The sequence below is a fragment of the Natator depressus genome, chromosome 1, assembly GCF_965152275.1.
Source record: "Natator depressus isolate rNatDep1 chromosome 1, rNatDep2.hap1, whole genome shotgun sequence".
Classification (NCBI taxonomy): domain Eukaryota; kingdom Metazoa; phylum Chordata; order Testudines; family Cheloniidae; genus Natator; species Natator depressus.
This window is the reverse complement of record NC_134234.1, coordinates 193985460-194920859: the sequence shown is the minus strand read 5'-3', so window position 1 is coordinate 194920859 and position 935400 is coordinate 193985460. Positions and strand designations below refer to the sequence as shown.

Here is a 935400-nt window from a genome sequence, read left to right as displayed (position 1 = left end):
TTTGCAGGCTTCTTATCCTACAGAATTATATTAGACAATCTATGAAAAACGTCTTCAGTATTTTTTTATCTCACAATGTAATTATCCACAATTGGAGGAGGAGACTGTTTTCAATTTATTTTAGTAACTTGCATTTTTTTAATATGAAGTAGCTACACAGCAGTTTTTTGCTAAACAACAAATCCAATTACAGTGTGGAGTGGAGTGTAAATAGGAAGGGTATATGAGAAGATGCAAAATGTTACCTATTTATCTTCCCCCTCTATCTTCCTTGTATTTCTTTTAATTATTCTCTAGACGCTTTCAGAGTCCTGAATTATTGCAAAAGATGTTTGTGTGTAGCCCTCAGTGTTTCTGAATGTAAAATGGAAGCTGCTACCTCCATTTTTGACGAATTCTTTCTCTATTTCATTTAATTCTCTTTGGATAATGGTCTAAGGTCTCCAGCCCAATCCTGAATGTCTACACTGCAGTGTAAACAGCCTCTTACCCCAAGCCCCGTGAGCCAGAGTCAACTGACGCAGGCCAGCTGTGGGATTTTAGTTGTAGTGTAGACATTGTGAGCACATGTTTACCATTTCTTAATTAATAAACCAATGGGACTAATGTGTAAACTGAAGTATGTGTATAAGTATTTGCAGGATTGGGGCCTTTATTGCTAATTCTTATTTCTAATGCCTTATCTGTGGAGATAATACCTTCTTTATTGCATTGTCCTCTTTAGATTTAATAAGTTATTTGCTGCTCTTTCAGTTTAGCTTCTGTTATGAGCATATATCATTCCAGTCCTGTAACCTGCTCAACAGTATTGATTTTTACCATGATTTTAAAATGTATTTCCCAAAGTACTGAGACAGACATGTAACTTACCTGTTTTAGTATAGAGATTCTATTAAATTGCATAGAGAATTTGCCCTTTAAAAATATACCTTCTATGTACTACTAACTTGTGCTGTTGGGGAAAACAGTACCCAGAAAACAGCTTTCAAGCCTTGTGAGTTCAACTTTTAAAAGACTATTTTCAGTTTTTCTGGTATTGTAATATTACAAAACTATACCTTTCAAAACGTACTGAATTTTGGATTTGTAGATTTGACTATTTATTTTTAGTGTTTTTTCTAGGAATTTTCCTAACAGGCATGTTTCCCATGCCACCGAGCCTCCCACTTCTCTCTGCTGAGGCTGTCTCTCCAATATTTCTACTTCAGGCTCTTGAAGTCTGAGCTGTGGCACTATCTCTTTTTATACTGGGTTGTCAACTGTGCTGAACTATATGGTGCTTTTGTGGGCTGAATAAATGTCATTGGGATGAAAATCAAACATCTTTCCCATTTACACCATGTCTAGGTTAACAGGAGTTAAAGGCATATTGTACTTTAACACACTGCACCATACACGCCCCGTGTTCAAATGCATCTTTAGTAGGTTTGTAGTTTTTAGCGAAACTGATAAGCATGAGAGTTAAGTAAAGCATTATTCATGCAAAATTACTGTAGTGCATCTAAATACCTAAACAAGGGGGTTGCATATTTCTTAGTTGGTGTAGCCAAGCTTATTGCACAAAGCAGTGCTCCGTGTATCCCTAATAGTTGGTTCATTAAAGAAATGGTAGGTAATAGACACCACCCTTTTAACTGTTTGCTATAATTGGAACCTTGACTGAAATTATCCAGACGGAAGAAATGCTTCTGAAAAATATTAAGAATAGGAAATATGGAAATGAGGGTGCAGGGGCAAAGTTATGCAAAGTAGAGCAGTAGCTGGCAGTCTGTAGAACCAAATCATTAGAAAACAATAGTTAGGGGAAGTCCTCCTCTGTAAAGGAAGAATGGGATACGGTGATGTTGATGGATAACCTGTTCACTAGAACCTGGCTGTGTAAGACCTGATCTCCAGTGAATAAGCCTTAAGCATTCTGTGGTGGGTACCTGGAGCTGCAAAGGTAAAGTCACAATACACAGACTGTCACAGCAGAGAGCTAAGAGGCCCAAATTCACAGCTACCATGTTTGAGGTGACTTTGGCCTGAGTTGTTCTCGCAGATCCTCATCTGCCCAATTGGTCTGTTTTAAACACGAAGAGCAAGAAACTCAAGGAGTTTAATAGTTTGGGTGCACATTTGTTTTAATTGCATTAAAATAGAAAGCCAAACTGTATTCTATAAGAAAATAGCCTTTTAAGCTTTCCATTCTCTTAAGTATCAGAGATCATCATGACAGGTTTCAGAGTAACAGCCGTGTTAGTCTGTATTCGCAAAAAGAAAAGGAGGACTTGTGGCACCTTAGAGACTAACCAAATTATTTGAGCATGAGCTTTCGTGAGCTACAGCTCACTTCAGCGGATGCATACTGTGGAAATTGCAGAAGACATTATTATATACACAGACACCATGAAACAATACCTCCTCCCACCCCACTCTCCTGCTGGTAATAGCTTATCTAAAGTGATCATCAAGATGGGCCATTTCCAGCACAAATCCAGGTTTTCTCACCCTCCGCCCCCCTACAGACAAACTCACTCTTTTGCTGGTAATAGCCCATCCAAAGTGACCACTCTCTTCACAATGTGTATGATAATCAAGGTGGGCCATTTCCTGCAGGAATCCAGGTTCTCTCACCCCCCTCCAAAAACCACACACAGAAACTCTCCTTACAACGTGCATGAAAATCAAGGTGGGCCATTTCCAGCACAAATACAGGTTTTCTCACCCCCCCACCCCCATACACACACAAACTCGCTCTCCTGCTGGTAATAGCCTATCCAAAGTGACCACTCTCCTTACAACGTGCATGAAAATCAAGGTGGGCCATTTCCAGCACAAATCCAGGTTCTCTCACCCCCCCCCCAAAAAAACCCACACACACACACAAACTCACTCTCCTGCTGGCAATAGCTCATCCAAACTGACCACTCTCCCCACAATGTGCATGACAATCAAGGTGGGCCACTTCCAGCATAAATCCAAGTTTAACCAGAAGGCCGGGGGGGGGGGGGGGTAGGAAAAAACAAGGGGAAATAAGCTACCTTGCATAATGACTTAGCCACTCCCAGTCTCTATTTAAGCCTAAATTAATAGTATCCAATTTGCAAATGAATTCCAATTCAGCAGTTTCTCGCTGGACTCTGGATTTGAAGTTTTTTTGTTGTAAGATAGCGACCTTCATGTCTCTGATTGCGTGACCAGAGAGATTGAAGTGTTCTGCGACTGGCTTATGAATGTTATAATTCTTGACATCTGATTTGTGTCCATTTATTCTTTTACGTAGAGACTGTCCAGTTTGACCAATGTACATGGCATAGGGGCATTGCTGGCACATGATGGCATATATCACATTGGTGGATGTGCAGGTGAACGAGCCTCTGATAGTGTGGCTGATGTTATTAGGCCCTGTGATGGTGTCCCCTGAATAGATATGTGGGCACAGTTGGCAACGGGCTTTGTTGCAAGGATAGGTTCCTGGGTTAGTGGTATGTGGTTGTTGGTGAGTATTCGCTTCAGGTTGGGGGGCTGTCTGTAGGCAAGGACTGGCCTGTCTCCCAAGATTTGTGAGAGAGTTGGGTCATCCTTCAGGATAGGTTGTAGATCCTTAATAATGCGTTGGAGGGGTTTTAGTTGGGGGCTGAAGGTGACGGCTAGTGGCGTTCTGTTATTTTCTTTGTTAGGCCTGTCCTGTAGTAGGTGACTTCTGGGAACTCTTCTGTTCTGGGAATTCCACCATGATTTCAACAATTTCCATCCCACCATCAACCTCAGCCTGGTCCAGTCCACACAAGAGATCCACTTCCTGGACACTACAGTGCTAATAAACAATGGTCACATAGACACCACCCTATACCGGAAACCTACTGACCGCTATTCCTACCTACATGCCTCCAGCTTTCACCCTGACCACACCACACGATCCATCGTCTACAGCCAAGCTCTGCGATACAACCGCATTTGCTCCAACCCCTCAGACAGAGACAAACACCTACAAGATCTCTATCAAGCATTCTTACAACTTACAATACCCACCTGCGGAAGTGAAGAAACAGATTGATAGAGCCAGAAGAGTTCCCAGTCTCTACGTAAAAGAATAAATGGACACAAATCAGATGTCAAGAATTATAACATTCATAAGCCAGTCGCAGAACACTTCAATCTCTCTGGTCACGCAATCAGAGACATGAAGGTCGCTATCTTACAACAAAAAAACTTCAAATCCAGAGTCCAGCGAGAAACTGCTGAATTGGAATTCATTTGCAAATTGGATACTATTACTTTAGTGCTGGAAATGGCCCATCTTGATGATCACTTTAGATAAGCTATTACCAGCAGGAGAGTGGGGTGGGAGGAGGTATTGTTTCATGGTGTCTGTGTATATAATAATGTATTCTGCAATTTCCACAGTATGCATCCGATGAAGTGAGCTGTAGCTCACGAAAGCTCATGCTCAAATAAATTGGTTAGTCTCTAAGGTGCCACAAGTCCTCCTTTTCTTTTAGAGATCATCATGTGGATTCCCTTGGTGGGGGCAGTGCTGTTTCCTCAGTTTTCCCATGCGTGGCTCTCTCACAGCAGTGGTATAAGGGTATGAACTAATCACTTAATCTCTCTCTGCCTTAAAGTCCCAAATGGCCTGGGACCGTTTGCTACAATCTGGCTGGAACGTTTCAAATTGCTTGTTAGTCCACAGTGCCTCTTCTATGGCCGCTTCCCATGTGGTCGATTTCATATTTCAAGGTGGGAGTGAGCAGTAGGTCCAAGTGAAGTGAGGTTGTTTCCAGGAGGCCAGTGTGTTGGGGGAGAGCATATTGCTGTTGTCCTTGCCCTCAGGGAAGGATGTGCCTGCGCTCACAGGTGCCCTGCCCTAATTCCCCAGCACCATGAGGGGCACAGAACAGGGCAGCCTCGCACCCCTTTTCTTTACCCGCAACTCCTGCCCTCCGGAGCAGAGGACGTGGCTGCGCGCAACAGAACTACAACTCCCAGCAGGCCCCAGGTGCGATCGTTTCCATTGCGCATGCGCCCCCTCGTGGGTCTGTCAGCTGAGGCTGGGTTGGCCTGGGGCTGAGATGCTGGCGGCGCGAGGAGCCATGGCCAGTGAGTGACTCTCCTTCGTGGGGCAGGGGGGCCGACTGCGCCGCGCCTGAGTGCGCGTGCGCGGGGAGAGGGGTCTCCAAGAGCAGCTCCCACCCCGGAGGCGTAGGGGCGGGGGCGCTTCCTGCGTGTGCCTGTAATATTGGGTTCCCTTCCCCCCGCACGGCCCAGGGGGCTTGGCTGCCTCTGGGAGGGGGAATACATGTAAATCTGCCTGCTGCCCCCCAATCTCCTTCCCCCATGGGGCTCCTGGCTTCCTGCTCCCCCACACCACCTCCCCCTCTGCTCCCCCCATGAGGCTCCTGGCTTTCTGCGCCCCAACAGCACCCTCCTTCTGCCCCCCAACCTCTTCCCCCCCCCATGGGGCTCCTGGCTTTCTGTGCCCCAACAGTACCTCCCCCCCTGCCCCCCAACCTCTTCCTCCCCATGGGGATCCTGGCTTTCTGTGCCCCAACAGCACCTTCCTTCTGCCCCCCAACCTCTTCCCCCCCCATGGGGCTCCTGGCTTTCTGTGCCCCAACAGCACCCTCCCTCTGCCCCCCAACCTCTTTCCCCCCCATGGGGCTCTTGGCTTTCTGTGCCCCAACAGCACCTCCCCCCCTGCCCCCCAACCTCTTCCTCCCCATGGGGATCCTGGCTTTCTGCGCCCCAACAGCACCCTCCCTCTGCCCCCCAACCTCTTTCCCCCCCCATGGGGCTCCTGGCTTTCTGTGCCCCAACAGCACCTCCCCCCCTGCCCCCCAACCTCTCCCCCCCATGGGGATCCTGGCTTTCTGCACCCCAACAGCATCTGGCTCTCTGCCTGCTTCCCCCACCAACCTCCTTTCCTTCCCCCCCCCATGGGGCTCCTGGCTTCCTGCTCCAGCACCTGCCCGATCTGTCTCCCAGCCTGCCGTCTTTGGTACTTTTTTCCTCTCCTCTCTTCTCTCCTGGTAGACCACAGTCAGCTACGTGGTGGGAGGGGGAAAGTGGGTCTGAGAGTCTATAATCTACTTGAGTCTCATTGTGTTCTCGTCCTCACACACCAAGTTCTTATTTTTTACTTTCAGTTGTCTGGGATGTTGGATGCTGCCAAAGGCAGGATCCTGAACTAGATCATCTGATAATCTGATCGGGTGTGTTAGATATTGATAATTTTAAGCCTTCAAACCATTTCACAGACTGTTAAACTAAGGTTTGTGAAATATTAAAGGCGCACAGGATTAAGCAGGCTTGTGCATTCTGCACTTAGCAACAGAGTGGTAGAAGGTTATTGGGCTATATATTGGTAGTTCTGAACATGACGTGTTTTCAAAGACTTGGTCTCCAATTTGTTTAGCTTCTGATATTTCATAAAGCTGAAGGATGCTTTGTAGTGATGCAAAGATGAAGCAGGGTTGGCTTGTGCCATCAGCTGAGCAGTCTGCATGCCTGGAGACCTGAATCCATCCCTTATGATTTCTTTTGGTGTATTTTCTGTAGATGCCAGGACATACTAGAAGCAGACCTAGAAAATTAATATAATTGTCTGTACTTCTATTAGTCTTCCATCTAAAGATCTTAATATGCTTAAGAACATTAATTTATGAACTCTCATAACTCATAGTGAGGTGGGTAAGCTTTATTATCCCCATTTCACAAACTGAGAAACTGAGGGCACAGAAAGGTTAACTCAAGTGACTTGCCCAATGTTTCACAGTTTGGCATTTAAACACCATGCCAGGCTATTCAATTTCTGCACTGTGCACGCTCTTGCTCTCTCTGTTATTCTGTCTGAATAATTGAGATTATGTTGAGGTATAAAGTCTGTTTTTATTTCAGTGAGCAAATTTTCTAAAATTGTTTTCTGAATTTTCAGAGGAAGGGAGAGGAGTTTAGAACACCACAAATTCTTGCCATTGTTAAACAGACTCTGAGGTCGGATGCGTTCCTGTGTGTTTAAAATTCCAGTGAAGTTTTATTTACTCAGTAAAACAAATATTAAAACAGCCTCCAGTGTGAACTGTGACATAGTGAGGATTTTATCATTTGCTTGACCTTTAGCACTAATGAGCTTGGCTAGTAATGCGTGACTGAAGGTGGAAGAAGGTCTTTGACTGAAGATATGTTACATTTTACAAGCAGCACAGCTGCAGGTACACCATGGTAGCATAGACACTTGCTGCAGTGACAGGGTTTTTCTCTTGCTGTAGTAAATCCACCCCCTAAGAATTCTTCTGTTGACCTAAGTGTGGGTATGTCTATACTACAAGCATTTCAGTAGCAGCACTGCCTGAGCTCTGCCTCTGTAGCGTAGATACTTACTATAGCGACAAAAGAGGTTTTTCCATCACTGTAACAAATCCACCTCTCCAAGAGACACCACCTAGGTCAATGGAAAAATTCTTTGGTCAGCCTAGCTGCATCTACAGTGGGGGTTAGTTCGACCTAAGTAAGGCCATGTCTATGCTTACAGGCTTACAGCAGTACCAATATAGCTGTGCTGATGTAAGCGCGCATGTGTAGCCATGTTATGCCGATGAGAGCTCTTCCATCAACATAACGCCAGTTCAACGAGAGTGCCTCCCGCCGACATAGCACTGTGCACACGAGCGCTTATGCTGGCAAAACTTATGTCACTCACGGGCGTGTTTTTCACCCTCCTGAGCGACAAAAGTTTTGCCAACATAAGCGCTCGTGTAGACATGGCCTATGTGGCACAGGGGCCTGAGTGTTGTAGCTAGATCAACCTAAGTTTTAGGTGTAGACCAGGCCAGTATCTATACCACGGCTTAGGTCAGCTTAACTATGTCTTTCAGGGGTGTCAGTTTTTCACATCTCTGAGCAATGTAGCTAGGGTGACCTAAGTTTTACGTGTAGACCAGGCCTGACTCTTCTTGGCCCAGTTCTCTCTTCTCTGGGACCAGTTTTTGCTCTCTCTCACCTTTTTGAAGTGAGGTTTATCATTGCTCTTTCCTGACCCTGTACTTATCTTCCACTGTGGGGATGGAGGGGGTGGGAGGCAGTTCTTTGAGGTATTTTTCTTCTCCCGGTTCTGGTCTATTTCCTTTCAATGTCTATGGGCATTTTTATTGTCAGTAGGCTGGAAAAACGTTTTTCTGAAGCCTGAGTTGTTCTGAGACTCAAGCTAATGGTGGAAGGAATTCTAAAGAAAGCTAATGAACTCTGCATAACACTTGATTAAGGACTGGCTTTGTGGAGTTTCTGCTGGACTAGAAAAAAGCACAGTAAATAAAAGTCTGCTAACCCACATCATTCAGAGGACCCTGTTAAGGTGTCATCTAGTAGAAGTTCAAACAAGCACAGTTTTGCTTGCCCACTACACAAACTAACATTGCTGTGTGACTCCTGGGTCAATCTTCTGTCTTGACAGGAGTGTAACTGAATTGTAAATGTGTTATCTTTACTGTTAGATATGTTTTTACATTAATTTTGCCAAGGATGAGAGGGGGAAAGAAAGCCATTAATTTTGTATAAGACTTTGTGCTTAGCCCAAAATATGGGTTCACTATCTCTGCCCTATGGTATACAATGCCAGTTCAGTTGACATGTTCCGAAAAGGTAATTCTTAAGCAGAGGAGGTAGGTTGGGAGGGAAGAAGCAGACTCAGAAGAGACCAATGGTTGTGAAATGGATAGAAAAGACAAGAAAAACACCATTAGGACTGGCATCTGACCACTGCTAAACTGAAAGAGACAAGACAGGTGAGGTAATATCTTTTATTGGACCAACTTCTATTGGTGAGAGAGACAAGCTTTCAGGCTCCACTGAGCTTTTCTTCAGGTCTGGGAAAGGTACTCAGAGTGTCAGAGCTAAATACAAGGTGGAACAGATTGTTAAGCATAAGAAGTTAACACATGTTGCAAGAAACAATTGCCCACTTCATTTTGAATGATTTCTTGCAATATGTGTAACTTTCCTGTACCTGAAGAAGAGCTCTGTGGCACTTGAAAGCTTGTCTCTTTCACCAGCAGAAGTTGGTCCAATAAAAGATATTTCCTCACCCACCTTGTCTCTCTCATCCTGGGACTGACATGGCTATAGCAACACTGCAAACACTATTAAACTATCATTTTTGGACTCATGCACTTAAAAGCTCCCCGTTCCTTATACAGGATTTTGCCTGAGAACTTGGACAGAGCGTGGTCCGGTGTTTAGTGGGTTTCCTTCCTACAGGTCTGTCCAGTTTGAATTAACATTTGAGTTTATGGTTGTTAAACTGACAGAAGTCTTGGTGCTATGCAGGTCCTACCTATTGGAAGAGCTGGTTGCCACTCACATGCATGACTTCTCTTGGTACAGTGGTATCTCCAGAGGCAGCTGCAGGATCCTCCCCACACTTATTTGGAAGTGGTCTGTGTAGTAATTAAGTACATCAGGATAGGTGCAAATTTTATTATTTGTTCAACTCCTTTTTAAAAGCTCTAATTTAGAAGTGTTTTAGCAAAGCTGCATTGGCTAATTATTTGTCTTCTCTGTCTTTAGACTTCCGTCTGGCACTAATCCAACTTCATGTATCTACTGTCAAATCAGATAATCTGAACAAAGCTTGTGGCTTGATAAGAAAAGCAACAGCACAAGGAGCAAAAGTTGTGGCTCTGCCTGTGAGTATTGACCAAATCTCCTCAAACTACTATGCCACACACCCCCACAGACACCTGTTTTTCTTGGGCCAACTCTGCACTAAAAAGTTAGGTCAACTCAGCTACGTTTCTATGGGGTGTGAAAAATCCACCCCCTTGAGCAATGTAGTTAAAGTGACCTAATCCCCTAAAGTGACCTAATCCCCAGAAACCAAATGGATTCAGATCTTTCTTATGGCTCTTTAGTTGCAGAATTTCCTGGCCCTAACATTCATACAAAAAATGCCTTTTAAAACATGAGAGCTGTGTTTGCTCCCAGGAAGAATATACAGTTAAAAATAGGTTTTGAGACTTGCATTCATCTAGGGAAATGTGTTCTGATCCAGATATTTCACCTTCCTATGCTTGAACTCTTTTTTTGTGGTTGGTCTCCATGGGTGGGGTCATGATTTCCTTAAAACCTACTAATGGCTCCTGATCTTTCTAATTTGTATCCTCTTACCCGTCCTTTTGCCTTCTTTTGTTCCTCACCTAAGGCCATGTCTATATATACAGCGCTGCAGCGGCTGTTGCCGATGGGAGAGAGCTTTCCCGTCAGCATAAAAAAACCCATCTCTTTGAGTGGCAGAAGCTATGTCAGTAAGAGAAGCTCTCCCATTGTGCAAACAAGCGTTTATGTCAGTGTAACTTACGTCGCTCGGGGGGTAGTTTATTCACACCCCTGATCGACGTAAGTTATGCCGACATAGGCTGAGTGTGGATATAGCCTAAGGGACAGCACTTGCAGCAGTGACTTTTCTAATGCATCTATGAGCTTTTTTCTCTTACAAGGCCTATGTGTTAATCCTCTGCTGGGCAATGAACGCATGACTCAACAGTACGAAGTTCTTGGCAGAGTGGACTCTAAATCTAACTTTTTGATTGGAAACGTTTAGCTCTCCTATTATTGGGAGAGTAAGTGTTACAGGCAAACTTCCCTGCTCAGTTGTGCCAATGCAGCTCTCACATAACAAATGCGACCTTTGATTTTGCTGTACTTGGCCTCCTACACTGAGTTTACCAAATGTTGGCTAGTTTTGCATGTGTGCAAATGCTAAGACCACCAGATTAATTTCTTTAAAGTGAAGGTGTCAGAGAGCATAGCTCACTGTGGGCTTGTCTTCCCGTAAAGTGCTATAGCAGTGTAGCTGCCCTGGTGCATCTGCACTGCCATAGCACTACGTGAAGATGCTACTACGTCGACGGGAGAGCATCTCCTGTTGACAGAGTTAATCCACCTCCCCAAAAGGCAGTAGCTATGTCGATGGGAGAAGCTCTGCTGTTGACATACCACTGTCTATATGGGGGGGGGGGTTAGGTCAGTATAATTGTGTCGCTCAAGGGCGTGGATTTTTCACACTCCTGAGCAATGTAGTTCTACCGATATAGATTTGTTGTGTAGAGCTGGCCTTGAATTGCTCATCAGTTGTGTCTGAAAATTCCAAAGCACTGTACAAATGTAATTGAATTAAGCCTCATGGTACCACTGGGACGTAGGCAAAACATATTATTCCCTCACCATTTTTTTTTTTCTTCATTTTACACAGATGGGGAAACTGGTACACAGAGAGCTGAAGGGACTGTCTCAGGTTCACATAGTAATTCTGTGCAGAGCTGGGCCCGGCACTGATGGCTGACTCCCAGTCTCGTGCTTACACATCAAGACCACTTTCATCAGTCCAACACCCCTTCTAGTGGACTTTAGAGCTGCATTGGGCTGTTTGCCACGTGGCATAAAACGTTTGACTTTGTGGGGAGAGGGCCACTGGTCTCATTACACATTGACTGCTTGTTAACTTTTTTCTCTTTCAGTCCTGAACAGAGAAATGTCGAGGCCAAAATCAAGTAATAATATTTATAAATAAATATTAAAAATTTAAATACAGCTGCAGCTGTTGCAGTTTTGTTACAGCATTGATTTATTGTATAACCCTATAACTTATCCCATTCTCACCGGTATGTAGCTCCTGTGTTACTCAGCTCCTCATTCTGGTGCTTTGATTCTTGTTGCCCTAGCAGCACTAGTTGGGTTGATAATATTAATATAATAGTAAAGATCTGCTATCCAAGGAGGAATCAGCAATGAGGGAAAAAAGGGTTGGGTTGTACAACAATTAGTCCAGTGTTGGCTCGTGGGTTTTAAGGCTGGAAGTGACCACTGTGATAATCTAGTCCAGCGTTTTCCAAATTGGGTATCGGGAGTGGGGCATGGACAGACATTTGAATTGCTCTCCACAGTCTCAGCTTTTTTTTTAAAAAGTTACTCTCTAGAGTCACAGATTGTTAAGGCCAGAAGAGACCACGATGTTCATCTAGTCTGACCACCTACATAGACATAGAACTTCACACAGTGATTCCTGCGTGAAGCTACATAATGTGTGAATTTTCTAGATTGGTGACTTCAGCATTCATATATATGTGACAAAATTTTAGAAGGACATTCCAGTCTTGACCTGAAGACCTCAAGTGCTGGAGAATCTAGCACAATCCTTGGGCAGCTTTCCCAGTGATTAATTTACCCTAAGTGTTAAGAATTTGTACCTTGTTTCCAATTTGAATTTTTCTAGTTTCAACTTCCAGTCATTGGAGGTCAAAGGAGAGCAGAAACTTGGTCCAACTAACCAAAGGGTACATACCTCTCTCTCTGGCTGACAGTAAATCTTAGCGATGGACTAAGGACACAGCTTGCTGGGCAAATAGTATTTAACAGATTGCTTTGGAAGACCTAGAGGAAGGAAAAACACCTTAGAAAATAACTTGTGTTTGTAAAAGCACTCTTTAGAACGTGGGCTATGCACAGCCACAAATTCCACAGTGCTGATGGGGTCTTCAACCATAACTTTTCAAACTAGCCACTGGGGGGACCAGATAGCTCAGAGTAACAGTAACAGGAGATGGATATTTCAACTCAAGGTTGCTGATTCAAATTGTTACCAGATTGGGAAATATGCAGAAATTGTTGCCATCTGTTTGGCCTTTGTTAAATGAGCTAGTGGTATCTCTTCAGTTTCCAGTGCAAAATTGTTCAGAGATGGTGCCAATTGTTAATCTTCCTCTGGCCTGTATATTAGCTTATGAGTAACCTCATAGGCCTTCAGATATTATGTTGATGAGGGCCATTTAAGTACCTAGACAGAGAGGTTTCAAAGGCCACACCTTCCAGTAGTGCTTTCAGATTTTAATTTTGTTTCTTTGTTTTCCACTTCTAGGAATGTTTTAACTCTCCCTATAGTACTAAATATTTTCCTGAATATGCAGAGAAAATCCCTGGCGAATCCACGCAGAAGCTCTCAGAAGTTGCAAAAGAGTGTGGCATCTATCTCATTGGAGGTAGCTTTTTTTGTTAGTGTTTGTCTTCTGAGTTTAAATTCAGGTCTTAGTTTGGGAGCAGCACAAGCATTGCTTGCTTATTTGTGTAGCTGGTTTGTCACTATATGTAATTGTTGGAAATCTGTCTTCTCTTCCTAATAAAGGATCCATTCCAGAGGAGGATGCTGGGAAGTTGTATAACACCTGTACTGTTTTTGGACCTGATGGTGCTATGTTGGCTAAGCACAGAAAGGTAAGAGAAGATAGAATCGTTTTGTTATCAGTGGGTTTTTCTTGATTTGGCTGTGGCTGATATTTGGCTGTGTTGTGCAGAAGTGATAGCTGCTTTGTTTTTAAGTCTACATCTAGGTTTCTAAAAGGAACCCAACATCCACAGACTTCACAAATGAATATGAAGAACAAAAGAGGTAGTAGTTATGAAAATACATTGTGCTATCATTTCATTATTATATATGTAGTTTTCATCTGAGGATCTAAAAGAACTTTAAAAGGGGGGGGTTAATATATTTGTTTTACAGATGAGGTAGGTGAGGGGCAGAAAGGTTAATTAGCTTGCCCAGTGTGCCATGGCAAGTCAGTGTTAGAACTAGAGTTCATACTGAAGTCAATGGCAAACTTTCCATTGATTTCAATGGGGGTCAGGATTTTACTCTGTCTCCTGCCTCTCATTCCATTGCTCTGTCTATCTACAAACCCATGCTGTCACTATTTTTGCTATTACTATAACTGTTTGTTGTAAATAGATTTGGGGATTAATTTAGCCTTTTTTGTGTTCATAGAAGTTTGGATTTTTATGTTCTTATTCACTATTTGGTGAACAATTACAAAGAGTTTGTCAACAAATTTAATCTGCTGGGTTGTTCGCAAGCTGTTCACTTCCGCTCTCTGCTGTCTGTGGTGAGCAATAGGTCACTCAAGTCATACTTGTGTATTGTCTGCTCCCTGATTGGATGTTAGAAACTTTCTATACAGGACAATAGCAAATAATAGATCCCCTTGTTTGCACACAGATACCCTGGCTCCCATGAGAATACAAGTGTTTGTCTGAAGAACACCCATTGACCAAAAACTTGTGTGAAGAATATCGCTTTCTTATGAATAGTGAATAACAAGAGGCGCACAAACATTGTCACATTGAACAGTAATTCAGAACTTGATTGAATTAGGCACTGTTCAGCTAGGTCTAGGATTCAGCCACTCACCTATTCTGTAGCCCAATACAACATAACTGCTGCACTTGGGCTACCCCGTTAGATGATGTCACTTTAAAGTTATTTTCTTTTCGTCATTATTTTTTTTGTAGGTGTTGGGAATGTTTGTATAGTTGGGTTTGTACTGGGAGTTGAAGCTTGTACTGGGCCGTTATTTTTTTATTATTTAATACCTGTGTAGCATAGCACCAAGAGGCCCCCCTTTTGCTAGGTAGAGGCAGTATTGGTCTAAGATTTTGGGGGCTAAAGCCCCAGTCCTGCAATCACTTGTGCATGTGACTAGTCAGAATGAGTTTGATGGAACTTCTTAACTGTGGAAAGTTACTTGCCTGGGTAAGTTTTGCAGGATCGGGGTTAAGACCATGTTATCATAATTATCCTTCTCTTTGAACCAAGGTCTCAGATTTTACTTACAACTTCAATGTCAGGGTAATTTAAGTGTCTTTTAATATGTACATATCCCTTTGGAAGGTAGCTCATCTAATCTAGTCTAGTATAAATGAGTGAGGACAGAAACTAATAAGTATAGTTAAATAGAGGAACAGGTTGCCTATGGAGGTTATGGAATCCCCGTCTTTGAAGATTTTTAAGAATAAGTTAGACAAACACTTGTCGGGGATGGCCTAGGTCAGCAGTTCTCAAACTGGGCTGGGACCCCAAAGTGGGTCATGACCCCCTTTGAATGGGGTCGCCAGGACTGGCTTAGACTTGCTGAGGCCCGGTGCTGAAGCCTGAGCCCCACTGCCCAGGGCCGAAGCCAAAGCCTGAGGACCTCAGCCCTGGGTGGCGGGGCTAAGGTTGCAGGCCCCCTGCCTGGAGCTGAAGCCCTTGAGCTTCAGCTTTGGCCCCCCTGCCTGGAGCAGTGAGGCTCAGGCTTTGCTCCCCCCTCAGAGCAATGGGGCTCAGGTGGACTCAGGCTTCAGTCCCCCCTCCAGGGTTCGTGTAGTAATTTTGTTGTCAGAAAGGGGTCACGGTGCAATGAAGTTTGAGAACCCCTGGCCTAGGTATACTTAATCTGGCCTCAGCATGGAGGGATGGACTAGATGTCCCTTCTAGCCCTACATTTCTATGATGAACAGAGTAGATAAAATCCTAATGCTATTTCTGAATGACTCTTTTCATGAAGAAATTAGAGAGCCCCAACAGGAGTTCTTTATTATTTGTTATGTCTTTAGCTAGTTTTACATAGTTTCTATTACTGCATCACACCAAAGACTTCATTTTATCTAGTAAGCAGTATTAAAAACTGGCATATGGATTAACTGTGCACATTGTTTAAAAGGCATAGATGTTTTTTCAAATAGTTTAGGAAATGTATACACAAATCCAGGACAGGCTTTTGCACTAAAAAATCTTGCCACAGTCCCAAAATACTAATTCAATCTAAAAGAATATTTGATTGTGATTCTGATAAGGCACTGGTCTAGGATAATAAAATAGGCTAGAGCCCTGGTTCTCAACAAGGGGTGTGTGTATCCTTGGGGTTATGCAAAGGTCTTCCGGGGGTACATCAACTCATCTAGATATTTGCCTAGTTTTACAACAGGCTACATAAAAAGAATTAGCAAAGTCAGTACAAACTACAGTTTTATACAATGACTTGTTTGTACCGCTCTATATACCATACACTGAAATGTAAGTACAATATTTACATTCCAATTGGTTTATTTTATAATTATATGGTAAAATGAGAAAGTAAGCAATTTTTTTGTAATAGTGTGCTGTGACACTTGTATTTTTATGTCTGATTTTGTAAGCAAGTAGATTTTAAGGGAGGTGAAGCTTGGGGGTACACAAGACAAATCAGACTCCTGAAAGGGGTACAGTCTGGAAAGGTTGAGAGCCACTGGGCTAGAGGATCCATAAGTTTAACATAGGCTCATACACAGTAGGGAGAAATCCTTGTTAATATCATTGTGCTGAATAATTTGTAAGGAGTGTCTTGGGTTATTTTTGAAACAGATTCATTTATTTGACATTAACGTTCCTGGGAAAATCCGGTTCCAGGAGTCAGAAACTCTGAGCCCTGGGGACAGTTTCTCTGTGTTTGATACTCGTGAGTATAAGAGAATCAGTTATCTTTCTAATGGGCCCTAATAAAATGACTGCAACCACCATCTTGACATTGTTTTACCGGAGTAGTAGTATTTATGTCACAGTGTGCTACGCATTTGACAAACAGAGGAAGATAGAGAGTGCATTTTTCAAAAGCATCAAAGTCCTGTTATCAAGTTAAGGAGCCTGTCTCATTGGGAGTCAATGGGACTTAGGCTCCTAAATCTCCCAGACACTTATTGAAAAGTTTACCCATAGTCAAACCTATGATTTAAAAAGACAAAGACAGAGGGTGGTGGAAAGAGCTGCAACATCCAAACAAAATGATCTGGGCAGCGATAGACGTGTATCATGTTGGTTCCATTCATTAAAGATGATGGTTGTAATATTGTGTAACTAGAAGTCTTATACTTTAGTTGAACAAAAGGGTGAATTCTATTTTTGTAGGGCCTCGTTTGGAGTGTTACACATGCCATGATCTGTATTTATAAATACAGTGGTATCTCACAGGAGTGATGTTGGTTTGTGGAGCCCTGGCTTTGCTCTTGTGGTTTGGAGTTCTGGTTCCATAATTCCCAGTTGCCTGTTCACAGATGGTGCCTAGACTGCTGTAAGATTTCCTCTCAAATTGGAATGGAAAGAATGAGAAAAGCAATTATTGAAGCAGCTTTTCTGTGAGTGCTCAGTATTTCCATAGCACATACTGGCAGTTTTTACAAAATTAGTTTGAACAATGGAATCATTTTATTTAGGTCATTTATATGGGCCTCATTACACCCAAAAGTTGTCTTTGAAAAAAATAAACAAAGTGTTGGACTAGAGCTGACAAATTATATCCTGTGAGGATGGCATGGTAGTGGAGATTTCAAATTTTCAGTTAACATAGCAGAAAGTCCCATGTGATTTGTTTTATATCCACTCCCAAGATGACTTGCTGCCTTAGGTGATGCTTGCACTTGCTATAATCCCCACCAAAATTACCCTGTCCCATTAACTGAGCTCTCTCCAAATGATCAAATATCCCTTGGGCTGTGGTCATCTTCTTGCAGCACAATGGGTTGTGTATGGGAGAAATCTCTTAGCAACAACTTTGTTGTTGTTTCAGTGCATGTAGTTTGTGGTTTTTCTTTCCCATCTGTGTGCGTCATTGAGAAGTTGATCAATAATTTTTGAGAAGATACCGATAAAACCAGACAGAGACATAACATGACAAGCTTTTAGTGGATATAGCTGCTTGATAAGGCCGATGTGACAGGGACTTCTTTCTACTCCATAAAATAACTAACAATATCCACATTTTAAAAAAGAAAATTCTCAGACTGGTGCACTTTCTTGGGTAACACTTGCAGAAATTCACTGCAGGTACAGTGGTTGCAGATAAGAAAACACATGTCTAAAATCAGTGCACGTTTTTTGTGGTGGAAAGTATTGTACAGGAGCTGTCGTGATTGATGGATGGAGACCTGAGATTCCCTTCCTGCATTCAGCATGACAGTGACTTCTGCTTTGTGTCTCTTCTGTTTTGGGAACAGCATACTGTAAAGTGGGACTGGGGATCTGCTATGACATCCGATTTGCTGAGCTTGCTCAGATCTACGCACAGAAAGGTGAGGAAGTGTTGCTGAGTAAACTTGCCCAGATTTTGTACAGCAGGGGCTTGCCATTAATTGAGAGGTGACCCATCCATACAGAACTGTTTCAGAAAAAGTGTTTCTTGCTGTTCAATACACAGCTGCATACATAGGGTCAGACCCCATGATTATCCACAAACTGCATAGATAGCATCAGGAATAGCGCTCATGAGCTTCTGGTCCAAAAATACAGCTATCTGCTTGGCTAGTCAAAGGAGCAGTGTCTCTCATTGAGACAGTAGGGAGGCACTGCTCCTACATGAATACATCAGAATATCAAAGACTGATGCATGCACCTATTCCTGTGAGCCAGTGCACAAAAGTATTCCCTGTGGTTTACTTGGTATAAGTGCGTATACATACCCCTTTGTGGAGGTTCTGCATATTCTAACCTGTTATGGATACTGATGTCTTTAAGTAAATACATTCAAAGGAACTTCCTCTCCTTTCCTCTTCTCTCCCAGCCCAGCCACACTGTTTTTCCCCCCCGGCTATGTGCCAGGGTTGATTACCAGGCACTCAGCTACTGGGGAGGATGGAAAGTTCCTGGCTTAGGGGAAGCAGGGCAAATCAGGACTCTTAGGAGGAATTGGTCCTGCTTTACCTCCCCGCATGCTGCAAACTACCCTCCAAAAGCCAGATTTGGGGGAGGGGAGTGAAAAGACTGCATGACTCATGACATAAAAGGGGTGATGCACATCTTCATATAATGGTCTCTCTTCCCTTTCTTGCATGCTTTGATGAGCAGTGAAATAGTTAATAATGTTGCCATTTTAAAATGTCAATACTGGGTTTCAGAATCATCGACCCATTGAGATAAATCAGGCAGTTCATGTCTCTGGGCTGTCGCTTTAGGCTGTCTGCAGAGTCCAAGCATCTGATATTTGCTGCACAATATGAAGGTTTTCTTCACAACCATAAGGAGAAGAGACTTTCTCCTCTTTAAGGGAGAACTTAGATTCTGGAGCACAAGATGGCAGCTGCAACAGAAAGATACCAGTTCACTGAGTCACAGTGAACTGGACCAATTCCTCCCTGGCCTGGCTTTTGAAAGGGATGTGGAGGAAACAGGTCACATGAAGAGGTGAGGATAAAGAGGAATAGTCCTGGATCTTGAGGTTGCCAGGGTGGGGAGGCACTGAGGTTAGCTGAGAGGATCCTGTACAGGAAATCTGAAGAGGACAATATTCTATCCTTGGAGGAAGGCACATCTGTTATAATATCTGAGGAGTGCTCCCAGAGGATGATAGGCAGCAAGTCTGCTGCCAGGCTGCTATGAAGAGCCAATACCCCCTACACTTCCCAACTGTGTCATGGCTTTTAGCTGACTTGTCCTGTCCTTAATTAGACTCGTGCAACTTACAAACTTTAGACAATGTAGAAGTTAAAGGCCAGTGACCTACAAAGCATTTTAAAAATGAGAAAATATATCACTCCACGGTGACTGCAGCTGATGGAAGAACGTTGGGCTTTGTGCTACATACAGGAGAGAACTGGGTTTGTTAACAAGTCATGACAGCTGGGATCAGCCCTAGTAGTCCACATTTCTCTAGTGCCTTCCCTCTGAGGGTCTCAAAATACTTTCAAAATATTGATTTGATTTAGCCTCACAGCACACCTGAGAGGATGTATTGCCTACAGATGGGTTAACCAGGGCATGCAGACATTAACTTACTTGCCCAAGGCCACACAGGAAGCCTTTAGCTAAGCGAGGACTAAAGCCCAGATTGCCTGTCGCTCAGACCATCCATCCCTGCCTGTTACTTGGCAATAAATATAGCACTGAGCAGCATTGGTTTTGAGTGTCTAAACACCAGCTGCCCTCTTTTATTGGAAGGAGGGCCAAGTTTTAACAGCTAAGTACAATTCAGATTCGTGGTGATCGAAGTGGTCAGGTAGCCTGTGCTGGCTGACTCCTAAAGCCACTACACTCTGACACAACTTACCTGATTGACTGTGCATATTTCAGTGGGGGTGCAGGGAAACTGCAGCTCTGAACTGCGATAACCATGCTTCCCCCATGACCACTTCTTTTGTTATCTTATAATGCTGAGGCATTCTTTTTTAACCAAGGTTGCCAGCTGCTAGTGTATCCGGGGGCTTTTAATATGACAACTGGACCAGCCCACTGGGAACTGCTGCAAAGAGGACGGTAAGAACTAAATAAAAGCCTTTCCCTCCTCTTCCTGAAAGGGATTGTTGAACTGACTCAGAATTTTGTTTTTAAACTGTATTATTTAATAAACAACTGGGCTTTGGTGTCACATGATTCTTTCTATCCTAACTCCCTTATGTCTGATAGGCCATACACAGCACCAAATCATTCCCACCATCAGTGGGAAAACTCTAATACTTCAGTCGTGGTATAAACACCTTTGGGCCAATCTCTCAGATACCAAGCTCTGAGAAAGCACTTTTCATCTGTACACCTCCGAGTGCTTTACACAGAGAGGTAACCCAGATGGGGAAGCTTGAGGCACTGAGAGGGAGAAAGGGGTTAATTCTAAGAGTTGCTTGCTGTGATTTTTCCCAAGATCATGCTGAGTCAGTGAAAGTCAGGAACAGAACCCATATCTCCTGAATCCTAGCACCGCTTAGTCACTTAGTTGGCATGTTGGCACCTGTGTTATTGTCTAGATCCTGAAATGTAGGCAGTGGTTGGGATTCAGACTGAGTGTGATTCAACCAGCCATCCCTATTGAGCAAAGGACTTAAATTGGCATTAATGGGAGCTTAAATGCTTTGTGCCATTCAATCTGGTCCACTTGGCATATAGAGATTTCTCCCATCCTGAGTCTCTGGATTTTTGCCTTGCTGACCTTCACGTTATTTATGGTTTTGGCTATTTGTATTTCCTAAAATGCAGCAAGATGGAAAATCCACATCACCTCTTTGGCATAATTTTTCCTTCCCTTCTGTTTATTGTTTTTTTCAAATGCAGCGAATCTGTGGTGTACAAAGATGTGGACAGTAATTTTTTCTTGTCCTTCTTTGAATGCAGAGCGGTTGATAACCAAGTCTACGTGGCTACTGCATCTCCTGCTAGGGATGAGAAAGCATCTTACGTTGCCTGGGGACACAGCACTGTAGTAAACCCATGGTAAATGGAGAAGAATAATTGAATTTTTCTGGTAACCAGACTTTAAGGGATACTGTCAAACTTCTGTCTGAAAATGTTTCTACCTACTCTTAAAAATATCATCTAAGATTCCTTTAACTGAAAATGACACACAGTTCTCTACTCTATTTTTACCATTAACTTTATGCATCTGACAGCACCTTATGTATAGCCACTTTGCTCTTTGTGGGGGTTTTTCAGATAGCAAAAAGGAACGGAGAAACTTAGATAAAATGTGGTTGTAAAAAGACAGAAATTGTCTGAAGAATTCAGAGGTAGGTGAAGCACCTGGGATTACTTCACCATTAAAAAAACATAGACTGGATTTCAAGTTGTTCTTGTGTCCATCTAAGGAAATCTGTCATTAGCTTAGTTCCTTAAGCTAATACCCAGTGGAATTGTGAAATAGCCATTAAAAGCAGGATAGTAAGAATATTTAACTTCCTGTGAGCTTATGCAGCCCTTTTCTAACAAAGGGAAAATATAACTTGGCTGTCAGTTAAAGTGCAACAAAAAGACTACAAAAATAAAATTACTGCTCAGCAGAAATATTTTAAAGCTAAAAGGAAGCAAACCTTTTACCGCAATGTGATCATGGCTGCTTAGACCAAACAAACTGGGTTTGGGTGAATGATCAATATCCAAATAACAAATAGGTTTAAAGTTTTCCTCTGAATATAACTGGAGCTGCAGTTGGCCCTTTGAAAGCTTTTTACCTGGATTAAAAACTAATCTCAGTGTATCGAACTCTGCATCATCCACTCTCTAACTAGCTTGATATTTTTAATTTTATTTAAAGAGAAGAGATAAAGATCCAGGTAAAAAACAATTGAGTATATACCATAGTCTTGGGAAGGATAAAACAATATATTCAAGTTGATTATCTCATCACATTCCACAAGAAATCTACTCATTTACGTGACACTTACGATAATTATCTGCATAAGACAGAGTATTAAAAACCAAGCCACCATTCAGAAAAGTCGGACTGTGTGCAGAGTATTATGTGGTTAATTCCAAAGCTGAATCACCTTGCGAGCTGTCTACTAGAAACTCCTTAACTAGAGCTTTACAAGGCTTTGGCATCATAATCAAAGAATAAAATGAACTTGATCTTTGAGACAGAATTAGCAGGGTGTAGACCAGATAGCTCAGAGTGTATTCCATAAGCAGCAGTTATTTTCATCGATGAGCCTGAGTAGCTTTGGGTAAAATCAGGAAAAATATGTAACCAAGAATCTTTCTAGGCAATAATTACCATTTTTCTTCCAAATAATTAACTCCATTCATGTTACTCATCAGCTAGAAAACTGCATTCTAAGTTCTCGTGTAAAGCTGAAACCTGTTTATCTGATTGTTGGTGCCTCAGCCCTTTCACTCAGCACATAGTAATGCCTTTGCAGCTAACAGCAGAGATGGTGAAAAAGAAGTGTCTAGGATCAGTAATGTTTGTTTGTTAATCCGGACTTTAAAATAGACCCCTCTATGCCTGCTTGGTTCCTTGCAATAACACACTAGTAGAATCTGAGATGGGAAGGACTTACTAGCTAGTCAACCCCCAGCATGAGCAGTACAGCTGGAGTATCAGGGGATAGCCGTGTTAGTCTGTATCCACAAAAATAACGAGGAGTCCGGTGGCACCTTAAAGACTAACAAATTTATTTGAGCATAAGCTTTCGTGGGTAAAAACCTCACTTCTTCAGATGCCAGTACTGCTGGAGAATATCTGATGCTAAACTGATCCTACAGATAAACTTTGCCTGTGTAGCAAAGACATTTTTTTCTCCATATAAAGTACTTTTAGATGTATAGATTCAATGCTGGTTTATCTACAGAGGATCCCTTCTTAACAAGAGCTATGTACAGCCTTATTCTACTAGAGAACTTGAACCTTTGAAATGTGAACTCTTTTTTACTTCAAATTGAAGTGGTGCAATGCATTCATGCTACCCATCCTGTTTTGGTGCTCGCACACATCCATCCACTTTACTCTGTTGCAATGGTATGTTCTTCAAAGTACCTATCCTGCAGCTCCTTAAAGTGGTGGATTGTGGGAGATTGCCTAAGGTCTTGTGCCATGTCCAGGAGGCTTCTGGGAGTGAGAGATCAAAAACCTGCTGTCTGCTCTGACACTGTAGTGGTGCAGAATGACATAGTGAGGAATGCAGGAGTGCTGAGACCTACTCAGGGCAAGTGTTAATCATCAAAGTGCTGATACAGTTATGGAGGGGAATCTAATGAGGGGCAGTCTTCATAAAGCACTGCAACTCCCGAATGACTTGCAATGTGTCCATTACGCTTGCTGATTTTTAAAAAAAAAATCTTCTGATCCAATTTCTCAGTCTTATTACTTAGATTCATTTTACGTGTTTCTCAGTTAAAACCAAGTGCCCGTGGTATGCTCGAATCTGAAAGTGCTGTACAGTATGGGAAACATTCTACTTTTCAGGCTCCCTCAGTCCCAAGAGAACTTGTGGGTGTGACCATGACCTTGTGCTTAGATTAACTCTTAGATTGTATACTAGCGGGGGCAGGGACCATCTTTTTGTTCTGTGTTTGTACAACACCCAGCACAATGGGGCCCGGGGCCCCGATGGGCTCCTAGGTGTTCCTGCAGTACAAATACTAAATAAATATTATTTCATTTTGCAGGGGGGAAGTCATAGCCAAAGCTGGCACTGAGGAAACTGTTATCTACACAGATATAGGTAAGCCACTGGTTTTTTTTTTTCTTTCTTCCCCACCAAAAAAAAGAGGAAAAGAGAAACTGGAGTCAAGTGAGGCTAAACCACAGGTCCCCAAACTGTGGGGTGCGCCCCCCTAGGGGGCACTGAGGGGGCCCAGGCCAGCCGCCATGTGGGGCAGGGAGTGCCACCCAGCTCAGCTCCTGGCCCCAGCTGCTGACCCTGCACCCAGGATCACAGCTGCCAGCCCCAGCCTCAGCCCCCTTACCCCTGTCTGCGTCCCCCCCTCCAAGAGCTGTGGCCCCATAGAATGCGGGGCGGGGAAGGTGAACATGGGGGGACAGGAAGTAAGAAGTTTGGGGACAACTGGGCTGAGCAGACCAAAACCCTCTGTAAGCTGGGCATCCTTGGGCTCATCTGACCCTATGCACTTAGATGTGGTATGTTCAAGTTTTATTTTCCTGTTTCTAAAGACATTCTGGTGAAAAGTGAGAGCCTCATGGCCGGCCCTCAGCTTCAGAAACTGAAGGCTTCTAGTCATTCACAGAAACTGGTATAACACGGGTAGCAGCAATGCCAGACCCTGCTAATCTGCCTCAACACCGACCTGGAAGGCTCTCCTCTAGGGGCAGAGGGAGTTCAGTCTCCATGAGCCATTCAGTCCTTAGCCTCTCTGCCAAGACCACTATATATGGTGCCTAGCCTTATCTGTGCCTGCCGGGGAACAGCTCCGCAACTCGACAGGCAATACAAGCACTCCCCACTAGGCCTAAGTAGGCCCAGCTATCTCTCTACGAGTTTGGGATAGGCACCCTCAGGCCCTCCCACTGGCACCCTAGAGTGTCCAGCCCTATCCCACTGGACACTCGCAGTATTCAGCTTCGCTACTTCCAAAGAAGCAGTGCACCCCAACTTATCAGTTACACCTCCGATCACTGCTCTGCTTAACACACAGCACTTATGTATAGTGAAAACAAGTAAAAGTTTATTTAACAAAGTATAGTGTGCGAGCACAGCAATTCAAGTGGCAGCAAGTTAGAAGTATTGGAAACAAATGGCTACGTAGAAAATCATAACACAGATTCTAGAACCTAGACTTACTTAACTGGAGACTTTCCTGTCTTCGGGAGAGCAAAGCTCACGCAAAGTCCTTCCAGCATTTTACAGCCTGGGTTGGTTGTGATCTTCCATTCGTGATACAAATCACGCTGCCTGTTTGCTGCCTCGGTGAAGGATCCAGCATGTCTGTTTGCACCCCAGACGTATCAGAACAAGCCTTACTGGTAAACCGGATCTCCCCCTTTCCCCCCGACTTATTTTGTAAATTTCCTCCCTTGAAGATTTCACAATCTCTTGATCAGCATTTGGCTCAGTATGCAAACAGGCATCCAGTGTGAGACATATGGTGCTCAATACATACGTGACCAGCGAGAGGGACAAGCATATTACCCCCTGCTTTAAAGAAACCTGTCCTAGACATGTCACCACCTGGTTACCTGCCTTCCAAACATAATTTTTAATATAGACACAACTCCGTAAGTATTATCTGTCCATGCCTTTTGCAGTGATTATGATGGCTACTGGCTCTGAGTGGAAACCCCACAGGCCATTCTTTAGTGAATTATTATGCATATATCTGACCCCAGGGATCCCTGTGAAACTCTCTGCACCATGCCCTCTGCCAGTTGGCACCGAGAGATTTTTGGGTCACAGCGTCAGTTGTGATGATGGTTTTTGTGATCTAGCCATTGACCATCCACAGAAATGCACAGGCCCAGATTGTTCAAACCCATTCAGACAAGTTCCTGTTCACCTGACTTGTACAAGTCAGATAATGTACATATCTCCTGCCTTGCATAAGCATCAAGCTCTGTGTTCATGCACCCAAGTCAGGTGTACACAAACGCGTGCAGGTTTGAAAATCTCACTAATCCTTTTTCAGTTCCTCCAGCTCTGGACAGTCCCTTTCTCATGGATGTTTGTGTACAATGTGGTGCACGTGCTTTTTTCCAAGCATCAGCTGGAGTTTGTCTGAACAATTTAACTTTTCACTTTTTACAGACCTGAAGAAGCTTGCAGAAATCCGCCAGCAAATCCCCCTTCATACTCAAAAGCGCTCAGATCTTTACAGCGTAGAGGCAAAGAGAGAGTGAGGCTTCATGCATACAGCTCCATGCTCTTCAAAACTCAGCTCGAGAGCAGCTCCTTTGACATTTGCTTGTATCTTCAGACAGAACAGGACCGTAAAATAATCATTTTGACAAACTACAACTGACCTTGCATCCAATACCATACTGTTAAGCAAAAAAGCACATGCTGGTCTAATTCTGAAATGAACCCTAAGTGAAGCTGAATAGAGGTGGCTTGTGAGCTGGCTTTTCTCTCCTTTCATACTTTAGCTATTTCCTGGTACTTTACAAAGCCATGAGTTACTGCTGGGGCAGAGACTGGTGGCAGACTAGGCTCCCAACTCAGCGATAGCTTTGCATGCAGCTTTTGAACACTGAACCTTGTCTAGCTGAGGGGAATGCTGGCCAGGACCCTGCACTTTCTGAAAAGTGCCATGACGCTTTTAGTTTCTACCCAAACGATTACTGAAGGTTTAGTATCTCAACTGTATTGGATAGGAGTGAGTCCTGCCATGAGGCTTGAACCCACTGCTTTGTGGTCCAGAGGTATGGCTAACACCGCCCCACTGACATATACCGAAGTTATATTTTCTGTATGCAATGATGTAAAATCAAAGGTGTTTCTTCTGTGCCTGTCACTGTCGTATCTAGGCATCAGATTAATAACTGACTTTTCTTTCTGTCCTGTGCATCCCAGCCCGTGCATAGAGGATCCCTTCCTACTACCATTTGCTGCTCCTTGAAGTTCTCTAGGACTTGCTTCTGTCTTCCTGCCTCAGGTTCTCTCTGGAGCCTATTGCTGTCAGCCCTTAGCTGGCTGCAGAGCGGGAGGGAGCTGGGCAAAGGCTGCCATTTTATGCAGGATCCTTGCAACTGTGTTCAGCATCAGTATCTACCAAGTTAATTTTTGCACTGTTCTTTATATTAAACACACTATTATTCTAGTCTGGTGCTTGTGTTTAATGCAACAAGAGGAGCTGGCATGGATTCTTCTGCAACCTGGTGGTGGTGGTACAGCATCCTTTTGACAGGCTATAATAAACTCCAGTTAAACAAGATTGTGCCTTTAGATGGCTCCTGGAATATTTTACCACCTTGCAATGTACAAATAAAGCACTGATCAGTAGCCCTAATAGAGGGTGTGATCCTGCACCCCTCTGGGTGTGGAATTCCCTCTCATGGGGGGAGGGATTGCATGATTGGGCTTGTTTTAAATTGCAGATAATTAAAGCAAAATTAATATGTAAACAGGGTAACAATACTGGTAAACAGGGTAGCAATACTGGTAAATAGGGTTAGTGGAAAATCTGTAATAACTCCCCTCAAGAATGTGGGACACCCAGGATGAGAGAGGAGCTCATCACGCCGCCTCCCCCCCACTCCCCTATCATATTTGCTTTGGTCTCCCTGCCTTCTGGAGTTCTCTGGACAATCTAGACCCATTCCCTTGTCACTTTAATAGCTACTTCTCAAGAGTTTGTAAGCAAGTGCCCAAACTCTTATGTAAACGTTTTTTAAAATGTAGTAGATCAGTGGTTTGTCACCATTAGCTCATCTAATAACAAGCTACTCTTCCTCTTCACTGCTGTAAGCAATTGACTCACTCTTAGCATTTACACAAGTCATTCAATTTAATTTCTAATTGAGTCTGAGTTAGTTTTGTAACTAAAGCCAGACTCCAGTAATGTAAACATACTAAAAATGAGGGGCCAAATTCTGCCCTGCGATACCAAGGAACAGCTAGAATATCTGCAATGGAATAATTCCAGATGTAGAGTAGTGCAACAAAGGTTTTAGGCTATTATGTCTTGTATAACTTCCACTTAGCAGGTAAGTAATTTTCCACCAAAACATGCTAATGATGGTGCAATTCCTGGCTTTGGCAGCTGGTGGTGCAAGTTTAGTGATGTGGAATTCCTTTTCCTTGTGTGTCAGGACTCAGTGTGCACAGACTTTGACATACAGTACTACCTAAAGTGGCTTTTTTCTAATTGTTAATTATGGCTCCTGCTATTTTGAACTGAATAATTTGCAAGCAGAAGAGGTGGTTAGAAAGGTACCTTCTGCTGAGGAGCTTTTGGAAACAGGCGTATTGCTGGAATTTGATTTCTAAAGGGGAAAAAACAATTACTATTCTTGAGCAACATGTGCCTATGCCAGAGAGACACTGAGCAACTGAAAACAACTGAACAGGTGTTTGCTGTACTAGCCAGCTGGGAAGAGATGTGGCCTGTCAGCTGCAGAGGATCCTTCATTTCTTCACTGTTCCTCTCACTGAAATGAGTGACAAATTTCAGTAACATGCTTCATCATGACAAACTGGCAGTTTCAGTGGCTAAAATATCTTTGCAACAAAACAATGTCTTTTCTGCTACCAACTCTGAGCCTAAGAGAAATTATTTGCCAATTTCCAGGGTTTACAGTAGCCACTCTCTCTATCTCAAAAAAAGCACCATAACAGTGGCTGCACGTCACAAGGCCTTTCTAATAGCAATCACAGCAGCTTGCTTCTCAAATACAAAAATAGTTTCAGCACCTTGTTTTCATTAAGTATACACACTACATAAGAATTCCCCAAAACAGACTCTAAAATGAAATGAAGATTTATTAGTTGAAAAATATAAGATTTAGCAAACAATGTACCATTCTGAGTCTAGTTTAATATACATTTCTGCAAGGAGCGACACCCTGAGCCTTTCCTGTCTTAGAGTGGTGTCTGCCACCCTCAGCATGATGATAACCCAGGTCAGCATATAGGACTTATAAACACACCAGCTATTTGTTTCATTTTTAAACTACAGTGTCTGAAATAAGAAGGATAAGGTTTGGGGGGGTTTTTTTGCTTCTCAAGCAGCAGAATGTAAACTCAAGTTTATTTTTCACCTTTAGAGGATTAAAAGAAGCAGGATTCTACATCGCCTAATTCTTAGTTTTGCAAGTGTAAAGTGCAATCTACATCTGGTGGTAGGATAAAGAGAAAATTCACAGAGAGGCAGGGACAATTTTCCTAGAGAGCCAAACTGGAATAACAGTTCTCAGTTTGATAGAGGTCACAAAATGATCATAGCTGAGGCTCAAATATAGCAGTTTTGAGCAGGTGGCAACCTTCTTCCAGCAGCTCTTGCTGTGGTTCATTGCAGCCACTTCAAAAGGATATCAGTGTGATGTGTGGGGGGGTTGGATATTTCTGGCTTTTCACACAATCCAAAAAAAAAAAAGCCTTCCCATACCAGTCTTACGCTATTTAAGAGTTAAAGCAGTCACTAATACTTTATTAAGGCGCTGTATCATATACATATGCTTCAGAATTCTACAAATATAGAAAACCACCAGCACTGCACCAGGATCAGCATATTCCCCCAAGTTCAGCTGCCAGGAAAAAGTAGTTTTAGGAATGACAGAAAACAGGGCAATATCTTGCATTTAGACAGAAGGCAGGAAAGCTGGTATGAGCACTGTTGGGAGGTCTGGGCAGAGCTATCCCTAGCGATTCAGCTGCTCTCGCTCACCAGTCCAATTGAATATGTAGGCCAGTTGTTGAATAGTAACAATTTAGTTTTGGAAGCCTACCTTAGTTCTTCACCTTTGAAACCTGGGTTCAAATCCTGCTGATTTAAGTCACAAATGAAGCATGATCTCTTCCTAACCTCCATTTATGCACTTTGTGAACTATTTATTTGGCATGCTTCTCTCAGACTCTTTGCACAAGAACTAGAATAGCAGGGGTTTTACAAGATTAGGATTAAGTTACATGGCAGAAACATGTGGGGAAGCTGCTTCTCACAGTACCAGGTGCACCAAGCCTGCATTAAGGTCTACAGTATCTGGCTCACTTTCCCTAATTATGTTTTTAAATCAACTATGGAAAACACAGGAATTTTTAAAAGCTGGTTTACATTCCTGGCTTTAAGGCAATCCTTAAGGGTCACCCTTACAGCATGCTATCATTGGGATTCTGAGCAGAAACTGCAGAGTGGGGGGTGTGACTGTAAGTGGAACGCAGACTGCTCAATTTCCTCACTAGCGATTGGATGGCCTTTCCTCATGTTAAGTTCTTAACATTGTGCCTGAGCATGTCACAGGTTGGGTTCTTTATTCATCCCACTCATTTTTGGAGAAGAAATGGGGAGAAGACAAAAGGAAGTTTTGAATATTCATTAGTTAGAATCAGTTCCTCCTAGATTCACAGAAACAGTTGTTTACACAAAACACACTTCTCGATTGGTATAACTTCCACTTAGCAGGTAAGTAATTTTCCACCAAAACCTGGCCTTATTATGTGAGAGAGAGAGAGATTTGAATGTAATATTTATTTGGTGACTTTACAGGTGATAAGTCATTTACAAAAACAAATTACAGACAAATGCAGCTTTCAGTGCAGCTTCAGCTACCTGAAGAAGAGGCAATAGTCCGTGAGGTGGAATGCTGGTAGTAGGCACCACATGCTTTTTTCTCTTTAATCTTTTGGAGGAAGAGGAGGAGGAGGAGGAATACCTGTCTCTAGCAGATAAGGCCATGCAAATAGAAACCCTGCTGGAGAACAGGATACGGTCAAGCTCAGGAGTCGTTTCTGAGAACTGGGCATGTTTTTGTTTTCAATTAACAGAAACACGGATTGAAAGTTTCATAAGCAGCCCAGTGCTCTTCTTTAATGCAGCGACCTTTGAGACTGATTGCGTCTTCAACCACCTTTCATTCCACACCGGCACCACTGGTTCAGGAGCAAATGACTGCCTGAATCATGTGTAAATGGGAGGATTAAGCCACTATGTCTCCAGGCCCTCCTCCGTCCCATCATTCAGAGCAATTGCTGGGAGGGAAGAGGAAAGACAGGGAGGCTGAGGTAAAAAAATACAGCTTGCCCATTAGATGCCAGAGCTAGCGGTTAGTGCCTGATAGTTTTGCACCTGGTTAGCTCATTCCTTTAAATGACATAACAGATTAGAAAGTCAGCACAGATTTGCATATATTTTGGGGGTGGAAATAAGACCCAAAATTAAGGGTATGAAATTTGATGAGATGCAAGATATTAAGAGCGCCCTACATCCCATGAAGGTAGTGGGAGGCAATCATGGACTGACTTTGGTTCCAAAGAGTAATGAACAGCATCTACAGTCCCCTTTACAATTCCTAACCAGAGGAAGACTTCGTTTATACTAGTGTTCTAAGAAAAAGTCAATCAGAACGAACGTGCGGTTCACTGAACAACTGTGTTATTTGTATAGAATATTTGTAGTTTTAGCAAATATGGTTTTCTAAGTAACAAAAAAAATTAAATCCAAATCCATTATTGGGCAGTTCAGACTAAGCTTTGTTCATTTTCTCATCCAATCCTGTAATAGGTACTTACAAACACTTGGCGAGAACAACGATGTATGCATTTCTTCAGTTTAAATTTAAACAGCATATTATCTGTTACATCTAGGCCAAAAGTCTGAACAGTCCCAAGTCTGAACTCAGACACGACCATACCTTGGCAGTTCCAGTCTCACCAGTACGTTCGGTTTCTTGAAATATTCGCAGCAGCACTGGGAAACTTTTGAACAATTTCCACTGGCATTAGAGTGAGGACAACTGTAGAAGGAAAGGGCGTTTTCCTTTTCAGCATAATCTATGCTTTACGTGGAAAGCTTTTTTAAATAGCTCTCAAATATAGTACACAAGTGCTTTTTTTGGGGAGAAGGAAAGGACTACCAAAGTAACCTCTTAATAGCTGCCACAGGACCATTTCTAAGTAGTTATGCAGAGGGTGGAAGAGGTTGTAAGGGAAGATTGTGCATGCTTGGATGTATTTACAGGGTTTGTCTTCACATCTATTGGCTTTTTAAAAATCCCTACAATTAAATAGTTTTGTAAATTAAGTTTTGTTTTTGCAAAACTAAAGTCAACCCATAGAAATTAATCGCATATAAAAGAAACCTATTTTACAGCACTATTATTAACTATAAAATCAACAGGAAAACATGCTGTAAAATTCTATTTTGATAAAACAAAAAATCGCCCACAACATCACCACCCAAAAATTAAAGTTTTTATTTGCATGGCCAAAATATCCTTTATTCCCTTGCAACTTTATTTCCCTTAACAGCTGGTAAGGTTTCCACTGCATAGGGAACAAGTCGCAGCACAGCATACTTCCTTGAACAGCCACTCCCACAACACCTAAACATTTAACAGATGTAACAAATGACAACACCACAAACGGGAAAAAACTAAGTTCCACCATTCAACATCGTTTGCAACAGTGTCTTCAAGGCTAGGTTGAAGTGGGCAACTTTACGTTTAAAAGGTCATTCTCTCCCTTCCCCCCCATTGTTTCTTTACAATGTTGGTGGTTTCAGTCCATACTTCTTTGCAACTTCTGTCTGGGCATAGGCAGCATCACAGAGTGAGTAGAGGTGGGCCATCTCCATTTCAGATTTGGCCAGGTTAATAGCTTTGTTGAACATTTCAATGGCTTTATCCAGATTGCCTCTGAAATAAATCAGATCATCATCAAATTAAGACACTAAATAACATCTTACATTTCTATAGAACCTTTATTCCCAGAGAGTTTACCAATCCACAGGTATTGCACCAGTGAAACGCAGCAGCAAGTTTGGTAACCAAAGACAACACAGGGGAGGGAAACTCTTGTCTTATGGGTCATGTTTTGAAGTTTTCAGACAAGAACTTTCCATGATTGATGCAGGACAGCACAGATTTAACTAGCTTTGTTATTACTCAACTACATCATCTGGAGGAACATCTTTCAGTGGACTCTATGACATGCCAAAAGGGGGAAGTTTAGGGGGATGCCATGGAGAAGTTTTCAATCCATGTTCTTGAGGAAATGGGCTCTGTCGCCCCATAAAAGCAAATGTTTTGATCTTGTACTGAAGTAGCTTAGTAGTGGCCTTCTAATCAAGATGGTGGCTCAAGTAACGCAGATTAATTATTCTGAACAAAACTGCTTGCAAATTATTCCCGGCAAAAAAAAATACAACTGTCTGCTTTTCTGATGCCCACGTATGTCATGGACTTTGTCAGAATCTACACTGCCCAAAACACTTACTCCAACATGCTATTCTTTTGTCTTTACCAAGTCAGTTTGTGAACTTGGAAGAATTGCAACGGGGATACAAACTCAAATAACTGGAGGAAGGGGTAACAGGTAAAATACTGTAAAAGGTCCTAGCCAGTTGCCAGCTAACTGTCCTTGTCCATACTAAGAGCAAAATTGTTTCACATTTTCCCAGCATAATGAATTTTCACAGTTGTAATACTAGTTGTTATGTAGCACTTTCTATCAGTAGATCTCAAAGTACTACAAAGGAGGTCAGTATCATTATCCCCCTTTACAGATGGGGAAACTGAGGCACAGCCCGCCAGTGTGACTTGCCATGGTCACCCAGCAGGCCAATAGATCAGCTGGGACTAGAACACAGATCTCCTGACTCTCAATACAGTGCCCTTACCACTAAGACACACTGATTCTTAGACACGGCTTAGAAGGGAAGACAGAAAGAAAGAGGGCAGAGGATGAGACTGATAGGCTTGTGTTGGATCATATTAAAGAAGTTCTGTATTAAAATCACAAATGAGTTTGATTCCCCATAGTTTAAATTCCAGGGTATTACTAATTAAGAGGTCTCTTGGTTTTTGGTACTGTTTCTCTCCCTCTATGTGTGAAACTTGCAAGCTGCTAATTGTGTTAGTACATTCTAAGACAGAGTCTGTTCTCAAAGCAATTCTTTGTAACAACAACTACTCACACAGAGAGAGACTCAAAGCAATACTCTGTAACAACAGAAACAGCACCCAGAGACTCCCCGCCCTTTTGTTGTATTAACAATTGTGATTAAAATAGAGATAGAGGATGTATGTGGATGGATGCTCGGTGTGGATAATAACGAATGATCAGGGAGGTGCCAGCCTAAGAATCCAGTGTCCATCGGCTGAAGAAGGCGTCAAGTGGAAATAACCAGAGGACCCCCGGAGGGCAGACTGGAATCCACCCAACAGCCTCAAGAATGGGAGAACCAAAGAACAAGATAACATCTGGCAGCACGGAGCCGTCAGGAATGTGCCATCTGCTGATTGATTCAGTAACAGCATGATGAAGCAATTCCCACAGACTGGCCTAGGAAGAAATTCCTATAAAAAGAGACTCTAAAAAGTGAGAACTTTGGGGTCTGATTCTGCAAACCAACTTCCAGGAGCATCAGATGAGCATCTGACAAGGCCCTGCTCCCTCCTCATGTCCAGGCCACCTGGCCAGTGGCTTGGCATGAGCAACTCTAAGGCTGGTAACTATGATAACAACCTTGCAGAACCTGTGTGTGTGTGTGTGTGTGTGTGAGTGTGTGAATAAATATGAGATTGAATGGAATGTTATAGCTGTAACTAACTGTTCACTATGATTCTTTCTGTATTCACAATAAATGTGGTATTTTGCCTTTTTCCCTTTAATAAGATCCTGCTGGTTTTGTCCAGGCCACCTGGCCAGTGGCTTGGCATGAGCAACTCTAAGGCTGGTAACTATGATAACAACCTTGCAGAACCTGTGTGTGTGTGTGTGTGTGTGAGTGTGTGTGTGTGAATGAATGTGTGAATAAATATGAGATTGAATGGAATGTTATAGCTGTAACTAACTGTTCACTATGATTCTTTCTGTATTCACAATAAATGTGGTATTTTGCCTTTTTCCCTTTAATAAGATCCTGCTGGTTTTGAATTTATTGGTATAACACTTGGTCAGAGGGGAGACAAGAACTCTTTACTGAAACTCAGCCAAAGGGGTCCCATGAGTATCTGGCTTAGCTGCCAAGTTTATGACTAGATATTCTGCAAGTAGTTTCAATTTGATTGCTCAGTTTTTAGTTAGACTATTTTGGAATTTCAGGCAAAATAGTCCCAGAGAGGTGAAACAACCCTCAACCTCTAAGAAGAGTTAGTCAGGGCCAGGGAGCCTAGTCTGCTCGAGCTTCTTGGGGAAAAGGGCATGGATTAAGGAGTCCTCTCCCATCAAGAGATATTACTTGCAGAACTGTGGTTTAACAGAAACACAAGGAATGCCTATTAGTCATGGATGTGAAATGAGTCTGAAGAGCAAGAAGGGACATGTAGATGGGAATTGAGTTCACTAAGCAGAGCAGTCTTTTTTGCTTTTCATAGGCGTAGGTATGGATATTTTGAAGGTCATGCCAAGGGGTGTGGAGAGGTTATTTTTAAGAAACAACTTTCATCACCACATTACTACACCCTAATTGACAAAATCCTATCACCTGAACCTCAGCTGATCTATCTGCCCACCAAAAACTGTATAAAAGATGGCCCTTGTATTTAACTTGCTCCTCCCACACTCGGCATGTAAATGTTAAAGGCTGAATCATGACTGGAAAGCAATTCCTTGAATGCAGTGTGTGAAACCTGCACTACATCAATTACAGAAAAAGGGTTACTCCAGACACTATTCTTATCTCAATAGCACAAACTTCTGGGGGAGTTTATGGGGTCACTAGATGGTGAAATGCCAGGGAGATGGAGGATTTTTCCCAAACTTTACACCAGGTAACTCTTGGGTCCTGTCCCACAGCTTCCTATTGTTCAGAGCTCCTCTCCTATACAAAGAAGTTTTCAAGAGTGATGGAGAAACCTCCTGGATTACTATAATTCCAAAGGTAACTCGACAGCTTTAGTCTCTGCAAATGAAAGTGTTATATTTTAAAAAGTTACCTTTGCACTTCAATCGTTCCCATAGTTTCATATGCAAAATCACATTTGTTATCAATTTCGATGGCCTTGCTTATGAGCTCCAAGCCTTTGTCTAGATCCTGCTTCCATTGAAGTTGAAGTAAACTGCAAAAAGACATTCCAATTACAGACCAGACTTATTTCTATATATCCCATACATAGTCCTGTCTATCTTAGGGGAAGTGAATATCCCATGTAAAAAAAACGTAGTTGAGTTCCTTATGTAGGGTGGACAATAATTTTCACTTCATATATGAAATGACACTTTCAAAAGTCATTTAAATAACAGACTGTCAGCAGTTTAAGGACAACAAAGAGAAATTATCTCCTCTTCATGTGTATAGAACTCTTTCCATTAGGAGGATCAACCACAAATTGTTTTTGTCAACATGAATGTCTGGAGCATTAAGCTCCAATTTAGAGTGATTATCTACTGCATAAAGAAATTTTAAGATTTGTAAACTAACATTCTTACATTGATATCAAGCGGATATGCCTTTTGGAATTCATGCTAATGAAAACACTGACATTTCAGTTCAATTTACATTTTAGTTGGAAAAAAAAGCCAATTATAATACTATTTTTCTAACTTTGAAATTACTCAAGTACTTTCAGGGGAGGAGCTAGCTATAAATGCAGACAGTCCCTTAACTGTAACAGACAATAGTGACTCAATAATACATACCCTTTATGAACATACGTAGTAGCATTGTCTGGCTCAAGGTCAATACATTTATCATACATTTCATCAGCCTTACCAAATTGCTGCTGATCTGTTAATGCCTGCATGAGAAGAGAGACTTTTAAAAAAAAGAATAAACCAACACACTGAGCAAATCTAGCACTACTTAAACCTGGGTGGGTGCCATTCCCTCCCCGCTTGGAGGTCTCATTACAGGTAGGGGCAGGCCCTGCACAAGTTAACCACCATTCTTAATGTCCAAAAATCACTGTTTTTGGTCTTCTGGTTCATCAGCCCTTTCAGAAACATGCTGTAGAGCTTTAACCACACAGATCAGTGATCACCACGTGCCTAACTGCAGGTCCACAGGGACCTGTTCTGATGGTACTGCATGTGAGGAACAATAAACCAGTGAGCACAAGTCTCAGGCTGTGAGCTGTACCCCGTCCTTAAGAATTCTTGTCTTCAGTGACTTCTGCTGCTGAAAACGCACAAACGTCATAGGAACTCTATACGGCTCCCCACCTGCATTACCTATCTGAAGTCAGAGCACCAGTGAATGCATTCAGATAACATAAAGCCAACTGACTATTCATTCCAGTCATACTTTCTTACAATGGAAACCACATAAACAAGTGTACTTAATACAGCGATGCCAAATTCTAGTTGCTTAGGGTACTTTTTTTTATCTGAGTAAAACAGAATTAGTTTATAACAGAGATAAGATCAAACACACCTGAGCATAGAGCGCATAACCCTCAGCACACCTTGGAAATATTTTAATGACATCCTCAAAGCCTTTCATGGCTGCCTGAACTTGTAAAGGATTATTTCCAGTATACGCTTGGCGATACTATTAAAGAACAGAGTAAAAACATAAGAAAACAAAATAAGTAGCCAGGACAGGAAATCAGCCTCCTGAGAGAGTTTTAAATGAAATCTAATACCATTACAAACAAATTACACAAAGTGGGATGTGTGCCTACATTCTGCTAAGTCAGCGTCTGTAGGAGTTGGCCACACTTCCAACCATCCAGGGGCATGGACCTTGGGGAAGATGGGGAAGTCTGGGAGCCACCAGCGGCCTCCCTCCTTCCAGAAGGTTTGGATCCCTTCCTACTCCCATTATGCCAGCTCTCCCCTGCGAAGTTTCTCATATGGGTGGAGTATCCGCTCGCTTGAAATAGATACTTTCCCCTTCTAGAAGACTGTCTTGTTTTTTCCAGTTGCATTAATAAAAAACAGCTGCATCTGATGTGATTAATGAAAAAAAATTTCTATTGCTTTATTACAGGATGTTAATAAACGGCTACTTTTAAAAATATTGATATCATAAGATATGAGGTACTTGCCCAAATACAAAAAAATTGGCCAAATGAACAATACTCCCACGCTGAATAAAAAGTTTTCTGTATTAGTTCTTGAATTTGATATCAAAGGATTGCAAGATGTATTGATACATGATTTTTCAATTCATTTAAAATGAAAATGGGAAACCAAATAAAAAAAATAAACCCGGACAAGTTCAGCGAAAACAGCAAAAACACTGACACAAAAATTACAGGACAACACTTACCAATGCAAAACATTTCTGTGCTTGTGCCAAGGCAGAATCCGGTCGTAATCGAATACATTCATCAAAGTCTTCCACAGCCTCTTCAACTTGGTCAAGTAGGATTTTCAGCTAAGGAGAGAGAATAAATCCTAACTCTGCATTTAATCTGTGTTTTATATGCTTAAACAAGATTTCTATAGTTGTTCTAGTTAGTGATATGAAGAGGTTGTTTGTTCAGCCTTACAACTGTAGCTAAACCCTACATGATCTTCAGGAAAGTCCCTGGCACTGAATGTACCAAACAGCTGTCAAAGAACTGAACTTTGGCTTCATTCACAACTGTTCAAATGTAAGCATACAGCCTATAGGTCTGCACATCCTTTTTCTTATTTCTGATGCTGGTTGTCTGCATTAATCCTCTGGCACAGATTTTGTGGGTTTTCATGTTGCACATGCTCTCTGCTTGGTTTTCCAAAACCACTTGACTTCACTTCATTTGATGCTAATGGATTATCTGGAGGTTAACAATATAATCTTAGTTCTCTAAAGTTGTGTTTTAAAACAAACACATAATTAACCAAGTTCAAATTCTTCCTTTTCATTCGCCAGACATTTATTTTGTTTCCCAAGTCAAGTTGCACAGAAATTTCATTCCTCTCATAAGTAATAAAAGAACTGGGTTTCTTGTTTAGCATGATCAAGGTAGGCAATGCTAAATTATTTCAACAGTTCAGATCCACATTCTGTATTAAACAAACAAAATGTGATCTAACTTGTGAACAGAACCATTTAGTCTTAGTGAGTTTTGCCTATGTATTTAACTATTACCATATGCATATTCACTTACTCCCTTTTATTTCTAGTGGATTTAATGTTATGGTTGCAAGCTTATTATTGTTAGAATTCAGTTTTTGCCATGCACTATATCAAGTGTGTATAACAATGTATTAATTTTTGTTCTGTATTTTTCCTTTAGTTCAAGTTAATCAAATATCTAAACTCAAAGAATTAGGTAGAACTCTGTGCAGTACAGCTCTTACCTGTCCTCTGTGGTGGTAAACATCTGCATTCTGAGGATCAATATCAGCAGCCATGTTGAAATCTTGAGTGGACAGCATAGGCTGTTGCTGCTGCATATACATACTACCTCGTTTGATCAGGGCATTAGCACGGAGCTATAAAAAAGTTCAAACATTTTTATTTTTAATTATTAGATGTTGCTACTTTTCTTGTTGGTCTGAAGATTTTTAGTTGCAATAATGTTAACAACTTTTCATTTTGTTAGTTCCTCCCATGACAAAAAAGAAATGTGTTTTTCATTCATTCTAAGCAGTAGTAAATTGTGCTACATAAAGTTTAAAAAAGCATTAATACAATTACATGCAAGGGTCATTTCATACCAAATCAACCCATGCTTCCTCCTTGACTTACATTTATTTCTTTTTGATAGATGTCTTGTGAGTGCAAGAGACATATCTACCAAAAAACAGCAGCCATTTTCATAGGAGTTCAGTGTGCACAAACCAATTGAGCTACTGTCTTACTTACGAATTAAGTTGTTCACACCTAACAAGTACCTTACCTTACTGACTTCAAATCCTATCTGTTCTCTAATTTTCATCATTCAGCACAGGCAAACCCTTCTTGTTTCTTCTTTATTTTCTTAAGGGAGGTTCTCTCCCTTAGTCATTCTGCATAGGATATTAGGGATTTACCAATCTGAGCTTCCTACTCTAAGGTCACTTTTTTTCTTCTCATATGTAAACGGGTCGACAATTAGGAGGTGACTTAACAATCATGTCAATTATTTTTCTGTATTTATATTTTAAATGTCTCCTACAATTTCCAAAGAAACTAAGATAACCACAAATACAGATAAGATGGGGCAGTGAACATGATCCCATGATCTGCTTTTAGTTAGAGAGAGCCCAACGTGACCATTTCATAAGTTACTTCACCTGTGGTATTAACACATGGTACACATGTAAAGAAAAAGACCTTTCCAAACTACTGTAAAGCTAATTGATACTTAACTTTCTTGGGTAACGTCTACACTCCACACCACTGGCAGTGGCAAGTAGCGTACCTGGAGCTACATGCTGCATCCACACGGTGGTGTGTAGCTACACATCAGTGAAAGTTCTGGCAGAGGGGAGGCAATGGGGAAAGGCTTCAGCAGCTCTCCACTCCCAGAGCCTTTCACTGCGGTAGGGAAGGGCTCCAGCAGCGGGGAGCATGCAGAGCCTGTCTCCACTGCCAGAGTCTTTACTTGCACTGAGGAAGGGATTCAGCAGCAGGACAATACACTGCTAAAAATAGCAGTGTAGATGGGGAGGCCTGGCTTGAGCGAGTAGAGAGCTGTGTAAGAGCATGTACTCTGGTATATCCCGGCACCCTTCAGCCGGGTCTTTACTCTACTTGCCTAAGCCAGGCCCCACCTTGAACGCTGCTGTTTATACCTGTGCTTGAAAGGCTACCTGAATATGTACTCTATAAACTGCCGAAAAAAGCATGCAGTGTAGACATACCCTTAAGCATGCCAATCACATTGTAATGAAAATATCCACCCATTGATAATAAGCACACTATGAATAATTAGGCAAAGTGAAAAAAGTAGGGCTGTCAAGCAAATAAAAAAATTAATCGTGATTAATTGTACTGTTAAACAATAATAAAGTACCTTTTATTTAAATATTTTTGGATGTTTTCCACATTTTAAAATGTATTGATTTTTATTTCAACACATAATACGAAGTGCACAGTGCTCACTTTATATTTATTGTTTATTATAAATATTTGCACTGTAAAACAAATGAAATTGTATTTTTCAATTCACCTTATACAAGTATTGTAGTGCAAACTCTATCATGAAAGTTGAACTTAAACATATAATTATTCACAAAAAATAACTGTATTCAAAAATAAAACAATGTCAAACTTTAGAGCCTACCAGTCCATTCAGTCCTACTTCTTGTTCAGCCAATCGCTCAGACAAACACATTTGTTTACATTTGCAGGAGATAATGCCGCCCACTTCTTGTTTACAATGTCACCTGAAAGTGAGACTAGGCATTCATGTGGCACTGTTGTAGCCAGCGTTGCAAGATATTTACTTGCCAGATGCGCTAAAGATTCATATGTCCCTTCGTGCTTCAACCACCATTCCAGAGGACATGCTTCTGTGGTGATGGGTTCTGCTCGATAACTATCCAAAGCAGTGCAGACCGACGCATGTTCATTTTCATCTTCTCAGTCAGATGCCACCAGCAGAAGGCTGATTTTCTTTTTTGGTGGTTCAGGTTCTGTAGTTTCCACATCAGAGTGTTGTTCTTTTAAGACTTTTGGAAGCATGCTCCACAACTCGTCCCTCTCAGATTTTGGGCAGTACTTCAGATTCTTAAAACCTTGGGTCGAGTGCTGTAGCTATTTTTAGAAGTCTCACATTGGTACCTTCTTTGCATTTTGTCAAATCTGCAGTGAAAGTGTTCTTAAGACGAACAACATGTGCTAGGTCATCATCTGAGATTGCTATAACATGAAATATTTGGCAGAACGCGGCTAAAACAAAGAGCAGGAGACATACAACTCTCCCCCAAGGAGTTCAGTCTCAAATTTATATTAACACATTATTTTTTAATGAGCATCATCAGCATGGAAGCATGTCCTTTGGAATGGTGGCCGAAGTATGAAGGGGCATACGAATGTGTAGCGTATCTAGCATGCGAGTACCTTGCAATACCAGAGACAAAAGAGCCCTGCGAACGCCTGTTCTCACTTTCAGGGGACACTGTAAATAAGAAGAGGGCAGCATTATCTCCCGTAAATGTAAACAAACTTGTTTGTCTTAGCGATTGGCTGAACAAGAAGTAGGACTGAGTGGACTTGTAGGCTCTAAAGTTTTACATTGTTTTGTTTTTGAATGCAGTTATGTAACAAAAAAAATCTACATTTATAAGTTGCACTTTCACAATAACGAGATTGCACTACAGTATTTCTATGCGGTGAATTGCAAAATACCATTTCTTTTGTTTATCATTTTTACAGTGCAAATATTTGTAATCAAAATAATATAGAGTGAGCACTACACACTTCGTACTGTGTTGTAATTGATATCAATATATTTGAAAATGTAGAAAAACATCCAAAACATTTAATAAAGTTCAATTTATATTATATTGTTTAACAGTGTGATTAAAACTGCAATCAATCACGATTAATTTTTTTAATTGTGATTAATTTTTTGGAGTTAATCACATGAGTTAACTGCGATTAATCGACAGCCCTAGAAAAAAGCTAAACATCTTCCATTAAATATCCAGGGAATTTGAGAATACTGAACTGGTTTGCAAGCATTCACACTTTTTCAGCAGAACCCATGCAAAGTAAAATCTGTCTGTTTTAAGATTTCTTACCTTGACATTAGCATCTTCCATACTGATGACCTGATCTAGATCAGGTTTGGCAGCATTTGCATTGCCAATAAGCAGATAGAAAGTGGCTCGCAGCAGCAAAGCTTCTGCCATATATTTGCCTTTAACATCAATTTCTTTTGTGCTCTCGCTGATGATTTTATCATAGTTTTCTTCTTCCATATACTGCTTTGCCTTTAAATATCCAGAGCTGCAAATTAGGTGTAGAACAGTTAAAATACGTAAAAAAAAAATTTCAATGTGAACTTTTCACTAGGAATTCAGATTTCTTGATCACAATACATAGCAAGCTTGCTACACTATAATTTCCAACAATTAGAGATATTGGCACCATGAGTAAAGTTACAAACATGCATAAAATGTTTCCTGGATCAGGGCCATTGTAAACAAATTAGTTTGGAGGAGAATACACAAGTTACATCTGTAGGGGAAGAGAATCCACTCCAGCCCTCAAAATCCACTTCTTTAGAAATGATAAGTTTGGCAGGGGATGACCTTTGGTCAAGGAACAACTATCCTTACACTAGGACTCTGTTTGGCCCTGGTGCTATTCTGAAGTCTTCTGCTTATGTCATCAGGGCAATCATAACCTCTGCCTGAAACCTGGGAGAGTAGGCAGGGGATATAGTCCAGGGAATAAAATATTAACAGTAGTGCTTTTTAACAAATATTTTTAAAACCTCAGCTAAATTAACACATCAATTTTTATATTTTGAAGAGGATTTGGTGAAAAAATCATACTTTAAACAGTGGTGTCTGCTCAACTGTGAGCCTTTGAATCAAAACATTTTCACAGAAGTAAAAAATCCATTAATTAGTTTGCCCCAGCTTGCTCTAAGAAGCTCATAATGCTGCTTGCAAGTTTCCTTATTGAGGGTGAAGACATGATCCAACAATAACTTTAACGCAAAACAGTAAAGTACACAAGCACCCCTCATTACATTCAATATGAAAAATATGAGTACTCAATATTTGTTTTTCTTGGAAAACAAGCATTTCATTTAGGTACATTGTAGATATTACCATTCTGAACAATATCAGATGGTGTTTATTAACTTGTTAAAAACTTTAGGTTTTTTGGCCTCCACTATTTTAGTTCCAAGCTGCTGCTATAAAAGCTGCTAGTTTATACAGCACACTCTTCCCCATCTCCTCCCTCCAGCATTATTACAGACAGCACCAAAGGAAGGAAGGGAAACGCTCCTCCAATCCAGCACTGTTGCAGCTATCCACTTCCTCCCATCCACCAAACCTTACTGCAGCACTGTTGCTGTTCAGTGTCCCTTCTCACTGAGCCAGCTACCCACACCATTACTGCTGTTCCCTACAGAAATAAAATGCTAAGAGAGCTAGTATTTAGGGTGGAGTCAAAGCTAACCAAACTAATATGTCAGATCTAATTAAAATTTTATTTTTCTTTTAAAAAGTTCCTATTTTGTAGGTACATTTACTATTATAAAATTTCCTACCCTAACACTACATTATATAATATACATATAAAATAAAACAGTGCAGAGTATCTGAGGCTGCGACAAGTTTTACCAACAATCCACATACTTACTTTTCTTTAATGTCTGATGCCTCCCCCTCCTTGTCCTTATCTTCATCAGATTTCTCACCCTTATGCAGAGGTTGGGAGATGATGTCATCTGTGAAAGAGCTGAAGTAAGATTTGATGAACTGTGGAGAGGGCATCAAAGGTTCACGGTTCTGAAATGGGACAGAAAACGTAATATTCATGTGTTAAATACTTGAGATCAGGTGGTAAATGAAGATGTGGATGGCTTTTACTAGTGAAAAAAATCCATTTTTGACTATTCCACTCCTTTTGGATATATTTCTGCACAGACTATTTCTTGTAAGCCTGTTAATAGGCAGAAGGGTTGGGATCAGTACGCACGTACTATAACACTCTGCCTTAAAAAGGCAGATGCATTTCCCCATCAAAAGGGAAAATGAAAGCAAAGAAGGAAGAAACCGGATATTTTCTCATAGGGTAGGAAATGGGGAATCCCTTTAATCCTGCTTGCTCTTAACACATTTGGGTAGACATACATCTCCTCCTTGTCCCTCCCACAAGAGAAGTTTGTTGATCCCTATGATGGAGGCTCTCTCTTGCTAGGGAATATACTCACTCTGCCTAGCGCTCTGCTCAGATATAGCTCATTTCACCTTTGATCTGACAATTACCAGGGGTGAGCTCCTTTGTATGGCAATACATAGTATCTTGTTCAAAGTGAGGGTAATACATAAGGGTTACAATTCACTCCTTCCTGATATAACAATTCAAATGCACTCGCCTTAATTTAACAAGTCCTAATTAACTTCCAAGAAATGTTTTGTCCATTTCAAACAGCTCTGAATGAAGACTGATAACTCTGTTCAAGATTATTCGCTTACACATTATTTATTATCTTGGCTTCCCAGTCACAGAAACTCTTGGAAAATCGGAACCTTTAACCAAAATAAATCGTAGACAGGTGTCTTTCATCCAGTGTTCAACACTGAAACACACCACAAAATATGCAATCTGACTTAGATGTGCCTTCACTCCTCTACCTAGGCCCTCTACCCCATCTCCCAGACTCCCTGGCTCCAGGCATGGTTCCACAATCACAGTTTGTATCTAAACATCTCACAACCATTACTAGAATAATGAATACGGTGAGACTCACAACTCCCCTCTGAGATATTACCACCCCCAATTTACAGATGGGGAAGAGAAGCCAAGAATAAGCGACTGACCAGCCCAAGGTCATGCAGGTAATCTGTGATAGAGCTGAGAACCAATCCCAGATCTCCTGACCCAGAGTCCAGAACCTTAATAAGAAAGCCACACTTCCTACTGCATGCCTTTTCCTCATGCAACTCCTTCTCAGTTTTAAATAAGCTCTCAGTTCTTTATACTTTAAAAACAAAACATCTTCCTTGACCCATTTCTTTCTGCTTATTTTGCCCTGGCAGTAGGGAAAGATTTCAGTTTCTAACTTTCTAAGTTGATTAATAAATAAATAAATAAATAAATCAATCAAGAACGTGTACGAAACACCTTGCCAATGCCCTTTTACATTTTAAATCCATTATTACATCGGGAACAGAACAATTGATCACAACTACTCTTCATCTTTCCAATTCCTGTTGACTGCCTTGCCTAACTTGACAAGCACCATAATTAAACTGATGGCCTGCCATCTAACGGCACATTTAGTTGATAGAACAGCAGCAGAGAAATAGCTTTTGGTGACACTTACTGACAGCCCCTAAAGTAGTTGCCGTCATACCTTAATTCTATTAAAGCCCTGATTCAGGCTACACACCAGCTTAGTCAGGGGTGTTGCCTGTGCATAATAATAAATTAGGCCGAATCGTACGGGTTACTCTCTGAGATGAAACCACCAAACTGTCTTGCTCAAATCTAGAATACATCTTTTTACACATTATGGAAGTTAAAAGGCATCCTTTCCGCCTTTCTTACAGGTTGTTTTTTTGTTTTGTTTTTTAATAAAAGCCTATAACAGAGCTCAGTGGAGAACAGCAACAGTAAAACAGCAGCTCAGGATGACAGAGTGCTTATCTCAATTTTAGTATTTTAGCTGGTTAAAATAGTAGCTAATTAATAATCATTGACATAGAATCTGAGCCACCATCAGTGCTTCTGTAATCCAAGCAATGTATCAGATAGAAGCAGAACCTTTAAGTTTGTATTACAGTCATACCTTATATTTCTCTTTGGCCTTTTCTTTTCCAAGGAGTTTAAGAACTTTATCAGCTAATAACATGCTTTGCTGGTTTTGGAAACCTTCTAAAATACAGACCGCAGTGACATCTGGGAAAAACAATACAAAGACAGGATTGTTAGTAATGACCAGTGCAGTGGTCTTTAAAGTGCTACACAAACAGCTATCGTAATGAGCCACTACCGAGGAAACAAAATCACCCATTTGCAGGCTGAAAGTCTTCACATGAAGTTTGCTACATTCTCCAGAATATCAAGTTGTTTATAAAAAGAAATAAGGCTATGTCTCCTTGTTGCAAAGAGCTTTAATGAAGATGGATGTAAGTAATTTTGTTGTATCTACAGCCAAACAGTCTCAAACCAATAAGAAAAGGAGTACTTGTGGCACCTTAGAGACTAACAATTTATTTGAGCATGAGCTTTTGTGAGCTACAGCTCACTTCATCGGATGCATACTGTGCATACATGCATCCGATGAAGTGAGCTGTAGCTCACGAAAGCTCATGCTCAAATAAATTGGTTAGTCTCTAAGGTGCCACAAGTACTCCTTTTCTTTTTGCGAATACAGACTAACACGGCTGTTACTCTGAAACCTCTCAAACCAAGGTATCTAGAGGTCTGAACTTCCATTGTTCGTATGAACAATTTGAAGCTCATCTGCGATAGTAATCCGCTATGTTCACGGAAACAAGCGCTAACGTGGAATTCCTGTTTGGTGACTAGGTCTCTTGTCGCTCTCTAAGATCTCTAATTTTCTACCTTTCCAAGTTCCTATCCTTTCCAGCCCTGTATCCTGCACCTTACCATCTGATCAGTGTTCTTTTTAAGCTCCAACTCAAACTGCACAGCCTTCATCTATGCCTGGGGAAGAGGGCAAGCTTAACAGGAAATCCCACCACTGTGCTACCTCCTTGCCAGTGTTAAGTCCACATTGTATCCACTTCCACCCATGCATGATGCTTCCTCAACACTAACAGCAGCGTGATAGGAGAATCATTGTTCTAATGCTGCCCTGCAGACAGGTTAATATACCTGTATGGACCCATACAGTCACAAGGACTAATTGGACATAAAATAATCTTTTCCCACAGTTCCTCAAGAGATGGGAGACAGACTGAGGGGACAATTTTTTTAAAAAATACTCAATATATGCATGCAATATTGACACAGGTTTTCCCATATTACTATACTTCTACTCAAGTGTCTCGCTCATTCAAATAGATATATTGGGGGAGAAGGAGGGGAGGGAGACACTGAAATATTGGAAAGATGCGTACCACAAACCAGCACAAGCCTGGAATAACATTCCCATCAACTCAGCACGCAAGGTTATTAATTTGCAATGAACAGGATTTCTATTTCAAATGTAGGGGTCAATTTGACTTCTGTAGGAAAAACCAAGTTTTCCATTCTTGCCTTTCTCAAGGCTTGTCTATACTACTGTGTAAGTCGACTTAAATTATGCTACTTCAGTTAAATCTCTACACTGCGCTGCGCTCACCCGTCGATTTCCCTTACTCTTCTCAAAGTGGTACATTACCAGAGTTGATTGGAGAGCGCTCTGCAATCGATTTAGCAGGGAAGACCTGCTAAATCAACACCTGCTGCATTGACTGCCACAGCGCCAATCTACTGGTAAGTGTAGACCGGGACTCACTGTAGTTTCTATAATCCTGCATGGTTACAAGGAAAGTGTCCTCCACTAACCCATTATTTTTATAAAAAGAAAAGGAGTACTTGTGGCACCTTAGAGACTAACCAATTTATTTGAGCATAAGCTTTCGTGAGCTACAGCTCACTTCATCGGATGCTGTAGCTCACGAAAGCTTATGCTCAAATAAATTGGTTAGTCTCTAAGGTGCCACAAGTACTCCTTTTCTTTTTGCGAATACAGACTAACACGGCTGTTACTCTGAAACCTGCCGTTATTTTTATAGTTATTCCTGTGTAATAGAAAGGCATCTCGCTCAGTGAAGAAAGCGACAAACAACTAAAGGTCCTTTTTTCCTCAGCTTAAGAAGCCTCTAACGAAACCAACTGATGATTTCCTTACTACACCCACCAAGTAATTTATAGCATTGTTTTTTCATCCCCTCTTTGGGGATGAGCATCAGTATGATTGAGACCAATTTCATTTTTCATGAACACACATCAGTAGGAATGAAGTGCAGACGTAACCTAAGCAATGGTATTAAAGGGACAGCTTGAAATATTGTCAATTAGTGAAAAAATACTTTCAGGAAATACATTTCAACAGACTTGCCAACTTATATTGTGTTTTGATTAAATGGCATGGAGGAAGACAATTAACACTGTATTCTCACTTATAAGATGATAGCAGACTTGCCCCTCATTTGAAACTGAAAGCAATTTGAAACTCTGCTTAGAGTGAGGTGGGAGTTCTGGAAAATGCTCATAATACCATCCAGTTTGGAAGGGCGACTCCACTTGCCAAATAAACGTATACAAAGGGCACTTGCTGAAATTACTTATACAACTTTATACAACGCAAGCATATTTTCAGCAGTATACCAAAGAGGTGGGTGCAACTATAGCCCTTTCAGAGGGATGCAGGGTTAAGCAAAGACACAAAATCAGCAGAAGTATGTAATAGAATGTCTGCTAGATTAAGGGTGAATGTGTATAGTCAACCTTCTCCTTCTCCAAAGTCTTAAACATTCCCCCAGTAGGAAGGGTTGGGGTTCTCAATAGGGTTTTGAGGCAGAGACCTTGAATGAAAAACAAACTTTTCCTATCTTCCTTTTCTTGTAATCTTAGTTGTTATAGGTAATGGTAGACAAAGAGTTTTGTAAGAGTTTTGTTTTTTAAATTGGTGTCCCTTTGAACACCAGACCACAGGATTTAAGGGAATTTAATCACTATTTTTGGATGTTTTCCCCACCATTATAATGCACTTCTCTCACACCCCCAAAAAAGAATGTAGGTTTCTAGACTAATTCTGTTCCTCCAGAACGGACAGAAAGGAACTTTTTTTGTTAGGGCATGAAACTAGAAGGACTAACATCTTAATTAACAGTGTATATTCCCTTATTTAACTGAATCTTGCTTTAAAGCATAGGGTGTTTACTGAAATATGAGCATAAGAAACAGCTACAGTAAGAACAACTAATTTCTCAGATCTAAACCAATTAATTGCTCATAGATTGAAAGATGCACCTAAGGTTAGAGAAATTTAACTGAAGAAAAAAATTGACATGCAGTAGCTTTGAATTAATAGTTTTAAAGGCGTTACTGTGTATTCCACCACATTTACAGAAATAGAACCAAGAGCTCTATCATGTGCTCCAAAGTTTCACACTCTTAAATATTAACTTAACAACTTCATTTCAAGTACATACACAGAAAAGTACCCACCTTCTAAACACTCCTTCTTATTATCTAGTTTCTCATACGCCTTTGCACGTCTGAAGAGAGCTTTCACATATTTAGGATTAAGCTCAACTGCCTTTGTGCAATCTTGTGCCACTTCTTTCCATTTTTGCTGCAGGTATAAGAACAGCCTAGTTAAAAAGGTACTGCTCATTCAAAGGGCATTATAATAGCAGCTAATTTCTCTCAATTTCAGAGCCCCAGCCAAGTAATTATAGCTGTAAGTCTTATGATGCTGGTGCCTCCTCCTGGTTTCCAGCTACTTCTGCATGTTTTTCTATTAGTCACCTAGGACCAGAAGCTGTGGGAGCCACTCACAGAAGAGGACAAAGGGTATGGGAAAGGAATTTCCAGGGAAGAAGGGAACCAAGCAGTTAGGCAGCATATGTGGGAGAAGACAATGAAATGGCAGGAAAGCATGTGCAAAGGAGCAGAAGACTAGAACACAGGGACACAACAGATGGGAAGGAAAGATGAAATCAGGAGCAAAAGCATACCATGAGATTAACTTCTTGAAGGAGTTACTTCACAGGGATGTTATGCAATAGCACACAGGAGTAGAGGTGGTCCTCAAGAATCTCTATTAAGGTGTGGTCTACATTACAAAAAATAAGAACCCCCAAATGAGGTCTCATTCTTTACCACCTGTAAAATCAATATTAAACCAACACTGGTGCTTTAAAATAATCAGAAAAGAGGAAACTCATCCATAACCTGTCACTGGGGTAGAACTGTTTATAAAAATGTTTCTCATATAAAACTGTTTTATAATTACAGAGTCAAACAAGTGGTGTTAAGAAAAAAAAACCCAACCATATTTATTCCTTCTCTAACTTTCACACCAAATTCACTCAGTTTTCAAGGTGAGACTTTTGTAACTGCCAGAGCCCAAGTCTCTACCTGGTACTTTAAAATACAAAGCTGACATCCACATACAGAAGGCCAGTTCTTAAGCAGCAGGACTAGTGTTTGTCTTCCTCTCCCAAGGCCTATAAGACAGACTAGAGGAAGTCAACAGAAATAACTTTTAATTATATCTTGAATATTTGGGGTTGGGAAGGAATTTCCCTGCAGGTCAGATTGGCTAAGACCCTGGATTTGTTGTTTTTTGGTAGGTTGTGTGTGCGTTTTCCTGTGCAGCATGCAGCACGGGTCACTTGCTGGTTTAAACTAAAGTAAATGGTGGATTCTCTTTAACTTGAAGTCTTTAAATCATGATTTCAGAACTTCAGTATCTCAGTCAGAGGTTATGGATCTATTACAGGAGGAGGTGGGTGACCTGTCCAAGTTCTGTGGCCTGCAATATACAGGAGGTCAGATTAGATGATCACAGTGGTCCCTTCTGGCCTTAACGTCTATGAGTCGGGGGCTAGTGAATATTGAGGGTACAGGTGATAGGATTCTGCTTTCTACACGCAAGAAGGAAGCACTATTCTGGCACGTGCTGGAGTTGGGGAGGCCAACGGAAGAAGACATAGCACTTTTCGGAGTACAAACGCACTTTAAAGTTCAAGCTTCATACCAGTTGTTCATATGCAGCAGCTCTGTTCTGGTAGAAAGTAGAAAGGTCCATGTTTTTCTCAGGGGGGCATAAACTGATGGCCTCTGTGTAGCACTGAATGGCTTGCTCATATTTTCCTGCTTTAAAATACTTGTTGCCTTTGTTCTTTGCTGCTTGGGCTCTATCAAGAGGGCTCTGAAAAAGAAAAAACAAAGTGACTGGTCAGCCACACTTAGCCCTCAGAGTACAAATAAGAAGAGCTACAGAGTGAGTAATAAATAAATGTGGGGGGCTGAGTCCCAATTGTGTCTCTGAACATCCTCCTTTGTGGTTTTCAGGCAGGGCATAACGCAGCCATCTTTTGCAAGAACATAAGATGGCAGAACCACTTCTAAATGGACTTCGAGACACACCATCAACAAACAACATGTTTGTTCTTTATAAAGCTAGGCAGGGTTTTTTGGGGGGGGCGGGGGGTTTGGAGGGGGGAAGGTGTTTAGGCCACATGACTGATGAGCTACAAAAAAAACAAGGAGACTGGTTTGTAAAACCTATTTCTGTAGTTTAAATGATAGCATCAATGTCAAAAAAACAGAACAGCCTCAAAACAGCTGAAGAAGGAAATCTGTTCCTTACTAAAGTGCATACATTTCATTCACCTGTGCTGAATCAATGGTACGTCAAACGCATGTTGACAAAGAATGTGCTGTGAAAAGTCCTATTAATCAGGAGAAGAAAAACCTGTTTAGGAAAGCAAAGTTTAATCGCTTTCTGCACACTGGACAAGCTATTAACCTCGAGAGCTTCAAGTGACCTGTTCATTCAACCTCAAGCTGAAAATGAGAACTGGCCTAACACCCTCTGTTGTTTATGGCAGAAGAAAGAGAGATGGCCTTCCCAAGATGGCCTGCTTCCTTACTATATTCCCCCTCTGGCTCTGCTCTGCCTGTTGCATCACACACACTTTGGAAGAACGCCACATGGCCAATTAGGTGTGTCATCTCTCCAAAATACAGAATAAGGTGCCCCTGCCATTCCATGTTCACAAGGAGCCTCAGGTGGAGGCCAGTCTTTGTTTTCAGTCTCATATCACGTATGCCAGATAGAAACCAGCCCAGAATTTGTTACAGTTAAAAGGACAGCATCAACAACCCATACTGCTGACTTTCCCCTCCTAGTAACTAGTTACAATTAACACTTAGATCTGGTCTACACTTAAATTTAGGCTGACACAGTTACAGCATTCAGGAGTGTGAAAAATTGACAACCCTGAGCACCTAGCTAGGCCAACCTAACCCCTGGAGTAGACATAGCTAGGTTGATAGAAGAATGCTTCTGTCAGCCTTACTACTGTTGCATGTGGAGGTGGAGTTCCTACAACAGCAGAAAAACCCCTTCCGTTGCTATAGTCTGTGTCAACCCTATAGGGTTACAGCAGCATAGCTATGCCGCTGTAGCAGCCAAAGTGTAGACATGGCCTTAGACAACTTTAATAGGCTAAAATGAAAAACTTTTCATTTTAATGCATGGGCAACAGCCTAAGCTAGTCAGTTCCCCTTGTTGTTTGTGTGCATCTTTCACCACAATATGAAAATATCTTCAGTAATGGAAAAAATATTTGTAAAACTGCAAAAAATGGGCATTGAGGCCTCGGAGCAACTGTAGCACCTGATGCTACTCTAAACTTTTTTTAAATTGACTATATCTCAAACTGATAGGGCACAATGATTAATAAGTGAAATCAAAACCATAGGTTAAGACACAAAGACTATCACAACTTATTTATTTAAAACCTATCCTTTTGGCTAGATATATGAGGTTTGAGATCCTTTGACAAGTCACCTTAATTTACCTTCATACTGCAAGGAAGGGAACTTTGAGTTTCCTGATTTTGTTTTTAAAAGGAGGATTTACGTCCAAGCATAATCCTCTTTTGATGTACCTTTGTGACTATTTAATTATAGGCACATGCATACACGGAAGCATATGTTTCTGCTAGAGTAAAAAAAATAGTTTTATCTAATCATATCAAAACGATTACATTTGGTTAGTTTGAAAGTTAAACTGAACCTCAGCCTAATCTGTTACTCATATAAGTGTGAACTTCCTTTCAGATGCAACTCCCAATAACTGTTTTTAGGTTTTACCATTGTTCAAACTGACAGGCATAGAAAAATATTACTGTAAGTACACAGAAAACGTAAGTAACAAAAACAGAACAATGTCATTCACGTAGTCTCTGTAGAGATCATCATTTATCTCTTAAACCCATTAACAGCATGCAGGACACTTCTGTATTGATTTCTGATTAAGTCTCTCCAATTGCCATGATATATTTGATAGTGTATAAAGAAAAAGAGTGCAGTTCCACAGAAGATCCCCCCCCCAGTGAGTTATTCCCAGTAAAACAGGCAACATTGCACAATCACTTTGACAGCCTTCCCACTCTGCACAGCTTATATTTTATTAAAATTACATTCAAAAGATAATACCAATCTATTTTTACACTTGAAAATAAAGAGTAGACCACTGTCTTCAAACTCTTTGGTGATAGTAGACATATAATACATTGGACTAAACAGTCATTTGCCTGCACTCTGTAAAATGCCAGTGTTAAATGTCTTGATCCCAAATAATGACTTGTCTGATGTTTTACTTTGGCAGGGATTCCTAAATAAGTGTTTGAAAAAGCAGGACCCCAGTTTCTTCATAGTTATAGAAGTAACATTTGAGGTAATACAGAATTGTGACAGCACCTGTTACAAAGTTTTTTTTCCCATGGGGTTTATAACTCCCATAAAAATGGACTGGGCCAAACTCTGCCATGAGGATAATTTCTCCTGGATAGAGAGATGGATTTACAATACAAATAGTAGAAGGGTCCAAAATACCCCTTTGTACTACTATTGCAAATTGTGATAGGAATTGTTTTGTAAATTTTAACCATCAAATCTATTGTACACTTTTGGAAAGTGCTTTTGGGAAACTAAAGAGAAAAGAGAAATTTAAAACATTAAAAATTGCACTTTATTCTGCATGCAGTCCTCCCTGACACACACCCCCCCAAAACTCAAAAGGTTATAGAGATTTAGTCTATAAAAATGGGTAAACAGAACTAACAGGACAAAAGCCTACTTTAAAAGCACCTTTACATTTGTCTACTGAGTTTACTACTTTATAACAAAGTAAACAGAAGTTAGACTGTTACAAGTTAACATTTGAAACATTTGCCAAGAAGTATATTCTTTTGAGTGCATATTTTAATGAGTTATATGCACATACTACCAGAAGGATAGTTTACACATTAATAGTATCTCATCCCAAAATCCTTCATATGCTATGTGAGACTGGGAACTAAAGGGGGATGGGGAGGCTGAAACTGGTTGAACAAGGAGACTAGTATGAGGAGCTGTGGGGAGGAAAGAGACTTGGATTGGCTGTACAAAGAGACTGAGATGGGAAGCCTGAGGAGTGGAGAATGGGACTGGGTAGGCAAGAAGAATAGGACCAGGAATTCAGAAGTAAAATCAATAGTGCCAGAAGAAACAATTTTGCTTCTCAGAAATGTGAACTGGCCCACATGGGTGTTAACTCTGAAACTTAAAGAAGTCAATTAAAATGATTGGCAAAATAGTTAATGCTGACATTTAAGTACATCCAGCAAATATATGGTAATAAAACAGACATGACAACAAACAAGCACATATGCAATTAAAGCTGGGATAAAATCTGTCAGGAATGTATTCCATATAGGAAGTAAAAACAGGGTTGATTTAAACAAAAAATTGCTCTGAGAACCCATTTTAAAATTTTAACAACTCAAATTGTATGACAAATGTACTTAAAAATTAATTCTTTACTCATAAACTAAGTGCAGTAAGTTGGAGGATACATTGTTATTTACATATGGCAAAGATTTTTATTCTATGCTTTATGTGAAAATCTTAACACAACCTTAACCATGGAGCAGCTAGGCAGCCTTTACAACAAGACTAAATGAAGTTCATAATCCATGTACTACCAATATATGTTATAGAAAGATCCAGTGTTTGAACCATGCCATAAACTTTTCTGCAGTAATTTGTAGGAGAAGGGAGGGAAACACAGGTAAAATCCCAAAATTCAAAACTTAAAGTACATTCACAGCTTCTCTAAACATCTTTAAAGGGTGTTCTTTCATTTTGGTAAATAACCACTTTCCTTGCATGAAGAACTAGATATTTCAAAGATCTCATTTTTGCAGAGTGTAATTTAGCGGTTTGTTGTTGTTTAAACAGTTTATCTCGTTCTTTTTATTTTTAGTTTTCATTTGATTTAGTTGTCCATGGATAGATTTAGCAGAGCACATGTAAACTGCCAGAGAACCACCAGTGATCTGTGCTATTACACTCCCACTAATGAATAACTTTGTGGAACACAATAATTTACTTCTCTACATTTAAACACAAACTGGTTTTGGCTGCTGTCCCACCAGAAAGATTAGTTTTACAGTTGCTTCTTACTACTAAGCCTTCCTCTCTCCTTCCCAAACCCAACTAGCATTATGATCAGCTTTTCTAGACGTCTCTACAAACCTAAAGCAAAAAATAGTTACACTGTCTGAATATGAAAAGGCAGTACTTAGGTAAAATACTTACTGGGTACTAATAGTAATACAAAGGAAAGATTCTTGAGCCTATCACTGGCATCACAGCGTAGCACCACCTTCACAACAAAAATTCATGAGGGTTGTTCGAATTATAGGATTATTTTCAACACACTGACAGAGTGCAGACTAGGGATGTAAAAGGTTAACCGGTTAGCATTAGGCTTACAGTTAACCAGACCTTAACTGTTAACCCCGGTGGCCAGCCTGTCGGATCAGCCCCAGCTTCATCAGCCAGCCAGCCAGAGGGACCCCAGCCCCGGCTGAGCAAGCAGGAACCCAGCCATGGTGGGCCAGATGGACTGGAGTTACTTTTGGCTCAACAGAAGGACTGAATCTAGAATGAAGCTGTTCTGATGCAACAAAATAATTTAACTATTTCAACATGTTATGGTCCAAATATGCACCAAATTAAAGCAATCTTGAACTTTGTGACCAATTACGTTATGATTAATCCGCACCTCGATTTACCACAGATTCTAAAAGAGGAACAATGACAACTGCAATAGTACACAGAGCTCCTTATGTCTGAGCCTTAACTAGCTTCAGAGTGGAAGCAGTGTTAGTCTGTATCAGCAAAAACAACAAGGAGTCCTTGTGGCACCTTAGAGACTAACAAATTTATTTGGGTATAAACTTTCGTGGGCTAGAACCCACTTCATTGGATGCATGGAGTGAAAATACAGGAGCAGGTATAAATACATGAACGGATTGGGGGTTGCTTTACCAAGCGTGAGGTCAGCCTAACAAGTTAAATCAATTAACAGCAGGATACCAAGGGAGGAAAAATAATTTCTGAAGTGGTAAGAGAGTGGCCCATTACAGACAGTTGACAAGAAGGTGTGAGTAACAGTAGGGAGAAATTAGTATTGGGGAAATTAAGTTTAGGTTTTCTAATGACCCAACCACTCCCAGTCTCTATTCAGGCCTAATCTGATGGTATCTTCAAAGTAACCTATCTGAGGAGAAATGGGAACTGCTAAGCAGCAGGGCAAACTAAGCCTGGTCTATGCTAGGAAATTAAGTTGGTATAACTATGTCGCTCAGGGGTGCAAGAAATCCTCCATTAACCTAGCTACCGCCTCTCAGAGAGGTGGATTACCTATGCCGACGGGAGAACCCATCCTGTCTGCATAGGTAGCATCTTCACTGAAACACTATTATGATGCAGCTGCAGTTTTAAGTGTAGACAAGCCCTAAAAAGGCTTGTCCTGTAGTCAAAGGAATATTAAGCTTAAATAAGGGTATGTCAACACTTAAACCGATGCAGCTGCACTGTTGTAGCACTTTAGTGTAGACTCTACCTATTCTGACGAGAGGGATTCTCCTGTTGATGTAGGTACTCCACCTCCCTGAGAGGTGGTAGCTAGGTTGACTGAAGAATTCTTCCATGGACCTAGCACTGTCTATGCCAGAGGTCACCATAGCTATATCTCTCAGGGGTGTGGATTTTTCACACCCCTGAGAGCTGTACCTAGGCCAATTTAAGTTCCCAGTGTAGATCAACCCTAAAACAGGGCAGACACCAGACCTTTGTAGAGGGGTTTACAAGAAAATGAAATGGCACTTCAGAAAATAACTGGGTTTTCAAGTGAACAAAAAAGGAATATAAAAGAATGCAACATGCAAGAAGGTATGAGATCTAGATCAGTGGTTCTCAAGACACGTGGTACATGAACTCATCTAGATATTTGCCTAGTTTTACATCAGGCTACTGAAAAAGCACTAGCGAAGACAGTACAAACCAAAATTTCATACACACAATGACTTTATACTGCTCTATACACTGAAATGAGAGCACAATTTTTTATTCCAATTGATTTATTTTATAATTATATGATAAAAATGAGAAAATAAGTAATTTCTCAGTAAAAGTGTGCTGACACTTTTCTATTTTTATGACTGATTTTGTAAGCAAGTAGTTTTTAAGTAAGGTGAAATTTAGGGTATGCAAGACAAACCAGACTCTTGAAAGGGGTACAGTAGTCTGGAATGGTTGAGAACCACTGATCTAGATTACACCAAGTTACACAACAATCTTCTGCCACCCATAAGCATACATTGCCCATTTCGACTGTATAAATATACTACAGATTCTAATTTGTACATTTGGGATTAAACCTGGACTGATTTCAAAGACAAATCCATGATACAAGAACAAAGCAATACAGTAATTCCAATAATCATTAATTTTTCAGTGAAATTAAAGGCTTGTACATTTAAAGCTTTTTAAAAGATTATGCTACCTCACATGGGTGATAGTCAACCTGTACAATTCAATGCTGCAAGAAGCTAGTGAGTACAATACTGTGGCGGCTGCAGGTAAAAGTGAAATTGTTAATTTTATGACAAAAACATGTATAGCTGTCAAGCTAAGTGTAGCAAAATCTTATGCTTCATAAGCTATTTTTCCACCAGGATCTCAGAAGAAATTCCAGAAAAGCAGCAGTACGGCCAGTCTACTGCTGGCACCACACTGTGTGTTGATAGACTATGCTCATACCTGGGCAGGGCAAATATGATTAACTTTACTCTACCTCTTCTGCAAATTTACCAAATGGTTTCAGTTTCAGGATCTTTTCCCATTACTTTGCAAGGACACCCTTCAAGGAACTATGGATCATGTAGTCGATCAAAACATACGTTTAAAAAACGTGTACAGCTCCAGCAGTAAAATTTCTGTAGCAGAGATATCTGAAAAAGTTTGACATTCTAAAGAGAATCTAATGCTTGCAAATTAGGAGATGCTCGGTATTTTCATAGACTCATCATAGGGTTAGAAGGGACCGCAAGGGTCATCTAGTCTAACCCCATAATCCGCACATTTTCCATACATAAAAGATTTAACTCCTACTTCAAGTAAAAGAGTCAACACAACAATAGCTGCAGAGCCATTTTAGGCCCTCCATATTTAGATGACAAGTGGATTTGAAAACAGTTTTAGACATCAACACTTGGATTCATATTATCTGTGTTCATCATCAAGTGGGTTTGCCATTTAAAGTTTTGACATCTAAGACTTTAAATGACTAAATATATTTGTCAATTATATAATCAGATCAGTAAACAAAAGAATCTATGACAAACACTGCACCAAATGCATTTGTCAATTAGATTGACATTTGTGCTAAAGTGGTCAGCAGTGAAATAGTTGTCATTTAACTAAAATCTAAGAATGGGTTTGACAACCCACTGAGATAATGGGGCAATTCACAACTCAAAAGTATTTTTCCACTGTCTGCATACTTAGGAGAGCAATAGTGTCTTGGTTTGAACTTCTATATTTTAAATTTTTTTTTTATAACAAAGAGATAGAAATAGTTTTTTTTTCTAAATGAAGGCTTAAGATCTACACTAGGGGAACTTTTATACTGATATAACTGCATCTACACTGGTGCTTTTACCAGCATAACTATGTTAGAGAAAACCCCACACCATCAATCAACATAGCTATCATGGCAAAGCTTTCTAATGCAGACCTGCCTTCAGCTGCTGGAGAGTCCTTTTGATGATGAAAATACTGTACAATAATCACAATGTAAATAAAAACAGTTATGGCTAATGTAAATAAATCAAAATTTAACACTAAGAAACTTACAAACTAGTCCACATCTTACATTTTGCTATAATTTAGAAATCAATTTTCAAATGTGAAAATTCAGGAATTTGCTAGAGAAAAAAAAAAGTGCAATTTAAAAAAGATCACAACCAACGAACTCACTGATTTACTTGAAAATTCTGAACGTGTATTCTGCACACAGTCAATGTAAGTTTGGAGATCCTACCTACTCATGCATATAGATTTAATCTCTGCTTTGAATGCAAATCTCAATAACTGACTATGGATCAGATATGCTGGCTTCATATTTAAAGAAAATAAGATTTTGCTCCTGATCCTGCGCTCATTTCTACTCTGTTCTACCCAGCACTTCAGAATAAGATGAGTCCCCAAACCAGAGTCAACAGCTACAATTTCCCTTTGCATCTTAGTCTCAGAAGCAATTTGGATATACATATTTATGGAGCAATAATATATTTCCAGATCCAATTACTTGTAGATAATGCATACTGCATGATGGGATTCTCCAAATCACACTCATATTCCTTCTCAAAACTGAGTTATCAGCACTGGGAAGCAGCCAAATTAGTGTTTCATAACAAGCCACTCAAAAGACCAAATAAGTAAAGGAAACATGAATAACTAAACAAGCAAAGGAGTCCTGAAAACTAAAAGCTGACCATTTAAGTTAATAAACTAAACATGAAAGCTAGCTGTACACTGATACTAGGTAACAGTGCCAAGTTAAGGCAGGATGATGCAGACTAGTTATGCCCGTCTCAGAACCACTCAAACCCCCCTCGCCCCAGCCAAGAACATAAAGACCGCCACACCAGACTGGACACAGTGTCCACCCCCAAAATAAGGGGCCAAGTCTCTTCTCACACCAGTGTAAACCCACTGCTTTCAGCGTGTTACTCCGCACTGACACCAGCGGGAAAAAGGCTAAGTCCACACTACAAATTACTTCAGTATAAATTACATCACTTGGGGTTGTGAATAATCCACACCCCTGAGCAATGTGAGTTGTAACAACCTAAGCACCAGTGTGGACAGTGCTGGGTCAGTGAAAGAGCTTCTCCCACCGACGAAGCTACCGCCTCTCGAAGAGGCAGGAGTTACTGTGGCTACAGCTGTGACACTGTAGCACTTGTGGTGGAGATGCTCTAAGAGATGATGGGAGATGGTTTAATAACTCCTGCCTCTGCGATAGCTAAAATGCTGACAACACCAGCACTTAGGTTTTGTAACTTAGGCCTTGTCTACACTATGAGGGAAGATCGATCTAAGTTATGCAACTTCAGCTATGTGAATAATGTAGCTGAAGTCATCGTACTTAGATCTACTTACGGCGGGGTCCACACTACGCGATGTCGACTGGAGACTCTCTCCCGTCGACTCCCCCTCCACTTCAAGTGGAAAACAGGAGTCGCCGGGAGAGCGACTGGCAGTCGGTTTAGTGGGTCTATCGACCGCAGATGCATCGGTGAGTGCAGACAAGGCCTTACATCACTCAGGCGTACGGATTATTCACATCCCTGAACCATGTAAATTATACCAAAGTAACCTCTGGTGAAGACAAGGTCTAAACCGATGGGAGAGCTCCCTACCCTGCGCTCAGTGTCTTTACCAGACGCTACTGCAGAGCGAAGTCGCTCCCTCACCCCAGCCCGGGGGGGGCAGGCGTCAGGCTGGTGCCGACAGACAGGCGGACTCGCCCATTCGCCCCCTCAGGCCACGCGCTTTGCTCTGCCAAAAAAACACGAGCGTAAAAACCGGTTCCAGGAGCGAGGCCAACTCCCAGGGCGGCTCCTCACCCCGCCCGGGCTGCTCGGCGGAGAGCGGGCCTGGGCGCCGCGGAACCCGCGGGGGGACCGGGACTGCGACCCCGGCCCGGCCCCGCGCCCCTCCCCCTGCGGCCGGGGCCCCGCGCCCCGCCCCCCTCACCATCTCCTCGTGCCCGGGCCCGTCGGGCTGGCTGCCCCCGGGGGCGGCGGGGCCCGGGCTGGCTCTTCCCTCCGGCGTCTTCCTCTCGCTCGGGCCCTTCCCGCGCGCCGGGCGCCGCCGCCGCCCCCACAGGTAGAGCGCGCCGGCCCCGAGCAGCAGCGGCGCCCCCAGCGCCAGCGCCACCTGCCAGCGCGACAGCCCCGAGCCGCCGCCGCCTCCCCCCGCTGCTGCAGCGGCCTCCACGGGCTTCGAGGCGGCCATGATCCCCGCTCCGCTCGCAGCGCCAGCCGGGGGGGGATGGAGGGAGCAGAGCGAAGGGTCACCGGAAACCCGCGGCATGCCGGGAAAGGGTCAGGGGGAAGCACTTCCATGCGCCGCGCGGCCGGGCTCGCCCGCAGACAAGGGGCGGCGGCGCCACCTGCCGGCGGAGAGGGGTAAGCGCAGTCCCCGCCCCCTCCCCTGGGCTCAGACACGGAAGCGGCGGCGCCACCTGCCGGCGGAGAGGGGTAAGTGCAGTGGTTCCCTCTTAGGAGCTCAGCGGGGAGAGCAGGGAGCCCGCGGCTCCTGCTAGCATGAGTGCATCCTACAGGGGAAGGCGGATCCTCCCATCCCAGTTAATGCACCAAGGCAGGGTGAGAACACAAGCTGCTGGGCGTGGATGCTAACACAGTGTGGCTAGCTCCAACCGCCCAAAAATTAGAGTCTGGCCCCCCAAACTCAGGAGGTTTTCTTAAAAACAATGAGTGCTGGGTCCTGTTTATTTGCCTTCTGTCTTTTGAGCCTTTAGGGTTCACCTTTCTCTGCGCTGCCCTGAGCACTAGAAACTGACTGGATTGTTGTTGTTTTTCAATGAAAGCAGAGGTTCTTCTGAAATCACATGACTCCAGGACCTGGGACTTTCAGGCAAATCCCAAATATCACAAGATGTGTGATAAAATCACAAGAATTGCCAACCTTGTGCAGTGAGACTTCAGTTGTATTGGGATAGATCCTGAAAGGTGCTGAGCGATTCCCACTCCTATTGAAGTCAAAGGGGCCATTTTTCACATCCTTAATTTTAACTCATATGGGGTCAATGGGGCTGTTTAATGATAAAAGTTAAGCATATGAGGTAACCCCAAATATCAAAACAAATCATGATTCAGTTATCAAAATTCATAGGATTGTCTTAAACAACAATAAATTGTGGTGGTGGGGGGATATTATTTGCCTTCTAACTTTTGAGCCTTTATGATACACTCTGATCCCATTTTCAAACTATTCTCTACAACCGTAGAGGATGGAAACTCACTTTTTCCTTAAATAAAAGCTGTGTTGCTCCTGTATTTATATAACGTTATATAACTCAGAGGTTCAGCCCTAATTTACGTCACTGGTGTGAGGTCCATCAGGGACCAGACACCATTGAAGGATCAGAGGTCTGAGAGTCTACTCTGCCATGCCCTCTCCCCAACCCCAATTACAACCAGCCCTGCCGCACCTCTCCTTCTTCTTACGGCTGGACCATGGCTGGCATAGGAGACAGTTCTGGCATCTCCACCAGCTTTACACTAGCAGAGAGTTCCCTAGCTCATGAGGGAATTCTCCACTGGCCTTACCAGGCATTTTATGGCAACTTTGCACTGCTTACCTAGCACAGAGACGTTTTAGCAAACTGGAGAAGCTGGCCCTCCAATTTGTGCTCGGAGAAATCACTTACAAAAATTGTTCCGAGCTTTTCAGCAGCCCCTTCCCCAACTAGTTCCTATCTCCAAACAACAAAAAGAGAAAGAAAATTAATCACTGCAGCTATTTTTTTTTGCATGGCACCTTCTGTGACATACTGTACCCCCTGTACCCACCTATTCAACACTGTTATATGATTATGATATGTTTTGTACAGAGTATGCCTTGTGAGGTATCATTTGGAAAGTTATAATCTGTTGCGCATTACTATCCTGTTGAAATGCATGTATCCTCATCGTATATGAAGTTATGAGATTTTGCTATATGTTGGTTACTGAAATAGGTTGAGAATCTGGGAAATGCCCACAGATTAGCTCCTCAGAGATAACAGAAAAGTGACCAACATGCAGCCAGGTGTTAAGCGACCATCACCAGCTATTCTCGAGCAGCAGAGTTGCAAACAAAGACAGTTGCTTGAGCATGTACACTATCGGGGCAGCCTAATCCCATGACACAGCATAGATTTTTCTAGCACCTGGAGAAAAGTATAAATGAGGGACAGTGATATCGCTTTCTCCTCCCCCATCTGTATACCTGGAAGCAAGATTGTTTGGAAGATAAAGAGATGTCTCCTTGAACTGGGGGAAAGGGATGGACCTAACTAGAAAGCTGTCTAGTTAATATGAACTGTGAACTGAAAACTGCCTGCAACATCCAGTAAGATGAGAAAAACTGTTTGATTGAAATCTTGCTTAGCCTGATAAAGTTTAGGATTTAGAATGCATGTTTATTTTTTATTTCTTATGTAATCAAGTCTGACCTTTATGCCTACTACTTCTAATCACTTAAACTCTATCTTTCTTTAGTTAATAAACTTATTTTGATGTTTAGTCTAAACTAGTGAGTTTGTTTTAAGTGCTTGGGGGATCTGCCGAGATTACAGAGGCTGGGGCATGCCCAGTACCCTTTGAAGAAGTGGCAAACTAATAAATGGGCTTACATTGATCTGGGGTGTAAGGCTGGGGTTGTGGGAATTTGCTGGTGTCTCCCTATATACAGTTCATGAGTGGCTTGGGAGAGCCTTTATGCAACTTAGCTGGGTATGCCTGTGCACACCGATAACTGAGTGAACAGAGCCTGGAGGGGTTTGCAGTTCACTGGCATAGCAGTGTAAGAGACAGTCTGGGCAGGAGAGTTAAAGCGGACACAGGGGTTCTACAGTCTGGATTGCACTCCAGGGTATGTCACACCTTCCCCTGAGAAAGGTGCTATTGGGGCTGCCATTGACTTGAAAGGAGCACTCACCTGAAAAGAAAAGTTTGTTGCTGATGCTGTTGATTCTGCATGTTCGATGAAAGAACTCAATGGAGGGAGAAAAGGGGGTTTGATTGTTACTGCTTCTTTCTTGTCTAAAGCATTCAATGGAGGAAGAAAAACCTTTGTGGTCGAGGAGGAGGAGAAAAAGGAGGAAGAAGCTTCCTTGTCTGGAGCTCTTAATGGAGGGAGGGGAGCAGATGCCATAGATGATGATGATGCTGGTGATTGCTTGCTTGACACTCTCAGAGGTGGGAGAGGACCATTGGTCATGGATGATGATGGTACGTCCCTGCTTGGAGGTCTGACTGGAGGGAGTGGAAAGTTTGCCGTTGCTGCTTCCGCTTGCTTACCTGGAGCACTCACCTAAGGGTAAATAGAAAAGTTTGCTCTGTTATTATTTTTTGCTCAGCTGTACTAAGCATTTTGCACCCTGCAGGTAACTTGTTGGCTTTCTTTATAGTTGGGAGAGAAATGAGCTATTTAAAGAACTTTGATCATTATTCCAAACAAAAGTGCCAACGATTACAAAGATCAAAGTATCAAGTATCAGAGGGGTAGCTGTGTTAGTCTGGATCTGTAAAAGCGGCAACAAGTCCTGTAGCACCTTATAGACTAACAGTCGTATTGGAGCATAAGCTTTTCTGGGTGAATACCCACTTCTCCAGATGCATGTAGTGGAAATTTCCAGAGGCAGGTATAAATATGCAAGCAAGAATCAGGCTAGGGATAACGAGGTTAGCTCAGTCAGGGAGGATGAGGCCCTCTTCTAGCAGTTGAGGTGTGAACCCGAGGGAGGAGAAACTGCTTTTGCAGTTGGCTAGCCATTCACAGTCTTTGTTTAATCCTGAGCTGATGGTGTCAAATTTGCAAATGAACTGAAGCTCAGCAGTTTCTCTTTGAAGTCTGGTCCTGAAGTTTTTTTGCTGCAGGATGGCTACCTTTAAATCTGCTATTGTGTGTCCAAAAAAATCAAAGTATGTTAAGGTTGCAAAGTGAAACACCTGAAAGTCAGGTGACACCAAAATGAAGGTTGCACATGCAACCGTTATTCTGCCCCTTTGTGCTGATGTGTTATGACACTTATTGACATGATCACCATGACAGGGTATTTATTACCCCTCTCTGTTTTTTCCCTGACCAGGTTGCAGTAACCACTGTTTCTTTTCTTCTCCATTCTTTTCTTTCCTACCAAAACATTGGTCAACATACTCCTGCTCTGTCTTTCCCTTAGTGATTCTGTAGACAAGAAAACTGACTGGACTCTCACTGAAAAGGAGTCAGTTCCCCTTTAGAAGCTGGCACTAAACACCTTGAACCAAATATGCACTGGCATATAGCCATAAAACAATATTAGTTGCCAACTCATGGTGCGCTTGAGCAGCACAGAATTCGCTCCTTACCTCCCCGCTCCCCAGTACATGCAGAGAGATCCCTGTGGTAGGCAGAGAAGGATTTAGATTGATTTCTCCCTCCTCATAATGAGAAAAGCAGATGCCTGAGACCGAGATGCCAAGGGTTGGCTGTGCTTAAGAGAGAGATTTACAGACCCAAAGAGTGAGATTCAAGACCAAAGAGTGAGACTTTCCAGGTGGTGTGTTAGGTCATTGCTTAAGACAGGGGCTCTCATCTTTGGTCCTTGGCGACATCCAATAGTCCGGGTTTGTAATTCAACCAGCACTTAATAGTTTGTTTTAAAATGTACACAGCTTAATATTGCATATGAAACACTTAAATGTCCTAGTTCATATTAGTCTAGAGCACGTGGGAATTCTGTATGCAATGCAAACCAGTGGATTTTAATAAAAACAATTATTCGCCGGTTGGAGCAAAAACCTGGAGGGTTGGAGATCTGTGAGGACCAGAACTAATAACCCCTGGTTTAGGCACAAAGTCAGTGGACAGAACAAGAGATATATTCAAAAATAAACTGTTTTTATATAAACTTAACAAAAAAGAAAACATTATTTTGCATATCACCTTGTCTTAGTGTCTTTACAGTACAAATATTATTTGGTTTATATATTATTGCTCATATTATATTTACAGGAAACTAAAATAATCAGATTCCAAAATAAATTAATTAAAATAAAACACAACCAAACAACACATTCAATTAATATAAAAATAAATAAAATAATTAAATTGAATTTAATTAATTTGAAGCTAAAAACCATAGAAAAAGGACTCAGATTCCACATTTCTTTTAATATCTAATTTGGTGTCGCATTTTATTCATGTGCTTTGTTATATTGTATGTGGCCCTCCTTTGTTATTTTTATAACTTCTTTTGGTAGCTCAAACTCGAAACGTGGCTCAGGATTTGCCAGCTTTACTTGGATAATAGAGGACAGTGTCCAGTCTAGTCCAAGATTTGGTCTAAATGGTGTCTTATTCTTTTGAACAAGACTGAACCCATTCCCCGCTCCCGCATTTGAGTGGGGTAAAATTAAAATGTCTAGCAACCCTGGACAGTAATGGGAAATTGAGAAGACCACTAGTGCTTTTGACATTTCTAAGATATGCCCATACAGTGTCCATCCTGCATTGCACAGTAGCGTTATCTGGGTCAGTCTGTCGTGTTGTGTCATCCCAGACACCAGCGGTCTCCAACCTTTTTACACACAAGATCACTTTTTTAATTTAAGATGAACCCAGGATCTACCGTGCCCCTTCCCTGAGGCCCCACCCACTACATTCCCCCCTCCCTCCATCGCTCGCTTTCCCCCACCCTCACTCACTTTCACCAGGCAAGGGCAGGGAATTGGGGTGGGGGAGGGGGTACAGGCTCTTGGCCGGGGCCGAGAGGTTCAGAGTGTGGAAAGGGGCCCTGAGCTGAGCCTGGGGCAGGGGTGTGGGCTCTGGGAGGGAGTTTGGGTGCAGGAAGGGGCTCCAGGCTGGGGCAGGGGATTGGGGTGCAGGAGGGGGGGAGGGGTGTGGGCTCTGGGAGGGAGTTTGGGTGCAGGAGGGGCTCCGGGCTGGGGTGCAGGAGGGGGTGTGAGGTGTTGGCTCCAGCCGGGAGGCGTTTACCACAGGGAGCTCCTGGTCAGCAGTGCAGTGGGGATATGGCAGGCTCCCTGCCTGCCCTGGCCCCGCACCACTCCCGGAAGTGTCTGGCATGTCTCTGCGGGCCCTGGGAGGGCAGAGGCAGCCACACACGCTGCCACTGCCCCCGCTCCCCAGCACCGACTCTGTAGCTCCCATTGGCTGGGAACTGCGGCCAATGGGAGCCGAGGGGACGGTGCTTGTGGGCGCAGGCAGCGCGCAGAGACCTTCCCCCAGGGCTGCTAACACGGAGACCTCCCCCTGGGGACCACAACCGCCGCCCCCGCATTGGCCACAGTTCCCAGCGAATGGGAGTTTCAGAGTCGGCGCTGGGGGGGGGCGGGGGCGGGTGGGGGCAGCAGCAGGGCGTGCAGCTGTCTCCCCCCTTTCCCCTGGGGCCGCAGAGACATGCCAACCGCTTCCAGGAGTGGCATGGGGCCAGGGCAGGCAGGGAGCCTGCCATAGCCCCACTGCACCACCGGACTTTTAGCACCAGAAATCGCGATCAACTGGCAGAGGCTCCAGGATCAACCAGTCGATCGCGATCTACCAGTTGCTGACCACTGCCATACACGCTGAGGGATATTTGATTTCTGCAGCAACTGGTAATCAACAAACTCCTGTTACAACTTCTCTATCTCAGGTGGAGAGAGACTGAACATGAGCTGCTTTCTGCCAACAAAGTGTTCAACATATTTAGAAGTGCAGTTTTCCTTCATATCAAAATTCAGAAATGCTGCCATCTTTAACATTTCATCATTCAAAGATAGCTTCTCCCGTGCATACTTGGCACGGGCGTAGAATGCTCTGGCTGCACAAAATAATTTCTGCTTTGCAATTCGGGGCGCCATTTCAGATTTTGGCATGGGGGCACAACTTTAACCGTGATTCGTGGGCCTACTTAGACACTTGAAAACTATTTTTTTGGCAGATAACTTAGCAATTAGCTGACAGGAGCACTGTATCTAATTTGTATATACAAGAAAGAAAATTAAATAAATATTAGACCCACTCAGCTCTAATACTAACGTGTTCTGACATCTTGTGGTAAGTCACTTAAGGGACACTGGTTAGTTTTAAAATTTTAATGTATATTCTTACTTTGTTACTAATTCTGCAGAGAGAGAGACCCCGTCAGGACTCCTGGGTTCTATCCCAGCTCTGGGAGGGGAGTGGGATCTAGTCGGGCACAGCACGGGGGAAGATATATCCCAGTTCTATATAAGAACATCAGAATGGCCATACTGGGTAAAACCAGTGGTGCATCTAGCCCAGTATCCTTTCTTCCAACAGTGGCCAATACCAGGTGCTTCACAGGGAATGGACAGAACAGGGCAATCATCAAGTGATTCATCCCCTGTCACCCACTCCCAGCTTCTGGCAAACAGAGGCTAGGGACATGCAGAACATGGTGCTGGATCCTTGCTCACCCTAGCTAACAGTCATTGATGGACCTATCCTCCATGCACATATCTAGTTCTTATTAGAACCCTGTTATAGTTTTGGCTTTGACAACATCCCCTGGCAAAGAGTCTCACAGGTTGACTGTGAAGAAAAGCTTTCTTTTGTTTGTTTTAAATCTGCTGCCTATTAATTTCATTGGGTGACCCCTAGCTCTTGTGTTATGTGAAGGAGTACATAACACTTCCTTATTTACTTTCTCCACACCAGTCAAGATTTTATAGACCTCAACCATATCCCCCCTTAGTCGTCTCTTTTCCAAAGTCCCAGTCTTTTTAATCTCTCCTCATACGGAAGCTGTTCCATACCCTTAATCATTTCTGTTTCCCTTCTCTGTACCTTTTCCAATTCCAATATATCTTTTTTGAGCAGGGGCGACCAGATCTGCACATAGTATTCAAGATGTGGGCATACCATGGATTTATATAGAGGCAATATGATATTTTCTTATTATCTAACCCTTTCCTAATGATTCCCAACAGTCTGTTAGCTTTTTTGACTGCCGCAAAAAACAGATGTTTTCAGAGAACTATCCACAATTATTCCAAGATCTCTTTCTTGATGTGTAACAGCTAATTTAGACCCCCATCATTTTATATGTATATTTGGGATTATGTTTTGCCATGTGCATTATTTTGTATTTATCAGCATTGAATTTCATCTGCCATTTTTTGGCCAGTCACGCAGTTTTGTGAGATACCTTGTAGCTCTTCACAGTCTGCTTTGGACTTAACTATCCTGAGTAATTTTGTATCATCTGCATATTTTGCAACCTCACTGTTTACCAGGTCATTTATGAATATGTTGGACAGTGTTGATCCCAGTACAGATCCCTGGGGGACACCACTATTTACCTCTCTCCATTCTCATTATTTATTCCTACCCTTTGTTTCCTATCTTTTAACTGGAGTGCCTGGCAATGCTTTCAGGATCATCTAAGGATCCTTAACTTAATTTAATGACAAGCCTTTTGTTATCTTAATCACCTGGCCTCTGCTTATAACAAACTCCCAAAGGCAGAAGCTGGGAGCAGCACAGAACTCATCACATATCACACTCAAGCTGTGTTGCAGTTAAGAGCGCTGTCTGGGGCTGAGTGTGCGCTGTGAGCGGATCTCAGGTACAAAAATCGGGGTGGGGGGGGAGAGCTAGAGCCTCCCCTGCCCCCCAATGGTGCCCCTGTTTGCAAGAGGACTACTATCTTCCAACTTCTGTTTTGTGAGCAAACCTACAAACAGACGTGTCTCAAAGCTGATTGTCAGAATTAGCAAAGTCTGCATCTGTAAACGAGACAGCATTTTTGATCACTTGTGCCTGAATAAACTTTCCGAGAAGTTTTCTCACAAAAGTAGAAAGCAACCCATCTACCATGTATATATAAGGATCTTCCCTCTGCAGAAACTTGTTAGTGGTGCTAAACACTGGGAGGATGGTAGGACCCTGGTAAAAGAACAAATAAACCTCTGTCATAGATCCCTGAAAGCAGGGGCGGCAGGTTTGTATGATTTTTGGTGGTGCCCAGAATGGGTCCAAGTCCCGCTCCCCCACACACACCTGCCTACGGCTCTGGGAGGGAGTTTGGGTGCGGGAGAGGGTTTGGGGTGCAGGCTCTGGGTGGAAGTTTGGGTGCGGGAGGGGTGCTGGCTCTGGGAGGGAGTTTGGGTGCTGGGTACGGGCTCTGGGCTGGGACAGGGGGTTGGGGTGTCAGAGGGGATGTGGGAGGGGGTTTGGGGTGCTGGGTGTGGGAGGGGGTTTGGGTTTTCAACATCACAGACATGACAGAACTCCTCCAGGAATGACTGTCATTTTGTTCTTTTGTCAAAGTAATGGTAGCAATCAATACATAGATCTTTAACATCAAATTCTGACACTTTAGAAAACTGTGTAGCACCAGCACAGCGGTATTGTGGATGAGGTGGCATGGACATCCCATGAAATACACACATGCATTCTTATTTCGAAGCAGTGTCTTAACTGAATTATTCGTACCCATGTTTACACTGGCATTGTCTAAGAAAATCCAACACCGTTATCCCATGGTATCTCATGTGATGTCATTCTCCCATCAGTTTTGGAAAAGATTTATTTTCCAGTGGCTGTATGAATACCAGTAGTGAGGCATAAGTCAAGTAACTGTGTTGTCACAAGATGTTTCTGGATATCAAAAATCCTCACTGTCAGTGGATTCATTTTTTCTAAGTTTTTGTCATATTAGAGCCATCAACAGAAAGAGAAAAGGCTTCAGTCTTTGTCTCACAAGAAACTCTTGGAAATAGGCAGTAATGGCACCATTCAACATACATGTTGACTTGGTTCTTACAGATGCATAATACTGAGCAATCTGGCTGTCAGAAAAGATATCTTTAAACGGGGGGCTCAGGTTGTCTGCGGTTGCAAAAGGAATAGTGTGCTGTGCAAGCAGAGTTGTAACTTTCATTTTTCATTTTTGCATGTGTCACCTAGGGAAAAAACATTTATATTTTGTACATAAAAAGGTGTAATCTATAACAAATTGAATATTTTATCAAAGTTAATATCAAAATGGGAAATTAATAGACAAAATACATCCAAACAGTATAACCAAATTTTCACAAGCATATATGTTAATGATATGATACACATAGTGAGTGGATTTTTTATGTGATATAAGGATTGCAAATTTGTGTCTGGGTAACTTTGTCTGTGTAACATACGGTATTTTAATAATCCTGTTGCCATGGATAAAGGCATCAGCTCAATGAATTAATAAATATTTAACCATCATCAGGACACATGGAAAACCAAAAATCTTGGACCCAATAAAAATTAATTCATAAAAACAATCAAAATTTTCTGAAAGAACATTGCAAACAGAGTTTCTGACAAAGTACTAGGAATAAATTACTGTACTACAAAAAAACCCCAAGTCAGCAAGCAAATTATTTCTGGGGAACTCAAGTGCCCCGAAGAGAATTATTAGTATTATTACTATTATTAACAACAACAATAATAATTAATAATAACAACAAATCATAATTATTAAACATATTTGACTTACTTTATCAGTGAGGCAATTCGCCACAGGTACAAAAAGAATTTGTAGTTGTGAACACACTGCCGTGCTATTTATGTATTTTGTTTTCCAGATGACGAGTTACATCTTTTTCTCCTTGATGGCCACAGGACAGCTCTGGGGTGACACAGCGCACATTTAAAAAGAGAAGTCTTGCCTGCTACTGGGACAGTGAAGGGCCATGAATTTGTCCAGTGTGGTTTAAATTTTGAACTGTATTTGCAGAACCTGAAAACTTTTGTTCAAGTGCTGCTTGTTTTTTGGGTGAACTCATATTTTTTTGACCGTCAAGTATTCACACACACGAGCCTGCCACCGCCCTGGATAGCCTCCTCTCCTGTATAGAACAAGGGCCAGTAGTTTCCATGGCTATCACAGTACACAAGCTTGGAAAGCAGCTTTCCAAGCACGAAACCCTGTGCCTGAGGCCCCGGCTGCATTGTTGTCTCTTTCAGTGCCTGAATAAAAATATTTTAAATCTTTATATATTTACTCAGAATGAGTGAGATAAGCTTAGGGAAGTATGTGAGATTGAGATAGCATGTTAATGAATGAGCCTTGACATGTCTCCTGAGAGATCCAAGTATGCAAATAAATATGCTGATGGTATATAGTTCTTAGTGTGAGTCGTTCAAACTCAAAAGTCCAATTCAGGAGGTTTGAGGTAGTTTGATATTTTTTTCCCAGTAACCCATAGGCCCCATCAATACTAGGCCAAAAGGCACCGCAGCCAACTCTTGGTTGCCATCACTCACACTTGTGATGCCTTTGGAAGGCTTTGCATCCACACAATGAACCAGTGTAGTCTATAACCCACATGTAGATGGAAAGGCACAGATGTTGCAAATATATTCATTCCTCTGGTCCTTCAAATTCTATCTCAAAATACAGCACCTTGCCTTTCTATCTAAGGCCCCTCATCACCAAAGTATCTGAGCACCTCTTTAATTTATTTATCCTCACAACACTCCCGTGAGGTAGGGAAGTGCAATTATCCCCCTTGTACAGACAGGGAAATGAGACACAGACAGGAGTAACTTGCCCAAGGTCACCCAAGATGTCTGTGGTGGAACAGTGAATCAAATCCAGGTCTCCCAAGTCCTAGACTAATGCCCTAAGCAGTGGACCATGTAGCCACTCTGACTCAGAGTCCCACAGCAGTCTCTGCCCCTAGTTCCCCACTGGACAATTCCACAGGGAGTCTCTAGGGCCTGATTCTCCATTGTTCTGCATCTTGTGCAGCCCTTTACACCAGTGCAAAGGGAATGTAAAATGCTACCAAATCAGAATGGCAGCTTGTGTTTTAAACCCACCTTTTGCTCAGTTTGAACTGCTGTAAATGACTACACAAGGTCCAGGGCAACACAGAATCAGGCCCACAGGGCCCAGCAATTGTTCTGCCCCATCTGGGGAGGCAGCTTTGGCCTTCAAACAGTTCTGTCACCGCAGAGATCCTTTTACTGGCACTTGCAATTCCTTTGTCAGACTTCATTCCTATACACGCCTCTAGCACAAGGGCATCCCATGGCAGATTTGCCTACAGTTAACATGTGCGCCAGCGACTGGTACTCAGTACAGTATTTGAAGACAGCATGCTACACTCCCAGGTAGAGCGAGACTGTGGTTTTGGGCCGATCTCTCTGTAGAAGCTGAAACTCACCCCAGAGCAGAAGGACCACACATGGTCCTTGCACCATTTGAGCCCTTGAGTAGTAGCCATTTAGAATGGATGGATGCAGTGCCACTGTTTGTGCTCTGTAGGCTCAGTCCCCGCTTGCCAGGAGCGCAGTGAACATGGGGACTGTGCTTGGCCCAGGGCTCAAGTGGGCAGGTTAATGCTCTTTGCACCCTTGCCCTTCATTTATTTGTGCACTGGAGCAGTACTAAGCCCATTCTAGCCCTGATTGTGGGAGATGAAGTGACCTTGGTGAAAGGTGAGTGATCTGGCCTTAGACTCTAAGATTCTGTGAACCAATGTCACTTCATGTTGTCTGACATTGCTCCCCCACAATAGATCATAAAAAAGATGTCTCGGAAGAGCCCTGCTTCCTGCTAGGCAGGGAATATTTTTTAATACCAGCTGGAAGAACAGAGCCACAAGTTATTTCATAAAGTCAGTTAAGCCTCAATAAACAGCTGTGCCAGTTTCTGACCACTGTCAATATATCCATTCTCCTTCTCCAAATTACAAGCCTGTTTCAAATCAGAGCGTGCACCTTCCAGGCATGTTTTTGTGGGCAACTCTCCATTGTTATTGACAGTTGATGCACTCAGCAGCAATGAATTTGAATTAGGACACACATTTTCCTTGCCACTCTCCAGGCTCTGTGACATTGGGCATCTCTGTAATGGAAAGATTAAAAGAAACCTCGTTTAAAATAGATTACTAAGGATTGGCTTATATATAAGCAGTGCCTAGGGCTGCATTGGGTTGGATTGTTTTTTTTGCTAATTTGGCAGGGAGTGTTTGAAACTACAGCCCCTTTGCCTCTTTTTGACAGATCATTGTGGGACTATCTGCTTGGCAGTCTGCTCTAACGTACATCTGTCCTGTCTGGTTGGGCGCTCCCCCCAGTTTGGAGTGTCTGTACATGGAATATGAAGAGGATGATGACATTTCCTTTGCAAAATGGATGAGCAGTTTCTGGGGTCACAGCTTGATTGATGAGAATGAGAAAGAGGGTAGAGGCTACAGGAAACGACAGACGCGAGCCTTTAGTGAAAGGAGAGCCTCCCTTCCAGTAAGAAGTGTGTGTGTGTGTGTGTGTGTGTGTGTGTGTTGTGGGGAGGGCAGGGATAAGTGCCTCATCAAGGGTCTGATCTTGCGATACTGTGGTGATGAGTGTGCTACACATTACTGAGTAAATGCAATTCCTATTGGCTACATTGGGAGGTGTGGGTGCTCAGCATCTCTCAGCATCAGGCTCCTGGTGCCTTTATAATGAAAGAAAGAAAGTTAGCTCCGTGCCAGAAAAACAATTAAAGTATCTCAACTGGATGAGCAAAATGTTTTCACTCCTTAAAAGTTTAAGCCATAGGGGAAGTTAGGAGGTGTATATGGGCTGTGCTCACAGCATAAGGGAATGGATGTGCTTTAATTATTAATTGAATGAGGATGAGTTCTGTGAAAGAGGATGAAGGGAAAGTGAGGGGGTTTAGGGTTATTTCCTGATGGGTTTGGTCCTGGAAGATAGGATTAGGTTATCTCAGGTTTCAGAGGGGTAGCCGTTTTAGTCTGTATCAGCAAAAACAACGAGGAATCCTTGTGGCACCTTAGAGGCTAACAAATTTATTTGGGCATAAGCTTTTGTGGGCTAAAACCCACTTCATCAGATGCATGGAGTGAAAAATACAGTAGGCAGGTATATATATTACAGCACATGAAAAGAGGGGAGATGCCTTACCAAGTGCGGGGTCAGTGCTAACGAGGCCAATTCAATCAGGGTGGATGTCGCCCATTCCCAACAGTTGACAAGAAGGTGTGAGTATCAACAGAGGGAAAATTACTTTTTGTAGTGACCCAGCCACCCCAGTCTTTATTCAGGCCTAATTTGATGGTGTCAAGTTTGCAAATTAATTCCAGTTCTGCAGTTTCTTGTTGAAGTCTCTAAGGTGCCACAAGGATTCCTCGTTGTTTTTAGATTATCTCAGATTCTGCTCAAGCTTCGGTGGGTGAGCTATTGTATAGATCCTTTGTTGTTTAAGATTTATTTTTAATGTAACTTTTTACACAGAAATTAAATGACTAATTGTTGGAAAACGCATGACAGGAATGCAGCCAAGGATTAAGCCCATGTGGAAGGAGTATTCCAGAAAGATTTCTGTCCAGGACCCCCTACTTCACTGCTTTTGCTTAGCCATCTCATGTTCTTCTTCTTGTAGGGAACAAACCTGCTCCCTTTTTTGGGCAAAACTCCCACTGACTTCAATGGAAGACTTTCCTGAGTAAGGAGTGCAAAATTGCACTTACAAAAAAAAAAGACAGTAATCTCCTAAAACACTGCAGTATGGCTAGTGTGGGCTAACACACCTTTTTATAAGGGTGAGCCAGCACAGAAATCTGTAGTATAATTATGTAAAATATGTTATCAATTTAAGACCCTGATCCTGCAAAGCCTTAAGCACCTGAGTAACTTTGCACACATGAGCAGTCCCACTGACTTCAAAGAGACTACTCTAATATGTAAAGTGATGTAGGTGCCTATATCTTTGCAGGATCAGGGTCTAATTCTGTAACTATTCTGAATCAGACAAGTCTGACCCTGCTATCCTTGGCACCACCTGTCTGCGTGTATAACTTCTCCTTGAGGTCAGACTAGATGATCATAATGGTACCTTCTGGTCTTAAAATATATGAATCATTTAAATGAAAGATGCTAAAATATAACAAAGCTTACTATTGTATTGTGGAGATCCAGCTATTTTTGCAAGCAATTTTCTGCATTTACCCCTTATGGAGACTATATTACCTTGCTGAATTTCATCCACCCAAGCTGAATCCTTGGTTCCTTTTCTCTGACGTATATTATGCTGTGGGGGTTTTCATTGTTAGAATAGGTTTTCTTTTTTAAAAACACTCTACTTTGGTACTTTAGTCAAGTTCAGGAGACAGGTTAAAGCTGCAACACAGATTCACCAGTTTTGAACTGTCCAGTCAAGTTCATTCTTGGGCCAGATCCTGGGATGGAGCTATGCTGAGAGAATTCTCCACCTTAGGGTGTGACCCGGAATGTATTTATATAACCATAGGTTTAACACAACCTTTCCTAGTACATTAAAAATTTGTCAATTTTGCTCCCTGTGGGTTTTGTCTCTCTCAGAACAGTATACATAGGAGTCACACATCATACTTAAAGTTAAACATGTGCTTAAGTACTTTGCTGAATAGAGCTGGTTTCCTGAATCAGAGGTGCCTGGAGTATTTTCTAGATCCCTGTGCTTTTGCAGTAAAGAGAGAGAGGACTGGGATTTTTCCCAGAGGCCACAATAACCAATCAATGAGAACTGTGCTGTTAACTTCAATGGGACTTGGAGTTGCCACTTCTAGTAGTGTCCTTGGATAAATTAATCTCAATTCAGTGGAGTTAGGATACATTTCACCTGTTTTGTTTCTCAGTCTCAGAACAATATATATTATTTGAGAATAGAAATTTCTGACCTAGAAACCTGACCAATTTGCAGTGAACAGGGTTGAAAAATGAAGCCTGTGATCTGTTTCTAAAAATGATCCAAACAGTGGCACTTGTAGTTTCTTAGAATCCTCTCCTTTAGCCATTTCATGCATTCACTGTGTGCCATAATCTCCTATGGCAGTCCTGCCATTGCATGCACATGGTCATTTATGCAATGGGCAATACAAGATATCTATGTCTATCCATGTATGGACCAAGATTTGTAAAACAACTCCCACTGCTAACTGCTATAAGAAAATAAATAATAATTTTCACTTTTCATGTCAGGATCCTAGTATACTTCATAGACATTAATGAGATGAACCTCACAACATGTCTCTATGTATTATTATCATTCCCATTTTGCAGAGAGGAAGCTGAGTCATGGGATAAGAGGGAAGGGCCTCCCATGGATTGGTAACTGGTTAAAAGATAGGAAACAAAGGGTAGGAATAAATGGTCAGTTTTCAGAAAGGAGAGAGGTAAATAGTGGTGTCCCCCAGGGGTCTATACTGGGACCAGTCCTATTTAACATATTAATGAATGATCTGGAAAAAGGGGTAAACAGTGAGATGGCAAAGTTTGCAGATGATACAAAACTACTCAAGATAGTTAAGTCCCAGGCAGACTGCGAAGAGCCTCTAAAGGATCTCTCAGAACCGGGTGAATGGGCAACAAAATGGCAGATGAAATTCAGTGTTGATAAATGCAAAGTAATGCACATTGGAAAACATAATCCCAACTATATATATAAAATGATGGGGTCTAAATTAGCTGCTACCTCTCAGGAAAGAGATCTTGGAGTCATTGTGGATAGTTTTATGAAAACATCTGTTCAATTTGCAGCGGCTGTCAAAAAAGCTAACAGAATGTTAGGCATTATTAAGAAAGGGATAGATAATAAGATAGAAAATACCACGGTACGCCCACATCTTGAATACTGCGTGCAGATGTGATCACCACATCTCAGAAAAGATATATTGGAATTGGAAAAGCTTCAGAAAAGGGCAACAGAAATTACTAGGGGTATGGAGCGGTTTCTGTATGAGGAGAGATTAATAAGACTGGGACTTTTCAGCTTGGAAAAGAGACAAATAAGGGGGGGATATGATAGAATTCTATAAAATCATGACTGGTGTGGAGAAAGTAAATAAGGAAGTGTTATTTACTCCTCAGAGCACAAGAACTAGGGGTCACCAAATGAAATTAATAGGCAGCAGATTTGAAATAAACAAAAGGAAGTATTTTTTCACACAACGCACAGTCAACCTGTGGAACTCCTTGTGAAGACCAAGACTATAATAGAGTTCAAAAAAGATTTAGATAAGTTCATGGAGGATAGCTCTATCAATGGTTATTAGCCAGGATAGTCAGGAATTGTGTCCCTAGCCTCTGTTTGCCAGAAGCTGGGAATGGGTGACAGGGGATGGATCACTTGATAAGTACCTTTGCTGTTCATTCCCTCTGGGGCACCTGGCATTGGCCACTGTTGGAAGACAGAATACTGGGCTAGATGGACCTTGGGTCTGACCCAGTATGGCCATTCTTATGAGGCACATAGAGCTTAAGTGTTCAGTGTCACTCAGTGGGTCATTAGCAGATTTGGGAACAGAACTCAGGAATCCTGGCTCCCACGCCCTGCTCTAACTATTAGGCCTTACCACCTGACTAAAATCTATGCTGCCACTCCTTCCCAAAAAATCTTAGTTGGATACCATGGCATACGCTTGCCTGTACACATGAGTCAGTGCTACACATGAGAACTGCCATCAGAAATTCTAGAGATCTGTTTCAAATCCTTTGATTAACTCAGTGACCACTGCAAACTTTAAATACAGTGGGTTATGATGCCTTGCTGAAGGTCCTGAAATCAGCAGCTGTGATCTTTTTTTACACATTTTACTATCATTTATCATCCATCATTAAATATAATCCAGCTCAGGCCAAATTCCTTTTGCTGAAGCATTTTATGCATGTGTCACATATGCAAAGACAATTAGTCCCCTCAGTGTCAGACACAAATGAGACATGTGCCCTGTTCTGGGCATTTGCAAATTTATCTCCTCAGGTTCTCTGAGTGGAAAACTGAGTTATGTGGAAGGCAGAAAAGGAAAGAGGGTTTATTTCTATATAAACATGTTCACTTTCCAGAAGACATTGCTACTCACAGAGATGAATTTGATAAGCAAGCAACATAAGTGCAAGGCTAGAAATCATAGAAATGTAGGGCTAGAAAGGACTTCAAGAGGTCATCTACTCCACCCCCTGCACCAAGGCAAGACCAAGTAAATCTAGACCATCCCTGACCATACCCTATTCTTAAAATCCTCCAATGGTGAACACTCTACAATCTCCCTTAGAAGCTTATTCCAGTACTTAACTATTATTATAACGACATTTTTTTCTAATATCTAACAAAAACTGCCTTGCTGCAGATTAAGCCACTTATTTTTTGTCCTATCTTCAGTGGACACAGAAAACAATTGATCATGGTCTTCTTTATAACAGCCCTTAACATATTTGAAGATGTTATCAGATGGGTCTTCTTTTCTCAAGACTAACCATGCCCAGTTTTTTTAACATTTCCTTACAGGTCAGGTTTGCTGGGTTGCTGCTGTTGAAATTACTGACACTTTATCTATGGCAGTGGTTCTCAGCCTGCAGGCTGTGGGCCGCTTGCACCCCAATCAACACACAGTTGCGGCCCATGTGACATCATCAGGGCCGCACAGGTAGTATATATATATAGTGTGTGGACGCGGCCCACATAGCACATGGAGAGCTGCATATGCGGCCCACAATGGAAAATAGGCTGAGAACCACTGATCTATGGAGAAGCAAAACCAAGTCAGGCTGAAGGTTTGCCTATCACCACCCTATTAAAGAAGACAAACCTGATTCTAGGCTCAAACCATTTTCAGGCACAGAATGCTTGGTTATGAGGTTCTTCAAGGGAAAGAAAGGAATGGACAGATAGTTCTAGATTCTGAATGTCTGATGTGCTGGGGCCTACATGCTCCAAATCTACTGTGATTCTTGAGTAGGCCTCAACAAACAATCAACAGTAACATTGGTACAGTGAAGAGCAACTCTGTCTATGGGAGCTGAGGGAGCTTAGTGCCTCAGAGCATGAATAGTTTTCTTCAACAAAAATCTGTGGCTTATAAAAGGAAAAACATTTTATATTCTGGGCTATCCCGTCCGCATAAATCCTGCTTGTGATGACTGGTGCTCACTGGAGGCATCACCTAGTGGATAGGCGGTCAGACCTTTAGTTGCCACATCTCTACTCTTTCCCCCAGACCACCTCCATGCCTGGTGTCAGTCTGTCTTCTCTTTGTTTGGGGTGGAGTTGACCCTGGAGTCACAACAATATGATTATATAGATTGGTATTTAATATGGCCCTGACTCAGTGATCTGCATCTAGGCCTACTCAGTGATCTTTAATGCGGCCTATTCAATGATCTGCTCTGAGGCAGATACACATTTCTGAGGAAGACCTGTTCCTTAGCTGGAGCAATTGTCACGTCTAATATGTGCTTTTCAGTCTGTCTCTTGCTTTAGACCTTATTCTATAATTCCACATTGTGAATGCAAATTTTAAAAATGTGTTAATCAAAATATAGAATATTTTCAAATACTATACAGAAAGAATGATAGAATATAATCCTGGATCTCAAAAGTCCTCCTGTTTTTGCCCAAATCTCCCAAGAATAGTAATTGATGCACACATTGACCCAGGAAATAGACTCAAAAGCTATAGTTTTGTTCAGCTTAACATAGTATGTTTACTTTTCCCCCAAACTTAATTGATTGCTTTGATGTACTTTTAAACCATAATACAATATGACTTAACAATAAATACAGCCATATCGACCTGTTTGAAACAGCTATGCTTCAAAGTAAAAATAGTTTGACCAGAATCATTACAGCTTTTCTCAAAAGTGATTGTACTGGTGCTTACTGAAGGAAGTTATGTTTGGAAATGAGAACTGAGAGGATACAGTACAAGATGAATAGCCCTGAGAGCAAGGTGGTTCCATCTGTAGTAAAAATGTGGGGAAAGGGTAAAGATTTGCAGAATTCTACTGCAAAAGTGGGATGTACAAGTTAACAATTAGCAGGCCAGTAAGTCACAAGAAAAATCTATATAACAAGATTCCAAGAATGTCACTCTATGTGTCGCTCTGAAACCTGTTATGTCTATCAAGTCAGTGTGAAATGACTGAAGCAGCTACAAGCATGGATGAGAGCTCTTTTTGTTCACAATATCACCAGGTTCAATCATCACCAGGTTTCATGGTCTGTTAGCATCAAATTTTCAAGTTCTCAGCCATTTTTATTTAACAAATTACGCCCTTTTGATGTACAGCTACAGTGAGGCATGAATCTATGACATGCCAAGAGTCTTAGACCATTGTGATATCAGAGGTAACTCAACCAATCACCACCCTTCCTCTACAGTTTCATTGGATGTATGAGGGAGACTGCACAGATGGTGGATTACATGGTCCAAAAGCCACACCTGTGTGTCCAACTGCCACGCGCACAATCCAACACAAATATCCCTACACAACCTTAAGCCAGACACAAATCAATGCAATCACCCACACAACACAACCAGCGTACACAATAAACCCAAACACATATAGCGCCTCACTGCAGCACCTACCCCTCATTTGCCACCTGCACAAATTTACACATCTTTCTCTGCACAACAACACAATCAGCACACACAATAACCCCAAACATCACTCTGAAGCCTAAAATGTGTTTTGGGTTAGTGTGAAGCTATGGAAAGAACTACGCATGGTTGAGAATATCACCATGTTCAATTGTCACTGGGATTCACAGTCTGTTACTGTCCAATTTTTAAGTTCTCAACCCTTTTGAGTTTGACACACTGACTTTACTAATTACACATGGGCTTCAGCTTGGGATTTTAATTACTGCCAGTGTGTGTAAATCGAAACAACCAATTAAAAAGTCAAAATCCATGTATACGGGACTGTCATATCTTGATGAAAAATGCATAGCTCTGTCTTGCTTCAAATATGGCAGTATCTGGGCCTGCACAAATGTAAATGTCAGCGAGATTATTTAATTATTTATTTATTTTAGGTCCCTTGGAGTCTGAGTGAAGTCCACCCACTCCCTGCATTGTTAAATATCCACTGAAACTGGTTCATGCCACGCTGGTACACTGATTTCTGCAGGCAACCAGTTATTGCTCCCAAGAACAGCCATAATGTGCGAGGTGCTTTCTGTAGTAAGGTCCGTTATTTGTCTAGGATACAGGCTGTTGTAGTTTGGCTTTTCACTGACTCTTCCTGTGTTCAGATAGACCACACCAACATTTGTGGGTTTTATGGATATTTTCTGGGTCTCATGTTTGGGACCATTTTTGTATTGTATGTCAGTATGGATGCTCCCAGTAGGTTTAGCTTTGCGCTACTGCTGCTAATAAGAGAGACCTGAAGATCTTTGCAAATAACAGTACCATTATTAGTGCATCAGACCCAGAATGCACAATTCATAAATTCAGTGGGTGTAAGAAATCAGAGAGGTGAGCCTCATAGGTTCTGTCATGACTCCAAGAGCTAGAGTCATGTTTCGGAGAGGAGAAGGAGGTAAATCACTGGAGTAGGATTAGCCAGAGGCAGCAGATATCAGATTAGGGCCTAATTTTAAGAGGCACAGAACACCGGATGTAGTCAATGGGAGCTGCAGGTGCTCAGCGTATAAGAAAATCAGGCTCCCAATGCCTGTGTGTATATGGGGAATAGGGGAGAGTGAGCTCCACAGTGGCCGTTGCTAGACCATTGCTCTGCAACTGCTTACGAGCACACAGAGGAGTGGGAAAATCAGGTTATGGCCAAGGCCTCAGCCATGCCTGCTCTGGAGCAGAAAGTGCTTCCAGCCCGATTGTGTACCCTCCTGGCTGGGTGCTGCGTGGGATCACTGTGTGGAAAAGGAAGACTGTGCATTAAGGCTGTGGATAATGCACAAGCCCCATTCAGAAAATAGACCTCATATTTAATGCTCTTTCTCATCTTTTCTTAGAATATATTTCTAGACTGTGAGACAGATCCTCAGCTAGTATAAATAAGTGCAGCTTCCTTGAAGTCAATGGAGCTACTCTGATTTACAGCAGCCAAGGATCTGGCTCCAACTTCAGAAAGACACTGTTGACTATTTCGAAGGCTACATAATACTTAGTACTTAGACGTCACTTCAATCTCCTTTACAAACATTGAATTAATCCTCACAACATCCTTGTGAGGCAGGTCAGTAAATGTTATCTTCTTTGGACAGCTGAGGAAACTGAGCTACAGAGAGCCCAAATTTTTCAAACTTGGGTGTCTAAACGTAAGGCACCTAAACTAAGGCTACATCCATGCTGTGAGCTAGCAGTTTGACTCCCAGTTCACATAGACATACTCGCACAAGCTCTCATCAAGCCGGCAAACTAAAAATACTAGTGTAGCCTCAGTAACACAGGTTCAGGCAGGTTTGTGCACGAGGCGGCCAGCCCATGCTACCCTCGCTGCCCATGCTACCATGGCTATGTTATTGGTTTTAGTGTGCTAACGCAATGGGAGCTAGCACGAGTATGTCTACACAAGCTGGGAATCACTCCCTGAGCTCACAGATAGATGTAGCCACAGTGCCCTGATTTTTAGAGGTGCTGAGCAGCCCCAATTGCAGCTGGAGTCAATGGAAGCAGAGAGTGCTCAGCACCTCTATTAATTAGGATATTTATTTGAATGCCTAAGTTTAGGAATTCACAATTGAAAAAATGGAATAAAGGGCAAATTCTGCTCCAGTCTCTGTGGAGGGTCCCTTGGCAGGGTGGTTCACGGCACAGGGCAGTCAGGCTACAAGAGGCTGTACGGTGTCCTTCATTCATTCTGTAGCAGAGTTTGATGTACATAAAGGCCGCTCTGCTTTTATATGTAGTACTGAACAGTGACCTCTTCTATTGCAGGCCAAGCTTTCGTCCATCCATATGACAAGACTTCATGCATCTACCAAAACCCCATCTTCAAGCCACTTGAGGGGCTGCAAGGAATTTCAAGAGGGCCAAGATGTTAAATGCCATTGTCACATGAAGGCATGCAAAATATCCTCACCAGATGGCTCAGGTTCAACAAGTAGATCAGACTCGATCCAGGAATTTTCAGAATCCTTTGAGAAGCAACTGCATTTCAAAATCAAGCGCTCAGTTTCTTTGGTAGGTAACCACCGTTACAGGGTGCTTAGTCCACATAAGAAACAATGAGCCAAATTCATCCCGTTGACTTCAATGGGGATATACCAAGGATGCATTTGGATTAGTCTCTGAAATGAGGCAGTTTGTACTGTAGCACAAACAGGCTTAGTTTGATAATATATTATTAGCTTGAACACCTTTAATGTAGTGCAGTTCTCTATACCAGTTGCTGGTGGTATTCCAAAATAAGGCAACTAGCTGGCCTGGACTGACCATGGCAGTAAGATGTTTTAAATGGATTCTCCAGCTGTGGCGATGAAGTGTTACAATATTAAAATGTTCCTGCTTTTTACAGCTGGCCAGGTAGCTGCCCACCTTAGGTGTGAAACTCTTTCCTCTTTCACATTGCTATTGACCTGTTTAACCAGATGGAGTGTTGCTCATAACACTCTCAACCTGAAGCATAGGCATTTTACTATATTTTCTGCTTTTCTTGTCTTGATGACACACCTAGTTTCTGACTTTGCTGTCTTATAGTTCCGTTTCCCAGGATTTAACACATATTCTCCTGCTTTAACTATCATAAACATGGAGAGAGAATAATACATTTTAGCATTTTTTATTTTCAAGGCCTTTCATAAGAGGAACACAGTCAACTGGGAGAATAACATGAGGGGGAAAGGAGAGCTGGTTGTATTTTAAAGAATCCTTATTGAGGTTACAGGAACAAACCATCCCGATGTGTAGAAAGAATGGTAAATATGGCAGGCACAGGGCAGTCAAGCTTAACAGTGAAATCCTTGCTGATCTTAAACACAAAAAAGAAGCTTTCAAGAAGTGGAGGATTGGACAAATGACCAGGGAGGAGTATAAAAATATTGCACAGGCATGCAGGAGTGAAATCAGGAAGGCCACATCACACTTGGAGTTGCAGCTAGCAAGAGCTGTTAAGAGTAACAAGAAGGGTTTCTTCAGGTATGTTAGCAACAAGAAGAAAATCAAGGAAAGTGGGGGCCCCTTACTGAATGAGGGAGGCAACCTAGTGACAGAGGATGTGGAAGAAGCTAATGTACTCAATGCTTTTTTTGCCTCTGTCTTCACGAACAAGGTCAGCTCCCAGACTACTGCACTGGGCAGCACAGCATGGGGAGGAGGTGACCAGCCCTCTGTGGAGAAAGAAGTGGTTCGGGACTATTTAGAAAAGCTGGACGAGCACAAGTCCATGGGGCCGGATGCACTGCATCCGAGAGTGCTAAAGGAGTTGGCGGATGTGACTGCAGAGCCATTGGCCATTATCTTTGAAAACTCATGGTGATCGGGGGAGGTCCCGGACGACTGGAAAAAGGCTAATGTAGTGCCCATCTTTAAAAAAGGGAAGAAGGAGAATCCGGGGAACTACAGGCCAGTCAGCCTCACCTCAGGCCCTGGAAAAATCATGGAGCAGGTCCTCAAGGAATCAATTCTGAAGCACTTAGAGGAGAGGAAAGTGATCAGGAACAGTCAGCATGGATTCACCAAGGGCAAGTCATGCCTGACTAATCTAATTGCCTTCTATCATGAGATAACTGGTGCTGTGGATGAGGGGAAAGCAGTGGACATGTTATTCCTTGACTTTAGCAAAGCTTTTGATATGGTCTCCCACAGTATTCTTGCCAGCAAGTTAAAGAAGTATGGGCTAGATGAATGGACTGTAAGGTGGATAGAAAGCTGGCTAGATTGTTGGGCTCAATGGGTAGTGATCAATGGCTCCATGTCTAGTTGGCAGCCGGTATCAAGCAGAGTGCCCCAAGGGTCGGTCCTGGGGCCGGTTTTGTTCAATATCTTCATTAATGATCTGAAGGATGGCGTGGACTGCACCCTGAGCAAGTTTGCAGATGACACTAAACTGGGAGGAGTGGTAGATACGCTGGAGGGTAGGGATAGGATACAGAGGGACCTAGACAAATTAGAGGATTGGGCCAAAAGAAATCTGATGAGGTTCAACAAGGACAGGTGCAGAGTCCTGCACTTTGGATGGAAGAATCCCATGCACTGCTACAGACTAGGGACCGAATGGCTAGGCAGCAGTTCTGCGGAAAAGGACCTAGGGGTGACAGTGGACAAGAAGCTGGACATGAGTCAACAGTGTGCCCTTGTTGCCAAGAAGGCTAACAGCATTTTGGGCTGTTTCAGTAGGGGCATTGCCAGCAGATCGAGGGACGTGATCGTTCCCCTCTATTCGACATTGGTGAGGCCTCATTTGGAGTACTGTGTCCGGTTTTGGGCCCCACACTACAAGAAGGATGTGGAAAAATTGGAAAGTGTCCAACGGAGGGTAACAAAAATGATTAGGGGGCTGGAACACATGACTTATGAGGAGAGGCTGAGGGAACTTGGATTATTTAGTCTGCAGAAGAGAAGAATGAGGGGGGATTTGATAGCTGCTTTCAACTACCTGAAAGGGGGTTCCAAAGAGGATGGATCTAGACTGTTCTGAGTGGTAGCAGATGACAGGACAAGGAGTAATGGTCTCAAGTTGCAGTGGGGGAGGTTTAGGTTGGATATTAGGAAAAACTTTTTCACTAGAAGGGTGGTGAAGCACTGGAATGTGTTACCTAGGGAGGTGGTTGAATCTCCTTCCTTTGAGGTTTTTAAGGTCAGGCTTGACAAAGCCCTGGCTGGGATGATTTAGTTGGGGATTGGTCCTGCTTTGAGCAGGGGGTTGGACTACATGACCTCCTGAGGTCCCTTCCAACCCTGATATTCTATGATTTTATGAACTTGAATCACACTGCCTGGAAAGGTTTTACTTATTGTTGCAAGTGAAACTTAAGATTACTAGAACTGAATAAACAGAGGGGAAAATATTTCTCTCTTATTTTCCAATTTGTTTACTTTGCATTTAACAATACTTTGTGTATAGTCATTTTCAGCTGTCTGTGTGAGTCTTTCATACAGCAGTATGGGAGAGAAAATCTTCTTTACAAGGAGATGTGATTGTAAAACCACAAAAAATTGGTAGATGGACTCTGGAGCAGATCCAAAACCTGAAATGACTTTTAACTCTTTGTTATTTTTTGTTTTGCTAGATTTCAGGTTGATTCTGTTTTAGCAAGGCATTTAAGCGGGTGTCTTAAGCATGAGACTTCAATAGGACTACTCCCATTCATTACATTCAGTGGGCCCACTCACATGCTTCAGGATTAGGCACCTGCTTATATAAGTTGCTGAATTCAGCCCCAAAGAGACGAGATTGCTACCCTATTTCTTTCATAGACAAAAGCGATTTTAAAAGCACTGATTAAATTTCCAAGTTGTGAATTCTTAGGGTCAGATCCTCTTCTGGCATTAATTTGCAAAGCTCCATTAAAGTAAATTTGGCCACACTGGTTTACACCAGCTGATCTGTAGTTTTAAAAAAGTTGTAAAATATCCTTTATTTTGATGACTTAATATAAAGTGGAGTATGGTACATGGAGGAGAAAGGGCTGGCAGTGGGGAACAATATTGGCCAGATTCTGACTGGCTTTGAGTGGTGGGACAGAGAGGAGATATGTCATAAATGTCCTTCGCTTTGCTTGTGCTCCCAGGCAGGAACCAGACACAAAATCACAGTCCTTTGACTCCCTGAACACAAGGACTGCTCCAGGCTCATGAAGATGACAGTTATCATGAGGATGATAATTACAGTGTATAAGACTATTCTTATAACTTTATGTGCACCTCTGTAACCTTTTTTTCCCCTGTAACCTCTTTTTTCCCTCAGAATTTATTTAATTTAGGACCTTGCACTGTCCCTTTCGCTTTTCTCCACATAACTATTCTGATTTCTTTATTGTTTATAAGAGTTGCCTGTGGCTAGATAGTCTGTAAGTGCATGATACAGTTTGGATAAATGTACTGCATATAATACACAAAGCTCTCACTTCTGACTGTACTTTAGAAGGAAACCAGAATGTGTGTAGATAACAGTAGTGTTTCCATGGGGTGTAACTGGGGTATACTTTGGTTCATCTTTCAGGCAGCCCGATCCTTCAAGGTGCTATGTACGTTCAAAGCCCCTTGAAGCCAGCGCGAGTTGAAGGTGTTCAGCACCTTGCAGTATTGGACGTTAGGTATCCAAAATATGAGAAAAAAGAAAAGGAGTACTTGTGGCACCTTAGAGACTAACACATTTATTTGAGCATAAGCTTTCGTGAGCTACAGCTCCCTTCATCGGATGCATGCAGTGGAAAATACAGTGGGGAGATTTTATATACACAGAGAACATGAAACAATGGGTGTTACCATACACACTGTAAGGAAAGTGATCAGGTAAGGTGAGCTATTACCAGCAAGAGAGAAAAAAAACCTTTTGTAGTGATAATCAAGGTGGGCCATTTCCAGCAGTTGACAAGAACATGTGAAGAACAGTAGGGGGTGGAAATAAACATGGGGAAATAGTTTTACTTTGTGTAATGACCCATCCACTCCCAGTCTTTATTCAAGCCTAATATAATGGTGTCCAGTTTGCAAATTAATTCCAATTCAGCAGTGTCTCGTTTGAGTCTGTTTTTGAAGTTCTTTTGTTGAAGAATTGTGATTTTTAGGTCTGTAATCGAGTGACCAGAGAGATTGAAGTGTTCTCCGACTGGTTTTTGAATGTTATAATTCTTGACGTCTGATTTGTGTCCATTTATTCTTTTACGTAGAGATTGTCCGGTTTGGCCAATGTACATGGCAGAGGGGCATTGCTGGCACATGATGGCATATATCACATTGGTAGATGTGCAGGTGAACGAGCCTCTGATAGTGTGGCTGATGTGATTAGGACCTATGATAGCGTCCCATGAATAGATATGTGGACACAGTTGGCAATGGGGTTTGTTGCAAGGATAGGTTCCTGCTTCAGGTTGGGGGGATGTCTGTAAGCAAGGACAGGCCAGTCCTTGCTTACAGACAGCCCCCCAACTTGAAGCAAATACTCTCCAGCCACCACACAGCAAAAACACTAACCAAGGAACCTATCCTTGCAACAAAGCCCGTTGCCAACTGTGTCCACATATCTATTCAGGGGACACCATCATAGGGCCTAATCACATCAGCCACACTATCAGAGGCTCGTTCACCTGCACAGCTACCAATGTGATATATGCCATCATGTGCCAGCAATGGCCCTCTACCATGTACATTGGCCAAACTGGACAGTCTCTACGTAGAAGAATAAATGGACACAAATCAGACGTCAAGAATTATAACATTCAAAAACCAGTTGGAGAACACTTCAATCTCTCTGGTCACTCGATTACTGACCTAAAAGTCACAATTCTTCAACAAAAGAACTTCAAAAACAGACTCAAACGAGACACTGCTGAATTGGAATTAATTTGCAAACTGGACACTATTATATTAGGCTTGAATAAAAACTGGGAGTGGATGGGTCATTACACAAAGTAAAACTATTTCCCCATGCTTATTTCCCCCCCCCCCGCCCCGCCCCCATTATTCTCACCTTCTTGTCAACTGCTGGAAATGGCCCACCTTGATTATCACTACAAAAGGTTTTTTTTCTCTCCTGCTGGTAATAGCTCACCTTACCTGATCATTCTCCTTACAGTGTGTATGGTAACACCCATTGTTTCATGTTCTCTGTGTATATAAAATCTCCTCACTGTATTTTCCACTGCATGCATCCGATGAAGAGAGCTGTAGGTCACGAAAACTTATGCTCAAATAAATTTGTTAGTCTCTAAGGTGCCACAAGTACTCCTTTTCTTTTTGCGGATACAGACTAACATGGCTGCTACTCTGAAACCTGTCAAAATATAGAGAGAATTTGAGAGTGCACTTGAACTTGGATTTCAAGTTTAGCCGTGAGAATTCCTATTTCTTTGAACACTATAAAAGTCCTTCAGGTGGCATTCAATCCATCCTTTACAGTGCAACACAGGAAAGATACATGGGAAAGAGGTAATCCTATTCAACCTCATTCTTAATGTATCGCTTCCCTCTTGAAAGTTGCATTGATAACAGCTTATCAACACCGTCAACACCTGTGTTTGGGGAGGTCTTCAGAACCAACAGAGAACATCATCAAGGAATGTGGAGGCTTCATTACAACCTGGATCAAGTGAGAGAGTAGCAAGACAGAGGCTGGTGTGAAATCCCAGGGCTCCTCCTCCCTCATGGCCCTTCAGATGGGTGATCCCAGCCTGTAAGTGTGCAGCATACCAAAGTTATAGGGGCACACATGTTGCACCCTGCTGGGTTTTAGGGTGACTACTCTGGGGCCATGAGTTTGAGACAGTCATTTTAATGCTGATTTGTCACAGGTAGGTGACCAGAATTTTTATAATATCTTTTTGATTAAATAAATTATGAGTTTTTGTCACTCTTTCGGGGATTTGTTTCTAATTTTCTCCATTCTATTTTCCTTTCAGCAACCTGAGGGCATGCAGGAGAGGAGAGCAAGGCTGTACATGTCCAAGAGCAGATCTCACAAGAAAGAGGGAGGGAAGAGGGAGCCAAAGAAAGAGCAGAAGGCAGAAGAAAGGCCAGAGATTCCTGCTGGAAAACAAAGCAAATAGCTTCCATCCTAAGCAGGAATTAAAAAGAGAGATTTCTGCATAAAAGGTTACAGTGTTTTGGAGCCATTTACTGAAAGAGTAAAGTGAGTTTTGTCATTTTGTGTTGATTAGAAGGAAGAGGCCAGTTAGCTGAAGTAAAGTAAACCCTAATTTTTAAAATAAAATGATTACAGTGATACCTTTGAAGCTGTGTTTCTATTGTCCTCTTTTTACTTTCTCCATTAGAAGCATGACACTTTAAGGAGAGTGGGTGCCTAGCTGGATCAAGGTTTAAGTGAGCCCTGCATCATTTTAATCTGGATTTCAGTCAGATTTAGATTTAGCACAGCAGTGGACATGCTCATTTAAAGGAGAATGCACACAGGTTGCAGAGCCTTGCAAAATCACGTGTAACCCACTTCTTTTCAATTTTTGTTAAAAATTGGAAACTGAGCCCAGCCTTATCAAGAGGTTTGAGAAAGAAAAACGTCACACAAACTGCCAAGCATTGCATAGCTCTGACAGTTGGTTTGGTTTGTCTTGTAAATGAAACATTTATTTCTTTAACCACCCCCAAAACATTTATTGAAGAATATATCACTGGCTCTGTTTAAATCCAGGCTCGCTGCCGCCCCTCCCCTCCCTGTTATACTTCATTGCTTCATCCCACCACATTTCCTTACCCTTTACTATCCCTCCGTGTTACCCTCCACCTCATCTCTTCCCACCATGCCCCCAATGTCAACTTCCGCACCCGTGAACTAATGTGCCCTCCCACTTCTACCTCCCATGCCTCACCCCTTATCTACCTCAATCTCTCTTGTGCTGGTCCCCCCTGCCCCATTTACTGTCTCACTTACCCAGTCCACACTTCCTGTGAACCCTCGTTGTCTCATTTCTGACTTTACCTCTCTTATACCCCTGTAATCCAAAGAATTCCCCAATAAAACCAGACAGATGGCCTTCCCAACTATCCCTCACCAATCTGTGTTCTTCAGGGAGGTTGCCAAGAGAGAACACTGCTCCCACAATCCAACAAAGCAGGAATGTTCAGCAGAAGGGTAGCAGCACTTTACCCTTACCACTTGTTCCCCTTCCATGATTAGTGTCTTTGCCAAATGAAAGGAGCTGGGCTTCTGGTCTGCCTTTTGTAAGCAGGGCCTAGAGAAGCCCCATCTCCCAAGGTGTGAAGTTCCCTGTACTCCGGGGAAAGTCCCACCAAATATGGACAAGATTTCCTTCTGGGCACAGGAAAAATATGCCCAGGTGATGGGACTTCCCTCAGCAGAGGAAAAAAAAAGAACTAGATAAGTTCATGGAGGATAGGTCCATCAATGGCTATTAGCCAGGATGGTCAGGGATGGTGTCCCTATTCTCTGTTTGCCAGAAGCTGGGAATGGGCAACGGGTTGGATCACTTGATGATTACCTGTTCTGTTCATTCTCTCTGGGGCACCTGGCATTGACCACTGTCACAAGACAGGATACAAGGCTAGATGGACCTTTGGTCTGACCCAGTATGGCCATTCTTATGTTCTTATGTAACGCTCCCCATTATGGGAAGGGCTTCCCTAGGTCTTGCCTACAGAAAACAGGGACTGGGTAACACTATTAAGGAAGATGAAAGGCTAATGACACTACAGGGAAGAGTAAAAAAAATGTTGGTTGTCCTAAATGTGATTTTTCCATGATTAGCAAAAATCTTGTCACTTTAAAGCAAAGTAGAGCCTTAATTTTGAATTTCCAAACTTTTAAAAGTTTAGGTTGTCTGTAAAGCTTTTCAAAAACTTAGCTCCATCTTAATTCCTTTTTTGTTTGGGAGTATAAAAAAGGTTATTGACCTGTAGTTAGTGTCTGTTAAATGTTTTTCCTTTGTATCAAATGTTATAAAATTAATAAACACAAATGAAAGAACTAAAGATGTGCTCATTTATAGTTGTCATTAGTGGATTCCTTTCAGGTTCAAACTGGAATTTCACACAGTCCTTCTGTCATACAAAACTGCCACGCTGATGCAATTTTCTTTAACTAAAATTTAAAAATTATATTACACAAGAATTTAGGATAGACGCTGTCACAGCTACTGGGTGAGCTATGATTTGGACCCCTTTGCAGTCCCTGTTGAGTGTACCCCTCAGGTGGCAGGCTTCACCTCTCTCAGGGGTAGAAACCTGCAGTTCAGCCACTCTTAGACTGGCTCTCTGGGTTGCAGTCCCCCCTGTTTCCCAACCATGTTAATGTGACAGGGCCAGCTCTGTTTGGCACCTGCAAGAAACTTCCCTCCAGGAGCATGAGACCAGTGGCTGATTAAAATTATTCAAAACAGCTTCTTCTTCCAAACCAATGTCTTGTCATTTGTCTTTGACCAAATAAACAATCAGAAAAAAAGGTTAAAGGCCTATAGGCCGGGTCTTACCCAAAGCTTAATTATGAATTGCAAATTGAAGTAGATGTGGGAAGCTGATCTGGAAAAAAACAAGTCATGTGTTCCCTCAAAATACTCATAAACAACTGATATCGATGAACTGAGCTAATTTTAAAGCAAAGGCCTCTACCACTGGAGCTAATGAAGAACTAGCTAGCTGCAGGAGTAGGTGTTTTAGCTTCTCTGTGGGGCAGTGACTGAAGGGTGACATCACACATGTGTCTATGCACATTTTAAAGCCAGTACACTACACCTCCCCTGGCTCACTGGGGATAGGTTATGTCTATTAAAATAATTTCCTCTGCTGTGTTTCCTGACACCTGAGACTGACTTGTATACTCTCCTCTGGGAAGTGAATCCAGGGGTACACAGATAAATTCTTCTGTAATAGGCATCTCAATAGCAGGATCCATCCGTAACAAGACGATTATCAAGAGGACTATCAAAGATGATTTTCCATCCGTAACAAGAAGACTATCAAACCAGTTTACAGTGTCACTACCCACGCTTTTAGGTTTGTGAATGTTCAGCGTCCCAGCAGAGTAAAAATACCCTGATGCTTCTGATGTATTGTTTAATCAAAGCATGGTTTTGAGGATGGATCAAAGTTCAGCTACATATATCTATAATTAAATGTAACAGCTGACAAGGACAGCATGAAACCATTGATGCATTTATTTATACACTAGCAACACATTCTAAGAAAAAGGGGGAAATCGGTAACAGAAAATCAAAACCAAACAACTCAGAGCCACTATATACATAAAAATAGAATATGAAATAAACACAACAAAAGAAAAAGCTAATATTAAATATGCAAACATACAAATGAATACATTTTGCATTTGTTCTCAGATGTATGAAATAATACTGATGGACGCCCATGCCAGGCTCTGGGTGCTCTCAATGCACACACATTGCATACAGTCTCTAGATATATTCATATAGACTGCCTAAAATTATCCACTAAGAAAACCAGTCATAATCACAGGATATGCAATTATCCCATCATCCACCAAAGCCCTGGAAAACAGAGAGGTCTTGTAGCATGTCCAGAAGAATAATACATCCAGGGTTGGGTGGACTAAGCTGAGAAGTGAATTCCAAGAGCCAGGGAACCTTCACAGAGAATCAGTTCCCTTTCTTTAATATTGTGGCCTTGTGTATACTACGGAGGGAGATTGATCTAAGTTACACAACTTCAGCTAATAACGTACGTGAATAACGTACGTGAATAACGTAGCTGAAGTCGATGTACTTAGATCGACTTACCACGGGGTCCACACTAAGCTAGGTGGAGGGAGTTGCTCTCCTGTTGTCTCCCCTTGCGCTTCTTGTTCAGGTGGAGTACAGGAGTCAACGGGAGAGCGATCTGTGGTCGATTTAGCAGGTCTTCACTAGATCCACTAAATCGACCACCAATGTATCGATCGCCGTGTGTCAATCCCCTGGTAAGTGTAGACAAGCCCTGAGGCAGCTCCAGCTTACCCTCTATTTAAATGAATGAGGGAATAAACTCACTCATCGCAGCACACATCACCAAGGATCTGATTTTCATTTACGGTAAGGCTGCTTTACACTGCTTTGGTTATTTACACCCACTTTAAGGCCTTTTAACACTGCCCAGTGCTTAATATGTAACAAAAGAGGTGCCAGCGCTCAAGCAATTAGGCGCTGGGGCTAAGGCAATTTTTTTACTTTCATAACTGACGCCACAAGCCCAGAGGTGCCGGGGCTGTGAACTGCCCAAGAGGTGCTGAGGCTCAGCCCTGGCAAGCCCTGGCACAAATTAAACACTGACACTGCCGGAGTGGTATAACGTGACTTTAGGCAAACAAGAACCAGACCAAAAGTGTGACCTAGCAGAACACAGTCCATCTGGCTCTTTTCCTTCTTACAGACCTTCCTTTGCTAGTCTATAGGAGGATGTACCCACTCTGTGGAACTGATGGGCCAGACTCCACTCTTCCTGCAAGGAAGATCTCTCTGAATCCAGGTCACCAATCATAAGCCCAGTATGACCCCTCCTGAGCGGTAGGCAAATACAGCTTCCCTCAGCAGTGTCTTGTCTCCACTGCCGTGCAGCAAATAGCCAGGAAGAAGTTGTAAAGGGTGGATCATAGCTTTATCCACAACCAGCTAATATGTTTTCAAACATGACTGTCCTTGTCCATGCTAATGGCACGATTGTGCTTAACATCATGATGTTTAAATTTGGTTAGTTAACATATTTTCTAACAAGAAAAGGAGTACTTGTGGCACCTTAGAGACTAACCAATTTATTTGCGCATAAGCTTTCGTGAGCTACAGCTCACTTCATCGGATGCATCGGTGCCACAAGTACTCCTTTTCTTTTTGCGAATACAGACTAACACGGCTGTTACTCTGAAACCCATATTTTCTAACATGATGCATTTTCCCAGTGTAGACAAGAACTTGGAGAAAAGACACAGCTGAGGGATGTATGACAGTTGTACTCAGCAGCAAGGCTATGGAGACCCTCCAGTCCTTCCCACATAGCATGGGGGATCCTAAGCTAACTGAGTTTATTCTACTCATGGGGCTGAAGGTATGAATCAAAGAGAAGCTCTGCTTCTGCTCTGCAGCCCACAGGGAAGGATTCCTGGATGTCTTTCACTCATACGCTTCACCAATGCCTCGCCAAGTTATTCAGGCTGGGTCCTAAGCACAGAATTTGGTCCTTAGGAGATAAATCTTCTCACAGATCTATACAGCAAATCTCAGCTGATATTCTGGGCTCCCTGGATGCACAGAATGCCAGTAAAAGGGCTGCCATGATGGCCTTAAACCTGGTAGATCTGCTCCCTGGAGGCTCTCTCATATGGAGATCCTGGGATAGCAGAGAGCAGCCCTTAATGGTTTCTACAACGGGCAGGAGGGAACCAGCCCAATTAAGGGCAGCCGCAGGATTGGGGTGGTGTGCAAAGGGCATCTTTGTGTCCCTCTCCCCAGCTGTGACAAGTGCTACTCATCCATAGTTGGGGACCTGGCCATTTAAATTAATAGACTTCTTTATGCATGGGATAAATTCAATCCCAGGTCAATAGAACTCAGATCTCAGCTGTAAGGTAAGTAAACATCATATGTAAAGCCACTCTTTGGTCTGCTAACTTATCCAATACAGTCCAGTTACTCAACCACAAGTAGTTCTGGGTTGGAGTCATCCTATGACTGACAGTAATTTATGTTCCTTTGAAGGATGAAGATTCGGATCCATGTGTTATTTGTCATGATGATCTCGAGACTGGCAGTATAGTGGAACTTCACTGCATGCACAGCTTTCACAAAGAGGTACTGCAAGAAACTCAAGGGGCCCTATTCCCTGTCAGTGATAGTTACTTGGAAGAGGAAGGATTCCATATATGACCTTCCACAACAGCAACTAGACTTTGACTGAGCCCCTTTTACTGGTGATTGAGATGGCGGGTGGGGGTGTAGAAGCTGCTGCACTACTTGATGCTCGTCCTACACTGGATGAATTCCTCAGTGCCCAGCTAAGCTGCCTCCATGACAGCTTTGTACTAGAGGAGTGGGACAAAAATTGCCCTAATGCAGGGCCAGATCAGAACATCTGTATCCAGTGTGTATTTGTTCCTGATATCAATTGGTTGAAAAATAATTATAGCAAAAGAATGAAATCTGGAGGTCTCAGCGGAATTGGTACTGGGATAGGGATAAGAGGGTTTAACTTCTAGGCTCTAGTTCAAATCTGTCCCAGGACAGAAGGGGCCAAGCATTGCTATAAATGTTAGATGCTTGGTGTGAAAGAGTTTGGTGGGTTTGGTACAATCTTCAGTGGACAGCTGATCACATGGCAACAACCAGTAGCATAAACGGCACCCTTACTGGCACTCTCAGCAAAGTGACCAAGGATCAAATTAGCCATAGAAAATGTATCATGTCCCTAGAAATGATCTCCCAAGGTGATGTTTTAGGCATAATGGCTGGGAAGCTTGATACTGCTGCTTATATTATACCTCTTCTGTGGATAAACATAGGACCTTAGTCTCAAGAACTGTCAATCTAGCACTAAATTAACTAACTAACTAACTAACTAAATAAAGAGCGAGAGAGAGCTTGAGATCTTATACTCCTGAAAAATTAAAATTGGGTCTGATCCTGATCTTATTGAAATCATTTAAATGAAAGCAGAATTGAGTCCAATAACTGCATTCATGGAGGAACTCATGGAGGATGGGTGAGATCATGGAGGACCAGAGAAGGGGACCTGGGGAATTATAGACCAGTCAGTATAACTTCAATACCTGGAAAGATACTGGAAAAAAATATTAAACAAACCATTTGTAAACACCTAGAGGATAACAGGGTTGCAAGGGATAGCTAACATGGATTTGTCAAGAACAAATCATGCCAAACAAACCTAATTTCTTTCTTTGATAGGGTTACTGGCCTAGTGGATAGGGGGGAAGCAGTAGCCAAAATATATCTTGATTTTCATAATGCTTTTGACACAATCCCACCTGACAGTCTCATAAGCAAACTGTGGAAATGTGGTCTAGATTAAATTACTATAAGGTGGGTGAACAACTGGTTGTAAGACCCTACACAAAGGATAGTTATTGATGGTTCACTGTCAAGCAGGGAGGGTGTATCTAGTAGGGTCCCACAGGGGTGAGTCCTTGGTCCAATACTATTCAATATTTTCGTGAATGACTTGGATAATGGAGTGGATAATATGCTTATAAAATGTGCGAGATGACATCAGGTTGGGAGGAGTTGCATACACTTTGGAGGACAGGATTAGAATTCAAAATGATCTTGAGAAATTGGAGAATTGGTCTGAAATCAAGTAGACAAAATTCAACAAAATTAAGTGTAAAGTACTACACTTAGGAAGGAAAAATCAAATGCACAACTACAAAATGGGGAATAACTGGATAGGTGATAGTACTGTTGGGGGTTATAGCAGATATCAAATTGAACATGGGTCAACAATGTGATGCAGTTGCAAAAAAGGCTAATATCATTCTGGGGTGTACTGACAGGCGTCATATGTAAGATATGGAAAATAATTGTCTCATTCTACTAGGCACTGGTGAGGCCTGAGCTGGAGTATTGTGTCCAAGTCTCTCTGTCACATTTTAGGAAAGATGTGCATAAACTGAAGAGAATCCAGAGGAAAGCAAGAAAAATGTTAAAAGATTTCAAAAACCTCACTTCTGCGGGAAGGTTAAAAAAACTGGGCATGTTTAGTTTTGAGAAAAGAAAACAGAGGGGGGATCCTGATAGCAGTCTTCAAATATGTTAAGGGCTGTTGTAAAGAGGACAGTGATAAATTGTTCTCCATGTCCACTAAAGGTAGGACTTAATCTGCCGCAAAAGAGATAGATATTAGATATTAGGAAAAACTTTCTAACTATAAGGATAGTTAAGCCCTGGAATAGGCTTCCGAAATAGATTGTGGAATCCCCATCACTGGAGGTTTTTAAGAACAGGTTGGACAAACACCTGTCAGGGATGGTCTAGGTTTAGTTGGTCCTGCATCATTGCAGGGGGCTGGACTTGATAAACTCTTGAGGTCCCTTCCAGCTTTATTTTCTATGAGTCACTGAATACATGGGTTTTTATGCTGCATTTTAAAAAAAGGTTAGATCAAAGCTTTGGTCATGTATGGGAATTTACCAATCATCCCTCTCAAAAATCCTGGTAGTTGAGTGTCAGTGCAACAAGTTTGGATTGCTAACTTTCTCTTTCCCATATTCTTTTCCTCCAACAGTGTATCGAAAAGTGGCTGCTAAAGAAACCAACCTGCCCAACTTGTCGCATCCATGTGCTCATGTCAAAGTCTATTTTAGACCTTCATCAACCAGGATGAAAAGGGAGCTCAGAAGGACTCCATAGAGGACTCATTCAAAGCTCCATTTCACTTAGAGAAGAAAAAACAAAAAAGAATTGTCATGCCTTAGATCACAGGGTACAAGGTAGTTATAACAAGTATAGCTTTTTTTAATGTTATAAACCAACTTTAAAGATCAAAAATGACTTAAATGAAAACCAGCTAACACACTCTGCCTGTGCATGCCACTGCAGCATGCGAACGTTTGTGGGAAAAGAGTGAAAAAAATATTTGTTTTTACTATTGTACAGACAACTGTAAATAAAAATCACACATTTGCTACAAAAAGAAATAATTTAATGGTGAATTTCACTCATTTTTGTTAAATGGCTGGATGATATGATTATTGTACAATGGGGGAACTCTTAATTCTCTCAATATGGATTAAAGTGACACACTGGCATGAAGTTAAACATTTATTACAGTGCCACTGAGAGACTCTGGATTGACAGATATTACAATGAAAGCAGGAGCAGTGATGCTGTAATCTTCCATTTTTCTCTAAACTTTCCCCACATTATTCTTTTCAATCTCAGTATATTAATCCTATTCATTTTTTGGGTTCTAGGTTCCCATGGCTATTATGAAAATCAGTTGACTAGTTGGTCGATCAGATCATAGTGCTCTGGGCCAGTTGAAGGACTGATTTAAAAAAAACTTGCTTATGCAGAAGACACTTCAAGAAGATATATCAACAGAATATAATTCCACTAGCAGTGTTTAAATTATGACAGATGTAGTGATACAAAATGAGAAAGGGCAGGAAATTATTGTAACTATAATCATATGCAATTCAAATCTAAGGCTGACTCTCATCTCATGTATCCCATAAAGTCAAATTATGCCCTTGAATGTGCATGCAGGAGTCTCACTGGTGTGGATGTGAGCAGCCCGTGTTGTGGGGCAGAATTTGGCCTGTTGCTTAGGGATTGCAGCATATATTGAGTTGGTCAGTATGGGATATTGCTGGTATGTCTAGAACTGCCCTCCATCTATATTCTCTAGTCACTAAACCATTATGGAAAGCAATTCCCAAGCTATACATCAAATCCCATAGGCCAAATTCTTCCATATCATCACTGATAGATTTGAAATATTGCATTCCCCAAGAATCAGCCCTATTTTCCATGTTGTTTAATGTACTCTCTATATGAGGCCTTCTGGGAAGATTGTTCCTTGACACAGGGCAGAACATCATGAGGAGACTGATAGTATACATCTTGTCCCAGGGTCATTGCACATTTGGTCTCTACTCTGAAAGAATCTTTCAAAGGGTGCAGAAATGGTGTCTGATCCGAGAGGTATCTTACTGAGAATAGGGAATATTTATTTTTTAAGATAGCAGGTTTTCTTCAACAAATACAGAAGAACCTCAATTTTATGAACACCAATCATTTGAACAGTCAGTTATATGAACAATTTTTCCAGACAGAAAAAAACGCCACAAAACAAAAGTTATGTTGATGAAGAATAAGTCAACATTCCTTCACACTCCCATGCCCTCAGTGCATTAGACATCACTTTGCCATGGTTTGAAGGACAAGAAGAAAGCAAGGCATGCACCACACTGCAACTTATGCACCATACTTTTTGTAATCTTGAGATGTTCAATTTTATAAACGTTTTGATTTTATGAACTCTTCAGTCCCCAATTTGTTGATAAAATAGGGGTTCTATTGTACATCTTCAGAAGCAGTTGTTTCTTAAAGCCATCTGCCTTAGCAACACCTTTAAGAAAAAAGAACATTTTCCTACCTGACGATCTAAGTTGAGTATCTGTTGCTTAGTAGATCTATCCATGATTTGTGTGAGAGGGTCACAGTTCTTCTTCTCTTATCAGTCAGGTAGATGGACATTTGGAACTCTGATTTCACTCCACCATCATTCACAGAAAAACTTCATTGCTCATGTTTTCTGGTCACAATATCCTCTCTTAAGAACTAAACACAAAAGGCTATTTTTTGTTGTTGTTCTCTAAAAATATAATAGTTGAAAATCAGAAAAGCTCTTCATATTTTCAAAACAACTCCATTCATGAGAATATGAGAGTGAACTTCCCCTCCCTTGCTTAGTCTGTCACCGTTAATATATTTCAAAATTAAGTTACACTGCACATTAGAACCTTGATTCTGCAAACTCTTGCACACATGCTTAACTTTACTACCTTGAGTAGTTCCAGTGAGTAATTGTTTGCAGGATTGGGGTTTATGCTAATATTTTTTTCTGTGAGATAAAGTACCAAATCTCTTAAGCAATAAATAGAAGCAAATGGGCATGTAATACAGTTAACTTTCTTAAAAGACATAATTTTAAAAAGAAATTAGCAAAGTGGAAATCAAAATAAAACAAAAATGGTGGAATAAATTTGGTAGTGCATCTTTACTTATTTCAGATAGTTTATAGAAGGAGTGTTACTTGGGAGTTGGAGCGGGGACTTTTTTGGAGCGGGGACCTGAGCATCAGGAGTCATGGCTTTTATTCCTAGCTCTGCCACTCACCAGCTGAATGACTTTGGTCTGGCCATTTCACCTCTCTGGGCCTATTTAGACAATCTGTAAAATGAGCACTAGTCATACCTATTATTCCAGGGCATTGCAAGGCTTAAAATTCCATCACCAAACTTTATTAACCAGAAGACATGCTGAAAAACCTAGGCTGTTATAGCACCAGTGATAAAGGTCATAGGGTGTTGCATCAGCTGCATTGTTTTATCACTGGTGATGTCATAAGGCAATGAAGTTCATTCTTCTCTGTAGTATGGCGATATAAATTTTTCTCCCAGTAAAGAAATATCTTTCTTTTATATTGTTAGATGTAGAAAACCCAATTTTGTCCTTAGATGCAGAAATGCAACTTCAGAAGCAGTAGTTCCCAAAAAGTTGGTCTATCCCCTTTCCTTTAAGAAAGAGATTATCTCCATCTTTTACCCAAGTTGTGTCACTGAGCAGGTGCATCCATCTATAGTAGCGGGTCACAGTGTGAGTGAACTGTAGACAAAGTGAATAACTACACTGCTTATTTCCTTTTTACAGTGAGCATTGGTGGGATATGCAACCTAGCCACATTCACTTATAGTTAATGAATATTTTTTGCTTTGGTTTTTTCGGGGGGAGGGAGCAGGGATTTCTCAATTTTCTTAATAAGTATCTACATTGACAACTATTCATATGGAACAGGTGTCAACAATGAAATAGATAGATAGATAAGATACCCCACACATCTCTCAGGCCCCTTCTCTGCTTTGCCTGCTGGGACCCCACACACTTGCACTACTAGTCCAATTGCCTCCATATTTCCCTGCATAGTCCTGCTTCCCCTATTCCCCTAATTTTCTCACTTCAAAACATGGTCTCATCATAGTTCCTACCATTCCTCCTATTTCCCTATCGTGCTGTAATCTTAAACTGCTGCTTATACCCCTGTATTTGACAGGTTTCAGAGTAGCAGCCGTGTTAGTCTGTATTCGCAAAAAGAAAAGGAGTACATTGGATGAAGTGAGCTGTAGCTCACAAAAGCTTATGCTCAGATAAATTGGTTAGTCTCTAAGGTGCCACAAGTACTCCTTTTCTTTTTCCCTGTATTTGAGTTACCTAATACAGTATTTTTCTATGTATCCCTGTGTACATGTATCCCTGTGTACATGAATCAGTGTTGATACATACTAACACAGAGACAGAGGGAAATGCTGAAACAACTAAATTTGCAAAGGGGGGTACATAGTAGAGAGAAGGAACTGTGCGGAGAGTGGACAGTAATATGCTGGCAGTGTGCCTAACATACCGACCCTGTGAGCAGTGACTTTAATTCTGGAAAAGAAAGAGTTAAGTGAGTTAGCACTGACTCACTGTTGCAGAATAAACTGAGACTTGGATAGACTGGCCTGCTTTCAGGAGATAATCTGTTGCAAACACCAGCCCTGTTTTGGCTGGGAGGAAGTTGAAGTGGGACTGAGCCTGGGGAGCAGGCTTGGCTGGAGAGCTCATGTGAGGAACCCAGGATCCTAGGGTGGCTTGTCTCTGGGAAATGATTCAAGTGAACAGGTCAGAATCAAGGAGAGGTAAATATGTGAGAGGTTGTGGTGTCCAGTGTGGACAGAGGAGAACCTGTGAGGAATCACTTCGGGAAGGGCTTGAAGACCCTGGAGTCTTGTTTGAAGTGTGATGGGAAGCAGGGCCCTGCTTTCAGGGACCATATTATGGAGTAAGATGGGAGAGTATAGGAGCCTCTGAGAGGAAGAGGCTTGCATGGAATCATAGAATCATAGACCTGGAAGGGACCTCGACAGGTCATCTAGTCCAGTCCCCTGTACTTGTGGCAGGACTAATTATCTAGACCATCCCTGACAGGTGTTTTTCTAACCTGTTCTTAAAAGTCTCCAATGATGGGGATTCTGCAACCTCCCTAGGCAATTTATTCCAATGCTTAATCAGTGCTTAACCACCCTGACAGTTAGGAAATTTTTCCTAATGTCCAACCTAAGCCTCCCTGGCTGCAATTTAAGCCCATTGCTTCTTGTCCTATCCTCAGAGGTTAAGAAAAACAATTTTTCTTCCTCCTCCTTGTAACAACCTTTTACATACTTGAAAACTGTTATCATGTCCCCTCTCAGTTTTTTTTCTTTTCCAGACTAAACAAACCCAATTTTTTCAATATTCCCTCATAAATCAGGTTTTCTAGACCTTTAATAATTTTTGTTGCTCTTCTCTGGACTCTTTCCAATTTGCCCACATCTTTCCTGAAATGTGGCGCCCAGAACTGGACAATACTCCAGCTGAGGTCTAATAAGTGTAGAGTACACTGGAAGAATTACTTCTCGTGTTTTGCTTACAACATTCCTGCTAATACATCCCAGAATGGTGTTTGCTCTTTTTCCAACAGCGTTACACTGTTGACTCATATTTAGCTTGTGGTTCACTATGACCCCCAGATCCCTTTCTGCAGTACTACTTCCTAGGCAATCATTTCCCATTTTGTACGTGTGCAACTGATTGTTCCTTCCTAAGTGGGGTACTTTGCATTTTTCCTTATTGAATTTCATCCTATTTACTTCAGACCATTTCTCCATTTTGCCCAGATCATTTTGAATTTTAATCCTATCCTCCAAAGCACTTGAGACCCCTCCCAGCTTGATATAGCTCGCAAACTTTATAAGTGTACTCTGTATGCCATTATCTAAATCATTGATGAAGATATTGAATAGAACCAGATCCAGAACTAATCCCTGCGGGACCCCACTAGTTATGCCCTTCCAGCATGTCTGTGAACCACTGATAACAACTCTCTGGGAATGGTTTTCCAACCAGTTTTGCACCCATCTTATAGTAGCTCCATCTAGGTTGCATTTCCCTAGTTTGTGTATGACACAGTCATGCGAGACAGTATCAAAAGCATTCCTAAAGTCAAGATATACCATGTCTACCACTTCCCCCCTATCCACAAGGCTTGTTACCCTGTCAAAGAAAAATATCAGGTTGGTTTGACATGATTTGTTTTTGATAAATCCATGCTGACTGTTACTTATCACCTTATTATCTTCTAGATGTTTGCAAATTGATTGCTTAATTATTTGCTCCATTATCTTTCTGGGTACAGAAGTTAAGCTGACTGGTCTGTAATTCCCTGGGTTGTCCTTATTTCCCTTTTTATAAATGGGCACTATATTTGCTCTTTTCTAGTCTTCTGGAATCTCTCCCATCTTCCATGACTTTCCAGAAATAATTGCTAATGACACAGATATCTCCTCGAGTATTCTAGGATACATTGCATCAGGGCCTGCTGACTTGAAGACATCTGATTTGTCCAAGTAATTCTTAACTTGTTCTTTCCCTATTTTAGCCTCTTCTGATCCTACCTCATTTTTACTGGCATTCACTGTGTTAGATGTCCAATCACTACTAACCTTCTTGGTGAAAACCGAAACAGAGAAGTCATTAAGCACCTCTGCCATTTCCACATTTTCTGTTATTATTCTCTCCCCCTCCCTCCCACCAACCCATTGAGTAACAGGCCTACCCTGTCCTTGGTCTTCCTCTTGCTTCTAATGTATTTGTAGAATGTTTTTTTTTTTTGGTTACCCTTTATGTCTCTAGCTAGTTTGATCTTGTTTTGTGCCTTGGCCTTTCTAATTTTGTCTCTACATACTTGTGTTATTTGTTTATATTCATCCTTTGTAATTTGACCTAGTTTCCACTTTTTCTAGGATTCTTTTTTGATTTTTAGATCATTGAAGATCTCCTGGTTAAGACAGGGTGGTCTCTTGCCATACTTCCTATCTTTCCTATGCAGTGGGATAGTTTCCTCTTGTGCCCTTAATAATGTCTCTTTGAAAAACTGCCAACTGTCTTTTATTGTTTTTCCCCTTAGACTTGCCTCCCATGGGATCTTACCTACCAGTTCCCTGAGTTTGCCAAGGTCTGCCTTCTTGAAATCCACTGTCTTTATTTTGCTATTCTCCCTCCTACCATTCCTTAGAATCATGAACTCTTTCACTTCATGATCACTTTCACTCAAGCTGCCTTCCAATTTCAAATTCTCAACCAGTTCCTTTCTATTTGTCAAAATCAAGTCTAGAACAGCCTCTCCCCTAGTAGCCGTCTCTACCTCCTGAAATAAAAAATTGTCTCCAATACATTCCAAGAACTTGTTGGATAATCTGTGCCCTGCTGTGTTATTTTCCCAACAGATGTCTGGGTAGTTGAAGTCCCCCATCACCACCAAGTCCTGTGCTTTGGATCATTTTGTTAGCTGTTTTTAAAAAAGCCGCATCCACCTCTTCTTCCTGGTTAGGTGGTCTGTAGTAGACTCCTACCATGACATCACCCTTGTTTTTTACCCCTTTTATCCTTACCCAGAGACTTTCAACAAATCTGTCTCCTATTTCTATCCAACCTCAGTCCTAGTATATACATTTTTAATATATAGGGCAACACCTCCTCCCTTTTTCCATCTGCCCTTCCTGAGGAAGCTGTACCTGTCTATACCAATATTCCAGTCATGTGTATTATCCCACCATGTCTCTGTGATGCCAACGATGTCATGGTTGTGTTTATTTACTAGCATTTTGGGTTCTTCCTGCTTATTCCCCAGACTTCTTGCATTAGTATACAGACATCTAAGATACTGATTTGATTCTACTGCCCCCCCTCACAGTTCTGTCTTGTCTCTCCTTTATCCCTGCTAGAACAGCCCATGCTCCCCGCAAATTTCAAACCTTCTCCCAGGTCTCCACGTTCTTGACTTACATGTGGGCTTTGGTCATCTGCCCCCTGTGAACCTAGTTTAAAGCCCTCCTCACTAGGTTAGCCAGTCTGTATCCAAATATGCTCTTCCCCTTCCTCGATAGGTGGACCCCATCTCTGCTTAGCAGTCCTTCTTCCTGGAACAGCATCCCATGGTCAAGGAAGCCAAAACCCTTCTGGTGATACTATCTTTGCAGCCAGGCATTCATCTCCAGGATGCATCTGTCTCTGCCAGGGCCCCTACCCTTGACCGGAAAGATCGAAGAGACGACCACCTGCGTGCCCAACTCCTTCACCCATACTCCCAGAGCTCTGTAGTCACTTCTAATTTGCTGAGGGTCATACTTCGCAGTATCATTATTGCTGACATGGAGGAGTAGCATGGGGTAGTAGTCAGAGGGCCGGATGATCCTCGACTATCCCTCCATAATGTCTCGGATATGGGCCCCTGGCAGGCAGCATACCTCCCAGGATGCCATGTCAGGGTGACAGATGGGTGCCTCTGTCCCTCTCAGAAGAGAGTCACCAACCACCACTACCCTACGTTTCCTCCTGGGAATGGTGGCTACGATCCTTCCAGACTTGGGGGTACATGGCTTCTCCTCCTCCTCTGGGGGTAATTCCTCATCCCTCATTGCCAGGGCAGCATATCGGTTTCCATCACCCATGGTGGATGAGTTGGGAGTTGGAGTGGAACGCTGCCTGCTGCCAGAAGTAACCAGCTGCCAGTGTCCTCCCTATGACATAGCCACATCCTCCTCCCCTGGTGGTGTGATAGCAATCCTCTGTAGCTGGATAGCTTCCTCAGCCTTTGATGTCTCCATGTAAATTCTCTGGATGCTCCTCAGCCTAGCCACCTCTTCCTGTAGCTCTCCCACCTGCTTCCTGAGAGATTCCACCAGGAGGCACCTTTCGCATTGGATGGTCCCCCCAGCTTGGCTTTCTGTGAGTGGGAAATGCAGGCTGCAGTCTCTGCAAATCTACACCAGGATCTGGGTAGAGGCATCCATGGTTAGGTTCTTTGTCTGGATACAGGCGCAGGTGGAGGAGACAGGAGCAGCGTTGGCACTGGCAATGCGGCCCTTCCTATCCATAGTGACTATATGACAACTACAACTCCCTCTCAAACTCTCCTGTTGGCTAGCTCCCCTTGGTCGCTTTGCCTCTGGCTTTTAAGGCATTCTCTCCTAGCTCAGCCCTACCCCCTCGTTAATCACACAGGGAGAGGGTGATCACAAGGCTGACTGAGGCTGATCAAAGATGATCAAGGATGATCCAGGGAACAAAGGCTCAAACAGTCCCCAGACACACAATCCCAACTGACCCAGTAACTGAAATAACCTGAAAGAGAAAGAAAAACACAAACAGCCAAACAAACTCACTCACCCCAAAGTTAGTACTCACACCTTGTTCGTTCAGCAGGGGGATGCCCTGTGCCTCAGTTTTGAGGATGTCATAAAGGGACGGCTAACCACCTTTAAATCCCTCCTGGCCAGAGGAAAAACCCTTTCACCTGTAAAGGGTTAAGAAGCGAAAGATAACCTCGCTGGCACCTGACCAAAATGACCAATGAGGAGACAAGATTCTTTCAAAGCTGGAGGGCGGGGAAACAAAGGGTTCTCTCTGTCTGTGTGTGGCTTTTGCTGGGACCAGAGCAGGAATGCAGGTCAGAACTCCTGTAAAGGGTTAATAAGCTATCTAGTTAGATATGCGTTAGATTCTGTTTTGTTTAAATGGCTGAGAAAATAAGTTGTGCTGAATGGAATGTATATTCCTGTTTTTGTGCCTTTTTGTAACTTAAGGTTTTGCCTAGAGGGATTCTTAATGTTTTGAATCTGACTACCCTGTAAGGTATTTACCATCCTGATTTTACAGAGGTGATTCTTTTACTTTTTCTTCAATTAAAATTCTTCTTTTAAGAACCTGATTGCTTTTTCCTTGTTCTTAAGATCCAAGGGTTTGGGTCTGTGTTCACCAATGCAAATTGGTGAGGATTTTTATCAAGCCTTCCCCAGGAAAGGGGGTGTAGGGCTTGGGGGGATTTTGCATGGAAAGATGTTTCCAAGTGGGCTCTTTCCCTGTTATATTTGTTAGACGCTTGGTGGTGGCAGCAATAAAGTCCAGGGACAAAGGGTAAAATAGTTTGTACCTTGGGGAAGTTTTAACCTAAGCTGGTCAAAATAAGCTTAGGGGGTTTTTCATGCTGGTCCCCACATCTGTATCCTAGAGTTCAGAGTGGGGAAGGAACCTTGACAGAGGGATAGGCCTTTTTAAGGGATTCTTCAACACCACCACCTCTGTTCCCCTATGCACTTACCCCTTCAGCAGTAGGGGAATCTCTCTAATGCACCTATGCAGAAACCTGGCTCCTTTGGCATTGTTGCCTAGTGCTTGGGGGCTGGGGGGCAGGGAAGACAAGTGCAGCACCAGCCTCTGCTCTGAGGCATTAGCACTAAACGGCTGTCAATGGCATTGCTGCACTGGTATGTTGGGGAGCTGAGGTGGCAGCTAGAGCTGGGTTACTTTTTTTATGTTACCACTTTTTGGTGAAAAAAAAGGCAGGTTCGGTGACAAGCATTCTGTGAATTCATCTTGGCTTTGCCAAACTGTCATCATCAAACAAACACAACATTCACTAACATTTTGATACTTCAGAAATGTTTTGATTTTGCAGCTCAAAATAACTTTTAATCTAAAAGCTTTGCAATTTTTCATTTTGTCAAAACCAAAAAAATGACCCCAAACATTTTTTTTTCCTTTTTGATTCACCAAAATGTTTGAAAAATTGTTTTCAGGTGGACCTCACCACATTTTATTTAAATCGCCAGTGAACGGAACCATCCATTATTTGCCCAGCTCTAGTGGCAGTACCATGAGAAGCCTTTGCTGTGCCTACGTACAGACATAGCACTCTGTCCATCCATGGCTACCTGCACAGTTACAATACTACTCTGGCCCTCCCCCAAAAGTATTTTTACTCTGCTACGCACACACAGATGGAACCTCCCTGATGTTCTCCAAATCACTACTCAACCTCGTATAACCTTCAGGTCCTGCTTTCTCTGTCTGGGTCCCTGCTCACACACATCTCATATCGTCTCAATATCCCTTCTGGCCAGCCTGCTTTCCTGACTCACCAAAAGTACGTGCTGAGGACAGCTAGTGAGTCAGAGGTAAAGCTGGCTGGAGAAAACACTGATGAAAACGAAACTGCATCATAAAAATACGGTTAAAATAACATTAAGGTTGCAAACTGAGGAAATGCCTAAACTGAAATTGCCTTGCCAACCATAACATGGTTGTATGTATGTATGTATGTACTGTATTATAATACCTTTGTATGTATGTACTGTATTATAATACCATCTTTAATTACATGATCACATTTTTGTAAAATGTGCACCCAGAATGAGGACTTTCTCTGCATTTTCTCTTCCCAGCTGCTACTCTGATGGTGGGCACGAGAACTGGGAGCATATCAATTTAGGTTGTGTTACTGTAGCAAAAAATCCAGTGAAGTAAAGGCTGTGTGACTGGGCTGTGATGCTGGTAAACTGTCATGGGAGGCTAGGTTGTGTGGAGATCACTAAACTTTTTAATTTTGATCTAAATCAAATCTCAAGCATGAGAGAGAGAGAGAGAGAGAGAACACACCATTTTCACAATGTTGTACAATTTTTCTACTTCTAATAATTTGTATGCTTCTGACCCATGTGTAATACAAGCTACAGCCAACAGAAATGAAGTTCAATTTGCGTTCATTAATTTTCAGTGTTTATATTGGCATTTCACTGAGAAAAATCTGCTTCCTTTTTATGTTCTTGTACACTGTCCAGATAAGACTCCTTTAAGCTGAAGTCTCATCAGTACCAAACTGGACACTTTCATAGTGGGAAGTGAAGCTCCATATGGCTGAGTAGCTTGCTCTTCCATTTTATAATCCACACTTTTTATTTTAAGGGCATTTGAGAAAGGGAAATCTGATAGTTGGAATCACATGGAATTAATAGGATTTACCATACTGGAGAAGGTACATAGTCTGATTGCATAGCCATCCAATGAGGGAACAGAAACAGTATAATATGCTATCATAATCAGACCTAACCCATGCAGTTCACATTCTGAATACTTGCACAGAACTCTTCATACCATGAAGTTAAAAATCAGAAAAAAGCCAAACCAAAACAAAAGTCAGACAAGTTTGAATAACCAGTTCACTGGAAGGATTCACTATCATGTTGTCGACATTCTGCAAGCAGAAAAAAGGTGAAATTCATCCACTAAATTACTCCCTACAAATTAGTCACATGGCCTTAATAACCAGTCACATTATTTTACACTTTTTATTGTATTGTAGAGGATAATCTTGAACAAGTTAGGTTGTCTAGTCCAACTCCTACAAGTATTTTCTACCTATATAGTAGATTTTACATGCTTAAACTGTCTTGAAAGAATTTGTCCTTCTTTGTAGTTATTTAACAGAATACGTCTTATGTTACCCTGGATTCTTCTTTTAAGTGAGAAAAATTTTAAACAATTGTTGTTGCTTCATTTAACCAAATATGATCATGATGAGTATATAACCCATTCAGAGGTTGGCAGAAATGAGCTTACCTATCCCTCTAGCTAGAGAAAGAAATACGGTTGCCTTCTGTGAGTACAGGATTTTGGGGTGGAGGGAGGTGTAGCAAGGTTGGAGCAACTGTGTGGAATTAATTCCCTGCCATCACACTGTATAAGAGGAAGGTGTGCACCCTGTGTTCTGGGGTTAGTTGTAACTGAGAGGAGAGCTAAGAAGCATTGGGCCTCCCGCACCTGGCTGAAATTAGTTGTGCTTTTGACCTTTCTTTGGACTTAGCTAAAACAATCATATTCCTACTTTGGCTAAGGGAAGCCCTGTTGTCTCCTAGTCCTTAGACCTTAAAGCAGGGGTAGTCAATAGGCAGACCATGGGCCAAATCCAGACCGCCAGATGCTTTTGAATGGACTCCCAAACCTTTTAATTTATATATTATTATCATTATTTATTTTTTTAAATTTTTCCTGGTGTCTGGACCTTGACTATACCTTGACCAAGAAATCTGGACCTTGACAAAAAATAATTGACTACCTCTGCACTAAAGACGCTACAGGATATTCTTGTTTACTTTTTGGTTTTTACAGTAACACATACCACAAGAGCATTCAGACTCCCCTAGGGGTGCAGAATCCTTTGCTGCCCGGCTGGTTAGAGTATTCTCACAGGGGGAAACACTTTGCTTAAAAGGAAAAGAAAAGAGGTGAGTGTAAAGATGAAGATGGTGAATCCCAGAAGGGCAGAGATCACTGCTGCCAACACAAACACATCAGACAACTGGTAAACAGATGAGGTAAGTGCACTCAGATTGAAGCAGCTTAGCCTGCCTGAAAACTCCCCAGCAGCAGAAGGATATCCATTAGGCAGAGACAGTATCATTACATGAGAAGCACTCTGCTGTCAGTTTTAAAACAAACTGCTAAAGAAGTACCTTGTGACCAGAAAACAGGTCTGGATGCCATACAGGTTGGATCCAGCTGTCGTGTACTCTCAACAGATTTGCCAACTTATATTGTGGTTTGATTAGATGACCTGGGGGAAGACAATTAACACTGTATTCTCACTTATAGGTTGATACCTTTTATTAAATTCTGACTGCACATGGCAGACTTGCCCCTCATTTGAAACTGTGGACAACTTGAAACTCTGCTTAGAGTGAGGTGGGAGTTCTGGTAAATGCTCATATCACTATGCAGTTTGGAAGGGCAACTCCATTTGCCAAATAAAATTGTATAAAAGGCACCTGCAGCAACTACTTATACAATATTATATGCAAGCAAGCATATTCATAGTAGTATACTAGAGAGGTCGGTATGGATTTAGCCCTCAAAAGGATACAGGGACAATCATAGGCACAAAATCAAACAGAAGCGTGTAATAGAATGTCTGCTAGATCCAGGATGAATCTGTATAGCGTTAACCTTCTCCCCAAATATCTTAAACCCACCCACAAATAGGAAGGGTTGGGGTTCTTAATAAGGTTTAGAGGCAGAGAACTTGAATGAGGGCAGTTTTAGGGGTGCAAGGATTTATTCTGGAAAGCCCCATAAAACAGATAATTTAGTAGGCAGAAGAGGTGAGATTAGCATCATAGGCTATTCCGGGAGCCTTGGAGGAGAGGGATGGCCACTCCAGCTTGTGTGTTGCTGGCTCTAAGCAGGGACTTTTTAAAATACCTGTTTACCAGAATTTCCTGGGCAACACTTGCAAAGAGAAACTCCCTCTGTTTAAGACTTTTGAACTGTGTTGATAGTCTCTGCCAGCTGATATTGTGCAAATAGTGTAAGGTATCCTTTATAGTATAATGTATTATTATGCTGTTAACAGCCTTTTCAGTTTATAATAATTTCTGGGTTCTATTCCTGGCTCTGCCATATATTTTCTGTGTGACCATGGATAAGTCATCTAATCTTTCTGTGCCTCAGTTTCCTCCTCTGTAAAATGGGCACAATAACACTTGCCTACTTTTGTAAAGATCTTTATGATCTAGAAAAGGCACTTCTATTATAAACAAAGTCACTTTTCTAGCTAATTAAGCAGAGTGAATGGGGGGATAGGAACAAAAGAACGGCGATACTGGGTCAGATCAATGGTCCATCTAGCCCAGTATCCTGTCTGGTGACAATGGCCAATGCCACGTGCTTCAGAGGGAATGAACAGAACAGGTAATCATCAAGTGATCCATCCTGTTGTCCACTCGCTGTTTAGGCATATCCACAGCATGGGGTTGCATCCCTGACCATCTTGGCTAATAGCCATTGATGGATTGAGCCTCCATGAACTTATCTAATTATTTTTTGAGCCCCATTATAGTTTTGGCCTTCACAACGTACCCTGGCAATGAGTTCCACAGGTTGACAGGAGAGGTGACAGTTGCAAGAAAGTGTCATTTTTGTGCTATATTCCATTTTACTTTGGAAAAAAGCCAGCTGTGAAAAGAAAGCATCTCTTAGGGAATGTCTACACTACAAAATTATGTCAACCTAAGTTACATTGACATACAGCCACCGCAGTAATTAAATCACTTTTGTATGTCCACACTGTGCTTCTAGTGTTGTTGGAGCGCATCCTCACCAGGAGCACTTGCACAAATCTAAGGGCTTGTCTACACCACCCGCCAGATCTGCGGGCAGCGATCGATCCAGCGAGGGTTGATTTATCGCGTCTAATATAGACATCTATAGGCTGAGCGCTCTCCCATCGACTCCGGTACTCCACCAGAACAAGAAGCGCAAGCGGAGTCGACGGGAGAGCGTCAGCTGTCGACTTACCACAGTGAAGACACCGTGGTAAGTAGATCTACGTATGTTGACTTCAGCTATACTATTCACGCAGCTGAAGTTGAGTCTCTTAGATAGACCCCGCGCGGTAGTGTAGACAAGCCCCAACTGTCAGTCGGACAGGCATTGTGGGATGGTTTCTAAAAGGCAGCAACAGTTGATGTAATCAACACAGTGTCTACACTGATACTGCATCAACATAACTATGTCAAACTAAGCGCTACGCCTCTCATGGAGGTGGAGTTATTAGGTCAGCATAGCAAGCAAGTTATGTCGGTGGGAGCGACATTTTAGTGTAGACGCTTACAGAGTTAGGCTGACGTAAGTTGCCTTGCGTTGACCTACCTCGGTAGTGTAGACCAGGACTAGTAACTGAGCTGACCCCAAAACAGAGCTGCCTGAGGCACTTAAACTGTGCTAGGCGCTGCCAACCTGTGACTATTCAAACGACGGCAAAGGTGCAACCAGCAGTGAGAATTGCTAAATCTTGCAGTGGTTTGAAAGGGAGGCACCAAAAGGCTGGTAGGTCTTGGAGGTTGGGCTAGGCTAGGCCCCCTTATTGGGCCCCCTGTGGCCATACCTATGAGTAAAATACAAATGAAAGAGATACAGGACTAGTGTCCGATTGAAACGCCCTGCAAAATCCATCATCCCCTTAACAACTGCAAAGGAGTGAGCCTGCCAGTTTCCATGTCTGAGCCCGGGGGGCAGAGACCGTGCCGTGAGCCCGCAGTCTGGGATTGGCTCTCTGCACACATTCAAGATCCCAGAGAGGCGCCCCTGCCCAGACGCTCCCCCCTCCCCGCCGCTCAGTGCCACATCACTCCAGCCTCCGCCGTCCCGCCCTCCCCCTGCAGAGGGCGGCTGGCCGGACCGCTGCACGCCGGCCCGGGAGCCCAGAGACTGACGGCGCCGGGAGCCCATGGGAAGGCGCCGAGAAGGCAGCGCTCCCAATGAAAGGCAATCGGGGGGCGGTGCAGACAGGCGGCGCTGGACTTTAGCGGCCAGCGGTGCAGCCAGCTGAGGGACAGCTGGGCAGCTGCGGTGGGGCGGGGGGGCCCGCATCCTCTGCAGACGACAATTTGAGGCGTTCTCTACGTGCTGCGAAGAGGACGCGGGGGAAGGGGGTGTTCATGTTTCACTCCCACTCGGAGATGGGAGGCGGCGGGGACTCGGCGCACAGCTGGACGGTAAAGGTGGCTGGAGAGCAAGGCAACAGCCGCAGATTGGTCTCACTTCAAGTTTAAACGGGCAAGACAGCGGGAGGAAGAAATTGCAAAGAAACAGACCAAGATAGGTAAGGGGTTGCTTAATATATGTTAAAACTTTGTACCGGCTGTGGGGAGGGAAGAAATCAGTCCGTGCCTCAAAGCAGATGCCGCCGGCCCCTGCACGAGAGCCTCCGACTTAAAAGCATTTGAGCGGCTGTAACGGTGTTCCCTGCATGCATCCCCCAAATTATTTGCTTTTAAATCCTGGTGTGCTGTCTGCTGGGTGGGCAGCATTTCTTTCGAGGAGGAGGGTTGCATCCAGCAACGTGTGCTCTCAAACACTGCCTTCCTTACTCTAGACTAGTGTCTTGCATTCTCTCCCTTGTACAAACACTTTCAAACAAGCCACCCCTGATTAATCAGACTAGTGTGGACTAGTGGTTAGAGCAAAGGACTAGGAGTTTTGTTTCCTAGATTCTTGGGTACTATTCCTGGCTCTGGGTAGTTGCTCTGAGGACTAATCGACATCCTTAACTTTTGTTGAGATCCTCTGCTGAAAAATGAGAAGTGCATAGCAGGAGAACTGAGGGATAGCAGAGCACCCTCATTTATGACCTGTGCAATGTGTCTGTTATAGGCAAGCGGTACTGACACTCAGTCTAGAGTACATTCAGATACTACATATCTCTTACTTTTTTATGGGATTCTATAATAATGCGCTTCATTTTAAATGCATAAATATTCTGAACTATTCCATTTAAAGCGTGGGTCACTTCTTACTTCAGTTACTATAAATCATTTACATCAGCAATTCTGAATCATGAAATGGAGGCTGCTGAAAATATTATGGATATCAATGAAACAAATCCTACTTAGTTTTAAGTGGCTGGCACTGTTTACCTTTCTCCCTCATTCTTGGGTCTTTCAGGTTGAGAGAAATCTGTGTTTCGTCTTCAGTTTCTAGCTGAAAGAATTGAATTGGAATTTAATAACCATCACTTATTAAATGTTAGAAACTCCCAAACTACCAGGCTTCCTATTTTACTTTATTTTGTTTAAAATCTCTGAGTGCTCCATGTTATTCCAGTTTTCAGAAATCACTCATTCTCCTCCTCTGATAGTTCTATAACTGTATACGTTCATGTTTCAGAGTAGCAGCCCTGTTAGTCTGTATCCGCAAAAAGAAAAGGAGGACTTGTGGCACCTTAGAGACTAACAAATTTATAATTTGTTAGTCTCTAAGGTGCCACAAGTCCTCCTTTTCTTTTTGTATATGTTCACTGAATTGCATATTTCAAATATTTTTTTACCTTTTTAGTAGGCAGTTTTTAGAATTTTCAGCAGTTGGCAACTGAAATGCACAAGAAGTTAAAGTTTTAAAGCATTTTATACCTCTGCATTTTTAAATCAGAGTTTGAGTGATCATTTTGTATTTGCACACCTGCTACTTGTGTTTTGTCCGATGTTATAACTTTATTCTGATAGTATTATGATCTTATGTAACTGTTTTTGTTCATCTGTTGAATAATGGCACATACTGTAGTTTGAAAGTCACCATAAGTAGGTCACGATTGTAAATAGAAATGTGTTGGTGTTGCTTTTGAGGACAGATTGATCATTCACACTAAAATCACCTTTTCTAATTCAAATTAGAGCTGGATGAAATTTTGTCAGTGAATAGTTTATTTGCTGAGAAACATGGTTTTGGTTGACCTGAAACTAGTCAATGTGTTGAGTTCACTGAATAGTTTTGACCGGACTGAAAAATCAAAATGTTTCAGTAACGTCAAAATGAAACATTTGATTCTGAGCCAACTCAGTTTTTGTTTTACTTCGTAATTTGCTGAAAATATTAAAAAGAAGTTGTTTTCAGTTTGACCCAAATGAAACTTTTTTCAATTCTTTGGAATTGCCAGCGACCTGAATAATCCATTTTTCGCCCTGCTCTAATTCAAATGTCTTACAACATTCAGCATTACTTAGGTAGGCTTTCACCATATTTATCCTCTGTGGGTGGAGTAGGTTAATATTAGAGATATTTTTGGTCTGTGGAGAATATGGGTGGAAACAAGGAGAATTACTGTAGGGGTAGAATAGTAAAATGGAGTGAATGATTGAAGCTATCTTTGGATAAACTTTATTTTTGACTTACTGTTGGCTGTTTTCTGTCTTCTCTTGAATATTGTACCTTTCTGTGACTATCCCTTTTTTCATTTACAGCAGCAAGTGGCCAGAGCAGTAGCATCAAAAGATTTAAAGGCCTTCTCCAGTTCATTAGTCTTAAGACACTGTTGAACCAGGATTTGTCAATGGCAAAACTCCTATTGATGCCAGTGGGAACAGGATAGGATGGCCTGTCTTCTGTTCCTTAGTCACCACAGAGCCATACCGTATTTAGTTATAGCAGAGAGCAATAGAGATTATTATCCTCCTCCCTTCTTAGATGCTCACTAGACTGGACAAAACTCCTGTGGCCTTGGTAATTTGCTTGGCAGACTTTCCACACATAAGTAAGCAGACTCCATTAAAAGCTCTTAGTTTGTACTGTGCAAAGAAATGAGTGCTACACCCATTCTTTACTACAGGGCAGGGTACAGTACAGGCCATGCTTAAGAGTCCAGCTCCACCTTTCTTCCCAATGGAAAAGAAAAAAAAGCTGTAGGTATGATCATAATAATATGTTCACTTGTTAATCGGAGTGCCAGGCTGATTCTTGGTCACTCTTTTTTCCAGGTCAGGAAGTGGGTTAACACTTCATTCAAATTGCTGAGCCTGTGTAATTCTTTTCACCTCACTTCTTCAGCACTAACTTTTTAACTAGGCTAAGCCTGGACTAGGACATCTTATAACTTTGTATTTCCCTATATTGTTGTGCCTGTTGCTTTCTCTACAGGGGCTCAGAGTCAAGACACGTCTAAAATTGGGGCCTGTTGAAGTCAGTGATGATGCTTGGCTGTATCTTGGAGGAACATTTGGCCTATTACTTGTAGCCATTGATTTGGTTAATCTATTAAGACCTTATCCTGTGGCTACTCTGTGGGTAGCATTCTCACCGTCTTCAATAGGGTTTCTGCCTGAAGAAGGGCTGCAGCATTGAGCCCTCTTATGCTCTAGCCATCATTTTGGAGGATTTTTCATTTCCTACTAATGTTACTATCATTACCAAATGCCCATGTAGTCACTACAAGGTCCAAGGTGCTCTGTTAAACAGGGAATATCCCTGCTTCTGGGGTTCATATGCCTGGGGTGCAATGGGCTTACTTACAGGTCAGGTTTTCAAACTTAACAATACTGTTTGTGTGGTGTGCCCAGGCCTTCTTCCTCCATCTCTCTTCCCTGCCCCATATGGCTTTTTGCATCTCCTCGCAGTAGTGCCTGCCAGGGGCAGTATGCTTATTCAGCTGCATGAGGGTCAGCACGCTGAGCGCACTGTCTCTCACAGGCCTTATCTTGAGGAGAAGACTTCCAACAGCAGAAAAACATGAGTCTCATGGAAGAGGGAGGGGAACAGGCTATGCCACTGGGCCTAGCCTCAGCTCACATGAGTGCTCCTGCTCGTCTCAGCCCAAGTGTTTTGCTGGATGGAGCTGGCCTGATGGCAATTAGCCACGTGGCAGTCTCCTGCTCTCCCATTACACTGTGTTTGTTCAGTACCTAGCATAATGGGGTCCTGGTCCATGGCAGGAACTCATAGGAGCTACCATAATACAAATAAATAATAACAGGGCAGTATCACCAGCCTCAAGCATTCAAAACTCATGGGTCAGGCCCCTCAAAATTATGAGACTCAAACATACATTTTTGGCCTTTTTATTTGTCTTCTGTTTTCTGAGCTGTTAGTGTTCATGTTTTTCAGCTTTTCTCCACAGCCATGAAAGTTAGAAACGTTTTCTAAATGAAAGCTAAGATTCTCACATGAGTTTGGAAGCTGGGGCTTTGAGAAAAACACTCAATATTGTGAGACTTGTTCTGTAATCACAAGAGTTAGCAACACTGCAGTGCAGTCTTCCATGAGGAATCTAGAACGCATTTGGGGTGGCTTAGGTGTCTCCCCTCTCTCCTGTTCCTAACCTCATTTGCTTTTAGCAGCAGAAGGTGACAGTAATCAACTGGCATGAGCATCACCTGCTGCTCACTCTGCTTTCAGGCTGGTTCACGGCCAGCTGCTGTAGCCTGTGGTGCAGCAGTGCCGTCTTTGAGAATGTTGACAAGAACAGTCAAACAGGCTATGGCCCTGTCTATCGCTGAGGTTAGTCCTGATTCAGCAGTAGCAGCCAGCAACCAGTATAGCTGCTGCCCAGGGAAACCTGAAATGTAGATGAGGAAAGCTGCCAATTGTACAGGATGAGTTAATTTTGCTTGAAACAGGAGTAAGAAGAAATGGTGTAAATCATAGCTTTCTTTGTCTACTGCAGATGCTGGACACAGATTGCTAAATCCCAAGTATTGACAAAGTAATGACATCGCATGCTCTATGTGTTATTGACTGTAGTGTGGTTCAGGAAGGAATTTCTTTTTTCCACTTCTGCTCATAAGTTTCCCATGTTGACTTTTCATCTTTCCCTGCAGCATCACGTGTTGGCCAATCCTGGAGCAAGCATACTGGAGCTGATGGTAAAAAGTTTGTAAAATACTAAGTGTGCAAGTATAAATTGGAATGAATCATCTGGTGAACCTGGAGATAACAAGAGTCATTATATTGTTTATTATAGCCCATAAATGTACTAAGTGCTTCAAAGATGGCTCCTACTTCATAACACAATCTAAATTGTAGATAGACAACAACCTCTAGGATGACAGACCGAAGCGAGGGATGTGGTGAGGAAGCCAAGGTTTATTGTAATGAGGTTACACGGGTACTCAGTTTATACAAGCCCACATCAGGGATTTGGAGCAATCAAATTTCTGAATTGCTCCATTCCAGCTCCGCTCCGGCACCAATAGTGACTGCTCCAGCTCCGCTCCGACTCCGCTCCGCGCTCCGACTCAAATTAGTTTTTAACTAAATAAAAAAGTGCATACTGTAATTTTGAAAAAACATTATTTTTATTCAGAGTTTTAAAACAATTTAAATGTCATCAACAGTGATGCAAACTAGAATCATTCATAATTTATTCTCTAAAAAATTATTGAAGCAATCAAGTCGTCTTTCATAGTCTGCCACAAATCATTTAAAATTAATTTTAAAGCCAAAAGCAGTCGCTCTACACTAGCTTGAGTTGTTGGCATGCTCGAAGCAATTCTACAGGCAGCCTGAATGCGGTGTGGGTAGCTGTGCATGACCTCAAAAACAGACTTAACTTTTAGCCTACCAATAGACTCCATCGCCTCACAATCTTGAATAATGCTTCATTACAATTATGAATCGCAGAAACTCGCCGGCGTCTTTCTTATTTATCCAATTCCTTGTCGAAGGCATCATCTTCTGAAGAATTGGTGCTTGAATGATCTCCATTTCCCTGTGATGGTTGAAGACGTCTCAGGGATGGACGCTCGAACAAGTTCAGAGTGGAGACAGAAATTTGAGAACAGCCTGCTATTTCTGAAGGATGTGAACTTTCTGAAACCGCAAATTCGATTGTTGATGACTCCTTTTGTTGTGTTTCATTTTCTTCAACCGAGTTCAAATGTAGCAATGGATTTTGTTTTTTGAGTCACTGAGCAATATCAAGGAGCCCTTCCTTTGCCTTTGGTATTTCCCTTGAGGTAAGAAGAATCCGATACTGTGGGTCAACATAAACTCCATCAAGGAAATGAATATTGTCAAAAAGCTTCTCTTTGCGTTTCTGCATGGAGGATAGAATTTCTTCTGCAATTTGTCCACCATTTTCTTGCAAGAATTTGGACAGTTTTCGCCATTCCTTCATTAAAACTCCTGGGGTTACATTGGCAGCTTGAAGATTCACGGTTGTTTGGTTTGGCTTTGCCAAGAGGTCTCGCAGGTTCTTCACTTCGTCCCATTCAGCTTTTGTTAACTTGCGTTCTCTTGTTCCAGCAGCAGCCACTTGTTCACAGTAAGATTGAAAAACGAGAAGCCGATCAGTCATTGCAAATGTTGAACCCCAGCGAGTCACAGTATCCAATGATTGAGTTAGCCCATGTAGATCAAGCAGAACTCTTCGAATACTTGGGGTTCGTAGTTTGACAACGACTTGTCGAATTTTTGCCAGAAATTTCTTCGCATGTTCTTTGTTCAGTCCATCCCAGATTGCCAACTGAAGAGTGTGAATACCACACTTCATCAGTTGGACTTCTGAGTCGTCCTCATGAAGCCATGTTGGAAGTATGAGGCTACGGTCATGAACCCATTGCGCAGCAGCATCCATGTTGAGTTCAATTTCATCCATTCCTTTAGTTCCTTCATCAGGCAAAATAGCTTCAGTTCTGTCCACATCCCTGTGCTCAGAGGTAGAAATGGTTTAATTGTCCTAGCTGAAATTTTTGATGGCACACGTCATGTTTGCTGCATTGTCAACGCAGATGTTCAGCACTTGCATTTCATTGATCCCAAATTTTCCTAAAATAGCTTTTACTTGACTTTTCACGTATGAAGAATTGTGACCCTTCAGTGTCGATTATGTCCAAGGTTTTTACCACAGCTTTGTCTTTTCCTTCTTCGTAGTACTGAGCATTGATTACAAGGAAATTTCTGTTTCCACGCGTTGCCGCATCCATTTTCAGGTAGCACAATTTTTGCTCCAAAGCTTCCTTGAGCTCTTCGTGACCAGACTCAGCTGTGCTGACAACTAAATGACGAACCGCATCGTGCCCCGTCGAAACGCCAAGCTGCCGACCCATTTCACCTGCAATTTTTGGAATCCTTTGTTCTTTACCCGGAAGGTAGTGAGCGGTGTTGAACTCAAGCAAACCATTTCCATCAGCCCCGCACGGAAAGTATTGGCATCCATGGTGACTGTAACCTTTGAGGACTTCAGGTCAAGTTTTGTTTGCTCAATTTTGGGTTTCTTTTCAGATGAAGCTCCACAACAAATCTTTTCTCCAGGAGTTTTCAAAGAGCCAGATGAACGTCATTTAGCTGTGTCAGCTTTCTGTTTTGCCTAATCTTCCGGGTCCTTTTTTGTAACCAGAGCTGCATAGTTTTCAGGATGGTTACGTTTTACCTGCTGCCAAAGGTTGAAACTTTTCATGGCACTTGCTTCACTTATCTTGAAGCTACATGGTTTGAGCTTGTCATTCACTTCCTTTTCCACCTTGCACATTGCCAATTTCCTCTTTGCTTTTCCCAAAAGCCAAAATTTGGGCTTTTCAAATTCAAAAGTAAAGACATTGTTGAGATCCTTTTCCGTAAATCAGCTATCAATCATGGGGGGCAGATTTGATTTTTTTGTTGAAGCCATAGCCAAATCTTCTCGTGCTGTTACCGCATCCAAATGTTTCTTGTTATCATCTTCAAAAAGCAATGAACAAAAGCATTACATTTTTTTATAAGGTACCTGCTTGTGATATCTTAACCACTTAAGGTACTTCGAATTTATTTTGGATTTTCTGGACAAAAATGATCGCATTTTCTTTTTACACAAAATTATTATTAAAGTATATTTTAATATTTTAACATTTCTTGCCGTTTTAATGAAGTAAGAAGTATTTTAATATACATAATTAATATAAATTTTTATTTATAAATTGCAAGTTAGTTTTTCTTATGAAATTTTGTGGTAAAAATATTCGAAATATTTTCCAAGTTTTTAATTAATATCTCAAAAATGCTTTAATATACATATATCAATGAAATTTGGTATGTGCCATAGCGTTTGCTATTCTACAACATTAATTGTTGGGAAGTAACGAGGCTACACGTTACAAAGTTGAAAATAAGCTTTAACGGGAAAGCAGATTCAAATTGCAAGCACAGTCCTTTTAGTAAAGAGAGGAAATTTTTGGAAATATGTTTTTGCTTCATCAGCCTGAATAGATTATACAAGACAGAACCTGTTATTTGCTCTATCTTGTATAATGTTTCCAGCCTGATGAAGGAAAAACATATTTCCAAAAATTTCCTCTCTTTACTAAAAGGACTGTGCTTGCAATTTGAATCCGCTTTCCTGTTAGTTTATTTCCAACGTTCTATCATACAACATCATTCAAATAAAATTATTTAAACTACAGGCGCGATGAACTGGGGGGACTGGGCCAAGTTTATTTAACATTTTTTAAATCTTCGACTGTTTAACAGATACGACCCTGTAATATGATTTAATGCTAAAACATGCATTAAAATGGTACTCTTAATTTATTTTGTATAATTAATAGTTTCTGAGAAAACTGTTTAAAAATTTTAATCTGCTTAGATGCTTAGAATGATACAAACAATTTTACTTATTATTTATTTTTCAACTTTGGAACCATAAATTTTAAGCGTAATAATAAATAATCAAAAATTATTAACTGATTATGGAACATAATAGTACCACTCGTAGCCAGTGGCAGTCGACGACAAGCCTTTCTTGAAATATGAAATAAAAATGACCAACCACCAGTTCGGGATGCCTATGGTTTTAATAATTTTGGATAATGTAATATGGTAGCACATACTAACGCTAAGACACAGGCATAATTTCATTACTTTATTGAAGCGTTTTTGAGATATTAATCAGAAATTAACTTTTCATCACCTTAGGAAGAATTTTAGGACACGTGTTCATAGAAACGTTTTTTCTTAAAATGACCTAAGGATTCACCCCCAAAGATGTGTTGGACATTTTCCAATCACTCTGGATATATCACAAAAATCACTCCTAATTTATGTAAAAATGTTTACTGTATATTTATATGCCTGCTGCACACAACTTTTTCAGTAAATTTAAAATTACAAACAATGCTACCAGAAGACCATTGAACAGATGACATATAAAATAAGTCCGCCAGAGTGATATGGGAGCATGTACAAATGAACAATTGTACCGGTAACGGGAGCCTGTGTGAGAAATGAGCTTAAGTGGTTAATATCTCTTGTGATACCTTAATATATCAATAAACAAAAACATTTTTTTTTGCAATATACCTGTTTTGATATCTTAAATGTTGCATCTTGCGTCACACTTTTCTGTAATCGCAGTACTCAGCGCGTCTCGTTGATCAACCCTTCCGAAAGAAGTATCTAACTATCTAACTAATCTACACGAGTACGTTCTCGCCTAACCTTGACACAAGGGTGGGAGCAGTCTGCAGCGTTGCCGGGTGTCTCATAATTATTTGATTCTTTAATAAAACATATCTCCAGAAAACTTTGTAATTTTGTATCTGTACATCAAATCTTGATTTCAGCTGAAGTGAGAATAACTGTGATATATTACGTAAAGTGCTAAAGTAGATGTTGATATCAGTTGTTATACAGTCTGAAACTTTTTGGCATCTTCAGGACTTTCTTGCTAAATATCATTCATTTTGGATTGAAAATGGGGAAAAAAAACCAGGAGCAGTGGAGCAGTCAAGATTTTCTGTGCTCCAGCTCTGCTCCAGCTCCGGGCACAAACCTGCAGCTCCACTGCTCTGTGCTCCAGCTCCGGGCTCCGCTCCAAAGCCCCGCTCCACATAGTGTGTGTTTGTATTGCTTATCACAGAATTAAGTTTTCAGAGATTTAAATGGGTAGAGTAGCAGCTTTGCAGGCCAATGTCAGGCGAGTGTTCTATGAAAAGAGGTCATCATGGGGGTGGGTTGGGAAGAGCAGATGCTTGTGGGAGAAGTGGCTGGAGGGGACACCAAGGCTGGCACCACTGGAGTATCTACATGCACACTTCATTCAACTTGAACAATGAATATACAGATCAGTTTTACATTCTGGTTCTCATGTACTGTATGATGCTGTAATGTTTAGGTTTCACAGGCTGCAGGGGAATCGTTAAATCCAAACACAGGTTTTTAAACCTTTCTACTTATCTTAAATTTGAAAAATCTTAATTTTGCAACCTGACATAATATCTTTTTGTTTTAAGATGTTATATTTGCCCTGATAAAACTGATTTAAGAGCTACTGATACCTCCTAGGAAAAATAACAACTAGTTAGAGGCACCTTTGCCTGTCATATCATGAATGTGTCTGATCAGAGATAGTTGCATGAAAATTGGGTCTTCATTCTGAAGAGTGTATGTGTTCCGGCTGCTTATTCTAAGGTGCGTGTACCCTGCAAAATTAAGTATTCCGCACTTGAAATCTTAATGCTCTCGCTGGTGTCAGACTCTACAGTAATTAGTTGTGATACTGCAAATAGAGAATTATGATTTCTGGTTAGAAATAAGATGGAACCACCTCTCAGTAGATGGAGGTACTTCCTCCTCCAAAAACAGTGCTTCCTAGAGTCTCCCCTTAGACCCTAAAAAATAGCCTGGACTGAAAGTTCAAAACATATCAAGATTAGTCAGTTTCCTAACCGTTCGTGTTGTATATGCTCATATTTTTTTTAAATGGTTGCAATTCCGTTGTTTTTGTCTTTCCTTTCAGAAAGAACCTGAAAGTGGACATATAAAATATAATGCCTTTACTTCAGAGCACTTTACAGACTAACTGTTAAAGTGCCACAAAAGTGCCAAGTGCAGTGTTAACTATACAGGAGGTCTTTGGTGTATTACAGCTACTTGTCACATTTTATTTTTTAAATGAGCTCTCTTGACAGCTGCATTGTGTTATGAGATCCATTCCTCTGAAACACTCATAATATTGTAAATTGGCTGCAAGGGAATTCTGTGGTTCATAAAACTGATTCTAATACTGTCCAAATTATATGTTCTGCCATATTACTTCTCCCAAGATGGGCTTTGACTTCAAAGTCATCAGCTGAGATAACAAAGCCTTCTCTTCTCTTGGCATCTTGCTAGCATGTGCACCAGCAATGCTTGGTGTGTGAGCATGCATGGAATTCTAAGGAGTCATAGGATTATAGTGGCCAATATGGCTTAGTATATTGTTTGTCCTTTTTGTGGACTGTGTGATTTCTGGTTGAGCAAGAGGTATTTATAATGCCACAGAGACTGTTCAGTGAAGTGACTTTAGTTGGATTAGAGACAACTAGGAAGACTTATTTCTTCAGGGAGGGAATAGGGAACTGAAATTGCTAGCACAAGACCAAAACCAGTGTGCCTAAGGCAGGTATTGTGAAGAACTCCAAGTTAGCATTTTGTGGCACTTGGAAATAAGTTATTCTATGAAGGTCCAAGTGATCATCAAATTGTAGAACTAGTCAGATTGTAGAGCCATGCTCCTTCTAAATAAAATAAAATATATATAAAAAACCAATAATATCCAGTGAAATCACAAAGTTGAACTTGCTCTTTACATTTTTGTTTCCTGTGATAATTTAGTGCTTAATGAAAGGTTCCAAATTGGCAAATTGATTGACATCCTATATCTGCAGAGCAGCAGCTGCTTTGACAATGAGAGCTAATGGAAGAGAAGAAGCTTGTAGTGGAATAAGTCTGTGTTGTCCCTGGATTTCTTCCTGAGATGATGTGGCTATATGGGAACAGGAGCAGATGCAGCAGGGTTGGGTGAAGGTGGACTGAAGAGTTGAGGAGACTTGGAGTGAGGGGCCATCACTGGAGGATGAGGAGTTGATGGATTGGAGGCACTAAAAGGGTTAGGAGATAGATACAGCTGTGTGATCTGAGCAGGGAATGAATTATTTTCTTCTGCACAAAGGTGGTGCTGCTGGATTGCAGATCTTTCTTGTACCTAAATTGTAATTGCGGGAGAGAATTTTTTTAATGCAAAGTACATGTTTTGAAAAAAGAGAAAAGGAAGACAACAAACTTCCCCACCCCTTCAACTGGAAACTTACATGCTGGGACATGGGTATGGACTCACAGAAGTAACTGACTCATGAAGAGGAGCAGTCTGAGCCCAGGACTGGGAGATGAGTGCTTGAGTTCTAATTCTGACACTTATGCTCTCATGGTCGCCTTGGGTAAGTCAGTTAGGCCAAATATTTCAGGAATGTCTAGTGCTTTTCCCTGTCCAACTTGAGGCACCTTGGGCCTCAATTTCATAAGCATATAGCATCTCTCATTTCAACTGAATTTAAAAGGGAGCTACAGATACTCAGCACCTCTGAAAATGTGGCTCAAGGTCTAATAGGCACCCAAAACCAGTGATCCTGTCTAAAAATATGGGCTTCCACCTCTGTGCCACAGTTATCCTTGACCTAGGATCAGTATTACCGGTATTGCCACACTTGTTATCACCTCCAAAAGTAGCCCTATGGGAGCACATTTTCAGAGCTGTGTGTAGGTGATCAGCAGCATGATGCTCATTGACTTTGAAAGCTTCATCTCTGCTTAATGTATCAGAAACATGGGATAAAACACACTTTTACTGCTAAGGCATCTTCATCTCTAGTTCATCCGACAGTACTTCATGAACTAGCTGAAGCAATCTTGGAACCATTAGCAATTATATTTGAGAACTCCAGGAAGACAGGTGAGGTCCCAGAAGACCAGAAGAATAATAGGGTTATAAGGAATAGCCAGCATGGATTTGTCAAGAAAAAATCATGCCAAACCAACCTAATTTCCTTCTTTGGCAGGTTTATTGGCCTAGTGGATGGGGGAAAGCAGTAGCCATCATATATCTTGATTTTCCTAAGGCTTTTGACACAGTCCTACATGACATTCTCCATAAGTAGGGCTCTGTGTCTGTCACGGAGGTCGTGAAAGTCACCTATTCCGTGACTTTCTGCAACCTCCATGACTTCTGCAGTGGCCTGTATGCCTGACCCCAGGGCCGCCCAATCAATTGGCTGCTGCTGGAGTGGACCCGCAGCCTGCTGCACTGACTGCTGCTCTGGTGGCCTCGGGGCGAGCTGCACCAGCTGCTGCTGGAGCGAATCTGCAGCCAGCCGCCAGGATGTCCCCACAGCCAGCCGCACCGGCTGCTGCTGGAGCAGCCCCGGAGTCAGCCGCATCGACTGCTGCTCAGGCGGCCCCGGACAGCTGGCTCTGGGGGCCATCCCAGCAGCAGCTTCCCTGGGGCGCCTTTTCCCCCCCTGCAGCAGCACCCCCCCCCCACCGCCCCAAGATTTAGTCAGGAGTATTTATAATATATGTCATGGATAGGTCACAGGCCCTGAATTTTTGGTTATTGCCTGTGACCTGTCTATGACTTACTAAAAATACCCATGACTAAATTAAATTGTAGCCTTACCCATAAGCAAACTCAGGAAATGTGGTCTGGATGAAATTATTATAAGGTGGGTGCACAACTGGTTGAAAGACCAATCTCAAAGAGTAGTTATTGATGGTTCATTGTCTAACTGGGGGGAAGTATCTGGTGGGGTTCCACAGGGGTGAGTCCTGGGTCCAATACTGTTCAATATTTTCATGAATGACTTGGATAATAGAGTGGAGAGTGTGCTTATAAAATTTGTGGGGTGACATCAAGTTGGGAGGAGTTGCACACTGTGATGGGGAGTACAAACCCCACACTGAGCAACAAGGGCTTAAGGGCTCATTTTGGGCTCAGCCAGCCCCACCCCGCCACACCTGTAGCAAATGCTCCATCTGCTGGAGGAATGAAAAGGCAGCGAATTAGCTCAGTTGGTGAGCAGTGCTGAAGGTGAGCAGACCTGATGCTCACAGCTCCCGCAGAGCAGAGCAGAGTGAAACCTAAAGGCTCTGATGCAGCTGCCCAAAGGGGCCCTCTGTGAGGAAAGGGAGGACCCTCGGTAGAGACAAGCAGAGAGGGAAGTATTCTGTGGCCTTGGACAGTGGTGACTCCCTCTTGCTTCCCTGGGATTTGGATTTTCCCATCAGGCGAAGGCCTGGACTGAGGTGACCCCAACAGGGGAGATGAGAGGAAGAGGCCCAGGGAGGACATCCTTAAGTAATCTTGGTTGCCAGGTTACTGGTAGCTAAAAGGGCCCTGGGTCAGAGCCCGGTAGATGGCGAGGGCCCAGTCCAGCTCCCCTCCCCACAACCCCCTTGGCAGTCTGCGGTTGTGGCTGTGACCACTAGGCCACGCTTCCCAACCAGACCCTGAGTAGAGACCATTACAACTGGTGGAGAACACGGATATTTGATCCCACCCCTGAGAGAAGGGGAGATCGACTGACCTAGGCGTCCAAACAGCCTGATTTAGAACAATGTGGGCTGGTTGGCCAGCAACGATGGAGTTGGAACGGTTGCTGAAATGGATGCCCAAGAACCAGTAGCAGCAGCAGCAGGTGGCCCAGCAACAGCAGCAGCAACAACTCCTGCAGCAAATGACCGCCCAGTAGCAGCAACTGGTTCGGGACTTAGGGGCCGAACAACAGCAAAGGTTAGTTCAACAAGTTGTGGCGTTGATGCAGTCCCAGGAGCGTCCCCATTAGGGGACCTGGGCCCAAGCCTAGGAGCCTGGCCGGTACCCGTGGAGCTCACAAAGATGGGCCCTGAGAAAGACCCCGAGGCTTTTCTGACAACATTTGAGTGGGTGGCTATAGCTGCGCAATGGCCATCTGACCAGTGGGCCATGCTGCTGGCACCCTACCTAATGGGAACGGCGCAGGCCGCATACTTGGGACTGGATGCAGAGAGCACCCAAGACTACCCCCAGGTCAGAGCAGCCAACTTGGACTACCTCGACATTACTGAGGAGACCTTCGCCAGAGGTTCTGGGGGGAAAGGTACCGTCCAGGTGCCCAGCCCCGGGTTGTCGCCCAGAAACTGAGATCTGTGTTGGAGATGGCTAGAGCCTGAAGGGCGGACCGGAGTAGTGATGGCTGAACTCATCCTGGTGGAGCAGTTTGCCCAAATCCTCCTGAAAGGGGGTAGGGACTGAGTACTCAGACATCGACCAGAGTCACTTACCGATACTGTGAGATTGAGGGAAAACTATCTGGCAGCTGAGATGGCTCTAACTCCCACTTCCGAGCCGTTGCTTGACTCCAGAAGGGCTCCTCGACAAAAGGGGGAAGCCAGCCAGGGGAGACAGAAACTAGACAGGGTGCTTCCCAAAGCCCCCACTTATCAGGGGCCCAGCCAGCCTTTGAGCCCAGGGCTAGGAGCCTGGGAGAAGCCCCAGGCCCTCCAGCCCCAGCCTGAACATAAAGTCTGGGGTCCTCAAGCGACTGCCCTGCCCAGAGGCCAGGAAGGGCGAGGGGGCCAAGCACCTTGGGGAAGACAGTCCCTGAGGCCTGGTCTGGACCAGCAGTCTCAGGGCTAACCATGGGGGCCTGTTTCTCCTGTGGGTGTCTGGGCCACCATTATCAGGAATGACCCGATATGGAGTGCAGCTATGGGCAAGTATGGACGGCAGAGAGCCGTGCCCGGAAGTGCACACCAGCAAAATTAACAGTTCCTGTACAAATAAATGGAACTGAGGTAATAGGTCTAGTAGACGTGGGGTGTGGGCAAACCCTGGTCCCCAACTCTGAAGCCCCCAGAGATACCATCTTCCTGCAGAGCATTCACGGGGCTATTAAACCCTATCCCAGTGCCTGGGTAGAGGTCACCATAGGGGATAGCACAAGACCGCTCGTAGTAGGGCTAGCCCCAACCCTAGCCTACCCTGTTATGTTGGGTCGGGATTGGGAGCACTTTTCTGACCTATTGAGGGGATGTAGGCCTGTTCCCTGGAGCCCGAAGGAAGCACCCGGGGGAAGCAGGGCAGACAGGGAACCCTGGCCTGTGACCCTGGCGAGAGTAGGGGAGGAGCAGGACCCCGGGGAGGGGGGTTCCTGCCAAGAGGGAGTGCTGCCGGAAGATGCGCCCAATCAGGGGACGTTACAAATCCCGCTCCTGGAAGGGGAGTTACTGACCCAAGAGATGGATTTTGTGAAGGACCAGAGGGAGGATGAGACCTTGACCCATGCATATGAACAACTCCGAGTGATTAATGGCGAGGTCATAGATCCCCACTGGGCTGCACAGTACCCCCACTTTGAGCTCAAAAAGAAACAATTATATCAGCTGGAAAAGGACCATTGGATGGGCGAAATCCATTCACAATTCCTTGTCCCTCGGCTACATCGGTGAGAAGTCATGTGATTGGCCCATGCCGTCCCCTCCGCAGGCCACCTTGGACAGGAGAAAACTCTGGCTCAGATCTTAGACTGCTTCTTCTGGCTTGGGTACATCAAGAAGTTAAAAACTTCTGTGACTCCTGCCCGGAATGCCAGCTAGTCAGGCCAAAACGGGGGATGAAAGCCCGCCTCGTCCCTCTCCCGGTCATCGATGTCCCCTTCGAACGAATTGTGATAGACCTTGTCGGTCCCTGGAAAAACATGCCACCGGATACAAACACCGATTGGTGATAGATGATTTTGCAACTTGCTATCCAGAGGCAATCCCACTTTGTAACACCAATTCAAAGACTATTGCCACGGAACTTTTGAAAATCTTTGCTCGAGTAAGAGTTCCCCAGGAGATTCTCACTGACCAAGGCACCAATTTCACAGCCCACTTGATGAAACAGGTCTGTGAGCTTTTGAGAATAAGAGCTTCCGTACGTCCGTTTATCACCCACAAACGGATGGCCTGGTTGAACGCTTCAACCGAACCTTGAAGCAGATGGTGAAAAGGTTTATGTCAGAAGACCTCCCACATTGGGATCAGCTGATCCCCCCCCCCCTCCTGTTTGCCATTCAGGAAGTCCCACAATCCTCTACAGGCTTCTCCCCATTGGAGCTCCTGTATGGGAGACGGCCACGGGGAATCTACAACCTGGTCCGGGAGATGTGGGAAGGACAATCTCCGAGAACTCAGAATGTCCTACAGTACATGTTGAGACTCAGGGGGAGACTTGAGACTGTGGGAGCTGTGGCTAAAGAAAACCTCCTCACCTCCCAACAAACCCAGGAATGCTCCTATAACAAGGGAGTGCAGGTACACACTTTCAGGCCAGGCGATCGGGTCCTCCTTCTACTCCTGAGCACTGAGTCTAAACTACTGGCCCAGTGGCAGGGACCCTATGAAATTGTGCACCAAGTCGGACCAGTCAATTATGAGGTTAGACAACCTGACAAATGGAAGCCCATCCAGGTCTATCACATCAACCTGCTCAAGGCGTGGAAAGAACGAGAAAGTCTGTTCATCACCGTGTGCTCCCCAGAGCCAGAACCGGGGCCCCAAGAACGTTACGCCCTGTCCCCAGGGGCTATACAGGTGGGGGAACAACTTTGCCCTGAACAAAGAGCCCAGGTGCAGAGCCTAGTGAAGGCCTTCCCAATGGTGTTGTCCTCCCTACCAGGAAGGACCCACCTCACGCACCATCACATCCAGACTGAACCTGGACAGATCGTCTGGGAGAACCCCTGGCCACTTCACCAGAAAGTGCATGAAGCAGTAAAACAGGAAGTCCAGACCATGTTGGAGCTTGGGGTCATTGAGGAATCCCACAGCGAGTGGTGAAGCCCTGTCTTATTAGTCCCAAAGCCAGATGGCACTGTCCAGTTTTGCATTGACTTCAGGAAGATTAATGCGATCTCCAAATTTGATGCCTACCCCATGCCCCGGGTGGATGAATTACTAGACCGGCTGGGCGAAACTCAGTACATCACCACCTTAGACTTAACAAAGGGGTACTGGCAAATCCCACCCACACCAGAATCGCACGAAAAAAATGCTTTTGTCATTCCATTTGGTCTGTACCAGTTTTGAACGATGCCCTTTGGACTCCATGGGGCACCCACGACATTCCAATGCCAGGTGTTGCAGCCCCATAACTCATACGCGGCAGCCTATTTAGATGATGTAGTCACCTACAGCCGAACCTGGGAAAAATATCTGGCCCAAGTGACGGCTTTGCTCCGCTCCCTGCGACAGGCTGGACTAACAACAAATCCTGCAAAATGTAAAATTGGGAAAGAGGAAACCATCTATCTGGGATACATTTTTGGGAAAGGCCAGATCCGGCCCCTTATAGATAAACTCCAGGCGCTCAAGGACATCCCCACGACCTACCACCAGGAAACAGGTCAGGAGTTTTTTTGGGACTTGCTGGTTACTACCGCTGGTTTGTACCAAGATTCTCGCAGACCTCGTCACGAACGACAGCCCCAAGAAAGCACACTGGTCCGAGGTTGTGAAAAGGCCTTTCAAGAATTGAAAGAACGCCTCTGTACAGAACCAGTCCTATTCAGTCCAGACTTCTCCTAAGAATTCATTTTGCACACAGTTTCTTCCGATGTGGGACTCGGCGCTGTTTTATCTCAGGAAATAAAGGGGGAGGAAAACCCAGTGCTCTATTTGAGCCGCAAGCTGTTCCCACGAGAACGAGCCTACTGTGTCATAGAGAAGGAGGGCCTGACAGTGAAATGGGCCGTAGACTCTCTCTGATACTATCTCCAGGGAAACCCATTCAAACTCATCACTGACCATGCTGCATTAAGATGGTTAAACACCATGAAGGACACAAACCCCGACTGATGTGCTGGTACCTATCTCTCCAACCCTACGCATTCCAAATTCAGCATTGAATTGGGAAAGCCCACCAGAACACTGACTTCTTTTCCAGGGAAGAGGGGGCATAATTGGATGGCCCCAACTTCCCAGGCTCCATCTTGAGCGGGAGGGTGTGTGGTGGGGTGTACAAACCCCACACTGAGCAACAAGGTCTCAAGGGGTCCATTTTGGGCTCAGCCAGCCCCGCACTGCCTCACCTGCAGCAAATGCTCCATCTGCTGGAGGAATTAAAAGGCAGCGAATTAGCTCAGTTGGCGGGCAGTGCTGAAGGTGAGCGAAGGCCTTGGACTGAGGTGACCCCAGGGGGGGAGACAAGAGAAAGAGGCCCAGGGAGGACAACCTTAAGTAGTCTTAGTTGCCAGGTTTCTGGTAGCTTGGCAGACTGCCTCTTGGCAGTCCAGGGTTGTGGCCATTACCACTAGGCCACGCTTCCCAACCAGACCCTGAGTGGAGACCATTACACACACACTTTGGTGGACAGGATTAGAATTCAAAATGATCTTGACAAATTGGAGAATTGGTCTGAATTCACCAAGATGAAATTCAGTAAAGACAAGTGCAAAGTATTTCACTTAGAAAGGCAAAATCAAGTGCCCAGCTACAAAATGGGGAATAACTGAGTAGGTGGTAGTACTGCATTTGATACGAGATGTCATAAGCATCCCACAGTTATTTCCTGATATTAGTAGAGGGGAGGAAAAATTGTTATATCACATCACTGTGGTAACTTGACAAATGCAGACTTTCTAATGGGGACTTCGGTACTGGATGTGCTTCTCTCATAAAGCTGCCTGGATGGATAGAAAAGGAGGGAGGCCTTAGAATTTCACTACTCTACATCATTTTTAAAAGTGTTTTCGGTTGACTGTCCTCTTTAATGTAACATCCTCCGGGGTTTGATAAACACAGGAAATTACAAGGCATATGATGTAGCAAAGGAATCTGCAGGGAAGGAGAGCTACACGCATATATTGTATCCTCCAACTTGACAGTAGTTTGTATTCTGATCCAGTATAGGATATGTTGTCTCATTTTCTCATTATTAAAAAAAGGTATTAATATAGTACTTCTAAAAACTACTAACAAAGCTTTGTGAATAACCAGGCAGTGTGTTAGCTTCCCTGTGCAGTGTGCCTCTGTGCTGTCTGGGGGAGCATGGATCAGTGTTCACGTCACACTCCCCATCAATACCTGACCCGAGCCGGGGAAGCTAATGATCCAACCAGCGGACCAAATTTGGTGATGAATCCTGGTCACGTGCCACTTGAGGCAAATTGCCCATACACTAAAAAGAAGTGCTGTCTGGCAAACCTAGCCCTGGGACTTGTAACCAGTCCTGTGTACCATATTAGTGCGGTGTGAACAGAGTCAGTGATCCCCAAACTTTTAGCCTTGTGCCCCACCTTACCCCTGGCTGCCCCCTCCCCCAGAGCTGGGGCCGGGACTGGGGCCATGGCTCCGGGGGGGGTGGGGGGGGCAAGGGGGCCGAGACTGGGGCCACAGCTTGGGGCAGGGCTGGTAGCCAGGGCCCTGGGCGCAGGGCCGGCAGCCTGGACCCCAGGTACATGGCCGGGAGCGGAGCCTTGGGTGCGGGGCCAGGAGCAGAGCCAGCAGCTGGGGCTGGTGACACGAGTGGAGCTGGGTGGGGCTCCTTCCCTGCCTCCTGCTGGGGCTGGCCCAGGCCCCAGCCACTTCTTCCCGAATGTTCCTCTGTGCCCCCCAAGGGGGGTGCACCTCACAGTTTGGGGACCTCTGCACTAGAGAATAGTCTGAGTGATGTTTTAACTCTGACTGGAGTTTAATTTAGGTCTTCAAAGGCACAAATGAATGCATGAAACCATAATGTTCCACTTACTGCATGGCTTGTTTCATATCCAGAGGATTTTGAATAACAACTGACTTTTTCAAATCTGCTTAAGAGTATTAAAGCATAATTTACCTGACTGCTCCCTAAGTCTACAAGCCCACATCCTTCCTTCCATTTTGTGCTGTGACACCCAGCTGGGAGGGGTATGACATAACAAGGAGCATGTATGCTGTAGCTGATGAGTATGGATTTTTGTGGGACCTGGAAGATACAGATTTATAGGGGACACATCAATTTAAAGCATAATTCTGTTTGATTTTTTTTTTTTTACGTGACACCTGGCTGTATAACTCAAAGATCAGAGATCATCTATCTTTATGTGTGCTTAGTTTGTTTACTTTGTGCATTTGACAGCACTTATGTGTACTCATTTTCTGTTTCCCCTATTTGGAAAAGTGTGGTTTCCCCCCTTCTTACTTTGAAAGAGAAATATGAATTGTAAATGGGCTATCTGGACATGTTTTAGGGCAGGAAATAACTTTTGCAATGTCAGTCTTCTTATTACCTTGCTTAATAGCTTATTCTTATAGTCTCAGGTGTTATTGACTATGTACTAAATATGGCAGTAACATGCTGATCTGCTTTTGAACCAGACATATTGTAATTGTAACCTTTCTTTAATTGAGGGTTCCTTATGGATTTAATTGCATCTCTAATCCGGTATCTTGCTTTGATGTATGGTGTAGGGTAAGGCTTTGCACCTGCAGTGAATGATGAATAAGACTGAATAAAACATTTCTAATGAATGGCATTCAGTGAGATCAAAACACAGAGAGGGATCTCCTGTCCCCAGAATTTCAGATCGTGTTGGTGCTGCAAAGAGTGTAAAACCAAACTAGCAAGGTACTGCTGAATAGTGGAAAAGATGCATGCATGAGTGAGGAGCTCTTGAATCAGAATCTCTTAAAATTACATAAAAAGAAAAGGAGGACTTGTGGCACCTTAGAGACTAACAATGCATCCGATGAAGTGAGCTGTAGCTCACGAAAGCTTACGCTCAAATAAATTTTAGTCTCTAAGGTGTCACAAGTACTCCTTTTCTTTTTGTGGATACAGACTAACACGGCTGCTACTCTGAAACTTAAAATTACATCTCACTCCCAAACTTGAATGGTTAGGCATTGGTGCTTGTGGTGATCTCTGCTGGGCAGATCAAGAAATGGACTTGCTTTGGCAGACAATGCCACATCTCCCTGTTCTGATAGTTTGGTAATAACTATCTCACAGATCTTTCCTCTATGTTAGACACATTTTTTTACTTCCTTTGTACACACTCCAATGTGATTTCTGTGTGGGTCAGGACTCCTTGTATTTGTTCTAGCCCAGGGGTTCTCTGATGCTCCCACAGGGCAGAACAAATGCTAGTAGGCTGCCTCAAGGATCTCTTCCCTTCCCGTTTGTGACTATGTGGGTCTCCTCCTCTCCACATGCAACTGGGCAACATCCTTGTGACCTCTTCAGCCACTGGTTCCATGAAAAGGTAATATTGGGAAGGTATCTGATGTATTTTTAGCGTGTAATGGAGTTTAGCAGTTGGAAACAAGAAGTAGAGCTGACACTACATGACCAGCCAACATTACATGGGCAGTCAATGTGTACTTTGTGGATCACAGACCACAGCTGGAAAATGGCTGTATAAGGTGGTATTTAAGAAGGAGAAAGGAAAGATTCTAGAGCCTTCGTTTTCTATTTATATCGGATTGACTGCATACGATGGGAATTCTATGATCATTATTGCGAAAGTGAAAAATCTAATCCATATTTGCTCCAAAATCTGCTGACCTGAATGGCATAGCTGTTTTAGTATTCACTAGTGGGTGGCAGGGGGGCAGAAATGGGCTCTAAGCATTTATACTATCTTTCACTGATCTCTTTGCCAGTATAATCTCGACACCTGGAATGTTGTGTGTAACTTTTTTTGTCTTAGAGCGACCTGTCCTTCTCATTTTGCAAAATTATGTAAACTTGTAAGACTCGGGCTAGGATTTTTAAAGCAGCCTAAGGGAATTAGGCACCCAAATACCACTGAAATTCAGTGGTATTTGGACAACTAACTCCTTTAGGATCCTTTGAAAATTGAAGCCTACATATATCAAATTATAACTGATAGTCTTCCTAGAAATACCTTACTCAGCGATCTGTGTTTCTCTTCAAGTTTTTGCATTATAGAGAGACATGGGCAATTTCAAAGGTCATGCTCTGCCTGGAAGTTTTTTCCTCCTCTTTGGCTTGTGGTGGTCAGTGAAGTACCCGCTAAAGTATGTCTGTCGAAAGAACAAGAACGCTTGTTACCTTGGTTCCAGGGCAGGATTTCAGCGCTTGGAATTTATTGAGGGGATCGTCAAAGCAGTATTTGCCCTGATTGGTAAGTCAGACTCTGATTTTAAAGAGAGAATAAAAAGACGAGGGCTATGCTAGTTAATATTTTTATCTTTTAAAATTATCTATTTACTGTCAGTTTTATTATAGAGCTGGTCGTTGTTTTAAAAAAAGAAACTAAAGCTTATGAATTAATATCATAATAACAGTGAGGGTGATTAACCATTAGAACAAACTACCAAGGGAAGTGGTGGATTCTCCACCTCTTGATGTCTTCAGATCAAGACTGGAGGCCTTTCTAGAAAATATGCTTTAGCCAAACACAAATTATTGGGCTCATACAGGGGTAACTGGGTGAAACTCCATGGCCTCTGGAAGACATATATACAGAGGTCTGACTAGAGGATCTAATGGTCCCTTCTGGCCTTATAGTCTATGAATAACTGGAATCACATTCAGTCATTCCATACTTAAGGTTGTAACATGTTTCCTGTCTAAAGCTGAATTTTGAAGCCCCTTTAAGATCCGCACACTCTCACACATATCAGTTTGCCAATTCAGGGGTTGGGATAGAGGTTGTGGTGCAAATGTGTGGTCATTGACCTGGGGCTCTCATGTGCAAACTGGCAACTGCAGGCAGGGTGGGCAGTGCTTGCTCTTTTTGAATGTACTTCATTATGATTTCTGCCCATTGCTGTGAGTGCCTACCAGCTTTCAGATGTCACTGGCTTCCACTGAATTATTAATATAACATGTGAATATAGAATGCTGTCTACCAATGCATCCGATGAAGTGAGCTGTAGCTCACGAAAGCTTATGCTCAAATAAATTTGTTAGTCTCTAAGGTGCCACAAGTCCTCCTTTTCTTTTTGTGTCTACCTGGTGAAACTCAGAAGTGAAAATATCTACCCTTTTTTAAAAGAACCAAACCTTCTGAGAGCAGAATCACTACCTGAGATTGCCACTTCGCATTCTGTTATGAGATGGCTTAGAAACAAAGCACAATAAAAGCCAGACCGATGGCTTAGTGGACTAAGCAGCTGATTTGAAACCTTTGCCTCGTTCAAATCACAGCACAGTCTAATATAGCAGTTTTCCCTTAGGAAGCAGGTAACTTGAGTATTTGGGAGCTCACTGTGTGTGGTCTCAAGACTTAGATATTGAAATGGGGCCACAATGTTACTTTTAGCTATTTGCTTTGTAGGGATAGTAAAGATTCCATGGTATTTCTAATAAGACATGGGCTTTGTCCTCTTCTGCTCTGTCACAGTCTCCTTCCTGCTTGTCCCCACACTCCACATCTCCAGTTGGCTACTGCCTTCCACCCCAGAGATGGCTGCACTTCAGTGAAGCTGTATGTACAGTACATAATTTGAGATACTCTGAGAGCAAATATGTACAATTATATATTATCCCCTTACAGAAAAATTCTCTTCAGATCCACCGTGAGATCTGTAGAGCTGATATTATGTTGGAATGCAAAATACTAAATCAGTGCTTTCTTTTTTGCTGCAGCAATGTATTGTTTTACTGTATTGTAACTTACCTCTCAGTCCAAAGAGTGGAGAGGAAAGACTGAGGGAGAAGGAATGAAAGCGCCAGTGTTGGAATACGTGGATGTGTATGGCACTGAAACAAATTTGGAAAAAATGTGCATTTGCCCCTTAATATAACAACTTGTCTCCTGTAGGGGGATAGTGGGATCCATTGTGCTGCATATAATCTTCAGTTTAAAATATGTATTTACATGTATAGAGTGTCTCAGCACAAAGTGCTTCACAAACTACCATGTACACTCAAAATATCACTCAAATGCAGCCTTCACTGGGATGGAGGGTTGTAGCTACATAACTGTGTTCGGGCGGGAGGGGCTGTCCAAAAAAAGCAGCGTAAATCCCTACGTTTAGCAAAAAGTCCCCTTGGAGCTTTAATGCCCATGCACAGCAGAGAGGGACCCTTGCCTTTAAGGCATCATAGGAAAGATCCCCAGGAAGTCAACTAATTGGCATACCAATGTATGTACTGCGGAGGGGTGAAAGGCTAAAGTGTCCCTGCTGGGACTTGAACTTGTGGTTCTAATCTAAGGAATTAAGAGATGTTAAACCCATTCTTAAGCCACTGTGTATCCAGAGAAAAAGATTGTTAAAGATTTAGTCAGATGATCACAGACAATAGCAAATGTTTGATTAGAAAGCAACATAAAGTGGTGATCTGCACTGTTAATGGCTGCATGATACCAGGACAATAGCAGGACTGGCCTGCTGCTGCTGCTGAGTAAAGTACTGTCTTTACTGAATGGCTAAAGACTTAAAATCCGTCTGTGCCCTAATTAAGCTCCAGGATAGCCACCAATGCTTCCCCTGTTATTTCATATGCAGGTATGCTAGCTGAGCAGTTTGTTCCTGATGGGCCTCATCTGAAGTTGTATAATTATGAGGAAAAACACTGGGATCACTTGATGAACTGGCAGCATGCCACCATGTATCTCTTCTACAGCATCTCAGGGCTGGTTGACATTGTGGCTCATGGCACCAATGCATTGCCAGTGGCCTTGGATAGGATGATGCTTTCATTAGCAGTTTTCATTGAAGGTGAGTTTACTTGTGTGTTCAGAACCTGGAGGAAAATAAGGAGCCAATCAACCAAATATATTATTATGTATTATTATTAAAGAAGCAATTATTTGGACTGAAACTGAAGCCTAAGGGAGTTAAGTTCCCAAATTTTAATAGGAGTTGGGCACTTAACTCCCTTAAGCTCCTTTGAAAAATCTCAGCCTTGATCTGTCTAGATTTTAACTAAGTGTACAGAAAACGAAATGAGTGTATTATAGCATCACCTTTGTTACACTTTAGAGACAGTTTAGTAACATTTTATGTTAATCCCATTTTTAATTAAGGATTATAGGGCAAATCCCCTCCCTGTTTCCCAGTCAGAGTAGTGGGCTGGGCTTTGGGGAGAGTCACAGAGGAAATGTGGTGAGGAATCAACACCCTTTTCCTGCTGTCCTCCAAACTGGCTGCACCCAGCCTCAGTGTTATATGGTGTTCTGACTATATAACTGTAACCTGATTATAAAAGCATGTATGTATGTACAATTACATGTCTCCCCCTCTCCCTCCTTTTGTGTCTGCTTCCGTTTTATAATACAAAGGGGCCTAATCCCGATTGGGGCCTCTGGGTGCTACCATAATATAAATATTAACTTTGTGCATTCCTAAGCTTAACTCACTTTGGAATAAACATTTTAAAGGGAGCTTGATACAGAAGGAACAGTTCACAGTTTCTAGTGGGAGATTAGGGGAATTGTTGGGCATCATTAAAACAAATGCCTGGTGTTGTACTATTCTCTCTTAAAAGATTGATCAGTTCCTATGTTGTCACAGGTTTTCTCTTTTATTACCACATACATGGGCGAGCCATGCTGGATTTTCATGTTCATCAGTTACTTTTAGTGGCTATCTTTGGAGCAGCCTTTTGCATATTTCTGGAAGTCTTCTTCCGTGGCAGCATTGTCCTTGAGATGCTCCGGACGAGTCTCTGCATTCTGCAAGGTAGCTGGCTCTGGCAGGTGAGTCAATGTTTCCAGCTATTAGGATTCCCTCCTTTGACTGTAATACTTGCTTTAGCCCTTTGCTGCTTCTTCATTGGCATGCTGGTATTTCAGATGTGACCTACTATGCATTTACACAGTGCCTTTTATGCACAGATCTCAAACCACTCATAAATAACGACTAATCCTGAATTTCCCTGCAAGGATATAGAAATGCTTAGTACACATTTTACAGATGGGGAAGCCATTTTACCAGTACATCTCTTTTCCCAAGGCCAGACATTGACTCAATGAGTGAACTAAGAATAGAACCCAGGAGTTCAGCTTCAGTCCTTTGCTGTAATGACTAGACAGTCCCAACCCTAGAAAATACTGTATGAACTATGTAAACCAACAGTTACGTAGTGGTGCTACATGAATGCAATGTTTTTTACAGACAAAGTTAGTCCACAATTCAGAAAATCTGCAGGAAAATTAATAAGTAAATGCTCATCAAAGCACAGTCAAGGTACAAGATGGAGGAAAGGCCATGTGAACAATTAATTGGCATTGCTGTAAAGAGGAAGGAAAGGGAGAAGTATCTTGAATGTGTTGGATTGGTCCCATCTCTCTGTTTCCTAAAAAACATCTCAAGTGATCACTCTAAATCCTGATTCATCACTCCAAGCACAGCTTGCCAGTTTCAAAACTTTGGCAGTGGAACAGGTAAAACAAGTGCCCCAAACTTTAATACTTCAGCAATATGGGCACTAGCATCAGTCACTAGCATTACCTCTTAAAAGTCTAATAGACATTCCTGTCACCATTCTGTCATTCCATATACTTAGTTGGTGTTTAGTAGCCATACACCAGTTAATTTGCTACTCTCAGGACAGTGTACTCGTGTGAGAAATGGTAAATACTCATTGCATAAATCACTGCTGTCTAACAACAGAAGTAGAATATCAGCAGTCTTATGCTGGAGAACTGTGGTTGCTACAGTAACTTTTCTTTCCACTATGTCTAGACTGGCTTCCTTTTTTTTTTTTTAAACATGTTGGCCGGACATGGTGCATGAAAATGTGCGGGGCTTCCTTAGAAGAACTAGACATTTAGCACCAAATCAAATATTTAAACACTTGCACTAGCAAAAAAAACCTCTTCAGTTGCAAACTTTTCCATAATTGAGCTCAAGAAAAACGTCCAGTGTCTCAGAACTTACTACTGTGTTTTGTTGCTCCGTGAGTTTTCTCTCTTGACTAAAAAGTTTCACGACGGAATAGTTGGATGTAGTCACTTAGCTTTCCTTGCCTATCTTGTCCTAGACAAGGCAACACAAGGAATTAAATAGAAAAACAGAAGAGTTCTCAGATACAAGGGTGGCTTTTTTCACACTTTTCTGACATTTGCATGACAGACATGAATTCTTTGTGTGGATCGAATGCCACATACTGGCTGCTGAGTGGGAAATTTGTACAAGATGAGCGAGCTTTCCTTTTGTATCGCCAATGCCTTGATTCATCAGATTCTCTGCAGATGAAGCAAAATACAGTCAATCCACCTCAAATGTTCTCAGCCAGACTGTTGAGAGCTGATGCTAGAGGGGACTAGATAGTACTGGTTCCTTAGGCTGTTTAAGTGAAACCCTGCTCAACAGTAGCAGTAGCTAGCATCTGATGGCTGTTGCTCCTAATAGACTGGCGTCCATGCCTCAAAAAAAGGTCACCATCATAAGGGGCACTAGCTTGGATAAGTGTGTTAAATTTTTGTAATATTTTGGAAAGAAATCTCACTTGCTGTCTATAGAACACATACAGTTCTTATTAGTCTTTACTGATTTAATAAAAAGTGACGCTGAAACTATGAAAATATGTAAGTTAAAGTCCCCTCTCTTGAAATGAATAAATTAAAATCCAACCATTATTGTTTGCAATGTAACCTGATTATTGTCCCCATCCCGCAACAGAAGCTTATTAATAACCAGGCTTTTGAAGAAGGGGGAGTGCAATAAGGGCTAGTATTTGTGCAGTTTTAGAAATAATCTAATTTAAGTATGATGCTGTAAAATTGTTTTGTTATAATGTTCTTAGATGTAATCTTCAATACACTTAAAAACAATCCTCAGACGTTTGCCATACGACCTATGCCCGACATATAATGCATGGTATGGCTCAGAACAAATGTCAAATGAATGTTATTAAATAAATTTAATTTAATTACAGATTGGTTTTGTACTTTATCCTCCAAATGGGAGACTGGAATGGAACCAAATGGATCACAATAATACGATGTTCTTGACAATGTGCTATTGCTGGCATTATGCCTTTGCTTTTCTTATACTTGCAGTGAATTACACTATTGTCAGCTGGTAAGTTAACTACAGAACTAAAATTTTGGAGAACCATGTGTCAGTTGCAGCATGAGTGTAAGACTTTAGGCTCATGGGATAAAATCCTTCCCCGTCCCCCCGTCCCCGCCCCGATAAAATAAAGATAGGCTTTGCTCATTCACGGCCATTACGTAACTGATCATTCCAGTGAAAGGGAAAATAAGTACTTTGTGAACAGAATGGTATTTCACCACTGTTAACTGGCATCTCATGTAAATTGAGCTACTTTTGACATTGTTTAGAATTGCATTACAAAAATGAGAGCTGGAAAATGCCTTCTAAATCAGTGGTTCTTAACCTTTCAAGACTACTGTACCCCTTTCAGGAGTCTGATTTGTCCTTGGTACCCCAAGTTTCACCTCCACTTAAAAACTATTTGCTTACAAAATCATAAAAAGACAAAATGTGTCACAGCACACTATTTCTGAAAAATTGCTTACTTTCTCATTCTGGCTGTATGAAATTTTAGTTTGTATTGACTTTGCTGGTGCTTTTTATGTAGCCTGTTGTAAAACTAGGCAAATATCTAGATGAGTTGATGTACCCCGAAAGACCTCTGCGTACCCCCAGGGATACGCGTACCCCTAGTTGAGAACCACAGTTCCAGATCTCTGAGAGTCAAGATAGGGGCAGTCCCTACAGTGTGGTGACAGATAGTGCTTGTCTGTGCCAGTTGTAAATGGCTCAAGACAGATGGCTAGTACCACTTCATTTGGAGACTATTGCACAGACCAAACAGACTTGTTAATATTTTCTCCTGACTAAATTTTCTTTTGGCCAGTTTTATCCCATTATTCCTAACTATAGCCATGTGCCTGGTCTCACAGTGTTTAATCTGACAAAACCCCCACTTAAGTCCTGATTTTCTGTGGAATGGTATATTGAAGGAATCAGGCTTGATCACTGTGACAGCAATGTCTAGCCCATCTACCTGTTGTATCATCTTCCTTGATGTTTGTACCCTTTTCCATTCTTGCAGGCAATTATATCCCTGCTTGGTCATCCTTTGGCCATATTTAGTTCTTCCAGTTTTTCCTCATAAATCAGTCATTTTGGCTCCTTGATGGTAAAAATGATTAACTTTGTGTCCCCTGTAACAATAACCAGATCAGCATTTGACTCATTGTTTAGGTTAGAATGTAAAATTATGTGGCAAACCTCTTCTTTTCTTTCCCCCCACTGTCTCCAGGGTAGTTCGTTCAAAGATTAAACAGGCCCAGTCCGTGGAGATGGGATTACTGAAAACAACTGAACGAGATCAGGAATCAGAAGACGAAATCTAGTTTTGTATAAATTCTGTTTTACCACTTTGTCTTCTTCACCATTAAGATAATTTTTACCTCATTTCTAGACTAGTTTACCATCTTGTTTGTTCTTCATATAACTCGCTATGCAAGTATCATCCATAAAGTACTGTATACTTACTTCTACATAATTAGATTCTTATTTGCAGAGTGTAGGCCTGATATTAATTTGTGGTGTTTCCGTTAGTACATTGTTCATCACATGCTTTAGTGGAAAAATATTTTCCTATTAGCTGAACTTAGATTGGATGGGGTGACATTGTCAAGTAAAAATCAATTCAGCCCATTAATAGCTGAGCAACATGTTCTCCTCCTGCTGTTGGAGAAACTGGTAAATTTCCAAATATAAATATGTCAAAAAAGCTAAATTTGCTGAATTGCCAGCCATGTACATAAAATAACTGTACAGAACTTTAAAACAATGGAATAAGCACATTATTGATGGAGACCTACATCTGCATTGTCAAGTATATTGAAGGATATCTTTGCTTGTAGTTTCAAATGAAATTGCAAAAAACTGCAAATTGCAAACCCATGTAGCATTTATCTACACAGTCTATCCTTTGTTCGTTACAATATGTGCTCTACCAGATTTCTGCAAGGAGATCAAATAAGTGTAGAAATGACCACGGGGATTGCTCATCATGAGGGGAAGTTACTCATTGCAGTGACTTGACACTCCTATCACCCCTGCGCTTTGACAAGCAGTACATTGACCCTACTTTACAGCCAGGGGCATTGGAACAATTTTTATAGTGGGGGTGCTGAAAGCCTTTGAACAAAACTGTAAACCCTGTATATGATGGAAACCTTACATTAAGTTGGGGGTGGGGGGTGCTGCAGCACTGCCAGCATCCTTAGTTCCACATCCCTGTTCACAGCAAGTATAGCAGCCTTTTATAGAAAGGCTACTGTGTGTCAAACAGAGCAACATCAGGCGTCCAAGTTAACTCTGTACCCTAAATTCAGCTCCTTTTCCATACTGCAATCTAGTGGGATTTCAGTAAGGCACTGGGGCAGTCACATGACTGGATGCAGTGCACAAATCCACATGCTGTGCTCAGCAATGGCAGCATATGTGCTTGGATGCAGTCTGCAGCTGAGGGACCTGATCTGATCTCTGTGCACTCTCTTGGAGGATGTTGATCATTGTAGAACAGAATGCGGTATGGACACATGCACACAGTGATCATTTTAAAATCAACTCCGCAGGCTTCTTTGTGCATTTCTGAATGTATAGTAATTTGTATTGTACAAATGATTCTGTGAGGTGCCAGGTTTCTTCCACTCCTGCTGCAGTAAGGATACATTCCAATATGAATTGTAGGATTAGGAAATGACTAATACATGGCAAAGAACATTAGTGAGCCTTATTGCATGGAAGCATACTGCCCCCAGGGGGTTCAATACTTGAAGTACATCTGTAACACAACTCATTCTTCAAAAAGCCTATAGTAGTAATTGGTCATGACTGGACATCTGCCATTCAGCAACAATTACTCCTGGGAGAATTCGGCACCAAAAAATTAAAAATTCTGTTCACAATATTTTAAAATTCTGCATATTTTATTTGTCAAAATAATGCAATATAATCACTCTGGTTCCAATTGTTTTGGTAATTTATTTAAACTGCAATATAATGGATAGAGAATGGGAGTGGGGAACAGATCCCCTTGCCTAATAGTAATGTAGCTAGGTTTGACCCTTTATTTCAAGTCAACAAATATATGCAGCCATATGCTCAGTGTTACAACTTAGGCAAATGAAGACCAAGTAAGGGCAGGGGAATCAAACTCACAATTTATGCTGGCTACTGACCATCTCTGAAAGGTCAGTAGCCAACAGTTCATGGAGCACATTGTGATAGGAAATTTTTTCAGTCCAAAAATTTAGACCAGTTCTAATTACTAAAGCACCATCAGCATTTATAAGGCCATACTGTCTTTTATCCTGGGCACTCTGGCAATGTAAAGAAGCCTTAACACTTTTACTCCTGTTTTATACTCCTGGGGAAATTCACAAAGACAGTGGGAACACTAAGCAGGCAGGCTGCTACATTCCCCTCTGCCTGAGGGGACAGAGCCTGCCCCACGCCTACCTCCTCAGAAACACCCCGAAGCCTGCCCCTCCATGCTGAGCATGCTGCAATAGCGAGTGAGAGGGACAGAGTCTCCCTCTCACGCGCATCCCCCTCCCGGCAGTGATTTACGTCTCTACCGGCTGCCCAAACTGACCTGCCTGCACTGCTGGGAACGGGCACATGACCGCTCTTGTGGCTTCCCTACCAGAAGTCATTTTTCTGTGGAGAAGCAAAGAAATCTGCAGGGGACATGAATTCTGTGCACACACAGTGACGCAAAATTCCCCCAGGAGTAAACAGTTGCTGTTATTGTAGGTTCCACTGCCAGAGAAGTGAGTACAATAGGAATTCTGAAGGCAGTGATACACAGCAGCCATCAACTGTAGGGCAGTTACTCTGCAAAAGGAGCCTCTTGCTTTCAGAATACATCCTTTTAAAATATTAATATTTATATATTATACACATTGCATTTAAAAACAGGATGTTGCACAGTAATGTAATGTAATGTAAAAATTCCAGTTGCACAGTAATGTAATGTAAAAATTCCAGCCCACTGGGTCTGAAACTAGAGACATACTTTTTTTTCTCGTAGTGCTCTCATGTTTTCATCAGACACTCCAAGGCAAGATCCCAGTTCTGCAGTCCTTATGTAAGCAGTCACACTCACTGATGAAGGTGAGTAAGGGCGGCAGGATCTGGACCTAAATTTGTGTGCTTCATCTGAATTTATCCTTGTCCCTTTGATATAAAGCAGAAAAAAGTATAGCTTAAATAAAGCTAATTACAGTAAGCCTATATAAAACTATTATTTAAAGTAGTTTATAGCTGTAAGGAAACCCAAGAATAAGGAGAAAAGCTCAAGACCCTTTACCTATAGCTACTTTATCTTTAAATGCACACAAATACACTATAGGCTAAATTTTTCAGGGAATCTTTCCTTCAGTTGCCAGTTCTTTAAAGGTTGGAGCTGGTCACTTTAGAATTTCCGGCTTTTCAGAGCTTTTCTAATATAAGCTACATTTTAAAATCTTTAACTCTGGCCTAAATTTAAAAATGGTGCACATGTTAAATTTGACTGTTAAGCACTTTGCTCAGGTACAGCACAGGCAGCAGCAATGCAAGCTTTCTCATTGCCCTGCCAATAACAATACTTAGTACTGTAAAACTGTTAATGTGCCTCAAGCCCTGATATGAAGGGACCATGTAAGCAGGAGAAGAGGGCAGTAACTCACTGAGCACTGGAAACGTTAAAGGATGCAGTTTGCTTGGAGTATTTTTTTCAATATAAAAGGTTTTAGATGGTCACTTTGAATTACTTCTGGTCCCCACCAAGTATCTTGCTACTTGTCACTAGATCTGAGAATAATTATTGATTGTTAATAAATATGAACCTGAAACAAAACCTTGGAACAGAACACTCCCAAACTTTCCATTTAAATTCTTATACTACCCATCACTGTGAGATGGGAAAGTTTAGATCCAGATCCAAACTTCACAGTTGGTATCCATTGCTAAATAATCATTTGTTCTTCTGTAGTGCCTTTCACTGGAGGCTTTTGCAACTCTTTGCAAACCTTAATGAAGTCTGCTTCACAATACTCCTGTGAGTTAGGTATCATTGCTCCCATTTTATATATGGGCATTTCCATATCAGCAGGGCTTAGTCATACTGCAGTCCATGACATTACCTTCATAGTGCAGTTGAAACTCAGAAGGAAGTGATACCTACCCCACTCTGCAAATCTAGGATTTTTGTGGTACTCGAAGGGCCATATTCTCCCATTAATTACACTAGTGGAGCCTCATGAAAATAAAATTTTCTGCAGGCATAAATGAAGGCAGCTCCATTGAGTTCAAAAGAATTTTGTCTGTTTACACCAGCAGAAGATTTGGCTCAGTGTGGTTGTCATTGAACCAGAGACAATGACCATAATACAAAAAATTGCCCATAGGGCAGCCTGGGGTTGAACTCAAGGTGCTAACTAGAGTTAAAAGCAGCATTGCTGTGTCTTAATTGCTATTCTAACCTGAGTTATCCAATGTGGATTAGCTAACCAAATGAAGAATACACTTTTTTGGAGGGGCAGTGTAGACATACGCTAAAAGTGGATGCCTCTTTGCTCCTCCTTTCCCTGTCTCAGCCCTAGAATTCTGACACTGAACTCTTGGAATTACCGGAGTTCAGGTAATTAAACCCTGGCATAATTCCATCAGTGGTGATAATGCCATAGGTTGTTGTGAGGCAAAAATCAGATATGATTCACAATCTGCTGAGAAGGGACATGTACAGCTCCCTGTGCTAGATTTAGTGAGTGATCCATACAGGTGTCTGAGAATTGGATGACCAAGTTTGCTGGGTACATTTTGTCTGTTTTAGGCAGATAGAAATCTCCAGAAATGACACTTCCAGAATTCCAATTTAGAAGTTAGAAGTCAACACTTTTTGTGACTAATCCTATCATTTATTTTATGCACAAAATACCTCCTTTTACTAAAGATGGCATTACAAAGAGGCAAAATAAAAACAGATTTTAAAGTGTTCAGGATGTTCAATAATTTTCCCTCCAAGTTTTTCCTCCCCTATCTCATGCTGTCTTTACCAAATCTGTCTTGTAGACAAGCTTCTAACTCTACTGTAAAGATGGAACTGAATTTATACCCTACCTCTCAACAAATACAAGCATTGGCATATGTTGGAATCTGAACCTTAATATCAAGGCTGACACGAACTCTGTAATGGACCAAATCAAAACCGCAGAGCTGAATACACCCACACCCCAAACCTTAAAATGTTCAAAATCCAGATCTGAATCTTTCAGCTCAGGCCCATCTCTACTCTAAAGCTAGTAACTTACTGGCTGCTCATGGTTCATTGTGAGTAGTTTTTAACACATAAGGCTTGATCCTACTAAGTGGTGAGACCTCAACATCCACTGACTTAAGGTGAGAATGATAAATATTATTTCAGTGATGCTTTTGTCTCTTTACCTCACAAATACTGCAGTATAACACCTACTTTCAAATGATAAGAAAAATAAGAAACTAACTTCAATACATGCACAATTATTTGATGATTTAAATGTCTCAAATTTGGAGACACATGGAAAAAACAGATGCTAAAGCCTCAAATTTTAAGACTTCTTGAATTTCTGTACAAATGTCTGGTATTAAAATGATCAAATACAAGTAAAAGCAAAGAGAAAACTGTAATATATTTACAGTATCTATAATATAAAAAGGTGCAGTCACTTTCTCAAACTGTCTAGTATTGTTGTAATAGCAAAAGGAAAGAAACCAAGCAGTATATTTTTAGGAAGAATTTTTTTTTAAAGCAGACAGATTCATCGGGTGTCTTCAAAGGCTGTTCCTGATTGGTTATGGTTATGTTAACACTACTCTCTGTTAACACTAAAGAAATATGACCTTTGGCATTCCTTTATCAATAGTTTCTGTCTGAATGCAGGGAAGGGATGGAAGTATGCCGGGTTTACACACATACCATTTGAAAAATATAGTGCTTTAATGAAACCTTAAGTTATTGTTAAATATTGGTGCCTTTAAAAAAAAACACAATAGTTCATAACAAACAAGACGTGCCTGTAATTTTATTTAAATAAAACTGATTTATGCATTGCTGAAGTCTGTCATCTCTTCAGTGGAAAGGCTTGACTGCATAGAGGAGTGTGTGTTTTTACAAGTCTGGTGCCCTCTGAGGACAGAGTTGATTGACTGGCAACTTCCTCAATGCCAGTTCTGCCTTGATGTCCAGTTTACTTTCCTTGCTGTTCACAGGGATGAAAGAAGGCATTTTGGAGGCAGTGCCACTGGGTCTGTACAAAGCACAAATCCACAAGAGCCAAATACCATGTTAGAGGGGAATGGCAGGCTATGTGTTCTCCTTTCCTGCTCATACCATGCAGCCAGCCAGCAAGGCCACCCAAGCTGAAGACCTTTCGTCACGTGTTGGAACTGAGGATTCCTTTGCTACTGTGCTTCCAAGTACACACTTTGGCATTTCTCCTGTTATCAACGTCAAATACTAAAAATCATAGAATCATAGAACTGGAAGGGACCTCGAGAGGTCATATAGTACCGTGCCCTGCACTCATGGCAGGACTAAGTATTATCTAGTATTATTCCTGACGGGTGATTGTCTAACCTGCTCTTAAAAATCTCCAACGATGGAGATTCCACAACCTTTCCCTAGGTTATTCCAGTGCTTAGCCACCCTGACAGGAAGTTTTTCCTAATGTCCAACCTAAACCTCCCTTGCTGCAATTTAAGCCCATAGCTTCTTGTCCTATCCTCAGAGGTTAAGAAAAACAATTTTTATCCCTCCTCATTGTAACAACCTTTTATGTGCTTGAAAACTGTTATCCTGTCCCCTCTCAGTCTTCTCTTTTCCAGACTAAACAAACCCAATTTTTACGATCTTCCCTCAATAGATCATGTTTTCTAGACCTTTAATCATTTATGTTGCTCTTCTCTGGACTCTCTCCAATTTGTCCCCTTCCTTCCTGAAATGTGGCACCCAGAACTGGACACAATACTCCAGTTGAGGCCTAGTCAGCGCAGAATAGAGCAGAAGAATTACTTCTCATGTTTTGCTTACAACATTCCTGCTAATACATCCCAGAATGGTGTTTGCTTTTTTTTCCAACAGCGTTACACTGTTGACTCATATTTAGCTTGTGGTTCACTATGACCCCCAGATCCCTTTCTGCAATACTACTTCCTAGGCAATCATTTCCCATTTTGTATGTGTGCAACTGATTGTTCCTTCCTAAGTGGAGTACTTTGCATTTTTCCTTATTGAATTTCATCCTATTTACTTCAGACCATTTCTCCAGTTTGTTCAGATCATTTTGAATTATAATCCTATCGTCCAAAGCACTTGCAACCCCTTCCAGCTTGGTATCGTCCGCAGACTTTATAAGTGTACTCAGTATGCCATTATCTAAACCATTGATGAAGAACAGAACCGGACCCAGAAATGATCCCTGCGAGGTTATCCTTCCAGCATGACTGTGAACCACTGATAACTACTCTCTGGGAATGGTTTTCCAACCAGTTTTGCACCCACCTTATAGTAGCTCCATCTAGGTTGCATTTCCCTAGTTTGTGTACGACAGTCATGCGAGACAGTATCAAAAGCATTCCTAAAGTCAAGATATACCACGTCTACCACTTCCCCCCTATTCACAAGGCTTGTTACCCTGTCAAAGAAAAATATCAGGTTGGTTTGACATGATTTGTTTTTGATAAATCCATGCTGACTGTTACTTATCACCTTATTATCTTCTAGATGTTTGCCAATTGATTGCTTAATTATTTGCTCCATTATCTTTCTGGGTACAGAAGTTAAGCTGACTGGTCTGTAATTCCCTGGGTTGTCCTTATTTCCCTTTTTATAGATGGGCACTATATTTGCCCTTTTTTTTAATCACGATTAATTTTTTGAGTTGATCACGTGAGTTAACTGCAATTAATTGACAGCCCTAGTTAAAAGGGATAAAGTCAGCACTCAGACCTCTATCTGCCCACATCATACATTGTGAATTCATGAGTCTGAAATAATTGCATATGAGATTTCTAAAAAATACCAGCAGGAATTCCTGAAGCTCTAGAAACAGCCTTCAATGAATGAGGAAAGTCTGGTACCATACCTGTTGTCTAGTAAAAAAGTGAATGTAGTGCCCATCTTCAAGAAAGGGATGACTGGGAAATTGACAGCCAATTGACCTTAGTGTCTTCAACATACCTGCATGCCAGGTTCCATGGAAGAGTATCAAGGTGGACCTCTTCTGTGCAGCTTTTGGCTCTAGTTGTAAAATTTTATCACTTACAAATCAACTCCTTTGAGATAAGCAGTGGGGAGTATTAGAGGTTAGGGATAAGTACAGTGTGTAAGGATAGCATTCTGCACCCTCTAAAAGTTAGATTCTGCTGAAGGGAAATGGAAACTTTTCTAGATGTTAGCAGGCCAAGTAATTATAGTGACTGTGAGAAAATATTTCTCTAAAGCTGTGCATTGTGTTTGTTCACAATACAGCAGAGGTGGGACAGCAGTGTCTTGAGGCCCCAGAATCTTATCTAATACATCTTTCACCTCAGCATGCAAAGTTTGGGGCTCCTTTAGAGCCCAGAGACTTGGTGTTGGACCATTTAACCTTTACATAGTTCTTACTGGATGCTCTAATCTGGTAGAGCTGTCCACTCTAGGGGTTTCGCCCACACCGTGTGGGTTCTCAGACCCTCTAACAGGAAGGAGGGTAGTACTTGGGGGAGAAGAGGGAGGGGTGCCACAAGAGGCCAAAAAAAATAAAAATAAAAAATAGAGCCAGGTGGCAAGGTCTGAAATTTAAATACTGTTACTGAAGCTGCTTCATCCAGATTATGATGGACCAACCACTTTTTGAGACCATTTATAGCCCTGGGGAAGGGGGAACCCATCAGTTCCTGGGAAAATCCCCTCGGATGAGCTGCCTTTCCCCACTCCCTGGCCTCCTGAGTTAAGACAATGGGAGCTGCTCCACATACTGAGGGGCTTCTTCCTCCCCCAGTGCATAGAGCAGGCAGAGTTCCCTCTGCAGATGCTCCTAACCTGGCTCTGCAGGTCCTTCGCTCCAACTCGTCCAGGTAGGTCAGGGACCTGGGGGAGAGAGAGAGAGTGTGTGTATGTGTGTGCATGTGAGAGACAGCGAGCTGAAACTCCTTCCTGCCATCCACGTGCTTGGGGGAGAGGTCAGAGACTTCCTGCTGCACCCCACCCAACCCCACTCAACCTCACGCCGGGAACTGAGAGCAGCCAAGGAAGAAACAGGAGCCCAGTGCTGACGGAGCTGCATCAGCATCTGGGGAGAGGTGTGTGTTTGGGGTGTGGGGTGTCTGCGAGGGAGTCTATGATGACAGCGTTTGTGGGGGGTGGGAGAAGGGCAAGATGAAATCAGTGTGTATGTGGATGGGAAACAGAGCAATTAATTGGGGGCAAAATTATTTGATGTGTATGGAATGAATGATTTCAATTTGAGGGTGGAAAAATTAATTGGTGGTGTTTGGGGAGACATTGATTGATTGGGTGGGGAAGGACGAGGGCTTGTCTACACCATGCAGCTTTTAGCGCAAGGCTGTGTGCTCTTTGATGGTACTTTGTCAGTTCTTTTGTCGACAAAATACTTCCAGGAGAGCGCTCTTGCCAACAAAGCCGCATTCACACTGCCACTTGCATCGGCAAAACTTTTGTCTTTCGCAGGGGAGCTTTTTTAAGTACCCATGAAAGACAAAAATTTTGTTGACAACTTCGCAGTGTAGACATACCCAGAGAACGGAGAAGAGGAGAGAAAGGAAATCTCTTTTCTTCCCTCATCCCCTCCCACCTAATATCTACTTGCCACTCTTCCCCAGTCCACTTCTTGCCTCCATTTCCAGACTCTAACCATTTTTTCTACCCAGGCCATTTTCCTTCCTTTCTTCTCCCCATTTTGTTATATGACAGAGGAGATGTAAAAGGGACAGGGGGAGGAGAGAGCACTCCCTACCTTCATCCGAGGGAGAGGAACCTGGACTCCTCACAGCACCTACTATACTTACCCAAATCTTAAGTTGCGATACTTGTTGATGGTGTGATGCAACCTACCCGGATCAAGTGAGAATACCATGATGGGTCCTATTGGACTGGTTAAGGACTGAGCCCAGGGAGGGCTGCAGAGAAGGACGCACCAACCGAGGGTACCACAACAGGCCCTGTTGGACTGTTAGAAGACTGAGCCCAGGAAGGGCTGCAGGACACTGAGGACATTTTGGATTTATAACCCGGAAGGGGTTTGTTTGTTTTGCACACAGACTGCATGTGTGACTTGGCTGGAGGGCTAAATGACCAAAAACACACTTGATGAGGGCAGCGGCCAACAGGGGGCACCATGAGCAGAAGAAATTGAGAAAACTGCAGGCACGCACTCACTTGACTAGGGGGCGCTCGTGAGAGGTGAATTCACCCCATTACAGTATCAGACTTGGAACCACATTTATTTTTGTATGAATTTTAAGTTATTTTACAGATACAATTAAAAATACAATTTGAAAATAAGCAACCTTTATCTGCATGGTGTGTAAATTATGTATTCAGTTAACTTTTTTTTTTTAAATTGTCACGGCTAAGGTGAGTACAAGCTAAATTTATATTCTAGAAGGATACTATTATTTGATTGTACCACTTTAAATAATGAATGACAAAGCACAATATGGTAATAAAAGTAATAATGATAATGGCTGGCCAGAGCTGGTTAGGCATTTTAGAACTCACTACTCAAATAATTAAATTTAAACATAAGAGAAATAAAATTATGAAATGCACAGAGCAGTCAAAAAATTAAAATAATAGTACTGTAATCCTTTACGAACTTTGAAAGAATAAAATTACAGAGAATATATGTGCACTGTCCATTTCGACAGGAAGTACCAAGAAGTAACAACAACAATAAGAATATAAGTGTGTGTGAGAGAGAGAGTATGTGTGTGTTTGTTGAAGGCAATGTGTGTGGGAGACTGCATGTGTGTGGGAGAGTGTGTGTGCGCCTGAGTGTGTCAGCATGCTGTCTCTTTAAGCAAACAGGAGCCTGAAAGCTTGTTCAGTACAGCAGTAACTGCAGCTCTCACTCCTGAGCCAGAGGCAGCAGCCCAGACAGACTCCTTGTCCCCCCACCCTAACTCAGCAGGGACCAGGTACACCCCGACATCAGCCCCCGCCCAGCTGTGCTCAGCAGATCCAGAGGCTGACTCCCGGTCCACAAGCAGTGTGGCCAGCAGGCTCCATGGTGGGGGGAGAAAAGAAGCAGCGAGGCTTCAGAGAGCTGGGGAGCAAGGTGGGGGAGGAGAAGGAGGAGGAGCAGTATCTTCCCTCCTGCTGCAAACTTCACCTGAATGTGGTTTGAAACTGGATGTGCACCCCCCCCACCCTCCCTAAATGGCACCCCTCTTTCCTTGTCCTTTTCTGTTTATCCAGCCTCCCCTTCCTTTCCTCTGCCTGTAACACATGGAGCCCATAAGACTTAATGCCAGGAAAACAGCAGAAAAGTGAGCTGTCACATCAGATGGAGAATGCTAGAAAGGTTTGCTTATATGACCTGGTTTTGTCTGCAGGGGTGTTGTATCCATGTAGGTCCCAGGATATTAGAGAGACAAGGTGGCTGAGGTAACATCTTTTATTGGACCGACTTCTGTTGGTGAGAGAGACAAACTTTCGAGCTTTTCAAAGAGCTCTGTAAGCTCAAAAGCTTGTCTCTCTCACTAACAGAAGTTGTTCCAATAAATGATATTGCCTCACCCACCTTGTCTCTGGTTTTGCGTGTCAAAACTTCCTTAAAATGGAACTGAGAGGGTTAAATTTTTACCCTTGAAGGTGAGAAAATAGTTAATAGTTTATCCATCACAAGGAAGTGAATTGATAGTATTATTTTATAGCAGGGCATGCTTAGTGCATACACAAGATGCCTTCGTTCCGCTGGGACAGGAGAGCGTTGATTGTGATTATTTTTGGGATAGTGACTGCAGTGCTTTGGATATTATGCATCTGGCAGCTTGTCCTCAGGTTTAAACCAGGTAATAAAAATATCTTTCTGCTTTATCCAGTTTACGAAAGGATATCATTAATACTGACTGAGTTCTTAGTGCCATCAGCTTCTTGAGCAGGAATGTCTCTTCTCATCATTGTTACTATCCTGTGTTGGTCCCAGGATATTAGAGACACAAGGTGAGATAATACTTTTTATTGCTAGGATGACCATATGTCCTGTTTTGGCCAGGACAGTCCCTTTTTTAAGCCCTGCCCTGGTCGCCCCAACTTTTTTGGCAAAAGTTGGCATTTGTCCTGTTTGCTCTTTCCAACTGATTAAATGCCAACTTTTGTCAAAAAAGTGGGGTGCGGTACAGAGGAATGTGTGGGCGGTGATCAGCGATGCCAGCCCCTTGTAGAAGGGGAGGCAGGGCTCATGAGGTGAGGGGGCAGGCAGGGTTCCAGCAACCCCAGCCTTGCGGGGGTGGGGCCCTTGGGTGAGTGGCTTGGGCGAGCTCGGGCGGAGAGGTGGGAGAGCTCAGACCAGCCCTGGGCTGTGTCCCATTTTCCCGTTGGGAAATATGGTCACCCTATTTATTCAAGCAGTTTTCAACCAGGGGTGCGAGACCTCTTAGGGGTCCACAAGCAGGTTTCAGGGGCTCTGCCTAGCAGGGTAGGCATAAGACTCACATAAGAAAGCCAAAGCACCACCACCCCAAGCCCTGCCACCCAGGCCTGAAGCTGAAGCCTGAGCAGCTTAGCTTCACAGGGCCCCCTGTGGCATGGAGCCCTGGGCAACTACCCTGCTTGCTACACCCTAATGCCGGCCCTGGCTTTTATATGCAGAAAAACAGTTGTGGCACAGATGGGTCATGGAGTTTTTATAGCATGTTAGGAGGGTGTCAGAAAGAAAAAGACTGAGAATCTCTGTTTTATTGGACCAACTTCTGTTGGTGAGAGAGACAAGCTTACACAGACCTCTTCTTTAGGTCTGGGAAATTTACTCAAAGTGTCATAGCTAAACACACGGTGGAACAGACTGTTTAGTGTTAGTAGTTAACACATATTTAAGGGACCATTCAAAGGGAAGAGGCCTGTTAACACCTCTCCAGTCATGGGTGCAGTGGTGAGGGGAGGGGAAAAAAGCTGGGGGGTGTTAAGTGGGTTATAGATTGTTCTATAAAGCCATAAATCCAGTGTCTCTATTCAGTCCATGATTTTATGAATTATGAATTTAAGCTCCAAGGCTCATCTTTTGAAGGTGTGGTGCAGATTTCCTCTGAGGCTGAGGATGGCAGAGTCAGATACAGAGTGATCACTTTGTGAAGTGTTCATCCCCTGGTGATACTGTGGTTTTGTCTTTTATCATTTTTTCTGTGTTAGTTCATCTGAGAGCAGAGTAATTGTCTGGTTTCACCCACATAGTTGTTACTGGGGCATTTAGTGCACTGGACGAAGAACACCACGTGTTGTGATAGGCATGCGTAGGACCTCTGGATCTTGAGAGGTGTGCTGTTGGGGGTGTTGATCATTGTAGCAGTGGAGATGTGCCTATAACTTTTGCATCTGTTGTTCTAGCAGAGCCTGGTGCTGCTCTGAGTTGGTGTGTCTTGGTGCGGGGAACTTGCTTCTCTGATGAGTAGAGCCCTGTGTGGATACAAAATGTATATCCACGGGTGCGGATATCCACGGATATAAAGCAGATATCCGTGGAGCTGCAGGGCTGTACCAGGAATCACAGCAGTGAAAGCAGCCATAGAACATAAGAATAGGCGCCAACTTTCCCCGGTGCCGGTGCGTGCTCGTGCCCCCCGTCCCTGGCCCTGCCCTGACTCCACCCTTTCCCCGCCCATGCCCTGCCCCCATTCCAACCCCTTCCCCAAAGTCCCTGCCCCAACTCCGCCCCCTCCCTGCTCCTATTGGACCCCTTCCCCAAATCCCTGCCCTGGCCCCACCTCTTCCCTGAGCGCGCCGCATTCCCCCTCCTGCCCCGTGAAACAGCTGTTTTGCGACGCAAGTGCTGGGAACTAGGGGGAAAAAGCGGGCACACAGCGTGCTCGTGGAGGAGGTGGAGGCGAAGCGGAGGTGAGCTGAAGCGGGGGGGACAGGGCGGGGAGCTGCCGGTGATGCAGAGCACCCACTAATTTTTCTACGTGGGTGCTCCAGACCCGGAGCACCCACGGAGTTGGCACCTATGGCAGCATCATGTTGGGCCACCCCTTGCAGGTGCCAGCGCCTAGCCCAGGCAGCTCCTCCAGTGTGGCTGTACTGCTCCCATCCCTGCCCACTGGGGTGTGCACCAGGCTCACCGGCAGCTGTCCCTGGTCGTGCTAGTGTGTGCAAGTGGCTCCCACTCTCCTGGATGGGAGTCCCTTCCACACAGCAGTCTGTGTCTCCTGTATCCGCACAGGGCTCTAGTGATGAGCTTGGCAAGGTTGGGGGGTTGCTTGAAGACCAGGAAAGTTCAGGAAAGATTTCTTTCAGGATATGGTCCCCATCAAGTAATTGTTTAGTGATATCCCCTATGGGTTCTAGTGGTAGGTGACAACCAGAGGTGTCTGGTCAAAGGGGGTGTTACTTCCATATTGAAGCAGTTTTTCTTGGGGTATTTGGATGGCCCATTCCATGATGCGATCTGCTCCTCCCACTTTTGAAAGCCAACGGGCTTGGCCCATCCACTTTTCGCCACTGGCCGGGCTCACTGCCCCTCTTCTTGCCCCTGAGGCCCTACCCCGGCCAGGCCGGAAACTGGAGCCTACATGGGTAAGAGTGGACTGGGGAGCTTGGGCAGCTGGGGGGAGCCGTGGACCCTCCACCTCCCAGGGTGAGGTGCCCAAGAGCAGTCCCCGGCCCATGTCTCCACCCTCTGGGCCCTGTGCCCTGGGCAAATGGAGGGTCCGTGGCTCCCCACAGCTGCTTGGATGGCTCTTACCCTGGCCCGGCTGTGCTCTTCGGCCCCCACCTCCAGGCCAGGCTGGAAGCCAGAGCCGGGTTTGGTCAAGACCTATGCAGGCAGGTGTGAGGAGCCACAGACCCTCCACCTGCCCTGGGTGGCGGGCTGGGAAGCAGGGACATAGGCTGGGGGCTGCTCTTGGGCCCCTCTCCTCCCCCCACCCAGGGCATGTGGAGAGGCCCAGGCTCCCCAGCCCAGCTCCAGCTTCCGACTTGGCCCGGGGGAAGAGGAGGGGAAGGGGCGGGGCCACTGTGTGTGCGGGACCTTGTGCCCTGCCACTTTTAGGAAGAATTCGTCACCCCTGCATCTACTTCTCTGGTGGGGTGTCCTTGTCAGGTGAAGGTGGTTCTAAGTGTGTTAAGGTGTATATCCCGGACTTTCTCCTCAGAGCGAATACTGTGGATCTGAGTGCCTGGCTGTAGCATTTTAAGTGTAGGCATACCTTCTCTCATCAACAGAAGTGGTCCACTAAAAGATATTACCTCATCCACCTTGTGTTGTTGTCATAACATTTAAAGAGGTACTTTAAACTTTCTTTTAACTTTATTCGTATGCAATGTTCATATACAGAGTATTTTATTTGCAGTGCTTTTACGCTATATTTAATTCCTATAAAATAGTCTTGCAGAATTATTAGGAAAGTTTCCAAGCCCTGAATGATATTTAACTTGACTGTACTTTCTTTCCTCTAAAAACAAACAAAAACAAACCCCCACCGTCAACAACCCAAAAAACAACACACATGCGTTGGGCTAGTGGGCAAATAAAGTTTCATAAGGCTGCAGTAACATATAGTATAGATAATACATACCACATTTAAATAAAATATATGTCTTGTAATAGCTATTTGTTACACTATTGTTTTTCTATAAACTCTTTCATGACATTTTCAGATCTTGTTGAATATATAAGAATGACTATATGTATGTAAACACACACACAGGGGCATATGTGGCCAAGAAAATCAGGCCCATATGTGTATATGTACTTATGCTCTTTGGCACAAGCATGTTGTCTTAATTTCTTTCTGTGGAGTGCCTTGCACACTGACATTATGCAAAAAATAATGTGTGAACATCTATTCAAAAGTTGATACAAATAGAAAGAATCAGACATTGCTTGGTGCTTTAATAGAAAAGGACACAAATGTGATCTGCAGATACCAGCCTTCTAGGAAACCTATGAAAATGTCCAAAAAGGAAATTTTCATGAGAATTACCCACTGGAGTGTCAATGGGGAGGGGAAATGCCTAAGAACAAGAGTTGGCATGTAATTATATACCAGTTGATTAACCTTTGTCAAGTATTATCAGCCTCCGTGAATTTAACTATTCTGTATTTCTTGGATGTCACATCAGAAGCTGAAAGTACAACATAATAATTTACCTATATATGGCCTTCATTCATCAGGGTAAGGAACCGCTTTGTGTGTTTGTGGCTTTGTCTTATTTGGACTGGAGTTCAGCTATCTGTGGCCAGCAACTGGTGTAGCTGCACTAGTGCAAACCCCAAGTGTAGATAAGAAAAGCTGCAATTTGCATTGGTGCACCTAACTCCTGCTTGAAATTGGAGTAACTAATGCAAATCATGGCTTCTTTTTCTTCTCCCTACACTTAGGGTTTGCACCAGTACAGCAACACTAGCTGCTGGAAACAAAGGGCTGAAATGGAGTGGGGCTAATCTCAAGCATAGACAAGGCCTTAATTCCTATATGCTATGGGATTTGGGCATGCTACATAGAGTTTAGATCAGTGGTTCTCAACCAGGGATTTGGAGCAGGTTTCAGGGGGCCCGCCAAGCAGGGCTGGCATTAGACTTGCTGGGGCCCAGGACAGAGGGCCAAACCCCCACCGCCTGCGGCTGACGCTCAGGGCTCCAAGCCCTGCCACCCTGGGTTGAAGCCGAAGCCTGAGCAACTTTAGCTTCACAGGGCCCCAGGCAACTGCCCTGCTTGCTACCCGCTAAGGCTGGCCCTGGCTTTTATATGCAGAAGAACAGTTGTTGTGGCCCAGACAGGCTGTGGAAATTTTATAGCAAGTTGTGGGGGCTTCAGAAAGAAAAAGGTTAAGAACCCCTGGTTTAGCTGGTCACTTTTAAAACCTTTTCTGGGAGTTTCAGTATTGCCAACACTCATGGAAGTTGATGTTTTTCTGAGAACTGCAGCTCATGAAATCGTGATTATATGAGAATCTCAGCTTTCATTAAAAAGAAAAATTAAGATTCTAGGCATCATCAGTTAGGAGAAAAGGTTGAAAAGGTGAACCCTAAAGGCTCACAAGTCAAACAAAAAGAACCCCAAATTTTTTTTTAATTTCATGATTTTTAAGCCAATGTCATGATTTTGGAGGCCTGTTTTATGATTTTTGAACACTTGGGCTTGGCAATACTGGAGTATTTTATGTCTGTAGAGGTTACAGGTTCCTTTCCCTCAAATAAGAGAGTTTAAAAAGAGGAATCCATGCAAAATAGTGAATGTGGAGACTGAAAATTCTAGTCATATGAACACAGCAGCGAGGCAGGGGAGAGACTAGACAGCAACAAATACAGCTATAGTCCCCATCTTGGATTTGGCAGAATTTGTGGGATTAAGATTTTGATGCAGAATTAAATATGTTTGAAAATTCTAAAGTAAGGCAGACACGCTGTGGTAGCTTCTGCTTTTGGCTGCCTGGGTGACACTGCATGGGAGCTATGTTTGTGCAGAAGCTGATCTTTTGTCATCATGGCCTTGTGATTTTCTTGTTTTGTTTTAAAATGGTATGATTTCAGGCTGGAATGTCAGCCTTATCTTTTTTCATTCCTTTATACAATTTTTGACTAACACAGCCTCAGCTAGGCCTGCACTATGCACCCTAGATCTGTGTGCAGATCTACTCCCTGTTCCTGCCCCTTCTGTGAATCTATGGAACCTCCTCCTACCACTGCACCTCAGAGAGACCTGGATAAACCAGGAATGGCTGAGTGGGGCTGGGATGAACAGGGATCCTTCACCAGCACTGAGGGGAATCTATTCATAACTTCAATACAGCCTGAGGCTGCACTGGCTTCTGAAAAGAGCCTGTCTGGGTTCTTTGTCTACTAGAGCCTTGCTGCTTGGGAGCCAGGGAGAGCAAAAGGAGAAAATGAATGGAAAGGCAGAGGTCCATGGCCTCCAGCAGGTGCCCTAAAATGTACCAATTCTGAAGGCTAACCCCACTGCTCATTGCATGGCATGTTGTGGGGAATCAAGCTCCTCAGTGCCAATGAAATTATTCAGTTTCTGGACAAGTTTTCCTTCCCTTCTGCAGGTTTTTCCATGGGAGAGGCAATCTGGATTTAATGGTTAACATGATGGCCAGTAGACGCACTACACAGATGCATTGAGTTGTACTAAAAAAAAAATAAGACAGCGTTCCATATTCTTCATGGACATCTGGGTGTGACACATCCGAGGGCTTGCCTACACAAACATTTTGTTCACGGCAAGCTGGGTGTAAATCTATCCCACACTAACCTGCCTCAGAGAAACCATCCACATGGACACTGCTGATGCGCATTAACAGTTTGTTATGTGTTAATGCATGTCAACATGCACACTTACTCTGAGGCAGGTTAGTGCAGGGTAGATTCACACCCAGCTTGCAGGGAACTAACTGTTTGTGTACGCAAGCCCTGAGTAAAACCAAAATAGTAATATTAAATAACAACACATTAGTGTAACACAGATAAGATCACAACAACAAAAATCAAGCAACATCTGTCACTATTCCAAAAATAGAATTAACTCAAGCCATTTTGCACATCCCTTATATTTTATATTGTACTTTCAATGACAAATGGTATTATTTGGTAATGGTAATATATTAAGCTACTGATTTACTGTAACAAGAAAATCAGAAATAGAAAATAGTGTGTGTGTACATGCTGGCCAAGTTTGCATTGTTGATGGAATTCTTAATTTTTGAATTTTCAGACTTTGCAATTTTTAGCTTGTGCGATATTAACATTGTGTTAACAAGTTTTGCACTTTAGCTTCTTTAGTATTTTTAAATAAAAGAGAGAGACTTGTCCATGCTCAGTTATGTTAGTTGTAATTAGGCTTTGACCATGAGGGCCCATTTAAGCGAATGGGTTATAGGCGGGGGTAAACCCCGAATTTTGTTGCAGTTATTGTGTAGCCTAAGATAGTTTTCTATTAGTTGACAGTGTGAGAGCTTTGTCTTTATAAAGAAAAAAAGGACAGACATTTATTTTTAAAGAAACCTTAAAGTTTTCAGAACTTCACAGAACGCAGCAAATACTGTGGAGCGTCCTGAAATTTCTGTGATCTGTGATTTTTCTTCCGTTCCTGATGTTGTCTCTCTCTTTTTTTTTTTTTGGTAGGATTTTAATGAATAATTTGCATTCTCCTTCCTGCACACTGTTTCATCAAGATTGTGAGAGTAACAGTAGGCTCTTTTGCCTGTCAGGCCAGGCACTCGGAGAATATGCATTCATGTTATAAATGGGACATGGTTTTATTAGGTTTTGCTAGAAATGCTAGCATGATCAGAAGTAATGCACTTGGCAATTCATTGAACATGTTCTGAAGTGATGCATTCAATAGCCTACTGAGTATAATATACTGACTTAGTATGTGTATGTGTCCATGTATATCACCAGTGGCTAGCGTCTTATGTCTACACAGTAATAAAAAAAATGTTCCACCAAGCCTCAGAGCCCAGGTCAATTGACTCAGGCTTGTGCAGCTCAGGCTGGGAGGCTAAAAATAGCAGCATAACTGATCGGCTTTGGGCTGGAGCCTGGTTCTGAGAGTCACCCCCACTCATGGGGTTCAGAGCCCGGGCTCTAGCCCAAGCCTGAATGTCTACACAGCAATTTTTAGCCCTGCAGTCAGATGACCCAGGCCAGCCGTGGCCATGGTGCCGTTCTTTTACTGACATGCAGATGTATCAAGGGTATGTCTACATTTGAACTGCGAAGCGTGATTCACAACATGTGTCAATGTACCTGTGCTAGCTTGGCTTGACCTAGCACCTAAAAATGCAGTGTGTCCACAGCAGTGCAGGCGGCAGCTCGAGTTAGCTGTCCATGCAGGAACCCAGGAGGTTGGGCAGAATTGTACTTGGGGTGGCTAGCCTGAAGAGCCACCTGGGCGGCTGCGGGCACACTGCTATTTTGAGGCACTACCTTCAGCAGAGCTAGTGCAAGTACATCTTCACAAGTTGGGAAGCACACCTCCCAGCTGAAATGTTGACGTATCCTAAGACATGCCACAGCTTGCTACTTACTATTTAATTTTATAACTGTACTATTTAGTTCTGCAAAGTATATTAGAATTAATTCATGGAGGTTAAGTTCATTAATGGCTATTAGCCAGGACGGGTAAGGAATGGTGTCCCTAGCCTCTGTCTGTCAGAGGGTGGAGATGGATGGCAGGAGAGAGAGAGAGAGAGAGAGCTCGCTTATGTTACTCAGACCTGAAGGAGTTAGTCCTCTAGCTTAATGGTAGGTGTTGGTGGTGCTACAGGTCCTCAGTTTGATTCCAATTGATGCTCAAGGTAGTTTACACATGTGGCCACTGTTTGTTTGTTACATGAGCATGCATCAAAGTGATTTTTCAATTGCTTTATCATGCTTATTAAGGAGCAAAGCCTATTCCTCAGTGAGGGCTCTGTTCATGCCAGGTGTTGGGCTCTCCATTTTTCTTGTGTTGCTGTTCAAAATGTATGTCTAGAATTGTTTTCATTGAAAAAACTGGATTTTTCTTTTCCCAGTCTCCCATGACTCAAAAATAACTGCAGGGATTGTACTCAAATGCCTGAATAAAAAAATCTCTCTTCAGCCAGAGACTAGGTGTGGGAATTTACAGCTCCAAAACTGAATGTGAAAATAAAGCATATTCATGGAAAGTTTTACAGCCTCCATTATAGTAGGTACTACCAGGTGTCTGTGATAAAAAAATCAACAGCTGATTCCCTATCTGTGCCCTATACTTCCCTTTCTGTACTCTGATGGACCTGATTACATTGTCCTGACCTGGAAGGTACAAGTTAAAAAACAGGTGCAGCCATGCTAATTCTTGTTATATGACTTTGGTGGTAGAGTGCCCTGAGCTGCTCCTTCGGATTGCTCTTCCAGTTGCAGGTTAAAAGAAAACAGCGGGTTTAGTTCTGCTGTCAGTTAAAGCACTGTAAATCTAGAATGACGCCACTGAAGTTAAGGGAGTTAACTTGAGATCTGGGACCCAATCTAAAGTCTTTCAATTGATTTGAATGGGAGAGGGATCAGGTCTTTAGAGTGGTGCAATGGAGAGCAAATTTTGGCTCAGTGGGTTTAACCATTAGAAGAAACTGGAACTGATCAAATATTCTACACAAACTGGCTTATAAAAATCTTTCAGCCAAATTCTGCTTTCAATTACACCTGTGTAAATCAGGAGTATCTCCATTGCCTTAATTGGAATTACTACAGATTTAAAGCAGAGTTTGACCCTGTATTGTTTAAATGCCATAATAATACCTAATTCTTATATAATATTTTTAATCTATAGATCTTAAAGTGCTTTACAAAGAAGGTCAGTATTGTTATACCCATTTTTCAGATGGGGAAACTGAGGCCCGGGGAGGTAAATGAATTGTCCAGCATCACTCAGCAGGCCAGTGGCAGGGCCAGGAACAGAACTCCTGAGTCCCTGCAGCCAAGAGCTAGATATTATTACTTATCAATACACTGGGACATTTGCTATTCCTTCCTGCAATAGTTTTGCAAGTGGAATTCCTGTGACTTTGCGGGAGTACTTATTTCCACTAAACTCCATTTTGCTTTATTAAATGGAATTAATTTTTATTTTGAGCTTACAATGTATAATGACATTGTAACCAATATGTGGAAGAGTTTTTTCATATTCTTAGATGTACATGTTTTTCCAGAGTGCAGTTTATGTAAGTCTTGGGTCCTCATTGCAGATCCCAGAGGTTTCGTATACAGTTTCACATTAGGTTTTTGTACGTGTAATAGTGCTAATACTGGAAGGATACAGCAGTGACGATACAACATGTAAAGGATTAACATATGGCCACTTTCTTCAGATAAAATAACCTGTTCTGGTTAAGATATCTGGTTTAAATGCAGGGAATAAGGACAAGTGCTGGAACTGGAGTCACCCAAAACAGGCACACTCACAATGCAAAATTAGCATGACTATGTAGTTCTATTTGGGCTGCAGCCTCGATGATGCTGGGTTTGCGGGCATACGTGCGTTTTATAAATTACACACTGCACCCACAGCTCAACCTAGAACTCTTCTTAGTGATTCTGGTCTGTGTGATTGTCCCTGTCAGGGTTCCCTCCCCACTCTGAACTCTGGGGTACAGATGAAAGACCCCCTAAGTTTATATTCCACCAGCTTAGGTTAAAAACTTCCCCAAGGCACAAATTCCTCTCTTTGTCCTTGGATGGTATTGCTGCCACTACCAAGTGATTTAAACAAACATTCAGGGAGGGGCCACTTGGAGTCCTTTTGCTCCCAAAATATCCCCCCAAGTCCCTTCACCTCCTGGGGGGGCTTGAGAATAATACACCAACCAATAGGTTAACAAAGTGAGCACAGACCAAATCCCTGGTTTTTAGAACACTGAAAATCAATCAGGTTCTTAAAAGAAGAATTTTATTTAAAAAAAAAGTAAAAGAATCACACCTGCAAAATCAGGGTGGATGATAACTTTACAGGGTAAATAAAAAGATTTAAAACCCAGAGGTTTTCCCTCTGATTCTGCTTCCCAGTTACAAAACAGGAATAAAATTACCTCTTAGCATAGGGAAAATTCACAAGCTAAAACAAAAGATAATCTAATGCATTTCCTTGCTATTACTTACAATTTCTGTAATTTTAGATGTATCATTTCAGGATCTTTTTAGGAGATTTTTTTCCTGCCGTGGTCACTCTCTCTGTTCGAGAGAGCACACACAAAGAGAGCACAAACAAAACCTCCCCCCAGATTTGAAGATATCTTCTTTCCCCATGGTCCTTCTGGTCAGGTGCCAACTAGGTTAATTGAACTGATTAACCCCTTACTGGTAGTGATTCTGTATCTGTGGCCAAGAGGGATTTTATATTACTGCATACATAAAGGTTGTTACCCTTCCCTTTATATTTATGACAGTTCCCTTGTCTGTAGTATTTCTAGGGCCCTTTACCACCATAGAATCAATGGCTCTCATCTTGCATGGAGCTCCATGTGGAATCTCATTGAAATCATCCAGGTTCTACATGGGTGCAGGAGTTCACTGATGCGGAGTGCCTTGAAGGATTGGGGCCTAAGCAGGTATGCATACACTGCAGCTGGGAGGGGTGATTCCCAGCCCAGGTAGGCAGACTTGCACTAGCTCAGCTCAAGCTAGCATGCTAAAAATAAGTGTGGAGGTTGCAGCATAGGTGGTGGCTCGAGCTACACACCTGAGTCCAAGCTCACCCGACTTCCTGGGTCTGAGCATGGGTGGCTAGCTTAAGCCTCCGCCAGTGTTATCGCAACAGCCACGCTGCTATTTTTTAGCATGCCAGCTCAAATTTGCTACACAAATCTGTCTAGCTGCACTGGGAATCACACCTCCCAGCTGCAGTGTAGATGTATCCTAAACGCCTAAGCCATAGAATCTTAGCTCCTCCTGTTGTGGAGGCTCTACAGAACAACCCTTTGCCTAAGTTTTTAAGGGAGCCCAAAAGCAGAGATGGGACGCTCCTGCACCATCCTCTGATGGCAATATTTTGGTGGGTTGGGGATGGAGATGGGACGTCTGTGTCGTATCTACTGGAATGTGACTCATAGAATATAATGAAAGCATTGTGATGGGTCTTTCATTTGTCAGCTTTTTTCTTTTTTACACAGAAACCTCATCCCCTCTACCCTGTGAAAACAAGGGACACTATGAAAATGGACTCTGCCTTTGCACAGAAGAATGGACAGGACCACGTTGTGAGATAAGTGAGTATGAGCAATGTTATTTTTATGAATCAGTCAGAGAAGCTGGGGGTGCTCAGCCTGTCATGGGATTGGATTATTGGGCAATAATGTTATTCATGTACTAGCTGGGACTGTTTTATTTCAGCCATTTCTGCTGTGTTTTTAAAAGACAAGTATCAGAGGGAAGCATTTAATTTCATCCGACTATGGCCTGTTTCCCAGACAACTTAGGCTGACTCAGTTCTTTGAATTCTTCTGTTTGAACCACTGAACATCACAATGTTCCATGTAAAATTCTGAATCAGACTGGAGGTGCTGATACTGCTTCATGCAGGAGAGAGCCAATTCCATGGCAAAAGTAATTGGCCAAGATGGGAGCCTATTCCTGGCTTGTGTGCTGAAGGAGGCCAGCCTCTACCCTTGCATCTCTCTCCCCCCGTCACCTGCACCCAGGGAATGGACTGATGGCTCACTCTCAGCTTTCCAGCATGCAAGGAATGTTTAGGTTAAAGTTTTGGGAGCTTTTGGCCTAAAGCTCAGGTCTAAATATCATCAGATTCACCAGCCCCTATTTTGTTGCTACTCATACATTTCAGAGTAACAGCCGTGTTAGTCTATATTCGCAAAAAGAAAAGGAGTACTTGTGGCACCTTAGAGACTAACCAATTTATTTGAGCATGAGCTTTCGTGAGCTACAGCTCACTTCATCGGATGCATACTGTGGAAATTGCAGAAGACAGTATTATATACACAGACACCATGAAACAATACCTCCTCCCACCCCACTCTCCTGCTGGTAATAGCTTATCTAAAGTGATCATCAAGATGGGCCATTTCCAGCACAAATCCAGGTTTTCTCACCCTCCGCCCCCCCACAGACAAACTCACTCTCTTGCTGGTAATAGCCCATCCAAAGTGACCACTCTCTTCACAATGTGTATGATAATCAAGGTGGGCCATTTCCTGCAGAAATCCAGGTTCTCTCACCCCCTCACCCCCCTCCAAAAGCCACACACACAAACTCACTCTCCTGCTGGTAATAACCTATCCAAAGTGACCACTCTCTCCTTACAACGTGCATGAAAATCAAGGTGGGCCATTTCCAGCACAAATACAGGTTTTCTCACCCCCCCACCCCCATACACACACAAACTCACTCTCCTGCTGGTAATAGATCATCCAAACTGACCACTCTCCCCACAATGTGCATGACAATCAAGGTGGGCCACTTCCAGCATAAATCCAAGTTTAACCAGAAGGCCGGGGGGCGGGGGGTAGGAAAAAACAAGGGGAAATAGGCTACCTTGCATAATGACTTAGCCACTCCCAGTCTCTATTTAAGCCTAAATTAATAGTATCCAATTTGCAAATGAATTCCAATTCAGCAGTTTCTCGCTGGACTCTGGATTTGAAGTTTTTTTGTTGTAAGATAGCGACCTTCATGTCTCTGATTGCGTGACCAGAGAGATTGAAGTGTTCTCCGACTGGCTTATGAATGTTATAATTCTTGACATCTGATTTGTGTCCATTTATTCTTTTACGTAGAGACTGTCCAGTTTGACCAATGTACATGGCAGAGGGGCATTGCTGGCACATGATGGCATATATCACACTGGTGGATGTGCAGGTGAACGAGCCTCTGATAGTGTGGCTGATGTTATTAGGCCCTGTGATGGTGTCCCCTGAATAGATATGTGGGCACAGTTGGCAACGGGCTTTGTTGCAAGGATAGGTTCCTGGGTTAGTGGTTCTGTTGTGTGGTATGTGGTTGTTGGTGAGTATTCGCTTCAGGTTGGGGGGCTGTCTGTAGGCAAGGACTGGCCTTTCTCCCAAGATTTGTGAGAGTGTTGGGTCATCCTTCAGGATAGGTTGTAGATCCTTAATAATGCGTTGGAGGGGTTTTAGTTGGGGGCTGAAGGTGACGGCTAGTGGCGTTCTGTTATTTTCTTTGTTAGGCCTGTCCTGTAGTAGGTGACTTCTGGGAACTCTTCTGGCTCTATCAATTTCTGTTTCTTCACTTCCGCAGGTGGGTATTGTAGTTGTAAGAATGCTTGATAGAGATCTTGTAGGTGTTTGTCTCTGCTGTAGTTGCTTTTGGTAACTCTCAGTGGGATCACAGGGTAATGGCTTGTAGAAAGTGGTGTTGGAGAGTGGTGTTCTACAAGCCATTACCCTCTGATCCCACTGAGAGTTACCAAAAGCAACTACAGCATTTGCTCAAGAAACTTCCTGAAAAAGCACAAGATCAAATCCGCACAGACACACACCCCTGGAACCCCGACCTGGGATATTCTATCTACTACCCAAGATCCATAAACCTGGAAATCCTGGGCGCCCCATCATCTCAGGCATTGGCACCCTGACAGCAGGATTGTCTGGCTATGTAGACTCCCTCCTCAGGCCCTACACTACCAGCACTCCCAGCTACCTTCGAGACACCACTGACTTCCTGAGGAAACTACAATCCATCGGTGATCTTCCTGATAACACCATCCTGGCCACTATGGATGTAGAAGCCCTCTACACCAACATTCCACACAAAGATGGACTACAAGCCGTCAAGAACACTATCCCCGATAATGTCACGGCTAACCTGGTGGCTGAACTTTGTGACTTTGTCCTTACCCATAACTATTTTACATTTGGGGACAATGTATACCTTCAGATCAGCGGCACTGCTATGGGTACCCGCATGGCCCCACCGTATGCCAACATTTTTATGGCTGATTTAGAACAACGCTTCCTCAGCTCTCATCCCCTAACGCCCCTACTCTACTTGCGCTATATTGATGACATCTTCATCATCTGGACCCATGGAAAAGAAGCCCTTGAGGAATTCCACCATGATTTTAACAATTTCCATCCCACCATCAACCTCAGCCTGGTCCAGTCCACACAAGAGATCCACTTCCTGGACACTACAGTGATAATAAACAATGGTCACATAGACACCACCCTATACCGGAAACCTACTGACCACTATTCCTACCTACATGCCTCCAGCTTTCACCCTGACCACACCACACGATCCATCGTCTACAGCCAAGCTCTGCGATACAACCGCATTTGCTCCAACCCCTCAGACAGAGACAAACACCTACAAGATCTCTATCAAGCATTCTTACAACTACAATACCCACCTGCGGAAGTGAAGAAACAGAAATTGATAGAGCCAGAAGAGTTCCCAGAAGTCACCTACTACAGGACAGGCCTAACAAAGAAAATAACAGAACGCCACTAGCCGTCACCTTCAGCCCCCAACTAAAACCCCTCCAACGCATTATTAAGGATCTACAACCTATCCTGAAGGATGACCCAACTCTCTCACAAATCTTGGGAGACAGGCCAGTCCTTGCCTACAGACAGCCCCCCAACCTGAAGCGAATACTCACCAACAACCACATACCACACAACAGAACCACTAACCCAGGAACCTATCCTTGCAACAAAGCCCGTTGCCAACTGTGCCCACATATCTATTCAGGGGACACCATCACAGGGCCTAATAACATCAGCCACACTATCAGAGGCTCGTTCACCTGCACATCCACCAATGTGATATATGCCATCATGTGCCAGCAATGCCCCTCTGCCCTGTACATTGGTCAAACTGGACAGTCTCTACGTAAAAGAATAAATGGACACAAATCAGATGTCAAGAATTATAACATTCATAAGCCAGTCGGAGAACACTTCAATCTCTCTGGTCACGCAATCAGAGACATGAAGGTCGCTGTCTTACAACAAAAAAACTTCAAATCCAGAGTCCAGCGAGAAACTGCTGAATTGGAATTCATTTGCAAATTGGATACTATTAATTTAGGCTTAAATAGAGACTGGGAGTGGCTAAGTCATTATGCAAGGTAGCCTATTTCCCCTTGTTCTTTCCTACCCCCCCCCCCCCGGCCTTCTGGTTAAACTTGGATTTATGCTGGAAGTGGCCCACCTTGATTGTCATGCACATTGTGGGGAGAGTGGTCAGTTTGGATGAGCTATTACCAGCAGGAGAGTGAGTTTGTGTGTGTATGGGGGTGGGGGGGTGAGAAAACCTATATTTGTGCTGGAAATGGCCCACCTTGATTTTCATGCACGTTGTAAGGAGAGAGTGGTCACTTTGGATAGGCTATTACCAGCAGGAGAGTGAGTTTGTGTGTGTGGCTTTTGGAGGGGGGTGAGGGGGTGAGAGAACCTGGATTTCTGCAGGAAATGGCCCACCTTGATTATCATACACATTGTGAAGAGAGTGGTCACTTTGGATGGGCTATTACCAGCAAGAGAGTGAGTTTGTCTGTGGGGGGGCGGAGGGTGAGAAAACCTGGATTTGTGCTGGAAATGGCCCATCTTGATGATCACTTTAGATAAGCTATTACCAGCAGGAGAGTGGGGTGGGAGGAGGTATTGTTTCATGGTGTCTGTGTATATAATACTGTCTTCTGCAATTTCCACAGTATGCATCCGATGAAGTGAGCTGTAGCTCACGAAAGCTCATGCTCAAATAAATTGGTTAGTCTCTAAGGTGCCACAAGTACTCCTTTTCTTTTTACTCATACATTTGTAGAAGGAGAGAGTAAATAAGGGATCTTGTTCCCTTCCCCTTCTCCATGTGGAGTCAGAGCATCTCTGAAACATACACTGCCACAGAGTCTAGTAAACAAGAGTCTGAAGAATGCTCACAGCTCTGGACATCCTGCAGTATGATCTGTCTTAGGTATTTGGAATGGGGTATACACTGCGCCCCTCTGGATTCGGCCCTTTGGCCCCTCTCCTCCATGAATCAGGGACACTTCAGTCTGGTGCAACACCTGTGTTCTTTATTCGTGATCAGTTTCCCACCACCAGTTTCCCACTATATACAGGCTTTGCTACTGCTTGGCCTACCGCAGGCCTGGCCAGAGGCGGAGGCTGACCTCCCACTCTTAGTCCCCCTCCCTTCCAGCCTTATAGCTCCTGCTAATGAGGCTGGCAGGTGTGGTCAGTAACCAGGTGTGGTTCACCCAGCCCCAATCCATTCTCCCTGATTGGGGCTCGAGTGGCAGGAGCTGATTAAGGGCTTCTCCAGCACCACCCTGCAACAGTATTATACAGTCTCTCTTCCCTTGTCATCTGTGCACCTCCCAAACATCAATGAAACAAAACATCTGTATTATTTCCATATTACAGATGGGAAATTGAGGCACATAGAGATTAAGTGTCTTGCCCAAGGTCATGCAGGAAGTCTGTGGCACAACTGGGAGTTGAACTCAGGTCTTCTGAGTCCCAGTCTAATCCCTTACCCATAAACATACAAATAAAAATAAAATAAAACGGTGGACCAGATTGTAATTCAATTCTTGCTTCAGTCATTTGCTGGTGGCCTCTCACTTATATCAAGCCACTTCTGAAGCTACCCATGAACTTGGTTATTTGAATGTTACTAATCATCTCTTTTGCTATACAAAAGAAGACCACAAAACAAAACTGGATTTGCAAACATTATGCTTGTTAAAAGGACACAATCAGCTCTCATTTGGACCAAAATTTAAGTTTTGTAAAAACAAGTCTTTACAAAACCTAAAATGAGATAATTTCCCACTAATCTGTAATGCACATGGACAAAGGCACAGAATTAAGGTTGCATGGCCAATAAATAAATCTGGTATTTGCTGACTTTCAAGTTCTTGTCTTTGCAACCCAAATAACGTTCTTCTCACATCGGGATTTTTTTTACATGTAATCTCCTAGGTTGCATTTTTTTTAAAGAGTAAAAAAAGTAAAAACAAATCACATCATATGTGTGACCTGTAGGTGTCTAGAGTAGCCCACCCTGAAAATGCCAAGGCCAGGGCACGCTGCCAAAAGGAGACAGATTCTCCCAAAATGCGTGGTTAACACTAAAGTTAGGCTCACCATCCAGTCACAAACTGTGCTCCTGATCCCCACACACACTGGTTATTAGGAAGCAAGGGGGGAGAAAAAAAAGAAAAAGAAATCACACAGCCCCCTTTATTGCACTCCAGTTCTCTGGCTCCCAATCAGCACACAGGTCCAGTACAGTGAGGACTTATTAAACAACTCTGTTCACTATACAAAATGTTCTTCTGAACCCCCAAAAGTCAGCCACATTACCCCAGGTCAATATTAGTTTGGATCTTACCCAAAATACCGTGCTGCCAGCCAATCCTTTAGAATCTAAAACTAAACTGGGTTTATTAGAAATGAAAAGAAAAAACATGAAGAGAGTTGTTAAATGGTAAAAGCAGTCAGATATATACATAAGACTCCAGATTCTATATATCGGGTTCTTAGCAGTATTGGTGAGTTTGCTGACTTGTAGAGTCCCTTTGGAACACATCCAAAGCTTGGATGGGTCATTCAGTCCTTAGTTCAGGGCTTCAGTTTGTAGAGACATTACTCCAGAGGGGAGAAGCAGGACTGAAGACAAAATGGAGAAGATGCAGCTGCCTTTTATATCTTTTGCCATGTGGCTTGTACTTCCTTTGTCCATACACAAACTCACAGCTCAGGGGCACTTGCAGTCCCCTGTCCACAGACATGACCCTACATGTCCTGCTGACTTATACATGTAACCCTTGCCTTCTCTAAATGGGTTCATTGTATAGATGATTGCGTTTGATAGGCCATCATACTGCATAGTGCTGATGCCAATCTGTCTGAGGATGTCACCCAGAAACACAGCACAAGTTTAAAATACAGATATATCACACATATTTGTAATTCACAATACAAAGACGATACAAACATATAAACAAGATTATCATACTTGGCAAATCACAATGTTTTCACTGATACCTTACACAGCATATCTGGTAAGATTCATTGCAATTTTATAACATTGGTATCAATAATATCATAAAGTCTCTCGCATTATTTCCTACAGCATCACAATGTGCAGCTAAAACAATCTCCCTGTCCTCAGCAGCACCCTCATCTGAAACTTCAGTTCTGCAACACTGACTGCTACCACTTAATAAAGCTATGGGGCTAGCTATGTTAGCAGGTAGCAGGAGAAGGCCATTACCATAAAGGGAGAGAGTACTGATAGGTCTGGTGGGTGTCTGGGGGAGAGCCCAGCTTTTTTCATGAGAGCGGAGGGAAATGGTGATTTGTAACAGTTGAGCAAAAGCTGAACAGAATTCCGTGGGACAAAGAGTAGGCATTTTGCTACCCTGAGGGGATTCCCCTGCTGAATATCAAAAATCTGCTGCAAGCGATGGAGGTGTAAAGGTTTCTCAAAGAAAAGGTTTCAGAGTAACAGCCGTGTTAGTCTGTATTCGCAAAAAGAAAAGGAGTACTTGTGGCACCTTAGAGACTAACCAATTTATTTGAGCATGAGCTCACGAAAGCTCATGCTCAAATAAATTGGTTAGTCTCTAAGGTGCCACAAGTACTCCTTTTCTTTCAAAGAAAAGGTTGCAGGAAACTTTTAGAATGACAGGGTTAGGCAACCTAAATATATTGGTCGATACCAGCTCCCTCTGCAATTCTATTCAAATAGCAAATAAACATGGTCCTTAAGTATTTGATGTAGATACTTCCACATTTTGCCACGGCACTAGAATGTGGCTAGTGAAACTAGCTAGTCTATTTTCATTGTCCAAACCCCACAAAATACAGGCAGCACAGATAGTGAAAAGTAAGGGTCTAATCCCTTACATTGTCTTCTGTGGAGCTACAGCAGCTGAGGATCTGGCCCATAATTTGTAACTTCACAATGTCCCTTTAATTGTTGTATGCAATGAGACCAGAAGAAGAGCTGTGTGTGGCTCTAAAGCTTGTCTCTCTCACCAACAGAAGTTGGTCCAATACAAGTGTGACCGTTGTCGCTTGGAGAGGCCAGACTGAGGTTGCTCAATCCTGGCAAAGTGCAAAGAATGGGGCATCCGATCCCGAAAACTGGTGGTTATTCTAGTAATTAGATCCACCAAGCCAGCAACAAAAGAGCTTCTGCAATACTTTACTGGTTACCCAGAAGCCAAATACACAGCTCCCTTAAAGCAACCCAGCCCTGGGCTCCCACCCAGACAGCCAAGTCAACTATGATGAGGATTATTGAAAATCTTTTTCATCATACATAAAGTTCTACCAATCCCAAGGGATCAGACACATTACCCAACTGGTCAGTGAATATTTCAGATCTGACCCAAATACATGCTTACAGCCAAAACTAAGATTTATAAAAAAAGAAGAAAGAGTATTGTGGTTAAACGATCATTATACATACAGATATGAATAGAGTTCTTATGTCAGTTTCATAGTAGAGATGGTGAGCTGCTGAGTTGCAAAAAGTTATTTTCAGAATCATTTGTGAGTAATATTATTTCCTGCAATATCTTACATCTTCGATCTTAAGGTTAACTGAACCATCCATAAGCATAATATAATATAATTAAAACACAAAAGGGAGTTAGCATCCACAAGCTAATCTGGTTACATGGTTAACATCTAACAAGAGATAGGTAAACACATACAGTTAGTATTTACCTCTTATTCTCTACAATACAGGTTTGCATTTCAAAGTTCTAGTTTATCTAACATGGCTTTGTTAGCTATTTGTAAGGAATGGTCCTAATTACTATTTTATATATTTTTCTAATATGTCTTTAAAGGTTGAATTTGAGTCATTTAGCCTGCTAGTTGCTCAACCCTTTCTGGCTGAGTGTCACAAAAAGACATTGCCGCACCCACTTTGTCTCTGTAATTGTCCCTTTAAGGCAGTGGTTTTCAACCTTTTGTCATAAAAATTTCCCCTACAAATTTTGAATGGAGGTGCAGACTCCTTTGAAAATCTTAAACAGTTTGCAGACCCCCAGGAGTCCATGGAGCACAGGTTGAAAACCACTGCTTTAAGTCACAAGTCTAAAGTTATAATCACCTCCTTTCTAGCTTTATATTTTGTGTTCTTGAAAATTGCTCTACGTAATGATAGTATTTAATCTGAATGTATTTTGTTCCCTACACAGCTAATTTCTGTGCAGATAGTACTTACAAAGTCAACGAAGAAATATTTACTTTTACAAGAATTGTAGTAGACAGATATGGCTATTCTGCAGAAAAATGTGAAAACTTCACTGCAAACGGTAGGTGTTTCTTTCCTCTCCCCTCCTTCCTTCCCCCTCCCCCCCCAAAGGTGAATTTACGGCTGGTGAAAGATGTCAGCTTATCAGACCAGGAAATGGAAGTCCTCTCTTTAAACCCTCAACAGATACAGCCCTCCCCACACTGCATTGCCACTATGTTTTGATGCTGATCCCTATGAAGGTGAAGAGGTAATTTAGTCTCCATATGTCAATGTAAATAAATATAATTTACTCTTTATGTCTTTGGTCTCCAAGATGGCCAGCAAAAATTCTAGTCCTGAATGGTGAGTTTTGTGAGTGGGATACCTGGCCACTTGGAACTGGACTGAGATCACTAACTCATATCACATAAGCCACTGAACAGTTATCAGGTGGTAATTAAGTCAGCTACTACTGTGCAGAGAATTAATTTAATTGCACCATATGACATTGAAAAAGGTTTCAGGAAAAGTTATTAAAATATCCATTTATTCTGATTGGATTGTGGGTATTTTGTAAGTAGAAAACAGGAGTAGGAAAGAGGTTTTTAATGGGGCCAGCTGAATATTATATAACACAGTAAGTTTATACTACTTACAATATCTGATGATCTGTAGGACATCTTTTTGTTCAGTAATATTTATATTGTTACAGCCTCCGCTATATTTCTTCTGGTAACCTGTGACAAATTTTCAAACCTATTGTGGGGGAAAAAATTACCTGCTTAAGGGGTATGATTCTACAATCCTTACTTATGTGACTAATCTTTCCCTTATTTACATGAATAAACCCAATGACATCAATAGCACTACTTGTTTGAATAAGGGTTACTTATATAAGTGAGAGTTACTGGAAACAATTTTAAAAATCCTCAGGGTTAATGGGTACCTGCAAAGAATGCTGACATCATATGACTGTGAAAGGACTTTTTTTTTTTTTTTTTAAATTAAAGCTGGTACTCCAAAAGCAAGCCGGAAGTGCTCCAAAAGAGAAGGAAAACCTGAACCAGATGATGTGAAGTTTGTGAATTGCAGTATGACCCTGAATACCCTAATCAGTCAGGTAATCCTATTGTTTAATATGCCATTTAATATGCCATTGCTACAACTACAGTGAAGGGGGGCTATAATGACCTTCATGGTCTGAGTTGGGGATATGGATTCCAAATGCGGAGTTGGTTGAAACAAGAAACAGTGGGCTAAAATCACCGGTACATTCTGGCTGCTTTGCTCTTCCCTAGCCCAGTGAGTATTTGCCCACTTTTTAAGAACTAAACTTTTCATTACTGTAAAATGGTATGTCACAGATTTATAAAGATAGGTTCATTAGAAAATAGAATAAATAACAGATTTGTCTTCATCAATAAAACTGATATAAAATATAACGAAGCTTTCAACCTGTTTCAAGCAATCAGATATGATTCCATATTACAGTACAGCTGCATATACAGAAACTAAATAAAGGTGGGATTTTCAAAAGCACTCACTTTTGGCCTGCGACTTCCCATTTGATTTGAGTGGGAGCAGAGTTCAATGCTGAACACTTTTGAAAACTCCACCCTAAAATAAATTGGGAGAAAAGAGAGGAGACTTAAGTTTACACATTGTCCCCTAGGTTCTCTCTGAAGTGGATAGTCCAAAGTATAGGGTTTTTTTGCTAATTATTTTAAAACCCATGAGCCTGCAAACTTTTATGCCTTCTTAGAGTATAGCTGTGCAGATTTATGAAGTTGCAAGGTTCTAGAACCCATTCCAATATGGAAAGAAAGTCAGTTTTCCTGTCTCCTACTAGGTTTTTGTTCTTGTTGTTTTTAACTTTCTGATTTCCTCGGATGAAATTTGGCACTTCCAAACCAAAATGTACACCACTTCCTTCCCCTAACCTTCACCCTTTCTACCATGTGACTTGCTTTTTAGGAGTATTAGTGATTACTCGACAAATTGTAAAATAATTAGTCTGATAATTGTTCTGATTCAAATCAGCAGAAGCATTGACTCAGATATGACAATTTGATGCTCATAGTAATTTATAGTTAGGTATACACAGAGGTGGTAATTTCAAATGTGCGTAAGGGTTTTAAGCACCCAAATTTCACTGAAAGACAATGGGCATTGGGTGGCTAACTCCATTAAGCACCTTTGAAAATCCCATTCAGGGTGACTACTTTTTAAAAAAATCCATGAATATTTGTTCATTTAAAATTTAATGTTTTACTTTGGCTCTTCATGCCCTTATGTTTATTTTCTGGGAATATTTGCAAATTTACTGATAGGAACGTTCATGGAAACTATTGTAAATATACCAGTATATTAGAGAATATTCCTGTAAAATAACTATTGAACTTGCAAACATGAGTATTCAAACAGGAAATCTGATTGTGAGAATTATTCCAATCCAACCAGGGTACAGAAACATGTATGATCTATGTGTCCAATAAGAACTAAGCATCATAGATGAAATTTTAAATTTTGAATCTTTGCAACAAACTTGTCGCAGACAAGCTAGAGACTAAAAACTTTTCCAAAAGATTTGATTAACAGTTTTGATTAGTGAATAATTATGATTTGTTTCTGGACAATATGAGGCAACATTTGTTGACCAAATGATTTGCAGCAATTTTTGCATCCAGCTCTCATCAGACAATTTGGATTGTAATTAACAACCACACCTGGAATAGTACATTCAGTTTTGGTCTCTACACTGTTCTAAAGATACTGTACTGACATATGGGAAGGATTGTGGAGAAGTCAATAAAAATGGTCAAGGGGATGGATTAAGACTTTAGAAAGGATTAAGATATGAAAGACACATAAGCAATGGAATTCAGCATAGTTGCACCTTTGCACATCTCTGCAGAATCAGGACCAAAATGTTTGTGGTTCAGCTAAGTGATGACTAAGCATAACAGCATACATGTCTTTGAAGGGCTGGCATAAACATCAAGGATGGAATAGTCTCTCAAAGGAAGTGGTGGAAACTCTGTCACTTGAGATTTTAAACTACACTGGACCAAAACTAGAAAGTGTATTGTAGGAAACAATTATGCATTGGCTACCAGGTTCCTTCTATGATTCTATGAAAACCCCTGATAATTTTATTGCTAGTAAATGCAGTTGAAAACTATACTTCTGTATTCACCATTAATATGCACATGAAGAGCTTTTCAAGGAACTATGTAAGTAGGCTATCCTGCTGTGCTTAAATATATTAAAAATTACAGTTACATTTAAGTGGGAAATAGTAGTTTTCACCCTATGAACAAGTGGAATTTTGTGTCCAGGGAGTAAGACTAGTGTTGTCTTTGTTAATCAGCTTGCAGCTATGAAACTTGCTGAGATCGTTACTGGACTAGCAATAATGACTCTTACATCTTTGCTGTGTGGAAATCTCTATGCCCTTGAAACTACTACAGATATATGCAAACCGGGAAAGGAGATACACAGAGAAACCACATCTGAATATTGTGTTCAGTTCCTGGGCAGCTCAGTAGCAGGTGGTAGAGAACAAACTGGAGGGGATTTAAAGAACAGAAACAGACATATCAAGGGGTTGGAGGAACCAATTTATGTTGAAAAATTAAAATCTAATACTAATGTACAGCACAGCCAAATCTGATGTAGAATGGATATTATAAATGCTTACATGTATTTGAAGGGTGTAAACACCAAGGAAGAAAATGACTTGTTCAAGCTGGTCACATCAGGAGTAATGGGATGAATATAGGCAGAATATCAGGATAGTTACCAAATGGTAAGGTCAGATTGTACAATATTTTTCCAAAGGAAGTAGTGAAAGTCACTTGAGCCTCTGAAAGCTACTGGATATAGCACTGGGGAACATAACGTAAGGAGCAAACACCCACTGGCCTAGGGATGGACTACATTCCCTATTAGGACTCTTTCACATCTTACTCCTTGTTTCAGTTTAGGTTATGGTTTCTTCTGTAAAAGTTCTTGTTTAAAAACATACATTTTTAGGTTTTTTGACTGAAATGTGTTTGGTTTTCAGCTTTTCAATTTTTTGATGGAAAAGTTAAAAAAATGTCTGTGGAAAGCTGATACTTTCTGTGAAAAATTTCTGTTTTCTCAACCCAATTTTCCATCAAACCTAAATTTTGACGGTAAATTTTTGATCAGCCCTTATATAAGTTACATTAAAAAAATGATGTTAAAAGAACATTAAGCTTGCAAAATCAAGCACACATAAATTAGGAAATGCCAGGATTAATCACAGTTGCATGTGAAAACCTAATTCAGTCCCATTGTTGTATGTGCATTATGATACAGTCTTTAGTTATATGATCACATACTATTTTTCCACATGACCCCTGCATCATTCATTGCACAGGATGGACCTGCTCTGGGGATGAATCAGGGTTATACAGTGAAGGAGACTGTTGTCGATGGGTACATCTACACTTCAAAAACAAACAAACAAACATGGCAGCACGTGTCACAGCCTTGATCAATTGACTTGGGATTAGTCTAGGGGCTAAAAATAGCAGTGTAGACATTTGGGCTAGGGTTGCAACCCCGGCTTTCAGACTCTCCTGTCTGAGCCCAAATGTCTACAGTGCTATGTTTAGCCCTGTAGTGCGAGCTCTGCAAGCATGAGTTAGTTCACCCAAGTTCTGAGATTCGCTGCCATGGGATTTTTTTTGCTGTGTAGATGTACCCTATAGGATCTCTGCCTCAATTATGGTAGAAGTTGGAAGGTGTGTAGTGTGACAAAGTTCCTCCTCTACCTTGGTGGGTCTTGCGCTTATTGGTGGATTTGCTCTCCTTGGAGCTTCACGGCAGCCCTCAGTCTGGCTGTTTTTTGAACCCACAGTCCAGGTCAACTCCTCCTGTGTCTGACTTGGAGTCGGGAGGTTTGGGGGGAACCCGGGCCCGCCCTCTACTCCGGGTTCCAGCCCCAGGCCCTGTGGAATGCAGCTGTCTAGAGTGCCTCCTGGAACAGCTGTGCAACAGCTACATCTCCCTGGGCTACTTCCCGATGGCCTCCTCCCAACACCTTCTTTATCCTCACCATAGGACCTTCCTCCTGGTGTCTGATAATGCTTGTACTTCTCAGTCCTCCAACAGTCCGCGTTCTCACTCTCAGCTCCTAGTGCCTCTTGCTCCCAGCTCCTTACATGCGCACCACAAACTGAAGTGAGCTCCTTTTTAAACCCAGGTGCCCTGATTAGCCTGCCTTAATTGATTCTAGCTGCTTCTTGATTGGCTGCAGGTGTTCTAATCAGCCTGTCTGTCTTAATTGTCTCCAGAAGGTTCCTGATTGTTCTGGAACCTTTCCTGTTACCTTACCCAGGGAAAAGGGACCTACTTAACCGGGGGCTAATATATCTGCCTTCTATTAGTCTCCTGGAGCCATCTGGCCTGACCCTGTCACAGTAGTGAATGAGGCTGTGGATTGCAGGAACAGAAATGATGTTCTCATAGGTAAATGCTGTCTTAAAGAATTGGATTCTATCCTAGCCTCTGCCACAGAGTTCCTATGTGATGCTGGGCAAGTCACCGAAACCAGACTTTTCACAGGAGATCCCGAGTTGTGCGTTCCTCTTTTTCTGTTGCCCAGCTTGAGACCGTGGGGTCTGATTTGCATAAGTGCTGAGCACTCAGAGCTGCAAATTAAAGTCAATGGGATCTGTGCTTTGAACATATAAAGAAACAGCCCTTCTTTTAGAGGTGTTGTACTCTTTTAGCTTTATAGTGTTTTCCCCTTTTTTCTTTTCCTACTCACTACTTCCCTATCTCAACTCCAGTTTAAAACAAAATAAAACAAAACAAAAAAGCTACAATCCATGTAACTAGCAAAGATGTGCCAATTCTTCATCATATTTATTTGCTCCCAGGTACTGTCACCAACTCTATCCTTGTTCTGTTTGCATCTTTAGATCGTGAGCCTATCAGGGCAGGGTTTGTCTCTCTTTTTCTGAACAGTGTCAGACTGGGGCCTCGGGGAGCTACCATAATATAAATTTTTACTACTAGTAATAATAGTAATAACAAAGGCTCTGTACTTGTGTTTTCAGTTTAAATTGTTGCCCACAATATTTTTTTTAATTTTTGAAGTTATACTGCCACATAGTGAATTTTAAAGAAAACTCAGCATTTTTCAGTTACAAATGATGATGGAAAATTTGGGAAAGCTATATCTGCAATGATCAGGAATTACCACTTTTTAAAGGCCCATAACCCAGACTGTTTCTCCTGTACTCTCAATGCTAAGTACTCTGAAAAAATCAGGTCATAGGAGTCTCAAGTTGGGAACCCCAAATTGGTGGATATTTCTGACTGTAATCTTTGTGTTTCAGTACCCCATCTGTAACATGGGGATAATTTGAAAATAAACTAAGGATTTGGAAGCACACAGATAAAATAGTGATAGGTGCCATGAGAAATTAATACTATATCCAGGGCAGGGTTTAAATAGTGTGCAGTAAATAAGGCATACGGGCACATGAATCCAATTATCCAGGTCAGCATTCAGCTGTCATAACCATGAGATCATCCTCTTTTCCGTCAGTCTCCTGCCTCCTTCACTACACCCTTTCCAACTTCTGCAACAAATGAAGCAGGGGTCCTGCAGACAACAACCTCCTTTACTACATAAGCCTGACTCACCCCGCAGAGAAGGTCCAGCCCCTGAATGAGGCAGGGGTCCTGTGCCAAAAATAGTATGTGATCATGTAATTAAAGACTGTATCACAATGGTATCTATCACAAACAGTACACGGGAGCGGGGGGGGGGGAATTAAGGTTGCATGGGCAATGTTAATTCTGACATTTCCTATTTGAGTGCTTAATTTTGCAACCTTAATAATGTTCATGTTTGTGTGTAACATGCACATAATGCACTCAGAGCTTCACTCAAGCGTTATCATTTAAAGATTTATCAGTCATACTAGAACTACTTAGAGAAGGACTAAGCTACTCTAGTATGGTGTTTCCTTTGTTCTTCTGGTGGCTTCCTAAAGTCGTTTCAAATCAAATTCTGTTTATGTAGCACACATTGTGAGTGGAAGGGGCTACAGAAGTCCATGGATTCAGAAGCTCAGGGTAGGTCTACAACGATAAAAGACCCGCAAGTTCTCAGAACCTGGGCTCCAGCCCAGCCCAAGCCCAGACACCTACTGTGTAATTTTACAGCTCCACAGCCCAAGGCCCCCTCCCCTCCCCCGCAAGCCCAAGTCAGCTGACCCAGGCCAGCCTTGGGTCTTTTATTGCAATGTAAACATATCTTTAGTCATCTAGACAAGATCTTATTGTGTTTCTATGAGTGGGAGAAGTGACTGTGTATAGTGGGCCAAATTCTCTGCTTGCTGATGTAAGCTGGCACAGAGCTATTGAGTTAATAGGAGCTGTGTCAGTTTATAGAGCAAATAATTTGGCTGTGAACCTGCTATTCTTTTATTTCATTAGAGAATGGGTATAAAAATGGCCACTGTTTTCCCTCATATTTTCTTTGTGTGATGTACCATTTTTCTAACAGTTACACAGTCACGGTGACTTAGAGACCATTGCCAGTAATACCCAGATCCTTACTTCTGTGCCGGAGAAACTGACCACCGAGAACATCTCTCGTGCTGCTAATATTGCAGAGCAGATTCTGAAAAATGATTCTAAGGTGAGAATCACCAAGACTAAAAAAGTATTTTGTTTTATGGCTTAATAGGATATAGTAGGATGTTTGGGACACTTTTCCTAGCCCCACGGAAAATCAGTCTTTTTGGTTTCACTTAATAAAAAACAACAACAAAACCCAAGTATCTAATCTAGTTGCAATACATTGAGCTATTAAACAGTGGATCTGAGTTCAGATCTCAAGCATCTTAGTGGAATGTCCCTATCTCAGTTTCTGGGATAACATGGTGGATTCATCTCTATTAATCACTTTAAAAAGGTGTGAGTAACAGTAATGCCCCTCTGCCATGTACATTGGCCAAACCGGACAGTCTCTACGCAAAAGAATGAATGGACACAAATCAGACGTCAAGAATTATAACATTCAAAAACCAGTCAGAGAACACTTCAACCTCCCTGGACACTCAGTTACAGACCTAAAAGTCGCAATTCTTCAACAAAAAAACTTCAAAAACAGACTCCAACGAGAAACTGCAGACCTGGAATTAATTTGCAAACTGGACACCATTAAATTAGGCTTGAATAACGACTGGGAGTGGATGGGTCACTACACAAACTAAAAACTATTTCCCCATGCTAATTTTTCCCCTACTGTTACTCACACCTTCTTGTCAACTGTTTGAAATGGGCCATCCTGATTATCACTACAAAAGTTTTTTTTTCTCCTGCTGATAATAGCCCACCTTAATTGATTAGTCTCGTTAGAGTTGGTATGACAACCCCCATTTTTTCATGTTCTCTGTATTTTTATCTTCCTACTGTATTTTCCACTGCATGCATCTGATGAAGTGGGTATTGGACCATGAAAGCTTATGCCCAAATAAATTTGTTAGTCTCTAAGGTGCCACAAGTCCTCCTCGTTCTTTTTGCTGATACAGACCAACACGGCTACCACTCTGAAACCTGTCATCACTAAATATTATGTTAGTTCCACATTAGGAGTTTGTTTGTCTTGTTTGTTTGTTTGTTTTGGGGGAATTTATTTAGGAGGGGATCAGCTAAATGGAAAGAAAAAGGAAGGGATGGAAGGCGAGGCAGACAGGGCTGGGGAGAAGAGGGTTACTTATTCTGTTTCCTTTTCATTAAGGCAAGTGTTAACAAAATATTCTATCACAATACAGCATATTAAAAGAAGTGAGTTCGTATACCATTCCTACTGAATATTTCCCTCTTTTCTGTTTGTCAGAATGCTATAGAGGCTGCAGTGGCTACTGTTAGCCAACTTTTGGATGCCAGAGTGAGTGAATTCAGCTCTGCAAATGAGACCTTTACCAATATTACAGCAGGGTAATTACAATTTCTGTTTCTATTAAATTTGGTAAAACTAAACATGCCCATCCATTTAAGATTAAAAATGGAACATAGTGGGACAAATTAATCTCCAGGGTAACTCCACCAACTCAGAAGAGTCACCCCAGGGATGAATGAAGTTGGCCCAGTTTTCCTAATCTGGAGACAGTGAGGTCTAGAGTTGGGGATGACAAGTCAGGTTACCTGCATTCAGTTCCCAGCTTTGCCAGTGATTTGCTGTGTCACCTTGGGCCAGTCAATTAACCAGTGCCTCGCTTTCCCTGTCTGTACAATGGGAATAGGTGTTCTTACCCTACCTCCTGGGGTGATGTGGACCTTAATGAATATTAATAAACACCTAGAGGTTCTTGTATGAAAGGAATCATAGAAGTGGGAAGCATTATTATTACTAGTAGGATATCCAGAGAATGGAAAAGGAGAGTTACTAGCATGCTAGTAATTTGTCTCCTTGAAGGAGCAGGTTCCTGAACACATCAACACACTTGGAAAAAAAATATCCAAGTTATCTAACCAACTATTAAATTGTAGCAATATTCTAGATTTTCCTCCTTGATGCATAAAAGGCCAAATCCTAATTCCACTGAAGTCAAAGGCAAATCTCCCATTGACTTCAACAGTAATGGGATTTGGCCCATTAGAATAAGAGATTTTTGGCCAAATTCTACCCTGTCCTATACTCTATGGAACAAATTTGAAGTCACTGAGGAAGGGCAGACAGGCTCTATATTCTGATATACTTTACAGTGGTAAAGACATTTACACCATTCCTTACTTCAATGCAGCCTCACAAAGACGCTGGAAAATTTCTCTTTGAATGGCTTTGCTGTTCAGCCCAACATTGCAGTTCAGAACATTTCATTGAATCCAGATTCAACTACAGCTTTTTTCTCTGCACAGACAGGTAAGCTTATTTGCTTTGTGGGAATTATAAGGACAATGAGCACATTTTTACAAATTCTAACAATTCGTACAAATTCTTTGGTGACTTTTGCCTACACAGTATCAGGAAGTTTACAGTCTGAAAATATTAATGTAGCTGAAAATGACTCTAACAATGCCAACAATATAGAAGTTCAAATACTGATCAACGTTACAAAGAACAGTAAGTACACTCTTCTCTTCCCCAAAACCTAGTGCTGGGCAAATTCTGCACAAAAGTGTTCTCACACTCCTTTGACTAAAATCTATGAAAAGATGTCTTTTTATGTACATATATTAGGGCACATATCACAGAACAAGAAGTGTACATGACAAAGCTAACTGTGTGACCTTATTTGTGAATCACTGCTGACTTACCTGTAACATGGCCTGAGTTGTTTTTATGTTATAACCGTAATGAATGTGTGGTTACAGAGCTACAGTCTCCAAAGTGAACCACTAAATTACACATCTCCATTAGAGGTTGGACTAAAAATTTCTGCTCCAAAACTACAGACTACTACTATGTAAGCTTAAAAAGAAAATTCTTTCTTAAAAAGAAAGGCCATTTTGATTGGTAGATATAGATAAGTAATTATTTTCTGCTACAGATAAGTAATTAATTTCTGACATGAGGGAGTCTCTAACTTCAGTTTGTCACTAGTCTGATTCTTTATTAAATTATAAGAAAACTTGTTAAATTTAGTGTATATATAGCAAGCAAAGAGGTCATTTTGTTTTTGGTGTACTGCATCTTTAAATATTGAGTAGTCTGTTTGTCTGCTGCAGGGACAGTGGCCACTTTATTTTCATTAAACTGGGAGTGACCCCTATATTTAGGTTGCCTAACGTTTTCCTTCATAAAATTCCTTAAGACCTTTTTAAAAAACAAGTTCTAACACCTCAATTGTTTGCAGCAGGCTTCTGAAATATGGCAATGGGAAATGCCTGGGGCTAGAGAGAAATGTCTTTTTTTATTCCTGTGAACATCTGTTCAGGTTTTGCTGAGGTACACATATTTGACAACTGACGCTGCCCTTATGTTCCTCAGGGAAATGATGACAACTTGCCACAATAATGGTGACATGAACATTCCAGAGTGCTAGGCCTCTGCTGCTACCAAAGCATCAGCATCAGCATTACCTCACACACACACGCAGTACAGCACTGGGAACACCTGGGCGGTGCTGGAGCAGCTGTAAGAATGGTATGGGAGAGAGAGAGCTAGGGCAGCCCATTCCCTCCCCTGAGGATTACAGAGGTAATAGCAGTAGAAGGCTGTTTTAGTCTGGTAGCTCCAGTGGTGTAGAAGTCTGTGCTGTGGTACAGGACAGTCTAGTTTCAAATGATGCACGATAGGGGGATTGTCACAGTTGCACATAAAAGCGTGGCGTTTTATTTCAAAGTCAAGCACTCAAAAGTTAGGAAATGCCAGATAGACAATTTCCTGTGTAACCTTAATTCTTAATTCTGTGTATATTTATTATGGTACGGACTTTAGTTTCATGATTACAATTTGATTAGTTCATGATGAATTTCATAATTACAAACCATTTTTTTCCACAGGACGCCTGCCTCATTCAGTGAACAGGAGGGATGCACAAAAGGACAATATTAAAGTTGTCTTATCAAACGTAGATCTGGCATTTCCTAATTTTCAAGTGCTTGACTTTGTAACCTAAATAATAACATTCTTTTAACCATTTTTAATATAATTTCAGTTGCAGAATGTTACCAATTGAGCTATTGTGTTCTTCTTCACATGCAGACTTTATATTTGTTCTCTCTTTTCTTGTTGTTTTCCTTTATCTGAATAAAATCATCTAGGCTAAAAAAAAAGTACGTCTTCTGCTCTTTGTGTGGTGGAAGACTTAACAATGAACCCTGGAGAACTGGTTAAAACAGTGTCAAAGTCAGATTCAAGACTCACAGAATTTGTCAGACCACTCTGTTTATTAGCAAAGCGCTTTGCCAATGCACCCAGATATGTGAGCCTCCTGCAAAAGCTCAAGTTAACTTATTTAAACAGGTTTCAGAGTAACAGCCGTGTTAGTCTGTATTCGCAAAAAGAAAAGGAGTACTTGTGGCACCTTAGAGACTAACCAATTTATTTGAGCATAAGCTTTCGTGAGCTAGTAGCTCACAAAAGCTTATGCTCAAATAAATTGGTTAGTCTCTAAGGTGCCACAAGTACTCCTTTTCGTTTTATTTAAACAGATAAGCCAAAGCCAATTTAACATAAGAGACAAAAGGAAGCAGAAACTGACAAATATACATACATATCTTATTTGCATACTAACGTTTACCAATCTCCTAGCTCAGTAGGAGCTCTAAGTTAATTAGTTTGAGGACCCATTGTCTCACACTCCTTGATGTTTCTCTTCCTGACAACTATATTTCAACAAACCCTTCAAGCAGCATTTCTCTAATGAATTATAATTTCAATATAATTCATTCTACTTTCACAACAGCTACTGTCTTTCCTCATCATCATTACAAGTATACAGTTTTTAAAAAATAATTCCACTCTTAGAAGTTCTTTTCACAGATGTCCATCTGTCTCTTAACTTCTGTAATGTCACATCTGCTTATCTGCTTATTCGTTGATTTGATACTAGTAAAAGGTGCTATACAAATAATTAAATACACTGGAAGACTCTAAACCAGTGTGATCTAATTGCTCTGTAGCTCTTATTATTTTCACAGTCTGGTTCACCCTAAGAGAGACAATTCTGCAGCTCTGCTCTACCTTCCCCATCCTAAAGGAGATGCAGTCTGGAGACTGATATATTAGCATTTTTCTCTGTTTGCAATATTTTTCTCTATTTTTGTTAATATTATGACTTTAATTTGTTGTTTAAGTTAATACATTGTAAAAGGCCTTTTTAAAGTAGTTTTTTGTATGTAATTTCCTAGGTTTTCTTAAATTGAAAAGGTAAATACAAATTCTACTATGTGCAACTGTAAAAAACTCCACCCTGAGCCTTCTGCACTGCAGCATAGACTACAACAGGAGTTCTTGAGATACAGGTTTAACTATATTAGTTGGCAGAAAGAGAAGGCTGTTATCCCAGAGGGGCACGATGGACCCCTGGGTGAATGTGCTGTATTGGGAGCAGAGGGATGGAGCTCAGCCTTGCTTAGCTCTTGGGTGAGAACCTCCTCCATGAGGTATCTCCAGAAAATGGGAATAAACTGCTGGGGCCAGATGCTGTGCAGAGAAGGTGTATATTGGGGGCAGAGCCATCTATCCCAGTTCCTTTCCCATGAAGTGCATGAGCCACTGAGGCCATGTGCTGGGTCTGAGGGGAAGAGGCCAGGACCTCTTCTCCCCCATCCCTATAGCCGCTCTGGCAGTTTTCACGTATTCCCAGCACCGTGTCTGATTCTATTGCTGTGGCTTCGTAATCGTTGTGAACCTGGCAATTGGGAATGTTCATGCATCTAGTTATTATTTCTTGCAGACTGCCAAAATTGCTCCAGGGCATGCAACTCTGAGAAAGGAAACGGTGATTTTTTTTAACAGTTAATGTCTCAGCAAAAGCTGACTAGAATCTCATGGGACAAAGAAAAGGTACTTCCTTAGCTCAAAGGGTTTCCCTTACAAATATTAAGGCTTGCTGTGTATAACGGAGGCATAAGAGCTTCTCAAAGGATCTTTTACGATGGAAGTGTTAGGCAAGCTAAATATAGGAGTTGCTATCATCTACTTCTATAATAATCTGTTCCATGAGGTATCTGTGACCCTACATCTCTTTTCTCTTTGCCCAATGTAGGTTCATCTGGAAATAGACGTATTGGCTTTGTCTTGTATCAAAATGACAAATTTTTCCAATCAAAAAATTACAAGACTCATTTTAATCATACTAAAGTTATCTCTGGCAATGTTGCTAATGCAACAGTCAACGATGTTAAAATAGTCTTCAAGCCAAAGGTGAGTCCTCTTACAAATAGAACTGAGAGAGAACGTATTCTAGAGAATGTTACCTCGAAAATGTTGCTGTTGCAGCCTCAATTATTTACCATTTCAGTTGCCATAGCACCTACTGCCCACAACCAGACTGGGCAGGCACTAGGGAAACATATAGTAAATGACCATCTCTATCCCCTCAGTGTTGTCGCTGCAGTCATAGAAGGTATGAAGTTTACAGTTTTTAAAAGGCTCTAGGGCTTTGTTTACCTTTATTCTTTTTTAGTCTTCAAAAGAACAACATAATTCTATCATTGTTCCGTTATTGGCGTGGGAGGGATGCCACCCAGACAGAAGAGGACTTGTCTACACTTAAAAGTTCAGCTGCTTTAACTACGCTGGTATAGTTAAAAAGGCAAAGCTGTGTAATGTACACTGGTATAACAGTGCTTATACTGGCACAGCTTTTTCCAGTTAGGTAAAGTGAAATAAACTATACTTGTAGTAAGTGCCTTACACTGGTGATGTTGGTAGTCCATCGGTAACAATGATGATGATATCACGAATCTCGTCTGTGGCTACGCATATGACTCTGAAGTCCGAACGCTGATGCAGAGAATCAGCCGCACTGAGGGTATGGGAAGTCCGTATCCATGATGTTTGATGGTGCAGCTCTGTGGTGCCTTTCACATGCAGCCTGGAGACAACTGTGTCAATACTGCTCAAAATTGTTGCAGACTGATCTTGTCAGAGACCGCCAGTGAGTCCTGTTCTGAGTCATTTGCTCAAGTTCTTTGGGGTTAATGCCAGCCCTCTGGAGACTGCTCTTCAGGCTGTCTTTGAAGGACTTGAACAGATGACCCTTCTTTCTTTTGCTCTGCCTCAGCTCCTCACTCAAGATCTGTTTTTGGGGAGTGGGTCTTCCATTCCGATGAAATGTCCAGTCCACCTAAGTTGTACTCTCAACAACTTTTCCTCATTGCTGGTTATGTTTGCTCTCTCAAGGACCTTATTGTTGGTCACTCTGTCGTGCCAGCAAATGCTCATTATTGAGTGGAGGGAGCGCATGTGAAATTGCTCAAGGTGTTTAATATGCTGTCTATAAAGAGTCCATGTCTCAGAACTGTACAGGAGAGATGTTAGGACCACTACACTATAGATCTTCAGTTTGGTGGAGAGGTGGATGTTGTGTTGATTGAAGACTTTTGTTCGAAGTCGGCCAAGGGCCTGGCTAGCTTTACCATTCTGAAGGCAATTTCCTTGTCAAGGGAACCATCACTGAAGATGGTACTGCCCAGATACTTGAACTGATCCACATTTTTCAACTTTGTGCCTTGGATGGAGATGGCTGGCACCGGGGCATTGAAATGAAGTGCAGGTCGGAACAAAACCTCTGTCTTACCGAGACTAATGGTGAGGCCAAAGAGCTGGGATGCTTCAGAAAATCTGTCAGCGATTACCTGAAGGCCATTATGTCTGTGGGCCATCAGGGCACAGTCATCTGCAAAGAGTGCTTCAATGAGAAGTCGCTCCGATATCTTGGTTTTAATGTTTAATCTTCAAAGACCAAAGAGGGAGCCATTGAGTTGGTAGCGGATGTATATTCCCTGAGCCAAGTCCCTTGTGGCATGGCTGAGGATGCAAGTAAAGTACAAGGTGAACGCAGCCTTGCTTTACTCCATTCGAGATTTTGAATGCGTCAGAAGAGTCACCATTAGAGAGCACTTGTCCTGTCATGTGATCATGGAACTGGCCCTTCTTGGGCAGCCCAGTTTATGTAGAATAGCCTGTAGACCCTCTCTGTTGACCATATCAAAGGCTTTGGTCAAGTAAATGAAGACTGAATAAAGGTCCGTGATCTGCTCTGAACATTTTTCCTGGACCTGCCTTACAACAAAAATAAGTCCATAGAGCTATGACCTCGTCTAAAACCACACTGCACTTCTGACAAATTCTCCTCAGATATATTTGCAAAGAGTCTCTTCAGTAGAATGCAAGTATTTTCCTTGCTGTACAGAAGAGAGTAATGCCTTTGTAGTTTCCACAGTCAGCTTTGCTGCCTTTGTTTTTGAACAGTGATACAATGATGGCATCCTTGAAGTCTTGTGGCATTTCTTCTTCCTCCTAGATACTGCTCAAGATGTTGTGGAGCACCTCGATAACCTTTGGGCCTGCTGCTTTGTACAGTTCCGTTGGGATTCCATCCTTTTCAGATGCCTTGCCAGAGTTCAGTTGTTTGATAGCTTTTGTGACTTATTCAACTGATAGAGAGAGGTCTAGGTCCTCTTAGATATGTTTCTCAGGTAGTTGATCAAGGGCACGTTGATCAGCTGTGTATACTAGCATAACTGCATCGGCACTCAGCTTTTACTGGCATGTCTATGATAGGAAAAAAATCACATCCCTAAGTGACATAGTTCTGCTGGTAAAACTTTTTAAGTACAGACCAGAGCCTAAATCAGAAATTTGAGAGGGACAAAAATAGTCATTTCTCTACAGGAAATATAATATAATAAATTCTGGGAACACGAAAAGGATAACATACCAAATACAGCCCAACATACCTATTCATTTTTGGGTGTTACCTGAATTCTACTTGCTTTTTTTTTTACCATATCCCTTAAACTCTACCTTCTTCAGAGATAACTCCAGGTGCCTCTTGAAATAGCTGCAAGTTTTGTCTCAATTGTCTTCTCCCCAAACTTGTTCTATATGTTTATTACCTTTTGCATGCAGTGATCTGTGTGAATTTCCTATTTGATCGTGATTTCTGAATTTTTAGATTGCGTTGTCACACCATCTGGAGTGGCTCAGGACCATAAGTGCCTACGTCAGGGCAGACTGTCAAAAGCAGGGCAGACACCCGAAATTGGTGGTGTGTTCTGTAATTAGACTTCATCAACCCAGTACCAAATGTGAACTCCAAAAGTACTACAATAGTCTTCTTGTGGAGTCACAAAAAGTCCCTACAGACACTCCAGTCTATCTTGCCACCCAGGCAAGCTGGACTGTATGATAAATGGTCACTTACACTGAAAATCACAAAACACCAGGTTACACTCAGTCCCCAGAGACAAGTCTCTCACCCAGGTCGATTTGCATCCTAGATCTCATACCAAAGACAAGACTGGTAGCCAATTCTATAGTAAACTAAGTAAAGTCCTATTAGCTAGGAAAAACAAATGACAGTTATTGAGAAGTTAAAGCAGGTAAAATATATGTACCGGTGAGTCACAGTCTACAATTCCAAATACTAGCAGAGATGTAGAAATCTGCCAGTTTCCCAAAAGTCTCTCAGGGCTACCCAGAGTAACTCTGGGGATCTCCGTCTTCTTGTTCAGTTATTCTGCCCTGTTAGAATCCAAATAGTCCAGAGATGAAGAATTCTTCCTTCTGTCCATACTTATATCTTCCTCTCACAGAAAACAAGCTGACAGGGTCCCTACCCACATGGGCTCTTTCTTTGACTGGCAGAAAGAGAGGAATGCATTTAGAGTCTTTGATCTCTGGTCATCATACACAATGACCACTTGCCTACAAATGCACAGGAATTAGTGCTTTCCAGTTAAAGTTCTTTATTTGCATTATACAAGACTTCTTCAATGTAAATGTTTGGTATTACATTATAATAGAATACAAAACAGTGAAAAAATGCATGCAGCATGCCATTAGTTTTGATGAAGTTTAAACACCAAATGCATTCTTATAGATTTAACAATCACTTTGATTTACACTAAAACACAAGTGAATTGACCTGGCATCCAGCTATTCATTTTAAGTGTTCAGTAAGACCTGGGATGTTGGCATGAGCTGGCACCTCATCTGCCAATGTCACATGCATTTTTTTCTGGAAGGTATCATTTGGCCTCTTCCTACAAGCCTTTCTTATCATGTGGCTAAGATTTGGAGGATCAAACCCATTAATGTGATGGATCAAGATTCACTATGATAGATCATAAACTGGGTAGACTGGAAAATAAGTATCACTCATATTGATTCATGTGAGCATTTCAAAGTCCTTTGTATATATCTGAAGTCCATCTATCATACACAAATAACGCAAAGGGCTGTTTTAATTGCAAATTTCCACAGATGTTATGAAAATGCAAAATTGCAAGCTTTATTTATTAAAAGTATTAAACAGCCATATTTGGTAGATAGGAGTAGGATTGCCAGTGGAATGCATAAGTTTCTACCTCTTGGTTGTAGTGCAAACCCAATTCACTTTGGCAGCATTTGAGTGTTACTGTTATCTGATGATTGCTGTTTGGCATATGTGAAATTCTGTCCAATTCTGTCCAATTCTCACTGGACATGTGTTTCTATCATAATTACCAAAACAATTTCAGCAAATTGGCAGCTTGTTGGCAGTCTCAACAATGATGTAAATGGAGACTGAACTATCCTCTTACCCCTCAAATGGAAAGTTGAGGTGTATTGTCAGTTCATGAGGCCTAATTGTCTTCAACATAAGATCTCCCATAAAGTTGACTGGAAACTCTGCAAGTGCCTCAGTATATGTGTCACCTCTCCCTTCAGAAAGAACAGTCTTTACCAAACACAGTTTCATTGGTGTATCTTTGCAAAGTGTTTGTTGCCAGTTTTTCTTCTTGTATTCCCGATCCACAGTACAATGCGTCGGAAATTCTGCTGCATGATTATGCATGTGTCTTTTGGGATTACGGTGCAAATGACTGGAACACAACAGGCTGCACAAAAGAAGGAAACAAACAGGAATTGAGCTGCAGGTGTAATCACACTACTAATTTTGCTGTATTAATGGTAAGACGTTTTGTAACAGCAAATCATTTGTCTTTTCTTCTCTGTTGTTGGTGGCTTTATAATAGCAGAACGTAAGTATAAGGCCTGTTCCAAACATACAGGACGATGCAGTCCCTGCCCCCAAAGAACTAATTATCTAAGAGGAGCAACAGAAGAGCAGGGGAGGGAGAAAGAAAACCATACAATCAAGATTTTTAAAAGATCAGCTATCCCCAACTTCCCCTTTATGCAGACATTGCTAGTTGACCAATTTCTTATAGGTATCATGGGAGAAGTGACGCTTGAGGGAGCACAGGGATTGACGTATCAGACTAGTGTTTCACCTAGTCCAGTATCTTGTGCCTGACAGTGGCCAATACCAGATGAAAGGGAGGTGCAAGAAAATTTTTAGTTGACAATTGCAGAATAACCTGCCAGAAGGGAAATTTCTTCCTAACCACTTTTAGTTAGAGGCTGGATTATGTCCTGAGGCACGAAGGTTTATATCCCTTCTAAAAAAAATAAAATAAAAAAAATCCGACCTTATATAACTGAATTTTCTCATTATCCATATAAACGTCTAACCCTTTGGAGAAGTCTACTAAGCTCTTAGCCTTGGTTATATCTAGTATCAAGGAGTTCAATAGATTGATTTTTTGGGGGTAAAAATTTCTATTTTATTCATTTTAAATTTGTTGCCTCTTAGTTTCATTGAATGTCCCTTTGTTTTAATAACCAGAGAGTAATTAGGAATTAATGGCTTCTCTGTGTCATTCATCATTGTGTATATCTCTGTCATATCATCTCTAAACAAAACAGTTCCAGGGTGAAATCCTGGCCTCGTGGAAGTCAATAATGGGAGTTTTGCAATCAACTTTCAATAGGTCCAGGATTTTACCCCTAATCTTTTTAATCTTTCTTCATAGGCAAGTCTTTCCATGTTTCTAATGATTTTCATCACCCATCTCTCAATTGCCTTTATGTACTATATCCTTTCCGAGATAAGGTGACCAGAAATTAAAACAGTTTTGCACCTAAGGGTGTAACTTTGAATTATGTAATGGCATTATAATATTTTCAGTGTTATCTGTACCCAGGCCCGCCCAGTGTTATCTGTACCCGGGGGGGGGGGGGGAAGGGGGCAATTGCCCAGGGTTCCGGGCGATTTAAAAGGACCGGGGGCCCCCGGCTGCCACCGGCTCTGCAGCGGGGCTAATGCAGGCTTCCTGTCCGCCCTTGCTCCATGCCGCGGCTGCTCCCGGAAGCGGCCAGCACGTCCCTGAGGCCCCTGGGGAGGCGGTCTCCGTGTGCTGCTCCCACCCCGAGCACCAACTCCGCAGCTCCCATTGCTGCAGGGGCAGTGTCTGTAGGCAGCGGCATGTGGAGACCACCTTGGCCCCCCACCTAGGAGCTGCTGCCAGAGGGATGAGCTGGTATCTTTTGGGAGCCACCCGAGGTAAGTGCCGACCCCCTGACCCTCTCCTGCACCCCAACCCTCTGCCCCAGCCTTGAGCACACACCATGCACCCCTCCTGCACCCAAACTCCCTCCCAGAGCCCATCCCCGCACCTTCTCCCTCACCCAAACTCCCTCCCAGAGCCTGTATCCCTCACCCCCTCCCTCACCCAAACTCCCTCGCAGAGCCTGTATCCCTCACCCCCTCCCACACCCAAACTCCCTCCCAGAGCCTGGACCCCACACCCTCTCCTGCACCCCAGCCTCCTGCCCCAGCCTGGTGAAAGTGAGTGCGGGTGGGGGACAGCAAGCGACGAAGGGAGGGGGGATGGAGTTAGCAGGGGGCAGGGCCTCATAGAAGGGGCAGGACAGGGGCATGGTCTCAGGGAAGGGGTGGGACAAGGGTGGGGCAAAGGTGTTTGGGTTTGCGCAATTAGACTGTTGGCAGCCCTACCGGGTGGACATGTGAAAGCCCTGGCTGTGCCAGAAGAGCGCGCCCAGCAGTGCAGCTGGTAGCTTGCTGGGCACCAGTCAGCGCGGGCACAGCACCACCCAAATGTCAGGCGGACCGCATCCACGCGGGCACAGCTTGTGTGTGAGTGGGGCCCATTGACTGTTCTGTCCTGGGGCCCGGAATTTCTGTCGGCGGGCCTGTCTGCACCAGACATAATATATGCTAACATTTTGTTTGCTGCTTTTACTGTAACTATAGAGAGGACAGGTTCTGATTTGCTGTCCATAATATTGCCCACATTTTTTTCCCTAGAGGTCACAATTAATTTAGAATCCAGAATTGTATATGAGTAGGTCAAATTATTTCTTCCCAGGTATATTACATTTCTTAACAATGAATTTCATCTGCCATTGCATTATACATTCACTTAGCTTTGTTAGGTCCCTCTGAAGTTCCTGAAAAACATCTCTGGCTTTGACTAATTTTGTGTGACCTGCAAATTTTGGCAGTGGCTACTAGTAGCCATAACATTAAAAAAACACGATTATTCCCATGTCAATCATCCACATAAATTTTAGAGAGAAAACTATCTCCCCCACAACATGCAACCCAACTAGCTGAATATCTTATTTATAATCAATAACAATTATTTTCTAGAGCTTCAAGATCAATTACAAATATGCAAAACCTCTAGAGATTGTCTCAAACATTGGTAGTGGATTCTCCATTGCTGGTCTGGTTATTACCATTCTGTTTCAAATTCTCACCAGGTAAGAGAAAAGACATAAACTAGACATTATCTGCAAAAATATTTTTATGCTAATTTAACATTATGCTGCTCTGAATATGGCCTGAAAAAAGTGAGTGAAGTCACTTTATAATATAGATAGATACTCTTAATATATTACTATTGCACAGTATCAACAATATGTTAAAATATGTTGTCAGCCTAAGGAGCAGTATTGTCTAGCAGTTAGAGCAAAGGACTGGAAGTCAGGAGACTTGGGTTGTCCTCTGTGCCACTCTCTTGCTGTGTGACCTTGAGCAAATCATGTAACCTTTCTCTGCTGTGGTTTCCTTGTTTTAAAATATGAGGATAACAATGCAGTAAAATTAATTACTAAAAGTCATTAGGACAACTTATATTTGAAAATACTTTAGATTCAAAGAGAAGTGGCACCACAGAGTTCTGAAGAGTATCTCACAGCCCAATTTGTGAGGTACTGAGCCCTTCCTATGAGATACTGAGTACTACCTACCCACTCTGACTCACAAAATTTTGCCCTAAGGTCCCAATCCTTCAAAGGGATCCACAGAAGCAGGCTTTGGTGACTGTGCAGATCCCATTGAAGGATCATATCCCTGTGTCAGTATGAGTCCATTTGGATTCTGTATAGTTTTGGCTAATTTTACTTAATTACTTTTGATTGTCTTAAAAATAACAAATGACATTTCATTGTATAGACAATAGTATGATACATACAGAGACTGATGGAGGATAGAAATTTATTTTAGAAAAGATGGTTCTACGGCAGAGGTGGGCAAACTACGGCCTGCGGGACCCTGCTGACCGGCCTCTGAGCTCCTGGCCCGGGAGGCTAGCCTCTGGCCCCTTCCCCGCTGTCTCCCTTCCCCCACAGCCTCACCTCACCACCGCAGGCGCAATGCTCGGGGTGGTGAGCTCCTGGGGCAGCGCAGCTGCAGAGCCTGGCCTGACCCAGTGCTCTGTGCTGTGCAGTGGCGTGGCTGGCTCCAGCCGGGCTCCAGCCACCAGTGCTCCAGGCAGCGCAGTAAGGGGGCAGGGAGCGGGGGAGTTGGATAGAGGACAGGGGAGTTCTGGGGGGGGGGGCATGGACAGGGGTTGGGGCGATCAGAGGGCGGGGAACAGGGGGGTTGAATGGGGGTAGGGGATCCTGGGGGAAGTCAGGAAGGAGTGGGGGTTGGATGGGGCAGCGGGGGGCAGTCAGGGGCTGGGGTTCCAGGAGCAGTCAGGGGACAGAGGGCAGGAGTCCCGGGGGGGCAGTCAGGAAGGAGAGGAAGGGTTGGATGGGGTGGCAGGGGGCAGTCAGGGGACAGGGAGAAGGGGTGGTTGGATGTGGCAGGGGTCCCGGGGGGGCAGTCAGGAAGGAGAGGGGGGGTTGGATGGGGTTCTGGGGGCGGTCAGGGAGAAGGGGTGGTTGGATGGGGCAGGGGTCCTGGGGGGGGCAATGAGGAATGAGGGGAGGGGTTGGATGGGATGGCAGGGGGCAGTCAGGGGTGGGGGTTCCGAGGGCGGTCAGGGGACAGGGAGTGGGGGGTGGTGGATGGTGCAGGGGTTCTGGGGGGGCCGTCAGGGAATAGGGGGGTTGGATGGGGCAGGAGTCCTGGGGGGGGGTGCGTCAGGAGGCAAGAAGTGGGGCGGGGGCCGGGCCACGCCTGGCTGTTTGGTAAGGCACAGCCTCCCCTAACCGGCCCTCCATACAATTTCCGAAACCCAACGCGGCCCTCAGGCCAAAAAGTTTGCCCGCCCCTGTTCTACGGGATTAAAAAGACTGAGAGAGAATGCTAGAAGCTGCTGGTTTTAAGGTATCACTGCATTCAGGAGATAATATTTTCAAACCTTTAGTCTTAACACTCCAGTCCATATGGGCCAAATTCTGAAGTCCTTATTCAATGCAAAACTCTCATTGACTTCCCTAGAACTTTTGCCTGATTAAAGACTAAGTAAAGACCTCAGGTTTTGACCGAGTGTGTTTTGATACATGGTGGAATGATGTATTTTAACCTAAATGTGCAGTGGCTTCTATAAAGCTCCTGAGACATCAATGTATTAGTTAATATCATGTGATCTTTTCTCAGGCAATAGCCAAACTCCAACTCACATAATTGCAGCTATCCTGGTTAATGACAAAGTCTGTTTCTAGGAGTTGTTCTGATCTTGCTTACACTAGGGTAGTTCAGGTGTAATTCCACCAAAGTCAATAGAGTTATACCAATGCCAGGAAGGAGAGAGTTTTTCATGTGCATTTATAAAATATGTTGATGTGCCCAGCTTGTTGGGCCCCTAAGAGTGTTTAGAAATATTTCTGTTACACTGTTTTCTCCCTCTTACACGGAGACTAACCAGCTTGAAAAGCAGCAGAAAAGTATGGAAATGTGTCCCAAATATTGTACTAAGGGCCCAGTCCTGCAAGGTGTTGAGTGCCCTCAGTTCTCACTGAAGTCAAGGTGAAATTGATAGATAGGTGTGAAAATAAAAGTAATGTAGAACTCTTTGCCAAATGTTTATTGCTGGTTTCTGGCTTTGTAAATCTCAGTTAATACAAAGTTTGTATTAAAAAAAGGTTGCACACCCCCAGGTGACTTCTAGCATGTTAAGAGATTCAGGAAAGGGGGAAATGTATCATAATTTCTTTTCTTGCTTTGCTACTTTTTTCTCAAATATGTATGGTGCTTACCAACCAATAGGAAAACACGAAAATTCTCAGTTACCTGGGTGTTGGTGAGTCTCTGCACATCAATGCTGATTTTCAACATCATCTTCATCTTTGGAATTGGCAACCCAAATGCCAAGAATAGCGGAGATGTTTCCCCCGAAAACACCGCACCGGCCTCGGACCGTGCAGATGTTCCTGAAAATGCCTTGTGTACTGCTGTAGCCGTCTTGCTGCACTATTTCTTGTTGGCAACATTTACGTGGACAGCGCTCAATTCTGCACATTTGTACTTACTGCTGCTTAAAACCCTGATGCCCATTCCTGAACACTTCACTTTAATCATGTCAATAATTGGATGGGGTAAGAATTAGAGTCTCATATGCAGAGGGCTTTTCAAAATGTAAGTAGTGCATTCAGTGTAAGCTTTAAACATATTAATCCAATAGACAGAAAATGAAATACAGTCAGTTTCTTTGGGTTAGCTATGTGGTTTAACAGATAGCCTCCAGCTACTTCTTATGTCCTTTTACTGATTCACCTGGAGTTTACCAGCTCAGTCTGCTGTCACTGCATTAATATGGAAATCAGTAGAATTATAGGATATACATGGCATGTTCATTGTCACAGCAACTCCCGTCTGCTGCATGCAGCAAGAATTTTGGCAATAGTTAAGGGCTTCAAGAATATTTTATCACCTGAAACAAAATTGTTTCTGATAAGTGATTGCATACTTGGAGTCAAATTCTGCCCTAGGAAGAGCATGTGAGATTCCCATTGATTTCAATAGGAGCCATTCAGCCATCCAAAACCAAAAATTGGCTTGTATTATTTATTATGTACTACTTTGTAATAAACATTTAGCACATCTTTAGAGCATAGCAATAAGCAGCAATGCTGCAAGGTTAAGGGGAACTACTGGGAGAACTGAGGGAGGCAGGGGGTACCCACTGAATAAGACAGGAGTCTCTGGGATTCAGCTTCATTCGGTACAGTATTCTAATAAAGTGTGCATGAATATCTTAGTTGTCTTTGCCTCACTGACTATACAGCTGATGTGGGATACAGCTTTCTCGTGGAATCTACTAAATAGTTCTAGATTGTGAAAAGGGGCTAGGATTGCACAGTTGCTGTAAGAGAGCCAACTGCAGCTGTGCTGCCAGGATGTGGGGAGCCTCTAGAAGGCATGCTCAGGAACTGATGCTCCACGGGTAAACTCAGTAAGGTTTGGCCCTGAGCTTCCCATAGATAACTGCCCTACTCAATCCCAAATCCTGCCTTTTCCTCAAGGACACTATCACCCCTTAACTGAGTGCAGGACAGATAGAAAATGGGCCTTAACAAGCCTTGAGGGTTTTAGCAGGCAAGTTTCCCCCTTATTTGGGTATTTCTGCAGAAGGGGGTGATCTAGACCTAGGTAATTAAACAATACACTATGATCTCTCTCTCTCTTTGTCAATTAGGAGTGCCTGCTGTAGTGGTTGCTATAACACTTGGAGCTACCTATAGAAAGGGCAAGCCATTAAACTACCGACAGGAAGAGTTGTAAGTAGATGAATGATTACACCACTTGTTTTATTGTATCTTTAATGCCCAGCAGTATTAATGATACCCTGGATTTACCATGGTAGTAATTGTAACTAATTAACGAATACAGTCCTGAACCTCTTAGTCCTTACACAAGAAAAACTTCTGTTAAACTCAGCTGGAGTTTTGCCTAAGTAAGGACTTCAGGCTTTGGTCCTTTGTTAACAAATGCTGATTAAGGCACTGTCCAAAATTTGCCTTGAATGCTCATGCACAATTCCTCATTGACTTCAGTGGCAACTGTGCATGCTCTCAGCCCCTTTGAAATTCAGGCCACTTATTTAGGTGCCTGAATAGGGATTTAAGTGCTTAAATTTAGGCATGTAAGTTTTAAAATTTTGGCCTACATCACTAAAGTCCACAATTAACCTATATTATTTGGTACCTGCTTTCTATATGACTGCAGCCACACCATAACAGCCACACCATAACTGTCTTTCTTATAAAATACGCTGGGCTGGGCACGGTCTGTGGTTGGTTCTAGTGGACTGTAAGTATGTAATCAGAGGTAGAGTCTTTCAAGTAAGATGTAAAAACAAAACCCCTTCCACCTGGATCATTAAATATCCCATGGTGCTTTTCTCAAGATTTAGGGAGTATTAATGTTCTTATCTGAGATTACTGTTTGTTAAACAAAAACATGACAGTTATACTGAAACCTCATCCTCCCTTCCTTGGCCCCATTTATCTGTTTCAGCTGCTGCCCCTTTCATCTTGCCATGAACATAGATTGTAAACTTTCTGGGGCACGGGCTGTCTTTATACTACATGTATATACAATCCCAAGTACAATGGGGCTCTCTGATCCTTGATTGAGAGTCCCGAGGCTGTAGTCTAATATAGACAATAATAATAATATAATAATAAATTCCCATGTCCTGGTCAGATTCCAGTTTGGATAATTACATTCTATCTCCCCCAAATTCTCCTGTGAAGTTTCAGCTGATAACATATTCTTCACTTCTCCTGGGGAGAAAAAAATTTAAAATAGCTTTATTAGTGCTGAATGCCTACAGCACTCCATTCTAGATATGGCTGCATTTCACTATAAAGTCCTCTGGGATCCTTCAGGATGAAAGGTGGTGTATTATGTTATGGTTATGCATTTATAATATGTCTGCCAAATCTGTTGAAATGGTCTCTCTTTATGTTTAAGTTGCTGGCTTGCAGTCCTGGATGACGAAGGGAAAGTGAGCACAAAAAAGCCCATGATATGGGCATTCCTTTTGGTTGTGGCAGTCATCCTTCTGTTTAACATTATCATCTTTGTCAAGATCACAGTCCTTGTTATGTGGAAGGAGAACACAAATCTGACAAGGTGAGGGGGTGGCAGAGAACTCAGACCATTTAGAATATTAATATATGTTCTCTTACATGACATCAACTCAAACGTTTGACAGAAGGCTCTTTCATTTAAAAAAAATATTTTCAAAGAAACTAGAATATCACAGAGTGCAATAGCCTTCATTATCTCATTGACTTAACATAGTGGGCCAAATTCTGCTCTGTGTTACACTGGTACAAGCTGAGAGAAGAATTTGGCCCTGTCTCTCTTTCGGCAGCAGTAGACTTTGTCCTCGGAAAATCTGATTCTTGGTCTCAAAATTATAGGGGGGGAATTAAAACAACGATGTAAACACTTGTTGAAGGCAACGCTTCTTCAGGTTACATAAAAGTAACAGTTCCCTTTCAAACTGATATAAATGCATACTTTCATAATTACCTGGTTTCTTTCATAATTTTTCTTGCCCTTTTAAAAAATGTTCACTGATGACTTTGAGCATGATTTTCCTCCTTTACAGCCCCTTTCCTTCTTTGTTCATGAGGTTGAAATGTTCAAACTTGGGTTGCAAAAGTTAGGCACTTTAACATGTTTTGGGCCCAATTCTCCCCAAAGTGCACTGGGCCTGATCCAAAGGGAGCCATTTCATTGACTTCAGTGGGCTTTGGATCATCCTTTAAACTAGTTTTATATGAGTGTTACTCCACTGATCTCAATGGATTAATTCCTGATTTACAGCAGTATAAGTGGAGAAAGAATCAAAGCCACTGTCACAGCCCATTGAGAATTATGGGTACTTATCACCCCAGGAGTCTAAAATCAGGCCACTTATTTAGAAATCTAAAAATGGACTTAGATGTCTGATTTTACATAGCCAGATTTCAATATGTTGACTGTAATATATAATGCTGAATTTGGATGTCACTGTTATTCGCATGGTAAATGGTGTTATATTGGAAACTCAGATTCACAGTTACTAAAGGAGAATATGCATTTATATCAGTTTGAAAGGGAACTGTTACTTTTATTTAACCTGAAGAAGCGTTGCCTTCAACAAGTCTTTACATCATTGTTTTAATTCCCCCCTATAATTTTTAGAGATGGATCCGAACCCAAAACATCTTGATAACGAAATATACTCAGACTTGGGAGAAGTTGGGATTCGGAGCTGAATCCAAACATCATTGGGGGCCTATGTCTATAATAGGTAGAACATTGTGGAAATTTGAATCAAAATAAGAATTCTTCTAATTTAGTCACATTTCTAATAGTTTTAAACAATAATAGTTTATTTTTTATTTTATTTTATTATTCCTTCCTGCTTTCTGCTGCATTGGCAGCTTTTTCTCTCTCTGTATCTAGTAAGGCAAAGTACCTCCAGCAGTAATTGTTCTGATGCTATTCTTATTAGTCCTTCAGAGCAGCGTAGGGAGATATCCCTTTTGATCTGCTCAGTTGAGTTCTCTCTGTTCTGGACACAGCTTAGATTACCACTGAATAATCCTTAAATGCAGGACGCTAAATAAAATGGTTGAATAAACCAAGACAATGAGTTGTTTTATCTGTACATTTTTTAACACTTGGGAATGTTACTTTTTTCCCCCCCTCTAGCAATAAAAAGAAATCATTCACAACGAAGATACTTGGCACTTTATCTGTAGCTGTAGTGCTTGGAATCACCTGGGTCCTGGGCTATATGATGCTAATAAATCAAGAGGCCACAAATGTTGTCTTCAGCATTTTGTTCTGTATTTTCAATGCCACCCAGGTACAGTATGTAGCTGTTTCAATACTGATGAATGAGACATTGAAAAAATGCATCCCCTTTCCCTTCATAATCCTGTGTCTTAGTAAATTGTTGGAAAACCATGTTGCTTCATACAAAAATTCAGAATCTTTGTTTAAAAATGGCTGTGAGTTGACATATATTATTCATAAAACTCTTCTGGTATTACTAGCTAACGTGCTATATTATTCCATAGGATGTGTAAGGTCATCACTGAAAAGACTTGTCCATACGTAGTGGCTTCTCTTTGTACCAGATCATACAAAAAGGGATTGTGAGAGTGAATATTAGGAAAAACTTCATTAGCTGTGGAAATGTCAGCCAAGGGAAGTTGTGAAATTTCCATTGCTTTAGGATCTTTAAAACTAGACTGGACAAAGCCCTAGAGAAAAGCACATGCATCTCTATTGCTCATGAGGAATGTGGTCATGCTGGACTTTTGGCTTTAAACTTCATAGCATAGCATACTACACCATTGTATAATCTCCAAAATACTGTTTAGCAGACATAGGTGAAACCTGTATTTTGCATGAGTAATAAGTGTGCTTACTAAGGGCTTGATCCAAAGTAGAGCAGAATATTTATATTCCCATTAATTTCAGTGGGAATTGAGAGTGCTCAACATTCAACAGTATTGGATCCCCAAAGTCTTTATTTAAAAAGTACTTCAGATACTGTATATGCATGGGAATAATTTTTTGAAACCTAAAAATCAACTGGGCTTGGAAACAACTGGCATAATGGCACTTCTATTTTTTTCCTCCAAAATCTCTGACTTAGTTAAAAAAAAAAGGGGTGGGGGTGGGGGTTTGTCTTCATAGGAAGTTATACCAGTATAAGTAAGGCTAAGATTTAGTCATGGGTATTTTTAGTAAAACTCATGGACAGGTCACGGGCAATAAACAAAAATTCATGGCCCCTGGCCTGTCCATGACTTTTACTATAAATGTCCCTGATTAAATCTTAGCTGCTCCTGGGTACGGATGCTCTGGGAGGCCATGGGGGCCAGTGGCTGGCCCCTTCTCCGCCAGTGGGGGCTGACTGCCCCTGCCCATCCGCTGCTCTGAAGCCCCAGGGGACTGCTGCTGCTCAGGGGCCGCCCCGGGACTGCTGCTGCTTCGGCGGCTCTTGGGGCCAGCCACACCAGCTGCTTCCGGTATGGAAGTCACGTAGGTCCCAGAAAATCACAGAATCCGTGACTTCTGTGACCTCCGTGACAGACTCTTACCCTTAAGTATAAGGTACGTATGGTGTGTGAATTCAAAGCATTATATTTATATTGGTATAATTCCTCATGTGGACACACTTATTCCAGTAAATTTCCCAGAGTAGAAAAGCCCTTATTAACTATTTCATTCTTCATGGAAAAAAGGAGAGGAAGTTGTCAGAGATCTGCACAATTTACTATGAATGAAGTCTCATTTTTGGCGCCCCAAGTGAGATGGCATTTGGGAGAAGCCACCACATTTTTTTCCTCAGTCAAGAAAGAAGGAGCCTATGACAGCCCATATGTATGTAAGCCCCAGTGAGAGGGAGCCAAGCTCAAGGGACCCAGTGGAGCCAAATGGCACACATGATCACAATTTGAACATCTGTACAATCTACTGTGAGCTGTTTCTCATTCTGATGACTCCCATGGGCTAAGCTTACTTTGTGGCCGGAGCTTGGAAGTTCCACCATTTCCCCCCATCCTAATCTGACTCTTGAAAAGCACACAACAGTCTGCAGAAACTGTTAATTAAAATTTCCGTCAGATGTTTAGTTTCTAAGCATGAAAATAATTATTTGTGTTTCAGAATAATTAAAAATAAAACATCACACCCCTTTCCACTGGAGTTGAGTTCGTTTTTAAACCATGCAGTCAGCTATCTAGCCCATCTGTTTCAATAGTTCTGCTGTCTGTGAGAGCAGTTTCCCTGAAAGCAACTATTGACTGTATGGCAGATAGACATATTATTATTATTATTTATTATTATTTGTATTACAGTAGTGGCTAGGGAAGCCAATCATGGATCAGGGGCCCATTGTGATAGACACTGTACAAACACATAACAATGAGAGTATCCTTCCTTGCACTGAAGAACTTACAATCTAAGGCCAGGTCTACACTAGAAATTTTTGCTGGTATAGCAATGTTAGCTAGGAATGTGGGGTTTTCATAACATTCCTATACCAGCAAAAACCCTCTATTATGCCAGCATAAAAGTGCTTTTGCCAGTACAGCTTATTTTGCTCAGGGAAGTAGTATAAGCTATATTAGCAAAAGCCCTTTTTTGCTGATATAAGCTGTGTCTATACCAGGAGGGTTTTCCAATACTGCTATACCAGCAAAGTTTTTAAACGTAGACTGGGCCTAAGTAAAAATGATTGAAAGTAAAGTGAATGAGTTGACATAATCCAGAGGGATGCATCCCAAAGATGTGATATGTTTTTGCAGTGGCTTAAAATTTTAAAGTCCCGTCTACCTCCAGTTTTAACTAATGACTGATGCAGACTGTCCTATTTGGTGCCATCCCACGTTGTAGTATTGCAAGGAGACTCTCTTTTACCTATAGTATAGGGTCTTATATAACACATGCTTAAGTAGGCCTTATATTCCATCCAGTAGAGGGCAATACTGCCATTCTTATACATACTAGCAAATGCATTCTTGTAATACCACCCTGTATTTCAAGACATTAATGTTATGGTTAATAATTATAGTGGTTAGGGGATTAATCTAGGACTTGGGAGATCTAGGTTCAATTCCCTCCTCCGTCACAGACTTCTTATGTGACTATGGGCAAATCACTTAGTCTCTCTTCCCCACCTAAAATAGGGGTAATAGCACTTCCCTACCTTACAGGGATGTTGAGAGGATAAATACACTGAAGATTGTGAAGTGCTTTAAGATCTACTGATGAAAAGTGCTATATAAGAAATAGGTATTATCATCATTGCAATTATCTTCAAGTCACTACGAAAAGACGCTGGTCAATTTTACTCTGAGCTTTCATTTCATTTCATTACTATGATTAACTCTGAGCTTTCATTTAACCCACAGGGACTTCAGATCTGTATTCTATACACTTTCAAATCACCAATCTTCAAGAAAAAGGTTACTGAGATGCTTTCCTTTGTCTCACTGTCGGATATACCAGTTTACCTGCATTCAAAGACTTATTATCTTTCAAAATTCCGTCTAAAAAAACCCAACACATTTGAGACCTTCAAACCATCTGAGACCTTTTCAGAGGAAACCTCCTTTTCCAGCAATGATCAGACACCTACGAAGAATTAAAATGTAAAATCGCAGCTTTCTGAGTTTGTTCTAGATAGAGATCATTGGTGACCACCACTCCTACAACAAGTGCTGGGCACAGATCAGAAGACAGTAGGACAGCTACCAAAATGTAAGGCAGGATAACAGCTGTGCAGAGCCTATATGTGGCACTTTAATTGTACACAACTAAAAGTTCTTACAAGGGAAGTTGAAGATCGTTACAATATTGCACAAAATAGAAGGGCGTCGGTCTGACTTAGTCATGTCTGTCTGTTCTCCCAGTTATATCTATTCCTGGCCTATCTAATATGCTCTGTCCAGAGGTAGTCTCTTTTCCCTTTTATAAGTAATTCCCGTTTAACTAAAAAACATAAGCAAAAAAATAAACAGCAGAATTCTCATTAGCTCTGTTTCCATATTCTAAATGCCAATCCCTTCCCTAATGTAATGGCTATTTGACTGTCTTTTAGGAAAAGATCTTAGAGTTGCCTATTGAGCTTTCCAGCCAAAAGCTTTTTAGGATAAACTGCTGCTATAAATGCTATAAAATATGTCTGACTCCATGTGGTAGAATGAACCAATAAAACAGTGTGGTGAAGCTATTGGTATTTGTTGTGAGTATGTAATATGGTCAGTTTATAATGGAAGAAGCTTAAAATCCAATGAGAAGAAGCAGATGATGTCAAAGGGTCCTGGGGAGAAGTGTCTGGATATTGAAGGCAAGAGTGGGGACAGCATGAACAGCAGATTATCCTTTAGGAAAGAAGCACTGTCTAGTCTAGTGACCTGAGCAGAGGATTGGGGGCCAGAAGCTCCAGTGTTCTCATCCTAGCTCTGACACTGACTCACTCTGTAGGCTTGAGAAAAAGTCAGCTGTGCTATAGTAAGTTCCTTATCTGTAAAATGGGGTTGATAACAATATTGACCCTCCAATCCTATACAGTGTGTTGGGAGAAGTCTGTGAGAATTAGATAGTTCCTGGATAAAAAGAAAATATATTTTCCTGATTCAACAGGCCCTGATATAGAACATTGGTATGATTAGCCATTTCTGGTGTTAACAAAAGAATGCTTGTGGTAAAGGTTAAATAGAAGTCTGTCCTTAAACAATTTGTACATTTCTCCCCCCTTCCCTCTTTTGGTTTTTAATTGAACTAAAGTGAAACGAACGTGATGGCATGCTTTGCAAACTCCCAAGCTGCCTCATATTGGGTAGTGGTCTTGACCCAATATGATGATCTGAACCTTGGTGGGTAACCTTTGGGGATACACAGAACCATGCCTTGACGGAAGTCTTTCAAAAGACCATACACCTATACACATACTGTGACAGATAATTCTGAAATAGAGCTCAGCCAATAACAAAGAGAGGGTCCTTTTGGCCTGAAAACCTCTCTAGCCTCCAGCAAACCACAGTATTGGTGGGAGGGAGAAGGTAGACATCTCCTTTAGATTGGGGACTCTCTAAACAAAAGCAGTTATGTCAGGTATGAAGCTGGAACCCACTATCACTACTAGGAGGAAGGTGGTGAGGAGCACTTAAACTGCAAGGTAGTTGTCCACATTGTACTATCATGCATACACTCTATCACACTCCCTATGGACAAGACACTTTAATTTTCTGTGTATAAGTTTCTGCGACTGTAAAAGGAGGTCCTTAATACCTAGTGTTGTAAATCCCTTTGATATCATTGGAAGAAGGGTGCTCTGTCAGCAAATTATTATTATTATTGAGGAAAACATTTGTTTTTACTGAAAGCCAGGTAAAGCACACTCATACAGTGGTGATTGGTCTTTATGATGAGTGTAATAACACCGCTCAAGCTTTATTCAAATTTATTTAATTTTTTGGACAAAAGTGTAGTTATTCTATAGAATGACATCAGATCATTTTTGCATTGTACATTTGAGAGTAGATTATTTAAATCTAGAAATAATTTTCCTCTCTTTATAGACCCCAAAATGAACAACAAAACCCCCCAAAAGAATTGGCATGATTCCTTCTGTTCAAGGAATTGGCTTTGGTATTGATGCATGCTGGACACATTGTGGCTAGAGACCTGCAGTGTTGAATGAAGTATTGCGACAATTTGTATTGAATGGTTTGGATCCTCCTCACGGTAGCACAATAACCATTTTCAACTCCCTTTGAAAGATGGTAGGGAGTCAATGTTTTTGAACCCAAAGTTTATTCTTTTATAAAATCTTTTCTTAGCAGCATGTGTTTAAGAGCAATAGTTCAACGCTTATCTACACGTGGAACACAGTGATCTTACTAATGGTGCTGAACTTTGATATTCTCTACAATGTAGATGTTAAAGAGGTAAAGTTTCTTGCTGGTAACTAACAGGAAGTGCTGCGTCCATAAAAGCCACAAATTTGGGCGGAAGGGCTGAATTATCTGACCAAAGGTATGATAAATGAGGGAGGGAGAGAGTCTGACTAGAAGAGAGCGAGTGTGTATGTGTGTCTGGTGGCAGTGACCAACAAAAGAGGTGTGACCTATGTTTGGTATTGGAAATCTATATTTTCCAACATTTTTTCAGGGGAAGCCACCTGGACTACTAATCCTCTCTTATTAAGTAACATTTAGAATTGAAAACCTATAGCAAATTTAGCTTATTTTTTAAACACTTTTTCTACCTCCTCCCCATTTCAATCTGAGTGACTTGCAGTCCCAGTGCCTCCCCACTACTATGCTACTAGGGTTTTACTGTTAGACCCTGCTGAGAGCTGGTCAGGTCTACACCTAAAACTTTGGTCAAGCTAGTGACATAGCCCAAGGCTGTGAAAAATTTCACATCCTGAGTGCTGTTATTTAAGTCAATCTATCCTCCACTGTAGATGCAGCTACGGTGACAGAAGAATTCTTCTTGCTACTGCCTCTAGAACTTCTGTTGCTGTTGTTCAACAAGGACAAGTGCAGAGTCCTGCACTTAGGACGGAAGAATCCCATGCATGGCTAAAGGCTGGGGACCAACTGGCTAAGCAGCAGTTCTGCAGAAAAGAACCTGGGGATTACAGTAGACGAGAAGCTGGATATGAGTCAGCAGCATGCCCTTGTTGCCAAGAAGGCCAATGGCATATTGGGCTGTATTAGTAGGAGCATTGCCAGCAGATTGAGGGAAGTGATTATTCCCCTCTATTCGGCACTGGTGAGGCCACACCTGGAGTATTGCATCCAATTTTGGTCCCCCCACTACAGAAGGGATGTGGAAAAATTGTAGATAGTCCAGCGGAGGGCAACAAAAATGATTAGGAGGCTGGTGCACATGACTTATGAGGAGAGGCTGAGGAAACTGGGGTTATTTAGTCTGCAGAAGAGAAGGGTGAGGGGGGATTTGATAGCAGCCTTCAACTACCTGAAGAGGGATTCCAAAGAGGATGGACCTAGCCTGTTCTCAGTGGTGGCAGATGACAGAACGAGGAGTAATGGTCTCAAGTTGCAGTGGGGGAGGCCTAGGTTGATATTAGGAAAAATGATTTCACTAGGAGGGTGGTGAAGCACTGGAATGCGTTACCTAGGGAGGTGGTGGAATCTCCATCCTTAGAGGTTTTTAAGGCCTGGCTTGACAAAGCCCTGGCTGGGATGATTTAATTGGGATTGGTCCTGCTTTGAGCAGGGGGTGGGACTAGATGACCTCCTGAGGTCTCTTCCAACCCCGATAGTCTATGAGTCTATGTAGCAATTGTCTGAGTCTGCTCCATGGCACTAGAGCAGGCACTAACATGGCAGGCGCACTGGAACTGGGAAGGTGGGAGAGGGTGGTTTAGTCTGGTAGATGGTGGACACCAGAATGGAGAGCACGTGCCACCCGCTGCTGGCATGACCATGCCGTACCATGTAACCTGCCAGTATGTGGCTCTAGTGCCATGGAGCAGACTCAGATACACACCGTGCATGCAAGGTCACACTTGCATGGTGGGTCCCGTGCCATTCTGGGCAGTACTGGGACGTCTGGTATTCGGGGAATGCACGAGTGGCCACCCTAGCTCCTTCCCAGCCTGGGGCTGGCTGCCTCCTCTGCTCCCCCCCCCCGCCAGGTCTCAATACCTCACCCTCTGCCCCCCAAGCTGTCTCTTTGTGACAGCTTTGTACAGCGCCCAGCACAGAGGCCGCGCCTCTCCACATCACTGTGGCACAAACAATGCTACGGGGCACTCCCCTTGCTACACAATCACCGCCGCTATGGCAGCTGGTGCGGCGCATGCGTGGAACCCGGCGTTGCTCGCTCTGCATAAGGGCAGCCGCAGCTTCGACTGGCGCCGGCGGGTTCTCTTACTAGGCATGCGCACTGGTGCCCTTGCCGTCGCCGCGCCGGCGCATGCGTAAAGCTCAGGCCGGCTCTGCTGTGAATGGGACCCTGAGATCACTGACCGCGCACGCGCGGCCTCCTTCGTCTGGTCCGGCCTGCTCGGGCGTTTTGCTCCATCACTGCGCGCGCGCCGTCCGGCCGCCATCAGCCTCCGTCGGGGTGAGTGCGCCTGCGCGACGGCCCGGCAGTGGCACCGGCCGAGATCCAGCTCTTCTCCCTGCCACGTACGTGCGGCGGCGGCGGCATCGGGCCGGAGCCGCGGCTACCACGCGCGCGCCACCGCACACGGAGGAGAAGCCGGAGTAAGCGGGCGGGGAGCGGGGCCTCGTCGCATCCATCGCCGGGGCTGAATGGGGGGCGGGGACGCGCCAGGGGACCTGACGCGGGCCCCGCCCCCCTTTCCTGGCCCGGCCCGGCCCGGCCCGGCCTCCCCCGTGGGGTCTGGGACGCGGGGAGGCCCCTGTAAAATATCCCCCCCCAGCTCTCCGGGGACGAACTCGGCCCCTCCCCCGCCAGGGCAGGGGGGTGTTACCGCCCTGTCCCCCCCCCTACGGCCCCCCCACCCGCCCCGGGCCAGGGGAGCCTCGCAGCACAGCCCGCAGTAGCGCTCCGGGGCGAATGGCCTTGGCTGCTGCTCCTGGGATCAGGCCCGCTGGCTGGGGGAGGGGAAAGAGGAGCCAGCTGCTGGCCCGCCCGCCCCCCAAATCTCTGTGAAGTTCACGTGCATCTGGTCAGTTTGACTTTTCCAGAGGCCCAGGAGCCGCTGTGGGCCTGGCCCCGTTCTTAGGGCTTGTCTACACGGGAGTCGCGTGCTGTGTTCCTGTCTGGCCTGATTCGCTACCTCACGCTCCTTCAGAATCAGGCCCTCTTAGGCCAGGTCTACACTTAAAGATTAGAGCGACCCAGGTGCCTCACTCAGGGTTGCAACACATTTTGCACCCTGCATGGCGTGGTTAGGGTCACCCCCAACCGCTGGTGTAGATGCTGTGTCTCTCATAAAGGTGGAGTCACTATATCCCCAGAAAAATCCGTTCTGTTGATGTAAGGAGCGTCTATGCTATGGTGTGTTAGGGCTTGGCTACACTTACATTTTATAGCGCTCTAACTTGTGGCTCAGGGATGTGAAAAATCAACTCCGTGAGCGGAGCAAGTCAGAGCGCTTTAGAGCGCTAGTGTGGACAGCCTCCCAAGTGCTGGGAGCTAATCCCCTTGTGGAGATGGATTACCAGGAGCGCTGGGAGAGACACACTGCCACATTCGCAATTCAAACCGCTGTTGCGGGAGCGCTCCTGTGACAGCGCTTTGAAGTTTCCAGTGTAGCCATGCTCTTAGTGCCACTGTACTGTAGACATACTCTTACTCCATAATATGAATGTCCATATATGTAGTTAATAGGGAATAGCTAATCTGCTTTTACCTCTCACCCCTCCTTATTCTGGTTTAAATTTCACAAACAATGTAGACAATCCCATATTCATTTTGCTCTTCTGTTGCCTCACTTATCTTTTTAGTTCAGTGAGAAAAGTCTCTCTGACAAGGAGTGTTTTGTCTTTTAACGCTTTGTTTAGTAGGGCTTAATGTTTCCCTGCTCCTAGCTCTGCTTCTGCTATATGAACCTGCAGGCAAATCGGAGGATTATGATATCGGTTTGCTATAGAAATGATTGTGAGGTCACAATTTTAGTATGGATTTAATTACCAGATGCAAATGGGAGATGGGCTATGAAGGAGGGAGAATTCTTAGTCATTAACAAATATGGTAAGAAATTATGGAGAAATATCAAGAAATTTTTGGTGAAAAATTACCTTTATTCAAGTGTGATGATTTTATCATCTTATTTAGAATATTTGAATTTTTAAGACAAAGTAGAGAGAGTTTATCACTATCTGAAGCATATCAGCATTCCTTAAGGAAATCTGACATTTAGCTATGTCATAGACACACAGAAAGAAAATACAGTGTGAATGCTGTACATATCAACAGTAAAACAGCTTGCATCATTTTCTATAACAATTAAACAGATCCAATCATCAGGATCTTTCTTTTAAATCCTATATAATTACCTCATGCAGGGTGGAGAACAGTTGGACAACCAACTGCAGTTAGAAGCTTCTTCTTGTTCTCTTTTTGTAAAAAGAAAAGGAGTACTTGTGGCACCTTAGATACTAACAGATTTATTTGAGCATAAGCTTTCATGAGCTACAGCTCACATCCGATGAAGCTGTAGCTCATGAAAGCTTATGCTCAAATAAATTCGTTAGTCTCTAAGGTGCCACAAGTACTCCTTTTCTTTTTGCGAATACAGACTAAGACGGCTACTACTCTGAAACTTCTCTTTTTGTGTGAGACATGAAGTGGATTTCCATGAGTAATCTTAGCAAATAAGCTAAAGTGCTTATGTAAACATGTTACTGTAGTTGATTTTCCCTAACAGTGTATGCAGTGGTACACTCCATGTATCTGGAGGCCACTTTTAGCTCTGGGATTCAAGGCTATAGAGTTGATTCTTATGGTTGCTAGTAAGGTTAAAGTGTGATTCTCATGCCAGTGTACACTACATACATACACATGCACATATATAATTTAAAAAAAAGTTAATTTGAGATCAAATTTGTAATTTTATAGTCCTTGTCTCCACTTCCTGGTTGGGAACAAGAGCCGTTGGTGCTGCTCTGACATAATGAAGGAACGTTTTCAGAGCAGCATGAGGGTTAGACAGCTGGAGACCCTACTAAAAGCTGAGTGCAATGTGTGGAGTGACACTACCCTGCCCCCACCCCCTTTCCCTATATACAAAGAAGCCGGCATTGACTGACTAGAGGGGGCTGGGATCTGCAGTCCCTCTGTCTTCTTGTGAGTCTAGATGGAGACAGCCAGAGAGGTGAGAGTTAGGGCTGCTGACAGTTGTCATCAGCTTCAGTTAGGGGAGTGAACAAAATGTCCTTGAACTGGTTCATGTTTCATTACCCTTTCCTTGTCTCTGTAGTAGGAGTCATTTACCTTTCACCTTTCTCTAGCAGTAGCACCATGGAGCTTTCACTAGCTTCATTCTACGCCTGTAACAGTTGCTTGTCTGTAGAAAGGGAGTTGTAAATCTGTCACTTAGGGAAAGAGCCATGAGCAGGGCTAGCTGCAGTAACCTACCAAAAGGGAATGAAGGTCTTCTGGTAGTGGGGCAGGAAGGCATTCCTCTCTTGCCCACCTTTCCCTTTGTCCCTTAGCTCTCTTTTCTAAAGAGCCATCTTCCTTTCAGTGGCTGTGGCTCTCTGGCCATGATTGCCACTATACTTCCTTTTGTCCAGTTTAGCTCTTTTTCCTGTGGAAAAGTGACATTAGCACTTCTCTGCTCCAAAGAATCCCTGTCCTCATGCTGTCCTGAGGACTTTCACTTAATGTTAGAGCAGCTCCAGCCTTTAATCAGGAAGTTGAGGCCTGGGCTATAATATTGCAAATTCAATCTAAAATTTAAACTTAATTTTTTAAAATCTATTTTTGGATGTTGAGAAGATGTTTAAATGACGTATGTGTATTTTGGGTGATGACTCCTTTTATCATGTCTGTTTTGAAAGTGTTAGACTGAAAAGTCTAGACTGTTAGCAATTGTCAAGCAAAATTATGAAAGCTGATATATTATGGGTGAAATACAATCTTCACTGTTACTCAGACTTTAACAATTTGATATTTAAAGTAAATTCTTTCTGTTTCTTCCCTGTAACATGCCAGGTTGGATGATATGAAAAGCACGTAGCTGCAGTGAAGGCTCACAATAAGTTAACCCTTCTTGGTTTTCTGATGCAGATTCCTATCTATAATCTATCACTGATCAGCATCGCTTCTGGTAGTGCATGGCGGGACCTCTGAACACCAGCTGGAAGTGAAGCAGGGAACCTGAAAAACAGTCTAGCAAATCTGTAAGACAAGGTAATTACTGTTAGATATTGGTGGCAAGGAAGTAAAGGAAGAACTAGAGGTGATATGAATGATATGTCTTAAAAACAGTTTTCATAATACTTCTTTCCAATAACTCATCACATCGCACAAGTCCTGGAGTGTAAATTCCCCTGTCCAAAAAGCATGAACAATGCCATAGCCGTGGTACAAGCTTCAGTATGTTGCTCAGTGAATGTATCTGAAAGGCACTCTTAGTGCAGTGAAGAGGGCTGTATGATACAGTAGCACACTCTCTGTGCCTGTCTAATTCCCATCCCCTTTTCTGAACTACCAGAAAAAGTGACCTTTGTAAGATAGCTGCTTGTTTGCTTTTTTTTTTTTGAAAGCCGCCATATAGTAAGCACATCAGTCAGAACAATATTATTGCCTTTTGTATAGGAAAACCTGTTAGATTCAGATGAAATCACAAAAGAACAGAAGTCCTGAGTTAAGGCCTTAGTACTCCCACTTGTGTTGTAGCATCACAGTATAGTTCGTTTTTTTTTTTATCAGATGTCAAAAACACTGGGCTAAATATGTGGAGAAGCATCAAGATTAACGTACTTAAGGCCTTATTAGAAAAACTTCTCATTATGTAAAGTGAAAGAGACGTTCTTTATGTTGAAAACTTTTAAAATTGATCAACTTCAGCAAGTTTCTAATAAACACGCTTTAAACAGTATGTTCTTAAGAAAAAGAAAAGTGTTTATCTAGTCTCCTGCATGTGCCTATAAGGATTTTTTCAAAGGAAATTGGGAAGAATCAAGAATACCCAAGCCATGGCCCCTCCCTTTCTTCAGTACACCTTTCTGTCTGCCTACCTCTTTGGCAGCAGGGGTTTTGAATTGTAAGACTTCCTAACTTCTGAGCTCTCTCAGGTCTCCTTTGAAGGTATCAGGATAATGAAGAAATCCCTCTTATTTCCTCCCACTCCAGAGCCTGGTGTTCCCTGGCATTATGCAAGGATCTGGAGAGAGAAGAACGGTGTTCCCCAGGCTCTTTTCCCAGGCTTCCTTTGCACGCCTATCCTGAGAAACATTTTTCTGCACAGTGGTATAATGAAATATTTTTGGCAAACAAAACCTTTCCGATTCTATACTACTTTTGCGTTAACATTTCTTGCTGAGGATTTCTGATTGATGTTTTTCTGAAATTTAGTGTTTCAGGCAAAGTGGTAATTTTCAAGCTGTATATTTTTATTAAATAAAAAAAAAAATTAACTCAAACGTTAAAGTCCAAACTTTCATTGAAGTTACAACTTCTGATTTAGACACTGCTCTCCTAATATAGGAATAGTTATAAGCTTCATAACTACATAAGAGAGCTTTTTACCTTCATTTAACTTCTCAACAAATTTGGGAATTTAAAAAAGGCTGAAAACAAAACTGAAATTTAAAAATAACTTAAATAGGTTATTTTTTGCTTATTTTAAAAAAACCCATTGTGAAAAATGGGTTTGATGTAGTTTTCTCTCTTTATTGGTTGCATCCTAAAACATGACACATGCATTAGTAATCAGATGTACTGGTTTTGCAGGAAAGCTTAAGTGTGATCTAGCTTATAGTGAAACCAGTTTTTAGATGGCTCATTTCCTCTTTTTCGCTTACATCCAGAGTGACACACATCCCAATTTGATCCTCCTTCCAAACTCTCCTTCTGCCAAATCTCTTCCACTCTCCAAAACAATAACAAGCTTTGTTGCTTTGCATTTTATCTACATTACTTGTGGCTGTGAGATACCATATTTGTGGGTCCCATAGAAATAGCTAGAGAGATGATCATACATGCCTTTTTTATTTATCAAGGCAAAGTGCTTTTGCAGTGTTCCTAGTCTCCATGAAATACACGTGTCTCTCAAATACAAACCCTGAATTATTTTACATGTAAATATATCTACTTGAAGGCACACATCATAACATGGTAAAAGCTACATTTTGAACAAAAATAATTTTTTCTCCGTAGCTTTGTGGGCAGTAAAAAGCCTATATTTCTTGTCAGAACTTTAAAATTTTGCTTAAAACACAGAGCAAAGATTGTCTTCAAATATCTCATTTTGTAAATCTCCATTTTGCACTTGAACAGTTGTGAAATGGCTAATAAATTAACAATTGAGAGAACATAGTTTTGCATAGATGTACCCAAGAAAGCTGCTCTAGAGCATATTTTCACAATAATGTTTCTGAAATCCAGAAAGTTACAGAACTGTGTATTGTATAGGACTGTGGAAGTTGTGAAACAAATCATCTTTTAAAAGATGTTGTGTAAATGTTTTTTGTTAACAGGTCTATAGGAGATCTGGAGTCCACCATGAATGGACAGCTGGATTTAAGTGGGAAGCTGATTATTAAAGCTCAGCTGGGGGAGGATATTAGGAGAATTCCTATTCATAATGAGGACATCACCTATGATGAGCTAGTGCTGATGATGCAGAGAGTTTTCAGAGGAAAACTTCTGAGCAATGATGAAGTCACAATAAAGTATAAAGATGAAGGTATGGTTTTCTTGTTAATGGTATTGATTAGATACAATTTATGTGAGACTGCAAACTGTCATAAAACTCACCTTTTGAAAATTACATCTGGATATTCCCGTTCTTGGGATATATAAACTATTTATATTATGAGATTATGCCAGTCTATAAAAACTGTTTCTGTTGAGACTGTACTACACATCTCCTCATGTATTTGACAGATTAGAGGGAGGTTACAAAAAGATTCATGGCTCCAACCTCCTGTAGTCTCTCCTTTGTCACAGTAAGGTGTTGACATTAGCATAGTATCTGTGGTCTGATACTTTTCCCTGTTATCACAGCTGCGGATAATTAGAGAGGTAATCAAGCTTAACTCAGTCTGGTCTTTTGTGTAGGGATCATTTTTGATTTCTCTGTGGCAGCTGCCTTTTGTTGGAAGAAAACGTTATGGCCTTTCAAAAACAGTTTCAGCAGTTTTGAAAATGGCATCTTCTACCTTGGTCACCATGCAAACACCTTTATATATTAGAATTCTGGAGAATTAGCTAAACATGAATTCTCCACAGGAAGAGGGGCCACGTCCTATAAAACATAAGGGAATCCTCTTGACAGTTCCAGAGGAAAAACTTAAGAGGAATTCATTTCTTCCTAAGTACTTCCTCATCAGCAGTGATTGAACCATTGAACATGGTGTTTGGACACCATGGGAAAAGAGGTTACACAATTACAATATATCTTAATGTATCCACAGAAAAATCTCATAGATTGATGCTCAACAATTATAGCCTCAAAAATGAATCTGACACTTCAATATCGAAGAAATCCTGTGTATTTGGGGGGAGCAGAGGTAACCAACTGGATAGCACTGTTCTTGAGTGCAGGATTGATTGTAAACTTACTTTTAATATTGTGTTTTGAGATGAACCCTTACTCGCAGGTACCTTTTTGCCAGTGAATTAGTTGTGGAGATGTTTATGTTGCTAAATTACTCCTCTGAAGATGATTTCAGTTTCCAATAATGTGATAACAGCACCGTGCAATAAAAGAGTTGTTCTTAATTTAGGCTAGAACCATTTGTAAAGGGGTCTAAGTGAAGATGGGGATATTATATTCAGGGGAAATACTTTAACATGTAAATTCCATTTTGAAAAGTCTTGCTTCTGTTTTTTTTTTTTTTTTCTCCCACGGTATACACTGTCTAAATTTTATAATCCCTTTTTGAGATGTTGAACCAATAGGGGCAGTAATTGTGCCACCTTGATTTAGTGGGGTGGGGGTCAGAGATCCTTCAGGATTTATACCTACTGTCATGGCCACAAACTACAAAAAAAAAAAAAGGGGGGGGGGGGAGGGGACCCAAGTAAAAGTGGATAACAGCACATTCTGTTTTGCTCATGGGAAAAGGCTTTTCTTCTCTCAACAACTAATAAACTCTTCTCCCACGCTCCCCAATTAATGAATCATAATAGCCCTTCCCACTTCCTGATTAATAAATACTGGGCTGTTGCTCTTAAAGACACCATTTCCTGTTTTAAAATTGATAGGAATTTTTAATAATTTTTCACTTTATTTTTTGTGAATTTAGTGTTTTGTTTTATCCATTTTATCCCTGTGGGTGTTTTTTGTGAATTTAGTGTTTTGTTTTATCCATTTTATCCCTGTGGGTGTGGGTAGGGTTGGGGTCCTGCCACTATGGGGGAGGCGGGATGAGGGATTGCTGAGCAAGCCCCCTGCACTCATTCGGCAGAGGTGACTCCTGTCCTGAGGGGCTGGGCCAGGCTCCCTGCTCTGGGCATAGTCTTCCACATGGGGTTGCAGCACCACTCCGGTTTGGGCCGGTTGCCCCTCTGCCATGACAGAGGGACAACTGGGCCAAATTTGAGTGAGTAATGCTGTGACCCTGTGTGCTAGGTCATGAAGCCTGGAGCGGGGAGCTAGGCCCAACTTGCTGCAGCCAGCTGTGGGGGTGAGTTTTTCATTTTATTATTTTGTGTTTGCAAAATAACATGGTGTCATAAATATAAAGGGAAGGCTAACCAGCTTTAAATCCCTTCTGGCCAGAGGAAAAACCCTTTCACCTGTAAAGGGTTAAGAAGCTAAAGATAACCTCGCTGGCACCTGACCAAAATGACCAATGAGGAGACAAGATACTTTCAAAGCTGGAGGGTGTGGGGGGGAACAAAGGGTTCTCTCTGTCTGTGTGTGTGTCTTTTGCCGGGACCAGAGCAGGAATGCAGGTCAGAACTCCTGTAAAGGGTTAATAAGCAATCTAGTTGGATATGCATTAGATTCTGTTTTGTTTAAATGGCTGATAAAATAAATTGTGCTGAATGGAATGTAGATTCCTGTTTTTGTGTCTTTTTGTAACTTAAGGTTTAGCCTAGAGGGATTCTCTATGTTTTGAATCTGATTACCCTGTAAGGTATTTACCATCCTGATTTTACAGAGGTGATTCTTTTACTTTTTCTTCAATTAAAATTCTTCTTTTAAGAACCTGATTGCTTTTTCCTTGTTCTTAAGATCCAAGGGTTTGGGTCTGTGTTCACCAATGCGAATTGGTGAGGATTTTTATCAAGCCTTCCCCAGGAAAGGGGGTGTAGGGCTTGGGGGGATTTTGCGGGTAAAGATGTTTCCAAGTGGGCTCTTTCCCAGTTATATTTTGTTAGACGCTTGGTGGTGGCAGCAATAAAGTCCAGGGACAAAAGGTAAAATAGTTTGTACCTTGGGGAAGTTTCAACCTAGGCTGGTCAAAATAAGCTTAGGGGGTTTTTCATGCAGGTCCCCACATCTGTACCCTAGAGTTCAGAGTGGGGAAGGAACCTGGACACATGGGTTGCTAGCTACTGATAACCCAGAACCATATGATGTTGCATTCATATGGATCAGTGTGCTAACAAACAAAGCCCAGGAGGGGATACCAGTGGGGGTCAAGTTACAGATGACTGAGTCAAACCAGAGAACAGAGTGAGTTACTACTCAAGTATCTGCCCTAATGGAGGGAAAGTAAAATTGCGCTGTAATGGGGGGACTTCAGGTTGGGATACTGTAATACAGTGGTCTCCTTCAGTGTGCCCCACATGGCCTGAAATGGTGCCCTGCCTCAGTTTCCCTCTCAACCTTTTTCATTCAGGGCCCTCTGGGGTTGGTGTGAGTATTCAGGTAGGTTTCTTAGCCAGGTAATAACTCTATTAGTTGTTTTCCAGGAACCAGGAGTCTACAGCCCTTCTCCCCGGGTGGTGTACATTTCAGATCCCTGCTGTTAGTATAGTAGCATATTACCCTCCTCTGGGAGCTGGGTACAACTAAAGTAGCCTCTTCCCTCTTGCCTCAGGAATCCACATGCTATCTCAGAGCATGTTTAGGATAAAAACGCTTTCCCTCCTTGGATCAGGAATCCATTGCACTCTTGGATTGGGTTAGCTAATTAAACAGTTTCTCCTTTCTTTGACTGGGTTAGAGTTCATTCCTTGGATCAGGAGTTTATCTCTCTTTTCTTGGGGCCAGACTAAAGGACAGTCTCTCTCATCTGGGATCAGGAGTCCTCAGCCCTCCTTCCCTGTTCATCTCAGTTGGCTGAGAGAGACAGAAGCCCTGCTGCACCCTACACTATAGGGCTGCTTGTCCCAGGCCCTTAAAGAGAGCCTGGATTTTCCCTACATGCTAATCCCCTTGGGATCGCTTCCTTTCTCTTGCTCTGTGTTTGGCCACTTCTAGGCTTTTTTTTTTTTTTTTTTGTTCCAGCCTTCCTGAAACAGGGTTCTCTGGCCCTCTCTGTGCTTAAATGACCAGTATAGCCTGTTACAGAGGCATATGGTGGAGATCTCATGAAGTCAGCAGTAAAACATGAATTTCTAAAACTTATAGATGGTTGTCTAACACAAAAAGTATTGTACCCAACATCTCCAAAATAGAGTTGCCGCCTCATGATAGATAAGTGGAAGTTGGTGGGTACATAGGGACCACTGATCATGACCTGATCACATTCAGTATGGGCAGATGACAGTCCCAATCAGTAACAGATAAACTTGGTACCTCAAAAAGGCTAATTTCCCAAAGATGAGGAAAATTATGAGAGAAATTGACTGGGAGGAAAAATTTAGATAGAAAAATGTGAATGAAAACTGGGTGTTTTTAAGCAAGAGTTTATTAGATGGCCAAAATTCCACAACTTCACAAGAAAGAGTACAACTTTGGCAAAAAGCCCATCTAGATTCAGTGGTGAAGTTAAGGCAGAAATTGGAAATAGCAATCCATATAAATTAGAATTTATGAAGTGGAGAAGATTAATAAGGGAAGCTAAAGACATTAAGGGACAAGCCATGCTTGGCAGAACTAAGGACAATAGGGAGGTGTTTAAGTATACTAGGAACAAAAGAAATTCTGGCTATTGTATAGGTCCGTTACTAGATAGAGGGTAAAATTATTTGCAGAAAAGGAAGAAGTATTGATAAATATTTTTGTTCTGAATTTGGAAAGAAACAGGATGATATACTCATATTAATAAGGATGATATACTTTCCAGTCCAATAGTAACTTAGGAGGATGTTAGATAATATCTACTAGTGATTAAACATTTTTAAATCACTAGGCCTGGATAACATGTACCCATGAGAGTACTAAAAGAGTTTGCTGAGATCATCTCTGGCCTGCTGATAATTTTTAATAAATCTTGTAATACTGTAGAAATTGAAGAAGACTGGAAGAGTGCTAATCTTATACCAGTATTAAGAGAGGGCAAGCAGGATGACCCAGGTAACTATAGGGTGGCTAGCCTGAGCTCAGCGTTGGGCAAAATAATGGAAAAACTGATCTGGGATTCAGCTGATAAAGAATCAAAGGATACGATTAATGGTAGTCCGCATGGTTTTATGGAATATAAGTCTGGTCAAAGAAACCTGATTTTATTCTTTGAAATTACCTTTATCAGTGAAACACACAACTGTCACACAACAGTATGATTAAAAATTTACTATATATAATATTAAAGCACATGTCAAATAGATTAAGAACTGGCTGACAGAGATAAAAAAGTAATTGTCGATGGGGAAATATCATTGAGTTGGGTTGCTTCTAGTGGGGACCAGGATCAGGTTGGGATTGGTGGTAGGCACAACTTGGCATTTTTTTCATAATGATGTGGGAATAAATGTGAAATCATTGCTGATAAAACTTGAATGTTAAACAAAGACTAGAGTGATAAATAATGATGAGAGGGCAGTCATACAGAGCAATCTGGATTGCAGGGTAAACTATCCCATTCAAACAATGCTTTTTATTGCAGCCAAATACAAATACATCTAGGAACAAGGAATGTAGGCCATACCTACAGAATGGGATATTGTATCCTGGAAAGCAGTGACTGAAAAAGATTTAGGGTTCATAGAGGACAAGCAACTGAATGTGAGCTCCCAGTGTTTGGCAAAAAGGGCTAATGCGATCCTATGATAAATAAACAGGAGAGGTAATGACTAGGAATAGGGAGGTGATTTTACTTCTCTATAGCATTGGTGAGACAGATGTTGGAATCCTACCTACCGTTCTGCTTTCCATATTTTAAAAAGGATTTTGGAAAAGTGGAGATGATACAGAAATGGACCGTTCAGGGATCTTCCTGGGCACATCAGAAGAGAGGGCCATAGAGGGTGGTGCCCTTGGACACCGTGCAAATAATCAGACAATGGGAGTAGAGGAAAATGACCAGTTCTAGGGAGACTTACTGTATATTTTCTAGGACTGCAAATTCATGGCCAGCTGTGAATCTTCTCATGACATCAGAAGGTAGCCCCTAGTTCCCTCCGGACATACCCAGTGACACGCTGTGTTTTTGGGTCCGATAGAGCGTCCCTTACATCCTTCCAGAAATATGCCTGGTATCTTTGGGGCAGTGGTAGAATATTAAGATCTTTGGTAACAAGCACTGCTGCCTGGTGGTGGCGGAGCCAAACAATTCCTCCAACAGCATCAGCAATGCGGGGGGGTGGGGTGGGGGGGGGGGCTGCGCCTGAACTGGGAAATAAGAACAATAGCCTTTGGAGACAAAATATAGGGTAACTTTAAAAAGTTAACCATTTGGGGAAAATATCAAAACAAAGCGATCTGATATTCAATCGCTTTTTTTTTTTTTTTTAGAAAGTGGTAACAGATCTGAAAGCTAAAAAGGCCATAATCTTACATTTTGTTACATATGGCAAAATAAAATTTCCAATAAATTCTCAGAATGTATTGGGGATAACTTCTTGTTTCACAAAGTGGAAGAAGTAACTAAGTAGACAGCCATTGCTATAGGCTTGAATCTGACTAAAAGGGAGAATTGCGAATCTTAAGGTGGAAGGCAATCTGGCTAGAAGTAATTGTGGAACAATAGATTTTATAGACTTTAAAAAAGCAGACTTCAAAAAAAAGGTGAAGTGTGTCCTTATTCTGCTGCGTGCACTCCTTCCTTTCCTTTGGAAGCATGAAATCTATCATTCCATAATCACTTCTAGCCAGATTGTCTTCCACCTTCAGATTCGCAACCAATTCCTCCCTGTTAGTCAGAATCCATTCTATAATGGCTGTCCAACTGCTTGAAAGACTTATTTAGAGTAATTATCAATGGCTTGCTGTCAAACTGGGTGTGCGTATCTAGTGGGGTCCTACAGGGGTCAGTCGTGGGTCGGGTACTTTTTCATGTTTGACGTAGATAACGGAATGGAGAGTGTGCTCTTAAAGTTTGTTGATGACACCAAGCTGGGATGGGTTGCTAGTACTTTGGAGGACAGGATTAGAATTCAAAATGACCTTGACAAATTGAAGAATTGGTCTGAAATCAACAAGATGAAATTCAGTAAAGACAAGTGCAAAGTAGTATGCTTAGGAAAGAAAAAATAAAACGCAGAACTATGAAATGGGGAATATCTGTCTAGGTTGTACTGTTGAAAAGGATCTGGGGGTAAAAGTTGATCGCAAAATGAATGAGTCATCAGCGTGATGAAATTGCATAAAATGGCTAATATTCTGGGGTGTATTAACAGGAATGTTGTACGTAAGACACGGCACATAATTGTCCCACTCTACTGTCATTGGTTGAGGCCCCAGCTGGAGTACTGTGTCCAATTCTGGGCACCACACTTTAGGAAGGATGTGGATAAACTGGTGAGAATCCAGAGGAGAGCAACAAAAATGCTAAAAGGTATAGAAAACCTGACCTATGAGGAAAGATGGACCTAGGGATGTTTAGTCTTAAGAGAAGACTGAGGGGGGACCTGATAAATTTTCAAGTATGTTAAGGGCTGTTCTACAGATAAGTGATCAATTGTTCTCCATATATGCTGTAAGTAGAACACGACTTAATGGGCTTACTCTGCAGCAAAGGAGATTTAGATTAGGTATTCGGAAAATCTTTCTAACTATAATGGTAGTTAGGTTCTCCAGTAGGATTCCAAGGGAGGTTGTGGAACCCCATCATTGGAGGGTTTTAAGAACAGGTTGGAAAAACATTTATCAGGGATGGCTTTCTTGGTCCTGCCTCAGCATAGGGGGCTGGGTTTGATCACCTGTCGAGGTCCCTTCCTTCCAGCCCTATGTTTTTATGATTCTATGACACTAGTTAATACTTCAGCATGATTTTTTGTAAGAAGATGGCGCAGCTAGAATATTTAAATCTTCAAACTTCCAGTTTTCAAGCTTATCAGCCTGCAATCAATCTTTACTCAGAATATATATCTAAACATTAATTAAATTTTTAAGATGGTTATTAGTTTCACCCTTAATTTTTCGCCATTCCCAGTGTTCTGAAAGCTATCTGAATTTTTAGAGTGGCCTCCAAATGAGTTCTTTGGGGAGGAAGCATGATTAGGACAGGGGATTTAGGAGTCAGGACTGCATTCTGTTCCCCGCTTTCTCTTACAGTGTAACCCTGAATACGTCACTTAGTCTCTCAGTACCTCAGTTTCCTCATCTGTAAACAGAGATCGTCTGAGGCTTAAAGTACTTGTAAAGCACTTCCAGATCTTTGGATGAAAAGCAGTTTATAATTACAAGTTATTCCCTTCCTTCCAGAAAACCGGGAGTGCACACTTATCTTGGAAGTTTTACTGTTTTTGTTGAATAATCTGAGGTTTTATTTAAAATGTTACTGCTCTTTTTATTTGGTTTCATATATCATACATATATCATTGCTTGCTGTGAGCATTGGATTAGTTATCTGACAGGGAGAAGTATCTCTCATGCCCCATCTGTGAGTGGAAGAAGCTACTGACGTGATTGTCTTGGGACAGATTATAATCATTAAGGGCTTAATCTGAGGTTTTGTGTCCTTACATCCTTTGGATATTAGAAGAGTTGAAAGCACTCAGCATTTCATAACGTTGTCCTAAAAGTTTGTGATCTGCTTAGGATTATCCTTGTAGTTGTGAAGGCAAATGAAGAGGTACAAACTCCCAACATCTGTCTTTGACAGGAGACATGTTCAGATCCTCCATGTTGAAATAAATAATTGGGAGCTAAGGCTTTACACCAAACTTCTGGGTTTAGAGATGTCAGAAATGTTATTCTAAGTCAGGGGTTCTCAAACTTCATTGCACTGTGACCCCCCTTTTGACCACAAAAATTACTACATGACCCCAAGGGCTAGGAGCGCTAAAGCCTGAGCCTCGCCGCCTTGGGTGGAGCCCAAGCCCCAGCAAATCTAATGCCGGCCTTGGTGATCCCATAAAAACAGGTTTGCGATCCACTTTAGGGTCCTGACCCACATTTTGAGAACCGCTGTTCTAAGTGCCTTGACCCTTTCTAATCTTCCCAGTACTTTTGTAGAGATGCCTGGAATGTTAACCATGCATTTCCTCAGGTACTGGATTCTTAGCTTTTTGAAAGTCACTGTAGTGCCTTCTGTTAATGATGCTACTCTGTGTTGATCAGCTTCACACTCTGATGCTCAGAGAATGCAGTTTCTTGGATTATTTACACCTATCTGATTCTGGCTTCTTGACTCATTTTTTCACTTATGACATTTTGTTTTTGCAATAAACAGAATTGGGTTTGGTTTACACAGTCCCTGGTTATTGAGATTAAGGATTTTCTGCTCCAGAAAACAATCATGATAGACCTGTGTCAACTAATGAAGTTCTGGAGCACTGTTCTGAGCCATTTGAAATGGACATGTAGTAATTCTAACTGGTGGGAATGAATCACTAGAGCCTCTATTGGAACGTCTTCACTAGCAAAGTTAAAGCGGTGCCGCAGCAGTGATTTAACGTGGCTGTGTAGTCGCGGCAGCAGCGCTGGGAGAGAGCTCCCCCAGCACTATTAAAAAAAAAAAAAAACAAAAAAAACAAAACCCACCTCCACGAGGGGAGCAGCTCCCAGCACGGGGGCACTGTCTACGCTGCCACTTTACAGCACTGAAACTTGCAGCGCTCAAGGGAATGTTTTTTCACACCCCTGAGCAAGCAAGTTGCAGCACTGTAAAGTGGCAGTGTAGACATGGCCTAACTCATCCACTCTCTGTGCAAACATTTAGAGGGGTAGGTTGATTGTGTGTGGAATTTAAAGTCCTTCCAAAAGTATGGTGTCTGAGTTCCGTCTAAATGAGTTATTCTGCCAATTTCTCTTCCTTTTTCTTCTTGCATATCTTGTTGAAAACTTCCTTATATGATTCGTCTAAAACTCCTTTGTTTATGGAATAAACAAAGCACACTTGAATATCCTTGTTTGTGGAATAATCCACTCTAGAAGTTGTCACTATCAAGCATATTAAAGTTAGAGTGGTTAAAAAAAAAAAACCACCGAACTTACCTTAGTGACTTCTTAAATGCTCTCTCTGATTAATATCTCTCTCATAATTTGGTGGAAGGAATATCTTTCCTAATCTGATTTAAATAGCAAATTATAAATTACCTTTGGTCATGTCATTAAGACTTAAGAAAGGATGGGGTTATTTAAAAAAAAAAAAAAAAAAGTGTTCTTAACTCTGTGCATTTTACATTAGCCCATAATTGTATTTGTCATGTACCATTGTATATGTAAATTGTAATGTAACATGTACAATTTTTTTTTCTAGTTGCTTTAAAATGAAGTTTAACAAGTTATGATTACAGTTTCTAGAAAGCAAACATCTTACTTTAAATGGGCATTTGAATTATAGATGGGCATTGGGACTTTTTGTGTTACTGTTCAATATTAACTATTTTAAAAAAATTCTTTACAGATGGAGATCTTATAACAATTTTTGATAGCTCAGATCTTTCCTTCGCAATTCAGTGCAGTAGGATACTTAAACTGACATTGTTTGGTAAGTACAGATGTTTTGGGGATCTTCTTTATTTCTTTTAATTCAGGCAATAGGCTCTCTTCTTTGTATGCTGGTGACATTTCCTTCCATGAAGGCTGTTTATAATTAAAAGGATGCCATACATTTAAAAATTACCTTGCTGCCTGAAATAGCTTTCCCTGTTGTTACAAGAGACATCTAAGCTTACAGAAACTGCAGATTAGAAGGAGAAATATTTTTGCAGCTTTATTTAATTCATTTGGGAGAGCATTGTGTTTAGGGAATTTCATTGTTTTCCCCATCAGCTATTCACTTTCCTTGGTTTGTGTGGGTCTTCCAGACAGCAATGTAGGAGAGAAGCATTAGAAACAATAAAATGTGGTTATAAAACTACAAAAAGGGGGCTTCAGACAGGTATAAATCAGAAGATTCTTAACTCATTTTCTTGTTTAAAAAATTGAATAGATTTCAAGTTGACTGTGTCCTTTTAAGGAGCTGTTTTTCAGCCAATGGCCACTGTTCAAGCAACTAGTAGGCTTGATATATAGTGCTCATACAGCAGTTAGCATCCTCTGTCAAGAGACAATGAGTCCTTGAGCACTACTGTGGCACTGGCTTTGTGCATTCTGTCCTTTTGTTAATTTTATTGTGGAGCAGAAAGAGGGGAAATGTTTTCCATTTTGATTTGTGATAATTGTATTGTACCATGCACACACACTCGGGAAGTACAGTGGGAAATGAATTGAGCACAGAGGGCAGCCACTCTGGTGCTGGCAGTGCATATAGACCTTGTGTCTGCTTCCACTGTTAATAGGCCTTCTCTAGCGATGGTTCAGGCTTAAATTAAGAGGGAAAAACTGTGGGACTGCAAGCATATGTAAAGAGTTTGAATCCAGAGGGTATATCGACACAGGGATAAAAGACCTGCGGGACAGCCATGGCTGGCCTGGATTGGCTGACTCGAGCTCATGGAGTTTGGGCTCGGGCTGGAGCCTGAGCTCTGGGACCCTTCACCCTCACAGAGTTTTAGGGCTTGGGCTTCAGCCCGAGTCTGAACGTGTATGCAGCAGTTGTTCAGCCCCAGAACTTGAGCCCAAGTCAGCTGACCATGGCTTTTTTATCCCTGTGTAGTCATACCCTAAGTGGACAGAAAAACATGAGAGTTGTGGTGGAAAATTTTTTTGTTCAAAAAGTACATTTTAAAGATTGTTTAAGCAAACCATTTCTTACATGTAGGTTCTTATCACAGCCTTTTTTGCACAGACATTAGAATATGTTAGTTTGTATTTTGTAAACTGTTCCTGACTCTTTTAAGGGACACTGACAACTTAAATATGACTGAACATTTTTTTACCTGCTGTTTACAATTAACACTTAAATTGCTGCAACTGAAAGATCAGAAAAAATTTGGTAACTGAAAAAGAATGAATTCTTGGTTGACCTAAGCATATTGCAGGCTGGTGCATGCAAACTTCTCCATGCAGCTCTGGTAATATGCAACAAGGTGCCAAATTGGGTTGTGGTAAATGTGCATTTTGGACCCGTGTGAGATCATAGTCTGTTTTCACTCATGACCTACAATGACTGTACAAAGAAAAGGGAGTACTTGTGGCACCTCGGAGACTAACAAGTTTGTTAGTCTCTGAGGTGCCACAAGTACTCCTTTTCTTTTTGCGAATACAGACTAACATGGCTGCTACTCTGAAAAATGACTGTACAAATACCTACAGTGCCTACAATACACTTGATTTTTAAACTCCCTCCACAAAAGAGAGACAGAGATGTTCTTCTTTATGCTTGACATCTAGGAATACTACTGTGTAAGAAAGTTGTTTAACCTGTGCCTGCACAAATGTTACTATGTTCCCTCAGATTTCATTTCTTTAATTACTATTTTATAGTTAATGGGCAGCCAAGACCTCTAGAATCCAATCAGGTGAAATATCTCCGTCGAGAGCTGATAGAACTTCGCAACAAAGTGAATTGCTTGTTGGATTGTTTGGAACCACCTGCTGAACCAGGGCTTTCCACCAGCCTGCCTGAAAATGGTAGGTCGGGCATTTCTACTGTTAAAGAATTGTCTGAGTTAAACTGTGTGCTCTTACATCCAGCAAAAAAGGGAGTCTTGCCTACTAATTCTCTCAGTCTGCAGACTGCTCCTCAGTTGCTGATTTAGAAACTTAAATTGCTAGTGCCCTTCAGATAACTTACTTACTGTGCTTGTCTTAAAGTCTTTCAACTAGTAGGGGTATTGTACCAAGTTAAGAAACGTTGACTGACTTTCTTAACTGGTTACTTTGAAGATAATCAAGTATTATCTTTCAGAGTACTCTTAAATATTATTTAGATCATTTAAACTCTCCTGTGAGTTAAGTAAGTAGTAATATGCTTATTTTGCAGATGGGAGGAGAGAGAGGAGTGGATGCTGGAAAGATAATGACTTACCTAATCATTGCTTGGAACCAAGTTTGGAACTCGAGAGTCCTTTGCTTAATACTTTAGATAACAGTGCCTTTCTGATGCCTAAAAGATATGATGTTTCTTAAATATGAAACAAAACAAATATTGATGTTTAAGCAGCAGTTGTCAGGGTGCATGGCATTTTATGGGGATTAATAATCAACTGGGAGAAGTTGATTTGAAGCATCAGCTGCTAATCCCTAGAAAAGGATCTGAGCCTAAGTAGTTGCTCCATTTTTCCTTAATCGCAGCAATGTGTCTGACATATGGATTTTCTGGGGGTAGTGCAATTTCATTTTGATAAATACAAAGAATTGTACCTTACCAGTCAGCTTAACTGAACCCTCCTTTGAGGAATATAATAATACCCAATCAGAGACACAATAACAACACTTAATATATGGAACTCTCCTGACTGTTTTTCCTCTGTTGGGCAGCTTCATTGGGGATTCTCTAGTTGTTGTCCTATGCTGGGACAATTTAGAAAAGCAGGCACTTGCTGCAGGTGGGGGTAGAAGTCTTGGGATCTCAGGTTTTTTTATTATTTGTATTACCGTACAGCCTAGGAGCCCCAATCAGGAACTAGGAACCCATTATGCTCGGTACTGTACAAATAGAACAAAAATGATCCAAAGAGCTTACAGTCTAAATAAGTTAGTGTACTATCACATTCTGCTACAGAAGTGAGTTAAGACTGAACCAATTTCTATTGACCTCCATAGCGGGTATGTAGATAAGCTTCATTCTCCAGTTATTCTGACGTCAACTTACAAGTTGTATGTGCAGTTTTTAAAATTTACTGTGCAAATTATATACATTTAACTTCACTGGTTCCTTGTCATAGAATGGTACTTCAAATTGATACACCAATTAAAAATTCTTGAAAAGGCTTATGTAACAGAAACAAATCTATTGCTGTGTTAATAGATGCTGTTGATGGTAGTGAAGAAAAACCTGCTGCTGCTGACTCTTCTGTCAAGCCATCTACTCAAGTTATAGCAGCAAGTATGTCTGCTTTTGATCCATTAAAAAATCAAGATGAAATCAGCAAAAATGTCATGTCAGCATTTGGGCTGACAGATGATCAGGTGTCGGGTAAGGATATATATTTTATTGAAAATAAAGCGCAAGAGATTTTCATTGTTGGCAGTTAAAACTTCAGTGTTATGAAATAAAGACTTCATAGTATGAATGTGTTAGGTTACTATTTCCATTCAGTACTTTGTTTTTACAGAGTTCCATGATATGGTAGTTTTAAACTGCCTGGGTTGAATTGGCTTACAAATTCTGATGGAATATATGTAACAAATTTATATTGCATCATTTCTAGTTATGTGGAGAGCAAAAATAGCTTACAGTAATTTAAACTAAAACAATCAGCTTACTTTTATTAGAAAGTTTTGGGGCCTATACAAGTAAGTGGGCACAACTGTATTTAAATCCAAGGATTTGCACCTGCTTATGCAAGTTGAACTAAAGGCCTAAGGGTTTCGGTCTATTGATGTTACTTAAGTGAGGGGTTTAAACAAAAAAAATAAACCTCTTCCCTTTTTTTTCCCGGATAAACTTTCCTCTTCCGCTTTCATTTATAGTGAGCTTTGAGTCAATTTCACTTTCAGAGTTTCACGCGTTTGCACAAAAAGGCAATGTAGAGTGGCAAATACTGGTCAGAATTTTAAAAAAAAAACAACCAAACCTCCCCATTACTATTTTAAATAAACATTACTAATGATTATCCTTAATTTACAGCAGCACTAAATTTTGTTTAAAAGATATAACAAAAGAAGCAATCATTTGCCAATTTATTTGCTAAAGGTCATTGTTAATCATAGCATTGTTACTAAATTAAGTCTTATGGCAATGGTACCTTCAGAGCTAGTACAGTATCAGTGCAAAAGTAGGACAGTACAGGTACTAAATACTGACTATACTTGATCGTCACCTGCTTCAAACATGTCAGATGTTCTTGAAATGAATACATATAATGTCAGTTTTCATATAGGGGATTTAAGATAAGGTAACTTCAAGCAACCACACAACAGCATTGAAATCTGAAATTAGGCTGTCAGTCTACAGGTTTGTTTTCTGTATCTAGATTTTACAGCTCTGATGATACTTTATGTGGGATTATCCAAAGTGCTGAAATTGGGAGTAAAAGAGCCTGAGAGCCAAGTGGCAACCTTGGCGCCAGATCCTGTAAGGGCCACCACCTGCACTGAGTTTCACTGATTTAACTGCAAGTTGTGGGAGCTTAGTTTAGGCTTTTTAATTTGGAAATTCCGTGTTTTGTTGCCTCAGACATTTAATGTGGGTGCTCTAAATTCAAAACAGCTTAATATCTCCCATTTTTATATTTATTAAAGTGGCAATAAAACCTTTATCCATGCTCACTCAATCCTTTCTAAACTGTAATTTGATATGAAGTAAAATTGGAATCATATTCTTCTTATGCCCCCCAAAATTTGCCAAACTAAGACCCTCATTTCCTGTAAGCTCCGTAAGCTTCCATTTTAGAACTGTTATTCATCACTTCATTAATCCTAACAAAAGGATATGTTAAGTCCTTCAGCAAAAGGATTTTTTAAAGACTCCTTCTGAACAAAGAAGTAAGAGTGGAAATATTGACCATATTCATGTGCAGACTGCAGAGAACTCTGTTATTTGTTAGAAACACAAGTGGACAGATACTGTTAAAACCAGACCTTCACATTAAGACCATTAACAGGATTCTATAAATGCTGGCATCCAGTAATTAATCTTTGATTTTAAAATAATAAAAAAAAGGTTAGCGGTGTTTCCATATAGTTGTAGATGCCTTATAGTAATTCATAAACGTCACTGATGCATACTGATTACTAGAAAACATGATCAACTGTTGCTATTTGCTGCCTGATCTTGCTGTAAAGCGTGTGTCCATGGCACGTGTTTCTGCTGTTTTTGGCCAATGGGAGTGTCTTGTACAAGCCTATTTTTTTCCTGTCAGGAGCAAGTACCAATCGTGTTCAATGTTAGCATATATGCTGTTTTTTTTTCTCGTGGTGAGGATCAACTTTAGAAGTTTTTAATTCAAGAATTGCATGAAAACATTGGAAAGAGATTTTAATTAGAAATAAAATTTGAGAATTACATTATGGTAAAGGTGGTGAGCCATTGTATAGCTGCAGTCTTAAAAATGATAGCTTGGACGTATCTCATGAACTGGCTTTGTATGAACAACTGAAATGATTGACTTCTTTCCACTAATATAACTAGCTTAGAACTCTTCAAAGTTGCTTTTCTGTCCTCGGATAAAGGTGATACTATAGCATTACAAAGCCTTAATCTTAACATTACAGTGCAGCTTGCAAACTTCTAGTTGCTTGGCGCACAACTCTTTTTGATTGATTAAACATCTTTGCAAGAAAAGAAGCCACTCATAATTAGGTTTGGAAGGATTAGATTTTTATCGGTAAATGTCAGTAAACATAGATTTCACTGTATACACACAAACCGATTTAAAAAAAAAATTAGGCAAAGTAAGAAAAATGCTGTTTGAGCACTTAGAGTCAAAATCCAGTGATTTAGACTTTTTGAATTAGGCTTGTTACAAATGGACTAGGGAATGAATAGTTTAAAAAAATGATCTGTTGATTTAAGGATATTTATTTTGTATATTTTGACATGGGACAATGACAATTTGTGATTTTAATGGTTTATAAATCTTTAACTTTTTGAAGGTCAGTTATTAAATTGTCTGACCCTCCTGTAATTTCATGCAACTGTGAAAATATAAATAACTATAAAAATCTAAAAAAAAAATTTAAAAATAAACATTGATATCAGTTGAAATTTATTAAAAAAAAATCTGCCAAGCTTTTTGATAATGTACTATGTTAGAACAATCTACTACATTTTTGATATAGTAGGCAAAAAATATACTAAAAATGAGCATGCAGTCTTAGCTGTAAGTCTGTTGAACTTTGGCTCTCAAAACTGTTGCTAAATTTCTGTATAATGTAAATCACTTTAAAGTTACAAGTTACTTTTTCTCTTGAGCAGCCTTGTGAGCTGGGTAGATATTCCATGTGATAGGTTCTTACTGTTACTATAAAAATATTCATTATAAAATACTTTGCTAGCCATATTGGAATAAATGTTGAGACATTATATTTGAATGGTCTTATCATGCTTTTTGTCTAGATGGCGGGGAAGCTATCTTCTTAATAAAAATTAGAAAAATTTCCCTGCTCTTGCTGGAGGCAGTGGAAAAAATGAAAGCTTCTGATGTATATAGGACTGGTAGAGCAAAAGACGTTCCCATTACCAAAGCTGTGCTGATACCACTAGATAAACAAGGAAGCCAGCAGAAAGGGACACCTTTGTTTCAAATTTTTAAAACTGTGGAATGTGAAAGTAAAACTGAAAAATACTTACCACAGTTGTGTCAGTGGAAGCGTATTGAATGAGTGCCTTTAAGACACAGCAAATATTTATGGTTTAGGTCCCAGTCCTGCAAACGCTTAGGCATGTGCTTAACGTTAAGCTCCTTAAGGAGTCTCTTTGAAGTTAGTGGCACTACTCATGTTTTGGGTTGGTAGGATTGGGGCATTAGTTTGCAGGCCTCAGATCAACATGTACATAATTAAACGTTACGCTTTTTCAGTTGAGTATTCCAGAGCGTTTTACAGACTTAAAATATCCAGAAACCACCGAGTCTTTGTGACTTCAGACTGTTCATTAGCATCCAAGTGACCATTTTCCCCACTATATTTTTCAAAATTCCCATGGCAGGTAATTATTTTCAAACAGAAACCCGCTATATCCTGGCTGGGAGTAGAAACCCAAAAGAGTCTTTAGAATACTGAAAACAAATAAACCCCTCCAATCAAATACATATTTACCCTAGGAAATCATGGAAAATCACTCCAGCAGTTATTTTCCAGGTAGACTGGGTTTTGAATTTAGACGGCATATACTGTGCTGTGAAGTAGAGTTTTTAAACTTTTTCAAATGTAAAGCTGTGAAAAACTGGAAAGTATTTGATGCAGAAAAGACATTATGTTAAGTTTAAGGTTATCAAATCTTTTTGCTTTTTTTATTTCCCATGCTTACTATATTCTCTTGCTCCCCCAGGACCACCCAGTGCCCCTGTAGAAGAACGTTCAGGAACACCTGATAGCATTGCTTCCTCCTCTTCTGCAGCCCATCCACCTGGGGTTCAGCCACAGCAGCCAGCATATGCAGGAACTCAGCCACCAACTGGTCAGATAGACGGTGAGCAGTATCTTCTCATCATGAAAATTGCAGTCAGACTTCAGTAATTGAGGATTGTCATGTTTTACATTAAGAGGTTACATTAGAACTTCAAATTGCACATCTAATACTATATATGACTAGGAATCTTATAAGGAATATCAGATTCTAAAGGCCACGATTCTCCCCATCAGAATAAATTTTATAAAAGATTCAATATTAAAACAGTAGATGGTGCTGTAGCTTTGTCTTAAAAGCCAGATGGTACTGAAAAATAATAGAAATTACTGTAGTACTTTAGTAGTAAAATTAGTGCAGATGTAAATGTCATTGTAAAAATTGACAGGAATGTTAGCCATTCCAGATGTCACATTAGAACTGTTTGAAAGTCTAACATGTACATATTACTTTACGTGCTGTAATGTGTCACTTACTTTAACAGTAAATACGGGGGAATCTGTTAGAAATGCTGGTCTGCATACTATCAAGTAAGCAATTATACACTACGTGCAAATTATGTCATTTAGTGCATGTTCCTTAGATTACAGACCAATTTACTCTCCTGTTCAAAAATCCAGGCCAGCTCTGCTGTTAATGCTCTAATATACACTGTATAATACTATATGGCTCTGTCACAGATAGAGTATTGTAATGGCCTTCATAATACCTACCAATAATTCTCCCAATCTGGTTCAGAATCATGTAGCCATTGTGACAGTTTGTAGTTGTTGTTTTTCTTGCTGACTTTCTTCGAATGCCTTACTTAGATCTTACTTTAAAAATTCCATTTAAGATCCACGCTTTGGCATTCAAAGCCCTTCCTCGTACCATGTGCCCTTCTTTTTGTGATTTGACTTCTTAATATTCACGTGCTTGAAATCTCCATTATATTCAAGTTCTTTTGGTTCTACATTGTCACTTGCAAAAACACTGACACGCCAAACATGCATGTCATCCCTTTGGATAAAATTCTATTTCAGGAAGGACCCGCTGTGCTACCTCTACTGAATTTTAAGATGCAGCTGAAAGATCTTTCTCTAGTACACCTCTACCCCAATATAATGTGGTCCTCGGGAACCAAAAAGTCTTACCGTCTTATAGGTGAGACCGCGTTATATCGGGGTAGGGAGAGGGAACTGCTCCCCGCCCCAGCTCACCTCCTCTCCACCCCCACTCCTCCCCTGAGCGCGTTGCTACCACTCTGCTTCTCTCCCCACCCCCCTTTCAGGCTTGCTGTGCCAATCAGCTGTTTGGTGCAAGGAGGCGGGGGGAGAAGCAGAGTGGCGGCGGCGCGCTTGTGGGAGGAGGCGGAGGCAAGCTGGGATGGGGGCACGCAGAGGAACCTCTTGCGGTAACACGAATTTGGATATAACGAGGTAAAGCAGCCCTGCTCCCCGGAGCGCTGCTTTACCACATTATATCCGAATTTGGGTTATATTGGACTGCATTATATCGGGGTAGAGGTGTATTCTTAATTTGATTTTTTTTTTTTAACTTGTGAGGCAGAATTGCATCCCTGTTTTGCTTTCTATACTGAATATTGCAATCTACAGATCAGTGTTCAGCAGGTGCGTGTATCGAATACTAAAGAAGTTGATGAAGGTAACCCAATATCATGTGGCTAGCAAGGAAGATTTTAGGACTCAAATATGTAAAGTACCTGTAGAACCATTGAGAGACATCAGTAAACTTGAAATTGGCTGATAAGAGGCAAGTGCTCATAATATAATTACAAAGTGTCAGATTGTAAACAATGTAACAAAATATATTAATATATGCTGTTATTAATATTAAGCAAATATTAACACTTTGTTGAGCTGCTGACTTGGATTCAGTTTTTTATATATATTCTTTAGAACTTAAGTGGAAGTAAAATAATTCTGTAAGTTGCATTTCATATTTTAGTGTGTTCCCTATTTAACACTTTTGGCTCCTGGGACTTGTGCTGTAGATACTTTTGGACACTAGCAATTTTAGGTCTTTGTTGGCAGCCAGAAAATGTAACTGAAAAGTAAGCATTGTAACTTTGAGCTGCTAACAACTTATTTTGTCAGCAGTTCTGTGGGAAAGGAAGTCAAATGGACAAAAACAAGGTGTGGGTTTTTACATGTTGACTGTTAAAAATAGAATTAAGTAACAAGGTAAAGGTTTTAAACTGCTAATACAGGTCTGGAACTGTTGAGTCATTTGTCAGTGTCAAGTGAGTGAAAAATCACTCACTGACATGTTGGAGAGAGGCAGAAGACACAATGAAAACTGCACCACGAATCCTGGGTTTTCCCACTAAAGGTAATTGGTCCATAGTGAGAATACCTTTTAAAACAATGTAGCATGGTTTAGAAGCATGTGGAACACCCGTTCTTGGTATCATTTACCAAAATTAAATTGAAACAAATACAAGGGTTTGTGTTCGTTAAACTACTCATATAAATAGGTCTGTAAAAAAGATGTAAAAAATATATATTTCATTACATATATGAGAGTTAAAATAAAAAACTGGAGTTTTCTGTAAGTCCTTTCTTGCCTCTCCCAAATTCTCCTATTTCATTGAATGGAGGTGATTTTATTTTCCTCACATAATTTTATTTTCAAAATAGGATTTTAGTTAGTTTGGTCGCTGGAAAGAGGTTAGAGATCACAGGTATTGCACTTTTGGTCATCACAAATATTAGTGTGTACTGTTGCTCATTCCTTGATGCACAAATAAGGAGCCTTGTCCACTTGCAAATAATGATCACTCGCTTTATTGCTAATATTTATTTTATTTCCAGTATAAATGTTAGATTGATGGGAGTGAAAGCTTTGAATATTTTCTACTTTCAAAAACTGAGTTACTTTTATTGGGGGTGGTGGTGTGTTGTTCAGTTTCTTTCCAACTAAGCATAGTAAGAATTTTTTCCTTTTGTTTATGTTCTTCTTTTCTACAACAGGGCACTAAATGCTTCAGTTGTAGACTAATTTGAAACATTGTTTCAATTTAAAACACCATCTCTGTTGTTGCTGCTGTTATATCTCTAAATCGCGCTCTCACATTTAATTACATCAGTTTCATCAATCTACATTTGTCACGTCCTCTGTACCTGAAATATTGAAGTAGTTTAGTCATTCTTGTCCATCAAATGGACTCTAACATAGGATTCTTTTGGGTGCTGAGACATGAATGATTTATGAGTTACTGATTTCTAGTCATTCCTTACTTTCTTACTGGAAATTTTCATTAAGAATTTTGTTGATTTCAACTAAGATTCATTTAAACCCACTGTTTATGCGGATGTGGCAGCATTTCAGTGGTGGGTAAAGTGAATCCTGCACTAATAGACCGTAAGTCTGTAAAGCACTTCAGGATCTTCCTGGCTGATAGGTGCTATACAATAAAGATATTATTCGTGTGCCAGCTTTAGTCTAAAGTAACATGAAACAGCTGTCTCTGAACTTCAGAAAATCTGTAACAAATGCAGGAACTGTTAAACGGTAGAATGCTTAACTTGTTAGTGTTTTCATTTGTGCTGTGCAACACTTGGCTTTGTATTATTCAGTGCACTTTGCTTTCAGGCTGGTCATAGTAGGACGTTCCTATAGCTTCAGTAATTATATGCCCACACTAGGATCTTTACCTTACCAGTTTCATTTGCGGTTTGTAGAAACAAGACACCAGTAGCAAATGTCATAGAGAGATACTTCTTATGCAGCAGTTTTTCTGGAGGTCAAATACTCCTTGCTGATTCCTCTCAAGTCCCCCCATCCCTGTTAATCCAGTACATTTTCTGTTGACAGAACAGGTGATAAGCCTCCTCATACTTCTCACCAAGGTGTCTCAACCTTGGAGGGATCACTTTAGAGGCGAGAACTTATTTTCCATGTCCATTCAATTCTTGGCTTCCCCAGTGGTTGCATTTCTGGTATGGTCACTAGTAACTGTACAGACACAACCAGCTTCCTTCAAGTGCCCGACCAAACAGCAGTCTGACAGGAAAGGCTTTCAATAATTACATCTAGGGCTTGATCTGAAATGGTGATAGAGGTGAGTCTCTCTCTCCAGTGCCTTCATCAAATACCCTAGTTAGTTTCTTATCTTTTTACATGTCTCCTATTGTTCCCAACTAAATTTTTTTGAAGTTTCTTGGACTGAGACAAGAAAAAATGCTTTTAAGTTCCTCAGTTGTAACTTGTAATGATTGATGACAGGTTTAACCTATTTTTCCCCATTCCCCATCAACATGACTGGTGTAGGAGCCTTTTTGGAGAATGGCATGGGGGAGAGGCCACATCAGTGTCATGAGTGAGAGGGCTCCCAATCAGAAAGTATTTTAAGGGTCTCTAAGGGGAATGTTGCTCAAGAAGAAGACAGAAGCTTTCTTCCTAGTGGCAACTACCACAACATGACAGAACCACTTCCTCAAGCTTCCCTCCCTAGATGAGCTTTTTACTTTGGCTTATGGCTCAGTGCTCATGTTTCTAAAGGTCTCAGTCTTTCTACTAGCCACTTTTTAAAAGATGGCCAGTACATTCTTCTCTGTCATTTCTCTTATGATTCTTTTCTCCTGCTATGTGTATTATCTTACTTGATGTAATCCTGAGTGGAGCTGGGAGCAACTCTCTGCATAAAGAATTTGAAAAGAGGTATCTTTCTTTTATTCACTTCCTTTCATTTAGCTATTGCACACCTGCCCTTCTGCACCAAAAACAAACTTTTGGTCTTAATTCGAACCACCTGATTTTTACTGATAACTGAGGGATGTGTGTGACTTCATTTCTGAATGTGGAACACTTGTCTTAGACAAAGTGCCCTAGAAACAAATGGTCACTAGCAGACTAATTCCTAGGCTATCACTAAACAAAGGAGGTAGAAACTAACACTTTATTTTCTTCCGGTCAGTGAAAGTGAGTGTCCCCACTTTCTTTCTCTGTCCATTCCCTCGCTGAGATTTTTATCTTGGTGTGAGATACCACAAAATAAGGAATGTAAATTGTTGTTTAAAACCTTTCCGTCACCTCTGTATGACATTATATTCAAGACCACATGTTAGCTTTGCCCCTTTTTTTCCATCCCCAGTCCAGAGACTAGCTTTTATTTTCTTTTTGGCAACTTGAGACTTCCCTTTTGTTAAATGTACACAAGACAGCAGGTACCGTAGTTGTAAAATGTGAGATTTTACTGTTGGATTTTTTCTGTGGCCTTTGCCTCCAGAGTTGGAATGTAAATAGCATTGATCCTTTCACCTTTTTTTTTTTTTTTTTTTTTAAAGTGGGGTTATATGAAAATTGTATGCCATTGCTGTTGGTGAGGGAGGAGGAGGCTTACAGCCAGCTCTTGTGACTCTCTTGAGCAAGTCTTCATGTGGAATAGCTCGGAAGGCACAGAAATTAATAATTTTGCTGCTTTTTCAGTTTCCCTCAGATTTTTGCAGCAGAAATAGTAAATGGTACACTAATATGTGGTGGACATAGTGCTGTCAGCATGTCTGCCAAAGCTAAGCCAAACATGAGGTTTGGCAGCCACGCCTTGGTTTCTTCTTTGCATAGTATTTGTACAGTGGAGGAGAATTGAAAAGTAGACCCCTCAAGCTCAACAGGGCACAGACCAAGGAAAGTCTGATTCAGTGTTCAATAGCAGATTTTTTTTAAAAAAAAAGGAAAGCAAACACTAATGTGCAATGTTAGCCTAAGAAAACTGAAATACCGCATTGAACTTAGCAAATAAAAATATTAAAATGGAACTCCTCATCGTATGCGTATAGCTTTCTTTAAAAGCGTATACCTCTGGGCCTCTTGGAAAACCTGGCTTATAGCAAGCCGAATATGCTAAAAAATGTCCGGAATATGAGATTAGAGTGAATAATGTACCATTCTCCTTAGAATACTGCCCGTAGAAACATTTTAGAACTGTGGTATAAACAGGCAGACATTGGAGATTTAAAGAGGAAAACACCCTCGTTTTTTTTAAGCCCCGTTTATTAAGATCCTTTTATAAACAATAAAAACCTCACTAGCCCTGAGCTAAACCATTGTTAATTAGGGCACATGATACTTGTTGCATCACAGCCCCTCCAAAACCCACAATCTGTTAAGAAAAAGCTTGTGTTTACTGGGCTTTGCAGGTTAAATAAAACGTACTACTACTTAGACCAGTATTGTGGGACTTGTACAGACAAGTGCCTTCTGGTAGAACACCTTGTAACTAACCCTTAAGCGGAAGCATTCTACGATCTGTTGTCATAATTCTGTGTTTTTAAAAATGTGCTATAGGATGGGCTCTTTGAGACCCAAATTGCTTCTTAACCATTGGCCACCAGACCATTGTGTATGATATCAGGTTTTGGCCTCAGGTACTGTGTTCCTTTACTAAAAAACGTGTTTTTAATTCATAGGCCAGATGTATCAACAGTACCAACAGGCCGGTTATCCTGCTCAGCAGCCACAGGTTCAGCCTCAGCAACAATATGGTGTGCAGTATCCAGGTAAGCAGCTGCTGCTCTCAAATTTCTGTGTAGGTACACAATATGATCACTAAATTTTTCTTAGTGCCAAAGTATTAATTTCACTTTGTACTTGAGTGGCAGTGCAAGGCGCTGAGCATCCGTCACTTCCATTGACTTCAGTGGGATTAGAGGGCATTCAGCAGCTCCTTAAAATATATTGCCCTTAATTTGTCAGTATTTCTGTTCTCCTAGCACTAACTGTAGATATGTAAAGGTTATCCTGATGTTTGATTTTCCTAACATTCAATGCTACTCGATTCTGAACTAGAGAGGATTTTTCAGGGTTACCCAACAGAATGCCTTGTTACAAAGGCAGACAAATGGAAAGAAAATCGTAAGGAGTTAAGAAGCTGTCTCAAGACAGTGTTTTTAGTTCTGTTGAAAAAAAGATGAAGTACTCCACTCTGATGCCATTGAACCCAGTAAATTGTACAAGAAAATGCAGCAACCTCTCAATACCTTGCAAATCAAATACAGCATGCAAAGTGAGGCTTTCCCATTACTTTACATTTGGTGTGAACCCTGGATTATAGCAGTTCTTCTGTATTTATCTAAACTGTCACTCAAAAGAAACTAGTTTCTGGGACTGATTTAAAAAAAACTGTAGAAGTCAATAGTACTTGAACTTAACGATCACTGTTTTGTTTTCTGTCAGCAGAACACTTTAATGCTGTGACCTTGTGCTACATGATTGAGGGGGTGAAACTGAATAAAAAGCTAGGCTTCTACATGGCCCCCAAATGAAAAAAATATCAGGGTTACTTTCAGTTCAAAGACATGGAAAAAGGGAACTTTGAATTTCCTTTTAAATGACACAATATCTAATAATTGATCCTAGTAATAATTCAGTTTATTCAACTATTTAGTTACTGTGACAGTAATCAATAAAGGTATTTATTCATCCTTTTAGATACTGCAGAGTAACACTGCTCTGATCCTGTAACCCTATGAAAAGTTTAATAAAGGCCAATAGACAAATATCAGTATAAACATCTCTGCCAGTTGTTTTAAACTTACATCGCAGGAAACTGTCACAGTGTAAATTCAGTGTACGTGTCCTTAGTGTTTAATCACATACCAAGTTTTTATCTCACGCAAAAAACGCAAACCTTCGCAGAACGCTTACACAGGAATAGGAATTTTGTTTATGTATAGATGAAGCTGTTGCTGTTTTAGAAACTTGTGTAACAAAGTGCACTAATTTGAAGAGTTTAATTTACTTTCAATAATAGACTGTTTATCCTTTGCATAACTGGTAAGCGAGCCTTGAAAACTTCAGACATGGAGGTTTGTTCTCAGTGTGTCATCTTTTTCCACCTCTCAGCACTCTGCTAAGCTGTGGTTGACTGCTCTGTGCAGACCCCTCCTCCCCACTGCAAAATTCATGATTTGAAGACAGTGTCAGACCTCCTGAAACCTAATTTCAGCAGAGGTAGGAGGGTCTGTCTGATGCTTTCCAGTCTTGAGATTTGAATGGTTCTTCTAGTTTCCAAGCTAGTTTTACTTATCCTTAATAATAACACAATAGCAGACTCATCTGGTATTCTACTGGAAGAGTTTCTATGAAGGTTTGGCATATTGTGGGAGTTCTACTTTCTCAAACTCCACAACTTTCTAAAAGTGTCAGTGAAACAAAACAAAAAATTGGAAACCTCAAATTGCAATGAGCTATTTTTCTAAAGAGATTTATTTTCATGCTTGGATTAATCTGTCAAGGTAGGGCTCCTCATAAATAAACTTTTCACAGATGGCAGTCAAGGTAGATCTATACCCTTTCCCTCTGTAGCTTTGATCCTCATCAAAGGGATTGGACTTGCTTGGACCTCCATCTACCTCCTTTCAAGCACCACTTCCCCTAAGAGTGGGTTATAGTTCCCACTTGCCTCTTCTGGCAGCTGGGCTTGGCATAATGCTGACTTTTGGTCATGCCAATGAAAATGGAACCTTTAAAAGGTTTGTTTCATGAGTAAATTTTGAGTCTAGTATCAAGGTGAGTTCAAAATTTACTCCAATGCATTCTTCAGTCCTTATTTTCTATCTTCAGGGATGTGCGTTTTTAATAATTCTTATGTATCTGGTGTTTAATGCTGACAGGATTCCAGTCAATGGAGAGAGTTCATTGCAAGTAGCTGCAGGTGTGTTTCATGATAGAGATAAAAGTAGCTATCACTTTATAGCAGGATTTTTGTTGTTTATACCTCCCATCTGAGAAATTCCCAGGGAAGCTGCTTTTACATAAATAAATCACATTTGGGACATTGTAAACTGATGCCAGCAGCAGTTGCACCTTAAGAAGTGCTTTCACATTTGTTTAGCTTATGAATGCTAAAAGCTGTGAACCAAACAAAACACTAGGCAATGATTTAGGTGTGAATTCAGTGCAAGTATTCTGCACTGACGTATGATCTACTCACTGAATGAAACAAAGTTAAAGCACCTGTCCCAAATGAACCGTTGCCTTTCAGTGTACATTTGAGCCCTTTAAATTCCTTCATAATGTGAAAACCAAGAGTCTGTATGCTATTCTCCCCTTGTTTCTCAAATAGAAACCTTGGGAATAATTATCACTATAAAACCTATAATCAGGGTTGTGTCTTTCAGCCTAAATGTAAAAGCTTTATTTTGCCCTGAATTAAAAACTCTTTCCCGTTACTAGAGAGTGTTCCATTTTAGCACACCACAGACAGACAAGAAAAACTGCAGTTCATTACCATCCAGCTGCGTGCATATCTTAACCCTCCAGGTTCTTTATTGTGCTTATTAGCGATCACTCTGATTATTTCCTTATAAACAGAGATATCTCTTTCTCAAAGTAAATATGCTGCTTTATTTTCAACTAAATATATTGCTGTGTTTGTTTTGTCTTTCTAGCAGGCTACAGCCAGCAGCCTGCTCCTCAACAAGGACAGCAGTTCCAAGGATACAGTCAGCAGCCATCACAGGCTCCGGCTCCTGGCTTTCCTGCCCAGCCTCAGCAGCAGTACCAGGCAAGCTCCTACCCACCACAGAACTATACTACACAAGCCTCCCAGCCTGCTAATTATAATGTGGCCCCTGCTTCCCAAGCTGCAATGGCTCCAAGCCAGCCAGGCGCGTATCAACCAAGGCCAGGTTTCACACCACCCCCTGGAAGTACTATAACTCCCCCTCCAGGTGGGCCTAACCCGTACGCACGTAACCGTCCTCCCTTTGCTCAGGGCTATACTCAGCCAGGACCTGGCTACCGCTAAGGAAGCTCAGCTGCTGAATGACACAAGTAAATACAAGCAGCTATTTACTATTACTACATCCCAACAGATTCCAATATTTAAAATTGGTATTAATGTTCCAAAATGATAAGAAGTCAGAGCATTCGTTCAGTGTTGTTGGAACAAAAGACCAAATGAATCTTATTTCCTGCTTTAAACTATATCCGCTTCCTACTTAGATTTTGGGTTTTTGGAAACACTTCCTAAATGTTTGTAAGGTGATTGACATTCTAGCTTGCCTTGTCTGAAGGAAATTAAAATGCTAGTTGGAAATTTAGCCCACTTATCTGGCTTGTTTTTACTAATAACATGATGTACTAAATTAGACCCACTCTGGAATTAAAACTAGGTATTATGTATAAATTTGTAACATTCACATTGAAAGCTAATAAAAATATTGAATCCAGTACTTGTTTTTTAATTATTAAGCACATTTCTTTTTACATGCGTACCTGACAGACTACAAACTATTCTTGCCAGGCCTTAAGGGAAAGGATAATCTTTTTTTTTAAAAAACGTAGTTACCTGCGACACAGACCGGGTAAGTGTTACAAATGCAGACCGCTTTTGCACATGTTATATTCAGGACGAACTCTTGTCACAGATTACCAGATCATGTTAGTTTTCACTGCGTTAATACAGCTCACATTGAGGGACATAACTGTCATTCAGGGGAAGCTTTGACTTGATAGAAACGTTTCAGTGTTAATGTTTCCAGGCAAAACAAGGAATATAATTTTTTTTTTTTAACCACAAACCTTTTGCCAGCCAGAGCAACTTGGAGAGAGTAATTCTACAAACTTCTGAGTCCAGAAAAAAACAAGTCATGCCTGTAACAAAACCCAATATTCTTCGGTTGACAGGCACAGGCAAGTATGTAGCGCATCAGTTACAAGGAAAAAGAGTTTAAAGGGCTGTGCAGACCTAATGGAAATATTTCAAGAAACCCTGATACTTCACTTCACTTCTCGCTGTAGTGATGGTTCGTTCAGAAAAGGATTGACAGAGTAGGTGAGAGACGCTTGTAATGTATCCTCTTCTGTTGATTGATAGAAGGCTGCCAGTTTGGTGCTACCTTTCACCCACCATTTTGTCTCAATATACAACACTTGAGTAGAAAACCAATCTATATAAAACAACTTTAAATGATTAAAAAACATTTTATTAGAGTACAGTGTACCTGCAATGTACTTTTTAAGGCATTTTCTACAAATGACGTGTTCCTGTTCATACCTTTATTCATTGTATTAGAAACACCCTGCTTAAAAAAACCCATCTCTTTATTTAGTTCATAAATGTTCAAGCAATACAACATCTAGCATTTTGGGAGGGGAAAGTAGTTTTTTAATGGAACTACTGTAAAAGTAATTCTGAAAAAAATAATTTCACTCTACTTTTCCCCTTGTCCCACAATAACAATTCTGTGAAACAGCTTTTTTTATTTAATAAAGCAAACCTGATTGTGCTGTAAAGAAAGACTGGTATTGTGAGCATATCCTCCTACACCTTATTAAATTCTGTGGTGCTATACATTTGGCCTGCAAAGTAGTTCATCAACACTTCAGAAAACCCACTGCAGTAGAGGCAGATTTGACTTCTGTTCCCCATGCATGATGCCCACCTGAAAGCCAGATTAAGTAAAAGTACTATTCAGCAACTGTGTTTAGGGACACAGACTATAATTTTAACCACATGAACAGGCATGGTTTCTCAGTGACAGAATCTACACTTCTGTCATGGAGTTGAAGCTATGCTTGCATTTTTTAAACATTAAAATTGCTTTCTTGGTGCTAACGCATTTAAAATACAACAAGCTTTCTTCCAATTTTGGCAAGAGCACAAATTGTCTATTTAGCTGTAAGGGGAAAAGCTCTTTAATCTGAGTATAAAGTACAGAAGTCAGTTTGAGAGCTTTCCCCATATATTTAAATTAGAAATTGCCAGAGACTTTACCGAATTATCTCGACAGGTAGCATAGGACACTATATACTTCAGTAACAGTGAATATCTAAAATTAAATGTATACTGCAGTTTCATGATCAACTTTGCCATAACTCCCTCAAAATATTTGTTACAACACTGTGATAAATAATATACGAACTGTATCTTTTAAAATACCATATAAACTGTACCTTGATACCCAGAATATAGGGAGCCAGCTTCCCCAGACCTTATCCTATGATGTGTGCTTATCTTGCTTTGTGGTAAAATGGAGTAACTATAGTAAGCAGTCTATGCTATGAAACACACTTAATGCAGTATTGTCATTAGACTTTTATAAACTTTATACATGGGTAAACATGTTTAAATGACAGGAAGACCATAAACATTTCCATCTCTGAACTTGTTCAGGGTAGGGGCAGGGTAGCGATAGACCTTCTTTCATTTTTAAGTTCATGTAGCAGCTACCATTTACCAGGTATTGAAGTTCCACACTCGTACCAATGAACGTAGGTAATATGGGTCTCTCCACCTATTTTTCCAAACTTGACAGGTTCCTGGCGAACTGCTCTGAAAAAGCCTGATAAACAGTGAGGAAAGGCTTAGTACAGGGTGGGGAGAAAAAGACAGTACCTTTCAAAGGTGCTCTATCTGACTTCAGAAGCTCAGCCCTTACCAACTGCCTGAATACTGCAAGCTGAATTTAGACACATACCATAGCAAATAAGAGACAATAGTTTGTCCAGCAGCACATAATAATAATCCATTCTGGACAAGTTGTGGGGGAGCAGAGGTTGGGGTGGCAAGGCTTGTCTTCTCTGGGGCCTCCCTATCGAGAATACACAGGGAGAGTAGGCAGGAAGTGGAGAATTCTGTCTCCATGTTGCCACTGAAAGTGCTTGTGGGGGGTATGGGTGAGCAGGGGAGAATCTCTCATCCCTCCCTTTTGGATATATGAAGCCCTCAAGGCATACAGCAGCCATGTGCAGGGGATGCTGTGCTGCCCTGCCCTATAATCGAGGCATGTCTGAACTGTATTCCAGATGCTGTGGGGTTTGCCAGTATTGGGGATCAGGAAGGAATTTTCCCTGGGGCAAGAATGACAAGGGACACAGTTGGTGGATTTTTTTCCCCACTTTTCTTGCAGTATCCTGGAAGCCTGGTGTGAGGTTAATGAGGAGTAAGGACAGAGTTTAAAAGTTGAGAGAGTGGAATTTCATTGCAGCTTGCATCTAATGCCTGTGAAGGTGCCAGCTCCCAGAGGTAAACACACCCAGGAGATTATTGCGGAACCCTATGAGCCTGGAAGAAGATGGGGGAGGCTTTCATATGTCCCCTCAATTCCTCTTGCAAGGGGAGGGCGAGAGGATTCTGAGTGGGCTGAACCCTAGTGGGTAGACTGAAAAGGGCCAGCACAGAATAGTGGTTATTTGGCACCACACTGGAGCCAGAGAAATGCCTCCTGTTGGGGAGAGTGGGCCAAAGTTAAAAGTTGCAGCCTTCTGCTTTAAAAGTGAGCATCTGCTGAAACTGGTTTTACTTTTGGAGAAGAACGGCCAGTAATGTTAACACTGGGAAAAATCCAAGTTAGCTTTTAACATAGCAACTTCAAGTGAAATGCATACTGAACTTGTCTTGTGGAAACTTCTCTAAATATGATCTTTCTGAAGATTTAACAGCTGAGGTATAAACTGTTAAGCTCAGTACCTGAAGGCAAACATTAATTCTGTTTGTAAGCTTACCAGATACTGTACTTGTGTATAAATGCTTTTAAAAACTAAATCTGGCATTTCTGAGCTTACTGGCTTGACAATGCCAGCTTGAATACAAACAAACTCATTTATTTGCTCTCAGGAAGGCAATTGCAAGAGGTTCAGATTTATTCTTTTTGGACATAGCAGTTCAATTCTGGGGATTTTATTAGTATTTAGGGCTTAATATGTGCTTTTAATGTGGAAAGCACCTAAAACATAAGGCCTGGTCTACACTCTGATTTTGCGCTGGTATAAATATCTCAGTTAGGTTTTTTTTAAAACATAAATCAATAGACATGCAACCCGTAGTGCGGATGCCTTATGCTGATATAGCTTATTCCACTTCCCTATAGAGGAAGGGTAATTAATAAGGTATACCGGGAGGACTACATCCACCCTACGATCCGTTGTAGTGCTTTAATTACACTGGCATACCTAAATCTTTTCTGTAGAAACAAGGCCAGGTCTACACTTAGGAGAGCTTTACTGGCGTCGTATCCTGGTATAGCTACACTGGCAAAGATTTCCAAGTGCATCAAAAGTGCAGTCTGGCCAGTTGAACTGCATCTGCACATGAGGCTTTTGCTGGTACAGACAGCTATGTCAGTGACAAATCACACCTCATCGTAGCTATGCTGGCAAAAGTCTGAGGTATAGAGTCTCAACTCCTTGTGAGGTTGGTATTGGTAACTAAGGCTTAATTATCCCCATTTTACAGATGACAAATCTGGGGAAGAGAGATTAAGTCACTTGTCCAAGGCTATGCCTCAAGTTCAAAGTTGTGATTAGAAAACGGTTCAAGACATCTAGTCCATGCACAGCTGCCTCTCAGGAGTCTAGGCATCTGATTTGAATTGCAGTGTATGTACTGAATTAGTGCAGTAGGAATTCCCCCCCCACAATTAATTTTTCCTTTCCAGTTTGTCTTTCATTATTATCACTAAGCAAAGCTATATAATGCACAACTCTGCTGATTTATAGCACTTTAAAACCAACCATGCCGGTGTGACCATAAAGTTACAAACTGGCAGGAAGGTTAAGACAATGGTTTTCTTTAAAGGTTTTTAATGTGTAACACTGATGAAAAAAATGTTAGTAAGAGCTCTCTCATATTTTAAACTTCCCATCTACCACCATACTAGTTACAATTTCCCTCTATCACAGTACTGTTCATCATCAAACCACACCATGCTGCCCAAGATGGAAATACACAACATTAGCTCTGTTATGCAAAATTATGGATGAAATTGAGGCAGAGCACAGAATTCAGTGTCAGAGCCACAATTAGAACTCGGGAGCTCCTGATGCTGTCCCACACTCAGATCATGCTTCTGTCCCCCCAAGTGAAGAGCACGTCAAAGGGCTTTCCTTTCCAGGATAAAAGGTTGCATCACTCTTACACGGTCTAACTCCCAGGTGGCTGACAACTGTAGGCTGGCTAATCCTTAATGGTTTTGGGGGCATGGGGTGGAATAGCATCATGCCCAGGCACGAAGGATAGTTTTGATCTGGGAAGATAGCTAAATTTGGGACTCTAACTCAGACTGGGTATTAGCCTTAAAGCCATCAGCAGGAGAAAAATCAGACCATGGGGTTGGGGGAGATTTGGAGAGTTTTGTTACAAGTACACTCTTTAGAACTTACCATCTTTGGTTGGTAACTGGTCTGGGAAAACTTGCTGCCCTGTCCGTCCATCTAAAAATGAGTCCACAAATTGACAATGATCTTCTCCATGTCCCCTCTCGTCTCCTATGTTGTAAAATTGTCCTGAAAATGGAAAGAAAATATGAGGAGAACCCTTTGAAGAACAACAACATCAAAGCTTTTGTTAGTTCCTTTGTAGTTGAGCAGGTGTTGAGTTCCAGTATTCATTTTGTCTCAATGTTAAGTCTGATGCTGCCCCCAATTAAGATCTAACTCTATTTTTACAGCATTGTGTAAATGCCCAAACACAATGCCAATTAATGAAAAAGGCAACACTTTTGTTTGACAAAAGCACAAATTTCCATGTTCTTTCCTCCTGACATTAGTATATTTTATATAACATCAGTGCTGATCTGATCCTGCTTCTGTTTGTCAGAAGCTGGGAATGGGCAACAGGGGATGGATCACTTGAGGATTACCTTTTCTATTCATTCCCTCTGGGGCACCTGGCATTGACCACTGTCAGAAGACAGGACAGTGGGCTAGATGAACCTTTGGTCTGACCCAGTATGGCCATTCTTAAGTTCTATTGAAAAAGCAATCCAATATTACTCCAGAGAAATTTTTATAGGCCACATCTAACACATAGCAGGCCAGATTCTTCAAGCCTGCTCTCCATTTTTGTGCTTACAATGTGTATATAATTCACATTCTAGAGATGACTAAATAGCTAATATGTACCCACTCATGCATTAGGTGAGAAGCATGAGAAAAAACACCAAGCTAACTCTTACTGGACCTACAGAAAAAATATTTTCAGATAAATGAATCATTGCTTCATTAATGCTGTCCTACATATTATTCTTAAAATGAGCAAAGATTGATAACATAAAACATCCAATCAATGCATCCGATGAAGTGGGCTGTAGCCCACGAAAGCTTATGCTCAAATAAATTGGTTAGTCTCTAAGGTGCCACAAGTCCTCCTTTTTGCGAATACAGACTAACATGGCTGCTACTCTGAAACCAATAAAACATCCAAAGAGCTTAAGGGCTAAATCCTGGTTCCCTTAAACTCAATGATTAGGTTCAAGTTTACAGGTAAAATCCTCCCAAACAAGGACCAACAATTTATCAATGTCTTCCCAAATGAAAGATAAACAATCTTGCTGCATCAGAATAGATCTAAATGTTGACTCTGTGCAGGGGGAGGATACAAACAAAAGCTCCCTTTGGAGGAAATGCCTTGCCAAAATGTTCATCTCTGGTTGACTAGTCTTTGTGCATGAAATTTTGCTATTCCTTTTGAAATATACCAAAGAAGTCCACCGCAGTAGCATTTCACTTCAGAAAGGGGAACTACACAACAACGAGGAAGCCAGTTAAACGGAAATTAAAAGATACAGTCACAAAAGTGAAATGCCTGCAAGCTCCACAGAAACTTTTTAAAATCATCATAATAGAGGTTCAAATTAAATGTATACCCCAAATCAAAAAACATGGTAAGAACAAAGTGCCACCCTGGCTAAACAACAGAGTAAAAGGTTAGAAGCAAAAATAAATCCTTTAAAAAGTGGAAGTTAAATCCTATTGAGGAAAATAGAAAGGAGCATAAACTCTGGCAAGTGAAGTAAAATTAGGTAGATCAAAAAAGAATTTGAAGAGCAACTAGCCAAAGATTTAAAAACTAATAGCAATTTTTTTTTTTTAAGTACCTCAGAAGCAGGAAGCCTGCTCCACAATCAGTGGGACCACTGGCCACTCGAGGTACTAAAGAAGCTCTCAAGGAAGATTAGAGCATTGCAGAGAAGCTAAATCAATTCTCTGCACTCACAGCAGAGGATGTGAGAGAGATTACCTTACCTGACCCGACCCATTTTTTTTACGTGACAAATCTGAGGAACTGTTTCAGATTGAGATGTCAACAGAGGAGGTTTTGGAACAAACTGATAAATTAAACAGCAATAAGTCACCAGGACCAGATGGCATTCACCCAAGAGTTCTGAAGGAACTTGTATATGAAATTGTAGAACTCCTAACTGTGGTTTGTAACCCATCATTTAAATCAGCTTCTGTTCAGATGACTGGAGGATGGCTAATGTGACACCAATTTTAAAAAAAGGCTCCACAGGTGATCTTGGCTATTACAGGCTGGTAAACCTGACTGAAGTACCTGGCACATTGGTTGAAACTATAGTAAAGAACAGAATGATCAGAGACACAGATTAACAAGATTTATTGGGGAAGAGTCAACACAGCTTTTGTAAAAGAAAATCATTCCTCGCCAATCTATTATAATTCTTTGAGGGGGTCAACAAACATGTGGACAAGGGTGATCCAGTGGAGATACTGTACTTGGACTTTTGAAAAGTTCTCCCACCAAAGGCTCTTAAGCAAAGTAAGCAGTCATGGGATAAGAGGGAAGGTTCTCTCATTGATCGGTAACTGCTTAAAAGACAGAAAACAAAGGGAGGAGTAAATGGTCAGTTCTCAGAAAGGAGAGAGGTAAATAGTGGGGTCCCCCAGGGGGCCAGTGCTTTTCAATATGTTTATAAGTGATCTGGAAAAAGCAATAAACAGCGAGGTGGCAAAATTTGCAGATGACACAAAATTACTCAAGATACACCGTACCCTTGCTACAGTGCGCGTCTATATAGTGTGAATTCGCGTATAACATGCTCGCGGCCATGATCCCAAATTTAATTACTTTAATTGGAATTCATTTTAACACGGTCCCCGCGTTAACATGGTGCCGCACATGGATCCCAAATCCCGCGTTCTAGCGAGGGTCCGGTGTAGTTAAGTCCAGAGCAGACTCCAAAGAGTTACAAAGGGAACTCACAAAAGTGGGTGATTGGGCAACAAAAATGGCAGATGAAATTCAATGTTGATAAATGCAAAGTACAGCACATTGCAAAACATAATCCTATCTATCCAGACAAAATGATGGGGTCTACCTTAGCTGTTACCATTCAAGAAAGAGATCTTGGAGTCATTGTGGATAGTTCTCTGAAAATATCAGCTCAGTGTACAACAGCAGTCAAAAAAGCGAATAATGTTATCTGAGGAGAGGTTAAAAAGACGGTGACTTTTCAGCCTGGAAAAGACACGAGTAAGAGGGGATATGATAGAGTCTATAAAATCATGACAGGTGTGGAGAAAGTGAATAAGGAGTTGTTACTCCTTCATATAAAACAAGAACCAGGGGGTCACCCACTGAAATTAATAGGCAACAGATTTAAAACAATCAAAAGGAAGTACTTCTTCACATAACATACAGTCAACCTGTGGAACTCTTTGCCAGGGGATGTTGTGAAGGCCAAAACTATAGTGGGGTTCAAAAAAGAATTATGTAAGTCCATGGCGGATAGGTCCATCAATGGCTAGTAGCCAAGATGGTCAGGGATGCATCCCCATGGTCTGGGTGTCCCTAAACCTCTGTTTGCCAGAAGCTAGCAGTGGATGACGGGTTGGATCACTCAATGATTGCCTGTTTTGTTCATTCTCTGAAGCATCTGGCACAGGCCACTGTCAGAAGACAGGATAGTGGGCTAGATGGATCACTGGTCTGACCCAGTATGGCCATTCTTATGAAAGGCACTTATTATGGTTTTCGTTTTCAGCTGTGTTTGTGTTTCTTCCATGGGAGAGTTGGTCTCCGGTGCTCATTAGGAGGGAGTTTCTCTTGGATAAATTTATAAACTGAAATGAAGAATATTCAGGCAGCTCAAAATTGCAGCTGCTGAAGGCCACATTTAAATTTTTAATTATTTTAGCTGACATTATTTGCTGGAATGCTTACATTGCAGTGCTAAGGAGGACTGTTAAATTAGATCAGAAGAGGCTGCTGTTTTATAGGAACAGCATTGGCATGTTTAGAATAGAGCAGTTTTCCTCTTTTATTCAGTGTTTGTATTACTAATACGCAGTCGCTTTCAGCTACTGCAACATAAATACACACTCCAAAAAACTCCTTTTCAACTCATCATCTTAAATGATTAAAAATGAAACAAGTAATACAGGCAGGCCTCTAGCTTATAAAGAAATCTGTCCATGTGGCTTTCAGGAGGCCTCTGCATAGATAGATCTTTTTTGCAGGATCTACTTTAACATTTCACCATGTATATTACTCACCTGTCAGAATTTTCCTCAGCAGGGAGTTTCCCTTTCAGGCTCTCACACACTATCATGATGCTACAATATTTGAATCTGAACAAAAACAGTTTTCATTGGAAATTTTGTTTTTTAAATATCTTGGAGAAAGTGTATATTGATGTTTGGTTTTGTAAAACCTACCAGTATCTCTCTAACATATTTCAGAAGGGGAGAAAAGCAGAGGGAAACTAATAAATGAGCAAAATGGAAACAAAGGAAGTGACTAACTATGATAGTTTGAGGTATTATGACCTTTTGAAATGATCTGCATAACTCACTCATGGCTCAGACGGACAAATAATGGGATCATCCCAAATTTCTGCCAAGACTCCCTTAACAGCCCCTCATATCATCAGATATTATTTACATATATATTCTGTGTGGGTATTATACATAGCATATATATGTATGTTTTTATTTACACCCACAATACCAATGGGAAATAACTGAAGCTTATTTCTTCAACTACATTAGCATGGGCAATATGATACTATTTATCATAGTATGATGCATGAGATCAGTTCTAATTCAACAAAGCACTGAAAAGCATGTGATTAAGTGCTCTGCTTAATCAGGAACATATGTGATGGATCCTACCAGAGAAATCTTAGATTGACAAAACTCTAAATATAACCAACTATTTACTAGCAGCTACTCTGTAGTTATCTCTAGCATGTTTTTGTACTAGACCTTTTTTCAGTGTTCCTCGTCATGGATGGTCTTGCACAGTGTAGGTCTGGCTGTGCTCTGCTTCTTGAGGATTTTGTAACAACACTCAATACCCAATAAAAAGCCCACAACTCACTACCACATCTTTTATATTACACACATGGGTGCACACAGAGCCATGGAGGCAAAAATATCGAAAAAGGAAAGAGATGACGTCTCCCAGTAATGACTAGCTAATAGGGTGGATTTCCAACACGTAGATCTCACAATTGTTTATTGTACAGAAAATGGGCCCAAAATGTTAACATTTCTGCAATTGAGCGTCTCATCTCCACAGATAAAGGTTTTTACGTCTTGCTTATCCTTCCCAGGCTTTAGTGGGTTTGAAAGAGGGTAAATGGGAAGGATTTTTGAGGAGAGAAATGTTGCGTTTTCCTCCCTTCAAAATCTTAGGACCTGATCTAGATATCACTGAAGTTAACAGAACAGGATTGAGCCCCCAGGCTTGCTCATAGTTTGCTATCAGGACTTTCTTTACCAACAAAAAATTGAAGATCACTAATTCCTTAATATAACTAAGCCTAAATAGGTTCTTTTAGAATACACACTTCAAGATGGAAATCAGACCTCTGTGTGGCTCTGTTAGGTACAGTAACACAAGATGGTTCCTCAGTTTGCTGGACATTACAGGTTCAATTTGGCTCTAATACAGGTGGGCATAGTTCCATTGAATTCAATGGAGTTGTACTGACCTACATCAGGGCTGAGTTTTGCCTTAGAACTGGAAATTTTTCCACTACAGTACAGAAGCCTTCGCCATGTGAAAGAATGGTGAAAAATGTAACACAATGTTATATGTATTGGATAAACATTCCAGTACATTCAAATATTGTGGCAACTGATCTGGTGTCGGTTAAACAATACAAGTGAGAGAGCCATACTTTGTAAGTGTAATGAATACAGTCTGGCTGCCTTGGTGATTGTCCTGCCAATAAATCACCATTCTTCCAGCAAGAACAGCAACAAAATCAAACAGATAAAAGAAAATTGGCCATTGTTACATTAGATATTTGTTCTGAGATTGAAGCAGCGTTAATTCATCTGATTTAGGACTGTGTTACATTTTAGATTAGCACAGCTATTTCTTCCACAGACTAGTGTTACAGTGTGCTATGTCTGACTGGCAGTTTTGTCATCTCATAGACTTTAAGGTCAGAAAGGACCATTGTGATCATCTAGTCTGACGACCTGCACATTGCAGGCCACAGAACCCCACCCACCCACTCCTGTATTAGATCCCTAACCTCTGGCTGAATTACGGAAGTCCTCAAATCAGGATTTAAAGACTTCAAGTTACAGAGAATCCACCATTTACACTAGTTTAAACCTGCAAGTGGCCTGTGCTGCATGCTGCAGAGGAAGCTGAAAAACCCCAGGGTCTCTGCCAATCTGATCTGGGGGGAAATTCCTTCCTGACTCCAAATAGAGCGGTCAGTTGGTCTCTCTGATTATAGCTAGTACCATAGCAAAGAATGAATGATCTTTGTTTTAAAATGGTCTATCTTGTTTACATAATTGTCAAGACACTATTTACATAAAAGATATTAACTTAAAATTACCCACAGGGGTTTCCTCCTGTGTGTTTTGGGGCTGAGGGGAAGAGCCAGGCAGCATAGCTGCTTATTATTTTGGAATGGTCTGTCCAGCATCCCTATATGTTCTCTGCTCTCCTTCCTGCTCCCTACTCTCAACTATGGGCCTTATTCCGTGAGGTGCTAGCTCTGGGGTACTGATTTCAGGAAGGGTGGAAGGGAATTAGCTGCTCATGGGAGGTCTGCAGCACCTGACAGGATCAGGCCCTAAAATTTGCATCTTTCAGCGACCGTTTCTGGGTTTTGATACGACTGCACATAACAGGCACATCAGCCTACTTCTCACCTTTGGGGGGATATTCCCCCCATAGGTTACACAGGGTCTGTGCTACTCTTCGTATTTTGGGCTCTACAGTGGCACCCCTTGTCATTGAAACACCACAGTGGTGGTGACTGAGACCTTGTCTACACTGAAGTTTTTTGCCTTGGGGTAACTATACTGAAGCAAGGAGGAACCCAGGGATGACCAGGACAGGCTAATGGATTTCTAAACACAACTTGCCCTGCCTACATTAGGTACCAACGTCCACGTTTAGAAATCACCTCACCCACCACGTTTTAAAACACAACCTATTTTCCTAGTCTATACATGCCCCGTGTCACCTACACCTACTTTTAGCAGAGTTACAGAGCAAGGTGGTAGAACCAGTGACATTTGCACTAGTTCTCCTACTAGTTGTAGCACCCAAGGAGCTGCACCTACAAAAGTTTCCTGATGAGAGGTCTCCCAAAAACTGCCCAACAATTTATCAATAAATAAATGGAAAACTGAAACAAAAGCTCTGTATAACTCTCGAGATGAGTGCACATGTGTATCAAGGCACAACAAACATTTGGAAATAAACCAAACCACTGGCAGACAAAGAAACAAAACAGAGGCCAGCACTTACTAGAGGGTTTCAATAACCTGAGTGTAATGAGCGAGGGGTAAGAAACTATGTCAAAAAGGCTAGTGTTAATAATACAAGTGTGTATGTTGGGGTTGAGGGGGAACAGGGCTTTAAAAAAAAAACCCCAAAACAAACGGGCATGATTTAAAACAAAAAAGTGAAAGTAGGTGAGGAAAAGATTACAGTGAGATACAAAGCCACGTGTAGAAAATACATTAAAACAATCCCCATAAAACGTCGTCATTCAGAAAAGAGCCACAAGATGTTTACAGGCCAAACTGGGTCCCAGCAGGAGAGTACTGTAATCCCTGCTCCGTTGCATCTGCTCCTGTCTTCTCTGTTTCTTATGGCATCCCATCTAATATTAGGCCCCAACTATGCATGAAGAACTGTGCAGGCACAGGGTTTTAATGCAAGACTGACACCACAGAATGTAAGCTCTTCAGGACAGGAGAGGGCCGTTATATTTGTAAATGTTCTGTCACGTGTCCAGCACTGTTTTGGGTACCATAAAACAGGTACTATTAATAGTAACTTGTGAATCTTGGAACATCCGTATCCACATTTGCAAGGTAAGTAGCATATGCATGCCTGATCATCCTTTAAAACCATTCAGTCCAGGCCCATGGGTACGACGAACCTAGATGACTGTATGTGTATCGTGTAATTTGGGTCACAGCTATAAAAATACATTAACACTGCCTTGGGTTTCCCTTACCTGTAAGTGAATCACTGAGGTAAATCTTATATCTCAGGGAGTTACACAGTTGAACGCCTACAAACTTCTTGTACCAGGTCCTCTTGACGTACTGTTTCCCTTTGCACTCTGAATAGGAGTCGGAATTGAATGGGACTTCAGTCCAGATGGCATCTTTTCCCACTGCAGGAGAAGAAGAAAGAGTGGAATTAATGATACTGCCATACAAAACTAGGCGTGACAAACACATTCAAATGAGTAGAGAAGACCAGAAACCCAAATGCAAAAGGATGCTACTTGGAACATATTAACAGCACCAGTCACCTGCATTTTGAAGGATATTTTATGGAATTTGTAAGCAGCAAAATATAGGAGTAGTGTGTCCCAGTCCCTGGCAGGCTGCACAGCTGTGCCTTCTGAGAGTTGCACTGAGCCACTCCCACACGTGTCAGGCCCCTCTCCACATTTCACCCACTCTCAGACCAGGATCTGGATTACAGCCTCCTACATATCGACCATGAGTAATTCAGCAAGTCCAGCTGGGATTGGTCCCTGCCAAGGTTTCTCTTTTGGGGACCTCTATCAGCAAACTTTTGCAGTGATACACAAAGAGCTTCTTCAAACAAAGTGTCATTTATTTTGCCCAGAAGGTGTACAGTGCTTAGAGAAGTGGATTTTAAAACAACCAAAACCTACAAGCATATCTCCTTACCTAAGCTTAACCTCTCCATCCACTGCTTAGTGTGGTCTGGGTTATTCACCATCTCTGAGTTGGGAGGAACAGCCTACACTGATTGCAGTCCTCTCCCTGTCCCTGAATGTCTCACTGTCAGCCTTTTTGCTGACAATTCTTGGCCAGGCTCTCAGCTCACCCAACTTTTTAGCATATTTAAGGGGTTAGGTCTCCTTTGACCTGAGGCTTAGTCTTGGGAAGAGAACAGCATCCTATCTTGGATGGAGCCAGCGAGGTAACTTCTCCCCACAACTGATGGCCCAGCAATTATTCTCTTAATTCTTTTGAAGCAGTGGATCCAAGAGGCTGTCTTATCTTTACCATTCCTGGGTTCTTTAACAACATTTTTATGATTTAACTCTACGCACTCAGGCAGGCAGCAATACAAAAAATGACCAAGGAAACGGAGTCATAAGAAATATTACAAACACGTTTCCAAGTTTTTCACAGAGGGACCTGACTTTGGGGTTGGTTCTGGCACTGGTGTAAGTCTGGAATAACTCCACTGAGGCAAACAGTTGCTCCAGATTTAGGCTGCTGTAACTCAGATCAAAATCTGGCCCTTTTATGTACAGCGTGCATTGCTATGTCAGGGAGACAAATATTTGTATGTGTATTGAGATACAGCTACAACTTATAAAAGTGGGTAACATATAGTAGTAGTGGGGGAATTGTGATTCCACAGCTTTTCTAACAGAGAGGGTACAAATTAGGGCACCGTTAATTTGCAGCAAGCTACATGATAAACAAGATGAGATATTCTTCCTTTCCACAGTGTCGGCTATTTGCAACTTTTTAAAGGCAACTTCAGTACTAAGTGCAAAACACAGGCCCTTAGGCTGAAAGGGGTCTCTTCTGCTCTTTTAGAGCCTGCCCCAACTCCCACTGAAGTCAACAGGAGCGTTACCACTGACTTCAGAAGGAACTGGGTTAAAGCCTTTCAAAGCTGACTATTTTTCATGGCATACATTTCAGCACAATGACAGACAAATAGCGGACTTTGACTTGCATTCTGTTAAGTCACTTACTAAGTGAGAAATAGCGTATTCTTTTTACAGAACTTTCTATTGATTTAACAACAGGGCTGAGAAAACACAAGCTGTCCACGGCTCATTTGTGTACGTTGGTTCCAAGCCATTTTAGCTGCCGCGGGAATACCACATCACATTGATTGTGCTGTGCTCAGGTAAACATTTAGACTGGCAGGAATTCCTTACAAGTTACATAGATGGAAGAAGTGAAATCATGTGTGAATGCTGTTCTGTTCCATGGCATGTGTAGCTGGGACAGCACAACCACTCCTGTCATAAAGTAGTACGTTATCTTACTTCAGAAAAACGTTTTGATTAGAGCATGCTATGCATAAAGGGCTTACTTGAAATTGGCTCACTCACTCTTGGGTCCGCTGGGGAGAAAAGCAAACATGCAATCAGACACTGTAAAATAACCTCTCCTGATATTTCTACAGAAGCACACTAGAAAGTGATTTTCTATGGTTGACATAAACTATAATCTGTAAAACAGCAACAATTTTGGGAAGTTGAGGTCGCTACATTTTTGTGTAAGTTAAAGAAATAAACTGCTCATGTAACTATTTGGAATTACCGCATCACTGAGTTTTTAAAAACATTATTAATGGGTCACTACCAGTAAAATTTGGTTTTGTTAAAAAAAAAAAAAAAGATTACAAAGCTTATCATCAATCAACATATTTCCATGGCATTTTTAAAATTTCAATGTAGACAATTGATTATTATTTTAAAGAATTCCTCTGTAGTGCCTGCTGCCCAAATGTTGCAGCTTTACATTAGTCCATGAGAATGAGAAATGGAGAACGTGTGGAAAGTGATTAGGGAAAAGTGAAACCGACCAGTTTATTTCCATTGTCCACACAGAGTGAAGGGAAAAAAATAACCATCCGAAATCATGAAATGGCATTAAAATATAAATGGTTCTTTCAAGTTTAATAATCTAAGATACATTAGTAACACAAGAGGGTATCAATTTTTCTTAAAATATGTGGGACATATTCTGAATTCCTTACTCATTTTCCATTTACCTGTCACTCTGTCAAAATGCCCATTAATTTCAGTGAGAAAGCACTGAAGGATTTGACTTAAAAATGTTAAACCTGATAGTGTCCCTTTAAAGAGGCATGGTACACAGTAAGTGCCTACTAGTTCAGAGTACTATCAACAATAGGCAGCTGACTCTAAATATAAGAATAGCTCCTGCTTCTATCGCAGTCAATGGCTATTTTGTAACTGGCTTCTAGAGAAGCTGGATCTTGGATAGATAGTGCAATGCCGTACTGAGTGATTCTTTCTGTTCCCCATAGCCAAGTCAGGTGGGACTTTGCTTAGGGTGACCAGACAGCAAGTGTAAAAAATAGGGACGGGGGTAGGGGGGTAATAGGAGCCTATATAAGAAAAAGCCCGCAAAATCAGGACTGTCCCTATAAAATCCGGACATCTGGTCACCCTAACTTTGCTTATTGCACCATTTTACACACATGACAAAGCTCCAAATAGCACTCTAGCTTCCAGATGCATTAGATACATATTTTTGAGGGCCCTATACCAATCTGCTAAATGAGTAATCCTTAATTTTAAAGAATATATTTCCTATGCTCACATTGACCCTATTCCACTAAGCGTCAATCCAGTGGGTAAAACACTGGATTAGGACCCAGGGCACCTAGATTCTATTCTCAGATCCGCCAGTGACCTGCTGGATGATTTGGGGCAAGTCATTTAATCTCTCTGTGCTTCTGTTTCCTATTCCTGCAGCAAGTGTGTCTTGTTTATGTAGACTGTAACCCACTTAGGGCAGTGACTCTCTCTCTCTAGATATCTATTTACACACACATACAGTGCCTACCACAAAGGGACTCTGATCTCGGTTAAGCCCCAAGGCACTATCGTGATATAAACAGTAATACAATTAAAACAATCCTATATTGCAGACAGTGGGAAAAGCATGGGCAACAAAGCAAAATTGCAAAAGTGTGCTGTGTGTGTAAATCCGTTATATATCACTGGGTGCAAAGGCCTGTCTGTTTGCAGAGCTATCTGATAGAGGGATACAAACATAAACATGGATCTACTATAACAAATCTTTGGATTTAAGATGCCACACTACCCATTAAAAAAAAAATCCCTGGATTCAGTGTAAGCCTTTGTACACCTTCCATAGTTAAACCACAACTCTCTCCTGCGTCAATAAAGGAGTATGGGAATTTGTCATTTACATACTGGGAGGCAGAGACACAGAGTGAAGTAAAGTGAAATGCCCAGGGCCACCCAGCAGGTCAGTGGCAGAGCAGGAAGGGACTCCAGGTTTCCCGAGTCTGAGTCCAGTGCCCTGTACACTAGGCTACACTGCATCCATAATCAAAAACACCTAAGGGTCAAGTTTACATCGCCTTTTTGGCTGAACACATTGTCATGGTTTTCACTGATAAACTGATACATCTGTTGAAGCTCTTACCTGATTCAGTATTAAATGGGACCTTATTGCTGCTTGGACCTTCACCGAGAGGGTTTTTGGGTTTCACCTGGAATTCATAACTGGAGAATAAAATTAGAAACAAAACACATACTGTATTCTTGATTGTCATGGTCAAGCAAACCACCCATGCATACACTCTCTCTGATGCTACTGGCTTCCAGGACGAGCATAAAGTATCAAGCTTCTTACTCTGAAAACAGTTAGACACACTGTTCCTAATAATGTAAGACCCCTCTGTCTATGCACAGAGAGCTTGCATGCAGGTCCTTACTGTTTGTTTTAATGCTCCAGTGATACCTTATCCTGTTGTTAATGCTGGCAGGGGAGCAAGTAATGTATGTCTTTCAGGAGGTGGGGCTGGCGAAAGATCCAACTGTCTGAATATACCTCAGTGCGATATATAGTCCTTTAACAACAATGCACCTCACTTGGGGATGTCTCTCTCTTAACCTTCCCCACAGCAATATTTTATGGCGTAGGCCTAAACACCAATATTTCCTGAACACTCCTCCCGAGTGGGGTTGCTACCTCTGGGATGCAAAAGCCAGGACATATGGGATGATCCTGAGCCCACAGAACTGGACAGCTGGCAGCATGTACTGAGCTCTGTTACCGATTTCCTAGGACAGCTACCTCAAAAAAGGGACAATCCTGGGGAAACCTGGACAGGTGGCAGCTCTAGTTGGGACCAAGGCAGAATGCAGGAAAAGTAAAACAAAGTAGAAAAGCAAGAATGATTCCAGTCACACTGCGCCGTTGAGGTCCCTCCTCTGGCTTTGATGCCTATGTGGCTTTGCAGAAAGCAAAGACCTGCTCCCATCCCCACAACTCAAATCCAGGAGGCTGAACAATTGCTGCCAATTCCCTACTGTTACCGCCTGGGGAGAGCCCTGCTTCTCATTCCTCTTCTCCTTAACGGTGCTCAGGGCCCCTGCCATTTGTGGCTTTCCTATTCTGCTGCTGTGCTGTGAGGAGAGGTGGCCAGAGCATTCCCATTTCCTTACAGCAGTAAGGCCCGGGGCTGCTACCTGGTACCAAGTCACTCCTGTACACCCCCTACATGGCTGAGCCAAACGTGGCCACTCCACTCAAAGCTGTTTCCCAAATCCCCTCCTCTCCTACACTGATGTCTTTTCGTGTGTGATGCACCCACGCTAATGGATGCAGTCTGAGGTACTGAACTAGCAATATGGGTAAGAATATCAATGTCAGTGCACAATGTGTTTTTTCCCCACCACCCACACAGCCAAGCACTGACCTAAAAACCACTCAGAAATTAACAACTATAACATACACCTCCGTGGTGATCTGCCTGCCTCGGAGCAACGGAAAATTGCACGTCTTGCTGATGTTACTGTACAAAGGCTCCTGCTCATGTTCTTTTCCCTTCTTTCTGTTCCAGTTTCCGGTTATGTATCAGTTCCTTCCCTTGAACTGACGACTGTCAGCTTGTGCCTGTCATGCAAACCTGAAAGCTAACCCATTCACTGAGGCCTCTGAGACACATATAGCTCCTGTTGTTTTTTGGTTTGTTTTTTAAATTATTGTAAGGAACGTGGTTGAGAAAAAGAGAAGATACAGAGGTAATTTCACCAAAGTCTCTAACATTCAAAATCCTTTGTGGTTCACTTTCCAGCAGCAGCTTTCCAGGAGCTCTAGGCAGTGTGGGGAGTGTATGGAAAAACAATAGTTTATTCTTTTCCTCATTATCATTATTTGTATTACAGTAAAGCCTAGAGGACTTATTCTGCGGTCACAGCAAGGAAGAGCCCCTGCTTTGGAGTGTGTGAGAAACCCTGACATAAATAAGTAGTAGGCAACTGCGTACATTTTAAATTAGCAATTAACGCAAAACAATGGACAGGCATTTAGGTTATTTTCTATCTTGAATGTTATATTGGACAATTAAATATTCCCGCTGATTCACAAAGAATCACTTATTAATGGAAGTGGGTACTTGGTGAATTTATCACAGTGCTATGAACTGGAGCTGCAAGAGACTGCTTCCCAAGTAGCAAATTTCCAAGAGATCAAATGATCTGAAGAGACAAAATTTAAAAAACATGCCACTATTCTCATGCTTTGGTTGCCAACACTTCATTTAAAAGTTCCCCACAAAGAGGCTGAATAGTTTAATCCAAACTGTGGAATTTCCAACTGTTTCTTCGTCTCTGAAGACCTGAGCAGCATGCTGATTACCCTCGGTAGGTTCTTTATGGCCAAATACCAAAGGACAGTCTCCCACAGCTACTTGGTAGGATAATTTTTATTTCAAAGTTTAACGCATAAAACTAACGATTGCCTCAATTATTGTAAATCTTCACACAAAACAGAAATACTCGCAAGTGTTCTCATAATGGGCAAATATTTTGTAAATGAGGCATCTGCATTTGTAAGCATAACCATGGGTTCATTTTTTTTATTTTAAAAGCCTATCTAATCTAATTTAAATATTTATTGCATGCTCAGCAGTGTGGGTATCCAAGCTGCTTTAAGGTCACTTTATATAAGCCATATGATGTTTAAATGCAGAAAATCTACCTGGGGGGAGGGAATTTTTTCATCTTATAAAAAAAAGTAAAGGTTCCTTCGCTATCACAGAATCTCTAGTGTGAAAACTCTGAAGTAGAAGCGAGGAGAGCGTAAGTCCAAGTAGAGCATCTGATGGCGAGTGTTTCTCTATGGCATAGTGTTGTGTGAGGCTGATGGAGAACTCGTCCACTTTGTGGTGGAATGCTGCGATTGCTGCAAGGTGCGCTCTAATGGAGCTCATTGAGAGACCCAATTTCTTGAATTCCAGGATGTAATCCAAGACCATTGGTGAAGGAGAGGTAGTTGCCATTATTTGCCTATTCTGCCACCAGGGACGGAATCTCTTCCATTTGTAGAAGTAGCTATGTATATTGTGTAGTAGGCCTTTTGCTATTTAAAAGAATGTCCCTTACCCCTTCTGAACAGGTCATTTCACTGTCACGGAACCATGGAGTAGCAATGCCTTCAGGTGGAGTCTTGCTAGGTTCAGGTGATAGACATGGCCTGTATCCTGAGACAGGAGATGAGGCACAAGTGGAAAAACCTGTGGTGGGCACACAACCATCTTCAGGAGGTAAGGAAACCACCTTTGTCTGGGCCACGTGGGGGCTACCTCTGGAGTTGCTGGTCCTTATCTTGTGCATGACCATGGCTAGGAGAGGGGTTGGACAAAAAAAGTGTACAGTAGATATGTATCCCATTTGAGGAGAAAAGCATTGCTGAGAGATTGGGATCCCAGTCCTGCTCTGGAGCAGTGCTGAGAGATTGGGATTCTGGTCCTGCTCTGGAGCAGAAGTATGGGCATTTGGCATTCTGGTTTGTTGCAAAGAGGTCTATAGTTGGGAAGCCCCAGTGTCTGAATAGGTTCTGCAGTACCCTGCTGTTCATTTCCCACTCGTGGTCCCAGGAAAATTTTCTGCTCAGTGCATCTGCTGTGGTGCTTTGGCAGGTAGGAGGCTGAGATGTTGCAGCAGATTTTCCACAGTCACATAGTTTCCGTGCATAGGGAGTGTGACTGTGCCCTTCCTTGGGGGTTTATGTAAAGCATACAAGCAGCACTGTCCATCAGCACTTTTATAGCCTTGTCCCTGATCACGGGTAGGAAGCGTAAGCATGCATTTCAGACTGCCTGCAGTTCCAGTAAGTTTATGTGTAATGTTTCATAGATTCGTAGATACTAAGGTCAGAAGGGACCATTATGATCATCTAGTCTGACCTCCTGCACAACACAGGCCACAGAATCTCACCCTCCCACTCCTGCAAAAAACCTCTCACCTATGTCTGAGCTATTGAAGTCCTCAAATCGTGGTTTAAAGACTTCAAGGAGCAGAGAATCCTCCAGCATGTTGATTCCAGTGGGACTAGCAGCCTTGGATTATGTGGTTGTTGCCCCCCAAACTAGCAATGAGGCATCTGTTTTATCACCAAGTGGAGGGAGGGGGGTCCTGTGCAAAGAGAACTCCCGTGCAAACACTGTGTCTCGGAATCCACCAAAGTAGAGAATTTTTTACTTTGCTTGACATCATAAGATGCTTGTTTATACTGCGTCTGTGCAGAATATATATTGTCCTGAGCCAGCCTGGCAGGCATCACACGTGCAGTCTGCTGTGCTTGATGACAAGTGCTGTTGCTGACATATGGCCTAACATTTGGAGGCACGTCCTGGCCGATGGTTGTGGGCTGGCTTGCATTGTAGTGATTAGGTTGACTAGAATGGTAAACTTGTGCTGGGGCAGAGAGGCTGTGGCTTCCAGAGTGTCGAGGTAGGCCCCGATGGACTCTGCACGAGTGGGAACATTGATTTTTGTTTATCTGTAGACCCAGCTTTATGAAAAGAGCTACTGTCTTCTGAGTAGCTTCTAGCGCCCCTTCTCATGTCGAAGCTTTGAGCAGGGGGAACAGTATGACCCCTTGTCTGCATAGTGAGCCACCACCACTGCAAGGACTACCCGTGGAGCCGCAGACAAGCCAAAAGGAAGTACTTTGTATTGGTAATGATCTGTGCTGAGAACAGATCTGAGAAACCTCCTGTGTGAAGGATGTATCGATACGTGGAAATATGCACTCTGGAGGTTAAGGGTGAGAACCAGTCCCTCACTCTAATGCTGGATTTATTGTTGCAAGTGCGACCATCCTGAATCGCTGGATCTTCACAAATTTGTTGAGGCTTCTTAAGTCAAGAATGGGGTCTCCATCCTCTGTTTTTTTTCTGGGTTAGAAAATAATGGGAGTAGAAATGCTTTCTCCTGTGTTGTGTTGGTACTGGTTTTACTGTGTCCACACGTATGAGGTGGTTTACCTCTTGTCGTGGTAGGTGTTTGTGAGAAGGGTCCCTGAAGAGGGACAGGGAGGGATGGAGTTAAATTGGATGAAATAACCAGTCTCGATAATCTCTAGTACCCATTTGTCTGTCGTGATGTTTCACCACGCTGGGTGGAATGGAGTCAGATGGTCTCCGAATGGATGGATGGTGTCGGATGGTTCCAGCAATAGAAGATGTCCTTGACCAAACTCTCAAAACTGTTGTTTAGTGGGAGGTTGTTGGGATGTCGAGGGCTGAGAAGGGAGTGGTCTCTGTCTACTGCAGGGGTGGACAAACTTTTTGGCCCGAGGGCCACATCGGGGTTGCAAAACGGTATGGAGGGCTGGGTAGGGAAGGCTGTGCCTCCCCAAACAGCCTGGCCCCCGTCCCCTATCCGCCCCCTCCCACTTCCCATCAGTGCCTTGTAATTAGCGATCTTGAGCTGTAGGATCGGGATTCTGGTAGGATCGCTGAAGAGGAAAATGTATGCCCCAAAAAATCCAATCTCTTCTAGTGCCTGTCATATGGCATGGAACTGAAATGGTCTTGTCTGCCCTGCTTATTCATGGCCTTTACCACCGGAGAGTTTGGTGTAGGGTGTGAAAATAGAAATTCCATCCCCTTGGAAGGGACATAGTATTTTTTTTATCCGCTCTTTTGCAGGTGGGTGGAATTGTTGCTGGGATGTACCAGATGGTTTTGGCCGGGTCCACAAGAGCCTCATTTATTGGGAGGGCAATCCTGGAGGAGGCTGAAGTCTGGAGGATGTCCAGCAACTTGTCTTGGGACCCCGCAACTTCTTCCAGCAGTATATATTCAGGGAATCCGCGATCCTCTTAAATAGTTCCTGGAACTGTTTAAAGTTATCCCCCATCATGCGTGGTGGGGGCATGATAGCTTCATCTGTGGAGAAGGATGAAAAATTGGCAGCTGGTGTGACTTCCTGATCCAAAGTCTCCTCCAGTTCCTCCACTGCCTCTTCTGGAGGTTCAGAGGGTCCAGGTACAGAGGGTGATGGGGAATACTTCGATCTCTCCCTGTGTGGACTGGGAAACTTAGGGTAGCGTTGGCGCTCTGCAGCCATGGGTCCCAGTAAGGCCACAGTGATGGAAATGACATAGTTGGCGGCATCCATGGGTGTCTGTACCATCCTTGAGTTTCAGGTCCGGGGTGGTATTCATGGTGCTCTGGTGATCCTGGTCTAGTAGCTGTGCGGATAGGCGAGGAGTGATGGGAGGAGTAGATTTCCCCTTCATCGTCATCATCCTTGTCGCTGGATAAAGGAGGAGCTGATCTGGGTGGTGTGGTAAGTTGGCAGGGTACCGATTGTGCCGGAGTAAGGTCGGTCTCAAGGATTGGAGATTCTGGTGCTGAGAAGACCAGAAGATCTTTATGGTGGAGAAACTGCTCCGTTATTGAGAGCATCGGTACGAAGGAGGATGCTGTTGGTGGTACCAATACCTTTATTGCAAGTGTCAGTGCTGAGAGTTGTGCACTAGGTCTGTGGAGGCCAGAGACTGCAGCGCTGCTGAGCTGCTCGGTGCCATATGTTTGAGCGGCTGCATCGGTACCAAGGCAGGGATCGTAGGTTTCCCTTTTTTGACTTTTTCTGAGCCAGCCTGCTTAGGTTCATTTGCTCGCACGGTACCGGATGGTCCCAGTACCTCAGTGGTGGATGGCCTTGGTGCAGTTGGTACCGATGTGGTCTGACAGGTCAGAGAATATCTATTTTTGGCAGGTTCCCAACATAGTGAGGTCGGAGCCTATTTCTTTGTCGCCTTTTTGGGGGAGTGATTCTTCCTCTGAGAGGGTGGTGGGGAACCTCTTTCGGATGCTGCTGTTGGAGACCGTGCCCAGGAGGGGCCTGTGATCCAGGATCAGAGACTGGGTGCAGAGACTTCTTCATCATGAGGAGTTTTAGCTGTAGGTCTCTCATCTTCCTGGCACGGGCTTTCAAAATGTGGCAGTGGGACCACTTCCGTGGAATGTGCATTTCGCCAAGGCAGTGGACACACTGAATGCCAATCCGAGCCCGGGATTGATGACTGGCAAGTGACACAAAGTTTAAAACCCGGGGAACTGGGCATGCCCCTTAGATTAGGGCTTCTCCCATGAGGGAGGGTAACTATACTACACTAAGGGGTATACTAATAAAAAAAAATTCTTAGGAGTTTGTTTCAGTTAAGAGAAGAAAAATAAATGGGGATGAGTTAACTGAACTAACTAATTGGGTTATAAACTTTGTGTTCTGTCTCAAGCCGAGAGCGGCAGACAAGGAACTGAGGGGGGTTGGTCACACAGCACTATGTAACGCCAGACGCGGCACAAGATGGGGACAGCGTATGTGTGACCCAACCAGGTACTACTACTAAAAATCTCCGATTACATTTGGCACAGATTCACACAAAGAGGAGCACCCAACGGGACAGTCCTCGAAGAAGAACTCTTGGTGTAGACTGACACTTTTGGTGAAATAGAAGGAATTATTCAGAGTGGAGCAATTCCCGCCTTCCCTATGGCACATGATGTCTATTCCTATTTTATTAATTCATTGTGTGTATTGAAGGAAAGTTGAGTTTGTGGTAACAACAGTTCTAAGCTCTTAAATAAATTTTTTCTTCTGTAGATCACAAAGCACTTCTATGGAAGATGATAAGGATCATTATCCCCATTTTACAGAGGGAGAAATAGAAGCTCAGAGTGGTGAAGTGACTTGCCCAAAGTCATATACAGCAGGTCAGTTGCACAGCTAAGAAAAGAACTCAAATTTCCTGAGTCCCAAATCCCCTGAAGGGCACGCTCTGTACTGACATCCTGGGATTCACTAGTGAATAAAAAACACATCATGATTCATGCTACGATTTTGGCATGGAAATTTTTAGTAAATTTCATGGCGGGGTGCAGGGAAAAATAAGTCAGGGAAAGGTCACCAAATAATGTAGTTTTTTCTACATCAACATACCCAAGAATATAGTGAGGGTGCTGAAAGGCAAGGTCTGGAGGGTAGTTGGAGAATGAGCTCACCTTGCATTTACCCTGCAGTGGCAGCTTCTGTCCCACAGGGCTGGGCCCAGCTCCCCGTAGCTGGAGGAGCCGGCAGGACAACCCTGGGTGGCACTGTGACCCCATGTGCCAGGTTGCAACGCTGCTCAGCTTGTGGGGCTAATCAAACAGCCATTTCCAACAGTTCACACACTATTCAAATTCACGATTTCTGTGACCTCAGTAACAAAATCATAGCCCTAATCATGACCAACAGCATCGGTAGAGATCCCTGATCATCAGGAGGAGACCACCTATCAGAGCCACCAGTGTGGTCTCTATGCCATACTGACAAAGGTCAAGGAGACTTGAGGCAGCCAGATACCACAAGAGTTCTCCAACAGCAGCTTTCTCAACAAACAAACAAAGTGAAGAATGGTTTAGTAATGTGCATCATCAACCCAAGTTTATAACTTAAAAGCTGCAAATGTCTTTCCCTTGATTTACAGTGCAGCAGCATGGTAATAACTGAAACCTATCCGTATGTTTCATGAAAGTTTGGATATAAAACCGTGTATTTTATTTATATCTATTTTATTATATGATGGGTCAAGTCCATGAAAATTCCCCATTAGAGCCGAATCACATATTTTTCACTAGTTATACAATACATCCTGGTTTGCTATTTAAGCCAACCGTGCTGATCTATACTTTAAGAAGCTATTGCCACATGAGGTATTTTATTAATGGAATAATCAACCACACTGATCCCAAGTACACCAAAAAGCATTCTATATGGCCACTTTTAGTGTATGAAATGTAGGTGAAATGTAGGTGATAAACATTTTATTTTATTCATATTGGATTTGTTGCACACTATTTTTGTTACATTTTGCAGACTTCGAGCAGACAAGATAAAAGCATTTAGATTTCAAATGGCAATAGAGCACTAGACACTTTTTTGACTAACAACGAAAGGCAGAAGCAGAAGTTTAACAAGAAGTTTCATGAACATAAATTAATTATTTGGATTACAGTACCTCCTAGAGCCCCCATACGTCTTAGACATTGTAGAAACAGATATAAACTCACAGCTACAAGGCTTAGAAGGATGGAATGCTCTGGTTCCCTCACAGGAGAAAGTGTAGCTTAGTTAATATAGTGTTGCATTATTTGGAGTTTGTGTTCTGGTTTTCTGAAGGCCAATCGTTTGTTACTGTAACTGGAGTTATGAATGGGCACATGAATTGCGCAAGCTATACCCCGTAAAAAGTTAGTCACCTTGAATGGACATAGAGTGGACTCTGGCTGGGCTGGGAGCTGAGGAGCTCAATAAATGCAACTAAGGAGATCTATCTAGGATGCCTGATTCAGAAATTCCAAGCTCTGCACAGAGCTGACTCTGTAGAGTGGGACTAGGTTGGACAGGACAGCAACTGAGTAAGTGGAGAGGTCTTTTTGACCAGCTGCAGGATGGAGCAGAACCCGATGGTGTAGGCTTTGTTGAACTAAAGCAGACAGGAGAGCTGCCCCCACACCCAGTTGACTACCAACGAGTCTATCTGGATTCATGATAGGGTTTAGATGGGTACGGGTTGTTTTGTGAATAAGAGTTATGGGTGTCACCCAGCCAGGTAATTAATACCTAGGACTTTGGGGTTGGCCATACACCTGAAATACTGTTTGGGTATTGTCAGTTTTGATTTTTTTAGGTGAATATATGGTTATTGTGACGCAACAGTTACTACTGCGAACGACACCTGGCAGAACGGTTACACACATAGTAAGGGACCATACCTGCCCTGAAGCACTCAGTTTGAATAATAGGACCCATCATATCTACAAGTTCCATAACTAGAACAGAAACTGAAGACTGTAAACATTTTAGAGGAAATCCAAATGTCTCCATTTCCCAGGTCTTGTGACAGGCATTTCAAAAAAGTATCTAGGCTAGAAGCATCTCTGCCTTCTCCCTCGGCTGCTTCCAGTCAGGAGGCAACGCCAGTGGCAGAAGCACAAGAACCAGCCGCCACCTTTGGGACACAGGATAGTAACTACCTGATTGACAGCATACTGCACGCAAGTGGGAGAAGGAAAATGTTTGGCCAAGAATAAACAGTGGGAGAGAGGCATCAAGCCATACTGTACTCTAAAGCGCTCATATGGCGTTTTAATAAATGTCCACATAGCCACATGTCAAGTTTTTAAGGTTGCAGGCAAAAGATCTCAAAAGCGACTACTCTATGTATATAAATAAAATGGATGTAAAAATGCTCAAGTGCTCTCTGCTACTTTATTGATTTCTACACAAGCCACAGGACAAAAAAAAAAAAAGCCAAAGGGATTAAGAGACTACATAGGCTAGTGTTTAGCAAGATAAACAGGAAACCTATATAATGATTATCCCATACCTACATCTTAGCCAGTTTTGATGTTCATAAGAAGCTGTAGTCTATATTCCATCTCATATACACTGCCCCAAACTCCTCAACTAACCAGTATAAACAGCAGCTTAAAGCAACCTTTGACTCCAGCCTCTGTTGGAATGTCATTCCATAGGCTCTGGAACGAATAGGCCTCAGAAATCCATCCAAACCACAGAGGACAATAAAAGTACTTGTGCAGATTAAATTTCTATTTATTTAATTACTGTATGGGCTATTTTTTCCATAGGAAATTGCTATGCCACATGAAACTTTGGCAAGCAAAGGAAATTCCATCGTTTTCCAAATCATGCAAAAGGAGAAAAATGTAAGATCACAGAACTGAAAAGGTGAAATTAAACAGAGCTTTTCAGTGTAGTATTATCACTTGGACTGCCATCCTACCAGTGGCGGATTAGCTACTGGGCCAACAGGGTCCCAGCCCCAGCCCCACTCCCCCATGACAGCAGCACTGGGCAGGTGGGGGAAGTCCCCGCGCCCTGACCCTGCTCCCCAGCAGAAGCACCAGGAGGGACTGCAGGCAGGAGGGGTGGGGAGGGGTCCCCACTTGCTCTGGGCCAGAGCCCCACAAAAACTGTAATCTGTCTCTGCATCCTACAGTTTTCAAGCAGAAAAGGAGTCTATGAAGTCCTCTTATCATCTAGTGCTATGTGCCTTCTGTCTTTCACTTACAAGTATGCACACTTAATATGCAAATTCTACTGTCAGCAGAACTAAAATAATATACAATACAAGGCCACTGCCTGCCTCCCATCTAGACCCACTGAGGCACAAGGCCCTTACATGCCACTCTTCCTCAGACATATGGGCTGAGACAGAAAGAAAGACCATTTCCTGGGAGCCAGAAGGCACTGCCACAGAGATTTTGCTATCTCTCTGTTCACACAGACAGGGGGAGAGAAATTGTTCCACAGCCTTCAGAGCTGTGGGATCCTAACATCAAGAGTGATGTAGAGGGGAGGACTTTCTATTCGACATAGAGTCTTCCACTGCCCTCATCACTGTAGTACCTGAGCACCTTCCAACAATGTATTCTCCCAGGGGGAGAACTGTGTACACAGCATAAGGTTTTGTACTGGTAGGGTTTTTATTTTTGGTTTTGTTTTTTTTAAAATTGAAATGTCATGCTGCTCTGTATTAAGTTAGAGAATGCAGGTTGAAGAAGTGTGCCTTGCACTCTGAGCAGAAGATGGTGTGTCTATTGTTTCTGAGAAGCGGAGTGGCTGACGGTCACAGGACCACTTGTCCAGGGCTGCCACGTGGAGTGAGTAGAGAGGATGTTGAATGGTAATGGAGGACAGGAGAGGGGAAGAAGGTTGGATAGTGAGGAGGTTGGTTGGATAATTAAGGACATGCTGGAAGGGTTGGTAAGGAGCACTTTGCCCTAAAGAAAACCCTGTGGGTTGGGGGAGTTCTGTGCATACTGGGGAATGCATTTTGTAATAAGACTCATGCAAGTCAACTAACCCGTGTCTGCCTATTTCCCCATCTATTATTGTTGCTCTTGCTGGCGGAGTCATGTTGCCATGAGAGTGAGAGATCTGTGAGGCAGGGAATGTATTTTACTATATATCTGCCTACCACATTTGGGGCACTAGAGTAATGGTAGCATAAGCAGGCAACTATGAACAAAAGGCTATAATATCACGGAAAGCTTCTAGCGATGTAATAAATGATGGAGCTGAAGAATCATTTGCTAGGACCCTGAGGTAAAATTATAGCTTTAACTCAACATTTACCTTTTTTGTTTTATAATTGTATGCCTATATTGCATGCACATTCCAGCCTAATTTAACTGCTACGCAAATTTACCCTGAACTGTTTGGCACATCTCTGATTCTAACAGGACAGCAGTGCAATCGTAACATTTTACTTTAACTTTTGCAAAGTATATAACTTTGTATGGATAACTTTAACTTCTGCAAAGTTAGATACTTTCTTACTGTTGCAAAGTTTCCTGGCAACTTATTGTGTGCTCTGTGAATTTATATTACTTGCATTTATGGCTTTGCAAATTAAGGTAACAATGTGGGTATTCAAATCTCATTCTTCAGAGATTAAATATAATCACCTGAGGTAAATGAGAGTAATTTTCCTTCCCAATGACAACATGGCTTAATTGGATAAGCATATTAATGGTGTTGGTGGGTTTATCTTCCTTTTAGGTGCTGCCTACTTGGGAAGGGCAAGAGACTAGATGGACCAAAGAGCTAATCTGGCATTAAAAAAAATCCCATATTTCATTGCAGCTGCACTATAGTATATGGGGCAGCAGAGCATATGGTGTACACAAAGCTTCTTCGGTAGCGAACGAAAAGAAGATCTCACAAGAGGTTAAGATAACTACAACATTTTCCAAGTACATTAGACATAAGAGGCCAGAAGGGCCTCTATGCGCCAGCAGGGGATGATTTATAGACAGAAGAGGTTGACATTTCTGAAAATAAATGACATCCTTTGCTTCAGTGTTCACAAAGACAGACTAGGGAAAGGGGGATGGGGGAAAAACAGACTGTACATCTGCCCAGAGGAGGAAGGAAATCAGGATGTCATCACAATAGATGACTGAAAAATTAGACTGAAGACTGACATAATCCTAGGGCAGATACGAACCACGTAGAATTTTAAAGGAAATAGTAGAAAAGATAAGACAACCATTAGCAGATAAGTACTAAACTTCTTTGTAAGCAATGGACTGGAGACTAACTAATATAACACCTGTAATTAACATGTGGGCTAGGAAAGATCCAGGAAAAGAACAAAGCTGCAAGACTGACTTTAACTATGGGAAAGATGTTGTTGACAAACAACACTACCACTGTAAAGCAAACACAATGAGGGAAAAGACAACTCATACTAAGGAAATTTCAATTTTCGAGCTTCCAAAGTTTATTAAAACAATTACAGTGAGGAAAAACACTAAAAATTGAGAAAAAACCTTGACTGCATTCTTTTAAAGGAAGCCCTAGGAAGAACAGATTCACAAAGAAGAGATCATGCCAGATAGGACTTTTAAGAAGCCATGGGCATATTTTAGTCAATTCAATGACTGTTTGTGACACAGCATCCTACAAAAGACTAAAAGCTTGGTTTTCAGAAGAGCTGAGCAACCAGGATTCTAATGGGAACAACTCTGACAAATCAGGCTCCAAATTACAAGTTGAACTGTGTGAACCAATTCTCACTAGTAGGAAAGACTGGCTGGAAATCACATTCTAACTGCTTTAATCAAAACCACCATTTTTGTGGTTTTGCTTCAAATACTTGGGTTGTTTCCCAAAAGGAAGAAATGTTGATTTTTCAGGTAACAGCAAGAACTGTTTTTGCTATTTAAAAAGGCAACATTTCCATCTGGTGGCAAATGAGTACATTAATGCTATTGCTCATAGTGGTATTTTTCTCTGCTCAAAAGTGTTGGAAACTGTGACACTAGCACGTGTGTAAAATTAATTTCTCAGAGAAGCCACCACAAAAAATTATAGCTTTCATTTGTGAAAAAGGGCAAAGTGAAGATTTATAAGATATAACTATCCACCAGACTAATCAGCATAGTAGTTATGGGGACTCAAATCCTGAGGAATTTTGCCTGAGTAAGAAAGGAATAGAAATTGAGTAAGACATCAGGATCTGGCCCAGAGTGAGCTCAAGCGGGTGAAAGAATGAGTTCAGATATTAAAATATAGAGGACACTTGTGAGTGAAAGCACATTGGGATGGAAAAGGTTAGAGAAGAACTTCTGTGTGTGTGCAGAGGAGGGCTTGATGGAATATGATCTGGATCTGAAACATCCATGTCTGAAAATTCTACAGTTGATTTTGTAGATGCGTGTCTCAGAAAAAGGTGGATTAAGATGAGTATGAAAAGAGAGTTCCTATGAAATGAGAGAGGGGACAGAGAGTCATTATAAAAGATGAGTGCAATAAAAAGTGCAGAATAATTAATAATCATCTTTATGTAACTATTACACAGACTACTCTACTGTAGGAGCACATGGGCAGAACAGAAACTGATGCAACGAGAGAAAGTCTTCTGAGAAGCCCCAATGGGGTAATCATCTCCAAAATGGGTAGATTTACCTAACTCACAGTGGAGACTTAGTTGTTTCTTAGGTGCTTTGAAATCCGTAGATGAAAACAGCTATGGAAAGGCAAAGCATTTATGAGAATAAGCAGAATATTAGATCCGTAGTCAACACGTATTGTTCTAAATGAGGGGGTCACGCACCTAGCTAATTACTCCTTAGTGCCAATAACTTGTAGTAGTTTTGAGAAAGCACAACCCACCCAACACTGCCCATTATGATTTGTACTTTCAGGTTATTTGCACTTTTACCAGTCTTCTAGTTATTTTTCCCTTATGCTGAAATTCTGCAAACATTATTTTTGACAGTTCTCCAGGTGCAGAGGCCAAGGCACTAATCATCTTGGGAAAAGTTTTTTAAATGACCAGTGACAAGTGCCAATTGTCAGGCATGTGTGACGATTAGAAAATGGAACAGACACAACACGTCTGTGTCTTGGGAAAACACGTAGCATTTCCAACAAAATGGAATAATATAAGAACATCAGCACATTTCATGCAGGCTGCTGAGCAGCTGACAGTGCCATGCATTCATTTAAAGGGTGTGCCTTTTACGCAGTAAAACAGGTTTCAAACAGAACATTATGCTCTCATTTCATTGAGTCTGGATGCTTTGGAGTAGTCTGAATTCACACCAAACAAAAAAGCTGAGGTACAGATTACAAGGCAAGCAAAAGATGCTGTAGTTTGGACTGAAGTCCTTGCACCAATCATTGGGTGAATTAAGTAACTATAAACTCCTCGGTTATGAACTAAGTTATAGTTGTTTCTGAAGTTTATTTGGCTGGGCATGTCTAGAGGAGAAAATAGCCAGCATTATTCCTATGAGTCAAAGCAAACAGATGCTTTATACCATGATCTTCAAGGCTTCAGTCTCTCAACAAAAGGCTCTGTTTACTTTACAAGAAGAACGTGCTAGCAACCACTAGGTTTAAACATGGTAGTCTGCAAGGTACCCCAACCAATGAGGACAGATTTTTGTTTCTTTTAAGAACCATCCAAATCAAATCATGCTGTACATTAAGATCCCACTCTACACAAAGCTAAACTGCCCACCTGAAGGAAGTCCATATTATGGCTTTATGGTAAAGTTAAAATACAATTCTTCAAAAAAAAAAAACCCTTCCTAGTGTGAAATGGTCAGGGAAACCATGTTGCAACTGTGTTCAAATATAGTTGTCATAGAGTGGATGGACTATACATGTTTTATTTTAGCTCCTTCCAACAGAAAAAGGATGGACGGGATTCCTTTAACAGTTCATTATCACTATTCCTTAACTGACCAGATTTTTGGTTCAGTGACGCAAAGCAATTCCTCAGCTTCTGTCCCTCTCTACCTGGACAAACCCTGCTGCAATGTACAGAGTTCTTAGACCTTGGTGACTTGAGGAATGAGAGATTAGGAGTTGACCAGCCCTGCATCTTGACCACCAAGATGGTCCCAAAATATGATTTTATAGGTGACCTAGAGGGGAAATTTCAGTGCAGTGCATGGAGATTGTTACAGCACACATTTCTAAGGCTCTCCTCACAACAGTACCATGCAACAATACTGCTCCACTAGTATTAATGAAGTCCCAAGGCTACATCCTTTTTCACTGCGAGGAAAACATACTCTTTGGTGATCCATGAATTTTAGCAGACGAGCTTAAAAACCTAAAACACGTTCGCAGAGAATTTTAGTGCTCACAAACCGGGTGAATTTGGCATCTCGGGTCAAACTGTTCAATTTCATCCATGGAATGGAAAAGGCAGAGACAGTGGCAGCACAAGCTTCCACACAGTGCTAGAAAGACTAAAAAAGCACAAGGCAGTCTGTTCATGCAAACAAACTCATTGTCTTCTCACATTCCCATCTCTGTGCATCATTGCCTGCCATTCCCTGTGCATGAAATATCCTTCACGTCTCAGTTCACCAGCCCACTCCTCTCCTTCCTTGCAGATCCCTCTTAAACGCTCACTTCTTCCACAATGCCCACAAGAAGTGAACAGCTCTCCTCAGAAAGAATTATTAGAAGTTACTCTTCCTGTTGGACTTCCTAGTGAATTTATTATTATGTATTTATGTTCATTACAGTAACACTTAAGAGACGCCAACCCAGAATGGGGCCCTATTGTGCTAGGTATGCTAATAGGAGACAGTTTCTGCCCTAAAGAGTGTACACAACCTAAACAGAAAAGATAGAGGAGAGTGGGAGCGGAAACAAAGGCACAGAGAAATGAAAAGTCACATAACAGATCAATGGCAGAGCTAGTAATAGAACCCAGGGTCACCATGCTCCCAGTCCAGTGTCTTTTTCTTTTTCTTCAAGACTGTAGGTATTCTGGAGCAAGGGCTTCCTTCATGTTGTATTTTGTACAGCCCCAGGCACTTGACAAATACCAATAATGTTATGCTGTATACTTTGCTAGAGGAAAATATGAATATTAATGGTATGTTTTTCCTGTTCAGTCACAGCAGACGTACTGAAGATCACCATTTGAAGGAACAAGGAAACTGCTTTATTACTAAGGTACTATTTAATAGCCAGTGACATGCAGGACTAAATGGCTGCTGTTGGGTCTGGAATTCTGATCTAATCCTACTACTGACATAAATTATCATGATTAAAATGGTTGTAAAGGATCTCAGATGGAAGGAGTTTGGTTACGTGAGCTGCAATAATGATAGAAAAATCTTCACTTAATTTGTTACAGGTGGGAGTCTGAGTTGCCTTATGTATGCTGACAAATATAATACTTTTGTATTAGCATTTACCATGGGAAAAACCTGACTCTCAGCTTCTGGCAGAGATTTATCAGAATTTACTGCTTGTATTGTGGCTGCAATGAAAACACATTCTCTCTTTTACCCTTGACATCGCTTCTAAGGCCCGGTCTACACTACCACTGTAAATCAATCTAAGTTATGTTAGTTAAGTTACGTAAGCAAAGTAACTTACGTCAACATACCGTAGATCGACTTACAGCGGTGTCCACACTATGCTATGTCGACGGGAGATGCTCTCCCGGCAAAATAGCTTCTGCCTCTCGGTGAGGTGGATTACAGATGTTGATGGGAGAGTGCTCTCCCATCAATTTAGTGTGTCTTCACTAGACCCGCTAAATCGATGCATCAATTGCAGCTGTGCCGATTTAGCCACGTAGTGTAGACATGGCCTAAGTCTATTCACTTTGAAGACAGATACCCTGAGGCACACTGAGCATGATGCGATTATTCCTCAATATTGAAAATATTCATGCTCCATTCAACTTCAAAATATTTGGATGTTAATTCTTGAATTCTTCCCCCAGACATGAATATTGGATCATTAGCTATGTTTTAATATTGGTATAATAAATTCACATCTGTACACATTTATGTAATTATACACGTATCAAAATAATCTGCGACTCAAACTACAATTATTCATTTAAAAAGGAAGTCACATATGCAGTTTTTGGTGAGATGCTCCCACTGGAAATTTTAGTCTCACCCTCTAGATCAGGGGTGGGTAAACCAAGGCCCATGGGCCAGGTCCAGCCCATCAGCCGTTTTAATCCGGCCCTCAAGCTCCTGGTGGGGAGCGGGGTCTGGGCCTTGCCCCGCTCTGGCCAGGGAGCAGGATTGGGGGCCGCTCCATGCTGCTCCTGGAAGCAGCGACATGGCCCCACTCCAGCTCCTATGTGTAGGGGCAGCCAGGTGGCTCCACTCTGCACGCTGCCCCCACCCCAAGCACAGCCCCTGCAGCTTCCATTGGCCAGGAACCGCGGCCAATGGGAGCTGCAGGGGCAGTGCCTGTGGACGGGGCAGTGTGCAGAGCTGCCTGGCCACACCTCCATGTAGGAGCTGAAGAAGGAACATGCTGCTGCTTCTGGGAGCTGCTTGAGGTAAGTGCCACCCGGAGCCTGCACCCCGAGCCTCCCCCCCACCCCAACCCCCTGCCCCAGCCCTGATCCCCCTCCTGCCCTCTGAACCTCTTGGTCCCAGTCTGCAGCACCCTCTTACACCCCAAACTCCTCATCCCCAGCCCCACCCCAGAGCCCGCATCCCCTGCTGGAGTCCTCACCCCCCCCCACAGACCCGCCCCAGCCCAGAGCCCCCTCTTGCATCCTGAACTCCTCATTTCTGTCCCCACCCCATAGTCCACACCCCCAACCAGAGCCCTCACCCCCTCCCACACCTCAACCCCAATTTTGTGAGCATTCATGGCCCACCATACAATGTCTATTCTCAGATGTGGCCCTTGGGCCAAAAAGTTTGCCCACCCCTGCTCTAGATTCTTGAAACCTGAATTCTATAGGATGGTTAAAAACATGGAAATGTTAGCACATTATTAAAGTCCAATACTCATGTTTCTACAAAATATAATTCATTTTTTCCTATTAAATTCTACAGGATTTTTTTTTCCCGTAAGAGGCAGTAGATCTTTAAAAACTAAACTGTGGATCTTTTTGCCAGGACACCGAATATGTCACCTTTGCACTATACCGAGCTCGTGGAGTCTGGACAATCTGCAACATCCTTGGCATGAGATTACTTTCTGTGTTAATTACATTTTTAAAAAAGTCTGCTTCCCATCAGAATTAGAACAAACTCATTTTGTTCTTATATTTGTATCTTCTTCTTAAACTAGGATATGACTGACAGTCTAAATTAGCTGGATGAATTTGAAAAGTTTTCTTACTGCATTACCTTGTGTTAGGTTTTAGATTTTCCACTGTAGAGTGGGTTTGATTTGTAGTTAGAATGGACGTCCCCTTTCCATTAGGTGCTCCATTTTCAGTTGATACAACCTCATACTCTGAAAAGTTAAAAGAAACAGAAATTTTCCCTTTAATAAAAGCTCTAATTCCTCTATATTTTTCATTCCTCTCTTTTTTCTTGTCTGATTTCCTCCTTTGTGTGGATTTTCCATATTATCTTCTTATAGATCATAATGGTATCCCATATGAACTATTCTTTGTTTATAACCTGAGCTGATTAAAAAAGACAGTTACTCACCTTCTTGTAACTGTTGTTCTTCAAGAGGTGTTGTTCACGTCCATTCCAATTAGGTGTGTGTGCAGTGTGTACGGTCATCATAACCTTTTCCCCTTAGCAGCTCCCGTTGGGTCGGCCAGGGAACCCCCTGGAGTGGCACTCTCTTGGTGCTCAATATATGACCCTGCCGACCCAACCCCCCTTTGGTTCCTTCTTGCCGGCTACTCTGACAGAAGGGAAGGAGGGTGGTATTGGAATGGACATGAACAACACATCTCGAAGAACAACAGTTACAAAAGGTAAGTAACCAGCTTTTCTTCTTTGAGTGATTGTTCACGTCGATTCTAATTAGGTGACTCCCAAGCTCTCCCACGGGGGGTGGGTTCGGAGTTAAGTATTCACTGACTGGAGCACCACTATACTGAGAGCTGCATCGTCTATAACACGCTGTGTGATGGCATAGTGGGTGGCAAAGGTATGCACCAAGGACCAGGTCACCACTCTGCAGATCTCTTAGATGGGCATCTGGGCCAGGAAAGCGATGGAAGAGGCCTGGGCTCTTGTCGAGTGGCCCGTTATAGCCGGGGCTGGGACCTTGGCAAGGTCATAGCAGGTCCGGATACAGTCCGTAATCCAGAAAGAGATGCGCTGTGCGGAGACCGGAAGTCAAACACCTGGTTTGACTTCCTGAGAGGCTTTGTGCGCTCAGTGTAGAACACTAGCGCCCTCTGCACATCTAATGAGTGAAACCTCTGCTCCTGTGTGTTGACATGTGGCTTGGGGTATAAAACAGGTAGAAAAACGTCCTGGCTGAGGTGGAATTGGGATACCACCTTGGGAAGGAAAGCTGGGTGTGGTCTGAGCTGTACCTTATCCCTGTGGAAGATTGTGTGTGTGTGTTGGGGGGGGGGGAGGGGTTGGAGATTAGTGCTTTTAGCTCCGACACCCTCCTGGCCGATGTGATGGCAACCAGAAAGGCTACCTTCCACAAGAGATACAGAAGGGAACATGTAGTGAGCAGCTCAAATGGGGCTCCCATCAGCCTAGCTAGGACCTGATTGAGGTCCCAAGTCAGTTCTGGTGGGCAAAAGTGCGGGTATAGCCATTCCATGCCCTTAAAGAAACTGCCCACCATGGGACTGGCAAAGACTGAACACCCTAACTCTCCGGGGTGGAACGCTGAGATGGCCGCGAAGTGCACCCTGACAAATGATCCAGCCAGGCCTAGCTGCTTCAGGTGCAGTAGATAGTCCAGGATGAATGGTATAGATGTGGAGAAATTCAACTGCGGTTACACCAGCATGAGAACCATTTCCATTTGGCCAGGTAGGTGGCCCTGGTGGAAGGTTTCCTGCTACCAAGAAGTACCTCCCTCACCGATTCCATGCACTGGAGCACCCTTGCGTTTAAACATGAAGTTTCCAGGCCATGAGATGGAGGCACTGGAGGTCTGGATGAAGCAGGCGGCCGTGGTCCTGTGTAATCAGATGTGGAAGGAGCAGCAGCGCGGGGGGGGGTGGCCCTCTCTGACAGCTTCAGAAGTGTTGTGTACCAATGTTGGCGTGGCCACACTGGAGCAAGCAGAATTACCTATGCCATGTCCCTGTGGATATTCAGGAGAACCTTGTGGACGAGTGGTATCAGAGGGAAGGCATACAGTAGATGGTTCCCACAGTGCATTATGAACGCATCCGAGACTGATCCCGGGCTGTGTTTTTGGAAGGAGCAAAATACTGGACACTTCCTGTTGCTCCTGGTGGCGAATAGGTCTACCTGGGGAAACCCCCACCTTTGGAAGATGGAGTGGATGACGTCCATCCGGATAGAACACTCGTGACTGCAGAACAACCTGCTGAGGTGGTCCGCAAGCTTGTTGCGTGCTCCCAGGAGACAGGACGCCACCAGGTGAATGGAGTGGGCTATACAAAACTCCCAGAGCCTCCTGACAAAGAGGGGAGGAGTGGGCTCCGCCCTGCTTGTTTATGTAAAACATGGCAGTGGTGTTGTCGGTCAGCCTGCCACGCACTGACCTTGCAATATGGTATGGAAGGTCTGGCAGGCTAGTCTCACCGCTCTGAGTTCCTTCATATTGATGTAGAGCAGGATCTTGGTTGCAACCACATGCCCTGAGTCTGTCGGTCTCCTAGGTGTACCCCTCAACCAAGAACATGTCCGTTACTAAGGTCATGGATGGTTGAGGGGTGGTGAATGGGACTCCTTCGCAGACCATGTGAGGGTCCAACCACCATCCTACCGTGTCTAGGATTCGTGACGGTAGTGTTACTACTGAGTCTAGACTGTCTCGACCCGGGTGATAAACTGAAGCGAGCCACACCTGGCATGCCTCATGACATAGCTGCATGCCGCCATGTCTCCCAAGAGGCTGAGGCATGTCCTTGCGGTGGTGGGAGAGTATTGTCTGAGCATCTGAATGACGTGTGACAGTGTTTGGAATCTGGGCTCTGGCAGGATGGCTTTTGCCTGAACCGAGTCTAGCACCGCCTCAATGAATTCTATTTGTTGGGTGGGTGACAGCGTCCAGTGCCGGGGAACAGTTCCTGTGTTCCGGTGCCAGGCAATAGAGGGTGATCACGACCGGTGCTGAAGACCCCGAGCATTGCATTCCCTGTGTCTTACTATCTTGTACTGGGACCGGTGCTGGGGATGAAGTAGATAGCGAACGGTGCCTGTCTGCTGAGGAAGAGGGCCTCATCTTTGCCGGTATGCCTCTAGATGGCACTCATCTAGGCGGTGCCGGGGACTTGTCTCTAACAGCAAGGGGCTGAGGTGCAGTACTTTCTATGAGCTCCCTTGCCGCCTCAAAAGTATCTGGGGTGGAGAGGGGTTCCTCTTTCCCAAACACCAGACTGCAGACTATTTTATACCATTACATGTGTTCCTCTTGAAAGAAAAGACTGAATTTGCCTCTAGTTATACAGATCTGTAAAATGGGTATGACTAAGGGTCCACAGTAGACTTGTGAGTACATCAAGGCTAAGGGAGTCCTTCACTTAGCAATAATGACAATATACAAGATCATCCATTAGACTAATGAAATACATTGTGTTTTTTATGGGAAGATGAACATGAATGCTAAGTTATCCTCACTATTTTTTAAATCTAAAAACCTGACTTGGGTTTCAGATTTCCAAAGGAAAGATGTAACTATTTTAGGGCCTGATGATCCTACAAGTATCTACTCTGGGGTGTGATGCTTATTACTGCGAGTAGAAGCCCATCGACTTTATTGGTTAGTCGTAAGGCTTTGCTGGATCAGGTCCTTAGCATTACAAACTCCATGTCTGTATTACTGCTGTAAAATGCTATGCACACCTACAATACTGTGCTATACATAAGTGTTAAATAATAATGTTAAATAACTTGCTTTTCCCTTTTATTGTCAAACAGCTGAATCACCAATATTAGATCCTACCTGACTGTAGAGAATCCACTTACCTACAGTGCACCGAGGAGGCAGAAATAAATAATGGGAAGACACATATTGTATAGGACTGATTCTACATTGTCTTGCATCTTGTGTAGTCACTGACATCAGTACACAATGAGTGTGCAGAACTCCACAGTTCTGATTTGATAGCATTTTACACCTACCTTCTGCAATTGTCAACAGTTACACAAGATGCTAGGCAGTGAAGAGTCAGGCTCCCTTTGTCTAAATGATACTTTCATCTGTGGACACAAAACAACAACAAACATTTAACTAAAGTAAAAATGAGCATACAGTGTTATATATTGAAGTAGTAGATGATAACAAATTAAACTGACCGGTAACGGTGTCATTTTCCGGTTTTGTCCAGTTCAGTACGACAAAGCTTGGACAACCCTCGACTGTCACCACAGTGAGGTTGGAAGGAGGATTTTGTGGAGGGCTAGTAACATCTTCCTTGTTGCTGCCTTCCTCTTCTGGGAAGTACTGGAGAGTGCTTGTAATAGAACATGGCTCGCTTACATTTTTTGGCACGTACTTGACGTGAGGACCTAGGAGAAAAGCATCACCAGTTAGTGCTAGGTAGGACAGCAGAATGCAGATACACTTAAAACAAGGAAAAACTTATTTAAGTGCATGAAGTGGGAAATCCTGCTTGACAAATCATGTCCAAAGTCTAACACAAATGCCATTCTGTGATGGTCACATCTACACTTTGCACATTGTATTCGTGCGTATGTTTTAACTATTATTTTCCCATTTTTTGTAATTTATCTTCTCTAATGCCTACATGTGAGAGACAGAATAATAAATATCCCAACACCAACATGTTGGTGTGATTTTTGTACACCTTGAGCCTATGCTCATTTCACCCATCTCTCATTCGCACGAGTGACGATGGCAGTGGGCACTCAAAACTGCAGGGACGGTGTTACATAGGAGTCAACAGGGTGAAGGACACAGCTAAATATTCTGAGCAAGTGAATTAGTTTCTATCACAAACTGGGACAAGGAATGACTTTGATTTTTACAGTGTCTAGAAGAATGAAGCCCTGCTCCAACATGGATTTGTCAAGAATAAATCTTGCCACACCCAACTAACTTCCTTCTCTGACAGGGTTGCTGCTCTGGTGGATGGTGGGGGAAGAGGGGAAGCTGTAGACATGATACATCTTGATTTTAGTCAGGCTTTTGACGCAATCCCACATGACATTCTCATAAGAAAACTAGGGATATGTGGTCTAGATGAAAAACCTGGTTGAAAAACCATATTCGAAGAGTAGCTAATAATGGTTTGTTATTAAACTGGGAGGTTGTGTCTAGTCTACAGGAGTCTATCCTGGGTTCGGTACTATTCAATATTTTCATCAATGACTTGGATAATGGAGTGGAGACTATGCTTATAAAATCTGCGGATGACACCAAGCTGGGAGGGGTTACAGGCACTTTGGAGGAATTCAAAGCAATTTTGACAAATTGGAGAATTGCCCTGAACTCACCAAGAGGAAAGTCAATAAAGACAAGTCCCAAGTACTACACTTAGGAAGGAAAAATCAAATCAACAACTACAAAATGGGCACTAACTAGCTAGGCAATAGTACTGCCAAAAAGGATCTGTGGGTTATAGTGGATCACAAACTGAATATGAGCCAACAATGTGATGCAGCTCTGAAAAAGGCTAATACCATTTTGGGGTGTATTAACGGAAGTGTCATATGTAAGACATGGGAGATAACTGTCTTGTTCTATTTGGATCTGGTGATGCCTCAGCTGGAGTACTGTGTCCCGTTCTGGGCACCACATTTTAAGTATGGACAAATTGAAGCCCAGAAGAGAAATGATAAAAGGTTAAGAAAACCTGACCTCTGAGGAAAGTTAAAACTGGGCATGTTTAGTGTTGAGAAAAGAAGACTGAGTGGGGAGCTGATAAGAGACTTCAAATATGGCAAAGGATGTTACAAAGAAGACAGTGTCCAATTGTTCTTCATGTCCCACTGAAGACGGAAGTAGCAGCAATTGGCTTAATCTGTAGCAAGGGAGACTGAAGTTAGACGTTAGGAAAAACTTTCTTACTATGGAGGTTAGTTAAGCAGTGATATAAGTTACCGAGGGAAGTTGTAGACCCTCCAATTTTGGAGGTTTTTAAGAACAGGTGGGACAAACGCTTGTCAAGGATGGTAGGTTTACTGGGTCCTGCCTCAGTGTACTGGGTTGGATTTGATGACCTCTCAAAGTCCCTTCCAGCCCTATATTTTTATGGTACTATGATCTTGTTTGCAGCTTCCAGCTTCTACTATAATACATAACAATCATTGTCTCGTTTCCACAAAAAGGGTAACAAGTTTAATGCACGGCCTTGCATTCATTAACTGCCTGATCCTGCCATTTCTGAAGTGGAAATTTCCATTGATTTCAATGGTGCAAGATGGAGCCCTCAAACCATCCTTAAAAGGCAAGAGTTTTGCATTCTGTAGTGACATTATAAAAGAAGATTAATGAAGGTGATAAAGAGTATATTAGCCTTAAAATGGAAACCTTTATTAGGTCAGAGAGATAGAGTACTAATATGGCCTTAATTGTACATGCAACAGTTTCTATGCATAGACAGGAAAGAGGCAGGATTAGTCTGGGAGAGTAAATTCTTCCTCTGAGGAGATGGGAACTATTACTGTAACTCTGCACTCCGATGCTTCAGGTTTCTTTTCAACGTTCGATAGTGCCTCTCTATTTGAAAGAAAATGCACAACTGATTTAAAAGACAGTTATTACAGTGACTGGTATATTTTCTTCCCAGCATAGTTTTTATGATCAGGCACACTGGCAGTGGTGGGGATTATCTGTAAGAATGGGTTTGCCCTGTAATACTTGGTAGGGTGTGTAATCCATAGTGTAAAGCTTGCCTTGAGGCACAGTGGTAATAAATGGTAAAAGCCTGTATGTGTGGGCTTGCAAGGCATCTTAGGACATTCCATTATGATTTCAATAGAATATGAACAATAACGAGCAATTAGCACAATTGCTGGCAAGTGGTTTCTGGCAGATTTGTTTCCTGTCCTCCAGTTTAGGAACTGGATGGTGAGGTAGGAAGTACAGGGAAATTGAGACAAAATACAGTCACGAATGCTTAGGTAGTCTACATTGAAGTCCTTTCATCTGCCACCAAAATGTAACTGAAAAAAAAAGCACTTAGTTTGGAAGCAGGAACTAAACTGGGTATTGTGATGGGTTGTGTACCACACACTGGTATGATAGGCGTTAACTGGAGTTAGTGAGCTCAATTAAGGTACTTTACTGCATCTGGAGGGTAGGTCAGTCCCAGTTACTAGAACCCTGTGTGGATACAAATTTATACCCGTGGATGCGGATATCAATCGGTATCCGCGGAACCGGAGGGCTCTTCAGGAAACCGCAGTGGTGAAAGTAGCAGAACGTGGGGCCGCCACTTCCAGGACCCAGCGCCCCGCGCCAACAGCTCCTCCAGCACAGCTGTAACACCCCCAGCCCTGGGGGTGGGCACCAGGCTCACTGGCAGCTGTCCCTGGTCATGCTCTTGTGGACAAGCGGTGCACACGCCCCCAGACAGGAAACGCAGACAGCTATTTGGAAGGGATGGGGGCAGGGCTGGGGCGGGGCTGTGGATGGGACAGCCGCGCCGGCGGAGCTGCCAGCGTGGGGTGCTGGCTCCTGGGAGTGGCGGCCCCATGTTCTGCTCCTTTCGCAGTTCCTGGGAGAGCCCTGAGGTTTCACGGATACCGATTTATATCCGCGGACAAAAATTTGTATCCACGCAGGGCTCTACCAAGTACTGACGGGGGAGGAGTCGGGGGTTAGTATAAAGACAGGAAGCTGTGGTAGAAAAGGGTTGCAGGAAAACAGTCAGGTACTCTGCAGTTATTCTCTGGCGGCTTGTCTACACTTAAGCGGTACAGCTTTGCCGCTGTAGTGTTCTGAGGTTAGACATGACCTATGCTGATGGGAGGGGTTCTCCTACCAGCATTGGTCATCCACCTACAAATCCTATTGTAGACCTGGCCTGGGATCGGAGAGTGGAAAGAACCAGAAGAGGGCAGAATGGTGTTTAAGTTTCTACTTTTACTTTGGGATTTTGGTTAGGGGGATTCTGGCCCTGAAAGAAGGAGGAGCCCAGAGAGTTGCGGGGATGAAGGCCTGAGAAAGGAATAAGTCCAAGGAAACAACAGCAAAGAGTTGGATGGAGAATTCCTTGCTGCTGGTTACAGGGTCACTGAGCTAGAATATGGTGTAGTGGGACAGCCCAGGTTCCTTTACCAGCCACTGCTAAGCAAACATTAAGCAACAGAAGGGGAGAGGGACGATGGAAAGTCCTGAGAAAAGGGAGTGACAACCATGGGACCCAGAGTTGGGTCTGAATACCCGATATATTGCTCAACTGTTCTGTTACGGTAGAAGGGGTGGACTTAAATCATCACCCGGCTGAAGAGCCAAATCATGGGAAGAGATGGACCACCAGAGACAAGAGTGGCTATTGACAAGGAATGCCAGACTGGGAGAGAACTGCTACACCATTGCTGGTCAGGAGGAGGCACGCTACTGATGAGTCCAACACTTCTACAGATATATATAGATAGGTAAATATATAATAACGAAGGATTGCAGCCATTACAGTCATACCTGTGTACCGTGGTTTGCCCAGAGAATCAGTCTCTGACGTAGGACTCGAGCTGAAGACAGTTGCATTAACTGGGGAAGACACAGTCACAATAAAATTCTCAGAAAAGCATCAAGTTGCAATATAAAAATGACAACACCTCATATTTCATCTGCCATTCTAAATGACCTCTCCATGGTGCGTGCTTGCTGTCATTTTTGCTTTCTCCTAGTAGTCACCTGAATTTGGCTGTGATGGAAAATAAAAGCCTATCTTCTCGGCCAAAACCAGGATAATCATTACCCAAATGACTGAGCTCTTATTTTAGCTGCCTATTTTCATTTGTTTTTAAAGGTCTCCCCAACAAAGACAGTCACTTGTTTGTATCTAGTGGCTTATCATTACTGTAAAGAAGCATACCAAGTTAGGAGCAGAAATTACAACTTTCCAATAGGTTTCAGAGTAGCAGCCGTGTTAGTCAACTTTCCAATAGTGAACTCAGACTGTGATCTTCTAGCCATACCAAGTAACAATCCTGAAAACTCAATATCTGTTTTTGGGAACAGACCTTGATGGACAGCAGACAATGTAAATTCACAGCATGCATTCTTATAAATCTAGCATCAAGCCTGCTTTTGCCAGCAGACTGGGTCATAGAGAGTTCACCAACATTGTTAAGAGCCTGGAACTTTTGTGTTACTACGGAGTGAGTGAAATAAGTAAACTGAACATCCTTTATGATAGTGCAGCCATGCCCGCATACACTGGGGTTGTATTTGGCCCAAGGATAGATTCAAAGCCAAACCCCAAAACACTCCTGAACTTTGGGGTCATTCAGAATCTGAATCCAGATCCAAATTTTGAAGCTTGCCCCTCATTTTACAATGTGCCAATCACAACTTTCTCAAACTCAGATGAGTTTAAAAAACAGATCTAGTTGCTTGGACCCATCTCATATTACTTCTTATAGGCAAGGGGGCTGGGTTATCAGAGTAACTAGGTGGATATATATAACACCACCACCACCGTGTAGATCACAGCTTGACATGAATGTGTGGGCACTACATACAGTGAAACTCTCAGAAAAGGAGGCTACATCTTGTGGTGCCTCAACACAATTCAGGTGGCCTATTAGTAAGTATCAAAAGTGTGTGAGGCACGTACAGACTTCTAGGAAGAGAAACGGTCTTATTCTGATCTCACAGAGATGCAAATCAGGAGCAAGTCAGTTGAATTCAATGGAGTTACATCCGTGCAGAACTGGTGTAAGTGAAATCAGAATCAGAACCAGTCCAGGGGACCTTATATTACATAGATAAGAAACACAAGTGTTTGGGGGAAGGGATGCAACAGAAAATAAGTGATTGATACAATCAGGGGGCTGAATTGCATGGAACTTTAATACAGGAGCTCCCTTAACTTCAGATAAAAACAAACAAAGATAAAACAAAACTGCTCCTAACATGCTTACCATAGTCCTCTGGAGAAGCAGAAACTGTTGGCTTCTTTCTTGGCATTTCCATCTTCAGAGATATGGTTGGTCCAGTAGGTTTAGCTACAGTAGTCGTGGAAGAAGGTGGAACTCGCGACTTCAAGGCTATTCCTATGTAGAAGAAGCGAGCTTGTTTTCTTTTGAACACAACTCAGATTTTTGACGACTGTTTAGTCAGAAAAAGAGTGGGATCATGTATTCAGGAGGGAAGCACCTATTTCCATTTTCAAGCATAGCTCCCCCCTCAGCACAGGTACACCATTTTCCAGTTGGACTCAAGAAAGACTGCACAAGTCCTGATTGCGGCTAAAACAACACAGTCTACACCATCAATATTAAAAAAAAATGCTAGGTCACTCAAATTTTGATTTCTGAGGGATTATAGGCAGATAAAAATGGAATACAGTTAGTTGAATATACTACAGGGTACAATCCTACACCAATTGGTAAAGGACAAAATTACCCAATAAAACTTTGTTTCTCTCATCTACAATTCTCTGCTACTAGGTTAGTGGTGATGGTTTATGCCTATGACAAGGTACATGATGCGAGAGCTAAATTCAGTAACTGAGACTTGGACTCTTCCACTGTAATACTGTTTTTAAGTTCCTTTCACTGGTGGGCACATTACCAAGTCCAGAGTATGAAAAAGGATTATGGATGTAAACAGAGACAGCCAGCAAGGGTTGTCCTAATTACAGCTGAAGTTACACAGCTGAACAATGGAACCCTAAAAAGTTTGTTACAGTATTTCCATAGGGCAGCTCTAAATCCATTCAAGAAAAACAGCATGATTTTCATTAGTTCTGTCCAACACTTTGTACAACCGATAGCACAATGGTCCCAGAAATTGGGTAGGATGGTTTTATTCTGGGCTGGACAGACCCTTTTTTATAGTAAGCAATATCCATCTTGAGAAGGCGTTGATGAGTAGTGCTATTATTCTCCAATGAAAATAAATGACTAAATTATTTGCCATTTTAAATCATATGATATTGTTTTTATTCTCTCCTGGTATCAACTAAATGATGAAGACAAGTATTTGAAGAGGTGGATGGTTTGCGGCAAAATATTTCCACAGTAGAACATCAGAGTTATGAACACCAGAATTATGAACTGACCAGTCAACCACACACCTCATTTGGAATCGGAAATACTCAATCATGCAGCAGCAGAGACCCGCCCACCCCCAAAAGCCAATACAGTACTGTGCTAAATGTAAACTACTAAAAAAAAAAAAAAAAAGGGACAGCAGCATTTTTCTTCTGCACAGTAAAGTTTCAAATCTGGATTAAGTCAATGTTCAGTTGTAAACTTTTGAAAGAACCACCATAACGTTTTGTTCAGAGTTCCGAACAACCTCCATTTCCAAGGTGTTTGTAACTCTGAGGTTCTATTGTAGTTTGTTTTCAAAAAGTAAGTGGAAGTCCAAAACTACATTTGAAAAAGGTCAGATATTTTCTAACAAATATTGCATGGTGAATCTCAAAGAGTTCAAATACTATATAATTCAGGCCTGCTCCCTGCTCGTCACGACACTAGAGATAGTCAATATTTTTCACACAAAACATTTTTTTGTTGATAAATGCAGATTTGCCAACATAGAAACATTTTGCAAATTCATATCAATTTTGCCAAATTTACAATAAAAATAAACAAATCCCCGAAAAAGAAACATTTCACTTTTTTTGGTTCAAAATTATTTCATTTAAAAACTTCCTATAATGTTATAAACACACTGTGACATTCTATACCTTGGGGGAGCAGCCTGGAGCCCCCATATTTCTCATTTTTATATAATCGTGATCTTACATATAAAGCATGCCTTGTAAGGTATAAGGGGAAAGGTTATGACCTACTGAAAGTCATTTCTCTATCCATATATGTATATTATTAATGTATATGAAGTTATGAGAATTGTGTTGTATGGCTGTCACTAAAACATGCTGTAAGTTGGGGAATCAGCCGGATATTAGCTCCCCAGAGGCAAGAGCAAGGAAAGTAACCAACACCTGGGTGGGGTATCAATCAACCCATCAACAACTATTGTCCAGCAAGAGAGCTACAATGCAATGACCCACCTGCATGAGGCCACACGGGGGAATTGTTCAACTTTGCCTGGAGACTAGGCAGTTCACCCAGACATGCTTGGCCTTGTGCTCCCCAATCACATGGGACTGAGGTTATAAAACAGACACAGTGGCCACATGGTTTGCCTTTTCTCCTGCCCCTACCTATGCTGCAAGCAAAAAAGACACTGAGAAGAAGACTGAAGACTCCAATTGAGGGGACTGGCCCAGATTTTAAGGGTGAAATCTGTATACTATGGACTGCAATATCCAGTGGGGTGAGGAAAAACTGCTTAGTCTAGTTGTTGCCCAGTCTAATAGGGTTGAGAGTTTACACTGCGCGCTTATATTTTATTTCTTTTGGTAACTAACTCTGACTTTTTGCCTATCACTTAATATCACTTAAACAAATTTATTGACTCTAAAAGGTAGATTTTAACTGCTTATCTTTACCAGTGAGTTTGTATGAAGTGTGTGGCAAATCTGCTCAGGTTTCGCAAAGGCTGGTGTATATCCACTTTCCACTGATGAAGTGGTGAGCCAATTAGTAAATTTGCACTGCCCATCTTGAGCAGTGTAAGACGGTATATTCCCGAGGTACAGTGCTGGGAGCTGGGGGGATTTGGCTCTGATGCCTTTCTCTGTGGGATTCATGAGTGGCTCTGGGAGCATTCATGCAATCTAGCTGGGTGTGGGGTCTCCACATGTGGTTGTGCTGAGTGATAACAGCACCTGGAGGGGTTTGCTGCTGGTCCCTAGCAAGGCTTTGTGAGAGACAGCCCAGGCTGGAGAGAGTTAAGGGGGCAAAGCAGTCCCACAGTCCCAGGCTGCCCCCCAGGGATCCCATCACACGCACATTAAAAAATGCTCTAAATAGAAACCTAACTCTTCATTCAACTCAAAACAAAATGTACTTTGACTTTTCGATTTGCCAAAAATGAAATAAAAAATTTTCAATTTGATCTGAAACACAATTCATTTTTTATTTTTCTGAATTGCAAAATATCTGTTATTTGCCCAGCTCTGTATGATACACAAGAACATCGCTTCCAAACGGACAGTGGCTTTGGTCAGACGTAAGGACAGAAATGGAAATTCCCTTAAGGCTTTCATTCTTGCCATCAAATTTCAGGATGTTTATAGAAATCTCTTACTTCCTTTTTGGATATTTTGAATGGCTGAGCAATAACTTCTCCCGTAATACTCAGCTTGTATATAAAATGTTACTAATAAGAATTTCCAATGGTGGTACAAGAAAGAACTATGGGACAAAATTATGAAAGGGAAAATCAATGCACATTATATCAGGAGGCAAAAGTTTCCGGATCGTGCGATTAATTAAGGCTGTGGAATAGTCTCTCAAGAGAATTGGTGGAAGCTTCATGATTTGGAACATTTAAAACTAAACTGGACAAAACATTAGGAAATGTATGATAGAAGAAAATCCTGGCCCTGAGAGATGGACTGGATGAGCTAATCAGTTTATTCTATCTTTAACGTCCAGGATTCTATGATAGTTACTAGCTAACATGTAAATTGGCCTTTAAGTTGTGGGAAAAGAGGATGAAAATATGAAACGCTGGTAAATGTATCAGAGATTTAATGAATTAGAGATTTAACAAAGAAAAGTGCAAATGTGGAGTAACTCTTGGACATCAAAGAAGTCTCTCCAGATTTACACTAGTGCATTGGTGCCCAAACTTTTCCTGTCATGCCCCCCCCCCCCTTTCCAGCAATGGAATCTATCTGCACTCTCCTCCATTACTGCACAATCAAGGCTTCCTCAACAGAGGAGCTTGGGCTGAAGGCAGAGCTGGGGATGGGGGAGGAGCTGGGGCTGGAGGCGGAGCTGGTTTGGGGGCAGAGAGGGAATGAGGGCAGAGCTGGGCTGGGAGTGGAGCATGGGGTGGACTGGAGCTGCGTATGGGGACGGAGCTAGGTTTGGGGCAGAGTGGGGCTGGGTGGCACTCCCTCCCTGCGCCCCTTGTGGGGGCTGACCAGGGCCCCACCATGCTGTCCATAAACGTTCCTTTGTGCCGCCCCAGGAAGGCGCACCCGACAGTTTGGGGACCACTGCACTAGTGTAACAATGAGCAGAACCTGGACCCAATTCATCCCTGTTCTGAGTCCATTAAATCAACGGAATCACACCAAGGATGAAACTGCTCCAACATGTTCCAATTACAACATACATTTAAAATATATATTAATCAACTAACAGCATTAACTCACACCTGGAACTACTACCGTGTCAAGGGGGAAAATAGGCCCACAGCATTTCATGTGCATTTGTTCTTCTGTGTGGTAAGAGGAGAAACAGGTAATGCAATAGTTTGACGCAATACCAACATTTCAATACTGGAGACCTGGGGCAAACTGGTTAATGTCTCAACAAAGTGAGTTCCTCTACTGAATATAGTGCCCATTGCACACTAGCTTGCACAATTGGCAATCTCTACCTCAGAACTAACATCAGAAGCCAAAATTGAGGTGAATTAGAAGATCTGACTGAGATACATTTGCATCACATTTGCCTGCCTCTGGTCAGACCTAGCAGCAGCCTTTCACACTCATGAATAGTTACACCCACCTAAAAAGTAATATGCATGTATCAATACATCAGACCCTGGAAATAACAATGAAGGCAATATAGCTTGAGCCATTCTTAATTTATTTCTTTTATTTGTAAACCAGTGACCTCTTACAATCATAACCCAGGTTTTCATTTAACACAATTTTGCAGTAAGTCACAAAATCATAGAACTAAATCTAATGTTGTCTGTAGTAATGGATTTTATTTCAATAAATATCACACTTTTAAAAAATGCAAATATTTGTGGTATATGCTACAGTTTAACATAAGTATTTCTGCAGTTTGGTCTAAACAGAATTAGAGAATTTGCAATACAGTTATTGGATGCAGGCTCAAGATTGTCCAATAATGTATAGTATTAGTATTCTTTTAGAACAATAAATCATGAAGTATAGCTTTGTTTGGAAGTATTTATATGCAGTTGAGTAACTATCTTCATATTTTGTCTGACTTTTATATTTTATTGTGGGTATGGGAAAATACTATATAAACATAGGAATACTGGAATCACAGAAGTATTAATCATACTAGGACAGATAATCAGTCTTATGGGTCTGATTTCCTGCCTCCAGTAGTAGTAGTAAATAACTGAGCTGCAATTTTCAAAGCAGAGCAGAGGATTTAGCCACACACTTGCCATTAATTTTCAATAGAAGATGTGTGGTTAAATCCACTGAACTGCTTTGCAAATCTCAACCCTGATTATTTATGGGTTGAATTCCCCTGAAAATTCTGTAATGCTGCATATGTTGGACACCATTTTTCCCTTCCTGATTCTTACAGATTCTTACAGATAGTCAGTTACAGATATATCCTGAGGCGTGATATTTGATGACTTCTATCTGAGGCATGCATGTGATAACTGTAAATGCTATGATTGGTCATAAAATTATCTACTGTAACTCTTTTAAAAGGAAATATTGACTTAACTTGCATCACTCCATTATGCTTTCAGCTGCCCTAGTAGGACTGATTATACTGAAATCTGGTTAGAGAAGGACCTGGACTTATGTTAGAGAAGGACCTGGACTTATGTGTGAAGGCAAAAGAGCATTAGACATGTTCATCTTAGGAGGGTAGCTTAGGTGCAAGTCACATTCAGCCTGTGCTTCATCAGATCCATCCTTTGTGTGCACAAAACAGATATCCAAGGAAATTCAAGTGGGAACCTTGCAGAACTTGCGTTAGCTAACAAAAAAGGACCTGATCCTGTGAAGTTCTGACTGCGCTCAATTCCCATGGATATCAACAGGGGTTAAGGCTATTCAGCACATCACAGCAACCAAAAGCATTAAAACTGAAAATGAAAAGGCTGAAATACCTGCACTCCCCGGTTTACCAGTCACTGTGCTTGGAGGCAATGGTTTTCTTCGCACCTGTGTGGGCTTAGCAGGAGCTAAGGGAGGACGCCGACGGTCAGGTACTGTAGCTACTGTATAAATGTTACAAGACACTACTGTTAGCTGTTTAACCACAAACCATGTAATCGGAAAGAGAAACAGGGCTTACAGCTTTATTTTCACTTCTCAAACAAAATTTTATGGCATGTGCTTCAGCACTCAGAAAAGCAGAAACACAGAAAGGGAGATCCTGAAAGAAGTTATATATTGACCTTAAATTCTCTGCAGGAAAAGTGCATGCCTGCAGGATTAAACCAAGCCTTAATCAAAGCAAGGCGGCCAAGACAGTCCATTTGAACCTCTCTTTTCTTTGACAGGTTACACATATGCTTCAGAGATTCATTTACTGTACACAGTTACTTTTGTCAAGAAGAACATTCCTGCAGGCACACCTGGATATTTTTTCTTCCAAAGGATAACCACCACCTGAGAACATTTGGAATTCTGCAAATTAAGTGTCCTATTCCCAAATCTCATCAATGTTGTATTTTTTTACTACCTTGCATCTCTGCTCATTACAAAGCTGGCATCACCCAAAATACTAAAGGATTATTTTATTTTTAACAAATTTTAAGGAAGATTTACATAGTTTAGCTATGGAACAGGTACAGCATGGGCAGTGCAAACTTCCCTAAACTGAATGGCCAATATGGCTCAATTTTGATCTGGACAGACCACCTACAGGGGTTAACAGGTTGGACAGTCTGCCTGTCTCATTCAGCCCTTGGCTCTTCCCCTACGGCTACTGACAAGAGTGTCAATTGCGGGGGTAGTTTGTACAGTAGAACCTCTGACTTATGAATACCTTGGGAAGGGAGGTTGTTTAACTCTGAAATGTTCATAACTCTGAACAAAACATTATGGTTGTTCTTTCAAAAGTTTACAACTGAACATTGACTTAATACAGATTTGAAACTTTACTATGCAGAAGAAAAATGCTGCTTTCCCTTTATTTATTTTTAGTAGTTTACTTTCAACACGGTACTGTACTATATTTGCGGAGGTATATTTTTGTCTCTGCTGCTGCCTGATTGCATACTTCTAACCAAATAAGGTATGTGCAGAATTTATGTCCCCCGCAGATTTCTTTGCTTTCCTGCAGAAAAATGACTTTCTGACAGGGAAGCAAAGGGAAGCCACAAGAGCGGTCATACAGCAGTATGTTTCAGGTGCCCAGGGCAGCCAGCAGAGAGGTAAATCACTGTGGGGCAGGGGGCGGGACTGGGGAAGTCCCGGCTGGTGGCTCCAACCCTATGCCAGGCTCAGCTGCTAGTCCTGATGAGGTTGGGGGGGACGGGATTGCCTCTTCCCCTGCACGGCATCTAAGGCCGTGTCAGACCTACCCCCAGATTTCTCCCCCAGCTGTAGGAAGTTCTGCAAACTCTCTCCTCCATCCTGCACTTCCTGCCCCCCTTGCTCCTCAGCTGCAGGGGGAGAGATCACTGTACAAGGAGCTGCTCCCCCATCTACCCAACCCCTGTGCATCCAGACCTCCTCATATCCAGGCCCTCCCGCCGAGCCTCACATCTCTGACTGCACCCAGAACGCCCCCCCCCCAACAAGCCCCACTCCCCCTGCACCTGGACCACCCCAACAAGCCACCTGCACCCAGATCCCCATCCTATCGAGCCCCAACCAGCTGCACATGGTCCCCACCCCACTGAGCCCCACTCCCCCAGCATCTGGAATCCCACACCCAGACCCCCCTGCCGAGCTCTGTTCCCCCCCCCCCCCCCCAACCCCCCTTGCTGAGCCCCAGCCACCCCGGACCTCCCTGCAGAATCCCATTACCATTGTACCCAGAACCCCCAACAAACTCCTGTGCATCCAGATCCCACACTGAACTGCCCACACCCAGATTGCCCCCCAACACTAAGCCCCTCCACACTTGGATCCTGCATTGCTGAGCCTGCCTGTTCACACCTGGTGCACCTGGCATGGAGAGGCAGGGCCCTGGGGTGTTTCTGGGTCAGACCCAGTCCTTGCGCTGTGTCAGGGTTGGGTGCAGCCTCACCGAGTCCATATCCTGAGTGGGAGCTGCACAGTGATCTCCCACCTCTGTGCAGCCAGTGGCCTGTGCTCCCCCATGCCATGCTGGAATCTCCACATTTATGTGACAAATAACATTTGCAGAATTTTAAAATTGTGCCAGAATTTTTAATTTTTTTGGTGCAGAATGCCCTCAGGGGTAAAATGTATAGCCCCATGCATAGTCTTAAAAAATATGCAATCGTAAGGGGGAGGAAATTGCTATGTGTGTAAACTACTGTTTAAATTTGCAGTGACATATCAATTTTTTTAAAATAATAAAATAACCAATAGCTGATTCAGTTTCTTCAACTACAGCTGGTGACAATTTCATACAAAATACTGGCTGGTTTTACTTATCAGAATGGCAAAACTGCTTCAACAGAGAGCCTAACCACTTATGCTGATCAACCAGATGTTACCACCTCTGAACTGATAATACTAATACACATCATTCCTACAGGAAAAGCTATCTCAATACCCAGTGAGAAGAATGCATTTTTCAGACATTTATAGTACACTATATGAGTTTTGAAGAGGTGTCTTAGAAAAAGATAATGTAAGTATGAATCACAACTGAGCAATACCTTCGAAAACAGGAGAAATCAAATCTAAGTAGAGAGACTTTTCTTCTATTATCCATGTTTAAACTAAGGTTGTCGATTAATTGCAGTTAACTCACGTGTTTAACTCAAAAAAATGAATCACGGTTAAAAAAATTAATCACAATTAATCAGTTTTAAGTGCACTGTTAAACAATAGAATACCAATTGAAATTGATTAAATATTTTGGATGATTTTCTACATTTTCATATATGTTGTATTCTGCGTTGTAATCGAAATCAAAGTGTATATTTTTTATTACAAATATTTGCACTGTAAAAAAACAAAAATAGTATTTTTCAATTCACCTCATACAAGTACTGTAGTGCAATCTCTGTCATGAAAGTGCAACTTACAAATGTAGATTTTTTTTTGGTTACACAACAGCACGCAAAAACAAAACAATGTAAAACTTCAGAGCCTACAACTTCACTCAGTCCTACTTCTTGTTCAGCCAATCGCAAAGACAAACAAGTCTGTTTACATTTACGGGAGATACTGCTGCCTGTTTCTTATTTACAGTGTCACCAGAAAATGAGAACAGGCATTCGCATGGCACTTTTGTAGCTGGCACTGCAAGGTATTTACGTGCCAAATATGCTAAACAATCATATGGCCCTTCATGCTTTGGCCACCATTCCAGAGGACATGCTTCCATGCTGATGATGCTCGTTAAAAAAATAATGCATTAATTAAATTAGTGACTGAACTCCTTGGGGGAGAATTGTATGTCCCCTGCTCTGTTTTACCCGCATTCTTACATATATTTCATGTTACAGCAGTCTCGGATGATGATCCAGCACAGGTTCATTTTAAGAACACTTTTACTGTAGATTTCACAAAACGCAAAGAAGGTACCAATGTGAGATTTCTAACCGACCCAAGATGTAAGAATCTGAAGTACGGTCCAAAATCTGAGAGGGACAAGGTGTGGAGCATGCTTCCAGAAGTCTTAAAAGAGCAACACTCCGATGCAGAAACTACAGAACCTGAACCACCAGAAAAGAAAATCACCCTTCTGATGGTGGTATCTGACTCAGATAATGAAAATGAACATGTGTCGGTCCGCTCTGCTTTGGATGGTTATCGAGCAGAACCCGTCATCAGCATGGAGGCATGTCCCCTGGAATGGTGGTTGAAGCATGAAGGGACATATGACTCTTTAGCATATCTGCAGGGGTGAAAGTAAAACGTGTGTCTCTTACCGGTACGGGCCCAGGCAGAAGGGACGGGGCTGGGGGGGGGGTCAGGGTCCCCCAGCCAGCCCGCTTGCGCCACCCAGGGCTCCAACCCGGGCCCTTTAAAATCACGGGCCCCGGGGTAGCTGCTCCTTTTGCCCCCCCCATCCCCGTTGGTGGCCCGGGGGGGGGGGGAGCAAAAGGGGTAGGGATGTTAAAGCGGCAGCACTTTAACGTCGCTGCCCCTTTTGCGCCTCCCCCCGTTGGCAGCCCTGGCGGTAGGGACCTGGCAAGGCCGCCGACAGGGGGTCGCAAAAGGAGCAGCGATGTTCAAGCGCTGCCACGGCAGCACTTTAAAGTCAGTGGTAGGGGCCGGTACAGGCGGCCATTTTCCCCCGGTATGCCGTACCGGCCCACACCGCCTTACTTATTTATGTGCCTGCATATCTGGCACATACGTATCTTGCGATGCCGGCTATAACAGTGCCATGCGAACATCTGTTCTCACTTTCAGGTGACATTGTAAACAAGAAGTGGGCAGCATTATCTGCAGCAAATGTAAACAAACTTGTTTGTTTTAGCAATTGGCTGAATAAGTAGGACTGAGTGGACTTGCAGGCTCTAAAATTTTACATTGCTTTATTTTTGAATGCATTTTTTTTGTACAAAATTTTACCTTTGTAAGTCCAACTTTTATGGTAAAGAGATTGCACTACAGTACTTGTATGAGGTGAACTGAAAAATACTACTACTTTTGTTTTTTTACAGTGCAAATACTTGTAATCAAAAATAAATATAAAGTGAGAACTGTAACTTTGTATTCTGTGTTGTAATTGTAATCAGTATATTTGAAAATATAGAAAACATCCAAAAATATTTAAATAAATGGTGTTGTATTATTGTTTAACAGTGCGATTAATCACGATTATTTTTTTTAAATTGTTTGATGGCCCTAGTTTAAACATGTCTGTTTTTTAAAAGAGAGAGTCCATAAGGTTAGAGGAGATATGCTGATTTATGTTAAAAAGAAGACTGCTTGTGTCTAACAGGAGAAACTATTCAAGGGTAAGATAACACTCATAATGCTGCCAGTGTCAATGACACTGTTGGCTGTTGATGTAATACTGGTTGCATGCAGTATTTCATACCCTAAGAAGCATACACAGATTTATAAATGTAGTAAGAGGGATAGGACATGGATTCCACATTAATTTGGGGTAACATTTAGAAATGCCTAAGCTAGACAGACAGCTCCTCCACTTTTTCTTTATTCTTCTTTCATTTTGGACTTGAGCACCAACTCACAAATCATAATGGAAATGTCCCCCAAACCATGTGAAAAAGCAAGCTTGTAGACAATCTGGTGCCCAATTGATTTTAAATTAGGTTATATTTGGAGGCCTTAGCATTTTAAGAATAGCTATTTGAATTTTTTATTTTCGTTTTTAAATCCCAGATGGGAGGAAATGAATACACCCTTTCAAAAAAAAAAAACAATTTTGTGTATAAAGAGGTCATCATCTCCCAACAGCTACTACACAGTGGTATCTGAGATTAATGGAGTTTTTCCCTATGCTTAGAATGGGTAATACCTGAGGCAATTGTGTGACGAAAGTTGGCAAATGTTGACTTTTCAGTGGTATCTACTGTACCTTCTAAACACTGTAAAAACCTTTGCTAGTGCCCAGCAGCTACGTACAGGCACAACCTATTATTACTCAATAGAATTTGTGCATACACTTGAGCCTACTGCAGTGTACTCTGGACAAACAACACAAACTACAAAGACACGCATTCACCCCGTGACGTTCTTGCACAGTTTGTGGAATTTCCATAACACCACCAAATCTACATCATTTTATTTACCATTTGTAATCAGTTACAAAGCATATTGTTTTAGGGAATATCTCATACATTTTTAATGGACTCAGTTCCATGCAAACTATTAGGGGCTCATTTCTTCTCAATGACATGAATTTTCAAGGTACTCTGTCCCCTCAACTCCCACTGACTTCAATGAAAACTGAGGATGTTCAACTGCTCAAAAAATTTCTGCACAGTGTAACAAGCTCAAAATAACCTGCATATTCCAACTTATTTTGCCTATACCTTATTTAAAAGGCACTAGTGGCAGGGCTTCTAGATTTTTGGAAATGCACCATTTTGTTTCAGAAACCTAAATGATTAAATAAAGTGTATTAAAAGTGAAGCCATGTTTATGCTAACGTATTCCGAGTTCTGATTTATCTTTGAATTTTTATGTCGGTAGGCTTCATGAATAGTACTGAACTAAAAAATTAAATGACAGTCCACTCTTATTTAAGAAAATGAGAAAACAGCGTATATCCAATAGTCTATTTTGACTGCAGTTCAAAGTACTGACGTACTTCAAAGCTCTAAAGGCTTACCATTAAATATATAATGTACCAAAATGAATAACAGCAGATGTAGATATTCTTCAAAAATCATATGTATAATATGTCCTTTCAAACTCTTCAAATCCCAGAAGGGATCTACTTAAATACATACTACTTACCTAAGTTCAGAAAAAGTGGACTAGTCAGTTAAAACCGATAGCCATCCTTGGCTTTACCTTACTGCTTGGATGAAGCTACTACTACTAACAGTTTATCATATTGACTTAATCCTTGCTAAGTACAATTTTTAGACTGAATAAACTTTAAGGGACTGAAATGCCAAATCTCAACCGTAAGCCCTGTTTCTCTTTTTTTACCCAAGTAAATTAAGTGCCAGTGTTCTATCTAGGGATTACGAACACAGCACAGTTTATAATTAATTTAGGAGGCTTTTCTTTGCATGCATTCTTTGAAGTTTTAACATCAGACAGGATTCAAAAGGAAAAGCCTTTCAAAAACATCAGTAAGAGCATAAAAGTCAATTCATGCACAGCTTCAGAGAGATGCTAATTTTTTTCAGATTAAATGCTAGTGAACAGAAACGCCAAAGTAGCAGTTAGTGGGGGTTCTTATAATGAAGGCAGAATGATACCATGTATATATTCCTTTTCCTTAAAAGCATGCAATTCCTAATAAGCTTATTGGAATACAGTTAGCTAGATAAAAAGTAATTTGCTGGGTGGGCCACAAAAAACTCCATTAAAGCATGAACAGAGTGATTGTTTTATTATTTTGACAATATGAATGCTTTAAAAAAAAACTTAGAATGTTCAGGGGAATTTAATTCTTGTGAAAATTGCCAAATTGAGAGCCCTGGACACAGATACAGCACATACAGAGGAAGTGCAAGCTTCCTTGTACTGCCTTGCTAATTGTCCTCAATCTTAGCCTGTAGAGTGTATCCTTATGGGTTAGATGGTAATTTAGTTTCATTTAGACCCATTCCATCCTTGGGTCTCTCCTGAGACATCCAACAAGAGTGCCAATCAGTATCAACTGTGATGGTGTTTTTGTAATGTTTCAGAGTAACAGCCGTGTTAGTCTGTATTTGCAAAAAGAAAAGGAGTACTTGTGGCACCTTAGAGACTAACCAATTTATTTGAGCATAAACTTTCGTGAGCTACAGCTCGCTTCATCGGATGCAAGTGAGCTGTAGCTCACGAAAGCTTATGCTCAAATAAATTGGTTAGTCTCTAAGGTGCCACAAGTACTCCTTTTCTTTTTGTTTTGGTAATGTGGCTTCTTGACCACTAGGAATTGGTCACCACATAGGTTGTCAAACAGCCATCAGATGGTAACAACATTTGGTCCCCAGCAACCTGGGCTGGATATGAACTGATGATCTAGAAGTGTAAATTTCTTTATTCTGCCACCAATCTCCCGAGCCATGGGGACATATTTTTCTGATGAGAAATGAGAGATCCTATTTTATCTACTTCAGTAGACATAATGTGTTTTGTTTTGTTTTTTGTCATCTAAAAGGGCAATTTTATCACTAACATCATTTATGAGGAACTGTGACAGGGTCTTCATAATTAATCTTACCGGAATCTGTCTTTTTCTTTGTCATATTGGATTCCAGTGATATGTTTGAGCCCATAAGAAATTTGGTAAAATCCTGAACTGTTTCTTTGTCACCTGTGAAATACAAGAAAATAAAGTAAATGTATACATGACAAAATACATACATAAAACTCATTTTCAAACTCTAGCTAAAACAAACATGAGCCTCATAACATACACCTATCGTTCATTGTTATCATATTTATTGAACCTCAAAGTGGGCTAGTTGCCTTCTAGTGCAAGTAAGAAGATATTGGCTCTGGCCCCGAAGAGATGGAAATCTAATTTTAGACACAGCACAGTAATGGGGGCAAAGGGGTAGTGAGAGCAAGGGCTGGGTAACAGCAGTGAGATTCCATGGTTACTCAAGAAAAGCTAGGGCTCAACATGATAGAGAAAAAGCTTGTTTCCTTTTTCAATACATAAATTAAATGTACTGACTCTTGTAGAGGGCCAGCTCTTTTTTCCTCCTAGAAAAGACTGTCTGTTCATCCCCAGTATGGAACCATTGGAGATACACTGAACCAAACAGACTATATTTGGACTACTGAAGGCAAAATGTGGGTAAAATTCAGTTTGTATATAAAGGACTGTCCTACTTACAAGTAATGTAAACAGATTTTAAAAAACCCAAAGTTGAGTGGCACTATAAAGATCTACATAACTATTCTCGGTACATAACTATTTTTGGTATAACCATTTTACATACTGACAATTAAGACACATGTAGACTAATCTTAAAATGCATTCCCCTAACAAAATGAAGGTACATTTACATATCCCATTGGCTGCACAATGGCTAATGTTGGTAAAATGAGGAGATTCACTGCAATTTTGTCACATTTGTGGAAAAACCATCTGTAGAATTCTCCTTACTGTGCTCAGTATGTTACATTAAAAACAATCACAACAAAGTTTTATCACAATTTACTTTCCAAATGACTCAGAACATTGTTTACTTAAACTTAATTTGGATAACATTTCAAAGAAATCAACTAAATTAATATAGCACACTATCTGAAAATGAAAACCAGAGATGAATAACTATCAATTTAAATTCCAATCAATTCAATTTCCCCATGCTGGCCAGCGATGAGATTAGCTGAGTGAATGGCAGGTTTGAGCCACTGGCAAAAGTGGCTAAACTGAGGGCTGCTGTGAATCTCTGAGACGAGCAAATCTGCCAATAAGAGCAGGACCCACCAAGGCAGAGGAGGAAATTTGTCACAATATAAATAAAAAGACAGAGAATGTAACACATTTTATTGGACAAATAAAATTCTATGCTTTCAGGCTAAAAAGATCCTTCTTCAGAACACTTGTTCTCAAGAACTAATATGATTATAAAAATCTTCTGCTAATGTATATGGTGTTTGGTAACAACGCATGCAACAACAACAAATCTAGTCTCTGCAAAAACCACGGCAATTTTCTCCACTGTCTAATCTTTACTTAGCCACTACTTTAGGGTGAAATTCATCCCTATGCAGAGGGGCGACACAAGGTCTATGTACCACTTTAGCACTTTTTTGAAGGAGCAGAGGGAACTGGCGTGGAGGAAGCAGTGGCACTGGAACAGGGGTGGGGGCGGGAGCAGAGGTCATGAGGAACTGTAAGAGGAGCCTCTTTCTTCTGAGGAGAGAGAAGAGCAGCTGCCAGGAGAGTTAGGAGAAGAACAATATACTCATCTTCAGTTCTTCAGTGTATTTCATTAAGAATGACCCCACCTGACTTCAGTCCTCCACACTGAGTCGCACTGCCACTCAGCCACATACAGATCCACAAACTGGAAATGGCTCAAACCAAAAAACGCTGAATCCAATTAACTCTGAACTTCAGGAAGTTCAAAATCCACATCTGGGTTTTGTGTTCTCAGGCCTGTTTCCCCTGCAAGTATAGAGCGTGGTGACATCTGAGAGTGAATGAGTCAAACAGAATTCTTCCGGGTACTTCCACTGCTGCATGCCTCCATCTTTACCTCCCAAAAAGGATTTAGTGACTAAAAAAATACAATTAGACCCTCAGTGTTGGTTAGTCATACCTAATTTTCAATAAAAACTTCCAAGGCACAACTGGATGTGATCTATTCAGCCAATATCCATACTTTCCACTGCTTGGCTTTCCTGTTTAGTTCTTGAAAAATCCTGTCTCCATCCTCAAGTTCTCACCTGCTTTCTCATCTTTTGCCAGTGGGTTCCTGCATAGTTTGGGTAGTTTGAACTAAAAAAGCAACTTCACAATCTCAGAATTTCAATATTTGAAATTAATAAAACTAAAATTTACTGACAATATCCCCAAAGAAAACTCTGTGTCTATGTTCGTTGCCCAAACAGGAGGTAGATTTGTTACTCACTTGACATTCTGCTGGTTCTCATAGTGCTCAATACTTTCTGATTATATTATATATCTAAAGTTATACTCACACACAGCATAATTTTACTCTTAGACAATTACCAAATGATGCATTTCTTTTTCCAAATTAACTGATATATATATAAAAATACTGATACATGTACATTTAAATACTGGGGAACATGTGTGTGTGTGTGTGTGTGTGTATATATGTGTGTGTGTACACACGCACGTTCCCCAGTATTTAAATTTCTTGCTGACCTACTGAACCTCCTGTAAATTATCGTTATTTAGGGAATCAGACATCCAGTAATCCTCACACTTAGGAAGGTATGATTTCTCTCAAATTCTAATTTAGTTATAAAAGGAGATGGGTTTGGACAATGCATATTCTTTAGATTTCAAAGCACTCTACAAAGGTGGCTCAGAATGATTACTCCCATTTTACAGATAGGGAAACTGGAGCTCCCAAGTGTCAAGTGACTCACCCAAGGTCACACAATTAATCAGTTTCAGAGCTGGGATTAGAACCCAGGTCTCCTAATTCTTAGTCTGGTATCCTGTCACAGAACTGCATTGCCTCTCAAAGCCACCCCATATAACTGATGTGACTGCAGTCTACTTTCAGATTATTGATAGCACTGAAATAACTCTTTACATGATCAAAGCAATGGATATATGTTAACTAACTCTCACACAGTAGCGGACTCAGAATGGCACTACAGCTCAGGCACGAGATCCATTGGTGGGTCTGTGTGCAGGGCTGTCCCTAGAGGGTGCGGGGCCCGGGACAAATCAGCCCTCACAGGCTTGGAGGCCCCCCTCTGCATCGGTGGCTGGGCAGAGTCCTGGTTGCGTGGGACGGCAGCTGGGAGCCTGCACGCCTAGTTCCCTCGCCTATGTCTCCCAGAACCAACTGCGCCAGGCAATCGCACCAGCCCACGGGGCCCCGATTTGCCCTACCCAAGGGATGGCTCTGTCTGCGTGTGAGTAAAGATCACACAGTTCAATATCTGTCTCAAACAGAAAAATATGCTGCACGCCATGAGACGCAGGGGAAGTATGTTCTAATTTACTATGCTATCCCAGAGCTAAATATTCAATACAATGAATGTGTAGGCACATTGACAAAACCATTGAACTGCCCACTATGCCAAACACAGCTAAATTAGGCCATCTTGAAGAAAACAAAGCTAATCTTATATGACAACTTAAATGGTATTTAATTAGGCAGCATGGAAAAACAAATCCAGGGTTTCCAGGAGAAAGGCTGACAGAGCCACAATGCTGGCCTGGTTGCTGTTTTCCCTGTTGCCTGATTAAATGGAGTTCAAAGTTGCAAGTCAGTGTGGTTTTGTTCATTACTTCAAGGATTTAGTGGTATCTGGACTACCCACAGCATGCTGTTTGTCATGGTATCTGTCAGTCTAGTGTAATGGTTTATCAGGAGAATTTCTTCTCAGCACATTCACCCAAACTTTTGAATAGGGATGTGTGTGGCGGACAGTATTTGCTTGTGTATTTATATTTTTCTCTGACTTTAATCATGCCTCCTGGAAACACTCATGCAGCCTGGAATAACACAATATCTAGCATCCCCTCCCCCAATAGCAGAAATACCACAAGATGACCAAATCTCACTTTATTGCCATAACATAAATGGCTTTTGCCAGAGGATGGGGTGAGGTGAGTTTATGAAACAACTAACAAAACTACCTAAACACTTGAGACCTGTAGAGCCTGAGCACACAGCTCTAGCTTTAAAGGTGGGGGAAAAAGGGCAGCACATACAGTGGGTGGCTACTGTGAGAGAAGTAGCCCGTTCCGTTCCGCACAAGCAGAATGCTACTTTGTAGGAGAGTTGTTGAAAACAACAAATATACCATGCTAGTACATTGTGCAGTGCTTTAAATTGTCAGGATCAAATAAATCTAAATGAGGCATTAAGAAAACCACTTTTTCCATTATGGCACAAGCTTTGTAGGTTAAGACAAATAAGCAGGGAATCAAATTTAAAGAAAATTATAGAAAGTGTTGCCTCACATTAGGAAGAGAATTAAAAAAAAGTTATTCAAAAGGATGCCATCTGTGTCCCATTCCCACAGTCAGTTTAACACCTGGCACCAGAGCCAAGAATGCAACCAGACAAAAGTCCGAAAAAAGCCAGCCAGGAAGCCAGCACAGTCTCATATGCTGCTGCTGGAAAAACACATTCCACAGGTTAGCATCTAGATCCTCCAGCTGCCAACGACACACTGCATGGGGCAGCATATCTTGGCACTGATGCCACAAGTCAATGACGAAGAAGAACTGGAGCACACTCCAAGAACACTATCAGCAAGAAAGGAGAAAGAAGAAGAGTCCACCTAGAATTCGAATGACAGACTAGCCAAGGTTCTTCAGTAACTGCACTCTTGTTCAGGGGAGAAAAATTATGCAATGTCTAAAGGCTTTATAAAGTACTATTTAAGAACTGTATAAGCACTGCATTTAAACATGCAACATTTAGGTCCCGACTGGCACTACCAGAATAACTATCGTGGCCTAAATGTTGCACATTTAAATGCAGTGAGTTATAGAATACTTAAATAGTACTTTGAAAAGAGAGTTAATATAGAAAACTATATTAAATACATAAAACTACTATATTTATATTACTGATTTAATTAGCTTTTGTCCATATTTGTCTGAAGGACACAAAAGGTGACCTCAACAAAGGGCTAGATATTAGAGGGGAAATGGAAAATTACAGTAGGGTCAAAGAATCAATAAGAGGGAATTTAATGGGGGCATCTGCTCAACATCTTAGATGTTTATACACAAATGCAAGCAGTATAGGGAGTAAATATGAAGAACTGGAAATCTTGGTACACAAGGTAAACTGTGACTTAATTGGCATCACTGAGACTTGGTGGGGTAAATCTCATGACTGAAATATTGGTAGAGGGGTATAGTTTGTTCAGGAAGGACAGGCAGCAGGGAGGTGCTTACATTATACATCAAGAATATATTGTTGTTCTGAGGTCCACAAAAAACTGAGAAGCAGGCTTGTTGAAAGTCTCCGTGTAAAGATAAAAGGGGGGAAGAAAACACAGGATGATATCATGGTAGAGGTCTACTACAGACAACCAAATCAGGAGGAGAAGGTGGATGACGCATTTCTAGAACAACAGAAATGTCCAGAACATCAGACCTGGTAGTAATGGGGGACTTTAACTACCCAGATATCTGTTGGAAAAGTAATATGGCAAAACATAATTGCTGTTAAGTTCTTAGATTGTACTGGGGACAACTTCTTGTTTCAGAAGGTGGAGGAAGTAACCAGGGGGTAGCATTTTAGATTTAATTTAACAAGGAGGGATTGGTACAAATCTGAAGTTAGAAAGCAATTTGGCTGAAAGTAATTAGGAAATGATAGGTTTCATGTTTTTAAGGAAAGGAAAGAGTAAGAACAGCATAATAAGAATAATGGACTTTAAAAAAGCAGACTTTAACAAACTCAGAGAACTGGTAGATAAGGTCCGATAGGAAGAAAATCTAAGGGAAAAAGGCATTCAGGAGAGCCGCAGTTTCTAAAAGAGACAATATTAAGGGCCAAATTGCAAATTATCCCAATGCGAAGGAAAAACAGGAATAATAGTTAGGGGCCAAAATGGCTCCATCAGCGGCAATTTAATGACCTAAAATAAAAAAGGAATCCTACAAAATGTGGAAACACAGACAAATTGCTACTGATGAATATAAAAGAACAGCACAAGAATGTTGGGACAAAATCAAAAAGGCTAAGGCACGAAATGAGTCACACCTAACAAGGAACATAAAGCGCAATAAGAAGAGGTTCTATACATATGTCAGCAGCAAGAAAAGGATGAAGAAAAGAGCAGGTCCATCACTTAGTTGGGAAGGAGCACTAATAACTGATGACAGCAAGCAGGCTCTAAGGTGTTTAATGCTTAATTTGCTTCAATGTTCACTAAAGAGGTTAATTATGACCAGATGCGTAACATAATTTATAACAACAAGCAAGGAAGGAATACCAACCAGATTAGGAAAAGAACAGGTTGAAGAATATTTAGATGAGTTTCATCAGGCAGGGCCTGATGAAATTCAACCCAGGGTACTTAAGGAACTAGCTGAACCAATCTAGGAACTGTTAGGAATTATCTTTGAGAACTCCTGGAGGTCAGGTGAGGTCCCAGAAGACTACAGAAGGGCAAACATAGTACCTGTCTTTATAAAAGGGAGCAAAGAGGACCCAGGGAATTATAGACCAGTCAGCCGAACTTCAATACCTGGAAGTTCTGCACTGCATCTGAGGGTGCTAAAGGAGTTGGCAGATGTGATTGCAGAGCCATTGGCCATCATCTTTGAAAACTCATGGCGATCGGGGGAGGTCCCGGATGACTGGAAAAAGGCTAATGTAGAGCCCATCTTTATAAAAGGGAAGGAGGATCCGGGGAACTACAAGCCAGTCAGCCTCACCTCAGTCCCTGGAAAAATCATGGAGCAGGTCCTCAAGGAATCAATTCTGTAGCACTTAGAGGAAAAGAAAGTGATCAGGAACAGTCAGCATGGATTCACCAAGGGCAAGTCATGCCTGACTAACCCAATTGCCTTCTATGACAAGATAACTGGCTCTATGGATGAGGAGAAAGTGTTATTCCTTGACTTTAGCAAAGCTTTTGATACAGTCTCCTACAGTATTCCTGCCAGCAAGTTAAAAAGGTATGGGCTGGATGAATGGACTATAAGGTGGATAGAAAGCTGGCTAGATCGTCGGGCTCAAAGGGTAGTGATCAATGGCTCCATGTCTAGTTGGCAGCCGGTATCAAGTGGAGTGCCCCAAGGGTCGGTCCTGGGGCCAGTTTTGTTCAATATCTTCATTAATGATCTGGAGGATGGCATGGATTGCACCCTCAGCAAGTTTGCAGATGACACTAAACTGGGAGGAGTGGTAGATAGAAAGAAATCTGATAAGGTTCAACAAGGACAAGTGCAGAGTCCTGCACGTAGGATGGAAGAATCCCATGCACTGCTACAGATTAGGGACTGAATGGCTAGGCAGCAGTTCTGCAGAAAAGGACCGAGGGGTTACAGCGGACGAGAAGCTGGACATGAGTCAACAGTGTGCCATTGTTGCCAAGAAGGCTAACAGCATTTTGGGCTGTATAAGTAGGAGCGTTGCCAGCAGATCGATGGAAGTGATCATTCCCCTCTATTCGGCATTGGTGAGGCCTCATCTGGAGTACTGTGTCCAGTTTTGGGCCCCACACTACAAGGAGGATGTGGATAAATTGGAAAGAGTCCAGCGGACGGCAACAAAAATGATTAGGGGGCTGGAGCACATGACTTATGAGGAGAGGCTGAGGGAACTTGGATTATTTAGTCTGCAGAAGAGAAGAATGAGGGGGGATTTGATAGCTGCTTTCAACTACCTGAAAGGGGGTTCCAATGCAAATGGTTCTAGACTGTTCTGAGTGGTAGCAGATGACAGAACAAGGAGTAATGGTCTCAAGTTGCAGTGGGGGAGGTTTAGGTTGGATATTAGGAAAAACTTTTTCACTAGGAGGGTGGTGAAGCACTGGAATGGGTTACCTAGGGAGGTGGTTGAATCTCCTTCCTTAGAGATTTTTAAGGTCAGGCTTGGCAAAGACCTGACTGGGATAATTTAGTTGGGGACTGGTTCTGCTTTGAGCAGGGGGTTGGACTAGATGACCTCCTGAGGTCCCTTCCAACCCTGATATTCTATGATTCTATGATACTGGAACAAATGATTAAATAATCGATTTGTTAAAACCCTTAGGTTAATAGGGTGATAAGTATCAGATTTGTCAAGACCTATCATGCCAAATCAACCTAATTTCCTTTTGGCCTAGTGGATGGGGGGAAGCAGTAGACATGATATATATTGATTTTCGTAAGGCTTTTGACACAGTTCCACATGACATTTTCATACAGAAACTAGGGAAATGTGGTCTAAATGAAATTACTATAAGGTAGGTGCACAACTGATTGAAAAACTGTATTCAAATAGTAGTTATCAGTGGTTCACTGTCAAACTTGGAGGATGTATCTAGTAAGGTCCTGTGTCCGATACTATTAAACATTTTAATTAATAATTTGGATAATGACTTGATGAGTTTGTTTAAAATATGTCCAGATGACACCAAGCTGGGAGGGGGTCACAAGCACTTTGGAGGACCGGATTAAAATACAAAACTATTGTGACAAATTGGAGAAACGGTCTGAAATCAGCAAGATGAAATTCAATGAAGACAAATGAAAAGTACTATACTTAGGAAGGAAAAATCAGTTGCACAACTACAAAAGGGGGAATAACTGGCTAGGCAATAATACTGCTGAAAAGGATCTGGGAGATTATAGTGGATCACAAATAGAATACGAGCCAACAATGTGATGCAGTTGCGAAAAAGACTAATTTTGGTGTTCATATCTAAGATGTGGGAGATAACCATCCTGTTCTACCTGGCAATGGTGAGGCCTTGGCTGCAGTATTGTGTCCAGCTTTGGGCATCACACTAAGAAAGATATGAAGAAATTGGGCATGTTTAGCTTTGACAAAAGAAGACTGACTGACTACCTGACAACAGTCTTCAAATATGTTAAGGACTCTTACAAAGAGGATGGTGATCAATTGTTCTCCATGTCCACTGGAAGGAGGACAAGTAGTAATGGGCTTAAACTGCAGCAAGGGAAGTTTAGATTAGATATTAGGAAAAACTTTCTAATAATAAGGATAGTTAAGTACTGGAATAGGTTTCAAAGGGAGATTGTGGAATCCTCATCACTGGAGGTTTTTAACAACAGGTTGGACAAATACCTGTGAGGGATGACCTAAGTATACTTGGAAGTGCCTCAGTGTGGGAGGGGCTTGACTAGATGACCTCTCAAGGTCCCTTTTAACTCTACATTTCTATGACTCTCTCAGCTGGTATTTGGAATTTCAACAGCTCCAGTAAGAATGGTGACAGATTTCAGAGCGGTAGCTGTGTTAGTCTGTATCAGCAAAAACAATGAAGTGTCCTTGTGGCACCGTAGAGACTAACAAACTTATTTGGGCATAAGCTTTCGTGGGGTAAAACCCACTTCATCAGATGCATGGAGGGGAAAATACAGTAGAGAGGTACAAATACACAGCATATGAAAAGACGGGAGTTGCCTTACCAAGTGGGGGGGGGGGGGTCAGTGCTAACGAGCCAATTCAATTAAGGTGGAAGTGGGCTATTCTCAACAGTTGACAAGAAGGGAGGAATAATCACTTCTGTAGTGCTAATGAGTTCAATGTAATCTAGGTGGCCCATTTCAAACAGTTCACAAGAAGGTGTGAGTAACAGCAAGGTGGAAAGTTAGCTTTTGTACTGTTGCCATATGCATATTGTGAAGCTTAAAGAGCAGCCCAAGACTACAGTCCAGACCAGTCTCGGATGTTAATGCTGATCTTAAGAAGGTTCTACCAGTTTTCATAATTAGAAATAAAAATCACCAAACGAATTATAAAAATTATAGACAGATCACGGGAACTATAGTTTTGAAGGTCTCTGGTCCTGATTTCCCTTTCGAAGAATCAGACCCAGTTTCTTTCTCTCTCTCTGTTGATACTTCCACCCACATTCTTCACATGACTGAGGTAGGAATGAATCCTTTATGAACCACACTGATTGGAAACAGGGTGGCCAGAGGCTCCTAAGCATTCTTTTTGAAACACCTGGGTCCCTGGATTCTCTGACACACAACCATTTATACAATTAAATAAATTCTAGCAAGCAAGCCACTTAACATTTTCCTAGGGCTTGGCAACTCAAAGTCCCTCAACATTTTTTAGGTTTGGAAACGTAGAACGAAACATCTTGGTTAACATTCACCATCACAGTCAGATCCCTAACCAAATAGCGCACAGACGTGTTCATTCTAAAAGATGAAGAGTTTATTCTGCAGCACAGCCACTTATTCAGTCTCTTTCTAGTGAGCACAATAAGTCCATTACAGCCATTCTATTGAATGATGCTTCAGCAAATGGACAACTCCCTGCACAACCCCATTAGCTACTTCAAGCTGTTTAGATGGGGTCTCTCTCTCTCTCTTTAGTGGCAACGAAGTGTGTTGTTTCACTACAATACGAGAATTTGTCAGCACTTCTCTGGTATAAACCCTAATTTCCGATCTTCAATTTGAATGCTGTTCTAACACTTTTTTACCCTCCAAAATTTCATCCTGCTGCAAACTGATGGATTGACAGTACTGGAGACTGAAGGCCTCTATCAGTTCTTAGAATTGGGACAGCACAGGCAATCATGGTGCAAGTGTCCTCCCAGTGTATGGCCAATGTGTCTCAGCCTTGACCCGAAAGGATCATCCTTAAAGGCGACAAGATAGTTCTGTCTCCTTGTCCCAGTTATCACTTCCCACTGGGTCTGGCAAACAATGGTTTCTGTAATGCAGACAACCTGTTTGCTGGGAAATGGACCAATATGTTCAGCTCATTTCACATCAAAGCCAATGAACAAACATTAGATCATGAAAACTTTGGATTACTAACTACTCAAGCAGAAGTGAAATCACAGATTCAGAAGTAAGACTTAATTTCTGTTATCCCTATGTATAGTTTATTTTACAAACAGTTTCATGCTGTATCATCTCCTGTGATTGAATTATAGCATACTTAGTTTAAACAACTCCATTTGAAATTTATCTGCAAAAATATCTTTGATCTTCTTGGGTTACCATGCAAGCATATAAGACCTTTTTCATTACTTTATGCATTTTACCATTGCTTACCATTATCATCATCATCACTGACATTTCTTCCAGTTACAAAAGGACATTCCAAGTACCAATTAAGATTGAAACAACTACAGTAATATTATTAAATGGCTGAGGGCAGTGGTGGTTCATGAAACTGTTTTCTCATCATACCCTTAGAGTGGTAGGGAACTTGATCCCAGCTTGGAACCCCACGACCGTACTTATACTGTGGTTCTTGTTAACATCCAATTAGCTCAATTTGAAGCTATAAATGGACCACATATAAAACAGTAGGGAATAAATATATGCTTTTTATAGTGATGCTCAGACATGTTAGGCATAAACTAAGCACCATAACATGATCAGAAAACAGTAAATGAATTACAGTATTCCAGTTAGAGAATTCACTCCCATAATTAAGTAAAACTTGCTCAAACATGAATTCAGAGAAAGCTAGATGGATTGAACAGGTATACTCCTGGCTTTTTACTGATACACTCAAAAAGATTGCAGAGAAAGCATATCTGTAAGCATTACCTGTTGGTGTCCCACCCCATTTCATCACTCCAGCAGTTTTTGTTCTACCAGGTCCTGGTGTTGTCTTGTTTAGCGCTGCAGAGACAATAATACTAAATTGCTCAAATCTTTTTTAAATTAAAAAAAGAAAACACTGATAGCCAGGCCACTGCAAACTGAATTCCCTATTGGTTAGAGAGGAAATGACATAATAATGGTATTATGGCTCATGCATTTGATTAAAAAAAACAAACAACCATGCTATTTTAGTCCACAAATTGTGTCTTCAAAAACCACTTTATCTGAAAGTAGGCAAACCTTTTTTAAAAATGGAAATTACCAACAGGGTATGGTTTTATATTCTTTTATTCCACATACACAGAATGGCCGCAGAATCCACCAGTTGCAAAATTTGATGGCACAATACAAGCTCTCATTGAACAAATAATAAAAATTGATGTGAACAAAGTCCCAACTGCTCTCACAAAACTGTGTAGCATGTTGAAAATTGAAATTCTAGGGTAATTTAAAAAAAAATTAAAACTGGTATTTGTATTAAATTTAACATCAACAAGGACCACAGAAGAAATAATGTACTGTTTCTATTACTCATTTACATATTTAATTAAATAAAAATCTTGGTCTTTGAATTTACTTGAAGATGCTGCAGAAATTTCAGTGGACCATACTGTGCCACTAATTCTTAAGCAAAACTCTGCATTTATTTCAAGAGGGAATTCTGCTTCAAAATCAGTGTTGTGAAATGGCTCAATGTGTCACAGAAGTTAGCACAATGCACTGCAGAAATTGGGAGTCTGACATGAAATGTAAACTGAATTTATCAGAGAATATAGGAGCCCTGGTTACTACTGTTGGTTAAGCAGTATTATAAGGTACTTTCTAGATTATGCTATGCATTATCTGTGTCAACAGCTTCTAGATAAGTTGGAAATAATGAAACATCTTTTTCAAATGGAAAAAAATTAGAAACCAGCTCTTTGAAAGTTTATCTGATTCAAAAAAATTCTCGATAAAATCAGCAATGGAAAGACTACATCAACAGACCTACTCAACAGAAAAGAAAATACTAACTACTTCACAGCAACACTTAAAAGATACAGCTAAAAGTAAGTGAAGCTGATTAAATAAGGACATTTTAAAAGAATACGTCATTACCAGGTCTGGTCTGTGGCTTATCAAATATCTTGGGTCTTGCAGAAGTGAGACGCACTTTATGTGGTGCTGAAAGAGACAAACTGAAGTTTAAGTGCCAAGGTTGTGAGGAATAGCAATGATCAAGGGAGACAGGCCCTGTCAGTGCATTGAAGCAAAATGAGCATGTGCCAATTCTGTAATTTTCAACATATTAATTTAGCTGCACATCGAAAGCCTGTGCTAGTCTGTTTAGGAGTCAGAAGTTAACTGCAGCCAGTCTGTAGAGTCTAGCTGGCTACATTCATGCTTAGTTTTAACAGGAGAAGACATGAATTATTTTACACTCAGTTACACAATTGCGTATGGATACAGAGTCAGTTCTGCAGGGTGTTTGTGGCCTTAAGAAATTTAATTAGAGTCTGTAAAAAAACCAAAGAGTCAAGTATTCCAGATAAAGGTGTGAAAGTTTTCAGCATCACTCAAGAGACGACGTCTGCAAACAAAATGAAGAAATCCAAAGCAATGAGAGCATGGGCTGGTGAAATGCAGTGACAGCATCAAGTTTAAAAATGTGAAGTGCTGGCCATTACCCAGGGTTGCCTCTGTTTTGCCAAATGGTTTTGATATTTTAGGTTTAATGGTTTCTGTATGAATCACATAGGAAGCTGTAAATGTAAAACAGAAGTCAGTAACAGCTGAGTTAGTCACTATCATCTTACACCCAAAATACAGTCTAATAGGCTCTACAATTCTTTGCACCATAAGCAAAGTTTGTCATTTGGCTGCTAAACCTAGTAGCCATCCTACGCTAGCAACACTGTATAATAGTTTTTTAAGAGTCTAAATAAAGAATAATATCTTTTTCATATGAAACTATAGAGGAAACATTTAAGCAGACAGAATGTCATTGCTCAACTTGGAAAAAGTGTTATAGGCCTAGATCAAATATCTCATCTGAAAGATGGCTGAATATATTAATACTTTGCACTTCTGTAACACTATCCATCCGAGAATCAAAACACAAAGTAGTAACATAAATGCATTAAACTTCATATGATCACTGTGAGGCAGATTGTAGATTTTGATTGTACAGAAATAAAGTATATTTAAAGCAAATGCTCCATGGGGGGAAATATCAACTTTCATGTTATGAATATTCCCCCCTAAGATTTGGGGAAAATAGACACTTTTTCTTAAATATTTTTTTTAAGAACAGCAACATTCCCTGCAAGTTTCATTTACTTGACTAAAAACATGGAATGAGATAAAATTCTGAAAATTGGTTTCTGAAAGTCCCTGTGTTCATTGTCTGAAATATGCACTCAGCTATCTTTTTGTGCCTTCTCCTCAATCAATAAGGTGGCGCTTATGCACCCGTAACTCCCACTGAGGTTCACAGAAGCTGTGTGTATGCAGGGCTACATAGTCAGGAAAAAGGGGGAAGTCATCATTAATCAGGCTAATTTTAATTATTTAAACTCTATCCCACAGAATTCCAATGAAAAGTATCACATGGTAAGTAATGTCTTTCTCAGTCTTGTACAATAACTTCTTCAAGATGTGTTGTCCCTCTTTGCACTCCTCTGTGGGGCATGCATGCGCTCCACGTGTCTGAGACCAGAAGATTTTCTGCCTGTGCCATTCTCCTCCTCATGCTCTGAACTGAGAACGTAAGAGGCGGTGCAGACTGACTGCATCTCCAGTTCCTTCTCCATCATGAATCATGTGCAAAGGAACCAAAGCAGAGGGAAAGGAGGGCAGGTAGTGGAATACCTATAAGGACAACATATCTCGAAGCATTCCAGTTCCTAATTACCAGTAATTTCTCGTTCTTATTAGAGTGATAGTCCCTATGTGTATTCCACTGTGGGTGACTGACAAGCAGTATTCATTGAGGAGGGTATGGAGGACCTCTGTGGTACCAATGACTGGAAGACTGCTGTGCTGGAAGATGCATTAGCTGTTGAAACTTGTATCAGGACGTGTCTCATGAAGGTATGGACAGAACACCATGTTGCTGCTTTACATATTTCAGTGAGACGACCATCACAAAATGAGGGTATCCAAGCAGCCTTGGCCCCAGTTGAGTGGGTTCTCACATCTGGGGGGAGGATGACTGTTAACTTGCAACACAGCACAAGGCAGCCTCATATCCGCTTTGAAAGTCTTTGTGAAAAGATCACTTCCCCTCTCAACCATTCTGCAAAGGACAAAGAGTCTAGACAATATCTTCTTTGTAGGTAGAATGCCAGAGCCTGGTGGATATCTAGAGAATAAAGTATCATGTCCTCACTGGTGACATGTGCTTTTGGGAAGAAAACAGGTAGTGAATTGTTTGATTCAGATGGAAATCCAAGATTATTTTAGGAATAAATTTAGGGTGAAGTCTTAAAGAAACGTTGCCCTTTTGGAAGATTATGTACAGCAGATCAGTCATAAGGACCCCCAGCTCACCTCATCTTCTAGCTGAGTTGATGACAACCAGAAAGGCAACCTTTATAGATAGGTGGGTCAAAGAGCATGAGGCCAGGGGATTAAATGGAAGCCTTCTTAATGCTGAGAGGACTGAGGTTTCATCACAGGAGGGAAGGTTCTGAACTGACCAGAAGGTTCTGAAGCTAGGGTGACCATCCTGAACTTCAATCTGCAGATAAAGACACTGAGCTGTTTGAGATCTGAGTCTCCATCCTCCTTTTTGGAGGGGGGATTAGAAAATATTTTGACTAAATACCCCCTCAACACTGGGCAAAGGGTACCAGCTTTATGGTTCCTGATGAAGATGGCATTCCACTTCTTGAATGAACAACCTCTTGTGAGAGTGGTTCCTGAAGAAGGGTGGAGAAGGGGTTTTGATGGGGGAGAGGAGATTAACTCTATAGCGTAGCCAGTCTGAATGATGTGAAGAATGCATGTGTCAGTCATTATCATCTGCCAAGCGTGGGAGAAACAAGCTACATGGCCACCAAATTGTGTACAAGAAATCTGGGAGGACAGACGTGGCATCTGGCATGATTTGGTCCCCATCAAAAGTGTTTCTTAGCAGCAGGTTGGGGTTGGATGGGGGGGAGGGAATGTTTGCTTGCTCTGCTGCACCCTCTGTCGTTCCCATGGTGGTTCATAGCCCCTCTGAACATAAAAGTGGTGAGGTGCCAGTCACTGCTTATACCACTGTGGCTGTGGAATTTCCTCCACGGTACTGGAGTATAGATCCCCACAGAGCAGAGGGTTGCCTTTGAGTCCTTCAATGAGTGTAATGAACTACCGGCCTTCTCACAGAACAGACCGTTGTCTTCAAAGGGAAAATCCTCCACTGTAGGTTGGACTTCCCTGAGGATTGAAGCCATGACACTCTACACCAGACAATAGCCAACACCATCAATTGGAAGGCGTGTATGCTGCATCAACTGACGTTTGGAGGAATGATCTGGTAATCAATTTACCTTCCTCAATGAGTACTTGGAGCTGCACTCTATCCTACAGCAGCTGGTTAGTAAATTCTGTTAACTTAGAGTAATTCACAAAATTGTATTTAGACATTAATGCCTGGCAATTTGCTATGCAGAAATGCAGGCTGGTTGAAGTAAAATCTTTTCTCCCAAATAGGTTCAGAGAAAAGCTTCTTTATCAGAAGGGGGTGGATCTTGGTTGATGTTGCCTGTATCTTTCAGTGACTGCTTGGACTATGAAGGAGTTTGGAGCAAGGTGTGTAAGTAAAAATTCTGCTCCCTAGATTGATACAAAGTACTTCTTTTCTGTCCTCTTTGGAGCGGGGGAATATATGGCTGGGGTATGCCAGACTACCTTGGCAGGTTCTAAGATGGAGTCATTAATGGGGATTGCCACCAACTTGGTAGGCCCCATGCTCTGCAGAAAGTTGAGGGGTTTATGAGGGGGGATCTGGGGCATCAGCGACCCTCCTTCATAGGTCTTGGAATTCCAGAGCACAAGAAGGAGAAGGGTGCAGGTGCAGACCAATGGAAACTGCTAGCAAACATTTTTCGGTTTCAGGCAGATGTGCACCCCACAGTAGAATACACGTAGGGACCATCACTTGAAGAAGAAGAGCCCTCGAGTTCCAAGTACAGAACTAAATGAGATTAGCACATTTTGTGAATTTACCAAGCCAAATCTTGCTCATGGATGTGCATGCACAATTTTTTTTTCCAATGGGAGCAGCACATGTCCATTCGAGGGCAGAATTTGGCTCAGACTCTGAGCCCCCTCCTCCCCCTCCAAAAACACAAAGTATGGTATTTGGGCTTCTGAGAAAAACTAAAACGTACCTGGAATACAGTGTTCTAGGTAAAAATGTATACACCATTTGACCTTAAAGTGCAAAGTGCACTCATCCACTTCAGAGATTGTTAACGGTCTCAAAACACTGAATTAAGAAAAACAAATCAGTTACCAGTTTTCAAGTGTGGATTTTCAGTTGTTAGAGCAGTTTGGGGCTTGGCCGAAATCTGGTATGTTTCATTTGGAACTGAAAGTGAAAACGTCAGAATTTATTAAATGTACATCATGTCTTCTTAAAATCAGATGCTACAAATTAAATGCAAGAAGGAGGAGGATTAAAACTCTGTTTGTGTAATCCAGAAGTGAAAAGGTTCAGTGCTGGAAACCTGGCTCAAAATCAGGCTTTAATTGAAAATATAATCTTTGAGACTAGGAGGATACAAAGCATTAATAAGACAGGCAACAGAAGATTAGGGGGTCAGGGCAGCGCATTGCAGATGACAGTCCAGCCTTGTGCATCAGATGTGTGTTCCTAGAAAGAACAGCAAACAAACTGACTGGAAAATCAGAAGCAGTATTATGCATGAGCCCTGGAGCATAACCAACAAGTAAACAAAAGGGAGAGAAACAAGGAAAGTTTAGCTATTGATAAAAGAATAATTTCAGTCATCTTCCAAAAGCAGAGGGGAAAGGTAATGACAAAAACTGGCAAAAAAATTCTCATTGCCCAAAGTCACTTTAGACCCATCAACAACATGAACTGTTACAAGGTTAACTGATCTCAGATGCACTGTTTTTGGAGTAGCAGGAAATAATATATCAGCGACATTTGGGATAGAAGAAAAGGTCAACTTAGTAGTATGCGGGGTCGGGATAAAAGACCAGGTTTTTCTTTTACAAGATAAAATAGCACTCTAATTAAACAATTGCCAGCTACAGAAAGTTCATTTTTCAAATACTTAATTAAAGTATTCACATGTATAGCAATAATGCTTTTCCTATTTGTTGTATATTTTAAATTTCCTTACCATCCTCTTCTCAGATGCATACTTCTTCGCAGTTGTGTTAGCACTAATGTCCACTGATGTGACCACTGATAGATCTAGTCAACTGATTCCTCCCGTAAGAGTGACTCGGTTACTTATAAGGATGTCTCTCAAAATCATCCTTTAAAAACTTAACCTTCTCTTTTATTAACTATCTGTTTCAATTTTTATTTGTGAGGTACAACAAAAAATGTACAATTCTCTAAAGAACAGAGTTATTGATAATATTCTCTCACAGTGCTAGAGGACTGAGAAAAAGGAAACGATTAAAAATATCATCATCAACTATATTGTCTGCCTCAAGAGCAAATATAATTGACAATTCAAAGACGAGGGTTGGGGCCACCACTTTGGAAAAATTAAGAACTCCTTTTCCTCCTGTCATTACTCACCCTAAAAGTTTTCCTTATTTAATAATCCAACTAAAACTGAATATTTGGAAGATTCCAAAAGTATTTGTATAACTTTCCCTCATTCTTGTGCACAAATAGTGGCCCGGGGCTAAAGAACCAGGAGTCTCCTCCCTTATAACAGTGCATCTGTATTATCTAATGCACCTATCACAATAGTATCTGAGTCACCAATAGTTTTTCCATCTCTCCTATTATTACTGATTAGAAGAGTCTCTTTTCTTAGGGAAAATGCAGATCTACAAACTGAACCTTTTGCCTAGAACAAAGTGATCTACAAAGTACTGTCCCTGGCCAGATTCTTCCCTCAGTTAGATGGTGTAAATCTGAAGACATCTTACTGAAGTCCATGGCATTATTCTAAGTTTGCACCTGTTCAACAGAGCAGAAAGTCTCTACTCTCTGCAAGTTCCAGAGAGGAACAGTTGTGTAAAGTCTTACGAGCTTCAGAATACAATGCAAGGCTCATCTTTTTTTGGCTAAGCCTGAGCTTGGTTAGTGTCACCGGACTCTTTTAGAGTCTGATTCTGAGACCTGAATTCAGAGGATAGTTGAAAAGGTGAGGAAAGCCTTATCAATTCATGGTTCCCTTGCATACAATAATTTCCATAAGAAGAGTGATGGCCGCTATAGAAATGCATACATATCAAAGACGCATCAAGGGGTTCTATGGGTTAAAAACAATCCACGGATATTACTTAAATTCAACATGAAACGACCGTGAACAAATGGCTGACTTGTCACCTGCTTTCCACAAGGAGAGATTCAAATCACGCTAGCCCGTTCAGTGTCCTCTTCTTTTACAATTCACTATTGTGTGCTCAATTAAATAAAATGACCTTAACATCTTTCAGTATGCCATGTTCGTCAATTCATCAAGGCACTAACCAATGTCAACATGTGTAGCTAAGCTAGTTCCACAATAACATTTTTAAAGATTGTAAGCCTCTATATCGAATTACAGAAATAATGCAATTACCAGGTTTAGTCTGTGGTACTTCTGGCCTGACAGATGTTTTGGGTTTGGATGGAATGAGTCGTGTTTCTTTTGGAGCTGAAAGAAAGGAGAGGGATTATTATTGTATTCTTCAGGAATCATAGTCCAATGCCATGTTTAGCCCACAGAAAATGCAATAACAATTTCATGATTTTCTGGAAGCTGAAATAAAATGACTGCTCAAAAGGAAGAAAATTAACAGTGCTGCGCTGTGGGATGACTTGATATAGTGATCAAAGTGGCCAAAATTCTGATACTCTGAGAAAGCGGGACCACTCAGTTTTGACAGATAAGAAATAATAAGTTAATGGGTGCTTCTGAGCAGGTTTGATAGTGGCAGAGAGATAATTTCTAAGACAGAGCTATGAGTCTTCCACGGTAAAGGATGTGCATACATGTAGAAGGAGAATGAAAGAGAATGAAATGTTGCAGTACCAAATAACTTTCTAGAAGAGTTTTCTTTGGTGAAAAGGGAAAAATACCAATATAACAATTTCAGTAAGGAAACTTCTTTACCCATTGTTGCCTTTGTCTGTTTAGAGGTGACAGAAGGTTTTGTTATGAGTGGCTGTGGGGATGTTCGATGTACTGCTGTTGGGGAAAAATGCAAAGAATGTTAAAATAAAAAAAGAATTGATGAACTTCAGTTCTGCACACAAGATAAAACAAAAACTGCAATGGAAATAGGTAGCATTTGGGTTATTCAAAGCAATTGCCTTACCCCCGCCCCAAAAGGGTCAATTTACAAATCACAGAATAACACAATATCAATTATACTGACTGTTGACAGAAACAAATTGACTAAGATCTTCCTTGTAGCTTCTTGCTTTATAGTTGTAATACAATATACAAGCAGTGGTGAGATAGATATAAAAGTATCCATTTTAAAATTGCTTTTTGTTCTAATATAATACTACTACTTAGTTCTTATATAGCACTTCTAATTGGTACATCTCAAAGCACTTTACAAAGGAGGTCATTATAACGATCCCCATAGGGGAAGTGTAAGACACAGATAAGAGAAATGACTAGAAAGTAATTAGAAAGGATTTCATGTATGCAGCCACCCAAACGTTTTTTTAAAAAACAAAACAAAACAGTGAATCTTCCAGTACTGAAACAATTACGGTTCATCACGTGCCATTCCTTGAAAATCCTTTGGAAACGAGAAATAGTGGCATGGGGTTCAGCCTCTCCTTTTTGGGATTATAAATCTGTCAGCTTTAAAGTATTTTTGGTTTTCATATGCAGAGGTGTACATTTTGCCATCACTTACCCCAGCGCAACACAGCTGAATAGAGCTACACAGGAATAACTAAGGAGAAATTGGCTGAATGCTTCTGAAAAGCACAACAACTGAGGTCTGGCTAAATGAATGATTAAACCTCAATATACAGAATTACAAAAATGACTCAATTACCAGGTTTGGTCTGTGGTATTCCTGGCTTGATGGATGTTTTTGGTTTAGTAGGCGTGAACTGTTTTTCACTTGAAGCTGAAATAAAAAAAAAAAACACCCCTGGACTATAACTGCAAATTTCTATAAGGAAACACACTGTGATTGCGGCCTTCAAGGAAATGTGTGTCCAATAACCTGTGAGGCAAATTATGCAAGCGCAATGCTGAAAATCACTTAGTATGAATGCCCAAAAAAGAAAAAAAATTATGCCGCATTTTGTTTCAATAATAATTGCTATGTATGAAGTGGGTGGCATTCCCAGTGTTATGAGAACGTCCACCTCTGGATGAAACAGGAGAAAGTTGTTGACAAAAAGAGAAACAGAACATGATACAATGAAGGGGCTGCTCAAGCTAACCTGACAAAAGATAATTTATTCGGACACTACTGGCCACATTCTCCTGTATGTGAATGCCTGAGGACAGAATTGGACACTATGTTATTTTTCTGTTAGTCCACCCCTCCACCTAACTGGATCTATGGATCAGTCCCCCTGATTCCAGCTACAAAGCTACTCAACTCTAAGTTGTTCTACATATCTTTCAGCCAAGAACTCTTGCCATGCAGCATATCCTCAACTGAAAAAAATATTATTAGGAATATGCTTAGTATTTATGGCAAATTTTTTTTTTTTAGTGATAGTGGTGGGGTCTGTGATCCATATTGGTGTGAAAAAGTAATGGACAGGGACTATCATATCCTCACAATAGGCAAATTCACCGCAATGTGGATATTTGGGTGTTAAAGGCAATTCAAATAAAAACATTATAAACCCATAAGCTGAAGAAACGTTTCACCCCATGTGTGGGATCTCAAGTAACCTAACGAATATACAATAATATTTGGTGAAGATGTAGATAGCTCACAAGTGACTGCTAATGCATACATCAAGTACTGATTCTTTTGCTCTTTTAGAGCAAAAACAGGACGTTGTTTTAGTAAAATATATTCATATAATAGAAAATTTTAATTTCTGGAGCTACCGAGAAACAGTATAAACCAGCAATTACAATATAGATATTAGTATCTACTTAGATGGAGAAAAGTTGCACCAATTTAATTTTCAAAACATTGGCCAAGACCTATCTACGAAGCTGAGGTCACATGTCTTAGACTGCTGATTAAGATAGTTGGAGCCATGCACTCTGTAGTTAATAAACTCTACTCTAAGAAGCATCCATCTTCTCACTACGACTGATAAAATTTACAATGAAAAAAATCTATTTCTGCCCACAAGCCCAAATAAAGGGTATCTACCTTAGACTCATTCAGAAACTCTCCAACTGGGGCATGAATAATTAAAGTTCAGAATAAAAACCTGTGTGGCTTATGTTCCACCCAAGCTTTTCTGAAGAGGGCTGACTGGGAGCTAGTTGAGGTGATTGGAGAGATGGGTTAGAGAGCTGCTGCTTGGAGTTGGGAAGAGATTGTGGTCCATTTTTATTTTTGTATGGTCTATGGTGGCAGTTGGAGTCCTACAGTTTTCTTTCAGTTGTCTTATATAAATTGTGTAAAGAGCTCAAAACCAAACATCGGTGCAGGAAACGCCTTTCAATAAATACCTTTTAAATAATATCTTAAATTAGCTGAATTTATGAGACACAATGAAGAGTGTTACATATTTGGATATCAGTTTCTGTATATCTGCTACTACATTTCCAGCAACACTTGCTTGTTCTATGAGTCAAATCTCTTCTTACTGGAAAAGATATGAAATCTCAACAACTTAGGAAATCTCCTTGATCTTAAGAACTATCAAGGAAAGGAAACTGAGTGAAATATTGTAGGTGATGTCCTTATTAACGGAGTTGGGTAAAACTGGTAAAAAAAAAAAGTGCCAGGAACACTTGTGTGACTTTTTTGCAAATTTGTTCCACATTTTGCAATCACTACATTTCAATTTTCAAAAAATCTAGGCAGGTTTAAAATTATGCATAGAAAGCCTGAAAAAAAGCAACAAGCCACTTTCCTGAAACATCTCACAAGAAAAGACATTTTAACATAAAAATTCATGCTTGTATGCTTTCTAAAAGATGCCACTGTCGGATAACCACTTAGCTTTCAGCCCACTGCTTACTCAACTTAACCATGTGATTTTCATGAGGCAATATCACCTCCATCCTTTATTTAAAAAATGTGATATTTTTAGAAAGTAGTTCTACGGTCACTGCAAATTTTCAGATAATGAAAAATATTTTCTATAAAATAATATTGAAAAATTTGGAAATTTAATTAAATTGTTCCAATTCACTCAGAAACAGGAAAACATCATTAAAAAACTCACAAGTAAAAATTGCTTTATTTCACCAAATTCTACTCATTGAAAAAATCTGTTGAGATATTGGAAGTGTTTTTCCCACAGTTTCATGAGCAAAATGATCAATCATTTCCCTATTCCTTTCCTAAGATCTTCCTGAGTAGCTGGAAATGGCATTTAAGAGATTATGTATTTCAAAATCAGGATTTAGCCATATAGACAGTCCTAGCTGTAAAAGATCCATCCTTTTTTCCCCATTGTTGAGTTAAGGAGAGAGACAAGGAACACACTGACTGGCAGGATGATCTCATGGAAAGATAATGCTCCTGGATTTCCATACTGTATTACAGAACAGATACAAATAACTTGTGAGGCAACATTGCATGTTTTGAAGATTTAAATGTTTTCTCCTAGAAAATTCATACTGTGTGAAGAAAAAGATTCCCCAAGGTATGTAGGCACCTTGAATTTGTTTCTAATTATGCTAGGTGATGAGATTGGGGGTGGGACTGGGGGTGCTAAGAGGCTGACTGCCTCAAAGAAGGCCTTAGAGAGCTGAAATTTTTATTAAAATAGAGAAGTGAAGGCAAGACAGGAAAGATGATCTTATCAAACTAGAAAGGGAGAAAAACAAAACAACAAACAAACAAGGAGCATGAAGGGCAATCCAGTTCTAGGGAGCTGAGTGAAAAGGCAAATGGTAACTCGGAGTTACTAATTGTCTGCTTTCCAGAGTTGGGCTTGAAGTAATGGGAAGCCCAAGACACAATCAGATTCTAAGGGCTTGTCTACACTGTGCAGTAAAGCGCATTAGAAAGTTGTGACTTGTACAGTGCTCTAATGTGCTCTGCTCTAACTGCACCACCTCGACCATGTTGGCTGGAACTAGAAGGTATGTAGTTTGCATTAACATAGTCCTGTTTCAAAGGACTGAAAATAAATAGAAACGGCTTGTCCACACAAAGAGTTAATGCATGGCAAGCTGGGATAAGAACATAAGAATGGCCATACTGGGTCAGACCAATGGCCCATCTAGCCCAGTACCCCTGTCTTCTGACAGTGGTCAATGCCAGGTGCTTCAGAGGGAATGAACAGAACAGGTAATCACCAAGGGATCCATCCCCTATCGCCCATTCCCAGCTTCTGGCAAACAAAGCCTAACGACAACATCCCTGCCCATCGTGACTAATAGCCATTGATGGATCTATCTTACATGAACTTCTCTAGTTCTTTTTTGAGCCCTATTATATAGTCTTGGCCTTCACAACATCCTCTGGCAAAGAGTTCCTCACATTGACTGTGCGTGGTGTGAAAAATACTTCCCTTTGTTTCTTTTAAACCTGGTGCCTATTAATTTCATTTGGTGGCCCCTAGTTCGTGTGTTATGAAAAGGAGGAAATAACAATTCCTTATTTTCTTTCTCCACACCAGTCATGATTTTATAGACCTCTATCATATCCCCCCTTCATCGTCTCTTTTCCAAGCTGAAAAGTCCCAGTCTTATTAATCTCTCCTCATATGGAAGTCGTTCCAGACCCCTAATCATTTTTGTTACCCGTTTCTGAACCTTTTCCAATTCCAATATATCTTTTTTGAGATGGGGCGACCACATCTGCATGCAGTATTCAAAATGTGCATGTACCATAGATTTATATAGAGGCAATATGATATTTTCGGTCTTATTATCTAACCCTTTCTTTATGATTCCCAGCATTCTGTTAGGTTTTTTGACTGCCGCTGCACATTGAATGGATGTTTTCAGATAACTATCCACAATGACTCCAAGATCTCTTTCTTGAGTGGTAACAGCCATTTTAGACCCCATCATACAGCATGCTACATTTATGAAATGAGATGTTACAGCTCTTAAACCAGTCTGGTCAGTTCTGGCTTGAAGCATGCTTAGCGTGTTGTGGACAAAGTGTAAAACGAATGTGTACTGAAAGAAAAAAATAACTCTCTTATTTCTCATAGCTCACAGTAAAAATGAACTGGAATCCGCAGAAGCTAGCATAGCACCTACGCCCGAATTACCATTGAACACTCTGGATAAATATTATGTTTATGCTACTTTCTTTGCAGAGTGAGGGCTACCATAGACTGCTTTAGAGAAATCTCTCTCCCCTGACTGTGCTTTGTGTGAAGAAATACTTCCTTTTGTTTGTTTCAAACCTGCTGCCTATTAATTTAATTTGGTGACCCCTAGTTCTTGTGTTAGAAGAAGGAGTGAATAACATGTCCTTATTTACTTTCCCACACCAGTCATGATTTTATAGACCTCTATCATATCCTGTCCCTGCCATCATCTCTTTTCCAAGCTGAAAGTCTTATTAATCTCGCCTCATATGGAAGCTGTTCCATACCCCTAATCATTTTTGTTACCCTTTTCCAATTCCAATATATCTTTTTTGAGATGGGGTGACCACATCTGCACACAGTATTCAAGTTGTGGGCACCACAGATTTATATAGAGGCATTATGATATCTTCTGTCTTATTCTCTATCCCTTTCCAAATGAGACCCAACATTCTCAACATTTTTGACTCCTGCTGCACACTGAGTGGATGTTTTCAGAGAACTATCCACAATGACTCCAGAATCTCTTTCTTGAGAGGTCATAGCTAATTTAGACTCCATCATTGTAAATGTACAGTTGGGATTATGTTTTCCAATACGCATTACTTTGTATTTATGAATACTGAATTTCATCTGCCATTTTGTTGCCCAGTCACCCAGTTTTGTGAGGTCCCTTTGTAACTCTTTGCAGTCTGCTTTGGACTTAACTATCTTGAGGAGCTGATGTACAGAGTGCTAGCCTGCCAGACACTAAGTTACCAAGTAGACCCTAGTACCACGCACTAGAAGTTCTGTAGTGTGTGCACCACAGAACTTTTACAGCATGGTAGCAGAGTCAACATGGCCAGTTCGTGAGTGGCAAGCTAGTGCATTGTAGATTTACATCCCAACTTGTTGCACACTAAGTCTCTGTGTGGACAAGCCCAAAGATTGAGAAGTATCTGTATTCTGGGAAGAAGTCTGAGAGGCAAGTCACCTATCTGAAAAGCTCATAAAGATCCTAAAAAGTACACCACACCCAGCTAGATCGTATTGTACAGTTATCAAAGAGCAATTCTAGTATGTGGTCTTTCCCAAAGTAAGGTAGCAGAATATATGACTGCTATTTTTCCAAAATCAAATAAAACTGAAGCATTTTCTCCATCTGTTATGAATTCAAAAATTCAGATTGGACTGACGGGTCCTGCTGCTGTAAAAAAAGATTTGTTCATGTGAGGAACAGCAAACAACATTGTGTGCTCAGCGCCAAAGGACAAGCATGCATTTAGAAGCAGAGGAAAGTCTGATGATTATATTTAATGGCATAAAATGAGCTTCTCCTGGGAATTTCTTCTCTGATGGGGATGAAAACAAACAAATCAAAGTGACTACCTATTGAATAAGTATTATTACCCATTGTTGTTTTTGCTCGTTCAAGAGAATGAGGAGTTGTAGCAGTGACTGGCTCTTGGAGGGATGGAATGACTCCTGCTGGAAAAAATGTAGATAAATCCTGAGAGAGATGAGGGGACTCAATGAAGCTACACAATTTATATTAGATGAAGATCGGGCCCAGGAGGTTTTAAAATAGCAAGCATTTGCAATCAGAGACTTACAAGATATAAGTAGCTACTATTAGGCTTTATTTAAAAGGAGTTTTGAGGGGTTTTTTTTGTTTTGTTTTGTTTTTCTAAAGAGAAAAACATTTAAACATGAACAAGAGTACTTGTGGCACCTTAGAGACTAACAAATTTATTAGAGCATAAGCTTTCATGGGCTACAGCCCACTTCATCGGATGCACAGAATGGAACATATAGTAAGAAGATTATCTTCTTACTATATGTTCCATATATATACAGAGAAGGTGGAAGCTGCCATACAAACTGTAAGTGGCTAATTAACTAAACATGGTGGCACATACTCTACATTCGTGACAGGTTTCAGAGTAACAGCCGTGTTAGTCTGTATCCGCAAAAAAGAAAAGGAGTACTTGTGGCACCTTAGAGACTAACAATTTTATTTGAGCTACAGCTCACTTCATCAGATGCATTCAGCTTATGCTCAAATAAATTTGTTAGTTAGTCTCTAAGGTGCCACAAGTACCCCTTTTCTTTCTACATTCATGCTGTTCCTTGTTTATATGAAAATTCTCTGTAGTAGGCTCTCTTTACTTTATACACACACAGATGTATCTATAAAAATAGACAGGTATAGGTAGCAAAATTCAGATCGAGATCCAGATTTCCCTGAAGACTGAAAAGCAATTCGATCCAGTGTTTTGGTTCAGGGCTCTGTTAGTACAAAGTAATCATACTGTGCACAAAGATGAAATAGGAGAACTTTTAACACTGCCTGAACATGTGTATTAATTTTCCGATGGTATCATTAATAATATACTTAGCTTTGCAATGGTTGTTACAACAGTTTCTGACTAGGTATGGTTAAAACCAGAGGAGGACAAAATTTTTCACAAGGAAGGTTTTCCCACCAAAAATTATGGATTTTGTCAAAACTGAAATTTTTCACAGTAAAATGTCGATTCTGATTAAAAATTTTGGTTTTCTGCAGGGAATTTCCAAACAAAAAATTTTAATTTTGACTTAAAATGTTTTGGTTTGGTTTTGTGGTTTAAAAAAACAAAACAAAATGGAACGTTTTAAGTCAGTTTGTCAATTTGAAATGAAAAATTTCATTTAATTTAATTTGACATAATATTTTGTTTTTATATTTTTATACCAAAAAAAAAAAATTGCCATTTTAAGTCAAACAAAATACATTTTTCTTTCTTTCTGAAATGTTCATTAAAAATTCATTTCAAATTGTTCAGACTTCTCATGGGAAAACTGAAATATTTCAATAGACAAATTTTGAAAAAGAAAAAAGATTTTTCATTTGAAATTTGTCACAGGAAAAAATTTGCTTTTTCAATTAGCTCTGGTTAAAACCCATGCGGACCATACAGAGAGGTCTAATGAGAGGTAAGGATCAATGATGATAGTGGAAAGTTTGTGATATACGACAAAGGATCAGAGTAAGATATGTGTGCCAGCACAGTCTTAGTGTTTCTCATATTGATTACATTTCTATACTCTGAGAAATTGGGCCAACCTTAGAACCTTATCAATATGATTTCTCATGCTTTATCTATCTTAGACGTTTATAAAATAACTCCTATCTGTAGTACTTCTAATAAATCTTTTTTTCTTTTAAATTTTACTCTTCAGCCTTTTGTACATTGACTAGAATATTCTGGGTCTTACTGTAATATAAATAATAAATTAGATACACAAAACAATGTAAGGAGAATGTTATGTAAGTGGTAAAGTTACGAAATGCCAGATTCATGTGAACTTAATTGCTGCACGTTTGTTTGTCCTTCCTGTGCTCTAAATCAGACAGGGGTCGTATGGAACAAATAGTGACGATATAATTAAAGAGAGTATCATAACAAATGCACATAAGGGGACTTTGCGAGTTAAATAACATTCTTTGAATGTATTTTTGTATGTAATTGCCTAGTTATTTTTTTCAAGAGGAAAAAGGTAAAAACAAATTCTATTATGTGCAACTGACAGCCTACCATCATGCCATCAGCAGCAGGATTTGAACCCTGAATCTTCAGCCCAGATTTCTATCATTTGAACTACAGCACTAACTACATTAGCTGGCATCCAGAGAAGGCTGTTATTCCAGAGAGGGTGGAATGGGTCACAGGCACTATATGCTGGTTCCAGGGTGGCTGAAGGGAGCCTGGCCTGGCCCAGCTCTCCTTGTCTCCTGCCCTCCCCACCTCCTGTCCAGGAGTTGGGGCAGCTCTTGCCTTATGTGGTGCCCCAAAGTGGGGGGATATAAAGGACATTGAGTTCCTGTGTTGGGCCTAAGGTGTGTGGGGAGCCCGGCTCAGCTCTCTCTCTACACTGACACACATCCCGCTGCTACAGCTGTTCTGGCAGGCTCCAGATGTTCCCAAAGCAGTGTGCTCTGCTGCTGGTGCTTTGGGGGTGGTGTGAACCGGACACTTTGAATTGTTTGTCTGTTCAGTTATTGTTTCGGCATGCTGCCAGAATTTTCCTGAGGAATGCAACTGACCAGAGAGAAATGATGATTTTTAACCTCAGCTGAACCTGAAAGGACCTTGATGAGACAAGGGAACCACCACTTCCCGAGTCTGAGGCCTTTTTCTCTGCCAAATTCCCAAGGCATCCTGCAAACAATGGAAGTGTGAAAGTTTCTTAAATATAAATTACAAGCATCTTTTATAATGGAAGCTGTTAGGCAACTTAAATAAAGGGGTTGCTACCAGCTCCCCCTGTAGGATATCAAGGCCCCTTTATTACACTGAAAACAACTGATTGTTTTCATCAGACTCACTACTCAACTGCAGTAAAATGGAGACTTCTTTAGCTATAATGATAAAATGTTAGTTGCATTTCTGCTGTTACCATTTTTCCCCCAACAGTCCATTGTAGAAGAGTTGCTAAAAATGTGAACTTAAGCACAATGAAATGCAAAATAATTTACCAGGTTTAATGTGAGGCACATCTGGACTGGATGATGTTTTACGTTTGGAAGGAACCCGCTGAGTTTCTTTTGGAACTGAAAGAAAGAACCTCTTATAAATGTTTACGGTCTCCAGGAATAAAAGTCTAACCGCAGGTGTAAAGCCACAGACACTGCAAGCCTTCTGCCTGCAACAAGGAAACAAATTTTTTATGGGGACAGTGAAGAAGGCTGAAAGTCATATGTGCACAGGCCCTTAAAAGAGAAATGATGGCCTGGCATGTGAAAGCATTTGAAAAATGATCAAGCAAGCAAGGGACAGACGTCCTTGTCCTGTTTGGAGCCAAGCTGACAAGGATTAAGACAAGAATTTATTAACACAGACAGACATGGCTGCAGGATGACTGAGATCTTTCCATTTGTGTTTCAGAGCAGATAGCTGCTGTACCCAGGCACTTCTCGTCATGATATGCATGCTTAACTCCTGTAGATATCAGTGAAATGAGAAAGTACAAGAGAATGGAAGTGAGATTTTCCTGTGAAGAAAACAGAGTGGATAGAAATCCCCAGTTCCAAACAACAGAGGTATCTAAGAACACAAAACAGAATAAAGTTTAATGAATCATTGAAGGATAGAATAATTCTCTTTAGACTGATCCATGCCTTTTCAATGTTAATACACAATAAGTTCTCTTTTAGTGATCAGTAGATATTTAATTAACACATCTTAACTGTAAAAGTGGGCCAAATGATGGATTGAGCACAGGTAGGAGCTGCAGGGAGTCAATAGTTGATCAGTACCTCTCAGGACTGGGATAAATCTTTATAGTAGGCATTTTAAGAGTCAAATTCTGCCCTCAAATGCATGCTTGAACACAGGTCTGAGCCTTCCATATAGACATTCAGCATCAATGAGAGTTGTGCTCACATATGAAGGCATAATTTGCTCCTTAAAGCTTTTCCTGTCTTTCCCTAGATAACTTTTGAGAGGCGTTAAAGAGAAAAAGTGACTCCAAATTTCCCTCAGGACACTCTTGTATAAAAAAAGCTTTTAGTATAAAATTAACACTGCTGATTTTTGTTCAGTAACAGTTGAAAAATATCAGTCAATTGTGAACAGTGAAACAAAAATAGCTGTGATGAAAAACACACACTGCAAATTTATTTAGGTCACTAAGTTAGTGTGAAGTGTTTTTATTTGGATTTTGCTTCTGGCAATGGCAGTGAGACTGGTAAATTTTCCACATAAAACTACCACCACCTAAAATACCAATCACATGGCAGAAGTACAGCCTTATGAAAGATTTGCAGTCGCTTGGACTTTGAGCAGCAGTGCTAGGTAGCTTCTGTGAAAGCCAAAATAATTGGCTGAGAGTCAGCTGATGGCAGTATCTTGAATGGTGGCATTCTATAAGCTCTGAATCCAGTTATAGTAAGCATTAATTGTTAGCTGTGTGCTTGGTATTGTACTAGTTCTTGAAGGAGCCATAAAGGAAAATGCAAAGATAAACAATAATTCACAAAGAAGCCTTAAATCTGGTGCATCAGCCCTCTAGGCGTTCACCTTGTGTAAGGGGAATTTCTGGGTACCATTGAGATACCATAGCAGCTATATGTCACCCATTCCTTGGGACCAGGAGCAGCTAGGCATAAGTAAGAGAAGCCTGAACACTGTGGCTACAGGCTAAAACCATCTTTGCCACTCCCTCACTCTCCACAAATCCTCAGCTGGAATACAGAGTCTCTACTTCTGGAACAGCTGGAGTACTGCTTTTCATTTACCACTGCACTTATTTAGTTTTCTGCAATAGCTTGGATAAGTACTTTTATGAATAATATTGCTTTTTAAAAGTGCATTGATTTAACGTGAGACTTTCTAAAACTCTAAGTTATCTAATTATACAAAATAATGGAATTATTCACCAAGAAAAAATATGAGTTAGACAAGGTGAGTGAGGTCTTATCTTTTATTGGACCAACATCTACTGGTGAGAGATAGAAGCTTTGGAGCTTACACAAAGCTCGTCTTCAGGTCTGGGAAAGGTATTCAGAGTGTCACAGCTAAATACAAGGTGGAACAGAGAGTGTAGCATACGCAGTTACATATTCTAAGCGACTGTTCAAGGTGAAATGGCCTGTTACCACCTCTCCAGTCATAGGACAAAAAAGGGGGTTAGTGCGTTACAGATTGTTGTAGTGTCTTTATTTAGAATATGATTTTTAGTGTCTATCCAATTATGAATTTAAGCTCCAAAGCTCATCTTTTGAAGGTGTTGTGCAAGTTTCTTTTGAAAATGAGGTCTAATAGGTCAAATATGGAGTGATTGTTTTGTGAAAAGTTTTTGTGCATGAGCATAATGGTGTTTTTGTCTTTCATCATTTTTCTGCAAAAGTTCATTCGAGAGCAGTGTGATTGTCTGGTTTCACCCACATAGTTGTTACCGTGGCATTTAGTGCACTGGACGAGGTACACCAAATGCTGTGATAGGCATGTGTAGGACCCATGGATCTTGAAGTACTGTTGTTGGAAGCACAGATCAGCCTGATACCTGATACCAGATACCTGAGATACATCGATAATATTTTCATCCTGTGGACAGACGACCTAAACTCCCTCACGGATTTCCATCACAACTTCAACAACCACCAGCCATCCATCAAATTCTCTCTCAAACACTCCTGCATCAGCATCATATTCCTGGACACCATGATCAGTTTCAACAATGGAATGCTACAGTCAGCTATATGCAAAAAAAACATGGATCACCACTCCTACCTTCACACATCCAGATACACCAAGAAATCTTATTATCTAGAGCCAGGTACTCACCTATCACAGAATATGATCCAAGGAGAAAGTTCAGGATACACACCTAAACACACTTAAAACCACCTTTGCCAAACAAGAGCACTCCACCAGAGACGTAGATTGCATAATAGAACAGGCCACCCAAATACCTGGAGAAAACCTGCTTCAATATGCCCCCTCACACCCCCTGACCGCAAACTCCTGGCTGTCACCTGTCACCCTACACTGGAACCCATACAGGGTATCATTAAATAATTACAATCCATACTCGACAGGGACCACATCCTGAAAGAAATCTTTCCTGAACCCCCTCTTCTGGTGCTCAAACGACTCCCAACCTCTCCAGGCTCATCATCAGAAGCAAGCTCCCTACGGGCTAGGACACACCAATTAAAAGCATCATAAGACCCTGCCATAAAAGCAGATGCAAAACCTGCAGACATATCTCTACTGCTACAATGATCAGTACTTTCCACAGCACACCTTTCAAGATCCAGAGGTCCTACACATGCCTATCACAACATGTGGTGTACCCCATCCAGTGCACTAAATGCCCCAATAACAACTATGTGTATGAAACCAGAAAATCACTCCACTCTCAAATGAACTCTCACGGGAAAATGATAAAAGACAAAAACATCATATCACCCATGGGTGAACACTTTTCATAAAGCAATCACTGTATATCTGACCTCTCAGTGAAGTGGTGTTAAGGGGCCACTTCCCTTTGAATGGTCCCTTGGAATATGTGTTAACTTTTTATGCTAAACAATTCCATCTTGTATTTAACTGTGACACTCTGAGTATACTTCTCAGACCTGAAGAAGAGCTCTGGTGTGAGCGCCAAAGCTTGTCTCTTTCACCAACAGAAGTTGGTCCAATAAAAGTTGGTCTCACCCACCTTGTCTCTCTAATATCCTGGGACCAACAGGGCTACACCACCACTGAGGAAAAAAAAATCTCATTTTCCTCTGAGTTCAGTTCTGTTTCAAGAAGTTTGTCAGTTTTATTCATGTCTGAAGTGAATCAGTGGAAGTCTAACTTTAGGGGTGACCATCTGGGCTCCAACTTTCCAGGTAGGAAATGTAACTTTTATTTTGATTTCCATGAATAGGTAGTTACTCAAAAAAGTGGAGTTTCTTACCTCTTTGAAAAGATAAGTCTCATAATTTAATTGATAGGTTCCCTAAAGTACATTAACAAGTGTATGTAAACATTTTCATAACATTACTGATAAAAATGAAAATGGTCATTAAATCTCTGTAGTTTTCATCTGTAGGTGTAAAATGTGAGATCGCAGATGCTCACAAGCTGATGGCTGAGAAGTAGAGACTTGCTATGCTACGATGCTAACATGTTAGTTTACAAAAATTCAGTCCCTTGAAGTACAATTGCAAAAAATAAAACCATGACATTTAAGAATACAAAACAATGATATAATTACCAGATTTTGTTTGTGGTATATCAGGACTGGGTGATGTTTTTGGTTTAGATGGGACACGTCGATTCTCTTTCGCGGCTGAAAGGATTCACAGAGTTATACATTAAAACAGGTGTGCTGCCAGGGAGCTTTAATTTAGATTTTTCCAATGGAAAATTAAATTTCTTTCAGAAAATAATTCCAACAGAAAATTCCTGAGCAGTGCTAATAATGGCCGACAGCCTGTCATTACAACACAGCATAGATTAGAGAAGAGGTCAGAGGTTGAAGTGACCCCTGCCTGCTCTGCAGATTGTGGCAGTGGAAGAATGGGTTACACCTTTGTTCCTCCCACTCTCAGTTGTGCCAACAGAACTCTTGTGTAGCTGAAGATTCAGAGTTTGTCTAGCTGGGATAATGCACACTACAGAAGGGAGGGGATTTCTAAAGTACTCTAATGCGTTATGCATTAAGTGGTCTATGTAGACCCTGCTGGTATCACTCAAGGTTCCCTAGTGTGCTTTAATATATATTAAAGCATAACACCTATTGATGTGCACCAGCAGGGTCTACATGGACCAGTTAATGTGCAACACATTAGTGTGCTTTAGAAATCACACCACCCGTGGTGCGTGCGCATTGCCATACCCTGTACACAGGATCTCAGTCTCTACCTTTTCCTGTTGGTGCTGCCCTCGTATGTTGTATTTTCTGAGAATCTTGCCCTCTTCACCCAGTGTTGCATAAAAATATCGCCAGACAAGCAACAGAAACAGCAAAGATGGGGATCTTCACCATTCACCTTCAGATGGAAGGTGATGTACAAGAGCAAAGTGGAGGGTTTTTTTGGTACCTTTGTCTTTTGACACTAGATAAACAAATCCCTTGAAACTATAGATGCCAGACAGTAGATAAACAATCTCTCTCCCAACCTATGGAAATTAAGACTAAAGTCTTCTGTTGCATAAGGGCACAAACCCCCCCCCCCACTGAGTAAAATACTGTAAAACAATGACTGTATATTTCATTAACATGTGTACATATTAGGTAGGGTATGACAGCTGTGGAGCAGAGCATTGTTATAGTAATAGACTTCTGCCATTGCCACAAATGTGTGTGTGTGTGTATGCACGCGCGTGCACGCACGCACGCACCAACAATTCTTGGTAGAAAAGTTGCAAAATCATAAGTGTCACTGCACTGAAATATAGAATTAAGATGCACTTACCAGCTTTAGTTGGTGGCACATCTGGGATGGGTGATGTTTTAGGTTTGGAAGGCAGACGCCGCGTCTCTTTTGGAGCTGAAAGAAAACAACTCGTTTATATATTGTTAAAGCTTTCCCAAGTACCACAGTCTGACACCAGCCACAACACAAGACTGTATACATAGTCCTGGAGTACCTCAGTATGAGATACAAAACACTGATATATTTACCAGGTTTGGTTTGTGGCACATCTGGGCTTGGTGATGTTTTAGGTTTGGAAGGAACATGCCGTGCCTCTTTTGGAGCTGAAATAAAGAACTCGAGCATTAAAATAATTATCCAGGAACCTGAGCCTGACACCACGTACACCTGAACATGAATGAAAGTCAGGTGTGCAAAGGAATTTCAAAGAAAACATTGTGTTGTTGGACAGTATCTGTATCGAGATCAGCTAAGCATGGGGTAGGATTACTCGCTGAGTTTGAGCCCAGGAAAAAAACAAGGGACATTAGAGAAATTGCAAACACAAACAAACACGGCTTCAGAAAGATGGAGTATTTCTGGATGCTCTAGAGAACAAACAACTTAAATGAAACTACATTCCTGTAAAGGAAAATATGCAAAGGTGGATATGAAAATGAAAAAGGTACCTAGAAAAAAAGACTGTTTAATCATGAAAAGTGATGACAGATGACCCCACTGAGCAAGAACGTACCATGCCTACATCTCTAATGAGAAGGAAAAAGAAATATGACCATCCCCATAGTTACCATGATTACCTAATGGTGTCTTCGGTTGTTCAGTTCTAAATGTAGCTGCTTCAGGGGCTGTATCAAAAACAAATAAAACATAAAAATAACAATGAAAATCAAAATAGAAGAGAATAATTCTATTTAAAGTCAACTTTATTTATGTCTAAATAACAACTATGCTTTCATCGGTCTGCCAGTAATTAGTCAATATTCAAGAACCATTATGCTCTAACAAATCTAAACAGAGAACCTACCCCTTAAATATGGGCTAATGTTTCCATCTTTTTTTATGGTCTTTAAAAAGAAAGATGACTGAAATTTATCTCAGTCATATACCCAGAAATTGGAGCCTGTGGTACGAAGCTCTTCCCTGACAAGTGCCTTTCATATGGAACTTGTATATAAAATTGGTGTTGGAGAGCCTCTTGCTTGTGGGTACCATCTTATTAAAAGATGTGATTATTTGTGCACGGTGCAATACAAACATCAAAGGCCACTCTTAAGTTATACACTGTTCCATTATTATTTAAATGTAAAACAGATTTTTTACTGTTTTACGGCACAGACATGCAAACAATAGTATTCCACTCCACAGCCATGCAACGGCATAAAAAAAGTGGCTTCCCCTCCTCACCATAACCGCTCGGGTATGCATGGTATTCAAAAAGGTTAAATATGAAACATTTTCTTGAGATCTTTGCACACAAACCCAAGAAAATCAGGACACAATGCTGAAACTGACGGAGGTCAGTTAAGAAATAAACTTTCAGTATATTATTGATATTTGTAGAAATTATGATAAATTAATAACTGAAAATGCATACACAGGATAATACAGACATCTCAGTTTTGTGATGGTAGTTAGTACACCATTTTGCAGTATCAGACGGACATAAGAATAATGGAAAAATGACCACAAGGGGAAAATATACAACTAAAACTTGTGTATCTAATTTATCAGGAGTTTTGTTTTAACTTGGAGATAGCAGCCAGCCTTTTGCAAACAGCTGCAATGATTTTAAAAATCACTTAGTAGCAAGAGTTAGATTTTTCATACCAGGAGACCATATCTACTTGGTGACTATTGTTTCTGAGAGTGGTAACGTAGCACAAAGAATCCATCCAAACATTTAGGTGGGCACTTTGATTAAAGTGATCATCAGTAAGTCATCCACGTTTACCAACAGTTAGCACAGAATGGCGTCAACAGAAAATTACTAGTGTAACAAAACAGAGTGGTATTTCGGATACCACAGTATAGTAATTATTGACTTTTTTTTTTTTACACTATCCCCATTGAAATCAAGTTAATTGATTGTCTGTATAAATCCTGAATACAGTGTCTTGGAATACTGAATGATAACGTATTGATATGGTGAATCCAGTTAAACAAATATTAGTTATATGTTTGGTAATTTACTAATTCTTAAAGAAAAGAGTAATAAGAAGACATACAATAATGGTAAATATAAGAAAAGCTGTGCAGCATCTTTTCTGAAAGTGCAAAGCAAAGTTTGAAGAAATATACAAATACAGTATATCTCTCATAGAACACTAAAGCATTTTTAATATTTGATTTTATTTAATACTGAGTCAAATTTTCCTCTTAATTACACTACTATAAATCAGGAATAACACTAATTCTCATCCATGTGTCTAAACATGAGGTATTATTATGCTACTGCATGATGATAAAAAGCTAGTCAATTTCTGCTATTGCCGTAAATGGCTAACAAACAAAACACCCAGCACATTGCAGCAGAGTTGTACCTTGTCACTATGATGCTGAGTGTATTTCATATTACTTAGATAATTAAACAGCTGCTTAGTGATAAACTTCAATAGGACACAGAAAATCATTTACCAGGTTTTGTCTGTGGCACATGAGGTTTGGGCAATGTTTTAGGCTTCAAAGGAACACGTCGTGTCTCTTTTGGTGCTGAAAGAGAGAACCTGGGTTACAGATTATTAAATTTTCCAGGAATCAGAGTCTAATGCCAGGTGTAACACACAGACATGGCACGTTTCAAGCCTGCAATGGAGAAACAAAATCCTTTTACGGGTAACAGAGAAGACAAAGTCAGGTGTACAAAGGAGTTTAAAGAAAAATACGGCATTATGAGTGTATCTAGATTTGTTTAAGCAGGGAAATGGAATTCCTGATCATTTTGAAGCCCAGCTTAAAAAAAAGTTGGAAAATAAGTTGCAAGCACAGACAGTCATAACTATGATAAAGATGTTTCAGAACTGACAGCCTAATTTGCCTTAAAAAGGAGATAATACACCTGTGTAGTAAACAAAATTCCTAAAAAGCCTTTTGTGCCAAATGACAGACGTATCTAGGAAAAAAAGAGGAATTTTAAGGAAAGAAACTGGTGACATGAGATGACAACTACAATGTGGTTTTCTGCGAAGACAAGAAAAACAAACATGACTGGTCACTAAACAAATTTCTTTACCTATTGTTGACCTTGGTGGTTCAATTCTAAGTGTAATATGTTCCAGGACTGCATCAGAAACAAAACAGAAAAAGCATGAGAATCTAAACATGGAACACCCTTTCAAATGATCAAAGCTATTCCTAGGTAAGCAATAAGTAAAAGATTATGCTAATCTGATCTGTGCTAATTCCGTGGATTATCAATTTACCCTTGGATATCTTATTCTAACTTTTAGAAATTGTGGTCAATTACTTTGAAGACACCATTACCATAAATAAACTGCAAGAACTGGATGAAACAAACTCTCAATTTTGAGATAGTAAAAATCAAAGAACCATAGAAGTTAGAGATAAAAGAGATCTAAGAGGTCATCCATTTCATCTTGTAGTTAACACAATACTCTATAGTGCATTATCCAGTCTAATTTTAAAAGTCCCAAGCAATTGTGCTTCCACCACTTTCCTTAGTAGACTATTCTACTATTTAATACATCTCATTCTCAGCAAGCTTTTCTGATATTTACACTAAATTCCCCCCCCCCTTTTTTAATCTGCAGCTGGAAGAATACAGCAATAAGATAAAATAAAATAAAAAACTTTAGCAATGCTTATACCTCTTTTGTATTTGCTTTCTGCAAACATTCAAGCTATTGTATCTCACTGCATGGAATTTCACACAAACAAGTGTTCAGTTTGCAAATTCAGGGGAAGTGGTATAATCCAGGATGGGGTAGTACACTGTGTGACTCAACAAGATGACACGGTTTCCATGCCCCTACACCCCCAAAGTTTAGAGTAGAACAATTAAACAATCAAATCAGACCCAAAAGGAAATTATTTGCAACTACCAAACATCCATGTATGTATACACAAATATATTACGTGACTGAAATGAGATAAAATTAGATTTAAACTCTCCACATAACTAATGTGCCTTACACTAGACTAATTTTATTTTATTTATTTATTTGGGAATGAAGTCTTTGGCAAAGTTGTGTGATTCAGAAAGGCAAAGATTGTAAAATTTCCTAATTCTGCTAATCTACTACCTCTATCCCCAAGAGGTTCAATATTCCACCAGTGGCTAGTCATGTGCTTGAAGTTAAGCATGTATTTATAAAGCTTTACTGAATCGGGGACTACAAGAATTACAGTCATCCAATCAGAAACACCAGGAGATTTGTGACCAATCACCATTAATCAAACCATCTCAAATTCCAAACACTGAGTATCAAGTATTCCTAGCAAACTGATCATAATCAATCCACAGAATAAAAAAAAATACTGTAAAAAGGGAACTAATTTTGAACAAATAAATTAAAAAACAAACAAACAACTTACTATAGAACATTTGCTATGAATTATTCAGTTGACTCTAGTTATATCCTATTAATCCTACTTATATCACAGGAGCAATAAATAATTCCTCTCAACCTTTAGCAAATTTTACCAACCTTCAAATATTTACAACCTTCAAGTATCAGATGACAGAGACTATAACAAACTCCTGACAGCAAAGTAAAGGAAGCACATTAAATCAATGGGGTTTTGTTAGAACCAGTTGCATGAACAGGTAATTACCAGGTTTAGAATGTGGTAGTTCTGGCTCTGGGGACGCGTTAGGTTTGGAAGGAATGAACTGTGTTTCAGTTGGAGCTGAAAAAAACAAAGAAAAAAACCCTACATTTCTAAACGTCTTAAGGAGTCACAGCCTGACTCTGGCACTATGTTTAAGCCATAAGAAGTGATACCTGCAATGTTGTCAACAACAAAAATTCAATTAAGTTGGTTTTTATTGTATTCAGCAATGACTGTGACTCTGAAAGGGGTAAGAAATACTCTTGTGTAGTAGTGCAATTTGAGGGCTTCTGACAATGGGGAAAACCCCTGCAAACACTTAATTATAGGAGTTGACTTGAATGGCTATATTTGTGAGCCTAAGGACTACTCCCATAAGTGCGAGTGTGTTGAATCGAGCCACGAGGTGACAGGAACAGTAAGTTAGCAGCTAAATTCTGCCCTCAGATAAGCTTGTGGTCTACCCAGTGACTGCAATAAGAGATGGACGCATGTTTTGAAGGCAGAATTTGGCTCTTAATCTTAAAAGAAAGTTGTACCAATTTTCCTCACATGGTCTTCTAAAAGTTCATGTAGTGAAAAGAATTCCTTGTCATAGATATAACCATAATCTATATTTGAAATGCTTTTGATTAAAAAAATTGGCATTTCTGAGTCTTCTGTTGGTGGTGGTAATCTTGCTGAGAACAAAACAACAACACTATCGGAACTAAAACCTTAGAGATCGTTATTTTTTCGTATCAACAAATGGCCAGACACTAAATCCAACAATTATTCACCATTCTTTCCAATTTGCTTGCTATATACTCTAGGCTGTGGTGACTTCGCTGTTCAAACTCCCCAGAAGCTTAAAGGTTAACTGAAAAATGGACCTGCACAAATACAGGGACATTTTGGTTTGGAGATCACCTCTGAAAAAGTAATTTTTTTTTAACTAAGAAAATATGAACATATAAAATTCAAGTGTGTTTGAAAAGTCTAACATGAGAATAAAATTAATTAATCCCTATTCTTGGTGCAAAATATTTCCAAGATGGATCTAAGTTTCCTTCTCCTCTCTCAGAACAAGATTGACATAAAAATGTAGTCCTTCTGACATAGATCCTATACAGTAAAACTGGCATCTTTATCTACAATTTCTGTACAAGGTGCATGGTAAGAAGAAAAGTACAGTCTCCTGAGCCACTACAGCTGATATTTTGCCTTTAACTAGGGTAATAGTGAGCCTCAATGTACCAAATTGAAAAAATAAAGGTATTTACCAGGTTTAGATTGAGGCATTTTAGGTTCAGTAGATGATTTGGGCTTCAAAGGTGTGAAATGTATTTCACTGGATTCTGAAACAAAAATTTGGTTTATAACTATCAGCATTTAAACATAAGGATGTAAAAGTGTGTGTATCCCGAAAACACCATATGCCTGCAGTGAAGAAACAGCACTACAATGCAGAACTGGAAAAGTGACTATAATTAATATCAATGACCCACTAAATAGAAAATTGCGACTGCAGTTTAACAACAGAAAAAAAGTAGCAGATAAGCTCTTTGCTCACAGAAACTATCAAAGAGTTGGGATAAAATGATCTTCTGGAGCAAAATTATAGTTTCTAAATTGGAAGGCAAAAGCAAGGTAGCTATCATAAAACGTAAAGAAAAAACTGTTACCCAATGTTGCCTTGGGCCACTCAAGGTCATTAGAAGAAATTTTACATTTAGCTTCTGGAGTAGCTGGACTTTTTGCTGTTAGAATAAAAATGAATTTAAGTGAAGACTATTAGACCCTGAGTCAGCAAAGCACTTAAGCAGGTATGTAAGTGCTTTGCTGAATAATGCTGGACTTAAATTCGTGCCTAAGCACTTTGCTGAGAGTGGTTTAGAGAGTAGAGGTTTCTCTTCAAAATAGATCACTGTGCTTCCTTGAACATAATCTACACAATTAAAGACAGGCAATGTTTTAAAAGAAGAATACTTCCAATGAGATTTCACATTGCAAAGATGTAGTACAACAGATACCACTCTCTTAGTCTGGGTGTGAGAATTTGTGTTTATTTTAAAGACACACACGCACACACACACACACAAATTCATACTAAGAATTCCATTAAGTGCATATTCCCCGGTGCTATACATTCAATAAAATCTCAGTTACATCTCCAGCTAATTACATTCAGGCTTTCCACATCACTAGAATCATTATTTGGTTTTTTTAAACAGAAGCTTAGTTTCTGTAGCAAATTTTGCAACATCCAGAAAACTAGTTGGAACCCTAAATTTGAAAATGGAGTAATGCTCTGTATATGGAGTGTAGAATTCTCATTACAGAAATTGTGTTTCAATGCTTGCTGTCTTTTAAATATGATTTTAAATGTGTATATTCTTAATAAAAGTAGGCTTTCTGAAATCTTTATAAGAGCAATTATTTCTTGTTCAGAATAATCTGGTTTTTAACATAACATATATGTTACAAAATATATATATATAATAATATATAAGTTTTAAAGATAGGCAACCACTAAATGACTCAAAACAAACTCATTTATATAGTTTGCATTTCACTTGTGCCCTAAAACCAGGTTAACTTCTTTGCAGCAATGCCACTGAGTTTGGCTAAAATGATACTCCAAGTTCAAGTAGTGAATTACAGAAGAATAGTTACTGTACCAGGTTTACTATGTGGCATTTCTGGCATGGCACTGGCAGATGCTTTAGGTTTGGAAGAAATGTGTTGTGGTTCATATGAAACTGAAAGAAAAAAAAGCCCAGTTCATAATTGAATTACTGCATCCATCATTATTCAGACCACAGAAAGCATAGACTTGAAGCCTATCCTGGAGCAAAAATAACTTAAAAGACTCGAAAAATCAGGCTGTAGTTAACATGCATGTTTAAAAAAAAATAAATAAGGTGCGAGGAAAGTATTGCAGTTAAATATTTAGAGTAGCTAGACAAAAAGAGCAGGAATGCCTAGCCCTCTGCCAAAACAAGGAGTTCTCTATTATAAACTTATCTTGCCACCAACCAGTCAGCACTCTCTTCATCAAAGTCCTGTACTCTTGTGGCAAGCTGGACCTAAATTTTGTGGCAAAGTTCCCGGATTCTGCGGCACTCTGGTGTTGCAGACAGGAAATTTTTGTAGGAACTTCTTTTAAATTACAGGATTGAGGGGTTTAATGATTCAATATGAAAAAGACTAATACAGTCAGTACAAAAGTTGCCGAGTGATTTATTTTGAAATTAAATTCAAATTTTAGGCAGTCCACACTTTTTCAGTTTTGATACACCAAAGACATTGCTACTGACAATGCCAGGTAAGAACCTGGAAATTTTGGCAACTAGGTAGCTGGCAATTAGGGCTTCTGGCAGCAGTGGAGGCATGGGAGGCAGTTTGTGATTGTGGGATGAGCACATTAGTCAGATGTATTTACTAAATGAACATCAGTGAAAGAGTTACAGTAGCCATTTAAGTTATCATATTCAAGTTCCAGTAATTGCCTAAGCGTGGCAAACTGGATAATCTGCACCTCTCAGAGTTGTTGTTTTAAGGTGTCTGCAGACTCAGTACCTGTCTATATGGGGAATATCTGCATCAGTACAAATACCCTGAAGTAACTATGCTGTGTCAATGTAAAATGCACCTTGCACCGGTGTAACACTTCTACACTGGCAGTTTGCACCATTGCAGCTACACCTTAAATATTTCCAATATAAGCAGGGCCTCAGGAAGACAACACAGCACTGGTTTTATGTTCTCATAATTTTTCCAAGATTTTCTTCAAAACCATAAAGGCTAGAAACAAATTTCATGAATGTAATGAAAGGTTAGTTTCTACAGCATCTACTGCCTGGGGTAGATTCTTCAGCTAACACCATGGCTGAGAAACCACAGGATACACAGGGAACACATCTTAGTTAATGTTTGTAAAATGCCTTAAAAATGTAAAGCACTAAGTATTGTCTATCCCAAACAGATAGTCTATCCCAAATGTAGTCACTGTTACATTGCTGCAATTGTTGTCACAAGTGGCACTTGGGACATTTTAATGTGTAGAGACTTGAAATGATGGCAGCATATTACTTGGGAAATAAAACCCCAATATCACCTCTGTTTAATTCCTGCAAGATGTTTAATTTGTTAAACTGAAATTAAAATAGAATAGAATAGAATAGAAATAGGCCTGAACTGAAACTCTGAATCCAAATCCAGATCCCAAGCCAGATATCATAGCTGAACTCTCTCTCTATAAAGATCTGAATGTCCCCAGAGTCTTGGGAGGTTTTGAATCCAAACCCAGAATTGGATTGGAATTTCACAACTAGACCTCAAGAGAACAATTTAAAATACAAGCCCGGACAACCTGCAAACTTTCTGGTCTTTGAAATCTGGATCTGAATTGGTTCAGATACATTTGTATCTTGTTGTAAGTTTTATTTCAGACCTGCACACAAATGAAACAAATGATCTATAATGCACTAGGACTGGGGTCTCAAACATGCGGCCCGCAGAGCTATTTGCTGCGGCCCGCCAAGCTCCCCGCGTCCCCCCGAGTTATTTCCTGCGGCCGCCAAGCTCCCCTCCCCTGCCGCCGCCCCCCCTGCCCCCCCAGCATGCCACGTCCCTGCTCCTCTGCCTACCTCCAGGTGCTTCCCGCCGCCAAACAGCTGTTTGGCAGCACTTAGCGCTTTCCAGGAGGGAGGGGGGAGGAGCAGGGAGCCACGTGCTCAGGTGAGGAGGCGGGGCAGGGGCGGGGATTTGGGGAAGGTGTTGGAATAGGGGCAGGGAGGGGGTGGAGTTGGGGTGGGGACTTTGGGGAAGGGGTTGGAATAGGGGCTGGGAAGGGGTGGGAAGAGGCAGGGCATCATGGAAGGGGTGGAGTGGGGGCAGTAGCAGCGGGGGAAGGGGGCAGTGTCAGTGATGCTGCCCTTGGGCCAATGTACTAGTCCTCGTGTGGCCTTTGTGGTAATTTGAGTTTGAGATCCCTGCATTAGGATATGACTGTGCTTCCACTCGGAAAATACACTCCTGTCCAGAGGGCCTGCACCAAGTCTAAATATAATTCAAGTAGCACTTAAACTCTAGTACAAGGATTTTAATGGAAGCTGAGAGGTATGTAAGGCCTTGTGTGGGTCTTTTGCACAACAGTGAATTTCATCTTTAATGCTTAACTGTCATGAATGGAGGTCTCCAGCCAACTAAAGGAAAATCGACTCCCTCTTGGGTAAAAGTATCAGAATTGCTCAGCTTGGTTTCATGACTTTTGCACTTAATTTGTTCATTACTCATGATGAGATGTCACTGTTGCCTGATCTGAGCTATTGAGGACTATTTTTATTAATCATTTAAGACTCAATATTACTGCCAGTGTAGTCAATGGGATTTCTGCCACTGATTTCGATGGGAATAAGATTTCACCCTTAACAAGTACAAGAAAAAGCTCTTGGACCCATCCTGGGCAGATATGAACACAGGATGGGATTTCCTCATGATCATTTCCCAAGTCACAGCTTAAGTACAAATTCCTACATAGAAAAGCAAAAGGAAAGATGAACAGCAGAGGAGGAGACGGCAGCACCAAATCAACTCACATCTAAAAGCAGAGTGAAATTCAGCGATTAGTTATGAATAAGGAAGCATGAAATGCCCCTTTAGAAGATGAAAAATTCCTCCTTGATGAAAAGGAAAAGCGAAGAGCTGACAATTCACTAAGGAAGAATATTATCATCATTACCCATTGTAGATTTCGGACGTTCAAGAGTCTTAGTAGTAGCAGTAATAGAAGAAATCTTAATAGTGACTGGCACTGGAACAGGTTCCCTGGTTGCTGCTGGAGTAAAGGACATTATCTTGAGAGAGACGAAGGCAGATCTACACCTTTTAAACTGCTGCCCGGTGTCTGGTATGGGTACTTGGACATCAAGATTTTGGGACGGATACTCTACAGGATGACTCAAACCCTATCTTAACAGTGATGCTTTTGGGGAGCTTTTTGTCCACTACTGATTCCCACGTATTGTTCAAATGTGAGTGACCCCCACTATCCCCCCGCCCAATGTATCTTGTGCCTCAGTAGATTTGCAGTCTGGAATGCTCAAGTGCATTGTGGGCTAAAACACAGCTGATCTCTTTAAAATAGGCCAAAATATTTGGGAACCAATGCTTTAATGTAACAGGGTTCTATCATTCTTCAAATGGAGCAGGATGGCAAGCTCTGCAGGACACTGATGGGGCAAGCAAAACCAAACTTTTCTTTTTCAGGCCCTTTTTAGTACATATTTTACAACTAACACATTTGTTTTGCTTCCCTTCAATTAATTTAGTTCTGAATATTTGAAGCCAGCCAAAAGGAATATGTCTGTGGCAAACTAAATTAAAACACTGTAGGATGAAATCCTCCTTCCACCTCACCAAGTCTGAGTAGCCAGACTTGACATGAGGACCTGGGTGGAGAGTAATCCTTCAGCTGAGGAGTCTGAGCCTAAGTTACATCATTCTGCATCAGCCACCCTTCCTTTATGTACACCGGCTGTGGCAGAGCTCCTTCTCTACCTTGGAGGGTTCTGAGCTTCCCCTTAGCAGCGGGCTGGGCAATTCCTCTCTCCCTGGGAATTTTCCCCACCTTGTTTGAGCAGGGGAGCCTCTTAGTCTCCGGTAGCTCCTTTGGAAATAGTGGTGGCAGGCCAGATACTCAGTTCAATCACTCCACTCTGGCGGGGTCTCTTCCCCCGCAAACCTCTGGGGGCCCAAAAGGGCTGTATGCCCTGTTGGACAGGGTTTCCCCTGTTCTTCACCTCTGTACCTGTGAGGTCTCCCTCCTGGCATTTGCCAGTGTCTGCATCGTCCGGCCCTCCAGTAGCATACCTGCTCCCCATAGCTCCTATTGCGCGCGCCTATCTGACTGGAGGGGAGGCTTTCAACAGGTTCTGGCAGGCCCTTGATTGGCTCCAGGTGACCTAATTAACCTGGAGTAAGCCCTGTTCAATTACCAGGGGAAAAGGGACCTGCTTATCCTGGGGCTAATATACCTGCCTTCTACCACTCTCCTATACCTGTCTGGCCTGGGCCTCACACTGCACAGTACAGGAGTCACTGGCCCAATCCCCGCTTCTCATCCATCTTACCACTGTTCCACCCCACACACTCACTAGCATGGGGATACACAGTAAGCCAATGTGGAGCCTGGCTCTGCAGCGTGGAAAGAGCTCCGCAAATCCTGGCCCACTTGCCCACAGCACGTGATCACATATAACATCTATGTAAGGGGAATGAGTCTTGTTACTTTTTGTGAGTCTTTCTCAGACCATCTTCTCAGTCTTACTGAAACTTTAAACCCTGTCCCATTGTTGAAAAAACTAACTATTTAGGGAATTTAAATATGAAAATGACAAGTTATACTGTAGCAGACACAAAATGCAAAATTTGGATCCAAACCTTGTGATTCATTTCTATAAGAGAAAGGAGAATTTTCTACCAAAATAATAATGATGTCAAGATAAAGCTAACTCATGTAAACACCTCAAAATAGAAAATATTACTTAATATATTGCAAAACAATAATCAGGTTAAACCTAGTAAACGAGAAAAATGGCATACTAATCCTGAGCCCACTGAAGGCAATGGCAGGGCTCCTGTTGCCTTCAGTAGTTCAGGATCATGTCCACAGTGAACGAACTGTCAAGATGAAATCCTGGTACCACTGACTTTAATGGGGCCTGGGTTTTACCCTCACTGTAGATTTAATCAGTCTCAGTAACTGGGTATGGTTTCCTACTTCCACTTCCCACTTTGCTGTTAGAGTAGATTATCATTTACCCTCATTAGTTACAAATCCAAGACTAAACTGATTGAAACTGGTAGCTAGGAAAAATAATTGGAAGAAATCTAAGTCAGTTTCAGGCCACCTGAAGATGTCTTATTTCAGATCTTGCATTAGTCGTTATCATCCCAGTTAAACAGTGTGCGTGTGTGCACACGCTTCAGTTTTATCACAGCTAGAATTTGTCCAATTCTTGCCAATGCCAAATTTGCCATGAATCTTTACATACAATTTCAGACACATCATAGTTTAATAATGTTCAGTTATAAATCAAGGGGCTTGTTACTATGCATCTTGCTCAAGTACTGCTTCATACATATGTTTTTTCCCCCCTTATGATTGATCCACTTTTCTTAGATGAAATTGAGAGCTCTTTGGGACATGGGCTGAAAAGTACCCAGCCATCTATGATGCTAGAAAACAAATAAATGGATAAATAAAAAATGATCATTTTCTTTTTAAATAGGTGAAAGGAAAGGAATGAAAACTACAGAGTAGACCTATCTATTGATCTATGTGTTATACTTTTAAGACACGTCACTCGTCCAAACACCCTACAACAGTCAAGAACCACTGAGCATGCCTACCCAAGGGACAGTTTCAAAACTGTTGAAAAAGGAAGGGACTTAAAGATAGAGTTGGAGGATTTATTTATGAATAATGCTCTTTAAAAATGTAGCCCCTCTTTTGATTCACAAGTTGTTCTTTAACCCATCTTCATTTTCTTCAAATGTATTCACTATTTCTAAGTATTCACTGAATACTTTTATTTATCCAAACTATCACACTTTGAGTCATTTTCTGACTCTCTATTTTGATTCTACGCAGCATTTGGTTTATCACCTACGTCCCATGGCACAGCTTCTCCTTCCTGAATAGATGAAAAACCTTTTAAAACAGGAAGGAATAATGCACTCCAACTATGAATTTTTGGACAAGTGATCTTTCCTATTGAAATTGATGAAGCTTTCAAGACTCGCAAGCATACTCATGAAGATGAGGCAGTAATCTACAAACTTATGAATAATAATAGTTAAAGTTTGCCATACTTGATGCTTTTCTACCTGAAACTATTCATAAGTCTTTATCTTAAACACTGTTTACCAACTTGTAGTTTAATGGGTCAGTGTTCAGAGTTTTTTCTCCTATCTCATATATTAATTCGCTACTTTATTTGGTCAGAGTCTGATCCATGTAATAACACTGTAATTACTCTAACAAAGCAAAATAGAGCAAAATAAAGGCTGGGAGAATAAAGGATTTAGTTTGCAAGACTGCTTATGATGCTAACAGATTTCTACAGTTTCCACAGACACATGTCCAAAAAAAAAAAAGTCAGGAGTCCGCATGTTTGAAACAATATGGAACAAAATGATAATAGCAAAGCATACTGTAATTACCCGGTTTTGTCTTGGGTTCTTCTGGATGGAGAGAGACTTTAGGTTTGGAAGGAATTAGTTTTGTTTTACTGGGTGCTGAAAGGAAGAAAGAGGGAAGACTGTAATCCCAAAGTTTTGAGGAAAGGAGAGAGTACTTACCAGTAACTGTTGCTCTTCAGGAGTCACATTTGTACATTCACAATCGTGCGATGTGGCACCCCTGGCACTGAGCTGGAGAACTGCCTTGGAAAACCATGTCCACTGTGGTGTATATTCATGTGACAGCTCAAGTGAGGGTGATGGCATCACCCTACTCTATATAAGGAAGTGCATCCACCCAGCCAGACGCCTCAATTCCTTTTCCCAAACCGGAGACCTAATGTTATACTGAACTCTGAGGTAGAAGGGAAGGTGGTTGGGTAGTGTGAATACACAGAGGTAATTCTCAAAGAACAAAAATTACTGCAGAGTAACCTCTCTTTTCTCCTTTGAGGGCCTCTGCATATTCCCACTTGTGGCAGATTAGCAAACTTGATGATGATGGGCAAGTTCTTAGATAAATGTTGTCTGTAATCTGCTCTCCCAAACTGGCATCAGAGTACAATGCTAAATCCAACGAGTACTGTCTGGTGGAAGTGTGCACCGAACTTCAAGTTGCTGCTTTTGTAAATCTCTACCAGGGGAACCTATCTAAGGCACATCATGGATGCCATGGTGGCTATTGTAAGTCTTTAAACAAGGGGTACTCGGTTGCAATAATGATCTATACAGCTCCTAATCCCAGGGTGAAACACTCTGTTTGGCAACAGGTTCTCCCTGACATCTCTCCCCTAGGCTAAAAACAACCTAGTAGAACTTCTAAACAGCTCAGTCTTTTCCAGAATTCCAGGTAGAACCAGAATGTCCTTTTTATATTTTGAATATGGAGATGTGATCCCTATGGCGTCTGGGGAAGAACACAGGGAGGAAAATATATTGAGATAGATGGTAATCTGAGGCCATCTTTGGCATGAAGCTGTGATGGGACCTCATGGTGACTTTGTCCTTGTGACCAAAGGTAGTGCTGAGGCTGGAGAGACAAAGTGTATCTTGGGTCCCGTGTAACAGGATCTCAGCAGAGGTTGGTATTGGTACTCTCGATGGGCCCAATTTAGTATCAGCTGTGGGATCCCTGCTATGACCAGTGGGAAAGAGGTGCTATACCTGAAGCCCTTTCAGGGCCCTTTGTGGTCCCGGTGAGACTCCCAGAATAAAGGCATAGGTTTATTTTAAGGTTTAGGTTAAGGTATCCTATACTACTCTACACTAATTACAAGAAAATAATAAGGTAGACTAAGGAAAGATCTAGCCTGAAGGCACGAAGGTGAGTTCCCTTTGCTCTCTGCTGTTGGGGGGAAAGGAACTGAGGTGGTTGAGGGACTGCATTCCCTTCTACAGGGTAGGGTGATGATGTAACCCTTGACTGTGATCTCTAGTACAGCCTCCCAATCAACACAGCTCTTCAAGGCACTTCCACAGCTCAATGCCAGGGCTGCCAAATCCCACAAGTGGTAATGCAGAAAGGTCTTGGGAGAACACAGGATTTATACCAGAAAGACAAAAGAGAGTTTGTGCATGCTTAAGTCTACATGGGGCAATAGTGGCACAATGTGGGTGCTCAAAATTGAAAGGCACTGTATAAAATGACTATTCAGATGGCAAAACAAACTTGTTATGCAGTTGGATGCAAGGGAGAATGTGTCTCCTAAACACAGCTCTCTTCAACTTCCTGCTCTTTTGTGAAACTGGAGAACGTTCTAGCATTAGCAAGAAGGAAAGCTATTAACACAGGTGAGCACAACGGCTGATTATGGTGGGATTAGCAGAAAGCATATTCTTCATGTAGGCTACATCTTTATTGCCCCAACCACCATAAAAGACTGTTTCCACAAAGAAGAATGAAGATGCACATCTTCAGTGGCTTGTAGAGCTGGTTGGAAAATAGAAAGTCATTGTTGCAGAAATTTTTGGTTTCCATTGAAATTTGGTTTTTTATTACATTTTCAAATTGGCTCCAGGGCAGCAGACAAACACCTTACCAGAAATAGGACAGAGCTTCAGGATTAGCAATGATAGCTTGAAATGGCTGTCAGCCACTTATGCGGTAACCTGACCTGGCTCTTTGGGAAGTCAGTGCCATAATACACGGATCTCAGAGTAGCAGCCGTGTTAGTCTGTATCCGCAAAAAGAAAAGGAGTACTTGTGGCACCTTAGAGCATTGCTCAAATAAATCTGTTAGTCTCTAAGGTGCCACAAGTACTCCTTTTCTTTTTTCATAGTACACGGAGTCTACATTAATTTGAGGCATCTTGATTAGAAGCATTTGAACTTCAAGGAAAGAAGACAACCATTGCTATTGCACAAGCCCTAATTTTTGGTCAATTTCTAGTGACACTGGGATATTAATGGGAGCTTGATCCATGGGCATCATGCCTCCTGGCTAAAGGCCAGATTGTGACCCTCTTACATTGAATAGTACCTTATCCCTGAAGTAGAGTCACATCTGAATACGGGTATCCCTATGGAATAAATGCAGAATTCACAGTACTTTATATAGAGAAGGGAAGACGCGGCAAATCATTCAAAGTTCAGTGATGAATACATAGTTATTCTCAGGATCCCATCTGGACTGATCAGTGAGACTAGTAATAGAGAGATGATAGACTAGATACACTTGCACAAACATGCAATCATACCGATTTCTCTGTAGTTAAATTGAAAAACAAAGCGACCATACACTGTGGAAACATCATTACCTAGTGTTGTCCTTGGCAGTTCAAGGGGCTTAGAAAATTTAGGTGTATTGCTTTCCAAATGAATTGCTTTTTCTGCTGATGAAAAAGAAAGAATTTAGAGATACATATATGGAAGGTAGCGGCATCTCTAGAAGAGATAGACAAAATTGTCTTAATAATACAAGAGTTAATTTTGAACAGAGCAAAAAACCTTTCTAAGGAGTTGTCATTATAACGAAAATGTTTTAAAAGTTGGCTCATAATAACTGATGCAATTCCAAGACTTAAATACCACTACGTTAACAAGCTTCAGTGGTAACTATTTGCCTTGAAGTGGATAATTTTTTTAACTAGCAAGATTTTAACAGAATACTTTGCAGGGAGTCTGGAAAGAATTATAATAATGTTGCTTGGTCTCTTACAATACTGTTTAAATAATATCTTATTACACTATAAAATTATGTATCTTTTTAGCTTTATGACTTCATTATAAACCATGCATTTTTTAAATGTTTTCATGGCTTTATCTTTGTTTATGCAACTTCAGACAAGTCTGGATGTGTGTGATATTTTCTTTCCTTTGATCTACATCACAGGTTAAATTCAACCACGGTGTAAAAACATGGTGCAATTCGACTGCCTTCATTTTGTATCCACCTGCTTATCTCCAGGCCTGAGTTTCACCCCTCAGAGTTCTACAATTTTAGATAAGCCTCAACAGATGCTAACTATCACTGCATCTGTACTCATCCTATAGCAACAGATGAAATGGTAGAGATTGGTAACCTATCCTCAAAAGCAAAGCAAGAGACTTTTGATTAAGAGACTTTTAAATTTATGGGCCAACCAGGGTCCTGTTGAGCAAGCATGGGCCAATTCATGATTTCAGGCGGAAACAATGTAAAAACTTGATTCCAACCCCAAGCCCTGTGCAACTTGGTGATTCGAGCTAAGTTTTGCTTCAAGTTTTTTTTTATTTTTCCAAATTAACATTCCAAGTCTAACTCAAGGGATGCAAACCCACACTTTGCATAATCCTCCTGAGAACTCAATCTGCTCAATTTCACTTAGGATGCCTTTAAAACAAAATACATTAAATTACAAAAGTAATAAATTATTATAATACTTGGCATGGAATGTAATTACCAGGTTTAGTTCTTGGCATTTTGGGTTTGGCAGATGGTTTAGGTGTAGAAGGAACAAACTTTGTTTCCCAGGGAGCTGAAAGAAACAGACTAGATTATACAATTTTTCTTCTAATTCTTTTCCTTCTAAAAGGATCACTGTGGTGAAGCAGTGATACTTCAAAATGGCTTCTGGAAATAAAATCAGTTTTAAAAAAGGCCTCACAAAACTGTCATGAAAACTTACTTGTCCAGGTACAAAAATGATTACTTTGCCCTTTACTATAATGACTGATACATAATTAAAAATTCTAATTGTGTTTTACTTGCCCATCAAAAAAAATATTCTGGGCAAGCTAGGAAGTTGAATTTTGCAAGAGAAGTCTAAAATATATAATATATATTATATTGTATATATTCCTGAGTTGCCGATCAATTTTATGCCACTGAGAGACTTAACTAGATGAGGTTGGAAAAGGTAACATGAATTCTTAGAACTCTCAGCTATTCAAGAAGAGAAAGATTCTGGCAGAGGTAGAAAGCCATGAAATGAATAACATGCAAAAGTGGAATTATCTCACAACTGCAGCCCCTGGATTCTATTTATAAAAAAGCAGCACTGTTTGGAGGAATGGGGGAAATATTAGTATGTCTAAGCAGTTCTGCAAACCCTCAAGCTGTCGTCCCATAATTGCAGCGGTTGAAACTGTAGTTAGCCAGTCTGAATGCTAGCCTAAGGCCTTATTCTGGGAGGCGAAGTCTGTGAAAGTTGAAGGTGACCAATCAGCACCTCAGAAGACAGGGCCATTAATTTTGCCTATTTTATAAAACAGGATAATGAGATTGCTTCCAAGATAGATTCAGGAGGAAGAGCTTCACTGCCATAAACAGAGTGGCAATGCACTCCTATGAATAAGTATATGTGAATTCACTGAGAAGAGGTTTTCAAGCCTAAAGGACTATATGACAAGATACCTAGAAGCAGGATAAAGACTAATGTTTCTAACGCCACAAATAGATCTCCTTAGAGAATATTAGATTTTTTAATGTAAAGAAAAAACCCAAAACTTTCCTTTGAGAAAGTCTCCTTACCCAGCTTTGCACTTAGTCTTTCAATAGTTATTTTTGACATACGAGTGGATGGTTGTCTTTTTGTGTATGATCTCAACAATTCTCAAATAATGAGAGGCAAATTCTGTTTACAGAGATGCACATATGCCTCCTATTTATTCAAGGGCAGATATTTTATCCTTACAATAACATTGATAAAAATCACTATTCTGTGGACAAATTCAACTTAGAAAAGAAACTAAACTCATGAATGTGAGTTTGGGTCTGTTCTTACAGTATTTCTCTCCTAACAATTCTCCTCTAAAAGAAATAGATCCAGAAACAGAATGAAGTTGGCATGATTAGCAGTGATGGTATGAAATGGTCTTCAGTGATGGAATTCTAATGATGGCTTGAACAGAAATACAGATTGACACACAGCTACTGAAACATTTGTTACCTAGTGTTGCCTTTGGCCTTTCAATAGTCTTTGAAGCTTTAGGTGTACTATGCTCCAAAAGTGGTGGCTTTTGTGCTATAAAATAAAAAGAATCCAAGCATAATTGAATAGTACAATAAAGAACATCAGTAATAAGTTTAAGATGTGGGAGGTTTAAAAGAGCTCATCTAGTATTTCCTACATTCCTTTTTTAATATAACATTAAGTATACAAAATAATAGAACATAGATTGGATTGTTGAACATCTGGTAACCTATGATCACCAGTACTTGGATCGTGAAGGGGGCTCTCTCCTCTTTTGATCTTGAATAGAACTGTGACAGAGATCCAACTGTTTCTGACCAAAGGAGCAGAAAAGGAAAAAAAGCACCACAAGACACTGGTTATGTCATCATGATCAAACGGCAAGATCCAGCACACAACTATGGACCCTGTAAGGGGCTTCCCCTTCTGTCAATCACAGCTATTTTCACTGAAAGGAAGCTCCCCCGTCATGACATCCTGGAAGCAAATGAGTAGAATGTACGAGGCACCAACATTGTGCTGGGACTAACGATGTGTTGTATGTACCTCATAATTGTACACAGCAAGGCAGAAGTTAATAATATAGTTAAAAACACGTGCAAAAAGTATTCCCTGATTTTTTAAGTAAGTTACGAAATTGTGAAAATTCTTTGCATTTTATCACCATACTCATGCTCAATTGTCTGATGATCTTGAGTCTTGCTCGGTATGGATCAGATGCCTTTATTCTGTTTGCTTCCTTTGTAGCAACACCATAGGATATTTTTTTAAAGTATCTTCCTGATATATTGAATTGAATAAATGGACTACTTAATTACCAGGTTTCACATGCTGCACTTCTGGAAGAGGAGATGGTTTCAGTTTAGAAGGAATAAGTGGTGCTTCATTTGGAGCTGAAAGAAAGAGCTTGGTTTATAACTAACTACTTCAGGAATCGTTCAAGAAACTGCACATGCCACAAGTTTGCAATGAAGAAGAAACAATTCAGTATGGAATGTGAAAGTCAGCTGAGGACATCAGCATTCAAAAGGGGGTCAGGGATGGAGTACTAAATTGTTGTGCATTAATCAGAAATAAAGTCAATGTTCCAAAGATGGATACAATTAAAATCATAGACATGAGGGAGATAGATGATAAAAGGATGATGGAGCTCTCCATGCAAGTTTCATTAGCTGATAGTTTTACTGCTTTAAGAACAGTTTCACTAGCATCAACTACATTCCTACAGAGAAGTGAATCAAAAGGTGTTAGAGTCTTTGGTGACACAGGAAAAACAAGAATCTACAAGTAGGATAAAGGTTAATGATTCAATGCATGAAATGATTTTATGGAAGAAATGCATTCCTGTGGGGATGGGATGTTCTCTGATTAAACAGACACAGTGTGACCATTCGCTGTGACAAACAACAACATTACCCAACGTTTCTCTTGGCCATTCAAGAGGACTAGAAGTTTGAGGTGAGAAAGATTCCAGAGTGGGTTCACTTGTTGCTGCTGGGAGAAATGTTGACAGTTACAAGAGAGCAAAGAGCTTATGGAAGAAAGAAGTTGCTTCATGGGTAAAACAATTTTGTTCTACAAGAAAAACTGAAGTATTCCACTGATTCTTGAACATTATTTTCAGTTTACCCGTTTAGTATGTGTTAGAGATGAGCTCAGCTTTTTGAATTGCCTTGTTATGGTAACCACAAATCATGGTACCTGTGAATGTGCAGAGATTTTGGATGTTTGTTTAATTCCTTCCTGCCTTCACAAAAATAAATGTGGACTAAATTCTCACAATCAGATTTTAGGTCCACACAGGGCTTACCTCGTTATTTTGAGTTATGTTGCCGCACTTATTAAGATGACATGGAGTAACACAAAGGAAGAGAATAAAAAGGACGTGTTGTGCTGCCAATTACTCAAATACTGACAACAGATGATATTTGGTCCAGAAAGCTGACAACTGATCCAACTATTGCCACAGTTCTGGAGAATCAGGTGTTCAATAAGTTAAATAACTTAATGCGCCTAGGATATTCTTTTCCTTCATATAAAAACTGTAATAGTTCTACAGTACTTGTCTACAACTTTACCATCTACAACATGATGTTAATAGAATGTTTTGGATAATTATTACAGAATACTATAGTACTTTTTAATATTTGTTTCATAGTGTTATCCATGCAGCATATCTTTCCAGTTACTGACAGGAAAACTGACTGGTATGAGTTGCCACACACAACATAGCTGTGAGACAACACAAGTTAATGCCAGTTTCTCAACAGCAATACGGTTTGGATGCTTGCTAAAAATTCAGCTGTAAGGGCCTTATCCAAAGTCCACTGAAATCAATTATAAGACTTCCATTTATTTCAATGGGGTTTATATCTGACCGTGAGCCACTGAATGGTAAAGACTGTGTAATAATTATTGTACCTGGTTTGAGATCTGTTATATCAGGCTCATCGGATGTTGCTGGGTTTGAAAAAACAGGATGAGTATCATCGAAAGCTAAAAAAAAGAAATGGGTAATAATGTTTATTATTTTTTTAAATTTAGATTTTTATCTTCTGAGGTACTCAGTTAAAAGTCAGTGGTCCAGCCAATCTAATGAGTGAGCATCTCTTACTCTAGCAATGGAGCAGTGCTGATAAGGAATGAGATCTAACGGCCAGCAATTAAAATTACAGTTCAAATGGAAACACACACAATGCAGTGAAGGCTAATGTTTACTCAGGTGGTTCATTTCACAGGTTTTTAAGCACCCTGAAAAGTACAAAGACAAAAAAGCTTCTGACTCAATCTGCTAGGATTCTATAAGCATCGAGTATTCAAGGAACAATGGCAATAACATGTCTTTAGAGTTGGGCAAATATTGCTAAAAATATTCCTGCAAATATTTGATTCAATTCGCACCCTGTTAGTGCTTTGCTTTCTATGGACAGTCTGTGATGGAGTTTTACCAACACAAATGTTCACGGAAAGGAAGCAATATCATGTTAATTATGGAACAAATTATATAACTAAAACACAGCAAAATGTTTGTGACCAATCCATAAAGTTAAAAAATAATGGCCAACAAATTTTTGAACAATTTTCAATTAAGTGTGACCTGCTCATGGATACTCTACCAGCAGAAAAAGAAATGATTAATTCATCAGCTAGATAATTCACTACAAATTATTTACTCAGCTCTATGCATGATTCACCAGGCTTCATCAGTTACGTGAGAGTTAATAAACAAACAAACAAGAACACCCCAGTAACTGCTCTTGACATTGACAAACAAAAATGCCCCAACAGGTGACAACCTTAGCAGTGAAACACAGACTAGATGTTGGTTCCTTTAAAAAAAAAAAAAAAAAAGCAGTGAGTATAGCTGTGAGATTTATTGATGACAATCAGCATGAATTACTGGTATGGCAGATGACTAAAACAAGGAAAGACTCCCAGAATTAGCTCTGATGACAAAACCAAAGAGATTAATTAAAGAGAGAAACTGAATGTGTCATTATTACCCATTGTTGTTCCTAGCAAATGAGATATTCTGGAAATTAGAGGCACAGATGTTTCCAGGTCAGCACTATTTGTAGCTGTAGGAAAAAAAAAGGAAACAAATCTGAGATGTGGCCGCATACAGTGTAGTGAGGGGTGTATGTGTGTGGGGGGAAAATAAGAGAGAGATTACATTACATTCCTTTGCAAGAGCCTAACAATGCTGTTGATGTTACATAAACAGATTAAAGGGCCTTTTGGCACCCAGGTAAGAAACTCATTTAATAAAGTTTTGCAAAAATGTCATTATCTTAGTATATGCTAAAAAGAAAAGGAGGACTTGTGGCACCTTAGAGACTAACCAATTTATTTGAGCATAAGCTTTCGTGAGCTACAGCTCACTTCATCGGATGCATTCAGTGGAAAAACATATATAGCATATGCTGTAATTCTTTATAAATAGGTTCAGCAAAGTAGTGTGCAACTGCGTGCACACATTTGCCTTCAACTATATCTAAAGCAACAGACTGGTTCCTTATGCTACACCTTTGCATAAAGGGTTAGAATAAGGTTTAGAATGTCTACAGTAAACACTGCATTTTCCAGTTATAGATGCCCCAATATAGCTCTTCATGAAATTACTTAACACTGTTAGTTTTCAATGTGCAGGTGTTTTTTTCTTTCACGCTGGACATGTGTCCCTGGTATGAATTAATTAAGTTTAAAATCAATCACTACAAGCAGTACATTTTATATTATAATCTAACAAAAACGTACACATATAAGATCCCAAGGGATGCTGCAGAGCCCAGAGGCAACACAGCAAGGAAGTTCATAATAAACCACAGCTTAATAGTTCATGGTAAGGCTATGACCAGTGTTTCTCCCTCAAACCTTTATTCTGTTCTATTCTATTCAGGCTTTTATACCATGCTCATCACTGTAGTATCGGAGTACTTTCCTATAGCGCATTAAGCACCGTGACCACACATCTGTCATTTGTTGTTTATTTTCCAAAGGGAGAAATGTGTGAAGTGGAGGGTCTAGCTTTGCATGTGCAAGTTCTGTCTAAGAAAACTAATCACTAAATAAAGACAAAGTCGTCCCAGGGTAAACAATAATATACCCCCAACAACAAAAGTTAATTTAGTGCTGCTGAAAGGCCTTTACTATATTTACAGGCCTTCACCATATTTTTAGACAGACAGATAGTTAGGGAAACAGTTACAATAGAAGGTGCTCAGGACAATCTACAAATCCCTCAAATGGTGTAGGGAAAAGATATATATAATACTTCAACAGGAATCCCCTTGTATTGCATCCTCTTTTCAAATGACATTGTCTCAGTCAGTATTTACAAACTGTATTGTGATCACTTAGTCTTGTTTGTAGGGTGTGAACCTCAGTCAAGGCACGGATATCTTTATGGCAAAAGATGTCTTTTCTACTGTACATTGTGTTGAGATCATCCCTTGCTTTTTGGTATCTCCACACAGTATTTCTAGCTATCCTCCTTTCAGTGGAGGAGTGGCCTCAGATTGCTATTTCACTATCAGCTCTGATACAAAGCTAACCTCCAAAGCCTCTGAAAGGTCTGGATAAACCCTCAGACAGTCAATCTTTCTCTGAACTTTTGATTGTTTATTCTACCTTTGCAGTACTGCAGTGGCCTAAGACTTTCCCCCTCTATATGTAAGTCTCACTTCCCAACAGCTGACAACATATTAATCCACATCTTTTCACCAATAATTTTGTATACCTGATATCTTTTCTTGGGTAAAAGGTCACAATCCCAACTGATCCTAACTCCACCCTGCTTTCCTTTCCTTCTAGCTCTGTAGGTCCTTTCCTGACCCATCCCTTTGGTAAATACCACACTACACAGGCACAATGCCTTGCCAGGGTTTCTGTCTGAAACCTGCATTGTCTCCAGTACAGAAATAGCCAGGATGCATTTGCTGGACTTGGGGGAACAACATGGAATGTGAAATCACACTGAAATCAGACAAAGCTGAGTAAACCAGTTGAAACCTTCAAAACGGAGACAGTAATAAATAATCTTTTTGGTACAAAATATTAAGCTTCAGAAATAATGCAACTATCATTTACCAGATTCTAGCTCAAATATTTCTGGAATTTCAGATGTTTGGGGAGTGGAAGAAACATGTAGAAAGTCATATGAAGCTGGAAAACAAAACAAAAAACTGCGTTTTATTAACTGAAAACACCGAGAACCATCATGGAACAACAGCATCTTCACTTAAAAATTTAAGTCTGTTTCCAGCCTATACAGAAGTATTAGGAACTGAAGATCAGCAGCAGCTGAAACCTACATTGCTATACAAGAACGATCTAATAAAGAACCATATTTATTTTCCCAGACATGCATGAACATACACTATGTAAATGACAGTGATTGCTGAAATTATAGTAAAAATACCACGAAAGATGTAAGAAAATATTATTGACAACCAGAAAGATGAAATATAGATGAAAGATGACAAGGTAGATGAAAGGAGATTAAACTTTGTAGACAAGCTGAGTAACAGGCTGAGAATGACTTGCTGTCTAGTGAGCCACGCACAGGACTGGAAGTCCTGATTCTGAAACAGACTCACTCTAAAAAATGTATCCCTAGAAAATTGCTGAAGAGAACAATCATTCACTGGCACCATGGGAGGATGATTTACAATAGGTCCAATCCTTCAGTAATGTATTTGATCATATGATTCTCTGTGGGCTTGGGAAATAACAAGCCACTCTGCCTTAGTTTTCTCATCTCTAAAATGGAAATAACTTCCTGACAGAGGTTCAGTGAGGATTAACTAGCTAATGCTTGTAGCTTTATTGGCACAGTATTGTAGTACTACGAAATATGTTATTAAAAGCTGTTAGAGTGGAGCCGCTAATGGGCATGTATGCAAGAGATGAAGGAAATTAATACTTCCAAATGATATAATATTCTCCAGTGTTCATGTTTGTACGAGAAAGGGATATTGTTCAGCACAAGCGGATAACACAAAGTTAATATGTTCTTTGACACAGTTTTAAATGTGATCTACAAAGAAAAATAATCAACATGGTCTGTTCCCTTTGTTTCTTTACGATGTAAAAAGCCTGAAACGCTCCCTCCCCCAACATAATGAGCAAACAATCGTTCTACTTGTTTTTTACCTTACAAATATCAGGAATATCAAGTCTTGCCTTCCCTGTTTTTGCCTGAGGAGTCCTCAGGGGACCAAAACTGCATGTGAGCTTTCTCATTACTCTCCTGAATGGCAAGGGGTGTTAAATCTTTAACAAAATGTGTTTTCTTCCTCAGTGTTTGCCAGGAGTTTAAGTTAAATAGGTTTTTAACAAAAACAAACGAAAACATTTTAAACTGAGAAAATAGTATTTCCTCTAAATTGTTCAGGGTTCATTTCCAGGGTGCTAGTGGTATCATAACTAGAATAATTCTCCTGCCATCCATACAACAGTTTTCCAGGGAGGAAAAAAGTTTAAAAGACCTTAATTTCTAATGCTAAAATAAGCGGGGGGGTAAGGGGGGGAATGAGAAACCTTTCAGGCCTTCTTCATATATTTTACAAATACCAGAAAAACCTAAACTTCTTTTGCAGCTAGCCTTTAATGAACAGACATAGAATCAAGGATGTAACTCTCTCGTGTAAAGGCAGATATCACCATGGTAATGGAATGGGACCTATAACTGAAAGCTCAAAACTATAACAAGACACACTACTTTCAGAAAAATCTTCCGCTCAGAACCCAGTTGGCTGGCTGTTTTCTCTATCTAGGCAAGTTTCTAGTGCACTGTAATCCATGTAACCTTTAAATATAGTGCCAGTACTATCGCCAGGGGAAGCTAATGACTAGAATACTCAAGAGAACCCAGAGCTCAGACCTTACCAAAGGAAAAGAAAGATGAAAGTAAACTTGTCTGCTAGAGTATCAGCAGAGAGAAAGCTAGGGACTATCTGGGTAAGTCTACATTGCAAAGTAAAACTGCAACACTGTCTCTGAGACCAGGTCAATAAAAATAGCACTGCAGACATTCCTGCTCAGGCTGGAGCCTGGGCTGAGACCCTCTCCTTTGCCAGGTGCCAGACAGCGCAGATGTACCCTCTGATGCTGCAAAACAGATGATAAAAGTCATTGTGGTCCCAGACTTGGGCTGAAACTTAAGCTTTACAAGTGGCCATTGTAACAAGTATTGTAAAGTTTATCATTGGTTGGTTAGCTCAATTAGTTAGAGCAAGGTATTAATAATGCCAGCAACCAGGCAGCAATCCTCACAATGTCTGCAGCTTTAAAAAAGAGACTGATCTTGTGGTTAAGGCACAAAGAAAACACAGAAGGGGCTAAGAAGATCTGGGTTCAACTCCTCCCTTTACCGTAGACTTTCTGGGTGACCACAGGAAAAAAAATCACTTAATCGCTCAGTGCCTCAGTTTCCCATCTATAAAATGGGGAATAATATTTCCATTCTCCCACCTCTGGTCTGTCTTGGATGTTTAGATTGTAAACTCTTTGGGGATCAAACTGTGTTTTATTTTTTTTATATATATATATATATACACACACCCCCACACACACACCAGCTACCATAATGTGGACCCAATGTCAGCAGGGTCCTCTATGTATTACAATAATACAAAAAACATCCACAAGTCTGAGGAGGGTCAGGGAGATGCCAATAGATCAGACTTCATCACTTCTATGCCATGAAAATGCACAAAAATCCCCCCCCCAAACTAAAGAACAAAAATCTCACAATGTATCACTACTGTTTTTAACGGTTTTGCCAGCAGTACGTTTTTCTGGGTTTGTGAAACAGCAACACGTTTTTCTTTTTTACATTAGGTAAAATGTAGTTTCTGTATGTGGACAACTATCATTTTTCACAGTTGAATCCTCAGCAGGCAAGTAATTAGTAGTTTAGCACAATTTCAACACAAATCTTTTAACTACCTATACTTTTTACATGAAGAAAGAACTATGTGTAGCTCAGATGCTTGTCTCTTTCATCAACAGAAGTTGGTCCAATAAAATATATTACCTCACCCACCTTGCCTCTCTAATGTCCCAGGACCAACACGGCTACAAGAATAGTACAGACTACATTTTTTACACTCATCTTCAAATCCTGCAAGATCGACACTCATTCCTACAATCCTGCAAGATCGACACTCATTCCTACAATCCTGCAAGATCGACACTCATTCCTACAATCCTGCAAGATCGACACTCATTCCTACTTTTCATCTATGCAGAGAATTTTTGTAACTGGGTGGGCTGGACTAGTTGAAACAAACACTTAATGCAAACCACATGCAGGCTATATGTGTAAAACTTGACATCTTTAAACTATTTAATTTAATAGTCAACAAATGTTTCTTATCCACAAAAGCCTCTCTATATCACAAAGACAAAAACATGATTGGGGAAGGAAACGCTCTTGAAAGTTATAAATAAGTTTCCATTCCATTCACACAAGGTCAACTGCAAATTAACAGTGTTGGTTATCAAAGTTCATAAGAAGCAAGTATGCTAACGAGTGGCTAACTACACCATAGTTAAATTTCTGTGTAAAAGTGCTTTTTCAAAGTGCTGTAATATATTTAGGGCCTGATTAACCATCGCTTTACTACAGTTTTACACTGATGTAACTCCATGGAGTTAAAATGGCATAAAACTGGAGTAACACAGTAGTGAAGAAAAGAAAAGGAGTACTTGTGGCACCTTAGAGACTAGCCAATTTATCTGAGCATAAGTTTTCGTGAGCTACAGCTCACTTCATCGGATGCATCCGACGAAGTGAGCTGTAGCTCACGAAAGCTGATGCTCAAATAAATTGGTTAGTCTCTAAGGTGCCACAAGTACTCCTTTTCTTTTTGCGAATACAGACTAACACGGCTGCTACTCTGAATAGTAGTGAAGGAGACCCATAAAATGGAAGAGCTCAAGAATAGATAGGTAGGCTTAAAGATTCAATATGATAGTAATGCCTGATCATTTATTTACTAGCTCAGTGATCAGTTTTTTGCCACTAACACCAAATTACATGAGGTTATTAAAAATAGTAGCTAAACATCCCTTCTTCAGGGGAAAAATGGCAAAGCAGGTGCTTTAGTGCAGCACTCATCACCTTCGGATCTGGTTTGAAAACGCAAGTCAACACCAGTAGCCTACAAAAAAGGAATCAGAACTCACTAGGCTAGATGTTCCAAAGCAGTCTTGTAAATGCAAACAATTGCAAAGGCTGACTACAACCTTCTAGTATCAAATAGTATGATGCCAAGTTTTAAATTAGGCATTGATATCATATTAGTATTTTGTCATTTGTTCAACTCCCTCAAAATATGCAAGCATTTTTATATTTGGCCATCCATGTTTTATTTAAAATGAAAAATGCCAGATAGGATCACAGTTCCATCTTCTCCCCTACCCCTGCTCTCTTACATGGTGCAAAATGTATGACCCAGTGTAAAAAGAGCATGTGTGTGAGTCTCTGCCATGCAGAATAATTTAATAGTGGAAGTTAGAAGTTTGTGCCGTTCTGTCAACATACAAAGAAGTTCATTACTGAGCCTCTAAGCCTTTAAGGTTAGAGACGTGTATATATTACACTTATAAATGATTGTTCTCAATGAGGGGCGTTGACTCCAATTTCCAACTGAATAATAAATTAAATATATAAAATGTTAATCCCTTGTTTTAAAAGTCATGCATTGCCTGCTCCAAATTTTGAACAGGGCTCAATCCTGCAAGCTGCTCAGATACTATGGTATAGCATAGCATAAAACCTTAGACACAGAGAAGTGATGAGTGCCCATAACATTCACTGCGTCGGTGGGGGGGGGGGGGAAGAAGAGGAAGAGATAGAGCTCAGCATCTTGCAGTAACAAGCTCTGAGGCCCTTTATGCCCCACTCTTTAGCAACCATCCACACTCCTAGAGACACTCTAAGAGTGGAATTCTGTAAAACAAACAAACAAACACCTAGATAAAAGTAATTAAAGACACTGTCATACATTTGGCGCATTAAGGTAAAGAGAAGTGGTGGGTGGCACAAGATTGCTTAATAAAAGATTATGAGCCTTTAGAGAACAATGGGCTGTAATTACCAGATATGGTTCGTGCCTTTTCTGAAGTTTTGGGTCTTGAAGGAAAAAACTGCATTTCTCACAGGGCTGAGAGAAAAACTAGATTGTCGTTTCCGAGATCATAACAGAATGCTTTGTTGAGCACAGAAAACATATGCCATCAACTTAGTGACAAAGCAGTTGGTCAGCTGCTAAGTCTCCTTTTAAATTAAAAGTCAGTACATTCCACAGTGCAGTCTAATGACAGCAACTTGAAATTGCCTCAAAAGTTGGATGGAATTCTCAGCTTTAAAAGGAAACAGAATACTCTGTTCACACAAAGACAACAGACGTGCACAGTCAGAACCATAAGCATGGGTACAGCTGCATGCTACATGTGTTCAGTGTGTTCTGGAACAGATGACTGATTAAGAAGGTTCATAATGTGCTTGAAAAAGGGAAATAAAAGAAGTGTAAAGAATAAGCTTTGACAGTATGAATGGGAACTGAACTGAATTCTGTGATATGGAAATCTAAAAGGTATGATATTATACACCGAGAAAACATCATCCTCATTTACCAACTTCTGCTTTACTAGCTTCAGGTGTAACAGGTTTCGGAGTTGTTTGAATAATTACTGTAAGAAAAAAAAATAAATCCATTTGAGATGGTCAGATCCTATTGTACACCTCACAAATCATTTCTTTACGTAGTTGCCATTTCGTGTTGCTATGTGGTTTAACAAAATTGCATTTAAGTGTTCTGTACAGTAATGAATGGGACAGAATTGCAGATTATACTTTTTTTCAAATGCAAACAGCCTTGGAACCAAGGAAGCCAGAATTAGTGACATTATAGCCAACCTTACAGGTTATGTGGCATCAACTGTGATAGATCTATTTTCCAATAAAGGCTTTAGATCTGATTCTCCACTACTTTGCACTCTGTGCAGTCATTTATCCCTGTGCAAAGTATATGTAACATACCAATATGCAAATTTGTTAGCTTTTTCACCCCCCTTTGCACTAATTTTTCACAGGGGAAGAGGGCTACACAAGGTAATTTAGTAGAGAATCAGGCCCTTACTCTATTCTACATTTTATTGATTTACATACCACTTTTACTTTCAAATCATTTTCACAGCAGAAACAAGGCATGAGTTATCTGTGAGAAATAGCAGCTTGCTACTGGAGTGAGGTAACTGGTCACTCTGAGCAAAGTTTTCAAACCTGGGTGCTTAAAATTAACTTGCAAATCTATATTGAGACTCCTAAAAAAAAAAAATGGCCTGATTTTCATAGGTGCTGAGTGAATGTAGCTACCATGGATTTCAGTGGTGTTTGTCAACACTTAGCATTTCTTCAAATCAGGACACTTAAATGTAGGTGTTGAAACATGGATTTAGATGTTAACTTTATCCACAGGCTTACCACAGGTATCCACTGTAAGCCGGGTAAAATTTTAAGGCACTAGGATTGTATACAGTAATACTTTGTTATATCCATTTGTATATAATAGGTCAACTGCTACTGTACTTAAAATATGGATGATCTTACAAATCTAATAAACGTATATGAGAAATTTAATCATAATGATCCAGGATTCTAAAGGTGTCAAGCAAAATGTTGTAAATAAATATGCTACTTCATACAGCACATGCATGTCAACAGTATTCTTGTTCCCAAAGTAAGTTATACAGAGTAAATTAAGCTAACCACTTGACTAAAAATACAGAGATGTCTTCTAAATTTACCTGCCAAAAGAATTAATTTGACAAGAAATATAGTTACCAGATTTGGTTGGTAGCTTTTCTGGGATGCCAGATGGTTTGGATCTTGAAGAAACAAGCTGTGTTTCATCAAAAACTGAAAAGAGAATCTGAGTTTAAAATGTTGAGGGACTTCAGAGGTGATGGGACAGCATGGCACTCAGCTACAGCCAAGTTGCACATTTCAAGATGATGCTGACACAAGGGAAAGCAAGATGGTGGATGGGCAGAAAGTGAGCTGTGAGATGATTGTGTAACATGAAGAGTGAGGTATGTCCTTTTAGCAGCAAGCCATTAAATCAGTTCAGAAAATGCTTTTCAGATGATGATTATGAGGAAACGGTTGATACAGCAGGATCAAACGAAAAGTTTTGCATGTGAGGTTTTGAAGCCGAAGTATTTGAGCAAACCTTAAGACTATCTTTAGCAGATAGAAGATATGCCAAGATGATGGAAAAAATAACTGAATCATATACGATTTACCCATCACTGTCCCTGGGGTTTCCATAGAAGGAAAAGATGTAGATTTCAGGGCTGGTTTCTTGGCAGCTAAGAGCAAACATGAAAACAATCCTGAGATATTGGGGTAGGCATTCTTTGCACAAGTGGTACCAACTCATAACTTTAAAACAGAAAAAACAAGTCCGTATTTGGTGTTTGTTTTTTTTTAATCATTTGAGTTTTTGAGAAGATCTGAACTCCCTTGATCTATTGCGGTTTATGAAAAAAATCCAAATATTGTGGTTTGGGCTCATTTTTAATGAGGATGACATAAATATATGTTAAAATCAGAACTAATAAACTAAACTGTTTTCTGTTTCATACAGTAGCCGTCTGCTTCCACACCTATTTTCAATCAGATTCTGAATGACTCATTTTATCAACGGATATGATCCCATGTTACCACCCTGATCAGCAGAAAGGGGAATAGTGATCTTGGACATTATGCAAACAAATACCACATTATTCACAGCTATTGGCAGCAGGACTTTAACTGTATTTACACCCAGTAAGAACTATATGATATTTCCCAAAAGTATCACACTAAACTGCAGGTGTATAAAAAAGCTGTCTTTTTTAAAAAGTTAAAATTCAAAGTAAATTGGCCATCCACAAAGTTTCTAAATTAAAAAGATGCCTCTCTGTGGTATAATCCGATACAAAAATAAATAAGAAAAACATTCTGGGGGAAAGCAGGGAAAAATTTATGTAAAACACAACTAAAGATATATTCACAGAAACTAAATTTTACTCTATTTGCTGATCTTATGAGAGATCTGACACTTTCTTGATGCAGTTAATATAAAACCCACTTACTAAAATGTAACTTTTAAAAAAATGTAACATTTTAAAAAGCAATTCAGAAGATAGTCACTTGAAACAATAAGTCAGATACTGTGCAGAAAAGCGAGGTGGTATCATAGGCCTTGTAAGTGTACTGGCCTCTCTGAGAGTATGGGACTTTTCCCATTTATTTCAATGGAGGCAGAATGAAGCCAAAATAATACACTTTAAAAAAAGATTCACAAGAATCATGCTCAAGGTTTGGAAAATCCAGGCTAAAGGACCATGGTATTCAAATTCTATAGGCTGGAACACAGTGTCGAGAGCGATAACAAAAGCATCCAAGCCCCAATCCTGCAAAGTTGTTCAGGTGAAAAGCCCTTACCAACCACAGGGAATGGCACTGACTTCATCTGGTATGTCTACACTCAGGCGTGCTGGAACAATTTATATCGTGGGGGTGCTGAGAACCATTGAACGAAGCTGTAAGCCCTGCATATGATGGAAACCAATTCAAGCCAGGGAGTGCGGTAGCACCTCCAATTCCAGCACCTATGTCTACTCTGAAATGAAAAATCCCGTGGCACCAAGTCTCAGAGCCTGGATCAAATGACTTGGGCTCCCAGGGCTCAGGCTGTGGAGATGAGAATTGCAATGTAGACATTTGGGCTTGAGCTGAAGCCCAGCCTCTGAGACCTTCCCCCGTCTCAGGGTCTCAGAGCCCAGGGTTCCAGTTCAAGCTTGAATGTCTACACTGAAATTTTATTGCCCTGCAACTTGAGCCCAAGTCAGCTGACCTGGGCCAGCCTTAGCCATGCCACGGGTCTTTTATTGCTTTGTAGATGTGCTCAGTGAGATTCTGACTGTGTGGATCTCCCTCCCAACATCAGGGCCCAAACCAGAACAATTAAATCACACTTCATGCTATGTGGTCTCAATGGAAAACCTCAAAAGTACAATTTAGAGCTAACCCGAAACAAATTATGTGAATGAAATGCTAGCTTTGCCAGGTGTATCACTATTCTATTTTTTTACCTTTAATTTTGGAACGCACGTGTGGGATTAGATTATTAGTAGTATTATCCCTAATAATTTTGAAGTCAGTAGCTATATTTCAACAAACCATGTTCTTAAAAATTACTGAACATCCTCTCTCTTTAATACTCACTTTAATGGCTTTTCAAGACGTACAATTAGTTCACGGGAAGATGGGGTGTAAATCTACCTCGTGCTAGCCTGCCGTGCACTAACTGTTCATGTGGACCCTGAAATTGCTCACTAAGATTTCCCTATGCACTTTGATCTAACCCACTTTGAAATGGGAGTAGATCTAAGTGCACTAGGGAACTTTTAGGGCATGACAGCATGGTCCACACATGGTGCGCAGCATGCCAGTGTGAAGTAGATTTACACCCCAGCGTGCTGTGCACTAACTGCTCATTGGGATGAGCCCTAACTGTATCTTACTGGATCTCTTTCACAACAATAGAAATAGATGGCTATGTTCATTCCATAGGGGAGAGAGCTGCTGGCCTCAAAGCAAATCCAGAAATGCTGTGAGAAATTATAATAAATCAGAAACAAATTCTAAAATCTTTACCAAATTTCTACTCAGTCCTAACTCACGCTGAAGTCTATGGGAGTTTGCTTAAGCATTTCAATATTAGGGACTTCTTTTGCATGAAGTACATGAACCGAAAAGTACATGCTCTAAATAAACTGCCACTATCACATGATAGGCTGCAGTAGCATTTAGTGCAAGAATTAACTGAATCAGTACTATCTCAGGGGAAAGAACACCACTTACCTCACCTGAGTGTTAACTAAGCCTGATCATATTTAAGCAATGAAATTCAAGTTCACAGCATTACAATGGGGTCTTCTGAGTTCATCTTATCTATAAACTTGCGAGTCAGAATTTAGTTGTGAAATCAGTTAAGAAAAAATGTGCTCTGACACAAATTCAAAATAAAAGATTAAAATAATGTAAGTCAAAAAATCAATCAATCAATAAATATGCTCTAGCTCTTGTTAGTAATCATTAGACTTTTTCACTAAACTATTAGTGAGGTTCAATAGCTTACTACTCTAACACCTTAGCATGGGCAAGGATAGTTTCCACTGGACTCTATGGGAACCACACAAATGCATCCTGGGACAAAATTATGCCCTACGGCAATTGTGGAAGGGTTGTCAGGTTCTCAAGCACAACAGAAGTGCTATGGTCTAAGGTTAAAAAAAATCAGCTGCCGATTCTGGGTACCCAGCTGGAGACTTATTAAAGAGGACTGATTATCAAAGGGCAAGCCCTCAACACTTTATGAAAATCAGGCCCTTTTAAAGTGTGCCAACAGTTGAAGCAACACAAATAACTATTCACATTTGAAAATGTAGGCCATAGGTACACATCTCTAACAAGAAGAAGCTAATAACTTCACTAGACAAATCAACTATTTAACAAAGTCATTACACAGTCCACAACTTTGCTGTTGGATGGAATGACAGTTCAGCTGAGAGATACAAGCCATCTCTGAAACTGAAGGGGCATTTACAAGGAAAATGCTAAACCCATGGAACAGATCTTTCGCAAATAGAAGTTTTTATAGCTCTACTAACTTAATTGGAGCTGTGACAATTTACACGAGCTGAGGATAGTCTCCATATCTTCACAAGTCTTCTAACAAGATTTGTAAGTAAATCATTTTGAGCATCATGTCACTAAAATCAAAACAAGACTTATGTGGAGTCATAATTTTGCAGTAGAAAAAGCTCATGGCTGTAGCATTATAAATCATACAACCACATTATTGTATCTGAGTCATTAAAACCACAAAACCCACCTGGTCATAATACCAACAAATATAACTCAAATAATATTTGTCTCGAAACTCTCAACTTTAGAAATAAGGCAATTACCAGGTTTTGTCTGTAGTATTTTTGGAGTATCAGATATTTTGGATCCAGAAGGAATCAGCTGCATTTCATTAGAAGCTATGATAAAAGAAATAATGAGGTCTTTATTTGCTATGGGTCATTAGGAAAACATGGCACAGAAATTATTCCAGCACACACAAAGTGCATGCCTGAAGCCAGCAATATAAGAATAGGCTGACCACTGAAATACAATTTCATAAATAATGGAAAGAAACATTGTGGAAAGACAGAAAGGAGACTGGAACATGAATATCCTCGGCTCTGTCCTGAACCATCATATGAAGAATCACCTGTCTAAGGAAGACAGAAATAAATATCCAACAATGAAAGTTTATCTGCTTTGTAGTTAAGCAGAGACAACCATGATTTAGTTCTCTTAAAAGCATCCTCTAAAGCAGTGCCGCCAAACAAAGTTAACCTTGCCAAAGAAACTGCAAAGGAAAAAACTGGATTAAAATAAGCTGCAAACAAAACAAAACAAAAAATCACCATTACACAATCTTCCCCTGGGCTTCTGAAATGCAGGAGGTGTTTTAGTGTTAGGAAATTCTGGAAGCCTGTCTGGAACTGCGAGGGGGGTGAGGGAAAAAGAGAAAGTACAAAATTGATGGGAGTCAGTAGAAATCTGAAAAAAAAATGTGTTTGTTAACACTTGCGGTTCTCTTTGTATAGTATAACAAAAAGACCCTTGTCCCTACATTCCAGTGCTAGTGAATTCAATACAATCTTTTCTTTTATTACTCACCCATATACTTACTAAGTACAGAGTTGCATACATCATTCCATGACTATTCATGCCTGCACCCCTCTCTGGAAAATGAGGCCAAATTTTCAAGTAACTAGGGGCCAAATTTTCAAAAACTATCTCTGGACTTTCGTTGACAATTTTGCATAGATTTGTGTGTATAATACAGGTAGTGAATTTAACATTTTGACATTTCTTAATGCAGAATTGTGACTGCAAGAAGACTGTGGGTGCTGCTCCTAACAACAAAACAAAAATGAGTAACTTTTAATGGAGAAAACACAATTTGCAATACAAAGTTTGTGACCAGGATTTTGTATAGGACACTTTTTTCTCCAGGAAGAAAATAAAGATTTCATGCCACGTTAAGCCTTAGTGAGTCATAAGAGTCATACAAATGACATTTATATTTTAATTGACATTTGATGCCATCAGACAATCTTTCTTGAGTTTTTGATGTTTTGAGCATTTATACATTTAAATAATCAGTTTTGTAATATAACACAAACTGTGTAACCTGTCACAACAGGAGGCTAAAGATAATTTCTAACTTCACCTATGTAGATTTGCATTGCTTTTACCTTGAAAATATACAAGTGTTTTTGTGATTTTTTTCCACACATTAAAAATGGCGCACATGCCATTCTGCAGAGATGTTAGTAGCATAGCATCTCCTATTCTAGAGATACGCCTGTTACTGAAGGAATCCAGTCAGGTGAATTTATTATTTTAATGGCACCTACTGTGCATAATAATGTTACACTACCTGTGGTTTATAGTGAAAAATTGTTTCCATGTTATAAGTAATGTATTACCAAGGAGGATTTCCTTGAAGAAGGATCTTGAGAGAAAACCAAGGAGCTGGACGTTTCTCTTGTATCTCTAGAGCATTACTACTAGTGCTACACCTGGTTACAGACAACCCAGAATTTAGTAAAGGGCAGGACAGAATATTACTTTGATAATGAGAATACTTGGTATACCTATCAAGAAAACTTTGCCAGAGACTATCATCTCACAACGACAGCCTTCTGTACTACATTTTATCTGAGATATATAAATTAGTAGCTGTAAATGTAAAATAACCCAGTAAAATTTAATTAAGATTTTCTTTGGAACAGCTCGCTTCTAAAGTGTTGTAGTAAAAGGTAGGAGAATTCTGGAGCGGAGAAAAGAAGCAAATACTATATATAGAAGCTAAGTAGTCGTCAAATTAGTTACCCAGTATGTTCTGAGTTTGTGCCAGGTCAGGTTTAGGAGTTGATTTTGTTTCTTCAAGTCCACTCTCAGTTTCACTGTGAGCTGGAAAAAAGAATCTAGACTTAATTTTGAATCAAGAACATAAGAACAGCCATATTGGGCCAGACCAATGATCCACCTAGCCTAATTTCCTGTCTTCTGACTGTGGCCAATGCCAGACGCTTCAGAGGGAATGAACAAAACAGGCAATCATCAAGTGATCCATCCCCTTTAGTCCACTCCCAGCTCCTGGCAAACACATGCTAGGGACGCTCAGAGGAGGGTGTTGCATCCCTGCCTATCCTGGCTAATAACCATTGATGGACCTATCCTCCATGAACTTATCTAATTCTTTTTTGAACCCTGTTATAGTCTTGGCCTTCACAACATCTTCTGGCAAAGAGTTCTACAGTTTGACAGTGTGTTGTGTGAAGAAGTACTTGTTTTGTTTGTTTTAAACCAGCTGCCTATTGATTTCATTGGGTGACCCCTATTTCTTGTGTGATGTGAAGGAGTAAATAAAGTTTCCTGATTCATTTTCTTCATACCAGTCAAGATTTTATAGACCTCTATCATATTCCGTCCCTCCCTCCCCCCCAGCATCTCTTTTGCAAGCTGAAAAGTCCCAGTCTTATTAATCTCTCCTCATATGGAAGCTGGTTCCATATCCCTAATCGTTTTAGTTGCCCTTCTCTGTACCTTTTCCAGTTCCAATATATCTTTTTTGCATTGGGGTGTCCAGATCTGCATACAGTAGTCAAGATGTAGGTGTACCATGGATTTATATAGCGGCATTATGATATTTTCTGTCTTGTTACCTATCCCTTTCCTAATGGTTCCTGACATTATTTAGCTTTTTTGGCTGCTGCTGCACATTGAGTGGATGTCTTCAGAGAACTATCCACAAGGACTCCAAGATCTCTTTCTTGAGTGGTAACAACTAATTTAGACCCCATCATTTTGTATGTATAGCTGGGATTATGTTTGCCAGTGTGTATAACTTTGCATCTATCAATATTGAACTTTATCTGCCTCTTTGTTGCCCAGGCACCCAGTTTTGTGAGGTCCTTTTGTAGCTCTTCGCAGTCTGCTTTGGACTTAACTATCTTGAGTAATTTTGTATCGTCTGAAAATTTTGCCACCTCACTGTTTACCCCTTTTCCAGATCATTTATGACTATGTTGAACAGTACTGGTCCCAGTACATACCTCTGGGAGACATCACTATTTACTTCTCTCTACTCTGAAAACAGACCATTTATTCCTACCCCTTGTTTCTATCTTTTAACGAGACACGGATCCATAAGAAGACCTTCCCACTTATCCCATGACTGCTTACTTCTTGTAAGACTGTAAGCTTACACGTTTCAGAGTAGCAGCCGTGTCAGTCTGTATCCGCAAAAAGAACAGGAGTACTTGTGGCACCTTAGAGACTAACAAATTTATTTGAGCATAAGCTTTCATGGGCTACAGCCCAATTCATCGGATGCATAGAATGGAACATAAAGTAAGAAGATTATATATATATATATATATATATATATATACACACACACACACACAGAGAACATGGAGTAAGAGGCTAATTAATTAAGATGAGCTATTATCAGCAGGAGAAAAAAAACTTCTGTAGTGATAACCGAGATAGCCCATTTAGACAGTTGACAAGAAGGTGTGAGGATACTTAACATGGGGAAATAGATGGAATATGGGTAATGACCCAACCACTCCCAGTCTCTATTCAAACCCAAGTTAATGGTATCTAGTTTGCATACTAATTCAAGCTCAGCAGTTTCTCGCTGGAGTCTGTTTTTGAAGCTTTTCTGTTGCCAAATTGCCATCTTTAAATCTGTTACTGAATGGCTAGAGAGGCTAAAGTGTTCTCCTACCGGTTTTTGAATGTTATGATTCCTGATGTTAGATTTGTGCCCATTTATTCTTTTGCATAGAGACTGTCCGGTTTGGCCAATGTACATGGCAGAGGGGCACTGCTGGCACATGATGGCATATATCACATTGGTAGATGTGCAGGTGAACAAGCCCCTGATGGCGTGGCTAACGTGATTAGGTCCTATGATGGTGTCACTTGAGTAAATATGTGGACAGAGTTGGCATTGGGCTTTGTTGCAAGGATAGGTTCCTGGGTTAGTGTTTTTGTTGTGAGGTGTGTGGTTGCTGGAGAGTATTTGCTTCAGGTTGGGGGGCTGTCTGTAAGCGAGGACTGGTCCCAAGATCTGCGAGAGTGAGGGATCATTTTTCAGGATAGGTTGTAGATCTTTGATGATGCACTGGAGAGGTTTTAGTTGGGGGCTGAAGGTGACGGCTATTGGCGTTCTGTTATTTTCTTCGTTGGGCCTCTCCTGTAGTAGGTGACTTCTGGGTACTCTTCTGGCTCTGTCAATCTGTTTTTTCACTTCAGCAGGTGGGTACTGTAGTTTTAAGACTGCTTGATAGAGATAGTCTCTGTCTGAGGGATTGGAGCAAATGCGGTTGTATCTTAGAGCTTGACTGTAGACAATGGATAATGTCCTGGATGGAAGCTGGAGGCATGTAGGTAAGTATAGCGGTCAGTAGGTTTCCGGTATAGGGTGGTGTTTATGTGACCATCACATATGAGCATAGTAGTGTCCATGAAATGGACCGCTTGTGTGGACTGGTCTAGGCTGAGGTCAATGGTGGAATGGAAATTGTTGAAATCATTGTGGAATTCCTCAAGGGCTTCTTTTCCATGGGTCCAGATGATGAAGATGTCATCAATGTAGCGCAAGTAGAGTCGGGGAGTTAGGGGATGAGAGCTAAGGAAGCATTGTTCTAAGTCAACTATAAAAATGTTGGCATACTGTGGGGCCATGCGGGTACCCATAGCAGTGCCACTGGCTTGAAGGTATATATTGTCCCCAAATGTGAAATAGTTGCTGAACACAATGCCATCAACAGCCTCAGGAACAACTCTGACACCATAATCAAGAAGGCTGACAAAGGAGGTGCTGTCGTCATCATGAATAAGTTGGAATATGAACAAGAGGCTGCTAGGCAGCTCTCTAACTCCACATTCTACAGGCCATTATCCTCTGATCCCACTGAGGATTACCAAAAGAAATGACACCATCTGCTCAAGAAACTCCCTGAAAAAGCACAGGAACAGATCTGTGCAGACACATGCCTAGAACCCTGACCAGGGGTATTCTATTTGCTACTCAAGGTCCATAAACCTGGAAATCCTGGATGCCCCATCATCTCAAGCATTGGCACCCTACCAGCAGGATTGTCTGGCTCTGTGGACTCTCTCCTCAGGCCCTACGCTACCAGCACTCCCAGCTATCTTCGAGACACCACTGACTTCCTGAGGAAACTACAATCCATCGGTGATCTTCCAGAAAACACCATCCTGGCCACTATGGATGTAGAAGCCCTCTACACCAACATTCCACACAAAGATGGACTACAAGCCATGAGGAACAATATCCCCGATAATGTCACGGCAAACCTGGTGGCTGACCTTTGCGACTTTGTCCTCACCCACAACTATTTCACATTTGGGGACAATATATACCTTCAAGTCAGCGACAATCCTTGTAAGCTTTTGTTTAGCCAAAGTCCACAGACTGGTTTTTGGGTTTTTTGGGGTTTTTTTTGTTTTTTTGAGGCAGCCAACAACCTATGCTATAGGATTAGAACAACTTCTGCAATAGCACAGCTCCACCATCATTAAAACTTGTAACTTTGATTTGAGAAGTGAAATCCAACATGGATACGATTTTGGATTTCTTTTGTGGCAGTTTTATACAGACAATAGGAAAATAAACCCCCACAAAGAGTAAAATTGAGATCTGGAGCTCATGAAGTGTCTTTGCAAAAGTTTGCCAAATTCAGTACTTAACCTGCTACAAACAAAATGTATAATACCACAGTGATATATATAAAACACTTTTCCCCACCCATACGGGACTGTTTTATTAGTCTAACACTGAAACTTTATGATGGAAAGATTCACCGAGGTTATCCTCAACTCTTCCCTCTGTCCAGTAATATTATTACATTATACTTGTCAGCTGCTGTTCATTACTATTATGTCTACTGATATAAAGTAAAGCACCTGTAGTGTATGGCGTATTTGTTCATCATAATTAACCTCAATTGCTACCCAAATTTTATTGGGCTAGTGCACAACCATGTGCACCCAGTACTCCTGTGGACCTAAATAACTTTTTTGGGTGTGCAAGGACTACAGGGCCAACTTATTAAAGACCAAATTCTGGCAGTTGTTTTGTCTAGCAATAGATGCCATCCAGAAAACTGATGCACAGCAACGGCAGAAGTTTTCTATTTCATTCTGAATCACTCCATGTAACACGAGCTGCAAAGGGACATTCCAAGATAGAATCGAGATGTGAGTCAACAGTGTTGCCAAATCATATTTGGTGTTTTTCTTAAAGCTCCAGTTCATAGATTTTAAGACCAGAAAGGACCATTAGATCATTAGACTCGTAGACTTTCAAGCTAGAAGGGACCATCACAATCATCTAGTCTGACCTGCACATTGCAGGCCACAGAACCTCACCCATCCACTCCTGTAATAGGTCCACAACCCTAACCTCTGGCTGAGTTACTGAAGTCCTCAAATCTTGATTTAAAGATTTGATTTAAAGTTACAGAAAATCAAGCACTGACTATAGTTCAAACCAGCAAGTGAGCCAGGCCCCCTGCTGCAGAGGAAGGCAAATCCCTCCTGCACAGGGTCTCTGCAAAACTGACCTGGGGAAAATTCCTTCCCAACCTCAAATACGGTGGCCAGTTAGACCCTGAGCATGTGGGCAAGACCCAGCAGCCAGACACCAGGAAAAGAATTCTATGTAGAAACTCAGTGACCTCCAAATCTCCTCCATCACTGGCCACTGGAGGAATTTACTAACAGCAGTCATGGATAGGATATATGCCATTGTACTGTAGGCAACCTCATCACATCAGCCCCTCCATAAATTTATCAGACTCAGTCTTGAAACAAGTTAGGCTATTTGCCCCACTTCTCCCCTTGGAAGGCTGTTCCTGAACTTCACTCCTCTGATGGTTAGAAACCTTCATTTAATTTCAAGACTAAACTTCTTAATGGCCAGTTTCTATCTATTGATTCTTGGGCCAATATTGGCGCTTAACTTAAATAACTCCTCCCTTTCCCTGGTATTTATCCCTCTGATATATTTATAGAGAACAATCGTATCTCCCCTCAGCCTTCATTTTGTTAAGCTAAACAAGCCAAGCTCCTTAAGTCTTGTCTTGTAATGCAGGTTCTCCATTCCTCTGATCATCCTACTATCCTTTCTCTGCACTTGTTCCAGTTTGAATTCCTCTTTCTTAAACATGGGAGACCAGAACTGCACATAGTATTCCAGATGAAGTCTCACCAGTACCTTGTGCAATGGTAACAACTCTTCCTTATCTCTACTGGAAATACCTTGGCACAAAATCAGAAAGGCTAAAGCACATAATTAGTTACATCTAACATAAAAGGGACATAAAAGGCAATAAGAAGAAGTTTCCTTAAATACATTAGGAGCAAAAGAAAGAACAAGGAAAGTGTAGATCCTCTGCTTAGTGGGGAAGGAGAGCTAATAATTGATGATGTCAAGAAAGCAGAGGTGTTGAATGCTTATTTTCACTTAAAAGGGTGACCAGATGCTCAATACAATTAATATTAACAATAAGGGAGAAGGAATGCAAACCAAAATAGGAAAAGAACAGGTTAACGAATATTTATATAACTCAGAAGTATTCAAGTCTGCAGGGCCTAATGTAATTCATCCTACGGTACTTAAGGAGCTAGCTGAAGCTATGTTGGAATCATTGGAAGTTATCTTTGAGAACTCATGGAGGATGGGTGAGGTCCTAGGGGACTGGAGTAGAGCAAACATAGTACCTATCTTTAAAAAGGGGAACAAAGTGGACATGGGGAATTACAGACCAGTCAGCCAATCTTCGATACCTGAAAAGATACTGGAATGAATTATTAAACAATCTATTTGTTAGCTCCTAAATGATAATAAAGAATAGCCACCATGGATTTGTCAAGAACAAATCATGCCAAACCAACCTAATTTCCTTCTGTGACAGGGTTACTGGACTAGCGGATAGTGGGGGAAGCAGTCAGTGTGATAGATCTTGATCTAATGAGGCTTTTGGCACAGTCCCACATGATGTTCTCATAAACAAAGTAGGGAAATGCACTCTAGATGCAATTTTTATACGGTGGGAGCACAACTGTTGAAAGACCATAAAAAAGTAGTTATCAATAGTTTTCTGTTAAACTAGGAAGGCGTACCTAGTGGGGTCACCCAGGGGCCTGTCCTGGGTCTGGTACTATTCAATATTTTCATTAATGACTTGGATAATGGAGTAGATAGTATGCTTATGAAATGTGCGGATGACAACAAGCTGGGAGGGGTCACAAGCACAGGATTAGAATTCAAAATGACCTTGACAAATTGGAGAATTGGTCTGAAATCAACAAGATGAAATTCAATAAAGACAAGTGCAAAATATTTCATTTAAGAAGGAAAAATCAAGATGGGGAATAACTGGCTAGTGGTAGGTTACAGTGGATGACAAACTGAGTATGAATTAACAATGTAATGCAGTTACAAAAAAGGCCAGTATCATTCTGGGATGTATTAACAGGAGTGTTGTAAGACATGGGAGGAAATAGTCCTGCTCTGCTCGACACTGGTGAGGCCTCAGCTGGAGTATTGTGTCCAATTCCAGGTGCCACAATTCAGGAAAGATGTGGGCAAACTGGAGAGAGTTTAGAGGACAGCAACAACGATTAAAGGTTCAGAAAACCTGACCTCTGAGGAAAGGTTAAAAAACCTGGGCATGTTCAGTCATCAAATATGTTAAGGGCTGTTATAAAGAGGACGGATCAATTGTTCTCCATCTCTACTGGAGGTAGGGCAAGAAGTAACGGGCTTAATCTGCAGGAAGGAAGATTTATGTTAAATAGTAGGAAAAACTTTCTAACTAGAAAGGTAGTTAAACTCTTTGGAATAGGTTTCCAAAGGAGGTTGTGGAATCCCTGTTTTAAGAACAGGCTGGACAAACAGTTGTCAAAGGGGTTCTAGGTTTACTCAGTGCAGGGAGCTAGACTTGATAACCTCTCAAGGTCCCTTTCAGCCCCACATTTCTATGATTCTGTGAAATAATCAATGTGTGCCTTATTTCTAATTTGAATTTGACTGGCTTCAGCTTCTAGACATTGGTTTTTGTTAATACTTTCTTTGCTAGATTAAAGAGTGCTTTAATTTCCAGTATTTTCTCGCCATAAATGTACTTATATACAGTAATCAAGTCATCTCTCAAACTTCTTTTTTGATAAATTAAAGAGTTCCTAGTGTTCTGTGCCACTGTCCATTTAAAAGAAAACATGAAGGTTCCATACAGAGCAGCTGCTCAGATGCCACAAGGGCCTCCAAAGCAGCAGCAGCTGGAGGACTTCACTGAACAGCCTGGTACCCACAGTAGAGCACTGAGGGCTAGTTTCAAAATGCCCTAATAAGCTGCCACAGGTAGAGCTAAGGCATGTTGCAGTGGTCCACCTACTATTTTTAAAATCTGAAGTAGTCACTGTACAGAGCTGTTTCCAGCCAGAACACAGACTCACAATAACGCTCCATTTTACAATGTAATGTGCTTCTGTTTTGTGGCCAGTGCTAAAGAACTAGAATTTGTCTCTCTATCACTGTCAGCAGTGAGACAGCTGGAGAGATTATCTTTATTTACAGCACTTACAAAAGTTAAAACAACTATTTAGCCAATCAGAAACCATCATACTGATCACTAATATATATCACACATTCTAAAAATAAAAAAAAGTGTTTATTTCTGGCAATTCAGGCTTTTGATTAGTGAAATACTGGATTTTTTCTCTCTCTCTTTTTGAGGGCCTGTAGATGCCGATCACCACCAGCACAAGGTGCTGGCAAGTGGCAGTCTCAGCTTCAGAAAATGGGGGTTTAATCTTACTCCTACAGATTTCAATCGGAGCAGGGCTGTGCCCTCAGTCAAATGGCAACCATGTCGGTGCTGAAAAGAGCATTAATTCTCTTCAGGGACAGCATTATACTACACCACATGTGTAGATTTTCAGGAAATATCTTTATATAATTTTATTTTCACTTGAAATAAATAAATGTAGGCAGCAATATTATAAGAGACTAATTAGAACAACGGGTAAAAGAGATTGCCATAACAGCAGCAATTTGCATTTCATAATTTGGAGATATTACTTTATCTTTTTATTGAATCATGAATTATTCAAGGCAACTTGAACATTTAAGTTAGGGTTTGTTTGTTTTCTAAAGGCACTGAAAAGTATTATAAGTAAATGGCTAGATTTTCAAGTTATATTTATTAGGCCTATTACACATAATATTATGCAGCCTATTGCAAAAGCTCTTTTTTAATACCACATCCGTGAAAGGGAGAGAGAGAGATAAGGCAGTCTATGGTAGCCCTCACTCTACAAAGAAAGTAGCATAAACACAGTATTTACCCAGAGTGTTCAATGGTAATTCGGGCGTAGGTGCTATGCTAGCTTCTGCGGATTCCAGTTCATTTTTACTGTGAGCTATGAGAAATAAGAGAGTTATTTTTTTCTTTCAGTACACATTCACTTTACATTTTGTCCACAACACGCTAAGCATGCTTCAAGCCAGAACTGACCTGACTGGTTTAACAGCTGTAACATCTCATTTCATAAAGGTAGCATGCTATATGATGGGGTCTAAAATGGCTGTTACCACTCAAGAAAGAGATCTTGGAGTCATTGTGGATAGTTCTCTGAAAACACCCACTCAATGTGCAGCAGAATGCTGGGAATCATTAAGAAAGGGATAGATAATAAGACAGAAAATATCATATTGCCTCTATATAAATCCATGGTATGCCCACATCTTGAATACTGCGTGGAAATGTGGTCGCCCCATCTCAAAAAAGATATATTGGAATTGGAAAAGGTTCAGAAACGGGCAACAAAAATGATTAGGGGTCTGGAACGACTTCCGTATGAGGAGAGATTAATAAGACTGGGACTTTTCAGCTTGGAAAAGAGACGACAAAGGGGGGATATGATAGAGGTCTATAAAATCATGACTGGTGTGGAGAAAGTAAATAAGATAGTGTTATTTACTCCTTCTCATAACACAAGAACTAGGAGACACCAAATGAAACTGATAGGCACCAGGTTTAAAAGAAACAAAAAGGAAGTATTTTTCACACAACACACAGTCAACCTGTGGAACTCTTTGACATAGGATGTTGTGAAGGGCAAGTCTATGACAGGGTTAAAAAAACAACTAGATAAGTTCATGGAGGATAGGTCCATCAATGGCTATTAGCCAGGATGGACAAGGATGGTGTCCCTAGCCTCTGTTTGCCAGAAGCTGGGGGCTAAATCACTTGATGATTACCTATTCTGTTCATTCCCTCTGCGGCACCTGGCATTGGCCACTGTCGGAAGACAGGACACTGGGCTAGATGGACCTTTTGTCTGACACAGTACGGCCGTTCTTATGTTCTTGTATTTTACCCCTGAGGCCAAACAGTTATACGACCATTATAAAAACTAAATGTTTGGATGTTTTCTGCTGTGGAATGGAAACCAATGCCCCAAAACCAGATATTGCAACACATGCTGCTTCTTTAGGACCCAACTCAACTTCCACTGAAGTCAGCAGAAGTGTTGCAACTGACACAAGTGGAAGATGGGTTGGGTCCCTACAGAGAAACAGATGAAGCAAGTTAGCTTTCTGAAAGCTTGTGACAAAAAGTCATTGACAAGCGGGATAGAAAGACAATTTAAAAAAAAGAACCACTGTACTTTTCTGTAGTACTTCAAAAGGTTAGCTTGTTGTATGGTTCAAAAGTAATATAAAAAAAGGATAAAACACACTCAGAATTCATCGAGGTGGTTTTTTTTTTTTAAAAAGGTATCAGCTGTTTTGCCTTTTCATACGATATCTGAAGCTGGCTGCCAAGTTAGCTGAACAATGTATAGAATAAGCTAAGGCATTTCAGGTTTGTCCACAAATAGAATAAAAGAAAACAGGCTATTTGATATTTTTTTATTGCACACAGCAGAGACTCAGGCCATTTTTGTAATAAAAGGAGTTCAGGGAGCAGCAAGCTTAAGGGTTAAAATTAACATGCAGATGCTTTTACCTGGAGATGCCTCTGATTTTTCTGGGGCAGCAGACATGGTAGGTTTAATGCTTTCCTGAACTGATTCAATGGTAGCTACAAAGCAAAAGGTTAACACAATTGAGTGAGATAAGGCCGTTTAATGTCATGGCATGCAATTACAGTGGTGGTTCTAAAGAAACTCATTACATACTTTACCCAATTTTGCACCAAGATTTTAATGACAGGTTTCAGAGTAACAGCCGTGTTAGTCTGTATTCGTAAAAAGAAAAAAGAAAAGGAGTACTTGTGGCACCTTAGAGACTAACCAGTTTATTTGAGCATGAGCTTTCGTGAGCTACAGCTCACTTCATCGGATGCATAGCATATTGTGGAAACTGCAGAAGACATTATATACACACAGAGACCATGAAACAAAACCTCCTCCCACCCCACTGTCCTGCTCGTAACAGCTTATCTAAAGTGATCATCAAGGGAGGGCCATTTCCAGCACAAATCCAGGTTTTCTCACCCTTCCCCCCGCCCCCCCACAGACACACATACAAACTCACTCTCCTGCTGGTAATAGCCCATCCCTCTTTGAAACCTCTCTTTATAATGCGCATGATAATCAAGGTGGGTCATTTCCAGCACTAATCCAGGTTTTCTCACCACCGCCACCCCCCCCCCCCCCACACACACCCCCCTCCAAAAACCACACACACAAACTCACTCTCCTGCTGGAGGGGTGTGTGTGTGTGTGGGGGGGGGTGGCGGTGGTGAGAAAACCTGGATTAGTGCTGGAAATGACCCACCTTGATTATCATGCGCATTATAAAGAGAGGTTTCAAAGAGGGATGGGCTATTACCAGCAGGAGAGTGAGTTTGTATGTGTGTCTGTGGGGGGGGTGGGGGGAAGGGTGAGAAAACCTGGATTTGTGCTGGAAATGGCCCTCCCTTGATGATCACTTTAGATAAGCTGTTACGAGCAGGACAGTGGGGTGGGAGGAGGTTTTGTTTCATGGTCTCTGTGTGTATATAATGTCTTCTGCAGTTTCCACAATATGCTATGCATCCGATGAAGTGAGCTGTAGCTCACGAAAGCTCATGCTCAAATAAACTGGTTAGTCTCTAAGGTGCCACAAGTACTCCTTTTCTTTTTTCTTTTTTCAAGATTTTAATGTATTTTCTATTACAAGTACAAGCAAGTGCAGAGGACTACTGCAGACTGAAATAACCTACCTATTTATCTTTGAAATAATAACAAATATAGTTTCTTTTGAATAAACGTACATAATGAATTCCTAGATGCAGAGTTTGTTTGTGGTTTTTTTGTATAACCCCTTTGCTAGAATTCCTCTCTGTGGCAGAAGGCATTCAGCAATAAGGGAGTGTGTTAAGTGGTCAGAGCAGGGGAGATTTATGTCCAGAAGCTTTTGTGATAACTCTCTGTGAAACACGGGGAAGTTGCTAAAATGTTCTATGCCTCAGTTTTACAATCTGTAAAATAGTGATAAAAATATTTACCCACCTCAAGATGTTGCAAGTTTTAGTTAGCACTTTACAAACTTCACAAACAAATACTTTGTTTGAAAAATGCCATCTAAGAGCAACATGTTATTATTATTCTTACTATGCTGAAGGTGTTCTGTTGGGTAATTAGACCAAGAACATTTACTAGGAAAGAGCCTTAAGGAGATTTATTCATATCAAACAGCATATCCACTTTGATACATAACTTGTGATGTCATTCGAAGACAATTCTCCCAAGTCCTAGAACAAATGCAAAGATTCTGCTAACTGTTGGCCTGATCCACCTCCCATGGAAGTCCATGAAAAGATTCTCACTGACTTCAAGTGGAGTTCAATTGGGACTTATGAAAGAGAAAAATGTGCTAATTGTTCGAAAAATGCAATTGAAAGGGTGAGGAGACAAGACAGCATTAAGAAATATGGGTTGCAGTGTTAAGAGAAAAAAAATTCCAAAGTGGAAAATACTGAGAAATGAGGCATGGAAGAGATCCGATCATAGAACAATCTCTCTATGGCATCTCAGGCCAAAGGGGACGAGAGATGCAAATGAGAAAATGGTGGGATGCCTGGCTGCCAAAAACACCGAAAAACCCTAACCCTTTTGGTAAAATAGCATTTTCAGTTTTGATGACTAAAATCTGAACCAAAAATACAAACAAAAATCAAGGAGCTAACAAAACGGGCACTCAACTACACAACTCAGTTATCTTGCTTATTGTTATACCCCATCCCTCACACTTCATTTGTTTGTTGTCTATTTAGATTACAAGATGTTTGGTGCAAGGATCTTATCTTCATTGTACGTGTTTCCATAGCTTGTTGGCAATACACAATTAAAAGTCCACAAAAGAAAAAAAATAAATATAACCACCTCTGAGATGGCCAGCAGTAGTTAATACATTGCACACTCTACAATGTTGGGAAAAGGCAGTATTTTATATTTGGTACACATAGACAAACATACGTAGTCTATATATAAAGCATCAATGTGAGAGTATAGCACTGAAGGTGAGAAGATGGATTTCTTGAACTGTGTTCTTATGACTTTTTTTTTTTTGACACTCACCATTTTCATGGTCAAGGAACTATACAAAGGATTACTTAACATTTTAACTTTGATCTACCCCATACTGCAAGTTAGATTCCTACGTGTATACTGTGCTTCAGAGAGCACTATAACTTTGTCCTATAACACAACAGCTTTTAATCATTGATGAAAGTTGGCATTTACGGTCAATTTCAGCTTCACAAGAGAATACACAAAAGAAGTTAGACAAATATTTAGGTATTTTTAAAAATGTTGAACACAAGGGAATCAGAACTGAAATTCTTGCTTGAATGCACAATAATTCAAGTAAATATTAACTGTGCTAGACAGAAATGCCACACAAGGAACAGTGGCATATCATTTCAAAGTTGTTTTTTTTAAACTATAATGCTGGCAACATAGAGAAGTGTACATTGTTGAACAGAAACAATGACACAAACAGAAGGTCGAACTACTTGACCCTTTGTGATGCTAGTGTTCTGAACTCGAAAGATATCTGAAAGGAATGATCACTGCATAAAGAAAAAATATGGAAGCAGCTCTCAAGGTGAGCTATGAAAACATGAAAATACATAAAATATTTTAGTAAATAAATGTAGAGAATCTAATGATAATAATAGAAAAGTTTAACAATGTCTTTATTTGGAGCAAATGAACATACAGTCAAACATACAGTCAGCATTTGCCAACAGTTAACATATAATTGTATTTGAAATACCACATTATCCCTCTATTCTTAAATTAGGAAATAACAAATACCACAGAACTATCAGTTAACAGATGATGATTTTTTTTTTGAGTGGCACTACTGTACAGTACATAAGTATACACAACTGCTGAATGTAAAAAGGAAAAAATGAACAGAGGAAATGAAGGACTGGCATATATATGAGCTGCATGCCTATCTGCTTATGCAAGACAACATGCATGAAAGCCATGCATAGGATTTGATTTAAAAGACAAAGGAATTTAAGTGAATGCAGCTGAGGTTGTTTGAGAGAGCAAGCGAGCGAGCTATTCTTTGAGTCACTAGGGAAGGTTGAATAAGGAATAGTGCAATATATTTACCATGATATAATAGTTAGCAAAGATACATATCATCTGAAACCTCAGGAGCTGCACATAAGATGCATGACTTTGCATACTCTGACTCAAAAACTGAGTATCTACAAAATTGTGATATTTTTGAAACCCCTCCCCCACCACTGAATTATAAAACTGGAGGTATGACATTGTTGTAACAAGGGCTCTTCATGTGATAGGAAGTTGTTGTAGATCTCATGATTTTTAAAGGACACAAGTGGAAGTGGTCTATCATTCAGCCTGTTAGACAGTGAGAGGTGCATCCGATAAGCACATAAAAAAGACGTCGATAAGGATTTTATCCTATGATGCTCAAAATTGTCAGCACAAAATATACACCATGGAAAGCTTAACTGTTTAAAAATTACCTGTTGAACTGATTATTTCAAAGTTAAATGACTGCTGAAGTATTCCAGTATTAAGAATGACAACAACACTAAATGAGGTTAAAAAAATATCTGCTGTCACTTGGTTAAAAATAGAAATGGGCAAGTATTTTGTGACAAATAATTTGAGAATCTGTCAGTTCTTTTCTGTTCATGGGTCATTTTTCATACAGATCAATTATTCCTGAATGTATTTATTATTCAAAATTATTTAACAAATAATTTCTATGAATAATTCTGAGACTAGCTTGTTCACAAAAGTGTAGTCAGTTTTCAGTTCTCTATGTCTGAGATGTCTTGAGAGGACACACAAGGCCACTTCCCTCCCCACAACCCGTTCCCTGATTGGATGCATATAAATCTTAGGACCAAGTCTCCAGATCCAATAAATACATATAGATTTGAGAAAGTAAATTTTCTCTAAATATTTGCAATATGCATTTATAGTTATTTCTGCAATAACTCTAGCTATTGAACTCATTTACTAAAATATCTGTGAAAAGTGAGTACAAAAAGGGATGAAACAGTAAAAACTAATTATTTTAAAAAGAACAGTCACTGAATATTTTTTGTGCATCCAACTCTAGTTAAAATCAAGTGTTCCGTATCCGTACCCTGAATGGCTCTGGTTAATGCCTATGTGCAGAAGTGTCCTACTTTTTCTTCCAGCATTTTAGGATGAATATAAAGAACAACTGAAAAGCAGACTTCTCTGTCTCAGTCAGTACACACTGGAATTTGGCAATAGACTTACCTGGAGGTTGTAGAATAAGAAATCTGCAAACACTTTTAGAGACTAAAAGGTAATAGTTTCATCCAGAAGACAGTTGGCAATCCTTACACATTTTTTCTGCATTACTACACATTTTTTCTGCATTACTACAACCTAAATTTCTTTTGTTCCCCACATACTCTCCAGGAGTACAAAAGTCTGGTGAACCACTCAATTTTGAATCTCCATACTGGACTGACTTGAGTTGTAGCTAGTCCAAGGAATTTATTGTCCATAATATTCAACATACTGTTATAGAAATTATTTGTTAAAAGTCCCACAAAATAAATTTAATTTTTAACTTCAATAAATGAGTCTGCTCTACTCTCAAGTCATTTTTTGGGTCAGAAATTTTAAGTGGAGAATAGAAACTTATGTCTTCATGAGAATAAAGTTAGAGGTCTTTAAAAAATAATGAAAATTGACCTAGTCTGATCAGTTGTAAAATGGTGCCTCTTTGATGTACTCTTGTATACAACAAGCACAATGAGATTTAAGGGCCGAATTCTGTGCCTCTTACTCATGCAAGTACTTCCATTCATTTGAAGTCAATCAGCAAGACCAGCAGGATTTGGCCATATATTCTGCTTGGTCAAAAATGACATATATTATGAACAAAGTCGAATAGTGACAACAAGACTATACACTAACTACATTAAACCTAAGCAAAATCGTCTTCAAACAATTACTTTTCTAAACTTAAAAAAGGAGTACTTGTGGCACCTTAGAGACTAACCAATTTATTTGAGCATAAGCTTTCGTGAGCTACAGCTCACTTGCATCCGATGAAGTGAGCTGTAGCTCACGAAAGCTTATGCTCAAATAAATTGGTTAGTCTCTAAGGTGCCACAAGTACTCCTTTTCTTTTTGCGAATACAGACTAACACGGCTGTTACTCTGAAACTTTTCTAAACTTCTCATTCATTTCAATGCTTCTGTCTTGCCTCTTTTGTAGGCCAGGTCCACACTAATGAAGTCAATGGGAGTTTTGCAACTGACTTTAATGGGAGAAGAATCAGGCCCTGCTTCAGTTATAAAAATAGAGCAGAAAACGTCAAAGAGGTACAATTTTATTGTAATGCTGTGGGATTCTTAGAGTCAAATCCATATACAATAAAATGAAATTATATTCCCCATTATTTAACACTAGAGACAATCCTGCCAAAGCTCTATCCTGTGGGAGTGTACATACAAATGCTAAATTTCAGAGTAGCAGCCGTGTTAGTCTGTATTTGCAAAAAGAAAAGGAGTACTTGTGGCACCTTAGAGACTAACCAATTTATTTGAGCATGAGCTTTCGTGAGCTACAGCTCACTTTATCGGATGCATTCAGTGGAAAATACAGCGAGGAGATTTATATACTTACAGAACATGAAAAAACGGGTGTTATCATACACACTGTAAGGAGAGTGATCACTTAAGATGAGCTATTACCAGCAGGAGAGTGGCGGGGGGGGGGGGGGGGAAGAAAACCTTTTGCAGTGATAATCAAGGTGGGCCATTTCCAGCAGTTAACAAGAATGTCTGAGGAACAGTGGGGGGCGGGGGGGAATAAACATGGGGAAATAGTTTTACTTTGTGTAATGACCCATTCACTCCCAGTCTCTATTCAAGCCAAAGTTAATTGTACCCAGTTTGCAAATTAATTCCAATTCAGCAGTCTCTCGTTGGAGTCTGTTTTTGACGGTTTTTTGTTGTAATATTGCGACTTTTAGGTCTGTAATCGAGTGACCAGAGAGATTGAAGTGTTCTCCGATACGAGGTGAGAGCATTAATGTAGTGCACAGTACCCTCTTTGGAAATATCAGCTCTGACATGCTCTCAACTAGTGTCACCCTTGAGCAGCACAAAGCCTAAAACTGTTAATGAGTTCATATATACTGTCCCAGACATGTAAGAAGAAAGACATGATTTAATTAAGCTGCAATTTTATTAACTTCTCATCTGGGAACTATCTGGCAATAACCCAAACAGTGCAGGTCAGGATTCCTTCCTTAATCATTTCCAACTGGTAGAGGATAGCCAGTAACCTTTCTCTACCTCATAGCTGGTCCCCAGCCCTTTACTGGGACCCCAGAACCCTCCCTTCATATGAGAGTTAGGGAGCTGGGGAACCCGGGGAAAGCAGATTCTCTCCTCACTGTACCAGACATTAGGAGCCCCAATCCACTCCCAGTTTTTAGGGGAAGTCTTCCCCTAAATCCACTTCCAATTCTGGTTTATCGGTGAACTGGACCCCCTCTGGAACAAGTATATGTACTGGATACCTGCCACCTGTTAAACTGCAACACTGAACTGTATCTCCTCACCAATCCACCAGGTCCCCACTGTGGGGAAGACAAAAAAACTCCCAATCCACCAAAACTGGCAGTGAGGAAAAGGTGTAACACATCATTTATAAAAACCTAAAACAGATCTATAATTACCTGGGAAGGACCGTGGGGAGATTTCTTGCACTTCTGGTGTTTTGGATTCCTCAGGCCATGTTTGGGTTTCATTTGTAACTAAAAAGGCAGAAGTTAGACTGTAAATACCAGAGATACATCTGCGCTGCCTCTGTTTACATTTATTTCTATTCCTGCTGTAATTTGCCCAAACAATCCAAGATGAACAAACACGTGAAATCAAATACCTTAGGGAACTGCTGAACTTGCCTTCACCACACACCCAATAACACGTGACTAGTTCTCTGAAACCTGCATTGTTTTTAAAATGTCTTCTCTTCGTATTTGGTGTTCAAAACCTTGCAAGATTGGACACCTACTTACCCACTTGACTGAACAAATGCTCCAAACAAAATAAAAAAGGAGGCTTAGCTTGAATGTACATTCTCACACCAAAATACATTTCTTCTGATGATGCTCACCAACTTCATTAACTTAATATAGGAGATGTCTACTTACCCAATTTTTTCTTTGGTGTTTCAGATATGCCCAGTGTCTCAGGTTTAGGGAGTTTCTGTTGTGGTGTTTCATTGAGACCTGGAATGATAAGGTGCACTACACATAAAGATAAGTGAGCCATTCATTCAAAACATGGTGAGCTGTAATCTGCCCTCAGAGATGTCCATGCAATACCCTCTGAGCCACTGAGAACTAAGCATTAGTAGTATTACACTGGGGATAAATTTGTCTCCAGATATTTTAAGCAGAGTGGTTCCCAATCTTTTCAGACAAGAGTACCCATTTATTATAGTAAGTTGGTACCATCTAGTGCCTGCTACCTGTGTGCTCTAACCTGATATGCAATTACCCAAGCTCTACATCAGGCCAGACAACTGACGGGAATGAAGGAAGCTGTGATGCACTGGGGCTTAGTACAGGTCTCAGTAATACAGTGGAGTGGGGAAACTTAGTATACCATTCACAAAAGCCTGAAGTATCAGTACAGGTATATGTGCCAGTGGTTGGAAACCTGTGACCTAATGCACACCTGGAGGTAGCCGAACATATGTTCACTTAACACCTCAAAATTCTCTCTGCAAAATCACTTCTCTCCCATCTCCTGCAATATGAAAGAACTGTTTTTGATAAAATAGTGGCAATAAGTCCTTTAAAATATTCTGACCACGACATAGTCGATTTTATACTTCAGGTGCATCCTTCCCCTTACCACAATTATCGTAAGATATAATAAAAAAAAATATGAATGAGCCTCAAGAAAGTAAGAACTAGAAAGGACAGGAAATGTAAAAAGGATTTACACAGATCTTTATCTATTGGCCAGAGAAGTAAGGAATGTCTTAGTCACCTAGTATTGCTCCTGCCAGGGAAGGCCTGTCCGTGGTTTTAGGCAGCATCCGACGTGTGACATTTTGAATTACTGTGGAAACAGCAACAGTGCATTATCAGAGAAATTTACAAAAATTTTAAGCCAGGAAACGAAAAACACACACTTTAAACATTCTGAAAGCCTCTTTATTCAGTTTTAGTAGCTCTGAGATATCAGCTTCATATTTTCTTACATTATCTCAAATCTATCTGAGGCTTTGCAAGTTGTCTCTTTTCTAAACCACCCTGAACTGCAAATCTTTCCCATACACTCAGTGTCAATTGTCATGCCATCAACATTAGATTGATTTTCTTTGGGAAAATTATGCTCTATACTAGGGGTTCTCAACCTTTTTCTTTCTGAGCCATGCCCCGCCAACATGCTATAAAAAAATCCATGGCCAGCATTAGGGGTAGCAAGCAGGGCAATTGCTCGGGGCTCCATGCCACAGGGGGCCCTGTGAAGCTAAGTTGCTCAGGCTTCAGCTTCAGCCCCGCACGGTGGGGCTTTGGCTTTCTGCCTTGGGTTCCAATGAGTCTAACACTGGCCTTGCTCGACAGACCTCCTGAAAACTGTTCGCGCCCCTCCCCCCAGGGGCTCCAGACCCCAGGTTGAGAACCACTGCTGTATACTCAAGATATCACAGGACCTGTTTCAAGAACTGCAGAACTCAGGGCTAATGAGATTTAGGGGAGCTTAAAAAATCCCTAGAAAATGTCTGCTATTTAATGAGACACTACGATATTAAACGATATGTCTGGCCAGGAGACCACTACTATTTGTGTGCTCCCACTCACCTCCCATCACCCCTACCATTCATGTGACCCTGAAGATACACTGGAACATGTCTAGTAAATGTTAGGAGTGGCAGTATTTTTAACAGGTAGAGCTGGGTGAATAATTCATAATTAATAATTTGAGACATTTCACTGTTTTTACTAGTTTTTTCTGTGAATAGTACTTAATCTGTATCTCATTTGCTAGCAGTTTCTTGCAAGTATTCAATTTTCTAAGTTCTAGTTGCTTTAATTAGACAATGCAGGTCTCATTGTATGTTTCTTTCACATGGCTGGATAAGGATAATTCTAAGAATCAGGTTTTTGGTTCAAATACTCAATTACAAATTCAAAATTTGCTTGCTGCAATATTTGCTTAACATTTATTGTTACCACAAATATTCTTTGCAGTATCCCCAATGCACTAGAATATTAATGGAAAAGGGGTTTGAACACAGCCAAAGTGAATTTAAACAAAACATTCAAATTAATATTTAGGGTTTTGTAGCATTTGATTAGCAATGGTAATAGATATTTTTAACTCAGCATGAAAACAAGCATTTATAGGACCAAAATAAAAAATGCCACACAGGAATAATGTTCTTTGTAGTCCTATATCCTGTCTGACAGTAGACAGTATCACATGCTTCAGAGGAAGGTATAAATTCACGCAATAGATATTCATACCATAGCATGCGTATGTGGGAAACTTTGTTCTCTTCCTTGGATTCATTGATTGGTTTATGCCCTGAAGAACTAGGTCTGATATCCCTATTTTATCTTGACTGTTGTAATGGAATATTATGCTTTTACTATACAAACATCTAATCCTTTTTAATCCCTCTTCTTATGCTTCATGTTGGGTGCGTCATAAATACTAATTAATGTGGAACTTTCAATATGAATTATTTACTTTAAAGGTTAAAAGTGGCATAACAGCATACAAGCATCTTCTAAGAAAAGCATATGAAATATCTGCAGTTAAAATAGCCTAGATAAACTGTGTAAGTAAAGACTGATCTTGTGCTTCAGGACATAAACCTCTGTCTGCACTGGCCAGCAGTTGAGGAGCATGCATGCTGCACACACCTCCTTATGAGCGTGTCAGCAGGTGTGGTTCATCTGTATGCTTGGGAGAACTTTAAAAAGGTACACCATGCACCATCATTATTATTTATTATTTGGATTACCATAGTGCCTAGGAGCCTAAGTTATGCTCCAGGACCCCAGTGTACTAGGGGCTGTACAAACACAAAACAAACAGACCCAAAGAGCTTACAATCTAAGAGTATGTCTACACTGATGGTGGCATGTGGAGTACAGACATTGAATGCACAGCTAGTACGGGTATAAACAGCACAGTAGATGGTGAGGCATGGCTTAGACAAGTGCCCTAAATGCCTGAATCACCAGGGTACGTACCCTACATAGGCTCTCTACAGGCCCAAGCAGTGCCTCCCACTACAGTGTCCTGCTGCCAGAGCCTTTCCACTCTGCTGGAGCCTTTCCCTGCTGCAGCAAAAGGCTCCAGCAAAGAGGAAAAACTCTGGCAATGGGGAGGCAGGGGGAAAAGGCTCTGGCAGTGTATAGCTGCCAGAGCCATTACATGCTCCCTCCCTGCTGCTGAAGCCTTTCACTGAGGCTTGTAGCTACACACATTAGCGACAAGTGGGAATGAAGCCTGCCTTTTACTGTGGGTGTGTGGCTACATGCGTAGTGCCTGTACTCTAAACGCCACCGTATGTTTAGACATAGACTATGTAACAATGCATCCTGGAGAATGCTTGCTTACAAACCACATAAGAATGTGTTACTGAGCTTCCACTAGGGCAGTACAATTCCACAGCATCCCAAACTCGAGCCAGTGTCTAACTGACAAGTTTGAACCCGGAGCAAGGACTTCACGTAATAAGTAAAATAAAGGGCTAAATCCTGACCACATGACATGCATATGTATTCTAGTAATCTGAATGCAGGAATGGGAGCCAAAAACTACTATGCTCTAAACTTGGTTCTGGTACTGACTTGTATCTGTGGCCTTGGGCTTAAATTTCTCTCTCTGCTTAAATTTCACCCATCTGTAAAATGAGGACAATACTACTAATTTATCTCTTAAAATGACTGATGAGGATTTATCAGTTAATGGGCCCAATCCAGCATTCCTATCACACTCAGAATTTCCACTGAGCTTAAATATGATAGGAACATAGGATGAGGCTCTATGTTTATGAAGTGTTCTGAAAATGAAAAGGGCCAAATGTCCTATGGCTAGTATGTCAAAATAAACCTGAGATTTTTACTTAGTTCATGTGTTGCCCTCTTTATATATTGGTGTGTTTAACATTTCTCTGACTTGGGGAGCTCCTGGCTTAAATGCAAAGACAATCATTTTCAGAACATATTAAATAAGCTCCTGTATTTCTGTTTCTATGGAAATTTGCATTTTCAAATTTCAAAGAGCTGGTCCCTTAAAGATGTTTTTCACATGCTTCAAATCCCAATGTATGGTGAGCATGCTGGTTTAAGTCTCTTCACACATGGTACTAATTAAATAAATCACACCCGCTCCACAGTCTACTCTATTTTATGGACATGTGGAATTTGTATTTCTCTGAAATAAAAAAGTGACATTTTTTAAACATCTGGAAAACAAGTGCAAGAAGCCATCTCTGAAAACAACTTCTTCTCCAGGAATACATAGTGGAAATATAAAATATTTGGAAGAAGTCGTTTGGAACATATTTATTTTTCTAAATCCTTCTCAACTTAAAAATCATACAGGTAAAGTTAAATATTTGTACTTATAAAAATTTAACAAGAAATTTTACAAGAAATATTATTTCACATTTGTCATAGCCACACCCTATAGGGGGTTTACTAATCTATAAAAGCCCAGATACCAAAAGCTTCCCAGAGGAGCGGAGACACACTGACATAGTGATGAAGACTCATCACGTTGGAACATTTCAAAATCCCTGCAGGTGACACCACTGAAAAGACAGCACAAAACTTTCTATGTAAATGCTCCATGTTAGGATTTCTCACAAGTCAGCTCCAGACCCACAAACTTCCCAGGACATCAAGTTATATGAGATTTTTAATCACAGAAAGCCTTATATAACCTAGGACCACTGCATAACAAAAATGGGGTTTCCAATTTTAAACACCACTATTTCAAGGTTGCAGAAATAAAATCAACTATGCAATGATTATGTTTTGTAAAAATACAACTAAGGAGGGGGAAAAAATCTCTCCCCCGTTTTTTCTCGAAATGCAGCTTTGCAACCTTAACATTTTCTTGGTAAATACATTTCCAGAGGCCAATATTTCCTCTCTTCCACTCGGACTGTAGCTGGCTGTTGCTTATCAGTTTCTGCTGAGACTCTTCACTGAAGTCCTGATGGAAGATAGCACTACCCATACCCAGATATGCTTTCATTTGCTACTTTCATTTCTTTCCTAAAAGCCTTCCCTCCACCTTTATTTTGGTCTATAGCACACTGAAAACATATGCATTTTTAAAAAAAGTTTCTAAACATCCTCTGCCCTGCAGCTGGATGTTAAAAATATTTGTTGAGTTTTCCCCAACTCCTTCTTAAATTTTAGGGAATGTCTTTACTCATCTAAAACTACTAAAGAAGAACTCTGCCTGTTTCCCTACACACACTGCTCAGAAAAAGCTAACATCTGGGCTAATAACTTATGTGTTTAGTGAATTGTTTGTTGAAGAAATATTCTGAAAATTGTCATAATTGTGCTTGCGCTTGTATGTGAATACTAAGCTAGGGCTGGATAAAGTCAAGCTTCTTCATAACAGTAAAAACATACTATCAACATTGGCTCAACCTTGGTAATTTCTTCTATGGCTCTATATCTGTAACATTGCCCTTCTAAGCCTCCAGCAGTGTACAGGGTAGAGAATATGGATGAGTGTGTATGACACACTGATTGTGGATTTTACTACAGCACTATGCAAGAAAACAGAATACAAGAGGCATGCAAATTTTTCTGTGATCCACACTGACAACACATTAGGGGCCTCAAGGCTGCATCTAACTTGTAGAGTGTCGCCTACAATGCGCAGAGACTACAGGCTCTAGCATGCAATGCTCATATTTAACTAACTAAAGGCTATTTAGATGAAAATGGGGCATTGATTGCTGGAACCTGCTGTCTCCAAGGGCTAGAACTCTAGATTCTGTATGAGGGAGGCTGCAGATCACATTTTAGAACATCATGGTCTGCAGTTGGATTCATGTTATCTGCCTGAGTACACTATATACACAGTAGCAAAGAGTAGTCACATTGGCTACTGTATTGTAAATATCTCACTGTGTAGTACAAATTTAACTCAAGTCACATATTGCTTCTTTTCATACCTGGCAGCTAGGGGATGCAAGGCAGAGAGAATGACAAATCTGGATACCTTTATAAATATGGCTCACATGGTAACCTTATAGACAGACACTAGCAGAAACTAGAATTGGTAGCCGTTCAGCAAATGATTCAATGAAGTAGTTGTGTATGATGCAACAAAATAACACAGTTCAAAAATGAAGAGGGAACCCAGTTTAACTACAATTTTGATTGTGAAGTTCCATTGATTTTGGTTAGAAGGAAAGTTTCACTAGACTCTGCATATATTAATTACAGTAAATGTATTGTTTTTTCATTCATTTTCTACTTTTTTGTGAGATATCTGTGTTCAAGGGGGAAAAAAAACATGAAAAAACCACAAGTTACCTTGTTTGATTCTTGTAATAGGGACCAGTTTTGTAGCATCTCGTAGTATGAGCTATAAAGAGAAAAAATAAATAAGCATTAGGATCTGTGCTATAATAGAAATTGAATTTTTCTTTGTAATGAAAATATAAGGCTTCAATCCAGTGCCTCATTTGTCCCAAGTTAACAATGGATATGGCTCCAGCCCCAATCACTGAAGGTTACACTTCATTTTTGTTGGCGAGAACTATTATAAAGCATTTTGATCCCTTTCATTTGGCTACAGCCAGTTGTTTTGCTCCATTAGTACAGAAAATCTTACTGCTAAGGAATCCTCTAACCTTTGTTCTCTTTGAGAACAATCTCTCCAGCTTGTACTGTGGACCACTAAAGAACCGGAGAAACCTTGACAATGAAACTGTGCAAAGTAATAACAATGAAACCTCCAAAACAACAATAATCACCCAGTTGTGTATTTTGTTACTAACTTTCAACTCAGATCAAGGTTATTGAAAATGTCACAAACCATTCTCATAAACCAGGACTATTTTATGTTTTTTAAATCCAGATCAGATGCTCACTTCTCATCTAAAGTAAAGTATGGATGTAAAAGGCATTTGATGTGGGTTAGCATCTGTGGGATTTATCAGTGGCATCACCTTAATTTCAACAACTGATTTCTCAGGGTGATAACAGGCCAGTAACAGGGGGCTCCAAATTGAAAGGAATTTATATGCTTTTTATATTTGTATTGCAAATATTTTTGCCTTACACTGGTCTTTGATCCAGAAAGGTTTCCATCCACATACTAATCCTTTACAGACTTTTGAGCAGCGTGGAAATAAGCATCTTTAGCACGTGAATTGGCTCTGCATTTCTCAGAATGGAGAAAATAGCAGATCTCTATGACATAAGTAAGCCCTGACCGTCCTTTGGCTCATGCAGGTACGGGAGCCAACATTTCAATAGTACAATGACTGGAAAGGGACCAGGCAGAAGTACTGCCAGATATATACGTATACTAACTGTAGCTATAAAATATAATCCTCTTTCAGCGAAGTCTGAGTTTAAAGGAGGAACAGAACTCAATATACAAATACTTCTTTTGGCTAAGCATATAGCATATAAAGTCCTGCTTCTAGATGAGTGGGGATCAGTCAATGCTACTGGTTTATTCTGTATTTCATAATGTCACTCATTTAATCTATTTCATACAAAAGCATATTTAGGTAAAAAATAATAAAATACTATTCATTTTTTTTAATTGTTTCATCTGAGTCAAATTTTTATGAGACCATTTGAGATCTCCTTGTGGATCACATTTTTCTTCTCCGGATTTTCGATCAACCTTTGCTGTCAAGTTCAGGCCATCAAAACATTATTTAAAAATAAACTGTACTGCACTGTACAGAAAACAAATCTAATTAAACAGATTGCAGTTTTATCTGCTGATTTTAATTACAGAAATATATCGTACGTTCTTTCCCTTTAAAAACACAAAACAGTTTTTTTAAAAACCACAACTGAGCAGCTTCCTGACTGAACAATATAACGAAAAAATACTGCTAGTAGGGGTAGTAGTAAATATGTGTATTTTGTATAGTTTAGTATATACAGTATGGTATAGCATCTTACCTACTGCAAATGTTTTCAAGTATTTTTCTTTGGCGCAAATCATGTTTGGGAATAGTTCAGTTTGTGCAGTAGATACAGGGCCAGACTCACCTAGCATTTATGCATTTTTTTCTTGTTTAAGCTGATGGAAACCTCAGTTTGTGGATAAATCCATGTGGGGACAAGGCTGCAGCGGAGCAGTGTGGCTGCAACTTCGCCTATATTCCAGGGAAGAAAGAATCCCCCAAAATGGGTAGAGCTGGTTGGAAATGGGCTGTGGCCACAGCTACTGATGCCCTGGATCTTAAGATGCAGGAGGTAGCCCAGAATAAGCTGCAGAGAAGCCCACTTGGGACGAACATCTTTGCTGCAATCCAGCAGGTGACCCATTTCCACTTAACCAGGTAGGTCACTCTGGTGGAGGGCTTCCTACTTCCCAACAGGATGCGCTGAACCTCAGCCGAGCACTGCTTCTCCTGCACGTTTAGCCACACAGCAGCCAGGCCATCATATGTAACGCTGCCAGGTTGGGATGCAGAAGACTGCCGTGGCACTCGGACAACAGGTCCGACCTGAGCGGTAGCTGGAACAGGGTTGCCACCGAGAGATCCAGCAGAGTGCTGAACCAGTGTTGGCACAGCCACGCTAGCGCTATGAGGATGACTCTTGCCCTGTTCTATTTGACTTTGTGACAACCCGGGGTAGCAACGGCACTGGAGGGAAGGCACAGATCAAAGCTTCCGACCACGGGAGCAGAAAGGCGTTTGACAGGGATCCTCTGTCCATGCCCCTGATTGAGCAGAAGACGTGGCATTTCCTGTTCTGCCGAGATGCGAACAGGTCCACCCGGGGAGTTTCCCACTTGTGGAAGATGGAACTGACCACCTCCGGATGAAGGGACCACTTGTGGAGAGATGAGAACGTCCTGCTGAGGTGATCCACCAAAGTCTTCTTGGTCCCTGGAAGGTGAGCAGCTACGAGATGGATGTTGTGCTGCAGACCGAAGTCCCAAAGCCAGAGGGCTTCCTGGCAGAGGGCAGACGACCTGGCTCTGCCCTGCCTGTTGATATAGAAGACCATAGCTGTGGTGTCTGTCAGGACCTGAACCATCCTGTCTTGAATATGAGGTAGAAATGCTTGGCAGGCTAGTCGAACCGCCCTGAGTTCCCTGACATTGATATGCAGCGAGTGACCATGACTGGACCAAAGAGTTTGAGTGCAGAGAGTGCCCAGGTGGGCTTGCCTGCCCAGGTCTGAGGCGTTGGAGACAAGGGTCACTGATGAAGTCAGAGCCACAAAGGGAACTCCTTCCAACACCGACTTGGGATCCTGACCACTTGGTCCATGTTGTGCCAGTTGGGGACATAGACCAAAGCCAGCCACGCCTGAAGGGGTCTGAGGCACAGTCGTGTGCGCCGGACCACGTAAATACATGCCGCCATGTGGCCCAACAGTCACAGGCACGTGTGGGCGGTGGTCAGCGGGTGGGCCCGCAGGCCCGCGATGACTTTCGCCATGGCCTGGAATCAAGACTCAGGGAGGAAGGCCCTGGCCTGAGGGGAGTTGAGGATTGCTCCAATTAATGCTATGCGTCGTATTGGGATTAAGGTTGACTTTTTCTCGTTTATTATCAACCCTAGGTCTCGACAGGTGGAACATACCAGGTCGAGATGCCTCCACACCTGATCCGGGGACTGGCCCTTATCAACCTGTCATCGAGGTACGTGTATATTTGGACTCCCCGACGCTGCAGTTAAGCGGGCACTGGCACTGTACACTTTGTGAACATTCTGGGGCCGACAAGAGACCAAAGGGCATCGCCATGAACTAGAAATGGCACCGGCCCAACATGAAGCAAAGGAAGTGCTGGTGCCCTGGGAAGATGGAAATATGGAAGTATGTGTTCTTTAAATTGAGGGCAGCGTACCAGTCTCCTGGATCCAGGGAGGGAATGATGGAGGCTAGGGAGACCATGCGAAACGTCAACTGAAGTCAGAGGTGGGATATTTCCCAGGGAATGCCTTACTGTTAAATGATGAACGAGCAATCAGTTGAGCCCTCAAGGGTTAACCCATTGTTGTTAATGTAGCCTCACACTCTACAAGGCAGCACGAATGGAGGGAGGGGAGACAGCATGGCAGACAGAGAGAGAGAGAGAGAGAGAGAGAGATGCGCATTGCCCCTTTAAGTACGCTGACCCCACTCTAAGTACACTGCCTTTTTAAGTAGATCAGCAAGTTGAGACAGAAGCTGAGGCCAGGAAGCTCCCTACATCCTAAGCCCTGTCGTGTCCCCCTCCTGCTCTATGGAAATGGGGTAAGCGGGGTGCAGGAGCAGGAAGACACCCTGACGTTAGACCCCCTCTTCCCCCCTTCCAGCCCCGCACAGCAAGCAGGAGGCTCCAGGGAGCAGCTCCAAGGCAGAGGGCAGGAGCAGCATATGGCAGTGGGGGGAGGAACAGCTGAACTGCCGGCAATTGATAGCCTGCTGGGCGGCTGCCGCACAGGGAACTTAGGGGAACGGGGAGCTGATACGGGGGCTGCCAGTCCACCCTGGTTCCATACCCCCACCAGCTAGCTCCAACGGGCTGCTCTTTCTGCAAGCAGTGGACAAAGCAGGCGGCTGCCAAACGACATTAAAAGGGAGTATTGTGCAACTTTAAAAGAGCATGTTCTCTAATTGATCAGCAATGAAACAACATTAATCGGGATGACTTTAAGTGAGGAGTTACTGTACTAAAAAGTGGCCTGGGACCACCATTCTCATTTTAGACTGGCCACCAAACAGCTATCACACGGTAACAACTTTGATTCAATACCAACCTGGGGTGGATTCAAGGAGAAGTCTACATCATGGTCTTTACTGAGGAACTCAAAAGATTTGTTTTGCTTAATGCTCAGTATTTTCCCATCACTAGTGAGCAAGGTTTACCACCAGCACCATTGCTATCAACGTCTGGTCTTTCAGATGCTCACTTGCTAAAGTATCTCTAAAGCTGCTAGTTGCATAACTTTGGGCTCCATCTGACAATGCCTGCCATAATGAACTCTCTCCCTCTTTCTCTCTGAACCTAGGATAGCAAACCTTTATTTTGAGTTGACAAATATTGATGTACCTTTTCCCTCAGGCATTTTTAAAGGCATTTTTTCACCACAGTATTTAAGTGCCAAAGTGATACCTACTATTTGTATAGAGTTTTACATTATCAAACCACTTTATAAACATTAACTAAATGATGCTCACTCCTGTGAGTAAGGCAAATATTATTCTCATTTTCCAGACTGAGAAAATAAAACAGAGAGCTTAGGCACTCAGATACTACAGTGATGGAAGCATTTAAAATAATGTTGATAGATAAGAAATAAATAGAAGTGACTAGCTCAAGGTGATACAAAAAGTTCATGATGCAGCCACTGTCAAAAGAGAGGTCTCTTGATTTGTAGTCATATACCTAATGCACCTCTCATCTATTTTTGTCCCAGGTATAAAAGAGTTTATATAGCAGTAAAGCTTTTAGCAGCTGCTGTTTACTTATTTCCGATGCTCCTATCTCCCAAAGCCACATAAAGTTAACATATATTTTAAAATGGGAGACATTAGGACATCGTTGCTTTCCTTACGGCAGCACTGGATTCAATCCGACTGGACAAGCCTTAAGAAAACAGTCATGTTTTTCTTTGGAGATAAATAAGTGATTGACGCTAAAAGCCTTTCCCTGTTGGACAGAGAATCTAGAGGGAACTCCACCTTGCAGCCTGACATTATATAACTGCTGGATTTTAATCAGCTAGAAGAGGAAGTTATTCTTCTACAGTGTTTCTCCTCTCTCCTCTAGCCCCCACCACATTCCCTGCCCCTTATTTATGAAGGGGACTGTCCCTAGGATAGTTATTTACTTTCTTCCTTATAACTGCTCCTCATCACCCAGCCCCAAAATTTAGCCAAACTTGCTGGGTCAACCTGCCAAAAGAAACAAAAGCTGTTTTGTTGCAATGTTGTTGAAAAGGTAGAAGAATAACTATACATAATGACAAGGTGGCTATACATGAAATGCAGCAATAAAGCCTTTCAAAGGCACTCATTACAGAGAAAAATCAGAACCACTCCAAAAATGAGACTGTTGCCTCTGAACAAAATACAAACAACTTTTGGCCTAACTCATTATCAATCTGGCTTTGTAGAAATTGTGTGGTTGCATCATTAAAACATACCCCACCTAACGATTTGTGTGACTGGTTCTCTGCTGTGGAAACTGAAGTAACAATGTAAATGTGGGAGTGATGTAATTGATAGCTGATCATCATCCTTGTTTTGTTTTGTACCACTGGACTGGGAATGATGGTGTGTGCACATCAGTATTGAATATTTTCATTACAAATCAGTAGCGTGTCTCACAGCAGAGTGACCAATATCTAAGCCCCAGGAAGCTGACAAAAAGAAGACTCACTGGCTCCATTTCTCCCCTATGCTCAGGAAGCACAAAACATCTGGAAAGCCAGCTTAATCAGCTCTCTCAGTATTTCCCTTGCATAAGGTGAATCCCTAGGTGGCCCAGAGCCAACATGATGTGCCCAAGATCTAAGAGTAGAGGGCTTGGTCAGAGTTTACTTTCACTCTGTTTATCCCCAGAAGCTGGAATGACTCAACTGGGCCATGGGCTGCCAGGTATTACTTTAGACTAGTCTTGAGGCTAGGGGACTCACCATGCTCAGCTTGGGTAATGTTGAGGTGGTCCGCCCTGCAACACACCACCCTGAGCTGCACCAGGGGCAGCTCTGACACATTCAAAGATCTGGCCTATTAGCTTTAAATTAGTGTCCTAAAACTTATACTCCAGTGATTCCAGGCATCCTCATAATGCAAGCTGTTATAGTTAGAATGCCTGCTTTCCTAAATGCATGGCCTAACTCTTCCTCCAAGGAGGAAAGGGAATGATTATGTAAGGAGATAACTCCTGAAGGATTTACTGGTCACACGGTAAATGGACAACATGTACTTGCAAACTACCCATTAGCTACCACCGTATGGTTTTATATCAACACAAGGTATCTGAAGTTACATACAAAGAAACAATTTAGGACCTATAACCTCTTCCCTCTTCTGATAAAAACATAGATTACAGAGACAGAAGAGACATGTGAGCTTAAGCCCTATGGATTATTCTCTACCGTATTCAATCAGGTGTTCTATACAGTGTTTTGTTAAACGAGTGAAGTAATGGGATCTTCTGCCATTTGGGGGCGGGGGGGCTATTATTGTGTTGTCTAATATGTTTTCATTGATAGGATACTTTTTTGGTCCATAGAATAACGATTGCTAAGTGTGATATTCCTTGCAGAGTTATAAAGAAAAACTCCATTAACAGTATTTGTAAAATAGGGGTACCACAGAATGTCATAGAAGACAGGGTATTGTTCAACAGTCTTGAGATGCAATGCTTACTTGACACTGTTTTAAAGATACTAAAGCAGATTTAACTACAAATTTCCCTCTTTCTGTTTTGTGCCTCCTTTGCATTTGTGTCTCAGACATGTCTTTTTTTTAAAAAAAAATCTGTTTATATGCATATCTATGAACATGTGACATCCACATTTGCGGGCTGCTTTCACGAAGGCCAAATAAAAGATATATGGAAAAATACTAAATATTGATTTTGATTCACATGAAAATTCTGCAAACACACAAGCGGAACAATTTTAACTCCCCTATCTAGCCATCTGTAAAGATATTAGGGATTTCCTAATTATATAAATAAGAAAGCTATGAGTCCTTCCCTGCCACTCTGATCCTGTAACCAATACACACAAGCAACTTCCCACGTGAGAAGTCATATTGAATTATATGGGACAACTTACGTGAATATATGCTTGGAAGATCAGGCTATAAAACTCTAAGCCCCTTACAATATTTATAGAACACACAGAGGGACAGATAGGCTCAGTATCATATCAAAGGATACTCAAAAGAAGGCCCTGCACAACCCATCACAAAACAAATCCTTCCCTACATGCCTCAATTACACCTCCACCACCACATGAAAAGTGCAAGAAAATGTAGGTAGGCCTTGCAGGTCAGCAAACTCAAGCACTGTTGGACCAAGAGGGAAGCAAATTCCAAAGTCGAGAACTCACATACTGAAACTATCAGTTCTGTCCCTTTTAAATCAGGGGGCTGTAAACCTCTGCAGTCAATGCACACATAAAAACATGTATTTAAATACAGTATTTGAATTTTAGATATCAAATTTTGATTAAGAGGCTTTAATGATTTTCCAATATTACAATCCTGCTGCCACATTCTCCTCATCCCATATACAGCACCTAAGGGAGAAGAAAAATCTGACATTACAAAACACAAGGCTACATTGAGAATACTATATTCTTTTTGCATACCTGTGTTTGGATATTAGGTTTGACCTTGTAGGTATTCTGGAGCTGACCATTTTCTTTGTTTTTATCTGATTTAACAGGAAAGAAATAAACACACAGAACTATTATTCACATTCTTCAAGACAAAGCAAAATAATAATCTAAGTTTTTTCCAGAATATTTTTCAATGGCTATGAAGGTAGCGAGAATTGTGCCTTCTGTCAACCTGCATAGCTTATTTCACTCTTTCCGCAACTGTTTTAAAATTCATCTTGAACTCCTCTTCTTCCCATATTATTAATGAGGAAAACAAGGTATTCTTGTAATTATACCTGACTGGGTGTATGTACAGGAAGAGTGGAAGGAGGGAAAAGGTCTGGGTGAGCTGTTGGAATTTGATATCATTAAGTATTTTAAATATTATTTATTGGTTGCTGGCTGACACTGTTCTGCTACCATATATACAGAGAAGAAACAATCCCTTTTCCTTAGGATCTCAGGGCCAGATTTTTAATGGTATTTAGGCACCTACTGGGATTTTCAAAAGCATCTAGATGATTAAATCCCATTGAAATCAGTGAGTGTTAGGCACGTAGATACTTTTAATAATCTAAGTAGGCACGTATATTCCTTTAAAAATTTGGCCGTTAGGATCCAGGTCCCCATTCCTCCAAACAGTAACTACTGCCCAAACCTTCAGTCCCACGTATAGTCCCTTTGATGCTAATGAGCCTACACTGAGAATAAAGTTACATGGGATAATGTGTGTGATCAGTATTGGACCCCAAAGAAACAAACAACAGAAAACAACTTCAAACATGCAAAGCAATATAAATTAGGCCTGATCCTCAGAGAGATGCTGAGTTGAACAGTGTAACACTGTTGCAAAAAACCCATCATTCTGGGATGTATTAGCAGGAGTGTTGTTGTAAGCAAGACACGAGAATTCATTCTTCTGCTCTATTCTGAGCTGATTAGGTCTCAGCTGGCATATTGTGTCCAATTCTGGGTGCTACATTTCAGAAAAGATGTGGACAAATTGGAGAAAGTCCAAAAGAGAACAACAAAAATGATTAAAGGTCTAGAAAACATGACCTATGAGGGAAGATTGAAAAAACTAGGTTTGTTTAGTCTGGCAAAGAGAAGACAGAGGGGACATGATAACAGATTTAAAGTACATAAAGGGTTTTACAAGGAGAAGGGAGAAGAATTGTTCTCCTTAACCTCTGAGGATAAGACAAGAATCAATGGGCTTAAATTGCAGCAAGGGTGGTTTTGGTTGGACATTAGGAAAAGCTTCCTGTCAGGGTGGTCAAGCAGTGGAATAAATTGCCTAGGGAGGCTGTGGAATCTCAGTCATTGGAGATTTTTAAGAGCAGGTTAGACAAACACGAGTGTCAGGGATGGTCTAGATCAGTGGTTTTCAAACTTTTTGTATTGGTGACCCCTTTCACACAGTAAGACTCTGAGTGTGACCCCCCTTATAAATTAAAAATGGGGTGGGGGTAATTTAATGGGAGTTCAGGGTTGTCAGCCCCATGGAGCTCACAACTCATGACCCCATATACCCACCATGTGACCCACTGAGGGGGTTCACAACCCCCAGTTTGAGAACCCCTGGTCTAGATAATACTTAGTCCTGCTATGAGTGCAGGGGACTGGACTAGATGACCTGCTAAGGTCCATTCTAGTCCTATGTTTCTTTAACTCAAGGTCAATCTAAGTGCTCAACACCTCTCAGGGTAAGGCCCATTTTTGCCTCGGGCTTTGATTCTGCATTACTGAAGTCAATGGAAGTTTTGACATTAACGGCAATGGACACAGGACGTGGCAGTAATAATTTGAATTCACATCTGTTTATGTATTCTCCAGTAAGGACAGAAAGAATTTATAGCAAAAGATCCAGTGTGCTACTTAGTTTGAGGTTTACTGCGATGTTTTTTCTGTGCATACGCAGGCCAGTAGAGGCCACAGGGCAGTTGGTGTGAAGAAGAGGTTACTCATCTTGTGCAGTCACGAGAGTTCTTCAAGGTGAGGGCTCCTATGGGTGTTCTACTTCAGCTGCACAGGCGCACCGTGCGCCTTCCATCAGAAATGTGCCAATAGCATTGCCCCGCCGGCCCGCACACGCACGCTATGCAATCTCTTGCTCCATATTGTGGCTATATAGAGCTGTATGAGCAAGCTTCCCTCAGGGCCTTCTCTACCACAAAGTCCTGCAAAGGAAACTCAGAAGCATAGGCGCTGACTTTTGGTTTTGCTGTGGGTGCCCCACACTGGTTCCACCCCCTCCCCTGAGGCCCTGCCCCCACTCCACCCCCAGAGCCCACCCAGCTCCACCCCCTCCCCAATACTCCCTCCCCTGAGCGCCTCCCACCTGCTGCTCATTCCTTTCTGTCCCCTCCTGCCTTAAGGGCAGTAAGGGGGGAGGTGGCAGAGAGGAGCGAGTGGTGGGGCAGCCCTGCTCAACAGTGAATGTGGGGGGCAGCCCTTCTCAACAGCTGATGGAGGTGCAGGGCCAGCTGCTAAACAGCTGATTGGCAGCCAGCCCCAGGGCTGCTAGAGCAGCAGCCCCGGCCAACCCCATGGGTGCTAAGCACCCCCTATTTTTTCTCTATGTGTCTTTGAACCTCTGAGCACCCATGGAGTTAGCACCTATGCTCAGAAGCAGAGGGGAAGGAGAGCTCTTCAAATTTGAGAGACTGGGACATCCTTGAGTAACGTCATAGAAGTAGACTGAAATCTTGCAGAATGGTCTAACAGTGTATAGCGAGGCTGAATGTTGACAGACTCATAACACTAGATAATACACTCAGAAATCCACCCCAAGAATCTTTCGGGAGATCCTTTGGATCTGTCTGTAAATTGAAACAAACAGTTGGGGAGACTTGCTGAATCGTTTGGTTGTGTCCAAATAGAAGATTAATGCCCTTCTGACACTGAAGGCATCGAAGACCGCTTCCTGCCTAGTCTGATGTGGTTTCAGGGGGAAAAAATGGAAGATGACTGGTCTGATTAATATGAAATTCAGAAGACACTTAAGGCTGAAATTTAGGATGTGGTCATAACAAGACTTTTTCCTTGAAAAACATTGTAAAGGAGGTGATCTGCCATTAAAACCCCCAGTTCTCCTATCCTTTGGGGCAAAGTGATGGCTATCAAGAAAGCTATTTTCATGGATAGGTGTAGCAACAAACATGTAGCTGAAGGCAATTAAGGATGAAGTTCAAGAACCATATATGGGTAGGTTCCCTAATCTGTGGGGAAAGATTCATTTGTCCTTTGAGGAACCTTGACATTTTGGGTGAGCAAAAATTGAAAAAACCTTCCATAGATGAGTAAAAGGCTGCTATTGCAGCCAAAGGAATCTTGAAGGAATTCATAACAAGACCTGATCTTTTAAATTCAATCAGGTATTCCAGGACAGTGGAAAAGGAGAGAGAACAGGAGAAACTTGTTGACAGGTACACCAATGGTGAAATCTCTTCCCCTTCTGAAGGTAAGTACGTTGTGTACATGCTTTCCTGCTATAGAACAATACCTGTTGAACAGGAAATCTCTATTCCTGAGAACCATCTAAGAACCACCTGGAATCACAGAATTTCTAGTTTGAGATGACCGGCATTGGGGCAACAGACAGCACCTGATAAAAAGAATCAGTGGTGGACGGGAAGTGAGTTGAATCTGGTAAGGATACTAAATCTGTTTCAACCAAGCGTGTGCAAATAAAATGACCTTGTCCTTGTCCTGCTTGATCTTGTTCAGTACCTTCAAGAACAATGGTGTTGGGCCCTTGACCCATGAAATAAGGAAGGCCTCTCCTAGTAATTGAGGCTAGAATTCCCCTCTTAAACAATATTTTTCACCTTTTTGTTGATAGCAGTGGCAAAGAGATCCATTTCTGGAACCCCCCCAGGTTAGAAATATGCTGTTGAACACTTGTGAGGCCAACTCCCATTCGTAATTCTGGGAGAAGTGCCCACTGACGTCATCGTCTGTGGCTTTCTGTTTACCCAGGAGGTAAGAAGATGAGATGACTATTTGGTTGGTTCTGCTCCAATTCCAGAGTTTGAATGTTTCAGCACAAGCAAGGGAGAGTGCGCTCTGCCCTGACAATTAACGTAGAACACGCAGGCTGTATTGTCACGGTCATGACCGTGACAGATTTGGCTCTGATCAGTGGAAGGAAATGAGTGCAAGCATTCCTGACTGCTCTCAATTCTAGAAGGTTGATGTGAAGAAGATGCTCTTGGGAAGACATCTGCTCTAGATGGTGTGTGACCCTAGATGTGCTCCCCATCCAAAGAGGGATGCATCTGATGTTACAACAATGGTAGGAGGAGATTGAATGAAAGGGACTCCCTCACAGACTTTGGAGGGGTCCTTCCACCAATAATCCAGAACCTGACAGAGAACAGACAACTGTTTGTCTAGACTGTGTGTTCAGTATATAAACTGTCCTGAGCCATCCCTAGAAGCACACAAGATGTAACCTTGCACATTGGGTTACAAAGGTACAAGATGATGTACGTCCTAATAGTTGGAGACAATTTCTCGCCGAGATTTGAGGCCTTACCTGAACTATTGAAACCTGGTTTTTTAGGTTCGCAAATCTGTCCATAGGCAAGTAAGCCCTGGCTATCACACCATTGAGAAAAGCTCCTATGAAATCTATCCATTGTCCTGAGGTCAAAGTGGACTTTTCAAGATGGAGACAACGGTCTAAACTGTCAAACAGAGATCCTGTTATTGACAGTAAAACATCTTGGTAAGGTTGGTCCTGAGTAACCAAACATTGAGGTAAGGGAAGACAATAATTCCCAGTCAGTGTAAGTGGGCAGCTATGACCACTATAACCTTTAAGAATACCCTTGGGCAGAGGAGAAGCTGAATGGGAGCACATGGTACTGTGATCATGGCTGACTGTAAAAAGAAGAAACCTGCTGTCAAAAGGTGAACTGAGACATGAAAATACATGCCCTAAAGGTTAAGAGTTGGATACTGAAAATTTGTTTGCAAGGAAGGAATTATACATGCAACTGTTACCATCCTGAATTTCTGTGGTTTCACGTAGTTGTTTAGACACCTGAGATCTAATATTGGTTTCCATCCCCAATTCTTATTGAGGACCGCAAAGTATTTTGAATAGAAATCCTTTCCCCTGTGCTGGACTGGAACTTATTATATGGCCCCTCAGCATAGAAGAGAGGTGACTTCCTGTCTCAGCAACTGATTACAAGATGGATCCTCGAAAAAGGGGATAGGAAGGATGGAAGGGATGATATAGACGTTATGACCTCCAAAACCAAATTTGTCAGATGTTATTTTCTCCCATGCATGTTGGAAATGGGAAAGACAGTATCAAAAGTGGGGGGAGGAGAGCGGGATAGTGTAGCTGTAGATTCCTGTAGAGTAGATGATCAAACCATCAAAACTAGCGTTTGGAAGAAATGGATGGCTGGGATGAGGTAACTACTGCAGTCGATAGCCTCTTCTTCTAGTATCTACGACTCCTAGGAGGTTGGTTCAGAGGGTCCAAGGAAATTAGAGAAATGAAGATCTTTGAGGTGTCTGAGACCTACTAAATTTTCTTTTATTTGCACATATATAAATCCCAAGGGATCTAAGTGTGGCCCTCAAAGTGCTTAAAGCCTGGGGATACTGGCATACCCAAGAAGAGTCAAGATCCAGAATAACCTCTTAGGCAGGAAAATAAAAATGGGTGGGGGGGAACTAAAAACATTCCCCTAAATTAAATACTACAACTAAACTAAGCTAAGAAAAACTAAGAAAAAACCCCTACATTTAACTATGTGTAAGTGAACCAGGCACACTTGACGCTCTCTCACAGCCTGAAAGCAGCTGAGAAGGAACTGAGGGCGTTTTGCCCACACCGCTTTATGCATCCTATGGGGCACAAGAATGTGTAAAGTGCATGTGAGGGACAAACAGGTACTGCTACTGAAAATCTCTGATCAAAGGCTCATGGGCACCTGAAGTGGAGCACCCATAGGGACACTACTCAAAGTACACTTATGCTAATTACTAAACTGATTTGAAACTCGCACTTGAAATTTCTACACAAACTGACCAATCCACTGACTAGAGGTTCCCCACACACACCAGCATACCAGGGCCTGACCCTGCAAGATGCTGTGGGCCTCCTAATTAGTGCTGAGCACTCAACTCTCGCTGATATCAAGCTCTTCAAGTTTGCAGGCAGCGTGGTCTAGCATATAGGGCACTTGACCAGGAGTCAGAAGACCTGGTTTCTAGTCTCAGCTCCACCACTGACCTCCTGGATGGCCCTGAAAAAGCCACTTCCTATTTCTATGACTCTGTTTCCCCTACCACTTTTTCTCAGGTTTGTCTATTTAGAATGGAAGGCATTTGTGACAGGGACATTCTGTGTTTGTATAGAATCTTGAACAATGGGGACCCAATCTCAACTGGAGCCTTAAGGGGTTATTGTAATACATATACAAATAATGTACATTCTAGTACAAGGGGTCACTGAGATATCTATTCACAAAAGACCTGATAAAGAACCAAAATGTTTGTTCAGTGCCTCATAAAATGTGTTATCTCCAGGAATTAAAAAAAAATGTACATGCAATTTTGTTTCTCTTTACTGAGGTTGTATTCCCAGGTGACACATGCCCCATTTTCATTAATAACTCCATGACCAGTCTCATGGTCCAAATGTTTCTCCAGAGATTGTACTTCTGTTGGACACTATATGCATAGTATTTGTTTTTTGTCCCTCCACCCCCAAGCAACATGGCATTTCAAATTCCAGATATTTTCTGTAGGAAACTAGATCCACAATAACTCCTTCTGTTTTTGATAGTTTTTGCTTTGTTTAAGTGTACAGGAAATCTCTCTGTATATGAATGGAACGAGTGGTATTTTTATGTAGTTTACTTTCTTCCTTTTGTTCCTGTTTTCTTCCTTGGACTGCATTTTACTAGGTCTTTTCTAATATACTATGCTATTAATAATCTCCAACGCAATGTATTTTTATTAGAACTTTCTTCTTCCAAAAACATCATCTCACATGTATGAAATGTTCACTCAACTTACATTTGGACCATTAACTATTTAAACTGCTTGATGGTAATCTGAGTCATGATTTCAAATGTATTGACAAAAATAACCTACACTCATCATTTTTAATAAACTATACTTGAAAAAAAAAATTAGTCAGTTGCCATTCCTTTCCCACCATCCTGATGAACTATGAATTGAAAACTGGATTTGGTTGGTTAACTTTTCTCTGTCCCCACAGGGTTATCTAGTCCCCAGAGTTTTGTTTTGATAGTTGTTAACTCAGCACATCACTGAAAAGGCTCCTAAATGACTCGGGTTTCTTGCTATTATGGGGGTCTAGACTGCAGAGAGCAACGGCAATGACAACTCCCTAACGTTCAGCTGCTACAGTGGAGTCCACGGAAAAGACGTTAGGATTTCTTTCCCTAAAACTCAAATCAAATACAACTTTTGATAAGAAAACATCCCTCACCTCGGCACAAAATCAGTTTCTGAAACCAAGTGCAAACACCCGTCTCTCCCTGCATACAGGAAATGGTCAATGGATATAAAAGGAAGCTGCCCAAACATCATTGGTGGGCAAATATCAACACTCCAGACATTATAATGTGCAGTATTTAGAGATACTGGGGACAGATACTGATCATGCTGAACTTCTACTGGCTTGAAGGTGCTCAAGCATCTCTCAGTATTTGTCCCATAGTTCCTTTCTTTCATTAATAAAGATCCTGAAGTGTTTGGGGATCCTTAGAAATTCAGTAAAAGCAGGCATCTGTGAATTCCCCTGACGTAGGGAGCTCCCCTGGGTGATGCAGAGACAGAAGAAAGGCCCTCCAGTGCTTCCCCTGACAGCCCATGCTGTAGAGATGGGACTACTATAGGCTGCTGCAGTGACCTATAAGGATTGTGATAGCCTGCTGTAAATTAGAAGAGTTTCTGGGGCTGCTTTAAGTTATGCTGAGAGTCAGTACGGTCCCCATCCAGAATCTTGGGGACTTTTAGGTGGTGGAAAGCCACCCCACAGTTCCCCCCTCCTTGTCCTGAGCCATGCCAAGCTTCAACTTGGCCACAGTTTGAAATTGGAGCCCAATGTTTTTCTGAATCTCAGACAAAAATTGGACTGAAAATCTTACATGAATAAACTCTCTTATAAGTCTTTCTATTCTTCCTGTTTCCAGTTGAAATAGAAATACTGAATACATATTTCCACGAGTGTTCACGACATTTTCTCTTTACACAAACAGTACTTCAATCAGATATTCACTTATATAAATGTTTGTGGAAAGTGAATTAAAAGGGGCTGTGAATGCCTGCAAATCAAATCTGTGATTTATTTAAACAAATGTTTGCAAAAAAAATTGTGTGTGTGTGCAGAGTTGGACTTGCTTTCTTTTCCAGTATAAAATTAAAGCTATTGTGCAACAGATGTTCCTATAATCAGCTGTGCAATTACTCATCAACTGGGATTTATTCAAATAAAGAGAAAATCTATTTGAAAATTTACAAGACAATCAACTTCCCTCAGATTTGCTTTTTGTTGGGAACTTGCATAATCCAGTGAAATAAGATTTGGGATAAGTGTCCTAGGTTGGTGGCTCAAATCCTGCCCAGGTCAACAGAGTCTCGTTACTATTTGTTCACTATAAAACAGGCATAACACCAACTCCCTACTTTACAGTGGTATTGCAAAGATAAATTAGTTAATGTTTGTGAGGCTTAAACATTAAAGTGTTGAGAGCCATTGAAAAGCCATGAAGAAATGACTGGGGATTATTATCTCTGTGTTCAGGGTTTGAATGGTGTGCAGTAAGTCATATTGCAACCCATCAAATGAAGGAGAGCAAAAGAAATATTGAATTGCTGCCCCCATTTACTAAGTGCTATCCATCCTGTGCACTGAATTTGGCAGGGATCCTACAGAGAAAGCAGTAGGCCAGATTCCACAGAATGCTCCACACTCCTTTTACACTGGTTCAGAGTCATAAGAGATTCAAAAGGGGCAGATTTAACCCTGGGGGAATACTCCCAGATCAGTGTGGTACAGAACTGTTTCAGTGGTAGAGCTGTTTGGGAATTTTTTGACTTAGTGTTTTTTCATCAGAAAATTTGCTGTCTCTATGAAAATCTGACTAAAGACACATTTGAGAGCTACAGAGAAAGCACATGAGTGCATATACATAAGTGCACTTTGCAAAGTCTTTTGATTTGGCCAAATCAGAGTAAGTTTTCACCAGAGCACTGAAAGGATGTTTCAGTGAAAGGAGAACTATTTGTGAGCCAGAATTCAACTTTATTATTACTACTACTATGTATACTGTGAGAGTGCCTAACAGACCAGGACCCCATGGTACTAGGTACTGTACAAACACAGAACAAAAACACAGTCCCTGCCCAACTTACTACCAATTTGAAATAAATAGTGAAATTCCCATTAATAGCACACGGAGCAAGGCTGGCTCCAGCCAACAGCGCAGCCGTACGTGGGCAATACTTCAAATTGCCCCAGTCCCATCACTGTTCCAATTATGCTGACTGGCAACATGTTCTTCTGTTGTTTGTAACTTGAATGGAAAATGTTTCAATTAGGCAGATAACAGCTTTTTAAGCAGTATTTCAAGTTTTACAGATTCCTATAAAATATGCTATAGACAGAGCTGAAATTTATTCACATGACCGACTACCCAACATGCCAAAGAACTGGTCTATAATAGATTACTTTAAAAGAATAAAAGAAAGTTTGCTGACAAATTAGATTCATAGATACTAAGGTCAGAAGGGACCATTATGATCATCTAGTCCGACCTCCTGCACAACGCAGGCCACAGAATCTCACCCACCCACTCCTGCGAAAAACCTCACCTATGTCTGAGCTATTGAAGTCCTCAAATCATGGTTTAAAGCCTTCAAGGAGCACAGAATCCTCCAGCAAGTGACCCGTGCCCCATGCTACAGAGGAAGGCGAAAAACCTCCAGGGCCTCTTCCAATCTGCCCTGGAGGAAAATTCCTTCCTTACCCCAAATATGGCGATCAGCTAAATCCTGAGCATATGGGCAAGATTCACCAGCCAGATACTACAGAAAATCTTTCCTTGGTAACTCAGATCCCACCCCATCTAACATCTCATCACAGGCCATTAAGACTATTTACCATGAATATTTAAAGATCAATTAATTACCAAAATCATGTTATCCCATCATACCATCTCCTCCATAAACTTATCGAGTTTAATCTTAATGCCAGATAGATCTTTTGCCCCCACTGCTTCCCTTGGAAGGCTATTCCAAAACTTCACTCCTCTGATGGTTAGAAACCTTTGTCTAATTTCAAGTCTAAACTTCCCAATGACCAGTTTATATCCATTTGTTCTTGTGTCCACATTGGTACTAAGCTTAAATAATTCCTCTGCTCTAAGTTCAAGGAAATAGTGCTAAGTACTTACTAGATAGGATGGTTTTGTGATTGAAAATCTTGCTCCAAATCCCATCTTCTGTGTTGTCTTTCACACCAAATTCATAAGGCGTGTTGGGCTTCAGATTCTCCACCACTGTCTCCGTAATTGGACAAAGCTGAAAACCCCATTTCTTGTTTTTATCCTTCTCCCTGTAGCGAACTGTATAAAATCTGTTCAACAGAAATGAAAGAACTATTCTTCACAAAAAGGAAACCAATTCAAATGAATATTTTCTTAAAAGAACGTTTTCCACTCTTTCATATATCTATATAATTTGGGATGAGAGAAGGTTTTCCTTGTGGGTTTCTAGAGAAAGTGGTATGAAATTTCTTGAACATCCTGAAAGATTTTCTATACAAAAGGCCAGTTCTCTTGTTTTTCCAGCCCCTTTGAGTCACCAGAGCAGCACAAAGATGCTGGGAAAGCCACTGTATCTCCCAAGCTGGGGTAAAGCCAGCTTAGCCAGTTTCTATGTAAGCACGTTCCCCACCCTGCAACTCTCAGCAGAGGGGATGCATTGGGAGTAGGAGTGAGTGTAGCGAGAGTGTTAATGTGTGTAACTAGTCTCCTCTTTCAGACAAGCCCCTTTGTTGGCCATAGCCAGCAGGCTTACTTTATACAGCCCCTGTGGTGCTCTCTAACATATGCCAGAACCAGGGCCAGTGCGCTACTGGCCCCAGGAATCAGGGAGGCACAAGCAAGTCCTAGCAATCTCTCTCCCTGACAAGAAAATCCTGAATACAGCAGAGAATCTGGCCCTACATATTTTTAAGAAAGTATAGTAAATAAATAGCATTTTAGGCTTATATATGTTTCATCCAAGGATCTCAGAGAGCTTTAATGTAAAGTTCAATATTATTGCACACACTTTACAAATGGGGAAACTGAGGCATTACCTTCTGCAGTCTAAAATGTAGTATGTAGGGAGGAAGATAGGAGGAACTTTGAAATTAAAAACATATTCCAGTAGGATTTGCCAGAGTCCTTTCCTACCCAATCCACCATCCTGAAAAATGATGACTGTGATGTTAATGAGTATGAATCACTGTAATATAAACTTTGGAACCAAACTCACATGGCTTGCCATAGCTTCTCATATTTAATATACATACTACTTTACTGCCAAGATTTGTGGGGGAATGCAAAGATATTTGGCAGCATTTTAACTGAAGTACTGCTGAAACTTGTTAGACATACCATAAAATAAATAAGTTTAATTTCCTCAACAGTCTAACATTTTCATCAACAGAAAAGGCATACATTCTGTCCAGTGGTATTTTTCCTCATTTGAAAAATGACATCAGAAGGAACTTAAGGACATATTAAAAATATTTTCCTACATGACAACGAATCACTCAGAAATCACTAAAAGTAAAAAAAAAAAAAAAGAGATCTGATTTTTGATTTGATTAAGGAGGTTTGATCCATATTATGTACGAAGAAAGGTGGGAGGGAGATCACAGGAAGAAAGGAACCTTAGGAAAACAATACAAATTTCTCTTTAATCTACTGCAAAGGTCTAGTGGTCTCTCTCTCTCTCCTGACATCCATCTCCACCCTCTGACAAACAGAGGCTAGGGACACCATTCCTTACCCTTCCTGGCTAATAGCCATTAATGGACATAACCTCCATGAATTTATCCAGTTCTCTTTTAAACCCTGTTATAGTCCTAGCCTTCACAACCGCCTCAGGCAAGGAGTTCCACAGGTTGACTGTACACTATGTGAAGAAGAACTTCCTTTTATTTGTTTTAAAACCTGCTACCCATTAATTTCATTTGGTGGCCCCTAGTTCTTATATTATGGGAACAAGTAAATAACTTTTCCTTATTCACTTTCTCTACACCACTCATGATTTTATATACCTCTATCATATCCCCCCTTAGTCTCCTCTTTTCCAAGCTGAAAAGTCCAAGCCTCTTTAATCTCTCCTCATATGGGACCCGTTCCAAACTCCTAATCATTTTAGTTGCCCTTTTCTGAACCTTTTCTAATGCCAGTATATCTTTTTTGAGATGAGGGGACCACATCTGTATGCAGTATTCAAGATGTGGGCATACCATGCATTTATATAAGGGCAATAAGATATTCTCCCTCTTATTCTCTATCCCTTTTTAAATGATTCCTAATGTCCAGTTTGCTTTTTTGATTGCCGCTGCACACTGCGTGGACATCTTCAGAGAACTATCCACGATGACTCCAAGATCTTTCTCCTGATTAGTTGTAACTAAATTAGCCCTCCTCATATTATATGTATAGATGGGGTTATTTTTTCCAATGTGCATTACTTTACATTTATCCATATTACATTTCCTTTGCCATTTTGTTGCCCAGTCACTTAGTTTTGTGAGATCTTTTTGAAGTTCTTCACAGTCTGCTTTGGTCTTAACTATCTTGAGCAGTTTAGTATCGTTTGCAAACTTTGCCACCTCACTGTTTACCCCTTTCACCAGATCATTTATGAATCAGTTGAATAGGATTGGTCCTAGGACTGACCCTTGGGGAACACCAGTAGTTACCCCTCTCCATTCTGAAGTTTAAAGTCATTGTATCCTGGTTAACTTTATTTCATGGGCCTAAAATAACATAGCCAAGGCATGAACCCTCCCATGCCAATTTTACAGCAGAGTGGCTGTAGCGAGGGTTATTGTGAAAGGTGGCTGCTGAATCTAGGGAACATTTTACTTCATTACTAAAATACACCCAAAGGCAAGCTGCAGTTCACAGCAGTTTCCTTCACAACTTTAAGGAGCTGGGTTGACTTTTTCTGTGTGTTTAGCCTGCACACTGTTAATATTTTTTCCAACAGATTTAAATGGGATTGGGAATTTAGGTCTACTGATAGCATGTCATATTGCCATCCTTTGCGAACTGCTGACTAGTTTCCTGTCTACAGGATGGCAAATTGTGGGCAGGATTCATGATAGGGGTGAGAGTTAGATACACTTCACTGACAAGTTTAGCAACTAAAATGTATTCTTATTTGTTGTACAAACAAGTTCATGACTGCCTGTGGTTATTAGATACCATGAAATTTTTCATTAGACAAGAGGGGAAATCCCAGATCCTCATCAAATTCAAATTCTTAAATTCGCCTAAATTCCTCCTGCACTCTCATCTGGATACAGTATTATTCACGTCCACCCTGAAGAGGAGTGGACGTGCCTAACCTGATTGGTGCTAGGTCACAATGCCTGCAGTGCGGACCTGGGCCCACCCTCACGGGACGAGACATGCAGCTGTGGGGTGAGTGCTGGATGGGCTTGGTCTCCAAACCACTTTCAAGATTTCACAGACTTTATTTAAATCCATGCTTTCTGTTCCCATCTGTGACCATCATATCAAAATCGTAGCCTTCTCTACAACAAGTCATCATGGGCTGTTGAGACATTTAATTTATGTTTGTGCAGCACTTTGAAATCCCTGAATGAAAAATAGTAAGAACAAAGTATAATTGTTTATGTATTTTCAAATTTTAGAAAGACCTAGTGATATTTATTTTCTATTCCCTGCAACTTATTTGCTGTCTTTTACTCCCACAACAGTTTATAGAACCAATGCTATTTTCATCTTTAGAACATTTAAAACACTATTAGCTATCTACGGTACTCATACAATCCCCATCACCACAGTATCTGAACACCTCACAATCTTTAACATATTTATCCTCACAACACCCCTTTGAAGTAGGGAAGTGCTACTATCCTCATTTTACAGATGGGCCACAGAGAAACTAAGTGACTTGCCCAAGGTCACATGGGAAGTCAGCAGAAGAACAGGGAATTGAACCCAGTTTTATGGTAGCACCCCAACCACTGGACCATTCTTTCTCCTTTTAACAATACAGACAGAACACACAGCAAGTTAACTCACGAGAGGGGAGAAGATTACTAATTGGTACACTGACCTGACTGCCCCACACGCATTTTGGCCCAATGTATTTAAAAGTAAAGGGAGGGGTGTCGCTGCCATAGAGGGTTGGAATAACTGTCCCTAACCAGTCCCTAGTGTTTGACTTAAGAAATTGGTTGACAAAGAAGACCACCACTGCCATCTGCTGTTCTTGTGGCCTGGGGGCTTTCTTTTCACATATGCTGTTAATTAAATCAGCCATCAGAATTGGAGAGAGCGTAGCAGACAGACTAATAGGATGGCTTCAAAGGAACTACTGGGCACAATCCTTGCAGCAGCAGAAACTTTCTTAGAATGGGGGAAAGAATTTCCCACTTTTCTCCATCTCTGTTGGTCCTCTGCCCTTCACCCAGGGACCCTTGCTGCTTAAATTAGCCCTTAATCCCTACAGGACAGAGATGGCAGCCCCAGTGTCAAAGAAGATTTAATTGTCATTTTCATTTCTTTCCTTCATCTTTTTACCCCTCCCTCAATAATTTTTTTGTTTTAGCTAAAATCAGGCAATCAGCAACCACAATTAAAAGGCCTGTATGCAATAAAATTAGACTTATATGAATTTCCTTGTACCACTGATATACACACATGCATAAAGAAAACCTGCAGGCTCTGCACTGGAATTTCCAACAGAAGTTGACAACCCAGATTGTGTCTTTTTTGAAAGATATTGGGAGACCACACTGCAGATCCGCATGTTTAATTTGTAATGAAAGAAGTGCTGGGGCTCAAGCGATTAGGTGCCAGGGCTCAAACAATTTTTTTTACATTCATAACTGATACAGCAAGCACAGAGATGCCAGAGCTATAAACTGCCAAGCCTAGAGGTGCCGGGGCTCAGCCCTGGTAAGCCCTGGCACAAATTAAGCACTGGGTCCAGAAGGATTGATAGGATGAGGGGGTAAAATGGGGGTGTTTCCACAGGAAAGTGTGTGTGGAGTGCACACACGCATACACATACACCTGTGCAGCCACATAGATGAAGCATTGCTCCCTATACACAGCCCCAACACCCCACAAGTTATTCCTACCCCTTAAGCAGGAACAATGGGCCAAAGAGTAGGTAATACATTATATATATAGAGAAAATATATTACTGAATCTTTTGCAGCATCCCCTCCCCCGCCGCCGCCCACACACATATACTTTCCCTCACCCTCAATAGTAGGAATTTTGGGTTTGTATTTTAAATACATCCCTATTGAAATTCCCTCCTCCCTTCAAAATAAAAGACTTGGAGAGGAACTGGGGTGGAGGGAAGGCAGATCAGTAAATCATTTTATAAAAAGAAAAAAGTAGAAAGTTATCAGTATTTAACAGCTAAGTATGTGCACACCCCTGTATTTCTCAGGGTAAAGCCTGACATCAGCCCTTGGTGATACTGCTGTCCCCAATACAACGCAAACAGCAATGGATAATTCAAACAAAACATTACTGTAGCTGTCACAAATTCCTGGCTCTTCCCTGTGTGAACCTGTAATATTTGAAGATAATACTTCAACCACTGTTGCAAAGTCTGGTTTTATTTGTAATCAGCAAGAAGACATACCTCCCTCCCCTTTATCAGGGCTTTCAAAAAGAGACATACTAGGTGGGAGTTTATTTAAGAGCAGGTTTGTTACTGTTTAAAAATCTGTCTATATCTGCCTGCCCACAATTACTAGATTCACAACTCTGGGATAAGTTTTTCTTTTTTGGAGGGTGTACTTTAATCAGAAAATACTGTATCTTGTGTCCATAAAATCTATTTCTGTTTCAGTCAACATTGCTTAAAACATCTCAGGATTCACTCAGTGTTGTATTCCAACTGAATACATTACGATACTTCTGATGCCCCATAATAATGAATCTCTCATAGACAGTATTTTCCCAGGTCTCAGGTTGCACCTAAATAGGGTACTTCAACAGATCTCTTGGAGGGCAGGGGGCAAGGAAGAGGCATTTCACCCTCCACCTACACAGATATTCCATTCCATCAGAAAACAACTAAACCAGGCACCTAAAAAGCCCAGCCACTGCAACAGTACAACATACAGAAGCTGTAAACAGAAGAGAAGTATTGTTACAGTCAGTCGACAGCTTGATGATGCACACAGCTCCCCAGGAAAATGAGCAGGGTAAAGAAACATACAGCCTAAGAACAAGCAGCAGCATGTTAGTCAGGTTAATGGTCTCCAAGGCCAAGAAGGACCATTGTGATCATCTAGTCCGACCTCCAGTATAACATAAGCCACAGAACCTCCCCAAAATAATTTCTTTTGAACTAGAACGTATCTCTGGAAAAAACATCCAATCTTGATTTAATAACTGGGGTTATTCAAAGTGGCCCTCCTATACATAGGTTTTTAAAAATCCAGGAAGTGATCATTCTTGAAATTCCCATCAGCAAGGTGATATTCTGACCTGGGAAAAAGGCACACAGCTCCCATTGAAGGCAATATAGTATAAGAGAAAAAGAAAGCAAAGAGGGCAAAAAACACCTCTTCATTCAAAGAAAATCTCTTGGGCCTGATTGTCCTCTGCCTTGCAAACTGTGGAGTCATTTACACCTGTGAAAAGAGAGTGTAAAACATTTCCATTGTGATTAAAAGGCTTTTTACACTTCTTTAGTACTCAGTGAACACAGAATGTGAATAACTCCACAAGATGCAAAGCACCGGAAACTGAGGCCTCTATTATGCAATACTTAGCTTAGTCCCAGCCTTTATATACCTAATACATAAAATGACTGAGTAGCGAGCATTTCAAAAGACAGGTTTCAGAGTAACAGCTGTGTTAGTCTGTATTCGCAAAAAGAAAAGGAGTACTTGTGGCACCTTAGAGACTAACCAATTTATTTGAGCATGAGCTTTCGTGAGGTACAGCTCACTTCATCGGATGCATACTGTGGAAACTGCAGAAGACATTATATACACAGAGACCATGAAACAATACCTCCTCCCACCCCACTCTCCTGCTGGTAATAGCTTATCTAAAGTGATCATCAAGTTGGGCCATTTCCAGCACAAATCCAGGTTTTCTCACCCTCCGCCCCCCCCCCACACAAACTCACTCTCCTGCTGGCAATAGCCCATCCAAAGTGACCACTCTCTTCACAATGTGTATGATAATCAAGGTGGGCCATTTCCTGCACAAATCCAGGTTCTCTCACCCCCTAGCCCCCCTCCAAAAACCACACACACAAACTCACTCTCCTGCTGGTAATAGCTTATCCAAAGTGACCACTCTCCCTACAATGTGCATGATAATCAAGGTGGGCCATTTCCAGCACAAATACAGGTTTTCTCACCCCACCCCCCCCATACACACACAAACTCACTCTCCTGCTGGCAATAGCTCATCCAAAGTGACCACTCTCCCCACAATGTGCATGACAATCAAGGTGGGCCATTTCCAGCACAAATACAGGTTTTCTCACCCCGCCACCCCCATACACACACAAACTCACTCTCCTGCTGGTAATAGCTCATCCAAAGTGACCACTCTCCCTACAATGTGCATGATAATCAAGGTGGGCCATTTCCAGCACAAATCCAGGTTTTCTCACCCCCCCACCCCCATACACACACAAACTCACTCTCCTGCTGGTAATAGCTCATCCAAAGTGACCACTCTCTTTACAATGTGCATGATAATCAAGGTGGGCCATTTCCAGCACAAATCCAGGTTTTCTCACCCCCCCCCCCACAAACTCACTCTCCTGCTGGCAATAGCTCATCCAAACTGACCACTCTCCGCACAATGTGCATGACAATCAAGGTGGGCCATTTCCAGCATAAATACAAGTTTAACCAGAACGTCTGGGGGCGGGGGGTAGGAAAAAACAAGGGGAAATAGGCTACCTTGCATAATGACTTAGCCACTCCCAGTCTCTATTTAAGCCTAAATTAATAGTATCCAATTTGCAAATGAATTCCAATTCAGCAGTTTCTTGCTGGAGTCTGGATTTGAAGTTTTTTTTGTTGTAAGACAGCGACCTTCATGTCTGTGATTGCGTGACCAGAGAGATTGAAGTGTTCTCCGACTGGTTTATGAATGTTATAATTCTTGACATCTGATTTGTGTCCATTTATTCTTTTACGTAGAGACTGTCCAGTTTGACCAATGTACATGGCAGAGGGGCATTGCTGGCACATGATGGCATATATCACATTGGGGGGCGGTGATATGGGGGGGGGATGAGAAAACCTGTATTTGTGCTGGAAATGGCCCACCTTGATTTTCATGCACGTTGTAAGGAGAGTGGTCAGTTTCCACAGTATGCATCCGATGAAGTGAGCTGTAGCTCACGAAAGCTCATGCTCAAATAAATTGGTTAGTTTCTAAGGTGCCACAAGTACTCCTTTTCATTTCAAAAGAGTGCATGCAATACATCCAAGTGGTCTGAAATATGTTCCTTTTATCCAGAGACTTACTTTTGCTTCTACCAATACAAGCTCTGCGACTGTTTTGGGGAGCTGGAGTAGGCCCTACATTCTGAAACATGCATACAAACCATTTTGATTCAGCCAGAAAGGCATTGTCTTTCCAATGCGCCAATAGTCAATGACTTCACTGCCATGAGCCCAATTAGAGGGACAAGGTGGATCAGGCAATTCATTGCACCAACTTCTGTTGGTGAAAGAAACAAGCTTGTGAACTTACACAGACCTCTTCTTCGGGTCTGGGCCACAAAATAGTGTAATATTAAACAAAAGGAGGTCATTTCAGTGCGATTAAATTTCTGTTCAAAGAAACGTAGTCACATTTTGAAAATATACCACTGAATTATAACACATTTGTGTCTGATTTCTCTTAAACCAGCTGTTGCTACTTGCAATACCTACAATTTATATAACAAAGATTAGAGAAATTATTTTACTCTACTTTTATCTGACAAGCGTTTACATATAGTCTCCCCTGCATACATATGTTTCCCCTGTATAGTTGTTCTGTTACAGTAGTCAGTTTTCTCTGACAGAGTTAGAGCCACATGGTCTATACATAAGAGACAAAAACTATCAAAGCAGTTCCCAGTGTAACTCCTTATTTTCACATGGCCATTCTAAAACATTCACCTTTTTGGCTAAAATTTTTAGCAAAATGACTTCAATTGTTTATAGTATGAGAGAACTGCAAAAAGCACATTTTCCCCTGCTTAAAAAATGCTCAACATATTTTCTCCCAAAGCAACAACATAAAAGTCGCTGAACATTGAAACTTCAAACTCAGTGTGTTAATAGTCTCCACTGAGGAACTCTGCTGAGTATGAAAATACAACAGTGGACTGAGTATCTTCAGTAGAAAATTAAGTTGTTAGCTGTGCACTTAAAAACACTGTTAGATATTTACAGCTGGACACTTTCAGCTAGCTATTTGGATTTAAAGAGTTTTATAAGCCCTGCTGGTAATGCTGGCAGAACCATTATGCTCCATGAGGCAACAAAATGCTCTGGATCTTTTTTCATTCCTCTCCTCCCCCCTCCCCCACCTCCTCCTCCTTTAAATATCTACAGGAGGAAATTAAATGAGAGGAAAAAAATCTCTTGCAGATGCAATATTAAGACAGTTAATAGCACAAACAAAAATTTAAGAAACGCAAATTTGTCACAGCGTGTTTTACTCAGCCTTGGTGCATATAATACTTTCTATTTCTATTTTTCTGATCAAAGATCAAACTGTGTCTGTTGGGGACAGGTCTGTGTTGGGCACGGTGTGATCTTTGATCAGAAAAATAGAAATAGAAAGTATTATATGATCACACACTGGGGGATGTTCAGGAAGGGTTGCACCACAGTAGAGACTCTTTCACAGACCTCCAGGGAGAACAAATATATTGCTCACACAATATGCTCCCCCTCCTTGAACAGCCAGCTCCACCACAGCCCATCCACACCCTTAAATCTTGACGATGGCTTGTGTCCCCAGGGGCACTAGACAGGAGCTGGCCTTGCACTGTCCAGTGTACAAAGACTAGTTGTGCTTAGCACTTCGCCTGGGGAGCATAAAAGGAAGGCAGAGGGAGGCACCTTTGACCTCCCCTTCTACTCCACGAAGTGACCTCTTGTATACCATAAAAAACAGGGGATGTGACGTGTGGCTGAGTTAACACTACTCGTGGAACCCTAACATTAGCACTTCCCGACTTTGGGTAATGTTTAACTGTGTGACCATAAAACTGCGTTAGCATTTTTTTCATTTAAGACATTAAATTAATACTATTGTCTATGTACATCCCTACAGTTTCAAGGCAGTGACCAAAATTTTTCAATCACTTCAGGTAGATCACAGCCTTAGAGATTGACCCTGCAAAGAGCTGAGTGCCACCTAAATGCATCTTCTATCGCTTCTCTGGGCATTGAGGACACTGGTAGCCTTGCAAGAGGCATTCAGCTCCCTGATGGAGCAAGTCCTTAATCTGGTAAATTGTGAAAAAGGTTGGAGGAATATGCAGTAATATGAAAACAGTACTAAGAACTGGCACAGATAATGTTCCTGTCAATATGGATACAGAGTGTACAAATATGTATTCATTTGGCTTGTGATTAACATCATGTATCTGCAGAACATGAATGCAAATTTCACTGGAATAAATAAAACAATGCCAATAAAGTCAACGATGTCCCTGGGAATAAAGCACCTATTCATTCAATACTCCAGCATGCCAGCTACTCACAGGGCCAAATTCATCCAATGTCTAATTCCACTGAAGTTGACAGAGTTACACAATGGATGAACTTGGCCAATGAACTCATGCTTTACCATATGTTTTCCATCTCCAAAGTCAGTGTCCAGTAGCCGGTTCCAAAGCAACTAGCCTATATTATGCAACATTTGTATAACAGCTTAATGTCCATTCGGACATCTGTCAGATGGTAAAATTTGAGACTGAGAACACTGACTCTGTTTCAGATCATTCACAGGTAGAAATTAAAACCCCTTATGTGGACACTAATGCACATCTCTTTCTAAGAAATCACATTTACCACACACGTAACCAACCAGCACAGAGGTTAACCACTCCACAGAAACCTTAACACTTCACTGATGATTAGATTTGTGTGTTTCAAAATCTGATATTAGCTAGAATGTGCCACAGTGAAACATCTCAAAAACATATTTTGTAAAGTAAGTCACCCTACACCTGAAATAAAAGCTGATGCCGGTGCGTCACTTGAACAATATTTACTTTGATACTTCTTAAAATGGTATCAATGAGTTATTTATTGGATAACTTTGTGAACAGAGTTGGCAGAAAAAAGTGAACCCCTTTCTGCAAAAAAACTGGTATTTCTGGGGGAAAAATCACCTCAAACCGGTCAAAATGTCAGAAACACAAAGTTTTTCATGGAAGGGGTTCAAAAGAAAAATTCTATTTCAGATGAACTACAATGAACTTTTTCAGCTCGCTGGGAAGAGACTTACAGCTTGGCTGCTGGAGAGGCCAAGAGTGTGGGCACTCAACCTCCCTGTCTCCCCACTTCCCTCCCACCTGCAAGCTCTGGGTCCTGACAGGCAGAGAATCTGGGTATTCAGCCTCACCATCAACATCTCTCCAGCTCCAGGAGTCATATAGGTAGAGAGCTATGACCCTGGGGCTTTTTGCCTCACCATCTCCCAGAGCTGGAGGGAGGAAGGGAAGCAGCTCTCCGGGAAAGCTTCTATCAATTTCACTGGGAGAAAGTGAAATTGAGAAAACCCTTCCAGGTGGATATAGCCATGGAGCCATTGTTTGGATTTTTCTTGACAGAATATTGAATTTTTTTCAGTAAAATTTAGGTTTTCTCGTGGGAAATTTCAGTTTAGCAAAAAGGGCATTTTTAGTTGGAAAATCATTCCAATGAAGAGTTTTCCAAAAGCTCTACTTCTAAATGCTTTTTTCTAAAAGAGATTATTGGCTTTACTAGCGCTGCACCTGGGAAATGTCTGTGAATCACCCTTATATCTATCGCAATTGTTCTATATGAATCTGACATCTTAACACTTTGTTTTAACATTTTATAGCTGTGAGATCGTAAACCTTGTAAGTTATCTCACAGGACAGCAATTTTAGTTTATTTACTGGAGACTACTACACTATATACAGTTGAATTTGATCTCTGCTTGAAACTATAGAAACATATACTGTATATTAAATCTTCTTCTTCGGCTATCCCTCAATGCAAGGATGATATCTGCCAAAGGGGGTTCATTGGTGGGTTTTTAAGTGACTGAGGAGCCCAATTCGTGCCCTGCAGATTTTCCCACAGAAGTAACAGGTGTAATCTTGGAGGAGACATAGTTGTTGGCTGGACTGTTGTGCCCTTTCTTTCCTCCTTTGTCGCTTCTCTGTCTCATGAGCACGTCTGTTCTCCTCAAAGTGAGCTGTGGCTTGGTGTATGGGGTGACGCCACTGTGTTCTGTTCCGTGCCGAGTGCTCCCAGTTTGTTGGGTTGATGCCTCCGAGTATGTCTTTGAAGCAATTCCGCTGCCCTCCATGACTTAACTGAGAGAAGAGTACTTGTTTCGGGAGGCGAGTGTCAGGCATATGTACACAGTGGCCAATCCAGCGGAGTTCGTGTTTCATGACCTGCGCTGCTATACTGCTGATGTTGGCTGAAGAGAGAACGCTGTTAGTGCATCAGCCTCCCAGCTGATCCTGAGAATCCTTCTGAGGCAGCGCTGTTGGAACCACTCCAGCCACTTGAAATGTCATCTGTAGGTTATCCAGGTCTCACACCCATAAGAGAAAGGTGGAGATGACAACTGCCTTGTAAACCACTATCTTGGTGCTTGTTTGCAGATCCCTATCATTGAAGACTCATTTGAGTAGTCTTCCAAAGGATGTACTGACACAACGGATCCTGTATTCAATTTCTGTGTCAATTCTGGCTGTTTGGGATCTGCCAAGGTATGGAAAATGGTCCACATTTTCCAGGGGTTCTCCGTTGATGGTGATTTGTGGAGTACAAAGAGTAGTTTGAGGGCTGGTAGAGTACCTTGGTTTTCCCAATGTTGAGAGAGAGACCCAGGCTGTGATAGGCGTCGGCAAAAAGATTTAGGATACTTTGCAGGTGGGCCTCTGTGTGTGTGTGTGCGTGTGTTGTGTGTGTGTGTAAGAATGACACAGTCATCTGCATTCTCGTAATCTTAGATTTTTTTTTTTTGGAGATGTTAGAGATTGAGGTGTATCATTCATACGATACTCAACCCCAATTCCATCAGGGAGGGATTCATGGATGAGAATCAGGATCACGGCAAGGTAAATGGGGAAGAGTGGAGTTCCTCGGCAAGGGAGAGAAAGTGGTTTAGTAGGATCCAGGGAAAGATCCTACTAGGAGGGAAATACTTCTATAGTTCTCGCACAAAGGTTTGTCCCCTTTCTTGAATATTGTGACAATGTTGGCAGTCTTAAAGTTGGGTGGAATTTCTTCATAGGTCCAGATTTTGTCGAGGAGTTGGTAAAATTTGTGCTTGATAATTGTTCCACCAGCTTTAAAAACCTCAGCTGAGATGCTGTCTGGACCTGGTGCCTTGTGATTTTTTTGTCTGGGTGATGGCACAATGGACTTCCTCAGAAGATGGGGGATCAGCAAGGTGTTCAGTTGCTTAGCATTGTGGAATAGACTGGATGGTGTCTTCAGAGACCATGGATTTGCAGTTTACTAGGTTCTCAAAGTGCTCCTTCCAGCGTTGTTTAATGGCTACGTTCTCCTTGAGGAGGGTGGATCCATCCTGGGAATGTAAGGGGGTTGGGCCTTTGGAGTTTGGCCAATATACAGCTTTTGTTGCTTGAAAGAAGCTTCTCATGTCATCCTGCTCTACGAAACCCGGAATCTCAGAGGCCTTCTCTTGCCTCCACTTATTTTTGATGTCACGTAGACTCCTTTGGACTTCGGCTTTGAGCAGGTGACAAGCCTCATGTTTTCATTGGTTGGAGGAATCGTTTTGCCAGTTACAGAATGCAGTTCTTTTCTGTTGAATTAATGCTAGGATTTCCTAATTGTTTTCGTCAAACCAGTAATGGTGCTGATGAGTGGAATACCCTATAGTTTCAGCACATGCCCTGTGAATGGCATTTTTAAGTCGATCCCAGTGCTCTCAAATGTCAATGATGTTATTGACAAGTTTGGGATGTTAGAGAGTTTCTCAGACAGGCTTTGCTGGAATGTCTCGCAGCTGGCTTGGTCTTGAAGTGCTTTGACATACTGCTTTTGATTAATCTTTGGGTGTTTGCAGTGTGGTGGAGTGAGCAGCAGGTACATGACTGATCTTACTAATGGACAGACTGTTCAACAGTGATCTGTACCTCTCATGACTCATGTTATATGGACATCGACATAATCTTGGGCTATGACTATAACATAGTCAAGGAGAAAAGGAGTACTTGTGGCACCTTAGAGACTAACCAATTTATTTGAGCATAAGCTTTCGAGAGCTACAGCTCACTTCATCGGATGCATAAAGTGGAAAATACAGTGAGGAGATTTATATACACACAGACCATGAAAAAATGGGTGTTTATCATACACATTGTAAGGACAGTGATCACTTAAGAGGAGCTATTACCAGCAAGAGAGTGGGGTGGGGGGAGAGAAAATCTTTTAAAGTGATAATCAAGGTGGGCCATTTCCAGGAGTTAACAAGAATGTCTGAGGAACGGGGGGGCGGGAATAAACCAGGGGAAATAGTTTTACTTTGTATAATGACTCAACCACTCCCAGTCTCTATTCAAGCCTAAGTTAATTGTATCCAATTTGCAAATTAATTCCAATTCAGCAGTCTCTCATTGGAGTCTGTTTTTGAAGTTTTTTTGGTTGAAGAATAGTCACTTTTAGGTCAGAAATTGAGTGACCAGAGAGATTGAAGTGTTCTCCGACTGGTTTATGAATGTTATAATTCTTGACATCTGATTTGTGTCCATTCATTCTTTTACGTAGAGACTGTCCAGTTTGACCAATGTACACGGCAGATAGTCAAGGAGGTGCCAGTGTTTGGACAGAGGATGTTTCCAAATGGTCTTAAATTTGTTACTCTACCTAAAGATGGTATTTGTGATAAGCAGGTTATGCTCCACACATTTGCTGAGAAGGAGAATACCACTGGCATTTACATTTCCCACCCCTTCTTTGCCTATTGTGCCACTCCAGAGTTGGGAATCCCGGTTGACTCTGGCATTGAAATCTCCCAAGGAGGATGAGTTTGTCTGCCTTAGGTGTGGCTATGAGGACTGCATTCAAAGCTCTGTAAAACTGCTCCTTGTTGTCTTCCTCATCATCAAGTGTTGAGGCATATGCACTGATGACTGTGGCATATTGGTTGTTGTTGAGCTTGAGCCGAAGAGTCATGAGATGCTTATTGATCCCCACGGGAAGCTCCAAAAGCTGACTAGCGATCTTATTTTTGATGGCAAAGCCAATCCCATGAATGTGTCTCTCTTTAGGTGGCTTTCCTTTCCAAAAGAGGGCATAGCCACCTCCATACCAGCCCAGGGCACCCACGCTTTCCCCATTCCCTCCCCATGATCCATCCCACACTACCTGTGGGGAGTGGGTGGGCTCTGTCCTCCTCCCGCTGCGCTGGAGACTTCTGAACGCAGGGCTCTCCAGAACTGCAGTGGCAAAAGACCCCATACCAGCAGCTCCTCTGGCATGGCTGTACTGCCTCCAACCCCACTCCCCAACCACCCCTGTCCTCCAGCAGGGCTGCTGTACAGACCCCAGACAGGAGACACAGGCACATCGCTGCATGGAAGGACTCGGGCCGGCAACCCCACATTCTGCTCCTCCTGTGTCTTTCCAGTATGGAGTACTGGCTATAAATATCTTACTGGTATGGTGTACTGTACCTCCCTACTTGCACCACTGTATATTAGAAAAGTACAACATTCACCCACTGCCAGGCATGCCAGCTGCCATTACCACACCAAAACAACAACAACAGAACCTTTCAGAGGAAAAAAGCAACCAAAAAGGTGCATGAACAAGTGCATACAAGTCAGCCATGTGCAAGACAGAAATTCCCTACCATGGTATGTTCCCTGTTTTCCTTTCCCAGTTTGCTGCACAATTGGCAAGGGGGGAGGGTAGTGGAGACATCCACAGAGGAGGGAGGAAATACAGAGGATTGCATGGAGTTAAGTTGCCCTGGTTAGCCACTCATGCAACCTGACTACATGGGCCACAGAGCCATGGAGCTTTCTAAGCTGTTTCTGGACTGAATCCCAGGGTCCCGCACAGGGCACACAGACCGTGGTATAGGCAATTCCGCAGGGGCTGGTACTCTTGTGACCATTAGTGATATCAGCTGCTCAAACAATTCTCTCTGTTGAGCTCTGTCCTCCTCCTTTAGCTGCCATTCCTGTTCCAGGAAATGCAAAGCAAGTGCCTGCTCCCATGCTGAAACCCTGTCCTCAAGCTGTGCAGCCAGCTTCTGCCTTTCCTCCTGCCTCTAGCCTAGGTGACCAGATGTCCCGATTTTATAGGAACAGTCCCGATTTTGGGGGCTTTTTCTTATACAGGTACCTATTACCCCCAAACCCTGTCCCGATTTTTTACACTTGTTGTCCAGTCACCCTACTCTAGCCACAAGTCTGTCTTTGGTGCTGGACCTGCTTGTTGACTTTGTCCAGAACTTCAACCATAAGTTCACAGAAACACCTCCTCTTGTATTACTATAGAAATTCTCCAGTCTCCACTTTTTAGTTTATTCAGAGTAAAAATCAGAGAAATAGTCACTCAACCTTGATATGGACCCTGAGAACGCTCAGTTGAAAACCCAGGATTTCTAAAATGGTGCCCTGGCAAAGAGCCAAGTATATATCTGTGTGCGGATCAGCAGAATCACAGCTCTGAGGTAAAGGACAACAGTGAGCATGTGCAAGAGTGGAGGCTAGTGAGCATGTGCAATAAGGGGTGACAGAGAGGTCAGTTAACTGCACAGCTAGCTGGTCACTGCCCACTCATACCAGTCAGAACTGGTTTAGAAGGTCAGAGCTGTTAATCAGAACTCTGAAGTAATGGTTGCTTCGGGGCATTTGTGAGTGAGGTAATTGCTTCTAAGAATAGAATTAGGTATATTAGGAAAGAGCCACAATGTAGCATAAAAGGCCACTGCCGGCAGACAGTTTCAGAGTTGAAGTTTGAGTCGGGGGGGGGGGGGGGATTCAATCAGGAGCAGACGGAAGAGCGGGAAACCAGTGAGGAAAGCTAAAGGAAAGAAGTCAGAAAAGTTGTTGCCGAGAGAGAGAGAGAAGAAAACCAGAGCAGAACAAAGCTGGCTGACCAGGAGCTGAACAGCAACAGAGATTAAAGAAAAATACCAAAGAATTTATAAAGCAGCAACAGTGATTTTAAACGGATACCAATTAATTTATAAAGTAAGTTTGCCAATTTTTAGTGTAGTATAGTTTAGCATACATATTTAATATGTGTATGCTTTAAGTGTGCATCTGTTTTAATTGTAACTTATGTAAAACTTAAACGCAAATTTAAGATCTGCTGTCAATTATTTGTTACAAACTGGCCACTTGTAACCAATCGCTTTGCTTAGAATCATATGCCATTGTAGTTTGAATGCTCTTTAGCTAGCAATAAAGGATTTGTGTCCGGAATTGTGCGTTTTGTTTAGGGTTTTAAAATACGCTGTATTAGGGATTAATAGTTACAGTAATAAAAAGATTTTGTTTTGGAAAAGAATACTGCCAGTGTCAATTACTTTATTCGTTTATTGGAAGGTTATATCCGTGTTCTTTAATGTTTCCTTAACAACTCCGGAAACGTATACCTCCGCAAGAATAGACTTGGGGGGAGAATAGGCAGGCTATTATAGCAACATTACAAAATCCTTTTTTCAGGGTAACACTCAGAATGGTCCATGAAAGTATGTTGGGCCAGGCTTGTACTGCAGCGTGGGTGGGCTGTGGAGGTACTGGGTTTGGACTAGGACAAGACACAGAGGGTTATTGTCTCACATACCTCAGTGTATAAGCACAGGAAAAATCCTCATGGAATTTCAAGGACATAAAATGTTACTTTTCCAAATTAAACTTCACTAAGTTGTGAGACGGATACTTCAGACCACAGAAGCTCTCTGGACACAGCCTGGATAATCACAATAAAAAAAATGCAGAGTCCACATTTCGGAGGACATAACTGTTCTTGTAGTGCCCAACTGGCAAAGGGAGATGTTATCCAAACTGCCAGTGGGAAATCTGCAGTGTATGCAACCAAAATAATCAAATATACAACGACTGAACAGCACATCTATGAGTGGCATGGGCTGGGCAGCTCTCAAGATGGCTATGGAAAATATGCCCTTCACCGAAATTTGAGTACCTATCTGGAGTTCCTGCTTCTGGAAAAGTTTGCATCTATCAGCACCCAGGATTGGGTCAGAATTCATCGGAGAATCATCAGGATGCTGCATTAGCTTCCATACGGCTTAGCCAGTTATGACTGCATGCCAACACATAGAGTTCCATAGGCATCCCCCTTACATCCCCTCCCCTAACCCTGGCACATTTCTGGATATTTTCAAACCCAGTCAAATCTGGCACAAATTATTTTGTCACCTATGGACTGCATAGGCTACCTTTACCTGAAATGGACCACATTTCCACCTCTCCCCACACTCATCCAGTTCAGTTTTCAGGCGGCTCATTACACCGCTGAGTAGTTACGGATCAGCATACTTACAGGTATGGCAGTGTAACGTTATTATTTTTAAGAAGCAGGAATACCCAACAGGTATTTCCAGGAAAAAATCACTTTCAAGGAATTTTTACTGCTTGCACTTCCCGGTTGCCATTTTAAATTCCCTGTGGTGGAAGGTGGGGAGGGAGTAGGGAGCCACACCGCTGGGACACAATCCACCATTAGCAGATCCATGTTGCTAGCTGGGGCTTCTAATAACTTTTGCATTGGTTCATACAGTGGAAATTCCTCCCATTCCTATATTAACAAACATCATAATGGGAGCCACAAACTTACCAGGCTCTAAGGCAGCTTCTGTCCTGTCTGTGTCTGCTGCAGGCACTGCAGCAGGCTGTTCCTTGGGGGTGGGGGGCATCAAAGAGCTCCTCTGAATATGGGTGCAGAATGTGCTTTTGCTGCTCCTGTGGCAGAGCCTCCTGTGCGACTGGTTTCAGCAATAGTCACTTCGCTGGCTCTGTCTGCACCTGTCGCTGGCTCCCATCAGTCCCCAACCTGTATTCTGGGGCCAGCAGGGCACCATTCCAGCTGACAGGGTCATCATGCACTACCGCTGGCTCTGGGCTGGGAGCAGAGCCCAGCACCTAGTCCAATTCCTCATAAAACGGACATGATGTCAGCAAGTTGCCTGAGGTGCAGTTCTGTCCCTTATTTTCCTGTATTCAGTCTTGAGACACTTAATCTACTCCCTGCACTGGTCACCAGTCCAGTATATTTGCAATGCTGCCAGCTTCTATGCCATTTCCTGATATGGGCGGCTATTCCTGGTACTCTTACCAAAATCCACTATTTTGCTGACCTCACTCCAGAAATTTACCAAAATCTGGTTGTGCTCCCGTGACCATGAAGCAGAGCGCTTTGTAAAAGGCTGCTTCTGGTCAGTGTCAATTGAAAACACAAACGGCTCTCTGATAGCATGTTTGCACCTTGCAATCAGAAGGTAATGGAAGGATTAAATGCTGACTCACCAAATTGCTGCACTACACCAATGGGAGTTGCTTCTGTTTCCCCTGCAGTCGATTGGAGATTCTTGGGATAGAGAAGACAAAGAAAGTTGGCCCATATGATGGAGAGATACTTTTACAGGACTCCCAGGATCTAAGTTTGGGGGAGTGAGGGGGGAAGCTGCATCTGCAAAGCAACCGGGTTTGAACCCTGGGTCCTGGCTTGACTTAGGCCTGGTCTACAGAATGCAATTATATCGAAATTAGCCGCGTTATATCGAATTAAAACTAAATCCGTCTACACAACCAAACCTATTTGGTCGACTTTAAGGTCTCTTAAAACCCGTTTCTGTACTCCACCTCAGCAAGGGGACAAGAGATCCACTTCCTGGACACTACAGTGCTAATAAACAAATGATCACATAAACACCACCCTATACCGGAAACCTACTGACCGCTATTCCTACCTACATGCCTCCAGCTTTCACCCTGACCACACCACACGATCCATCGTCTACAGCCAAGCTCTGCGATACAACCGCGTTTGCTCCAACCCCTCAGACAGAGACAAACACCTACAAGATCTCTATCAAGCATTCTTACAACTTACAATACCCACCTGCGGAAGTGAAGAAACAGATTGATAGAGCCAGAAGAGTTCCCAGAAGTCACCTACTACAGGACAGGCCTAACAAAGAAAATAACAGAACGCCACTAGCCGTCACCTTCAGCCCCCAACTAAAACCCCTCCAACGCATTATTAAGGATCTACAACCTATCCTGAAGGATGACCCAACTCTCTCACAAATCTTGGGAGATAGGCCAGTCCTTGCCTACAGACAGCCCCCCAACCTGAAGCAAATACTCACCAACAACCACATACCACACAACAGAACCACTAACCCAGGAACCTATCCTTGCAACAAAGCCCGTTGCCAACTGTGCCCACATATCTATTCAGGGGACACCATCACAGGGCCTAATAACATCAGCCACACTATCAGAGGCTCGTTCACCTGCACATCCACCAATGTGATATATGCCATCATGTGCCAGCAATGCCCCTCTGCCATGTACATTGGTCAAACTGGACAGTCTCTACGTAAAAGAAAAAATGGACACAAATCAGATGTCAAGAATTATAACATTCATAAACCAGTCGGAGAACACTTCAATCTCTCTGGTCACGTAATTACAGACATGAAGGTCGCTATCTTACAACAAAAAAACTTCAAATCCAGACTCCAGCGAGAAACTGCTGAATTGGAATTCATTTGCAAATTGGATACTATTAATTTAGGCTTAAATAGAGACTGGGAGTGGCTAAGTCATTATGCAAGGTAGCCTATTTCCCCTTGTTTTTTCCTACACCCCCCCCCCCAGACGTTCTGGTTAAACTTGGATTTATGCTGGAAATGGCCCACCTTGATTATCATACACATTGTAAGGAGAGTGGTCAGTTTGGATGAGCTATTACCAGCAAGAGAGTGAGTTTGTGTGTGTGCGCGGGGGGCAGAGGGTGAGAAAACCTGGATTTGTGCTGGAAATGGCCCAACTTGATTATCATACACATTGTACGGAGAGTGATCACTTTAGATAAGCTATTACCAGCAGGAGAGTGGGGTGGGAGGAGGTATTGTTTCATGGTCTCTGTGTATATAATGTCTTCTGCAGTTTCCACAGTATGCATCCGATGAAGTGAGCTGTAGCTCACGAAACCTTATGCTCAAATAAATTGGTTAGTCTCTAAGATGCCACAAGTACTCCTTTTCTTTTTGCGAATACAGACTAACACGGCTGTTACTCTGAAAGCTAAAATCGACATCGCTGTTCCGGATTTGAGGTACTGTGGACGCAATTCGACAGTATTGGCCTCTGGGAGCTATCCCAGAATGCTCCATTGTGCCCGCTCTGTACAACACTTTCAATTCAGATGCACTAGCCAGGTAGTCAGGAAAAGCCCTGAGAACTTTTGAATTTCATTTCCTGTTTGGCCAGCGTGGCGACCTGATTAGCACAGGTGACCATGCAGAGTCCACCAGCACAGGAGACCATGCAGTTCCAGAAGCGCAAATGAGCTCCAGCATGGACCGAGCGGGAGGTACTGGATCTCATCGCTGTTTGGGGAGAATAATCTGTTCAGGCAGAACTCCGTTCCAAAAAAAAGGAAAGCAAACTTCTTTGAGAAAATCTCCCGGGGCATGACAGACAGAGGCTACTCCAGGGACACGCAGCAATGCCGTGTGAAAATGAAGGAGCTCAGGCAACCTACCAAAAGACTAGAGAGGCAAATGGGCGCTCCGGGTCACAGCCCCATACACGCTGCTTCTACGATGAGCTGCATGCAATTCGGGGGGCGGGGGGGGTGACGCCACCACTACCCCACCACTGTCCATGGACACCTGCCAGGGGGGACTCTCACGGAGCGGGGAGGATGAATTTTTTGGGGGAGGAAGAGCGGGAGGAGGAGGACAGTGCACAGGCAGCAAGCGGTGAATCTGTTCTCCCCGGCAGCCAGGAACTGTTCATCACCCTGGAGCCAATACCCTCCACCCACTCCCAAGGCGGGCTCCGGGACCTTGATGCCAGAGAAGGCACTTCTGGTGAGTGTACTTATGTAAATACGATACAGGGTTTAAAAGAAAGTGTGTTTCCTGATTCATTTGCCCTGAAGACTTGGGATGCATTCAGGTCCAGTACAGCTACAGGAAAAGTCTGTTCGCGTTTGGCTTAAAGGGTCAGAGCCGTGCGGTGCGGGTGGGGGGAACCCGTCCACGCTGGCCTGTTGGCATTTGGCCTAAAGGGCGTGGGGTGGGGTACGTGTGTGTGTGTGTAGCGATCATCCCTGAGAGACCACAGGCCCTCCTTTTAAATGGCCAGCCCACCAGGCATTGCTTGGTATGGGAAAGGAGGGCGCCGCAGTTTGAAAGCATTGTAATGAATGCGGAAGAAGCAGAACCCCGTGTGCCCCTAGGGCTTACCATGGCTGCCTGCAAGCTGAATGCTGTTGCCCAGTCGCGTGTGATGCAGTCACACCAATCTGGCAGGCACTCAGTATAAAAGGCAAAATGTGACCTTGTACAGAAATAACATGTGCTGTGTACTTTGAATTGCTTGTTTCCCTGAGAAACAATCTCCCCTTTGTTCTCTAACATGTATCTTTTAAACTTATACCCTCCCCTTTTCTCCTCCTGCAGGTGCAAATGTTTCAACGCGCCCCCTATCAACTCTGTCCCAGAGGCTGGCCCAGATTAGAAGGCGGAAAAAACGCACTTGGGACAACATGTTTGCAGAGCTTATGCAGTCCTCCTGCACTGATAGGGCCCAGCTGAATCCGTGGAGGGAAACAATGGCAGAGTCCCGGAAAGCGTTCAATGACCGCGATGAGAGCAGGCAGGATGCCATGCTCAAGCTGATGGGGGAGCAAACTGACATGCTCTGCTGTCTGGTGGATCTTATGAGTGAAAGGCAGCAAGAGAACAGACAGCCGCTGCAGCCCCTGTATAACTGCCCTCCCTCCTCCCCAAGTTCCATAGCCTCCTCACCCAGACACCCAAGAACACAGGGTGGGGGGAGGCTCCAGGGACCCACCCACTTCACCCCAGAGGACTGCCTAAGCAGCAGAGGGCTGGCATATCCTAAATTTTGATTTGTAGTGTGGCCTTGTCCTTCTCTCCTTCCCCCCTGCCCCACCCCACCCGGGCTACCTTGTGATTTATGTCCCTGTGTTTTTAATCAACTAATAAAGAATGCATGGTTTTGAAATAATAGTAATTTTATTTCCTCTGCAAGCTGTGATCGAAGGGGAGGAGGGCGGTTGGCTTACAGGCAATTAGAGTCAAGAAAGGGGGTGGGTAACATCAAGGAGAAACAAACACAGCTGTCACACCGTAGCCTGGCCAGTCATGAAATTGGTTTTCAAAGCTTCTCTGATGCACAGTGTGCCCTGCTGTGCTCTTCTAATCGCCCCGTTGTCTGGCTGTGCAAAATTGGCCGGCAGGCGAGTTGCCTCAACCTCCCACTGCTGAATAATGCACGAGGTATTTACAATGGTCACAGCTGCAGCGGTAAGCTGAACGGGCTCCATGCTTGCTGTGTTATGGCACCTGCAAGGGTAATCCAGGAAAAAAAGGGGCGAAACGAAGGAGAGCAGAGTTGCAGTGGAAGCGGCGGTGTACAGTTGACAATGGCATACTGCATGAGTTGCAGGACAGCAGAGTTTTGCAGACCTACTGCACCGTCTGCTGCAGGAAAGCAGGAGAGCAGAGTGCCAGCGGAAGCGGTGGTGTACGGTTGACAATAGCAGAAAAAAGGCGCGAAACGATTGTCTGCCGTAGCTTGCACGGAGGGAGGGGCGACTGATGACATACACCCAGAAACACCCATGAAACTGTTTTTGCCCCATCATGCACTGGGAGCTTAACCCAGAATTTCAATGGGCGGCAGAGACTGTGGGAACTGTGGGATAGCTTCCCGCAGTGCACCGCTCTGAGAGTTGATGCTAGCCTCGGTACTGTGGACGCACTCCGCCAACTTCACGCACTTAGTGGGGACACACACGATCCACTGTATAAAATCTCTTCCGAAAAATCGACTTATATAAATTTGATATAATTTCATACTGTAGACGTACCCTAAGGCTCAGACCCTCCAACCCTACAGGGTCCTAGGACTCCAGGTCCGAGACAGAGTCTGAGCTTGGGTCTCCACTGCAGTGTAGACACATCCGTGGTGACTTGAGAAATGGATGTGTTACAAGTGAGCTTATTGCACCATAGAATGGAAGCAGCGAGACATCTTACACTGAATAAAAATACAGGTAGTCCTTGACTTTACAACGTTCAACTTACGACGAATAGTACTAATGATGTTATTGAATTGACACCCTGATTCAACTTACGACATTGGTTTCAACTTTACGATGCTTAGTCCCGCAATGGAGTGGATTGTGGTTCCGAGTTGTGACATTTCAACTTACAACACAATTTTCAGGAACCAATTGTGTTGTAAGTCCGAGGGCTGCCTGTAGATGTAAATATGGTTTGACTCCAGTAAATGGTGAGGGGATAGAAATAATTGACTACCTCTAAGACCTAGGAAAGGACTGCTAGGAAGCATGAATTTTAATGTCTGGGTCTAGGAGGCTCCAAGAAAAATACTCTCAGTCACTGGGGGGGAAGTAAGTGTGGACTGAAGGGTGCAAGGAACCATGTGTCATGCTTTTCCTAGTTGCAGGGCCGACCCACAATATTTTGGCACCCGAGGCGGGGAGCTCAAATGACATCCCCATGCTCCTCGCTTGGGCCAAAACTTTGAAAGGTCTCAATTCTGCCTTCTTCCTGTTCTACTTCTCTCATGGTACTGCTCTGCTATCTACCCCAAAAAAGGATAACTAACAACTTAAAATGCCTCGTTCAAAAATTTTAAGTAACACTTAACTTTCAAACGCCTGAACAGCAAATGTAACTTTTCTTGTCTGCATAGTAAACACTGGCATTTTAATCTGTTTGAATAATCAAAGTGGTGCTTTCCATGCCTTCTTGGTTGCAAAGATTTGAACTGCTTCCTGAAGGTCCACAGTCTGGGCCAGCTCATGCTCTACTGAGATGGTTGCAAAGCCGACCAGCTTCTCCTGTGTCATTGTGGCGCATAAATGTGTTTTTATTAACTTCAGCTTGGAGAAGCTGCATTCTCCTCTGGCAACTGTTACAGGAAGTGTTAGAAGTATGCACATAACAACAAAAGCATTTGGAAAAAGGGTGGTCGTCTTATTTGTGCACTTATATTCCAGAACAGCCTTTGGAGTTGATCCTGCTGAAACGTACATTCTTGAAAGGGCTTTCAGTTCATCACCTAAATCACTCGCATCAATATCGCACATGTCATCATGTGTCAACACTGTCTCTAGTGCCCTGCATTGCTGGTGTAGGCCTTCTTCAGGTATAGTGAGGAGTTTTGGAATATCCTACAACATCCCAAATATACTGCTGTGTTCCTTGAGCTGCATGAAACTTTCTTCAACTGACTGTATTGCACAATCTAGCATCTGGTTAAAGAATTCAACTTTGAATTGTTGTTTGGGGTCTCTTATGGGATTATCCCGTGCCTCATAATCAAAATGTCTTCTTCTTCAGTGACTCTTGTATTCTTGAATGGGTGGGAAAATAGGTGTTTGATAGGCTTTATCACCTCCACTCGACTTTCCCATTGTATGGCACTCAGTGGTTTCAGTGTCAGAGAGGATGTTCCCAGATGTTGCTTCAAAATTTGCCATCGATGAGTTGATGCAGAGAAAAATACATAGATGCTTTGAATTACATTAAAAAATTCAGTAGCCTCACTAGAAGCTGATGCTGCATCACTGACCACCAAGTTCAATGAATGAGAACTGCATGGGACAAAAAAAGCTCAAGGGTTTAACTCTTGGATCCGTGTCTGCACTCCTCTGTTCTTTCCTCTCATGTTGGCACCATTATCGTAGCCCTGACCTCTCTCATCAGCTATTGCAATTCCTGTATCTTTCAGCTTTTTAAGAAGCACATTTGTCATACCAGCTCCTGTAGTATCATCAAATGTCAATAAATTCTAGAAAATGCTCTCTGACAGTCACCATTGCAGGGACATTTTCACTAGGTTCTATTGTTGTTACAAAATGTACCGTTAAAGTCATTTGTTCCATATGGCTGATGTCAGGTGTGCAGTCCAGAATAACAGAGTAATATCTTGTTGACTTCAGATCTGCCACAATCTTCTGTTTGACTTTTTTTTGCCAGTAACTGTATGATCTCATTTTGAATTGTTTTTCCAAGGTAGTGGTGTGTGTACATTTCTTGGGTGGTGACTCTTCTTAGATGCTCCTGGAGTACAGCATCAAACTCAGCCATCAGCTCCACAATTGTAAGGAAGTTTCCATTGTTTGGCACATACAGCTGATCTGAAGTGCCACACAGTGCTAGGTTTTGGGTAGCAAGCAATGAGTCTTTCAGAACATTTTGTCAGAAAAGAGACTCTGATGCAATCTTCTCTTGATTCTGATCATCTATGGTGGCCTTTAACCTTAGTCTCATCTCAAGCTCTTTCCACCTATGGAATGTTCTCTGGTGATTTGCTGCCTTCTCATGGCATGCCAGATTTCTAGCCAGATTCTTCCAGTCCTTTTTTCCTGTAGAACCCAATGTGGCTGGAACTTTAGACTGGAAGAGTTTGCAACAAAAACAGTTCGCAGCATTCTGGGTTTTTGAGTACATAAGCTATGGCCTCTCCACTTTGTCACCATTGGGGATTTCATGCCAGTAATGTGTTGGATGGAAACTTCTATTTTCATTATCTTTGGAGAAGATGAAGTTTTTCACTTGCTGTGGCCCATGCAGTACAAGGAAGTCCCTCAGGCTACTGCTCAAGTGGGTTCACAGTCCTGGACCATCAAGACTTAAGGAACTAAACTCAGCAGCAGCTGTATCTTGCGCCTCCACCACACTCTTCTCCAATCTACACTTTTCTTCAGGAATGTGCATGGTTACATCCATTTGAGATGGAGATATGGATGCTGCAGTAGCTGCCAGGTCACCTGCACTCTGACTAACTGGAAGATCAGGCATCTCCTCACCACTCACATCCTCATTGGGGCCAGAAGGCTCACCGTGAACATGTGTGTCTTTGTATCTCAGGAGAGGTCCTTCCTGCGTAGATAGAAAAGCTTCCTTTGCTTTCTTTCTTTTTCTGAATGTTGCCGCAGAGGGGCGTTTTCTTCTTTCACTCATGACTGCTGTTCTGTGCCAGCTATAGTGGCTCTCAACACTCAATTGAAGGGGACAAATAAGCAGGCTCGTAGCAGGGCCTGAGTGAGGGAAGATATCAGTGTCTTAAGGGCCTAACTGGATCCTACTACTTCAGTTGACTGCCTGTTCCCCTCAGGTGGGTGCAGGGAAGCAGCAGGAAACAGGAAGCTCCCTGAGAAGCAGGTGTTAATCAGTCCAGGCTCATGGGGGTGCTAGAGAGGTACATAAGAGGCTCCTCCTCCTCCTCTCTCTCCCTGCAGCTCCTGCTGCTTTCTGTCATTCCCTCTCACCTTTTCTCCTGCCTGCCTGTTATGTCTCTTGTGCCCTCCTTCCTCCAGCACAGCACTCCACCATCTCTGTGCATCTAGAGCAGAGAGAATACACATGCACCAGCAGCAGACACAATTTTCTACACTCTGGGTCCTAGCAGCGGCCCCCCCCCCCACAGTCTGGCACCTGAGGCATGCCTCAGTTCACCTCATGATAAGGCCAGCCCTGCCTAGTTGCTTGTAACTACAGCATCTTTCTCTCCTTCCAGTTGCAGAGTTTGTGCTATGGCTATGGTTGCTGCCCAGGAATGTCGCAAGGGTGTAATCCCTGGTGAAAAAGGTGTCACAAAATTAAAACATGGAAGAAAGACTTAGAATCTTTTGTTAAATCAGCCGGTATTAGAGGTCACTAACAATGTGAAAGGATTTGCTCCTCCAGGGATTAAAAAGGCAACATTAAACCCACAATGAGGTGCCATCCTTTTTTTTAAACTGTGGGCTGAGTTGCATGAAGTTGAGCTGAGTTGCATCATGAAGCACGATTCCATTAAAAATAAATACAAACAATCTGTTTATATTTAATAGGATTATTTCTTATATTCCATTATAATTGCATATTTTATACCATAGGTATGCATGACACTTTAAAAATATGTAGAAAGATAAGATTCCCTTCCCCCTCAAATTTCCTATTCCATGGTCCTGATCCAAAGCCTACTGGAATTAACTGGAAGATCCCATTGGCTCTAATGGTCTTGGTTCATGTCCTAAAGGCTGGTCCAGTGGGTTAACATCAATAAGAGTTTTTGTATTTGCTTCACTGGGAGACTGACTGGGTTCTAAGTTAGAAAGATACAACAAAGGATCACCTGCAAGAGTAGGAGCAGATGGTGTCACAGTTATGAGTATTGGGGAGCTAAGCAAAAGAAGAGGGTTATAAGGAGGGATTTCAAGGAGGTTATCAATAGGGAAACTGTTCCAAACACAAGAAGTGGCAATGAAGGTACATGAGGTATAAAAGATGGCAGAATTTGTCCCTCTGTCACAAGTAGGAGGATACAAAGGGAGCACCAAGGAGAGAGATCTGGAAGAAACATACATCTTCACACCTACAAGAAAATATGAATTTTATTCATTTGCTGAGCACAGCATACAACTTTATGGCCTGCTCAGTTGACAAACTTACTGACTCTCTGAACTCTCTAGAAATTCCAACTTGTGAATATGCCAGGCCTTTCTGACGTGCTGACCCTCTCACATAAGTAGTTGGAACGGAACACAGAATTTCATAAAGCAAAAGACTTTTTTTTTTTGTTAAATAGGTATAATGCTAATCATTCATAGCTTCTATATGTACTGCAATATAAATAAAAATAAAATTCAGAAGATCAAATACAGGAAACAAAAATCCAGTATATTACAAAAGGATTGATTTGTTCTTTCTTCCATCAGCACTTCAGTGAAGGCTAATTTTACTCACTTGACCAGTTTTACAGTAGCATATTTCCATTGACTTCAGTAGAGTTACTCCTGATTTATACCAGTGTAACTGAGATAAGACTCAGGCACGGTGGCTCTACAACATAAACGACCCACAGTGAAATCACAAGATCAGCACTTTGGCATGTAAACACTTGCTTAAATCAGAACTTTAGGCAAGAAAGTGCTTGCTAATTGCTGATTTACACATACAGAAGAGAACCTTTGCTTCAATGATGTCACACTATTTGGCAGAATTTGGTCAGCCACTTATCTTCATGCCCTTTTCTTTTAAATGTTAACAAAATACTACATTATTTTCACTTAGCCTGTTTTTTGGTGTATTACCTGTCACTAGCACAGCTGCTCATTGCAGTCCAGTCATGCTGTGGATTGACTAGGATGCCCCAGGACAGGAAGACAGAGGTTGGGGTCAAAGTGCCAATCACCATCTGGAGAGGCTTTTGAGTCTTGGTCTTACCTGCATAAGACACATACAGACAATTCTATTTACACTTAGGTTTTCTCTATTCAGGGAGGAGATATTTGTGGCTGGATAAGAGAATGTAAGAATTATGATTTAATTTCTCCTCTAAATTCAAAGGCAAGGTATAATGCAAGTGAATTCAATCGTGACTTGAAGGGATCACCTCCCCACCACCCGCACGTGCCTCTCTTTAGTTATGAAAAAGAATATTCAATTTCCAAGTGAATATAGTTCTCCATATATCCCTAGCAAGGATCATCAATAATAATGAGTTATGCACAGGTCTGAAATAAAACAAAACCTTACAAACTTATTTCACTTAAGATTGATGACAAGCCTTGAGTGGTGCCTCTGTCTGGCGAGGACTGTCCCTCAATAATCAGGTAACTTAACTGCTCATCTCTTACACAATACTTGCAATTTAGCTTTACTCTGAACACAGTGGTGCAAACATCCCTCCAGATCAGAGGTTCCCAACCTGTGGGACGTGCATGCCCCTCTCGTGGGCACAATGTGGTTATCAGGGGTGTGTGGGGCTGCAGCTGGCCAGGTGTCCAGGCCTGGACAAGACAGCAGCAGGAAAAATGTACAGGGAATCCCCAGTGGTCTGGGAGAGGTGAGGGAGTGCAGCCCAGCTCCAACCCAGCAGCAGCATGCTGCTCTTCCCCTCCTCTCCTCCCTGACTGCTGGGGACTACCTGCGTGCTATTCCCGCTGCTATCTGCTCTAGCCCAGACACCTGGCCAGTCGCTGTCCTATGTATCTTAAAAAACTCTGGAGCCTGCGGGAGTCAGAGGTTCTGGCCAGGCAGGTGGGCGGGAGGGGGGAGGGAAGAAGGCAAGGGACTCTATTCTGTACCCCCATGGACTCCTCAGGGAATTGAGCCAGCCATGATTCTGCTGCTGCCCTGAACAGGAGCTGCCTGCTCTGCTCCCCTCAGTGAATCACTTTCTGCCCTGGACAGGAGGTGGCGGGGGCTGTTATGCGACTCCCATGGAGAAGAAGGATACAGCAAAAGAAAGATGAAGAACTTTTAAATAAAATTTTAAAAGCTAATACCTAAGGCTAGTGCAGTGATCTGAGGGTAGTGCTCTGCATTACCTGGCAAAAATCTTGGTTCAGTTTTCTGTTCATGCCTCTTGATCCTTAAATTGGAAGTACTATTCAGCCATTGGTAGGAGTTCCTCACCTCTTTATCAATGATACCTCCAAGGGTTAAGAAGTGTTTTTGCGCTCTAGCGGGATTTCCCAGCAAGTCCACAAGGAAGTGAGATTTGCTTTTCCAAGCAGTTTGCAGGTAGTAGGAAAATCTTGTAGTATGTGTGTTTTACACTACACCGATTAGGCGCATATTCACAGAAAACAAGTGGGATATTTTTTTCCATTTAGATGAAGTGTGCTGTGATATAATGTACTGGGGAATGTACAACATTTAAAAAAGAAAAGCAAAACTCCAAACATTTGTCTGATGTGCAGGCTAGCTTCCCCAGTCTCCCTGTTTTCTTAAAGGGTTTTTTTTGGGGGGGGGTTGTTTTCATAGTTCATTTATTTGTCAAACTTTTTGGCATATATCCTCTTTACAGTGAAATCACTTTCTAAATTTGCTTTCTGGGGAACCAAGGGTCACATGAACATGGAAATACAAGAAGAGAAAAGCCCATTTTTCGTCGGCAACTATTGTGTTTTATATAATTTTTAAATATTGATTTATTATATACTAAAGAACAGCCTTGCTATATCTTGAAACAGACATTTTCATTAATAGAAAAGCAATTTTAGGTCATTCTTAGAGGTTTCTAAATCTTTGAAACTCAACCTTTGAACCTTCTGAAGTAATTATAATTTCTCTTTGAGCTCTGTAAAGTTGGGCTCCAGCTTTACAAGTGTGCAGACTAGCCTCAGCCAATCCTGCAAGCATTGGAGATGAACTCTGGTATGTAGTGTCACAGAAGTACAAGAGATCATGTGACCATCATAAAGACTCATTTCTTCCCTGAGGCCCACATAAGCACAAACTCACATCAGTCCAATGCCTTCTTCAACTTAACACTTGAAGAGAGGAGAGAAAGGGGTGCGGTGGGGGGAATGTCTAAATTAACTCCACTTTTCCTCATTGTCTCCCAGTACATTTTGTCCTTTCTACATCTGTCTTTCAAGAGCAGGGAATGTCTTTAACTACTGTTTGTCAAATAAACAAAGCTTTTACAACAAGACAACAAGCAGTAATGCTTGAAATTCAAGGATGTTATTTTATCTAAATTAGGTCTTGCAACCGTAGTTAAAAAACATTTCATTCTGACATTGCAGAGTGTGGCAATGTTAATTTAAGTTATGCAGTGATGATGTTAAGAATGAGAGAATGCAAGTTTCAGAACTAAGTTTCCCCAGAGATCAAGACTGCTTGCATCTGGAGTTGTGGCCGAGCCCATTATTGCAAAGTTTGGATCAGAATCCAAAGTTATGCATACTGAGCAGTGTTTGATCAGGGAGCTTGGTTCAGGTCCATCTCTAGTGGGAATGACCCAATTAAAATTCCCCCTGACTGAAGCAGCTATTAAAATTAATACTCCTAAACTGTGGCTTTAGGCAGTTAATATTTTTAAATACTGTACCTGAATAGCTGTTAAATAGCAATCTGTTATCAAATATTTTCTATGTACATATAATGGAGAAAAATATTGCTTCATGACTACAAGGGCCCTGGCAAATATATTCGGCCCCAAAAAAATACAGATCATTAAACAAGTTCCATCTGAAAATCTCAAGTACTTTAAAAACATTAATCAATTATTCTTCACCACACCCACGTGAAGCAGAGAGTTATCTCCATTTTAAGATTAGGACCTAAAGTACTGAATGTTGAAATGACTTGCTAAAGGTCATACAGGAAGTCTGTAGCAGAGTCCAGAAACAGAACTCAGATTTTCTTATTACCAGACTTGCAGCTTTAGCCAGAAGACCATCCTTTCCCTTAAGCACCTTGTATTAGTGAAGTTGGTGTCTCTAATAATATATATTGTGACAAAGTTCCTCCTCTGCCTTGGTGGGTCCTGTGCTTATTGGCGGATTTTCTCGCCTCAGAGGTATACAGCAGCCCTCAGTTTGGCGTCGCTCAAATCTGCCGTTCACTCAGTTAGCCTCATCACTGGCCAGCATGGGGAAAGGAAGAACAATCCCCGCAGTCTCTGCTGATCCAGCTAGTGTATCGGGGAACAGGCCAGAGTCCTTCCCCTCTGGTGGAACCCACAGTCCAGTTCAACTCCTCCGGTATCAAGTAGGAAGTTGGGGGGATTGAGGGATGGGGGGGAACCCGAGCCAGCCCTCTACTCTGGGTTCCAGCCCCGGGCCCTGTGGATTGCAGCTGTCTACAGTGGCTCCTGTAACAGCTGCGTGACAACTACAACTCCCTGGGCTACTTCCCCATGGCCTCCTCCCAACACCTTTATTCTCACCACAGGACCTTCCTCCTGATGTCTGATAATGCTTGTACTTCTCAGTCTTCCAGTAGTACGCCTTCTCACTCTCAGCTTCTTGCTCCTCTTGCTCCCAGCTCCTCGCACGCACCACAAACTGAAGTGAGCTCCTTTTTAAACCCAGGTGCCCTGATTAGCCTGCCATAATTGATTCTAGCAGCTTCTTGATTGGCTGCAGGTGTTCTAATCAGCCTGTCTGCCTTAATTGTTTCCAGAAAGTTCCTGATTGTTCTGGAACCTTCCCTGTTACCTTACCCAGGGAAAAAGAACCTACTTAACCTGGAGCTAATATATCTGCCTTCTATCACTCTCCTGGAGCCATCTGGCCCGACCCTGTCACATATTCCCTCCCCACCCCCCACCACAGGGTTGGGCAACTTGGGACGTCAGGCAGTGTACCCGTGACAAGCCATCTGCATTGCCATGGTGGCTTCCAGCCCGGTGTTGTGTGGTGAATTGGAAAGGTGGTAGGGACAGGAACCATCTGGTCACCCTTGCGTTCTTCTCTTTATTTTGCTGCATCCACTGGAGGGGTGCATGGTCGGTCACAATGGTAAACCGTCGTCCCAGAAGGTAATAACGTAGTGTTTCCATAGCTCATTTCACAGCTAGGCACTCTCTTTCAACCATGGCATACTTCTGCTCTCTCGGGAGGAGTTTCCTGCTGAGGCAAAGAATTAGGTGTTCTTCATCTCCGACCATCTGCGATAGGACAGCTCCCAATCCTATTTCAGATGCATCAGTCTGTAAAATGAATTCTTTGTTGAAGTCTAGGGCTATAAGCACGGGGTTATTGCAGAGGGCTGTCCATAGATCCACGAATGCTTTCTCTGCGGCATCTGTCCACTTCATGTCCGGACCCCGGGCTTTTATCAGGTCTGTCAGGGGTCTCGCTCTGGTAGCAAAATGGGGAATAAATCGTCGGTAGTGCCCCACCACACCCAGGAATGCCCGGACTTGCTTTTTCCGATTCGGCCGGGGCCAATTTTGGATAGCCTCTAGTTTCTTTAGTTGGGGCTTGACCATGCCCCTTCCTACAATGTAGCGAAGGTATTTAGCCTCGGCCTAGCCCTTTAGCACACTTGGTTGGGTTGGCTGTGAGGCCAGCCTGTCTTAGCGTGTCCAGAACCGCTTCCACCTTTTCCAAGTGGGTTTCCCAGTTGGGGGTGTGAATAATCACATCATCTAGGTATGCTGCTGCATAACTGGTATGGGGCCATAGGAGCTTGTCCATAAGATGCTGGAAGGTAGCAGGTGCCCCATGCAGTCCAAAAGGAAGAACAGTATATTGAAACAGACCTTCTGGTGAAGAGAATGCCGTCTTTTCTTACGCATCTTTGGCAAGGGGAATCTGCCAGTATCCCTTTGTTACATCAAGGGTGGTCAAAAATCGGGCATTGCCCAGGTGGTCAACTAACTCATCAATACGGGGTATGGAGTATGCATCGAATTTAGATATCTCATTCAGCCGGCAAAAGTCATTACAAAACCTAGTGGTGCCATCGGGTTTGGGCACCAACACAATCGGGCTTGACCACTGACTGTGGGACTCTTCGACGACTCCCAACTCCAACATCCTTTTTACCTCTGCCTTGATCTCCTCCCTTTTTGCTGCTGGGACCCGATAGGGCCTTAAAGTTACCTTTGCCCCAGGGTCTGTGATAATGTGGTGATATGCTTTGGTGGTCCAACCTGGTTTAGTTGAAAACACGTCCTGGTATCGGTTGATCATCTCAGTTACCTCCTCCTTCTGGTTTGGTGTCAGATCAGTAGATATCCTAATCTGCTCCTGCATATTATTTCCCTGGATCGGGGTCTCTTGGGCCACCACACACGCCTCTCATTGGTGCCAAGGCTTTAAGAGGTTAATGTGATAAATTTGTTCTTGTTTCCGGCGTCCTGACTGCCACACCTTGTAGGTTACTTCCCCCACGGGTTCAACCACCTCATAGGGCCCCTGCCATTGGGCCAAAAGCTTGCTTTCTGCCGTGGGTACCAATACCAATACCCGATCCCCTGGCTGGAACTGTCAAACTTTTGCCTGTCGATTGTAATTGGTTCACTGGGCCTCCTGCGCCTTTTCCAAATGTTCCCATACAATAGGGGTGACCTGGGCTATCTGTTCTTGCATCTGCAACACAGGGTCAATTATATTTCTCCCCTCATTGGGTTCCTCTTCCCAGATTTCTTTTGTGATACCTAGTATGCCACGGGGGAGGAGTCCGTACAATAACTCAAAGGGGGAAAACCCAGTTGAGGCCTGAGGTACCTCCCGGATTGCAAACATAAGGTAGTGTAGTCGGGTGTCCCAATCCTTCCCATCCCGACTTACCACTTTCCTTATCATTGCCATGAGGGTTCGGTTAAACCTTTCTACCAGCCCATCGGTCTGCAGATGATAGACTGAAGTTCTCAGGGTATGGATATGGAGCAGTGTACAGATGTCCTTCATTAGCTTCAACATAAATGGGGTACCTTGGTCTGTTAATATCTCCTTTGGTAGCCCCACTTGGGCAAAGATCCCCACCAACTCTTTAGCTATCCTTTTAGAGGCCACATTCCACAGGGGGATGGCTTCTAGGTAACGAGTAGCAGGTCCCGGGCTGTCTTCCCCAGGGGTCCCACTAGATCCATGGCTATTCGCTCGAAGGGGACCTCTATGATGGGAAGGGGTCCTAAAGGTGCCCTCAAGTGGCGACGGGGACTGTGCAGCTGGCACTCCGGGCAGGACACACAGTACCTCCTCACTTCTTCATGTACTCCGGGCCAGAACCCGGACCCGTGCCAGGGTCTTCTCTACCCCCAAATGCCCCCCAAAAAGATGACTATGGGCAAGACTTAATACAGCATTCTGGTGTTTTTGAGGTACTAGGATCTGCTGTACCTTCTGCCCCTGTACTGATGCAACCCGGTATAAGAGATTCTTCTTCATTATGAAGTAGGGTCCTGGTCCCTGGGTTTTCCCTTCCACGGAGACCCCATCTATTTCGGTCACCTCCTTCCTAATGTTGTCGTACCTTGGGTCTTCAGCCTGGTCCTGTCCAAAATTTCCTCTCCCGGGGCTAATCTGCCCGAGATCTAGGGGGCCAGTCTCTGTTGCCTCTACTGGTTCAGAGGCGTTAGGGTGTGGGTCAGAGTCGGGTGCTTCTCCCTCCTAGGTGGCCTCCTTTTCAGCTGCTTGGGTCCGCCTACCTACGAGAGCGGCCCTCTGGCTTTGGGTCAGTATTCGGGTTCCCAAGGCCTTAGCTGCCCTCCTTTCCCTTTTCGACTTTCTACCCTGTCTGGAAGTGGAGAACAAATCTGGGCATATTTCAGAGAAGATTGGGGGTTGACAGTCTACTGTGGATGCCTCACTGACTTCAGGGTTTCCCCCTTTCTTCAATTCCCCTACCGGGAGTAAGTCTCCAAACCCTGGGAAGTCCCTCCCTATGAACACCGGGTATGGGAGTTTAGGGACTACACCTGCTGCTACCTCAGTAATGTTCCCCTGAAACTCGATTTTTTCTGGGATGGTGGTGTAATAACCAACTGTCCCATGGACGCATGTTATCCCCGTACACGTAGCCCACAGCAGCTGACTACGCTTCACGAGCTTCCCTGAGACAAGCATGATAGCACTCCCCGAATCAACCAGTGCTGTGGTCTCGACCACATTTAGCTTCATTGGTCTGGTGTACGTATGTGGGGTTAGTGAGACCCCCACAAGGTGGATTAGGGAGCATGGGTCTGCCCAGTTCCCCAGGTTACACTGCATAGGCTCCTCAGCATTGGGACACTGTGCACCTATGTGTCCCCACTCCCCAAAGGCGTAACATCTGTATGGAGCCCTAGGCATTCCCTGGTCTCTTGGTTTGGGCAGTCTAACATCACGATCCTCTTTCCCCTCAGTGCTCCTACTCTTTGTAGCTTCTGGTGGGCCTTCAGCCCCTCTCTTTTTCCACCTGGGCTCTCCTGGTGGCCCAGTCACCCGAGCTCTAGGGCTTGGTGCTGCTAGTTTAACCCAGGGTGCTTCTTCCTTAACTGGTCGGGTCAGCTCCCTCGCCGTCCTTCACCTCTCTACCAGTGCGACAACCTTGTCGTAGGTGGAGGGTTCGTTCTGGCTTACCCAGGTGCGAAGGTCTGATGGTAGTCCTCTCATGTACCGGTCGATGACCAGAACCTCTAGTATCTCCTCCGGACTCTGGGACTCAGTTCGCAACCACTTTCATGTGAGATGGAAGAGGTCAAACAATTGGGACCGCGGGGTTTTGTTTTCCTGGTACCTCCACTCGTGATACCGCTGGGCCCGCACTGCGGTCGTACCCCAGATCTGGCCAGGATCTCTGCCTTCAGCTGGGGGTAGTCTGCCGCAGCTTCTTCAGGCAGATCATAGTAGGCCTTCTGGGCCGCCCACACAGGAATGGGGTGAGGATGCCAGACCACTGATCTCGAGGCCGGGCCTCCCGTAGGGCTGTCTTCTCAAAGGCCAGGAGGTACGCCTCTACATCATCCTCCCCTGTCATTTTCTGCAGGCAGCTGCTGGCCCGCATGACCCACGTGCCATCATGGCCGCAATTCAGCTCTGTAAGGGCCTTTACCTGGTTTACCAGTTCCCGCAAAATAGCATGGTCTCGGGCAGCCTGGTCCATCAGCAGGCGATTAGTCTCTTGTTGCAGCCGCACTGCCTCCTGTTAGGCGGCTGCCTGGACACGGGTAGCCTCCTGCTGGGCAGCCATGGCTTGTATCAGTGCCTGCACTACCTCCTCCATTGTGGTGAAAAAAAACAATAAACCCTCTCCTTTTTTTTTTTTTTTTTTTAAAAACACCACCACCACCCTCCTTCTTCCATCGCTCTCTGCACACCAAATCCCACTTCTCACACCAGTTGTGACAAAGTTCCTCCTCTGCCTTGGTGGTGTGACCCTGTCACAATATGTAAAGACCCTTTACTTTATCAATGGAGTGCATTAAAATTTCTTCGGGAGAAAGATTCCTAACTGGCATTTTGGGGAGATTATAAAAACATTAATCTCCTATCCAACCCAAACCCAAGAATTCCAAAGATTATACATCAGTATATTTCAAGACAGAATCCACTGTTTATAATTGTGTATCAACATTCCACTAGCTATGGCAACTTGTCATATGCATTTTTGATCCCCATATTCTAGAAAAAAGAAATATGTTAAATCTCAGTTTTCATAATGAGAACTTCTTATAAAGAAGGACCTCCGAAAACTGCATCTAAGTTTCTTAATCAGAAAATTCCTGAGTGAATACTGGGTAGATGTACATGCCTACATTTTTATTTTAATCATGCAAATGTGGAATTTGGTCATCCAATTCAGAAAATTTGGTTCTTTCAGACAAACTAAATAAAAACAATATTCTGTCTTCATTTGACTGTATATAAAAAATGTGGTAATATTACAGTACCTGAGCAGGTTTTCTTGTGATTTGGAATGGGTGCAGGTCGCACTGTAATCAAGTATCTTGGCTCGGCATCTGGAAATAACAATTTGGTAATTAGTTTAATTCACAATTTGTTTTTTAAAATGATCAATTAATTATTCCTGGTGAATAGTGGAATATTCAAACAGCATTTAACAATGTCTGTAATTTTTTTCCAGTCTATGGCACAGATTTACCTTATGATTTATTCACCGGCAATTCAGAAACATTCTAGGCACTAGTAGAGAGATTTAAGAAAACAAAAAAGACATATCCCTACGTGAAAAAAATTACCATCTAAACAGACATTCCAAAAGAGAGCCGAAGCAGGGTACTAGGTGATGGGACACAACGTTTTTAGCTACTCTACTAGGGCTACATGTTATTTGCTTACAGACGGAACAAGTGAGCAAAGTTAGTAGCAAGAGGAAGAGATGATGACAGAAAGGGAAGCAGCGGGATGGGGCACAGGGAGTGGAGCAGAGAATGGAATCCAAAGGATTCTGACCATAGGCACTGACTCCGTGGGTGCTCCAGGGCTCAAGCACCCACGGGGAAAAAAATAGGGGGTGCTCAGCAGCCACTAGCCACATCTGTATGGCGGGGCCGCCCGTCAGCTGTTTGGCAGCTGGAGAGAGGTGCTCAAGGGCAGGAAGAGGGGGAGCGAGGGCGGGGTCTCAGGGAAGAAGAGCGGGGGTGGAGCACCCACTGGGAAAATTAAAAGTCAGTGCCTGTGATACTGAGGCTTGGTCTACACTGCAGAGTTAGGTCAACATAAGACAACTTATGTCAGCCTAACTATGTCAGTGTCTACACGACAGCCTTGCTCCCGCCGATGTAAGTGCCCTAGTACACCATCATCATAACTCTGGGCAAGTCTACAGTACAGTGATACGTTGGCGTAGTTGCATCAATGCAGCTGTGCCGCTGTAGCATGTCTGGTGAAGACGCACTATGCCCACAGGAGAACACTCTCCCATCAGCATAATTACTCCACCATGGCAAGAAATGTAAGTGATGTCGGCTGGAGACAAGCTATGCTGGTGGAAGAGCATCCCCCACCGACGTAGTGTTGGTTTGCACAGTGCGAAAATTGCGACGCTCGGGGAGTGGAGAGGGCTTTTTCACATCTCTAATTGACATAAGTTAGATCAACTTAAGCGGTAGTGTAGATGTGCCCTCCACCTCCACAAGAGGTGTAGAGCTTATGATGGTGTAGTGGGGGCAACGAAGTGTATAAGCGACAGACTGATATTTAACCATTTAATACTTGCATGATCTAGTGGCCACTGCAAAGCAGTGGGAGTCAGATGTGCTCACTTCTATTCTTCACTCCACCACTGACTGAATTTGAACTTTGAGCAAGTCATTTGGCATGTGCCTCAGTTTCCCCCTCTGTAAAATTAAATGTGTTACTTACCCCTCTCAAAGAGATACTATGAGGTTTAATTAAATTGTTAAATGCTTTGATAATTCTGAATAAAGGCACTAGATAAATGCAAGTAGTGTTATTATGAGCTCCTTTGGGCCAGGACTATGTCTTATGCATAGCACGACAGGCACTACTCTTTATTAGGATCTCTGGCTACTGTTAGAATACAAATAATATTTTTAATGTGACAGCTGAGCTATTGTTAGCAATTTTCTTGCCAGACAAATATGCATTTTCCATAGTTTCAAATGTTTACATTTATTTAAATTTATTGTCAACACTCAGTATCCTGGTTTTCTATTTTCATTTATTAAACTACAAAGTTCTCATAAAAATTTTATCCTTAAGTGAAAGATGTGGTGTTAAGGTTGAGGCTACATTTTATTTTTTTTAATATACAGTGCAACTTGTTACAATAGCTAAAGATGGAACATTTAAATAACAAAAACAAATCTCATAGCCATTAGCCCTCACGAAATAAAATCAAAGGGTTTCAAACAGATGAGAATTTTGTTTTTAAACTGAGCCCTGCTAAAGTAGCATTAAGTTTTCATAAAGCTAGAGTTGCAAATCAGAACTACAGCTGTTTTCAAGTGTCAGAGTCATTTGCTGGCTAGCTGGACTGATTGATTGAGAGCCAGCTTGTAAATTCTTTGGAAATACTGCTCTTCATAGGAAACAATGAAATGAAGCAAATAAAGCAAAATCAAACCTTGCTGTTATTTTTATACCCAGGCTAACAAATTCTCAGTATGTTTGATAGAACCTTCAAGAGCACAAATGCACGTTGTGAGAGGCTGCAGTTCAAGTGATGTTCCAGCAGTGAAAGCCAGATAACTTCACCCCACAGCTTAGAATAATAAACTGTTTGATTAAAACAATGTTCAGAGGGGAGGAGTGTTTATAGTTTTGGGAAACTTATCTTCAGAAAAAGGAAGGAAATCCTTCTTCCTGAGACATCAGAGATCAGATAAACCAATCTTTCTACTCCTTTAAAACATACAATCCCCCTTTCTGCTCTCAGATATGGCTGCACAACTCTAACAGAAATCACGGGAGTTGGGTAGGCATATTTGAGGGCAGAATTTGGCCCACAGTAAATTGATCTGGACTGTTTTTCCTATAATTTTAAATATGGGTGTCAACATAAAATTAATTGGGCTACTATAAGATACAATGGGCCAAATTTGTCCTTAGTGAGGGATCCTGCAGCCCAATTGCCCTAGGACCCCAAAATCATTATGCAATACAAAGCAGTACTGCAATTAAAAGAAACCCACAGAGAAGAACTCTCATTGGTGTTCTACATAAATACATAAAGAAAGGGCCAGGGAAAAGCTGTTTTTTTTTTTTTAAAAAGTGTGTGGGGAGGTGCCGGAAGAATCTTAGAATACCACACCTGATGCCTTCTCTGTATTGGAAAAGTTGCTTGGATTTTCAGTTGATTTAATTAAATCAACACAATTAAATAGGTAGAAACCCATAACACAGATGTACTTAAACTAATTTAATGCTTGCTTTTAAATGGGTTCAGACTGTATCTGAATAAAAAGAAACTGAATGTAGTGAAGTTAATCTGGTTTAACACTATCTGCATTAGGAATTTGAACTGATTTAACAAGATCGATTTTAAACCAATTTTAGTTAACTGATGCAAATTTTCAGTGTACACAAAACCTCAATCAGGAACAAGAAATGTAGTGCAAATTAAACAGGAACTGACCCAAAACTTCATTCATCCCACAGTTTGAAACAAAACATTTTTGATGTTTGAAAATTATTATTACCGAGAAAAAGTTATGGCACTGCCTTTATCTAACAATCTCAAAACTCTTTAAACCATTAGTTCATTAAACTTACAACAGCCCTGTGAGGTCAGTATTATTAATACGAAATTTTACAGATGGGTAAACTGAGAGAGGAGAGATTAAGACCTTACATTTTCAAAAGACTTCATTTTTGGTGCCCAATTCAAGATATTAAGTGCCTGGATTTTTGCACCTACAGCTCCCACTGAAATCAACTGGAATTGGGAGGTTCTTAACACCTATTAAGAACAGTCCATCAGTTTCTCAAGTTGGGACAGCCAAAACAGGGGTGTCCAAAATTAGTGGGCCTGTCTTGCCCAGCCCTTGAGCTCCCCACCAGGGAGGCTAGCCCCTGGCCCCTCCCCCACTGTCCTCCCTCCCCCACAGTTATGCCGCAGCGCTCTGGGCGGCGGGGCTGCACGCTCCTGCTGGGCAGCGTGTCTGGCTCTGGCTGGGCGGCGCAGCTCCAGGCATGCTGCTCTGAGCTGCTTGGTCAGGGGGCCAGGGCCGGCAGGCAGTCAGGGGGCGGTTGGATAGGTATGGGAGTCCTTGGGGCGGCTGGATGGGGCGGAGGTTCTGGGGGGGCAGTCAAGGGACAGGGAACAGGGGGAGATGGATAGGCGTGGGAGTCCCGGGGGGCCTGTCAGGGGGCGGGGGTGTGAATAGGGGTTGGGGCAGTCAGGGAGCAGGGGGGTTGGATAGGGGGTGGGGGGCTGTTAGGGGGCAGGGGGTCCTAGGATGAGGCGGTCAAGGGATAATGAGCAGGGAGGGTTGGATGGGTGGGGGGCTTTGAGGGGGGCAGTCAGGGGGCGGGAAGTGGGAGAGGGCGGACAGGTGGCAGGAGCCAGGCTGTTTGGGGAGGCACAGCCTTCCCTACCTGGCCCACCATACAGTTTTGCAACCCCAATGTGGCCCTCGGGCCAAAAAGTTTGCCCACCCCTGTACTAAGAGTTCCTTTTCCCAGACCTGATGAAGAGCTCTGTGTAGCTCAAAAGTTCATCTCTCACCAACAGAGGTTGGCCCAATACAAGAAACAACCTCACTGACTTTGCCTAAGATCACACAGTTAGTGGCTGAGCAAGACAAAGAACAGTAGTGGGCTAATTTTAAACAACCAAAACCTTGAAAATACTGACTTGGTTTTCCTGTTCTCCCAACTCAATCCTCTACTGGATATTCAAGTAAGTGAGAGATCACATTGCCCTCTATTCTTGTACAAAGTGCCATGGAATCTTTAATACCCACAAACGTGGTTTTAAGTCTTGCCTTACTTTGCACTGGCTCATGAAGAGCAAATGTTGCTCCTTGGAATGCACCACGTAAGCATTTTTATTAATAAAAGGCCTATTGGCTGCCTGAAATCTGTTATCCAGGGATGTTTAGATCTGCCAGTTTCCCCCTGCTACTTCCTGAAGCAACCTGCATTAATCCTGGGGTGGGGGGGTCCTCTCGTCCAAATACTGAGCAGAAAAAACACTCAATTTGTGAGATATGATTAGAGAAGAGTCTGGAATAGTATGTGCAGCAACACATAATGAAGGGTTTATCCAAAAAGCATAAACTTCTTCCACCCACCCTTCCCCTACACACCAAAGATCACAAAATCTAATGTTTATATACAGTTGTTAGTTTTATAATTTCTTCTTGTTCTATATTTGAAATCTGTTCTCAGAAAAAATGTTGGGCGTTGGGCGTTGTTCACTCACCCTTCATGGAGGTTGGCAAGTACACTCCATGTGAAGAACAGAGCATATCCACATTTTCCAATGAACTCATCATTTCCCTGATAACACTATTTAAAAAGGAAGCACTTTTGAAAAATAAAGGGATTTTTTTTTTGTTATAATGGATAGGGCTAGGAACCAGTTGTCTGACATTAGAGCCAAAATTACTAAACTAAATTTAAGTCAACATTGTATTGTATTATGTTCATCCTCATCGAGGTCAATGATTATGAAACTGGAACAATTTAAATCAGACACTAAAGTTCATGTTGCAGACCAGACAACATTAAAATCCAGGTCTAAACTGAGCTAACAGAACATATTACAATATAGAAATATGCTTGGGAGAGGTTATGGAGCACACCCAAACATTTTACTGCATATGTAGGGGTACAAGGATCATCGTTTATTTTAATTTGTATGTATTTGTACAGTGCCAATCAACATAGTACATAAGCACTGTTGTTGGCAATCCCTTGGAGTTCGAGGATGACTGTCGTCCAATAAAATGATGGCCAGTTATCGCTGGTGGATCTGCAGGTGGCTAATGAGACCAATCTGGGATCCACAGATCTTGTCATAGTTGGCACAGACAGTTCCCAGTGGAAGGGGCAGATCTGGATTGTTAAATTGGGCTGCAGCATGTTCTTTCCTCCCTTCCCATTTCCTGTTGTCTCCATTGGATCTCAAAATACTAGCATCCTTGCCACAAAGTCCTTTTCCATTTTGATCAATCGAGGGATTGGGTTTTCCATGAAGATGTGCAATAGTGACACATTCATGTTGGCTTTGAGGGTGTCTTTGAAGCACTTTTTTTTACCCACCCCAGACTGTCGACCATGGCTCAGTTGTGAGAGCATTATCTGCTTTGGGAGTTGATTTTCTGGCATTCGAAGAACATGACGAGCCCAACAAAGTTGGTGGCGGATGATCATAGCTTCAATGCTGCAAATTCTGGCTTGGGACAGAACACTGACATTGGTGCGTCAGTCATCCCACTTTTTCGGTAGATCTTTCGGAAGCACCGTTGATGGCGTCATTCAAGAACCTTGAGGTATCTACTGTACGTGACCCAGGTTTCAGCACCGTACAAGAGAGCAGGAACAACAATAGCCTGGTACACAAGAAGCTTGGTTTGATTCCTGATGCCACAATCTTCGAAGACACGTTTTCTCAAGCATCTAAAAACTGCACTGGTATATTGAAGGCAGTGTTGAATTTTCTCATCATTGTCAATTTTCTGTGACAGATAGCTGCCAAGGTAAAGGAGGTCCTCAATGTTCTCCAGCGTCTCTTTATTGAGCTGAATTACAAGAGCAGGATCCTGGTGATTCGGAGTCTGTTGGTGGAGTAGTTTAGTTTTCTGGATGTTAAGCATGAGGCTGAGTTAGCCTCTGAAAAAGTGTTGACTGTTTTTTGAAGATCTTCTGAGTGGGTGCACTGGGCACAGTTATCCACATATTAGAGTTCAGCAACTGAGTTAGGGTATGTCTACACTGGAAACTTCAAAGCGCTGCCGCGGGAACACTCCCGTGGCAGTGCTTTGAAGTGCGAGTGTGGTTGCGTGCAAGCGATGGGAGAGAGCTTCCAGTGCTCGGAGCCTGTCTAAACGAGCGCTTTAAAGTGCTCAGACTTGCTGCACTCGGGGGTGATTTTTCACATCCCTGAGCCAGCAAGTCAGAGCACTATAAAATATAAGTGTAGACATACCCTTAGTGAGAGACTGTGTCTTGGATCGAAAGTGATTGATGTTGAAAAGCTTGCCATCCATTCTGTATTGGATGTCAAGCCTGGAGCTTGTCAGCAATGAAACGGAGGATGACAGCAAGGAAGATGGAGAAAAGGCTTGGAGTGATGACACAGCCTTGCTTTACTCCTATCCTGACTAGGAAGGAGTCCGTTTCAGATCCATTGCTGATGACTATCATAGCCATGTTGCTGTGGAGGACTGGAAGTTGGCAACAAATTTTGGTGGGCATCCAAATTTAAGGAGAATTCTCCAAAGAGCCTCACAATTGATGGAGTTGAATGCTTTCATGAGGTGAATGAAGACTATGTACAGAGGTCGATGTTGCTTGTGGCACTTTTCCTGAAGTTGGTGGGCAGTGAAGATCATGCTGATGGTACCTTGAGATGGTCTGAATCCATGCTGTGAATCTGTGAGGATTTCCTTGGCCAAGGGAAGCAGCAGGTGAGGAGGATTCTGGCAAGAATCTTTCCAGAAATGGACCACAGGACAATTCCTTGATACTTTCCACAATCCGCTTTGTGTCCTTCTTTGAAGACAGTGACGATGCTGGCATCCCTAAAATCAGCTGGGATTTCTCCTTAACTCCAAATGTTGACAATTCAGATGTAAGCTGATGAGCCAGTTCTTTCCCCCCCTTCTTTGAAGATTTCAACAGGGATTCCATCAGGTCCAAATACATTATTGTTCTTCAGCTGTTTGATGAAAACCATGAAAACAAGCACCACACAGAAATTGATTAACTTAGCCTTAAAATACTCCTGTACGGTAGAGAAGTATTCTCCCATTTTGCAGATGGGGAAGCAGAAGTGTAGAAAGGCAGAGTGACTTGCTCAGTTTCGCACAGCGAGTCCACCACAGAGCCAGGATTAGAAATTAGTGTTCTTGACTCCCAGTCCTGTGCTGTACTTTAACGTTTCTCCCATTTGAGTGAGAAGGTTATTGAGTCTTCATGCTGACTGAATCATTGGCTCCTGTGCTGCTGAAAAGCACTGTCACTGACCTGTTTATGCTCCCCTTGATGGACACTCACCAGACTGATTTGTTTAGATCTAAACACTAGGACCTGCATGCTGCTAATCCCACTGAGCCTGAGCAGCATCTGGGCATTGTCTCTGGCCCTGGCCTCTCAGGGTATGTCTACGCAGCAACTGGAGACATGTGGCTGGCCTGTGTCAGCTGACTTGGGCTCGCAGGGCTCAGACTGCAGGGCTGTTTCATTGCTATGTAGACTTCCGGGCTCGGGCTGGAATCTAGATTCTGGAACCCTCCCACCGCGCAGGAAGTCTACATAACAATGAAACAACCCTGCAGCCCAAGCGCTGTGAGCCTGAGTTTGCTGGCACAGGCCAGTCACAGGTGTTCTGTTGCTGTGTAGACATACGCTCAAGCTCTGTCTTGGGGTACAGATGCCCAGGCTAGTACCCCTTCCTGGAAGTGGGACTCTGCAGTCCAGCTGTCATAGGCCCCACGATCAGTGCTGAATCCTCCAAATCTCCCCAGTAGTTTAGTCACCCCGGTTACATATTAACCCTTCAGGGACATGCAACAGTTACAGCAATGAACTCGGAAGCTTTGCAAAGTAACTTATTAAACACGTGAACACTTTATTCCTAGAAGAAAGCCTAGAGACTTACAAATCCAACCAAAACCTGCACACAAAACACTCCCTCCTGTGTCCTCACCATTCTGAAAGCCCTTGGGGTTGTTGGTCAGTCCCTTCAGGATGCCAGGACCTTCCTCTCCTCTTGTTCAGCCTTCATATTCTCTCTCTGTGCCCCTGAAACAAGTTCTCTAGCTCATTCAGGTTCAGGAGCCAAATGATTTCCCTAGCTCAGAGAGCATGTGTCTTCACAGCAGCTTCTAACAACCTCCTCCTTTGTTCTCCTTTTCCACTGAGGAATTTCCATTACTCCAACATCCCTTCCCCCGCCCCAAACCCAAGGCAACCTGGGATAACCACTTTCCTTCAGCTTAGCCAATCTCTTTAGCAAATCCATTGGGTATCAGGGCAAAGGCATTCCATGTTAACAATTACTTCTTCCTGTAGCTACTTCCAGACAGGGTGCGATACGTGACATGGTCCCTGTCAGCAAATGACTGATTCAATACACACTTAGGGTTAGTTATACATAGAGGTCCTAGAATCAGAATTAATAAATTTTATATAGATTTCCCAAACCATCACACATGCATATTGATGGCAATTGTTATGATGATTTTTTGTGATGTGGAAACCAATTGTTGGACTGACAAAACCAATACACTTTAAGGGGCCAGTGAATAATTGTCCAAGGGCTATACTGAACATTAACATACGGCAACACCCCCCTACCAACATAGTAATACATCCCTTTATGAAGCCTGCAGTTAAATAATCCATTCTTACATATATACAGTAGAAGAATTGCTCAAAAATAAGCTGAAGAGCAAGGACCCAAAAGGCTGCTCTCTTCTTCAAGGCCTACTTAACCCCAAATTCTCACAGGAAGGTATAAAGGACACTTATACATTTGCAAGAAAATGATTCATAACACATGTACAGTCTGTTCAATTACCTTGAGGATCTTCAGCATAGTTGACCCAAATTTTAAAAGGAACTGTGTTGGACCATATTAAAGAAGTTCTATATTAAAATCACAAATGAGTTTGATTCCCCATAGTTTAAATTCCAGGGTATTACTAACTGAGAGATCTCTTGGTTTTTGGTACTGTTTCTCTCCCTCTATGTGTGAAACTTGCAAGCTGCTAATTGCGTTAGTACATTCTAAGACAGAGTCTGTTCTCAAAGCAATTCATACAGAGAGAGACTCAAAGCAATACTCTGTAACAACAGAAACAGCACCCAGAGACTCCCCGCCCTTTTGTTGTATTAACAATTGTGATTAAAATAGAGAGAGGATGTATGTGGATGGATGCTTGGTGTGGATAATAACTGAATGATCAGGGAGGTGCCAGCATAAGAATCCAGTGTCCATCGGCTGAAGAAGGGGTCAAGTGGAAATAACCAGAGGACCCCCGGAGGGCAGACTGGAATCCACCCAACAGCCTCAAGAACGGGAGAACCAAAGAACAAGGTAACATCTAGCAGCACGGAGCCGTCAGGAATGTGCCATCTGCTGACTGATTCAGCAACAGCATGATGAAGCAATTCCCATACACTGGGATAGGAAGAAATTCCTATAAAAATGGACTCTAGAAAGTGAGAACTTTGGGGTCTGATTCTGCAAACCAACTTCCAGGAGCATCAGACAAGGCCCTGCTCCCTCCTCATGGCCAGTGGCTTGGCATGAGCAACTCTAAGGCTGGTAACTGTGATAACAACCGTGCAGACCCTGTGTGTGTGTGTGTGTGTGTGTGTGTGTGTGTGTGTGTGTGTGTGTGTGTGTGTGTGTGTGTGTGTGTGTGTGTGTGTGTGTGTGTGAATAAATATGAGATTGAATGGAATGTTATAGCTATAACTAACTGCTTACTATGATTCTTTTTGTATTCACAATAAATGTGGTATTTTGCCTTTTCCTCTTTAATAAGATGCTGCTGGTTTTTAATTTATTGGTATAACAACTGAACACCTGTAACTCCCAAGTCAACTTCAACGGAGCTATGCCATTTTATGGCAGCTGAGAATTGGGCCACTGGACTTGAGACACAACTCTTGACAGTACAACATTCCTTCCATATTAAGTTTAGGATCCAGCTTCAGCTGGATTAGGTGGTTGGGGGGGGGGGGGGGGGTTGTTTGTTTTTTGTTTTTAAACCATCCCGGAAGCTACATCCAAGAATGGTAGATTTCTAGGAAGAGGATTGAATGAGAGAGAGTTTAATCTTCCAGTCATCCACCAGAATATCGTACTTCAACACCTAAGAGCTGAATATGACATTTTAAAGCAGAGCTGGCTTGAAATCAACAATTGTTAGACCCAAACAAGCCTTTATTTTGGCAACTGAGCATAAAATGCTGTGTATCCCTCTGCTCTTGTTTAACAGATAACTGATCAGAAAAACTGCTTCCTTTCTAGAATGCTAGAAAATGCAACCTTAACTTGCATTAACTAGTCCTGTTTCAGATGCAGAAATCCTGTTTTCAAAAGTCGATGGCTTTTGTCTGATTCTATTTAAACTTCTCAAGTTTTAAGTATGTTGGCCTATGTGAAATTGAAGATTCAACAAATCATTGAAAATATGTTAAATTCCGGTAAAATTGTCTAAAGAGTTTTAAAATGTCATTCATTTTAGGGTGTACCCTGAGTTATACTTTGTGGATACTAATATTTTTTTACTGACTTTAGTAAGTTTTGCCATCTGCCCAAATGAAGACTAATTTGGGAACAGCCACTCTACAAGCTGATACACGAAAAATTGCTTGGTGAAACAGATAGAACAAAACCTACAATCTTTAGAAAGATATTATTTTAAATAAAGGTTTGTCCATGTGTTACTGGACAGCTCCTTGTCTCATGAATTCATGACAAGTTTCTATTGATTGAACAGGACAGAGAAAGTTGCTCAACTATTCTTCATTCTGGGACAATATAATCTTTTTTATATAACTTTAAAGTGTTTTATGGCCTTGAGAAAAAAAACACCAAAAATTTCTGGAACCTAGGTCCCTTGAAACATTAACATTTTGCACATGGGTCTTATATTTGTTAAATGATCCAGTTCTTTCCATCCGTTAAAAACCAAACACACACGAGTTAGGACATGACCTGAGTGCAGGATACTTTTATTTTCAAATTAATAGGTGAAAATTAGGAAGCCACCATATGTACTAAAACATTAAAATAGGAGTTAAGGTAGCATTAACCAAACACAGTCCAGGTGAAGTGGAGGTTTGAAACAGCAAAGAAAGAGGAGACCCAGGTCTTTGGCTCTCTGACAAACGTCAAGTTTTGTTCACTGCCAAGTTAAGTTTTCTATCTTCCTACTGTTTTGTTTCATGGAACAACTTTGGAAAAAATACTAAGTTTCAGCTTGTGTTTTGTCCCACATCCATGTTAACTATAATCTTTCTATTTAGGATGCCATATGAACTCTCACTTAACTTTAACAAAGTTCAGACTTCGCAGATGATAACTCAGATTGGGATGAAGATACAGTTTTCAAAGGGTTTCAAATTGTGCCTGCAGTCCTCACGCATCACTACGTAAGTCACTGTCAGCTACGGCCCAGATTCAGCACCACTGACACCAAAGGACTTTTGTCACTGACTCAACAGGAGCAGGACTGAGTTCTGTTTTAGAAAATTCAGTATATATGTCTACTGTACTTGTTCTATTGTCCTGTAACTTACAATTAGGCAGTGTCTGTCTTGCCAGTGAAGGTATGTTTACATTACTATGAAAACCCATGGCACAGCCATAGCTGGCCTGGGTCAGTTGTCTCAGGCTTGCAGGGCTCATCCTGCAGGACTAAAAATTGCAGTGTAGATGTTTGGGCTCGGGCTGGAGGGAGGTGAGATCTCAGAGCCTTGGCTCCAGCCTGAGCCCAAACATCTACAGTGCAATTTTATAGTCCCACATGCCCAAGTCACATCACTTAGGCTCTTGGTCTTGGTGCCATGGGTTTTTTTTACGGCAGTATAGATATACCCTGAGATACAAAACCAAGGACCTGTTCACTCATGATTGTTGAGCATCCTGTGGCACTTTTCATAGAAGTAGAGGTGGATTAATTCCAACTTGGGTACTTGCATTCTGCCTCCCTACATTTCTCCAACACTCCTAATCATCTGCTACATAGGGCTGGTGTGGAATGGCTATTGTATTTCACCCACAATCTTTCAGTGGTATTTGAGCGATCCCCATACAGGCAGTTAATAAAGCACTGGAGGATAATTCTGTACGAAAAGCTTCATATAAATATATGGCACGATTCTTAAAAGTAAGTTAAAGTATAGCCTAAATGTTTAAAACACATTTCGTTCTTGAGATTCAGTGGCAGTTGTTCTCCTTGCTAAAACACAAACGATTCTCTTATTGCCAAATGGGCACCAAAATGGTTTTACCTTTCAGTGGTACCTTTCATGGGCTGGTAGTACTGAACTATATTGTCCTCTGCTCTGTCCACAGTGGAAAATGGAACCAGTGGACAATGCAAATAGCACTTGTAAAGCTATAACACTTCAGGGAAAAACAAAATCCTAATGTAGCAGTGCAGTTGCCAACCACAGTATGTTTAGGAGAGAGAATGCCAGTGCATCAGTTGACATTACAACCCATTTTGCCACCCTCACTTTTCACTGATGTTCATACACTAGATAACGTTTATGCTGAAGCAACCACATGCCATGTCCATTTGGTATGACAACCCCGAGACCTATTAAGCAGAACATGATATAGTGCTCATAAGGGATTGATGTGACTATGGAGTAATTCCCCTGGAGTCAATTTACATCAGTGTAACAGAGTCTGGAATCCAGCCACGGTCTTTAAAAATCAAATGTAACATTAACAAATACATCATCTGGAAAACAAAAATATATATATGAACAACATACAGCAGTCCTACAAGACCTTCTAGTAATTTTATAGAGAACATTAGGAATGTGATCGAAGAGTTCCAAATTTTGTAATTTTTCCCCAACATCCACTTCAGTCCCTCTGTCTCCCAGCAAAACCAACATTAAACTCATTAAGATTCAGTAGTGTTAATTTCAACCACACACTAACTACTACTACTCAGAGATTCTCTCTTTATCACGTGCACTTGCCAGACATAACTAAAACTTGTAACATACAGCCTCTGAAAATATTTGGAAAATCCCCTAAATACTCCAGTATTAAAAGAACTAAATCAAAAACAAATAAAAAACAATGAGTGAAAAGGTTTCTTTATAGGAACTGGGTGTATAGTGAGAGACGATATGAACATTTTTATAACAGTGAAAGAGGAGTTCATACACATTCATCTGGTTTTGCACGATGTCCGGTCAAGCTGCCAATGTTGTTTTTCATTATTTTCAATCACTTTCTCAAAGAATGCTTAAAATGAATTCAGAATTAGAATATTTTAACCATCTCTCTAGCAACAATGCCAAAGATAAACAGCTATGTCATATCATAAATAGCATGTTTTGTGGCCCTTAATAGAGTTTGAACTGCAAGGTAATTAAGTGTGCAGAGTTCATGTGAAAGTTCTAGTGTAGAATATTATCTGTTCTGAATGTTGGTCCCTGCTACCTGATTTTACTGACTTTTTAAAAGATATAACTCTTAAATTTCCAGTGCTTACAGAATTGATAATTAACTGCTTATAGATAACGCTTTTAAGTTACTATTACATTAGCCAACGTCTTCAAACTTCATTGCATTTTTTCTTTCTTGTAAGAAAGGAGGAGAATAAAATCACCTATCCAAATCTCTAGGCACTTTTGAGAATTCTTAAAACAAAGTAAAAGCTTCCCTTCCCCCCAAACCAGAACTTAAACCTTCAGCTAACAGTTTGGACCAACAACAATCCACAATACCTTAGGGCACTTTAGCCTATCTCTCTGCCCCCAGAAGCTTGGAAAACTGCTACATGGACTTTGGAGCATGCCCAAGAAGACAACAGACTTGTGCTAGTTTGGACCAACAATTCCAGTCAATATCCCCTCACAGCAAGCTGAAACAAGAACTTTCTGTTAGCACATAAGAATCAGAAAGTACAACTAATTAATTATCTACTGTCAGGCTCTAATTTTCAAAGCGATGTCTGCCTAACTGCAAGCATGATTTTATATAACATCTCACTTGGATACAGAAATCCTTTCCTGAGGCGCACAGGCAAACTGGGTTTGAGAGTACTGTGACAGGGTCGAGCCAGATGGCTACAGGAGAGTGATAGAAGGCTGATATATTAGCCCCAGGGTAAGCAGGTCCCTGTACAGGTAAGGTAACAGGGGCAGTTCCAGAACAATCAGGAACTTGCTGGAACCAATTAAGACAGACTAATTAGGACACCTGAAGCCAATTAAGAAGCTGCTAGAATCAATTAAGACAGGCAGGCTAATCAGGGCACCTGGTTTAAAAAGGACCTCACTTCAGTCAGTGAGGGGCGCACAAGGAGCTGAGAGGGCGTGCTGCTGGAGGATTGAGGAGCACAAACGCTATCTGGCATCAGGAGGAAGGTCCTGGGGTGAGGATACAGAAAGTGTTGGGAGGAGGCCATGGGGAAGTACCCCAGGGACTTGTATCTGTCACACAGCTGTTACATGAGACCAGTCCACACAAGAGATCCACTTCCTGGACACTATGGTGCTAATAAGCGATGGTCACATAAACACCACCCTATACCGGAAACTCCTGACCGCTATTCCTACCTACATGCCTCCAGCTTTCACCCAGACCACATCACACGATCCATCATCTACAGCCAAGCTCTACGATACAACCGCATTTGCTCCAACCCCTCAGACAGAGACAAACATCTACAAGATCTCTATCAAGCATTCTTACAACTACAATACCCACCTGCTGAAGTGAAGAAACAGACTGACAGAGCCAGAAGAGTACCCAGAAGTCACCTACTACAGGACAGGCCCAACAAAGAAAATAACAGAACGCCACTAGCCATGACCTTCAGCCCCCAACTAAAACCTCTCCAACGCATCATCAAGGATCTACAACCTATCCTGAAGGACGACCCATCACTCTCACAGATCTTGGGAGACAGGCCAGTCCTTGCTTACAGACAGCCCCCCAACCTGAAGCAAATACTCACCAGCAACCACACACCACTAACCCAGGAACCTATCCTTGCAACAAAGCCCGTTGCCAACTGTGTCCACATATCTATTCAGGGGACACCATCATAGGGCCTAATCACATCAGCCACACTATCAGAGGCTCGTTCACCTGCACATCTACCAATGTGATATATGCCATCATGTGCCAGCAATGCCCCTCTGCCATGTACATTGGTCAAACTGGACAGTCTCTACATAAAAGAATAAATGGACACAAATCAGATGTCAAGAATTATAACATTCTTAAACCAGTCGGAGAACACTTCAATCTCTCTGGTCACTCGATCTCTGACCTAAAAGTCACAATATTACAACAAAAAGACTTCAAAAACAGACTCCAACGAGAGACTGCTGAATTGGAATTAATTTGCAAACTGGATACAATTAACTCAGGCTTGAATAGAGACTGGGAGTGGATGAGTCATTACACAAAGTAAAACTGTTTCCCCATGTTTATTCTCCCTTCCCACCCCCGTTCCTCAGACATTCTTGTTAACTGCTGGAAATGGCCCACCTTGATTATCAGTACAAAAGGTTTTCTTCCCTCCCCCGCCCCCTCGCTCTCCTGCTGGTAATAGCTCATCTTAAGTGATCACTCTCCTTACAGTGTGTATGATAACACCCATTTTTTCATGTTCTGTGTGTATATAAATCTCCTCACTGTATTTTCCACTGAACACATCCGATGAAGTGAGCTCTACCTCACGAAAGCTTATGCTCAGATAAATTGGTTAGTCTCTAAGGTGCCACAAGTACTCCTTTTCTTTTTGCAAATACAGACTAACACGGCTGCTACTCTGAAAACTGTAGACAGCTGTGATCCACAGGGCCCTGGGCTGGAACCCAGAGTAGAGGGCGGGCCCAGGTTCCCCCCATTCCCCCAACTCCCTACTTGATACAGGAGGAGGTGACCTGGACTGTGGGGAACGTCCCTGGCCTGTCCCGCAAGCCACCAGGTGGGCCAGCAGAGACTGCAGGGATTGTTCTCCTTCCTTTTTCCCATGCTGGCCAGTGATGAGATTAGCTGAGTGAACGGCAGGTTTGAGCCACTAGCAAAAGTGGCCAAACTGAGGGCAGCCGTGAATCTCTGAGGTGAGCAAATCCACCAATAAGCACAAGACCCACCAAGGCAGAGGAGGAACTTTGTCACAGTACATATATCTAAATGTCAGTGGCATGTATGCAACAGTGAAGGAACTCAGATGCTTCTGTAAGGAGACCGTTTAATGGAAAAAATTCACATGACAGGAGGAATCGGTATCGGCACGCTATAGAAATCTGCCACAAGATTGCAAATCCCTATAATGTAACTTCTGCTATTTCATCTTCATCCTCAAGAGAACACAGCAAAAGACAGCTACTGAGAGGCACCAAGTAGCACATATATGGCAATCAAACCTGAAAATCATGTTTATGTATTCCTGTGTGTGTGTTATTCCCATTTACCGACTGCCTCAATAATTTACCCTGAATTCTATTTTGCTGTAAAAGTGATTAGTGTATTTTTCTAAAGAAAGAAAGACCATGTTCACACAAGTGTAAATAAAACAATGGACTGTAGACAATATAGTCCACAGTATCATGTTCCTTAATTCCCATAAACTGTTTTCAACTAGAAGAGACCACACTTGACGAACTAATTAATGAACAATCAGAAATTAAGTTCAAGCATCTGGGCACATATCCATAAATCCAGCAGCCACTCCATAAAACATTTAACCTACCAGTTGTTTGGATGGTAAATTAGCAGAGCAACAAAAATGATTAAAGGTCTAGAAAACATGACCTCCGAGTGAAGATCGAAAAAAAATTGGTTTTGTTTAGTCTGGAGAAGAGAAGGGGACATGATAACAGTTTTCAAGTACATAAAAGGTTGCTACAAAAAGGAGGGAGAAAAATTGTTCTCTTTAACCTCTGAGGATAGGACAAGAAGCAACGGGCTTAAATTGCAGCAAGGACAGCTTAGGTTGGACATTAGGAAAAACTTCCTGTCAGGGTGGTTAAGCACTGGAATAAATTGCCTAGGGAGAATCTCCATCACTGGAGATTTTTAAGAGCAAGTTAGACAAACACCTTTCAGAGATGGTCTAGATAATACAAGTGCCTTCCTTGAGTACAGGTGACTGGACTAGATGACCTCTCGAGGTCCCTTCCAGTCTTACGATTCTACGAATATTATCCCTTTTAAGGATCCAAAATGTCATAAACGAAAGAACTTTGTAGAGTTGTGCAGACCCTTCCAAATTCAGATGGAAGTTGGTCTGCAAATCTGTAAGACGAGCAGGGCTAAACACATACGAAAGTGAAGTTCAAAAAGCTGTCAGAATACATTCTAGAACACTCATTTTTCTCATAGTAAAATTCTTCTGGGAACTCATGGATCAGGTTTAGGTTCATGCCTGTTCACCAGAACCAGAGGTGGGATTACAGCGTTGGCTCTGATGAAACAAGCAAACTCTGCTATCAGAATAACAAATTTCCCCTTCTAAAACTGGGCTATAATTTGTGAGCCATACTATAAAGTGAAACCATTGCCAATAACTGGGAAATTACAGAATTAGACATACGACCTTTTCCAGAAATATATAAAGATTGGAACTCAGCTTGGATGCTACAACAGATCTCTTATCTCAGGAAAACATTTCCCTTGCAAAATGGAATATCTTTATTACATAGCCAAAATACTAAACAATAATGAGACAGTTAAAAAAAAACTGGAAGAATTATATAAGACATTAATGTACCAGCTACTGCCTGCCAGAATCGGACAGATTCAGACTCAGAGAAAATGGGTTACATTTAAGGGCTTGTCTACATGGGAAGTTACTGTGCGGCAAGCCAGGGTATGAATCTACAATGCACCAACTTGCCACGGAGTAACATCCCTTAAGGCTGGGTTCTGGCACAACTACTGAAGGAGCAGAGCACTCCTATATGGTAATCTTATTTAGCATAAGTGATCATCCAGACTCTGTATTTTGAAAACCCAGTTCGATGACTAAAGCTGATGAAGAATTGGGTTTCCAAAAGGGTCCTTTTTATTTTATTTTATTTTTTTTATTAATTTTTAAACAATCCCTTGACAACTAGGGGGATCATCCTCAAAGGGACCTTTTCTCTCCAGGAATCCTCAGAAATGCTGATAGTGTAAAACCATAAGGGGGGAAAGTTGGATACCTTCCCCTCCAGTGACATACTTGGAGGGGAAACCAAGTAGAGCCATCTGTGCCCTTCCTCACTCCTCGTCCCTTCCTTTACAACTACTTCTTCCTCCGCCAACAATTCCTTCCCACCAGGCCAAGGATAGAGGCTCATGGGCTCCCCTTCCCTCCACTGCTCCCTGACCAGGAGAAGGAACCCAGAACTCTCCTCCTTCCCTATGCTGCCTCCAGCAGTGGGGAAGGGACACCAGGCTCACCCTTCCCCTTGGTACTGCCACATCCAGTGGAAAAAGGGGAGGACGGAGCCAGGCAGGAGAGTTTGGGGACAAAAGGAGGGTCAGAGCTGCGTGGCTGTAGGCAGGCTTCAACTCTGCCCTTTCAAACGCTACAGAAAATTCTGAGATCAGAGAACTCAAGCACTGTAGGACAAAGTTTAATACCTTCCCTGTGCTAAGGCAAAACTTGAGTTTAAGTCCAGCATAGTAAACAAGAGCTGCCTACTCTCAAATAGATCATGCAGATAGATGCTGGAATTCAAATCTGTGGAATGCAAGACAAACAATATCACTCTCTTGGTCATACTTCAGTATCGTTTTCTTAGTTATTCTTCACATCCACATATGGCATTTTCTATGGTAACGACAATCTTTCATGGACCCCCTAGACATAGTCTTCAGACCCACATGGGTCCACAGACCACAGGTTGAAAACCACTGGTTTAAACAAATCCTGCATCTTGGCAACCCTTATGGTTCCTTCTAGCCCTATGGTTCTATTATTCTATTCAATAACCCATTCCCATTGGCTATTATTTGTTCCAAGGGACAGAGAAAAGGTTGCATTTCGGGTAACGTTACCTTAACTCTTCATTGTCTGGTTTTCTGAGGTTTGACTGTATCTGAACTCAACATTCTGGTAGGTCATGAAGAGCCACTAAGCAACCTCACCTCTGCAGTAATTAAATTTTGGGTAGTTATTAATGAATTTATCTTCAAAATGCTCCTGAGAGGCATGTGTCTATTATTATCCCCATTTTACACAAGGGGAAATGAGGCATAGATATTAAAGACAAATTTGTTGAAAGTGTAAACTTATTTTCGGTGCCCAATCTGAGGAATCCATTTCAGAAAACCTGGCTTTTTATAGTGCTTTGTTTCTTCAGACAAGAGCTCCCATTGATTTCAGTTGCAGATGGGAGTGCTTAGCACTTCAGCATATCAGAGCCCAGCATGTCTCAAGCTGAGTACCCAGAAAATTAGGAACATACAGTTACCACCTGTGAAAATACAGGTTTATATGACTTGCTCAGCATCACACAGCAGCTCTGTGGCGGAGGCAGGGATAGAATACAGTTCTCCATGGTTGTATTCAAATGCCTTAACCATGAGACCATCCGTTCTCTTCTTGCAATCCTTTGTCTCATTCACCATCCACCTCCAATTTCTGCAAGAAAAATGAGGCAAGCATCCTACATTCAATATCTTCATTCCCAGACCACAGTCCATTACATGCACTAAAATGAGTGATGGGACCTGGAAAAAGGAGTATGTGATCATGTAATTAAAGACTCCATCATAATGCATATGCACTTGAGAATGAAATTAAGATTGCTAACTATAGGCATCACTACTTCCACAACCTACAGTTGCAATATACTCTGTTCCTGGGTTCCATTTCACAGACAAATGAGCCACCAAACTCTCAGGAAAACCAACAAGGGGTCCTTGTGGCACCTTAGAGACTAACAAATGTATTTGGGCATAAGCTTTCGTGGGCTAAAACCCACTTCATCAGATGCATGGAGTGAAAAATACAGTAAGTAGTATATATGCACAGCACATGAAAAGATGGGAGTTGCCTTACCAAGTGCAGGGGTCAGTGCTAACGAGGCCAATGCAATCAAGGTGGAAGTGGCCTATTCTCAACAGCTGATTACTTCTGTAGTGTTCACGAGGCCAATGCAATCAAGGCGAATATCGCTCATTTCCAACCGTTGACAAGAAGGTGTGAGTATTACTTTTTGTAGTGACCTATCCACTCCCAGTCTTTATTCAGGCCTAATTTGATGATGTCCAGTTTGCAAATTAATTTCATTTCTGCAGTTTCTCATTGAAATCTGTTTTAGAAGTTTTTTTGTTGAAGAATTGCCACTTTTAAGACTGTTATTGAGTGTCCAGGGAGACTGAAGTGCTCTCCTACTGGTTTTTGAATGTTACAATTGTTGATGTCTGATTTGTGTCCATTTATTCTTTTTGCGTAGAGACTGTCTGGTTTGGCCAATGTACATGTAATATATGGTGGCATATGATGGCATATATTACATGGGTAGATGTGCAGGTGAACGAGCCCGATGTTGTGGTTGATATAGTTAGATCCTATGATGGTGCCCCCAAATAGATATGTGGACACAGTTGGCGATGGGGTTTGTTGCCGGGATTGGTTCCTGGGTTAGTGTTTTTGTTGTGTGGTGTGTAGTTGCTGGGGAGTATTTGCTTCATGTTGGGGGGCTGTCTGTAAGCGAGGACTGGCCTGGCTCCCAAGGTCTGTGAGAGTGAGGGATCATCCTTCAGGATAGGTTGTAGATCCTTGATGATGCGCTGGAGAAGTTTTAGTTGGCGGCTGTAGGTGACGGCTAGTGGAGTTCTGTTACTTTCTTTGTTGGGCCTGTCCTGTAGTAGGTGACTTCTAGATACCCTTCTGGCTCTGTCAATCTGTTTCTTCATTTCACCAGGTGGGTACTGTAGTTTTAAGAACGCTTGGTAGAGATCCTGTAGGTGTTTGTCTCTGTCTGAGGGATTGGAGCAAATGCAGTTGCATCTTAGAGCTTGGCTGTAGACAACGGATCGTGTGATATGGTCTGGATGAAAGCTGGAGGCATGTAGGTAAGTATAGTGGTCAGTAGGTTTCCGGTATACGGTAGTGTTTATGTGACTGTTAGGGTACATCTACACTGCAACTAAACACCCCCAGCTGGCCCATGTCAGCTGACTTGGGCTTGTGGGGCTCTGGCTAAGGGGCTGTTTAATTATGATATAAACGTTCAGCCTGGGCTAGAGCCCAAGTTGTGGGACCCTCCCAGAGTCCCAACCTGAGCCCAAATGTCCATACCACAATTAAATAGCCCCATAGCCCAAGCCCTGTGAACCTGAGTCAGCAGACATGGGCTGGCAGAGAGTGTTTAGTTGCAGTGTAGACAAACCCTTAGTGAACTAAAGCCAGAATCAAATATTAAACACAAATACTCAGTTTTCACTAGAAACGCTGAATATATAACATGCTACTATAAAGATCTGAGGAAATAATTCATAATAAGTATTATGATTATTTTAGCCACTTTTAGCCATGGAATATCTGTAGTAAGATCAAAAATAGACCGCAAATATTCAAAATTCACACTGTGTTGCTTTCAATATTAAGTGGTTTGATCAGTTAAGTTACATGATATTGTCTCTGCTACTCAATTAGATGAGCTTACAAGTCCTCCAACACTTCTCAATGTTAATTTAAAATTCAAATTTCCACAAATATCATGCATGTGACAGAAATTTGCCTTCTGTGATTTTTTCCAGTAAAATTTTATCTCTCAAATGTTCACATAAAATAAGCACAAGAGAGGCATTAACACAGCCAAAATGAATTAATTTTAAAAATTCAAACAAATATTCACTTTTTAAAAACGTTATTTGCCCAGGTCTGCTAGTACATGAATACTGGTATAAAGAGCTTGGCAGGATTATGGCTAGTCCTTCAGCCTGAACAGAATAAAACTGGGAAAATGAGGTGGCTTGTCCAAATTAAGAACATTCTGTACAAATGTAAGCATTTAATATATTAAATTAGAGCTGTGAGCTCAGAGCTGGTATATACAATGCTGCCAAGTCTCCAGTCAGCAGGTGCTTGTAACGTCTCTCCATTTATCATAACTTTGGTGGAAGCACCCTTCCTCTATTTAACAGGAAACCTACATTCCATTAGCTCCCTCCATAATACCTCCCACACAGACGTCCGAGACATTACCAATGGGCCTCCTTCATTCTCTCAGCTGACATGGTAAAGAAATTTGGGGAAAGTGTGGAATGCAATTAGATTGTAGATGGACTCTTGAAACCAAACTTTTTGCTTCTGATGCTTCTCAAAGCTTTAACTGACCCCCCCCCAACACACACACACACACACACACTTATTGTTGAATTTATGTGAACAGTCATGAAATCTGAACTTGTGAATCTGGATTCATAATGACTTGATAAATCCCACTGTCCTCTTGAGAAATATACTTTTTTGCCACTGAACTCAGAGTTCTATGCTTGCAACTAGAGCTAGATAAAAAGGAAAAGGGGGAGGAGGGGGACATTTCTTTGCATTTTCACTGTTGACATTTGAAAACAACATTTGTCATTGAATTTGGAAATTTTAAAAATTTTGAGCCACTATGGAGCTGTTGAAAGAAAAGTAGTACTTGTGGCACCTTAGAGACTAACCAATTTATTTGAGCATAAGCTTTCGTGAGCTACAGCTCACTTCATCGGATGCATATGGAGCTGTTGGAAATTTCTGAAATTAGGTTTTTGACAAAACAACAACTTTTTTTGTTTTCTTCAATCAGCTCTATTTGCATCTAAACATAAATGCAGTGTTCATTTCCAAAACCACAAAAACCAGAAAATGCAAAAACAACTAAAGGTGAGCACACTAAGTTGTTAAGATTGTGAAAAGAGCAACAATATGATTTTCACTGGTTTCTCCAACAGTAAGAATTTTTTCACATGGCTTTGTTACTTACACATATCTGCATTGGAGATTTTGTGTGTAAATAGATTTAGCTGTTCGGGTATCTTTCAGACAACGTTTAAAGCTAGTTTCAGCCCTAGTTCAAAGCTAGCTTCAAAGCGTAGGTCTACACTAGAAAAGCTACACTGGCAAACACTCCTAGTGAAGATGAAGGTTATATCAGAAAAAGAGTGCTTTTGTTGCTTTAAGAACGGGAGTATTGTGGCACCTTTGAGACTAACAAATTTATTAGGGCATAAGCTTTCGTGGGCTATAGCCCACTTCATCGGATGCATAGAATGGAACATATAGTAAGATTGTGTATATACACACACACACACACACACACACACAGAGATAAGTTGGAAGTTACCATACAAACTGTGAGACGCTAATTAGTTAAGATGAGCTATTACCAGTAGGAGAAAAAAAAGCTTTTGTAGTGATAATAAAGATGGCCCATTTAGACAGTTGACAAGAAGGTGTGAGGATACTTAACATAGGGAAATAGATTCAACATGTGCAATGACGCAGCCACTCCCAGTCTCTATTCACACCTAAGTTAACAGTATCTAGTTTGCATATTAATTCAAGCTCAGCAGCCATCAACAGCCTCAGGAACAACTCTGACATCATAATCAAAAAGACTGACAAAGGAGGTGCTGTCGTCATCATGAATAAGTTGGAATATGAACAAGAGGCTGCTAGGCAGCTCTCTAACTTCACATTCTACAGGCCATTATCCTCTGATCCCACTGAGGATTAACAAAAGAAACGACACCATCTGCTCAAGAAACTCCCTGAAAAAGCACAGGAGCAGATCTGTGCAGACACATGCCTAGAACCCTGACCAGGGGTATTCTATTTCCTACTCAAGATCCATAAACCTGGAAATCCTGGATGCCCCAGCACCTCAGGCACTGGCACCCTAACAGCAGGATTGTCTGCCTATGTGGACTCTCTCCTCAGGCCCTACGCTACCAGCACTCCCAGCTATCTTCGAGACACCACTGACTTCCTGAGGAAACTACAATCCATCGGTGATCTTCCTGAAAACACCATCCTGGCCACTATGGATGTTGAAGCTCTCTACACCAATATTCCACACAAAGATGGACTACAAGCTATCAGGAACACTGTCCCCGATAATGTCATGGCAAACCTGGTGGCTGACCTTTGTGACTTTGTCCTCACCCACAACTATTTCACATTTGGGGACTATATAGACCTTCAAGTCAGAGGCACTGCTATGGGTACCCGCATGGCCCCACAGTATGCCAACATTTTTATGGCTGACTTAGAACAACGCTTCCTCAGCTCTCATCTCCTAAAGCCCCTACTCTACTTGCGCTACACTGATGACATCTTCATCGTCTGGACCCATGGAAAAGAAGCCCTTGAGGAATTCCACCATGATTTCCACAATTTCCATCCCACCATCAACCTCAGCCTAGACCAATCATAGAATATCAGGGTTGGAAGGGACCTCAGGAGGTCATCTAGTCCAACCCCCTACTCAAAGCAGGACCAATCCCCAACTACATCATCCCAGCCAGGGCTTTGTCAAGCCTGCTCTTAAACACTTCAAAGGAAGGAGATTCCACCACCTCCCTAGGTAACGCATTCCAGTGCTTCACCACCGTTCTAGTGAAAAAGATTTTCCTAATATCCAACCTAAACCTCCCCCACTGCAACATGAGACCATTACTCCTCGTTCTGTCATCTGCTACCACTGAGAACAGTCTAGATCCATCCTCTTTGGAACCCCCTTTCAGGTAGTTGAAAGCAGCTATCAAACCCCCCGCCCCATTCTTCTTTTCCACAGACTAAACAATCCCAGTTCCCTCAGCCTCTCCTCATAAGTCATGTGTTCCAGTCCCCTAATCATTTTTTGTTGCCCTCCGCTGGTGACGCTTTCCAATTTTCTCACATTCTTCTTGTAGTGTGGGGCCCAAAACCGGACACAGTACTCCAAATGAGGCCTCACCAATGTCAAATACAGGGGAATGATCAGATCCCTCAATCTGCTGGCAATGCCCCTACTTATACAGCCCAAAATGCCATTGGCCTTCTTGGCAACAAGGGCACACTGTTGTCTCATATCCAGCTTCTTGTCCACTGTAACCCCTAGGTCCTTTTCTGCAGAACTGCTGCCTAGCCATTCGGTCCCTAGTCTGTAGCAGTGCATGGGATTCTTCCATCCTAAGTGCAGGACTCTGCACTTGTCCTTGTTGAACCTCATCAGATTTCTTTCGGCCCAATCCTCTAATTTGTCTAGGTCCCTCTGTATCCTACCCTCCAGCGTATCTACCTCTCCTCCCAGTGACTCTTTGCAGTGTCATCTGCAAACTTGCTGAGGGTGCAATCCACGCCATCCTCCAGATCATTAATGAAGATATTGAACAAAACTGGCCCCAAGACCGACCCTTGGGACACTCCGCTTGATACCAGCTGCCAACTAGTCATGGAGCCATTGATCACTACCCATTGAGCCCGACAATCTAGCCAACTTTCTATCCACCTTATAGTCCATTCATCCAGCCCATACTTCTTTAACTTGCTGGCAAGAATACTGTGGGAGACCGTGTCAAAAGCTTTGCTAAAGTCAAGGAATAACACGTCCACTGCTTTCCCTTCATCCACAGAGCCAGTTATCTCATCATAGAAGGCAATTAGATTAGTCAGGCATGACTTGCCCTTGGTGAATCCATGCTGACTGTTCCTGATCACTTTCCTCTCCTCTAAGTGCTTCAGAATTGATTCCTTGAGGACCTGCTCCATGATTCTTCCAGGGACTGAGGTGAGGCTGACTGGCGTGTAGTTCCCCGGATCCTCCTTCTACCCTTTTTTAAAGATGGGCACTACATTAGCCTTTTTCCAGTCGTCCGGGACCTCCCCCGATCACCATGAGTTTTCAAAGATAAAGGCCAATGGCTCTGCAATCACATCTGCCAACTCCTTTAGCACTCTCAGATGCAACACATCCGGCCCCATGGACTTGTGCTCGACAATCCACACAAGCGGTCCATTTCTTGGACACTATTGTGCTAATAAGCGATTGTTACATAAACACCACCCTATACCGGAAACCTACTGACCGCTACACTTTCCTGCATGCCTCCAGCTTCCATCCAGGACATACCACATGATCCATTGTCTACAGCCAAGCTCTACGATACAACCGCATTTGCTCCAACCCCTCAGACAGAGACAAACACCTACAAGATCTCTCTCAAGCATTCTTACAACTACAATACCCACTTGCTGAAGTGAAGAAACAGATTGATAGAGCCAGAAGAGTACCCAGAAGTCACCTACTACAGGACAGGCCCAACAAAGAAAATAACAGAATGCCACTAGCTGTCACTTTCAGTCCCCAACTAAAACCTCTCCAGCGCATCATCAAGGATCTACAACCTATCCTAAAGGACGACCCATCACTCTCACAGATCTTGGGAGACAGGCCAGTCCTTGCTTACAGACAGCCCCCCAACCTGAAGCAAATACTCACCAGCAACCACACAACAAAAACACTAACCCAGGAACCTATCCTTGCAACAAAGCCCAGTGCCAACTCTGTCCACATATTTATTCAAGGGACACCATCATAGGACCAAATCACATCAGCCACTCCATCAGGGGCTCGTTCACCTGCACATCTACCAATGTGATATATGCCATCATGTGCCAGCAATGCCCCTCTGCCATGTACATTGGCCAAACCAGACAGTGTCCATGCAAAAGAATAAATGGACACAAATCTGATATCAGGAATCATAACATTCAAAAAACGGTAGGAGAACACTTCAACCTCTGTGGCCACCTCTGTGGCATCTGTAAAAGATTTAAGGGTGAAAATTTTGCAACAGAAAAGCTTCAAAAACAGACTCCAATGGGAAACTGCTGAGCTTGAATTAATATGCAAACTAGATACCATTAACTTGGGTTTGAATAGAGACTGGGAGAGGCTGGGTCATTGAACATACTGAATCTATTTCCCTATGTTAAGTATCCTCACAACTTGTCAACTGTCTAAATGGGCCATCTTGATTGATTATCACTACAAAAGTGTTTTTCTCCTGCTGATAATAGCTCATCTTAATTAATTAGCCTCTTACAGTTTGTATGGCAACTTCCACCTTCTCTGTGTGTGTGTGTGTGTGTATATTATATCTATCTATCTATCTTTTTACTATATGTTCCATTCCATGCATCCGATGAAGTGAGCTGTAGCTCACGAAAGCTTATGCTCTAATAAATTTGTTAGTCTCTAACGTGCCACAAGTACTCCTGTTCTTTTTGCGAATACAGACTAACATGGCTGCTACTCTGAAACCTTTTGTTGCTTTAGTTTATAGCGAGCACAATACCAGCAAAAGCACTTTTATGCCAATATAACTACATCAATATGGTGGCTTCTGGTAGTATCCAAGTGTCATAAGATATCAAGTCCCTAACTGATAGTGCTATATCGGCAAAAGTTTCTGTTGTAGACATGGCCTATGATCAATAATGAAGTATTTTCAAACAAATGAGGACTTCACTACCTTTATGTTTGGGAACAGCAAACAAGACAAAATTCTAGTTTTATAACCTCTCTTTTCATATTCTCTTTCATATCAACAACTCACTGCAGTTTTCCTACAATCTCCATGAAGCATCAGAATTTATCTAAGTTCAGTTTGTGGATCTGTTACAGATCTAGGCTCAATTCCAGCTCTGAACAGGCTTCCTGTGTGGCTTTTAGCAAGCCACTCAATTTTTTGTGTGCCTTAGTTTCCCAGCTGTAAAACTGGGATAGTAATACTTCTTCTCTGCGAAGCTTTGTGTCTCTCATCTGTTTAGACTGTAAGCTCCTTAGGAGGGGCGCTGTCCAGTGCCAACCATAATGGAGCCTTGATCTCTCCTTGTGCCTCTATGCACTATTATAGTACAAAAAATAATTAAAAGAGACACTGATAGCAACCCCCATTATTAAGGCTGTTTAACACTTACCATTATAGCCGCCATGTTCAATTGCTTAAGCATAAACAGTAGTCAGGACACAGTGCATTAGTGTCCTGGCAAATTTTGCTGCCACATGGCATAGTCTATTCATGAGTGAATCCTATTCCATGAGCTGGTGATCAGGAAGGCTGCAGAAGTGATGCTTGGCACTGACTGACCTGCTCTGGATTTCTCAACTTACTTAATTTATAAGATGCCACAGGATCCACAAGAGTCCTGAAGGACTGGAACGACTTTGTCCCATATAGATCAATCTGGAGTTAAGAGATAAGAATGAAAGTCCAAACAGTCCCATGCCTGATTCTCTGTTAGCACAGTGGATCTTGTACCTTTCAACAATTGCTCCAGTTTAGTAAATTACAGAAAAACCTCAGCTGTGCAAACCAACGCTCACCACTTCTCATGCCATTGTGGATGCAAGTCTTACCTGATGGTGGGGCAGTCCACTCAGGTTAGAAAGCCCACAGCTGAATATGAAGCAGCCAGAAAGGTAATGCACAAAGGTCACACGTGGAGATACCATTGTTGACGCAAGGGAGAAGAAGCCGAGTGTTCCAATAACAAATGCACAAAGCACTAGATTTTGTGAAACAGTGTGTTAGTACACTGCATTCGATACTATTCTCCCTCACTCTGTTTAACAGCAAGCACACACACCTATCTTGGTACAGTCACTAAACACCAGATCACTACAGTGCATTATCAGAACTCAATCTGTTTCCCATAGTTCATTTAATTCAGACATTTCTGACATCTAAATACTATGTGTTCTGCTAGATATCTCTATAGCATATCATAGCTTAAACCTTGGAAAGACTACAAGGCAGCATGTAAGTGAGCAAACACTTCAGTGTCACTATAAACTAATCACATTCCTGGCACTGGATATATCATTGACACATCCTAATAACACAGGCCAACACTTATTTTCTTCATTACCTTACCTGCTATGCCATGACTTTTGTTATACATGTCAATGTCACTAAGAGACCAATATGCAGTGCAAAACTCTAGCAAGTGTCTTAAAACTCGAAGTGGGGGAGGGAGGTTAAATATCTATTTTAATGAAACTTATGTTTAGTTAAGCAAACACAGTAGAGGTCACTGTAGTGGAGAATATGAAATCTACAATAAAATGACAGAATATATAATCAGCTAGTTCATGGAACTGGCAATGGGAAACCAAAACGAAAGCTCACGAGGCCATGGATATTAACAAACAGAGCAGTGTTGACAACTGATCATAGAGAACGCTGCGGAATTCCAGCCATATTTTTTTGAAAGGGCTGTCACAAGTTTTAGCTAATGATACTTTATGAACTGGTGCTAAAAAATATATTAGTTTCCAAAAACTATTGTTCTTTTCAGAATGGAAAATTCAAAAGATATTTCCTCTCTCTTTCTTTAAACACTATTAAAAGGACAAAAAACAAAAAAAGGTTGTCCACGCCACTCTCCCTCTACCTTCTTCAAGCAATGTCTCAGCAGTGGTGCTGGAACAATTTTTATGGGGGGGGGTGCTGAAGGTAGAAACCATATATTTGGGTGGAAAGTAAAAGTATATGTATTAATGAGGCATATTGGGGCAGTGACGAAAGAGGTCAGAGTGAAAGTTGCATGAACAACATAATTGAGCATTTCCTAGTTTTCAGTTTTGCTCAACTCAATTTAAGTTGGAAGTAGGCAATTCTCAACAGTTGATGAGAAGGAGTGGAAGTCACTTTTGTTAATGAGGCCAGTGTAAACAAGGCGGCCCATTTCAAACAGTTGACATAAAGGTGTGAGTATTTAGCAAGGGGAATTGAATTGAACTGAATGGCTCCTTAGCACTGACCCCCCACTTGGTAAGGCAACTCCCATCTTTTCATATGCTGTGTATTTATACCTCCCTACTGTATGTTCCACTCCATGCATCTGATGAAGTGGGTTTTAGCCCACGAAAGCTTATGCCCAAATACATTTGTTAGTCTCTGAAGTGCCACAAGGACTCATTGTTGTTTTTGCTAATACAGACTAACATGGCTACCACTCTAAAGTTATGAGGAAACTCCCCAGGCATCTCTTGGTCTTTTATTAGGGGATGTGGTCTGGTTTAGATAAAATAAAAAGCCAATTCAGAGCTTTCCCCAAAATTTAAATTGAACTCAATCTGAACTGGTTTTGGTGTTTTAAAATAAAATTAATTTTTCTCTTTCTAAAAATTCAGTCCTATTTTCTCATGTCTCTGCATTTGCTTGGTTCCATCTAGCAGAACCAAAAGAAAGTGAGAAAGGGTGTCTTGTAATATTTCTAACCTGACTAGGAAGAAATAGCAGAAATTTCACAAGAAAGGCTTTTCTTCCGCTACCCATTTTGCAGGCTCAATAGATTCAGATGAAATTCAAATAAAGTGGAGACTTTTGTATAAACATCTGTAAATTGAATAATTCTTTCTAGGATCTTATACTGATGCCCTTTCCCATAGGATCTGAGCACCTTCCAGGATGCTATTGTTTCTAATCTCACCCACTTTGTCTCTCTAATATCTCTTATCTATTATTTAAGTTCAGAAAGTATGTTCAGCACTATATAAACCACACAGGAAAACACTGCCCGTACCCCAAGAAGTTTACAATTTAAATAGTTTAAGGTGTTTTTTTGAACCAAACCACTATCATTCACCCTTCTCCCTGAGCTGACTCTGGGTATGCAGAGAGGCATGGTACTACAGAGGTTACAGCTAGCGTACGCACATCACAGTTCAGGAAATCAATAAAACCCTTTTCTTTTGCCTATGTCCTCTCTATGGTCCTGTCTGCTGGATTACTTTACACAATGGCTGGTTCAGTTATTTGTTATTTTAACTGAAAAAGAAAGAAAAGGGAAAGAAAAATTCTTGATGTAAAGGATCACTGTTGCGAGCTACTGACTATTCAGTGATGGTATTACAGGTGCCTATAAGCACACATTAATCCAAGCCATGCATCTTGGCTGAAAATACTAGTTAAGGTCAACTTAAAATTCACGGGCCTTTTTTTTTTTTGGCTGCAAATAAACATATGTAATTTCACATGCCATAGGCCAAATTTTGGCCTGTCTGGCCCCACTGACTGCAGCGTCAACTGTGTTATGAAGGATACGTGGATCAGCAGAGAATCAGGACCTTTAGTCGTACCAAAACTCAGTAGTGATACGGTGGGTACTGTGGAAAGTATATGCCTATGTGTTGGGGGAATGCAGGTTTATCATCTCATTATGAACTCATGGAAGTTATAGCTTATTTATACACTGAGTTTACATATTTTCCTTCATTAGCACTTTTGTTTAATTAGGGAAGTCATTCCTTTTCTTTAGCCTCGCCTTACTAAGTAAGGCCAGGAGGTGATTCCATTCCATACACATATTTTTTAGTTTCCAAAAATTCTTTAAAATGCACAATGTTGGCATTGCCAAGGACAGAGCAAATATTACCTAGACATACAGGTCTGACTGACTGACAACTCACCCAATTATAATTTTCAGAGGCTCATGCCAAGGTGGTACTGTTCTGTTTGTGGCAATCACCTAGTTTATCTTTATTCCAAACTCTCTCTACTCTCACTTTTTCTTCCATATGTAAACCAGTGTTGTGTTACTGTCATCCACGCCTTTATCACTTCAGGATCAAACTAGGGAAAAATAACCTAAATGGAGCTACTATAAGGTGGATGCATAACTGGTTGGAAAACCGTTCCCAAAGAGTAGTTGTCAGTGGTTCACGGTCAAGCTGGAAGGGCATATCCAGTGGGGTCCCACAGGGATCAATCGTGGGTCCAGTTCTGTTCAATATCTTCATCAACGATTTAGATAACAGCATAGAGAGTTTTTCGCTAATACCAAACTGGGAGAGGTTGCAAGTGCTTTGGAGGATAGGATTAAAATTCAAAATGATTGTACAAACAGGAGAAATGATCTGAAATAAATAGGATGAAACTCAATACGGACAAACACAACATACTCCACTTAGGAAGGATCAATTTGCACACATACAAAATGGGAAATAACTGCCCAGGAAGGAGAACCGTGGAAAGGGATGAGAGTGATATAGTGGATCACAAGCTAAATATGAATCTACCAAAAAGCAAATATCTTTCTGGAATGCATTAGCAGAAGTGTTGGAAGCAAAACATGAGAAGTCATTCTTCAGCTCTACTCTGTGATAAGGCCTCATCTGGAGAATTGTGTCCAGATCTGGGCGCCACATTTCAGGAAAGACGTGGACAAACTGAAGAAAGTCCAGAGGAGAGCAACAAAAATGATTAAAGGTCTAGAAAACATGACCTATGGGGAAAGGAAAAAATTGGGTTTGTTTAGTCTGGAGAAGAGAAGACTGAGAGGGGACATGACAACAGTTTTCAAGTGTGTAAAAGGTTGTTACAAAGACGAGGAAGAAAAATTGTTTTTCTTAACCTCTGAGGATAGAACAAGAAGCAATGGGCTTAAATTGCAGCAAGGGCAGTTTAGGTTGGACACTGGAAAAAACTTCCTAGCTGTGAGGGTAGTTAAACACTAGAATAAATTGCTTACGGAAGCTGTAGAATCTCTGTCATAGGAGGTTTTTAACAACAGTTTAGACAAACTCCTGTCAGGAATGGTCTAATTATTATGGAGTCCTGCCTTGAGTGCAGGGGACTGGACTGGATGATCTCTCAAGGTCCGTTTTTGTCCTACACTTCTACGATTCCCTTGCAATGTATTCTACACAGGACTATCCATTAACATTATTAGTCATATTCTGCACCAGTTCAAGCTTACTATCTTATTGGTGAGTGGAGCAGCTTGTCAGGATGAAAATACAATGATGCTGTACAATCCACATTGCCTGCTATTGGCTTCTGGGAGCAATTTATGGTCTTGATCATTGCAGATTTAAAGCAACGAGTGGCTTGTGACCTGCCTCCTTGAGAGACCACTTCTTTCCCGATGCAACTGTCATAACCATATAGCTAAGGGTAGCCTAGAATTCCTTCCTTACCTGTAAGGGGTTAAGAAGCTCAAATAACCTGGTTGGCACCTGACCAAAAGGACCAATGGGGAAAGAAGATACTTTAAAAGCTTGGGGGGAGGGAGGGACGCTTTGTTTTGTGTGTTCTCTTGGGAAGCAGAGAAGCATCAGGTCAGAAAACTCCTTTTCCTATAAATCATCCTAAAAGTCTCTCATATTACAAAAATTGTAAGTAAAAGCCAGGCAAGGCATGTTAGATTATCTTTTGTTCTGCTTGTGAATTTTTCCTTTGCTGGAGGGAGGTTTATTCCTGTTTTTTATAAATCTGAAACTAAGCCTAGAGGAAGTTCTTCTGTGTTTTTGAATCTTTTGTTACCCTTTAAAGTTATTTTCCATCCTGATTTTACAGAGGTGATTTTTACCTTTTTTTTTTTTAAAATAAAATCCTTCTTTTAAGAACCTGACTGATTTCTCTATTGTCCTAAGACCCAGGGGTTTGGGTCTGTGATCACTTTGCAACCAATTGGTTAGGATATTATTCTCAAGCCTCCCCAGGAAAGGGGATGTAAGGGCTTGGGGGGATATTTTTGGGGAATAGGAACTCCAAGTGGTCCTTTCCCTGTTTCTTTGTTAAATCACTTGGTGGTGGCAGCATATCCTCCAAGGGCAAAGAATTTGTGCCTGGGGGAAGTTTTAACCTAAGCTGGTAGAATTAAGCTTAGGGGGTCTTTCACATGGGTCCCCACGTCTGTACCCTAGAGTTTAGAGTGGGGAGGGAACCCTCACAGCAACACTGCCATGGCTGCATCTAGCAGAAGACTTAAATTGGACCTGGTTGGTTTATATGAGCTATGACTGCACTTTGACTTTGGGATTCATTCTCTCAACTCTGTTCCAAAGCAGCCTGAATCAGCTGACCTTCAGGGCAATCAGCAAGGCTCATTTGTTTTTCCAGCCCTGTGGGGAGGGGTGGAACATCGAGATAACGAGACAAGATCTTAGGCAGAATGAGATATTGGTCTGTTTAGTTAGTTAGATTGTAAGTGACTTTGTTAAAGAGTTAGGGTGATTATCCTGGCTTTTGTTTTGTACAGTGTTGCAGGTAGTTTTAATTGACAGAATGTCTTAAGCTATGGATTGGCACATCTTTTTGTTTTTAGAACTTAAAATGAACAAATATTAGTTTTAATATTAAAGGGTTAGATCCCAACCCAAGGTTAAGTCACCTATGAGCCACCCGAGGGGCGCAAAGGGACTGAAAGCTGCCCTTAAAGGGTTAATTGGGGATTCCCTAATCACAGGAAAATCAGCTGGCAGAACAGCCTCCACAGGACCCTTCCAGCCAGCATAATAGCAGCTCTGTGGCTGCTCTAACTTATGACAGCAGCTAGCCAAAGAATCAAGGGGCTGTTTGCAACCACCTTTCCCTCCCACCTCCCACTCAAGCTGCACTGAGCATGAGATAAATACAACTTAGGATCTACCTTTAAGATAATGCTATATACTTAGGTGGAAATGTGCAACCTGGAGTTCCATTTTAATGCAGTACAGAAGACTTTTTTCATTCAAATGAACAGCTCCATAGGGCACATAAAATAACTCAATCTCTTTAACCTGAAACGCCCCTGAGTTAACACAATTACCATAAATCTGTTATCTTTAAATGCAATCAATAAACACTGTAGACCTGAGGAGTACACCAATAGCCTATAGCAAATTCTGCAGCTGGTTTCTTTCTTGCTCTGTGCAAGAAAGATGTTTGCCTAAAGTCACAGATGCTAGTGTTTAAAACTGCAGCATATTGTACTTTACATTTCAGTTACATTACACAAGTATACTTATATTTATTTCTCTTAACTTTTAAGTGGTGCATTGCCATTAAGAAGTTGTCTCAATGGATTTTATTACGATGTAGACAGCTTGAATCTGTCAATGAAACGTGTGGGGAGGAGGGGTGTGAAATGAAAGGTCCTCCCCAGTACTTCGGCATAACAAAACACACTGAGAAGGTCATTGACTTGGTGCTTTGTTGTGTCTAAATATATGAGACCATATAGCACATTTCATTCCATGCTATAAATGTCAAGGGTTATATCATTTTTTTAAATCTTCACTGGAGCAGAATCTTGCTTGTGTAACAGCAACAGCTTCTATGGAATTCTAGGATACAGCTGGATACTCGGACGTACTGCACCACTCAGGTAATAGGTGCTCTGAGATCTTTGTTTCTCTATAAGCTACTAACCTTACACATAAAAGCTACAGAAAATACAACTACTAAATGCAATCTGTCCCAGATGAAGTCCACCTCTGACAGAGTCCATGGCTTCATATGATTTTACACAGCACCAAGTAGCATCATTCCTATTAAATAGAAAAATTTTAGGAGAACTACAGAAGACTGCATTGCTATTTTCACCCAAGGACGGCAGTACTTTACAAACATCAGTTAAGCCTCAGCACTCCTGAAAATTAATTACAGAAGGCATTATACCCATTTGCAGAAATTATAAGAAGAGTCTAATTCAGACTTGTTAAACTCTGACTTCGCTGGAGCTGTGTAAGGGACTTTCCTGAACTCAAACTCTAAATCAGTGATGGAATTAGAAAGATCTCAGGAGTTTGATTCCCAGATATACAACAATCATGTCTTTGCTGCAGTGGCCCAGAGAGGAAGGAATTCACACCCTCAAAATCCCATTGGCCCCCCAATCTCCTTACTTTAAAAAAAAAAAATCTATAGCATTCCCCTCCCTGCCATGCACATCCCCACCCCAAGGGGTTACTGTTATCACTGAAACGCCCTCTGTTCTTTTTTTTTCTTCTGCTGTTTTATTATGAAATCACTGTAAGAACCCAGAACCACTTTAGCAGGGGCACTTTAAGAATTTCAGTACGGTGATACCTTTTCCCCCATAAACATACACCACCAAGTATTCTGATACTACGGTGGCGGGGCAGACTTCAAGGACAGAGAGGACTAATAATGATCACCTACTCCAGTGGTGTCCAAATTTTTCAACCAGAGGGTTGATCATCATTCAGAAAGGTCAAATGGCCATAAGCCAATATTTTAATTGTTTTCCGAGTCAAGGCAACATTAGTCAGCATGCTCTCCTAGGCCTCCCAAAGCCTCACCACAACGCTGATATTAGAGCAGTCAGTGCCAGGTTGGACATACTTGATCTTATCTGATCTGCATAAACACAGGCCATAGAACTTCATCCAGTAATTCCTGCTGTAGTCCAACAATTTGCAGATGAACTAGAACAAATCTTTTGGAAAGCCATCCAATCTTGCTTTAAATACTCCAAGCAACTGAGAATTTGCCACATGCCTAGCTAAGTTGTTGCAATGGTTAACTACCCTCACTGTTAAAAATTGACATTTTATTTCCTGTTTAAATTTGCCTAACATCAATGACAATTATCACCCCCATTGCAGTGCACTGAGGCCATGGAACAGAAGACAATGTTTTTAGGTCTTTGGGCACATCAAAATTTTATGGGTCAGTCTCATCTTTAGTTAAGAATGAACAAAATTTGCTAATAACAATGTTGTATATTTAACTTTTGAGGACTCTGTTAATGACTAGACTCCCATTCTTACCACATCGCTCACACACACATGGCTTATTGTCCAAACTCATCCCCTCTTCTTGGAGTTTGGACTTATTTACAATTTAAGTAATCAAGTGCTGTATTTACAAATATAAACCTTAATTTTGCAGTTCACTCCAAAGCTGTTCTTAGGGTTTCTCTTTGCAGTACCTCCTCAGATGGTAGCTTTAGAGGAAATAGCTTTTATACTCCTGAGTTAGAATTCAAATGGCCCACTTTAGTTGGTATTGTGAGTCTCTGAACCCTATAACAGCCTAAAGCCTGACAGCCACCTGACTCCCTAGTACCTTAGCTGTCTCTGGTGACTACAATTGTATCCAAAATCACCCTATCTAATCCAAGCATACAGCCAATGTCAGAAAAGAAATTTCAGCAGTTAAAAAAATATGTAAACCAAATAGCCAACCAACATCAAATTTTCCAGAACCAGAAATACAGTCCCTGTTTTCCTTAAATGATCTCCCAATTCCTCTGCCATCTGAAAACTTTTCAAAAATCCCTGAACAAACAACAAAACACACAACTCACCCCGCCCTCCCTAAAAAAGCAAACAGATTCCCATTCCTTTAATTCCAATCCCCCGTCCATTGACCAAAAGTAGCACTCAAAACCATAATGCCTTACCAACTTCTGTTACATAGGATTTTCCTTCTGAAGGCAGAGGGATATACTGGTTAGAGAAGAAGCTGCTTCCATATCCCAGAATGAAACCTTGGAGTTTGGTGTCTGGACTTAGCCGAAGGTATTTCATGCAAATGGTATCATCAGTTGTGTTAATTTGGACTTTCAGGTTTTGTCTTTTAACTGGGGGAGAAAGAAAAAGAAGAGGTGAGGAGTTATCTTCTCATTCACTAAGAGAATATCAGAATACAAGGGAGCTCAACACCCTAGTGATAGACAACAAATGTTTAAAGGAGCAGTCTCCTTGAAATCTAGCTCATTTCAAAAAGCGAACTAAATGTCATTTCAGGGACTGCACTTGCCTTTGAGCCCTCTGCCAACTTTTGTGAGTTTTACACTCACATTTTTCTTTTAAATGCTCTCTCTCCTTCATGCAAGTCTTTCAAACAGCAACAACAACAATGGGATTTTGTCTTCACAGCACCTGGGCATGTGCCTCCCAGCCTGGGTAGACAGACATGTGCTAGCGCTTCTTGAACTAGCTATATGAAAAATAGCAGTATGGCTGTGGTGACATTGGCAAGCTGTCAGAGTATAAGCCCACCAGACCCCCAGCGTCCGTATTTGGGTGGCTATCCTGTGCTGCCACCCGTGCTGCAATGACCACACTGCTATTTTTGGCACGCTAGTTCAACCAGACCTAGCGCAATTCTGTCTACCCAGGCTGAAAGGCATGCTCCCGTCTTCAGCGTAGACATGCCCTAAAACTCATTACATGCTAACTGCTGTGAAATGCATGAAGTAAACTAAAAAAAAACCCTTTATTTTCAATAATTCTAGGTATCACCTGTAACAACCATAGCTGAAAAATTTCCAACGGAAGTACATAAGTGTGGTTTTTAAGTTCACTGTATTTCTTTAACAATGCATGGGAATACGATACAACCGTTTGGGGAAAATACCCGTTAAATTACAGTCAGCTGTTGTTGTTGGGGTTTTTTGTTTGTTTGTGGTTTTATGTTAATGTAAACAAAATGTAATTTTCTAGTCAGGCCTACACATCAGAACTAATGTGCCTATATTGGCCAAAATACCAGGAGATTTTTTAAAAAAACTTTTATTTTTATTCTTTCCTGGGAAACAGAACAGAAAATGAGAAACATCTTGAATATCCATACAATACAACAATTTATAGCAGCACAGAACATCATGTTATTGTCATAACATTATGACCTTCATAACAGAACAATCAATTTTACAGACAATCAGTATGTTTCTATCATGGTGTGAGATAGAGGGTGTAGTGTTTCAATTCTCAGTACATACCATTTCAGTTCACACTTCATTGTTATGCTTGTTATATTTCCATTAATTCCAATCCCCATGTTCAGAAATGGGTTAGGCCCCTCTCCCAAAATTATGAGACTGGCTTAAAAATACATGTTGGATTTTTATTTACCTTTTCTGAGCCCTTGGGCTGTACTCAAGGCACATTTTCAAAGATTATCTGCAACCATGGGGGATAAAAAACTTACTTAAAAAAAAAAAAGCAGAGATTCTCATGAAATCACTTCCTTCCAGGGGCTAGAGAGTCAAGGAAAAAAACCCCCAAACACAAATATTGCCAGACTTGCACTAATAGTGTAAGAGTTTGCAACACTGTATTTCTCCTTCCACTAAAAGGACAACCATGTGCTTTCAGCCTGACTGACATATTTTAGATTCTGGAAAAAGCACAGACACAAACAAAACCTCCTTGAGAGAGCACAGTGTGTATTTTCTCTGAACAGGTGTCAGCTTCTCTGAAAACAAAATGATCGCAGTCTCTGAAATCAGGCAGATTTCTTAGAAATTTAAAAGGTGCAGTACACAGAAAATGAAGGCACCGCCCAAAGGCCTTTCGGGTCAATAAGCCATCTCAGGTAGACGGCTTGCCCCCCTTCCAGTACTGAGGCAAAACCTATCATAGTTTTGTCCAGTATCAGACAAGGGATGCCATTTTGAAGAGCACACCAGCTTACCCCTGCAAGCATTATCACACACACTGTATCCAAAGTCATGCTTGTGGAAGAATGCACTCTTCAATATGGCTTCCCCCATGCAGTGTGACCCTGCACACACCATGTCATGCTGGCAAGGGGAGGCCCATGCCATCCCTGGAAGTCCTGGAATGTCCAGTATTCTGGGGATGTGGCAGGGGAAGAGTGACATTCCAGACCAGAATCTCCAAGACTGATTATCTTAAGGAAAGGAGATCACGGCATCAACAATCAAGCCTCTCCATTTTCCAGTCTCTCCTGCACCCCAAAGCTCCATTAAAGGAAGTGTGAGGCTGCAGTAGAACATCCCAGTCTGGATCTTTGCCTGAATTTCCACCTCCTACTCTGCAAAAGTCAAGAAGACTGCAAGAGCAGATCTTAAGTATCATACTTTTCACATACACACCCTTTTTTTTTTCCTTTCCAGTCTTATTTTTAGTAGCTTGGAGATGTCCAGGCCTTTTCTAGGTATTTATTTAAGTTGTGAAACTGTGGCTGTGTATTTGCATGTATGTTTGAGCACCAAAAGACCCCATGTGCAAGATGCTAGAAAGAGACGGTCCCCAGGTTTAAACAACTGTAATTATTGTTTCATAAAAGAAATTTAATAAAGTGTGTTCTGTGTCTTGAGACTCAGATTGTCACCTGTAATTTTTGGTAAATAAGAATTCTTAAAATTATTCTTATGAAGAGTGTTCTATTAAAGTCTGTGTGATAACATCTCTGCTGGGGGTTTGGCGAGGGGTAAAGGATTAACCTTCATACCGGAATTGAAGTCTAAGAGGGAATCTTTATCATTGGCTCTGATGTTATGGTTCAGACATTAGATAATAACCTGATTTCAATATTAAGCTTCTTAAGCAGACACAAATGATAAATTCACTTGATTTTGGTGAAATTTTGTGGTTGGGATTTATACCCAAATGGACAACTTCTTAGACTCGTCTTTAGAATTTATATAAGGATTGATTATATTTTGGTATTCATTTGATAATTGAAGTCCAAGGCAATAATGAGATTAATTTGCTTGATTTGATTCTGATTTGACAGAATATTTTATTCTTAGTAATTCCTTAGCCCTGATGATAAACTAAATTAAAATCAAGAAAATATAGAAGAGTTTTAGTCAAATTTATGAAAGAGAAACTCTACAGAGTTGAGGGCCAGGGGTGGATACCAACCGGTAAACCCAGAAGCCTGACCAGTTTCCCTTAATAAATCCATGGTTTTCTTATTGGGATGGCTGGAGATCGGAGCATCACAAACGTTCTCAGATAAAAGATACTGGCATAGCAGGGCCCTCTAGAAGGAATGGAAAAGAATAATTCTGCTTTTGCTTTAGACTTAGTGCTTTGCTACATATCATGATCTACTGCATTAATTGATAATGTCATTACTATTGGAACAGAGGTTTTCTAGGGTCAACCCCTGGACTGAGTAATTAGGTCCATCCACACTAAATCGGTCTCACACCGTTAGAACTATTTGTCATTCAAGTACAAACATAGTCAGAGCCAACTTTGCCATTCTTCGTAATATCACCCTATGTGGCTAGCACTCATATAAACATTCATGTAGCCAATTAAACAGTGCTGAACGAACAGCATAAGTCACAGAAGCCTGCCTGCTGTTACCACATGACAGGTATGTGTTTTACTCTCCTAGAAAATTCCCCTATCATGTAACAATTACAATGAAATCAATCCCTTGATCTCACTCTGGTGGGAACAAAGCCTTAAAATAGACTAGCACAATCAATTGGGCTTTCTTCAGTTTTAAATCAGAGCCAAAATATACTGTACTCAATTACTGCAATCTTTCTGCTTCCAGTACCACACACCATCAAGTGAAAAGAGTAAAATGAACAATGCACAGATTAAGTTGATAATATTGTGCTAAGTATTTATTTATTGATTGATTAATAACGAAGTACCTCAATTTCATCTTACAGTCTTTTTTTCTATCCAAATCTGATTTTTTTCTGGTATTTAATTTGTATTAACCACTAGGTAACCAATATGTGATCCTGCTGAATAGAGCAAGAAGATCACAGCACTCAAACACCCTGGGTTTTTTTTTCTGTTTAAAATGTACAGAAATGAGTACATTTGAATATGCTACATACAATTGAATACTCAAGAGCACACTTCAAACTCAGAGAATAATGATGATCCCAAACCAGCTAGGAGTACTCATTTGCACCAGCCTTCCTTTGCCTGGTGCCTAGCAGAGAAACCTACCTAATTAACCAGGAAATATTTGTACCATCACTTGTAGGGACTGAAATCCAGTTTCAGAAGTGATGTCTATTTCATGCCTCTACATGAATGGTAGGAATTCTATCAGAGGCTAAGGGAATTTCGCTTTACGTGGTAAAGGGGCTTGAAGAGGATATCAGCTGAAGTTTACATGTGTGGGACCCTTAAGTATTCTGAATATGAACTGAGGCGAAAGCTGGGCAAGTGGAAGTTTACTGAGCTTCATGCTCCATAACTAACTGATTTTGCTGAGTCACCTCCCTATTTATCAGCAACTACTTCCAAAGCAAGAATGCAGAATTACCGTGAGATTATTTTATCACATGCACTTATTCCACCTGTAGCATTTCCACTGCATCTAGATTCAGGAAAACCTATTAACATTTCACCAGATGTTAGTTATGAGAAGAATAACGATCAAAGAGTCAGCTTATTGTTATACTCCCATTTCACCTCTGCCACAACAAAAGGTCAGCTTTTCTTCATGAACACTGAATAATTTGTCTCAACATGGCTTAACTTCCACTTAATGCCATCATCATCATCATCATCTTCACTTTTCTTCATACACATTATAAAAAATAAACCACAAGTGAAGCTAGTTCACATAATGAAATATTAAACATTATATTTAATAACACATTCTTGTAAATAGTACACTGGCATTTTTCATAGTGAATTTGAGTATACATTATATAAGCCAGAGAGAACAAACTACAGTGTTTTCAGCCCACACAAGAATACCGATAGACTGGGAATCAGTGAACTGAGCAGAGATACTGAATAATTACCACACAGAAACTACTTCCAATAGAGGGAGAGAGGCAGAGTGAGTGACGGACAGCCACAGAAGAATCACCTAAGATAAATGTTGCCCAGCTGGCAGTGTTGGAGTGGTTCTCCAAGTGTCGCCTGCTGCTTTCCAGTAAGACCTAGCAGGGAGCCCTTGACCTGGCTGCATGTGTGGGACCAGCATAGTATACTGAGGAACAAAATGGCCATGCCAGTTGCTGAGTAAAAGTCAGCATTTTTGCATTCCGCATCTTGCCAGCTACTGGCAAATTTAGTCTAGAATCTCAGTGAAACCTTGGGTTTTGGTGGAGTACTCTTGCCTTTTCCTCACTTGCATTAGCTTTTGGCATGTATTAGTAAAAATCTGACCCTCCGTCCACAGACACAAATGCTATGTCTTTTACATTGAGGTAATCACTAAAGTGAAGGTTCTCAGACCCATAGCTACCTGTGAAATATAATCCTTCTGTCCTCGCTTGTCAAAAAAATTCAAATATTCACTGCAGTGGAATATTATCAGTGGCTAAAAACAACATGACATACAGTGGAAAGAATATCTTAACTAAAACTATATCATAAAAGAAAATTTCTCCACATGTGATATTTGAAAACATTTTGGGGAGAATTCCCCATCCACAAGGTTAGGACCTTTGAAAGGACAGTCCAATAAAAACAACTGTATGTTAAAGGAACAGCTGAGTGTACAGCCCAAAAGAGTCTGAGGATGCCATCTGGAAGCACCATTTGTTTGGCTAGTTGACAGAAATAAGCAGTCAGGAACAGGCAGCAGGAGCCAAGAGCAAGCAAGGAATATAACTCTTCAAATGCTTATCTGTAAATGTTTCTAAATGGTGCACACATCTTTAAACTTTGAAAATTACTATTACAATCAAACATGTAATGTGCACTTGGACACACAGATGCCACAAACTTTGGGGTCACTGTAGCAAGTTCTAGGAGGGTAGGGGACTATCTGACACATGGGATTCCTCCCTCTTGTTAATCCATGGAGTAGGTAGCTCCTTGAAGGCAGAGAGGATCCTGAAGCACACTCCTTGTTCCCTCTCTACCCCTGCCTTCTCCCATTCTTAAAGCTATCTCTACTAGTTGATATTCAGCTGTTAGAATAAGAGAGGCCCAATTTTCCATTTCAATGTCCCTGATGAGTGTTTTACCAGGTTCTTTGTTTTAATCTGAACTCCTAGTAGAAGAGAACCACAGAAAGGTGATATAAAATACAAGGTATAATTAACAACTACTCTGGCAGCTTTTGCATTATTCTAGCACTAGTTCATATCTGTAACGAGATAAGGAGCAAATATAGAACTGAGCCATTTGACTAGTTTCAGAAATGGAGCACTTTCTTTGAAAGGCACTGATGCCCTGGTTGGGCCTAGTGTAATTTCTATGTTAAAAGCAAACTGGAGGCCTCTTTAAGAGTTTGCTTCCTAAAGAAAGAACCGGCATAGCAGCGCCTTTTGAGTGAGTTAGCAACTTAAATTAACTCTATATGTACCTCGTTATGGCATGGATTTATCAACCAAAAATGGGAGCTAGCATATTAGAGAAGAGGGGAAAAAATGTTATTCAAGGTCATTTTAAAAAGTATTTTCTCACTGTCTGGATTTATTACTCACGACAGCAGTATACTACCTTAAATGGGAAGGTACTTTTATTGGACCTGTTGTTGATTCCTTGCACCTTTTATGATCAGATATTAAAAAGCTTGATAAATATTAACTAATAAGCAATTCAACACTCCCATGAGTAAGAGCTATATAGAAACCAAACTGAGCTCCCCTGAAGGGCAGCTATCTCTGGGGTGGGGTGGAACCGAGGAGCACAGCCACTAATCTGATCAGGACAGAAATTGAAAGTACTAAAATCTGTCTTCTTCTGGTCACACATTATTTCATTACACTAATACAGATACCTTTCAACATACTTGCCTAGCTTTTTCTTTTGTGTGTGTCTAACAGCAAAGTGCTGAACTGTGTGAAGATGAAGATTTAAATAAATTATAGAAAATATGAGATGATTTCTTTCAAAATGCCATTATATACTATAAAGCCACATTTTGTGGTACTTGCTATATTTAGTCCTGGACTAGGGACAAACTAAACCAAACACTTTTAGACTCGCTGGCTTTGACAGTTTTACCTCAAATACAGTAAATACAGAGCTTGGCATTAAAAAGTCAGCATTTGCCAATAATTACTACTCACTGGTATCTGAGATTACACAGTTTTTCTTCATACTTAGACTAGGAAATACCTGTGGTAACTATGTGTAGCAATGGTTGGCACATGTTGACTTTTCACGACTTCCACTACACACAGTATTGAGAACCATAGGTCTACAAACACATACCCCATTACATTAGAAAGCTGGAATTCACATTTGTCTCTGGTCCTAGCAGCTTGTGGACTTTAAATCATATTCAGTTTAGTATCTTGCTTTTCTCCCCAATCTCTACTTCAATCTAATATGGTTATAATGTTCTCAAGAAGTACATGAGATACAAACCAATGCTTAGTTTATGCATCCGTGTGAAATTCTCCTCATGCAAAAGGCCTGTCTAATGCCTATCCACCACTTGAGTCCCATTTAAAGACCTAGCTGCAGTCCTAAGTGGATTTAAGTGGTGCACAGGCCTTAGGCAGGCCTTCTGCATGAAGGTGAATTTCACCCTCTTGGAATATCTATAAATTTCAGTTTTCGATGCAATGAAGCATTAAACTCTAAGCAGCCATTTAAGACACACTGAATAATATATCAGAATTGAACTAAGTTACCAGGGGGGAGACACTAAGATCCCAATGGAATGAACTTGAGAAATGATAACTTGAGATCTGTTGTTACGGAAAACTAAGTACAAACACTTTTGGGACCAGTGAATTTTTCCAAGCACTAGCCCAGGAAAATAATTATCTCTGGTAACTGAATGAAGATTTATCACTCTTAAAAGCTTGCCAATTTTGTGTTAGATAAATATATAAAGGTTATCTTAATATTTCCTATATTTTACTCTACTTCTCAGAATTGATAATTAAAAAATTACATCTGCAGAATTGTAGGTATCCAAGAAATTATCTAAGGCACCTAGGAAACGTTTAAGGGTGATCACAGTAGGCTGAAACAATTAAATAAATCCACAGAAGTCAAATTAGAGGTGAATGCAAGTGAATATAAACTATTAACTATCCCGTGATGTTGCCTGCTCTTGTTTGAACCTATCCAGACACTACAGACACACTTGTTGCTGCTGCCACTTATAATGAGATTTCAAACTTCTTGATACTAGACCCAGTAGTGGATGAATGTCAAACCATTTGGAATTTGGGTTCATCTCAGGCAAGCATTCAAAAGTTAAGATATTGATCCTAATCTCTAGAATTTGAGAAGAAAACCTCCTGATACTTAGACTCCACGAAATTTTGAATTCTTTCTGCTTCTGATCTGCCTAGAAACACAGCAAGAATGGTTTCTTACAGTATTTCAGCTTTTTCGCTTTCCCAAGGATCTGGAAACAAAGAAACACTGATGAAAAGAAAAATACTGAAAAAAAGTAACAATTCTGAACCTTCCAAAAAAGGTTTAGTTTGGGTCTCGCAAATGGAAAAGAATGAATATGGGTGGTGGGGTTAATTGAATTTAAATTAACTGTCTTGCTTGTGTCTACTCAGATCCAACCTGATATGTTCGCTCTGTTGACCAAAACTGCCTCAACATAATCCTCCTTCCCTCAAGTGAATGCTGCAAGGTGTGGATGACCATTCATTCATTGGTAACTATACCTCGGCACTGACAGCAGCAAACTTCAGGATTCTGTGCCAGACACACACCAGGAATCATCTGCAAACTCAAACTTATAAATCTTATTTTTAAAAATATATGTAACTTTGCAAGCTAACCTTTTCTAAGTTTTCTCTGGTCCCTTGCTTCACTGAAGAATCAGAGAAACCATTATGGTTGCAAGAACGTTAGTGACTAGGGATGTGTGGAAAACAAGAATTCTGTTTTGCAAAAAATGTTGAGGTTTCAAAATTTGTTTTTGTTCTGCATCAGAAAACAAGACCTTTCTAAATTTGGAGGAGGAGGAGGAGAACAAGATAGATACCAACCCACCCCATAATAGCCAATAGTATGGTTAAAGCATTCACCTAGGATGTGGGTGGCCTAGGTTCAAGCTCCTGCCTGCCCAATTTAGAGCACAGACTTGAACCTGGGTCTCCCACATCCCAGTTAAGTGCCCCAACTACTGAGCTAGTTGATATTCTGGAGTCTCTCTCTCTCTCATTTTGACCTGTATTTCCATCTTTGATCTGAGAAATTTCCCGATAAAAGTTTAGCTGAAACGGACTTCTTTCTGTGGAAAGTTTCAGTTTCAATAAATCAGCATTTTTGGACCAAAAAATGGTTAGTTCAAAAAATCCCGAGCAGCTCTGTACTGACTAGCTTTTCCTCTTGTTCTAGTATGGTGGTTGCAAATTTGTGTAGATGTTATTCTATATGAAAAGGAAGATGACCATTTATATCATTGCTGCTACCACTATTATACAATTGCCACAAATCTCATACAAAGTATGTCATGTAAGGTATTGTTTGGAAAATTATACTCTGCTAAGTATATCATCTTTGTATTTGAAGTTATAAAACTTTGCTACGTTCTGTTCCTTGGTAACTTCCACCAAAATTACATTCAGACTAGCCATCACTGGTTGATGGCCACCCATATGGTGATGGGCATAGGCGCGGAGTTTTTCTTTTCCCTGGAGGTGCTCCACCCCCTGCTCTGCCCCAAGGCCCTGACTCCACTCCACCCTGTCCCGAGGCCCCACATCTTTGCACCCTGCCCCCTCCCCAAGGCCCCACCTTCGTTTCGCCTCCTCCCCCAAGGCCCTGCCCTCACTCCGCCTCTTCCCACCCCGACTCCACTCCCCTCGCTGCTCTTCACCCTCCCCCAAGCCTCTCCCCCAGCTGCCAAACAGCTGATTGGGGGTACTGCCAAACAGCTGTGGCTGCCAAACAGTCGTGGGTGCTCTGGGGCTGCCGATGGTGATGGGCCATCGAGAAGAATCAAATGTTCAGTGAGCCCTTCCTGAGGACACTACGGACAGTGTGGAGCTAATGGCTACCCCCACCCGCCTGCATGATACAACAAAGCATACAAGGACATGTGATCTGAGGGCTTGTCTTCACTACCACTTTTAATCGGCACCAATTTTGCGCATCTGGTGAAGACACATTACGTTGATGGGCAAGCACTCTCCTGTCTATGTAACTACTCCACCTAAATCAATGAGAAGTGGAAGCTATGTTAGTGGGACAGCATCTCCTGCCAACGTAGGGCAGTGTACATACCGCTTTAAGTCGATGTAAGTTATGTTGCTCAGGGCGGTGGTTTTTTCACACCTCTGAGCAACGTAACTTATGTCTACTTAAGCAGTAGTGTAGACGAGGCCTCAGACTCCATCTTTTACAAGTGGCTTTCCATGCTCATATGGCCCAAGACCTCATATTGACCAGTAACTTTCCATGTACATGAGCTGAGCTATAAATTGCAAGCTGTGACATCATTGCTTTGTCTTCATCCCTGATTCTCTTCTCTGGACTGTGATTTCTAACAAGGAAGCTCTGAACAAGGGACTGATGACCCCTAGTCTGTTTGGGTGATCCAGAGAGACTTTTTGCAAGCTAGCAGACTCACCTTCACTGCTATGATCCTGATCTACAGACTCTGAAATCAAACTGTAATGTACAGGATTCATTTTAACCATTTAATAACTCTTTTCTTTTTTCTATATTAATAAAGTTTAGTTACTAAACGAGTTGGATGCAGCGTGATATTTGATGAAAGCATAATTGGACCTGGGTGTGTGTCTGATCCTTAAGGATTAGAAGAACTTTATTAGAAGTCCAGTTGTCTGGGTGGTGAGCCAGGGGCTGGAATGACTAAGGGGACTGTGTTTTAGCTTCTTATTAACCAGCATGTTGATATAAGAGCTCTCTTTTGTTACTGGCTTGGTAAACTCTAATTATAGAATAACCACCAGTTTGGGGTGTATCTGCCCCTGTTTCTCATCAGTCTGTCCTGAGTTGGCATTCTCAGCTGTGTCCATCTCTCGGCACTGTGACAGTAGACACTTAGGGACAACTACACACCTCTTTTTCTTTTTTCCACCCAGAGAATAAAAAACCTTGAACTACAAAACTGAAGGTGAAGACAGCTGTGCTTTATTACAACAAAGTCGGCCACATCACCAGAATTCCTCTTGCCTTAGGACTGAAGTTTTGCTTATTTTACACAATTGCATAGGTTTCAGGTGGCACTGCCTCCCAGAACGCTGAACAAATGGAACATGCCATTAAAAAAAACCCCACACACATCAGAAGAGTCTATTTTTGTGCACGGTCGCCCTTATATTCAAATAGTTTGCACTAGTGCGTGCATTTTCCAAATCTCATGCCATATGTCCCATCAGCCAGGATTTCAATAATATCACCTAACAAAGCGCATTATTTTTATTTAGCTGTGCTGTCTCCTGTACCCAACCCAAGCTGTCTCCTAAACAAGAAGGAATGTTGGTTGGTTGGATTAAAGAACCACAGTTTAAAATGACAAATATTTAAAAATAGGTTTGTTTCTATGCAGAAAGATAAACAAGCCACATTAAAGGGGAGCTGTAATTGTCTCACTCAACATTAATACAGTTATACATGTCTCGTCATATAACACTTGCCAACACACCCAGACACAAAATACACACAATTGGTTTATCAGTTGACAGTCAGCAAATTAAACGCTTTGAGTGATGAAATTAGGTGCCAGAAAGAACACATCCTGCACTACCACAACGAAAACATACCGTTTCTTAAAAACATCATGGTAAACAACATGCTAAAGCTGATGAACTGGAGGCACTGTACTTGCTTTTCTCATTCACAATGCAGTCCCCTGAGGCACCAGTGTCTTGAAAATGAAATTAATGAAGAAAAAAGTCAGTGTGTAAGTCTAACGTTCCCAAGCAAATGTGAGCTGTCATCATGCAGCACGCTAATTATTCAATTCACGTTTACACAGGTATATCTTGCAAAAAGATCTAGTCCAATCCTGCTCAATCATTTGGTTCTAACATGCTGCTAGCCGTGCCAGGAGCAAAAATTAACTTTCACTTTGGCTTTGAAAGGTTTCAAAATATTTTGATCTCTCCTATAAAAAGGCAATTTTCTTTCCTTCACAGTCCTTTATATATTTACTTTACTTTACCCAGTTGGGGATGCCTAATGTCTACAGTCCCCTTAACACTAATACATTTTCCTTACTACTCTCTGAATGGAATCTCTGTAGAAGTCATGGCTTTCCACCTCCAAAGGCTCACTTGAGTTGCAGAGGAAAGGGTCATCTTTTCCATACACACCACTTGCCATCCAACCTCATCATGCAGTCTCTATTCAGACAAAACTCCCATTGAGCTCAGTTTCTACAACTATCTAGAACATTTGTTACCCTAGGGTCGCCAGTTCTGGTTGAGTGTATTCCTGGAGGTTTCATCACATGACATAATCTTGAATTAAAGATTAATCTTTAATTCCTGGAGACTCCAGGACAATCTTGGAGGGTTGTTTAGCTGCCACTGTGCCTCATGAGCCAAGCACACGAACAGTATGACTAACATCAGATTTCTTGTCTACAGAGCTTTTATTTCCCCATGATATTTGAAGCTCTTTCCATCAGTAGAAAATGCAGGTTTTTGCATTGGCCTTGCTTTGCTGCTTGCTTTGTCTTGTGTCAACGCATGACATAATATTTTAAGTGAAACTTATTTCTCTCATACATTATCAGTGGTACATGACACATGGGAAAAAATAAGGTCTGGTATTTCAAGAGTTGATAGAAACATTGCACAAGTGACCAATTATTCACATGACCCCTTACTAAAACATTAGGTTTTTAAGCTAATTTGAACTCTCTCATATACTAGGAAAGTCTGTGAATTTCAGTTTTGAGAAAGATATAGAAGGATAGGGTTTATTTCCCAGGGAAATACATCAGACCTCTCCCCTCACCATCAAATCTGAACAAAAGACAACAAAGTTGGTTTCTCACCAGGGTGAGGAGGAACGTGAGAAGTCACCATTCCTCCAGGTACAGTACTTAGTCTGCTGTAGGCTGGCACACACGTTGTCACCTTGGATTATTTTGTATAAAAACAAACTGAGCGATAGAACACAGTCAAGTCTAAGTAGAAGGTTCCTCTCATAAAGTCAGAGTAACTTTGATAAAAAATTCAACTAATTAGGTTTTAGTAAGATAATTTCAAGGGCTAACAACCATTGGCATCATTTGCTATGAGTCAAGAGGTCAGCTGCCTCCCGCCCATCTCTCCCCCACTTTTCATAGGTCTATGTGTTTTCCACTCCCTCCCTCTGCCCAAAGACTTCACAGGATAAAACAATCACATATAATGTTCTATTTGCTAACACAACTTGCCCCATTCCCCGGAATTTTTCTGAAATGACACTGTTGAGAGGAACCTAAGGGAATTTTGAACCTGATGTAAAAGCCTAGAATAAAATCTCTTCTCCTAATTCAACATTTCAGACTAGCTGTCTTATGTTTGTTTTGATGGCAAGAATCTATTTCAGACAACATAACAATAATTCAACCCCCTATGCTCTGAAAATACCAATAGAATACGCTTAGCTGATTCTGATGGTAACATGTAACAAGCTGGAGCTATCAGGGTGGACATTCTAACACAGTTTGACAATTGATATTAGCATTGTTAATGTTGTACTGACTTCACTGCATAACACCAAACAGCTAAAGAAGCAAGGGGGAAAAAAAAAGTTTGCAGATTACTTTTCACACAAATACAGTTAAATAAATGTATCCTTCCATTCTGGCTTAATCAACATCTCTTAAAATTACTATTTTTTTCTTTTGAAATTGGAAAGTTTTACACCAATTAGGAATCTCTAACTTCTTTCTTCTGAGGGACTGCACACAAGTGAAAGTGTTATCCATTACAAAGCCCTCATTTTTGGAATGTTATGCTGCAGTTTTGGATGTTGAGTGTTACAGATCAAGCATACTAGAAGTAGGCAGGGGCTTGAAAAAAAAATGGTATCCCAAAAGATTGTGAGAGTATTGGATGTAAAGTATAAACCAAATTAGTCAGAAAAGGACTGTGAGGCTGACACAGTTAATACTGACAGGTTTCAGAGTAGCAGCCGTGTTAGTTTGTATCCGCAAAAAGAAAAGGAGTACTTGTGGCACCTTAGAGACTAACAAATTTATTTGAGCATAAGCTTTCGTGAGCTACAGCTCACTTCATCAGATGCATGCAGTGGAAAATACAGTGGGGAGATTTATATACACAAAGAACATGAAACAATGGGTGTTACCATACACACTGTAACAAGAGAGATCACTTAAGGTGAGCTATTACCAGCAGGAGAGCGGAGGGGGAGGGAGGGGGGAAACCTTTTGTAGTGATAATCAAGGTGGGCCATTTCCAGTAGTTGACAAGAGCATCTGAGGAACAGCCGGGGGCGGGGATGGGGGGAGATAAACATGGGGAAATAGTTTTACTTTGTGTAATGACACATCCACTCCCAGTCTCTATTCAAGCCTAAGTTAATTGTATCCAGTTTGCAAATTAATTCCAATTCAGCAGTCTCTCGTTGGAGACTGTTTTTGAAGTCTTTTTGTTGAAGAATTGCCACTTTTACGTCTGTAATCGAGTGACCAGAGAGACTGAAGTGTTCTCCAACTGGTTTTTGAATGTTATAATTCTTGACATCTGATTTGTGTCCATTTATTCTTTTACGTAGAGACTGTCCGGTTTGGCCAATGTACATGGCAGAGGGGCATTTCTGGCACATGATGGCATATATCACATTAGTAGATGTGCAGATGAACGAGCCTCTGATAGCGTGGCTGATGTGATCAGGCCCTATGATGCTGTCCCCTGAATAGATATGTGGACACAGTTGGCAACAGGCTTTGTTGCAAGGACAGGTTCCTGGGTTAGTGGTTCTGTTGTATGGTTGCTGGTGAGTATTTGCTTCAGGTTGGGGGGCTGCCTGTAAGCAAGGACTGGCCTGTCTCCCAAGATCTGTGAGAGTGATGGGTCGTCCTTCAGGATAGGTTGGAGATCCTTGATGATGCGCTGGAGAAGTTTTAGTTGGGGGCTGAAGGTGATGGCTAGTGGCGTTCTGTTATTTTCTTTGTTGGGCCTGTCCTGTAGTAGGTGACTTCTGGGTACTCTTCTGGCTCTATCAAGCCGTTTCTTCACTTCATCAGGTGGGTATTCTAGTTGTAAGAATGCTTGATAGAGATCTTGTAGGTGTTTGTCTCTGTCTGAGGGGTTGGAGCAAATGCGGTTGTATCGTAGAGCTTGGCTGTAGACAATGGATCGTGTGGTGTGGTCTGGATGAAAGCTGGAGGCATAGCGGTCAGTTGGTTTCCGGTATAGGGTGACGGTTATGTGACCATCGCTTATTAGCACCATAGTGTCCAGGAAGTGGATCTCTTGTGTGGACTGGTCCAGGCTGAGGTTGATGGTGGGATGGAAATTGTTGAAATTGAGGTGGAATTCCTCAAGGGCTTCTTTTCCATGGGTCCAGATGATGAAGATGTCATCAATGTAGTGCAAGTAGAGTAGGGGCGTTAGGGGACAAGAGCTGAGGAAGTGTTGTTCTAAGTCAGCCATAAAAATGTTGGCATACTGTGGGGCCATGCGGGTACCCATAGCAGTCAATTCAAGGCACTGCTACTAAGTTACAGCAGTTCCATGGATTTTAAGCAGGATTTCAAGGTCTCAATTAAGTCGAGTTGACTGTCTTCAGTTTGAAACGGAGTGACACTATTTTGGTATCTTTCCACCTGCCTGTGACAGCAAGGAGCTGATCTCTCACTGGAAAGAAGTTATTGTCACCACCTAACGAACATGGAAACTATTTTACTGAGCAATAATTATGGGTTGCTTTTTTTAACCTTCCCCATTTCCAAAAATAGGCCATGATGGGCTTATTGATATATACAGGACATATTGGTAAAAAAAAAAAAAAAAAAAAGGACAGCTGCTCTGTCTTCAGAATTCCCAGGACTATTGCTGAAATACGGATGCTTGGCTTCGGATGGGACCCCCTGGAGAAAGATAAAGTTCATATCATAGCTAAGGAGATTTCTCTACTTTCTATCCCTTCATTACTGTCCTCGAATCTCATCTGTATTATTCTATACTGTCTTTACAGCACTGAGGCTGAAAGCTAAATGAAATGAAACCTAATGCTAACCTACCAGGAAGTCCTTTTCATTTAATGCGCTTAGAAATCAAACAGCTAACCAATGATCTTTTGGGTACTAAAAGGGTTAAAGTTAACCAACTACCCACAGATAATTTTTACATACCCTAACTGATTGTGTATTTTAATCCTTGTTCATCTTTTACTTACAAATATAGGCTTAAATGTCTAAACTCGGGTGTCTAAGGTCAATCTAATAATAATAATAATAACACCACCGCCACCTGTTTCATGTATAGCTTATTCAATGGCTGCAAACTTCATGTCAGCTCCACATTTTTTTTCCTTTTTTTAAATATTTTCAGTGGGTTTTCAACAGAAGATCTCAGAACATCTTACAAGGGAGTTAAGTATCATTATCCCAATTTTACAGATGGGGAAACAGAGTGAGCTGAAATAATTGACCAAGGTCACCCAGCAGGCCAATGGCAGAGGTCTTGAGAGTCCCAATCCTGTGCTCTCGCCACTACAAAGATGGAATTCAAGTTTACAAATTTGGTCCTAAGATATACCTAAAGATCAAGCAGAATCATTTAAGATTACTCACTGTATATTTGGATGTTGAAACAAGCAGGAAGAGGAAAAACCCCTAAACTGAAATATTTCTTTCACCCTTCGGGATTCAGTGCACAAAATTCAGACCTGGTGTAAGGAGGTGCATCTTCATTGACGTCGATATACTTTGAAGGCTAAAAAGATCTGATACACATTTTTCAACTAATTAGGGTAAAACAGTATCGACAAGAAGTCTTTGCCCCTGGAATTTCTGAACACAAAGTAGAAGCCTTGTATTTTAAAACACTAAGAAACTATTAAAGTTATGCCTAATCCCCTAAAGAACACGAACAGCCCACAACAGAGTGATGACAGCGTGGTTTTCTTAAATGAAAAAAATTGTATGTACTTAACACACATTAACTCTTAATACTCAACTTTGAACATAATTCTCCACTTGAGATATTCTGACTCTGGATTTAAATAGAAATCTGCAGCTGCTGCAAACTTATTGATCATAATTAGAGGATCAGAGCTGCTGACTAAAACATAAAAGACAAATAGTGGACTAATTATGGATGCCAACAGCCTGGTTTATACTCTTTTGGCTTGTTTTCATATTTGGTATATATCAGAGGTCATTTTACAAATTTGAATTAACTTTTATGAGCTATGGTGAAGTTCAGTATATATTATACTACATCTCATATATGCAGGTTTAAAAACATATTGCATGTAGCCACCTTTTTTTTTTTTTTTAACAAGGATAAATCTCTTGTTTCTAACTATGGCAGTTTTCAAGATTAAGTAATTTAAAATGACATTATTTTGAAAACTTCATCTACACTAATGAAATGCCATCAACGCTTAGGTGCAACACTGAATTGGATCTTTAAAAAGAAAAAAGTCTCAGAGTATACAGTCAATGGGCTCTTCATTCTGTTCTAATTTACAACTGCACAATGCCAGCACGGTCAATTCTGCCATCAGCACGCAAACAGAATAAAGTTAATGGGATCACTTAAGTGTATCTGAGGGCAGATTTTGGCCTATTTTAAAACTTAAAACCATAACACCAATATAACAATCCATAGCTAATCTTTATCAGTTGTCAAATCTTGTGACAAAATATTTAACTAAAATGTACAGTCATTAAAACACCAGTGATTAGACAGATAAGAAATATTAATCTGATCTCACACAGGATCCTAAACTATGCAACTCTCTCAACTGTTTAAATGTTAACAGCTGCACTGCACAATAGTTCATAATATGAAGACTACAACAAGGTGGACAGAGATACAGTAGGGAGATTGGGATTGCCGAGACTGAAATTCAGCCAGGGCTTTGAGGTTAACACCTTTACTTTTACAAAAACAGCTGTGGGATTTTACAACGCTCACATTATCTGTTTTAGGCTTCATCTGAAAGGTGGATTAAATAATAATCAGCCTTGTCTTTAATTACTATATTTGCAATAAAAAAAAAGAGAGGGTGGTGGGAAAATAAAAGCAGAAGGAAGGGAAACCTGCTCACAATTTTCTGAAATGATGTTTTTCTAACTACTGCACTTGTTTATAACCCTCACTTCAGTTGCTTTTTCCAAACCCGGTGTGGAAGAAAAAATAATCTAATAAGGCCTTTTGTTTTGTGATCCCGCTATTGCAGGGTAATTCTATGTGCTCAGAAAGGATGAGAATTGTCAGAATAACTGTATGTGCTGAAGAAGGATGAGTAAAGGTCATCTTAGTCGGCGGCCGACAGACAACATGGCAGTAAGAGGGTTTCTGATAGCCCCTGACTATCCAGCCAGTTCTCCTTTTTAATGCCCCTGAATCGCAACATTACAATGTACAACCCATGGCCTACCGTTAACCACACTTGGCCTATGAATCAACCTCAAAGCTTGCTTAAACTGGAAAATTGTTTATTGCTGCAATATGTATGATTTTATCCTTATAAGGCATTACTGGAAGGGTCTGTGGAAAAGTACCCATGCGGAAGTGTATTGTTTGAGAATGCCACTGAAAACCCTATATAAGTTTGTTGAAGTGTATGAAAAACAGAGCAGCTTGCCACTCTGCATGGGGCTATGCTGTCTCTCCTTGCATATATGCTCGCATAAAATAAAAAGCCTCAGGCGATTCCGATTCCTAAAACAATGAGTGGTTAATTTTCCAGTAATTCATTTCATAGGTTTACATAATCTGCATCTTGAAAAGTGTCTTTCCACCCACGCAAAACAAAATTAATTATCATGTTTATTATTGTAGTACTCTGGAGACAACCAATAAGAGGGTCCCATTGTGTTAGGTACTGTACAAACATATAATCAGAGACCGTTCCTGACCCAAAGAGTTCACAATCCAAATAGACAAAACAAAGAGGGATATAAATACAAGCAGAATGAACAATACTGATGGCTGCAAATGTCATGTTAGTCCCATATGTTTTCTTTCTTTTTTTTTTTTTTTTTAAATCCTTTCAGTGGGGTTACATTAGGAGGGGATTAGCTAGATGGAAAGAAAAGAAGGGAGGGGCAGGAAGGGTTAGAGACAGTGAAGGAGGGGCAGGAGGAATTAGAGCAAACAGCCAGTCTGCACACAGGAGAGCATGTTCCGAGTGACAGGGCCAGCATGTTCCGAGTGACAACTGCAGAGAACAGAAGTGTGTGTTAGTATGCTTGAATTGTTTTCTGAAGCTGTTGTGCCAGCTTCAATCTGTGGCTGGCTGCCGCCAGGCACTTACTTTCCACGTGGCTGGGGGCAGAGGAAACGTCACATGGATTCTAGTGCCTCCAGAGAGTGGGGTCTCCCCTTGCACAGCTTGGGGTCTGGGGAATTCTTGTGAGGGACAAGTAGGTGGCACTGGCTGGGCCCCATTTTACCCCTCCCTTAACCAATGCAATACCTTAACAGTGTCCTCAGCAGAGTTAAGGCAGAAAAACTTCCCAAAAGCGTGGAATGCATGAACAGTGTGATGTGACAATCTGTTGATATAACTGATATAAAAGCTTATTAGGTCACTTAAGGTTTTGTGGTACAGTGCAAGTTTAATGAAGTTGTGGTACATACTGCTTTTCGGTGTCTGTTGGAGCCTTGTGGACTTCTGAAGTGTGTTCTCTGTAGCGCTGTACACAACAGGAAGGTGAAAAGGACTGCCTAAGTGTTTCCCTTCTAATTTCCACGATTTTAAGGGTTTGGGTGGATGCGGTGTGTCCTGCCGCAACCTTAACAATCACTAAACTTAGTTTCTGTTTGCCAGTATGGTTGGTCTGTGTATCTGGACAAAACACAATACACCACTGCAGTTTTCTCACACCTGTAATAACCTCCTCCTTGCCACAATTTCCTGTTCCATGGCCGTCAACCATCTGCACGGGTTCTATTGCCTCTCCCTCTCTCAAGACACATTTACACGGCAGCGTAACTGCAGCTTGGGTAGGCATACATATGCTAGCTTTAATCTAGAGAGCATGGCTAACAATAGCAGTGAAGATGCAGCTGCTCAGGTGGTACAAGCCTGCCCGTGCCCATGGGTACATATTGACAGCTTGTGCTGACGTCTGTGGCCTGCAGCTCAAATCCAAGCCCACCCGACCCCCCTTGGCCATCACTGGTGCCACGACAGCCATGTTGCTATTTTTAGTGTGCTAGCTCAAGTGGAGTCTGTCTACACAGGCTGGGAAGCATGACCCCAGCTGCAGTGCAGATGTACCCTAAGATTCAGAATAGGAAAATTGACAGAGTGGCAGGCACATACAGCCTCCAAACTAGTTTATAATAAATCAGTTTGCTATTCATTTAGCTGTAAAAAATAAAATCTCACATAAACCTGATTTTAGGTGGCTAGAGATGCTCTTTCTATTAACACAGTGTTTCAGAGAATTTTAGCTCCTGGTATGAAGCATCAAATCCAAGCACACAATAGAACAACGTTTCACATAGGTTTCCTTGAAAAGTGAATAATAGTGTTGCGGTTCTAACAGCTATATATAGTTATTACATTAAAAAAAAAAGAACATTAAAGGTGGTAAAGTCAGGCATTCAAAGTTTGGAAAATGCCAGAATTAAGGCTGCATGTGTAGAAGCAACCTTAATTCTGGCATCTCCAAACTTTTGAGTGGTTGAGCCTGCAGTTCTTTGTGTGGAGCCAAAATGGCCTCTGCACATAGGTCATCGGGATGATTGGTACCTTTTGGTCCACAGTAGAGACATCTATCACTTGAGCTAACTGAATAACTGGTAGCAACAGCACACCGTTATCTCTATGCCCTGGTCTACACTAGGACTTTAGGTCGAATTTAGCAGCATTAAATCGATGTAAACCTGCACCCGTCCACACGATGAAGCCCTTTATTTCGACTTAAAGGGCTCTTAAAATTGATTTCCTTACTCCACCCCTGACAAGCGGATTAGCGCTTAAATCGGCCTTGCCGGGTCGAATTTGGGGTACTGTGGACACAATTCGACGGTATTGGCCTCCGGGAGCTATCCCAGAGTGCTCCATTTTGACCGCTCTGGACAGCACTCTCAACTCAGATGCACTGGCCAGGTAGACAGGAAAAGAACCGCGAACTTTTGAATCTCATTTCCTGTTTGGCCAGCGTGGCAAGCTGCAGGTGACCATGCAGAGCTCATCAGCAGAGGTGACCATGATGGAGTCTCAGAATCGCAAAAGAGCTCCAGCATGGACTGAACGGGAGGTACGGGATCTGATCGCTGTATGGGGAGAGGAATCCATGCTATCAGAACTCCGTTCCAGTTTTCGAAATGCCAAAACCTTTGTCAAAATCTCCCAGGGCATGAAGGACAGAGGCCATAACAGGGACCCGAAGCAGTGCCGCGTGAAACTGAAGGAGCTGAGGCAAGCCTACCAGAAAACCAGAGAGGCGAACGGCCGCTCCGGGTCAGAGCCCCAAACATGCCGCTTCTATGATGAGCTGCGTGCCATTTTAGGGGGTTCAGCCACCACTACCCCAGCCGTGTTGTTTGACTCCTTCAATGGAGTTGGAGGCAATATGGAAGCAGGTTTTGGGGACGAAGAAGATGATGATGATGAGGTTGTAGATAGCTCACAGCAAGCAAGCGGAGAAACCGGTTTTCCCGACAGCCAGGAACTGTTTCTCACCCTGGACCTGGAGCCAGTACCCCCTGAACCCACCCAAGGCTGCCTCCTGGACCCAGCAGGCGGAGAAGGGACCTCCAGTGAGTGTACCTTTTAAAATACTATACATGGTTTAAAAGCAAGCATGTGAAAGGATTACTTTGCCCTGGCATTCGCGGCTCTCCTGGATATACTCCCAAAGCCTTTGCTAAAGGTTTCTGGGGAGGGCAGACTTATTGCGTCCTTCATGGTAGGACACTTTACCACTCCAGGCCAGTAACACGTACTCGGGAATCATTGTACAACAAAGCATTGCAGTGTATGTTTGCTGGTGTTCAAGCAACATCCGTTCGTGTGTTATCCTCAGGAGAGTGAGATATAATCCATGGTCACCTGGTTGAAATAGGGTGCTTTTCTTCAGGGGACACTCAGAGGAGCCCATTCCTGCTGGGCTGTTTGCCTGCGGTTGAACAGAAATGTTCCCCGCTGTTAGCCACAGGGAGGGGGGAGGGTTGAGGGGGTAGCCACGCGGTGGGGGGAGGCAAAATGCGACCTTGTAACAAAAGCACATGTGCTATGTTTGTAATGTTAACAGCAAGGTTTACCCTGAAAGAGTGTAGCCAGTGTTTTATAAAATGTGTCTTTTTAAATACCGCTGTCCCTTTTCTTTTCTCCACCAGCTGCATGTGTTTCAATGATCACAGGATCTTCTCCTTCCCAGAGGCTAGTGAAGATTAGAAAGAAAAAAAAACACACTCGAGATGAAATGTTCTCCGAGCTCATGCTGTCCTCCCACACTGACAGAGCACAGACGAATGCGTGGAGGCAAATAATGTCAGACTGCAGGAAAGCACAAAATGACCAGGAGGAGAGGTGGCGGGCTGAAGAGAGTAAGTGGCGGGCTGAAGAGAGGGCTGAAGCTCGAATGTGGCGGCAGCGTGATGAGAGGAGGCAGGATTCAATGCTGAGGCTGCTGGAGGACCAAACCAGTATGCTCCAGTGTATGGTTGAGCTGCAGCAAAGGCAGCTGGAGCACAGACTGCCACTACAGCCCCTGTGTAACCAACCGCCCTCCTCCCCAAGTTCCATAGCCTCCACACCCAGATGCCCAAGAACGCAGTGGGGGGGCCTCCGGCCAACCAGCCACTCCACCACAGAGGATTGCCCCAAAAAAAGAAGGCTGTCATTCAATAAATTTTAAAGTTGTAAACTTTTAAAGTGCTGTGTGGCATTTTCCTTCCCTCCTCCACCACCCCTCCTGGGCTACCTTGGTAGTCATCCCCCTATTTGTGTGATGAATTAATAAAGAATGCATGAATGTGAAGCAACAATGACTTTATTGCCTCTGCAAGCGGTGATCGAAGGGAGGAGGGGAGGGTGGTTAGCTTACAGGGAAGTAGAGTGAACCAAGGGGCGGGGGGTTTCATCAAGGAGAAACAAACAGAACTTTCACACCATAGCCTGGCCAGTCATGAAACTGGTTTTCAAAGCCTCTCTGATGCGTACCGCGCCCTCCTGTGCTCTTCTAACCGCCCTGGTGTCTGGCTGCGCGTAACCAGCAGCCAGGCGATTTGCCTCAACCTCCCACCCCGCCATAAACGTCTCCCCCTTACTCTCACAGATCTTGTGGAGTGCACAACAAGCAGTAATAACAGTGGGAATATTGGTTTCGCTGAGGTCTAAGCGAATCAGTAAACTGCGCCAGCGCGCCTTTAAACGTCCAAATGCACATTCTACCACCATTCTGCACTTGCTAAGCCTGTAGTTGAACAGCTCCTGACTACTGTCCAGGCTGCCTGTGTACGGCTTCATGAGCCATGGCATTAAGGGGTAGGCTGGGTCCCCAAGGATACATATAGGCATTTCAACATCACCAACAGTTATTTTCTGGTCTGGGAATAAAGTCCCTTCTTGAAGCTTTTGAAACAGACCAGAGTTCCTGAAGATGCGAGCGTCATGTACCTTTCCCGGCCATCCCACGTTGATGTTGGTGAAACGTCCCTTGTGATCCACCAGAGCTTGCAGCACTATTGAAAAGTACCCCTTGCGGTTTATGTACTCGCCGGCTTGGTGCTCCGGTGCCAAGATAGGGATAACGGTTCCGTCTATGGCCCCACCACAGTTAGGGAATCCCATTGCAGCAAAGCCATCCACTATGACCTGCACATTTCCCAGGGTCACTACCCTTGATATCAGCAGATCTTTGATTGCGTGGGCTACTTGCATCACAGCAGCCCCCACAGTAGATTTGCCCACTCCAAATTGATTTCCAACTGACCGGTAGCTGTCTGGCGTTGCAAGCTTCCACAGGGCTATCGCCACTCGCTTCTCAACTGTGAGGGCTGCTCTCATCTTGGTATTCATGCGCTTCAGGGCAGGGGAAAGCAAGTCACAAAGTTTCATGAAAGTGCCCTTACGCATGCGAAAGTTTCGCAGCCACTGGGAATCGTCCCAGACCTGCAACACTATGCGGTCCCACCAGTCTGTGCTTGTTTCCCGAGCCCAGAATCGGCGTTCCACAGCATGAACCTGCCCCATTAGCACCATGATGCATGCATTGGCAGGGCCCATGCTTTCAGAGAAATCTGTGTCCATGTCCTGATCACTCACGTGACCGCGCTGACGTCGCCTCCTTGCCCGGTAGCGCTTTGCCAGGTTCTGGTGCTGCATATACTGCTGGATAATGCGTGTGGTGTTTAATGTGCTCCTAATTGCCAAAGTGAGCTGAGCGGACTCCATGCTTGCCTTGGTATGGCGTCCGCACAGAAAAAAGACGCGGAATGATTGTCTGCCGTTGCTCTGACGGAGGGAGGGGCGACTGACGACACGGCTTACAGGGTTGGCTTCAGGGGGCTAAAATCCACAAAGGGGGTGGCTTTACATCAAGGAGTAGTTCAGGCAGGACTTCACGGAGGGTTCCAATAAGAAATGGTGCACCTAAGTTATTGTTCTTATTGGAACAAGGAGGTTAGCCTGGCCTCTGATTGATACATGGCTAGATTTACCTCGCTGCACCTTCTCTGTGAGTGACTGCAGTGTGACCTAGAGGAATGAGTCCCCTAGACAGGGGAGGAGGCAAATGAGTACAAAACAAATCTGGTCTATTTCTTGTTTTGATCCACTCCATCTCTCTTTTACATCTTTGGCTGGCAGCAGACGCTGCAGAAGGACTGCAAGCCATCCACATCTCATGGCTGCTCGGCAGAAGATGGTACAGTACGACTGCTAGCCATCCTCATCTCTTGCCTGCCCGGCAGAAGATGGTACAATATGATTGCTAGCCATCCTCATCTCTTGCCTGCCCGGCAGAAGATGGTACAATACGATTGCTAGCCATCGTCATCTCTTGCCTGCCCGGCAGAAGATGGTACAATACGACTGCTAGCAATCCGTATTGCCTGCCTGCTCACCATTAGACGGTTCAATACGACTGACTGCAGGACTAAAGAGAATGACCTGGTCAAGTCACCAAAAATTTAGTCCCTGCGCCCATGTCTGCCCAGGCGCTCCCAGCCGACGTGGCCAGGAGCACCTCGGACATGACGAGGATGGCTATCAGTCATACTGCACCGTCTGCTGCCAGAAGGCAATGGGTTGCTGCTACTGTGTAGCAATGCCGTACCGCGTCTGCCAGCACCCAGGAGACATACGGTGACGGTTACCTGAGCGGGCTCCATGCTTGCGGTGGTATGGCGTCCGCACAGGTAACTCAGGAAAAAAGGCGCGAAACGATTGTCTGCCCTTGCTTTCACGGAGGGAGGGAGGGAGGGAAGGGGGGACTGACGATATGTACCCAGAACCACCCGCGACAATGTTTCAGCCCCATCAGGCATTGGGATCTCAACCCAGAATTCCAATGGGCAGCGGAGACTGCGGGAACTGTGGGATAGCTACCCACAGTGCAACGCTCTGGAAGTCGAGTCTAGCCTCGGTACTGTGGAAGCACTCCGCCGAGTTAATGCACTTCTGTGGGGACACACACACTCGAATATATAAAACCGATTTCTAAAAAACCGACTTCTATAAATTCGACCTTATTCCATAGTGTAGACATACCCTAAGTGGACCAGCCACTACAGAGGAAGACACATTTTGCCAATGTATTTCAAAGATATTTGTTCACTATTGAAACTCAGAAATAATGGGATCATTTTGAGATTCTGAAGGAAAGTGTGTTCTAGTGGTTATAAGCCAATCTTCCCTTCCCCACCTCTACCCACAGCTTGTCTCCTGTTCCCCCTTCTTGTTTCTTTGAAATCCTATGTCCACCCCCACTCCTGTTCCCCATCCGCTCCTATTTCCCCCTTTGCACCTGTCATTCTATGCTTATCTCTGCGTTTTCCCACGCCAATCCTCAAACCTTTGCATTCATCTTTCATTGAGAACAGAGGAGAGAGAGTCTCCCTGACGTCAGTTCAGTAGCCAGGAGGAGCAATTGTAAGGAAAATCCTGCTCAGCCGCAAAGCCCAGGATGCACGCACAGTGTTCTTGATAGGGAGGAGCTGTGAGGTGGGTGGATCATGCTCATTACAGAAGGAATCTTGTAGAATTTAGCTACCAAAGTCTAATATGCCTTTCTAGAGGATATACCGACTGCAACTTTTAGATGCTTGTAACTTGGCCAAATTTGGAGGGATTTTACAAGTATGGCAGAAAGGAATATGCCTGAAACCAGAGCACTCCCAGATACAAGTCTTTGCTCCAAAGCAGGGAGGCACTAGAGTTTCCCAACGAAACAGGTGTACAAATATTTTTTTAATGTGGGCATAATGTATTTTCCCCTAATCTCATTCTTGAAATGACTGAACTGTTTTTGTTGAAATTATACAAAAATTCAACCTGAGGCAGTCACCGAGATTGGAAAAGTTCAGCATGAATGGTTAAAGTTTGATAAAGTTATGAGCAACTGAAAACAGGCAACCTTAGGCTACCAGCACCACCTGTAAAGCTTGCATGCAATCTTCAATTTAAGTTTGTAACTAAACTCAACCTCGGTCACTTTTTCCCACCTACATCAGTTCATTTTCTCTACTTTCCCAGGATTCTTGGGGCAGCTTTCTTCCAGTGGATGAGATTCTCCTTAATTACACTGTTGTAATTCTGAAGTAAGCTCACTGATTTCAATGAGCATGCAGTGTAAGAGAGGCGAATCTGCCATCTGTTTTCTTGGTATGCACTCCTTCATTACAGATTTCATTAAAACCTTAAATGCACTTACTCTTAGCCATAAAATGTTGGGTATCTGCTTTTCATTCCTTCCTCTCCAGATTCCTCCCCAATGGCCTATACACAGCTGAAAGTTGTCCTATTAAACTGCAGCATCCTGTACTTCTGGGCTCCTTAAAAGCAATGAGGGAGTGAAGGGCTGTGCATTCAGTTTGCAGTAATTCCACCTGCTATAAATCTGTATAAAGTCCTTATGAAACGGAATTTGTTGTGCGTATACAGTCATCTCTTTTGCCCACTCTTGGGGTCACCAAAGCCGTTTCAGAAGCCAAGTTTTCCCTCCTCCTACCACTTTCATTTACAAGTCTCTTTTTAAATACCGCCCTATTTAGCCTTACTGGATTTATCTGAAGGAGCATTGTAACTAACATGCATATTTCATAGGCAGAGAAACTGAGGCAAAGAGATGAAGAGAACCAGGATTCCAACCCAGGAGTTTCTGGATTCCACTTTTGTGCTCTGACCACTAGACATAGCTTCCATTCCACAACCACTCATTTGTTAACATAGCACAACAAGCAAAATCAAAAACAAGCAGGAAGGATTATCTGTTGGCAAAAAGCTACATCTGTGGCTTTGGTGAAAAGGACAAATGGGAATCATCAACTTGTGGAAAGCTCTTTGGACAGAATTCTGACGACAACTTGTCTCTGACTTGCAGGCATTAGATGAGACATATCTTACCAAATCATCTGAAGGTACTTCACTTAATTCTTTTTCCAGAGTAGGATCATTTATCCATGCTTACCCAAAATTTCCTTTCTTTGAGTAATAAGGTCCACAGATCCACTTCAAAGTGTACTTTACCCCACTAGCAGCTGACAGGTAGAATCAGATCGGTCAGTCACTGGCAGCAGGGAAATGCACTGCCCCCTGAAGTCCCCTCCAGATGAGACAACGTTCACAGCCAGATTAATTCAGTTTTAACTTTCCTAAGTCATAGATTCTGTTAAATACATTTTGAGGGAAAAGCACAACAATTTCCCCTACTGCAGTGCACAGGAAAATTTCCCCAAATTAAATAAACCAAAATCCCTGATTGTCAATTTCCACCTCTATTCTGATCATCCATTTGTTTCCATGAATAGCCAGATTTGTGCACTCTATTACTTGAAGAAAGGAAATTTTCAGATAAGTGCAGATAAATGTTCCTATTCATCATGCTAAGGTCCACAGATTTGCTACAATAGGATTTTCACAGCAGTGTGCTTCCAAACATGGGAAGCAGGATCATCCTTTAAATATGAACATCCACAACAAGGTGTATTGTATCTCCTCCATCTTTCCTTGGGCACTAAGCATTGAGAAGACTTTGGTCAAACAGTTGTGCTGACTGAAGTTTGGGTGACCAATATGTAGAACGTGGTGATTGTATATATTGATGGCCATATGACTGCCAAGCTGATCTCGGCCAGGAGACATGAGTTCTCTACCCTGAGACTGTCAGTACTCCTGAGGACTAGACTTTAATAGCATGAAGAATATTTCTTGCATTTATTTGGGGTATTAGTGTTATGACAGTTGTGATGACTACCTGTCTGAATTAAAAGCACAACAGTTCGATCTCAGCTGAGAAAACTCAACTTCAAGAACTCATCTGACTGGAGTTTGTAGCCATTGGGAGTTCTACCTTAATGTATAGTAAATATGACGATACCTCAGGCAAGGGCTCAAAATGGGCAGTGCTGTAAGCAGAATGAGGTTCTACGGTCATGGTCTATAACTCTGTGGGAATCGAATAAGGGTTGCTGTGGCAGCTAGGAAATGACAGTGAGCTAATTGGGGCTTGGCAATCTCCAGTGGGTGCTGGTGACAACAGTCTGATACTTTCCCAGTTTTTATATGTGGCAGAAGATTCTCACACCTCTACTACATTTTCCCAAGGAGCACAGGAGGAATATAAAGCTTTCCATGGTCCCTTTCTGGGTCTCTAAAGGAAAGTACTGGCTTGGGGGTAGAGGATGGGCTCCCCAGAAGCTCCATGGTTCTCCGGTGCTTGGGTTCCACATGGGCCAGATAAGTGTGTTTTTCTCCTGGAGGACTCAACCGATGATATGACTAGGGATCCCCTGGGGCAGAGCAGGGGCTGTTATAGAGGTGACAGCGGTGGAAGAGCTACTTACCACACTCTCCGGCATTGGCAGGGTCATCCATGACTCGTGGGGAAGTGGAAGAGGAGGGGCAGGTGGTGGCTGAGCTCCACAGTCAGAGCTGTGGCTGCTGGTGTGTGCTATAGGAACTGAATCGGGAGTAATCTGGCAACTGGTGCACTGCCCTTCTGACTCCACTCCCCACATAGAGACAGGGGAGGGGGCCCTGCTTGCCCTAGAGTCAGTCTTTTTCCAAACATTTCTGTCTCCTTTCCTTCCAGGGAAGGGCAATGTGATCCCACCCAGCCTGGGTTGCATCTTACCCAGTAGAGCTGGTCTCTCGAAACCTGCCGGGCTCCTTTCCAGCTGTGGGAGGGGACCAAAGAAACCCTGCTAGCCTAAGCTGTGACCCTCTGCCCTCAGAGCCTACTGAGCTCACCATCAAGATACTTGTTGCGGGTTGGGGGGAGCAGAAGACTTTGCCTCAGGCTTTTCTCAGCCTAGCTCATTCTCTGAAGCTTGCAGGTCACCAGCTGCTGCAAACATCTCAGAAGGGGAAGCAGAGCTGTGGGGACAATCTCCTCATCAGGCAAACACAGCCCTGGGACACAGCTGGGAATTGTAATCCCTTGATGAGTCTTCTCCATCAGAGAATTAGTACAACTTTGCACTGGCCTGTAGATGCAACCATATGGTAGAAAGTGATCATTTTTCCTCCTGAAGCCTATGTGTTTTTCTCCAATACTTCCACTATCCACTATTGCCCATAGTGGAGGAGTTACAATCCACATACTAGTCATAAAACTGGATCTCCTAACTGTTGTCTGACATTTCAACATGCTGGACTCCCACAAAACCATTATGATACTTCCATCAGATTAACTCACATAAGAAAGTTCTTGGAACCCCAGTATTGTATCTATTCAATAACCATAGGCACTCCATGAAAATCTAATTGTGAAATGAGATAAAAGCAAATATAATGGCCCAAAACATATCAGTAAAATTACTGTAATCTGTAATGTGTGGGACCATTAGTTGAGAATGCTGTATTACTATTATGTTAATGTTTGGTTACCAGCAAACTGCTAATGATGCCTCCTGGACAAGTTTAAGAATACTCTGCATAAAGGAGTGCGACAAAATGGCTGGTGTTGATTTGGTGGGTCCCACACTTCTCTTAGCAGGAGGCTAAGACGCCACCCATTGCCCCTGCTCTTGGGGTGCCGAGGGCCCCGCTAGTGGCCCAGGAAGGTGGTAGAGGAGGGAAGCGGGGGGCGGAGGGGGTGGTCTGGGTTTGCTCCTTACTCTGAGCCCCAGCCCCTCTCAACCCCCATGGGTTTCTTACTCTCTTCCTCCTTGGGTAGGGTTACCCTCGTCCTTGATGCTGGGGCAGGGTCTCCCTTCCTCCGGTTCTCTGGTCTCTTAAGTCTCAGCAACACACCTCCAAACTCCAGTCCTCTTTCCTTTCTTGCGCGCCCTGATTGCCTTAAGCAGGGGGGTTTATTAGGTTCCTGACAGGGCCTTAATTGACTATAGGTGTTCCAATTAACCTGTAGCAACCCTCCCTTGTCTACAGGGAACCACACCTTAATTAGCCTAGGGCTTATACATCTCCCCTTGACTACTCTCCCACTGCTCCCTGGCCCTCCTGTATGACAAGTAGGTACCTCTGAGAAACGTGAGGATGCTCTTTAATAGTTACTAATACTGAGTCTTAGCCTGTCAGTGGCATAGTGTCTTCTTTAATAATCATTTTACTTAAATGCCTCTGAACAGGAGACCACTGGAATGCTCCCGGCAGGAAGTAAAAGGTCATTTCTAACAGTCCAGTCACTTAGAGTTTGTTAAGATACAATGATAGCGCTAGCAGCCTTAAAGGCTTTAGCCCAGTCTCCTGGATAACTCCCTAACTGGTTTGAATAGGGGTAGTGGGAGAGAATGTGTCCAGGACCTGTCTATACTTGGGAAAGAACCCAGGAAGACAAAGAGGTGTAGTTGATATATGAACATAGACTCTCTTAATGGGGGCAGTTAGAGAGAGCCAGACTTGGAGACACACTCTAACAAAGGAACCCACCGAGGTGTCTTATGAAGCTAAGTCTGCCTGGATTGCAAGTACAGGATGTCACTACATTAGTAAATCAGACATGTACAAGTTGTTTGTAATTTAAAATAATTTCTCGCTAATGCTTTCTTCCAAATGCTAAATAAAAATATTCTTAAGAAAGCTATTCATCAGTCTCAGTAGTCAGATTCCCAAAGGGAAGTCCAAGCAGGTACCCAAACCAAGATGGGGTGATAAGCGTTAGGAACCCACAGATTAGTGTACCCAAGTTCTGATCTAACAGTGGAAGAATTGTGAGATTCTACCTTAAAACAGATAAAGGCAAGAGGCCTATCACAGAGACCAGAAGGCGGACAAAAGGTGCAGCTAGCCTTATAGCAGTTTCAATACCATATATTTTTTTATATTTCTTTTCCTTCATTCTTTATTACCTAAGTACATATGTATGCAGAGAGGTTGAATCCTAATTGCATACAAATTCTCCATATCCTAGATATTAATGTCATAGGCACTTTAGAAATAATATAGATAAAATGAGATTAGACAAATATGATTATTCCTTATCTGATGTCATGATGATCTCTCTCCCTAACAATGAAACAACCATATGTCAAACCACACTAAATATCTGAATTTTCCATACAGACTCTCTTCATTACATCTGAAACACAATACAGGACTTTAAACAGTGCAAAGATTAATAGGTTTAGAAATATACCTGGCTCTGATGTTTGTAATATTCTGTATTGTAGCTTTAGAATGGAGTCTCTATTTTTAAGTATCTAGCCATCTGATAAAGCAATTAAATCCCAGGAACGTATGTAAAAGTGCTTAGGTCTTACTGTATATCACATGCTGGTTGAACTCAATAAGAACAGTTCCAGGCAAACAGTAATTTAATTTTACTTTGTTAATTATCAGTAATATTTCAATATTCCACAACTGAAATTATATGATGCCCTAACTGAGGACCATCGTAAACCTTTCAGCTGTGCATTCCCCTCCAATTTAGAAAGTTCTAAACACTGGCAAAAATTAGCCCCAAAATATGATCCCAGGATTCCCTGATGAGCTTGAGGACTAATCACTTACAAAGACATATTTTCCTTTCCTCAACATTTCCAACACAGCATCCATAATAAAGAGGTTTTGCTTAAGCTTTAACTCTCTAGCAAGCTGAACACGCTCACACATGTGCATTGTGCAAGTTGGCTCCAGCTAAGCCCTTTCAATGCTGGCTCCAACTGCATCTGATTTTCACAGCTGGAAATATTTACCCCATCTTGCATCATTAGAGAATATGAATCCCAGGACTCTTATGACCTGGCCTCTTACAAAATCAGTGAGTCTAAAACAATGACGGGTGACTCCTTTGTCCTTTTCTGTGCTGCTTTAAGCTCTCTCTGACCTTGCAGAGCCCATAGTACAATATCATAAGCGATAGTCCTAGGAAATGACTGAAGAAAGTATGCATCCGATGAAGTGAGCTGTAGCTCACGAAAGCTTATGCTCAGATAAATTGGTTAGTCTCTAAGGTGCCACAAGTACTCCTTTTCTTTTTAAGAAAGACTTGATAGACTTTCAATAAGCATTAGCCTGTGATTAAAGGACAAAAGAATGTATTGCTCATGATAGAATTCAGTTGATGATTTTAGAGGTAATGTCCACTTCCAGATTTTGACAGGAATTTTAATTTCCTGCTCTATGGACACTTTGCAGCTATGATAATATAAGTCTAGATGTAAAAAGAAATCCAAAACATGCAATGATGTACATGGTTAAAAAGCAGTGTTGTATGCATTACAAAAAAGAAGTTTCCTAAAACAAATTATACATATATAATAAGTTTTATATATATAAAAAAGTGCATAAATCAAGAAGTATAAAATTAAGAGGACATTGTCCAGATAACAACATGCACTTGTATTTCGCCTTAGCCTGGCTACTAAATAAGTGTCCCTTGTCTGGGGGGTATTTTAGGAGTGACACTCTGGTGGTGCTTCCTTTTCATCTATTTCTCCCTGAACTTCCTTTCCTAACTAGAAAGTGGCAAGCAAGACTGAGAGTTTACTTTAACTTGTAATTTCTGCTTTCATTACAGCACCAGCTCCTTCTTCACCTATTACAGACAGGGATGGAAACATTGAGGTAAAACCTCCATTTCGGGAAAGAAATTCCCTATTTCTATCCCATTTTCTTAAGTTAAAGTTTACCTTCTGTGACAAAGTTCCTGCTCTACCTTGGTGGGTCTTGCACTTATTGGCGGATTTGCTCACCTTGGAGCTTCACGGCAGCCCTCAGCTTGGCCATTCTTCTGAACCCACAATCCAGGTCGACTCCTCCTGTGTCTGACCAGGAGTTGGGAGGATCTGGGGGGAACCCGGGCCCTCCCTCTACTCTGGTTCCAGCCCAGGGCCCTGTGGAATGCAGCTGTCTAGAGTGCCTCCTGGAACAGCTGTGTGACAGCTACAACTCCCTGGGCTACTTCCCCATGGCCTCCTCCCAACACCTTCTTTAGCCTCACCATAGGACCTTCCTCCTGGTGTCTGATAATGCTTGTACTCCTCAGTCCTCCAACAGTCCGCGTTCATAAGTTTAAGCGTTCATAGTTTACAAGTATGTTATATACATATCATTTCATGTTGATAAACTTGCAGCTCTCCCCTTCTATAATCTGAGATGCATTTTTTCTGTATAATTTTAATTATTTGACAATATGTCTGAAATGTTAAACTTCATACAGGTGAGCAAATGCAACAGATCATGGACAAACTTTGGACACAGGGAAACAAACTCACAATGTCTGAGCTCCCTTTGATTGAAAATCAGTGCAGCCAAATGCATACATTTACTTTTGGTTTAACTGAGCTTCCATAATTTGTCTCAACATTAATGCTGTAAATGCCCCCCAACATACACACACAAACACCCATCCCCAATTAAGATTCTATCTAGAGTATTCATCATCCAGTATTGGCGGTTTTGTGAGCACTTCAGAACTTCTGCAAAAAACGACAGTTGATAGTTCTGATTCTCCAGAGCTCATTGTGTAAGGCCAACAGTGTAGTTGCTTTTATCAACCATTAACTGATCACATCACTACAATAATTTCTTAGAGAAAAATTGGGAAGAAACACTTATTAAAAAAAGCGTACATTACATTTACAAACAGAAAAGTTGATTGTAGAATCATTACTGATATCAGAGTAGTTAATATTAATGCAAATCAGCGCCCTGACTTCAATGAAACCACTAGTGTAAGTAACAACCATTCACATGAATAAGGGTTGCAAAACCTGGCGCAGATTAAGACATGTCCCCTGCCCCAAACAGTTTACAAAATGTAATGGCCTGAACCCGCAAACTCTTAGTCATGCTAATTATCAGGAATCTTCACATAAGGGTTCACAAAAATCAGACCTATGAATATAAAATAAAAATATTTTTGCACAATTTTCACCTCTATGATATTACAATGTTCCAATTTCTGTGGAACTTTCTACACTAATATAAAGCTATTCAGAGCTTTTGCTCTATGTGGGATTTCACTGAAGACTCAATCCTGTTCCACTGAAGTCAATGGCAAAATTAACTGTTTAGGACACCTCCTTTAAACTGCAAACTTAGCTGACCAATGGTGAAAGAGCCCTCTTCGTCACTGGGACAATATTATCTCTGCTAGATTATCCAGACAATACCCCTAAACTACCATCACCCTCTCTTTCTTTTCTGGACTGAGCTTTTTGCCTGATCGGCTTCTGTGACAGACACAGCAATTTCCTGCAATATCCTGGAAAAACCTTACTGTATTAAGTTAAACCTTATTAAAAGTTTAAGTATTTTAGAGTTCATTGTATTAAAATGCAAATGTTTATGTATTATTGTGGGTTTGTGTGTAACATTTCAGGGGCAAGGGAGACATGACTAATATAAAGTCTGGTAACTGCTATAAGCTTTAAAGGACTATTTGAAACAATGTGTCAGACAAGAATTAACTTTTAAAATGAAGTTGGTTTCCTGGGGACTCTCTAGGGGGAGGTGTATGTAAATGTTCCCCCTCTGGTTATGCAGGAATTCAGCCTTTTGAAACTTCACCCTAGGGAGGGGACCTTTGTCTGCTGATGACCTCTTATGTGAGGACAAGATCAGAGGCCCACACGGTATAAAGGGGTGCATCTTAGATTCATGGGTGTGCTTGTTCTGAGCCACCAGATGTTATGAACTTTTGAGCACAGGAAAATAACTTCCTTGGTAGGGTCTGAAGGACTGATCACCTGGAAGAGCCCTTGTGGGATTTTGGGGGAGTGTGATCTCTGGTAAGCTTATTAGAATGTGTGCAGGTTCTTATTAGCATGTGTGTAAGTTCCACAGAGATCTGTCCTGGGTCTGGTTCTCCTCAATATCTTCATAAATGATTTGGATAACAGCACAAAGAGTACACTTACAAAATTTGTGGACAATACCAACCTGGGAGGGGTTACAAGCGGTTTGGAGGACAGGATTAGAATTCAAAATGATCTTGACAAAATGGAGAAATGGTCTGAAATAAAGAGGATGAAATTCAGGAAGGACACATGCAAAGTACTACACTTAGGAAGGAATAATCATTTGCACAAATGCAAAATGGAAAATGACTGCGCAGGAAGGACTCCTGTGGGAAAGATCTGGGGTCACAGTGTATCACAGTCCAAATATGAGTCAACAATGTAAGACTATTGCAAAAGAAGCAAACACTATTCTGGGATGTATTAGCAGAAGCATTGTAAGCAAAACAAGAAGTAATTGCTCCACTCTAATCAGCACTGATCAGGCCTAACTTGAGCACTGTGTCCAGTTCTGGGCACCACACTACAGGAAAGATGTGGACAAAGCAGAGAAAGTCCATAGGAGAACATCAAAAATGATTAAATGACTACAAAAATGACATAGGAGGGAAGATTGAAAAAATTGGTTTATTTTAGTCTGGAGAAGATAAGATTGATGGAGTGGGAACAAGATAACAGTATTCAAGCACAGAAAAGGCTGTTATAAAAGGGAGGGTGATAAATTGTTCTCCTTATCCACTGAGGACAGGACAAGTAGTAATGGGCCTAAATTGCAGCAAGGGAGATGTAGTTTAAGACATTAGGGAAAACTTCCTTACTGTAAGGATAGTTAAACACTGGATCAATTTACTTGGGGAAGCTGTGGAATCTCTGTTATGGGAGGCTTTTAAGAACAGGTTAGACAAACACCTGTCAACGATGGTCGCTAGATAATACTTAGGGCTTGGCTACACTTACATTTTATAGCACTCTAACTTGCTGGCTCAGGGGAGTGAAAAATCACCCCCTGAGAGCAGCAAGTCAGAGCGCGTTAAACCGTTAGTGTAAACAGGCTCCGAGCGCTGGGAGCAGTGCTCCCAGAGCTCAGAGCTAATCCCCTCGTGGAGGTGGATTACCAGAAGCGCTGGGAGAGCTCTCACACTCACACTTCAAAGCGCTGCCGCGGGAGCACTTTGAAGTTTCCAGCGTAGCCATGCCCTTTGTCCTGGTGAGTGTATCAAGGTCCCTTCCAGTCTTACACTTCTATGATTGCTTTAATACCTTTTCTCTGTAATGCTTTCACCTTCAGAACAGTTGTGTTTGCTTAGAAAAAGCTGTGTCGTAACTTATACCTATGGGCAACTAAGCTACTTACAGCCTCTCAGGAGACAGCAAAGTCACACAAGTTACACTTGCTTTGCAGCTTGGAATCCCTAAGTTTTCATACACAGGCTAAAAATTTCTTTAGCCTCGGTCCAGCACTTCCCCCCACTTCAGTCTTTGTTCCTCAGGTGTTTCCAGGAGTCTTCTTGTATGAAGAGTGAAGAACAACAGATGATGTAACTCCCTGCCTTATATAGCTTTAACATATGGCGGGAACCCTTTGTCCCAAACTCAGTTTGTGGAAAAACACTGACATCCCAAGATGGAGTCCAGAGTCATGTGGCGTGGTCACATGCCCTTGCATACCTTGCTGAGTCATAGCAGCCATTACTTACTGGCTATCTGGAATGTTCACAGGAAGGTTAAGTTCTTCCAGGGTCCATTGTCTTTTCTGATGGGCCATCAGCACTGTCTGGCTTCTTCACTGTTGTACCAGAAAGGCTAGTGCCTTTGCCAGAAGCTGGGAATGGATCACTTGATTACCTGTTCTGTTCATTCCCTCTGGGGCACCTGACATTGGCCACTGTCGGAAGACAGGATACTGGGCTAGATGGACCTTTGGTCTGACCCAGTATGGATGTTCTTATGAGTCTCTTCCACAGGTTGTTCCTCTGGTTCTAGGACCTTATGCTTGGTACTGGGCCCAGTACCACATGCTGGAAACAGAGCAGCACTAGACTCCCCCCGGCCCCCGGTCTACATGAGGGCACTAAGTAGGCACAGTGAGGGGAAAATCTGGAAGCTGGGGGAAAACACCTTGGGTTCCAGAAAGGCCACTGATATGGGGCTAGACCCCAGTGACGTGGCCACCTGCCCATGGCAGCTCCCATTGTGGGGTCACAATAGTAAGTGGAACAGAAGATCTATAGGGGGACCAGCAGGTCCTGCTTCAGGCTTGTGAGACACAAGATCCCACCACCAAGTCCGACGATGAAGATTCCCCTTCCTCTGACCATGGAGGGGCTGATCCAGTCAGTGCCAGGTATTGGAGCCAAGCACCTGGTGATGGGCGGATCACCACCATAATCGCTGACTGCCCCACAGTACTGACAGCGGACTGCCTGGGAAGCAGGCCACTGTGGTATCGTAGGATATACTGCTGGAGCTGGTGCCAGACAGGGCAATGGTACTGAGGGATCAGGCTCCTGCACTGATAGAGAGACTGGCACCGAGAGGCAGGGCAAATTTCTTGCTGCTGCAAACTCCTCTGGGGTAGTTGGCACTGAGATCATATTTTGCTGCGGTGCTGATTAAGTTGATGGTGCCACTTCGGGCACTAGGCTCGATGGTGCCCATTTTCGTGCCAGAGCCAACTGAAGCACTGATTTGGAGGAGGAGGGCTTAGATTTCAGATGCACTCAACTCATCTCCTTCTCTCCCCTCTTACTAGACTTGGAGGACTGAGATCTTCCCGTGGCCAGAGCCTATGCAGATATCTTACATTGCTTCCTCAGCACCGGTGAGGGAGACTGGTGCCAGGACTTGGATAATGCTGGAGGCATGTTTCTCATGAAGCTGCAGCACGCAACACTGAGTCAAACCAGGATGGCTCTGATGGTGACCTGAGTGCCGCCTCCATTGGCAGGAATTTCAGCCTAGCTTCTCTATCTTTCTTTGTTCTAGGCCTGAATTTCCAGAAAGTCTGGCACTGGTCCTTCATGTATACTTCATCCAGGCACTTCGGACAACTACTGTGCAGGTGACTTTCTGACACAGACCTTCAGCAAGAAGCACACAGCTTGATGTCTCAGTGCCAGCAGCAGAACCCCAAAACAGGGGAAAAGCAACAAATTCAAAAAGCTTTTTTTAAAAACACAACTAAAACTTAAAATTACAATAGCAATACTAACTACTAGACTAAGGGCTTGGCTACACTTGCGAGTTAGAGTGCAATAAAGCAGCCCCGGGCACCCTAGCTCAATACCCGTCCACACTGGCAAGGCACGTAGAGCATTCCGACTCCGCGTCTAGAGCACTCCTGGTACTCTACCTTGGCGAGAAGATTAACGCTTGTTGTGCCTTGGCTGAAATGCCCAGGCATCAATGTGAACGAGGTGTTGAGTTACTGTGCTCTGATCAGCCTCTGGAAACGTCCCGTAATCCCCTTAAGTCAAGTGGCCACTCTTGTCATTGTTTTGAACTCGCTGTAGGAATGCAGATATGCCCTTTGAAAGCTCCATTTCTGACAGCCGGCATGCTTATCTGCTCCGAGACAAAGCAACCATTACTGTGGAATGCTGTGTGTGAGAGAGAGAGGTGCGGGGGAGAGGGGTCTGCTGCTCTCTGAACTTACAAGACAGCATGCTGACATGCTCTCATCCCCCACCAAAACCCACTCTCTCCCCCCCACATATGCACAACACACTCTCTGTCACACTCCACCCCACCCCCACCATTTGCAGCCACTTGCACGCTGAGATAGCTACTACAATGCACTGCTCTCTGTGGCCATTGCAAGAGCTGCTAATGTGGCCACACCAGTGCGCTTGTAGCTGTCAGTGTGGACAGACTGCAGCACTTTCACTACTGCAATCTGCGAAGGCTGGTTTAACTCAAAGCGTTCTACATCTGCAAGTGTAGCCATGTCCTCAGTATATCATATACAAAGCCGAGAGAAAACTGTTCTGATATTGAACAAGGATTCCAACAACCATCATGAGCAATAAGAATAGCAATAAAAAGAGAGGGCTTAGGGGTGGCTCTATCCTTTATACCTAAATGCAGTGGCGAGCAGCACCAGAGGGTGCTTGAGCCACCCAATGGGTACCACTGACTGGGGAAAACTTTCCAATGGCCATGCACTGGGCACACAGACACCAAGAGTGGAATATACAGGTGCAATCACTCAAAGAAGAACTAAACTGATTAATAAAAGCAAAGATTTGATGTCAAATATTTTTCTGCACGTTCACCTCTTGTTTATTTGTACAGTATCTTAATTTATCCCTTCTTCATGTTTAGACTTGAACTGCAGCAAGGAGTGAATCAATCCTGCCGGAACACATTCAATTGCTTCAAGTGAGAATAACTTCCTGGAAGTTTTGTTTACTTATTTGTATTTTTGAACTAACCACAATTTTCTGTTATCCAAAGAATTTCCATACTAAATATCACAGAAGAGAAAATCTGTATGAACAATAAATATGATACACTGGCAAGAACTGGACAAAAGAGAGGATTTTTCCCTAAGCAAGTTCAAAAAAAAATGCTGTATTTCCCCAGATCCACTGCCAAACCTCTACACTTGGAGTAGTTCCCAAAGTATTAATTGTGTGAACTCAAACAGAGCATGCTCTTTCAAACTGTTGCCCTTTATAAACCCACAAGGCAATAACTGCTGAACTGGGGTGGTGATGGGAGAAAGTTACAACTTTTTGCTGTTTTTTCTGAAGCATGTTTTTCTTGAATAGGTTTAGGGATATTGCAGAAACCTGAAAATACATAAAGTACAGAAATATATCTAGTTTCAGAGTAACAGCCGTGTCAGTCTGTATTCGCAAAAAGAACAGGAGGACTTGTGGCACCTTAGACACTAACCAATTTATTTGAGCATAAGCTTTCGTGAGCTACAGCTCACTTCATCGGATGCATAAAGTGGAAAATGCAGTGAGGATGTTTTATACACACAGACCATACAGTTCCATGCCATTTTAAGAATATATTTTGCGTAACGTATGCTGAATTACATCTTTTAATTTGAAGGCCAGAAGACGGGGATCAGGAATGATTTCTTTCAGGATGTGGTCCCCATCAAGTATGAGTTGTCATTTTTTTAAATGGTACCCCATACGGGTTCCGACCACACATCACTAGTTGTCACCTACCATTAAACAATTAAAACCCATACTCGATGGGGAGCGCATCTTGACAGAAATCTTTCCTGAACGCCCTCTTCTGGCCTTCGAACCACCTCCAACCTTTCCAAGCTCATCATCAGTGGCACACTCCTCACATATCAGAGCACACCCCAACTCAAAGTTGTACCAGGCCCTGCCAGAACAACAGATGCAAAACCTGTAGATATAGCTCCACTGCTATGATGATCAATACCCCACACAACTCATCTTTCAAGATCCATGGGTCCTTCACATGCCTTTCACAACATGTGGAGTACCTTATTCAGTGCACTAAATGCCCCAACACCACCTATGTGGGTGAAACCAGACAATCACTCTGCTCACACAAAGAAAAGGAGTACGTGTGGCACCTTAGAGACTAACAAATTTATCTGAGCATAAGCTTTCGTGAGCTACAGCTCACTTCATCGGATGCATTCAGTAGAAAATACAGTGGGGAGAATTTTATACATAGAGAACATGAAACAATGGGTGCTACCATACACACTGTAAGGAGAGAGATCACTTAAGGTGAGCTATTACCAGCAGGAGAGCGGGGGCAGGGGCGGAATCTTTTGTAGCGATAATCAAAGTGGGCCATTTCCAGCAGTTGACAAGAACGTCTGAGGAACAGCGGAGGGGGGTGGGGGGGAACAAACATGGGGAAATAGTTTTACTTTGTGTAAGACCCATCCACTCCCAGTCTCTATTCAAGCCGAAGTTAATTGTATCCAGTTTGCAAATTAATTCCAATTCAGCAGTCTCTCGTTGGAGTCTGTTTTTGAAGTTTTTTTGTTGAAGAATTGCAACTTTTAGGTCTGTAATCGAGTGACCAGAGAGATTGAAGTGTTCTCCAACTGGTTTTTGAATGTTATAATTCTTGACGTATGAGTTGTGTCCATTTAGTCTTTTACGTAGAGACTGTCCGGTTTGGCCAATGTACATGGCAGAGGGGCTTTGCTGGCACATGATGGCGTATATCACATTGGTAGATGCGCAGGTGAACGAGCCTCTGATAGTGTGGCTGATGTGATCAGGCCCTATGATGGTGTCCCCTGAATAGATATGTGGAATTAATTTGCAAACTGGATACAATTAACTTAGGCTTGAATAGAGACTGGGAGTGGATGGGTCACTACACAAAGTAAAACTATTTCCCCATGTTTATTCCCCCACCCCCACTATTCCTCAGATGTTCTTGTCAACTGCTGGAAATGGCCCACCTTGATCATCACTACAAAAGGTCCCCCCTCCTCCCCGCTCTCCTGCTGGTAATAGCTCACCTTAAGTGATCTCTCTCCTTACAGTGTGTATGGTAGCACCCATTGTTTCATGTTCTCTATGTATAAAAATCTCCCCACTGTATTTTCCACTGAATGCATTTGATGAAGTGAGCTGTAGCTCACGAAAGCTTATGCTCAGATAAATTTGTTAGTCTCTAAGGTGCCACAAGTACTCCTTTTTTTTTTGCGAATACAAACTAACACGGCTGCTACTCTGAAACTTTTCAGAAAGCAATCGGTCAATATCTGACCTCTCAGTCCTCATCCTCAAAGAAAACCTGCACAAAACCTTCAAAAGATGAGCCTGGGAGCTTAAATTAATAACTTTGCTGTCAAGGTTCCTCCCCCACTCTGAACTCTAGGGTACAGATGTGGGGACCTGCATGAAAAACCTCCTAAGCTTATCTTTACCAGCTTAGGTCAAAACTTCCCCAAGGTACTAAATATTCCACCCTTTGTCCTTGGATTGGCCGCTACCACCACCAAACAAATACTGGTTACTGGGGAAGAGCTGTTTGGACACGTCTTTCCCCCCAAAATACTTCCCAAAACCTTGCACCCCACCTTTCTGAACAAGGTTTGGTAAAAAGCCTCACCAATTTGCCTAGGTGATTACAGACCCAGACCCTTGGATCCTAAGAACAATGAACAATCCTCCCAACACTTGCACCCCCCCTTTCCTGGGAAATGTTGGATAAAAAGCCTCACCAATTTGCATAGGTGACCACAGACCCAAACCCTTGGATCTGAGAACAATGAAAAAGCATTCAGTTTTCTTACAAGAAGACTTTTAATAAAAAATAGAAGTAAATAGGAATAAAGAAATCCCCCCTGTAAAATCAGGATGGTAGATACCTTACAGGGTAATTAGATTCAAAACATAGAGAACCCCTCTAGGCAAAACCTTAAGTTACAAAAAAGATACACAGACAGAAATAGTTATTCTATTCAGCACAATTCTTTTCTCAGCCATTTAAAGAAATCATAATCTAACACGTACCTAGCTAGATTACTTACTAAAAGTTCTAAGACTCCATTCCTGGTCTATCCCCGGCAAAGACAGAATATAGACAGACACACAGACCCTTTGTTTCTCTCCCTCCTCCCAGCTTTTGAAAGTATCTTGTCTCCTCATTGGTCATTTTGGTCAGGTGCCAGCGAGGTTACCTTTAGCTTCTTAACCATTTACAGGTGAGAGGAGATTTCCTCTGGCCAGGAGGGATTTTAAAGCGGTTTACCCTTCCCTTTATATTTATGACACTTGCTAAACACTAAAAATCATGGGCTGAAACACTGGATTTATGGCTTACCAGGACACTTGACAACACATTAATCACCCCTTTGGGACTTTTTTTTCCTCATGTCCCCATTTCCCTCCCCCATGACTGGAGAGGTGTTAATGGGCCACTTCACCTTGAATATACCCTTGAAATATGCGTTAACTACTTATGCTAAACAAGCTGTTCCACTTCCTATTTGGTGGTGACATTCTGAGTACATTTCCCAGACCTGAAGAAGAACTCTGTGTAAGCTGGAAAACCTCTCTCTGTTACCAACAGAAATTGGTCCAATAAAAGATATTACCTCACCCACCTTGCCTCTCTAATATCCTGAAACAAACATGGATACAACAATATGGCATATAGATTTTAATTGTAGAATTCAACGAACATAGTAGTATCCCAAACCGATAATTACACTGGAACAGCATCCCTCCATTGTCGTGTTCCTTCGACACAGCAGCACCTTAGCTGGGGCTTTTTGCTTTGCTGTGTATAGACCTGCTGTTTTGACATCTTTGTTCAAGGTAAACAGCACTTGTGCACATATTGTGGGTACAAGTAGACTAGGGAAATACTTGGAGCCTCTGTGTCGCTTATTTCCCTCCCAAAAAAGTTAAGTTATACTAAAGCCTTATGAAATGCTACAGCTCAGCAAAAAGGCAACAATATTGAACAAACAGGAAGCCAGGGTCTTGGTTTTAAGATATTGCCACTACATTGTGGTGCGGGGAGAGGAGTAGGAAGGTGTAGGGTCAGTGAGCAGCCATGATTCTGTATGAACCTGAGGCATTCTGACTAGACCAGAAATCCTCTACGGGCAGGAGCTCCACCTCCCTTTGTACACGTACAACCAATACTCCCTTCCACTCTTGGGCAGACATGCTGTTTTTTCTGGAAGAAAGCAGCCCCCCTTCAGCGCTCCCCCACCCCATCTCCTTTAGTAAAAAACAGTATACCTCCAACAGCTTCAGCTAGGCAGAGTGCCTCAACTTCTCACTGGTATTTTACCCAGAGCCTGGGAAGGGCATGGGTGAAGGCTACTTGAATGTTCTCTGTCTACTATATGCATCCCTGCTGGGCCAGACACAATCTAGCCCAAGATGTTTGAAAATTTTTATCACTCATCCAGTGTGGTGGGTCAGGGCAAGTGAATGGTCCTTTAATTCTTTGTGACCAAAATTAAAATTGTGACTTAGCGCATCAGCAGTGAAAATGTGTTTGATGGTTCAAACTTTGCACATCATAAACCCATTCCACATTTCTGCCTGAGTAACGATGTTGCTCAGTTGGAAAGGCACAGGGCTGATTTAGCATAAGTACCACCAGTCCAGATTTGTGTGGTTTAGGACATCTGTGAAGGGAAAGCTGGTCCAGCCCCTGGTCACATAAAGCTTGAATCATGCCACTGCTCTTAGTCATTTTCACCAACGCTATATTCACAACAATGTAAAACAAACATATTTCACTAAACACACACTGTAATAGGTACACTGTAAAGATGTGGTTTCAATTTCTATACTGTGCAAAGCCCCAAAGAAAATATATTTTAGAGACACAAAAAAGATAGGTGGCTAAAGATTAAAGAATAATGTACAGAAAGATATTTATTGCGAATCTGAAAATTAAACAAGACAGATAATATCTCAAGGTTATACAATACTCAGATCATTTTACAGGTATTTAATTATTATGCTATTGATCCAGAAATTTGAACTGTATGGACAGATCTTTAATGGATCCACCCATGTGCATCAGATTGAAGGAGTATAGCCGATGTTATGTAAAAATGGGATTTTGGAATACCAGATTACCCTTGACCTGGGAAGCCTGGTGTTCAATACTGGGTTTTTTATGCTGTGATTTTATACCATACTTGACTAGCTAATTAAGTAAGTTTTGGTAAAATAAGCTGTAAAATTGCCTGAGTTGTTGGGGCAGAGGGGGTTCTTTAAAGACAATATAGGAGGCAGTGAATGTGACTTGACACATTTGTTGACTGAAAATTCCTAGCAATTTGGTTATACTTTCTTTGGAATAAAGGATTTTAAGGGGATTTCTTATAGAATCATAGTGCCACTTCTGTAGCATTAACATAGGGGAATTATTTCACACAAGTTTATTTTCCATAACATTTTTCCTTGCAGATATTTTAAAAAAAAAAAAAGGAACCAACCTAGTCTGAATTGCCTCCCCTTTGTTATAAAGGGCGTTAAAGCTTAAATAATCTGTCTATTTTTAAAAGCAGTCTTTTGAAAGTACTTCTGTAAAATATGGAAAATTAACCTGTAACCCATATGGTAATTTCCTCTTTTTGGGGGGAGAAGGCGCTACTTTGAAACGGCATTTTCATTATTTGTTCAAATAAATAACGTCCAGGAAGATATTTTTCTCCTTCATGACAGTTTCTGACCTTTTATCCTGTAGCTATCAAAGGAATGCTGTTGGGGCCCCACAAATGTTTTGGGACTAACATTTGGCTATTCTGTTTTGACAGTCATAGAATACACCATAATAAATCTCCATTGTTCTAATTGTTTGACACAAAAACATAAACACATGCTGAGGTTTAACCTGTGGTTAGGAACAAGTATTACAAAACGTAACACAGCCAACAAATTTAGAATGGGGAAAACTAACCTCGTGCTCTTTTGAAAAGCAGAATGTAAGAAGTTGGGAAGAATACTGTAAATACAGTGATCACTCTCCAAAAGCTGTCTTGTAAAAATAAATAAGGTTACTTCAGTATGTGCACTATTCCCTTATAGTACTCTTTTCTTACAACTGCAACTATTTCCAACACCGCAAATACTGAGGTGACTGTCACGCTTTTAAGGGTGACATCTGCATACCCTCTTCCATTGCAGTACAACTATACTTCTCCTATCAGCTCCCTCTGTTGACAGTAACATGCATAGAAAATTATTGAACCAGGTATCATCGACAAGCCTGTCAACCTACCGCATAAGGGAGTATTAAGTCTATATCTTACCCTGTTCCTGTGTAGGTAGCACTAGCAAGGAGGGTAAAACAGGCTGTCTTGTGCCCTCCCCACAAAGTAAGGACAGGCCAGCATTTTGTCAGAAGTGATTACCATTCAAGCACCAAGAATGCAGGTGTATACCCTTCAGTCAGAAACTCAGTAACCCAAAGCAAATTTTGTGCTGCTCTGGTTTAAACGCAACCATAAGGTCATTCTAGTTTATAAAACTGAGTAACTTCAGATTCCTTTCAGCTCCAATAAAAGAAAACATAGAAGGATACATGGAAACAGCCAGAGAAAGTGAGATTATAGGAAAGAGTAGAAGGAGGAAGAATAAGTATGATGGTCATCTGATGCCAGGTTTGTATTTACTGTCTGGTTACAGTCATCTGGGAAAGTAAAAGGATAAGGAAAAGCTGACCTGAATTTCCCTGACTATGGGGTTCCAACTTCTAACCAGACTGCCTTCCGCTGCACTCTGCAGGCAACATCTTGGCAGTGTCTGTTAAACACAGCGCCCGTGGTGCTCAAGAGAATTGATTTCTATGCACATCTGTGCTGTCCACCGAAAGTCCATCCAGAAAACTAAAACAATAAAATGCTTTTTACCAACACTATGGGCCTGCTGCAAAGCCCATTAACTTCAAAAGCATTTGGATCACGTCCTAAGAGAATAGGGAGCCAGAGAAATGTGGTTTTCAAGGAGATACAATCTTATGGATTGTGCCCTGAAACTTTGTCTCCTGTCTCTTAACTTGTTTAGTCCTGATTCATTAGGATAGATTTTTTATTTTGCTCAGATTCACTCTGCTCTGTTTATTAAACTATTCTTTTTCGCCATGTCTTCTTTTTCATTCTGTCACTATCCACAGAACAGAAAATGTTTCTGTTATATACAGCCACATACGTTGTATGCTTTCCTTAATTTAACTCAGGTAGGCCTCATGTGAAGCCATTCCTCTTTCTCATCCATTTAGCTGGATTTCCCCAAACCACACTTCCACACCCATTAGGTCAGATATGATGGCATTGCACAGAAGTGTAAGAGTGATGGGAGGTCTCCACATCAGAATATTTGTGTGAGGGGGAAAATGTGAGGTCACAGAGAACTTCTGAATTTGGCTCAACTGTACAGCAGAAAAATCAACAAAAAAACAACAACTAACCAAGAGACTAACCAATTCATTTGGGCATAAGCTTTTGTGGGCTAGAACCCACTTCATCAGATGCATGGAGTGGAAAATACAGAAGCAGGTATAAATATATGAAAAGATGGGAGTTGCCTTACCAAGTGGGAGGTCAGTCTAACGAGACAATTCAATTAACAGTAGGATACCAACGGAGGAAAAATAACTTTTGTAGTGGTAATGAGAGTGGCCCATTTCAAACAGTTGATGAGAAGGTGTGAGTAACAGTAGGGGGAAATTAGTATGGGGGAAATTAGGTTTAGGTTTTGTAATGACCCAATCACTTGCAGTCTTTATTCAGGCCTAATGTGATGGTGTCCAGTTTGCAAATTAATTCCAGTTCTGCAGTTTCATGTTGGAGTCTGTTTTTGAACAAAAAAAACTTCAAAAACTGCTACGTGATGCTGGGCAAGACTGTATTATAATACAGTGGTTCTCAACTAGTTGTACATGTACCCCTGCGGGTACTCAGAGGTCCTCCAGGGGGAACATCAACTCCTCTGGATATTTGCCTAGTTTTACAACAGGCTACATAAAAAGCACTAGCAAAGTCAGTACAAACTCAAATTTCATTCAATGACTTATTTATACTGCTCTATATACTATACACTGTATAAGTACAATATTTATATTCCAATTGATTTATTTTATAAGTATATGGTAAAAATGAGAAGTTAAGCAATTTGTCAGTAACAGTGTGCTGTGACACTTTTGTATTTTTATGTCTGATGTTGTAAGCAACTAGTATTTAAGTGAGATGAAACTTTGGGGGTACACAAGACAAATCAGACTCCTGAAAGGGGTGCAGTAGTCTGGAAAGGTTAAGAGCCACTGTTATAGTGCATGTGCACACAGGGGCAGAATTAATAACCTTACCTCTGGCTTTTTCTTATTTTGAGTTCTTGACTCTGCAACCTTGAAGTTCTTTTAATGTCATGTTCTGTATATAATTATTTAGGTTTCCAATGCGTTCCTCCAACATTGCACTATCTTTCAGAGATGAAATGCTTCAAGCAAGTGTTTGCTAGTCGGACAACTCAGGAATGGCAAAGAAAAATAAAACATTCACAGACATTTCTCATCATTTTAGTCAAATACATGCCTGTGGCAGTGGCAGCACATAAACATCCTGGAAGAGGGAGCCAGGTGTGTTCCAGCCTCACGAAAGGCATACTTGAATATGACAGTCTTTCCAAAGAGAGGCTCCGCAAATCACTGACATCCAAAGGGTTTATTGGCTGCCTTCCCTACTGCGGCAAGATTGTCTTTCCTCCTTGGACCACTGAAAGGAAATCCCATTGCATGAGGCCAGGGATCAGTACATCCATTTCACCTCCTGGAGAGGAGATTCAAGAACTGGGATTCCACAGCAGCAGTAAGAATTAAAAGGTTTATACAGTGAATCTATTACAGGCTACTCCACTCCGAAAAAATGAATTTGTCTGGAGCCTCTCTCAGGTAATACAGAACTGACTCTATTGTACTCTGTACAGTAGGAGTGACTCTGGAGAGTCACTTAAGTGTGCTGTGTGTGACTGAGACTGAACAACATAGAAAAAAGTTTACATTTGTACTTCATGGAGTGATTTTACAAGACAGAGTAGACCACCCTAATAATGAGACAGAACGCCCCCACACCTCTGTTACTTTAGAAGTGCTTAAAAGCTAAACATCATACTGCTCATTTATGGAAACATACATAGTTCTAGTCAAACAGGAATGCTCTAACAAAGACATCTTTGAGTATTCCTCGATAAACAACCTGGGAACCAATGTACAGTGTATCCAACCCAATAAAAATAATCATCTGAAATTATATCTGCAAGGGTCAGAAACTGTTTATGTTCATACATTTGCGAAGGGAGAGCCCTTTCAAAAGTCAATTAAACAACATGAACCTGGCATATCCACCTTCAGCTTTAGTGCAAATGACAAGTGGAACTCTGTTTTTTACTTTACTACATTAGCAAAGCAAGAATGTGTCCAGAGATCACCTCCTGTGATTGCAGCATGAAAAGTGAAGCTCTAAGTTTTGCCAGAACTTGACAGTTAAACATAATCATGGTTATCATCCCATCAAAGTGAGCAGAAAGTTAAATAATACTATCTGCATAATGTGGGCATTGGAAAAGCTCCATCCTCCAAAAGCAGACAGTACATACTTGGAAGTACTGTATAATCTTGGCATACTAATACCCTATGTCTGCGGATAGTAATTACTTCTTATTGTTGTAAGGACACAAAAGTTCTAGTGTAAACTTACCCAGAAGAGGTGGGGGGGGGGGGAAGAGAGAGAGAGAGAGTATGTGTGAGAGAGAGAGAGAGAGAGAGAGAGAGAGAACTAAGGGCTTAAAAGTCTATTTGAACTGAGCTGTATTTTTATATCAGTAATGAGAGAACACAGTCTATGTGTTGCTTCACTATTATCATTCTGCAGAAACACACTTGCAACAAACACTCTTCAATTCCAGTGGGCTTGGGGGATCCAAAAAGCAAGGCATTTTCACAGCGAACATCTAGACAGAAAATTCCTGAGATGTTTTTATCTTGGGATAACAGTTGCATCTTCCTCTCCTCAGCACCCCTTTAATCCCCCACTTAAGGTATGTCATACTGCAGGATGTCCTCAAGGACCCTGCTTTGTGGCATAACATGGCTCTAAGCAACTAAATAATAATAAAAAAAAAGTTACAGCTTCTCCTGTAAACTTTGCTGACTGCAGCAGGCTGCAGATATAAAATGCATCTACAAAGCACAGACTGGACTTATATAGGCATTTCTACAAAGGGGACAGCAGTTTATGCAGCACACGAACAGTTGTGAAGTGCTACTCTAGTTCCAAGGTGCTACGAAGTACTTCATAATCTAGATTTAGAAATATGAGTTTAATTTTACACTACATCTGTTGTTCTTGCAGCAATAAAATACTCACAAAATGCCAATGTCACACAGATCAAATTAACAAGGAAAAGGGGAGTGTCTCTTCCAATTTTGCAAAACTACTTCCAAACTCCAGCAGAGGGGAATATTTAAACAAATATTCACATGACATGGGTTTTTTTCATGTGGAGTGCAGCGTTTTGAAATTCAGTCTCTTAATAAATCCCATTTTTATCTTGAAAGAATACATATGGACTTGCAGAGGTGAATTGCAATACTAATAAGGATGGATATAATTGAAAAGCATAGAACATTTGTTCCAAAACAGGATTGAAATCCCCTGACAACAACTTGGGGTGCACTCAACCCCATTTCCTTGAAGATCTTACTACCAACAAACTTACACAATATTGTCTAAACCATCATAAAAGCACTAGAATTAGTTCTCTTTGTTGCATGGCAATTCATACTGGATTCACAAGCTACAATGAAAATGTTTATGTCTTTGCTTAGGTTAAGCTTAAGAGTTTTAAACAACTATCTCTTGTACCTGGATTTTGCCCTGCAGGCTGCCCTTCTGATACATTTCTCTTTCAGAGAGTATTTAATCCTTCCTTACATACTGAAAGCAAATTTGTATTGCAAAAACACAGACATTTTCCAAAAAACACAAAGTTGTCATAGCTACTTGCCTCTTGGCAATTTCTGAGCATTTCCCAGGTTTAGTGCAATATGTCCACAGAAAAGTAGAAAGACCAGTCTTGATATCATGGTTACAAACCCAAACTCGCACAGTGAATGATGCTGATGGGTATCACAGAACAAGGTACTGCAGCTGCAGTTAAGTGAACTGTTCTCTCAGTGGCAGAGGCAGCAAACTTTGACAGCAGCTTAGTTTACAGTGGGAGGAGACAGAATGACATCATACCCTCCCACTGGAAAAGTAAGGAAAATTAGTTTTAAAATGATGATATCCAACTCCGACTGCAATAGACTTCTGTTTTTTGTTATAGGGTCTTTCAGTCTCTCAGGCTTACAAAATATCAACCTGTGATCACTTACACTTCATGCAAAGAAATCACACAGATGTCAAAATTCCATTAAAACTGCCCTGGAAAACCAGACAGTGAGACATACTATTACACGGCTTTGTCCGAAGAAGGTGAACTGCAAATGTAAAATTAAATTTTTACATTACCCAGAACATTATTTTACCTTATTGATCTCAACATTTTTCTGACTCTAAGATCTTGTCCAACTTAGCATGATTTTGGGCCAGATTCTGCTGTCATTTGTAATCAGAATAAATATGGACTTAATTGACCTGAATTACACAGTATACATAAAGTAAAGGATCCCTGTCTGTAAAAGTAAATGCCACTGTCCATTTGTTTATTTTACTTTGTCCACTTTTAAAGCATTTTTAATTTTTGCCTTTAATACAAGTTGTGAGAGTTACTAGCAAGCTGCAACGCTGAAGCTAAGAGGAAGCTAAATTCCTGGAGGAGGTTGGGGGCGGAGAGGAGACGAGACAGTGGGTAGGTAAAGGCCAAATTCTGCTATCATTTATGCCAGTGTAAATCACAAGTAACTCCATGGAAATCAGTGGATTTAGTCCAAGTTTCAATGGGTGTAACTAAGTGCTGAATTTGTCCCTAATAATTAACAAATTGGAGAAAGGGGGCAGAGGTGAGGGATGAGGGGGAATTTCAAAGGGGGATTTCAAAAATGAGAAAGCTCATGAAAAATGCCCTAAGGTCAAATGAAAGGAAATTAAAATTCTTAAACTCCCCCTGGAGGCTACTTAAGCATCCCATAAATGATTTCCTGATCTAGACATTTACTTTAACTGGTCAGGCCCTTTTTGCTTGTATCATAGAATCATAGAATATCAGGGTTGGAAGGGACCTCAGGAGGTCATCTAGTCCAACCCCCTGCTCAAAGCAGGACCAAATCCCCAATTTTTGCCCCAGATCCCTAAATGGCCCCCTCAAGGATTGAACTCACAACCCTGCGTTTAGCAGGCCAATGCTCAAACCACTGAGCTATCCCTCCTCCCATCCTGAGATGAGGAAATCTTTCCTCAGTCCCATCACGATACAATTCAGATAAAGTAGGAAACTTGAAATTGATATTACAGATGGATCCAAACCAAAATACCTGGATTCAAAAATTCTCATCCCCTGCACTTTGGGATAATTCATATCCTGAAAGTCTGAGCATCTCTCATAAAAAGTATGAAAATTAAAAACAGATTCCTGCAGCAGATGAAACTTGGGTGAGACACAAAGGTGTTACAGTAGGCTTCAGAGACTGGGATTGGGCATTTCTCAATACACTTACATCATCTGTTGGTAAAATGATTGACAAAGGAATGGCACTGATATCACCTTTAGATGTAACTGCTCATCTGATTTCTGCAATAAAGTATGTAAATGTCATTTTAAGGGGTTAAAAATGAAAGGGGGAAAATGGTATTGTTTATAGAGGAGAAATCTCGACACTCCAATCCAGATCTTTAGTTGTAGTGATGTACAATAAGGGGAGAAAACCGAGCTGCATACACAGCATTATCTTGCCTTTTACTTTTTTTAAAGATCTAAATGTATATTTGGGAAAATCCTCTGTAAAACACATTCTAATTTAAACTATTCTAAATAAGGCACCAAAGGCCTGTCAGATGATGTTTTAGTATCTTAAGGGAAGCTACAGAAGATATTACTAAATTAGATTATGTAACGTGCTCTCTAGAATGCTGGAGGAGCAGAGGTAGACAGCATCAACTTGCCTTGCAGATAGTCTGCCTTCCTTTTCACAATCACAAGACACCCTTCTGGCCAACTATAGCGATTTACTATAAGGAAAATGGATATTAGAAAAATATGTACTTTAGTTATATAATGCAACAGTGTTTTATCCTCTCTCAGTCGAAATAATTATACTCTTGCTCTTCATTTAATCTTCTTCTCCTCACATGCTTCTCTGCTGCTGATTCCCCTTCCCCTATTCCTCAATCCCTGCACGTTTCTCTGTCACGCAGTTCCCTTCTCTGCTGTACTTGCTGCTCAGCTATCTGGACTTCTTCTTGGCCAAACTGCCAGGCTACCCAGTTCCTTCTCCCTCTGATCATTCCTGCAGCTAGACACTCTGGTTATTCCAGGCCTCCAAGGCTGGCTCCGGTTTCATTTCCTCCTTGTCTTCTGTACCAGGTGCTCATAATACAGGCAGTTACAGTTTGGTAAGTAGGTGTAAGTACATGCTGAATGGATCACAAGAAGGTAAAAAGAACCTACTTAGGTTCTCTCTGGACGTACTTCAGCTCCTCGGATATGGTCCTGTGTGTCTGTGCTGTCTATACTCTGTATGATTTTGTGCCTTCCTTTCCCAGAAGAACTGCTTTTCCCGGAAACATTTCTGTTATCAGAGAAAACCTCTGCCTTTCCCTTTCACACAAATCCTTACACTAGTTATTGGACATTGATTACAGCAGTGATGGGAAGTTAAACATGCAGCTCTATGACAGGTTTCAGAGTAACAGCCGTGTTAGTCTCTATTCACAAAAAGAAAAGGAGTACTTGTGGCACCTTAGAGACTAACCAATTTATTTGAGCATAAGCTTTCATGAGCTACAGATCACTTCATCGGATGCATACTGTGGAAAGTACATAAGATCTTTTTATACACACAAACCATGAAAAAATGGGTGTTTACCACTACAAAAGGTTTTCTCTCCCCCCACCCCACTCTCCTGCTGGTAATAGCTTATCTAAAGTGATCACTCTCCTTACAATGTGTATGATAATCCAGGTAGGCCATTTCCAGCACAAATCCAGGGTTTAACAAGAACGTCTGGGGGTGGGGGGAGAAAACAAGGGGAAATAGGTTACCTTGCATAATGACTTAGTCACTCCCAGTCTCTATTCAAGCCTAAGTTAATTGTATCCAATTTGCAAATGAATTCCAATTCAACAGTCTCTCGCTGGAGTCTGGTTTTGAAGTTTTTCTGTTGTAATATCGCAACTTTCCTGTCTGTAATCGCGTGACCAGAGAGATTGAAGTGTTTTCCGACTGGTTTATGAATGTTATAATTCTTGACATCTGATTTGTGTCCATTTATTCTTTTACATAGAGACTGTCCAGTTTGACCAATGTACATGGCAGAGGGGCATTGCTGGCAAATGATGGCATATATCACATTGGTAGATGTGCAAGTGAACGAGCCTCTGATAGTGTGGCTGATGTTACCAGGCCCTGTGATGGTGTCCCCTGAATAGATATGTGGACACAGTTGGCAACGGGCTTTGTTGCAAGGATAGGTTCCTGGGTTAGTGGTTCTGTTGTGTGGTATGTGGTTGCTGGTGAGTATTTGCTTCAGGTTGGGGGGCTGTCTGTAGGCAAGGACTGGCCTGTCTCCCAAGATTTGTGAGAGTGTTGGGTCATCCTTCAGGATAGGTTGTAGATCCTTAATAATGCGTTGGAGGGGTTTTAGTTGGGGGCTGAAGGTGACGGCTAGTGGCGTTCTGTTATTTTCTTTGTTAGGCCTGTCCCGTAGTAGGTGACTTCTGGGAACTCTTCCGGCTCTATCAATCTGTTTCTTCACTTCCGCAGGTGGGTACTGTAGTTGTAAGAATGCTTGATAGAGATCTTGTAGGTGTTTGTCTCTGTCTGAGGGGTTGGAGCAAATGCAGTTGTATCGCAGAGCTTGGCTGTAGACAATGGATCGTGTGGTGTGGTCAGGGTGAAAGCTGGAGGCATGTAGGTAGGAATAGCGGTCAGTAGGTTTCTGGTATAGGGTGGTGTTTATGTGACCATCGTTTATTAGCACTGTAGTGTCCAGGAAGTGGATCTCTTGTGTGGACTAGACCAGGCTGAGGTTGATGGTGGGATGGAAATTGTTGAAATCATGATGGAATTCCTCAAGTGCTTCTTTTCCATGGGTCCAGATGATGAAGATGTCATCAATATAGCGCAAGTAGCGTAGGGGCGTTAGGGGACGAGAGCTGAGGAAGCGTTGTTCTAAGTCAGCCATAAAAATGTTGGCATACTGTGGGGCCATGCGGGTACCCATAGCAGTGCCACTGATTTGAAGGTATACATTGTCCCCAAATGTAAAATAGTTATGGGTAAGGACAAAGTCACAAAGTTCAGCCACCAGGTTTGCCGTGACATTATCGGGGATACTGTTCCTGACGGCTTGTAGTCCATCTTTGTGTGGAATGTTGGTGTAGAGGGCTTCTACATCCATAGTGGCCAGGATGGGGTCTTCAGGAAAATCACCGATGGATTGTAGTTTCCTCAGGAAGTCAGTGGTGTCTAGAAGGTAGCTGGGAGTGCTGGTAGCGTAGGGCCTGAGGAGGGAGTCTACATAGCCAGACAATCCTGCTGTCAGGGTGCCAATGCCTGAGATGATGGGGCGCCCAGGATTTCCAGGTTTATGGATCTTGGGTAGTAGATAGAATATCCCAGGTTGGGGTTCCAGGGGTGTGGCTGTGCGGATTTGATCTTGTGCTTTTTCAGGGAGTTTCTTGAGCAAATGCTGTAGTTTCTTTTGGTAACTCTCAGTGGGATCAGAGGGTAATGGCTTGTAGAAAGTGGTGGTGGAGAGCTGCCGAGCAGCCTCTTGTTCATATTCCGACCTATTCATGATGACAACAGCACCTCCTTTGTCAGCCTTTTTGATTATGATGTCAGAGTTGTTTCTGAGGCTGTGGATGGCATTGTGTTCTGCACGGCTGAGGTTGTGGGGCAAGCGATGCTGCTTTTCCACAATTTCAGCCCGTGCACGTCGGCGGAAGCACTCTATGTAGAAGTCCAGTCTGCTGTCTCGACCTTCAGGAGGAGTCCACCTAGAATCCTTCTTTTTGTAGTGTTGGTAGGGAGGTCTCTGTGGATTAGTATGTTGTTCAGAGGTGTGTTGGAAATATTCCTTGAGTTGGAGACGTCGAAAATAGGATTCTAGGTCACCACAGAACTGTATCATGTTCGTGGGGGTGGAGGGGCAGAAGGAGAGGCCCCGAGATAGGACAGGGCTAAGAGTATAGTTGGATAGGTTAACAATATTGCTGGGTGGGTTGAGGGAACCATTGCTGTGGCCCCTTGTGGCATGTAGTAGTTTAGAAAGTTTAGTGTCCTTTTTCTTTTGTAGAGAAGCAAAGTGTGTGTGTTGTAAATGGCTTGTCTAGTTTTAGTAAAGTCCAGCCACGAGGAAGTTTGTGTGGAAGGTTAGTTTTTTATGAGAGTATCCATTTTTGAGAGCTCATTCTTTATCTTTCCCTGTTTGCTGTAGAGGATGTTGATCAGGTGGTTCCCACTCTGATCCCACTGAGAGTTACCAAAAAGAAACTACAGCATTTGCTCAAGAAACTCCCTGAAAAAGCACAAGATCAAATCTGCACAGCCACACCCCTGGAACTCCAACCTGGGATATTCTATCTACTACCCAAAATCCATAAACCTGGAAATCCTGGGCGCCCCATCATCTCAGGCATTGGCACCCTGACAGCAGGATTGTCTGGCTATGCAGACTCCCTCCTCAGGCCCTATGCTACCAGCACTCCCAGCTACCTTCGAGACACCACTGACTTCCTGAGGAAACTACAATCCATCGGTGATCTTCCTGAAAACACCATCCTGGCCACTATGGATGTAGAAGCCCTCTACACCAACATTCCACACAAAGATGGACTACAAGCCGTCAGGAACAGTATCCCCGATAATGTCACGGCAAACCTGGTGGCTGAACTTTGTGACTTTGTCCTTACCCATAACATTTGGGGACAATGTATACCTTCAAATCAGCGGCACTGCTATGGGTACCCGCATGGCCCCACAGTATGCCAACATTTTTATGGCTGACTAAGAACAACGCTTCCTCAGCTCTCGTCCCCTAACGCCCCTACTCTACTTGCGCTATATTGATGACATCTTCATTATCTGGACCCATGGAAAAGGAGCACTTGAGGAGTTCCACCATGATTTCAACAATTTCCATCCCACCATCAACCTCAGCCTGGTCTAGTCCACACAAGAGATCCACTTCCTGGACACTACAGTGCTAATAAACGATGGTCACATAAACACCGCCCTATACCGGAAACCTACTGACCGCTATTCCTACCTACATGCCTCCAGCTTTCACCCTGACCACACCACACGATCCATTGTCTACAGCCAAGCTCTGCGATACAACTGCATTTGCTCCAACCCCTCAGACAGAGACAAACACCTACAAGATCTCTATCAAGCATTCTTACAACTACAATACCCACCTGCTGAAGTGAAGAAACAAATTGACAGAGCCAGAAGAGTTCCCAGAAGTCACCTACTACAGGACAGGCCTAACAAAGAAAATAACAGAACGCCACTAGCCGTCACCTTCAGCCCCCAACTAAAACCCCTCCAACACATTATTAAGGATCTACAACCTATCCTGAAGGATGACCCAACACTCTCACAAATCTTGGGAGACAGGCCAGTCCTTGCCTACAGACAGCCCCCCAACCTGAAGCAAATACTCACCAGCAACCACATACCACACAACAGAACCACTAACCCAGGAACCTATCCTTGCAACAAAGCCCGTTGCCAACTGTGCCCACATATCTATTCAGGGGACACCATCACAGGGCCTAATAACATCAGCCACACTATCAGAGGCGCGTTCACCTGCACATCTACCAATGTGATATATGCCATCATGTGCCAGCAATGCCCCTCTGCCATGTACATTGGTCAAACTGGACAGTCTCTATGTAAAAGAATAAATGGACACAAATCAGATGTCAAGAATTATAACATTCATAAACCAGTTGGAGAACACTTCAATCTCTCTGGTCACGCGATTACAGACAGGAAAGTTGCGATATTACAACAGAAAAACTTCAAAACCAGACTCCAGCGAGAGACTGTTGAATTGGAATTCATTTGCAAATTGGATACAATTAACTTAGGCTTGAATAGAGACTGGGAGTGACTAAGTCATTATGCAAGGTAACCTATTTCCCCTTGTTTTCTCCCCCCCCCCCCGATGTTCTTGTTAAACCCTGGATTTGTGCTGGAAATGGCCCACCTTGATTATCATACACATTGTAAGGAGAGTGATCATTTTAGATAAGCTGTTACCAGCAGGAGAGTGGGGTGGGGGGGTAAACACCCATTTTGTAGTGGTAAACACCCATTTTTTCATGGTTTGTGTGTATAAAAAGATCTTCTGTACTTTCCACAGTATGCATCCGATGAAGTGATCTGTAGCTCACGAAAGCTTATGCTCTAATAAATTGGTTAGTCTATAAGGTGCCACAAGTACTCCTTTTCTTTATGCAGCTCTATGTTCTGCAAACAACATGTACCCTATATGGTTATGTACTTCAGCAAAATCAGCATATGATTTAATTCACAGAAATAGAAGAACTGGACTTTTTAACCATTCAGGTGCAACATTATCCAAACCAAAGTGCCTTAGATTTTCCCTCATCTCCACAAACTTCATGTTATCCATCTGTAAACTCCTACTACTGTATCAGAAGCAAGAAGTTAACCTTGGAAGGTTTAGATAATAATAGTTTTGCACTGTGATGGCATTAAATGAAGGTCTAGAAAGTGCATTACCAAGGCAGAATAAGTATTTCAGATGAGGAAAGTCACAGACAAGTCAAAGTCATGCAGTGAGTCAAATTAAGATCTCCTGACCCCCACTCCTCTGTCCTAACCCTGAGACCATGTTACCTGAACAATAGGTAAGTACTTAAAAATTCACCTGCTTACCTCATTAGTGCCTAATTTGGGTGCAGAACAAAGTATCTCTAGTAAAGACTCATTCTCTCTCTCATGCTGACATTTTTCAAACCAGTAAGTGCTGTGAAAATGGGGGTTCTGGGGAGGAATTACACTTTTTTTCAAATATAAACTGAGATTTGGGCTAAAGTTCAAGATAGTTCTCATATTATCTAAACTAATTCATCCATCATCCCTCGATAGTCCAGCAAACCAAATTCTAGGAGCTGCCTCAGCTCTTCATTGTTCTGAATTAGATAAAGGGAATAGTTCTGTATGTTCCATAATGTTTGAGGCAGGAAGGGGGATTGTAAATGGATGCATAAAAACTGAGATCCTGCCTTCTCTATGTTGACAATTTCTTGACACTTTCTTTCTTCCCATTTCTTTGCCTCAAATTTTCTTCCCCTCACTGTTATTAAGAATGCTGTGTGTCCCCCAACCTCCGAGATGGCTGCACTTCAGTGATGCTGTGTCTATTGTTTGTTCAGAGCCTTGGGAACTTTTGAGACAAAATGCACTACATAAATGTTAATTATAATCATGGTTCTTTTGTGGGTGACTCAGTTATTGGACTCCTTATCTTTCTTGTAAATCTGTCACAGGATCTTCTGAAAGCCTTCAGGAAAAGAGAGATGCCAAAAATATTGACTCAGATGTAGTGCTTTAAAAAAAACAACCCACTTAATTCACTCCTTCTGTGAGCACTTCCTTATTCTCATCTTCCCCCCACTTCCACTTATTTCTGTGTGTGTATATCTGCCCTATTATACGATGAAGGATGTAAGGGTCTGCTTTTAACAATGCTGTAGGATAATCAGCTCTGTCAGGGTTCCTTCCTCACTCTGAAGTCTAGGGTACAGATGTGGGGACCCGCATGAAAGATCCCCTAAGCTTATTCTTACCAGCTTAGGTTAAAAACTTCCCCAAGGTACAAACTTTGCCTTGTCCTTGAACAGTATGCTGCCACCACCAAGCGTTTTAAACAAAGAACAGGGAAAGAGACCACTTAGAGACGTCTTCCCCCAAAAATATCCCCCCCATGCCTTACACACCCCCTTTCCTGGGGAGACTTGAGAATATCCTAACCAATTTGTTACAAAATCATCAAAGACCCAAACCCCTGGATCTTGGAACAACGGAAAAAAAATCAGTCAGGTTCTTAAAAGAAGGATTTTATTAAAAAAAAAAAAGAAAGGTAAAAATCATCTCTGTAAAATCAGGATGGAAAATACTTTACAGGGTATTCAGATTCAAAACACAGAGGATCCCCCTCTGGGCAAAACCTTAAAGTTACAGAAAACATGAATAAACCTCCCTCTTAACACAGGGAAAATTCACATAAAACAAAAGATTAAGCCAGGCAAGGCGGATTAGTTTCCTATACTGGTTGCAATATTGGAGACTTGGATCAGGATGGGTTAGAGAAGATGGATTTCTGTCTGGCCTCTCTCAGTCCCAAGAGAGAACTACCACGTAAAACAAATAGCACAAACAAAAGCCTTCCCCCCCCCCCCAAGATTTGAAAGTATCTTGTCCCCTTATTGGTCCTTTGGGTCAAGTCCCAGCCAGGTTAGCTGAGCTTCTTACTGGTAACAGGATGTTGCCTCTGGCCAGCAGGAATTTTATAGCACTGTATACAGAAAGGTGGTTACCCTTCCCTTTATATTTATGACAGGCTCTTTGGACACACATAGGGTAGGATGTGCCTCCTGTGTCATGCAAATAGTGGACAATGGCAATTCCATTATCTTGCTCCCAAACTGAATTCCAGACCCTCAAGGTCAGTGGTGGGAGTCAGAAACAGAATGAAATGGAGAAAATGAACAAAAAAGAGTGGATAAGAGTGAAAAATAGAGAAGAGTTGGCATACTAGAAGGGAAGTGTAATTGGGGAATGGCCAAAACAAAGGAAAGGAGGAAAAGAAGTCCCATTATTACTGCTGGCATCCAAAATCTATCAGCATTTCATTTTTTGCCCTGAGAGCAAAGATAGACTTTCTGGTCTGTAATTTCTAGGATCAACCCTAGCACCTTTTTAAAAGGTAAGTCAAACCAGTATTATCCTCTGATTTGAATGATAGCATGCATACTTTTGTTAGCACATTAGCCAGTATGGTTAGAATTTCCCAAATCACCTAATGACTTACAAGCCTAAGTTCCAGGATGCTGTGCCAAGGAATGGAGACACCAAAAGTCAATGGGACTGAGTGCTTTTGAAAATTCTACTCTTTATTTTTAAGTGCCTTGAGAATTCTTGGATTAATTCCAAGGGGACCCTCACCCCCCTCACAGGATCCCAAAGCCTGGGCTCCAGCCTGAGCCCAAACATCTAGACCACAATTAAATAGCCCCTTCACCCGAGCCTGGTGCACCAGAGTCAGCTGGCACAGGCCAGCCCTGGGCATGTAACTGCTATGTAGACATACCTTCAAGAGTTCTAACCCTCCTTAATTGTTCCTAGACTCCACTGTATCCAGTAGACCTACTAATTCTCTCACAGGCTTCCTGTTTCTGATAGAACTGATTATTTGCTTTTGCATCTTGGGCTATTTGCTCTTCAAATTCCTTCTTAGCACTCCTAATTTCCACCTTACATGTAACCTGCCATAGTTTATGTTCCTTTCTATTGGCCTCAGAGGGTTGGATTTCCATTTTCTGAAGGATGCTCTTTGGCCCTGTTTTTTAGACATACTATGTGGTTTGTTTGGTTTTTTTGGCTTAAGAGATATGCATACCCTTTGTAATTTTGTCATGCCATGCTTAAGTGGTATCCATAGTACACACGGACAATATTTTGCTGTGGGGCAGATAGATGGCAGCGTTTCCTATGTACTCCTTGGTCCCTGTGGTCATCATCTTATGTTCTGAAACTTTAGACATGATTGCCCCTATCTTGGCGTACATACCTAACAATCTTGTTATTGCTCTAAAGTTATTCATCCGCATCCAGAACTGTATTCCATGACCTCCTGCTGCAGTGAATCCCACAGGCTGACTACATGCTGAGTGAAACGTTTCCTTTTGTTCCGTCTAAATGCATCAATTAGCAGTATGCTCATGCCAATTCCTGGTACAGCAGCATTGGATTGCACTGGTGTGAGTTCAGAGATGATTTCTGAGGTTCCCAAAACACTGTATATTTAGTTGGAGGGTTCAGTCTCTGCAGGCTCCTCCTTGCTGAATCATGGCAGTAACAGGAAAATCACATTTCATTCAATTCTTAAGGGTCAACCTAGTAAGGGATCTTTCCCCCTTGAACCTGTGTAGCACTGTGCAAGTCCTGAATATTGTTATTGGAGAGATCAGAGCCTAGGATGAAGGCTGGTTTCCTCCCTCTTAACAGCCTGGACTGTCAGTATTTCAGATAATTATTTGGAGAATGATAGGAGTTACTCCTGCTCTGTTCCCCCAAGGTCTGCACTGCAGCACTCCTTCCAAACATACACCCTCTACAAAACAATTCCCATCAAAATGCTTACTGACTTCTTGCAAACTTGGCTCAGTGAGTGCCTATATTCTGTTGAGGAATGGGTAGGAGCAAGGCACATAGGGTGGAAAGTGTGGATACTACAGATGTAACTTCAGATCTGAAGTCTGGAGTTTATTACCACACACAAAGACAGGATAAAAAACTTCTACTTTATGTTTGGTGGTAGGATGCAACACAGCAGGTAATGATGGTGGGGTTTTATGTTGCAAAGGAAAAGGGATGTCTGTCTTTAGTTTACAGCAGCAGCAACACATAGCTGCGGAGAGACATCAATGATGGACCACTAATGACTGATAATTCTGATATTTACCAAGTGATAGATTTCTGTGCAACTTTCTGTCACACATCATGTCATACCATATAACCAATATCAAAGCAATATAGTCAAACTTTCCTTCAATTATATTCAAAAGACCTACTTATTATGCAGAGAATGGCCCTCTTTGCTTCTCTTTCTCACCACTTCCCAATCACTGGTTTCTACCACAGTCCCAAATAGTTCTTAGCCAAAAATTGTGTATGGCTTAATCCCTCTGACCCATCTCATTCAATATCACAACTTTTACTTTCTTATTCTTTTATCAACAGTGAACTATAATAAAATTTTCTGTGCCTTTTTTGTAACTCTATTGTTGTTTGACTTTTGATTATTATTTCCTAATTACCATCAGAAAGCCAAGTTTTCCCTAACTAAATTTAGCTTTCAACACTAGATTGACACTAGAGAGCATCCTCAAGATATTTTTTTAGTCATTGGGGATTCTTCTGTCACCTAGAGAATCTTCCAAAAAATTGTGCGTGATCAAGATTATATAGCACTGTTAGCCAGATAAAATCTGTTAACCTTCCTAGAATTGCAGAACGGAAAATTGTTAATGCCATTGACTGCTGTTTCACTAGCTATTGCACAAACGTATATATACACATATACGCCAAATAACCAAATTCCCCCCCCCCCCAATTTTACATACGCATTTGGTTTCCATTTTGTTTTGAGCATACTGCAATTCAGAAATTCAATTTTTTCCAAAACGTCCATTTTGGCCACTCTCAGATTAAAAATAAGTGATGTGTAACATCGAACTTAATGCAAAAACACAACCCACACTTAGGTGTTCAATGTTGCAACAGTATACAAGGGTTTTATAGATATTTTAACACCTGTTGAGCCTCATATACCCACCCTTATCAATACAGTATAGCTCTTTCAGGAAAGGTTTGGGAGACAAATGGGAAGGGCAAAAAACCAGTTGAGTCAGAAGTCTAGTAATGGAATGGAACTGTTCACTTCAAGGTCACCAAGTAGGACTGCAACTCCAGTCAGTAGTGACCAAAGATTGTTACCCTCTGATGACTGTTCAGCGACCTATATGGAAAGCATCTGAAGTCCCATTTCCAGTGGGCAAACATCCACACAATAAAAACCAAACACAACTACCATTAACTGCAACTTTTGTTTGTTTTGTTTCAATATACAGTCTCTGGCACAGTCATCAAGGACAGGACCTAAGAAGGGGATGGAGGTTGAACTCCTCTCTCCTTCATAGATGGGAGCCTGTGTGTCAGAAATGAGATATGTTGCTGGGGCAACATACAGAAATTTGCATAGCTGCTGGCCTGTGCTATGCGTATTCTCTGGATAAACAGAAAAGCTGAGTCTCCAGAGATGTAAGTGCAGCATCTTTCAATAAAGAAACCTTACAGTAAAATTCAAAGCTGAAACATTTCACGATGCCTCATTGAAGTCAGTGGTACTGCATGAAATGTAAGTGAGCACTAAATCTGGCACACTCTAGGGATAGCAGGTGCAGAGTTAAGCCACATACATTCTCTCCCCCCCACTCAAAGGTTCTGACATTCAGCCAGGGGCAGCACTGAGAGAGACTGGAGTAAAAACTAAAAATAAAACATAGTTAACATTTATCAAGTGCAGTGAGGAGCTCTCACAGTCAGATGGGGAAAGACAATCAGGTTTTTTTGGTTTTATTAAGGTTGCTTATTCTCTGTGAAGATGTGACTCTTGGCCTAACTAACATTCTTCCGTAAAGAAATTTATTTCCTTGGCCATGATGCAGAGATATGATGAATGTGTGCAGGGACAAGAGAGAAATAAATCATTCACATTGTCCTCCCATTATGAGTCACCTTGGCCTATAAAATATCTTCCACAGACTTTTCAGCTTAACAGGCTGCACTGGGGTAGAATCAAGATCAGTGGGCTTTATGTGATTCAAAATGCTATAAATAATTTTGAAGCAGGGACACCAGTCACTACTGCATACAGAATGTAAGCAGTTGGAACACAATATAAAGTGCCCCCTTCTCTTGAATGGGAATAAGTTTTTGCCCCAAACCCAAAAGTTACACTATCTCCAAAGTATGTAGCAGATGGAATAAAAATGTTTTTGATTGTAACCGTTCAGGTCTTTCAGTTTTCATTACCATCCTCTCATTACTCAAGAGACAACACAAATGTGTTACACTATACATATGCTAAAAGTAACAGCTCAGACATAGTTTGCCTGAAGCAAAACAAAACAGGGATTACACAAAAATTACACAAGTGCAAAAGTAACTTTTTAAAATAAAATATCCCAATACCCCAATTTCTGCACTAAAACTGGCCTTGTCAAATAGTTTTGCACAAAAGCTCCAGAATCTGTACACTCAGGGCAAAACGTGATGTTATCTGCAGGGCAAAGGGATCTTGTTTAATATTAGATGTACAGTGAATCTAGATCATCTAGTAATTAAATAATAATAAATAATACATACCTTGTACTTTGAAGCACCTTTCATCCAAGAATCTTGAAATATTTGGTGCGATTTCTTTGAAGGTCATGTCTACTGTAAAAAAGATAAAATTTAAATTTGGGAAAGGCAATGCTTCTCATAATTTTTGAAGTGAATTTAATATTCATAAACCATGTGAGACTAACAGGTCTACAGACTCCATTCTTCCAAAGGACTGGAACAGCATGACAAAGACTAAAGCAAGCTTCTCCCTGCTATCTGCCATTGTGTTTCACTCACAAGCTGGAGGGCATTATCTCTAGAAAGCAGTGCCTAATTCAGTGTTCAAGGCTGTTCAATCCTTGGTTTATCTAGTAAACTAGCCAGTGATGACAGCTTCCAGTTTTACATATAAAACTGGCTCCTGCTTTGTGAAATAGGGTGAATAGTATAGAGTCAGCCCTGGCTATCTTGAACCTGTTTAGAATCTGAGTGTCTTGAAAGCAATACAAAGTAATACAGATATGGCCCAAAGTGCAAATTTGCAAGGGCGTGTAGCATTTGTAAAAGCTGGGGACTGCTACAGTGGGATGGACCTGGAATGCAGTCTGGAGTATGGCCAGATGTACTAGTATATTTTGGAAGTTCCTATGTGAGTATAACTTTTTTTTATATAAATGAAGTGATAGAATGTTTATCATAAATGCTGACATTGTAAGTTGTTCTTCATGCAGTACACCAGTAGGACAAACATGCACAAAAAGATCTGGTCCTCATTTTGAAAATAAATATTCCCAAATCCTTATAACTAGGCCAAATTTTGAAGTCTTTACTCAGTTTTTAAATTAGTCCTTACTCAGGCAAAACTTCCACTGAAATCAAGAGAACCATTCTTTCTGGTGAGAGGCGTTGGAGGTGGAACAGGAACCAAAAACTCTTGGGAGGACCCAGCTATGCTGATGGTAGAGATTTGGTAGGAAAGCAACAGCATCTTTTGCTCTCGTCTCCTTTCCATTTCTGCTGGAATCATTCTGCCAGTCAAATTGCCACTGGCTGGTTCTTACTGTGGCTGCTCAGTGGCAGCTGGGGAAGGAAACCAATTGGGAGGGATACAACTCCACAATGTATTATCCTCCGATCCTCATTTTGCATAGTATTCCTCTCCCACGCACACCGAGTCTAAGGCTGTGAGTCAGAGTGAAAACTGTTTGCTGGCAGTGTGGCTTAATTAAACTTTCAAAAGGGAAAAAAAACCGGTCTCACACAAGATGCATAAAAGTAGTGCAAGTCATTTTCCTGCTTTAATTCCACAAACAAACAACTCATCCATGTACCTCAAGACACATTTTCATCTCAAATTAAGAAAATTCATAGTTGCCAAGATTGGCAATATTTTTCCAGGGATAATTCTCCAAATAATCTGAGTATTTGCCCCCGATCCACAGGACAGCAGCACCAAAGGAATGGAGCACACACATTCTGATGATTTAATAGTGGTGACTACATTAATATCTCAGTTGTCAGTGCTTCAGAACACATAAAACTTGCACACCCATCTGCTCGCCATTAGAGAGAGGGATGAAGGTCTAAAGTTTCAGATGGCCTATACAAACAACAGATTTAATCATGGTTTTACATGTAAAATCCAATGTTTATGAAAGCTGTGGCAATTAACAACAAAACCTTACATTTACAGGCCTTTCATCTCTAAATTCCAAAATGATTTACTAACAACAAATTTATTACACCAATGAAATGCAACCACTTCTGGGGAGGAGGGCAACAGGCAGGCAAGCATTGCAGAGTATACTTCACAACATAGGAGGAAGAAAAACTTTGCTAAAGCCACTTGGACAAAGTTTATTAGCTCACAATGATTAGACAAGTATTTGATTTTCCAGTTCTCATCTGAGAGTTTACAACAAGAGTCAATGTGAAACCCATTTCAAGATTTTGATTCACTAAGTCAGTCACTAGCTTTGTCCATCTTCCCAGACTATGAACAACCTGCTACCCTCTCTCTAATATGTTGGAAATATGTTATCCCTTGCAGAAGTAATAACTTCTAGAGAGCTGCACAGATTTGGAAGATTTCACACCAGTTCTGATGTCTGAGCCCTGGGAACAAACTAGGGTTCAGCCAAACTCTTGGACACACTGAGTTATTCTCTGCTGTGCAATATGTAAGCCTGGATTTTTCCAAGTTTAGCTTCCAAACCATAGCTCTATTACATTTGGGTTGTACTACACAGCCAACTCCACCAGGCCAGAATGCTCTACTATCTTGGAGAACCTTAAAATATTTTTATGAATAGACTCTTCAACTGATTAAACTCTACTTCAGTTTTAAAGCTAATTGGAGCAGTGCTGAATATAGAACTTCTGAAGCACAGCAAAATGCCTGATTCGCTCCCTCATTCTCTGTTTCTCCTCATCTTCCCCCTTCCGTTCACATGACAGAAACTACCTTCAGTTTCTTTGCTGTCACGTTTCTTCAAGAGCTCGTCTGTTCATATCCAGATACCGCTCCCAAAGGACACAGTTGGCGTCGCGATCTGTGCTGGTATCGATGCCGAAGGTAGTGCAGCAACCGTTGCCAGTGGTATGAGTGGTGCTGTGATCATCGACTCTGCTGTCGGAGCTGAGACTGTTGACGTCGGTGGGTGGGTCCCCACAGGGGTGCCCAGTGTGGAGGGCGTATGCAGCTGCCCAAAAGAAGCTGAGGCCACCGATGCTGCTGTGGAGCCCTGGCTCTGGTGATAGGCCCAGATAGGTGTCCAGACGGGCCACTGAGGAGCCTACCATTGGTCTGGCCATGGTGCTGGGTAGGGTTGTTGGTCATGGCAGGAACGGGATCTTCTGCTCCTACTAGAGGGCAACGACTCTGCTTCTGACTCTGAGGTCTCAGACTGTGATGACCATGGAGGAGTGGAGCCGCTTGGTGCTTGAAAGCGGTGCCAACTGGGGGACCAAAGCAGTTCACCCACACAGGCCATCAGTGCTGCAGACCAATGCAACGGGGATAGTGGTCTTATGGCCACTATCATTGCAGGTTTGCCCAAGGAATGTACCGGGCCTGGAACCGGTGCTGGCGATCTCTCTCGCCGAGGAGGTGAGGATGGTGCTGTAAGCTCCAAAAGGTCCACAGCCACTAGAATGCCTCTGGCATGGAGGGGAGCTGTAGGTCTTCATAGCGGTGAGCAGTGCGGGTTCAGACTCAACTGGATTTGTCTCAGGGCAGGCGTTGACGGAAACCCCACTGAATGGGTGCCCGACTGGGACCTATTGGCCTACTGGTCTTTAGACCTGGCCGGGGAGCGCTCTCTGTCAGCCTTTTTCATTTGTGGCACAGTGGGAATACGACTGGTACCTAATCAATGTCTGGGGCCTGTAGGCAGAGCCGAGGGTCTCTAGCAGAGTCCTTCCTCAGCACCGGCTCACGCATGGACATCGAAGCCAGATCTATCGCGTCCAGCTCTAACAGAGGTCAAAGTGCTGCCTCCATAAGCAACACTCGGAGGCGCTACTCCCTGTCTTTAAGAGTCCTGGGGCGAAAACTTATACAGATTTTGCACCCATCTCTAAGATGCCCCTCGCTGAGACACTTCAAGCACGAAGTATGCGGGTTACTTTTCGGCAACAACCTGCCACAGTCCGAGCACAGTTTAAAGCCCAGAGACCGAGGCATGACCTGGTACTGGGGGAAAACATTGGGGGGGGGAACCCCTGAAAGAAAAAAAACTACTAACACACTCTTGTCGAGGCAAGAGCAATGGGGAGTTCCAACTAGCCGTCACAGGTGGTAAGAAGGAACTGAGGGGGGCTTGGTTCAGCAGAGCCCTATATTGGGAGCCATGAAGGCACGACTCCAGGGGGCGCCCAGGCCGACCCTACGGATACTGCTAGGGGGAAAATCTTCCAGCTGTCATGCACGCGATGCACGCACACCTGATTGGAATTGATATGAACAAGCACTCAAAGAAGAATAGCAGGCGAACACCTTGGCTTAACAGAGAAATCTTCGGTGAGCTTAAACACAAAAAGTTTTGGTGAGTTTACAAGAAGTGGAAACTCGGACAGATGACTAGGGAGGAGTATAAAAATATTGCTTGAGCATGCAGGGGTGTAATCAGGAAGGCCAAAGCACAACTGGCGTTGCAGCTAGTAAGGGATGTGAAGGGTAACAAGAAGGGTTTGTACAGGTATGTTAGCAACGAAGAGAAGGTCAGGGAAAGTGTGAGACCCTTATTGAATGGGGAGGCAACCTAGTGACAGATGATGTGGAAAAAGCTGAAGTACTCCATGCTTTTTTTGCCTCAGTCTTCACAGACAAGGTCAGCTCCCAGACTGCCGCACTGGGCAGCACAGTATGGGGGAGGAGGTGAGCAGCCCTCAGTGGTGAAAGAACAGAACAGGTTAAGGACTGTTTAGAAAAACTGGATATACACAAGTGCCTGGGGCTCAATGCAATGCATCCGAGGGTGCTGAGGGAGTTGACTGATGTGACTGCAGAGCCATTGGCCGTTATCTTTGAAAATTTGTGGCGATCAGTGGAGGTCCCAGATGATTGGAAAAAGGCAAATATAGTGCCCAGCTTTTAAAAAGGGAAGAAGGAAAATCCAAGGAATTACAGACCAGTCAGCCTCATCTCGGTCTCTGGAAAAATCATGGAGCAGGTCCTCAAGGAATCCATTTTGAAGCACTTGGAGGAAAGGAAGGTGATCAGGAACAGTCAACGTGGATTCACCAAGGAAAAGTTATGCCTGACCAACCTGATTGCCTTCTATGATGAGATAACTGGCTCTGTGAATATGGAACATGGTGGACGTGATATACCTTGACTTTAGCAAAGCTTTTGATACAGTCTCCCACAGTATTCTTGCCAGCAATTAAAGTAGTATGGATTGGATGAATGGACTATAATGTGGACAGAAAGCTGGCTAGATTGTCGGGCTCAACGGACAGTAATCAATGGCTCGATGTCTGGTATCAAGCGGAGTGCCCCAGCAGTCAGTTATGAGGCCAGTTTTGTTCAACATCTTCATTAATGGTCTGGATGATGAGATGGATTGCACTCTCAGCAAGTTTGTGGATGACACTAAGCTGGGGGGAGAGGTAGGTACACTGGAGGACAGGGATAAGGTCCATAGTGACCTAGACAAATTAGAGGATTGGGTCAAAAGAAATCTGATGAGGTTCAACAAGGACAAGTGCAGAGTCCTGCACTTAGGACGGAAGAATCCCATGCACCGCTACAGACTAGGGACCGAATGGCTCGGCAGCAGTTCTGCAGAAAAGGACCTAGGGGTTACAGTGGACGAGAAGATGGATATGAGTCAACAGTGTGCCCTTGTTGCCTTGCTTACTATGGACTTCATTCTATGCAGTGCTGAGCATCTTTTGTTTTACAAGGTTAGCAGGAGCTGAGACTGCTCAGCACGTCACAGGAGGTGCTCAGCAGCCTGCAGGATCAGACCCCCATAGATATTAAGCAGCAACAAAGGAAGCTGAATGAACATTTGAGTTAACCTTTATGGTCTTAAGGATACAGTATTTCATTTTATTTCCAGATCACAACATGGGTGAGGCAAATACCAAGGACTGGCCAAGGGTGATCAATATTTTCTTACCACAGTCCCACATTTGTATACCATGACCTTATTCTTGGGCAAACTGGTCTCTTCAGAGGCATCACAATCTAGTCCTCTTGGTGCTTCAAAGGAAGATCTTTCCAATGTTTAAAAGAGCATCTCACAGGGAGATCCAAATAGAAGTGGTTGACCAAATCCATTTCAGCGGATGGGACACAAACTTGCTTGTCTCAGACAAATTCTAATGGAGGACAGATCTATGTTTTTCGGAGGAGCAATAGCAGAATGACTCTTGCTGATGTCAGTACATGGAAGAGGGCCACTTCCACCTCAGTTCACCTTAGAACCAGCTCTCCTTCAGCAAATCCTTGAAAATGTTATTTATGATTGCAGACCACAATTGGGGGTTGCTGAAGAGACAGATAATATATAATGTCTGCTTATTATCTCTCTCTGAAAAAAGCTTAGGGTTAGCTCCCTAACAGGCTAGTCTGAAGGCATGGCATTTACAAAGTGATGTTGGTGACTCTTCTTGTTGACTATTTTTCTGTTGCTGTAATACATGCTTGCCTACCCAACTCACACATATGGATGACAGGTCAGGAACAGACTGAAACCTCCAAATCTCTAGATGGGATGTTCCTGGTCTCTGGGGCAGACAGAGTCAGAGTATGGCGGGTAAAAACATTTTAAACTGACCCATCAAATCAGGCCAGGGATTTCACCTCTGAGACTTAATTCCAGAAGTGGTTCTCTCTGATATTAAAAGGGCATGGAATTTGCTCAATGCCTGCAACCAGCACTATGGAGGCCTCAGGAATTACAGAGCAGATCCTTGAAGCTGACAATATGACAATTTTAAAAGACACTAACAATCCCAAAAAAACGATTATCTTAATCATTTTAGGAGATAAGAACAAACTTCTGTACATGCTGTGACAAAGTTCCTCCTCTACCTTGGTGGGTCTTACGCTTATTGGAGGATTTGCTCGCCTTGGAGCTTCACGGCAGCCCTCAGTTTGGCCGTTTTTGTGAACCCACAGTCCAGGTCAACTCCTCCTGTGTCTGACTTGGAGTTAGGAGGTCTGGGGGGAACCCAGGCCCGCCCTCTACTCCGGGTTCCAGCCCAGAGCCCTGTGGAATGCAGCTGTCTAGAGTGCCTCTTGGAACAGCTGTGTGACACCTACAACTCCCTGGGCTACTTCCCCATGGCCTCCTCCCAACACCTTCTTTATCCTCACCGTAGGACCTTCCTCCTTGTGTCTGATAATGCTTGTACTCCTCAGTCCTCCAACAGTCCACGTTCTCACTCTCAGCTCCTAGAGCCTCTTGCTCCCAGCTCCTTACACGTGCACCACAAACTGAAGTGAGCTCCTTTTTAAACCCAGGTGCCCTGATTAGACTGCCTTAATTGATTCTAGCAGCTTCTTGATTGGCTGCAGGTGTTCTAATCAGCCTGTCTGTCTTAACTGTCCCCAGAAGGTTCCTGATTGTTCTGGAACCTTCCCTGTTACCTTACCCAGGGAAAAGGGACCTACTTAACCTGGGGCTCATATATCAGCCTTCTATTACTCTCCTGTAGCCATCTGGCCCAACCCTGTCACAATGCACAATAGCCAAAAGCAAAGCTCCATTGACTACCTTTTGCAGGTCAGTCACTTCAGTCATTTCAGGTTGGTGTTAAAGTCAGAGGCGATAGCAGCAAAAGACAATATGAGAGAGAAGGAAAGTGTTTAAAAGAAATATGAACAATAAAGATAGAGGGAATTAAACCTATTAAGGTATTTTACCCTCAACTCAGTATCCTCAGTCAAGTGTCTGGACCATCTACACTGACGTAGGCTTGGTCTATACTAGCACTTTAGTTAGTAAAACTTTTGTCAGGAGTGTGAAAAAACCCCCACCACTGACCAACATGAGTTTCACCAACAAAAATGCTGATGTGGACAGTGCTATGTCGGCAAGAGAGGCTCTCCTGCCAACATAGCTAATGTCTCTCGTTGGAGGTGGTTTAATTATGCTGTCAGGAGAGCTCTCTCCAGCCAACAAAGAGCAACTACACGGGAAAATTTACAGCAGCACAGCTGTAGTGGTAGAGCTGTGCCGCTGTAAAGTCCGTAGCATAGACATAGCCTAAGTGTCAGGAGAAAGAGAACATGTGCTGAAGATATGGACTGGTGGCCAAAAATCAGAGAAAAAAGTAAGTGTCTGACAGAAAGGGAGAAGGTAGCTGCTTATATTCCACAGCCAATATTTGCAGAAACTTAAAAATACAGCTAATTTTTTTTCACAAAACAACTGACAAATGAAACACGACATGGAACTTCCTCATGCTTCGGTTATGCTCTCTCCACAGATGTTAGGTGCTTTTGACTGGAAACAGCAGTCTAAGGCATAAATTTCCCAGAAAAACAGTTTTAAAATCTTTTGATCAGAAGAGATTCATCTCAGCTTCACATGAGTCAGGGTGGACAATTTTTGGATAGCTCTTTGGGAGCAGTATCTGGATGGGAACAGACAAGCACTCTTGAAGCAACGTGACAGCAAAGAAACTGAAGGTAGTTTTTGTCATGTGAATGGAAGGGAGAAGCTGAGGAGAAACAGAGAATGAGGGCTAAAGGGATTCTCGAGAAGGCCTTGCAGAGAAACCAGCCAACAAACTGACACAGAATCAAATAGTATTTAGTCTCTATGGTCCAAAATGGTTTTTCTAGCTTTCAAAACAAATGAAGCTGCCAGCTCTTACTCAATCTATCATCATAAAAAAAAAATCATGTTTTGCAGCATCAGCAGAAAAGGTGAAGCAGCAGCAAACTTCAGTCATTCAGCAGAACTGCCTTCCAGAAGAGCTCCGGCTAGCTGCAGAGGAACTAACAGACTGGAAGACAAAATGTAGATAAGATGTGAATGCCACAAGCTTGGTAGCACAATCAGCCACTATAAATAATCATAACTGGTTATTTTGGGGGTTTTAAACATTTATAACAATTGGACAAGTTAACTAGGGTAGTTGGCTGTGTGACAGCATAGCCCATTGTGCAATCCAGAATAATTACACAGTGCCCTGAGAGCTGTTAACTGCGGAGGAGAGCCCTTAATAGGTAAATTTTCATGCATCAATAATATTATCCCTTAATGTTCATTATGAACATTTAAATGTTTATTTTTGCCTAGGACACTGCTTATAATAAGTAGGTTTTCCATGTTTACCCAAGATGTTTTTTTCTCTGTAGTCTACCTTAAAGAGAACTTAACATTTATAGCAGCTAGTCACTAAAATCTATTGCTAATAATTATGTAGAAATATGTATTTCCATTTATAAAACATAAAAATTTGCCTGAGGCTTTAGGTGCCTACATTAAAAATGTAATCACAGAAAAAAAAATGAACTGGCAGTTGCTCCAATCCCTTAACCCATAAAATAATTAACCAAAGATTAAATCAAAAGCCAATCAATACTCCTTTTCTCCCATACACCAACCCCAAATAGTTAATAGATGAGCCTGGCACTGTGGCCTGAGGGTCAAGAATTAGAGGGTATTTCAGACCAAGAATGGGGAGCACTCAAATGGGACATCCCAAATAAGACATACATCACACCAAAATCTTGCCTTTGAATTATCGTCTTATTAATTGTTATTATTATTAAATATTTGTATTCTAGTATTGCCTAAAGGCTCCAATGAGATTGGACCCAATTATACCAGATGATATTCTAACATACTAAATAATGGTCTATGTTCCAAACAGTTCATAACTTAAAATCTTACAATCTTTCAGCGTATGAGGTGTTCCCCTCCAAGTCAAATTAAACACACTTTGGTGAAGCAGCATGACAGAAGCTTTTACTGTTGCTGCCAAGTGTTGTACCTGACATGTAGAAGAGAAGAGTTCATTCTAGTACTCTCCACCAGTAGTGAGTCATTCACACACACAAAATGCACTCACTAACCTATTTAGGTGAGCAATATTTTAATATTTGTTTTGGCCATACCAAAATAGTATGATGGGAGTTGCATTAGGGAACCTGGATTGTTCCCCACCCATGCAACATTATGTTGACCTTTGCTCTACTCAGTCCTGAATCATGTGCCCTCTCTTCCTTCATATATACTAGGATGGAGAAGTTATCATACGGGGGGTGGGGGGCTGGTCCCTCTGTAAAACAGTACTTGAGGTCATTAAATTCACTGCATTAGTGTCAGTCTGACTTGTGAGTTGCCAAAAGCCAGCGTGCTCCAACAAATTACAATAAAAGTCTTGCCTGATGTTTCTTCTCCCCTGCCAAATACGACCAAGATATGTGCAGTTCTTACTGTGAGACTATTAAGGCCCTTTCATATGAGTCTCTTCTTCCTTAACCAATTTAATACCTTGGCTCCCAGGAGACTGCAATTCTACATACTAGGCCATTGCACCAGTAACAACAATTTTCAAGGGTTGAAGCTTATGTGACAAAAACCCATCTTTCAACAATCTATTGCTGTTGGTCTCATATATTGTGTTCCACTGCACACACCAAAGCAGTTAAATGTCACCATCTGAGGCCACATCTACACTACTGGCTAAATCGACACTGCTGCATCTATTGCAGCAGTGTCGATTTAGCAGTTCTGGTGAAGACATGCTAAGGCAATGGGAGAGCACTCTCCCGTCGACATCTGTACTCCACCTCCCCAAGAGGCGGAAGCTATGTTGATGGGAGAGGATCTCCCATCGACATATTGCGGCGTAGACACCACTGTAAGTCTACCTAAGTTACAGCAACTTCAGTTACATAATTTACATAACTGAAGTAGCGTAATATAGATCGACTTACAGTGTTAGTGTAGACCAGCCCTGAGTGACACTTCATCAACTGCAGTTCATGCTGGTCCTGAGGCTGTGAAGTGGCAACACGCAAAGGGTCTCCCAGTATTACACAGGCCATGGGGCTTCCATGACGGATCCTAAATACTGCATCTAGTGAGGGTTATGGCTCTTACATCTACTGGTTTTTTTTCATTTCATAAGTCCTGTTTCTATAACCTAGCATTGCAACAATCTCTAAGTTCACCAGTGTGTCTTTGTGGGGGGGAAAAAAGTATTAAAATGTCTGAACTGCAAGTTATCACTGCAAAATTAAAGAACTACTCTAGTGTTGTTCAAAAATGTCAGAATCATTTAATTTTATTTTAAGAAATAATTAAGCAGTTTGAGTGATTAACAAAATAAAGCAAACAAAAGCACACAAGGAATTTTAAGGCTTCCAGTTTTATACAGAGGAAGTTTCCTTTCATCCCACTTTGTATCACTTCCTGCCTTCCAATAAATAGGCAAAAGGAAATTTTTTAAGGACATCCACAGTGCTCCTGCTTAATATGGTCTAGTTCCAGGCATTTATACTATGCTCCTTACCCTAGTATTTGAATGTTCATGGGCATGGGCAGGTTAAGTAACACTTTCAGGAAAATCCAGACTCCTAGCCCTATGCTCCTCTTACAGAAAAATCCTACAGTAAACAATATAGTAAACAATTTATTAAAACATTTTTACCTAATTTTTGAACCATCCAATAAAATAATAGATAATTATAATCTTTCTACAAATAATTATACAAAAGGACTCAAAATCTACAGACAGGCTTCATTAAATTCTAAAAGGTTTTAGAGTAACTACTATAGAACCTCATTATTTTCTATTACATTTTCTAGAATTTTTTCATGAGGAAGCATACAGTGAAGCTAACAGAGCATGGGTTAACATGTCTCCTGTCCTGGGCCCTTAGAATTCCACCAAATCTGCAGGGAGGAAGTTTACACTTGTTATTTAAAAGAAAACAAGACTCAAATGTTACACAATATAATAAAGTCTACAGCCAACAACAGGACCATGGGAAAGAAGTCACCACGACTATGAACGAGGGGGCAGGATTCACTCCTAACATAGACAGAAACTGCCTTGCTCTCAATGGAGTGTTACCTCTGATACTTCTTAGTGTTACATTTCTGTTTGGCATTCTCAGGAGACTTTAGTCACTTCAATACTAAAATTCTGTGCACTTCAAGTTGTGAGAGCAAGTAGGATAAATCTGTCTAGTGATTTGTCTAGGGATAGTATAAATCATGCATCAGATCCCAGAACAAAGGGAAAACAGGAAGACCATTTGGATTCAAATGATGCTTAGATGGTTCCCCCTTGACTCAAGTGCCTTCAAAAAATAAAAATTTAAATTTAAAAATAATTAGTAGCATGGTAGTCCACACTAGTGTGTCCCAAAAGGAAGGCTACCTGGAAACACTGAAGCAATCACTTTTTTGTGTGTTCTTATTACAAGGATTTTCCACAGCAGACCTGTGCAAACAGTACCACAGAGTAAACTTTTCAATGACTGAACAGCCCACCAACTGAACTGAGCTGATTTTAAACGCTACACTAGAATATTAACTTCTACACTAACATACATGTATTTGTGCAGGTATACACATGCATAGCATCCAGGCTGCTTGTGAACCTAATGGAGGAGATATACAAAGAGGTAGCTACAGAAATATTTATAAATCCTCACTGTGAAGATAAGAAAGCATTACTAGAACATTAGCCAATAAACAAGCATTTTGTTTATACGCACCCACTATTACATTAGCCACTGATGTTGCACTTTATTATAAATAAGTTAAAAAAGCAGTGATTGTATTATTGAGTGAGATGATTCCAAACTTTTTTTCCCCATGGCTTATAAAGCCCAGAAGGGAGTCTGGACCATCCAGTCTGACCTCCTGCATACCACAGGCCGTAAAACTTCCCTGAATTAATTCCTGTTTGAAATAGAGCATATCTATTAGAAAAATATCTAATCTTGATTTTTAAAATGCCAATTTACCACAAACCTTGATAAACTGTTCTAGTACTTAATTACTCTCTCTGTTGAAAATGTGCATTATATTTCCAGTTTGAATTTGTCTAGCTTCAATTTCCAGTCACTGGATCTTGTTATACTCTTCTGCTAGACTGAAGAGCCCATTCTCAATTTTTTTCCCCCATATAGGTATTCAAACTTACTGAGTTTCCCCTTAACTTTCTCTTTGTGAAACTATCACTATAAGGCATGTTTTCCAATCTCTGGATCGCTTTTGTGGCTCTTCTTTGAACCCTCTCCAATTTATCAACACCCTTCTTAAACTATGGACACCAAAACTGGACAAACTATTACAGTAGAGGTCACACCAGCACCAAATACAAAGGTAATTCAATCTTTCTGCTCCTACTTGATATTCCTTTGTTTACACAACCAAGAACTACATTAGCCCTTTTGGCCACAGCATTACACTGGGAGTTCACATTCAGCTGATTATCCAACACATCCCCAAGTCTTTTTCAGTCACTGCTTCCCAGGATAGAGTTCCCCATCCTGTAAGTATGGCCTACGTTCTTTTTTTCTAGCGGACTAACTTTATATCTGGCCATACTAAAGCACATATTGTTGTCTGCACCCAGCTTACCAAGAGATCCAGATCACACTGTATAGGTAACCTGCCCTTTTCATTATTTACCACTTCCCCCAATCTTTGTGTCATTTACAAACTTATCAGTGATAATTTTATATTCTCTTCCAGATCATTGATAAAAATGTTAAATAGAGTAGGGCCAAATCCTGTAGGACCTCACTAGAAATACACCTGCTCAGTGATGATTTCTCATTTACAATTACATTTTGAGACCTGTCGGCCACCTTTTAATGTGTGCTATGTTCGTTCTGTAATGTTCTAATTTTTTTAACATTACTATGATTTCTGTATTTTAAAATTTGGGTTTATTGGCTCTCAAGTAAACGTGAAAGAAAAATATTATCAAATATTAAATATTTATATTTTGGAAAAATCAGAGCTAAAACTTTGGTACAACTACAGGACCTTTAGGGAGGAATTCAATAACGTATCAATCACAGTTTAAAGCCAAAGAGTTCATCACTAGAAAATAGGACAGAAGCATGGTACTATGCATAGAAAGAGTCGGTAGTACAGATGGGTCCAAGCAGCAAAATTCTTAGCAAATCTAGGCCTGGATCCAAATTGCCTTAAAGAGTTCAGGGGCTTTTGGCTCAAGAATTATGTTCAGTCCATTGTGCTAAAATGCCCCCAACAAAAATAAAGAGTCGCTCACAATCCCATTAATCATTACTTGTCTGATGGAGCCATTACAGTAACGAACAATCATGGTCAAGACTCAAAAGTTCTAAATTCACTGGTGATCAAAGATCATTAAAATTATTTGATTCATGACATGCGAGGTGTTTTTGCACTATGCAGCTTTGGAAGCAGACCAATCCTGTCAATCAGAAACAGTGGAGGTGGCTCCGCCTGTGAGAAACTGCCAGCTGCAACACTTCCATAGCCTATGAAAACTAACCACTGTATCAATAAGAAAACTAACCACTGTATCAATAAGCATAAATAGAACAATCCTCCTGCAGAACAAGGAATTCAACGGCGGCTCTAGCCACACCACTACAAATTTCCCTCCCCAGGAAAAAAGGCATACCTATCTTCAGTAGTGATACCAGGATAAATTTTGACTGTGTACACTGAGCACTCCTCTAGCCTTATAGAATGGAGATATGGGCAGAGGGGTAGGAAATGAGTAGAAAGAAAGAAATGATGGGCCAGGAGGCCCCTTGCTATTGGCCAGTTCTTCCACATCTGGGCTGCTATCCCTCTTATCTTTTCATAGTCATCTGTTGGTGTAATAGAATGCTAAACTGTATTATACTCTTCAGCCCTGGCTCTGCGTGGAAATGGAATATGGCTCTGTGTGCAAAATACCTGATGTCCAAGAACCTCAGCCATACCTGGCATTTAAGAACCTTATGATGAATATATCTGGTGTGCATCTTACTCAGATGCAAGCTTTGTAGCCAGTCCATATCTGGTACAAGGACCATGATATCGTGTCCAGAACAGGATTAGATCAGAGGAGAGCTGAAACTGAAGGGAAATAGTAACGAAGTTTGCAAACAAAAGGAACAAAGCAACAAAAGTTGCAGGTTCTCATCAACATGCCACTATGCCCCAGAGAACTTCAGCTTTGACAAACCTTCACAATGGACAGACTGGAAGCAGTATTTTGAAAGATTTTGAATTGCAAACAAGCTTCACAAAGAAACTGGAGATATAAAGGTATCTTCGTTAATTTATGTTGTGGGGAAGCAGGTACAGCATATCTTTAAATCCTTTGATTTTACTAAAGTTCATCACAAAGATGACTATGCATCAAACATAGCCAGACCCTTTCATACTTTATAGCTCAAATAAATGTGGTTTATGAAAGAGCATGTTTCCACCAGAGAATCCAAAAACCAGGAGAAAATGTTGAATGTTTTATAAGAGCTCTGCATACATTGGCTGAAAACTCTGATTTTGGGAATGTAAAACATGAAAATATCTGAGACGATCTGTTAACCCAATAACCAGTCTATCTTTCACAGCAGCTACAGCTGAAGACAAATTTAACTCTAGCCACAAGTTATACAGAAAGCAAAGCAGTCTGAACTAGTAAAACAAACAGAACAAAAGGCAGGAGCAACTCGAAAAACCTTAAACTAGCTTAGAAACTATAAACAGACACTTGAGTGTTAAAAGTCATCTTCATCAAACCCTTGAGGCAAGGAGAGAGAACTCCCAGGCTAGAAGGGACAAATTCTAGCCTACATGCACAAGACATGAAAAAAGTCATATCCCAAGAGATGGTGCATGTCCAGCCAGAGTTTCTTCTCTCCAGGAGTAGAATGAGTTGTAGGGAAGAAAACAGGTAAGTTGATGGACTGCTTCAAATGAAATTCCGAAATCACTTTAGGGATAAACTTAGGATGAGGTCTTACCACCATCATATCTCTGTAGAAGGTTGTCAAACAGGGATCATCCATAAAAGCTTGGATTTCACTAACTCTCCTGGCTGATGCGATGGTGACAAAGACGAAAGTCCTGAGTGGGGGGTGGTGTGAGGCAGCAGTTCTCAACCAGGGGTCTAAGGCCCCCTGGGGGGCCGCAAACAGGTTTCAGGAGGTCCACCAACCAGGGCTGGCATTACACTCACTGGGATCAAGGGCAGAAAGCCAAAGTCCCACCACCTGGGGCTGAAGCCGAAGCCTGAGCAATTTAGCTTCATGGGGAGCTCTGTGGTGTGGGGCCCTAGGCAACTACCCTGCTTGCTATCCCTAATGCCAGCCTTGGCTGTTATATGCAGAAAAACAGTTGATGGCACAGGTGGGCCATGGAGGTTTTATAGCACGTTGGGGGCGGGGGGCTCAGAAAGAAAAAAGTTCAGAACCCCTGGTGTAAGGTACACTCTGAATGAGGTTCCAAAGGGGAATCCATGAGGTTTTCAAAGACAATATTAAGGTCCCATGCAGGATGGGGGTTTCTCTGATTGGTGGGTAGGTACGCAGTAAGCCGTTAAGAAATCTGGATACAATGGGATGTGAGCAAAATTAACATTATCAATCAATGGATGACATGTAGAGATCAATGCAGGGTGGTTCTTGATGGAACTGAATGAAAGGCCAGAGTGTTTCAAAGGTAGGATATAGTGAAGGATCTTTAATATGCGAGCCTTCAAAGGATCAAGATTATGCTAAAAGTCTTTTCCATTTTGAGGAATAAATCCTTCTCATGGAAGGCTTCCCGCTGTGCAGGAGGATATCTTGTACCTATAGGGAGCAGTATCTGTCAGTGGCACTCAGCCAGCCAACATCCAGACTGTCAGATACAGTGACTTCATGTCTAGATGCAGTATCTGACCTTGGTTCTGCAATTTTATGTCCAGACAAGTAGAATGGGAGGCTGAATAGACATCTGGAGAAGGTCTGTTAGCCAGAATTGTTTTGGCAACTATGGAGATATCAGAATTAATGTGGCTTTGTCCCATCTGATCTATCACCCCTCCCACAAGATGCAAGACAGGAGCTCAGAGACATCATTAAGTAAGGCCAGCTGGTAGCCAAAGACATCCCTTCAAACAGCCATGGATGCCTGAAACACAGCTGCAAGGTCCATAACCCCCACTGTGACCATGTCCTGATGGGAAGGGCAACCCTGGCAGGAGATGCTAAATGTAACATCTCAAAAAGCTTGTGAACTTTTTCCTTTACCATTGATGTTTCAACATCCAGTGTCCCAGTGACTCAGGAAAGCAGCTCCATGAATGTTTTTAAATGTCCCACCCCAGTATTGGAGCTGAAACCATGGTTTTATCCAGGGAAAAGGACGACAGGACTCTGGGAGGGGAAGGAGGAAGCTCCTGCAGGTCTGGTGGTAATCCTTCCTCAAGGATTTGCTCCTGCTCCACTTATTTATTTCGCCAGAGGTGCAGATGAGGAGCCCAATTTTCTTCTCTTCCTGGAATGACATGAAGGGGATCAATTCCTTAAAGCCTGGGATGGAGGTCCCGAATAAGCCTAATATAGCTATGGTGGTACATTATACTGGTATGGCTGGCTCAACTGGGATTAGCCAGGTCATTGGCATGACTGTGGCATACATGAGAACTCTGAAGAAGCCTCTTGGCTGCAAAGAGGGGTCCTCTTCTGATCTGAATACAGAAAGCTCCCTACTGGAGATAGCTTATAATATACGCCTCAGTGACAAGTAGTAAACATCATTGCAGGGCAGTAAGGACTCCGAGGAGACCTCAGCACTGCGAAGTCACGAGTATGTTTCAGTGCCAAAAGTGACTGTCTGGGTACCCAGAACGTTACCATGGGCAATACAGATCCCTACAGTGAGGAAATGGCAGGTAGCGTCAGTGATTCCATAGACAGCACCACTGTTGATACTTGTGCTGATGTATAGGCTGCCCCTGGGTAGTACTTCTTCAGTACTGAGCTGGAGCCAGCATCACTAGCCTCTGATAAGGCAGGAGGTTTAATGGTTTGTTCCCTAGATGACTGATGCTTAGGCCTCAGTGTGGGTGTTCAGTCCTGCCTTGTCTTTCGGTACCAGTGTTAGATGCTGGGGTCATCAATGCTCTGGTAGATTTCAATAAAAAGTCCTTGTCTGAAGCAATGATTTCTTGTTGGTACCCATCCTGGGATTTACATGCCAGCTGGTAGGGACACTGACAGAGGAGGATTTAACAGGGGTGCCAACCCATCCTTCTTTAAAGCAGAACTTCTCCCTTCAGGGACGGAAGTTACCCATGTGGATTTCTCTTCCAAGTAGCATTTGAGACATGTATCCCTGGATTGCCATATCCTCGTCAAGAAGGATCTGCACATGCAGCATTGTTTTGGGACTTAAATGTCACCAAGGCAGAATAAGCTATGGCTATTGTGACATTGCACTCCATATGCTTTATGGAAATATGCTTATGAATATGACATAACTGGAACATGCTTTACGCTAAATACTCCTTGTATGGTGTCATTAGAAAGCTTGTAATCTACAAAGTGTGTTCATCCTATTTGTTTGCATGTATGATTTCTATATCTGGAGTTCGGAAAATAAGATATAAACTTGTATCACTGATGTAAACATATTAAGTGGAGTCCATAAAGGGTGCTCCAGAAACAATCAGTTGTAAATGGCCTTAGTTAGTTGAAAGCCTTCCTGTGTACATGTGAGCCAGCCCATGGGGAACGGAGACGAGGGGTTTTACAGTGACATGTGACCATGTCACCTGATCATGAAATCCATCTTAAATCTGGTACTTTTCCATTTAGAAGGAGGGGTGGGGACCCAGAGAGACAAAAGAGTCCCGTCTTGTGCCAAAGCTATAAAAGGGGGTGGAGCAGGACAAAAGGGGCTGCCAGTCATGAGAAAACCCCTGTTTACCACTTGAAATGTCTGCTGGAACTAATAAAGACTGTACCGGGGAAAGGATTGGGCCCAGACTAGGAAGGAGTCTAGTCTGTGAAAGAAGCTTATTGGAACATCTTTGAGGCTGAGATATTACCTGTAATCAGTTTCTTAATGTATTAGGCTTAGACTTGCATGTTTTTGCTTTATTTTGCTTGGTGGCTTACTTTGTTATGGGCATATGTTGTTTAATTAGCTCGAAGTGCCAGAGTGGGGAATCAGCCTTGATATGGTGGCAGAGCAGTGGGATCATTTTGAACATATGCACAAACCTTTTAGGACACCACAAATCCAATCCTGTCTTAGAAAAGGTAAATTTTATTAAAAACAAAAAGAAAGAAAATACATCTGGAACTTAGGCTTTTGCTGGATTTTAAAAAGAGCAATTCCAAAAATTAACCACCCAATATAGCTTTCCTGGGGGTTCAGCTTAAAGGTTACAAGCAAACAAAAGTATCTGGGGTTAGCACAGAGGAGTCCTCTAGCCATAAGAAATAAACAGAAATAAACCTAATCGCGTCTTTCTAAACATTCCTGATCCACTTATACATCTGAGGGTTCCAAATAAGTAGTTCTAGGTATGATCTGATGATCTATGATCATACCTGGCTTAAAGCTTCTCAGAGCATAACTGCTCCCTGTTCCCTTCTTTCCCGGAGAGAAAAAAAACAGACACAAAGGGAAGGTTTTTTTTTCCCCATTTCAAAAAGTTCTAGCCTTCCCATTGGCTCTTTTGGTCAGGTGCCCACTCCCTTTCCTTTCCCTGGGGGCCTTTGTTAACCTTTTACAGGTAAAGCAAGCAGAGAACAGCCACCAAGAAGGACTTTATAGCTAACTGGCTGGCTGGGTGTCCATAAAAGGGAGCTACCCTCCCCTCTTCATTTATCACAATTGTGTTTGGTCTCCATCTAATTATTCTTTAAAAAAAACAACAACCCAAAAACAAACAAAAAAAACAACCTGAAGCAACCGAAGTGGGGACAAAGGTAAAATGAGTTCCTATGGGGACACCCCTCTCCCCAGCATCCAGATCTGCCTTAGGGAGACCATCACACACCCTGGAGCACTAGGGCTCTAATAGTGCTTCCTTCCCACCTCCCTCCCACCATCTGGTCCTGGGGGGAAACTGCAGAGAGGAGCCAGGAAGAGACTCTTGCTGCTAGGTGCAGAAGCAGCCAATGCCGGGACCTTTGGACCTCTGAACATTTAGAGAACCTGCTACCGTTTTGACTGGACATTCTCTACCTCATATTGATCAGCTGTTTGCTCCAACTGTTTCCCTCTCTCTTCCCTGTCCCCATCGCCTCATTCTCTTTTCTTTCCATTTAGCTTATCCCCTCCTAACTAATCCCCTCCCCCCACCAAAAATATTGTGGAACTAGCATGATGTTTGCTGTTCTCACATTGCTTGTTCGGTTTGTCTTATACTCCTTCCTCCATCCTGTGTCTGTTTTGCCTATTCAGGTTGTAAGCTCTTCAGGATAGAGACCGTCTACTACTCTGGTTGTACAGTGTCTACCACAATGGGGCCTCATTCTTGGTTGCCCCTTACACACTACCCTAATAAACCTGAGCAATAATATATTAGCTTAAATTCTTCCCAACATTTTAGACTTATTTGAGCATGGGTGTGGGAAAAACACTTTTCCTCATTAAAAAATTCTAACTGGGCTTTTTAGAAGAGGAAAACATCAAAAGGTTTAAGATTTATACTTGAAAAGTTCGTATAAATATACCTCTTAATGAGGACTAGTGCCTTCACAAAGCTCAGAGAGAAAGGTTAAAAATAAAATTTAAGCAGTAAATCTCAGGGGAAGCGACTGCATTTACTGTGCTGTACAAAGCCAGGCATATTGTGAATATAGCTGCTTGAAATGCTGTTGAAATTTCAAAATTCAACACCACCCCCCAAAAAAAGGGGGCTGTGGGGGTGGGGAGAAATATTGGTAAACATTTTTTGCAAAAAAACCCCCCAAAAAACACACACCAAACTCAGAAGTCATCCTATTTTGCTTCCAGGTTTGCAACTGGTTGACATTTTCCAAATTTGAAGAAACAAATTAAATTTCAAATTTCTGTGAAAAGAAGGGACATATTTTTTCATGAAAACTTTTATGAAAAACATTCCCATTTTCTGACCACCTCTAATTCTAAACTCCAAAGAAGTCATTTTAAAAACATTAAGTCTCTTCTGAGCATGCTCAGTCTGTATTTTTAGCTTACCTATTTCTAACATTCATGCCATTTTCTCTGCTCATCCTCACAAGCACTTACGTACTACATATCAAAGACCCCGCAATTTTAGCTGCATCTAAAACAGTACATAGATTGTAAGCTTTCATTACAAACAGTATGTTGCTCTTTCTTTATTGCAAAGAAATATCTGTCAACGTAGTGCTGCCATCTTAAAAAAAAAAAAGCCCTGAAGAAAACAAAACAGTCTCTATCCAAACAACAGCAGTAATGGAAACAATTCATCCCTCTTATCCCCCTATTTACCTGAGAGAGAGAGAAACTTGACAATTTAATTGGGACAGCTAACATGCTAACATTAAACGGTGTGGCAGAGCTCAGACCTTGTCCCCGTGGGTCCCGTGCTTCTAGGCGGTTTATGCTAGCCTCAGTGGCTCACTGTGACCCTCCACATAGCCCTTCTCTCTCCAGGGCCAGGGTTACAGTTTACTGAGCCCTTTTCATCATAAGCCAGCAAGGAAGTAGGTGAGAGAACTCCAAGTCCCTGTTGTCCCAAGGGGCTTATTTCAGAACAGTTTAGCCTCCCGTCCTGAGAGGGGCCTGTCTTCCCCTCCCAGGAGATGTTTCTGTAGTGGCAGGTTGGGGGGAACCCGGGCCCACCCTCCTTCCCAGGGACCCTAATGGTAGCAACTGTTGGCAGCCGACCTTTCACTGCCAGAGTCACTTCCCCACAGCTCTCCCGTTTCTCTCTTCTTCACCCTTACCTTAGGGCTCCTTACCGATGGCTTGAGGGTGTCTTCATTAACCAGCCCTTCAGACGCACTTCCTTTCCTCTCCTCTGGCTCTCCTCAGCCTGACTGGAGTGAGCCCTTTTATAGTATCAGAAGGGCCTGAAGTAGAGTCCGGTGTTCACATTACCTTAATGGCCTCACTTAACTCTTTGCAGGTTAATTGGAGTCAGGTGTTCTCATTAGCCTGGAGCAGCCCCTGCTCCGGTCAGTCAGGGAACAGAAAACTGCTAATCCAGTGGCCAGTATATCTGTCTTCTACTACTTTGTTGTACCCAACTGGCCTGGGTCTATCAGAGAAGGCATTCTTCCCTTAAAACACCCTATAAAATTGAATGAAAAACAAACAAACAAACAAAAAACCCCACACATCCTGCTAATGAAGCATTAGTTCCATAGTTCAAAATCAGAAGTGCAAACATTAAGTTTCCAAAAGTAACATTAACTTGATCACACTGCCCGTTATATTTTCTATTCCTGTTTTACTGGATGTATGTGCTACAATATTTTACCTGTTTAGTCATAAAATGTTTAGTGTGTGGAACATGGCTGAATTGCACATCATGTTCTAAGTTAATGTTTGTGTTTAAACCTTATCTTCTACCTTTCCTTCCTAATTGTGATCTTACATGTGGTACTATGTTGAATTAACACACTTTTGGGAAACATGATGTATGCTTTATTCATTCACAAACTTTCCCAAGTTTCAGAGTAGCAGCCATGTTAGTCTGTATCCACAAAAAGAAAAGGAGTACTTGAGGCACCTTAGAGACTAACAAATTTATTTGAGCAGAAGGTTTCCTGAGCTACAGCTCACTTCATCAGATGCATTCAGTGGAAAATACAGTGGGGATATTTTATATACACAGAGAACATGAAACAATGGGTGTTACCATACACACTGTAACGAGAGTGATCAGGTACGGTAAGCTATTACCAGCAGGAGAGAAAAAAACCTTTTGTAGTGATAATCAAGGTGGGCCATTTCCAGCAGTTGACAAGAACATATGAGGAACAGTGGGGGGGGGGGGGAATAAACATGGAGAAATAGTGTTACTTTGTGTCATGACACATCCACTCCCAGTCTTTATTCAAGCCTAATGTAATGGTGTCCAGTTTGCAAATTAATTCCAATTCAGCAGTCTCTCATTGGAGTCTGTTTTTGAAGTTTTTTTGTTGAAGAATTGCAACTTTTAGGTCTGTAATCGAGTGACCAGAGAGATTGAAGTGTTCTCCAACTGGTTTTTGAATGTTATAATTCTTGACATCTGATTTGTGTACATTTATTCTTTTACGTAGAGACTGTCCAGTTTGACCAATGTACATGGCAGAGGGGCACTGCTGGCACATGATGGCATATATCACATTGGTAGATGTGCAGGTGAACGAGCCTCTGATAGTGTGGCTGATGCAATCAGGCCCTATGATGGTGTCCCCTGAATAGATATGTGGACACAGTTGGCAACGGGCTTTGTTGGAAGGATAGATTCCTGGGTTAGTGGTTCTGTTGCGTGGTGTGTGGTTGCTGGTGAGTATTTGCTTCAGGTTGGGGGGCTGTCTGTAAGCAAGGACTGGCCTGTCTCCCAAGATCTGTGAGAGTGATGGGTCGTCCTTCAGGATAGGTTGTAGATCCTTGATGATGCGTTGGAGAGGTTTTATATGGGGGCTGAAGGTGATGGCTAGTGGCGTTCTGTTATTTTCTTTGTTGGGCCTGTCCCGTAGTAGGTGACTTCTGGGTACTCTTCTGGCTCTGTCAATTTGTTTCTTCACTTCAGCAGGTGGGTATTGTAGTTGTAAGAATGCTTGATGGAGATCTTGTAGGTGTTTGTCTCTGTCTGAGGGGTTGAAGAAAATGTGGTTGTATCGTAGAGCTTGGCTGTAGACAATGGATCGTGTGGTGTGGTCTGGATGAAAGCTGGAGACATGTAGGTAGGCATAGCGGTCAGTAGGTTTCCGGTATAGGGTGGTGTTTATGTGACCATCGCTTATTAGCACTGTAGTGTCCAGGAAGTGGATCTCGTGTGGACTGGTCCAGGCTGAGGTTGATGGTGGGTTGGAAATTGTTGAAATCATGGTGGAATTCCTCAAGGGCTTCTGTTCCATGGGTCCAGATGATGAAGATGTCATCAATGTAGCGCAAGTAGAGTAGGGGCATTAGGGGGCGAGAGCTGAGAAAGCGTTGTTCTAAGTCAGCCATAAAAATGTTGGCATACTGTGGGGCCATGCAGGTACCCATAGCAGTGCCGCTGATTTGAAAGTATACGTTGTCTCCAAATGTGAAATAGTTATGGGTTGCGATGACAATGTGGCAACTATCACAAGTTGTGGTGTGTGTTACAAGTTCAAGTTTCTGCAACAAAATAATGGCTGTGATTTTCTTACAGCCTTACTTATTCTGCATATTTGTTGTATGATTAACATTCACACCCGGTTATTTTTTTCATTAGAAAGATTTTGAATAAGGCCAGCCAAAAAAGACAACATGACTCATTTAGTCTTACACACTATATTTTACAAGACTACAGTATTAACTATATCATTCCTAGTAATGCTTTATGTGACATGCACATGCTCTGATTAAAGTGCAAGTACCATTTCCAAACTATTTGCAAAAGATGTTTCTTTGTTTCAGATGTACATAGCATGTTTCCAGCTGTAAACGTTACAGGAAGGTAGAAAATGCTCTTTTATCACAGAACTATAAGTATATCATTTAATATAATTCATTAACAAACTACTACACTATAACAGAAATAAGGATTCTAACCAACCTGTATCCTCACCTACAAACATGACAACAAGAAAATTAAAGTTCAAGACATTAGAAAACCATATCTAATCTGTAAATCTGAAAACAACACATGCTCCTTCATACAAATTTTAAACATTAAAAACAGCTTCTAAATCCACCGATACCAATACAGATTGCACCCTTAACTCTGACCACTGGTGGGTGGTATGAGGAGGAAAAATTTGTCTTTTTGTTGTATGTATTGGGTTGTATAGTATGTGTTGATGTATGTATGTGCTGTGCAGCATACTTTTGTCCATTTACACATGGATGCAAGAAAACAAATTTCTTAGATTCATTCATTATCCACAGGTGATGTGATTGTTGATGTTTATATTATATACAAAAGGCTACATTAAAGATTGTTCAAGTTGCAAAGTCAGTAACTCAAAAGTTAAGAAATGCCAGAAGTAAGGTTGCCCATGCAGCCTTAATTTGACACCTATGCATGTTGTTGTATGATACAATCTTTAATTAGATGAGCATGGACTGTGTTTTCCTACAGAACTCCAGCATCATTCAGGAGCACAGAATGGACTGGGCTCACTGAATGGGGCCTCACACAGAATTAGGAGGACAAAATTAAATATTGTATAGCTGTGGAGTTAACTATGTATCGTCCTTACTTAACTAATTGAATATTTGAGGCATTGTAAGGTTAAGTGATTTGCTAGGATCCCAGAGTTAGTGGGAGAGCCAGGAAAATAATCCAGGAGTCCTGAATCCCAATATTGTGCTCTAACGACTAGACCATGTTGCCTTTAATATTACTCTGAATACACTCAAATAGAATGAATTTCAGTATGTATCAGAGAACTTTAGATAAACTATTTGAGCCTATTGATATGGAGCATATTCCATAACCTTTCAATATAAACCCTGAACTGGCTGACTTATGTTAGCTGGAGCTGAGCCTCCAAGACTATGAAAGGGGAGGTCTCAGCCGCATGGCCTTGCATTTTTTCCTATTTACTAAACACAGCACTCTCAGCTCAGCCATGCCACGAGCTTAATCATCATTTTAAAGACACCATTTAGATACAATTAATTTCAATAAAACTATTTAAATACCATTTTGTAGGATGCATAATGCTTACCACAGCACTGACCGAGGGACTGGCCACTTGTTAGGAGGAACACTCCGGCTTTTGTCTCCCCCTAATTAAATGAAAAAAATCAAATACTTTTCAACTGAGCTAAATGACAAAAATATGGTAGTATAGTCTTACATGTAAGTGAGTTTTCATAAATGTGACATAAAATTCTAGCACACAAAACTACTGGGAAAACAGCTAATGGGATAATTTTATTACTACAACTCCTTCCAAGAGAATTCCTGCTTTGTTCATGCTATATGGTTTTCCTGAGAAAATGGACCAGGGACTTAAGTAAAATTTTTGGCATGTGCCCTCCCTCAAGAATGAAATATTATCGAGTAGCATAACCTTCCCCCCTACATGGGGTTATGTCTTGGGAGCAGCTTGGCAGTTTGTTTTTTATTGCCTCTGCCTTCTCTCTCTCTCTCTCTACACTACAGACCTATATCAGTATAACCATATCGCTCAGGGTGTGAAAAATCCAAACCTAACTCACCTCCATGTAAACAGTTCTATGTCAATGGGAGAGCTTCTCCCGTCGACATATCTACCACCTCTTGGGGAGGTGGATTAACTACGCTGATGGGAGCAGCTCCCTCAGGGGCATCGTAGAATCTTCACTGAAGTGCTACAGCAGCACAACTGCGCCACTGTGGCGCTGTACATGACGGTGAGCCCTACGAGTGGAAAGGTACTTCGTTCCCCTTAGGATGGGGTAGACTTGTTCTCTTAGTAATCTGTTCAGTATGTTTGACAGGGCAGGAAAACTGAAGGAAAACTACTCCCACACCTCTTTCTATAGCAACAGAACCAGAAACATTCCTCCCACACACTCCCAGGCCATTCACAGAAACATCAAGTGAGTGGCTCTACGCACCGGTAGGTGTATTGAACTAACAAAGGCCTTCAGGACAGGAGTGAAGGACAAACAAATTGGGTAATAAGATCCCAGAGGATTTATGCAGGCAGACTGTGAAGTTATAGATCTACTCCAAGTTACTGAGGCTAAGTCAACTTTAGTTACGTCGGCATTCATTCACTGCTGTAATTAAACCACTTTTGCACATCCACACAACACTCCTTGTGACAGCGGAGCACATTCCCAGTTGGTGCTCTAGCATCAACGAGAAGCAGTGCACCATGGGTAGCTATCCCCACTGTACAACTCGCAACCGTCTGCCACTGGGTGTTGTGGGAAGGGATCACAGTGCTTCATGGGGGCAGTATCAGCATCCCATGATACAGTTCTCTCCATCCCTTCATTCCATGGGCTTCCAGCTATATTTCATGTCACTTTTCAACACCCCCTGTAAACTGCGCACCTGCATGGATCCTACACTGCTCTCCACTACTGTGATGAGTGTTATGAACACAACATGGCTGATTCTGCAATATTTCATAAGCTGCAAATCTGATTACACCATAGCGTCTGCCCTGCTGTGCGCCATGGAGAGAAACAATTCAAGATTGCTGTTGGCGTTCATGGAGCAGTTGCACATGGTGGACTGTCGGTTCTAGGTGCAGGAAACAAGCACTGAGTGGTGGGATCGCATCATTCTGCGGGTATGGGATCATGAGCAGTGGCTGCAGAACTTTCGGATGCGCAAAGTCACCGTGCTGGAAGGTGTGCAGAGCTCGCCCATGCCCTCCAGCACGACACCAAAGTGAGAGCTGCCTAACGGTGGAGAAGCGAGAGGCCATTGCTGTGTGGAAGCTGACTATTCCTGACTGCTACCCATCAGTCACAAAACAGTTTGGAGTGGGGAAGTCCACCGTGGGGAGGGGGAGGGAGGATGCAGTGATGCAAGTGTGCAGGGCCATTAATTGCATCCTGCTACAAAGGACTGTGACATTGGGTAATATGCGTGAAATAATGGATGGCTTTGCAGCCATGGGGTTACCTAATTTTGGCGAGGTGATAGATGGCATGTATATCCCGGTTTTGGCCCCAGACCACCTTGCGACAGAGTACATCAACAGAAAGGGCTACTCTTCTGTGATATTGCAAGCTCTAGTTGATCACCAGAATCGTTTCACTGACATCAACGTGGAGTGGTCTGGGAAGGTGCATGATGCACATATGTTCAGGAACACTGGCCTGTACAGAAAGCTGCAAGTAGGGACTTCCTTTCCAGACCAGAAGATTCCAACTGGGGATGAGGAAATGCCAACAGTGATCCTTGGAGATCCAACCTACCCCTTGCTCCTGTGGCTTATGAAGCCTTACATTGGCAACCTTGACTGCAGCAAGGAACACTTCAAAAACAGGCTCAGCAGGTGCAGAATAATTGTTGAAACACGACTAAATGGCCAAAGTGTCATCTCTTCTTCTGTCTACCTCTTCTTCTCTTCCCCTGTACTGTCCCTTGGAGGATGATCTTGGATAGGCCAGATGATCTTGCTACATAACCATACCACTTCAGGTTGCACTTCTTCACAGTCATCAGAAAGTCTTCATATGACCCAGCGCATTGGGTGATGATGTTGCGGACCCCTTAATTAGTGACGTGGTCGAAGTAGGAGATGCCCAGGATTTAACAGAAGCATCTCATCTCTACTACCTGTATTTTCTGGTAAAGTTCTGCCGTATGGGTCCATGTCTCACACGCATATAGAGAAACTGAGATGACCGATGTGTGCAGCAGTTTCAGTTTGGATTCTAGGGAGATGTTCTTATTCCGATGTGATGGAGTAGGGAGTGTGGAGTATTGACCTGGGAATGCTGCGTGGGAGTTTTACTAGTACTGTCTGCATTGATGCTGGATGGTGGTGGGATATCAGGATGGGACTTCATTGAGGGATGATACATGAGCACGTAACCTGAGCCCAGGAGGGGGTTGGGGCCAGATGACACCTTTTGCCTGGGAAACTGGACAAAGGCTGGAGGAGGAGTTGGAGTGTGTGGCTGGGTGAGACTGCTGGAGGGGGTTTCAGTTTGGAGCTGGCTGGGAAAACGGAGGGAGGCCCAGCACCAGGGTCTGGGCTCCCTACCCCCAAGATGGATCTGAGTGAGGAGTCCTGTTTTCTGTACCTACAAGCTCCGTTTTGGACTGTGTTCCTGTCATCTAATAAACCTCCTGTTTTACTGGCTGGCTGAGAGTCACGGTGAATTGCAGGAAGTGTGGGTGCAAGGCCCTGACTCCTCCACACTCTGTGACATCCTCCAAATTGGCTTTAGCTTTGCCATTGCTGCTGCTGTTTGTACAGTTCTTGCCCAAATTTCTGCCTTGGATCCTTCATCAGTGATGATTGCCCCCAAATACTTGAACTATTTCACTGGCTCCAGCTCTTGTCCACTGACAGTGATATTTGAGCCCATCCCATTTGTTTGTCATCAGCTTGGTTTTCTTTGCACTGATTTCCATGCCATATTTTGCGGAGGTTTCATCCAATAGTTTCACAAGATTGGCAAGTTCATCTTTGCTGTCTTTGCCAGGCCATCAATGTCATCAGCGAACCGAAGATTTGAGATTGTTCGCCCCTCAATGCTGACTGTGCATATGTGATCTTCTAGGGCATCGGTCATTATGCGCTCCAAGTAGATGCTGAATAGTGTGGGTGAAAGCAGGCAGCCTTGCCGGACTCCAACAGTGGTGCAAAACCACTCTCCTATTGTGCCGTTGACAAGAACTTCCTTGCTGGCCTTGGCATATAGTTCTTTAATGGTAAGAATAAGCTTATGACCAACATTGTACTGCTTCATGATTTCCCAGAGAGCTTCGTGCCATACTCTGTCAAACGCCTTCTTGAAGTCAAAAAGTGGTGGTAGATGTCCTGCTCGTGTTGTAAGTACTTCTCACATAGAATACAAAGGTTGAAAAATGTGTTCTGTGGTACTTCTTCCAGCACAAAAGTCAGCCTGTTCTTCAGCAATGATATTGTCTGCTTGTGGCTTCAATCTGTTCAATATTACTTTCAACATCACTTTGCTGGGATGGCTAATTAAGCTTATGGTCCGGTAATTTTGACACAATTGCAGGTTGTCTTCCTTTGGCAGAGAAATGTTTAGTACTGTGTCCACATGGAGGGCCACTCACCGGTCTGCCAGATCTTGTTGCAGATCTTGGTGAGTACATCTATTACTATTTCTCCTCCAAATTACATCAGTTCGGCTGGGATGTTGTCAATACCTGTAGCCTTTCCATTCTTGAGTGATTTCACAGCTCTCTCCACTTCTTCACATAGCATTGGAAAGTCACTCTCCTCTGTTGAATCTGGGCTGTCTAAGATACTAGGAGCTCCATTTGTCTGGTGGTTGTATAGCTCAGAGCAGTAGTTTGTCCACCTATTGATGGTATCCCTTTCTTCTGTAAGACTATTCCCTTCTTTGTCTTGAATTGCATTAGCTTTGGTCCACCCCAGGTAGGAGACAAAATAAAGATTCCTTCTCTTTCTATAAGAACATTTTTATTCAACACCAATGCAAACATCTATGTTCTGCAAGGAACATGAAAATTAAGAGCAGATTTTCAAATGAGGCTCTCACAGCTAGGTGTATGTCCAGCTGTCATTATGAAACATGTCCCTTGGGGTAGAATGCATGGGGTACTGCAATAGCCAGGGAACATAGAAGGAATGGAGGAGGAGCATGGAAGGTACTTCGGTATGGACTGAAAGGGGAGGAGAGCATGGATGTATTCTGCCTGCTGTTCAATCAGAGACCTCAGCATGTCTCTTTGGTCCTCGAGCAGCTGTATCATCTGCAACTGCCTGTTGCCTATCTTGGCTATCCAGTCGCAGTTTCTGATTGACAGCCTCTCTCCATGCTCTCTACTCACAATCTGAAGCATCAGAGGATTGAAGTACTTCCTGGGCCATGTCTTCCTTACTCCTCCTGTTTTGTCTCCCTATCAGAAAGGGCCGCTTAGCAGGTGTGCAGGAAGAGTTCCTCAAGGCACATCTGCAGAAGCTAAAGAAATTATAGACAGAGGGCACTATTAGGAGTCCACTCACTGCCTTGATCCAAACAAGTGGAAACACCACTCTCTCATTTTCACTTGGCAGGCACACAGCACAGTGGGAGCCTCAGGCATGGTGAATTTGGTCCTGGGGGGGAAGGGGGAATAGGGCAAGATGGGACAAAGGGAGGGGGGGTGGGGTTTCAGAGGGGTTTCACTACAAGTGCCTACGGCCACTGTTCTGAATATTGGCACCATCTTCCACAAGCGGGGGTAACAGAACCTGATATCTTGCTCCTGAGGGTAACAAGGGATGCAGCTCCTGCATGCGCTTGGCTGCAGAGCAGGTCTATATACTTGCTCGCCTGAGTGCTGCTTTGGTGACTGCAGATATAATTGCCAATTGGCATGGCAAAATTTCCTACCATGGGGGAAGAAACAAAGCAGCCCTCCCAAGAAACCTTCAGCAGAGGATTGCAGAGTACCTCCACGAAAGTTTCCTAGAGATCTCTATGGAGGATTCCTGAGACATTCGAGTTTCCATAAACAAATTTTTCCACAGGGCCCCTTCTGCCTAGATGCACAGGGGAATGAGAAGCAGATACAAACTTTGGCTCTGGAGGTTATTTCAATCTCTCTTCTACCCTGATTGAAAAAAAGCAGATCCCTAGCTCATGTCTCCCTGCAGTATCAAAGCAAATGAGTACAGTACAGACCCGTTTACGCGTGGATGTCGGGAGTCAAGCCGACCGCGGATTAAGAGGGTCATGCTGAAAAAAGCATCTATGACTCACTCAGAAAAAAACACTTATTTTCTGCTCTTTCTAGCTTGCATTTTTTTTTCTCTCTTATGAAGTCTGTCATTTGCCACAGATGAATGATTTCGATATTTTCTGCATTTTGCTCCTCCATAAATCTTACAACAGTTTCTACAGCACTAAGGGCTTCTGTGGGCGAAATTTTGACCTTTTCAACTACATCCTCGCCATCACTTTTGCGGTCTGATGTAGCCTCGGAGCCCGTTAATATTTCTTCCTCGGAGAGAAATTCTGAAGTTGGGCAATCTTCATCCATCTCCAGCCACTCGGTAATGATTTCCAGTGACGTATCCAAACTAAAATCTTTTATCATTTGAAAGAGAAGTTTACCTTTATCCTCTTTTGTCTGCGTGCGTGTTTGTAGGACTTCTTCTTCCGAAAATCCTTTAAAGTCTGGCTCTGAATCAGTGCCACTGCTGGAGTTTTCCAAGTCTGAGCCATCTTTGACAGAAAAGGCATCACCGAGAGACTTCATCCAGCAGTTTTCAATGGACTTTTGTTTTACTCCATCCCAAGCTTTTTTAAGTAACTAAATAATTTCCTTCATGTTTAACTGTTTCAGGAATTCGAAAATGCCTGAAGATGTGCATGACACAATCACCAAAATCAGCTCCCATTGATAATTGTTTTTAAAATTCTGAATAATGCCCTGGTCTAAAGGTTGAATTTTTGATGTTGTGTTGAATGGTAGGTATAGCACTCAAATTTTTCCATTGCTCGATACCAGTGATTCAGCTGGAAGATGGGCTGGACCATTGTCAAGTAGCAAAAGTGCTTTGGCTTCAAGTTTCTTCGACCGCAGATGCTTATGAACAGCTGGAACAAAGCTGTTGTGGAACCAGTTGTCGAAAATGTGTCTTGTCATCCAAGCATTTTTGCTGTTAACGTATATTACTGGCAGTTTGGCTCTATTGAGGTGATTAAAGCAGCGAGGGTTATGAAAGCGGCCAACGAGAAGAAGGGCAAGCTTATGGCTGCCCATCTTATTACTACAAAAAAGAAGACAAGTCACACGATCTTTTATCTTTTTAAATCCAGCTGTTTTCTGTGTCTTGTAATTAAAGGCTAAAGTCTTATCAGGTAGCAGTTTTGCAAATAAAGCTGTTTCATCACAATTATAAAGTTGTTCTTTGTTGTAGTCTTCATTTTGTAAAATAGATTTTAACTCGGCGAGAAACGCGTTCACGGCCGATTCATCGGCTGATCAGCTTTCTCCAGAAATCGATACCTGCGCTATGCCATGACGCTTTTTAAAACGACTTATAAACCCCTTGCTGGCTTGGAATGATTCATCCCCCATTAAATTTCCAAATTTTGTCACTTGGGCTTGAAGAATTGGCCCACTTAGCGGCATTCCTTTCAGCCTTTCCTGAGCAAACCACGTGCGCATGACTTTGTCTATTGTGGGTTTTGCTGAATAGTGCACATGTTTTCGCTTAAGCCCCGCGGCAGAATCAATATTTTGTACAAAGCCATTCAGTTTAGATTAGTTTTTTAGCCATCCGCTGAAAGTAGATTCCGCAATCCCAATATCTTTTGAAACTTTGGCCTGGGTTTCTCCGCTATTTACTCGATCTATTGCAGCTCGCTTTTCTTCTACAGTGTAGGAACACTGACGCCTGCCCTCTGCCATTATATTAGGCCTACGGTTAAAATTTTCTAATGTAGTATATATATTACTATATATTATATATCTCTTTAGCGTGACAATGACTAAGCGTGCGTGATACGTCTCTACCAATATCAGTAAAGACATACAACACTTTTCCGCTCCGCACTTCCTGTCGATTTCTAGGTCAGTGAGTTAGTGAGCAAATCTGTAGTGCTACATAGCAAGTTCCTGTACCACGTGTTAACGAGTCTCGCATATTAAATAGGTAGAACTGGGAGGCATGGTGCTACCACACGTTAAGGGGATTTGTTCGTAAACGGGTCTGTACTGTACTTACCAAAGGTTCCCTCTCCTGCATTAAGCACGCCAGAGCTGGCTAGACCCCTTTGGTGTAAAAAGATGTCCTGGCTTGCCACACCACAGGACATCCCTGTTGCATGTCCCCCATCCTCCCAAACTCCACTTTCTTGTCCACCATGTCATCCTCAGGGTTCACTCCATTGGCCGCTGTCTCCAGCCCCCACCCCCTGAAGTATCCACGGGCTCTTGGCGATGGAGGTGGGGTTGCCATAGAGGATGGTGCGCAGCTCCTTGTAAAATAGCGCGTCTTTGGCAATGCACCAGACTGACGACTGGCCTGCCTTGCCTTCTGATATGCCTACCTCAGCTCCTTGATCTTTGCACGCCGCACTGCTGCATGCCCCTTCCCCTCCATGCCATGAACAATCTGCTCATAGGTATCGAAGTTCCTGCAGCTGGAGCGGAGCTCTGACTGCACAGCCTCCTCTCCCCACAGACCTAGCAGATCCATCAACTCCGACATATTCTAGGCAGGAGTGCATTTGCTGCAGGGAGCTGGCATGGTCAGCTGGGAAGATGCTATGTGAGCTGTCCACACTGAGCAAACAGGAAGGGGAATTTCAAAAAATTCCCAGGGCTTTAAAAGGGGAGGGGCGTATGCCTGTGTACCTGGCTGCCGGGCAGTGGAGTTCCAACAGTCGCAATGGGCATTGTGGGACACCTCCTGGAGGCCACTTAGGGTAATGTAAGCAACATCATGTCTACATTGACACTGCGTCGCTCTAATTTCATCACCCTAAGTGCTACGCCTCTCATCAAGGTGGCTTTATTACGTTGGCGTAGCAGGAGAGTTAAATTGGCGGGAGGAGCTCAGCAGTGTGTACACCTCCACAGCTAGGTTGATGTAAACTCCTTATGTCAAGAAAACAGTGTAATGTAGACATGGCCTAACACTGCCATCATGTGTACTGTCTCAATTATTTCCCAATCCAGGTGTGCAGTTGACATATAAAAGGATTTTTTCTTCACTGACAGCCCTGAAAACTCAATTTGAGCTCTGAGAGTCAATCAGTAATAAAGGGTTCTGCTGCCAAAATTACGCCCTGTGACACCTGTGCAATCCCCTTAGCCGTCATATAATTCGATCATTGATACCTATGAAATCCCATTGCCTTCAACAAAGCTTTATATAAATGTAATTGATTGGCATTTAGTAAACAATTCTGCTTGTCCACAAAATGCAACAGATTCCAGCTCACTCTTAGCTGTGAAACTAAACAGTCTAAAATTAAAAAAAAAAAAGACTACACTTTTCCCCATATGAATTATTCCCACAGAAAGGAGAAGTAACTAGAGAGTTTCCTTTGAGTTTTTCGGTTGTCTATGGTTACATGAAGGAGAAGTAATATTTGTACCAATGAAAGAAAGAAATTTCATCCAGAGATCCTTTGCAATATGATGGAAGCAAACAGCCTTATTTCTCTACAGTGCTGCCTGTCCACAGCTCCTGACACCCCTGGATAGAACAGCCTCCATAGCAGTTTTTCCCAAACATTTTAAAATGAAAACTGACACCGTGGAGAACAATTAAGAGGTCGCCTGTGCACTCCGGGATACCCTTTACTCCTCTCCCACCCAGGGAAAGGGTTGGCAGAGCAATAAGCATCATATTTTGGGAAAACACTGTCCTGTAAAATGCTGCCAGGATCACCATTGTTCCCTTAAGGGGTACTACACAACCTAAGGTGGAGGCGGAGCCATCCCTCCCCAGGTTGCATCTACAGAACAATTCTCCTCTGTTCACACTACACAGTGACAGCACATGTTCCGAAAGGACTAAAAAAGAAAAATATGATCAGTAGAGAAAGCTTACACTTTAAATAACTGAATTGCTATGTGGTTTTAAAAAAAGGAAAGTGATGCTGGTCAAACACCATAAATGCCTAATGGGAAATTAAATTATTTCAATGTCATTTCAAACTGAGTTTTATTTCCTGTTGTAAATTTATCTAATTTTTCATAATTACTGGAGAACGTGGTAATGGGACACTGCAGGTTAAAAAAAAATCACATTATTAAACTAAATTCCCTCACTTGTGTCTGTTGATTATTATAACCAAAAGGTTTATTTAAATTATATTATTTTCCACTATTCATGCTTTTTTTCATATTTCTTAGTTTGAAATAGGGTTGGTTGCATTATATTTGCTTAATACAAACAACAAATTTTGGCTAACTGAAGGATATGTGAACTAGCCCTATCTTTCGGGTATGTATTCAGTATTCAAAAATATTGGAAGATTAGCACAAGCAAATAAATGGCGGTCTGTGACTTATTACATGAAAATTTTCACGTTGTGTTTTGAAAGACAATATTAATCACCCATATACTCAAGTGAATGAAAGACATTCAATCAAATCACACAGATCAGTTGTGGAGCTTCACACAGAGTGTGACTATTAAAGGCAATGAATATGGTTCAATTGACCCAAAGCCCTAACATTCATTAAGTATTCCTGATTCCCTCCTTCCCCTCTGGTATATGACCAGCTCTAGTTCTGACAATGAAATTAGACTAGTCAGTTTCACTTGTAATAGTTTCTAATTAGTTTCACTTTCAGATTCTCTGGAAATTTTTGGATTGCAGACCCTGTTGTGATGTAAATTAAATAACTTTCTACTGCAATTTAAAAAATATATATTTACAAAAACATTTTGCCCTGTACCTTTAATCTCATTATCTTGTTATTTATACAGGGGAACTGTAAGGATATTTTCAAATTAATCATGAAAACCACTCTATGCACAGAAAAAAACTTTTAAAAGGTTGACATTAGGATCAAGGGTCAATTATAAACCTCACCCTTTTTTGATGAGCTGGCCAGGCAAAAGTAGCCCTCTAATCTCTTTGGAGACATTTAAGTTGCCCATGACTGCTTTTGTAACAGCTTGTAGCTCTCTTCACCAGCAAAGTCCACACAGCTGTACACATTGTGTATGGCTTCAAAAGAAATATAAAGCTGGCCAAAAGCAATGGGGGAGGAAAGGTACGGCAGTTTGTGAAGTCTTTTTTGTTTCTTTTCAGGACCAAGATGAGAGAAAGGCACACAAACAGAACTCAACATGTTGAAATTTTTTTTTTTAAAGGGAAAAGTTTCCAGGTCATATACAGCTTGGTATTTAGCACTGCTGAAGGGCGGGGGGAAGAAGAGAACACATCTGGGGAATTGTAATTTGCTTATGGAGACATGCCATTTGGATTAAACTGTGGAGTCCTGACGAAAATCACACATACTCAATCACATAACAGCGAGGGTGTGACAACACGAGTCGAACCAATCAGTACCAATGAGGGAAAACTTGACTAGTGGGGTTATAAATACTTCATCTTAATAAAAAGAATGTTTAATATTCACTGAGGTTATATAGCTAGCAAGGGCCTGATCCCACAAAGGGGCTGAACGCTCTCTACTTCTATTGACCTCGGGGGAATTGAGCATGCTCAGCATCTTGCAGGATTATCTCTAAAAATGCAGTAAAATGAAATTGCCAACTATACCCGAAGACCTTCTAATTTAGAGTAAGCCTATGAACACTGTGCGATGGCCAATGCCCTAATATTTACAGGAACTCTATTTCCACAACTGATTCTGCCATATGTGGGCAATGTATTATACTATGGTGTGTAATTAACTCAAAAAAATATTTAGACCATTTTAGTTATTTTATTGTACCAAACTTTACAAAAAGCATAAGTTTTATGAGTTTTTGCATGAGTTTAGCTCTTGTAGCAAACAGTGATAACTGTACACATCAGTATCATTTTAGTTATCCAACATGGATAGTCCTAAAACAAGTGTTTAGTAGAGCTGAGCTAATTTATAATAAATAATCAAATGATGCAGAGCTTATGGAATTCAAGAATTTTGTATCTGAAGTTATTAACTAAATTCTTCATGATCCCCAGCCCAATATTAATAGCTTGCAAAGTATTTGTTATGAATAAGGCTACATTTTAGTCACGGATATTTTTAGTAAAAGTCATGGACAGGTCACAGGCTGTGAATTTTCGTGTGTGTCCATGACTTTTACTAAAAATACCCGTGACTAAAACTTGGGCAGGGGGCCACGGGTGCTCTGGGGGTGTGTGACCAGGGGCTCCATGGGTGCTCTGGAAAGGGTTATCCGGGAGTGGTGCAAGTGCTGAGGGAGGTGGCCCGGGACCCTGCTGGTGACTGGCGGGGGGAGGAGGAAGGTGGACACGGCTCCCTACCTGACCCCAAGTCCCTGAAGCTCCGAGGCAGCAGAAGGGCACAAGTACCAGCTGCCGCAGCTCCCATTGGCCAGAAACCACAGCCAATGGGAGCTGCGGGGGTGGGGCCTGCAGGCCCAGGCAGTGCACAGCCACCCTCCGCCACCTAGAAGCTGCAGGACCATGCCAGTGAGAGCCCCCAACCCTGAGGTAAGTGCCCCTAGCTCTGAGCCCCCTCCCACACACCCAAACTGCTGACCCAGGGGCTTCCCAACTCGGGCAGCCCCTGAGCCAACACCAGCCGCTGCAGAAGTCACGGAGGTCACAGAAGGTCACGGAATCCGTGACCTCTGTGACAGACTCATAGCCTTAGTTATGAATATCAGTGTCTGAATTTCAGTATCAGATTGCATGAATCAGTTGCTTAAGTCACAAAGTATCATTCCTGTTTGGGTTTTGGATGACTTTTGGTTAGTTTCATCGCAAATGTCAATTTCAAAATAGTACACTCTAAAATACAACCCAAAGTTTGCTCTCAGCAGAAAACTTGAATGGTCAGAATTAAAATTTTCTTTTCACAATGCAGTACTGATCTTATGTGGAAAAACTGTAATGATGTATGGATGACTAGAAATTGGCCAGAGGACAGGACAAAGAGAATTCTTCTGCCCTTACCAAAGAAAGGAGACATAACCAAGTGCCGTAACACAACAAGCTGGTTTCAGAGAGGACTGGGACACAGGTGACAAAATAGCAAATATCCCTCACATCACTGAAAAAGGTTGAGTAAAAGCACCCATTGATCACGAGCTTCACTGACAATTCAAATGCATTTCAAATTGTCCAACATGACTGTCTTTGGAGAATACTGGAAGACATGGGGATTCCAAAGCACCTCACTGAACTCATCCCAAGTCTCTACCAACAAAGACCATGGTGCAGATGCCAGTAGGTGACAGTGAGCAGTTCTCCACTGAGCAGGATGTAAGACAAGGGTATATTTTGTTCCCAAGCCTCTAAAGCAGTGGTTCTCAACCAGGGGTTCGCGGGCCCCTGGGGATCCCCAGTGCTCCCCTCTGGTGCCTCCTGCGGGGCTGAAGCCCTGATCCCTGGCACGCCCCACAGGGCTGAAGCCGGGAGGCGCTGGGCTGAATCCTGGAGTCTCAAGCCCTGATGCTCCCTGTGGGACAGAAGCCCTGAGCCCATTTGGGGACATGGATGGCATTGCCTCCTGCAAACTGCGGCGCAAGAGCATGGCAGTTGCAGGGGCAGCTTCACACCCCCCCTCCATCTCCTCTCCGTACCCTCTGGCCAGGTCGGAGGCAGGACGCCAGATGCAAGCAGTGCGGGACAGCTGCTGCTCTGGCTGGTGCCATGGAGCAGGCAGCGGCAGCGTTCCCTCCATTCCTGCTGGTGCCTCAGGTTGAAGCTGCTCCTCAGCTCCCAGCCCCCTTTGGTCCCACAGAGGCAGCCGGTAAGAGACCCCCAGGTGGGGAAAACCAGCTCAGTGGTTGGCAGACCGCTCCGGGAACAAGGACCAGAGGAGAGCCCTCCCAGCACACAGCCCCTAGTACTCCTCTCCCTGCACCCTTAGGGACCCCGTGCCTGCACACAGCTGCAGCTACCCCTCTCCCTGCACCCTATGCTATTTTCAAATTTTTTGAGCTAAGCCCCTCACCTTTGAGTTATGCTTTTTGGTTGTGCACCCCTGCCCCCACCACCACAACCCAGACAGGCTGGGTAGCCTGCTGAGGCGAGTCAGGGAGTGGAGGTGGCACACCCACCCTGGACTCTGCCATGCGGAGCTGACTTGAGCCCCGCTGGCCCTTGCCCCCCCCAGAATAGAAGTCAAACTACACCTATGCCCAGGGCCTCTGCGTGAAAGCCTCCCTTCTCCCCGGCTGGGCCCTGGAGCTTTTATAGCATGTCGAGCGGTTGCCTCAGAGAGAAGAAGGTTGAGAACCCCTGCTCTAATGTATCCATAAAATGTATTGAGACAAGCCTCGCAAGGGTTTTGATAAAGTGGAAGGAATGGGGATCTCCATTGGTGGACACTAAAATGATAGTAGGAACTCTGGAGTAGGAACCAAATTTACCCATAGTGCTGTATGAGGGGGAAATCATTTCACAGTGAGCCGTATCGGCAGAAGCATGTTGCTACAGCACTTAGAGCTAGGCAGGCAAGCCAGCAACACCTATCTGTACAGTTCTCAGCAACAAGTGTTTACTGTTACTTAAAAAAAGTCTCCAGTATCTTTTCTTATGTTACAATAGCAAGCTGGAAACAGCTAGAGAGACACCTCTTTACCAACCTCAGATATGCTGATGACATGATGCTCTTTACCACAACCACCAATACAATGCAACAAATGTTGGAGCCTGCAAAAACAGTTAATGAGGACTACGGAATATTCCTAAATGCAATGAAAATAAAATGCACGTACACTGACACAACTACCAAAAACAGGATGCAGGTAGACATCAAAATTAATGGACAAGCTGTGGAAGCAATAAGTGAATTTAACTATCTGGGATAATATATATCCAACCAGAAGGCTGTTTCAAAGAAATTGGAAAAAGACTATGCTATTGCCTCCCTTAAAAAGGCATGAAAAAAACCATGGCACCCTGAAATGTATGAAGGTGCAACTGATGAAAAGCCTAATTTTTCCCATGGCAATTTATGGATTATAACTGTAGAAAGTTAATGCTGCTGAAGTTTCTGAAATGTGGTTCTGGGAAAGACTCTTGTGTATCTCCTAGATGGGGCGGGGAAAAAAGACTACTTGCTGTGTTAGAAATATTACTGGAGAGAAGCAGACCCTGATGCTGATAATCACCCGAGGCAAACTTGTGTACTTTGGTCACATTAGGCATAGAGGTGGAAATAAGCTTGAGAAAGTTATTGTAGAAGGAATGATAGAGGGTTATGGTAGTAGGGGACAACCACCGAGGAGATGGACGGATGGTGTGTTGCAGATCACTGGGAGATCAGCTGGCAAGGTCTCAAAGTTAGCAATGGATTGGGGAGGCTTTAGAAATTTTTGCTACAACGTCCCTGCTATTCCGACATGAATAATCGGATTTACTTTACTTTCCCAGTTATTTATGCTAACAAAGTTGGACAACTAATGTCCTGAGAAAAATGGGTATGAAAGGTAGCAAAAATGGTTTAATTTATATTTGTTTAGCAGTGAATCACTATTAGAGGAATTTGTATTTGACTATTCATTCAGCTCCAGGATCAAATTTTCAAAAGCACTTAAAGTGACTTAGGAGCCTAAATTCCAGTGACTTTCAATGGGACTCATCAATTTTTCTTTGTTTCTTCATTATTAGTATTGTGTGTAAAATAATGAACCTCAAAAATAAACCATATAAAACATGACCTTGACATTGAATTTGGGGGGGTTTTCGCCTTCCTCTGCAGTGTGTGGGTGCAGGTCACTTGCAAACACTATCTGGGTACATCTCACTTACTCATTTACCTGCCATTGCAGGTACCTCAGACATTGATGCAGTCTAGTCCCCCATATTCTCTGCCTGTGGCACACAGTAATCTAGTCTCTTGTGGGCTGTAATCATTCACATGTGCTTTATGAGGCTCCTGACCTTGTTAAAAACACGTGCCATCTACACCACACAAAGCTAAGATGGTCCACTTTACCAATACTTGAGAAATGTGATACATGTTCAAAACATTTGGACATATCCCAGATCCAGATGTCTTCCTGGACAATGCTCTGCTATCATGACAAACTGGGATGTAAATCTACAGCACTCTAGCCTGCCAAGCACCAATCGGCTATGTGGGCCTTTGACTTACTGCATGGCAGCATAAAGCAGTGGTTCTCAACCAGGGGTACACGAACCCATAGGGTTATGCAAAGGTTTTCTAGGGGGTACATCAACTCATCTAGATATTTGCCTAGTTTTACAACAGGCTACATAAAAAGCACGATCGAAGTCAGTACAAACTAAAATTTCATACAGCTTGTTTATACTGCTCTATATACACTATACACTGAAACCTAAGTACAATATTTATATTCCAATTGATTTATTTTAGAATTATATGATAAAAATCAGAACATAAGCAATTTTTCAGTAATAGTGTGCTGAGACACTTTTTTTGTATTTTTAGGTCTGATTTTGTAAGCAAGTAGTTTTTAAGTGAGGTGAAACTTTGAGATACACAAGACAAATCAGACTCTTGAAAGGGGAACAGTAGTCTGGAAAGGTTGAGAGCCACTGGGCTAAAGAACTGTAGAGTTACACCCCTGCTTAACACTCACTAACTGTGCAGACAAGCCCTTATTCTACCACTGACAAGCTTCATGACTTTAGGCTAGTCAATTAATCTTTGCCTCAGTTTCCTCATCTGACAAATAAGAACAATATAGCTCTTACCTCCCTCACAGGGTTGTGGAAGTCTTCATGTTTGTAAAGGACTCTGGCATTCTCATATTCTCATAGTACAAATATAGTTCTACCAGTTTTTCCATTTTCTATATTATAGGGAGTCACCAAATGACTATTACAACTAGCCTTACAACATGAATGTGTATAGGTTGCCAGATCTTGTGAAATGCTGTGTTAACTGTGGCACACTTTATTTGGAACAGTGCACACAAAAAATATATTTACTGGCCGAATCTCCCTGACTTGACTAATTTCTTAGGTACGGAGCCAGTGCCCACAGGATGTATTTACAAAAACACAAACACATCCCTAATATACAAAAATTACAAGACACTTTTTCTACATTTCAAAGCCTGAATGAAAGGATGCATCATGAATATCAGTAAACATGCCTTGTAAACAGATGTTTATAATCAAATGCATCTGCTTTTAATATAGTTTGACAATCATTTCAGAGGCACGCAGAAAAAAATAAATTTTTACAAACCTGGAAAAAAGGTTTTGGGTTGATTTAGGTCAGTTCTTGTTTTAATCTATACTGATTCACCAATCTGTATATGAAAATATGAAAATATATTGTTCGCAGCCTGCACACTCTTCCCAGCAAAATGAGCTCTCAAAGAACTTAAAGAAAAGTCAGGATTTAAACAACAGTTGTGCAACTCAGAAGCTGTCACTGTATTTGCTGTCACATTCCATAGCAGTACTGAGCATAAAAAAAAAGGAAAAAAACAAACACTCTTCTGAAGTGTCCTATACATAATAAATGGGTTAATTCTTTTGTTCACCCAGCTGAGCATTAACTAGCATCTCCTATAGTGATTTTACAGTGTGTACTATGCTCTTCCTACTGACACTCCAACTCTCTAGAGTTTATTTTGAAGCAAGTCTGTCATCTTAAAGTCAATTTTCACACTCACACTCTGAATAGAACTTAGTGAAAACCAAATCACAATATTTGAAATGCCACTTACCATAACTTTATGGGGGCAAATTTTGAGGAAAGAAAAGGCATGATGAAAGAACATGGGAGATATCTTTATTATGACAACTATTGTGAGACCCACTGTTTGATTATTATTGAGTGGCTGCTTCATAGAGTACTAAGGGTTAACTCAGTCCCTAGGTGGCTCAGCAGGTCTGTAGGAAAGCAGATAACAGGTTGAGCTAATTCAGTCACCAGTGCTTATCTGCCAATATGTTGACCCCAACTCCTGGAAGACTACCTCTCATTGTCCCGGAGCATGCATAAAATCAGTTTGACCAGGTTCAAATGTCCCAAGGCAGACAAAGGAACTTTGAAATACATACAAAACAAAAAAGACTGCTGAGAGAGACATAGGGAAGAGGCAGCAAACCCAAATGTGGGAGCATACCAGGGATAGGTTGGGCCTACCTAATTCTAACACAAAATGCTAAACTTTAGGTAACATGAATGTGTGTGTAGGGCTTTTTGTTGTTTTAACCTCTTTTCTCTCTGATTGCTATGTTCCTTTGGATCAGTAAATAAATAAATAAATACTCAGTGTTGCTGAATTTTCATACTGATCAGAGTTCCTAAAGGGAAGTCTATAGCAGGGGCCAAACCAGTTGGACTTGCTGAGAAAATAAGGTAAACTGGAGTGCTGTCACCTGGAAATCCAGTCTAAAAATGGGGTGAATTGAGGGATTTTCCTCCAAGTGCAGATGGTGAGATGGTCATCTGAAAGTGGTCCCCACGAAGAGATACTGAGCTAGGGGTCAAAGGTACAACCAACCCCAGAACTGTGACAGCACCCAAGAAGTATTTTCATACCATGTTTAAACTATTTTGAAATCTAAAAATCTCAAGAATTGGTTCACTCCCTTTTCCAGATATTGTTTTAAACATAAATTCCAAAATGGTCTATTCCCAACACGATATCCCCACATGGTATGAAGTATACATAAAATTAATTCCACATAGACATGTTTGATACATTCCTTAGACATGTTTGATACATGTTGGCCCACACCCTGCACTGCAGTACATGGCTATCACCTCATAACAGTTCCCTGATTCTAGCAGCTTCTCTAAATTACACCAGCTGGTAAGAGACCACAAAGTTGTCTGTTAGCTAGGACTTGCACTCCAACCGCACTGATTCCTGCCCCGGATCATGGCCCAGCAAAAAAAGAGTGGTATAGTAGCCAGCTAATGCTAGATCTATCACAGTAGAGGACTATCTTTCTTTCCACACAGTGGAAGAATTCTCAGCTAGCAAGTTAAAACACAAAGGGGTCGCATAAGCCAGGAGCACGTGACCCTTCCTTTTTATATACATGCATTTTTAGATGTTTATCCAGAAAATTCCATTATGCACCCAGCCCAAGCAGATGGGTATTTACAAATCCATTACTAATTCAACAATTCTGTGCATTCATGCATGAATATGTCAGTTGGCAAAATGGGATTTCCCATCAAATTTAATCTTACATAAACCATGCTTTTTTCATTCCAACCAGGCTCAGGTTTTTACTGTTCTTAAACGCCATGATCCATATATAACTATATAATATATTGTACAGATATACTATAATGTTTGAGGATCCATAATTAATTTGTCTTATTTCCCCATATTTAGCAAAGCTCAACTGTTGGTGTTTTATGGAACCAGTTAAAATTGCTATCCTCTTGATAAATGCAGATAACAATACGACCTGCTTTCCTCTACTACCTCACCATGTTTACGGCACATCTTGGGTGTGCAGCTTGACTGTAATCTTTTCACCAAGGTTGCCAGTAAAGAGCTACATTTCTCAATTACAGTTTCCTGGTTGTACTCGTGGGTTGAGTTTCTTTGCTGGAAAGGGCCTTGAGGCTGGGAAATCCCAACTCCCCCATCCAGAGATTAAGCACTGACAGCATAATTGTGTTGCTGTACTACATCCAGGTGGGGAAGGGAAGAACTTTTTGGCAGAGATTGTGGACTTTCCAAAGATGAAGTTTCATAATTTCCTTTTTCCCCTTAAAATTCAATGCAGACTTACCAAGGCTGTTGTGCTTGGAGGCTTTCCCACTGGCTTACTCAGCCTGAGGCAAGCGGGGCTAGTTCCAAGCTCATCCAGATCCAGTTCGGATAGTTTACTTCTACATAAAACACAATGACTTATTTCCTCAAATTCCTTTTTCTGAGGTTTTTATGCCTTCTGAACCCTTTCCCTCCATATCAGACCTTCCCCAGGCAGCCTTACAGAAATATGTATGGAGAAAAAAACCCTCAGAAATCCTTGCTTCTGTTATGGGGGAGACTGAGCCTCTGAGGAAGGTGATGACAGTATGTTGGGAGAAATGTGTTCAAGGTGCCCTTATGGTTCAGTGTCATTTTAAAGTGGATTATGGAGAGAGATTCCACTTCTGTAGATGTAAAGACCTGGTTTCCAACAGATGAAACAAAATAACCACTGCTGCTGGCTTATGGTATGAACAGAACCCTCTATTGGGATGGGAAAGCAGGGAGAGATCCTATCATCAGTGACCTTGAGAGGAGTTTGGTGTAATGGTTACATTAGGAGGCCTAGTTTCTTTTTGAGCTCTGCTGGTGACTCAGTCTGACTTTGGACAAGTCATTAAACTTGTGGGACTTGGTTTCCCCTTCAGTAAAATGGATATTAATTACCTCTCTCACTGAGGTATTGCAATGCTTAAAGAAGTTCTTCACTTAAAGAAGTGAAGTACAGGCACTATAGAAAAGTAATGTATAGTATTCTAACCTTTTGGCTGCACAACAAATAATCAGGTAAAGCTTAACTAAGGTGTTATGCTTTTATGCTATTACTATGCTGTGAAGACTCCCAAATGCAGTTTCTGATAAATAACTGCTTTGAAGTTGTAATGGCTAGCTACAATTTCACTCTTGGACTCTCGATATGTACTTTAGCCTTGCCTGAAATAGTAAATTTACTCCTCTCCTCCAGGGAAAGAAGTGCATTGTCTAGGAACTCAGGGTCATTAAATGGAATACTCCTTGCAGGCCAGGTGAAGCTTTAAATAAAAATAAATAAATAAAAAAAACCACCCCACAACTCTAGAACTGGCTTTTTAAAAGACAAGAGGATATATTTGCCATTGTTTCATAATTAATCTCTCCCTTTGCTGCATTAGTTAATGGCAGAAACTGTACAGTGTTATTTATATTTTCTCAATAGTTTAACCAGCCCAATACATCTTCCACTTCAGTTGCACTCTCACTGCAGATGCGCTGCAGAAACAAAAGTTAATACAGACCGGTAAGTATCAAGAGAATAGTTTACATCACTTAAGAATGTAGCTCTCTTTTTTAGGGATGACAGGACAGGCTGGCTCCTCACTTGATAGGAAGTGTCCATGTTTATAGTCCTGTTCCCAGGCTGCATATTGGGATATTTATTTTATCTAATGAGATGCTTTATAATCTTCTTCTTCTATAGAATAAACATTTCCATGGTGGAAGGTTTCTGAACTTCACATTTGAATCTGAACATTTTCAGGGCATTACTGCCCAAGACCTACTCACTGTTTGCACAGAAAGTCAGGAGTATAAACCTGTGATATCACAGTTGTCAGTTTAGGGGCAAACTGACTGTGAAATGGCCTATATTTTTGTCTGGCTGGAGTTAAATCCATGTAGTATATAAAAAACAAGACACTTCATTTAAAAGATACAGTTTCTCCTGCAGAGTGGGGGATGGAGAAAGACTTGAGCTTTACTCCTGTGTTTTATGATGTATGGAGGACCCACTGAAGGAGTTACAGCATCATAACTCAGTTGTATGTGTCTGGTGTATGCAGTAATATATATGTATACACAATGCTGGAAAAGCTTGCGAGTGGGTAGCAACAAAGGGTTAGAGCCCAGCCTCTAAGGTGACTGACGAAATAACCATGTGATTGGAAAATGTGGGAAAGATAAACAAAGCTTCTGAAACTATATTATCTGCTGGAAACCTTGAAAGAATAAAATAAGCTTGGAAAAATCTTTCATCTATTCTGAACGAATGTGCTGACTTGTTAGGGTACTGAATAAATAGGACAGTCAACCTATAAAATCCAGATGTACATGAAATTAAGAGATCACATGCAGGCTATTCAGAGAAGTAACTGCTATGTAAGCACCAAAGAATGTACCACAGTGTAATTCACTGTATAGAAGTCTAGTAAGTTTAGGCATTAGAAAATTGCTGCTCAATAAAAAGCTGAAGCTAGATGGAGAGAAGCAACTTAGAAGTTACCAAGAAAGACCCTGTTAGTTTAACCATCAGTAGAAGCTGGTGATAACTGAAAGAGGGATGGAAGGGTTCGCATTAACCTAAGTGAAATGTTTTGAGTTTTAAGTACGGAACATCAGAGTTTCTGAAAACTACTGCCCGATTTTCTGTAGTAAAAAAGAGAGACAACAAAACGTTAGATCCACTCAGCCATTTACGCTGACTACAACGTTTTCCTTTATTATGATTATGGGGCAATCTACAATACTAAAGCTCAGCTACTCTATCTATCTCTGAACATGTGTTTAAGGTAATTTTAGTAACTAGTGAAAAGTACTGGATGGACAATGCACTGAAACTGAATTCCTCTAGTAACAGAGCAGGTACAGCAGAATCAGCACCAGTGCAGAGTTCCCTATCTTTGAGGATGAGAAGGCATTTCAGTCTTTAAGAATATTTAAATCCATGGCCTCTCTGCTGAAATTGACACTGGAGGTTGCCATTAATCAATTTTAACTAGGGTTTTGTGAAGTAGACAGTTGTCTCAGGTGTGGGGAGGAAATAAGTAAGACAATCAACCAATGTCTGGATACAGACTGGCTAATGTAGTGAAGAGGGCTTTAAACTGGTTTGAAGGGGGCAGGTGACCAAAGCCCACAGGTAAGTCAAGAACATGGAGACCTGGGAGAAGGGTCGGAATCTGGGGGGAGCATGAGCTGTTATAGCAGGGATAAAGGAGAGACAAGACAGAACAGGGGGAGGAGGGAGGAAATCAAATAGTGTCTTAGCTGTCTGTATACTAATGCGAGAAGTATGGGGAATAAGCAGAAAGAACTCAAAATGCTAGTAAATATACACAGCTGTGACATTGTTGGCATCACAGAGACATGGTGGGATAATACGTAGGACTGGAATATCAGTATAGAAGGGTACAGCTTGCTCAGGAAGGACAGGCAGGGAAAAAAGGGAGGAGGTGTTGCCTTGTATATTAAAAATGTATACACTAGGACTGAGGTTGAGATGGAAATAGGAGACAGACTTCTTGAAAGTCTCTGGGTAAGGATAAAAAATAAGGGTGGAGGTCATGGTAGGGGTCTACTGAAGACAACCTAACCAGGACGAAGAGGTGGATGAGGCTTTTTTTAAAACAACTAACAAAATCATCCAGAGCACAGGACTTGGTGGTGATAGGGGACTTCAACTACCCAGACATCTGTTGGGAAAAAACTCAGCAGGGCACAGATTATCCAACAAGTTCTTGGAATGTATTGGAGACTTTTTTTAATTTCAGAAGGTGGAGAAAGCTACCAGGGGAGAGCTTGTTCTAGATTTGATTTTGACAAATAGGGGGGAACTGGTTGAGAATTTGAAAGTGGAAGGCAGCTTGGGTGAAAGTCATCATGAAATGACAGAGTTCAAGATTCTAAGGAATGGTCGGAGGGAGAACAGCAAAATAAAGACAATGAATTTCAAGAAGGCAGACTTTAGCAAACTCAGGGAGTTTATAGGTAAGATCCCATGGGAAGCAAGTCTAAGGGGAAAAACAATAGAAGACAGTTGGCAGTTTTTCAGAGACATTATAAAGGTCACAAGAGCAAACTATCCCACTGCGAAGGAAAGATAGGAAGTATGACAAGAGACCACCCTGGCTTAACCAGGAGATCTTCAATAATCTAAAAATCAAAAAAGAAAGAGTCCTAGAAAAAGTGGAAACTAGGTCAAATTACAAAGGATGAATATAAAGAAATAACACAAGTATGTAGAGACAAAATTAGAAAGGCCAAGGCACAAAAAGAGATCAAACTAGCTAGAGACATAAAGGGTAACAAAAAACATTCTACAAATACATTAAAAGCAAGAGGAAGACCAAGGACAGGGTTAGGCCCATTACTCAATGGGGGTGGGGCAGGGAAATAAGAACAGAAAAGGTGGCAATGACAGAGGTGTTTAATGACTTCTTTATTTCAGTTTTCACCCAGAAGGTTGGTGGTGATTGGACATCTAACAGTGAATGTCAATGAAAATGAGGTAGGATCAGAGGCTAAAATAGGAATAGAACAAGTTAAAAATTACTTAGACAAATTAGACGTCTTCAAGTCACCAGGGCCTGATGAAATGTATCCTAGTACTCAAGGAGCTGACAGAGGAGATATCTGAGCCTTTAGCAATTATCTTTGAAATGTCATGGAAGATAGGAGAGATTCTAGAAGACTGGAAATGGGCAAATATAGTGCACATCTATAAAAAGGGAAATAAGGACAACCTGGGGAATTACAGACCGGTCAGCTTAACTTCTGTACCCGGAAAGATAATAAGATGCTAAGTAGCAGTCAGCATGGATTTGTTGAGAAATCATGTCAAACCAACCTGATAGCTTTCTTTGACAGGGTAACAAGCCTTGTAGATAGAGGGGCGGGGAAGTGGTAGACGTGGTATATCTTGACTTTAGTAGTGCTTTTGATACTGTCTCAGTATGAGATGACCTTCTCATAAGCACACTAAGGAAATACAACCTAGATGGAGCTACTATAAGGTGTGTGCAAAACTGGTTGAAAACTACCAAAGAGTAGTTATCACTGATTCGCAGTCGTGCTGGAAGGACATAAAGGTAGGGTCCCACAGGGATCAGTTCTGGGTCCAGTTCTGTTCAATATCTTCATCAATGATTTAGATAATGGCATAGAGAGTACACTTATAAAATTTGAGGACGGTACCAAGCTGGGAGGGGTTGCAAGTGCTTTGGAGGATAGGATTAAACTTCAAAATGATCTGGACAAACTGGAGAAATGGTCTGAAGTAAACTGGATGAAATTCAATAAGAACAAATGCAAAGTACTCCACTTAGGAAGGAACAATCAGTTGCACACATACAAAATGGGAAATGACTGCCTAGGAAGGAGTATTGCGGAAAGGGATAAGGGGGTCATAGTGGACCAGAAGCTAAATATGAGTCAACAGTCTAACGCTGTTGCAAAAAAAGTGATCATCATTCTGGGATGTATTAGCAGGAGTGTTGTAAGCAAGACATGAGAAGTAATTCTTCCACTCTACTCCACACTGATTAGGCCTCAGCTGGAGTATTGTGTCCAATTCTGGGCGCCACATTTCAGGAAAGATGTGGACAAATTGGAGAAAGTCCAGAGAGAAGCAACAAAAATGATTAAAGGTCTAGAAAACATGACCTATGAGGGAAGAAATTGAGTTTGTTTAGTCTGGAAAAGATTAGCCTGAGAGAGGACATGATAACAGTTTTCAAGTACATAAAAGGTTTTTACAAGGAGGAGGAGGAAGAATTGCTCTTCTTAACCTCTGAGCATAGGACAAAAAGCCATGGGCTTAAAATGCAGCACGGGAGGTTTAGGTTGGACATTAGAAAAAAATTCCTAACTGTCAGGGTGGTTAAGCACTGGAATAAATTGCCTTAGGAGGTTGTGGAATCTCCATCATTGGAGATTTTTAAGAGCAGGTTAGACAAACACCTCTCAGGAATGGTCTAGATAATACTTAGTCTTGTCGCAAGTGCAGGGTACTGGACTAGGTGACCTCTTGAGGTCCCTTCCAGTCCTATGATTCTAATAGGACACTGAGTTGGACAAATGGTAATGAAGTTTTGACTTGTTGTCACTACAAACCCAAGCTACATTCATGCTAACTTGGAAGTACAAAGCTCAACATCCCTTACCAAAATTAACCAAAAAGCATTTTAAAGCAACATTGTCACACTGTTCTTTAGCGCTAAAGTATATACACCTCACTGAGCACTATATCTGAGCCAACCTCTGTGATGTATGTTGAACAGGCATCTAACTCTTTCACCTTAATTGCTCCTATGCTAGCACCATGTTGGTTTAAGTGCAGAAGCATGGCCCAAGATGATAGCCAACTCTTAAAAGTCCACACATTCCCAACTGCAAGTGCAATGCCTGCCTCATGATCAACACTCTTAAGTGAGTACATGATGTTCCAGGGCTCGTAACTTCCTTAAAATAAAACCATTTCCCCGCCAATCCAAGTCAAAACTCTAGTCTCAATGGGGACTCCACCCATGCTATTTTTCAAATCTTGTTGCATGCTTAGTATTAATTCCTCCCTCACCGAACTCAAATGATGGAAAGGATTTTGATCTTTTTTTTTTAAATTCACTTTGGGATATGTGAAAAGTTGCATCCCAAAGTGCAAATATTTGAGTACGTGAAAGCAGAGTCATTGTAACTGGCCTACAAACTGAAATACAGCAGATAAAACTGAGTAACCATTATGAAGAAAATTAATGTCAGCTGGAAATCCAAGAAATTAAACTACTGTATGCATGCCATCCTAAAATTGCATTAGCTATTATCTTTGAAAAGTTATGGAAGACAGGAGAGATTCCAGAGGACTGGGAAAGGGCTAATACAGTGCCAATCAATCAAATTTTAAAATTAATGGAAGATGTACCTAAATACTCTTAGACTGCTTTGAAAATCTCAACTCTTCTTCTTAAAGGCTGTATATATTAGTGTAACTTAGTAATCAAAAGGTTAAATAGACTGCTTTATAAAGAGAGTCAGGTACTTCGCTCCCATTAGAAGTAGCAATGTGATGGGATGTGATGAACAAGACACAAGCTCTGCTTCCAGCATTACATTGGACAGTCAGAGACCGTAATGCAACTTGATCAACTGGACCAACCCTAAATATTTTAAATTTCCCTATGACATACTCAGACAAAGACTACTTAAAAAAGTGGGAGAGGAGGTAAGAGAAGTGAAGAGGTAAAATGTCAGGCTTGGATTGAAAATGTTACAAATACAGTAAGAAGTTGCAAAGAGAATTAGAGATGACCAGAAAAAAGAACAGGAGTACTTGTGGCCCCTTAGAGACTAACAAATTTATTAGTGCATAAGCTTTCGTGAGCTACAGCTATTGTGGCACCTTAGAGACTAACAAATTTATTAGAGCATAAGCTTTCGTGAGCTACAGCTTGCTGTAGCTCACGAAGCTTATGCTCTAATAAATTTGTTAGTCTCTAATGTGCCACAAGTACTCCTTTTCTTTTTACGGATATAGACTAACATGGCTGCTACTCTGTAACCAGAGATGACCAGGGAACTCAAATATCTGCAGCATACCAAGCCAGGTGCACAAATGAGCAGACTTCTCAAAGAGAAGTCAACTTCAGCCCTAGTCTATAACACCAAAGATAATGATTAGTGGGATTGGGACACAGAAAAGAACCCTTTTGTAGTACCTCTACTTCACAAAAAAGTCTAGGGGATAGGGATGGGGTGGAGTGGAAATCACCGGGAAACAGTCATTGTTCAATTGGGTCACAGAGAACATGGGATAGGAGAGGTAAAGCAGACTGTTCCTTCCATACAGACACACAGCCAACATTTTCACTGCTTCAAGAAGTGTGTGTAAGTTTACACGTTCAATAGGATTGTCTCTAAGAACTTTTTTTTTTAAATCATGAATTATCAGTTTTGTTTTTAAAATCAGGTTTTTTTGCATATAGCTCTAAATTTGATATACGATAACAAAGTTTGTGTTGTTCTATATTCAAATCTACTATCTTGTACCCAAGAATCAATAAATGCAAATACACAGAATTTTAGGGGATTTGTGTACCAATTCTCAAAATAATCAGGCAATTATCACAATCACTATAGGACTGAGAGATCCAACAGCATGTGCTATCTACCAGTCTTCTCTTATTCAAAAATCTGTTTCCCTTTGCCATAGGAACATGTAATCATTCCTTTCCATTACTGACACTGATTTTAATTCAAAAATGTTCTGTTTTGTTAGAATCTTGCTATTGGTACTGCCACAAAACTGTTCATTCATGGATTGCAAAATCATCCTTTAAACTTTCATTAAGATGATTCCTCTTGATCATTCCTTGTTGCATGTATACTTGATCAGTTTTGGTTTCAAATACCATTGATGGTGCTGATGTGTCTGAGGTGACCTAAATATGCTTCCACATTTGAGACAAATTCATCAATCCATCTCATGAAAACAAATAACAGATGGAAGAAGAGGAAGGTGGGAGAGGACAGATAGATCAAGCACATAATGTCAAATTCTGTCTAACAATCTAATTGGCTCCAATATGGTTGCACAGGGTGTAAATTGAAGAAAATGTGAATATAATATGCGCTAAAAAGGATGTTTCACAATTAAAAAAAAAAATTTTTTTTGAGTCAAGTAATTAGTTTAAGCTGATCTTATCCTGTAAACAGTTTCAGTTTTGATGTTTCATCATTTTGCTGGAAAAACATCTAATTGAAAAATTCCCAACCAGCTCTAGATTCAAGGATGCAGCATAATGTACCTAAGAATGGGTACCAGAACACAGGTTTAACAAAGATGACATGTTTTACAGAAGCTTCACGCTGCTATGTCTTTGGTAGAATAATAAGATCCTGAAGAACAAAATAATCCATTACAAAAGGCACAAAAAGTTTTTTGATGAGGAAAAGTGTATTGTTTCCATAGACAAACAGCACAGCATATACTTTTAGCCCAAAATGAAAGAAGAAACCTTTTTGTTTTGATAACAAGAATGACAACAGACTAACAAACAACAACAAAGAGGGCTCCTTGAGACAGCAAGCTCTCTCTATTGCTGGTTACTTCACACAGCAAAAGTGTTTACAAATGTAAACTGCTGTCCTGGTCAAAGAAAAATAAAAGATATCACAATTTCTTAGGTGTGTACACCACAGTAAGTAACTGGAAACTCATTACAGCATGGCCTGCCAAAAATGAGTCACAAATGGAAACAATTTTGAACCAGACTGAGATTATGAGTTTATTAAAAATATTTCACTATATAATTGTATTTTAACCCATTAATGAATCAAGCAACTTTTGGAGTCCTGTTCTATATATAGGTCAATAATTTTAGCCCTCCCCCAGATTTTGAAATTAGAGTCAGTTTATATACTATTCTGCTTTTAAGTACCCAAGGTATAGAGTCCACGGGGTGCAATTTTATTTGTTTTATATGATTCTGCATCTATTTTATACTGACATGGAAATTAACATCTGATGTGTGCAAAATATATGGGGTCATGCTAGCATTACAGAAATTTAATATCACATATATGTTTAAAGAGAATTGAGTTAGGGTTGCTGCAAGATTAACCAACTTGAATTTCCCAATTTTTAGGCATTTATATTCCCAGGCATAGCGTTGACAGGGTGGGAGTGTAGTAGAATGAGAGGGGGCCAAAAACCTCTACAAATTATCTAACATAATAATGTTGCAATTTGAGGTCCACTCTCTTGATTTTACTAGTGATGTAGATATATGCCGTACCACATTGATAAAGGAGGATTCCCAGGTTTCAAAGGGGTTAAAACACCCATTTCTTGCCCTGGCTGATTTATTAGATAGCTTATCACTTGTCCAGGCCTGAATGCTGCCCACCCTGGGAGTAAGGGCATTGAAATATTGGCAAAGAAATTCCACATTTAAAGGGGAAAATATTTTTACAGCCTTTTATTTTTTGTAAAGGGAGCTGTTTGAATAGGCTTAGTACCTTGGTGTGGTCGAAATAGGCCTGGCAAGTATGGATCAACAACAGTATAGGAGACAAGGTCAAAGAAGCATAATAATACCTGACTCTACAATATATATCATCTCCCAGTTCTGCAATTTTTCATAAGAACATCACCACCTTATTTGCATGGGAAGAACCTGTCTTCAAAGAGACACATACAGACAGAATGACCACATGATGGTGTGATATCAAAGGTTTTGTTGGCATAAATTTGGAAAGACCAAGTTACAGAATGTATTATCACCCCAAATGAATTCTTATAAGACTATTACTGCTCCAGCATGTTTTATTGTGCATGCCACATGTTTTATAGATAAACTATTTTAAGAATGTGTAGGCGTGATGAGAACCCACCACATAGTTGTCCATGGAATTATTTTTTAAATCAAAGATTTTTCTGAACGCAGGTATGAATTCTGATATTTAAATAAATTATTTTGTTCCTTTTCATTGGATTGCCTTTCATCTGGAAAACATGTTTAATGAGAAACAGAGAGGCTTTTCATTTGCCTTGGCTTGCCACTAGCAGTAGCCAGCCCCCCAAATCATATACCAGGGGTGACCAAACTTACTGACCCTATGAGCTGCATACCACAATCTTCAGAAGTTCGAGAGCCAGGGCGTGACTGCAGGGGTTTGGGTCTTCAGCCCTTCGGCGAGGTGGTGAGGCTTGGGGCTTCTGCCTGTGAAGTCGTGGGGGTCTTGAGGCTTCAGAACCACGGGGCACACCTGATCGGGCTCGGTGGTAAAGTCCCACTCCCACTGAAGCCTCGAGCCCCAGCAGGCACCTCCCATGGGGCTGAAGTCCCAAGACACCCCTCCCTGCAGGCAGAAGCTTCTAGCCCCACCACCCCCTGCAGGGCAGAAGACCTGAGCCGCCCCAAACAGGCTGGTAGGCAGAGAATGGGGTGGGGAGGGTGGAGGGTTCTGAGAGCTGCACTCTAACTGTAAAAGAGCCGCATGCAGCTCACGAGCCGCGGTTTTGCCACCCTTGCCATATACAATCAATGCAAATGCTAACATTCCCATGATTTGAGATGTTTATCTCCTGCCCTCCTCCCATTTTAAAAACATACAAGACTGAAAGAAGCTCAGCATCTCCTGAGAAACTGATAATATACTGTAATAGTATATTTTGCTGTGTGAAAAATCCCAGTGGACTGTCATACTTAATGGAATGCATTTATTATCTAAAAGGCGAAAAAGCTGGAAAGGAGGAAAACCCCATTTCTTTATTCAGGCCCCCCTCTTATAACTCTTCAACACTGAGGCCTTGTCTACAGTACCAAGTTTTGTCGCCAAAACTGCCGTTTATTGACCCAAACAATGAGTGCATATGCACTGCGAGGCAACTTTTGTTGGGGAGAATGCCCAGTTTTGGCGACAAAATACATCCACCCTCACGAGAGATTTAAGTCTTTTTCCTCTACATTTTTGTCAACAACATGCAAGTGTAGACACCACGCTTCATTTCAACGGTTTAACTGGCCTCCAGGAGGTATCCCATAATGCCCATCCTGACCGCTCTGTTCAGCAGTTTGAACTCCACTGCCCTTCAGCCAGGCAAACAACCATCCGTCCCTCCCCTTTAGAAGCCCTGGAAATTTTTGAAATTCCATTTCCTGTTTGCTCGGCATAGAGAGGTCTCATTGCATTTTCCCAGGTGACCATGGCAGGTTATCGCAGCAAACGCTCTACCACTTGGACCACTGCAGAGCTGCTGGATCTACTCAGTATATGGGGAGAAGAGGCTGTGCAGTCCCAACTGCACTTGAGCCACAGGAATTGGAATACCTACAGGCAGATTTCTTGAGGCTTTTGCGAAAAGAGTTATGATCAGGACACTCTGCAATGCAGAGCTAAGATAAAGGAGCCGGGGCAGGCGTACCATAAGATGAGGAAGGCAAACCGTCATTCAGGTGCTTCGCCGAAGACCTGTCAGTTCTGTAAGGAGCTGGATGCTATCCTTGGCGGCAACCCCACCACAATTGCCAGGAGCCCTGTGGATACTTCGGAGGGCATACACCTTTTGCAACATTGCCATCGCTTTCTCACTGATCCTAGCCAGGCACACATCTCTGCGAACACCCACTCCTGCCCCACGCCAACACTCATCAGGCTTTGGGTGTTCGCAGAGATGTGTGCCTGGCTAGGATCAGTGAGAAAGCGATGGCAATGTTGCAAAAGGTGTATTTTAACAGAAATGTTTCAATGTTGTGCATGAATTTAACTATCCTGCTTCTGTGCATTGTCCCCTGTGCTTCACCAGATGTGGCCTTCAGGAACACCCCAAGCACCCCGGCTGAGCGTCTCCGCCAGATAAGAAAGTGCCGAAGACGCAGCAAAGACGACATGTTTCGGGAGGTCCTGCAGAGCTCCAATGCAGAAAAAAGGGAACGAAATGAGTGCTGGGAAGCCAAACAGCAGGACAGAAAAGAGAATCACACGTTTGTTAAGGACGCTACTGAGTGGATGCTTAAAGTAACTGAGGAGCAAACGCAGATGCTGAAGTCCTTAATAATGCTGCAGACTGCAGCACATTCAGAACTCTTTTTGATGCCTGCCCCCCCCCCCCAAGGACTCTGCCCACACAGTCCTTTCCACCTTCTGGGACTTCTCAGTCCCCCCTCCACTCCACCCCTTTGGACAACTCTCACAATGATAGCTGGACCTACACACAGCTGTGAAAGTCTGCCCTTCCCTGGTTCCTCCTTTCCCACCAAGCATCTGTGTGTTTGTGTGTGCTGTTTCTTGTGCAATAAAAGCAAACGTTTATAATGGTAAATCATCTTTATTTTTTTTCTACAAGGCGAGATTGCAGGCACTGCCAAGACATACATAGGCATTTTAATCACTTTATTGCAATGTCACCATTACCCCCTAGGAAAACTACATGTCATGTAATATTGAAGCGACTCAGAGACGTATGTTACTGTTGGTCGTTGTCGAAGTGCTGCCGCAAAGCCTCCCTGATTTGAATAGCCCCCCTTTTTGTTTTCCAGTCCCTTAACTGTGCTCTATGTGACCTGCATTTTGTGTTAAAAGCAAAAAGGGTTAACGTGCAGTTCTTCACCAGATGTCATACCAATACCACCTAGTCTGTTAGTGATGACTCTACTCCTGAAATGGGATGATCTTCAAGTGTATCTGCAATGCAAAACTTGCCAAACACAAACTTCTGCACCCAGAAACTGTATTTTGTAGAGATATAGTTGTCAAATACTAGCCTTCGAGAAAGAGCTTTGATTTATTAATTCCTCTTGACAGATGTAATAAAATTATATAAAACTGAAATCAGACTGGAAAGAACTAAAGTTAACAGGCACACAAGATGGGTAGACAAGACCATTTCAAAACAGAGAACCTTCTTGTAGTCTGCCCTGTTACATGCTAAAGCACAAACAATGTCATCAAAATGGCATCCGAATATGGCTCCACAAAATCCCAGATTGAACAACAATGGAAATCGTTAGTCTGCAAAAAGCAACTCCTGCCAGAGCCACTTTAAGAGGCCTAGCTCTACAAAATTTGCCAATTGAACACTGAATGTATATTCCAATCTAAAAGTGAATACCAAGCTCACATAATGCAAGACAACATGATCAATGTCATTGCCCTGTGAGAAACCCATCTCAAAGATATCGTCCAAGAATCACACTGCAGTATTGCTAGCTATGATCTCGTTGTCTCCCTCCACCACTCAAAACACAGCCTTGCCATGTACATCAAGCAAGGCATCAAGGATTATGACATGATAGATGCCAAGAGCAACACCAGAACCTTCACCATATCAGTAAGAATCCCCAAGATAATGGTGGTTAATGTGTATAAACCTCTGAATATAGACTGGCCTTCTCCCCCATTACCCACAGACTATCACCAAGCTATATATGTTGGTGATTTCAACAGCCAACACATTATGTGGGGCTATAACAGTAATGATACTTGCAGAATGGTCATCAGATGAACACACATACCTTCTTTACGATGTAGAACACAGAGGCACTTTTCATTCTGCCTGCTGGAACAGTCTACAATCCAGATCTCCATTTCCTCACCAAAGACCAGTTCAGAATTCCTCAGAACACTTTAGGGTTGCCAGACATACGGTTTTCGACTGTACTGTGTCTGGTCACATAAACTGACTGGACACCAAGAGTTCAGTTACTGTGGGCAGGGGGCGGGGTGGTCTAAGGGAGGAGGCACTGGGTCATCAACCCATGCCAGCGTCGGCTCAGCTGGGGTTTCCTCCTACCTGCATCCCATGGGCATTCAGGCTCCCATCCTAGCCCCGGTGCAGAGGGATCCCTTGGGCGGGGGGGGGGGGGAAGGGGGGAAGGTAAACAGGATTGAGCAATGAGGAAAATGGAGGAGGGAGAGCAGTGAGCAATGGGGGCTTGAGGGAAAGCGGGGGGGGGGGGGGAAGATTCTAGCTCTCCTGCTCTAGTGTCCTGTTTTCAGAAGTTAGAAAGTTGACAACCCTAGAACACCTCCAGATATTTTCTTGCCAACTTTCCACGCAGATAGCACCAACCTGTGATAATCCACATTGGGACTGAACTCCCAGTAATGAAGGAAATTCTGAGACAATATTCTGCAGTCATTCAGCAGAAATAGGAAGAAGAAGATCACCATCTCTCTCTCTCTCTCTCTCTCTCTCTCTCTCTCTGTGTGTGTGTGTGTGTGTGTGTATGTATTAAAGGTCTTTAAAAAGTAAAGAAATCTATAACGAAATAGATCTCTAAGATTAGTAATGAAAAAGAATATTATGCTCAAGACTGCAGATGGGATTTTTATATATACTGACTTAACTCTCTGCCCACAGAGATTGATAAAACTCACATTGACTTTAATTGGAGAAAGTTACGCCACTGAGTATTTTAGAAAATCCCACCCTAGAGTTCTAGTTTTTTGAATTCCATAAACTGCATGAATGTTTGGATCAGAAATACTGATTCAAGACAATCTCTCCAAAACACTGTAAAGATAATTCTAGATCATGGGTGGGCAAACCACGGCCCGCTGGCCACATCTGGCCCATCAGACCATTTAATCTGGCCCTCAGCTCCTATCAGAGAGTCTCGTCGGGGGTTTGCCCCACTCTGGCGCTCCAGATGGGGAGAGGGGTTGGGGGCTTGCCACGCTCCGCACGGCTCCCAAGAAGCAGCCGGCATGACCCCCTCTGGCTCCTACATAGTGCACGGAGGCGTGGCCAGGTGGCTCTGCGCACCACCCCTGCAGCTCCCATTGGCTGCAGTTCCTGGCCAATGGGAGCTTCAGGGATGGCACCAGCGGACGGGGCAGCGCGCAGAGCTGCCTGGCTGCGCCTCAGAGCCCGGGGCGGGGCAGGCGCGCTTCTGGGAGCTACTTGCAGTAAGCACTGCCCGGAGCCTGCACCCCTTAGCTGCTTCCCCCACACACACCCCAACCCCCTGCCACAGCTCTGATCCCCCTCCCACCCGCCGAACCCCTCGATCCCAGCCCAGATCCCTCTGAACCCATTGGTCCCAGCCCAGAGCACCTTCCTGCATCCCAAACCCCTCATCCCTGGCCCCACCCCAAAGCCCGCACCCCCAGCCAGAGCCCTCACACTCCTCCCCCATACCCCAACCCCCTGCCCCAGCCCTGATCCCCCTCCTGCCATCTGAACCCCTCAGTCCCAGCCTGGAGCCCCCTCCCGCACCACAAACCTCACATCCCCAGCCCACCCCAGAGCCCTCACCCCCACCACACACACACCCCAACACTGAGCCCCCTCCAGCACCCTGAACTCCTCATTTCTGGCCCCACCTCGAGCCCGCACCCTCAGGCAGAGCCCTCACTCCCTCCCACAACTCTACCCCCAATTTCGTGAGCATTCATGGCCCGCCATACAATTTCCATACCCCAATGTGGCCCTCAGGCCAAAATGTTTGCTCACCCCTGTTCCAGATCAACAATATAAGAAGGGATTTGTCATCTAACACCAAGAGATGCATATGAGAAAATCAGGAAACAAAACTAAGACTTTCCAAGGCTCTGGAAGCCATTCACAAACCAGATAAGATTCAAACTCAAACCACAAAGTCTATAAAAATGAGACAGAGAAAGTAGGCAGTAATATTGGGCAGTTTTTCTCAGCGTAGACTCTCTGTAGACTGGCACTGGTCCCTGAGATCTCCCTGACACACTTTAGGAAGGCAGCAAGCCAGTCCCTGGTATCAAAAAGGCTGAGAAACACTGATATATGGTATTATCATACTTAGAGATGTTCATTTGATATGGAAAGCAATTTCTATTACTTTTTGTTTGAGCAATAGTGATTTTCAATAACTTTTTAAAATACTTCCTTTTTATTTCCCACCCACCATGTCAGCAAAACCATACAGCCTGAAATGATTCTCAGAAACTGATCTTAAAAATAATTTAGTATCCAGCAAAACCTGCCATATGGACAAGACATTAAATCATGACCCTATGTGGCACTAAAGGCAAAGGCAATATATACACCAGAGCATATTCAGAGGTAAATGGAGTGTTTTTTTCAATTTGTCAGCAAATTTTATGAGCTGGAGTGATAGTTTACATGCAAAGGCAGCTGAGAAAACGAAGTCATCACTAACAGGCTACTTGGTACTACTATGACATCTGGTGAAGAACTGTACGTCAACCCTTTTGCTTTGAACACAAAATACAGGTCACACAGAGCAAAATTAAGGGACTGGAAAAGAAAAAGGTGAACTGTAATTTCTGATTGTTTCTTAACATTTGGCATCCAGATGCTCCAGTGCACAGAAATGAAGATAGACAAGAAGCCAGCATAAATCATTTCCTTCAGTAAGACAGACCTAGCTTAATAAGCATAGAACACCCATTATTGAGGAGTCTCCTCAGATTTTTTCAATCTGATGTAAAGGAGCAAAGGCCCAAAAGAAAAGCATTTGAAGGGTAGTAATGCTGTAAAACTAAGAAAGCTGCATCATGTGGAGTAAGTCCACAACATTTTAAAGACAACAAGGGATATTAAGGACCTCTTTACAGAAAAAAAATAAGAAGAGCACTTCTAACTTCTTGTAAAATATTGCTGAGGCCATGGGGTTCTTGTCATTACAGCTGAAAACAATCTAACTTCTGCAAAGAATATTTAGCCAACCTAAAAAATGGTGCTGGAAGTACAAATTGTGTTTCCAGACCACACGCACGAATATACATAGCTGGTTCAACAAAACTAAGGAATTTCAACTTTAATTTCAGGGTGTTTACAAGAAAAAGCTTAGAAACCAAATAAAGACCTAAATTGTAAATGGGTGTTATTAATATTAAATAAACAAATAGTAATTATAAATACAGGCACACGTTTCAGTGAAGTGGAAAGAGCCACACAGAGAGAGGAAAACATGGAATGAAAATTTGGGATATTGGAAACCCAGAATATAGCGACACTCTCCCCAAATGCACAGAAAACCGATCAGCCATAAAACCAAGGGAATAGGATTTAGGGCAAAAATGAAGATATTGAGAACATCAGAAGACTGACCGTGCCAAAAGATGTCTTGACCACTGCAGAATGAAAACTCAGAAGGGTCAAAAAGCAGAAGCCAGCGGTCGCACAGATCAAACGACGTAGACTAGGACCAGAGAGTTCAGTGGCACAGTGCAGAGAAGCCACTGGTACTAACTAAAGACTGATGATGAATGAGTGCTGCATGCTCATGACTGCATGCAATACTTTGTAACAATATCACATCCCGGAAGTAGAATAGGCAATCCAAATTTGTTGAGCCCCAGATGAAGTCAGACATCTTACAATACAGAGATATCAAGATGATATCTGAAACGGAGATTCACATGACTAAACCAAAACAGTTCTACAGGCCAAAGAGTCAAGAGAAAAAAAAAAAAGTGATCAGCTATATCTCTTACGAATGTTATGGCACCTGCCTCCCTCACATGCATATGTATAGCTAGGTTTTGGATCCATTGTTGTAGTAATTTAGGCCTAGCAAATCTATCCTAACTGTAAGGTCAACAGTAGGAGCATAGAATGCTCCAATAGCCTGCTATAATTTAAATGCTTATTAGAAGCAGAACATCAGTATGGAAAGGAGACAGAAAGGCTGGATTACTCCAGACAAAAAGGGCTACTGAAGCAACTCAAGGTCTGTGATAGGACTGTGAGCAATAAAATAAAATAAATAAATGGGAGAATAGTATCAGATATCAATGGACCAAAATTGGTATGTCGGAAAATAGGCCTACTTAGCGAACAAAATAATGAGGGGGTAGCCTATTCCACCCATCTCTTCCCCCCAGCCCAGAGTTTTTAAGAAGAGATACTTTAAGGACCATAATGGTGAAACGGACTCTTGGAGGATTCCTTGGGGAAAGGCCAACCGGCCTCTGCTTCGCTCCAGAGACTTTGTCCTTCGTTGGTGAGCCTTGACCATTGCAAAATCCAGATCAACTTTCAGGTGAGAACACTTGACTCACCATTAGATGAGAGAAACACCAGCCTGACACACATGAGTTCGTGCTCTGTCTTCCCTTCCCTCGTGCGTTCTTTTCCTTCCTCCTGTCCTCATCTTCCTCCTGTCCTCCCTCTCTCAGATTTTCACCTAATCCTGAGACCAACTGCACCACACAACACTAGCATGACAGAATGAGATGGGGTGCAATCCAACCAGTGAGAGGCTGTGTCACTACCTGCCCTTGTAACCCTGGATGCTATGAATGCTCTGCTGTTGTGGTTCACAGCCTAGACACCAACAGCCAGCAAACAAGTAGCTCTGAGCGTATATGTGATAAGCAACTGGGAACCAGAGCTGGCATCAGAGCTGCTGGTTATCACACAGATGCTGCGTGCATACTTGAAACTTGATCAATAGACTATTGTTTTACTTTGCCTTTTTTCCCCCCTCTAAAACATTTGTGTGAATGTAACACTTGTGAGAGATTACATGATTGACAACCCTGGAGATAGGCTGTAGAAACCTCCTTTAGTGATGAGGCAAGTTCAGTTTCCAATTCTATTCAATTCTTGACTTCTTGGCAAAGGTGGCCTGTTGGGTGTCAACATTAGTGCCATTAGTGGTGGTTATTTATGCAGTATAGAAACCTGACCACTGGGAGTTGGACTGATACCATCAAATTTCACATAGGTTATAAAACAGCCATCAGTTAGTAACTGTCAGACACTAGCTAACTAATGTCTGTATAACACTACATAAATGTTAAGTATTATTGCTGACCTGAGCTGGATTTCAACATCTCAAGACACTGTAAATCAGGTGTTAAGGGTTGGGGAGCCACTAATGTATGGAATCAGAAGGTTTCCTTCTAATTCCCAGGCATTAACTACATACAAATTGCTGTGTTCTCAGGATATTGGATTCATAGAACATGCTCACATCTCAACAGCTCTCATTAAAATGAAACAAGATTTAATTAACAATATATGAATGAAAGGAAGTAAGTGTTCTTAACAGTTCTCCTTTCAGAGCTACACCCACAATGCTAACAATCACCAGTGCACAGTCCAGTATAAACAAAGCAAGAAAAATAAGGTGGGAAGGGGGAGAGATTTCCTCCATTTCAGCCTGTAAAAAACACTGACTAGACCCAAAAATTTAATTGATTAAGCACTCAAAGATTCAAGATGTGTGTTTTAACCAGTTAGTAAATGGTTGCTAGAAGACATTAACAGCAGAGCTCTATCCAGAAAGTAGACTGGCTGCTGAGCAAGACAAACTACAGACCTGAAGAAGAGCTCTGTAAAGCTCAAAAGCTTGTCTCTTTCATCTACAGAAGCTGATCCAGTAAAAGATGCTACCTCACCCCCTTGTCTCTACAAAGAAATAAATCACGATAAAAAGGAAATGGAAAGAAAGTTTGTCATTAGTTGATGAGCCAGTGTCCCTTTGGAGTCAGACTTTATTTTCTTTGATCTCCCTCCTTTCCGAGAGGCTGTAACTTATACATTCAGGATTTTCCTCTATTAGTTATTTTTTTCAAGAGAACATAAGAAATTTTAGAAACAGGAAAATGCAATCCAGCCTGACAAGCCCGTCTCCCATCTGCAAGAGAAACAAGAAAGCTCAGTTGTTTTAGTACTGCTTTTTCTGAGTATATGAAAAGCCTATCACAACATTCTGTGCTTTTAAAGCAAGACTTAAAAGACGGGACACACAGTTACATGAATAAAAAACAAAACAAACAATGGAATAGTCTCTACTTCAGTTTATAGTCATATCTCAATGGTAGTGGAAGTGCAGGAGACAGCATTGTCCCAAGGATAGAGAAGGGTACTGGGTATGTGTACCCTTACATTTTATTCCTGACTCACTCTGTAGCCCTGTCCAAAAACACGTGGGCCTGAAAATCACCTCACCAAGATACTACGCAAAAAGCAAGCTATGGATCTCTTTGTAAGATTAATTATTTAAGGTCAGTAAATGGCTTTGGAGAGAGTTGAATGAAGGATGCTACATAGATAAAGTATTCTTCTTCTCTAGTCCTCATTTCTTCATGGGTCTGGTACTGTATAATCCTTACAGCAACTTCTTAAAAGCCCCAACCTACAGTAGCATGGAGAGTAATGGGGTAACTGTTTAGGACTTAATTTCCACTAGTATTTCAAAGAGGCATCTATTTATCAAGACACCTAAGAACATGAATACAGTTGTTCCTATGGTTACTCTGTGTGATCAACAGCTGCCATTTCCTTTGGGACTGCCTCTCTATGGCCCCAATTCTATTTTATTATACATTAGGACACTGGAGCTCTTATGTTCAGGATTCAAGGTGGAGTTACTATATAGTTCAGCAGTAATGGCTTCTTGAGATACCAGTAGATCATTCTAGAATTCAGTGGAGATCTTCCAAGGAAGCAGTGAAACCACACTGACAAAATCCTAGCAAAAGCTAACCTACCTTACATTCCAGCCCAGGCAATGGCACCAATCATGTAGGAGAGCAGGGGAAACCAGAAAGGTACATGAGAAAGAAGATCTCAAGATAATACAGTGTTCTCCTTTCTTTCTTTTGCTTTTATCCATTTCTCTTCTCAACCCTGTTGTTCTTTGTGTTTCTAAATCTTGGTCAATAAATCTTTAACAAAATTAATCAGGCCTTGTGTTCCTGAGGAGTCACGAATGGCTTGTTCACAGAACTCAGATGACAAAAGTATGAGGACAGGTTTCAGAGTAGCAGCCATGTTAGTCTGTATCCGCAAAAAGAAAAAGGAGTACTTGTGGCACCTTAGAGACTAACAAATTTATTTGAGCATAAGCTTTTGTGAGCTACAGCTCACTTCATCGAATGCATGCATCCGATTAAGTGAGCTGTAACTCACAAAAGCTTATGCTCAAATAAATTTGTTAGTCTGCATTCAATGAAGTGAGCTGTAGCCCACGAAAGCTCATGCTCAAATAAATTTGTTAGTCTTTAAGGTGCCACAAATACTCCTTTTCTTTTTAATAGTATGATGGTCATACTATTGTAGGGCTGGTCTTCACTACAACAGTTAAAATCAAGTTAGTACACCCAAGTTACTGCACTGCAGCTAGGCTAGCTCAAATGAGGCACCCACACTTCAAAAGGGCACTGGAATTACAGAGTGATTGGATTAGCGGAGCAATTGGATTAGCTGCTGCTGAGTTCTTGTAACTGAAACTGTTGCATCCCACTGCAATACTAGCTAGAGCGTCAACAGCACTCCAGTTAGAGATTTTTGTGTCTGGACATGCACCTAGTTAGGGGCAACACTCAAGTTACAACTCGAGCTTGCTATGCTGTGAAGAGACACTGTGAAGACATTCATAGACAATGCTTTGTTACACCAATTAGGAAAATGTATGTATGCCTTACCTGAAAATGTCCTTGCTTGGAGTAATAAAGTCCATGGATCCATGACATTGGGTACTGTGCTGTATGCAGTCTTTGAGAGTTTTTGATTGGTCTACCTCTGCCAGAGACAGGGAAGGTTTGGCTCCATTTCTGAGAAACAGTCAGATTTTGTCTGCCTCTCCAGCTGCAGGCAGGCAGACCATCTTCTCCCTGCCGCAGAGCACATCTGAAGAAAAATAAAAGGGAGAAAAAAAGGCTTGAAATATCCAGGCTGTCAGAGTCTGCCTTTACTGGCAGGAAGGAGTCTCTTTCTCCTCAGTCACTGCTCACCCATGCAGGTGCCGCATGGCAGAGAAGGCTAAGAAGAGAGGGAAAGCTAGACACTGTCTTTCTGCACCTCCCTCACAGATTAAGTGCCTGCATGGAGGTGTGGGCCTGTTCTGTGGAGACCCATGCCTCTCTCAAGTGCTCAGGCAATGGCAGGGTTTCCAGAAGCATCCCTCCCTGACCAGAAGAGCTCCCATCAAGCAGTGGCAGCCTCTCAGCAGAAAACTGTCCTGGGCTTGGCACAGGCCGTGGCCTTGGCACCAGCAAGCGATGGCTTTGTCTTCTCCCTCCTTCTCCCATGGGGGAGTGTAGAGTGAAGCACAATATCAGAGGGCCGGGGAAGCCTTCTGCCCAGCCACTGAAACCCATGCTCACAGCCACATCCATTGACCACAGAGCAGCCGCCTCTCCCCTCCCACTCACTGCTACACTGGCAGGGTGCTAGTGACAGAGATCAATAGATGCTGAAGAGAACTGCAGACATGATGCACCCCTGACGTACTCCTGTTTTGACTTTAAAACTGAGCTCACTGTGATCAACACTGCATGTAAAGTTGAAATAGAAGTTTCTGATGATGTTGATTATACAGAAAGGAATTCCATATGCCCACAGAATGTGCCATAGGCTGGTCCTCTGAATGCTATCAAAAGCCTTCTCAAAGTCTATGAAATTTATGTAGAGTTGCCATTGCCATTCTAAGTACTGTTCTATTATGTTTCGTAGAGTGAAGATCTGGTCTGTAAATCCACACCCTTTCCGAAAACCAGCTTGCTCTTTTCTGAGAACACTATCAACTGCCTCTGATATACGCTGGACTATGATCTTACACAATACTTTGCTTGGCGCAGATAAAAGTGTGATACCACGTTAGTGTGATACCAGCATGCCCGCACCCACTCCTAAATAAAAATGAACAGGAGTCAGGGTCCCACCCATATTTAATGTAGGAACACACAAAGTCACAGGTGCACAAAATCATCACACAACACTATTATGGCTGCCTGTTTGTGACATTCTGCACCTCGGGGGAATACCATGCACTCCCATGTTCATCCTTATAATATGATTGTGTGGTATCCAATGCAAAGTTTGTCATGTCGGGTGTCTTCAGAAGGCTCATGATGCACTGAGCATTGTTGTTCTAGTAATGTTATAGGTTATAATTTCATGTATATAGTTATGAGGCTGAAAATGTGTCCTCATAGCTTAAAGCAAGCCCAGACAAAAACTCGCCAGGGGCAGTTCATACCTCATCAGGGCATGTATGAGACAAACCTGGCCCAGCCTCACAGGAACAAAGGACCCTGGCCTAGGCAGCAACAAAGGATCTGTTGGACTCTCAAGTGAGTCACCCCCTTCCTTTGGTCAGTTTGGGATGAAGTAATGCTCACCTGACCCTGAGAGTGGGAGGCAAAGCCAAGAGGGAAGAAAGAACATGATAAAAGGGAGAGATGTTTGTTGTGCTCTTCCTCTCTCTTCCACCTCCATCTACAGACATCACCACCAAGAGACTGAAGCACTGATCAAAGGGGAGAGCCTGGCTGAAGGGCAACCAGCCAATCTGTGGTGAGAAGCATCTAAGTTTGTAAGGGTATGGAAAGTGTTAAGATCAGCTTAGAATGCGTTTTGCTTTTAGTTCATTTGACCAAATCTAACTTGTTATGCTTTGACTTATAATCACTTAAAATCTAACTTCGTAGTTAATAAATTTGGTTTTTTATTCTACCGGAAGCACTGCATTTGGTTTGAAGTGTGTCAGAGACACTCCTTGGGATAACAAGCCTGGTACATATCAATTTCTTTGTTAAATTGACAAACCCATATAAGCTTGCAGTGTCCAGTGGGCATAACTGGACACTGCAAGATGGGTTGTGTCTGGGACCGGAGATATTGGCTAGTGTCATTCAGTATACAATCCAAGCAGCTTACATGCCAGAGGCTGTGCGTGAACAGCCCAGGAGTGGGGGTTCTCACAGCAGAGCAGGGTAAGGCTGGCTCCCAGAGTCAAGGATCGGAGTGACCAACAGATCACCGGTCCAGATAACCCCAGGGGAACATCACACCGTTAAACTGATCTTTTAAAGCCTCCCTCAGCTGTATAGTTCCATGGTTGGCTGTTCTAATAGCCCTTCTGTCTACCTATTCAAAATCAGACAGACAGCCGCTCCACCTCACCCTGTTACCCTAAAAATGTAGACACCAATTATGTTAGCCTACAATAGCACTTTTAATTTAACAGAAGGGTAACAAAGTTGTGGCCCGCCCTAAAGAAATTTCCAAGGTTTTGCCAGGGGGCTTGTCTACGAACCGCAGAGGGCTCCCCAGAGCAAGCTAGTCTCGCTAACCCCTGAAAGGACACGGATACAGCCTTCCGCTCAAAGACTGACACACACAAGAAGCAATTCTTTGAAAACAAGAGACTTATTTATTTAATAGAAATAATAAATACAGGAAATACAGAGAGATTAATAAAGCAAGAAAAGCTACATGGGATTTAATAGAACACAATAGAATTATATTTAAGAATTTATACAATAAAGCGGTGCGGCAAAATAAAAGCCACACATTATATGGAATATTCCTATATCACATCTGGAGGATACAATAATTACAATGTAATTACTTTTAACTGATGTTACATTTTAATATTACCGTTCAGTGAGTGGTGATCAGCCGGTCGTAGAATGCGGTGGGGTAGATCTCACTCAAACACAGGCATCCAGCTTTTTTGACAGAAAGACTCAATCGTTCCTTAGCATTAGACAGGAAAATCAGACTTACACTCTTTCTTCCTAAAATTCCCTCTGTTATGTCCGATGGGCCCTCTGTTCTGTCAATAAGATGTTACACAACAAGCTGAAGATAAAGGCGGCGTGCGGCACAGCAGCTGCTGCTGCTGCTACCTCAGAAGCTGTGGTAGTGGCGGTTGCTGCCTGCAGGTAGTTGCGTGGTTGTTACGGAAGCTGCAGTGAGGGTTGTCTCAGAAGTCTCGGTTTCTGCTGCCTGGAGGCTTCTGTAGCTACCGGGTTCTAAAGCTGCTGCAGGCAGCTGTTCCGTTGCCCAGGCAACCTCAGAGTTCTGCTGCTGCTTTTCCAGACTCTTCATAGGATGCTGCTGCTGAAGTTGTCCCAGCTGCTGTTCTTGCTGCTTGTTGAGGCTTTTGATCTTCACAAACCCCAAAAATCCCACACATAAGCTGCTGGCTCTCAGACTTACATACTGGTTGCTCTCTCAAGCTCTGCTCATTAACATAATGTATTAGCCTGGCTCAGCCAATCAGCTTCCAGAAATTAGTATAACTCCTCTTCCTGTCTAGATCCTCCCCTTTTTATTAGCATATTTGTATTTCCTGTCTAGCTCCTCCCCCTGACATCAGACCTATTTTTAGATAAGAAAAGCTCCTCCCCGATGCCATTTTGGATTCTAGACCTAAGCTCCTCCTCCAACACCATCTTGTTTGCTAGAACTTTCCACTCTCATCCCCACCTCCACCATTTTGATCCTCCATGTTGGATTTTCTAATTTTGAACTATCATTATTTCTACTTAATTGAACCCTTAATCTTAAAACTAACTACTGTTTATGCAAGTCCAAGTGTTCTGATACTGTCATCAGCCTAATTATGTCAACCGGGAAAGGGAAGGGGTTTAAATATCAAACATTTTATTAGGTTTTTCTGCAAGGCTCTATTTAAGGTGCTGCAAGGTATCTCAAAACATTCAGAGTGAAATCTCTCATTACAACCCCTCCATGCAGCTTTCCCTTTCACTTTATGATTATTATGTAATACACAAACACAGCAATAATTATAAGAATGTTTGCCCCGCTGAGATCCAATCTAGTCATTAAGCAGTGCCAGAGAGGTTTGGGTTTACCAAATACACATTCAACGGTCACCCTGCACCTGCTCAGCCGGTAGCTGAATCTTTCCTTGGTTCTGTCAAGGTGGTCAGTGTATGGTTCCATGACCCAGGAGGTGTAGGCTGGGTCCCCCAGAATCACTTTTGGCATTTCATCACCACCAACATGAATGTGCCAATCAGGGAAGAATGTCCCTATTTGCAACCTTTGGTAAAGTCCTGTATGCTTGAAGATGTGACCGTAATGAAACTACACTGACCAGCCCACAATTAATAACAGTAAGCATACCTGGTGATCTACTACTGCTTGCATAACCGTGGAAAAGTACCTTTTTCATTTCATGTATTCATGGCAAGGAGAGAGAGTGCCAGAACAGTGATATGCATCCAGTCTATTGCTCCACCACAGATTGCGAAGCCCATTGCTTCAAATCCATCTACTATTTCCTGCACATTGCCAAGAGTCACAGTCTTGTGCAGCAGAAGATGTTTAATGGCCTTGTGCACTTCAACATCATCAGAACTGTAGTGAGCTGTGCAGGGATCCTGCTTCTTTTGGAGAGATGGCAGAGACCAAAAAGTGGCATAAGGAAATATTGGAACTTAAAAAAATGGCATGAAAATTATGGGATGGAATAAGCTCTATGAAACAGAGAAAGTGATGTTGTGGGAACTTGAATCCTAGTTCCCAGAAATCCCTGGATAAATTACTGGTATCCCACAAAGCACTGCAAAAATGTCCTGGAAAAGAATGTGCCAGATAGCAGCTCAAGGCACACCGGAATACCTACCCATGGAACGCTGCATTTGCTAGTGATGAGGACGTACAGCTCAGATGCAAGCAGCCAAGTGTGCACATGCCTGAGCAACACACACAAGTTGGCAGTTGTAAGTCGACATAAGTTGAGTCAACCAACAATTGTGATGTATACACACAGCCTTAGTGGAAGTGCTCTAAAACAGCGGTTCTCAAACTGGGGGTCACGACCCATTTTGGGGTCCCGACCCAATTTTAATGGGGTCACCAGGGCTGGTGTTAGACTTGGTGAGGTCCAGGGCCAAAGCCAAAGCCAGAGGGCGTCAGCTCTGGGTCACAGGACTCAGGTTACAGGCCCCCAGCCTGGGGCTGAAGTCTTTGGGCTTCTGCTTTGCCCCCCCCAACCCGGGGTGGCAGGACTCGGGCTTTGCTCCCCCTCCCGGGGCAGTGGGGCTTATGTGAGCTCAGGCTTCGGTCCTTCCTCCTGGGGTTGTGTAGTAATTTTTGTTGTCAGACAGGGGTCATGGTGCAATTATGTTTGAGAACCCCTGCTCTAAAAGGATCAGTTTTTTTGGCTGACTTTTGTCTGTAGTTGGGTCTTTGCTATCACTTTCCCTGTCAGTGCATTGGATGCTCCCAAGAAAGTAGATTTATCACCCCTACTGTGGTTGTACAGAAATAACTTCCCAGACGACAACAGTTACTCTCTCTATTTGGCTCTCTCCTTCTTTTCCTTTGATAACTTGCCTAAGCCCATCTTGTTACACATGACCCATGTGTGTCAATGGAAATACGTGGAGAATGCTGATAAAATATCACTGACACCAGTGAGGCTCTCTTTAATCCTTGCAGCTTTTACTTTGTATAATAACCAACTTACAGTACTGGCTGGGCAAGTGCTGCTTTTTGCACACGCACTTCTTGACAACTCATTGTTGTTCGTCCCACATAGAGGAGAGTGTCCTGGCTCAGGAAATAGTTTCTGGGGAGACAATCACAACTCTAGATCAAAATTTTAAGTGTGATGCTGTAACCCTAACAGCAGTCATTGGAATAAATAGATCCTCACCCAACACATGACGGGGTGTGACTGCGTAACAAAGTTAAATCTCTAATTAGAATTCCTGTGGGTCACACCTTTATTACAAGAGTGCTCCTAAAAGGCCTATGTTCATCAATTAAGGGCACTTTTGAAAGCACCCTGTGCCTGACAAGCTGTTCAAAGAAGGGAGAGGCATACTACATACTACACCACCTAAAGTGCTGGAATGGCTGAAAAGATTGTTCCATCTGGCACACTGAAACATTAAGGCTCTTTAGTTATTAGAGCATAGGATGACAGAAAAATAAAACAAGTTCAAATTTACCATGTGCGCCAATGGTACAATCACTACTGCTGGCTCTGCCTGGGAGCAGAGTGCCAAATGTAGACAGCAGAGTAGGGAGTACTCATCTTAAGCCCAACAGGCCCATATAAAAAGAGCCTCAGGGCACAGCAGGGTCAGTAGCCGCCTTGAGATCGAGGAGAGATGACTGTGTCTGGAATAGACTGCAACCTTATAGCACCTTGGACAGAGCAGGAACCTGGGGAGAAGAGGAGCTCTGTGCAGGCTGCTGAGACTGAGGAGGGGGCTTGTGGCTGCAGGGAAGTGGCCCAGGAACATGCAGCAATAGGAGAGCCAAAGAAACACAGTAAGTGACTGCAGTTTGGAGGGTCCCTGGGCTGGGGAAGCAGCAGGACTAGGAGCTAAACTCCCTTGGAAAGGGGGAATACAGACAGTGACAAGGCCGGAGGTCCAAGCCACAAAGGATGCTATGGTTCCTGAGGTGGCGAGAGGGGCTGCAGGCAGACAATGGAAATTGAATGACAGCGTGCAGATGTTGGACACGGGCGTCGGCCTCAAGATAATCCCCAAGCCAGCGAGCAGGAGGCGACAGTCTGGTGGTGAGTGACGTGCACTGAGACAGACCATTTCTCAAAAGCCACCAAGAGGCAAAATTAATGAGTTCACTTCACTGCATGTACAATTCTAAAATCACTGACACTAATGCACTTCTACATTTTTATTGTTTTTAAGGTACCCAAGAGGCCATCAAAGCCAGAGCGTATTTACTTTATCTTTTATAGACGTTTAACAGCTTAAACAGTCGATGTTTAACAGTTCCCAGCAAGAAAGGTTAAGGGACCACAGGAGAACCCAGATAATGTGTATGGAAAATTTTTATAAAACATTTTATTGGAAGCCCTACATTTCTTCTTGAAGACCAAGTACAGTTCTGAGCCTGTAAAAATAGCCACAGTTAAATAGAAACACCCTGGGGAGAAAGAAAAAAGTGACAAAAAATAAAGGATAGGACATATGTGAAATAGCAACACACTGTGAAACTGGCATAGTTCAATTCTAGAACGCAAAATGCTTATTTGGGGTGGGGGATTGGGGAAGGGGACACACAACTGAGACACCATAACATGACTAAATTGTATATCAAAGAGAATGTGTAGGATAAAGACCCATTCTTAAAATAATGGAATCCATTTAACTGGCAGAGACCTCAGATGGAAACAAAAACACATCAGTTAAACAATCTTCCTTATGATCCTTCGAAAACGCCATTTACCACTGAGTATACTAAGTGGTTTACTTCTATCTCAGAAATATTCACTGACGCAAACAACTTAAAGAGTTATATAATGATCTAAATGGATATATAATGCCAGGTTTGATGTATTTAGCAGTCATAATAGCATAGGAAAGCAGATGGTCACCTCTACTATATTTAAACCTGTATAACAGAATCTGTCCTCAAGTCTGTTCACACACAATTGACTCGAAACTTTTTGAGCTCCGCCAAGCGTAATTTTTTTTTTTAAACAAAGTTTGAGTCCAGTTCTTTCAAACTGTGTTGCAGTGAGAAGGACACACCTGTTTGCTCTTTAGGGAAACTGGTGGGTTTGCTGCCCAGGTTACTCTAGGCACCAAGTAACCAGAGGAGAAAGAAAGATGTTTGAGAGTATGTCTAAACTGCAATTAGACACCCATGGCTGGCCCGTGCCAGCTGACTCAGACTCGAGCTAAGGGGCTGTTTAATGGTTGTGTAGATGTTCAGGCTCAGGCTTCAGCCTGAGCTCTGGGATCCTCCCTCCTTGCAGGGTCCTACAGCCTGCACCCCAGCCCAAGCTCAAACATCTACACCACCATTAAACAGCCCCTCAGTCTGAGATCTGTGAGCCTGAATCAGCTGGCACGGGCTAGCCCTGGGTGTCTAATTGCAGCACAAACCTACCCTCGGAAGCCATGTGCATATGATGCACAATGGGGGCTGAGATGTGTATTTCCAAGGCCAACCCTTTATAAAATCCTACCACTACACCTTGGACCTCGGTTTCTAACTGGGCCAAGCATTCCTGAGCTTCAGCTGAGACCAAGAGCACAACTGGAAGTGCCAGAATACCATATGAAAGGTTCTTCCCCTATAATATATCTGACCTGGCCAGATGCAGGAAACATTGGAAATCTCACAAGATATCCTGTTCTCCTGAAAATTCCCACCTGATTCTGCAGGCAAAAAATGTTTCAGTACTTTGGAGCATTACCCAATTTTTCTGTGGCCTTATCCAAACCAAAGCTCTGAATCAAGGTTGACCTATCACTAATCATTATACCAGATAAATATTATTATTTCCATTCACACGGCTGAACTTTAAATTATTGTTACAACTGAGCAAGTAAACTGCAATTAAGAGTTTATTTAGCCTCTTTTCTCTGCTAATGGAATATTTAACCCTATACCTGTGATTTCTATGAATGTATTAGTTTCTCATATTTGTTCTATAGATATCTTTATTTGTGTGTGTGTGTGTGTATATATATATATATATATAAAAATAAATAAAGTGTCTTTCACCCTATCCGGTGAGCAAATGCTTGAAAGCACTGTGACTGAACCGGTAAGTCACATGGTATTGTTTCTGCTCCGTAGCTGGATGAACATGCACAAGACGTTTCAAGGATGAAGACTTACAACACAAGAAGTTGGTTTCTGCAAGAAAATACTTGTACATGCAAATCTGTAATATATTTTCCATGAATGTTTTTGCTAGTAAGACTCAGTCCAACTGTTTGCAGAAAGTGAACACAAAAGGCTAAAATTAAATTATAAATTTGGATGAACTTCAAACAAAATGTTTTTCTTTAAATTCCCCAGCTCTAGGTAGGATCTATCCATCTCACTTTCATCCTTAGAGGTACTAAGCAGTATTCATATTAAAATTATGCTAGTACCCTTTGATACCAATCAAGATCAGGGGCTCTGGTGTCCTAAATCCATACACAAACACAAGAAAACACTCCTTGCTCCAATGGACTTATGTAGATGTATGGCCGGGGCTTAATACTAGTTCTTCTTACTATACAACTGTATTCTCAAACCTGCTGGAAGGCTTAGCCTAGGCAGATATTGCCTTAGAGATTAGAAGAAAAGCTTTAAAGTGCCTGAGCAGAAACAGAATTCCATTATTCATTAATACCACAGCTTTTGACTTACACTGTTTATTGTAAACTTAAAAGAGACATAAATAATTTAAAAAAAGTGTTCATGAAAACTCAGTTACACAAACATCAGAGCCCTGCACTGCCAATTCTTCCAGCTTCAGCTAGCTCTCACAAGAGTGTGCCAGCAGAATGGTTTATGCATACATTCAGACAGACACTAACCAGACACTGCATGGATTCAAGTTGATGACAAAGATTAATTACACCAACCTGCTTGCTGCTTAGAATCATACCCAGCAAGATATCCACTTAAATTTCACTTGAAAAAAAAAATTAAATGGGCCATCGGTGTACTGTATTATATTAACAGTTGGGGTAGAACCTAAAGCCAACTTGGAAGAGCACAATCATTACTAGCTATGTGGGAAGAAAAATATAATAGGGGCATATGAAGTATTGCTCAAACAATACTAAGCAGCAGAACCACACGGTGTTTCTGGTTTTCCACAAAGCTAGTGACCCTCATACAGAAAATTAAATTATAAAAATGATTTTCATTCTTTAACTAAGTGTCCTATTTGTGGGAAAATTCATAGCTGAGTAAGGAGGGACTTTTTTTAATTACTATTGTTGTACAGCCTCAATGATGTGCTCAGTGTTTTAGACAGGCAAGAAGAAATAATCTCTGTCCCAAAGAGTTTACAATCTAAGTACACAATATGCAAATGAAAAAGGAAAATGAGATGGAAAAAATAGTAGTGAGATTGATCTGTGAAGTTTAGTGCAAGTCTTGTTAATTCCACAACTGCATATGCACACAGCGTATACAATTCATAACTTGAATTACAGCTCCTAGAATTAATATTTTGGGAGCAAAGCACAATCAATTCTGATTTTAGAGCACTGTACTGGCTCGTACAGCATGTTGCATCACTACACTTTCCTGGATGGAACATTCAAGTGTGTGCACCCATAGTAAAGTGCCACCCTCTGTTGGCAGCAGGCTACAATACATTAAGCTATATTATTAGTACATAGGGCGGTTTAGGTAGGACATTAGAAAAAAAAATCCTAACTGTCAGGGTGGTTAAGCACTGGAATAAATTGCCTAGGGAGGTTGGGGAATCGCCATGATTAGAGATTTTTAAAAGCAGTTTAGACAAACACTTGTCAGGGATGGTCTAGATCAGTAGTTCTCAACCAGGGGTACATAGAGGTCTTCCAGGGGGTACATCAAATAATCTAGATATTTGTCTAGTTTTACAACAGGCTGCATAAAATCACTAGCGAAGTCAGTATAAACTACAGTTTCATACAATGATTTTTTTATACTGCTCTATATACTGTACACTGAAATGTAAGTACAATATTTATATTCCAACTGATTTATTTTATAATTATATGGTAAAAATGAGAAAAAAAATTAGTGATAGTGTGCTGTGACACACTTGTATTTTTATGTCTGATTTTGTAAGTAATAATTTTTAAGTGAGGTGAAAGTTGGGGGTATGTAAGAGAAATCAGACTCCTGAAAGGAGTACGGTAGTCTAGAAAGGTTGAGAGCCACTGGTCTAGATAATATTTAATCCTGCCATGAGTGCAGGGCACTGGACTAGAAGACCTCTGGAGGTCTTTCCAGTCCTATGATTCTGTAGTTGTCTGTTTTTCTTCCTGTGATGTGTTGATTAATATCAATAATATGGCATCAGTTTTTGTTTTATGATCACTGTAGTTAACTGGACTACTTAATATTATAAGTAGGCTTGAAAACTAGAGTAGTCAAACAATATTAAAATTCTTAATATGGTTCTACAGATGCACCTTTCTAAGGTACCTTGTGTTTTCTTTTTTTCTATAAAGCACAGGTTAAAATTATGCTGCTAGGCAGATAAGCAATTTTAATTTTAACTTTAAAAAAAGATTGAGTGATATCTTATTTTGAAAGGCTGTAGATAACAGTAACACACTTGGAAAGTAACTACAATTTTGGAACAGTTCATAATGCATATTTTGTGGATTTTAGGCAATTATAAACAACTAAATCAATACAGCATAAGTTTGAGCCAATTTGGTTTAACGCAACAGAAAATAAATACAGATACTTGATCAAAGTAGCTAAGCTGCCAATGCACAAAAAAGGAGCGTGAAAGACAGCCACTAGAGTGGAGAAAGGGAAAACAGAAGAGACTCAAAAATAGATTAAATACAGAATACAGTTAACTAGGACTTTCACCTTTAACTTTAACTTTCACCTTTAACTTTAACTTTCACCTTCTATGGAAGATTGATCAAAATGCTAAACATCTGGCTATTGTACGTAAAAATGAAGTCTCTGTCTCCTTTTACACAATAGGGAAATGCCAATTCCACAATTCCAGCATTAGTCTATGTCCTGGCTATTAGCACAGCTACTAATTATGATGAAATCATGCTGCACAATCTCTCTGGTTCCTGTCTCGTCCCATTTAATACTAAGGCTTGCCTGGCAGACAATGAAAACTATCTTCACATAAAATTGTTTTCTTGGAAGAGCCACCAACTGTTCAGATAAACTCTCTCAAGCTTACAGATGTTAAGTGATACATAACTGTGTAATTTTATGAACAATAAACCTCCCTTTCCATTATAGAGACACACACACAAACACATCCACCTCCATCCTATTATGCTGTAAATGACAACTCCCTTCCTCTACTGACAGTGTCATGGGTGCACCTCAGATCAGATGAGTTTTGCTTGGCTTCAGACTAAGGGCACACATTCAATATCCCCAAATTTTAAACTAGGCACCAACTGGGAACAATCATATTCTAACTAGTTCCCCGACTCTGCTGCTTCATAGTATAGACAGGGACCTTAATTTTGCTTTAATGATCTTAAAGATTATAAGGAGGCAGACCTGTTGAAAGTCTCTAGGAAAGGATAAAAGAAAAAAACAACAAGGGTGATGTCATGGTAGGTGTCCACTATAGAGAACCTAATCAGGAAGAAGAGGTGGATAAGCCTTTTTTTAAACAACTAACACAATCATCCAAAACACATGACTTGGTAGTGATGGGGGATTTCAACTACTCAGATATCTGTTGGGAAAATAATGCAGCAGGGAACAGGTTATCCAAAAAGTTCTTGGAATGCACTAGAGACCAATTTTTTATTACAGAAGGTGGGGAAAGCAATTAGGGGAGAGGCAATTCTAGAGTTGATTCTGATAAATAGGGAGGAACTATCTGAGAATTTAAAGGAAGGAGGCAGTTTTGGGTGAAAGTGATCATGAAAGGACAGAATTCATGATTCTAAGGAACGGGAAGAGAGAAAAGAGCAGAATAAAATGGACTTCAAGTAGGCAGACTTCAGTGAACTCAGAGATTTGGCAGGTAAGATCCCATGGGAAGCAAGACTAAGGGGAAAAAAGAGTTTAGGAGAGTTGACCATTTAAAAAAAAATTAAGAGCACAAGAGCAAACTATCCCAATGAGAGAGAGAGAAAGGCTTAACCAGGAGATTGCTTGAAGCTCAAAAGAGAAGTGGAAACAAAGTCAAATTATGAAGGATGAATATTAAAAAAAACAGGAACATGAAGGGACAAAATTAGGAAGCACCAGGCAAAAAATTAGATTTAACTAGCTCGGTACATAAAACATAACAAGAAAACATTTTACAAATACACGAGAAGCCAGAGGAAGACCAAGAACAAGGAAGACCCACTACTCAATGAGGCAGGAAAGACAATAACCGAAAACGCAGCAATGGCTAAAGTATTAAATGCCTTTTTTGTTTCAGTTTTCACCAAAAAGTTAGCAGTGATTGGACAGCTAACACAGAGAACAGCAGCGTAAATGGGATAGGATCTGAGGCTAAAATAGGGAAAGAACAAGTTAACATCTAACTTGCCTAAGTAATTCTTACAAGTTGGCAGGGCCTGATGAAATACATCCTAGAATACTTAAGGAACTGACTGAAGAGATCTCTGAGCCATTTTGAGAATTCTTAGAGGACAGGAGAAATACCCAAAGACTGGAAAAGAGCAAATACCGTAACTATCTATAAAAAGGGAAATAAGGATAACCCATGGAATTATAGGTTAGCCAGCTCAACTTCAGTGCCCAGAAAGATAACAGAGAAAGTAATCAAACAATTTGTAAGCACCTAGAAGAAAGAAAGGTCATAAGTAACAGTCAACGTGGATTTGTCAAGAACAAATCATGTCAAACCAACCTAATATTCTTCTTTGACAGGGTAACAAGCCTTGTGAATAGGGGAGAAAGTGGTAAATGTGGTATCTTGACTTTAATAAGACTTTTGATACAGTCTCACATGATCATCTCATAAGCAAACTAGAGAAATATAGCCAGGAAGAACCTACTATAAGGTAGGTACATAACTGGTCAGAAAACCATATCCAGAGAGTAGTTATCAGCGGTTCACAATTGAGCTGGAAAGGCATAACAAGTGGGGTTCCACAAGGACAGGTTCTGTTTTATTCAGTATCTTCATAAGTGATTTGGATAATGGTATAGAGAGTACACATATAAACTTTGTGGATGATAGCAAGCTGGGAGGGATTGCAAGTGGTTTGGAGGACAGGATTAGAATTCAAAGTGGTTGTTCTCTCTAACCACTGGGGGACAGGACAAGAAGCAATGGGCTTAAATTGCAGCAAAGGAGATTTAGATTAGACGTGGGAAATAAACTAACTATAAGGGTAATTAAACACTGGAACAAATTATCTAGGGAGGTTGTGGCATCTCTGTCATTGGAGGTTTTTAAAAACAGGTTAGTCAAACACCTGTTAGGGATAGTCTAGATAATTTAGCCCTGCCTCAGTGCAGGGGACTGAACTAGATGATCTTACATTTCTATAAAGGCCTCATCCCACAAGATGCTGAGGGGCCATATCTTTCAGGATTGGGCCCTTAATGTATTAATTTTAAGTACTGCTTAGCAAACACAACATTCAGCAATTATATATTTTTGTAAATAATTTTTAAGAAATTAGTAATTTTGTAATGTGAAAGTTGAAGCAAACTGAGGAATAATGACAAGATTCTAAATACTCCATCGAAGAAAGAGGATTTCTCCCTCCATCCTTCTCCAGTAGGGAAGGAAATTAACTTGGGAAATGTTTGGGGTCCTTCATCTTTCCCCTTATAAGACTATGTAATTTAAAATTAATTATAGAAATGAACTAAGGTCCTCAGAGTCAGTCAGTCATTCAGCATGTTGTGTTCACTCAGAATCACCATGTCCCTAATATATCATGGCAATGCAAAAGCTGAATATCTTGGTGTGAATGGAACCTCCTATATACTATACAACCCCCTATATTCTGCCAATATATGCACAGCAAAATCACCCAAAAACTGCCTTGATACTATTGGATATTATTTATTTCAGTTTAAATTTTTTTAATGGATTTGGTTTCTTCTTAGCAATGAACAAATCATACAACTGTTCTGTAAAAGAAATTAAGACAACAGGAAAACATCATTGATATTGGACCTAACTTTGCTTTTTAGTGCTGTCTGCTGGTGTTTGAAACAGACATATTTTCCACTTCAAATCACAGTACGTAAATTCAAAAATTTTTCCCTCTTGCAGGGTCATTACTGGTTATAGTTTAGGTAGTACATTAAAGCTGCTCCAGTAATATTTCCTGCGCTTGGCTTCTATATTTAACCCTCTGGTATTATAACCTGTGTTGTGGGGACTTTTCCCACTCAGTAGTTTTTCCTTCAATCAAATCTAGCCAGAAAGCTGATTAGCTGGAACCTAGCGGAGTGGGCAGTCCTCGGTTCACTTACCAATCTCCTGAGAGACTTAAGAACAGACAGAGGTCTTCAGACTGCCTGGGAACCATAAATTGATTGACAGCCCCACCACACTGAGAAAACTCAGGTGCAACACTCCTCATGGCTAGAGGGAGCCCCATTTCACCAACACACCAGCCCCCAGGTCCCTCAGTTTAAAAACGGAGAATAATATTCGTAATAAATACACTGCTAAAGTATGAGCCAGGCTACTGCAGAGGCACAGCCATCAATATTTCAAACATATATTCATATTTAATGACAAAAGTTTCCACTGACTATAGTACAAAAGCCCCAAAACATCTACATATAAAAACACCTTAAGAGAACCTTAATAGAAAAATGTTTCCTACATACTGAGGGAAAAAATACCATACACCATATAATAATCAGGAGCAGGGGGAAAAATAGCTATTTAATTATTTTATTACTTGTGCTGAGATAGATCCCAAGGGCTACAATTACAAGACCATTGAAAGGCTCTGTGCAAACATACAGGAAGACAGTCCCAACCTCAAAGAACTTTTAATCTAAACAGACATATGAAGGACAGGAAAAAGGCAAAACATCAGAGCACAGTGGTCAGGATGGAAAAACGCACACACCTTTCTAGCGCACACTATAACAGGTCAATGATTATTTCCATTATCTCAAATTCCATATTAGAATAATTTATCCTACTACTTCTCTCCCATCTTCCTGTTTTTCATGTTCCTTTTCAAATAAATTCCCTCTAAAAGGGTACCATCTCAGCATATGCCAGTATTAATCTTCTAATAAATATTTAACTTAGTCATCAATTTCCATCTAACAAAGAGCTTTGTATCTTAAACAATTTGGACTTGAAACTATTCTACTTCAATTTCACTTCCTTGGACCAGTTATGGTAGCCCTCTCTTCCCTCAAGCACCAAAAGACTAGTACCCAAAAGTCACAAAAAGCCCATATAGCTACAGAAGCCCACCTTGTTTTAGTAGTCAGTGAGGTCAGAAAACTTCTCCACATGCTGGAGTCACTCTGCAACCCCAGGAATATGTCAATGCATCTAAGACATTTGGGTCACATTTTCAAGCTGTCTTTTGTACCCATGAGGACTAGAAACTTTTTTTTTTTTAAGAAAGCTGAGTATCATTTGAACCTGGGGAGCAGACACATGAACACAGTGTCCATGCCTTCAACCTGGCCTTACACTTTTCTGCTCTTCAAACTGTGCTGTATTGTGGGATTGAGAGGTCTGCATCTGCTATTGGGTAATCTGGGAGCAGCAGAGTCTGGATAATTGGTTCAAGAGTATGGAGTGAGGGGTGGAAAAGGCAGCCAACTGATTTAGTCATGAGTGTTAGGACAATTGTTAGACAGATATTAGGACAATACTCAGCAAGAGACTGAGGAAAGGAAAATCAACCCTGATTTTCATGCTTTCTGTTGGGGAGGTAAGGTTGGAGCAAGAAAAGGAGGCTTTCAAAATCTCCTTAACCAATACATGGATTTCATCCACTCAACTGTGGAATCAAACTGAGCCAATGTGTACATAGCCCTCAGGGCCTGTTTCAGTAGTGTCCTAAGCCTGGTTCTCACAGCTTACAAGGCACCATGAGCAAAAGCAGCCCCTGGACATAAATATAACAGCCCAGGCTGGATGGGAACCAACTACGGAGGAAGGTCATGGAGTGATCACATAGGTGTCATAAAAATCAGAAAGAAAGGAGACTGACCATAAAATGGTGGACCAGACCCTGGGATGGTTGCTGGGACAGACAGTGGGATGGGATGTGGCAGAAGCTGGGACAGGACCTACATGCCAGCACCTCCCTCACCAAAAATGGGAAAGAAAAAAAAAAAGCTCCACAAAATCCAGATTCAGTGATAGCAAAGGGAAAGAAAACAGGAGACACAAAGCACAGGAAAAAACAGAAATGAACAACTGTGCAGCTAACATGAGAGAGGGAAACTCAGACTTTTTCTGCTCCACTGTTCCAGCCAACCAGGAGTGAAGAAAGAGACTGTGCAGTGTCAGTTACCAAAATACTTTCCATCCAAACATGAGGAAGTAAGACTCCTGCCCAAATCTGGGACAATGAAAGAGACGGCAGAGACAGCATCACAACTCTCCATGGCAATATCACCCTACCGGCACAAAGCCCAATCCTGTGAGGTCAGCACAACACCTGAGTGAAAGATGAAGGTTGGCCTCCCCTCTCAGAAGGGACTGGAGACTTCAGCACAGCAGGAGCAGAGTGTCTGGGTGCACCACCTCATGGCTCAAATAAATGCTTATGAACAAATAAATTCTTTTAGTGCAGAATGAGGTGGTGATACGTATAAAGGTCTGTGTGTAAAGAAGACTGGGTGAAAAGAGGAACAAATTCAGAGAAATCCCTACATCAGTGTAGCTATGAAGATGTATTCCATTTCTCAGAGCTCAGAACATGGTGCCAGGCTACAGTTATACCCTGGGGCTCGGATTGTGCATTTTCCAATTAAATTGGGAGATCAGAAAAAGTGATTCCAGAAGTGATGGGAATTTGCTTCCTGAAGCTTGGGTCATGGGTCAGCTTTCGCTCTCTTTCCCACTGAGGAAGGGCTTTCAACCTTACTAATAATTTCCTTGACTTGGCCAAGTCTGATATTTTTCTGCCAGCCCTTTGCATCTCACAGAGGACTGGACAGTTCTCCTTATCCCCTGGAAACAGACATGAAAGGAGATCATCTTCCATCTGAAGAAACCTGAATTCTGTCCTTCCTAAGCCCTCAGGTGGAGAGAATTGGGGATGGAGGGATTGACCCTGTAAAGTCCAAGCCCACCGGTGCATTTAACAGAACAATCCTTATTCTCTCAAACCTAAAACAAGAGATTGCATATTAGATGAGTGGGGTGAGGGCTGATCTCTGTGGGATAAAACCCTCCTCGTCCCCAGGTGTAACAAGTGGGGACTTCTCTCTGGGATTAGTTGCTGACATTTGACCCTCTGGTGGCTGTCCAATCTGTACCAACAGGTCAACTGTAAGCGGGAAACAAGACATACCCCTTTAGGGAGCATAAACACTCAGAGCAAGCAGCCATGGAGTGGCCACGCTGTGCCCTACAAAGCATCTTTCCCTGTGATGTCCAGGTCACAGTAGGGGGACAAAAGCTAGCTCTTTGTCTCAAAGGGCACCTTGACTTAATGCACTGAGTTGAAGAGGAGCGAAAGGGGAAGAGAGTCAGGGAAGCAAATCCACACTCAAGGTGGAAGTCAGTGTGTGATCTCAAATGTTTCCAGGCTCAATCCTCCTCTGGGGACCTTTGTCCAACTGCTCTGTGACAACAAAAAAATACAGCTCCCACTGAGTTTGCCAATCATCTCAATTAATCCCCTCATTTGGAGAGGCATAGCTGCAAGATGCAGAGAGTCACACGCTGAAGCTGTGAAAATCTTCCCCCTTGCTGAGTATGTGTGGGATGCTGGAACCCATGAGGTGAAAGGTCCTCATCCAGTTGGTAAAGCATTAGAACTTAATTATTGAGAAATAATGTAAGATCTTTCTATATAGGAATCATTTTAATTTGAAGGCACAACCATGAGAGGGCAGAGACAAAGTTGATTTTTCAACCTTATCTTGGCATTCACTGACTCCTGACTTCTTCTTTTTGTTAACTGACAGCCAATTCTCCAAATGATGGAATTCGAATGTTTCAAAGTCCCAGGAGGAACTATTTCAAATTCTACACTGACCTCATAGTCCATGGGAAGGAATAGCCACTGGAATCAGGTAAGGAGGAGAAGGAAGGGGTTTCCCAGGTGAGTGCTGACCATTCCATCTTTGGAGTGCTTCAGGGCAAGTGCAGGTGGGAACTGTTTTCTGTCAATTTCTGGGCATCCCAGGTATCTAGGCACCATTACATCATCTCCAGAGCATCATGGTGTGTAGAGGCCAGGACTCCTATCTGCTATTCTTGGGCTGAGGATGCATGAAGGGCATATGCCCTCATGGTGCTGGCATATGTGTAATGGATCCATTACATCACCACAAAGGGCTCCACTGGGCATGTTGTGACCAAAACTGGGTTCTCCAGTCCTAAGTGCATAAACATTAAGGCAACTGTGCACATCCAGGAGGTCATTACATTTCCCAGTCCCAACAAGGCAATTTTAAGTTTAATGTCAACCTCCTGGTGTCCTAGGTTGAGTTTGGTAAACCCTCCTGGTAACATTTCCTCTGTTGCTGCTGGGCTAGGGAAGGTTGGCTTGCGACAGCTGTCTCATTCCCCAAGATTTGTGACTTGTCTCTCTCTTTTGACAGCAGCCGAAGAACAGCCAATTAGAAAGAGAAGCCCCTGACATCTGCACAGCGCCTCACATGACTGAGGTCAAGAAAAAGGAAGACCAAGGAGGTTCTGTTTAATTCACTGATAGGGGAGAGTCAGAGGGGCACAAAGAGACCATGTAATATGTGGCAGGAGCAGCATTGGCCACACAGATGGCAAGTGAGGAGGCACACTGTGAGAGAGTGGGATAAAAAGGGAGATGCATGTTCTTTACAGCGTAATCAAAACACAGAGTAGAACAAGTAAATGCCAAAGAATCTGTTCCCTTAATACAGAGGCAGCTCTGGCAAACCATGCCCACCTCCTATCTAGTGTCCTATACTAGAGAACATATCCCTCCCTGTGCACGGCAATGGACTCCTACTCCCCAGGACAAGGAGAGCTTTGCCAAGCAGGACTCAAACCTCAAATGTGTGTTTAAGGCTTTCAGGATTAAATTATACCCTGTTATTTGTTGCCTTTGATGCATGCTTGTTGAAGTTCATTTTAACTGGCTATGTTTGGTACAGTATGGTGAGGGGGATTCTTGGTTTTAAAACAAGGTTTTTTGAACAGCAATAAGCAAATCAAAGTAAAACCTGGCTCATAATACAGTCTGCGATTCTCAACTCTACTCATACAGGTAAAGCACCAAATGAAGAGCCCAAAGCACAAAAACATCGCTCCAGCTGTACAAGAAAAACATCCAACAACAGTACAGATACCAACAAACACATACAATCAGTGAACAGATGAGGTAGCATTCATTTCCAAAAAAGCACGTATCTTCCTAAAATACCAGAAAGTACTTTGCACTCAGGAACAGACAAAAGCACAGTATCTCTCTGGGTCTGGTTCATTCTGATTGACATTAGTTCTTAGTTAAGGCTAACATTAAGTAAGTTATGGGTTGGAGCAGAGCAAATTATGGGAGTTTGACCCCTCTTCCCACAAGTCCCTTGTTCTTCAGGAGGTATCCCACAATCCATTGTGGAAATTGTCCAGAATGCAGCAGGTCTGGATCACTAACAGGAATTCTGTTCATCTTCCAGTGACATCTGTGGGAAATCACTACGTATTGTGGAGAGTGTGGAGTCTTAAATTTATACCCCAGGCCACAGCTTGTAATTTAACATGGAATTTGTCCGTCTGCACCAGATGAGTTTGGCAACCCTGATAAAGACTATTGTAGTGTACAAGACTGATTGGATAACGCAGCTCTATCACCAAGTAAAACTCGGGTTTGCTTAAAAAAAAATGATTTAAGAATCTGAACTTATGCAGTTAAAATAAATTTTCCTTGCTGTCCTTCTACCCTGTGTACACAGATGCAGCATTCTTATTCAGTGCTTTTCTAGCCATCCAAAGACCAAGCAACTGCAAATTAAAGTATGTGGGAGGATATGAAGAAACCAGCTCCCTAATAAAATGGCTCCCTTTATATTCCATTGCTTTCAAACAAGACTTATATCAGGCTGTTAATGTCCAGAGAAGTCACGCTAGACATAAATGTTAATCTGTTTATAACATGGTAATGCTTGCATAAATAGGTTAATTAAAACATTTAAGTTTCTGTTCTAAGATATTTTAAGAGAATAATAAATTATAGTAACATAAATCTGGTTCTCTGTGGAAATTTGGGGACTACAGCAAGTGAAGTGAAAACACATCTATGAAACACCAGGGTTTTCAATAGAAAAAGATCTGAACAATGACAGTAACGTCACGAATAAGTTTGTAATTAAAAATATTGTTTAATTCTGAGCCAAACCTTCCACTTACCCATTGGATTAGAGTTAGAGGCTGGCAGAGGTCTTGGATGAAAAAGAAAATATGGAAGTGGTTTGTTTTTAGCTTTGCTGCTGAGATTGACAAACAATATCAGTTGTGCTGGTTTTAGGTACAAGTCTGAGTACACCTACTAGTTTAATACATTCTGTTTAATAGCCATTAGAAGCTGTGTAACATTAACCAAACAGAGCATTTGTTTTAGTTTAAACCTCAAATTTGAACTGATTTAAATTTTGGTGTGTGTGAAAACAAGTTGAGGGATGTTTAGGGAATCCCAAAGTGATTTGACTTCAATTGAACTGGCAAAAATATTATTTTCATATTTGCCAGCCATCAGAAACAGTCACACTGCTCTGCAAGAGACTCTAAATGACAGACGGGAGGCATCTGATACAGATTTAACTTGGGTTTACTTGAACAGCTGATCTTGCATTAACAGTAATGCTGCCACTTTCATTTTAACACATGGGATTGTACCACTTTCTAGTTTAGAATCACTGCTGCCCCAAACCCTTCAGCCTACAATGATACAAAGTGGACAAGCTGCCAAACAGCTGCTTCTTCAATGCCACAGGAATATTCTGAAATGTTGCCAATGGCAGTTTCGAGATAATCCTGGAGCTATGGTAGTAAGGGGCATAGAAAGTAGTTTCTTTAGAAGCGCTCATTTGAATATCTTTCCACATTTTATATTTCCTTAAATTTGAAGTTTTTTTGTTTAAATCTTTGTTTAATGTATGTGTATGTGTGAGTGAGAGAAAGAGAAGGCAGATTGCCAGCCCTGGAGACTCAAGTGCTTTATACTCAGGCCAGCATTTCCAGTGAAGGAACAGTCTAGGCCCCAGACTACTGCCCAGCATTAGCCTTCTATTATTTTGACATTTTTATGGGAATAATTTGATAGTCCCATTTAGTGGCTGATGACACGTGGCACACAAGGATAAGGATCAAAAGGGAAAGAGAGGAACAGGGCTGTATTCCGACATAAGCAGTAGAAGCACATGCTCAGGTACCTGCTCTTGGAGTCACATGGTGATATCAGAATATCAAGTTTTTTAAAAAACAAGAAAAAGTTTAATGGTTGCAAGGAGAAGCTTGAAAATGTGGCCCCTGAATATCATCAATGTTGATGTCTACCTGGGTCGGCAGAGTGCCTCCAGGGGAGGAAGAAAGGTGCCCACCCCTGCTGCACCCTCACTACAGCAAACTAACACCCCACTGTCCTAAGGGGCTCCAGCCCCTACCAGGCCTCTGGAAGGGCACCCTACAGTTGCTTGGGTGTGAGTGCTAGCTATTGCCACTGATTAAGGTAAGGGGGTAAGGACTTCCTGGCTCTGCCAGGGCAGGAGGTCCCCTCCCCGAGCAGCTTGGGGGTTATGCTGCTTTTCACTTTCAGCATTGAGTTTAGGAAGTTAAGCATTTTCCAGTAAGGTGGGGAGCCCTAGCCTCTGCAGTGTCTGGTTTGCTATGGGAAGTTGTGGGGAGAGGCTCCTCTTTCTCAAGCTGATCTGAGGTAGCAGGGTCATAGCAGCCTGCTATGACGACTAAGGCACCACCATTTCCATGGGGGCAGCCTGACTTCAGCCCCATTACAAATAATAAGACACGGCAGTTATCTTTGCTGGGGGCTCCCTCACTGTTACCTCCAGTGTCTGCAGCAGACATGTTGCTTAAGGCTGTGTGGGGCTTCAGTCCCATTGACAGCAATGGGAGACCACAGCCATTTTGGACAAGGGCAAGACAGAAGGCAGAAAGTTATTAAAAACTATCAGACAAAATAACTAAACAAAAGCAAAAGCCTCAACACTCACAAGTGGGTGCGACTAGAAAGGACAGCCAAGGAAGAAAGCATCATTTCTCCACAAGAACATCAACAGAAGCAGGCTCCCTCAAGGGGAAGCAGCAGTGTCGCTACAGATGGCCTTTCCACAGCAGAGGGTTCCTACCCTCCCTCAACTTTTACCCCCAGCCCCAACCTCTCTTCATGCTCTTCTCCCCTCCCTTACTTAAATGAGAGCTCTCCCTACTTCATAGCAAGGAGCCACTGCTGGAATCCACACTAGGAAGCCTCCTCTCCCAACTGCAGCGAACTCCTCACCCCTATCACTTCCCTGCATGAAACAGGGGCCAGGGCTTTACAGCAACACTTCAGGACTGCCTCTGCTTGGAGCCCCAAATCAATCCCTCTTCCCAATGTCCGGAGTCTCCCTCCCTGGTGCCCCTCATTCTCTAGAAGCTTCCCCTTTAGTCCTTAGGTCTCTACCAAATCCCCAAAATGTTGCACCACTTTAGAAACTTTTTTTTTTAAAGTGACACACATATCTGACACAGAGGAGCTGTGGCAAAGTGGAGAAACTACTGCTGTATTTCCAGAAACTAAACTTACTGAAATAAAATACATAGTCCTGCATTCTCTGGGCACCACTTCAGCAGCACCTCCTTTGCCAAACAGTGGGTTACATTCGCACCCTGGCAATTCCCAGCTACCAGAATAAACCCTTGTGCATCTTTATTACTGAGCATTCAGCTGAAAAACTGCTTTGGGCTTAACAACAACCCCCCAAATTAGAAACGCATCTTTGAAATAAACTACAGTAATCAGCATTTGCACCCCTTGCTTTGTAAGCTACTCAATACACACACACATTAAAGGTGAAAATGTGTCATTCCCTTCAAGAACAAGAAAAGAAGAACTAGTAGCAAACCCCAGAGTGTGGACTACTCACCAGCTGGAAGAGAGCAAGCTACACTAAGTACTTACAACATGGCTGCTGTACAATGGAAGCTGCCGGTTGGCTCTACCAGAGTTAAGGGGCCAGCTGCTGAAAGGCATGCTGGGGGAATAAAATTATCTGAGGAAACAGTAGTACCCATACAGCAGAGAGAGTTGGTAGCTTTCAAGGGGAAGGTGTTGCTGTTGTTTGTCATAACTCAGTACGTAACTTTTATTGTTCTCTTTTTCCTGAAAGATGCCAAAGTATTTTGTAATCTGCATGTGCCTTATATAATTGTGGACTGAAGTGAAATTCACCTATTGGGGGAAGCTGGGGGTGGTAATCTACTTTTGTACCTTATCTGGCAAAATAGGGGTATAAGGAAAGTAATTTTTTTTCCCTCTCCATGAATACTGGGGATGGGAAAACTGTTAAGGGAAATGGCACAGAGTATTTTAAGTCTATGTAGGAAAAATAAGGAAGATTTTTAGCTATGTTGCCAACTCTTGTGGTGTTTTGCTTTTTATGGTTTCTTGATTCATGTATTCAAACTTTTGAATTTTCTCTTATGCTAAATGGCTGCCATTTCCCACGGTATGGAAGCTAAATGGTTGCTATTTTCTGGGGTCTTTGCCTACCTCTACTAAAGATAACCACAAACTGCCATTATTTTCATTGTGATTGAAGCCAGGTGGTGGTTGAGATGGTGTTTATTGCTTGGTGTCTGAGGGGCTGGACAGGAGCCTGTGGAGTGGGGGGGAAACTGAAGAATGTGGAAAGGAAGTGGTAGAAGGAGGTGAGTGCATGGAGCAAATGGAAGCTATAGGGTACTGGAAAAGGAATAGATTGTGAATATTTTTAGGGAATGGGTTGTAGGAAGAGTATAGAGGGAGAATGGGAGTGTAATAGGAGACTAGGCAAAGTAGTGGGGGATAACGATAAATAGGTGGGGAGCTCTCGGACCCCAGATGATAAAAGTAGTGTCTTTCTGAGTATCTAGTGGGGAAGCCTATGTTTTTGCATGTGCATTTCAGGTTGCATTTTGAGCAATACACTTTGGGGTTTTTCAGCTTCTAACCCTAAAAAGCTAATACACCCAGCTCAAACATGTTTTTATGATATTAAAATGGAAATGCAGTAAATAACTCCTAGGGGACTCACTGAAAATAACTATCCATATGTAAATGGTACCGGCTATTTATTCAATAGATTGTAACAGCTCCTACTAGAAAGGAAACAAGTCCCTTAAACACATAAAAGTGGACTCTTTTAAAAAAAAAAAATTAAATGTACAACACAAAGATTTTTATTTTATGCCCTGTAATAAGTTAATAGAATGACCACAAGTTCTGTATTTTTACATATCGATTTACTGTTGATGTAAGGAGTTCTAGGATGCTTAAGGCTTTTTGAATCAATATTTTGTTTGAAAATTCTCTAAAGGTAGAGACCATTTTAAATCTGGACAGTATCACAGAATTTGGTTTTTATTCTTCTGATTAGTGGGGATAATACATATACTGTGGCAAAGGTAAATGCCACAACACAGTAAATTCTTTCAGTTGTTGTTATGCATTGTATATGTAATGATATTATAGAAATTAGTTTGATATCATTTCCTTTGAGGGGAAACATATCATCTTCTTTTCAACTGAATTATTGTTACTAGACAAAAGATCAAAAATCAGAGGGAAACTAAAATATTGCTGTAACCAGTCTTATGGTCCTGTCAAGGTTTTACTTGGCTGCTCGGGAGGGAAGATAGAAATCTTATATTATTCTGTAGCAATTGTTGTTTGCAATTTATAAACACCACTGACAGCCTGTGAAGATAATCCAATCCTGTTGTTAAGTTAGAGTTGCAAGCTACAGTACAAAGCAAGGGCCTCTTAAGTTAAAGCTATAAATAGTTGTGATGGTGAAGGTTGGCAGGCCCACTGGTGATCCTCCTCAGAACCTCATCGGGAATTATTTTTGTCAGAACAAATGCAGACACAAATCAGGGACCCTCTTCTATGATGCCAGGGTATTTCAAAGGCCTTGGATCAGTGGGTTCAGTGTTTGTACAGAAAGTTTTGTAATACCCAGTATAAAATTGAAGCTCTGAATTTCCTGACTTTCCTCACAACCTTATTGTACTGTAATCTTCAAAAAGGAATGTGAAAGTTGCCATGCTGAAGAGATTAATGGTGGAGTTGGGAAGAATTCCAACCAGAATTCTTGGAAACTGTCCATTCTCTTCAAGAAGTTTAAATAAAAGATAACTCTCTTTCTCCCTTAAAAGTTGTGGTTGGAATTTTAAGCATAGTGCTGGTATTTTCTCAACTGTATCTCAGTTAATTCTTAAAACATTTTAATTCTTCTGTGTCTGCTCCTCTTTCACTCTCCCTAGATGTGGTCTATTTTTCAAGCACAGTACCACCATTACATATGGCTTTACACAAACCAAAATGTGAACTACATGAGTAAATTACCTTCTTCCCATTTGGAAGAGTGGAACTCAGGTTCATAGACTGTCTTCAGGGTAGCATAAAGCTATTTATTTGAGCAGGACTCTATTTGGTTTGCCTACCAAGCATTTTAATTTTGGGCATGGTTACACATAGCAGCAGTCAAGTGCTGCTTTTTCTAAAACTGTTTTTATCGTGTTGTCATAGCAAAGAGGCTGTTGCTATCTGAGGAGATCTGTACAGTGTAGCCTTTTTTTAAACCAATCCTGATGGTGATACCTTGAAAACTAAGTTTTAGTGGAGGCTTCAAAGTTGCCTTCAGTCTGCCAATTCTCATTATAGAATTTAAGAAGTGGCAATGCTAAAAACACATATAAATCTACAGACTGCAAACAGTTTATTCATCATTCATGAGTGGAATGACTTATCGAATGCTACAGCTAGTAAAATCAATATTGTGGTTTTGTGCATAAATGAACTAGCATCAGTTGCAGAGTTGGACATACTGGGTCTGTTACATTTTTGATTCACAGTTTTAAAAAAAGCTATGTGCAATTATGTCCTTTACTTGCAAACACACACATAGCAAATTCATGTGCAAACAGATAAATTATATGCACAAATGGCCAGCTTTGCATCTGTCCATTTGGATCTACTACTACCTGCACAGAGCAAACTGAATGCCCAAATGTGTGCACATTGTTCTAAAAACCATGCCAAAATATAATAACGTAGATTTAACACTTCTAGGAACACAGCAAGACACCAAATGAACTCTGCTAAAACCTCATTTTTGATCAAGCTAGCAGATTCAGAACAGTTTTTGTGTGGCTGAATGGTAGACAGATGGCACACCTACCTTGCATAAATGGCATAGGCTTTCAGACACAAGATATCTAAATACAATTCAGGTAATGGAATTTGGTCAATTATTTTTTCATCTTGTGGACAAAGCACCTGAGAGGGCAGTGGGAGACCTGGATTCTTGTGTCTCCTTGCTGTGGCTTCTGACATGTCACTTAACCTTGCTGTTCCTCAGTTCTTCCATCTGTGTGTAAAATGGGAATATTAATACTATATACTTTGTAAAAGTGATTTCATAGTTTACTGCTAAATAAATGTTACGCTTCTTCCCCTGTTTCATTATGGAAGCTACAGTATTTGACTTCATCTCAGTTTCTGAAATGTTTGTTTCATGAAATATTTAAAGTTTTACATGGAATAAAGCTTATACCTCCCAATACAATACATTTTAAGGTGGCCCCAATAGCTCAGGTGATTGCTTAAATCTGCGCAATTTAGTTTTCATTCAGGGTTGTACTAATAAATAGTAAAATATTGCAGTTGATTTGAAAGATACTGAAATGCTGGATTCTTCTTTGGATAGTGAAGTAATTATAGGATTTGGCCACCTTTCCATATACTGAAGCCATCAAGGATTCCCTTCAAAATGTCTTAGGAAAGATCTGCAGCTCTCATAACATTTTACAACTATTTTTCTATAATCCTGTGGGGCTGAAGTAAAAAACACATGCATATATAAGTTTGATTTATATTTTGAGATGTTCTATTGTATTACAAGAAGGGATCTAAGAGACAGGCTCAGATGTACTAACCAGAGATGGGAATTCCTGTTCCTCGGCTCGTTGCTCTAGGACAGCGGTTCTCAAACCGTGGGTTGGGACCCATTTTAATGGGGTCACTGAGGCTGGTTTAGACTTGCGGGGGCCCAGGGCCGAAGCCCAAGGACTTTGGCCCTGGGCAGCGAGGCTCAGGCTGGGCTTCGGCTTTGGTCCCCCGGCCTGAGGCAGCAGGACTTGGGCAGGTTCAGGCTTCGGTCCCAACTTCCAGGGGTCTTGGTGCAATGAAGTTTGAGAGCCCCTGCTCTAGGATATGTGTTGACTGTAAACATACCATATGTCATGTGAAATCACGTTTACCTTTAAAAAGGAAGATGTGTTGGTGGTCTCAATCCATTTACCGGTGGATAGGTGTCTTTGGTGCTTTCTTGGGGCGTACAGAACTGTATGTCACCTTGTTACCGCTCTGCTTTGGAAAAGAGATTTCTCTGTGTTAAACTGAATGACAGATCCCTGTCATCCCAGTTTGTTAGCTATCCAAACAAACTCTTCAGAACTCTGCCAGCCCTTTGCCTTGCAGTTAACACTCGGTGCCCCCAATTCCCAACCCCCACCTACAAGAGCGTTCCTCTATGTCCAGCCCATCATTGGATGCTCACAAAAATAACTAAGTCAGCTGTCTCCAAAGAGACACTATACATACCAGCCTACTGGCTCAGTTGAGGATACACACTTTTTAATATTATATCACTTAGGTGAATTTATAGTAAAACCAAGAATAAGTTTTTATTAACAAAGAACAGACATGTAGTTTGTGACGTTATTGACATACGCTGGGACCGTATAGATCATTGTTGCAACCAAAGTCCTGTAGTGGCACCAAATCTTGTATAAAGGGAGTCAAATAGGGTGTCTAAGACAAGGTTATGGTTTGATGGTTATGATTATGCAGTCTATATGTGTTTGTCACTTTTGTAGTTAAAGTTATGAGTATTGGTTCTATACGGTCTGTATTTCAAACTTATGCTATGCTTGTCAGTGACACTCCAGACAAGTTGGTGTCAGCTCTGCTTAGCCTGCTGGATGGCCCATTAAGGACCATCAGCTATACAGTTGACCCATTGAGAGAAGGCAGACATGCCTTGTGACTCAGCAAGGTATGCAGGAACCTGCCTATGGACAGAACTCTGAGGTTTTTCCGGGCCATGTGATGGACAGCTTGTCTTTGGGACAAAGAAAGAAAGAGACCACATGGCAAGAGACTATAAAAAGCTGCTGCAGCTCCTCCATCTTGTCTTCAGTCCTGCTTCTTATCTCTGGAGGAACTTTTCTACACTGAAGCTTTGAACGAAGGACTGAATGACCCATCCCAGCTGTGGATGTACTCCAGAGACTTGATTTGAACCTGCAGTTTATTCTATCACTGCTGCAAGCCTGAACCAAGAGCTTTGCCATTACTGTATGTAATTGATTCCATTTAACCAATTCTAGCTCTCATCTATATCTTTTTCCTTTTATGAATAAACCTTTAGGTTTTAGATTCTAAAGGATTGGAAGCAGCATGATTTGTGGGTAAGATCTGATTTGTATATTGACCTGGGTCTGGGGCTTGGTCCTTTGGGATCGAGAGAACCTTTTTTCTTTTACTGGGGTGTTGGTTTTCATAACCATTTGTCCCCATAACGAGTGGCGCAGGTGGGGATACTGGGAAACTGGAGTGTCTAAGGGAATTGCTTGTGTGACTTGTGGTTAGCCAGTGGGGTAAAACCGAAGTCTTCTCTGTTTAGCTGGTTTGGTTTGCCTTGGTGTGCATAGAAATCCCAGCCTTGGGCTGTAACTGCCCTGCTTTAAGCAATTTGTCCTGAATTGGCACTCTCATTTGGGTCCTGCCAGAACCAGCCTCGTTACAAAGTGATACTAAGCAAGGATATTAGAAATAGAATGGTTACAAATGAAAACAAAACAGAAGTAGAACACCTTCCTAAGAGACTAAACTTAACTTTAGCAAGCTACAATCCTTTGGCTAAAGCAATTTTCTCACCCTCAAGCCCTTTTGCAGGGTTTGCTTATTTTCAGTTATTTCATTTTTCATTAATCACTCACCTTGATCAGGAGTGTTCCTCAGTGAAATAGATAACTCAGGGATTCTCTTACCCCTTCTTCTTTGAAATGTATTCTTGTAAAGTGTACCTCCAAAGTTCTTCTCCACCAGGATGTCCGTGCTGTTCTTTCCCATCATTTTGCTAACTTGCTTTTCCTGTTGACTTAAAATGCAAATTGCATTCCCATTGTGCTTTGTCTTCATCGTGCTCAATTTACAGTAGAGACAGGGAGATAACCTGTTTTTCCCTTTGTTTGGTCACAGACTTTAAAGCTTGATATCAGAAAGTATCCACAATTCCTCATACGATGTTAATACATAACTTTAACAATGGTGTTAATGACTAATGCATTACCAACTTTAATTTGATACCTTACAAGACACTCTTTATAGATAAATACTATGACAGCAATATGTTAGGTGCAATGAGTTTGGGTCTGATAGGAGTTGCTGTTACATGACAGTGAACCCTTTGCCAGTAGGCTCTTAGGGTCGCAATGTCCACAGTACAAAACTAGTCACTGCCACAACTGGCATCTTTGTTGGCAATGTCAGCAAAGAGGTCAAAGAGTAAGTGGCCATGGAGACTGAACTACTTTCTGATTCTAGAAGAAGTACCTCTGCATCATGGCTAAGGCCTGTGTGCAGGGTGGATAAAAATCAATTTAAAAATGGGATTTTTTAATTTACATTATATACATGGTGTTTTTAAAAATAAAGCTATGTTAAGGCCTAAACTTTAATCTACTAAAATCATTTAATTAAATTAAAAATTAATATTAAGCAATATATGTTTGGTCTGAAGTTTTCAAGTCAAATCACTGAACTGGTAAAAATAATTGTCTAAGCACCTGGAACCAGACTTTCCTGAAGTGCGAAACCAGCTTTTGATAGAGTGGCCCCTTCTGCAGGTGCAGATTGAAATATGATGAAAATATTCTGTTTATTCAACTAGTTCAGTTCGATGATTGGTTCATCCAAAGTTAAGAAATTGATTGAGAGTTGAAAAAACAGGAAAGCTTGTTTTCCTCTTCCAAACTCTGAGTAAAAACTAGCTGTGAGAGGAGATCTACTAGTTCTAAAATCTTGAGGGACATGGTGACCAAAAACGATCGCTTCAATTCACTAACAGATAATACTTCCTTTGTTAAATAAATCAGTTCTAAATGCCAAATATATTTGATAGTTTTATTTCACAAATAAAAAATGCTGATTTTGTGCATTTTTAATTTAATTCTAATTTCCATCCAAACAGAGCTTGACTAAAATCACAAGTAAAATATTAAATCCTCTATTAATTAGGAAATAGTGCATTTCTTAATATAATAAAATGTAAACATTAAGAATCTGAATAAATGCATGTTGAACTGTTTTATTGCTTAAATGTGTATAGTTATAGTGTATCCTCTTGGCTAGCAAAAAGAAGTACCAAATTTAGTGTACAGGCTATAGTTAGTTGCAAATCAACATGTTTTAAGGGTTACTAACCAATGAGAATTGACCATTCTTTAGGAAAATAACTAAAAAGTACAAATGCAAAACCAAAATTAAAATCAATTATTTAAATTACGTTTCCTGTTTGCTGATTTAAAATCATGATTAAAATCGGTGATTTACATCACTTTGATTTAAATGAATCCATCCTGATTGTAAGAAGCCTGCACTGCTGCTGCCTTTATTGTATATTTTCTTTGAATAAAGAGCTTTTGTTTCCAGAGCTGTCAGGCCAGCTCCTTCCATGAACACTAGTATCATGCTTTAAGTAGATGCACACTAGGTGAATGGCTTAGCAGAGAATTCTTAACACTATATGGAGCCTTTTCAAGAATGTGTACCTTCAGTTGCTCTCAAAAATCGGTAGCACTGAGAATGTCATGTAATATTGTCCACTTCTGGATGCAAGGAGAGGTATTCCTACTCTCAAGCACCCACAGCTATCAAGAGCAGCATTACAAAGTTCCGTGAGATATTATCTTTCTCAAGAAAGGCAAGCTATACTTCAGTCAAGAGTGAGGAAGAGGGTTTCAATGGTAAAATAACTGGTAGACCAGCATAAAAGGGAGGGTAGCAACAAGAGGATACATCTTCTAGATTCTTAATCATACTAACAAAGATTCTTGGATCGTTGTATGCAGTGTTGTTATAGCTGAGTTGGTCCCAGGACATTAGCGAGACAAGGAGCGTGAGGTAATACCTTTAGTTGGACCAACTTATGTTGTATCTCTCACCAACAGAAGATGATCCAATAAAAGATATTACCTCACCTGCCTTGTGTCTCAAGGATTCTGGAAGATAAAGTACTATACGAGGAGTTTTATTCCTGGTGCAGCAACCAAAATGCTTTGTGACCTTCAGCAACTCACTTCACTTCTGTTTGTTTCCCCATTTGAAATGGGATTTATGATATTTTCCTTTGTAATGCACTTTTAAATCCCTATATAAGAGCAAAGTTATTACTGCTAAAGAAGTCAAAAACCCTTTAGGAATGTACTCCTCTACAGCAGTATATGGAAATACTTGGAAAATCCCTCCTCTTGTGAGAGGGGAAAAACCAGATTCCATTTCAGCATGTCTGAAGACAACTCTTAACAGTAAAATAAGAAAAAAAACCCAAAATTATGAAATCTCCCATTGGAAAATATTATGATTAACGGTTTTCTTGAAGGGGGGGCAGTCTTTTGTTTTGATGATAGGCTTAAGTGTGTTTATTTATAACTTATCAGCTTTCAAATCTCTTGCAGTCAAATGTTGCTTCATCTGCTTTTGTTAGGTCTCTGTCCCCTATATGTCTGATCAGCATCACTTGCTTATATGCAAGATAACTTTTTTCTTTTGGACAAAACCAAATAACTTCTGTTTTATTTCGGGGATCAGTTATCCTAAGAACAAGATCAATATTTATATCGGTTGTACTCCCAGTAACATCATACAAAAGGTGAGGACAAAATACAGACCACGGGCTGAATCTAGCCCATCAGGGCTTTCAATCTGGCCCTACATTCATGGCCCTGCATACAGTTTCCCCACCCATATGTGGCCCTCGGGCCAAAAAGTTTGCCCACCCCTGTCATACAACTTAATTTACGATTAAGTCCATGGAACTATATGGATGTAATGGAGCAGAATGTGGCCCCATTTGCTTAGACTCAGTCACCATGTAATTACTCTGTCTACTATCCTCCACATAATGCAATGCATTTAATAGCTTCTTTTTCACATGAACCAGTCAATGGAGCAATGCAGTATTTCCATCATAGTCTTATGTATATGTCAGAGGCCCTAAAGCTTCCTAAAATCTAGTGTACAAAACAGAAGGATGAAGGCTTCCTGGACAGTTGCAAGGTTTGGGTCTTTCTTTTCTTGCTCTGCTCTTGGCTGCACATATCTGGGCTGTGACATGGGCATTTAGTATCTGAGGAAAAGGAACTTACCTCAATACTTTTGAATCCGGCCTGTGTCCCAAGACCTACTTGGCCACAAAGAGTCTATTTTTGAGAAAGTAAAATACATTATAAAACACATGTTGGTTACATATCTTTCATAAAACAGTTAGCTCCAGGATGTTTCTCTCTATTCCTTAGCCTGAGTACAGACTAGAGAATTATTTTTAAATGATTTGTTTTATTTAACATTATAGTATGTAAAAAGCTAACAAGAAATTACAGAAAGTAAAATGAAGATGACTAAATGATCATGTTTACAATGTTTAAGAGAATTCAACATGGATGTTACATTTTATCAAGAGACAATACATGAATTCAGGGTATTATAATAAATAGTCTTGTTACAAAGGCAAACTTTTAGCCCGGTTCTGTGCTATTCTAGGTGGATGATTTTTGTACCAACGTGGGATTCTTAAAATATAGACTTTTTTTCATTTCCAATCAAGTTTGTATCCCAATGGAATTATGGGACCACCTGTGGCAGCTGAACCAGGCAATTCTAAATTTTAGAATCTAGACATGTTACTTATCAGAGATTGTCAGTTCAGTTCAAAATTACCTTGCCCAGGTGATACTCAGAGCCAAGCATTGCCACTTATACGGTCTCAAGACTATCACAAATTAACCTCCAGGTATAATATGCAGGTAATGATTTTGAAATATCTCTAATTTCTCTCTTCACCATCACTATAGGTTCTTATGCCATTTTAACCAAAGGTTCAAATAGTGGTAGCTTACAAGCCAATTCAAAGCTACTTCCTCTTTTTGTCTGAGAAACTGTTGGTTTTCTTGACCACATAATCAGTGTGATTTCTAGGCTGAACTCTTGTTGAAATACTGTGGATTACTATTAGTCAATTTATGCTGTTGGTAAGAACCATTTTTCCTTTTACCAACAGTACTAGGCTTACCGTCAATAGTTTTTACAGCCTCAGTGCTCTCAACTCCTTACTGACTTACAATAGTTTCTAGACGACAAAGATGAAACTTGTTCATGAAATTCAAGTATGCGTTTCTCGGTGAAACTGATGTCAATGAGTCAGAAAGTAGCCCATTCCTCTGGCAAAGATTTGAAATATCAATCAGAACACAAGTTGTCCCTTCTCATCATACAGTTGGGGGAAACAGGGTGTTTGCTTTGTGACTTCTTTCACCTTTGTCACTGGAAAATTCTAGTTCCTTTGTGCAAAATACCTTGTGCCTTACCAGTTTATACAAAACAACTTAGGACATACATAAACACTTGCTGATTTAGCTCCGGTCAACAATCTACTTCTGAAAATTAGTTTTTATGGTGACCATCTGCAGTGTGATCCTTTGGGCAAGTTTTGTACAATTCCTTGCTCTTTCTGTCATCACTTTTAGCTGTCTACAGAAACATCCATTATGAAGTTAGAACAGTTTTTTATAAAGTCTCTTCATGTTCCTTGGTGGCTCTGTGTGGCTGCAAGATGTACTATTAAACAAAGTCTTTTGACTCATTTACTTGGTCCTTCACCAATCATATAAAATAAAAATGGTTTTATACAGCTCTGTATCACTAGTAGTTGATTATTCCCTATTTTCAGTGAAAAAGCGAGTGTGATTGCTTCCTACCTTAAACTCTGTGCAACTGCCAATACTACAGTTAACCAGCCCTTATGGTGGAGCAAGTTTTGTAACATTTTAGTTGGTTTCATCTTCAAGATTTTCACCTCACATTGGCCTCTCAACATATATGAATGTAACATTTAACTCTTCTTAAAGATTAGTTGGGTGTATTTCTTTTTATCACAGTTCTATATAAAAAGAACACTTGCTCCAAACTATTTACAGCACTCTTTGTGGTCAGTTTGGTTTGACTGAAGTTTTCTGCCAAGACGACTTGAAGGGATTTGTTACAAAATGTTCTAGATGGCTTTAATTTTTTATATAGTTTCTTAAATCTCACTTGCAAGTTTTTAGATATCTAATAATATTACAAGGCATAATTTTTAGATCAGGTATGTTCTAGCTGAAGAAGAGCTCTGTGTAAGCTTGAAAGCTTGTCTCTCTCACCAATGGAAGTTGGTCCAATAAAAGATAGTACCTCACCCACTTTGTCTCTTTTAATAGCTTGATCTACTCTATTATGAATTTATAGGCAGTTTGTGGTTAAACGTAACCAATTAGCTGTTCTTGTTACTCAACATATGTCACTTTTTTTTTTATGTGAAACTCAAAAGCAGGATCTGCTATTTGACATGTTTTAAAGGCTTAGGCCTAAATTATGCCAAGGATTCTGGCCTGTATGTGGATATACATATAACCTTATTATTTCCATATTTTCTGTGTCCTCTCCTCACGTGAGATATTATAGCATCATATAATCATAGAAATGTAGGGCTGATAGGGACCTCAAGAGGTCATGTAGTCCATCTGGCCGAGACAGGGCCAAGTATACCCAGACCACCTCTGACAGGTGTTTGTCTAACCTGTTCTTAACAACCTCCAGTACTGGGGATTTCAAGTTTTATCACGCCTACTGCTGCCCCATACCCCCATCCACTACACCAGTAACTCTCTCTCAATTTTTTTTTCCACTGCATGCATGCATCCGATGAAGCGAGCTGTAGCTCACGAAAGCTTATGCTCAGATAAATTTGTTAGTCTCTAAGATGCCACAAGTACTCCTTTTCTTCTATCAAAGAAGGGAATTAGGTTGATTTGGCATGATTTGTTCTTGACAAATTCATGTTAGCTCTTACTTATCATCCTGTTATCTCTTGATGCTCACAAATTGATTGTTTAATAATAGGTTCCAGTATCTTCCTAGGTATTAAAGTTAGGGTGACTGGTTTACAATTTTCCATGTCCTCTTTGTTCCCTTTTTTAAAGATAGGTACTATTTTTGTTCTTTTCTCTGGGACCTCGCTCACCTTCCATGAGTTCTCAAAGTTAATTGCTAATGGTTCTGACATTGCTTCAGCTTGTTCCTTAAGTACCCTCAGGTGAATGCTATTGGATGCATTCAAGTAGGTGCAGCCTAACTTACCTAAATATTCTTTAACCTTGTTCTTTCCCTATTTTGGCTTGCATTCCTTCCCCCTTGTTGTTAACATTTAATTGTGTTAAGCATCTGATCACAATTAACCTGTTTAGCGATGACTGAAGCACAATAGGCTGCTCCAAGCTAGGAAGATGTTGTGATTCCAAAAAGAGGCTGGTCTCCAGTTTCTGAGCTACCTGAAAGCTGGTAGTATTGGATCTCTCAGAAAAACCTGTTATCTAACTTCCAGCCCAGTCTTACAGACTCAGGAGACTTGACTAATTCAGATAAGGTTCAAGAAAGCATCTCTACTCTTGGATGTTTATCTAAAATTGGACTTTTCATTTGACCTTAGAGTGAGACCTTAATACAAGGAAAAAAGAACAACACTGACTTGTCTTCATTAGACATATTATGTTTTCCTTAGCTGCTCTCAGAGTCATTTGGACTGTTGCTGGGTGTATCGAGTGTATTGTTTTTGACTTCAAGGATACCACGGTGAAACAAAAGCAGTGGTTATGAGAAAAACCTGCCTTGAAAATTGTATTTCATTAATTTTTTAATGAAATACGGTGCCAGGACTGTACACATGAACCAATATGTTATATTGCTTTGTATGTCACCAGAATTGTAAATGCTTAGATGGTAACAAAAAAACAAATCAGACAGTTTTTAAAAACATTCTTTACGCTTGTCAGAGCACCAGTAGATTTCAGTCAGAAACTCAAGTGAGTTGAAAGTATGTAATCTGCAAAACAGCTCGCTGCAAATTCAAGCAAACAAGCTGGTGCATCTTGAAACATTTATGTAAAAATCATGCCAGTGCATTAATTAATCTCTTGATTTAACCATTGTTCGACAGTACCTATTGCATTCAACATATGCCTTTTCTAAGGAGGTCAGGCACCAAAATTGGAAACGGCAGAACAGCCTTTGAAGACAACTTAATCCTGCCCGCAAGCAGCCTTCTTTGTAGTTGCCAAACACTACTGGAAAATCCTGATATACCCCACTCAAATCAAGTGTTGTCATCTTTATATATGGAATGTATATTTATGGACTAGGACTCCCTTCCCACCTACCTGCCATTAGACTCCTTCCCAGACTCCTTCTGGGAAGGAGACTAATGGCAGGTAGGTGGGAAGGGAGAGAACTGGCAGGAAAAGGATTCCCAGCTGGGAAGTAGAGAACAGGGAACTCTGTAGCACGTAAAGTTTTATTAAGAGACTATCCAACGTGTGGCTTCTACACAAAGCAGTAGGCTCTTGGTTGTTGTAGTAGTGTAAATAATTTAAACATAATATTTTGAGGGCCTGGTTATGACAGCTTCAACTGGGGTGTGGAGGTGACACGCTCAGGTAGCAGTGCCTAGATGCATTGCCCCCGCACAGGGGAGCGATGGACAGAATGCCTCCTGGGGACACCGTGTGTCGCTCTGGTAACATTGAAAGGTGCATTATGTGTTCTCCCAAATACAGGCCTCAAGGTAAGAGCAGGTGCACAAGAGCGACAGGGTTCCAGCCTCTGAAGTATCAGGTCCAGTCCTTCAGTGACGTAAGCAAAAATGGTAGGAAATGTAATCCGCAGACACAGAGCTGTGAGGCAGAAGAATGCAAGGAAGGCTGTCGCAGATGGCAGGCACTATTAAGGAATGGAAAGATTGTAGAGGGTTGCAAACAAGGTCTGAGGTAGACAAGAATAAAGCCACGAAGGGTTTTAACAAGGCAATTTGGAATGGGATCTGAAAGGATTGGGGAGCCAGTGCAGTTACCAGAGTTCATGTGGTGTGGTTCAACTCTCTTACCTGTGAGCAGTAAGGTAGCAGATGCATTCTGCACCTCAAAGTCTGGAATGTGGAGGATAAAGAATTGCAGTTACCTAGATGAAAGGAAATTAAGGCATGAATTACAGCAAACATTGAGTCAAGGAAGTGGCATGTACAGGCCCTGTTGCAGAAATGATAATGCAAAAGGTAAATGTGAGGAGGAGAGACTGCATTAATGATACTAGGAATAGAGTGGAGACAAATGGTCAGCACAAGTTGAGAAGGGAGTTGGAGAGGATCATGTCTGAGGATGGTCTAGTTGCCCAAGGAGGATGGATGGTCCCTATAGAACTGGTCACATTATTAACAATAGTAATAACTGATTGCCACTGAAACTTCTTGAAGCACTTCTAAGTCGCTCAAGATATTTGATTGTATGCAGTTAGTGGTTTCTCAGTTTGTATGTTTCCAACCAAAAAGGAAATATCAAAGTTATCTAGTGATCTGAGCTGAAAGCTCAAGAAAAGGAGTGCTTTTAATTGTCTAATCTGTTTATAATTAAAATTTTATTTTGCGTGAGTTGTGATTCTGTTGGATTCTATTGTAGCGGCTCTGATGTTCACTGTTCTGTTTTTTTTTTTTTTTTAATCCTTGTGTTTATACATACCACAGCCCTCTACAAGACTGAATTAGATTTGCTCAAAAGTTTAGCTCTCCCACTAGTGGCTGACGCACAGATTTATAACTAATAAATATTGTACTTTAGCTGCAGTAGCAGAAGTCTGGTCATGGAGCTGAAGGATTTTAGTACTATTCTGCTTATGTGAAACGTAACAGACACTGTTGGTATGTGCATGTATGGAGGTCACAGATCAATTACAGGATGCCAATCTGATGCCCTCTGACTAAACCCCCAAATGTTCTTTTGGTAAATGCTAGACTTAAGTACAAAAATGAACCAAAGCTATTATGAGACGAGTGCACCGAACCCTGGCAAAGGATTGCATGTACTTTGCAAATAGTTGAGGAAAAAACATGAGAAATATTTTGGGTCTACCAAGCATGGAATCCTCACCCTAAATAAATGTTTAACAGAATAATTGTAATATTTCTCATGGATAATTGCACATTGGTCGTGTGGTGAACTCTGTAGTACCTAGGTTTGTAATTCTCCACAATGACACATAATTAGTTTATAAGGAAACGAAAGCTGAACTAAATGTCTTGCAGTCAGTTGACAAATTCCCCATGTCGGTATCCCAAAATGGTTTAGCAATCAACAGCTTATATAAAATTGGACTAAAAGACTTTTAGAAAGAAGAAGAGAGGAAAAAATTGGCCATCACAATACTATTTGGAAAACTGTCTTACAGTAAATGTCATTATCATGGACAAAATCAGTAAATGAGCATCCCAGCTGGTATCATACTAAACAAAAGCAGTGCGCTGTGGTGGGATTTTTTTCCCCCTGCTTAGTTGTACTACTTAATACTAAATGTCAGGCAAAACAAAAAAAAGTGCAAGCTAGTGAAGGTTTGCAGTTATGGCAATATTTTTGGGGTGCAAAATATGTTGGATTTAACTATCGGGGATATCTTCGTAGATTCTGGAATTTATACAGCTATGTTGCTGTTCCTCCATTTTTCTCCTCCCTTTAAATTATGTTCTGTATCGGAGACTTCTGTACCTGGATACTATGCAAATAGGAACATGGTAATTCCAACTCTTTTTCCTCTGTGGCTGTGAATGACTAAACCAGTAAAACATACACAATGGTAAAACTTTACAGCTTTCTTTGAAAGCCATTCTGGTGGTGGTGATGATGATAATAGCAGATAAGATCATTCTTGAAGACTAAACATTCACTGCGTATAATATTCTCAACAATTTGTAGAGGCCAAATCCTGCATACGCGAACATTCAAATCTTTATTTGAAACCTGTGAAAGTTCTGAGTATGCATGGAATGCAGTATCAAGTGCAGGTGTAATTTTCTAAATGAATAATACGTCCCTGTTCGGGCTTAAGAGCCTATGCTTGCCTGTGCTGTTAAAAGGTGACCTTATATGGTAATGGAAAAAAGTCGGCAAATGATTAAGTTGAATTACACACAAACGTACATCTGCAAGGGAGTAGACTTATTACAACGGCCTTCAATTACATGGTCAAATATTTCTCAAATAATATTGTCGTCTTGTAACTTTTGTATGCATGGGAGTACAGTCTGCTTTAGTCAGCCATCATGTTTTGAGCTTGCAGTACAGTTTGTTTCTAGAGTGCAGTTGAGGGGATGAGGCAGTTAACTATATGCCTAATTTACGGTAGCTGCAAATACATGCCACAAACGTTCACCATTACTTTTGTATGCAGTGGTGGTGTAGCTGTGTCGGTCCCAGGATATTAGAGAGACGAGGTGGGTGAGGTAATATCTTTTTGTTGGACCAAATTCTGTTGGTAAGAAAATTGCTAGACACTAAAAATCATCTGTAGCCCTCTAACAACCCCCCACAGATGCTTTTCCCCCTCCTTCCTTTCCTCCCTATGACTGGGGAAGTGTTAACGGGCCACTTCACCTGGAATGGTCCCTTGAAATATGTTAGCTACTTATGCTAAACAATCTGTTCAAATATTGTATTTAGCAGTGATACTTTGAGTTAGTTTCCCAGATCTGAAGAAAAGCTCTGAAGCTTGTCTCTTTCACCAACAGAAGTTGGTCCAATAAAAGGTATTATCTCCTCATTATTTTTTGTCATGGTTGCAGAGCTAGCTGCACCTCTGACCCCTTCTCTCTAAGTGCACCCCCTCATGTGTTTGACCTCATGCTTTCACCTTTCTCAGAGTGGAATCTTATGATTCCCCCACTCTTAGCCAGTCCCAGGATACTGTGGATCAACCATGCTTACCCCCAACAGGTCCAACTGGGTTCAGGTACCTGCCATTCGTCCTTTTTGGGAGCTAGCAACCAGAAATTAATATAGTGACCCAGGAGCACCAGAACCTGTGTAGAAGTAGGGATACTGGCGCCGGGACCTTGGGCCTGCCCCCTGCTCCTACTCTTCCACCCCCACCCCCCTGGCCAGGCCGGAAGACTGAGCCAGGCAGTGGTAAGATCCACCCAGGGAGCCTGGGCTGCTGTGGGGAGACCTGGAGCCTCCACCTGCCCTGGGTGGGGGGCCAGGGTGCCCAAGAACAGCCCCCGGCCCATGTCCCCGCCCCCTGGAGGTGCACCACCAAGAGCAGGTGGAGGGTCCGGGGCTCCCCACAAAGGCCTGTGCTCCCTGCCTGGCTCTTACAATAGCCCGGCTCTGGCTTCTGTCCTGGACAGGGGGGAAGGGAGGGGAGGAGGGCGGGACAGGGTCCCATGGTGCGCAGGGGCTAAGGCCCACCTCAGCCACCCACCGGGAAGAAGCTGGCACCGCTACAGGGGCTGTGCTTCACAGCAGGAAAGCTGATTTTTAAAATTGTCTGCACTCTTCTTTAACCTAAACCCTTCTACATGGTGAGGGTGTGGGGGTGGGAAGGCCTCCTAGCTTCTTCAGACACTCCAGAGGGTGTCTATAAATGTCAAAACCCTCCTTCCCCTGAATAGTTCCCCAACATCTGCCCACCTCCGAGGGGGAGTGCATTTTAAATCTAATCAAACATGATTACTCTGCAACTTCTTATACATACACAGTTCTGCTTATGCTGTTTAAACATTATCAGACCACACTCTTAAAATTCACAGCAGGTTTCTGTCAGGTCTAAATATGCCTTTGCTCCCAACAATATCCAAGACAGAATTACTTACTTACACATTAAATCTTTATGAGAAAACTAATAAAAATAAAGCCCTATTACATATGCATTGCATGGTGCTCAAAAGGATTACTCAGTCCTATTGAGACTTAAGTGTTCTGGGAAAGGACTGTATCGTCTTTGATTATTTCCCTGCCACAATTCAAATATTTACCCAGAAGTGGAACTGTTTGATGAAAGAAAGTTGTCAGTAGATGACCCCCTCACACATACTCTAAAATGTGGCTCTACTTTGCAGTTTGAACAAATGCAGAAACTCAAAGTAGATCTTATTCAAAACTCACATTTCAACTGATTTTTACATAAAAATCAAACAATACAAATTTGGCAAGATTTCAATTCGAAACTGTAAATCTTCCCAGTTCCACTTGAGAGGTTGCACCTGACAGACCTTTTATTTAATTTGGGAGTTAATTTACAATATCTAACATATGATAACTACTATGTATATGGGTTGGGGGTTCAATGGAAGCTTTCAAGTTTGGAGTAGCCTGCAAGTTATACAGTCTTGAAGCTTTCCAAACAAGTTCTTGGTAGCTGTTGGATTAGAAATGGGCAGGCTTAGCCTTTGCAAGAGCAAGACTGATATATATGCAGGTTGCATTTTGTCCAACCTACCAGAATTCATAGGATCAAAAGCTTTTGGTAGATAAGAGTTCTAGGTTTTGTCACATTTCTAATGGGAAGGTGATGCACGATAAAGGGATCAGCTGCTCCTCAGGTTGAGAAAACACAATCTTTTTAAATGGGTATTATAAGCTGCTACTAGCATGGGTGTGATTCATGAAGTTGTGTGTGTTTTTTAAAGCCAAAAATGGTGGAGAAGTTCAAAAGACTATGAATCCCAGAGATTATTCAACCTGGTGATATTCTAAACAAAAAGAGCCCTCAACCATGCTTGCAGCTGTTTCTATTGCTTTATGTTGATCCAACAGACATTCTAGACTTCAGAGTGAAAGTCCTGGAATCTGATTATATAGATGAAAAATATTGAGGCTTGTTATCAATAAATTTGTTGGAATCTTTATTTTACATGTGCACAGATGTACATTGTAGAAAGTAAAATTGTAATAACTGTCTTATGGCTAAAATTTTGGATCTTTGCTTTTTTCAGATGCAGACTTCTAATGACCGATGTTACCAAGTTCAAACAAAAAAGAATAAGTGGTCCCTGACAAGCTAACTCTTGCATGTTTGTTATCAATGTTCTTTATGAGCTGATAAGGACTAGACCTTTAAAAAACTACAAAGTGTGTAGGAAATATTCTATTACTAGATGTAAAAAGCAAGTAGTGAGTTTCTGAGTCTCAGACCTCTTCAGGAATGACCTGTCTGTCTCTCACACACTCTCAGCACTCTGTCTCACACACACTCTCACACACCCCTTCCTCTTTATAGCAGGAGGGGCACCGTTTGCTTCGGCACTTCAAAGGATCCTGTCTCCCTCTAACTCGGAAGGAGAGCTGGGGTCTCAGGCATACTTTCTTTATAAGTGCTGTTCTGTAAAAATGTATTGAAGAACATGAACATTTGAAATTTTGGGAGGCTCTTCATTTTGCTGGTTTAATGTGTTCTTGGAATCGCTCTGTTTAAGTGGCTTTGGTGTGACCTCTATATTTGCACCTACCCTTTGGGGTGCACAAGTCCTTGTTTGTGCAAACTGCGGAGATATCAAACCAGGCTGTTTGTATAAATGCTATCAACATATACAATGCTGAGCTCTTTTTTTTTTTTTTTTTTTTTAAGATGCCAAAGAAACTCCTATGGAAACTTATTGATATAAAAGAATAACTCTTCCAACCATGTTGATAGCTTAGAATTGAACCTTGATGGACCAGTTCACTTTCTAAATACCAAGTTTTTATTGTAGTTCGTATATTAGCAGTTTTAAAACTATCTCTCGTAGCAGAGGAAATCTTGATATCCGTGTCATCTTGCGCTCCCAGTATGGTTTCAGTAAGATTCTTTAGTAAGCAAGCAAGCAGTCACACTGAGAGAGGAAATTTATTTTTAATTTCCTGAGACATAATCTTACTCTTCTGGATAACTATACAATTAATTCAACTCCGATATTACTTTTCAATGGAATTGGATAAAGCCTGAAGGCAGATAAGCAAGTTACAAGTACATAATACTGGACCTGAATGTACTAAGCTAATACCATTGTCAGAACAATAGAATACTTCAGATTCTCTTCCCATGTTGGTTCATCATCTTGGCCTGATTTTTGAGGACAACAGCTCCATTACTGATTGAATCCTTATTAAAATTTTCAGATCAAGTACTGGCAAAAATGTTGGAGTGACAGCTCTGAAAACTGAATTCTATTAGTTACAAAATAGAGCAATGTCAATGCAAACGTACTTACATTGCCCAGCTAATGAGTACAGTCTTAACAACTATTTTTTCACTTCTAAAACTACCACCTCTGTTTCCATGACCATACTTTCCTTAGCCACTCTGAAAGAGTTTCAGAACGTGCAATTAGTGTTGGCAGTTTCTTAAGTGGATCACTTTCTGCTTCGGTCCGAATTATGTGGTCTCAGTCCGGGGACTAAACAGCCAGTCTGGTAACCTGGTTGCTATTAATCTGGGTTGGTGGTGCTCCATATTGCAACCCCAAACCCCTATAGTCTGCAGTTTCTGCTTCTGAAAGTTTATAGAGTAGTGTATTTCCTGACTGATTATGGTCTCAGGAGTAAATGGATACAGTGAAATGGCAACAGAATGAAACAGTCCATTTCTTGTGGTGGTGATCCTGTGCGTGAGGGAAATACAAGTGCCTGACTTGTTAGTCAGAGCTGGCACGTTCTGTGAATCTTTGGAAAACATTCTGCTATTTCTCTCTTCTTTTATCATTAAGTTGTTATATGAAATGTGAGGGATTTTTGTTAAAATACTTAGCGACACCCTGGAATTGATTGCATTCCCCTTCCTAATGGCTTTTATTATAAACTAGATCAGTTTACAAGGGTTTTTTTTTAAAGCCAACCTCTAAATACTACAGCCTAGAACCTTAAAAATCAAGCTGTGTTCTTTCTGACTCATGTGCAGTGACTTGTTAACAATTCAGCAACTGAAACTTATTTGGCAGGGTTTTAATATTAATCAAATGCTAGAATAAAATCAATCTCCAGTAACTGTATTCTGATTCTGAATCCATCCTGTGCTGACAGATGTCACATAGGAAACGAACAAGGCTTTGCCATGCTTGCCTATCATGCTGTTTGCCAGAATGGCTACTTTATTGTGTTTATGTAACTCTGTTACAAGGATCAGAGTAGCAGCCATGTTAGTCTGTATCTGCAAAAAGAAAAGGAGTAGTTGTGGCACCTTAGAGACTAACAAATTTATTTGAGCATAAGCTCACAAAAGCTTATGCTCAAATAAATTTGTTAGTCTCTAAGGTGCCACAACTACTCCTTTTCTTTCTGTTACAAGGATAGGTTGTTGGCCTAGCACTCAACTTCCAACCTGGAGAATCAGTAGACTGCTTTTTGTCTGGTCCCTTTCATTTAATCTGTTCAGCTTGGGTGGCCCTACCAGAAGTTTAGTCTCCCACTGACATAACTCGCAGGGTCACTGGAGCACACAAGCCTTTCTATCGAATCAAGGAGCAGTCTCCAGGGAAGGAGTAACTGTATTGGCAAAGAGTAATAGGAAATTTTATTTTTTGTCAGCTTAGTAAACATAAGACCTCGGCACACAGGTTTTTGAAGGTAATGTACATAGCTTTGTGGAAACTTGTGCATAATGGATTATGTTAGCTGAGTATGGGCATGTAGCCAGTTCAGTCACAATTAGCATTAATTAATAAGTTTTGCACATGCAAATTTGTGCAGTTATGTAACTCATTGTCAAGTATGTTTATAAATCTTCTGTGCCTAGTTAAGTGAAGAATACGAGTCTGTTACAGCCCCAGCTATGCAGCCTTGGCTCTAGCTTAGGTTATAGCAAATCACATTAGTAGCTCTGGAGGTTTCCAGTTCATTCCACAACTATGTAGGCCAAGATGGTGGCCATCACAGTTACATGCACTCACTTGCTTTTGTGAACTAGACTTTTGGTTACATGGATTGTTTGAGGTGCCTTTGTAATCCATAAAAATATGGATACCGGTGGCTTGATTTTTTTGGACTACAGCTGCACTTAAGGGGCAGTCCTGCTCTTGCATATATACATGCAGTTCCCATTCATATCGGCCAAAAGCAAAACATCAAAACTGCTAGGGCATCCAGTATCAGAACAGAATTTCGTCCTTGAGCTACTATTCCTGAATCCTCACTTTGTGTTTTTCAGGAAATCCTAATCATTTCTAGAAAGCCAAGTTGCGAGATCACAGACAGATGGGGGTGAAGGAGCAAGAGCAGCTCAGATCTTAAATAATAAAGATGCTTTTTCCATGCAAATGTTATGAGCAGTAAAAAAAGAAAAGGGATCTACAGGAGTTGTAGAATAAATAGTGTTTAACTTTCATTGCTATAAAATGAGACAAAGTGTCATGAATAAAATTAACAACAATTCTTCCTTTTAAATCCCTTCAAACTGTCAGATAGTGTGCTAACACATCCCTTAGGTAGGAAAGGAAGTGACCATGTGGGTGGGAAATAAAACCCTCTCTAAATAAGACTTCCAAAGAAGCAATTCCCCAGGTTCCAGGGTGTGAGGGGGTAAAAATAAGAAGCCAAAAACTAAACCTCTTTGCAAAATCCATGTGTCATTAATTTGTTAGCTGCCTTTGCAGTTGAACCTGAAATATCTGAAGGTAGATAAATAGGGGGGGAAGTGTCATTCCCTGACCTCCATGGATTCAAGTTTTGTTCCTATGCCAGCTGAAAACAGTTTGGGTTCAAAACTGACACAGAACAGAACCTTTTCTACCAGTCCCAAGAGGGTGTGTGCAAGCAGTACAGTGAATGGCCACTAGCAACTGATCCGATTAAACTTGCATGTTTCTCTGCAGGCACTCACTATAGAAGCCAGACATTTTGTTCAAATCCTGCCTTCAATCTAAAAATCGCTAACCTTCTCATATTAATTGTCACAGCCCTTGTGGAGCTCCCCTTCTGGACACTCACAAGGCTGTTGTGTTTGGTTCTCACCATGCTGGAGTTGGGTATTCTTAAGCTTCCCTTACTATGGATAGGTTCCACCACTGTCTGTCTTGGGCACGCTTTTTGGGGATAGATTCTATTTGTCACCACTTCATGGAACTGGGACACCCCACCCTACACCAGCTCCTTAAGCACATCCCTTCCCAAAGCTCGAACCTTGTGGGGACTCTGGGTTATCATTTACCTCTCCAGGGACATGTGGAAGGTGAAGCAATCGGACACCAGCTTTGGAAGTTTCCTAACAAAACATCTCTTTTATCTTCAGCAGCACAAGGGATATACAAATTTAGACAGAAACAATAAAACACCTATACACCATTCCCTGCATCAGCTTCCTCTCCTCACTTGAGTGTTCTTTGGGACCTGTCCAGAGAACTCCAGGGAGTCCAGGATTCCCCTCCCATCTCATTGCTTCTCCTCCTAATCATAGCGTAGTGTTTGTGTCCTGCAGCCGGTTTCTTTCTGTCATGTTCATTGTCCTCATACCTCCCCACCCCACAAATGGCCAGTGAGAGACCTTTTCTTTTGTATCTTCAAGCCTCCTTTGCCCCCACTCACCCTATAATCAACCTTGTCAGATAACTAAAGTCCCCCACCAGGTGGTCTCTTGCTTAGTTACCAGCCCACATAAGCAGAACCAGTTTTCTTGGCTTGACCACCACCTTTAGCGTATCCAGACAGATGTATTCAAATGTCAGTGAGTCTTGATAGAATGTTCACACAACCCAGACATGCAGATCTGTCCTTAACACAAGGGATACAAAGCAAGAACACAGTACAGATAGTCACACTGAGTTAAGCATACAGTTATCATAGAAGATTAGGGTTGGAAGAGACCTCAGGAGGTCATCTAGTCCAATCCCCTGCTCAAACAGGACCAACACCAACTAAATCATCCCAGCCAGGGCTTTGTCAAGCCAGGCCTTAAAAACCTCTAAGGATGGAGATTCCATCACCTCTCTAGATAACCCATTCCAGTGCTTCACCACCTTCCTAGTGAAACAGTGTTTCCTAATATCCAACCTAGACCTCCCCCACTGCAACTTGAGATCATAGCTCCTTGTTCTGTCATCTGCCACCACTGAGAACAGCCGAGCTCCAACCTCTTTGGACGCCCCCTTCAGGTAGTTGAAGGCTGCTATCAAATCCCCCCTTACTCTTCTTTTCTGCAGACTAAACAAGCCGAGTTTCCTCAGCCTCTCCTCATAAGTCATGTGCTTCAGCTCCCTGATCATTTTCGTTGCCCTCCGCTGGACTCTCTCCAATTTGTCCACATCCTTTCTGTAGTGGGGGGGCCCAAAACTGGACACAATGCTCCAGATGTCGCCTCACCAGTGCCGAATAGAAGGGAATAATCACTTCTCTCGATCTGCTGGCAATGCTTCTACTAATGCAGCCCAATATATCGTTAGCCTTCTTGCAACAAGGGCACACTGCTGACTCATATCCAGCTTCTCATCCACTGTAATCCCGAGGTCCTTTTCTGCAGAAATGCTGCTTAGCTATATGAGTTCATAATCTCAAACAGAATTCATAAATTGTGACAATTTTGTGGAATCTCTCTGTGCACACTTGTAGAAAAGGAAGAGCAGCTTGGTGGCCTACTTTCAGTCACTTGTCTAATATATATTTTAAATATGCCACTATACCCAGCTTCCCATCTCCAATACAATTTGAATCTCTTCCTGTTTTAGGAGTTTGTAGGTCACCTATAATATTGAAGGTGCAGGTTTGATAAACAAACACAAATATCTAGAGAAGATGTGATACCAAATCACAGTGGATCCACTTCCACATCCTTGAGCTTCAGGGTAAATTCACTGACCTTTGCACTTTGGGGGCATTTCTGCATGTCGAAAGTAAAATGAGTATGGTTGGTTTAAGACCTAGGCACGTCTAGGTACAGGCCTTGGGCCCTGGCTTTTGGAGTCTCCCATGATAGCATCAGAATCTAGGATTGATTTTTTTTTAAAGTTTTTACGTGCCATAGCTACAAAGTAAAGATTTGAAAACATGACACAAGCATAACTAATTCAAATTTGTGCATCTGAGTCTGCAGATTGTTTTAAGCTATCACCCTGAGAGGGTGAATTGTCTCATGTTAGTGGGTTAATGCTGAAATGAGATGCTCAGGAGGGTGTTGCTAACACGGTCCAAAGAGTGAGAGGGGAGGCCGTCAGCTCAGCAGGTGACTATTTTGTAGGTGGCTCCCATCACTGCCTCCTCAGGAGCGTTAGGACCTTGATGTGAGAGGGTTATGGAGAGGGCCAAGAAGGGATCCTCATGTGGAGGTATGTCTACGAAGCTGGGTTTCTGAAATCCTTTGAGTATAAAGACACCAATGAATTAAAATATGTCTATTTCCAAGGGTTAATAACTGTACTGCAGGAAGGCAAGTGTGGAATCCACTCTGGTTACAGAATCCAACCTTTTATCCTTGTTTCAGTACGTCAGTACATATACACACAAGATTGCTCGAGACTTTTCCTTCCTAATCTCATGTCTCCCTTAATTTAATTTATGTGACTGAATTAAAAATGGCATCATTTCTGAAGCTGCTCCTCTAGAACACACATATTGAGGTTACATGGGAGTGGTGGTCTACTGAGTTGCTGTTGACGCTTGTTTGAATTGTCTTCATAATTCATTTCATTCACTGCCACTTGTTCAAAAACAGAACAAAACTTGTTTACATTTTGTACCAGCATGTATTTTTCTCATGGTATCAAACCTAACATGAGAATACAAAAAATAAAAATAAAAAATTACAATACAGGGCTGGTAAATTCATGAGTAATGATATCATCGATAATCAATGTCTGCATCGTTCAGTAAACTTAGTATAATATCATTAAATCCATATTTGTATTTCTATATAGGCCAATGTTGATATTGTCCCTTTTTTTATATATATAAAAAGGGCACTAAGTACAGTATAGAATTGCATATCACTCAGTCACGTCGCTCAAGTATTGGCCTTTCTTTGCTGTTCCCATGCTCTTATTAACCCATTCTCACGACTTGCTGCCCATTCGTTGTCATGATGTCTCTGCATTTGTTACGTCTTTTCCCCCACCCTCTATTCATCTGTTCTAGTTACGCTCTGCTCTGAAGTGTTTATGGTCTTCCCCCTTACTATTTTTGTACAGTGCCTACTGCAGTGGGACCTGGGACCTCATTTGGAACTTTAGGCAATATAAGTATAATTTTATTTAAAGAATGCAGAACAATGCAGCTATAAAATTTTATTGTCCTTAGGTATGTATATGGCTTAAAGCAGAGGTTCTCAAACTGTGGTCCACGAGCTCCATTCAGGTGGTCCGCGGATAGTACCCTCTAATGTGCGCGCCTGGGTGGTCACACACGAGAGACTGAAGGGCCACCCACCTAATTAGTGGAGCCATGCAGGTGTGGCTCTACTAATTAGGTGCCTGGACCCTGGAGAAGGCACACATGTAAGGTGAGGTGGTGGCCTTGGGGGGTGGGAATAGGAAGTAGGTGGGAGGGGGCAGTGGGGTAAGAAGAGGGGATGGGGAGAATTTGGGACGTGCAGGACTTCAGTGGCAAGAGAAAGAGGTGACTTTCCCAAGCTCCAGGGCTGCGGCTGCTGGGGAGAGATGGCCCTCCTTCCCAGCCCCAGCTCGGGGGCTGCTGTGGCGGGGGAGAGAGGGAGAGACCCTCTTCCTTCCCAGCCCCAGCTTAGGGGCTGCTGGAGAGAGGGCATATCCATCGCATTAGAAAGGTAAGACTACTGATATTAAAATATGAGATGTGTGCTTTTATTTGTAGAACAAAAAAACTTTTTTTTTAAATATAGCACTTTTATCCAATGCGCTTTACAATAGTTAATTAACGGTACAAACAACGTTTGGAAAGATCATTAAGTGGTCTGCTGAGACCCTCGGCAATTTTTCAGTGGTCCGCGAAACAAAAAGTTTGAGAACCCACTGGCTTAAAGGACATATTCTGAATCTGATTATCAAAGTGGCATTTAATGCATTAAGCAGCTAAGAGTACTTAAATCCTATTCAGGGAGATTTGGGACTAGCTTAAATTTTTCTTCACAATACTTATTCAGCAGTTTCAACTTTTTTCTTTTCTGTTTTTTTCCTGAAGTTTTCCTTTGTTCCAATGGAAGCCCAATATTCCCTTAAATCTTACCACAAAGGCATTAACATCTTCTGTTATCTGCCAGTGTTACCTTGTGTTTTTAATTTTTAGATTCCCAATTGGTTTGTGCACCATAATGCCTTAACCTTATAAGTGACACTTGGGAATCATTACAGAAAGTTATAACATTTTCCTTGTGCACTTCTTGGCCCATTACAGTGTGAACAGAATATGGAAGTACCAATTTTTGGATGCAGCGATTTCCTATCATCTCATTCCTCTCCTAAACATCTCTGTCCTGAATTATTACATAGGAACAGACTGATTTCTGTCTTCCATACTTTTTCCTTCCTTACCACCATTTGTTTTCCTGAGCTCACCTTCTAGTTCTTCAATTCTTTGGTTTAAATGCCTGTGCTGAAACCACATAGTTAACCAGATTTGGCTGAATTAAGGAAAAACCTAAAGGTGTTAGGGAGCTTTATGCTGCTTTTTTTGCTTAAGGATAAGTGGCCTATCTAGGTTCCTGTTAGCATTGGTGCCAACTACTGGAACACCCGCGAGGGGAAAAAAATAGTGGGTGCTCAGCACCCACTGGCAGGCCCCTCCTAGTGTGTAGACCAGGCTTATACCAGCAAAACCCTCTCGCATGGATGCACTTATACTGGTATAAACGTTCTTATGTTGGTACAAGCAACCAGCATAAGCCATATCCGAACAAGCATAGTTCTACTGCTGTACCTTCTATATGCTAGAGCTTTTAATGGCATAGCTACATCAGTAAAAATCACGCCCCTTACTGAGATAGCTATGCTAGTAAAACTTTTCAATGTAGATCAGGCTCAAGACAGGAGACAACATGCAGGTCTGGGCTGACAGGGAGCACAAGGAAACCATTAGACGATATTGGTCAGCATGATGGGCGGTGATCTCAGCATGCTAGCTGCCTGCCTTACGGTGTGTAGTATGGGTTTAGTTTTTTTGTTGGCATCATAGCAAAGAACTTCAGAAGGCATTTGGATTTCTTAGCAACCTTGAATACTTGTCATATCACAAGTTTTTGTTGAGGCATTGTTAGGTATTGATGCACAGGTGATACCTCTTTGTTAAAAGAAACCTTCCCTAGATGTTAGTTTTATTTTCACAGTATTGAAAACTGGCTTGATAACTCCAGCAAGCTTATATAAAAGACATGAGCTTGATCTGAAATTGCTTTTATACATCTAAACTGGATTGGACAAGTCTCTTCTTGGAACAGCAATACTAGCAGATGTTTTGCCTTGTGCAGTTTCCAAAGACAACCATGCTGGTTGACACTTGCAAATAACGTAAACAAAACCAATGATGCAGAGACAGTGGCCATGTGATAATCTTAAACAAGCCTGTTCCTGGCGTCCTTTTTAAAAAAATGCAACACTTGTAGTAATTTTACTGATTTACCATTCGTGATAAGCCACTTTGGTACAACAATGTTTATTTTTCAGACATACTGTCTGACATAAGTAGAAGTTTTTTCGAGTTTAGTCATTTCTACTTTATTTTCATGAGAAATAAAGCAGTAGAGTTTTATTATACTGAGCAGTTTACCTCACTCTTACAGAGCTGTGAATTGAATGAAGGTAAACTTTTCCTTATCATTTATTCTCAGAGTGGTGATGGTGCCCCAGAGGCAGTTACTAGTGATCTAAATGTTTTTCCTCCTTACTTGGTTTGTTTGGTTTTTGTTTTAAACCAAGAGCCAAATTCTTTTTACATGTGCTGTGAGTAGATGACCCCACATTTGCCTAATTGGGGTTTCTTGCATCTTTCTCTGAAGCATCTGATGCTGGTTGCTGTCAAACAAGATAGATGGACCATGGGTCTGAGGGTTTGATCATTCCTGTATTTCTTTAACTTCAGTGGTAGTGTGTGTGGATCAGAGGGCAGTTTGGCTTCGGTAGCACTGTTCTGGTTTAGAAGAGAAGTTGCTCCAACTGAGAGCAGACAGGATTTTTTAAATAACACCCAGACAAAATTTGATCCAATTTTTCTCTTTTTGTTGGCAACATTATTCTTTAAGATACAGCAACTCTCTTCCAAAGTCATTACCTCAAGAACTTTCACGTGAATTAAATTCCAGATTGTGCCGTTCCACATTTACAAAAGTGACTTCATACCTAGAGGGGGGAAAAAAAACTAGGCCATTAAATATTGATGCCAGAGATTTCAATCTTATCTCAGTTCTCGGCAGGGCTGCTGGACCAATTTGTATAGTGGGGGTCCAGAGAGCCACTGAACCAAATTGTAAACCCTGTGTATGATAGAAATCACTTCAAGCCGGAGGGGGCTGCTGCACCCCCAGTGTCCCAAGTTCCAGCACCTATGGTTCTTGGGACAGACGCTTGCAGTTATTTGTATATCAGGGGTCTCCTCACTATGACCATGACCACTTAATTTGGGGCCCAGGATAGAGAATGAGATTTTGCAGGGAACCTGGTATGTCTACCTCACAAGGCATCAGAATTACCCTGGATTTTGGCATGTTCAGAGTGAGATTAAGAAAATTTCGTTGCAATAGCTTTTTGTGTCTGTGGGGGCGGATGGGTAAGGAAGCAGTGCATCCAAACGGCACATGCAAGGGAGGAATGTAGATTAGCCTTTCTGCTTCTTTGCTTTTAAAGCTTGTCTCCTAAATAGCATTCAGATACCACTGTGATGTGTGCAATATAAATAACCAGACTATTCTTTTTAATAAGTTTAGATAAAATAGACAATGTCCTGATTTGCCCTTTCCAAATATATACAAACACTACTATTGCACAAGAGCAACAATCAAACTCACTAAATAGGGACTTGGCAAATTCATGAGTGTCGCAAATTCTAATCATAATAGCAAAGGGTGGCCTAAAATATTTACAGAGGTTTTATGACAGTGGGGGATGTGTGGGAAGACCAAAAAAAACTAATTCAAATTAAGGGCCTGGCTGCTGCCATATGGTGGACAGTGAAGTTCAGTTTTGTACTGTGTACCTGCTGTCGCAATTTTTTCCAGGCTAAGAAGGATGGATGGATGGATGAAAAAAAGCTTCTCATGGTGGCCAATACCAGAACACTTTATCCACAACAGTATTGATGCAGGCATTGTGAACTCTTGCTAGTTTGTGTAGCTAGGTGAGGCTTATCATTTTGAGTTGCTAATGATACTTCTGAGATTACCAAGAAACAGTTGCTGTTTGACCTTCGCTAAATCACTTCACCTTTATTCCCATTTGCCTATGTGTAAAATGAAGATCATAGAGCACTTATAAAAATGGTAAGTGATAAATATTATGGTAACAAAGGTCTGTCCAGGATATGCCACCGAGAGAAATGTATAAATAGGCAACCTCATGTGCAGTCACTCTGGCTCTCAAGCAGAAATGAGAAGGATTGAAGATTACTTGGTGGTCCTTCTGTGTGTCATTTGGGGTATGCAAGAAAACTCTTACTACCGCCTTCTGTTCACTTTCACATGAATTGGTATTGTTTCATGCATGTGTTTTTTAGTGTTCTGGATAGTATACAGTATATTCCTGCAGTGAAGGCATTTAGTACTTGAGATTGAGTATTTATTCCTCCCCTGACTGACCTAGGCCTTGTCTAAACACAAAAGTTGTGCCACTTTAATTATATTGGTATAATTTAAATTGGTACACCCACCAGCCCTACCAAACCCACGTGTGGATGCAATTATACTGTTATAAGGATACCTTATACCAGGAGTTCGCAACCTTTTTTCTTTCTAAGGCCCCTCCCAACATGCTATGAAAACTCCATGGCCCCACGCTGCCACAGCTGTTTCTCTGCATATAAAAACCAGGGCCAGCGTTAAGGGGTAGCAAGCCGGGCAATTGCCCTGGACCCCACACCTAAGTTGCTCAGGCTTTGGCTTTAGCCCCGCGTGGTAAGGCTCGGGGCCCCTGGCTGAAGTTCTGCGCAGCGGGGCTTTGGCTTACTGTCCTGGGTACTAGCAAGTCTAACACCAGCCATGCTTGGCAGAACCCCGGAAACCTGTCCACAGCCTCCCGCCCCGGTTGAGAACCACTGCCTTATACCACTATAGCTTATTTCTGTACAGAAAGGGGAATAAGCTATAACAGTAGAAGGCACCTGTAAGGCAGTGACTGGCCCAGCCCCACCTGTGGCTGATCAGTTGCCTCTCAGCTGAGGTATGAGGTGAAGAAGGGTCAGGCGATAGTCTGAAGAGCACTTGATCTGAATAGAGGCCAGCAAGAGTTCAGTTTAAACTGGAGAAGTGCAGGATGGCCCCTGCAGGAGTCCCTGGGTTAGGGCAAGGCCCAGGAGAGGCTGAGAGGAGAAAGGCTTCTGGGGACTGCAACCCACTTTGGTCAGGAGAATAACTTAGTTTTTAATTATTTCAGGAGTTTTTGCAGTAAATTGTGCCCTGAAACAGTCTCTGGCGTGGCATTGCTCTCTCCTGGGCCGGTGAGACAACTCAGCAGCTTTGCAGCACCTTCCTGCTGGTATAAATGTGTCCATGCTAGGGATAGTACCAATATATTTATATTAGGGGTGTGGGTTTTTTGTTTTTAAACTAATATAGCTGAGCCAGAACAAAACCTCTGTGTTGGCCAAGCCTTAGGGCACATAGGGAGAAGAAAGAGTTGAGGGATAAGGAAGAGAGAACCATCTGAGAAAAGTACAGTATAGAAGATTCAGCCAATGAAGGTTCCTCAAATCAACCCAAAAATGCTGTCCAGTCTGGATAAAACTGCTTCCCTCTCCTACCTTTTGTTATTGCTTTCATCCTCCATAAAAAGAATTTGAAGACCTGCATTCAATTTCCAGTTCTGTTACAGGCTTGCTGTGTAACATTAAGGAAATGGAGACACTGAGGTTAAATGAGTTGCCTGACTTAAATGGGGTGCTCTTGCCAAGTATTGCAAGGCCTTAGCTGAAAGGAGTTATGAAGTATATAATCTGTCTTCAGTGCAGTTCAGGTTAACATCCTGTGCACCAATTAGAAACTTTAGGGGTTAGTAATATATAGATTAGTGAAATGCAGTATGTTAAACTGAATTCTACAGCAATTGGGTTTTATCTCCTACTCTTAGATGGTATGCAACCAATGAAATGAGAGTGTTTACATCTGAAGCTTAGCTAGATGCACAGTGGTGAAATTGAGATGTTCCATAGTGTATAATATGCCAGCCAAATTCCAGACATCTGCCAGGTTGTTACACAAATACATTGCTTTAATTAGCTCTCAAACACCATTATTCATTGCTTAAACATCCAAACTTGTAAAAGTTGGTCAGCCACCGCTGCCCCTGGGTAGTTTGTGCAAAGGTTATGCATCACTTTAATAGGAGTTTGGTGCTGAGTTTTTATAAATCTTCCTTAAAATCACCTAAGATCTAGTAATAAACCATGTACTCTTATCTGTGATCCCTTCAAGTCTGTCAGCATTTGAGTCCAATTCAACTTAAGTGTCATGTCTGGCAATCTTTTGTAAGCTTAATATATGTTCGTAATAAAAAAAATTGGTATGGTTTGTTACATAACTATTCTGTCATAGTGCGCAGTGCTTTTTGTACTGTGCAGTGCTTTTCATCCCAGGATTGCAATGTATAGCGTGCGGGTTAGTGCGTGCATACAGTTGCCTTCTGCTGAATTTACTAGCAAACCTTCAAGTGCTGCTGCCTTCTAAGGCCAGAATTTTCAAAAATGCTCGGCACTCGCGGCTGGCGCAAGACCTTCAAAACAGCTCAGCCCCTTGGGCGTGGAGAGCACTGGCAAATCTAGCCCCACAATGTTGTATGCTCCACTAACCCTACTGGAGAATCTGTCTGTTCAAGTGGCAGAAACCTCTGGCTTGGGAGCTGAAGATCTTGACGTTTTTCTGCAACGCCAGGGATGCGTGGGTTCAGTGGCCAGCATGAAACCCTGTATTTTTTTTACCTGGATTGATGTGTTTCCACCTGCTTCTCAAATTTACAAAAGGCCTATAAATCCTCCCTCTAACCTTAGCTAATAAATGAGTGATCATCTTAAACATTAAACTCAGATTGGAGAGAACTAACTATGGAACTAACCACATGCAACTTTCACTTCATTCCTATTGCTGCCCATACCTTGTTTTGGGCATCTTCTATTTAGATGGCAAGCTGTTTCAAACATCTGTCTGAAATGCTTCACTACTGGTGCTGTACAAAACATTTTACTAACTGCACAATATCATATGAGGCAGACAAGTATTATCTCCATATTACAGAGGAGAAAACTGAAGACACGGGAGTTGTAAATTGTTGAGTGCCACATCACAGCTCAGTGGTGGAGAATAGAACTCGGATGTTCCAATTCTAAGTTACCTTAAAAGATTTTCTCTTCCCATAGCTTGGAGGGAGAAGAGAGGTTAGTTTCTTAGTTATCCTATTTCTATGTAGTGGGATTTAGCGCTGCAAAGCAGTTATTTTCCTAAATTTGCCCCAGCTTGAAATTTCATCTGGTTAAATGGCTTGACATTAAATATGTTTTTCTCAACTTCATTATCACAAAGGGAAAAATAAGCCTCAGCATGCACAAGACTGCAATACACTTGCTTTGCTACTGCAGAAGCAACATCTGTTGCCTGATCTATTGGTTATGAATTAATTAGATTTCCCAGCTAACATTTTATGATCCGGCAGGGTTCTACCCCAAGATCAGACACAGACTTTATTAGAGTTTTCACTGGTGTGCGAGGGACAGACACACACTTAGGAAAGGCCTTCTGACCTTGTAATATTTTTATTAGCACAATTAGCAAAATCACACACATTCCAACCTAGCAAAGTAGAAAGAGATTAAATTGAATGGTCAAAATGTCCAGCATTTAGAGCATTCATATACTCACATCAAAACTGGGGAGACAAGTGGTTCACAAGTAGTCCTATTGCTGGCATGCCAAAAAGATCCCAACGGCTTAAACTATGGTCAACCTTTTTATAGGGTTAGAGGGCCACCCCAAATATTCATAAGGATGTTTGGCTTCTTCTGTCCTAAACTTCCTCCAGTGCTTCTCCTCTTATAGGTTATTAAGCCATTTACTGCAAACTTATTAGCGTGTGTGTATGTGTATATATATTATAAAATCAAGAATGCTATGCTAACCAATTGTACATACATAATTAGATATATTTATATCTTAAAATATCCAAAGCTAGCATGGACTGGTATTCTGTATGACTAAACGGCTGATAGGTAAACCACTTATTACAATATTCTGTCTTCTATGATCTAAGGTTACTTGTGTTTACCTAGTAATATTAAGGCTGGCTAGGCCTTATGCTTTAATTTCGCTAAACAGTTGTCTTACAAGCTAGAGGTCTGTAGGCTCACTGTGTTACTACCTTCAGTTATACCTATGCTTCCCTAGCAAATACCTATAGTGATAGGCTACACATCTGACCTAAAGTGACCTAAAACGCTACTGCAAAGCTCTGACTGGGATGGTATGATAAAGACTCAAAGTGCTTTTGCTGGCCTTTCTCAAATCTTGGGAGCTACAATGTGTGACTAGAACTTGCAGTGGGCTAGCTCAATAGGAGTCTACCAACTCTGCTGCAGATATGGGCTGGATTGGATTAACAGCCTGTCTGGCTCTCTGGTGGCAAATGTAAGCGGATTTGGTGGTCTGTCGATTTCCCAGCAAACATGTCATGTGACAATAATAAATCATTAACTCTTTGTTCAGTGTTAGAAGCCAGTTGAGTAAGGAAAATACCATCCTTAAGTCATTCTATCTCTTCTGGACTACAGTGACTCTGCCTATAGCTTTCCTTGGCCGCCACCTGCTTTTTCTGCTATAGTTTGAAACAGGCAGTATACATTCTTGTCAAGTATCTGTGTGAGAAATACAGTCACAACTGCCACTCTTCTGGATTACCCTCTTGAAGGATGGAGATTGATTTTTCTCCTTACTCCTAGAACCGTTGCCTCAGCCCTAAGGAGAAGAGCCAGAGTGGCAGGACAGAAGGAGAGTAAGGAAGGGGGAATGCCAATCAATGCATATAGTGGACTACTCAAGAAAAACCTCTATTCAGCGTACAGCGGTGGGCACAACCAGAGTTAGGATGTCTAGAGCAGAGTTTGCCAAACTTCTGAAAGCTGAGTACCCTCCACCTCCCCTTCAGGAAAATTAGAACCGGTTGCAAGCTTACCATGTGTTTTAAAGGCTTACCTATTTTAATTTATCTCCCTTCTGTGCTCTGCCCTTACCTTACCTCTTTGCATTTCTGCAGTGTTTAAGAGGAATGAAAAATGATTGGAAGCATGAAAAATTTCCATATGAAGAATGAGGGAAATTAAGCCTGTTTTGAGAGGAGACAAATAAGAAGGGATAGGATAGATGGACACACCATTAATGAAGAGTAAGGAGTGGGCTTGCCTGCCCCTGTATGTGCAAACAAAAGCCCTTTCAATCCAACAAAGGTAGCAATTTTTATACTGTTTGTGTTTTTGCCCACCCCAGCTAACCTGTGGAACTCACTGCTAACATTTAAGGCCAAAAGCTTTATGGAATTCCAAGAAGAACTGAACGCTTGTATGCATGGGAACATCCAATTAATTGGAAAGAAAAGATCAAAACCCAGCCTCTAACTGGGGTTAGGACGAAATAGTATTGTTCGCTTTAGGGTTTCTTGAATCCTCCTCTCAGAGATGGCACTGGCCACTGTCATATGGGATACAGAACTCGATGGATCACTGGTCTGATATGGACAGTAGCAGCACAAACTTTGATAGGAATTGCCATACCTACCCTGGTCTGTGGATAGATAAGTGTTTCTGACTCTTCAACTGTCAAGGCATGATGCACAAATCCACTTTAAAATTCTTTAAAATGCAAAGAGGTATTAATGCTAAGCACATAGATAATAGCCTAAGTGTGCAGGTGGGGGATTCAGAGTAAAACTGTGGTGTTAGTTGCTGGGCAAGTGCTCCAGTTGATCTATTTCATTCATTCACTTTAAATTGATGATCACAGTATTTAATCCTTTTACTGACTGTCTGTTAATTTGAGGAGGTTCTACAACATGCCTAGCAGTTGTGAACCTCTGCTGCTCTCTGGTGGTATGAAGCAAAGTAGATTATACAAAGTGAGGATTCTCAGAAGGGAGTACCTTTACTGAATAGGTGCTCAAGACAAAGTTTGGATCTGTGTTTCAAACATGCCAGTATTCAATTTGTCTTTCTGAGTATATGATGTTTCTGCTGGAAGGTCAGTGAGATTAGGTGTATTTTATAATCTCTCCAGCACACAATATATATATTCATACTACAAATCAAATATTTTTCTCCCTTTTATAGCAGTGTCAGAATGAGCAATATAACAAACCTAACTAGAGCAAAACTGAATTAGTGTCAGTTTTGGATAAATATTCAGCATGATATATAAATGGATGTACAGAATGTTACAGTCAAATTACAAAGCAGACCGTTTCACACAGGTGTACATGTAATCTAACCAACAAAAGCCTTTGTCCATTAGCCCTAGGCATGCATGTATGTCCATCAATATAGGACATCATATGAAGTGTACAATTCTACAAATTAAAAGCTAGTCCAGCTGTGCTGACCCAATAGAAAATAATCAAGCCACCAGAGCAATGGGGCAAACTAATCCTAGTTTCCCCAAAGTTCCATTCTCCACAAATGCTATGGGGGATAAGCAGAACTTTGAGGCAAGCAGCAAACCATCAGAATTCCAGGCTATTTTACCTCAAGATATGGAAGACTATCCAAAATCTTGGGATCCTCACAGAAGACATCAAGCCAGCAGGAGTTTCTCATTTAACTCAAGGGGTTCGTGCTCTAGTTTCTGTGGTGCTCTCAACTGTGGTAGTATTTGTCGTCAGATGTTTGGCTGCGTGCTGCACTGGCTCAACCAGATAGCCCATACAGCGGGCTTCGATTGAACGGCCCAATGACCACAAGACTTGGTTTAGTAGCGAAGGCGCCCAGCCAGGTTAATTGCTGATGAATCATGGTCCTCGCTCCCCAGATCAATGTCTATAGTTACACTAGCACATCTATGCCCATGACAATAGACGCAGCTCAGTCAGTGGAGGGACTTTCTGCTGCCCCCTAGGCTGGGCGAAGGGTTAAGGTGAGGTATTCCAACACTTATAGACTGAGACAAACAATCTAGGATAAACAGCTTATGTATCACCTTACACATTTCATAACAGGTTTGTTACATTTCTTTGTACTTTCACTCAATGTTTCAGACAAAATATCACTATTTATCACTTTTGTCAAACCATTTTATTGTGTGCTAGGTTGGGGTGTTCTTGTGCTGGCCTGCTGGAATGTGTTTACATATTCAGTGTGTTTTAGCAATGCTAGCAGTACTGATGCTGAGTTCATGTACTGAACACTGGCTTGCAGGCAAGCATCTGCTTTTGCCAGGGCCTGACTGTTGCTCATAGCATAACTTTTGCTGACTTTGATTCAGGCCTTGCACCAGGCCCATGCTTCAGGCTCTTTAGTTCTACTACAGTATCGCAGGGTGAGAGGTGGTCTCTCGGGTAGTCACAGACTATATAAGACTTATTCTTCTTCTAGTGCTTTCTCATGTTGATTTCATTTTGGGGGTGTGCGCGCGCCCACATGCAGTTGTTGGAGATTTCTGCCTTAGTGGTATCTGTAGGGCCGGCTGTGGCGCCCTCTGGAATGGTGCTCCAATGCGGCAGTGTATCAGGTGCCGCCAGCCCTTAGCCCTCTCAGTTCCTTCTTGCTGCCCGTGACGGTTGGTTGGAGCGCCTTGTTTTGCATCGCAAGAGCAGTAGTGGTTTTCCTCATAGACTTTGTTCAGTTGGTTGATGTATATAGTTCATAGCAGTTAGTTATAGTGTTTAGTTAGAGTCCCAGGGCTTCGAGTATATGTATACTCATCCCCCTGCAGTTTCACTGGTCGTGTCCACAGTGAACGAGAGGGACAGACATGGCTACCCCAGGGAAAAATAGAGGCCAAAAGACTAAATTGTTTGGCTGGAAAGTTTATTCCACGGCCAGCTTACAGTTTAAAGTCTCTAACCACCAGGCCCTGCTGGAATGTTATAACTTTAACCCGTGGGGCTCCTCAGTAAGTTCATGGAGGCCCTCCCATGGGACCATGCCCAAGAGTTCACTGTGTTGGTGAGTGAAGGCATGGCGGTGTCCCGGGGAGCCCTCCAGATAGCCTGGGATGCAACACAGTCGGCTGCGAGGGTCGTTGCATCAGCAGTAGCCATGAGACGCAGCTCCTGGTTGCAGGCTTCTGGGCCATCCCAAGAGATGCAGGCCTGATACAGGACCTCCCATTTGAGGGTTCGGGGCTCTTTTCTGAGCTGACTCTAGGCTCCATGGGCTCAAGGATTCCCGAGCCAGCCTCCGCTCCCTGGGTTTGCACACCCCTCAGCAGTCGAGGAAGGCATTCTGGCCTTTGCCATCATCACCTCCTCCATCACAGTCTAGGTCCTGGGGGGCTCCCAGGTCTGGTTCCTACAGGAGGAAGGTAAAGGGGCCTAAGAGATGTTACCCGTCCTCTTCCTGCCTGGCTGCCCAACCTGACCCTCCTATAGGTCAAGGAGACCAGAAGCAGTCGTTTTGAGGGTGCACTCAAGGACGGCGTACCAATCAAAGTATTGGATCCGACCCGCCCTTTCCTCAACCACTTTCGGTCAGCTTGGTCCCGTGTCACCTCAGGCTGCTGGGTGCTCAGTTCAGTTTTGTTGGGCTACACTCTGCAGTTTATAGACGACCATCCCCCTTCCCCGTCGCTCTTCAGGGACCCTTCTCACGAGCAACTCCTCGTTCAGGAGGTCGAAAACCTCCTACACATGGGGGCAGTGGAAAAGGTTCCTTGGAACATGGAAGGAAGAGGATTTTACTCCTGCTAATTCCTAATCCCAAAGGCAAAGGGGGGGGTCTCAGACCTATCCTAAACCTGCATCGCCTCAACAGTTCCCTCCAGAAGTTGAAGTTGCGCGTGGTCTCCCTGGCCTCCATCATCCCCTTCCTGCATCTGGGAGACTGGTACACCGCCCTCGATTTTGAAGAATGCATACTTCCATATTTCCATTTTCTCAGGGCACCTGCACTTCCTCTGCTTCATGTTGGGCCAGTGCCATGTCCAGTTCATGGCGATGCTGTTTGGTTTCTCATCCGCCCTGAGAATGTTCACAAAGTGTATAGCACCAGTGGCTGCTTACCTGCAACATCGGGGAGTCCAAATATACCTGTACCTCAACAACTCGTTGATAAGGGGCCAGTCCACGGATCAGGTGTGGAGGCATATTGACCTGGAATGTTCCATCTGTCGAGACCTGGGGTTGATAATAATTGAGAAAAAGTTAACCTTAATCCCAGTACACTGCATAGAATTCATTGGAGTGATCCTCGACTCAGCTCAGACCAGGGCCTTCCTTCCCGAGACTCAGTTCCCAGCCATGGCAGACCTCATCACGGGCCCACCTGCTCACCATCACCCACACATGCCTGAGGCTGCTGAGCCACATGGCAGCATGTATTTACGTGGTTCAGCACACGCAACTCTGCCTCAAACCCCTTCAGGCGTGGCTGGTGTTGTTCTATGTCCCCAACCATCACAGCATGGACTGGGTGGTCAGGATCCCAGACAGCATACTGTCATCCCTCCTCTGGTGGCAGGATCCCGTGGTGGAAGGAGTTCCCTTCGTCGCCCTGGTCTTGTTGGTGACCCTTGTCTCTGATGCCTTGGACCTGGGATGGGGAGCTTACCTGGGTGCTCTTAGCACTCAAGGTTGTTGGTCCAGCAGCATCCACTCCCTGCATATCAATGTCAGGGAACTCAGGGCAATTCGACCAGCCTGCCAAGCCTTTCTACCTCAGATTCAAGACAGGGTGGTTCAGGTCCTGACAGACAACACAGCTATGGTCTTCTGTATCAATAGGCAGAGCGGAGCCAGGTCGTTTGCCCTCTCCCAGGAAGCCCTCTGGCTCTGGGACTTCTGTCTGCAGCACAATATCCATCTCATAGCCGCTCACCTTCCAGGGACCAAGAACGCTTTGGCAGATCACCTCAGCAGGGTGTCTCACCACAAATGGTCCCTTCATCCAGAGGTGGTCAGTTCCATCTTCCACAACTGGAGATCTACCTAGGTGGACCTGTTCCCATCCCGGCAGAACAGGAAATGCCATGTCTTCTGCTTGATTGGAGACATGGACAGAGGATCCCTGTCAGATGCCTTTCTGCTCCCGTGGTCGGGAGCTTTGATGTACACCTTCCCTCCGGTGCCGTTGCTACCCAGGGTCCTCACGAAAATCAAACAGAACAGGGCGAGAGTCATCCTCATAGTGCTGGCGTGGCCGCACCAACACTGGTTCAGCACTCTGCTGGACCTCTCTCAGTGGCAACCCCGTTCCAGCTACCACTTAGGTTGGACCCATTGTCTCAGTATCACAGCAGTCTTTTGCATCTCAACCTGTCAGTATTACATCTGACAGCCTGGCTGCTGCATGCCTAAACGCGCAGGAGCAGCAGTGTTCGGCTGAGGTTCAGTGCATCCTGTTGAGAATTAGGAAGCCCTCCAACAGAGTGACCTACCTGGACAAGTAGAAATGGTTCACCTGCTGGATTGTGAACAAAGGTGTTCGTACCAAGTGGACTTTGCTGCAGCTTATTCTGGACTATCTCCTGCATCCTAAGATCCAGGGCTTTTCCCTCTCATCTATCAAGATATATCTAGTGACTATCTCAGTTCGAGGGCAGGTCAGTGTTTGCTCAGGATATAACGGCCAGATTCCTTAAGGGCCTAGAGCGCTTCTACATGCAAGTCAGGGACCCCATCCCACCATGGGATTTGAATCTGGTGCTGTCGCAACTCATGGGTCCTCCCTTCGAGCCTTTTGGCTTCCTGCTCTCTCCTTCTAACGTCACGTTCCTGGTTGCAGTGATGTCGGCCTGCTGAGTATCCAAGATTTGGGTACTCACCTCAGAGCCGCTGTACATGGTCTTCTACAAGGACAAGGTCCAACTAAGACTGCACCTGGCTTTTCTTCCCAAGGTAGTCTCTTGGTTTCATTCGAGCCAGGACATTTACGTACCGGTCTTCTTTCTGAAGCCACGTAAGTCGGAGGAGCACAGGCTACGTACTCTGGACAACACATCGGGCGGGCTCTGGCATTCTACATTGACAGGACCAAACCGTTCTAGAAGTTGATGCAATTATTCGTCGCTGTGGCTGACAGGATGAAAGGTTGCCCTGTATCGACTCCAAGAATTTCTTCTTGGATCACTGCCTGCATTCACTTCTCCTATGACCACGCAAAGGTGCCATCCCCAGTGATCATCGCCGCACACTCTACCAGGGCACAGGCCTCTTTGGAAGCCTTTCTGGCCCATGTGCCTATCCAGGACATCTGTAAAGCGGCCACCTGGTTGTCTGTCTATACCTTTATGTCCCACTGTGCACTGAGCCAGCAGGCCCGGGACGATGCTGGCTTCGGTAGAGCAGTACTGCAAGCTGCTAAGCTGTGAACTCCGAGCCCATCTCCGTGGATACTGCTTGTGAGTCACCTAAAATGGAATCAACATGAGCAAGCTCTCGAAGAAAAAACGGTTACCTACCTTTTTGTAACTGTTGTTCTTTGAGATGTGTTGCTCATGTCCATTCCATTAGCCACCTTCCTACCCCTCTGTCAGAGTTGCTGGCAAGAAGGAACCAAGAGGGCGCAGGGCCAGTGGTGCCTGATATACCAATGCATGATATACGACGCAGGGCCAGGGGGCGCCACAGGCAGCCCTATGGATACCTCTAAGGCAGAAATCTCCAACAACTGTGCATGTGGGCACGTGCATACCTAAAATGGAATGGACATGAGCAACACATCTCAAAGAACAACAGTTACGAAAAGGTAGGTAACCGTTTTTTCAGTCAAAAGCAATAGGCAGCAAGTGCAGATCATAACTCACTCGTGTGATATGCCCCTGTCAAGATGTATTGCATTAAAGCAGACAGCTGCAGAAAGCTTCAGCAAACTGCAACTCTGCACTGTGTGTGTGTGTATGCGTGCACGCACGCACGCGCTCGTGTGTGACCTGACCCCAAGGACTATTTCTGCACTCCACGTAGCTCATATTCCTTTTTCTCAGATGTGTAGCTCAAATTTTAATGAAATATTTGTAGTAAAACACACAAGATACGCAGAGTTTGGGGGAAGAGAGGAGTGAGTAAGTAAACTTTTGTGGGGGACATTTTATGGTATGTCTGGTGGCAAAATGTTTCATAGCCTGTCAAAAAATTAAGGCAGGCCAGCAGTGAATGTATTGCTAAAAGCTAAGGGAGCACACGATATCATGCTAGAGGGCATGAGAAAAATTGTCTAAAACAGTGGAGAGATCAAGGAGAATGAGGATAGATGCAGAAAGATGATGATGATAGACTAGGGTGATAGCGGGTTGAGTGGAGAGGGCAGAAGGTTTGACCTGCTCACCCAGTGAACTTGCAAGTTAAGAGAAGAAAAGTGGGGTCAAGGATGGCTTTTGAGGATGTGGAGACATGGTTGTGTTGTAATGTGAGGAGAGTGATATTGTGGGTGGGGCTGCAGAGGGCAACGGAGAAAATAAGATCACTGGAGCAGCTGGAAGGATTGAGAATGAGTTTCCTCACCTGTTGTGCACGCCTTCTCCATACAAAAGCATAGATCTTTCAAAAGCATTTGCTCTTAATTCCTTATGTTATCTAGTAAAATAGCTGGAATTACATCAATGTTCAATTGGGCTCCATCTTTAAAGAGAGAGAATGCAGAGATTACCAGACTGGATTAGCTCTGTGGTTCATCTAGTCCAGTGTCCTGTCTCTGATACCAGCACCAGATGCTTCAGAGGAAGATGCAAGAAATCCACAGTGAGCAGAAGTGGGGGGTAATCTGCCCTTCCTCCAAAGGCTGCATTCTAATCCCTAATAGTTAGGGGTTGGGTTAAAACCTGAAACATGAGGCTTTTATCCTTTCCAGTGCTTCCGCTCCGCCCCCAATAACCTGTTTGAATATGAAGACATTCAGACTTAACTCCAGACCCTCTTTTGAATCTTACCAAATTCCTGGCCTTAGTGATAATTGTATGGCATGGAGTTCCACAGTCTAATTACTCATTTATCAATTTTTTAATTTGCTGCCTTTTTAAATTTCATCAAATGTCCCGTTTTGTGTTGCAAGATGAGAACAAAAACGGTTGCTGTACCTTCTCTAAACTATTCATTATTTTATATGCTTTTATCATGTCTTCTCTTAATCATTTCCTTTCTAAGATAAACAATCCCGTTCTTCATGTCAGGTTTTTCCATACCCTAATCATTCTCTGAACCCTCTCTAAGTCTGCAATGTCCTTTTTGAAATGGGATGACCAATACCGCACACACTATTCTAGATGAGGGTATATTATTGATTTATATAACATCCTTTATAACTTGCAGTTTAGATACAATAAATGTACAAGTTCTGGTATAGTTATATAGCTGTTCTACAATCCTGAAAACTGGATAGTAAGCTTAAAATATTAACCTAACTTAACTCCATCCACTGTTGCGACTGTGAGGCTATGATATGTTTAAAGTGGGTTATACTTCAAACAGACTAACAATGGTACTTTGGTATCCTGTATTTGTTGCTGTCAGTTTGCTGACCAATAGGTTTTAAATCTAACTGAAAACCCTCCCTTCTGATTCTCGCATCAATAAGTGCAAGAATGTGGTCTGTAGAATGTTTAGTGAGGTAGCATAGGTGTAACTGAGCTCAGAATCTGGTGTTGCAGTTGGAGCTTTGTTATCAATACCTGTTGCATGAGAGAGGGTGAACTAGATTCTAATCCTATCACTGTGTTGGTTCTGCACTCACATATAATAACAACTTCTTTGCAACTAAAGCAAACTGGTAAGCTTGCAGATACTGTCAGAGAGCAGATCTGTGGATGTAATAGGGTATCATCTTTACAGTGTAGGTTTTTAGACTAGAACTGCACCAAGTCACCTCCTGGGTAGTTTCTGGTAACCAATTACGTTTAATCTCAGAATGAGTTAGAGAGCCTTCTCCCCAAAGACAGACTGACACACACTTTAAGATTAATGAAGGTGGGTTGTAAAGCCAACATGGCCAGTTGGCTAGAATCTAGCAAACGTGTGTTTGAGGTTTATATAGTGCCTTTAAACCCTCACGTTAAAGAAATATAGTAAACTAAAGTGACAGCCACAACCCAACGAAAGAACTCCCTCCACAGAGGACATCCCTCCCCACATTCAACCCACCGTGTGTGTGGGGGGGGGGGGAAGAGGGAGAGGGAAAAAATAGAACAGCCCCTTCCCCTTACATAAACTGATCATACTTGAAACACACCCTGAAACTCAACACACTGACCTAGGTCTTTAGGTATGGCTGAGCTCTGCAGGACCCAAGGTGATCCTGGGGATAGCTGGGACTCTGTTTGGCTCCTGGTGCTACTTCTAGTATCCTGAGACTGCTCTAATTAGTACCCATATGCAACAGCCCAGGGGGCCATTTGGCATCTGAGCACTGATGAAGAACAGTATACTCCAGCCATGCCCCAACTGACCCTTGAGCTAGGGATTATAAAGAGGGTGTAGGGCTGGCTATCCAGGCTCTATATACCCCTGGAGAATTACCTTAGGCAAGGGGAATCTTCAGCTGGCCACTTAGGCCAGTTAAGATTGCTTTACGTTGCTGACGCAGCAAAGACTTGACCAGTTGTCCGGATAATCAGCTCTGCTATGTTGGACCAAGGAGGTGGGAGTTGGAGGTGTGGTGAGAAAATGCCACAGTAGAGGCATTCGGTTAAAATGCCCTGCCCTAGACTACTCTAGAGACTCATCTCAAGTGCCCATCTAAGCTCAGTTGCTTCTTTAGAACACTGCAAGATGGCCTACCCCATGTACCTATGAGGCAGAGTTACTACCAGTAGGATGACTTCAAGACCATGAGTGGTAGGTGAGCATTTAGCTAAATAAGCCAGTCATGAACTGGTTTAGAAGTGAACGTGTTCACTAGCATTGATGCTTTGCTTGTCTTAAACAATTACCCTTGGATGATGGTTAAAATTCTTAGTTTTGTCTCAAATAACAGAGACAAGATAGGTGAGGTAATATCTTTTATTGGGTCAACTTATATTGGTGGAAGTGACAAGATTCTGTGAAGCTCGAAAACTTGTCCCTTTCACCAGCATAAGTTGATCCAATAAATGACATTACCTCACCTCCCTTGTGTGTCTCATATCCTGGGACCAACAGGGCTACAACAATTTTCCAAATAATTAGGACAAATCTTTTTGCAAAAACTGTTATCTTGTCCCCATCATTGAGATGGAAGCATTGGAAACTGATTTCAGAGCAAAATGGAAAAAATGAAAATCTCAACCCATAATTGTAATACAATCAAAGGAGTGCTGGGGATTTAGACACACCTTCAGTTAATTTTAACGAACCACACTGCTCTGCGAGCAAAACACTTGAAGTAATAGTAAGTTTTGGGATTTTTTTTAACCTAGCCACATCATTTAAATGAAAAGTTGTGTTTCATATAGTGTTTGCATAGTGCCTAGAATAATGGGGCCATTATCTCATCATTGTTGGGCATTTTTATCCAAATTAATGATCTAGATGACTTCAGTTCCTTGCCCAGAACCTCCACTGTCAAAACTACTATCGTCCATCACTGATCACAAAATGAATATGGAAGTTGGGATACAAAAGTCTCTTTGTCAGTCAGAGGCCTTCCCTACAATGGGAATTGTTGGAAAATCTCCAAGTAGTGTTCTAGCATTAGTGCGGCTACACTGGTTCTAAGAACAATGGTCTAAATAGCATGATGGCAACAATGTCAGTGGTCAGTCTAGACTAGGGGTCTACCTTTGCTAGACCCACTGGGAGGCTTCTCCAAAATGTTCAGTGTAAGCAAGGTCAGATAAAACCCTCTCATTTGTCACCACTTGGTAGTGTAGACTGATTAAGTGCCCCCACACACACACACACACTGCACTCACACGGGTCTGAATATGATTGCCCCAAAGCCCAGTAATGCCGCTCCAATAGTTGGTCAGAAGGTAGAGTGAGGTTACTCAAAAACAATGTGAGATGCTCTTCCCCTTGCTGCTTGGGACAGGGCAGTGTCTTAGCAGCTGATCCGCCCCTCTTCTGGCCCAGGATGATAGGACTTCTGATCCCAGCATTACATTGCCACATTGGGCTATCCCTGTGGAGCTCATATGTGGAGCTCATAACCAGCAGCAATATCAGTGGCATTTGAGATGCGTAGCAGGGTCTGTATGTCAGCTTTACTTTTTCTCCTCTACCTTAAAGGCTCTTGTGTTCTACAATTGTCTGGCCATGATTAGGCTACATGTTCATTTGAGCCTCATCAGCACAGATATAGTAATCTAGTTTGATTGCACGCAGCTCCGCAAATAGGATCAGCAGATCCTCATTGCACTTAATAGAAGGAACAGCATATGGACAAACAGCAGGTCTCAGGCTAGCAGAAAGTATGTACTACCCATGCCCTAAACTGTTCTTGTTCCTAACACATGTGAATTATAGCATCAGACCAGGAAGCAGGCAGCTCCTGTTTTCACTTGATCATCTTTCAGCTACAGATCTGTTTTTTACTTGTTCACATTTGTCATTAAAAATCCCCCAGAAGCAGCAAAATTTATATTTAGGAGGAAAATGATTTAAAAAAAAAGACCCCTAAATATTGTTGAAGATCCCAGTTAACAAAATACATGTTTGGACAATGCACTGCTTAGCAATTTTTAAAAGTAAAGTAAGTTTCTCCTTCACCTAGCTGCCAAAACCTGGGTTTCGGGTTTTATATTTCTCTGTTGCATAAAGCAGGACAGGGAATGCACTGTCATAAATTGTGCATCTGCAGCTTTCTGCAAGGGTGTCGTTGCCACATCAGGGATTTAGTCTATTCCATAGGCCAATAGACAACTGGGAGGATATTCTGGTTAATTAACAAAACAAGTACCTTTCTACATGGTAGCAAAGAGGAAATATAAAGCAGCTCCTCTCCAGGGCATAATGGAAGAACATCCAGTTTCCCCTCCATAAGCAGCTGAAAACTCACCTGGTGTGTCTCAGTTCTCCACTCCTAGGTCCTCTTACCTGGTATTTTGGTGAAAAAGCAACTTGGCAAAAACTCTCAGCAGTTATTCCTTTCAGCAGCCATTGTCACCTGTAATCTACCATCCCTTCAGAGACTGTAGTAAAGGATTGAGGCAGACACCTGGGGATTTTCCCTTGCCTCTGAAGAGGGGTTTAACTTTCACCTCCTACTGTAGGGTGGGGTCTAGAGACTTTGTTGCATTCTCGCAGACTGGCTGCATAGTCTATACTTTGACAGCAGAGAATACTCTGTTCAGAGTACTAGGGCCAGATTCTCCTCCCATGTGTCTTCTGCCTGTGAAATGCCATTAGCTTCCGTGGAGTTACTCCCAATTTACACTCATATGAGATGAAAATCTGGCCCTTAATGTATCCGAGTTGGTAAATTACTGTTGGGGGGGGAGAGAGAGAGAGAGAGAGAGAGAGAGAATAAATTCCAAGTAATTTTGAATTGTTCAGGACATCCAGAGGACCCAAGGATGTAACTTGCTTTGATGATTCTGCTTTATATCTCAGCATGCACTGGACTTAGTGTAAAACTAGGGTGGATTCTCTGGGGCCAGTTGTTTCCCTGATAGCTCCAAAATTCTGATGACCTCAAAAGGTTCCTGAACAGGATAGTATAATAGTAAGCGGGTGCTATGTCGTCTTTGGTAAAGGCTGGGACCTTAACTATCCACAGGAATACTTTCTCAAAGCCACTGGGGCATTAAGTGGTGTAAATGAACTAAACAGGCACCATTTCTCAGGCTCACTCTGGGAAGGCTGGCTTTTTCCTCTGGGAAGTTATAACGCGCATTCAAATCCCTCTTGAAAATTCTTTCCTTGATGAAGTTTTTCCATGATAATCTGGACACCGCAATCCAGACAGTTAATGGGGTGGAGAAACAGAGATACCTACAGCTCCCTGAACTTATACCCTCAGCCTGCGGAAGATGTGTCCAAACCATACTGTCCATATTTAATTAAATTACAGGTTCTTTGAAGGCACTGCATTCCCGTTTGGGAGGCGATTCTGTCACACTTTCAGCACTTAGCAGTAAAAGCAACACTAATAAAACCTTGTGTCCATTAAAAAGGTAGAGTGAACTTCTTTGAGAATCAAGGGCATTAGATAATTGAGAAGTGTAACATAGATGCTCGGAGCATAAGTTATAGTAGAGACTTCCATATACTGTAGGTTACCTGTCTATGTAAATATGACCAAGGGTTGAGGTCTGTTTCTATGGCCAAATCCTGTGGTCCTTAAACAGATCCTACTCAGGGTATGTCAACACTGCAATTGAAAACCTATGGCTGGTTTGTGACCGCTGGGACTCTCCAACCTTGTAGAGTCCTACAACCTGGGCTGCTGTCCAAGCCCAAACATCTACACTCCAATTACACAGTCCCTTAGACCAAGCCCTGCAAGCAGATTCAGCTGGCACAGGCTAGCCGCAGGTTTTTAATGGCAGGGTAGACATACCTGCAGACAAAACTGTAGGAGTAGGCCCGGTTCCTGTCTGTATATACACTAAAACTTTCACAGAGATTATGCTTTAAAAACACTGAAACAGGTCTGTGAACACTCACGTTTTATATAAAACTGTTTCAGAAAGGTTGAATGCAGCCTAGAGTGAGCAGACTGGATTCCAACTTTTGAGACTGTGGAATTGCAGCCATTTAAACTACTTCTCACAAGTCTGGCCAATTCAAAGATGACAAAAGGGTAATATCTGTGCGTTGGTCAGAGAACTTGGACCTACTCAGTTAATAGCTATCCTTACTAAATCTTCCCTTCTGCCCCTTTGGCATATAAGTCGCTCATCTGACACGTCCACTGAATGCCAGATAAGTGCAAACTAAGCTATGTTGCTTCCATTTTATGACCAATTTACGCTGCTGTTCTCCATGCTCAGTCTGTTCCTCAGAATTGGGTCCATAAACTGGCCTACTTGCACTCATGCATTACAGTAGAGCATATGTTTTAACTTAACTTACTTTATAGATGCGTTATGTGACCTACATTATGATTGGTGCGGCAATTCTGAATTTGCTGACTTTGAGTCTATATATTCATGCAACCATAATGTGACATCTTTATAACTTTCTGTTCTGAATTTCCTTTTGCTCCTTCAGTGAAAACAGACCTAACCTAACTTTTATCTCTGGTCCCCTGCATATGCCTGACTGAAGAGTTATCTACCCTTCTTACAATGGAGGGAAGTGGGGATCTGTGCTGAACCTAATATTGACTTGAACCCCTAAATCAGGGGTCTCAAACTCAATTTACCTTAGGGCCAGTGCCAGTCCTCAAATCTTTCCAGCGGGCCATAATGTCACTGAAGATGGTGTTCAGAAAAGAAAATGTTTATATTGTATTTTTTATTTTGAATTTCATAGCCCTGATCTACACTGGGGGGCAAGGGGGAGAAAGCGTCCAAGTTATACAACTTCAGCTACGTACTTAGATCTACTCACCATGGTGTCTTTGCTACGGTGAGTTGACCGCTGCCGCTCCCTCGTCGACTCTGCCTGCGCCTCTCGTGGCAGTGGAGTACAGGAGTCGACGGGAGAGTGCTCAGGGATCGATTTATCGCGTCTAGAATAGACGCGATAAATCGACCCCCGCTGGATCGATCGCTGCCCGCCCGCCTACCTGATCCAGCAGGTAGTGTAGACATACTGTTAGAAATAATAAAACTGTCATTCAACTTTATACAATTCTTTGCCTGCCAGAGGGTGTTTAGTGTTTGCCAGACACCTGGCAACACTTCAGTTCTGTTAGTTTGTTGATGTTTGGCCTCAGTGTCTGAGCAGTTGAAACCTTCAGGATTGCAGCAAGGTGCGCAACAGATAGTTGTGTTCTGTATTTTGACTTGTTTATATTAATTGTGGGGAAAAGTGATGCTGCCTCCATGGCTGACTCTGCCCGGCGACTAGTGATGATATCTCTAGCCCTCTCCCCCAGCCAATGGGAGCTGCGGGGGGCAGCGCCTGCAGCAGACAGAGCCAGCAGTGTGGCTGCGTGCATCTCTCCTCCGCAGGCCACAGTGGGGAGGTTCTCGGGCCGCAGATGGCCCGCGGGCGTGTGACTTTGAGACCCCTGCCCTAAATTGTCCGAAGTGGGGATAAGGTGGTAGAAAGGTCACCCTGACCCATAAGTATGTTATGTAAAATAGCTGAAAGAAAACACAGGGCAAAGCCAAAGGAATGATGTAAACTGAGCTCTTTCTGAACTAAAAACTGTTCATTAGGGGCTTTCAAGGGTCTTGCTGAGACTACAGAATTGTGAGTACCAGACCAAAAGGCCCCCTAGCTGTGGAATTGACTTTGCTCAGATGAGTAAGAATATGTGTACGGCTCACCAGATGCTTCCTTTGATGGGACAAGGTGTCTACCCTTTTTGGACACTGCAATGATAGTTATATGGCTAGGCACTTTGCCAAGCATAAGCAGTTGCCAAGTGCCACCTATTTATTTTTATATTTTAAAAAAAAAGTCACTGCCCATGTTAGAACTCAGGGATTTGCATTTGTGCCATTGGGCCTTCTCTTTTCTCATCCTCAAAGATTACCAGACAAGGGGAAATCAAATGACAAGAATGAGATGTGAAGCTCCTGCTACATCTCCACCACTTGTCATTCCCATTCACTTTCTTCTTCATTCCTTACTTCTTCTCTTTGCCTAACAAGAGCCCAGCTTAACCAGCCAGGAGAGGAAATAAAGAAAATTAATATTACAGACATTTTACACTTTTAGTTTTTTAACCAGGTTTGTGTGTTTAATAAATGTTCGCGTGCTAAGGCAAGGAGTTGTTTTAAACAAGCAAACCAAGACCTGGCAACAAATCCCCAAACCAAAAATATTATCTATTTTCTGCTGTGGCAAAAAAACTTCTCCAGTCCTTGTAACAGTGCCTGTGTGACAGTCCCTCAGTACCTGACTACAAGCTTTTTACCTGTCCCTCAGGTCAGTTACCAAGTTACACAAGGTGCCTAGTGCCCACTCAGTCTGGGTTGTATCTGCTGATTTGCCAGCTTCCCTCTGCTATGAGTAATGTGTTCCTGATGTTAAACTGGTGACCTTCTCTAGGCAAGGAAGTTGCCTTCAGTGATTAAAAATATCTGCCTTGGTACCTTTGTGATAACTGGCGAAGACCCATCTGTCAAATATAGGCTGGCAGGGTGGGTGTTGCTTATGTCAATGTCTTGGTGGTCAAAAAAGAAAGAGAGAGAAATTTTAAATTTTTCAGAAAGTCAGAAGCATGTGAAAAGGGGGTGGGGGGTTAAAATATTTCCTTGACAGAGGGGATGTTTGTAATATAAGTGGGATGGGTTGTTTGTTTTTTCTTTTTAAAGAAGCTGGGAGTAAAGACAAATCTCCAATTTATTTTCTATGCTGTTTGAAAGTATACTCCTGTCTCTTCCCAGAAGCAGTGATGTCCTGCTGAAAAGTCATCCGCTGATTAACTAGAGTTGAGATCAGTCCTTTTCTGACACGTCTTTCAGTCTCACACTTGCTTTGTCAGATGGCAGTCTGAAGGGAGGCAGCCTATATTTAACGAAGGCTTGTCCGCCAAATGGGATCAAGAGGCTCATCTGATGGGAAAGCTTAAACTTTTCCAGTGCTCTTGGGGAAATCTTCCGGTAAGAAGGGGAAACCTTGCAATAGAGTGTTTCCCAATCACAAGGCAGAGACGAGGAGGAGAAATAAGGCTCTTAGGTTAATGGATTATTTTGTTTACTCAGCAGTTATATGGGAATGTCACATCATACCATCTGTTCTCCTGTCTACCTTTAAAAGTATATAAAAATTGAAGTGAAGTTTTGCCAATTTTCTCCTGTATTCCATCTAGTCCCACTCATGTGCCTACTCTCCAGTGTTAGCAGATGTGTAAGTGGAGCTTCAGGTTGCAGGTTTAAACCAAAGATCTTTATTCACCCCACTCTCCAGGACACTAGGTGCTGAGAGCACAGCTAAAAAGGTAGAATTACAAGGTTAAATGTCTGGGCAGAAAGGAGAACAGCGAAGGTGAAAAGCATGAACTGTAGTGTTTTTTTTAGGTAATGTTACATAAGAGTAAAGATCATGCATGTTCTAGGACTGACAAGATCTTTCATATATTCCCTGCCTCTCCACGTTTTAAGCCTTTTATGACTAAATGTATTTTATTTTATAGGCATTTTACAGCACTTGTATAAGCGTTTCTCAAATTTTAATTGTTTTTCAACAATCATTATTATTCCCATATTCTAGATGGAGAAACTGAAGGACACACAGGGTAAGTCTGATTTGATTTTTTTTTTTTTTTTTTTAAGGAATGATGCGTTCCCAGTGATTTCATTTGGAGTTGCACATGCTCAGAATTCCTGAAAATAAGAAACTGACTAACTTGTCCAAGATAACACAAGAAACCTGTGGCAGAACTGGGAATAGGCCCAGATCTTTTGATCTTAACTGCAAAAATGTCCTGTATTCCCTTTTTGAAATACAAGGATTTACACTGGGTTGCAAAACAAATTGTTGAACACCAAGAACAACTTCAGAATATGCTAAAAATTAGGAATAGTTGTATTTCTCAGTACTTTCACAGGAAACTTTTTAAATTGATTTCCATTTTCCCTCTTGTATTTTTCAGGAGCTAGCAATGCTCAATCAAAAATCAGAATGTTTCAGGAAAGCTGGATTCTTAAGTGAATAGCCACAAATTTTCTCTGTTCTTATTTGTGGTAAGTTCCCATGTTGCCCACCATAACGCCTTAGCCATTATCAGTTGGCCTCGTAGAAGAAATGCATCTTGACAACTGATTTGAAGGAGTACACGGTAGCCTCTTCACAGATTGCCTTAACTGAGGGCATTCTTTGCATGGGAGTGGTACAAAGGTGAATCAGACAACTGAGCAGTGGAGACTGGCATTTCTAATGGACTACAGGGGGCTGGGGTGATGAAGTAAGATGCAGAAGCAGATAAGCATATTCTCAGGGGAGTGGGGTGTGCTAACTTTAGCCTTGATGGAACTCTGAGTGATGTGGTCAAAGCTACAGGCCAGAAAAATTGTCTTAGTAGAACTTAGTAGAACTTACCTGAGCGGGTAAGATGAGTGTCAGGAGGCCAATGATGAGCAGCTTGGAGCGGTCAAGATGAGCATTAAGGGTCTCGATGAGTTTTTGGCTAGGAGGATAGGGAAGGCTGGGTCTTGGAAATATTGTGGAATAAGTAAATGCAAGATTTATGCAAGGTCTAGTAAAGAGAGTCCGATGTCACCATGGTTACAAGCCTGAGCGTCTGGGAGGATGGTGTTAGTACTAATGGAGAAGAGGAGAGAAAAGAATAAGAGCTGAATTTTGGCCATATTGAATTTACTCCATGGCAGGACATAAATGAGGAGATGGCAAAGCGAGGCCAGGTTACAGGATTGGATGGAGGGAGACGGAGCAGAAATACATAAGTAAATTTGTGAGTCAAGGGCATAAGGTATTTAAAACTATGGAAGTGGACAAAGGTGGTGGGGAGGATGGAGGCGAGGAGGGAGCTCTGTAAGACTCCTACTAAGGCCACGTCTACACTACCCGCCGGATCGGCGGGTAATGATAGATCTATCGGGGATCGATTTATCGCTTCTAGTGTAGACGCGATAAATTGATCCCCGATCATTCTGCCGTCGACTCCGGAACTCCACCATGGCTAGAGGCGGAAGTGGAGTTGATGGGGGAGCGGCGGCCGTCGATCCCACGCCGCGAAGACGCAAAGTAAGTGATTCTAAGTTGATCTAAGATACGTCGACTTCAGCTACGCTATTCTCGTAGCTGAAGTTGTGTATCTTAGATCGATTTCACACACACACACACCCCAGTGTAGACCAGGCCTAAAAGGGAGAGAGGAGGACTTTTGAGCTGCTGAAGGAACTTGCAGTATATGTATGGGCTAATATCCCTTTTGTAGTTGTTTGTGAGCCCTCTGGAGACCCTGACTTCCTTCTGTGTTTAAGAAGTCACCAGAACTCCATCAGAGCATCTGTGTGTATGTGTGGGTAAGCCGTGCATGTTGTCTACAGTTAGTAAACATGGTTATTTGAATACCTCTGTGCCTGTGGTTCAGTTGCTGTGTAAAGAGCAAAGATACAATAGAACTGTCTGAGGTTGGAGAGGACAAATTTGTGAAAGCCAAGGGAGGACCAGAAGCTGGTCAGCTGCATCAAAAGTAGCCAAGAAGCTTGAGGATGGAGAACAGGCCCTGGAATTTAGCCAAGAAAAGGTCATTAGACTTTAGTGAGAGCAGGTTGTGTTGAGGAGAGGGTCTAGGGTGGTGGTAGAGGAGAGGAACTCAAGACAGCAGGTGTGCATGTGGCCTCCAACTAACTTCAAAGTAGAAGGGAGACTGGGCTGTATTGGCAGGTGACATCAAGTTCCATTTTTATGAAGGGAAAATGAGAGCATGCTTGCCCCTGTGAGGGAGATAAACCCTGAGGAGAGTGGTAGTTTGAGAAAGGTAAAGGAGGGGTGGTTGGGGGAAGGGCAAAGGAGATCAAAAGGTGGGGTGGGGTCACTGGGGCAGGCAAAGTGAGTGCTGTGGAAAAAGAGGTCCCATTGTCCTTCTGTCAAACTATATCTGAAAAAGTCATTAAGATCCTGTATGAAAAGGAATGGAGAGAATAGGAAGCAGTGAGGGTTATAGGAAAGAGTTAAATGTAGTGGATAATCAGGCGAGGACGGAGGCTGTGGGATTCAGTTTGGATGTAGAAGAAGTGCAGATTGGTTTGGAAGACAGCAAAACTGAGAGGATAGTGCAAACTTGCAGTGAAGAAAGCGTGTGTAGTCACTGACTTTTTTTTTTTTTCTCCTTGGGCACTCCAACAGTGTGAGAGCATAAACAGAGGAAGTGAGTGCTGAGGTGAGGGAGGATTGGAGGTTGGCTGAACCTTGAGGTAGAAGAGGGGCAGAAGTTTTAGAGAGCACAGAGTGAAGAGTCATCAGTTGAGTGGGCAGAAGAGTTGGGGGGTTTGTGGGCCTGCATGGCTGAAGAGTGTTGACTATTAATGAATTGGCAGTCATTGGAAGACTTTGTGGTGGGGTGAGAACAGGGCATGTGGGCAACACTGAAAAAGAAGATAGTGGTCAGAGAGGGGGAGATCTGAAATTGAGGTACCAGAGGGGAGCTCAGCGTAGATGAGGATGAGTGAGTGACCATCATGGTAAGTGGGAAATGTGCAATCTGGAGCTTAATAAGGTCAAACAAAGATGCCAGGGAAAGGACGGAAAGTGTGTGAAGGTCACTGACATGGAAGTTGATGTCTCCAAAGAAGAGGATGAAGGATTGCGATGAGGGGAGGGAGTCAGAGGAAGATGGAACAGGAGGAATCAAACCCATACATTTTTCTGTAGTCCTCACTCCATTAGTCCCATTGACTTCACTGCGAAATATATGTGTGTGTTTCCTAATATAATTCCTAATATAAACTGTACTGCTGTAAAGCCACCAAATTTTCTTCCTCTAAACAAAGTTTCCAGCCAATTAAGCAATGTTTGTCTTTAGATAAAGATTTGTTTCTGTGTCTTATTTACCATCCCAATCACTGCCAAACTAGACTCTTGCTTATTTAAGGACTGACTTTTTGGTGCTCTTATCATATATGAATTGTTCTTTTGCACACATAAGATAATAAGGAAAACTTGAAATAGAAAACTTAGTTTGTCTCCAATGTGTTTGTCTCCAATGTGTTTTTATCGTGATATGTCAGCAAAGTGGATGGAGGAAAGGCTATGACCTCTTTAATTTTATAACTGAGGGAACAGTTACTTGATCCAAAATGATGTTAAGGTTGGCTTGACTTACTTGATCGTCCTCTATCACCATAAACAAAGAATGCTAGACGTATTTTTTTTTTTAAACAACCTGAATTCCCAACACCTGGTATCCAGCTGCTTTTAGTCTTGGAAATCAGCTTTTGAGTAACACCCAAACATCTTTCCAGTAAGGCTCAGATCCTTGTTAGTGTTAATTATCTTACCGATTTATGTTCAACCGTCTGTTTAAGAACGGATTAACAATTGCAACCAGAAGTAATTAGTAGCAAGTTTTTCAGAAATTCTCACTCCAAGCAGTGTGCGAAGAAGGTTTTTTTTTCTAATGAGTAATTTCTTGGCACAGGATAGAGATGAAGTGGGATGGGGGAGGGGGTGCTGTCTGGAATGCTTTTTCGTGAGCATAACTATTCCAACACAGGGCATGGATGCTCTGAGGTCACACAAAATGGTCAAGCCAAAATAGCTCCCAAGTGTTTTGTAAGACTGCCTTCTTAAATTCAGCAGCTCAGAAACTCAAGCATAGTAATTGCTAGCTAGTGCATACAATAATGCACTTCACAACTGTGCATGTTGATATGAAACGAGCTCAAGTTACCTGCCGCCACTCTTTCCCTGACTGCAGTGTTGGAGCAATTAATGCCTGATCTTGTAATTCTTATTCATGCAAGTAGTCAATCTATTCCAATGGGGAAGGGGAGAAGGTGGAATACAGTGGGGGAAAACCTCATGTTGTACGTTGATGGGGAGGGGGGACTAAGCATCAGCCTTGTGCAATCCACCCTATCCCTTTTGATGGGTCACAATGAGTGGTGTGGTAAACTACTACATAAATGTTCATAAGTGCAGGTCAGAGGCCAGCACTGTGGCCTTTTCAACTGCTAGGCCCTCTTTGTGTATGCACCTTGTGGGGGCTCAATAAGCTCTTGGCCCTACAGGGGGTCTCAAGTAGGATGGCAGAAGGGGTTTAAACACCTGATGTACAAAGTCTTAGTTATCTGTATAAGTTAATTTGTCTTTTCATACTTGGCATTCTCTTTTTTGGGGAGGATTGGGATAGCTATTTATGTCAAATCTGGAAGTTCTTATTCAGCTACTCTGGAGTCACTAGTGAGCAAAACTATATATTCTTTTGACTTAAAATTACTTTCATTATCCCGTAACTAAATAACTGAGTGCATTGTCCTCCGAACTGTGTGAGCACTTCCAAGTCTGAGACATAGCATAGCAGATAGATTCCTCCTTCTCCCCTCCCCCTAAAAAGTGAGGAGTGGAGCTGGGAGACTGCTTTCCTTGAAGATTCTAGCAAATGCATTGTGCTGTCAGGAATCTTCACCAAAGCCAGATGGTTTTAAGTGACTGTGACAAAATATGACTGCAAACCTATAAAGTTAAGTGTTCATACCAGAAACCTGATTCTTAGTTTATCTTTGAGGAACAAAGATACCATAATATGTAATGTCCACAACACTTGGGATTACAAACATTGGACACTTGCAGTGAACTGCTTGCGGAAGGCCAGACTCCGCCACCCTTACTCGTGCTGAGGTGTATTTTAGTCCATTATTAGTCCCATAAAAATCAAAATAACTGGGGAGTACCTCCAGTCCAAAAATAATGTGAATCAGGGTGGCAAAATTTCTTATAGGGAAGCCACAGACTAAGAACTTTTTACAGAAATTATTTTACACACACACACCCCACCTTCAACATCTGAACACTATGAACAGTAGGCAAGTATGATGACAACAAAAAGTGAAATTAAATAACAGATTATTCACCCAGCTTTTATAGACATAACTTTTATTTGCCTCCTAATTATGAGTATTTTATAAGGGGGTTCTAATGGAAGTCTGAGTGTAACCTTAATTAAAGCTTTCACTAAAGGAAAAGCTATTATAAACATTGTCATGCTTTTATAAAATACCATTTGTTTTTCTGTTTGTTCTATGTTATGAAGTACCTAGGGCCAATTTCTCTTAGGGGATATCTACACTCCAGAGGTAACTTGGGTGATTGGAGCCTGGGTGTGAGCAGCCACACAACTCTGGTAGAATTTTGCAATGTGTCCTCACTGGGTATGTCTACAATGCAGCTGGGAGCGAGCCTCTCTGCCTGGGTGGGTAGATTCACACTAGCTGGGCTCAGGCTAGTGCTCTAAAAATAGCAGTGGGGATGTTGCCGCTTGGGTGACCCCATGGGCTCTTGAGGGGCACTGGGTCTGAGCTCAGAAGGTTAGCCCAAGTCTCCACCAGAGCCGCAATGTCCACACTGTTGTTTTTAGGGTGTTAGCTGGAGCCCAGCCAATGTGAATCTGCCAATGCAGGCTGGGAGGCGTGCTTCCGGCTGCAGTGTAGACACAGTTGCGCTCCCCCATGTGTTTATGGCTTTATGAGACGTATCCCATTGTTCTTTGTGCTGCAGTAAACGGAGCCACTCTGATTCGTTCCCCGTGACTTTTGAGAGAATTTCTGTCCTCCTTGGCACACATGGGAGTTGTGGGAAGACTTTGAACTGCTATCAGCAGTTCAGTTGTTTAGCTGTGCCCTCACTGCACAGTGGGTGGGTCACCAACCCAATAGAGGCCTCATTTGGACTTTAGTCTACAGTTCTAAACAAGTCAATTAGTTTGTATTGAAAGCACCGATGAATTGTACGTGCATTGGAGAGGGGTTAAGAGTACTCGAATAAGAGCCCAGATTAGCTCTGCAGTGAAGACATACCCTTGGTTACACCAGTGCAACCCCATAGTGTAACCATGAAAGGAGAATCTGTCCCTTAGTAGCTGGTTTCAGGAGTTGATTATTGCTTCAGCCAGCTCAGCGTTTTTTTTTTATTTTATTTTTAATCCTCTCTGATGATTAAGAGCTTGTTTTCCCCTTTCACTAGGAATGTGATAAAAGTAGAGCCGTGTAATAAGCAAACCAATGAATGGAGAGGAGCCATTCCTTTCAACAGGAGGCTGGACATGCATTACAAATTGGGAATCTCAAAGTGAAGGAGGGGTCTTGCTGTTTGTAAAGCAAATGCACAGTAGCCTCTCAAGGACGAAGATTGGAGATTAAGACCTTAAAGATGGATAAGTGCCAAGCAAACCTTAAAATGTGTTAATCGTTTCTAACAGACAGACATAATGGCATCTGAACCTTTGTGCTGCTGTCCATTAGGAAACACTTGAGTGGTATTGGTTCTGCATTGTACTTTCTATGGTGCATAACTCCTTTTGCAACGATAGATGAGAAATCACTCAATACTTGCTTTGTAGTTCAAATGCTGTAATATCAGGAGCGTACAGGAATTAAACAAGCGGAGGAATTGGTGTTCAGATCTGGATGCATATTAAGTTTAGGCTAAATCTTGGGGTACAAGGTTGAGGCCAAATCAAAGCAATGGTTAAAAGTTAGTTTTGATCATGCTGAAATTTCACAAGCTGTTCTTTGCTGAAATTAATGGAATTACACCAGGGATGAAAATGACCCAGGGTGTTTAACGACTATTAACTGCAGGAATGCTGCACCTGATGTATGTTTGGTGCTGGATGACTTTTCAGCAGGAGCTGCAAAAGTCCAGTACATGAACGCAAAGGAACATGAAGGATATCTACTGGGATTACATTAGACACTGTTTGTAGGAAACCAAAGTGGTTAGTCTGGGGAACTAGTGTGGCTGGTCTATGACAATAAGAAATGGGATCCGTAACGTATTATTTCTGGAAAGTTTTTACTTTAACAAAATCTATCTTGGTGTTATCTAGCATCTCCTTATTCATAGCCATGTGAGTGATACTGACCAAGGAGCCAGTGGAGGTGCAAATGGACAGTGAGACTTTTTAGACTCTGGATTACATTGTCAAACTTTTATAAGTCTCTCTCCGAAGTGTGGGTGGGTGTGGTGAAACAAGAACACCTACAGCTTGCACCTACACCAATAGGCTTGCAAAAGACACATATATAATTTTAAAGAGACCAAACAAGTTATCTAGCAAGGGAGTGGTCCGGAATCTCTTCTTACTCAATATGCCAACCTAACCGAGGGGAAGACACAAGTACCCACACCATGGTACATATAAGCTGGAATTCTATTGTCAGGCCAGCTAGATTTGAAGAGAAAATGAAGGGAGAGAACCTAGGATATTTATACATCAGCCACAAATTTTTCTTCAACAGTTTGTTTTTTTTTTTAAACTAGCAATTAGCAGGCAGCTGTAGCAACTTGTGAGATGAGCTGCGCACATTTTTTGGCTGAAACTTTGTTGGGCAAGAAATGCACATTTGGCAATATCAAAATGTTTTGCCTATTCATGTCAGTTTCACCAACCACTTAGTGTCCAAAAACCCCCAAAACTCTGGAAAGTCTAAACATTTTGTTCAAACATTTAAAAAACATTTTGATTTGAAATGACTTCATTTTAAAATTTTCTTCAATTTTATTTTTAACAGAAGTTTAAAAGAGCTCAGACTCTAAATGAGACTTTTCATTTTGGGTTGAATGAAACTTTGATCAAAAACAATTTTTTTTAAAAAATTCTGATCTACCAGTAAACCCAGAAAATCAGTTATTCACATAGCTGTACTTAAACTAAAACCTAAAAATATTACATTTTTTGTAATAAATTAGTTTGTTATGCCCCTGGAAGAGTAAGTTTTAAAATGAACCACTGAAACCAAACTTGAACAGTATTGTTGCATGTAAAACATTTAACTGATACGTGAAGTGAAATTCGGCGGCATTTGGGCACTTAATCACTCTAGGGTTTCTTGACAACCACAGTCTAAAGGATGACAATTGTGAAATCTTCTAGATTAGAAGAACTTTAAGGTAGAATCTTGTCATTAATGAAAAGAGACTGAGGCTATATAAAGGTCTTCCTGTAGTTTTCAGTGTTCAGGGGTTACAGCATGGTTAGTAGTATGCTAAGTTCAATTTTTCTCATTTCTGACTGAGAGAATTTGGGGGTGGGAGGAGGCAGCAGGATTTCAGCCTCTGGGGCCCATTTGGTCCTTGAACTCTCTGCTGAGAGTACCAGCAAGATTTCCAATTATGATGATTTTGTGTGTTGTTTGTGATGTAAACAGGTGTTCACAGTAAACTGGGCTCGGACCACTGGTTCATTTCGTATAAACTAGTAAATCACCAGATGGCAAAGACTTTCAGTCATGCTGCTCTAGCTGGATTTGAGCCAGTAATCAGGAGGTGAAAGGCACCATATGCTATTGTTAATCCCCTGAAAAATTCAGTACCCCTAAAATAATTATTTTTCAACAAGCCTTTAATGCCACCATCTTTCTATTACTAATACCTATGTTTCTTTATTCATGTAGACAATGTTCAAATCAAGCGAGGCTCTATGAGAACACTGCTTTTCATCTCTGGGGCACCTGTTTAAAACCTGGTCACCACTGCCCAATATTAGAAGTCCTTACCATCTAATGGTGGATTGGCAGCCTATGGAAATGAACTGGTGGCCTCAGGCCAGTTTCCAGTGGATAGGTGTCCACCGCCACAACTGGTACCCTGAGTGGCAATCTCAACACAGAGAAAAATGTTTGGGTAGGCATACCAGTCCAGAAGTGGTGCTTCCAAGACCAATCTATTTTACATAGGCCATAAATAGGATTGAGTCATGTTAGTGTGACAGTGTGAGGGAATGTTACATTGAAGCTACCTGTACTGTATTTGTTCTTGCATGATTCTTAGTACTGAATTCAGTGCTGCTGGCTGAAGTCTTCCATTGATCTGTAGAAATAATTTTTTTTAAAGAAACCCATCAGTCAACAAAAGACTGTTCTGAAAGAAAAGCAAAATAGATGTATTTGTATCTCCAAAAACATTTTTGTGACTATCCTTCTCATGGAAAGACGCCAGTATTCTAATTAGCAGCATGGTCCTTTAAACTGGTAGGCTCAGAAATCTAAGTTTAAGATTTTCAAATTAGCAGTCAAAGAAAAGAATTTAGAGTAAAAGCAAGAAAAATGTAAGCGATGGAAAAACCTCCCAAGCCTTACTGATGAACAGGAGGCATTTATAATCATGACCATAGGTGGTGGTGGTTTTTGTTTTAAATCTCTCTTTTATGAGGAAAAGATTACATGAGCGGTTAACAGCTTGTGAAGCTGGCTCAGGCCCTGAAACTGTTGTCTATAGAAAACATTTAAGGAAAGCTATCTTCAGACGTTTAAAATGAAAGAGACATTTAACAGAGCATTCGTTTGTCTTTATCACTGAGTTTGTGTTTTATGGTGCTGCCCACGTAAGGGACACTCTGGGTACATGTCACAGCATTCCAAGCACTGGTTCAGCTCCACCGTACTGTCAACCTTGGGAGCCCATCAGCATGCAGGACACCGGTGGCAGCCACCACCGATCTAAGCATCATCACCACCCAGCTCTGCTCCGAGCAGGTGTTCAAAACAGCAGCCCATCTACACTAGGGCACCTAAGCCAAATACTGGTGGAGGTTAACAAAGGTGGGAAATACAGCACAGAGCCCCTTTGAATTCTAGTCTTAGCAGTCACTTACCTATTTAACAGGCACCTTTATCAGGAGTTTGTCATTTATTGCAATGTGGAAGCTAAAACACCTTACAACAGAAGGAACATAAGGCAGATGCTCACCCATGCATTAGAAAATTCTGCATGAGCTAGATAAGGAATTGTAATAGTTCTTCATATTTAGACTAAGATTCATTGCCCCTAAACCTAAAGTCCCTGCACAGTTCTTACCAGACAAAACTCCAAGGGAGTTATACCAGAATAAGGACTCAATCTCTTGGATCATGTTCAGAATTCCAGTGTGTGGAGCCTGGGAAGAGCTTCAGATATGTTTGTATTGGTGATAATTGGATGGGTCAGGGGATTTTTATAATACCTCTAGACCAAATGGCATGAATTCAGCCTACGTTGATAGTGACTGGTGTTTATTTTTGCCTTTTTATGGCCTATGTGAAATAGATTGGTCTTGCTCCACTCTAAACTGGAATATCTACTCCACAGGCTGCCATCAGAGTTGGCTCCTTGTTGGTGCTCAGGAGAACCAATGAGTGACTCAGCCTAGAAACTGAGCTATTCTTTCACCCACAGAGAGGGGTCCCTTCAAAACATAGTTGAACCTAGGGTTGCCACCTGTCTGGATTTTACCCAGACAGCCCAGTTTTTGGTGTCTGTGTCCATGTGCCATTTAGAGTTGCCAGGTGCCCAGTTTTCAACTGAAAAGTCTGGTCAAAAAGGGGACCTAGCATCCCTAAATGGCACCTGACCCAAAAGTCCAGTCACCATGGATGGGAGGAGGCACCAGGTCATTATCCTGCACCAATCCCTGCTCAGCCAGGGCTGCCTCCTACCTGCAGGCAGGCTCCTTGAGACAATCCAGTAAGCTACGGGGGCAGGGCCTTGGGGGAAGAAGGGGAGCAGGGGTGGGACCTCAGGTCCAGTTACCAGCAATTAGGAATGTGGCAACCCTAATTGAACTATGTAAGGGGGAGAAACTTGAAGTATCACTGTCCTGTGCTGCATCTGTAGATAACCGTCAATAAACTCTAAGACTGTCAGCCTAGAAGAACAGAAGTTAGTTCTGTTTAGTTAGAAATATATTCATTGCTCCCCCTCCCCCAGAAGCCTTCCCCCAGTGCACGTCCATTTGTCTTAGATTGCCATAAAAATCATCAAGAAAGCAATCTTGTATTGTAGAGGTCCTTAACTGTGTTTCTGATACAGTGCAACTTTGAACAAAACTCTCCAAGCAAGCTCTTATGACATTTTATGAAAGGAAAAATAGATAAGATGTGATTGGACAGATGACAGAGAGACACCCACACAAAGAGCTGTTTTCTCAGTCTTCGAGTAAAGGAAGCATAGAAACAGCAGTAGCTGGAAAGTTTCTCATGACCAAGGATTTGTCAGAGTGACTTGATTTTGTGTTTATATTTCAAGAGGTAGGATTTTACATGTTAATGCAATGCTCTGTATAGTCTTGTTCGTCAGTGGTGCGATTATATATAGAAATGCTTAATTATTAGAGGGGGTTAAGAAGGTGGACACTTAAGATTATTAAAACTGAAGGAATTTATGCTCTTTCTTTATTTTTTGGTAGCAGTGAGCCCAAGTGGTGAAAAAACAGATTTTCCAAAGTTTTGAATTTTGAAACCAATCTGAACCTGAACTCCTCCTTTTCTCTTTCCCACACATCCCCAAGATCTGACTCTACTCTGGTTCAGCTCTTTACAGAGATGTTTGGTTTTAACTTCTATTTTCCTCCATGCATAATTCATTGTAACAGAATAGATGTTTGTAAAGCACATGTTTGCTAATCTAGATCTGAAACTGCTCTTCCTCAGAACCAGATTGGCACATTCTAGAGAGCAGCTCCAGTCATGCAATTTAGATATGGATCTGAACTTCCCCCAGAGTTCAGAGGCATTTTGGGTCTGGTATTTCTGTTTTAGGAATACATTTCCTTTTTGCCCTTCACACAGCAAGGACTGGGAAAGTAGTGTTGGATTTAGGTCAGCAAACTAATCTAGGCTCCATCTGTTCTGAAATGGACAACTCAGTTTCTGAGAACAGTGACTTCTGGCCAATCTAACGCAATACTAAGTTTCTGGTTGCTATCACTGACCAAAACTCCAGCCAAGTTTCTGGCTGTTGTCAGTTTCCCTCTCTAACAAAGTCCCCCCACCTCCATATAGAGATTTTTACCAAAGTGGGACAGATCCTAGCAGACCAGTTAGCCCCATCCTCTCTCTCCTTGTATGACTGCCAGCAGAGAGGGATGAGCCTTTTTTAAATTGAATTGTTCTACATTAGGAGCTTTAAAGTTAAACCCCTCTTAATATGGTTTCCCTAATAAGAAGGAAGAAAGTTCAAAGTGGTGGGGTTAGGAGATAAGAACTGATGCTATGTGCCTCCTAAGTGACCCTAGTAAGGTGGGAAAGTCTAAGAACTGAAGCAATCCTTTAGAAAAGTAAAAGTAAGCATTGCTTGCACACTAACTGTATTTCTTTAGAAGGAGTTACATATTTTCCATGGAGGCAACAGTACGGTCTAGTATTGAAAATTGGACAGGTAAGCAGGACTCCTGAATTCTATCCCTGCCTGTGTCGCTTACTTGCTGTGCGACTTTGCGCAAGTCTTCTGTGCCTTTGTTTACCCATCTGCACCATGGGTAGTCTACATGCATACCTGACCAGTGTAGTGAGGCTTAGTTAATTGGTTAATTTATCGTTTATCAGAAGCTCTGAAAACTCAATGTGAAAGAGGATGTGTAAATGCAAATTATTTTATTATGGGAATTTACTTTGACTTAGCATTCATCTGCCTGGTGAATCTTGCCCATATGCTAAGGGTCTAGCTGATCGCCATATTTGGGGTAAGGAAGGAATTTTCCTCCAGGGCAGATTGGAAGAGGCCCTGGAGGTTTTTCGCCTTCCTCTGTAGCATGGGGCATGGGTCACTTGCTGGAGGATTCTCTGCTCCTTGAAGTCTTTAAACCACGATTTGAGGACTTCAGTAGCTCAGACATAGGTGTGAGATTTTTCGCAGGAGTGGTGGGTGAAATTCTGTGGCCTGCGTTGTGCAGGAGGTCAGACTAGATGATCATAATGGTCCCTTCTGACCTAAATATCTATGAATTACAGTGTTAAATATTGCTTTAGTTTTTCACATTGACTGCCATTGAACTCTAGCTTTTCGTGTTATTAAATTATCCATGTTGAGAGTTCAGTCAGCCCAGAGAGGGATTTTGCTGCCCATTCCTGGACCATGTCATCCAGCACAGCTGAGCAGTTTGTGTTTCATGGCAAAAGCTGCATGGAACATTGCTTTCCTCCATTAGGGAACTTTTTGTGTAATTCAGTGCTGTTCCTAGAGTGGGCTATGTAATTACAAATTGGTCCCTAGTATTTCAAGACCCAGTCAGGCTGATTGCTTAATAATACAGGAAATAAGATAAAGGACGTTAGTTGACCACATGTTGGTTGTAGCCTCAGTGGAGACATCTGGAACGATTTAGTAGGTCATCAGATTCTTGTATCCAGTTCTCGGTCTGAGACATTCGGCTTAAGTGGTTTTGTTCAGACACCTCTAAGCAGGTCCTCCTCAGATGCCAAGAATGGCCCATTAAACATTGCGTTCACAAGGAGGAGCTGCAGGAATATTTGCAGTGGGCATAGACATAAGTTGTTCCTGTGAGGTTTTGAGGATTAATTGGGAGTGGTTAATGGTCAACACGTGAAATAAATTGAGAACCCTTGACATAGGCTATTCATCAATTTACTGAGCAACAAGTGCTAACCGGAGAAGCTGCAAAACCCAGGCAGGATTCAGGTCTAGCATGTTCCTTATCACTAATATCAAAGGAGTCAGAATTTGACCTAACCACCTTCTTCATATTCACCTGAACTAGACCCTCAAGTCATGCCTTCCCTTTTGCAATATGCAGGTATGCAATGTGGTCACTAAGGGCCTGCCTTGAGAGGTACTTTGAACTGAGCAGGGTATTGGGATTAAATACACATAGAACTAGCAGACTTGTAAAGAATTGTCTGGAGTGCTCCCTTTCTCATCCTGTGAGGCAGAGTAAAGGGGAATGACTGACCAGTGAATACTGTGCACTTCATAAATCTTGTCTTCCTTCATTTAAGTTTACTCTTCCCCTTTCCAAGCTAAATAATCCCTCTTTAGAAAGTGCATTATTCTGCCTTCAAACTGGACTGATTCTCTACTCTGACAGCCATATCAGCAGCTACTGTTTCTGTTCTTCGCAAGCATGCAAAGATGTTACACAGTTCACCCTTCAAAGTCAGTAGGATCCTGGGGAAGCTATGGGAGTAGGCCTGAACACTTAGTTTCAGTTCCACCAGGAGGAGCCTATCTGTTGAGTCTGCTCTCATTTAGTTGTGTGTATCAAATATTAAACCTAGTGTCTGTCCATTAACTACCTCTATCCATGACGTCAGGACATGAGGCCAGACTCTCCAAAGGCCAAATTCTGCCCTTGGATGTACAGATGAGGTTCGCTGATGTCATTGTGAACATGATGAGCATGTTATGGGGGCAGAAAATGTGGATGGTAAGCAGGAGATTGTACTTCCCGGCAATATTCATAAGGTGAAGAGAAAATCATAGGAACTCTGTAGAACACCATAATCCACTGTTCTGCAGCAGGTGCTTATGGCAAACTACTTAAAGGAGCACATGGAAGATGAAGTCAAAAACAAGTAATCTGCAGCTAAGTTTTACTGGGAGTTTTTTATGGAACCTTAACCAACCCCCAAACAGGCCTTTGGTTTTTAAAGCTGCTGTAGAGAGACAGGGGGCTGAATTTTTTTTTTAAACTATAGAAAACATTCCTGTTAATAATAAACCTCTTATATTTATATCCATCTTCCCTTCTGACAGGAATAGAAGGGAATAATGGAGCTGCTCACTTATTGAACAAACTATTAGAAATGTAAAAAATACATCACAGCAAACGGTTACCTGCCAGTCACACTAGGGAACTCATCCATTAGCCCTTTATAGGGCTCAAGCCCCCTCCTTCTCTGTGAGAGGCCATTAATCATCTGCAATATGCTTTTCTGTAATCCTCTTTAAGCAAAGCCGAGTGAGTTTCCTTGTAGCTGTTTCTCTAAGACTGCACTGAGAGATGTATGTCCCTTTTACTGGATGGGATGTATGGTCATTCCTGGATGACTCCCTCTTCCCTTATCCTCTTTCACCAATCCTTGTCCTCACTTTTCTACTTGATCTTTTCATCACTGTTTAAAATGTTGGACCTGATTCTAAATCCATTTAATACTCCTGCTGCTGCTTCCTTAGTTCAGAACTGACAAGCTTTCCAGAGGGACGGTGTTTCCCCTTCTGTGCTTGGGGTGACCAGTTGCTGATGATTAAAGATCAAATTTAAAGTCAGTTCATTTAACTGAAGCAGAGGTGACCCTGTTTTAAATATCAACTGTCTATTGTGTCCTGCAGGCATCAAAAGCATAACCTGCTGCTGAAAGATTCACCTATCCTAATTACTAGCACTGTGTGGATCATTGCCGTTATTCCAGAGATGGGCTGGCCCTAGACCATACAGAAAGCGTACTAGCCTGTGTGGTTAACAGCCTGAGCTCCAAAGGGACTTCGCAAAATTGGGTGACCAGACAACAAAATGGCAGATGAAATGCAGTGTTGATAAATGCAAAGTAATGCACATTGGAAAACATAATCCCAACTATACATATAAAATGATGGGGTTCTAAATTAGCTGTTACCACTCGGGAAAGAGATCTTGGAGTAACTATGGATACTTCTCTGAAAACATCCACTCTATGTGCAGCAGCAATCAAAAAAGCTAACAATGCTGAGAATCATTAAGAAAGGGATAGATAATAAGACATATAGAGACGATATGACATTTTCTAAATCCATGGTACGCCCATATCTTGAATACTGCGTGCAATTGTTGTCGCCCTATCTCAAAAAAGATATATTGGAATTAGAAAAGTTTCAGAAAAGGGCAACAAAAATTATTAGGGGTATGGAACAGCTTCTGTATGAGGAAATATTAATAAGACTGGGAAAAGAGGCCACTAAAGGGGGGTATGATAGAGGTCTACAAAATCATAACTGGTGTGGAGAAAGTAAATAGGGAAGTTTATTTACTCTTTTTCATAACACAAGAAGGTAGGGGTCACCAAATGAAATTTATAGGCAGCAGGTTTAAAACAAACACAAGGAAGTAGTTCTTCACACAACACACAGTCAGTCTTTGAAACTCAGCCAGAGGATGTTGTGAAGGCCAAGACTATAACAGGTTTAAAAAAATAACTAGATAAATTCATGCAGGATAGGGCCATCAATGGCTATTAGCCAGGATGGACGGAGATGGTGTCCCTAGCCTCTGTTTGCCAGAAGCTGGGAATGCGTGACAGGAGATGGATCACTTGATGATGACCTGTTCTGTTCATTCCCTCTGGGGCACCTGGCATTAGCCGCTGTCAGAAGACAGGATACTGGGCTAGGTGGACCTTTGGTCTGACCCAGTGTGGCCATTCTTATGCACTGTTGTGGTTGGGCACGGTTTGGGTTCCGCAAAAGGCAGCTATGTTTGTTTAGAATGTTCATTTTCCCCTTGACCTTAGCAGAAGGTGAGGTCTCTCTGCCTTAGAGGCTGAGAGCATCTTGGGGGAGGTATCTCTTAACTAGGAAGGGCAGGTGGTTGAAGAAGAATCCTGGAGTGAGTGTGGGAGGTCAATTTTTGACTGAGGGTGGGAAGCAGGGGAATCTGGTTTGGATTCTTTGGGGTTGAGGAGAATGAACTAGTGCTGAGGACATACTTTGTGGCTTGGCTGAGAAGTGCTTTTTCAGGTGGCCACCTTTGGTGCCATCATAGCAACATAGCTATGTTAGGGTTGCCAAGAGTGTTAAAAAAAAATGGAGGCTTGTGCTGGAGCTATGAAAGCTGAGGTGGGTGTTAGTTGTGAGAGATTGAGGTCCTTGACTCCTGTGGCTATGGGCAATGGAAAACAGGTAGGAAAACCAATGTCAAATGGAAACCTAGTGAAAGATGTCACCTTGGCTTGTATCTAATATCTCAGGAGGATTGTATTCACTGAGAGCAACAGTCTTTGGTTCATGTTTAATGCAAGGTATCTGGATAAAAAACTTCATCCGTCCATCCATTCATGATCTGATAAAACCTCCGACTTCGCTTGTATAAATAAGACCCAGATAAATACCACAGCAGGACAGGTTTTCCTGCAGATTGCCCTGTGAATCCAGTGCAGGATGAGACATAGGAGCATTGTCCACAGTCTGTTTATGCCAGTGTTTTTTCACAATGGAGTTGGTCAAACATCAGGAAATTGGAATATCTCAGTGTGTCGTTGTCTCAAATCACAACACACAGATGAAATACCAATTTTTTTGCTGAAAGAAAAATCTAGAAAAAATTCAATTTGGATACATGGAAATTTTGTTTTGGCTCAGTCTAAAATTAAACTGTGTCTACTTGAGCTACCACAGTGCCTCCTGGGAGCTTATGAACGTGGTGATGACTGGCACTCTTGTTGCATGTTTGCTGGGTTTTTGATTGGATGAGTGGACAAAGTTCCTCCGTACTGTGGCAAGGGGGCACAGAACCTGTGTAGATGGTGAGCCACTTCAGTCTACTTATGACTTCTTGGTTATAATGATCATGGTATTGGCAGGGGAGTTGCTTACTGAAGCTGCATTTTGGCCCATACCAGACGACAAATTTATAAAAAGAAAAGGAGTACTTGTGGCACCTTAGAGACTAACAAATTTATTTGAGCATAAGCTCACGAAAGCTTATGCTCAAATAAATTTGTTAGTCTCTAAGGTGCCACAAGTACTCCTTTTCTTTTGGCGAATACAGACTAACACGGCTGCTACTCTGAAACCTGTCATTATGCAAGAAATTTATAGTTGACCTGAAAAGGAGTGTGAGTTGAAGTACAATCTTGAGCTTACGCGTGTTGTCCTTTCTGTTCATCCTTTGGTATTTTTTCCCAGTTGCTTTTTTTACAATTAATTTAGCAGTTGATTTATAAACTGATTACTACAGCCCAGGCTTTACCTATGTTTCCTAAAGTTGGGAGATGAAACATTGTTTTTCATCATCCTCCACTAGGATGCTTGAGGACCCTGGTCAAGAGGGTGGTTTGTTTAGATTCTTTGTGTTCTGATCTTAGTATAAATAGGAGGAGTCAGGAAGTTCTACTCTGACCAGCATGTTGACAGCACTGAATTGGGCCCCTACTGACTGGAAAACATGGGATGCACCATTGCCCAATAAGGAGAATCTTAGAATCAAAAGACTGGGATGAAGAAGCCCTTCCTTCTGAAGTTTGCCACAGAGAGTTTTTAGACATTCTCTACAGTCCCAAGATGTAGATGAATGAGTTTTCTGCAGTCCGGTTTGTTAGGCAAAGATTCTGCCATCAGTGAGTGGGCCGAAGTATATAGCTTGATGCAATTCCTGCAATCCCAGGTCTATCTCTGAAATTTTAAGTGTGGGGGCAGGGAGAGACGGGCCCATTTGAGTGTGCATCCACGACTGATTGTAGAGATTCTATGAACGCTGTCACCCTGAGATGTAATAGTGGGGATCGGCTGAGGCCTTTGGTGACCCCAAACTAAGGTCCCAGTCAGCTTAATCCACACCCTTCGGTTTGTTGTGTCTGTAGCTATGTTACATGATTCTTTGGGTATATCTACAGTGCTAGCACAAGTAGCAGTAAAGCTGTGGCTGCATGAGCTAGTTGTGCCTACCTAGGACCTGGGGTCCATACTCGAGCTAGCTTTGATCCATCGAGCTCAGGTATGTTTACGTGGCTGCAGTCACACCTCACGATTGCAGCACAGACATACAATTTGTCTTAAAATTTCTATTAGTCTGATGTTTGCAGGAGAAGTTGACATTTTGTAAGGCAGCATTATATGGTTTAGCGCACACTGATCTTTCATAGACTGCCTGATTCTGATCTGACTTTTACTAGTGTATGTCCACAAAAGTGTCTGGAATTACCAATATAAACAGCTACTCTTGATTTACACCATTGTGAGACCAGAATGAGCCAGCTGCTTTTTTGGTTATTAAAATTGTGATTCAGACTGGAAAAAATAAGCTAGTTGTGTGTGACAATATTCATATTGTCACAGTATTTTATATATGTGATCCATAATATACCAGTTAGGTTTCTAAAACTTTACTTGGGCCAGGGATTTGAGGCTTTAGTATGGAAACTACATATTTTGCTCCTAAATTTCTATATTCTTGCAAATTTAACCTCAGTTGCATACTCCTCTATGAGTGTTTACCATTATGAGAAGGTTTTTATTTATTTTTCTGTTTATTGGGTTTCAGAGTCACAGCCTCCTAACCCTTTCTTTTGTGACAGCTAATTAAATGGTTGCATTAAAAAAGGAACAAACCACTTGTGTTATGTGAACTTCCTGCTGATGTCAGAAGCCCTGGAGACTTGGGCCTAGATAAGCTGGATGGAAATTTTCCAATGCAACAGTTTTGTCAGAAAACAGGTTTTCAAAGCTGAATTGTCTGTGAAAATGGGTCTGGTTTTGATGTGATTTAATTAAATCCCAAAGCATTCAGATGGAAACCTGGCTGCTAGGGCCTAGGGCTTCCTGGGTCTGTAGTAGTCTTGCCAAGCTCAGGTTTTCAGGCTCTCTGCTCTACAGAAAGGTAGAATCTCCAGTTTGAGCCAAGGCTCTTAGGGATACAGGCTCCCTGGTGCTGAGCCAGTAAACAGAAGGGCTGTCAGCTGGGAGCGTGGATGTCCTGGGATGTGCTTCTAGGGTGCATGGCTTGGGGGCAGGCTTATCATACATACTGCCCGGCTAGGAGACTCCAGGGCTTCCATGCTCCTGAACCAATTAGCCATCTGTATTGCCTGACTTCTGAACAGGGGACCCCAGAAGTCCCTAGTCCACAGTGCATGGAAGAGCTGCCCCAGAGTTGCAGACCTTAAGAGCTCCAGGAGCTGCTGACTGAAATAGACATTCCTGTTACTGTCATTGCTGCTATTGAATACTACTGAATAGCTGTATGAAATCTACAAGAATGTCAATTGCAGTCAGTCCCAGCCTGTCCTGGGGAACATATTTTCTTGCAGAAACGCCATGCGTTGGTATTACTGAAACAAAACCTTTTGGGGAGTTTCAAAAAGTTTCATTCTGACTAATTTTTAAATTTCCCATAAATTGGAAATCACAAGTCCGTCAGCTCTACTTGTTTTTGTTTTCTCTCTCCCCCACTACTCCCCATTGAGGTGCTTACGGCCCACAGCTGCAGGAGCAACAGGGACACTGGCAGCTTTCTTCTGGTGGATTGCTTTGAAGTTCTTGGTCTCTACCCTCTCTTCTTGTTTGGACATAGGAGCAGGAGGCTGAAGAGCAGGCTCTGGCTTTCTTGTGGACTGAAATCTGTGAGTTTTTATTTAATAATACCTCAGTACTATAGTGACTGTTTCAAATGATAGGATAGACAAAAGCTAGTCAAACTGTTCATTGTGCCTTTTTACAGGATAACAAATGCATGAACTCATCCTGACCTATTTTAATGACTCATTTGTCAAACTGAATGAATAATTATCAGACTGTTTGTTTGTCTATGGTCACCTAAGAAACACTTTTGCTCTGATTTCTCACAAACCAGAAATCCCCAAAAGTTTTTGTTTAAAACAGAAGAATAGCAAAGAATAAATCTGAATAAGTTGTGCACTACCCAGTATAAATCTTCAGGCTAATATGGTGCCACAAATCATTGAGAACTTTACTTGGCATTTTTATTAACAAATGAGTTTAACAGTTCTACCAGATTTATTAAAAACCTGTTCCAAGTAGTGCAAATGTTCACTTACAACATTATAAAATAAATGCCTTTGCCATTCCATTCCATTATGTTTTCATAGTCTCCACATCAATTTTGAAAGCTGGTCAAGATTTTAAGGGGGGGGAGGAGAATACAGACACATTCTTGAAACAAAAACATTTATTGCAGTGAAAATAAGACATTATATACAAAAAGAAAAATATTCCCTGTATGTACAATGAAATACCACATGTTCAGTGTGAGCAGGACCTCTTCTAGGCTACTGCTTATGGATGGGACCACTAGACTAGGGTTTAGCTTTAACTAGAGATAGGCCCAAGATGCATTTCCTAATCTCAACCCTCACTGATGCAATTTTGTTTCAGATCCCTAAAAGGAAGGGATTAACAACCATGAAATTTAGATCCAGCTTTAGGTTCAAATTTCAGTACTGTTCAGATCCAGGATTCAGGCATGTCGCTCATTTAACCTGAACTTGCATCTGGATTGTGAAGTATGTTGTCAGTACAGCACACCAGAAGGCATGAAGCATCAAGGTTGAGGGGAGTGGTTTATTCCCTGGGCACCATATTGAAAATGCACCTTTTTATATCACAATAAGTTTTAGCGTCTCATTCTTAGTTATAACCCAACCGCAAAGAAACGTAACTGCAGGGGTGCTATGCAAAGGTATCTTAAAGTTTAATTTTGCATCCACGCTGATTCTGCTATTCTTCTCAACTAGACTAGATTACAGGGGCCCAAAACAGAAGGGGAGGATTGGTGTAACAGAGCAATATCCCAGCTACGCCCCCTTTCCCTGCTCCAGCAGGGAGGGAAAGTGGTGCATCTTTACAGTGCCTGAGGGCCATGAAAGTCATCTTTAAAGACAGATTGTGCAGCACCCAGTGATCACACTACTCCACAAGATCTGGCTCATTGACTATGGCATTACTAAGCACCCACCAACTGTTCATGGGCTGTTAAGTTGATTTCCAGCTTGACACTTAAGCCATGAGTCCTTACCCCGGCATTGAAATTGAGGATAACCCAACAATCTGGTGAAGTGTTCTCCCACAGCAGCTGTGGAGCACTAAAAACATTTGGAAGAAGTGTTTTTCTTCACAGGAGTCTCACCCAGCTGTCTAAGTTAGGAAGGTAAGTAGCTCTCACCATGACTAAACTGTAATATGCATTGGAAAAGTGGCAAGGAGGGGTCTGTTGGCACTTGTGGCCTCTGGACTACCACCTTGGTTAAAAAACTAACTTCATTTTTTGGCGGGTATTAAATCAGGTGGGAAAATGTTACTGTTTAGTATTAAATACTAAAGATGTGAACATCCCTGAGCTTGGAGTTCAAACCTGGATCCAGATCCAAATTTCATGCTGGCACCTTCTTTAATAAGCCATACAAAACCCATGGGAACTTTTGAGGGTTCAAAATACAGGTCCAAATTTTTATTGGAAGCACATCTTTATATAATATCTGCCCTGAAAAACAATTTTAAGTAATTAAACTACTTTCCAGATTTAAAGACTTAACATTAGGTTTCCCCTAAGCCAGAAGTGAGGTCATTGACATCTGAGGAGGCAAAACTATAAAATATATTGACTAGTAAATACTACACTATCTGACTCAGAGCTAGCGGTTGACTAATGTATTATGTCAGCTGAATTTTATCTAGTATTCAGTTGGCTTTAGTTTGAATGATGGATGCATACAATTCTAAGACGAGAAATTCAGTGCCAAAGGAATAAAAAACAAGAATGGTGTCATAAGTCGTCTTGTAGCACAATTAAGCCATTATGAAAATAACCAATCATAGGGAACAAAATAACTAAACTATAGAAGCAAAAATAAAAATTCTCTACATTTAAAATAATTTAGGATGATAAAGTTAGTAATGTAATATTCTAGAAATGTTCTGTAAAGGCAGGGAGGGGGTCTAGCCCTTGTTTGCCCCAATCTGGAACTGGGAGAGAAGCAGAACACACACGCATTCTAGTATTTCTTTTGGTGGCAACTACTACGTACTGCACCATCTCCCCGCTGACATGTGGCAGTTGAAAGCCAACAACATTGAATTCTTTTGTTTTTAAAAGCAATTAAAGTGTCATGAGAGCTGCAAGCTGAACCTTATGAAGTACATGACTATTTATTTTTGTTGGTGAGCAACAAACAAGGGTAAATCAGCCAGCCGTACAAAACAAATTCTCTAGCAAGATAATACATTTTGTCTGGGATTATTATTGGGCCATATCAAAATAATGTTAGTATCACTTGAGCAGAACCAGTATCCTCCTATAAACCTCTCACCTGCATCCCAAATATTTCCCCCCACTAATACTTTACTTTTGAAACAGGAAAACACCAGAGTAACATGAAAAACTTGTATTTCATTTTAATTTTTTCTTTGCACACCAAGCAAAAAATCTTCGAGATGAGAAAATACATGCACAAACTTTCAATGTCCAGTTCAGGAAATGCTTTTTCCCTAATTAAAATAAGTAAATTTTCATGACCTCTGGTTACCATCAGAAAAGCCAGATAAACATTCTTATAGTTAATCATTCATTTAGAAAACATCTGCATCCAACCAGCAGTGTTTAATATCCATACAACATAAAGACTATATGTAACTTTGCAGTTGTGTGTGCCCTGTTACTAGGGCAACAAGGTCATCTTCCACTTCTACTGGCTTCAATTTTTTTTTAAAGCAGCTTCCTGAAATGAAAAAAACCAGACAAATAGTGATTACGTTTTTCTCTAGACTTTGTTTCAAAGCTCATACTAGGGCAACCCTTCTTACTTTCCAGCTGTGGAAAATTTAAAAGATGTTCATTTTAAATACAGGCCATAGTTATTACAAATTAGAGGAATGTCAGCGTTTGAAATGCCTGACTTGTTGGTCCCACAACATTTTGCTTCTGTAGCTGACAGATTTTTACTTTTAATCTATTCCCCTGAAATATTTTACTCCCAATATTCTTGAATTACAGCTGTTTTAAACATTCAGATAGCTAAAATAGCAGTAATGCAACTGGTAGAAATTCATTATCTATTAACTGCTTGCATCAGTTCTCAATCATTGTAAGCCCTCTTAGTTGTTTAACTATACTGATTAGAAATCTATTGTACCTTTATGAAGATTAAAAACTCCTGCAGTAATAAGTTGAACTGCAAGTTTTAGAGGAGTAGTAGATTATCAGTGTAGTACTTGCTTTCCTGGAATTTCCATAGTTGTAGCAGCTTTTGTGGGTCTGTTATCTACTAGTTTTTGTTGTGGACCAGAAAGTACTATTTAGAACACATTTATAGAAACCCTAAAATATGATTATTAAAATAAATTTAGTGTGAGTTATAGATAGGAATCAGTAGGTCGCTCTATGCTAGAAGCAGCTGAAAGTAATCTAATAGAATTTTGAGTAGCAGGCTTTGAGTCCTCGAAGCTGTGGAGACTGAGTTCATAGGTTAACATGACAGGTTTATAATTTTATGGCACCCACGATTCCAGATAATACTCTCTACCAGTGACTACAAGTGTTGAGTTCTTCAGATTCAACACTGCAATGAACTAGAGGACGACAAACTGGTAACATTTGCTTGTCTGACAGTTTTCCAACTCCAGTTCTGAAGAGAAACTACTGAATATTAAACAGATACTGGAAAGGCTCTGTTTGCCTGTGTTTTATGAAACAGACTATTATTTCATGTCAAATGTCTCTCTGGTACCCATGTGCTGCTGTTGCCTGATCTACTTTTTTCAGAAATGACTAATGTTTCTGGATGCCCAACTTGACACCTCGGAGAGACTTAAATCTTGGATGCTGCGCTCCCAAAATCACTAGCCAGTCCTGAAAATTTAGGCTTCTGTGCAGATACAGGCAAGAGGCCTGGCTTCACCATTCCCTTTCCATGAAGGATCTCTGCCTCTAACAGTTGTTTTTCTGGGAGCCTCATCCTTTGAGTCATCTCAGGAAATTGCAATGGTCAGAGTAAACGGCTGAACTAGAGGGAAATTCTTCCTCTGATCCATATATGCAGACTAAATGTACATTTGCAACAAACCAGTTCAATGGGCATTATGCACAATATGATCTGCAATGTGGTTTGATAACTAGTATTTTACCCTGGGAAAGCACGTATATTATTGATTTAATCATTTCTTCTTAGGAATAAAAACAAACTTTTAAAGCTGTTTGCGTTTGTCAAGGACTATTCCCCCATTAGTACATTGTTTTACTCACCTTAGATATAAGCAAAAAGAAAAGAAGTACTTGTGGCACCTTAGAGACTAACAAATTTATTTGGGCATAAGCTTTTGTGAGCTGTAGTTCACGAAAGCTTATGCTCAAATAAATTTGTTAGTCTCTAAGGTGCCACAAGTCCTCCTTTTCTTTCTGCAAATGCAGACTAACACAGCTGCTACTCTGAAACCTTATACATAAGGTTACTTATGGCTTATATATAAGGTTACTACATGGCTACTTGCAGGGGGGAAGGGCCAATGTTTATCTGTTTTGAGTATATTGTTTGTTCAAGGGCCAAGTAATAAAGCAAGCTCTATTTACAGTAATACAATTAATAGATTGCTGGTTACTGAAAGGTACTTAGGTGAAACATTATGAACTGCCAGAATGTTATTCAGAGAACACATTTCACTTACATTTGATGTTGTTTAACAAACTCTGCAAACTGCCGATCTTTGGCATAAAGCTCTATAATCCGTATTCTGTCCTGGATTTCCTGTAGTACAAGACATACAATATTATTACAAGAACCAAAATAAAGTGCACAGCTCTAAATACTAAAAAATAACACTGAAAAGTTGGACCAGTTTTACTTCGCATTACAGCTAACTAGTATACTTTCCTAGTCAAGGAACAAACACTGGAATTGGGCACATTTTATAAATTATTGAGCATGTATAGCTTTCATCATAAATAATTTGCAGAACACTTTAAAGGGGATTCTAGTCATTCTTTTCTTATTAAAAATTGGAGCAACTCTTCAAAATTAGTGTACGTCTGCTAATATAGATAGAAGCTATTAATACAATTTAGTAAAAGTCAAGAGATTATTAATGGAGAAAATGACACAGCAAAATCTGTTACCCTCAAAAGAGGATACCGTTGTGTGTGTGTACGCAAACAGAATGTCCAGTAATGTGGGTCTGACTCATCTTTATCAGTAACTATATAGACTTCAGTGTAAGTATTCATAATTCACAGCAGTGAAAGTGAGAATATTATGCCCTACATTGATAGAGACTATAGGAATGAGAGCTGTAGTTTATACAATACTTATGACTGCCCTACAAACCACTGATATACTACTGAAAAATACAGCTTTAAAAAAAACCCCTCACAGCTGTGGGTCACTGAAAGTATATTCCATTCAGTATGTTTTTAGACATGACAAAAACAGTTCTTTCTATGGTGTGTGTATATATATGCTTCAATTGGTCAACACTATTGGTAATCCAAGATGATGCTAAAAATGGCTGTAGCTATATAATTTTAGACTTCTGAAAGTTCCATACAGATTTAAAAACAGGGAAATTAAAGTAAAATTAATTTTACTCAAACATAGAAAAGTAAGTATTTCAGCTCAAGGCCTCAACAATAAAATCAGCCTCCATCCTGGGACCTGCTCTCTCCCCCATTTAATTATAACTATTACTGTTACAGAGCACCTTTGAGATCTGCAGATGAATATTGTACAGAGGGACATTAGTAGCATTTCCATCATAGACCCCATTTCCCCATCTGTACAATAGCAATAATGTAACTTGCTCAAGGCTTCAGGGCCAGATTGCTGGCACAGCTGAGACTAGAACCCTCATCTGCAGACTCCCAGAGCAGCATCCTAGCTGCTAGCTCCACTTTGTCTGTCCACATATAAATGTGGAAATGGGCCAACACTCCCAAACTTTGCAGAAGATTCTGTTAAGAACTAAACATTTAAAAGCATGTGCACATCCTTGGAAGAGAGATTCTAGCTATTTGACAGCTCTGAAAGAAGGCACTGCTTCCTCCAGGGATGGAGATGGCAGCCAAGACAAGTGGCTTTTTGAGAGGACACCAACTTAAAAAAAATTGTCAAGTTGGGTGCCTCTGCTAGGACAGGAATAGCTTTAACTGAAGCTCCATAAAAATATCAAACTATTTAAAAGTGCAGCTGTTCAACCATGGGGAAACTCTTTACAGGCCAGAATCTAGCTCTACCTATGTGTACACAAAGGAGGCAAGAAGCCATCTCCCTCTCAAACATCTGCACAGGGTGCAGCCACAAGTCTAGTACTTGTATTCTGAGCACAAGGGCTGGGGGGAGTTACCAGCAGTTTTAAAATACCTCACAAGGCTCGGTCATAATCCCACCACCTGGCACTGCGGGGAGCAAAGCTACAAAGTCACCCACCTCCTTTGTGAGCTCACTATGCTCATAAATGTGCCTTATCTCTTCACTGCTGTAGTCTGTGGACGTCTCTGCACTGGTAGAGCTGTATGAGGTGAGCTGTGGGTATCTCCGATAGTAGTGGCTGTACCCAGTGGTATCACTCTCATACATAGGGTTGTACTTCACTGCATTCTCAATGGAGGAGAGGCTGTCACCCTGCCTGTGAGAGAGAAAAACAAAATACAGAGGTCAAGTATTGAGGTCTTTCAGAGTGCTCTTCAAAACATAGATCAATAGATCTTCAGGGTATTCTAGGCAACAGCTGTGGAGTTCAACTCATGTACCTCTGGATTAGTGAGGCCATGGGAGAAGTGGGCTTGCTGTCTGTATAGACTGCCACTGACTCCTTTTGGGGGTAGGCCGCTAGCATCCTTAACAAAGCTATTGTAAGGCCTCTGCTCAAAAAAACATTGTTTTGACAACCTTGTCAGCTAATGACCTGCATCCAATTTCCCTTTGTGAAGGGAGCTTCAAAAGTCTGTGGTGAGGTAACTTGGAAGTCCAATGATTTCTTTGACCTCAGTCAATCTAGTTTCAGGCCTGAAAGTCAAAAAAACCTATGCAGGAGGTGATGATGGTTTATCTCATCCTAGGAATGGATGAAGATCAGCTTTTCATGCTGTCTTTGATGTTGTTGACACATCTGCAGTCCCTATCAGGAGCAGATGGGGTGGATGGCCCTGAATGGTTACATTTTCTTCTCTACAAGAAATCCCACAAAGTGGTTTTTGGACAGTTGCTCACAGGATCTTTGGGTTTGCTCATACAAGTTCAGGGCAAACGCATCCCTCTTGTGCAGATGAAGCACTTAGAAGGGTAAGTGAGGCACAGAGGCTTTGGGTTCTGCAATAAACTGATGACATCAGCTCCATATCCTCTGCCTCATCTTACCTCATTGGTGCTTTGGACACACTTACCCAGTGTTTGTATGCAAATTGGGCTTGGAGGAAAGCTAACAGGCTAAAGTTAAATCCTCACTTGTAGCAATGTTGGCAGGTTAGAAAATCTGGGGGAGATTATACTTGCAACCCTTGAGTGCATCCACCTTTTGTTACTCAGGTTTGTAATTTGGGGTTCGTGTTAGACCTGTAGCTTCTGGTCAATAGTGCTCTAGAACTTTAGATGCTCTACATACCCTAATGAGTCCTCAGTGTCACTTTTTGAGTACTGGTCTCGAAGGGTCCTGGCCAGGAAGAAAATTACAGCGGATGCCACAAGAAGGAAGCCAGCCACTGAAGCAATTGCGATACCCACAACCAATGGCTCTGAGACATACTCTTCACAGTGCTCTCCTCTGTACCACCAGTTCTCACCTACACGACATCTGTAATCCCCCACACCAGCAAAAAAACAAGGAAACAAGAAAGTTAACTACTGATACTAAGAGATCAATGGAAAAAATCAGACACTTTACTACTATAGCCTTCTTCAATATTTACTAAGCATTAAACTTCCTGTTGCTGACATGCCAATTAAGGTTGTTTAAGAATTTTACAGGAGCGCCATTTAGCAAATATAGTGGGATATCTTTTGTAGGGAATTTTAAATGTTAATTATTAGTTGACAAAAGTGTGGTATGTGTGTATATTACAGATGATCTAATTAAATCTATAATACACATCTATGGTTAAAAGATAGTTGTTTAAAATGTGTATTTAATTTCTCTGATGTTGGTTGTAACTCTTATGTAAGTAAAGTATGGATCCTAATTGCTGAGACCTTAATACTTATTGCAAGTGATTTTTTTTCTAGTCAAATAATTAGTATGTTAATTTCCTTTTTATTGCATCAGCTCTTCCTATCCAACCCCCTGCTTTGAAATTCGTGTTTTTTTTTTTTAAATGTCATGGTTTCCTAGAAGAAAATTACATATTTTTAATATGTAGCAAGAACACTGGAATTTGGTTGAGGAGCAAAAATCATGATGGGCCTAGTTCTCCTCATACAGTTTGAATAAATCAGAGTAATTCCACTAAAGTACTTAGACTTACATCAGAATCAGGCCTCAAAAGCCTCTGGTACCAAAAATGTACGAAATATCTAGCCTTCATCATCCTATTGTTCATTTTTTCTAGTCACTCTCAATTGCCTGGATAATGGTGTAGGTTATCATACCAGCATAGACTGCCTGTCAGAGGCGGCCAGTGTCTTTCAAAAACTGAAAATAAATGCTTGAACCACAAACGGCTCTGTTTGTTCTGGTCTTTGATAACTTGTACAGGGTTTTTCCCCCCATTCTGATATTTGTTCATATTGGTTTCTCCTCTATTGGGAGTACCATTTTTAACTCAGGTATATTGGATTTGCCTTACAAATTTGAATTTTATAAAACAATCAACAAAGTGACGTTTTATGATGATTTGTAGCATTTCACCACATGAAAATATCAAACAGTGGATTGAGTGTTAATCATTAGGGTCCTCTGTCATTACACTCAACATTATGCCTTGTTGTGTTTTGTTGTTTTGGCTTTTTGGGGGGATAGGGATATAGAATAGGGAAATAAGGTTGGTACTTCCTGTTTCTGGAAGCCACTAAGACAAAGGATAACATACCTACATATGGCCCCTTGTCCTGGGATTATGTCGCACTTCCCATCATTTTGGCAAAAGTCTGGTTGTAGGTCACAGATGCTATTACAGGGCAATCCTTCAATGCTTAGATAGCCAGGATAACAAACACACTCTGCCTCACCACTCCAGCGATTTACTAAGCATTCGGAGAACTCATTGCAAGCCTGGAACTTGCAAGGATCAGCTTGATCTCCTGAGGACAGAGACAGAGAATGTAGACAACAGATTGGATAGTTTTTAGCTACCTGGTCTGCTCTATGTCAATGAGCATTGTAACCTACCACACTGAAATCAACCAAGGAGATCATTCAAGACTCCTGGTCATTCTTAGTACAAATATAGCATAGATCTGAAAGAGCTTTGCCAAAGAGCATATGTAGTGTTAACCTCTTTGTACCCCACTTTCCCATCTCTAATATAGGGATAAGTGACTTGCCCAAGGCTAGACAGTGAGTCAGTGGAAGAGCTGAGCATACAACTTAGGTCTCCTGCCCCCCATTTTAGTTCTCTAGCCACTGGACTATGCTGCCTCTTTCATGCTTCCCATCATTGGCACTTTTGCCATTTCTCAAAGTTACTCTCTGCTTAAAATACAGCTGAATTCCAGCACTATCCATTATAGAAGAGCTGTATTATAGCCCTGAGGAGAGCGTAGTGAGGTTTGTATGTATCCTTGCAGTACGCACAGTGTGCTAGAAGAGCCTGCACTTCCTTTGATCCCTCATCTATCACCACATCCCACTGAAATCTGACCCATACAATGACATTAATTGGTAAGGACAATTTAAAAATCAATACTGAAGATTTTCTAACCAAATTAGATCATCTCTCCCCCTCTCTGTTGGGAGACCAGCTACTTCAACGCAGTAGTCACCATTTGCCAATACATATCGCAGTTATTTCCTGTTTTTAGTATAGGGGAAGATATTTCTCTGTTACTAATCTATGCTAACTGTTGGCAAATGCTGACTCTTTAATTGCAAGCATTGTAAGGTATCTCCTGGAGATCTTGTTTTTGCACAAATATCTCTGGAAATAGAGGAAGAGAAATATAGAAAACAGATTTTTTTTTCCCCCCTTATCCAGAGGAATTGATTAACGGAAGGTCTTTTTCACTGTTACTGAGATCAGACCCAGAATTCCAGAGTAAAGATTCACCCTCCTTTGGGAATTAGATTAAAGACTCAAGAATGGCCAGAAGATAGAAGTCCAACTTGGAGTCAGTCTACAGTGTAAGTTATGTAATATTAGAAAGTGACCTGAGGAGTCATGATCATTAATGTTTGTTATAGTGAACCAGGAGCAGCTGCCAGGACATTAACCCCGTCTACACAGTGTGTTGATGCCATGACTCAATGTTGTGTTCCAACAGGAAGCAATTTCCCAGTATATATACACCCTTGAATGAGTTATTTCTGGGGGGAAGGATCTTTCTGCCTACGAAGAGCTGCATGGAAGAGTCCAGCAAATTGGGGGGGCCAGGAACACCAGCATGCTAGAGGGAGGGAGGGAGGCTGGGAAAAACAGGGCCCAAATTCTATGTTCTAACTTTCCCTCTGTCTGCAACCACAGTGAAGTTGGTGGAGTCGCATAGGATGTAAGTCAGCACCAAACATGGCCCCAAATTTCTCTAGGAGGCCGTAAAGTTTTGGTGAATGTTGGTCCCATTTTACCTTAATCTGTCCTGCTAAACAGATTGGTTTTCAAAGTTTTAAAAACTCTGCTGACACCAAGACTGAGAAGAGTGATGGTGCTCTTCTCTAAGGCTCTGAGACACTGAAAAAGTCTGCTCAGGTTTTGAGCCCCAAGCATATTTGACTTGGCAGACGCTACTCACTGCACTGGCAGCACTCCCACACTGTCATTACCTGATTCCACGTCCAGGGAGTACTTGTCAATGGCCAGGTTCATGGTCTGGTAAGCAGTGTTGCAGAAGTCTTCCAGAATTATGTAGACCGCATTCGTGACATTACGAGGCACAGGTTTTTCAAACTTCATGCGGCTGTTCACCACAATACTGCCATTTCTGAAGTTCAGGATTTCGAGATTCTGGAAACCTGTTAGATTGGACTGGAGGTAGGGAACCAGCTGCAATGTAGGAAACACAATCTCTGTACTGCTGTATAAATACAATAGAAGATCTATTTCTGAATCTACTGTCCAGGCCAATTGTAATGCTATTACATCACACACAGAGACTAGATATTTTGTCCCAATCACATTCAAAAAAAGGTATCAAAACTGTACCCAGCTGAGGCCCTACAGGCAGCTTATCAGGAGCCTGAGAGATTCACATAATTTCCATAATATAGAGCAAATCACTGCAGGCTCCTTGTTCTATAATAGAAATGCATCCCACTGGATGCAGTGCTCCATCTTGATCCAAGCAAGCTCATACTGCATAACAGGACTTAATGCGTTGGGTATCGCCCTTCATACATTTGGCTACTCCAGCCAAACTATTGATTTTCAGCTTAAAAACTGATAATTACTCCTTTGGCATTCTGCCACCCATTGGCTATTTAAGAGATCAGTAGATCCACAGGCAGTTTAACTCACTGAGCTACAGATTTAATAAAATAGTTGCTTTAAATAAAAAGCATCTTAAAACAGGTGAGAGCAGCCAGTAACATATCACTCTGCACTCCCAATTATTTTACTTTTCACCCATTGATAGAGCAAATGAAGACACTGTTTGCAAATGTGTGAACACAAAGGGCCAGTGGAGCCGATTAAAATACATGATTTACAGCAGCCAAGCGTCTGTCTCAGTGTTACTAAGTATTTAAGAGACTTATTTTTGCCTTGGTAAATCTGTCCCACACAAGTGAAACGTCAAAATTTGAGACACAAATATTCAAATAAAAGCGTTACATTTTTCAGCCAAATTCTCCCACTATCATAAATATGAGTTACTCACAACTTGTGGGATGTACTCGGCTGCTGTAATTTTGTTGCAAACAATTTCTCTCTCTCTCTCTGTCCCCCCCCCCCCCTTTTGCTCACATGCATGGTAAGAAAAGGTTTTAACTTAGGGCTTATAGTAGCTGCTAGTAACATATTCATTATAAAGTGAATCTTACCAGTTCTAAGAATCGTTGCTCCAGTGCCTTATATTCTGGGGAATTTTTATTGAATAGGTCCTCTGAAAACATCATGTTGGTAACACGGAGGCTAAAGAACACCACTAAAGCTCGTGAGGACGTGGTAGTGTTGCGATTTGCATGCGTGGGCCAAGCTATGCTGGCCATCTCTGTGGAGTGAACATTGGTAGATACCTCCATGCGACTATCAGTCATACTTCTTTCTTCCAGGTTCATCTCATGAGGATACAACATTGTGCCCACATGATCCAGCACTCTTGTAGTCATGTCCTCCCCCAGTTTTATTGAGCTAACTGTATATTGTGTAGTAGGGAAACTGGACAGGGAACCAATAGGATTCTTTGTTATAGTCACTGTTGCAAAAGAACCCACTGCCATATTTAAGCTACTAGGGGTACTAGTTTCATGGTCTGTACTAGACTGTCCAGTGAAGTCCTCTGTACCAGTCGGCAGCTCCAGTAAATAAGGAGCTATCGTTGAAACTTCAACCTTACTCGGTGCTTCAGATTGCATGTCTTGATCTGCAGGTTTCTCAGATGCCCTTTCAGTGTTGTGAGTAGGCCAAATATTTATTGGTTTCACAGCAACCGATCCAGAAGCTTGTTGAGTTGTCAAGTGCAAATCTGGAATTTGCTGCTCCTCCATGAAAATGTCAGTGACTATATTTTCCATCATAGGAGTTGCTGTCAGGACTGTTTCTGGCTTGAGGAGCCCAGTCCATGAGGAATCCATGTCTTGGTGTCCTATTGTAACAGCTACACCTGATTGGACTATTGTGGATAGTTCTTCTGGCTTTGTCCCTTCCTTGTTTTGGTTTCCTACTGCTTCATAAATGATTTGATGATCCTCACTGGACTCTTCAGCTTGTTTAACATTGAATGTCTCTGTAGATGTAAGGAGATGACCTTCTATAGAGATATCTTTTTCATGTGGTGAGATGGAGGTCTGTTCATCTGCCATATCTAAAGAAGAATAGTCCACTGAGGGCTCATATGCAAAGGATGAAGAATAATCAGACATGCCTGATGCCTCTAATGTTTGCATGGACAGTTCCACATTCAAGGTTTCTTGTGTCCATAACATAGGCACCTGCTGAGTTGCAGTTTCTGAAAGTCCAGGTACATTTGATTCAGAGTCATCAGTGAATTCCCCTCTTGCATTGGTCATGCCTCCATCCTCAGGATTACCATTTAATTTCTCTATAGAATCAATTATATAATCCAGGATCTGTCCCTCAGGAGTATCCTGTGCTCTGATTAACAGAGAATCATTTTTATCTTTCAGCCAGCTTTCAGGAAGACGGTAGAAAACTGGCTCTAATGTTGCTATGCCCCATGGCCATGCCTCTTGACCTGAAGCATCAAATGCTGATCCAGATCCATCCTCATAAATAATTTCTCCTCCTGGATACAGATCGGGTTGCAGAGGGTTCACCTCTAGATAAACTTCTCCGTCCTCCAGGCTGTCACGGGATATAGAGTCTATGTCAATGGGCATGGCTTCTCTTGCCTTCTCTGCGGAGATCACTCCCTCATTATTAGGCTCTGTTTCTGATGTAGAGGCCACTGTTGGTATAGAAGTCGGAGGAACCACAGAAATGACTGTGGATGGCATTTCTTTTGGTGCAAGATGAGGGTATAGGCTGGAAGGCAGAAGAAAGCCTTCCGACACTCCAGCATCTTCAAACACAAAGTCAACAATTTTCATTTAGTTGTGTTGTGACTTACGTAATTTTAGCTTGTCAGACTCTATTTCTCTTTTATCCCCAAGGATCAGTAACTCTGTTTTTCCCCATTAAATACCTTGATCTCCTTACATGCCAAAGTTAGAAGTGTCTATTGCAGACTTATCTACTGCTGTATCCAGCTAAAACTACTTGGCAGTGTTTCTGTGAAATGGAATAACAGGGATCATGCATATACCATTAATCTCTTTAGGGACAAACAGGCCTTATTAGTTGCTATAAACATTTAAACTTAGAAGTTGGTTTTTTTTAGTCACACCTGACTGAATACATAGGAATTTCTAGGAAGTTGTTTTGGAGGGCTCTGGCTCCTGAGCACAAGGTAACATTGTCACCCAGACAAACTTTAGTAAATGAAGTGAAGTAACTTACCATCTTCTAAAGAAGCAGGGATAGACAGCCATTCCTGAGAGTCCACAGGAGAGCCATTTTCTAATATTGATGGGGTGACAGAATGAAGAGTCTGGCTCCCTTCCTCTAGACTCATCCCACCAGGAGAAGAAGTGAGGACAGCCTTTGGTGTTGAATTCATGTTGTTCTCAGAGTCCAGGTTTTCTGATCTTAACCAGATTTCATTGCTATTGGACTGTTCACTATCAAAGGTGAAACCTGATTTGGTGAAATCAAGTGGCAAGATATTGCTTGCAGTTGTTGCGTCTGCAGAGGGCCACTCAGCTAAAAGGGCATTATCCTGAAAGACAAATCCATAATAACCTATTATTGTGTGACTTGTGTCTGCATATGGACTGCACACAATATGCTAAGTAGTACAGTAATTGTTAACTAGTAGCAGCTTCTGCCTGGTGGGCTTCTGTTTCCCTGATTAGAGGATAACATGCACTATCAAGAGGTTCCAAACTGTAAGGATGACCTACATTTTAAGTCAGCCCACGTTCATTCCAAAGGATAGGATCATATACAGATTCTTTAGAGGAGAACAGCAGCATTCCTTTGAAAATGATATGCAATAGCAGTGGGATACTATGGATTAGAATGTGCACCACTTATGCCCATCTGTTTTCCTTTTACCAACTGAAAGAATTTACTGATGTGTTATAAATAAGGTTATGATTTTGTCACAGTAATTTTTAGTAAAAGTCAGGGACAGGTCACGGGCAATAAACAAAAATTCACGGAAGCCCAGGACCTCTCCCTGACTTTTACTAAAAATTACTGTGACAAAATGGGCCAGAGAGGGGACGAGAGCCCAAGCCCTGCTGCGTGAGGGGTGGCGGGCTCCCTGCCACTTGTGGCAGATGGGACCTATAGGAGCCCCATGGCAGATGGGAGCTCCAATCCCGCCGCCCCGAGGCTGAAGTGGAAAATGTCACAGAAGTCTCTGAATTAATGAATTCCATGACATAATCTAATCCTTAGTCATAAACCAGTAATATTCAATTAAATTTTTTCACAGCTCAGATAAAGCAGCTTGCGTATCTTGGCAAGCTAAAAGGCTCTCTCTAGGGTCACAGGGCTCTCCAGGTGTTTGCTCTCTAGGGAGCCTGCCAGGGACTGCAGTCGTTCAAAAGTGGTGTGCCGGATTGTATTTATTAATCTCATAACAACAGGCTAAGCATGCCAGTAGACAATATTCCAGTGAAAACTTGCAAAGAAATAATTATACAAATACATTGCAATGCTATTAAAACAGCATGCTATTCATATTAATTCTATTAAAACTATTAATTTAAAACTGGAAATTAAACTCACAAAATATTTAGTGAATGGACATCTTATTTCCCCTCCTTATAGCCTGATATTTTGATAGCTGCTCTGTGGGGTTTTTTTTTGTTTTTTTTTCCTGAAAAACTACTGTGCAGGACGCAATCAAGTTAACTGATGAAAGCACATCAATTACTGATTGCTTTACGTTACGTAGGCACCTGCTTAAAAGTGTACCCCTGTAAATCAAAATGTAGCACCAAAATCTAGCTTCAGTGTGTTTAAATAGAAATTAAAAGTTTATAAATTAAATACCTGGCGTGATAATAGAGGGAAAATAAATGGAGGTGCATCTGCCCAGCCCCCATCAGTTCTGCCCTCTAGCTCTTCCATCTGCCCAGCACCCTAGTCCCCCCATTAAGTTCTTGCCTCTAGCCCTCCCCCCCCGCAATTATCTGTGGCCTTCCCAGCCTCAGCTCTGCTCTTACTGGGATTCTTCACCAACCCTCACAGCCCAGGCTGGGGGGAGGCTGCAGCAGGGTCCCCCTCCCCCTTCTGAGGCGTGAGGGGAAGGCTCCACTGGTTCTTCACCTCCTTCCCTCCCCTTTCTCACATTGGGTATTACAGGGAGGGAGTGGAGCCGCCCTGAGCTGCAAGGCTCTTTCTGCTCCCTCCTTCCCCTGCCCCTCTTGTGCGCTGGGAGGGCTCCCCTCCTCCTCCCCCCACCCTTCGTACAAGAATAGGCTCGGCTCCTGAGAGGTGGGGAAGAAAGCGCGGCTGCTGCTTCCCAGCAGCCGCGAAGGATCAGCTGACGCTCAGTGGCGGGCCGGCGGGCGGGCCCCATGCCGCCAATTAAAGAACAATGTTATAAGCTACCCATCAGCTGCCTCAAGCGCCCCTGACTCTAGTACAGAAACCCATCCGTCCCCTGGGAGTTCATAGGCATATCTGGGTAACACCACAAACTTTTTTAAAAAGCCTGTTAAACCAGTGGAATCTATAATAAGAGGAAGAATGCTTAGAACTTACATAGTCCTTTTCATCTGCAAGCTGAGTGAAATGCAGAAAGTAAACAAAGAACATACACGGTGAAAAGCAAATTTGATTTCAAAGCTTTTCTCTTTCTTTCCTACACTATACTAGTGTGTGGGCATCATAACCATCATAGTGCTTAGCACTTTTCATCCTCAAACGTTAATCTATCCACACAGTACCTCTGAGAGATAGGGTAGGTATTGTCTCCATTTTGCACATAGAGAAACCAATGCAGAGAGATTAACTTCACCAAGACCATAGAGGGGGTCAGCATGTCATAACTGTGACTAGAATTGAGGAGCCTGGCTTCCAGTCCTTGGCACAGAAAAATAAACCAGGCGGGCAATGTGCACACCAGTGCTCATTCCCCTAGCATGCATACTCATCAAAGACTCATTTAAGCTCAAATTGTCAAATTCAAATTGCATCTTTGGTTGTAAAACTTGCAGTCTGCGAAGTGTGGGCCTCTATCCTGCAATGTGATTCACTAGTGCAGGCCCTTGGACTCCACCAAGGAGAGGGGTCCATGCTTGCAAATTACACTGCAGGACACGTTAGTTACAGAATTCATCCAATAAGGAAATAGAAACAATACCATATGATTTATGTAATGAACCTATAGGAGTGTGAATTGTGAACACTCACAATGGACTCTTCACAGTCTACACCAAAGAATTATTCTGAAGTAATTTGTAAATGATGAATAAATCTGATAATTTAATTACCTGTGTTTGAACAATTTGTGAACAAGGCAAAAAAAATGCGAATTTCACAGAATAAGCTCTTTTCTTGTGAATTATTTGTGGTGCTCTTTTATGACTAGCCGTTATTCCACTCCTGATATCTTTGTAGGCGGTTTTCATTTTAGCAATTACAAGCGACCAATGAATTGAAATTAATATATATGAGTTATGTGCTTCAGGAGCAAAAATCACCAATGCGTGTAAAACTATCAGGGTTTGTTTTGGTTTTTTGCAAGATTAGCGAAATAAGTATTAAAAAGAACAAACATAAGAACTGGTGTCAATAACTTTTCAATGCAAAATTTTTAAATGTTAGCACACCGGTGCCAGGAATTGCACTTCATCATTTATTTAATGTGGAGAGGTGTTCCTATGACAACTAATGCATTTCAAAGATTCTTGTTATGGTGCAATGTTACATTAACAAGTTTAATATTAGAGTGGCAAGTTCTGTTTTTGCCAATATCATTTGAATGGCTTACTAATATGACAGATCACTGCAAAAAGAAAAAAATCCCAATTTCCCATTTCTTGCTGCCAGAAAGACATTACCTTCAATAATCCAGCCTGTTACAACAGCAAAGTCTGGTTTAAATCCTATCTGCAGGATTTGAGAGAGATACAGCGACGAGGATTTGTAAAATTTGAAGAGAGGTGGATCTAGAGTTAATTGATATCTGCTACTGATCAGTTTGTGAAGTCAGGATAGTCCCACACAAATATGATGAATTAAAATACAGTCCTTAAAATTTTAACCATTTCTACAGAAGGGCTAATACAAAATATAGCAGGACTCATTTTCTCACTGGCACTTAATTTCTCCCATATTGCTTTAGCTGTGAAGAACAGATATTGCAACTGAGCAATTAAAAAAATTCAGCCTTGTTTTCTGTTTGTAATCTGTCCATAAGCAGTTTGATTTTCTTATTGAAATGGTTTCCTAAATAATTTCTGTATTGTTGATTGCACATAGCAGCTCGCTGCAAGTATTCAACATCTAAAATTGAAGCTCTTGACTGGAAATGTAGGTCACATGCTATTGTTTCTATTCCTTGACTGGATAAACAAAGCTATTGGAATCAGGTTTCTGGGTGCAAATACTTGCTTTTACAAGTTCATAATTGACTTCCAGAAAATATTCTCAAAAATCCAGTTAAAGTGAATTGCCACAAACTTTCCTGTCAATAAATTCATTTGCTAGAATATCTGCAGAAAGTGAACATAGAAGGGATGTAAGCATAGCTAAAGTTATTTCTTTTATTAATGTAGTATGGAACATTTTTAAGCTACTCACTCATCTCTAGTAAATATACAATATAGAAAACCAGTCTCTATAAATTAGTCAATATATTCATGCTGTTCACCATAATCAATCTGTTATGGCAATTCCCATGTAAATGTCTAGGTTGCATAGGGATATTTCTGAAGTTTTTATTCAGCCAAAGATTCCCACTAACAGGGATACTACACATGTTAATATACTGTATATTAATATAATGTACATCATAACATACACTCATATGAAGTCAATGGGAGTTCTACTTGAGTGAGGACTTCAGGGACTTGGCCTGAAATTAAGTGTGTCCAGGCTCACAAAACTATCTGCATAATGGGCCAGATAAAAACCTAGATCGTATCACCACCAAATTCAGGGATGTTCAGAAGCTGGGTCTGAATTTTGTGGCTTAATTTCAGCTTCTCTCAATATGTATATAGTCAGGTGTTGCCTTAAATGCCTTCAACTTTGGAGCAAGCTTGGATGTATAAAAATGAAACTATTGGCCAATATTTGTCTAGATTTCCGTTGCTGTTACTGAGATGTAGGTTTGTTTTTACAAAAAGCTGAGCACTGCACTTCTCAGTGATAACAGTACAGCTGCAAAGGAGGAACAGGAGTTCTATTTTAATCTAATCTCTTCCATGGGCAAAATTTCCCCTCACATCTACCTCTTCTGTTCCAAGAAAAGGCCCAAATGATTCTCTTCAGTTGTGAGGACCATCATTTCCCTATAAAGCCACACAATCAAAACATTACAAGAAACCAAAAGGGAATCCTAAAATGAAGAAGTGGTTAGACAGGCTATAACAAGAACACAGTACTGGCTTGTACCGAAAAGAACAGATCAGGTTCTATTACACTTAGGAGTGTCACTCTCCTAAGACCAAATATTTCCCAAAAGGAAGACTTGCAAAACAGAGCTCTGTCATCAGACTGTATATCTCCATATTGTGTGTATTTCTGAGCATTCATTCTGTATTTCAAGCATGGCAGGGAACTGTGTTTTTGGATTCTGACCATACTTCCACCGTGTAGAGTTAAACTATTCGGTTGTGTTTGTAAGTAGGCAGCTGGAGGACAAATTGGAGTCACTAGAATGAGAATGCAGTGCAGAAATGTACTTACGTCATCAACTTCTGGAGACTCAAGAACAATTGGATTTTCAGTAATCCTGGATGTGTCTTCAGGTGCAGGGGAGAGAACTTCTTTCACTGTGAAAATAAAAGATGAGTTGTAAAATCACAGTTCATATGGAATGTTTATTGTAGTTTATATGATGCCAACTGTGTTTTATTGTCTCTTTTTTCCCCATATGCTGTCACAGCTGCGGGTGCCTGAAAATAATTAAAAGCAGAGGATAAGAAAACATTCAGAATTTGAAGGTGTACACTGTCCAATTTATCATCCCAATTTGCCCTTAGAGAATTACTGTGAAAAGTTGCACTGGAAGGAAGTTGTTTGTAGAAGCAACAGGGTACTCTGGACTAAAACCCTCACTCATTTTTCCTCTTTCCATCTCATATTTGCTTCCAGGATCTTCTCAAAGTGCTCACCAGAATGATTGAGTGTCTGGAATGCCTTTTATCAGTCACACTTGAAGCAAGGATAGAGGAAGGATAACGACCGGAGATAGATAACAATTTCCACTGGCAACAGGGAGGACATCGAGAAGACAGCACTTACCAGGCGCTGGTCTGTGCTGCCAGGGTCCAACTCAGCACTACTAGGCTGAAATTCATCCTAGTACAGAGGGCCCTATGCATCATTTGAGCCCCATTTAAGTGGCACATAGGGCCTTCTGAAGGCCTTCTGCACTGAGCTGAATTTCACTCTTACAGAATGACATCAGCATCATCTGCTATAAGAGGATATACAATAACATACAAAGTATATATTTTGGGTGGAATTTGTATTTCATTTTAGTTACTGACATATGATTGAACCCATCAATACATACCTTAAAAATTATACATCGCAATGTTAAATTAATTTAAGAGAGGCTAATCTGGTGGGTTAGGGATAGGATGCTACCACTGCTGATCTGCTTTGATTTTGATAAAATCAGGAGAAAAGGAGGAGCCCTGAGGACCATACCACTGCATATAACTTCCTCCTTTTGGGAGAGGAGCTCCTAATCCCCCACACCACATCCTTCATCTTTTTTAAACATAAATTCTGATTAACAGACCACAGCATTTCTTAAGTAATACACACCATTAATGAGCTGGAGAGAGTCAGGGTCCAAGGTCAAAGAGACATTTTCAAGGAAAGAGTTCTTTTGAAGGATTTCAGCAATATAAGTTCTGAAGTCACTGATTGTGTAAACAACAGTTGGGTTATCCTCAAGTTCTACGAGGGAGTTGTCCTCCACTTTGTTGGACTGAAGGTTAATAAGGTCCCAGGTGGCATTGCTGATGGCTTCCCCAACAAACGTGACAGCGTAGTGAACCTCCACACCACTGTGGTTTTATAAAGAAAAAAGAAAATATAGATCAGAGCTAAACAGTTGGCCAGCTATATCATGCATTCTGGTTGTTTGAGGAGCCAGGTCTCACACTTAGAAAAGATACAACAGTTTAAAGGGGGTCTTTGGTAAAAATATATTTAATTGTTTTTATGTTTGTCTATCTCTGTAAAATGTATCACAGATGGAGCAAAATCTTCAGAGAGTGCACCACCCAAATTCAAAATCTCATATTTCCAACATCATGACAAGCCCAAATATTTGGCTTTATATCATAGTCATTAATAGGGCCAACCAATATCCAGAAGTGGAAATACTATGCGTGAAGAGACCAGGTTTTTACAAGACCTTGTCAACCCCATGAATTGCTTTGAAACATGGAATCAGCCTGGGAAAATGTAAACAGGCACAAAATATAAAAATTTGAGTGTCCTTGATCATCCGTAGTGGACAAGTTTTGCAATTTAAACCTGTTTTAAATGGTGCTCTTGATAGATCTAAAGATGTGTTTATATTATATGCCCAGAAGAGTGCCTATTTATAAGAATGTAGTTGCTCTCATTTATTTTTATTAAGAAGTTTTTGTTTTGTAAATTTGTACAGCTGAATTATTTGTACCAATCCTACCCTATTTTCTGAATTTTCTTCTCATGAGCACACTTGGATTTACCTCCCCACAAGACAGTGCAGTAATCAGAGTTACCATACACCGAGCGTAAGCACTAGGGAGCTTTAGTTAGTGTTTCACACTTTGACTGTACAAAGTGCATAATCAGAAAATGAGGTTGTCTATGAAGCACCAGGAAACCCTGCTCCAAAGATAGGTTTTCCTCCTGCCGTAGAGCTGGAATGCATCCCTAATCAATGGCTGGGCTTAGTGAGGCCTACAGAGCTAAGCTCCGTTCAGATGTAAGCAGCAAATGCAGCTGCACTAAAACCACAACTCTGCTGGAGTTTTGCTGTTGCCACCTTGGCTGAATTTCACCCACTGTAGGCACATCATGGGCATAAGTATCACTCTGGGGAATGGAAACAGAGCACAACAATGAAAAGATAGGGCAAAAATCAGAACCCAATATGCTGGACAACAATAATATCTGGATTTAATAAAGCCAGGCTGTCAGTTGCAGCTATTAAATGCAATTAATAACTACGGTCATCCACCTGAAACGGGCCCCAACATCTGTTCCTTGGAGCAGAGTGTCTCTGAATAGATTCTTGTGCATCCTTTCTTGCAGAAGTGCATAGGAGTAAGGGGATGGCTTTAATACTCTGCTGTTTTGACAGAGTTTTTTCTTTTCAATCCCTTCTTCTAAAATCAAATGCTGCTTCTCTATAAGATTGTTTATGGAAACCAGCTTTTGTGTTAAGATGCGTATTAGAGGGAATTTATATTTGACCTTTAATGGATTAGGAGCCCACAGTTCATTGACTTTTTGTCAGGTAAGTTCCCAAAAAGGTATCAAAGAGAGCATTCTTTGAAGCCCATATTAATTGGCAATTACTTCAAAATTCTTCAGATAAATAAGGGCTTCAAAGAGTGCTCTCTCTTTGATTGCATTTTAGGAAATCTCTAACAAAAGGTCAATAAACTGTGGGCTCCTAATCCATTAAAGGTCAAGTATTAATTCCCTCTAAAATGTGTGTGTGTGTGTGTGTGTGTGTGTGCATACACACACACACGGCACCTCAACAGATTTTGAGGTACTTAATACGGGCTTCAAAGAGCGCTCTTTGATATCTTGATACACACACATACTAAATACACAGAAACATTCCCCAAACAGGCCCAGTCTGATCTCTCCTTCCAGCTGAAGAAGGTTGATTACAACTTCCACTGAGGTTCACATCCACATTGGCCTTCAAACACTTAAACGGGGTTTGCTTGAGATGTACCACTGTCTTAATTTATTTGGCTTTATACGGTCATAAAAAAGAGACACCTATCAATGGCTCTAGGTGCCCTACCACAAATTGCAATGCAAAAACAGTAAACAGCAGTTAAGCAATTTTATTTGCTTTAAACTAGAGATTCCTACAAAAAAATTATAACTCACTAACTGATTCATGTTTAGGCAGAGTTTGCTGTGTAACTCTTTCTGATTACTAGTTAAATAAGAAAATTGGATTAGACTATCTGTAGCCTAAAACAGGTCAGCTACTTGTAGTTTTAAGTAAATCTACAGCAAGGGATAATATTTTTACTGGATGTATCCTTAATTCATAACCACACTGCCATAATAACTGGTAGTCTCATGCAATTAGCGAGCCTGTCTAAATTTACACTACGACAATATGTATACATATGTTGCCTTTACCTGTCATCGTCAGGAGAGCTAAACATTAAAAAAAGAAATAAATATGTTAAATGAGAAACAGTTTTGTCATTCCATTTAAGTCTTCTAGTTCAGCGGTTCTCAAACTGTGGGTCGTGACCCCGTTTTAATGGGGTCACCAAGGCTAGAGTTAGACATGCCTATGCCTGGGGCTGAAGCCCAAGCCTCACCGCCCAGGGCCAAAGCCAAAGCGCAAGGGCGTCAGCCCTGGGTCGGGGGGCTCAGGTTACAAGCCCTCAGCCTGGGGCTGAAGCCCCTGGGTTTTGGTTTTGCCTTTGGCCCCCACACCTGGGGCAGCGGTGCCCGGGCAGGCGTAGGTTTTGGTCCCCCCTCTTGGGGTCATGTAGTAATTTTTGTTGTCAGAAGGGGGTCGCGGTGCAAGGAAGTTTCAGAACCTATGTTCTAGTTTATTCCTTATAGTGACAGCTCTGACATGCTACAGAACAGGCAAATTTGAAAATAAATCGAATTAAATAGCTTACAAGTAAAAAATGTTATTCTGCTATACAAGGGACCAAATTCTGGTTTCACTCTACTCAATGGGAGATTCACTACTGGCTTCAATGGGACTAAGAGTTGTTCTAAGTCAGTGCAGTTGTGCTAGCATATATCAGGGGGGAAAACAGGCACAATAATGTTACTTACGGCTAGTTTACAAACATATTTACTTATCAGAAAGTAGTAGGATATCCTTGCCAGAACAAGCAGCCTTTTCGGCCTTCTCCACAGGTGCAGCAGCATGTAGTGCATGTGTTGCTACACGTCGCCGTGAAAGGCAAACTGTGTCTACAGTGTGGCATTAGCTACATGCAGCAGTGAAAGTCTCTGGCAGCTCCCCGAGCCTTTCCCTGCTGCCTCCCCAGTGCCAGAGTCTTCTGCTGTGATGGGGAAAGGCTCCAGCAGCAGGGAGGCAGTGTAGACAGGGGAAGCACTGCTTGGGCATGTAAAGAGACAGCTGTGTAGGCAGGGCGTATACTCTAGGCTTCTGGCATGTTTTTACTCTACATGCCTAAGCAGTGCACACACTGCTGCTTATACCCGTGCTAGGGGTGTGTGCAGTGTACGTACTCTGCACGCTGCTGGGACTGATAGGAGGTATTGGAATAGCATTAAGGGAGATGGAAGCCATTTCTCTACGGAACTGGTGTTACATACGCTGAGACCATGCAGGCTTTTCTACGCTGCCACACCTGTGTGTTTTGATTCTGACTTCTGCTAAAAGTGAGAACTGAAAGGGCTGTTTCCATGCTCCTGCAAAGCTTAAGTTTCCCTTGCAGAGACTGCGAACAAGGATAAATATTAGGGAGAATGTGATGTGGCCATTTATCAACTGCGAACCATTTTATGAGACCACCACTTCATTTTACGCACCTAAAGATCAACTAATAGTTGCCAATTATTAACAAACCACTGCACACTGGGCTAGATTTGAATTTGTCACTACACAAACGGGCAAATCCTACCAAAAACAGGCCCACAGATAACCTTTTAAATGTTTTATTATTTCATTCTGTATCAGCTTTTCTGTGGCACTCATAACCATAGCATTTGAACACCATCACAAACCCCCTCCCACTAAGGTAAAGAAGTGTTATCCTTGTACACACAGGGAACTGAGGCACAGAGAGGGTGCGTGACTTGGCTCAAGATAATCACAACAAGTCTCTGCAGAGCTGAGAACTGAATCCAGATTTCCTGATTCCCAGTCTGGTGCTCCAACCACAAAAGTATCCTTTGTCCCTTGCCATTTTTGCTTCCGGTGAGTATTGTAGCAGCTGAGTTTATTGGCAGGAATATTCAGAGAAATATTGACTTATAAATCAACTAGTGCAAAATGTTAAGGCAGGTAAATTTCAGATTCATACTCCTGTGTATTCACATCAGAAACCTAATCCTAAAAGTTATACTCAAGCCAATCAGGAAACAGAAACATGTCATGTGACCTGTGCATCCAATCAAATCAGCTCAAATCTCAATTTCAAGTACTTGCTACAAATCTCTTGGAAACAATATTTACAAAACAAATGGACTCGAATCATACTGAAAAACAAATAAATTGGAGAAACTCAGTCTTTTCACAGAATATTCATGAACAGAAAGACATGCAAAATACGTCAAATAAACAATTTGTTACAAATTATTCATCTATGTCTCTTTGTGACTTAGAGGTGAAATGTTATATATTTCATCATTAACCTTCTGAGCCATCCAGTCTTCCCTAATAGACTGGATAAAAAGTTAAGTACACTCAAAGTTTTCCCAAGAGTGTTTGGATTCCTCTGCATTTAATACTAACCTGTATCAAATTATGAACATTTGAGAATCTTGGAGAATTATCAAATGGCAAAAGACATGTTTATTGTATTTAAATCCTAGGACAAAGAAACAGGGGCAGACATCATGAGAGAGGCTTTGACTGACTTCAGGGGCAGAAGAAAGAAACAGCTGATCAAATTTGTCCTCTGCAGCAGTGATCAATAAAAGTTGTGTAGGTCAGTTCTGAGAACACTGGTGTTAGGTTTGTATGCCTTTATAAATCTATTTACCTGAATTCCAGCACATGGATATTATTGTATCCAGGTAATCCTTCAAATGCATTTTTTACCTATTTGAAAAAAAAAACCAGAGAGATAAATATGTTTTATGAAATATTTGCAGCGTTGTATAAAATGATGAGTTATCTATTTATAATAGAAAAGGGCATAGGATATCATCGAACTTTTTATCTGTATATAAAATGAGCTGAGATGGCATCTCTTTCTTGTTACAAAAACAGAAGGAAATTGTGAGTATACCCAGCACCTACAGGAAATCTACAGACATATGACTGTACACAGAGAGAAGGGAACTACAAATCTGAATGATCACAATAGAGCTCTCTGGCATCTTAATTCTGTAATGGCCTTTCAACAGATATGCATGAGGTTAAAACACAATCAGATTTTATATGAGCCCATTTAACTGACGGTCTCCACGGCTCCTGACAGCAATGCACCCATACACTACTATCCTGCTTAGCCAGCTCAAATCTTTCCCCCCCACCAAAGGTTATGATTGCCTCTAAAATTCTTTGGATTAAATGTAGGACAGATTAAGACAAAAGTCTTAGGATCTAGGACACATTATAGCAGATCCCAAGACACAGCAATGAGTCAGCGAACCAGGTGCTAGTGCAGAACACAGCCAATTGCTACTGGGCTAGCTAGGCTGCTTTAACTGGGTGGAATTATCAAGGGTTTAGGAGTGGAAGAAAGATAACAATCCACCGGGTGAGGGTGAAGCTAGGAGGGGAAACGTGCGGGTGGTAAAGTGCTGGTGTATCCAGGCCTAATTACAGAGGGGACTGTGCTGCAATAGTGGGCCACAAATAGGAGAAACCACCAGTAATTGGATTCATGTCGGAACAGAAAATCCCTGTGATCTGTCATCACAAGATTTTTTTACTCCCCAGATTCCACCCCCCAGACCTCTTTTTAAACCGTCTCTGGTGAGACTTAAACTATCCCAAGTGCTGCTGATTTTCAAAGGCTTCTGTGTCCAAGCACAGAGAGAAATAGGCAGGGGATCAAAGGAACGGAACATCCAGATGCCAGGTGGCCCCTATTCCATCTGACATTTCTTCCACATACACTAGGGCACTACTATTTGGCCACACAGCTAGGAAAATTAAGACATCTGACCTAAACTGCCCATACGTGACAGTTGTGGTGACACCCTTTGGCTTAAGAATAGAGTCCATCTATTTCCCACCTAACTCAGAATCTGGCATAGAGTTAGCCCCAGTATAATGGATTCAACAGACTTTGCCAAGAAGAGCTCCAACTAATAAGACTGAAAAGGGAATAAAGCTAGAGAAAAGAATGCCATTATTGTTGGTTATTTTATAGCACCCAAAGTTGTGCTGGGTGTCTTACCTAATACAAAAGAAAGACAAGGTCCCTGCTCCAAAGGGCTTATGGTCAAAATGTGGACATGTCAATGAGTATGGGTGAGAAACAGGGAGATGGGGCGAGGAAGGTCCAGAGTTACAGTGATATGATCACACAGACGCTCAGTTTCGGTGCACACACATATATTGGTGGCCCAATAACGATTTTTTATTTTTTTTAAAAAAAACAGCTCTAGGACAGCAAATATTATGGACTCACTAGTTGTGGGAATTGCAGAAGAGGTGCATTTTCAGAAGGATTTAAGGCCCTGATTCAACAGCCCTTCCTTATTCAGCAAAACACTTTTGAGCTTAATTTCCATTTACTTCAATGGGATTTAAACATGTGCTTGAGTACTTTGATGAAGAGGAATAGATTTAGACAGGTTCTTAAATGCTCTGCTGAGCCAGGGCCTAAGTGAGCAGTGAGTATGGCTTGGTGGCTCAGGTTACAAATGGTGTTTTACATGTAAGGGGTGTCCACCCATTCAGGAAATGTCGCTGCTCCCACACAGTACTGAGTAGTGCTCTGTTGTTTTGTGACCATCATTCACTCTCTTTAAAGGAATTCACTGCCGTGAAGGTAGTTGCTTTTACTGTCATCTGAAGGTTCATTCCACTTGTTAAGATTATTGAAATTAAGCTGGGAAGCCTTTCTGCTTTAGCAGTTGGGACTCAGTATTCTCACGTATTCTGGATCTTAAAACTGGCCAAAAATTTAGAGAGCTCTGGGGTGAATTTAGGTAGGCCATTCAGTAACAAGGAAGCATTAAAATTTTAAACAGCCTTTCCAAGCCCTGAAGTTTTATTAAGATCAGATGGAATTCCATCACGAGACAATGAGAATCTTGACACTTCTTGAAGCCCTGTCTCACAACCCTATTGGTGAGTCATTGAAATATTCAGAAAGAATAAGGCCAAACTTAGTCCTGGATAAGCAGCTGTGTAAACTGGCAGAGTGATGCAACAGAACAAAAGGGCAGTTGCTATCAGCCAAGCCTTTTCCACCAAGCAATAATGTTTTTATAATAATAAAGCAAAATGCATTAGTAAAAGCAGAAAAGGAAACCGAGAACTTCCCAACTCAGGCTTCAACTGAGTCCCTCTGCCCCAGCGTATGGAGCCCATCCTTCATAAAAGCACCCTCCCATCTCTACCTGCAAAAAAGCCAAATTATAGTCCCGTACGAAGAGATGGAGAAGCTCAACTAGATTAATCCCTCGTCAACAAGAACCAGGCTGTGCCCCTGTACACTGTCCATAGGACACAACTCCACGACTGCTGGAGCTGTTGGGCTGGCACTCTCTCAGGCATTTCATAAAGCATAATTTTGGGGAGTTCTAGTATAAAGGGAAAATCCCACAGTGCTGTGCTGACAACATATGGTGAGTGTATGCCCCAGCATTCTCACTGAGTTAGAGTCTGGATCTCAGAGCAGCAGCACTGGTTTACCATTCAAGGCAGAGCAGGCTGTCGTACATCAGGACAGCAAGGATATTTGAGGCATCACATTTTTAATGACTGGAGAGTGAGGTGATGGACATTTCCCAGCATGCCTCAGGCAGCAAAATCCCTAGCTAGCTCAGGAGAACCACATAAGGAAAAGCTGTCCCTAACACGGCTTCCACATTCTATCATTGCTACCGGGAGCTTGTGGGAAAAAGATCAGAGAAGGTAAATTACCTGGGAAATAAATTGTTCTGAGAGTAGCTGATGCTGCATGGTGGATGGGTCACTCAATTCCTCAGTGTATTTCTCTCCCAAAATAAGGATTCTGAACTCAACCATCTGGTCAGGAACAGGTTTCATCAGCTTCCCATCCTCCTTCTTGATCTCATTGTTGATCTAGGAAAAAAGAAAACAATGGGATTTAGTGACCTGTATGATTTGCTCTTGGGTTATTTTTTATATGAAGCTCAATCCTTGGGCCATTCTACGCTTTGTGGGTTTTATCCATGCAGAGGGCAGGACACACACAAGTTTCCTATTTGTTTATTGTGTCATTTTGCGGGCAAGTATCCCCCCTTTTCCCTCAGTGAAATAGGATGGGATTCAGCTTCTGTAACCAAAGGATCTCATGAGATATGCATGGATATTGGGTGATCTGCAGATACCCAATTGTATCCCCTTTGATCTGGAGAGCTGCACTGTAATTTTTGAAGCAACCCTGGTGCCAGTGGCTGATGCCTCAGAAGGCTGTGCTGCCGGGGAATTTGCGGGCATTACTGCTGATTCAGGAAGCAAGCAATATCCAATCAAACTTCACCTAAAATATGCAGGGTTAGCAGGGCAGTGTGCCGTGAAGAACAGTTGCTTCTTAGCTCTGCTTCACTGTGACCCTACCTATCAGCCCCAGCCCGCAATTTTTTGTTGTTGTAATGTCAGGCTTCCCACAGGGCCCCAGGGGGAACATGCCACAGAATCAGTCCTTCCTCCCTTCATGCGCCCCAGCCAAGGTCAACTTAGACTGTAAGGCCAGAAGGGACCATCGTGATCACCTAGACTGACCTGCCCACTGTAGGCTACAAGACTTTACCCACCCACTCCTGTAACAAACCCCTAACCTCTGGCTCAGTTATTGAAGTCCTCAAATCATGGTTTAAGATATCAAGTTACAGAGAATGCACAGGTTATTCTAATTTAAACCTGCAAGTGACCCATGTCCCAGGCTGCAGAAGATGAAACTCCCCTCTCACCCCCCAGAGTTTTTGCCAATTTGACCCAGGGAAAATTCCTTACCAGCCCTAAATATGGGGATCAGTTAGACCTGGGCATGTGGGCAAGACCCAGCCAGCCAGACACCTGGGAAAGAATTCTCTATAGTAACTCAGAGCCCTCCCCAGCAGGTGTCCCATTACCAGCCGTTGGGGATCTTTGCTGCTAGCAGTCGCAGATCAGTGACATACCATTGTAGGCAGTCTCATCATACCATCCCCTCCATAAGCTTATTAAGCTCAGTCTTGAAGTCAGTTAGGTTTTTTGCCCCTAGTGCTCCCCTTGAAAGGCTGTTCCAGAACTTCACTCCTCAGATGGTTAGAAACCTTCCTCTAATTTCAAGCCTGAACTTGCTGATGACCAGTTGCTATCCATTTGTTCTTGTGTCCACGTTGGTGCTTAACTTAAATAACTCCTCTCCCTCCCTGGTAGTTATCCCTCTGATTTATTTATAGAGAGGAGGCATATCTCCCCTCAGCCTTCATTTGGTTAGGCTAAACCAGTCAAGCTCTTTGAGTCTCCTCTCCTACGGAAGGTTTTCCATTCCTCTGATCATCCTCATAGCCCTTCTCTGCACCTGTTACAGCTTCAATTCATCTTTCTTACACCCAGGAGAACAGAACTGCACCCAGATGAGGTCTCACCAATGTCGTGAATAATGGTACTAACACTTCCCTGTCTCTACTGGAAATACCTCGCCTGATGCATTCTAAGATTGCATTAGCCTGCTGTGGCTCCCCTCTGCTGACAGAAACAGAATGGAGAATATTGCCCTATACTAAGTGTTAATGACGGGAGGGTGGAATCCAGTTGATTTGGAGGCGTTTTTGTTTTTTATTTACAAACCTCTAGGATTACTTTTTTTAGGTTTGTATAACTTGAAGATCTTTTTCCTGTTATTTAAATTAATTTTTCCCGCAAGGCAGATTAAAATAAAAAAAACAAAACAAAAGAGAGAGATTTTGTTTAAACTAAAGAGCAGCCTTTGCTGTATCTGACATGAGGGACGGAAACCTTCCCCATCACACCACCTTCTCCAAAAGATTCACTGCCATCAGCAAGTGCCTTCTATACTGTTTAGAGCTTGTAATGATTTTTAAATGTAATTCTCTCCCTCCCAACCCCCCATTCATAGGCTGCTGATGGTTAAAGGAAAAAAAAAAAAAGAGATCTTGTAAACTGTCTTGGGGCTTGGGGCTCCTTAGTGCTCTACAGTGTCCTCCCCCCATCTCAATTTTGCAGATATCAGTGTTTATACCTTTAGGAGAGGATTTCCATTCCCCTGAGGCTCAGAGTTCTGAAGTCTGATCTTGGACTTCTCCTGGTAAGAAGGGTTCTTGTGTCACTGGGTAACCATCAGTGGTCAGGCTCATTGGTAATAAACCTAAAACTAGCTGGCATCCGACGGCAAATTTACATGTAGTGGACAGCTATTACTACCTGATTGTTTGTGTTTCTGTGCGGTGTGAACCGCTGACCAGTCACCCAAAAATAAAGGTAAAGACAGCGTGTAAATATATAAGATGAGAAATGCTGCCTTTTGTTCTTGTAATTTACAATACAGTTTGGGTGCACTGAGTAGTGTTACTATATAAAAAGAGAAAGCACTGTAGCAGCAGTAATCTAATTTTACATTGCCCTCTGAATTACTGAGTAGTCCCCATCTCTGCTCAGCTACACTTCTAACACAATCCATGCAATTCTTTTATAAAAAGAACAATGGTGTAGGTGGGACCAAACCAGAGGCGCTGTCAGTCAGTGATTTAGAACCAGAGCCATGATAAACTCAGGAACCAGGTTACAAGGGGTCACGTAAACTTCATATTCAGTGTTTGTTCTTGGTAGTTCAGAGAGTTTCATATTTGAACAGACCTGAAAACTCCAAGAGAAGCTATAGAGTTTGGCCTGGTTTGGATCACAATCATGCTAAACTACTGAGCTTTGCATGATTTTAGCCCAGTACCATAAATTAGCCCAGTTTCAGGAACCTTTCAGTTAATCTAATGAGAGTTTGAAGCTTATAACAAAACCCAAAACAGGCAATTTCACCTCACAGATTTGCACAATTTTCTTCTCTAGTCATGCAAGCCAACAATTTCAGAAGTAGGTGCCTAAAGTTTGGCCCTAATCCATTTTTAGACACCTAATTAACCAGTGGCCTGTTTTCCAGAAGATCTGAGGCAACCACAGCTCCCAGTGACTTCATTGGGAGTTGTAGGTGTTCAGCATCTCTGAAAGCCAGTTCACTTTTACATTGGGTGCTTAAAAAGGAATTTGGGTATCTAACTTTAGGTATTCAAGTTTGGAGAGTTTTGCCTTAGATAGATACCAAGGCGACGGATGCTTATAAATACTACCATCTCAATGAAATCCATCTATTAGATAGGATTTTCAAAAGTACCAGAATGACTCTGGAGCACAAGTCACATTGTCTTCCAATAGGAATTGTGCTCCTAAGTCACACAGGTACTTTTGAAAATCTCACCCAGTGTCCAGTCCTGCAGTACTAGCAAAACACACATTGACTTCTGGGTTGAGCCCATGTTTAGCAATGTGTGGAAGCTTCACTATGAACCCTGTGTGACTGGGAGAATCTCCTTCTGCAGTGAACTAACCTTACATAATTCATCCCATTGGTTCAGACATTACCCTCATCAAGGCATTGCTTTATCGAGTCCCACCAGTAAATTTCTTAAATCCTGCCGACCCTCAGTAATTACTATCTTTTGTTTGAAACTATTAGAAATCCTGTGGCAGGATCAGAAAAAAAAAGAGGTGAAAGAGAGACAGGCTGGATTAAGAAGCAATGCAAACCAAGGTAATAGCAGTTACGAAGGGCAAATGAAGAACTACTTACGCTAGCATCCGAGTCTTCATTCTTGTTGAAGGTATAATCTGAAGGACTCTCAATGGAGACCTCATGAGGGGGTGGGACATTGGCAGCTGCATCTGAGAACGAGAAGAAACTTTTTAAAAAAAAATATAATACAAACACCTGTGCACACTTCCTGCTAGACAGTTCAACACACTAAAATATGTTTGCAATTATTCCTGCTCCCACCATCCTGAGAAGAACAAAGCAGATGAATCATTTGATGGGGTACAGAAAAAATAAATCAAAGATATTATTCAGGACTACACAAAAATCTGATCTGCCTAACAAGGATGTGATACTTTTGAAAGTATAAAATCACAGATATTAAAAAGCGTCCCAAGCCAATTTTAAAATTAGGATCTTTCAAGGTGCATGCAATTGCACGTTAGGCATTGACAGCATCATTATTTGTATTACAGTAGCATCTACAGGACCCTATCAGGATCAGCAGTGACCTCGAGGTTAAAGGATCCATGTCTAATTACCAATCCCAAGCCATCAAGCTCCCCAAGGTGAATGTTGCAATATATTTAAAACATCAGTTTATACAAGCACCTAGATGGATAGAGATAAATATAAGCAGATGAGAACAAGACCTCTTAATGTGGTAGCATCAGCAGCTGGAGAAGGTGTTGGAATTCCAGAGCTGAAAAACAAAAACAGAAACTGGAATAAAAATATGAAATTAAGGGTAAGAATGTGAGAGCGTTTTGTTTTTTTTTTAAATCTAGTTAAGGTTCTATCACCCAGTTTTACCCGAGTATCTATTAACAAATCAAAAGGCACATTTTCAGAATAAATTCTCCAAGCATTACTTTGCTGACAACCTCATAAAAAGCGGATTTTACATTTTAACGATCAGCAGCAATTTGGTAATGAGTCACTTGCATCTGCACAACGGTTATCACACATCTTAGAAAGCTTAGCAACACAAACCTTGCTTTATATTATGGGCCAGTCCTCCTTGACTTACTCAGTCTCCTTGGGTATGTTTACACTGCAGCTGGGAGGGGTGAGTCCCAGCACTCCAGCTAGCAAGCTGAAGACAGCAGTGAAAATATTGTGGCATAGGTGGTAGCTTAGACTAGCCACCCAAACTGGGGGTCAGGAAGGCTTGGAATTAGGCAGCTAGTCTGAGCTGCCACCCACATGGCTGTTTTTAACGTGCTAGCTCAAGCAGAGCTAGTTCAAGTCTGTCTACCTGCACTGGGAATCACACCTCCCAACTGCACTGCAGACATACCCATTGACTTTAAAGCTGGATTTAGCCAGAGATGAGTGAATAAATATATCAGAAATCAAATTCTGGCCTCAGTTGCACCCGCGCAACCTCACTACAGTCAGTTTTGGTTGCAGAAGTCAAACTGTGCTCATACAGTGATGATGTTGAGTTGCAGCCTCAGCAATGACCAGAATACAACTGTTCTAACTTTCAAAAGAGCAGAACACCCAAAGTTCCCATTGATTTGAAATGGAGCTATGGGTCCTTAGGAGTCCTGAAAATCAAGTCTTATGTTATTCAGACTTTGAACCTGATCCTGCAAGATGCAAAGTGCCTCCGGAGAGAAGCTAAATTCCCTTAATTCCAACTGACTTGATTTACAAAATTAATTGCATCTAGCCTTTTAATGTCTTTGCAGGAGAAACAAATGAGAACAGCACACAGAGACAATGTGAAGACACCAGCGACAGCCTGTGAGGATCTGCAGGTTTAAAAAAAATGCCTCTCACAAGGAAGCTAACATAGTGAGACTCAGAAAAAGGTGTCATAGTCTTCTCTTTTCTACCGCAGCTGAGGAAAAACAGGTGATTGAAATAACGTTGCACGTTTACTGTATGTTGAGTGCTGTAAAGTACAAAAATGAAGATGTAATCCATGCCCACAGATCTTAGAATCTGGAGGTCTCAGCTTGCAAGGTGAAGAATGCACCATAGATGTCAGGGGGATTTGAGGGTACTCAAAACTTTTCTGGTATAGACGTTAGAGCCCAAAGAGAGGCCAAAACCCAAGAGGTGCTGAGCACTAGCCACTCCCACTAAAGTCAATGGGAACAAGTACAAGGCACTCAGCACCCCTCCAGTTTTGCTCCATTTTATACATCCGTTCTACCTAAGACTGGCAAAAGAGCAAACTTTAGGTAATCCATTGCAGTAAGGGACCTGGGGGGGGGGAGGGGGAGGGAGGGAATGAGGGTTTGGTTTATTTAATGAACAGATAACTTCTACAAATCAGCCAAAAACAAAGGAATTCTGCTGGAAAGACCATTTAAAACACACTGAAGTTTATAACAAAGATCAGAACTGGATTAAAGTCATGGAACGAAAAGGAAGTTGCTCATACGTCTTCTGTCCCAGTGGTTTGCGGTCAAAATTATGTAAAATTCAGCAGCTTCAGCTCAGTTTCATATTCAAATTACTAGGGGGGTTCAAACCCAAAACTTTGGCCAAACATGAAAAACAAAACCACCCCAAACAAAATGAGGTGAAAATTTCTCAATGTGAAAGGGAACCAGCAAGTTTTGCTTGGCTCTGGTTGTAAGCCTGAGCGATTCTGGGTCCAACCCTGCAAGCTGCTGAATCTGTACTGAAGCTAATGAGAGTTTAGGGTATGCTTAGCATCTCACAGGACCAGCCCCTTAGTGAATACAACAATACTTGATTTGCAGGAAGGTACTTTTTTGGATAAATTCAGCAAATCTTTAAGATTGGGCTATAAGCTCTGAAGAGACCTAATTCAGTGATCGGTTTAGGAAAATGAGTGTTTATTGGATTGAAATATTTCTTTCAACTGAAGGGAAAAATCTTATTTCATCGGTTGTAATATCTGTACCATAAAATGAACATTGCAGCAGGAAGAGTTCATCCTGATATGCTTCTAAGACATAAGATGGTACCAGAGACATTTTTTCTTGATTGTCTTGCTGTTTACAATTTTCAATCAAGAAAATTTCCTTCAACAAGAACATGCTAAAGTTCAAAATTGTGAATTTTAATGCATTTTAATGTTTATTTTGAGAACATCCTTTTTTCCCCCCATATTGGTTTTAATCCCAAAGATTCTATGACTTACTTGGGGCTTTATCCTGCAGTCTTTACTCCAAAATTCCCCCTGAAGTCAGTGGTTGTTTTGCCCAAATAAAACAAAAAATTGGACCTTAGATCACCCCTCAAAGAATGGCAGAACTCTACACTAAGTCATGATTCCATATAGGCCCTTATTCAGCAAGGTTCTTAAGAACATGAGTAGTCCCAGTGAAGTCATTAAGATTCCTCACATCCTTTAAGTTTATGTTAAATATGTATATTGAAGTATTTTGCTAACTTGAGGTCATAATGGACAATTGTAAAACCTGTGGTTTTTCTCTGTGCCAACCCTCTTCATTGTTCATCCATCTTTCAAACATTTGACAAGAAAAACATTGAGTTCCGATAAGGTTTTTTTAAAAATCAGAACTATAATATACTCTAAATTTAGGGGAATCAGAACAATAGTGGGGCTCAAGTACTTGAAAAGGAATTGGTCTTCTTTGCAGCAGCCTGCCTGGAACACCATTTCCCATTTGTTCTATTTAATACCATTTCCGTGGCTGGGCCATCTGCTGCCACTGAACTGGGAATCGTCCTGTGACTTTGGAGACAATGCTGAAACTCCTCCTACACGCACGCACGCACACACAAAATGGAGCCTGACTAAATGCTTCAAATTATGCAGCTATACCCTAAGTTGAACTTTATCAAGATCAAACATGTCTTTGTTCCAACACCGCTGACCTTTGGGTCCTGAGAAGCCCCTGGGTCCACTCACACTAATAATGGAGGAACTAGAAAGTGAAAAATCCTTGGCTTTCTTCCTTTAATTTTTAATGTGTCTAATCCTTTTCCTGGAGCAGATAACCTTAAAAACATAAAACTGATGTGAACAGGTTGCTAATGTTAAAAAACACAAGCAGCTGGGCTTCACCTCTGCAGCAGGAGACTGGAATTATCTAAAGATACATGCGCGCGCACACACAAACACACACGCAATGATGTAAAATGAGTATGTTGAGTTTGCTGTTTATCCCAAGGACTTATCTCGCTAAAGCTTCCCAGTATCCTTAGGCCAGCTCTGTACAGTTGTTGTGATAGTGTTAGCCCAGAAAACATTAAGTTTGGGGAGTGGCAAAAGAATGGTTTCTCATTCCTGTTCAGTAACATCCAGGCTGTCTTTGGATGGCACTTCTTAAAAAATTCCTGGTTAGAAAAGCAGAAAATATTGATTAAACAAGACTTCAAAATATTTTCCTGAGCAGTAAGCCAATGCGTCTCAGAAAAACCCTCAAAAGCGCAGGTTACAGACATGAGATACAGCTGTTTATATTTGCTTCCAAGTCCTGGTATCTGTCACCTGTTTTCAGCAGCAGGCAGCAGAACCATCCCCACTAGCTACAAATATAGCAGACGTTATCACTGAAATGATCATCAATCATATTACAGAAATATTGTGAAATGTTTAAGAGGATCAAATCAATGCACAGCCCAGAGCTGTGGACACCAGCCCACAAAGTGATCTAACAAAGAGATGAAGTTTGTTGAAAGTAGTATAGTCTGGTGATGAGAGCAGTAAGTACAGTGATTTGTGTATCTATTGATTTTGACTGGTCTTTACATAAGGAAGAGTTGGACAGATGCCCAGACTAGAGAACATTTTCTGGTAGTGTAGAAGAGGTGTTACTAAAAATACCCTGCCGGTAACAAAGGCAATGATTAAAGACTGAATGCTCTTGTTCTTAATGTGGACAAAGGCCCAGGTCTACATAATCTATGGATTTTAAAGGATTTAAGGTCAGATAATTTGCGACTTCTTTTTGATACATTTAGAATCTCAAGAAAATAAGTGGCAAGATTCCTGACATCTGGAAAGATGCACCTTGTTAGCATACCAAAACTATTCAAACAAAGGCTATATGATAAGTGATGACTAGAGCTGAAAGAATAATATATAACGTAAGTTAGTCAACAAATTTTGCTTCTTTTTCTGTTCATGCAATGTCAATGAACAATTTGTGACTTTCTTAATTGTAATTAATAAATTTGAATCAATTTTGTTTATTTAGTTGCTTCCTATTCTAAATCTGAAATCAGAGCTATCTTGTTTCCTGATCAAATACTTCCAATCTATTCAGGTTCTGACTCCCAATGACTTCAAAGGGCATTAGATCAAGTCCACAATCAGGTTTCTTTCTAAGGTACCTGTCACTATAGCATCTAAATGTCATATTTCTGATGCAATGTTCACAGAAAGCAAATTTGAAATTAATTTTCCCGAAGTATTGGATGGAATGTGCAAACCAAAAATTCACTTCCCACAAGTGTTCAAGATAGTGAAACTCATACACAAAAATTCATAGAAAGCAAAGACAAAAGATTTACATTTCCCACTGAAGCACAATCATGCCAGCATAGATTTAAAATAATACTCTGATCATCTATAATGCTTTTCACTCAAGATGCTCTAAGCCAGCGGTTCTCAGACTGTGGGTCGGGACCCCAAAGTGGGTCGCCACCCCATTTTAATGGGGTCACCAGGGCTGGCTTAGACTTGTACTCTTGAGGGCATTCTGCACCCAAAAAAAAAAATTCTGCTCACAAAATTTTAAAATTCTGAAAATTTTATTTGTCAAATAAATTTGGAGGCTCCAGTATGGCATTGGGGAGCACAGGCCACTGGCTGCACAGAGATGGCAGATCACTGTGCAGCTTCCCCCCAGGACACGGACTCAGCAGTGAGGCTATACCCAACCCTGACACAGCGCAAGGACCAGGCTTGCCCCAGAACACCCCAGAGCCCTGCCCCTCAGTGCCAGGTGCACGAGGTGTGGGCAGGCAGGTTCAGCAAGGCAGGATCCAAGTGTGGAGGGCTTAGTGTGGGGGGATCCAGGTGTGGGTTGAGAGGGTTCTGTGTGGGGCAATCTGGGTGTGGGTGGCTCAGTGGGGGATCTGGATACAGAGGGGCTTGTTGTGGGGTTTTGGGTGCAATGGTAATGGGACTCTGCAGGGGAGTCCAGGTGAAGGTGGTTGGGGCTCAGCAGAGGGAGAGGGTCTGTGTGTGTGGGGACAGAACTTGGCAGAGGAGTCTGGGTGTGTGTGTGTGGAGGGGCTCAGTGGGGAGTCCAGATGCTGGGGGAGTGGGGCTCAGTGGGGTGTGGATCCAGGTGCAGCTGGTTGGGGCTCGGTGGGGTGGTCCAGGTGCAGGGGGAAGTTGGGCTCATCAGGTGGGGTTTCTGAGTGCGGGGGAGGGGGTCGAGGCTCAGCAGGAGGGTCTGGGTTTGAGGGAGTCTGGATGCACGGGGGCTGGGCAGATACGGGAGCAGCTCCCTGTAGCTCCCTCCCCCTGCAGCTGAGGAGTGATGGGTGCAGGAAGTGGGTGGGGAACAGAGTTTGCAGAGCTTCCTGCAACTGAGGGAGAAATCTGGGGGTGGGTCTGACCCAGCTCCAAATGCCATGCAGGGGAAGAGGAAGTCCTGTCCTCCCCAGCCCAGCCAGGACTAGCAGCTGTGCCTAGCGCAGGGTCGGAGCCACCAGCTGGGTCTTCCCCAGTCCCACCCTCTGCTCCACAGGGATTTACCTCTCTGCCAGCTGCCCTGGGCACCCAAAACATACTGCTGGTGAGGGTCGCATGGCCGCTCTTGTGACTTCCCTTTGGTTCCCCATCAGAAAGTCATTTTTCTGCGGGGAAGCAATGAAATCTGTGGGAGACAAACTCTGTGCATGTGCAGTGGCACAGAATTCCCCCAAGGGTAGACTTGCTGGGGCCCGAGGCTGAAGCCCAAGCCCCACTGCCTGGGACCAAAGCCCAAGGGCTTCAGCCCTGGGCGGTGGGGCTCAGGTTACAGGCCCCCTGCCTGGGGCTGAAAACCTTGGGCTTCAGCTTTGCCACCCCACCCCACCTGCGGCAGCGGGGCTCAGGCAGGCTCAGGCTTCAGGGCCCCCCCTTGTGGGATCATGTAGTAATTTTTGTTGTCAGAAGTGGGTCACAGTGCAATGAAGTTTGAGAAGCCCTGCTCTAAGCCCTTTACAAATCTGAATTAAGCCTCACATCAACCTCCTTTTACATAAAGGAAACAGAAGCACAGAGAGGAAAAGTGACTTGCATACGGTGACAAGGCCAAGTCAGTGGCAGAGCAAGGAAATAAGACTAGTTTGTTACTTTAATCCCCATGATTTACTGGAAGATCATTTTTAGCTAATTTGCTGGAGTTTTTGAAGACTTTTTTCCTCAAGGGAGACCAGAAAAACGCAGAGAATGCTACAGTATAAACTCTACTTTTATTTTTTCCTGGCCAACATTTCCAAAATTCCAATTGCCTAAAATTAGGCTTCTAAATGCTTACACAGGCACCTCAATAAAAGTGGCCTGTTCTTCCTCTCAGCAGCAGCTTGTTCCAGCTCTCGCTGCCACCTCCTCTCAACTCCAAGAGCGTGGGGGCAGATGGAGCCAGCTGCTGCTGAGAGAAAAAAGCAGTCGGCAGGGAGCGGAAGAGGGGACGACACGGTCAGAGGGGGAAGTCCCTGGTTTGCAGGCACAGGGAAGCAACCATGAGGGGAGAAAACAGGAAGAATGTTGGAAGCAGCCATGATGATGGCAGGAGATGGGGAGGATGGCCGTAGCTCTCATTTATAAAATGGTCGCTGGCAGAAATTTTCTAATGACATCTAGGTACAGAGCCTGCTATTTTCAACTACAGAAGTTCCCCCAATTGTAACTCTGACCTTTGTCCCCTTGGTTAGGAATCAGGTTGGTGCAAGCCATGGTTTATAATGGAGCAGCACATCTACCCAAGGTGCATGCGCTCATGCAGCTCCACCAGTGCAGAAAAGGCCTTTCTCTGTTAAAATATAACCAATTAAATCTCCTTAAACACTAACTGAAGAACTCTTCCCAAGACTGGACAATTGATAAAATGAGGACCAAACAGCCTCTGTAATGTCAAGAGCAACTTCTACAGCAACAACCACCTAGTTTATGCCAAATTTTTGAGTTCAAGTGCCCGTGCATGCATCCAGACATGCATATTGACAAGCAGAGAGATTTGATTATTATAATAAGAAATAAATGATATTGTTACACACACAATTTTCACTCACAACTGGCTGAAAACACAAGTCAGGGTCCAACTATATCTCAGGTTTGACCCTACTGAAATCAATGAAGTAACACTAGGGATAGATTTTGCCCAGTTAACTAAAGTGGTTTTCCACATCAGAGGCCTACAACACTGGTTTTAGGAACAATGTTAACCAACCACATTGCGTATGCAAATTTGTGTTTCCTGATTGATTTGCCAGTACTCAATACTTATTTCTGGACTCCTAGCTTAAAATGTTAATTTAATAAAAATGGGTACTTGAGAAACTCCTGGCTACAGTGGAAATATTTCCAGATGCTTCTGATGAAGACATTCAGAATGTACATAATACATATATTGACTCAATGTTTTAGTGACCATCAAATATATATTGCCCTTCATGGTAAATACAGATGCAAATTCTCCTTTATCCTTTTTCAATCATTGGATCAATACATGTTGAAGTTCACCCAAACATGAAATCACTGGGACAAATTCTACCCTTAGTTATATTCATGCAACCCTGTGACTTCAGTGGGAAGAATTTAGGCATTTGTTGGGCCACTGTGAACTTGAGAAAAGAATACTCGACAAAAATGTAATTTCTGTTGTCCTACCTGCACAAGTGAAGACCTGGACCAGCGTGGCTGAGCATTAAGCAAAATATACAAATATATCATGTATGTTTGGAGAGGCAGGAAGGAGCACACAAAAGAAAGAAGGATGAGCAATGCTGCACTATGGTGCCTTGGCAGAAATAATTGGTTTCAGACCATCTAGTTCTGTTAACTACTTGATCCTAGGCAGCAACAGTAAGGTCCAAAGGCAGAGCCCTAGGGGCACCCACAAGCTGAACTGGGACTAAAGAAAGCCCTTTTAAGCAAGCAGTTCTCATGAAGAGTGTACCCCAAGATAGGTTCTTTTTCTTTTCTTTATGATACATCAGTCATGCCACAGATTTTCCCCTGCCTTCTGAGAGGGTCTAAAGCGGTCTTCTGTGTATTTATAGGTCCCAAACCAGCAAAGCACTTAAACATGAATAGACCCACTGAAGTCATAAGATGCACATACTTAAGTGCTTTGCTGGATCAAGGCCTCCAGTTAATGGCAAAGCAACACTTTAGATCTATCATATGATGGTGCATCTGTGATACCATTGATGTCTTTTATGTCATTTTAAAAATAAATTAGTAGTTAAGATTTTTCTCTGGATTTTTTTTGCTTGTTTGATTTAAGAATAATTAAGTGTCCCATGTCCCCAGCTCTCTAATATGAAAGAAAATGATCCCAATAGCTCTGTAATGGTCTCCACTCAGGGTCTGGTTGGGAAGCGTGGCCTAGTGGTCACAGCCACAACCCCGGACAGCCCCCTGCTCCCCCCACCAAACTCTGACCCAGGGCCCTTTTAGCTACCAGTAACCTGGCCACCAAGACTACTTAAGGTTGTCCTCCCTGGGCCTCTTCCTCTCTTCCCCCCCGGGGTCACCTCAGTCCAAGGCCTTCGCCTGATGGGAAAATCCAAATCCCAGGGAAGCAAGAGGGAGTCGCCACTGTCCAGGGCCACAGAATACTTCCCTCTCTGCTTGTCTCTGCAGAGGGTCCCCCCTTTCCTCATCTTCCTTCTCTGTACCTTGAAGTCTTTAAACCATGATTTGAGGACTTGAGTAACTCAGCCAGAGGTTAGGAGTCTATTACAGGAGTGGGTGGGTGAGGTTCTGTGACCTGCTATGTGCAGGAGGTCAGACTAGATGATCATGATGGTCCCTTCTGACCTTAAAGTCTATGAGGCTATGAGATCCTGGAGTAAAATAGAGCCAAGCACGCTGAACTGTTTACTAAAATACAGGATACTTGTTACACCACAGACCTTCAACCTAGACTACCCAGGTTGATAAAGGAAGTGCACAGCCTATTCCTGTACCAAAGATGATGTACATGGGGGGGACACAGTCATACAGGTTACAGAGGATGTCAGCCTGTCTGCTTCCCTTCTCCCCCCAGCCAAGAACAAAGTCCTATAAAAAGTCAATAGAGATAATACCACCACTTATTTTTCCCAAAGCTTCACACAAAACGAGGTGCTGCTTATGTCATAATATATACAAGTGTATCTTTGGCAGGAAGCTGCATCCAAAAGTCAGCACATACTATTTAAATCTGAAATTTCATGGTATTGTTACGGTAAGAGTCCTGACCCAAAAAGGTACTCTGTGTGGGGGGGTGGGAAGGGGGGGGCGGGCGGGGGTTGCAAGGTTATTGCAGGGGAGGTTGCGGTACTGTTACCCTTACCTCTGCGCTGCTGCTGGTGCCAGTGCTGCCTTCAGAGCTGGGCAGCTGGAGAGCGGCGGCTGCTGGCCGGGAGCCCAGCGCTCAAGGCAGAGCTGCCGCCAGCAGCAGCCCAGAAGTAAGGATGGCCTGGCATGGTGCGGCCACCCTTACTTCTGCACTGCTGCCTGCAGAGCTGGGCCCTCAGTCAGCAGCTGCCACTCTCTGGCTGCCCAGCTCTGAAGGCAGCAGCACAGAAGTAAGGGCGGCAGGGTATGGTATTGCCGCCCCTTACTTCTGCGCTGCTGCTGGTGGGGAGCTGCCTTCAGAGCTGGGTGCCTGGCCAAGAGCCACCGCTCTCCAGCTGCCCAGCTCTGAAGGCAGTGCAGAAGTAAGGGTGCCAATACTGTGACCCCTCCTAAAATAACCTTGTGACATCCCCCCACAACTCTCTTTTGGCTCAGGACTCCCAATTTGAGAAATGCTGGTCTCCCCTGTGAAATCTGAAAGCAACAAAAGACCAGATTTCACAGTCCATGACACATTTTTCATGGCCGTGAATTTGGAAGGACCCTAGTTATGCACCAAAGTCCTTATGTGCATAAAGGACTTGAGCATAGAACAACAGTTCCCCTCAGCAGGCAAGATTGAGTCTGCCTGCTGACTCCTTCCGAAGGCTGGAGAGGATTGGGGCATCTGCTCTTCCTAAAGGACCACTCAGGATGCCCAAGATAACCACTTAGCTCCTTATGTGCAGAAGTCAAGAGGAGAGCCAGCCAGCTTGTGCCTTCAGTAGGAGACATCAGTGGAGGCATCCCATTTGTCTCCGCAGTGGGAGGTGATCAGCTCTTCTTGTTAGATGCTTATGGGAGCTGGATACCTATCCTGCCTCTTCATCAGAGTGTCCACATCCAATGTCAGTGAGTGTCCAGGCTAAATCATGGCCCACTTCAGAGGTCAACGGCAAAAGCCATTTTTTGTCTTGTGACCAACTGAAAGCCAACCAACATTGGTTGAAAATATCTACATGATTAATACAATACAATACAACACAACATATGGAGAATGTGAAGAGAAATTGTGTGTTTGAGATGGGATTGAACCACAAACCCCATTCCTAATTCAGGGGTATTTAGAATTGGTCTTCTGGTTCTGGCCCTTACAAAAGTAAGGCCACATCAAAGTTCTGATCCAAAGTTCAATGAAGGCTTCAGGTGCCACATTCTGGACTTGGTTCTCTAATGCTTAATAAAGATTTTGTGTATTTTGAATATACTGAAGTACATGATAGTGAGTCTCTTCCTGCTGACACCTGGTCCACAGCAAATCTGTCTAAGACAAATTCCAAATGCAAATTCAAATGTGTATGTTCCCCTTTACGTTATCACCTAGTAGTTAGTTGACATAATTCTTACATCATATTTTTGTTCCTCTACATTGCCTCATCTCCAAATGCAAAGTAAACTACCAATTTGAGGGAGGTGTGGGATGTTATAGAGTTAAAATGTTAAAAAAAAGTTAAATGAAAAAAGCAAAAGTGCAAAAGAAGAACACTCCATTGATTCCAATAAGAGACATGAGAAAGCCAACTCTAATTTTCTGCTGTGAACAGCCTCAGAGTAATTTACACTGGGTTCACTACAACATGTTTAGTACACCTACTTTAAATGAGAAACAGTAAATCCATCTGATGCATTCAATTGTATTAGCTAGCCAGCTGGTTATCAGTCTCCTTTACAATGCCTACGTCAAAGAATACTACTTAAGGCAGCTGTTAATGTAAAGTTCACATTAAACAAAACATTATGCACCCCTTTCTGTCCTCAGAAACATGCAGTGTGAGGCAGAAGTCATCACTGTGCATGGATCCATGCATCCCAGGGCAGCATTTAACCCTGTCACATTTCTCTGCATTTAGTACAGTTTTGTAAAGCAATTATTATGAAGAGATATTTAATTTCTTTTAAATCAAACCTTCCCATGCAGATTTTATTTTTCCCCTAAAACTTCCAACCTTCAAATTGAGACAAATCCCATTACCTGATTCTGAACTCTTTCACCCAAGTGTAAATCAGAAGCAACTCCATTAATGTAAGAGCTACACTGGGATAAAACTGATGTCAGTGAGAGAAGAATCAGGCCCACAAAGTTTAAGATGCCTATAATGAATTAAATTGGCCAGAATATTTGTTTTACAGAAATGAAATCCTCAATGGCATGGGGGAAGCAGGATGGCAAACAAATTCTGAACAGATTTACAGCTCCTGAATCATCACTGAAGTCAGTCGACTTTTGTGGGGTGTATGTCATAGCAGCCAAGTGTGGGGTGGGGGATAGGGAGAGCTTTTCTTTGAATGTAGAGACTTTTGTTTTTAGTTTAAGTCCTGCCATTTTCTTCACCTCTGTGTTATTACGTTTTTATATGTGATACTGTGGTTATATGCTGTCGTTATGAGAACAATTACTTTTGTTTTTTAAAAAGTCTTTTCAGTGACTCATTTCCCCAGCAGGTGCACTATTTATATTTACCATAAAAATTTCATTAGCATTACACAGCGTTTTAAGTGAGAGATCTCCCTATTAAAATCAACAGGAGCCGTGCAGCCAATTTCCCTGTGATAACATGTTTGGAGTACACCTCTTATGGCATTTTAAACATATATAAAAATATTAACAAACAGAACATTAATGGGTCCAATTTTCAAGGGTGCCCAGAGCCATCTCTGGGGTTTCAAGTCTCCAGGCATGAAGGGCTCACCAAGTACAAACTGGCTGGGTCACAGGCCAGAGTACTCCGCTACAAACACAGGCCACAGTGACATGGCTCTTTCCCCAGTTCAGATCCTGCACTAATCTCTTCACCTCTCTCGTAAAGATTGTATCTTTGCCTGGCTGGACACAACTAAGTACAGTATTGTGCTCAGTGAGGCAAAAATACAGGTGCTTTACTAGGCAGGCTGAGATGCTCTGAACATGCCAACCATGCTGGGACACTCTGCCTGTTGCTTGCACAAGCGATCTCCACACTACTTAAGTCCTGAGTCCTCTGCACCAGGGTGAATTTCACCATTTATCACTTAAGACTAAAAACAAAATCTGCAATGTGTAAACTAAATTAAGCAGGATCTGGCCACAAGCTTTAAAAAGTAAAAATGACTTACCCACAGGACCAATCACTGCAGGCGCTGGTGAGAAACCAGAACGAGAGAAAGATTTACAAAATGTCACGACCCAGCTTTATAGCTGTTACCGTACAGTATAAAGTGTAGGGCAGTGTAAATACTCACCCATCCATTTCTTCTTTCATATAGGACAGTTTCTGAAAAGATAAGAATATTCCAAGTAAGTTGAGGGGAAAATTAAAATGGAATTTAATTAATATCCAAATTTTTTCTCCCAGAAATATTTTAACATTGATAACATAGGCAGAAAGTAGTATATTTATTATTAAAGCAACTGATGAAAATAAACTGGCCAAAATTTTCGAGAGTGAATAGTGATTTTGGATGCTCAACTTGAATCACCTTGAAGGGCATTGATTTTCAGATAGATGCTCAACGTTTTCTGAAAATCAGGACCTTTTAAGGGCTCTCAAGGACCCCAAATTACTAGGCACTTTTGACTGGTATCTTTTCAACAATCTTTGAGATTTATTATATACATACATACATACATACACACACACACACAGAGAATACGACAAAAGTGAATCCAAAAAACACACATTAGATTCAATCTCCACTATCCTACAGAGTCCATGCTAGAGATCAGATGCGGGTTCTAATTAACCTTTTCCTTTTCACTCTCACATCTCAGGAAATAAGTGTTAACTCTGCTGAGTTTGTGAATTCAAAAATGCATGTGTCTTTTAAACACAACTAAAGGTTAAATTCACTTGGTACTGATTAGATTGAAATTCTTAGCTGGTTTGTATGAGTGACCGATGGGGCTGGGGGGGGGGGAGGAATCTTCTACTTATATTGGAAGCAAGGGAGTATCTGCACCCCACAAGCAGCTCCCCTGAGTATTCTTCAGATTTTTGAGTGGAAAACCACATGGCAACATTCACTTCTATGATATAGTCACAGGAGTTTCCTCGCTCAACTCTGCAGGTTTGTAGAAATGGAGAGCAAACCATGCTGCTAGCATGGAGGGACCCTCACATAGCAGCGTGGTAGGACAAGCTGTCCATGTAGAAGTCCACACAAGCACCACCAGACAGCAGTTTTGGAGCAATGCTGTATCCCAGTGGACCGTCTTGCTATGGTATTTAGCTGGGCAGATTATAATGTAATTATCTACATGAGAGCATCACCTAGAAATGTGGAGATTCCTCTTTCATTATCAGTGTAAATATGAACAATTACACTTTTCAATTAAAAAACTATGATATTCTTTACTGTGCAGTATTAGGATAGCATGAAACCTGTCTTAAGCAACCATCCAAGAGACCAACAAAAATAGGTAGCCTAGTACAAGCCGATCTAACTTAAGGTTAAAAAAAAAAAAAGTACTAGAAACCTTAGGGACTCTTTAAGATGGTTCCTTAAGAGAAAGGGATGGCCTAGAGGAGGTGGTACTCAGTGCAGGTTACACTGTACAATGTACTAGGATGTGCAAGGGTTTTCTAGGTTGATAATAGGTAGGTTGTGAGTACTTGGAGATTTTATATGATAAAAAATAGTTCATTTTATTATTAAAATGTATTACCAAACATGGCCAACTACCGCCATGACCATTTTACTTAGTGTGGGGCCCTTTGTAGATTTGTCTTTTAGGAGGGGGACTGTGTCTTATTTCGTGTTTAGAAATGTCGAGCACATCGTATTTGGTTTCAGCCATGCTCACATCAATAATGATGATGATCTATTGATTCTAATGGAATATTAATGAATGGCAGCATCACAGCAGGGGCAATGGACGTGTTAAAATATGATGTACAATAAAGTACATTTATTACAAATAAAAATGATATAGCATCCAAACAAAATACTGTGCACCTTCCATGCAAAGGACTGAGGTTTCCCAGCAATGGACTTAATATGGCTTCACCAATGCTACAGCATGACTACCCAGAACGGATCCAATCCCAACTCTAAGCAATCCAGTCCTAGCTCTATCCCCAGTAAGCAGAGCTTAACATGGTGCCGAGTAACATGTTGGATACCAGAAATACCATTTTCTAGGTGTTAGCTTTACATTTGTAGGATCTTTTTACTAAATTACTTATTTAAAAAAATATTAGGGCAGACCAAATCTTTTCAGGTCTTTGTCAGCTTGTTTCACAGCCTGAGCCATTTTTTGTATTTAAATTGTGTTTATGGCATCTTTTAAAGTATCTTTGCCACCTTCTGCCATGCAAACATGAACATTAGCAGTATTTTAAAGGTACAGAGAACATTTTAAAGATGCAAAACTTGCCATTCTGCTGGTGGTGCAGCACATTAGGAACCTTGTGCAAAGAAAATTACATTTTTACTAATGTCACCATGTATTGATCCAGTACATTTCATGTGTTTAAAAAGAGCCAGGTTTTGAAAAAGAAGAACTATAGTTCGGCCATAAAGAAGTGACATCTCTAGAAACAGCTAAGTTAGAGAAGGGTTAGCTAGCTGTTTAAAAAGTCACGCTGCACTAGGCCATTGCAGCTATTTTGCTCTCCTCTTCCACTTCTTCCTAGGGTTCAGAAGCCCTCGAGTGGGACCATTCCTTTAATTCTTTGAGCTAGTGCCAAGGGAGAAGCAGGGTCACAGCTCTCACCTTCACTTCCTGTACCTTTGGTAGCACCCTGGAATGGCAGGTGTACAGTCAGGAAGTAGTACACGGAAGAAGCACAGCAGCTGCTAGCAAGGACAGCTTATACTCTGCACACATGCCTCCCCATCACACCTACATAACTAATGCTAACTTCCCATTCCTACATGGACCATTTGCGCACACTGTGATGTGGGGAGATGGTCTGAGATCAGATAAGAAGACTCTGAACATTAATATTTCATAAATTCACAGAACAAATAATTTTCAGTAGCCTATTAATAATCCCTCTCCCCATTCTCTGATTTAATCAGTTATTATAACGTGACACATGAATGCTGTATTGCAAAAATGTATTTTACCAAAATGCTTCTCTCCTTAGATCACTTGAACAGCTGGCCTGGTCAAGGCCAGCAGGCTTAAAATAACACCTACCAGCTGTATTTTGATTTGATGGCCACGCACTATATGCTGTCACTCTGGATAGAGCAGATTATGCTCACACACACACACTTTCTAATACAGGACTGTGAGCAGGTGGCTTTCCCAAACTGCTCTAAAACATATTGCATAGAGTCAAAAACTCAACCCTTTCCTGTGATATGGCTTTATGAACAAAAAATTTAGGAATAAGATAATGAAGTTTAGTGCAAGCCCAAAACTTAGCTGCTTAGAGCAATGTTTTTCAACAGCGGTCTACAGTCTAAGGGGTCCACGAAAGATTGTCATTACCATAGAACAGTGGTTTTCAACCTGTGGTTTGCAGACCTCTGAGGGTCCACAGCTTAGGTCTAAGATTTCCAAAGGGGTCCACACTTGCACTTGAAAATTTTTAGGGGTCTGCAAATGAAAAGGTTGAAAACCATTGGCGTAGAGAGACTGCCCAGCCCCATCCTATATCCTTGCTCCTTTTCTCTAGAAATTTCTCTAGAAAGCCACTCACACTCCCCTGATATCCAGGTGGGAAAACAAGCCCCCTGTCTCAGTGAGTCAGCAGAACCCACTTAACTCTTTCCCAGCAGGATCAACACATGCTAACAAGGCGAAGCGTTTCAGAAAACCACTGCCAGCATGGTCAACACCCAACCCAATTATGCAGCTAACATGCTGTTTAAGACACTACGTATGTTTTCTAAATTTAGAACAGTAAACAACTGCAGCATGCTAGACACCACTGTGTAGTAACTACTGGCAAATGATGACTTTTTAATAGTAATCTCTCAGTAGTTTTCCTGGGCTTGCCATTTCAAAAATCTTTGCTTCCTTACAAAATATAATCACTCACGGCTCATAAATGTCAAAATCTAAAATTAGAAGCATACCCTGCCATAGCCTATCTTCATGTTTACATTTTAAAATGCAATTTAAAGCCATCAACCTCTCATTCAATTTCGTAGCAAACTTGTGGAGCCTAATACGGCATGATTGGCTTTAAACTGGAGTCTCAATATGGAGCAGCTAGATTATCCCTTGATCCACCCTTGGTTAGGAGACCCACAGTAATACATATGAGACTATCATCGTGTCATTACAAAGACATCTGCATATCCACATTTTTTATTATGGAATACAGGCATTAAATAATTATTTAGGATTAGATCTTGCAGTCCTTATTCGGGCAAACCCTCCATTAGCTTTAGTGGGAGGTTTGCCTGAGTTAGGATTGTAGATTGATGGCCTTAAATTAGGCTGCAATATGCTCTGGATGGTTACTGTAAAAATAATAGATTAACCCAGTCAATGAATGAGTATATTCACTATACATAAATTTCAAAATAAGTGAGTTCTACTCATGGAGTTTATTACTACATTTCTAGCACATCTACCAAAAAAAAAAAGAGCCTATATATTGCCTGAGTGGAGATCATTGATACCGTGCGACATTAAGGAGATAGATAAAATCTGAGATTTGATTGTAAATCCTAAGAAGAAATGACCTTCTAAATGATACATGGCCCATCCTTCAGCTCCTAAAGACCCATGAAAAGTTCAAGTGCATTACTTTACAGAGTCACTTTGGAGGTCCACACATTATGTCCAGAAAGTAAAGCGTCACAAAGGGCCTAGAAAAGTTGGTTGTTTAACAGAGATTGTCGTCGACTTAAGGGCAAGCAGAACACTTAGGATGTAGGGAATACTTTGGGGAGAGGTAGTCTTTTAAAACAGAGATTGACAAAGAAGAGTGATCTCTTCATACAGGTTTTACAGTATATAACAGGGGTGGGCAAACTATGGCTTGTGGGCCGGATCCGGCTCACCAGCCATTTTCAGTCAGCCCTCGACCTCCCGCTGAGGAGCGGGGTCTGGGGCTTGCCCCGCTCCAGCCGGGGAGCAGGGTCAGGAGCCGCCCCACGTGGCTCCTGGAAGCAGTGGCATGCCCCGCCCCGGCTCCTGTGCGCTCCAATGGCCCCCTCCGGCAGTGTTGCCTGTGGATGGGTCAGCACGCAGAAGGGACATGCTGCTGCTTCCAGGAGCCATTTGAGGTAAGTGCCACCGGGAGCCTACAACCCTGAGCCTCTCCCCATGCCCCATTTACCACAGCCCTGATCCCCCTTCTGCTCCCCAAATCCATCAATCCCAGCCCAGAGCACTGTCCTGCACCCCAAACCCCTCATCCCCAGCCCCACCCCAGAGCCCACACCCCCAACTGGAGCCTGCACCCCTTCATGCACCCCAACCCCCTGCCCCAGCCCTGATCCCTCTCCCGCCCTCTGAACCCCTTGGTCCCAGCCTGGAGCACCCTTCTAGACCCCAAACTCCTCATCCCCAGCCTCATCCCAGAGCCCGCACCCCCAGCTGGAGCTGTCACTCCCCCCTCAACACCCACCTCACTCCCCCACCCCAGCTTGGAGCCCCCTCTCACACCCTGAACTCCTCATTTTTGGCCCCACCCCAGAGACTGCACCCACAACCAGAGCCCTCACCCCCTCCTGCACCTCAATCCCAATTTTGTGAGCATTCATGGCCAGCCATACAATTTCTATTCCCAGATGTGGCCCTCGGGCCAAAAAGTTTGCCCACCCTGGTGTATAAGATAATGAGCATCTTACAATTCTAAGGACCAGTTCTGCAGCATTTACCTGATTTGACTTCAAGAGTTTTGCCTTAATGAAGACTGCAGTACTGGGCTCCCAGTCAATTAAAAAGGCATGCCCATTATCAGAAGAAAACCTAATAAAGCCCAATTTTAATGAGGAACAAGCAGAGAGTTGGGAGTAGAGCTAGTTGGGAATTTTCTGTCAGAATGATTTGTTGATAAAAATGCATTTTTCCACAAAATTGAAATCCACTCCTTTCCCTCCCCCCCCGGGGAAAATTTCAATTTTACCCCAAAATTTTGATTTTCTGTCAGGAAAAAATTTAAAAAAATATTTTGCTTTGGGTCAGTTCAGCCCAAATCAGAGTATTTCATTTTGTTGAACTAACCTAAGCATTTCGAGTCAGTTCAATATTCAACTGCATTTCCTATTGTACACATTGCCTCATGGCAGTTTTAATTCTGGCTCCCATTCTCTCCTGTGGACTGGCCTCCCTGTAGGACTACATCTCCCATAGTGCGATGCAGACTCCCTTCTGACCAAGCTACCTATTTCAGAATGTCAATCGTTTCTTTCAGCTGAATACATTGAAACAAAATATTGCAACATTTCTGAATCAAATTTTTTGGACTATTTAGCTCTGCAAAGAACAAATATCTCCAATTTTCAGCTCTATTTGGGATGAAAACAAATATTGAAATATCAGACTCTCCTGAAGGACAAAAATTCCAAATTTCACTCGGCTTTAGGGGTTCCGGGGCTCTAATTTTGGCCTTTCTATTGGCTGGCTGTGTAGCCTTTGGCAAGTCACTTCACCTCTCTGCCTAGATGTCTCCATTTCCAAAATGGAGATAACACCATATATCTACCTACTTCACTGGGATGTTGTGAGGATTAAGTAGTTAATGTCCATACAGCCCTTTGAATACCTAAAGCGTTACCCAAGTAGTGCAGTACTACACAAGTAGTAATAGTAACATCAGGGTAACAGAGGGTGACTTTCACCCAGTGGGATTATTTTTGGCAAATGCAATTTATATTTTCTAGGTTAACCTGATGAAAAGATGCTCACATCATGTTATTACACCATTCCTTTTGAAGCGTGGACTGGATTTTAGCTCCCTTGCTCCAACACCTTCCTCTCTTACCAACTGCAATTAATCTTATACAATGTAATATAATGCAAGTAAAAGAAACCCGTAGTTTAAGATGAACACAAAGATTACAGCAATAAAGTATTAATCACATACACAGAAGCACAAAAGACATTGACCATATGGACCAAGTTCCACCAATTTCTGCAGCAAATCAATTATGTGCGATAGACCTGCCTGATCCTAACAGATGATCCCTATGCAATGCTACAGAGAGGAGCAGTGGAAAAAACATGCTCCCTGCCAATAAACACTGAGGGGCTTGAGGAATTCCTTCCTGATCCCACATTAATCTAATTCTGTCCAGATAAGACTGACTGAATGTGTTTGGTTTAGTCAAACCACATATCCAGTTTAGTATGTGCGTACTGGGTGGTATCGGGGGCCTGTGATATACAGAAGGTCAGACTAGATGATCTGGAGGGTCCCTTCTGGCCTTAAACCCTATGATTCAACATTTTTTATAATTTAGAAGCTATAGTTAACACAACTGCTATATATTTATTTTAATGTATATTATCAGTACCAAGGACTTTAGAGAATCTATACCTCTAATTTCAAAGGGTTTGAATGCACATACCTCACTTGGATATATTACTTATCCACTCAGAGGATAACCTAAAAATATAGAAGATGACATATAAGCTACATTTGATCTGAAATCTGATATAATTTAATTTGTACATAAATTAGTTAATTATAGTGTGTCAGTCAGATGTTTGATTTGCCTAAGGCTGTGGTGAGTGGGTGTGCTGGCAATGAGATCTGACATTGTCCTGAACCTGTCCTGCAGTAGAAATGCCCTGGCTCGGGTAGAGTCGAGTCCCGCTCTGATAAACTCAATTCTTTGGACCAGGATTAACGCTGATTTTTGCTCGTTTATCAACAGGCCCAGAGCATGGCATGTGACTTGCAGCACAGTGACACTGCGCTGGACTTGGGTCCTGGAGCTGCCTTTGATGAGCCAGTCATCGAGGTATGGGTAAATTTGGATACAGTGATGTCTGAGGTAAGCCGCCACTACCGACATGCACTTGGTAAACACCCTCGGGGCTGTTACCAGGCCAAAAGGGAGCACTGGAAATTGGTAGTGGGCGGTCCCCACTGTGAAGCGCAGGAAACATCCGTGTCCGTGGATATCGATACATGGAAGTATGTGTCCTTCAAAATCGAGGGTGGCGTACCAGTCTCTCCAGATCCAATGGATGACGGAGACCAGGGAGATCATGCAAAATTTCGACTTCTTGAGATATTTGTTAAGGTCTTAGACCCCCCTTGGTCTGTGGGATTAAAAAAACAACAGGAATAAAACCCTTGCACCTGAAATTTTGGGGGACTTCCTCCACAGCTCCCACCTGCAGAAGGCCCTGCACCTCCTGAGTGAGCAGGCTCTCGTGAGAGGGGTCCCTGAAGAGGGATGGGGAGAGGGGTAGGAGCGGGGGGACAGAAATAAACTGAAGGGTATACCAAGCCACAGTGCTGAGGACCCATCGGTCCAACGTTATGGAGGCCCAGGCAGGGAGGAAAGGGGCCAGGCAGTTGGAGAAAAGCCGTGAAGCAGGATCCAGGACACAGACTGGAAGGTCACCCTCAAGCATTCCCTCAAAACGCCTGCTTACCACCCTGTTGGCTACATGTGTAGCTCAATTGAGTGGAGGATGCTGGCTGGTGGCCTTGCTGGCACTTATAGGTCTTGCCCTTCTTATGGTAGGGCTGCAACCGAGGATGACTTCCAAACCTCTGGCTCTGTTGCAGCTTGAACCGCTTCCTAGCCAGCCCTGGGGTGTACAGGCCAAGGATGCGCAGGGTTGCCTTGGAGTCTTTCAGACCATGTAGTTTTGTGTCTGTTTGCTCAGAAAACAATGCCAGGCCATCAAACGGAAGGTCCTGGATGGACTGCTGAACCTCCATTGAAAGGGCCGATGACTGTAACCAGGACGCCTGCCTCATGGAGATGGCTGAGGCCATGGTTCGGGCTGCAGAGTCTGCTGCATCTGAGGATGCTTGAAGGGCTGCCCTTGTCACCACTTTGCCCTCCTAGAGAATAGCCAGGAATTCCTTCCTGGGTTCCTCTGGCAGCGAGTCCGAGAACTTGGTCATGGACTTCTAGATGTTAAAATCATAGCAGCCAAGTAAGGCCTGGTGATTGGCCACTCGCAGTTGGAGGCTGGAAGTCGAATAAACTTTTCTTCCAAAGAGATCGAGCCTCTTTGCCTCTTTGTATTTGTGTGTTTTGGGGTTGGCCCTGTCTGTCACGTTCATTGACTGCGGACACAACTGGAGAGCTTGGGGCAGGATGAACATACAAATATTCGTACCCCTTTACCGGGAAATAGTATTTACACTCTGTCCTCTTGGAAATGGGGGCAGTGATGAAGGCTTCTGCCACAGAGTCTTAGTAATTTTCACCACTCCCTCGTGCATGGGCAATGCCACCCTGGCAGGGGCTGCCAAACTCAGCACGTCGAAGAGGGAGTCTTGGGGCTCCACCAACTCCTCGGCTTCAAGCCCCAGGTTGAGGCAACACTTTTTAAGAGCTCTTGATGAGCCTGGGTGTCATCCTGAGGCACTGGGTGAGAGGGCCCCATAATCCACTCATCAGGTGAGCATGAAGGGGAGGCGGGCGCCGGTGGTTCTGCCACCTATGTCGTCTCCTGCATGGGTACCTCCACTGCAGCCGGGTACCCAGTGGGGTCCTCTCTAGGGTTACATCTGTGTCAGGGGTGGGGAGGCAGGCAGGAGACCATTGCCAACCCGCTTGTCTGATTCCCCTGAGACCGACCTATGCCCCTGTGAAGGCTGTGGAAACCCCAGGGCGTTTAGCAGAGGTGCTGGGGGCAGGCCACAGGCCCTGAGGCCACACTGCACCAGAAGGTGCTGCAGGGAAAAACGGTGACTCTGATGGGTGGCCCTGACCCACTGGTAGGGACCCTTCCTCGCTATTGGAGGAAGGTCCATGTCCAGGGGACCAGGACAATGCCGTCGGGGCTGACCCTGGAGCTCCGCTGAAGATTTCCATGAGAGCAGTGACCCTCGGCACCGCACTCCCAGTGACCGATAGTGGTGTTTGGCAGATCAGCGACAGTAATCCAGTGATCTATGCCTGACACTTAGCGAGCTGTCTGTCATGTGGGAACAGGAGCAAATAGGCCGCCACACTGGGGATCGTCAGCACGCCCGTGGTGAACCATACCGGCGACCAGTAACAGGGCTCTCTGGACTGGCAGGTTGAACCGCCAGAGCAGCGCCAGACACTGGGAGAGTGCCTTGGGCGTTCCTGGCACCAAGGCGGGGGGACAGGTGCCACACCTCTGCGGGTCTGCGCCATTACACTGGCAATCATCTCCCCCCAGCCTGCGGAGTGCTGCCCAGAGTCCGGGGACTGACGCCAAGGACTCTGACAGGTGGGCCGAGCCATGTCCAGGGTGTGGTGGCTCTGTGCAGGCGAGCGCTGGTGGGACACCTGCAATGAAGAGTGGTGCTGCACTGATGGGGACCATTGGAAGGGTCCCAAGGCAGGTTTTCCCCTGGAGCTGGGCACCTCCGTGGCCAGCATGGGTGGCACCAGTAGGGACAAAATGTCCTTTGCGGCCTGAAAGGCCTCTGGTGTGGACCGCATTGCCAGGTGCCGAATGCCTCTGCTGCTTCCCAGGGTGGGTCCTGGAGTGGGCTAGCTCACTCAGTGGGAGATTGGGCCCGACCTCCATCCAGAGGTGAAGAGCTGCCCCTTGTGGGTCTTTGCTCTCCTCCGGCCCTCTCCTTCCCTTTATGGGACGCAGGAGAACGTCCCCTCCCAGCCTTTCTTTGCTTTCTAGACAGTACCGGGGAGGGGGATCAGTGCCAGTCCACAGTCGGCGCTGGTGGCATGCTCTACACCGAGGCCACAGTGCTAGGAGCGGAGTCCAATCTGGACAGCTCTGGTGCTGGTGTAAGTATCGACTCCATAAGGAATGCCTGAAGGCGAATATCCTGCTCCTTTTCGGTCTGAGGTTTAAAACTTGTACAAATGTGACACTTGTCGCTGAGGTGGATTTCCCCCGAGCACCTCAAACAGCTACTGTGGGGGTCATTGACTGGCATAGGTTTTCTGCAACAGTCACAGGGTTTGAAGCCCAGGGACTAGGGCATGCCCCGTCCCTAGGCTAAGTCCCGTCCGAGACTACAACTAACATTAAACTACACTAAAAGGGAACTAAAACTATTAACTTTTCAATGACTATATACAACAAAGTTCCCAACAAGCAATTAAGAGGAGAAAGCTTGCTGAGGCAAGGAGATGTTACAGCATCATCACTGGCGGTAAGAAGGAACTGCGGGTGGGGGAGCCCAGCAGCACCCCTTATACCACGCCATATGGGCGCCACTCCAGAGTTGTTCCCCTATGAATATCACTAAGGGAAAACTTCTGGCACTGGTGCATGTGGCAAGCACACACACCTTGTCAAGGTTCCTTCCCCACTCTGAACTCTAGGGTACAGATGTGGGGACCTGCATGAAAAACCCCCTAAGCTTATTTTTACCAGCTTAGGTTAAAACTTCCCCAGTGTACAAACTATTTTACCTTTTGCTCCTGGACTTTATTGCTGCCACCACCAAGCGTCTAACAAATATAACAGGGAAAGAGCCCACTTGGAAACGTCTTTACCCGCAAAATCCCCCCAAGCCCTACACCCCCTTTCCTGGGGAAGGCTTGATAAAAATCCTCACCAATTTGCATAGGTGAACACAGACCCAAACCCTTGGATCTTAAGAACAATGAAAAAGCAATCAGGTTCTTAAAAGAAGAATTTTAATTGAAGAAGAAGTAAAAGAATCACCTCTATAAAATCAGGATTGTAAATACCTTACAGGGTAATCAGATTCATAACACAGAGAATTCCTCTAGGCAAAACCTTAAGTTACAAAAAGACACAAAAACAGGAATCTACATTCCATTCAGCACAACTTATTTTATCAGCCATTTAAACAAAAACAGAATCTAACACATATCTAGCTAGATTACTTACTGACTTTTTACAGGAGTTCTGACCTGCATTCCTGCTCTGGTCCCGGCAAAAGCAACACACAGAGAGAGCCCTTTGTTTCCCCCTCCTCCAGCTCTGAAAGTATCTTGTCTCCTCATTGGTCATTTTGGTCAGGTGCCAGCGAGGTTATCTTTAGCTTCTTAACCCTTTAGAGGTGAAAGGGTTTTTCCTCTGGCCAGGAGGGATTTAAAGGTGTTTACCCCTCCCTTTATATTTATGACACACCTACAATAGAATGGACATGAGCAAGCACTTGAAGAAAAACCCATGGTGCTACATGCTGTACAAACAGAATAAAAACACAGTTCCTGCCCCAAGGAGCTTGCAATCTAAGAATAAGACAAGAGACAGACAGAGATACTGAGCTGGACCAGACAGCAAGAGGAAACATTCAGCATAATAGGGAGAGGTATCAGCACACTATCAGTCTTACCACTGTCAATGTTGTTGTAGGCAACCTGGCAAACGAGAGTTGTAAAGAGAGATTTGCAGGAAAGTAGCTTTTCAGATGTTTATGGGGTGCTCCTTCTAACCAGGAAGGGCAGCCTGGGAGAAAGCACAAAGGTGCTTGTTTTAAAATTTTAACAAGTGGGCAATGGAGGCTGACATCATTGGCCAATTGGAGGCATGAGTTCACATTTTGAGAGTCAATGAGAGATGATAGCTAGGGTGGAGATAGGCTGTGAAGGGCCTTGAAAATGAAGACAATCAGCTTATATTTCATGCATTAGCAAAGGGGGAGCCAGTGAAGGGATGCAGCAAGAGGGGTGACATGGTCAAAGCGATCGGCTAGGGAAATGATCTTTGCAGCAGCACTGTGAATGGATAGAAGCGGGGCAAGATGGCATTTGTCAAGGCCAGAGAGAAGGAATTTGCAGTAACCAAGATGTGAGATGATACAGCCAGGAAAGGCCATATCTTAAGAGATGTTATGCACAAAGAATCGGCAAGATTTAGACAGTCTGGATGCTGGAACCTAGAAAGAGGTCCGAGTTGAAAATGATGCCCAGGACCTGAGTGACAGGTAGGATGGTGGTAGTGTCCTCAAGTGATCTAGAGAAGAGGTGGGTGGGGCAGGGCTTGGGAGACGGATTAGGAACACTGTTTTAGCCATGTTAAGCTTGAGCTCATGGCTAGACATCCACAAGGTGATGTTAGAGATATAGGCCAAGACTGTAGTTTGGGCAGAAGGAGACAGATATGGAGTACGAAGGTAGATCTGCGAGTCATCAGCATAGAGATGGTAGTTGAATTTGTGTTTGCAGATGAGATTGCCCAGAGATAAGGGGTAGAGGCAGAAGAGAAGGGGACCAAGGACAGAGCCCTGTGGAACCCCCACAGAAAGTTGCAGGGCAGATGAGGAGGATCCTCCAGAGGACACACTGAAGGAGCAATTAGAGAAGTGGGAGGGAAATGTGGAGAGGACAGAGTCATGGAAGCTAACAGAGGACAAGATTTCAAGAAAAAGAGTATGGTTAACTGTGTCAAATGCAGCTGACCGGTCAAGGAGAATGAGGATGGAGTATGCATCCCAGCCAAAGCTCAGAAGAGGTCATTAGATACCTTGGCAAGAGCTGTTTCAGTGGAGTGCCAGGGATGGAAGCCAGATTGGAAAGGGTCTAAGGATGGAAATGGAGAAGAGGAATTTCAGGCAGCAATCACAGATTGCATGTTCAATGACCTTAAAGACAAAAGGGAGGAGGGATGGGGGTGGTAGTTGGAAAGGCAAGTGAGGTCAAGGGTGGGTTTTTTAAGATGGGAAAGACTAAAGCATGCTTATATTGTGATGGGAAAGAGCCAGAGGAGAGACGTTTAATAAGGGAGGAGATACGAATGAGTGCAAGGGAGACCAGAAGAGGGGATGGGAGAGGGTAACTGGAGCAAGCAGAGGAGTTAGTGAAGGAGCGCAGACAAGAATCTGTGACAGGGGAGAAGGAGAGAGTTGTAGGAGGGGAATGGAACGTCACTTTTTTGTTTTGTTTTTTTTAAATAAAGAAATCACCAAGATCCTGTGCAGAGAGAGATATGGAGGCAAGAGAAGGGGAGGGTTTGAGGAGTGAGTGAAAGGTGGCTGGGATTGCCGGCAAGAGATTCAATTGAGTTGGAGTTGAGTTGTTTATCTAGGAAGATGGCAGCACTGAAGGAGAGAGAATAGTACTTCCTTGACTCTCGCCAGGGTTGTGAAAATAAATTCATTAATGTTTGGGAGAGGGTCAGAAAAGAAAAGCTGTTAGATATCACCTTCATGGGATACTAAATCCTACGTTTGAACACTCAGTTCAGAATTTAGGCAACGTAAATGTACATTTAACATGTCTAAGTGTCTATTTTAGCATGCTAATGGGGACTCGGGCACCCTATTAAAGCATCCTGTGGCATGTTGCTTACTTCACCAACTGCCTCCTCAGTTTCCCTCATTGTCAGGGTAGTTTATCCCTCTGACCAAACCAACAAAGCTGTCACTTCTGGGGGTAAGGGAAGCCAAAAACCAACAAAATGAACAGCCCTTTCAACAAGTTTAAGCCTTCACCTTGTGGTCCAGGGGCTCACACAAGGAGTCCTTTACCAGATAAACAACTCTTCCCAGTCTGGGATTCCTTGTTTTCCTTACTGCCTCTTGGATCTGTTCACATGTCTCCCTCAAACTTATACAGTCCTGCCTCCTTTCCTGGCATGCCTTCCTACAGTTACCTGACTCCCTGAAACTACAAATCCCAGAATGCCATCTTCCTGGAACGAAATCTGTAGGAAGATTGTGCCAGGCCTGTTGCCTGTTTTACGAGGCTAGCACACCATGTTACACACATCTACATTTGAAAACTGTGCCCACAAATAAATATTAAGATGGAGCTATTGCAATGCCAGTTACATTTGCATTATATTCTGAACTCAAAGTGGGACTTAAACCTCTGTTTTACATAAAAAACAGAGTTTATCTATCCAAAATGTTCATCACAATCTCTGGATAAAGCTTGAATTTTTAAGAATATGCTTATAAAAGTTGCAGATGAGACCAAGCTGAGTGGGATTGCAAGCACTCTGGAGGGCAGGATTGGAATTTAAAATGACCTTGATAAATTGGAGAATTGGTCTGAAATCAACAAGATGAAATTCAGTAAGTTAGATGCTTTCAAGTTGTCATGGCCTGATGGAAACTGCCCTCAGATACTTAAGGAACTAACTAAAGCAATCTCAGAACCATTAGTGATTATCTTTGAGAACTCATGGAAGACAGGTGCGGTACCAGAGAACTGGAGAAGAGCAGTCATAGTACCTATCTTTAAAAAGGGGAACAAAGGGGGCCCAGGGAATTATAGACCAGTCAGCCTAACTTCGATTCCTGGAAAGACACTGGAAAAAAATTTAAACAATCAATCTGTAAGCACCTAAAGGAGAAACAGGTGATAAGTAATAGCCAGCATGGATTTGTCAAAAACAACCTAATTTCCTTCTTTGACAAGGTTGTAGGCCCTGTAGCTCGAGAGGAAGCAGCGACATGTTATATCTAGATTTTAGAAAGGATTTTGACAATCCCACATGACAGTCTCATAAGTAAACTAGGAAAATGTAAACTACATGAAACTACTATGGGTGCACAACTGGTTGAAAAAATGTACTCAAAGAGTAGTTATTAATGGTTTGCTGTCAGACTGGAAGGACATGTCTAGTGGGGTCCCATAGGGATCTTTCTTGGTTTCAATACTGTTCAGTATTTTCATTAACAACTTGGATAATGGAGTGAAAAATATGCTTGAATTTTCTGAGGAGTTTTAAAAAAATTCCATTGGTTAGTTTCAGTTTAAATTTAAACTGGCCACAACTAAATTCACATTCTGAGTCCCATGATATTTTGGCCCCCTCTAGCCCCAAAACTACAAACTGAAGAAAGACCATAACTTGTTTTGTTTGTAAAAGAATACAAAAATGGTCAGCACTGACTGTTCGTCATATCTGAATCGTATGTGCTGGGAGAGCAGGAGGTTTACAACAACCAGGATCTTCTATGAAGTAGCTGTTAGCTTTTGACAGAGACCAGGAACTGCATGAATCTTCCCAAACCTGCATCACTTGACAAAACTGTGACGTGAAGGGACAACAGAGGGGGCCATTTTGGTCTGTTTGTGATGGAGGTGGATGGGTGGAATTTGGGGAAGGGGATGCTGGAAGGCTGGTGTCCTTACTGGGGCATAGTTAAGGTTGTGGTGCATTTTTTTGTGGTGGATGGTGGTTGTGCTAGTTGTGAGGTGTTCATCTCTGGGTGGGGTAATAGAGGGTGTATACTGTGGTAGATTTAATTTTTCATTGCCTTCCTTTTTTAAGTTTTGTGTCAGGTACATTCCACAGAGATCACCGATACACAGCACAGTGTTTTTGTGTACTGATATTATATATACTTGCAGTAGGCCTGATCAAAAGCCCAGTGGAGGGTTCTAAACATGAGATGCCGACAGCCCAGATGACAGTCCCAAAAATTAGGACTCTCTCAGTCAAGATTTAACATTAACAAGTCTTAAGTACTAACAGAACTTAATACTTAGCCCTGCCTCAATGCAGGGGACTGGACTAGATGACCTGTCAAGGTCCCTTCCAGTCCTACATTTCTATGATTCCATGGCTGCTGATTAGTAACAAATGTTCTGAAATGTACATAATGCAATTTTCCTGGCCCTTACAAGTCTGTGGGGCCGCCACACACACATGCCATGACAGCCCATGCCATACTATTTTAAAATTCCTGTCAGCTACCTATATTGTGGCAACTAACAGAGTGTACTATTTATTTATTTGTAATTGGATATTAAAATTGTCCACATTCCTAAATTGTTGTGCTTCATCATAAGTGTGAGTAGAGGCTCCACACAGACACAAGGTACAGTTAAGTGCCTGGCTCCGCACTGCATGGAAATCCGACTCACGCCTCCTGTCCCTCCAGGTTTCTTATTCTGAGAAGATCAGGGCCGGGCATAGACAGTTAATGATCATGTCTGAGAAGTCAAGGGCTTAAAAGATTCTCAATCTGCTAATGAGGCATACCCTATCCAGCTACTCTACCCCATCCCATCTCCTGGTCTCCCTTGCAAATCTCATCTTGCAAATACCCTTTTTTGGCCTGCTTCCTGCCACTGGGCAGCAGTAACCTGGCAGCTGCACAGAAGTGCTCTCATTAATGCAGGATCAGTCTCCTCTGTGCCCTGCTCATCAATCTGCTCTATCTTAGGTTTATACATGCAACACTCCACATCTGGGCTTTGCGGGATCAAGCCTATTGTGTGTAATCGCAGGTCTGGCTTGGGGGTGGGACGATGAGTGAATTACAGATGAGAGGGGCAGGAGAAAGACAGATTGGTTAACTGCCCAAAGTGTACAGGCAACAAAATCTGCACCTCACTATCCAAATGCCACTTCCAATTTCAGATAAGTGAACATCGTCTGGATGTTACAGCAACATAACCGCAACAAGTCTGGTGCCCATTTTGTTACTCCTGCATTTCTCCACAGCAGTCACACATCTACGCCTTTCCACACTTGCCATGATACAACGTTGGACCAATGGAAAAAAAAAATGAAGAAGGTTACTTACTGGTCGCTGGAGTTCTTTGAGATGCGCTCTGCATATTCACACTCCCAATAAACTTCCCTTTCTTTTACAGAATAGTAAATGACAAATACACTAGACCCTGCATTAGCGGTGGAAGGATCTGAGGTGGCAACCAACACCGTGCTCTTTTATAGACACACCCTCAGCACATGCTAAAACACTAAGGAAGGGGAAGAAGGGGTATGTGAATGCTTTAACAGGCACTGCTACCAGAAGGTTTCACTGTCCAAGCTACACCAGTTGGTATATCCCACGAGTGTGAATATGCAGAGGACACTCGAAGAACTGAAGGTCACAAAATGTTTTAGATACATTATTTAAAACAAATGATTTCTTCTCCTGGAAGGCCAATTTTTTTTTAATCTAGCCACCATATATGGATAATCTGTATTCTTGTGACCAGAGCCAGTCATGTTATTTATGATATGATCACAGATGTAATATACCTCTATTCATTCAATGTCTGAGTCTGGAATATGCAATCCTAAAGTGCCACCAAATATTAGACTTAGGTGATGGTTTGAAAAACTGATACTATACTGGAGTCATGACACTAGAATTTTTGCACAGATTTCTAGTGTTTATTCCATAGTTTTTACATGGCCTTGTCTTATTGTTGTCAAAGCATTGTAAAGTAATTGTGGATATAATTGACTCTACGTCTATTTTGAATCTCATCTGGAAACATTTTTTTCCCTTGCCTGTATTTTATTACATTTCTCTCCCTCTGTTCTTTTAACTCTGTAACTATATACTTAACACGTCTGCAAAGCATCTTAGGATACAATTTGTACGAAAAACCCCATGACACAATATTGTATAAGGTTAGGGTTATTGTATATGCTAGAGATGGGGGAGTCGCAAAATGTATGGATTTCAGTTCAGAAAAGCATCACAAAAGCCCATTCATATTGCTTATCTGAACCCTCCACATCTCTTAAATATGTGAACTTTGGTTGGATATCTGACCAGTGTTGCAGCATTTCCAGTTCCAGTCCTAGCTGGAACCTGGAAAAACCGAGGTCCGTGAACCTGAAAAATAATAGGATAACAGATCAAAGGAAATTTCAGAGCCTGGGCTAAGTGGTCGAAACACAAACTGACAGACCGCAGAATTACCAACAGAGTGTATGCTGCTTTGCCGTTTACTACAGTGCAAGACAGAAGAGATTCTTTCTGTTAAGCAACTGAGTATGTGGACCATTCACACGCTTCATCCTGCGAGCTGCTGAGCTCCTGTGAGATGCTGACCACCATCAGAAGAAGTCAAGGGTGGGTATTAAGGTGCTCAGCATCTTGCATGAACAAGCTGTGACAGTCTGTACCCCTGTGTTCATCCCTTTCACAGGATTATGATAACTTTTGTACCAAGTATGCCTGGTGAGATATCATTTCAAAACTCATGACTGACTGATCATTATTGTCCTCGTAAAATATGTGTGGTAACATTGTATGTAAAGTCATAAGATTTCTCTATATGGTATTAGTAGGACATGTTCCAAGTCTGGGAAGCAGCCATAACCCAGTTCCCCAGAGACAAAAGGCTAGCTGATGCCTCAGCCAGGTGTCAACGAAATCAAATGGACCATCACCTGGTTAAATGTCAGCAAGAAAGAAGGTGTGACCAAAAAAAATCTATATTTTGACAAAGAAACAACTTGTGGTTCCCATTCACACAGACTGTCTGTCACCTGAAGCCCAGCTGGAGAGACTTCTCAAAGAAGAGAAAGAACTATAAGAAGGGAGAGCAAAAGCTCCAAATTATTCCTCCCTTTCTCTTTGCCCACGGCATCCACAACAGCTGAAGAACAAAGCAAGTGGCATTGGACTGGGAGAAGGATCCTGACTGAAAGAAATTCAGCCAGTAAGGCTGCTGAAGCATGTGGTGAGAGAGACCTTTGCTTTGAATTCACTCTAGGTTGTTAAGTTAGACATTAGTTCCATTTTACTTTTATTTTTCTTGTAACCAATTCTGACTTTCATGCCTCATTACTTGTAGTCAATTAAAATCTATCCTTTTGTAGTTAATAAACTTGTTTTATTGTTTTATCTAAAGCAGTGTATTTGGATTGAAGTGTTTGGGAAACTCCATTTGGGATAACAGGATTTGTGCATATCATTTTCTGTTAATAAAATGGACTTTTTATGAGCTTATATTGTCCAGGAGAGAGCTGGGCAGTACAAGACACATTTCTGGGGGAAAGTCTTGGACTGGGAGTTTGCTGGTGTCGCTCTGCAGTGTAATTCAAGAGTGACTGGCTACAGCACTCATACAGTGGAACTGGGAGTAATCTACATGCTAGAGGCTGTGTGAGAGCAGATCAGGAGTGGTTGTTCTCACAACAAGGCAGTGTAAAAGGCACCCCAGGTTAGAGAACTGGAGGGATACAGCTGTTTATCAGTCCAGATTGTAGCCTGGCTTTGTCACACAAGCCTTATGAACATAAAAGATTAAAGACAAAGGGGAGCAAATAATGGACAAGTGCAGCAAAAGAAAGCAGATTTCCACAAATATCCTAAGGGTTTCATACACAACCTCCATCATCATCTCAGCTGGAGAAAAGGACAAGAGAAACAGGACACAACCCAGTGCTGTAGAAAGTCATCTAGGAGTCACATAGACTTAGTTGGCCAATGACTCATGAAAGCCACACTATCCATTCAGGGATGAAGCAGCAACAATTAGGAGGGAAAATGTTCTTGAAAGTAAAGAGAATTATAAGGCGTATGTCTATGCAGACTAAAGTCCTCAGAGCCGCCTTAAAACGCATGCATTCTCTGAAAACTGATTGAAAATGGTAGGGTAGGGTTCCATGTTTATTTTATCACAATGATTTCTAGATCAAATGCTCAAGGGGAGCCATTTGGATGTATTGGGAAGGTAGGAGGCAGTGGGGAGCCATGTGGAAACTTCAGGGTGGAGCAAAGTAGTCCAAGAGCTTAGAAGTAAGTGGTAGATGGCAGCAATGGAAACAGAAACACTATGTGAGTGAGTGCATGTATGAGAGAGAGGGAGAGAATCACCCTTGTGTAGGAGAACGGACAACAAACAATTCAACCTAAATTAATTGCTGGACTTAAAGCAATTCATTCTTTAATGATTTCATATGTAATATTAAATACTCTATCCAAAACATTGAAGCAACAGTGGGGACTAAGATGCATCAGAATGTGCCTCCCTTTATATGTAAAGGCTAGAAGACAACAACCTTCAACTCTATAAAAAGAAAAGCTTATGCTCAAATAAATTGGTTTGTCTCTAAGGTGCCACAAGTACTCCTTTTCTTTTTGCGAATACAGACTAACACGGCTGCTACTCTGAAACCTTCAACTCTATACCACCCATACCACTATAATACTTCAGGTAGTTCAACAATACACTCAAAATGTAAATAAAAAACTAACTCCCTTAAAATTTTCCATTAGAACTTCATTCATTATCTAGCTGCAAACTTTTCCAAGGATAACTGCAACACTACCAAATTTCTTACATGTTTATGAAGGTTAACAACAGGACTTTGCCAGGATCCATCTACAAAAACCAACACATGAGCACAGACAGAGGCACCATTAGCTGTAGTGCTGTTCAGGTTTATATCCCCTGTGGGTCAGTCACTAGCAAGTGACCGTGACAAATACTTGAGCCGGTCTCATATTCTGACCAGCAGCGGAACACATACACACTAACCAACACGTTACGCATCTTACAGGCTTGTGTTCCTAAGACTCCTCAAAGCCTACCCAAGCGTTAACTTACTCATTAGCACACACAAATCTCCATCTTCAAAAGCAATGGAGATTTTTGGCTTTAAAAAGATCATAGAATCCACCATGCATCTTAGAACAGCCTTCATCCTTAATGAACAACTGCTCTGTATGAAAGAAAAATGGCCTCTTATATTCCACCATCAACTCCCTTCAAAGAAGAAATATATGCCTGGACTGCAAAACCATTTTAAGCAAATACTGTTATAGAGCCAGACACTGTACACATACAAACTTGCACTGGTTTAGTTAAACCCATGCAAACCCTTGGGATGACATGCCAATTTGGTTTAAGAGTGGCTTGTTTCAGGTTAGTTTAAAGCAGTGCCAAACTGATTTAAGATAAAATTAAGCCTGGTTTAAACCAAAATAATCAGTGTTCACACAGGGGTTTGCACCAGTTTGGCTACAGTGGTTTATAGTCCCACCCTTAGTTAAATCGGTGCAAACTCTCCATGTAGACAAGGCCACAGACTCTCTAGGCAGGATATCGATTCTAATGTCTACAAACACATATGTTTGCAAATCATGTGCACGTGCATGTCTGAGTAGCAAATACGTGGTGACCGGAATGTCAGTATTGTCATTGTGCTGTTCAGCTTAGTAAGAGCAAGAATTCAACTGAGGCTCGTGCTCTGAAGTCTCAGGTGCCTACCACTTGAGCTGAAAGAAAACCTCTATTAGCTGTAGACAGCCGATGACAGGGGCGGGCAAACTACGGCCCGCGGGCCTGATCCAGCCCATCAGGGCTTTGGATCCAGCCTGCAGGATTGCCACCCCCATGGCTCCGCGGACCCTGCGCCGCTCCCAGAAGTGGCCGGCACCATGTCCCTGCAGCCCCTGGGGAGGCGGGGGGCAGAGGGCTCCAAGCACTGCCCTCGCCTGCAGGCACCCGTGGCCAATGGGAGCTGTGGGGGGCCGCAGGGACGTGGTGCTGGAGTGGCGCAGGGCTAGGGCAGGCAGAGATCCTGCCTTAGCCCCGCTGTGCGTTGCTGCCACCCCAGAGCCGCTCAAGGTAAGCGGTGCTGGCCTGGAGCCCACACTCCAAATCCCTCCTGCACCCCAACCCCTTGCCCTGAGCCCCTTCCTGCACACTGCACCCCCTCCCACACCCCAACCCCCTGCCCCAGCCCTACATTCATGGCCCTGCATACAATTTCCCCACCCAGATGTGGCCCTCAGGCCTATGATAATCAGCTGAACAAGTCTGATTGCATCCAGTAGAAGGCAATGGTCCCACATACGCACTAGCCAGGTCATTGCAGCGAATGGCACTGAGGTACTCGTTAAAGCAACATCTCTGCATCATAATGTTTTGCTCTCCCTCAAATGAGCACAGTGCCTTATTTTCATAACACAGTACTTCTAAATTAATAATCCAGGCACCACAAAACTCAGACATGTACTTTTTTTCATTGTCATTTGAAGTCACACATTGGAGCATAACAGTGCATGCTGGTTTCCTGAAAAAGATTTGGTAACCAGACCCCATCCTACTGCACTTACCTTCTTAATCAGGCTCTGGTGCTCTTCGGACTGACTGAAGTTTGTGCCCATTTCAAATATGCTCATAGTTCCTTCCTCACACAAACTCATCCAGTACTGATATTCTTCACGTGCTGGAAGTCTATCCCAGAACGTCTTGAAGACCTCCCAGACTGCTTCCTGGCACACTAGAGAAGCAGAAATACACAATATAAATACAAGGTGAAGGGTCTCTGTGGGTGTGGATAGCTATAGTTCTATTTTCTGAGTACTACACACTTTAATATGTATGAATTCTGCCTGCCTGTATGTGAGTGGGCAGGGTTTTGAGGGGGATTCAGAATGGAAGATCTTATGTATTAAAAGACACACATTGTTGCCTCCCTAATAGAGACTTTATATTTGTTCTTACTTTGCTTGCTGTTTTTCTTAATCTAAAATAAAAGTCATTTTAAAAGTAAAAACATTGACATGCTGTGTTCTGGAAAATATAAACATCTCCAGTATTGCCAACTCCAAGTATTCAAAAATTAAGAGTTAGACCGCAGAAACCATGAAATTGGCTTAAAAAATAATTGATTTGCCTTCTGGTTTTTGAAACACTAAGGTTAACATTTGTAAGCTTTCACTGCAACCAAGAGAGCTAGAGACTTAAATTAAAGCTGAGATTTGCATGTATTCACATGACTTCAGAAGCAGGGGCTTTAAGAAAAACACCAAGTTTCTCAAGAATAGGCAACACTGCATCTCTCACACTTCAGGGCCTCTTTAGTAAAGAGGCTGAAAGTGAAGCAAATTGTCATATTCCCAAAACAGGCACAGTCACTCCCATGATGTATTTTCCACTCCAAAGTTCCAGAAAGAATGATACCTTTTCAGAAAAGCTGGTGGACATTTTCCATCGAAAACAAGCCCTATCAAAAATGAATATTTGCACATTTTGTAAAAAAATAATTCAGTGCAAATTATTGATGAAAAAGTTAGCTTGGTTAATTATTTTGCATTTTTGCCTTTCAGTTTTTGCATCACCAATTTTGATTGACAGTTTAGTGTCATGGCAGAATTCCCCCCCCCCACGCCCCCAAAATTGAAATTTCAATAACAATTGAAGGTTTCAAAATGGAAAAAACTTTCAATAGAAAAAATTCTGCAGAAAATTAAAATTTGGTCCATTTCTAACAGAATGAGCAGGCATAGTGTTAGTGGGTGGCACTTTGTTGCTGGAGGCTGTGCGTACTGGACAAGAGAGGGGAGGAAGGATGAGCCAGTGGTTTGGACGCTAATTTGGGACTCAGCGGACCCAGACTCAGTTTCCTGATCTCCAGTGTCTTCCTGTGCGACTTGAGCAACTTACCTAGTCTCTCTAGTCCTCAGTTCCCCATCTGTGAAATGGACATGACGGCACTTCCCTACTTCACAGGTGTATTGTGAGTATCATACATAGAGGTTGTGAGGAACTCACATACCATGGTAATGTAAGCCATTTAAGTACTCGTTCAACAGAGGTTCAGGTCACTTGAAGTTGTGAAAGACTCATGTCTCTTTTTCCAAGCATATGTTAACCCCAGTGTCCTACCCAAATTCCTTCTGGGATAATTACATTCGACCTTCATCTTTCCCCCTTAAAATTTCATTTGAAGTAATCAATCTGCATTTTCTCACCCATAAACTATTGTTCTGCTAAACAGCAGCCATGTTGCACCCCAGAAGTAGCTGCATTTCAACTGTGAGTAAAGTAATCCCTTGTACACTGTGCTCCTAATTTTAAAAAGTGAGCACCTGCACAGAAGATATACGTTAACTGCAGTATTGTGGTACCAAAGGTAAGGTGCAGCAAGCATTTAAATTTACCAGTATTATAGTTAGTTTGTACTGAAAAAGTTTCTAGAGTTTCAATTCTCAATACAATTCCTTTGAAGTCAATTGTGTGACTGACTTAAAATAAATATCGGAAGCTATCATTGTGTTAACGGCTACTGAAAAGCAGGGCTAGAATCATGAGATGAAAACGTGATGTGCTTAAAAAAAATAAAGAGCTATTCTAACATTACTGTATGTATGTACTTCCAAAGGGCTGACTCTGAGCTGTAAGCTGAGAAGGTTTGTGACCGCAAGGGTAAAGTCTCTTCCAGTACTGTACGTGCTCTAATCTCTCTCTGTTTTCCAGTCAGAGCAGTTGGTCACATAATGCTCATGCAAGGACCTCTCTTTGACCCAGGATAAATGGAGGAGAGAGATTTATGGGATTTTCCTCCACTAGCTATATACAGTAGTTTGGCAGAAAAATGCTTCGCTTTCAGGGAAAGTCTGACATACTCAGCCAGGACCTAGGGAACTGACCTTGAATCTTTCTTAAGTCATTTTCTTCAAGCAGCTTAAAAAAAACCTCTCTGTGCTGCCAAGCTCCAAAACTTGATGACGATTACCTCTGGGTGTCTGATGCTCTTTGGGTTAAACACATTGCACTTGTTTAACTAAGAATTTATAAAGGTATGTCATCTTTCAGAGATATTGCTGGTAAATTTTTATATGCATGTTATCTCTTCTAGTGAAGACTGCCTCATATCTGTTGTCATGCCTATGCAAAAATCAGTCAATTTTTGCTTAGGTTGAAGGGAAAATTGAGAGAAGTGGCACTTAATTTTATCTATTCATAAGTAAAAATGGCAAATGTACATATATATTTTGAAAACTGTATATATTTGATTTTGCATGTCACTTGTCTTCTTAGATAGCAAACTCTTTGGTGGGCAAAGACCATCATAGGGCCAGGATCCTGACTGGGACCTCTGGGCACTATCACAGTTCAAACCATCACCACTAACCTCTGCAATGTTTCCTCCCACTCTCCTCTAGATGTGAGGGTTTAGGAAAGGCCTGAGATCAGCCTCAAATCCAGAACACTATTTTAATACCACAGGATAGAAGTAACTCTACTTGATTTCACTGGGAGTTATTCGTATCTTATGGAGGTGCATATGGCCCTCCTAGGTATCCAGTGCAGTGTAGTATCTAGCCTACTCCGATTCCAAATGATTGGGATGAGTTTTCAAACAGGCTGTAATTGTGACATGAAACAGATGCAAGTTGAAGTGCAACAACACATCTCTTGCAAATCTTTGCAGAGACTCTGTCTGACCCCACAAGGTTTTCAAACAGCAACAGACCAAGTACTGGCTGCCCAGATGCAAGTAATAACTAGCAGTAATAATCCCAGGCAGTTTTCTTTAACAGTCTTAAATATGTCTAATCTCATTTTTAAAATTAATTTGATCAACAGCATTTCCCCTGATTACAAGCTGCTGCAGCATGCACATTTGCTCCCAATCAGCTCCTGTTAGATTAGGGATTTGTTGTGTGTCCTTTCAATTAGAATTAGTCACCCCCCAACCAACCCTGAATCCCAATCTCACAGGTGCTGTGCCATCTGTGGGTTCTGATGCCATTAACCAAATTTAGCTGGAAAATATGGTCACATTTTTTTGTGGAGGAGGAAAAGGGATGGGGAGTCAAATTCTCCCCTCATTTATACCAAGTCACCTCCAATGAAATCAATGATATATGGGGGTAACTGGGCGGGGGGGGGGGAGGGAATTTGGCCTGTTGTTGAAAAAACACTATTGCATATTTTGATTTGTTATACATTAACTAATACTTATCTAACAAAGCAGAGAAGACCCTCACTTTGCTGACACTATTTAGAATCCGTAGGTCTGTTGACAAGAAATTATTTCTGGCTCCTAAATAGTCTGATGAGAATTCACTCATGTGACCCTGTGGATTTGGGGAGGGATAAAAATCTTGGACAAACTTATACTGCGATTTCCATTGGTGTTCATTCCAGCACTACAACTGCATGTGCTGACCGCCAACCTAAACAAACTAGTCATTCTGCCACGCACGTTCCCACTGAGTAGTAACTTATTCTGCGAATTACCCTATTTACTTAAATGGGTCAAATTGCAAAGTAAGGGGCTACTTTCTAATTCCTGATAACTGGACCCCTGAGGCGCCGCCCCGTCTCAGCCCTCCCCAGAGGCCATGCTCCTTGCCCCTCCCCCCAAGATTCCCCAAAAAGTACAGAAGCATTTTTATGTATAAGTATCCCTCCTGTCTGCCTTTCCCTCGCCCTAAGTATTCTGTACACTGCACAACTTAATGAAAAAAATTAAAATATAATAAAACCTAAAAAAACTACCCTTTTCAAATTCAAAGGAGATAAAAGCAAATGAGGTAGGAGACCAAAAACAGAAAATAGGGGTTTAGGAAAAGATAAAGATATGGCCAACAGTCTTCATAATTAAAAACCCATCTTTAAAGCAAAAGACTTGAGCCCTGGCTACACTGGCAAGTTTCTGCGCAGTAAAGCGGCTTTCTGCAGTGTAACTCCCGAGGTGCACACACTGCCACGCCATTTAGTGCGCAGAAACTGTGCAGTTGCAGTGCTATAGAAAAACCACCCCGACGAGAGGCATACGGCTTTCTACGCTGGGGCTACAGCACTGCAGTGCCAGCATAGACACCGTGGTGATTACAGCACTGCAACTGGCCTCCGGGAGGTGTCCCACAATCCCTGCTCTTGCCTCTCTCATCATCAGTTTGAACTCTACTGCCCTGCCCTCAGGTGACCGTCAGCCCCACCCAGTAAATTCCTTGCAAATTTTGAAAGCCCCCTTCCTGTTTGCTCGGTGATGCGTGCAGTGGTCTCAGCGCATCTTTCCAGGTGGCCAAGCCTGCTGCACGCACCAGGTGAGCCCCCGCTTGGAGCAATGCCGAACTGCTGGACCTCATCAGCATTTGGGGAGAGGAGGCTGTCCAGTCCCAGCTGCACTCCAGCCATAGGAATTACGATACCTAAGGACAGATTTCACGATGCATGACAGAAAGGGGCCATGACCGGGACACATTGCAGCGCAGGATCAAAGTGAAGGAGCTGTGTAAGGCCTACCACAGGGCACGGAAGGCAAACTGCTGCTCCGGTGCTGCACCCACAAGCTGCCGGTTCTAAAAAGAGCTGGATGCAATACTCAGCGAAGACCACTGTGGATACTTCGGGGGCTCACATGCCAGTCGAGAGTGGACTGAGACAGGAGGAGGAAATCTTGGACAAGAATGTGGAGGGGGACCCAGAGGCAGAGGATGACTCGGTCAGAGATGCATGCAGACAGGAGCTCTTCTCTACCCCAGAGAAGCCTAGCCAGTCACGGCTGCCGGATGTCGGCGAAGCGCAAACAGGAGAGGAAGCCCCTGGTAAGTGGATTTGATTTTGGAAATCGCTGAAGCAAGTTGTTGGGGGCAGGAGGGTTGCAGAAAGCAGACTTGTCTCGCACCGCATGCCTAGTCTGAGTGGCAAACCAGGCTATTGATTGACTCCCTCACTTCACAGGAATCTCCCACAGAGATCTCCAGGAAACTCTCGTGGAGATACTGGGCAATGCGCTGCCACAGATTCCTCGGCAGAGCTGCTTTGTTTCTTGCCCCATTAACAGTAACTTTCCCACACCACTGTGCCATCACGAGGCGGGTGGGGGACGGGACACACCATTGCTGCACACAGGCGAGCCGCATAAGGTCCACGGCAGAAGCCGTAGTCTTGGAGAAGACCCTCCCTTGATTCCCTGCTCACCCTCAACAGCGAGATATCTTCCATAATGATCACATCCTGTGGAAAGTGTGGGGACAGGATTGATTATCAGGCCCCCTCTACAGTGCTGGCTCTCCCCAAGAGCCACGTGCCCAGTGTACAGCAGGGTCCGGAAAGAGCTATTTACCCTGCCCCTGCAGCTACTCACCATTTTGGGGGTCTTGTGCGAGTACTGGCTGTGTTTTAAAGCACTGAATCCGTGTTGTTTGTGTTGCAAACAATACTGCTTCTGTAAAATGTTGCATTTAAACTTCACAGAGATGACCTTGGGAGCCCAACCTCCCTCTTTGTTATCAGAGGTTGAATGGCTGTGCAGAATGAGAAAGCAGCCAAGAACTAAGGAGGACTTTATGTGTGAGGTTATGATGCACTCCACCACCGAGAAACAGGAATTGAAGGAGTGGCGGGATAGCGAGAAGAGGGACCAAAAGGAGAACGCAGCATGCCAGAATGAAGCCACGGAGTGGCTCTTAAACATTATGGAGCACCAAGCAGACACGCTCCAGGCGATACTAACTCTTCAAACCGAGCAGCTCTGTGCCCACCGTCCCTTGCGGCCGCTGTCACAAAATCTTTCCCATGCTCCCCCCAGACACCACCAACACACGGATATCAACCTTCTGGCTCCAGTCTATACCTGCGGCATTCCACTCCTCCCCTCTCACAGTCCAGCTCTGCACTACCCACTGCACTCCACACCCGTCCCTCTGCAGTTTGGCCCTGCTGAAGTACAGTACCCGCTGCACTGTACTCCAAAGGAGAAGGTTGGGTATGATCCCTGGACATATGCAAATCTTTAGCCGTTCCGGGACCCCACCTCCTCCTGGGACCTTCCCGTCCTCCATCCCCCTCACTGCTGATGCTTTTTTTTTTTATTTGACTCTCTCCTCCAGTTGTTGTCTTTTAATAAAAGAATTGTGTTGGTTTGAAAGCAATCTTTATTCTACGAATTGAAAGCAAAAAGAGCCCTGCAAAGCAACATACAATTCTGTTAAACCAACATACTGCATCGTCTGCACCAGTCACCTCCTGACTGCACTCCCGAGCATAGCAACAAATATTTGTGGCTTTCAGCTTCAAATTGCTGCCTCAAAGCATCCCTGATCGTTATGGCCCCGCGCTGTGCCTCTCTAATAGCCCTGGTCTCTGGCTGTTCAAACTCAGCCTCCACTGCTGAGCCTTTTGACATAGCCTTACCAAAGGTTTTGTCTCACTTATTGCTCTTTACCGAGGGCCACATTCTGCCCTCACATGTGCAAGCCGAACTCCAGATGGCTTCAGTGGGAGTTGCCCATGCATATTGTAGGGAAGAAATAGGCACAAAGCAAACAAGGGCAGTGATCGAGCAATTGAATTAATTCAGGCCTTCAACAGGGAGATGTTAACTGCCACTCAAACACCACTGATTAAACTGTAAACTGAACGGAGGAACACAATGAAAAGATAACAGCAGTCAGTGTTTCTCAACCTTTTTGATACTAGGGACCAGCTTGCTGCCTTCCTAAACTGTGTCAGGGAGATCTCAGGGACATGCGCTAGTCCACGGTCCAGTCATTGAGAAATACTGCTCTAGGTTAAAAGATTCCAAGCAGAAATTCGCTTACTCAATCAGAGGACCATAACGAATGGAAGCTTTCCTCATTAAGTGTTTAAACTGACACTTAATGAGGAAGGCTTCCCTTCTTGTTCAGTTGGGGCCAAACAGAGACAAGATCTGAGGTGGGGTGAACCCAGATGGTTAGAAAAGGTATCAATCTAGTACCCATTAGCAGAGCGTTCTGTTTTCATTTTTTTAAGTTTACAAAAGGGTTCCCTCCCCCTCCCACCTGCTCTGGACACTGCTTACCCTGTACAAATCTTGAACCAAATCCTAAGAGGTGCCAAGCATCTGCAAATTCCCAGTGAAATCAATGGAAGCTGCATACGCTGAGCATCTCTCCGAATTTAATCCTTTATGAAAAGCAGCCACCACTCATGCATTACAATCACTCTGCAAAATGCAGCATCACAACCATTTGATATTGTCCTCTTCCTGTATGTTGCATCTAATACTATGAATGAGAATCCGAGTATCTGAGTACCTCATAAACATTAATGTATTTATCCTCACAACACCACTGTGAGGTAGGGAAGTGCTATCATCCCCATTTTACAGAAGGGGAACTGAGGCTCACAGAGATTCAGTGACTTGCCCCAGGTCCCACCAGAAGTCTGTGGCAGGGCCAGGTACTGAACATACTGCAAATCCCAGTCCTGTGCCTTAACCTCAAGCTTCCTCCTTTCCATCCACATTCTCAAGACTTTCTGGGACAATATTATGCCATCATTCATATCAAAGTTCATTGTTGAAATCAAAGCCATTTTAGAGATTTGAATGCAAAAAGCAGCTCAGATGGCTGAACTTCTTAGTTGTTGCCAACACCAGTTGCCAAGCCACCTTTTAAAATGTGAAGTAAAATAAAGAAAGAGAAGTCTGCTCATATACCAAGGCCGTGAATGAAAAGCTTAGTCAGGAATGAAGTTCTACAAACGAGTTGTGAATCCCTGAAAAACCAGGTGTCATAAATATAAAGGGAAGGGTAAACACCTTTAAATCCCTCCTGGCCAGAGGAAAAACCCTTTCACCTGTAAAGGGTTAAGAAGCTAGGATAACCTCGCTGGCACCTGACCAAAATGACCAATGAGGAGACAAGATACTTTCAAAGCTGGAGGGGGGGGGAGAAACAAAGGCTCTCTCTGTCTGTGTGTTGCCTTTGGCAGGACCAGAGCAGGAATGCAGGTCAGAACTCCTGTAAAGAGTTAGTAAGCAATCTAGTTGGATATGCATTAGATTCTGTTTTGTTTAAATGGCTGAGAAAATAAGCTGTGCTGAATGGAATGGATATTCCTGTTTTTGTGTCTTTTTGTAACTTAAGGTTTTCCTAGAGGGATTCTCTATGTTTTGAATCTGATTACTCTGTAATTACCATCCTGATTTTACAGAGGTGATTCTTTTACTTTTTCTTCAATTAAAATTCTTCTTTAAGAACCTGCTTTTTCATTGTTCTTAAGATCCAAGGGTTTGGGTCTGTGTTCACCAATGCAAATTGGTGAGGATTTTTATCAAGCCTTCCCCAGGAAAGGGGGTGTAGGGTTTGGGAGGATTTTGGGGGGGAAAGACGTTTCCAAGCGGGCTCTTTCCCTGTTATATATTTGTTAGACGCTTGGTGGTGGCAGCAATAAAGTCCAGGAGCAAAAGGTAAAATAGTTTGTACCTTGGGGAAGTTTTAACCTAAGCTGGTAAAAATAAGCTTAGGGGGTTTTTCATGCAGGTCCCCACATCTGTACCCTAGAGTTCAGAGTGGGGAAGGAACCTTGACACCAGGGTATCAACAGAAATGCTGACACCGCTTCAGATATAGTGACACTGCCAGAAAGCATTCGAGTACAAATGCTAGCCCTCAGCACAAATGGAAAGAGCTCACCCATCTGGCTAGTTCCTGCAGTCTTCATTAGTCCTTGCCCTGGAAAAACATTCACTGGACTTGTGTGGGACAAATCACAGTAGTTAGCTCCATGACTGGTGGTGTTTGCAGGATCAGCTCCGGGAGGAGACAGGATTTCTGATCCACCCCCCTTAATCCCTAGCAGATGATACTGATTAAAACCATCACTAAATCAAGACCAGTCTTTCAAGGCAGTTAAAAAAAGAGGCTAGAAGTTGTATGTGGGTGGAAAGGGAAGCTTCTACGGGAAATGGCTTCCATCCATACCTGGTGATGGTAATTCAGAACTCTTGAAAGAGAAAGAAAATATGAAAATAATAATACTTTGCCCTTCTATAGCTCCCTTCATCCAAAGAACTCAAAGCACTTTACAAACCTTAATGACTAAAGCCTTATACAGCACTTCTGCTAAGGAAGTATTACTCTCCCTATTTTACAGATGGGGAAACTGAGGCAATGAGCAGCTGTGTGACTCTAGTAAATTACACAGCAAATCAGTGGCAGAGCCAGGAATGGCAATCAGATAGCCTGTCCTAGCCCCTCTCTCAAAATGGAGGTCTTACATTTATATAGCATCTTTTATCCACAAGGAGTGCTTCAAAAATCATTTAATGCACCACTGAACGACAGCCCAGCTAGAAGGGGAACAACCAGTTCACTGTACTGAGGGGAAAAAGCAGGAATTTTTGCTCAGGATACTGGTGCAAACTCGCACGCCAATGAATAAAAGTTCCAGGGGCTGTTAATGTCCACACAGAGCCGACAGGGCCTTGGTTTTAAAGGCTGCATCAGAAAACCATGTGAAACTCAACAGATCTAGTGTGGAAGGAGGCAGCTGAAACTGCCAGGATTCTAACCTGGGGTGAAGGAGTCCAGATGTTTCAAACCTGATGCTTACACCACTGTGCGTACATAAATACTTAGCATTTTTACGATACATTTCACCTGTAGAACTCAAAGCCCCTAACAAAGGCAGTTACTAACTGGCAGTTAAATGTTACTATCTCCATTTCACAGGGAAAACCGAGGCATAGAGGTGACAGTACGTCAATGGTAGAGCCAGAAACCCTGGCTTTCAGCCACTGCCCTATTCATTGAGACATATCGCATGTCAATACATCAGGCTGCATTGCTGCCTATCAGTAGTCACAAGAAAAAATAAATTTACAACTAACAAAGATCAAGCTACTTCCTAATCTTCCTCCCCTCAATTTCTCTGATGGAAAATATTTCTCCTGAGAAGTTTTACATCCAGTTTAAGAAGGCACGGACACAGCCAAATCTTTTGGAGGGGGAAAAAAGTCTTTGTTTAAAATTCCCTTCCCTGCAGGCTGCACTGTTCTTTTGAAAATAACCATTTAAGACTTCCATGTGACCCTCTGTCTGAAATCCTGTGTTGAAACTTTGCCCGTAACATGCCCCTCGCCCATCCGTATGGGACGCACTAATTCCCAAGGAACTGTGTCTTTGGCTCTGCTTTTAGCATTTATCTTTCAGAAGAGAAAGAGTCACTTAGCCTATTACATCTCACTTGATATGCAGGGATTTGTGAGGTTAACAGGAGGGACAACATATGACAGTATTGAACACCTAGTTGGGGGTGGGGTAGCTTGCTGGTCATTTGTTTAAGTGGGCAGTGCTGGAGTTTTATCCCCATTTAATCCCATTAGTGCCTCTTAAGAGTTGAATCGTGTACGGTTGGCTAGGAGTTCTGAATCAGGCAGGATAGTCTATTCTGAAGCAGCAGGATGCCAATATCTTCTCTTTTTGCTTCTGCGGAACTGCATGGCTCCGGCTGTGATGATGTCAAACCAGGGACGGCTCCATGCACCAGCTTTCCAAGCAGCTGCTTGGGGAGGCATTTAGAACGGGGCGGCAATCCGAGTCCCGCAGCGGCAATTCGGCGGCAGCTCCGCCGCTCTTCCCGCCATGGCGGCTTTCGGTGGCAGCTGCTTGGGGCAGCAAAATTGGTAGAGCAGCCCCTGCGTGAGACTGAGGGTCATAGTAATAAAAAGAATGACTGACACTTCTAAGGTACGTCTCATCCAAAGGTTTCATTAGCACTTGCCAAACAGATTATAATATGTATATATGCATACACACACAGATCCCTTCCTCTGCTGTTGAAATGTGTACAGGGTTGAACATGGCAACCTTTAAACAGCACACAGCAACAATTAAAGGTAGAATTCACAATAATAGCAGCACTAAGTCTTTAAAGAGCACACACCCCACCTCCATACAGCATTTCAGTGCAGAGAGAAAAATCTCTCTGGAGAAAAAGGAGCTTTTTAGCTGCACTTGCTAACACCTAAGATCTCAGATGAAGGAGAGGCTGAACCAGTGCTTCCATCACAAACCCCAGAATATGTTCTCTTAAATCAGGCATGAAAATTTGCTTGGCTGGAAACAATGCAGAAAAGGGCTAAGCAGAGAATGAATGATGCACTGATGAACTAAATTAGCCCCTTTGTTTAATTAAAATGCCTTTTATCATCTTTGGCCACTCAGTAAGGTTCATTAGTTTTGTTTTTAAAGCTACTTCTGTTCACTTTTAGTTAAGGTTTGAGTAACAAGTTGAAACTTCAGCCTCTCTGTTAGGGTATTTCAATCAAACAGACTCTTAGTTTTATTTTTGTAGTTCAATACTAATAATTATTACTGAAATCCTTTAATCATTAAAATCCTTTTATTTTAATAAGAGATAGTCCTGAATCAAAACTTGATCATCCCGAACTTTGAGGGGGGAAGATTTTTCAAAATCCAAACCATGATCCAAATTTATAGCACCAATCCCAAATAACTTTGGATCTGAACCTACCCAAACTTGGGAAGAAGAGGGTCATAATCTCGATCCACATCTAAATGTTGATGGTTCAGTCCTACCTCTGGAATAACCAAAGCCACTGGCCATAAATATGGATAAAATCCCTAGGATTCATTCCTCTAAGGAACACTTTTCTTTCTCAAGTACAGCATTGAAAATCACCTCCAACTCCTTCATTAACAACTGTTATGCCCAATATATTGATTAATTCCTTCTTCTGTGATCAGTACTTTTAGATAATGTATCTTAAGCACAAGCTGGCCAACACAGACCTGATAGGAAGACTGTATACCACTCTGGCCATCTGAAAGTTCACATTAAGAGAAGTGCTTTTGTCCTAAGGAATAAACTCTGAAATGTATATGAGCATACAGAACCAGATTGTGTACGGCCCTCCATGGGAGAAGAATGCACAAGGAACTTTGGAGCCTGCATAGGAAAGGCAGCCACCATCACAGTGCTTAAGCTCAGACATCCCAAAGAGAGAGGAAGAATTTGGTACTGGTGAATGGTGCCAGGCTGACAGTGCTGGCAACCAGAATCTTATATTTACCCACTGTGCAGGTACAGCACAGGACATAGCAGTGAAAGCTTCCCCATGCTGCCTTAACCCTAATTCCATTTACACCACCAGTTCAATTGGCTGATCCAATGCTTGACCTCTCTACTGAGACTGGCCAACAAGGCTGCCCATTTGTGCTGGTTGTGGTGAGTTTTGTGAGGAAGTGGAGAGAGACCATGCAACATCCAACAGACGGCAACAATTTTCAGTTAACACTACACCTGGGCTATATCTCATTACCAATCCCCTGAACTATAAGCACTAACATTATTTTCATTACGTTTCATGGTACATTCATGATTTGAACTTTACACTCTTAGGCTTCCACCAAGTCAGTCTTGTCAATGTGCGTCCCAGTGGACACTGATCTTCTGTTCCTTTAAACATTAATTTGATTGCAAACTACTGCCAGATCACATGAACCTTCCAGCAGCAAAGAAATTAATCTTAAAAGAGCACAAGTTAATAATCCCACCCATATACTCATATAAGGCCTGATCCTGTGATATGTCAAGTGCCTTTAACTCCCATGTCAGCACCTGTTGCATTTTGATTTCACAAACACCCCTTTATCCATGTCTAGAAGCTCAGCAGTTGGCAGGATCAAACCCAAACTGTGTATCCATATCAGCTCTCCAAGTATTCATAAGTATCTACTAGACCATGAACTTAACTCTTCTGTTACATGTTCAGATATCACAGTGATAAACATGATAGAAATCTCTAGATAGACTTGCTTCCATCTGGAAATACTCTTTTTTTTAAAAAAAGGCTCTTTATGACTATTACTACAAAGAGCACAGAGGGGTATAAAGCACTAAGGGGTGTAGAGGCAGTAAGAACCCTAGATTGGTCAGGGGGTGCTGCTAATGAAAGTAAAAAAATGCTAACCCTATTGCAAGTAGTGGGTTGTTTTGAGATTTAGGTGTGAGATTAGAATGACTACAGCACTGGACTGAGACACAGAAGACCTGGCATGTATTTCTGGCTCTGCCACTAACCTGCTTTGATGACCTTGAACAAGTCACTTCCTCCCTGAACCTAGCTTGCCTCTCCCACGCTGTGCATCCTTCCCTTTTAGACTGTCGGCTCCTTAGACACTCTTACTATGGAGAAGTACAGCACAGTACAATGATGCCTGTAATCTTAGATGGACCGCTTGGTATTACTAGACTGCTAATAATAATGGATTTGAAAATGCAGACATAATTAAGTTTAGAGAATACTGATTTTCTATATGCCCCATTCAGTTTCACTGTGAATTTTTCATGTTTCATGCTATATTTTTAGCACCTCGTGTTGTTCTCTATGTGAACTACAGGAGGTCTAACACCAGGTGTCACATCATGCATTTGATCTGTAAGTAGAATTTTCCCATAAAAAGTAACGGGGAAGTTCTATTTAAAAATCTCCATGGAGTGATCTAGTCACAAGAAATGAGCACTCAGCTTGCAGCCTATAACAAAAACACCTAAGAGGCAGTCTCTACTTCAAGCAGAGGCAATCTCAGCAGCCCTCACAAATTTACAGAAGCCAGTAAAACTGAAAGCCGTAAGACTGCATTAGGCAAACAAATAAGGAATCCTGGTTGGAAGATGCCTTTATAAAATTAAAAGAAATAGCTAAATATATTCCTAAGTATGTTCCCTTCTAAAGTAGATACAGATAGAATGAGTACAACCTGGAAAACAGTCACATCAGCACTAATTCTTTGAGTATGGTTTAAAAAAAAAAAAATCATTGACGTTAAAGTGACAATTGACTTCTTCCTCCATTGTAGCAGTATTGACTTTTATGGTGGTCCATGTGCAACTAAAGAATTACCTTTATTGGAATACCCCTTTAGATAAAAAAAATATAGGAGGAAAGAATATCTTGATGACTATGGTCACGCCCAATACTCAGGGGACTGATATGTTGAGAAAGAAGGCGCTTTACAGGACTGACAAAATAACAAAGGTTAAAACATAAAAATATGAATCAGAGGGGTAGCCATGTTAGTCTGTATCCACAAAAACAACGAGGAGTCTGGTGGCACCTTAAAGACTAAGATTTATTTGGGCATAAGCTTTCGTGGGTAAAAAAATAAAACCCCACTTCTTCAGATCCATGCACCTGAAGAAGTGGGTTTTTTTATCCACAAAAGCTTATGTACAAATTAATCTGTTAGTCTTTAAGGTGTCACCGAACTCCACGTTGTTTTTACAGATATGAATATTTTTCAGAAAACCAGTAAAATGCTTCTAGAGGGATGTAAATGGAAAGTTCATGAAGTTTGGCACACTGCTACATGATCTTTAAAATTCCTCTTTCACACTAGGTTACAGTTTAATATTAAAGTAAGGCTCTGGCTCTACAGAGCATAAGTGATTTCATTGTGTTCTCTGAATTTACTCTTTCAACGTACCTTCCAGTAGAAAGGCCTGTTGACTAGTGAAATCAACAGGAGCTTTAACATTGACTTGAAGGAAGCAGGAGCATGCCTGTTGTGCACAATGGGCCTGATCCAAACCCATTTGAAGTCAGAGGAGATACTCTCATACTCTCTTGATGGGCTTTAGATCAGGATCCGGGTCTCTTTAAAAATCAGGGTCCTGTCTTTAGTTGACTTGTGAGCCTTGTGTTGGGCTCAGATGAGCTTAGCTATAAAAGAAAACAGGAAGTATTCCATGGCTATGACCTCTGACGTGGTCTCTGTGAATTGATAACGAATTAGTAAATTCCCAGTTGTATACAAAGCAACTGGAGAGAGAGTGCTGTGCAGAAACAGAGAAAGTCAATGGATCAGATGGCAGCAATGCAAGACGAGAGGGAGCTAAGAATGAAGAGAGATAGCTTCTCAGAGAGCTTCCACATACCTCTCGACGAACCCTTCTGAAAGGGGGACAACTGTCATTTTAGACCCAGATTTAAATAACACGCACCTGACATGATCCAGCCTAATTTGCTTACGTTGGCAATGTTGTATCATGAATCTGAATGGAGAGAGTATTTCATTTATGCTGCCAAAGTCATCTCATCATTGTTCGGTGCTTCCAGTGCTGGTTTTTTCGTGTTGGAAAGTTTGGCACACATTTAGGCCTCAGGAATGTTATTGAGAGAGAGTTTACATTACAGACTAGCACCACTAGTGACTCTGTGTGAAAGGGATTCTGATTCCAATAGAAACACTACAGGAAGTCCTTCATCTGGCTACTACTTCAAAAATTGAGAGGGGGTGGGGATGTGAGCCTGTTGAGCATAGAAAAAAGAATGGTCCAGTGGTTAGAGAACTAGCCTGGGATTCGGGAGACCCAGGATCCAACGCCTCTTCTGCCACAGACTGTGTGTGACTTAGGCAAGTCACTTAGGACAGAATTTCCAGAAATGTCTAAGGCCTTGTCTACAATGAAGTGCTGCAGCTGCACCACTGTAGCATTTTAAGTCAAGACACTATTTACATAGACAGGAGGGATTCTCCCGTCAGCTTGAGTTTTCCACTTCCTGAGAGGCAGGAGCTAGGTCGCTGGCGGAGTTTGCTGGGGGTTAGCTCGGTTTAACTGTGTCAGTCAAGGGAATGGATTTTTCACACCCTGAGTGATATATAGATATACTAACCTCATTTCCCAGAGTGTAGACCAGGCCTACGTAACTTAGGAGCCTAACTTTCCCTACCTACATGGGTAAGTTATACCACATATACTGTTATAACTTCCCATATGGACCCTATCCAGAAAAAAGTGTCTGTTTTCTTCCAGTTAAGTTTAAACCCCTTTGAAAGCAACATTAATTCACTTGGAAAAGCCCCTCCTATTCTGGAATAAGAATGTCCACATAGGAAGTCATACTGGCATAGTTGTATTGGTTATATGGAGGAGCTTTGATTGCGGGGACTGAGATATCTCCAAGACAAATGTGGCTAGCCGGGGTTGTTAGCTCATACATAATAATTATGCATTATCAAGGAACAAAAGCAAAATTTCTCAGGTAATGTACTTAACCTAGGGCCTCTTTGTATGATAAGTATTGTTTATAACAAACACAACTTTTTATAAATGAATTTTTAAAATCAATTATCTATTAAGCATGCAATGGTTGCATCCTTACTTACCTAACACTGCTACAGAGCAGTGTGTCAGCTTCCCTGCATTCACTTACCTCGGAGTTTGAAGTATTTCAGATGGTTGGCAATGGCTTGCTCACCAGTCTCATCTGGACAAATTTTAACTCCACTAGGAAACAGGATGGACCTCTTCCTTCGAAACAACACATGCCTGTTGAGTTGTTCCTTTCCCATGAATTCAGTACCGTGTCTTGACTCAGGAGACAACGAAGGGTTTACTAATTGCCCGCCATTGGGTTGAGTTGTTGGTGTAGCATCCTTACCCTCAATTTCCTCTGCAGCCGAGTAAGTTTCTGCTGTAAAATTAAACCATATGCAAGACTCAGCTGACAGAGTTACACCATTCTATATATCACAACACCACTGCCCTGGATTTCTGGGCAGTACAGTTATAGTTGATATCCTGCAGCCCTTAACTTGGGCAAATCTCTAGTTGACTTCCATGGGAGTTTTGACTAACAACCATAAAATTTGGCAAACAGGGATTTGTTTTTTCATTAGTCATTTTAAATGGGCCCAATTCTCCCCTCAGATGTACTGGTGCAAGAGGGCAGGGTAGCAGAGAAGGAGCTGCATTTATCATAGGAAAGGTGTTTATGACTTCCCTGGCTCCTCTGAATTTACCATGTTATCAAGGAAATGTGTGCCTTCTAGCTGAATTTTCATTTGTCTGGTTCATCGAGCAATTAAGTTTCACATGCTCACTTGGCAAAAGTTCAAATCAAGATAAGCCCAGGATTTTACCTCCTGAGTGGTCTCAACAGAAAAACTGCTTACGAATTTGTATTTAAATGTGAATTTACTGCTGGCATGGTGGAAAGTGCTGTATTGACCACCATGGAGACTCAAGTGCTCCATTTACATGCAACACAGGCAACAGCATAGGCCATAGCAGCAAAAGCCTCCCCCACATTGCTGCTCCAACATACTTCACTCCTCACCAGGTGTGGGGAGTTCTGCCTTTATGGCCCATTCAGTCCTTGGCCTCTCTCATGTTGCTAATAAAGGTCTAAATCGAGTTTCAAATGGGTAGGTGTCCTCAACAAAGCTACCACTAGAGCTGGCAACTTTTTATGCCCAGAGGTTTTCTGACGCACTACAAGTCATCTACCCCAAGTATTCTGTCCTGACGATGGCTGGCTGGCCCTGTCTTTATTTTAAATAATTTTAACTTCTTTGCAGCATCTTGATAATGAACTATCAGCACTATCACCTTGATCCTGCAAACACCAATGCACACGTTTAACCTTATAGATACACATATACCAGTTGGCCCATTGAAGTCAGCGGAACTGCCCCTCTGAGAAAACTGACGTGTGCTTAAGGGCTTGCTGATTGAGAGTCTAAATAAGGAAAGAGAACAATTAAGCTAAGGGGTGGAAATGAGCTCTCTATTGCACGCTCCCTTTCTACACAAATCTTGTTTGATCTTCATATCTCTGGATTGAATTGTGAAGCCTGTCAACAATCAGCGATTATATCTCCTTCCCCCATGTAATTCATCACATGGCACAGTAACGAAAGAAAAAGGAGTACTTGTGGCACCTTAGAGACTAACCAATTTACTTGAGAATAAGCTTTCGTGAGCTACAGCTCACTTCATCGGATCCGATGAAGGGAGCTGTAGCTCACGAAAGCTTATGCTCAAATAAATTGGTTAGTCTCTAAGGTGCCACAAGTATGCTTTTTCTTTTTGCGAATACAGACTAACATGGCTGCTACTCTGAAAGAAAAAGATTATCCTAAAGGCTTTAACTTGTTTTACCTTTATCTTTAATTAGCCCCCAAACACAAAAAGCCCACAACTTCACAGGGGGTGTGGGGGTGGAAAAGACCTGTCTAGCGGTAACCATAGTCAGCAAAGTTCTCTATTATTTTGTCAGATGACCCAAAACTATCCAATTCTACACATCCAGGGTAATATCGTTAGCAGACAAAGTGAGGTAGAGGAAGAATAATAAGGTATCAGAAACATTCACTACAGGAATAGTGATGATAGATTGATATTGTACTTTCAATCCAAAGTGCTGTTAAAACCATAGCCCTGACTTTGCACCATTAAAGTTAACAGGAACTTTGCTTTTTATTTCAATGAATGTAGATGTAAGCCCCATATGCTGTACATACCCACCACCAAAATTCAGCCTCCTCTGGGGTGGAAAGCCACAGCCAGATTGTGCATAACCATCAGAAAGAAAAGAAAATGTTGGCTAGGTTCACTGTGGTAAACCCTTATTCTTTTAAACTACAATAAATCTTAAACACCTATGCAAAGCTGCAGGATCTCTGATATTAAGACCTTCCTTTGTAAGTTATTAAGAAAAAGCAACAAATAAAAAACACTTTCATTGGTATTTCATGCCAGTGAAAACCGGGAAAAGGTCACATATCAAAATTTAACAGCCTATAGCTACATCTACTCAGTTACCACAATGTAAATCTAGAGTAACTCCATGGAAGACAATGAAATTACTTCCAATTTACACTGGTATTACAGAGCAGAACCTGGTCACGTAATTCTCCATATTATCACACTTTAGTTAAACTAAAGAGCTGTTTTCATGTTCATATAGTGCTATCATTAAACCATTGAAAACAGGACATGAGAATGAAGGTAAGAGTTGTGTTACCTGTAAATACTTGAAGATCCCCTTCAATCAACACAAAAATCAAGACACCCAGATGGATTTTCCAAGGAAAGTTCAGCATATTTATTTTGGCTAAAAAAAAAATAAGGGGGAAAAAAATCCCTTTTTAACACAGTCAGTTGCCTTCCCTTCTCGAAAATTTACTGACGTCACATGTAATTGTCTTTGACAAAAGGATTATTATTATTAAACCACAACAAAAGCCAGCCAAAATGTTTCAGAGATTATTTTCTTCGCAAAGGAAGTACAGTATTCCACTTCATTTCAGAAACAACAAAAGGTGCTGAAAGCAAGCTCCTTGGAGTTAGCAGATGGATTGAGGAGACAATTTTTTAGTTTTAATCTGGCCAGCTAAGCTCTTTACCGGATCTTGTCATGTCATTAACAAGGACAGTACCTTTCACACTTAATTAAGCATGTTTTTCATTGGCTCTTCAATTTCCTTCCCTTTTACACACACTAGCCAAACAACATCAATCCATGTTAAGATCAGGTCCACAGCGGAAGGTCTTTGTCATTAACATCTTTGCTCCCCCTCCACTTGTATTAGTTACATATATTTGTGAAGCTTTAAAAGAATGTGCTGATTGACTTAGATCCTCACCCCCCACATAGGTAGCAATGAGTCTCTACTCACATCTTTCTTCAGGTGACAGAGCTAGCAAAGTATTGCTGCATCAGATTATAGCAATGCACAGACCTTACTCTGTAACACCCCTGTCCTTAGCATGGCAGAACAGCAGCTCGCTCCCAGATTCTCTCATCTCTTTTTAAACATTAACCAACCTATGAATATTATAAACAAGTCATCTATATAGACATCAAGTCTAAACAGCTGTTTGGTCAACAAGTGAGCAACTTTAAATGTAATAAGGAAATAGAGGAGAGCAAATTGGGATGCTGCCGTAGCATGGTACAATGAGAGAGACACAGAAGCCGTCTCAGATTGCTTTCCAGGAGAAATTTGTCATGGAGTGGCAAAGTTCACTGTGAGGACTTACAAAATGGGCAAGACATCACCACCAATCCAAGTAACCTGACCACAATATCAATTGCTCCTAACACAGAAGCTCCCAGGACTGTGGTCTGTGAGAGCTGGCTGGTCCCACTGTCCTGGTTCTCCTTGTTTACAGCTTCTACACTGCATGAAAGCCACTAAAAAGATATTACATAGGTTCCAAATGTTATTTTTTTAATAAGGAAATTTCTGTGATCATCACAAGGATGTCATACAATCCTGAATGGAAGATGATCTGCATAAATCGCAAATTGGAAGGGAGTTGCCCATAAGACAATCTCATTGTTACAACATCGTCCACATTATGAACAAATTTAAGAAACCCTGTCCTAAGAACATATTATACAGGCAGAAAGGGACCAAGAACAGCATGTGGGGAGGGGAACAGATGGCTCCTACTAGGAATATGTGGCCAACACACACCAAATGACACCAGAAAACAAAAAGGTAGGTTGGTTAGCCCTTCAATCCTTATTTTTATCAGGGCAGATTGATTTTGGACCCAAATCAATGTTAGGATATCGTAGTAAGTTCTTACAGGTCAAATAAGTCACTTTTGCTTTTGTCTGCTCCTTGTGCTAAGTAACAGAAGTCATGATATTACAAAGCAGTGAGATTTTCCTCACATCTTCCTTTAAAAGTGCACTGATTTGAAATTTTCAAACTAGACACGAAAATGTTGTTCCCATTATCCACCACTGTGCAGTTGGTCCTAGACTATCAATGCCACAAGCGCTAATGCAGACAACGGCTTAGGTACTACCGCCACTATGACCACTCAACAAAACCTACTCTGAGCACATTTTTATGACACAGTGGTAAAAATGCCTGAGCCCTGTCTACGTCTTAGAGCTTGCACAAAAGGTACAAAGTTTTCTTGCATAGATACAACGGTAGAGGGGCAAATTCTGAGTGGTGTTGAGGAGCAGCAGGTACTCAGCCCCATTCAGAATTTGGATAGTATGAAGCTTGACTACCTTTCGACACAGCCTGCCTTAGCATTTCTGATGGCCATTTAAGATTTTCTGAGAAAGACAAAGGCCTTTCAAACATCTAAATGTGGTTGTGCTAACGCTAGCTCATGCCAGTAACTTTATATTTGAAGGGTCAGATCTTCATCCAGCATAAGTCAATGTAGCAATACTGACTTCAATATTGCAATGCTACCAGCTGAGGATCTGCCCCTAAAAGGTTATGATAGCAAAATGCATTACTTAGAATTTACCATTTATTGTTTTAACATTTAAATATCTTAAAACACTTAAAGCAACTGAGTTGCCAAAAAAACCTCCTCTGTGATAATAAAACTTGCAGACGCTTGAGTCAAATGAATGCATGCCTCCAATATCTAAAACCTCTCAAGTAGCATTCCGTATTTTGAAACAAGCAACTTTAGAACTCCAACAGCTAATAGCTGAAACACACATGCCAAATTTCAGCCCAAAAGGAAGTAGAGGCGAAGATTCAAATGGCATTTCCAATTTTAAAAAAATCTTTCTTTTCATTAAATTTTAACTTTCTGATATGTGTATCAGAACTCTGTATGAAGCATTATACACGCGAATGTATCACCTTGACCTTAGCTCTAATACGATTTTTATTTTCCTTTTAACTATCTTTGTGTCACTGCTAAGAAGCAAGTATATTACTTGTGTTACAATTTTTCTGGAGAGCAACAGAAACCTATTGAATGCATAATTTTATTGTGCAAACACAGTGTTAAAATAATTTCTTTATTGGTATTTGTTGTGCATACAGAAAAACAAACAAATATATTTTCCAAATTAAACAGACCATAGAAACATAGAAAAGTTTCAACCACAATTTCTTATGAGAGTAACAGGGAAGATAATTTATCAGAAAACAATGCAAAATAAAGATATGTCCAAGGCAACATCACCGATTAACAGTTCTAAGAAAGACTTAGGTGTCTGTAGAATCCTCCTGTCTTTTCCCCTCTTCCATGGTTCAAATATCAAGCTTCTAAATTGTCTCTTGTGATTGGATGGCTACGAGTGCGGTTACACTTTAAGCAACATCTTAATCATATGACAATCTCCTCAGCAACATATTATTGTGCATTATTTGAGTAAGCAGCAACAACTTGGAAATGAAGTAGTCAACTAAATTAATCTAACACTTCTAAATTTAATCTGCTCACAAGCTCTCCAGTGCAGTAGTCTTAGTCTTCCTCCTCTTTGGAGCTGTTGATCTAGAGTCCACATTTCACCTTGCTCAGCAATTTGAGTGAAATCATGATGACAGGATGCCTGCAGTTATCCTTTCACAATATTTTCAGCATCAGCATGGTTGTATAGTTGCTTTAAGAACATTTTCTCAATCCCCGTGAGGCCTTTCTTCTGACTCTAGGTTGCTGAGCTTAAATCTGGAAACAGGAGGATTTGGATCCCTGGTTACCTAATGAAGCATCCCCCGCCTCTGCCATTATCAAGGTAGGAGTGCTGTGTCTGATTTCCCCCCATCCTTTTCACTTGTGGGGTGTAGCATGCGTCTACTAAAATGAATTAATTTCAGGTTCAAGACTCAGAAGTTCAGTCTCAGGTAAGATAGGTGAATTACAAGAGGTCTATGCCTTCCATTCCAATGGACAAATCCAGCAGCCCACAAACACTTTTTAAAATACACACTTGATGTATGACTACCACAATCCTTTGATGCCTGCTGATGACTTGTTATTTACACATTTTAATCAAGGATTTACTTCCTACAGCCTTTCATATCTTCATCTTTGTTTCTGCTGGGTTGCTCTTGCAGTGAGTTTCTGGAATTGACCTTTCTGTGACTTGGTACCAAAGCATTCTCTGTAGGGACCAATCTTCTGAAACCTGCTTTCACTGCTGGCCTGGCACTGCCAAAGTCTGGCAACCTTCATTTTAAATAGACCAATATTTTGTAAACTATAGGTTTTTAAATAGAGTAAAGCACCCTGATGCCAAAGTTATGCTTGCAGAGTATAAATCTTTGCTATGAACTGTAAGCTTTTGAACTAATGTTAAACTCTATGCCCTCAATCCCCTAGTCCACTATACTGTGCTTGACCTGGAGAGGTTGGGAACATGTGGGCAAAGTTGCTTGTACTGGTTTGGCCCCTGATGCAAGTCAGAGCAGTTTCAGGGTGGCCTTATGTTGCCTTCAATGGCCCCCGAAGTGCCACTGCAGAAAGCAGGGATCTCCAGAGCTCAATGCTTTCCAGCCACACCCCCTCTCACTCACAGCACATCCATCACGCAGGGAAGACTGAAAGGGGAAGGCAATATGGTTGGTCGAGCCAGGCAGAAAATAGACTTGTTGGGGGTCGACAATCTGGTTCAAAAAGAACTGAATGCTTTTCACTCAAGGAGTTGTGAACTATTAAAATGTCTTTTTAAGGGCTGAATAGCAACAACTAGAATAGCCGTGTTCAAAATTAATTAGATAAGTTACAGTTTTCAAAAAAACAAAAACAAACAACCCCACATGGGTTAACAACAGATATAGTAGGTAAATGACAAGTTGATAAAATACTCCGATTTATATTTAACTCATTGGTTATAAAGAACTGGAACAATCAAGTCCAATAACTTCTAAAGATTTTTAATATCAAACACTGGCATTCTCAAAACACATTTCCATCATCAATTTGTAAGAAAGGTCTCAATGTCATAAAAGTGATTTTAAAAGATTGCCCCTTCTTTTATTGTTTAAAATGTACAAACAAGCCCATCTAAAAGAGTTGTAAAAAAAAATTTATAATACAACCTTAACAGGCTCACGAGAAAAAATACCCATCAACTGAAAAAGCTTAGTGTGACCATACACATTTATTTACTTATTTTTTTATCCATGTCTACAATAAATACAAAAACTTACGTCTATAATAATTCTGATGCTGTGGTTAAGGTAAGGAAAGCAACACATGTTCATGGAGGCTGAGACTGATGCTCTTAACCCATGCAAATATGAAATGAAGTTGCTATAGTTTAAGCTTGAAAAGGTCAACTGAAAAACGAAAAAGGAAATGATGTTAAGCCCAGAAATGCATGACGACTGCCCCCAGTAAGCTGGCCAAAGATAGGCAGAAGGTAATGGCACTCAGCAAAGAAACTTGGTTTAAAAATATTTTTCCTCGCCCCGTAAAATCATCCAGCACTTCCTGGTTTGAGACAGAATGCATTTCTGTGCTGAGTGCACTCCTACAGTGAAGGCCAGATCCTCCCAATGACGTAAATTAAGTCAACGGAGTTGCACTGGTTTACACCAGCGGAAGATCTGGCCCAGAGCCTCAGTTCTAGGGGCATGCAACACATTTCTGGCCTTCCCTCCATTTTCATTTTAGTTCTGCAATCCGCTTTCAGCTTTGAAGGCTCCAACTTTTTCTGGTTGTCAGCAGCAATGCTGCTCTAAAACACAGGCCCGGGGAAGGGAGTGCTGTTGATTAACTGAAATACAATTATTTCAAAGGCAGCTCTGAAACATGCACTGACTTACCACAGAGAACAGAAGAAAGCTCCTTTTCAACACAGTCACCTAACTCCCATTAGTGACCTTGGGAGAAATACACATATATTGAAAGGTCATTAAACCTTTCTGTGACTAACATCTCTGAAAAACTGGCTAAATATATATACACTCACTTGTTCTAGCTTATCAAATAAAAGCCCAGTCCAAACACAAACATCCGAGTATCTTTACTCAATAGGACTAACTCCCATCAGTAAAGTTATGTACAGACCTAATTGTTTCCAGGAATGGACACTGAATATATATGCAGTCTCTTAAGACATATTACATATATGCATATAACGGGCTTTTTTTGAGTGAAGGCATGTGCATATATTTCACATTAGAGCCCCTAAAACGAACATACTGGGTCAAACCTTGCTTGTCTTATACACATACAAGTTATCCTATCAGAGTGAATAGGACAACCCACAAGAGTAAGATGAGTAGGATTTAATTTACTGTCTTTGCAACAAACATGTATTTATATTTTAAAATCAAGACCATTTTCTAAAAATTTGGTGAAGGAAAAAAGGATCTAAAAATATAGAAAAAAGTCCACTTTTCACCTTGCAAGGCTCCAAGCTTCACCCTGGAGCAAATGTTTTCAGCTCCTTCAAAAATAAGTTTTATGATGGAAACACTTAAACAGCAATTTCAACTCTCAACAGGCTGATCTCCTGTTGGGTGCAGGTTACTCCTGATTCAGTTTATTACAAAATATACCACAAAAGGCATCTCTAAAGAGATTCAGTACTATATTCTCAAACTAAAAAATACATAGTATTCATACTATACACGAGAATTGCAAAATGGGGAAAGTTACAACAAGAGGTCTGAGATCATATTATCAGTTGTCAAGTTAAACAAGGAGGCATCACATATGACACCTATATGCTTACTCAGCTCCCAAAGTTACATGAATGTAACAAATGGTGAGGAACACACTCCTTAGAATTAAAATATTTTCACATATTTGCGGCACATACCTGTATGCTGCTTCCAGATTCCAAGTGAAAATTCAGTTAGCCAACAAATATTAGCTTTAAATTACATATTTATACTTTATCTATACCCTACCCACACCCCCACCCCTCCCTGCATCCTCTAAATATACAATTCAAATATAAAGCCTCAGAATAAATTTACAACAAACCAACAATAATACTATGTAGCATTTTTTCTTTCTCATAAGGGAGAGTCTAAATGCTCCTAAGCAGCTTTCCAGCAATTTTATTCAGTAAATGTTTGTGCCAGGTTTGGCTGAACAGATTCATTAGCTGCTGCTGCCGCTTTGCTGTTTCAAGTGCAGTTGCAAGATCAGGTCTCGAATTTCTTCCCGTTTGCTCCTCACCACCCGACGAGGGAACCACCGCTCCAAGTGCATTGGCAGCTCAAAGTTAACAACAGGATCCTGGTGGCCAAAAAAAAGGTCGTTTTTAAAAGATATCTTTGCACTTGCAGTTTTTTCACTAGACTTCCATGCACACTATTGCTGACACTGGACAGCACTATCAGAGCTTACACTCCATACAGTGTTAAAGATTGGAAATGTACAATAAGGCATAAGCTACACAACGTAGCAGTTTGCCTCAGGAAACTGGATAAGACCCTTTTAAAGGGTCAGTTTTGAGAGATACATTCTGACATCTCCTGTGCCCAGCACTCACATAGGCAGAGAAAGGGAGGAAGTCCCACCTGAAAGGACAGCATCTGTAGAACCATGGCCCTTTGGGAATGTATCTTAATTCATGGTGAGGGAGGAAACAACATTCTGCAATTAGCAAGGAGAGGGAAGACAGCAAGATAGGAGGGAAAAAAGGGTGACACTGAGGGGCAAGAGAGCGCACACCTGTGCACATTATGCCCACTAGCTAATTAGTCACACATGGCGCTGAAAACTGTATGTTGCAGGATGAAGTTTTCTAACAGCACAACAGTCCCACCTGTCTCCCCTGCCAGATTGTCTGCTGATGAAGAAATGACAAGCGTGAAGAATGCCTCTACGGGGCTCAGCAGGACACCAGAGGGGGAGATTGCAGGTTAAGCCAGGACCTCTTGCCCCGTGGCTGGGACAGAATACTTGCTCTGGCACTGAGACCTCTATACCACATTATGCTGGTGAAGAAGGAGAATGGGGGCAGAGAATGTGCTTGTCCTAACTAAACCAGATGCTTGGATGCCACAAATCAGCTTCCACAAGCCCAGCCTGTGGGCAGATACGACGAGATTTTTTTTAAACCAACTTACTTATTACTTATTTAAATGATCACACATTTAATCATTCAGAGGAAGAAAAATGTGAAATCTAAACATTAAGTTATAATGAAGAGAAAAAGGTAACAGAGTACAGAAAAGCACCGCACCAGGTGGCTAGAAAGTGAGCTGTTCAGAAAGATCAGCGCTGAACTCTGGCTCACACCTACATAGGAGCGTATTATGCTCTTCGGCACAGAGAAATTTGCTCATGGGCTGAGGACCCAAACAGAACTCTCCGTGCACAGGACTTTGGTTCAGGGATGTAGGAAAGGGGCAGTACAAACATGCAAGGGTTCCCTCTTCCCCCGCCCCCACATGCTCTGCACAGACTTCAAATACACCAGCAGGGTTGGGAGTCTGAGGGTAGAAGCCACCCTGGATCAAGCGGCCAGAAAACTACATACAAGTTGCCTATACTCCAGCTGCAAAAGAAAACAGAGGGGCAGCCCTGCCTCCAGGTCAAGGGTAGATCTTCTCTCCCCTTCCTCAAGTGGAACAATATATTATGCCTCACCATTAGGCGTTCAGAGAGATTTGAGGATTTCACCCAGAAGAAGGTTATAGGCAGACATTTGTAATATTTCTATACTGTACCTGGAAGAAGGTTTCCACATACTGCAGTAAATATACCCCACAATCACTGCTGTTATCCTGTTTCGGGACTCTGGGACAGAAATCCAGCATCGTTGATTTGCTGAATTCCCGGTGTGTTTTTCGTTTAGCTTCCCACTCTATTTCCAGGTACCTGAAATAAAACAGAGTAAGTTAAATACTCAAGAAGGGCCTGCTAAACTCTGACCTTTTTTGGGTATTACCTGCTCTAGGACAGTACTGAGTAAACGCCACAATTTTCTAATCAACTTGCTTCCTCAACAACCCCTCACGAAAACTCACTTGAACAGTTACAGATAATTCCATGGTTCAGTTCTGTGTAATAGCCATACGGGGCCATACCAAATAATTTATATCATGCATGAGATAGCCAAGGTAGAGTTTAAATGGGAAGGTAATTCTGACCAGCCATCTGTGCAGGGTTTCCTCAAGCCATCAGAAAGACACAACGGCACTTCTTAAACACTTGATGGAGCTATAGTTATCCTGCATGATTATTATGCAGAGTGTAAAATTTGTGAATTAGGTTCATGCTGTCAAACATTTCACACACACAAAAATAAATAAAAAGCATGTTGTTCACGCTAAGCAAACCATAAATATAACATCAGAATTTAAATTAGGAACAAACTGAACTACTTGCTGTTAGATTACAGCAATTTCAACTTGACAGTATACCCTATCTATGGTAAAGATTAAATGACAGCCTTTAGGAACCACTTTTGTAACATGATGATGGCCAGGCATCCACTGGGCTTCAGGGACTGTTCTTACCATTCACTGGAAGTTACAAGTGTTCACCAGAAGGCTCCCCTATTGCCCTCTGACTGCAACAGCTACACATTGAACCAAATGTTCAAAAGTGCCCACTAATCCCTATGTAAAAGGATAAATGGACACAAAGCAGATATTAGGAATGGCAATATACAAAAACCTGTAGGAGAACACTTCAACCTCCCTGGATACACAATAGCAGATTTAAAGGTAGCCATCCTACAGCAAAAAAACTTCAGGACCAGACTTCAAAAAGAAACTGCTGAGCTTCAGTTCACTTGCAAATTTGACACCATCAGCTCAGGCTTAAACAAAGACTGTGAATGGCTAGCCAACTACAAAAGCAGTTTCTCCTCCCTCGGTGTTCACACCTCAACTGCTAGAAGAGGGCCTCATCTTCCCTGATTGAACTAACCTTGTTATCCCTAGCCTGATTCTTGCTTGCATATTTATACCTGCCTCTGGAAATTTCCACTACATGCATCTGAAGAAGTGGGTATTCACCCAGGAAAGCTTATGCTCCAATACGACTGTTAGTCTATAAGGTGCTACAGGACTCGTTGCCGCTTTTACAGATCCAGACTAACACAGCTACCCCTCTGATACTTGACACTAATTTTGGATTCCTTGAGACATGCTGGGTCTGATTTTCAACCACCCACAGCTTTTGCTGGACTTCAGCTAGAGCTGCAAGCATTCAGTGCTTCTGAGGCCTCTCAGAAACGAGCACCCAAAACCCACACCACTCCTGAAAAGGTAGACAGGCCACTGAAAAGTGGAAGGTACACACCCAATTGAATGTAAGAGCTTCAGAGTTCAAATGAAGCCCACTCCCTAGTTAATACAAAGATCTGTGTGCTCATATATTCATCCAGTTTAGAGCTAATTTACCATTGGCATGACTGCCCTCTCCTATGAGAAAACCCACAGAAAAGGCAGGGCATAAAACTACCCCAAAATAATGCCTAAAGCAGATTTTAGAAAACATCCAATCTTGATTTATAAAGGGTCAGTGATGGAGAATCCACCACAACCCTTCGTAAATTGTTGCAACAGTTAATTACTGTTTTTAACCACCCAACAATTTACCAAGGGTCCTGGTGGAGTTTCCATCACTGACCATTTTTATTAGGTCTGCTGCATTTTACTCTTTTCATTAAACACAATGAAGAACATCATCCCAGTTCGGCCCCAAATACTTTATATTGTCAGTAGGGCACTGATTCAAAAAAGATTTTGTGTATGCTATGTTAAAGTCATTTGCTCTGTGCAACACCACTCAAAGAATGATGTTGTAACGCTTGGTGTTGAAAGGGTGACACCAAGGATTCGTCATCGAGTTCTCTTCCATCCATATACTTACAGTAGTGCTTTTGTTCTCATTTAGCTCAGGTTACTACTCCAACTCATGATAACAACTTGAGAATATGATCATTTAAAAATTATATACGTTTATATTTCCCCTAAATACTTTTCTGTAAGGGCACTGAGTTTGCATACAACATTTCAGGGCAGTTCTTATTCTTGCCTTCTAAGACAGCTACTAATATTTTAATCTGACTAAATCAGTAATACCAAATATTCAGCCACCCTCAACCAGGTATCATATTTCATCTGTGTGCAAAAATGCAGTAACTGCATTCTACTGAAATGTTGTAATTGTACACTCACAAAACTGAAGGATACTCTTTGAAAAATTGGCCATTTAAAAAGAAAACTTTCAGGTTTAAAAGAATTACACAACAACATTCCTGACCTGCATTATCACAACACCTTAGATAACCGAAATGAAGATTTTTTTTTTCCCCCCCCAAAAAGTCTAGCATACCTCTCACTTTTTTTCTTTTTTTGCACTATATTTAGTTAGGATATTGAAGCAGGCCTGTAATCGTGTCAATCCTGTAGAGAGATGTTTACAACTGAACAACAGAAGTTTGCGTTGCAGGCTGCTGTTTTGTTTTTAAATAAATCATGGAAACTTTTCTACTGCTCTTAGGTTTTGTACAATTTTTTGAAAGAATGTAAATCAGATATTTTGGGTCTAAAATCTGCTTTGACAATGTCCCTGTCTAACACAAGAAAAAAACTGTTACTTACTCTCTCAAGATCTGAACTGTGTTCTGCAGAGAACCTGCTTTCAAAGAATCCAGGATGAGTATACAAGGCCTGTTGACAGCAAAAACAAAAATCAGCTTAATCTTTCATTAGGCATATTAGTTGAGTGGCAAAAAGAGGTTTTTATTTTGTGACTTAATTTCAGTGGTAATATGAGTAGAAAGGTAAAGGAATCAATGGGGAAACCTGAACAATGCACCCCTTAAAGGTAACCCTTATTATGTGTAAAGTTGAATCAAGTGCTCAATGTTGCTGCCAAATTGTTGAATATGGACACTTAAGTGTTGTTACATTATTATGAAAGCATAAACCTACCTTTTACAAATCTTCTTTAATTTGGAATTATTTAAAGAGCTCTGAAAAACATAAAATAAATTTTACAAGTTGTATCCAGAAAAAGCACAAAATGACTCCATATTTTTATGAGGTGACACCTGATGTGATAAGTTAATATGTAAAAAAGTGATCAAGAAACTGAAATACCTATGATATATTCAAAACAATCAAATATTAATGTATTTCACTGAGAGGTAAACAAAAAAGGGACTTCAACATGAATTCTGAAATGATAAAATTCTAACAGAGGACTCATTAAATAGTATTTCTTGTTTTTAAAAAATCCTTTAAAAAAAGTTTTTGCTGCTCCCCTGTTGATGTTTATAGCGATCATTTCATAAAGGGAGAAATTGACTAGCTAAGTAGCATAGCGGGGAATCAATGAAACCCCAAAAAGTGCTGCCAAATGCACAAAGTAAACACTGAAAAAATAGGGAAACTTTATAGAAACTTGTTTTCCACTAACTTCTTTTCTACTAATCTTAGGTACTATAATAGGGAAATCTTTTTAAAATAAGTGAGATTTTCAAGGTAACTACATCCCTTTTAAATATTCTCTATTCTAACTGCCACCAACAAGAAATGGAGGTTACTTACCTGTAACTGGAGGTTCTTCGAGATATGTGGTCCCTATCTGTATTCTACATACGGTTACACATGCGCACCATGGGCCTGACTCTGGACATTTTTAGTAAGCAGTGTCCTTTGGTCTGCACCTATGTAGTGGAACTCATGTTCTGAACCGAGGGCACAAAGGGCAGTGTGGACCAAAGCATCTCCAGCTCCTTTTCTTACCATGAATCTAGAGGTGATCTGCAACAGTGGGGATGAAGGGCAGTAATGGAATACAAATACACATCTCAAAGAACCTTCAGCTACAGGTAAGTAGCTCTGCAGATGGCAAATTCATTCGTCCCGAGTTCAGGGAGGGGGAGAGAGGCAGATGCTGCACTTGATGGTGATATGAGGCAGAGCTGGTGGCTGTGGGTAGGAGACACAGTTCTTGAACCCAGAAACTCTTGGCATAGTCCCTCTTTGGAGGAAGAAGCTCACTGGGGTGGGGAGTAACTAAACTAACTATAAAAACACTAAAATATTACGCCATTAAACAATTTACAAATCGTATTCACAGGTTTACAGAAGAGGAAGGTTGAAGCAAACATGGGATTCTGACTCAAGCCATGCAGCAGTAAGAAGGAACTGGAGAGGCACCAGTCCTCACTGCCCTTTTCAAAGCACGAGGAATTCCACTGGACGTGTGCAGACCAACGGACACTGCTTACTAAAATTTTCCGGACTCGGATTCATGGTGCACCTGTACACCCCATGTGTGGAATACACACACGGACCATCACTCGAAGAAGCACTAAGGGCGAGATGGAGAGTTTACTCTCAAAGAGGGAGTGAATGGCCCAGAAGAAGCTGCGGAAAGGAACTGTGACTCAGATGCACCTCTCTGGGTCAATTTCTCCTGAGCTCCTGTTTCAGGTTTGGGGGAATATACTGCATCAGCTCATTACTAGCCATACATCATATTCCTGTCCCTTGCATCCAACCAGTTTTATTAGCTGGTGCCTAGGGGAAGTGCACAGACATGACTCCTACTCCCTTCCCCTTTCTCATCCACTTACTTTCAAAGCAGGAGTACCAGATGCTCAGCCTCTGCTTTCCATCTTGTGCCCAGAATCTGACCAAGTCCTATGCAGTCACATGGGGCGGATGGGAGGAGTTCAGACCCTTTCAATCCTTTCTGCAGCTGCATTAGACTGAGCCACAATCTAGCCCATACCCTTTCTTAAAATCAACGAACATCTGCCTGCCTGCATTTTTTTTCCCCTTAGAGTTTGCTCTCCCTGCCAGTCCCAGAGGTGAGAGTTCTGTAGAATCCAACCATCCTAAAGACACTTGAGCTTCTTTATGAATCAGATCTTCCATTACGCCTCTCTCAGTCTTTAAAAGAACAAGCAGAGCCCATCAGCTCAAGATTGGGCTCAGAAGATGCAGAATCAAGAAGCTATAGGGAAACATGTTTCAGATACTATGAAAGCAATAACCCAGCCTAAAAACAATACTGGTTTGGATGCAGATAGTAAACCTTGCAAAACAGTCATGCAAATTTACCAGCCCAGATATAACACATACTCCTCTGCTCTTCACTAGACATTATAATGATTTATTTCCTTATCATTTTGTTCAATATTCAAAAAAACTTGCTCTGTGAGAGTAAAATTTTACAAGGTTGAGCTGTTAAAAACATTAATGGAAATTATTACCCTCCTCCCCACATGTAATTCACTTCTCCTGGAAGTCAACAAACTTCGCTAATGAAGAGCCTGATGGCAAATATCAAGTAGGATCGGAGGGGTCAAGTCAATTTTACAAAAATGTAATTTTATTTTAAAAGCAGTGACATTCAAGTAGCCTAGTTATGCCAAGCAAAAATAAAACCCAACCATGTCCTTGTCCAATACATCCAAATATACACTACTACTTGTTATTGTTTACCTAAAAGGACATTAGCAGATAGTTTTGTCCTAAATTTTATTTTTAAATGTAGTTTTTAATCTGACAGTGTCAGATTGCCACTAAAGACTTCACTGTTTCTCTCTTGTCAGTACAGAAAAGTACTTACTTCATAATGATTTGACTCCAAATTTGGAGATGAAGCATGATGATCTTTACCTAGTGTGAGACAGTAAATTTAAAATAAGAACAATTATTTTCTATTTTTTGGCTGAAATATTTGCATTTCTTGATCAATGGCTCTATCCGCATTGTAAAGATGGAGGCATGAACATAAGCTAGCTTTAGTTCCCTTTGGTACAAGCATGTCTGAATGGCTGAATATTGCTGAAGAACCTCACTAGGGTCCTGATCCAACTCGCACTGAAATCAATGAGATTTTTTTCATTGACTTTGATGTGAGTTCGGCCAGGATCCTAGTATGGAAACCTCATTTAGCACTAAATCATGCGCTGGATCTGCACATGCCACTTCCATTCATGTCTAAGAAAGTTGCACACAGGCATCAAGAACATAATACAGCCCCTAATATATCAGGAAATTTTACTACATATGGTAACCTAAAAAATCTACTAAATCAGTCTTGCAAAGAATTAAGTTTTCTTTGATAAGTGCCTCATTAAAGCATAAAGCTAACAGTTTTTCATCATTTTCTTTTTAAAAAATCACTACCGTCTGAGTGCAGATTGCTCTTTACATCCAGGTCTTCTTTATTCTTCCAGTTATCACTGAAGACCAGCACTGTGTTGGTTCTAACTGTTTCTCTCTTCTTTTCTGACTGAAGTGGAGATTGCTGAGTCTGGGACTGCAGTGACCCCTGATTTGGACAGTCCTCATATACCGCTTCTTCTAACCAAGGAAAGCAAATAACTGCAATGTACCAGTGAGATCTACCATGGGGATGAGAGGAAAAATAAAAAAAATAAAATGTCAGCAATTCAGTATTCAAGAGTCCTTTAAACGCTGTGGAAAGCCTTTGGTACTAGTGAGCTAATGGAACTAATGCATTGTTGCTCCACTGTATGTCTATCAGTTCTGACCTTTACGATGTTCATTTAGAAGAACACAATGATACACATATACTCCTACTCATTTCACCTCTGCAGCAGGACACTGTTGTAAAGATAATTCTCACTTTCCTGGTTCTCAAGTACTTCTCCTATCTGGTTCTCAACACACACTCCCTGCAAACAAACAAAACAAAAACCTCAGGATACCCTAATCGAATGATCAGTGCCAGGTATGAAAACATGGATATAGTCCACAATATATTCCGCCAACCTGAACACATTTACATGACCTCAGCTGCTCTTTTGTATACACAACTTCCACTGATATCACTTATCAACTTCAATGGGACTTCCACGTGTGGGGCAGTGTAGAATCAGGCCCATATATTGGTACTGGTACTGCAGTACTATGTATTGTTCTACAGGGACCTGCTTACAGGAAAGTACCCAAGTTCATAGGGTATATGATGACAACTAAAAAAAAAACACCCTAAAAATACAACCAAGCCTTTCTGGAATAAAGACCCACAAAGCAAAGGTTACTGGAGGCAAGGAAATAGCTTTCTTCAAACCAGATGCATATGAAATGCTAACATTTGGAGGAACTTTATTTTAAACTAATTATATTTTCCGCACAACGAGCAGGATTGCTCTTTATTTTACTTTTAAACTCAGAGTCTATGTAATTATTTTCTTGCTGACCAACGAGAGAGTATCCGCACTCGGAAAAGCTCAACAGTCCTGGGAGTGTTTGTACTGATCAACCAAAGCATTTCTAACCCTGGTACATAATGAGAGCACACCCTAAAACTATTTAGATTACTCCCCCACTTCAATTCTGACATTTTAGCCAATCTCCTAAATTGCTAGAGTTAGAGACTAATCTGTTACACCACTGGAAATGCAGGCTCTTCATCTAGGTTACGGGTGGGAAAACTACGGTCCGCGGGCCGGAGCCATTTTAAGCTGGCCCACGAGCTCCAGCTGGGGAGTGGGATCTGGGACTTGCCCTGCTCTTGCGCTCCAGCTGGGATGCCGGGTCGGGGGCCGCACCACGCGGCTTAGCCCCGTTCTGGCGCTCTAGCTGGGACCTAGGGTCAGGGGCCGCTCCACACGGCTCCTGGAAGCCGCAGCGTGGCCTCCTCTAACTCCTACACGCTCCAATGGCTCCCTCTGGCACTCCAATGGGAGCTGCAGGGGCGGTGCCTGTGGATGTGACAGTGTGCAAAGCCGCCTGGCCGGGCCCCCTGCGTAGGAGCAGGAGAAGGGACATGCTGCTGCTTCCTGGAGCCACTTGAGGGAAGTGCTGCTCAGAGCCTGCACCCTGAGCCTCTCCCTACACCCCCCAGCCGTAGCTCTGATCCCCCTCCAGCTCTCCAAACCCCTCAATTCCAGCCCGGAGCACCCTCCCGCACCCCAAACCTCTCATCCCCAGCTCCACCCCAGAGTCCACACCCCCAGCCGGAAACTGCATCCCTTCCTGCACCCCTGCCCCAGCCCTGATCCCCCCCGACCTCTGAACCCCTCGGTCCCAGCCCAGAGCACCCTCCTACACCCCAAACCCCTCATCCCCAGCCCCACCTCAGAGCCCGCACCCCTTCCCACACTCCAACCCCAATTTTGTGGGCATTCACGTTCCACCATAAAATTTCTATTCCCCGATGTGGCCCTCAGGCCAAAAAGTTTGACCACCCCGATCTAGACAGACAGCATGGTGTTTAGTGCTTTAAAATCTATCAGGAATCCCTAGCTTTCTAGTGGCACTTATTTCGATTGCTGGTGGATCATAAAATATTGGACTATGGAAATTTCACTGCTTCCTTTGAGAGTAAATATAAAATCTTTGAAATTTTAAGATTCAGAAAATGGCCCCACAAAAAACTATTTCAAAAGTATGTGTGTCATACTTACTCCTCATTAACAGGCACAAAGATATAATCTTTATTAAAGATGTTTATATGTCGAGTCCATGTTCTTACTCTTTTATGTCTTCTTTGTGCCACTCTGTGAATACAAAGACAACAACTACCATTGGTTTGTTTCTTTGGGTTTTTCTGCTGAAGGACTTCAGTGTTGCCAACGTTCATTAACTTACTGCAAGTCTTGCAATATGTGGTGTTCCTCTTAAAGTCGCAGGTACCAGAGTCATGCAATTATGCGAGAGACTCAGCTGACATTGAAAAAAGGTTCCCAGACTTCCCTGTTGCAGAGAAAATTCTGTACCATGTGACTCCCCACCCTCACTGTATGCTCAAGGCCAAAAACCAGAATGTAAGTAAAATGAACTCTGAATATCTTTTTAAGTGTCATGATTTTGGGGACCAAACTCATGATTTCTGAATGCTTAGGGCTGGCAATACAGCTGTGTTAACTTAAAATCAAAGCAAATATTTGGGAATAATTTCTTTTTCTGTGTCCGAAAAGAAGGGCTCTGCCAATTTAAACATCTTTAAAGGGAATGTATTTTAAAGGTACTTAACATTAATGTACTCACAAAAGTGTCAGGCTGGAAATCAGCTCCCCGATAAACTCTACTGCTTCCCACCCTAAACAAGTCCTTTTTTAAAAAATCTCAAGAGCACTTCGAGAGGGGAGATGCAGAGGCTGGCAAAACACCTCATCAAGAATCTATGAGAAGTCACTTACAGAACAGGTGGACTGATCTGTATACTGAGTAATTTTCCGAGTCTTTTCAGTTCAACTTATTTGAGCTAGCTTATCCATAGATTTTAAGGCCAGAAAGGACCATTATGATCTTCTAATCTGACATCCTGCATAACACAGGCAATAGACCCTCATCCACTAACTCCTGCACCAAGCAATTGGCCATGGAAGATGGTGATATTAGGCTTCTGTAACAATTTCTAACCAAGGATCTTCAATGATTTACAAACAAACATTCATGAACTAAACCTCACAACACCCCTTTTGAAGACCAGTATTATTGGCTAACCCTATCTTACAGAGACAAAAATCTAAGGAACTGAGTTTAAGGGCTTTGCACAAGATCACACATTGTGGAAGAGCTAGGAATAGAATGCAGATCTCTCCTGGTTCTGTGTTTGAACTACTAGACCATATTTCCTCTCCAATTTACAGTGAAAAAATACAGTTCCATTTTTAAGGGAGACTGTCAAAAAATCTTCAGGAAATCAAAACTTAGTTTTCACGTTTTCTAATTTAGCATAGGATGATGTGAAAACTACTGAGTGATTTGTAAAGTTCTACACATTAGTCAACTTTGAGTGAAATACCCCCTGTTCCAGAAGCCATCTGTATTATTACAACCTGAACTGTGGCAGTGTCTGTGCAAAGGTACGGACAAAGTGCTGAGGAAGAGGATGGAACAATTCTGCACCCCCTGCATGTTTCTGTGCTGGCTCTGCATAGACCAACATAAATCATAGAATCATAGAATATCAGGGTTGGAAGGGACCCCAGAAGGTCATCTAGTCCAACCCCCTGCTCGAAGCAGGACCAATTCCCAGTTAAATCATCCCAGCCAGGGCTTTGTCAAGCCTGACCTTAAAAACCTCTAAGGAAGGAGATTCTACCACCTCCCTAGGTAACGCATTCCAGTGTTTCACCACCCTCTTAGTGAAAAAGTTTTTCCTAATATCCAATCTAAACCTCCCCCATTGCAACTTGAGACCATTACCCCTCGTTCTGTCATCTGCTACCATTGAGAACAGTCTAGAGCCATCCTCTTTGGAACCCCCTTTCAGGTAGTTGAAAGCACCTATCAAATCCCCCCTCATTCTTCTCTTCTGCAGACTAAACAATCCCAGCTCCCTCAGCCTCTAAAGAGAAGGTTTGGGGGCAGGTTAGGGGAGGGGCTATAGGATCCACTACTGTGCAGCTCAAAACGAGCACAGGAAGCATGCAGTGGGAAGGGGTCCTATTAAAATCCACAGGCAGGAACAGTACCTGTGAAGAGACTACACTGCAGCCTTCCAGTCAGCCTAGGATCTGGGGAGGAAGGAAGTTACACCTACACACAAAATAGTCAAGTTGCTGTGTGTTAGGAGAGATTAATTTCATCCTCAATGAACAAGGTACAGCAAATTTCAGAGACCTTGACTTCTCAGGAAAGAATCTGACTCCGTATCAGAGAACTGCCCTTACACAATATGAAATCTTCTCTCGCAAAAAAACATATGATTACCACGTGAACTTAATAAATAAAGGGAGCAGCTATATGTGCTATGCTTAAAAAGAACAATTAAAAAAACAGAGGTCCTTCTTGCAAAATTGCATGAATCTTCAACAGAAAGGTAATCAAACTAAGTGAAGACATATTAAATTCTAGACCCAGAAAAAGAATCTGGAGGAAAGCGAAAGCATTGTTTGTATTTACAATCAAATGTCCATCACAGACAAACTTTAATAAAATCCACCATTACCATTCTATGACTGCAAACCTAAACTGTGACTTGAGGCATATCTGGAAGATCTGAGAACACTCAGAATACTACATGCCAAAGGACACTTTACTGAAGATTATGCGTGATCCATGGAGAACAATGTATATTACTAATTTGTTTCTTCCCCCTTCTAATTAAAACCATGACTGTCAGTACTTGTCTGTTAATGTAACAAATCCTTTACTTGTAAACAGTGACATTATGGCATCTGGAAGTGAACTTACGACAGTTTGGGATCTTCTTCAGAGTTTTTTCCTGTCCTGGTCAGGCACTTATAGAAGAAGCTGCTAAAAATATGCGAACGCTCAGCAAGCTGCTTTGGTGCTTTCTCCAACAAGAGATATCTACCGAAAAAACAACAATTGCAGCTTTTTACTCTTTATGTGGAAATTACCTTCCCCCCTCGACAACATAATCCTCACAAAAATATTAAAATACATCAGGGTTATCTTACATTTTGTAATCAGTTATCTTTATAGCTGCTAGCCATGTCAAAATTTTCTATCTAACTTATTTTAATTGTGTATGGATGGTTATCACTTTAGTATCTAAGTGCCAAACACAGTTATTAAGAGCACAGCCCCACTGAATCCACCCTCTGTCTGAGATCTGTACTCCAGAATCAATCCTTTCATATTTAAATAATTAAGTTTCTACTAAAATAAGCTTGAAAACATGAACCAACTGTAAAACAAGCCTGCAAAGACTACGAAACAACAGGTTACAGGTGTGTATTGTCATTACAATTGTATTATTTCATTTCATAGTTAATTCATTAAGTAAAACCCTTCAATTTTTAAAATTGCAGAATCCAGGTCCCCTGCCGCAGAATTTATTTTTAGTTTATCAGAGAATACTATTCTTCAACAAAGCCCTGTGTATCAAAAGATTCACGTGGTGCTATGCTTTGCTTCCCCGCGGGTTAGAAATTTTTGATTGCAATGCTCTCGCTTACAGTTACTGCAGCAAAACTTTCATAAAACAAACAAAGGTGAGCCTTGAACATGCTCTGCAGATGACCAGGATTCTGCTCAGGTTTGAGTCAGCACTTCAGGATAGTCCAGAAAAAATGGCAGAAGGCAATGTGGGCTTTGTAAAGCATTGCTCCATTTCAGATAGCTCCTGAAAGGTGGCAGGATGCATAAAAGCCCACACTCCCACTAACAATTCCTGGAAGCTGGAACCTCTGGCTGGGGGGTGCGGACTCTGGGGTGGGGCTGGGGATGAGGATGAGGTGTATGGGATGCAGGAGGGTGCTCCAGGCTGGGGCTGAAGGTTTGGAGGGTGAGAGAGAGATCAGGGCTGGGGTGAGGCGCAGTTCCCACCAATGAGAGCTGCAGAGCTGACGCTTGGGGCGGGTGCAGCATGTGGAGACCCCTGGCTGCCCGTATGCCTAGGAGCCGAAGGGGGGACATGCTGCTGCTTCCAAGAGTCACGAGGAGCCAAGGCAGGCAGGGAGCCTGCCTTAGCCCTGCTGCGCCGCTGACTGGACTTTTAATGGCCTGGTCAGCAGTGCGGACCGGAGTCACCAGGTCCCCTTTTCGACCAGACTTTCTGGTAGCAAATCAGGCACCTGACAACCCTACTTCACTCACAATGAAAGTACATTCATTTCTGGAGTGGAAACACTGCTGCTATTTTAGTATACAACAGTATCTTTTGGGAGAAGTAAAGAATAAAATCCAGCCAACTTTAACTGCAGGGGAATATAGATAGGCTAAAAATAACAGCCAAAATTGGAACTAGGCCAAGTCTTTGCTCTATTGTAATCACCACAGTCTGTTTAGAGATCACCATTTTAGGTTTCAGTCAAAAATAAATTAACATCAAAATGATTCTTATTCCTCCCTTTTATTACTTACTTAAGATAGAAGTCAATGATGACATCATTGAGGAATTCTCCATACTCTAGACACTCTAGATCCTCTCTTGTGACACCCAGTCCTCCTTTTGTGGGTGGGGCAGGATAAACAATCAAACTAGAAAGCAAAAGTGATGTTATAACAAGATGAGCTATAGTTTAACAAGTCACTTACAAAAAATTCCTAATGCCCATGAAATTATGCTTCAGAAGGTGGTGAAACAATACTACGGAGATTCATAGATGTACATTATCTAAGCAAAAATCTTTATGGACTGTGTTTTATGCTAGTTCAAGCAGATGTATTGACGGGCTACTAAGATATAAATGATTCTACTTGTCTAGTTATCCTCGCTCCCATCTCTTCACACAGCTACTATGAAGTTCCCACTTCATGAAAACCTGACAAACCTCCACCTTTTCTTCATTGTTTGAGCCTGACACATTAACCATTGCTCTGGATTCCAATATATGCATCCAAGATCTTTGTGATCAACTCAAAGTGTGCAGCATTTGGCAGAAAATTATCAAGAACTTAAACTAATACATGTTTTGAAAGGGAATGATGAAATAACAGGAAATTAGAATGACCACATTCATGGAAATGTTCTAAAAGAATGAGAGCACTTTTGCTCAATCTATGCACTTTCACAGTGACTCTAATTAAACACTTGGAATTATATCGGTACTCTATTCCTAACACTATCATACATGTGCAAAATTGAGTATTTGCACTACTACAGTAATATTGCACATAATGTAACACTGCAAAACCTGAGTCAATAATACACAGAAATGACTGAAACTGACCGTTTCAAAAAAAATCAGGGGAAAAGAAGTATCGGTATTCTGGTTTTGTATGTAACTAAAGCCATCTATAAAATCTTGTCCCTTATGTAAAAAGCATATGGCAGGCGTGTCTCAGATTTCAGCAGCTTTCTATAAAAGCTGTTAAAAAACAGTGGCTTTCTAAACTCGCCATTAACCCAGATGTACAGTGTATGATCGAAAAGAACAGGAGCACTTGTGGCACCTTAGAGACTAACAAATTTATTAAAGCATAAGCTTTCGTGGGCTACAGCTCACTTCATCGGATGCACAGAATGGAACATATAGTAAGAAGATATATATGAAGATATATTTACACATACACACATACAGAGAAGATGAAGTTGCCATACAAACTGTAAGAGGCTAATTAATTAAGATGAGCTATTATCAGCAGGAGACAAAAACTTTTGTAGTGATAATCAAGATGACGCATTTAGACAGTTGACAAGAAGGTGTGAGGATCCTTAACTTAAGGAAATAGATTCAATGTGTGTAATGACCCAGCCACTCCCAGTCTCTATTCAAACCCAAGTTAATGATATCTAGTTTGCATATTAACTCAAGCTCAGCAGTTTCTCATTGGTCAGTAACTCAGCACAGTTCTGAACTTGAAACATTTCACCATTACTCTCTCAAATAATAATAATAAGAGGATCTATATGTCTTCCACCTACGGACATGGTACACTGATAATCTAAGGACGTTATTTTTAAATAAATATTTGTTAAATATTTGATAATATTTGACTGTGTTAAGTGGGGAAAGATACAAGACAGATTCTCAGGTGATTTAAATCAGCACTGATGTCATTTACATCATTATTTACACCAGCTGAAGGTTCAGCTCTGCATTTAACATTTACAATGTGAAAACTCGTTTCCAGGCCAATACTCATGCTACCTGATTTGAACGGTGTACTGAGTATTTCCACTTTTAATCTCTCATACAAAAACAAAACAGTGTAAAATTTTCAGCTAAAATGAAGTGTGTGTAGGAATACTGGCCCACGTTAGATGTTGGTGAACTATGGTTTTAAATTGAGTTGGGATATTAGCATGAGTCACAGGCTGAAAGCCTGGGAAGAAAAAGGATGAAATCGTGAAAAAGAAGAGATGTTGTATTAAGACTTATAGTTTGAAATATCTTATTTAAAGTTTGGACTAAATAAATCGAAATAAAATACTGTTAATTGGGTACCACATGCACCTTTCACCCAAAAATCTCAAAAGTGATTTACAAATATTAATTAAGTCATTAATTTATTCCAGCTATTTACTTATGTAATTTGCAATCATGGGCTTTTTTCTTAACTGCTCATATAAATAAAGCATACATACTTCTGAACTGGTCCAATTTCCCTTATTTCTTTCCACTCATCATCTGACTTAGATGACAGAGAAATGGAATAACAACCACCATTTTGCTTCTGCAACAGAGCATAACTTGGCTTGGTGACATTTGCTTTTGGTTCCTGCTGGTGAAAAGAAAAAAAAAACCTAAACAAAAAAATCATCTTTATACACAAGTGAACACACAGCAAAGGCTAGAAGTAAAACAAACCTAAGTACATCTTGCTATCTACAATAAATCTTCATTTATTATTCAATTCATTCATTATTCATTAAATCTTCATATTTTCTCCCCTTTCTCCTCCTGCCAAAACCTACCTGCTGGCTAGCAAAAAGAAAACTTAACACTTACATGCAACAGTAAGCAGTTCAGTGGTAAATGCACCTGTGAGCCAAAGCGCATATATAAACAACGACAGGTGACACCTACACAGCATTTTTCTCTTCAAAACGGTTTACAAACATTAGTCAACCATGTGAATTGGGCAGTATTATCCTCACCTTTTTGAAAAGGAAATAGAAGCAGAAAAGATACGGCTGGAATGTCAGAGGTGCCGAGTACCCCATTGCTTTCAATGGGAGCTGCAGTTATTGGGCACATCAAGCCTTTAGTGACTTGGCAAAGACTACAGAGCTATCACAAAAGCAGGGAGCAAAACAGATGAATTCTTGGCTTCTAGTTTTGTACTCAGACCAACCCACCCTTCCTATAGCAATACTGTTACTGAATAGAACAAATGTGTGTGATTTTTGACATTTGGGGAATTGGTCAGTTTCATACTTTCAGCTTCCAATTTTCCCCTCAAAGAGACGCATATCAGGGCCAGACTGTGCAATACATCCAGTGCCCTACAACGGCTTGCACACCTAGAAGCAGAAGGCGGGAATGGGATCCTTGTGCTTCTCTGAATGCAAGAACCATGGTTCTGGCTGGCTCTTGCACAGGTTTTGTACAATGGCAGAGGGCCTCTTGAACCCTCCTCCTGTGCACCCCAACAGGGGACAATCCAGCATTTAATGCAGAATGTAATTATTGCCTCATTATGAAGGATACACTAACAAACGTTATCGATTCTTAACTATGGATACAGATACTTTTATTTTCTGTGAGTAATTGAAAATGGCTTGATTTCTCTACTGGCAGTAAGTGACTTGACTCCAATCAATCATTTGAAAGTCATTTATTAACCTGAGGTAGGGGATTCACAAGAACTGGAGTGCTGCTCTTCTGCATCTGCTGCTGAAATGAAGCCTGGCAACAATTCATAAAGGAGCTTTCCTCAGGTGACAAGTCCTTAAACAAAGGTAATGCCTGCTTCCAAGACAAGTAGTCAGAGAGATCTGGGGACCTGTTTTTCTTCCTCACTTCCGCAATCACCTCATTCAGCTTAATCTGTTCTCTTTCCGTGAGTGGTTGGAAGAGTTCAAGGAAAACAAATTCGCTAGATTTGGCTGTCAGAAGAAAAAAGGCAGAGCATTAACTGAGACTGACGAGACATGGCAGAACTTCAGCAACAGTTGCATAGACTATAATTGTCAGATCACAGCACTGATTTGTTGAAAGAAGTTACAATTTACATTTCAAAAGTTTTAAATTAAATTTAACAGGCACAAAACAGACAAGCATAAAAAACCTAATAGTGCCTCCTTAAGGTTTACTATTAAACAATAATGCCTCAAAATAATTTGGGCTGATATTCACAACTGCCTACTGGATTAGGCTTACATTTACCACTAATTTCAATGCATCTGAATTCCCTGAGGATTTAGCCTTAATTTCTAGAGCTGGTCATCACGAATGCATAACTCATTTACAACCTGTACTCGATGGGGACTACATCCTGAAAGAAATCTTTCCTGAATCCCCTCTTCTGGCCTTCAAACAACCCCCAACCCTCCTCATCAGAAGCAAGCTACCCACAAACCAGGACACACCAACTCAAAGCAGCACCAGACCTTGCCAGAACAAATGCAAAAGCTGCAGACGTATCTCCACTGTTATGATGATCAACTCTCCACATAACACATCCTTCAAGATCCAGGAGTCCTACCCATGCCTATCACAACATGTGGTTTATACCTCATCCAGTGCACTAAATGCCCCAACAACACTTATGTGGATGAAACCAGACAATCACTATGCTCTCAAATGAACTCACATAGCAAAACGATGAGACAAGAACACCGTTTCACCTACAGGTGAACACTTTTCACAAGTGTATTTTCACAGGAGTATTTTCCACTGAATGCATCCGATGAAGTGAGCTGTAGCTCACAAAAGCTTATGCTCAAATAAATTGGTTAGTCTCTAAGGTGCCACATGTACTCCTTTTCTTTTTGCGAATACAGACTAACATGGCTGCTACTCTGAAACTTTTCACAAAGCAATCACTCTCTATCTGACCTCTCAGTCCTCATTCTCAAAGGAAAGCTGCACAACACCTTCAAAAGATGAGCCTGGGAGCTTAAATTCGTAACTTTACTGGACACTAAAAATCATGAACTGAAGGGAGAAACCAGATTTATGGCTTATTACAACTATCTATCCCACTAACAACCTTCCCCCCCATGGTGCTTCCCTCCCTCCTCCTTCCTTCCCCCATGACTGGAGGGATGTTATCGGGCCACTTCACCTTGAACGGCCCCTTGAAATGTGTGTTAATGACTTATGCTAAATAATCTGTTCCACCTTCTATTAGCTGTGACATTATGTTTCCGAGAAGAGCTCTGTGTAGCTCGAAAGCTTGTCTCTCACCAAGACACTGGTCCAGTAAAAGACATTACCTTACCCAACTTGTCTCTGTAAGAGTATGTCTACACTGCAATTAAAAACCCATGGCTGGCCCGTGCCAACTGACTCGGGCTTGGGGGACTTGGACTGCAGAGCTGTTTAACTGCAGTGTAGGCTTCTGGGCTTGAGCTGGAGCCTGAACTCTGGGACCCTCCCACCTTGCAGGGTCCCAGAGCCCTCTGGGTACCTCTACACATAAAACACTACAGCGACACAGTGGCACCGCTGCAGCTGCACCGCTTTAGCACTTCAGTGAACTCCTCACGTCAGCATAGGTAATCCACCTCCCTAAGGGAGGGTAGTTAGGTCGACGGGAGAATTCTACTGCTGTCTATGGCAGCGATTAGGTCAGTTTAAAAAATGCATCACTCAGGAGTATGGATTTTTCACACCCCCAGGCAACATAGGTAAACCAACCTAAGTCCCTAGAGTAGACTAGGCCTCACTCAATCGCTCACTTTACAAAACTCCTATTCCATGCGTAAAAGCTAATGCTTACCCTAAATTCTCTCTTTAAATAGAAGGAAGCACATTTATGGGTTAGAAGTACTACTGAATCTCAAGGAATACTGACACTACAGTTTTTAATAGTGGTCATGCGGTTGCTCATTTAGGAGTCAAAATATTGTGGGCTCAGACCAGTCGTGAGAGATTCTCTGTGTCACTTCAATTATTGATTTTCGTCCTGTTTCCTATTTTCTCTCTTTTAGCAACAGTAATGTGATTCATCATCTCCAAGTCAGAGTTGGTACATCAGACAAATTATTACCTCATTCCTGCCTAATTTATAAGGTCTCTGAATGTATGAAGGAGAATTATATCCCCACATTATTTCTTACATGGCATTACAGATGTGTTCAGTGCTTTACAAAACAAAGACAATCTCTGCCCAAAAGACTGTATAAACAAGTTAAATATCTATCTGCATTTGACCTCATGGGATTTTTCTATTTTATCCAACAAGACTGCACCACAGTGTTACAGCATCATTTTTGAAGATTCAATACATCTCCTGCTGTCTTCCAAGATATTCTTCTTGCACATTCACCATCAGAAGATAGAATCCCTGGAGAACACCATACCTGCTCTTAAAGAGATACTTATTATAGTCAGCCTGATTTTGAAAGCCATCTGTGACAGAGCAGAGAAACCTCCCACCAGCAGAAAATGGGTTAAAGAGAGTGTATAGGTCCAGCTAGCCCCCACATACCTACAGCCAATGACAGGTCTAGAGGGGGAAGGAGAGAGAGAACCTGGCTCATTTCAGGGTTGACCAGCAAAGAGAGGCAAGGGGTAGCTCTGCCTCTTCATGAGGGGAGCTTCAATACAAGCCTGACAGCCACTGGGGGAGAAGCACTGTGTCCCTGACCAAGAGATACTGTTGAGGAGACTAGGGAGCATCTAGCAGTGAGTGAATGGTTATGATTTGAATGTAAAAGACATTGTGGGACTAGGACACTCCAGCCTTACATCTGCCCCCACTCAGAGGGATCTGATGCCACAAAAGGTCCACGAGGAGGTGTTACTCCAGGTGAGCCACTAGAAATTGTTTGGATTATAGGGGCCTTGCCCAAAACTGAAGAGACATAAGTAGGAAGTAGCTCAAGGCAGCAGACTTGGCCTCTGCCAGGAGGACCCTATTGATGTTGCTTCACACACGGCTCAGGACCCCCTACCATACTCCCTTACAGGCTGAGACCCAGAGGCAAGTGGAGGCCAGAAGTTTTCCAGTCTAAGGTGACAGAACCAGACACCTCTACCACCTGGTCAGAGAATAAAGGGGCCAAAAGTCAGGTTGCTAACCAGTTGGCTGCCTGGCCTTCTGAGCACACTATCACACCAGCCATTTGCAGAATAGAATGTTGCACAGTTCAAAGGGGCATATTTATTTCTGTACTTTTCACACAATTTCCCATCAACTTCACTGAGCTTTAGACTGCTATTAATTTGTTGAATTTTTGCATTACATTAGGTTAACTTTACTTCCCCTTTTAAGGAAAGCCAACTAAACAGACGAATTTTGAGAAAGCAAAACTGACCACTTTTTACCTTTAAATAATTAATGGTCTCCTGTTTCTCAAATTTAAAATCTGAAATAGCCACCTGATTGCATGCTTATATATAGCAATCACATTTTTTTCATAATGTCTTAAAGGGGCCAGTGAATAGCCCTATCATATACTCACATGGCTTGCTTAAAACAGACTTTTCTAATTGGGTTTCGATCTTTTCTACATAGTCTGCAGACAGCCAAAGGAAAATGAAAGTGCTAGTCCTTGAAGAGTGACAATCTTCGTTATTCCTCCACAGGCCAAACTTTCTTAGGTGTATGGTATCCACTGACAGCTCTATGTTCTTATTAGGAGCCACTGTAGGAAACAGGGTTTAAAATAAGCAGACCTTACCACCAAGATACACACACAAATATATTGCATATTAAGACACACAAAATAAAAGTCAAATGCCATTGTATCCAACTTGTGCAGCATGACTAGAACATGAAGACAACTACTCTTCTAAGACTTGCACTCTAAACAGAAAGTTACAAAATTGTAATATGAAAGCACAACTGCACAAAAATGGGGTTGTTTATAAAAGTTCTAACTCATTTTCCCTAAGAATAATTGTAGTTATATTAATTCTCTAGCTATTAAGTTTAAATTTAATTGTGTCAGAAACCTACTCCCCTTCTTTCAGTCAATTCATCTGTCATCAATTAAGAATGGCAGAGTAACACTTCCCAATGAGTAGTGGTTATACGCTCATTAAGTTATAATTCTCTGAACAGTTGACTTAACATTAAAATATTGGTTTATACTTCCTTATCATTAGTTGATTAAGGAATTTCCTTCAACTCTAACATGTAACATTTCACTTGGACTGCAAAAATTTATGCGTATGCTTAACTTCAAGTACATGTCCAGTCCCTTTTACTTCAATGAAACTACTTGCTTTTAAAATTAAGCACATGCTGCTTAAGACTTTGCAAGATCAAGGCCCAAGATATAACAGTGATGGACTCATTATAAATATCACAGATGCTACTGAAATAGTTAAAAGTTACTAAGCTATTAATTACTGTAACATAAGAACTCCCTCACTTTGGTCTAAATGCCATATTGAAAACAATTAAGGAGGGAAAGTGCTTGCAGAACAGTAAGTTATACAAAATGTTTTCATAGAAAACGTGTTAGTGTTTTGCGTATGGTTTTGTTAAGAGGTGGACATGATGCAATATAGTATCTTACCTTGAAATGGGATCTTAATATACCTTGTAGTAAACTTAAAGGAAAAATTAAAACAGTAAAAATTAGTTTATTTTTCAACATTATTGCTCAAAACAATTAAATAGCATTTATTTTCTGTACATTCCTCTTTCTGCTCAGCTGAATAAGCTGAGAGAAAAAATATTTGATTTAAGAACATAGGCCAAAATTTTTTTGACCAGGGTGCCTAATGTTAGGCTCCTAAATCCATACTAAGGCATCTAAATAACTCCGATCCGATTTTCAGAGATGCTTCAGCATCTCAAATCTCCTTGGAGTCAATGGTAGTTAGCGAGAGGGCCAGCTCCCCTAAAAACCTGGTCACTTTTAAGTAGGTCCGTAAATATGAATACAGGAGCCTAATGAAACAACCATTTTGGCAGTTGTCTTACACAAATAATTTAAGAACTTTTGTATTAGCAATCACATGGTGGTACAGTTCTGCATCTTACATGCATCTTAGGGCAAGAAGTCAAATCTACTGACAGAATATGTGGAAACTATACATAAAAAAATCTAGTTGAAGAAATACTCCGCCTGTGGTCATTTTAAACTAAGATTATCCTCTATACTTAGTCTTCACTTTTCCCTCTCCTTACCAATCTAAAGGCTAAGAATTAAACTGTTAAGATAAAAATTTTAAATTCTGGCTATTGATACTGATTCTATGGAAGTCACAAATTATGGTTCGAATGATTTTGGCAAGTCTTTATTTCATTAGACTTTAATGATACATTTTATTACTGTATGCGAATCTGTTTCACAGGGAACACTAGCAATGGGAACAGATGAAATTATTACTAAGAAATACCTTGAAGTATGAATCTATAAACCAGAACTGAAAAGTGTGTCCAAACAAAAACTCTGATTTTTTTTAATTGCAGTATGTACACTGAGTCTGGTCTGGGAGTTGCAGAAATCCCAACACTTCGTAACATACCTGGGCTATGGTTTAATCTGTTTCTTGGTTTATATTTTTCATAACATGATATGTATGCTGCCCCCTCTGTCCATACTAAGATTTTGGTGCTGTTTTAATGCTCTTTGTTTTAAAACTATGATATAGAGCGCATATCTTTAAATGAGAAGTTTGGAGCACACTGTCCATCTGGATTACAAACATTAAGGGTTACTTTGTTGTAAGATCTGCAGTATTCCAGTAAAACACCAATGCTCTTGGTTTCAAGAGATGCTACGTCTGACCAGGCCAGTTTTTGCTTTCCCGCTGTGATTTTAAAAAATTGTCCCAGTTTGATTTATGATTGAGAATGTAAGTACCCTGCCTACTCATATAAATCTTGCTTTCTGAAAACTTCAGAGCATGGATTCCTTGGAAAACATCAACAGCCTTGCAGCTCACTGAATGGAACATATCAGTACAACAGATAGGAGGTGATGAGTTACATGGACACCTCTTGATCAAAACAACTGGTAGGAAGGGGGCAGGTTTAATTTCAGAGTTATCCGTCTTCTTTCAGGGCTTTTCATCCTTTGAAGTTTATTCATAATATGTGGAACTTGGCTTTACAAATAAAACTATTTGTAAATGTGGAACTATTTGGCTTTACAAATAAAAATAAAAGTCCCATCACAGTAATAATAAGTCAACTTACCAAAACACAACCTGTTGACGTTCCTTTTATGTTTCCTATATACAGCGTAGTAATCTTAATATCCAGTGCTGGCTCCATCTGTTTATTGGATGTGTTACAGGAAGGTAAGTCTGTGGAAGAGTTATCTTCAAGTGGTTCAGCTGAAACCTATATAATTAGAAATATTTTAATACAGTGCTTGGAGTGAGCGTTTTAGCCCTAACCTCAAGGTCAACCCCCTATGAGTTATTTTTCAAACAGGTTTTCCATATTACAAGATGCATACGTTATTATTACTAAGGAACGAGTTCTGGAGTTTATCCCCTCAAGGGGTGAGAGGCAACTCTCTCTTCCTAGTTTGTGCCACTTCGTCAAAATATAACAGCGCTCTTTCAGCTCCATCTCTTTGCAAACTGATCTAACACAAAAGCAGACCCATACAGTATAGCAGCAGCAAATATCCCTTTTCCCACATCAAACCTACACAATCCAACTTAAAACCAACATTCAAGGCATGTTGTAATACTTCATCTATAGGAAAAGACAAGCAATGTGTCTTCTAACTCAGTACAAGACTACATGCAGGGATGCACCGGAGTTAGACTGAGTACAGCAACACAAAACCCAGTGGTATATGATTGGTCAGTGAGTTATTGAACTTCCTTTTATCATGAGTTTTAGATTCAAATCCCATTTTTAGGCCAAAGGGAAACAAGTAGGTTTAGCATATGTTATTGTAGCTGTGTCAGTCCCTGGACATTAGAGAAACAAGGTGGGTGCGTAATATTTTTTGGATCATCTTGTGTTGGTGAGAGAGAAGCTTTTGAGCTTACACAGAGCTGCTCTTCATCTTCAGTTACATCTTGCAATAGCTCTTCTGCCAAAGGTAACTCAGGCTCTTGCTCTGTTTCTTTGTTGTCAGTTGTGTCATCATGCACAGGCCGCAGATCCAGCTTTTCTGGGTCTTTTGGTTCAGAAGATCCTTCATCGTCGCTGGAAAGAACAACTAAAGAGGAAAATACATTTTTATAAGACTCAGATTTAAGAATAAATTTTAATTAAACCCCCATTAAACAGGAAGTTACGCTGACTTGGTAGACCTGGGGCTGAACTATGCACTACCATGTAAGCAATCCACGTTACATACATTCATACATACACTTATGTTTGTGTGTGTATGTCTCTCTCATTGGCTTGGAAGGGGCAGAGAAGACTGAAAAGAAACTTCTATAATGCAGACTGACCTCCATTGCTCTGCACAACCCCTACTGGCTAATTTAAGAGTGGCATTTACAGGCTCCTAAGAGTTCCACCCAGTCTTCAGCTAAAAATATGTTAATGTACAGCTGCAGGGATACGAGGGAGGGCAGGAGAATGAAACACCGAAAAGGACACTGAATAAAATAAGCTTAGATTTAATGCAACACTATGGTTCTGACTTAAATGATCACAAAATCAAGGAGATTCAAAATTAAGGTTGACACTGTATCCTTTACTCACTCCAATATGATTTTTATACACACGCACACGCTTACTTTCAACAAGATTACTGGTCTAGTAGATGGGGCGAAGCTGTAGATGCGATATATCTTGATTTTAGTAAGGTTTCTGACACAGTCCCACATGACATTCTCATAAGCAAACTAGCCAAATGCGGTCTAGATGAAAGTACTATAAGGTGGGTGCATAACTGGCTGAAAAACCACACTCAGAGAGTAGTTATCAATGGTTCGGTGTCAAACTGGGAGGATTTATTTAGTCGGGCCTCACAGGGGTCTGTTCTGCATCTGGTACTATTCAATATTTTCATTAATGACTTGGCTAATGGAGTGGAGAGTATGCTTACAAAGTTTGTGGATAATACCAAGCTGGGAAGCATTGCAAGCTCTTTGGAGGAAAGAATTAGTATACAAAATTACCTTGACAAATTGGAGAATTGGTGTGAAATTAACAAGATGAAATTAAATAAAGACAAGTGCAAAATACTACTGTTAGGAAGGAAAAATCAAATGAGGAATAACTGGTGAGGCAGTAGTACTGTTGAAAAGGATCTGGGTATCAGGGATCACAAACTTAGTATGAGCCAACAATGTGATGTAGTTTAGAAAAAGGCTAATACAATTCTGACGTGTATTAACAGAAATGTCAAAGCTAAGATACAGGAAGTAACTGTCTAGCTCTACACAGCGCTCGTTAGGACATAGCTGAAGTACTGTGTCCAATGCTGGGCACCACACTTCAGGAAAGATGTGGATAAACTGGAGAGAGTCCAGAGGAGAGCTACAAAAATGATAAGAGCTTCAGAAAACCTGACCTATGAGGAAAGGTTAAAAAACTGGGCATGCTTAATCTTGAGAAAGGAAGACTGATGGGGGACCTGATTACAATCTTCAAATATGTTAATGGCTGTAGTAAAAAGGAAGGTGATCAATTGTTCTCCATGTCCACTGAAGGTAGGACAAGAAGCAATGGGCGTAATCTGCATTAAGTGAGATTTAGGTAAAATAAAAATATTACGAAGCTAAGATATTAAGGTTAATATATTAGGAAAATCTTTGAAACTATAAGGATAGTTAAACATTGGAAGAAGCACTGAGAAATACCCAACACTGGAGGTTTTTATTAACAGGTTAGACAAACACCTCTCAGGGATAGTCCAGATATATTTGGTCTTGCCTCTGTGCAGGAAGCTAGATTAGTTGACATCTCGAGGTCCCTGCCAGTCTTACATTTATATGATTTTATATTTGTATAGAACCTTTTACCAAAAGATCTCAAAGCAATTTTCAGGCATTAACGAATTAACCAAAACACACCTCCTTAAGGTAGCTAAATATTTCTCTCATTTTAAAGCTCAGAAACAAGCAGAGTAACTTGCCCAATGTCATACGAGTTAGATGCAGAATAAGGAACAGAACCCAGAAATTCCATCTCCCTAATGCTGTTCCATAACTTCAAGACCATCCATTGCAATAATACACATCATGCACTGTTCTGAGATTTGTGCAATGCTTTAGTGATACTGTGATCTCTGATCCATATATTCTACTTCAAGTATTTACATTAGTAAGTCATGCCTGCCTCTTCTAAGTTTCTAAAAAGATCAATAAATATAACTAACAGATATATTACATACTTGGCTCAGCTGAAACAAATGTCTGATTGCCCTTGCAGATTCTGTTGCGCAACTTGCTCAGATACTCTGACATGCCCATCTTTGGTTTACCAGAAGTGCCAACTAGCGGGGAAATCCTCACATCCTCACTGGTGGTAGAATACTGCTTCTGCAATGAACTCCTGGGAGGATGCTCTGAGCAGTGTTCCTTTGCACAGCTGAAAGCTGGTTCCAAATGGTCATGGATGGATGTTTCTTTACATTCTGCCTCTACAACCAGGGAAACGTTTTCCTGACTCAGGCCAGATCTGTGGCCCTGGGTTGAAATTATCTTTCGTTCTTTCTAGAAAACAAAAATCAAAGATTTAATCTTTTCTGGGGTCCAAAACATACATTTGTTTCCTGACCTTGCTGAGATGACTGAGCTCTGTGACCACTGACTTACACAGCTAGCAAGGTAAAAGAGATGTTGCTTAACATTTCAGACGGAGCTAAGTTTAGGACTCAGACTGGGGTTAATTCTTCTTCCCCCATCTTATGACAATGCAGAACGTTTACTTGATATATCGTAAGCAGAGAACAACCTTTCTGACCATGATTATTTTCAAACTGAACAAGAAACCAGTGTCTAACCTTTTGGCAGCTGCCCCATGGGCTGCCACAGATGGGAGTTAGAAGTGCTCGTTGCCTATCAAAAGCAGAGCTGGGGGTATTGAACAACTCTCAGATTCAGCCCATTGGGAGTTCAGGGCCTGATCCAAAGCCCACTGAAGTCAATGACAGTCTATTCACTGACTGCAAGGGGCTTTGGAGTAAGTGCTTACAGAGCACCTATCATTGGAGCATGCAGGTGCTTGAACACAGATGACCTGTATTGGACTCTGCTCTTACCTTCTGCAAGTTCAGTTTCTCAAACTTGAATTCCTTTATCCCATTTTTCCCTTGCTTAACAACTGATCAGAATAAACTATTTATCATCTCCAGGACTCCAATAACCGACTTGCAGTTCATAATTTTAATATATTTAAAGGTTATGGTTTATTCTCTTCTATCAGTGAAGGAAGCTATGTTACTGAATTTATGCTTTAATTAGCTTAGTGCTTTGCAGTGCAACAATAATTAATGGTTCCAAAGCACACTTTAAGCCATCGTTTAGCATTTTAGATTACAATAAAAAGGGTTAAAACTGAAATGAGGAGGGAAAAAAAAAAAGTAATTTTGGAAATGAAAAAAACAGTGAAAGAGGAAAATTAGCACACCAATACATTCTGCTACTTAGGCACCAATGCTGGAAACACTTACACAAGTAACTCTACATACCTGAGTAGTCACACAAATTCAAACTGGACAATAAGGAGGTGATATTTAAAGTATATCAGAAACATAAAAAATCCTAAGAGTATTGGCCCATTATGAGACAAAAATGGGGGAATTAATAATAATGCACAAAAGGCAAAAGTGTTCAATATATCTGCTCTGTATTTGGGGAAAAACAAATGCTGTCATCATATAACACTCTTTCCACTCCACTAATATCGAGTTAAATATCAGCTACTAAAAGTAAGACATTTTTAAAATCAAAAGCAGGTCTGAATAACTTCCATCTAAGAGTTTTGAAAGAGCTGGCTGAAGAGCTCACTGGACCATTAATGTTGATTTTCAATTAGTCTTGAACATGGGGGCAGTCCCAATGGACTGGAAAAAAAAACTAAGGTTGTGCCAACGTTTAAAAAAAAGTAAACAGGACCACTCAGATAATTACAGGCCTGTCACTCTGGCATCGATCCCAGGCAAGGTTATGGAGTGGCTGATATGGGTCTCAATTAATAAAGAATTCAGGGTAATATAATTAATACCAATCACCATCAGTTTACAGAAAATAGATCCTGTCAAACTAACTTGATAGCTTTTCTGATGAGATTACATTTGATTGATAAAGATAGTAATACTGATATAATATAGTTAGACTTTTGTAAGGCATTTGACTTGGTAACACATGATGGATTAAAAAACTAGAATGATACAAAATCAGCTTGGCACTATGATGGGGTGCTCACCCCGCACCAGCCCTGAAGGGGTTCAGGTGGCCCAGAAAGGGCTAATTAACCTACACAGTTGCATCTCTTGGGAGGTTCAGGGATTTATAAAGAGTAATTGCTGATGGAAGCCCAGCTGGGGGAGAAGCTGGGAAAGAATTATAAAGACAGGAAGTTTGTAGTAGCAGGAGGGCTGCAGGGAGAGAGTCTGTAGTCATTCTCTAGGAGCAGAGAGGTAAGAAGGAGGAAACCAGGGTAGAGAATAAGTAGAGCCTTGTGCGGATAGAAAATATATACCCACAGATGCGGACATCCTAGGATACAAATCGCTATCCGCGGAGCTGTAGGAATTGCATGGTGAAAGCAGCAGCATGTTGAGCTGTCTCTCCCAGGAGATAGCACCCCATGCTGGCAGCTCCTCTGGCTTGGCTGTTCTGCCCCCAGCCCTGCCCAGCGGGGGGTGGGATGGGGGATGGAGAAAACAACCAGGCTCACTGGCAGCTGTCCCTGATGCTGCTAGTGTGTGCAAGCAGCTCACACGCCTCCGGGCAGGAGACACAGAACGTTGTGTGAAAGGGACTCATATCTGAAAGCATGTGAACCACTTGCACACACTAGCGTGACCAGGGACAGCTGTTGGTGAGCCTGGTGCCTGACCCAGTGGGCAGGGTTGGGGGTGGTACACCCATGCTCGATCAGTGGATATTGATTTATACCCAGGGCTAAATTTTGTATCCGCGCAGGGCTCTAAGTCTTGGGATCCTAGCCCCGGAAGCAGGGTCAATCCCAGAGAAGTTGTGGTGAAAAATAGCTTGAGAAGTCCAGGTAGGAAGAAGCCCAGTGAAAGCAGCAGCAAGGATGGGGACTGTGTAGACCTTGACTGCTGTTCATAGGGTTCCAAGGCTGGAACGCAGTGTAGAGGGAGGGCCTGGGTTCCTCTACCAGCCACAGGAAAGTGGCAGAGGACTGCTGGAGGTACCATCCACACAGCTGGTCTGGTGGAACTTTAATACGCTGGAAAGGGGCATTATATAGTGACTAGTTGGAGTGGTGGGTCGGGAAGAGACAGCACTGTGAATTACGAGAAGAGGAATGAGTACACCGATGGAGTGACCATCAGCAGGGGGTGCCTAAAGGGAAGAAAACCAGTATACCACGCCTGGTCACAAGGAGGCACTCTTGTGGTGAGTGAACCCCATTACAAGCACACATTAGATGGACTAATATCTGGCGAACTGATAGGTCTCAAAATGAGACTGTAAACAAGCAATCATCACTGAGCACATGTATGTCTAATGTGGTCCCACAGGGATTAGTTCTTGGCCCTACCCTACAACCTTTTTTATCAGTGAGGTGGAATAAAACAAAAATTCATCACTGATAAAGATTGCAGACAACACAAAAATTGAGGGAGTGGCAAATAATGAACAGGACAGGTCACTGACAGAGTGATCTGAATCGCTTGGTAAGCTGGATGCAAGCAAACAATATGCATTTTAATAAGTCTAAGTGTCAATTTATACATGGTGGGAACAAAGAATATAGGCCGTACATACAGGATGAGTGACTATCCTGGAAAGTAGTGAGTAAGATTTGAGTGTGGTGGATAATCAACTGAACATGAGTTCCCAGCAGTCTGATGCTATGGCGAAAAGGGCTAATAAAATCCTCGTATGCATAAACAGGGGCATCCTCAAGTAGGAGCACAGACATTATTTTACTTCTGTATTTGGCTCTGTTGCAACCTTTGCTGGTACACTGTGTCCAGTATTCTGGTGTTCATAATTCAAGATGGATATTGACAAGTTGGAGAGAATTCAGAGAACAGCAACCAGAATGATGAAAAGAATGGAAAACATGCCTTATAATGATAGAAGAATCTCATTCTTTTTAGCTAAACAAAAGATGGTTAAAGGGGGCTTGATCACAGTTTATAAAGATCTACCCGGGGAACAAATATTTGATAATGGGATCATCAATCTAGCAGATAAAGGTATAACACAATCCAACTGCTGAAAGTTGATGTTAAACAAGTTCAGACTGGAAATAAGGTATATACTTTTAACAGCGAGAAATTAACCATTAAAACCATTTAACAAGGATCATGATGGATTCTCCATCATTGGCACTGTTTAAATCAAAAGTGGATGTTGTTTTTAAAGATACGCTCTAGGAGTTATTTTGGGGAAGTTCTATGGTTTGTGTTATATAGAAGATCAGACTAGATGATCACAATTGTCCCTTCCGGCCCTGGACTGCTAAGGGTACCCGCATGGCCCCACAGTATGCCAACATTTTTATGGCTGACTTAGAACAACGCTTCCTCAGCTCTTGTCCCCTAACGCCCCTACTCTACTTGCGCTACACTGATGACATCTTCATCATCTGGACCCATGGGAAGGAGGCCCTTGAGGAATTCCACCATGATTTCTACAATTTCCACCCCACCATCAACCTCAGCCTGGACCAGTCCACACAAGAGATCCACTTCCTAGACACTACAGTGCTAATAAATGATGGTCACATAACACCACCCTATAACAGAAACCTACTGACCGCTATACTTACCTATATGCCTCCAGCTTTCATCCAGACCACATTGCACGATCCACTGTCTACAGCCAAGACCTAAGATACAACTGCATTTGCTCCAATCCCTCAGACAGAGACAAACACCTACAGGATCTCGATCAAGCATTCTTACAACTACAATACCCACCTGCTGAAGTGAAGAAACAGATTGACAGAGCCAGAAGGGTATCCAGAAGTCACCTACTACAAGACAGGCCCAACAAAGAAAGTAACAGAACGCCACTAGCCGTCACCTACAGCCCCCAACTAAAACCTCTCCAACGCATCATCAAGGATCTGCAACCTACCCTGAAGGACAATCCCTCACTCTCACAGACCTTGGGAGACAGGCCAGTCCTCGCTTACAGACAGCCCCCCAACCTGAAGCAAATACTCACCAGCAACTACACACCACACAACAAAAACACTAACCCAGGAACCAAACCCTGCAACAAAACCTGGTGCCAACAATGTCCGCATATCTATTCAAGGGACACCCTCACAGGACCTAACCACATCAGCCACACTATCAGGGGCTCGTTCACCTGCACATCTACCAATGTGATATATGCCATCATGTGCCAGCAATGCCCCTCTGCCATGTACATTGGCCAAACCGGACAGTCTCTACGCAAAAGAATAAATGGACATAAACCTGACATCAGGAATTATAACATTCAAAACCCAATCGGAGAACACTTCAATCTCCCTGGTCACTCAATAACAGACTTAAAAGTGGCAATTCTTCAACAAAAAAAAACTTCAAAAGCAAACTCCAATGAGAAACTGCAGAACTGGAATTAATTTGCAAACCGGACACCATCAAATTAGGCCTGAATAGAGACTAGGAGTGGATGGGTCACTACAGAAACTAAATCAATTTGTTCATCTCTAAGGTGCCACAAGTACTCCTCATTGTTATTATAAAAACTAATTTCCCCTTGCTAAATACTCACACCTTCGTGTCAACTGTTTGAAATGGGCCACCTTGTTTACACTGACCTCATTAACACGACAAAAGTGACTTCCACTCCTTCTTGTCAACTGTTGAGAAATGCCTGCTTCCAACTTAAATTGAATTGGCTCGTTAGCACTGATCCCCCACTTGGTAAGACAACTCCCATCTTTTCGTATGCTGTGTATTTATACCTCCCTACTGTATGTTCCACTCCATGCATCTGATGAAGTGGGTTTTAGCCCAGAAAACCTATGCCCAGATAAATTTATTAGTCTCCAAAGTACCACAAGGACTCCTCGCTGTTTTCACATATGTAGAGTTAGTCATGTAAATGCTGCGGAGTCAAGGTCTTCGTGTGTTGCTATAAGGGAATGGAAGAAAAGATATCAAGATTTGATACAGCACTACTTAGCCAACAGGTGGTACATAATGTCTTTTAAAGACAATTTACTAGCTGCTGGTATAATCTTTGGATTTAGTTGCTGCTATTAAAGCGAAAAAACACTAATACAACAAAATTGTTACTTACATATGACGATGGTACTTTTCCACGGGAACATGCATTACACTGATCAGGAAAATGGCCACTAAATCTTCTTTTCCTCTTCTCAGAATTCAGACAACTTGCTTCCCTCAAACCAAGAGAGTTCAAGATTTTGCTTTCTTTATCTTGTTGATCACTTTCCTTGTTTTCTATACCAAATATTTTAATAAAAAAACAACAAAAAAGAAGAGTGACTTAATAGGGCACAATACCATAACATTTCTATTAAAATTGCTGGTAGTCATCCTTAAACATCTTCACCGTTTTCAAATTGTGGTCACAGTGGCAAAAATAAAAAAAGTGCATCAATTACCATATTTGCATCCACACAAGATTTTTCTCTTTCTTGCATGTGTTTACTAGATAATTCCACCCCCTCCCCACCGTGAAAATGGCGATACGCAGTGAAAAATCATTTTAAATTCATAAGCCATCTGAAATCTGAACAAATCTGCAATCTACAGGAGCAAGAAAAGGATGTAACTGAACTCATAACCCACCTCAGAGAAGGAATGTTATCCTCAGTACCTAAGCCAATTCTAGCTTTAGTAATTAACATTCTGCCCTCCTAAATCCCTCCTGCAGTTTCAGCTGGATACAGTATTCTGCCCCTCTTGTAAATATTGCTATGAAATGTTAAAAAGCTTGTGTAATCCACACACTTCCTGGGTGTGGTGCTCTATCCCCTCTAGCGACACCCAGACCACTTATAGATTAATGAGTCTGCTACAACCTTAGCTAAAGTCCATGTGGCTTTTAGCTCACGCAGTACAGGCTCATGCCTTTAGCTTCAGAGATCCAAAGTTCCATCCTGCCTGCCAACAACTGAAGTCTGTCGTTGCACGTTACATCACCCACTTGCCTGTCTTGCAGTACTGAACGAAATCATTGTGCAGCATTTGTACATTAGTTAAGTTCATGTAACATTTTAACAACCTTTGAAACAAAAGGCTTTGTATAAAGGTGTGACGATATTGTTAGGGTTGTCAATTAATCGCAGTTAATGCATGCGATTAACACAAAACAAATTAACTAGATTAAAAAAATAGTTGCGATTAATCGCAGTTTTAATCGTACTGTTAAACAACAGAATACCAATTTACATTATAAATATTTTTGAGGTTTTTCTACATTTTAAAACATATTGATTTCAGTTGCAAAGTTACAGAATATGAAGTGTACAGTGCTCACTTTATATTATTTTTGATTACAAATATTTGCACTGTAAAAAAGATAAGTATTTTTTTTTCAATTCACCTCATATAAGTCCACTTAGTCCTACTTCTTGTTCAGCCAATTACTAAGACAAACAAGTTTGTTTACATTTACAGGAGATAATGCTGCCTGCTTCTTATTTACAATGTCACCTGAAAGTGAGAACAGGCTTTCACATGGCACTGTTGTAACCAGCATTGCAATGTATTTACATGTCAGACATGCTAACCATTCATATGCCCCTTCATGCTTCGACCTGTAGGGTCTAAAGTTTTACATTCTTTTGGTTTTGAGTACAGTTATGTAACAAAAAATTCTACATTTGTAAATTGCACTTTCACGATAAAGAAATTGCACTTCAGTACTTGTACGAGGTGAACTGAAAAATACTATTTCTTTTGTTTATCTTTTTTATGGTGCAAATATTTGTAATAAAAATAATAATATAAAGTGAGCACTGTACACTTTGTATTCTCTGTTGTAACTGAAATCAATATATCTGACAATGTAGAAAATCATCCAAAATATTTATAATAAACTTAAATTGGTATGCTATCATTAACAGTGCAATTAAAACGGCAATTAATCATGACTTTTTAAAATCTCACGATTAATTACAATTATTTTTTTTGACAGGTTTCAGAGTAGCAGCCATGTTAGTCTATATCCGCAAAAAGAAAAGGAGTACTTGTGGCACCTTAGAGACTAACCAATTTATTTGAGCATAAGCTTTTGTGAGCTACAGCTCACTTCATCGGATGCATTCAGTGGAAAATACAGTGGGGAGATTTATATACACAGAGAACATGAAACAATGCGTGTTACCATACACACTGTAACGAGAGTGATCAGGTAAGGTGAGCTATTACCAGCAGGAGAGCGGGGGGGGGGGGGGAAACCTTTTGTGGTGATAATCAAATTATTTTTTTAATCATTTGACAGCCCTACTTCTTATAACTGAAGGTAGAGCCTTAGGCTTCTCTCATTTTCCTTCTGTTTGTGTATTTAAGCTATTGCCTTAACATTATTTAAAATTTAGCTTTAGATATTTGATAGCGTATGGATATTTTACCCCACACACTTTTGACAAAATGTACATACTGTTCACAAACCAAAACCTTTGTATTACCCTTTTTTCGTACACTCTCCTTGTAAATATAAGGCAAATATCTAGTTATTCAACTGTAATATCCAAATATTTAAATGCAAAACAGAACTGTTCTTCATCACTAACCTTTCTTCTGCTGGTCATATCTTCTTACAGTAAACAGAGAATTATTGCTTTCTGCTTCTTTAGACGGTTCAGTCAATTTCAGAAGACTGTTATCTGTCTTCTTCTGATGCCATTCATTCCTGTAAAAACAACAGCTATGAATTCTCCTTAATCCTGCAAGAGTACTGACTAACCCTCTCTATGGATATCAGAGTAGGATCAGATTACAGAATCCTGCTTCACTAGTAAGTGTTGTGAAGCATAGCAAAATACAATGCAGACAAATTTAGTTTCCTCCGTGGAAATACACTATTAGAGGTACTGACATTAGCAGTGTTGATCACCAGTGAAAAGGATGCTTCTAAGAAGGTGCACAACATGAGAATCTGATTCACTGGTAAAGGTTAGTCACTTAAATATTGTTCTGCCAGTGCTGCCTGTGAAGCACTGTTGAGACAATGATCAGAAGCACTGACTGCAAAGAGAAAAGCCATAGTCAATTAGATATCTCTTTCCCTTTGTCATTAACATCGGGCATAGGGGGCAATATAGCACATTTCATATTATTTGAGACTTTAAATGGGCACAAGATTCCAAAGTATGAGTTGTTCCCCGGAGAAAAGGTTTCAAACAGAGAATTCCAGCTAAAAGGGTCCTGAAAAGGATGTGCTTTGCACATACAGGGCTGAGGGAAGATAGGGAAGATTACTGGAAACTGATGAAAGGAAAACTACAGGTCTTAGTCTGTGCTTATTTCTCAAGCTGTTGGTTTTATTTTAAAAATGGAAGCAACAATAGCAGAACCAAGACTTTTACTATCCTCTACAACTTTTTTTTCCTGTACAAAATGTACTGATAACAAATTAATATCACACTTCAGTTTTGAGGGTCTGATCTTGTGAGCTGCTGATGGCCCTCAACTCCTACTGAAGTTAATGGGAGTTGACAAAGCTTAGTACTGTACCAGACAAGGAGACACCACCTAGCAGGACTGGGACCTGCCAGATGTGGGTGCTTAAATGTATTTCCGACACCAGCAAAAAGAACGGTCACTTTGGACAATAAGCCATATTAATCTATTTTATATTTTCCATGCCAGTTGCCTGCTTCAACCTGAATTTTCTGGGAAAATTTCAGGCAAAATAGTTTAGCCATTTCAGAGAATGAAGTGAGGGGAAAATATGTTCATTTGCCCATGTTAAAAAATTCTGGAGACCTTTTCTTTAAAAAGCACTCCCTTGCTTTAGAGTGGTGGCTTGAAATTTGGCACAAGAGTTGCCTTTGGGTCAGGTAAGTGCCCTTTTGTGAAAATCCACCCAAACTGTAAGATCACGAAAAATTATAGTTTGCACATGCTCAGTAGAGACTTCTTAGATTCTAGCATCTGAATACCTCAAATTCCCTCTGCACTGAGCATGCTGGATCCGGTTCAGGGCTGAGCAGGACTGTCCCTGCAATTGCAGCTCTGGACTGCTGCAAGCTGCACCAGGTCAGGGTCCAGGTACCTGAACTGAGAACAGGGAGACTCTCTGGCTACGTCTACACTGCACACCACTGGCAGCAGCATGTAGGGTATGTGCAGCTATATGCCAGGCTGTGTTCACTGCAATGTGTAGCTAGAAGTATCAGTGAAAGGCTCTGGCAAGGGGGAGGCAACGGGAAAGAGATCTGGCAGGGGAGCTGCCAGTTACTTTTTCTGCTGCCTCCTAGCTACTGGAGTTTTTCCTCTGTGGCAAGAAAAGAGTCAAGCAGCAAAGAGCCGCTGGAGCCTTTCCTCACTGCCTCCCCTCTGCCAGAGCCTTTCCCTACATCGGGACTTTACACTGCTAAAAACAGCATTGGAGATGGAGGAGGCATTATTTGGGTGTGCAGAGAGCCGTGTAGGATATATACTCACCGGATTCAGGCATGTCTTTACTTTAATCGCCTAAGCAGTGCCTCACTGTCAACACTTCTATTTATACCTGGGCGGGGGCAAGCAGTGTATGTACTCTACATGCTGCTGTAAGAAGTGAGCAGTGTAGATGGACCCTCCCTGCTCTCAGTGACCTTCCTCCTGGAAGGCAGCATTGAGGAGGAAGCTCTGATTCAAATGCAGATAGCATACTATGTGGACACAGTAGGGATAGGGCAACATATTGGATGAGGAGCTGCGGGGTAGGGGAAAATTGGGATTTGCTCAAGAGACTGGGACAAGAAGTCAGAGGAGATACAAACTGGATGAGAGCCCAGAGAAAGTGACTGGGCCTAGGAGCCAGTGGGAATAGGAAACATCGGGGTTGCAGAGGTCATGACTAGAGGAAGGGGGAGAGAAACATGGGATGAGGAGCCATGAAGTGGAGAGAACTGGGATGGGGAATCCAGAGAAGCAAGACGTACTTGCTGGGCAAGGAGACTGGATCTGGTAAAGTGAGGAGAATGGCCTGGGTCAAGGAGCAAAGGTGAGGAACAGACAGGACTGGAACAGGTTGGAGGAGAGGGGGCAAAAGAGGTCACTTGTGTGGAATGGGTAGACGAATCTGTGCCCACTGAAGAACACTGGCTCTCAAAGCCTAGAATGGAACCCAAGATTCCTGAACTTCCCCAGTCCTCTGCTGATAGCAAATATCTGATACCCCAGGCAAAGTGTATGTCTCATCCCCTCTAGTGCTGTGCCACAAAGAGGATAACTTACTACTGCTATCAGTTACTCCATCACCTCAACTGGCAGAGGTCTGCATGGTGGATCTAAAGGTTCTACCCCTGCTGATGAACCATACAGGTGTCAATATGATGTCACGATAGAACTTTTTTAAAAGCCAATGAAATTATGCCCAAGTGCTATGTTAAAAGGACACTGATGTTACAATGTCAAACTCTCAAAAGTTAGGGCTAATCTACGCTAAAAGTGCTACAGTGGCACAGCTGAACCGATGCAGCTGCGCCTCTGTAGCGTGCCTGGTTAAGACGCTTTATGTTGACAGGAAAGAGCTTTCCCATCAGCATAATAAAACCACCTGCCTGAGAAGCGATAGCTATGTTGGTGGGAGAAGCTCTCCCACCGATATACCACTGTCCACACTGGCATTTAGATTGGTGTAGCATATGTTGCTCAGGCAGGTGGTTTATTTGCACCCCGAGCGACATAAATTATACCAACATACCTTAAGGCTTGTTTACACCACAGGTTAATACCAGAGTTAAGGCTGCCTGTGCAATCTTAATTCGCTCCCTTGTGCACACGCATTATGCTAGCCTTTCATTACATGATCACCATGTTTTTTCCACAGGATTCCTGCCTCCTTTAGTGCACAGGATGGACCTGCTCTGGCAATGAATCAGGGTTGTGTAGTGAAGACGACTGTAGTCTGGAGGATCATTGTTTTATTTGCTGTAGATGTTGGAAGGTGTGGAGTGAATGATGCAGTGCATTGCCAGAAAAGAGAGGAGAGTCTCATGGTTAAGGCAGTTGAATGCTGCCCTAGGGAACTGGATTCTATCCTTGGCTCTGCCACAGAGTTCCTATGTAATTCTAGTCAAGTCACTTAAACAGGTGGTCATAAGTTGCACATTCCTCATTTTCTGGGTGCCTGACTAGAGATCTTGGGGTCTGATCTGCAGAATTGCTGAGCACTCGCAGCTGCAACTGAAGTAAATGGGAGCTGTGCTTTGAACATATAAATTACTTTGTAATGCTAAACACGCTAAAAACTTCTGATCCTAGTTGTCTCAAATAAGGCACACAGAGAGTTAGTGGATACTTTTAACCTTAATCTTGCTCTCTCTCTTCTTCATATCTGTAAAATGGGGATACCACTCCCATATCTCACAGGTGTGTTGTGAAGATAAACTAATGTTTGTGAAGCACTTTCATACTGTATCAATGACTGCCATAAAAAATCCCATGGAGAAAATAATTCTGTCTTCAGAGTAGAATTGGAATAGCACGCAGTAAGTAAGGCATGCAAGGGCTACACATTGAACTATCAGGATAAAACAAAATATTGAATAGCTGCTCACTGAATAAGTACTGTACACTAAATGAAGCAGGGGCCTGGGGGGGGGGGGGGGGGGAAGGGAAGAGTATATGATCATATAATTGAAGCCTATCATAACGCACACACACCAAGGGGCCAAATTAAGGTTGCACAGGCAACTTTAGTTCTGGCATTTCCTAGCTTTTGAGTGCTTGACTTTCTCATCTTAAATAATGTTATTTTAACGTGTGAGTGAGTGAGTGAGAGAGAGAGAGAGAGAGAGAGAGAATCATACAGAGTTTCCCATTTTAAGAGACCCTACAAAAGTCATCAGGAGTTTCTGGCATTTAGTTTAGTACCACTAATCAATCTTCCCCAGACATTTGACACATACCCTAAATCAAACATTTCTTCAGGAATGTTTCAGCAAATATATATCCAAACACAAACATTTCCCCTTATCATAAATACAGATAAACTCAGCTCATCTTATTTTCACCCTCTAGTATGGAGAGTGAATATTACTTTAAAAGGTGACCTGCACAGATATATGAATAATCAAACAGCTGTGAAAATGTGCTGAATCCTTCAAATAGCCAGGTGGGCTGGTCCAACACACACACAACTTACTTTCCCCAGGTTTCTATACAGCTATGATCTGCCCAGGATCACCATGGTGATGGGTCACCTCTGGAGATGGTCTCAAGGTGTAAGGTAATTCAAAGGGGAGGACTCATGGGTTTGTTTTTGAACACACTGCAAAGCTGTCTCAAGGAATATTTTTTAAAATATTTCTTATACCCTGTGGAAAATAAATGAGATTCCTAATATAGTGTTAGAATTACAAATAAAACACAGTTACTTTCAAGGCAAATTGGTGGGTATTTATGGGGCTGGAGTTTCTCACTTCTTTTTCCTGTTTATTAACTGTAAAATCTGATTAGCTATTAGCTAGTAATAATTTTCCAAGTGTGAAATGCACTTAAAAATGAGATTTTCACATTGCTGGATGGGGATTAACACATGGAAAACAAACAAATTAGCAATTACCTTACCTATCTTTTATGGGAGTTCCAGAGACTTCATAATATGCTTGCAAATTTCCCAACCCTTCTGTCCCTCTTCTCAAATTATTTTGTGTAACAAATGCTACAATGAGGGAACAGGTAATTGTTCAGCTCCAGGCTATCAGATGATCTGGGAATATTGCAAGTGGTTCACAAAAGGAACTCTGTGATTTGATGAATTCTGGGTGCCTCTGCAGCACCCATCAGGCCTCCAAGGGAATATTTACACTGCACTCAGAGATGTGACTGAAGCCCATATAGACACATTCAACCTAGCTTTGATCTAGCTAGCTTGAGTACTAATACCAGTCATTGACTTCAGTGCAGGCTAGCTGCTCCAGTAAGTACTCAGGGTCCTGGGTAGGCTTGTACAGCCCACGCTGAAGCATGTGATACTTCAGTGCTATTTGTGCTCGCACTGACTAAATTAAAGATAGCTTGGGTATGTATTCAGGAACTTCAGTCACAACTCTGACTGCAGTGTAGACATACTCTGAAGCAATTAAAAGGGCTCAACATCTAGCACTATTTACTAATGTTTTCATCTTCTAGTCTAAATTTACTACGTTTAAAATCCCAACCAGTTTTGTTTGGTGGCTGAAATGGGAATAAGACAAGACAGATGGCTGTGATCAGACTATGACCAAGTATCTCCTTGTCATAGTGGATAGATTCAGCAGATGGCCAGAAGCCTTTCCATGTCACAATTGCACTGCCAAGACAGTGGCTCTCAGGTTTGTTAGAAAAAAATTATTCCTCGTTTTAGACTTCCCCAGTGGATGGAATCTAGCTGAGACCAGGAGTCTTAAAACTCCCAGAGATGTCTCCCCATCACCCCCCAATCACTACTCTACCCACAGGGGTGTCACCCCATCTGCTCTCATTGCTGCCCCGAAGTGTGTCAGTCATCCCATTCTCCATTCATTGCTGCTGGCTAGGGGTGCTCCCCCTGCTGACCCTAAGGGATGTCTCCTTGCCCATATGTTTTTGTGGAGTGCTGGGTATGTCTATGTAATACTATTATAGATTAGTTATTAATTCAGGTATAGTAGAACAGGAGGTTTGAGTTATTTCCCTTTAATTCTTATCTGTATCTTCTTGTTAAGGTTACCTGCACATTAACAAACATCTTATTTGGTTATTGTAAATATCCTGTGAATAGATTTCCCATTCTTCATTCCAGAGTTTCAGATCTGTTTTTAGAATGAATGATGAGGGGTGTGTGTGTCAACACCTGAAGTAATGCTACTTACAACATTGACAGAGGTCTGATAAAAAGGTACCTCATAAAAATTCTGAGATGCATGTTACTGCAAAAGCATCTTACTGATATGAAACATTCAAGATGACAACCTTAAAGAGACAGGAAGACCATCCATTCTGGCGGGCAGATAGACCAAGTCAGAAAAATCAAATTAAAAATACAGTATCATGAATGCAAACAGACATGCAGGAAAGAATGAGGGGCATTCTGTATTCAAATTTACACCAAAATTTTCCTTGTTAAATTCACACATGGTCACAACATATCAAAAATAGGAAACAGAACTCTGAATAAGGCTTTACACACACACAGATGCATTCTGATTACGTAATAAGCACTCTGGGTTTGCTCATCACCATGTGATACTTCTCCACATGGGGATGGGCCACTGCAGCCATGTGGTGGGCCTAGGCATAGGGGTTGTGAGGAGCTCTGTCTAACTCTCTCCTCCCCCTTCACAGAAAGGCTGTCCACTCATAGGGTTCCCAGAGCAGAGTGAACTGCTGCAGCTGTGTCTCAAAAATGGGTTGCAAGAATATTTTATAGTTGATAGTATTATGAAACTAACATAAGGGTTGCTCCCAGCTCCCCCTATAATGCGCACACACACGTTCAGTTACCTATGTAGTATCTTGTATATACAATTGACAAGAAGTTGCAGTTTAAATTACATGTCAGAACTGGAGGGAAAAGCAGCACTAATCTGAGCACCAGAACCACTAAACTACAAGGCCACTATATACACTAGGCTTAATTCTCCATTGCCTTGCACCTTAAAGCATTCACCCTGGACAGGTATCAAGACAAAATAAGTTATTTATACAATATCAGTGTAGGAAAAGCTGTGTATTCAGAGGCAAGAAGTGATTTAATACAAGTACCTTGGTTTCTGCTTTTTTTCCCTGAGTGCTACAAGCAATTCTCTAATACCAATCATTTGAAAAGTACTGATGAATTTTTCATAAATGGGGTCTGATTCTGCATCACCTACTCACATGAGAAATCCCATGAACTTCTCATGGGGTGCAGGATAAGGCTCTATCACCACTTGCAATGGACATCTCTGGCCTTTCTACCCACAGTGGATTAAAATTTTTCCTGCCACTAAAAAATTATGCTTCCCTACTGCAGACATTGGGGGGCAGATTTTCAGAAGATGGTATAAATTTCTACACCCACAATTCTAAGTCACTTGGACAAGTATATACAAATCAGTTATTTACATGTTTGAGTTAAATAGCAGGCATAATTAACTGACTGCCCTGTAGAGGCGCAAGAATGGAAAAGCCCAGCTAAGGCCTCCAACATGTATTATATAAATATTATAAATTAAAATATATATTTATTGGCCCTTTACATCCACAGTACAAAACTGGATACTTTTTCTACACCAAAGGTGTGATTCTCATATATACTGAGGCCCTTATTCACTGCTCTGGTTATGTCAAGGGACCTTAATGGGGATGTACATGTATTTGAACCCACTATACAGGCTTTATTACTCTGCCAGAGCTGTGTAAAGGGGCCTTTGTGTTAGTGAAAATCAGGTCCCAAAGGTATCCTGGACAAAACTACCAGGTAGTGTTTGAAGAGCTTGTCTAGAACAGTCACTTCCCTAACACGGCTGCTACTCTGAAACCTGTCATTTCACTAGTAAGATGTTTCAGCATTACTACTTTTACACCACACGTTTTAGACAGACTTCTCAGGTTTGTAAGCAGTCTTATCAGCATTTACTCATCACCATTAAAAGTAACATTTGATTCCTGAAAATTGGTTTCTCCTATTAACATGCCTTATTAAACAGGTCCAACATTTTTACTTAATGCCTGGGGTCAGAGAAGATTGTTACAAAACAAATATGAGAAATGAATCCCTCAAGCAACAAAGAAACCCTGCTACAAAGCAAGCTGAGAGAACCAAATTCTGAAACACTTAGTTTCAGTGAATGTAACTGGAGAAGATATTGAAAAAACATGTTAACACTTGGCTTGAATAAACTAATTTTTAACATAGAGCCACCTCCATTCCCATCTAAAAACTTCAGCAGAGGTAGCCTAAAGATCTTTCATCTCAGTTTAACACACTTCACCTGTCGCTCTGCATTGCTTTCACAAAGCATGCACTTGCTCATGCTTATTGTGACAGATATGGCAAATTCCTGCAATATCCTAGGCAAACCTTACTGAATTAAGTTTAAGTACCTTAAGAGTTCATTCTATTAAAAATGAAAATTTGATGAATTATTGTGGGATTGTATGTAATGTCTCTAGGGAGGAGACACGGTTAAGTAAATTCTGGGAAGTGTTAGGAGAGCTTCAGAGGGCTATTTGAAACAAAATGACTTTTTAAATTAAGTGGGTTTCCCAGGAAATCGCTAGGGAGAGGTGTATGCCAATGTAACTCCATTAGTTATGAAAGTACCTACCTAAACTTTTGAAGGAGAAACACATTGTCTACAAATTATCTATTTCCAGATCAAAGACCCCGTCTCTATAAAGGAGGGACTAATCTTTTCATGGGTGTGCTTGTTCTGATCTAACAGCTATTATGAACTTATGAACACAGAAAATCCCCTTGGTGGATTCTTAAAAACTGTACACCCGCCAGAGCCGTTGGTAAAGTTGGGGTGATCTCTGGTATTCTTATTAGCATGCGTATAGGTTCTTTTATTATTTTAATATGTTTTCTCTGTAATCATTCACCTTAAGAATAAACATGTATGTTTAGGAAAAGCTGTATGGTAAAGTATATGTATGTACACTGTTTATAATCTTTGAAGAGAAAGCAAAGCAGCCCCTGCTTAGTCAGACTGATTTGCTGGGGAATTCACAGTGTAGGCAGGGAACTGTGCAGCCTGGAAAACACCTGGTCAGGAGGGAGAGAGACATGTCTTTGCCCAAGAGATTTGACAGCTGGGGAGCTGGAACCTTGCTGGACCACGAGGGGGGAAATACAGGTGCAGTTGCCCTGCCTACACTGTGAACTGTAAAACTTATCAGAATGGGTTACACAGTGCAAAGATGCAATTAGCAGTTTCAAAACTAAAATGTCTATACTGCCTTTTCTAATATACTGCTTAAAGTGAAACCTATACAGGAGCTGCCCCTTAGATATTTATCAGTGGGTAGAGCGAGTCCATGCTCACTATTCCAGATGTATAACTTACCTATCGTCTCTCAGTTATAAATACAATGAACTATCTACCCAATTTCACATACAGTCTGCTCTCTATGAATACATGTAACTGTCATTCCAAAATTATATCCAGTTACAGCAGAATACAAATCCCACCATTTCCATTCAGTGTCACACTCCCTACAGGTGCTGTTGTAAAACATGCATGAGCTGATTTATACAGCCAAGTATGTCACCTTCAACTATGTGGTTAATATCCAACACACCCAGAGTTTTCTTAAGTCTCATTCTGGGGTAAGTAGCAGCAGAGTGGATTCAGAGTCCAATACTAGCTTGTCAAGCCTCATCTGAGTCAGCACTTCACATTGTTTCTTGGAATGATCCTGGCTATAGAGAGACAGTGAAGACTGAAAAAAAGAAGTGCCTTGATCAAGGAATAATGGGATGCATCTGCCTAATACCATTACATCTACCCTGTAAGCTCAAATCAAGTGTTTGTACTGCATGCTAACTTGCAAAATGCTCATGTCTGCATCAGGATTTTAAGGATGGGGAGGAGAGTCATTAGTCTAACTGCAGTGCCACTGGTGGCTTGGCTTGAGCTAGCCACCCAAGTACATACTCAGGGGGTCATGTAAGAATGTATGCTGGTGGCTAGCCTGAGCTGTTGTCACCACGCTGCTATTTTCAGACGCTAACTTTTGTGGAGCTAGTGCATCTATGTCTATCTAATTGCACCTCCCAGCGGCTATGTAGTCATCATCTTTATTTCATTATTTCCTCCTCCTCCTATTTTCCTTTGTTCTTGATGCTGTTTTTCTTTTAAGCAGAGAGACGAGCATAGGAGGAGGAGGAGACAGAATAGTTCACTTTGCAAATTCAGAATGAAACTTACATTCTGTAATCCTAGTCAGCTTCATTTCTACAGCTTATTCCACACACAAAGCATTTCTATTGTACTGACGTCTATGTAAACATGGAAATAAGAAAAACAGAGAGCTAAACCAATGAGAGAGGCAGTCCTTGCTGCACACTGATGATGGGGTTGAGACCAGTTATGGATTTAGGAAGAGGAACAGGACTAGCATATACAAGTGCTTTGAGCATATGTCAAAGAAAACCTAGAAGCAAGCTAGCAAATATCACAGCAACAGGCAAGTGACATAATTATTAGTTTTGGACATAATTTCAAACCAACATAGTCATATTAGAACCTTGTAATCATATCTACACATAAAGCATTGATCTAGTCCAAATCTAAGTTCTTTTAGCAACAAAAGGTGACCAAGTAATGTCAGATGTAGCAAGAATGAAAATAATGTAATGTTAAAATGATGGGTTGTTGAAAATACTGTATGTTAGTTTGCACTCAGGAAATTCAACTATTGCTTCAAGTCAGATTCTCATAAAAACAGTTTAACAGAAGTTATCTTTTTCATGACAAGTTACCTTGTTTCAGAGAGCATATGGCTAGCAAAAGCAATAATGAAGGACATACCTTTTAGATATAAAAGGGCTTTGGTGAGGAGGACTTAATATATGACATGTCTGCAAGTTGGCAACAGATGATGAGGGTGGTTGACCTGATAGCAACTTGTCGGGATCAGATAAATTAGCATCTGTTATAAGCTGTCTCTTTATGTATTTTCTTCCAATTTTCATCCTCAGGACATTCTTCAAAATAACTTTGGGTTGCCTGCCATACATATAATAATAAATGATAAATGCTGCACTCAAATCTAGATAAAGAAACTTTTGGTTGAATTCATGTAACTTAGTGGCTTGGTAACACCAAATATCATTACTACTAACAAAGTACCATTTTGTTCATGGTCCTTTACAGACATAAGACAAGATCTCTCCACCAAGAAGCTTACAATCTATGTCAGGCAGCTAACACAAAGAACAATGACCACAGACCATGGGTTGGAAGTTGGGTAGTCAAGAGGAGACAAGGGGGAAACCGACGTAACTTTAGCTCAGCTACAGTATGTTAGCATATTGTTGCATTTAGACTGCCTTTGACATCTCAACTGAGGATTTATCATTCTCTGTTCACATAAAGTTTATCTCAGAATAACTTCCATGCAAAATCTCAACACTGATAGAATTTACAGAGTGATCTTAAAAATTCTCCTAGGAACAGGAAGTCTCCAATAAAGCATATCTTATTGTTAATTAGTCTGATTCACTCATGGCTCTAGCCATCAGCTGGTGAACAGTATATATGTAAAGCATGTAACGAACTCTGTAATTAATTCTAGTCCTTTGTCACAAATCCCAGGTGTCAGTCTGCCATATATCAGATGAGATTGTGAGGCTGAGAAGAACATCTGCATGTGTCAGAAGAGATGAGCACCAAAATTAGGTCAATCAAAAACCATCAAGAGATGACAAAATGCATTTTATCAGTGGTTCAACTGTCAAATAAATACTTTGATTATCTTGTACATGTGTGATCAGTCAATTTGCTGTTTTGCCTGGTTAATGGCTCTCTTCCCTCAAACTCTGGTGCTTATGCTCTGCAGTTCCCATCGTGATTTCTTTCAGATGATGATGATGTACAGCCACAGCCTTTTCTGAATTTGGATGAATGATGCGGTCTCCTAGCTGTGCTCTGCAAACACCTCCGTCTGTCTTCTCTCTCTGTGAGCTGATCCACCTGGGTCACTTTCCAGCATAGCATGTTGTGGTGTCTGATGTCTTTCTTTCCACTCCTGTTCTGCTGAGAGGTACAAAGTCCTTTTCAAGGGAGCCTTGGTGTTTGCAGAGCTGGCGCACAGGTGGTCTGTGATGAGAAGCATGACTTGGAAGAGAGTCAAAGTCAGATCCAGAAGAACAATCAGAAGAGGAAAGAACTGTAGATTTCTTCTTCTAGGGGGACAGTCAGATGTTAATGTGTTTTCTTTTCACCGGAGTGATGAAAAACACCCATCTCAGAGAGTCCAATAAACTGGACCAGAATTAATCAAGTTCTAGACACCAACTCATCAGAAATTCCACAAGACTGTGGTTGGTACAGGCATACTCAAATTATATGATCCAAAGCGACACTCACAAGAGTAAGGCTTGGGATCAAGACAACAGGTAACATCTACAATGTAATAAGGAATACTTTTCCGTAAAAAACAATTGCAAGCAAATGATTATGATTTTTAGTTAAATGAAGCAAAGGTCCAGGACGTTAAGACTTAATCAGTATTGAACAACATACCTTTTGGATATAAAAAGGCTTTGGAGAGGAGGATTTAATATTTGCAATATCTCTAGGCTGGCAACGGATGATGAGGGTGGTCGATCTGATTGCAACTTGTCAACATCAGATAAATTAGCATCAGTAATAAGATGGCTCTGTGTGTATTTTCTTCCTATTTCTGTCCTCAGGACATTCGTCAACATAACTTTGGGTTGCCTGCCATACAGACAATAAGACATAATAAATATAGTGCTGAAGTCTAGAGAAGGTACATGAATTCAACAAAGTTTCTTTAAGGACTTTGTAATCCCGGCAATAACAGTTTTCATCTCGGCTAGAGGTATATTTGCTCAGCTGATGACTTGTAAAATTACTCTTTGCACAGATGGAGAGTCAAGACTGATTCTCTTGGGTGACAGCATCCCTTTCAGGAATTTGCATTCTGGCATCAGTGACTAGCCCAAACACACATGGATCTACAGGATAAATTTTTAATGCAGCAAAATCTCCACATATCCTGTACCACCTCTATTAAAGTTCACAGAACTGGCGCTACAAGAACCTCAAACTGCACTTAAACTGTAGATATGAGCATCTTCAAGACAGACGGTACCAAAGGGCAAAAACAGGGGGTCATACTGTGGCAACACTTTAAGGACAATAAAGCATTTAGCAGCTCATGCACAGATTCAAAATGAGGTTTTGCAAGAAAATTATGCTATTACCATAGCCAAATATTTTGTCAGATTATCACCTTGATTTTTATGTCCCAACATTAAAAGTTTCTGGCTATCTATGTTTGAGAAACTGTATGTAATTATAAATTACAAGGTCAGTTCAAGTTACTATTAAAGTTGCTTACATGAGTTGTGCTACGTGACAAAGTTTCTTGACACCATAAATGACTGTTTCTTGGAGCAGCTAGTCCTGGAACCCACAAGAGGAGAGGCAATTCTTGATTTAGTCCTAAGTGGAGCACAGGATCTGAATATGGGTAAATACAGCTGAACCACTTGGTAATAGCAACCATAATATAATTAATTTTAAACATCCCGGGAGGGGGAGGGAGTGCACCACAGCAGCCCACCTCAACAGCATTTAATTTCAGAAAGGGGAACTACACAAAAATGAGGAAGCTAATTAAACAGAAATTAAAAGGTACAGACACAAAAGTGAAATGCCTGCAAGCTGCATGGAAACTTTTAAAAAACACCATAATAGAAGCTCAAATTAAATGTATACCTCCAAATCAAAAAACATACTGTAGCAAGAGGAAACAAAAAAGTGCCACCATGGCTAAACAAATTAAAAGAAGCCATTAGAGGCAAAAAAAAAGCATCCTTTAAAAACTGGAAGTTAAAACCTATTGAGGAAAATAGAAAGGAGCATAAACTCTGGCAAAATCAAGTGTAAAAGTATAATTAGGCAGGCCAAAAAAGAATTTGAAGAGCAACTAGCCAGAGACTTAAGAAGTAACAGCAAAAATTTTTTAAAGTACATCAGAAGCAGGAAGCCTGCTAAACAATCACTGGGGCCACTGGACGATCAAGGTGCTAAAGGAGTGCTCAAGAAAGATAAGGCCATTGTGGAGAAACTAAATGAATTCTTTGTATCAGTCTTCACTGCAGAGGATGTGAGAGAGATTCCCACACCTGAGCCATTCTTTTTAGGTTACAAATCTGAGCAAATGTCCCAGACTGAGGTGCCAGAGGTTTTGGAACAAATTGATAAATTAAACAGTAATAAGTCTCCAGAACCAGATGATATTCACCCAAGAGTTCTGAAGGAACTCAAATATGAAATTGCAGAACTACTAACTGAGGTATGTAACCTATCACTTAAATCAACCTCTATGCCAGATGACTGGCAGATAGCTAATGTAACACCAATTTTTTAAAAAAAGACTCCACAGGCAATCATGCAATTACAGGCAAGTAAGCTTAACTTCAGTATCAGGCAAATTGGTTGAAACTATTGTAAAGAACAGAATTTCCAGACACGTAGATGAACATGGTATTTTGGGGAAGAGTCAACACTGCTTTTGCAAAGGGAAATCATGCCTCACTAATCTACTAGAATCTTTGAGGGGGTCAACACACACATGGACAAGGGAGATCCAATGAAAATTGCCTACTTGGACTTTCAGAAAGCCTTGGACAACGTCCCTAACCAAAGGCTCTTAAAGCAAAGTAAGCAGTCATGGGGTAAGAGGGAAGGTCATGGATCAGTAACTGTTTAAATGATAGGAAAAAAAGGATAGGAAAGGGTAGGAATAAATGGCCAGTTTCCACAACGGAGAGAGGTAAATAGTGATATCCCCCTGGGTCTGTACTGGGACCATAAATGATTTGGAAAAAGGGGTAAACAGTGAGGTGGCAAAATTTGCAGATGATACAAAACTACTCAAGATAGTTAAGTACAAAGCAGATGGTGAAGACTTACAAAGGGATCTCACAAAACTGGGTGACTGGGCAACAAAATGGCAGATGAAAATCAATGTTGATAAATGCAAAGTAATGCACATTGGAAAAACAATCTCAACTATACATACAAAATGATGGGGGTCTAAATTATCTATTATGACTCAAGAAAGAGATCTTGGAGTCATTGTGGATAGTTCTCTGAAAACATCCACTCAGTGTGCAGCAGCAGTCAAAAAAAGTTTACAGAATGCTAGGAGCCATTAGGAAAGGGATAGATGAGACAGACAATATCATAATGCCTCTATATAAATCCATGGTATGCTCACATCTGGAATACTGTGTGCAGAGCCGGTCACCCTATCTCAAAAAAGATATATTGGAATTGGAAAAGGTACAGAGAAGGGCAACAAAAATTATTAGGGGTATGGAACAGCTTCTGTATGAAGAGAGATTAAAAAGACTGGGACTTTTCAGTTTGGAAAGAGGTGACATGGGGGGAAATGGTTGAGGTCTAAAAATCTTGACTGGTGTGGAGAAAGTGAATAAGGAAGTGTTGTTTACTCCTTCACATGACGCAAGAAATAGGAATCACCCAGTTAAATTAATACGCAGCAGGTTAAAGAAGAAAAAAAAAAAAGGAAGTACTTCTTCACACAACGCACAGTCAACCTGTGGAACTCCTTGTCAAGGGATGTTGTGAAGGCCAAAACTATAACAGGGATCAAAAAAGAACAAGGTAAGTTCATGGAGGATAGGTCCATCAGTGGCTATTAGCCAGGGTGGTCAGGGATGCAATGCCATGCTCTGAATGTCCCTAGCCTCTGTTTGCCAGAAGCTGGGAATGGGTGACAGGGGATAGATCACTTGATGATGACCTGTTCTGTTCATTCCCTCTGGAGCACCTGGCATCAGCCACTGTCGGAAGACAGGCTAGTGAGCTAGATGGACCTATGGTCTGACCCAGTATGGCAGTTACGTGCTGCATTTGCTCTGCTAGATGAGACTGAAGTCTCTTGCACTGAATTGGTTCTGCAGCAAGGAATGCAAAACAGCAACTTCACGTAAGCCGCTTTAGTGATATATTTGCTATATGATTTGTCATGAATAGATGGAATTATCCTTTTTTTTTTTTTAATGGATAACAATTAAGCTGGGTTGTACAAAGAGGTTGATCTTGAGAACATGGTGAAATACATATCCTGATTTTAATAGCAGAAATTACTTCCCATGGAGATTTGTATATATAAAGTGAGAAAGATGAAGACTAAAGAATTATACATACTATGGGAGGAACTGCTTTTATATAAAGAGAAACATCTTTGTGTAAGTGAGAGGTATGTGGCAGGCAGATAACCAACACTGCATTCGTTAACTTTAGCAGCAAACAAGCATCCACACTAATCTTGCAGACCAGGAGCAAGGAATCATTTCCCAAGTAAGCTTGTCAGTAACTGATTACAGGAGTTAAGTCTTTGTGATAAAGCAGTCACTACTTCACCCAATCCTGACATATTTATCAATGAAATGCTTACAATGCCAGGCTAACAGGAAAACATTACACACCTTTTTCAAGAAACTCAGGTATTTCTACAAAAATTTTTCCAAAAGGAGAACTAGGCGGACAAGAATCAAAAGCTTGAACAATAAAAGCGCCCATCCTATGTACTCCAGAGCAAGTGCTGATAAACGGATGCCAGTGAAGTCTGGTTCCAGGTCCTGATACCTGCCTCTGAAAGAGTTGTATCCCTTCTGTAAAAAAACTATTTTAAAAAGCCTCATATATGCTTTTAGGAAAAATTAAGTTAATTGATCTGGTACACAAATAGTAAAGTGAACTTTACAGCACAGACAGTAATAATAAATTGTGCTATTTCATTACAGGATTTGAAAGTGGTTTATGCCAATTAATAACGAAAGAGGGGTAAGTGGTTTGAAAATGGGATTAGGAATCAAGAACTCCCTCTGTGGCCTTGGGCAAGTTGCTTGACCATATTCAGTCTTATTTTACCCATAAGTAAAATAGGAATACAATGTATTTGCTTTATTGGGGTACTGTGAAGATTACTTAGTGGTTGTGGTGCATTCTAAGTATTAAACCACAGCACTCTTATTAAATTAGTATTTTCCCCATTTTATAGATGAATAAACTGAGGCATAGAGAGGTTAAGTGAATTAAAGAAGATCACACGTTTGCTGGGAAGAAAAGCTAGGAATCTTTGTTCCATCCTGCTGCTCACACCTCTACACCAGAGTCCCTCCTGAATAACAGCACAACCCAACAAGATACACACCTGCTTAATGATGAGTCCCCCTGCACAATTACATTTTGAGACCTAACAATTATCCAGTTGTTAATCCATTTAATGTGTGCCATGTTGATTTTTATTGTTCTAGTTCTTAATCAAAATGTCATGTGATACCAAGTCAAATGCCCTACATAAGTCTAATTATATTAGATGAGTCAATCTTGTAAAATCACCAAAAAAAGATATTAAGTTAGTTTGACAGGATCAATTTCCCATAAATCCATGGTAATTGGTATTTATAATTACCCTCCTGAATTCTTTATTAATCAGATCCCATATCAGCATTCCATTATTTTGCCTTGGATCGATGTCAGGCTGACAAGCTTATAATTACCCAGGTCATTCCGCTTACCCTTTTTAAACATTGGCACAATATTAGCTTTCTTCTAGTCTTCTGGAATTTCACCAGTGTTCCAAGACTTACTGAAAAATCAACATTAACAGCCCCAAAAGTTCCTTGGTCAGCTTTTAAAAAATTTGGATGCAAGTTATCTGGATTTGCTGATTTTAAAATGTTTAACTTTAGTAGCTGCTCTTTAACAGCCTCCTGAGTTACTACTGGAATGTAAAGCATTTCATTATCATCTTAAGACAGGACTACATTTTCTGGCTTTTTTCCCCCAAATACAATACAGAAATATTTATTGAACACTTCTGCCTTTTCTGCATAATTCTTGACAATTCTGCCATTTCCATATAAGCATGGACCTATACCATTGTTAAGATTCCTTTTGTTCCTAATATACTTCAAAAACTACTTACTATCCTTAACTCTGCTAGCCATAGCTTTCTCCTTGTGTCCTGTTACTTCCCTTATCAAATTTCTACATTTCTAGCTTCTAATTTATATTCATTGCTATCAACTTCCCCTTTCTTCCATTTGTTTTATGTAAAATCTGCTTTCTCTTCCCGTCATGGGTTGTACCTCAAGGGCTCCCCCATGGGGTGAGGGTGGGTATCTCTCTCATCCCAGACATCCCTCTCTGGCTGTAGATGTCACTGTAGCACCGATCTGGCATGAAGAATGCAGTCTCCCAGCTGTAAATCTTGGCGAGACAGCTCCCCACCTTCTGGGTATAACTGCACTCCAAAAAAAAGGAAAAGGCAAACAAAATAATCCTGCAACCTACACAACAGTCTGGGCTTACTCTGCTGTTCCTCGCAAAGAAAAAAGCAAATAGTCTTCTTGGGTATCTGAGCAGCCCAGGCTGAGCTTCCTGGGCTCGAAAGAGAACAAGAGAAAGGGAAAGGGAAAGAAAATAAAAAGTTAAGTCTGTCTCTTTACCCCTCCAGAGGATCCAAGCAGCAGAGGATTTTTAGCAGCTTTCTGGGTAAGCAGACTCTGTTCTGTGGGGCTAGGGACCTCTGTTCTTTTGCTCCACTTCCCTCCGAGTCCCATACTCGGCTGGGCTTGGTCCTCCCTTTTAAGGACCATGTGCAACAGGCCAGGTGCGCCAGGTCAGGGGTAACTGAGCCCACAGGCGCTCTTTACCCCCCCCCCCCCGACCAGGGTGGGAAACTGTCCCAAACTTTTCCTTTAAGCCAAGTTGTTTTTTTGGTGGTTGTTTTTGTTTTTTATAGCCTTCTTCTCAATTATGGCATTTTGGGCATATTAAACAGTTCCCAATTGACATGTACAACTTTCTATCTAAATTCTTTCTTCAGCTGATTTGGCCCATAATTGTTATCAGCTTTATGAAACTGGCCCTTTAAAGAACTAAATATATACTACTACCTTAGATTTTATTCTGTTTGCACACAACAAATGTAATTAAGTCATAAAACATTTGCATCACTAAGCAACCACCAGTTCTACGATCAATGTCTGTCTGTCAGGATGAAGTCTAATACAGAATTCACATGGGTTAAAGCAACTTGTTGAGTTAGGAAATTGTCCTCTATAATTTTTAAAAAGTCCAAGGACATGTTAGTATTGCCAGCATGCTGGAAGTCTGATGTGTCACTCGGGAAATAGATAAAACCATTTTTGACATGGAGTGCTATTCCGCCTCCCCTTTTGCCCACTTCTTCCTTCCTAAATTCCATTTATTTTAACATTTCAACTACAAGAATCTTCCCAACAGGTTTATATACCACCAACTAGGTCAAGATTATACTCTTAAATACGCAATTCCTCTCATTTATTACCCAGCCTCCTAGCACTGGTAAATATGCAATTAAAGAATTTCTTATTGTATCCCTTGATTAATTTTGTTCTCAACATCTCAATTTTCTGTACAAACTCTGCCTTAAAAAAAAATTCTGGAAAAGCATAAATTAACTTCTGAACATTTGATGCCCCACTATATTACTAATCCACTCTTACATTAGGGTGTCTTTTTGGGAAAGTATTTAACTCTACGACTATGCACCTCTACTTCAAATATCAAGTGAAAGTAATTTGTGTAATGGATTCCAAATGTATCTATTTTCTTTAAGTTTCCCGAAGTCACAATGGCCAGTTCAAGGTCTCCTGCAACATCTCAATAACGTTATCTAGCATCACAGAGAGAAACAAGTAATTCCCACTGGAATACCGAGTCACAACACAAGGGTTACAATAACTCCAGTTTTTAAGTTGGCTGGGGGGGGAATAGAAAAGCTTCATTGCCTGCCAGTTGCTCCCTTGTATCTAGTGTTAAAGAAGGATGCATTCTGGGGCATCAAAGCCAGAGCAGATATTTATGCCTTTGGAGAAGCAGGAAGGTTAAATCAGAATTTCTGTTAAGCATACCTCTTACCTCCAACAGTTTGCAGCATTCAATACTGTAACTCCTCACTTAAAGTCATCCCGGTTAATGCTGTTTTGTTGCTGATCAATTAGAGAACATGCTCGTTTAAAGTTGCGCAATGCTCCTTTATAACGTTGTTTGGCAGCTGCCTGCTTTGTCCACTGCTTGCAGGAAGAGCAGCCAGTTGGAGCTAGTGGGTGGGGGCTTGCCGGGCAGTTCAGCTGTCCCCCTCCCCACTGCCATGTGCTGCTCCTGCCCTCTGCCCTGGAGCTGCTCCCCAGAGCCTCCTGCTTGCTGTGCAAGGGGGGAGGGAAGAGGGGTGCTAATGTCAGGGTGTCCCCCTCCCTCTGCTCCTGACCCCCATCTTCACAGAGCGGGCTGGAATGGAGGGCGGGGGCAAGGGGGACAAGGTTCAGGATGGAGGGAGCTTGCTGGCAGCAGCTGCTGTCTCAATTTGCTGATCTACTTAAAAAGGCAATGTACTTAGAGTAGGGTCACTTAAAGGGTAATGTGCATCTCTCTCTCTCACACAAGGTGTGTATCTCTGTCTCTCTCTGCCATGCTGCCTTGTAGAGTGTGAGGCTACATTAACAACGTGTTAACCCTTGAAGGCTCAGCCCAGTGCCAGTTCAACATTTAGCAGTAAGGCATTCCCTGGGAAATATCCTACCCTCTGACTCCACCACCTCAACCAAGCTTCACAATCATCATTGCTGTGTACAGTATTAAATGGTTTATAAGTTTTAAACACTGTGTGTGTGTGTGTGGGGGGGGGGGGCTGTATATATATGAGATGTCTTTTGTCTCGCGAAAAAAATTTCACTGGAACCTAACCTCCCCCATTTACATTAATTCTCATGGGGAAATTGGATTCGCTTAACATCGTTTCGCTTAAAGTAGCATTTTTCAGGAACATAACTACAACGTTAAGTGAGGAGTTACTGTACATAAATGCAGGGCTAACTGATCACCAAAGAAACCTTTGTGATCACTTGCACATTGAGTACAAGGTGCAGAATCATCTGACATACTTTACATTAAGCATTTCCTTAAACTGTAGCTTCTCCTTCAAAAGTTTGCACTTCTAGAATCTTTTCCTTCCAAGAAACCACTTCATAAATGAGTTTATTCTAAATACCAACCATGAGATAGAGAATTATCCTAATTCTGCAATTCACAAACTAGAAACAACTGTAATTATCTAATTGTTTAAATTATGTAGATTTAACTGCACCATGAAATCAAAATACTTAGATTCAGTCCTCATGACAGAAATTAAGAACTCTTCACATTTAGCTTTGTCAAATACTCTTATTGCTTCCGCATGTGATTTCTCAAACATGTTCTTTAACATACATAACTATCCAGTTGCTACAGAGTAGATGTTTTCTATACAATTCACGACTAACCTCTGAGGCAAGCCAAAAGATACCAATGACAAAAAAGGACATCAGTACAAAGATTCTGTAAATCACACCACCTCACACATTCACTCACTTAAGAGGTCTGAGAACATGCTTGTATCTAACTTCTCAGTACGTACTGCTAATCATGTTGGTTGGCTTTGTTTTCCTTTAACAGCCGACAAAGCCAACTTATTTATGATCTTTCAGAGATCCCATAGTGATGTATATATTTGAAAGGTGATCTGGAAACCGATTTGGGAAAAAAAAAACCCAGAAGAGCAGCAAGTGCTGAAATAATAATTTGTACTTAAAGAACAACAGTCTTCTTCTAAGGATCTCAAATAATTTAACTGGCACAGATTCACAGATGATAAAGCCAGAAAGAACCAGTTGATCATCTAGTCTAACCTCCTGCATAACACAGGCCATAGATCTTATTGACTTAGGCCATGTATACACTTACCTGGGATCTATGCTGATGTAATCAGTGCAGTGGGGGTTGATTTAGTGGGTCTAGTGAAGACCTGCTAAATCGACTGCAGAGCGCTCTTCAGTTGACTCCGGTAGTCCACCGGAATGAGAAGAGTAAGGTAAGTTGACGGGAGAGTCTCCCCCATTGACACAGCACAGTGGTGACACTGCAGTACGTCAACCTAAACTACACTGACTCCAGCTACAACGTAGGTTGACTTACCCCCATAGTGTAGACAAGGCCTCAATTACCTGTTAGATTTGTATTCCTAGTTTGATGCTGCCAACCAACCTTGTGAGAAATCTTACAACAAAGTAAAGCTTGTAATTAGGGCTGTTAAGCAATTAAAAAAATTAATTGCAATTAATCGCGCTGTTAAACAATAACAGAATACCATTTATTTAAATATTTTTGGATGTTTTCTACATTTTCAAATAAATTGATTTAATTACACCACAAAATACCATGTGTACAGTGCTCACTTTATATTTGTTTATTACAAATATTTGCACCGTAAAAAACAAAAGAAATAGCATTTTTCAATTCACGTAATACAAGTACTGTAGTGCAATCTCTTTATCATGAAAGCTGAATTTATAAAAAATAACAGCATTCAAAAACAAACAACATAAAACTTTAGAGCCTACAAGTCCACTCAATCCTACTTCGGCCAATCGCTCAGACAAACAAGTTTGGTTAAAATATGCAGGAGATAATGCTGCCCACTTCTTGTTCACGTCACCTGAAAGTGAGAACACGCGTTCGCATGGCACTGTTGTAGCTGCCGTCGCAAGATATTTACGTGCCAAATGCGTTAAAGATTCATATGTCCCTTCATGCTTTAACCACCATTCCAGAGGACATGTGTCCATGCTGATGACGGGGTCTGCTCAATAACTATCCAAAGCAGAGCGGACTGACACATGTTCATTTTCATCATCATGAGTCAGATGCCACCAGCAGAAGGTTGATTTACTTTTTTAGTGGTTCAGGTACTGTAGTTTCCGCATCTGAGTGTTGCTCTTTTAAGACTTCTGAAAGCATGCTCCACACCTCAGCCCTCTCAGATTTTGGACAGCACTTCAGATTCTTAAACCTTGGGTCGAGTACTGCAGCTATCTTTAGAAATCTCACATTAGTACCTTGCATTTTGTCAAATCTGCTGTGAACGAGTTCTTAAAACAAACATGTGCTGGTTCATCATCTGAGACTGCTATAACATGAAATATACGGCAGAATGCGGTTAAAACAGAACAGGAGACATACAATTCTCCCCCAAGGAGTTCAGTCACAAATATAATTAATGCATTTTTTTTTTAAACGAGCATCATCAGCATGGAAGCATGTCCTCTGGAATAGTGGCCGAAGCATGAAGGAGCATATAAATGCTTAGCATATCTGGCATGTAAGTATCTTGCAACACTGGCTACAACAGTGCCATGTGAATGCCTGTTCTTACTTTCAGGTGACATTGTAAATAAGAAGCAGGCAGCAATATCTCCCATAAATGTAAACAAACTTGTTTGTCCTAGAGATTGGCTGAACAAGAAGTAGGATTTAGTGGAATTGTAGGCTCTAAAGTTTTACTCGGTTTTGTTTTTGAGTGCAGTTATGGAACAAAAAAAATCTACATTTATAAGTTACACCTTCACAATAAAGAGATTGCACTACAGTACTTGTATGAGGTGAACTGAAAAAATACTATGTCTTTTATCATTTTTACATAGCAAATATTTGTAATAAAAAATAATATAAAGTGAGCACTGTACAATTTGTATTCTGTGTTGTAATTGAAATCAATATACTTGAAAATTTAGAAAAACATCAAAAAATATTTAATAAATTTCAGTTGGTATCCTATTGTTTAACAGTGCGATTAACTGCAATTCATTTTTTTAATCGCGATTCATTTTTTTGAGTTAATTGCGTGAGTTAATTACAATTAATCGACAGCCTTACTTGTAATACTATACGATTACTATATAAACACATTCTAGCCATTAATTTCAATTTGGGCTTTCTAAACAGCTATGAAAGTAGCATTTGTATGGCCCTAATAATTTTGTGGAAAATAAGGATACCTGTCTTCAAGAAAGGTTTATAACACTCAAAATAGGTAAAACACTATACTGTAAAATGAGCCAGTTTTGATATGAGACATCTTACCCAATTGTTGATCCTTCGTCAATGAAGCTGGGTCTGTCAAAGTCCCTTTGTTTTTTCCACTTTGGATAAGGCTCTTGATTTCTTGTCCTTAATTTCCACTGGAATTTAAAAAAAGGTCTAATAATGAAGACGTTTTAAAAATTAAATGACGGTTAATGTATCGGGAAGAGGTAAGGATAGGTGGAAGAGTGAGGAGAAGGACAGAGCTTGAAACATGACTGCTTACATAGTATAAAAGATCAGCAGCAAAGAAAACTAGACATTCAGTTCAAAGAACATGAAGTATTGAAATCAGTATGATTTCCAGCATTTTTATGAATACCACCAACTAAGTCTCAAATCTGCCCTTTCCCTAAGAAATTTGACTGTTTGTGCAGGACAACCAGATTGTGAACTTTTACTTAAGAAAAGACCACATGTGCTTTTGTAGTGGGTTTGTTCAGTATTTATCATGATCCAGTAAGGCACCTGCCTAGCTTAATTCCCTTAAGAAGTGACTTAATTTGATGTTGCCAGTGATACTCAGACTGTGGCCTTCAAGCCACAAGTGGCTCTTTAATATGTCTCGTGCTGCTCTTTGCAGCACATGATATTAAAACACTGTGTGATTTAATTATTAACCAATCTAAGTTATTAACCAATCAGGATGCTTTTTACTATGCAATTAACGAATTAAGTTATCAACTTTCACCAAGTTATTAACTTATTTGCTCTGAGAATACTATATATAAAAACTAAAAATTTCCCTGTCATTCAAACTACTGTGGCTCTTTTCGGTAATGCTGATCACTAAATTGGCTCCTGAACCACTGAAGTCTGAGTATCACTGATCTCCACTTTAGGATTCATGCTTCTATGCAAGACAGGGATCTGAATGCTCTGTAATGTCAAAAACAAAAACTGTTACACTGCCTCCATGGTGGGTGGCATGGCAGAGCCCTGTTTCATAACACAGCAGTGAGACACAATTGTTACTAATGTCCTAAATCATCAGTTCCTTTTTGACCAGTAATTAGTAACGAGAAACTATAGAAACACAATGAGTTCTTCAAAGCCAGAGACAGTCTTTATGTCCTTCCTGTCCCCTCCATTTTTGGGAGAGAGGAAGACATAAAGGAGCATATATCAGCTTTCAGAGAGAGACCGAAACATAAAAATTGATGCCAATGGATCAACACGGTAGAAAGCACACAAGCAAACTGGGCCTTGCTCACTTCTGCAGTAGAAGGCTTGGATGAGGAGACCAAGGGAAATCTGAAGATTTCTCTCTCTCTCTAATGAATCAACTAAGTTTGGGTTGTGCCCCAAAGAAAGTATCCACCCCCACTCCAAAATCTTGAGGGCTTGCCTTATGCATAGTGGTGTGGATTGTGGTGGACTGTCCCCAAAACTGTGAAAGGCTGGTGGCAAAAAATTGTTCTGCATGCCCACCCAAAAACAGAAAGGCTGGCTCTGCCAACCAGAGCGGGTAACTCTGTCGCTACCACCATCAGGGAATAATGGGACATTATTTGTCGCCAGTGTAGTACAGATCTGTCTAACGGAATTCCACTGAAAGCTTCAAGGATGATATCTCTTCACACAATAAGGAAGAAAACTAGCAGGCAACACTATGAAGTACATCTCCAAGATGGATATTGGCTTCTACATGCAGATGAAACAAACCTGTTTAATCACGAGAGCTGAGTTTAAAAAATAAAAATAAGAAACAAGCAAAAAAAAAACCCTGAGAGATCAGAAGGGGCCAAACACAAATAAAGGACTTAAAATATAGGGCCCTCAGTAAATAAGTAGCAGGTAAGAAATGAGGCAGGTGGAAACAGATGCTGTAACAGCAAGAAGCCAAACTTAAATTATTTTAAAGGACACTCAGTCCAAGCAATTTATTTTCTTGAAGTGTAGGGAACTGATCTGCCAACCTCCCTAGCAGGAAGAGAGCTGATGCTGGCTACCACAGCTGACATGCTTCTGACTTAAGTCTTAATGTAACTTAAGGTTCAACTCAGTTGATGACTAACAATGCAAAATATGGTAGTCATACAGCCTCCCAGATACACTCTCAAAAATCCCCTCTCAAGAACAATTAAACCCCAAAACAATATTTCTGAGTTGACAATCATGTGCTTTAGCATGATCCAGTGGATGGGAGCACTGGACCGAAGGTCAAGAGACTTGAGTTCTATTCCCAGCTCCCGCACTGTGACCTGACGTATGACCTTGGCCAAGCCATTTTAGAAATGGGTCTCAGTTTCTATCTGTAGAATGGGGTTTATATTTATTCAGCTTTGTAAAACACTTTGAAGTAATCTTCTGTATTGCACTCCCTTAAGGTTAAACAGTGTTATTATTAAAGGGCACAAACACCCAAGTGACTGCAAGGCCCCAGCTGTATAGGCTGAAAGGAGCATGGGGAAGCTGCAGAAAGCTAAGAGCTGTCCAGATTAGAAGCTCAGGTGTTTCTTAAACGTGGAGCTAGATGGACATCACGGAGGAGATAATCCAACACCCAAATTGCAATGAGAGAGCAAGTCCTGCTACAGCTACTTCCCACAATAACTGTGAGGGTATTGGGAAGTGGAGCCATGAGAGAGGGAGATAACTGGAGAGAACCACTTGCCTTATATCTAGCTTCTGAGCAGTGCTGAAACTCCCCAGAGAAAAGTACTGAATGGTGTTATGCACAGGGTAACAAGGATGTCAAAACCTAGGAGCAACTAAATGCAGAGGTTATGCCTACAGCAACAGAGCTGAAGATAATGGGGATCCAGAAACCGTAAATACATACAAGAACAAGAAGCTGACAGACCAGTGATGTTTAAAAATTAGTCCATAAGTGTATATATACTGCAACTTCAGACTCAGTAGCACTCAAAATTACATGGTAAGTACAGAGCTCAAGGAGCCAAGGATGCTCATAAGAATGTACCACAGAGTGACAAGGCAGTTTACGAGTGGAAAACCTGTTGCTTCCAAGCACTCTGATCCCAGTTCCATACAGGAACACAGATCGAAGAGGGAGGAGAAGCTCTTCAAGATTTATTTTTAACTGCTACATAGATAAACATGTTAGCAATTAGAAGAAGGTTAGGTTTATTATTCCCCACTTTATACATTCAGCAAGTGGGCTAAAAAACATCCTTCCAGAGCTGGTTCACAGACCACCACCCTCTTCATAGACAAATCCTTCCTGAACATACTCTTCTGACATGAAGCTTATAAAAAACTAAGCAGCTGATTCTATAAGATTGTAGGTCACTTGAAGAGAATCTGTATTTTTCACCAAACCAAAAAAAACAAAAACAAATTTAGAATACTTCGTTAGGAAATAGACAATCATCACCTGACTACCTAAACTGTATGTTCCCCTGTGCCTTCCCCTCCATCTGTGTTGTCTTTAAGAGTGTAAAGGGCAGGTTTTTTTACAAGCACCTAAGGGATTCAGGAGCAGTGAATTTCAATGGGACTTGTGCTCAAAAGTCCTTTATGTTCTTCTGAAAGCTTCATCCTAAGCTCTTTGGGGCAGAGCCTGTGCCATCATTTCTGTTTGCACAGCAGCTAGCATACTGTGGGCATGATCAGAAACAAAGTTTCAGTGCTGAGTTGAAATACTACTTAATAGCACCACAACACACTCATGACATGGAGCATCTTTATATCTCACTTAATTAATTTTGAAAGTAAATTACTTGGTAATTATGTGTTTCTACAAATGACTGAGAAGATTAAGACAGTCTTTAATAATGTATCTTTTCAGCAAAAGAGGACTATCTAGGCATGCATGAGTCTTAACATCAAATTACAATGTTGCCAACTCTCACAATTTTATCTCAAGGCTCCCAATATTTCATGTTTTTCTTTAAGCCCCATCTCAGGGAGTCCAGAATCTCATTTTCAATTTTTTATTTTTTTTTTTAAAGTAAGTTTCTAACCCAAATGGTTGCAGAGAAAAGCTTCACAACATGACATCAGTTTAACCTGAAAACTCAGAAACCAGAAGACAAAATTAACCCCAAATGCATATTTTTTTAAAAATTCATTATCTTTAAGATAATCTCACAGGGGAAGGAGCGGTTTCAGGCAAGGCTCATGATTTTTGAACATGTGAGGCTGGCAATATTGCAATCAGGTCCTCCTTCTGCAACCGTATGTATGGGCATAGACCTGAGCCCCTGTCAAGTCAATTTTCAGAGTAACAGCCATGTTAGTCTGTATTCGCAAAAAGAAAAGGAGTACTTGTGGCACCTTAGAGACTAACCAATTTATTTGAGCATGAGCATCCGATGAAGTGAGCTGTAGCTCACGAAAGCTCATGCTCAAATAAATTGGTTAGTCTCTAAGGTGCCACAAGTACTCCTTTTCTTTTTGTCAAGTCAATGACAGCCCAACCCATGCTCCTGCAGTTGTGACCTCGTTTCGATAGATGGAAGAGAGCGCTCAATTTCAGAACAAACAAGAAATGTATAATGTGTTCCTGACATTTCATTTTGAAAAATTTCAAATAAAACACATTTTAAGTAGCTTCTATTTACCTCTTGTAAAGGGCAGTCCCATTGGTGGGAGTCTGTGAGCCTTGACAAAGGAGACTGAACATGGACATCCTCTGACTTTGTGTTTGGTTTCTTCTTTGGTATGCGAAACTGGAAGTAGAGAATGTTGCTTTTACATTAATTATCTGTTAAAATTAAATGATTCAGCTCTCCCCTAGCGCTGTGAACTTATGTATTCTCACCCTTTTCACCCCTCAGGCCAAGTTAAGAACATGGAAAAAGAGAAATACCGACTGCAACTTGAATTTGAAGGTTGTATTTATGATTCCCTATTCCTGGTTTGTCTTTCCTATCACATTGGGCATTGGAAAATTAATTTTAAATCTCAGTAAACTGGGGAGGGGAGGTGGAGACAAAAAAAATCCTAAATTAAGTTCATTAACTACTCCATGCATGTGCCTTAAGGATAAAAATAGATCCACCTTCCACTTGTAACTTCCTCCGTACTTTTCTGATTCACTTACATCGAATTCTAATCTTAGCATGCTAATTTCACGGAAAGATAAAGAGAAAACAGAAAGAACAGAACTTTCAAATAAATCAACCTACATTTTCTCAAAAGAAAAAGTTTTAAAAATCCCCTCTCAAGAACAAATTAAACCCCAAAACAATATTTCTGAGTTGACAACCAACATCTACATATCAAAAAGGATGCATGGAACACATGCTAGCATGTGTTACCATTCCCAGCCTTAACATAATGAAAACAGTGTGTCAATTTCCTTATCTTATGTTTTAAAAACATCACTTAGGAAATAACACAGGTCTCAATAGACATCAGAAGTTCAAAACAAAAACTGATCAATTAAATCCTTATGGGCATGTTTTGACAGGAAACGAGTATCCTTTTCAATCAGATTATTTTAACCCATCTTTTGTTTGTTTTTAACGGGAAAAGATTTGAAATTTTGGGTCATTAACGACAAGACATTACAATTACACTGTCTTGCTATGTATAACAATAAGTAGCAACATATTGCCCATATCTTATTATATCATTAACATTTCCCTTTGATACTTGGGAGAACTCTTGATTAAATTGAATTTTAATCCGTTCCCATTTCTTCTTGGTCATGTGTATTTGGTTTTGGGACTGATTTCAGCAATTTTTGTGCTTCTCCTGGAGTAAAGAAAGTGTGATGTTTGACCCACTTGATATATATTCCGGATTGCTGGGAAAAATCAATGCAAATCCAAGCTTTTTCCTATGGAGCTGTTTGCAGACTTCTGTAAATTCAGTCCTTTTGCTCTGTATATCTATAGAATAGTCTTAATACGAGGAGGCTCAGTTACTTTCCACTCCTATTTCTTTCTACTTTCTGGCTGTGTAGAGAATCAAAACCTGGTCTCTGAACTTGCGTAGCTGTATTTTGACTAGTCAAATGTCTGTTGTGCACTGTCACACTCCATCAGACTCTGCTTTTGATAACCAAAGAATCTCTCAATAAAGAATATGTTTTCAAAGGTAATACCATCAAATTAAAGACGGCAAACTTAATCCACCTGCAGTAAGCCAGTCATTTATGCTCTATGTACTTTCCTTATTAACCAGTATTACAGGGGGAGAAAAAAAACTATTCTGACTTTTTTGTGCTGAAGTATTATGTGATGTTCATCATCTGAAAATATTTTTTGAGGAAGAGTCCACACTGGTACACATGCTTTAATAACAGTTGAAAATTCTTTATGTCTGGGTATTAGTGATCTAAAGAGAGATTCAGATTTAAAAATTCAGAGTGATGTTGGACTGCAGGTTTCTGTAAGATTGCCCCATAATTTGGTAATCATCTTATTTAAAATTTTAACATCTGTTTGGTGTGATCAAAGCTTGGGAGCAGCTGGAAAGCGAAAGATGACAAAAAACACTGCAACAGAGAGAAAGGACTTTTTTTAATGACTAACTTCAAAGGAAGGAAAGAAGAAAAGGAAAGAAAGTGGGGACAGGGATAAAAAAGGGCACAGGATATTAAGATGAACCTCTACCTCACTCTCCCACCCTGCAAGTCTCATAGTAGGACACTTTTCCAATCCTCACACTCATTTAAAAAAAAAAAGTGAGCTCCAAATATTCACAATTACGCTTATGACAAGATGAACGTGAAAAAGGCAAATGAGAAATCAAAGTTTAAAATCATCACATATTTTATTTAGCAGGAATAGAATTCTAAGTCCCATTTCAGCCTCCCACTGACATAAGCTTATTGGATCTGGGTATGTGTATATATACGTTAGAGAAGACTCATTTTAGCTTTGTCTAACTAGCCTTATTTTCTTAAAATTTGCCACTTATGGTAGCAAGAGTGGGAAAGCTAATGTGAACAAGAGGTAGCAGCAGCTAAATTTTTAACCACTGTACTACCTAGCCCTGCTCTGACCAGAGCCAGACAAGGTGGTTAAAAAGCTGACTGCTACAGGTTCTTTGCCTTCAGCAGTGTATCCAGTGTTGCTGCCACCAGTTGAATTGTGCTAGTGGTAGTAACATGGAAATTTAAGGAGGAATAAAGGCTAACAGACAGTTTCTGGTGCACCTTTGTGGACCATTCTTCGAAATACACAGCTGTTCTTTTGCATAACGGTTATAGAACCGAGCCTTAAAAAGAAGCCATGAGTAGTCTAAAGACCTTATACAAAACAGTGTACTGATTAAATACAAAATAAAAATTACTTTCATCTGTACTTAATTATTTTGCCTATGTAGTAACTTCTATATTAGCCTTGAACTTAACACTTGGTTATACATCACCTAACCCTACCCAAATATGCCTCCATTAAGCAAAATATATTTATGCATATGAACATGATCCTAAATTGGCTCTCTGGGGATGGCAACCCAATAAAGTGAAGCTTGCAGGATTCACGAGTATATTTGCAGTTTCTGGAATTTTTGCAAGTACATAATGCCAGGCCTGCAGTATTTTCTTATAAACAATACAAAACTTACTTTCAGATTACTTGATGCAGCAGTTTTTCCACTTCCTTCCATAACTGTCACTACTGTAAACAGATACAAAATCAACTTAGTAATTTGTACTTTACTTGTTCAGAGTTTAAAAACATTAACCAATTAAGTTTCTCAACACCCTTGAGACAGATGCAGGTAAAAGCATTCCTAGGACTTAAAATAACCTATTTGCCTTTAATGAGTTTAAAGCTTTCCCTGCCCACTAGGTGGAGGGAAAGTCAATGATAATAGCTTCTCCAGAACCTGAGATTTCATTAAATACAAGTTTCTAGTCTTCAGAGTTGCTAATGTAAATTTATTCAGTGCAGTTTTCCTAAGTGCTCACCACTGCCGCAGCTTAGAACCTTCTCAAGTTCCAAGTCTTTTATTTTCATGGTTGCTATTCTGCAGCTCTGAAACTGACCAAAATCAGGTGTATCATTCTGCTGTTGCGTGCAATTGCTTTGAGCAACAGGAGAAACAGACACTGCACTTAATCATTGCAGACATCTATATGCTGAAAGAAACTCTGGGACCGCTAACAGAGAGAAAGCTCTTTCTCCTTTCTAGACACCTACTAACCAAGGCCGATACGAGAGACAAAGCACCACTCAGGCAGGGTCCAAGGACCATGCCCAAGCAGGAATTCTAGCAGCTCGTTGGGAACTGGAGTTCTCACCAGCATTTGGGCCCAGACAGCAAGGCATTCCCTGTTTTATACCCTCCAGCCAGAGGAGGAGATTTCATAAGCCTTTGAGTCCTGATTATCCCCTTTTTACAGATTGTGAAAATGAGGAACAGAAAGCTACCTACCCAAGACTATGAGGGAGCTGAGTGACAGAACTAAGATTGTAACTCAAGAGTTTCTGGCAGAAAGAACTTCTACAAATCTCTTTCCTCACAGGGAAGAATATAGCGTCAGACCTCACTGAACTTAGTGGGACATTATTCTTTTATACGTATTCTGCACATCTTCTATATGACATCTTAATGACACATATCCAGCATGAAGCCTCCCACCCAAAAAATTTTCCTGATCTAACTGACTTTTTTTTTATGTGAAAGTTTGTCTGGCAAATGGCAGTTCTATCTAATTGATGGGGAAACTACTCTGCTCACTAGAACTATAGTCTGAATTCCTCTCTATGAGCAGTGAGTTTATTTAAGCCCCAGTTCTACTTAATAAATTAACTGTACCCTAAGTCAATTGAGACCTTTCATATTCCATCTTTCAGAAGGGTATTACAACCTAAGAATTTTCTAATTGATTGTTGTTATTGTTGCTCATGTTTTCCTTGCAAGGACAGTGTGGCCTAGTAGACTAAAAATAAGACTAGTAGCTCCAAAACTCTAATGCCCACTCTGATATCTACGTTTGGCCTTGGGAAAAGTCACTTAACCTGTATACCTCAGTTGCTCCACATACAAAATGGGAGGGACTGCAAAGATTAGTGCATCTAATACCCTTAGGGGGATGGAAAGTACTAGAAAGGCAATATGTGAAACAGACTTTTATGTTTTTAAATGGTATTGAGTTCCTCACTTATAAAAGTATTTTTGCTTGTTTTATTGAGCTGGTGCACAAATTGAAGAATTAGACCATGAACATGTTGGCAAACCCCATGCCTAAAGCCCCAGAACAGCAAGATACTTAGATACATGCCGAACTTTAAGAACACGAATACTCCCATTGACTATAATGGGCCTACACATGCTTAAAGTTAGGCACATGCTTATGTACCTTGCTGAAATGAGAACTAATAGGAGCAGCACAACTTTGTAGTTAAGGCACTGCACTGAAACTCCAATTCTCACACAGACTTACCATAAGACTTTGTCTACACACAAACTTGCACTGAGCCACCCGCACCCAGACTGCCCCACACAGAACCCTCTCAACCCACACCTGGATCCGCCCACACTAAGCCTCTCCACACTTGGATCCTACCTTGCTGAGCCTGCCCGCCCACACCTGGTGCACCTGGCATGGAGGAGAAGGGCACTGGAGTGTTTCTGGGGCAGACCCAGTCCTTGCACTGTGTCAGGGTTGTGTGCAGCCTCACCGTTGAGTCTGTGTCCGGGGGGGGGGGGGGGGTGCTCTCCCACCTCTGTGCAGCCAGCGGCCTGTGCTCCCTAATGCCACATTGCAGCCTCCACATTTATTTGACAAATAAAATTTGTGATATTTTGCAGAATTTTAAAATACTGTGTGCAGAATTTTTAATTTTTTGGTGCAGAATGCCCTCAAGAGTACTTGTGAAATGCTTGGTTTCAGCGTCTTTCCCAGCATCACATTAGAACTCTTAGGCAGAGCCAGGGATAGAATCCAGTTTCCCAGGGCAGCATTCAACTGTCTTAACCATTAAATCACTGTGACCCAGGGACCTCCTGGTGCCAAATGTCTAAGGGCACAGGGGTACATAAAGGTCTAGTATCTTCATACTAGTTTGTCAATGTGCATCATGTAAGGTCTCTACTGACAGCCTGTGTCACACTGGTTGTCATAATCCTTGCAAAACGTATGTATGGATAACATGTAAGGAGTTATGTATACTGAAAATTATGTTCTTAAGAATTGTAACTTGTCACCAGGTAACAAACAAGTTTCTTTCAGGTAAATGATGTTTATCTGACTGGCTATATGTAAATTGAGTATTGTATGGTTCACAAAGGATGCCTATTTACACTCTGAGCCCAGTGCTAAGAAAGGAACCATAAAATCTTCAAGAGAGGATTTACAGGCAGAAATAAACCTAAGCAATTTCATTCTCCAGTCCTCAAGTTTATAGTCCCAGCGAAAGTCTCTTTGTCCAGCCAAGCTCAGTTCCCTTCCCTAACCGATCTGTCTCTCTCCTTCCCACCTGGCCTTGGTTTATCCCCTCCCCTCACCCATGTTCTCCCACCCCACTGGCTACCAGTCCCAGTCTCCCTCCTCAGGCTCTTGATCCAGTCTCATTGCCGCCCCTGCCCGTCTCTTTGCCCAACCACTCCCAAGTTCCTCCCCCATACCCTGGCTCGTCAGATCTGTCTGACCTTCCTTTCCCCGCTACCCTCCACTGGCTCCCCAATCCCATCTGTGAAATGGGAATAATAAAACTTCCTTCTCTCACAGAGGTGTCACAAGGATGAATGCACACATTTGCGAGGCACTCAGACAGGAGGGATGGTAGCTCAGCATCACAGAAAGGCTCAGCGGAGTTGCCAGCTCCCACCACACACAGAGCTCTTCCTCCCGGATTCAAGAGATTCCATGAGAGTCCGAGGTCTGGCTCTTACACCAGTATAGCAATGTCCCTCAGAGGTGTGATTTGGTTTTTAACGAGCACACCTCTATTAGCATCACGCCTCACCCAGGACAGATGCGGTTATCCCGGTATAAAAGCACCTTACACCAGGCCTGCTCATCCCCCTAGCACCTTTATAGCGTGTCACTGCGGCCACACTGGGCGGGTTGTGCCCCGTGCCCGACAGCGCGAGGGTAGTTGATGCATCGCAGCTGGGGCGTGCAGACACGGCGGTCGCTTTGCTGCTGAGAAGCAAGCGCCTAACGCACCCACCCCGTGCCCCCCGCGGCACAGGAAAGCCCCTGTCCGGCGGGGGGTGGAGGGGGGCGCCTCCAGCCCAGCCCCAGAGACCCCCCCCCCACAGTGCGCTTTAAACCCCGCCATGGGCAAGACAAACGGGGGTGCTTGCGGGGGGGGCCGGGAGGGGCTCACAGGGCTCTTACCCGCTGCCGCCCCGCCACCCCCCCAGGGACCGCGTCTCTGCCCAAAGCCGGGGGAGCGGCCCTGGAAGGGCACCAGGGCCCCTGGGGCGCAGGGGGCGGCTGCAGGGGGCAGGGGGCGAATGACCGGGCCTGTGCTGCGCCTGCAGAGCCCCTGGCCTGGCCTGGCCTTGCCCCGCGCTGCCCGCGCCCCCCACCGGAGTCCCCCCCGCCGCAGCTCACCCGGGCGGGCCGCGCCGCCACCCAGCTCCGCTCGCCGCCGCAGCTGCCCCCGGGTCCCCTCGGCTCCCCGCCGCCGCCGCCGCCGCCGGCGCCTGCGCAGCTTCCCCGGCTACTTCCGGGCCGGGGCGCCGGGCACCGCCCCCACCCAGCGGCCCAGGCGTCGCCGCTGCTGCCCCTTCCCGTGTCGGTGCGCGCAGGGTCCTCACAGAGACCCGCTGCCCTCGGTTGTGGGACCCCGCAACATCGCCCCACAAACCCCCATCCTACTGCCCCAACCCCCAAACAGTGCCCCCAACTTCCCCGCATCACATAACCCCCAAACTCCCCTCCAGCCCCAGCGGACTCTGCTCTCTCACTGCCCCACAGCCCCCCAACCCCTCCTCCCACCTCCCCACCAACCTCTTGTTCCCCGCCGGCGGACCTCCTCCACAATCCCACAGCCCCACCGGATACCGTCTTCTCCCAGCTCCCCACAACCCTGTAGGCCCCCCACCATACCATAGCTCCACCAGATTCCACCTCCTCCCATCACCCTATCGCCCCACCAAATACTGCCCTCTCTCAGCCCCCGGGGGCCCCACCAGGTCCTGCTCTTTGCCCCAAGTCCTCTCACACCACTCAGGAGCGCCTCTGAATACCACCTCCTGACACTGCTTCTGTACCCCATCATTGTTTCCCCCCGGCAAGCTTGGCTTTACTCCTGTCACACTGGTCTTTCTTTCAGTGTCACACCAATGGCCCCACACTCTGTTCCTGTGTCCTTCAATTAACTACCCTATTTACCTCAGCATCTAACCCTCTTTTCATTTTAATCCCCAATATTACCAACGCACCAAAGAAATAGAAATCTTGTTTTGACTGGATTTCCAAAAAAAAACCCTGAAACAAACACCCCACTTAACCTGAGGAAAGAGAGCAAATTAAAGGGTAACAGTTGGGCCTGCCACTTTCATACACGTTTCCCTATAAAAGCAAATAATTCTCATTTAATTTTACTGAAACGTGGGCTGAGGAGGCATGTGGTATCAAGAAAAAGTCCTCCAGTATAGGGAATTGAAGCAACGGGGGGAATTGATCAAGAAAACACACACCTAAATATATAACCGTTTCTCACATCTTGCCACACTGAGACTGAATCCCTGATCCTGGTCAAGCTCAAGAGAGGTTGTAATGAGGTCGGGATCAGATCTTAATTGTACTTGAATTCATAAAGTCTTATTTATCTGATCCTCCAGTAGGATGGGTAAGTGTAGATGCCTGCTTCTGAGTGGAGCCCTATTAAAGTCACTGGGGCTGTTTGGAGACACAGGTGTTCCCTCTTATGGATCAGTGTGCAGGTTTGGGACCTAATACATTGCATTTCTGGTGATAGCTTTCAGCAATTGCTCCTGCTGTGAACTTTGTAAGTGTTAGTACAGATGAGATAGAAATGTTTTCAGTACTGTTTCAGAAAGAAAAGTCACAAGCACCCTTTGATGTGGTATTGGAAATAGTTTTTTCCTCTCTTCAGTAGCACTTAAACCATTTTTGTATCCGGTCAGGGGAAGTATTTGCTGAAAACCAGTGTTGGCAACTCAGCTCAGTATTGTAAAAAGGGCTTTAATCTTGACACTGTCAAGGAGTAGTCAAAGTCTGAGAATGATACTTTAGATCATAACTTGCAGACTTTTGAACCACAGATGTATGATCTGACACAATACTTTCTGACACCTTTTACAGCCCCCAGAGGAGGTACATAACAAATTAGTGAAGTTGAAAGCTTGAAATAACATAGGTTTCTTTTCTTTAAAAGAGTGAAGTTTTCTCCAACCTCTGATTCAAGATTTTGCTTTTCTGATAACGAAATTTACAAGAAGAAGCGGTGAGATAAGTGGGTCTTGTTGAGATGGAGGTAAACTTGGATTTTAAACCCTCATGAAATACAGTATTTTTTTTTTTTTTGCAGTAGTGCTCCAAACATGCTAGGTGCTGTACAAACACAAGACGACAAAATCTCAGCCCAGCAGGCCTTACAGTTGAGACTTATGTTATGTACAGCAGGGGGAGAGTTAATTTTTCATTTGAATATATATTTTGACATGAATTTAGAATTTGTAAAAGGTACCAGATTGACAGTTCTGAATACTGCATTCCTAGTTATTTATATCTATGGAACAATGCAGCACAGACTGGAGTGCTTCACCATTTTAAAGTTTAATTCTAGCACCCAGGGGTTAATATAGTGAGACTGCACTAATAGCCATCTGAAGTCACTGCTTTTTAAATCTGGAAATGATACTGCTGCAATAGCCCTCTTCCCAACTAATAGGGTTATAATTTATAATTTGCTTTTAATCAAAAAGTCTTAGGTATAAACGATTGTAAATTGCTTCAAAACTTTAGAGTTGTCACCTGCCTGTACTTTTTTTTGGGGTAGAGGGCTTGTGGAGATGTGTAGCCACACCAACAAAGAGTAATTTGCTACGTTTACATTAATATGTCACTGTTTCATCCATAAAAACAGAATCCCAAGACAGAGCTGAATGAAATCACCAGAAGCCCTTCCCAGTGCCCGAAAGTAAACATGGATGTAAGTATATGTTCCAAGTTACATTTACAGGATTTAAATTGGTATCGTATAAATATTCTCTTTTTTTGTGGAAATTTAAAGAATAATAATGTAGTCTGGAATAGGCGAGGTGAGGTGCTGTGTACCACTAGGCTATGATCTTGGGGATATTTTGGTTGGATGGCAGTCTGCTTGTGAATAGCTTCTTCCTTTTTCCAGACTGTCATCACCTTACTCTGTGTAAAAACAATGAGGAGTCCTTGTGGCACCTTACAACCTAACAAATTTATTAGGGCATAAGCTTTCGTGGGCTAGAACCCACTTCATCACATGCATGGAGTGGAAAATACAGTAGCAGGTATAAATACACAGCACATGAAAAGATGGAAGTTGCCTTACCAAGTGGGAGGTCAGTCTAACGAGACAATTCAATTAACAGTAGGATACCAAGGGAGGAAAAATCACTTTTGTAGTGGTAATGAGAGTGGCCCATTTCAAACAGTTGACAAGAAGGTGTGAGTAACAGTAGGGGGAAATTAGTATGGGGGAAATTAGGTTTGTAATGACCCAACCACTCCCAGTCTTTCTTCAGGCCTAATTTGATGGGGTCCAGTTTGCAAATTAATTCCAGTTCTGCAGTTTCACGTTGCAGTCTGTTTTTGAAGTTTTTTTGTTGAAGAATTGCAATTTTTAGGTCTGTTATTGAGTGACCAGGGAAATTGAAGTGTTCTCCTACTGGTTTTTGAATTTTATCATTCCTGCTGTCAGATTTGTGTCCACTTATTGTTTTGCATAGAGACTGTCCGGTTTGGCCAATGTACATGGCAGAGAGGCATTGCTGGCACATAGAATCATAGAATCATAGAATATCAGGGTTGGAAGGGACCCCAGAAGGTCATCTAGTCCAACCCCCTGCTCGAAGCAGGACCAATTCCCAGTTAAATCATCCCAGCCAGGGCTTTGTCAAGCCTGACCTTAAAAACCTCTAAGGAAGGAGATTCTACCACCTCCCTAGGTAACGCATTCCAGTGTTTCACCACCCTCTTAGTGAAAAAGTTTTTCCTAATATCCAATCTAAACCTCCCCCATTGCAACTTGAGACCATTACTCCTCGTTCTGTCATCTGCTACCATTGAGAACAGTCTAGAGCCATCCTCTTTGGAACCCCCTTTCAGGTAGTTGAAAGCAGCTATCAAATCCCCCCTCATTCTTCTCTTCTGCAGACTAAACAATCCCAGCTCCCTCAGCCTCTCCTCATAAGTCATGTGCTCTAGACCCCTAATCATTTTTGTTGCCCTTCGCTGGACTCTCTCCAATTTATCCACATCCTTCTTGTAGTGTGGGGCCCAAAACTGGACACAGTACTCCAGATGAGGCCTCACCAGTGTCGAATAGAGGGGAACGATCACGTCCCTCGATCTGCTCGCTATGCCCCTACTTATACATCCCAAAATGCCATTGGCCTTCTTGGCAACAAGGGCACACTGCTGACTCATATCCAGCTTCTCGTCCACTGTCACCCCTAGGTCCTTTTCCGCAGAACTGCTGCCTAGCCATTCGGTCCCTAGTCTGTAGCGGTGCATTGGATTCTTCCATCCTAAGTGCAGGACCCTGCACTTATCCTTATTGAACCTCATCAGATTTCTTTTGGCCCAATCCTCCAATTTGTCTAGGTCCTTCTGTATCCTATCCCTCCCCTCCAGCGTATCTACCACTCCTCCCAGTTTAGTATCATCCGCAAATTTGCTGAGAGTGCAATCCACACCATCCTCCAGATCATTTATGAAGATATTGAACAAAACCGGCCCCAGGACCGACCCCTGGGGCACTCCACTTGACACCGGCTGCCAACTAGACATGGAGCCATTGATCACTACCCGTTGAGCCCGACAATCTAGCCAGCTTTCTACCCACCTTATAGTGCATTCATCCAGCCCATACTTCCTTAACTTGCTGACAAGAATACTGTGGGAGACCGTGTCAAAAGCTTTGCTAAAGTCAAGAAACAATACATCCACTGCTTTCCCTTCATCCACAGAACCAGTAATCTCATCATAAAAGGCGATTAGATTAGTCAGGCATGACCTTCCCTTGGTGAATCCATGCTGACTGTTCCTGATCACTTTCCTCTCATGTAAGTGCTTCAGGATTGATTCCTTGAGGACCTGCTCCATGATTTTTCCAGGGACTGAGGTGAGGCTGACTGGCCTGTAGTTCCCAGGATCCTCCTCCTTCCCTTTTTTAAAGATTGGCACTACATTAGCCTTTTTCCAGTCATCTGGGACTTCCCCCGTTCGCCACGAGTTTTCAAAGATAATGGCCAAGGGCTCTGCAATCACAGCCGCCAATTCCTTCAGCACTCTCGGATGCAACTCGTCCGGCCCCATGGACTTGTGCATGTCCAGCTTTTCTAAATAGTCCCTAGCCACCTCTATCTCCACAGAGGGCTGGCCATCTCTTCCCCATTCTGTGATGCCCAGCGCAGCAGTCTGGGAGCTGACCTTGTTAGTGAAAACAGAGGCAAAGAAAGCATTGAGTACATTAGCTTTTTCCACATCCTCTGTCACTAGGTTGCCTCCCTCATTCAGTAAGGGGCTCACACTTTCCTTGGCTTTCTTCTTTTTGCCAACATACCTGAAGAAACCCTTCTTGTTACTCTTGACATCTCTTGCTAGCTGCAGCTCCAGGTGCGATTTGGCCCTCCTGATATCTTTCCTACATGCCCGAGCAATATTTTTATACTCTTCCCTGGTCATATGTCCAACCTTCCACTTCTTGTAAGCTTCTTTTTTATGTTTAAGATCCGCTAGGATTTCACCATTAAGCCAAGCTGGTCGCCTGCCATATTTACTATTCTTGATGGCATATATCACATTGGTAGATGTGCAAGTGACCGAGCCGCTGATGGTGTGGCTGATGTGGTTAGGTCCTCTGGTGGTGTCCCTTGAATAGATATGTGAACAGAGTTGGCACCGGGTTTTGTTGCAGGGTTTGGTTCCTGGGTTGGTGTTTTTGTTGTGTGGTGTGTAGTTGCTGGTGAGTATTTGCTTCAGGTTGGGAGGGGGGGATGTTTGTAAGCGAGTTCTGGCCTGTCTCCCAAGGTCTGTGAGAGTGAGGGATCATCCTTCAGGATAGGTTGTAGATCCTTGATGATGTGCTGGAGAGGTTTTAGTTGGGGGCTGTAGGTGATGGCTAGTGGCGTTCTGTTACTTTCTTTGTTGGGCCTGTCTGGTAGTAGGTGACTTCTGGGTACCCTTCTGTCTCCGTCAATCTGTTTCTTCACTTCACCAGGTGGGTGTTGTAGTTTTAAGAATGCTTGATCGAGATCCTGTAGGTGTTTGTCTCTGTCTGAGGGATTGGAGCATATGCAGTTGTATCTTAGAGCTTGGTTGTAGACAATGGATCATGCAATGTGGTCTGGATGAAAGCTGGAGGCATGTAGGTAAGTATAGCAGTCAGTAGGTTTCTGTTATAGGGTGTTGTTTATGTGACCATCGCTTATTAGCACTGTAATGTCTAGGAAGTGGACCTCTTGTGAGGACTGGTCCAGGCTGAGGTTGATGGTGGGATGGAAATTGTAGAAATCATGGTGGAATTCCTCAAGGGCCTCCTTCCCATGGGTCCAGATGATGTAAATGTCATCAATGTTGGGCAAGTAGAGTAGGGGCCTAAGGGGACGAGAGCTGAGGAAGTGTTGTTCTAAGTCAGCCATAAAAATGTTGGCATATTGTGGGGCCATGCGGGTACCCATAGCAGTCCCGCTGACTTGAAGGTATAAATTGTCCCCAAATCTGAAATAGTTGTGGGTGAGGACAAAAATTTGTTAGTCTAAGGTGCCACAAGGACTCCTTGTTGTTTTTGCTGATACGGGCTAACACAGCTACCACTCTGAAACCTGTTACTCTGTGTAGTCTCTTACTCTGACATTTGCATTCAACCACCTCCCACTGTGTTGCTTTGAGGAACAGACATCCATATATGCAGCTCTTCTTATATGAAAGATTCTCTCCCCCATATGAATTATCCTCACTTCAGTGCTACATCCAACATACTGTGGTTCTTGTGTACTTCCCTTCCTGAAATACACATTAATTCTCTTCTCTCCACTGACCTCCCCACAGATTGGGAGAATCATAGGTGACCATCTGTAGCTAATACTTCATTTGTTTAATAAACCAGTTAGTTTTAAATGCAAAGCATGTTTTGATAAACTTATTTTTCTCCCCCTTATGTATTCAGCATATTTAGAATAGTTTTATTTAATACAAAAAAATTAAAATGCTATTTTTGTGCATTTGTAATTGAATTCCAAGTTTCCTCCAATTGCAGGTTGACACAAATCAAAAGTAAAAATTAATTATAATCAAGCAAATAAATGTAATTTACCATTTTAAAATATAATAAAAATGGAGAAGTTAAGACTCTTAATAAATGTATGTTAAGCTATATAATTGCTTAAATAAATGTGTACAGATATAGTGAATCTATTTGACTGGCAATAAGGAGTACCAAATTTTGTGTAAAGGCTATAATTATGTGCAAATCAATATGTTTTACTGGTCACCAATCAATGAGAATCAACCTTTCTTCAGGAAAATAATTAAAAAATACAAATGCAAACAAAATTAAACAAAATTAAAATCAATTATTTAAATCAAGGTATTTTGTTCGCTGATTTAAATCATAGTTAAAATTTGTGATTTATAGAATCATAGAAATGTAGTGCTGGAAGAGACCTCAAGAGGTCATCTAGTCCATCCCTCCATGTTGACGCAGGACCAAGTATACCGAGACCAGTGATAGTCAGACTTCAGTGGTTCAGGAGCCAAATTAACGATCAACATTATCCAAAAGAGCCACAGTAGTGTGAATTCATTGTTTCATTTTATAGATATATTATACACACACACACACACACACACACACACACACACACACACACACACACTCTCTCTCTCTCTCTCCTCTCTCTCTCTCTCTCTCTCAGAAAAATGACTTACCAAGTATTATTATTTTATCAACTACAATTGGTAAATAACATAGTAAAAGCATCCTGATTGGTTAATAATTAAATCATATAGTGTTTTAATATCATGTGCTGCAAAGAGCGGCAGGAGATACATTAAAGAGCCACTTGCAGCTGGCGATCCTCAGTCTGAGTACCACTGATCTAGAGCATTTTGACAGGCGTTTGTCTAACCTGTTCTTAAAAACCTCTCACTTTGATTTAAATCAATCCACCATGCACAGTTTTATTCAAGTACTGTGGCTTAATTCAAACCATTTATCAAATTTCAAATTAGTGTACAGAGACAGACAACACTAAAAGAAATTATCAATGATCATGGGAGTTCTCTGCCAGCTGCTCTCCCTGCCGCTAACACCGAACTCCTGACAAAGCAGTATTGCAGCTGCATGAAGGGCTAGCTTGCACTCTCCCACCTACGCTAAAGGGTTGGGGAGAGGAGACGGACAGAAAAATGGGAAACAATATCGAGCTTAAAAACATTAAGCTGTACACAAAGCCTAAAAGTATACCAAACTCTTGCTGCTGCAATTTTGATCCATTACAATAGAAGGCAATCATAAAAGTACACAGCCTAAAACAGAGGTTTCTCATTTTTTTTTAACCTTAAAAGATTACTCAAATGAATCTTAAAAGACAGATTTTCTTGTGGACCTTCTCCCCTCCCGTTCATGATTGTGTGGATTACTTTGTCTTCCGCTCTTGATCCTATAATCTCCTTTTGGCAACTATAGCAATTGTTTGCGGCAAAACAGAGTTAAGAAAGTACTTACTGTGTTTTTAGCCTCTTTTAATGTGATTTAGCAATTAGAAGGCAGGGAGTAGTCAGTTTGCTGAAGACTAGCAAGTGTTCTGTGTTCCATGTGTAGTCCATATGCCACAATTTCAGAATCAGTGGCCTGAGAAATGATGTTTAAACAAATAAACCAAGTCCACAGTTGTAAGGGCATCATCTGTTTTATTTGTAGCAGTTGCAAATGGAGCAGGAGTTAAGCTTCAGGAAACTAGTAGAGAGTTCAGAGTGTCCAGAGCAACTGAAATACGACTTCAACAAAAATGGTGAACTGAAGCATCTAGATACCAATGAGCCCTTTGTCTTTAATTATTACAAAAATGCACTTGAGAGGAACCATAAACGCTATCAAGTTCTGGGGCATCTCATTACACAGTATGTTTATGAGCTCCTGGAAAGAGTCTGCAAGCTTCAGAAAGTCCACATCCCAACAGATGCTACAGAAGATGAACCCAGAAGTTTCTTTTTCATCAACGAGAAAGCATTAACTAGTTCCTCAAGCCTAATTGTGCTCCTACAAGACCATGGAGTCTTTCGGGCTGGTCAGTGGGGGCTAAAGACCATAATCCATGAGGGCCTGGATCATGGAACTCAAATACCATTCATTAAAACGGCCCTTCAGTGCTATGGAGGAGTGATTGTTTTAAATCCCAATGACAATTTCATTGATCTGAAGATGGAAGATGAGTGGTTAAGTTTATCTACCAAGGAAGAATCTTCCACTGTAAATTCCTCCTGGTGGATCCCAAAGAGGTGCAGCAGCAGCCCCGAAGAGCATACCATTTACATTTGGGATAATTTTATTTCAAAGAGCGCAGCCAAGAATGTGGCCTTTATTGCCCATGGCTACGGAGGCTTGGTTTTCATCAATCTGCTCATGCAGAGAACATGGGAAGTGATGAATAAAGTGTATTCTGTGGCCCTTATTGACTCCATGCACCACACATTACACCAGGCAAAAAATAATCCACAAGTGCAAGAATGGATACAGAAACATTGCCGTGAATGGGTAACAAACAGTAAACCTCTAGACAGACCCACAGGTTCCCTTGTGAAAATGGACTGTCCTACAGTCTCTGCTGGGACTGAAAAATACAGGTTAGCACCATCCTCCACCTTACAGGCCATTTTCAAGTACCTGAAGAGCACACTGAAAGCTAGGAAGACAGTGGCTTTATCTCGTTCTCCTATTGTAACAAGGAGCAGCAAAAATAAGAAGAGAGGCAATACATAAAAAGAATGCTGAAGTATTTTTCAGGAATCTTCTCCCTCTTTAAAACCACTCCGTGGAAGCTTGAAACTGAAGCTACCATGTTAGTTTCCTTGCATTGCAGAGTGATTTATGGCCATAAGGGTGGTATTGGGTTTCTGATTTTTATTGTTGTTGAAAAACTAATTGGCAGAACAAATAAAGTTATCACCAAACATTAGAAAAGTTTGGTCTTTTCTTTTTGGAAGCTAATTCTTGCAATTTCAAAAAAACAATTCACGTGAGCTTTAAACTTGAGCTCTTCTGTTATTCCTGCACTTTAAAATGGTACATAGTAACAGTGTGAAGGTGTGCCAGAGTTTACCTATGTTGATTCTGGAAGCATATGTTGTGAAGTTTGTGCATATCTGAGGTAAGTAGATTTTGTCAGCAAAAAATCCGTAAATTTCACTGTAAAGGGCAATTTGGCATATGAAATTAATGCTAAAGACCCTACAAATCTAACATTAGCCTATCCACTCACTTGGCAGTGCCCAGCTGTTCCTTAAATATTCTCCAATATTTTTTCCAGTCTTCTACTGCTTCCCTTTGGACACTAGTCTGTCATCTAAAGATTCTTCACTGAACCATACACTACCACCTTCCTCCAGTCAGAGAAATGAGATAGTCTAAACATATATACAGTGGACCAAATTTATCCTCAGTGTTACTCCAGTGAAACCAGTGAGATTACTCTAGTAATTAATTTGGCCTCATTTAACTCCTTTTCAGACTGAATGATTGCTGTGGAAATATTGCAGTGTAGTAACCTGGACGAATTAAAAATAAAATACAAACTTGGCATAAAAAAGCAACCTGTAATTAAAAAATGACCATATATGAAAAATTATATTACTATTTCTCCCCTTTCCTTGGCTCCCAATTTCAAATTGGGGTTGGTATTTCTTAAAGAGAAAAAGCTCTCCGCACCTCCATAGTCAGATTGTGCAAACTGATTGAATGTCAGCATGTTGGAAAGTAAAATAACCCCCAGTTATTTGTATAGTAAATGTAAATAAAATAGCTATTCTTGGCTCCCATTCGCATCAGTGGGAGTTAAGGATGCTCAAGTCCTTGCAAGATTGAGCCTTAAAAGATGACAGAACATTAGTGTTTAGTTGTGGCCTCAGTTTCCATTTTGGCCAGGATCTTTTGAGGATATGATTGTGCCTGAAGAATGAGTAACAGTTTCCCTCTATCTTTTGCTCAATGGTAGACTTAACCATGCTCTGCTGCTGCTTCTAGGAATTCCCACTCCACTGCTAGCAATAAGGGACAGAATTATTTACTTACATAGGAAGGCAGTAATTGGTGAAATATGCAAAATGGAAGGGTTATTTTAAAACAAAAATGAAAAACCGGTCAATTGTTTGCATACTGTTCCTATTGAGAACAGTATTAAGTGATCACAAAGCAGTACATGCTCATGCTTTAATGTGATTTGTTCACTCACCAATACCACATTAGAGATAATTTCACTCTCAAAGCACCATATTATAGCCATTAGATAGCGTGCATCTCAGAGAATAATTTATGTGACTCATACAAGTAAACATGTACCTTTATTTATAAGAAAGTGACAGAATGTCTGTCTTCAAAGGGTGACCAATATGATCTTCAAGATGAATTCACAAGTTTTGCTCATCTCAAATCAATATTTTAAATTCCTTGATAGAGAAGGTCATATTTGGGAACATTTTTTGGATCAATAGGACTCCGTACAATGAGCTTTCCACGCATTGCTCCACGGTAAATCACTTCAATCAAATCTATGAAGTCTTGCTTTGTTTTAAAGCTTCCCACAAATTTAGTGTGATCTGGAGACCTACGTAGCAGATAAAGACAGTAGAAATGTAAATGCCTGTTAAAGGGTCTGAAACAAACTTTTTAAAGACATGAAAACTTATTCAACAGAAAGGAGGATTTTGATTTAGTCACTCTTATGGCTTGAACCACTCTGGTATGGTATACATGAAGTAAAAAGACAAGGCAATATAGGAATTATTGTGACCAGACCTCAAAAACCTAAAAAGATGCTGTGGTATGACCAAGAATTTAACATGGAGAGCAGAGTGAAGTGTGACATTATACTGCACATCATCTGTGAAATGTATCAGAGTTTTTTTTACACAGTACTAAACGAGAGGGTATTTCAAAATGAAAGGCGTAGTTCAGCATCTCTGCCCATTCATTACTTGGCCTGCTCTCTTTCAATATTCATGTAACTACTGACAAAGGAAAGTACAGTTTTCTCAAGCCACCTCATAAGATAACAAAGGCAGAGACTGTGCTAATTATGGTAAACAGAAGAGAACCTCATGCAAACTGACATACCCATAATCCACTTTCATGTGCTGTCCATTGAAGAAAAAGACAGTAGATGGAATATAACTGATGTCAAAATACTGGGTGTACACTGGCACCTTGTTCACATCCACCAAGTAAATGGCTGCCATTTTACTTAAGTCATGAGATGTCTTTGCAAGCTTTAGAAATTGAGAAAGACATGATAAAAACAGATTCTAACATGAGCAGGCAAAACATGCCAAGTTTAAAAGCACAGCTGTAATTGCTAACCTTGTTTTTTAAATAAGGGAGAGTCAGAATTAGTGAAAGACTGATCTTTATCTTTAAAAATTTTTTTTTAAAAATTAATTCATGATCGGGTTGCTGCTTTGAGCACATGCTTTTTTCCAATATCATGTTTTGGTCACTGTAAAGAATCAGTTGTGCAAGCATAAGGAAGCAAAGACCTCTGTCATGGCAATTCATTCTCGGAGAAATGTTTGTCTTATGAGAAGACATCATGGATATTTGAACATTACTGAATTTTAAATATAAATATTAGTCCATCTTGTTTCAAACATAAGCAGCATGGACTAGTGTTCATATCATGAGACCTGGAAACCAATGCCTGATTTGTAAGACCACTTCTACCACTTGCTGTATGGCCACAGGCAAGTCATTTAACTTCCCTCTGTGTGCATTTACACTGGGGGAAAAAAAATCAATCCTGTAATTTTCCATGAGTGCATCTCCACCATTGGCAGCAATGGTGGAAGCTGTATTGTAGAAAGGGTACAGCTGTTTTTATTACTGTGTAGTCTAACTGCTTAGGTGAAGGAATCCGGATGAAATCCTGGCTCCACTGAAGTCAATGGCAAAACTCCCACTGACTTCAGAAGGGCAAGGATATCACTCCATGTCTTTATTCTCTCTGTGAGGTGCCTTGCACCCCTAATTGTACTATATGCAAATGCTATAAAGTAAAGTTTCAAAGTGCTTTTCAGTTTCAAAGTGCTTTGCAAACAATGACTAAGGCTATGATTTAGTCACGGGTATTTTTAGTAAGTCATGGACAGGTCACAGGCAATAAACAAAAATTCACAGCCTGTGTGTTACCTGTCCATGACTTATACTAAAAATACCTGTGTTTAAATGGGGGAGGGGCGCACTGTGTGGTGGGGAGATGGGCGGGGGGGGGGGGGGTTTGCTGCTGCTGGAGAGGGTGCCTGGGGCCAGTGGCTCCAGCTGCCAGGGGCCAGACTGCAGCTACTCCAGCCGGCTGTCCGGGGACTGCTGCCCGCGATTGTGGACACTCCGGCGAGCTGGCTGGGGACCTCTGCCCTGGACTGCAGCTGCTCTGGCCAGCCGGGAACCACTGCCTGGGGCCGGGGACTGCAGCTGCTCCAGCTGGCCAGCCAGGGACTGCTACTCAGGGCCATGGCTGCTCCAGGTGGCTGGGAACTGCTGCCTGGGGGCAGAACAGTGGCTGTTGTTGCTGTCCTGGGGCCACTCCAGTAGCTGGGCCCCGGGGTCAACTACACTGGCCCCTGCAGAAGTCACGGAGGTTGTGGAAAGTCATGGAATCCATGACCTCTGTGACAGACATGGAGCCCTAACTATGATTAATTTTCACCACACTCTTAGGAAGGGAGTGAAGTATTCTCTAATTACTCCACTTTACATTTCATTCCCAGTGCACTAATAACTTAATTGTAATTTGGCTCCTTCTATATTATTTGATAGTATCATGTCATTTCATTCTATTGCACCAAATGTGTATGTAATGATTGGCATAGCATCAATAAAAGGTTTTTAAAAATTGCTCTTACAATATCATCCAACTGAAGACAAACAGGATCATCATCTTTCCCAAATCGAAGAACCAAAACTTTCTCCGCTACACTTTTTATTGCCTGATCCACTTCCTTTTTATTGGTCAGTTTGGGCAGCAGGAAACTCATCTTCATTGAAAATGGCTCCAGACATCAAACACTGTATCTAATTATTAAAAGAGACACTGTCAAAATTGGTAAACCTGCCTCCCTACCACACACAAAAAAGTAGTTGATTAGACAATGGGCTTTAAGTGTTTGCTTAAAGCAGTGTAATCTATTAGGATTTCTTTAAGGGGAAAGAGAGAAAATACTGCTCCAAATACTAAAAATTAAATATTACTACATAGTGCAGCTTTCTTCAAAAGAAAGACCAGCTTACTTACATACCTGTCTATTATATCATGGGCTTCAGAGAGAGTTGCACACAGATTTAAAGAAAATCAGTTTTAAAAACAACATTTAAAAAGGCTGTGTGAATTATTTAAATATGGGACCATTGGCAAAGAAGGTGATATATGGGATATAAAGATGTGAGAGGAAAAAAAGGATAGTGTTGTGAGCAGCTGGAGAAAAAGCAGGTCCCTAAAGACAAGGGGGAGCTATCAATTTACATTTTGTACAAACACTAGGTTGTCTGGCTACTGCAGTTCTATCTAGTTAGTTCAGTTACATCAAAAAGGTCTGGAAGGATATAACAGAAGACCTGTTGAAGAATATACATTGTTGGCAGTAAATATAAGATACGATGCACTCACAAAACGAAATCTTCTATGCCACAGCATGTCCACTTAGGGTGACCAGATGTCCCGATATTAGGGGCTATGTTTTATACAGACAACTATTACCACCTCCACCCCCAAAAAAGCGTCCCAATTTTTCACCCTTGCTATCTGGTCACCCTATGTGCACTTTACATGCACAGCCTAAATCAGTGGTTCCCAATCTTTATGGGAGGCTGTCAACTTTCACCAGATTGAGACCCCTCAGCTGTACCAGCCACCAAATAAAATGTGTTTGAGATTTAAGAGAGACCTATTAGATCACTCAGTACATCTCCCTGCCAAAGAAGGACTGCCTCCTTCAGCACATTTTCTAGCACTTTGTCTAGTCTAAAATAATTTATGCAAAGGAGTTGCAATCACTTCCTTTGGGAGACCGTGCTACAGCACAGTACAGTTCACTCTCAGGAAGTTATTTCCCCAGGTAATCAGCTCGAAGTTTCTTTTTCTTTATTTATCCCATTATTATATCCTCATATACCACACTACGTAATTCCTCTACGTCACAGATGTTTACACTGGTCAATATTTCTTTACTGTTATTGCATCTTCTTCAACCTCCTCCCTAGTCTTCATCTGTCGAAGCTCTAATATTTTGCTCCTTTAAACTCTTCCTCATGTCAGGCTTTCCACATAATTTCTGCTACCCTGCTCTGAACTCCTTCCAAGTTGCCAATGTTGTTGTGGTACCGACCAACAGATGGACTGATATCCCAGCGGCAGACACCGCAGAGAAAAGGGCTGTGTCCACTGTCCTGTGGAGCATGAAGCCTTTTGGGGAGAGGAGCCTGGGGCTCCTGGGAGCCACAGAAAGCGGATCTGATACTGACACACCCTTCCCCACCTTGGGACATGAGGCCCCTTCATCTGCAGCCTCCCTCAATCACACTGATTTCTTCTGGCCGCTCTATGCCATTGCAAACTGCTGCCCATCCCCCGCTACCACTGGGCTCCCCCGTCTCGCCCCAGTATGAGCCCTGGAACCTGCCCCGGCCTCCAGCTGCCCCCTGCCCTGCCGCAGAACCCCGGAGGCAGGCACTGCAGTAGGACCGTGGGGGAAGGTAGGAACCTAGAGTTGCAGCTGCAGAACCCCGAGGACCAAGACGGGGAGACACCGCGCACCTGGGGAAAAATGGAGGCATCGGACCCAAGGATCGCACCGCCAGACCCGTCTATCGCACAGAACCACTCAGCGCGCAAGCGCAGATCCTACCCTATGATTGGCCACAAACCAAAGCCAATCAGAGCAGCTGAAAAGCAGGCCCGCCCAGCGGCGGGGCTGCTGGAGCTTTTTTCCCTTCCGAGTGAGGGGGAGGTGGGTCCCACACCCGAGAACCCTCCGGCTGGAAGCGGAAGCGCGGCGGGTCGGAGGGTTCTCGAGGTGGGACTGGATAGGTCGGAGCGAGAGGCACGTGGGGACTGGTGCTCTTGCAGGTGCGTGTCCAGGGACGGGCATAGGGCGCCGAGTTTCCAGCACAGCCGGAGCCGCCCCGGGGGGAGGGGCTCCTGGCTCCCCAGGGTCCCGCAGCGGGAGGCCCCGTTCCATTGGGTTCCGCTGGCGCCGCCGGGGTGGCAGCCCCGGGCCATGGCAGTGCGGGGAGGGCGGACACCGATCCGGCCTCTCGTCTGCTGCGGGGCGGCTTGTAAGGCCGCTTCTCCTGATACCGGGCCCGGTGTCACGCGTGGGGCGGGGGAAGCCCCTGTGTGGATCACTGAGCCCCGTGTGCGTGCACGCCACCCACCCATCTGTGCAGTAGGGATAATGTTCACTAAAGACTGAACGATAATGTGTGAAAAGTGCTTTGAAATGTCAAATGTATTTGTAATGGTTAAGCATTATGGGTTAATTTTAAGATCGTTTTAAAAGCATCCCCTCCTGCAGTTTTCAGTAGAAGGGACAAGGAAGTTCTTTAACTCAAATGATCACCTCATCACAGACCTGCTTACAGCTTGAGTTTCTGTACCTCTGTTATGGAACACATAGTTGAACAAATAATTCTGCTAAGACAGTTTAGCTTCTGAGAGACCTAACACTAAAACTGTGTTTAAAAGAGGGGTGGGTTTCCTGTGTTTTATAAATACCAAATAACGTGTTTTTCTGTGTTCCATACCCAGGTTCTTCTAAAGGGATTGTTAGAGCTTTCTGCAAAAATGAACCAGTAGCAATTACACTCAGTCTTGGACAAGTCTAGAGGTAACGTGGCTTTATTGGAAAACTTGGGTCAAATCCTTACTTGATTTAAATAAGCACAGATCCATTTACATCATTGGAACTATGCCACATTAGATTACCTGAGGCTGGGCCCCATATGTTTTTCCTTTATGTACATTCTCTCATGTGCATTTTTGATTTTAGTACCTTAATGTCATATTTGAAGTATATAATTTGTTAAAGTCTCAGTGGTTTTTTTGTCCTGTTCCACAGAATGAATCATTTTTATTTTACTATCCTGTAAATTGTACTGTCTTTTGTTTCAATGTTGATAATTCATATTAACAATTTTATTGCAGTTGTCCATCAACTTTATACAGTCTATCTTTTTCATTATATTAGTCAATTAACTTTTGCTGCAGTCATAGCATCTCAAAACAATGGCATATTTACAGAATATTTTGTTTTAATAATCTGTTTCCTGTTTATACTTTAGTTTCTTTTTAATTTAAAAAAAAAAGATTTAACTTGTCCTTTTTCAAATAAGGACACTTTAAGTTTCAGGTGGTATAGTAAATTAAGATTATAGCATACAAAGTTTTTTTAATGTGTAACTTATTTTTGCTTTTAATTTGTTTAATATTTTTAAATTGAACTCTGTAATTTGTTCATTGGCTCTACTTAGGGTTGGCCATGGGGAGAAAAGATACGAAAAAACAGCTTAGTTACTTCTGTTTTAGGCCCAGTTCTGCAAACACTTAATTTTGTTTGCTTAACTTTATTTGTATGATGAGTCCTGTTGAAATTAATGGGACTACTCATATGAGTAAAGCTATGTATGTGCTTTAGTGTTTACAGGATTGGTACTTTAGGCTTAGATTTATTCACATGCATAACTTTACATATTGTGAGTAGTCCCATCAGCTTCAGTGACAGCATAAAATTAAGCCCATAAGCCTGCAGGAGTTTGCCACGGGCGCTTCCCTACTTTACTGTTACATTTCAAAGAGATAAGCATTAGTGATGTGAAAATTTTCTGGAAAAACTACTCAAAAAGAAATCCTCACCCACATTGTCACACCACAAGTAGAAAGAATTGTGCTTCTGTGGTCTGCACCTATGAAAGCATTCATGGCATCTGCGTGCAGTGGCATGCTTCCATCACAAAGCTTCCTATCTACAAATGACATACAAGAGTGATTGGAGTGGGAGGGCTGAAACATATTTAAGTATTGTTTGACTTGACCTGGAATTATACACACAGCTGATTTAAGCAACAGTGCTAACTGCTGTTTCCTCTAGTAGCAACATCAACTTTATTTTCTTTTAGAGACAGTAAAAAAGTAAAAGTCTAATTAGAATATTGATATCAAGTGCTAAGAAGTAACTTCCTGTTCATCTGAGGAGTTAAAGTTAGAAGCAGATTGAGTTTTTCTCATATCTGTGACTACTAATTTTGTTTTTCTTTTGTCTTGTTACCATTTTTGCAGATAACTGCTTGGATACAACACTCTCTCCTAAATATGAAGCTTTTTAATATGCTTTTCAGAAGCATTGTGAGACGTTCTGTTTTTCCGTTTGCTATGCAGAGTGGGACAAAAAAAGATTTGTTTTTAACAACTCCCGATAGGTCATTTCCATGTAGAACGCTGATTTTGTCTCCTGCCCTGAAGAAGCAGATTTCATCCAGCCCCACTGAGAAGCTAGATTTGGATGGGTGGAAAAATGTCATGAGATCTGGAACGCAAGAGGAAGTCGGTGAGGCATCTGAGAGTGAGGAAGATTCCACTTTAGCTGCCACAAGGGAACTTGTGGAGATGTGGAGGCTAGCTGGCAAAACTGTTCCAGAAAATATCAGTGAAGAAGAGTTAAAGACCCTTATGGAATGTTCCACTAAGTCATCCAAAAAGAAGTATTTAAAATACTTAGCTGTCAAAGAAAAAGTGAAGAAAGCTAGTAAAGTAAAGCAGGAAAAGCAAAAGGAAGCAAAGAGGGAAAGGCTGGAAAAGGCTAAAGAAAATGATACTGGTGAGCTGAAGAACACTTTCTTATTACAGTTTTGGTCCAAGTCTATGGATAAGATGTATAACTGGAGGACTGCTCAGGCTATGATCTTTGGCCAGCCTCTAGTATTTGACATGGCTTACGAAAATTACATGTCACGTAGAGAAATGGAGAACACAGTGAATCAGCTAATGGAGACCGAAGGGTGGAATCGAAGAGCTATGGATCCTTTTCACTTACATTTCTGTAATATCAAAGTAGATGGCCCATATCATAAAGAATTTGTCAAGCGCTATGGAGAGGCATGGGATAATTTACTTGTGACTGTGACAGAACAGTCTCACGCAGATGTCTTTCCAAGCGACAAGCTCATCTACTTAACTGCTGACTCTCCCAATGTAATGAAGAAGTTTGAGCATGATAAAATTTATATAGTTGGATCAATGGTTGACAGGAATATACAGACTGGAATCTCTCTTGCACATGCAAAACGCTTGAAATTAACAACTGAACGTCTTCCACTGGAGAGGTACTTGAAGTGGGAAACTGGTGCCAAAAATCTCACATTGGACCAAATGATTCGTATTTTATTAACTTTAAAAGATACTGGAGATTGGATGGAGGCGCTGAAATTTGTTCCAAAAAGAAAATACGAAGCTTTTGTAGATACATCCTCCTATTCAAAGCATAAAACTGATACAGGGAGAAGAACAAAGGTGTTTGAGTTTAGCAATAGTCAGGAAAAAGTAAAAAAGCCCTTTGTAGAGAATTCCTTCAGGAAGCAAACAGAGAAAAAATGGTGGATAGCTGAAGAATCTTAAGGGCAAACTATACTGTTAATAGGCTTAAATTTCCATTGACTTCTGTGGGAATTTGATGAAAAAACTGAAGGGTAAAAGAGTAACTAGAACTGCTGTCTGATATGGGTTTTTTATAACAGAAGCTTAACGGGATTGTTCCCTCCCCAATGCCCCCCCCACCCCAAAAAAAAAAAATCCATGAGGAAAAGCTGTGATGATCAAATCTACCAATTGCACTATAAGAATGTAATTAAATTGAATAAAACTATGGTGGATATAACTTCATTTAAACCCTTACTTGTTTAACACCAAATGCTGTAATGCGCTTGATTAGTTCATGGACTGAAATATGGTAAATATAGACACTGTAAGAGGCTAGCTGGATACTGTTAATCTAGTGGATGTACTACAAATGCCTTAGTAAATATTTGCAGACCTTAGCCTTTCTATTCGTTTACAACACTAATAATGTCTTGAATAGCGATCTTAGAATGTAGTTGATTTGCCCACTGGCTCTTAACCCAGTGAATAAGTTGTGGTTTTGTTTTCCTAGGGTGTTCTTTTTGTTTTTTGTTTTGTTTTTTGGGGGGGAGGGGAGGGCGAGTAGGGAGTTTGCTCCATGGTGTTTTAGAAAGATCTCATTATGATGTTACATCATTTATTCATTCAAAGTATTTTAGTATCTGATGTGATGATGCCTTGTGAATGTAAACATAAGACAATCTGACCTGCGGTTCTAAAATTCACTCACCTCGTGGAAGAAAGCGATGTGGACCTGTGAAAGACTTTTTTTTTTTTTTTTAAATATATGCATTTTTGTCCCTTTTATCATTTAGATTTTTCCAATCCTCTACAGCTTTTGAAAATAATAAACACTGGTACTAGTAATACCCCTAGGGGCAGAGAGTCTGTTTTCATGTGGCAGTTCTGTACTGAAAATACACAACACTTCTCAGTTATGCATGAAATTTAAATCACTGATTTAGGTGAAAATGACTGTTCAAGTTGCAGATTAGGGTTTTTTTCCTACCTTTGAAAAAGCCTTTACATATCACAGTTCTAGTTACCCTCTGTCCAAGAGAAGTGAGAATGGTGACAATTTCCCCATCTTACCTACAAAAATTTAAACAGCAATGTTATGACTTTAAGGGGGGCCCGAGTAGACTTTTTACACAGGAACAGGGTGAAAAGTAAATGACAGGCCTGTTTACCTTCATATTTCAAACGGGATATCTTGGTAGATGTGACTGAAAAAAATATTGCTGATCAAAAGAATCTAACATTTCATTGGTTCCTGCATCTTTAAAAATACAAATGAGAATCTGTCTTCCTTCTGAGAAGCTACTTCGGGTGGAATCTATGAAGGGTTATAAGTGTTGCAATACTGAGCATCATGGTGCCCATCTTAGCCATCTAGAAAATCACAAGAATAATGCTGTGATCCTAAAGCTAAATTGAGTATCTAGGCCTTATACAATGAAGCGGGAGAGAGAGAGGCCTAAAAGTGCACTCTGCAACAGGCTAAGGGAGGTGTTACCTAATCTAGCCAGTGGGAGATGCAGACTAGATGTATGCTAGGCCCCACCCTCTCTCAGAGAGGTGCCTATGTCAGTATAGCAATCCACAAACAAATCCTGCAGGTAGGTGGTAGAGGCACCTAAACTGCTTCTTGAGGGAATCAGTTATGCACATGGCTTGCCCCACATAAAAGGGCTGGCGATGGTCTACCCAGTAGGTAAATCACTCATCTAGGATGTGAGGAACCTAGCTTCATTTCCCCACCTCTCTGCCAGCAGAAGAGAAAGTATTTGTACAGGAGGGTACTCTTAACAACTGAGCTATGGGATATTCAGCTGTGGGGTGCCCTCAATCTCTCCTTTTGAACCTATTGCGCTCTGAATAAATAATGAAAGAGTGATTAGAGCAGGGGGATGCCCTAGGGTCTCCAACATGGGTACCCTAATCACTGGACTGCACAGTTACTCTCTTTTTCTCTCTGGCCCAAGAACTAAGTATTTATCCACAGCAGAACAGTCATTGGGCCAGAGAGCAGTGGGAGAACGTCATTAGACCAGAGAGCAATGGGAGACCCTTTTTTAAATCCTTTCAAATTTACACCCACCCCCCCAGAAAGCCATGTGTAAACTTGAAAGCTTGTCTCTTTCACCAACAAGAAGTGGGTCCAATAAAAGATATCTCACCTACCTTGTCTCTTTAATATCCTGTGATCAACACAGCTACAATACTGCAAACATCAACTTAAATGCACTTGTAGCTAAGTGTATTTTTACAAATAATGTAAGATTATTTGATTCATCTTTTACAATAACTTTATTTTGTTTTCAGTGAGTTTACTGTGTGCAGGAGAGCACTTGATGTACAATCAACCTCACCTTTACTATTATCTATTCCCTTGCTTATCTTTTATACAGTAACAGGAAAGAAAACCATTTTTAAAAAATAGGAAAATATGGTTTTAAAACCATAAAATTGGTGGAGTGTGATTAGGCTAACTGTAGAACCACCAGCTAGTTTTCAAAGCTCTTAAAACTGGCTAGATTTGAAAGTGATAGTCCTTTAAGTGTAGCTCTATATTTAAAAATGAAAACAGGAATAGAATATATACAAGCAGAAATGCTTCACCTGGCCCTAGGACATCATCATCAGGGATCAAATCTGGGACCTCAGGATTGTGGACTTTCTGCCTGAGCTAAAAGATTCAGTTGTCAGCCAGCTCATGAAACTGTATATGTGGGTCATCCACCAGCAGTGGTGTCTGGGTGGAGTGGGGACAGGGAAGCTTGTCCCAAGCGTCACAGATTCATAGAGAGGCAAGGTGGATGAGCATTGGCCTGCTAAACCCACGGTTGTGAGTTCAATCCTTGAGGGGGCCATTTAGGGATCTGGGGCAATAATTGGGGATTGGTCCTGCTTTGAGCAGGGGGTTGGACTAGATGACCTCCTGAGGTCCCTTCCAACCCTGAGACTCTATGAGGTAATATGAAGATTGTCTCTGTCATATCCTGGGATCAATGTAGCTACAACACCCAACAATAGGCCCACCTTGATTATCATACACATTGTAAGGAGAGTGATCACTTTAGATAAGCTATTACCAGCAGGAGAGTGGGGTGGGAGGAGAGAAAACCTTTTGTAGTGATAAACACCCATTTTTTCATGGTCTGTGTGTATAAAAACATCTTCTGTATTTTCCACAGTATGCATCCCATGAAGTGAGCTGTAGCTCACGAAACCTTATGCTCAAATAAATTGGTTAGTCTCTAAGGTGCCACAAGTACTCCTGTTCTTTTTGCGAACACAGACTAACACGGCTGTTACTCTGAAACCAACAATAGTTCAGTTCTTCCTGTTTGCCATCCCTTGTAACAGCATGCTCCTGGCTGTGTCATTGGTAGCAGAGACTGAACCTGGGACTTCTGTTTTTAAAGCTGTGAGCTGTTCCTGTCTGTCTGAGTGAAAGGACTCTCCTTTCTCAGGGCTCAGAGGTTCAGCATCAGATGGTGGGCCTGATCTCAAACCCATGGTCTGTCCATTGACATCACTGGGCTTTGGGTCAGCTCACTCTGGAGCAGTGGCGGCCAGGCCCGGCCTGACCTGTGTCTGTACCAAGTGCAGGCGGATCTGTGGCTCCAGGAACGGACGCATATGTAAATCTGTGGTAGAGATCAGCCTCGAATCGAGGGCTGATGGTGCAGCGGCCAGGCTCTCATATGACGTGTATTTGCTCCACATTGTCCTGCCATTATGTGGGGCACCGTGTGTGTCGCTCTCTGTCTGTCCCCCACCTCCCAGCCCACTGGGGCAGAAAAACCTATGTTAAGGGGGATGAGAGGTTACCTCCTCTCCTGGCCCTTTAAATCGCCAGTGCTCATCACCAACCATGCCCAAGTGGCACCCTGATTGGTTAGGACGGAGTCATTCCTCCTGACCAATCAGAGAGCGGCTTATTGCTTTCTGCGTTCCTCTGCGGCGGTCACATACGCAGCGGAAGTCAGCTTGCCCTGCGTCGAGGAGCGGCTGGCCGCATAAGCGGAAGCGCCGTTGCCCTGAGACATGTGACGCGCTGACCGTTTCCGGCTTCGTCACTCCCAGCCACAGGGGGCGAGTTCTTTCTCGAGGTTCTGGGGCCGCCGCTTCTCCTGTATGGCAGGGAGGGAGCGGGAGAACTAAAGCAGGCTAACGCGCATGCTCAGGAGCCGGGGGGAGGTGGTGGGGGAAAATGGCGGACAGCAAAGCGGGAGAGGAGAAGCCGACGCAGCCGCAGGCAGACGGAGGTGAACACGCAGCGCCGCTCACCCCATATACCCCCTTCCCCGCGCATGGGGGACCCGAGGGCGGGCAAGGGGAGGGGACCCGGGCGCGGTCCTCTGGGGGGCGGGGAAGGGCCCGGGCGGGGGGGGGCCCGGGGCGCGGTCTCCGGCTGCTCAGAGTCCGGCCGCCTGCCCAGCTGCGGAGCCAGGGAGCCGTGTCTGGCTCCGGGTGGCTTCAGTGCGGCCCGCGGGCGGTTGGCCGCTTGGGGTGAGTCACCGGCCCGCCCTGGCTGGATGGCTTCATGCCTAGCGAGGGAAATGCGGGGCCCGGGCGCGGCGGTCGCTGGCCGCAGCAGCGTGGGGGTGTCACCTGCGCTGACCGGGACCGACCTGCTCAGGCCTGGAGCTGTACGGCTGGGGAGCAGAGACAAATTGTGTAGCGGGGGTGCTGAGAGCTATTGAACCGCACTGTAAACCCTGTATGTGACAGGAACCATTTCAAGACCGGGCGGGTGTTGCAGCATCTCCCTTCCCTTCCCCCCCCTCCCCCCACCGCACCCTTAGTTCCAGCACCCGTGCTGGGGAGGGGCACCAGGGAGAGGGGTTGTCCTCCTGTGATGCCTTAAGACCACTAGACCAGCCTGATAGAGAGCTTGATCTCAGTAAACTTGGTACCCACATCTTTGAAATTAGGTTTCATGGCATAGGCTTTGGGTTTTGGTTTTTTTTGGCTACTTGAATCAGAGGGAAAATGGCAGTCTAGTCATTAACTCGGTGTGGTCCACTCTTACTGGATTGTACCAAGTAGTTAGACTTGATCTTTAAAGTTAGAGGACTTGATCCTGCAGTGCTTAGTTGGGTAAAGCTCCTGTCGTTCACTGGGGATCTTGCCTGGATGAAGACTGCAGGATTGGGCTTAGTATTGTCCAGGGATGTCAATTTTTTTGTCATATTCCCTGATTCTTATTTTTTTTAAGTTAAGGTATCCAGTAGATTAATTTGCATAAACAAATACATATATTTTGTTACCGAACTGCCCAATGAGTAGCTCTACCAAATATTGAGAGAAATAATGTATATTGTAGCTCCAGAGGATCTACAATACCTCTACCTCTTAAGGTTCAGCTTATTTTATGGTTATATGGTGCCTCTACGGTTCTCAGTAAACTATAATTTTCCTTACACACTACTTCAAACATTATACTCTTTTTGGTAGCAGTTTACAAGATTTTTTTTTTATATATAAAGTGAAAATGAGGTTAATGTTGTTTGGGTCTGCTATTAGAATCTGCCAGCACATCATTTATTGTCCATTGTCTTGGAAAACTGAATGTTTTTCCCCCCTCATCTTCCACCTGGCGGTAATGGTATATTTGCCAAGCCAAAGGCTGACCTTTTCCCCCTTTTTGGTTTAAACATAACTCATTGGGACTTCAGATGGGGCCACTCTCTAGCAATTAAATGAAGGCTTTAACCTAATTAAAACAGGCTTGACAAGTGAGAATATCTTCAGATAGGCACATAAGTAGTGTCATTTTAGTCCTCTATACAGATAGTTATCTGTACAAAAACATTTGGTTTTGCGTAGCTCCTTAAACCTCAGTGCTGTAGGAAACAGTAAATTAGATGCTAGTAATTCAGTGACTGACTAGTTTTGCAGACATGCAGTCTTCAGTGGCCCACACACAACCGTGGACAGTAGAACATTATTTTAATTAAAGTGGAAGGTTGGCCAAGACACTGGAGTTATTCCTTGCTCTTTAGATACTGATGTGAAATCTTGAATTTTTTCCTGAGTTGCTGAAGGCCTTCCAAAATGAACATAGGTGCTCTTGTTCTGATGTGACTCTTAATAGTCCTACACTGGGGTCCGGAACTCTCAACCTTGCCCAGAGGCAAGAGATCTATTGGATGAGCAATGCAGAAACTTGAGAAGCTATAAAATTAGCATCATTGCCAGTCCTGTTTATCAGATGCACAACCTACACAGAAAAGAGAGTGAAAACTGCTCACTTATATGTCCTTGTTGACTTGCAAGTGAGTAGTTCTTCCTTGAAGCAACACTCCTCCATCTAGCTATCACCTAAATACAGAGCACAGGTCTGGGTAGTTATGAAAATAGCAGTGATGCTTATGGGAGGTAGAAAAGAGAGGTGGAATATGATCTGGTTGGCATTAGAAAAAAGAATATGAAAGCACAAAAACCCAAATGCACTGTGGGGCTTAGAGAGAGGCTAAAAAAATTCCACTTGAGAACAGTTGGTAAACCTAACTCAAGAACAGCTTTGCAACGAGAAGACTAGTATCTAGATTTCTTATTACCTACAGAAACAGAGTACTTAAGGGAAATTTTCACGGGGCTGCTTTAAACATTTTGCAGCTCATCAGGCAAGTGAAGTTTCTGTAGGGAAACTTTTGCTGCTAGCAATCTGCTACTGGTCTTAAATGTAGCTATGGTCACACCACCTCGACAGGCTGTCCTGGAAGCCAATTTTGGGAAAGAGAAGACTCAATTGTTGAAAGTGAAAAGAGGACAAGACTCATCTGCTCCTTGAGTGCAGTAGTTAGAGTTCAGCTTTTAGTTATCAGTATTCCAGGTTTGCCATTAATGTTTTTTAAAGATAATGATTTAGTTGTTCCATAAAAGCAAATGTCTGGTCTGGGTAGAGTCTCTTTTTTTGCCCTTTCTGAATGAGTAAGCTCATCTCCCTTTGTAAAAATCATACTCTAGAAAGGCATAACTGATACACTGATGAAACATGTTCCTACTAAGAGCTTCCCCGTCTCTGTACTGTACTTCCTTCTTATAGTGTTTGGAGCCTAGAAAGGTTTAAATCTAGCCTTAAAATACATAATTTGGCTCCCTATGGCTTATAGGGAAGTGCTTAGAAATTCTTGCAGAAGAAAGACTTCAGAAATGCAATACGTTGGGGCTTCTATAGGAAGAAACGTTAATTTCTATAAAAATATAATCTTGCTTAGCTCAGAATGGCAGGGCGTGAGAGGCACAAAGAATGGTGGTGATAGAGGCTAGTGATTTTCAGAAAGAGAAGGGTGGGAGAGAGAATAGGAGAATGTGGGGGACACACAAGTGGCTTTAAAGTTCTGAAAATCATCATCATACACTTTTCCTATTCAATACTAATGTTATGCATAACGTGTGTAATGTTATCGTGGTTCTAACCTTGAGATCCGTTTATTGTCTAACCTTACTGCATATAGAATTTTAGTGCAGCACTTACATATAAAGGGCTTTATCTTGTTCCTCTGATATTCAGCACATATTGCTGCATCTCTTCGAAAATTGATTACTTTGCATGGTTATGGAAGCTCATCTGATTTCTGCAAGATTTTCAGTAGAATCAAGTCCTACATTCTTAACAAAGAGAGGTGCACACAATTTCAGAACAGGAACTAAGCTCTATACCCATCTCTGCTTGGCCCATTTATCAGTTACCTGAAACTTGTTACATATGGGCACCTGTGAGAGGGTCTCTTGAAATGATTGAGATTCCAGTTCACTTGTAATTTCCTTGCCAACGAACAATCTGTACTGTTCCAGGAATAGATTCAGAGAAGACTTGTCAGTCTTGTCTAAACTTCCAGTTTAGGTAGGTAATTTTTGGCTAATCTTGAAATATTAATAAAACTATAATCCAGCTTTGGCCAACTACTTAAATATTGCATTATCAATTCAAATACATAATTGCCAGAAATTCAATTCTTAGCCAGTCTGAGTGCAAGCATGTTATACTTATTGATGCATAACTACATTTTTTTTCTTAGTTGTGTACTTCCCAGCACTCTTATTGAGGGTGTCCGATCTGCATAATCACTCTTCAGTTATTCCTCAGACTCTTCCATGAATACACACATCACTCTGTTTTGCTCTTATAGTCAAAATTTACAAGCTGCTTGTCAGCAATAAACACACTGCCTCAGTTTCTGTTCCTTCAGATAAAGCAAGAAAAAATTCTAAAATGAGGAATGAAAGAGAAGAAAATAAAATAGCACAAAGTAGAGAATGAGTTGGCCAGACTGCTGACTGGGAAAATGTGTGTTTTTTTTTTTTTTTTAAAGCAATAATATAAAATCCTGTTGGCTCATTACACTCATTCCTTCTCTTGGTGATTCCCTAGCCTGCGAGCCAGCAAGGGTTTTCTCTCAGAATAACCCATTTTTGAATTTACATTTTGAGATTCCCAGGCCTTCCCTTCCTTGCAGTTTGGACCTCTGAGTGTAGTTGCTAAAACTGGCTTCTGAACTTCCACACTTTACTGATTGAACTTAAGCTTAATTAAGGCTGTATAGTAAACTTTGTGACAAGATCTTCTTGTTGCTGTGATCATCATCATTAGAGAAATATATCTTTCAGCATTTTAAGAAAGGGTTATTTATGTTCCATTGGCAAGACAACATATTCCAAGTACAGTGATGTTTCTCTGCCTGAAACATTTTGGATTAAATATGCCCTATCCTAAACTACCATTTTCTAAAGTTAGGAATTAAAACTTTGGTTGATTACATGAAAGACTAGTCTTGCACTTAGAGCTGCTTTAAGGCACACTTAGAAAAATTGCTCTGTAATGTGCATTCAGAAGTGTCAGATGGAATTACTAGCATTAGAACTAGGAACATTGCTGTTCCTAATTAACTTTTTTATGTCTCCTTCTTCCTCTTGATTCTGTCTCACTTGTCCTTAACTTTATTCTTTCCTTACCCCCACATTTATTTCTCTCTTCCTAAGTCAAGCTGGGTAGCAGCACAGACTTGCATTGCTCATGGATAGTGAAACTAATTACCATTGAGCTCCTAGTCAGTTTCACTGTCTGTTATGCTCCCAAGGGTAAAATAACTGTTCTAAGTTGGTTGCATCTAGTTGTTGTTGTTTTGCTGACTGAAACAGTGAGTTAACAATATATTTTGCTCCCCAGTCAAGAAACATCATGGACAGGCAGTTTGTATGACTTGGAAAGCATGGCAGGAAATTATAGGTACAGTAACTCCTCCCTTAAAATCGTCCCGGTTAATGTTGTTTTGTTGTTAAGTTGCTGATTAATTAGAGAACATGCTCGTTTAAAGTTGCGCAGTACTCCCTTATAACGTTATTGGGCAGCTGCCTGCTTTGTCTACTGCTTGCAGAAAGAGCAGCCCATTGCAGCTAGCAGGTGGGGGCTTGGAACCAGGGTGGACCAGCAGCCGCCCTATCAACTCCCCGCTCCTCTAAGTTCCCTGTGCGGCAGCCGCCCAGCAGGCTATCAATTGCCAGGCAGTTCAGCTGTCCCTCCCCCCACTGCCATATGCTGCTCCTGCCCTCTGCCTTGGAGCTGCTCCAGGGAGCCTCCTGCTTGCTGTGCGGGGGAGGGAGGGGCGCGCTAATGTCAAGGTTTCTCCCTGCTCCTGTCCCCCCGCTTACCCCATCTCTCTAGAGTGGGGCAGAGGACGGGACATGACATGACGGGGCTCAGGACGGAGGGAGCTTGCTGGGAGCAGCTGCGGTCCTAACTTGCTGAGCTACTTTAAAAGGCAATGTAATTATAGTGGGGTCAGTGTACTTAAAAGGGCAATGTGTGTCTCTCACACACACACACACACACATGGTGTGTCTGTCTGCCATGCTGTCTCCCCTCCCTCCATTTGTTCTGCCTTGTAGAGTGTGAGGCTACATTAACAACAATGTGTTAACCCTTGAGGGCTCAGCCGAGTGTTAGTTCATCATTTAGCAGTAAGGCATTCCCTGGGAAATATCCCACCCTCTGACTTGACCACCTCAACCAAGCTTCACAATCATCATTGCTGTGTATAGTATTAAATGGTTTGTTTATAACTTATAGTGGGTGTGTGTGTGTATATATATGTGTATATTTATTTGTCTGGTGAAAAATATTTCCCTGGAACCTAAACCCCCCCATTTACATTAATTCTTATGGGGAAATTGGATTTGCTTAACATTGTTTCTCTTAAAGTCTCATTTTTCAGGAACATAACTACAGTGTTAAGTGAAGAGTTACTATAGATGGAGGATGAGGATGGGTAGAGAGGGCACCATGCATCCGTACTTAGGAAAAATAGTGGTGCTGTATTATGGAGGCATCATATTTGAGATTTAAATATATATTTAAAGACTTCTGTTATGCTAAAACAGAGTATGACTTCCCCTTTCACAGATTTCCCTGTTTCTCTAGCCCCTCTGTTTCTCCGGATTTTGTTTCTTTCCCCTAAGGCTACAATCTTGGTAATCGTCCCCAGTTTTGAACTGCTGTTTTTTCCACATGGTTGCTGACAGTTGCTAGTGGGCAGTGCAAAGCAGACCCTTCACTCAAGGTCTGAATTTGCTGCCTGTGTGGTGCTCCCATCCCCTGCTTTCCCTCATAGCAAGGGACGTAGTTGGGTCCCAAACGTGGTAATATTGTCCTCAGACCACTGATGTGAACTCCCTCCTTTTCTGTCCATTTTCCATCGGTTTTTTCTCTTCTTCCTGCTCTTGCAGCAGCAGAGGAGCAAGCTGTGCCCATGTGTGTACTGTTCCACCAACTCCAGGAGCATAGTGAAACTTCAGAGTACCATTTTTTTCACTTGGTGTGGCTGAGGGAGCTCTGTATATGAGCACAGGTGTGATGGGAGTGTTGTGCTGGATGGGTCATTTTCACAGGAAAAGGGCATTTCCCATGAGTTTGCAAACCCAGGCGTGATACAAGCTTCTCAAAAGCACTTTGCTTCAGTTAGCGATTCTGGTGCTGATTTCCTCCTGAAACAGAATCTGTCAGTTATATTGAATTGAGGGATGTAGACAAGCAGTGATTAGAAATTAAGTTAAGACTACCAATCTCAACTACTTGTATGGTTTTAATGATCTGCTATGGGAGCCTATGTATAGACTGACATGGGCATTTTTTATGTAAACAAATCTGTGTCTAATCTTAAATTGTGTACACTAGGTTTGAAACTGGGACTCCAAATGTGAAATGTTAACTTGTGCAACCTAGACCCCAGAAGACTGTTAAAAAATTAAGTGTAACTGTCTAGATAAACTTACAGTCCCATATTAACAGTGATCTGATGCTTCAATGCTTTTTCAGACTTTTGTATATATAAAGACTTTTTTTGTACTACTTTAGTTAAGTGCTTGCAGTTTCTTTCACTGTTTGTCTTTACATGCTGCATATGCAGCAGTGGTGGAGACTGCTGGCACTGTAAGTACCCTCCCCATAACAATGCTTTATGAGGTTGCTGCTCCCAACAATCTGCTCAGTAAAAATAGCTCATCTTGGTAAGTTGTTTCGACTTCACCAGGACCTGAAGAAGAGGCAGAAAAACCTGTGAAAACTAAGACTGTTTCTTCCAGTAATGGAGGGGAAAGTTCGAGTCGCAGTGCAGAGAAACGGGTAGCTGATGAAGAAGCTGAAGATTTCACCACAAAGCCTGCTCCTGCCAAAATGTCCAAGTTTGGATTTGCCATAGGCAGTCAGACAACAAAGAAGGCACCTGTGATATCCATCAAACTTGGAGCAAATGTAAGTTGTTTGAATGTTTTTGGTTTATTTTTAAAGGAAACCTAAGACCAAGAGAGTATTTTATTCTTGAGGGACTGACTTGGAGAGAAAGTTAATGAAACTTAATGTGGGTAGGTTGATTAAAAATATTGAAGTTGACATGTGGGGAAGTGTTGTGGGGCCTATCCTTTTGTTCTAGTAAGTATTTTAAGGGTATAACACCAGTGAGAATTGTTTAGAGTTGTCCAAGAGAGAGGAAGAGTAATGGGACAAAATTAATTCTAAATTGTCCTTGAATATCTGAAATAATTCTCTAAGATCTAAGCCTGGAATAGCTTCCTGAAGCAGTGCTGGAAGCTTCAATGCTCAGAACACTTATAACTAGATGGAGGGAAAAGCACTGTATCTTGCACTGACACCTGTGGGTGGACTAGTAATTCTTTGTCATCTTTAACTTCTAAGATATTACTTTTGCATTGGAAAATGTATCTTTCATTTTTGCTTCTTCTGTCACAAGGCCAATTAGTCTAATTTATACAAACGCCTCTTGGGCGGCTTGATTTAAAGATACTAGAATGTAATACGTGCTGAGATCAGTATCTGCAGAATGTACAGGAAATGGGCCTCATTGCCATGCTACGTTTCCAAGAATCCTAATCCTCTGTTGTCCAGGACAGATTTGATAATTCCTTCTCCTGTTTGTTTATGTGGATGTATTAAATTAAATTGAAGAGGTTTCCAATTTGTTACCAATCAAATGGATCTTTACTTTTCCCATTGACTAACCTGCTTCATTCACTATTCTGGGACAGGCAAGCATATGCTTGTTTATAAATGTAATTCTTACACAGTTCTCAAATACCACAGTGAAGTGTCCATTGTAAATCTCTAAATAGGTTCAGTTCAGTCTCTATTCCTCAAGAACTCTGTAGGTACGTCAGCATTTTACAAACCAGGAGCAAAAGATTGCTCAGTAGGATGTTTTTCTAAGGGCATGTTGCTTTCAAATCGGAAAAACAAAACAAACCATTTTAGAACATACACAATAAGGTAAACACAGTCCTTGAAAAATTGACAAAGATGCCTTTTGAGCCACTAGCAAGTTCAATTGGCTCTTAGGATTTCTAGCTCAGTGATTCAACTACGTTTGCATCCAAATTTGGGATCATTATTTTTTCCCTGCCCTCTGGCCTATCCTAGTGGTCTGTGTTAATGCCTCTAGGGAAGATAAACTTCTTAGCAGCAATTGTTCCTTACAGGTAGGATAATGAATAGATGTGGCTGCATTGACACACTGAACCTAATCCTGTTTCTCCCCAATACCCACTACTGTATGTATGACCACAGAGTGTAAATGTATGCAGAATGTCTCCATAATAGTACAGAAGTGAGGAAGCATTTGTGCACTAGAGCAGGATGATGCTATGTAAATCAAAGTTATTACCAGCAGTTTAAACATTGTCATCTTATTTTTCTTTGGAGTCATTAATTTTGATTCCTTTTGTATTATACAGAGTACAAAAATGTCTCAGATTTTGATGGCTGGATATGTTTTGAGTAGAGGAAGGTGTCTGTTGGGAAGTGTAAATTGAGCTTTTTCCAACAAAGACCCCCTGTATGAAACAGTCTGATGCTACCTTCTGCTTCTGAATTGGAAACATTTAGTTAAAAAGCATTTGATTGTTCAATCAAGAAAAATTCTGAGACCTGTTAAAGTACAAAAAGACAAACATGCTCCGCCTCTTGCAGTTGACAGACTTAAATACTCCAGTGCGGCCTCAAGAATAAAGAACAGATGGGGATATGGCCCAATCCTGTGTGTGGTACTTTTGAGACATAGTTGTCACAAGCTGCTCAGATTCTGATTTAATTTCCCATGTCATGCACCAGTAGCCACGTGCCCCTGTAATATGCATGTTTGCCAAAAAAACTAATACTTGCTTGTAGGGAATTGAAATCTGGGAGGATCGGACTAGTTCATCAGAAAACATCTTGCCCAAATGGACAGATGCTCCCTTGTCCTGTTACTGGAAAACTATTTTCTGTCTACTTCAGAGAACTACCTTGACTTCTAGTTTAGCCAGTTAGAAATTAACTTATGCATGTCTTTAAAAAATTACTTCAATTTCAGTGAAGATGTTTAATGAATTCCATTTTTAAAAAGTCTTTTGAAAGGTTAAATGGATCCTAGTCAAGTAAGCAGACCCGTCGGATTTCATTCGGTGTGTTTTCAATCTATTTCAGAAACCTAAAGAGCCTGCTCCCACCCTTGCTCCAAAAACCCTTTCTGTAGCAGCAGTTTTCAATGAAGATGATGATGTAAGTAAATACCACTTGATGGCTGGCGCTCACTACAGAGGGGAACAGTTAGTGCTGGTTAGAGTTAGGCAGTGTGAGTAGGTACTCTGTAAGCTTCTCCACAAAAATGTCAGTGCACTATAATTTAGAACTGATCCAGTGTTTCCCTTAAACACGTTGTTGGAATTTTTTATTTTATCAGTAATACAGAATACCACCACAAAACCAATTCAACCATAAATTTCTTGATTAAATCTAAAGGTTGAATGGTGCTTATAGGGACACTTCAAATGGGCCTTAAACACCTAAGAAATCATCACACCCATATAGTAACATGCCGTTATAAGCACTGGTCTGATACTTACAACAGGACTAAACCTGGGGTGCTTGGCTGGCTCTGACACCGGACAGCAGATATTAGCAATGAAATTGTTAATAATTTATCTTTTTAATTACATTATTTATCAGAACCTACATGACTTTAGTACTGCTCCGTGCTAAAACCAGTTAGCACCATTCCTGATAATTGGGGTCTTTTCTTCGGACTTTTTTATAAGTTACCTTCCAGGACCAATCTTTCCAATTAAACCACATTCTTCCAAGGCTTTTCCACAACTGCTTAAGCACCCCCACTTTACACAAGCTGCAAAGCATGTACATAAAAATATATGAGCAGTTAACTGACAAAGGTCAATATATGCGAAAATTAGAAATGTTAATAAAATTTCACTAGAAAAGAGACCAGTAATCTCATGTTCACCTATGGAACTTGAGCCCAGATCTCCAGATTGCCCTGCTGGAAACTAGTTCAAATTCTCAGTGCTGCTTTCTGTCTATGGGTTTGATGATGCGGGGGGCTAGAGTAACTGAAAAGAAATGATGCTCCCCCCAGTGAAGTGCAATAATGTGGTGGTAAACAATTCAGCTAATTGGGAAAGGGCATGGAGAGGTTTGGCCTCAGCAGAGTTGGCAGAAACACAAGACTGCAAGTGTGAGATGCAAAAAGAGTTTCCATTCATCAGCAGGACCAATGGGTCTCCATAGTTTATTAAGGAAGAGGGGGTAGGGGATACATTTGAACAGGCAGATTGGTCACACAAATTAAGACTTTAAAATGGAGTTAAGCAGACAGACAGGGCAATGTGGTTGCTTTAGAGCTGACTGTTTGTTCAGGAGGTCCTGACTCCTCAACATTTGTTTTCTGTAACTCACCAAGTGCTGCCAATGTTCCTTGGAGTGAGAGGGAGGAGAAAGGCAAATAGATGCTCCCTCTTTTTGTGGTTTTTAATGTAATTGTCTTCCTCCTGTTGTGTACTGAATCTAAATACTGCTGAGACATTCAGGTATGGGCTAGATCTACAGTGTAGCGAATGACACGTAATATTTTATTTAATGTGTTCCATTTTAAGTTTAATAAAAGATGGGTAATTTAGAGTACTTGATGGTACAGTTCTTCACTGATCTATACCATGGCCATGCATTCCTTTGAGACAAATCCTAGTATATCTTGAGTGTTTTGCTTGAGTGACTACCATAGATAAGCCTGACTACCACACTTCTGATTCAGTTGCATCTGCCATGCTTTTCTGTCACAAAATACTGTTTTATACATAAAGCTGGATACAAAAGTTGGCTTAGCTTCATTTATCTCTTTACAAGCCAAGTAGTTTATTTCTGCACACGTTGCACAAGTGCTTTTCAATTGCCAGTCCATTTCCCATCAGGCCCTTTTCCATGTGTGAAATGCTAAATAACCTGTTTAATACTTCGATTGCTAATGGGATGGTATAGAAAAACCTTGGATGAATGATATGTGGTAATGGCTGTGATTGCTGCAGACCTTGTGAGCACAAAGGAGAAGGGGGGGGGGGAAAAAGAAGGAAAATTGGGAGGGTGGAGGTAGAAGAGACAGCACACAGGAAAGAAGTCCTTAGGGTTGACATCAGTACCATTCCTTTCCCAAGATTTTCCTGATGTTAGTGAGGCATTGCCACTTGTTAGTGTCCTACACTTGCAGAATGTTAAAAGATCATGAGACAGCTTCTGGGGTGTTGTTGTGACACATTATGATATGATGGGTAAGTCTGCCCTAGAAGGCAAATGGTTGAAGGTGATTAACTCATGCTGCCAAAACGGTAGCTGCTGATAAATTGTACTGCATGTTTGCTGGCATCTTACTGAATATGAATATAAAGGTCTTTCTCTATAGTGTGGATCTGTTTATCACATGCAAACTTCTTTACCCCTGTTTTTGGCTTTATAGACTAGAGGCACTGTGTGCTCTAAAACTTATTACTTTCCTGAGAGATTGTTAGTTCCATTTCATGTCTGGCTTCTGAATGTTCAAAAGAGAAGAATAAAATGTTTAACTATGCCCTAACATCCATGTTCTTTCTCTTTAACTAGAGTGAACCAGAAGAAATGCCTCCAGAAGCAAAGATGCGCATGAAGAATATTGGAAGGTAGATCAGCTTTAACCTCATTCTTCCAAAGGAGGGGTGGGAGGGAGTTGAATGGGTGGGGAGGATGGACCTTCTACAGTTCAGATTAAGTCCTGCATATGGTGCAGAAACGTATGAAGGGCAAACAGGTTAGCTTTAGTGTCGCTTTCTACAGAAATGAGACGTTATCAACTGGAATTACTCTCATGTTTCAGCTGTGGCTAAATGCAGGCCTGCAGATATGCACCCATTTAAATACCCCCTTAGCTTTGCCAGAGTGGGAAGAGAGGTTCTGCTTCCTCCCACAGGATGCAAATTTGGGTGCAGTTTGTGGTTGTTACTGAAAGAAGCAAACTACTTCTGCTCGTGTGTGTGTTTTTTTTTTTTTTTTTTTCTTCTATCGAACTCCAGATTTCCCCAACCCCAAACTGTCTGGTTTTACCCTTCACAGTATAAATATTCCTAGACTGGGGTAGTCTGTTCAGAACTTGAATCTCTGCATATGGAAAAAAGGGCTTGGGTTGAATGGGGTTTTTTTAAATGAATTTTGCCCCATAAGAAGTACTTTAGTACGCTATTGTTAAGACACCAGCATAATCTCTCCATATGGGGACTTAACTCTTACTGAAAATATGAGTATATAATGGTTTTTACATTCTCTGGATGCAACTGTAAACTTAATTTCTGGCTGCTACAACTTTGAGAGAGTGAGGGCCAAGTTAGGCTCTAATATAAATAGAGGTGTCTTCAGTGAAGTTGCACCCAGAGATGATGGCTAAGTTTGGGTCTCAGACTTTAAAAGCAGTTTAACATTTTATTTCTTTAATTAAAAAAAAAAAGTCTGTCGGCTTATTACTGAAAGATGCAAAATTGACAGGCCTGGATCCTGTGGTTTTTTTTTAAAATATCCATAGAGCTAGTATTTCACAGGCAGCAGCAGTGGAACTTACCCCTCCTGTGTCCCTCCCCCCCTTGCCCGGGTGTCTCAGGCTGATTTTGGAGGGATCAATTTTGGGGACAGGTGACAACACTGCCACTTGTGACGACTTCTTGTGACAGACACCTATCCACTGGAAACCAAACTGAGGGAACTAAGCTCATTTCACATAAGAAGCCCCTGAAGAGCCATACCAACAGTTGTAACTTTTGGGCACTCCTGACACAAGCTGGATGTGAAACAGCAAAGTGAAGCTGAAACATTCCAGTCACACATCCAGTTCTCCCAACGATCTGATTAAACTAATCTCCATATCTAATTGTTGTTTTTCTTTTTGCAGAGATACACCAACCTCAGCAGGACCAAATTCTTTCAACAAAGGAAAGCATGGGTTTTCTGACAACCAGAAGTTATGGGAACGGAACATAAAATCTCATCTTGGCAATGTCCCTGAGGATGACGACTAAATGATACCTGTTGAAATTCGGGTGTGGGGGGGAGGGCAGGGTGACACATTAAAGGAACAGTTTCCTTTTTTAAGAATGGTCTGAGATGTAGTGTTGGAGCCACTTTTTCTAAGGATTGAGTGGTACAGTAATAACTGAGTTTGAAATTAGAGGTAATTTATGTTTTGTATACAGATTTCAAGGCATTTGCTAATTTTGTAGTTCTATGTGATTAGTTTCAAAAGGTTACAAATAAAGAAATTGGAAGTGGTACTTTTTAAATTTTTTTTTTGGGGGGATCACAGCAACTCGTACGCTAAGGTGGACAAAAAAAGGTTACTGTCTCTTTAATCAGGTTAATGTTGAATGCTACTGCACTCTGGCTTCTAGCTCCCTCTTTATATCAGATGAAACATATGGATCCTAAGATCACTGTTATAGAGAGGGAACAGTGCCTTGTGCTAGAAGTGTTATTGGGCTATTAATTTGAACATAAATTTAGACAGAGTAGAAATCTTAACAACCTGAATTTTTTTCCTCCCCCTCTGGTCACTTTTTGTTCTTCACAAACTAAGAATTGTGTTGCTCTGAGTGCTATGGTAGCTTTAGCTCTAGCTTTAATCTTCCTTTGAAACTTTTTATGTAAAGTGTGTAATAGTCTATCTGTGGTCTAGTTCATCCTAAGGAAGTGGTCTTAGCTGTATATTAGATACAGTCTTTAAAGAATATTCACTACAGCGTGCTCCTTAGTCAGTAGTATAAGTAGTGCTTGTTAGCATTTCCTTGTGAATTAAATGAATAAGCAAATATTAAGGCAGTTATCAATATAGAAAAGCCACCACCAAAAAGATGAAAGTATGTAATTTATTTAAACATCATATTTGGTTTAAATGTCTTCCTTTATTATGCCTAAAAGGAATAAAAGCACACCAAAAAGTTAGAGACTTAATTTTTGTACTTATAAGCAGTAAGATGCGCTTCCTTTATTTTGACATTTTTAAATACTCTATGCTAAAATATGTTTGTGGCTTCAAAACACATTTTTGTTACCTGCATTACTAATATTTCTGACTAACAGTTCTAAAAAAAAAAAAATTCACTAGGCTATTAATTTTTTGCACCTAGTTTGAGCAATGACATTACTAATCACCTTCATTTTCAGGATTTCATATACTAGTACAGTGCTCTGTTAGGATTTCAGACATGGTGAGGGTTGTCTAAATTCCATTAAGCTATTTTCATTTAATTTCAAAAATGGAGGACATTTGTGTCTTTAAAAAAAAAAAAAAATCTAACAATACAATTTTTTGGAGTCTAAACTACCTGCTAGTGTCTGCGAGTAAAGTTATCCTTGTTTGCAATTGGTTGTAAAACTTGTCTATTATTGAATATTCATGAACAGAATCCACCTTAATTACTTTTCCCCTTAAATCCTTTCCATATGCGAAAGTTGAGTAGAGCTGGTGGAGAAGAAAGTACACCTTTTATAGGTTAGAAAAGTACTGACCAATTAGACTCCTGAGTTTATACGTTCTAAAATTTTTGTATTGTGTAGTCTTTTCATTTGAAGTCTGATGCAATTGAATACATGTATCTATTATTTTCTTGAAAAGCTTTGTTATAAATGTAACATAAAAAGTATACTTTTTTCATAGCAAAAATTGTTTTATAAAACTCTTTGAAGGCTGAATGTAAGGACTTAAAAAAAAAAAAGTGATGCTTCTAAACTACTTTTGCCTCTTACCCCTCATTGAAGTTAGTGACAAACTCTTGTTGACTGCAGTGGAGACACAATGGGACACTTAAATTGTACCACCACCTTTTAATAGATTTAATGCATGGTTACACTTGTCTAGAATAACTCCCCTGCTAAAGCAGTGGAAATGTGCATAGAACTGCTACCTTCTTGATGATGATACCCCTTTTGACCTGAGTGGTTAGTCAGTATTTGGGGTCTTTTGCATTGTCTGTTAGGAGAAATTGATGGTGTCAGCTGTTTCTTTGGTGCAATCCTGTTTGTTTACAAAGAATGTATATAAAATCCTGTTTCCCTGAATACGGCAGGAGACACTTCCTTTGCTCATGGTTGCAAGCCTCTTTCCAGCTAGCGCTTTTCCCCAGCATCATGGAAGTTCTTCTGCCTGTCTCTAGATTTCCTTCTGCTGCTTCCAGTATTTCCATTCAGCCCTCTCCTCAAACCTCTTGGCCTACATAGCTCAGATACCTGCCTTGACTTGCTTGTGGCTTATACCTAACCAGAAAGGATGTTGCTTGTGTCTGTCAGTCAGTGGAAGGTGTTTCATAATAGGTGTGTCTCAAACTTAAGAGGGTTTAGGTTCAGTCTTTAGGCCACAGTATATGTTGGCCCTGAGTAGTAGTCAAAAGAAATTAAACAAGGTGTATACTTCATAGCTTCTGTAGGTAGAGCTTCTTGTGTCCCTCCATTCCCCTCCTCCCATACAA

At 41.7% G+C, this 935400-nt stretch overlaps 13 protein-coding genes, 2 long non-coding RNA genes and 1 pseudogene across 26 annotated transcripts; 10 read left to right on the top strand and 6 right to left on the bottom strand.

Moving 5' to 3' along the window:
* The first annotated feature begins 4991 nt into the window (after positions 1-4991).
* On the top strand, positions 4992-26782 carry NIT2 (nitrilase family member 2). Its single transcript, XM_074973356.1, has 10 exons — positions 4992-5082; positions 9544-9662; positions 12890-13010; positions 13154-13242; positions 16184-16277; positions 17809-17883; positions 19981-20059; positions 20909-21007; positions 23678-23733; positions 25771-26782. The coding sequence occupies exons 1-10, from the start codon at positions 5055-5057 to the stop codon at positions 25860-25862; spliced, it is 852 nt and encodes a 283-aa protein (XP_074829457.1). The 5' UTR covers positions 4992-5054; the 3' UTR covers positions 25863-26782.
* A 1760-nt stretch (positions 26783-28542) lies between these two features.
* TOMM70 (translocase of outer mitochondrial membrane 70) lies at positions 28543-61294 on the bottom strand. Its single transcript, XM_074973328.1, has 12 exons — positions 61019-61294; positions 50889-51062; positions 49352-49478; positions 45957-46066; positions 43802-43950; positions 42223-42430; positions 38851-38985; positions 37832-37939; positions 36992-37108; positions 36259-36356; positions 35556-35678; positions 28543-32312 (listed from the first exon to the last, which is right to left on the bottom strand). Exons 1-12 carry the CDS (start codon positions 61277-61279, stop codon positions 32159-32161), a joined length of 1764 nt encoding a protein of 587 aa, XP_074829429.1. The 5' UTR covers positions 61280-61294; the 3' UTR covers positions 28543-32158.
* LOC141999683 (uncharacterized) lies at positions 61194-71904 on the top strand. The gene is made up of 3 exons (XR_012642058.1): positions 61194-61524; positions 64099-64369; positions 71629-71904. It is a non-coding gene; the product is annotated as an uncharacterized LOC141999683 (long non-coding RNA).
* Positions 71905-74081: 2177 nt separating this feature from the next.
* On the top strand, positions 74082-98828 carry LNP1 (leukemia NUP98 fusion partner 1). The gene is made up of 4 exons (XM_074973333.1): positions 74082-74296; positions 83716-83961; positions 96108-96200; positions 98647-98828. Exons 1-4 carry the CDS (start codon positions 74147-74149, stop codon positions 98743-98745), a joined length of 588 nt encoding a protein of 195 aa, XP_074829434.1. The 5' UTR covers positions 74082-74146; the 3' UTR covers positions 98746-98828.
* A 15520-nt stretch (positions 98829-114348) lies between these two features.
* TMEM45A (transmembrane protein 45A) lies at positions 114349-145019 on the top strand. The gene is made up of 6 exons (XM_074947229.1): positions 114349-114657; positions 136985-137194; positions 139527-139739; positions 140535-140719; positions 142903-143048; positions 144259-145019. The coding sequence occupies exons 2-6, from the start codon at positions 137005-137007 to the stop codon at positions 144350-144352; spliced, it is 828 nt and encodes a 275-aa protein (XP_074803330.1). The 5' UTR covers positions 114349-114657; positions 136985-137004; the 3' UTR covers positions 144353-145019.
* Positions 145020-155938: 10919 nt separating this feature from the next.
* On the top strand, positions 155939-208963 carry ADGRG7 (adhesion G protein-coupled receptor G7). Its single transcript, XM_074947222.1, has 17 exons — positions 155939-156050; positions 167824-167919; positions 176859-176975; positions 177907-178016; positions 184449-184583; positions 185688-185693; positions 185787-185887; positions 186694-186812; positions 186912-187013; positions 190606-190763; positions 195369-195521; positions 198067-198179; positions 200857-201185; positions 202286-202367; positions 203566-203727; positions 205303-205459; positions 208521-208963. The coding sequence occupies exons 1-17, from the start codon at positions 155939-155941 to the stop codon at positions 208755-208757; spliced, it is 2289 nt and encodes a 762-aa protein (XP_074803323.1). The 3' UTR covers positions 208758-208963.
* A 4143-nt stretch (positions 208964-213106) lies between these two features.
* Positions 213107-247488, top strand: TFG (trafficking from ER to golgi regulator). 5 transcript variants are annotated; one of them, XM_074973311.1, is made up of 9 exons: positions 213107-213213; positions 216853-216975; positions 219267-219475; positions 229641-229724; positions 231605-231751; positions 233091-233258; positions 237276-237416; positions 243764-243853; positions 246746-247482. In XM_074973311.1, the coding sequence occupies exons 3-9, from the start codon at positions 219292-219294 to the stop codon at positions 247102-247104; spliced, it is 1173 nt and encodes a 390-aa protein (XP_074829412.1). In that variant the 5' UTR covers positions 213107-213213; positions 216853-216975; positions 219267-219291; the 3' UTR covers positions 247105-247482. The 5 variants fall into 5 exon arrangements, with proteins under 5 accessions (XP_074829412.1, XP_074829402.1, XP_074829420.1 ...); XM_074973301.1 differs by having other exon boundaries at positions 213181-213278; XM_074973319.1 differs by having other exon boundaries at positions 213182-213356; positions 246749-247488.
* An 875-nt stretch (positions 247489-248363) lies between these two features.
* Positions 248364-564979, bottom strand: ABI3BP (ABI family member 3 binding protein). Its single transcript, XM_074973278.1, has 56 exons — positions 564920-564979; positions 499358-499537; positions 461759-461827; positions 452733-452865; positions 423328-423509; positions 412862-412926; positions 404877-404928; positions 399337-399408; positions 398490-398585; positions 398013-398090; positions 390807-390881; positions 389140-389214; positions 380581-380661; positions 378597-378671; positions 374880-374945; positions 374419-374493; positions 373209-373265; positions 367653-367727; positions 365567-365641; positions 364485-364559; positions 363480-363557; positions 362882-362956; positions 362040-362114; positions 360552-360626; positions 359427-359501; positions 356652-356726; positions 353167-353262; positions 350102-350182; positions 348704-348778; positions 347445-347519; positions 345883-345930; positions 345288-345362; positions 343442-343498; positions 342902-342976; positions 342693-342767; positions 341489-341563; positions 337257-337331; positions 334148-334225; positions 328384-328458; positions 327480-327554; positions 326946-327020; positions 324683-324757; positions 320865-320939; positions 320296-320361; positions 319141-319215; positions 307471-307563; positions 299621-299731; positions 293617-293748; positions 292169-292237; positions 287857-288069; positions 283783-283891; positions 264747-264826; positions 262633-262662; positions 260546-260707; positions 252462-252584; positions 248364-249643 (listed from the first exon to the last, which is right to left on the bottom strand). Exons 2-56 carry the CDS (start codon positions 499482-499484, stop codon positions 249528-249530), a joined length of 4695 nt encoding a protein of 1564 aa, XP_074829379.1. The 5' UTR covers positions 499485-499537; positions 564920-564979; the 3' UTR covers positions 248364-249527.
* Positions 444885-446507, top strand: LOC141991212 (uncharacterized; annotated as a pseudogene).
* A 64070-nt stretch (positions 564980-629049) lies between the features above and the next one.
* LOC141984274 (uncharacterized) lies at positions 629050-634620 on the bottom strand. The gene is made up of 3 exons (XR_012638710.1): positions 634162-634620; positions 631074-631278; positions 629050-629281 (listed from the first exon to the last, which is right to left on the bottom strand). It is a non-coding gene; the product is annotated as an uncharacterized LOC141984274 (long non-coding RNA).
* A 96130-nt stretch (positions 634621-730750) lies between these two features.
* IMPG2 (interphotoreceptor matrix proteoglycan 2) lies at positions 730751-817110 on the bottom strand. The gene is made up of 21 exons (XM_074973264.1): positions 817089-817110; positions 814494-814754; positions 797860-798026; positions 775307-775338; positions 775181-775204; positions 762243-762292; positions 761629-761720; positions 757740-757901; positions 754675-754733; positions 752111-752128; positions 749543-749787; positions 748454-748539; positions 745301-745321; positions 742982-743300; positions 740845-742544; positions 739630-739849; positions 737744-737954; positions 736324-736512; positions 735150-735348; positions 733396-733475; positions 730751-731453 (listed from the first exon to the last, which is right to left on the bottom strand). Exons 2-21 carry the CDS (start codon positions 814630-814632, stop codon positions 731441-731443), a joined length of 4026 nt encoding a protein of 1341 aa, XP_074829365.1. The 5' UTR covers positions 814633-814754; positions 817089-817110; the 3' UTR covers positions 730751-731440.
* A 6613-nt stretch (positions 817111-823723) lies between these two features.
* SENP7 (SUMO specific peptidase 7) lies at positions 823724-895632 on the bottom strand. 3 transcript variants are annotated; one of them, XM_074973233.1, is made up of 24 exons: positions 895580-895632; positions 891634-891686; positions 888675-888782; positions 884146-884243; positions 872659-872856; positions 870943-871140; positions 860041-860159; positions 857577-857740; positions 851504-851825; positions 849201-849373; positions 848389-848535; positions 846758-846791; positions 845696-845878; positions 841908-842170; positions 840707-840843; positions 838540-838656; positions 836902-837021; positions 834165-834257; positions 831916-832133; positions 831353-831402; positions 828700-828740; positions 828367-828435; positions 825478-825628; positions 823724-824038 (listed from the first exon to the last, which is right to left on the bottom strand). In XM_074973233.1, exons 2-24 carry the CDS (start codon positions 891673-891675, stop codon positions 823901-823903), a joined length of 3183 nt encoding a protein of 1060 aa, XP_074829334.1. In that variant the 5' UTR covers positions 891676-891686; positions 895580-895632; the 3' UTR covers positions 823724-823900. The 3 variants fall into 3 exon arrangements, with proteins under 3 accessions (XP_074829334.1, XP_074829343.1, XP_074829353.1); XM_074973242.1 differs by having other exon boundaries at positions 840707-840840; XM_074973252.1 differs by lacking the exons at positions 870943-871140; positions 872659-872856.
* A 444-nt stretch (positions 895633-896076) lies between these two features.
* On the top strand, positions 896077-905343 carry LOC141999596 (putative protein ARB2BP). Of its 2 annotated transcripts, XM_074973197.1 has the most exons (4): positions 896077-896506; positions 897372-897470; positions 898083-898148; positions 904122-905343. In XM_074973197.1, the coding sequence occupies exons 2-4, from the start codon at positions 897465-897467 to the stop codon at positions 905178-905180; spliced, it is 1131 nt and encodes a 376-aa protein (XP_074829298.1). In that variant the 5' UTR covers positions 896077-896506; positions 897372-897464; the 3' UTR covers positions 905181-905343. The 2 variants fall into 2 exon arrangements, with proteins under 2 accessions (XP_074829298.1, XP_074829308.1); XM_074973207.1 differs by lacking the exon at positions 896077-896506 and having other exon boundaries at positions 897118-897470.
* Positions 905344-906718: 1375 nt separating this feature from the next.
* TXNL4B (thioredoxin like 4B) lies at positions 906719-911311 on the bottom strand. Its single transcript, XM_074973221.1, has 4 exons — positions 911218-911311; positions 909311-909479; positions 907530-907681; positions 906719-907020 (listed from the first exon to the last, which is right to left on the bottom strand). The coding sequence occupies exons 2-4, from the start codon at positions 909446-909448 to the stop codon at positions 906855-906857; spliced, it is 456 nt and encodes a 151-aa protein (XP_074829322.1). The 5' UTR covers positions 909449-909479; positions 911218-911311; the 3' UTR covers positions 906719-906854.
* Positions 911312-911451: 140 nt separating this feature from the next.
* TRMT10C (tRNA methyltransferase 10C, mitochondrial RNase P subunit) lies at positions 911452-915244 on the top strand. Of its 2 annotated transcripts, none has more exons than XM_074947199.1 (3): positions 911452-911529; positions 912211-912289; positions 913738-915244. In XM_074947199.1, exon 3 carries the CDS (start codon positions 913771-913773, stop codon positions 915070-915072), a length of 1302 nt encoding a protein of 433 aa, XP_074803300.1. In that variant the 5' UTR covers positions 911452-911529; positions 912211-912289; positions 913738-913770; the 3' UTR covers positions 915073-915244. The 2 variants fall into 2 exon arrangements, with proteins under 2 accessions (XP_074803300.1, XP_074803307.1); XM_074947206.1 differs by lacking the exon at positions 911452-911529 and adding an exon at positions 911578-911818.
* A 3971-nt stretch (positions 915245-919215) lies between these two features.
* On the top strand, positions 919216-934526 carry PCNP (PEST proteolytic signal containing nuclear protein). 4 transcript variants are annotated; one of them, XM_074973167.1, is made up of 6 exons: positions 919243-919346; positions 924257-924316; positions 926668-926836; positions 929060-929134; positions 931520-931575; positions 932832-934526. In XM_074973167.1, the coding sequence occupies exons 1-6, from the start codon at positions 919258-919260 to the stop codon at positions 932956-932958; spliced, it is 576 nt and encodes a 191-aa protein (XP_074829268.1). In that variant the 5' UTR covers positions 919243-919257; the 3' UTR covers positions 932959-934526. The 4 variants fall into 4 exon arrangements, with proteins under 4 accessions (XP_074829287.1, XP_074829278.1, XP_074829268.1 ...); XM_074973157.1 differs by having other exon boundaries at positions 919272-919346; positions 926616-926836; positions 932832-934516; XM_074973186.1 differs by lacking the exon at positions 924257-924316 and having other exon boundaries at positions 919216-919346; positions 932832-934517.
* Positions 934527-935400: the final 874 nt, after the last annotated feature.

Excerpts from the sequence above, each read along its gene's own strand:
- LOC141999596 (XM_074973197.1), top strand. Across the intron at positions 898,149-904,121 it reads GCCCGAAAGTAAACATGGAT|CAGTTGCAAATGGAGCAGGA; the intron begins GTAAGTATATGT and ends TTTTATTTGTAG.
- NIT2 (XM_074973356.1), top strand. The coding sequence starts at position 5,055 with ATGCTGGCGGCGCGAGGAGCCATGGCCA. Across the intron at positions 13,243-16,183 it reads TGTTGGCTAAGCACAGAAAG|ATTCATTTATTTGACATTAA; the intron begins GTAAGAGAAGAT and ends TTTTTGAAACAG. Across the intron at positions 16,278-17,808 it reads TTTCTCTGTGTTTGATACTC|CATACTGTAAAGTGGGACTG; the intron begins GTGAGTATAAGA and ends TTTTGGGAACAG.
- LNP1 (XM_074973333.1), top strand. The coding sequence starts at position 74,147 with ATGGAATATGAAGAGGATGATGACATTTCCTTTGCAAAATGGATGAGC. Across the intron at positions 83,962-96,107 it reads TCAAGCGCTCAGTTTCTTTG|GATGAAGATTCGGATCCATG; the intron begins GTAGGTAACCAC and ends GTTCCTTTGAAG. Across the intron at positions 96,201-98,646 it reads TGCACAGCTTTCACAAAGAG|TGTATCGAAAAGTGGCTGCT; the intron begins GTACTGCAAGAA and ends TTCCTCCAACAG.
- ADGRG7 (XM_074947222.1), top strand. The coding sequence starts at position 155,939 with ATGCCTTCGTTCCGCTGGGACAGGAGAGCGTTGATTGTGATTATTTTT. Across the intron at positions 186,813-186,911 it reads TTTTTTCTCTGCACAGACAG|TATCAGGAAGTTTACAGTCT; the intron begins GTAAGCTTATTT and ends TTGCCTACACAG. Across the intron at positions 198,180-200,856 it reads CTGTTTCAAATTCTCACCAG|GAAAACACGAAAATTCTCAG; the intron begins GTAAGAGAAAAG and ends ACCAACCAATAG.
- ABI3BP (XM_074973278.1), bottom strand. The coding sequence starts at position 499,484 with ATGAAATACCTTCGGCTAAGTCCAGACACCAAACTCCAAGGTTTCATT. Across the intron at positions 374,946-378,596 it reads AATACTACAGACAAAACCTG|CTGCCAAGAAACCAGCCCTG; the intron begins GTAATTGCCTTA and ends GTTTGCTCTTAG. Across the intron at positions 337,332-341,488 it reads TATACCACAAACAAAATCTG|TTCCAAAAGAAACTCAGCGG; the intron begins GTAATTATATCA and ends TCTTTCTTTCAG.
- TXNL4B (XM_074973221.1), bottom strand. The coding sequence starts at position 909,448 with ATGAAGATGAGTTTCCTGCTGCCCAAACTGACCAATAAAAAGGAAGTG. Across the intron at positions 907,682-909,310 it reads GTCTTCAGTTGGATGATATT|CTTGCAAAGACATCTCATGA; the intron begins GTAAGAGCAATT and ends CAATTTCTAAAG. Across the intron at positions 907,021-907,529 it reads CACATGAAAGTGGATTATGG|GTCTCCAGATCACACTAAAT; the intron begins GTATGTCAGTTT and ends TCTGCTACGTAG.
- TMEM45A (XM_074947229.1), top strand. The coding sequence starts at position 137,005 with ATGGGCAATTTCAAAGGTCATGCTCTGCCTGGAAGTTTTTTCCTCCTC. Across the intron at positions 137,195-139,526 it reads AGCAGTATTTGCCCTGATTG|GTATGCTAGCTGAGCAGTTT; the intron begins GTAAGTCAGACT and ends TTTCATATGCAG. Across the intron at positions 139,740-140,534 it reads ATTAGCAGTTTTCATTGAAG|GTTTTCTCTTTTATTACCAC; the intron begins GTGAGTTTACTT and ends ATGTTGTCACAG.
- TOMM70 (XM_074973328.1), bottom strand. The coding sequence starts at position 61,279 with ATGGCCGCCTCGAAGCCCGTGGAGGCCGCTGCAGCAGCGGGGGGAGGC. Across the intron at positions 46,067-49,351 it reads TAAGAAGGAGTGTTTAGAAG|ATGTCACTGCGGTCTGTATT; the intron begins GTGGGTACTTTT and ends TGTTTTTCCCAG. Across the intron at positions 37,109-37,831 it reads CACAGAAATGTTTTGCATTG|TATCGCCAAGCGTATACTGG; the intron begins GTAAGTGTTGTC and ends GTTCTTTAATAG.
- PCNP (XM_074973157.1), top strand. The coding sequence starts at position 919,292 with ATGGCGGACAGCAAAGCGGGAGAGGAGAAGCCGACGCAGCCGCAGGCA. Across the intron at positions 924,317-926,615 it reads AGCATGGCAGGAAATTATAG|GACCTGAAGAAGAGGCAGAA; the intron begins GTACAGTAACTC and ends CGACTTCACCAG. Across the intron at positions 926,837-929,059 it reads CCATCAAACTTGGAGCAAAT|AAACCTAAAGAGCCTGCTCC; the intron begins GTAAGTTGTTTG and ends AATCTATTTCAG.
- IMPG2 (XM_074973264.1), bottom strand. The coding sequence starts at position 814,632 with ATGGGAAAGGAACAACTCAACAGGCATGTGTTGTTTCGAAGGAAGAGG. Across the intron at positions 757,902-761,628 it reads ATGAAGACTCGGATGCTAGC|ATCAACAATGAGATCAAGAA; the intron begins GTAAGTAGTTCT and ends CTTTTTTCCTAG. Across the intron at positions 754,734-757,739 it reads CAGAACAATTTATTTCCCAG|GTAAAAAATGCATTTGAAGG; the intron begins GTAATTTACCTT and ends TTTTTCAAATAG.
- TFG (XM_074973311.1), top strand. The coding sequence starts at position 219,292 with ATGAATGGACAGCTGGATTTAAGTGGGAAGCTGATTATTAAAGCTCAG. Across the intron at positions 229,725-231,604 it reads ACTTAAACTGACATTGTTTG|TTAATGGGCAGCCAAGACCT; the intron begins GTAAGTACAGAT and ends ACTATTTTATAG. Across the intron at positions 243,854-246,745 it reads ATATGGTGTGCAGTATCCAG|CAGGCTACAGCCAGCAGCCT; the intron begins GTAAGCAGCTGC and ends TTGTCTTTCTAG.
- SENP7 (XM_074973233.1), bottom strand. The coding sequence starts at position 891,675 with ATGGAAGGAAGTGGAAAAACTGCTGCATCAAGTAATCTGAAA. Across the intron at positions 838,657-840,706 it reads GAAATTGGACCAGTTCAGAA|TTTGATTGTTTATCCTGCCC; the intron begins GTATGTATGCTT and ends TTTGCTTTCTAG. Across the intron at positions 824,039-825,477 it reads ATGTGGAAACCTTCTTCCAG|GATCCTGTTGTTAACTTTGA; the intron begins GTACAGTATAGA and ends TTTGGCCACCAG.
- TRMT10C (XM_074947199.1), top strand. The coding sequence starts at position 913,771 with ATGAAGCTTTTTAATATGCTTTTCAGAAGCATTGTGAGACGTTCTGTT.